This window comes from Lissotriton vulgaris, chromosome 2_1 (genome assembly GCF_964263255.1).
Source record: "Lissotriton vulgaris chromosome 2_1, aLisVul1.2, whole genome shotgun sequence".
Lineage (NCBI taxonomy): Eukaryota > Metazoa > Chordata > Amphibia > Caudata > Salamandridae > Lissotriton > Lissotriton vulgaris.
The window spans coordinates 1,446,772,840-1,447,926,272 of NC_141687.1; the positions used below are offsets into that span (position 1 = coordinate 1,446,772,840).

The 1,153,433-nt window shown below is 47.1% G+C and overlaps 2 protein-coding genes and 1 pseudogene across 4 annotated transcripts in view; 1 reads left to right on the top strand and 2 right to left on the bottom strand.

The window, feature by feature from the left end:
- The first annotated feature begins 56,811 nt into the window (after positions 1–56,811).
- Positions 56,812–938,519, top strand: ZRANB3 (zinc finger RANBP2-type containing 3). 3 transcript variants are annotated; one of them, XM_086957301.1, is made up of 22 exons: positions 56,812–56,936; positions 195,500–195,596; positions 240,046–240,222; positions 307,711–307,729; positions 361,242–361,420; positions 367,675–367,906; positions 427,752–427,837; positions 447,173–447,344; positions 514,644–514,778; positions 563,631–563,750; positions 653,367–653,486; positions 689,190–689,369; positions 747,124–747,276; positions 748,984–749,491; positions 809,859–810,062; positions 843,700–843,791; positions 861,080–861,181; positions 876,521–876,663; positions 880,876–881,025; positions 916,551–916,941; positions 917,943–918,074; positions 938,342–938,519. In XM_086957301.1, the coding sequence occupies exons 3-22, from the start codon at positions 240,053–240,055 to the stop codon at positions 938,438–938,440; spliced, it is 3,387 nt and encodes a 1,128-aa protein (XP_086813427.1). In that variant the 5' UTR covers positions 56,812–56,936; positions 195,500–195,596; positions 240,046–240,052; the 3' UTR covers positions 938,441–938,519. The 3 variants fall into 3 exon arrangements, with proteins under 3 accessions (XP_086813427.1, XP_086813429.1, XP_086813428.1); XM_086957303.1 differs by having other exon boundaries at positions 56,843–56,936; positions 917,988–918,074; XM_086957302.1 differs by lacking the exon at positions 195,500–195,596 and having other exon boundaries at positions 56,847–56,936.
- Positions 795,093–796,978, bottom strand: LOC147732734 (importin subunit beta-1 pseudogene; annotated as a pseudogene).
- Positions 938,520–1,082,663: 144,144 nt separating the features above from the next.
- RAB3GAP1 (RAB3 GTPase activating protein catalytic subunit 1) overlaps positions 1,082,664–1,153,433 on the bottom strand; it is a 465,696-nt gene continuing 394,926 nt past the window's right edge. Inside the window, exons 23-25 of the mRNA XM_086954315.1 lie at positions 1,135,330–1,135,432; positions 1,087,949–1,087,969; positions 1,082,664–1,083,546 (exon numbers count right to left, since the gene is read on the bottom strand). Of these exons, the coding sequence (XP_086810441.1) occupies positions 1,083,307–1,083,546; positions 1,087,949–1,087,969; positions 1,135,330–1,135,432 (364 nt within the window). The 3' untranslated portion in view covers positions 1,082,664–1,083,306. The remainder of the gene's footprint in view (positions 1,083,547–1,087,948; positions 1,087,970–1,135,329; positions 1,135,433–1,153,433) is intronic.

The following is a 1,153,433-nucleotide window of genomic DNA, read 5'->3' on the forward strand; positions in this document are numbered from 1 at the left end:
TATAATTGGGTTTACACTCCTTGGAATGGAGCAGATGTTATGGCCCTTAAAAAATGCATTGCCTGATCTGTGAAAGAATCCAGAAGCTGTTTATGAGGAAGTTGAGGGTGCTATTAGCTCTTGTACCATGACTTTGCCTGATATTGATTTGTTTTTTGGACTAATATTACTGCCTGATATGTGGAGAACTGTGCGTAAAATTGATGATCGTGCGACATGTGGAGCATTGTGGAAAGATTTAGAGCAGTTAGATGAAGATAGAGAACCTGCACAGAAACCGTGTCAGTTAATTTTAAATCTTCCGGCAGCTATATAAGTTAAGTTAAAGACAATCATTCCCCCTAAAACGATAGATTGGACAGTGTTAGCGTCTTGCAAGCAAAAGGTAGATGAATCAGTTTCTGACTTCTTCAGAAGCTTTGAAGAAGCATTCCACAATTTTAGTGGCCAGTCATTGACAGATGACACGGGTAGGCATCCGTTTGTCGATAAATATGTGGCAAACTTTTTGCCAAGAATAGCTAGTCGCCTAAAGGTGAGTGAAAGTTCATGGACTACCTCTACTCCGGTTTCTCTCCTAACTATGGCTCAGTAAATATATATATATGGCGTACGTAATTTTTTGTCAGCCGCTTTCGACTGTGTGTCGCACGCTAAACTATGGTCCATCCTACTAGAAATGGGGGTCGATCGACCGCTACTCAACTTCATTCGGGAACTATATACAAAAGCATCAGCAAGGGTGAGATATGGGAAAAAGGGCGAGCTATCTGCACCGTTCCGGGTAGAGAGGGGAGTACGCCAGGGATGTGCCCTGGCTCCCTTCCTTTTTACACTCTATACAAATGGCTTAGAAGGAGCCATGTTGGAAGGGAGCCAGGACCTCCCTCAAATTAAACAACGGCGGATCCCCGCTCTGCTCTATGCGGATGACGCAGTGATACTCGCCCGCACCCCCCTAGAGCTCCAGCAGGCTTTGCGTAGATACTCTAAATATATGGGTAATCTGGACCTACACATAAATATAAAAAAGACCTTTGTGATGAATGCGGGCCCGGGTGGAAAAAGGGCAAGGGGCATTTATTTAAACAATGAGAAAGTATTAACAACGCCCCAATACCCATATTTAGGTATCATAATAGATCAAAATTTAATTGGAAAGCCGCAATAGAGTCAAGAAAGTCTCACCTTGTCAGGGCAAACACGGCTCTAGTAAAGTTCTCAAAGAAATTGGGAAAGCGACCTCCAGTTGAGCTCACACAGATCTATAGAGCAAAGTGCCAATCAGTAGCCCTAAATGGGGCAGGAGTATGGGGGTATGCGGACACAAACAATTTACAAATAGCGGAAAATGTCTTCCTGCGATTTCTCCTTGCGTTACCTAGGACTGCACCAACATTAGCCTGCCATATGGAATTGGGGTTACCATACATATCAGACCTAGCCAAGATACAGCCATCACTTTTATGGCATCGTGTCTGGATGACGGTTGAAAATGATCTCACCAAACAAATTATATTAGACTGTATGGACCTGGAATACTCAGACAGAAAAAATTACGTGGTTTTCGTAAGTAAAAAGTTTCTTTAATGACCTGGGTCTGGAAAAATTGTATCGGGAACCGTCCACGGCCAATTCCATATCGAGGAAGAAACTAAAAGACATTGCACTTGCTCACTTAGAAGAACGACGTTTGATGGATGAATTTCATAAACCATCAGTTTAACACTGTATAACTGTACAAACTTCCCTTTCAATTGAGCCCTACTTAACCCACAACTTTACAACATACGAAAGATTTCTCTTGATCAGGTTTCGATTGAATATGTTCCATCGCCTAGTCTCTTTCCCTGAAAGTAAAAACTGGGCTTCGGAGTTAACACCTTGCCCGTGTGATGAGTCTTCTAAACAATCTATGATTCATACACTTTTCTTTTGTAAATATTATAGTGGGCATAGGAAAATGTGGCTGATTCCTTTATTGAAAGTAATGGGATATAGGCGTTGTCGTCCAGCCTTATTAGCACTACAGTTCTTGACCAATGAATGGTCATCGAAGTACATAGTAACATTTTTGAAATGTGTCCGTCGCCACCGTTTTACTTTGTAATTCCCATAAAGGTCCTTTGCTATGTCAACTATATAACCCTTTATGTTAAGGTGTTCTCCTGGACAATAAGTTGTTATAGACCAAAATGCTTTTAAATGTTCTTATATTTACTTTTAACTAAGCAAGGGGTTTGCCCTTTTTTACGCTTGTGTTCTTAAGGTTTTTATATCTGGCATTTTTAAATTTGTACTAGGAAATATATTGATTATTTTACATCCAGAAATGAATTTTGTACTGTAAACTGCTTTTATGTTTTTTTCTGCCAAAAACCGAATAAAGAAATACTACTATGGCTCAGTATTATGAGCGACAAGAATTAGAAGCTAAAAGTAATGAGGATGCAAAGTCTAAAGAGTTGAAAACAAAGGTTATGTTGGCTAAAGCTTATGGCCCGCCTTCTAGAATTAATGATAGAGGTGGACGTGGATCTTATGTTTCGTCCTTTCCTTCCTATACTCGTTCGAATTTGTCTGTTGATCAGTGTGCGTACTGCAAGAAATTTGGACATTGGCTTTCTGATTGTCCAGTACAGCATGCTCAGCAGTGTCCACGTGGTCGGGGACAAATGAGAAATCGCTCAGGATATTCAGGGCCTAGAGGAAGCACAAATGCTCGAGCTAGGTTTGATGCTAATATACGTGGGCAGGATGAGTTTAACACTTTTGATAGAAGGAACCAATATCAACTGTCCGACTATGTGCCGTCTGATTTTCAAGATTCTGCTTATGCATAGGATTGCCTAGTATGGGGTAAGAAATCTGTTGAAGTTCCAGTAGATCGAAGGGGTCCCTATGTTACAGCACATGTTTTGGGTTCTACTGATCAGTCTCTGGTTGATATAGGAGCTACTCGTAGCGCCTTGTCTAAACACTTGGTTCCCAGGACTTTCCTGTCTGGCTTAACTATTACATCAATAGGTTTCAATGGAACACCTTCCCTTAGCCTACTGTCGCAACCACTTTCATTCCATGTTGATAAGTTTATTGCTCCATGTCCGTTTTTGCTCTCTCCAAACACACCAGATTATATTGTGGGTCTTGATATGCTCAAATATTTCAGGGCTACGATACGATGTTCTCCGGAAGGAGTACGGGTTATTTTGAATGACAACTACCCTGTGATTGAGAGATCCTGTATTATTAAAGAGGACATTGCATTAGCTTCACTCCCTAGTACTTTGTGGGCTACTTCAGATACTGATGTAGGACAAATGGTTATTCCGCCAGTGCATATTAGTGTCAAGGAGGGTGCTTCTTTTCCAAGACTGCCTCAGTATAAAATTTCTAGAGAAGGAGAAGAAGCACTTACACGCATTGTTCATGATTTGATTAAAGTGGGGGTTGTGGAAGAAGTTGCTTTCAATGTATGCAATAGTAGAATTCTTCCCATTTTGAAAAAAGATATTGACACCAGGATTTATAGATTCATCATTGATTTAAGAGAAGTCAACAAGATTGTAGTACCGCAGTACCCTGTGGTTTCTGACAAAGCGACATTACTTACCCTGGTCCCTCCAACAGCAACTACATTTTCTGTAATCGATTTGAAGAATGCTTTCTTCTCGATTCCTATTCATCCTGATAGCCGATATTTGTTCGGTTTCACTTTGTATAATCGATCATACAGATTTTGTAGAGTTCCTCAAGGGTACACTGAGAGTCCGAGTATTTATAGTCAAGCATTAAAAAGACAACTCAATTCCTTTACCTTGTCTGAAGGACTGACTCATACAATATGTTGATGACATCTTGGGGGCTGCTGATACGCCTGAGCAGTGTGAAAAATGTACTTTGCTTTCTTTTCTTGCTACACACCATCATAAAGTATCAGAAAAAGAAATTGCAGTATTGTAGACCGAAGGTAACCTACTTAGATCACCTTCTATCTAAGGAGGGCTGTGCATTGACACCAGATCGCATTCAAGCAATTTTAGACACCCCAGTACCTTCCACACAGAAAGATGTCCGTGCGTTCATTGGTTTGACTTCGTTTTGTAGGCAATGGATATTGGGCTTTTCACACATTGTTAAACCCCTGCTAGCGCTTTTGACTAAAAAGACTCCGATCCCCCTTCCATGGACAGATGAATGCCAAAACGCTTTTCGTCAGTTAAGACAAGCTCTTTGCTCTGCACCAGTGTTAGTCACACCAGATTACACGAAGGCTTTTACACTCTATGTACACGAGAAAGATGGGTGTGCATTGTCAGTTTTAGTACAGACACACGGTGACAAGCAGCCTCCCTGTGCATATTTTTCCTGCAGTTCTCGATCCTGTTGCTCGTGCGTTGCCTGGGTGCTTCCATTCAGGTGCAGCGACAGCTGTGCCATACGTCAGAGTGAAGGGATAGTTTTGTCACACAAACTGTTGGTGCTAGTACCTCATGCAGTAGATGCCCTTTTGAATCAGACTAAGACACAACACTTAACTGGTGCTCGCCTGACAGGATACGAATTGACACTGTTAGCACCTCATATTATCTTGAAGAGGTGTGCGACACTGAACCCAGCCACTTTGTTCCCATATCCTGCGACTCAGTCTCAGTCAAAGGAGCCTCACGATTGTATATTCCTTACTGAGGAACAGACAAAGGGTTGCCTCGATTTGCAAGATACGCCCCTTTTAGATGTAGATGGGGAACTGTGGGTTGATGGGTCCTGTTTGAAGTTACCAGATGGCACAACTTCAGCTGCTTATGCAATTACCACGCTTGAGACAGTAGTGTAAACAGCTCGCATACCTCAGAAGTCGACTCAAGCAGCTGAACTAACAGCTTTGACACGAGCGTGTGAACTTAGCACTGACTTGTGTGTGACCATTTACATGGATAGCCGCTATGCTTTTTGGAGTAGTCCATGATTTTGGCCTACTCTGGAACAAAAGAGGCTTTCTTACATCCCACGGGATGCAGATAATGCACAGAGAATTAGTGCATAATCTCTTGAATGCGCTTACATACCCAAAGAGAGTTGCTAATATGAAGTGTAACGAGCACAAGAAAATCATTGACAAAATAGGACAAGGCAATGCCTTTGCAGATCGCGTAGCTCGTGAGACTGTGATGCAGCGAAATCACAAGCTGAGCATTGGCATGATGCTGGAGAGGAAGTATTGGGTATACAGAGATCGGCCTCTGTGGAAGAACTTGAGCAATGGTCTAAAGAAGGAATGTTAGACGATGAGGGCTGTTGGCGTAACAAAGAAATGAATAAGTGGAAATTGCCTGCAGCCTATTTACAACCTATGGTTCGAATGGAACATGGGCTGGCACATTTTGGAGCTCTAGCAATAACTAAATTGCTTATGCAAGTTTGGGAGCATCCTGAAATAGCCAGCACAGCTAAAAGAGAAGTACAGTCCTGTTTGATCTGTTGGCAGTAAAATCCTGGAAAAGGGACATGGACTCCAACAGGAGGGTTTGCTACACCAAACGCACCTTTTGAAGTTTTACAGATGGATTACATCCAACTCGAACGCTGCAATAATCTGAAATATGTCCTAGTGGTGGTATGTGCCTTCAGCAAATTGATAGAGGCATACCCTACAAAGGATAATACTGCTCTCACCACAGCAAAGGTGCGTCTAAAGGAGTTTTCCCTAGATATGGTGTTTGTAAGCTTTTGTGGAGTGACAACGGACCTCATTTTATTGGGCAAGATGTTGAGCATGTCCTGAAAGGATTAGGGATCAAACAGAAATTCCATACAGTCTCCCACCCGCAGTCAGCAGGATTAGTGGAGAGGTACAACGCTACTTTGAAATTGAAATTAGCGACAATACTTGCTTCCACGTCTTTGAAGTGGCCTGATGCACTACCCTTGGCATTGTTATCCATAAGATCGGTGCCACATTCACGATCTGGCCTTACCCCATATGAAATTGTATTTGGGAGACCAATGAACATTTGGGGAGTTCCTAAGCCACGCTTCATACATGATGTTCCATGTGTTCTGATGAATGATTTTTTGGCACAGTTAACCGACTGTTTGATCTCTATTCATCAACAGGTTCAAGAAGCGCTTCCAGACAGATCTACAGGTGAGGCCCATGAACTCTGTCCTGGCGACCACTTGATGGTCAAGGTCTTCGACAGATCAAACAGTGTGGAACCGAAGGTGGCGAGGACCGGAACAGGTGCTCCTAGCAACAAGGACAGCAGTTCGAGTGACAAACAAGAAGAATGGGTCCATAACACACATTGCAAGTGTGTGTCACCTGCCTTGGTGGAACCTGCTGTATTGACCGACCATCAAGAGATTCTGGAAACAGAGAAAGGTCAAACTATCTCACCTGATGAATCTGCGGAAGTCTTCCCGGATCACTTGATAGCTGGAGAACCCCGATATCAGCTGAGACCAAAGAAAGAATCTGCTTTGCCGAAAAAGACTGGTTGAGCTACTGCCCTGGGTTAGTGAAATGGAGAGCCGATGTGGCAAGGGAGGGGAATCAGTCCTGCGTAGTGTAGTGACACCCATCTTGGCCCATGGTGAAGAAATCAGCGGCTGCCCAGGGATAAGAGCTCCAGCGATTGTTTCAATGAGTTTGTAGAAAGATCAATTATCGCTGTTGCTAAAATGCATAACAAAAGAATCATTTGTGCTGTAGGGTTTGTTGTTGCTCTGGTGGTTATGGCAATAATCACCTGGTTTGTTGAGAAAGTGGCTCCTGCTCGACAGATTTTTGTTGCCACTACTACAGTACCAATGTAACACCACTACTTCACGCTTCCCTACCATGAGCAGAAGCATCAACAATCCTACCTAAATAATACATTCATCCAGATGCTGCATCATGCTCATAATGCCACGATTACCACCAATTGTTGGGTGTGTGGGATGATACCTGCTCACCAGAAAAGGGGAGGAACACCTTTTATTCCTCTGCCGTTGTCCCATAATGGTTCATGTCAAACTTGGTATGCACTTTTGTTTGCTTCTGGAAAGCCTTCAGTAGGTGGGATTAACTTTCATCTGAATAAAGTATGCTATCAAGATAAAGAAGGTTATCCACAAGCTAAAGGATCTAAATGGGAATGGGAAGAGTATAAATCTGACAATATTTCGACCCCATATGTCTTCACGAATATGAGAAATACCAAGAACAATGGACCTTTTGTCATTTCTGTGACAAGAGCCAAAGCAGATTTATGTATTAGTAGTGATGGGAGAATTCTAGTGGGGAGGAGTGAATGTACTGTAATTCTAACCATTGAAGGTGCCAACAACATCAATTTTACAGCCTTGCATAATACTTACTTTGTATGCGGTAATAAGGGATATTATCAACTCCCCTATGAATGGTCTAGGGTATGTTACATATCATTTTTGTTACCACCTGTGTTCTTGGCCCCTCCAACGTATCACCGAAATTTTAAGTTGCATAATGACATTTCCAAGAATAGATACAAACGAACAATAAGTACAGATGAGGTAGATCAGACTGATACCACTTTGCAACAATATGTTGATTTCAATTTGGGACTGTTCTTCTTTGTGGGTGCTGCATTGAATAGCTGAAAGATAAGGCGATTGACTCGTGTTGTGGAAGCCGTTACCAATCGGATAGCAATGGCACTTGAGAACATTACAGAAGAACTGCAAATTGCAAGGATTGTAGCACTCCAAAACAGAATAGTGCTTGATGTGATTTTGGCTGATCGAGGTGGTGCATGTCGCATCATCGGTAGCAGCTGTTGCGTGTTCATACCAGACCACTCACCTTCAGTATACAACGCAATATCAAAACTGCATAAGATTGCTGCAGAGATTCACCCAGAGACTAGTTCATGGACTTTTTCGACCTGGTTCTTGACACTATTTGCTACTTGGGGCTGGAAATTACTGACTATTTTATGTATACTGTTAGCGATATTATTTACATGCTGTACTTGTATACAATGTGGTCCTATGCTTTGCTTCATGTGTATCACTGCTTGTACACCTGCCAAAAGAAATATTGCAGAAATAAAAGCACAACAAATGTTAAATAAAGAAATCACTGAGATGATGAGCATCAATGTACAGGATGCATATCTAGATTACCCCAGATAAACAAATGTCTTCAGCTAATGCTGAAAGGGTCGTCTGTTGAAATTTGGCAGCAATTAGGTTAAGCATTAGCAGATGTTACTTTGCAAGTCCTCAGGATTGGTTGATGCACAAAAGGGTTCCACCTCTTGATCTACCACAGCCTGAATGCCGTTATGGCACAGGTCACTAGGAGATCAAGTGAGGGAGGAAAGGAAGGGATCTGCGAGGAAAGAGATCTGCAAAGAAAAAGAACGTGGACCTTACAGTATACACTCAGGTTGGATTGTTGTACCCACTGGATGTGTTGGATGAAGACAATAGACTATTGTTATCATCATTTAAGCCAAACAAAGAAACCATGGTTATCCGCAATCGAAGATAGGCGTAATCACAATTCCACTGCTAATGAAGGTTAACTAGTCCTTGATCCAATTAGCGAACACAAATAATGAAGATGAGAGTACCTGAATGAAGGTCTGAAGTTCGACTGGTACAGAATGATACCTGGGAGTACTTTAGTAAGAACCGTATCTCAATCCTCTCATATGTAGGAACCGTCCTCTGCATGAACTCTGAGCCCAGAGTTTGCCAACAGAGGACCCAGTGCTAAGTGGCGGCCGACAATGCCGTCCGAAATCAATATCAGTAATCGTCCTCCGCACGAGCCCCTCAAGAGCAGCTCTGCCAACGGAGGACACAATGGTGAAGAATCAGATGTGCACAGCGAGCAGGCATTTAAAATGCCGTCTAAAGGTAGGTAACGTCCTCCGCACAAGCGCCAAGGAAGCAGCTCAGCCAACGGAGGACACAAACCAGGGAAACACAGTGCATCTAGCGGAGACAGCTACCGCCGTTCTGAAGACCAGAAGCGTCCTCCGCACGAGCGCCTACACTGAGGACTCACCAACAGAGGACGCGCAAAACTGGGAAAACGAGATCCAAGAAGAAATGCCACACGGAAACGGCTGCCCTTTCTGTGAGTGCACACAAAGATTCCAGGAAGCAGGCTTACCTCAAGGAAGGTTACCTAAGAACGGCTGTAGAAACGAAGGTCTGGTAGGAGAAATATCCGACGCTCTTCCTGGTTGCTCACATGTTCTTATTGGCGGAACCCTCTTGTCACTGCAAGACGCCGGGCCTACTGGGAGATGTAGTTCAGACCTGAACTGAGTCATTCCGTGTGTTTCAGTGTCAAGTTGCGCTCGATGAATTCACATATGACAGCAGAAGACATCCTGTATTTAAAGACTATCTTGTCTGTTTTGTGGAATCTATTTTGTATTTTTGTCAGCCATTTTGTTTGCCATGTGCTCGCTATGTGCTCTGTCCTACCTTTCTGTTAACTGCTCTTGAAATCTGCCTAGAGACGAGATATATTTAGCATCTTCCACCTTCGCACATGCTCAGTTGAGCTTGCAGCTGCTGTAGTCCTTAACTGTCAGGATGCGTCCACCAGAATTAGCAAACTGTTAGCTCCTCCCACGCGTTGCCTGTACACTTTCTGTATGACCATATATGTACATACAACCAGCATTTTGTACTTGTACCGCCTTCATTTGAGCCCCTGTGTGGGTATAAAAGGACCAAGCTCCTTCCATTCAGTGTGTTACTTCATACATTACCGAAGGGTGCTGTGTGAATGTAGTTCCACCTCATGAGGTTTAATATACTCTGTCTTTTCTATTCCAGTTTCTGTGCCAACTTCTTCCTATTGGTCTGAGGACTCTGTGCAGAGAAGGGAGAATCCCTTGCACTGGTAGGCCTTGCTGAGGCTTACTACTACGCCTTCATCAAGACTATGGGTTTGGGTATGTCACTTCAGGTATTCCTGGTTTAGAGGGAAGGTTATGCAAGCGCATTTATGTATTAAATCTTTTATTGAGCACAGGCAAACAATATGCACCTCTGAGATATTTATAGGGGCCGACACCACTCCGGGGAGGCCTAAGTCAGCGACCCCACTGATACCCATAACATGGCCAGCGGGCACATTGTCTGTTAACACAGCAAGCCGCCTACAACCCAACTGGGCCGGCCGCGTCATAAGAGGTGCTACAGCGGTGCAAGCTATGTAGTACTAGTGCAACCTGAGAGAAACAAAGAACTGTAAACAACCCCCCTACCCTTCCCACCCTTACCCTCCCCTCTCCTTGTCCAATTCCGGGGATAATCAATCGGCTATTGTCTTCCATTAACGGTCAAGTGGTGCTGCGCGCGTCGGGCCTGTACGCTTATGGGCGCGTGTCTTGGGTTCTGGGAGAGGTGTTTCCGCAAGGCGCAGCAGACGCAGGTAGCGTGGGCAGCTCACCTCACGAAATTCCCCGATAAGTAGGGCGAGGAACGGTCGCCAGAGCTCCGCAAAGTCCGCTCCCCTCCCTGCCGCTGCCAGTGACAATTTCTCCATTCCCAGGATCGCCCAGAGCCGGTGGAGCCACCCCAGTTGTTGCGGAGCCTGAACTGCTCTCCAGTGGGCCACAATGTTTTGGACCGCTGCCCCTAGCGCAAGTGCGATCAGCCGTCCCCTCCAGGACTTCAGAGGATACATGAGGGCGTTCGGGAGGCCTAGAATAATGTATGCTGGGAAGCGCGGCAGTTGTGTATCTAGATGTGCGTCTATGAGGTCCAGGATAGGGTTCCAATAGGGGCGAAGCGCCTCGCAGCTCCATAGCAAGTGTTCCAGTGTCCGTAGTTCCCCGCACCCCCTCCAGCATCTGTCGCTTACTCGGGCATCCCAGTGGTGTAATCTCTCAGGGGTGTGGTACCAGTATGTGGCTACTTTAGTTAGTGTCTCGGTGAGCCCGGTGTGGTGTGCGGAGTGTCTGGCCCTGTGGTACACCCCCTCCCATTCTTTCCTTGTAAGCTGCCGCCCCAGATCCCTTTCCCACCTGGCCTGACCCGCGTTGTATGTGTGTGCCTGAGTGAGAAGTAGTTGTTGATAGAGGTCCGAAATCAATTTCTTATCTGAGGTGCGTGTCAGCAACCACCTTTCGTAGGACGTGAGGTGCCGTTGGGCCCCGGGCTGGATCGAGGGGTGGAGCACCCAATGCCGCACCTGCAGGTACTGTAGGCGTTCCGATTCGGCCACACCGTAGTCCGCCTTGACCTGCTGGAACGGGAGGATCCCCTTGAGGTCGAACATGTGTCCCGCCGCTCTACAGGGCGTCGTCCGCCATGTCGTAAACGCTCCGACGTCTAAGCCTGGCGTGAAGTCCGGGTTCTCGAAAATGGGGGTCATAGGCGAGGGAAAGGTGGTCAGTCCTCTGGCCACGGCCACTCTATCCCACACTCTCAGGGCGGTGCTTGTGATTTCAGAGGCGTACAGGTTAGGGGGCCGGTGTCGGCGTGGCAGGAAAGGCACGCCTTGAAGGGTACGGCCGGCCACCGCCTGGTCCTGGAAGAGCCAGTGCTTGCCGGACTCCAGTTGAAACCATTCCACGAAGGTGCGCAGTTGCGCTGCCTGGAAGTACAGGGTGAGGTCGGGCACACCGACCCCCCCGTTCGCTGGGGGCAGAGTGGCGAGAGTATGCTTAAACCTCGGTCGCCGGCCGTTCCAAATGAATCGCGACAGCTCCGATTGGGTCTGCTGAAGCCAACCCGCCGGGGGATTTAAGGGGAGCGTCTGGAACAGATACAAGATCTGCGGTAGCAGTGTCATTTTGACTGCGGCAATTCTGCCTAGCCACGACAATGTAAGCGGCTTCCAACGCCGGAGCTGCTCCCGGAGTTTGATTGTGAGCGCCTCATAGTTGACTCGCGCAGTACCCCGGACAGTAGGAGCCAGGCGGACGCCCAGGTACGGGACGGCTGCATCCGACCATTGTATTTTGAATTCGGACTTAATCTCGGCCACCACGTCCGGGCTCAGGGAGATGTTCAGGGCTTCGGATTTCGCTTCATTGATTTTAAAACCCGAGGCCAGGGCAAAGGTGTGAAGCTCCACAAAGAGAGCACGTAGGGTTTGCATCGGGTCAGTGAGGGACAGCAAAACGTCGTCAGCGTATAGACTGATTTTGTGCGTGTCGGCACCAAATTTGATGCCAGATATGAGCGCATGCTGCCGCACCCTCTGAGCCATCGGTTCCATGTACAGTGCGAATAGGAGCGGCGATAGAGGGCAGCCCTGGCGCGTGCCTCTGCCAATATCGAATCTCGGGGAGGTATGACCGTTCACCCTTACCGTGGCGTCGGGCCGGCGGTAGCAGTTGAAGATGCGATGGCGGAGTTTCTCCCCAAATCCGAAGTGGCGGAGAACCTGGTCGAGGTAGGGCCAATGCACTCTGTCGAATGCTTTCTCCGCATCGATGGTGAGGAGCATGCAGCCCGGTTTAGTGCGCGACCCGGCCTCAATGAGGTGCAACACTCGCCTGGTGTTGTCGCTGGTCTGCCATTGGGGGATAAAGCCCGCCTGGTCAGGGTCTATCAGCTGCTGCATGTATGGTGCAATGCGGCCTGCTAGTATGCCAGTGTAGAGCTTCAAGTCTACATTCAGCAGCGAGATGGGCCTGTATGAGCCGCATGCCGCCGGGTCACGGCCCGGTTTGGGAATTACAGAGATAGACGCCTCCAGCAGGTCCGGGTGGATGGCACCAGGCGTGTCAAAGGTGTTAAACAGGTCGCGCAAGAGGGGGGCAAGCTGCTGGCAAAAGGTCTTGTAGAAGGCCGCAGTATAGCCGTCGGGTCCCGGGGATTTCCCCACTTTGAGGCGGGCAATAGCAGAGATGACTTCCTCCAGGCCTATGGGCCGCTCCAGAAAGTCCGCTTGGGCTTGGGTGAGGGCGGGGAGCTCCGCACCCTGCAAGTAGGTCGGTCCGGCAGTTGGGTCCAGGTGGTCCGCGTCGCATAGTGCCGCATAAAAGTTGCCGAAGGCTGCTGCAATCGCCGCGTCCTCCGTGATCTGGCCGCCACTAGCCGACAGGAGAGAGCGCACCTGTTGTCGTTGGGTTTGCGCCCGTAGTCTGCTCGCCAGAAGCTTCCCGCAGCGGTCGCCTCCGGTGTAATAGACGTGCTTGAGGCGCATAGCGGCGTATTCCGCCACGTCCTGATCCAAAGCTGCCAACATTTTCCGCTCGGCGCATAATTGGCGCCATGCCCTTGCCGCCCCTTTGCGTTGGTGCATCTGTTCCAGTTCCGCCACCCGTTGGGTAAGCTCGGCACGCTTTAGAGCCCTTTCTCTGTTGTTGACGGTGGCTATGGAGATAAGTTCCCCGCGTAGGACCGCTTTGAGGGCTGCCCACTGAGTGGCCTTCGTGGTGTCGCCATTGGCGTTGTGTTCCAAAAAGTGGTCAATCGCGGCTGTGAGTCGCGTTTCGGTGTCGGGTAGCTGCAAGAGGCCATCTCGCAGCCTCCAGTGTCGTTGTGGAGCTGGCATGGCTCCTACACGAAGTGTCGCTACCACTGGGGAGTGATCCGATAGCGCGGCTGGCATTATCTCCACCTCCTTGACCTGTAGCGCCAGTTGAGAGGAGCACAGAAAATAATCCAGCCTCGCATACGTCTTGTGCGCCGCCGAGTAATACGTGTAGGCTGTTGTCTGGGGGTGTGTGTGTCGCCATAAATCTATGAGGCCCAAGTCTGCTATGTGTGCGTGTCCTGCAGCCGTGAGTGCCCCCACCTGCCCGGATCTCTGGCCTGAGCGGTCTGCCGTGTTATGAAATACAATGTTGAGGTCTCCACCCAGTAATAAGTGAGTGTGTGTGGTGGATGTTGCGGTCTCTAGCGCCGTATGTAAGAATCTTTCCTGCCCCTCATTCGGGCCATAGACTGAACCCACAAGCAAAGTATGGCCTGCAATCTGGAAGCTATAAAGTAGAAGCCGCCCTTTAATTTCAGCTTCTTTCTGGAGGACCCTCCCCTCGAATGATTTAGCTACTAGAATCGCTACCCCGGCTGCTTTCTTCAGGGATGAGGAGAAGAACTGCCAGGGAAAGGCGCGCGATTTGAGTCTGTGCTGGTCGCTGCGGACAAGGTGTGTTTCTTGGAGGAGGCAGATATCCGCCCTGGAACGCTCGAGAAAGGATAGTATCGCCTTGCGCTTGTTCGGACTGTTGAGACCCCGCACATTAAGCGAGAGCACTGTTAGGTGTCGTGTCATGTCTGGGGTAATAAGGAAGATGCCAATCCCCACCCGGAGGCGGTGGCTGCGGGCCAACGGACCGTGGAAGACACTGCGCTGGGAGTCCTACCGACTCCGTCCGTGGTGGTAGAATCCCCTGGACAATGAGAGCCCCCGCCCCTCCCCCTCTTCCCCCAACTCCCCCCCATCCCCAACTGCCCCCCCCATCCCCACCTCAACTGGAGCAACTCCCCTCTCCCGGATCCCCCTCTCCCTTGGTGCAACCCCTTCCCGCCCAATACCCCCTTCCTGCCTCACCCCCCAACCCTCCTCCCCAACTGTTAAAGAAATTAGGTCCAACATTGTCCCAGGTCCAGTCAAGAGGCCACTGGACCCGTGGTAAAGTAAGTCCGTAGAATGGGAGCAGTGGCGACATTGCGAGCGGGTCGGCCCACCCTTAGCCCTCCACTGTAGGCGAAGAGTCAGAGTCTCCATCAGGGAAGGCCAAAAAGTATTCTGCTCTCGCCCCCGCCGCCGGACTAGATTAGCCCGACCCAACCATGTCCTGTGGAACTAGTGTGTCGTTCCCCCAGCGGTCAGCCATTGTTCGCCTGCACCAGGCCCTGCGCCACGATCTCCACCGCAGCCCGCTGTCCCTCCTCTATCTCAGTAGCTGCGGGGCGTCTCGGTTTGCGTCTGCGCCGTTGTTGTTGCCAGCGTCCTGGGGCAGCCTCATTGGATGCCCCTTCTCCCGGTGATCCGTCGTCGACCACCGGCTCGTCTAGGCCCAGTACGCGGCAGGCGTCCCTGAGGGAACGCGGCTGATGAAGTACATTGCCAAGCCGAAACACCAGACGGAAGGGGTGCCCCCAGCTGTAGGAGATGTTGCGTTTTCTCAGTTCCGCCGTCACTGGTCGAAAGGTGCGCCGGTTCTCCAGGGTAATCGCGGCTAGGTCCTGGTACAACGTCGGGGAGTGGTCACCAAAGGTGATCCGCGCCAACTGGCGCGCCTTGCTCAGGATCTCCTCCTTTGTCCTGAAGTCCTGCACACACACCAGGATGTCTGCTGGGTGGGCTGCGTCGGCTCTAGGCGGACCCGTCCGGTGAGCCCTGTCCAGTCGCAAGGGGGCGTCCGCCGGCCGGCCCAGAACGTGGTTGAAGAGACCCTGCGTAAACTGAAAAAGGTCCTCCGTGTCCGGGGACAGTTTCACTCCTCTGATCCTGATGTTATGCCGCCGGGAGCGGTTCTCCAGGTCCTCGGCGTGCGTCTGGAGATCCACCTGTTGGTCATGTATGCGGGCTAGTTCCTGCCGTAGGGCCTCTATTTCGGTGTCTCGTGCGTCGCTTTTCGTCTCCAGGTCTGCCACTCTCTCCCCTATGGCATCGGTGTTGCGGCGGACCTCCTTGATCTCGTCCTGGAGCTCCTTCTTTAAGGCGTGGATGTCTTCCCTCAGACCGGTGAACAGGGACTCCAGAAAAGACCGTGTGACCGGGCCCTCGGGGTCCGACCCTCCGGAGGGCGACGTGGCCACCGTTTTCTTCTCTGTGTCTCCCCGGGGGCTGGACACCGCGGGGCCATTCCGCTTCCCCATGGCAGTGGGGGTGAAAAGATCCTTTATGGTGCGGTCCTTCTTGGGTCTCCCGCCAGACATGCCCCCCCCAGGGCCCCCAGCTGCGTCCGTCGACCGCCTCCTCTGCCAGCCGCGGGTAGGCCCCTAGGTCTCGTGGGTGTGCCGTCCCTCCGGGCTCGGGCCAACCAGTGCTTCCTGTGTGACGCGTGGGTGCCGCGTTCGGGCGGGTTCCAGGCCCAATGCGGTAAATCGCCCCTAGGGGACCCAGGCGACCACCAGCGAGGCCGTCGGGGCGAGAGGTCCCACAGGGCCCGGACCACGGGGCTGCGTCTCTTTATTTCTCCAAGCTTGCCGCCTCCCCGTTGACTGATGCGTCGTCACTGCCCCCCGAAGCCGCAGCAGCGCTCGGCGGGGGCCGCGTGATGGGAGCAGGGTCGCCGGGGCCAGCGGTGAGGGAGGGGGCGCAAGGCCAGGACCAGGCAGGGCGGGCTGCTGCCCAAGATGGCGCCCGTGGCTCTCAGGGTTGCACTGTCCAGGGGGTGAGAGAGTGCGGCAGGCCTGCAGAGGCCACGTCCAGACGTCGCAAGGGGCCTCGCCCACCCCGGTGCGGGCCGAGTTCGCTGGGTATGTGGCTGTCGGCGTTGGTGGCACCGGAGGCAGCGCCGCTGATGCGGACAGAGCAGAAGGTCTCCTTAGGCTCACACCACGTGCGAGGGCCTCCGCGGATCACCTAGTTGTCCCTCAGGCCGATAGGCCGCTACCTCCCCCACCGGGTTCTCTATCTCGAAGTCCTGGCAGCGGATGGGGGCAGTGCTGCCAGCGGGGACCGGTGGCAGAGGAGGGCCACGCGGCCAGGCCCAGTCCAGGCGAGTTGCGATCTCAGCCGCTTCTGTCGTCAGCCTCGCCACGCTGCCGGTGGTCCTGCTCGTGGGGGGGTCCGGTTGGATTCCTCCGCCCCCGACGATCCCACGCTGAAGGGTAGGTCCGCTGGGCTGGGGGGGGGGGCGCCCGTTTACACCCGCTCCTCACCTCCGTTCTCCGGGCTCCTCCGCCTGCCCCCCAGGTCGGCACCGCTATTGTCCTCAGCCGTTAGGGCGCTCCGTCGGGCGGCAAGGTGGTGCAGCAAGCCCGCAGAAGCCCCCGACCAGGGACCACGGGGGCCTCGCGCTCAGCAGCGCGAGCCGGGCTTGCTGTCGCTGCAGCCGCCGAGTACAGGAGCACTTGAGTCGGCGTTCTGGCTCCGCCCACTGCGGCCTCGATTCCCTGCACCGCTCTCCTTAGGCCGTCGGAGCCGCCAAGACTCTGGGCCGGGTCAGCCGGGGCTCCACGCCGGGAACCGGCAGCGCTACTGTCCTGCACACCCCCGCGGCAACGCCGGCCTCAGGCCCGCCAGGGAAGTGCTCGGGTCGGGACAATTGCTGTTAGAATGCTACAAAATAGCGGCCGGCGGCGGGAGCTCGACAGAGCACGTCCGCTCACTCCGCCATCTTGGCCACGCCCCCCCAGTGCATTTATTATAGACTTTGTTTTGTTCATAAAATGGGAGAACAATAGTGAAAACACTCCTTCCTCATAGAATATGTACACTTTGAGCAGCAGCACAAGCTTTCCATATCACAGAACACACACAGATTAGACAGGGGCTGTGCATACTTTGCTTTCTCACAAAGCATGTACAGCATGGCATTAGTAAAGCAAGCTTCGCTTTCTCGCGAAACGTAACAAGTCCAATCTTCCATTGCCTTCTGAATACTTTCAGCAGGGTACAGTAGAAGAACCTTTCTTCAATTGTAGAACATGCACAGTTAGCGCATGAATGATATGTAGGTTAGAGGCTCATCTCTAAAGCAGGTGCTAAATTCAATTCAATTAGAGGAATATGTACATGGATGAGTGAGTGATTATTCAAGTTCTGATACTATTCTCATCTGGTGATATTCCACATCAGCATCTTGAAAGTCCTGCTGTTGTAATTCGAAGACCTGGGGCCCTATTACATAAAGAGCCTCGGGGGCACAATGGGCGTTTGCGCCCTCTTTGTGTGCCCCAGGGGCACTTTGGAATTACAGAAGGGGGCGCAGAAGCTTGTGCGGCCCCTTCTGCAACATCAATAGCGCTGGCGCACATAAAAGGCCAAGGGGTGGTGATGGACAGAGTTTCTGAATTAAGCAGAATACTCTCACCCCGTCAAGAGATCAGGGCTAGATCCAACACCGTTTTTTAGGTCACTGCACCATCCCAGTTCAGAACCTGGCTATATGCAAATTAGTCTGTTTCTGTCCCAGTGCATGATGGGAACAGGGCAAACCAAACTACCAAGCCAATTCTTACACTGGGAAGGAAACAAGCTTCCGGGGACCGGTGTCTGGCATTTCAGCCGTCGTCGGCCCGGCTTGCTTGAATCCTGATGGTGCAATGAGCAAGGGACTCACATCTGAGTATACCCTTCCACGCTTAGGGTGGAAAAAATATTTAACAACAAGGGGTGGTGATGGACAGAGTTTCTGAATTAAGCAGAATACTCTCACCCCATCAAGAGATCAGGGCTAGATCCAACACCGTTTTTTAGCTCACTGCACCATCCCAGCTCAGAACCTGGCTATATGCAAATTAGTCTGTTTCTGTCCCAGTGCATGATGGAAACAGGGCAAACCAAACTACCAAGCCAATTCTTACACTGGGAAGGAAACAATCTTCCGGGGACCGGTGTCTGGCATTTCAGCCGTCGTCGGCCCGGCTTGCTTGAATCCTGATGGTGCAATGAGCAAGGGACTCACATCTGAGTATACCCTTCCACGCTTAGGGTGGACAAAATATTTAACAACAAGGGGTGGTGATGGACAGAGTTTCTGAATTAAGCAGAATACTCTCACCCCGTCAAGAGATCAGGGCTAGATCCAACACCGTTTTTTAGCTCACTGCACCATCCCAGCTCAGAACCTGGCTATATGCAAATTAGTCTGTTTCTGTCCCAGTGCATGATGGGAACAGGGAAAACCAAACTACCAAGCCAATTCTTACACTGGGAAGGAAACAAGCTTCCGCGGACCGGTTTCTGGCATTTCAGCCGTCGTCGGCCCGGCTTGCTTGAATCCTGATGGTGCAGTGAGCAAGGGACATACATCTGAGTATACCCTTCCACGCTTAGGGTGGACAAAATATTTAACAACAAGGGGTGGTGATAGACAGAGTTTCTGAATTAAGCAGAATACTCTCACCCCGTCAAGAGATCAGGGCTAGATCCAACACCGGTTTTTAGCTCACTGCACCATCCCAGCTCAGAACCTGGCTATATGCAAATTAGTCTGTTTCTGTCCCAGTGCATGATGGGAACAGGGCAAACCAAACTACCAAGCCAATTCTTACACTGGGAAGGAAACAAGCTTCCGGGGACCGGTTTCTGGCATTTTAGCCGTCGTCGGCCCGGCTTGCTTGAATCCTGATGGTGCAATGAGCAAGGGACTCACATCTGAGTATACCCTTCCACGCTTAGGGTGGACAAAATATTTAACAACATGGGGTGGTGATGGACAGAGTTTCTGAATTAAGCAGAATACTCTCACCCCGTCAAGAGATCAGGGCTAGATCCAACACCGTTTTTCAGCTCACTGCACCATCGCAGCTCAGAACCTGGCTATATGCAAATTAGTCTGTTTCTGTCCCAGTGCATGATGGGAACAGGGCAAACCAAACTACCAAGCCAATTCTTACACTGAAAAGGAAACAAGCTTCAGGGGACCGGTTTCTGGCATTTCAGCCGTCGTCGGCCCGGCTTGCTTGAATCCTGATGGTGCAATGAGCAAGGGACTCACATCTGAGTATACCCTTCCACGCTTAGGGTGGACAAAATATTTAATAACAAGGGGTGGTGATGGACAGAGTTTCTGAATTAAGCAGAATACTCTCACCCCGTCAAGAGATCAAGGCTAGATCCAACACCGTTTTTTAGCTCACTGCACCATCCCAGCTCAGAACCTGGCTATATGCAAATTAGTCTGTTTCTGTCCCAGTGCATGATGGGAACAGGGCAAACCAAACTACCAAACCAATTCTTACACTGGGAAGGAAACAAGCTTCCGGGGACCGGTTTCTGGCATTTCAGCCGTCGTCGGCCCGCTTGCTTGAATCCTGATGGTGCAATGAGCAAGGGACTCACATCTGAGTATACCCTTCCACGCTTAGGGTGGACAAAATATTTAACAACAAGGGGTGGTGATGGACAGAGTTTCTGAATTAAGCAGAATACTCTCACCCCGTCAAGAGATCAGGGCTAGATCCAACACCGTTTTTTAGCTCACTGCACAATCCCAGCTCAGAACCTGGCTATATGCAAATTAGTCTGTTTCTGTCCCAGTGCATGATGGGAACAGGGCAAACCAAACTACCAAGCCAATTCTTACACTGGGAAGGAAACAAGCTTCCGGGGACCGGTTTCTGGCATTTCAGCCGTCGTCAGCCCGGCTTGCTTGAATCCTGATGGTGCAATGAGCAAGGGACTCACATCTGAGTATACCCTTCCACGCTTAGGGTGGACAAAATATTTAACAACATGGTTCTGAGCTGGGATGGTGCAGTGAGATAAATAACGGTGATGGATCAAGCCCTGATCTTTGGACTGGGTAAGAGTGGTCTGCTTAATTCAGACACTCTGTTCATCACCACCCCCTTTTCTGAATCGTTTTTGGCCACTATAGGTGAGGCAGGGTATACTCAGACATGAGTCCCTTTCTCACTGCACCATCAGGATTCAAGCAAAGCCGGGCCGAAGAAGGCTGAAATGCCAGAAACCAGTCCCCGGTAGCTTGTCTCCTTTCTGGTGAAGAATTGGCTTGGTAGTTTAGTCTGCCCTGTTCCCATGATGCACTGGGCCAGGGACAGACTCATTTGCATATAGCCAGGTTCTGAGCTGGGATGGTGCAGTGAGATAAATAACGGTGATGGATCAAGCCCTGATCTTTGGACTGGGTAAGAGTGGTCTGCTTAATTCAGACACTCTGTTCATCACCACCCCCTTTTCTGAATCGCACATAAAAGGCCAGCATTATCTTCAATCGGGCGTTCCCTTATTTGCATGGGGGCATGCCCCATGTAAATGAGGGAACCCCTTTTCCTCTGTGCCTGCGCCGTATTACAGCTGCGGGCGCAGAAGCAAAGAAGCCCTAAGGAGACTCACTGACAGTCACCACCTCAAAGGTGCACACTGTCAGTGCGCCTCCTGAGAGCAGCCCTCTGCAGGGAGTAAAGTGGGTCCAATGGACCCACCAGACATCCCCTTTAAAAGGGCAGGCGAGGTGCCAGCTGCACAGTGAAACACTGAGCTTTTTCAAAGCAGCCTCCTCATTATTTCATGTGAATGTGCTGCCCCCAGGGCAGCACAAGTTCACAGCTGCCCTGGGGGCAGCACATTCACCATAATGCGGTACAACTTCCTTCATTGCGCTGGGCGCACTTTTTTAGGCTTGCGCCTAGCGCGATACACTGCGCAGCAGTGTTCGCGCAGCGAGAGTCCTTTTGTCTGGGTTTTCAAAATGGACCTGGAAATGCCACACGCTTGTGCGTGTTCATTTCCTAAGGTCCATTTTGATTGGGCTTTGCGTGCGTGTTGTTTTTTAACAGAAAACGCAATAGGCCATAGGCAGTCGTGTAGCTCCTCCCATGGCCTATTGGTGTCTGTTACGCGCACCAAAGCCCGTATGTTTTCAATTGTCGTGCCCAGACACGGGCGCGATAATTGAAAGCATATGGGCTGTTGCGCACCACCAGTCGCGTCTTTGTTTTTTTTCAAATGCGATCGCTTTCGGTTTCGCGAACAGGCTGGTAGCTCCGCGGGGCCCGGAACCCCCGACACCCTGGGTCGGACTCCAGAGGACCCGTCGCCCCCACCCGGACTCCGAGCAGGGGCCACGATGAGGTGAGGAGCCGCTAAAAATGTAAAGGAAGGAACTATTGGAAGACAGGAGCACAAACCAATGAACCCTTAGCAGGAATCGTTTTTGAGGAATAATAAAATAAAAGGTGTTAACGAGATGCAATGTAGCTTTCAACGCCCCACTTGGGATTTCTAACAATTAAAATAGGCTTCAGCTGACGAGGCCTGTAATTAGTGAAGACGTGTTGTGGTTTTACTGTTCTCGTTAAAACGTTGTTGCTAGAGTGCGCAGACCAGAGATACGAGTCGGGTCGCCTCGGGGACGCGTGGGCCTAGTGTGAGGTTATCGCTGTGTGCACTTAGCACCTCACTGGAGGATCACAGCATCTTTGCAGCCTCATTCTCGTGGGCTTTGCAAAAATAGACCAAGGTGAGAGTTTCAGCTTTATAGAGGTACACGACGTGCCGCACCAGCCCACACATACCATGGTGCCACTATGCAAACACGCACAGAATTTAAAAGGGAAACGCAAACTCTGTTAAGTGTTGCTGTAAACGCTGCTAACGCATCACCATGTTGGCAGAGATGGGGTTGTAGCTTCTCGTCGTGTTGAGAATTTCAATTTCCCTGGCTAGTTTTCTGGTCGCCCCTGCCGCGGGGGCTTTTTGAGTCATTCCCTTAAAGTGTAATAAAAAAAGTGCGCGCTTGGCGCAAGTGATTTCAGTCGCTGGGGTGTTTGTCCCACACAGCGCGGGTGGGCAGCTGCGTGCTTCGTATTGTAATGCACTACCTCAGATAAGGACTCTCTTGCAATTAGCCTTAAAGTCAGTCATAATATATGTATAAGTACTCTGTCAGCAGTGGAGACTCACTAAGCATTGTTTTATTCCCCAGTAAAATACGATTTCGCTGCTGAGATCGCTATGTAACCTGTAGGCTACTTTTGAGGGGCAAACCCAGCCTTTCACCCTTTAGTGGTGGATAAAACGAGCACTAATAATAGCCTTAATGCACAATATTACAAAGCAGCACAACATGTGTTAGCAACCACTGTGTAAATGCAGTTTCTCCCAAAAAACATACACTGTAGTCGTCTTATCCTAAATTCTGACTCCCATGTCCTTGACTAGTCTTCTTCTTGACCCACAGTTCTGTTAACATCTCATCTTTTGCAGCTTGCATAAAAAGACAATCACCAGCTGGAAGCTCACACATACCTCCATTGGTCTTAACTAGACCAATAACACACAGACGCAGCCCCACTCTTAACTTCGGCTCATATATATGACTTGTGCCCCAGATTCTTAGTCTCAAACTGTTCTCTTCTTACTTTCACCCTGCCAGAATCCTGTCCCCAGCCTAGGGTCACTCCCAATTCCATTCCCGTCAATTCTCCAGAACACACCTCTCGGACCTGATAATTCTTGCCTTGGTGCCTATTCTAATCATGGGTCCCACTCTGCAACTCTGGGCAATAGCTTGCTTAATCTCCACAACGGCCCCAACAGCGCTGGGATGCCTGGCTTCACTTTGGGAGTGCCCAGGAGTGAACATTCCACAGGGAAAAACCAGGAAGGGTTCGTAAGCGGTATGTGGACAGCGCTGGGACACCTCCATTGGAGGTCGCTGTGCGCTTTACAAATGGCATTTACATTTACATTTACACATGTAACGCTACAAGCAGGTCCTGTGCATCCATGCTGCAGCTCTTCGATGACCACCAAGTTGCCATGCTTCCTTACCGTCGTCTTAGCCGCCTTTTTATCGCTCACCAAATAACCTGTACTGTGAGCTAACTCTGATTACCTCCCTGCAAATCCACAACTTGTTCCTGCCTTTCCACCTCTTACTTTGTCATTTATTTCTCTTTAGCATTTACAAGAGTCTGAACTACTTCCTCTTGAACCACTCCTCCGGCACAATCTTCTCCACACACTATTGCCCAGCTCCCTCCCTTTTCCGTTACTTCTTCTAAACACATTCCTATCCTCTCCTCTACCAGACTATCCTTCGATCTACCTGAATCAGCCAGCCTTGACTATAATACTTTTGTCTCTTTTCTCCAGAGGTCTGTGCTGCCTGACCACGTTCCTGCTCACAGAACTTTAAACCACCTGCCTAGCCTTTCTCTACTTCTATTACCGTGCGCCTTAACTCTCCGCTGTCTACAATGCGGAGGCACTCAGGAAACTATCGGCTCACTCACCACTTTACAGTGCACAGTCTACTTCATTCTTTCTAATCTATGACCTTCCCTCCATGGAGGCTGCCCTACTATATGAGTCCGACATCGTCGCACAAGCATCTCAAGCGGAGGGGGTGGGGGGGCAGCTGCAGTTCTTTGCCCAGGGCCCCATCTCTTTTCAGGGCTCCAAGCTGCCAATCCTAAATATATTTATATATCACAAAACAGACTTACCCTGCTTTTGTTATATATCAGTGATACATTAATGATGAGGTAGGTCACATCAGTTGCCCATAGTTGGCGCCATGAGATAGACATGCCTAAAAATGTGTCATGTGATGTTTTTTTATTTATTTTGAGCAATATGCTTCATAACTAAAAAAAAGAGATCCCACAGGACGGTTGGGACTTGGACCCTACATTTAGCTTCTGCTGGACCCGACCTGTCCTTTATCCGCATCCTCTTCAGTTGCCGGGCACATTAAAGCTTATGCCATGGGGCTGTAGGACGGTGGGCACATTAGGGAAGGCCACATTTAACCCGCCTCTTGTTGGTTCTAGGTTGAGAATATCCCTGCTTTAGCCTTCTTTCTTGATTTTCTGGTAACATTCTGCTCTCACTAAAGTCAAGACAATGTGGTTATTGCAACCCCGGCAACCTGAAAAAATGCACATTCTGAGAGTGTGGAAATACAATTTGATGCCTCAAATGGAACAACTGAATAGTGGATCCAGTGCCACTTGCTAAATACTAGAAAAATACATATTCCAGCTCAAAACTTCAAAATAACCATGTAGCTAGCTTTGAAAGTACCAATGCCTCAGCTATGGTGGCTGCAGGCCGACAGAATATAGGGTGCAACCATACGCGTAGCTCACTAGCACTTCCAAGAGTGGCTTCACATGGCTGCCATGGTTTGAAAGAGTTATGTGTGACATTTTCATAGTTTCAGTGTAATTATGAGTGACATTTTAACGACGGCTGTTTTTTTTTAATGAAAAGGCCAGCACTATCATTAATGTAGCAGGTGCAGGGGCACTGGGACCAAGGGACGGAGGTGGCCACTGTGCCCCAAATATGACTGTCTTTCTAGCAGTATTGTCCATTCATACCACAACAGGTTGATCTTCCATCTAAAAGACAAGAGTCAAAAGATACTGCTTGACAGCCTGCAACTCTTTCAAGTTGGATGGCTGGGGTGTATCTGACAATAATGGACCTCTGTGCCTCTATTCCATGGGATGTTGCTCTGACCCAGGGATCTAGCATTGGTCATTATGATGATTCTTGGAGACAAAAATCCCTCAAATGGGTCCGACCACTGTACCGTCTTTCCCAGCCTGGGAGCATGTGAATGAACACGCCACACACGGAGCTCTGTAGCAGATGTCTTTATTCTTCAGCATACAACCACACAATGCATGCATTGCCTCATAACATTTATAACCATACCTGAACACCTCCTAGCAGGTTACTTAATTCCTGTTTTAGACTATTCCGAGAACCGCAAGGGTCCTAGTGCACATAATCTCTAGACACTATATCTCCCACTTTGTAAAACAAGCATTTACAATGCAATAGGTCTCGCATTATTAAAGTTTGAGCTATTGGCATTGTAAATGGCAATGCCTTTTATTCATTTTCATTGGTGTGTAAACAAGCACGTTGTACATATAGTCCATGCTTATGAGAAATAAGGCTGGCAGTCTCTTTTACTGCCAGCCTTGCTCATCGTAAGCAAGGACTATACGTTCAAAATGTGTGTTTATGCACCGATTGCAGGTTTTAAAAACAAATGAATAAAAGACATTCTCATTTACAACGCCAATAGCTCAAACTTTAATAATGTCCCGCAGCCCAATAGTCCTGCAGAAAATATTGTGACGGGTATTGCCTCCTATATGTCGAGCCTGGATCTCCATGTTATCATTAGTAAAACCTTTGTAATGAAATGCAGTAAGCCCAGTGTGGAGTGTCGCAACATTTTTATAAATACAAAAAAACTCGAATTCACTAATCATTTTTTAGGTCTCGCCTGTCGATGCGCATGCGCATCGAGCAAGCGAGACTATGGGGGCTCATCCACTCTTTATCCAACTTGCAAGGAATCGTGGCGATTCCTTGCAGTGCCCGTGCCTTTTAAGCTCAATGCGCATGCGCATTGAGCTTAAAAGCGCGTGCACATCAGTTCCCTCAGCCGCACTCCAGGCCCCTGCTGCTTTCACACCCCCTCCCCGCTCCGCCCCCTCCCCTGCCCGCCGTCTGTTCTCTCAGCCGTCTGTACCCTGCTGCTTAACACCCTCTCCCCCGCTCCGCCCCCTCCCCGCCATGTCGCATGCAATCGTTTCGTATTTTTGTACCACTTACTCCCAACCGGCTATTTTCTCTCAGCCGTCTGTACCCTGCTGCTTAACACCCTCTCCCCCGCTCCGCCCCCTCCCCGCCATGTCGCATGCAATCGTTTCGTATTTTTGTACCACTTACTCCCAACCGGCTATTTTTCATCAAAGTGTTTTTTGGTTTAGGACTAGACCCAGGAGAAATTTTAATAATGTCAGTTATCGGAGTAAATTCCCGTTATTTTTTTGGGACAGAATAACTAAAAAGTAGCTTCCGCACACCCTTTCCCCTATTTTGCATCTGCCGCACCTCTGTGATGCGTCCACAACCATGCCCGTGTTCCTTTCGCCTGCCCCCTTGTTTCTATTGCATTGCAAATGATTTGATAGCCGAAGCAGCCACAAGCCTTTGTCTCTTTATTTACTAAATGACGGGTGCCAGGATTGCTTTAAAAGGAAAGATATTAGATGTAAAAACACCATACACTCCTAAATCTTGACATTGTATGGGAATGAACGAGAAGCTTGAGAAAGCTTGAGAAGATTGAGAAATGTTATTAAAAAATGAAGGCACATTTGCACTTTCAAGTTTACAGAGTTGAATACAATTTATTACGTGTTACCAAGACACCAACGTCAAAAGAAAAGAAAATGTTCCACAGTGTCTCATCAATAACTTACTGAGTCTGTCATTTCTTACATACTAGATATCCGGAGCAGAAAACATTTAAAAATCAATGATTTAGCTCTAGCGCTTCCTGTTCCTGGTGTGGAGCCCTTGGTTCATGCATCCTTGAAAAGAAGCCGGTTGTTTGCCTGGGATTCGGACCTTTTCTCCCTATCGGCGGGCGTCTGTATCGAGTAAACCCCACATCGAGAGAGGTACTTTCCCTGTTTTAACGTGTCCCTGCTGCTTTTTTGCCTCAGCCATTCATGCTCACCCCTCTCAGCACTATACAGCTGTACCCCTATCTCTAAGCCTTACCTGTGCTCCGTTTCGTTGATCTTCCGGGTCATCTCATCCTACTATTTTCATTGGCAGTTCATGTTTCATTTATTTCTAGTTCTGTTGGATTCCGCCTGCGGGGACACCTGGTATGTACCCTGTTACTGCGCTCTACTTCCCCTGTAGTTTGTAAGCTCCACCCTTTCTGCAGTTCATGAGTTTCTCTACAGTTCCTAATACTTCCATACGGCTCATTCTTTCCCTTATAGACTGTTTCCCACTCGTGCAGTTGTTACTCATTGCCCCTGCAATTATTGCATTCAGCTCTAAATGTTCTCGTTGAACATTCCTGCTATTTTAGTAATTTTTTTGTCTTGGGCCGCTCCTGGCCCTCTCTGCGCAACAGTCTTCCGTCACACTGCTGCCTTTCTTGTGTGTTCACAGTTCGTGGTGTCCTAGGAACGCACTCACCTTTGCCAAGTGCGCACCCTATTGCACCTGTGTCTTTGTAATGTCTCGCCCGAGGCCTGGAAACAGCCAAGCCAAGGCAAGCCTCTGTTCTACGAAAGCGGATTGTGCCACGTCATGATCACCCTCACCCTCACTCACCCTCAACCCCTCACCCTCACCCTCACTCACCCTCAACCCCTCACTCACCCTCACTCTCACTCATCCTCACTCACCCTCAACCCCTCACCCTCACTCACCCTCAACCCCTCACCCTAACTCACCCTCACCCTCACTCAACCTCAACACCTCACTCACCCTCACTCACCCTCAACCCCTCACCCTCAACCCTCACTCACCCTCACTCAACCTCAACCCCTCACTCACCCTCACCCTCACTCACCCTCAACCCCTCACTCACCCTCACTCTCACTCTCACTCATCCTCACTCACCCTCAACACCACACCCTCACTCACCCTCAACGCCTCACCCTAACTCACCCTCACCCTCACTCACCCTCACTCACCCTCAACCCCTCACTCACCCTCACTCACCCTCAACCCCTCACAATGACTCACACTCACCCTCACACACCCTCACCCTCACACACCATCACACACCCTCTGCGTAACAACACCTCTCACACCCTCACTCACCCTCACACACACTCACACTCACGCAACGTCACACACCCGAAGCCTCACACCCCCTCACTCACACTCACCCTCACACCCCCTAACCCGCACACCGCCTAACACTCACACCCCCTAACGCTCACACCCCCTAACAATCACCCCCTAACCCTCACCCCCTCACTCTCACCCCACACCCTCACCCCCTCACTCTCACCCTCACCCCCCACCCTCACCCCCTCACCCTCCACCCTCACTCACCCTCAACCCCTCACCCTCACCCTCACACCCTCAACCCTTCACCCTCAACCTCTCACTCACCCTCACTCACCCTCAACACCTCAGCCTCACCCTCACTCACCCTCACCCTCACCCTCACTCACCCTCAACCCCTCACACTCACTCACCCTCACCCTCACTCACCCTCAACTCCTCACCCTCACTCACCCTCACTCACCCTCACCCACACTCACCCTCACTCACCCTCAACCCCTCACCCTCACTCACCCTCAACCCCTCACCCTCAAACCTTCACCCTCAACCCCTCACTCACCCTCACTCTCACTCACCCTCACTCAGCCTCAACTACTCCCCCTCACCCTCACTCACCCTCAACCCCTCACCCTAACTCACCCTCACCCTCACTCACCCTCAACACCTCACTCGCCCTCACCCTCACTCACCCTCAACACCTCACCCTCAACCTCAACCCCTCACCCTCACTCACCCTCACCCTCACTCACCCTCACCCTCACTCACCCTCACTCACCCTCACTCTCACTCACCCTCAACCCCTCACCCTCACTCACCCTCACTCACCCTCAACCCCTCACCCTCACTCACCCTCACCCACCCTCACCCTCACCCTCACTCACCCTCAACCCCTCACCCTCACACAGTGCAATAGGTCTCAGACCATTTCAGTTAGAGCTTTTAGAAATGTTTATGGCTTTTTTTATTTGTAATTCTTTAGCATTGGCTACAGGAAACAAAAATGCTAAACATTTACAAAAAAACCCATAAACAATTCTAAAAGCACTAACTCTAATGGTGCGAGACCTATTGCATTTCCAATGCTTGTCCTACCTGGGAATTGTTTTTGATAATAGGGGCCTATGGTCATTAATTGTAGAAAACTGCTTTATGCCAATGCCATTGGGGTGCCTTGATTAATTTTTCTAGGAAGTTAGGAAAGCGTCCTATCGAGGACTTGCTGATAATATATAAAGCTAAATGTATTTCAGTTGCTCTATATGGAGCTGGCATTTGGGATTATGCAAATATAGAGCCCCTTCAGCAAGCCTAGAATAGGTTTTTGAGATTTTTATTAGCCGTTCCAAATTCTACAGCTACGTCCATTTGCCACGCTGAATTAAGGCTGTCATACCTTGTTGACCTTATTGGAATCCAGTCAATCTTATTATGGCATAAGGTCTGAACAGGTGTTACTAAAGGCCTCAATCGGGACGTGATCAAAGATTGTCTGAATTTGCAATGGGCACAACGTATTCCCTAGCTCGCCTATGTCAAAAACTTTATGCATGACTGTTGGAAGGCGGTGACCCCAGGGGTCAAGATGACTCTCCTAACCACCCTAGACCTCCTCTCCCACAATTCCTGCCGAGTCTTATCGAGGGGAAGTCCCCGCCGGGGAGGACTGATCGTACACACTGTCGACACACCACACTTACGAACGGACACCACACCGTGAATCTTTATCAAGTATGAACTTTATCAGAATAAAAATAAGGAGCAATACACAGCGATTGAGGGATCGCGAAAGTCTCGTAACAAGGGAACAGGGAAGCGGGACAGTCTTAGAGGGCCAGTTGGCACGCCACGCACCCTGCGCACAGTTCTCAATCCTCGAACTGGGGGAGTACGGGGTATGGCGATGGGACTTGCTGTCCTACTCACTTCTGTTCAAGATGGTCGTGAGGGTAGCGTCGATGGTCCAGCCGGACCAGAGAGTTCTTCAAGCCGCGACGAGGTCAGCAGGGCTTGGTCAGGAGTACTCCGTAGTACTCGTAGGCAGGTAGAGCCGCGACAGCGTCCGCAGGGCTCTGGATGGTAGCAAATGTCTGTTCTCAAGAGTGGGCCGCGACGAGGTCAGCAGGGCTCCGATGGTTCAGGTCTTACTCTTCGAGAGGGAGCCGCGACAGCGTCAGCAGGGCTCGGTGGTTCAGTTCGGTAGCTTCGAGGATGAGCCGCGACGACATCAGCAGGGCTCGGTGGGTCAGAGTCTGTTCTCCTCAAGGTCAGCCGCGATAGAGATCAGCAGGGCTTTCTTGTCCAAGATACAACTGCCAGCTAGATGGAAGGCAGGCTGTCTTATAGTCCAGGAGCTCTTTGATGTCCGGATCCTTAGAGGCAGGAGGCCGGAGGTCCGAGGGCCAGGCGCCCGATTGTCTGGGCGGCTGGGTCCTTGATGCTTTTGGACCATGCGTCCAGGGAATCCCAGACGCTCATCAAGGCCTGGAGCCAGCTCGCTAGGAAGCCAAAAGGTGCGATCGAAACCAGCCCCCAGGGATGGTTCGGAGGTGTGAGGACAACCAGTTCCTCTGGAGGGGGCCGGAGGTGTGATGGAAGCCTTGGTTTCGGGTACTTGGTGAGTCATTCACCCCCCGGGCGGGTCGGGCGTGCTGGACGCGCATGCCCAGCTGCAGCCGGGAGCGGCCAGAGGCTGCCGAAAGGGAAGAAGGCGGCCGGCTGGCCGGGGTGGCCAAAAATGGAGTCTGATGGTCACGTGCATGGGTGCAGGCACGCGGTCTGGAGGTCGTCTCAGGTCCGATGTAGGAGTCTCGTGTATAGTTCTGGGTGGACGGGAATCAGTTCCGTCCGTCGTTCTGGGGTTATGGGGGTCAGCAAGGGCCACGCCACGAGGCCGGGTCCAACAATGACCTAGATCGCTCAGAATAATTTGCTAACCCTGGTACCTTGTCTCTTATTTCTAGAAAGGAACTCAAGGCTCTATGTATTAACCACCTGGAGATGATTAGATTGTTACAGCATAGGTTTGGGACCCCCTCTGTAGTTAATTTATGACCAGGGAAAAGAGAGGATAATATCTAACAAAACATGATAAAGTTCCCACGTGGCCTATTCATACTTTCTGATATGGCGTAGCTCATATAATTAATCAAAAAGCCTTCAGATTAACACAGGTACACAATGTTTCTGATGTTTGGTATTTTATTCATTTTTTTCTTTGTAGTGTATCAAAAAATACTTTTTTCTTTTCTTTTTACTATTTTTCCATATATATTCACTAATTCATCAATAATACATATAAATGTCACCATTAAAATTCAATAAGCAACTCCTTTGTCTTTACAGTTCAATATATACATAAACAAAAGGAATTATGGCAATGAAGAACAAAGACCCAGTCCAACACACACTTGTCAACATTCACACTTACTCATTCATACATGTATACACACTTCTTATTACGACCCAAAACAATTTCTAAGGTATGAGGTAACACAGATATTAATCGTGAATTTCCACGCCAGGTCTACGCGTTTCGGTGGACTTGTACCACCTTCCTCAGGACCAACAAAGAAAAAGTTTTCTCCTCAACGTGTGTGTACAGGGTACCTGAAATTACAAATATAATATAATGTACCTTTTTTCAAATTTATAACCAAAGGACAGTTGAATTAATCTAACATGTTTCCTTAATATAACACTTTATGATTACTGTGAGGCATCAAGTTTCACCAAAAGTTCCCAACACCACCTGGGTGTCAAAAGATCTCATAAGAGGGAAAGTAAAAATTTTTTTAAAGAAAGAGTTTTTTTAAACTAGTTTCAATGTGACATAAGGTTAATTAGTTGTCATATTTTATCCTTATATCTCCATCGAAAGCCTTATCCAAGGCATTTCTGAATGATCTTATCAAACATATATAATATATATATATAAATGTCCTTGAATACATATATTTGATAAGAACTATATGCTTGCCAGTAAAGACTCGTAAATTCCATTGCACTCGAATAAGTAAATAGAATTAAAACAACACTTTAAAATGTTTTCCATTTAAAAATGAATAAGTTTCAATAAAAATGACACAATGTAAATTAAATGTTATCATAACAAGTTTCCTTAAATTTCTTTTCTTCTGTGATCGCAGCAACGTGCGACGGGTAAGCTAGTTCACTATAAACTAAATTCAATATCTCTAATAAAGACAAACTCATTTGTATATTTATAATGCTTTATCTAAAATAATGTGATTGCTCATCAAATACAATACGGCTTGAATCATTAATTACCATACAAGGAAAAAAATGAATGAGAATTGACCGAAATACATCTCAACATCAATGCAATGAGTGAGTGCATAGGCGTAGAGACAAAAGATTGTGCAAATTCAGAATATTATACTAACCCACAAGAAATGTTAGAATACTACTCTCTGGCCATGAGAGCAGCAAGGCCCCTCAAGAAAAATTGAAGAGCAAAGACTAAGTCAGGATATAGCAAAACAGGAAACAGCCAGCTCAAATAGGAGACAACAAACCAGCCCTCTCCTCTTGCGCAGAAAGAAAACACGCAGCTCCTAAAGCTCTCCCACAGAGTACCTAATATTATACCCTAAAACCCAAAAAGACCAACCCACATTTTATCATAACACACAGTTTCTCTTCATTCTATTGATTAAGGAAGGGGGTGTACTGTCACACCTCTCTCGTCAAGATGCTTCAGTAAAACTGTCCATTGTCCTCTTCACTCATTTGATCAACTTCTAGCCCATGAAATACAAATTTGAGCTGCAATCATAGCACACATTTTCTCCATCTCGGTCATGTAACAACTTTTGTGCATTGATTATTCAATTGCGCCGCTCTCTAAGGAAGTCTTCCTCTTCCGAAGAATATTTTGTTTCTCCACACAAACTTTGGCAGGTGCACAGGACCCATGAAGGACGAACAGTTTTCCACCTTCCCTTTCTCACTCAGGTTAAACCCACATTTATTTTCTAAAATGACTCTCGGCCTTTTCTGCAGAGCAGAAAACCATATTTCTATGGAAAATAAACACATTTATTATTAATCACTTATAATGTTCTAACATAGCATATCCACCCTGCGTGTTGCATTTGTCCATGCACATCCTAGGTTAAGGTTATTTCCATATATAGGCTCCAAGAGCACTCCCACTTGACCTGTATCTCTTCAACAATTGTTAGAAAAGCTCACAGGGCTGCATTTTGCTATGTCAATACATTGAATACAGCAATTTTTTATTCATATACATACTTTTTTTAATTAAATTCATTTTTTCAAAAGGTAAAAACATTATCTAAATACTTGCACAGTTTTCACTTTCCCTTATGTTAGCCCTTTCCCGCATTTAGTTTGCACATCACACAAATAATGATTTCACACTTCAGGAGTTCAATCTAAGCAGGTTTTATTCAGCAAAAAAAACTGCTCCATCAGGTGCAAGCTGTTCTTCCTGCCGCTTTTTGTAGTGATTTGGGACAATCTGGGAAAATAACGTAATTTCCTTGTGCCTAAAAAAATGTGATTCCCGATGTTGGTGTAACAAATTCTATGGCAGGACCGGAGGCTCAGATTATGCTTTTCTTTCTCCGCTATTTATTAAAACACAAAACGCATAGCAGCCCAGAAAAGCTCTTATTGTATTGGAACATTATCATCGGTTACAATAAAGGAAGAAAAAACATCAAAATAAGCAACATAGTGCAAATGTCTCTGACTTTCACTTCAAGTCCCAGTACTCCAACTTGTAAGATCCGAGGGTAGTCCTTTCACAGTGTCCATTATCCTTATATAAGCAGACCCCTCATTCCATTCTTCCTCTTTCTTCGCTGCTCCCGCAGCCAGTTAAGTGTTTTCTCTTTGCTCTTGGTTATTGTGGTTACCTCACTTTGGGGTTTTTCTTGATTGTGTTTCGGGATCTGTGTAAGCATTGTGGCTGTTTTCTCCACAGAGTCCCGATAGTGTCGCGGGGGCGGGTTTTCTGCCCCTTACGCGACCTTGTCCCATTGTGGTTCCGCGGCGTGTATCAGCCGCTAGAGGGCACTGCAGTGTCTCGTTGGTCTTCGCGCGGTTTTCTCTTCAGAGGAGCCGTGCTGAGGAGCCTGACGGACGCGGAGCCTTGCCCTCGTGCCCCCTCAGTGACGCTCGGCGATGCCGGGTCTGTAGCCCCGTCTCAGTGACTCCGTCACTTTTACGCCCTGTTGAGAGTCTGTATTGCGGATTACCGCGTTGCTGCCGGTGTTACTGGTTTGTGCACTCTTTAGCCCCTGGTGTGGTAGCGCGCAGTGGGGGGGCAGACCTGGTCCCTTGTGGTGGGTCGGCGCGCTGTATTGGGTCTGAGTGCGCCCCGACTGCGGTCAGTTCCTACCGCCCAAAAACTGTACGGTCCTCCGGGCTGTTGGAATTCCTTGTACCCCCTGGAGTCTGGGGCTGTATTGTGGTGACCGTTGTGGGTCTGAGTTTGGTGTGGTCGCCTGTCTGAGTAGCCCCTATCATGGAGGATGAGTACTATGAGGAGCCCCATTCCTACTTGAACGACGAGGAGTTCTATCAGGCGGTGGATAGTTCCATCTATAGGTGCGTGACGTAGGTAGTCGGCCCTATGGAAGACTGCCTTTCAGCTCGTATTGTCGAGGAGTGCGCCAAGTTGGCGCGTGCTGACCTTCCAGGCCCTTCGGGGGAGGGTCCTCCAGCATCGAAGAAGCCTTGCAGGGAAAGGCCGTCGGAGCGTGCCCATGGGGTGGACAAGGGCGCCTTTGAGCGTCTTCGGGACGCTTTCTTAGCAAAGACGACCGCGCCCCCCACGGAGCAGCCCGCCGTCCCGGTCCCGGTGACGCCTTCGGAGGCTGCACCTTCTTCCCCGGATAGGGATTCCCCAGATACTGACGACGACGACGAGTCGGAGCGGTCCTGGCGGCCTTCGAGCTCGGCGACGGAGTTGCCTCGGGACAGCTCCGGCATGTTGGACCCGGATGAAATTATTCATCTGCGGTCTGCGGCTTGGGCCCCGGGCGACAAGGTGGCCAAGTTCGTGGCGAGCAGGCTGCGAAAACCTCTGGAGAAGCAGGCCAGAGGGTGTCTGAGGGGAGAATGCCCTAGACCTTCGTTGGAGGGCAAGGTTGCCATGACTCCGGACCTGGATGGCAAGATGGCGACGTTCCTGGCCAAGTTCATGAAAGACCCCCGCAAGGGCATCGACCGTTCCTGGCGGTCCTGCCAGGATAAACTGTTGGACGCGGTGGGTCCGATCACAAAGATTTTAGACATGGCGGAGGAAGCGAAGGTCTCTGGAACGTCCATCGACCCCGAGGTGCTGACCAACTGGGCACAACGGGTGATCATTTTCCTGGGTAACGCCAACTGTGCCCTTTCCACAGAGCGCCGCCGGTCCTTTCTGATTAAGTTGGACCCGAAACTGGGAGATCTGGCCTCTTCGGAGGCGGGGGCCGTGGCCCAGGGGGGCCTCTTTGGCGAGCCTTTTATCAAGGAGTTGGGGAAGTTTGTCTCTACCTTTACTTCACTGGACAAGGCCCAGTCCAGCATCAAGCGTGTTTTCCACCAACGTTTTTCCGCCGGGGCTGGTCGCAACAGGGGCCGTGCGACCGGCCGTGGTGGTCAAAATGCCGGTAACAGAGGGCAAGGCTCCGGTCGAGGGCAGTACAACACCTCGGCCAACTACACCAACTTCTACCCCACCAGGGGACAACGCTTTGGAGGTCGCGGATTCAAGAAAGGAGCAGGAAACAACTCCAATTCCGGTGAGTGTACTTCCTGCAGATCGAGTTAGTGTTGGCGGCCGGTTAGCGGCCTTTTGGGGGGAATGGGCATGCCTCACCGCGGACGCATGGGTTTTACAAACCGTCCGCGGTTTCCATATAGAATTCTACGACCAACCCTTTCAGGTGAGTGCCCCTTCTCCGATGGTGTTCTCGGAGGCCGATGCGCTGTTGATCGACGGGGAGGTCGCGGACTTGCTCCGCAAAGGGGCCATTCGTCGTTCAACTCGGCATCCCTCGGGGTTCATCAGCAACCTCTTTCTTGTGGACAAGCCTGGCGGCGGGCGTCGCCCTGTTATCAACCTCAAGGAGTTCAATGGGTCGTTGGTGTATCGCCACTTCAAGATGGAGGGCATCCATCTGCTGCGGAACATTCTCCTGTCGCAGGACTGGCTGGTGCGGCTGGATTTGAAGGACGCCTATTTGGTGGTTCCCATTCATCCCCCGCACCGCCGTTTCCTGCAGTTCCTCTGGAAGGGCCAGGTCTTCGAGTTCACGGCCCTTCCTTTCGGTCTGTCTTCCGCTCCGTGGTGCTTCACCAAAGTCCTGCACCCGGTGATAGAATTCTTGCGCGGTCAGGGCGTCAGGCTTATCGTCTACTTGGACGACATTTTACTGCTGGACCAATGTCCTTGGAAGCTGCGCGGACACCTGCAGATGGCGGTGTCGCTTCTGCAACGCTTGGAGTTTGTCATAAACGAGTCCAAGTCGGTTCTGGTTCCCTCTCAGCGAATAGAGTTCCTGGGCTTCGTCATAGACTCTGTCGAGTCCGTCCTCAGTCTTCCGGCACGCAAGTTGTCGAAGATCCGTCATGTGCTGCGACAGACGGTGGGGAGGTCCCACACCTCGCTGAGGCAGATTGCCAGGGTAGTGGGCCTTTTGTGTTCCTCCATCCAAGCAATTTTCCCAGGGCCGCTGCATTACAGGGCCCTTCAGCGCCTCAAAGCATTTCATTTGCGCAGAGGTTTGTTGTACGATCAGTTGGTTTCTCTCTCGGAGGAGGTGCAGGAGGAGATGACGTGGTGGCTTTCTCACATGGAAGCCTGGAATGGTCGGGCGATCTTTGGGTCGGTCCCGGATTTAGTGATCGAGTCCGATGCCAGCAGAGCAGGCTGGGGCGCTTGCTGCAGAGAATTTTCCACGGGCGGCGCCTGGTCGCCGGAGGAGCAGAGGTTGCATATCAACTGTCTGGAACTCCTGGCGGGGTCCTTTGCGGTTCGGTGCTGGACCAAGGACAAAGTGCAGTCGTGTGTCCTTTTGAAGATGGACAACGTCTCAGCCGTTCGGTATGTGAACCATCTAGGTGGTTCGCGGTCCCGTGCGCTAGCGAATCTAGCGAAGGAGTTTTGGGCCTATTGCCTGGACAATCAAGTGTCGGTGCAGGCGGAATACCTGCCGGGACAGTCCAATCAAGTAGCGGATTGGCATTCCATGTATCTACGGGACTTCAGTCAATGGAAACTGGATGTGTCGGTTTTTCAATGGCTGAACGGCCTCTGGGGTCCTTTTTCGATCGACCTCTTTGCCTCGCGGTTGGATCATCAACTTCTGAGGTTCTTCAGCTGGAGGCCGGATCCAGTGGCGGAAGCCACGGACGCGTTTCTTCAGGACTGGAGTCGGGAGTCGCCTTATGCGTTTCCTCCCTTCTCCATGATAACGAGAACGGCGGCTCAGCTGCGCCGACAGACGGGGGGAGCTGGTCCTGGTGACTCAGTTCTGGAGGTCGCAAGTGTGGTTTCCAGTTCTACTGGAACTTTCCTGGGATTTTCCAATCCTACTCCCCCAGTTTCCTCACCTGCTTCTCAACCCGGATCAGGAGCCTCATCACCTCCTCGTGCAGGGTTCTCTCCGCCTCATGGCATGGAGGCTTTCAGGGGACGCTGGTCGCTCCCAGGCCTTTCGCGACCGGCTGAAGGACTCTTGTCCAAGGCCTGGGCCCTGAGTACGTCGAAACGCTACAAGTCCGCGTGGGCTAAATGGGTACGTTGGTGTCTTCGACATGACCTGGATCCCTTGGTCGCAGGAGTGGTTCCCATCTTAAACTTCCTGACGGAATTGGCTACGGCGGGTTTGGCGTATCGCACTATCAATGCCACGCGGTCAGCGATTTCTGCTGCGCACCTGCCGGTGAACGGGTCCCCAGTGGGGGAACATCCTTTTGTGTGCAGGCTCTTGCGTGGTGTCCGGTTGGCTTTGCCGCCGGAACCACGGTACTCCGTCCTTTGGGACGTGAATGTGGTTTTTAATCTACTCCTCTCTTGGCAGGCTAATAGGTATTTGTCTCTGAAGGAGCTTTCGGCCAAATTGGCCATGCTGTTATGCTTGGTGTCTTGTCGCAGAGTGTCTGATGTTCGCGCTCTTGATGTGTCCGCCCGGGTGTTTTTGCCTGATGGCGTCGCCTTTACGGTTGGCCGCCGTACCAAGTCTGGCTCTAGAACCATTACGTATCCTGCGTTTGTGGACGTTCCTAAATTATGTGTTGTGAACTGTTTGAAAGCATATGAGGATATGACTTGGGATCTTCGCCCTCCGGGCGAACGTCAGTTGTTGATTGCCTTGCGGAAACCACACCATGCAGTCTCTTCCCCCACTATTGCCAGGTGGGTGCGCTGGGTCATGCAGGAGGCAGGTATAGATACTAAACGTTTTGGGGCACATTCTGCCAGAGGGGCCATGGCCTCCAAGGCGTTTGCAGTAGGTGCACGCTTGGAAGACTTGATGCGTGCTGCGGACTGGTCTTCAGAGTCCACGTTCAAGAAGTTTTACTTCAAACCGGTGGTGGACATTGCCAGTTTGGTGGTGAGTAAGCTTTAAACTAGCATAATCTGAGCCTCCGGTCCTGCCATAGAATCGAAATTTGCCTAGCTAGTGTGACGGTAAGTTTCAATTCTATTAAGGACACGGAGGCGAGGATTATCCCACCCAGATCGTCCGCGTGACGTCCCACCCGTATGCCAGTAAGTACGTAGGTTTCCAGTTGCTGTTGTTATTTCATGCCTGTCGCTGTCTGTGTTGTATTGTTTTGCTGACATGCGTCTGGTTGTACAACTCTCACGCAGTTGTGTTTTGTCACTAGGTAATGATGGTGCCAAACAGGACCAGTAAAGATGTTGCGTAATTCGCGAAGAAAGAGGAAGAATGGAATGAGGGGTCTGCTTATATAAGGATAATGGACACTGTGAAAGGACTACCCTTGGATCTTACCAGTTGGAGTACTGGGACTTGAAGTGAAAGTCAGAGACATTTGCACTATGTTGCTTATTTTGATGTTTTTTCTTCCTTTATTGTAACCGATGATAATGTTCCAATACAATAAGAGCTTTTCTGGGCTGATATGCGTTTTGTGTTTTAACCACATCGCTGCTGTGGTTATTTTTCCCCTGTGCTGGAAATTGCCATTTTGCTGGTGTCATGACGAGCTCAGCTCGTCATCAGCACAGCTCAACTGTGCCTCATGACGAGCTGAGCTCGTCATGAGCATGGAAGGGGTTAATAAATAGCGGAGAAAGAAAAGCATAATCCTCGCCTCCGTGTCCTTAATAGAATTGAAACTTACCGTCACACTAGCTAGGGAAATTTCGATTCTCTTGGAACATGTAGAAGTGCAGCAAGTAACTTCTTTATTAAATACACCAACACAGACTCCGCATTGTGAGGCGCGCAGTATACAGAGCTGCTCTGTGAGTCACCAGCTGTCAACTGTCAACATTCCAAATAGACAGCTGGTGACAGGCATGCAGTGGTACGGTGTCTGAGCGGGGACCCAAGAGTGCAAATCACAACACATCTTCCCCCTTGAGGAAGAAGAGCTGAAGGGTTAGAGAGAGAGAGAGAGAGAGAGAGAGAGATAAAAAGAGAAATACAATAATGCAAAACAACGCACAAGCATTGAACTATGGAGTATACCGAAAAACTACTTACAAACATAATCTGAGATTTCACAGGTGGTATCAACCTTCTCCCTGCCCTACTTGTGCCCATGGTGGGGGAAGTGTCCTGCATGGGAGTAGAAGGCAATCTTCTACCAACACTACACTTGTTGGTTGGGTAAGGTCTTTCGTGCATGGAAGTGGAGTTGGGCTGCAACTGTGAGGTGTGTACCGTGATACTAGAGGGGTGAGGCTCGTAGTCGGTTTCCTCATCAGACAACTCGGTAAACGTTCTGCCGTGGGTAGAAGTGCTGGGATGGGTACAGGTATCATCACAGCGGGAGAGGTTGTTGGGAGATGTGGCAGCTTGGTCACCTGGGGTTTGTTTGCACAATCGGAGGGCAGAGAAATGCCACACCTTACCATCAATAAGGAGAGCAGCTTTGCAGATCACTTTGCGTATGGATAGGGGTTGTGAGAACTTGTCCTTGCCCTTGCCTATATGTCCACTCCTCTTGACCTTGACTGTATCTCCAATACCAGGCTTAACAGGTTTGCACCCATGCTTCTGGTCATACCTGTCCTTGCAGCTGGTTTGTGCCTCCACCAATCTACTCCTCATGTGATCAGCTGACCAGTGTTTCTTTTGACAGCTTTAGCCCACCCCACATTGTCCTTAGACAAAGGAGTTCTGCCTCGCATGAGCTCAAAAGGGCTGTGGCCGGTGGTGTCACACGGTGTGATGCGATAGGCCCATAGGGTTTTGAGAATTTCCTGTCTCCAACCCAGTTTGTTACTGTTGGCCAGTCGGACAATACCTTTGATAACCTTGTTAAAGCGTTGAACAGCACCATTGCCCACGGGTTGGTAGATTGATGTGGTTTTGTGAATTATCTGAATTCTCTGCATGTAGGTCTTGAACGTGCCTGACGTGAATTGGGGCCCATTATGGCTAAATATTTGTTTGGGGAGACCTTTACGTGTGAATGACAACACTCATGGAATCTGGTTTAGTGACAAACATAAGCTCAGGCATTTTAGAGAAATGGAAAACAACAAGGATTACGTACACCTGTTCCTCTTGTTCGAGAATGGGACCCATAGTGTCCACCCCTATTTTCTCCCACGGCATGGAGGGGCATGCTATTGGATGCAGAGGGGGTCTGAAGGTGACCTGGGTTTTGTCTGAATTGAGGCATAAAGTGCAGTCCCTGACAACCCTTTCTACAGCTATGCTGATGCTGGGCTACCAGTAACAATTTTTTACTGCTTTTTTTATCTAACCGATGCCCCAATGCCCTTCATGGCATAATTCTAGTATCTTCGTCGTAAGGTTGCTTCGAGGGACAACTCTACCTCCACGCAACAGTAAACCATTTTCATGTGACAATTCATTTTTCACTTCCCAAAAATGACGCAATGAGTCTGGCAATTTGCTCTTACGTGTCCATCCCTTATTCATCATATTAATCACTTGTCATAAAATGGAATAATGTGCTTGTTCTGAAAGCCATTCATCTAATAAAATTCCATGGAATTCCTCATGAATACTAGCGATGCATGGCTCTTCGACATCAACAAGATTTTCATGGTCTGACACATCAACAGGCTTGTGGCTCAAGAAGTCCGCCACCACATTTTTGCTCCGGGAACATACTGCATTACGTAATTGTAATCAAATAGGCGTACAGATAGCCGTGCCAACCTTGGAGAAGCAGCATACAGGCCCTTGGTGTTGAATACCTCGGTAAGTGGCTTGTGGTCACTACATAGAGTGACCCTGTTTCCCCAAACGAATTGTAGGAAATGTTCAAGGCCCCACATGCACGCTAGTGCTTCTCGCTCTATGACTGAGAATTTTTCTTCATTTGGGGTAAAGGAGCGGAAAGCAAAAGCTATGGTACACTCTAACCCATTGGTGTCCCCTTGGGTAGGAACTGCACCCAAACCTTTGCAACTGGCATTTGTAACGAGAATGTTCTCTAGTAAGGGGTCAAAATCTTGCAAGGGCAAAGCAGGACACATTTAATTTTTTAAGGAGCTGAATGCATGTTGACAAGTATCATCCCACACAAACTTGTTTTTTAACTTCAGTAACTGCCTTAGTACATACATTTTGCAAGAAAAGTTCTTAATGAATTTTGCATAAAACTCGACCAGTCCTAAAAAGGACCGTAACTCGTCCTTGTTACTTGGCACAGGTGCACCACTAATGGCTTCTAATAGTTCCTTCTTTGGACTGATTCCATCCCCAGTGATCTCACGTCCCTGGTAGTTTACCTTACAGCATGCAAATTTGCATTTTTTTTTGTTCTGCTGTTAAACCTTTGGCATCCAGGATTCCCAGTACTTAGTTGACTTTCGAGTCGTGTTCCTCCCTTGTTCTTCCCATCACGAAGATGTCATCCTGGAACATTAAGAAGTCAGTGACTCCTTTGAATATGTTTTGCATCAATCTCTGAAACATTGCAGCAGCGGAAGCTAACCTAAAACGCACTCTGGTAAACCGATAACGTCCAAAAGGGGTGATAAACGTGGTTAGCTTCTTGCTGTTGTGATGTAGAGGAACCTGGTGGTAGGTGGATTTCAAGTCGATAGTTGAGAACCATTTTACTCCTTTAGTACTTGCCAACATCTCGTTAATTTTTGGGAGAGGGAATTGCTCTATTACAATGTTGTCATTAAGATTGCGCAAGTCTATGCATAGACTCAGGTTTCCATTTGGTCGTTTGGCCACGACCAATGGTGCAACCCACTCGGAGGCCTCGACATGTTCAATGATGCCATCCTGGAGAAGATTGCCCAGTTGCGCTTTCACCTCATCTTTAACTGAAAAGGGTAAATTTCTTACTTTGTATATCACTGGGATGGCATTTGTCTTGACCTGTATTCTGTGCTTGTACCCTTTCAAGGCACCGAGTTCACCACTGAAAACTCTGGGGAATTTGTTAGGCAAGTCCTTGCTGTATTCCTCATCGTTTTGGACAACCAAGACAGGGTCGGACTTACTGGGGTCAAGGATGATCCCTAGATTGCCTTGATCCATCCATCCTAACACAGAGGGACCCAGAGAAGATATGTAAAGTTTTCCAGTAGACTCTCTACCCTTGAAGACAAAATTCAGTTTTCTAAAACCGCACACATCATTAGGATCACCCGTAAATGATTTGATGGTGATGTCTGCTTTGTCAAGCTGTTTTCCTATCCGTGGCACAAATTTCACTTTGCAGACTTTTCTGTTGACGATTGTGTACGGGGACCCAGAGTCTGCAACAATACTTACCTCAACCCCCCCAATAGTCATGTCACAAATAGGCTTTTTGGTCTTAGCGGTGCTGGCCTCACTGACTTGAGAAACACACCTGTCAACAATGTTTAGGACAAACATGTTGACGTCATCGTCATCAGACGTGTCAGGGTAGGTGTTGTGTCGCTTCCTCATCTCACCCACACACGAGACTCGTCACGCAGGTTGGTGTCATTATCTCTTTATTTGTTGGTCATACAGCTCAGCCCTTTCATGTCTTCCCTCATCCCCGATCCTGGTCATCTGTCCCGTTTCCGCCCCCTTGACCGGATCTGGTGTCCGGTATCTCTCGTCTGTCCAGCCTGTGCCCCATGGTCCTAATGCCCCCGTACAGGGCATGACATCTCCCCCCTTGTTGCGAAAAAACATTTCTTTGCCTTTGACCTATGGCTTATACTCCTGTATGAGCATGATACAATATGTGTATATATATATGGAGAGAGAGAGAGAGAGAGCTAGAGAGAGAGAGAGAGAGAGAGAGAGAGAGAGAGAGAGAGAGAGAGAGAGAGAGAGAGAGAGAGATACAATTTTCCGTCTGTCTGGTCGACCTGTGTCTACAGGCTCTGCATCCTGATGTTTTATCACTAAACCCTTTTGTCTTTTTCCCTTCTTCCTTGGTTGCTATTCTTCATCACCAGTTTGTGCTTCTGCTTGTTGTCTGTCCTCCTTTAGTTCTTCGTTTGTCAGACTCTCTTCAGTTGTTTCCAGTTCCTTGCGATGTGAGTCATTCCAGGTGCTGTGGCTCTGGCCGGCTGGTGCCATTGTCCTTGGCTCCTTTCTTTCTACTGCCACCGCTTGGGCCGGGTCGATCTCATTATCATATGCTCTCACCAGCTTTGATTGTGTCCATGCAGTGCCTCCTGCCTTGATCTTCCTTGGTGGCGCCTGTCTGCTCTGCTCATTGTATGCTTTTGCCCTTTCTTTTGCTGCTGTCTCTCCTGCTCCAATGTCCTCTCGTTTTACTCTTTTCACCCCTTTTGTTTTGGGTAATTTCTTTTTGCTTGGGCACTTTCTTCTCAGTTTCACGAGGCCTCTGCTGGTCCCCTTTCCTTGTCTCCATCTTTGTTGCTTTGTCACCCTCGCTGTCATCTGCAGTGTGAGATCCCGTTCGGTCTCTCCTTCTTGCTCTTCCTTCGTTATTGTCGCTATTTCGTTCTGTCTTAGCCCATGTTTTAAGTGTGCCTCACTTTTAGTTATTATTGTTGGTGACTTCCATTTCACCACCTCTGTCCAGCATTCTCCTGCCGTTGCAGTCGGCTCCAGTTCTTTGCATGTGGCGTTGTCATCTCCCGACATGTGATATAACCTCCTGCCTTGTGCGCTGGGCTTTGGGTCTGCCATTCTTCTCTTTGTGTTTTTCTTGTTGTGCCCTTGTTGCTCCCCTTCTTCTTTTTTTTTTTTTTTTTTTTCAGTTTGTGTCTTCTTTGTCTTTCGTTCTGTCTTTCTTTTTTGTTTTCTTTCCTTTCGTGTTCTCCTTTCCTTTTTCTGCTTCTTTGTTGGTCTTTCTCCCTTCTTTCCTTGTTATTTCACTTTCCTTTCTTTGTTGATGGCACTTGTTCACTGACTCTTCGTGCTTTCCCTCATTTATTTTTGTCCTTTTGCTCTTTTTGGCGCTTATTTTCTTCCTTTGTTGTACTTTATTTGGCCTCTTCTGGGCTTTCTTAGTCCCTTTTTTCTTCTGTTCTCCTTTTCTCTTTGTGATCCTTTGTCCCTTTTTCTTCCTTTGTTTTACTTTATTTCTCCTCTTCTGGGCTTTTGGCCTCTTCTGGGCTTTCTTAGTCCTTTTTTAGGTCTCGCTATTCGATGCGCATGCGCATCGAGCTTGCGAGACTATGGGGGCTTAAACAGTCTTTAACCAACTTGCAAGGAATCGTGGCGATTCCTTGCAGTACCCGTGAAATTTAAGCTCAATGCGCATGCGCATTGAGCTTAAAAGCGCGTGCACATGCCCCCAGCCGCCTGCCTTGCCCACTCTCTCTCTCACAGCCTCCCCCAGCTCCGCCCCCTCACTTCTTGGTTGCACGGCCGCTAGGCCGTGCCTCTCCTACTCTCCTCCCCCCTCCTCCTCCTACTCTCCTCCCCTGCCTGCCGTGTCGCACCTCTCCCCGCTCCGCCCCCTCCCCTGCCCGCCGTGTCGCAGAACACAGAAGCTTGCCTGTTAATTCACTTGTTGAACTTGCATCTATTCCAACAACAACGAAACTTGGATATTGGCATCAGTATACTAGAAGGCATTAAGGCAGCAGATAAGTCTTGAAAGCGGCTGTAGCCAAGCCATTATTACATTTCAGTTTAAGTGCTCTCTCCCTGTTACGCAAACTAACAAAAGAATTATAGAGTACGAAGCTGCTGCCTGATCACAACACTGGCACTTCCTTTGTTACAAATTAAGCACTAGTAGGGCGGCTGTCACTCCGTGTTTGCAGCTATACACTAATAGAATTAGCAGTGTAGCTCCACTTTAGGTCATATTTATTTTTGGTGTGTATAACAATATGTCCACAATCACAGGCTATTAAGCACAATCAGACATTAAAACCTAGTTTCCAAACTCGTTCATTGGCAGTTTTCCCCTTTAAACAACATCGCCTCCCCCATTTGAACACCTTATGTGCTCTGTGTACATCTCCTTCGCCCTCCCCCCACTCACCCTCTCTTCCCACCCACGCCCTCTCTTCCCACCCTCACCCTATCTCTAATTTTACTTTTAACTTCTCTCTGACCCCTCGTCTCCTCTTCCCGTGCCCCTCGTGCATGTCTGCCTCGCCGCCCCGCTCCAGGCGCTCATGTCTCGACTCCTCCTTTCTACCCTCCTCCCTCTTTCCTTCTGTTTCCCGGCATCTTTTCTCGCACGCATCTCTCTAAACCCCCCCCATCTTCCGTTTTTAATTTGCGTAACAGAGAGCACATAAACCGAATTTTAATAGTAATTTGGCTACAGCCACTTCAAAGCGGCTGTAGCCAAATCATTATTAAATTTCAGTTTATGTGCGCTCTCCCTGTTACGCAAACTAACAACTAACAAAAGAATTATAGAGAATGAAGCTGCTGCCTGATCACAACACCGGCACTTCCTTTGTTACAAATTAAGCACTAGTACGGCGGCTGTCAATGCGTGTTTGCAGCTATACACAAATAAAATTAGTAGCGTAGCTCCACTTTAGGTCATATTCACTTTTGGTGTGTATAAGAATATGCCCACAATCACAGGCTATTAAGCACAATCAGACATTAAAACCTTGTTTCCAAACTCGTTCATTGGCAGTTTTCACCTTTAAACAACATCGCCTCCCCCATTTGAACACCTTATGTGCTCTGTGTACGTCTCCTTCGCCCTCCCCCCACTCACCCTCTCTTCCCACCCTCACCCTATCTCTAATTTTACTTTTAACTTCTCTCTGACCCCTCGTCTCCTCTTCCCGTGCCCCTCGTGCATGTCTGCCTCGCCGCCCCGCTCCAGGCGCTCATGTCTCCCTCGACTCCTCCTTTCTACCCTCCTCCCTCTTTCCTTCTGTTTCCCGGCATCTTTTCTCGCACGCATCTCTCTAACCGCCCCCCCCATCTTCCGTTTTTAATTTGCGTAACAGAGAGCACATAAACCGAATTTTACTAGTAATTTGGCTACAGCCACTTGAAAGCGGCTGTAGCCAAGTCATTATTAAATTTCAGTTTATGTGCGCTCTCCCTGTTACGCAAACTAACAAAAGAATTATAGAGTATGAAGCTGCTGCCTGATCACAACACCGGCACTTCCTTTGTTACAAATTAAGCACTAGTACGGCGGCTGTCACTGCATGTTTGCAGCTATACACAAATAAAATTAGTAGCGTAGCTCCACTTTAGGTCATATTTATTTTTGGTGTGTATAAGAATACGTCCACAATCACAGGCTATTAAGCACAATCAGACATTAAAATCTAGTTTTCAAACTCGTTCATTGGCAGTTTTCCCCTTTAAACAACATCACCTCCCCCATTTGAACACCTTATGTGCTCTGTGTTAGGAAGGCTAAAAAAAAACACGCTGTGTAAAGCTGATGCCTGCTGAGAGCCCAGGCAAGAAGCCGGGGTGCTTTTCAAGAATCCATCTAATAATGTTACGTATGTCACCCTTTCTTTTCAACAGAATTTGTTTGAACCTGTTTCCCACAGCTCCCACCAGGGCGCATAGTCTCTTTCTTTCTTTCTCTCTGTCTCTCCTACTCTCTTTCTCTCTCTCCCCCTCTCTCCCCCTCTCTCTCTCACTCTTCCCCTTTCTATCTCTCTCTTTCTCTACCTCCCTCTCTCTCTCTTTATCTCTCCTCACACTTTCTGTCTCTCCCGCTCTCTTTCTCTTTGGCTCTCTCTCCCCCTCTCTGGCTCTCTCTACTCCCCTCTCTCGCTCTCCCTCCCCACTCTCTTTCTCAGTCTTTCCCTTTCTCTCCCTCCCTCTCTTTATCTCTCCTCACTCTCTTTCTGTCTCTCTCCTACCTCTTTCTCTCTTTCCCACTCTCTCTTCCCCCTCCTTCTATTTCCCTCCCTCCCTTTATACCTCTCCTCTCACTCTCCCCTTTCTCTCTCTCTCTCTCTCTTTCTCGCTCTCTCCTTTCTCACCTGTTGATCGTCCACCCCCACACACAACCCCTTAAACACATCCCCACACACACACACAACCCCACACACAGAAACCCCCCTGCACACACCCCCACACACAGACCCCACACACAGAACCCCCACACCCCCCCACACACACACAACCCCCCCCACACACAACCCCACACACACACAACCCCCCCACACACACAACCCCACACACACACAACCCCCTCCACATACATCCCCCCACACACACAACCCCCCCACACAACCATCTATCGATCTATCTATCACCCTCACTCTATCTATCTATCGCCCTCACTCTATCGCCCTCCCTTCAACAACTGGTTCAAATATGTTCTCTCAATGTTTCAAGCTTTATTACAAATGTCACAAAAAGATGTTCTGTTCTTGTTTTTTTAACGGCCTACACCCAGTGACTGCAACACTTTTAATGTTGGGCCAGGCTACATATTTTCCCAAGTTTACTGACAACGTGGCCTCTGTTTACAGTAGATGCTTGGCCACAGTTACTTCCAACACTTTGCACTGGCACTTCTTGTCCTACAGCTAAATTCAAACTGTTCTGAACTAGAGTCTCATAATTTTCAAAATTTTGCAGTAAAACGATCAAAGAGGTACTAACTTAATTTCGACATCATTATCGAAGTGCAGTTTATCTTGTCTTCATCAGTACTTCGTACATCTCTCTAGAGATGTGGCCTAACGACCAGAGCTGCCATCTAAGTCACGTAAATACAAAACATGTTGCATTACAAAGGCTATAGGTGTCACATTCGCGAAAGTTATAACTATTGGCATTGTAAATGACAAAGCTATCAATTTAGCTATTTTAAAAACCAACACATAAATAAAATATTTGTCATTTACAAGACCAACAGCTCCAACTTTTCTAATGCGAGACCTATTGCATTTCCAATGCTTGTTCTATTCTCCTTTTCTCTTTGTGATCCTTTGTCCCTTTTTCTTCCTTTGTTTTACTTTATTCCGCCTCTTCTGGGCTTTCTTAGTCCTTTTTCCTTATATTCTCCTTTTCTCTTTGTGGTCTTTTGTCTCTTTTCCTTCCTTTATTTTACTTTATTTGGCCTCTACTGGGCTTTCTTGGTCCTTTTTCCTTTTATTCTCTTTTTTTTTTTTTGGTATGCACTTGTATTATTTCTTTGTCTCTTTGGTTTTTTTTTTCTTTGTCTTCTCCTTTTCTTTATTTCTCTTTCTTTTCTTGTAAGTTCTCCTTTCTCTTCTGTCCTTTCTTTAGCCTTTTCTCTGACTTTTTCCACTCTATTTGTTCCTTTCTTATTTTCCTTCTTTGTTTCGCTTTTCTATTTGTCCTTTTCAGCCTCTCTGTTACTTTTCCTCTTTAATTTGCTTCTTTTCCGCCTTGTAATGGCCGCTCCGCTGTTTCCTATGTGTGTTTCTCTTCCTTTCCTGGCTTAAGATGGCCGCCGCTGTTATCGCGAGATTTTGCGGTCAAAATCTCATTTCCTGTCCTTAAAATGGCCGCCAATGCAGTTCTCAGTGCTCATTCGTCCCAATTGCCTGATCTTAATATGGCCGCCTCTCGCGAGATCTCGCGCTAGTTGTCTCAATACACGCGCTTAGTTCGAGCGCTTACCGCGTTCTTGCAGGTCTTAGGTGTTGGCAGTCGGGGTGGGTTCCCGCGTCGCTGCTTCTGCAGTTCTCTTGTTTGTTGTCTTCCTGTTGCTTTCCGCCCTTGTCCACGCTTGTTCCCTCGTCGAGATGGCAATTGCTGGAATCTGCGTCGATCCGTCATCCCACCTTCGTACGCCAGTTGTCGTGTCGCTTCCTCATCTCACCCACACACGAGACTCGTCACGCAGGTTGGTGTCATTATCTCTTTATTTGTTGGTCATACAGCTCAGCCCTTTCATGTCTTCCCTCATCCCCGATCCTGGTCATCTGTCCCGTTTCCGCCCCCTTGACCGGATCTGGTGTCCGGTATCTCTCGTCTGTCCAGCCTGTGCCCCATTGTCCTAATGCCCCCGTACAGGGCATGACATCAGGTTCCGCTTCCCCTTCGACAAGTTTGACTGAGCCCGCAGTTTTCCTGCGACATACTTTCTGAAACTGTCCAATGTCAGTGTAATATGAGCATTTTACACTGTGAGCAGGGCACTTCTTGTCACCAGCCATATTAGAGGAGCTCCCGCACCTGTAGCAAGGCTTCTTGTTGCTGTTTTGTGACTTGTTGAAAGCATGTTTGAATTTCCTGTTGTTCCTGCTCTGTTTAGTGACGTGTTTTGAATCCGTTACTCTACTTACTGTACCGTCTTCTTTCCTTTCTTTGTTGTCAAATAGAATTGCCTTCGCACAACGACCAGTAAGTTCAGCCCTTCTGGCGATGTCTATAATGTTTTGTAGAGGGGACTGGCCTTAAGCCCATACACTGTCTTGAATAATAGTGTTGGACCCTTGCATGACGATCTGGTCTCTGATAAACTTGTCGTGCAAATCCCCAAAGCGACAATTAATGGCTGTATTCTTTAGTGCAGACTCCTAATCGTCAATTGACGACTCCTTTCCCTGTTTTCTGTGGAAGAACTTGTATCTGTCCACCCCAACACAGACAGTGGGCTTGTAGTAGGCATTAAGATCAATAGCATTTTGAAATAAATCTCAGTCACCCTCTTCTCTTACTTTCTTATTTATGCTATAATAAAGCTCTATACCTCCCGCATCCAGACAATGTAGCAACATTTTGCATTTCTTTTCAGCTGTAAACTCATCCTCGTCATCGAACGTGGAAATGTAATTCTTGAAATATTCCCTCCATTCCTCCCACTTGAGAACAGGTTCAGCCCCCTGCTGGTAAGGAAGACTGTGGAAGAGAAAGATTCCACAAGTACCCAGAGGCCATGGCTGGAGGAGAGGGAGAATAGCCTCTGCTTCCATAAATGTCTAAGGGGGTGTTGTACTGTTATGCTGGTTATGTGACAACGTCATAGGCAGTATGTTTTCTATTTCTGTTATGCAGCGTCATACCGCATCACCGTAGAATGTTCGCAATGTATTTAGGTGACGTCACCGGTAGTTGGGTGACAGATGACAGCTGATGCCTTTCATGCTTGTTGTTCATCCCGCTACTGCGGGCCCTTGTTGTACTAATAAATCTATTACAATCAACACCACATATTATCCGTGTGTTGTATGCTACAATTGGCGACGAGGGTCTTTACACAACACGGGCCAGCGGAGGTAATTGAAGGATCGGCCGATGATTGATGATCGTGATCGATCCATGAAATAAAATTGCGGGGAGTAAACGGATGACAAAGCAGCACGGAGTGAGTACAATGCGTTGAAATATAAGCGCTGACTGAGGAAAACTTGAAGTGCATAAAGGAGCGGCAGCTCGTAAATTCAAGCTTGAGAGACTCTGATATACTTTATGACGTGCGAAGAAGGGAAGTGCAGCGTGTAATATATCAACAGGAATCTTACCAGGCTGCCACGCTGTGTGAAACCTGACTCGAAAGAAGGGAAGTGTAGCGTTTATAATAGCAACAGGAATACTTGCCGAGCTGCGGCGCTGTGTGGAAGCTGACAAGAAAGGTGTTTGGCGCGCTTCGGTGACAGCGCTCAGCTGAGGCGTCAGTCAGTTACCTCAGCTGAGTCGCGTGAAGCATGCCGGGAGCGCGCTGATTGGTGTATACAGAGCGCGTCATCGACGTAAACAGCGTGCGGCCATTTTTGATGTCGTTCTGAACATCGATCATACGAGTGCAAAGCTGTTAATGCACTTGAAGGAATACACGCGCACAGAAGTAAAAATAACGAGGAGAGGAAGTGTGAGAGAAATAAACAAGTAAGCCTCAAAAGATAAATCGGAAGTAAGGAATTGTAATTTAAAGTGAATACTCTGTGCAAGTAACCGGCAGCAAAAGGAAATATAAGATTGAGCATGGCAGAATGCAATAATATATGTGCTCCTCCTCGTTTCTTGGATGAGCCCGGTAAACCCACCATGAAATGGAAAAAGTGGGTAAGGGCTTTCGAAAATTACATCGTTTCCATAGATGGAAAGGCTTTCGATGCTGAAAGGAAATGTTCTCTGTTATTTGGACTGTTAGGTAAAGCAGGACAGGATATCTTTGACAGCCTGCCTGAATACGAAAGTCCACCCGGAACATTTATTCCTATGAATGAGTATCAAGAAGCATTAAAAAGATTGGAGAGGCAGTTTGATGGGGAGAACAATATCATGGTTGCCAGGCATATGTTTGCACAAAGGAGACAGCAAGAAGGAGAGTCTGTAGAAGACTATGTTGCATGTCTAAGAGTTTTAGCTGTAGAGTGCGAGTATGAGGAAATGACAGATGTATACATAAGGGATCAGATTGTATTTTACTGTTATACTAAGAAGGTGCAGGAAAGACTGTTGGCATGCAAAAGACCAACCTTACAGGAGGTTATAGATATTGCTAGAGGTATTGAGAGATCTCTAACTTCCACTAAAGAACTGTCTTCGACAGGAAATAATACTAATGTATTTTATTTACAGGAGAAGAAGAAGGGTGATGGTAAGACATATGAAAGAAATGTAAATGAAAGAAAGGTAGGAGGTAAGCAGTTATGCTGTTTTAGATGTGGATCAAATGAACACCTAGCAGATTTTAAAAATTGCCCTGCAGCAGGAAAGAAATGTATTAAATGCAAGAGGTATGGTCATTATTCAACCTTATGTAAAACCAAAAGATTTAGTAATAGCACGAGTATAAATACAGTAGGAAATTTCGATGAGGAAATGTGCGCGAATATTGTATTGTACATAGAAATGGAAGATGGAAAGATAAAAGGTCCTATTAGTGATGTAAAAATTGGTGAGATTGAACTGAAATTTACTGCTGATTCAGGTGCCCCAATAACGACTATATCTGATACTCTTTTCGAGGAAAAATGGAAAGATGTGCAATTAACAGAATCTGATATGAACCCGAAGGCTTTTGGAGAGAAAGATATAAACATGTTGGGGTATTTTGTTGACACTGTGACCTTTAAGGGGAGAGTGATCGAGACAAAGGTCTATGTAGCTGAGAAGGGAAGAATACTAGTAGGATGGAGAGATTTAGCCCAACTGAGGGTGTGGTATTAGTGCCAGGGGCAAAAGACCCAGTGATATTAAGAGAAGAATGGATGAATAGCATTTGTGTGGAAAGAGAAGACAGTGATTTGAATACTGTTTTTGAAAAACATAAAGATGTGTTTAAAAATGTAATTGGATGCGTAAAGGGGTTCAGTCATGACATCAAACTAAAAGAGGGTGCAATTCCATGTAAGCACAAAGTAAGATCAGTGCCCTTATCTGTAAAAAATGAGTTTAGGGAAGTGCTTGAAAAATTAAAGGAGGAAGGTGTGATTGAAGAAGCAGAGGAATCTGAATGGGTTTCTGCTATAGTAGTATCAAAGAAGAAAAAGACAGGGGACATTAGGTTGTGTGTAGACCTGAGGTCACTCAATAAAAACATTATAGTAAACTGTCATCCTTTGCCAAAGATTCAAGATATCCTTCAGTCTACATCAGGGTCAAAATATTTTTCGCTCATAGACTTAAGGGCCGCTTATCATCAGGTGTGTTTGTCTGAAAGGTCTAAACCATTAACAACCTTCATCACGCCATTTGGAGCATTCAGGTATGTGAGACTTCCTTTTGGCCTAGCGTCGTCTTCAGGAGTTTTCCAGAAACTCATGGATGTATTGTTTGGAAAAATGAAAGGGGTGGAAGCCTTTCAAGACTACATTCTGTTGCATTCAAAAACTGAAATTGAGCACGTACAATTGATTGGAACAGTCCTGGGGGTCTTGAAAAACAAAGGCATGACAGTTGCAAGGGACAAATGCAAATTCATGACGAAAGAGGTTGAGTATTTAGGGCACGTCCTAACTGCTGAAGGTATTTTACCCAAGGACGATTTAGTTTGTGCAATAAGGGAGGCCCCTGAACCTAGAAATAAGGAAACTCTCAAGTCATTCCTTGGCCTCAGTGAATATTATGCGAAGTTTATCCAGAAATATGCGGAAATGGTGGGTCCGCTCAGGAGACTACTAAAGAAAAATGTAAAATATGAGTGGAATGACGAACAAGTTGAGGCATTCAAATCAGTCAAGGAGGAAATAGCCAGAGCGCCAGCACTGAAACCCTACGATCCACAACTTGACAACATAGTGACTGTAGATGCAAGCAACGAAGGGATAGGTGCTGTGTTCTGCCAAAGGAAAGGGAACGAAGAGAACACAATAGCATTTATTTCAAGAAAGCTAAATGACACAGAGATTCATTACAGCACAATTGAACGGGAGACTTTGGCATGTGTATGGGCGGTGCACAAGCTCAAAGACTATCTGTGGGGTAAGAGTTTCAAACTTGTAACCGACCATAAACCGCTAGTGTATATGATGGACGGCAGGGGTCGGGGCAATGGCAACGCAAGTTCTAGGCTGATCAGACTGATGTCAAAGCTTCAGGAATTTAACTTCAAAATTGAACACATAAAAGGAGGAAAAAACAGTAGGGCGGATTGCTTATCCAGATTGCCAGTGAAAGAGAAAAAGGATGAGGAACTGGACGACAACGAATGCGTAGTTGCGCACATTGACGCAACGGTAATGTGTGAAGGATCCATAAGTGAAGAGGAATGGGAGGAGAATACGAAGAAAGATACTGTCTTGGCCAAGGTGAAGGAATATGTACAAACCAAATGGCCACATGTGAGGAATATAGCAAAAGAGCTAAAGAATTATCAACAAGTGAGCGAAGAATTAACTCTAAAAAATGGATTCTTAAAAAGAGGTGAGGTCTTTTTCCCGCCATTGGGACTCAGACAGAAAATAATTCAGATGGCTCACAGAGGGCATCCAGGCACCACGGCCACAAGGAACGTTCTAAGAATGCACTATTGGTGGCCGGGTGTGGACAGCGAAGTTAGAAATCTAGTTGACAAATGTGAGCAATGTTTAAGATCTGACAAACATTGGAGAATAGAGAAAAATGAGTTGCAGATGGTGCAAATCCCTGATGGACCCTGGGCTAAAGTAGCAATAGACTTTGCTGGTCCTTTCAGTATCTTGCCAGATGAATGCAAACATTTGATAGTTTTGACGGACTACTACACTAAATGGGTGTGTTACAAATTCGTGAAAATGGTTACAACTGAAGTGGTAATAAAATTTCTGGAAAAAACCTTTGAAAGAGAAGGGCAACCAAAGGTTATGGTGTCTGATAATGGATCACAACTGGTATCACGAGCGATGGTTGAATTTTTAGGAAAACGTGGAATAAAACAGGAGAAAACTCCTCTTTACAGTCCCAAGAGCAATGGTCAAGTAGAGAGGATAAACAGATTCTTTAAAGAAGGAATCCAAATGGCTATTGCAAATGATATGGATGTTAAAGAGTTTATCAAGACAAAGATCAATGCGTACAACAATACGCCTAAAGAAGCCACGGGGTTTACTCCGTTTTTCTTGATGAGAGGAAGAGTATGCAACAGTGTCATAACACCGAAAATAGGTGAATGGGAAAAAACAGCTGTTGAAGCGAAACAAGTGTGTGAGAAGGAACTCAATGTGAGGGAGAACATAATGTGTAAACAAATGCAGAGCAAGACATACTCCAACAAGGTGAACAGAGCTAAGGATAAAATAATTGCACCTGGTGATTGGGTGCTAGTGAAAAAACCTGGTCTGGTGAGCAAGGGAGAGTCTAAGCTCAGCAAACCAATGAGAGTTAGTAGAGCGTCAGGTGGAGCTGTGTTTGTCGAAGGTGAAGGATGGCGTAATAAAGATGATATAGTAAAACTGAAACCTGGTCAAGAACAAATCATAATGAGAAATGCAGAAAAGGGAGAAGAAAGTCTATATAATAGTGTCCTAGAATGGGATGAGGTGCCCAGTGGCCCAGATATGTTACATTCCAATGCCGGTCGAGGACCGTCTTTGGTTTCAGGTGAAGACTCTACCAGACATTCTTCTAGTTTCGAGGACACTGCTTTAATCCAGGAAGATTCTATGATAGACAATGAAGCAGAGAGTAATGAAAATACTGTAAACGGCATGAGTGATGTTGATACCCATCTTACTGGGGGACAGCCTTCAAGAACGGGCAGAGTTATCAAATTGCCTACCAGATTTAGAGACTATGTTATGGAATGAAATTCAGGTTAAGTTTTCATGGAGGAAGGGAGATGTTGTACTGTTATGCTGGTTATGTGACAACATCATAGGCAGTATGTTTTCTATTTCTGTTATGCAGCGTCATACCGCATCACCGTAGAATGTTCGCAATGTATTTAGGTGACGTCACCGGTAGTTGGGTGACAGATGACAGCTGATGCCTTTCATGCTTGTTGTTCATCCCGCTACTGCGGGCCCTTGTTGTACTAATAAATCTATTACAATCAACACCACATATTATCCGTGTGTTGTATGCTACAGGGGGCTACATTTCCTTGATTTTTTTTTTTTGCAAATCTACCGCTTTCCTCTTATGTATACGTACATGCCCAATAGACCCGATTCAGGCAGGAGACTCCTGATTTTTTTCATCAAATATGGCTTTATTTCGACTGTCTCCAGCCTTAAATTGCCTCCACTTCAATAGAAGCCAATAGGGTATATGTATTCTCTCAATTTCTTTTCTTCAAATCTCTCACTTTCCTCTTCTAAAATGTTGGCATGTATGTGTAAGCAAGAATAAGAAACAAAAATATTCAGAATCTCTTAATCGCCCCATGCCTAAAAATACAAAAACGAGTGTGTCCTATGGTAATGTACCTGGTGTTCATGTAAAGCGCTACAATGTCGGGTCGAGTTCGTGCTATATAAAACTGCAAAAAAACAAACAAAAAAAACAATAATTGTTCTGCAAAATGGCGCCGGGCGCTGCCACTTTTTGTTAGTGGAGTTCGCACTCTAGTTCTTTCTTTAAGTGTAGCAATGCATCAGAGAAGGCTGCTCTCGCATGTGCTCCATGGCACCACATGGCGGCTATTTCCTGAGCGATGATTTAATCTTTTCCGGGGCGGATATCTGGATTTTTTAACCAATAGAAATCTTTACTGGGAGGCACGGAGTGCCGAATCGTGCTTGGCTGTCAGTGTAATCAATTTGGCACTCGCGGGTAGTTTTTGAAATACTTTAGAGGGGCGGGAATTTTGAGACACTGTCGGGAAACGTGAGGTAAGTCCCTATTTTGGGACCTCTCTAATGACTAGCGGGTGTTAGAATATGTATTGTACTTAACTACCGTGATTATTATACGGTGTTGTGTGTTAGATTATTAAAGATGGCATGCACCCAGGGTTCGTCTGCCCTGTGACATTTCTCTCTAGTGTTATATAGCCTTCTTTTTATTATTTCTTCCTCCTCTCATTCTCGTACGTGGTTCGACCTCTAATACTTTAGTCTTCTAGAACTTTTTCCTTTTAGACGTTCCTCTGTCCCAAGACGATCCATTGGTTTTGTTATTCCTTGCAGTCCTAATCGATTATTTTGTTCTATGATTTACTTCCTCTTATCTTTAGTTAGCTAGTTTGTTTAATTCTGATCTTTTATAGCGACTGAGCTGTAATAAATGTTCTTGTTTTCGTTCCTTTAACACTCCTTTTTATTGTGTTGATTTCTTTCGCCTTGTTTTTTTCAATAACTCCTTTTATTATCTTTTTGTGTCTCCTCCTATATTTTAATTTCTCTTTATCCCTTCTAAGTACATTGTTTGTTCTCAGCTTCTATATTCACCAGTGGTCCCTGCGCTCATCATTTACACGACAACTTCCCTTGTCCGTTACGTGCACGCCCAATTTAAAGCAGCTACACATGAGCCTGTGCAACCTTCTCTAAAAACACCCCCTGCACTACTGAGTCATGTGGCTACTCGTGTATCCCATCAAGATCCTTTTAGCACACCTCACTTTCAAGAAGACCTGCCACCAGGCTAGATTTTCTTGGATGAAGTCCACCCTGCGGGGTTGATGTGGCAGCTCTAATTTTACCAGCTATCGGACTTACCTAGGAAAAAGTGCGTACTTTAATGATGTTAATACAGCGGTGCTGAAAAAAATCATAAAGAGCTTACTCACTTTCCCATCATTCATCCAGTGGATTCAAATTGGCAGACTGTCCCCACAAATTTGCTACTGCCTCTGTTGCAGCGAGAAACGTGGGTAAACCTTTTTCTTTTGCACTATTTCATGGCTTACTCTTCTTACTACTTTAACTGTACTGGGCCCTCTACGATTAGGCAGTCTGAAGCGTTTTATATCCACAGAGTCAATGATCGTCTGATGAATCATTCTCTGATGATCGAAGGGGTGGAAATTAGGGTGGACAATTCCACGTTAGCTGTCGAATGAGTACCATTAATTGACATCCAACTTGCAAGTTATATATCAAGGGTAGGTATACCACTCTTAAGACCATACTGCAAAACTAAAGACCAGCAAATGGAAGACCCAACCTCCTGAAGAATTCAAGTTGAGTGAGGATTATGCAAACCAAAAGCTCTGCAATTGAAACACAGAACAAAAGAAGTAACACCTGATGTGTTGATAGGGATCTCTAATTATATCCACAGCACATTTAAACAGAAGTACTGTTAAATGGAAGAATCAACAGCACTCAATGATAGACTGAGACACGATTTAGATTAATTTGGTTATTATATTAAAGAATCAAAATTCTTTAAAATAAGCAATTTCCGGACTTCGGCCAAGAATGTCACAGCTTGCATTAAGACACCAAGCATTTAGGCAAATCTTATATAATTGTCATTAATAAGATTCAGTTTGCAAAATTATAGAGTCTTGCTACCCTTTAATGCAGCAGGATTGTACAAATTCCGAACAGTTCAGATCCTACAAAAGGGAGAAAATTCAGGTCTGAAGTCCATTGGGGTGAGTCCATTAGCTTAGAGCTAAAGATATCATAGGAATAAAAAAATAGAAAAGATCCGGCAAAGAAGGTCCCAGTCAATCAGCTACCGATTGTAGCATCATCAAACAATCCAAAGTAAAAGATCGATCAGCATAGCATCCGGGTCTCATGAAGCAAAAATCAGAATGGCGCTCGGTCAAGAGGCAAAAATCGATGGTATTCGGTGCCCCTCCTTTGGGGTTACTTCTTTTATATAGTGTTTTAGCAATGTCCAGTGGCATGGCATCCCACCACGATCAAAAGACTAACACATATCCATGTTCACATCATGTCACCTGAGAGGATTGAAACATCAAGCTGGTTTCCCATGCTAGTCATGAGAAACAAGATATTGTGAGTCCTTACACGCTTAACATTGGTAGAAAAGAAATACAAAGTTGTGACTTACAGCCATAGGTGAAATTCTATTCCCACAGGAATATTTCACTGTAAATGTTGACAAAACATTCAAGAATGGTAGGGGAAAACATATCCTTGATAAAATAAGTAACCTTTTACTTGCAAAGCACTATCCACTGTATGTAATGAGGGCAATGGTCAGCACGCGAGAAAAAGCATTTTTTGAATTTTTTTACATTCTTTTTATTAATAGAGAAAAAGCATTTTTATGAAGGCCTTTAGGTAAGCATTACATATTTAAATGTTATGATCTCAAACATTACTTCAAATATAATGAAATCAATTCATAAGAAGAATATGCATGTTTTAACAAAATATAATTACATGAAAATGGCTAACGTGAGAAATGCCCTAGTACTACAATTTTTCACAACACTCCTATAAAGTTACAGTTTTCTTTTTTCCTACTACAAAATTAGTTTTTAATATTTCATAAACTATAGAGACTTTTATAACCTAATACAAAATCTCAAGCTAGTACTTCATTTGCACCGACTTATCTAACTGGTGCTGTTTCAGCAAAGAACATTAAAAACACTAGACTGCTTCGCTTAGTCTTAGAAATGGGGGTCTCTAGTTGGCAGAGGTAGGTACCTTTGTCCAAATAGCAATCCTTGCTTCTAGTCAGGGTAAGGGGAATACACACTCTAGATAACCCCGGCTCATCCCCTTGGTAGCTTGGCACGAGCAGACAGGCATATCCCAAAGGCAATGTGTAAATTATTGTACCAACACTCACAGTAACACAGTGATAACACCACAATTGGACACCACACCGGTTTAGAAAAAGAAAGTATATTTACATATACTTAACAAGACCAAAATGACAAAAATGCAACATACAAGTATTAAAAAAAAGTGACTTTCAAAAGGTTTTTAGCAACTGAGTCCATAGAAAACTATGGATGCGTGATTTCTTGCAATGTATCTGTCGTTGCAAACAGCCGCAGCTGTGAGAAGCGTTGAAAAACAAAGAGATGCGTCGATTCCGGAGAACTTCGTGGATGCGATGCAACAGTTCCGCTGGACACAGGGGAGCGGTGCATCAGGTCCGGTCTGTAAGAGGAAGCGATGCGTCGATTCTGCGTGAACTCCGATCCGTGTGTGATGTGTAGGGAAAAACTTGCTGCACAGGGACGATGCGTGGAAATCCAGGATGCGTCGGCGTACGATGCAGCGTTTTTGCCGAGCGTCTCTGTATCAGTTTTTTCACCCATGATCCCTCGATGCGTCGATTCTTGCAGCAGCAACAGGCGCTGTGCCAATTTCAGCAGCAGCCCCGCAGTGCGGAGAGATTCTTCTGGCACCACGGCGTTGCGTCGGAAAAACTGTCACAAGAAGAGCGATGCTTCGATTTTCTTGTTTTTGCTTTCCAGCTCCCAGCAGCGAAACAACCTCCAGAGGCCCCACACAGTCACAGGCACTTCTTGGTAGGAACTACCATCAAGGAAGTTCAGGGGAGTTGGGGGTGACGTCTTTGTGTTCCTGAAACTTCAAAACAGGAGGCAAGTTCTACTCAAGCCCATGGAGACTTTCCAGGGGGCACAGCACACAGCAAAGTCCTTCTTTCTTTGGCAGAAACAAGAACTGCATGCCAACCCCAGACACAAAGCAAGGGCAGTACTTCTCGGTTTCTCTAGATCTTCTCCTTGGCAAAGGTTTCTCTTAATTCTAGCAGTAGTCTAAAGTTCAGGGGTTTTAAGTCTAATACTTATACCCCAAAATGTATTTGTTCTCTTTGTGCAGAGAAGCCCTGTGCCCAGTCAAAACCAGTTCTGTTCTTTCTGGTGCAGCTTCCTGGCAGGAGGTGGAGACAGCATTGTGAAAAGCATACGAGGCACATTCAGGTGAAAGAAAAACTCCTCCCCAGACTCTAAATGCAGCCCAGGTCTATTTAGCCCAGCCATGACTCATCAGGCTTTCTGGAGCCGCTGCTTCTACCCAGCCCCTGACACTCCAAACCCAGACAGTCAATCCACATCCTAGCAGCGGCACACTGGATGACTAAACAAGAAAATACCTACTTTCTGAAAGTGATATTTTCAAACACAGAATCTAAAAATCACCCTAGCTAGAAGATGCATTTTAACATTCTGAGTTCGGGGATACTAAACTTTATTTTACTGCCTTGTTCCCAGGGGCAGTTATGTTTATAAGATGTTATAACCAAACTCACCATTCTATCCTATGGGAACAGGTAGCCTTGCAATAGTGAAAAACTAAATTGGCAGTAATTAAATATCAGGACATGCCACACACTTCTGGGCATATCCTACCTTTCACATACACTGCATCCTGCCCACAGGGTTACCTTTGGGCCTAACTTAGGGGTGTGTGGCATGTAAGAAAAGGGAAGGTTAGGGATTTGCAAGTGGGTGCACTTGCCAAGTTGACATGGCAGTTAACAACTGTGCACAGACGTTACAGTGGCAGGTCTGAGTTACCTTTTCAGAACTACTCATGTGGGTGGCACAATCAGTGCTGCAGGCCCACTAGTAGTATTTGATTTACCAGCCCCAGCACACTCCGTGCACTGTACCAGGGACTTACCAGTAAATCAAATATGCCAATCAAGGAGAACCAATCATAATAACAATTTACACAAGGAGCACTTTCATTTTGACACTGATCAGCAGTCGCAAAGTGCCCAAAGCATCTAAGCCTGCAAAAGCGAAATCCAGCACAGCATCAAAAATAAAGGAGATAGAGGCAAAAAGTCAGGGGAAACCATGCCAAAGATACCAAGACTAACACTTAGCATCACATCACACTTTTCATCAGTATATGTTAATAAGCAACATGTGCATGTTAAGTTCAATATCACAACTCTTTTGTATGTCTTAGTGTTGTCTTATAAATGCATGTTGTTTCTCTTCATGTTATTAAAGCATTTTCTTTACAATGCTTCTACTACACTTATCTCTGTATTGTGTGACACTGAGTATCAAAGTGTGCAATGTGTACTTTCTGTCTTCTGTGTATAAACATGTTGTGTATTATGATTTTTAAAATCATGCTGCATCAGGCCCCCTCTGATGGCGAATCAACCTATCATCTTATATACTACATCCGATCTTACCATTGATTATGGGTGTGTTGTCTTTTGTCTCTTATACTCTGCTCCAGGGCCTTTAAGTCATCATAAAATTTGCATTCTCCATCCTCCATTTCAAATTCTGCTCTTGTTCTTTTGACTCTTTTGGTAACTGCAGAATTTGATTTACAATATCTGCAGCATTATGCACAAAGAGATCACCACTGCCGGTCTCAAGATGGAAATCACTAATCCATGTCCTAAGTTTCCAAACCAGCTGGCAGGGGTGTGGAATTGTTTAAAAAATCTACTTGTCTAGGGGACAACATTTTATAGAAATCTACTTGTCCTGCAAAGGAATCTACTTGCCTTACCTCTTCACTAAATCAATAAGATGAACTGGCAAAAGTGTAAATTAGGTTTTAGACTATGCATTTTAGACATTCAATACATTGAAGTTTTCATTTGGGAGTACAGTGTCAATAAAGGTTGCATATTCGAATCAGAAATTCCCAGTATAATGTACACCTTGGTAATGTGTAAGTCAGTATTACATATTTACAGGATAACATTTTTTGCATTAGGTATTTACAAAGAATATAAGACGCAGTCACCTATCGGCTAGAACCAAGCTGCTACCCACAATGAATTTGAGATTCATGCAATAGTCGTGGGTGGATATGAATGTGATCTGTGATTGTCTAGATTAGGGTGTCCTGCTCAGGAAAGCATGACATTTCTGGCTGTCCTGGGAAGGATAGGAGACCATTCCTTTTTTCGAAAGGGACTGGTCTTCAGATTATAGCCCCACTTAGATCAAAGCATCTTCTCTGAAAGTGTGTTAGGTTTTCATTTGAATGACTCAATCTGTAACACTGTGATACATAATGGGAAGATTGGGGTGGGGAGGCACACTTAGGCCTGTGCTGTAGAAGTCTTACCAGTATTGCACAGGCAGTCCTAGAAGCATTATTACGGAATGAAGTGCCCTTTGGAGCATGTGAAAAATCACTACGGGGGGATGGTGGTTTTACATCAGGAGTTTGAGAGGGGACAGAGAGGCATTTACAGCCTGAAAGCCACAAATCTTGCTGTTGTGAAGCACAGAGGGCCTCGCCAACCTATCTACTCATAGCTGGATTTATTTGGACACATTTTCATCACTATCTTTCTGTGGGAGGGAGGGTCGGATATGCAGACGCGGCGGCTGGAGGTATTTTCCAAGGTTGTTTATTTAGGTTTCAGAAATTAGTATTTTAGATTTCTTCACTGGGAGAGTCTCTGTTTAGCCGGATTGGATTTCTTCTCTGCTGGTGATGGTAGGGGATTGTTCCCTTATTTCCGTGTCTTCTTCTGAGCTGGTGCTCAGCGGGGTTAGTCTGGAGTCTTCTGCCGTGGTTGGTTCCTCCCGGAGGCTCAGAAAGAGAGGAAAAGAGAGGCCATGAGTGATGTGAACTTCTGGCTATGACTGGAGTTTAGGCTACCCTTCACCGCACCAGTGGCATTACATGAAGACCGAAAACAAGTAAAGAAAAATTGAAGACACTATTCTCCGTGTCTTATGTCTCAGAAGCGCGGTGGCCACGTGGGGTCTTAAGCTAACCGCGTTTCTGGTATCCCGACGTGCACACAAAAACATGCAATGGAGGGCTATATCTGGGTTAGGCAGGGTCAGGGACTACGTGATGAGAAATGCCGCCGTAACCGGGGAGACAAACACATGCAGCGGAGGCCTATATCTGGGATAGGTAGGGTCAGGGCTACGTGATGGGAAATGCAGTCGGAATCGTGGTATTAAAACAAAAACCCGTTCCTTTTTAACCCACCCACTCTGCACCCTCCTCCCTCCTCCCGTCCCCAGAACCAGGTCACTCACCAGGCCTGCCGTAACTCTCCTGAGTTACGGCCGTTTGACAGTCTCCTCCGAGGAACACCACTACTCTTCACTCCAGTGGTCTTCTTATCCTTTGGCTTCTCCGGCGTCATCGTCTTGGTCCTGTCCGGCGTCTTCTTCCAGGTCTCGTCTGGCGTCTTCTTCGGCGTTTCTCCTACTCTCCTCGCTTCCGGTTCTCTTCCTGGTCAGTGACCTCTCTCCCTGGGCGGGGTGTCTTTTCACTCGTACAGAGCCTATGGTTCCGGGGTTAGCCCCTCCTCCTTCCGGTTTCTTGTCCTGTCGTATGAAAACATGAGAGATGGGTGAGCCTGGCTGACGCGGTGTTCTCCCCTGCCATGGAGACTGGTATGCATGGAGTCTGGCGGTCATCTCCCCAGGTACATTAGAGGGGAAGAATCGGGTCCCCGGATCTACCCCCTTACACTTCCCTTTACTCTGTACACTTTTAAGAAGCCCATTTCTATGGACTGCATAAACACACTATCCAGCTATACATGCTCCTTTGTTTATTTACCCCTCCCGGTACATTTGAGGTAACCAGTCCACATACCTGCCTTATCTTAGTGTGCAGTGCGCCAGGTTCTTATAGGAATGTGGCTTAGCTTCCAAAGGAGAGCGCTGAGCCTCTAACCTAGACTCACCACCACTTAGCCACATTGTGTGATCCTGGGCAAGTTTTTTATTTTTCTGGTCCTCCATTTCCTAATCTTGCAAGATTAGTAGTGTTCACATAAAGGTTAACTAATTTTAATAAGAGCTACCTTAAATTGCAGTAAGTTGCTAAACAGCACAGGCGCACTGTTTTTAACCCTAACTTTAATAATGTTTGCATGGGGTAGTAGGGACAAAAAGAGCTTTCAGAGACTTGCCTGTTATTGTGGTAAATTAGGTAAAATGTGGGCTATGGGAACGCCTGCGGGCATGCCTGTTGTCAGTCAGACCTGAGCTATAGTCAGGGCCACTGGAATTATGTGGCAAGAGAACACTAAATTATGTGCCAGGGTTGAGTAAATTATGCTCCAAAAGAAGGCAAATTATGTGGCAAATTTTGCAATAGTATTAGTTTATTATTTCATAATTTTCAAACTTGGTAACACCCTGTGGGAATTGGTTACAACTCAGGATGAGGTGAACATCCAAATACAGCAATAATCAACAGAAAGGTGACCAGTCCATCTTTGCAAAGAGGCTTCCACTGCCTAGAAAAATTCAAAGTTGCATTTTTAGTAACTTTTTTATCGTTTGAGCTAGAAACAAATTTTGTTTTTGTTAAAATCTGGGGAGTATGCAGCAGATGATGGATGGCAAACACTGCGGACGCTCAATCACATAATTCTAGTGGCCCTGGCTATAGTCCGTATGAGGGCCTGAGGTCGCATCACGTAGCAGATGTTAATGGATGGCATTTCTACTGACTTAAAGAAATCACCCCTAGTCTAGAGCCCCAGTGCTGCTTTAATGTCATGCTTGGCGCGGCACAGAACAGCATATAAAACCTCTCAGTTTCAGGTGCAAGATTTTGGTGACCTCTATATATCTCTGCAAACCTGCCTTCGGGCAAACTCTGCCTTGCCCCTTCTGTTTACTTTTTCTGGCCTCCGATTTCTGGGTGCTAGTGAAGGAATAAATACAGAGCTATAGGCGGAAGAAAATAGTGTAGTGCAGACACTGGTTTATAAATTAGAGTCTCACGAAAATAAAAGCAACAATGGTGGGTCTGTGGGCTGCACGAGAACCCCACAGGGAAAGTAAGGTGCTTTAATGTAGATTTGGTTGAGACAGTAAGAGGCTGAGACATCAAACACAGACAGCAAACAATGTGCGAAGAGAGGGGCCCAAGAATTGCATGACAAAAGAAATCCAAGCATTTTACTGCAAGCCTCGGATGCTAGGGGAGGGGAGGGAAGAAGAGGGTAGGGGAGCGAAGCGGAGGAGAGTGACCTGGGTTCAGCAGGAGAGGCCCAAGGTTTGAGCCAAGAAAGGACAGGATCAGAAGGGTGAATTAAGTTAAAAAAAAAAGTCGGGTAAAAGCAAGGCGCAAAGAAGCTTGTCTCCTACCTGCCATTGCTGGGAGTGTTCTCGAGCTGCAAAAGCTCCATGTTCGCCCGTGCTCTAAGGAAATACTACATACAGACCATTCTCTCTTGAATGTGCTGTTTGGAAAATTCTGTGCTGCACAAAGTTCATGCTGTGCTTTACTTTGTGAACACACTGCACTTATTTGAAATAAGTATCCGATCTTTTGTGTACAGCTACGGGTGTTTAGCCCACATGCACTGTGATCAAGAGGCATGCGTGGTGAGCCGAGCCATTCATCACTCATGTCACCTGGCTTCTCTCGACTGCCCAGGCGGGCTACATAATCGAAAATAGGCTCCTCTGCATCCTGCTATAAATTGTGTCATGTGTGCCTGGGTTAGGTGATTACACTGTGGACGAGAAACAGAATTTGAAGAGGTCAGAGGATAGTTTAGTCTCAGTCCATTATTTACTGTCTACTTGCCCTGCGGACAAAACCGTAATAAAAACCTCTTACCCTCGCAATAAATCTTAATGTATCTGGCGTCGGGCGATACGAATTACCCACCCCTGAGCTGGTATCATTTGACAATCCCTTATCTAAGATTTCCCAGGCACCATATGCTTTTAAATCTTTCAGGTCTTTATTTAAATCCGTAATGTTTTTAATGTAACCTTGAAAAGTTTGCTCATGTCAGGTATGTATGTGCAACAGTGTTGGACTTTGAGTAATCAGCAGAGTCTGCCCTCCTTTGCAAGAAGTATATAAAGGGCAAGTGGATTTTTTTTTTTATTATTATTTTATTCAAGTTTTTTCAATAAGAGAGTACACATTAATAGCCATGCATTTTACCTTAGCTTATTGTGGTAATAACAAAACAGATGGCACATTATGAACAAAATTATCTACCCTTAACATTCAGGGACGGGGGCTGGAGGGATAAGGCATCTTACAAAGCAATCCACGTCTTGTTAAACTTTGCATGAGAAGATAAAACGGCATTAAGCAATTGAGCACATTGTGATAAACATACATCGGTATATCATAGCTGAGCATTCCTGTTGTTTATTCAACTGCTGTTTGTGTTGGTGAGTAAGTTAGGGACTTCAGTTTCACCATGTGGGCTCTGTAGTCTGATAACAAGACATTGTTTAGCTTTGGGTGTTGTTGATGTGTTATGAGTAGCTGCACTCTGGGCACTCGCCCATCGTATGAATGGGGCCCAGATGTCCTTGGGTATGGATGCTGGGGGCATCAGCTCCCAGAAAATTGTTAACTGCTCTTGGCTGTAAGTGATGTCTTGTATCCATGTGTCTATTGAGGGGGGCGTGATGTTGCCCCAGTACATTGCTATTCTGCGTTTGACTAGTAGGCGCATCATGGCGGTAAGGTGGTGTGTGTCGGAGGGGGCATTTTTTAAGTGTCCCAATTGAGTCACTAGTGGTGTGTTCTCCAGGCTCGTCCCTGTAATCTTCTGTGTTATATCGTAGACCCTGCCCAGAAGTCGGCAATGGAAGGGCATTCCCATGCTAAGTGCAAGAATGACGTTTGTGGGTTTCTGCATCTCCAACACTGTCCGTCTGACCGAAGACCCATCCTAAGCATCTGTATAGGGGGGCGTTATAAGCGATGGAGTAATTTGAAATGGATTAGGCGTAGCTTGTAGTTAGGAGATATGAGTTCAAGCTGAGTGCAGCAGTATGTCCACTGCTCATCAGTGAGAGAAAGGTCTAGCTCCTCACTCCAGGCGGCTAGTGCCTTGGCTGTGGTTACTGGGTTTGTGTGCTGAGTAGTGTTATACAGGCGGGTTATCCATTTCCGAGATGAGGGATTAGTTAGCAGATGGTCTAGTGATGGCATGTCAGGGGGCGAATTGGGGAAAGAGGCGTGAATTTGCCGGGATGCCGCTCTTATTTGGTAATCTAAGAGCAAGCCCACCTCACCCTACACTGAAACTTGTTTTGTTTCCTTTTTTATCGACCATCTGCCTTCCCGCTTTTCTCACTCATCCTATTTTCTGATTAATGTTGCTAATTCTTTTCTCTGTAATTTCCTTCCTGGTGTTCTTGTATTCTCAATGTCCTTGTTGGTAAAATACATCCTGTAAGATTTCTGCAAATCTGTTGAATTACAATGTCTATGCTATATATCTTAGCCAATTAAAACAAGCATTGGCATAGCCAATAGGTCTCGCCTTTGGGACCTTATACTTGTTTAGCCATGCAACAGTTGATGGAAGGAACACAGAAGACTCACAGTAGTATTACAGAAGTCTACTGCTGACTATTGGAAAACCGTGAAAGGAACTAGTCCATATACGTCCGCTGGCAATAGGAGACCAGTGAAGAGACCTGGTCCAAATTCTGCCTCTGACCATAATGGAACAATGAAATGAACTCGTCCAAATACTGCTGTTGGCAGTAGGAGACCAGTGGAATGAACTGGTCCAAATACTGTCTCTGACCACAGAAGACCAGTGAAAGTAACTGGTCCAAATACTGCTGCTAGCCATAGGAGACCAGTGGAATGAACTGGTCCAAATACTGTCTCTGACCACAGATGACCGGTGAAAGTAACTGGTCCAAATACTGCAGCTGGCCATTGGAGACCAATGAAAGGAACTGGTCCAATACTGCAGCTGACCATTGGATACCAGTGAAGGGAACTAGTCAAAAAGACGTTTACGGATGCCTGATGACCCGAAAATAGAACAAGAAGTAAGACTCTAAGGTTGTTGACCCAGTCAGCTGCTGAAAAAAAGTCTTCTCTTCAAGCTGGTTCTGTCCCTATCACCAAACTGACGATTGGCCAATAGAATGAAGTAAGCTTCTTTACTTCCACTGGTGTGTGTAATTTGCTGCTTAACCAAGTCACCTAATTATTCCGATTCTAGAGGAGGCTTTTTTTAGAGCGCCTTTTGTGCTGATAACGCATTTCCAGGTCGCTTCTAGTTTGCGCCTTCCTGCAGGGGAGGAAGCCCCCCCGTCGCGCACTGCTGCACGTGCAGCAACCCACGAGGCTAACCGGGGGTTGAGGTGGCTAAAGCGAGGAAAGGAATGGGGAGGTAACAAAGGAGCTTTGACAGAGGCGAAGGGAATGAGTGGGAGATTAAACGTCTGTGAGAGCAGGTAGGGTAGAAAAAGAATAGAGATGGAAGGGAGGGGCAGTGTGAGAGAAGAAATAGAAGAGGTGTCTAGGAAGAGAAGGAATGAAAGGGCAGCAGGGAGAGCAGCACAATATTGACGAAGGTGCTCGAGGAGTGGTGACGTCAGAATGGAAGCAGGGGTGGAGCTGTGGAAGGAAACGTAAAGAGAGGTCATCGGAACATTGAAAAGGAATAACAGGAAGTGAGTGAGAGATAGAAATGAAGCAAAGGAGTGGATCAGGGAAAGCAGGTCGGAAACAAAAAGCGGAAGCACAAAATAGGAGGGAGGCTAAACAAGTGCGGCCCCGGCGAGCGCCGCATACAGGAAGGGGAGTGGCCAAGTGAAGAGGTTGTGAGAGAGAGGAGGAGCAGGAGGTGAGCCCGCGAGTGGTGCGCACGCGCTTGGGAGAGAAGGCTTCACTTTTCAAGCACTGCACTCATGCTTGTGGTGCGCCGCTGCTCGCTCCCTCAAGGGGGATGCTGCCACAAGTTCAGTGCTTGAAAAGTGAAGATCGATGGCTAAAGGCCCTCCTAGAGCAGCGCATGCTCTCTGCCTAAGCGATACCTAAAAATCTCTTATAAGTCATATTATCTCATCTTTACAGAGAAACAATATTTCCTCTTCTTCATAAGCCTCTAATCTCACAGGGCTAAGTGTCCCTTCAATCATTTCTTCTAATTCAACTTTTATTTACCTGAACTGAATTTTGGGCAGAACGTGGATCTGCAGACCCATCTGAAATATGGACTGAACTGGAAACTGGAGATTGCGATGAAACTAAATTTATAGTTGGAACGGAAACTGGAACTGGAACCATTGCAGAACTCTGACTATTTGGTGTACTGTATTCTCTAACCCATTCATCAAGTTCCTGAGAAGTAATCCCTGATTGCTTTCATGTACTATTTCAATTTAAACTTTCACTCGTAAAATTTGCACTCATTCCATTTTGTCCATTTGTTACAGATGAATCTGGAACTGATATACCCATTGACACGGTCCTTTCAGAAGCATGATAATTTATTTCAGGAGGTCGACTCAGTCTGGGACAATATAGGGGTGGAAACCTCTGCCCCATTCTTTGCGTCTTGTCTGATTAAGGACAATATTCTCGATTGTTCAGAACCTAGCCTTCTCAGATCGCACCTCCCTTAAGCCCTCTCCTTCCCAAGCCCTCTGTCACTCTCTGAATAGTTTTTTTATCGAGAAAATCGCCGCTATCAAAGCCAATATCCCTTCACCTTCCCCCTCTTTTGTTGATCCTCAGTGCCCTCCTCCGCAAGGACAATTCAACTCTCTCCCCCTCCTGACCAAGGAATCCTTCACATCTTTAATCCCCCTTGTAAAATCTGGCTCTCCCCTTGATACCTGTCCCGCTCACATACTTTGTCATATTTACACCTCTTGCCCTGATCCCCCCCTTCACCTTCTTAACAGCTCCCTTTCTCAGGGGGTTGTCCCTAACCCCTTGAAATCAGCTATTATTTTACCCATTTTAAAAAAACCTGGCGCAGACCCCTCGATCCCAGCCAACTATCGCCCCATCTCTCTCCTACCATTTTTGGCCAAGGTGCTCGAGCGCCATGTCACCAGGTCTCTGAGCACCTTTGTGGAAGAGAATGGGGTATTGGCTTCCCGCCAGGCTGGCTTCCGCCCCGCACACTCTACGGAGTCCGTAGTCCTTTCGGTCCTTGACAACCTCAGGGAGGGGAGGGATACCAATCAATTCCAGGAGCTGGTTCTCCTCGATCTCTCTGCCGCCTTCGACACGGTGGATCATACCATCTTACTTTCCCGTGTCGCGGCGGCGGGGATCGGGGGCACGGCCCTGGTTTGGTTATCCTCCTTCCTGAGGGACCGCACCCAGGCAGTTCGCCTGGGTGATTTTTCTGCGGACTTTCGGAAGGTTTTGTGCGGGGTCCCCCAAGGTTCCTCCCTCTCACCTCTTTTGTTTAACCTTTACATTTCTCCCCTCATTTTTTCTTTAGAACAAATGGAGGTCGCCGTATATAACTATGCGGATGACCTCCAACTTGTTTTCAATCTGTCTTCTTCTTCTGCCTCTATTTCTAATTTCCAGTCTATTATGATTTTCATCAGGGACTGGATGGATTTCAACCACCTGAAACTCAACCCCGATAAGACCGAGTTGGTGCTGACGGGTGGTTGCTCCAGTCCCTGGTCTTCACTTTTTTGGCCCCCTTCCCATGGTCCCCCTCCGGTCCCCTCTACCTCTGTCAAAACCCTAGGTATCAAACTCAACTCCCACCTTACCCTTCACTCCCAGGTTAGTTCTGTGGTTTCTTCTTCTTTTCTTTCTCTTTGTACCATCCGCAAGGTCTCTCGATTTTTCACCTTCGAGGCCTTGAAACTGATCGTCCTTGCGATGGTCATCTCCCGCCTGGATTATGGCAACGCCCTATATGCAGGTATACCTGCATATAGTCTCAGGCGGTTGCAGATGATCCAAAACCAGGCGGCTCGGTTGGTCTTTAACCTTCCCAAATCCTCACATGTCACTCCCCTCCTGAAAATCTTACATTGGCTCCCGGTTCGGGAACGCATCCAATTCAAGCTTGCGACTATCGCCTACCAGGCTAGATTGGGCACGGCCCCTGCATTGATTTCCTCGGATATTATCCCCTACTTGCCAGCCAGGGAGCTCCGATCCTCTTCCCAATTCCTTCTGACAGTCCCCCGGTTTCGCCGGAAAAAGTGGGGGGGCTCAAAATTCGCCACCCTTGCCCCAACCCTCTGGAATTCATTACCCTTAGAGCTCAGATCCCTAACCTCATATCCCCAGTTTCGAAAGAAACTTAAAACTTATTTCTTCAGTAAAACTTTTATTTAGTCCCCTGTCACCAGTCCTCTTCCCCTTGTTCCTTGTGGAGATCTGCCAGTTACAGCGCCATGAAACCGCTGGTGTAAGAGCGCTATATAAGAATTTTTAAACTCAAACTCAAATATTCACAGCAGCATTATTGCCCGCATCAGAATCATCGGCATGTGAATCAGTGATTACACTGTCAAATCTGAATAACTCCCATGTACTGTATTAACTCCAGTAGGTAGAGCAAATTATGAATCATATTTACCTGTATCCCAGATATTAAAAATAGCACAGCAGGACCTGTCAAATCATCTGGAGTAATTGAATGAATCCTGTTTATTCGAGCTGACATTTCTGTCCTCCCGCTCACAGGAGAAATAAGCATCAGTTCCTTTGGTACTTCTGGCATCATGGGAGCATTAGGTCTCAAATGTGTACTCATTTGCTTTGAGTCTCTACTTGGTGTCTCATAAGGTGGGGGACGATTCAGTAATAACTCATTCAAAAGTTTGTCACATCTATGTCGCTCTCTTGTCAATACCCCTGTTTCAGTTTTGTCTGTCTGCTTCTTTTTCTCCTTTCTCTGCCCCTTACTTCTCCTTCAACCTCTAATACCAGATACAGTTGTTTTCCGTGTATTATATCTGCTTTCCACATTTTGTGTTGAGCATCATTTCTAGCTTCTGTGTAATGATCCATTGCTCTACTTACCTTCCTTGGTATATCTGTCTGTTTCTCTGTTGAGCAATATGCTCCCAGGTATTCAAAGCCTCAAGAAGAGTTTGTCTAACAGGCTCTTTAATTTTGTATATTCTTTTCCCTAAATTTCCTAAAATCTTCAAATGAAATGTCCCATAATGAGGGAACTGTAATTCTTCATGACAATGTTTCCTGGCGTACCCTCGGGTGGTACCTCTACCTTCATTTTGGCAAATGCCGTCTCATCTTTCTTTACTAATCTTCATAATAACTAGAATTTTTTTATTTTTAATCAATTCTTTATTCACAAGCGATTTCCGTAAATTCCAGAAATGTTATTCTCCCACAATTCACCTGTTCTGCAATCTCAACCAATGACAACGCTACTCTTATGATGTAGTCAACCAAGCCCAGCACAGCTTTACACCAACCAACTTATCACAGCGTGGCATACTGTGATGACAAACCCGCTCCGCCTGACAGCTCACCCTCATTCACAATTTCATCTGCGTGTTTTTCTCGAGGTAAAATATGACAGTACTATTCACACACAAAGACAAACCCTTATCAAGGTGTTGTCAAAGATGTCTCACGATCAAAACCACAACCCAGCAGACAACTTACTCAGTGTCTGGTAAATATCTCGAGATCTTAGGCCACGAGCGACCCGTTTACAACTTCAACTTTGCACAAAAGTGCCACACTCATACATGGACTTTAACCATGTGGACTTTAACCAGTTCATCCCTCTCAACAGCACACAGCTATTTGAAAAACTGCAAACTTAAGCAAGGCAATAGCAAAGCACACCTCTATTAATCCTTACAGTCCTTTGCTGCTGCTACACAGTGACTCCATCCAGAGCGATACTACATCAGCACTCCATCAAACATTCTCTTTGTCGAACCAACAATTGTGGACTCATTGAACTTGGGCTAAGGACTATTTGAGGCACCCTAAAATCTCACTTCACTAGGCAGAACCATAACTCTGCTACCAGATTTGTTGCAGCGTGAAATGTGCATTAAATGTTTTCCTCTGTACTGTTTTATATGCTTACTCTTCTTACTACTCTAACCGTACTGTCCCCCTACGATTCGGCAGTCTGAAGTGTGTCCATTCCACAGAGGCAATGATCCTCTGATGAATCCTTTTCCACCGATAGGAGGGGTGGGAATTGGGGTGACTAACTCCACGTAAGCTGTTGAATGAGGAGGACCATTAATTGAAAGCCAACTAAAGAGTTAGAAATCAAGTTTCGGTACACCACTCTGAAGACATACTGTAAGAATAAAGAATAGCAATTGGAAGACCCAACCTCCTGAAGAATTCAAATTGAGTGAGGATTATACAAACCAAAAGCTCTGCTATCACAACACAGAAGGAAACCAATAAAACTTGAAGTTCTGATAGGGCTCACTGATTCTCTCTACAAAGCATTTAAAGAGAAGCACAGTTTTTAATTGTTTTAATTTGTTTCAGTTGAATGGAAGACTCCGACAAGATTACATTTATTTGGTTGTGGTATTAAAGAATTAAATTTAATTAAATTAAGCAATTTCTTAAGGATTCGGTAAAGAATATCCCAACTTGCATTAAAGCTCCAAATATTTAGGCAAATCTTATTGAATGGTCATTAATAAGATTCAGTTTGCAAAGTTACAGAGTCCTACTACAATTTAATGCAGAAGGATGGTTTAAATTCCTAACAGCTCAGGACCTACAAAAAAGAGGAACATTCAGACTTGAAGTCCATTAGGGGCAAGTCCATTAGCTTAAGGATGTCCTTAGATGGAGGGACTCCTACTATGCTGGTGTTTCTGGACCTGTCGGCGGCCTTCAACACCATATCACATAGTATTATGCTTTGCGGATTGGGGTAGATTGGTGTAGGAGGACTAGCTCTGGCCTGGTTGCAAAGTTTCCTGTCAAACAGAACACAATGTGCCAAACTTGACACATTTGTGTCTTCGACCATCCCACTGGACAAGGGGGTACCCCAGGGGTCCATCCTAAGCCCCACTCTGTTCAACATATATGTGGCTACTCTTGCCGCCATCATAACAGCCTGCGGTTTTGAGACAATCTCGTATGTGGGTGACATGCAGGTGATCATCCCATTCGAGTTGGATCCCGCTGTAACCAGAGCCAAGTTTAAGATCTGTATGTTGAACATAGCTGCATGGATAGGAAAACATTTCTTCCAGTTAAATTTCAACAAAACAGAGATCCTCCTGTTTGGGAAGGCGGAGGAACTGTGGACGACAGAGTGGTGGCCCTCTGAGCTGGGGGATCCCCCTTCCCCATAAAGCAGGCCAGGAACCTAGGAATTTTGTTGGATAGCAAATTATCGCTTGAAGATCATGTGAAGCCACTCTCGAGTACCTGTTTTGGTACTCTGCGAATGCTAAGAAAGGTCTTTCCTTGGATCCCCTTGGACGCAAGAAAGACCCTTATGCAGGCGCTTATTGTGAGCAGGCTGGATTATGGCAATGCACTACTGGTAGGAGCCAGGGAAGAACTTTCCTCCAGGCTCCAGGTACAGCAAAACACTGCAGCTAGGATGGCATTGAACAAGCCAAGACGTTCCCTGTCTCGACCCTTACTGCTGGCCTTACACTGGCTACCTATCAGAAAGAGAGCAGTGTTTAAACTCTTGAAAATTGTGTTCAAGGAAAGACAAGGTTTGGGGCCAGTATACCTAAGGAAGAAGGTAATTCCTTATGTCCCGGGCCGCAAGCTCAGATCAAGTAATCAGAACCTATTATGCCGGTGCAGGATTAATAAATCAAGAATGGGAGGGCGTGCATTCTCCTATCTTGCCCCCTTTCATTGGAACAGGTTACCGAAAGAGATCCAACGCTGCACCACTTTAGGACACTTTAAGAAATGTCTAAAAACCTGGATGTTTTAGTGGGTTTGAGTGAGTGAGGGTACTGTTATGTGCTGCCAAGCGCCGAGCAATCACCCTGGGGATGATTCGTTGCGCCATATAAGTGTTAAAAAAAGCTAAAGATACAATGTAAATGGAAAAATAGAAATGGTCCTGCAAAGAAGGTCCCAGTCAATCAGCTACCGATTGTAGCATCGACAAACAGTCCATTATAAAAGATCGATCAGCAAAGCATCCGGGTCTCAAGAAGCAAAAATCAGAATGGCGTTCGGTCAGGAGTAAAAAATCAGTGGCATTCGATGCCCCTCCATTGGGGTTTCTTCTTCTATAGAGTTTTTCTTTTAGCAGTGTCCAGTGGCGAGGCATCGCACCACCATCGAAAGACGACCACATCTCCACATCATGTCACCTAGGATGATTGAAACATCAAGCTGGTTTCCCGTCCTTGTCATGAGAAACAAGAAATTGTGGGTCCTCACAGGCTTAACATTAGTAGAAAAGAAATACAAAGTTGCGTCTAATAGCCATAGCTGAAATCCTATTCCTACAGGAATATTTCACTGTAACGTTGAAGAAACGTTCAAGAATGTCAGGGGGAAAAAATGTACAGGTGACAAAATAAGAAACATTTTACTTGCAAAGAACGATTCATTGCATTTAATGGAGAAAGGTCAGTACTAGAGGAAAAGCATTTTCATGAAGACCATTAAGTTAACATTGCACATTAAAATGAAATGAGCTTCAACTTTACTTCGGATATAATGAAAATAAATTAATTCAAATGAAGAATATGCATATTTTCACAAAATATTACATGAAAATTGCTAACATTAGAAATGCCGGCCTACCACAGTTTTTCACAACATTCATATAAATGCACATTTTTCTATTTTCATCCTACAAAATTTGCTTTTAATATTTCTCTAATACAATATTCTAAAATCTCAAGCTTGTACTTCATTGCTACTCCATTTTGCACCGACTTTTCTAACTGGTGCTTTTTTGGCAAAGAGCATGAAAAACACCAGACCACTCAGCATCACACTTTTCATCAATATACGTTAATAAGCGACATGTGCATTATGAGTTCAATATCACAACTCGTTTGTATGTATCAGTGTTGTCTTATAAATGTGTTTTTTTCCTCTTCATGTTTTAAAGCGCTTTTTAGGTCTCGGTCTAGCGTACACTGCGCAGCAGTGTTCACGCAGCCAGAGTCCTTTTGTAGGGGTTTTGAAAATGGACCTTGAAATTCCACATAGCTTGTGCGTGTGCATTTCCTATGTCCATTTTCATTGGGCTTTGCGTGCGTGTACTTTTTAACAGAACACGCAATAGGCCATGTGCGGTCGCGTAGCTCCGCCCAGGACCTATTGGTGTCTGTTACGCGCACCAAAGGCCATATGTCTTCAATTATCGCAGCCAGACGCGGCCGCGTTAATTGAAGACATGCTTCGCAGTGGCGCGCGCACCACTCGCGGGCGTTTTTTTTTTTTTTTTTACAATAGCGATCGCAAAAGCAATCGCTTTCACTGCTGCTTGTTTTTTCTGTGGCGAAAAATTATCTGTCCTAAACAATGTCTTATTAAATTGGGTTTCGAGCTCCCTGTTTTGAAGAGTGGAGCTACAGTTCCAAACGCTGTTGGCTTCATCTCTGGGAGACTCTGTGACCTGCATTTCACCCCAGCGCTGGACTTGCTCAGACAGGTTAAAGCCACAGAGTTATTGATGAACGCAGAGTTGCATCTCCCTCTCTCTCCACTGCCCATACAGGTGCTTTGATCTCCCCTCTCTTTTTGTGTCTCCTTCATAACCGGGGCTCGGAGTAAGACTGATGAAATGCGCGTAACTCATCGCTCAGGGGCCCGCTAACTTACAAAACAACAACAAAAACATGAAGCAGGAGAGATGGCCCCAGACACAGTGACGGGCCGGTGGGTGACAGGGGGGGCATCAGATAGGGCTGGATCGGTCTCTGCGAGGGGCAGGGATGTCCCTGGACACAGCCGTGTGGTGCTTAAAACTCTCTGAAATCTGTTACGAAAACTCCGCCTCGGGTCGATTCAGGCAGTTTAAAAAATAAACTGTCTTTACAAGTTCAACATGCTCAAATATAAAGTCACGCTTCATTTCAGGTTATTGTTAGATTTTACTTGTTAACACGCAATACACACATACTCACACACGCACACATCCAAATGCACACATGCGCACACACACACCCAAACACATGCACCCAAGCATGAACACACACACACCCACACTCACGCACACACACACACACACACATGTGCACACACATACTCATACACACAAATACACAGACACACTCTCACGCACACATGCACACACACTCATGCACACACAAATGCACAGACACGCGCAAGTGCATGCACATGCATGAATGCGGACGCGGACTGCAGAGGAGACTTGTTTATGTGGCGTGAAAGACAAAGGGATGAAGTGTGGTTAGGAGATAGCTCACGGCATTGCACACAATACACACATACCCACGCACGCACACACACACACAAATGCACACATGTGGACCCACACACATACACACCCACACACATACACCCAAGCATAAACACAAACACACACTCACACGTGCATGCACATACTCATACACCCACATACACAGACACACTCGCACGCACACAAGCACACACACACAAATGCACAGACACGCGCAAGTCCATGCACATGCATGCACACACACAATCAGGACGCGGACTGCAGAGGAGACTCGTTTATGTGGCGTGAAATCTCTCCTCTTGGAGCGACTGTTGGGACCCCAGGGCAGGGGACGTGCATTACTGAGGTTGGTAGAACTGCAGATACAACAGTGCAGGAAAACGGATGGCTACTCATACACACACCTACACAGACACACACGTGCATGCACATACTCATACACACACCTACACAGACACACTTGCACGCACACACACATGCACACACACACAAATGCAGTGCAATAGCACGTGCGCCAATTTCCCTTTCTTGGAGCACAGGCAGTCGGTATTCCACCCGGTGTTTTACAACTATGTTAACTGGGCAGGTTGGTTCTCATCGTGCTTTCACAGTAGATCTCCGTTTCCTACGAGTTTCAGTCTAGTAACTAGGCTCGGCCGCAAACCTGATTAATCCATACTTGAGCTCCGCCACAAATTAAGCAGGGAAGCTTCCAGCACGAGCAGGCTGGCAGCACTGCGCTAGCGCAAGTTTTACCACCCCCCAATCAGTGCTATAAATGGGCAGGGGCTGTCCGGTAATCAGTGCGCCACCTGTGCCGACCGAAGGCGCTGCACCACGTGGGAGCCAATGCCCGGTATCAGTGTTTACACACAGGCTGACACTACTTCTGGATTCAGGGCGGGGTAGCACTGTACCTTTCATGCCAGGCTCTGCGTGACCTGCACAATCTTTAGTGCCCAGAGAGGGCAGGCGTCCTTTCTGCGCTGCTGCCAACCACAGCCGATGAAACCTGAATAATCCATGCTTGAGCTCCGCCACAAATTAAGCAGGGAAGCTTCCAGCACGAGCAGGCTGACAGCACTGCGCAAGCGTACGTTTTACCACCCGCGAGAGAGTATGTGTTTGTGTGCATACCCAGAGGCGCACACTGCACCAGTGCACGCACCTCTCCTTTTATTTAAAAGCATTCCCAGCTCGAGGCGCACATGCTCGCCTGTGTTGTGAGTGCCTCCCTGGGTACATGTGCTCTAACACTATGGAGTCTCAAGCCGAGAGCGGCATGTCCTGTGCTCTGCCCCAGCACAGTCTGTGTGTGTTTGTGTGGGTATACACCCGTTACAACGCATCTTTTACTCCGCACTACCATTACAACGCGACTTTTACTCCGCATACCATTACAACGCATTGCGCTGGGGGGCGCTCTAGGATAGGGAATAAGTATAATTTACTATCCAACACCTTCCCTAGGGTCCACGGGGACTGGAGTTAGAATAGTAAATTATACTTACCACTATCCAGCACCTCAAAGCGCTATGCGTTATAATGGTATGCGTTGTAAAAGTCGCGTTGTAACGGTATGCGGAGTAAAAGTATGCGGAGTAACGTCATACATCCGTTTGTGTGTATATGATGTGAGAGTGTGTTTGTATGGGTGTGTCTATGGGTGTGTGAGAGTTCGCGAGAGAGTATGTGTCTGTGTGCATACCCAGAGGCGCACACTGCACCAGTGCACGCGTCTCTCCTTTTATTTAAAAGGATTCCCAGCTCGAGGCGCACAACCACACACACAATCACACACAACTACACACACACACACACCCCCACACACACACACAACCACACACACAACCATACACACACAACCACAAACACATCCACACACACACACATCCACACACACACAGCCACACACACACAACCACACACACACCAGCCGTCAGTGCACGCTTCCACCAGCAGCACACACCACCAGCCATCAGTGCACACACCAATTGTGAACGCATCCACAATTAACCATTGTAGCAATCGCAGTATGGCACACTTCACTTTTATGTTTAAAGCATTTTATTAATACACTTACAAAAAGAAATAAAGACAGCTGTCGCCAAGATTTAGTGCAATAAAATAACCATATAGGAGCGCCACCAGCTCGTAGAAGTTCTGCAATCGTAGTGTCCGTCTGAGCTTTGTGCTTGGTGCTCATGCAGTAGCAACAACTTAAAAAATAAACCACCCCTTCCCGAACTCCCCCCTCCCTCCCCGTCCCTTCAACCCCCTTTCCGCACCCCCCCCTGTACAGTACTAAATTCGCTCTCCTATGCCATCTCCCTCAGGCCACCCTCCCTTCCCCACTGACTGTAACTCTAAGCTCGTTAGTTAGTCGGGGCTATTAGTGGTGTTAATCTCAATCATCGGAGGTATCGGGAGCATGTGAGTTCTTTGAATTCCGTCACAAGTAACGAGTGAAATGGCTGCCACTGGTCACCAAACTGCTCCACCTCTCCCGCCACCATGAGCGACAATTTTTCCATCCCCAGGACATGCCACAATCTATGCAACCAACCCGTAACGGAGGGGAGTGTGGTGGTACGCCAATAGATGAGTATGTTTTGAACAGCTGAACTCAGTGCAATCGCTATCGGTCTACCACTACGAGATTTCAAAGGGTACATCAACCCGTTGGGCAGGCCCAAAAGGATATACGCGGGGAAGCGGGGCAGCTCAATGTCGAAACAGTGGTCAATCTCATCCAAGACCTCCTTCCAATAGGGGCCCAGCAGGGGGCAGTCCCATAAAACATGTGTAAGTGTGCCTTTCTGCCCACAAGCTCGCCAATAAGTGTCCTCAATGTTATGGTTCATTCCATGCAGTGTCTCCGGTGTGTAATACCAATACGTGGATATCTTAGTGAACGTCTCTGTGAGTCCCGTGTGGTACGTGGAGTGTCGTGCCCGGTAAGAAATGTGGTCCCACTCTGTATGACTCAGGGTCCTCCCCAACTCCCTTTCCCAACGTTCCCTACCTGGGTTATAAATATGAGAGGAGGTAATCTGCAAGAATTTATATAGATCTGAAATAAGTTTTGTGTCTGAGGTGCGCGTCACAAGCCACCTCTCATAAGGTCGGAGCTTTCTGTCCGCCGACTCGCGCACTTGTGGCTGGAGCGCCCAGTGGCGCACCTGCATATACCGCATCCTTTCCGTCTCCGGCATTTGATATTCTGACTTGAAATCTTGGAACGGGATGATGCCGTCCGGGGTATACATATGAAAAAGCGCTCTGCATCCTGCATTTCGCCAGTGCGCAAAGGCCCCGAGTTCCATCCCAGGAGGAAACCTGGGTTCCCAACCAACGGCGTGAACGGTGAGGGGAAAGTAGTGAGATCATGTGCCGCGTTAGTGGCGTCCCACACTCTCATCGGGACTCGTGTGACAAAAGAAGCATACAGGTTGGGGGGACGGTGAGCCCTACGCAAGATGGGCACCTCCTGCAGAGTCCGGCCTGCGACTGTCTGATCCTGAAAAAGCCAGTGCTTGTCTGATTCCCATTTGCCCCACTCCACCAGATATCGCAGTTGCACCGCCTGGAAATACTTGCATAAGTCCGGTATGCCCAATCCCCCAGCCTCAGGGGCCAGTGTGGATAAGGCTCTCCTGAGTCTGGGTTTGCTGCCCTGCCAGATGAAGCGTGCAAGGTCCGCTTGAGTCTGCTGGATCCATCCTTTCGGGGGCTGAAGCGGCAGAGCCCAGAACAGGTATAGCACCTGCGGCAGGAGAGTCATCTTCACTGCAGCAATTCTGCCTAGTCAAGACAGGGTTCCTCTGCTCCAGCGACCCAGCTCCTCCTTAATTTTCTTACCCAAAGCTGGGTAATTGGCGGTCACCATAGCGGGTAGGGTGGGCACCAGTAGTATGCCCAGGTATGGCACTAAGTCCTTAGACCAGTGCATAGGGAAGAGGTCCTGTAACTCGGTTCTTGTGGCTGCAGTCAGTGAAACATCAAGAGCTGCCGACTTTCCTATATTCATCTTGAAGCCTGCGACGGCAGCAAAATCCTCTAGCTCAGCAATACATGCTGGGAGTGCCCTCCTCGGATCTGACAGCGTTAGTATAATATCGTCTGCATAAAGGCTAATGGTATGTGTGTAACTTCCCATCTGTATGCCGATCGCATTCGGGTTTTGGCGTATCCTTTGGGCAAAGGGTTCCATATAGAGGGCGAAGAGCAGTGGAGACAGTGGGCACCCCTGTCTGGTGCCCCGCTCTATCGCAAAGCTCTGAGAGCTACAGCCATTCACCAGTACTACTGCGGATGGAAATCGATAGCAGTTGAATACTAGGGTGTGGAATTTCTCACCTATGCCCACCTTCGATAGAACCTTCTCTAAGTAAGGCAAATGTACCCGGTCGAAGGCCTTCTCCACGTCGACAGCCAGTAGCATTCTCTCCCCAGGGATCCGGGAGGCCTTCTCTAGAATATGAACCACTCTCTTGGTATTGTCCACCGTTTGCCTCCCGGGTACAAACCCCGCCTGATCCTGGTCCACCAACCCCGGCAGATGAAGTGCTAGGCGTGCCGCCAGAATCCCCGTGTACAATTTGAGGTCGATGTTCAAAAGAGAAATCGGCCTGTATGAGCTGCATAGTGCCCGATCCTTCCCCGGCTTGGGGATGACCGACACCGTCGCTTGGAGTAAATCCGGAGGGATAGCTCCAGGGGCAGAGAATGAGTTATAGAGGCGTGTAAGGATAGGCGCCAGCGCGGGGCAAAATGTTTTGTAAAAAAGGGACGTGTAACCGTCCGGGCCCGGGGCCTTCCCGTGCTTAAGCTTGGAGATGGCTGTAATAACCTCCTCAACTCGAATGTCTCTTTCCAGATGTTCCGCTTGTTCTGCGGTAAGGGAGGGATGGTCAACCGAGTCTAGATATCCTGCCTCCGCCTGCGCCGATGGGGGCTCGCCTGCGTACAGGTCGGCATAGAACCGACGGAAACCCTCCGCAATCTGGCCATCCTCCGTGGCGGTCACCCCAGCGGAAATCGACAGTTCTTTCACTAGGAGTTTCCTCGCTGCCTTAAGTTGCTGCCAGACTCTGGGGGCTCCCGTCCTCTGATGCACCTGTTCTAGCTCACGCACCTTACTGGTGAGTTCGTCCCGCTTCCGCTCCTTATTCTCCGCCGAAGAGATTGCAATGAATTCTCCTCGGAGCACTGCTTTCAGCGCTGCCCACTGTGTCGCCTGTGTGGTATGGGTATTATCATTGTGTGTCTGATAATCTCGAATCGAGTCCTGTATGTGCTTCACCACCGCCTTCTTATGCAGCAGAGTGTCCCTAAGGCGCCACACCCCACGTGAGGGAGACACCGGCGGTAGACGGAATGTGCCCGTGACGGGAGCGTCGTCCGACAGCGAGAGGACTCCTATTTCAGAGGCCACGGCCAGGTCCCAGACCGGTCCCGTGACCAGAAGGTGGTCCAATCTTGCATAGGTTTTATGTGCGTGCGAGTAATAGGAGTAATCGCGGGTGGCAGGATGGAGGCGGCGCCAGAGATCGTGGAGATCTAGGTCGTCCATTTGGGTCCTGCCTATCTGTGAGATCTCCCCCGCTTGTGGGTGCCTCTGTGCCGACCTGTCCAAAGATGAGTCGAAGACCATTTTCAGGTCCCCTCCTATGATTATGTGCCTATCCGGGGTGGCCGTGATGTCCACCAAGGCCGAGCGAAGGAATCGTTCCTGGTGTTCGTTGGGGCTGTATATCGACCCGATGGTAAACACCTGATTTCCCGACTTTACTCTATATGCTAGGAGTCTCCCTTTCTGTTCTGTCAGTTTATGTAGGACCTCACCTTTAAATGTTCTGGCCACTAGGATGGCAACTCCTGCCGTTTTGGTGGTGTTGAATGAGAAAAACTGCGTTGGGAACTTTCGGGACCGCATTCTATGACAATCTCGAGCCAGGAGGTGGGTCTCCTGCAAAAGACAAATATCTGCATGGGTGTTTTCAAGCAATGACAGCACTGCCCTCCTCTTCACAGGGTTATTCAGCCCTTTCACATTAAGCGTTACAACCTTAAGGGCTGTCATCGATGAGGGTAAAGGATTAGCTCCGTCAGTGGGTCATGTCCCAGGAGGGGCTGCCCCAGTGCAATCAGTGTGTAGGAGTGGTGTACGAGCAGAGCATCAAGAGTACTGTACAGTCCCCCCCCCCTTCCCCCCCCAATTCCCCATGAACACCCCCCAACAGTCCCCTCTCCCCTTCCCCGCCAACTCCCCAACCTCTACCAGAAACTCCCCAACCCCCCCACCATCCCTCCTCCCCCAATTCACACTCAAAATAACCCCAACAACTCCCTTCTCCACCTTCCCCCCACCCCCGTGGGACCCAGGGTCCCATTGTCCCAGTCTGGTCCTCAACGGACAAGTCTGTGGAGAGTTACTCAAGTGGACGTCCAGCCACTACCCACTCACCCGCCGCCCCCCCTCCCCCAGACCCCCATACCTGCATCATCAGTGAAGCTGTGTCGAGCTGTCAAAGCAACATCACCAGACGCAGTGTCTCTGGCCACTTCCTGGACTGCATTGGCCATGTCCGCTCTGATGGTGGGTGAGTCCGGTCGTGCCGAGGACACAGAGGATCGCCTCGCTGGGATCGTTTGCCAACCGTCTCTGGTAGTGCGGCGTCGGCGAGGGGTAGGTGCAGTGTCATCAGTCGCAGTGATTCAAAGCACGCCACAGGTGTCCTGAAGAGAGCGGAGCTGGTGCAGAGTTCCATTCCATCTAAAAATAAGGCGGAAAGGATGGCCCCAGGAGTACTGCGTATTGTGATCTCTCAAAAAGTCCGTTGCTATTTTGAAGGTCTTGCGCTTTTGAAGCGTGATCATCGACAAGTCTTGAAAGAGGGCGACCTGATTCCCCCGGAAACTCAGGGACTGCTACAGTCGCGCTTCACGGAAGTTCCGCTCCTTCAAAGGGTAGTCTGGCAGGAAGGCCAGAATATCAGGGGAAGGGGCCGAGGCTCGGCGTGGTGGGCCCACCCTATGCGCTCTGTCTATTCTGATAGAGAGAACAGCCGGCTCCCCCAGAATCTCCCGGAAGAGGTCTTGCAGATACCCGGCCACGTCCTCACCCCCCGGACCCTGATATTGTTGCAACAAGATCGGTTTTCAAGATCTTCATTGTGCGCCTGGAGGTCAAGGTGTTGCTCCCTCAAGCGTAGCACCTCCTGTTGCAGCTGTGCAATCTCCTCGTCTCTGGTATGGCCAGCTTCCTCCACCGTGGTCACCCTCTCGCCCAAGCCGTCGACCTCTCTACGCACTTCCCGTACCTCTCCAGCCACCTCCTGTTTCAGTGCGTGGAAATCCTCCCTGAGCGAGCTGAAGAGAGTCTCTAGGAAGGATCTGGTCACCGGGGGCTCTCCCCCCACGGCCCCCTGGGAACCGCTTGCGGGGCTCGATGATTGGTGTCCCCTATCTTGCCTCGCCGGGCCTCTGTTAAGCATTTCTTGCTCCCTCTGTTGCCAGCCATATCGCCAACTGGGTTGCACACCGAGTGGTGCGCTGCTGAGGTAAACAGTCACTCCGGGCTGACCCAACCCCGACCATGCAAGGCGCTCAGATCTGCAGCAACCCTCTCGTGCGTCCCAGCGGTCCGCTCACCCCAGCTCCGGTCTCCGTCTCTTTCTCTGCACTCGTTGAGACTGTCGTCGCTCCGGATGCTCGGCGCCTTGAGTACCCACTACCAGCGGGGAATTCGACCCATGCACTCCCCCTTATCGGTCATTAGTGTAGTTCGCCTATTTATGCCTCTTTTCTGTCACCCCCTCTCATTGCATCCCTTCTCTGTCACTCTCATCCTCATGCCTTCGCCTGTCTCTCCATGAACAATCTCTGACTATTCTGTCACTGCCACTTTGCTTTCTCACTTATGTGCGTGCTGCCACTAGAGGTAGTACATTATCCCTATGTCTTCATCTCGGTCATTAGTTGTGACATAGTCTCACGTCTGACATGAGAAACTACAGGACGTAAGCTTAAACAGCCCGCCATCTCTTAAGTATGTAGTGCTATATCTAATAATGACACTCCCTGTTTGGTTATCGCTTGAACCAGCGCATGCGCTGCAAGACATTTAGTTAGTGGCGTTTCAAAGCGCTACCACAAGCTTTGCTTGGCCTCAAGCTTACGGGCACGCGCGCAGCCGCCATATGGGTTTCTGTAATGGCAATCCACGCATCGCTCGATCATGGCTTTCCTTTCAAACGCTCCTCCCCCTCCCCCACCACAAAGCGCGTCCATCTCCTCCTGCTGGCTGCTGCTGCTCTTGGCGGCCTCTGGCCACTTTCACTTTCATGGCCACATGGCCGCATCACTTTTACGGGGCCGGCCGCACGGCTAATGCTTTTTAGCACTTTATTTTAAAGTATGCCTGCGTTGCCCCTTCCCACCACAGACTGCAATCTGGCTTGTTTCTTTTACTTTCACAGCCGCGCGCCTGCATCACTTTCTCGGCTGTGCGGCCATAGGTGTGTCTGTAGCAAACCTCCCTTAAATCACACATAGCACGGGGCCATGCGCAAATGCACCAAACCCCTACACTTCTATCTCTCTCTTTCCTCCCATCAAGAAACAAAAAACAACGGTGGCAATGCAGCAGCCTGTCTGACCCAAGGTTAACACCGCCTCGAGTGCAGTTAGGTGAATTCTGTGCAAGCACTAGGATTGGCTGAACTGTCCTGATTGCTCCAATCCTAGGTTTCATTACAATATAAGCTAGTAGAGTCAGTATGTGGCGCACTTTCTTAAGCAAATCCCACCCCCCCTCCCACGGCTTTACCTTTTCAGTAACTTTTAAGCCGTAGCTTGTTTCTGGCAATTGCTTCAAAATGTTTTTTTTTCCCTATTTGTAACATTGGTAAATGAATTGGGGGTCTGTGTGCCTACTATTGTATGTACGCGGTTGGATCTAACCTCTAATGCCCAGTGTTTTGCCTTTGTTGGGAACAAAGGTGACAGTTATTCAGAACACCACGTTTGCACATTTTGGGTGACGTGAGGAATTGGCTTTTTTCAGATGTCTTTTTATGAAATGACCTATTTTCAACAAAAATGCATTTGTAAGGTTATATTTGTACTGTGAATATTTTGCTTTTTTTATAGCGTTGCTTTGCTAACGATGGCAGAGAAACTTCTATCGATTTGCATAAATTTGATCGCAGACAGGAATCAAGTTTGTCTTTATAGTGACATCCCCAGTGGTGTATATTAGTTTCTGTTTCCAGTGAGTGCCTTCATCAGTTTCCACCGTTCTTTTTAGTTGGTATTTACCCTGTTTCTTTGTTCTTTATTGGGCGTTCCTTTCCCACGGGTTCCAAATCAGTGCGAGATTACAAAAAGATAATTTGCGGCTGAAGCGCTTAATTATCCCTTTTGAGATGATTATATTTAATTATATTTATTTGGGGTTTTATGACTTGGAGATATAAAATATTAACTGTGAAGCAGTAAGCCTCTCACTGAGGATATGATGCAATAAACATTTTAAACATGTTGAAGTCATCTTTTTTAACCATATAATTTAAAACGCCTCAGCGATATTAACAAATATCTGTCAATTGTGTGAAACTGTATTCAGTAGGTAAAACTTTATTGTAAAGCAGGCTTAATTTATGTTAATATCTACAATTGCCTATTTGAGTGTATGTATTAAGGCTCCTGCAGAAATAAATCCATATTCTTACTTGACTGTTTTTATCTACTGTTCGTTTATAATTTTTACAAAGCGCCCCATATGTTGCATTCCTGTTGCTTGAGAGTTGTTCAATTCACAGATCTATTGTGTTTTGGTAAGAGTTGAATCAGACGTCCCACCAGATCCTAGGGTGCCAATTGTTGGCTTCTTAAGAAAAGAGGTTATAGCTTGCTATTAGAGGTGTGATTAGTCTCCCTTGTAGGAAGAAGAAATCGTCCAGCAGTATGATGCAACATTTTCTTAAAAGCACAGTTTCGTTGATAGGCAACATTCTTTGAATTTAGTGGCTCTTTCTAGTCCCTTGATCAGGCTCGTTAGTGTGAAGCAGGTTGGAATCGAGTGGGACACAGCTGTAACGGAAGAGAGTGCTGGGTTATTGTTGATTGAATAATAAGTCTTTTTAACCCCTTCGAAGCTAATGACGAGCTGGGCTCGTCATGGCGCTTACCTGCCGTGCGCGGATGACAAGGCCAGCTCGTCATGATTTATGGTGTTTTAGATTTTTTAGCGCAGGACGGGAAAACGCCTAGCAGCCATGTGGTTAAGACAGTTAAATCATTCTTTGCATGTTCTTCTGAGTCTGTTTTAGTCTCTTCTCAGGAGATTTTAAATAGCTTGCGTGTTAAGTTGTGGACCTCAATGATCCAATTGGTGTAATAGTGCCTTTGCTCTTTTCACTGCATGGTTGTAGCCTCACAACAGATCAGAACTAGTCCATTGATTTTTTTCACCATTCGCCTTTGGAGTTAGTGGCTGTCGCGTTTCAAGGATGTTGCGTTCTTCTCATTCAGTGTGATGACAGCTGCATTTTCTTTTTTTTTTATTAGGTTGTACTCGAACTATAATACCTAGTACATTAGTGATGTGTGAGTAGAGCACCACCATGCTCTTATCTTATTCTTTAATCAGGACTATGGCAATGGCTATTTTGAATAAAACATTTATCTTGGGACAGCTGGGGACAACTTTTATCTTGCTGCATTTTGCCACGTTGGAATTGTGGGAATTTGTTTAATAGATATGGGTGTATTTCATTAATATTGCTTCTGAGAACTCTAAATCTCATGCCAATCGAAAATTGAAGGGATTGTATTAGACCAATAAATTAATTGATCTAGTGTGACGTCGTGCACAGACATTTGGAAGTTCTCTTCCGCAGCGGAGATTTTATTACTGAAGTTCTCAGACTGCCTTAGATAATGCCTTTTGTTTAAACTTGGCTGGGTGTTGATCTAGGCACAAAGGAAGATTAGTTGTTACTAGATGGAATGTATTGTTGTGGTATGTCAAATAATAGGTTTTTTATGTGATGAGAAACCTGGCAGGTGTATACTGTGTGTGGGAAGACTACTAGCCTGCCCTATTCAGGATCTCTTGTTATCGATGGTTAAGGTGAATCCATATTTAGAATAAAGTATGGGAACAAGTCACCCTTTAAGTACGTATAGGATTATAGTTTTATTATCACTTGCTTCCTCATTTGGTCTTGCAAGGAATTCACTGCAAATAAATTAGCAATCATAATGAATGACAGCCTTGTAGTGCTTATGCTGCAAGAGACTAACAAGCATTGGCATAGCCAATAGGTCTCGCCTTTGGGACCTTATAAGTGTTTAGGTATCCAGCACAATATCCTTGGTGCAACAACATCAAGTGTTGCATGGCTAAACACTTATAAGGTGCTAAAGGCGAGACCTATTGGCTATGCCAATGCTTGTTTTGCTCATGTCTCCTGATTAAGACAAAGAAGGAAAGTATGGGATTCTTACTGGGCTTGATTCCCAATTCTCATCTTTAAACGCTGTGTCCTAGATTATCTGTGCCAGTTATAGAGTGCAATCATGAATCAATCACATTGGTATGTGGCAAGCTTTTGGAGAATGATGGTCCAGATTTCGCATATTTCTAGCGGTTCCCTAGTAACTCAAGAGGGCTGTCACAATCACAATAAGGCTCCCACATTAATTATATGAGGTTTGCAGTGTAACGGCTAAATAACATTTTAAAAGTAAGTTTATCTCAGATTTTGGTGGCAGCTAAGCTCTATGTGAGTCATCTGCTTGGAATCGCCAGAGGTCTCGCTGTGTTTTTTAACCTTAAAGCGCGCATACACAGAGAATTCTCTGCTCATGTGAGAGCACAAACAGAATTAATAAAATGATGTGTTTAATGAACATGGATGAGAAGCAAATATTGTAACTGGTGTATTTTCATTTTAAAGTTGACATGACCTTAAATCCATTTTCAGTATCATGCATTGCACATTTAAAATGTGTTTTCTATTCTATTCTGGAGTTTTTGTATAGCTCATGGCTACACGAAGGTCTCCCAGCACTGCTACAGGCAATGTAAACAATAGAGCTGCCAGGGGATCCGTTGCGGAAAAGCCATGTCTTCAGAGCTTTATGAAAAGGAAGTTCAAGTTCTACTAGGCATATGTCCAAAGGCAAGGTGTTCCAAAGTTTCAAAGCCAGAAACCAGGTGGAGCTGCTGCACCATCGGGATCTTCTGATCTTGGGGACCTTCAGTGTCCGGGCTGAGGAAGATCTGAGGGTTCTCTCCCCGACAAGTATGGGGAGGCTAGCGATATCACCAGAGGGGGTTTTTATTGTTGACTGTCCTACTCATAATGTAGAGGTCTTGAACTGCAAGTCAGTCGGAGTCCATAAAAGCCATGGTAGTAGATGGTGTTTGGGAGTGTTCATCAAAAGTTAGGCAGTAGCATTATGCACTGTCGGCAACCATCTGATGACATAACATGACGAGGCAAGATACACAGCATCCCTGTAATTGAGGCGAGACAGCATGAGGGCTTGGATGATCACTCTTCCAACTGAGAATGGGAGAAGGTTGAGAACCTTTCTCAGCAGTATTAAGCATGCTATACCTGCTGGCAGCAAGCTCTTTTACTTAATGGTCCATCGTTAGTGTGGCATCCAGCCACATCACAAAACTTTGTATCGCATTTTTTTAGGTGCGGGAGTTTGCTCAGGATGTAAGGGGGTTCGGAAGGTTGCTCCCAAAGTTATTACCCAGCACATTACTTCTGTTTTCGCCTCATCTCATGGCTACTTACTGAAGACGGGGTTAAGAGAACGGTGACTACAGCTAGGGTCATGAGAGATTGACAGGACCAGCTGTCTGTCATCGGCTTATGAGAACAATGACATTTCTAATGAATGGACAATCTGGGCAAGGGGGAGCATGTAAAGGTTAAACAGGGTGGGTCTCCGGGAGGATTTCTCTGCCTGAGGCGAGACAGCATGAGGGCTTGGATGATCACTCTTCCAACTGAGAATGGGAGAAGGTTGAGAACCTTTCTCAGCAGTATTAAGCATGCTATACCTGCTGGCAGCAAGCTCTTTTACTTAATGGTCCATCGTTAGTGTGGCATCCAGCCACATCACAAAACTTTGTATCACATTTTTTTAGGTGCAGGAGTTTGCTCAGGATGTCGGGGGGTTCGGAAGGTTGCTGCCAAAGTTATTACCCAGATCATTACTTCTGTTTTCGCCTCATCTCATGGCTACTTACTGAAGACGGGGTTAAGAGAACGGTGACTACAGCTAGGGTCATGAGAGATTGACAGGACCAGCTGTCTGTCATCGGCATATGAGAACAATGACATTTCGAATGAATGGACAATCTGGGCAAGGGGAAGCATGTAAAGGTTAAACAGGGTAGGTCTCTGGGAGGATTTCTTTGCCTGTGGACTGAGAGTTAAAATGTCTGTCAGTCTTTAATAAATTGTGTGTAAGCGTAAGTAGTCCGCAAAACTTGCACAACTCCAGTGGTTTAACCAATTGATCAATCTGCTTGCACTCTCTGATGGAGAGTTTCCTAACGGAACTCTGACTTTTGGAACCACATTTCAGATCTTTCTGGTGCCCAAGGGACGCCTTCCAGATAGGCCCATGGATCTGCAGATCATACGATGCTGCTGGCAGCGGAGCCTGCAGCACACCCAGACCAACTCACCTTACTCCCCAGATCTTCCATTGAGGAGCTTATCATTAGTGCCCGGAGGGAGGGCCCTGCGAGGCTTGACACAATAGGCTGCACACGACATTACGCAAGTGGGAGATCTGTACAGGAACAAGGATTTGCTGATGTTTGAGGAGCTCACTGAGACGTTCAAGCTACCGCAGGGACAGTTTCTACTACGTTGGGCGGCAGTGGTTACCATTCGGAACCTCTGAGGACAGGGAACGGCAGAAACCCACTGCTCACCAAGGCTGCCAGGTGCTATGCACCACGAACGGTAGATTCTAAACTGTTATGTTACTGGACGAGGTTTTGCGAGCAGACATGCTAACTCCTCTGGAAGACTTGCACCTCAAATGGGAAGAGGACATGGAGGCACAGTGGGCCTCTATTCTATCCAATGTTTACACATTCTTGAGAAATGCTAGATTTATACTGGTTAATTTCTACATAGAGTGTATTTCACCCGGGTAACATTATTAGAACCATTGGGGAGACTGAAGCCCACTTTCCTCGGTGCAGAAAACATGGTTTGGCAGTGCTTCATATGACATGGTTCTTTCCTGCCCTGCTGGAGTCCTGGGAGGGAGTGATTGACTGTACCAACATGGTTACCAACACAACGATTCCTTGTACCCCTTGGCATGTCTGTTAAGGGGATTCCCACGCCCTAGCAAGAGCAAAATAACCACTAAGTTTGTTAATAAGGACTGGGACCACTTGGTAGATTGTCTAAAAAAGCCTGGGGGTGACAACCCTAACAGTTTCCTCATATCACCTCGTGACTCTGAGGTTGAAGAAACCCTGAATTCTTAGATCATTAGTTGTAGAATACTGGGTGGCTGACGTTGTTCCTGGGGGATGGGTTTCATGAAGGACTCTCTATGAAACAAGCACTGGCGTTGCCAATAGGTCTCGCAGTAGGAAAGTTGGAGCTATTACAATTGCAAATAACAATGCCTTTTATTTTTGTTTACATTTTAAAAACATAAAGGGCTTTGCCATTTACAAAACCAATAGCTCCAACTTTCCTACTGCGAGACCTATTGGCAACGCCAGTGCTTGTTTAAAGTATATGCTAACTCATTTGCACTTCAGGGTTGAACATGGAGCCAGGAGGCCTAGCTTCATTGGATTTAAGTGTAGTTTACATGGATGTGCTGAATAGTCCCTTTCAGTTTTGATTAGTGTTGGGCACCTGCTCTGGCATGTGACTGCTGCATGCAGATGCTGTAGGCCCGCTGTTGCTGTGCTGTTCAATGGTGGTTGTACTTGTGATCATCATGGACTTATTGCGGTTCTGTTTTGGTGGAGCCCCAACTGCACTCGTTCACTTCTCATGGAGTCTGTACTGCAGACAGCACGAAGGCAGAGCAGTCCATAGGTCGCAGTTGAGTTTCCCCCAGGGCGGATGTCTCACAGGGAGGTGCCCAGACCGGGAGGATTCAATGCTTGCACAGGTGGAGGAGTTGCATAACTAAAGGTCATGCTATTTGTGAACTGAGGTCATGACGCACATCTTCGATTTGACGGGTTTTCACATTCTCCACCATAAAATCGGATTGAGAAATGTTGCAAATAAAGTGTGGTCTTATTCCCAAAGCTGTTGTCACATTAAGGGCGCACTGCAACTGGAAAAAAGCCATAATTAGTGCACGTGTAAAGTTCTTACCGTTCATGAACTGTTACTAATGCGGGCTTCCTTGCACCTGTAAAATGTACGCACAACGGACCTATTGCTAAAATTCTGTATTACCAACCCTTGAATTTCCAGGAGTAAATCACTTTATTGAAAGAGCTTTGAAAGACGCACAGTATGCAAAGAGGATGCGATTTCAAGCTCTCCGTGATTTTACAGAAGTGAGTGCTCCAAAGTGGGGTGAGCGAGTAAATTCCTTGCAGGGAGCTCCTCTTCACAACTTTAAATGTATCAAAACGCACCAATAAAGAAACGACCTGTTGAACAAGTCAGAGTGATACTTATCTCTGAAGAGGGAATATAATGCGGGAGGGGGTGCAGGAGCTCCGCCAGAATACAGGCAAAGGAACGTCTGCTTCCCTCACTCCGAAGGGGTGTGGAGGAGGGGGAGGGAGTGGGGAATGAGAGGAGGGAGAGCAAGTAAAGGGAGAGGTGGGGGTTGTGGGGAGAGAGAACAGAAAAAACGGTAAGGCGAGAGAACGTGAAGGGGGATATGGGAGAAGAAAGGACGAGGTAGAAGAGAGACAGGCGAGAGTGCTGAAAACTGGAGAAAAGGATCAAGGATAGAAGAAGAAAGTAAAGATGAAAGGTGAGGGGAAAAGCCGGGAAACTGAAAGTACGGCCGGCCTGCGGCCGGCCAGGCGTCGTCCTAGGATGACATCGGGCGTCTTCTGAATCAAACGTACCTTTTTTTAAAAATATATGCGCGAGTTCCTTATTGTCCTGAAGGTCAATTAAATAAATGTGAGGATGGTAAAGTTAAAATGCACGTAATAATTAAAAGTGAACCCACGGTTTTCTCCCAGGCAGAAACGTGTGTGTTTTTAGTGGCTTGTTTATCAATGCGGGTTTTAACGCTTTTGCCAATCTATATTTTATACAGTGGTATAAGCTGACGTTGCTGTATAGTTGGAAAGTAGACAGTGCAAGGGTAGCGTGCGTATTTAGTTTGAATGTTTGAAAAATACGGAGTCCTTTGCCCTCAAAAAGCGACAGGGTTTATTTTTTTTTAGATGAACAGAAGGAGACGGCGAGGTCGAGGGGTGGGTTATCCAGCCCCGTTCATTTTGTGAACTTTTCTGCCAGTCGGCATCAGTGCAGGTCCAGTGTATGGAAAACAGCGAGATTACAAAGTGCCTGCAAAGTGAAGTGTCACTCCACGGGGAGGGGGTGGGGGGAGGGCATGCACGCGCAGTGACCCCAAATTCTGAATGTGGAGTGTTTTCTTTACACAGGTGCGAAACTTCTAGGGGAGCTAGGGGTGCGACCCTGATTCTGAAACAACTTTTAAACGTGGTGCCATCACCGTGAACACAATTTATTATATTTGGGTCATTTTGTCAGGAAGTACATGCATAACTGAGAGAAGCATTCAAGAAACAACAAGAACGAGCATCTGATTGACTGATGCGGAGGCAACGACGAGAAAGGAGGCATGGTTTAGACAGGGCGGAACTGAAGTGCTGGCGGGCAGAAAGGACGGCCATGCGAGGTGGGAGGAGATTGAGGCGTCCGCAGCTCTAGTGTGGCAGGCAGATGGCGGAGGGAAGCTGGATGGGGGCGGGAGAGCCTGGGGCGGGAATGCGAGCGAGGGGAGGTGGATTAGGAGGGAAGCCGGATGGGGGCGGGAGACTGGTGGGGGTGCGTGCCTGTGGGAGGGTGATTGAGAAATGTTGCGGCGGATTACGAGGGAAGCCTGATGGGGGCGGGAGAGCCTGGTGGGGGGGCGTGCCTGTGGGAGGGTGATTGAGAAATGTTGCGGCGGATTACGAGGGAAGCCTGATGGGGGCGGGAGAGCCTGGTGGGGGGGCGTGCCTGTGGGAGGGTGATTGAGAAATGTTGCGGCGGATTACGAGGGAAGCCTGATGGGGGCGGGAGAGCCTGGTGGGGGGGCGTGCCTGTGGGAGGGTCATTGAGAAATGTTGCCGATGCGCGTGCATGTTTAATCACGTGGTTCACGTGAACAGCATGAAAACCGCGGGGCTGAAAGCCCTTTGGTTTGAAGATGTTTTTGCCACATGAATTCTCGCTCCGCTCGATGCGCTTGCGCACATCGATAGGTCGCGAGACCTAAAAAGGTAGGCGGAGGTATGAGTTGAGGGGGAAGGGGGTTGTTTGTGTGATTGTTTGTTACCAAATGTAGAGGTTGGAATGTAGATTATTTCTTTGCACTGTTGCATAAATACTATATACACACTGAACTGTAGCCACTCAAATGTTTATAAAGTGCAATTGGTGTCACATTTTATATGATACCTGTCTGACCTGTACCCCTACTAATGATTTACATGTTGAAACTAATAAAAATCAGTTTAAAAATGTAGGCCGCAAAACTTATATTGGGCCTTAGAATGATTACACTGAAAAATGTTCTTTTAATAGTTGCACTTTGTTCATATTTTCATTTATATAGTGTTTTCCTATTCTTCAAGATATAGTTGAAATGGGCCCTATTCTTTGGAAATATTTATTTTGGCTGTCGCAATCTGAGTTCTTTGTCTCCTGCTGGAGGAATATGCATTTATTGTTTCAGTATTCAATGTTATATATTTTTTTTAACTCTTTTTATTGAACAAAACAACAAGATCACAGCAGTACAGTTAGTCGTTTGGCAGTGTCTAGGCACAGTATAGATACATTTCTTCTACAGATCGGCAATTCTGAACATTTCTACAAAGTTCGACCGTAAGGGAACAGGCATATCTCGCCTCTGTATTCATTCCTTGCCGCCCACATTCGATCCCATTTTTTGCGGCACCCTGTATTTATTTTAAGCCCTTCTCTGCTATCATGGCCCTATCCATGTCGCTTACCCATCCGTGCAGTAGCGGTGGTTCCCCAATTCCCCATTTTTGTGCAATATTACACTTAGCTAGTGCCCACCCCAATGTAGCCCATGATTGTTCAGTTGGAGTTAAGTCTGTGGCCTCCCATATATTTAATGGGTAGAGTTTGGGGGTGGAATTCAGCTTTTTCCCCCTAAATTCTCCATTCGTGTTGTAACCACATCCCAATATGTCTGGATGATTGAGCATTCCCATATTGTGTGGAAGAAGGTACTCTCCAGAGCGCATCGTCTGAGACAGTGAGTATCTGCCCTCCTTCCCATTTTTACCAGAACTCATGTGGGAAGATAGACTTGGTGTGGGGTCTTAAACTGGCACTCCAAAGTGTTCATAACAATGATTCACAAGGTTGATTTACGAAAAGGTTTATTCAATGTTGATGCCGTGTTTTAAGGCAAAGTTTAACAGTTCATTGATATTATCAGCATATCATTGATGCGGACCAAACAGAACTCCAATGCATTTCGGGCTCCGCGCCCTTTATCAAGGAGAGGCTGGGAAAAGAAAGAAAAAAGCCCGGGTCAGGGGGGGAAAAATACTAGGGGACGGGTATGGCGTCTAATTGGTTATCCAGTGTCGATCAATATCGTGAAGTGATTGGTGAAGGGTATCTGATAAAGCCGAATGCAAGGTGGTCTGTGCAAACTAAAGTAATTCAGGGGGCACGTGAAGTTAAAGTGACGCGAGTGATGCGGATAACAAGGGAGTGCGGGAAGTTTAAAATAACGCGAGTAACACAGCTCGAAAAGTCATGCCAAGTCCTTCAAGAGGACTAAGTCAGGATTATTACTTACTCAAAGGTCTGCGCCGTGGCGGACAGTCTCAAAGACGTGACGGTCTGTGGGACAGCCGGTGTGTGGAGCCGGGGATAACAGTGAGAAATATAAACGAGGGACTAAAAGGGTGGGAGGTGGGGGCCATGATGGAACGGGGAAAAGGTTGAGAAACTGACGAGGGGCTAAAAGAATAGGGCTGCTAGGACAACAAAGGTAAACATAAGATAAGAAAAAAGACACAAATGGAGGATAAACAATAAGCAGTTAATAAAGAGCAATGCGAGTAATAACCATATATAGCTTATAGGTAGCAACTATATTCTACTTGGTCATTGAGTCCATGTGGCTTAAGGGTTTGCAAACGGAAAGTCCTCTCTAATTCTTTCTGCAAGAGCAATTTACGGTTATCTACCCCTTCACTGCGGGTGACACATTCCAAGACAGTAAATTGCAATTGTGCGATTGTGTGGTGAAACTCCTGAAAGTGCATGGCAATGTTGGATTTTTGCTGTTTTGTGCGAATGTTGGATTTGTGTTCGTTTATGCGGACTTTGATCTTCCTTTCCGTTTTTCCAACATAAAGTTTGCCGCCGGGCATTTCAGTGCGTAGATTAGGTTCATGGTGTCACAAGTTGCGTTAACGCATAGTTTAATGGGGTTACCTTTCATAGGATGTTTAATTTGATTCCCTCTGATTATACAGTTACAGTGTTGCAATTTTGGCACGGTTGTGTTCCCTTGTATTTTTGTGGGATTGAAGGTTGCGTTGATAAGATTTCTTTGATATTTTTCCCACGAGTATGTGCAAATAAGGGAAGGTCATTGAAGATGTTCCGAAAGTCTGGTTCAATTTGAAGAATAGACCAATGGTTCAGGACAATTTTTTTGAACTTGTGAGTAGCTGTAGAAAATTTGGACACAAGAACCATGCGTTGGGTGGGTGGTTTAATGTTCTTAACTAGACTCTGTTGTCTAGTGATATTAGTCAACCGTGTTTCTGCTTCGTTGAGAATTTCAATGGGGTAACCTCTGTCTAAGAAGCGTTGGTGCATCTCCTTGATGCGATGATTGTAGGTGTCTTGTTCAGATACAATCCGTTTTATGCGCAACATTTGTGAAAAGGGCAAATGTTTTTTCAGGGACCCTTGATGGAAACTTTGGAAATGCAACGTGTTGTTGCGGTCAGTGGTTTTTCGGTGTAAATCAGTGATGATTTTTCTATCATGGATTTTCACTAGCACGTCAAGGAAAGATATTTCTGATTGGCTTGTCTGCCACGTAAGTTGAATACGTGGGTCCTTAGAATTGAGTTCCGTTAGAGCTGCTGTGAGCTCGTCTTGCGTGTCTGTCCAGAGAAAAAACAGGTCATCTATGTACCTTACGTACATTTTTATTTTTTGGTAGAATCCAGGGTTTTCATAGATATGAGTTTTTTCAAACTGTTCCATATATATATTGGCGTATGAAGGAGCCGCACAATTACCCATCGCCATTCCCGTAAGCTGGAGATACCATTTATCGTCTTCCTGGAAATAGCTGTGGTACAATGTGTAAATCATAAGCTCCATGAGAAATGTCTGCATTTTAGGATCAATGTTGCTCTCAAGTAATGCTTGCTCGACTGCTTCAATACCTCCCTGATGGGGTATGGAGGTATAAAGAGAACTGACATCAGCTGTGCATAGGATAAGTAGATCGTCATTGTTGATATCAACAGATGAAAGTTTGTTGAGAAATTCAGTGGTGTCTTTGATATGACTTGTTGATTTGGTGACCAAGGGTTGGAGGTACCTGTCTAGAAACTTCCCTGTGGGTTCATGAATGGATCCTTTGGTTGATACGATTGGTCGAAATGGCGGATCGAGGAGATTCTTGTGTATTTTCGGGCTCATGAAAATTCTGGGGTATTCTCTCAAAAGATATTTTTTGGTACGTTCTTGAATGATACCCGTTTGATGAGCTTTGTCTAAGATGTTCAGTAACGTGTTTTGGAATTCCTTGGTGGGGTTATTACTAAGCTCCATGTAGGTGTTAGCATCAGAGATGTGTTCCAATAAACGTTGTGAGTACATGCTAGTGTTCATGATAATAAGAGCTCCGCCTTTGTCGGCTTTAGCACATCGAATGTTAGGGTTGTTGGCCAAATCTTTCAATGTATCACGATCCTTTTGTGAGATATTGCGATGTTTGTTGAAGTTTTTGAAATTCATTTTAGACACGTCGTTTTTAACCAAACTCTCAAATAAGTCAATGCTTTTGTGGCTTGAGGGAGCCAGGTAGTTGCTGGGTGGCCGTAGGCCCATAAGTTGATCACTTTTGATGTCAGTATTAGGTGGTACCACATTCTCGAAGTAGTGACGTAACCTAAGTTTTCTAGTGAGCTTAAAAATGCTTACTTCTAACTCAAGTTGGTTAGTATGAGTTACAGGAACGAATGAAGTGCCTTTTTGAAGAAGGTTCATCTGGTGTTGTGAGATGGCGGTATCAGAAATGTTGATGACTAGGTTGGTTTTTTGGTCTTGAGATCCTTCTTGGTTACCGTGCTTCGTGTGTTGGGAGGGCTTTTTTCCAACTCTTTTCTTCTTGCTCCTCCGGGGTCTGTGGTTGTTTCTTGGCCTGATTCTAAAAAATGAACCGAGGATGTTTGGTTTGGTGCGCTAGTTGAAGAAGATGCCTGATCGTTAGTGGGTTCAGATGAAGTAGTAGATGTTTTTTGTGAGGGACGGTAAGATGAATCGCTTCCTGAGGAAGAAGTATCGGTCTGGGTGTTGTAGGGTTTATTGCGTCGACGTTGGGCATATACGTCAGCCCATGTATACACTTCGTCGAGCTTGTAATCAAGCGTATCCCTTCGATATTTGCGAATCTTGCGTTCATTTATTTCCCTTTGATGTTTATCAAGGATGGTTTTGATGTCTTCTAGAGAGGAAGTCAATTCTTCTGGAGTAAGTAAATCTTTGAGTTGGCGATCAGTTTCTTTTATTTCTAGTTCGAGATCTTTTAGAATGCCGGCCAGTTCTTCAACTATAAGCAGGATTAGGTCAAGACTACATTTGTTAAGAATACCATTCCATTTATCTTTAAAATCTTTAGAGTTCTTACAAAGGGAGGGTTTCAAAGCTATACGCAAACCGCGTGGGATTCTGAGGGCTTGATGGTATTTTAACAGCGTGCTCGCGTGCAGTTTCTGGTTGATATGACGTTTTGATAGGTACAACAGTTGTTTGAGGCATTGCTCTTTATTACGGGAGGGTATTGTCGGGCTGATGTCTTCTTGGATCAGTCCATAGATGCGTTGGCGTTCATTTTCATCATAAGCGAGGGTGTGGGCCCTGGCTTCTGTGCTTCTTGAAATTTCTTCGAATTGCATGTTTTGGTGAGGCGTGCTCCCTGCCAGGTGGCGGTAAAAAGTGATACTCAATTTAACAATGCGGAAGGTGCACAGCACATGTGGTAGCAGTATCGTGGTAGGTTTAGTCAGGGAGGGTGCTCTCGAGGGTGGTGTTGCCGTCAAACACCGTAAGATATCGATGAGAAAGTGTAAGCAAACGAATTGCAGTTACATCCCCTGGTCGAGGCACTCCAAAGTGTTCATAACAATGATTCACAAGGTTGATTTACGAAAAGGTTTATTCAATGTTGTTGCCGTGTTTTAAGGCAAAGTTTAACAGTTCATTGATATTATCAGCATATCATTGATGCGGACCAAACAGAACTCCAATGCATTTCGGGCTCCGCGATCCTGCTTATAGTTGAAGAACTGGCCGGCATTCTAAAAGATCTCGAACTAGAAATAAAAGAAACTGATCGCCAACTCAGATTTACTTACTCCAGAAGAATTGACTTCCTCTCTAGAAGACATCAAAACCATCCTTGATAAACATCAAAGGGAAATAAATGAACGCAAGATTCGCAAATATCGAAGGGATACGCTTGATTACAAGCTCGACGAAGTGTATACATGGGCTGACGTATATGCCCAACGTCGACGCAATAAACCCTACAACACCCAGACCGATACTTCTTTCTCAGGAAGCGATTCATCTTACCGTCCCTCACAAAAAACATCTACTACTTCATCTGAACCCACTAACGATCAGGCATCTTCTTCAACTAGCGCACCAAACCAAACATCCTCGGTTCATTTTTTAGAATCAGGCCAAGAAACAACCACAGACCCCGGAGGAGCAAGAAGAAAAGAGTTGGAAAAAAGCCCTCCCAACACACGAAGCACGGTAACCAAGAAGGATCTCAAGACCAAAAAACCAACCTAGTCATCAACATTTCTGATACCGCCATCTCAAAACACCAGATGAACCTTCTTCAAAAAGGCACTTCATTCGTTCCTGTAACTCATACTAACCAACTTGAGTTAGAAGTAAGCATTTTTAAGCTCACTAGAAAACTTAGGTTACGTCACTACTTCGAGAATGTGTTACCACCTAATACTGACATCAAAAGTGATCAACTTATGGGCATACGGCCACCCAGCAACTACCTGGCTCCCTCAAGCCACAAAAGCATTGACTTATTTGAGAGTTTGGTTAAAAAACGACGTGTCTAAAATGAATTTCAAAAACTTCAACAAACATCGCAATATCTCACAAAAGGATCGTGATACATTGAAAGCTTTGGCCAACAACCCTAACATTCGATGTGCTAAAGCGGACAGAGGCGAAGCTCTTATTATCATGAACACTAGCATGTACTCACAACGTTTATTGGAACACATCTCGGATGCTAACACCTACATGGAGCTTAGTAATAACCCCACCAAGGAATTCCAAAACACGTTACTGAACATCTTAGACAAAGCTCATCAAACGGGTATCATTCAAGAACGTACCAAAAAATATCTTTTGAAAGAATACCCCAGAAGCCCCAGAATTTTCATGAGCCCGAAAATACACAAGAATCTCCTCGATCCGCCATTTCGACCAATCGTATCAACCAAAGGATCCATTCATGAACTTACAGGGAAGTTTCTAGACAGGTACCTCCAAACCTTGGTCACCAAATCAACAAGTCATATCAAAGACACCACTGAATTTCTCAACAAACTTTCATCTGTTGATATCAACAATGACGATCTACTTATCCTATGCACAGCTGATGTCAGTTCTCTTTATACCTCCATACCCCATCAGGGAGGTATTGAAGCAGTCGAGCAAGCATTACTTGAGAGCAACATTGATCCTAAAATGCAGACATTTCTCATGGAGCTTATGATTTACACATTGTACCACAGCTATTTCCAGGAAGACGATAAATGGTATCTCCAGCTTACGGGAATGGCGATGGGTAATTGTGCGGCTCCTTCATACGCCAATATAAATATGGAACAGTTTGAAAAAACTCATATCTATGAAAACCCTGGATTCTACCAAAAAATCAAAATGTACGTAAGGTACATAGATGACCTGTTTTTCTCTGGACAGACACGCAAGACGAGCTCACAGCAGCTCTAACGGAACTCAATTCTAAGGACCCACGTATTCAACTTACGTGGCAGACAAGCCAATCAGAAATATCTTTCCTTGACGTGCTAGTGAAAATCCATGATAGAAAAATCATCACTGATTTACACCGAAAAACCACTGACCGCAACAACACGTTGCATTTCCAAAGTTTCCATCAAGGGTCCCTGAAAAAACATTTGCCCTTTTCACAAATGTTGCGCATAAAACGGATTGTATCTGAACAAGACACCTACAATCATCGCATCAAGGAGATGCACCAACGCTTCTTAGACAGAGGTTACCCCATTGAAATTCTCAACGAAGCAGAAACACGGTTGACTAATATCACTAGACAACAGAGTCTAGTTAAGAACATTAAACCACCCACCCAACGCATGGTTCTTGTGTCCAAATTTTCTACAGCTACTCACAAGTTCAAAAAAATTGTCCTGAACCATTGGTCTATTCTTCAAATTGAACCAGACTTTCGGAACATCTTCAATGACCTTCCCTTATTTGCACATACTCGTGGGAAAAATATCAAAGAAATCTTATCAACGCAACCTTCAATCCCACAAAAATACAAGGGAACACAACTGTGCCAAAATTGCAACAACTGTAACTGTATAATCAGAGGGAATCAAATTAAACATCCTATGAAAGGTAACCCCATTAAACTATGCGTTAACGCAACTTGTGACACCATGAACCTAATCTACGCACTGAAATGCCCGTGCGGCAAACTTTATGTTGGAAAAACGGAAAGGAAGATCAAAGTCCGCATAAACGAACACAAATCCAACATTCGCACAAAACAGCAAAAATCCAACATTGCCATGCACTTTCAGGAGTTTCACCACACAATCGCACAATTGCAATTTACTGTCTTGGAATGTGTCACCCGCAGTGAAGGGGTAGATAACCGTAAATTGCTATTGCAGAAAGAATTAGAATGGACTTTCCGTTTGCAAACCCTTAAGCCACATGGACTCAATGACCGAGTAGAATATAGTTGCTACCTATAAGCTATATATGGTTATGAATCGCATTGCTCTTTATTAACTGCTTATTGTTTATCCTCCATTTGTGTCTTTGTTTTGATCTTATGTTTACCTTCGTTGTCCTAGCAGCCCTATTCTTTTAGCCCCTCGTCAGTTTCTCAACCTTTTCCCCGTTCCATCATGGCCCCCACCTCCCACCCTTTTAGTCCATCGTTTATGTTTCTCACTGTTATCCCCGGCTCCACACACCGGCTGTCCCACAGACCGTCACGTCTTTGAGACTGTCCGCCACGGCGCAGACCTTTGAGTAAGTAATAATCCTGACTTAGTCCTCTTGAAGGACTTGGCATGACTTTTCGAGCTGTGTTACTCGCGTTATTTTAAACTTCCCGCACTCCCTTGTTATCCGCATCACTCGCGTCACTTTAACTTCACGTGCCCCCTGAATTACTTTAGTTTGCACAGACCACCTTGCATTCGGCTTTATCAGATACCCTTCACCAATCACTTCACGATATTGATCGACACTGGATAACCAATTAGACGCCATACCCGTCCCCTAGTATTTTTCCCCGCCTGACCCGGGCTTTTTTCTTTCTTTTCCCAGCCTCTCCTTGATAAAGGGCGCGGAGCCCGAAATGCATTGGAGTTCTGTTTGGTCCGCATCAATGATATGCTGATAATATCAATGAACTGTTAAACTTTGCCTTAAAACACGGCAACAACATTGAATAAACCTTTTCGTAAATCAACCTTGTGAATCATTGTTATGAACACTTTGGAGTGCCTCGACCAGGGGATGTAACTGCAATTCGTTTGCTTACACTTTCTCATCGATATCTTACGGTGTTTGACGGCAACACCACCCTCGAGAGCACCCTCCCTGACTAAACCTACCACGATACTGCTACCACATGTGCTGTGCACCTTCCGCATTGTTAAATTGAGGGTCTTAAACTGGATCAGCCTCAATCTCATGGGATGGCAATTTCCTTGGGGGAAATCAAAGTGTTGCGCCAATCATCATCCTCTAATTCCCCTACGTCTGCCTCTCATTGCTTGCCCAAGTCATGTAGCTTGATCCGGTCGGTTGTTAATCAGTTTTTTATATGTTAGAGAGATGGCTTTCTTGGGCATGGGATCTAATATCAATTGAGAGGGGCTGCTTCGGGTAATGGGCCTCCCTCGGGTATTGCTGCTTTGAGGGCATAGCTAATCTGTAGGTACCTGAAAGTTTCAGACAGTGCGAGTTGATCTTCTTTCTGGAGGTCCGTGAATGTGACCAATCCTTTTTTTGTTCCACATATTTTCTACTGAAGAAATGCCTATTAGGTCCCATTTATCGAACCCAGGGCAGGTACTCAGTCAGCCCAGCCACTCGGGTTCCCGGAGGGGGGTTGCTAATGTGATTTATTTTTATCCCAGCTGTATTTTTGGTTGACTGTATGCCAAATTTCTATTGTTCGGCCCGTGGGTCCCATATGATCTAGTCGTTTGGGGTTTGTATATAGTGCTCTGTGGTATCCTCCCTGTCTCTTCTGCCACCAATCCCTGCGAAAGGCTCAGCTCGCCTCGGGAGCCATACACCCAATGAATAATCACTGTTAAATGATATGCCCAGTAATAAGAGTTTAAGTTTGGCAGTGCAATCCCGCCCTTGTACCATCCTGCTGTTAACTTCTGCTTCACAATACGTGGTGCTTGCCCGTCCCAAAATAAAGTACGCACCTCGCTATCGATGTTTGAAAAATCGGAATTTGGGACCCTATAGGGAGTATTTTGCAGTGCGTATAGGAAGCGGGGTAGCGCTAGCATTTTTAAGAGAGCTACCCAACCCAACAAAGTCAGCCGGAGGCCTCGCCAGTGTCTGACATCGGTGTGCAGGCGTATCAAGGGCCCGTGTAAGTTGGTTTTATAGAAGTTTGCCGGGTCCATGGTTATAAATATCCCCAAATAACAGAATCCGTCTATTGCAATGGGTATGTCATAGTCTTTTGGTAATTTGGGCCTAGGGTCATGCACTGGAAATAATTGAGACTTAGACAAATTTATTGTATATCCCAAGTGGTTACCAAAATTGCCGAAGATAAGAAGGATACAGTGGATTGAGGATGCGGGTGACACCATGTATAATAAAATGTCGTCTGCTTTGAGGGATATTCTGTCTTGGTGATGTTCCGTCCATTTCAATCCCTATATCAGAGGGTCACACCTGACCCAGATTGTCAAGGTTTCCAACATTAGGGCAAAATCAACCTTCAATAGTGGGCACCCCTGTCTGGTTCCTATGCCCACCCGGATCTGCTGTGATGTATGACCATTTACCATGATTGCGCTATTGGGTCCGTGTATAGGAGCTCAATCGACTTTATGAATTTGGGCCCGAAACCCATTCACTCCAACACAGCAAAGAGGTATGGCCACTCGATGGTATCGAAGGCCATTTTGGCATATAAGGACATTAAGGCTATATCTTCTCTTAATGTGTCTTTCCTACCCAGAATGCCGTGAAGGCGACCAGTATTCAAGGTTGAAGTCTTTGCTAGCAGAACTGTGCCATATTGGTATTTTCAAGCAGGTATTGTGTTATTGTGTACACAATTGTGGAGAAGTGTGGCTCACTGGTTAGAGCAGGCAGACCCTGAAGCAGAGGTCAGACCCAGGACCAGGGTTCGATTCCCGACGCGGCAGGGTCTTGAGCTCAAATGTCCATGGACTCGATAATTCTCCCTTCGGTGCCTGACCAAATCATGGGTTCACACTCTGCAACTCTGGGCATTAAGCTTGCTTAATCTCCACAACGGCCCCCGCGGCGGGATGCCTGGCTTTCACCTTGGGGATGCCCTGTAGGGGCTATCTCACAGGGAAAAGCCAGGACGGGTTCCCAAGGCAAGCGCGGAGATACCCCTTCGGGGGTTGATTCTGGCGCTATATAAGAAACATAATAATAACAAAGCAATGTCATTTCCTCATGTATGTAGGTTATAAGTCATAATTGACTATTCATTTTGGTAGTGCTTTTGGTAGTGTGAACTTGTTTTATGTACCGTATGTTTAGATGATTATTGGTTTACATGAATGTATCTTTATAAGTACAAACCATATGAATGTATCTTTACTGGTACAAACCATGGTGCCAGTTCACACCAGGCTTAGGACCTGGATCTCTGCTGCTAAAATGGGGCCCAAAGTGGCCCAAGTCTTTCCCTTGCTCTGCTCGACGCCTCTTTGCTGGGGCAGCTGTCGCGCTCTACCAAATGCTAACATAACATAACTTCATGTCAGACTTCTCTTGATCCAATACTTAGAACTTTTTTCATGTTCCCTTCCTGACTTTAAACTTGGCAGTCCCTATGACTATTTGCTCTTTGACTTATTATTTGCCTTGTGCTAGATACATTTGGTACTGTCAATTAACTAATATAGGGCCCAGTGTGCACTGCCTATGGTGATTAACATTTATTTTAATTTTGAGTATTTTGAATTGAATTGATAAACCATTTGCCTTCTGTGATAATTTCTATATTTTAAATAAAAAAGTGATTTAAATGTTCTTTTAATCTGTTTATTGACCTTTCAAAACAACACATCAGAGGCAAATCACACTTATGCATGTCGTACTAACAATGGTGACCACCAATACAAGATGAGTTCAAGATCCATTAAGTATCCGGTGTGCTAGGAAACAGATCTGCGTGCATACATTAAAGGATTGTATACTACATCAGCTGTGATATAGGCCCCACCAGGTAGTACTTGAGCATGCAAGGGAGTTCAGGAGCGATATGTCGCAGATCTGAACAGTGGGAGTGGGATTCAACAAAACGAGGACAAAGTAAGCCGAAGGAAGTGAAAGTGAACTGTTGGTGAGACGCTGCTGCTTGCCTTTCGCTAAGTATCTGCCCAATTGATTGCCATGCGTGCAGGGTGGTATCTCGCATGTATGTATTAGACTGCAAGTGACCCAACTGTTGAGCTATCTTCAACACATCCCCAAGGGCATAGAAACGGAGGAGTTCGGCCAGTTATGTCTCTTCAGCAATTTGATCTCCCTCCCCTTCTGGAGGATCCGTAGGATTTGCATCTATCCTTTGAAGTTCTGCAAGAATGGTCCCCCAGCTGTCAGCAAGTGTGAACTTGTGGTAGCCCAGTAGGTCGATATTCTCTGCCCTAGCACAGTTAAGTAAAGAGCGGCGCCTCACTATCGCATGTGGAGGAACTGGTGACCTCCACCGTTTTGTGATTAGGCGTTTAGCAGTGGCTAGGAAGAGAAAGGTAACCCTGTTCTTCCTACCCCTTTTGAATAGGTGTAAGAGAGAGACTTCCCATTGGAAGGGGATGTTGTGTTCAGTGCAGTGAGCTAAGGTGGTGGCTACTTCAGTCCAGAACATGATGAGTTTGGGGCATTGCCAAAGCATGTGAAGGACATCCGTGTTCACTGAATGGCATCTGGAGAAGACAGAGTCTGTGCGATGAAAGTATTAATTTTGGCTGGGGTGAGGTATGCGCAATGTAAAATAAAAAACTGGATCAGGCGGAATCGCTGATTGCGGGGAATGCGAGTAGGGCTTTCCAGAGCGGCGGTCCACTCCGATTCAGAGAGGGTACGTCTCAATTCTGCCTCCCATTGTGTTTTCAAGGAGGTGAGGGAGACTGCAGCATGCTGACAGAATGAAGCTGTGAAGCATCTGATCAAATGACCCCCTTCACCCATAACACATAAGCATTGGACAGTTAAGTGCACACAAGGCTCTGTGGATAGGTTACCCCATCTGGATGAGAGATGTGCAATGAGTGAGCAGTGCAGCAAGAAGTGCCCTGGGTGCAGGCCCTCATCTGCTACAAGCTCGGCATATGGGAAAAGGGCACCGTCCCGGAATAGATCGCCGGTGTCTCGGAGTCCAGCTTTTTTTCCCAGTCCCGTAACTCTGCTGCCGTTGTGGTCGTTCACCAGCTAGGTGTCTCTAGCAAAGGAATAGATGGGGCATATGGCTTTGTGGTGCGAGTGATAAATATATTTAAAATAAAGCCTTATGGTTTGGACTTAAAACTTGTCCCGTGTTGATTTCCTGTGTGGATTTTCTTATGTTGGTTCTCTGAGGTTCCTTTTAATTTATGTTAAGGGTTCTCGTACTTTTGGAATCACACATACCCATGATCCAACTTATCAACCCTTTTAGTGGTAAAAAGGCGCCAATACATGCACATTGGTGGCCTTTGATGTACACAGTCTTTTTCTTTATTTAAACTGACAACATCTGTACTAGGCGGTTACATTGTTGCCAATTCAGGCACCGGATAGCTCTTTTGTCTATAGTTTCTGCCCCTACCATGGGAAAACACTCACAAAGGTAACATGTGGACAAAGAGGTTATGCCTGAAATACTTGCTAGAATTGGATAGAACATGGGTTTACTGGCAGAAGAATCACTTTATCTTCGGAGACTATCCTACGTCATGTCAGTTTATTAAGATCCCTTCTCCTGGCCTACCTATTCATCAACAGGTCATGGATATTTTAGTGAGAGAGTGGAAGAATTCGAATAGCATATCTATGGTCCGGTTCCTGTCTGAACTTTATTTACCAGAACATATGCAGAAGAAGGACTCAGAGATGGTTCTGGTGGACTCAATGGTGTTTAGAAAAAAAGAGGAGCCCTTTATATACCCAGTGGGACTGGGGCACTTAAACAGTGTAATCAAAAAATCCCAAGGGGTAAGTTCTGAACGAATAAGTATCATCCACTCAATCTTGTCACCTTTTAAGCTATACAACAATCACTCTCTCTCTACATACTACAGTAGCTTGTGCCATATATAACTGGAAGATCACTAGACTCAGTTTACACGTAGTTTACTAATTGCAAATTACTTAAAATCACATATTAAAAAAGAAAGCTGGACATCAGCTACAGTTGATAAAAGTTAAAAACAGAATCAAAACATAATTACAGTCACAAATTATAAAAATATATACAATGAGATTCTAGAGAGTTATGCACACAGACCAATTCAATTAGTCTTGAAAGACTACACCTCCATATCAAAGAATATTACAATCATTGCTTGATAACATTGACATTTCCTGTTATTCCAACAATGTAAGAAAAATGGATTATGTATTTTATGTAAGCGTTGACGCGTTTTGATGGTTTCCAAAGTTTATTCCATCTTTATCAAGACCAATTCTTCACTCTCTTTATTTTATTGTATAGTTGTATCAACAGTTCACCTTTTTCTTTAGAGGTTGGCTGCCTTTGCTATAAACGGGGTTCTTATGGCCCAACTTAGTTTAGACCATGAGTTTATAAGGGAGCTCTTGTTTTCACTTAATTGGAAGCAGGCTTAAGTCTTTATGTTTGGCTCAATCCACTGTTTTGGAGATTAATGTTGTCATAAATTTCTCTCCTTTAGTATAGAGGCAGTATAATCGCTTCTAAGGGGAGAATTCCTCTTGCTCCACCCCTTTATATTGGTTAGGTTGTTCGGCCCATTAATTATTCGGTATTTTGTCCAATGCCTAGCTGGTGTCCAAACAAAGCGCCGTCTGTCCGCTCCGGTCCTGTATGATCAATGGTGGCCCGCTTTTGGGGGAAGCATCATCACTGAGAAAAGTAACCTAGCAACCAGATCGACAAAAAACAGATTGACTCAATCCTTAAGAGGAGTTAAGCGGGTACTCGCTTGACTATTAGAGGGGGTATCTGTATGACTTATAAAAGTCAGCCCCTCGTTTCAGACATCAGAGTTATTCAAAGTAGCCCAGGAAAAGAAAGAATGTTTTACTCCATTGGAAGCTATAGAGAAGCAGGCAGAATTCCTATCCGACCTTGCCTTTGATGTGGACTGAGTTTCAGCTCTGTCTGAAGGAGCTAATGTAGTATCAAGAAGGAATTTATTCCTTAAATAACGGCGAACCGATAAGGTGTTAGTGTTCCCATAAATTGTCTTGTCGGTCCCGCTTTAACTATATATCCAATTTAAAGTTCTAACCAGAGCCTACTTCACACAAACCAGGTTCAATAAACTTTTTCAGCAGCATGCCCCTGCTGCTCGATTCTCAAGGCGGACCACCTCCATATGCTTTAGGTCTGCCTGTCACTCAATACCTACTGGTTGAGAAAGCTTGGTATACTGTCATCAATGACAGGCCGCATTCTAACTAATTCACCTGATGTGGTGCTGCTGGAACTATTCCCTCTCCCAAACCTTGAAAGTTCCACTACCAAATTCCTTGAACTGGTCCTGCTTCTAGCAAAATGTAACATTACATTACATTGAAAGAACTCCACTTCCCCTACCATCATTTCCTGGGTCAAGACCTTGACCTCCTGGAGTCAATCGGCGCACGCCTTATTACACAGAGACCAACTAGCTGGTCTGAGGAAATATTTTATTGCACAAGCATGGGACATGTTGGTAGAAGTGTTCAACAACATTGCCAGTTCAGGCTGGACCGTTTCCATGAGAAACAGGGTCAAGGCTGATTTGCATATGGCTGGGTCCAAACTGGAATGGTGTGGCAAGCAAAATACCAATGGATTACACCCACATCTGTGACTGGGGGTGGATTTTTGCAACGTTCAACATTCTGTCCATCATCTTTTTGGTTTAACAACATTGCCAAAGATAACTATTGCACACCATTATTCCCCCTTGCATATATATTTTTTATTTACATGTATTACTTGCCCACACCTAGTTTCATGACTTCATTGTGCCACACAAGAGGGGGCACATGCCACCTAGAGGGGAGAGTGACTTCTACATTTAATGTTAAACTCAATATTAGTTGACTTATTATCGTGGGGCAGGATGCACGGCCACAGGAACAAATGGCGGCGGGACAAGGGGGTGGGCTAGGGAAGGCCAGTTCATGAAGGTGTCCGTTACCTAACAAAATTAAAGGAAGATGTATATGTGTACACGCTAGCTATGAATTAATTTAATGTCCTCAATACTGTCCCATATATACTGTTTAACCTTTACCATTTCTATGTGGATTGCAGACAGATTGTATGATAACTGTCCGTATACATGAATCAAAAATAAGTTTAGAAAAAGAAATGGCAAACCGATTCTTCTCAGAAAACAGCAGCTCTCCTTTTTTTACCCTTTGAGAGAGTTTACCTTTTTGGAGATGACCTGAGAGACAAATTGCATCGTCTTTTCAAGTAAATGAAGTACTTCAGCTTCAAACAATATTTGACTTTTCCTTCCTCCTCTTCATCACAGTATAAATGGATATCTTTTTTGTTTTTTGCAAGGCTCTAGAAAATTACAATAATATTATGAATCCTTCAGGGTACAGAAGAGCAGGGGATTCAAGGACCATTTCTGACCAGAAATCCAAACCTCAGTCAACCAATGAACATCAACATTCATGACACGCAAATTTCTCTACCCGTTGGCGATGGTTGAAGCTATTCAGGGCCAAATGCGAAAAGTCTACTTCTGAGTCCTGGGTGTTGGAGGTAATCAAAAATGGATACCAGATTAAATTTCTGTCTTACTCTCCGGAGACTGAGACCATGACTACTTGCCCTTCAAATCCCAACAAAAAGTAAGCAATTTAGAAGGAAATGGAAATATTACTATTAAAGAAAGCAATAATGCCAGTTTCCAAGGAGGAGTTGGGAATGGGGTCTTATTTCATTGTTTTCTGGTTCCAACGCCTTCAAAGAAGTTTAGATTAATAATTGATCTCATGATTTCAACAAAAGCATCAGGAAAATTCCATTCAAAATAGAGACAGTCCAAAACAGACTTCCTCTAATGCTGAGGTAAGACTTCTTGATTGCAGTGGACCTACAAGGTGCTTACTCTGCAAACTTATGTGCATCAACCACCAGAAATTCCTGAGATTTTGCATTTGGGATCTTCACTTTCAGTTCTGTGTGATGCCTCTCAGGATAAAATCCGCTTTGTTGGTATTCACCAAGATGATGGTGTCATTGGTAGCTTTTATGAATCTCAAGGAATTGAGAATTTAGCCATAACTCGAAGACTGGTTACTCTAGGCAACAGCAAGGGAGGAAGCATTTATTGGATGGGAATCAATTCAGGAATGCCTGCAGAGTCATGAACTATTGATAAATCTACAAAAATACCATTTAGTTTAGACACAGGACAAAGTATTCATTAGAGCACAGATCCTCACATATTTGAGAATGGTCTTCCTTAACTCAGTTGCTGAGTTTGGTTCAGGCCACAGCGAGACTATGGCTCCAGGTTTAGGGACACGTGGCTTCCTGTGTATTTCTTATACCATCGATGAGACTACATTTAAGACCTATTGTCATGCATTTCCCAAAGTATTGGAGACCAGCTTACATTCCATGTATGTGGAGAAACTGATTCTAGTGACGTCCCAGATCAAAGCAGACCTACATTGGTGGTTGATCCCATCCTCTAGAAAAGGGATTTCAATTTCAGCAGAACCCAATGATAACAAACTCGGTGAATGCCGGTCATGAAGCTTGGGGAACACTTGGGGGCGCTTTTGAGTTCGACTCTCCGAATACTTCTGCATTGCGACAAATCTCTCTTTTGCAGGAACAAGGAGCTCTTCTTTTGGGTTCGATCTGGGGGTGAAATGTCACTCTCCCCACAAGGTCTCTTTCAGGGATTAGCAGTTCTGGTTGAGACGGACGACCAGAGGGCGAAAGCCGATGTCGATCAGTTTGGGCAGACATCGGATACTGGCAGGGGCGTCCATAGGAACCCCCTCACCCAAACCCCCCCTTTCCACGGGCCCTGGAGAAAATAACAGAGAAAAGCGGTACGAGGCGCAGAGACACGAGGGAGGGTTGGAGTCTACTTCACAGAGCTGGAGTCGGAGAAACCCGAGAGAGGAAGTGTCAGCCGCACAAGAGACAGTGAGAGGAGGCAGAGAAAGAACTGAGGCGCAGAGGGGTGAGTGGGAGAAAAGTAGGGTGACAATGGAGGACAGTGTATGCTAAGTGGAGGAGAGAGGATTGGGCAGACAAGAGAACAGGACAAAGGGGCAGAGAGAGTGAGGCTTCGCAAGTGACTGTCCAGGGCAGTGGGAGCCCAATATAGGCAGGACAGGGCCTGCTTGGTCGCGAGGCCTCACAAACTGCGCCAGTCGCTGCACAGGTGCACACAGGTCGCGTGACCACCACCCTGTGGCACTAAAGGGCTTTCAGGATATCCCGCGACCACTGTGGTGTCTGAGGTATTATCAGGTAATGGTGCGTTCCCAGGCACTTCCACCCCTCCATTATCACCAGGGGAGAGCAGGTGAGAGTCGAGGCCATGATCGCAGACTGGCTCCTGCGGGCCCTGCTCTACTCACCACAGCCTGCTGTGCGGATCCTGGCAGGGGCGTCCATAGGACCCACCCCCCATTGCGAGGTCTCACAAACTGCGCGCCCACCACCCTACCCACCACCACGCTACCCACCACCATCGCCACTACGCTACCCACCACCATACCCACCGACACCCTACCCACCACCATCACCACCCTACCCACCACCACCACACCCACCCCTACCACCACCACACTCACTATCCCCACCCTACCCACCACCACCCTACCCACCACCCTACCCATCACCACCCTACCAACCACCACCACACCCACCCTTACCACCACCACACCCACTACCACCACCACCACCCTACCCACCCCCACCACCCTACCCACCACCACCACCCTACCCACCACCCTACCCGCCACCCCTACCCTACCCACCACCCTACCCGCCACCCCTACCCACCACCGCTATGCATCACCACCACCACCCTACCACCCACCACCACCACCCTACCCACCACCACCACCCTGCCCACCACCTCCACCTACCCACCACCACCCTACCCACCACCCCTACCCACCACCCCTACCCACTGCCACCCCTACCCACTGCCACCCTACCCACCATCACCCTACCCACCACCACCCTATCAACCACCCCTACCCACCACCATCACCACTCTACCCATCACCACCCTACCCACCACCACCACCACACCCACCCCTAACACCACAGCACCCACTAACACCACCCTACCACCACACCCACCACCATCACCACCCTACCCAACACCACCACCGACCACCCTGGCCACCACCTCCACCCTACCCACCACCACCCTTACCCACCGCCACTCTCCACCCCTACCCACCGCCACCCTACCCACTGCCAACATACCCACCAGCACCCTACCCACCACCACCAGTAGTAGGTGGTGGAGTAGGAGTAGTAGGTGGTGGAGTAGGAATAGTAGGGGGGTGGTAGGTGGTGGAGTAGTAGGTGGTGGAGTAGGAGTAGTTGGAGTAGTAGGTGGTGGTGTAGGAGTAGTAGTAGTAGTAGTAGTAGGAGTAGTATTTGGAGGAGTAGGAGTAGTATGTGGTGGAGGAGTAGTAGTAGGTGGTGGAGGAGTAGTGTAGGCGGTGGAGTAGTAGGAGTAGGAGGTGGTGGAGTAGGTGGAGTAGGAGTAGTAGGTAGTGGAGTAGGAGTAGTAGGTGGTGGAGTAGTAGGAGTAGTAGTAGGTGGTGGAGTAGAAGTAGTTGGAGGAGTAGTAGGTGGTGGAGTAGGAGTAGTAGGAGCAAGGAATAAGAGGAGTAGGAGGGGTAGGAGTAGGTGGTGGAGTAGTAGTAGGAGTAGTAGTAGTAGGTGGTGGAGTAGGAGTAGTAGGTGGTGGAGTAGGAGTAGTAGGTGGTGAAGTAGGAGTAGTAGGAGTATTAATAGTAGTAGGTGGTGGAGTAGTAGTAGGTGGTGGAGTAGTAGTAGTAGGTGGTGGAGTAGTAGTAGTAGGTGGTGGAGTAGTAGTAGTTGGTGGTGGAGTAGTAGTAGGTGGTAGAGTAGGAGGAGTAGGAGTAGGAGTAGAAGCAAGTGGTGGAAACGGAGTAGGTGGTGGAGTACGAGTAGTAGGTGGAGTGGGAGTAGTAGGAGTAATAGTAGGAGTAGGTGGTGGAGTTGGAGTAGTAGGTGGAGTTGGAGTAGTGGGTGGTGGAGTTGGAGTAGTGGGTGGTGGAGTTGGAGTAGTAGGTGGTGGAGTGGGAGTAGTAGGTGGTGGAGTGGGAGTAGTAGGTGGTGGAGTGGGAGTAGTAGGTGGTGAAGTGGGAGTAGTAGGTGGTGAAGTGGGAGTAGTAGTAGGTGGTGAAGTGGGAGTAGTAGTAGGTGGTGAAGTGGGAGTAGTAGTAGGTGGTGGAGTGGGAGTAGTAGGTGGTGAAGTGGGAGTAGTAGTAGGTGGTGGAGTGGGAGTAGTAGTAGGTGGTGGAGTGGGAGTAGTAGTAGGTGGTGGAGTAGGAGTAGTAGTAGGTGGTGTAGTAGGTGGTGGAGTAGGAGTAGTAGTAGGTGGTGGAGTAGGAGTAGTAGTAGGTGGTGTAGTAGGTGGTGGAGTAGGAGTAGTAGTAGGTGGTGGAGTAGGAGTAGTAGTAGGTGGTGGAGTGGGAGTAGTAGGTGGTGAAGTAGGAGTAGTAGTAGGTGGTGGAGTGGGAGTAGTAGTAGGTGGTGGAGTGGGAGTAGTAGTAGGTGGTGGAGTGGGAGTAGTAGTAGGTGGTGGAGTAGGAGTAGTAGTAGGTGGTGTAGTAGGTGGTGGAGTAGGAGTAGTAGTAGGTGGTGGAGTAGGAGTAGTAGTAGGTGGTGGAGTGGGAGTAGTAGGTGGTGAAGTAGGAGTAGTAGTAGGTGGTGAAGTAGGAGTAGTAGTAGGTGGTGGAGTGGGAGTAGTAGTAGGTGGTGGAGTGGGAGTAGTAGTAGGTGGTGGAGTGGGAGTAGTAGTAGGTGGTGGAGTAGGAGTAGTAGTAGGTGGTGTAGTAGGTGGTGGAGTAGGAGTAGTAGTAGGTGGTGGAGTAGGAGTAGTAGTAGGTGGTGGAGTGGGAGTAGTAGGTGGTGAAGTAGGAGTAGTAGTAGGTGGTGAAGTAGGAGTAGTAGGTGGCGAAGTAGGAGTAGTAGTAGGTGGCGGAGTAGGAGTAGCAGTAGGTGGTGGAGTAGGAGTAGTAGTAGGTGGTGGAGTAGGAGTAGTAGGTGGTGGAGTAGGAGTAGTAGGTGGTGGAGTAGGAGTAGTAGGTGGTGGAGTAGGAGTAGTAGGTGGTGGAGTAGTAGGAGTAGGAGGTGGTGGAGTAGGTGTAGTAGGTGGTGGAGTAGGAGTAGTAGGAGTAGTAGTAGGTAGTGGAGTAGAAGTAGTTGGAGGAGTAGTAGGTGGTGGAGTAGGAGTAGTAGGAGTAAGGAATAAGAGGAGTAGGAGGGGTAGGAGTAGGTGGTGGAGTAGTAGTAGTAGGTGGTGGAGTAGGAGTAGTAGGTGGTGGAGTAGGAGTAGTAGGAGTATTAATAGTAGTAGTAGGTGGTGGAGTAGTAGTAGTAGGTGGTGGAGTAGTAGTAGTAGGTGGTGGAGTAGTAGTAGTTGGTGGTGGAGTAGTAGTAGGTGGTAGAGTAGGAGGAGTAGGAGTAGGAGTAGAAGCAGGTGGTGGAAAAGGAGTAGGTGGTGTGGTACGAGTAGTAGGTGTAGTGGGAGTAGTAGGAGTAATAGTAGGAGTAGGTGTTGGAGTTGGAGTAGTAGGTGGAGTTGGAGTAGTGGGTGGTGGAGTTGGAGTAGTGGGTGGTGGAGTTGGAGTAGTAGGTGGTGGAGTGGGAGTAGTAGGTGGTGGAGTGGGAGTAGTAGGTGGTGGAGTGGGAGTAGTAGGTGGTGGAGTGGGAGTAGTAGGTGGTGGAGTGGGAGTAGTAGGTGGTGGAGTGGGAGTAGTAGTAGGTGGTGGAGTGGGAGTAGTAGGTGGTGGAGTGGGAGTAGTAGTAGGTGGTGGAGTAGGAGTAGTAGTAGGTGGTGTAGTAGGTGGTGGAGTAGGAGTAGTAGTAGGTGGTGGAGTAGGAGTAGTAGTAGGTGGTGGAGTAGGAGTAGTAGTAGGTGGTGGAGTAGGAGTAGTAGGTGGTGGAGTAGGAATAGTAGTACGTGGTGGTGGTGGAGTAGTAGGTGGTGGAGTGGGAGTAGTAGGTGGTGAAGTAGGAGTAGTAGTAGGTGGTGAAGTAGGAGTAGTAGTAGGTGGTGAAGTAGTAGTAGTAGGTGGTGAAGTAGGAGTAGTAGGTGGCGGAAATAGGAGTAGTAGTAGGTGGCGGAGTAGGAGTAGCAGTAGGTGGAGTGGGAGTAGTAGTAGGTGGTGGAGTGGGAGTAGTAGTAGGTGGTGGAGTAGGAGTAGTAGGTGGTGGAGTAGGAGTAGTAGGTGGTGGAGTAGGAGTAGTGGGTGGTAGAGTAGGAGTAGTAGTAGGTGGTAGAGTAGGAGTAGTAGTAGGTGGTGGTGTAGGAGTAGTAGTAGTAGTAGTGATAGTAGTAGTAGGAGTAGTATTTGGAGGAGTAGGAGTAGTATGTGGTGGAGGAGTAGTAGTAGGTGGTGGAGTAGGAGTAGTAGGTAGTGGAGTAGGAGTAGTAGGTGGTGGAGTAGGAGTAGTAGGTGGTGGAGTAGGAGTAGTAGGAGTAGTAGTAGGTGGTGGAGTAGGAGTAGTAGGAGTAAGGAATAAGAGGAGTAGGAGGGGTAGGAGTAGGTGGTGGAGTAGTAGTAGGAGTAGTAGTAGTAGGTGGTGGAGTAGGAGTAGTAGGTGGTGGAGTAGGAGTAGTAGGAGTATTAATAGTAGTAGGTGGTGGAGTAGTAGTAGTAGGTGGTGGAGTAGTAGTAGTAGTAGGTGGTGGAGTAGTAGTAGTAGGTGGAGGAGTAGTAGTAGTAGGTGGTGGAGTAGTAGTAGTAGGTGGTGGAGTAGTAGTAGTTGGTGGTGGAGTAGTAGTAGGTGGTAGAGTAGGAGGAGTAGGAGTAGGAGTAGAAGCAGGTGGTGGAAAAGGAGTAGGTGGTGGAGTACGAGTAGTAGGTGGAGTGGGAGTAGTAGGAGTAATAGTAGGAGTAGTAGGTGGTGGAGTAGTTGGTGGTGGAGTAGGAGTAGTAGGTGGTGGAGTTGGAGTAGTGGGTGGTGGAGTTGGAGTAGTGGGTGGTGGAGTTGGAGTAGTGGGTGGTGGAGTTGGAGTAGTGGGTGGTGGAGTTCTAGTAGTAGGTGGTGGAGTGGGAGTAGTAGGTGGTGGAGTGGGAGTAGTAGGTGGTGAAGTGGGAGTAGTAGTAGGTGGTGGAGTGGGAGTAGTAGTAGGTGGTGGAGTGGGAGTAGTAGTAGGTGGTGGAGTAGGAGTAGTAGTAGGTGGTGTAGTAGGTGGTGGAGTAGGAGTAGTAGTAGGTGGTGGAGTAGGAGTACTAGTACGTGGTGGTGGTGGAGTAGTAGGTGGTGGAGTGGGAGTAGTAGGTGGTGAAGTAGGAGTAGTAGTAGGTGGTGAAGTAGGAGTAGTAGGTGCTGAAGTAGGAGTAGTAGTAGGTGGCGGAGTAGGAGTAGCAGTAGGTGGTGGTGGTGGAGTAGTAGGTGGTGGAGTGGGAGTAGTAGGTGGTGAAGTAGGAGTAGTAGTAGGTGGTGAAGTAGGAGTAGTAGGTGGTGAAGTAGGAGTAGTAGTAGGTGGCGGAGTAGGAGTAGCAGTAGGTGGTGGAGTAGGAGTAGCAGTAGGTGGTGGAGTAGGAGTAGTAGGTGGTAGAGTAGGAGTAGTAGGTGGTAGAGTAGGAGTAGTAGGTGGTAGAGTAGGAGTAGTAGGTGGTGGAGTGGGAGTAGTAGGTGGTGGAGTGGGAGTAGTAGGTGGTGGAGTGGGAGTAGTAGGTGGTGGAGTGGGAGTAGTAGTAGGTGGTGGAGTGGGAGTAGTAGGTGGTGGAGTGGGAGTAGTAGTAGGTGGTGGAGTAGGAGTAGTGGGTGGTGGAGTAGGAGTACTAAGAGTAGTAGTAGGTGGTGAAGTAGTAGCAGTAGGTGGAGTAGGAGTAGTAGTAGTAGGTGGAGTAGGAGTAGTAGTAGTAGGTGGAGTAGTAGTAGGTGGTAGTTAGTGTAGGAGTAGTGGGAGTAGGAGTAGTTGTAGATGGTGTAGTAGGTGGCGGAGTAAGAGTAGTAGTAGGTTGAGTAGTAGGGGTAATAGGTGGTGGAATAGGAGTAGTAATAGTAATAGGTGGTGGAGTAGGAGGTGGTGGAGTAGGAGTAGTAGTAGTAGGTGTAGGAGTAGTAGGAGTAGTAGTAGTAGGTTGTGGAGTAGGAGTAGTAGTAGTAGGTGGTGGAGTAGTAGTAATAGAAGGTGGTGGAGTAGAAGTAGGAGAAGCAGTAGTAGGAGTAGTAGTAGGTGCTGGAGTAGTAGTAGGTGCCGGAGTAGGAGTAGTAGGTAGTGGAGTAGGAGTAGTAGTAGTAGGTGGTGGAGTAGTAGTAGGTGGTGGAGTAGTAGCAGTAGGTGGTGGAGTGGTAGTAGTAGGTGGTGGAGTAGTAGTAGCAGTAGGTGGTGGAGTATGAGTAGTAGTTGGTGGAGTAGTAGTAGGTGGAGTAGAAGAAGTAGTAGTTGGTGGAGTAGAAGGAGTAGTAAGTGGTGGAGTAGTAGTAGTAGGAGTAGTAGGTGGTGGAGTATGAGTAGAAGGTGGTGGAGTAGTAGGTGGTGGAGTATGAGTAGAAGGTGGTGGAGTAGTAGGTGGTGGAGTAGGAGTAGTAGGTGGTGGAGTAGGAGTAGTAGTAGGTGGTGGAGGAGTAGTCGGTGGTGGCGTATGAGTAGTAGGTGGTGGAGTAGTTGGTGGTGGAGTAGGAGTAGTAGGTGGTGGAGTAGTAGTAGTAGGTGATGGAGTAGGAGGTGGAGTAGGAGTAGTAGTAGGTGGTGGAGTAGGAATAGGTGGTGGAGTAGTAGTAGTAGTAGGAGGAGTAGTAGGTGGTGGAGTAGTAGTAGTAGGCATAGTAGTAGGAGGTGGAGTAGGAGTAGGTGGTGGAGTAGGAGTAGTAGGAGTAGTAGTAGGTGGTGTAGTAGGAGTAGTAGGTGATGGAGTGGCAGCAGTAGGTGGTGGAGTAGTAGTAGGTGGTGGAGTAGTAGGTGGTGGAGTAGGAGTAGTAGTAGGTGGTGGAGTAGGAGTAGTAGGTGGAGTGGGAGTAGTAGTAGGTGAGTAGGTGATGGAGAAGTAGTAGGTGGTGGAGTAGGAGTAGTAGGTGGTGGAGTAGTGGGTGGTGGAGTAGTGGGTGGTGGAGTAGTGGGTGGTGGAGTAGTGGGTGGTGGAGTAGTGGGTGGTGGAGTAGTAGGTGGTGGAGTAGGAGTAGTAGTAGGTGGTGGAGTAGGAGTAGTAGTAGGTGGTGGAGTAGAAGTAGTGGGTGGTGGAGTAGGAGTACTAAGAGTAGTAGTCGGTGGTGGAGTAGTAGTAGTAGGTGGTGGAGTAGTAGCAGTAGGTGGAGTAGGAGTAGTAGGAGTAGGTAGAGTAGTAGTAGGTAGAGTAGTAGTAGGTGGTGGAGTAGTAGTAGTAGGTGGTGGAGTAGTAGTAGTAATAGAAGGTGGTGGAGTAGATGTAGGAGTAGCAGTAGTGGGAGTAGTAGGTGCTGGAGTAGTAGTAGGTGCTGGAGTAGTAGGTAGTGGAGTAGGAGTAGTAGTAGGTGCTGGAGTTGTAGCAGTAGTAGTGGGTGGTGGTGGAGTAGTAGGAGTAGCTGGTGGTCGAGGAGGAGTAGTAGGTGGTGGAGTAGTAGTAGTAGGTATTGTAGAAGTGGCGGAGGTGGAGTAGTAGGAGTAGTAGTTGTAGCTGGTGAAGTAGGAGTAGTAGGTGGTGGAGTAGGAGTAGTAGGTGGTGGAGTAGTAGTAGGTGGAGTAATAGTAGGTGGAGTAGTAGGTGGAGTAGTACTAGGTGTAGTAGGTGGAGTAGTAGGTGAATAGTAGTAGGTGGAGTAGAAGTAGTAGTAGGAGTAGTTGGTGGTGAAGTAGGAGTAGTAGGTAGTGGAGTAGTAGGTATTGGAGTAGTAGTAGGAGTGGTAGGTGGTGGAATATGAGTAGTAAGTGGTGGAATGTGAGTAGTAGGTAGTGGAATAGTAGTAGTAGGTGGTGGTGGAGTAGTAGGAGTAGTAGTAGGTGGTGGAGTAGGTGTAGTAGGATTAGGTGGTGGAGTAGGTGTAGTAGGAGTAGGTGGTGTAGTAGGAGTAGCAGGTGGTGGAGTAGGAATAGTAGGTGGTGGATTAGGAGTAGTAGTAGTAGTAGGAGTAGTGGTAGTGTAGTAGGAGTAGCATGTGGTGTAGTAGGAGTAGTAGGGGTGGAGTAGGAGTAGTAGTAGTAGGTGGTGGTGGGGGAGTAGTAGGTGGTGGTGGAGTAGGAGTAGTAGATGGTGGAGTAGGAGTAGGAGGTGGTGGAGGAGTAGGAGGTGGTGGAGGAGTAGGAGGTGGTGGAGGAGTAGGAGTAGTAGTAGGTGGTGGAGTAAGAGTAGTAGGTGGTGGAGTAGGACTATTAGGTGGTGGAGTAGGAGTAGTAGGTGGAGTAAGAGTAGTAGGAATAGTAGGTGGTGGAGGAGAAGTAGTAGGAATAGTAGTAGGTGGTGGAGTAGGAGAAGTAGGTGGTGGGGTAGTAGGTGGTGGAGTAGGAGTAGTAATTAGCATTTCTTACAAAGCCCTTGGACTATACCATTTCCTGCTGAAAGGCAATATTTTTCTCCATGTGTTCCTATACCTTGCGTGTCACACAGTTTGGTGCTTGCTTACCCTCTATGTTAAACAAGCATTTGCAATGCAATAGGTCTCGCAGTTACGCAACTTTGAGCTATTGGCATTGTAAATGTATATGCCTTTTATTTATATATTTAAAACCAAACCCAAAATAAAAGGCCTAGTCATTTACAATACTACCCTAATTCCCTTACCTTTTATCTGCATATCTTCCCCTTCATTCTAATCTAATTACTCCATCAGTACAACACATCTTACTCACAAACATATACAATATATGTTGCCCTCTACCAAACACATATAGTTTACAGTTAGACACAATAAATCTGTATATATCACATTAGGCCATTTGGTACTAACTTTTTACTTTTATTTAAAATTACAATTCATTTTCATTATGTTTTACAAACTAAAAACAACACACAAAAAACAATGTCATTTACAATATCAATCGCTCTAAATAATGTCACTGCGAGACCTATTGCATTTTTAATGCTTGTTGCTAGATAGAATTTTCTTTGGGGGTTGAAAGGAAGTTGTAAATGGAACCTGTATTCTCCAGAAGATTAAAGTGGAGTGCAGGCAAATCTCAATATCTGAGCCTGCGCAGACACATGCCCATGCCTGGAAGATTACTCGCACAGAAGGAAAATGCATATAACCACTGTGCCAGTCAATCAGAACTATGAAGCTGCATTCCTGAAAAGGGCATTTTCTCTACCTGGTCAGTGCGTCTGGGGTTTCTCTATTGGGTGATGTACGAACTGTGTATCACTCCAGTAAAAAACCAAGAGACTAACCAAGCTGAATCTTCAACGAAGTAAAGCATTAAACTAGATAAGAAAATCATTGGTCTAGCCTTCAGAGGAAAGCCTACACGCTTTATGCACCATCCCCGTCAAAGGTTATAAAAAGTCCAGGAAATGTACATCGGGCAGTGAGATAAATAGATAGGCACCGTGGAGGATCCTGCAGAATCAAAACAAATGATAAATGGGGATGTATGACGTTACTCCGCATACTTTTACTCCGCATACCTTTACAACGCGACTTTTACAACGCATACCATTACAACGCATAGCGCTTTGAGGTGCTGGATAGTGGTAAGTATAATTTACTATTCTAACTCCAGTCCCCGTGGACCCTAGGGAAGGTGTTGGATAGTAAATTATACTTATCCCCTATCCTAGAGCGCCCCCCAGCGCAATGCGTTGTAATGGTATGCGGAGTAAAAGTCGCGTTGTAATGGTAGTGCGGAGTAAAAGATGCGTTGTAACAGGTGTATACCGATAAATGGCATTAATTCCAGCAGATTGATATCCGCACCAGTGACTTGTTAGGAGGCGCCCGCAGTCCAGACAAATTTGGCAGTTTAAAGGTTGAGTCAGAGATGCACAGGTTATAGTGACTTTGTCTCATTGAAAGCGTCTCCTTGAAAACACCTGCCAATGGAAAAAACAAGCCCACTCCTTTTTTTTGTTTACATTTCTTTATTGGGAGTTTTAAATTTCATGGTACATAGTTGCACATCATTATTGCCACATGATAATAGGGGTGGGCAGGCAGGTGAATGGTATCATTGCATCCTGGAACAACCATCACATTTTATATTTAACACCATTTATAAGAAATAACAAAATGAAATGGAAATAACACTTCAGGTGGGCTATCATGTGTAACGGTAGGTTGCCTGGTGCTTGCTGCCTGCATATGTGGGTTTCCCCGAATCGTGGGTTGCTGTTCAGTCCCCAAATATATCCCCGTACACCTCCTTATATCTTGTCCATGAACGTGTTCCCAAGACGGATGAGCGGACTACATAGGTGTCTGGGGGAAAACGTAGAATTGTGAACTGTGCGGGGAAGTGTGTTGGGGGGGGGTTGGGTCGGGGAGCCTACGGATCGGATCGTGGTGATTGCCCAGTTTGTGGCGGATTCTGGTTTGCTCGTCACTGAGCTGTGGTGTTAGTGGCAGGAGGAAAGAGAAGCTCAGCAGCGGTTTTGCCTCACCCACCGGGGACCTGGGTGTAGGTCTTGTGGGGCCCTAGTATACAGTTGACCCTGCGTATCGCGAGGCTGTTACATGGTGGGGTTAGTTTGCGCTATGGGGGACTGGGGCGGAGTTTAGGATTGGGATTTTGTGGTTTTGGGTGATTCCTCTGGTGTTGCCTCTTGAACAAATTGGAACAGGAGTTGAGCCCCTTCCATGGAGATGGGGTGTTTACGTATCCCTTTCACCTCCTAGTCTGTCAGTGTTTCTTCCTCTGCTGTCTCCCACTTTTTTACCGTGCCTATCCAGGCTGCTTCTGGGGGTCCTGCTGGGGCCCTCCAATGCATGGCTATTCCATGTTTCGCTAAAAGTATAGCCAGGGATGCAAACCTGCATTGCACCTTTTCTGTCTTCCGCCTGCAGAAGACGCCTAAGGCTCACGCCTCTCTCCGTAGAGATGTTCATGAAGTTGACTGTGGCCCTTAGGATCTGATGTACCCTGGCCCAATACTGTTGGATTGTGGGAAAGTCCCAGAACATGTGTTTAAACACACAATAAACTCACTTCTGGTTGAAAGCCAATTGAAGGAGAATTGATCACATCAGAACGAACTCCTACTGAATCCAGCGTTGGCCAAACTTAGTAGAATCAGGCCAGGACAACCCATCTGGGCAAACATCAGATAAGTTATTTTTTTTGCAAAAGTTAACATGCTCTAATGGGGCCCATGAGATAGAGGGGACACTAAAGGGACAATATGTTGTAAGAAATGTGTGTATTGAAAGAATCTCAAGAACACTCTGTGGATATTTTGATGAACAAAAAAAATCTAATCTATATGCAGTAGATTAGATTCTATGTAAAAGAGACTCTTCAATGTTGAATTTCGTCAGGTTACCACTGACAAGATAACCGCGTACTTAAACAAAGGAGTAGCAGTTTTAAAATTAAAACACAAAGATAGGAAAACAGACCAGGAATATCTAATTTGCAGTTCATAGGAATCTCTGAAATTCCAGTCAATTTTAGTTCATAGACTGCATTAATTGAATAACTATTCAATAAGCATCTATTGGCTGATTTTTCAAGTAGACTTAACACTCATGTAGTGCACAGCGTTCAAGTGAGCCCTTGAGTAGTGCTAAACCAACATGCATGATCTTAGTTAACTACTGACTTCAAAATTAAAGAACAAATTGTACCGAAATGTATATGGGGTCCTTTCAGAATTTATCTAGGACACACAGATGTAGACGTTTAATGAAGTGTATCCCTAAATTACACATTTCCCTCAACTACTTGATGCTATTCATGATATTCTGCAAGGACTGACATCTCATAGGTTAACTTCTTCCTTCTCCCCTAACTCTCAATACCTGTCTCAACTGCATGATGTACATAGAGTGAGTTGGGACTTTTCATTTATAGATGGGGGTATATGGTCAACCTGTACTGGTCTTGCCTGAATGCACGACTGCCAATACATTTTGGGCAGCTAGATTTACAATGCCTTTTACTTATTGAAAACGTAAATACTTGCACCAAACATATACCCTTGAACTGCTTCTCTTTGATGTATACATTTCAAGCATGAACTAAACCTTTGGTTCCATAAAGCGATTCTTCCAAACTAAGCTTAAGAAAATGTTTTATCTTATGTTGATGGCATCCTTTGTTGCAATAGGAGTGTCCATTGCGTGGTAAAAAGGTTTTGTACCCTTGCTCTGAGTGCCCAACTTCATATGAATCTGGTATCCTGATTTTTATTTTGCCTCCGACGTTCCTCTATCCTAGCATGTGTGCAGAGGCCCGGTCCTGTCCAATACAATGCAAGATCCAGCTCTTGTCCTATGACCTGAACGGGCACACCATGTATTATATTATGTGCATTTGTAAAGCAAACTATCACCTGCGCGAGGATCCTGGATCTGAGGAGATGTGTATGCCTAGTCCTATGTATGGTAGGTTGGTTAACTGAAAAGGCATTTCTTCACTTCTTGTGAAATTCAAGAAGAGTGAAGGAGGCTCTGATGTCGAGAGGTAGGTCAGTCCATGCTTTAGGATTGATGTAAGAGAACGCTCATCCTCCTGATCTGGTTCTGTATATGCATGGGATGTTGGTGAGTAGGAATCCTGCTGAGCGGAGGTGTCTAAATGGCTGGGGGAAGGAGATGCGACTGTTCAGGTAGGTGGGGGCATGAGTTGTGGACTGCCTTGAATGTGTGTGTATGTGTTTGAGGAGATTGAATTGAGCACTTTTGTGTATTGGAGTGTGGAAAGGTGCAGTATTATGAGGTGATGCTGGTTATGCCTCACCATGCAGTACTCTCAAAGACCCCAAATATGGTCCTTGGATTCACAATAATAAATCCTTAGCTCAGTCCTGGTAGTTCAGCATTTCAGAGTACCAACATGGACGACAAGTCAAGAGGAATCCGACACCAATTTACAAAAATAAAGTGTCTTTTTATCTTAATCTAGCCACCAAAACGAACGGAATAGCATACATATAACCGGATTTATATATTTTAGAAGCCATATAAAATGAGTCCAAAATAATGCAGCAAGACTTTATTATTGCGTTCAATGGTAAAAACCACTATTAACAATCGGTGACTTGCAGGTCGAGTTCATGGAACCCGTGCAAGGTAAAGGTGATTTGGGTACCAGCACAGTCAGTCCAATTTGACCTGGCCCTTGGAGCACGGATTCAGTATTGTCCTGACCATCCCTGGTGCTGAACGGGAGCAGCGAGAGAGCTGCTTTTACCGCTTACAAGATTCAAAAACACAAACAGGGTGGTTGTTGATGTTGGTAGAAAAACCTTTAGATGCAACATGAAGTGAAGGGGTCTGTTACTGGACTTACAACTCATAAGCCTTGGCAGTGGTAGTCCTTGTAAAAAGTACTTAGATGTCCTGTGGTCCCAGGGAATGCGGTAACTGCCTGTAACTTTGTAGAAGGTAGGACTACAATTCCCACAATGCACTAGACCATCTAGAGTTAGGGCGATCTTTCAAAAGGCCCTATGACCAGCGATTCTTCGGATCTGGAGCGTTGTTTTACCTGCAGCTTGGAGGGGATTAGCGCCACTGGCCCGGGGAGTCTGGGGGTGCTTCAGGCTCCCACAGGGGTTCCTCTGCCTGGGGGAAACAAAGAGTTAGCCTAGGACGAGTCTTGATCAGGCAGTTCCAGGAGTGTTACCACAGAGACAGCATATCCCTCTTTTGCTTTGAGCAAGTCCTGTTATGGCAGACATGGGTCTCTTCTTTGTCCTAATCGATAAATGATGTTAAGATATAAAGTTCTGGTGTCAGGGGTAGCCCTTAATGCCTAGATTTAGGGGCATTAGGGGTGTTGGTGCAAATTGCCAATAGATTGCTTGCACTAGCGGCAAATCCGCCCGTTACGTGACCACATCTGGGGTTGTAGGTCACCTTTTCTACCCAGAACCTGCTCCTACAAAGACAATCCCAGGGCAAACTGCAAGCTGGCAGGCACAGAGTTGCTGGAGGTGCGAACTCACAATTTGTTTGTTTTTGTTTCTAGTTGTTCTCTGCCTTGCTGCAGTTAAACATTAACTGGCACTGCCCACGGTGAGGTGACAAGAGTGACATTTTTATTGCTTTGCAGAGAGGGGCGAGGGTCATCAGGGACACAGGGATGAGCTACAACCTGGCAACATGGATAGCAAGGTGGCTCACAAACCCTTAGATGTTTAATTGTTGGGCAAAATATTGCCTGATTGTAAATAAATTTTAAAAAGTTCATGTGGACACGGCCCTGAATGCCCAGAAATTTGAGAAACTTGCAAAGTTGATGCAGCCAGATTTCAATGAGAAATGTGGCCACTCATTACACTGATTTGATGTAAGTTGCGGCGTACAGCCACTTCACAACCTCAAAACATGACTCCGTTGTTGCCATTTTTTTAAGTCTGTGAATACCAGAGATCCCTTTTGTTTAAAATGTTTCTTTGTAAATTAGGCTTTGAAACTTGGAGTTACCTCAAAGCTGTCAAATGTACTCGGTCATTAAGTTAACCAACACTGGAAATTACAGTTTTGTTTCTCATTGTAAATGATGCCTTAAAACTAAAATTGCCTGCACCCACCATTTTGTTGAGTACAAACCCAGGACCACTTAACAGCTATGCAGGTTATGTGGCTCATGTTTCTTTTCGGCACCTGGGTACGGCATTTCCTGTTTCCATTTCATTCTTTTTAAGTTATACGAATGTTAGTTTGAAAAGCGAGTGCCTTCACTATAGTCCCTGTTGCTCCATGTTCGCATTCAGCAGCCTAATCTACTTTTTCCAGTGTATTTAGTAATGCCTTGTTCTTGTCAGTGTTTACACTCTGTTATTGAGTAATTGGGCAAAGTGAAGTGAGGCTGCTGTAAGGGGGGTAAAAGACTATTTATCGGAGACTGAAATATGATCTCTGATTGACTAGCTCACAGGAGTTCCTCGTTTTAAAGTGTCTAAGCAGTATATCATGCCTTCTCTGTGTGCTGAGAGTAACTTTGAGCAAATGCAATGTTCTTTAGCTTAGTTACACAACAGTTGGACTGATTTACACAGCGTGGCGCACAAGCAAGTACTTTACATGATTCTCGGCTTCATATGTGTCTCATTTTTAAGAATGTAAAGCCCTTGCCAGTTATTTATTGTACACAGCTCTTCTTTAAAATCTTACAGGTGGTGTTTTCCCATACAAACCCTTTGAGCCACCCTACGAGTTGCTTTGAGGGTGGCTGCTTCTGCGGGTCTGCTCACCTTTGCATCCTGCTGCTGGTGCCTCTGGTGCAAAATGTAAAAAAAATGGATAAAAAGCTAATAGATTTTGCATAGGCGAAACCTGTTGGCTTTGCCAGTGCTTGCTTTTTCCCTGCTTGCTACTTCAGTTAGTCAGATGATAGCCAGGTGCACCAACCTTGCACTTCATTTTGTCCCTGTTTTGGCTAGTTCTGCTTGGCGCCAACCCAGTTGCTACTTGCGAGAGACATCACTTTGCACAAAGGCTATGTCTGGGGAGCAACCTGAAAATATTGGAAAAGGAACCAACCCAAACCATTTCTGAAACCTTAGACAGTGGAACCACATCCTGTCTGGAAAATGTGCATAATAGTGGGATTCACACTTTGTTCCAGTTCCAGGTTGTTAATGACCAAGAAAGGGTGTGCTCTACAGAGTAATTTAAGGACTGTTGTGTGGCCAGTGTTGGACTTTGCCAGACGGCTCGACTTACAGATGTGAGAGGCATCAGCTGAGATTGCACTATCTGCTGGAGGAGTTAAGGATCTGCCTATTGCCTAGAAGTTTTCCTGCATCCGGAGAATATGAGAGTGCCTGGCCGGTTAGGAGGAGAGACTGTCCAGAAGAAGAAGCTCAGCATGTCCCTGACGTGAGGAAAACTCAAAGAAAGGGACCTGCCCTAGACTGAAGCTCGGAGCGACCCAGGTAGTAGGAGACCTCCTGGTCTCTCTATGCGGTTTCTGTTGTGAACTGCATTAAGACTTTAGACGTACAGTTATGTCAACTGGCAGCCACTCTGGGTCTGCATGCTGGTGCTACCGCCCTTGATGCTTGACAAGAAGAGCTTCATTGCTGCTGAAGTGGAACCTCATCGGCCTGGGAGGCTACAGCTACCGAAAACACAGCACAACTGACAAATCAGCCTGCAGGCTGCAGCTGCCTTGCCTTGATACCAGTCTGCACTCATTTGGGAGGGCTATAGCTGCCAAAGAGATTCTGTCAGTACTCAAGATGTGCTGTGCCGATATTGCCCAGTGATTCTTGTTCCGAATCCCCCTCTGTGGTACCTGCAGCAAGGAGCTCCAAAGCAAAGTGCTGGGACGGGGTTCTCCGTCCCAGCACCATTGAGCAAGTAAAACAGGTTAGCGTGTAAACGCTGCGACGGGCTACATGCACGTTGAGGAATTTGGCACAAAGACTTTTTGCCTTGGTTAATACCAGTGGTTAAAACTAGTAAGCTGAGTTGTGCCTCAAACCAGTGGTGGTAACAGTGAAGTTATCTGCACATGTGCCTAATTCTTGCCTCTGCTCACAATATACCGGGGACGGTAACTAATAGAACTGACAGAGCGGAGAGAGACTATCGAAAGTGGTCGTACCATACTTATTGGGGATCATAACATAACCAGGATTACAACCCTGTAATTACAATTCCAGTTGAACTGTGTAGTTTTTAGTTCTGATATGTGACAAACGTGCTCTCTTTTACATAAAAGAATGTTGTTGAGCTGGAAATTGTTATTGGGTCTCTTGGTTCATTGTTCAGTTCTGAACTCTTGCCCCCACATTACTTCCCTGAGAAGCCTTTGACTGCTTGCCTACCCTTCCATGATAGTCCATAGCAGAAAGGGCTGTCCTTAGCCCAGTTTACAGAACCGCAGGAGAACGGACGAAAAGGCTTCAGTGGCAAACATCCTCAACCACCACAGTTGGGGCACCTTAGCATCTGTCTGCATGTAGCCCCATCAAATGTGGACTGACACCCATGTCGATTGACAAAACATCTACTGGTTTGCAAAGCTTTATATCAACCAACATTGGTTGTGTGTTGCATTGTAATAATCTGAGCCACAATAAAAGAAAAATGCCCAGTTGTATACGTTGTTTCCAAGATAACTGCATTCTTTACGGTTTCAAGCAACTAACTTAATTTGAAATAAGAAACTAACTTTAGTTGTTTTTTTTTATGACTCATGTCTGACATAAGAAAAACGGAAACAAGCCATATCAATGCAGGAATGGTTTCTAAAACCTTTTAAGAAGACATTTTAAGTAAAAAAAAATATGCTTTATTATGAAATAAAGATTGCGAAATACAGCAAAATATTGAAAGTTATACAGTGATGAGACATGACATGGTAATAATACAGTTATTTTTCAAAGAGAAACACCAAATTAGTCAGAAGGAATTGCTAGGCCAATACTAAATAGGCCATATCTCTGAAACTTATAGAAAATACAAGAGTACGATATAGAGCAAATAGCAATTTATGGTGTTAAGGGGAGGGGTAGGAAGGGTAGAAAACTATCTGTAACAATTGTGTTCCTAAAACAACGAAGATAAAAAGATATATACCGGAATTGATAAAAAGAGATTGAAGGATGAAGTTGAGGTAAAAAGCTAGATCATCATGTACAGTGATCAGACATGACCTAATACTTCTCAGTACCATGGAGACTACCCCGTCCTGATGCTGTTTTACTTCTTCCAAAGCGCTAAGAGACCTGTCTTTGTACAAGCGCTATACAAGAATAAAATAACATAACATATCTGTTTGAGAGTAAAAGTGAAATGATATTGTGTGAAATTAGGAAAATTTATACCACCAATTCTTTTTGGTTTCTTAAGTCTGGACAGGGATATCGTGCTGGTAGGCTATTCCATAAGAACTTGGAAAGCGTGCTGACAATGGAACTGAAACAAGTTTGTGGTAACCGGAGTGGAAGCATTTGCTGAAAGAAATTAATAATGGGCAAGAACATCATTTTAAATGTGGCTAATCTGCCCCACTACAAACGATATAAAGGGGACCATTGAGCAGATAACGTAGAGATCTCGTGTTATAAAATATCAATGTTGGCCTTAATAGTTTCCTTAATGGAGAGGGTATACATGACATGTAAACATTTAATCTTAGAGGAGTTCCACAAAAAAACCTGTATCTTTGAACATATCCTTAAGACAGAATTTATTGAGAGGCATAACCTCAAATGTATCTATGTTCAATCGATACCCAGAAATCAAAGAGTGTTGAGATAACAACCTAAAGAACTCTAAGATGAAGGTGTGTTAATTGGAAACCTATAATAAAATATCATCTTTATAAGCAGTTAATTTGATACTTAATTGTCTGAGTATAACCAGTAAGAGCCTGGGATCTTTGTAGAGTTTCTAAAAGTGGTTCCACAGCTTGAATGAACAATAAAGAAAATAAAAGGCAACCCTGCCTGGTACTTCTTGTGAGGGGGAAATAGTGAGATTGAAGGCCATTAGCGAATACTGAAGAGGAAGGGGAAGTTAAAGAGAATTTTGATATACTGCAAAAATCTAGGGCGAAAACCATGCCATTTAAGCGGCTTTGAGTACAAATTATTAGTACACACAGTTAAAAGCTTTTTCGGTGTTCAAAGTAACCGCAACAATATGTGTTTTACTTTTAGAGGCACCATGAATAATGTTTAAGAAAGTGCGAGGGTTATCGTAAATACTGAGACCTCTGATAAAATCACACTGTTCAATGCCTATTAAGAACGGAGTTACCTCATTAGCACAGAGAGCCACAATCTTTGAAAAAATCTTGATGTCCATATTGGTAAGAGATATTGGCCTGTAGTTTTTTGCAATCAGCTGTGTCCTTGTCTTTTATGGTAACCAAACAGATCGTAGCCTCAGAAAAGGAGCACAATGTAGAATCGGAACCCAGAAGATGTTGTATAAATAATAAGATCTTTGTTATCAGAAGGTTTGAAAATGTAGAACATAATTCAACCGTGAAGCCATTTGAACCTGGAGCCTTATCATTTGGGAGTTTGGAAATAGCTGAACGGATCTCTTTGCAAGAGATAGAGGGGAAAAGTTAACCGGCGGGGCTTTCGACTTGAGAACTGTACAAAAAAAGGGGTCTATCAAGGTTTGATTGGAAGGTATATCTTCTGAGTATAATTGGGAATAGAATTCGACAAGCAAGTCATAATCTCCTGGTCTTTGAATAATTTCTTACTAGAAGCATCATGGTTGACTTCTATTTTTGACTTTTGTTTTTGAAATTTTTAGCCTATAATGTGCCAGTATTATTGGAGCCACCATAGCACTTAGGAAGGATCTTTAAAAGAGCGCTATATGCAGTTTTTTTTTCCAAATACATTTTTATTGTTGCTCTGGACGTATCATCTGAGAATATAGAAGGACACGGGCTGGCGTCAACATTCAGCCAGTATCCGTCAATACCGCAACTTTTCTTTTGCATGTTAGGATTATGCGCACATCAAAAATGACAGTACAGTAATAAACCAAAGCTAATGACGAACGTCAATAAATAAGCAATAAACATCCCCAGAAATACAGCTCCTACTATGCCTACGACCCCCCCCCTTGCCCCCAAGTCCGTCTGACCTTTGCTGTCAGTTACCCCCCCCCTGGAGAAGAAACAGGGTCCCATAGCAAGACATCTGACAGGCCCACTCCCTTCCTCCACAGTTGGATGCATCAAAGCTCAAGTATCACAATGCTCTCCTTCAGATCCCCCGTGTATTCACTCTAGTCTGTGGTACTGCCTCCACTTGGTCCACACACTCCGGAATTTTTTGGGGCAGCCCCTAGCTTTATATGTCACTCTCTCGGCCGCCATATAGAGGTCCAGCCCCCTCCTCCATTCCTCTAAGTCAGGTGGTTCGGCCACTCCCCCGCGCCGAGCAATGTCTCTCTTAGCCACCACCAATGCCAGTACTAGGAATATGATCAAGGGGCGGGCCAGATCGACTTCGGTCGTCAGCCCCAGCAGAGCTAGTTTTGGGTCACGTGGTAAAGTGGTTCCCAGGACCTCTTCCAGTTCCCCGAAAACGTCCTCCCAGTATTGCTGAATGATCGCACAGCCCCAAAGTATGTGGTAAAACCTCCCCTCTGGTTGGTGGCATCTAAGGCATGCAGTGTCCATGACCCTCCCCATTCTGTGTAATCGCACCCTGTCGTAGTAAGCTCTATGTAACACCTTCAGTTGTATGAGGCGGAGTCTGGATTTAATCGCCACCTCACGAGGGTGCATAAGGACCATCTCCCAGTCCAGGTCTTCCATCTCCCCCGTGTCCGCCTCCCATCTATTTCTCAGGTCCTGTAGGGTTCCCAGCGTGTAGTTGGTTAGTGTTCGGTACGTGAGGGACACTGCTCCCCTCCCTATTTGCTCTTGCAATAACCTACCCTCTAAAGGGGCTTATTCTGGGATGTCTGTCAGAACGATGACTGCTCCCCTCCCTATTTGCTCTTGCAATAACCTACCCTCTAAAGGGGTGTATTCTGGGATGTCTGTCAGAACGATGTTCTGTGCCCTCCAGGCGTGCCTCAGCCGTGTGTATCTGTAGAACTGAGTGTTGTGTAAGCCTAAGTCTCCCTGCAATGCCTGGAACGTTTTCAGTTCTCCCCTAGCAATCACGTCCCCTATAGTTGAAATGCCGATGTCATCCCATTGCCTAAAGCCCGACAGTTTATGAAGTTCCCCCAACCACGTACAGTGCCATAGTGGCGTCTGCCGGGTGGGTCGTTTGTCCCATCCCATGCGTTTGGTCGCCCTAACCCACGCATTCAGCGTGATTTTGGTAGCTGGCAGAAGGTTCTTCCCTCTTGGGCTATTTGCATTGTTGATGGATTTTCTATTAAATTGAAATTTGGCTTGTATGTGTCGATCCAGCATGTCTTTATGGAATGAAGAGTAGTATTCATGTACTAGACTCTTAATTTGCTGTAAGAGAGTAGAAGGTTCTTTGGCAGTGACCTTTTTTGTGGCATAGTTGATAATATAGCCTTGTGCTGGTGCTTTAAAGGAGCCCCAGACATGGTGAAACTTGACTTCAGGGCTAATATTAATTTTTTTTAACTCCGAGGTAAATTGTTCAAATCCTGTGTCAAACTGCTGATTCTGCAATTGTTAAAACACCATCTATGGGAACGGGTAGGTGAATGAAAAGGTTCCAGATCTGTTAGTGGGGCAGGATCAGAAATAAGGATAGGGCCTAGTTCAGAAAGAATCAACTTTTGTGAGATATTTTTGTCTTAAAAATATAATCTATTCTAGAGGAGGATTGATGGGTTGGGGAGGGAAATAATATTCTAAAAGTTCGGTTTAAAAATACGCCAGGCGTCAACTAAACCTCTGTTAGAAACTGCTCTGTGGAAAGCTTTCTACATATTATTGGGAATGTATTTGTAAGCAGATTTTCTATCTAAAAAGGATCTAGAAATTAGTTGCAGTCTCCAACCAGAACAACATTGTCATTAGAAACTTACATTAGTTTAACTGAAAGTGTATCCCAGAACTGAACATCAACCCCAGTAGGACCATATACATTAAATAAGGAATACGGGCACCCATTAATAAAAAAATGTAAGTGAAGCCACCATCCATCAATATCAGTTTCTTGTTTTAAAACATTAACAGATCAACTTTTGTGGAATAACATAATTGTTGCTCGGATATGAATTTACCTTAAATAAATGAAAAGACAATAGGTGTCTGGCACAACAAGAACAAGTTGGTTTAATTAAACATTGCGGCCGGGAGATCCTGGATAGAGTGCGTCTGCTCAAAATCTGATGTACAAAGTTTTGGCCGGCAATTTATACAGTTCATGAGGTATAATAAAATGATCTTTACCTATCTAAATAGCATCTTAGTCGTAAAACAATCGAATATGTGCATCAGATAAGGACACAGATGGCTCTTGACCTCAGGGAGAGCTAATGTGGGCCGGTGTGTACGTGTCCAGATGTCTAGCATTAGGAGCGCGTGATCACTACATGTGGTGTACATGTCGTGTGCTGATTGGTTGAGTTTACCTATCTACATGTGGTATCTAGCTTTGTTGTATTTCTGGGGAATGCAAGCCTTTTGGCCAAATGTGTTTTTTTGAGCCAATTACTTGTTTGTGAGGCAACTGTCTATCTGTGGAATTGATAATGTCTTTCCCTGGGTGTATGTTTGACTTTTGCTTATGGGGTCCCCACCTGTGACCTGTTACTCGATAGGCTTGGGTGCGGGTCGCAGGAACTGGCTGACCACGTATTTCTGACTCTGGGTTGATGGGGAGGTCACCTTGGGTGAATCCTGCAACCATGATGTTCATTGGAGCTTCTAAAAATAATATGGCAGACACTGGTATAATTTTTATAGACATTATCAACATTGCGCATACAGTTTACATAATGCACATTGACATAATTTTTACTGGTATTGGTTTGGTCTGAACGTACTTTGACATTGTTCTTATTGACATCACTAATATCATGGTAGAAGCATGGATTATGACGTACATTGGTATAATTATTGCTGATGTCGGCGCTGTTGTGCAGGCAAAGTTACGGTATACATTGACATTGCATTGACCGGCATTGTCGTGGTCATGTGGGCACAGGCTACAGCATATATTCACATTGCATTTACTGATATTGCTGTTGTCGGGCCTGCACATATCATTTACTTTCATTGACATCGTATTTACCCATTCCAACATAATCATACTATTTTTGTGATGAACAGCAGGGGAACAGTAAACGGAACCAACGCAACTTTTTAAAATCAAATGAATGTGTTTTTCATAATTATGAGTTTCTTGTACCAAACGGCTTGACACTCAAGTTTAGAAAGATGTGTAAGCACTATTTGTCGTTTGAAAGGGCTCCGAAGGCCTTTGACATTCCAAGAAACAATTCTAAAACTATTCATGAAGACAGTGGTAAACAACAGATTTAGTTGCAACCGCTACACCCAAAAGAATTATCATATAACATATCCATATACATGCGAATATTACAATATGTGACGCAAACAAAAAAAATCTGTACAAAGGGACGAATGGAACAGGAGAAGAAAGAAAGGAACAGAGAGTGAGTCTGAGGAAGACCCAAAAATTGAGTATAGTGAAGAGTCTAAACGACTTGAGCCAAAAAGGAAATATTTGAGAGAAAGAATAAAATAGAAGAGAAGCGTAGAAGAAGACCATGTGGTAAGAAACAACCAGGATACCTGGTTGAGAATATAAGAGGTTAAAGAAAGAAAAAGTTGACCAGACAAAAGACAAGGAGAATTACCTATAAGAAAGGAGATAATAACAGAAACTAAGTGCAACAATAAAGAAAGAATTTGAACTTACCCACTCAAGGTTGGAGGCTAGCAATGGATACTCAATTAAAGAGCAAACTAGATAATACCTGGACAATGGAGAGACAAACAAGGGACCTGAGGGAAAAGTGGCGAGAGGACCATAATAAAAGAAGCAACAATACAAAAATGTGGAACAAATACTTCTAATAAACTAGGAACTATAAAGACATTGTGTAGATTAAAGTTAATGTGCCACCCGTATCCACAGCTTCTCTATTGTGAAGCTGAATGAACTCTTCAAGTTGAGCCGGAGAGTCCAATAAAGTAGTCTAAGCTTTGAAGGTGACCTAAAACGTACAAGTATGAATGAGGCCATATCTTGCCTTCGTATCACGTGGAGAGTGTGGCTCAATGGTTAGAGCGGCAGACCCTGATGCAGAGGTCTGGCCCGGGACCAGGGTTCAATTCCCCGCCTCGGCGGGTCTTGAGCTAAAAATTCCACGGACCTGATAATTCTCGCCTCGTGCCTATTCCAATCATGGAGTCCCACTCTGCAACTCTGGGCAATAGCTTGCTTAATCTCCACAACGGCTCCCACAATGCTAAAGGATGCCTGGCCTCCACCTTGGGGGTGCCCAGGAGTGGACGCCTCACACGGAAAGCCAGGACGGGTTCCACAGCGGTATTCGTACAAGTGCCTTGAGACCCTTGCGGGTGAGTAGTGCGCTATACAAGTATCAATTTATTTTACTTGGGGCGCAAGTCCAAAAGTTCCTTTTGTCAAGCAGCTATAGCTCGGGAGATATACTGTGAGAGGAAGATCCTATAGCCGGACCAAATCATCTGCCTTCATTGCTCGGAGGTGGAGAGAACTAGCATTAAGTCTGTGTACTGAAAGAAAAGGATGATAATGCCTCTGGGTTTGGACGAGAAATTTGAACCTGATGTTTTAGAACCAAGGCCGTAGGCTCTTATGTTGTTGCAGGGGTGCTACTAGCGAGACCCACAATTTTGGGTAAAGCTATCATGTCACCCCCTTCGGTGCCCTCCGAAATGCCATAAACCCCGAGATTGTTACACATGTTTCGATTTCCTAAATCTTCTGTTGGTCTTTTAAGAATTTCAGTCTCCTTGGCCATAGCGTCTACTTTGCAAGTTAAATCTTGAGTCTGTGCCATATTACGTTCTCTGTCCGAAACCCTTGACTTAAGGGAAGACCATTTGTCTTTTAGGTATTGAAGAGTAGTAGTGGTTTCCATCATGAAGGATTTCAACATTTTTAGCTTGTCCATTGTATCTTCAGTTGTAACTGTGAGGGGGGATTTCCTGGGGGAGGTGGGGTCTTTCTTCACTCTTTTGCCTCTACCTCCTGGAATCTTGTTGCGTGATACTGGGGCAACAGATGGTAAAACCATTCCTAAGAGAAGGATTGCCCCCCCTTCACCATATTGAAGGTAGAGTAAAAAAGATGGTGAGAGCATAACAAACCGTGCAATTTAAAAAGGGAAATCTCTGTGCCACTGTCTGCTTTATTTGAGGCAGTTTTATCTCTTCAAACAAGTCTTTGGCCGTGTCAGTGTAGAAGGTCAAACGGAGGCACTTTAAGAGATTAAAATTAGCACACTTAGAATATTGACAGGAAGATGAAATTATGGTGACAGGGTATGAAAACCCTCAAAAAGAGAAAGGGTTGCAGACCAATAATTTATGTCATGACCGGAGTTAACTGGATAAAGTTATGCATTGTAAAGTGGAAACTTCCTATTGAAGAGTGAGCAACAAGTTGGTTTTCTACTCAGTGGTGAGAAAAGGCAGGAAACGCCGACCGAGGCTCACCTTGCGTAGAGTACAAGCGAGAGGAATGTTGGTGGGAGCCTCAAGCGTTCAAATTAACTCACCACTGGACTTCCCAAGCATAACGCTGCATGCTGCGGTCCTGTATAGTGGCCAAATGAATCAGCAGTATGTACAATTGGCAAACGTCTGGACAGGGGAGCGAGTGTTCTAATCACTGGGTGGCCTTCTTGCATGTGCTCAAACGCGCGCTCCCCCTTAAAAATACATTTTAATATAAATGTAGGAGCACCGATGATGCCCGACATTTAATGTACATATTGTTAAATAATTTCCTCCGAAACATCTTAAAAGTCATTTTTTTGCAAATGCATCCTGCAAACAAACGAAACAATTCATATTGAATTGTGTAGATCTTTTTTACACATAATCTGAATGCTGTTTTTTCAGTCTGGCATTCTTAAGTTTGTTGTCTGCCTCATACACTAAGTGAATTTAAGTGAGAGGACATCATCACTACATAGAAGTACTCTAAATACAATTTACTGAACAGTGTCGACTTAATTGCAGTTCCTTTATATTCAGTACTGGGTTAGATGGTAGGCAATGTCTGAAACATAGCTTTTAAAGATCCGCTTGTTCTGTGATTTCGTCTTGGCTATCGGCTCAGTCATGTCTGCACAAACCTTCCATTTACGCATTTAAGTTAGCCTTACAAAAGAACCACATTCCCTTCAATAAGGTCTCACTTCAGAAACTCAGACTCTTTTAACAGTTGTAAATGGGAAGTTGGAAAACAGGAGGGTAACTGGGCATTCAATACAAGATAGTAAGGACAATGCAAACTTTAATGTTTGAAAAACACTTTTTTTGTGTGTAAAGGGAAATAATACAATATATGGATATTTAACTGGTAACCTGCTGAGTGCCATTTATTTTGGAACAAACACTTTGGGAAGTGTTCTTATTCAAAATGTTTATCTTTACAACAATAATTGAGAAGTGATATTTTTAGTATTGCTTTCATTATTTTAAGGAAGTAGTCTAAATTCTATGTAACTTTATCATCAGTTCTCAGCGACGGCTTATTCGATGTCTTTTATTCAACTCTGCACCTGTGATTGCCTCTGCTTAATCCTTTATATTGTTGTGTGTGCCTTAGCCAGTATAGCATCCAGTGCTAAAAATATAGGCCGCATACAATCTTTTTTTTTCTTTAAGATAAAGCCTTGTAGGCCTTGCTTAGAGACATCCATTTTCTAGAAATGTATTCTGGTGATTGCTTGAAAATGATTGCTTTCATGGACTGTCCTAAAGATGAACTAGCAGTGGAGAAGTTGTGGGTGGGCAATGGGAGTCACTACAGGCCTCGAAAAATTATAAAAATGTTACTGAACCTTCAGGTCTAGTGACTTAAATAATCTACTGACCTAATTGTAATGTTCTTCAGTCATAAACTGATTTCAAATGATGTGATTCTGTGATGTCATTGATCATGTTATGAGTGATGTAACTTGTGAGGTCATAAGCAGTACATTGCGGAGGCGTAATATATGGTTTGCTCTGGTAACTATAACTGCTGAATTTCACTGGATTTGTATGAGAGAAATCGGAGCCTAACTATAACGTCCCTGTAACCCTTGTTTTTTAAATTGAATTTCTAACAGGATGCTGCTTTTGCAAAGTGATGGAGAAAGGGGGCGGGTACTCCGACAGCTCTCAGGAATCCTGCTGTAAGGGACTTACTTGAGGTAACTATTGCTTCTTGGTCCCCAGGATCCCTCAGCATCCAAGTCCGCACAGCAATCCCACTCAGTAGAACTGACTGAAGGTAGTAAGATAGGTAGTTGGCCCCAACAACCCTCAACAGCCAAGGGGACTTCATCCCTCCACAGCTGCACTCCAAAGACCTCACAGCAATCCCATAGTGTGGGACTTACTGGAGGTAACAGAAGGGCTTGTTGGCCCCCAAGTATCCTCTGTATCCATGGGGACTTCATCCCCCCCACCAGCAGTGTTCCATGTGGTGCATTTGCAGAGTGGTGGGGAAAGGGGTAAGGGCCTCCAGCGATTGCCAGTATATATTTTAGGAAGAGAGCCGTGTGGACCCCCTTCTCTGGGCTGTTTTGGGACCCAGGGACCCCATCCCATTGGCCAGCTGTTTTTTGAATGGGGAGGCAGGCCATGTGGCCCCCCTCCCAGGCCGCTTTCAGCCTTGTGGAACCCATTCCCTGGGGCTTGGCCTGTGTTGTGGGTGACCTCGTCCCACCCAGGGCACCCACTTGTCACTGTTGGGGACCACAGGGGCAGCCTCAATGCCCCCGCGGTCCCTTCTGACTCCCCGCATCCTGCGGGAGCAGACATGTCTTTTGGACGGAGGGAGCTGCTGAACATGCATCTCCTCCTGTCATTCTGCCGTTAAAGCATAGGAAACCTTCGGAGTACCCGAGAGGCACCCACCGCCCGCGGACATTGAGGATAGACCGTGGACTGCTTCCTGGGCTGGAAGTGCCGCATGCAGCGGTTTTCCCAGGCTGTCGATCCGGGGCTCAAAATGGCGCCCGCTGCCGCGGCCGGGAGCTGTCACTGAAACTCGCTGCTTGCAGGGACCTGGCGTGGCTGCTGGCGGGTGGCGGCCGGGAGCGCTGGGTGCAGGGCTTAATTTGTGCCGGTGCTTTCCGGTGCTTAGCACCGGCACTTATTTCACAGGGCCGGGTCTACGACTATTTCGCATCTGCTGCACAAGTCACATTTATTTTCCAATGTTAACTTACTGCTGTACTCTCGTGCAGTCGCTGCGTGTTTTAAACATCTCCCGCAGCGCCGGCGATTAAAAGTGTTGCTGTGGGACTTAGACTGCTTCCCTGAGCAAATTCATTATTCCTAAATACACGAGTTAAAATATATAACTGTTTTCATGGCGGCACCGCAATGCGCGCCCCTGCGGTCTTAGCCACTGACTTTCCAGGCTGTGGGCGGGCCGCAGGCAGGAGGACACTGAATTGCCGGCTTTTATTTTGGTTATACTGGGGTAGGGGCTGTGCGCACGGCAATATGCGCAGATTTTTTTCACATCATTGCCGCCCAAGCATAACCACCGCAGCGTGCAGCAGCTCAGCTCACCAAGAGTCAGTCATCACGTTCAAGTCAGCTGACCCCGACGACCGTGGAGTTGCGCTGAGGAGGGCAAGGGCATCGATTATCAGCCAGTAAGTAGCAGTACTGTAATGTGTCTGGTTATAGTTGTATGCAGCTGAAGGCCTAATATCAGTTATTAAAGAAAGGCCGTGCGTGCAGCCAGTGTGGACCACAGCCTGCCTAGTCCCTGACGGCCGGCCAGGCCCACCACACAGCAGGTAACACAGTGTAAGTTATTAGTACTGACTAACTTAGTTAGGTACACTGTGTACCGTACACACACACTTTCGACCTCTTTAACCGTTACCTAAGCAATGATCATGTGATTTTTCGATAGGGCCTGCACTGCCCTGCAGCCTGTCGAAGTATGGGCCTGACAAGATTTACACTACTGTTAGTAGTAAGTGAGTTAAAAAAAAAAAACAAGGCCCGCCCTGCCCGGCGTTGGTGTGTCCGACGACACCGAGTCTGCACAATTGCTTTGTAGTCCAAACATGGCGCACGGCCGGGCACAAATTAGGTTCACTTTCACAGTGTACTGTGACTGAAATGCATAATAAACAAACTGTCTAGTACTCCAAACCAGAAAATATCCCTACCTTTCAAAAGATAACTATCCATCTGTGAGAGACGAATATACCAAGGTGCACTGCCAACATGCTTGACTTGCGGCGTGCTTTCAGCTGGTTAAGGTGTCAGACCGCTTTGCCCCGGTATGTGCCCGCACGTTTTCAAGAGCTTCAAGTTTGCCAGTTGCACCCTGGGCACTGCGGGTGCTGAGCAGATTTAAACTCTGCCACGTTGATCGTAGCACTGCCAGAGTAGGATTGGGATCACAATTTGGCCCAGGCTGGGGAGTGGTGGTGCTGGGGAGCGGGCAGCAGTGCTAACGGGTTCGCTCTGCCCTCCTCTTTACAGTGGAGGGCACCTAGGAGAGAATGGGCCCATTTAGGGTTGTAAGTGTCGTTTTCAATACTCTGTGGGCCCTCGGAAGCCCGCCCGATGCTGGCAATGCTGCGCAGGTGTAGGACATGCACGGCCTCACCTCTCACCACCACAGAGTCATCATGGCCATTCAAGTTCAAGGGTTCAAGAACCTATCAACAGCATCGGTTCGTTCACTAACAATGTAGGTAAAGTGGGGATTTGGATCCACCCCTTTGAACCATCGGGTTTGTTTTTTTACCAGACTTTTTTCATGTATTGGGCTGAGATTGTGTCAATCAAGTCTTGCTTCAGCCCAGTGAGTGATCATCTCTCCGCTTAGCTATTGGCTGTTTGGGTGTGTCTTTCTGTCGCCACTTTAGTGCTTGCATTGAACTGCAGGCTACTTTACAAATATAGCCAAGGGCACTGGAATTATGCTGCAATGGAGGACTAAATTATGCAGTAAGGAAGGTTAACTAAATTATATAGCAAGACAAGGGAAACTGTGCTGCATAATGTAGCGTATTATCTGACAGTATTCTGTTATTTTAACATTTTAACACACGTTAATTCTGTCTGGGCAAAGGTTACATCTTTTAGCTGCCAGTTTAACACCTGAACAGAGTAGCAATTGAAAAGCAACCAATTAACCATCGCAGAGGGTTTCCTAGTGCGAAACATCACATACATGTGGACTTTATCGTAACTTTTGATCCGTTCGAGCTAGAAAAACAAAATCTTGTCAAAATCTGCAAACTATCAGCAGACAATGGATTATGTGACACATGTGGTAAATCTATAATGTTGTGGGCAATTCCAGACCTGCAGGATTGTATAATTCCAGTGACCATGACTATTGGACCTGTGCTTCCTCACTCCCATATGTCTTGCTCTAATGTGCTGATGCTGCACTTAATAGCACTTTAAACCCAGACCTATTGGCTTTGCCAATGCATTTGTCTGCTTTCATTCTGTTTTTGTCAAATTCCCAGATATCAGCTTCCATTTGGGGCCCATCAGACTTCAGTCTTCTTCGTCTGTTTTAATTCTGCATTTCTCAGCTTCAGTTCTAAATGTGTGCACTTCCATTCTTTGGTGTTCGGTATTTACTTGCAATATCGTTCGTTCACTAAGTCCAAGTAAGTCTGTCTAAGTGAAAGTAAGGCAGCATCAAGCGCGAACGGTCAGGCCGGACAACGTTGTTCAGTTGTTGGCGACTTGTCCTTGAGTACGCTAATCATAACTTTTGTACATATCTAGCCCTTATTCCCAGCTTGTGCTGAAGATGCAAACTGAGATCCCCAAAGAATCCTCATTTCCCCGCAGCCCCCCAAAATAGTGCAGTAGAGAAAAACATGCCATTTTGTCGAGCTGCTAACTAAACGGTTGGCATTAATAGGGGGCAGGGAAATCCTATCAGGGGTCTGTGACTGAACCCGCAGGAAGGAGGAATCTTTGTGCCCTGTCCTAAATTGTGTTTCTAGTGGGCGTCCTAACTGTGCAACACTTCTCACATGGCACACAGTTGTACACTCTACTCTTGTACATACATTGCTAAATGTTCTCGGCCACAAAGGCTTTCCATCATTTCCATGTAGCCACTCACAATACAAATGAGGAAACACCCTGCAACTTTGAGTCTGTAATACCCTATGTAATACAGAACTGCCACAAGAGTGGGTGGGTTTCAAAATGTGGCACAATGCCTTCTGTACCCGGTGAAATAAGGAGAAGGTTCATTAAAAGCAAAGATGTTCACACCCCTTATCTCCCTAAGAACCTGAGACTCATGATCCCTTTGTGGACTAATGTTATGTACTGTAGATGGTGATCCACAAGGAGACAAAGCCATACTGAGTTATTTAAAAAAAAAAACAAATAAAAAAAAAAACTGTATCAGACCAAAGCACTGGAGGAGGCAACAAAATGTACAGGGTCACATTTAAACAATAGATCTGAAGCTCTCACGTATTATGTAAAAATGCGTTGCCAAAGTATGTCACCAAACTATTTATCAGTAGTTAAAGAGCAATGCATGTCCCTGGTGCACCCTTTGCAATGCTAAGGCCTTCTATTGACTTCCTGGCCCCATAGACTCTGTTAAAAATGGTATACCCTACCCCAGTATTGTCCTTTCCCAAAATCAGCACATACAGCACTAAAATTGTCCCTTTTCAATGCATTAGTGATTTTAGCTAATTTATTCCAAAATTGTGCTTTAAGTGCATTTTTTTTCAAAATGTTCACAGGGCAGGGGAACCTCCTATCAAAACCTTACTATGAGGAAGGCTCCCTTGCAGAAATTCAGACCAGGTATATATTACATCTGAGTTTTAGCAGTGCCCGTTGACGATGTGGGTGGATTTAATATAGTAAGTGGGTGGAGCCAGGAGAGGAAGTGGGTGGAGCCAGAAAAAAGTAGGTGTGGCCTCCGACAAACATTTGAGCACCTGTACTTCATATTTTACAAATTAAGCACTGGCTGGGTGCACCATAAGAGACTGATGCTGTCGGGCGTTCCGCCCTGCCTGGTGGTGCGACCCTGGCCCTGGTGGCTGTGGGCCCGAAAACACTGGGGGCAGCCAGACGCCCTGTCCTGATCTAAGAGGCCGGAGACACCGCAAAAGCAGGAAAGCGTCGCAAAGGCTTGGGTCAGGAGAGCCGCGGCTGAACCCAGGTGAGGAATTGGGCGGTGGCGATCAGCGGTGCCTGTGGAGAGGACTGCGGTCTCCAGGCGGGAGCAGGTCTGTGCGAGGTCTGGTGGGCCTGGAGACGGACGTGCCTGAGGAGCGTAGGGAGCGACAGTGCGGCCCGGGTGTAGGCCGTGGAGTTGGGGGCAGGCCTGACTAAAAACTGTAGACTGCGGCAGTGAGGTCCGTGGCGACTTGTGGGCTTGTCAAGGCCTGATTGCAATTGGGCTGCCTGGCGGTGTCTCAGAGGAGGGTGACTTGGTCAGCGTGTAAGGCCTAGCTTTATCAGACCTCCTATGGGTGAGAAGGCGGCGGTGGCCGCCACGAGGTGGCGGCAGGTGCACCCACGGATCTCTGTGTGGCGACAGGAGAGAGAGCTTCACGCTGGTCAGGCACTGGCTTGCGTTCCATTTGGCGGCTGCTCCCCGGAACGAGTCGGGGCCCTGCTGCCGCACATAAGAGTTCCCCCTGGTACCTCTGGGCCTGGCTTGCACCTGGACCCACATGTAGGCGTCAGCCTGTGACGGACAGGGAGCTACTGGGATCGTGGCCTGATTGAGTAGCCGAGTGGGCCGAGAGTAGACCATTGACAGTGTGTGCAACAGGGGTGCGCAACACCTATCAGACGCTGTCTCAAATACTGGGGTGACAGTAGCACCCCAGGGAGTGTCCTGGGGTTGGCCTGGAGGTGTGGAACAGTGGACGGAATTCTTTGCCGTGGTGGATCTCGAGACCATGGGCCGCAACAGACCGCTGACACAGCGACAGGCTAACCAGATAGACAGGTACACGGTCAGCATGGGGAGAGAGGAGGAGAATCAAGGAGGGAGCCAGTGCAGCAAGGTGACAAATGACGGGCCAGACCCCTCGTTAAAGGACATTATGTTGGCTATTATGGAAATGCGTGGCGCCATAAAGGAGATGCGGGGCACCATGGAGCCCAAGCTTGACTCAGTGACTGAGGAAGTCAATTTGCTACGCGCAGACTTGGGGAAAATGTCAGATAAGGTGGCGGAGGTTGAGAGTGGCGTTGGCAATTTATAGTCCAAAACAAAAAGGCTTAAGGAGCAGGTAGCCACGCTCACGAAGAACCTAGCTGACATGACCGCCCGCCTGGAGGATCAGGAAGGCCGGGCGTGGCGTAATAATCTCTGCATCATGGGCATGCCGGAGGGCAATGAAGGCCCGTCCACGGACTGGTTTGTGGAGGATCTCACACTAAAGCACCTCAAGCCGAAGCGCCTATCCAACTTCTTCTCGTGGAAAGAGATCACCGTGCACTGGGGGGGAAGGCCCAAGCCTGGGGCCCCTCTTTGCACCATCATCGCCTGTATCCTGAACTATGGAGACCGGGATGCCATCCAGCAGGCATTGAGGGTGTCGGGAGATCTACATCTGGATAACGCCACGATTTGTTTTTCCCCGGATTTTACGCTCAGTGTGCAGCGTCAGCGTCGATCATTTGAAGGGGTCAAGAGAGCTCTCAGGGAGCAAGGCATAAAGTATATGATGTTATACCCTGCACGTCTCAAGATCCTGGACGGGGAAAAAGCATTCTTCTTTGACTCACCGGCGGCGGCAAGCGATTCGATGGAAGGCTGGCGGACCGTGGGCCGCCAGAACGGTTCGCGACACTTCCCACACAGCTGTGCTGGTCGGGGGATCCAGATCCGCGACAGCCAATCCCGAGAGCCCCAGCAGATGGAGCAGACACCGATCAAGTGACTGTAGTGGTATTGTGATTATGGGGCAATGTGGTTTAGGGAAGTGAGAAAGGCTATGTGCCTCTTGGGTCCTGGTTTATTGCAGGTGGGCGGATGAGATGCTCCGGAGCTGTGAACACTTTACAAGCTGAACGGTTTGGCCCCGCATTGTGTTTATGGTTCGCCATTCAAGGATTTCGACATTGGTTCAGTGTGTTGGGGAGGGAGGGAGGGAGGGAGCGGAGGGATGAGGTCCGAGTAGCTGGTTTCTTTCATGGGGTGTGAACTCCCTCACTTCAGTATGACTTCTTCTGCGGGTGCAGGCTTATGTTCCCTCATTCGGTTGATATGGGGTTGACGGGGCGACAAGCACTCTGCATGTGGAAGTGGTGGGTGGTTGGGGGCCCACTTAGCAGGGAGAGGGGTGTGGGTTGGGGGGCAGGGTGTTGTGGGAATGTTTAAGTTTGGCTTATGGCGTCTCACACTCAAATGTACATAGACTAGCTTACAGCAACAAGCAGTGGCAAGGGGGAGATCCGGTATGTTCTACAACGTTGTACTTCAATGGGTGACCAGTCACGGATAAGGATCTTGTTGTGGAACGTTAACTGTTTGGGCAATAAAAATACCGTACGCTGGTCCTGCAGTATGTGTAGGCCCACGTCCCGGACATAGTTCTCCTTCAGGAGACACATTTGCGAGGTAATACCTGCAGGGCGCTGGATCGGTTTGGCTACAAGATGGTGGCCCATTCAGTGTTCACGTCTGGTTCCAGGGGAATGGGGATTCTTGTCCGCACAGCACTTCCATTAATCGTTACGGGCAAGTGGGAGGAGAACTCTGGTTGCTTGGTGGCGGTTGCGGCCCAGTGGGAGGGTAGCACGCTAGTGTTTAGCTCCTGCTATATCCCAGTAGGATTGCACGCCAGACATACATAAAACTTGGGTCCCACCTGGCGGATTTTCTGTGGGGTACCTTGGTATTGGGAGGAAACACTAATGCGGTTATGGGCGCGAACCTGAACCGCTCGGTGGATAGGCAGGGCAACAGGGGGGAAGCTGGTTTTGCGATGCTTTACTACAGCGATGGGCCTCGGCGATATATGGCGCGCACACCACCCCACACAGAGACACTACACTTATTACTCTGCTCGACATGGGTCCTTTTCCAGAATATATCCTATCTTGGCCAGGGTGGACCAATTAGGCGACTTTGCAGACTCCTGCATTATGGCCCGGGGATTCTCAGACCACTCACTGGTTGGGGTCACTCGCAAGGGGCGGTAACGGCTACGGCAACCTTCCAGCGGATAGACCCATGGTGCCTCAAAGACGATTCCATAGTCGACAAGTTGCAGGAGGGCTCCGAACTATACTTCGCTGAAAACCAGGGCTCGGTTGATTCCCAGTTAACCTAGTGGGAAGCATTTAAGGCCGACTTGAGGGGGCAAGTGCAGGCGCTTATTGGCGCGCAAAAGAAGGAAGAATCGCTTCAGATGGCGCAGTTGGAGCGGGAAGTAGAAGCGCTGGAACGGGGGTTGGGTGGGTGGGACCCCATCGGCGGAGCACGGCCACGAGCTAGTCCTCAAACAGCGAGAACTTCCCTCGTTGGCGGAGGGTGAGGCGCGTGCCTATTCCCTTGCCGTGCAACATCGCCTTTATGATGCCGGGGATAAAAACATGAAGCTATTAGCATGACTTGAGCGTAGGGACCGGGAGCGATCCTGGGTCGCGGAAGTGAGAAACGAGTCGGGAGCCTTGGTTTCGAGGGGAGTTGATATAGCGGAGGCCCTCGCGTCCTACTATGAGAAGACGTACACCCCAGTGTGCACCAGATCGGAATCGGATTGCGAGGAGTTCCTATGGGATTTCGCCCTCCCACGCTATCTCAGGAGCAGGCTGACAGCCAAGAGGCGGACCTCACGGCCCTGGAACTGGGTGAGGCCCATAACGCGCTTCAGGCGAGGAAAGCGCAGGGGCCCAACGGGCTCCCAGTTGAAATCTACAAGCTCCAGGCCAATGTTGCGATTGAACCCATGAGGCGAATGTTCTTTGAAGCGAGACAAATGGGGAGACTCTCGCCTGACCAGCGGGAGGCCACGATTGTGGTCATCCATAAGGCGGGGAAACCGACAGATCAATGTTCATCTTATCGACCCATCTCGCTTATCAATGTGGAGGCCAAGGTCTTGGCTAAAGCCTTGGCGACGCGCCTGCTCACAGTCCTGCCGGATTTGATACAGGTAGACCAGTCAGGATTCATGCTCCACAGGAGTACACGGCATAACGTACGACGGCTCTACGGGGTGCTGTATATGACGGAGGACGTGGGTGACACCCAAACGGCATTGATGGCGCTGGACGCCTCAATGGCCTTTGATAGCAGTGAATGGCCGTACTTATTCATGGTCCTGCAGCGTTTGGGCTTTGGGACGATCTTCTGTAGCTGTGTGCGTCTGTTGTATGAGAAGCCGGTGGCAAGGGTGAGGGTGTACGGAGTTATATCTCGCGAGTTCTCCCTGCGGCGGGGTATAAGGCAGGGATGCCCTTTTTCCCCTCTCCTCTTCGCCCTTGCACTGGAGCCTTTGGCCCACTGGATTCAAAGAGACCGGTCTTTCTGAGGCCTGGCGCTCACGGATGAGTGGGAGGAGCGTATATCTTTATACGCCGACGATCTTGTCCTTTATATGGCCGGACCCTACCACTCGATGACTCAGGCGCTCCATCCTTTCCAAATATTTGGTAGCTACTCCGGCTACAGGATTAACTGGGTCAAATCCTTGATTTATCCACTCTCGGGGCCCCCCCCCGCTGGTCCCGTCGCGATGTATTGCCCTGGTAGTCACTGAGGGATTTAAATACCTCGGGGTCTACGTCACTAGGGACAAGGCGGAGTTCTTTACCAAAAATCTAGAGCCGCACTTGGCACGGTTAGTGTTGGATGTAGTTCAGTGGCGGTCCTTGCCTCCCACCCTGAAGGGATGCGCCACACTCTTCAAAATGGTGGCGTTGTCGCGCCTCCTTTATATCCTGTAGAACACGCCATATACAGTCCCGGACGAGGTTTTCCGGCGCATATCCCAGGCTCTGCGAACGCTGCTCTGGGGTGGAGGTAACCTGAGAATTGTGCTACGTAAACTCACGAGGGGAGTGCACGACGGAGGGCTGGCCCTACTGGATGTCCGATTTTATTATTGGGCTTCCCAGTTACAGGTGATTAATGAGAGGGTGTACGAGGCGGGGTCGGAAACGGCCTATAGAGTTGATAGATATGCCATGCTGGGGGGCAATTGTGAACCTCTTTTATATTCGCGGAAGAATCTGAGGGACTTACCTTTGCATACAGGAGTGGTACTGCACTACACAAGCTCTACGTATGCATATCCAAATAGATGCCTCAATCCCGATGGTGGACAGGCTCCTGCTTGACCGCATTTTAGAGAAGCCCACGGCCACTATCTATCGCAAACTAATAAATAATATGCCTGACCCCATGCTGTCTCTGCTGGCAAAATGGGAAGAGGATATTGGCAGCCTGGAAGATGCCGATTAGCAGGACTCCCTGCAGAGCCACCCCAAAATCGCGATACGGGTCCGGTTCTGTCTGGTCCAATTTAAAATCTTGCACCGGGTGTACTACCCGCGAGCTCACCTGTTGTCGTGGGGCAGGAGTCAGTCTCCCTTGTGTGCGAGGGGTTGCCAAGAGGAGGGAACTTTCTTGCGCATTCTTTGCGATTGTCCGAATGTGGTACTTTTCTAGACCAGGGTGGCCCGCACTATGGAGACAGTAGTGGGGTCGCCAGTCCCAGTGGAGCCAAGGTGGCTTATAATAATGATCAAAGGGCAGACGGACTGGTCGAGGTACAATGAGATCTGGCTGGCTTTGGCGGCCAGGGTGGCCAAAAGAAATATAGCCAGGGGTTGGGGGGGCGCAGGAGGCCCCACAAAAGGATCTGTGGCAACTGGATTTAGATTTGTGCTAGAAGGCGGAGGAAACGATCTGCAAGGCCAGGGGGAGTATGAAGAAATGGAGACGGATCTGGGGTCCATGGCGGAGGAACCGAGCAATGGGGGGGGGTAGAGGAATGACACTGATTGTGGTATTCCGAAACTGAATGATATGCCCTTGAATGTACAATGAATTGCTAATTGATTTCATCCTAATTGAACACTGCTATGTATTTTTTGAGTCACTGAGCAAAGTTAATAAAAAGATTACAAAAAATAAAAATAATGAAAAATCCCCTTAGACATAACATGGGAAAACGTGTTTTGGGACCCCCGTTTTTTTTACCCCCCCCTACTTGATGGATCACCCCAAAACTTGCAGCTGAACCAAAGTGGGGCAATTTTTTGGAAATGTTGTTAAGATTTGTCAACAAAGAACGCTTTTCCTATAGAAACTTCGGTCCTAACTATAGCTACCTACCGGCTAGCGCCGGTAGGATATATATATCACATACACAAAGGTTAAAATAAAGGTATAGTTAGTTTAATTTTTCCGATTGAACATGCACGTTTTGAACTAAAAAAAAGAAAAATTACAGAAATTCACCAGTTATGGTTAGTAGCTCTAACTATAACTTGCGCCCCTGCCATGCACTGCTTATGACATCACTCATGACATGTTCTTTGACATCACTCATGAGATCATCTAAGCTTTTTTTGTATACATTGCACTATAAACAGGTATAGCTTTAGAGCTCTAAGTGGAAGTACAAAATAACTCAAAAGAATATGAGCCATGATAAATGTCATCGCAGAAATAACTCCCTTGGGAGTAGAAAGTATGGTTTGTGTACCATATTGACCCTTTACTAGACACTTCACAAATCGACCACAAATATATGGGTAACCCTCATTGGATATGGTGTTCAATCTGTAAACATCTGTTCAGGGCAAGCCAAGATCCTAAAAATACTGACCGTCTCTTCCAAAAACAATACACAATTAGGTAGAAGAGAAATATGGTAGTTACCCGCCACTATGCAAACTATAAAACAAACTAACACACTCATTGGATGATGTCACAAATGATTTCATATAACATTTCATGAGTGATGTAATATGTGAGGTCATAAGCTTTTGAGCTCAGAACGTTAATGTTGTCACTGACATTCCTTTAACTATAACTTTACTTTAACCTTTTTTCAGGGAATATATGTATGCATGTTTGTGATAGAGCGCGCAGGGACCAACTAGCTCGATTTTACCATACTCACCTGGGCCCATACATTCACACTGTGAACTAGTAGTCCTGCCTAACTAATTACTAAGTGTAAGTCACCCTGTCAGTGCTTTGAGTCCTTTTAGGACTTATACCTTTATACCATGACTTGCCAATCCTTGTCACCTTTGCTGTAAGTCCTAGGGATCGTAAAGGGAGTTAGAATAGTCAGGCAATATTAAAACACATTTACCTTCTTATAATAACCACAGACTCTGGGAAAGTTTAAAAGCCTTTATCTATGAGAGATGTCGGAGTCAAATTGATAAAGGCACAATCTTGTGACTATAAATTTTACAAGCAAGAATATAACCAGTAGGACATAAAGTTTGTAAGAAATCACAGTAACACCTTTAGACATTGGTACCTGGGAAGGGCGAGAAAGGGAAAAGCACAAGGACATACCACATAGATTATATTTATCTAGAATGGTGCAATTACCAATCCTGGTCATGGGCTGGGGCAAAAAGACCAGGGCTAGGCTCCAGATTAATCAGGTGCCCACGGGACAGGACAGGGGCAGATCAAGACAGGTGACCTCCTCTAAGTGCAACCCCACACCCCTCTAGCAAATTTGGTACCCCGACTGGGTAATTGATTCTTCTGACAGAGTGCTCCGCCAGCACCTGTTCTCGATCGCCTATTGAGTGCGTTGGGTCAGTGACAGGTCAGCTATTCGGACAAGCCTGACAATTTCTCTATCTAAACCTACCTTAGTTATACCATTTCGAGGACAATGTACCACCCCTAAATGTTGCAAATCTATGTGTTCCCCTTCAATGATTGGTTGGAAAGACGAGGAGAGGTCGTTACACCATACTAAGATGACGTAATTTCAGTTTGATTCATATTGATTAAATCCCCACCCATAATTTACTTTCCCATTACTTTATTCCGCCCAACAATATTGGCAAACATACAGGGGTGTGGAATTTAATAAAATATCTACTTGTCAATGGGACAGGTAGCTTCATAAATCTACTTGTCCTGTACAAAATCTACTTGTCCCTTTGGTGCCATGTAGTGCACCGTCAAATGATGGCAGCACTCATTATAGAAGAGCTCGGATAATAGCCTCTCTGGTTAGGTCAGGCTCATAGTATAGAAGGATTTGAATACTAGTGATTTCCATATTTTGCCTCTTTTCTGCAGATCTACCCATTCATCCTTTCATTCACCCACTGATATCTAGCATTTCACCTTTACATTGGCCTCCATTCATTCTTTCATCAGCCTTTTACCATTCTGTTTGTCAATCCATCCATCCGCCCATCCATATCCAAATCTACAGATCCATCCCCAAACGTATCCATCCATCCATCCGTCCATCCTTTCGCTCACCCATTCTTCCGCTCATCCATCAATTTACCCTTTCACTCATCCATCCTTCCACTTACTGATCCATCTACCCTGCAACCGATCTATCTTTACACCCTTTCCTTCATCAATACATCCATTGTTCATCCACCATCCCTGTTACTCAGCCATCCTTTCACTCATTCATCCATCTAGCAAGCTACACTTACATTCATACACTCACTCATCTATCCACCCTTTCACCCACACAGCCATCCTTTTACTCACTCACTCTTACACGTTAATTATGGGCCTTTGTCTGCCGAGCTGCAGAGAAGAGGCTCATCAAGAGCTCCACCCCCACTGTAGCTGCTAAAGCGAGTGGTTCATGACACCCCTGCCAAACCTATCCTTATAGCTTCAAATCCATCATTCAAACTCATCCATCCCTCCTCCCTTCATCCATCCTTTCGCTCATCCATCCATCCACTTTCACCTCCTCCATCCACCCTTTCACTCATATCCATCCACTCTTTCGCTCATCCATCCAGCCATTCTTTTGCTCTTCCACCTTTCACCCCTCCATCCTCCTTTCCACTCATATCCATCCACCCTTTCACTCATCCCACCATCCATCATGTTGCTCTTCAGTCTTTCACCCCATCCATCCACCTTTTCACTCATATCCATCCTCCCTTTCACTCATCCCTCCATCCACCGTTTCACCTATTGACCCATCAATCCATCCATCCATCCATCCATCCTTCCTTCCACCCAGCCATCCATCCTGCCACCCAACAATCCATCCTTCCACCCAGCCATCCTTCCACCCAGCCATCCATCCATCCATCCATCCACCCACCCAGCCATCCATCCATCGTTCCACCCAGCCATCCATCCTTCCACCCAGCCATCCATCCACCCATCCTTCCACCCAGCCATCTATCAATCCTTCCACCCAGCCATCAATCCTTCCACCCAGCCATCCATCCTTCCACCCATCCATCCACCCATCCATCAAGCCATCCATCCAGCCATCCACCAATCCTTCCACCCATCCATCCTTTCATCCATCCTTCCACCCATCCATCCTTTCATCCATCCTTCCACCCAGCCATCCATCCATCCTCCCACCCAGCCATTCATCCACCCAGCCAGCCATCCATTCATCCTTCCACCCAGCCATCCATTCATCCTTCCACCCAGCCATCCATCCATCCTTCCACCCAGCCATCCATCCATCCTTCCACCCAACCATCCTTCCACCCAGCCATCCATCCATTCACCCACTCCTTTAGCCATTCATCCACTTTCTCTCATCCAACAATCCACCCTTTCATTCAACCATCCATCCTTTCACTCATCCATCCACTTTCACCCCATGCATCTATTCATCCTTGCACTCATCCATCCATTCTTTCACTCATCCATCCTTCCACTCATTCATCCATGTATATATCCAACCATCCTTTCATGTCAATTATGGACCTTTGTCTGGACCTGCATGAAGAAGAGGCCCCTTAAGAACTCCACAGCTGTTGTAGTTGCTACAGCAGCTTGTTCAGATGCCCATGGTGCATGCACAAAGTGAGACGAGAGCCCCATTGCAAGGAGAGAAATGAAGGTGTGCCTGACGATTGCTTGAGTTTCACATAGGGAAACTAATGAGCTGTAATGAAAGCACTGGTTGAGGTAAGATATGAGAGGCCAAGGGGAGCGGGTCAGGGCAGTCAAAGTGGACGGCAGAGGGGATGGGGTGAGGTTAGCAAATACAGGCACCTGGTGAATCATAAGGTGTACAGGAAAAGCAAAGAGCAAAGGAGGGCTGTGCAGGGGCTGCATGAGAATGGAAAGCATGGGCTTTACTTTAGGCCCCCAGAGGTGAGGGTGAGGAGGGATCTTGGGGCAGATTTGAGGCTCAAGGGTGAAGCACAGAATAAAAGGCAGGGGGTCACAAGGTTAATGTCAGAGCAGGAGCCAAGAGGCCTTTAAGGCAGCCTCTTACATTCCAGTGATTTGAGTGCCATCATGTTGTTGTTCTGCTCTGGGGAAATTAAAGTGCCGGCCCAAGCTTTTGCATTGACCCTTTCACTGCCAGTAAACTGCTCAGAGCTCCTTATTAACTTGCTGTCACCAAAAGGGTTGAACAGGTTGCAGCTGTGTATCGGATTACTGTAAGACTGTCTACTTGTCCTTTGGACAAGTTAGAAATGAACTCCTCTTGCACTTGTAAGGAATCTAGATGTCTCGGGCATCAGGAGATAGGAATTCACCACCCCTGAAACAAATCAGATACATTGTATTTTATTTGAGTCTTCTTGCTTCCTCTTTAGAGGTCAGTTGAGCAGGTTCCCAGGAACATCGGGGGTAAGAAGGGTGTTGGAATTCATTCAATGCCAATGCTTCAGAAATTTCAGAATCAGAGTGCGCGTGCGCGACATCGTCCAAGATGGAGGATGTGACAGTATTCAGGCCCAAAGTACAAGCTAGTAGCAATATCAAAAAGAAACATATTAGAATACAAAAATAGATGAATGCACTGTATACCTCTTATCTCTACTCTAACCCCATTACTTTATTTTAACTTGTGCATTAATAGTTAAGCAGAACGAACAAGCTTAGTACAAGCTGCAGCATAAGCATTAGCATGTGAGATTTGAAGCAGCCATCTTTGGCACTAGTGCGCAGAAGCAAAGATTTCCCACCAAGCAGAAAAAGACGTCACACCACGTGAGTGTGGCAGACGCATGCACAGTGAAATTCCTGCGTTGCGGCCGCCATTTTAGGACATTCGAGTTAATGTTAGTAAAAGCACATAGGCGAGCTTCCCCTAGATACTAAAAATGTTGTGAATTGTAAATATTAGTAAACAAAACATGTTGGTTAATATATTACAGGTTATTTAGAGAGGGCTGAATAAGAGCAAGTTTCTATATATGTGCAACCTTGCTCCATCAATCACCTCTTTGATGATATTTTATATCGACACAAATTAAGGAACCAGATGCCAACTTCAACACTCTCCCATTTCAATTTCTTCAATTACTTGGGGAGTTTTCTTTTCATTTTTACTCTGGTAAACTTTCATTCTCTTATATATGTCCCCCTTGAGTTCTTCCATTTGAATTTCGTCAAATTTTCTTTTCTTCATTTTCTCACTCACAGTGTACCTTTTTCTATTTATGCAACATTTGCACCAAATCATTATCACTAATATTATTAGTGATATTCACATTATTGGCATCAGTACTTTACCTACAATACTTCTACCTACAATAGAAATCCAATTACCAACAGAAGGAAGACCATCAGTTAGTCTCTTCCTCTTGTATAGCATTTTAGGACCCTAGTGTAATTTTCCCGATTCATGCCCTTATATAGGTATAAATCACCTTGTCCTTATATAGGCATAGAAATCATAACCATATTTAGACATAGCCCATGCAGTCCAAATACAGGCATGGATACTTCCACTAGTTCCAAAAAGCCACAGCGATTTCTTGGAAAACTCGGCTTCAGCAGTTAGGCACTTCCCCTTGCTTGAATATTGATTTGTCCAAAAAATCATGGAGTTTTCAAAGAACTGCGATTCTTTGATGACGTGATTATGTCCAACTTTACGTCAAACTCAGGACCTTCAAGGTATAAATATGCCCACACTTGCCCTAGCAAACACAGAGTGATTTGGAGCAGCTCGACTATCTACTTGCCCGACACAGCTCGCTACAGCAAGTGACGAAGGAAGCCGACCCTCCAGCTGACGAACTGAGAGAGATGCTGTCTTTTCTCTTGCAGAGAAATCCAGCCCCAGTGTTTCCAAGCTCCCCTTTCGGGTGTTGGGAAATCGAGTCCTGAGACCGAGAGATACCAGACCTCCTTCATTCTAAACCAAGGTACGGAGCTGATTAGACCCTAAGTGAAATCTTGGATAGATTCTTGGCAAAGAATACTAAACTTATGTTACACCTCACTTCATCCCTCGTACTAGACTTAGGTTAGGTACATAGGGGTAGGTGTATTTTAGAAACATCAGTTCAGCACGTTTTAGTATTTATTTATATATGTATTTTATGGCTTAGAAACCATACCAAGCTTTTACAGTATTATTTTATAATACTCTTCTTGCTGCACGCATTATAATTTACAGCCAGTATTACGATTGTAGCAGTTCATTTCTTCTGAATGAGAAAGAAGACTGTTCAATAAATACTTTTATTGAAAACGCCTGTCTCTCTATTTCTCTGCACCTCTGATAAAACGAATCATGCACGATTGACTGAGTGAAATATCTATCTATTGTTTCCACGACTCTAAAGATAGGTTTTATCTGGGGGAAACAAAGTTGTCATGTTTATGCGGTTGTCAGAAACGAATCCCTTCCTGTTTATTCGAGAAAGTTTCTAGTCACCTCTGAGCTAGCTGGCACTCACAATTAAGTCTAATATATCCGATAGAGACCTAGTCTACCTAAGTCCTACGTCACATCTATAGGATATATTATTCCAATGCGCAGAGCCTATTGGGAATATAGGAACTACACTACATTCCATGCACTATCAACTTCCAGTGGTTTCAGTTCTTCTTCCAAATGAGTAATGTTCCTTACATACCTTCCAATTTCAACACTTTTATCTGGTATGTAAGTGCAACAATGTTGCGCTTTCAACATTCTACAGACTCCGCCCTCTTTTGCCAATAATTTGTCAAGAGCAAGTCGATTTTGTAAAACCATTGATCTGATCGTAACCAATTCGGTATTGATCAATAAGAATCCTCCAGCAATGTCAGTCGATAAGCGATCCACCACTGTAGACAATTTACAGATTCTTTGTGTATTCAGAACCACTCCCACTGAAGGTATCCATGCACTAAATATATCATCTACAATTTCTGCAAAATTAGCTCTTTTATACCGTGTTAGTTCATTTTTGTGTTCATTGCTTCCAGTAATTCTTTGTACATGGTATACCTTTGGGAATACTATTCCGAAATAGCAACTCCCATACCAATGATCAGGCAGCTTAAAGTAAGCTTTGTTCCCACAAATGTAATAGACTCCAGGAAACACTGGATCAGTTCCCCCTTTTAGTTCCCAACCCCCAATTAGGAGGAAATTTTGTTCACACTCACTGGAACCAATGAATACATTGTTATACTCAGTTTTCTTTCTATGGGACAGATTTTCCCCATCTTTTCAAAGTCCAAAGACATAGCAGCATGAGGTTTGCCAGTTGCCATAAATTCCTCCCTTTCGGCCCATTTGGGTATCTGAGGTTTCGTTTCAGTGGCTTTTCTATGAAAACCCTGCCTCCTTTTCGCTACTAAATTTAAAAATACCTTTTCCTCTTCGTGTAAATTACATGTTAGATTGTCTTTGTGTGCATTAGCTATATCTATTTCTTTCATGGTTAGGAAAAATTCACCAAAGAATTGGTCAGGATTCATTCTTCTATGTATGGGAATCTCAGGAAAAATAACATCTATGTAAGAATAATTATACGGCAACCTTCCAGTTTAATAAAACAGACTAGTTAATATGCTACAGGAAATGCCATAGGACAGAGGCAAATGATGGTAGGTAACACCTTCAGCTACAGAAGTGGGTATCATACAGACATAAAAGTCACTAATTTGCATAGTCTCTACATAATGTACTAATAGACTCGCTAATGCATTCATCTCAGTTTCATTTCTGTTTCTAACGTGATGTAATTCTATCTCATCCGGTGCTTCTAAGTCTACTCTATCTTGTTTGTGGTGCGCTATCTTTCCGTGTATACTAGTGTTATTTTGCTTAGCAGACATCAATTACGGTATTGCTATTGTCAGTCCTAGCCATTCTACAAGTACTATGAGTACACTGCATATACATATCCTACAGCATGTCTTTATATAGCCTATTTTTGAGTTTCCAGCTACTCTTTTATCAGCCATTTTTGACTAAGTAGGCTTACCCCCTCTTTGAGAATTTTTCACAGAGTACACCTGTGTTTATCTCAAGTTGGCCTCACTTCTTCAATATCTTGATCGACAATCAATTCTTTATCACTGTCATCACTGACTTCTAGATTTTTTAAATCTTCAAGGATGATGCATGTCCCTTCAAGGCCTTTGAATTTATTGTTCAGCTTTTTCAGGCGTGGACTTTTCCTTCTTTGATTGCTTGTAGACGGTTCAGTTTGACTTGTCACTTGATCTACTTGTTCTAGTTCTTCATCTATTGTGACTAGGCGATATTTAAGTCTTTTAACAACACCAGGCCATTTATCACCTTTTCTGAGCCTTTTGATGGCACTGTGCTTTCTGATTCTTAGAGTGTTCTTTTGTTTTCTTTAAGTTGTGGCACAACTTGATTTTCGTCTACTACAGGTTTCCTCTCTAACGCCCCTTGTCCAGGGCTTATTTCTGTTGACTGATGCACCTGGATGGATTCTTCTAGGTTAATCTGACCTGATTCAGGATATGACTTGGTTGGGCCTGGAGTTTTTTCTTCATCCTGAACCCGTTTTACTAATCCTGTCTGGTCCTGCACATATTCTTGATTGCTTTCCGCCTGTGCGTTTTGACTAGTACCTATCTGTCCCTCCTCAGACAAAGGAGCTCTGGTAGGGGTTTCGTTGGTCTGAGTATATTGCTCTTTCCTTATCTGGTCCTCCTCACGATTACCATTAGCCTGTATTTCTGTTATCTGAGTATGTTCTGCTATACCTATCTCGTCCTCACTATCAGTCTGACTGTCTAAATATCTTTGACTTCTAGTTCTCACTCTGATTTCAGGTATGTCGACCACTGGGATCCATTCATCCTGGCTGGTGCTTGGTTGCTCTTCGATTCCCTTGCACTTTACAGCTGTGGTGGTGACCAATATTACTTGTTCTGGTTTTCCCCACCTTGTTGCTAGGCAAGATTCCCGGGTGTGATTCTTTATCACTACCCAATCTCCTGGGTTCAAATCATGTGCTGGAGTTGAATGTCCGGCTTCAGCGTCTTCCCCAACCTGGTGAGAGATAGAACGCACTTGGTCAGCCAACTCTTTGCAGTACTTCAACACTAAATCATCAGATACAGTTAACAGCTGATGTCCTGGCGCACATGCTTGCCTCATTGCTCTTCCCATGAGTATCTCATGGGGACTCAAGCCTGTTTTCTTGTCTGGAATGCTTCTGAGTTCCATCAGAACCAGAGGTAAAGCATCAGGCCATTCTAATTGGATAGATTTGCACATCTTTCCCAGTCTTACTTTTATCATGCCATTCAATTGTTCTACCACTCCAGAAGCCTCTGGGAGGTATGCACAGTACAGTTTTTGCTCAATTTTGAATGCTTCACAGTTCAGACTAATTATTTCATTATTAAAATGTCTTCCTCTGTCTGGCTCAATCGTTACGTAAATATTAGTAAACAAAACATGTTGGTTAATATATTACAGCTTATTTAGAGAGGGCTGAATATGAGCACGTTTCTGTATATGTGAAACCTTGCTCCATCATATGTACATATATTTGAGTGACAGAAATGGTATTGGAAAGACAACTTAGAAGCCCAGAAAGTGAAGGTACAGTCAGGCCTGGTAAGGTTAAGTTATTTCAATCAAGTGTATTTTAAAGTGTGCTATTATTAAAACATATGAAGGAGCTTTTAGTTCAGTAGCCGTGTGCAGGGCTAAACTCCTAAATCTAGAGCTCAGGCTCGACAGGTCCAGGATGGAAAATAGCGGAAAATCTAGCAAAACTGAAATGTATTTGGCTTGTCAGCCTGCTCTACCCTGCTGTCTGTCCGACTTGAGCTTGGTCTTCAGCCGTGGGATTTGGTAGCTGCGTCACGAAAGAAAAAATAAATTATGAAGTTATAAAGGAAAAAAAAACAAATTGTTCGGTAAAATGTAGAGGTACTGAGTCCAAAGTTGTTGTTTAAACAGAACGAAAATTATAGCATCCTGAAATTTGACTGCAAAACTCTTCTTAAGTGCACCCTCACACATTGTGAATGTATCAATTGCAAACTTCGTGAGTATACCTGATAAAACTGCAGATAGGTTTTGCCCTCCCTGTTGGCGGGGGTTCCACCCTTTAGCAAGTTCGTAAAACCTCTGCATATACTATGCACTGTTCTTCTGTGCGCATGGCATAAACATGTCAATGAAAATAATCCCCTTCACTTGTCTGCTTGCCATCTATTGAGAATCTATGAATTGGTATTGAAAAACAGACTTTCTTAGCCTTTATTTCTGTATGAATGGCATGGCCAAAGCAAATAAGTTTACATTTATTTATGTATGGCATTTCCTAACTGGCAAAACCTAACACATTATGGCCACTTAAAAGTACATACACCAGTGTGTACTTTCTGACAATAGTCATTTTGAGGCTAGATATGCTCTGTCTTGTAGTATTAATATAGTTGAGAAAAAACAAGGTCGGAATTTCTAGACTGGCTGTTGAGGGTAGCGCTTAGTGGCGGAGGCTTTGGAAAGTTTATCGTAAGAATTCGGCGGTAAAAGTGCGGCTAGTGAGTGTTCCATTTTCGCTACGCATTTCCGCCTTTAAGGCAGCTATGTCATTTTACGGAACACAGAATGTTGAATGAATTATAATTTGTGGACCGTGTTCCTGTAACAGGAAATACCTCGCCAAAGATCATTGTGCTGTACCTCATTGATTTCTATCTGTATAGTGTTTAGGGTCCACTCTCATTATATCGATTTGCCATTCTCACGTGCCATCCACCCACGCCTTTGTGTAGGCACTAGAGTCGGGTGTTTGCCGAATTGGCGGTTCAAGTTGGGTAACGTTTGCACATCGCCGACCGTTCCATGTTTGCTCATTGCCTGATCCAACACAGCATGCATGTGCCAGATTGTTTTTTGTTTTTTGATACTGATGTTGGCAGTCGCTGCTGTTAGTCGTTTTCGAACTGGATTATTTTTCAGCCTTAGCAAATGTTCCTTTCTTACATAGCAACACAGTGACCTGAATCTATGTGGTTGTGAGGAGTTTGCCAACCTCCGTACAGTTTCCATGGAGACTGATTTTATAATGCAGCGTGCCGTCTTATTATAGCCAATTCCTTGGGTTTGTGGGGTCTTTGCCGCTAGGTGACATGTTCCAATGTGTTACTTTGAAACACACTGTACCTTTGAGAGGTTGACATGAGGGCGATGCTGCTTTTAAGAGAGGGTAAATACAGGAAGCTATATACGTTTCAATTTCTGTATATGTCTTTTTTTTGTTGTCCGTTTCAATAAATTTGAGATCGCTGTTGCTTAATTAGTCGGGTTACCGTTTTTAAAACATGATAATGATGGTGCTTGCGTTAAGAACCTGTTTTATTTCCTAGTAACAACTAACAACATTGTTTTAATTGTGCCATGATGCATCAAACGCAGTTGATCTCGCAGTAACAAGTGCACTGTGAAGGAGTGTGCCCAGATGAGATCTTAATCTAGACTGCTGTTGTATTTCTGGTACTTCTGGTGTGAAGTAGATGGTCGAGGCAGGTAGAGCCCTGTTGTGACGAAAAAACAAACATTTACAGTCAACTAGTACGCCCTTCCATAAAAATAACCAATCAATTGATTTTGAAAGCGGAAACATTTGGCTGAAATGGAAAAAAAGTGCTCCTTAAAACGGTCTTTCTCTTAGGATCCAGTCTTCGTCACTGCTCTCAACAGGTTATTTATTACTTCCCTCAAGTATGTCAGCTTGATTTAACGCTGTCCACCCAAACGCCTCAAAGGACTTATGGTTCACGAACATCTTCCTTGTTTTGTAATGTGACGACGGACCTTCGGATGTAGACGCGTGACAAATATTGATATCCATATAAGATAAGACCATAAAGAGAAACGAGCATTGGCAACAAAGAGAAAAAAAACAGCTCCTGCGTTGGTTTGAATCAAAGGTGGTTTGTTGCAATCCAAGCGGTGTATGACTGACCCACAATCCTTCAGCTAATGCATGCATTTCTGATGTAGGGAAGAACCTCCTTAATTTAAGAAGACCAGCTCATTGTAAATATCACAAAAGGTTGTTAACCATGGTGAGAAGGGTAGATTTTTTCACAAATAAAGTGGGCCCATATCGTGCATTACTGTACAAGCCAACAAGGTTTTCTTATGCTGTAGTTATTGCATTTAAAAAAAGATAAGTTGCTGCATTAAGTAAAGACTGACTGAGGCTAGGGCTTTAGGAATGCATTGATGTTTTAAAATTGCGAAGACATATATTGTTTCCACTTTGCATAGGATTTTGGGACATGGAGGAGGGAAGTGATGGTAAGGACCAGCTATGGGTCTCTACTGTGAATATGCATTCCAGGCAAGAGTGCTTTACTAATAGGTCCATACAGGTCCTGCCAGATAAGCGCAGGAAGACTTGAGGAAGGGTCTCTTGTTAAGCACTTTGTGTCTTGGCTGCTCAAACTGCAGCAACAATTCGGATAGGGGTAAAAGGCATTCTTGCTCTGATGTCGAGTCAGTTTTTGGTCTCTGTGTTTGGTAGGAGCCGATGCTTCATGACTAGAGAACTTCCAAAACATGATCTATTAGAGGAATGTCACTGTGGAGCTACAAATAGTAATGTAACTTATGTTGCAATATTACTAGAGGGTGGTGGAAAGATGTCTCAAGTCACTTGTTTATCCATCAAATTTATATCACAGTTTATAAACGATGGAGGAGCAGTTGACCTTGGGTTTTGCGGTTATTGGCCCCATGCTGAATCCAGAGACTTAAATCCCCAAACGTTAAAAAAGACAAGTATTGGCATAGCCAATAGGTCTTGCCTTTGGGACCTTATAAATGTTTAGCCATGCAACAGTTGATGTTGCACCAAGGATAATATGCTGGATAACTGAACACTTAAAAGGTCCCAACGGCGAGACCTATTGTCTATGCCAATGCTTGTGTTTCTTGCTAGTGTGAGTGAATGGTGTAGATAATGTACATGGCAGTGATATAAGTATTACCAAACAGAAGAGGGTGTTTAGGAGTATTGTGAAAAGGGTTTTGTGAGTGAGCGGTGTTGCGACTGCCCATGGAGAACATTACAGGTGTTTGAGAAGATATATGGGACAGGTGTTACAGAATGGCTGTGGGTTAGAGCTGTAAACTGCTGTGCTTCGTTTTGAGTGGGCTGCTTCAGTAACTGACTGAACAGCGCAAGTAGCTGAGGTAAGTGTTTAAAGCTACAAGTTTGAGAAGTGAGCAACAGGGCTATGCTGTAAAAGATTAACATGGGTGGCATGCAGCTGTGGGTGAGACATGACTGAATGATTAGTATTAAAAGTAAAGTTTTTAAAAAAAACAATCTTTATTAATATTTCAGTGACTAATCCAACATTGTGGTTCATACAATATACATATTATATTTCAGTAACAATTCACATTTGACGCATATCAGTGAGAAGATTGGTCTTCGGGGGACGGTGCTCAGATGGTTTTCGTCTTTTTTAGCCGGCCGCCGGCAAACGGTCTGGGCATCATCTGACACCGCTGTGATGCCGCCTTTGGGAGTTGGGGTCCCTCAGGGCTCTATATTGAGCCCGACCCTTTTTAACATCTTTATGACCCCTTTGGCGGCGGTGGAGGAGTCATTTGGTGCCCGGATCGTGTCGTATGCCGACGACACCCAGCTCCTCTTCTCTTGCGAGAGAGGGGCTGACTTTGACGGGGAGAGTATCCGGAATTGCCTTGGGGCTGTATTCACATGGTTCCAACTGAACAGCCTCAAGTGCAATTCCGACAAATCTGAGGTACTCTTCTTCGGGTGCGATACGGAGCCTAGCTGGCAGGCCTGGTGGCCCATCGACATGTTCCCTCCGTCCGGTTCTTCCCCCATGGCTAAAAACCTGGGGGTCAAGATGGACAAGGGGCTGACGATGAAAGCCCAGATCCTGGGGGTGACCGGCACCTGCTTTGGCCTTTTAAAAATGTTGCGGAGGTTTCTGCCTCTCTTGTCTGAGGAGCACAGGAGGCTGACTGTGCAGGCTCTGATAGGCTCCAGGTTGGATTATGCCAACATTCTTTACCTGGGCCTGCCAGAGTACCTGTTGCAGCGGCTTCAAGTTGCGCAGAACGCGGCGGCCAGGGCCATCTTTGGCCTAAATAGACGCACCAGCGTCTCCGGGTTATTGGTGACGCTGCACTGGCTACCCATCCGCAAACGGATCGCCTTTAAGGCTATGACTTTGGCCTACAAGGCGCTCCATGCCGTGGGAGCAAAACATCTCCAAAAAAGACTGGCCTTTTATCACCCGGCCCGCTCGCTGAGGTCTGAATCTCTACTTTTGGCCGCTGTTCCGCGTGTTAAGAGGGCTCGCCTGGGCGGCCGCTCCTTCAGTTTGTTGGCTCCACAGATCTGGAATTCACTACCGCTCCCACTGCGGGGGGCGACTACTCTCCTTGATTTTAGAAGAGGTCTTAAAACTTGGCTGTTTACCCAATAGGTCTCTTTTTGTCTGTTTGCTTTTCAACCTTTTTAACTGTGTTGTGTTATTCTGAAATCAGTTCTCCTTACCTAAAGCGCCGGGACACTCTTTTTGAGTAACCGTTGCGCTATACAAAAGAATAAATAACATAACATAACATAACATATTCCATTATTTCAGGATCAACATATTGTATAAGTAAAGTTATGTTAACAACCCGAGGACGATTTATTGGCGGTTTAAGTGGCGCTGTTTGTGTGTGTTGAATAGTGGTTTGCTCAGAGGATGACCAGTGTTGCATGCGGCTGAATGTGTGGGAGCGAGTGAAGGAGTGATGACATGGGTGAGTGTTATTGCATCTGCTCTGTGTGTTTGGTATTGTATCAGAGTGCTGTATATGAATGATGGTGAGCGAATGGTGAAAACAATTAAGGGTTGTGGGTTATGTTATCAGTTTGTTGTGATAAATGTCTCATTTTAAAGGTGGCTGAGTGGTGTTGTGCGAGACCAAGGGGTGTGGTGAGTGAATGACTGGTAGTAGGGTTGATAATACAGTGAATGAGTGAATAATGTGAGTTATGCAATTTGTGCTTTAAGAGGATAGGTATGTGGGTGGCTGAGCAAGTGCATGCAGCTGAGTGAGTGTGTCTGGTGTGAACAGCTTGGAGTGAACGGGACTTATATGGACCAGTTATATTGTAAAATAGATTGGTATTTACAACTGAGGAGTTTTGAGTGGCTGGTGAGTGAGGCATGTGCGAGTAAGTGATATTGCAGAGTTAAGTTCCCAAAAACTGAATTGAGGTAGGAATTGCTGTGGGCAAATATGGGGTGCAGTAATTGAGTTGTGAGTGTGAATATTGTGCGACTAATGTTTCGTACTCTGAACTGATTGTTTTTCGATGACTAAGTGGTATGATAATGTAACTGGCAAGAGTGAGCAGTGTTGTGTGAAAACTAATGTTGAGACATGACAGTGAAAGTAAATGATGCCCTTACATCATTAGACAAACTGTAGTAATAAATGCACTTTGACATTACTACAATGCAAGAATCAAATTCCAGTGTATTACCACAGTGAAGCAAAAGTGGTATGCGAGAAAAAAAGTTTACTGACTCACAGATTACATGCTACAAAAGTCCTTTACACCTTGTGCATACACTTACCTGTGCTTTGCAGTGACTCGTAAATAAATATAAAACAAACAAGGGAGGAAGCAAGGCAGGAGGAAAGGGCGGGCGGAAAAGGCGAACGAGATCCAATAAAATAGTTTGGGAAGGAGCTGCATGAAGGGGTTTGGGGCTAAAGGCTGGAGAGTTTGTAATCTATTTAATTACATCCAGGGGAGCCAGTATGCGTGCGGTGTAAGGTAAGAGACGCATGTGAGGTAAATCGTACAGCCCAGTGACGTGTGCTGCTTATCAAAGGAGCATGCTGTGGAAACGACGTGCATTAGAATAAGTTCTGAACATACTCACCTAGTACCAGACAGACCACATCCAGCAGCACAAAGTGTAGCCTGCTCTTGTTAAACATGATGTCAGCTCCTCCGGCGCACACAACGAGAGCAAGACCTGTGTGGGGACTTCGCGGAGACCTGTGGTCAGGAGCTGCTCACAGGCTCGGTGTAGGCTCGGGTAGCACACAGACTCACAGTGGGCTCGGGCTGCCCAGCGACCGCGGCCTGCGTCACAACATGCGTTCTCTGGCTAGAACGTATGTCTAATAGACGGCCATGTTAGGTGTAGGAAAGCCGCTCCAAATCACTAGCACGTCCAGCAGTGAGCATGGAATTGTGGACAGGGCTTTGCTTGCCCATATCTGGGAAGGTGATGAAGGAAGACAGTGGGAACTAGCCAGAGGGAGTGACACGCGGCCAGAGCGAGTGACACGCGCGGCGTGAAAGTGAAACTAACATGAAGCTGAATGGGACTAGGAGGGGACAACGAAAAGAGCATGACGGGGAAAGAAGGCGGACAGACCGGGTGTGAGGTGAAATACGATCAAGAGATCTAGAGAGAGGAATTTTCATCGACAAAATAGACATGAAGGACAAAGGGGAGGTGATGAAGGAAGACAGTGGGAAATGGCCAGCGGGAGTGACGCGCAGTGCGAAAGTGAAACTTACATGAAGCTGACAAGGAGGGAGAGGCGGAGCGAGGCGAGACCTAAAAAAACGAGAGTGGTGACACGAGTTGTGCGCATGTGGCCGCGCAACAGAAAAAAGTGCTGTGCACGTCGCGTGTGGGCATTCTAGCAAGTTGGTCGCCTGCAAGCCGGTGGTGGGTAGCACTTTTGAAACCTGCTTACTAAATGTCTCGCTGACAGAGCATGCAAGACCTAAAAATGAAAATGCAAAAATCAACTGACTACTGCTTTATGATGACTAAGAAACACTGCCTTACCTTGAAGCTCTCACAATTGCAAAAAATAAAATCTGCAATGTTGTCAAAATTCTTTCTTCACCTGACCAAACTAGACAGTAAATATATCAAAAATTATCTTGGATGAATTTCAGATGAGTTGATATAGTACAAAACAAGCACTGACAAATCCAAAAGGTCACACTTTTTAAAAATTTTTTTAATAAAGCCCTACCAATTTGGACTGCTCTAGTTTATAATTAAGAATGTAAGCAGATGTATTGTATTTGGAAGTGATTGTTCATATTGCACTCTCACTCTCTCTTACACCGATTACTGTTTTTCTACTCTTCACATGGTAAAATCTTTTAATTTAAACAAGTAGAAACCACAAAATCGGACATACAAAATATACTATTTACTAGACCTTTGAGTTCTGAAAAACAACAATCTCACTTTCGTAATACAGACTGTTGTTTCTTACCTCTTTACTAGAGGTCCCTCAAGTTGGACACAAGTCCTTGATTTAGCAGGCTGCAGTACCATAGACCATTGCTAGGGATCCCTTGAGTCAGATACGTTTTTGTTTTGCTGTAGCAGTACCATAGTTTATTACTAGAGTTGCACTTGCGTCCATCATTACCCCTCAACCTCAAAACGCCGGAGAAATGTGATAAATTCAGATGCCCATAAACGTCTCCTTATGTTGAAAGAAAAATGGCAAACAATCATTGGCCATGTCAACACTCGGCACATACATGAAATAGAAGCCAGACCTATTGGGTTGGTCAGTGGTTTCATACAACTGCAACAAACAAAGTGCATTGCATATATAAAAAGTGTGCAGATTGGCAGCTGTTTCAGTGTTCTAGATCAGTATGATTCTTAAAATCAGTGTCTCAGTGTGTTGTTATTCATGGTACACCTTAAGGCACATGCTCATGATGGGAAAATCAAGCAGTATAAGTCCTAAAAGTCAAATCGCTGTGGCTGAAAGGCTGAACGGGGCCCACTGCCAGCAAGGATAACCTTTAGCGAAGGGGACGCGCTCACAAAGAAAGAAATAGAGGCAAACTCTCTTTTTTGCAGGATAACACTGAGAATTATGTATCCTCCACATTAAATTTGATTATCCTACTAATTCCTGTTTATTTATCTTTGCATTCTGTTTCTTGAGTCAGCCTGCATGTATAGCTGGATGAGCAGAACTACAAAATAGGATGGCTCACAACATAACTTGGGAACACCTACTACCAGTTGGTAACACGCCACCTTGTATGAATGTCTGTTCCAGGTAGCTTGTCAGTAAGCCTTAGCTTGAGTCACTGGCTGAAACCATGAACAAGAGCAATCACCTCACAACTCTCGTGGAAGGGGATAACCTTCACTAGCACCACCTATAAATGCACGAGGCCCGGCATCTGGATACTAGAGGTTGGCTCTTTCAGTATGTTTTCCAAGTCAAAGGAATGAACCTGAATAAGATATAACATCACTGCAAAGTCATTATCAGACGTGAAAGAACACAACTAATTAAACATTATGTACTCAGCCCTGGCAAGTTTTCCATGACCGACTAGCTGCTGTAGTATGGGTTTTTTATTTGTGTTCTGGAATCTGTAGTCTTGTTTATCCCTTTATACAATCAGGTATACAAGCCCATGAGCAAAGAAAAATCTGCACTGGAGAAGTTAGTCACACGTAGACCAGGGAATCGTTGTGTTTGCTGTATGTCTGTAAAGAACAAGTTGACACTGATTTACTGTTTGCTCAGCAAAACTAATCGCTCGACAAATAATTTGCAAATTATTACACGCATGCTGGAAAGCAAAATAAACTTGTGGCAGGGGAGGTATCGGGAGGCCTACTAAAAAGGATGTGTAAATTCAAGAAACTAAAAAGGGAGGACATAGTGCTTCAACGCCTTGTCAGGAGTAGTACGCGTTACCTAAATGCAGTTACAGTACAAAACAATAAGTCATTCCGCGCCTACCATACAGCACTCACTTGGGAACAGCTTCTGCTGAGAGGTGGTAGCTCAGCTCTAAAGCTGTCCTAAGTGATACAGGAGTAGCTTATCCACTTAATTTTTTTCTGTGGATATTGAAATTGTAGTCCTGCAGTTGCATAGCTTGAACTTCATGGGGACGTCTTTCGGACAAGTCAGTTTCTTAGCCAAAAGCATGCTAGGAATTGTATTTTCCCTTTTCCATAACAACATTGGATACACATGTCTGCATCCTTAGTAGAGTTAATATAAAGCAAGGATTTACCTGAAAACTAGACTGGGGGAAAGTCACAAGTTCAGGCCGACAGTGAGCACATGAAAGCAGCGCAAGAATTGGATAGAGGAGGCTCTCCCAGCATTTCTAAGAGCACTGGAGACCTGCGCTTTCTCTAACCCTTCTGTCAAACACAGCTAGGTTAGAGAACTTTCAAATGTGCATGTTAGGTTGGCCATCCCAAGACGGCTGGCCAAACAGAAATGCACATTTTAAAGTGCACAGCTTCCTACTGCTGCTGCCACCTGACAGTGTTGGCCCGCTTCGTCCTGACACTTAATTCGGGACAGGTTGCTGGGGTGGCACAGCCGCACAAGTTGACAGGGACTCTGCTTCATACACACCTCAACATTAAATTGCTTGATTTTACAGCGCCCGCCACACATGGAAGATATCGGTTGCCACTTCACCACATCTGAAAAAAACAGCAGAGCCCACTTTCACCTGTCATATAATTTGGTGTTGCCCTTTAAGATTGCAATTAAAACAGTTATTGCATGGATCCTACATTTGTCTAAGTAACCTCTGTCTGTATCGCGGTCTGTATCTTTTACTGGTAAGCCAAGTGTGGATCAGTCGGCTTTATATAGCAAGGACATTGCTTTAGTTGTATATGAACAATAGTGCACAGAACCACAATCGGCCCTGTGATGATATTCTCTCCAGTGGAGATGCAATACACTTATTAAAACAATTGTAGGACAAAAAGCAAAAATCTATACAAAATTAAGTGGGCAAAAGGTTAGAAGTCAGCAGATTTGCAGACCTCGGACATTAAGTGCAAGGTGAATTTGTGAAGGAATACAAATTTCAAACAGTCCCAATTAGACAAACATGGTGCATGATGCAATAGTTTCTCGCTGTCCAACAGTGTCCCGGTCAGCCCCGGAAAAATGGAGACCCCATTTAACCTCCACCATACGTTTAACTGCCCAAACTCCACCTATCCTCATCGGGGCTCCGATGCAGGATGTATACATGAAGACGGACACGGCTCCCCTATTTGATACATTATTGCATCTCCACTGAGGAGAATATCATCACCAGGCTTATTGTGGCTCTTTACACTATTGTTCATATACCCTTCCTGGAGGGACCACTGTTCTTATAATGCTATTCATACCCTATGTCCCGTCTGACTTACAGGGTTCCCTCATCTCTTAACAAATTGCTTTAGTTGTAGCATGACCCTCTCAATATTTTTGAAAGCCAGTCCGAGCCCCATGGGCCCCTGCCACCTTAGGAGCAAACACCCAGGAATTACCTGTGTTCGTTGACTTCAAATCACAGACACTTTTTTTAAAAATAAACTTTGTTTTTTCATTTTCACAAAACAGTTGCCTATATTGTACAGTGAGGGAATAATATTTATCAGGTGGGTAAATCACGGACACTTTAACTCAATGAACAGTCCATCTGTATATAATTGACTCTTTATACGAATTATCTATGTAGACAATACCTTTAGTGGATGTATTGGGAACAAACATTGACAAAACCAATAGGTCTTGCATACGTGCAAGCAGTTGGCTTTGCTAATGTCTTTTAGCTTTGCTGTACAGAAGCGTGGCTGCTATAGAGCATGGCTAAAGGTTAGTAGAGGGGCTTAGAGTGGTGTGGAGTAGCACAGAGTGGATTGGTGTGTAGAGTGCAATTGAGTGGCATTGTGTGGAGTGGCATAGAGTTGAAAGGTGTAGATTGGAGTGGCGTACAGTACAGTGGATGGCATGGAGTGGTGTAGAGTAGAATGGCATAGTACAGTTCTGGGTGTAAGTAACTAAAGCATCAATAGAGACGGCATATAGGGTGAAAGCAACATAAATAAGAAAACATATATGCCTATGTTAAAAGTAGGAAAGCAGTGGTGTGGCCTAGCGGAGCATGGAATAAGACGCTTCTTGTCTTGGCTCCGGACCCCGCCGGCCTTCCAGCACCATCTGAACACCTTGACTGCGACTCACCGGCGCAAAGCTAGACAGAGTGGGGTGTTATACTGAGCCCTGTAACTGCAGTCCCGACAACAGCAAAGTGGATCTCTGAAAGCGGCCTGATCAGAATAGCGAGACCCACCATCTTGTACCAAGAGGGTCACGATCGGCTTGTCGGACGATGGCGGCAGATGGCTTGCTTGTACTCTACTGGCCTTGAAGAATGGGCCCTAAACTGCCACAGTGGGCCTACGTTGGGAGTCCGGCCCCACGCCTGGGGCGGCTGCATTATCGGCAAGTCGGACTGTCGAAACCGGTCCCCGAGAGGCCACCATCTTGTGTGAATTTACCGCAGGTCTCTCTGTAGTGATCTCCTGACTGGGGCAAGGAGAGCGTAGTTCTTGGGGCTGAGGTGAACCCTCTCAGCCATATCTGTGAGCGATTGTGGTCGGGTTCCTGTGGGAGGTTGCCGATTGCCATTGGCCGGGAGATGTCCTGTGGCCTGCGAGCCCTCATCTGCATCTTTGTGGCCTTGCGCAACGGACACACCCTGCGGGAGGGCCCGACAGGCGGTGACAGCCTGGGAGCATCTGAGCACCCCTCCTTGTGTGCTCAAATGGTGAGTAAATGCAGCAACTGAGCCCTGACACCTGATGGGGTGAGAGGTCTGCATACCAGCGTAGGGCCATGGTGCCTCCCCTGCATTGACCAGTGAGTAGTGGAGGACCCACTGCGACCCCAAATCTGCCCCCCCCCCCACGCCGGGGCCCCTACAGAAGCTGTGACTAGGGCAAGGGGGGTGCTACGAGGGAAGCAGAGACCCCCTTGCTCCCTGCTGTGCTATGCTGCTGGTGAGGGGGAAAGGCCCAAGACATCAGTGACTGGGAGCCACGCCTGCGAAGAGCGAATGGAGAAGAGACTGTGTGCATGGGAGAGATCTGGGGTGCAAGGGCCAACGCTCCCACTGAAACTTGTGCACCTTTCACGACTGGCCTTCTGTGCACCGGGAATTCGTGGCAAGCTGCTCCTGGACTGGCTGTGAAGGTCGGAGATTTTGGAGGCGTCCTATTGACTGAGCGCTGGATAAGGATGGCCACTTTGACCTTTTGCCTGATCTGCAACCATTCCTGCCTGATCTCCCTGGTGTGAGCTGGCAGTTGGTGGCTGAGCTCTGCACTGGGGAATGTTATTTCCTTGTTTCCCCCCACCCCCGCTGATCCCTGCGAGCTGCGTACCCTTGAGAGGCCCCCCATTGCATGATGAGGGGTGGGAGTCTCTGCTGCATCAGCCGGGGACTACTGACACCTTGCCTCTGCTTCCCTGCTGGGCTGTACAAACACTATCGTACCATCCCAAAGCCAAAGCTGTTGAGAACTTACCATGGGGGCGCTGATGCTGCTTTGAACTGACGCCACTGCTCTCCCTCCTGCGCGCCTCTTGGGCGACTACCATGCCTCACTACAAATCTGCTAAAGACACGCCAATTGGATCTACCAAGGACAATACAGCCACATTGCTTTGGAATAATGAACCCCCAGTGGACATAGAGCTGTTAAATTCCCCACTACCAATGCAGCAGGCAGCATTACATCAGGACTCAGGACTATATGGACAGCTTCCTGCAAGAAATCAGCTCTGAAATGAGTTCTTAAAACAGTCTTTAAACCCTGCATCCAAGACATTCGACGCAATGTCCATGAGAGGTCTTATTCTTCAGCCAGACAGCACCTCCACCTTCTAATTTATGGTGACCCTCAGAGCTGAATGCACCACCAAACCCGGTGGACTCTTCCAGAAATCTGGGGTTTAAATTTCACAATTACCTCTCTTTCAAGACCTAGGTTCTCCATGTCTCCTCTATATGCTTCTTGAAGTTAAGAGCTTTGAGAACATTCTTACCCTTCCTTCCGGAGGACTGTAGGAAGACAATGGTCCATACATTGGTGACTTCCCAGCGGGAATACTCAAACAGTCTACCTAGAGCTGGCAGCTTATCTGGTCCGCAGGCTGCAGATGATTCAAAACGCCGCAGCCAGATTCATTAGGAATGTGCCGCTGTGCCATCACATCTCCCTGCATTTGCTGCACCTCCATTGGATGCCTGTCAATAGGAGGATTGAGTTCAAGGTGCTCATATTGGCCTATAGAACCACCAGAGATCAGGGCCTGGGTTATCTGAGGCAGAGACTGCAAAGATACCATCAAGACCGGGTACTGAGATCAAACCATCTGCGACTGCTCAGGGTTCCTCTCTTCCTTAAGACCAGGATAGGCTGTAGAGCATTTGCGGTAAAAACTCCATAACTCTGGAATGCCATGCCCCTTCATCTTCGCATGAGCCAGAACAGGCCTTTAGAAGGGCACTCAAAACCTGGCTTTTTAATCTTCCTTAGATCCACCCACCTGTTTCCCATGCTGTGAATCTGCATTCTAGCTCCGGGACACCTCTGTTTGGGATAGCCATGGGCTTTTTAAACTTTTTTATATATTTTATATATGACGAGCAGTGGATGCCCGATCAGAAGATCAAGAACTGCTCTGCCGAAGGGTGACGAAGCTCAAAGAACAGCACATTGAACTCCAAATAAAGCAGGAGGACCTGGCAAATAGTAGTCGCCGTAACATCATCAGCGTCCAGGGGATTCCTAGAGGGGCAGAGGGCAGTGATATTGTGGCTTTTACAGCGGAACTTCTGCAGACGATTTGCTGAGATGACAAGACTTTCCCCGATGCTGCGCAGGGCACATCCAGTGGCATCCACCCTGGGGTGACCTGACTCCATCCCTGACATACCAAGCGGGGTACTTTTTTTGAAGGACAAAAACATCGCTCTGAAGGTGTCACTGAGCAAGGCTGACCTGATTTTCTGTGGACACACTATGCAGCTCCTCCAAGACCTCTTCCCTGTCATCCTGCACTGCAGGAACTTCCGGCCTCTCACTGACAAACTAAGAGAACTGAATATTTGTTACCAGTGGGGCCATCCATTTGGCATTATCTTCTCGTGGAAGGGCATGCGTCGCTTCTCCAATCCTTGACAGACGCATAGCAGCTCCTGGGTCTTCCGACAGACCTGCAGCCTGGAGCTTCAACGCTGACCCACTCGTCCACGCGGGAAACACTTTGACTTATCTGGTCCACAGTGCAGCCGCGCTGACTGAACAAACACTGCAAAGACACCGACTCCCAGGACACCAAATGAGACATTATACAGCACCTCTGGAAGATTGATTAGGGCCCTTCCCCGGCCCCCTCTGCTGTGGGCTCCTTGTAACCCTGATCCTCTTCCACATATCATCCTACACCTTGGAGTAGGGGGCAGAGGCTTTGTAAATGGAGCAGCTCCTGCCCCTTAACCTTGGCATCAAGCCCATCCTAGCCCTGGCATTTCCGGAGGCCTCGAGGAACACCACCTTTCATCCAAGGCACTAGGCAAGGATCTTACCCCATATGCCTCCCTGTTGGCCACACAATGACTCCTCTCATTGGCCGCGCCTTTGACTAGATGGCTTCTGGGCGCCTGACTGATATAGTTCTACCCCAACAGGGGCTTAGACCTTATCCTCTGCTGGTGGCAAGGTTCAGGGGGGCCAGCAGGACTTGACACTCATATACTCGCCGACCCTTTGGTGGTGATGGCACCTATTGGGCAGGCGAGCAACCCTGATTGACGAACCCTCTTGATTCATTCCTCTGGAGAGTGACAAGACTGATCAGGACTTGAATAGAGCTGTTAGGCTCTATTGATCTATTGTGCTTTTTATTTTGTATTGCTTTTTATTTTTTCTAGGTCAGATGCACTCCTGGGAGAAATCAACCCCCCCCCCCACACTCACACACACGCCCTGGCCTATTTGCACTCTCAGTTCCTTGCTACCTTGACACTGCCTTCCCTGCCCGTCATCCCACCCGCCCTTCTAGTCACGGCTGCCTAAAAAGTCTGCTTCAGCTCATAGTCCTCAAGTACGTAGGAAGTGCTCCTTGGCTGGGCCCCCTGGGGCTTGCGGTCTGCTATATCTTCCTGCATATATCAGGTGTCACAGCTGACATGGTAACTCCCCTGCGCTATGGCTACTACCCAACACACTAAACTGATTTCTCTTAATTCCCAGGGCCTGAACTCGCCTAATAAGTGACGAAAATATGGTGCTACCTTTTCTTGCAGATTCTCAATGTCATCTTACTTTAAGAGACTCACCTCTTATGGGAGGATTCCCAACACAGGTCCCATCCTAAATACCCTACACGCTTCTCTGCGCATGCTTTAAGCAAAACAGCGAGGGTGGCGATCATGTGCAAGGTGGGTTTTTGCACAAAGATACTGAACATAATACGAGATAACCTTTCAACGAGGCACCTGCCTGCGTACCGTCCTCAATATTTATGCCCCCATACCTTACTTTAGCAGCAGGCAAATGAGAAGGGCGATCTAGTTGTGGGTGGAGACTTTAACTTTGTCTTGGACCCTGAACTGGATTGTAGTAGAGCCTCTTTTCAGGGTACCTGGACGCTGTCTGCTTCCCTTAAAAAGACCCTCACTGATTTAGGGTTTTTAGATGTATAGTGCTATAGATGCCCTGACACGTGTGACTATTCCTTTTATTTGAATCTCCCGCAGAGATTTATTTAAAAAAAAAATCTTTTTATTGGCTTTTCCACCCACAAGTAATTTGCCACCAAGTTGACATCAGTACATGTTCTGTAATATAGGAATACCCCCAGGTTATCTGGCAGTTCACAATAATAGAATCAACACCATTTGTTATCTCTAAAAAAAAAAAAGGGGGGGGAAGGAAAGTTTAGGCACCATGTTATATGTTTGTCTACTGAGTCCATATTCTTATCCATGGCTTATGCTCTTATTCATTACTGTCTATTTGTAAAGAGCCATCATATACATTCCATTACAAACACCAAGAAAGAAAAAGGCAAAGGAATGGAAAACAATAGACGGAGCATTGTAACTACTCATGCCCCTAAGGCCATCTAAAGAAAACTTACTTAAACCACTAAAAAATAACAACTGCCAGGGGTCCACGTGCTCCTATGACAAAGAGAAAATATGCATTGATTCTCCAAGCAGGAGGGGCAGGGTCCCCAATTCCAAACTCTCATGTCCGTCTAACCCTCTGACGCCGTCAAAACATTCCCTCCGGTCTGATCCAACACATGTCGAGCTTCCCAGGCCGGAAGAATGTCTCCCTATGGTTCCGCATAAGGCCGGCACCTTTTAGAAATCCTGTCTTCCGCAATCAGGGCTCTTTCCTCCGCTCTGGCCCAGCGGGAGACATCCGTCTCCCATAGGGTCACCAGTGGTGGGTGTGCAGATTTCCAACCAAGAGCTATCTGTCGTTTGGCCAAGAGGAAGGCCAGGTCAGAGAACCTGTGTCGCAGCTTACGAGCTTTAGGTGTCGTAAAGATGCCCAACAGACAGACCTCAGGAGTGCACAACAGGGTACCAAACCACACCCCATTAACCATATTCACTATACTAACCCAATAAGCAGAGAGCGGTGGGCAGGACCAAAGCATGTGATCAAAGTATGCATCCTCTAGGAGTCATCGAGCGCAAGACAAATCTACTCTATTGTAGACCATGGTTAGCCAGTGCGGGGTAAAATATGTTCGATGGAGTACATTAAATTGAAGGACTTTAAAGGCTGTTTTCCTCCAGATTTTCTTGGAACCTTTCAGGACTTTCTGCCACTCCTTATCCATCAAGCTCCTATGTAATGTCCCCTCCCATCGCTCCTGGAGGCGTGATAATGAACCTGAGCTTAACTCCAGTATTGCAAGATAAAGCCAATGCACAAAGTGCCCTGCCGAACCCAATGTCACTACCGCATTTAAAGCTGGATGGGTCTCCGGTTCCTCCGTGCCATCGCCCCACAGTTCCCGCATTGCCCCTCTTATTTTGTAGTAATTTAAGAATTGCCCAGCTGGGAGCTCGTGGTATTCTTAAAAGTCATCTTGGGGAAGCAGTTCCCTCTCCCTGTAGCAGTCTCCGACTGTCGATATTCCTACGTCCTCCCAACTTGCCAATTGGCACCATGATAATGGTGGGCCCATCCCTGCCTGAGGGATAACTATAAGCGGGAGGTTAGGGGTATAGAGCAGTCTATCTCTGGAAAGTGCTGTGCACCTATCCCAACATTTAACTGCCACCGAGAGCAACGTGCCCATATGTTGAAGTTTCTGGCTCCTGTTTAGGAGCCTAGGAAAGAGCTTAGCCTGTACAGCAGCCGCAGGGAGCGGCAACGTAACCAGGTCCCTGCCACCCAACCATCTGGCTAGCCACTGTAACTGCACCGCTAGATAGTAGACTTCAAAGTCAGGGGCACCAAGCCCGCCATTCACTAGCGGAAGTTGGAGAGTCTGCAATGATACCCCATTGCGGCAGCCTTCCCATACCAGGTCTCAAGAGTCCGTCCAAAGTTTTAAACCACGATCGTGGTATCAGCACTGGGAGGTTGACAAAATAATACAACAGATGGGTCAGGACCACCACTTTGGACGATGCCACCCTCACCATAATTGGTAACTTAAGAGTGCGCCAGAAGGATACGTTCCCCCGAAGCGCCCGCAAGGCGCCTCCGAGATTCCCCTCAAACAAATCAGTCTGTGCATGGTAAATCCGTATCCCCAGATATTTAAACAACACCAGCGCCCATTCTATGAAGGGCGGCAATGACAGGGGCCTATCCACGGCAGGGAACAGCTAGAACACAAAGGTTTTTTCCCATTTACTCGCAGGCCCGTAAAGGTAGCAAACTCATCTAGGATGGTTAAAATAGGGCGGACCCCCTGCATTCCATCTCGGAGATTGATCAAAACATCGTCCGCATATAGCGAGATATTATGATGAGCCTAGGGTGAATCTCCCGCAGAGATGACCTTTTTCTCACCCACTCCCTGCTTCCCGATCTGAAGTCCAGGACATCTCCATCTCTGTTCATGCCCATGTGGAACTAATATGGACCCGTGGTGGGAAACCGGGAAGGGCCAGTCTGCATTAGCGCTTCCCCTCGCATCTTCTCAGAGACCCAGTTGATGATGCTGATGATGCAGATACTACTTTGAGCTAAATGACCTCTGCACACATGCTCTGGGGTGGATTTAAAATCAATCATGTTTATTATGCGGGAGGAAACACTGTACACAGCCCAGCTGCCTACATCTACTAGCCGGCAGGGCATAAACATGAAGTATCTACACAGCGTCTGGGCCTACATCCTGGAGGGCGGCCTCGCGAAGTGTTTTAAGTCGTAAATTGTCGCCCCACCTGTGCAGTGGCCACCGCTTTTCCAGAACTGAACCAAAGAAACAACAGCAAATACCCACCCCCCTCCCCGCTCACACACACACACACACATATACACACACCCACACCCACACCCACCCCCCTCCCCAACCCACCCATCTCCGCGTCAGCTCACTGCAGGGTGGTCACTGTGACTACCGAAGCTCTAAGGGAAGGTTCAAACCACAGGGTCCGCTCTATTCGATTCCAAGGGGATGAGTTGTAGAATCTGCAGGTATTTCGGGCAAGTGACTTCACATAGGTCCTTGGACAGAAGATGCAAAAACGGGCCCCACAATGAAGCATATTCCGTACCCTTTCCGTCTATTCCCATCGAGAGCCTCTCCATCGCCAAAATATGCCATAACCTCTGAAACCAGTCTCGAGGGTCAGGTACCGACTGTGAACCCCAGTTAGCCAGCAATACCTGTCTTGCAGCCAACAGCGCCAGCGCAATCTGTTTACCCTTCAGCGAGCGCAGAGGGAAGCACTTGGAATGAGGAAGCCCCAGGAAAGTATGCTCCGGCAAACGGGGAAATGTAATCTGAAACGCCTCATCTATCTCGTCCAGAATCGTGGGCCAGTACCTCCCCAGTTTCGTGCAGTGCCATAGCAAGTGTGCCAAGGTCCCTGTTAGACCACATTCCCTCCAGCAAAGACCAGATTTAGTGACGTCCCAGGCTCGGACGCGCGCTGGGGTGTAGTACCAATAGGTCGCCACCTTATATGCTGATTCAGCCCCTGCGGTATTGGAGGCTGTGTGCTGCACGCGATAAAACACATGTTCCCACTCTTTGTGCGTAAGCGGGCGTCCCAACTACCTGCGCGGGGGTGCGTTGCATCTTGGGGTGGCTTAGAATCCTAGCGTACAACTCCGAGATGAACAACCGGTCGTCTTTCTTACAGACCAGCCATTTTTCGAACTTGGTCAGCGGTCGCGACATAGCAGCCATGTTAGCAGGTTGGGTAACCCAGTGTGCCACCTGTGTGTAGGAGAAGGCATCAGCCGCCGGCAGTTGGAAGAACTCCGTTCGCTGCAGGAGAAACGGGATCAGACCCTCCAGGTCGAAGAGGGAACCAACTCTCTTGTAGCCTTCCTCACGCCAGCGATGGAAGATCGGGGAACGCGGCCCGGGGGGGAAGTCTGGATTGTCAACAATGGGCATCATCGGTGAGGGAAACGTAGTCCACCCCTTTCGGGACGCCAATTGATCCCATGCCTTGAGGGTCGGCGTTGTCACCGGAGACGAGTAGAAGCCCCAAGCCCTATGCTTGTGAGGCAACCATAGCTCTCTCCAAATGTTGCAGCCCGCCACCGTCTGGTCCATGAAATTCCAGTGTCTACTGGACATGGGTCTGTTCAACTCCACGATATATCTCAGGACGGACGCCTGGAAATAGGCAGAGAGCAGGGGAAAACCTAATCCTCCAGCCGCTCTCGGAGCAACCGGCACGGACAGTGCTTGTCGCAGCCTCTTATATTTCCCAAAGGAATTTGTTAAGGGATCCCTGCAGCTTCCGGAGAATGCCCGGCGGTGGGGTCAGTGGCAGCATTTGAAACAAATACAGTATGCGGGGAAGAACAGTCATCTTTAGGGCCGCCAATCTCCCAAACCAGGACAGCTTGAGGCGGGACCAGTCGGAAAGGGCCTTACCGACCTGTTCAACCAAAATCCCAGAGTTCAGGGACACAGTTTTAGAGATTGACGGTGCTAAGCAAATTCACGGGTACAGGATATCGGTGTGCACCCATTGGAAATCAAAGTCCTGCTTCAAATCCCAGACTTCCTTCTCCGGGATAGATAGGTTGAGGATATGCGATTTAGTGAAATTGGCCTTGAATACCGCCACCTTCTGAACTCCATCAGTTCTCGGGAGAGATCCCGTAAGGAAGAGTGCGGGTGAGTGAGTGAGAGGATGACATCCTCCGCGTACTAACTGATCTTATGCACGTCCGCCCCAAACGTAATCCCAGATATATTGACAATGGACCGGACCCGTTGAGCAAAAGGTTCCATATATAGCATGAAAAGTAAAGGGGACAGGGGGCAACCCTGCCACGTTCCTCTTGCGATTGGGAAGGGAGCCGAATTGCAACCATTAACACGCACCGCCACTTTGGGGGCCGCATAGAGGCACCGAATCCACTGGGTGAAATTATTCCCAAGGCCAAACTTCCGTAATACGGCAAATAAATAGTCCCAATCCACGCGGTCAAAGGCCTTCTCCGCATCTATAGAGAGCAGGATGGCCTGCGAACGCGAGCGGTGGACCAGGTCCATAAGGTGGAGCAATCTCTTGGTATTATCTCCTCCTTGCCGCATAGGAATCAATCCCGCTTGGTCGGGCTCAATGAGCCCATCCATCAAGGGGCTGAGTCGAGCCGCGAGCACTCCTGCAAACAACTTGGCATCGATGTTGAGGAGCGAGATCGGTCTATAGGATCCGCACTCTTTGGGTTCCTTATCTGGCTTGAGAATAACCGCGATGGCCGCCTCTGACATAGACGGTGCCACAACCCCGGTGTCCAAAAAGGAATTAAAAAGGCGGGTTAGGAGTGGAGTCAGCTCCCTGCAGAAAGTTTTATAAAAAATTGCAGAGAAGCCATCCGGACCTGGCGATTTGGCCACTTTCAGCAGTGAAATAGCCGAGATGACTTCTTCAATGCGGATGGGCATGTCAAGAGCCTCCGCGGAGCTCTGCAGGAGGGGAGTAACCTCACAGGACTCTAGATACTCAGTGGAAGGAGTGCCCTCCCTGCGGTATAGGTCTTCATAGAATCGCTGGAAGGTGTCTAAAATGGCGGAATCTGTAGTGTGTTCCGCCGCATCCCGGTCTCGAACCGCTTGTATAGTGTGTGCTTGAGAACGTGCCCATAGCCTGTGGGCCAACATCCGTTCCGCTTTATCTCCACAGAGATAGAACTTGCATTGGAGACGCAGGAGAGCATGCATTGCTCTGTCCGTTTCCAAATGCTTCAACATGCGCCTTTTCGACTCCAACTCCCGCCAAATCCTCGGTACTCCAGTCCGCTTATGGATCGCCTTGAGGCCACTAATGTCCCTTTCTAGCTCCGTTCTCTTTTCCTTACGCAGGCGGGAGTATGTCGCAGCCAGGGCAATAAATTCTCCTTGCGTCACTAACTTTAGGGCTTCCCAAACCGCTACCAGGGGAGTGCCCTCCACCTCATTCTCGGACAGACAATGGACTATTGTCTCTCTGATCTTCGCGATCACCGACTCTGAGTGAAGCAGGGAGTCTCTACGGCGCCATCCCGCCGATGGCGGCCAAACTCCACTAGAAGTGAAAGTCACTGAGATAAGTGCGTGGTCTGACAAGGAACGCGGGTAATGTCTGACTCTGCCAAGTGAGGCAAGAGGGCGGTCGAGGCCAAAAAAGTGGTCCAAGCGCGCATAGGTCTTGTGGGCCGCCGAGCAGTAGGTTTAATAGAGGCTGGCGATGTTGAATGCGCCATAAATCGTGTAAGCCTCCGTCTACCAGCCATTGTTTCTCATTTTTTTTCTCTTTTTTTATTTCTTTATTTCGGTTAAGACAACCATAAAAGAATACAAAACAATGTTTATACATTCATCCTAAAAAATGGAATAGGACACCGATAAAAAGTGAAATTTGGTACAAACATACATAAGTGGGTTAACTTTCTAGGGCACATAATTTGCCATAATGGAAAGTCTTACAGACACAATGTGAATTCATTGATCGAGGTAATACAAATTTAACGAATAAATAAGTGCTATGTTTAGATCTAAAAAGACTTAAAAGATACCAGGAACTAGTAAATAACAGCCTGTAAACATTATACAAGGAGAGGTTAAAACTTAATTATATAAGAATAACTTTGGTGCACGACCATTTTTGCTTGACCTATTACCATTCAGCGAGTTAAATTTAAAACCAATTCATATCTTATTAGTACAATCCTGTTACATTTTTAGTCCATATCTTCTCCTGACTATTGCCTCAGCAAGGAAGAAACGACTCAGACTAAATACTATAGTCTGTGATTTATCCCCTCTTGAACATTCTTTCCCCATCTTTAATTTTTCGAAAACCTAAAAGAAGGCAAATGGGGTTTAATCCACTTATTTCTCGCTTGCAGGTATGCAGGACAAACAAATAAGACATGGGCCTCATCTTCCCTAGCGCCTATATCCCACATTTGGCACAGATCAGGTTTGGTATTTAGTGTAGGCCCCTTATCACACACCCACTTAGATGTTCTAAATTTAATTTGTAGAATGCCATAACGATACTTTAGGTACAATGATTTTGCCATCGCAGGCAGAATTTCATCCATGAAGCATTCAAATTTACTTTCAGTTTTAACATCAAAGAATTTAAGGGTCAATTTTCCAATATTAGGATTTTGTAATATACAACTGTGGATATATTCCCAGTACCTTGCCTTCAACAGTTTTTTAGAAAGGTTATTGAGTGAGTCAGGATCTGTCCAAAAGTTGTATAGGCCCAATTTTAAAAAACAATTTTCAATGTGCACTAACCATGCCAACCGAGTAACGTTCTTCATTTGTATTATTTCTTTTAGTGCTTCTCTATAGTCCACTAACTCATCAGTAGACCACAGGCGAACCCAATACAACAATGGACGTAGAGAGGCATGGTCATCAGAACGACGTATATTCAAATCCCAGAATAAGGGAATTAAGGGAGTACAACCTGGAACGGCTAAAAGTTGTCTAAAAAAACTGTTATCTTGTACAGAGAAAGCATCTCTGCCTACATGACCCCACAATTCTGCCCCATACAAGGTAGCCGATTGGCCATTGTTTCCCTCCCGGGGTGAAGGCCCCTGTTTGGTATACACGTTGTCCTGTCCTGTCAAGCTCTGCCTCCATCACAATATTTAAATCACCTCCCACCAGAATCTGGGCATCCGGAGTAGCTAAAACCTGCGCCAGCGCCGACTGTAAAAAGGGTTCCTGGCTATCATTAGGTGCATAAATTGTTCCTATAGTAAACTATGTGTCTCCCCATTGCACTCACACAGCCAGGAGTCTCCCTCTAATATCTACTACCTGAGATATAACTTTGCACTGCGCACGCGCGCTAAAGAGAATCGCCACCCCATTCTTCTTGGTAGGCCCTGAAGACCAAAGCTGCAGCGGGAAGCGCTTATCTGCCATGCGCCGCGTATCTTTGGAAAGGAGATGGGTCTCTTGCAACAGACAAATAGACCCCTCCGAGCTCTCTAGAAGCGATAAAATGGCGGCACGCTTAATCGGGCTACTGAGGCCACGGACATTCAGGCTCACTATTTTCAGTTCCCTATGCGGCATACGGGTAGGTAGAGCAAACTCGCTGTGCACCTGGCAGCACTATGGATCCCAAAGGGCCTCCCTTTCCCACCCCCTCTCCAGCCCCCTTTCCCTTTCACACCCAGTTGATGCAGAGACTCCCCATCCCCCCAAATTCCAGCCCCCATCCCCCCTTCCACTCATATACCCCCCATCCATACCAACTTCAACAATAAGAAAAACAAAGAGAAGTAAACAACAGTTCGTCAAAGAGGCCCCAAGAGCTGGGGAACGAGGCACCAACCATCCAAGTATCCAGTTCCTGATGCAGGACGCAACTCTTGTCGAGGACTGTAAAAGAGCCACAGGGAATAGAGCAGACAGTTCCCTCCGGCGCCATCAGCCAGCCCCAATAGTGCCAGACAGAGACTTCTCAACTCCTGAGCCCCCAGATGCCTCTGTCACCAAAGCCACCGAGGCAACTGCTGCTCCCCTCTCGAGGCGGCTCGTGGACAAGTTGCTGCAGGTGCTGGTTTGCCCACTCGTTGCCATTCCGCCGATCGTCTGCGTCGCCTGGCGGGAGACCACGTGTCGTCCAATGAGGGAGTGGACTGCTCCAGACCAAAGAGGTAGAGGGCCTCTGTCAGGGAGCGAATCTGAATCAGCTTTCCGTTAAGCTTGAAGAGGAGCCTAAACAGGTGCCCCCATGAGTAGAGGATGCCTTGCTTCTTCAGATAAGTAGTGACTGGCTTGAACTCCCTTCGCTTGGACAACGTGGATGCCGCCAGGTCTTGGAAGAGCATTGGCCGGTGCTCCCGGAATTGGAGAGGGTTAAGATCTCGAGCCTTCCGCAGAATCCGCTCCTTAAGTTGGAAATCGTAGACGCACACTAAGATGTCAGGAGGGGGAGCCTTCGGTCCCCTTGGTAGGCCCACCCGATGTACTCTGTCCATTTGGATGTCTGGCAGGTCTTCCTCATCCAGCACTTGTTTGAAGAGGGCTCCCACATATTCCCTGAGGTCAGACCCCTCACCTTTCCAAGGCACCGCCCTGATCCGAATGTTGTTTCTACGTGATCTGTTCTCCAGATCTTCAGCGTGTGCCTGGAGGTCTAGATTCTTCTCAGTCAGCCTAAGCACATCCTGTTGGAGGCGATGCCGTTTTTAAGTCCTGCTCCTCCAACGTAGCCACTCTCTCCCCTATCGCATCTACAGCGCGTTGTACCTCCCGCAGGTCAGAGGCCAGCTGGGAGCGCAGCTTGGAAATGTCCACCTTTATGGCCGTAAACAACTCCACCATGAAGGCCTTGGTAGCCAGTGCATCGCCGTCCTCGGGCCGCAGCGACTTCTCTGCAGGTTTCGGGGCGGCTTGCCTCCCTGCCGACGCAGGCGAATCTTTCGGGGGCTTATCTTTCCTGGTTCTGTTCGTCGCCATCTTGCCCCTAGCAGCAGACAACGATATTACAGTCAGGACGATGCGGGTACCAGGCTTGTTGAAATTGTGCTATCTTGCGCTGTTACAATCGTCGCTCGGTGTGTGGCCCAGTAAGCTATGCCCTCCGGGGGCGAGAGGTTGAAGGACAACGGAGCTTTACGTGTGTGGGGCCGGGGACCACCATTGATAAGGGGGCCGCGCCACCCCCTCCAGCGTCACCAGGGAGCTGCCCCAGCCTCCGTTCATGGTCCCCACCCAAAAGAGCAAGACGGTAGGTAAAGGGGGCAGGCAGGGAGTCACCCCTCCAGGCGGAGGGGTCAAGCTTCAAAGTCACAGGCTCAGTCCCAGGCCCCAAAGGCAGCCGCTCCCGCCACTAGGCCGTTCCTGCACCGTCCGCCGAGGCAAGGACCTAGCCGCCGCCGCCCTCTTAAAGTCGCCCCCGCTCTCCTCACCTCAAAGCTGAACCGGCCTGTTGCTCTCCGAGGTGCGGGGCGGCGCCGAGCCCTCACTCCGTTCCCGCCTCAGGGCCCACTGGGTTACCCTAGAAGCAGATGAGCGGGCTCCACAAGCACCTCTGTGTCCCAGCGCCCTTCAAGCCTGCCGATCCATGGGCCGAGATCACGCGCCTCTGGGGCCCGAGCCTAGCCAATCGCGTACTGCTGCTAGGGCCTGGGGGGCCGCTCTCCTCGCCGTCGTTGCCGGGGGCCTCCTCTGTCGTCAAGCGCTGGGGCCCCCACACCACTGCCAAAAATGGGCCGAGAGCAGGTCCCAGACGCTATAGTTAGGGGGAGGGCAGGGACCCCGGGGGGGCCCACAGTACTGCTCGTCGAGCCACAGGCCGATGCTGCACTCCGCGGCCTGCCACCATAAAAAGGGGGTCTTGTGTCTGCTGCTCACAGCTGGGTGGACCAGTGCATACCTCGCTGGGTCCGCCGAATCGCGGACCGAAGCTTAGGCTGGTAGGCCGCCGCTCCGCCACTACTCCTCCTGGGCACCCGTAAATGGTGCCAGGGCCGCTCAACTGCCACTTTCTGGGGTGGATTTAAAGCCACCATTGAGGGGGTAAGGGAGGGAGGGGCGCGGCAAGGGTGTCATGACGTTCATCCCCTTCACACACGCGAGGGAGGCCTAACTAGTAAAGACGGGGATTGACTGCTGAGATCAAGGACCTTGAGCGCCTTGATCAGTCGGCTCCCTCCCGGCGTCATGCTGCGGGTTCAACTGCGGACCCATAGGACAAAGAAGGCTGAGTGATCTCTCCCTGCCCTAAAGCAACTGTTCTATGACAAGGTTGATGCTCTTCTCGCCCGAAAGTTGCGACCCCCAGCAGGCTCGAGTCTACATAGCAAAGATCAGAATCTGGGACTCAACATGGCATGGGCTACCACCGAACAAGCAACACAGCAGGCGTTCCACAGCTAGTACAGGACGCTCCCCGAGATCGAAGGGACTCCTACCTCAACACCTGTAAATGGGAAACTTGAGGGCCACAGTACACTGAACTCTTTTAAGGCCCCATCACCCTTGCTTAGCTGCAGCCGGCCCAGTGTGAGCTCCCAATTGGCAAGAGGCCCGCTCTCCTTCTACAGAGCATTCCTCCTCTTCCTTCAAGACCACCTATTGAAATTATTCATCTCGCTCATGTCTGATACGGATCTCACTCACACAATGGCGGCACCTGAGCGCCCTGTGCACCTCCTACTGCCTGATTGCTCTCTTGAACACGGACACTAAGATTTTCACCCAAATCCTTGTGAATCGGGTAGAGCAGCTCCTACCTGGTCTCATAGACCCAGATCAGGTGGGCTTTGTCCATAACAAACAAGGAGCGGACAATATTCTTTGCATCTCGCATTTGATGAAGTCCCAGCACCACAGCATCTCCTCCTGCCTTCTCTCGCACACCAGTGGGCGGTTCCCGAGAAGACTGGCCTTTGGGCATGATCACTTGTATCATGGCCTCCTATATCTCCCCTACTTCTGCGACCGGGTCAGTGGTCAGCAAATGAAACCAATACACCTGGCAAGAGGCACTCGGCAGAGGTGTCTGCTCTCACATCTGCTGTTTTCTTTGGGAGTGGAAACACGGCTATTAACATATGACAGATAGGGTCCATTGCGGGCATCCTGTTTGGGGACACCCTCACACTCACCCAACCTGCCACTTCCCTCACCGTTTGATACTTGCCCTCACAGCCTTTGAGAGTGTCTCTGGCTTTAAGGTCAGCATGTCCAAATCATAAACCCTGAATCTCATGATACTCAAACCAGATCTCTCCACTCTTCAGTCTCCAGTGCCGTTCCAATGGACCCCTCGAACCATCCGCTACCTTGGCCTTAATCTTACCCCAACTCTGGCTTCCTGGGTGCAAGCTAACTGGCCTGGGTTCCGCAAGTCCATTCTTGAGGACTACAGCCAACAGAGACCACTGCATGCTTCATGGCTGGGTCTATTCAATGTAGTCAAAATTACCATCCTTCCAAAGTTCCTGTACCTATTATAATCCTTGCCCACTCCCTTTCCGCAGGACCGACATACTGTACCTTCAGTGAGGCATTCACACTTTCATTTGGGGAGGGAAATGCCCCAGTTTTTCCAATGCTATACAGATGCTTCCCAGGAACCATGGAGGCCTGGCTTGCCCTAACCTTCTCAAATATCATTGGGCGGTGCATCTCTGCTACATTTCTGAATAGGTAGCCTGCGAAAGTGATAAACGTTAGTTACACATGGATCGGGCCATGGCCTGCAGCACCCTGTGGGATCTTGCCTGTGATCCAGCGTCACTATAGAAATTCTGTCTCACATGCGTCACCATTCACTACCTAATACTCACCAAACTAATCAATAACTAGGCCCATGCAACCAGGACAGAAAATCATGAAGCTGAATCATGTGGCCTAATTAATCACACTATCAAACTCATATGTACATATTTATAACTGCAGTATAACATTTATATTCATGAATTATCAAAGAAACATTTAATTAGACCACTGAGGCCAATGAATTTAACTAATGGTAACAACTAAAAATCAAGACCAGCTTGACGTTTTAAGTCTTTTATGTTTTTAAATTTTAAAGCTTCAAATCTTTATTAGCTCATTTATTAATTTCAAGCATTTTTATTAAATCAGTTTTAATCATAAGATTATTGGCTCAAAAGGTCTGGCACTTCAACATTGCATAGAATAAACGAATTAAAGAAAACCTCAATCCTAAACCCTATGTTAGCTTTCTGACCTGAAAAGGAAAAATCATTTATCATTTATTAAGTAAGGCAATCTTACGTGTCCAAAGGAAAACGGACAGCACTTCGCCTTCAGGAAACAGTCAGCCCCGCTCCCCTCAAGAGGCCAGATTTTTATACCTTTCTTACTCACTAATCTAACTAAAAACGATATTTTTTGGAAAAAGCAGCAACCTAATTGGTTGTCATCCATCAGACCACCGAGAGGCCAACGCATCAGTCTCTGTGACATCATTATGTCATTGTCCATTGACACGAAGCAACATTGGCTTCCCAGAGTCGCAACATTTAACTAAAAGTTCAAATTTTATTTCCTCCAGGATTTTAGCCAAGCTGCCTCTACACGCTTCCTTGGCCTTGACGCCTTTGCTTTCGGAGCTTAATGTATTGATCGTCCATTGTTTGAGCTGCCGCACGTTTTCGTGGAAGTTTTTCAATGACAACACAGTCACTGTCGAGCTCAGCTCCTTTTTGTCAGGCCTCAAACCTTTCACTCGAGCTAGTATTTAAACAAACACAAAAAGGTGATTAATTCAAGTAAAATAAACCCTTCTGTTACCCACCCTTCATGGCTAATAATTAACCCATTAGTATATGTAACCTAGCAGAAGCAAACAAATAAAGCAGCACATTTAATATCTACCATTCTTCTTAATGTCCAGCTGGATTCTTTATATATATGAAAGAGTAAAAAGATTGACAAACAAAACATAGATAAACAGTCACAACATAAGACAAACATATAAGCACACATAATGAAAGCACATGCTATAAAATGATCAACCACATTAATAGTGACAAAGTCAATAGGACAAACAAGACAAAATTAATCATGTGTTACAAGACAAACTCGCAAATGCAACAAGAGCACATAATGTTAGTCCCACGTGTTTGTGAATGTAATCTTACTCTAGGTTGAATTAATGAAACAAATCATGCAACAATTCATTAATAAATTAGTTCATGTTACAGAGAATAAACTTCGCAAGTCAGAATAAAATGAATTCTGAAACTCGCTCCATCAACTGGCTCCCAAATCACGCTAGACCGCAAATCGCCTACATTGCCATCCCCACCAAGACTGTCCTGGAGATATACGACAAGGTAGTGCCCAAAAGAGGACTTCCCACATACTCCTCTCCAAATACCCACTTGCCCGAAACTCGAACTATACGCCTGCCCTCAAGGCACACTCATTTCCCAGCTGGGGGATGGGAGAATGCCATACCTTGCCTGACTTGTTAGAGGGCGAGACAGTCAGGACATTTGACCAATGCAAAGCAGAGTTCCAGGTCCCCTAAATTGCCCGGTTACAGTATTGTTAATTATGTCACTGGTCGCTTCACCCTCCCAACGTCCATGGGGCGACCTGGCAATACACCCCCTTTAAAGGAACTGTTCGGAGCTTATGATGTTACTAGGGGATTGATATCTCCCACTTATCACTTGCTTCAACACTCAGGTAGGACCCACCCATACCGATCACAATGGCATGATGACACTGCTGAGGGCGTCTCCCAGAAGTAATGGGAAACATTCTGGAGAGACATCCTTAAAACCTATAGCAGCATACTGCAATGTGAGACAGCATACAAACTGATGAAATGGTGGTATTACACACCAACCCGCCTTTGTGCAATTTACCCTGCCACCTCTGACCTCTGCTGGCGGCGCGTCACCCAGGGACTTCTTTCACATATGGTAGTCATGCTCCCTTATAACAACTTATTGGAAGGAAGTCCTCTGCCATATTAAAGGCACGATAGGCTTTCCTCTCCCGCTTCCTATAACACAGCTGTCCTAGGTATGAGCCCCATAGAGTTGGAGGCAATGACTCATACTGATTGGTGCAACATAAGCCATATGTTAGGCGCTGCCAAGCAGCTAATAGCATTTCACTAGAAGAAGCCCTCCGCCCCCGCCATTGCCCAATGGTTCATGCGCTTGTGGCATGTTATGGCCATAAAGCTCCAGTCACACAAGACACTAAATTTGCCCGCATTTAGCTACCACTGTTTGACAGTTTCACTCGCCTGGAACACTCCTGCTATACACCTCCCAGGCTCCAGGCTCCAGGCACTCCAACTCTATACTTTGATGATTATCTGACAAAGTGAAGTCGGTCCAATAGCGGTGACTCTCTGAACTCCTTGCACCCTACCTGTCCTTCCATCTATCCACCGACCTCTGGATTCCCTCCCTTCGCACAGCCTCCGGATACCTTTGCACTCAGGGGGTCCCGTGATGTACTTCTCCGAGCTTTACTGTTTCACTGTTTGCCTGGAACGTTGGCTCCATTTTCTGGAGGACACATGAATAGTCACCGTGCCGAATGCGCTTCCTCGTTAAACCTGTTGTGTCTGGTCGGCGCTTGTTGCTCTTTGTTTACATTGTCATATTGCCTGTTGCTACTGTAATCATGGTGACATACGGAATACATTGTGAAGCTACCAGTGTCTTATATTGTACCCTATTTTGACCTGTGAAAACATTCATTAAAAAGATTTATAGTGCAAAAAAAGTAGAAAACCACATTCCACATCCATGAATAATATCAAAACTCTTATAAAACTGGCATCATCTGACCTTTGTATGTCACCCTAATGAGCAGTATCCTTTTTGAAAGTTCCAATCTGACCATCAGTGGCGAAGGAAACCTGAGCCAGATGCAAACACCTATTTTTATGAGCAGTGTATTATATTAATAGCTCATTTGGATAACGTTCTTTTATAAATTCGGAGAGGATTAAATGTTAAGGTGTCCCTACAATACTTCCAATCTTTGCCTTGTAGGATTCACACTGATTTCATCATAAGAAATCAGAAGTTCAGTTTCAAAATACATGTCTTACATAACTACTTATTCAAGCTCCTTGTTTGTTAATGGAAAATCTTATATAGCGACGTAATGTTGAGGTTGTGGTACCAGGAGGCCTTCTCTGATTGACAGGTCCCAGGGTCTCAGATGAGAGAGACTGGATCATAGCAGCTCAAGGCACAGGGGGTTGTGTTTCCCTTTGGCCCTCTGCTGTTTGCAGGAACAACATGAAGTGGCTGCAGGGCTATGAGTGCAATGAGGAGCTTTTTGTGTATCACCTGCCCCTTTGGCAGCATAGGATCTAAACAGCATGTTTGACTACACATGTTCTGTCTGTTTTCCTTCCTGGTTGCCCCTACTAAGCACAAGAGTGATAATGAGTAAAGATGTGAAAGGTAAGCCAAGGCATAAAGAAGACTACTTCTTTAACCCTAAGCCCCATACTATGAAAGGCAGAAATAATAGGGATGCACATACCACAGGCACCAAACTCTTTCATGATGAGTTCATTCTTACGGTAGAGTCCAAAGTTTGCTGTTTACCACGTGCAACACTGAAAAATAAGTGTTTGCAGTGAATGAATTGCAAACATTGCATCTGCTTTTCACACATAATAAGGAAAAGTTACAGGATGTGACTTACCAAGAGGAGGAACTTGTCTCACTTTTGTCTGACTTAGTTGAGGATTGTGATCCTCTTGAAGAGTTTCAGATAAGTGCAGTTACCTCCATTGAACAATAGGAGAAAAATGTTAAAGGTGTGGTCTTGGAGTACCTAGAGTTCCAGGCGGAAGATGATCTGAAGAGGATGGTCTTGAGATTTCTAGAATCAGATGTGTTGGAGAATGCTGTACCCAAAATAGTATAAATGGTCAAAAGTGGTGAGACTAGGCATGAGAGACCCGCTTGTAACTAAGTAAGGAGCTGTAACTCTTCTTGTGGAATTGCACAACTGTTGAGAACACCTTAACATTCAATGCGAAAGTAAAGAAAAATATGATATCTCTTAGGGAAGCTAGGATACTGCTTTTGTCAGATCTCAGTAAGGGTACATAGGCAAGGCTGTTTGGCCTTGACTTTTTTTTTAAATGTCATGAGGCATTGATCCTGTATCTGTCATAGTTGAGCGGTGTGCATGACGGAAAGACAACCTTCTTTTCTAACAGAAATGCCGCTCAAGCTGTTTGCTGGACCTTTTAGAAAATGAGGGTGCCAGGTACATTCTTGATGTTCTCTGATTTCATCGTCTGTTAGCTCGCTAGGAACTGCCATGGTTCCTGTGAGCTGTGGGAGAGTGGTGGTAATGCTAACTGGATGAGTGGAGTTATTTTTTTTCTTTGTCTGTTGGCTTTGTCCATGCCTGGCATCCCTTCCCGTTTTACTACCTCCCGGACTTGTGGGCCCGACTTGTGGGCCACTGGTTCGTCTTGTGATGGATGTATGGAGCATTTTTGTTCTCTTCTATGCCTTTTAAATGATAAAGTTTTGCAATATTACTGGGATTTATTAGGCAAGATGTGGTAATTTTTTCTGTTGTGCGAATTTGTCTCCATAAAATGTTTAAAGATTTTTTTTTATTAACTTGCTGGCTCCTCAAGGGTTAACGAACAGTCAAAAGTCAATGCTGGGTTTATAAGACTAATTATTGGTTGAAAACTAATTATCTGTCCACAGGAAAGACAGATATTCCCACATTGTTGGCAAGTGAACATCCTCTTCGGGTTCACTTTGGGGTTTCTGGTGTTCCCTTATGGGGAAAGACCTTCTGAGGTGTGATAGTCATTTAATTTCATGCTGTTCTTTTACAAAACATTCCCCTCTGCCCGTGACCATGCTGCCATCCTTCAACCTTCTCATGGTCATACACCACCGCCATTAGGATTAAGCTACTACCTATCTGCCAATCATTTCCAAGTATAGGCTGAATAAGGTTTCCTGTGTTTTTATCAGATGAAGCTGCAGGCTCTACTCCTGTCAGACCACTCCCCCCGGCATCTTTAAGTTCAGCTTTACAACCCTGTAGCCTCAGAACCCTAAGAATTTGGTTTCCCACAAGCTGTCTGGCAAGCCATGGAAACACCACCACTTCTGCATCGCTGGTGGTCAGACCGGTCAAGGCCTCACATACCTGAAAACCAGGCTTTCTGCAGAAGTGATGCTGATCCACCAACTCCCAAGGAAATTATGCTCAGTGCGAAAACATCACTGCATGGCAATGACAATCCTGCAAGGTAAAAGAGATTGGGATGAGAACCTGGAAGTAACTTCTTGCCTTTGGACCTAGTTCTTTCTAGTCTGTTCCATGATCGAGTTGCCATGATTCACCTTCAGAAATCCATTTTGGGCTATTGCACTCAAACAATTAAGTGACCCTCCTCCTTGTCTTCTTACCCAGTCGTGAATATAACTTCCCTTTGTGGGATTTACAATAGAAAACGGTTGTTCATATCAGAATGTCCGTAACAAAGTTCTAGCATAAGTAATCCCTTGTCACTTTTCAAGAAAAAATGGTTCAGAAATGTTGTGGGTCTTGTGCAACCTCTGTCTTTCATTTGGAAATTTCTGTAGTTTTAAAACCTGCTGATTAACCTTTGACATAAATCATAGTATCCTTGATTCCAGGGAGCCCGCCACATAGACCTATCTGATGCAAATGCACTTGGTCTGAAAATGTAATGACCTTTGAAAAACTTCAAGATATTGATATCTCCACTTTCCAAAAAGTTTCTGTTTTTCATGTTTTCTAGGAGCCAAGATTCGTGAACAGAGTCCTGTGTCACCACTGTGGAACGGATTCTTCTGGGCGTCGAGAAAGAGGTTACTTCAAACTGGAACCTGAAATCAGTTGAGTAGTTGCCTCTGGTTGATGTTCTCTTCTAGTTATGAAGCCAAGCAACCTCTTACATGTTAGGTATGCTTTAAATACTACAGCGTGCAAGAGGGGATTTTGGGGAATGAAATCTAGTGAGATTTCAAAAGGGATGTTTCTCTAGGTGAAATCTTATGAGAGCTCGCTCCATCTGAATGCAAATCAACATAGGCAACACCACAAAGGTTTTAGTCCTTATTAAACAGTAATGGAGGGCTTTATGGTGTTTATCCAAAAGGGGAAATGCACCATTGGATTATAGGGTGTGGGAGAGAGGGGCACTATTGGAACATACTTGTAAAGTTCACCCTTTAAGTTAAGTTTAATTAAAGGGTGTTAATGAGGCAAAAGGATCTGTTTGCCCATGAAGCTTGCAAGATTCCAAGGTGGAAAAATAGGCGTCTGAGTACTGGCAGGAGATTGGGTGATAGTTTATGTACGAGAGGGTGCAGAAGTTTGGAGGAGCATAACTGGAATCCGAGTGCCAATGACCTTTTTGGAATTCTGAAAAGTTGTGATGGATTTCTAAATACCCATGGAACGTGTGAAACCAATGGTTGTGATAAGACCTATGACAGTTTTCGGATAGTTTTCAAACTCCTCCCTGTTAACTAGTTATGTGACCTTCTTAACAACATTTTTTACATATCTATTTTGTCATGGTAGATGAGTATCACCAAAGAAAGTCTCACCATATTCTGCTACCACCAAGGTAACCAGGAAGTTCTTTTTGTGATACCGGAACAAACAGTGATAAAATTCAAAGGAGGGATGTCAGCAAAATAATTAAGAATCTATTTCTCAAATATGCTTTGAAATCAAGGATGGAATTTTTCCACCCATCACAAATAACAAGATGTTTCGGGGGCTGGTCACTCCTTACAGAGATATGGAATGCCCTAGGACTCCGGAAAGCCACCCCTTTGGCTTCGTTATGATGGGACCAACCCCAATCTTCATTCTTAGATGGCAATACTCCGATGACGTCACCAACCATTGGGGTCAATTTATAGCATATTTTATAAGCATTGGACCAGACAGCACAAAATGAAAAATAAACTACAGCTGTGCCCTGCAACATGACCGACATATGTGTAAAGGTGAAACAAAAAATCTAAAGAACAATACATTTTAGTTCCGTTCATTAAATTATGTTTAACCCCTGACCAAAGTTTTTAAATCTAAACCGAAGAACTTCTCCCCACCCAATTATCCCAAATTTCCCAGAAGATGTTTTTTTTCCCAATTTGTGCCAGCTTGATCCAACTTCAATACCCTCTGAATGGAATGTATCCACTTTTCTTCTGTTGGAGAGCCAGCTGAAATCCATCTGTTGCACAGCTCTCTTTGAGCCAGCAGTAGTAGAGTGAAGAACAATGCTCTGTTTTTTTGTTTAAACCCCCCCCCCCCCCCCCCCCCCGGTTAAATCCCTCGGAAGTATCCCAAATATTATAGCCACCCCATAATAATTGAAATAGACTTACCTACTTTCTGCCAAAACTAATGTATTACCGGGCAACTCCAAAACATGTACACCTAATTTGCTTTTTCTTTTCCACATTTTGGACACTTCTTAATTTCTTGACTCCAGTAAGCTTTCTAAACTGTAAAGAGGTATTTTTTTTAAAGGTGCAGCATTTACACAAGACCATAAAAATGACATAGATACTTGCCCAGTTTTTTCGAGGTCTTCATCCAGCAGGTCCTTCTTCCAAATCTCATTAAATGAGGCCTGCATGTCTTCTCCATTTTGGGCTAATAGCCAGTACCACTCTGCTACTTCTTTAGGCTTTGTTTTGTAGGAGCAAATCTTCGATGCCAGTCCCGAGTTCCCTTGTAACTCTTTGCCTGCAGATCTTACCCAGCTACTCAACTGATAATATTTAAACTTTAATACTGAGTTCTCACATACCACCGATACGTGGGGCCAAGAAATCAGTTTTGCTTCAAAAATCAGTTGCCCCCAGATAGTGATACCGCAGGTACGAAGGGGAGTTGCGAGGACATGTTCCAAACACACTGGTGTCCCTGGGGAATCCCAGGCGGGTGCTACCTCGTTGTAATATGGTATCTTTAGAAGGCGGCTAACCTGGGACTAAAGCTTTATAGCTGAGACCAGTATCTTTAATTTAACCTTCGTAAAGTATTTTGGGTGTCCAAATTTTAAAAGAAAATACCCAGCTTGTTAAGAGAACTCTGCTGTGAGGGCCTTATAGAGTGGAGAAAAAAGTTCGCTTTTTAATAATAATTGTCGAAATCTTTTTAAGTGGAAAGCGCAGAAGTATAAGAAAAGGTCAGGGGTTGTTGAGCCACCATAAGCTTTTTTTCTTTTTAAGTTCCTTTATGATTGCAACTGTGATCTAAATTTTTTTTTTAACTTTTTCAAAATTAACCAAGGCAATTATGTCGATGTTTTGTACTACTTGGATGCCTAAATATCTAATTTCCTTCTTTGTATAAGTGCTCCTAACATTAGTATTCCATTTCATTAATTCCGTTTTTTGTTGGTTAATACTGTACCCAGAGACCTTTCCAAAGCTCTCTAATGTGGACCATATCTCTGGAAGCGATTTTTCTAGATTGCTAGTGTAGACTATAAGATCGTCCGCATATAACCCAATTTCTTTCCCCAACCATTACAACTGAAAGGGTTAATCTTCTGGCAGGCTCTCGGTGTGCACGCTAAGCGTTCAATATAGATGTTAAAAAGTAAGGGGGTTTGGGGACACCCCAGTCTAGTGTCCCTGCTTATTTGTATTGAGCTAGATAGTTTCCCATTAATAAGGATTCTAGAAGTGGGATTCTTATAGATGGCTTTAATTGCTGACAAAAGATTTTCGCCTAAGTCAAGATGTTGATTTACTTTAAACTTGAAAGCCCAGTTGACCCGGTCGAAAGCTTTGGTGACGTCGAATTTCATTGCCGCCAAAGGAATTTTATAGGTCTGTGCCATGGCTATCGCTGCAGTTGAGTCATGAGTTAGTTCACTGAGTTGCCTCCCTTTCATAAAACCTTTTTCGTCTGGGTGTATTAAACTACCCATTACTTTATTCAAGCGTTTAGTGATTATCGGAAAGTAAATCTTGTGATCACAATTCAAGAGTGAAATGGGTCTATAAGACTCACAGAGTCTAGGATTTTTATCTGGTTTTAATAAAATTGTTATTGTAGCCTCTTCCCATGAAACCTGGGGGCTTTGACCTTCAATAAAGCAGGAGTTAAAAAGTTGAAGGAGAAATGGCACAAGTTCGTCCCTTAAACTAATGTAAAATTTGTTAGGGATAGAATCTGGGCCAGCCGCTTTCCCCCTTGTTAAAGAACTAATCGATTGAATTATCTCTTCTCTTGATATAGGGAGATTTAGTTGCTCTTTTTCATCTTGATGCAGTGAGGGAAGAGCTAGATCAGACAGAAATTCCTCCATTCTGTCTTCCTCCAGAGGGGTCTCATCAGTATATAAATTCTGAAAAAACTGGACAAAAGCCTCCTCTATTTCGGGATCATCCGAAATGATGTTTCCAGTACTTAAACATCGGATTCCCTAATCCAGTTTCTTGTTTGGTCTACCTTAGTTTTCCACGCCAAGAGTTTACCACAATCCTCGCCGTACTCATGATGTGATAATCTACTGGCATCCCACTTTTTTAGGTCTCGCCTATTATATCCTGCAGGGATAAATCGGCGACATTTATTAATCGGTTCAAAAAGTCTACCAAACTGTTGATCGCGTACAGTTCATGTAAGCTATGCGCGTGCACAGAGCACAGAGCCAGCCACGAGACACACCACCATTTGCTGTGCCTCGGCATCAGACTTCAAAGGCTGCCGTTCCCCCACCCCCCTTCGTGCACATCGCACACCACCATTTGTCTGAGCCTTGGAATCCGACTTCAAAGAAATGTGCTCCCACAAGCCCCCCTGGGCGAAAGTGAAAGCCTACCGTGCTTGTTTACAGTAGCCTTGCTCCTCAAATGCTGTTGCTGTGTTTCCATCTCTCTAGGGACACTCAGCTTGAAAACACTCGACTTGCTAGCTGCAATGCTACATCCGCTATGCTTTGCCGCTAGAGACGTTGATCCCTCGTAGACTGTGCTGACTCTGCCCCTCCTGATTCTGAAACTGACCAACGCAGTCACCACAGTGTCTCTTCTCTCTGTCTTATGATGTCTGCCCTGCCACCATTTACTTCGGACCCTCACCCCCTCACACACCCTCACATTCACTCACCCTCACACACCCTCACTCACCCTCACCCACCCTCACACACCCTTTCACCCTCACACACCCTTTCACCCTCACACACCCTTTCACCCTCACACACCCTTTCACCCTCACACACCTCTCACCCTCACACACCTCTCGCCCTCACACACCCTCTCGCCCTCACACACCCTCTTGCCCAACCTCACCCACCCTCACCCTCCCTCACCTTCACACACCCCCACACCCACTCACACCCCCACACCCACTCACACCCCCTCACCCCCTCACCCCCTCACCCTCACACACCCTCACACACCCTCACTCCCTCACCCACCCTCACCCTCACACCCCCTCACCCTCACGCACCCTCTCACCCTCACGCACCCTCTCACCCTCACACACCTTCTCACCCTCACACACCCTCTCACCTTCACACCCCCTCATTCTCATACCCCCTCACCCTCACGTTCCCACTCCCTCACCCTCACACACCCTCACTCACCCTCTCACCCTCACACACCCTCTCACCCCCACACCCCTCACACCTCCTAACCCTCACACCCCCTCACACCCTCACCCTCACACACCCCTTCTCACACACTCTCACCCTCACTCACCCTCACACACCCTCACCCCGTCACCCTCACCCCCGTCACCCACATCCCACACCCTCCCCCTCACTACCCCACACCCTCCCCCCTCACTACCCCACACCCTCCCCCCTCACTACCCCACACCCTCCCCCCTCACTACCCCACACCCTCCCCCTCACTACCCCACATCCTCCCCCTCACACACCCCCTCCCCCTCACATCCCCACACCCTCCCCCTCACTACCCCACACCCTCTCCCTCACTACCCCACACCGTCCCCCTCACACACCGTCCCCCTCACACCCCCTCACCCTCACACCCCTCACCCTCACACACCCCCTCACACTCACACCCCTCACCCTCACACCCCCTCACACCCCCTCACCCTCACACCCCCTCACCCTCCCTCGCCCTCACCCCCCTCACCCCCTTCACCCTCAAACCCCATCATCCCCCTCACCCCCCACCCCCTCACCCTCACACACCCTCACCTCACCTCACACCCCCTCACCTCACCTCACACCCCCTCACGCACCCTCACGCACCTTCACGCACCCTCGCGCACCCTCACACCCCCTCACCCTCTCACCCTCACTCACCCTCACACCCCCTCACCCCATCACCCCCTCACCCACCCTCACACACCCTCACACACCCTCACCCCCCTCACCCTCACACACCCTCATCCACCCTCACCCTCACACACCCTCACTCACACACCCTCACCCCCCACACACCCTCACACCCCCTCACCCTCACACCCCCTCACCCACCCTCACACCCCCTCACCCACCCTCACACACACTCACACACACTCACCCACCCTCACACACACTCACCCACCATCACACACACTCACACACACTCTCACCAGCATAGCATAACAAACATAGCATAGCATAACAAAACCAAGCATAGGATAGCAAAACAAAACATAGCATAACAAAACAAAACATAGCATAGCAAAACACAACAAAGCACAGCATGGCATAACAAAACACAACAAAACATAGCGTAGCATAACAAAGCATAGCATAACATAACAACGCATAGCAAAGCTAAACATAGCATAGTAGAACAAAAAAACATAGCATAGCATATCAAAACACAACAAAACATAGCAGAACAAAACATAGCATAACAAAACATAGCAACACACAACAAAACAGCATAGCATAGGAAAACACAACAAAACATAGCATACATAACAAAACATAGCATTGCAAAGCATAGCATAGCATAACAAAGCATAGAATAATAAAACACAACAAAACATAGCATAACAAAACACCATAGCATAACAAAGCATAGCATAGGAAAACACAACACAACACAACAAAACATAATATATCAAAACAAAACACAACACAACAAAACATAGCATAGCATAACAAAACAAAGCATAGGATGGCAAAACTAAAAATAGCATAGCATAACAAAACAAAGCATAGGATAGCAAAACAAAACATAGCATAGCATACCAATAGATACCAATAAATAGCATAACATAACAAAACATAGCAGAACAAAACACAAAAACACAGCATAACAAAACATAGCAAAACACAACAAAACATAGCATAGCTCGACAAAACACAACAAACATATTATAGTAAAACAAAACATATTGCATAGCAAAACATAGCATACTAAACACAACAAAACATAGCATAGCATAACATAGCCTAGCAAAACAAAGCATAGCATAATAAAACACAAAAGAACATAGCATAGCATAACAAAACATAGCATAACAAAGCATAGCATAGCAAAACATAGCATAGCATAGCAAAACATAGCATAGCATAACAAAACATAGCGTAGCGTAACAAAACACAGCATAGCATAACAAATCAAAGCATAGGATAGCAAAACATAGCATAGCATAACAAAACACAACATAGAATAGCAAAACAAAACATAGCATAGCATACAGCATCACTCCGCACCACCACAGCACCACAACATAACTGTGCGCTACCACAGCATCACTGAACGCCACAGCATCACTCGTTAGCCATCACAACATCACTCAGCGCCACCACAGCATCAATCTGTGCAACCATTCAACAACACCTTGTTCAAATATGTTCTCTCAATGTTTCAAGCTTTATTACGAATGTAACAAAAAGATGTTAATTTTTCACTTCTGTTCTTGGATTTTCGTCACAATAAAATACACTGAACATAATCTTCACAAAAGTTATTTACAAAACTTTAAGCTATTGCCATTATAAATTACAATAACTTTATTGAAAAAAAATTCAAAGCCATTGTTATTTGTAATATCAATACATGTAAGTCACGTAAATACAACACATTGCATTACAAATGCTATAGGTGTCACATTTGCGAAAGTTATAACTATTGGCATTGTAAATGATAAAGCTATTAATTTAGCTATTTTCAAAAACAAAACATAAATAAAAAAAGTGTCATTTACAATACCAATAGCTCAACCTTTCCTAATGCGAGACCTATTGCATTGCAAATGCTTGTTTTAATTAGAATTTCTAAAAAATCTGCAAGCTTATGTTTTGTATTTTTTAACTCTCTAAGAATATTGAAGTTCTCCCAATCTTGTTCTAGATGTTCCTGCAACTTCTGATTATCAGCTTCCAATTTTTTAGTTTCCTCTCTCACCTTCTTGGACTGCAAGAATGATATGGCTGTTAAAGATCCTCTTAAATAGGCCTTATACGAATCCCAAATCACTTGAAGAGAGGCTGAGTTTATATTATGCTCAAAAAATTTCTTTGTTTCCTCCTTAAATTTGTCAATTACTTCATTTTCTTGTAGTATTACTCGGTTAATCGTCCATCTCCGGGAGGAGGGACCTTACTTCCACTACCTGCTCTAACACAGCTGTAGAATGATCGGAAAGATGTTTTGGGACATGACTAACTGAATTAATGTTTCTACTTGTGGCTACATCTACTAAAACAAATCAATTCTGGAGCGATGTCTGCACTTTTTGTTATAAAAGGTAAACTTTCCACCGAATGTCTTAAGATTAAGGGTCCTCTCTCTCCAGATATCTTCAAGCCCAATGTCAGAAATTAACTGTGTCAAGGCAGATCTCATTTTCTGAGTATTGGAACCTACTCTAGTTGATGTGGAGTCTTGACTTGGGTCGAGAACCAAATTAAAATCACCCCCTAATATAAGGCGATTATTTATTTTTGCTAGGTGAAAAAGTAAAGTGTATAGATTGGCAGGGTCATCTAGGTTTGGTCCATAATAACTTACAAAAGTTGTCCAAATATCTTTTATCTTAACTCTGGTGATTGCCCACCTTCCCAGAGGGTCTACCATACATTTCCCTAGCATAGCCTGGGCAGAATTTTTTTTTTTTAATTTTTTTGAAAAACCTTTATTGCAGCATTCATAAAATACAAGTATGGGCCTACAACCGCAGGGGCCGGTCGCTAAACAGAAGTAAAACCTGATTTATCATGATACAACACAGCTCCTCAGCCGACAACCCTGAGGTCCGGCAGCGATTCAGGATGGATCTTGTATTAGAACGCATTGATAAATCACAGGATATAATAAAGGTTTCATTTTATATTATTTAAATGAGCGGATCAGGTGCCATACAATCTAACAATAGGATACGGGGGACAGGCCAAGGAAATAGGATATGCATTTAGAAACAGCCATTCGTGGGACTCTGGCGTTAATTCGTATGAATCAAAATAAACAACAAAGCAATATACGTTTTCGTGAACGCCAGTTCTCAGGGCCCGCCCACCCAGAAGTTCGACTAACGTATAAAGCATAGGCACTAAATTCCAGATCACAATGAAATCAAAATATGACACAAACCATACTGATCCTAAAGGAATAAAGGGAAGGAAGAAAGAGGCCATCGAAAATAAAAAAGGCAAAAAAAAAAAACGTCCAACCCCCCACCCTGCCCCCCTGCCGATGGCTATAGCCTAACCCCACTAGCAGCGTGCCTGTCGCCCAATTAACCTAAACCCTAAAGGAAGGAAGAAGAAGAATGGAGGAGGGCATAGTCGTACGATGTTCCCAGCCCCTTGGCTCCCCCGCCAAAAAAAAGAGACACCCCCTGTTGCAAAAGATGGCTGTATAGCTACTCTTTCAAAAGACAATAGGGAGCACCGTGATACACTGCCCAGCCTCTTTAATCAAACAGATACAGTTCAAGCATCTATAACAGTAGTTCCAAACCATCCTGATTCAATTGACTTAACCTTGACCCTTTTGAACCAGCACACGAACACTCCCCAGCAAAACCCATGAGCACACAACCGAGTCATAGACGAGAGGGAAGTCATTGAAAGTCAATCCATTACCACCTGTAGCTGGTAACTCCAAAATAACTTCAAGCGCAGAAAGTTCCCCTCTCTTAACTGGACTGTTTCGATGTTGCTTGCCTCGGGATCGTAAAATCTCCAAAAAAGGGAAAGACAACCACAAGATGAGAGAAGAGTCTACAGCGCCACTCTCCGGGGGGGGGGTGTAACGGGGGTGAGGTCTGACAGCGTACCTCGGGGGATTGGTGGTATCCGTGCCCCGCTGACCCTGAACCTCCTCCTTCGTTACAGACTGACCCCTGGAGGAACGATCAGTTCAACAGCAGCGTGGACGGCGATCACAGCGGCCCCTTTAACTGGGCGTTCGATTCTGAGAAGGAGGACCCGCCCCCTGTGGACGTCAGCACTACCGGAATGGTCAAAGGCCAGGATGTAATGTACGGAGGGTGTTTTTACACCCCGGAGGAGCGGAAGGAGGAAGTCGAGACGGAGACAAGCGGAGAGAAGGACGGAACCGAGGAAGAAAAGACCCCTGAGGAACATCGAGGAGGCAAGGTGGAGCCGGTGAAAAGAGGAGAGCCAGGAGGCCAACGACCCCGTGAACCGCCGTGCCACACTCCCGAGGGAGGAGTGTGGCTGTCACAGGTACGGCGGCGTTGGGCAGCCTGGGTGGGGAGCCGGAGTGCTCACGTGTAAAATAGTGTAAAAAGCCCTTGTTCGTTTCCTCCCTAACGTGTCTCCGACCCCCCCCTTCCACTACCCGCTTCCTTCCCTGTACCTCACCTCCTATCCCGCCCTTCGGTCACCGTTGCACTAAGACTTATGAGCACTGCTGTACACTAGGGCTGTCCTCACTACCCCGGCCCCTGAAGGTGCATAAACTGAGAAGAGCATACAGTAACGGCATCCCTCTCTCTTTGGTCTCTTACATGTCACGGAGCTGGTCGGAGTCCCGCTAGAGCGTCCCCAAATACCATCAAGAAACTGACGAAACAACAACCACGGATTCCAGCGCTTTTCCCCGAGACCGCCTGACCCAGAGGAGGAGAAAGACATTTGTGTATAAAAGCACCTTAAAAATAAAACCCTCTTTGCCCGCAACACCTGGTGTCAAGGTCGTCCCTGTAACCCCGCCTACAGGGGGGGAACGCCATTCGATACTTCCAAAGTCAATGGTGATGAAAGGTACGGTAATACACTCGCGGCCTCGGGGACACCCTCTTCCAGAGCGCAATCCGTTGGTTCCGATATTCGCTTCGATACTCGTTTCCTCACGGGGCCCGAGCACAAAGTCAAAATGGCCACGGCTTGAATAGCTGTGGATTGCTAGTTCAACCGTGGGGCAGGGTCCGGTACCTCGAGCAAAATCCCAGTTAGGCATACATCCATTGTAGTGAATAACACATCCACTTGCGAGTGAAACGCCCAAAGTTCTGCCAATATGGACCTCAGCGTTAGCCCAGACGCCGTTCAATCCATGGTATCAAGTTTGGTACCAGTCACAATTAACTCCCCGGGTGAATCTGGCATTTTCGGGGGGAACGAACAGGATCACGAAAGGGCAAGCGTGGATGGCGACCCGTCGTTATCCACAGCCGCGTTAACCCGGTGCAACACCGCAGGCCGGGGTCCTGACCCGCTGAACCCCAGCAGGAATCTATACCGGGTCCGCGGGGCAGGGATCCCCACCCACAGCCAGCAACAGCAGGTCACCTCTCTCTCAGCGCTGGGAAGGAAAAACGATTGCCACCAAATTCGGGCATAGACGAAGTCTCCACTACGGTTGACCGGACCCTGCCAGGGTCTCTCAGCCGATGTTGTTGCACTGCAGCCCGGCCTTGCAGATACTCGAGGCCCCGGCTTCACCGCTGGAGCAGGCCACGATCTTCAACTCGGTGTAAGTTCGTGAAATCAGCCGATACAAATTTGGGGATTTCACCATCGGAATGAGGAACACTTCATCCAAGCAGAGGCTGGGCGTAAGATCAGGATATTGTGCAAGATCTTGTGGCGGAGTACGGAGGTCGGCGGAGCCGGGAACTTAAGCAGCCATCTTGTTTGCCGTCGTAGCTCCTCCTCCTGGGCTGAATTTTTAATTAAAATGGTTTCTTCTTTTACTGTACAGACTTGTGTTGTACAAATCAATGTTCAATCCACTTTTGCTGTTTTAGAACCCCCCTCCCACTCATCTTTGAGTAAATGCTATTCTTGAACCAGGATGACATTATACTCTGACAATTTTATATATTCTAATATTCTTTTTCTTCTAGAGTGAACCCTTAGCCCATTAACATTCAATACATGATTCGTATTTTATTTATTTTCTCATTATTCAAAAAAGCCGGCTCGGACATTTTGAATTCCCTGCTGTCATTTATTTTTTAAGGGAGGACCCCGAGACCTGCGTACCACCCTTGACTTTAAAAGAATAAATGAGGATTTTTTTCCCACTTGCTCCCCCACACTGTGTGCAAAATATTTCGTTTTTTTCATTTTATATGTGACCCACCCCCCCTCCCTTGGGGAACCCTCCCTTCTTCTAGAGGTATGATTGGGTACCTCTGATTTTTAGGCTCTCTCTCTGATTAGGCACAAAACCCATATATTTCTTTATTTGGATGTGCTCCTTATTTGTTTAATTAATGCAATTGCATCTTCCAGATCCTTGAAATTAAAACATGTTATTGTTCCACATCACTCTGAGTGTGGCGGGGAAACGTGAATTCGCTGTGGGGCCCAAGTTTCTTAGTCCCTGCATTGATTTCCCTAACTCTCATTGTTTGTCCTGAGTTATATGGGAGATGTCTGACCTAATGCGGAACGACCAATCTGCTTTCTTATACATCCCAGCTTTTAACCCTGCTGCCAAGATTTTTTCCTTAAGCACATATGATTTGAAATGTACTAAAATCCTTCTTGATTTTTTTTTTTCCTGGTCTTTTTGAAAACGGGTCACGATGCACTCTTTGTATGTCATCTTAAAGGAGTTGTTACTCAATATCGGGGTGTAATTCTGTAAGGAGGTTAATTATAAAGGTTCTAATGTCCCCGGCCGCCATATCTTCAGGTATATTCAGGAGCCTGATATTATTCCTCCTTGCATTGTTTTCCAGGCTTTCCATCTTTTCCAGCAATATTTTATCACCTGTCTTTATCGTTTGGATTTCCCATGTATTTTCATCTACTTGCTTTTTGAGTTCTCCTACGGCTAACTCCACTTCTCCTACCCTTTCAGATAAATCATTCAGTTTAGCCTCTAGAGTCTCGTAAACCGTTGTTATTTTCAATTGGTTACTTTCTGAGACAGCAGATTTGTCTCTTATGTCTGTTAAAAGAGTCTCTAGTAAGCCCTATGTGGTGGAGTGAGCTCCTGCAGAGCTTGTTGTTTTTGGAGCTCCTTTTGGTTCCAGAACATATTGCTGTAATAACACTTTGTGGAGGATTTAGTTGCACATTACCACTGCTATTAGCTTGACTCTCTACTCCATTAGATTGAGTCTCCATATTGTCTTTTTCTTTAGGCGGGGGAATGAGGAGATACTAGGACTAACTCTAGCACCAAGATCCGTTAACGGAGCTAGGGGATTAAATCTATTTTTTAGCCCTGTAGGCTCTTTGGGTTCCATTGCTATATTAGTAATAGGCGGTGTGTCTTGGGTTTTAAAATATCATCTGAGTGAAGGTGTGACGCGAGAACTACCTGTGCTTGCCTTCTACTGTTTCTTTTTCCTTTTACCTTGGGGAGTGCTTCCTGAGGGAGCCTTTTTGTTCTGAGCTGGTGCTGAGTTTTGAGTAGTTTTTGAGGATTTGACTTGAAATGATGGCACAGGGTCTCTGTTATCCATCTCGTGGGGCGGACTGATTTTGCCCCCAAATATCCCTACTTCTGAGGGTATATCTACTTAGTTTATTGTGTCCTGTTCCTAGACCTTCTTCGTGTTTTAACAGAAACACCTTGAAGGAAACATCTTTTAGCATGGTCAGGATGTTCTAGAGCATGCTTAAACACAAATTGAGAAATTATAAAAAGAAATAGAGTGGGTTCAGAAAGAAATATATAATTTAGGAGAAAACCTTAAGAACGTGACATTTTCGAAACAGTTACTGATATATTTAAAGAGGAATCTAAAAAGATAATTATTTTTATCAGAGATGAAAAGGATTATCAGATAGGAACAGTTTTTATATGTTCTCTGAAGTCAATTGGACAAGGTAGTACGCAAGACGTGAAATAATTAAAATAGCTTAGTTTGACAGAGATTAATCCATAACTAGTGGGTCGAAAACAGACACTTGTGCAAATGGAGAAGAATTAGAACTTGGGTCTTTTTATTGTTGGTCCTTATAAAATTATTACAGTTACTCAAGAGATTGAGACTTACTGAAATTCGAACACACCCATGGAAAAAGACCTGGAAGAAGGTTCACAGAAAAAGATATAAAAGAGAGAGAAGCAAATGATCCAAGTGGAGATGGGTAAAACAATATTGGAGTGATAAGGTCACAGATGAAAGCTGAGTCCTGGAAGAAACTGACTAAATCACAAATGTAGGTCGTGTAGATTTTAGTCAGATAGAAAAGGACGTTGTGGTTTATTTGTTGCACCAGCAGTTATGTTGCTATTCTTCATTTGTTACTAAACGTATTTAAACCTAATTGAAAATTAAAATTGATGACCTTTTTTAGGAAGGTCCTGTGATACCCCAAGTGATTTTTCAGGGGCCAGATATTTCTGATTTACTTACTGAGGCCTTAAAGAAATTCAAGTAATTTAGAGTCTAAACTCGAGGATTGCACTAGATAGTGAAGATTCAATGGATCTAATGGATAACAAATTCCCTTTCTCGAGCTTCAGCAAAAGACTTATTTCTGAAGGCTTAACTTCAATTGCAGAGGATCATATTTTCAGTCCATCTTTTTATCGCCATTGATGGTTGCCCCCACCCCTTGGGGAGGTCATTTTTCTGAATTCCAATTCCAAACAGGTATTGAAGGATTATCATGCAAACATTAATGATCTAAGGTGCCTCAAGTATCTTAGTTATACCAAAATCAAGAGTGGTCCTTAATATGACTAATGGGATTATCTGTATCTGGTTTTGTAGAAATAACTACCAAGCTTTGGTAAGCAATACGTTTGTTCCACTAATGTGGCAGAGGGGGTAATGATAAGAGCAGTCTGAGTGATGTATCCTAACAATCTGGGCTCACTGTGGATCTGAGCCTCCTGTGTTGGGATGTGCATGGTTTTAAACATGCCCATGATTTATTTTTGGGTGGCGATCAAATTATACTACGACTTTGAATTGCTTGAGGAGACCTGTATCATAGCTAGATCTCAAGCACTGGTTTACACCGTGGATGACATTAAATCCGCTTCCAATAGATCGAGGCATGCTTCAGGTGGGTTGGTTACACTCCTCTAAACCACGATTTCCAAATCTGTCACTTCTCTATCCATAACATGCATATAGTAGCTGGTAGCATTAGTACAATTATATACAAAAGCTTATGCAGATCTCACTTCCCAGTTATTGTTGTTAAATGTTTATTTTCCTCGCAATGGTATAAGCTTGGACTCATTGCTACTGAATTTGTTAGTGTTCTGGTCTGATGAAAATCTTTTCACCAATGGTTGCAAGAGACTTTCATAGCAGGTTTTACCCACCAGATTATGAAGATTGGGTTGGCAGAATGTTGTTTGTTTTTGTTATGCAAGCTGGCATTTTCCACATGGGTGGGAAGTCTAGCGCCATTAGTACAGTTGGAAACATGGTTATTTGTCTGTGCTTGATTTGTCGACCTTACGCAAGGGTGCATTCTCGCCCCCCCATAAATTATATATTTGTGCACATCCAATAATTAAAGTGTTATGATTTAGAAGTTACAAATAAAAACTTGAGGGCAGTGACCATGGCTTTTCCTAGTGCCTATTATTACTTTTTAATTACCTAAAGAGGGCTATTTTGGGCAGTAGATTTCTCCAAGCAAATCTGTACGAAGATAAACAGCACTTAGTTAGATCTGTCAGCCGCTTTTTACACCGTGCCCCATGATAGACTCCTTCAGAGACTGAGTGACTACGGAGTGGGGGGCACAGTGTTAAAATGGTTCTCCTCCTTTCTGAGGAACAGAAGGTAAAGACATTTGGAACCTGCCTTTTTCCTCCTGTATGCCTCCTATGAAGGTGGGGGTACCACAAGGATATATTTTAAGTCCTTTGTTGTTTAATTTATACCTGGCCCCCTTGCCTCTTTGGCTGAAGATGCAGGAGCCCTAATTATATCTTACGCCAACGACACTAAGTTATTGCTCACCTGTAAAAAAGGGGAAGTTTTTGACGGCGAGAAAATTAATAACTGCCCGAGAAAGGTCTTCTCCAGGTTCAGTTTTAACCAGCTTGAGTGTAATTCGGCAAAATCAGAAGTGATCCTCTTCGGAGCTTCTGATCCAGATGTATGGAGGCAGTGGTGGCCATCTGATATGTCCCCCCCACAGACCTCTGTGGGGTAGCCAGAAATCTTGGGGTACAAATGGATGATTCTCTGGACATGAGGAAGCAAGTTCAATCAGTGGCAGGAACCTGCTACGGAACTTTGAAAACACACCGTTAATTTCTACCTCTTTTGTCACTCTCCCACAGATGGACGGTAGTCCAAGCTCTTATTACATCACGGCTGGACTACGTCAACGTCCTCTATCTGGGCCTTCCGGAATATCTGTTAAGTAAAATCCAGGTGGTGCAGAATGCTGCAGCAAGAGCCATCCTCATGCTGGGCCCTCGTGCCCACATTTCCTCCCACCTCAAGAACCTACATTGGCTTCCTATCCGCCATAGAATTCAGTTTAAGGCCCTGACACTGGCTTTTAAAGCCCTGCACGGCTCTGGCGCTCACTACATCAGCTTCTACTCGCCGGGCAGAATCCTAAGATCATCCCATCTGTATATGATGAGTGTGCCTAAATTTGCACGCTCTCGCAAAGGTGGTCGCATTTTTCAAGTTCAAGTTGCTCATCTGTGGAACAAACTTCCTGCCACAATTAGGGAATTATCGGACATCTGGCTTTTTAGGAAACAACTTAAAACGTGGCTGTTTCAGCAGTAATTCTGTCCCCCTTTATGAGCTGACTTTTTTCGCTTGCATTAAATCGCTGTGCCTCGCTAGCGCCAGGACACTCTTTTTGAGTAGCTGTGCACTTTATAAATACTTCATAACATTACATTAGTGGAAATCATCCTTTTTTAAATTAACCGAATTCCTAAATTGTATTATCATTCGCAAGACAAAATGTGTGATTGATAAAGTTTCTGTATGGTTGCATCCCTAAATATTTTGCAATGTGCTACTCCAGATAAACATGTAATTGTGCAATCACGGAGTTTGCTGCAGTAGGTATGGCTTGATGAATATAGATTCACTTTGTGTACAGAAGTGTTGTGCATTGAACGGCATTGGAAACTTAACCTTGAGTGAGATATTTGTTGAAAAGACATCATAATCTCCCAAAAGGAAAAAAATATTTTTTTCCTAAATGCTAACTGGGCAAGTGCGAGTGAGATTATAGATTCTGGTAATGTTTGAGCCTTTTTAGGTTTTGCCTGGCGAAAAGATGCGCTCTGCGCATCTTTTTCGCGCAGGCGAAAACCTAATGAGAACTGTAGTGTGGGTTTGGGTCGGCCCTCGTCATTTATTGGCTGGCTCCATAAATGGAGCCTAGCCATTGGACGAGGGGCCTGTCCGTCAATGCCGGACCAGACTCGGGGGCGTTCCCGAGATTCTTTGGCTTTTGCCGACGTCACGCGACGTCAGCCGAAAGCCGGGAACGCCCCCGAATCTGGTCCGGCATTGTCGGCACCTCCCTTGCTGCTCGGGACGGGTCTCCTTATTATGCCCAGGTCTGGAGGTGAGTGACCTTCCCCCTCCCTCCCTTTCTCCCCCTCCCTCCCTCCCTTCCTCCCTTACTGCTCGATCCCCGCCCGGGGGTTTCTTCAGCCGGCCGGCCAATCCTAGCGCGGCCGGCCGGAAGTGCCTGCCCCCCCGCCGCCCTGGGGAAGAAGGAAGACGGCGGCCCAGAAGAAGTATGGCGGCCCACGCGGGGCTCCCGTGGCCTGCCTGGAGGGAGCCCCGGAAGAAGCGGAGGACGTTGCCGGTCTCCCATGCTGAAGAGGGAGACCGGAGAAGTCAACAGATTGCCGCCGTCGCAAGGAGCCCCCCGGCGGCGGGGGGGGGGCGGACCGGAGAGCGCGGTGAGCACAGAGCAGGCAGAGCGGGGCAGTGTTGCTGAAGGTTGCAGCAGGATGGTCTGTAGACATTAACGGTCCCGGACATCCCAACCGTGCGCCATAAATTATCGGACAAGAATGCACATAAGTCTTGAATAATGTAAATACATTAATGCATTTAATAATTTAAACATTAAAATGCGGCTGGAATTTGTGGAAAATGCTGTGCTGAGTTGTGGAATGCACTGGGAAACTTTCTAGGGGCTGGGGTCTGGGAGGGAGAGCTGTTGTGTTCTGCATTTATTGTGGGTTGCTGACGGCTCCCACTGACGCCCCTAAATTCGTACCCCCGGAAATACAGGCGGGTTTCCAGGGGGGTGTTCATTGGGTCCTGGATCGTACGGGCTGGGATAGCCCTGGTGCTCGTGGTTCTCATCAGTTTCCACCTATTCATTTATTTACCTTTATAGCGCTGGCATGATCCAAGATGGTGTTAAAGCGCTTTACACAAAGTATAGACGTGATACATGTATAAATGTGCAGCCCTTCAGAAGTGAGGACCCGAAAGCGCACGTATGAGATTTCTACAGCCAGTTGTACAGTGAGGTACAGGACAATGGTATGGTGCAGTCACTGTTGTGCAGGTGCACTGCTTGTGTGTGTGTTTCCGATGAGTTGAGAGCTGTATATAGCCAGGCCGCGTGGTGTCAAGAGAAGGCAGTGTGCAGGCTGTGACCATCCGTTTCATGGGTAGGTGATATTTCATGTGTAATTCGGTCGTGGCGCCCATGTCTCTTAGCAGTGTATTGATGCGATTTCCTCTCTTGGACTTCGGAGAAGTCACATTTTAGGAAGGCAGTCCCACTGTCGACACTGTGTCGAGAGGTGTGGTGCAGCGGCTACGGTAGCACAGGGTCCCGGTTCGATCCGGGACCCTCCGGCGGCAGCTCAGCAACATGTGACTGGGCAATAGCTCACTTAATTTCCACGACGTTCCGCAGTGCCTTGAGACCCGTTACGGGGAGTAGTTCGCGCTTTACAAAGACGGATTTACATTTACATTTTAACCCCGAAACTTCACTACTCACCTTCGGGGAAGCGACCACTCTGTGCCCCATGAGTCACACTGTCAAACTCTTGGTAGCTGCCCTCTGCTGGGGCAGTGCTAGTCTTGGTCTTGTTGCTTGTAGTGTTTATTTTATCTGCTGGCCTCGTGGGCGGCAGTGCCAGCCCGGGCTCTGTCTGTTGTTGGCTGGTTGAGAATATGAGCGTTGCCTTGTGTTATGGCTGAGCCTGGCAGCTGGTGGGGGTAGCTTGCACCTTGAATGCCTGTTATTGGTGGACCTGTTTAATGTGCTTTGAATGCCTGTGCTGGGCGCAGATAAGCCCTCCTTACGTCTCAGCTGCAATCCACGTTTGCTCCTGGAGTAAGCAAAACCCCCTTTCCCCTGGTATAGACGGGACTTTTATGTGCCCGAAGTGCGTCCCTTGGCGCCAGTGTAAACCATGTCTGCCTGTGTGGTTCAAGCACCTGCGAGAGGTGTGGCCTGTGTTTGCCTGCAGAGCGTCTGCCACCTAGGTGTGCCGCTCGAACATTGTGGGACTCCGGTTTGCCCTTGGGTGCCGGTTGGTCTATGCCAACCCATGGGGCGTGTGAAAAAATGATCAGATCGGATCCAAGAGCAGAGGTGAAGGGGTGAAAACCCGTTTGACCATAATGGTGGATGGGACGTTTGGCCCCTGGCTCGGTATTGGGTTTGTTTCGTGCATCTGTGCTTCTTTGATGGCTGCTGACTGTCCTGCATACTTGGTGGGGATCCGGCCGAGGGTCTTTATTGGCACTGATGCCGGCTGCAGACACTGTGCAGCGTGGTACGGAGACGTGTGCGCATAGGGGTGCAGTGGCGTCACGAGGGTGCTAGGCAGGACACTGACAGCCCGTGTGTTTATTATCCTCTGCATTAGCAGACGCTGTGTGTGATGTGCACTGTGGTTGGAGGCCTGGCACGGGTGCTGTGGTGGGCGGTAGACATGACACCTTTAATGTGCGCCTGTGTTCACCATTCTTGGCACTGAACTGAGGGCATAAGACACCGTGCAGTGTGCTGTAGAGTCAGGTGACACACCACTGTGCTGCTGGCCGGAGTGAGGCCTGCAGGAGGGAGAGGGCGGTCGCCAACCTGACATCTTTCATTTGTGATTGTGGGAGCGCTCATGTGTGGCATCCCATGGGCTCCTGTCCAGACAATGCATGATATGGAGTAGGGTCAGGCATTGCGCGTCGAGGACATTAGTGGGACGCCTGTGTGTGTGTGCTCAGGGGCGGCCTTAGGCATGTGCAAGCGGGGGGTTACACCCTCCCTAATATATGTATCTCCTAATAGAATGGTAGGGGTGCTTTCAGTCGGGTAGGTTGAGAATGAGATGCCAGTTGGATTTCAGCAGGAATTTCTACATACCCACAGACAAAAACGCATAGGCACTCCAGTTTTGAAAGTCTTCAAAAATGTTTTTTTTATTTTCAAAATATTGTGTTCTCTTTCCTAGTACTCCTACCAAATCGCATTCCTCTCCCTTACCCCTTGGACGCCTCTCACTGTTTGTCATATAATTTATTTAAAAGTTTTATAACGGCAAGAGTGTCAGAAAATTTGAATCCCCCACTCAATGGAACGGGGAGGGGGACATGCGTGCGGGCTTGGACTCTTCCCACAGGCAGGCAGCGGAAGGATGGAGGAATGGACACGTGAGCTGATGAATGGATGGATGAACGGCGCATGATTTGATAGATGAGTGGCGGGAAGGATGGGTGAGTGGGTGGGAGGATGAGCGGATGAATAAGCGGGTGGGAGGATAAGCGGATGAATAAGTGGGTGGAAGGATGAACGGATGGATGAGTGGGTGGAAGGATGAGTAGGTGGAAGGATGAACGGATGGATGAGTGGGTGAAAGGATGAGTGGGTGAAAGGATGGGTGGAAGGATGAGTGGGTGGAAGGATGAGTGGGCGGAAGGATGAGTGGGCGGAAGGATGAGTGGGCGGAAGGATGAGTGGGCGGAAGGATGAGTGGGCGGAAGGATGAGTGGGCGGAAGGATGAGTGGGCGGAAGGATGAGTGGGCGGATGGATGAGTGGGCGGATGGATGAGTGGGCGGATGGATGAGTGGGCGGATGGATGAGTGGGCGGATGGATGAATAGGTGGAAGGATGAGTGGATGGATGAGTAGGTGGGCAGCTGGAGGGAGGGACGAGGGAGCGGATGTATGATGAGGTTGGCGGGCGCCTGCTTTGATAGATGAGTGGGTACCAGAATGGACAAGTGGGCAGCTGGGTGGGTGAATGAAGAGATTGGCAAGTGCATGCGTAGATAGATGAGCGGGTGGATCAGTGGCTGGGTGTTTAGATGAGTGGTTGAATTTGCTATTGTAAATGACAATGCCATTTATTTATGTTAAAAAAAAAACCAAATAAAAATGTCAAGAGCAATGCCAATAGCTCTAACTTTAACAAAGGCAAAACCATTGCATTGTAAATGCTTGTTGCAATTTGTATACACTGCTACATAGGACACTCCAGTAAAACCAGAGTAAAGGGTCCCAGAATGGGAGTGATGGTTACATTACGTGAGTTTATATGGCCCTAGAGTGGAATGATCCAGTTACTCCTCCAGGATATGAGGTTGATCATAATTTTAGGTAAATGATAACAGTAAAAAACATAAAGAAAATATCTGCTACGAAATTGTCTCCGACAGCAGAGTCTGATGATCTTCTATCTGTGATAGTTTAAAATAATATAGATTATTGGGGTGTTAAGGTTTTTTTTACTTTTTCACTGGAAAACATTATATGGGGTAGTCCCAGAACCTTGGAAAGGAGCTGTAGTCAAACCTGTCTTCAAAACGATGACGTGGCTCAGTTTTGTAACTGTTGAATAATAAGTCTCATAAATATAGTAGCTAAAATCTCTGTAAACACGTTTACTATTCCATATTAATGAGTTGGTCCGAGAGAAAAATACAATCTCTTAGGGCACGGGGGATTTACAAATGGCCCCTCAACAAATGATTTTTTGTTTTTCGGTATGGTCTACAAAACATAATTATTTAGGTAAACAGTCTTTTATACTGCTACATTGTTGACTTCTGTGTGGCATTTGACCTAGTTAATAGAGTGAGGATTTGGTTTGAGTTGATACAGATTGATATTCCAAGTTTAATGCTCTTCATTTCGAGAGTGTCGCATTAAGGCAATCTGGGCCCAGGTCAAAATCCACTCACAGGGCCATTTGTCCATAGCCTTATCCAATCGCTTCATCAGAGCTGGATATTGGTTCTGCAACTTTTTGGAGTTTACTTAGCTGAACTCCCTCTGGCTCAGCTGTCAGCCTGCTCATTCTCTCTTACATATAGGAACCCTTCATACCTTGTCTGCTTTACATGGATGATAAATTAATTTTTGACCAAATATCTATTGGTCTACAATGAAAAATGAATGCCCCGTTTGAGTATAGGGTTTTAAACCACCCACCCATAAATTTAGAAAATAAAAGTAAATCTCTTTGGCAGTCATAAATTAAAGAAAGCAAAGTTGTTTTGAAAATGGAATGGTTTCTTTTACTTTTGCTTTGGGATTTGTAAAGTGTACACCCAAACTGTGTTTCATGGTGCTGAGCAAAATCCTCAAAAACACAGTAAACAGGCACCAGAAAATTGAAGGCTAAGAAAGCAACATTGGCAGATTAACAAGAAATATTTAAAAGCTTGCAAAACGTCAGAAGGTTGGGTCTACTACGAGGAAGAAAAGCAGGGGATTCTAGTAAGTAGTAGCAGGTTCAGGCAAGCCCATGGCATCGATCTATTCGATAACAAATCTTGGGTAGGGTTAACAATTTTCGCTTCACAGATTTTAATTGGTGCTTGAGTAGTACCAGCTAAATCTAGGATTTAGCGGCAAGCATTGAGAAGTAGAAACTGCTTTCTGCACTTAGCACATGGATTTTAAGAGAATCTAGCGTTTCAGTGGAAGCCAGTGCAAAGAAGAGAGGTTAGCTGAGAAACCATAGAGACACAACGCGATCCAGGCACCATAGTTCTAAATTAATTGTAGTGTATGAACCTGATGCAAAAGAATCATGATGATATTTATATGCATATCTATATACATATTTCCAGATAAATGTAAATGCAATAATCCTAAAAGGAGGATATCAAAGCATTCAATATCTTTAGCTTCTGAGGTGGGATTAACAAAGGGGTAATACACCTCAAAAAATGAAGCTAGAAAAAAAAAAGAATTTGCAACTGAAGATATTTCATCTTAGAGAGTTGGTTATCTATTGATTTTAATACCCAGATTCTTTACCGTGGAAACTGGTATGGGCATATGGCCTAAATCTTATGGCCAGAAACTGAGTTTCTAAAAGGGCGACAAAATAATGGGACACAACATGTCTGTCTTTTTACTGTTTAGTTTAAGGTGGTTGAAGCTAATCCACCAATAGACCTTTGCAAGACAGCCCCGAAGTTGATTTGCAGTGTGCTGTCCATCACAAGATATCTGAACAATAATCTGTGTGTCATCTTCATAAAGGAACAGCCCAAAGCGAAAAGATTGAAGGAGGTGGGCCAAAGCAGCCATGTAATGAATTATTAGTAATGGCGACAGGACAGACTCTTGAGGGACGCCTCAGAACCAATGTCAGGCTGATAAAGTAAAGTGAGGGAGCGAAATTTCATATGAGTGATTAGATAAAAAGTAATTGAAACTGATGGAGCAAGCTCTTTAATCCCTTTTTAGACAATGTCTAGGTATATGACTATCTGGATAACATTTACATTCTGCCTAAATAGACAAGAATACTTTCGATCTCTCAAGCGCGTTCCTCAATAACATGACTGATGAGATTTCATGGGATGTATGCTGGAAATTCAATGGCTGCACTTCACGCCTTTGTGGAGGCAAATGTGTCTAAAACTCATACTACCATTCTCCCTGTTTGTGTCCACCATGCCGCACATGGTGGACACTGCCAGGGAAACTGAGTGCTGGTAGTCCTACCTAAATAGAACTACCACCATCAGTAGAGGCTCTTCTATTGGTAACAGGGCTGTTCCCCAAATTTTAGATTGAGCCAGTGACTACCGGTTTGGCAGAGTGGAAGAACCGCCAACTTGCAGTGTTTCTCTTGCTCTACCAAACCCTAAATGAGGTACTAAGTCTTTAAAAAGCTATGACTTCATTAACTGTAATAGTAGACACTGTATATTTTTATTATATTGTGTGTCCGAAACAAATCATTAGCATAAGCCTTACCTCTCGGAGGAAGTCGAACGATGTTAATAGAGCTCTTAAAAATGCTGAACCGAAGTACCCCAAAGTGGTACATGTGCAAGCAGAACCTGATTCCAGAGAAGTATTAAAATAATTTTGTAGGGTATTTTACATGTATACTTTACAACAGAACAGATGTCTGGGGTTCTTTTGTTAAACAATAAAGATATGTGACTCCCGCTTCATTCTATTGAATGAAAGTGCAATTAAGTATCCCCACATTGCAAGCTAAAATACAAATATTAAAATGTTTTAATTTTCGTATCCATTTTTTTTAACAGTTTCCATTGTTAAAGCATTAAAAAAAACAAATTGATGATCAACGTTAGCTGTATTAACTGCAAACATGACACCGTTTTAATCTGTAGCATTTTGTCATGATGGCCGATTGACGAAAGCAATATACCATTGTCCCTGCAAGACCTCTCTGGTTGCGGGGTTGTATAGGGTTTGTAGGTTCTCCAAGAACCAAAGGTACCCAGAGCAAACAACTGAGGTGCACTGTACTATGTTTTTTCATTGTGTACCGAGCATAGACCAATTCATATGGTGAAACATGTAGATTGAAAATTGGTGACATTTATTTCAGAAATGGGCACAAGATATGGAGTTTAGGAGCATTGGTTATTTGTACATCCCTGAATTTGTGGCTACCTGTACTAGGGTATGACTTGAAGGTATTTTTCAAACTGTCTTCTTTGTACACACTGGCTTACATTTGGAAGGCACAAATGAGGTGAAATCCAAATTGGTAACAACAAATGTTCTACTATTCTATGCTCCCACAGGTCTTCTGATAAAAGTGGTACCTCACTTCTGTGGGTAGACCTAGTGCCCTCAACAGGAAACTCAACATTGACTTCACATTTTTCCATTAAGAACTGATCCTTCTTTTCCAATGTTTGTAGCTATGGATTTTGGGCCATAGCTCAGCCGGCACCTAGGGAAACATAAAAACCTGTACATATTTTAAAACTAGACACCTAGGGCAATCCAGGGTCGGGTGACATGCTTGGCTCTAACCAGCATTTCTTATCCAAAATCACTTGCAAACTTCAAACGTTGGTTCTGGAATCTGCAGGGAGCCATAAACTTCCTTCCACCTAGCTTTACCCCAAGTCTCCCGATAGAAATGGTATCTCACTTCTGTGGGTTGGTCTAGTGCCTGTGTGAGGAAAGGGGCGAAAACGCAATATGGACACATACTGACACTTTTTTGCAAGATGGATAGCTGTGGATTTTTAGTCCTAGCTCAGCCAACCCCATGGGAAACCTAGCAAACTTGCACTTTTTTGAAAACTGGACACCTGGGAGAATCCAGGGTGGGGTGATTTGTGTGGCTCTCACTGGGTTTCTTTTACTCCAAATTCTTTGCAAAACTCAAACTTTGAATAAAAAAACACATTTTCCTCACGTTTCTGTGATGGAATGTTCTGGAATCTGTAGGGAGTTACAAACTTCCTTCTGACCAGCATTCCTATAAATCTCCCGATTAAAAATGGTGCCTCACTTGTGTGGGTAGGCCTAGTGCCTGAGACAGGAAATAGCACAAATCACAACATAGATGCACAAAATTTTTCCACTCAAAGCTGATTTTTCTTTTTTGCCAAGTGGGTAGATGTGGATTTTGGGCTCTAACTCAGCCACACCTAGGGAAACCTAGCAACTTGCACAGTTTTTAAAACAAGACAAGCAAGGGAGTATGCCGTGTGTGGCTTTCATTTGGTAATTGTATACAGAAGCCCTTGCAAATGTCAAACCTTGGTAAAAAAAAACAACTCACATTTTACTTGCATTTCTGTGGCGAAAACCTTTGGAACCTGCGGGTAGCCCCATATTTCCTACCATACTCTGTTCTCATATGTGTCCTGATAAGAATGGTACCCCACCTGTGTGGGTAGGCCAAGAGAGCACAACACAAAAGGCCCTAAAAAGCTACTTTGAGAGATAAGCAATAGGGGTAGCTGCTGTGTTTGGGGCCGTTCTGTGGCTCCACCCAGGCAAACCTATGAACCACTGACATTTTTGAAAAGTAGACACCAAGGGGATTCCACAGAGGTGGAACTTGCATGAATCTCACATTGTTTTCTTACCCATAATGCCCTGCAAGCATTAAATTGTGTCTCAAATCATGCATTTTCCTTACATTTCTGTGATGAAAACTACCGTAATCAGGAGGAGTCCCAAACAATTCTACCACCCAGAGTTATCCCAATTGCCTTGATAAAAACTCTGCCCCACTTGTGTGACTGGGCCTAGTGCCTGTGACAGAAATGTATCAAACCAAGGTCAATGGGTGTTCCACTGTGGTACTTCCATTGGCCCAGGTTTGATGCCTGCCTATCGCGGTCACTCACTAGGCCCAGCCACACAAGTAGGGTAGCATTTTAATTAAGACAAGTTGGAGAAAGCTGGACGGTAGGAATAATGTGGATTACTGCGGTTTCTGAAAGTTTCCATCACAGAAATGCAAGGAAAATTCTTGATTTTAAGCAAAATTTGACGTTTGCAGTATTATAATGGGTAAGAAAACATGGTGGGATCCACTCACAGCACACCAACCTGGACTCCCCCAGGTGTCTAGTTCTCAGAAATGGGTGGGCGTAGTAGGTTTCCCTAGGTGATGGCTGAGCCCAGGTGCAGCAAACACAGCTTCCACCATTGCTAATTAAGGTTAGTTTATTGGCCGGAAATGTTGATGTTTCCACGTTACACTGTGAGACTTTTCCTGTTGTGGTCAATCAATCAAATAAGTCTTTATTCCGACACATATGTCATGAAAGACTATACAGTTTATAAAAAATACACATATCAAAAAAGGACGAAAGAAAAAACTCTAACAATATCAAGGACACAATGTTCCTGCCAGGAAAACAAGTCAACTGGTTATTCCGTTACAATAAATTAATATCATTTAAAAATAAGCAAAGTTTAAAACCTAGTCAATAATTTAAATTTAAAAAGATATGAGGTCATCGACCAATTGGCATCACAGCGATAGTAGTACATAAAATTTAAGAGAGAGACTCGTTTTAATTCTAGCGTAACTTTCTCCTCCTTATAGCCCACATCTAACGCAAGAATTTAGAGACAGCAATTACAATACTTTCGGAACAATCCGTTTTGAAAATCTTTAAGGCCTCTGTCCCGTTGGTAATGCCCTTCAACAGACATATAGACTTTAGCCACTTGTGACGTGGGTGTTTGTACTCTGGGCAGATTAAGAAGATATGGGCTATGCTCTCCGGCTGAATAATACAGAATGAACATGATGATTTATTTCCAGCAAGCCATTTGCCGGTAAAGGAATTGACAGGAAGGGTACCACCCTATGCTGGTGAAACCGTTTGCGATCTTCGGGAATTGTAATGATATCCCAATAACCCTCATAAACTGGTTCATGCTTGAGCTCTAAAAAATCTCTTGTGGGTGATGGGCCAATGCACGTTCGAAAGTTTCGCATTGACACCATTGACCAGTAGAGCTCCTTAAGAACCTTTTGAGGTGGGAAAGGGTTAGCAGAAGGATTCTCCCACAATGGGCCCAAGCCCATGGCGATGTAAACAGCCTTAACCTCTCTAAACCATGGAATTCAGTTGGCTATATCCATGTCTAGGACTCCGAGGAGGGCCTGGGCATACTGGGAGGGTTCCTGTGTTACCCAGAGCCTCCTCCAATATGCCACTGCTCTATACTGCGCCACGTCCTCAAGTCGTTGGCAGCCCAGATCGTAGTAGAGAGGCAAGAGTGGAGTGGATGACGGGAGACCAACTAATCCCCTCACAAACTTGTTTTGGGAGTTAGCAAATTGTGTTATGTTACTAAACCCCCATAATTCAGCCCCATACAATATGGAAGCGCTTATTTTGGTGTTATAAATTTTAAGTGCTGGGGCAATGGGTTTTGTAGCTGAGAGGCGCAGTTCCCTTATTAGTACTCCTGCTAGCTGGGCATGTCTAGTAACTAAATGATTAATATGGGGTTTCCATTCAAGCCTTGAACCCAGTGTAATGCCAAGATAGGTAAAGGATTGGGTCTGTTCAAGCAATTCACCGTTCATGATAGCCCTCATTTCACACATTTATGTTTGTGCATGACCATAAATTTGGTCTTTGACACATTGATGGTAAGGCCTTAATCTTTGCAGAACATTTCAAAGCGCCCAATGGCCTTCTGTAGCCCTTGTTGCGTTTTGGAAATTAAGAGTATCATCTGCAAACATTAGCTGGGGTACCAGCATTCCATTCAACTTAGGGGCATCCGTTGGGTAGTCCCTAAAGTAGTCAATAACCCTGTTAATGTACAGCAAAAACAGTGTCTGGGCCAGGACACTCCCTTGCCTTACTCCTCTGAAGATCGGGAACCTGTCTGTAACTTGGCCTTGCTCTCTCCACTGGACCTGAGCAAAATTGGCATTGTGTAATTTAATTAAAAAGGCGAGTACTTCAAGTGGCATGCCTTATTCTTGGAAGACACTCCACATCTTAAAACGCGGTACTAAGTCGAAGGCCGACTTAAGATCGACAAATCCCGCATATAGAGTGCCACCTCCAAGGACAACCCACCGCCAGTAAATCATAACGAATCTAAAAGCCTGATCTATGGTGCTCGTGTGTGCGTGGAACCCAGCCTGGAGAGGGGACAAGACGTCTGCCTAATCGATCCAGTTCAGGATCCTAGACAACACGAGCCTGGCTATCACCTTCCGGACGCAGTCTATCAGGCTGATCGGCCTATAATTTGCAGGGTCGGAACGATCCCCCTTCTTATAGATGGGGATTATCTCGGCCCCCTTCCAGGTGTCAGGTATAGGGGAGCCTTTGGCATTGGCATTTACAAGGGGCTGGATGTAAGGTGCCCACACTCCTTTCCTGTGTAAGAAGAGGTCCGCGGGAACACTGTCCAACCCGGGCGCTCTACCCTTTGGGACAGAGTTAAGAACGCGTTCAACTTCATTTAAACTAAAATATAGTGGCGTGATGTCTACATCAGAGATGGGGATGTTCAAGCTCAACCCCTTATCGAGGGACGGGCAGGCAAACTGCGTCTTAAAATGCGAGACCCACATATCGGGGGGTAACATGATTTTGTGGGTGATCCCTGGGGCGCCCCTTCCCCCATTTCACCAAATCCCAAAAAACAACCATGTTCCTAGTTCTATTCGCATTATATAGCTCTGACCAATATTGTTCGTCCCAGGATCGCTTTGCATCCTATTGGGCTGTCTTATACGTCCCCCTAGTGACTCGAATCCGATCCCTATCTTTTGATCTTATTGCCACGGCTAGAGATTTGTATGCATCCCTGCAGCTTTTACCATACCATGATTCTGCCCGACTTTTAGGACTTCGTTTAGTTCTACTGACCTCCTTGATAAAAAAAAATCCCTTAACCTATTAAAAAGATGTATATGGATAGGAACAACCTTTGACGTGAAATCCTGGTCCGTTATACACTCTTGGAGCTCTAGTGTGGCCTTTGCCGCTAATTCACCCATTGCAGCTAAGTGTTCCTCTTTAAGAAGACATTCAGCCCATTTTACCCTCCTGGTGTCGTTAGAAGGATATATATCAATGGTGGTGGATCTGGAATCAGACAGCTTTCCTTCATACAACTCCACTGTTAATATTAATGGATTATGGTAACTTTCCACCCGTTTTACAATGACCATATCCTTAATGAAGGACCAAAACTCTATATTAAAAAGTTTGTAGTCTATCCGACTACTACGTATCCCATTATCAAATGTGGGATCACCCTCTTTATCTGATTTAGTTCTGCCATTTGCCGCCCTGAGTCCCTGCTCTAGACAAATCTTTAAGCTGCAAAGCAGCTTGCGACCACTTCTTGATGGGAGGAATGGTCAGTTGCGGAATATCCCAGGTAAGATCTTCCTCCATTTCTAGTTCAATATTGTTATTATCCAGTGGTTCAAAGCATCAATTAAAGTCTCCAGCAATAAGCATGTTCCCTTTGCCATTATAATAGCTAAGGTGGGAGTCCAACAGGGAGACTGTCTCTGAGGGTTTGCCCCAAGTTTGCCCCTTACATATATGTTAAAAATTTACAAATCTCTGCATTTGGGACTTTGGATTCTAATAATTAAGATATCACTACTCTTAGAATCCAGCTAGGCAACTATATACCTGTCATCCTGTCTGACCCAAATCGTCAGGCCCCCCATCGGTCTTCCCCTCATGCTAGGGGTAGCTGGGTTATAAAAATTCCGGAAACCCAGTCAAAATTGAGGTTCCATCTGCCAAGTTTCCTGGAATAGTAGGACACGATGATTGTCCTTAAACGTTAGCCAATCTTGGGACATTAATTTATTCTTTAGGCCTGCAATGTTCCAGGATACCCGAGATTGTGCTATTAGTAAGTTACTAGTAGAGTCACTAGTCTGGGGCTGACTGCCTTCAAGAGCATTAGTGATTGTCATTTGGCCTAGAGCTGGGGCAACAACAACTGGTCTCCATACGATAAAAGGGCAACTTAATTCTGTGGTGACCATCCTGTTACGATTAGCATCACTATAATACTCCGACGGACAAGGGGTTAGGAAGACAGTAACTTCCTCCCTTATAATATCAGCATCACCCTCGCCGTGAATAGTGGCTATTCCCAGACTTTTAGGATCTAATGGGCTGAGCAGTCAATCGTTGACATCTAGGGTGCTTAATGCATCATAGCGATTAGACACCGCAGTCGCCCTTGGATTGCCACTTGGCATATCACCCAGTTGCCTATAGCTATTTGGTCTTTTATGCACATCAGGGCTATAAAAAAGAAACCAGCGGGAAGATATTAATACCCTCCCGAATTAACCCAGAATGTGCACCCCGATCCAATATATCCCTAACCAGGGCTGGTGACCTAAAGCTAAGCACAATGCAATCTCCTTCTAAGCTCTTCTGGGATTGCCCTACCCAGGGGACCCTTCTGACCATGTCTAATTGTTCAAAAAGATGGTTTCCTAGCCCAGTTTTTTGGTTTAAATAGTGAAGTGACTTGTGCTTTAGGGTAGACCAGTGCTCCTCGTCGTAATGGGTACATTTCGGGGTATTTGCAAGGATGATCGTATACGGCGTAGCCTCTGGTGGAAGGTGTAAGGGGGCTCTGTCTAACAGCTCCTTCCCATCGCTCCTAAATTTACCTCTAGGGCCCTGTGGTCCTACCCTACCCCTGCATACGTGCTGGACGTGTTGATGCAATTGTGTTGCTGGGGCTGGAACTAAAACTGTAGGGCGTTCTACTAGCCTTTCGCTCTGTGAACTTGTTGGAAGTAATGATTCGCTATCCTTGGGCTTAATGGTTTTACTGACTCCCTGACTGGTACCCTGACAAGCAGGTGTATTTTTTAATAAATGTTTCTCTATCGAATTAAGTCTATGGGAAATTGTGTCAAGTTTAACCATAACGGGATTAATCAGTAATAGCAGCCTTTCTTCAAGCAAATTGACTATAACCGATGACACTTGTAAGCAGTTTGGGCCCTGGGTAGCCACGGGTGTGTTAGAGCTATTTATTTCCCCTCTTGGCCCCTCTAAAATGCTAGGTGACACCACAGGATTTCCATGTTTGGATGCAGGGTTCCTATTCTTATCCTGTTTTGAGGTCTGAGAGCTCGTTTTAGGGGCACTACACTCCTTTCTTTTTCTGGACTGAACTTTCCTTGTAGTGCCTTGTGTGCTTTTTGTTTGCCCAGTTCGGGTGCGTAGCGGGGAGGGAGCCATGGTTGGACAAGGGGAGTTGGCTATGGTTGATGCTCCTAGGGTGCCCTGCTCAGATGTAGATGCAATATGATTTGTTCGGGTAGGGCTCATAACTACAGTTGGATTAGCCTCAGTTAGGGGTGCTGATGTTTATGGTGAGAGCCTTGGTTCTAAGCAGAGCCTCTGCTCTGTTAGCTGTATTTCGTGCATTAGCACGCTCTCAGCCCTGATGAGAAAAGCATCCAATGTGCCGGCAACCCCTGCCCCATTACCCCCCTTGCGAATAGTCTTACTCATAATCAAAATTGAGACAATTGAAAGGATACCAAGCTTGATTGCCTACAAGAAACCACTAGGCTACACAATATTAACTACCATGGCCTATCCTGCAATAAACCTCCACACCCTCACTTTAGCAAAGTCAATCCTATTATAGTTGTAAGATCCCCTTAGTCCAAAGGCACAATTGTTCAGTCGCTTACTTGGGGTACCGGGGACAAGATTTAAAAGAAGTGGCCCAGCCCAGCCTCCTCCGGGCTTCGACGGGCATGGATGGGCCCGACCTTGGCCCGGGCACGCCCGCGCGCGTCCGCGCCGCAGGAGGCGCCGCGTTCTTTTAAGCGCCTCCGGGCGCTTGGCTATGGCGTCTTTCTGGTGCGCTGCCCCTGTGCACCCTGGGAGTTGTAGTAGGCTGCTCACCGTGCAGCGTGGGCAACAGCGAATCAGGGCAACGCCGCCGTACCCGTGGCAGAGCTGCAGTGGCCCCAACAAAACAAGAACAACAGGTGAGGACTTGATAACCAAGGAAAGGACGGTATCCCGCGCCGCAGGTGGCGCCGCGTTCTTTTAAGCACCTCCGGGCGCTTGGCTATGGCGTTTTTCTAGTGCGTGACCCCTGTGCCCCCTGGGAGTTGTAGTAGGCTGCTCCCGGTGCAGCGTGGGCGACAGCGAATCAGGGCAACGCTTCCGGACCCGTGGCAGAGCTGCAGTGGCCCCAACGAAACAAGAACAACAGGTGAGGGCTTGATAACCAAGGAAAGGACTGTATCCCGCGCCGCAGGAGGTACCGCGTTCTTTTAAGCGCCTCCGGGCGCTTGGCTATGGCGTCTTTCTGGTATGCGGCCCCTGTGCACCCTGGGAGTTGTAGTAGGCTGCTCCCCGTGCAGCGTGGGCGACAGCGAATCAGGGCAACCCCGCCGGACCCGTGGCAGAGCTGCAGTGGCCCCAACGAAACCAGAACAGCAGGTGAGGGCTTGTTAACCAAGGAAAGGACGGTACACATTCACAAATTATTTGGCCTCTTAGTGCTCTGTGGACTTGCCTACGGACTATAAAACAAACTGAGGGTCAAGAATTATTTCCAGCAGGCTGCGCGCCGACGCCAGTCACAGGCAGCAAGTGTTTCTTCTACCCGCCTCCGTCACATAAGAGCAGCGCATGGAAGGAATGGGAGGAGTCCTGTTGTGGTCACTAAGCCCACCCATAAAAGAAGGGTAATGTTTTTATCGGAACAAGTAGTGGAATGCTTGGCAGTAAGAATTTTGTGGAACCCTGAGTATTTTATTTTTTTAAATATCATTTTTATTAGCATTTTTCATAAATAATCATCTTACCATAACTTTTCTAGAACATGCCCACATTAAGTAACTCATTATTACTGTTCCTCAGGCAGGGCGGATAGTGGGAGAACAAAAGGTCTCTTCATCATACCTCAATCTACCTTCGGTTAGTGGTCTTGTACTTTCTTTCTTGACTGTATTCTTTTCACACAAGTATTTGTTACACTCCTAGCTAAGTAAGCTTCTTAGTGTGGAGTACACGCTAATCTTTTAATCTAATCTCAGTTCTTTAGTTCTAATTGTAGTCAAACTCGTATAAAATTAACTATCACTCTTCCTGGGGTCACATCTCCATTACATCCTCATATGTTAAATCATCTCGCTTGTACGTCCTCTTTTCCATTTCAGGGTAGGGTGTGGGTGGGGGAGAAGGAGGGTCAGGTGTCACCAGAGTGGAAAAGAAGGGGTGGCCCCCCACTTGGTCTCGCAGATCCAACTCTGCCCTTTCAGGCCCTTTGGGACCCTTTTGTCTTAACTACGTTGAAGTATGGGGCGTGAGGAGCTCTTCCTCTTGTGTTGGTTCGGGGCCTTCTCTATCACTTCCCAAGTCTCCTGTTTCTCTGGAATCCTATCCTCTCATTAATTCAACCCAAGGTTCAGCTAGTGGTTTTCGCCTTTTAGTTATTTTGTCCTTTCGTGAAAGTGCTCACTCCTCCTCTTTAGCCCAAATTGAGACCTCCGACTCCCAGACCGACACTCTGGGGGCAGCCAGCCACACTCCATCTACGCGCAGTTTGTCTCCTGGCTAGTACCAGGGACAGGTCAATAAATCTGTGCCTCATTTTATGAGGTCTGGGTCTCAGATAGAGCCCCAGCAGGCAAACCTCAGGGCTACACCTCAGGGTGTGCGCAAGCACTCCATTAAGAACCCTTGCATTTCCGTGCATCCCCATACCATGTGTGTAAAATTAGCATCAAGGTCTGCGCACTTAGGGCATGCCTTATCAACAGTCCCATACATGATGTTGAGGTTGTGTGGTGTAAGGTAGTTCATGTAAAGAATACTGAATTGTATATATTTAAAATTGGCGTTTCTAGGTCAGAGGTCTACCGATTAGTTCCCCCCATTTCTACTGCAGACGGGTCAAGTTCGGGACTGACCATTCAGTAATCGCCTCACTTAGCCACTTCACCTGGTGTCTGGCGGATCCCAACGTTGCCACCGCCTGGAGGAATGGATGAACGCCTGGCTCATGCGTGTCTCTGCCCCAGAGGGCAGCCATCCCTCCTCTGAATGTATAATAAGTTAGGAATTGGCTTGGTCCTAAGTTGTAGTGTTCCAAGAATTTCGGAAGGGGTAACAATTCACTGTCTTGGTAACAGTCCTGTACTGTCATCCCTCCCGCCTCAACCCATTCTTTTAGCTGGTTGTGCATGAGGGGGAACCCACTACCCCCCAAGTGAGTCACACCAATGCCAAACCAGGTGCGTATAGTGGAAATCCCACTCCCCGTTTCACACATCTGTATCAGCATTTCAGGGCCACCTTCAACAACACTCCCATGTTTTCGATCTTATATTTGGGTTGAAATATTCTAGCCAGTAGTGTCTCCTGTGGTTGTTCCCCCGGAGCGCCAGTGTTTCCAGTCCTATTCCATCTAACCACTGTGCCACCCAGCTGTGCAGCCTGATAGTAAGCCTTGAAGTCCGGAGCTGCCAAGCCCCCCATTGTCTGTTACTGTCTCAGGGTCATGAGAGGCACTCTATGGCGGCCTCCGTCCCATATCAGTTCTCTCTTTTTTTTTAAAACAGATTTTTAATAACTTTTCTTCAGTCATCTTACACTCATACAGTTCAGTCTGGACCATCATTGCAATGGGCCTATCTTCAGAATGCAAATCAACAGTACTCAATATCCAGCATCCCTACCTAACTCCGCCTCCCCCTCTACCCCCACCCCCCTTGTCAGTGTGCCCTCCTCTATTCCCCCTATGAAATGGCATAAACCCCTTGTGCTCCGGTACCCAACTCCCTCCTGAGGTTGTGTGCAACTACATCCAATCAGGAGTCCAGTGACCCCAACTAAATGTACAGGTGTGCTCCATGTCTCTATACCAGGTTCGCCTCTCCCCTCAGCCTAATATGAAGTAACCGTCACGTGTGGTGAGGTTCTAGGTTCTAGTTGGCCCCATCTACCGTGTGTTCCCCGCCCCAGTCGCTAGTTCATGACTCACTGGCGCATCCCCCCATCCCCCCATCCCCTTCATCTGCCTCTGCTGTAGACTGAAGCTCTACTACCAACGCGCCCCATGCCCTGGCCGCGTCTAGCGCCTTGTCATTAGAGGTGCGTTTGGCTAATTGTAGTCTGAGTGTCCCTTCTCTGCTCGCCCATTGTTGGATGCTCCCTCGCCATGTCAGAAAGCTGGGTCCTACTCTTGACTTCCAGTGCATGGTGAGTTCCCTTTTTGCCATAATCCGCCCCAGATCAAAAGATTTACCTAAGATTTTTGTGGTGGGTGTGTGGGAACCAAAGTAAGAGGCAAGTCCCCATTCCTACTTCAATCTGACGCTCTGTTACCCTGTTCAGACATGCCACGACTTCGGTCCAATATGTACCCAGCCCCACGCAAGACCAAAACATATTACCAAAATCAGCACCCTCCGCATTACATCGGGGACACATTGAATGAGTTCCCCCAAAAACTTGTTGAATTGTGACCGGCGTCAGATAAGCCCTGTGTAGCGTGAAATATTGAACCAATTGAAACCGGACATTGCGCGTGCCTTCCAGGCCCTCTGCACTAGCTGCGGCCAGATCGTATCAGGTATCGACTGGCCGAGGTCCTCTTCCCAGTGCCCCTTTAACATATCCAGGGGCGGTAGTCCCTCCAGTGCCAATCTCCTGTATAAGCAGGTGATAGCCTTGAAGGTGCCAGCAGCCATCGTGACATATTGACAGCCCATCGACGTGGGAGGTTCCACCAGGCCCTTTCTCCACTGTTTCTGGATTCCCAATACTAGAGCGGCATGCAGCAAATAGTCTCCCCTTGGTAAATCAAAGGCACTCTGCAGCTCTTGGAATGGCAACAAAGCACCATCCCTATACAAGTCCCCTATCACGTGAACTCCACACTCTTCCCAGCCCGCTAGTGCCGACCAATCCCCGCCATGAGGAATGGCAGTAAACATGCCCAGAGGGATCTCCGGCGTGTACGGGACGGGGATTCCCGCTCGTTTCTGGCTACGCAGCCAGCATTGTCGGATAGTACGCTCTTCGAGAGTGAGTTGATCCAGCCTGAGTTTCTGCTAGAGCACTATAAAGGACAAGACGTGGCGCGGAATAACTCTGCCCTGTGGTCCGTCTGGGCCTCTAAACTCACGTGCCACCACCTGTGTGAGCCACTGCAGCTGTGCCGCCAGATAGTGCCATTCGAAATCTGGCACCGTCAGCCCTCCTTCCTCCTGAGGTCGTAACAGGGTGTTCAATGCCACACGCCTTCTGCCAAAGCCCCAGATGAACCCTATCACCATCGATCGGAGCATCCTGAAAAAGGAAGTCGGAATCCACACCGGTAATGTGCGAAAGAAGTATAGCAGCCGCGGGAGAACCACCATCTTTAGCAACGCTATTCGTCCAGCTACCAACAGCGGGAGGGTGCGTCAAAACCCCATACTACCTCTGATTCCCCTCAGCGCTCCGCCTACATTTCCCTCATAAAGGTGCGAGTGGGTATGAAAGATGCTGACACCCAGATATGGTAGGCACTCCGATTCCCAGCGCAGGCCCTCCAGTGTCGAGGGCCGGGTGCAATCCAGAGCCAATGAGAATAGACAGGTCTTGGTCCAGTTAACCTGCAGCCCTGATAGCCTGCCAAACTCCCGGAGGAGGGTTCGGGCCCCTCGCACTGAGTCCTCCACGTCAGCCAGGTATAGCAAGAGGTCATCAACATATAAGGAGATATAATGCATTTCACCACGCAACAGCAGCCCCTCATAGTGTCGTCCCTGCCGAGCCCGTACTGCCAACGGTTCGATCGCCAGTGCAAATAAAAGCAGAGACAGGGAACAGCCCTGTCGGGTACCTCTCTCCACCGGGCACGTCGCCGACACAGAACGGCCCGTAAGAACCCTGGCCGTAGCGGAGTTGTACAGCAGCTGCGTTCAACGGATGAAATTATCCCCCAGTCCGAAACTGCGAAGCACACAGAACAGGTATGACCAGTCCACACTATTGAACGCTTTTTCTATGTCTACCGATAGCACTGCCGCGCCCGACGGACCATCTCCTTCCACCCCCATGATCCGCACCAGTCGCCGTATACATGTCGCCGTGTTCCGTGTGGGCAAGAAGCCCGACTGATCTGGGTGCTCTAGTGTACACATGTGATCCGAGAGCTGCGTGGCCAAGATTCTGCTTAGCACCTTATAGTCCACCGTGAGCATTGAGAGCGGGCCATAAGCTGTCCTTGCGGTGGGCAACCCGCCCTTCTTCAGTAGCGGCACTATAATCGCCTCTCTGGCTGATGGCGGCAACCTGCCCAGTTCCCAAGGCTCCCCGTACACCAGGTGTAACTGTGGTGCAAGAAGGTCAATATATGAGGCGTAAAATTCCACCGGTAAGCCGTCCGCCCCCGGTGTCTTTTTCCTGGCCATTTGCTTAATCGCCGCTCTAATCTCCCCCAGGGAAATGACAGCACCCAGCGCGTCGCTCTGCTCTGATTCTAACCGCGGTAACTGTGCCTCCTCCAAGAAAGTATCTAGACCATCTGGTGGCACCTTCAACCTGCTCTGATAGTGTCGTGTAGAAATCCAGGAATTGGTCATTGATCTCTTTCTGTGAATAGACCAGACCCCCGTGGGTGTAGCCAGTGATACTATTTTTTAGGGTCATCTGTAGAGTCACTTTACTTTGGGGTTTTACCACCAAAAGTACTGACCACCTGATATCATTTTCATTGTGGTTACATTCACAATAGTGTAGAACCAACGGAGCTCCCTGCGTTTTGCACCTGATTTTTGACTGATGGTGCATAATTCTCATCTTAACATTTTGGGTTGTTTGTCCTATATGTGTCCATTCAGGAAGCGCAGCGGGCGCGACGAATGCGCGCCGAAGGCGCGCATAAGGCAAGCTCGTCTGCGCTCGTCCGCGCCGAGTCCGGGCCAGGGGCCACACCACTTACTACCCAGGCAAACCAGACCCTGGCCTACAGCTCGGCCGCCCTCCACGACCTGAGACCTATGGAACACGACTGTCGAAGGTACGCTCTTGATACCACACCCCTTCCTGCCAACTGTCCAAAATGCAGTGCTTCCCTCCCCACAAGGCAGAGAAAACCCCCACGCCACGAATACCGCATGCTCCTTTTAAACTGCAGATCCCTCCCCAAACACAGGTTGGAAATATCCCTCCTACTAGAAGAACGCAAGCCAGACGCACTGTTTCTTACGGAAACATGGTTAACGTCTGACTCTGACCCCGATGTGGTTGCCGCTCTCCCCGCCGGTTACCAAATCACTCGTCAAGATCCCCCAGATGGCAGAGGGGGAGGACTTGCAATCATAGTAAAAGACCATTATCGCTGCCGGCCCATAACGGAAAACATCCCAGATTGTGAAAACTTAGCTTTCGCGCTGGAGTTTTCCCCCAACCACTGTCTCTCGGGCACCTTCATATACCGCCCACCCGGCCCTCCAAAACAATTTCATAGCAGTCTCCCAGCAACTGTAGCACCCCGCATCTGCGCTGCTGCCAACTTCATTGTGTTAGGCGACCTTAATTTACACTATGACTCACCAGCAGATGCAACGGCCACTACCTTAACTGACGACCTGGCCGCACTACAACTCATTCAACGAGTGAACACTCCTACCCATACAAAGGGACACCTCTTGGACCCAGTATTTAGCAACTGCGCAGAGCTGTCAACCGAACCCCCTCTTCCTCTCCCATGGACTGATCATTCCTTGGTGTCCCTCACCTGGCTCACTGAGAAACCCATTCCCCCCACCCCCTCGATTAGATACGCGAGATCGTGGGCACGGATACAAGTAGACGAATGGACAAACAAACTATTGGAAAACCTTCCCTCAAATAATGAAGACCCTTGTCTGGCAAACCAGGAATACGAAAGCTGGATTTTGCACTCTCTCGAGACCATTCTCCCCCTCAGGAAATCTTCGGCTAAACGTCCCCATAAAACAGCCCCATGGTATACGGAAGCCCTTAGAGACAAAAAGCGACACTGCCGGAAAGCAGAAAGAAAATGGCGCGCAAACTACTCTATGGAGGACAAAACCCGATATCAGGAAGAAATAAAAACCTTTAAAGAGGAGATAAAAACTGCCCAAACAAAATACTTCTCGAATAAAATCCTAACCTCAACTTCCAAACCCAGGGAAATCTTCCAAACTCTGCAGACCCTGATTAAACCACCCCCCTCCAGTGTTCACGAGGAGAAATCAACTGCCCAATGTAACGACCTGGCAGAATTCTTCTCGGCCAAAGTGAACAAAATATATTCTTCCTTCCCAACCAGCACTGCCTCCCCGTCACCTCATAACAACAACGGAGGGTCAGACCCAGAGCTAGCCTCCCTACCCACACTCGACCACTTCACCTGTATGGACCTAGAAGCAGCAGAATCCACAGCTCGGAAAGTGAAATCCGGCTCACCAACAGACCCGGCCCCCCCAGAGACAATGTTACTTGCATCCCAGACGGTTCTACCCATCATCAAGAATCTAGTGAATGCGTCCATTGACTCTGCCACTGTTCCTCCTGCCTGGAAAAAGGCAATGGTTCGAGCACTAATAAAAAAGCCTCATCTAGATCCCTCGGACTTTGCCAACTACCGCCCGATCTCACTACTACCCTGGGTAAGCAAAATTGCGGAGAAATAAATCAATCTCCAATTGGTCAACTACCTGGAAAGCAATCTGCTGTTAGACCCTACACAGACAGGATTCAGGCCTAAGCATGGAACAGAGTCTGCCCTCCTTATGGTCGTCGAGGAGTCCAGGAAAATCATCGATCAAGGAGGATCAGTGGCAGTGGTCCTCCTTGATCTCAGTGTGGCGTTTGACACGGTCAGTCATAACACCTTACTGAACCGTATAGCAAACGTCGGCATTGTGGATAAGGCCTGGCTCTGGATAAAATCCTTCCTGAGCGATAGGTCGTTCCAGGTGTTTGACGGACAAGCCGTCTCCTCCAGCATACCGATGAAGTGTGGAGTCCCCCAGGGCTCCTCTTTAAGCCCTGCGCTTTTTAATATCTATATGAGGCCACTGGCTGAGGTAGTTCGTCCGTATGGAGTTAAGATCATTTCCTATGCGGACGACACACAGCTGGTGGTCTCCTTAGCGCAGGAAGCCCAACATTCTCCATCGGGGGGTCTAACCAAATGCCTGGAGGAGGTGAAGTCCTGGATGACGCTGTCCTCACTAAAGCTGAATGGGGACAAAACGGAGCTCATGCTGCTAGGCCCGGCCGACCCGACCCTCTTCAAGTCATTATGGCCCACCTGTCTAGGCCCGCCCCCGCCTCCGAAAGATAACATCAAAAGCCTGGGGGTATGGCTGGACAGGAACCTCACCTTTAACACCCAGGCCACAAAGCTCTCCGCCACCTGCTTTGGACTCCTCCGGACATTGAAGAAGGTCCTCCCCCTGCTCCCAATGGAGGCTAAACAAACAGCTATTCAGGGCATAATACAATCACGCCTGGACTCAAATAACGTCCTTTACTTGGGAGCCCCAGAGTACACATTAAATAGATTGCAACTGGTGCAGAACTGTGCGGCCCGCACCCTACTGCAAATTCCACGAAGAACCCCAGTCAGAGAGGCACTGACCAGCCTTCACTGGCTGCCAGTACGTAAAAGAGTCACCTTCAAGGCAATGTGCATCGCCCACCAGGCCTTCTGGGACTCGGGCCCAAAACTCATGCGCAGCCTAGTCAGCCAATACCACCCAGGCCGTGAACTACGTTCTAGCCAGGCTTTTATGGCAACAGTCCCCAGAATCAAGAGGTCTAGAGCAGGCGGAAGAATGTTCACCTTCAACGCCTCAAAAATCTGGAACACCCTTCCCCCTCACCTGAGATCTAACCCTAACCTTGCCTCCTTCCGCAAGCAACTTAAAACCCATCTATTCAAATCCCCGTAATCAATTCAGCCCCCCACCCTCCTCCCAGTCTCTGTCAGCCTCATTACACCCCCCCCCCCTCTGGTTCCCTAGCGCTTGGACGCCCCAGGGCAGCAATCGCGCTGTAGAAATGTATTTTCATTTTTCATTTCATTCATTCATTCATTCATTTCATTCATTTCATTCATTCTATATATACTTTATCACAAGGACATGTGATAGAATACACAACATTTTTGGTGTTGCAGTTGGAGAAACTTGTTTGAATGTGTCTCTTGCCATTCAGCATCACAAATTTGGAATTCGTAGTATGTGTACAGACTGCACAGCCATTTCATTTAAAATGTTCTTCTACAGGTGGGGCATGCTTCTCAGATGATTCCCTTTCTCTGGGGGGGCCGAGTTGCTTTCACCAGGTGTTGTCGGATATTTTTACATTTGCGGAATGCAAATAGGGGCTTAGTAATATCAAAGTGTTATATAAGTCTTCAATTCCTCAAGATAATCTGTTTGACTTTATTTGCCTTGGGATTGTAAATCAAGACACAAGTCATCCTATCCGTAACCTGTTTTTCCTTTGGGAAAAGTAGAGTTTCACGTGGCGTGAACCACGCTCTCTTGAGAGTTGTTCTAACCAGTTTTCTTGGGTACCCTCTGTTGCATAGCTTAATTTCCAATTTTTCAGCATTTTCAAAGTAATCTGTTTTATTAGGACAATTACGTCGGATCCTCAAGAACTGCCCATATCGCAAGTTCTCTTTGAGGGTCCTCGGGTGTCCACTGGTGAAATGTAATAGGGTGTTGCGGTCTGTAGGCTTAGACATACCTCTAGTCTCCCCTCCTTATGAATAACACAAAGATCCATAAAGTTAATTTTCGAATTACTGTAGGAAATGGAGAATTTTTAATCAGCTGAACGGGCATTGAGCCAATTATGAAAGACTATAAGTTATTCTACGGTCCCTGACCATATCAGGAAGATGTCGTCGATAAATCAACTCCATCGAACGATCTGTGTCTGAAAAGGTGTAGTCTCATGAAAAATAAAGTTCCTCTGAAATGCGTCCATAATTAAATTTGCAATCTCCGGGGCAAAACAACAGCCCATTGCTACGCCTTTCACTTGTATGAACAACTCCTCTTTAAATGCAAAAAAGTTGTTTTTGAGGCAAATTTTGGCCAAAGCTGAAATAAAATACGTAGGTACTGCGTGTGGCCTGGGTCTCCCATCTAACACTGTGTCTAATACTAGCAAAGCCTCTTCTTGTGGTATATTCGTATACAAGCTTTCAATATCGAAAGTGACCAAAAACTGCTGGTCACTTTCGAATATTGAATTTTCAATTTAATCAATAAGGTCCATGGAGTCCCTAATGTAAGCCTTTGTCAATGGTACGAATGGTTTTTAAAAAACCTCTGTATTTGGCTAATGGTTGCAGCAAGGACCCACATCCTGCAATAATAGGTCGTCCCGGGGTTGGGTGGCATGTATCTTTATGGACCTTTGGCAAAACATAAATATTGGGTATTTTTTGTGTGGTCATATTCAGGTAGTCCTATTCCTTCTTGCAGATATACCCTTCTTCCAATGCTTTCGTGGTTAGGTGCAACATTTGGGCCTTTAGCCGTGGAGTGGGATTTTCACTAATAGGGCGAAAGTGTTCTCTATTGTGTAACTGATTCATTATCACATTATCATGCTCCTCCGTGTCCCATAGGGATTTAAATTCCCGCTAGCTTCGAGAAGCCTTTGTTTTATTTGTTAGAACATTCTGCCCTCTAGTGGTAGAATGTTCTAATAGCCTTAGAGCCCTTTGTAGCAGGTCTATACCGGCTATTAAAGTCCCGTTCCTTCAGCTCGGCTCGGGCCTTTAACGCTGGAGCGGGTCTTTAATAGCCGTTGTAGCCCTGTATGGCGGGCTAAAAGGCTATAAAACAGAGAGTCTAAAATTGTTGAGTACTTTGTGCCCCAAAATATTAAAAACTATGAATTGGAACATTAACTAACTGTGGACATATATGATAGTGAATTAATAAATATTGCACCAGCCCCAGGACGCACTTTCAGTCAATAGAGTAACCTGTCACCTTGGATACATATTAGAATTTTTATGATCACTAATAAAAATAAATTTTTTCCTTCATGATTTCAGATGAATACTTGTAGGGTTTAACACACTTATGTTTGCCTTATAATTTAGGATGTTAAGTATATATTTTCGTACATACAACTTCTATACTTAGAGTATTAAGATTGTGTGAATGCATACTAACTTTAGGGACCTGATTATTTTCGACGGTTGGGCACTTTTTCACGATAAACATAATACATTTTAAGTTAGACACTGCATCTGAGGTAGTGAATTTAATGCAGTGGTGCCTCCGAATCTCCGATCCGGTAAATTCTGAATAGTAAAATATGTTTAAAATTAATTAAAAGTAGAGGAAACCCATGGTAGGTAGTTCTCAGAAGCGCGGCTGTAAACCCTTGATTAAGGAGTTAGAATTGGTGCAATGGTGTTACTGCAACTTTAAATTAAACCTGAATCGATAACTATCAATAGTAAGGGAACATCTAAAAGTTGGCAGATTGTTTATTGAATACCTAAAGAAGCCCTCCTATGTGGATGACCTTAGGTGAACGCTCATTCCTATAAAATACAGGCCAGCTCCGGGTAAAGGCTCGGCTTAGGGAGAGAGGTTCAGCACCTTGGGTATCATTGAGGCGCCCTTACACTGAATGCTGGTTTTAAATGAGTATTCAGCCTCTACATATCTTGAGGAAGAAACTGAATTGTCGTGATCACATATTTTGTGTTGCGGCTAAAGTATGGAAAGCCCTTTACCTTTGAAAATGCAAATGTGTCAGATAGATCTGTGTCCTGTTGGCAAGCTAATGTAAGGTAATAAGGATGCGCCTACTGAAGTGGACATCCATTTATGAACTTTTTCCATTATTTATAATGTATTGTGGTAGATTTCACTTGCAGACATTTCCTCCTGATGTATATGGCCCTATATCCTACAAACCATCTAACATCGTATGCAGTTAGTCTGCAGATTAATGGTAGGATCTCAACTAAATATCTTGCCATTGTCTTTCAGCTTCCTCATGTAATTGCGTTGGTGAGAATAACAATCCTGCTTCCCTTGAGGAAGGTTTGCTGTAAATGGCCTTATTGTAGTTCCCCTACAACAAGCTAAACTGGAATGAGATGTTATGCTGTGTATGTTTTAAAGGCTTGCATATTTAAAGTGATCCTTAAAATAGCGTCACAAAGGTAATTAGGGAACAGTGGTTGGTGCAGTTTTTTTTAAAGTTTGTACTAAAAGTATTCAACTCTTACCAATTACTGGAAACTTTCATTTTAGGATTAACATGGGAAAACCACGAACAGTTAAAGATTGTGAGTCTCCTGCGTTGGACCTATTGTCTGATTCTGAAGATGAAAACGATGAAGACTTATCTTACCTACCTGAGAAAATAAGACAGAGATTGCTTCCTTTCCAGGAGGAAGGGATTAAGTTTGCATTGAAGAAAAATGGCAGGTAAAATGCGAGTCATTCTCTATTGGTGCACTGAAAATTGTACTGTCCATAACATTGCAGTGTTAGAAAAACATGAGTATTTCTTCCTGTAAATAATTGATTTTTGGCACAATCTTTGCCAAATTGTTCTTACAGCTGAAGAGAACGATTTAAAAATTTGCTGTTATTAAATTTATTTTGCATATTTTTGCTTTTCATATCTACACAATAATATGGAATTGAGCTATTACATTAGTAGACAAGAAAGGTCGCTGTACTGTTCCTACTGGGAAGTATTATCTGGCATGACCGCAGATGTTAAGGTAACATCCTGGGGCATCCATTTTGTTGGATGGAATGGCCTCACACACCCCGAAGGATGTCATGCTTCATCATAGGCAGTTGCTCCTCGTCGGGGAGGCGGTGCAATCCCCGACGGGCTCACCTCAAGAGGGGCTCTTTAGCGGAGATCTTTTTCCAACTGCCTTTTGGTGAGTGGGGGTGTGTGGACTGGACTAGAAGTGATGGTGTGTGGGATTAAAATGTAGCAAGGGGTACCTGAATTCTATTTATTCTGGGGGTCCCCTGGTTACAGTTAAAAATGTGGTTAGGCTCACTAGGTGGTCAGCAGGTTAGGTCAAGTGACCCTAGTTGAGGCTAAAGGTGATGGTGGTCGACATGTTTCACGCTGTGGGTATATTCACCCGCGATTCATCAGGACCGTGTTAGAGTGATGTGGCACACATGCAAGTGTAATGTGTGTCTAGTGTTACCTCTATGTGGAGCTCCTATGCCTGTAAGTTAAGGACTACCTGCCACATGAGTGGTCGGCGGGATTGAGACATCGGGGGAGAGCCCAAGGAGTATGCTCTATCCTTCCGTGTCCAAGTGGTATGACCTACCCCTCTCCGCCGAGCTCGAGTACATTACATTACATTACATTAGTACCATAATAATCTGTATAAGTTTAGGGAGGCAGACTTTTTTCATGATTTTATTTTTTAGGTCTCGCCTAAGCCATTGCGTTAGCGATGCTTTGGCGAGATATTCAGTAAGGGTCTTTCAAAAGTGCTCCTAAAGTGCGGATCGGGTACAGTGCATGTGTGCCTGGCCCGCGCACCATTTGTTCTCCTACTGATCACTTTCGCGGCCGCTTTGATGTTCTCAGTGAGCCGCGGGCACTGAGAACATCAAAACGGCAGCGAAAGTGCTCACCATTTGCCACCCCTCCCTTATCCCACTTCCTGCTTGTGCTGTTCTCTTCTTTGTCCTCGTATTCCTTCACACCCCTTTTTCGACGGTCCCTCCCTTCCGAGTGATCCAACCGTTTCTTTCACCCTCGCCAGCCCTTTTTCTCGCTCGTTTCTGTGCTTCTCCCTCCTTCCTCGCCAGCATGTCTCCTCTTGTGGCCTGCCGCCCCTCTGCCCTCCTTCCTCGTATTCTGTTACCCTCTCTCTGTCACGTCCTTCCCTCATCCATTGTTACTCTGCCCCTCTTCCTTATGATGCCCCGGTACGCCACCGTCTCTTAGGATTTCGATCAGCGCTGGGCTTTTTTGAACAGCCGAGTTTGTATCTCTCAAGACCCATCTTCTACGGCACTCTCTTTCTGCACCCCAAGCTACCCACGTACTAGTCTCTAGCAGTCCCTCCTCTGCCCGCTAGTCCGTGGGCTACCAGCATTCCACCGCCCTCCCTAGGCAGGGTTGTCTCTGTGTCCGACTCTCTCTACTGCTAATAGTTTCTCTGGTATTTTGTGGCCCCGGGGCGTGTGACCCGCTCCCCAGTGAGCTGTCTCGGTGCTTATTTTACCAGGCAGTATGAATTCGTTTTTGCATGTTTACTTGTTAGAGTTTGACAATGCGTGCTTTTAATATGCATTCCGTAATTGCTCATTTTTTCACCTTCGCCTCTTTCATTTCTGCTCTGAGATGTGATAATTGGGTTGGAATGTGGAATGATATGGAAATATTGCCCTCGTTCACAATACTGTTTCATCCCCAACTTGTTCGGGCATGTTTCATGTTTAAAAATCTTTCATATGTTGTTTCTAAATGCTTCTGCATGTAAATGCACCCAGCAGCTCTTGCCTTATATATGTCAGTAATATTTTGACTGCTGTTTGTGATTCATATGCTTGTTGGTTCAAGGCATGTGTTTGTTTGCGTTCGGGTTTATGGCCATTTTGTGTGTTGACTAATACATGAAATGCGCCTGTGTATACTTGATTTTAAGTGGAAAGTCTTTTTCCTTTTATTTTGCTGTGCAAATAGTCACAAGCCGACTTGATTTGCTTTTTACCTTTAATAATTCAGTGCTGCATGGAAACCGAGGCAGTCAGCTTCTGTGAGGGCTCTGTCAGTGTGAGTCCTTCTTCCTATGAGCCAAAGGGGGGAGGGGAACACCGGGTAAGGTCTCCAGGAGAATATTTCACACGTAAATGGCAGGATATAGTCACACCAGGCACAAGTCGCAAGTTAGTGTGAGTAAACGTCGCCCCGCACCCGGGACTATTTTGAGGGGTATGTAACACTTACAACGCAACTTTTACGTCGTAATGCTGTTACAACGCAGCTATTACAACGCAAGATCCATTACATCGGATGCCATTACAACGCATGGCATTACATAGCAGATGCTATTACAACGCATACCATTACATCGTAAGTATTGGTAAGTATATAATTTTTTTTTAATTTTATTTAATATTATATAATTGATTTAATTATTATTAATTATAAAAAAATATTTATTTATGTTTTTAAATATTATAAATTAAATATATTAATTTAAGTAATTTTTTAAATAAGTATGAGAATAGGAGTATATGTTTTGGGGTACTGAGGTATATGTTTTGGGGTGTTTGGGTATTTTTAGGTTTTAGGGCAGGGTTTGGGTTTTGGGGTACAGGGGTGTTTTTAGGTTTTAGGGCAGGGTTTGGGTTTTGGGGTACAGGGGTGTTTTTAGGTTTTAGGGCAGAGTTTGGGTTTTGGGGTACAGGGGTGTTTTTAGGTTTTAGGGCAGGGTTTGGGTTTTGGGGTACAGGGGTGTTTTTAGGTTTTAGGGCAGGGTTTGGGTTTTGGGGTACAGGGGTGTTTTTAGGTTTTAGGGTAGGGTTTGGGTTTTGGGGTACAGGGGTTTTTTAGGTTTTAGGGCAGGGTTTGGGTTTTGGGGTACAGGGGTGTTTTTAGGTTTTAGGGCAGGTTTTGGGTTTTGGGGTACAGGGGTGTTAGGTTTTAGGGCAGGGTTTGGGTTTTGGGGTACAGGGGTGTTTTTAGGTTTTAGGGCAGGGTTTGGGTTTTGGGGTACAGGGGTGTTTTTAGGTTTTAGGGCAGGGTTTGGGTTTTGGGGTACAGGGGTGTTTTTAGGTTTTAGGGCAGGGTTTGGGTTTTGGGGTACAGGGGTGTTTTTAGGTTTTAGGGTAGGGTTTGGGTTTTGGGGTACAGGGGTTTTTTAGGTTTTAGGGCAGGGTTTGGGTTTTGGGGTACAGGGGTGTTTTTAGGTTTTAGGGCAGGTTTTGGGTTTTGGGGTACAGGGGTGTTAGGTTTTAGGGCAGGGTTTGGGTTTTAGGGTACAGGGGTGTTTTTAGGTTTTAGGGCAGGGTTTGGGTTTTGGGGTACAGGGGTGTTTTTAGGTTTTAGGGCAGGGTTTGGGTTTTGGGGTACAGGGGTGTTTTTAGGGTTCAGGGGTAGGTTTGTGTTTAGGGATAATTAAATTATATTTACAATTTTTAATTTAATTAAAATATATTTAATAAATTAAATTAATTATTTTACAATAATTACATTTTTAAATTAAACTAATTAAATTAAATAAATTATTAATATTTAATTTAATTTCAATTTTAAAAATATGTACATTAAACTAATTTCATTATTTTAATTAAATTAAAATAATTACAATTTTTATTAAAATTACATTTATTAAATAGATATTATTTTATTAAATTAAATTAATGACTATTTTAAAATGTATTTTAATTAAATTATTTAAATAAAATTAATTAAATTAACTTAATAACATTTTAAAAAAAAGGTATACTTACCTATACTTACGATGTAATGCCATGCGTTGTAATAGCATCTGCTATGTAATGCCATGCGTTGTAATGGCATCCGATGTAATGGATCCTGCGTTGTAAAATCTGCGTTGTAACGGAATGCGACGTAAAAGAACGCGTTGTACTGACACCAATCCATTTTGAGAGACCGGTGGAGGCTTGGAGGCGATAGTGACATCACTTTGTGCCTCGTGCAATGCCATGGCATATTAAACGTGAAATGTGGGCTCAGGAGGGTTTGTAACCCTCCTCCACCCCACCCATTTGCCTAGAAGCATGTTCCTGATCTGAGAATGGCCCAGGAGGGGGTTATCTGTGGAGCACTTTACTGCCAGGAAACTCGCCATTGACCCTTTCATTCAGTAAGGAGATGGGAATGCTAAACCTGTTTGTGTTTTAAAGATGGTTGAAGAATACTCAGGCGACTGACACTTTGACACCAGACTATTAACTCTAAAAAATACAGATCACGTTTTAATTAGTCTTTGGAAAGAGCAGGTTTTAAGTGTAAGTACAAAGTACCACACTTTCCCTTTCAATATTTTGCCACTTTGACACAGTTCAATAGCCCCTTATTATACGGAAAACATAGGTGTGATGTGCAAAAAGAAAATCTGAAATTTATTTGCGGGTTTGTATCGCAAATTTCATCAGGGCATATACCAGACAATCTAGTCCGTACGTTATTTCTCGAGGTCGTTCCTCTTCGAAAACAGTTTAAAGGACAGTCACGGTAGGTCACAGTGTGTACCTGAAGAATGCTTTGTGCTTGATTCCAAGTGGAATGATGATTCGAGTCCCCCGGATTATCTGGTCACTGTCACTATGGCAAGTCAAGAAGGATAAGGATTCCGGACCCCTCGGGGGAACTCCAGAGCGGAGGGGGGGGGTCTGAACGCTCTGTAAGATGTTCGGCTTCAGTGGGGTTGTGAATAGCGTAGTAACGCGACGGTGCCTTTGATATGGTCTCCGTCCTCCGCCGCTCCTCCTCGTGGAATGCTTTCCAGTGGGTTACATTTATTACTTGCTTTTTGTAAAGTGCCAATGCATTAAAGGGGCCACTAAGTTCCGAACCCTGAAAAAGTTTACACGTGGTCACAAAACAAACGCACCCGATCAGGGTTTCTTCTATCACAAATCATGCCTGTACCATGCCAAGTTTTTTCCTAATATCAACTGAATGATTTTCAAATGTTAGTGATAACTTTAAGAGGGCATATCCGTTTTCTTTTATGTATGTTTAATTGCACAAGAGGTATGGACATTTGTTCAAAAGGTTATTCTATACAAATACTAATATGTTAATAAGCTGCTGTATTATCCTATAAATATAGACTCATCTCTGCTGCTTTGCGTGCACAAACAAGTAGAGGTGCAATATGAATACCTAGAGTGAACACATATTATGATATTCGTAAATAGAGCAAATAATATATTTCAACTCTAACTACAGTTATGCTTTAATACTAATACTTAATACTGAGGGATATGATAGTTGAAACATCGGTTCTTCAGAAGTCACTCATTGTGGCATCATTGTGAATTGCACAGGCTAAAATGAGTCACTTCACTGCATTTTAGGTCTCACCTACAGGCAGCCTTTAGCTGTCTGTTTTCGAAGTCTGATTGTGAATAATACCAATTCTTACAGTGTGCTCCAGCCCTGCTCAATGCTTACTATTGTGTGACCTTTTTGTCAATCTCATTTACTATTTTCTTATACAATGGGTTCCTTTAATCTTCTTGTGCTTGCCCATTTTCTCTTACCTACATTTTGAGTCCCACCAACACGCAGTTTTTAGCGAGCCTGTTTCTGAAGACTTATTGTGAACTATGCTAATTCTTAAAAGTGTGCTCTGGGCCTGGTCATTGATTGCCATTGGCTGGCCTTCTTGTCAATCTCATTTCTTGTTTCTATACAATGGGTTTCCTTCCTCTTCTTGTGATTGCCCACTTCCTGGAGCACAGCTTATATACCATCCTTTTGACTTTATAACTTGTATACGTCCACTGCTCTCATCCATGGAACTTCTTTTTTTTAATTTCAACATTCCCTGGGAGTGCATGAGTTTTCTTGCTCTCCCCCGTGCTATTTCCCCACTCAAATAATCGTAGCCCCCTATTGCTCCATATTGCTTTATCTCCCATCCCAGCTGGTCTGTTACGTCTCCCATCCACCCCTGCCTGTTTTGTAGGTCAAGCCTACTAGTGCGCATGTGCTGCTCTACAAGGCTTCTTGTATCTACTCTGTGTGGGCTGACTCCTCCCACGCATTTAATTGGCTTTTGCGTGTGTCTTTCTTTAGTGAAAGCACAGAAATGGCTAAAGGTGGGTGCATGTCCCACCTCTTTTGAAATGTTCCCTCCCACAGCGTTTTGCCTCGGGAGCGAGCAGCGGCGTGCATGGCTCCAGCTGCAGTGCCTCATTGTTTCCACATCCAGGCATTCACCGGGTGCGTGACACTCACTGACAGAGTGCAAGGTCCATAAGCTTTACTGTACACCTGGTACCACCGCTTCCCCTGCTGTCATCTCCCCGCTCGCTCGCTCGAGACAGACCATGTGGGCGTCAAAACAGGAACACAACATTATGAAAACCCAACCAAAATAAACAAGACACAGGAAGCCTTATCTGCGACTGCAGGCAGAGGGAGGTATGCAAAGCAGCCCTTTGGTTATCACCCCATTCCTTTCTGGGGAAGAGGGAGGGAGGAGGCGAGTGCACTAGCCCATGAGGCGTTAATACCCCGAGCCTTCCAAACTTTGCTGGCAATTCCAACCCACCCAGCCTTGAGGCTGCTTCTGATTATATGTGACGTACTCTTTAAGCACTTTTTGAAAATCATCCTGTTATCCACCTTCACCCGCCCCCTGTTACCCACCCCCACCCGATTGCCTATAGATCATCCATAGGCAAGACCTATTGGCTTTTTCGATGCTTGTGTTCTTTTGAACCACACCTTTGACCCCCCCCCCCCAGATGCTCTCCGACACTGCCCCATTGAACTCGGAATCACACTTCCCCACTTCCAGTACTTTTATTTAAAGTGCTTTGACCACTGTCAGTGCTAGACCATCATACAGCACCCTGGTACACACAAGCACAGGAAAAGAGCCTCCTGGGATAGCCTTAGCCCCCCTCTGAAAGTACCTCCCCCCACCGCCACACCTTTCATGCACTGTCACAAGGTCATGTCGCGTGGCATTATCACTCGATAACAACCAGTCTGCTGATGTCCTGAGTCAGGAAATGAGAGCCAGAGCACACTAATCCATTTTAATGGGCAATACGTCACCAAATTGGCTTTTTAATGTGAAAACAGCACATGTGGTTTGACAACCCCTGGGGCGCATGCGCAGAATGGGCGCCTTCACTTCTGCAGGGTGTAGATGGCACCTTTCTCTTCAAACAAGCATTTGCAATGCAATAGGTCTCGCATTTGCTAGAGTTTAAGCTATTGGAATTGTAAATGACAATGCCTTTTATTTATCTGTTTTGAAAACCAACACATAAATAAAAGGCATTGTCATTTACAATGCCAATAGCTCAAACTCTCGCACATGCGAGACCTATTGCATTGCAAAGGCTTGTTTACATATTTGTCAATGTTGTTGTAACTATCATTTTGACGTAAGCAGTGCCTTAACTATATACTATGTTGTACTCCGCTTTTGTCATTTTTTCAGTGAATTTCGAAGTTTTTTTCTTAAAAACAAAATATATTTTCTTATCACACCTTTCTATAATTTTACTTTGACCTTTGTTTTTTTCCCAGTAAATTTCTACATTTGTTTTTTTACCGTAAAATATTTTTTTGCCATATGAAAAGCCAACCCTTGCTGTGCTCGGCTTTTGGCCTTGCGTGGCGCGGGGTTGGCAGCAGAACCTGGCCTGCACCCAGGCCCTCCATCAAACTCCTTACATGCAGCCAACCTCATGCTGCGAAAGGCCTTTTGTCTCACACAGTGTGAGGTTGGCTGCAGGGCCTGGCTTCCAGGCAAGCCCTGCATCCAACTCCCCGCAGGCAGCTTCCCGGAAGCAGCCAACCACATGCTGTGCACAATCTATGGTCGTGTGTGGCATGTGGTTAGACGCACAGCCTGTCTTGCAGCTAGACCATACTTCCAACTTTTGGAAGTGCACAATCTTTGACGTGCTCAGCGTGGGATTAGCCTTCGGGCCCAGGGGACTATATCCCCTGGGGCCAATACATATATATTAGGGGAGGGATGGCATTCAATTCCCTCCTCGACCTGTAATTGTCCCTGGGGACCCCATTGCCCAGGGACAGTTCCAATAAAAATGAGAGGGTAGGCCCTTCATTAGCAACTAGGACCCACCCCCTGGAGCCAAACTACAATTAAACAGTAGATGAAGGCATGGAACCCCCACATCGAGTATTAATTGGACCGGAGACCTCATACCATGGGGCCATATACAATAAAAAAGGGGAAGGGACGCACAACGTCCCCCCTCCCGGACCTTCTCAGGTCCTAGGTCCCCACCCTCCAGGCCCAAACCTGCATAGAAAAGGAGAGATGGGACACATGCCCCCCGCCTCAGTGCCTTATTTGATCCAGGGACCCCTTCCCTAGGGGCCAAATATAATAAAGGGGAGTGGCTGGTGCAGCCCCCTCCCCAAGCCTCCTGAGGTCCCCGGGACTCAATCCCCCAGAGCCAAACCAAATAAAAAAGAGAAGGGAGCCAGCTTGGTCCCTCCCTGAACCTTATTGGGCATTGTGCACACCATCTGCTGGGGTCAAATATATTGAAAGAAAGAGAGGGGGAAGATGGCCCCCCTCCCGAAGGTTCATTAGGCCCCGGGGACCCCATTCCCCCGTGTCAGTGTGTTTTTTTATTAAAGGTGAAGGGGGGCTGCATGGCCCCATTCCCTGATTCTCATAAGTCCTACTGGACCCAATGCTTCAGGGCTCTATTTTTTTAAGACTATTATGTTCCCGGCATAACAACCCCAGGCCCATAACATTTAAAGGTGTGTGCTCCAGTGCCCGCCCAGAGCACCCACCATGCACATTATGGGTGCCTTGGGGGTGGGAGGAGCCACAGCGGGCTCCCCACATTGAGGAGGAGCTAACATCAGCAATCTTTTGTTCTGTTTCCCTGCCCGCATCAGTGCAGGCAGGGAAAGAAAATACAAACCTGCTCCAAGTCTGCAGGAGCATTTTTAAAGCTCCCACCTGTTGGGAGCAGGCTTTGAATTTGCCCCTGTTTGTTGGAAGATCTAAAAATGCTCCCGCCTGATGGGAGCAAACATGTTTCTCTGTCAGCTCTGATGCAGGCAGGGAAACCACTGTGTCCCGAGGGTGGGCTCCCTGTACGGACCTCCTGTCTTTCAATTTAATGAACTATATTTAAACCATAATTTCGCAAAAGCTACTGAATGGATTTACACCAAATTGTAAAAATCACAATTTGTAGATCAAACTCAATCAAATTAATTAAAAATGCATGGGGATTTTGTGTTTTTGGACACCGCTTGTTTCTCTGCCCACGCTTGATGCATCACCCTGAAACTTTTCATGCAGAAAGTAGGCAAAAAAACACATTTCCTAGGAAACACTGACACATGTGAAAAATGCCCTGTGGTACCTCTTTTGCCATAACCTGTCGTAATGATCACTGCTGTGGGTAAGGCACGAAGAAGCACTACATGATATATTGAAAAAAACAAAGGTTACAGGGACTTTATAGTTTGGCTCAAGTTTCACTCTTATAAAACCAGTGAAATTCAGCAGTTAGTTACCTGAGCTAACTATAACTTCAGCCCCTGCAATACACTGCTTATGAGCTCACATATTACATCACTCATGACATGGTCAGTGACCTCACTGATGACATCATTGATGACATCTCAAATAGCATTATCCAGTGAGTGTGTTTCATAAATGTTTATGAGAGTTAAAGATCTATAATGAGCTACTGCAAAAGTTAAATTGCTTTTCTTTCTGTACTACTGAGTGATACTGTTTCTAATATGTGTCATTTGGGTGGCACTGTGACTGTATAAGTTCAGGAGTGGGTGTCTGAGTGGCTGTATGGGTATGTACGTGGCTGTTTGGGAGAATACATGGGTGTGTGAGTAGCTGTATGGGTGAGAGACTAGGTGTGAAGTGGATGAATTGGTAAGTGAGGGGCTTTGACTGTGTGTATGGGTGAGTGACTGTATAGATGAGTGAGTGGGTGCATGAGTGATTGTGTTGATGTTTGAATGGGTATGTAAATGTTTTTATTGATGTGTGAGTGTCTGTATGGGTTAGTGAGTTGCTCTGTTAGTAGCAATATGGATTCATAAGTGGCTGTGTGAGTGGCTGAATGGGAGAGTGATTGTGTGAAGGGGTATGTTAGTGGTTGTATGGGTGTGTGAGTGACTGTATGGGTTAGTGAGTGGGTGTGTGTGTTTTTGTGGGTGTGAGTAGCTTTATGGGTCTGTGAGTGGGTGAATGGGTGAGTGAGTGGTTGCCTGAATCGGCGTGTGTGTGGCAGTAGTTGTATTGGTATGTGAATGGGTATGTGAGTAGTTGTGTGGTATATGCGTATAAGAGGTTATATGGGGTGTGAGTGCATCTGTTGATGTCATCAGTAATGTCATTTGAGATATCAATGATGTCACTGACCATGTCATGAGTGATGTAATACATGAGGTCATAAGCAGTGCATTATGGGGCGTAAGTCATAGTTAGCTCAGGTAACTATAACTGCTGAATTTCACAAGTTTTGTATGAGTTAAATCTGAGGCTAACTGTAACATCCCTGTAACCTTTGTTTCTTTCAGTGAATTTCAATGTTTTTTAAATTTGTATTTCCTAACTCTAACCTGTAACATTTGAGCGTGGGTGTGTGAGTGTGTGTGAGTGGCTGTATGGGTCTGTGAGTAGGGGTGTGAGTGACTGTATTGGTGTGTACATGGCCTTGTAAGTGGGTGTAGGAGTGCCTGTGTGGATCTGTGAGTGGGGGTGTTGGTGTATGTGCAGGTCTGTGAGTGGAGTGGGTGCATGAGTGAGTGGGTCTATGACTGGATATGTGTATGTGTGTGTGTGTGGGTCTGTGAGTGGGTGTCTGAGTGGGTCTGTGAGTGGGTCTATGAGTGGATGCATGAGTCTCTGAATGGATCAGTCAGTGGGTGCATGAGTCTATGAGTGGGTCTGTGACTGGGTGTATTAGTTTCTCAGTGGGTATGTTAGAGGGTGCGTGAGTGCCTGAGTGGGTGCGTGAGTCTGAGTGGGTGTGTGAGTGGGTGCATGAGCCTATGAGTGGGGTCTTTGAGTGGTTGCATGGGTGTCTGTAAGTGAGTGTATGGCTGAATAAGTCTCTAAGAGGATGCTGGGGTCTCTGAGTGGCACTATGAGGGAGTGCATGGGCGTCTGAGTGGTTCTGTGTGTGGGTGAATGAGTCTCTAAGTGGGTCATTAACTAGGTGCATGAGTCTGAGTGAGTCTATGATTGGGTGTCTGAGTGGGTCTGTGACAGCACACAAGAGTCTCTAAGTGAGTCTGCAAGTGGGTGCATGAGTGTGTGTGGGTCTGTGAATGTATGTTTGTAAGTCCCTCAATAGGACCTTGAGTGGGTGAATGAGTGCTTGAACAGATCTGTGATTGGGTGCATGAGTGTCTACATGTGTCTGTCAGTGGGTGTATGAGTCTCTGAATGGGTCTGTGAGTGGGTGCGTGCGTGTATGAGTGGGTCTGTCAGTGGATGAGCGGCAAACAAAGTAGAGGGACACACAGGAGCTGGTTCTCATGCCAGTGCCCAGTATGATGGTCCTCTTGTCCAGCTTGCCTGCAGTTCGCTACCCTCTGCTGACTTCAATTTTGTGCCTCCTCTTCTCATTTTCATCCTCTTCTCTGCTTGCTCCTGCTCTCTGCATTGCCTCCTTCTGCTTGCTCTGCCCTTTGACTTTTTCATCTCGCTTCTGACCTTTATTTCCCCTCTTACTGCTAGTTTTTTACCTCTATTTTGCCTCTTGCTGCTCATATCTCAACTCCATTTTGCCTCTTTCTACTCACTTCTGACCTTTACTTTGCTTCTTCTGCTCCCTTCTTATGTTTATTCTGCATCTTGCTGCTAGTTTCTGACCTTTATTCTGCCTCTTTCTGCTCTTTTCTGACCTTTATTTAGCCTTTTTTCTGTCCTTAATTCTGCCTCATTCTGATCCCTGCTGTCTGTTCCCCTGGGAACGCGGGGGAGCCTCTATGCATCTACGGTCTCTGCTGGTTCCCCACCTATGTGGGAGCCGGCATTGCTGTTGCGTGGAAGGAGATGCTGGAAATGCAGCTGCCTGAATGCAGAAGTAATACGTTCATCTCTTTCCCTGCCCGCATGTCTGCGGGCAGGGAAATTGATGAAACCTCTGCTTCCAGCAGGCGGGAACACTTTGACAGGTTTCCTCCAGCTGGAACCGGAGCGTTTGCTTTTGCTTTGTGGGAGCTGTCAACTGCCCTAATTAAAAGCAAACCGCTATATAGCAGGAGCCAGCCCTGTGGGGTGGCAGTCCCCAGGGCCATCAATTGCTCCAGGAGGGGGCCAAGCAGGCCCCCTCCTTTCTTGTATTTGGCCCGGGTAGGTGGTGATCCCCAGTCCTGGGGGTCTGCGTGCACCTCTGTGTTTCATTTAATAAAATTTCTGGGGAGGTGGTGGTCCCTGGTGCTTGGGGGGGTCCACGCGACTCCCCCTATTCATTTTAATTGACGCCCCAGGGAGGTGGTGGTCCCTGAGGCCCAGGGGAGTCCGCATGGCCCCTCCCACTTTACATTAAACTTAATCTCCGGGGAGGTGGTGGTCCTGGGCATAAAAAATCCCATGGAGGGGGTCCCAGGTGCGCCCCCTCCTTTAATGTACACAACTCGGCATGCCTCTTGGACCTGGCCCACTTGGGGCTTAAATAAAAACACGTAGAGGATACCTTGCGTGTTTATTTTTTATTTTTTCCTATTAATTTGCGAATTTTGTGAATTGTTTTTTTGTTAAAAATAGTTTTTTGCCCTGGTGGGATCCCTAAGATCAAGTCTTGGGGGTCACAGTATTCCTACCCTGCCCCCTTTTCTTTAGTTCTTTTTTTACATTTTCTGTTTGAAGTATTGGCAGCCAATCAGAGCTCTGCAGCTCTCTGCACAAGCTTGTTATTATTTGCGAATTAAATGCGATCTTAGATATGCAAATTTGAATTTCCTTTAATATCTACAAACTACAGAATGGATTTACACCAATTAACGAAAAGCATAATCTGCCGACCAAAAGCTAGCTTTCTGCCAGATTTGGTGTAATTCCGTTCAGCGGTTCGGGCTGTAGGCTTGCCTAAGTAGTCTATAAGAATTAACATCTAATATATCCCTTTTTACCCTCCCGTTTTCTCAGCCCCTTCTTGACAGATCACTTTGAAACGTTCCATGCACAACTAGAATCACCAGCACACTTTTTATGGAAAAGTTAGTGAAGATTCGTCAAACTGTGCCAAAGTTAATGGCAAGTCAAAAAATGCTTTTCCTATGGAAATATGGTCCTAATTATAACTACCTACTGGCGGCTGCCAGTAGGATATGGATAGTAGGTAGTTAGTTAGGATCTAGTTTCCATAGGAAAAGCATTTTTTGTTTTGACAATAACTTCGGCGCCGTTTGACGAATCTTCATGAAATGTTCAAAACCTAATATGATGCTTACTTCAGCTGCTATCTTGAAATTTTCAAGGTGATCGGTCAAGCGGGGGCCGAGAACCGGGGGTGCCTAGAAGCTTGTTTTTCCCATGTTAATTCCCATAGGACCTTTAGACATTGCTGCAGCCCGAACTGCGGTACGGATTTACACCAAATTTAGAAAGAAGGTAGATGTTGGTTCAGGGATATGCCCTTTTGTGATTTGAAGTAAATCCGTTCAGTCGTTGTGGAAAAATTTAAAGAAATTCCCAGTTGTATATATAGGGACGCAGTGGATCTGCGTCCCCTCCTGATATCGTTCTGAGATCTGATTGGCTGCCAACAACCAGAACGTGTTTGCAGCCATCTTGTGACTTGGTAGAACAGAATCACAGGAAAAAGATAAAAAAATAGAGAAGTGGGCAGGGTTGGAAAACCCTGACCCCCCCTAGGCCTATGGGAGGGTGAGGGGGGTCCCACAGGGGCTGTGCAGAACCCAAAAGGCATTTTTAAACAATTTCGGCTGGAGTCATGCTGGATCAGCAACTCCTGCTGAAAAAAAAGAAAAAATGATGTGTGATCTCCTGCACTTAAAAAAAAAGGCCCTCGGTTATGCCAGGTCCTGGGGCAGTTTTTACAGCATTGCAGGGGTGCCCATGCGGCACCCCCACACCATGTGGACCGCCACCTCCCCGGGGAACAGATATAAAAACTGATGTGGGTAGCCTGCACGACCCCCTGCAGCCCTATGGACCGCCACCTCCCTGGGGCTCAATGTGACAAATGCTGGTGAGCCTCACTGCCCCCAATGCAGCCTTGAGGACTGCCACCTCCCTGCGGCAATTCTTTAAAATTAAATCTGAGGGCCTCCCGCCCCAGCAGGCCTGGGAATCCGATCTCCGCAGGGATTAATTAACATTGGACAGAGGCCACACGGCCTCCCTTGTGGAGCCCTAGATGGCTCTGGGACTGCCACCCCCCAGGGCAAGCTCCTGCAATGTCCCATAGTTCCCACCCTCGGGACATTGCTGTCTACTATGGCTTGGCGGGAGCACCACTCCGCCAAGCCATAGCAAACACTGCTCCACATGTAAAATGCTCTTTTTTGCATGAAGCAGAGCTGAATCGCTTTTAAACAAAGGGACCTAGATGTTAGCAGCTCCATCTGTCCACAAGCAATGACAGCAACCGGTGTGTGGGACCAGGGAACCCAGTAATGAGGCCAGGGTCTGGAGGATGGGGTACCCAGGGCCAAAATCAGGTCGCACGGACCCCCTTCAAATGTAAAAAAAAAAAAAGAAATTAAAAAATCAAGAAAGACTGGGCCCGGGGGATGGGGCGAAATCAGGGCGGGTATGGGGACCACCTGGCCGCCCTCCGCGTTCCTTAAATACTTGTTCCCGAGGGATGGGGTCCCAGGGTCTTAAATCGGCCCAGGGAAGAGGGGCTACACGACCCCACTTCCCTTAGAGGCCCTGTCCACTTTCTCTACCACTCTGCAAATGCTCCTCATGGCACGCTGCTGTTCGTGGGAGGAAGTCCCATGGGCTGGTGAGGGTTCTTAGGGGCCTACAAGGCCTCCTGTTCCCTCCAGTAAGCCTCGCACAGTGGGACTGCTGAGAGGTGGTTGGAGGCCACGCACCCTTTCTCCACTACTCTGCAAATGCCCTTTGAAGGAGTCTGGTGGAAGCACCCCCACTCTAGCACAAAGACACCTAATTCTCTAATTCTACAGGGAATCGTTTGTTCTGTTTTCCCTGTCGGATTTAGGCTCACCAGCTGGAGGGTAGTACAGTGTCTGGGTTTGTCAGCAGTACTGGCTTGCACGCAGACCCTGCAAGGATAGAATAGGTGGACATGGTGGGAGTCCTCTAAGGATCCCCCAGTACTTAGTTTCATGCAACTAACACTGGAATCGGTGTAGTTGCAATCTCGAGGGGGCAAGATGGCCGCCCAGACGCCGTAGGGGAAGGTCGCACCCTACCCTGCTCCTGAAGACGGATTGATGGAATGAATGCTCACCTTGTTATTTGTTGCTAATATTGAGCAAAGTACTGAGCGGCGCGCTACTTAAATACTCAGCAATATATCTCCTATTGCTTGTGGATGAGATGCTTAGAATTCTGACGGACTGGCCTTCTCTACTAAAGGATTTCCCGCTTGTTAGGGAGCAAAATAAGGGAAAAACTTTACTGTAATCCCTCGCTGGTTTAATTGCAAGGTCATATCAGGCGGGACGCTCATACTAAACCAGAACGATGGCGCCTAAAATATATCGTATGAATAAACAAAGTCATGATCCAATCCCCTCTGAGGAAGAGGAAATGTCGACAGACGGACCTGGAGCTTCAGCTAGCAATTTGAGAGCGAAATCAAGGACTAAAGCACAGATGAGGCGTGAGGCAGCGAAAGAAGCAAAAGAAGCTAAGGCACGGAAGCTACGGGAAAGGGCTTCAACCAGAGCGGGAAAAACGGAAAGTGCACGACTCGGTAAAGGAAATACTGAGTCAAAGTTGGTTGCAAGTGAAACGCTGGGAAAAGAAGCGGTTCTCCGACAAACCACTATAGTGGAGTCTTTCCTACCTGCGGTGGGAGCCGTGGCGGGTGTACAGGCGGAAGAGGAGCAGGCTGTCGTCCCCACGTTGGCGGCTTTATGCGGAAAGAGGCTGGGTCGCGTAAATGTGGAAAGTGCAGGAGCCGTCGCTGTGGGTCCCGCTGCTGGAGCCATGGAGTATGCGGGGAGCGCCGTGATTACAGGCAGCTTGCTAGAGCCTCTCACTGGGCAAAATGAGGTTACAGATCCCGCGGGAGCGGACGCCCTTTCAGCGGTAGCAGCACGGGGCGGGGCCATAGATTTAAAGGTCCAGGAGCTTCATGTGGATTTAACAGAAGGAGGGAATAGCTTCAAAGCTTTACCTACAGACTTATGTTCAGTTAGGCAGCGCGATTCTGATGCTGTGAATAATGGTGTGAACAATGCTGTGAGCAATGCTCCCCCTGGAGATAACGGAGGAACGCAGGGTTTGGAAATGGTGATGGTGAATACAATAGGGCGGCAGGCACAGGTACAGGAGACGTTGGAGGTAAACAACCACAGCCTGGTGGGCACAAGCACTTTTAATATAAAATCTACGCAAAGTATTCCCGAACCAATGTTGGCATCACCTGGTGAAGAGATCTTCTTCACTGGGAATGATGAGGCAGACGACGACGAAGAAGATGAAGAAGATAAGCCTGATGGAAGCGAAGTTAGTGGCTCGGACCCTTCTGTGACGGATTCGGAATCAGGTACCTCAGACTCTGTGGTAGACTCAGGCTCAGAAACTAACATATCTAGATCTGACAACGTCTCAATTAGCTTGGATAGTGATACAGAATCAGTGGAGCATGAGACAGTACAAAAGGTGGTAAGATCAAAAGTAAAAAAAGGTTTAAGAGAGGCGTTGAAGACCACAAAAGCCAATAACTCTGTATATAAGGGTAAGGCGAAAAATGAGAACCAAAGACGTATGAATCAATCTAAAGAGCCTTGTAGAAGGCAGGCGAAACCAGTTGCAAAAAGATTAATTTGGGATAGCTCAGTTGAGTGCGGTATAACTCAGACTGGAGCACTTGTAACTACAGAAACAGGTGTTCAGGAACTTACCTCTCAGGGAGCTGAGGGGGGCTCTGATAGAGGTGCCTCAAACTTTGAAGTTCTATTCTCGACTTTAAAGCAGATCCAAACTGAGGCGCGTGCTGAGAGCCAGAGAGCAAGCAGGAGGGCCAGACATGCAAATAAAAAGATACAATCCTCACTTTATAAGGTTAACAAAATGTATGAGGAAATGGTTGGGAGAGTATCTGAGATTGAGGCCAGAACAAGTAAATTGGAAGATGACTTTGTTAAAATGAAAGACGCCGGTGATGATAAGGATAAGACAACTGCGGACATGCTCTGGAAGCTAGAGGACTTCGAAAACAGACAAAGGCGGAATAATGTTAGATTAATTGGAATTCAAGAGGGAAAAGAGGGTGGGGATGTGCGAGCTGTTGTAATTGAATTGTTGAAAGGTGCATTCCCCGACTTGGCCTCATGGGACTGGGAACACGAGATACAAAGAGCGCATCGATTCCCGTTGATACGAAAGGAAGCACAGGGCAAGCCCCGCGCAATATTGCTGTATGTTGGTAATTTTCTCCTGCGCGAAGAAATTATTAATAAGGCAAAACCTCAGTCTAAACGCTCCTACAAGGAAATTGAGTTTTTTGCCCGCCCTGATTTCTGCCACGCCACCGTGGAAAGAAGGTGGCGGATGAGGCAGCTCATTACCCCGTTCCAAAATATAGGCTATGAGGCTTTTCTTTTGTTCCCTGCACGTCTGAAAGTTGGTCTAGAGGGTAACTTCAGAGTCTTTTATTCTGAAATTATGGCGCAAGAATACCTTAGTTTTTTGAGAGAGAATAGAGGTCGTCAAAAATCTCAACGCAATGTCTTGGAGGTTGAAGACACACAAACTGGGTCTGTCAGAAGCATACCCCATAAAAAGTAAAAAAAAAAAAAAAAAGAAAAGGGAAAAAACGGAGAGGACAGGGTAAGACTGGTATGGAAAAGGAAAGCAGGGTAGCAGTAATAGTTAGTAATAGTTAGATCTTTACCATTTGAAATTTTAAATGAAGGTTATTTATACATGCTAATTGCCTTTATTTATCCTTTTCTTTACCGTTTATTCTTTTTTTGCTGTATATCTATTTTTGAGATTTTTTTTTTTGGTATGCTTTAATCCTCTAATATAAATCTTCTAATACTGCTCAAATTGTGGACATGTGGGTATGTTGATATGCTGGTCTAAGCGTAATACCATTGTTTAAATGGGTAGTAGTTGTAGATAAAATTTTGAGAGATAGAATATATGATTAGCTTTGTCTCTTATGCTGGTGAGCATTCCGAATGATGTATATAATTAAGGAAAGTCAGGGAGGGGGGTGGGTGAGACAACCCGGTGGCACGCGCCGGTCAGACATAGGTCTTATGGACCTATTTGCCCGTAGGGGGGGCGGGTCTCTGAGGGAGGGTCTTCTGGGGGGTGGGAGGGAGAATACAAGGTCAGGGCACAATGGTATTGAAATCTGTAGGGGATATGATGGGCACATGATGGAAAAAGTGATAAAGCAGCATAGTTGTAAGGAAGGGAGTATTGAAACCAATACTCATACATTGTATATATCAGATCTACTGAAGATGAATTTTGTTAAATTAATGATTACAAGTGAACCGGCAGTCGATGGTCCCGGGAAAATTAGTGATGACACTTAGGTTAGTAACCTGGAATGTATGCGGCTTAAATGATGTTCAAAAGAGGTGTAAGATAGGAATTCGACTACGTCAGATGAATGTAGATTTTATTTTTTTGCAAGAGACTCACATAATGAGTACGCAGGAGTACTGTCTGAATCAGTTGGGTTTTCACCTCATAGTCAGCTCTAAACAAGGTGCGAAAAATAGAGGAGTCGCTATTTTGTCAAGGAGCAAGAACTTGATAATAGGGAGAAAACTGGAGGACAAATGGGGAAGATGGGCCATGGTAGAGATAGAGATAGACGGTGTTTGGACAACGATGGTGTCAGTTTACGGATCCACGCAGGATGATCCGGAGGTATTACAGTTCTTAGACTCTGAGTTGGCTGCCTGGCCCCCGCAGGTCATTATAGGTGGAGACTTGAATATTAATGGGGCAGATGGGTTAGGAACTGGACAAAATAGGTGTTATAAAGGCCGTAAGAAAAGAGTACATAAGGCCCTTGTAGATCTTCTGTTTAACAATAACCTGAATGATGTTTGGGGGACACTTAGATCAGAACAGAAAGGATACACTTATTACTCCGCGCCACATCAAGTCTGTGTTAGGCTCGATTACTTTATGATTTCTAATAATTTAATGTCAAGAGTTAAGATTGATAGGCTGCCAAGAATCTTAAGTGACCACAACCCAGTAATTTTGGCAATGAAGTTAGAAGGAGGAATAAGACCTAATCGGGTATGGACTTTTGAAAGAAGACTTCTTCTAGAAGAGGACTATGTATCATACATGTCAAAATGGATTACCAAGTTTTTTGAACACAATAAAGGTAGCACATCGGTGGGGGTCATATGGGACGCTTTTAAGGCGGGTGTCTGGGGAGAAACATGTAGTTATAGCATTCATAAACGCAAAATGGAAGGGCTCCGGCAAAGGGAGTTGGAGAGAGCCGTCTTAGAAGTAGAAGAACAACTTAATAACTGTGTCATTAGAGGGGAACCAGCTGAACAATATATATTAAATTTAATAAAAGTTAAAAGTGAAGCTGAAGATGAACTGGCAAAAAAAGCGGCAGTATATTATACAATCCGAAGGGAGAAGTGCTATGAATACAATGAAAAAGTTGGACATGTACTCGCTATGCGTACCAGGCAGATAGCGGCAGCAGGGACTGTTAGGGAGATTAGAGATGGAAATGGTAATCTGCAAATAGACCCGGAAGAGATTAGGGAAGTATTTAGGAAATTTTATCAGTCCCTTTATGATTATCAATACCCCTGCAGTAATGAAGAGATTAGGGACTACTTGGAGAATATACCAACTGAGAGGGTCTCGGATGAGGAAGCAGATAGATTAGAAACTCAGTTAGATGCGGAAGAGATCAAGGAAGCTATGGGTTAACTTCCCTCAGGAAAGGCTGCTGGTCCCGACCAGATACCTCTAGAATTCTATAAAACTTTCTGGGGAGTGCTGTCTCAAGAGTTAACTAGAGTGATTCAATCTGCCCAGCTCGGTCAGTCTATACCAAAGTCGTGGGGAGGGGCTGACATTGTTTTAATTCTGAAAAAAGGCAAGCCGCATGACGAGCCTGGGTCATACCGCCCCATTACATTAATGAATAATGACACCAAAATATATTCAAAAGCGCTGGCAATGAGATTTGCAGAGGTGATAAGTGCCTTAGTCTGCCCTACTCAACATGGCTTTATTCCCGGTAGAGGAACGACCCACCATACTAGGAAAGTAATAACATTGCTTGATGCCGCCGAAGTCACAGGAGACCCAATGGCAGTAATGCTGCTGGACGCAGAGAAAGCGTTTGATCGGGTCTCCTGGGACTATCTGTGGTATACTTTAGCAAGAGCTGGACTTAGGGGCGGGTTTATAAAAGCATTACAAACTCTATACAAAGAACCGGTTGCGGATTTAAGAGTCAACGGGGGCACTACGGGGCAATTTTCAATTAAAAGGGGTACACGGCAGGGGTGCCCATGCTCCCCTTTTTGTTCGCCATGTATATGGATCCCCTGATCCGTAAGCTAGATCTTTGTCCAGAGATAGCTCCGATGTCAACATTGCTGGGACCTTGTAAGATATTGGCTTATGCTGATGACGTGGCGGTGATAACGCCAAACCCCACGGAGGCAACTGATTTTATAGAAGAAGAGGCCCGTAGATTTGGACGGATATCGGGGTACGCCCTAAATGCATCCAAGACTCAGATTATTAAAAATTCAGTGACTATGTGTGACGATAACCGGATGGTTCAGGCAGGGACTTATCTCGGAATAAATATATCAGGCAATATAAATAATTTGGTAGAAAATAATATTGCTCCAATAATAAGTAAAACAAAGAAGGATCTGGATCGTTATGAAAATCTACACTTATCATTAGTAGGGCGGGTCAATATTATTAAAATGATACTGCCAACATTTTTGTATATATTCAGGGCAATCCCACTCTTATTTGAAAATAAATGGTTCAAGATATCTGAACAAATGATCAATCGCTTTATATGGGCTAAAGGAAAGACACGTAGGGCACTGAGATATATGTCTCTTCCGCGGGAGCGCGGGGGCTGGTCTTTGCCAGATTTAAAAGTGTACTATTGGGCTGCTGCATTCCAAAACATGTTGGGATTGGTTGGGGGGGCTGAGGTGGATGGATGGGACAATGTTGGTTCACTTGTTTTTTATGGTTTGGTTTTGGGTAAAAATGTGGAAAATATTTTTTTGAGATTTAATGAGGAAAGTTACTACAAGAGAACAAGGTTTAAGACTATAATGGCTGCGTATAACGTCTGGAAGGGAATTTCGAAAAAGATAGGAATTGGGAAATATAACTTCTGCACTAGGCTCAAAAACAACCCTTCCCTATCTAGCATGGTCTTCTCGGGAGCTGTATTCCAAGATTGGGAGAGGCGGGGGATAAGAAAGATTGGAGATATTCAGGGCCCCCAAGGTATCTTACAATTTGTAGAACTACAGGATCGATACGCCTTAGACACAAAACATTTCTTTAAATATCTTCAAATTAGGAGCTGTTTAATAAACAAGAAAGGAGGGCCTTCGGGGTTCGACAGAAATGTATTGATGGATATTATAGAAGCAGGCTCTGACTGCACTATAAAGAGATTCTATTCTGAGATGACAATATTAAAGAAAGATGATATGGAGAAATGGATCAATAGGTGGTCTGAAGATCTGGATATAAATAGCGATATCTTTTCAGAGTCATTAGAGATGGGAAGAAAATTGTTGTGTGCATCATCTTTACAGGCTCAACATTATAAGACCTTATTTCATTTGTATTATACACCTGGGAAAATTGCTCAATGGGGGGGGTCTCTCGGGAACCACCTGCTTCAGATGTGGTAGTCCGGGGGCGGACCTAATACATATCTTTTCACTCTGTCCACACTTAGATAGTATAAAACGGGATATTGAGAAATTTTTGCAGAGTGCATTATCAATCACAATACAATTAAACCCAGCGGTGATGTTACTAGGAGTCGACCCTGAGGCCCACGTGAATAATGAAAACTTTATATTTGTAGCAATGGCTATTCTTAGGCTGCTAGTGGCTTCGGTATGGCTAGACCCTAATCCTCCTACATATCATCAATGGTTGGGCAAGGTACTATCTATACAAAAGTTAGAATCAGTTATTTATGCGAGGAGGGGGAGAAAAGGCAAGAAACTCGGTCTGCAAATATGGGAGCCCCTCATTCGATGGAAACAAGGTCCTGATTATTGATTATTGATTTTTTTTCTTTGGGGGGGGGGGTAATCGAGAACGTAGTGTATAGAAGTTTACGTTTCTATTGTATATATGATTCATTTTGGTAAATCTATGTATGACTTGATATCACATTTTTTCCTTTTTTCTTTGTATAAATTCCTAGTGTATATATGAATCTGTGCTGTATTACATTGAATGCTATTGTGCCCTGCTCATGTCTTTGGGGGAAAAAGGGGGGAAAACTTTTCAATAAAAACATAAAAAAAAAAAAAAAGGAATCGGTGTAGTTGCATGATTTCGACATGTTTGATAGCAAACATGACCAGGTTTGGTGAGCCATTGTGTAGTTGGACATCTTGAGTTTGCCAGTGTCCACTACGTACCTTAAAATGGCTTCCCTGCACTTACAAAGCCCAGAGAATGAAGTCTGGGGTTTGTAGATGTGCCTCTGCACATGGAGGGACACCCTCACACTTATACCCATGCACCCTTCCCTTGGGCTGAAGGGCCTACCTTAGGGGTGACCTATAGGTCTTAAGTGTAGTGACCGAGATATAAGGTAAACCTTATATCTGTAGTGAGAGGTGCATGTACCATTTCACTGCAACAACAGACCCGCAGACACAATGTGCATGGCCCCCATGTGTATTATAATACATCCTGCTGCCCATGGGAGAGCCCTGGTTTATGAATAAAGATATGAATCCTGTCTCACAAGATGCATTCCATCCATGCACTCCTTTTACCTTTTCATTAAATTTTCAAGAGATCGTTTTTCATTGTTCTTTAATTTATTTATTGGTAACGAAAATTTTCAGTATTTGCATATTATTTCATGAATATTTTATATCCTATTCCAAAATATTTTTGTAGCCCAATGCATTTCAAGCATATAGCCCTTCTTCAGGAGACTTCCGTTATATCTAGAAACCGTGTGATATGTCAGTAATGGGTATCATGAATTTACAAAGAAAACAAAACAAAACATAATGCATTACATTGCATATACGTCAATAGGCATATAATGTGTGATTTCAAACATTGTATGTAAGTTGAAACAATTTGAATGAGTGGTTATCATTTATATCCCCGTGTGAATTTGTGGTATCGAGAACGTGGATCACAAACATAATAGTAAGAGTTACCGTGGACTGACCTTGATTAGGTTTGTTACAGCGTGATGGAATAGCTGTAAAAATAAGTATACAACTAAATAACTCGTAATTCAGCATTATTCAAGTTAAAAGCAAACGGTTCCTGCCAGGTAAATAGATTCTATCTTACCAAGTGAATGAGTCGGTAGCTTTCTCCTCGTTACTCTGCGCGTGCAACGCTCTGCAATGCGGTGCTCTATCGTTCGCGACTCTATAGTCGGAGTCCATAATCACGTGGTGCGGGATGCGGAAGCATCATAGAAATAAAAGACGTCTGTGGGACTTGTGTACTGTTACCATGACTACGGTCGATTTCCAAAAGTCGAGGGTGTGGATTAGTCAGACTTTAAGACTCTGGGGAACATATATAGTGTGCCTGCGATGTTGAAAGAAAGTAAACAAACCGAGTAATGCGAATTCACGACTCTATAATCAGAGTCCGTAATAACGTGATGCAGAATGCAGAAGTATCACAAACATAAAAGACGTCTGTGAGACATATGTACTAAACGTAACCATGACTACGGTCAAATTCCGGGTGTCGGGGATATGAGTTAGTCGATACAGTAAAACTCTGGGGAACACTCTCAGCGTGCCTATGATGTTAAAAGAGACTAAACAAGTAATGCATAATATGTAAAGAAAATGTATGAGCAAATACATATCAAAATCGGATCGTAAATACACACGTGGGAATGTGTGTGTATAAATGTCTTAATGGTTCATTTGATCTGGACAAGATGTCTGTGAACATAGTGGGGCAGACTCAGAAGATTATAATTTGTCGATATAGTTTATAGAAAACAATGTAAATCCATCCTTTCATTAAGCCCCTTCGGTTGTAGAGTACAAAGGTAGTTTATCCAAAAAACTTCTCTGCGTAACAGGTGGCTATTATTGTCTCTGCCAGGAAGTATTGCCACTTTTTCCAGAATACAAAATTTCAATTGGCTCACATTGTGTCTTGCTTCATTGAAGTGTACGGCTATTGTACATTTTTCATTCTTCAAGCGTATGTTACTCTTATGTTCTATCATTCTTGTTTTAATCTTGCTCTGGGTTTTACCTACATATGAGAGGCCGCACGGACATCTCAACATGTAAATTACGTTGCTGGTGTCACATGTTCCTGTGACTCTGAGTTTTATCGTTGTGCCCTTAGTTGGGTGATTTATAGTGTTGTTTTTGATAATTGCTGAACAGTTGCCACAATTGTGACCTGGTAAGGTGACTTTGTGTACACTGTGTTCCTGGTTTTTTGTTTCTTTAACCAATTCCTTTAGATTCTTTGTTCTCTCATATGCAATGATGGGTTGACTTTCAAATAAGCCTTTGAAATCTTCCTCTAGAGCCAACATTGGCCGAATGTGCTCTAATTAATTTTTTAATTTTCATGCTGTTTGTTGAGAATTTAGATACGAACACAGCTCTTTGGTCTTCCTTCTTTTCTTTTGTTTTCAGTAGGTGTTCTCTTTGTAATTTGTCCGCTCTTTCTGATGCAGAATCCAAGATGGATTGGGGATATCCTCTTTTTTTGAACTTTTCCAAAGTTTCCTTTTTGTGTTGTTGATACAGGTCATTTGTTGAGGCGATGCGTTTTATCCTTAATAGTTGTGAAAATGGAAGATGTTGTTTAAGTGGTGCCTGATGAAAACTTTTGTAATGGAGTAAATTGTTTTCTATCTGTAGTTTTTGTGAATACGCTTGTGGTGATGATTCCATTACTGTTGATCAGTTGTACATCCAAAAATGATAATTTTCTTTGTTGATGGTAAATGTGAATTGTATCCTGTCGTTAATCTGGTTGAGTTGATTTAAGACGTTAATGAGACTTTCTTTGTTCCCTTTCCATAATATGAATCTTTTATACAATATTAAATTCCTGATCCATTCTTCGTTGTTTAGTATATGATCCAACTCATATCTGTGCATGAATGTGTTTGCGTAGGTCGGTGCGGCACAATTGCCCATGGAAGTGCCCGACATTTGCACCAAAGAGTTATCCTCCCATTTGAAGTAGCTATGATATAGCGTGAAGTGTAATAATTCCATAAGGAATACTTTTAGTGCTTCTGGTTTGTCTTCATGCATTAAGAAACTCTCAAAGGCTGTCATGCCTAAATCGTGTGGTATGAAAGTATAGAGCGACTTGACATCTATACTCGCCATAATCATGTTGGTGGTAAAATTAGCCTTTTCAGCTTCCAGGATGTTAAAGAAATGAGTCCTGTCTTTTATGTATGTGGAACTGGTTTGGACCATATTTTGCAAATGTTTGTCTAGGTATTTGCCTACTGGTTCATGTATTGATCCAATTGTGGATACAATAGGTCTTATTGGAGGTAATGTAGAATGTTTATGAATTTTGGGTGTCATATATATGTACGGGATGGTAGGATTGTCTTTGATGAGATATTCTTTTTCTTTCTGACCGATAGTACCTTGATCTACTGCATTTTGTACAATGGCTGTTAATATTTTGATGAATTCCTTGGTCGGATCTGTATTTAAACATGTGTACATGTTTTTGTCTTCGTGTGCTTTCACTTTTTCATTGTAGAAACTGGTATCCATTATAACTAGCTTACCCCCTTTATCTGCTTGTCTTATGGTAATCAATTGATTATTCGCTAGGTTTTATAGGGTTTGTTTTTCTTTTTGTGACATGTTAGAATGTTTGGGTCTGGGAAGTTTGAATGTTTCTTCCATTTCTGTCAGAATCACTTTTTCGAATGCATCTAAGACTTTATGGCTCACTGGGGCTGTAAATTTGCTTTTGGTTCTTAGTCCCATAAGAGTGTTTTCAGTGCTGTCTTTCGCTGTAGTTGGTGGTTCTATGACGTTATTGAAAAAATGTCGTAGTCAAAGTAATCTGAGAAATTTGTATACACATACTTTGGTTTCTAATATGTTCGAATGGTAGGTGGGAACGTAAGATGATACTTTTTGTAACATGTGTAATTCCAAATTACTGGTTTGATATTTCGATATGTTTATGACTAAGTTCTCTGACTCCTCGTATTTTTAGAGACTGGTACGGAATTTATTTGTGCGTTTACTCCTCCTGGTTCTACTTGTGGTCCGGTAACTGTCGCTAAAAAAGGCGACGGTGTTTGTTGTGTTGTTGGTGTTGGTATGTTGGCTGGTGTTTTGTCAGATGGTTGACTTGGTTGTTCTCTAGATTGCCCTGGTTTAGGTCTCCTATTGTCCCAAGTCGGACGTCTTTGTTGGGAATCGTCTGAGGATGTCTCGTCTGTGGATTTGTCAGTGTTTGGTCTTTGTTGTCGTCTTTTAGCATATATTTCTGCCCATGAGTATACTTCTCCGAGGCGATAATCCGTAGTGTCCCTTTTACATTTTCTGAGTTTTCTGTCATTTATTTCTTTTGTATATTCATGCAATTTTTTGTTAGTATCAGCCAGTATTTGGTCCCATTGCTCTTTAGTTACTAGTTTGTTTGGATCGTCTTCAGTTTGATTGACTTCTTTTACTAGATCCTCAATTAACTTTGCTAGTTCTTCGATAATCAGTAGTATTAAATCTAGTGAACATTTGTTCAATATAGCGTGCCACCGTTCTGTGAACCTTGCATTGTTTTTACATAGAGTGGATTTGAGAGCTATCCTTAGTCCTCGAGGAATTCTTTGTGCCTTATGATATTTTATAAGGGTGCTTGCATGAAGTTTTTGATTTACGATGCGTTTTGATATGTATAAAAGTTGTTTAATATTGGTTTCTTTGGATCCTGTACCTGGACATATGTCTTCTGCTTCCTCTATAAGAGAATATATGCGGCTAGTATCGTCCTCTTTAAATGCTAATGTTTCTGCTCTTTGTTCGGTTGTGTGAGCTATTTCCGCAAATTGCATGTCTGATGGTGCGAGAACCTGTTTGCTCAGAGAATATTGTTATACAAATTAATTGAATTTGGTTCCGCACTCCGATGTGAATAAAGTAATAGGTCTTTTCTTTGTGTTGTTATATTTCGTTGGTGCATGAGGTGGTAATCTTGCTGGGCTACCAAGATTAGTAAGTAAATGAATAGAGATATGAATTATGTCTCACAAGATGCATTCCATCCATGCACTCCTTTTACCTTTTCATTAAATTTTCAAGAGATCGTGGTTTACCAATGAGGATAGAAAGGAAACGTCCTCCCTAGTTTATAGTTATCAACACAAGAATGTCCCTTCTGTGGTCGAACGGTTGCTTTCTCTCTACGTAAGACAAGCAACATAGGAGTAATCCGAATTGGGTGGGGGGGGGGGTCCTAAATGTGTTAAGGTAATCCTCTCCTGAACACGTTCACAAGAGAATCAACAGACTAATGTCCAACCCATTGCTACGTGTGGGAAGGGAAAGACACACTTTTCTTTAAATACCCCTCACTCACTCTAATAGTGACATGCTTCATCATAGGGCTCACCCGTCTGCTTAAAGTTGGGATGGGCTCGACCATTTTTCAGAGAGCACTTAAAGATATTGTGAATGGGGGCGTACTATTAAAGATAAAATTCCTCACCCACTCCTAAATAAATCTTTAATACTGGAGTGTGAGGGAAGGTAAAATATATACAAATAGGGTGTCTAAGGATGAATTTGCCCTTTGACCCTTATTTTAGCACCTACATGTTTCAGCCCTCACTATCTGGCCTAAATAGGTCCTGGACTTTCGTCAGGGTGGGATGTAAAGAAGTTACTTCCCCCAAATACGTGCGTGTGTGTTAACGATTCGTTTCAGACACTCTTACGTGAATAAAAACTGAAACAAGCCTAATACTTGCTACTGGTTTTGTTGAGGAATTACTCCTGTAACTCAAGGCAACAGCTTCCCATAGGGAGCGCAGGAGGGAGGTCTTATTGTCACACTTTCATCTAAGGTACTCCCTGCAGGGATCTGTTCACCCATGAGCTCCCTGGCTTAGTACCATATTCTAAGGAATTACAGAGGTACAAAAGTATGCCAATTGTGAGGTGTAAAAAGAAATTACCAGTCAATTTAGAGGAGAGAGCACCGACACTGGGGTCCTGGTTAGCAGGATCCCAGTATACTACTGCAGGGCTCGACAAATCCACTCGCCCGCTCGCATTTGCGAGGGAGAATGGATCAGGACGAGCTATTTTTAGGTCCTACTCGCCCTTTCTGGCGAGTAGGAAGTCAAACTAACTTTTGTCCTCTGTCTTTGAAAACAGAGCAAAAGTGACAAGATAACAACATGATTTAAAGGCACTTTTATTGCTCCTAAAGGGAATGAGCAATAAAGATGCCTTTAAATCTTGTTAACTTGTCACTTTTGCTCCGTTTTCAGAGACGGAGGTCAAGTGGGTTGCAGTCAGGTCGAGGGGATTTTCCATGGTACTAGACCTGCAGGACTAGTACCATTTTTCGGATTTGTCGAGCCCTGTACTGTCTAAACACACTGACACCTGGCATAAAGTGGGGGCAACAACGTCAGAAAGATCCTACTTTCCTACAGTCTTGTTGTCTCCTATATAGGATTTATGTAATCACAGATTTCTGGATGAAAAGACACGAGGAGCAAGTCATATTGCCGAAATGCCCTCAAGGTCTTTGGAGACATTTCCTTTTGCTCCATTATGCAACTGTAGTGTAGAATATGCACTAGACATTTACCCAAGAAGGGAACACTTGCTAATTAACCAGTAGAAACTACTGCCATTGGGTAGATTTTTTGTGCAATACTGTGTACTCCTGTTGGATAAACAGGCAGGTGAGGTTCCGTTCTTGTCCTGATGCTCATTTCACAGAAATTAAACCTCGACGAGAGGCACTTATAATATAAACATAGCAGGTGCCCCAGTTGAAACTCCATTTCTGCAAAGGACAAATGAGCCTAACTTCCTGAGCTTGGCAAAGGCAAAGCAAGTGCGTTTTCTGGCAATTACAAAGTAAATAATTATCTGAAATCCTTGGTAAAGGTGACTGTATTGTTGATCTATTGGAGGCAATCTATAGTGACTTTAACAAGTGGGTTCTTTCTTGGCCTCTCCTGGTGAGAGCAGAGTCCATGGTTCTCCATTTGCATTACTAGGAGTATGCAAATTGGGAAATCACCTGGAAGCTACATCCATGTGACCCCGCACACCTTATTAGTATGACACTACCAGCACCAGCCCCAGCCCCATTCTTATCCCCAACTAGACCTGGATCGATGTCTACCAATGCTGATTCTGGCGTCGACAGAACTCTTGGGTCCTAGGTTGATTGCTAAGCCTTATTCTGATGGGCTAGGCATGGAGGAAGATTGGGAGGAGTTACTGAACCTTTTACAAGATCAGCCTGAGCATGAAATTTACTGGTATGAGGAATTGGGTGAGGTCAGTGGACTGGATACTGCTCCAGAGTCTGACCTGCTTTCTCCTCCTACCGTGGTTACGGATGATGGCACTTCATATGCTATGGTGGTAAGAAGGGCAGCTGAGGTCCTGGACTTTCAGCTTCCTTCTTTGGCAGTGAAGACAAACATCTTGATATAGGTCTTGCAGCTGGGTGTCTCCGCCTCAGAACCCCTCCTGCCCTTTAACTGGGAATCTTGTCCAAGCCCAGCGCAATGGCTCCTGTGAATAGGACAATCGCCCGCCGCCTCACAATCCACCATACCCCCAAGAGCCTGGTGGTCCAAGCCTCTATTTCACAGGGTGCGTTCCCTTCCTCACTTTCAGACAGGGAATCCAAGATGCTTGATAGATTGGGTAAAAACAAAATTCTTCTGCCAGCTTTGCATTATGGTTGATGAACACGGCATACCTATTGGGCCATTACTCCTACTCCACGTGGGAAATGGTTACGTAAGTGCTGCCACAGGTCCCGAAGGAGGCCCGGGCTATCCTCTCCCAAGGGATATCAGACAGGAGAGATGCAGCAAAGTTTGCTATTCGTTGTGGTCTTGACACAACTGATATGCTGGGCAGAGCAATTTCATCAGCAGTAGCTGTTCGACACCACGCCTGGCTGAGAACTTCTGGCTTTTATTGGGATATCCAGGCTTCCCTCATGGACATGCCCTTTGATGACACCTGTCTCATCTGAGACAAGGCAGACATGGCCCTGGAGTGTTTTAAGAATTCACGGGCTGCGGCCAAGTCCTTGGGCCTCTCAGTGGCCACACATGTCCACCATGTGCCTTTCGCCCCTTTTGTGGATACGGAGGGAGTTACCAGCCGGGCTAGCCGTATCCCAGCTACAAGACCACACAAGTTCAATAACCTCTGCATGGCCGTGGGTGCCGCGGTCGGGCAGCCAGAGTTCCAGTCACCCACCACCCTGCCTGCAGCCTCAGCCTCCAAACCCTCCTAGTCTGGCCCTTCAATATCATTGGTGGTAGGATCAGCCATCACCTCCACCACTGGCAAGGTGGGTTCTTCAAATGGCCTGAAGGGGTCCTCCCTCTCCTTCGAGAGTAACCCTCCTTCCATTCCTCCAACTTACGACTGGCTGACAAAGGAAACCTGACTTTGCTTCAGGAGTAAGTCATGACTCTCTTGGCCAAAGGAGCCATAGAGGGTTACGGCGCCAGACGTAGGCTGTGCTTGTTATTCCTGCTACTTTATGATCCAAAAAAAAGGAAAAGGTCCTGTGCCCTGTCCTATATCTGTGAAACCTCAACTATTTCCTCAAAAAGAAAAAGTTCAAGATGCTCACTCTGGCTCAGGTCTTGTCTGCCCTGGACCCAGGAGACTTGATGATAGCATTGGACTTAAAGGACGCTTATTTTTACATTCCCATCCTACTGGCCCATCAGCTCTATCTGCGGTTTATGGTAGGCCACAATCACTTAAAGTTCACTGGGCTCGCCTTTGGCCTTATCATTGCCCCTTGGGAGTTCATCAAGGTGAAGGCAGTGGTCCCAGCACATCTGTGCAGACCAACCGTGCCAGTCTTCCCCTATATCGACGACTGGCTGTTGAAAGTGGACACGCCCCAGACAGTCTCCTCCCACCTCCAGACTGCTGAGGACCTCCTGCATTCGCGGGGGCTCCCTATTAACGCGCCAAAGTTACACTTGACTCCATCTGAGATGCTCCCTTTCACCTGAGCTGTTCTGGACACAGTGCAGTTTCGGGCCTATCCTCCTGAACGGCGAGTCCGAATATATTCAGGCTGTGATACTGATTTTTCAGCCTCTACCCTGGATTTTGGTGAGAATGACTCTGAGGCTGCTGGGCCTCATTGCCCCCTGCATCCTGCTTGTGACACATGCTAGGTGGCATATGCAGGCTCTGCAGTGGGATTTGAAGTTCCAATGGTTGCAGCACCAGGGAATATTTTTTGGACATGGTCCAGTTCTTGGAGGGAACTGCACAGGCCCTGCAGTGGTGGCTGACCAACCGCGATTAGATCAGAGGCAGACACAGTACTGGCAGCTGCGTCCCTCTCCGGTCATGTCGGAGAGGTGGAGATCAGAGGACTCTGGTGGAATCCAGACTCCACATCAACTTGCTGGAGCTCTGAAAGATTTGCTTGACATTGAAAACCTTTCATCCTTCCTAGTTAGGCATACCTGATTGCACACAGCTAGATATACATTTGATATACGGCAGGAGATAAAGGACAACTCTGGACAGATATCAGTACTGTTGATGAGAGATAGAAAAATTTGGAATTGCGGCATACATTGTAAATATTGGTTTAAGATCATTGTCTCTGTTACGGTTTGGTACCCCACCAAAGCTGCTATTGTAACCGCCTGTGTAACACTATGCATACCATCATTGATAGTTTATTTGTATAAATTGTAGAAAACCAATAGAGATTATAAAAAGAATTAAAAAACAAGTGAATGCCGTCTCCTGGAGGTGACACAAGGTCTCTTTTAACAGTGGGGAGAGCCTTGAATAGATCTGTTTGCCTTTGCCGAGAATGAGCAATGACAGCAGTTTTGTGTGGCCAGCCTTGCCGTGTATGCTTGACTGTGGAACAAGTTTGTAAAATACTGTACAGAAAGATCTAATGATCCTCTTTCTGCTTCCCTCTCTCAAGTTCTACTTTTTATTTTAACCCTCGCCCAGCAGGGCTCTGCTCTAATTTAAATCCCATATTGTAAATAGATTTCTTAAGGGGTTTGTACATATGTTCCCATCTACCCCTTTCATCATGCCTCAATGGGACCTTAATTTGGTTCCCACCTTCCTGATGTGTGCTCCGTTCGAACTGCTGCACAACTGACCACTCTGGCTGCTTACCATCAAACAACCTTTTTAGTGGCAATAACATCTGCAAGGAGGGTGAGCGAATTGCAGGCTTAGTCATCCAAACCTCCTTACTTGACCTTCTTTCCTGATAAGTTTGTGCTTTGAACCAGGGCCTCTGTCTTACTGAAAGTGTTAACACCATTCCATATGGGGCAATCTGTCACCTTGCCCACTTTCTCCCTTCCTCCGCACCCCTCTAAAGAAGAGGAGTGACTCCACTGGCTAGACCCTAAAAGAGTGTTTTCGCTCTACCTTGACTGCACTAAAGAATTCCTGGTGGACGACCAATTCTTTGTGGGGTACATTGGATCAAAGAAAGGCCGTGCGGTGCAGAAGAGGACGGTCTTGCAATGGGTCATCCTCTGCATCAAAATTTGCGTGAGTGAGGGTTTTTTCACAAAAGGAAAAATGTTCCTTTTCTCAAAGATACATCCCATTCAGAACAACGTGGGCATCCCTGCACACGTTTACCAAGCCTTCGGGCTAGACAGTCCAGTCCGAAGGGACGGCCTTTTTGGTCGCTCTCTCCTGCAGGACTTCCTGGTCTAAACATGTCTGCAGCAGTGATAAATAAAGCCTAACCACTGTACAGCTCGAGAAAGCAAGGAAAAAAACCAATGAGGCACTTTCTTCTTTAGGTAGGGGGACTTCACTGCATATCCTAAAGGCATTGTAATGCCTGAAGCCCTAAACAACCACGTAAGGTTGCCCAGACTACGACAAGATCAGCAAACCTTCTGACAAGTCTCCGAGATTAACAGTAAAGTACACCTCCGCCAACAGAGCACCAGACCAAACCTGCCTGCCTTTAAGAGGGAACATATTGATTGGGTAAGGTGCTGTATGCAAGCAGATAATCTAAATGAGCTTGTGAAAACTATTTTAAAAACCGTCTTGGGCCCGTGGAAGGCAGTGAGTGAGGACGTGGCAAGGTTTTAATCCGTACCATGATGGTATTTCCTCCACAATTTTATATAAGCTTGCCTGCAGCATAGCTGCAGATTGCTCAGAGCAGTACAGCTGGCGGTGTAATTCCTCTGTGACAAGGGCTGCCCCTGTCTCTTCCTCCCCAGAGCATATGCTATGGCTGATTTTGGTTTCACCGAGAAACACCAGGGCTCTACTTTAGTTAATCAAAGCAGAGACCACTAAGGGGAGACTGGCACTATGTGTGATTTAATACATTTATTTTGCATGTGCAACCCATCGCTTGTAGCGCCACAAGCTCAAATTTTCCACCCTTCAAACATTACATTAAAAGACTGCCGAATAGGCCAGAATGCACTCATACACCATGTACCAGTCTATTTACTGTCTTTGTCCTTGAGTGTTATAGCCCTCACTCCTTGGAACCTCCGCTTCACACCCTAATTGCAACCACAAATCACGATAAGTGCACAACTCTCATCCTCATGTGAGGCATCAAATCATTATCCATTAGACTACACAACAGGCACTCACTTTCCCAACTAGAGCAGTATCCTACCTGTCGACAAACACATTAAAATGTCTTGTCAGGAATTTTAAGTGCTAAATAAGTCCAACTATAATAGTAAAAAAAAATAATACTGTAAACATGGCTTGTATAGTGCAGTGCAGTTCTTCACAATAAGCCTCCAGACCTGGACATGATTTGCAAAATGTGGTTTCCAGACGTGGAGAATCTTTTAATGTAGCATTCCAAATTAGTTACAGTCCATCTGAGACACGCCCCTCCCACCACCCTGGAACTGGGCGCAGCATTCCCATGAGAATTGAAGATGTTCAAAGATATGGAAGCTTGCACTTCTGCCAGTTCGCTGTATGCATGTGATGGGAGCTGGTCCTGCTTCCAGTGTTGTATGTGAGTGAGATTGCACTTCTGCCAGTTCGCTGTATGTATGTGATGGGAGCTGGTCCTGCTTCCAGTATCTGAAAGAAACACGTTAGTGTTAGATTCCTTACCTTAGAATATCCCCAGGCGTCAGTCTGGATCCGGAAACTTTTGCGTAGCAGTACCCCTGCGCGTCGGTAGGCGTCGTCTGCAGGCGTCCCCTGCGGCTCCGCGTCCGTCGTCGGCGTCGTGCGCCGTGATGACGTCGCTGGAGTACATAGACGCCGCCTCCGCGCGCTGACGTCAGTTCTTCTTTTTTCCGCGCCAGTGGACGCAGATCTGAAGAGCAGTACTCCGGTCTTTGACCAAGTTTTTCGATTGTTTTTTCCTCTACTGTGCCTGATAGGATGCCTGGGTTTAAGAATTGCGATGACTGTGAGCGCACGATGTCGGTCACAGACCATCACCGCCTCTGCCTCCGGTGTCTGGGCCCTGACCACGACGTGGACTCCTGCGTCGACTGCCGGGCCCTTACCAACAAGGCTAGGCGGGAGCGGTCCCGCAAGCTACTGGAGCTCCGGGTGTCGGCCCCACGTCGGGACCGGGAGCGGTCCCGGTCCGGCCGGAGGTCGAGAGAGCGTTCGAGGGAGCGGTCGCGGAGCCGCGCCGGGCGCTCCGGAAGTCGACACCACTCGTCAGGCTCGTCAGGTAAGAAGCACAAGAAGTCGGGGCGTCGTCATCGTACCCCCGACTCCCCCCGACGCTCGCGCGATGCGGCCGGGGGCTCGGGTGACCCCAACCCCGCGGCTCCGCGAGAGTCGCCGGCGCGGCCTGCCTCATACCCTCCGGTCCCTGGGCATGGCGCGACGCCTGAGGAGATCGAGGCGTTCCTCATGGCCATGAGGGCGCTCGCTTCTCCGACGGGGCCTACGGCGCCTTCGGGCCCAGTGCTACCGTCTGGGGGCCCTAGCGGTTCGGGTGTCCCTGCCTCGGCGCCGTCGGGTGCTCCGGCCCCGGCGCCGCCGACGGCTCCGACCCCGGCGCCGCAGGGGCCTTCGGGATCGGCGCCGGCTGGTCTTCCGGCCTCCCCGGCGCCGTTGCCATCGGGGTTACCCCCGACGCCGCCCCCGCGCGGCGCCGGTTCTCCGCTGCCGGTTCCGGCCGGCGGTGGGGTTCCGACGCCGGCTCCGGGCGGCGCCGTCCCCTTACCTTCTCCGACGCCGGACGCGGCGCCGGACGGGCGTCGCACGACGCCGGTCCCGGCGCCGATGGGGCCCATGAACCCCGAGGAGCCGGTCTTCATCATTGACTCCGAATACGGAGAGGATGAGGAGTACGGTGAAGGTTGGGAGGGGTCCGAGGACCCTCTGGCTCGCGAGTGCCAGTATGACCCGGACTGGACAGGTGACTTGGGGGATGCCAGTGGTTTGGACGACTCTCCTAACCCTGGTTTGATCTCTCCTCCAACCGTGGCGTCGGTGGAGGGAGCTGCCTATTCTGTGGTGCTGATGAGGGCTGCCAAGGCCTTACACCTTGAGCTCCCCGTCGCGGCCGTGAGGCCTAACATCCTCACCGAGGTCTTCAAACCGCAGTCATGCCCACTGGAGCCACTGCTGCCGTTTAATGAAGCCTTGTCTGACGTTCTGTTGGGCACGTGGTCCAGGCCCGCTTCAGGTGCGCCTGTTGATCGGAACGTGGCCAGGCGCCACCGTCCTTGTCCGGACGACCCCAAGTACCTGTCTACCCACCCCACTCCTGAGAGTCTGGTGATCCAGGCCTCGACCTCCCAGTCCGCATTCCCGTCGGCCCCGCCCGACCGGGAATCCAAGAGGTATGACCAGTTTGGCAAAAAGGTCTTCTCGTCCATTAGTTTGGGCCTGCGGTCTTGCAACACCGCCTGCCTCTTGGGCCGCTACACCCACTCGGTGTGGGATACGGTCGCGGAGCTGCTGCCAGAATGCCCCATGGAGGTGCGGGCAAAGCTCGGTCAGGCTGTGGCTGAGGGCCGAGATGCAGCGAAATATTCAATTCGGTGTGGTCTTGATACGACCGACTCGCTGGGCAGGGCTATGTCTACGACGGTGGCGATTCGTCGCCACGCCTGGCTGAGATCCGCCAATTTTTCGGCTGATGTCCAGAATACCCTGATGGACATGCCGTTTGATGGCTGTCACCTGTTCGGTGACAAAGCGGACCACGCGCTGGAACGCTTCAAGGACTCCAGGGTCACGGCCAAGTCCTTGGGTCTCTCGACCCAGCGTCAGCAACCGGGTTCGTTTCGTCCCTTTCGTGGCCAAGGAAGGGGCGCCCCCACACGTGCTGCCAGCCACGCGCCGCAACAATCTTTCCAACGCGGTGGCGGCCGTGGAAACCGCCGTGGTGGCGGTCGGGGACAACGGCGGGGTCAGACCACACCCTCCCCCGCAGCATCTACCCCAAAATCCTCCTAGTCCGTGCTTTCGGCCCCATGTGACGCCAGTGGGTGGCAGGGTTCGCCATCACCACGCTCACTGGCGCACGATCACTTCGGACAGGTGGGTGCTGCAAATCGTCCGAAGGGGCTACTCCCTCCCCTTCGAGACCTCTCCTCCAGCCATGCCACCGCAGAACCACCGTGTGTCGGGGGACCACTTGACACTTCTGCAGGAGGAAGTTACGGCCCTCTTGGCCAAGGGGGCCATCGAGCGCGTTCCTGGGCCAGAAGTAGGGCGTGGTTGTTATTCCCACTACTTTCTGGTGCCCAAGAAGGACAAGGGGGGCCTACGTCCTATCTTGGATCTAAGGAACGTCAACGGCTTCCTCCGGAAGGAGAAGTTCAAGATGTTGACGTTAGCTCAGGTCTTGGCTGCTCTAGACCCACAAGACTGGATGGTAGCGTTGGACTTGCAGGACGCCTATTTTCACATCCCCGTCCTGCCGGCCCACCGGCGTTACCTGCGGTTCACGGTAGGCCAGGAGCATTTTCAGTTTATCGTGCTCCCCTTCGGCCTTACCAGTGCCCCACGGGTGTTCACAAAGGTGATGGCGGTGGTCGCAGCCCATCTGCGCAGGTTGGGGGTTTCAGTCTTCCCCTACCTAGACGACTGGTTGTTGAAGGCGGGCTCGCCCCAGACAGTCGTCCACCACCTTCAGATGACGGCAGACCTCTTGCACGACCTGGGGTTCTCCATCAATGTGCCGAAATCACACCTGTGTCCCTCTCAAAAGCTCCTTTTCATCGGAGCGGTTCTGGACTCGGCGCAGTTTCGGGTTTATCCTCCGGAACGGCGGGTTCGGGATATTCAGGCTTTGATTCCCATCTTTCAGCCGCTATCCCGGGTTTCGGTCAGGTTGACGCTGCGGCTGCTGGGACTGATGGCTTCCTGCATCCTTCTGGTGCATCACGCTCGGTGGCGGATGCGGGCTCTGCAGTGGGACCTGAAGTTTCAGTGGGCCCAGCATCAGGGCAACTTGTCCGACCACGTCTTGATCTCGGAGGGCACTGCGAGACAACTGCAGTGGTGGCTTACGGACCGCGATTGGGTCAGGGGCAAGTCCCTCTCCCTTCCCCAACCGGAGCACGTTGTCGTGACGGACGCGTCCCTCCAGGGCTGGGGTGGCCACTTGGGAGAGGCAGAGATCAGAGGCATCTGGTCTCCGGCGGAGTCCCGGCTCCATATCAACCTGTTGGAGCTGCGGGCGATTCGTCTGGCACTGAAGGCATTCCTCCCCTTTGTCAACGGGAGTGTGGTGCAGGTGTTCACCGACAACACCACCGCCATGTGGTACTGCAACAAACAGGGCGGTGTGGGGTCGTGGACCCTTTGCCAGGAGGCTCTGCGCCTCTGGCAATGGCTGGAATGTCAGGGCGTGACTCTGACGGTTCAACACCTGGCAGGTTCTCTGAACGCCAGGGCGGACGAACTCAGCCGTCGGTGCTCGATGGATCACGAATGGCGTCTGAACTCGGACGTGGCGCAAGGCATCTTTCTGCAATGGGGAGAGCCTTGGTTAGATCTATTCGCCACCGAAGAGAACGCGCAATGTCATCAGTTCTGCGCGTTGGAGTTTCCAAGACGGCACTCGCACGGCGACGCCTTTCGGCGCGAGTGGAGTTGCGGTCTGTTATACGCCTTTCCGCCTATACCACTTCTGCCCAGAGTGCTGAAGAAGATCAGGCGCGACCGGGCCCAAGTTATCCTTGTGGCTCCGGACTGGGCTCGAAGGTACTGGTATCCCGAGCTACTCAGCATGTCAGTCGGTCCCCCGATCCGCCTGCCCCTTCAGGAGGACCTTCTGTCGCAGCAGCAGGGGACGGTCCTCCACCCGAACCTGTCCAGTCTCCACCTCCATGCGTGGAGATTGAGCGGCGGCAGTTGAGGCCATTTGACTTGCCTCCTGAAGTCTGTGATGTTATTCTGGCAGCCAGGCGTCCCTCCACTAAGTCGGTATACGCCTGTCGGTGGAACAGATTTGTGGCATGGTGCACAGCAAAGGCTGTGGATCCTCTTTCTGCCCCTCTTTCGGAGGTTCTTCTGTTTCTTCTTTCTCTTGCCCAGCAGGGCTCTGCTCTGGGCACTATCAAGGGCTACCTTTCTGCCCTTTCAGCCTTTTTGAGGCTTCCTGATCAGCCTTCTTTGTTCAAATCCCCGATTGTAACTCGATTCTTGAAAGGCATCACTCACATGTTTCCACCTGTTCCGTTTGTGATGCCTCAGTGGGATTTGAACCTGGTTCTGACCTTTCTAATGTGTGCTCCCTTTGAGCCCCTTCATTCTTGTCCTCTCCGTCTCCTGACTTTAAAGACGGCTTTCCTGGTTGCCATCACCTCTGCCAGGAGAGTGAGTGAGCTCCAGGCTCTTTCTGTCCAACCTCCTTTCCTGTCCATTCATCCTGATAAGGTGGTTCTGAGGACTAGACCTTCTTTCCTGCCCAAGGTTGTTTCGGCCTTTCACATCGGGCAGTCCATCACCCTCCCTTCCTTCTTCCCGCCTCCGCATCCTTCAAAGGATGAAGAGCGGCTCCATCGTCTGGACCCAAAACGTGCGCTTTCATTTTACATGGATCGCACACGCCAGTTCCGGGTGGATGACCAACTGTTTGTTGGCTACGTGGGTGCGAAGAAGGGACGGGCGGTCTGTAAACGAACCATCTCTCGATGGGTCGTCCTCTGCATCAAAGCGTGCTACTCTTTGGCTCGGAAGGAGCCTCCTGTTGGGCTGAGGGCCCATTCCACTCGGGCCACGGCGGCTACCACTGCCCTGGGCCGGGGAGTCCCCTTGCAGGACATTTGCCAAGCGGCTACGTGGGCCTCGCTGCACACCTTTGCGAGGCACTACTGCCTGGACAGCCAAGTCCGGAGGGATGGCTTCTTTGGCCGTTCTGTCCTCCAGGACTTTCTGGTGTAGTTGTATTGGTTCGCAGACCCACCACCGGGGTTGGTATTGCTGGGGTATGTATTCTAAGGTAAGGAATCTAACACTAACGTGTTTCTTTCAGATGAACAAGTTACTTACCTTCGGTAACGATATATCTGTAAGAAACATTAGTTAGTGTTAGATTCCTTACCGAACCCACCCATCCTCCCCGTTCTGCGAACTGATACCTAGGGTTAAGGTCATCCCTTTCAGGGCCCTAGTTTTTACATGGCACCAGTGTTGGTTCTCTCATGGCTCTGCGTCTCCTGGCGCGGAAATGCTGTGTGCAAAGAACTGACGTCAGCGCGCGGAGGCGGCGTCTATGTACTCCAGCGACGTCATCACGGCGCACGACGCCGACGACGGACGCGGAGCCGCAGGGGACGCCTGCAGACGACGCCTACCGACGCGCAGGGGTACTGCTACGCAAAAGTTTCCGGATCCAGACTGACGCCTGGGGATATTCTAAGGTAAGGAATCTAACACTAACTAATGTTTCTTACAGATATATCGTTACCGAAGGTAAGTAACTTGTTCGTTGTGTGTGAGTGAGATTGCACTTCTGCCAGTTCGCTGTATGTATGTGATGGGAGCTGGTCCTGCTTCCAGTGTTGTGTGTGAGTGAGATTGCACTTCTGCCAGTTCGCTGTATGTATGTGATGGGAGCTGGTCCGGCTGCCAGTGTTGTGTGTGTGTGAGATTGCACTTCTGCTAGTTCGCTGTATGTATGTGATGGGAGCGGGTCCTGCTGCCAGTGTTGTGTGTGTGTGTGAGATTGCACTTCTGCCAGTTCGCTGTATGTATGTGATGGGAGCTGTTCCTGCTGCCAGTGTTGTGTGTGTTTGAGATTGGACTGCTGCTGCCTGTTCTCTGTTCTGTGTATGTGATGGGAGCTGGTTCTGCTGCCAATGTTTTTTTTTTCTCTTGTTTCTTTTTTTATCCTCATTGGCCTTCTCGCCACCCGTTGCTCAACTAAACCACCCATGGGCTTTTATCTCCTGTACTGGCCGTATAGGAAAAAGGCTTGTGCAGCGCTATTTAGAGTTAGAATCCTTCTTCCGGCATGACCACCTTGTATATGGAGCGAAAAACAATGAGTCTTCCTCCAGAGCGCAGCCACCTTATCCTACAATCTCCACCCGGGCTGGGGAGACTCTGCCAGCGAGATAGGCAAAGGCTTAATCATTGGATTTATGTTATTTGACTAAAAACAAATCTTACACAAAACCCACTCACTGACCCAAAGCATGACAAAAAAGGTGACCAAAATCTGTGACTTTTCTTAGTCTGATCCGAAATGTCTAGTTTGGCATTAAATCTCATGGCTCGTAACCAGTCCAGCTCTGTCGGAGATACCAAAGAAACCCATAATTTACATATCTCTCTCCGAGCCAGCAGTATAGCATAAAAGATAAGTTTAGCATTGTCATCTGTACCCTTACCTTGCAGATCCAGTCTCCCGGTTATGACTAATTCAGGGCTTACCTCGATCTGCTGGCCTAAGGCTTTTGACAAACAGCTACTCACGGCCACCCAAAATTCTCTTATCTTTGGGCAAAACAAAAACATGTGTAGGTCGTCTTCATTGGAGCTCTTGCACTTTGGACAAACCACAACGCCACCAGTCTTGAATTTTGAGAGTCTGTGGGGAGACCAATACGCCCTGTGAATAGTAAAAAATTGATTCCACCTTAAATTTGCAGGTTTTACTATTTTATATAACATAGCCATTGATACTTGCCATTGAGCCTCTGTCGCGATCTCCGGCAAGCAGTCGCCCCACAAAGTCTCAGGAAGTATAAAGGGGCCATCTTCCATCTCGAGTATCAACCAGTACCAGAGGGCAACTTCTTTTTTAAACAAACAATCTGAAAAAAGCTTCTCTTCAAGTTCATTATGATGTCCAACTAAGTTCCCCGTTTTGGTTGCCCAACTCTGAATCTGGAAATTTTTAAACCTCGAAAAGCTCTGGCCCATTCCTGCTCACAGTGTCCCCAAGAAATCAACTTGCCATCTGAAAATAGCTCATTCCATTGCTGAAGTCCCGCCTCTCTTAGTGGTGTAGCCAAGGCATCCATTGACCAAAGAGGTGACCCTGGAGCATCCCAAATCATAGCCATATAACTGTAGTATGGAATATTTAATAACCTCCTAATTCTGAACCAGAACTCTGCCAAATCTCTTAGAACCTTGAGCCTGACCTTTAAAAAAAATTTCGGATCCGCAAACTTATACAGAAAACCATGCTCATATTAGTTACTACTCCTAAGCGTTGCACCAAACATTTCTCCAATCACTGAAAAAGTCGGGGTACCCAACAACATTCTGCAGTTTTTTAACAGGAAGGCCCACGAGTAGATTTGAAAGTCAGGGGCCGCCAAACCACCCTTAACAATTTTCTTCTAAGCTTCTTCCAAGAAAGACGAGGCCCTTTTGAAGCCCATAAGAAAAAGCGAATCTCGCTCTGTAACTTTGCAAGCCAGTCTTTCTTAAATGCCAGCGGAATTGTTTCAAACAAAAAAGTTATCTCTGGTAAAATCATCATCTTTACCAAGTTCGTGCGACCAAACAAAGACAGCGGTAGGTGTGCCCACCCTCGAAGAGTAGCAGTTATCGCCTTTTTTTATTTTTAAAAAGTTGACCCTAGTAAGATCTCCAATGTCCTCACCCCCAAATATCTCATCTCATATTTATACACTACTCCCTCGACATTTGAATTCCAGGCCATAATCTCAGTTTTATCTTCATTTATTGCATAGCCTGACACCGCCCCAAACTCCTTGGTCAGACCTTCCATTGACTGTTGTAATTCATATAACCCGATTTTTTTAGACCAACCCTCCAGAACGAATGGGGGATCTTCTCTGTGGCTCTTATCTTACAGGCTAGGGGCTCTATATACAAGTCAAATAATAGTGGTGACAGAGGTCACCCTTGTCTGGTCCCACGCATAATCGTAACAGGCTGAGTTAATACCCCATTAACCAACACTCGAGAGGTGGGGGAGTGGTATAAAGATAAGAGAGCTAGTGAAGTTTTGACCTCATTAAGATGTTCTAACAAAGCCTGTAAGAATAGCCAATTTACACGGTCAAACGCCTTGGCGGCATCAAGTGCGATAACCGCCAAGGGAAGATTGTGAACCGAGGCCATATCTTTTGCACCAATAAGCGAGAAAGTTAACTCTTTCAAAAATCTGCCCTTTATAAAGCCCTTTTGGTCCTCATGGACTAACTTTGGAATGACAATACTCAACCTATCGGCCATAATTTTTGCGAACAATTTATAACCGCAATTTAATAACGATATGGGCCTATACGAATCCATATACTTTGGTGACTTCCCTGGCTTTGGTATTAGTGTAACGATTGCGTCATTCCATGAAGAAGGTAGTGAAGCCTTACCCAAGAAGATTTGATTAAATAGTTGACACATAATTGGTGCAAAGTAATCTATCATTGATTTATAAACTTCGGCCGGAAGGCCATCCGGTCCCGGAGCCTTACCTCTCTTTCCCCCTTTAATAACCCCTTCCACCTCTAAGTGGGATATTTCATGGTTTAATACCTCCTGAAGGTCATGTGATAGCGGCTCCAAAAACTCTAACCAACCCTTTAATGCCAAGTCATCTGGGCTAAGATCTTCCTTATATACTTTCACAAAATAATCATGAAAAGCCTCCGCTATATCTTTACTATCTGTAATGGTCAAACCTGACTTCACTGCTCTTACTTCCTTGATCTGATTTCGAACTTGATCCTTTTTCGACTTCCAGGCTAAGAGTTTACTACACCCCTCACCATAATTAAAATGTGCAAGTTGACTAGCATCCCATTTCTCCATAACTCTTTGGGTCAATACTACCACCAATTCTGATTTAAACTCCGTCAAATCATGCAATGCCCGTTCATCCGTCTCCGGTCTGCCGTGATTTACAATGCTAGCCTCACGCAGACGAATTTTTTCCTCCAATTCTGAAACCTTACTATAATATATTCTCCTTTTCTTTGCTTCCATAGCACCTAATCTCCCTCTCAAAAAAGACTTGCCAGTATCCCACACAATCTCCATCCTAGCTGAACCCATATTTTTATCAAAAAAGACTTCAGTCTCTTCACTCAGAACGTTTAGATTTTCCTGATCATAGAGGACCGTACGATCTAACCTCCATGTTGAACCCGACACGCCGACCCCTAATTCCAAAGACAGTGAGGTAGCTGAGTGATCAGAGAGATGCACGCCTACATGACCCACCTGAGTCACACGATCCCTAAGACTAGAGTCACGCAAGAAAAAATCACTACAAGATTTATGGTTGTATTTTTTATTATAAAATGTATAACCTAACTGTTGGCCTGACTTCAATCTCCAAATATCACACAAACCTTGCTGGACGATCATTGTCTTAACTCTACTCGACATTTTAGAGTTTACCAAAGCTCAAATCTTTTCCGAGCGATCTAACTTGTTGTCCAACAACCTTATTAAAGTTGCCTGCCATAATTATTTTACCAGAAAAACGTAATAGTTCCATTGCCTGCTCATCTAACAGACCCACATCGTCCTGGTTCGGACCATAGTCACCAATAATGCTGCCAGTGTTGTGCATGAGAGTAGATTGCACTGCTGCTGCCTGTTCTCTATGTATGTGATGGGAGCTGGTCCTGCTGCCAGTGTTGTGTATGAGAGTAGGTTGCACTGCTGCTGCCTGTTCTCTGTTCTGTGTATGTGATGGGAGCTGGTCCTGCTGCCAGTGTTGTGTGTGTGTGTGAGAGAGATTGCTCTGCTGCTGCCTGTTCTCTGTTTTGTGTATGTGATGGGAGCTGGTCCTGCTGCCAGTGTTGTGTATGAGAGTAGGTTGCACTGCTGCTGCCTGTTCTCTGTGTATATGATGGGAGCTGGTCCTGCTGCCAGTGTTGTGTGTGTGTGTGTGTGTGTGTGTGTGAGATTGCTCTGCTGCTGCCTGTTCTCTGTTCTGTGTATGTGATGGGAGCTGGTCCTGCTGCCAGTGTTGTGTATGAGAGTAGATTGTACAGCTGCTGCCTGTTCTCGATGTATGTGATGGGAGCTGGTCCTGCTGCCAGTGTTGTGTATGAGAGTAGATTGCACTGCTGCTGCCTGTTCTCTGTGTATGTGATGGGAGCTGGTCCTGCTGCCAGTGTTGTGTGTGTGTGTGAGAGAGATTGCTCTGCTGCTGCCTGTTCTCTGTTTTGTGTATGTGATGGGAGCTGGTCCTGCTGCCAGTGTTGTGTATGAGAGTAGGTTGCACTGCTGCTGCCTGTTCTCTGTGTATATGATGGGAGCTGGTCCTGCTGCCAGTGTTGTGTGTGTGTGAGATTGCACTGCTGCTGCCTGTTCTCTGTTCTGTGTAGGCGATGGGAGCTGGTCCTGCTGCCTGTGTTGTGTGTGAGATTGCACTGCTGCTGCCTGTTCTCTGTTCTGTGTTTGTGATGGGAGCTGGTCCTGCTGCCAGTGTTGTGTATGAGAGTATGTTGCACTGCTGCTGCCTGTTCTCTGTGTATGTGATGGGAGCTGGTCCTGCTGCCAGTGTTGTGTATGAGAGTAGATTGTACAGCTGCTGCCTGTTCTCTGTGTATGTGATGGGAGCTGGTCCTGCTGCCAGTGTTGTGTATGAGAGTAGATTGTACTGCTGCTGCCTGTTCTCTGTTCTGTGTATGTGATGGGAGCTGGTCCTGCTGCCAGCGTTGTGTATGAGAGTAGATTGCACTGCTGCTGCCTGTTCTGTGTATGTGATGGGAGCTGGTCCTGCTTCCAGTGTTGTGTGTGTGAGAGATTGCACTGCTGCTGCCTGTTCTCTGTTCTGTGTAGGCGATGGGAGCTGGTCCTGCTGCCTGTGTTGTGTGTGAGATTGCACTGCTGCTGCCTGTTCTCTGTTCTGTGTATGTGATGGGAGCTGGTCCTGCTGCCAGTGTTGTGTATGAGAGTAGATTGTACAGCTGCTGCCGGTTCTCTGTGTATGTGATGGGAGCTGGTCCTGCTGCCAGTGTTGTGTATGAGAGTAGGTTGCACTGCTGCTGCCTGTTCTCTGTTCTGTGTATGTGATGGGAGCTGGTCCTGCTGCCAGTGTTGTGTATGAGAGTAGATTGTACAGCTGCTGCCTGTTCTCGATGTATGTGATGGGAGCTGGTCCTGCTGCCAGTGTTGTGTATGAGAGTAGATTGTACAGCTGCTGCCTGTTCTCTGTGTATGTGATGGGAGCTGGTCCTGCTGCCAGTGTTGTGTATGAGAGTAGGTTGCACTGCTGCTGCCTGTTCTCGATGTATGTGATGGGAGCTGGTCCTGCTGCCAGTGTTGTGTATGAGAGTAGATTGTACAGCTGCTGCCTGTTCTCTGTGTATGTGATGGGAGCTGGTCCTGCTGCCAGTGTTGTGTATGAGAGTAGGTTGCACTGCTGCTGCCTGTTCTCTGTTCTGTGTATGTGATGGGAGCTGGTCCTGCTGCCAGTGTTGTGTGTGTGTGTGAGAGAGATTGCTCTGCTGCTGCCTGTTCTCTGTTTTGTGTATGTGATGGGAGCTGGTCCTGCTGCCAGTGTTGTGTATGAGAGTAGGTTGCACTGCTGCTGCCTGTTCTCTGTGTATATGATGGGAGCTGGTCCTGCTGCCAGTGTTGTGTGTGTGTGTGTGTGTGTGTGTGAGATTGCACTGCTGCTGTCTGTTCTCTATGTTTGTGATGGGAGCTGGTCCTGCTGCCAGTGTTGTGTGTGTGTGTGTGTGTGTGTGAGATTGCACTGCTGCTGTCTGTTCTCTATGTATGTGATGGGAGCTGGTCCTGCTGCCAGTGTTGTGTATGAGAGTAGATTGTACTGCTGCTGCCTGTTCTCTATGTATGTGATGGGAGCTGGTCCTGCTGCCAGTGTTGTGTATGAGAGTAGATTGTACAGCTGCTGCCTGTTCTCTATGTATGTGATGGGAGCTGGTCCTGCTGCCAGTGTTGTGTATGAGAGTAGATTGTACAGCTGCTGCCTGTTCTCTATGTATGTGATGGGAGCTGGTCCTGCTGCCAGTGTTGTGTATGAGAGTAGATTGTACAGCTGCTGCCTGTTCTCTATGTATGTGATGGGAGCTGGTCCTGCTGCCAGTGTTGTGTATGAGAGTAGATTGTACTGCTGCTGCCTGTTCTCTGTGTATGTGATGGGAGCTGGCCCTGCTGCCAGTGTTGTGTGTGTGTGTGAGATTGCACTGCTGCTGTCTGTTCTCTATGTTTGTGATGGGAGCTGGCCCTGCTGCCAGTGTTGTGTGTGTGTGTGAGATTGTACTGCTGCTGCCTGTTCTCTATGTATGTGATGGGAGCTGGCCCTGCTGTCAGCGTTGTGTATGAGAGTGGGTTGCACTGCTGCTGCCTGTTCTCTGTGTATGTGATGGGAGCTGGCCCTGCTGCCAGTGTTGTGTGTGTGTGAGAGATTGCACTGCTGCTGCCTGTTCTCTGTTCTGTGCATGTGATTGGAGCTGATCCTGCTGCCAATGTTATGTATGAGAGTAGGTTGCACTGCTGCTGCCTGTTCTCTGTGTATATGATGGGAGCTGGTCCTGCTGCCAGTGTTGGGTGTGAGAGGGGATTCCACTGCTGCTGCCGCCTAAGTATAGGTATGTTGTGGGTTAATGAGGTTTCGTAGAATCATTTCACTATCTAAAGGCCAACATTATTTTCCCTATTAGTGTTTATCCTGTGTATTGAGCAATATCATGATCACAAAAGTTTTACATCCCTTTTTGTGCGCTCGCACTCCAAGTTTCCAGGTTAATAAAGATCCTTATTTGATTGTTAACAGAATAACACTAAAGTGAGAACGATGTGAGTGATAATATCTGTATTCAAACAAACATGGCCATAGTCGCATTTTTTTCAATTAACCTGAAGCAAGATTTCATTTCTGGTGTGTTCTCTTGGGAGTGGGAGGGAAATTAGATGTTGTATGATTCTGCAGAGCTGACTCACACGAGTGGGTGAGCTTCTCAGATATCAGGCCATCTGCAAGATCATTAAACGCTTAATTTGCAGTCTCTTCCAAGAGACCCAAAATTCGTAAATAAAACAATTGTTTTATTAATTATGTTAAACGTATTCCAATCATGCTGTAAAAAAAGGTTTCATTTCCTTTAAAAAATATATCATTTTTTATTGTAATTTTAGCATAATCAAGACCTGTCCCCTATGTCCCGGGACACTCTTAGGAGTAGCTGTGCACAATATAAGTCGCACCGTCATCATCAGTAGAGCAAAGAAAACAACTATGTTATGTTATGTTATAGGCTGATTTGTATCGCGCACTGTTAGTGCTATGACCATGAAGTTAAACACAGTCCACTGCAGCGAACGCCTTCGTCCACTGAGCCACCAGACCCGGTATATGCACATATCTTTCTTGCTCTCTCGCTCTCCCTTCCATTGTCTCCCTCCCTCTCTCCCTCCCTCCCTCTCTCTATCTCTCTGTCTCTCTCTCTCCCTTTGTCTCACTCATTGTCTGTCTCTCTCCCTCTTTCCGTCTCCCTACCTTTTTCCGTCTCCCTCCCTCTGTCTCTCGCCCTCTGACTGTCTCCCTCCCTCTGTCTCCCTCCCTCTGTCTCCCTCCCTCTGTCTCCCTCCCTCTGTCTCCCTCCCTCTGTCTCTCGCTCAGTCTCCCTCTCCCTCCCTCTGTCTCCCCATGACTCCCTCCGTCTCCCTCTCCCTCCCTCTGTCTCCCTGACTCCCTCCCTATGTATCTCTCTGCCTCCCTCTGTCTCCCTCTCTCTGTATCCCTGTCTCCCTCTCTCTCCCTCTCTCTGTATCCCTTTCTCTCTGTCTCCCTCCCTCTTTCACCCTCCCTATCCCTCCCACGCTCCCTCTCTCTCCCTCTCTTTCCCTCTCTGTCTCCCTCTCTTTCCCTCTCTCCCTCTCCCTCTCTCTATCTCTGCCTCTATCTGTCTGTCTGTCCCTGTGTCTGTCCGTCCCTGTGTTTGTCTGTTCCTGTCTCTGTCTCCCTCTCCGTTTCTCGGTCTCTGCCTCTATCTGTCTGCCCCTGTCTCTGTCTGTCCCAGTCTGTCTGTCTCAGTCACTATCTCGGTCTGTCTCTGTCTCCCGCTCTCTCTCTCTCTGTCTCCCGCTCTCTCTTTGTCTCCCTCCCTCTCTCTCTCTCTCTCTCCCTCCCTCCCACTCTCTCTGTCTCCCTCTGTCTGTCTCCCTCGGTCTGTCTCCCTCGGTCTGTCTCCCTCGGTCTGTCTCCCTCGGTCTGTCTCCCTCTGCTTGTCTCCCTCCCTCTGTCTCCCTCTACCCGTCTCCCTCTACCTGTCTCCCTCCCTCTGTTGCCCTCCTCCCTCTGTCTGTCTTCCTCTGCCTGTCTCCCTCCCTCTGTCTGTCTCCATCTGTCTGTCGCCCTCTGTCTCCGTCCTTCTGTCTCCCTCTCCTTCTGTCTCCCTCTCCTTCTGTCTCCTTCTGCCTGTCTCTGTCTCTCTCCCTCTGTGTCCCTCCCTCTATCTCCCTCTCTCTCCCTGTCTCCCTCTTCCTCCCTCTGTTTCCCCCTGGCTCCCTCCCTCTGCCTCTCTCTGTCTCCCTCTCTCTGTCTCCCTCCCTCTGCCTCCCTCTCTGTCTCCCTCCCTCTCTGTCTCCCTCCCTCTCTGTCTCCCTCCCTCTGTCTCCCTCCCTCTGTCTCCCTCCGTCTGTCTCCCTCCCTCTATCTCTCCCTCTCCGTCTCCCTCCATCTGTCTCCCTCTGTCTCTGTCTCCCTCTCTCCCTGCCTCCCTCCCTCTGCCTCCCTCCCTCTGCCTCCCTCCCTCTCTCTTCTTCCCTCTCTCTCCCTCCCTCTATCTCCCCGTCTGTCTCTCTCTGTCTGTCACCCTCTGTCACCTAACCCCGCGTACACACACATTCACACCCCATTACTTCACAGGTCTTTAAAAGACTATTTACTTGTTAATGAGGCTTTGTTGTATTTCACCTCTTCTTAGCGCCCCTGCATCTCCACTGTGACTATCGCTAGAGTCGCCCAACCCCCATGAGCAGAGTCTCTCGGAGTACGAGCTGCTGCGGAGGGGATTGCTGACACTTCAAAAAAAACAACAACAAAAAACACAGGTACAATGTCTGCAAGGTCCGCGGGGCGCCAAGGAAGACTTGCCAGGCCGCTGGCGTACTAAGAGTACCCCAACTATGTGGACAATAGAAGGGTCAGAGAGGACGGTGAGGGATGGGGGTCTATAGAGGGGGATCTATACTCCTGGTCTGACTTCAGTGAGCTATTATGAAATGTGACTGATCAATCCGATGCGGTTGAGCTATCTCGTGGTCTTCCCAGCTCGCCGCTATGGGCTGCCTCCGCAGCCTTCGAGCTTCTTCCCGCCAGTGCGCTATTGCTTTGGCCTAACCCCACTTAAGAGTTTCCGGTTGCCAGTGCTCCATGCAGTGTATTTTTTTTAAACCAGATTTATTGGCTTTTAATATTCGTCAAAGTACATATAATCCAATCTGTATGGTACTTACATATAACTTAGTGTATTGTGAGCACATTATACTCAAACTTCCAACTAGCGTCCCCCCCTCTCTTGAGATGCTTCCGCGTGTTATCCACCCTTCTCAAGTAATTGACGATTAGTACCTCCCTGCAGTTGGACCTGTGGATCGTGCGTGTCACGTATCTTTATGTCGATGGTGCTCCATGCAGTGTATAGTGATTAATATCCGTGCCATTAGTATTTCCAGGCCGATAAAACGATTTGTGTCCTTCCGGGCCCTTCAGCGCCTCTAAAGGCCTAGTATGCTGCTAGCCCCGCAGTGGATGTTGGTGCAGCAAATTATCCTGGCACGGGTGTCTGTAACCACCTACTAGAAATTATTGGCCAGAGGGCAACTCCAGCACATATGCAGCATGTCTGCTTCCGCCTCGGGTATCGCAGACATTCCGATGAGGCCTCAGGGGAAATCTTATGGAGTTTGGCAGGGGTGAGGTACGTCCTGTGTATGATGTTGTGTTGAATTTTGAAAACGGGCATTACGCAAGACCTTCCTGCTGATATGAAACAATTCTGTCCCACTCCTTTTGGGTCAACTCGTGGCCAATGTCCCCTTTCCAAGTCTTTCTGAGTGGTTCCCAGGGCCATGCAAGGTGTGGGAGAGAGCCCTAGATAGCCAGGTAATTAGATAGCGTCTGTCCTCCATCATGTACCTTGTTTGTAGCAGGTTCCGTATCCACTATACCCCACAATCTCTCTAATTCCAGTACCATCCATCTATGGGCCAAAACGCAGCTTATTGAGAGGCCTGCAGCTCCCACCAGTTGATCAAACAAGATGAGAGTTCCATTTTGGAACAAATCACCAAGAGTGCCAATGCCTCCCGACTCCCAGAGCTCCACTCCCTCCCAGCTAATCTGTTCTCTAAATACTCTTATGGAGCTCAGGCGGACTCCAGGGGAGTATTGAGGCATAATCGGCATGAGGCATGCACAAGGCTCTCCAAAAGCTATTATATGCCTTCCGCAATAGGCTGCTAGCAGCCCCCGGGAAAAAACGTTCTTGCACCATCTGCAGTGCCCTCTGCCCAGGATCCAATCCCAGCTCCACAATGTGCCTTCCCGCCAGCCAGCGGGTGGGCCATTGAAATTTCGCTGCCAAGTAGTAATGTTCAAAATTCGGTACACCAAGACCACCTTTCTCCATGGGAAGTTGTAATTTGATCAGGACTACCCTACGCCTGCTCTTGTTCCAAAGCTAGCTGCCAAGCACTGCATGAAGGTACTGAATGTACTACGGGGAGTATTCACTCGTAGGGTATAAAAATACTACAGTAGGTGCAGGAGTATCACCATTTGAGAGAGGGACACTCTGTCCTGCACTAAAAATGGATGTGAGCACCAGAATTCGATTTGGGGGCAGAGGCAAACGATCGACTTTGTGATTTGTCCATCTATTAGATCTCGAGTCATGTGGTAAACATTATTGCCGAGGTAACAGAAGGTGCAAGGCTCCCAGCTAAGGGTATGCAAACCCACCACGACCCTCTGTAGGCACAATCTCAGTGAATCGGGAATAAACAGGTATTTATCCCCAAGCCCGAAGTGGATTGGTCAGCATGCAGTTAGAATATCCGCTATCTCGGCTATACCTGACCTTATTTCCCCGACATAGATTAGGACGCCATTTGCATATAATGAGACTACATGAGTTGTTTCATATTGGTATGCCCTATCCCTGATCGCCTTCCTGAGCCTCTGCGCTAGTGGCTCCATCTCCAGAGCAAGCAGCAGGAGAGAGAGGGCAGGCTTGTTGTGTGCCCCTACCTATTGGGAAGGTGGTCGAGATGTGTTGCCCTATTTTCACCCTGGCCATGGAGTCCATGTATAGGAGTCTTATGCGATACAGTAACCGATCTCTAATTCCTAGCGTCGCAAACATGTATCCCCAGTCAATGGTTTCAAATGCTTTTTCTAGGGCTTACATTTTTTCCAATCCCATATCTTGAAAAATCGGGACATGCTCTGCAGTATTGTTATGAATAGACCATAGGTGTAACAACAAACTTGTTTTTCTTTTGCGCTGATCTGCATTATTTGGGTGCAGGGTAGAGCATATGTACAATTTATAGTTCACAGTTAATCTTTATTAGGACATTGAAGGATATGAGATGTTAACAAACTGTTCAGCTAATGGGGCAGCAGTGAAAGGTTCAAGTTTCAGTCAAACCACTTGTGACCTTGAAGTAAACACCTACCAGGCATGTTAGTGACCTGATAATTGTAACGTTCGTCCCATCTTGGAATTGTGTTAGTATTGTTGTCTAAAGCGCATGCTTGGCCTTCTTATGCAGCATTATCCAGCTTTGTGCTGCACTTTTTTGTCTCACCCTTCAGTTCCATGGTTTAGGCACAACACAGCAGAATCGAATTGTATTATGGTGCTGTTTTTCAGATGGCCCACATATCCTAGACTAAAGCCTTGTACTTTAAAATTCAAGCTGATTTGATTTTCCTTGGTATTAAATCATGATATTGATTGGCGTACATAGCACTTTGTGGCCAAAGAGTCATATAATGGTAGATGTACCTACAGTCTTGTTGTTGGGGGAATAGTTTGTATGTTGAAACCACACAGGCATTTTCCATGCCTGCCTTAACAGCGTGGTCCGAGCCACGAATGCGTCTTTGCAACTTATTCCTTTATCACCAAGTCACCACAACGACTTGCTCTAGGGAAAGCTCTGGACTTTGGAGTAGTATAATTTGCTTTTCCAACTTCAGTCTGCGTAACAGTAAGGAAAGTGTTTGATTTTAAAGTCCAACATCATTCCAACAACGCTTTCCTTAAGGCAAGTTGTTGTAGCGAATTGCATGGTAAAGGAATGCGTTATAAAGATGCATTCTTGGTTTGGACCGCGTTGGTAAGGCACAGCTTGGTTTGAGCCTCAATGTACAGGCTGTTTCCCTGTGGAATGTTTGACCGAGAGAAGTTATGTGTATGCCGAATTTAGTTTCTTTTGACCTGGTTCCCATACCAGCTTTCACGACCTAATCCTGTTAAATAACTGAAACCTAGCTCTGCTGCCTAGGCTTGTAAACCCTTTATGTGAGAACTATCTGTGCTGTGTAAGGCTTGAGGATCGAGATCTGTGTCATTTTTGGCATTGCATTCCTTTCCACACAACCCAGATACTAGTCCGATAAGACAGGTTATCTTAAAAGTAGCAGAATGAGAAAAGGAAAGGAAGTGTGAAGTAGAAGTTAAGGGATATGCTTAATAACTTTTTTTAAACCAGAGAATTCTCGGTCAAATGTAAACACTTGAGATTATTTGAAATTGCCTTTTTGCCTATTATCGTAAAAGACTTGTGCATTATATGGCACTGCTTGGTCCAGCTGATTTAATCCTTTTCCTGGAATTCTTGATAGGAAACCTCCTACATGCCACTCAGCAGAGCTGGCCTTATTCTGCAAACCATAAAGTACTGGAATAGTTCCTGAGGGCCTCTTCAGAACTATCAATTTCTTTGAAAAAATGTGCTGAGCAGTGCACCAATGGGTCCTCATTTGTTAAGTGCATGATACGAAATGGGATGGGGGTGTTGACCATGTCATGAGTGATGTAATATGTGAGGTCATCAGCAGTGCATTGCAGGCACGCAAGTTATAGTGAGTCCAACTAACTATAACGTGGGAATTTCAATGGTTTTATGTCAGTAAAATTTCCAGCTAACTATAACTGGTGTGAGACCTATGGTTTTTTCAGTGAATATATATATATATATATATATAGGTTCCTCCAGTTCTTCTAGCAGTTGAAGACTTTTGTGCCATATATATGTATATATATATATATATATATATATATATAAACGCAATCTTCATACCAACAACTCCTGCAATGAAGACACGGACCCACGGCTGCAGTAACGGAGATTTTATTCAACCTCTCATATATATATATATATAACATATATATATATATATATATATATATATATATATATATATATATATATATATAACATATATATATATAACAACGCCTCCTCCACAGCAGGAAAAAGCACGGCACACTCCGGGGTAGCAGGTAAGGGCTTTATTAAAATTAAATGCGCGTAGTGCTGGCAGTCCCTCGAAACGCTATGGCAGACGCGTTTCAAGCCTTCCAATGGCTCTCATCAGTGCCTGTTCCAGGGGCTCCGCGCTCTCTGTTGATGGCAAACCAGGTGCAGGTGAATGGAAACCGCTCCCTTTTTGACGATGTTATGCTCCTCCTCCAGTGGATGTTGTACTGGCCACTCGCGCTTTCCCCCTGCCAGGCAGATGCATGCTGGTAATTGCAGTCCAAATGGAGTGTCTGTACAGTGACAGGGCAAACTCCACACCATGTGGTGTCCCATCATTCTGGAAGTGGGCCGCGGTCCAGCTCGAGTGCCCAGCAGGTTGACCAAAAGTCTTTTCCTCTACTCCTTATTCAGGCGAACGTCCTCGCCTCCTCTCTCCCCATAGCACCCATATCGCGCCTTGGTGGCAGTCTACGCCGCTAGGGGGGGCTCCGTGTTGTTTGCAGTTCATGCAAAAAATCCAAAGGGGTTGCTGGTCTTCACACGGTGCACCAGACCGAGAGTGTGTGCCGTTAGTCAGCGACCTGCATGCCGACTTCACATAGGAAACAACGCCTCCTCCACAGCAGGAAAAAGCACGGCACACTCCGGGGTAGCAGGTAAGGGCTTTATTAAAATTAAATGCGCGTAGTGCTGGCGGTCCCTCGAAACGCTATGGCAGACGCGTTTCAAGCCTTCCAATGGCTCTCATCAGTGCCTGTTCCAGGGGCTCCGCGCTCTCTGTTGATGGCAAACCAGGTGCAGGTGAATGGAAACCGCTCCCTTTTTGACGATGTTATGCTCCTCCTCCAGTGGATGTTGTACTGGCCACTCGCGCTTTCCTCCTGCCAGGCAGATGCATGCTGGTAATTGCAGTCCAAATGGAGTGTCTGTACAGTGACAGGGCAAACTCCACACCATGTGGTGTCCCATCATTCTGGAAGTGGGCCGCGGTCCAGCTCGAGTGCCCAGCAGGTTGACCAAAAGTCTTTTCCTCTACTCCTTATTCAGGCGAACGTCCTCGCCTCCTCTCTCCCCATAGCACCCATATCGCGCCTTGGTGGCAGGATATATATATATATATATATATATATATATATATATCCACAAGGTCCTCTCGATCAGGAAAAGGATGACAAGCCACACCATCAGGTACTTGGGGAAGTTGTTTATTTGGGCATAAACAAACGACGCGTTTCGAGCTCACGGGCTCTTGGTCACATGACCACCATTTTTTTCTCATCATTTAAATACTGACCAAAAATCATAGAAAGGGAAGAAAGATCTCCGTGTTTACAGACATCACACGGAGACCTCTTTAAAAGCCATGCATTATTTACAGTAACAACAGAAACTCTGATGATAATCTATAATAATGCATTTTCCCAATTGTTTGGTTTTTTAAATCATAAGTGAGTGAAACATTACATTTTAGGTTCAATGTATCATGTAACACATTGCGCATTGAGGGTATTGTACCCATACAATTAAAGATGAAAGGACAGGCTGAAAAAGAGGGAGGAAGTGAAAGAGATACAGGAGTTTTAATCTGAGATTTGAAAAGAGATAGAGTTATATCTAGAAAGATTTAGGTCACTTGGGTGTAGTACTCTCGGTATCATAATCTTATGTGTTCCAATCTCATTTGATGCGTGTTTAAATTGGTGAAAGAAGGCTATGGTCTGTGTCTAGTCAATACAGGAAATCAGTGAAATGAACTACTCAAGAATATTTTCCCAAAGTGATCTATCCCGTGCTCATAGTCGTATTCAGTAATTCCATGTGAAGCAGTGGTGCTCATAGCAATATTCTCTATCAGTGGTTTGTCGCTTCATATCAAGACGAGGTCTAACACTCTAGGGGAAGAAAAACAGTAAAAACAGAAAACATTAGTACACTGAAATCATTCGTACATATTAATTATTAGGACATCATAGCCTTATCCACGAAATCAAGATACTCCGAAATTCAACCTGTCAATTTAAAAAAATAATGATAATAGCTATTAACAGTAAAAAACCAAACATTACTGAAATTCAAATCATATTAATTAAAAGACATATTTGGAGATATATGTCATGAAATCAGAGTCTCTTAAAGGGGAAAATGGGAAGCATGCAGATCTACAGTTCACAAATGTACATACATCTCTTCGTCAATGTTCATCCCAAAAGGAAAGATACACCCTGCTTGTAAAATGAATTTGGACTCAGCTCTGCGCAAAGCTGTCAAACGGTCCCCTCCTCTGATATGTTTGGGGATTGAATCCAGTGCGAAAAATTTTGCTTTGGTCCAATCTCCATCATGGTACTGGTGGAAGTGTTTGGCCGTACTGTATGCAAAGTCCTTGTTTGTGATGGCACGCCAATGCTCTAAAATTCGCTTTTTTACTGGGAAAGTGGTTGAACCTATGTACCATTTGCCACAAGGGCAGGTTACAACGTAGATGACATGGTCAGTGGTACACTGGATGTTTTTAGTTATTCTCCATTTCCTTTTTATTCTTTTCAGTTCAACCTCCCTTACGTTGGAGCTATGGCTACAGGCCTTGCACTTCCCACATTTGAAAAACCCACCTTTCGCTGCCAGCCAAATTTTCTTCTTATCTAAGTGACTCTGCACTATTAGATCTTTGATGGATTTCCCTTTTCTATACGTGATGGAGGGGTGTGGGTCTAGTCTTTCTTTTAACACCTTATCTTGTAAAAGGATATCCCATCTCCTTCTTACTATCTGGCTAAAAGCTGAAGACTGGGTATTTTAGGTGGTTATCAATCTTATTGGAGCTTTTGGGTTGGGGGACTGGCTCTGGAGTCTTTAAATAATGCTTTGTTTCTTTGGATGAGGGCTACTCTGTCTTCACCTTTTTTCAGCATATTGGCGTGGTAACCTCTCACTTTGAACCTGTCATGCATCGTTTTCTTGTGTTTTTGGTATTTTTCTTCAGTGCTGCAGTTCCTCCTGGCGCGTAAAAACTCGCCAAAAGGGATTGCCCACCTAAAGCTAGGGGGGTGGCAACTATTGGAATGGAGCACTGAGTTCCCTGCTGTTGCCTTTCTAAAGATCTCTGTTTCAATCGTATATATATATATATATATATATATATATATATATATATATATATATATACACACACACACACACACACACACACACACACACACACACACACACACCGTAATTAATAAAAGAGGAACATACCGTAAATCTTGCCCCTGTGTCTGTTTCGTAGTAAGGAAACGAGTTGGAGTGTATATATATATATAGATATATAATGATTCCAAAGTTTGCCCCCCTAGATAAAGACGCACTCTGCATTCGCTGGCTGAAAGCCCTTTATTGTGGAGAAAACAGGTTCAGCATGTCGATCGGCATTAACAGTAGACTCATAATCTTATGCCTGACGCGTTTCTGTGCTTCCTGCACGTCTTCAGAGGCGAAACAGTCCAATGGGCAGTTGACACACCCCCAACTTCAAAATTCACGCCTTCTTATGGGCTGCTCTCATGAGCCTGCGTTGCATCGTGGGAACTGTAGTGTTGTCACAATATTCTTTTCCCTGATGGTGCACTGTTTAAGCTGTTGCCAAATATTTAAAGCCCTCGAATGGGCCTCAACATGCGGATCCTGCTTGCAGATCCTAAGCAAATGCCCCAAATGAAAGGTCCGTTGTATATGGAGCTCCATGGCCCCCACATCTACTGGGGTGGTGCATCTTACATGACTGGGCTTGCCGCGTCGATATCCACTGTTATGCCAATCGACAGGCTGAACCTGTTTTTCACCGCAATAAAGGGTTTTCAGCCAGCGGATGCAGAGTGCGTCTTTGCCTAGGGGAGTTTCAAGTGGTGCAAGGAGGGGTAGAGTAGGGAAGAGTCTAGAAAGGGCTATTTCGGGGATCATAGTAGTGGTATGGGGTTTGGGATGAATGAGAGAGTGGAGGTAGTGGGTGTATTGCTAGAGGTATAGGGTGAGAAATAGGATAGGGCATTGGAAAGAGTAGTAGAAAGATGTTTGAGATGAGTCAGAGAGTTGAGGCAGAAGATATATTGAGAGAGGTATAGGGTGAAAATAGGGTAGTGCATTGGATTTGCTGAGTTAGAAGAAAAGTAATAAATTAGTAAAGTAATACATATATTGATACAAAGGTGATAAAGATCCATAAGTAAATGGAAAGTTTATAGATGCATAAAGGAAGTAAGTATACGTAGATTAAAGATGCCTTCGATAAACTCTGGCTTTGAAGTGTTGTACTTTTTTTTTTTAAACATGCTGGCTACTGGGGAGTGCTTGAAGAAGGATGTACAATGTTATTTTTTCCAAGCACACAACAAAATTTAAGTGCCTGTAAATGAACTGTGCACCGATTTCAGAATATATCAAAATTAGAAAAGCACAAATGAATAACATGTTTTGTAATCCTGAAGTGTGGTGGCAACAAATATTTTGATACAATCAATACAAACCAAGACACTAAGTGTTGACATTTCCACACATTATCCTTTGTGCGCTGTATACTTTTACCAATAAGACTATGTCTATGCAAATGGAATGGCCATTTCAATTGAAAATGTGTTGTCTGTAATGGCAGTGTGCAACTACATCATGCAAAATCCCCTTTACTCTGCACCACTCTACTCTGTGTCACTGCACTATACTCTGCACTTTATGCCACTTTACACACAATTCTATGCCAGTGTACTCTACCCCACAGTACTCTACTGTGCACAACTGCACTCTACGCCGCTCCACTGTATACCACTCTACTGTGCAACACTACACTCTATGCCAATCTACTCTGCGCCGCTCCGCTCTATTCTGAAACAACCTACTCCACACCACTGCACTCAATGGCACTCCACACCACTATACTCAAAACCAGTGCACTCTACTACGCCACTATACTCTACAATACTTTACGCCACTACATTCTATGCCATTGTACTCTATGCCAAGCTATTCTACTTTGCACCACTGTACTCTAAGTTACTGCTCTCTACACCACTGTACTCTGCACCACTCTATGCCACTGCACTCTACAATAATCTACTCTGCAACACTGCACTCTCTGCCATGCAACTGCGGCACTGCACTCTACGCTGCGCCACTTTAAACAACTGCACTCTACACCAATACACTAACCACAATTTTACTCAGAACCAATATACTCTATGCTACAGCACTGTAAGCCAACTACTCTGCGCCACTCTATCTTACTCTGCACCACTGTACTCTACTCCACTGCTCTCTGCACCACTCTACTTTGCAAGATTGCACTCAATGTTTAATGATCAGTAAATACTGGGTACCGTCAGACACAGTGTTTTTATAAGGAGCACAGAGCTGCTGTACATGTTGAGTCCAACCATAATTAAAAAGCCCTCTAGTGAATCCAAGAGGTCTGGAGCTCACATTGGTCTCAAGATGGAACCCTAGGCACTGTGCATGGGAGCACTCCTGCTATTGTACAGAAGGGGGCAGTACAGCTATTGGATAGGCTTTGTTTAGCCTCAGAATGAGAGTCCTTTCACATTTGGCATATGCAACGACAAAGTACCTCTAAACACGCCAGTGGTTCAACCACAAAGGTACCTTGGATCTGCTTGCCAACAGCGGTCCGCTTTAGTATCAGAATCAAGATGCTGCGTTTTATGAAATAGTAGAGAGACTTCAACATGGCTGCCTTGCAGATGTCTGAAAAAAACTTTGGCAGCCAGGCTGTAGTGGATGTTTTTTCTCTTGGGGAATGGGCTTAAAGGTTTCCACTATCCATGATGACTTGTGCTCACTGTTGCCTCAGAACGTCAGTTCATTTATTTTGAAGACAAATCGAGGAGACCAGGATTAAGATTTGGATGTTTTTAAACCGGGTGTCCAAGAGAAGAATCCAGTGAGGAAAGAGAGTCATTTAGAATATCTATGAAGATTCCTACAATGCATACCCTGGACTACAAAGTAGTATCTATTTCGGTTGCCTGGTAGGATCTTCATTAATAGTCATAAAGTTTAGAACAAGATAGCATGCTAAGAAATGTCCATAACCTTTGAGGCTCCTGGGCAGAAGGAATAAAACAGGGTCTTAATCTGAGAAGTTTGATTACAGGGTTAGCCAGAGAGGACCCGTAGAGCTGCTTGCTAACACTACTCCGCTTTTGTATCAGATTCAAGGTAATGGTGTCTTGTGAAAACGTGGAGTGACTTCAACGTGGCTGCCTTGCATATGTCTGAAAGAAGCTTAAAAAGGAGACTGTGGTGGATGTTTGAGCTCTTGGGGAATGAGTTTACAGGTTTCCCTGGTGGCGGTTTATCAGCCAATTGATGACCGGCATATACAGGATACGGTCGAAAGAAATTAGCTGTTCCCAAGTCTCTAGAACCCGGCGAATGAGACCACAGGAATTCTGAAACTCCTTTTGGGAGCAAGGAATAATGATACCTTCCTAACAGTTGTATCTGCACAAAAGATCGTAAAAGATTCAACAGCTGAAAGGGATTGAAATAAAGTGATTGAATTTCACTATTCCCACGAGCTGAATTGATAGTCACTAGAAAGACAGTCTTCCAAGAAAGATGCTGTAAAGAATCCTTGTGGACCGATTCATTTTGAAAAAAAATCAAACTGTGCACCCAAGGAGGAGGGCGAGTTCTCGTGAGTGCAAATACATTTTTTCAGGCCCTCTATGAAGTTTTTCATGACGAAGTTTGAACAGGAGGTTTGAATTTGACCTTTTCTGAAAGCTTTAATAGCTGCAAGGTAGACTTTGATGGAAGAAAATTGCAATTTTAATTGGGCCAGGTATATTAAGTATATTCCCTGTCACTTCCTCTTAGCAGTTGACAAGGTTGCTGCTTTTCAGTTGATCCCATAATTGAAAACCGTTTCATTTGAAGGATCGTCAAGCCCTAGTCAAAGGGTATTTAGCTTCTTTTAGAATATCCATGCATGACTGAGGGAAATATGGATATCCATAATGCCTAAGCTCAGAAACCAAACAGCAAAATTCAAAGATGTGCAGTTCGGGCGGAATAATTGACCCTGTAGTCTGCTAGGTTTTCTTAAGAGGTATGGCGATCCCTTGACTGGCTTATCAGACATTTGTAACAGATCCAAGCCCTATCACTGCCTCAACAAGAGCGGAGTAATGAGGATAACTGGTGCCAGGCAATTTGGAGTATCAGCACGACTTGGGGTATCAAAGGAATCGGAAGACAAGGGAGATGTTATTGTGTGCTACTTGGCGAAAAAATGCTTCTGTGCCTCGTCAGTAGTAGACAGCACAATATAAATGCAATTAAAATTAAAAATTTATGTTGAAAAAACATCCCTATTTAATGAGTATTGTGGAGAGGGCTCTGACCATCGGGTAGTATGGGACAAGATGTTGGAGTCAACATTGCAGAGTGCCCAATTGCAGCAAAAGAGTGAGATTTTCTGTCTTTCTGTTGTAAAGTTGATCATTTTGGTTATCTGGTCAGCATCTTCTTGCCTGTTTAGATGGTAGTGTTGTGTGAGTTTGTAATGACAAAACATTGTGGCTCCTGATGGACTACATAGAACTGTGATGTAAGCATTAGAGCGTAGTGAATTGAATGTCGGTTTAGAATGTTGAGTTTGCGGTTACACACACAACAATAAAGTCCTGTTATAAAAAGCTTTGTGTGTGGTGTAGTCATTGGCGAATACCCGGCCTGGGGAGGATGCTACAACTGGTGATGAGATTAAGGATAAATAACTCTGTTATGTGCCAGGGCTAGGCCCATGTAGCGAATCTGCTAGTTTCTTACATTGTCCTTTTTTCCCGATACCATTCCTGCCGTGACATTTTGCACATATTTGCGTGCACTACAATGTTGGAGTAGTTTTTTTAAACAACTTAGTTTACGCATCTAGCTCCGCACAACATTATCAGGATGCATCAAACACTGTGTAGAATGCCCTTCTTTGCACTGTGTACAAATGTTGTTTCTATCTTCATCCATGGTGGAGACTGGGCTGTCGGCATATCCATAACATCACTAATCTATATGCACATTGCAAGACTGCTTTCTATTATAAATAAATAGCATCCCATGAGATTAGTAGAGGAGGCACTTCAGCTGACACCGAGGGTCCATGCATGCAGAGACTTCTCCACTCAGCGGTCTGACTTCTCAGTGAGGGGGTGTCCAGTTCGTGACCAAGACAGACTCCTACATTCTTTTCCGCCAGGTAATGGGCTTGGATCGTTCCTAGGGGGGATTCTTGGCTTCTCCCCTAAACAGACTCTAGGCACACGCTGGGTAGGTTTCGCATAGTAGGAGTACGCCTGATTACTGCCTTGTTTATATGCCTGCATAGATACACTGTTTTAACACCATGGTAGAACTGGATCTACTGTTTATGCTTTTGGAGCATGTAATCACTTCCATCTTCTTCTGTCTACTGATTATCGCAGCACATGTATTCTATACCAGAATAATGTTGGTTCAATAAATATATTGAAAATGTCCCACTGTATATTCTGTATATTTCTCTGAGCACAAGAAAGCAAGAGTGACTGAGCAAAAGATTCTGATCTGTTTCCACAATCCCTGAGGGGTCATGGTTGTCATGTTCAGTGGTTGCCAGAAATAATTTGGTTCCTGGTAAGGTTAGGGTGGGCTTACAATGGCACTGTGAGCTAGCTGGTTTCTAGGCCAACACATCCTGCGGGGATGCCCCGAAACAGTTTGCGCACCTCACCCAAAGTATATGTTGTCCAATCCTATGGATTAGTAGGAACTACACAACATGGCGCCGCCAAAGTTGGTTGGGTTCTTATTTAACAGATACAGTCACCTGCTTACCACTATTGAGTAAAGAAAGTAATCATGCCTCTGCACTGGAGGGAGTTGCCCCAGAGAAAGTACACATGGTTGTGCTTCCGTAGCTGCCCATATCCGAAGTGGCACCCCATCAAATCTGCCAAGTGGGACTCAGAACTACTCCAAAGGTTTCCGAAGTGCAGAGAGAAGGAGTCTTAATTGTGACAGTTTGCTTCTCCAATGGAGGCAAAGGCATGGGTCCAGTTTGCTGTCATTATCAATGATGATGCAGAGGATACTTTTCTCAAGGCCTCAGAGAGAATTTGCATAAACAAGATCACCAAGCAGCGTTGGAGAGAACTATACTCTCCAAGTCAGTAAGTTCCACCAAACTGTACAGTTGGGCGCCTTTTCCTCAACCCCAGTACCAAACAAATATGGTAGCTTCCTTGAGCCCCACCCTTTTTAATGTTTACGTGTCCTTACTAGCTAATATCAGCGATACATGGGGCATCAGTATCTGCTCTTATGCAGACGGCACTCAACCGATGATCACTCTTGATGGACACAATGACACAAGGATCAGAATCACTAGCTGTCTTTCAGAAATGGCAGCCTGGATCCTTGAGCCCCACCCTTTTTAATGTTTACGTGTCCTTACTAGCTAATATCAGCGATACATGGGGCATCAGTATCTGCTCTTATGCAGACGGCACTCAACCGATGATCACTCTTGATGGACACAATGACACAAGGATCAGACTCACTAGCTGTCTTTCAGAAATGGCAGCCTGGATGTCCGACCACTGTCTGAAGTTAAATGCAGACAAGTCGGAGATTCTTCTTTTTGGTGGAGCACATTTAGTCTGGAATGCAACCTGGTGGCCGGCCCTCCTAATTGGGCAATGCCACCCCCCCCCCCCCGAAACACATGGCAAAAGATTTGGGCATTCTTGTTGACAGTGCACTTAACATGCAGGATCAGGTACGTGCACCCTGCTGAAAGAACTTTGCAACACTTGAGTTGTTAAAAAGACACTACCAATGGATCCCTATACAGTGTAGGAGAACCCTTGTTCAAACCCTACTTATAAGTAGGATGGATTATGGGACTGCACTCTTTGTTGGCATGGCGAACTATCTCTTCTCTCGACTACAGCTGGTCCAGAATGCGGCTGCCAAATTGGTATGTAACAATAAAATTATCTAGTACCTTAAAAATCTTGCTGGTGAAGGTGTAAAAGAAGTCATAAAGACAATGCCGCAAGCTGACAACATTTCATACTGTCAAATTAAAGCGGCCTCGAATCTCAAGCTCAATCCAATGGCAAATATAGATTATGAAAGGTACAGCTTCAGTGAAGGATGACAGAAAGCTTGTGAGGCCATCGACCGATTTGTTGAGGAACTGGATTTATGCATCAAACACAGTAGGTTCAATTAATTTAATGATGAGGAAGCTATGCGCCTCCGCGTAATTGAAGAATGCTTGTCCTATTCATTCAGATGACGAATGCTGAGTGAAACTCTTAGTCTCTTAGTTCTCATGACTGCCAGAGCTGAAGAGCATAATTATCGACAATCTGCTGATATGGAAGTAACCAGAGTGAGTCAATCATGTATGTGAAAAGTAAGCCAAAGCCCAAGGCAGCGGGACAAAGAGTGAATTATCTACAGAAAAATAAGCTTTGCTTCAGGTGTGGATTTTCGTTTCCACGTGAAGGTAAATGTCCTGCCATTGGGCAGATCTGCAAAGGCTGTGGGAAGGAGAACCATTTTATGCCGGTTTGCAAGGGGAAAGTGTAGGAAGCTGTTTTTTTTATGTAGTATACCAAAAAAAGTTATACTATGTAGAAAGTCCAGATTACCCTTATTGGTTTACAGGGCTTAAATTAATAATCCCAAATGCTGTCTTTTGTTGTAGTGTGCGTAAGGAGTTTAGGCTTATCAGAGGGTAGTGTTAATGCATTATTTAACACACAGAGTCAATAAATAAGACTCACACAACAAACTAAAGACCAATTTTTTTTAAAAAGCAGCGAGAACTTCGTTTATGGGTAAGTACTTTTCAGTTCATCAATTTTTGCAGCTAAGTAAAGAATGCCACTCAAATGCATTTTACACTGTAATTCTTTCATATGGAGAAAGGAACATATACCGCATACAGGTATTTAAAATACAAATTTCAGGGGTCCCCTTTAGGTTTCAAGGTTCTAGGTGCAAAGGTCCAAAGTACCACCAGCAGTTCGAGTTTACCTGCCCTGGAGTGTCCAGGTGCGGAGGTGCTGGACGGGTTGGTAGCCTTGTGCACTAAACTGTAGGAAAAGATGGGGGCCACCTAAGAACAGGCTGGAGAGGGGGGCTTGGGGACAAGTCAGAGGGCTCGGTTCGTGGAGGTCCTGGGAGAAGCAGAGCACCATTATTTGTTGTGGACTGGGGCCGGGGAGCTTGCGTGCCGAGGGTTTTGGTCAACTGGTGCCTGTGCGTCAAAGGTACTCGTGATTCTCGGTTAGGCCTGCAGAGTGGGAGAAAACAGGACAGCGGGGACACTCTTGGTGCTGGCCTCTACGGTGCTGAAGGTCCCTTGTCGGCTGCTCTGTCTTTGCAGCATTGGAGTCTGGATTGGACTCAAGCAAGCTTTGTTTGCTGCAAAGGGTCCGGAAATTCGGGAATTGGAACAGGATGGCTCCTGTTGGTCGTGACATCTTCTCACTTAGTGGGACACGGATCTGACCTCTTGTGGCAAGGTGACCTCCACCTAGGCGGCTACTGCGCCGATGGACTTGGTGATCAGCAGAATGGTGAACTAGATGCCGGCTAATTAGACAAAAGCATTCAAGGAAGATGCTGACGGCTTCGAAGTGCGGGAGTCCCTCCAAGGCTTTTGGAGGATCGCAACTGCAGGACGAGTCAGATTGTCGGGACAGGAGCAGGTAGGCAGGCAGGGTTTTTCGCCAAAGTCCACCAGTAGTCTGTAGTTCCCACTTCTTCAGCTCTTCTTGGTCCTTCTTCTTCTTGTGTCAGCAGAATATGAGTTATTGGTGTTAGGGGGCCACCTAAATACTCAATTTAGGGGTGTTAATGAGATTGAAGGGCAGTAGCCAATGGGCTACTTACCCTTATGGGTACTACATCCCTATATGACCACTTCCTGTAGGGAGTGGACATAACTCTGTTCCAAAACTCCTATTTCCACCAAAATCAAAGTGACACAGCTCTCCTTTTGTGGGGCACATCAGGCAGCCCACCTTAGGGGTGCGACTTGCCAGATAGTCCACCATTCTTACGTGCTTATCTAATTTGCTGGATATTCTGGTGCCAGATGGGCCTCAGGGCAGGTGGTGGCATCTACAAAACACAAAGAATACTCTGGTCTAGCGTGCTAAAGAGCACCACAAAAGACATTAGCAGAGATAACTAGTCACTAGTGAAGGAGTTCTTTAATTAGGACGAAATCCCATTACCCACCAAGGTGGCATGCTTCATCATCTGGGATTCTGGAAAATAATATTTATTCAATCACATAACAAAAAGGAACTCAATGGGAGTGGGAGTACCATGACTATTGCATATATCATTACTTTATAAGTTAGCATTGGTACCAAAAATTTGTGACGTAAACTTTATAGCATTGTTATCAGCCACATGTGATAAGTACAACGGGCAAAAGTTACATTCCAAAAACTGTCAAAGTGAACAAGGGGTGGGAATACTCTGTTTATCCGCTCTTTAAACAACCTTGAAAAAATAACGAATCTCCTTGTTAAAAAAAAATAATGAAGCTTTTGTCTGCAATAACCAGTCTTTGTAGAGAATAATACTGTAAATGCTTTGATGTTTAAGCATCCTCTTTTTTTTTTTCCTTACAGGTGCATGATAGCCGATGAAGTGAGTACCCCTCCAACTTCCTTTGTCAGAAAATTAAGCTTAATTGTACTTGGGGAATGTTTGCCCTTCAGGTCTGCCACAACCAAGGTTAAATAAGCAAGGTTTATCTTTCTTCACGACTCTGTTTAAATCTGCAATGACTCCCAATCTCTTTATTTTTAAAAGAAGTGAAAATGCAAATTGTTTTCGGTGCGAAAATCTTGTTAGCAGGAGTTGTGAAAGCCTGAAGGAAGTGATAATTAGAGCTCCATTTTTAAACGAGCTAGCTTCTGACAAGATTGTCATGGGAGGTACTAACTGCGTCATTCGTTTATTTTTCTAGTCGCTTTTACTCGCTGTACATGGAACTAAAGCAAGTCTTGTACTTGGCGGCTAATTATCGACCCCTCATCACATCTGAAGCTTCCTCTCATCATCCCTTTTCTGTCTCATCAAAAGTAAAGGCTGTGCTTTAAGCCTTAAGCAGGGTGCTAAATATACAGATACAACTTGAGGTAGAGGGAGAAAGCACTCTTTGGGTTTAACACCCAAAGGCAATGCCAATTTATGAGAAAAGGCGCTGATGTATTTATAACTATTACGTCTTCAGGTGCTTGCTCCATGATCCCCCCAGAATTGGGTGACTAATAGAACACCAACTGATCAGGAACGGTATAACAAAATGATCCGAACTCAAAAGTTTGAGAATGCATATACTAGTAGGGTTGGGGGCCTAAAAAGGTTTGCCGCATCCTGGCAATTTATGATAAAGATCTAGAAATCTACGTCCGGAATTACTTCCAAATAATAAATAGTAACTTCTCTAAAGTACGTGCGTCCAAACAATAAATATTATTTTCTCTAAAGCACGCACAAGCACTTTATAGGATATAATCTTATGGAATCGATAGCTGCTAAATTCCCCACCTTTTCACTTTAAGCATTACATATGCCTTGTATACACGTACGCACATATGCACTTCAAGTATTACATACTCAATGTGTGGCTTTATGCACATTAGCACTTTCTAGATATATTTAGGATTAGATGCATTATTGAAATTATATAATGATGAAAAAGATTGTATTGTATCTCGTAACTTATTTATATATTCCTATATCTTATAATATAAAGGACGAGGAAAGAGCGACCTTTCATCTTGAAAGAAAGCTCCCACCTGAAGTGAAGCTCATTTAAAGTGCTCAAAAAGAAAAGCACCATTCTGGCAGTGTCCAGCGGAGCATTCAAGGAAGCAGTCACCTACCTTGCCTGAGGAGACCAGCAGCACGAGTGACACGCAGTGGGAGCAAACGACCGCGCACACCAGGCACGCCACCGCCGCTCCGGGACTACAGATCCCGGCAGCCTTTGCGGCGGAGGCGCGTTCCCTGACGCGTCACCAACGCGCCAGGAGGGGCTGTTAAAAGCAGGAAGCCCTCGGTGAAGCGGGGGGAGCACCATTCTGGCAGTGTCCAGCGGAGCATTCAAGGAAGCAGTCACCTACCTTGCCTGAGGAGACCAGCAGCACGAGTGACACGCAGTGGGAGCAAACGACCGCGCACACCAGGCACGCCACCGCCGCTCCGGGACTACAGATCCTGGCAGCCTTTGCGGCGGAGGCGCGTTCCCTGACGCGTCACCAACGCGCCAGGAGGGGCTGTTAAAAGCAGGAAGCCCTCGGTGAAGCGGGGGGAGCACCATTCTGGCAGTGTCCAGCGGAGCATTCAAGGAAGCAGTCACCTACCTTGCCTGAGGAGACCAGCAGCACGAGTGACACGCAGTGGGAGCAAACGACCGCGCACACCAGGCACGCCACCGCCGCTCCGGGACTACAGATCCCGGCAGCCTTTGCGGCGGAGGCGCGTTCCCTGACGCGTCACCAACGCGCCAGGAGGGGCTGTTAAAAGCAGGAAGCCCTCAGCTACGCGGGACGCGAGCGGGACGCCCGGGGCTAAGCCCGGGCAAAGGGCGGGCCCTCTGTGGCCCTCAGAGGCACGGAAAGGCCAGGCTAGGCCATCCCCATTACATCCATCTGCCGCTAATTAAGGTACTGTACCCAATGTGATATTCTGGTCATTACATTGCATCATTGTCACGTGCACCGTTATCGCATGGTTACGGACTGCCTGTCGTATTACTGCCTGCAGTACACCTTTACTACAACCCATCCGGGCTGATTTGACCTTAGGGTACCTGCTATTACTATTGTCAATATCCTAATAATGGGGAAAAAACGGGTTCCTGTCCCAGCAGAGTCTGTGAACACCTTAGACTCATATCTTGTGCAAGTAGTTAACGATATTAACAACAAGCGTAGGCAATCTCTTGGGCTGAGTCAATCACCCATTTTGCCGTCAGCAAGTCCGTCGACAAGCGCTTTAAGCTCCGAGACATCAGAACCACCGCCAGAAAACCTCCCAGGTACCCCAGAAAACCTGATTTCTCAAGATCTGGACTCTGAGGATAAAGCTGATTCTGACCTTCAATCAGACAGACAAGATCTGATCGATTTATCAGATAATACTACTAACGATACAAATCAGCAGACAGCTGCTACTGAAGCAGTCCTACACTCTCCGCAACTTGCCACAAGGGCTGTTAGAGCTTGTCGAAAATCTGCAGCAAAACGTGGGGGTAAACATCTAAGCAGGAAAAAGGCTGCTACCCCACCCCCTACTCGAGTAAGGAAACAGCTTGATCCCGTTACTGATATTGAGCCAAGATGTACCATCGACGAGGACCTTTTTCACAGAATCCAAGACATGATTGACATTAAAATCAGGACTATAATCAAACCCATGATAGGGAAATTAGACAAGTTAACATCCGAGGTAAAAAAGTTGGGTGTGGCACACAGTAAGTTGGCAGACGAGGTCGAAAATGTATCCTCCCTCGTCACAAACTTAATACCCACAAACGTAGAGGTCACCCCTAATGAGAGTAGCTCGCAACCCATTCAGCAAGGGGTGCCACCTCCGCCCCCTTCACCCTCATTACCACCATTACCTGCAGTGGGTCAGGTTGCAGACACTGCAGATCCTAGCATCAGCACATCTGCAGCTATAGCGGGAACACATCAAGTGGACATTTCAGCTCAATTTATCTTGGAAGCCTCGCCGGTCGTCCTGGTGCTGGCAAACGTTCCCGTTTTAACACAAGGCAAAGTAGAGTCCAACCAGGACCTAAAAGACAAAGCGTTACATTGGCTCACTAATAACATGCATATGACAGAACAGGGTTTTGATAAGCTGGCAGGGGACATTGTTATGTCAAGGAGGGTACCATGGATCGGTAGCAAGCCCAAAAAGTTTCAAGGGGATTGCGTCATCTTAAATTTTGCCAACGCCGAGGTCCTCCCAGACATTTTAAACAATATTTTTCCACCCCAACGACCTAGTGGCTCCATAATTCCTCTCACCCTTAAGTTCTTTTTCGACAAAAATAGGTTTACCACTCTACCTAAACTTCCCAGTTACAAAAGAACCATCAATACTGACAGATGGGGAGGGGGCCCTAGATTTCGACATTATAACGACTGGTCTCAGCCCACAGCATATAGGGAGCCAGGAAGACTCTATCGCCCAAATGACCTAAACACCAGGCCACCTTTGGTACAAGAGCCAAGAGGGAATGCTTGGGGTTCTGGCATACGGGCCTATGATTACAGCACCAGGGGGATTAGGCCAACACAATGGTTGGGAAATGATCAGTTCCCGGTACACCCAATAACCCCACAACCTTTGTGGAACTTAGCTCCATTTGGCCAGGCTCAGGTAGCCACCCCTTTTGAGTGGGGATTTGGTACTGGCAACAGATTTGCTCCCTTGTCAGACTTAAATTCCTGCGACTGACTTGAACCAGAAGCAGTCCAAGAACGGGAGGAGCCGTCCGATTCATTATTAACAGGTGGCGGTCAGGCATTGCAACAACCAATAGCTGAAAGTGCTGCTGAGAACTCGAAAGAAGACTTAAGGTCACCCACTGACCACTGCAAGATAATAAGTTGGAACGTGGCGGGCCTAAACGCCAAACGTCAGGATCATGCATGGCTAAGTTTTATCTCTAAACATCATATTATCGCCCTGCAAGAAACTTGGGATACGGCGTATAACCTTTGGTGGGATGGGTATACTAGTTTTACCAAACCTGCAGTCCCTAGTAGAGCGGGTAGAGCCAAGGGGGGCTTGGTGATCTTGTTCTCATTGGCTCTAAAAGGCAGCTATAGGCAGATCAGCTCTGATTCCGATAACATTTTAATGGTTGAGAGGGTGACCAGTAAAGATTGTAAGACATTATATGTAAATTTTTATAACTCTAGGAACAGCGATTATAATGGTCGTAATATCGCAAGCCTAGATAATATTTTAAACACAGTACTTCAGGATATTAACTTAGTCTATGAGTTAATTTTATTAGGCGATTTTAATATTCATCTGTGCGAATTAGCCTGCAAGGGTAGTGATGTAAAGGAGGCTGAGGACGTAGCCACACAGGGTCCTCATTTCGAACATTCTGTAGAGGGGCAGGAGCTTGAGGAACTCCTGGCCAACTTTGATCTAATCGAACCTGACTGCGCCCTGAGAATCCCAACTTTTACCGGCACCCTACATGGTACAGTGATTGATTATATTTTTGTGACGCGGGGCATTTTAAGCAGGACTATGGCCTATTGCACTGTACCCACTCACTTCAGCGATCATAACCCAGTTCTTCTTGAAGTGGCCTGGGGTGCCTACATGGGGGCACCTCCAGCAAATGAGAAAGTGGCACAACCTCTGAGGACCGCTGATCAAAATAGACGAGTGAAGTGGGCTAAAGTGATCCCGGATAATTTCTATAAAAAATGCTTCCCCAAAATCAAAGCTCAAGTTGAGCTCTGTAGAAATCCGGACACTCAAGGGCATACCATAGTCGCAGCCTATGAGGCAATTTGCGCTCAGGTCTCGAAGGATCTCCTGGTCAAACCCACTCCGGGAGTACAAGGTCATAAGCGTTGGTTTGACCATGAATGCTCGAAAGCACACAGAGAACTGCTAGTGGCACTAAAATCTGCACCTAGGGATAAAGCTGACATCTCAAGAAAAAGGAAGATCTATAAAGCGGCCACAAAAAACCGCAAAGACGCTATCAAACGCGAAACTTGGGATAATCTCCTTTCCGCGGCTGTACTAAAGGACAGTAGGAGATTTTGGGAGATCATGAGGCAGCCCCTATTTGCGGAAGATAACAACGCACCCCTGGACTGTGTGATCACTGACGAAACATGGTTGTCCTTTTTCAAAAATGTATATGGGGGAGATGATGATGAAGGCAGAAACAGGGGTCAGCTGCCCAGCAAACACGTACACCCCATTATCTTCAACTCGCAAGAAGTGGAAAAAGCATTCCTGGCAACCACCAAACACAAGGCACCTGGTCCGGATGGAGTCCCGGCTGACTTCTTCATGTTCTCTCCTAAACTATGGGCTGAGGTTATGGCAAATCTATTTAATGCAGTGAACGGCAACCCAGCGCCTGCCTCATGGGCCATATCCACGATCGTCCCCATTTTCAAAAACAAAGGGCGCAGGGACGACCCCGCATTCTATAGGCCCATATCCCTTTTGGACTCGACCATAAAAATATTGGGGAGAGTCCTGTTAGCCAGATTGAGGGAGAACATCGAGGATCGTGGAGGCCTATCTGACTTGCAATACGGTTTTAGAGAGAGAAAGGGTACCATTGAACAATGTACTAACTTGCATCTACTCATTTCCAAGTATACTGTAGCCAAGGAGGGGTCTGTGTTTCTTGCTTTTATGGACCTTTCATCGGCGTTTGATCTTGTTAATAGATCAAAATTGTGGGCGATCCTATTGGAGTTGGGCATCGAAGAAGCCTTGGTCTCGTTCATGGCCACTATGCATCAGGAGCTTTTCGCAGCTGTTCGAGTGTCAAACAATGGTAGATGTACCCCACTGTTTAAATCCTTAAAGGGGGTACGGCAAGGCTGCATCTTAGCCCCCACGCTTTTCACCATCTACATCAACGGCTTGGGGGCACATCTGCGCGGCCAGAATGCGGACGTCCCACGTGCAGGGGACGTACAAATCCTGGCACTCCTGTACGCTGACGACGCCGTGTTGATTGCTCGAACTGGTGTTGGCCTTCAGACTCTTTTGGACGCATTTGGCACTTTTATGAGTAATTTGGATTTGAAGGTGAATGTATCAAAATCACACACAATGGTAATGGGGCGTGAGTGCACCAAAAAAAGGCATAAATCTTTTTTTTGTAGAGGGGTCCCCGTTTCAATGGTAACGACATTCCCCTACCTGGGTGTATTATTTGACCAAAAGGGAACATGGGGGCCACAGATAAGAGCTAAAAAGTTGGCGGTAATTAGATCCTCCTCAGCGATCCTGGGTTTCGCAGGCAAGCTGGGAGCTCGGCCCATGGAAGCCCTTCTAAAGATCTATAAGAGCAAGCCAGTGGCTATTGCACTTTACGGTTCACCTTTGTGGGGCTACGTTAATCTTGACCCTATCCAGAGAGCGGAAAACAGATTTATTAGATCCCTTCTATCCGTACCTCAGTCTACCCCAACCTACTCAATCCATCGAGAGGTGGGCTTACCGTATCTGTCAGATCTACTGAGCTTAGCACCCCTGATCCTATGGCTGAAATTGTGGTTAAACGAAGACCTCCCACTAAACCATAAAATTTTGAAGGATGTTTTATCTTTAGATAAACACAGTAGTATCCCATGTATGGCCTATCTAATTAAATCTTTTACTGACCTGGGCCGCCCTGAGCTCTTTCTATGCCCAGACAAAATCAGGGCCCAAGATATAGGTCACATAAAAAAGGCATTCATGGATAGTAAGGATGCGCATCGCGAGGATGCCGAATTATTGAAGCCATCAGTTAGGTCTCATAACCTTTTGGTCAGTGCCCCTTCCATTGCACCTTATCTTATCTTTGTAACCTTTCCCTACCATAGGTTCCTGTTAACCAAGTTCAGGTTCAACCTGATACACTACCACCTTGGTTCATTTAAGGGCTGGCAGAAGCCAGATGAAGCCCCACCTTGTAGATGTGACGACTTCTCGGTGCAGGACACAATGCACTTTATGTTTTGCAGCTTCTTTCATGAGCAGAGGAAAAAATATCTGCTCCCTGTCCTGAAAGAAGCGGGTTTCACTCAGGTTCGCCCAGCTTTGCTTTATTTACAGCTTTTGTCAAATCCCCGCACTACCTTTTGCATCGCGAATTTCTTAGTAGCTGCAGCTAGGGTGAAAGCTGCTGGTCAAAACTCGCCTTAGCAATTTTTAAGGGTTATCGTTATTATTCTTGCTTCCTATGAATGAATCTGTATAGTTTTAACATTGTATAGTATTTAACATGTATTTGTAGTTTTAATGTTCTTATGGAAATGCTGGGCTATGTATGTATGGACATATGTATCCTATGTTATGTTTTATCGTTTATGTTTCTTTGTATGACTTGTAATAAGTCGAATAAAGATAAAGATATCCTGATCCTATCCTATAAAGGACACTAAGCACAAGAAAGGTTTAATAAATGAATTGAACGCCTATTTCTACTGTACTGTAAATCCAATCAGCTTATCTAATATTGTATACATACTCTTCGATTTTATAGACATATTTGGATGAGTCTCTTGTTGAAGCTGAAATAACCATGTTGAATTTGCTGTATCTGTTTTATCTGCTTTAAAAAATCACGAAAATAAGTAAAGGCTGATGATGCATACCTATTGTTGGACGGTGTATTCTGGAGGACAGTTTTGCTGTAACAGTATAAGCATTGGCAAAGCCCATTACTTTGTCCTTTGCAAGCTTGTGTAATAATTGTTTTTTTACTTGCCCCCATATGCTACAAAAAAAAGAAATTAAAAGAAAACCTGTCAGCATCTAAATGTGGTGGTCATATTCTTGCAATAAAAACATTAACTAAAAAATGGCAGCCACATATAGTTTAAATAGAGGGGTCCGGGCTATTGCTTGTACAATAGGCATGAGAAGAGTTTATAGTTATAATGGCACTCCAGAAAATATGACCTTATTGGTGCAAAAAAAAGGTACTGATGTCTTTAGATTGCTGTGAACCTAGGACCAACAAGGATGGCTAAGCAAATTATGTAAAGATAGAGCATATTAAGAAAAAAGCAATGTCAAACGAAAGTATTGACATATTCGCCCTGGCACTGAAGTGCACTTTTCTTTAGGAGGGTGTGCAATATGACCAGGAACAATGGCTTCACTCACAGGGAAAGAAAGCAAATAGCTTAAGAGGGAACACCCATTACTCCATACTGTATGCTTTGGTGGGCAAAAGCAAAATGTAATTGACAGTTGAACAGACCAGTGGATGATGACTGCTGACCCACAGCTCATGTATGTATGTACAAAGTTTTAATTTGTTTTTTTTTTATTACATGAATCTGACTCCACAGTTAAAGCGGTCTCTAGGCCAGCCCTAAAAATGCGCCTTAAAAAAGTTTATGAAAGTTTGAATCTAAATTAGACACACATATAGCCCCAATAGTGGTGATCACTGTGAGAAGTTGGCCTGGCATATGCTGTCCACTATTCTAGTGGGCACCTTGCACCAGTCCAAACGACCCCTTATTGATGGTAGGTTGAAGACAACCTTATAGAAAGCTATCCTAGTGGTAGCTGTGGAGGGCAGCTTTCAGGCTAAGTCTTGAAGGAATGTAAAGCAGCTTGTTGAAAGGAGAACCACACCAGGTGCATATATAAAATATATGTATTTATTCTAAACACATCCCCCTAGTCTCTTTATGAGGCTAGTGGCAAAAGTACACAAGAAAACTTATTTAACACACAGTAAATTATCACAATATCTGATTAGCCCTAGGGGAGTCACAAACCATATACTAAGAAAGTGGTATAAGAACCACGAATTACATAAATACAAGGCCTAGAGCCTTTAGAACCGCTGGGGCCACCAGGAACCACCCAAGGTAGTGACACAGGGTGTGGAATTTTGACTTGCGATCTAAACATCATCTGCGCCAGCTTGTCACCTATGTACTACATGCACGGCAGCTATTCTAGGTCACCTATGTATTACGTGCATGGCAGCCATTTTAGGTATCATGGTCTCCCTGTCCACGATCGATCGCCAGCACGTCCCTCTGACCCAGCAAGCATCCTCTGCGCACCCCGGCTCCCCCTCCCTCCTCCTTCTGAGCACGACCCTTCTGCATGACCCTGTCCTTGAGAGTCACGCCAGCGCCTGACCAGCACCTCCTCCCCTCCCATGAATGCCCCTCTGTTGCTAAACCTCCCTCCTGCACTGGATTGTCCACACAGCATGAATACCTCTCCATTGATGGCCCCTCACCCCGTGTCCGACTGTCCACACAGGTCCGAGGCCATTGCCTAAGCCGGAAGATATCATTTACTGCTCTTTATTGTATGAGGTCGCTCTCCTTCAAAGGTCCCTCTATTTGATCCAGGCCTCCCCACCCCCTGTGACATGATCAGGCGCACACATCCTAAGACTCGACAACACACTCAGCTGCGAGATGACTCTCTCTCTTATCAGCAGGTTGAGGACCTCTATTGTGAATGTATATGGGGGTGGGATTAACACGAGGATTACGGGGATGTCTTTCCCATGCTCTACAAAGTTGTGATTGTATTAAAGGAAGGTCACATGCCATAAACCAGTGTATAAGAGGCCAGGCCTCCGAGTGGCTGTTAGAGCACCTCGACATGATACCTTGTTGTCTGTTCTGATGTGTTCTGCTCCGTCGGAATAAACTTCTGTTTCCTGCCTTCTGGTCTCCGGCGCCTGCCTCATTGCTTGGTAAACTTGAATGGTACAAGGGCGGTTAGCGCCGGGCAAATCTTGAGAAAGGTCCTAGCCCTACCTTTTTCCACAATTGGCGTCCCAAAGCGTGGGGCCCATCAGCGACACGTGGATCCAGTGGGAGAGGTCCCGATGACAGAGTGAACGACTGCAACGATCGGGAAGAGCTCATGTCCGATAGACCCTCGTCTGACAGCCGATCATCCGACCTTCACTAGTTCTGAACAGACCTCTCTCGAGTGATCTACGGTCCTGACTGGGAACCATCAGGAGTGCCGCGAACAACACGAAGGAGAGAGGACGATCGGGCGCTGGATCCAGAGGACAGGAAACCGTCCATGCGGTCCGGGTAAGGTCGTGTAAACACGACGAATTGAGGAAATTGTTTTTGGATAATACTAGTATTACGCTTTGTTGAAACCCTCTGGAGATTCACTGTCTGCAAACGGGGAAAAGCAAACAGGCTCTCTCTTTGCAAGCAGTGAAGGATAGGTAACGCAGACTTTTGTCCCCATTGTAATCCGTCGTACCTATCTTCCTCCCCCACTGTTTCCCGAACTATCGTTCGTGGATTATTGTCTGGAGATTCTTTGTCTGCAAACAGGGAAGAACAAGGCCTCTCTTTGCAGGTAGAGAAAGAGTGGGTAGTGATAATTTTTCGTGCCCACTTATTCTCCCCACTGGATTGTTTGATTGGCCGATTATTCGGTATTGGTTCTTTTGAGGTATTCACGGCCTCCAAACAACGTAGAATAGAAATATTCTGTCTAGTCTTTGTCCGCCGTGATAAGATAGGTAGTGCAGACTTTTGTCCCCGTTGTAATCCGTCATGCCTGTCTTCTCCCCACTGGTTGGTAGCCTGTTTAGCCCGGACCGCTTATTAGAGATGAACCATCCAGCTCCACTGGAGGGCACCCCTAATAAGGACATGTTCACTAAGTATGGACTAGTCGCTATAGCTTACACTAAACTATGGCATAAATATACGAAAAAGAACCTTGAAAGTCAGTGGCCACTGATAGGTTCCTTTGACGAAAATAAAATAAAAACATTAGAAATAGCGCTCCAGAAGAATAAGACCACGCCCACTATGCTCGACAGTATCGGCATGTGGCGCAAAGAAACGGAACAGCGAAAGAAAAGAGAAGAAGCAAAAATAGGGAAAGAATTACGAAAGGCAGCCCACCTAGCCGCAAAGCAACTAGAAGAAGAAATAAAAGAAAGAAAGGAAACTATGCAAAATCAAGAATCAGGGTCGACAGGCCAATGTCCTGTTAGGACCCCCTCTGCGCTCTACCCTGAATTGCCCTCCAAACAACGAGCGAACGACGAGCTACTACTAGGTCCCCCAACCATCTACATGCCCCCTCCATATGCCCCCTGCCGACAAAGCTTCCACGCTCCGAGTGTGAGCGAAAGCGATCTCAGCGCTAGTGCACCAGCCCTCACGGCCTTTGCACCAGCCACATTAACAACCTCATCAGACGACCCCGAGTCTAGCAAACAATCATCGGCCAGATTAAATAGATTAAGCAAAGATGAGCGGGACGGGATCGACAAAATAGCAAAGACCTTGGTAGAACGAAGGGAGAGCGAAGAGTACACAATGAACATATATAATTCACATGCCGAAAGCCACAGACGGCATTTTATTTTGCGATTCAGCTACCACACCCTGAACGCATATGAAGATAGGTATCAAAGTAAGGGTCCCGCCAGGCTGACAACGCTGTATAGGAAGATTGACGTTGGAGATGGGACTGAATGTGAAGCGACGGAACTCTTCATGCAGATGCTCGAGGTCTTCCGCCACCTTACAGAACAAAAACCAGAAACCAAGGTTACAGTCCCTGAAACGACCTCAGTAGAAGTAGTCAATACTATGATGCCTATCAGAGAAGCGGCTCCTTACTGGATCCCGCCACGGGGCCAGGGAACGAGCGATGATATTAATAATGAAAATGCAAAAGGGAGGGTTGTGTACAATTGGGTTTACCAACCATGGGACCGACAAGATATCCTAACTTTCAAGCAAACCCTGCCCGACTTAAGAAAGAACCCGACAGCATTTTACACCGAATTAGGCACAGCCTTGGGTTCGACAATAATGACCTTAGCAGATATTGACTTGTTCTTTGGGCTATGTCTGCCGGCTGACGTGTGGAAGCAAATCCGGAAGGCTGACCACACGGATCTGTTTGGACATACCTGGGACCAACTCGGTAAACTAGATAGACAGCGAGAACCGGGGAGCAAACCAGTGAAAGACATACTGGAACTCCCAGATAAAATAGTCCAGAAATTAAAAACACTGGTCCCGGAAAGAAAAGTAGACTGGTCGATAGTCACGGCCTGTCGACAGAAACCCCAGGAAGATGTGTCAGAATACTTCTCCCGATTCGAGACAGTGTTCTCCGACTACAGTGGCCAGGACATGACCACTGCAACCGGACAGCACCTGTTCGTACAAAATTACGTAAAGGGTCTAACACAAGAGGTCTCCCAAAAACTGCAGACGAGTGAGAGTAGTTGGGGGGCCTCCAAACCCGCAGCTATCCTTCAGATGGCTCAGTATTACGAGCACCAAAAGAATGAGAATGATAGGGCATCCGAGAAAAAGAAGAAAGATTTAAAGGAAAGGGTAATGATAGCCCAGATACAGGGTATAGCGCTAGGACGGGAACATCAAAGGGGGAACTACCAATCAAACACCCCCAGAGATCTACCTCCTAAGGATCACACCCCGACATCTCACCCTGGACGGAGAGACGTTAGCAATGACCAATGCGCTTTCTGCAAAGGGCTCGGCCATTGGAAATTCCAGTGTCCGGTTTTGCTAGAGATGAATAGAAATAGGGATTCCAGGGATGTGGCAGGTGGTCCGAGGAATAGAGTACAGGGCCGAGGGAACTCCAACGACACTAACAATGACAGATCAGGAAGACTGAATACATTTGACCGTCCCCGACAGAATCAATATCAGCTATCCGAAGGTGAAAATGCCCCCGATTTTGCATAGGACTGCCAGGGGCAAGGGAGGGATCCAGTCGAGCTCTGTGTTGACCAGCAAGGTCCTTATGTCACCGCTAAGGTCTTGGGTACAGAGTCTCCATTCTTGGTAGACACTGGGGCGACACGTAGTGTGTTATCAAAACGACTGATTCCAAGGGCACCCTTGTCTGGCTCACACATAACGTCGATAGGTTTCGATGGGACGCCCTCCACTAACCCCCTGTCCGTACCTATTACCTTTGACCTAGAAAGCAACACTGCTGACACGACATTTCTACTCTCCTCCAACTCCCCTGACGCCATTATGGGCATTGACTTACTGAAGCATTTTCGAGCTACCATTAGGTGTTCCCCAGATGGAATACGAGTCATCCTGTACGACAACCCAGACATGCCCAGATCCCGTCCCCCACGACACATGTGCTGCATAACTGACGCTGACATGTCCTTGCTTGACACCCTGCCTCCGTACCTGTGGGCCAAAAATGACTCTGATGTGGGGCGAATGATGATTGATCCTATTCACATAACTGTACGACAGGACGCCATACTCCCGAAGCTTCCACAGTATCGGATATCCCCCGAGGGTGAGAAAGCACTGGTAGCGATTATTCAGTCTCTGGTAGATGCAGGAGTGGTTGAAGAGGCGGTTAGCAACGTCTGCAACAGCCCAATCCTACCCATTGTTAAGAAGCAAGGTGAAGGAGATGAGAAAGCGTACCGCTTCATCATCGACTTACGAGAGATTAACAAAGTAGTTGTACCCCAATATCCTGTGGTCTCTGATATCACCACCATTCTGACCCTCATCCCGTCCACTGCCACCACCTTCTCTGTTATCGACCTTAAAAACGCATTTTTCTCTATCCCCATCCATCCAGACAGCCGTTATCTTTTCGGCTTCACTTTAAAATCTCGCTCATACCGATTCTGTAGAGCTCCCCAGGGGTACACTGAAAGTCCCAGCATTTACAGCCAGGCCCTCAAAAGACAGCTGGATGCTTTCCAGCTACCAGAGGGAGTGGTGTTGATCCAATATGTCGATGATATCCTTTTGGCGGCCGACACCACCCCGCTGGCAACGACAGCCACCGTCCAACTCCTACACTTCCTTGCAGAAAATGGCCATAAAGTCTCCAAAAAGAAACTACAGTTCTGCCAGCCACAAGTAACTTACCTAGGCCATCTTCTGTCCAAGGAAGGGAGGAAACTTACCCCTGACCGAATCCAAACTATCCTAGACACCCCCATCCCAAAAACGCAAAAGCAGGTCCGCTCTTTGGTTGGCCTAACCTCTTTTTGTAGACAGTGGTTGCCTAATTACAGCCTCATTGTGAAACCATTACTTGCCCTACTGACCAAGGATGCCCCCTCCCCGTTCCCTTGGACCGCTGAGTGTCAAGCCTCCTTTAAGGAATTACGGGATGCACTCTGCTCAGCACCCGTCCTCGGAACGCCGGATTACTCCAAACCCTTCTCCCTCTTCACCCACGAAAGGGAGGGATGCGCATTGTCTGTCCTGACTCAATCGATTGGCCCTAAGCAGCGCCCTTGTGCCTACTTCTCCGCCACTCTTGATCCTGTAGCCAGAGCCTTACCTGCCTGCCTTCGAGCGGTAGCTGCCGCTGCTGTCTCCATCCGTCAGAGCGAGGGAATCGTACTTTCCAACTCCCTCACTGTATTAGTGCCCCATGCAGTTGACACCCTTTTGAACCAGACAAAGACCCAACACCTGACTAGCGCACGACTGACAGGGTACGAGTTGACTCTGCTTGCACCCCACATCACACTTAAGAGATGCACGACTTTGAATCCTGCCACATTGTTACCCCTGCCTGAAAACGACCCCGACGTTCCTCCCATACACGACTGTGTGACCCTCACGGACGAACAGACTAGGAGTAGGGTTGACCTCCGAGACACTGCTTTTCCTGACCCCGATGGAGAGCTATGGGTAGACGGCTCATGCATCAAACTCCCAGATGGCACCACTTCAGCTGCCTATGCAGTGACGACAGCCCAAACAGTAGTTGAGACAGCCTGCATCACACAACGATCTGCCCAGGCAGCGGAGCTGATAGCCCTCACCCGAGCATGCATCATAGCCGCAGGGACCACCGCGAACGTATATACGGACAGCCAGTATGCCTTCGGGGTGGTCCACCATTTTGGGCTCCTGTGGAGGGAGAGGGGATTCCTGACGTCCCACGGCACCCCAATCCTCCACGGAGATTTAGTGTCCGCTCTGATTGAGGCAGTTCTCCTCCCCAAACGATTAGCGGTGATCAAATGTCAGGCACACAAAAGAGTGACAGACTTAGTCGGACAAGGGAATGCATTAGCCGACATCACTGCACGAACCACAGCTGAGAATAGGACAGTGACACGCATATATGTGACTAGGTCACAAGCAGAAAAATGGAGTGACACAAGGGAAATGATCAGAGACATACAGTCGGCCAGCACCCCTCACGAATTGACTAAATGGGCAAGGGTGGGTTTGAAGGATGAGGAGGGCTGTTGGCGAACGAAGGATGCAAGCAAATGGTTGCTGCCCGACTCATATCTGATTCCCATTCTGACAATGGCTCACTCCCCCGCACACATAGGATCTGCACCCATGATCGAACTCATTTCCAAAGTCTGGCATAACGATAAAATCCCCGACTCAGCCAGACGCCTGGTTCAGCAGTGCCTTATTTGTCTGCAACACAACCCCGGGAAAGGAACTGTAGTACCCCGGGGAGGGTTCGGGACCCCCAATCATCCCTTTGAGGTCCTTCAGATGGACTACATCCAATTAGAGAGATGCCAAAGCCTGAAGTACGTACTAGTCATCGTGTGTGCCTTCAGCAAATGGGTAGAAGCCTATCCAACCCGTGACAACACTGCCATGACTACTGCCAAAGTACTACTGAAGGAATTCTTCCCTCGCTATGGCCTTTGTCGAATTTTATGGAGCGACAATGGCCCCCACTTCATAGCTGAGGTTATCCAATTAATCCTAAAGGGGTTAGGGGTGAAGCAACGATTTCATGCGGTCTTCCACCCCCAATCCGCTGGTCTAGTGGAACGCCATAATGCCACGCTGAAGCTGAAACTGGCAAAAATAGTGGCCACCACTGGACTCAACTGGCCGGATGCCCTCCCACTGGCCTTGTTATCGATGCGTTCCACCCCCACCAAGCACCATTTGACCCCCTACGAGGTCGTGTTTGGGCGTCCGATGAATCTCTGGACTGCTCCCAAACCGACCTCCATTCATGACGTCCCGGACGTCCTACTATCTGATTATTTGTGCAAGTTAACTAAAACGTTGTCTGTCATTCATCAACAGGTGCAGCAGGCCATCCCCGATGCTTCCAGGGGCCCCGGCCACGACATCCAACCGGGAGATTTCGTATTAATACGAAATTTCCAGCGAACCAAGAGTCTGGAACCTCGGTGGACGGGCCCCTGGCAAGTGCTGATCACCACCCGAACAGCACTCCGAGTGGAGGGGAAGAAGCACTGGCTGCACGCGCATCATTGCCGGAAGGTCTCTGCGAACCTGGCCACGACAGAAAACGTCAGCACCCAAGAAGAGCTCCTGAGCAAAGACCGACCGATATTGGACTGTTATCCCGATACTGAGGCACTCGAACTTGCAAAATTCTCTGATCCCACCGTGCCATCCAGAGAAGGGTATTTCCTGCGTCGAAAGGAGGGAGTTTCGGCTAAGTAGGCCACGGACTAAGTTAAAATCTCAGAACGGTGACCTAAACACAATCAAGGGTTGCCGGGAGAGAAGCTAAACGAAGTCTGTGGTTCTGCCCGCTACCGAGCCCCCTTGAAGGTGATGGAAGCGCCAGATAAGAAGATGATGGAAGCGCCAGATAAGAAGATGATGGAAGCAACAGGAAATACCCAGTATAGAAATCCAAAGACTGACAACTTGCACAAATCAAAGACAATCGCACTCTTCATTGTCTTCCTCTTCTGCCTCCTCCTCATGACCTCCTTCTGGATTCTGGAGGAAAGCACACCGGCTCATGAGACATTGCTACCTACTGCACAGCCAACACCCCTGAAAGAGCATCACCTAATATCTCTGTCGCCTCAGCTCCGAGAAAGGCGCAGGGAATTCTGGAACAATTCCTTCGTGCAACTGTTGCACCAACACAACCTTGCTGCAAATGCTACAAACTGTTGGATCTGCGGGTTGCTCCCGCATGCCACTGGACACTCCATTCCCTTCATCCCTTCACCCTTCTCAGTTCACGGCTCTTGCCTCGCCTGGTTGATCCTCATGCAAGAGAGCCACAGGGACAACGCCACCTCCAGCCAGACAGTGTCACACTTCTACTCTGGGTTCTGGCTGAGCAAAACAGGAAAGACCCCAGCTGCCCTGTGTCCTGCGCTCGCGGGCGCCACCTTCATCAAAGACATTCCTGCCAAAGAACGAGTCGAAGTACAGGTGCTCCACAATCCAGCCAGAACCACCTTCACTCATCTGCAAAAACAAACTACCGCCACTCTGACTGTGGCCCTGTCTGTTATCAACATCACCGGCCTTGTGTGCCTAGAAGGCCAGGGAACGCAACTGGTGGGTTACAGCGCCTGCCGAATCACCAGAACATTGGACTCAGCTGACCCCCCTTCCTTCGTTGCTTCTCCGAACATGTACTTTGTGTGTGGCACCAAGGCTTACACCTGGCTCCCGAAGGGTTGGAAGGGTATCTGTTACATTGCCTTCGTTCTTCCACCCACATATGTAGCCCCAGCCAACCATCACCGGCAGAGACGTGCAGACGACCTTGGACAAGCCGACTCCACTGGAGCACAGTTCCTGGATGCAGCAAAGGGACTTGTTCCTCTGTGGGGCCCAATGGCAAACAGCCGTGCTATCCGACATCTGACCCAGGCAGTAGAAACAACGATCAACATCACGGCTGGTATCCTCGCCAACAACACTGCGGAGCTTCAGGCGGTCCGCCTCGTGACCCTCCAAAATCGTCTTGTCTTAGACGTGGTCCTGGCCGACCGAGGAGGAGCATGCCGCATCATCGGATCCAGCTGCTGCACCTACGTGCCTGACAACTCGCCTTCAGTCTACAAGGCTATTGAACACCTCCACAGACTTTCCTCGGAGGTTCACCAAGAACAGGAAGGATGGTCGCTTGGGAGCTGGTTTTGGGACACTTTGAAGAACTGGGGTTGGAGGTTGTTTTCCTTTGTGTTGATACCTGTTGTGATCTTATGTGGGTGTTGTTTAGGTATCCAATGTCTGCCACCCTTGTGCGGCCTTGTTTCTAACTGTATGTGCCCAAAGACTTTGGACTTCCGAAATGAGCACATGAGCCCCCTCTATGAAGTAGAAATACGTGGCCTTATGGGGATAAATTCAAACTGACAAGTTGGCGAGATATGTTAAAAGGGAGGACTGTGGAATTTTGACTTGCGATCTAAACATCATCTGCGCCAGCTTGTCACCTATGTACTACATGCACGGCAGCTATTCTAGGTCACCTATGTATTACGTGCATGGCAGCCATTTTAGGTATCATGGTCTCCCTGTCCACGATCGATCGCCAGCACGTCCCTCTGACCCAGCAAGCATCCTCTGCGCACCCCGGCTCCCCCTCCCTCCTCCTTCTGAGCACGACCCTTCTGCATGACCCTGTCCTTGAGAGTCACGCCAGCGCCTGACCAGCACCTCCTCCCCTCCCATGAATGCCCCTCTGTTGCTAAACCTCCCTCCTGCACTGGATTGTCCACACAGCATGAATACCTCTCCATTGATGGCCCCTCACCCCGTGTCCGACTGTCCACACAGGTCCGAGGCCATTGCCTAAGCCGGAAGATATCATTTACTGCTCTTTATTGTATGAGGTCGCTCTCCTTCAAAGGTCCCTCTATTTGATCCAGGCCTCCCCACCCCCTGTGACATGATCAGGCGCACACATCCTAAGACTCGACAACACACTCAGCTGCGAGATGACTCTCTCTCTTATCAGCAGGTTGAGGACCTCTATTGTGAATGTATATGGGGGTGGGATTAACACGAGGATTACGGGGATGTCTTTCCCATGCTCTACAAAGTTGTGATTGTATTAAAGGAAGGTCACATGCCATAAACCAGTGTATAAGAGGCCAGGCCTCCGAGTGGCTGTTAGAGCACCTCGACATGATACCTTGTTGTCTGTTCTGATGTGTTCTGCTCCGTCGGAATAAACTTCTGTTTCCTGCCTTCTGGTCTCCGGCGCCTGCCTCATTGCTTGGTAAACTTGAATGGTACAAGGGCGGTTAGCGCCGGGCAAATCTTGAGAAAGGTCCTAGCCCTACCTTTTTCCACAAGGGGACCCACGGGGACGCGTGCCGTGTCTAAACACAGCCGCAAATCACAACTAGCGTCTATTGGGAAAGTCGCAGTTGGAAAATTACAGATTAAGGACACTTAGGAGTGGACTTGGAGCAAACCCCTTGGGAACTGGACGGTTCGAGAGTCAAGACCCACAGAAGTACCGGAGTACTCTTGTTACCTCACCTAGGGAAGCCGGGTGCATAGGTGTCTCTTCGTGTCGGCTATCGTCGTCCTTTCCTATGGCGAGCTGCGAAGAAGTGCTGCAGGTGACCAAGTGGAAAGTGTACGGAGGGATCCAAGGGTGGATCGAAGATCTGAAGAACCTGAAAGCAGAGGGGACAGAATCTGGGTCACTAGCCAGTGACCAGGAAGGCAAGGAGACCATGCCAGCTAATTTTGGGTGATTTCAGGTGAAGAAAGTGAAGCTTGACTCTTTTGCCACGAGGACCAGGAGGCATCGATGACAACCAGGAGCTGGATTCGAGCTGCCCCACAAAGGATGTCGATTGCTGCAGCGTCGGTATCCGGATTGGACCCATCAAGCCTTGGCAGCAGCAACCCACGCAGAAAGCAAAGATTGGCTTCGGTGCAGACCAGCAAGGTCTGAGGGACTCACCCTTTGGAGGGGAGTCAGGGCACGTCTGGAGCAACCAGGAAAGCCCAAGAAACAGAAGAGTTACCTTCGTGGGGATCCACCAGTTGACGGACCAGGGATCGTGAAGGGGCCTCGAGCAGAAATGCTAGAAGCGTGCCCACAATCTTCGGTGCAGATGGTGCTCAGGCCTTGGACTACGAGTAGCCCAATGCTCAACTTCGGGAAAGCTCGGGAAGTAGGTGCACTAGCAAATGTGCACGGTGTCCAGGAGTTCCGGTCCCACGTCTCTCGTGATAGCTACAGGTCTCAGCTTTGCTGGGATCTTGTGTCGGCCTTGGAGATGTCTGGAAGTCCGTGTCCTGTGTGGCAAAACCTCCGGGTTCCGGCGGGAGCCTTGGAAATGCAGACCGGCAAGATGCTTCGTTGGCGCCTGTTTGAACAGGGGAGTCACTCCTTGACCCCAAGGGAGATTCTTCCGTCTTCTAGTCAAACAGAATGTTGAAGTTCCAGGATATATGTTGCAGAGTTTCGTCCAGGGTAATCTAAAGTCCTAAGGACTGGGTTCCTATACTTATACTAAGTTTAGGGAATCAACTTACTCTAGGGTCCCACCTATGGGAGGACCCAGGGTGGGGGTGGTTACACCTCTTTCCCTTTGTTCAGTTTTGTGCCAGAGCAAGGGCTGAGTGCCCCTGCAACCGGTTTGAACTGGGGTATGCACAGGGACACCAAGTGTGCCCCCAGCACTGTCTGAAAAAGCATTCTATGAATACACCCACCCAGCCCCAATACACTAAAGCCTGTCTGGGAGGTGGCTACACCTCCCTGTGACAGGAAACCTATTGTCCAGGCCTCCCCTGCCGGAGTTTCGTCCAGCAGCAGGAGGTCAGACCTGTGTCTGTGGCTTTGGCATCCATTTTGTGATGCCAGGGCTCTTTAAAACTATTACCGTTTAAGTAAGTGTGTACATGTCTTTTCCCTCTATTTATTTATTTATTTATTTTGAAAGTTTTATATAGCGCGAACAGGATCTTTGCAGATATCAGAGCGCTTTACACGGCTGGGAATGCCAGCAAGAGATTGGGGTTGCACATAGGTAGTACAGCACATCAATAATACAAATATAACAGTTAAATGTGTGCATAGATAGTCAGTAGCATCAATAATACAGGTGAGATACATAGTCATATAGTTCGAACAGCGATTTAAATATGTGCGTAGATAGTTAGTAGCAACAATAATTCAGGTGAAATACATAATCATAGAATTCGAACAAAGTAATACAGGTCGGAGTAGGGTCTTTCCAAATCTACGCTAATAGGTCAAGTGTATTTGGCCATAAAAATAGCTTTTACTTCTTTCTTAAAATGTGTGAAGGAGGAGATGAGCCTCTAGAAGGGTGGAATTCATCCCCGCCGCCAGGACTGGTGGGGGTAGGATTCTAAAGTGTTTGACACAAAAAACGACATGTTTTGATGCAACTATCCCAAAGTTAGCATTTACCGCAAGGTTATAATGCACTTAAGAGTATAGGGTATGGCTGTATTACAGAACAGCTACAGAGAAGTGATTCCGAAAGCGGCAGAGGGGCTCAGCTCATGCTTGGGCACCCTCTCACACAAAACCAAGCACTCTGCCTTAAGGATTGTTAAGGCCTGCCATAGGTGTGACCTATGGGTTTATATCTGTCTGTCATTTAAGGTAGATATAGGTAGCCTATATCTTAGTAAGGGGTACATGCACCACCTTACCCAGGCTGCAGTAGCAGACCTGTGGTGCCATTTTGGAAGGCTTCCCAGGGGTGGCATAATACATGCTTCAGCCCCTGGTAGGTCTCTGGGGTAATAGGGACTCACAAGGGTAACCCAGTAACCAATCTGGAGTGTACCTAATGTACATGCAATTAATTTAGAGAGGAAGCAGCTAGGCTGGGGTCCTGGTTAGCAGGGCCCCAGCCAGACTAAAGTCGAAAAACAGTGAAACACCAGAAAAAAGTGAGGGTAACCATAGTAAGCAGATCCTACTCTCCTACAATCACAAAGAAACAAAATGTGCAATCATCCCTGTTAATACTTTAAAAATCTCATTAGCAAATGACCATAGGCTAGGGAAGGGCAATTTCGGATTCGTTGAAGCGTTAGGAAGGCTTAGGAACTGAAGTGTAGCAAAACATGAAAACATTTTGCTTGTGTTTACGTCATACCTCGGAAGTACATCAAACATTTATCGCATGGGTTGTTTTACCTTTCTCTTAATGAGGCTATCTATTTATTTGCGATTGGAAAGATGGAGTGGTGGGTACTTGGGCTGAAACTTTTTCGAAAATAAACTTGCATGTTTAAATATTTGAATTAACATTACAGATCTAGTTTATATGTTGCTCGACAATTTCATTCTTTGTGTCATTGGATAATCAATTAAACATCTAAGCAAATGTAGTTGGTGGGGTTCGAATCAGTGCCTAATCTCAAGTAACACTCTCTTCTGCCGACCTTCTTCTGTGATCAATGATTTTTCTCAACTGGCATGCTTCCTGGTCTACTTCATTTGAACCTTAATTCAACCGCAAAAGTTATACTGACCTAAGCATACTCGTTATTTTCACTTTTTTCACATATACATTTTGAACTTATCAAAGCCATGCTTAACAGGCTTCATCCTCCATTCAGTTATGTGTCGAACTAGCTTTCCCTCCCCTACTAGAGCAGCCCCTACTAATATGGGACTGGTGTAATGTTTTCAAGGTTACAATGTGGTCGCTTTGAAATGATAGGATTAATGGGCAGTGAAATGCAACCAGTCCTCGTAACAAGTCAACTTCCATTATAAAATTATGTGGTTTATGCAGGCTTTAAAAAACACAATCACTGTGTTATTTCCATAGCGTATCATTGTCTTCAGTGTGACCTGTGCGAGTCACAATGCAGCGGATAACCCCCTTCCAGCCCAGAGTTAGCCCTCTCATAAAATAATTTTCTGAGTAATTTATAACTTTTAAATGGTGACCGCTACAAACCCAGGTTTACATTTTTTTTTTAATGTTAATTAGAAATACAATTTTATGTTTAAATTGTCTTTATTTCAAGAGTAAGCAATCCATTGACAAGCAATTCTTAGCAAATCAGCATCATGAACCAACAGTCAACAAATCACTATAAAAGGCACATTTTAGAGAGTTCCATTATGCATCATTTCAGGATACAACATTTGAACGCTAGCATCTGGCATGATGGGCCCAGACAACGTACAGGGAAAGGGGGCTAGGAAGAGAGAAAACACCTCTTTTGCATAAAATCATCATTCCATTTCATCTAAATATAAACCCATTGCAAATGTGTTCCAGCACAAGTCTCCCCCTCCCCTTTTGTGCCTAAAGTGGGGCCCATTATTATACAGTTAACCAACAGGTAACTAGATTATCTGAAAGAAACAGGTAAGTATTCAATTCCTTACCTTAGAATATCCCCAGGCGTCAGACTGGATCCGGAAACATTTGTGTAGCAGTACCCTTGCGCGTCGGTAGGTGTCGTCTGCGGCTCCGCGTCCGTCGTCGGCGTCGTTGGCGCCGGGATGACGTTGCCAGAGTACTTAGACGCCGCCCTCGCGCGCTGACATCAGTTCTTCTTTTGTCCGCGCCAGCAAGCGCAGATCCGGAAAATATTGTACCCTTAGTCAATATTAACTTTTTCGATCCTTTTTGATCATCTTTAGAAGTCTCTCGACTCCGATGGTGCCGGTAGTGATGCCCGGGTTCAAACCCTGCGTCGACTGCAATCGACTGATGTCGGTTACCGACCCCCATCGCCGGTGCCTTCACTGTCTGGGCCCCGACCACGACGACAAGTCCTGCTCCGACTGCCGGGCCCTGACGTCCAAAGCTAGACTGGAGCGGTCCCGCAAGCGACTCGAGCTCCGGCAGTCGGCCCGCGCCGCTCGAGGTCAAGGGACCGGTCGCGTGGTCGGAGTCATCATAGCTCCGGGAGTCGTCACCAGTCTTCGGGCTCGAAGTCCTCAGGTAAGAGGCACAAGAAGTCGAAGAGGCGTCATCGCTCTTCTGACTCCCACCGATGCTCGTGCGACGCTGCCAGGGGTTTGGGCGACACCGCCCCCGCGGCTCTGCCGGAGCCGCAGGCGTCGCGGCCTGCGACAACCATTGAGCGTGGCTCAATGGTTAGAGCGGCAGACCCTGATGCAGAGGTCTGGCCCGGGACCAGGGTTCAATTCCCTCCTCGGCGGCTCTTGGACTCAATCTCCCCGGACCTGATAATTCTCGCCTCAGTGCCTTGTCTAATCATGGGTCCCACTCTGTGACTCTGGGCAATAGCTTGCTTAATCTCCACAACGGCCCCAGCAGCGCTTGGATGCCTGGCTTCACCGTGGGGGTGCCCAGGAGTGGACATCTCACAGGAAAGCCAGGAAGGGTTCCACAGCGGTATGAATACAGCGCTATGAGACCCCTGGGTAGAAGGCTCTATATAAATACAAACACATTTACATTTACATACCCGCCGGTCCCTGGGCAGCACGCGACGCCAGAGGAGATCGAGGCCTTCCTCATGGCCATGAGGTCGCTCACTCCTCCGTCTGGTTCCGCGGCGCCTTTGGGCCAAGCGGCCCCGACTGGGTCCCCAAGCGGGCCGGGTGCTTCGGCCCTGGCGTCGTCGGGTGCTTCGGCCCGGCGCGTCGGCGACTTCGATCCCGACGCCGCAGGGCCCCGCTGGATCCGATTCCGGATCCGGGTCGTCGCCAGTCGACCTTACGACCTCGCCGGCGTCGGCCCCTAGGGTGTCTCCTGCGGCGCCATCCCAGGACGACGTCGTCCCTGGTCTTACCCTCGATTCGGGTCCGGCGTCGGAGTGGCGCCTCTCGGCGCCGCTCTCGACGCCGATGGGAGATTTATATTTCTATGACTCGGCCCCATCCTTTGACCCTGAGTATCAGGAGATGGGTGGCGAGGAGGATTGGGAGGGGTCCGAGGACCCTCTGGCACGTGAGTGCCAGTCTTCTCAGGACTGGACAGGTGAGCTTGGGGAGGCCAGTGGTCTGGACACTTCGCCCGACACTGGTTTTGTCTCCCCTCGGGGGCTGCCTATAGTGTGGTGCTGACGTGGGCTGCCAAGGCCTTGGGCCTTGAGCTCCCCGTCGCGGCTGTGAGGACTAACCTCCTCACTGAGGTCCTTAAACCGCAGGCAAGCTCGGCCGAGCCTCTGCTGCCTTTTAATGAGGCCTTGTTAGACGTTCTTCTGGGCACTTGGTCCAAGCCCGCTACAGGTCCTCCTGTAGATGGTAACGTGGCCAAGGCAACCGCCCGGCTCGGGGCGACCCTTGCTTCCTGTCCACCCACCCCACCCCGAGAGCCTGGTCATCCAGGCCTCTAACTCCCAGACCGCATTCCCGACAGCTCCCCCCGATCGAGAATTCAAAAGATATGAGCAATACGGGAAAAAGGTATTCTCCTCCCTGAGTTTGGGGTTGCGGTCAGTCAACACCGCGTGACTCTTGGGCCGTTACACCCACTCTCTGTGGGACACGGTCGCGGACGTGCTGCCACAATGTCCGGAGGGGGTCTGGACTAAACTCGCCCAAGCTCTTGCGGAGGGTCGAGATGCAGCACGGGTTTTCATCCGGTGTGGGCTGGATACCACGGACTCACTGGGCAGAGCGATGGCAACGATGGTGGCGATTCGTCGCCACACCTGGTTGAGGTCCGCTAACTTTTCGGCTGATGTCCACAACACCCTTATGAACATGCCGTTTGATGGCCGTCGCCTCTTTGGCGACAAGGCAGACCATGCGCTTGAGCGCTATAAGGACTCCAGGGATACGGCCAAGTCCTTGGGCCTTTCGGCCCGCGCCTGCAAACGGCTGCCTTTCGCTCCTTTCGTGGCCAAGGAAGGGGTGCCCCCACACGTCCTGCCAGCCACGGGCCGCAGACTACCATCCAGCGCGGTGGCGGACGTGGAAAACGCTGTGGCGGTGGTCGGGGACAACGGCGAGGCCAGTCCACACCTGCCCCTGCAGCATCCGCCTCAAAACCCTCCTAGTCCGAGCTTTCAGACCCATGAGACGCCAGTGGGGGGCAGGGTTCGCCGTCACCTCCTCCACTGGCGCACTGTCACATCGGACAGGTGGGTGCTGCAAATCGTCCGAATGGGCTACTCCCTCCCCTTCGAGGCGACCCCTCCAGCTATGCCACCGCAGTACCACCGCTTGTCGGGGGTCACTTGAGACTTCTACAAGAGGAAGTTACGGCCCTCTTGGCCAATAGGGCCATGGAGCGCGTTCCTGGGCCAGCAGTAGGGTGTGGTTGTTACTCCCACAACTTTCTGGTACCCAAGAAGGGCAAAGGGGGCCTACGCCCTATCTTGGACCTGCGGAACGTCAACGGCTTCCTCTGGAAGGAGAAGTTCAAGATGCCCTGGACCCGGGAGACTGGATAGTAGCGTTGAACTTGCAGGACGCTTATTTTCATATCCCCGTCCTGCCGTCCCACCGGCGTTACCTGCGGTTCATGGTAGGCCACGAGCACTTTCAGTTTACCGTGCTCCCATTCGGCCTTACCAGCGCCCCACGGGTGTTCACGATCGCATTGCATCTGCGCAGGTTAGGGGTTTCAGCCTTCCCCTACCTCGACGACTGGTTGTTGAAGGCGGGCTCGCCCCAGACAGTCGTCAGCCACCTCCAGACTACAGCCGACCTCCTGCACCTGCTGGAGTTCTCCATCAATGTGCCAAAGTCACACCTGTGTCCCTCTCAGAAGCTCCTCTTCATCGGAGCGGTTCTAGACTCGGTGCAGTTTCGGGTTTATCCTCCCGACCAGCGGGTTTGGGATATTCAGGCTCTGATTCCGATCTTTCAGCCGTTAACCCAGAGTCTCAGTCAGGTTGACGCTGCGGCTTCTAGGGCTGATGGCCTCCTGCATCCTTCTGGTGCATCACACCAGGTGGCGGATGCGGGCTCTGCAGTGGGACCTGAAGTTTCAGTGGGCCCAGCATCAGGGCAACTTGTCCGACCATGTCTTGATCTCGGAGGGCACTGCAAGACAGTTGCAGTGGTGGCTCACGGACAGCGATTGGGTCAGCGGCAGATCCCTCTCCCTACCCCAACCGGAGCACATAGTTGTGACGGACGTGTCCCTCCAGGGCTGGGGGGGCCACATGGGAGAGGCGGAGATCAGAGCCCTCTGGTCTCCGGCGGAGTCCCAGCTCCACATCAACCTTCTGGAGCTGCGAGTGATCCGGCTTGCACTGAAGGCATTCCTCTGCCCTGTCCGGGAGAGTGTAGTGCAGGTGTTCATGGACAACACTGCCATGTGGTACTGCAACAAACAGGGCGGGTGGGGTTCTGGACCCTATGCCAGGAGGCTCTGCGCCTCTGGCAGTGGCTGGAACATCAGGGCGTGACCCTGGTAGTTCAACACCTGGCAAGTTCCCTGACCGCCAGGGTGGACGTACTCAGCCGTCGGTGCATGATGGATCACGAATGGCGTCTGAACTCGGACGTGGCGCAAGGCCTCTTTCAGCAGTGGGGAAAGCCTTGGTTAGATCTATTCGCCACAGAAGAGAACGCGCAATGTCATCAGTTCTGTGCGTTGGAATTTCCAAGGCGGCACTCTCTCAGAGACGCTTTTCGTCACGAGTGGAGCTGCGGTCTGTTGTACGCCTTTCCCCCCTATACCACTTCTGCCCAGAGTGCTGAAGAAGATCAAATGCGACCGGGCCCAAGTTATCATTGTGGCTCCGGACTGGACACGAAGATACTGGTATCCCGAGCTACTCAGCATGTCTGTCAATCCCCCGATTCGTCTGCCTCTTCAGGAGGACCTTCTGTCGCAGCAGCAGGGCACGGTCCTCCACCCAAAACTGTCCAGTCTCCACCTCCATGCTTGGAGATTGAGCGTGGACAGTTGAGGCCATTTGACTTGCCTCCTGAAGTTTGTAATGTGATTCTGGCAGCCAGGCGTCCCTCCACAAAGTCGGTATACGCCTGCAGATGGAACAGATATGTGGCATGGTGCACAGCAAAGGCTGTGGATCCACTCTCTGCCCCCCTTTCTGAGGTTCTCCTCTTCCTTCTTTCTCTTGCCAAGCAGGGCTCTGCTCTGGGCACTATCAAGGGCTACCTTTCTGCCCTTTCTGCCTTCTTAAGGCTACCTGATCAGCCTTCTTTGTTCAAGTCCCCGATTGTAAATAGGTTCTTGAAGGGCATCACTCATATGTTCCCCCCTGTTCCTTTCGTGATGCCCCAGTGGGACTTGAACCTGGTTCTGACTTACCTGATGTGCGCTCCTTTTGAGGCACTTCATAACTGTCCTCTCCGTCTTCTTGCGCTTAAGACTGCTTTCCTGGTTGCCATTACTCTGCCAGCAAGAGAGTGAGCGAGCTCCATGCTCTTTCCTCCAAGCCTCCTTTCCTTTCTGTCCATCCGGACAATGTTGTGTTGCGGACAAGACCCTCTTTCCTGCCCAAGGTAGTCACAGCCTTCCACATCGGGCAGTCCATCACCTTGCCCACGTTCTTTCCGCCTCCGCATCCCTCTAAAGAGGAAGAGCGGCTCCACCGTCTGGACCCAAAACGTGTGCTCTCCTACTATCTGGATCGCACATGCCAGTTCCGGGTGGATGACCAACTCTTTGTTGGTTACATGGGCGCTAGGAAAGGACGGGCGGTGCACAAACGGACCATCTCTCGGTGCGTCGTGTTGTGCATCAAGGCATGCTACTCTTTGGCTAAGAAGGAGCCTCCTGTTGGGCTGAGGGCCCATTCCACTCGGGCCACAGCTACTACTGCCATGGGCCGAACCCTGCGGGACATCTGTGAGGCATCTACGTGGGCCTCGCTGCACACGTTCGCAAGACACTACTGCCTGGACAGCTAAGTCCGGAGGGATGGCTTCTTTGGCCGTTCCGTCCTCCAGGACTTTCTGGTGTGATTATTGGTTCGCAGACCCACCACCGGGGTTGGTATTGCTGGGGTATCTACTCTAGGGTAAGGAATCTAATGCTAACCTGTTTCTTTCAGATGCACAAGTTACTTACCTTTGGTAACGATATATCTGTAAGAAACAGTAGTTAGTATTAGATTCATTACCGCCCCACCCATCCTCCCCGTTCTGCGAACCGATATCTAGGGTTAAGGTCATCCCCTTTCAGGGCCCTAGTTCCATGGCACCAGTGTTGGTTTTTATCATGGCTCTGCGTTTCTGGTGCAGAAAAGCGGTGTATAAGAACTGACGTCAGCGCGCAAGGGCGGCGTCTAAGTACTCGGGCGACGTCCTCCTGACGCCAATGACGACAGACGTGGAGCCGCAGACGACCCCTACCGACGCGCAAGGGTACTGCTACGCAAAAGTTTCCGGATCCAGTCTGACGCCTGGGGATATTCTAAGGTAAGGAATCGAATACAAACTACTGTTTCTTACAGATATATCGTTACCGAAGGTAAGTAACTTGTGCAACAGAAGATGTCGATATTGGGAAGGCTCTCTCATTGGTGCATTTCCAGCACACTACGTCCTCTGTTATAGAAAGTCTCTGGCCACCGAGATTAGATTAAAGAAATCTCTTTTCTCTTCATGATGCCCCTCAACTATCTCATAATGCATATTATTTCATCTCATTATAGTAACATGGCTTAGTTCAGGGCAGGCATGTATTTTCCCCCTGTTCAGCTTCACATTTTTAGGTCTCGCGACCTATCGATGTGCGCAAGCGCATCGAGCGGAGCGAGAATTCATGTGGCGAAAACATCTTCAAACCAAAGGGCTTTCAGCCCCGCGGTTTTCATGCTGTTCACGTGAACCACGTGATTAAACATGCACGCGCATCAGCAACATTTCTCAATCACCCTCCCACAGGCACGCCCCCCCACCAGGCTCTCCCGCCCCCATCAGGCTTCCCTCGTAATCCGCCGCAACATTTCTCAATCACCCTCCCACAGGCACGCACCCCCATCAGTCTCCCGCCCCCATCCGGCTTCCCTCCTAATCCACCTCCCCTCGCTCGCATTCCCGCCCCAGGCTCTCCCGCCCCCATCCAGCTTCCCTCCGCCATCTGCCTGCCACACTAGAGCTGCGGACGCCTCAATCTCCTCCCACCTCGCATGGCCGTCCTTTCTGCCCGCCAGCACTTCAGTTCCGCCCTGTCTAAACCATGCCTCCTTTCTCGTCGTTGCCTCCGCATCAGTCAATCAGATGCTCGTTCTTGTTGTTTCTTGAATGCTTCTCTCAGTTATGCATGTACTTCCTGACAAAATGACCCAAATATAATAAATTGTGTTCACGGTGATGGCACCACGTTTAAAAGTTGTTTCAGAATCAGGGTCGCACCCCTAGCTCCCCTAGAAGTTTCGCACCTGTGTAAAGAAAACACTCCACATTCAGAATTTGGGGGCACTGCGCGTGCATGCCCTCCCCCCATCCCCTCCCCGTGGAGTGACACTTCACTTTGCAGGCACTTTGTAATCTCGCTGTTTTCCATACACTGGACCTGCACTGATGCCGACTGGCAGAAAAGTTCACAAAATGAACGGGGCTGGATAACGCACCCCTCGACCTCGCTGTCTCCTTCTGTTCATCTAAAAAAAAATAAACCCTGTCGCTTTTTGAGGGCAAAGGACTCCGTATTTTTCAAACATTCAAACTAAATACGCACGCTACCCTTGCACTGTCTACTTTCCAACTATACAGCAACGTCAGCTTATACCACTGTATAAAATATAGATTGGCAAAAGCGTTAAAACCCGCATTGATAAACAAGCCACTAAAAACACACACGTTTCTGCCTGGGAGAAAACCGTGGGTTCACTTTTAATCATTACGTGCATTTTAACTTTACCATCCTCACATTTATTTAATTGACCTTCAGGACAATAAGGAACTCGCGCATATATTTTTAAAAAAAGGTACGTTTGATTCAGAAGACGCCCGATGTCATCCTAGGACGACGCCTGGCCGGCCGCAGGCCGGCCGCACTTTCAGTTTCCCTAATTATTCATGGCCGGCCGCAGGCCGGCCGTACTTTCAGTTTCCCGGCTTTTCCCCTCACCTTTCATCTTTACTTTCTTCTTCTATCCTCGATCCTTTTCTCCAGTTTTCAGCACTCTCGCCTGTCTCTCTTCTACCTCGTCCTTTCTTCTCCCATATCCCCCTTCACGTTCTCTCGCCTTACCGTTTTTTCTGTTCTCTCTCCCCACAACCCCCACCTCTCCCTTTACTTGCTCTCCCTCCTCTCATTCCCCACTCCCTCCCCCTCCTCCACACCCCTTCGGAGTGAGGGAAGCAGACGTTCCTTTGCCTGTATTCTGGCGGAGCTCCTGCACCCCCTCCCGCATTATATTCCCTCTTCAGAGATAAGTATCACTCTGACTTGTTCAACATGTCGTTTCTTTATTGGTGCGTTTTGATACATTTAAAGTTGTGAAGAGGAGCTCCCTGCAAGGAATTTAATCGCTCACCCCACTTTGGAGCACCCACTTCTGTAAAATCACGGAGAGCTTGAAATCGCATCCTCTTTGCATACTGTGCGTCTTTCAAAGCTTTCAATAAAGTGATTTACTCCTGGAAATTCAAGGGTTGGTAATACAGAATTTTAGCAATAGGTCCGTTGTGCGTACATTTTACAGGTGCAAGGAAGCCCGCATTAGTAACAGTTCATGAACGGTAAGAACTTTACACGTGCACTAATTATGGCTTTTTTCCAGTTGCAGTGCGCCCTTAATGTGACAACAGCTTTGGGAATAAGACCACACTTTATTTGCAACATTTCTCAATCCGATTTTATGGTGGAGAATGTGAAAACCCGTCAAATCGAAGATGTGCTTCATGACCTCAGTTCACAAATAGCATGACCTTTAGTTATGCAACTCCTCCACCCGTGCAAGCATTGAATCCTCCCGGTCTGGGCACCTCCCTGTGAGACATCCGCCCTGGGGGAAACTCAACTGTGACCTATGGACTGCTCTGCCTTTGTGCTGTCTGCAGTACAGACTCCATGAGAAGTGAACGAGTGCAGTTGGGGCTCCACCAAAACAGAACCGCAATAAGTCCATGATGATCACGAGTACAACCACCATTGAACAGCACAGCAACAGCGGGCCTACAGCATCTGCATGCAGCAGTCACATGCCAGAGCAGGTGCCCAACACTAATCAAAACTGAAAGGGACTATTCAGCACATCCATGTAAACTACACTTAAATCCAATGAAGCTAGGCCTCCTGGCTCCATGTTCAACCCTGAAGTGCAAATGAGTTAGCATATACTTTAAACAAGCACTGGCGTTGCCAATAGGTCTCGCAGTAGGAAAGTTGGAGCTATTGGTTTTGTAAATGGCAAAGCCCTTTATGTTTTTAAAATGTAAACAAAAATAAAAGGCATTGTTATTTGCAATTGTAATAGCTCCAACTTTCCTACTGCGAGACCTATTGGCAACGTCAGTGCTTGTTTTTCCTCTTACTTTGATGACCCTTTCACATCGTCCTGCCTCGCTTAATCCCTTGATTAACTTAGAGGGGCTGTGTTACGTTTTTTACAGCACACAAGCAGTAATAAAGTGAAAGCTCAATACAAAAATCCCAAACCAATTTAGAAAAATGGAGAAAATTGTGTTATATATAATGAGACCAGAACAACAAAAATCCAATCAGTAAAACCTGCAATATTCAATTTAAACTTTTTCGGTAACTATAGCGCCTAAAATCACAAAGCGGCCCATTCAGTCATCTGGTCGCGCTAGACCGGGGAAAAATCACAAGTTGAGTTCGACCGTGATGGTGCACTGGCCAGATACAGGGACCAGGTTAGTCCTGCTGAAAAAGATATCTTCTCCGAGTTCGGTGTGAAGAGTTCAAAACTTTAAGATTTCACATAAGGGGCTCGTGCAGGACCTGGGGAGGCATCTCATGAGGATCGGGGACTTAATCCAGCAGCGCCATTTGCAGGACGGTGCTCAGCGAGTTGCATCAGGTCAACTGGGCTGTTGAAGTGAGGCCTCTGGAGCATGTTGTGTCCCTGCAGCTCTGAACAGCAGGTCAGCCAACTGACACTTGGAGTGACTTAGGTTATCCTGATATTGAAGGGAGCAGGACCATTCTCCCTTCTCATTGAGCAGATAAGGCCTCAAGCAGCAGGTCAGTCCTGTGGGAAACAAAGGAGGTCTCAAGCATAAGTGCAGTCGTCCTCTGGGGGAGCAAAGCAAGCCTCAATCTGCAAGCAGACCACTGGTAGTAGCAGGTCAGTTCTCTGAGGAACTAGGCAGGCCTCAAGCAGCAATATCAGCGGGCCCAGAACTGTACTGAAAAGTTGGTCTGAGAGTCCAACATTTATACCTGGTGCCGGACTTCAAAGTGGGGGAAACCTCTAGGCAACCCCCACATCTGCATCTGTATAGGTTCTTCCTCACCCTACCCAGGCTCAAAATGGTCTGAGGTGACAAAAGACTGGTGTCAAGTTATTTTGCGAGTGTGCTGGAGGCAGTCCTTTAAAATATATGGGGGCAGGGATCATCTCCACCCCACCGATCCTGTCAACACATTATCCCCCTTTTTCTCACTGTCTGGGAGGAATACGTAAAGGCCCAACTGCTAAGCTGTAAACAGTCATGTAACCGAGAACACAGGCTGCAGGGCCCAAATAGTTAGTACAAGAAACGCCAGCTTCCTAAAAGTTTTTGATAGTGCAGGGGTTGGGCCTATACTAACACCCAAACTGGGCCACAATGATAGTTTATAACAAGACGTTGTTTGAGCGTGCTTTGAGGGTTATTGCATTCAACAAACCACTTATACAGCTAAAGTGGTTGGGTGTGTTTATTTCACCTTTCTATTTTTCATTTAATTGTTTAATACATTGACCTTTTAAGTCATATCATACAGAAAGACAATACATTTTTTGTGACATTCAACACTGGGGTGGGTCGACGGGTTTCAAAACCCTACTTTCTTTTTGTGGTCTCCTCAGGACCAGGACAGGTTGAACATATTCAGGGGTATTGATCCCGGGTGCTGTATTTACCCATGAATAACGCGCGGGGTCGGTTGATGTAGAGAAATTCTTTTGTATAACTAGAAAAATGCCAAATGATGGTTCCAGCTTGTCCTTTCACATCGCTGTTCTTCAGGTGTGACTTCTGCCCCTTTTGGGTTTATATGGCAAATGTTCCTCTTCCGTTCTTCTCTGACATTATTTCCTTGTCCGTCCACCCCTGGTTCGATCTTTTGCAGGTTTGTGATCCCTTAGGAGTCTTTCTGGGGAATTTCCTCCACTTCTTGCGAGCAATACGCAGTTCTCGCCCCTTGAGCTTGTCTCCCTTGTGCTAATAGGCTACTGAATATGATCTTTGGTGGCATGCGGATCCTCACCAACGTTGTTTCCTGGCTTGTTGGCCAGGGACGGGTTGTCCTGTGCAGACGAGAACTTTCCTTTGCTTCTGGCCTTTCTGCTTCCTTGGCTGTGGGTACTGCCGCACTATCTGTTCTTTTCTTCTTGCCCTTTGGTTGGACTTTCATTTCTGGCGTTTGTCTTCCAATACTAATTTCTTTTACGCTGCGGCCTGGTTGTCTGCATAGACCTCCCAGGTGTTAGCACCGTCCACCTCGGCCCCTTTTTTCAGTCCTTCATTGTGGTCTTTATTTCTCTAGTCGAGCAGGATTGGTTCGCCCCTCTGGTTTTCTTTTCAATTGTCTCTCAACTGCCTAATTGTACAGTTCTGTCAGTAGTGGTGTTTCTGGCTTTTCCCTTGGTTTTCTGGTGCATGTACCTCTGTCCCACTGCTCGCTTTAGACAGGGCCATGTGGCTGGTTTCCAGTTTGCTGTTGTTTTGCCTTTGGCCCATGGCCACTGTTGTGGTCATTGTATGTACCCTTCTTGTGCACCTATTATTGTACAGTGTTAAAAAACCCCGATATATTTCCTCAAGAAACCATCGGCCGACCCAACGGACCTGAAAAACTACCGGCCCATCTGTCTCCTCCCCTTTGCGGCCAAAGTCACAGAGCGATTCGTGAATGCCCAGCAAACCACCTTCATAGAAGATAACTCCATCCTCGATGCCTCCCAATCCGGATTCCACAGCAACCACAGCACAGAGACCGCCGTCCTCGCCGCCACTGATAACATCCGCACTCTACTCAACCAGGACACACCGCGGCCCTCGTCCTTCTAGACCTCTCCGCAGCCTTCAACACGTGTCTCATCGCACTCTCACGGCCAGACTGCATGACGCAGGAATACAGGGAGCAGCTCTAGTCTGGATCCAGTCCTTCCTCTCCGGCAGAACCCAGAGGATCCGATTCCCTCCCTTCCTCACCAACCCACCGAAATCAACTGCGGAGTTCCATAGGGATCATCACTCAGCCCCATGCTCTTCAACATCTACATGGCCCCCCTCGCCGCCATCGTCAGACAACATGGGCTCCACATTGTATCCTAGGCCAACGACACCCAGCTCATCCTCTCGCTCACAAAGAATCCTGATGACACCACGTTTCCAGGACGGTATGAAAGACGTGGCAGCTTGGATGAAACACTGAAACACAGCTGATAGACCTTGCCCGCAATCAGCAACCCGAAGGTAAAAAATATTTTATGAAGACCAAGAAACAGTTGCAACCACTATGGATTTTACTTCCAAGTACTACTAGAACCAAGATGCAACTTTGCTCACGCCCTGCTGGGCGGGACTATTACTTTAAATACGAGCATGAAGAAACGCAGCTGTTCTGTCTTCTGTGGCCTGCCAGTGAACAAGGGAAAAGAGGTTTCCAGAAACGCGTATGGCGTAAGGCTTGACATTTTTGCTGATAAGAGCAGGATTTGATCTGCTGCTGCCTATAGAATAAAGACGGTGATTCAAACACGTTGTGTGCGGCGCTTCACTTGGTGAGCAACTCTTGGTTTCAATATATATATATATATATATATATATATATATATATATATATATATATATATATATATATATATATATATGTGTGTGTGTGTGTTCTTATCCAACATAGCTCCTTCACTTCAGTCCCATATACATGAATTAGATTAAAAGAGTAAGGCTATGCATCATTTCACTAAATTAAAAACGAGCATGGTCTAGAAGGCTTTTAATTCATACCAAAAAGAAAAAGGAAAAACTGAGAAAGAAGAAACATGGGTGAGGTCACCAGATGCAAGATTTTAGTCTAAATTTGATAATATACACTGTCCTGCAAACTCATGACAATCCTTGATCCTAGGCATTGTCTCTCTAACACAAAAAACCCAAATATACACAGTAGTTCTCAGTGTTTGTGAAATGTGGAAAAACTCTGTAAATAATTCTAACAGATTGACGATTTCCATATTTACATCCATAGTTGTAATACGTATTACATGGCTGCCCAGGAAGCCCCATCAGAGTATGTTTAGTTCAACCATAGTCGATTGACCTATCAGTGTGCACAGTTATAGAAATTAATAATGATATGTATGTTACTGGCATATTCCATACATCACACTTACAGTAAAGTTATTCACATAATAACTAGAGAGTACAGCAACTGGACTCCAGTGTCCCCCCATACACCTACTGCTGATGGCTCACTTCCCAGTGCTCTTGGGTACCACCATTCCAAAGTGCAGATAGTTTACACTCCCAAAATCCTACTGTAGAGAGACTGATGATTTGTCTCTCTGCCTCCATTACAAGCCCTCTGTGTTGTGTACATGGAGCACTGCCAAAGTCCTGCACTTCCAAGTGCCCTGACTCCAACCACTACTATCTTGAAGGGATCAATGGAATTAGCTATATAAACAAAGCCCCCAGTTGTTGAACGGCCTGAAGTGGTACCTGGATGCAAAGGGCCACCCTTCCAGCGGACCGTCATGTAAGGATAACAGGGCTCCCTGAAATCAGAATCTGAAAGCCGTCAGTGATGCGGATAGCGATCCGTTCCAGAGCTACCATGAAAGGCATACATCACAGAGCTGGGATAACTCTGTTTCCCCATGAAAAGATAGTGTTAAAAGACAAAAAAAATGTTTTAAACTTTATCCAGGAACTGTAAATTCACACATTATCACACCAGTGGAAGTTAGCTTGCCTTCCTGCTCCCAATAGCTTTTGTACCAACAGAAGGCATTTAAATCTAGTAAACCTTTGACGGGTTTACAGAGCATCATCTCATAAGAAGTAATGTGGTTAATGTTAGGAGATAAATTCCTGTTATTCTTCTGGGAGGTGGGTAAAATATTGACATTTCATAGGTTTCATAACTGCTGCAAAGGATCCTCTCACAAAGAGAGAATGTTGCCACTTTCACCATGAAATGATTATGATCTGGATAATCCCCTAAATGGAAGTCCGATATTTTTTACTGACCGCACACTGTAATGAAAGGAAACATGGGTGATAAAGGGACAGTGGTTGATGGCATAGGCTTAACCTCTAATAGAATTGATTGTTGACTCTTTATGATGTGTCACTGATTCCACTTTCCCTGTACAAGGCCAGAGAGAAGACGCTCCTATCCTGCTAAACAAATGACGGAGATTCCTTCTGATTTTAGCTCATGTCCTTGGACACATAAGACTTGCTAAAGCTGCTGGGAAAGGCATCCTCCTTATTTGATCCATAAATTCAGTGGAGTCTTTGGTCTGGTATGCTGTAGTTCCTACAACATCTTGTTTGGAGACTATGCACTCAAAGCTTAGAAGTGTCTGCCTGGTAGTTGGGTTATTCTGGAGACTGTATAGTCTACAGCCTACAGACCACTTTTGGATTTGTTTCACTTTTAAAAAATATATATTTTTATTGGGGTTTTTTCTGTTGAGAAGACAAAGGTAAAAGAAAACTTAGCATGTATAATTTGGCCTTATACAATTGGAATGAGAATGTAGTTCAGGGGGTAGTTTGACCCCTTTGATGCTGGTGACGGAACCATTCCGTCATCAGTCACGGTTGAGCTGTGCTGATGTCGGAATGGTTCCGTCACGACCACACCCAGTTAAGGAATGTCCAGCACACTGAGGAAATCGGGGCCGCACGGAAGGTGTTAACATATCTGGGCTAGATCTTCATGCGATTACATTACACCCAACTAGAATATTGATATGATGTTACATTCAGTGCCATATTCTCTCATTGTATCTTAGGGGTGTTTTTTAGACATCTCAATATATTGTAGATAAAACATAATAACTTGTAATACATATTAATCAACCAAACATATAAAGCATTCAAAGGTCCGGTATCTGAATAATTGTTGTAAATTCTGTTATTCTGTATCTGGTTTCACTCCAACATATGTATTCAACATCAGTATTCATGTCTGTTTGGGGGTGTGGGTCAGATTTCAATTGGATGGTTCAGTTGAGGGAGGTTTGGAGCATTCACTCGTGGTTTGTCATTCTGAGTGTTTTCTGGGGAGCTCTCCCCGTCCTCTCCTCCCCTGCTATTTCAGGCCCTCAACACTTCCGACCACAGTCCTGTATTTGGGCGGCGTCTCATGCCTCTATTGTCCTCCTCTATCAGTGCCATTTCTTCTGCTCTGGCCCAGTCAGTAACATATTTTTCCAAATCCAGTATTTTAGGTCTCATTGCTGCCCACCAACAAAGGGCTATACGTCTTCTTGAAAAGATTAGAGCAAAATCCACAAATCTAGTGCCCACCTTCCTGGGTTTAGGTCGTGGGAACAGGCCCAGGAAACAGACGTCTGCCGTGAGGGGCAACGAGCGCTTCAGCACATCATATAGAATCTCCACATTTTGGGGCCAGTACTCCTGTAGACTCAGACAATCCCAGACCATGTGTGTAAATCCCAAGTCAGGAGTCCCGCACCTAGGGCACTGTTGTCCCATGGTCCCATAAATTATGTTGTCTGTGTGGGGTAAGGTAAGTCATGTCTAGTAAGTTGAATTGTGTATAATTAAAGTTTGAATTCCTCGAAACTTTATTTGGGCTGCTCAGGGCTTTGCCCCAGTCTGCCTCGGTTATCTCCCTGCCTATTAAGTCTCCCCATTTCTCTTGTAAGTGATTCAGTGGCTTTACTATACTCTCCATGAACGCTCTGTATAGCCATTTTACTAAGTGTCTTGGCAACCCAAGCGTCACCACAGCTTGCAGCAAAGCATGCAAATCAGGCTCTCATCTGCCTCTTCCCCATAGTGATCCAAAGCATTGCATGACATTTTAAGAATTGGCCCGAAAGCAAGTCATAGTGTATAAGGAAGTCTTCGAGGGGGATCAATTCTCCCACCTGATACGTCACAGGCTGCCAGTATGCCTGCAGTTGTTCACTCTCGCAACTGAGCCTCCGTAAAGAGGGAGGTGGTGTCACACCTCGGTAGGCCCACTAAGGAAAGGTCAGACGCCTATAGGGGTTCCTTTATTCAAGAAAAGTGGAATTAGTAAGTTTGGGCGAATACAATACGGTGCCATCCTTCACACGTAATTGAGTAATAAGAATGCCTCCTCTGCTCTCAGGTCTAATCAGCCATGCCAGTAGCCTCCCTGATTGTCCGCCCTCAGCATGCTGTAGTTCTCCATAGGCTCAAGGTCCAACAAGCGCAATCGTTTAAATGCTGCGTTATATTTACTCTTGGCCTCTGAGAGATGTCCCTGCGATTCCTCCTGGACCCCAGGTCTGAATTGCAAAGAGTGAATCTGGGCCTCCAGTTTGGGGAGCTCCGTATCAATTTCTCTTCTCGACCCTACCGTCTTTCCCAAGCACTGTCCTCTTGCCACTATATTAAATACATCCCACTCAATTAGGGAGGTGTTCACTGTGCCCTGATTAGTTTGGAAATAGTTGGAGATGGAGGAGTGTAATGAGTTTTGAAAGCAAGATTCTTCCAAAAGGTCTGAGTCTAGGCACCTGACCAGAGTGGCTGCGCATCCGTGGGCTGGGGAGAAATCCATGAGTAATGGGCTGTGGTCTGATAGTGTATGTCCTAGGTACTCTGTATCAGCCACTGCAGGGCTTAAGTGAGTTGAGCAAAGAAACATATCTAATTGGGTGTGTAGGCAGTATAATGGTGAGTAGTATGAGTAGTCCCTCAGTCGCCCTTGTTGGAGTCGCCATGTATCTATCATTTCCCAGTGTCCCATCCAGTCACAGAGGTCATATTTGCCATTGTGCCACGCATTGGAGGAGTGGATATAACTAAATATGTATCTGCCGCACAGTTATAGTCCCCTCCCAAAAGCAAGTCACTTGCCGCCACTCCCGACAGGGATCTGGTTAGGTGATGTAGGAATTGAGTTTGATCGTGGTTCGGGGCATAAATGCTCCCAAGTGTTATCTCCTTACCCATTGGCCTGCCTCCTTACCCAATAGCCGGCCTTTGACTATCCCGTATTGCCCCTCAAGGTCAATAAGTGTATGTGTTGCCCTGTCCATCTCCACAGTAAAGCCCCTCGTGAATATGCTGAGTATGAGTTCACAAATGATTGCCCCCTCCATCTTCGGCGAAGACGGAGGCCTTCCTCCGCCGTGAGGTGTGTCTCTTGTAGCATCAATATATGCGCTCCCCTTTAGCGTATATAGCTGTGTATATTATGGCGTTTAGTAGGGGACCCCATACCTCGGATGTTCCCAGATAGAAATGTTGTTACCCTATTGGATGCAGTCATGACTGCCATATAAATAGATGTGATTGTATCCCCCCCCCCCCCCCCACCCCCTTTGCTCGTGTCAATGTGTGACCTGGTCCCATAAGCAGAATTCGATTATATTTTTACCTCTGTATGCCCAACTGTAATTCCCTAAACCCAACTCTCCTGCCCGAGGACAGCTGCTGTCCACCCAAACCTGTAAATAAACAAAACACATTAAGTTAGAAAGCCGCCACCAAGTTCCCAGGCGGAACACTCTATTGGTGGGGAGATCTAATGTAACTTAAGACTGAGTCCTTCGTCTTGGCCCACACTCAATGTCTAGAGCTGCACCGGTGGCCCTCTATTATATCTTGGTGCTTTATTACCTGAGTCCAGGCGGGGGTAATTTCATGAGCCTTACCACCCCTTCCTTCAGTGTCTTCCAGTTCGGATATTGATATAGTGCATGTGGACCATTCCTTTACCCGAAATACTCAAATGATGTAATCTGCTGAGCGCCGGGTTACTATCGGTAGTCATACTTCGCAACCAATGGAGTCTTCTGAGTCCGATGCTGCATATCTTGATTCCGATGAAGCATTAGTGGTTCGACCTTGTTTCTTCTGTGTCATGATCTGCGTTACCGCTTACAATGCCGCCTTGCTATCTTGTTCAGTTTGAGAGGCTATAAGCTTCTCCAGTTGCAACTTTCTGCTTGAACGGTGTTGCCTCTTTCTGTTGGGGTAGTTCGATGCTCTGGAGCCCGGTTGCTTTTTGGGCGCAGGTGTTCCCGCCTTGTATGCTTCCTACCAGGACCACGTCTCTGTAAGTTGTCACAAAAATTAGTGGCGCCATCTAGGACGATTCTGAGCTTTGCTGGGAACATTCTGAGTTATTGAATTCCTGCCTCTCGGAGGGCCTTTTTGGCTTAAAAAAAGGATGCTCGATGGGCCTGCACTTTGGCTGTGAAGTCCGGAAACATTATCACCTTGCTATTATCCAATGTGTATGGGCCATGTGTTCTGGCCTGTTGTAATATGCTGTCCGGTTCTCTATATTGGAGGAGCCTTTCCACAACTGGTCGAGGGGTTCTCCCTGGCGCAAGACGACGGGCAGGAACCAGATGGGCCCTCTCAAGCCAAAGAACTGAGAAAGATGTTCCGGGGCTATTACTGATTGTAACCATTTTTCCATAAAAGTCACCATATCTCTCCCTCTGCCCCCTCCGGGACACCAATTATTCTTGTGTTATTACATTGGCTACGGCCCTCCCTGTCTTCAGCACTACGCTCCAAAATTACTACTCTGGTAGTGAGCTCTTCTAACTTGGAGGTGTTCCTTTTTTTTCAGGTTGTCGTTCCACTACTGAACTCTCTCTACTTCTTTTACTCTGTTTACCCTACTGTGTTCCGCCTGCAGGAGCCCTAGTCCTGTTGAGACTGCCCCAATATCATGTAGTAGGGTGGTTTTGGTGTCCTTGATGGCAGCTTGCACTCTGTCCTGGTGTGAGTGAAGTGAAACTTCTGCACCATTATTCCGTTTGTCTTCTCTTCCCAGGGGTATTGGGGAAGGTTCTCTCATGCTCAGTCTAGTCCCCCCCATGTTTCTGTTTCTGCTTGGGCATCTTGCCCTAGTGGGAGTCCGTTGTGTTTCTATGGGGGGGTACTGGAGCTCTTACATTTGGTCTCCCTCCACTGGCGTTAGCGCTCCAAGCATGGGGCGCATTTCGGCGCCATCCGTCAGTGGGAGGTCTCCAGTTGCCATTTTAGAAGGGCCTCTGGGAGAGAGGACTTTGGTCTGCTCCTCCGTTGCAGCAGCAACTATTGTGCTAAAGACCTTTTGTTTCGTATGGCCCCACTCCCATGTTTATTAAAGGGTAGGAGGGACCATACCCCGTAGCATCGTTTTGGCGTTCCACTGGGGGTGAGGACGGGGGGCGAGGGCCAATTGTCACAATTGCCAGGCAGTGCGCTGAGCAGAACCCGGTTCCCACCTGTTGGTCTGATTTGCAGTATGTTCGGTATTTTTATCATCTCTCCCCTCCTAGGCAGGCCTGTAATATGGGAGGTCTCAATGCTAAATGTGCTGGAGCCTCTCTATTCCTTTCCCGGTTCAGCCAGTCTTCTTGTAACCCTCCCACTGGACCCCCGCAGTGGCCCTGACTTCCCACGCCGATCCCCTCATCGACGTCCGTCCTCGCGTTCCCTCCTTACCCTCGTGTAATTCTGAAGTGTTGCTGGGGAGTTACGGTTCTTGGTTTGTCTTTTGTCTAGCCTCGTAGCTTCCTCTTCCAAGGTTGCTCTCTCTGGGCCTTGATGTTAGCCCCGACCTCAAGCGGCCAGCACTGCAGTCGGGCCGGGTGGCTTTAGCGGACCACTCCATGTTCTCCCTCACGCCCTGAGGCCCTTTACCTCTCTGTCTGTTTCCGGCAATAGTTGCCCAGTACCTAGGTCAAGGTTAGAGAAATATTCCCTGGCGTCAGTCTCTCCACCCTGGGGTTACTTTCAGCACATTGGTCCTGGGCGCTTGCAGTCCTGCATGGGCCCGTCCATCGCAGCTACTGGTTCTTGTTAAAAGACCCCCGCCAGATAGTCACAGCCGACTCAGTTAGGTCCATGGTGTAGGATCCGGTATATTATGCCTTTCGGGTGCCGCCATTTACGATCTCGCCATTTACTGCAGCAGGATTCGTGTTAGGCCGGGATGGAGCTCAGAGCTTTCGCGCCTGCCCTGCTCGGAGTCTCAGCCAAGCCCTTCTTGGATGTGTTTCATTTTTATTATTTATATCCTTTGGAAACTGTTCCAAATAGGACACAGTTAATTTGGATCACTGAAATAATATCGAGCCCATTAATATCGACTTGCAAAAATATCGATGAGAAAATATCGAGGGACAAAATATCGAGTTTCTATCTTTATACAGGTAAGTACAAAAATATCGACTCTAAAATATCGACTGTAAATAATATAGACTGTCAAAATATCGTTTTTTTATGTCTTTAAATTAAGTTAAAACTAATATAAAAATAAATATATTTAATATAAACTTAGTTAAAATGATTAAATAAATGTAATATTAATAAATAATTAATGTAAATAAAAAAATTAATATATATATATATATATATATGTATATATATATATATATATATATATATATAAATACATATTATTAACTAAACATATATAATATTTTTACCGTAGCATAGCAAATTGGTTAAAATTTATTGTAACAACTATAGTGAATTCAACAGTAGAAAAACGCAGGATAGCGTAGGGGTAAAAATTACTATTCCCACTCCAGTGGGTGCAACAGTAGGGAAAACATTGGATAGCGTAAGGGTTAAAATTACTATTCCCACTCCAGAGAGTGCAACAGCAGGGAAAGCGTTGGATAGCGTAGGGGTTAAAATTACTATTCCCACTCCAGTGGGTGCAACAGTAGGGAAAACATTGGATAGCGTAAGGGTTAAAATTACTATTCCCACTCCAGAGAGTGCAACAGTAGGGAAAGCGTTGGATAGCGTTGGGGTTAAAATTACTATTCCCACTCCAGTGGGTGCAACAGTAGGGATAGCGTAGGGGTTAAAATTACTATTCCCACTCCAGTGGGTGCAACAGTAGTGAAAGCGTTGGATAGCGTAGAGGTTAAAATTACTATTCCCACTCCAGTGGGTGCAACAGTAGGGAAAGCGTTGGATAACGTAGGGGTAAAAATTACTATTCCCACTCCAGTGGGTGCAACAGTAGGGAAAGCGTTGGATAGCGTAGGGGTTAAAATTACTATTCCCACTCCAGTGGGTGCAACAGTAGGGAAAGCGTTGGATAGCGTAGGGGTTAAAATTACTATTCCCACTCCAGTGGGTGCAACAGTAGTGAAAGCGTTGGATAGCGTAGGGGTAAAAATTACTATTCCCACTCCAGTGGGTGCAACAGTAGGGAAAGCGTTGGATAGCGTAGGGGTTAAAATTACTATTCCCACTCCAGTGGGTGCAACAGTAGGGAAAACATTGGATAGCGTAAGGGTTAAAATTACTATTCCCACTCCAGAGAGTGCAACAGTAGGGAAAGCGTTGGATAGCGTAGGGGTTAAAATTACTATTCCCACTCCAGTGGGTGCAACAGTAGGGAAAGTGTTGGATAGCGTAGGGGTTAAAATTACTATTCCCACTCCAGTGGGTGCAACAGTAGGGAAAGCGTTGGATAGCGTAGAGGTTAAAATTACTATTCCCACTCCAGTGGGTGCAACAGTAGGGAAAGCGCTGGATAGCGTAGGGGTTAAAATGACTATTAATTAATTAACAATTAACAATTTTAAATAATTTACATAATTAATTAATTATTATTAATTAACTTCCCACCCTATCCCCCTATAAACTCACACCCCACTATAGAAAATAAATTACTAAATATTAATTATTTATCAATTAAATATTTATAATTAAATACCAATTATATTTTAATTAATTACCAATTAATAATTATTTAACAATTATTATTAATTTACATAATTAATTATAATAAAATTACTTCCCACCCTATTCCCCTATAAACCCACAACCCGCTACAGAAAATAATGTACTAAAATTAATTATTAATTATTTATTATTTTTTACCAATTATATTTTAATTATTTACCAATTAATAATGAATTAACAATTAATAATAATTTACATAATTAATTAGTTATAATTAAATTACTTCCCACCCTATTCCCCTATAAACCCACAACCCGCTACAGATTTATATTACACAATTATTAAAAATGATTAATAACTACCTTATTTTCGATTTTTTTTTTTGTCTATATCTAGTCGATATTATGTCTAGTCTATATTTTTGATTCGATATTTTGGCTATTAATATCGATATTACTCAATATTTTTGTAGTCTATATTATGTCTGGTCGATATTTTGGCTAGTCTATATTTTTTACTCGATATTTTGTCCAAACGATATTTTGGAATCGATATTATGTCTGTTTACCAGTTAATTTGTCTACTCTTGAAGCAAAACACACGTTTAGGTTGTTCTACTAAAGAGCATCTATTCATTTCGCACAAATTTGTGGAAGGACTGAGATTATCTAGTGCATCATATCCAAGCACCATGCATCTGTTTCATTCTTTGGTAAATATGTGTACACCAGTTTTAAAGTGAAATTGTATTACACTCCCAACCTGCTCTGGTTCAATTTACTGGTCTTATTGGTAATATTTAATCAAACATTCTCAGTAGGCGTAGCTTAGGGGGATACGTCACCTCCCTTTATGACAACCCCTGTTTACCAGATTTGCAGTAAAACATCCCCTATTTTCAGGTGACATGGGCTACTAATCGCTCCACTGCCATAGTTTACCAAATTTGTCAGCACCACACGTGTCAACCTGAATTTGCTTTTTGTTTCCATTGTCTGGCAATTGTCTGATGCGCTAATAGTTTTTGATATGTTAATTTCCTGTTCCCCCACATGTACCCTTCCCACTATGGTGGGGATTGTCCCAAGAGTGTCAGATTCGGGTTAGCTGCCAGAAGGACCCCAACCTTTTCCTTTAAAGCTGCTAAAACCTGCTTCAGATATATTCATTTTTTTAGACATGCCCACCATATATCTATGGATGTGCCCTCCTCCCCAGAACTCCTCCAACATCTATCTGTAGTGTAAATAAACATTTTATGGAGTTCGTCTGGTGTTGGGTAGCATCCTAACAAATGTGGGGTACTGTTTTTATCAGGATAACTATTGTAATTCTGGAAGATAGTACCTTTGCTAATATAGCCTAGTTAAAAAAATATATATATTTATTGAGTTTCTCTTTATGAACAACAGTTATATGTGGCAAAGTCCATCAAAATGACAAATCACTGCAATGTGTAGCATGAGCAATATATACTAAATGAAAACACAGGAAATAGTGCAAATGAAATAGACATGTGCATGCAAAGTCGGTTATTGAGTCGATATAGAGGTCGGAAGTGTACTGTCGAACTAATGTAATAACGAGGCAAACCAATGAACTAAAGCAGGAATAGGATGAATAAACTCGAAGGTTGTGGCAGGTCACGTTTGTGCAGGGGGCGAGGTGTGTGTGGGTGGGTGGGTGGAGAGGCCGGACGTTCTGTGGTGGAGGAGCGTGTTGGGGTGCAAACAGCGGGTAAGTTTATGGGTTAAGTTCCCCATCTCAGAGGCGATGGATCACAGGGGGTATGTGTGAGTCACGGGGGGAGGTTGTCGTCCCCACCCTATGTAGGAACCCTGAAAGGAGGTTATCCCATTTGGAGGAGAGAGGTCATTTGCGCAGTTTGCCATGGTATTCATATTGGAGAGCATCCTCCTCTGCTACACCCCACTTGCACACTGCCCCGTGCCATGCTGCCACTAGTGGGGCCGTTTGATAGCGCTGTTGAAGGGTGAGGGCGCATTTGGCAAGGAGGAGCGCCAGGGAAGCGAAGAGGACACGTACCTTGTGCTGCTTGCAGCATTTGAAAATGTCTAAGGAGCATGACTCCCAGGTGTGTATATCTGACAGTTCCGTGACCACCTGCAAGATGTTATACACAGACTTTCAATAATCGCATAGGGAGGGGCAGGACCATATCATATGGGTAAGGTCTGCGTCCGGGGCCTGGCAGCGTGGGCAGCTCACCCGGTGTCGGGGAAGTAGCAGTTCAGTTGTGCTGGGTTAAGGTATGCTCTGTGGAGTATAAAAAACTGTATCTTTTTTAATTTGGAGTTACTAAACACCTGTTGGGGAAATTCTAAAGCATGTTACCATTCTTCATTGTGGAGTACTCGTCTAAAATTGTCCTCCCACTTTTGTCGGAGTGCATTGAGGGGACCATCGTTAGTTTGTGAATAGCTCTGTATAACCAGGCCGTCACCCATGGTAAGTATGGTTTGCAGTACAGGGTGAGTAGCAGGTTTCTCCTCCGTGGAATTCCACGGGGTGCGACATGTGTTGGTGAGTTGTCAATGAAGGACGAATTGCCTCGGCGGGATGCCATAATATGCAGCCAGCTGGTCAAATGGGGGAAGCTGACAATCTGCAAAAAGGTCACCCAGTGTGAGCAGAGAGTGTCCTATCCAGTTCGCCATGTTCTGATGTGTGTAGAAGTCTGGAGAGTGGGGGAGGCCAATCAGAGGCAGTGTTGGGGCATATGGCGGCGTCTACCCCGGGAGGTGATGGACATGGACCGTACATCTCTGGGCTACTGCCACCTGCAAAAGCCAGGGAGAGGGGGAAAGACCTTCGGAAGGAAAAGTACTTGGACTGTTAACACCGCAGTATCTCTCGTTCACTACATGTCTCACCAAATAGTGCCCGGCAGTCCAGCGCAGTAATCATTGTAGTTGTCCTGCTAAAAAGAATGCCTCGAAAGATGAGGCGCCCAGCCCTCCTTGGTCCATTAGTAGCTGCAGTTTCTGGAGGGCAACACTGTGTCACTTTTTATCCCAGATGAAGGATGTCAATAGAGAATCCAGTTCTTTAAAAAAGGAACGCTTGGAATGACTGGAAGGTTGATAAAATATAATATAGGAGGTGAGGCAGAATGGCCATCTTTGCCAACACTGTCTTGCTTATTGGGCCAGGGGTAAAGATTGCTGGAAGAGAATTTAAGATCTGATACTTGCCATGGTCGCATTGAGGTTCCCCTCGTACATGTCAGATGGGGCGTGGTAAAGGCGAATCTCCAGATAGCGGACTGCTGCCTCATGCCAGTGGAAGGGGGGTCTCGCCCAGGCAAACGAGTTGTGATGTCTGATTGGAACAGAGCGAGTATATGGCTGATTTAGCTCAGTTAACTCTTAGCCCTGCTGCCTCTGCGAATGCAGTTAGTGTGCCCCCCAGTGGGAAGAGTTCAGAGGTGGCATCTCTCAGGTACTGTAATAGGCCATCTGCATACAGGGACACTGCGTGCCTTCTGTCCTCCAGGGGTATTCCCCCCTTCAGCCCTCCCCTCGCAAACGTATGGCTAAGGGTTCCATCACAAGTGCAAAGAGCAAGGGAGAGAGTGGGCATCCTTGCCTGGTCCCTCGGGCCACCGGCAAGGGGGCAGAACTGAGACGGTCCAGGCATATCTGAGAGGTTGGCTTGGTGTAGAGTAGCCGTATGCAAGCAAGTAGTTGTTGCCCAGCCCCCATATGATCTAGGTAGTCATTATAGCTGGTGGGTGTTACTAAGGTTCACACACAATTAGTCAGGACCCAATTTGGGTTATGGCACAAACCAAAACGGTGGTTTCACCCAGATACCACCTATTCCAAAGGATTGACATGTGTGATTGGTTCTGTGCTCTTTTTGTTCATGTAATTTCTAGGGTGAATAAATCCCCCAATCTTGTTCTGGGAGTCATATGAACAAAAGGGTTGAGTACTCGTTTGCAGTGATCTTTTTATTTAAAGACATGTGTAGAGACAAAGGAACAGCGGACATGTGTTTCGCCCAGGGACCAGCAGGCCAGGGCTTTCTCAAAGCAGATCAGTCTCTTTTGGTTAGTTGTGTTAATATAATTAATAATCCGGGAGTGGTGGGTGGGTACGTCTTCTGCAAAGCAGGTTAATGCTGTCTGAAAGAGATTGATCTGCCTTGAGAAAGCCCTGGCCTGCTGGCCCCTGGGCGAAACACGTGTTTTAATCATATGACGTCCAGAACAAGAGTTGGGGATTTATTCACCCTATACATTACATGAACAAAAAGAGCACAGAACCAATCACACATGCCCATACGATCTAGCACCAATGTTAGGAGCGACTGAGCCCGACAGTATCCGGAATGTTCGACTGTGAACATCATAGAAATGCCATCCATTAGGAAATCCGAGGATTCCAACTGAAGGTTCCCCTTCGAGTCATCCGTACTCCCACTAGTTGCCATTGATAACCTTGAAACGCTCGCTCCGGTTGACGAATCACCACCGAGTGAGCCTCACCACCTGTCATTATCCCCACGAACTACCTTGTGACCCTCCAGGGCTGTTTCAACTGATCCGGCCCACGTGTGGACATCTATCTCCCTAGAACATGTTACTTTTAAGACCGCCAGAACCTCCTTTATTCAACCACACGTTGGAAGCGACGCAGAGCGTTCGCTTGTACCCTTCCACCCCAGCTCAATAGGCTTGCAAATCAGACAATGTTATTTGTAGTCCTGATGATGATCCTTTATGTTTTGTAGGATCGAAACACCGTCGACTGTTTATGTAGTAACACACTAAGTTCCCACTGTGTAACCTAAATTGTGTTATCTACATGTGGCTAGCTAGGCTAATGTATTATCTTTTATTAGCAGCTCAGCATTCAATTGCCTGTTAATTCTTTTCTTTATCGTTTGGTCCCTTCCCTTTTTGTTGTATGTATTGGATACAGGATTGTATCCCACTGTATAATTGTTTTCCTTACATTTTTTTGTCATCTCTAAAATTAATTAAATCAGTGTCCGGCTGGACACATTCCTTATTATAGTACAGATTCTTGTCTATATTTTATTAAAGGTTTTTTGATTATTATACTTAATCAAGGACCATTGTTACTTGATAAAACTAGATATAATATGAGGCAGGCCACACCTGAGAACCTTCAGGAATTCTATCCTTAATATAAATGAGACAACAGATGTTCTGGGGGTACTCTGTCTTGGAACAAACCCATTTTGGTCAGCATGGATTAGTTCCAGAATAACTCAAGCATATCTGTCATCTAGGATCTTCCCAGGATTTTGTAGTCCGTTCCAAGTATGGCTATGGGCCTAAAGGATGGCAATTGTGTGCAAAACAAGGCCAGTAGTATTTCCTCTTGTGTGCAGACAGTAGAGCCAGAGAGCGTGACTATCTCAGTGATAGTGATAACTGTGTGGTTCTGCCTAATCAGCCAGGCCAAGAGGCGGCCTTAATTATCACTCGCTCTGTGTACTTTTGCTGCATGAGCCATGAAGTTCAAGCATCGAAAATGCTCTAGGAGGGCAGTGTAGGATGTTTTTGTGGTTGCGAACTGCATAGCAAGTGCAGGGTTGCAATATGCTGCTTTACTCATCTGAGGAAGGTGCTTTTCAGCATCTGCTATTTCTTTGTCTAAGGTCCTGCGGACTCCCATTATCTTTTGAATGCAAACGCTCTCATCCCCACCTTGAAAGTGTCCCATTTCAGCGGTTTGGTAGAGGCTACGTTATGGTTCTCTGTGAAGTAGTGCCGAATGTGGTTTCTAAGCATGGGCGAATTTTGCGAATCTCGCGTTCGCGAATTTTGCGGATTTGCGAACTCGCAATCCGCAAAATCCGCGAATTCTCGCGATTTTTTTTTTTGTTTGCGCGGGTTTCTGCCAGTTCGCGAGGGTTTTGTACAATGTCGCAAATTGCAAACTTACCTGTCGGGTCGCAAGTTTCGCGAACTTGTTGTTTCTACGTGTCCAGCCTGTTTGGGACACTCTTCTTCATCACTGCCACTCTCTGTCACCACTGCCACTCTCTGACTACTCATGCCACCCTCTGGCCCACCAATGCCACCCTCTGTTTCATCACAGCACCCTCTGGTTGTCCAGTCAGTGTACATTATTATGGCAACGCAAGCACACCTTCCCTGCCTCAAGTGACCTGAATTAATTTGGGGCTGATTAATGTGTCACAGAATATTTTTTTAGCTGGCACCTGCTTCCTTAGTGCTTCCTGATTAGTGATCTTTTGCACTTGCTAAGTGCTTTCATTGTTGCAAAATTAGTTACAACACCTGCCCTGCCCCAACTGACAATAATGAATTAGGGGCTGATTAATGGATTTGAACTTCCAGCCTGGCTCCTGCTTGTCTCCCTTAGCTGTAATTCAGGACCTTTGTGGCATATGTGTAACTATTCTGAGGTTCAGAGCAGGGTCACATAATAGTTGCAACTGGCAACTGAACTCTGGAGGGGCCCCTCAGGAAGCACTACAGGAAATGGCTACTAATGATGAGCCTGAACTTTTGAACCTGGTAAGTAGTTTCAGTTTTGCTAAGATCGCATTTCTGCAATTTTGCACTTATTCGCGGGGCGCGAACTCACGCGAACAGTGCGAGCAAAATCCGCTGCTCGCGGATTTGCGGATTTTGCGGGAGATTCGCAAATCTCGCGGATTGCGAATTTACCGAAAATCCGCAAAATCCGCGAGCGAAACGGATTTTCCGCCCATGCTTAGTGGTTTCCTGTTTTTCTCTGAGGACAGCCCTCCAAGCAATCATGCTGGAGACACCAAGTGGTCATTGTTGAGTGAGGGAGTGCCCATTGAATATACATCAAATGGGTCTCGTGATCGAAAATAATGAGTCCTTTTGGCTGAATGTTGCACAAGAAGCATCAAGGAGGTAGAGCAGAGGAAATGGTTGAGGCGCACATGATGACAATGGGGCACTGAGTAGAATAAGCGTAGTTTAATGATAGGGTATTGGGTCCTTCAGGCATCTAGTAGGGACCAGTGTTGTACCGAGTATCCGTAGTGATTAGCCAATGTACAAGGTGGGGGAGCACAATGGGGGGGAGGGCTGAAATCTATTTCGGTCAAGGTAAAGAACGCAATTGTAGTCGCCCCCAGCGCAATGCAGTTTTATGGGTTAGTGAGGTGGGAAGTGTGGTTAAGAATGTCTCTTTGTCTGAGTTTGGGGCATAGATGCTCCAGCCGTTTAGGCAGCCCTCAAGGATCTCGTATGGATTGTCTTTGTCCACTATTGCTTCTAGGTCCTGGAAGGAGAGTCCAGGCCTGATTCAGATTAAGGCGCCAAGTGCGTTGCTCAGTAAGTAGTTGCGTGAATTAGGCCCCTCCGGCGTTTACAGAAGCGTCCCAGTTCCTCCCCTGTTGTGTCTGTCTCCTGTAGGAAAACTATGTGTGCTTGTTGGCGTAGTGTAGACCGCATACCTCTACCTAGCAGTGTGTATTACACGGACGTTCAGTGTAAGGAAGCAGATGTCCGTATTTGCTGTCATGAGGTGGGTAAGGTGCATCGGAGAGCACGGGGGATATATAGCTTCATTTTTGCAAATTTTAGAGTTTCTAATGTAAATGAGTGGACAGAAAAAAACATTTGCAACTATTCCCTCACCGTTTGAAGGCATTATGGGTATTTCAATATCTTCGGAGATTCTGAGATTCTTGGGCACAATTAAAAATATATATCTTAGATTCATAGCCCTATTCCATGTATGTGAATTTCAGTGCTTGGTAATCCATGGTCAGTACACAGTGAAACATAAAACGTGAGCCACTGCTCAATTACTGGCTATGGATATCGCATCTTTTTGAACAAACTAAGGCGTCAAACAAAGTTAGCACTATGTTGATTTTGTAGATCAACCCTGAATACATATGTATTATACTTGTCACCAGATTTTCTTTTTCTCCGGCTATTTTTTATAATTTTGTAACTTCAATGAGATTTTTGTTTGGGGAAACACTAACACTCTATAGCTTTTTTGGTTCACCCAAGAAGTTCTCAACTTTTTCCCACGAAAATGGGAAGCATTTTAAAGTAGCAAAACTAGAGAGTATTGACCACTCCTTAAAATTTTGATGAGCTTTTAAAATTAGTTTCTGTTTTTGAAAGAGGAGAAGGTTCTGATTTTAAAAGATAAACGTTTTGTTTCTTTTTTTATTTTCATAAAATAACACAGCTGGACAGTAGTTTGCCATTTTTAAAAATAAGCCATATCTTGGCTACTTTTATGGACCACCATTGCAAAGTAATAAAAAAAAATCGAGTTTCATTTCAACCTACAAATTTAGGATAACAATGAATGTTTGGCCTGGATATTATATGTGGAAAATTGTTATGATGGCTTAAGTGTGAAGTGTGCAAAGTGGCATAGGGGATTAGCACAAGGGAAAAACCCTTAGCAGTCAAGAGGTAAAACAAACCGTAGTGTTATGCAAGGTGTAGCATTAGAAATTCTACTATCGTTTTTACTGCTGCAAGAAGTCAGACCTTAAATTATCCAGAATGTGGTAATCCTTCAAAGCTTCATGGCAACCTTAGGCTGCACAAAGAAGTGCTGTATTCTACCTTAGACCTGACATGAACTCCTACCCCATCAGTTTTGTAATGCACACTGTGAAACCACTTATTTCTATAATTACTGAATGTACAAGTTTAGAAGTATTGATCCCATGTTGATTTTCATATAGCCTTTTGATGGTTTAACTATATTTTTTCCTCCTTTAGATGGGTCTGGGGAAGACAATTCAAGCAATTGCAGTTGCTTACTTCTATAAAGACGAATGGCCTCTGCTAATAGTAGTTCCTTCCTCTTTGAAGTATCCTTGGATAGAGGAGCTAGAGAAATGGATTCCAGAATTATGCCCACATGATATTAGCGTGATCGAAAATAAAATTGACATTGGGTAAGTAACGATTCACGTTTTTATGCAGTAAAAATGCGGAAAAAGTAGTCCAGAGTAAGGGTATTGAAGTATTTCACAACCCTAATATTTGAGAACAGTGTTTTTTTGGCCTCTGTGAGTTTTTGTAATGTGTACCCAATTAATATGCGACAAGTCTCACAGCAAGAATCCCTAAAACTGCATTTAAATTGGGTGACAGGAAAACGGTTATTTTTTAAAAGAGTAATAACACTGGTTCGAGGTAAAACATAAATGAGAATGCTTCACAAAATGTTCCTATTTATTCATTTATTCTCGACCTTTTAGACCAAAATTATATTAGATTATATAGCAAAATACTGTGAAAGTATTATGTTAAATATTAGAAGATTTTATATTTTAAAGAAAATAAGACACAGAAGGAAGCTAACTGAAGACAGCCATTTTCATTTTGTCATGAGAACCGATCTAGAATATGTATGGTTTTGAGGCGCTGCGGTTTGGGGGAAGACTGGGTGGAATGGGTGCGACTGTTGTACACGCACCCCATTGCGAGGGTCAGGTCTGGTAAAAAAACCTCTCATCACAATATCAGATAGCGCGAGGCACCCGTCAAAGATGCCCCCTGTCACCGCTTTTATTTGCTCTGGCGATAGAACCCCTGGCCGAGCTATTCCGACAGGGAGGGGAAGGTATGGGATTTGGCAAAAGGGGGGGAAAACAGATACCATGTCTCTTTATGCGGATGACCTATTGGTGTACCTGTGTGACACCAAAAAAGTTGCAAAGACTGCCCTACAACTCCTAGAGGTCTTTGGGGAATTGTCAGGCCTACGGGCCAATAAGCGTAAAACATACTTGTTTCCAGTGGCTGGACCACTGGCGCGCCCCTCTACCTACCTGCAGATCTTAATTGGGCATCCGACACGTTCAAATACCTAGGTATCCAGGTTTTTTATTCACTGGAAGATCTAAGAGAAGGTAACTTAGACAAGGCGCTTAGGTCACTTAGGTCTAACTTGTTGTTTTGGTATACATTGCGACTTCCCATAATGGCTAGAATCTCCCTAGCTAAAATGGCCATGTTATCCCGCCTGCTATATTATTTTGCCAATCTACCAGTACTAATGCCCACGAGATGGTTCTGTAGCCTGGACTCCTTGACGAGAGACTTTCTCTGGGGAGATGGTAGGCGTAGAGTGTAGCTTCAAACTCTGAGACGTCCCATAGCAAAGGAAGTCCTGGGGGTGCCAGATTTTGCGCTCTATCAACTAGCTGCCCAGCTGCAATGGTTGGCCCAACAGCTGGAAGGAGTGAACGCTGAGGCGACTTTTTTAATGGAACCCAGCCAAAGTCCCAGGCTACTGTTGGCAAAACTCTTGGACCACAGAACAAAGGTTCCCCATAACTCGATCCAACAGACTACAGTGCTGGAGATGTGGCATAGAAAAATACCCGATACTCCAAAATACTCCGCGAAACTATCCCTGGTGGGGCTTCCACATGGAGAACCACAGACAATCACTACTGCGGAACAAATGACACCCTGGGCAGAGGTAGGACGTGAGAATGTGGGGACATGCTACCAAGAGAAAACCCTACTTCCCTTGGCAGAACTGAACTAGTGGAAGGTTGTGGTTTGCCACCAGGCCAATTCCTTACATACGAGGTATTGCAGTGAGCCTTTGGGCAGCTACAGGGCCTGAACAGAGAGGAACCGGAGACGCATGGGGTGTTGCACTGATTGATTACCTTGGGTACAACGAGACACCAAATCAAATGGTTTTACACGTCCCTGCGTGAGGCCTCCCTGACCCCGCTACTGAAGCTGCGGGGGAAATGGGAGAGAAATCTGGGAAGGGAACTGACTGACAAGGAATGCAGCAGAGTCCTAGAGTCCCCTAAGAGAGTATAGTGTAACACCCGACTGAAGTATGTTAAATTTAACTATGTGCATATGACTTACCTGACGCCACATAAGATTGTTTGTTGCCATCGGGGGGAAGCCGAGGAGATGTCAGAGATATAACCAGGAAGACGCAGACTTTATGCACATTACCTGGTACTGCGGGATCACGCGAATCTTTTGGCATGAAGTACTCTCTAAAATTAATAAAACTCTGGGGCGAACACTTGGCCATTTGTGCAGAGGTCTGCTTACTGGGGCTCTTCTCCAGACCTCCTAAGCATAAGGTGGGAAACAGGTTTGTAGACCTGGCACTTGTGCTCCCCAAAAGGCGTATAGCGCTAACGTGGAATTCACCAATGGGACCGCAGCTGAATGTTTGGGGGAAGGAGGTGACTAACTGGGCTGTGGCGGAGGAGAGAGCGTTGCGTAGGGAAGAGTTGAGGGGGCTGCGACAACGCCCAATAGCGGAACAATGGAAGGACACGTTACACGCCTGGGAATACCCGAGCCCTCCAAGTAGCGCGAATGAAGAAAGCAAATCCTCCTCAGGTTAGAACAGAGATGATGATGTTTGATTGAGTTTGTAGGGCCTGCTGAGCGGAGGTGGCCCCCTGCCTCCCTCAGACACCCTCCCCCCACAACCCCCTCTCCTCCCACCCACCCCCACCCCCACCCCCGCTATGTGGTAGAGAAAAGTAGATGCTGTATGGATGGGAGGGTCCTGTATGGGGACTGAGACTGGTGCAGGGCCGGACTGGCAGTAGCGGGCACCGGGCAATCCCCCGGTGTGCCGCACGGGTGGGGGCCGATTTTGGGCCCCTGGGGGCCGTTTTTGTTACAAGCCCGTTTTTGCAGCATAGCTGCAAAATCATCCCTGTATCAAAATCGCCCGAAAACCGGCCCTGGCAAAGAGCTCGGCAGCACCTCCAACCCCCCGAGTGGGGAGGTGGGGCCAGGCGAGCACTTTGTCAGGGCCGGTTGTGGTTCCCAGTCCGGCCCGGGCCTAGTGCCATCCGGGTCCTGAATAAATGACCCCTCCCCCCTACACTATGAGTCTCATGAATACATATCTGCAGTCTGATCCTCACTAGTTAAGCCAAGGAGTTAGTTGTTTACTTATTAGTTATTTGTTCTAATTTTTTTATTATATATGATTCTTGGATGGCAGCGACACCTCCTGTCCAGACGTAGTTACCCCGACATGCAAGGGTAACACATTACGTTGGTGGAGGGACAGACATGGGAAAAGGCATTTGAATTCTAGGCAATGCAATCGGCGGAATGAGCCAATCTGATTGACATGTCTCATATCTGTCATACCCTCTTTTAGAGTGTTAATCAGGGATCAATGATGCTATGCAATAACACCAACTTCTGTAATATTTCAATACAAGAAAGATATCTTGACAAATGTTGGAAGAATATTATGTGATGAAGAATGTATAAAGAATTGCCATTAAAGATATGTTTTAAAAAAAGTGGGTACTGTTCTAGCTTTGTGGCGCTCAGACCTAACCATCATACTCCAGACTCCATAACTGGACACAGCCTTCCAGATGAGAATTTCAGTGCTGGATGTGATCTCTAAAGTAAGAGCAGTAATAAGGTGAAGTGTTTGAGAGTTCAACACAGTTAGCCAGTATTCAATCTTTCATAGATTTACATGCTTGAATCAGAATAGCAAGCAGTATTGTAGGTCAGCCGCAGTCGATCCATTGGGGCTGAGGAGACAGAACCCCCCCCCACCTTTTGCTCCTCACAAACAGTGTCTGCCAGGCTGAAAAAAGGTCAACCTGACAGATACTTAATTTTCAGGTCAGGCAGCCAGGAGCCAGACATGCGCTAAATGCGCAGGCTCCTGGCTGCCTGAGCTGAACTTTGCTGGGCTGAGGAAGTCACAGCACCTGTGGGCGTGACCTCCTCAACTCAGCAAAGGTCCCTGAGGCCCTCCCCTCAGTGACGAGGAGTAGCGTCACTGATTGCCTCGCACCTGGGCGCTTCAGTTTTAAGCCCTGAAGCGCCCAGGGTCGAGTGTCAATCAGTGTCACTTCATCACAGAGTGGGATGAGGTCAGCAGTCTCACTGACCCCATCCCACTATGTGATGACGTTGGGACTTCTGCTATCCTCATTGGCTGATGTTAGGTCAGCCAATGAGGAAGGCAGCAGTCCCAAGCCTCCTGGGACCTCTGAGGCAGAGCTACAGGTATGTTAGGTCAGCCAATGAGGAAGGCAGCAGTCCCAAGCCTCCTGGGACCTCCGAGGCAGAGCTGCAGGTAAGTGTGTTTTGTTTTTTAAGTTATTGTTTGGTGCGTGCATGTATAAATGTTAGGTAATGAGTGTTGTGAATGAACGTGTTTGTGTGGGCACATGTGTGAATTCATGGCTGTGGGTGTGCCTGCGTGTTCCGTCCGTCCCCTCCCTCCTAGACTTACCGGCCACCACTGATGTAGGTAATTGAAAACCTTAGTGGATGGTGGGTAAAAACCATACACCTTTGTAGAGATTAGTATAAACTTACAACATATATCATATATACATCTCAATACAGCCAAACAGATATGATAAGTACATAAGCACCTGTGTTTAACGTTTAGATAAAGAACATAAATAGCAAAATGAAGTAGCAATATACCACAGCCAGGAACATTTGACAGAACATAAATAAACTCCTCTATTCAAAGAGGCTCACCTTATTAGAACAAATGGCGTAACACTGCCTGGCCTATGGCTGCGTCGCTTCGCTGTACCGATTCCAGGCAGTAGTGCTGCGTGAATGTGTGGGTGTTCTCACACATCGCAGCACAGCATATTTACTCCAACCGAAGTGCTCACTGCTCATGTGGAATGAGCTTTAGCTCTTCTTGCTAAGGGTTTGCCTTCTTTGGAATAGCAAAACTGAATTGCCGCCGAAAATCCATCTTGCGATCGTAGGTTTTGTCACTACTGTATCTTGGCAACCTTGACCAGAACCTACATGTAACTGGTCAGTCTTGCACATGAACTTAGTTCTGTGAAGGTAAACTTTGAGACACTGCTTGATGTTCAAAGGTTGCCCAGCCGGTGAGGTTGGGTTGGTGAAAAAAGTTCAGAGTATGACAGGCTCATTGAGGTGGAATTGAGAAGGAACCTTTCGGATGAACTTCAGGTTTCGTCTGAGAAGTATGAATTAATCTGTGAAATTAAGTGGTAAAGGCCTATATCTCACTAACCCTTCTGGTAGAGGTGAGCGCGAGGAGAAGAGCAAACTGCCACGTGAGAAACTTTAATTTAGCCTTATGAATGGGTTTGAAAGGCTGCTTCATTAGTTGTTCGAGGACCACACTGAGATGCCATTCTAGGGGAGGAGCTCGCACCGGTGGAAAACCTGTGAAGAGTCCTTTCAAGAATTGCTTTATGAGCCTTATTGCAGCAAGGTGGACTTTGACTGATGAATAAACCAGGCCTGACTTGGCCAGGGAAAGAAGATATGTGAATCTATGAAAGATACCAATACTGGATAACTGCAGTTACAGGTAAGTATCATTTTCTTCTCCATATTGTGCTTCAGGGATTCAACATAGTACTTTAGATGACAGCTTCACTAAAGGACACTTTAGAAGTGGCTCCACAATTTGAAACTATGTGAGACTTGGCATTTAATAGAAGTAGAGCATTTCCAAATAAAGCATCTAGAGCTTCATGCAACACTCAAGATAAAGGATGCAGACCTGCACTATATGTGCAATTTGCAGAACTGCCCAACAGTTTGCCTGAGTCCTCAAGATGAGAACTCTAGAGCAAAAAAACAACGCTCCGGAATTGACCATAAGAGCAGGGCACATTCCTTTTGCTCTCCCCATGGCTTTGCCGTATTATTTCCTGATCCACCCACCTTAGGTCATCTGGTAAGAAAATTACATGATGCTCAAGGGCATCTACAGTCCTGTTGCCTATGCTACAACTGTTATCTGAGGGACGCTTACAATGATACTGCAAACATGATTTACTTGTTTGGTGTGTTCAGAAAGCTTACACTGATGCTGTCCATGATATTTTTCATTAAACTAGTTTCAAAGAACAAAAGCCAAACCTGTGACTTTGTCAATGCTAGTTTTTTAAAAAAATGGATTGAAGAATGGGCAGTTTCTCCTTTGAGTGATAGATGGCCACATGCACGCACTCACATATGGTAAAGGCCAGAAAAGCTCTAAATTTGTATCTTTGAGTAACAGTTTTTGGTACTGGCACAAGATGACAGGTGTGTACAGGTTGCAAACACGAGAAGCTGAGAAGGAGTTAGAGAATCACTTTAAATGGAAGTTTATCGTTTTGTGATGACTGAATTCCTAAAATGCTACAATTGCTTTTTTTCTAATCTTTTGCAGAAGAATTTCAACTTGTAAGGTGACTGTTCTGGGATATGGCCTACTTACTACAGATGCAGAGACCTTAATAGATTCTCTGTACAAACAAAACTTCAAAGTTGTTGTGGTTGACGAGTCTCATTACATTAAGTCAAGAAGCGCCTCCCGAAGCACCATCTTGGTACCAATCGTGCAAAAGGCTTCTCGAGCCATTCTTCTCACAGGAACCCCTGCATTGGGACGCCCAGAAGAGGTAGCTAAATTATATGAAGGCTGCCAAATATAATGCAGATGCAGTGTTCTGAACGTCCGCTGTATTTGATTGTGTAGGCACAGCTTGTAGCATTGACTAGTTTACTGATGTCTCATTACTGCCCATTGTACACTGTCAGAACTGTTTGTGTGGACATTTAGCTCTCTTCTGCTCATGGAGCACACTTTTCAAGATTGAATTGTTTCCTGTTGCCAAATGATACTTGATCCTTTTTGTACTGTGTACCAGAGTGTACATGATCACCAGTCACATGCCTTTAATAATGTATTTATATAATGTACTCTCACTGCGCTATACAGGTATGATGAGCACATGAGATAAACAGGAATGGTGGAAGCAATTCAAAGATAAATGATTGGGTGAGTGATTGAGAGAAGTAGACTTGACGTGCTTAAAGAGATCCATGGAACGGTGGACTGATATCTTTCCCGGATGCAAAGCGAAATCTGTTTTTATAAGACTCTTTATTCTTTTCCAGGGCTGAATGTAGTACAATAAGATTTTAAATATGCCAAAATAGGGCTTTGATCTTTAAAATCTTGACTAATGTTTCTAGCGGTGGTAAATCTTTGCAAAATAAAAAAAATGTTCATTGCACTTAGGGTTTTCAGACCTCAAAAACAACCATGATCTGCTGAATATAACAAATCCCTGGAATGAGTTAGGGGTGACATCGGGTGGGTTATAATGTTACAACAAAACATTCCCCCTCATACAAATCAAGGGCTTCACTAGTGGCCAGGGGGCTGAATCAATTTGATTTCCCTATCCCTACATTGCTCTGATTATTTTGGAATGACATTGAGAAATGTTGAATTGCATTCCTGCTCAATTATCCTGAAATGAATGTTGCCCCTGGGTAGATGTGTTTGATCAACATTACATCAGCTATGACTCAAACCTGTAGTGATGTCCTTTGATAGAAAATGTCCAGTTAAAACATTAGCCTGCCTCAAATTCTTTGATTCATTTTAGAGATCTAGTCTCTCAACCTAATGGTATGATAATCTAGGGACACTATACTAAGGATTGCTTGAAGCATCTACGGAAATGAAGTTAACTTGATAACACACAGAGAACATTTTATAGACTTTATTGAAGCAGGGCCCAATTGCTCTATTAACAGCATTAATGCTTAAGCTAGGGATGAACACTGTTAATTGGATTATACTTGTCTAGTCAACATTAGATTGTCTCCACTTGTGGGGCATAACTATTGTACAGTTTTAAAGAGGCTCCTTAAAGGACATTCAACAGAGTAGTGGATGCCTGTGTATACTGCTTGAGTTTGTCTGTATTAATATTTGGAGCATCTCAAGAATATACTAGACTCTGCTGTGGTCCCCTCGAAGAAATATGGAGTACAGAAATGGTCATGAATTGTACAACTGTGGTGCATTTTGATAGGTTAGTCAAGATTAGTTCACCTGATGAATTGTATTTTGGGGAATTGCAAAATCAAAATACATTACATTAGACATTGCACCAGGTATTACCTGTGATTAGAGGTACTTAACTGCTGTATTTAAAAAACTCTTTGAGTCCTGTTTTTTTCTATTTATATGAAAGAAGTTATGTAACATATGGATTGACTATGCCCATATGGGCATGATTTTTTAATTATTTTTCACAATGTCCTCTTTCCACCTGTAACATTCCAGGTGAATGCCTGCTTAGGTACCAGGCTGTGTACATCAGAAAAATGTTTGTTGGGGAGGAAGAGCGGCCTCCCTGGGAGCCGGCAGGTGCTTCACCCTCTGGGCATCACAGTCTTTCTACTCTTCCTGTGATGCAAATAAGGCTGTATATCCCCAATCTGCACCGCCAACCACTGTGGGGACAGAAAGTCCACTAGACACCTGTAATATTTTTGGAGTCAATGAAATGGGATGGGTTGACCACCCTGAAATCGGGCCATTACCCCACCCCTAATACAGTCTTTCTGCCCACCATTGGGGGAAGATTGGGAAATTGAACCCCACTTTGTTCCCCGTGGGCACAAACCCCATATGTTACCAGGAAAGTATGGTGAATATAAAAAGAAGGGGTGGCATCGGGTCATGTCCCACCCCGTAATAGATCCATCAGTCTTTCTGCCATCTATATCCTCCCCCTTTATCCCCTGCCCAGGACCAATTTGAGTTTTTCACTCCAAAATCTTCTTCCAAGGGGCAGTAAATCCACTATACACCAGAGAAAAATTTCCCACAGCAAAAGGTGTGAGTATGGCTGGCCCAGGCATCAGGGCATTCCCTAATCCCATAATGGCTAGTACCCACAACAGTCTTTCTGCCCCCCCCCCCTAGTGGGAAGATTTTGTACATGCATACTTGTAACTCAGCATAATATTTACTCTAAATGTTTGTGGAACTTTACTATCTACTTTTCTTTTTTAAAAGATAGAGTGGTTTATGGAATAATTTGAGAGACTTGAGGAAGGTGGCGCTGTTGCAGTTGTTGAGCAGCCGAGTTGTTGAGCGGAGCAGAGCGGAGCGGAGCTGTCGAGTGAGAGCGGGGGTGCAGTGGGAGTCCTGAACCGGGAGCCGTTCACACTGGAGGCATCGAAGCACCCCGGCAGCTCCAAGATATACCGTACCGCGCCGCACCGCAGAAACTGAAATAGAGCTCCGAGACACACCGCAGAAGTAGAAGCGGAATTGAGCACGGACAGGGAGCTGTGGAGGTGGAGCAGAAACAGTGTGCAGCGTGGGGCTTGTTGTAGCAGTATAGCAGTGAGCGAGCGAAAGAGGTCAGAGTGACCTGAGCGACCTGAACAACCAGCAACTTGAACGAGGGTTACCGGCTACCGGCTACTGCTGATCGAGCTGGACGTGTATGACATGGTTGGCGAGCAAGTGAGCAGACCCGCTACTTTTTGGGTTGTCGCCACCTCTCCGCTGGAGCAGCTTAGCTGAAACCACCACCAACATTGGGTGAGCAGAGCAGAGTGGAGCGGTGAGAAAAGTAAGAGGAGAGCGAAGGAGAGTGGTGAGTCGGCGAGCCGTGGTAGCAGTTGCAGTTGCAGTGGGGTGCATTAAGACGTTAGGAGGAGCGCTCCTCGGCCCCCAACTAGTGTAATTTGAGGTACCTCGTAGTCCCGGTGGCCAGACGGGGGTCGGTGTGCAGCCGAAACGCCCAGGTGCCGGGAGTAGGGGTGCGTGAGTCCGAGTTCGGAGAGATACTTTGACCCCCGACGCTTGACCTGTGAGGATCATTGAGGAAGCTCCCGTGGAGTGGGAGTGGTGCTCTCTGTGGGATTGAATATTTGAATATTGGAATATTTGATTACTTGGAAGCTGTCTCGCCCTCCCTGGTTTTTTTTTAGTAGTGAATTTGTCAAACCCTGTCAAAAACCTGTACCCTATATGAATTAAAGATTTTGGGCACACGAACTCAAGAGAGAGAAGGAGAGAGAAGGAGGGGGAGGTCTTTTGTGCAAGGTGGACTTTGTGTGTCTAACGATGATGAGGTCCGGTCGCCAGCGCGGGGGTCCACAAAACTCTATACAAAACTCTAAACAAACTCAAAAGCCAGAGGAGATAACAGAAGCCCCTACAGAAGCTTCAACCCGACTGAGCAGGGATAAGGATAATGGAGAACAGGAGGGAAACATGGCAATTAACAAAAGAAGTGCCTGTTCAGAGGAGAATCTGTGCACCCCAACTGAGGAAAAAGTGTCTTCTGTCTCTCTTAGTAAAGACTTGTCATATCCGGTCTCCATGTGTGGCGCAGTCGTCGATAAAGAGCTACTTTTTTAAGTACCAACAAACTCTGTCTGACAAAGATAATCACAAAGATAATCATAAAAGGAAGTCCTCATATAAGGAAGACTCTAGTGGGGGGTTAGGGAATGTTCATTGTCTTCTCCTTTGCCTTCCCCGCTGTGTAAAAAAGAGAAAATAAGTTGCTCAGATAGTTATCTGACCCAACCTAAGCTGCCGGAAAAATTGGACGCTGCAGTGATTAATCAGGACAGGAGGGCAATAGGCGAAGAAGCTGTAACAGATAAAGTGTTGGCACCTGTCCCCGCACCCCCATTCCATCCTTTAATTGTAGCAGGTCTGTTACAGGCTCAGGCACAAATTCACGTCTGTGACGCGGCAGCTCAGGTGGTGACTCGGATGGCCGATGATCTCGAAATTACCAATCAAGGGTTGGACTATAAAGGGGAGTCTGGAATGTGTGATTTGTCTCCTTGTATGTCTAGAAACGAAAATAAACATGATAATGTGCATGACCTGGAAGCTGAAGTTGGTACCGAAGTTGGAAAGTTAGCTCTCAAGGCCGGTCCTAGTGAACCAATTCTAGTTACCGAGGACTTACTGCCTAGCCCAATTAGCTGTTCAGTTAAAGGTAGTAATGTTAGCTTTTTTAATCCGGACCAGTCAAGTATAACAATGGACAATAGCCTTAATAACAATATATCATCATTCAATCAAGGTGTTGGCAGTTTTGAGAAGATTCCTAATACACATAAAAAACATAGTTTAGACCTTATAGGGCAGTCTAAATCAGTGAATATATTGTCATTATCTAAAGCAGGGGTTGACCCTCATGGAACCCCAGGTGACTCAAAAAGGAGTGAGCTTAGCACAGAGCAGGGTTTATGGGATTGCATTTTACACACCATGGGCTCAATTACTAACTCGCTTAATTTCCACTCAGACAAATTGGATATTTAGGTGGATATTTTAAACACGCTAGCGTCTCATGTGGCGGGTATTGACACCGAACTCTTGCATCTGACTAGCCTGATTATGAAGGTGCAAGCAGATAAGGATAGTCCATTTATAACCTGCACCTGTGCACAGTTGATTGACAAGATCTCTGATTTGCCCTCAAAAGTAAGTTCCATGGTGCAAGAAGTTAAACTGCTGTCGGGTAGAAATGTGCAAGGTAGTAATTAAATCATTGAACCATCAAATAATTTAAGTAGATTAATTGACGCCACATGTAAAGGAGGATAGCAATACACAAGTAACCAAGATCCCCTATCTAAACTCGAAAGCGACATAATTAATGATAGCTTGGTAATGGAGGATGTGACTAGTGATTTTTCAAGGTTAACTGATGATTCAAGTAGTATGAAAAAGACATGCTCAAAACAACGCCAAGATTCAAGCGGACCATTAAAACCAACAAACCTTTCGAAAAGGGCTAGAAAAAGGTTAAGGAAAGCTCACAATAAGAAAGCACATAAATTAAAGTCTATTAGTAATAAAGTGAGTGATGATCCTAAATTCTTGAAAGTAAAGAAATCTGAAATGAAATCATATTTGCCAATTTTTGGGCCCAATAAGAAATCTGGATTTAAGGGAAAGGTAAATCAAACAATGGAGTGTGACATTGAAAAACTAGGGGACGTAGATCACAATTTTAGTTCTGGCCTCATAGGCGAAGCTCCAAGAATAATAAAAGATAAAGCATCTGATCAATCACTAATTGTGGAAGTCATTAGTACGCAACCTAGTCATATTGAGAATTTAGTGGACTCTAATGATCAAGTGGGTAGTATGAGCAATGAACTGGGGTCTAAATTAAGCCGGAAACCAAGTAATGAAGTAGTGGTTGACCAATATGCACAAAATAATATTGTTAATCAGAATTTAGTGAATCACATTTATCAGCAAGGTGTTAATAGATTCGATCAAGTAGCCCTCGGCGGGACACAAGAGTGATTAATAAAGGAAGTTAAAGAAGTCAACTTGATGACGGAAAGGATTCTTGTGCCCGTTAAGGATAATTCATGTCCGCCATTTATAATTGAGAAAGACAATATTGAGCATTTAAATTTGACGACCGATATGAGGAAAGTTGCCTTCAGTCCTCAATACACTTCTAGAGGCCCACATGATATCTTAAATCGCGGTAACATCCTGAAATTATTACATGCTATTATAGATCTTAAAGATGTGGTAACCACGGATCTGGAAGCTGTGGAGTTTAAGAAAGAAAGTGAAAAATGCGATAGGGAAATAACAATTACAACTTATTTAAATATAGAAATTGTTGATAAAATAATGGCGAACAGTAGTGCATTTGAAAAATGGGGCATTAAAGTTTGGCGAGTTCAAGCATCCTGCTACCCGATGTTGCTAATACCAAATGAACCAAAAGGGGATGATAAAAAATTAGCTATGGCTACTCAAAAAAATTGACGACAAAAAAAGAGCCACAGTAGAACAGGTTAGAGTTTTAAAAAATGCGCCAGGCGCATCTAAGGAATTGAACTTAGCATAGGGCATCAAGATAAGAAGCAGCCAGTCCGGTCTGCGAACCTGTGAGGCATTGAAGAAAGTCCCAGAGTTAGTAGATGATTGGAGTTGGCTTCCAGGAATTCTAGCAAATCATAATTTTGAAACAAAGAATTGATATATATCAAATCCTTTGATTCTTTGTTCCTGGAACACCCATGGCCTAAAATCATTAATCGAAGATCAATATGTAATTGATTTTTTGAAGGCTTTTAGTATATTAATGTTTCAGGAAACTTGGACTACGTCAAAATAACCTTTTATAGGTTATGTTGAATATTGTAATGTTGCAACACGAGAAGCCAACTCAGGTCGCCCATGTGGTGGTCTTTCCATATATATATATATATATATATATATATCATCAAAACTAAAAGCCTCTCACTTTGAAATTGACCTTCATGTAAAATGGTTACAGTGCGTTAAACTAATAGCAAGTCACTCAATTATTCTGATAAATGTGTATTTAAGTTGCAAAAAGAAGGTTAGATCCACCCAAATTACTCAGCTTAGGGGGATGATAAAAACATTATATTATGAGCACTTGGATTTAGTATTTATTATTTCTGGTGATTTTAATATGCACTTTGTTGCTCTTAAAAAGCAGACATTAGACTTAAAATGGTTAGCTCAATGGACAGATTGTGAGTTTAAAAAATACAATTTAAAGATTATGCATGACCCTGATAATATTCCTACTTTCAACAAAGCAGATAGCTCCTCTGTAATAGACTATACTATAATGTCTGAGAAATTATATAAGTTAGTAAAAAGCTATGAGATTGCCCCAAGGATTGAAAGTGATCACAATCCACAAGTGATCAATTTTGATATAGATCTAGACCATTTACCAGAAACTAAGATTCTGGTAAAAGCACCAACAGCCTTTAATCTTAAAAGGTTAACATGGAATGTTAAAACTGAGGATAAAATCTTGAGAGTGCTTGACTGTTTAATCCAGGATGTCCATGCAGCTTATGATGAAGAGAAATCTATGGTTGACTTATGGGCACATGTATGTGATGAATTGATGGCTAAATCTGCTAGAGATGAGCCCTCTAATGGTATTATGTTAAATACTAAGAAACCAGGATGGTATTCTTCTCACCTACTATATCAAAAAAGAAAGCTTAATAAAGAGATAAGATCACTGCACCGGAATAAAAATAGGCTATTGTTGCAAATGGCATTGTTTAAAATCAGAGAGTTAAAACAGAGATACAAAAGGGAAATCTGGAGGGATTAGCAAGCTTTTTATGAATCAACATGGGGAAAAGTCCATCATGCTTGTAAATCCAAAGATTTACGATTATTTTGGAGCATTATTAATGACATCGAGAACGGCAATAATAGAAGCAATAGTGCTAATGTTGATGAAGTGAGTTGGGTGAGCTTCTTCAATAAAAAAATAGATACCCAATGTCTAGATAATGATAAATGTTTTAATAATAGTCCAATCGATATGCATAAAGTAATAGATAGAGGGAGTGAGGGTTGTATTCCCCCTCCCCAATGTAGAGTGGATTTGGGGCCCTGGTCGCTCCATAATGTAAAAAAAAAACGATAAATAAGATTAGATTTAACGGAGCACCAGGTCCAAATGGTATCCCGAACGTAATATTTAAAGCTGATATAAGTAACTGGCCAGAGTAGCTAATGCTTCTCTTTAATGACGTTCTTAAAACAGGTCTTATTCCGCTATCTTGGCATGGGAGTGTTATTAAACCGATATATAAGAGTGGCCCACAGGATAATCCTGCTAATTATCGTTTAATTACGCTCACTGATGTAGAGGCAAAAATGTTTGCTAGTTGCCTGTTGGAAGAGCTAGAGGCTTGGGCCACAATGGAAGATCTTATCCCCAATTTCCAAACTGGGTTTAGAAAGGGAGAATCTACCCATACCAATTTAATTTTATTAACATTATTAGGTGAGAGAGCCAAAACCAGGATGCAAAGATTATATGTGTGTTTTATTGATTTAAAAGCCACTTTTGATTCTGTGCCGCGAAATACTCTCTGGGGCAAGTTAAGGAATTGGGGTATTCCGGAATCTCTATTAAAGATGATTATACTTTTATACACCAAGACCTGGGTGCAGATCAAAATTGGCGATGGAAAGCATATGACCTGTCGATTGGATACGAATGTGGGATTAAAACAAGGCTGTGTGTTGGCTCCTTGCCTTTTTATGGCAGACTTGCCATCCCATTTTAAAGATAGTAATTCACATTTGCCTTTTATTCACGGTCAAGAAATTAAATACCTGCAATATGCAGATGATACCATTTTATTGAGCCAAACAGAAATAGGGTTAAAATGGTTAATTGACTCTTTTAATGGCTATGTCACACAAAATGGACTAACAATTAATTCAAAAAAGACAAAAATAATGACTATGGGAAAAGGGAAACCGAGGATTAAAGAGTGGAATATTAATGGCCTGGTAATCGAAAATGTGAAATCTTATAAATACCTTGGGATTACGTTTGATGACGGACTAAAATTTAGACAACATTTTAATAACCTTGAAGCCAAGGGTGGCTCTCTTGCATTTGCCTTCAGGAAACTAAGATACAAATTATTATGCCCTAATTATGATCATTTGATGAAGGTGATGAGAGCAAAGTTAATTCCATCTTTGGACTATTGCTCACTCATCTTTCGGGGTAAAGACGCGAAAGTGCTCGATGATATAGAAATTAGAACTTATAAAGCTGTTTTTAAAATTCCTAAATATATCAGTCGAGCAAACATAAGATTGGAATTTGGATTGAAAAACCAATTTGTGGCGCGTCAATCAGCATTTCTGAAGTCCTTAATATCATTAGCCCGCTCGGAGGAAGGATCTTTAGCAAAGCTTTGTTGGCTCGAAATATCAGAAGGAGAATATTAAAAAAACTGGCAGCTCTACCTAACTAAATGCGTATGTAACTTTGATTGCACTAATTTAGAAAATGAAATGAGGAGTAAAGTAGTTTTAAAAAAAGAAATGAATCAAATGGCCGCACTACTAACGATCATAGCTGACAAAGAAGAATTAAGGAAAATAAATCATTTCTGGACAATTGCTAACTCCTTTGGTAAGCTGACGCCTCAACCCTATTTAGCATATCACTTAAATCCAAGGTTCAAGAATAAATGTATGCACTTAAGGTTGGGAAGATATCCGACAAAGGATGGCATACCAAAATAGGAAAATCAATGGCCATCAAGCATTTGCAGGCTTTGTAGGCAAAGGTATGAAACAATAATCCATATAGTAACCTTATGTCCATCTTTGGCAGACGCTCGGAAATCCATCCTAAAATCGATCTTTAATGAATTAGGAATTAGAACATGTAGACAAGCAATTATTACCTGTTTGAGTGGGGAGAATATCAAACTTAGTTATCTTTTTGTTAAGTTTATTATTATTGCAGAGAAGAAACTCAATGGAGTAGAACGGATAAATAATTGTATTGCGATTTAAAATACGTAAAGAAACATAACTTAAGGATCATTGGATGCAAAGTGTTAAGTTAGCTTAAGGGACTAGGTGTATATTTTAATATAGTCATGCATATTGCACTTTTTTATTGCTTGCATATGGAATACAGTTAAATCTTGCATATGTAATTGCAACTGCTAACAAAAGTCACTTTATGTAAATGCTGCTATACTAGTTCTTGGCGTAATTATAAGGCATTTTTAGTAAGTCTTATGTATTTTAATTATTGCGTAATGTATTAATGTTGCATTTTACTATCGTTTGTACATGAATTACAGCAAAAATTGGTATCTGTAGTTGCAACTGCCAACACAAGTCACCTTATGTAAATGCTGCTATAATATTTTTTGGGGCAATTATAAGGCATTTTCATAAGTCTTATGTATTTTAATTATTTCCGTAATGTATGAATGTTTTGATGGAATGGTCATCTACCAATGTATATGCTTGTTTTATTTGGTTATTTTTATTTTCCTTGCTTGTAATGATTTTAATTAATCAACAAATAAATAAATACTTACTTACTTAATTTGAGGAGGAGTAGGTTGGATGATGTCATCAGTGATGGCAATTATGTAATTTAACATGTCACGAGTGATGTAACATATGATGTTATAAGCAGTCTATGGTGGGGCACAAGTTAAGTTAGCTCAGCAAACTATAACTAGGCTGTCCGGTTTTAGGTTTAAACCTCTAATAACTGATAACACCCAATGGAAGGGAAATAGCTGTCACCAGTTTAAACATATAAACACTGAAAGAAAACCTGCACAACCACAAACTAAATGCCATTCAAAGAAAGGAAAAGGAGAGTGAAAGAGTCATTTTAATTTCTTCCTGAAGGGGCCAATACAATGTAACTTTGTTATATGAGGTAGCAGTAAGAAAGACTGCTTGAGTTTTGTTGTTTAGGGATGTCACAAAAATATTGTTTCTTCTTCCTTTTTTCAGTTTTGTGGTCATTGGTCTAAAGATACACGGGTTAGAAGCATGTTTTAGATGTTTATTTATTTTATAAACTAGAGAGAATCAGGAAGTATCAAAAGCATATTAGATTTTTTGGCTACGTTTGAGTCTTTCACTGATAGGAAAAATATAGGTTTTATAGCCTTCAGACGCACACCCCCACCGTGACGTTGGACGGCCGGGGGCCGTCCAACCCCTGGAAGGGGTTAAACATTCAATGCAAGGTATAGTGACCGGTATATGTGAAAAGAGTGCAGTCATAAAGCATCTGGGATACTGGTGAAAACATGACACCAGACCTTTGGGAAACATGGATCGCAGTTTCCCTTTGAATACTGCTTCAAAACGTTCTTACCAAGTTAAACACAGATTGGAGTGATTTTGTTTGTATTTGCAGTGATTCAGCTACGTATACGAAAAAGTTTTGTGATGGCCTGTCAAAATCAATAAATGAGCTGAAGTGCTTCCCTGTAAGAGATCCTTGCCACTTGTAAGATGGTATGCAGAAAGCATCTTTACAATCTTCAGAGTTAATGAAGAATGTGATTGACTTTTTAGTCCATTCTGGTGCACTGTTTTTTTATGCATGGAAAGTAAAACGCAAATATTTCAAATTTTGTGCTTTGTGTTGCATCAACGAAAGAGTCATCCCAACTGTGTCACGTACCTGGTGGTTCTCAGTCCTAGAGGTCATGAATGCTAAATAATCCATGTGGCAACCGTTTACAGAACGTTTGCTGAGTGATGATGCTAAAGGCAAGAAATGTGAGGATCTTTGTTCATAAATTGATAGTGATTTGAAAAAAGTACACTCTACTGCATTCTTAGATTTGTACAGGAAAGAACGACTGCTGTAGTGGAGATAATAAAAAACACCCTTGTCTACCAAGTGTTCAGCATAATTGGTGTAGATGTGAAACATCTTGAGAGTAGGCTGGGTGACACTTTTAGTGACTTTGGCACTGCAACATATTCCATGTTAGAGTGCTTGCCACTTGGTAATTAAAGAAATGTTGAGGAGCAATTCAGGAACTTTTATTGTACAATGTATGAGAAATAGCCCTTCACCAACCATGGCATTTGCAGTCATTGAAACCTCACTGTGGTGCTCTGCACAAGTTATAGATCCCTTCCGTAAAGGGGAAATTTTCTCCGGAGTTTCAAAAGTGCTGCCTCATTTTTTGAATGCTTCAATAACTCTGAGGGCATATCGCCCAGTTCAACGCATATGTTGCGGAACCTGTTGCAGAGAATCATAATCGTCAGGTGCACCAGTATTGGCATGGAAAGCTATGTCAGTGGGCGGAGTTAGCAAATTGTATAATGGCTATTTTGGCGTTGCCTGTCAAGTGCCAATGTCGAGAGGGCCTTTTCACTGATAAAAGTTTACATGGGAAGGAAAGAGCGAGCGTGCATGACCAAAGACTCACTGAAGAAGTATTTTATGGTGTACTACAATAAGTTTGATTTGTTAACATGTTATTGGACCTCATTTACACTGTATGTACTCTGTCTATATACCATGCACCATCAGTAAAGAAAGCAAGCAATATTAAAAGCAAAAAATTCCATAAACACCGGAAAAACACTGTTTCGGTTTTTTTAATGGCACGAAAATGTGTAACCACTGATAACCACTGTTTTTTAAGGCATTGAAATCACTTGAAAACACTGGAAAAAACCCCACCAGAATTTACCAAAAATAGAAAGTGAAAACAGGAAAGCCTAATTAGAACTAGTATATTTCAGTGGTTTTTTTAGGATTTTAGACGTCAGTTTTTCTATTATTCAAACATCTAACTATAATATTACTTTAACCCTTGTTTTTTCAGTGAATTTTTCAGTGATTGGGTGCTTTTTTAATCATATTTACCTAACTCCCCGTCTGAGCACAGATTTTGGTCATACACAGAGGAGAGTTGACTGTTGCAGGCACCCCTTGTAGATGACCAATGTCTCACAGGCAGTTAAACCCATGCCATATGCAGAGTAGGATTGTCTGCAGGGCCTGTCCTACAACCAGGCCTTTCGCCAAACCTTTAGGGACAGCCAATCCCCACACCCTCAGAAGCACAATCCTTCTGCATTCTCCTACCCCATATTATTATTTTTGTATTTCTTTGTGTGTTTATTTTCTTTGCTGTACTCCCACTGTACTGTAGCCCAAGTGCCACACCCATTTTCCTGCAGGACCTTGCAAGCTTCACTCAGCAAAGACTGCATGGTCGCAAAGGACCCCGGGGGGGTAAGCTTATCGAGCGCCTACAGCTAGAGTACTGCAGTAATTCACTGGAGCACCTTGCTGGATACTGTGGGACCTGCTGTATTTAAAAAATATATATATTTTAACCCTTGTGTATGTACCTCCGGAACCTCCTACAAGTGCCAGGGGGTCAGGGTATTCCTACAATACTCCTTTATACTTTTTTTTTTTTTTTAAAGACCTTTATTGTACACTTCCATAATAACACAGCGTATGGCCTACAACCCCGCGGGCCGGCCGCGTTGTTTTCATAATATGATCAGCGTTGTCTGATTGTGGAGAAGTGTGGCTCACTGGTTAGAGCAGGCAGACCCTGAAGCAGAGGTCAGACCCGGGACCAGGGTTCGATTCCCGACGCGGCAGGGTGTTGAGCTCAAATGTCCACGGACTCGATAATTCTCGCTTCGGTGCCTGACCTAATCATGGGTTCACACTCTGCAACTCTGGGCATTAAGCTTGCTTAATCTCCACAACGGCCCCCCGCGGCGGGATGCCTGGCTTTCACCTTGGGGATGCCCTGTAGGGGCTATCTCACAGGGAAAAACCAGGACGGGTTCCCAAGGCAAGCGCGGAGATACCCCTTCGGGGGTCGATTCTGGCGCTATATAAGAAATGTAATAATAATAATAATAACATAGCCGTTTAGCCGACAACCCTGGGGTCCGGCGTCGCGCCAAAGTAAGGTGTACATAATTCAAACAGACCCTGTATCGGATAACCCTAAGGCCCACTTTGTTATTTTTTTTAATAAAACTCAGGACACAGGTTCTGAGTCCCCAGGTCCTGACATGGCGATGCAACAATCATATTGCTCGGTCCTGCGGGACTGACCGGAAAAACAAAGTTTTTAGATCAATCAAACTACTCTATTTTTATACCTGGGTGTCTTCCTCTCTGCCTCGCCTGCAGTGGCATGGGACCGGAACATCCTGCCAGTGTGGGATCGGGTCCAACTGGACGTCAAGACATGGACGCGCATGCCTCTTAATATCTACGGCCAGTCGGCCATCTTCAAGATGGTGGCTTTGCCCCGTCTACTGTATCAACTACAGAATCATCCCTTCCAGGTTGACCCGCAGTGGTTCCGTACTGTTAACTCTGTGCTGGGCCGGTTTCTATGGGCTGGCGGTGCCGCCAGGGTGGCGCTGCGCACATGCTTCCTCTCTACCTACTGCGGCGGCTTGGCGGCCGCGGATATTTTATCTTACTATCAGGCCTCCCATCTCCTTGTGCTTAACGAGTGGTGGTATGGGGACCGTAGTGATCCGGCTTATGCCCTCGAGCATTCTCTGATGGGTGGCGCCTCCCTTCACACCCTGCTGTACTCGGCTAGGCGGAGGCGACTGCTTCCGCAGGTCACCCAGGTGGTCTTCGCTGTCTGGCGGCGGGCCCTGCACCGGGTGGGCTGGTGGGGTCGGCTTACAGCTGAAACCCCGTTGTGGCACAATGGCCTGTTACCGGCGTTGGCGTCTCTGTCCGGATTTGACGGCTGGGATGCGATCGGGATCTCGTCCCTGGGTCATGTCCTCTCTGGTACTACCCTAAAGTCCTTTCAGGTCCTTAGCTCTGAATTTAGCATGCCCAAGACCCAGTTTTTCCGCTACCTTCAATTTCGCCACGCTCTTACTCCTAGCCTGGTGGGCCTGGAGCAGCTCCCTGATTTTAGTCCCATCGAGGCTAAACTGTTTATGGGAGACCTGGGGGACAAGAAGGTCTCGCAGATATATCGTTCTCTGGTCACTCACTGTTCCCCTTCACTCTCGGCGCTGAGGGCCTCTTGGGAGGGTGATGTTGGTCCATTGGATGATGACGACTGGCGCGAGGCCGTGGAATCTCCCCGTGGTGCTGCTATAGCCATCCGCCTTCGCTTCATCCAGTTTAAATACCTCCACCGGGCTTACTATACTAGACACCGTCTATGGCGGGCAGGCCTTATCGCGACTCCGGAATGCCTGAGGTGTGGTTCTGAAGAGGGAACCCTTTTTCATACGGTATGGTCCTGTGAGAGACTGACTCGATTCTGGGCTGGGGTTTGGGACTGCCTGTCCGAGGTGTTGGGTTGGGACCTGCCCCGTACCCCTAGGCTGGGCCTTCTTCATGTTCTTGAAAACGTTGGGGGCAATATTTACAAACGCCATTTGCTGTTGCTGGGGCTGGTGGTGGCGAAGAGAGACCTGGCGCAGGCCTGGAAGAGCGAGCGCGCCCCCCCACTCGGGGCTTGGAGGGCGGGCCTGGACTTCCTCATGGGGCTGGAGCAGCCTGTTTTTGAAGCCCGGGGATGTCCCCGCAAACATTACAAAATCTGGAAACGGTGGGCGGATTACCGGGGCCTGCTCCTTGACCCCCCCGTGGACATTGATGATGCATTACAGCTGGATGTGGATCCCGCACTCTAGGCTGCTGGCCGGCTCCACCTTTGTAGGTCATCTCCTGTTGCTGGACTATGATCACGTGCACTGGGTTAGGGTGGGATAAGGGGTGGGTAGCTGCGGGCGGGGTTGGTTGGTGTTTTTGGGGTTGGGTGGGTGGGGTAGTTCGATGTCTTTCACTCTATAACGCTGGGTTCGATGCTGTGCTAATGCTGTGTCTCTTTCTATTTGTCGTTGACAGTCTCCTCCTGACTGTGGAGGGCTGTGTTGAGCTTTGCTTGAACTCATAATAAAATTGGTTATGAAAAGAAAAAAAAAAACTACTCTATTTTTTTCATTTACGGTGCAATGGTACTACCTTAGGAGCAACTGTCCAGATGTATCTATGTTTAACCCTTTCAAGCCTATCACAAGCTTCTCCTTAAAAGCAAAGTTCTTAAATGACTGAATGGATTTACACTAAATAATGAAAAGCACGCTTTTTTAACTTTCTGCCATGTTTGTTCTGATGTTGTGGGACCCCCTTATTTCCCACTTCATGAATCACCCTGAAACCTTCCAGGCAAGAACTGAGGTAGATGAACTTAAAAAAAAAAAAAAAATACGGAACGTTTCACCAAAGTTATTAACGAAACAAAAAACACACTCTCCTATGCAAACTCTGACCTAACTATAACTACACTGTGGGAACTGTTAGCACATTATCTCCAACCAAAACACACTTTTCTCGGCAGCATAGACCTATTTTAATTCTCAAACAAACAATGAGTACTAAACCAGTGATTCTCCAATGCGCTAAAGCTTTCTAAAGGGTACTAAAATCCATTAATAAATCATCTAACTATAACGGGTAATGTGTAATATAGCCCTATATTACCATCTCAGGGTTCAGGTGACATAAAAAAGGCACTCTGCCTTCGGCCTTGTCGTTTATAAAAGTCAAGATAACCACTTGATGGCAATATAGGCCAATATTACACACTTGCCTGTTATTTTTTTTCAGTTCAAAAATAATTTATTGATAAGAATACAAGGTGTCACAACATAGTTCAACATACTAAATGCATGTTGTACAGAGAAGAGAATTACAGTATAGTTAATGGATCGGGCTTGAGGATAGAATAAAAAGTTATTAAATACCAAAAACACAGTTACCTGTTATGTATTTTATATTTATATATGTTTATACTTATGTTTCCTGTTTGCATATTTTCACTGACCAAGCCATAGTTGAAAACGTGATTTCTGGTTCAGATGTGTAAAACCACTGAAACCTGCCATTTATGGTGTGCAAGCATGCCATAAGTCACTTCACCTGCCATATTTTGCTATTTGTAGCGAGTCTTTTTTTTCTGCACCATTTCAAAATAGGTGTTTTTTTTGTTTTATCTGCATGGCAGGCATTGTGTTCGTAACACGACATAACTCCTGAATTTCTGTGGTTTTTCGCATTTGGACCAGAACCATAATTCACGTTTTAACCGTTTTTTGTAGTGAATTTTTGTTTCTTTTTTTATTATAAGCTTTATTTTTCCTCCCCAAGCCCTAGTGTGCGCAGTCATGTGCAGCTGGGGTTGGTCGCAGTACATCCTACCGACTTCGGTTAGCCAAACGCTGCCAAGAACATCCTTTGACTGTACATATCTTAGATTGAACTAAGGCAGCCAACTCGCTCTGCACACCACCGAAGGCCACGAGTATCAGGGGTTTACAGGGCTTTTTCTAACTCTCGCCAGACTTTACTTAATCCTCTACAGGCAACCTGCCCCCACTGCACATGTCCTTTGTCTCTGCGCAAAGGGGCTTTATGTCCTATACATATATATATATATATATTTCCCAAGGTCTCTGTCCGCCAGATGGTCCTATCGCTACTGCACAATGTGGAATTCCTGACACCCCTGGACCTTCAGGGCACTCATTTTCAAATACCTGTCCACTGGAAACAGAGGCAATACTTGAGATTCTCTGTGGCATCTACAGCACTGCCAGTTCAGAGCCTTTGTATTCCTCCTCAAGTCAGGGGCGGCTCTAGGCTCATGGCGGCCCTGGGCAGGGAGCGTAGGTAGGGGGCCCCGGAAGAGGGGGTCTGGGCAGGGCGAAGCCCCCCGGAGCTCAGGAAGGTGTTTTAATAAAACGTCCAGAAAAGTCGTTAGATGACCAGTACCTGCGGCAGCTCCTACCCTTCCGAATTCGTCTCAGAACGATAAAATTTAGGAAGGGGGGGTATTGTGACACACGACATGGCCAGCAGTAGGTAGGGAAAAAAAGAAGCAAATCAGGAACCAGGAGGAACGCAGGCGCGGAGGCCAGTGAAGAGGGGGGGGGGGGGGGGGGTCAGGGTGTTTGGAAGTGGAACAGAGCCGGAGGCCGCCAAATCCCTGCCAGGGGCCACCACGCAAATATGTATCCATCCTAAGAGGATTATTATATTTAGGATATATATTGGCGTGGCGGTCCCTGGGGTTTGGCGGCCCTGTGCAGCTGCACAGCTTGCACATGCCTAAGGCCGCCCCTGCTCAGGTCAGCTCGAGAGTCTTCACAAAAATGTCTGGTTCCGCATCAACATAAGAAGGGTGTTCAAGTTTTTTCATATTTAGCAACTAGCTTATAAAAAGGGTCAGCAGTAAAAGAGGAAGAAGACTCTCCAAATGCCTGTCTGACACAGTCAGATCACCTTGGACCCACTCTAAAAGAGGCCAAATCTTCCCTATCCCCCGCCACTACGATCAGCTACTTTAAAAATTATCTGGTTACTTGTTGTGGTAAAGCCTTCCCATTACCAGATCAAGTGGCACAGTTAATGGCTCTAGACACATCCAAAGCGGCCGTCTCAGTTTTCCCAGTTCGGCAATGTAAGTTACTAGTGCGCTCACCTCTTCAGTTGTAATTGATTTGTAGGTGAGCCACCCTCATTCCCCAATCAGGGGCCTTCTGCTTGATCCTTTTCATGTTCTTTGAAAATCTGAGCTGTAGCGGCCTTTAAGGGGAGTGAGAGTGTTTAGTGCATTCACCTCCTTGATTTAAGTTTAGGTGCTTTTAAATAAAATGAGCGCACTACTAATAAAAATACTGTCTGGGCCTATGGGTATTTTAACAATGTTTATTGATCTCTTAAACTACTACGGATTCACAGCTTGAGCCGAAGTGTAATTCAAACATGTGTATCATACCAATCCCAATGCTGGAAAACTGTAATTACATATGAATAACATGGTTCATTTGGGGGGAACAATATAGGGGTAGAATGAAGAAATTCCTTGGCTGCTTGAGAGCGCAATATTGCTACGAAGTTGTTTTGCTGGATTTGATGTGAGGATGTCATTGGAATGCTTGCCTCCAAGTGCTTCACTGTAAAGTAGTTGGATTCACATGAATACTTGATTGTTGGCTGGCCTGAAAGATAGTAATGAATTTCCTCATGAGCAACTGCTTGTTCTCTGCTCAAGTATAATGTCAGTTAAAATAGTCTCATGCAATACTAGGGGTTTTCCGAGATTTTGTGCTGTCCCACTCAGGCGTATATATTTCTTTGGGCTGTCCAAGTCCCTTGTTGTTTGGTTATGGATGCAAAGCTGTCTACCCGAGCTCTTGCCAAATGTAGATCTAATTGGCTTTGGCCTTGAAACAAAGCTAACATCAAGGGAGCGGGAGATTGAGGGTGAAAATTAATGTAGGGAAGGTGGTGGGTAAATTCTACGTCAGGACCAGAGGCGAGGATTGTGCTGGTCTTTGTCCACTTTTATTACAGCAGCCATTAGAAAAAACACTACAACAGACTTCATTTCCCATAACCCTTGGGGAAAAAGTTATAGTTCAAACTTCAATAATGTCCAATCATTTTGCTCCACAGCATCTTCAAAGTCCCTTTTCACTTTCGACTCCTGCTCGAGCAGGCAAGTTAAGTCCCCTGGCCTGTTTATGTTCTGTTTTTTTTAATGCCTTTAGCAGGTTCTTACAATGTAAATTTGTGATTAATGTGGTTATTTTTTGTTTAACATCGTTAATTAATAACTCTGCGGCCATGGGAACGCTAGTTGCTCCTCTGGGGCCGCTTTGAATCTTCACGGTGTGCTGCAGCGCCTGGGGACAGTGCGGCGAGGTCCTCCGACCACTAGAGGGAGCCGCCTTCGGAATGTGCCTGATGCGTCTTGCTACCCATTGACTGCCCGCGCTGTCAGTTGCAGGGAAAATTGGAGCGTGGCCAGCTGGTGCTTAGCTCACCAGTTTAATCTGTCGCCCTTGCCTGGAGCAAGACACCCTTTTTGGGTCCGTATTCGCGCCTGTTCAGTTGGCAGGACACGGGCTCAGGCAAGTCCTAACCCCATAGTGTGCCAGGGGTGTGTGATGTCCACAGGGCCTGGTACCCGGTATTTGGCCCCCTGGGCGCTATCTCGATCTGGGATACCTCCACCATTACAAACCCTCTTACATTAGCTGGGACGCCAGCATTGGTGCCAACTCCTGACTTTGCGTGTTTTCTGATTACAATGAGTAACATAGAGGAGTCATATGTGGAGGAGGATAGTGTTACCTACCCCCCCCATAGATGACCACTTCTGCAAAGTCATGGGCGCCTATATCTCTAAGGCAGTTTTGCAGGCGGTGGCCCCCTTGCAGAAGACATTACTGTAGTACGCAGAGTGCTGCCTTAGACGCCTCCCAGCGATGGACACCCTTTTGGAGCTTGGACCCCTAGAACCTCCAGCCAGGTCTGAACCACCCGCACCTTCCCCAAAGCGCTGAAAGGACATAGAACCAGGTGCCCACCTGAGCTTCTTTGGCAGACTGAAATAGGCGTTCCTGGAATATTCTAACTATTCCTACCGCAGCCTAGTCTTTCAAGGCTCCAGCTTCCAGGCCCTTCAGGGTGATCTCCTCTGTCACTCATAATACTGTTCAGTCCCCCGCAAGATTTGAACTCCCCCTCTGAGGAGGAACAGGAGGCAGGTTCTCGCCCATGGTGCCCTTCACCCCTTTGACCCAAAGTCAGGCACATCTTCAGTGGATATTGCCCAGGTCCCTTCTGACATGCTGGACCCAGTCACCCTGGTACACCCCCACTCCTCTGAGTGATCACCTGCAGACAAAGTTGTGACTTATGTCGCAGGGTTGCTCCGCAAGCCTCTGAACAAGGAGATCCGCAACCGTTTGTGAGCGGAATGCCTCGCCCCTCCCTGTAGCAAAAAGTAGATCTCACCCCAGGGATAGATGAACATATGGCCACCTTTCTCAGGAAATATGTATATGATCTCAAGAAGGGGATTGACATGTACTGGCGGGCTTGCCAGGAGTAGCTTCTGGATATCGTTTGCCCCTGGACCCGCATCCTCGACATGGCAGAGGATGGCTAAGGCGCCTGGGTCATTGATCTTCTCAGAGGTTCTATCAGGTTATGTGCAGCAGGCCATCATCTTTCTTGGGAACACAAACTGCACCCTCTCGAAGGAGAGGCGTAGATTGCTCTTCATTAAGATTGACTCCAAGTTGGGGAGCTGACCCCTTCCGAGGCAGGTCACGTAGCCCAGCGGGGTCCGTTCGGCGACCCATTCATTTGGGAGATGGGCAAATTTTTACATACCTTCAACTTAGTAGACACGGCCCAGGCGTCCATTAAGCACATCCTTATGCCCTAGGTTTTCTCTGGGGCTGGTTAAAACAGGAGACGTTCGGCCGGCCGCACTCAACAGGCAGCTTCCTGCAGAGGATATCCCAATAAAAGAGAGCGGTACCAGGACGCCTCCAGATTTTGGAATTTCTACCCATCCAGGGGTTTCCCCCGCCACTGGATTGAAGCTAGACTGGCTGATAAGTGGTGATACTCCGAAACCGGACTCAGGATGCTTGTTTCTTTTTCCAGGGATGACCTGGCTTGGCAGTTCCGGATGGACTGTTCCCATGAGGAGCAGGGTCAAGATTGATTTGTATATGGATGGGTCTAAACTTGAGTGGCATGTTGAGCAAAAGAACAATAGAGTTAACCCAGATCTGTTGGCTGGGGGGGGTGAATGTTTGATTTGTTCCACATTCTGTCCATCATTTGTCTTCGGGTTTTCTCTGGGGCTGGTGGGAGCAGGGGACGTTCAGCAGGCCCACTCCACATGTAGCTTTCGGCAGAGGATATCCCAATAGAAGAGAGCAGTACCAGGATTTCTGCAGATTTTGAAATTTCTACCCATCCAAGGGTCACCCCTGTCACTGGTGCTCTAGAGGAGGGCACCGTGGTGGCGGCAACCAAGGTTCAAATCAAGGTGAGTGTTCATCTGATTCCTCTGCATTATCTGGGGGGAAGGCTTGAGGGGTTCATCCACAACTGGGAGTCCCTTACCTCCGACACATGGGTCCTCCAAACAGTAAGAGGGTTCCACATAGAGTTTTACGGCTACCCCGTCCAGGAGCGACCTCCTACCCCTTTGATCTTCTTTTCTGCGCATGCCAACCTGATGGACATTGAGGTGACAGAACTTCTCTGAAAGGGTGCGTTAGTGCATACAATCCCGCAACCTAGATTTTTTTAAGCAATTGGTTTGCTTAAAAATGGAAGGTATACCCCTACTCGGGTGCCTCCTTCAACCCAACAACTGGATGGGTTGTAGGGTGCATATCTAACCGTCCTGGTCTTTTCCCCCCACTGCCTCTTCCTTCAGTTTTAATAGCTCGGGGGACACTCTTCAATTCAGCATGCTCCCCTTTGGTCTGTCATCTTCCCCGTGGTGCTTCACCAAAGTAATGTAACCTGGTAGTGGAGTTTTTGTGGGCCTAGGGCATACATCTGGTAATCTACCATGACAACATCCTCTTTATAGACTAATGCCCTTGTGCTCTGTCTATACACCTTTAAACAGCGGTCTTTCTCCTGGAGTTGCTAGGCTTCATTATTAATCAGGCCAAGTCTATCCTTGATCCCTCGCAATCTCTTGTGTCCTGGGCTTTGTGGAGGACTCGGTCCAGGCCATCCTCGGCCTCCCTTCCTAGAAGTTGACCAGGATCAAGCACAAGCTGCGTTGCCTCACACAAAGCCCCCCCACTACCTCCTTGAGGCAGGTCGCACGGGTGATGGGGCTCCTGTCATCTTCCATACAGGCCATTTTCCAAAGCCGTCTTCATTATCAGGCCTGTTAGCTTCTGAAAGCCTCACATCTCAGTAAATGCCTCACTTACTCCTAGGTGGTTCCCCATCAGAGGAGGTTCAGTAGGAGATTCAGTGTTGGTTAGGCTCATATGGAGGCATGTAATGTAATGTAAATCGGGTACTTGTATAGCACAACTGTCACTCCGCGAGTATCCTGGCGCTATCTTGGAGGGAAGTGAGAATGAGCCGTAGAGATGCTAGATAAGGGAAATACATAATTCATCTGGGGAAGTGAAGACCCATGTCTTCAAGGCCTTCCTAAATTGTGTTTCAGTATTTAATAGCCTTAACCGTGATGGAAGTATATTCCAGGCTTTGATCCTGCGGACTGCCACAGTTTTTCCTCCTTTCCGTTTGTATCTGAAAGTGGGGGGTTTAAGCAAATTGGCTGAGGATGATCTGAGGGACCTGGTTCTAGTATAGGGAGCAAAACGACCTACAAGATACTTGGGTCCTAGATTGAACAGGCTCTAAAGGTGATCAAGGGAATCTTGAAGAAGACTCTCTTGTGCACCGGTAGCCAGTGAAGGCTTTTCAATGCTGAAGATCTTCGTTGAGCACCACTCATGCCGCTGCATGTTGTACCACCTGTAGTTTCTTATAAATAGCTTTGTTAGCTCCCGCGAGCAGGCTGTCACAATAATCTAAACACAAGATAATTAGGGCCACTGCCACTGATTTCCTTGCTGCCAGTGGGAGAAAATGACATTTTCTTTTAGTGATTTTATGATACTGAGGCGTGTCTCTGCTACTGCTGTGGCATGAGAGAGAAAGGAAAGTGAAGCATCAAATTGTACTCCCAAATTCTTTGCCACCTTGACCACATCTGGCGGAGGGGTGGTTCCCTCAGGCCACCACTTATCAGGCTGGAACAGAACATCCTTCCCCACCGGGAGGATTTCTGTTTTGTCTGAGTTGCGTTTAAGGTGGTTGATCCTCATCCACTGGAGGACCGCCACTAGGCAACTTTTGAAATTAGATTCAGCATCTGAAGTGGTATTATCTAAAGAAAGGATCATTTGGGTGTCGTCCGCATATGATTAAACTTCTATCCCAAATGATCCAACCAGAGAAATAAGCGCGGTCATGTAAATATTAAACAACAATGGGCTTAACTAGGAACCCTGAGGTACACCTATTGTGATGTTCTGCTCTGCTGAAAAGAACGTCCCCAACATACCCACTTGTCTGCAGTTAGTTAGAAATGATTTGATCCATTCCAGCACCTTGCCTGAAATGCCGCTGCGTTCGAGACGATTCAACAGAATGTTATGTGAAATCGTATTGAACGCAGCCAACAAGTCTAGAAGGATCAAAACCGCTTTTCTACCTTTGTCGGCAATCATTTTTAGGGTGTCGGTTATCTATAGGAGAGCCGATTCTGTGGAGTGTTTTGGGCGAAATCCCAACTGTTGCGGGTGCAGGTTGTTATGGCCTTCAATAAATTTCGTCAATTCCTTCTGGACAAATTTCTCTGTTATTTTACCTAAGAAGGGGAGCAGAGAAATAGGACGGAGGTTTGACCGCACGAATGGTCAATACTTTGTTTCTTTTTTAACGGTTTGACCAGTGCAAGCTTTAACTCGTCAGGAACAACACCCGTTTTTAAAGTAGATTTAACTATGAAATTTACGATGGGATTGACCGTGTCTATAAATTTCTGAAAAATCATTGGGGGGCAGGTTTCCAACGGTGACCCAAATTTACATCTTCCAATAACCTCCCGTGTCTGCTCCAACGCAATAGGTTAAAAAATTTGAAGAGAACCGGCTGTATCTCCCTGAAACTTGGTCAGGGATAGGGTCCTGGTCAGTGACATAAGTGACTGGGAATTCTCATTTAATTTTTTGAATTTTTTCCTCAAAAAATGCTGAGATGTCATCGCACAATTTTTGCGAAGCAGGAAGTTCTTTGAGTTGCCCTTTAGGGTTCGTAAAAGACTTCAATACTGAAAAAATAACTTTCTGATCATGATTAGCTTCCTGTATTTTATCAGTGAAATATTCTTTTTTCGCCAATTTGATCTGCTGAAGATAGCTTTCTACTCTTTCTGAACACTATTTTTTGTTCGGTCTTATACATTTTCCTCCATTGCCTTTCTTGTTGCTTACATAGCAAATGTGCTTGTGCCAACAAAGGCGTATACCAGGGCGCCTTCATAGTTTTTAATTTTATTTGCTTGCCTGGTTTCTCTGGAGGAGAAAGTTCGTTAGATGTCTTGGTTATCCAAGAATGAAACGGGCGAGAATCAGATTCTGTATTTCCTGTAAGTTCAGGAGTGTTGGCCTGTGCACACATTCCTAGTTTGGGATTCCCAGCTAATTGTGCCCAATGGCGCCCTCGTTGGTATTCGGGGGCTGACTTATAAGGCTAAATCTTCTGAAAGATTCTGATTGTGAGGGGCACAAAAAAGTGGTCAGACCACAACTGTCGGGATGAGGTACCAACAGATAGCCCGGCCGAATTAGAACAGTCCCCATTCAGGGTATGACCCGCCTGGTGCGTTGGACCCTCCACCAGTTGGTGAAGTGAAAGGATTTCCATTGTTTGAAGAAAGCTCTCTCTACTAGGCTCAGTTCTGTCTTCTAAGCGAAAGTTAAAATCGCCTACCATAGTGAAATTTGCATATTTAAATAAAAAATGATTCAAGGTCTCCCCAAGTGAATCCAAAAATGAGCTGCTCTGACCCGGAGGGCGGTAAATCAGGGCTCCTGAGAAAGACAAGCTTGCATTAAGTGTAAGACAAAAGCCAAGACTTTCTGCACCCTTGATGGTGTCCAAATCAAAGTACGTACACGTAAATGTATCTCGAATAATAATGGCCAGTCCTCCACCTCTACCCACGATTTATCTTTCACATGGGTAGCATAACCAGGTGGAAGAGCCACGGCGACGTCTGGGCTACACCAATCTTGTATCCAGGTTTCAGTGACAAACAACAGGTCAAACTCTTGATCCGTAATTAAGTCCCTGACATCCTGGCTATGCTTACTCATGGATATGGCATTAATCAGACCAACTTTAAGTAAAGTTTTCACGGTGATATTAGTAACAGAACCTTTAATATCCGTAGTGTAAGCCTCCAAGGGTAGGGTAGATCTGCAAATGTAACATGAACATGCCCCCAATGTTTTATCTGGAGGTATTACACATTTACAGGGTCTAATGTTATAAAAATTGTGAAGCTCCTCAGAAGTGTACTTACATTATTCAAAGATTGGGCAGCATGTCCCGGCCTTGGCACAGACGGGTTTGCGTTTGGCCGGCGGCACGCCCGCTGCGCGCGTCCTGCCAGCATGTGATTCAAATAGCTGGCCGGGCGCGTAAAGAATCAGGGCTCCTCCCTCCTACCGGAAGTGAAATCCTCCAGCATACAGGTTAAGCCGGAGTGGGGGGGGTGTCCGCTTCCCTCCAATCAAACCGGCAAAATGTCGGCTTTGGACCGGGGAAGTGGAGGAAAAGAAAAAAAGAATGCTAGTTGGTAAACCCCTGTTAAAAAGACTGTGCAAACGACAAGATTTAGTGCAAGTTCGGTAATGTGCGCTAGGACAAGAATTCAGGTAAGGATTAAGAAAATATGCCCCCCGATATGGCTAAAAACAATTAAAATACCTGCAACTCCAAAAGAATGTTAAAAACAGAAAGTGAGGGCTCTTCCCAACTCACGCTACGTCTCGCATCTGGCCCAGCATGCGGTTTAAATAGCTGGCTGGGGGCGTAAAGAATCAAGGCTCCTCCCTCCTACCCGAAGTGAAATCCTCCAGCATACAGGTTAGGCCGGGGAGGTGGTGTGTCCACTTCCCTCCAATCAAACCGGCAGAATGTCGGCGTTGAAACGGGAAAGTGGAGGAAAAGAAAAAAAGAATGCTAGTTGGTAAACCCCTGTGTAAAAGACTGTGCAAACTATAAGATTTAGTGCAAGTTCTGTAATGTGCGCTCGGTAATGTGCGCTAGGACTAGAATTCAGGTAAGGATTAAGAAAATACGTCCCCCGATATGGCTAAAAACAATTAAAATACTCGCAACTCCAAAAGAATGTTAAAAACAGAAAGTGAGGGCTCTTCTCAACTCAAGCTTCTGGCTATCTCTGTATTGATGCCAGACCATCATAATGATCAAACAATTACAAATCTTGATGGTAGGTTGTGGGAGCTAAAAACACAGGTGGTAGAAGGAAGACTATGTAACAGGTACCAGACCAGCCTGGATGTAGGAAGTTGTATGCTGTAGTTTCACAAAAATAAGTGTGACGTAATGCAAGGAAGCTGCTTTGGCCTCTCGTAGACATCTGCAACACTGCAGTACAGTTACTGTGGCTCACTGGTACATCGCCTGTTCTTTGTACACAAAGGGGGCCAGTGGTCATGGCAACAGAGATAACAAGGGGTCCATTTCCTTTAGCCAACCTAGAATTTGAATACACATGGTTTGTTGCTACACTTCATTTACTATATTCTTCCATTTCTAAAGCAATCCCTTTTGCTTGTGGGTCCCCATCTTCGTTGGGGTAACAGACTTTGTTCATTAGAGGCATGCAGAAGTTTGAACCAAGCTGGGCATGAGCCATTGTGAGAGAATGGCAGCGGTGACAATGGGATTCCTTTTATGTTCTGATGAGGAGGAATCTTGCCAAAAACCCAACAGTTAGTAGCATTGCTTAACTGGTGTGTTTCTCAGAATTTGCAGGTATCCCTGTTCATGTTGCGGCAAATCAAAATGATGATGCTTTTTTGCAGCAAGTGATGTAACAGTAATGTTAGGTAAGGAGGCTCCAGGCATTACTTCCTCCACTACCCACATTACAGTAGCGATTATGACAACAGTCAAAGTTGACCAAGAATGCAGATTGTACAGCCGTTGCACATTGTCGTAGTGATCTACTTCTTCTTCGGCGAGCTCTTTTTCATCTGCAAACAACAAAACAGATGGTGCCCTAAGGTCCTGGGCAGGCATTGGTTTCTGCACTAACATTGAGACGAGTAGTCACTAAAAGGCTACCCCCTTTGAAGTCAGTCTTTAACCACCTAGGACAGTGACTCAAACAGTCTCTTTACAGCAACTAAATGTGTTTATTCCCCGGTCGCAGCTGATACCGAGATGTACCAGGGATTGTGTGGTCCGGGAAGACTTCCTCAGGTCCTTCAGGTGACGTAGCTTGTCCTTTCTCTGTAGCCAGGATGTTGCGGTGATCTGCCAATGCAACTGGGCTCACTAGGCCTTGTAACACCTTCCGGCAATGTGTCGCATGGACCCAGTTCTTCGGATTTGTCACTCAAACTGCAGTCCTGATAGCCAGCAGCACTTCCTCAGGGCCTCACCATCTCGGTGTAGAGAGCTGGTCCTCTGGAAGGACTTTGTGACGACAAAGTCACCATGGCGCAAGCAGTAGCCCTCACCTTGCGACCTGTCTGGAAGAGTCTCCCGAACCTGTTGATAAATAGAAGACAAACTGTCAGTCAACTGGGACAAATAATCATTCATTAATATATAGGGTACATCATGTATGGGGCGTGGCTTAGGAATCCCCCAAATATTCATTGGCCTTCTGAAAACCACCTAATACGGTGTGAGGCCAGATGGTGTTTGTGGTATTGATCTAATGGATAGCAATTCTAAGGGCAATGCATCAGGCCATTTCAAAGATGTGGAAGCCTGTATTTTAGCAAGTTTTAATTTAAGGGTAGAGTTGTAACGTTCCACTAGTCCTGATGATTGTGGGTAAAAAACAGCATGAATCTTCTGCTTAGTTCCCAACCCTTTCATGAGATACTCAACAACTTGCCCAATAAAATGGGGTCCGTTGTCCCTCCACAAAACTCGGCAAACGCTGAATCAGGGAAAGAACTCTTTTAGGAGCATCTTTGCTGTAGTAAGACCTGTATTATCTTTCTTAGCGTATGCCTCCACCCACTTTCTAAAGGCACAAACCACTACCAAGACATACTTTAGTTTGTTACAACGCTCAAGCTGGATGTAATTCATTTGCAGGACCTCAAAAGGTGCAGTAGGTATTGCAATCCCTCCTGTTGGAGTTCGTGTTCCCTTTCCAGGAGTATACTGGAGACAGATCAGAATGGACTGGGCTATTTTCTTAGCTGTACTGAAAATCTCCGGATGATCCCAAATTTGTATAAGTTGCTTTGCTATTGAGGATGCTCCAACATGTGCCGGCCCATGTGCCATATAAATCATAGGGTGTAAATAGGCTGTGGGTAGCTTCCATTTTGTCATTTCTTTATTCCTCCAACAGCGCTCATCCTCCAGTGCTCCCTCCTTGGACCATTGGTCTAATTCATCGACAGAGGCAGATTGTTGCATGTCCAGCACTTCTTGACTGGCATCATGCCATCGTTCAGTCTGTGATTTAACTACATACATAGATGTGTAGTACTTTGTTGCATTACAGTCTCACAAGCTGTATAGGCTGCAAAGGCATTGCCTTCTCCTATTTTATCAGTCACTTTCTTGTGTGCTCTACACTTAACAATTGCCACTTTCTTAGGATAGGTTAGGGCAGTAAGGAGATTATGTACTAATTCCCCATGCTCTATGTGTGTCCTATGTGAATTAAGAAAGCCTCTTTCTTTCCAGAGTTGGGCAAAGCTATGCACCACGCCAAAGGCGTATTGGCTATCAGTGTAAATATTAACAAGCAAATCTGTACCAAGCTCACATGCTCTTGTCAGTTCTATCAACTTGGCAGCTTGAGCTGACTTCTGTGGGATACGAGCTGTCTCAACTACTGTCTCAAGTGTTGTAATTGCATAAGCAACAGATGTAGTACCATCGGGCAACTTCAGGCAAGACCCATCAACCCACAATTCCCCATCAACACTAGAAAGATAGTGTATCTTGTAGGTCAACACAGCCCTTTGTTTGTTCTTCAGTAAGGGATATACAGTCATTTAGCTCTTGTGACTGAGACTGAGTAACTGGAAATGGCAATAATGTAGCAGGATTCAGAGTCTAACATCTTTTCAGTGTGCATGAGGAGCCAAAAGTCTCAATTCATAGCCTGTCAAATGGGCACTAGTCAAATTTTGTGTTTTCGTTTGGTTTAACAAACCAACTGAATGGGGTACTAGCACAAGCAATCTATGTGACAAGACTATTCCCTTACTCTGACGTATGGACGCAGCTGTCGCTGCCACCGCTCGAAAACACCCAGGCAACGCACGAGCAATTGGATCAAGGACAGCTAAGAAATATGCACAAGGACGTTGCTTATCACCTTATGTCTGTGTTCAAACTGAGAGAGCGCAACCGTCCCTCTCGTGTACATAGAGTGTGAAGGCCTTAGTGTAGTCTGGAGTTCCTAATACTGGTGCAGAACAAAGAGGGTGATGTAACTGTTGAAAAGCATTCTGGCATTCAGTGGTCCATTGGAGAGGCATCAGAATGTCTTTAGTCAAAAGGGCCAACAAAGGTTTAATAATGTGAGAAAAACTAGGGATTTACTGCCTGAAAGAAGTAAGGCCAATCAATGCACAAACATCCTTCTGAGTACGGGGCTCAGGCATGTCCAAAATAGTTTGAATACGATGTGATGTGAGTGCACGTCCCTCCTTAGACAGGAGGTGACTGACCTACGTAGGTAACCTGCTGTCTACAATATTGCAATTTTTTCAGATAGACTTTGTGATAATAAGAGGAAAGAAATGATAATAAGGACAGTGTTCCTTCTTTACACTGTTCAGGAGTATTGGCAGCCAAAAAGATATCAACATATTGAATAAGAGCCACCCCTTTCGCTACAGGAAAAGAATCAAGCTGCCTTTTCAATGCCTGACTATAAATGCTAGGACTCTCTGTTTACCCTTGTGGAGCTCTACAGAATCTGTATGATCTATTATTCAAAGTGAAGCCGAACAGAAAACGGCAGTCAAAATGAATAGGTTTTGATAAAATGCATTTTTTTAATCTTTGACACTAAATGTAGTGCCAGTAGGAGGAACCATAGTAAGAAGTGTTGTGATGTCAGAGACTACCGGGTATTGGGGCACTAAGATTTTGTTAACTTCTCGTAAATCAAAAATAAATCTGTAAATTTTAGTGTCATTGTCTTTTTTCAAAATAGGAAGAATAGTGCTATTACAAATGTTATAAGGGACATCTTCCACAAGCCCCACTCTGATCAAGTCATGAACAATGTGTATTAATGCTTCTTCCCCTCCCAGAGATATTTTTAGGTCTCGCAGAGAGACCTAATGCCGTCCATCCACAAAGCTGACTTTTTACGAGCCGGATTTGTAGAAGTGCACGTCCTCGTGACCGCGCTTCTATCACAGCCATCAGCCTCCCTCCCACGGGCAGCTTGGCCTCAGGCATTCACCCAAGCGCGACTTTTCCTCCCCCCTAATTACATCCCTGCTGTTTACTTCTTTGACGGCCGCGAGGCCGTGCTTCAAAGGATCCGCTCCCCCATCCTGCTTTAATTACATTAGCGGTAAAGGGTTTGTTTATTTTCACCTCCACCTCCTTCGTGCCTCTTCGTCTCTCGCCGATCACCCCCTCCACACACACCTCGTCGTCTCTGCTAACAAGAGGTTTCTGCGCTTCCCACAACTCGCGGGATCAAGCGAGATTTGTAATAAACCCTCTTGGTAATCCACTGGAACCCGGCATCCGGGAGATCGCGTAATTTGCAGCCGCCCACCTCTGCCGCTTAGCCTACCCCACAACCCACAGAAGCAGGCACACTTCACAGGCACAGCTGTGATGCCCCCATTACCGGGACTTACTGAGCAAGAGGCCAAGCTTTTTCAAGGGGAGCTTTGGCACCGTTTCATATTATTTAAAACTGGGAATAAACGGGGCACTTCAAAGCACATTTTCCAAGCCGATTAATGAACCGGCAAGATAGCTCAGTGAGTTAAGCGCCTGCTGCGAGATCTGTCTGCAGCGTGTAGTAACAGTTTCCGTTTCCAGTCGCAGCTGAGCGGACTCCTTTATAAGTCGAGAGGTATTACTGGATTGGATAATGCTGCCATCTCCTGTGAGTGATTACAAATGCAAAGAATCTCGGACAACCCGTGATCTAAAAGGAAACGTCGTATTGTTACCAGAAAGATGGGTTTATGAACTCATTTATACATTTTAAAACGGAATAAAGTCACTATCCCTGTGCCTCAGCAAAGACATCAAGGTTCTCAAGAGATGCATCCACGCGGACAACTCGAAGAAATTCTTGCATCCGATTAGCTTCCCGCCTTCCGCCTACCCCCGACTTCCTACTCCGTTGCTTTTCATGTTGGTCTCCATCCGATTAGCTTTCCTCACTTCTCGCCTCCCCCTCCTTCCTTCTCCGTTGCTTTTCATGTTAGTCTCCATCTGATTAGCTCCCCCCCCTTTATCATTGCAGCTGTGCTTGGATGAGAGCCTACGTCCCATTGTCACTGGCTTTGTTACTTAAATCTGTGGAGATTGAGTGCTATCGGGACACGCCTCCAGATCTATTTAAAGACTGCAATATTTGTATTGGCATTTTGGGGGGTGAAAGGTGCTTTATAGAAAAACAGCAACACACCAATTTCGCCCCAAAGTTTTACCTGGTTATGCAGTGAACATTACTGAATGCAACAAGGCTCGAGTGCAACCGATCGTGGTCAAGTCAGACCACAGTCACGTCCTCACTATAACTCACTTACTCGCCAGTACTTTCTACCGCCTCACTGCAACGCCCTACCACTCCACCACTTACTAACTCCCTCACTGCAGCACACTCCCACTCAAGTCCTCACTACAGCCCTCACTGCAGCGTCCTCCCACTCCAGCATTGACTAGAGCCCTCACTGCAACGCCCTACCACTCCCTAATTCCCTCACTGCAGCACACTCCCACTCAAGTCCTCACTACAACCCTCACTGCAACATCCTCCCACTCCAGCATTCACTAGAACCCAGCATACTATAGAACCCTCACTAAAACGCAATTTCACTCATTACAACCCTCACTACACCGGACTCCCACACCAGTGCTCACTAAAACCATCACTGCAACACCCTGAGTGATGTACCAAGCTCACTCTAACCCCTCGCTGCAACACTCTCAGCCTCCTGCACTCACTAAACCACTCACTGCATGACACTCCCACTCCGCAACTCACTACAACCCTTCCTGCAACACGCTCCCACTCCACCACTCTTAAAACCCTCACTGACACCTACCAATACCAGCTGTCACTACAGTGATCACTGCAACAACGCTCACTCTCCAGCACTCAGTAAGCCTCTCGCTGCAACACACTCACCTCCAGAACTCACTGAATCCTTCACTGCGACCTCTAGACAGATCTCTGCACTGGTATGCCTCAGCTCTAACTGCACCCGCTTTAGTCCTTTCTGTCCCTGTCCAACCCTCATTGCACCCTCCTAGCCCACGCTCTGCCTGCTTCGATCGCCATACTCAAGCTCACTGCATACCCCTTCCTTCTTAAGCACCACCACAGCACCACTCAGCACCACCACATCATCATTCAGCGCCACTACATCATCACTCAGCACCACCACAGCATCACTCAGCACCACCACAGCATCACTCAGCACCACCCCAGCACCACCCCAGCATCACTCAGCACCACCACAGCACCACTCAGCACCACCACATTATCACTCAGCACCACCACATTATCACCCAGCACCACCACATTATCACTCAGCACCACCACATTATCACTCAGCACCACCTCAGCACCAACACAGCACCACTCAGCACCACCACATTATCACTCAGCACCACCACATTATCACTCAGCACCACTCAGCACCACCACATCATCACTCAGCGCCACCCCAGCATCACTCAGTGCCACCCCAGCACCACTCAGCACCACCACAGCACCACTCAGCACCACCACAGCATCACTCAGCGCCACCACAGCATCACTCAGCGTCACCACAGCATCACTCAGCGCCACCCCAGCATCACTCAGCACCACCACAGCACCACTCAGCATCACCACATCACTCAGCACCACCACAGCATCACTCTGGAACACCACAGCATCACTATGGAACACCACAGCATCACTATGCGCTACCACAGAATAATTCTGCGCTACCGCAGCATCACTCAGGGCCTCCACAGTATCACTCAGGGCCTCCACAGCATCACTCAGGGCCTGCGCCATCCCAGCATCACTCAGCACCACCACAGCACCACTCAGCATTACCACATAACTCAGCTCTACCCCAGCATCACTCAGCACCACCACATTATCACTCCGCACCACCACAGCACCACTCAGCACCACCACAGCACCACTCAGCACCCCCACAGCATCGCTCAGCACCACCACAGCATCACTCAGCACCACCACAGCATCACTCAGGGTCACCACGTCATCACTCAGCTCCACCACAGCATCACTCAGCACCACCACAGCATCACTCAGCACCACCACAGCATCACTCAGCACTACCACAGTATCACTCAGCACTACCACAGTATCACTCAGCACCACCACAGCACCACTCAGCACCTTCACAGCATCACTCGGCACCACCGCAGCATCACTCAGCACCACCGCAGCATCACTCAGCACCACCGCAGCATCACTCAGCACTACCACAGCATCACTCAGTGCCACCACGTCATCACTCAGTACAACCACAGCACCACTCAGCACCTCCACAACATCACTCAGCACCAACACAGCATCACTCAGCACCACCACAGCATCACTCAGCACCACCACAGCATCACTCAGCACCACCACAGCATCACTCAGCACCACCACAGCATCACTCAGCACCACCACAGCATCACTCTGGAACACTACAGCATCACTCTGGAACACCACAGCATCACTATGCGGTGCCACAGCATCATTCTGTGCCACCACAGCATCACTCAGGGCCTCCACAGCATCACTCAGGGCCTCCACAGCATCACTCAGGGCCTCCACAGCATCACTCAAGGCCTCCACAGCATCACTCAGGGCCTCCACCGCATCACTCAGGGCCCCCACAGCATCACTCAGGGCCCCCACAGCATCACTCAGGGCCCCCACAGCATCACTCAGGGCCCCCACAGCATCACTCAGGGCCCCCACAGCATCACTCAGGGCCCCCACAGCATCACTCAGGGCCCCCACAGCATCACTCAGGGCCCCCACAGCATCACTCACGGCCCCCACAGCATCACTCACGGCCTCCACAGCATCACTCACGGCCTCCACAGCATCACTCACGGCCTCCACAGCATCACTCAGGGCCACCACAACATCACTTTGGGCTACCACAGCATCACTGAACGCCACAGCATCACTCGTCGCCACCACAACATCAATTCGCGCCATCACAGCATCAATCTGTGCAACCATTCAACAACAACTGGTTCAAATATGTTCTCTCAATGTTTCAAGCTTTATTACAAATGTCACAAAAAGATGTTAATATTTCACGTCTGTTATTGGATTTACTATTATAAAGCAAAATGATGCCTTGGACTCAACTAGCAGAATATTAATTCAAGAATGGGACCACTAAATTATCTCATCCTATACCCAATATGTCGTATTTGGGTGAATCAAATTCTTATATTTCATTTTCTCTGGTCACCCAACCCTATATAGAGAACACCAAAAACGATATCTTTATGTATTTGATTTTGATTTAATTATAACATAACCTAGAATCAGACTTCTTATTCATTTGAGTCTATTTTTGCCACATTTAGACAAACAAACATATATATACACATCACTTTTTACATATATATATATATATATATATATACTATACATACAAACACTGATAAACTAATATTGCAGTATATTCTAATAGCCCAATTATTTTCACAGGATGCTAGCTCTTAGTACGGCTTCAGCATTCCTTAAGCAGTAAGCTCCTCCAGACCTATTTACAAAAGAGTATACCAGATCGTTTTTTAATTTTTTGATCTGTTCAATGTCCTTTTCACTCCTTGTGAAACCATCTGTTTCATGTATAGTTTCCAATTTTAGGCTGGGGTCTTCTCTCAAACAAAAGTGTCGACGCGTTTCAGCCCTCTTACTATGGGCCTCATCAGGACTTGTGCTAATGCAGAGGTCCGTCTACAGAATCATACAAAAAAGTACCAATTACTGTATGTATTCATTACTATATGAATTCTAAGCCAGGGTTCCCTATACACTATATACAACTATATACATCTTACAACTATTTACCAAAACCTTGTAGTGGTCAGGCTAACAAAGTATATCACCCCTCTTATTCAATACCAAAACACACCATATGTAACTATGTAAAGGGGAAAACCTATTCGTCTAGTTCCTTCACACAAGCCTCTAAATACACCAAGTGCTCAAAAAACAGAGTGCTCAAAAAACAGACGGGATTAGAAAGAACACCCTATATGTTATCAAGGTGCACATCAGTAAAATATACCTTTACTGCAGCCCTCCCTGTCCCAATACACATCTGCCTGTCTGGGGAGGTGCTGGCACCTGCCTGGACAGGAAACCTATTGTCCAGGCCTCCCGTGCAAGAGTTTCATCCAGCAGCAGGTTGGCAGACTTGTGTCTGTGGCAGCAGCAGCCATTTTGTGATGCTGGGGCTCTGTTTAACTTTAACCGGGTAAAGCAGGAACATACATATCTTTTCCCTCTAGAAGGGTGGAATGCTACCCCGCCGCCAGAATTGGCGGGGAGGGGGGTATTATTCCAAAGTGTTTGACACCTTACACGACATGTTTTGAAAAAGCCAAACCAAAGTTAGCATTAACTGCGAGGATTATAATGCACTTAAGAGTATATGGTATGGCTATATCATAGAACAGCTATAAGGAGATGGTTCCGAAAGCTGCAGAGGGGCTCAGCTCATGCTAGGGCACCCTCTCACATAAAACTAAGCACTCTGCCTCCAGGATTGTCGAGGCCTACCATAGGAGTGACGTATAGGTGCATATGTGTCTATATGTATAGGTAGATATAGATATACTATATCTAAGTAAGGGGTGATTACAACACCTTACCCAAGCTGAGTGATCAGCCTGTGGTGTCAGCTTGGAGGGTCAGCCAGGGGTGGCATAATACATGCTGCAGCCCCTGGTAGGCCTTGGATGCACCTATGCCCTGGGTACCTATGGTACACTATACAGGGGCTCACAAAGGTGACCCGATACCCAATCTGGTCTGTACCTAAAGTACATGGTATCAATTTAGAGAGAGAACAGCTGGGCAATGGGTCTGATTAGCAGGCCCATAGCCACACTAAAGTGGAAAAAACAGAAAATCACAGCAAAAAGTGAGGGTGACCATAGGAAGCAGACCCTACTCTCCTACATCCATGACACCTGCACCCAGGACAAGCACTGCACCTCTGATTTCAAGCTCTGACAGAGAAAAGCGGGCATTCCTCGCACCATTAATGTGGTCTTATATGCTGTTTAAATTTTTGTTCTAGTTTAAATTTTTCGAGCAAACCAATGTAACCTGTAACTGATGTAACTTTTCGCTGGTTGTCAGATTGCGGTTCTGGAAATACCTAACCGTTAATTAATACGGACTGTTCTGTTCCATGCAAGCTTTTCTACATTGATCCTGGATTTATGGTCCCAATTAGTACAAATCTCCTCCGTGAAACCGACAGACTTTGCGGTCACGTTATTTCATTTTAATTCATATCAACTTAACAGTTCCCCTTCCATCTTGATACCAAAGAGGCTTCCTCTGCAATATACATTTGTCCTGATGATGGTCTTATAGACTACTGCTTCAAAGACTGAAACGTCGACCTCTCCATCATCTCCCAAGAAATGTATGTTCTTAAGAGCTACATTTGTCAACTTCTGGTTTCAGTTGCTCTTTTTTCAAATTTTGGGGCTGATGTCTGTTGTGATTTGATTTGTTTGATTCATTTATACATCTTTTCATGACATAGTTTGCCTATGTGATTTTACTTGTTGTTCCCCTTGAATTAACTTATGATATATAAAATATTGAATATATTTTCATATAAATAGGACTTTCCGTGTGCTTCTTCTTGACTTTTGACTAAAAATTCTCATTCAATGCTGTTGTCTTATGGGCACTTTCTAGTTTGATCGTATATGACAAATTCAGTTATTAAAGTCAACAAATATCTTGAATATTGACCAAAGGCCTCGCACTAATCTCTCTCCAGGTGTGCTCAATAGCTGAACAGTGGCCTGCGACTGCGGAGGATTGAAGGGAACACCCACTGTAAAGATGAAGAGGGTCATCCGCCAACTTAGCTTTGGGAAGACTGAGTTGAAATATTTCTTGTGAGCAAAGAAGCTCTTCTGGTGCTGAAGCCATCTGCCTCCTCGGGCATCACTAATTAAAGCACATTCATCAATTGTTATGTGGTTCAAATAGAATCTTGTAACATCAGAATCTTACCCCAAATATCTGAGATCCCCTGAGGAGGACGAAAAGATCTCATGCAGGATGTTGCGTAGATCGCCCCAAAGCAGAACATCTGCTGCTAGTTGAGTAAGAAGCCCAAGTGATGCATCAGAGTCAGAGAGTACTCCAGATGGTTTTACATGATTGCAGAAGTCCCTGTATCCAGCTAATAACGGAAATATGGAAATAGATGGATTTCTGAGGGCAGCGACTACCACAGCTAGCATGTTGGTGAAGAGTCGCTGAGTAGTCGCGGGGCAGGACTGTGATTTGACAGCACTATGAATCAAAGGTAACACCTGTCAACAAGTACACTTTGCACTGCAAAATAGGCCTTCTGGAGATTGATGGATGCCATCCAATCCCCCAAATTAAGTTTAGGAGACCCAATTAAAACACTACATTTGTTAAATTCTGGACAGGCAGAAACACAAAATGGAGTTATGTGGCACACGTGGCAGAGCTGGACCGCTATTTCGAAAAGGAAATGTTTTCTGGATCAAGCCTGGCAACTCAAAGACATTTACAAAACTAGGAATCTGCGGCAAGAAGTATCCATCAGAATTATGTTTTAATACATCTTTTGGATTGGACCTACTTAACAGCACTACGCAGTCACCAGCAAAACCGCATCAAAGTATGGAGAACAAAATGGTATCAAAGGAAGATTTACATGAAGAGGGTGAAGAAATTGGGAACTCTTTGATAAAATAAATAAAAATGTTTTTTTCTTTTTTTTTTTTAAAAAGAGCGTGACAAAAATCTTTGATACTGATTCATAACTTGTTGACATAATGCATTTTAAGTATTCCTAAACTTGACACCTTACCCTAACATCTGATGGCTTTGGTTGGACACTTTCATAGTCATCCTCTTTAGACACCTCTGAAACATCCTTTAGATCTGTAACAGGCGAATGACTATGAGGCATTCCTATGCATAATCAGAATCCCCAAGACCATCAGCCGAATAATCTGACATTTGATATTGATTTAGTCCATCAAAGGTATTAGAATAATTTGGTCCATGTTCAACTGCCTCAAACCTGGGACGATTTCCTATTCCTCCCCGTTGTCGTGCATTTGAGGAATGGCTGAGAAAGTCAATAGATCAGATCCTACCAGATAAATGCATTTCTAGCCATAGGTCTAGACCCACTGAACCTTGGTATACAGAACACCTTAGGCTATAAAAACAAAAATGTTGCCGTATGTAAAGGAAGTGAGATCCTCATATGAGTGGGAAGATAAAGCCATTTATAAACTAACCTTGCTCGAGTACAAAAAACTTGTTTATAAGAAGAAAACCTGTTATATTACCACAGCTATACTAACAGCAAAAAATTCCTCAAAGGAACTTTTTTCGACAGTAAAAAAGTTAGCCAAATGCTCTGAGGTGGCAGATTCACCCAAAAACCAGGGCCACTTCTTTCCAAGGGAAAGTTAAGGCAGTTTATAATGGATTTTCTAGGTTCACGGATCAAGAAATGGTACCTTCATTGGAGGCTTTAGCCATGTCTGGGGTTGGTAGCATTGGACCCGGAGCTCCCGTTGAATCTAGGGACCTTCCAGAACTATCTGCCTTCCCGATACTGACAACGGAAGAGATTACAAACCTTCTACGGTCCACTAAATCAGGATCCCCATTGGACCTATGCCCCCCCCCCCAAATTTTCCATCTCTTACAAGAGCTTTTTGCGTTCCATTTGACTCCGATTTTTAATCAAATGTTTTCTTCTGGTATATTCCCTGCTAGCTGGGAGCTGGCATTTGTGCTCCCCCTTTTGAAGAAGCCAAATTTAGATGGGGCATACCCCAACAACTACCGCCCAATCTCTAGACTTCTGCTGCCGGAGAAGTTGGTTGAGAAAGCCATGAATGGCATTCTATCAGAATATATCGAGAGGCATGGTTTTCTGGATGACACCCAGTTCGGATTTCGAAAACATCATAGTACCGAATTGGCTTTGATTGCATCATCTGAACTGATTAGGCAGACAGTTGACGCGGGTGGCAATGCAGCACTTGTGCTGCTGGACCTCTCTGCCGCATGTGATACGTTGAACCATCAGAAACTGTTGGAAGTTCTGAGGGGGATCGGTGTCAAAGGGAAAACACTCACACTATTTGATTCATTCTTGTCTGGCAGGGAACAAAGTGTGGCCCTCAATGAGTTTAAGTCACCTTACTTTACATTACTATGCGGGGTGCAACAAGGATCGTCTTTGAGCCCGACCCTTTTTAATGTTTATGTTGCACCGCTGGCGAGGCTGAGCGGGTCCCTGGGTTTCTCAGCTGTTTCCTATGCCGTTGACACGCAGATTATTGTCTCAGTGACCGGCTCGCCCTCTGACACTATGACACAGTTTCATACCTGCTTTCGTCAGGTTGGTGACTGGATGGTTAACAATTGTTTAAAACGTAATTCTAGTAAGATGGAGGTCTTACTCTTTGATGCCAACACCAATTTCTGGTCCCCGTATCTTTGGCCTTGGAGCTGGGTTCGTTACCAACGCCAGTAATCAAGGTGAACATTTTGGGAGTCATATTTGACTCTAAACACTCGTTTGAAAGTCTTGTCAATCAGGTTATCTCCCTTTCCTTTTACACGCTAAAGCTACGCAAATTAGTGGTTTCAGCACTTGTTCTGTCAAGAGCAGATTATTGTAATGGGCTGTTTATCAATCTTCGGAAAAAGTGCCTGTCTAAATTACAGGTGGTGCAGAATGCTGCGGCTCGGCTCTTGGTGAACATCCCAAGACACAGATCTGTATCAAGGGCGCTCAAAGACCTATATTGGTTGGCAGTAAAGAGACAAATTGAGTTAAGGCTCTGTGCATTGTTTTTAAGGCCACGCATGACATAGGGCCTGGTTTCCTAAAACGGAATTTACTACCCTATATTTCAGTCCGTCATCTTCGTTCATCCTTTGCCCATGATCTGATTGTTCCCAGGGTCAAAAAATGGTCATGGGGTGGAAGAAGTTTTCTGGTAGGCTCGACCAAATTATGGAACTCTCTTCCAATGAGGTTGAAACACGAAACACATTTGTTGGCCTTTAGGAAGGCTTTGAAGCTATGGCTGTTCATTCTCTAAGGAGCCTTCGAACCGCCTAGTTTAATTCTGTTTGATGAGCAAGCGCCTTGACACCCTTGGGTTAATGTTTTTTGCTTTAAAAATGTCCTTTTCATTTAATTTCATTTCAGTTCCCTGGGCATCCTCTCATGCTTCCTCTACCCCGCTGAAACTGTTGACCTCCCAAAAGGGGGCACTCAGAACTCCAATGTCTAATCTCTTTACAATAAGCACAGGATAGGAAAACAAAGTTGCTCGAAAGAAAGGGGGTACACCAGGGGTATATACTGCACGTCCGCCTCTACCACCACCTCTGAATGGTAGACCATATACTTGAGCCAACATAACTTTCGTGTTTAAATCCTTAGCCTTCTTATCCCCTTTGCCTTTTGCTTCCAATTCCTGCCGCTCATAATATTGGGCCATAGTCAAAAGGGAGACTGGGGAAGACGTTGTCCATGAACTCTTGCTGGCCTTTAGGCGACTAGCTATTTCTGGCAACATGTTAGCGACAAATTTGTCGACGAACAGATGCTTATTCGTGTCATCTGTCAATCACTGACCAATGAAATCATGGAATGGCTCTTCATATTGTGTAAAGAAATCAGAAACTAACTAGTCTGCTTTCTGTTTACAAGACGCTAACGTTGTCCACTCTATTTTCTTAGGGGTATGAGAGTTTTTAACTTAGTCACGCTAGCCTTAGTGGTTGTGGTTTTTGCGCAGGTTCCATAGCCGCATCTATTTCTTCTAAATGCCCCCAAGTATCACCATATGCTACATTATCATCTATTTTCCGAATTGTTCTCCACATATCAGGGGGCAAAATAAGTCCAAAAGACATATCAATATCTGGCAGGGTCATAGTGCAGGGGCTAATAGCTCCTTCCACTTCTTCATAAAAAGCGGCCAGATGTTTACGCGATCGGGCAAAGCATGCTTTAAGAGTCATAACATCTTCTTTACTCTAAGGGGTATAGACCCAAATATAAATAAAATATCCCTTTGCATCATCTGAAGTTTTATCGTCATTTGTGCCCGCACCCTTTGGGGGATCATACAGAGGAGCAGCTTCACACATTGGTTTTATAGTAACCACAGTATCACTAGAGTCATTGTCTGTCCCCAAAAATTCTTCTTTTTGCACTGGGGTCTGAAATGTTTGTGCAGTTTGAACTTTATCAGCTGATTTTTGCTCCGCTTTTAAACGTTGTGTATCATGTCTTACTTGCCTAATAGATCAGGTATATTTGAAAAAAGAAAAGTTCTGTCACTTAATTGTTTATACGTTTCTAAACCCAAGTATTACCTCCCAGGTAAATTTCTCTGCAAAATATAACTGCTCTAAATCCTTCCACTGCTGAACCATTGCTACAAGATCTAGAGCAGAAGTAGTCCCAGGAGCTTCTTTGCAAGCAGTGGATCTGATATTGGCTTTTTCATCAACAGTCAAAGTAGAGTTAGTGTGTCGCCCATCTTGCTTATCTGTCTTTCTCGTCTGAAAAAAGATGTTCTTCATCAGAAAGATCTTTCTCAGGGGCAGAGGGACATTTATAAGGGGGCGGAGGTCGATGTAACAAGATGGAATCATCCTGAGGTTTATTAAGTATGGGATAAATTAGGCGCCTAATAGGGTACTGGCCAGTTAACTCTAAACAACGCTCCCTTTCCTCTTTGTCTTTTATTTCCATTTTTTTCAATTCCAATGCTTTTTGATATATCGTGTTACGCTGCTCTTTTTCTGCTATAGCTTCATCTTTCCTCACTCTCTCTTGCACTTCTTTCTCCTACATTCATACACAATCAAACATATCTTGTCGACTCTTACGTTTAATCAAACACTGCTCTACATACTGAATCTTTTTAAAGTCAAATCTCCCATTCACAGGCCATCGTCAATCAGGATCCTTTTTCTTATATTTGTTCCACAGTGTAATATACATTATGGAAGAAATACCATATTTAATGTACATATGCCCATTAGGTGTTCCCTCTGGGGGAGCTTGCTGACTTCTGTCTAAATCCATTTTGGTACCTCCAAGACAGCAACACAGCCTACGGAGTGTGCTGGGAACAGGCATGTGTAACGACCTGATTTTCAGACCAGATATCACCAGCTCACCAAGACACCACCAATCCAGCCGAAACGTAACCATCTCCCTCCCCAGAGCCTACTTACCACAGTACCTAGGTACCTTCCTGGGGATGGGGAATTAGCAATATACAAGCTCATATCATCAAAAACACCACTAAATCTATAGGATTACTAGGAATACTCGCTGATTACTAAGGAATTCCATGTCATATCCTATGATCTCACCTTATAGTCTCACGGCAACCCAGGCCCAGACTATGCTACCCTCCTCCTCATAGTGAAGGGGGCAGTTCTGATTACTTACCATTACACACTGACCACAATCAGTGTTCACACAAGCCACAATCCTGTGGGTATACACACCGTATCCTCCCGGTGCGCTCTCTCTCTCTCAAGCCACAATCCTGTGGGTATACACACCGTATCCTCCCGGTGCTCTCTCTCTCTCAAGCCACAATCCTGTAGGTATACACATTGATCACATTCAATGCTCTCACTAATGCCACTCAATCTCTGTCCTATGAATACCTTCAGCTCTCTCTCTCTCTCTCTCTCTCTCTCTCTGTTGGGAAGTTTCTCTATATATCTAATATCTACTGGGGATGGCTCATAAACAATATTATCCCTTATGTGACGAATAGAAGGTCCAATCCTCTCACACAAGAATGGTCAAATTGTAGCATTCAGAGGTTATCTCCTGACCTGATCTACACACAATCTTCCATGCTCAATTATCTGCAGGGAAGGGAATGTCACATCCTTCTCCTGTCAGCATTTGGGTAAAAAGAAGGGTTAGCTCTGTCCTAGAAGATAACAACCAAATGTAATTACTATATGCAAAGGTTATTCCCTGATTTCGGTGCTCCTTGCTCCCTTGATCAGTTACCACTTACCTGGACGGGAAACATATCCGTCCACATAACAGCATCTGGCTAGAAGAAAGGTTAGTCATGAAGAAATAACACCTGCACAGCTGTTCACTAAGAACTGGGGTCCCTTTATTACACAATAGCAAATTATAACATCACAATAACTAGCAATCTAGACATAGCCTGAAACGTAAAGGGAAATAGACACATCTAAGGAATACATAAAGCTTTATTACTAACACATCCACATATAGCTGACAGGAACTGTAGATAGCTAAAAAGGGAAATAATGGATTATAACAGGACTGCACACCGCTGAAAGAAAAGGGATTAATCAGTGCAACAATACAGTAGGGAATATAGCCTAGGAAATAAAGGAAAGGATTAATGTATATATATATATAGATGGGCACTAATATAACAGGACAGATATCACCTGATTATTATGAAGTCTTGTTCTAGCTGTCATCTGGGTCCCTCTCTCGTCTGTGCCTTGGCTCATCTCAGATTCTCCCCTGTACTCTTGGACACACATCTGCGCCGATCACTCTGCACTGGATTCCTCTCTCCCACGAACTGTCTTCACCTTCCAACTTCAGTCTAATGATATAGTTTTTGCCGCTCTGATAACCATCCGCTCCACTAGCTTCTTCACTCTGTCTGATTGTTCCAGCTCCAATGTCCAACTCACTCCAGCTGCTCCCACAGACTAATCCACGATATAACTTCAGTCTCTTCCAAAAGGTATCACTCCAAACTCCAGCTGTTAACTGCCTGCTCCAACTGATCTCTCATGATGTAACTTCATTCTGTCTCCAAAGCATCTTACTCCAACTGCAAAGCAACTTATTCTGACTGCATCTTCTCCAGACTGCATCTCATCTTGACCAGCTCCCTCTGATCACAACTCCTTCTGACAAGTAACTGCTTCTGACTGCTTTCTTCAGCTCCAAAAACCATCTGCCTTCTACCATTCCAAGATTCAACTGACCGCTCTCTTCAGCTCCAAAAACCATCTGAACACTCTGCCTCTCTGCACTTTGCTAATATGGAATGCTCTCTCATGGAAATTTCCAACAGAAAGCTGCCTCCCACCGAATTCCTGTGCCAGCTCCGAGGCTCTCCGCGCAACTGCAGTGACCATCTGCATGTTACGTCTGGACCCAAGAGACAAACACATTCTTTCGATAAGAACCAGTCTCCGCTGGCTTTCCTCTAGCACACAACAGGCTTAACTATAAACATTACCTTTACCCTGCAAGCTCCTCAGCCAGCAGAGGCAGAAAGCAAAATGGAGTCTCTCTGGTTCTGGGCCTTGTAGGCCTGAAAAGGGTGAAATAGACACATAGCTCTATCAAAGTACATACACAAACCCTACCAATAGGTAATATAAAGTCAGAACTACAGGATCCACCCTCTACTATAGGTCTTCAGGCCTGAGAATGATGAAAGGACACATAATTATGTCAAAGCCAATAGGCAATAGATGGATTAGAGTCAGAAATAAGGGATCTATCATCATATAAAGCGGCTATCCTCTAGTTTATGCTTCTAGGTCTGAAAAGAGGCCTGAAAAGGACCAAAACAAGCTAAGAATAGGGATCTAGGATGGTAGCAAGCTAAAGTCACCATCACTCAGAAATAGGACCAAAAACCCGGTCACTACAGCATGCTACCACATTTTTGTAAAATATTAAGTTTCTCCACATTACCTGCCTTTATTTTCTGCAAAAAATAAATCAAACAAATAAAACCGGAATCTTGGCCAAGCAAATCAAGAGTGTCGCTTCAGCGACCTTACCAAACAAAAGTCTCCAACTGCCAATATCTTGGTCGGCCTATTGATCACTGCAAATACTTGCGCCAAAGGAAACCTCAGTCGGGACCGACCACCACCTGGAGGGCCAGAACAAGAAAACCGGAAAAATCACTTTGGCTGCAAAGACTAGGGTCTCCTCATGCAGGATGTCTCCTCAGCAACATTCCATTCTTCTGTCAAGACCACTCCTTTGGGCGGCCGTGTCTACAATGAGGACTCACTTCGGGCGACAACTGTGGAAATGTGCCTTTTTAAGGAGCACACCAGTGCAGGGTTCACCCTGATCTTGTCCACGGGTCCATAGACCAACAAAATAGAGATTGACACTGAAGCTGGAATTCAAAATAACAACTTTATTCACTCATGAGTGAGACCACATCGATACAACACTGTAAGAAATGGGGGTTACCCAAATCTTCAAGGGGGTAGCATGGCATCAAGCGGGCAGGCCAAACTTCGAGGACATGTGAAGCATTCACGCAGTACCCACAGACGACACACCAGGCACACCACAAAAGAGACGCAACTCCACCTTTCGTTGGAAAAGAAGAAGTTTAGTGATATCTCCAACCTGTAAGGTAAAAAGGAAAAATACACTGGTAATCACAACAAGGCGCCAACTGGCGCCAGAGCCCAGTACATCATGGGGAAGTATTTATATGGGACAAAAGGGTTGAGTCCATAGTCCATAGCTGAAATATCAAAAGGTTAGCATTTTGCACGTAACATCAATGACATCTATGTAAGGGAAAAATTCACTTGGCGTGTACGCCCATTAAACAGGTAATCAAACATTAGGGGTAAGAATCCAAAATAACTGGCATTGGCGACTCCTGCAAAAAGAATAGGAATCACCCGGCAATAACATCAGGCAGGAATACCTGTAATAAAACACAAGGTTTCTTCCCCCCTCCACCTAGGGAACTACGCGTCAGGCAGGGCCAGCTCAGGCCTTCATCCTTGGTAGTAGGCCGTAATTACAAAAGGCAACATCCTGCATAACCCCTGTAAGGAAAGACATCATGGCATCCCAGCATCCACTAGCAGGCGGGTATAACCATAGGACTATTAAGCCACCTTCGCAAGATCTACAGGGCATGCAGAACTCCAGTGTTATAGACTTAGGGAGAAGACCAGGGGAGCATGACTCCTTAGCCCCCAACCTGCAACACAAACATCAGGTAGTGCATTGGCATCAATAACATATAAACCAGGCTTGAATCCCACTGCACCTGGGCATCAATCCCCTAGCTTAGGCGTAACACTGGGCATGTCATCACAATGCAGCTTAGTCTACTAATCCTCCCACCGCAGGAGTAAAGGGGGGTAGTCAACCTCTCACTACCTTCCCCTATTAAAACATTTCACAGGGGTGCAATTCTATGACCCTGGTAGCTTCACCATAAACATTCCACCAAGCCCGCCCCTGCAAGGAATGCAATAAAAAGGAGCTCAATTAGCATTTCCTGGAACCAGCACCTGCACATCATTTCAATAGTCATGGATCAACCAACAGGCAGGAAACATCAGGTAAGTAGGCACCTTTCCTTAGGTAATTACATCACCAGTACCCCCAACAGGGCCCAGTTCTGGTACCTTAAGGGGGCCAGTCTCTAGTCCTTCTGAGGGGAGGGGCAGTTCTGGGTCCCCCTACTTGCTTCAGGAAGGCCCCGTTTCTGTGCCGGGTCTCCGCCCTCCCCGGGGCTTTACCTGCTATCTTCGGGCCTTCAGGCCCCTTGCGTGGACTACTGGCGCCTATCTACAGGTATACGGTTCCCTCTGTCGCGGGGCTCCCCTCAGCTGACTGGGGACCCCGTAGCCTTTCCGTTGCCTCCGCCCAGGCCTCTCCTTACTCCTGAGCTGGGCGGGGGACTCACCGGCAGTGTGGGCACCCGCTCCGGCTGGCCTCCTTCGACGGCCTCTCTCCCGGGTTTGTTTGGGGAGGCGGGCTGGCACCGACAGTGTGCCCCGGCCCCGCCTATCCTCCCAGCCCCACACTCAGGGCGCAGACCGGCAGGGTAGGCTCCTGCTCCGGTCACTCTCGATCGGGACTTCCCCCCAGTGATCACGGGGCCCGCAACGACTCTTCACCCGGGTCCCCCCTCCTACCTCACGGGGACCCGGGGCTTCGACTCCACTCCCAGCCTTCCCGGCCGGCAACCAATCCGTGCGCGGCGGGGGCGGGCCGATGACGCGGCCTGGCACCCCCGTCACATGACACGGGCCGGGACGGCTTCAGGGCCTAGCGCGGCCCTCTCTCTACTTCGGCGGCCCCCTCCTGGCATCGAGGGCTGCCACAACGTTACACACCCCAGCAGGGGGGTCTCCTCAAGGCAGCGCCGGGCCGCAGCGGTGATTTTCGGTGCTGCCACACAGCGCGAGGACAGGACAAGGGGTAGGCTCCCTTTCTTGTTATAAAGTCCCCTCACAGTCTCCTCAGCACCCGGGCTGCGAAGGTGATCTCCAGCTGTGATTAAGGGGTAGGCTCCCTTCTTAATTAATTAATTATATGGCAGAAAGCGCTCTGACACGAGGGTAGGCTCCTCTAGCGTGATTCTCCTCAGGAGAATGGCGCTATTCACAGCGCACCGCTCCTCCCTCGCTGCTCACACAGCTCTCAGGGCCACAAGCACTAGGGGGTCTCAACAGTCCCAGGGCCCAGCGCTTTCACAGAGGACAGCAATGAGGGGTAGGCTCCCTTCTGGTCGGTTTCTCCTCACGCAGAGCGCGCGCCACAACAAGGGGTAAGCTCCCTCAGCTCTGTTCAGTCACAAACTTCCTCAGGCCACACAGCAGGCACAGCGCTATCACTGGCAGGGGGCGCTTTGCGATCTTCTAGCGCTCAGGACTCCTCAACTTCCAGGGTCCTGAGACACAAAGGGCACAGTTCCTCCAGCAGGGCGCAATCCTCCCAGCCCACTGCCTCCAGAGGGGCCACAACTTCCTGGGGGCACCGACCTCCCCAGACAGCGTCTGACCGGCGCACCTCATGGAGGGGAGGGGCGAACAGTTCCACAGCCAGCCCCAGGGGCACACTCCTCACCTCCTGGGGGGCTCAGGCCCACAGCATTCCTCCTCTTCTTGGCACCTCTTTCTCTCAGCGCTGGCGTAGGTCCAGGTCCCACAGTGTCTGGGACCTGGGTAGGGGTCCTCCCTTATCAGGGGCCCATGGGGACAGCAGAGGGGGGTTTATAGGGGTGCAGAGCCCAGCTCACAGGCCCATGTGGTGGTAGCACCTCACAGCAGGTCCCCTCTCTTCTTTGTCCCCGCGCTGACTGACTCTCTGGTGACACTTCTCCCTATTTATACCCTCCTCCCAGGCAGTGCCAGGACCTTCTAGAATGTTGGCACATCTAACCTAAACTGGTTCTAGGGGAGGGGGTGAGCACCCTGGGTGCCAGGCTTTCCCTCCAAAAGCTAGGGGTAGCTGGGTAATATTATCTAGACCGCTGACCTAACGCAGTCAGGTGGCACTACCCAGGGCCATGGCATCCATTTTAAGACTCAGTACATTTTAGTCAGGTACATTTTTAAAATGGGGATTGTTTTCTGCACACCATTTAATAATATTTAATTTTACACCAGGGCAACTCCTACCACACATGGTCCATACATATTTAATACCATGGGGGAGACATCCAAATTAGGGGGGCAGAAAGCGAAAAATTTGGGGGGAAAAGGCCAAGTCCAACAAACACCCTCAAGTGTTCCAGGAGATAGTGACTTGAATACACAGACCATGGTGCTTGTAAGCATGTGGATACACATAAAAGGTACAGGCCTACACAGGAATAGTTACTAACAAACCTGGATAGATGGAAAATCACTTAGTCAGCAAAGTGGAAGGGGGAGAAGGAGTGCTTATGGCCGCACTAAGAGATTGACAGTTGAGTCTGAGACCAGGTGTTCTGGCAGCTACAAACTCTTTAGCATGCATATTGCTTTTAGCTGAGTCAGGAAGTCAACTAAAATAGACAAGTAGGGGAAAAGACGAGCAGCAGAGGATGGGAGAATGATATAGCTAACAAAATGGATGCCACAGACAAGATGGCTTCAGCTTATGCTAACAAATTATTTTCGATTTCCACACAATGATCATGTGCCTTTCGGCGCAGGTCCGGAGACTGATAGTAGATGTTGGCCTAGTGACTCTGATGTGGAGATCGCAAGTCTGGTATCTGGTTCTACAGGAACTTTCTTGGGATTCTCCAATTCTTCTACCCCCGTTTCCGGATATCCTCAAAGATCCAGAGGAGAATCCCCATCATCTGGTCATTCAAGAATCTGTCGCTTATGGCCTGGAAGAGTAAATGGAATGTTGAATAGTCTGAGGGCTTTTGCTGCAGGCTGCATCACTCCTCTGGAGAGTATGGGCCGATAGCACTATCAAACACTTCATAATGGCGTGGGCTAGATGGCTGGGCTGGTGTCACCAGAGAATTCTGGACCCCGTGAGGACAGACATTGTCCACATTCTGAATTTCCTCGCCTCCCTGGCATCAAACGACCTTGCCTATAGATCCATCAATACCTTTAGGTCTGCAATTACGGTAGGCCATTCACAGGTCGGTGACCATCCAGTTGGGGAACACCCTCTCGTATGGAAACTCCCCCCTCAAGAAAAACAACAACACCCACGCCAAGAAAGCTAGATGGTTCACCCCCGAACTTCGAGAGTCCAGGCGCACTTGCCGCCGCCTCGAAAAGTCCTGGAGGAACACCAAATCCACAGAAGCCCATAACAACTTCAGAGCCGCCTCCAACGCCCACCACCAGCTCATCAGAAAAATGAGGAAAAAAATGATTGAAGACGGAATCTCCACACACAACAGGAAAGAACTCTTCAAAATCATCAAGGAGTTCGCCCAACCCACCAGTGAGTCTACCGACATCCCTCCCTCACAAGACCTCTGCGACAAACTCAGAACCTTTTTTCACCACAAAATCAAGAGCATCTACGACATCTTCGACAAAGACAGCCAACAGACTGAACCCTCACCAACCACCCCCGACACCCTGAAGCCAGCGATCGACAACTGGACAGCCCTCACCACCGAAGACACACTGAAGACGATGAAGTCAATCCACTCCGCGGCCCCCACAGACCCCTGCCCCACCACATTTTCAAAAGAGCCGCCGACACCATCGCACCCATGCTCTACCACACCATCAACCGCTCTGTGGCAACCGCCCTGTTCCCTGACGACTGGAAACACGCTGAGATCAACCCCCTCCTGAAGAAACCCTCGGCAGACCCCTCCGACCTCTAAAAATACAGACCCATCTCCCTGCTCCCGTTCCCAGCGAAAGTCATTGAGAAAGCCATCAACAGCCAACTCGCCACATTCATCGTAGAGCACAATATCCTCGACTCCTCCCAATCTGGCTTCAGAAAAAACCACAGTATGGAAACCGCACTCCTTGCCCCAACAGACGACATCCGTACCTTACTGGACAAAGCCCTCATCCTCCTCGACCTCTCAGAGATGTTCGAAACAGTCTCTCACCGCACCCTAATACGCAGACTCCACGACGCAGGGATCCAAGATAAGGCCCTCGACTGGATCCAGTCCTTCCTGTCCGGCAGAACGCAGCGAGTCAGACTCCCCTCTTTCCTCCCAGACCCTAAACCTTCCACCTGTGAAGTTCCCCCTTAGTGGTCCTCCCTCAGCCCTACGCTCTTCAACATCTACATTGCTCCGCTCGCCCCCATCGCCAGAACCTACGGACTCAACATTGTGTCATATGCAGACGACACCAGACTCATCCTCTCCCTATCCAAAAAACCCAACACCTCCAGACACAACTTTCGAGAAGGCATAGAAGCCGTCGCAAAATGGACGAAAAACAGCTGCCTACAACTTAACACAAACAAAACGGGCCCAAACCAAGACGCCTGGAACGGTCCTGGGGGCCCCCGCCCTCGGAAGCCAGCCCACCCCCTTGCACGCAACCTGGAAATCATCTTGGACTCAGCAGTCAAAATGGACCGCCAGATCAACTCTGTCTCGTCCTCTTGCTTCCACACCCTCTGCCTCCCACGTAAGACCTTCAAATGGATCCCCCTCAAACACAGAAAGACCGTCACTCACGCCCTGGTCACCAGCAGGCTCGACTACGGGAACGAACTCTATGCCAGAATAAACAAAAACCTCACCCGCAAGCTGCAGAACATCCAAAACGCTGCCGCAAGACTGGTCCTCAACCTGCCAAGCCACTGCCACATCTCCCAGCACCTGCGCACACTCCACTGGTTCCCCATTGTAGCTAGAGTCACCTTCAAGATGCTAACCCACGCTCACAAGGCCCTCCATGACACTGGATCAGCATACCTGAAAAGCTGACTCAAATTCCACGCACCTCAAAGGACCCTACGATCAGCCCAGCTCTCCTACACCATGGTCCCCCACACCAGAAAGATCAGATCGGGAGGCCGCTCCTTCTCCTTCTGCGCGGCCAGTGCCTGGAATGACCTTCCGCTCCACTTCAGACAGATAATATCGCTCCCCATCTTCGCAAGAAACCTCAAAACCTGGCTGTTCGACAGACCCTTTTCTTGATGGACTTGAACCTGCAAACCCTCCCACACCACCAGCGCCTTGAGACCCTTACGGGTGAGTAGTCAGGCTTAACAAACACGTGATTTGATTTGATTTAATGTGAAACTGTTGCAGGCATCCACCTATCCCTCTCTCCGGGAACCCAGATACTCAGTCCTATGGGATGTGAACAAAGTCCTCAATATGTTTTTTGTCTTGGAGATCTAACAAATACCTCTCTCAGAAGGAGCTCTCAGCTAAATTAGTCACCCATCTCTGTTTGGTTTCATGCCGGCGAGTCTCAGATATAAGGGCTTTGGACCTAATAGGTAGAGTTTTTATTTCGGATGGGGTTACTTTCCACATCTCAAGGCATACAAAATGTAATTCCCACTTGGTTACCTATACTTCCCTTCCAGATTCCGCAAAGCTATATGTCGTGTAGTGCATCAAGAGCTATGAGATGACAGCAGATGTCCACCCACATGGAGAAAGACAACTCCTGATAGCCCTATTGAAGCTATTCTGGGCAGTCAGTTTACCCACTATCGCCAGATGGGTACGATGGGCCATGCAAGAATCTGGCATAGATACTAAGTTGTTTGGCGCTCACTCTGTCAGAGGGGCTATGGCGTCAAAGGCGTTCTCCCTCAAGGCCCGTTTAGAGAATATCCTCAACTCAGCAGACTGGTCTTCAGACTTTTGGTTTAAAAGGTTCTATTTATAACCAGTCGAGATTCTGGCTTCGCTGGTTGTGGATAAGCTTTAAACAAGCATAATCCTCGCCTCCCGTCCTGACATAGAATGTAAAATTTCCTAGCTATCTTAATGGAAAGTTTCATTTCTATTAAGGACACGGGGCGAGGATGAACTTACCTGGTTTAATTTACTCCCACCCTAATACGGGAAAACACGTATGTGTAAGTATGCTTTACTCATTTGATACTGGCTCTGTGTAACACATGTCTTATCGGTACTGTTGTGGAGTCTAAAATGATGTACTCTGTAGTTGTTAGCATATACTGTTGGCTATAAGCATATTCCAGTTATGGTTTCATGCATCTTCGATCCTTTTCCCTATGATCTGATGGGTCAAAACAGGATTAAGAGGGCCACTGCCCGTCTGCAGTCACAGAAAAAAAGAGGAGGCGGCGACAGTGACAAGGGACCAATGAGATGCTGTGGAGCGAAATGAATGGACATTATTGAAGTTGAACCATAACTTTTTCCACAAATGTTGTGGGAAATGAAGTCTCGTCTAGTTTTTTTCTAATGACTTCAGTAATAAAAGTGTAGAAAGAACAGCCTAATCCTCGCCTCTGTGTCCTTAATAGAATTGAAACTTTCTATTACGGTAGTTAAGACATTTTACATTCTTGGTATATTTGCAGTTGACTGATGTGACTAAGGATATGAACAAGTTAATGGTGTGATAGGAGATGAAAGGTCAATAAGGAGTTCATTCATAGACATGTGTTCATTGGAGATGGCGCTGAAGGTCGCAGAGAAATTATGAAGTCAAAATTATGGCCAAAATGTTGGCACAGAATGCTAAGAGTGTTTTTTGTGCTATATTTTGTGTGAAAGCCTCATCGAAATTTGTCCAGATATGTACACTTTCTAGCTAGTAAGAAACCACAAATATCCCAAAGATATTGGATAGGCAAGGAAGGGTTGTAATTAGAGGTAGGCGGCATTTGCGTAGTCGTGCTACGCATAGCTCCGCGAAACGGTAAAAGAATCTCCGTTAGCCTATTGGGGGACTTCAACATGGTGTGGGACAGGGATATGGATAGTTCGGGGGCGCGCAGGGCAGACTCTGGGGTCTTTTCGGAAGAAACGCAGCGGCAAATAGGCGAATTGGGGTTGGTGGACAGCTGGCGCTTCTTACACCCTCAGACCAAGGATTATACATTTTTCTCCCATGTCCATCGCTCGTACTCTCGTATAGACCATATTTTTATTAGCCAAGCCCTCAGGGGGGATGTCCGAACTGCTAGAGTTTTTCCACTTTCGGTGTCTGACCATAGCCTGGTGGTCCTTGGGTTGCATTGGTCCGTGGGGGGGGGACGGTTGGCGGAAGTGGTACTTCCCAGCAGCGTTGGTACGGGATGAGGTGTCTTGTAAGGAGCTGCGAAGGGCTATAGGAGAGTTTTTTGCTCTTAACCCGCCCTCTGATACATCAGTATATACCACATGGGATGCATGCAAGGCCTCAATACGGAGTACATACCTCGCCCTCAATGCGAGCCTCAACAAGCTTCGGAGGAAGGAGAGGAAGGCCCTGGAGACGGAACTCGCTGCTTTGGAACAGGCGCACAAGTCAAACTCCTCTAGGGTGACCCTCCAACCACTAACGGCGGTGAGAGGAAAATTGAAGGCCCACTACAACAACCGGGCTGAGTTTACCCTCCTGCGCCTTCGACGCGTCTCCTACTCCCAAGGGAACAAGGTGGGACGTCACCTGGCCCGGCAGCTTCGTGATAAAAGCGAGAAGGATTATATTGGGGGCATACAGGACCACACGGGCTCTGTTCGGCACAGGGATGCGGACAAGGCAGCCCTTTTTGGCCGCTTTTATGCAGATCTTTATTCGAGCGACGCCCTTGACCTGGATGCCCAATCTGCGTTCTTGAATGGTCTCCCTATACCACAGGTTTCCAGGGAATGGAATGACTTACTGTCTTCCCCCATCACTAGGGAGGAGGTTTTGGACGCCATTAAGGCTCTGAAACTCCACAAGGCCCCGGGCCCTGACGATTACACGGCCCTGTTCTACAAGACGTTTGCATCGGACCTCTGCGATTACCTGGTTTCCCTCTTTAATGCAATGGCGTCTGAGGGGAGATCCTCTGCAACTATGGCCGAGGCTCTGATTACCGTCCTCCCCAAACCGGGGAAGGATCTTACCAAATGCGCGTCTTATCACCCGATAGCGCTCCTTAATCTAGACGCTAAGTTGTATTCTTCTATTCTTGTTGGTAGGTTACAGGATTTGATGCCGGCCCTTGTCCACCCGGACCAGTCCGGGTTTATAAAGGGTCGGCAAACTCATGACAACTTGAGGCGCGTAATCCATCTAATCGAGAAAGCTAATAGATTTCGCATACCGGCGGTATTAGTAGGGCTCGACGCGGAGAAAGCCTTTGATCGCGTCGATTGGGGCTTTTTACATCGCACACTGGAGGCCTTCGGTTTTTCTCCCCACTTCATAAGAATGCTTGAGGCTAACTATAACAACCCCACATCTCGGTTGCTGATTAATGGCCATAGATCCGGGAGTTTCCACCATTCCCGCGGTACGCGTCAGGGGTGCCCGCTCTCCCCACTCCTCTTTGCTTTAAGCATTGAACCGTTGGCTCTAGCGATTCGGGAGAACGAACGAATCTTGGGCCTCTCCTTCTCAGGTGAACAACATAAGATATCGCTCTTCGCGGACGACGTGTTACTTTCGGTTAGGGATCCGGCACTATCGTTACCCTATGTCCATACGGTGCTCTCGGAATTTGAGACGGTGGCAGGATTCAGAGTCAATTTCGACAAATCGTATATTCTGAACCTAACTCTACCTCCCGACGAGGTGCATCGGATCCAAGCGCTTACACCACTATCATGGTCGACTTCGTCCCTGTTATATCTGGGTGTGAGACTGACCTCTACCCTAGGCGCACTGTTCCAGGCCAACTTTCCCCCGATGCTGGCGGCGATACGCACGGAGCTGGAGAGATGGAAGCCGAAGTACATCTCGCGGTTGGGTAGGATTCATGCGCTTACAATGGTCCTCCTACCAAAACTTTTGTATCTCTTCCAGGCATTGCCCATCCCGGTGGAGTTGGACTATTTCCGTTGACTAAAGACTCTGATGTTGAAATTTGTATGGCAAGGCGGCTGGGCGCGACTTTCCTATGCAGTGCTTCGACGTCCACGAATGGAAGGTGGGGTGGGGTTCCCAGACATGCACTTGTATTATAAAGCTGCCCAATTAAGAGTAATGGTGGAATGGTCCCAACAGCTCTCGGAGAAGCACTGGCTCCATATGGATCGGAGTGTGGCCGGGAGATCCATCTGGGACTTGGCCTGGAAACCTAAAGCGGACCGACCCAGAAACGCGTATATTAGCACTCCCACCAGCACAGTGTTAAAAGTCTGGGACACGGTCAGTGGCAACGACCGGTGGACCACCTTCTCATCCCCATTTACTCCCATCCATTTCAACCCGGCCTTTCCTCCGGCCCTGACGGATGGACCCTTTGGTGTCTGGAGAGAGGATGGTTGCAGAGCCCTCACTCACCTGTTTCATGGTACGGCGCCTCTTACCTTCCATAAATGTATGTGGGATTATGGGGTTCTGACCACTGAGCGGTTTCGGCACCTCCAACTCCTACACTGGGCAACATCACCTGGAGTGGTAGATGCCGCTATTAGACCATTGACGAAGTTTGAGGCTTTTATTCTTCGCACGTCCACCATGAAGGGAACGATTTCCTTCATTTATGGGATGTTACTAGACACCACGGTGTCCCCCCGACCTCGATACATGGACCACTGGGAGACCACATTGGGTAGGAACATTTCTGACAATGAGTGGAGGGCCCTTTGGCGAGATGTAGCGGCACATAATCATTCAACAGATCTTAGAGAGGCTCATCTGAAGCTTATATTTGACTGGTATCTATATCCATCTAAGTTACATCGGATATTTCCGACGACCTTAGATAAGTGCTGGCGTGGCTGTGGTATGCTGGGTGACTTCCGCCACATCTGGTGGGACTGTCCTACCATCCGACCATTCTGGTCCGAGATCCTATCCCACATCAAGGATGTGATGGGCTATCCAATTCCGGATTCAATGGAATATGTCCTGTTGGGGCTTAGAGACCCGCTGTTGGAACACCAAACTAGGGCCGATAAATGCATTATATGGCTGTGCCTGGGAGCGGCCAAATTGACCTTGGCAGCCGCTTGGAAAAGCCCGACAGCTCCGGCTATCTCTTTATGGCACGCACGGTTATGGCGACTACTGAGTATGGAGAGACTGTCAGATACCTTCTTGGGGAATTTTAAAAACTTCATGTTTAACTGGGGACCCTTGGTTAGGTTTCTGTCTCGAGGTTTGCCATCTGCGATTTGCCCCTCAGGTCTTCGTGCATTACATCTCTTCCAAATTTAACCGCCTGCTTGCATGATGTTGTTTTGAGTGCATGATGGTCGCCACCACCAGGGACAGGGTGGGGGGTGGGGGGGGGAGTGGGGGTGGGTGGGTTGTTGGGTTGGGGTTCTTGATCTACTTTTGGTTGCGACACAATTTGCATGTGAAGACGGACTGCACGGCCTTCCTATATGATTGTGATCCTGATTGGGACACCGCCTACTTTTGAGAACTTTGGACTGTTTGCTGAAGACGTTGGTGTTCCCCCCACTCAATGGAGATTGGCGAACAATGACATTTGCATTGCGTCTGACAACGCTAATTGCCGTCTCCCTTTATGTACTTTTGGTTTTTCTGCAGCACTGTTCTCCAGCACCCCCTGTGTGGGGATTTATGGCGGGATGTCGCCTGTTCCTTTATTCTCGCCTCTTTCTTTTCTCATCTTCTTTTCTCCTCCTTTCTTCTGCTTAAAACCTTGAATAAATAAAAATTTTACCAAAAAAAAAAAAAATCTCCGTTAGCAGGCAGAGTTCTGCAAACACGCAGAATTGCTTCTTCCGTTGGCGATGCTTTTTTCCTGTTCTCGAACGCTGTTTGCGTGCTGGGGGGGGGAAATATCTTGCGAACACGCATTTTGAAAGCGCGAACAAGCAAAAAATTCCGCAAAGCCGTGAATGTGGATCGTGGAATTTTGGTCAATTCCGTGTTCTCAGCGGAATGCGAAATTACCCAAATTTCGCAAATTCCTCAAGCGCAACGGAATTTACCGCCCAGGCCTAGTTGCAATTAGGAGGAACTTAATAAGTATTTACGGTTTAAGTTTGGGTTTGTCTGGAGGGGAGTTATAATGGCATGCTGGATAATCTTAAGAGTGACCTAGTGGTGAGGGATACTTTCACCAGTTATGGTCCTGGAGGGCGTTATTAAATTTCTCGTGAGAGAATGCACCTATTGCGGCCCTCCAGAACTACGTCCTGTTACCTGATATTAGCACAGCACCATGGTAGCAACAACAGCCATACATTTTTACCAAACGCTGACTGATCTACCAAACTAGAGGACAAGCAACAGCGGGACAAGCAATGTTGTAAGCCCCATTTCAATAGGGTGATTCTCCCCACTTTCCATGCCTTATGCGCACCTTGTCATTGTCCGGCATGTAAATCTGTGAAGGATGCCATGCTGGCAACAAGCATTTCTCCATAACGAAGATGTCCCCCTACATTGCAGATCCAGCAGTATTAATGGATTTTAATTTCTTTTTTCTTTTCAAAAGAAGCCACTCATAATGAGAAACTGACCCGAAGTGAAAAGATCTTTTTAACTTGCCCTTTCGATATCCTGTATGCTTTTAAAAGAAAAAAAGTGAATGTAAGGAAATTGAACCAGAGAAGCAGCTGCTATAGCAAATATTAAATGAAACACTGGTCTTTTAAGGATACCAGTACTTCACTGCCTCAATTTGCTTAGCTAGGACAGTTGACACCTTTATTTTGTTCATCTCCTATAAGATCTCTGATTCTTGGGCTGTTCCCTTCCAAATCTATTCTTGACACGAAAATGGTATTGTTTTGATACAATTCTTCGCTCTTGCGGACTCTTTGACATCTCTTTTAGGAAATAACTTGTTTCAAAATGGGTTTACCTGTTTTTGTCTGGTGACACAAAATGTTGAATACAGTACCAGCTCACAAATAGGTGATTTTCTTAGGATTGAAATATAGCTGAATTCAGGTTATCAGTGATGTATGTTCATTAAAATGGCCAGATTTCTGTGCCCATGTATTTCCAGTGAGTGTGAGAGTTATAGGGTGGTGTTTTGCTGTCTGTTCTGAAAACTCTGTTTTAGTAAACTATTTTTCTCTTGACTTCTTTCCATTGGTCGGTACTGCTCGGTAATCTGGCTCCCAGCAAGAGGTGACCTCATTGACTAACATGGGATTCTTAACTAAGCATCCCATGCTAATTAATAAAGTCACCTATTGCTTCGAGCTAATTTGTTATTGGGAATCCAAAGTAACCGGTATAAAAGATTTTCTTCCTCAAAATGTGATCCTTTAAAAATCAATTGCTTTGGTTATCCTCACTTTTAAGGGAGAATATCTTAGGACACCTTTAATCTGTCTTGACTGATTTTTGATACAAATTAGCAGGTGTTCCTGCCCTATTCTCTTTCTAAGTATTTTCCTGGACAAGTATATTGCTTTACATTTAGAATGAGTAATAGGACGTTTGTTTTAATTCTGAGTATTGTGTACTTGTGAAGGTCTGTTGTGAATATTTGTTTGTGCAGGATACACATGTTGATGGAAAAATCTTACAAGTAGGTCTCTTTCATTTGTGTCTGAATAAGTTAAGTATAGGTCCTGTGTGATTGAAATACTCTCTTGTCTGCTTAGCAAGTTAATTATTTGTATGAAAATTCATTTTTTTCAGCTATTCATGCAGATTGAGGCTCTTTACCCTCGAACATTTGGAACATGGACTCAGTATGCAAAACAATATTGCAATGCACATATGAGGTATCTATTTCATGTTTATTACTTATGTAACTTTTTGTCATTGTTATTTAATGCATGTAACCGGAATGATGACACTCTAGGAATGTTTTTTTAGTATAATGTAATGTTCAAGATTAGTTTCCCTGAGCGAATCATTCTTGTAAATGAAAGATCTAGACCTGGATGAGATGTGTCTCTTATGGTTCAGTGGGAGCGAGACCGACTTTATTGGTCTGAACATTCCCATTTATTTCCAGTTTTGGAAATCTTATACCCACTTTCAAGCCTTTGCAACTAGCTTTAATTTGTTCATTGTTCATGACCCCACCGTTTTAATTATTCCCTGATGAAATCAGAATTCCATGATATGTTTATAGAAGACATATAAGTATGGTTCTTGTAGTAATAGACGTGTTACTAGATTAGCAATTCTAGTCAATAGCTACAAGAGCATTTTTTTCTCTAACTGTATCTCGGCTTTAATGTTGAATTGCATTTTTCTGGTATTTCATATTTTCAAGATCCATTTCAATACTTTGCGTGGCACCTCCTATTACCGTGGCCTGTATACTGCTCTGAATGACCAAAGACTTTCTGCAAAAAACAGGTCTTTAACACTTAGCTCTACAATAGTCATCCTCTGGAACCGCTTCTAGCTGAAGAACTGGACCTTTTAATGGCCCAGTGGCGCGAAATCATGGACAAAAAAAATTACTGAGGCATTGCTGAAGTGTTCTTGTTTAGTCTTGGCCTCAAGTTATATCTCATTGAACCAGGTACCGTTTGATCTTGAAAAAGGAGGTGAGGCTCAGTAGTGTCTAATCTCAATGAAGATGGTAACGCTGCTTGGAGGATATTGTCCTCCTCTTTCTCAGATTCAGTATAATTTAAGCGTGCATCACTCAAAGGTACAAATCTTGGAACTTTCTCACATTCCACGTCTCCTAGTTCATCCTTCACCCATCGATCATAAGGTAGGGGCAGGGGTACTTTCTTGCAATGTACCCCGTGCACCCAGTTTCTTCTTCCAGCAACTTTAAGTGCAGTTCTTGTTGAGAGTAAGACCTGCTGGGTAGGTTTCCATCTTGGCTCAAGATTCTTGGTCCTCTGGAAGTTTTTGATGCAAACCCAATCGCCTGGGTGTATGGAATGGCCCTGGTCTGTGGAAGCTGGAGGCAAAGCGTCATGCACCTGTTGATGGAGGACAGACATTCTTTTAGTTAATTCATTCAAATAATCAATTAATATGGGATATTCGATATCAGAATATTTCCTGTGTCTAGGGGGGGCACCCTAAACATTAGCTGGACGTCCAAACACAATCTCGTAGGGGCTAAGCCCCATGCACGAGTACATTGTAGTCCTGGTTGATAGAAGGGCAAGAGACAATGCGTCAGGCCATGCCAGGCCCGTAGTGGCTTGTATCTTTGCAAGCTTCAGCTTCAAGGTTCCATTATAGCGTTCCACTAAACCTGCTGATTGCGGATGATTTGCTGCATGGAATTTCTGTCGAATACCTAGACCAGTATAAACTTTCTGCATGACTTGGCCTACAAATTCACTTCCGTTGTCACTCCAAATGAATCGGGGCAAGCCGAATCTTGGAAAGAATTCCTTCAAAAGGGCTTTGGCAGTTGTTAAGGCCGTATTGTCTTTGAGGGGATAGGCCTCTATCCATTTGGAAAAGGCACATACCACCACAAGTACATATTTTAGGTTGTTACACCTCGCCATATTAATGTAATCTATTTGGAGGACTTCAAAGGGATATATCGGTGGTGCAAAGTGTCCTGCTGGAGTTGGCATTCCCTTTCCTGGATTATACATCATGCACACCATACAAATTTTCACTAGATTATCTGCGTATTTGGGAATGTTGGAGTTTTGCCACACTGGTGCTAAAAGCTTACATATTCCTTTGGCACTAATGTGAGCTGGACCATGAGCCATTGTCACAACAGGAATAACATAAGCATTAGGTAGTAGCCATCTCTGTTGATCGGACAAATCTGTCCAACAACAAGTGTTATCTAGCCTACCAGTCATTTCCCACCATTTGTCTCCCTCTTCTTGAGTGGCTTCTGCTTGTATGTTTTTCACATATCTAGAGTACCCTCACACATTCCGCTGTCCATAATCCATCGTGCTGGACCAGCCTTATACATTCGGTTGGACAAGTCTCTGGCTGTTTCTTTCGCTACTTGGTCTGCATGAGCATTTCCTCTTCCAATGTCATCTGTTATCTTTTTGTGGGCACTACATTTAATAATCCCTACTTGTGTGGGCAAAGTAAGTGATTCGAGCAAGTGACTAACTAACTGCCCATGTTGTATTTGTGTCCCATGGGAGGTAAGAAAACCTCTTTCTTCCCAAAGGCGTCCAAAATTGTGCGCCACTCCGAATGCATATTGACTGTCCGTGTATATGTTAACCTTTTTGTCTCTCGCTAATTCGCAAGCCCTTGTCAATGCTATTAACTCTGCTACTTGAGCTGAATTGTATGATATTCTAGCTGTCTCTACTATTGTGTGCAACGTTGTAATGTCATAGGCTGCTGTAGTATCCCCATTAGGCAATTTAAAACAGGAACCATCAACATATAGTGTTCCATCAGGATTAGAAATTGGAGTATCATTGAGATCTATTCTCCCTTTTGTCTCTTCCTCTGTTCGAAAAATACAATCATGTTGTTCAGTAGTGTCTGAATCTGATGGAAGTGGTAGCAAGGTGGCAGGTTTCAATCAATCAATCAATCAAGGAATTTGTAGAGCGCGCTACTCACCCGCAAGGGTCTCAAGGCGCTGGGGGAGGGGGGTCGCTACTGCTCGAACAGCCAGGTCTTGAGTTGTTTCCTGAACGCGAAATGGTCCTGGGTCAGCCGGAGGTGGGTGGGGAGGGAGTTCCATGTCTTGGCTGCCAGATAGGAGAAGGATCTTCCTCCGGCAGTGGCTTTGTGAATTCGTGGGACGGTGGCGAGGGCAAGGCCGGCGGAGCGGAGCTGGCGGGTTGGTGTGTAGAATGTGAGTCGTTGTTGAGGTACCTGGGGCCCGCGTTGTGGAGTGTCTTGGGTGCGTGGGTGAGATGTCGGAATGTGATTCTTTTGCTGACGGGGAGCCAGTGCAGATCTTTCAAATGGGCAGAGATGTGGCTGTAACGGGGGATGTCCAGGATGAGTCTTGCCGAGGCGTACTGTGTGCGCTGTAGTCTTTTCTGGAGCTTGGCTGTGGTTCCGCCGTAGAGGGTGTTTCCGTAGTCCAGGCGGCTGGTGACAAGGGCCTGGGTGACCGTCTTCTTGGTTGCGGTGGGGATCCATCGGAAGATTTTTCGGAGCATGCGCAGGGTGTTGAAGCAGGATGCTGGGACGACATTGACTTGCTTGGTCATTGTGAGAGAGGAGTCCAGGATGAAGCCCAGGTTGCGTGCGTGGTCTGTGGATGTGGGGGCGGTGCCCAGGGCGGGTGGCCATCAGGAGTCGTCCCAGGCAGAGGGGGATGGTCCCATGATGAGGACTTCCGTTTTGTCTGAGTTCAGTTTCAGACGGCTGAGCTTCCTCCATTCCGCGACGTCTCTCATCCCTTCCTGGGGGCTGGTTCTGGCGGTGTTTGGGTCGTTGGTGAGGGATAGGATCAGCTGTGTGTCGTCGGCGTAGGAGATGATGTTTGCGTGCGATGGTTGCGAGGGAGCTCATGTAGACGTTGAAGAGGGTGGGGCTGAGTGAGGATCCTTGTGGGATGCCGCAGATGACTTCGGTAGCCGCGGACAGGAACGGGGAGAGGCGGACTCTCTGGGTTCTTCCGGCGAGGAACGAGATGATCCACTCCAGGGCCGCGCCTTGGATTCCGGTGATGCTGAGGCGTTGTATCAGGGTGTGGTGGCATACCGTGTCGAAGGCTGCTGAGAGATCCAGGAGGATGAGGGCGGTGGTTTCTCCGTTGTTGAGCATTGACCTGATGTCGTCAGTAGCTGCAATGAGGGCGGTCTCGGTGCTGTGGTTTGTTCGGAAACCAGACTGTGACGGGTCGAGGGCTCTGTTTGTTTCGAGGAAGGCGAAGAGTTGTTTGTTGACTGTCTTCTCAATGACTTTGGCATGAAAAGGGAGGAGCGAGATGGATTTGAAGTTCTTGAGGTCCGTGGGGTCCGCGGTGGGTTTTTTCAGGAGGGCGCATTCAGTGTAATACATCTCTTTATGGTGATGTGGCTTGCTAGCAATGTTAATTCATAACCTGCAAGACGAGCACTAGTAAGGTGCTTCGTTTTAGTTTTGTTCAATAATATATCTACAGCATGGGGGACCATGACAGTAATGTCCACATGCATCAAGCATTTTTGGAGCCTCAAACGGTGCGGTTCCTTAAAATCGGACGTTTGCGATTCCAAAAATGCTTTTTGAGATGCCTCATTGGTTTTAGTTGAAAATCGCTAATTTTGCGATTTTCTAAAATGCGATTGCATTTAAGGAATCGCAATTTTGCGATTCCTTAAATGCAATGCATCATTCTTTAAAAAATTGCGATCTTGAAGATTGCAAGTGCAAATTACCACGAGGTAGAACCTCGTGGTAATTTGCGAAAAATGTTTAAAATGCTCTAATTTGCATTTTAAACACTGTCATGTTACAGACACACATGTCCTTAGGACATGTGTGTGTGAAACATCCATTTTAAAATACATTTCAGGGGTGCAGGGGGGGTCCTTTGGACCCCCCTCTGCACCCATGGAATGCATCAACATTTGCGAATTCAAATTTGCGAATTCGCAATTACCATTGATTCCTATGGGCCTTTTGGCCCATAGGAATCAATGGGAATTGCGAAATTGCAAATTTGAATTCGCATAATATTTGCGATTCGGTAAAAATGCGATTTTTACCGAATCGCAAATATTATGCACTTTCAATAATGCATCCCGATTTTGCGATTCCTTATTTGCGATTCGTTAAAAATCGCAAATTTGGAAACGCAAAACGGGAGTTTGATGCATGTGGGCATAAGTGCATTCAGACAGCTTGGTAATGCTCTTGCAACAGGGTCTAAAACTGCTGAAAAGTATGCACATGGGCGTTGTTTATCGCCAAAATGCTGTGTCAATACTGATAATGCACAACCTTCTCTCTCGTGGACATACAATATGAATGGTTTGGTATAATCAGGGGTTCCTAGTACTGGCACAGAACATAAGGAGGACTGTAAGTCTGAAAAACTTTAATGACATTCTGGTGTCCAAGGGAGAGGGTGTGGTGTATCTTTTAGTGTTAAAGCTAATAAGGGCTTGGCCGTCAAGGAAAAATTTGGTATCCACTGGCGACAATAAGAGGTAATGCCTAAGAAAGCTTGCACCTCCTTTTGGGTGTGTGGGATCGCCACGCACCCAAAAGGAGGTACAAGCTTTGTGAAAAAGCTTGTATTCTTTCAGGAGTCAATCTACGCCCTTCTTTTGACAAGAGATAACCCAAATAAGTAACCTCTTGTTGACAATACTGTAATTTAGACAAAGAGACCTTATGTTTGTATTGAAACAAGTGTTGTAAAAGCAAAAGAGTAGCCTCTTTGCACAATGACTCTGAATCTGCTGTTATTAATAAGTCATACACATATTTTAGCAGGGCAGTACCTTGTGGTAAAGTTACTGCATCAAGGTGAGATGTAAGTGCTTGACTGCAGATAGAGGGACTCTCACAATAGCCTTGAGTAGCTATACAAAATCTAAAGCTGCACCCTCCTAAAGAGAATCCAAAAATATCTCTGCTATCCTCAGCTATCGGAATGCTAAAAAATGCATTCTGAGGTCAATAACAGAGAACCATGAAGCAGTAGGAGGGATCATAGTAAGTAATGCAGTGATGTCTGGAACAACAGGAAATTGAGGCAAAACTAATTTATTGATTTCGCGTAAGTCAATGACAAAGCGATAAACAGGAGGCTTTGTCGGATCTGTACGCTTAATTACAGGAAGAACAGGGCTATTACACATATTGCCTCTTGTTTCTTCAATAACACTCTTCTGTATCAAATCAGATATTATTAAAAGCAAAGCCTGTTCACCTTCATTGGATATCTTGTATTGAGGAATACGTGGCAATTTAACATTACTCTGTAATGTAATAGAGTAGGGCGAATTTGCAACATTCCGACATCATTAGGACCTTGCGCCCAAAGGGAGTCAGGCAACTGTTGGAGCAAATATGGCAAGGCATCACTAGACAAATATATTGGAGATACTATTCGTTGACCTAAGGTCAAATGTACTCCTTGTGGGGAGCAGTAAAATGTGGCATACAATCTCTTCAAAAGGTCAAGACCTAACAAATTCTCAGCACAGCCAGTAGTAAGAATAAGAGGTGCCTTCAAATGATATGGTCCTACTGATATGGGCAAGGGACTAGAAACAGGATTCTGTACAGGTGTTCCAGAAAATCCTACTGAAACATTTGTAGCGCCAGACAAAGGTGCCCCGGGGAGCTTGGAGCGAACAATGGAGCTTTTAGATGCGCCGGTGTCCAATAGAAATTGTTCCCGTACCCCTAATGTAGTGACTTTGACATAAGGGCCACTTTGATCTACAGGAATAGTCACAACTCCCTCACTTTTGTCCTAGGCTATCCTATTGAGAAACAAAGGTTTGTCCTTGTTCTCCTAGATAATCATCAGTATAATAGTTTTCTGTCTGCCCAAATGGTTGATCAAAATAATTCACGGCGTTAGGCTGTGGCAAAAGTAGTCGATTTTTTATCAACGTCCCTCGTCCCCTTCCTTGTGGCACAGACTGATATCCACCCCGGCCTCTAGTCATTAGTCCCATTTTCTTTCGTTTAGTTACATTCCCTGAAACGAAAAACTGGTCTTCAAAGCTATTGAACTGCCCCTGCGACGGAACCTCTAGACAAACCACGATCCACGTAGTCCTCTTTTGTAAATACTATAAAACATCTAGGAAAAAATGGATTATTCCGATCCTCCGAATTAGCGGTCACAGACAAACGCATGCAGCATATCTATACTTGCAATCTTTAAAATCAATGCACGAAGCCAAATTCATATCGACCTTTCTTAAAGAAGTCTTAATAATACGTCGTAGCATTTCTAGTTAAACGAGAATTGAATAGTATTTCAAAACCTTATTTCTTCTTTTTACCCATTTAAAAAATGTTCTTAATATTGTGTTTTTATTCATGTGTGAAAAGTCTTTTTTTCTTTCTTTACTATGTACTTTTTATGATTATTGAAATGATAATCGAATAAAAGTTAATGAAATGAAATGAAAATTAGTCCCATATTGTCTTTTTTGACCAAGTGTGGACATCTATTTTTAAAATGACCGTCTTCTGTAAAGTAAGCACACTGATTAGGACCAAGTGGTGAGCGCGGAAAATTATATCACTGACGTTGATACTGATATGGTTTCTGAATTTGAGGCGCATTCCAAGGGGTCCTCTGTTGGTCCAGTGGAGAATAAGCCTGTTGCAAAAGAACTTTAGTTTTAAGATCTTTATTTTTCTTTTCCATGCTCTCTTTCTCCTCCAAATCCCTATTCTCATAATACTGGACCATCGTCAAATTACCTGAGGGCGTTGTCACAGGCCATGCGCTCTCAGACATCTTGAGTCTAGTAGATAATTCCGGCAGTAAGTTAGAGGCAAATAATCTTTGGCCACCTGGTGCGGCCATATCCTGCCCACTATGATCAACAAATGATTCCTCAAAGCGGGTAAAGAAATCAGACACCGACTCATCTTTCTTTTGTTTACAAGCGGATAATTTATCCCAATTAACTGCTTGGGTGGGCATTAAAGTTTTATTTTTATTTTTACAATTTTTTTATTGAATAGAGCAATAGGTAAACCAAAGGTACAAAACATGTTACACTTTAGATTTCAATAACAACACATTTCCCATAAATTTCCTAAATAACAAACAAGAGATAAAAGGATAAAAAGATGTAGAAAGATAAAAGGGAGGTTCATCGAGATAGAAAAAACAACCTACTACATCATTGAAATTTCCAAGACATTATGTACAAAATATGCAATTTATAAAGTGCATCTTCAAGAACGTGCAAAACTGCAATAAAGTGCTAGTGCAAAAGTGCAAAGAGTACAAAAAAGTACCATCTTAAAAAGTGCATTGTGAAAGCGAATGTAAGAAGAAAGTGCTAATAAGTGCAGATGTCCTAGAAAAAGAACAATAGACAAAACTATCAGATTCATAGATGAAAAGGCTATTATTAAAAATCATCTACTCTCGATTTTCTTCACAAATCATCCTCCCTTCATTTCTTCTAGATTCTCAAAATATTTCCAGTTCCTCTCAAATCTCCCAATGGCTCCCACTCTGCCAGCATAAACCTTTTCAAAAAAACATGTTCTCCTCATTTTATTAAACCAATTTATATGTGATGGGATCTCGCTGGACTTCCAATTTTGAAGTATTGAGGAACGAGCAACTGCACAAGATATAAATATAAATTCTTCTTTTGCTTTATTAAGCCCGCTCCTATCTTTGCATATACCGAACAGGGCTACTTCTGCTGCTGGTAGAAAAGATTTCCCAATAGCCTGTTCGATATCGGCAAATATTCCCTTCCAGAAAGTTTCTAACTGCCGGCAACTAAAAAAAATATGATGCCATCCTCCCTGGCTACTAGCCATACATCTGAAGCATTTATTCTCAACTTCAGGACACATCTGTTCCAAAGCCTCCGGTGTATAATATGCTAACCAACGAGATAGAAAAGACATCCTTTTATAGTTGGCAGCTCGTAAAGATTTATTTCCCAACTGACAAATGACCTCCCAATCCTTTGTGGAAAAGTTGCATTGAGTAGAGAGATTTATTTTCTCAAGATGTCTGTCTACTAATACATTTTGACCTGAGCAATGAAGCATCTTGTACCAATATCCGATACCTTTGTTCTTTCCACCATACAGGGCTGTTAGTATAGCATTAGGAGCATTAAGCAGGCCACTTATCTCATTTCTAATCAAATTGAAAATCTGCATATATTCAAAAAAGGTTGGGCGCAATGGACCATTAGTTCTAGCCACTACCTCCTGCCAACTAATTACCCTGTTTTGGACTACCATATGTCTCAACTCATGGAGCCCACAAAGTTCCCAGTTTTTAATATGATTCAAACTTAGTGGGAGGCCTATTTGAGTACATTCAAATAAACTTAAATAATGAGAGCCATCAGTACCATGTTTTTTGAAGAGGAGCGACATTCTTGAGGCATATTCTCTTAGCGTCTTATATCTTGACCTTTTGGGAGCTTTGCAATTTAAAAAAAACTGGAATCTGGGAACCTGCCTCTTGTAACATTCTTGTAAGAAAAAAAATGATCTCTTAACTGATTACTCCTCAATAATCCTGCCGATATATCAAAAAATGCGGCTTCATAATAGGTCCTTAAATGGGGTAGGGCTAAACCTCCTTGTTCAGCTGGAAGTTTTAATGCTGGAAGTTTAACTCTCGAGGCTTTATTGCCCCATATAAAACCTCTCAGCATTGTTTTGAGTTCTTTAAAAAAAGCTAAATTAATTTTAATGGGAACGTTACTGAACAGAAATATGAGCAAGGGCAGCACCGACATCTTAATCAATGATACCCTACCTATAACTGATAATGGGAGAAGGAGCCATTGATCTAAAAGGTTCCGAATTTTGTTCTTCATTCTAATGTAATTCATAGAAAAAAGCATATCATATTCGGTGGTCACGAATATGCCCAGGTATCTAATTGGGTTGCTCCTTGCAGCTTGGGCCTGCAAATCAACAGGTAGAAAATGTAGATCAGTGTTTAATACAAGGACCTCAGGTTTTTTAGGATTTGCTTTATATCCCCCTATCTTTTCATAGTTGTTAAACTCTCTCATTAGGTCTTCAATATTTTCTTTTTTAGGTATTAAATATAAAATAATATCATCGCCAAACAACTTTAAATTAGACATACAGATGATAGGGGGCTGAATAGCCACGTTGTCCCTAATCTTTACTACTAGAGGCTCGATAAAAAAAATAAAAAGCAACGGGGACAACGGGCAGCCCTGCCTTGTACCCCTATTTACCTTGATCCTCCCAGCCTGTTTTGCATTGATTATTACTTGGGCCGATGCTCCCTCATAGATGTTATGAAGCATCTTGATAATTGAGGCCGGAAAACCAAATTGACCGAGAGAGTAGAATAGTGCTGCCCAATTCACCAAGTCAAACGCTTTTTCTGCATCCATCATTAATATGCAGGCTGAGATCAAATTTATATTAAAATAGTCCAATGCCTGGATTAAGAACTCGGTGTTTGCTGCCATATAACGTCCTGCGATAAACCCAGACTGGTCTTGGTGGATAACCTCCTGGGCAGTGAGGACAAATATTTCAGCCCATATTTTCATAAGGATTTTATAATCCGAATTTAATAGGCTAATTGGCCTATAGGAATTAACATCATATTGATTTTTATCTTTTTTAATATAACATATAATTGTAGATTCCTTAAACTCAGCAGGGACGTGCCCACCTAACCTAGCATAATTATAGAACTTTTTCAAGGGAGTTGCTAAATCTTTAAATAAAAACCGTATAAAACTCAATTGGGAATCCGTCCTGGACGGAAGCCTTTCCCCCTGAGGTTGCCTTTATACAATCTTGTATTTCAGGGATATTTATTTCAAGACTGATTTGGTTGACCTGGTTTTCCGAGATTTTGTGGATTTCTATATTTGCAAAATAGTCCTGGATCATTACTTCCTCTACCTGATATTCTGTAGAGTAGATTTTTTCAAAATGATCCAGGAACACCTAGAGATCTTGTCTCTATCCTACTCCTCCAACCCACTCTGAGGATCACGGATTTTCACTATCAGAGATGACTCCTGACTTTTTCTTGTGGAGTTAGCTAGTAATTTTTCCACCAACTGGCTGTCTTCGTAGACCTTTTGTTGGAAGGCTTTTGAGCTATTAGTCTCTTCCACAATAAAAAAATCACGAAGAAGAGTTTTAGCCTGCTCTAATTTGCTCGAATGATGTTGGAGCTGCAAAGTATATTCCCTCTCTACGTCTGACTGAAGCTTGGCTATTTTTAACTTTGTTTTGTTTGCCTTAGCACTAGTGTACGCGATAAAATCTCCTCCTAGAATTATCTGTCCTGGGACTCCCCTTAAAGATGCAAACATTTCTGACAACCCGGAAATATCATCAAGGATGGGGCCATAGTAATTCACAAAATTTATAATTGTATCTTGCAATTTTGCCACCACCCATATCCACCTGCCCTTGTCATCTCTACGAACCTGTAGGAATTCCCAGGCTAGATCCCTTGAGAAATAAATAGCCCGCCCCCAGAAAAGAAATTAAGAGTCTGGGGGTCTGGCTTGAACCAGACCTATCCATGAAAACCCAGGCTACCAAAACAGCCGGAACCTGTTTCGGACTTATGAGGTCAGTCCGCAAGATCCTTCCTATGCTCCCCCCTCTTTCCAGGAAACTCCTGGTTCAAGGACTGGTTCTTGCACGACTGGATTACAGCAATGCTGTCTATTTAGAAGCCCCTGAAGCTACTCTGGGCAAGCTGCAACGAACCCAAAATGCAGCTGCTCGGATGCTGATGGGCCTTCCCTCCAGATCCTCCGCCAGACCAGCACTTAAGGCACTCCACTTGCTGCCAGTGCGAGAGAGGATCGAGTTCAAGGATATGTGCATCGCGCACAAGCTCCTCAATGGTCAAGGCCCCTCGATCCTGGGAGACATGGTTACCCCGTACAAAGCCTCGAGATCTCTGCGCTCGGACAATGAGCGACTGTCTAATATCCCCAAGTTTAGGAGGGCACGTACCGGAGGTCGTCGCTTCTCAGTAAAGGCAGCCACCTGCTGGAACTTGCTCCCCCGTAGTTTGCGTTTGGAACCCTGCTACCTGCGCTTTCGCAAGCAGCTCAAAACTCTGCTTTTCCCCAAATAAAAAGGTTTTCATCCCCCTCTGCCCTCTCAGCCAACCTTACAGGTTTAAAGCGCGGGGATGCCTCCGGGTCACCAGGCGCTCTACAAATCTTTAAATAAATAAATAAAATACACCCTGAGTGACCCGTAGATCTGTTAAAGTTTTCATAAGTGTTACTATTCTGTCAGGCAATTCTGCTATCATTGGTTCTGGTTTAGCTCCAGCCACTTGTCTTTGGTCTGCTTGTAAAATTGCAGCCCAGTTACCACCTAACTCGGCTGCATGATCTTCCCTACGAATCTTATTCCATATTTCAGATGGGACTACTTGGCCCATCAACATATCTATATTGGATAATCTTAAAGTCCAAGAGGATAATGACTGTGTTTATTCTTCATAGTAACCTGCTGGGTTTTTACGTGGATCAGGTAATACTTGTTTTAATGCAATAACCTCTGATCTCTTCCATGGGACATGTACCCAAACTTGCTAGAAATGAGCAGCCACAGGTTTAGCTCCTCCTACAGCATCACGCCATACTGGTTGTACCTCTCGCATAAGGTATGTTCTACCTAATGTATCAAACCCCCTTGCTTCCTTATTTCTACAAAACAGAACATCTCGAAATGTTATTCAATTTGCTACTGCATCTTGATAATCCTGTCCTACTACTGCTCCAGAGGCTACTTCCATTCGTAATTCCATTAATTCCCTAGGTGGACCATCCTCAACTTCACTCTCCCACATTTGAATTAATATTTCACACATGAGGTCAAAAACATAACGCTGGGTAGATGAGGGCCATTGTGAAGTCACAGTTTGGATATCGGATGACCCATACATATTTTCATTCGTCATCCATTTTCGAGCTTGAGCTCGAAGCATTGTTTCTTCTTAGGAATCAAAGCGATTCTGACTCTGAAGAGTTCTCTTCATGATTGGGGAATTTCGGACTTTATCTAATATGGGGGGAAATGCTGAAAAGAATCCACTCTCCTTTCTTCGAACCGTTTGTGAAGTAGAAGCTTGTGATAAAGGAGTAGAGGTGGACACATGTGCTGATGCGGGAGATATCACAGGGACTATTGGACCAGCAGAAGTAGCTGGGACCACTACTGGTATCAAGGGTTGAGGCACGGGTGGAGGCATAATAGGCACTGGCGGAGGAGCAGGAGCTGGTACATAAGGCGGTGGAGCAGACAACATAAGGGACATTAAAGGGTCTTTTTCATTCATTCATTAAAATCACGGTAACCGAACGCACATTAGCACTAACCCGAGTGGTAGGCAAATATTCAGTTTAAAATACTCAGATAATGTGAGAGAAACAAATGTTTTTACATAATGTGAATGTAACTACTGTTTATTTAAGGAAAGTTACAATGTATACTGTTTATTTAAGGAAAGTTACAATGTATATTGTTTTATTTTGTTTGTAGAAAATCCCTGACGAAGGTGAACCGATTCACCGAAATGCATTGGATTATGTCGCTACAAACGATGAATGAAAAAACATTGTGATAACTACAAACAATGTGAAATATAATTTTTCTTTAAAAAGACATAACGGCTGATTTGAATTTTTTCGATACAAAACTTTAGCTGGTACAGCAAACACACTGGTGCCATGGGAGATGCACCTATGGGCCTATAGGTGTGCAACCGGTTAGCATTTATTCAGAACACTCCAGGAGGGGAGTGATTTCCATGAGCACAGTATAAACTATCGACAAAGCCAAGGCGGTGCACGTTCCCTACATCCACAAAGTCTTTTTCATTCTCCTCATCTATTGGCGGAGAAGTAGGCAAAACCGGATAACACTTATCTATCTCCATTCTATGTCTCCTATCTACTATCTCTATGTCTTTCTCAATTTGGTCATCCTCATGTTTCTGAGCTTTTTGTATAATAGACATACAAACTTGTTTATTCTGAATTTTCTGTTGCCTATTTTTTTTTGGTTTGATTCTTTTCACCATATGTGAAATGAATCAAACATTGCCAGCCGGACTTTACTCTTAAATAATCTCTCCTCTAAATTGTCCTACACACACGGCTCGAAACTACCATCCCCGGGCCATTGTAAAATACCATTGTTCTTAGTGTATTTTCCCCAAAGGTCCATAAAAATGATAGGCCCAGTCACATGCTTTGAATAAACTTCATATTTTGGAGTTCCTACCGTAGGCACTGGACAAGTGTCTTCCAGTCGGGAGTCCCTTGAACAAGTGCAACAGCACCACTGACGAAATTTGCTAAAACCAGGCATCTATAAAAATCTCTGGTTCGAAAAACAAACATCAAGAGGTAAAATGAATGATGTACTTCTCAATCCAAGTACTTACCCCTTGTTTTCGCCTTTTGCAAAATGCGAACAAATAAACCATCTAAGACTAACCCAGACAAGTGGGAGCTACCCACTCTTACCTGACCCAATTCTCTTCTCACCGGTAGAGGTCCGTCTACTGTCTCGCTCTCTCAACCAACCAATGCGACCAAGATAGGGCGTCAGTCATGGCATCAGTCAGGCAGCCTTCGAGAAGGAGAAGTAGCGCTACAAAAACCTCGGGTCCATAAAGACATGCAGGGGTCTATTAGATGGTGCGCTTCCTTCAGAGTTTGTTCACGAGACCTCTCACCAACCTCCGGCTTGACCGCAACCACTGAAGACGCCCACCCAGGGACGCCAATTGAAGAAACGACCTTTTAATGGCCCAGTGGCTCAGGGCACGCCTGAAATCTTCGAGTTCACCTGTCCAGGTACACAGAGACACAGAACACTCTACTCGTGAGGAAGAGCAAGTATTTATTTGGCTGCAGCCATGAACAATGGTCCCAAGGAAAATACAAATAAGTTCTCGGGAGGCTGCTGCTTGAATCAACAGCGTACAATCTTTTAAAGCAATAGACACACCCATATCCAACCCACATTTAAACAAACTGAACCAGTCAGTCAGTTAATTCCTTGTTTGCTAAAGTGCGGCGTGATCATCACGTGCTTCAGTTCTTCACTTGTGCAACATCTTTTGCAACATAGGAAATCATGAACATGTTTAGTGACTTAGACCACCCACCACAAGGACAGACAGGCTTAACCACAAACATGAGTCACAATGCACAAGGATAAACGAACTCTACCTCAAACATGGGCCATAAGGCAGGTCAGTAGTTCACACAATCCCCTTGGTATAAGGATTGTTCCTATCGAGCAGAATCAACAATGAATGGTTTACTTGTTAAGCAGGCGTTGCATGTGTTTTCGGGGACAGGGAGTGCTGAGTGATTACTCGAGAAGTTAGGCCTGGGTGATGGCAATACAAAAATGGAGGCTAAATACAAAATGGATGCGGTATTTAGAGATTTCATATTTCCACATAGCCTTTGGAACTCTCCTCCACCTTGCATCAAAACACAAAACGATTTGCTCAACTTTAGGTAGTTACTAAAAATACACCTGTTCCAACTGTACCTCAACTAACCTGTTTGTCCACCTCTATTCCCCTGTTGTTTTCTTGTTACTATTTGTTATGCTCCTCCTCACCGGTTCTCTTTACAACTTCTTAAAATAACTGTACTGTACAAAATCTAAAATTACATAATTTTTATAGTTTTCTCCCCTAAAGAACTTTTTCTGGCTCCTAACCTTTCTCTTCTTCTTAAACAGTTTTTACGTAGGAAACCGTTGTGTACATTGTTATTACTTAAAGAGCGAATGTTTAATTATCAATGCTTCCTCAGTATGAAAGTCTCAAATAAATGCAAACCAGTTTTCGCCGTGCCTACTGTCTCATCACATGATGTACATTCAACTTGCTTGGCGTAGAGTTTTTTTCACCAGAACATCAAAACTATGAATTCTACATGAATCCTTGGTGCAAGATTGTTGCATTGTATTGTATTGTACTGTATTCGTATAGCTCATCTTACCATGATGAGACACCAATGAATGTTAGCAGATAGAAGGCACGCTACACAACGGGGGAGTGCTTGGGTGCCAGAGTGTTGTTAGTTTTACGATGGCCGCTAAGAGTAACATTTTGGATTTGTGCCTGAGTGGCTGGAGTGTTGCTCTTGTTTTAGTTCACTGCTCCTGGGCATACAATTTTATGAAGAGGTGTGAGAGACAGAGTTCCTGCAGTATGTATTAATATAGTGTTGATTTTGCGGATTATGCCTGACTATGCTGGTCTCTATAGAATTGCCCATTGAGGTGACTGGAGCTGGCTGCGATATGTAGTAGATACAGGCACTCGTAGTAGAGGCCTGTTTATTCACCCAGGAGATGAGTAAGTCGACCTAGAGGCATTGGAAGAATGCAACTAATCTTTGTACATGATGTCAGGCAGTCTACATTGTGCACTGTATCCCGGCTAGCATGAAATAATATCCATAAAATTCCATAAGACAGGAGGATGCAGAGTAAATGTCTACAGTGTCTCCCTGGTAGGGAATGAGATGGACGTGTGAGCGTTCACTTATTGCAAGAGACAAGAATAAATGATGCGTTGAAAATAGCTGTGCGTGATGCACTTCATACAGGCATCCATTTAAAATATTGAGGACTCTATCAGTTCAGGGCATGAAGTATCAATGTACATAGGAGAGGGTGCAGCCATAGATGGTGCTCTTTAGCTTCTATCCAAGACTGCTATATGGGTGATAGGTCACAAGTCATGAGACTAAGGCTGAATGTCTGCATGCACAATAATAATGGATTCTGCAGTGCCAGGTTACTTTCTAGGGCCCCTCTGAAGTGGCTGAAACTGACAGACTTTGCTTGCTAGGTCCACCCAGGAGAAGCAGAGGAAGAGCCATGGATAGGCCTTGGTAACAGAAAACGTCCAAACAGGAGCAACAGCGTACACTGGTTCACCAATTACCCACTTAACCACTTAACTATGTTATAATGTACATTGAGGTGCATCAGGAGACCTAATATATGGTTCCACCTGGGAACAGGACAGGAGTACGTCAAAGATTTGATTTACCACGCCCCTATGTCGGCTTGTGGCGATATAGGAGAAATCACTGGTCCTGCATTGGTTACTGCTAACCCTGGATAGTTGTTCCTCAAAATCAACCTAAGGTCTGAGTTCCAAATAAAATTGTGAGACTGAGGATTTTTGGTAAAGGATAAATATAGATGACTCTTAAAGGCCCTAGATCCTGTTGAGCACCTGGGCGCGCAGTCGGGGGTGCTTGGAAGTGAGGACCTTGAGGATCAGGTTCTGGGAAAAAGGCAAAGGCCACTTTGGCAAGGTTCCACCCTCCGCATCCCATCTAAATTTAAGAATGTTACATTTGAAAAAGGCTATTCTTTCACAGACGCAAAAGAATCACCACTCCACTGTGAAAAAGTAATGATTAAAGTATACTTCTTGTAGTTATCCAGTAACACCTAGAGCTATTTTTTCTGATAGAGTTTACACCACTGAATGTCAATGTAAATCTATTTTGAAAAGGATTGTATTTCTGGATACTGACTGGCATGGTCTGAACTTTCTATATTTAATACGCTGCCACGCAGAAGCTATCTGCAGATCCCTGTTGTTTTTTGGACTTCTGGAAGTACTTCTATCGAAAAACGTCCTCTGCTGAGGATATGTGCATCAGCCTTTAATCAGGGTTTAGTGCTTGACTAAAAATCGTGTGATTCTGGGCAGATCACTTTTTCTCCTTGTGCCTGAAAATGCCCTTATGTGAAATGTCTAAATCCTCACTTCGTGTTACCAATGATGTATAATTTCTCAACCACACTTCATTAATGTACAGGGCTCCACTTCTTAGCAGTTAGGTTTTCACAAATACTGATAGATTCATAGGGCCCTTAGAGTTCAATGGACAGTGTACTACATTGCAAACATGATGGAGTACTCTATATGTCAAATCCTGGGACTGCCTGCCTCATTTAGAGACTAACAGACCTTAAGTTTTTTGTTGTTGAATCTCCCTTTGACTCTGTTAACTTAAAACTTCCTAAGACCGAGTAGGGGCCATTGGGGAGAGGACATTCTACCGTCCATCCTACTTATGCTGGACCTGTAATTTCCCACTTAGGCGGGTTGTTTCTTAAAAACAAAAACTCTTAAACAGTTTGGTGAACAGCTGTCAAAAACCAACAGCAGCCGTCCACCAAACATTTTGTACATTGATAGGAAGTAGTATGCTGGCCGCTCCTTTCAATATATAGAAATGACGGCTGGGCTGACAATCATCTCTAAGTTTGACTGACGATAATCTTTCAGAATGGTGTCCGTCAAATTCCAGGCCCTTAGTATTGATATTAGGTGACAGAAATCTCTTAATTTAACATCACCTTAGACATTTGCCTCTGCATCCACCATTATGATGTCCTAGAACCATTATGGTACTTACTGAAGATGTGTGAGCCAGCAAGGATGTGGTAGAGATGGGGATAGTTACATATATCTCAAATATTGCGTATGTGCTCTTCATGTTACTCTTGGCTTCACTGCTTCCCACTCCTCACGAAGCACCCTATCCATTTTTCATATGTAGATTATTCATGAACATTTTTTTTGTTAAAAAGATCATTGTGAGGAGAACTAACTATTTATGTACTTGACATATAGGCTGTCCAGTTTAAATATTTGCAGTGATTTGTGTAGCATAAGGGCAGTTAGATCATACTGGTTTAACGATTTTACATTATTTGTAGGGGTGGGCAGAACTCGTTTAATTTGACTGCAGAATTACAGTTAAGAAATCCTCCTTTTGATTCTGCAGAGTTTTTCCAAAGGGAGCAAAACGTTGCGCTGCTTGTGCTGTGATTTAGTGGCGGTAGCAAGTTCTGCACTGAAAAATCAGCACCAAAACTGCCAAGTTGATTTTGCTTCTGCTCGAGTAGATTTTCTGCTCGAACAGCAGCATTCCTACCGTGAATGGTCGCAACCACCAGCGTTGGAAAAATCTTGCAAGATAACCTCCCAGCGACCAAAAATCGCTTGTGCTTGTCAACTCATCGTTTTGGCGTGCGTACAATAAAAAAATTCTGGCACAGGGCGATTGCCAGAATTTGTCCAGAACTCTGCGTTACAAGCGCAACACGGAGTCACCAAAATTCAGAAAATTCTGTAGGTGGAACGGAGTATTTCAACCACTCCTAATTATATGTCTGATATGACTTTGCTAAGGAAGGAATGACCCAAGATGTCTGTAACTAGCAGTAATATAGAACGCTGCAACCAATGTCCACTAGAATAGAAAGTTGTGTGCCTTATAGAAACTGGATTCATTTCTTTCCTGTACACCTTTGCAGAAAAAGCATTTTTGCGAGTAATTATGAGCAAGATAATATAGAACAGCATTTCATATATTGTAAATGACAGAAGGTTTTTAGCGGCAATAGATAGGCAATAGATAGTGTTGCGTATGAGTTTAAACGCTTTGCCTGTTTTTATTGTGTTTCAGACATTTTGGCAGAAGAACTCAGTGGGACTGCAAAGGGGCTTCAAATTTAGATGAATTACATCAGCGATTAAACAGGATAATGATCAGACGATTGAAACAAGATGTTTTAACCCAGCTTCCTCCAAAAATCAGGCAGCGAATTCCATTTGATCTTCCTAAAGATGTTGCTAAGGTAGGTTATGTAAAAAGGAATTGCCTGTCCTGGTGTCCTACATATACAGTAAGGGTGTTCTAATAATTTATGCAGTTAAGGTTTAAAGCACTAGTCTAGTATAAGGCCCTCAGATGACTCCAGGTCTACAGGACACATTTTAACAGTCCTGAGCATACCCTTAACACCATATTGTGTTCTGGGTGTTGTATTCCGATTTACGTCAACTAAACCAATTGGCCCAACGTACCTAAAAAAGATTTAGAAAAAAAAAAGTACATTACCAGAACATGGTGTTTCTGGTCACATGAACTCATCAAATTAACTTTTACAAAGATTTATTTTATTAAGTCTTCCTGATACAATGTAAGACTAAATAAAGCATAAAATATTTACGCGGTCACTGGAACACAGTATACAGTTTACACCTTGACTTTCTATTTATGTCCATATTATCCAGGTTCAGTTTTACCATTACATTTTTCTAACAGTATGTGGCACAGATTCAGGGCCCTGTGTTCCTTTTGCATTCTTTGTCGAGTATTTCTTGTTCACAGTGGAGCACAGTGTGTTATCCTACTTAGTTGGTGCAAAATCTGATCCTGCTGTTCAAACCTAAATAGTAATTGGTGACATAGCGACATTCCTTGACAGATAATAGATGTGAGTGTCACAGGAGGTTGCCGAGACAAGTAATGTCTATAGACAACTTGACTGACTTTCCATATGTGCACTGGCCTTGGTTACCAGACTGGATATTTTATGGTTTAAATCTTTTATTGAATTTTCAAGAGAAAAAAAACAAGAAGGCATTGCGATGTCAGACATACGAGTCTTGCTTGGTGACCATGCGTTAACAAAGAGCGAACATAGTGCCCACAGGGCCGATGCAATGACATAAATCTGTTGAAGTGCCTTGGAACTTAACACCCACTCCCTCCCCCCTCCCACCCCCCTCTGTCCACCAAAGAAAAAATCTGCTTCATAATAATCTGTTTGGGGAAGCAAAGGAGCGTTTATTTTTAGCCCTGTTCGTGTTTTCTTCGAGGGCTGTGGGTCTGGAATTGGCGTATCTGCCAGTTGTAGGAGACGTAGGTATCTGGGGCAGCTCAACTCACGAAATTCACTTGTGACGCTCCCAACGCCACCTCCGATCTGCCAGCCACGCCCTCGCCGCCGTTCCACGCATCCGCAGAGCCACAACAGGAGGAAGGTCCTTCTCCTACCTGGCCGCCAAGACCTGGAACTCCCTCCCGGCCGACCTGCGCCTGACCCAAGACCACCTCTCCTTCAGGAAGAAGCTCAAGACCTGGCTGTTCGAGCAGTAACGCCCCCCCCCCCCCCCCCTAAGTGCCTTGAGACCCTACGGGTAGGTAGTGCGCTCTATAAATGTCTTTGATTGATTGATTGATTGATTGAGCAATGTTAGGAAGGGGCACCACAACTCTGGAGATTCCTCTCCCCTCCCGGCTTGTACCAGCGACAGTTTTTCCATTCCAAGCATCATCCATAACCTGTGCAACCAGCTTGTGTGCGGGGGGCATTGTGGTGATCTCCAATGTGCCACAATGTTTTGGGTAGCTGCCCCTAGGGCAATAGCTATGAGACGGCCCCTGTGGGATCTCAGTGGGTACATCAGGGCATTGGGAAGTCCCAGCAGGATGTAGGCGGGGTATCGGGGCAATTGAGTGTCTAGGTGAGAGTCTACCTCATCTATAATCGAGTCCCAGTATTCCCGTATATGTTGACAGCTCCAAAGCAAATGTTCCAATGGGCCTAATTCCCCACATCCTCTCCAACAGCGGTCGCTGATCTGGGGGTTCGCCTGGTGTAAGCGTTCTGGAGTGTGGTACCAATATGTTGCTACCTTGGTGAGGGTCTCGGTAAGACCAGAGTGGTATGCGGAATGTCGTGCCCTGTGATAGATCCCGCTCCACTCCTTGTGTGTGAGGGCCCTGCCTAGTTCCCGCTCCCACCGACATCTTCCCGCGTTGTATGTGTGTGTGTTTGTAAGAAGGAGGTGCTGATATAGATCAGAGATTAGTTTCTTCTCAGAGGTACGGGTGACTAGCCACTTCTCATACGGTGTGAGGTATCGGTGGGCTCCTGATTTTACATCGGGTTGGAGGGCCCAGTGTCGCACCTGCAGGTAGGCTAACCTATCTCTCACTGTGATAGCGTAGGCATCCTTCAGTTGTTGGAAAGATAGGATGCCTTCTAGGTCGAAAAGATGCCCCAGTTCTTTGCAGGGGGTGCGTCGCCAGTTCACAAATGCTTTCGGGTCGAGACCGGGGGTGAAATTGGGGTTAGCAAATAGGGGTGTCATTGGGGAGGGAAAGGTCGTCAATTCATGTTTGGTAGCTACTCGGTCCCGCACCTCCATGACCGTGCTGGTGATCTGGGATGCGTAAAGGTTGGGAGGCCTGTGTCGTCGCGGAAGAAAGGGGATTCCTTGTAGTGGCATACCGGCTACCGCCTGATCTTGGAACAGCCAGGGCTTGCTTGATTCCAGTTGGTACCATTCCACAAGGCTCAGCAGTTGTGCTGCTTTGAAATAGACTGGATATTTTAGAAGTTAATAATTGGAGTAAGATTTAGGCACTGTTGACTTCATTTTCCAAGTGATCGTTTTCTTCAACTGGCTGACATTTTAAGACTTGCCAGTACATAGCCCCAGACTAAATTCTATGACTGTGCAATCAGTATTGACTGCATGGCTACCAGTGGTGGAGCACATTACCTTAACCTCATCGCTGCTAGACATATTCCCCTCCGGTGCTGAAGGTCAATGATAATGGGTGTGGTCATGACGGAACGTTACCGTCATCAGCACAGCTCCACTGTGCCTCATGACGGAACCGTTCCGTCATGAGCATCGAAGGGGTTAATACATCTTTGTTTTACGATTCAGAATTTGCGGCTCAGAATGCCTGGAAATAAAGACCCTCCTCTTACTGACCCTAAGTCTACTGATCTTTGCCGTAGGTAAAGAATTAATCAGTAGCTGTAAATCAACATTTTAATTACAAATCACAGTTAAACATCAATTATTGGGAGTCAAATTATGAGATTTTGTTTTGAGTTAAAGGAGTTTATTAATCTCTTTTAGTAAATATTTATTTACAGGTCATCAATAAGTAATAAATTCATCAGAATTACAATACAGAACAATTGCATAAGCAAGTTCCATATAAGTAGAGTCCCTATTCTAAACATTAAGACAAGAAAAGTATCTTAAATCCATAAAGTTTGAAATCGAGAGGTGAAAGTATAAAGCTTTAAGCAATTCAATCAGTACTTCCCATGAAGAGAAGTTCAGAAATTCAGTGACGTCTCAGAAATATAGCGTAGATCATGCTCAAAGCATAAAGCTTCAGAGCGTAGAGCATCTGTGTCTTAGATGCTTGAAGCCTCTACAGCAGGGAACACCAGCCTTTTCTGCAGTGAAAGCTACTTCAGATCAGTGAAAATCATTGTGCACTACTGAAGGCCAAGCATCTTGCGCGTTGTTACCAGACGCCCTTACACCCAGTTTAATTGACTTTAAGCCTAACAACTATAGAACCAGATACTATCGTTTGAACACAATTCTTTGATTAGAGGCACTATGAGAGGGATTCCATGTGTGTCAATGAGAGTGTGGTATTTGGGGATTTATGAACATGTGTGTGTATAAATAGGATAAGTGTGTATGGGTGACTGAGAGACTCTGTTGTATGTACTTGTGACATCGGACACACATTTTGCCAAATGTGGCACTGTTACATGTATAACACAAATGGGAGAAATTTAAAGTGCAAAAAAATGTTCGGCAAAAATGTTCAGAATTTGGAAAGATTTTCTGCCCTTTTCATTTCTCTCACTTAAAATAATGCTGTATTTTGTACTTATAAATATGGCACTGCGTTGAAAAAAATAAACTGAAGAGTGAACTTTGTTTATATGGTTTCTTGCTCCCAGTGGCCTGTAGACATGGTGCCATATTTTTTCTACAAAAATATATGTGTTTAAATGAATTTTTAGTGAAGAAACATACTTCATAAAACATTAAGATGTAATTGACTTAATTCAAAGTGATGAAAGACATTAAGACTTTATAGAAAATGTTTTCTTCCCTTTAAATTTCTCCCATTTGAAAAAAAAAAGACTAATTTTCATTTATAAATATGACACAGTGTCTACTGGCCACTGGGGGCAAAAGGCCTGCTGCATGTAAATGTGAGATTTCGGAATGGTAAAACTTTTTAATGAAGAGTTAATCATTAAAGTAACTTTTCATTTGAATTTTCTCCCATTTAAAAGCATTCAGAAACTTTGTTTTGTTCTCACACTCCAATATTGAGTGTACAAGGACATTAAGAGTTAGATACTTCAGTTCTTCACCTCTGTGCCCCAGCCTGGCCCATAATTCTTACTGAGCATTGGCCATTATCAGGCTCTGCTATCTACAGCCTGATGGCAATAATGTAAAGTAAACATAGCCTTCCTTTTACTTTAAAAGAAAAATGTGACCATGGGCTTATTTAAAAATTAACTCAAGGCTGTGAGGTACTCTGAAGGTGTCTGAGAGGTACGGCCAGCTCGTGATCGACATGTTGGAGACACCTGCTCTAAAGTGTTTGTGTGTGGAGAGGATGCCTGTATCTAGCCTAGGAACTCGCACTAATAGAACAATTTGATCTCTACAACAAATGTACAGCAAAAACTGTTCTGCCATTCAGGGCGCAATGTCTTCATGGGAATGGATATCGTGCACCATTTACACTGTCTTGAAACAAAGGCTTACAAATATTAAGTATTGCATGTGTACATTACTAAAAACATTGCACAAGTCGTGGTTTGGTTCCCATTCCTCTCTCTTCTAGTAGTCAAAACAGTTCACGGTTAGGTTTGTCATTCCAAAAACGAAGTCATCTCTTTCTCACATATTCTATCTTGCACATCTTATTCCTAATTAAACATTTAACTTACATTTTAACTACATTTCTACTGTATTTTATGGTTTAGGCCTCTATGAGAAAGTCAAAAACTATCCTTTCTACTGGATTTTGAAGTCTCAACACATTTTATCATTGAACTCTTCACTTATTCATATTGCCAAGAATGTTTTTTTTTTTGTATGTTCTTATATAGCGCTCGAATCACCTGGGAAGGTATCTCGGCGCTTGCCTTGGGAACCCGTCCTGGCTTTTCCCTGTGAGATAGCTCCTACAGGGCATCCCCAAGGTGAAAGCCAGGCATCCCGCCACGGGGGGCCATTGTGGAGATTAAGCAAGCTTAATGCCCAGGGTTGCAGAGTGTGAACCCATGATTAGGTCAGGCACCGAAGCGAGAATTATCGAGTCCGTGGACATTTGAGCTCAAGACCCTGCCGCGTCGGGAATTGAACCCTGGTCCCAGATCTGACCTCTGCTTCAGGGTCTGCCTTCTCTAACCAGTGAGCCACACTTCTCCACTGTTAACCTAAGGTTAGGAAAAAATGAAAAGTAAAACTGCACCCTAAAGCATTTCTAACTTGACATGTGCAGCTATGGAAGCTAAGTGCCCCCATTTGCCTTCATAAATGTAGCATCTTGTTTTAGGCCTACATGTTATTTATACACATTAATTGCCCGAGTTTGCATTAATTAAAAATCGCACTATCACCAGCCAAGAGGAATACTGTGATCCGTGTCCTTTGAAGACTGCCCTAGCTTCCTATGAGGGTCAGGATCGAATGCATACCATTTTGTTTTACTAGCAAGCTCGTACTGGCCTATAGGGCAATTAGGGTAGTGCCCGATGGGCTGGTCACATAGATCATTGTGTGGCCCATTATTGTCAGTGGTTTGTTGGCCTATTTTATGGCCAGTTGGGCCGGTTTTTATTGTTGCTTTCCATATTACCACAAACATTGCCTACAGCAAGCTCACAATGCATGTAGTCTCCCATACTTTCCAAATATCCATACAGTGTTTCTTTACAAATTCAAACCTGTACTGATTTACAGATGTAGGACACTTTTTTACCTACTTGGGTTTCAAATGGGAGACACTTTTATTTTGGTGCCCAAGCCTATTGTTTGACCCAAACCGACCCTGTTTACTAGTCAGTTCCTTTCACCACTCCCCTATCAAATCTTATTGTTGAGGAAATAGGCTTTAAGCAAGGCCCTTGCCAGTGGAAGTCAAATTCCTTCAACCATCATCACTTTTATGAAGCCTCTCAAAATATTCCTGTTAGACCACACATGGGACAGAAATGTGATGACTGCAATCAGAGCCAATGCCGAGATGTTTAGCTTTGAAATAAGATGGAAATATGTGGCACTGATCCAAAATGTCCAGGTAACGATGGCCTGCTGGTGTGCTTTGCGTAAGCCAAGAACGGGATACCTCAGACTGAAATTGTTTTTCGGATCCTGTGTACCACTGCAGTGTTAACATGCCATGTCTACTGCTTCTGTATGTTTTACAGTGGATATAATATCACAAGCTCAAAGAAAATAAACCAATCTATATCGACCTTTTCACCCATAGCCTGGCTCGGTTCCTGGTGGAAAAATGTTATTTAGACAGAAGACATAGGGGCAGTGATTAGTAACACAAGGATTAAATGACATATGAAAAAAGGCGAAGTAATACAGCACAATCCAAACTTGCGTATTGCTCCTAAACAAACAAATATAATGTAAAGAGAACAAAACTTGTAGAAAAACGAATGAAAAGTGCATCCTTGGTGGTTGAATAAAAATATACACAACTCTGTATTACAGTTATTTAAATACAGAGAATTTACTTTTTCATGTTTACTGTAAGTTGGAGGTACTTTGTCAAATATTTGTTATTAAATCTCTGATCTGATTGAGACTACTAGCCGCAGATTCCTTCACGTAGAATTATCCCCAGGCGTGAGTCTGGATCCAGAAACTTTTTGCCACAGCATCCCTGTGTGCCGTGGGTGACATCAAGCGACTCCGCCCAGGTGTCGTCCGCGTACAGGACATCAGTGAGGCCACATAAACCCCACCCCGGCACGCCTACGTCAATTTTTTCCTTTTCCGCATACAACATGCACCCGGTCTTGCTGCGGGCCTGTTTGGGGCCCCCTTTTATCTTCACCAATTATCTTCTGTCTGGTGGAACAGTGTGCGAATGCCTTCGGGTTTTAAAACTTGCACGTCGTGTGGGCGTCTTATGTCGGCGACGGACCCTCATCTCATTTGTATGTGGTGTTTGGGGGAGGATCATGACACCACTGATTGTGAGGCGTGTCAATATTTGAAGCCGAAGTCGCGCCGGGAGCGCAGAATTAAATTTCTATTGGCGCGTCTATCCAGGTAGACCTCCTCCCCTCGATCAGCTTCGGCGGACGGCTTCAGATACGGCCGTGGTTGTCGTCCTCGTCCTTCTCTGATGTTGCGAGAGCGTCGCTCCCCGGTGGGTAAGTGTCGCAGTTTGTCCCCGGGGGCTGGTGTTCGGCCTTCCGGGGACGTGGGCTCTCCTCGGGTGATGCGGCCCGCATCTTTGTGGGCCTCGCTGTTGTCACCTCCTCCTTCCCCTCCTGGGGCATCGACGGATCGCTTGCCTCGCGCGGGGTCCTCCGCGGCGCCGCCGGCAGCTCCAGCCCGACTGGTTCGGATCCAGGCTTGGAAGATGTGGTGCTGTTGGGGTGCGGCCCCTCTGGGATCCCTCCTTCAGGCCACGGTTCCTCTGCCTCGCTGCAAACTCCAGCTGGAGTCCCTGTGGTGTTGCTGGAGGTCGCCGGGGCTCGGGTCGCATCCCCGAGCCCCGCTTGGCCCTCTGGGCAGGCGAAGACCTCGTCCAAGGCTGAGCTGACACCGTCCAGTTGCCTGTGTCTGCTTCAGGCAGCGCCACAAGGGTGGGTTACCTCTCCTCGTCCCGCTCTGGGCCGAGGTGGGGTGGGGACTCCTCGTCTCCCTCCGGGCCTTTCTCGTTCCTCCCCGTGGGCGGCTGCCTTGTCGGAAGGCGAGTGGGAGGTTGATTCATCCCTGGCGCCACCACATGGGTCGCAGACTCCCTCCGCAAAATTCTGGGAAGAGGCTAGCGGAGGACTTCGATCCTCCGCCAGCCAAAAAAAACTTGGTTAAAAGTTTGTAATGGATATGACTTATGTAGGGCAGGGAAAGATCGAAGGAAGATGGCATTAAAAAGTTGAGGCGGTAGTGGGTTGGGTAAAATGAGATATCTTGTGAAACATTACAGATGTCCATATGATTTAAAAATATGTTTGATGTGCCAAACTTGTTGTAAGGCTGTACTGGTTCCAGTGAAAGTTGAAAACAATTGTGATTTATTGATTGAGTGGAGACCTGTAGTAGCCTGTATTCTGACCAAAGGAACCTAAAGCATCTTATTTTCTTTGTACTTTGAAAAGTAATTCCTTGAGGCACTTTTTAGAAAAAACAGATTTAGTAACGGATCATACATTTAAAATTGGATAATAATCTGTACATATTAAGATCACAGGCACAACTAGACCCAAACTCCTGGAGGGGGTGGGGAGCTAAGACTCCCAGCCAGAGCTGGTTCGAACAGTGGTAGTGGCTGTTATGAAAGTCTTTTTGGCGCTCTCCTCCCCCTATATCCTCTTTCTCCATGAATTCCCTCACTACCACTCTCCAACATTGCACCTCATCTCTTGATAGCCTCTCTCTGACATACATTTCATTTATTTATAGTGCTACTCGTAGTTTATTCAAATTCAGTTCTGTGATCTGCATGGTAAATGTTCTTTGCAGCAGGCACATTAACCCTCCGTGCTACTTAACCATGAGCCAAATTGCAACTTGACAAAATTCTAAACTCCTACTAGTAGGAACATTAATCACCAGAGTTCTCTTGACATTTTTATTGTTGCCTGAAAACTACCTGATGCACAAGGACGTTCATGTGCCTTAAAACCAAAAATTATTTTTAAAGACCGCACCGCCTCACCAAAGTCAACAGGTGCAGCTAAACCAGTCGCACTGCCCTAAAGCCAATCCTGCTCTTAGCAATGGGGCAGGACAAGCATTTCCAGAAATGGGGTGAGAGCTAACCTCATTCCTAATATATGAGGAAAAAGATCTATGTAAGTGATGAGGTATGATCCACCCCCTGAAATTCCAGCAAGCAAAACAAGTTAACAGATTTCTTGTAGATGATTTAAGGGAGAGTAGACTTCTCCCCTGAGAATTCTCTGAAACATGTGGGATCAAATTTGATAAAATGTCGCAGACCCTTATGGGCATTCATGAAATATTCCAGTACTTTCATGGTGCACCAGAGAAGGCTGGCTTTTCCTAGGAGTAGATCTGATTTTTTTCCAAATGTCTGAAGTCAGAAATAACTTCCACTATACCAAGGTCCTCATTTTTTCATGGGTGAGCCCCTTATGCCAAGGAGTACATTCAATATGACAGTGGTGGACATTTACCATGGCTACTTCAGCCACAGCCATGGGTACCTCTAAAAATTCCTTCCAGTATACAGGGGTCACTGTTTTGCTATTGACACCCCCTATACAATCAGTACAGTTAATCTGATTCCAAGAGTAACCTCAAATATCAGTTCCAACATTTTGCTATGGATCCACCCCATATGCTAAGAATTGCATGCATCATGTCGGGGCCTTCGGCCAGGTGTGGTGGCACATGTTCTGTGTCTCTGCCACTGGGTATTACTGGGCTAGCGGCTTTCTCAGTTAGACAGTTCGAGTCCCCAAAGCCAATGATATGGTCTTAATAGAAGTATGTCAGGGCCTACAGTTTGCCATAGGCAACACCTCCCATCCATTTTCTATTAGTGCCCTTGTACATAATGCAAGAATAACCTCCAGTGTGCCAGGACAGCAGCACTTTAGCATGCATAACTCACATACCTGGACACACACACTCTCTCACATACACATTCTCACTATATCTTTTGCACTCTTTCATACATTTGTACACTCATACACAGACACACTGCCACTCACACTTCCATTAATCTATATGCTTTTGTTGTTTTAGGACTGTTTGCCCTGCTGCTTCTGCTATATCTGCCTTGCCTTTTAGTGGAGCTTAATAAAAAACATATTCTTTATACACTATTCAAAAATGATAATATATTGCCTTGTCATTGTTTGTTGCAAATATGATGTGAATGAAAAGTACACTTAAAATAGATGTATGGGGCTTATATTTGATTTCATGTGTGGATCAGCCAGTTGTAGTATTGGAAATGAACTAATTCACAGCTTCCACCTGATCTTATGGAACTCTTGACCTTTTCCGCAACCTTGGATTTTATCCAGTAACACTTTTCATTTTGGGGTTTTTGAGACCCAACTTACAATGTAATGAGAAACAACTTACAAGTCCAAAATGAAGCATTGTGGTGAATGGAAAGCCAGAAATGGCTGAAGGTGTCACGCGATCCTCAATCATCACCATACCCCAAAGTCTCAGCCCTAGTCTTCCCTCCTCACACCATCCCACGTTCAGTCCACTCTCCCCTCTTGCACCAGCCCTGTTGTTGCAGATTAAATTAAGTTGGCATCTAGGACTACGGAAGGAACATGTATTCCGTGAATGCCTGTGTAGAAATATGTGTATATTCATGAGAGTTGTGTATTTTTTTATATGTGCAGAGTAAGAGATGTGCTCTTGTAAGTGTTGGGTGATGGTGAAGAGTGTGAGTGAGTGCAGCATAAGTGGTACAAGTGTAGGGTGAACAATGTGCTGCTGTGACTGTTTGGTGAGCTGCATGAATACAGTGTGAGAGCAGGGTCCATGTGAGTGTTGGGTGAGAGGAGTGTGTGCAAAGTGAGGAGTAAATGGTGTAAATGCAGGACGAGTGGTGTGCCTGTGTTTGGTGCAGGGTGAGTTGCGAGAGTGAAGGGTGATCTGTGAGAGTGGCCGGGGAGTGCATGGTGAGAGGAGTTAGTGCAGAGTGAGCAGTATGCCGCTATGAGTTCCTGCAGACTATTGTCCCTGTGTGCAGAAAGGATGAAGAGAGTGCCTGTATGAATGCAGGCTGAGAGGTTTGTCCATGAGAGGAGGATGTGCAGTGTGAGTGGTACTCCAGGGTGAGTGCTGTGCTTGATTCCATAGTGTGAGTGCAGGATGAGTCCTGTGCCAGTTTGAGTGAAGGGTGAGCTGTGTGAGTGACAGGAGGGCCTATGTGAGTGCAAAGTGGGCGATGTGACAGGGGGAGAGGAGTGAGTGATGTGCCATATGAGTTTGGGTGCGGGTGAAAGTGCAAAGTGGGAGGATTTAACTCTTGGTAAGTATATGAGATTGCAGCGTGAGCAGTGAAAGTGACAGGTGAGTGAAGTGTCACATGAGTGCAGGGTGAGGGTGCGCTTGTGTAAGTGCAGGATGGAAAGCTTGAGTGCATGGAGGGGAAACAGCGTGAGTTAAGGCAAGGGGCATAAGTGCAGTGTGGTCGCTGTGAGTGCAGGGTGAGCGGTATGCTTGTGTGAACGCAGGCTAAGAGGAGGATGAATGCTGTGAGTGCAGGTTAACAGTGTGAGTGCAGTGTCATCATTGTAAGAGTAGGGTCAAAGTGACAAGTGAGTGGAGTGTCGTGTGTGCAGGGTGAGCAGTGTGGTCATGCGAGTGAATGGCAGGAGTGCATACTGAGCAGTGTGATCACTGTGAGTGCAGCGTGAACATGAAAGTGAAGGGTGAGCAGTGGGAATGAGGAGGAAGTTGTCTGAATGCAGGATGTATTCCTAGACACCTGGAGTTATACCGGTACCACCAATATTTTGATATCAGTCAGTATAAATAAGCAAAATCGCCTAAAGCCAGTATTTTTAGCACTTATTTGTGCAAACTTCGAACAGCAAATATAAATAGCACTTTTAAATGTCTTCCAGGGCTGCATTAATGATCTGTGACTAATAATTAAAGGAAACAAAGACAGAAAAGTCATGTTGCAAGCAAATACACACCATTATATTTACAGCCCTTTTAAGTGTCAAGGCAAGGCATTTGCAGACTCGTTAAACAACAAATGGCTGGTATTTTTCTCTAGGAAAGGTGTCATCTCTACTCGTGAGAGAACTTCTCACGAAATGCATTCTCCCACTGTGGCAGTAAAACTAAAATACAAATGTAAGGAATAGGCAGAGTGCGGACCCAGGGGGTAATGGAACCAGGGAAAAAAACACAAAGCCTGGTTAACCAGTTCACATAAGCATGTAAATGTTCTTTTAAAGACCAGTGAAAAACTTGGGTGTGGCGTGGATAAGACTCAAGACAATACCCAGCCTAGCTCACATCAGCTCAAGCTTCAGCAACCCGGGCTGAAAAAACACACAACTGGGAGACGAGGGGTGGGATGGGGGCTTACTCCCTTTTAACCCTCTGGGCGTTGCATACCTGATTAAGATGTAGTTATAAGCACCTTACTATGGAAGCCTCTTTAAAGTTGAACTCTCAGCATGGTAACACGTTAAAAAAAATTGATATATGTAACTGGAAAATGTGTTAAAATAAATGGTTTGAAAACCCTTGTGAATCTGGCAAGCCTAAAGAAAGTTTACAGGCAGTTGATAGTGATAGTGAAGGGTAATTCTTATGGATACTTATAACTGCAGATTCCTCACTTTTTGAATATTCCAAAGGGCCAGACTGGGTCCATAGAATTTTAAGAACTGTGCTCCAGCTTGCTAGCGGGTTGTATCGCACAGCTCTGCATAGGCTTCATACGTACCTGAAGAGAGGTGCATATAAGCACCCCTCCTGCGCACTGATGGAATTTCCTTTCCTTCTGCAGCTCCCAATGCAGACCAGATCTCCGAACACACCCTTTGTCATTCTTACAACGACTCCAAAATGAGCAAGCTGTGCTAGCGAATCATGCATCCAAAATACAGGCTTCAAAGTGTGTCGAGACTGCAGGAAGCAGATGGCAGTCACAGACTGGCACTATTTGTGTCTTTGGTGCATGAGCTCCTGTCACAACTCTAAGTTGTGCGCTATTATGCATGAGTAGTCAGTCAATCAAACAATCTTTATTTCGGTTAATTAAAATCATAAAAAGAAAAACAATACATACAGCCACTACATAATTAAAAATGTTCTAAAATTCAGCATTTGGGTAAAAACATATAAAAACAAGCAAACCAATATATAAAGTTGATTTCATAGATATGTACACACAGAGATTAAGACCCTACTAATATCTTTGTCTTGGATCACATTAACATCTTTGAGGTACCACACCGGGTGTCTTTGTTTAGCATACCACAATAAATTCATATGTACAGTAAAAATGAGTAAATCCTCCTATGTAATTGCTGACAAATTTGGTCTAATCTTATTAATCCGAGCCGCAGCCACCAAAAAGTTGGCTACGCTACAAATAATACGTACGGAACCCAACATTTGTAAGTACATAAGAGAAGGCCTCACTTGAGCGAAGCCAGCTTCCTGAAGAATTGGTAGTAAAAATGTTCTCCGTGCTTCCGCAAACTTCTCACAAAACATTACAAGATGGAGAGTGTCCTGTGTCGAAAACCTATCACATGAACACGGGAACTTTCTTCAGGTTTTCCCCACTGCGGAAAAACACCAGAGTGAGATGAATCAGGTTAAACCTAAATCTAACCAGCAAGAAACAGTGAAACTGGTTGGTGGCTATCTTCAAATAAGGTTCAATAAATAAGGAGGTGTGCAGAATATACATTCTTCTGACTCCTGGTTTTCTATCCTCCTGCTCCTCCCTGTTTTGCTGCGCCAGATTCCTAAAACTTTTTTTGATCCATACCAAATAATTTTTTTCTAGCTTTTCTGGGCAAGTTAACAATTCTGGGCGACCCAGTCTGATACACGCCGCTCTAACGTAAGCCAGCCAGGGAATCCTTTCTGCCTTAACCAGAGCTAAACAGTCTTTCAGGATTAAATGATTGAGGGTGATCTCCTCATTAATCCATGTCTTCACCCAACAGGTCACCGGGGCCATATTTAAATTATCTGCGATATATCCAATACCTAGTTCAGCATGCAAGGAGAGTGTGGGGGATGATTGGGGAACCGCCACAGGGATCTAAGGAACTTGTTTTCTACCACTTGTATTGTATTCATAGGAACATATCCCTAGACATCGGCCCCATATGAGGCAATCGCTAGGCACTTGGATTTATATATTTTAAGCAAGGCCTCCATGGGCCTCGCACCCAACCTCTTCGAGAAACTGAGAAGTGCTGATATAGATCTAGTGACAGTATTGCACTTCTGTTTTAGTTGGGGCCCCCAGTTACCATTCTCATCAAAGAGTACCCCCAGATAGGTGAATACTGGTACCCTCGTAACCTCCGCACCCATACATGTAAAACTTCTAACCTGTAACTTCTTCCTTGTAACTCCCGCTACCATCACATGTGATTTTTTGCTGTTAACTTTTAAATCAAGGGACTGCATGAAGCTGCCAAAATTATCTAGCAGCCTCTGTAGGTCCGTTCCTGTTCGTGTGAGTAGAACAGCGTCATCCGCGTATAGGAGAGCCGGAATTCCCGGTCCTCCTATATGCGTGACGTCTACTGTAGCCTGAACTAAAGAGTCTTCCAGGGCATTAATATACAAGGTAAAAAGGAGAGGGGCCAAAATGCAACCTTGTCTGACCCCTCTCCTGGAGCTAAAGTGTCCAGTGCATCGGCCGTCTGACGTAGTCCTCACTTTGGCAGAAAGGTCCTGATGGAGGTCACTAAGAAAATTAATCAGAGGTGCTTCCATCCCCATTTCTCGCAGAGTAAACCATAGTTTCGACCGATTTACCAGGTCGAATGCCGAAGACAAATCCATAAAACCTAGGTATAAGTGGACAGGTTTTGCTATTGTATATTTCCCTATCAAAAGATACAAGTTTAGACATTGGTCTATAGTGCTTCTGTGTTTTCTGAAACCATATTGGAGGTTAGAGAGTACCCCCCTGCTAGTTAGCCAATCCCCCCAGTTTTTTAAGAATGACTCTGCCCATGATTTTAACTGCAGAGTCTATCAGGGAGATTGGCCTATAGCAGGCCGGGTCCCCTCTACTCCCTTTTTTAAAAATCGGGACTATAACCGAAGTGGACCAGGAGGATGGGAAGCCTGCAGAGGCTGACTCATTGTAGACATTTGTCAGAACTTTTGCCCAAAACTGAGGGTACAAGATATAGAGGTCTGCGGGCACCCCGTCAGGACCAGGCGCCTTATGATTGGCCATTTCTCTAATTGCCCTTTCTACGTCCGCTACGTCAAAAACAAGCGGAGCAGAGGGCTCAGCAGTGGCAGCACTCCCTGGGGTTGGCTCTTTGTTGTCGGTGTCGGCGTAGATGTTCTTAAAACGTTTAAGCCAAATGTCATCAGGTATTACACAGTCTGTATCTCTATTTTCACTTTCCTTAAAAAAGGGCTGATTGATTGTAAACCAGAACTTTCTGCTATCCCTTAAAACATCGACAGCTTGAAGATTACTCCACGCTTCCTCTTTAATTGTGCGTTTACGCACACTGATGGCCAATTTGTACTCTTTACGTAATGAAGCAACCAGACCCGTGTCTCTTGGACTCATCTTAAGAGCTTCCAAAAGTGCCTTATGAGCCCTAGTACAGGAATGATCAAACCATTTATAGGGTTTCTTTGTATTTGATCTGCTGGCTGCCTGTAATTTCCCTGCTACCTGATTACACAGGGCTTCGTAAGCTATAATAGTTTCCCCAGCTGGAACAGAGTCATCCAGGCAAATAGCAAAATAAGCCTCCGCTGTGAGTGCCAAATCTTCAAAAAATGTTTCAGGGACCACAAAATCCCATTTAATGCGCCTAGCTTGATCTTGAGTAGATAATCCCCGCGGGGCCCCACCTCCCTCAGTGATAACAAACAGTCCCCCCGGCTCGATCTCCAACAAAACTGGGTTATGGTCACTGAATGCTGACTTGACTACTCTATATCCTATGGACCTATCAAGGATTAGTGGGGAGGCAAAGATATAGTCAATCACTGTATTAGATCCACGACCTATGAAAGTGGGATCCCTTTCCTGCCCCCCCCCCCTCCCTACCTGGTTCGAGTAAATTTAAATTAGTTAGGGCCTCCTCCAGAGCCTCACCCTGTTTACTGTGCTCAAAATGAGGAAACCCCCCACTCAGTAACCCCTCCTGATCCTCCCCGTAACAGTCCCACGGGCAGGGATGTATATTAAAATCACCCATAAGGATCACCTCGGATACAAAGATCTGGTTTAACTTATAGACTGACAAAAATTGATCCAGGGAGCTAATGTGCGCCATATAACTTACACCTTCTGAGGTAATATACATTTTTAGAGTCAATTGTGTCCCCTAACGTGAACCCCACCGTCTCCATGTACGAGCTTAAAGTGCATGTAACTTCCCTCCTCGACCTGCTATGAAGACGCAAATACATTTGCGTCCAACGTTAACATGTCCTCTTTCAGATCCACCATATATGGATCGATAATTCAGTTCCTAAGTATGCCTTGCCAACGTCTTTTCATGGTGCACTTTCACGTTTTCCTAATCCTGCAGAGCTAGGCCCTGATTTCTGCCATCAAGTCCTTTCTGCTCTCTGTCTCCTGAAAGCTGCAACGTGGGATGCCTCCCTGACCTCTGTCCTACTCCCTGCGCGGCGAGCGGTGCCCGGCTCGGCCTGCTTGCCTGCCAAAGACAGTATTTTGCCTTCAAGTTATCAGTATAGCCGAGTTCAGCTCCTCAAACACATTCCAGTCTAGCAGAATAGATAAACATTTCCCCGGCTGCAGAGCAAAGGGCCCGGCCTCTCTGTCTCCATGCAAGTAATTCATTGCTCCTGTTACCATGGTAGGCCCATGGCCCCTCGCATTACACGCAGACACGTAGTCACATATGCACACATTAATAGTCAGTATAGAGTAGCCTTTGCCCAAGAGACCTTTCCTTCTAGATAATATAGTTCCCCAAACACGAGATATCAGATATGATTTAGGAACGAGTTGATCTGACATGCCAGACTTCTGTCTCTTTCCTCTAGTGCTAAATGTCAAGTCCCCTGCACCCTCCAGCTTCACGTCAGTCACACGTCATGCTGCTGCGCGCGCATCCTTGCTACAGATTTCTGCTGACACTGCAAGATTCCACTATGTATCCACCCACTTGTGACACTTTCATGTGACGTTTCTAGCACACACCTCTGTGTACGCCCTTGTGCACGCCTTCTGATTACGTATTGCTACGCACATGTGTTCTTATCTCGTTTCTCTCAGCTGTTACGCCTTCTGTATTCCTCACCATTATGTGCATTAACTATAAAAGTTGTACTCTGTCAATAAAGTATGCTCTATCCCTTCCTGATCCTTTATGGTGAAAGGAACATGATACCCTGGTTCGAACCATTCCATTTTATGGAATAAAACCCCTTATAACTCAGCTGCCACGGACTTTGTCTCTTTATTTTCGATTGAGTTATTTTATTGAACTTTACTGCATAGAAATTCCGACGGTAAATATTTATTTACCACATTAATTTGGCGCCCGAACAGGGACCCCTCCCCCACCCCACGCGCCGGTAGGTGCGTTGCAGGCTTTGCCCCCTGCCCCAGCCAAGACGGACAATTACGCGTACCCGCAGGATTTCCTGTATCTCCCTCAGGCCTACGGAGGTGACGGAGACAGCGATTAGCACCCAGACGAGGCGGTGAGGAGTGCAGAGGATCCCGACCAGAGCCCAGCCAAAGAGAACAAGGTCCGAGGTATCTAGAGGCCCACCAGTTCCGAAGTATCTACGTCACGAGTCGAGTCCAGTCCAGTCCGGTCCAGTCCAGACGAGTTTCCGAGGCCTTCCGTTCCGTGCTTCCCGGTGAGTACCGTTGCTGGGGACGCATCTAGACGGGTGCATTACTATGTATCCGGTAAAGACGGGTTTGGGTACACAGACCCGGTCTGCACTGTTTTAGCAGTGTATCTGTAAATTTAGCATTCCTAATCTGTTGGCCTTCCGGAAAGGGCTTAAAACCTGGCTCTTTTCCTCTTAGTTTCGGTCCCTTTTAGCTTCCTTCTATTTCTGTTTCTTATTTTCCCTGTTGTGTTATGAGATTAGTGTGCAATCCAAAGCGTCGGGACACTCTTCTGAGTAGCCGTACGCTATACAAAACCCCTGCATAACATAACATAACATTAGCAGTATATCAAGACATTCAAGGGTTCGATTTTGTTCTAGTTTTAGAGTTCAAGGGTAGTCAATATGTGTTCAAAATGTTTTTATGTGATTAATGTCGTGGTATGAGTGACTGTTTGATGTACATTACTGTGTTTCTGTGTCAAAAGTGTGTTCAGGTTCAAGTAAGTATCAAGTACCGAATATCAAGATGCCACTGTTCAGCAAATTAAGACAGATAGGAACTAGGAAAGGGATACTAGAGGAAGCAATTCCTGTCCCACCCAGGGACACTCCCGGAAATTTTATGTACCATAAGCATGGCTTCGAGGCCATACTGTACCTAGATTTATGGGCCGATTATACTAAGAACCTAGAAGAGAAATATAGATGGCCCGTTACAGGGACATGGGATGCAGATTGCATCATGAGAGTAGAAGAAGCACTATGGAAAAAGAAAGCCAGACAATCTCAGAAAGATGCCATAGAATTGTGGCGTAAAGAATCGCATAAACGAACAGAAAAAGAATTCAGAAAAGCAGAAAAACATAGGGAAGATTCAGAAAAGGCCCGAGAAAATGAATTAGTTGAGGAAGGTATACGAGTCAAAGCAGAACAAGTAGACCGACAGCGAAATACTCTTGCAAATGGTATGTATTCTCTTTTGGCCGAGGGTTTACCTAAGGCCACCCCGGAAGTACCGAAAGATCTGCCCCCTCCATTAGTTCCGACTAAATTACGCCACAAGACCGCAAAGGACATATTCCTTTCTTCCTATTTAGACGACGTAGTTCCCGCATATACAAATGCACGTGTCCATGCACCACCTGCTGACGGCAACCTACCCCAAGATAATCTACACCCACTTCCGCAACAACAAACTCCACCTCCTCCCGTTCCTGCGCCTGTTCTCCCAGCACTTCCCGCACCTATTATCACTTCCCCTCCCGTTATTCCTTGCATTCATCCACTAAATCCTTTTGGACCTGGCACCTCAGGAGGTGCGACAGGAGGTTTTCGAACACCGCCACAAGCACATCGACTGACTTATAGGGATTTAGCAAAACAACGTACACCTCAAACAGCGAGTTACGACATACTTAAAGAGCCTCTCACAGACTGTAGATATGATCCAGTACCCGGTAAAGACGACAGAATGATGCTAGCATCAGTACGTCTACGACGAGTTGCAAACTATTTAATGTTACTACCAGGAATGATTGATCATCTAGACAGAATATATCATTTTGTCCAAACGGGGGAAGGTCCTGAAAGTATTGGCGAGGCCATGGCATACCAGAAAGTGGACACTCAAGGTATGATATTACGCTTCTTCATAAACTGCTTGATAAGAGATCAAGATAGGCCTGGTGTAGACAAGGAAGAGATGAACGCACTTAACAAATGGGGTCAGAATATAGCAGACGGAAAGCATGATAAACAGAGTTGTATAGACAACATGTACAGAAGGATCCGAAAAGTAGTAGTACAAATACACGAAAGAAGAAAGCCTGAAAGAGAAATAGATACAGACAAGAATGAATCCTTGGAGGAGGACGAACAACCAGAAACCACAGCAGAAACATTGCAATTACCAGCTAGAGAAATGATAGCATATGTAGGTAAGGGAAGACCCTTTAATAATACAATACGCCTGGTACGTCCAGAAAGCAAGAGACTTTTTCAAGCAGCCATGTCAAATCCGAGCACTCCTGAGCATTTGTTTCAGGCTACCGATAAAATACTTCAAGAACGAATGGGGTACCATGTACTCAATTCCATGGATGAACAAGAACTGGCCCGGTCCGCCGTACAATGGGCTGACAATTCTAGTACGTATAATGATGATGCAGTAGCTCAGACGTTTTTGAGCCTTTCCCCTGATGAACAAAAGTTAGCTAGTGTATACATGATTCAGCATCTCATTACGTTGTTCAAAAGCCAACATTCTGATCCAGGTCCCTTACCGGATATATTAATAGAACTGCTCTCTAATAGATGGAGAGGCCTAGGTACTGATTTAATTAAAGAAATTCTAGAACATAGACACAAGTATAGTACTTTTCTGAAACCACAGTTTATGTCAAGCCTACCACCCCCAGAAAGAAAAATGGTTTACTTCGACAGACAGAATCCCTTACGAGAAGTACATCCAGTAAGAAAAGACGATGACACATTAGAACGTGTATTTGTATATACACCCCTCACTAAAATAGAATTGCTAGAAATGAAGAAACTAGTACCCTGTCACGATAAAGACCCTGCAGGTTTTCACCGAGAAATTAAAGATATGCTACTCATGGGTGACTACACGTACTCAGATATTATGAAAATGTTAAAAGTACTGTTGCCTGCTGGCATTTACGAGAAACTCAAAGAGAAAGAATGGGAGGTGGGAGATAAAAAGATTAATTGGACCGAAATAGAAGACGAGGAAAATGGTCGTACTCCAGGGTTAGGCCTTGGGGAAAAAGCTAAAGCATTACCAGGATTAATTGTACAGGTTTTGCCAAGATTATTGACAACGAAAAAGTAAGACTGGGACGCAATCTCAGCCTGTAAACAGAAACACGATGAAGACACTAGTGATTTTTATTCTAGATTCGAGAAATGTTTTATTATTAATAGTGGCCTGAAACCAAGTAGCGAGTCATACCCGCACCTTTTTGTAACCAAATTAGTCGAGAATTCCCTGCCCCAGGTTAAGAACCGTGTATATAAGGTCGAAAGCACATGGCAAGCAAATACGCCATCCCAAATGTTACAAATGTTACAGTACCACCAGAATAGAATTAGAGAAGAACAAGATCATGAACAAAGGCGTATGAAAGATACGAAAATGAAAATGTTAGTCGCTCAGTCAGTCCCAGCTGACGGTCAGAAAAGGGGTATGACACAGTCTAATAATTCGGCGGCTCCCGTTAAAGGGACATGCAACTACTGTAAACAGCCAGGTCACTATGTAAATGAGTGTACAGTCCTGAAACACAACATAGCCACAGGTAAAACTAAAGAGAGACCCCGTCAGCCTAGACAGGACCAGATCCAACATCAGGTCCAGCAACATGTTCCACAGAACACCCAGCCAATGCATGCTCCACAACAGACAGTACAGACAGTAGCGGTACCACAGCCACAGCCTATTGCCGCGACACAGCAAGTTTCACAACAGATGTACCAGTATGCACAATCTGATTATCCCGATTATCAGCGATACACATGAAACAGCCTAGAGAGGGAGGTTGGCTTGCCTCTTATTGAAATCCCTGTAGATCAAGAGGGTCCTTATGTACATAGTCAAGTATTAGGAAAGGATAGAAAGTTTCTGATTGACACAGGGGCAAGTCGAACAACAATAAGTCACGATGAGGTTCCAGGGGCACCCCTCTCAGGCTCACAGAATGTTTCCCTTGGTTTTTCAGGACAGCCTATTGTTAATGAAGTATCGAAACCTGTTCCCCTAGCAGTTGGTCCATTGTCACGCACTACAGACTTACTACTCACGAAGTCATGTCCAGAAAACTTGTTAGGTATCAAGACACTGAAAGCTCTAGGAGCTGTAATATGTTGTTCTCCGGAAGGAGTTAGACTGTTTTTACGTGACTTCAAGGGTCACTATGTGTTACGAGATTTTGATGACAGATTGAAAAATGTACCAGACCATTTGTGGGCAAAAGGCCCAACGGATGTAGGTTGTATGCACATTACACCATACCGAGTGACACTCAAGCCAGGAGTTGTACTGCCCCGAATCCGACAATACAAGTTACCACCCGATGCTGTAGTGGCTTTACTGGAAATCATTGAAGAGCTCATTGCACAGGGAGTGGTTGTCGAAACCGACTCCAATCTATGTAACTTCCCTATCATTCCGATTCTTAAACGTACTGACCCAAATGCACCACCAGTTTATCGGTTGGTGATTGATCTGCGAGAATTAAATAAATGCATTGTGCCACAGTACCCTGTGGTCCCCGACATCTCATCCTTATTGACTGCTATTGATTCAGAGGCGACGTTCTTTACTGTAATTGACCTCAAGAACGCCTTCTTCAGTGTCCCCATTGATCCGGAGAGCCAATATCTTTTCGGTTTCTGTTTAAATGGCCGAAGCTTCAAATTTGCACGCGCACCTCAAGGATTCACAGAAAGCCCCAGCATCTACAGCCAAGCATTGAAAAGACAACTTGACAGTATTCAAATGCCAGTTAACACTGCCCTACTGCAGTACGTCGATGATCTGCTGATCACCGCTCGTAGCGAATCTGAATGTGAACACGCATCACTGACAGTCTTACATTTTCTGGCTGACAAAGGACACAAGGTGTCTCCTTCAAAGTTACAATTCTGTGTTCAGCAAGTGGTGTACCTTGGGCACTTGCTGTCCAAGAGGGGGAGACAGCTAACACCTGACCGCATCGAGTTAATTGCACACTTACCGCAACCCACGACACAAAAGGAAGTGCGGGCCTTCATTGGCCTCACCTCTTACTGCAGGCAATGGATTCCCCAGTACGCATTTCTAGCCAAGCCACTTATACAGTTGACAACACAGGAGGCAGCGACTTCGACTGTCCTCCCTTGGACTCAGGAACACACACAGGCTTTTGATGAATTAAAGAAAGCATTATGTCAAGCACCAGTTTTAGCAACACCATGTTACAGCAAACCTTTTACACTCTTTGTTACAGAACGTGATGGCACAGCATTATCTGTCCTCACACAAGACCAAGCAGGTTCACACAAGCCTTGTGCCTATTTTTCGAGTACATTAGACCCAGTAGCCCAGGCTCTGCCTGCGTGCTTGAAATCAGTTGCAGCAACAGCCTTAGCAATCCGACAAAGTGATTCCATAGTGTTAGGACACCCCCTGACAGTACAAGTTCCACACTCTGTGGAAGTTCTTTTAAACAGAACACAGACCCAACACTTGACTATAGCACGACTGACAGGTTATGAATTGACATTATTCCAACCATACATAGAAATCAGACGCTGTAACATACTCAATCCTGCCACATTGTTACCTTCGAACATTACAGATCCAGCTCCACATGACTGTATAGAGATCATTAATGCAGTAACAAAGCCCCGACGAGACTTGACAGATGTTGCACTGACAAACCCAGACCTGACACTTTATGTGGATGGTTCATGTATGAGAACAAGCACAGGCGAATTAGCGACCGCATATGCAGTGACCACTGAAACTGAAGTCAAAGAAACACACCGTATTGATACATTGTCTGCTCAAGCTGCAGAGCTCATTGCTCTGACCCGAGCCTGTATAATAGCCAAAAACAGGAATGTTAACATATACACAGATTCACGTTATGCATTTGGAGTCGTACACGACTTCGGTGTACTCTGGCAGGAAAGAGGTTTCTTGACCTCTCACGGAGCCAAAATCCAACATGGTCCCCTCATTCAAGAATTATTGGAAGCAATACATTTGCCATCAGCTATAGCTATCATGAAGTGCAAGGCACATACTAAAGTTACAGATACCATTTCCCAGGGTAACGATCTGGCCGATCGAACCGCAAAACACACAGCTCTGACTCATACACATGCAGTTGACATGACAAAGACAATAGTTCCGACACCGACACATTGCATGACAGTTAAGGATCCCTCACTAGATGTAATTGACATACAGACACATGCTACTCCAGACGAAATAAAGAAATGGACTGAACTAGGAGGGATCCAAACAGATCAGGGATGGATGACGAAGGGAAAAGCCACATGGTTTCTCCCCGACTCTATGGTTCAAGTTATGATCAATACTGCACACAGTCCAGCACATCTGGGAGAAAAAGCCATGTTAGACAGTTTACAGAATCTCTGGTACAACAAACATTTACGAGCAGCAGCAAAACAGAAAGTGCGTACTTGCATGATCTGTTGTCAGTTCAATCCAGGTAAAAGCATCCCCGTAGAGCAAGGTGGATTTAATCCTCCCGATTACCCTTTTGAAGTCCTCCAGATGGATTATATCCAGATGGAACGATGTCGAGGATTCAAATATGTCCTCGTAGTTGTATGCGCACTTTCCCGTTGGACAGAAGCATATCCAGTCCCAGATTACACTGCTCCGACCACTGCCAAACAGTTGGTTCGTGAATTCTTCCCACGGTACGGTTTGCCTCGTGTCGTGTATTCAGATAACGGCCAACCATTCTCGTCCGAATTAATGAAGCAGGTTTCACTCCTGCTAGGATATCAGTGGAGATTCCACTGCGTCCGACATCCCGAGGCAGCAGGTCTCGTGGAACGCCACAATCAGACACTAAAAACCCGCCTTGCCAAGATCTGTGCCGAGAAAGGGGTAGACTGGATAGTCGCCTTACCAGTTGCATTGTTTTACATGAGAATGGTTGCACACTCTAGAACAGGGCTATCCCCGTACGAGGTGGTCTTTGGTAGGCCACCGAATATGTGGGGGACGCCTCTGCCTCGAAAAATTACTGATGTTGATAGTAACATGTTGACAGATTATCTTGCCTCCTTGATGTCTGCACTACAATCGTGTCGTTCACAGGTAGCTGCAGCCTTTCCCGACAACACCGAGGTGAAGCCGCACGAGATTACACCGGGGGACTTCGTTTTTGTACGACATTTCGACAGGAGAAGCCCGCTGGAGCCCCGCTGGCAGGAGCCGAAGCTCGTCTTATTGACCACGAGGACGGCAGTGAAGTTGGTGGGCCGCAAGGGATGGGTCCACATGAGTCATGTTAAAAAACTTTACGGATCGCCGCCAGAGACTGACTCTTCCTCCCCCTCTAAGGACTGCCCAGATTCCAGTGACTCTAAACTTCCCCTGGTAGAGAAAACTCCTCAACAGGAATATCGCTTAAAGCTGAGGTCTAGCAAGTCAGACAGTTTAATTGTTTAAGTCCTCCCCTAGGTGAATCGGTTAGACAGTTTCTGACATGTACCCGTTAGACCCCAATAGAGAGAGAGATAGACAGAAACAGCTCACGAAACGAGAATATTGTAAATCTCTTCGTAGTCACTGTATTGTGACATTATTGATTATGTTTTTTCTGAGTCTTACGATTATTGCTGCAAGTTTTCTGCTACACATGTATTTCCCTATTTCCATACATGCACATTTCTTTCCAAATAGCACTGTCGAGCATACCTTCAGTGAACTGCCCCCGCATGAGTTAGCTTACCGGCTTGCGCTGCGCAACAATACTTTTATCAGTATGTTACATCATTCTCATCAGACCAGCAATGCTACCAATTGTTGGATATGTGGCCGACTTCCCCCCTATCAGAAATATAAGGGAGTCTTGCCCCTCTTCCCGTATCCGTTCACACATAATGGTTCCTGCGGTGCCTGGTTTAGTTTAATAAATTCTTTAGACTCTGCGTCCATAGTCTACAAAGGCAGTTGGATATGGGGAAATCTGAACACAGTTCTGCATAAAGCATGTTACCCTAACAAGGAGGGTCTTCCACAAAGGACAGGGACCGATCTAGAAAATGAAGTATATGGATTAGGTAATTATACACTTAACCTCATGATTCTGAATGTTCAGTCTGATACAGGACCAGACTTACCCTCTATGTCAGTATTACCCGTCAAAGGCGAATTATGTGTCAGAAAGAATGGTTCAGTACCTCTAGGTCATAGTAAATGTACTACTGTGATCGAATTTAGTGATAAAGGCAAGTCTACATTCAAAGCTACCCGCCATTCCTATTTCATTTGTGGTCATACAGCCTATATACGTTTGCCACTAGATTGGGATGGGACATGTTACATTGCATTCCTTCTGCCACCTGTTTTTCTAGCTCCACCTGATTATCATAGAAACTCCCATCTAGTTCATAGACTTAAAGAGATCTCCCGCTTGTCGACTATACTGAAACGGCATGGAACGATACACAGATTTCAATAAAGGTTTCTTTCCCTATCTAGATGCTGTCTTTAATAGTAAATCTATACGCCACTTAACCAGAACCCTCGAAGCAGTAGTGAATGAAACTACTTCCGCTCTAGGTAACTTGACCGAGGAACAGTCTGCTATGAGACTTGTCGTTCTTCAAAATCGTCTCGTCCTTGACGTCATCCTGGCCGATAGGGGTGGGGCCTGTAAAGTCCTCGGATCGAGCTGCTGTGTTTTCATTCCAAATAATGCACCGTCAGTATATAAAGCCATTACACGTCTCCATAAGATTGCAAGTCAGATACACCAGAATCCAGGTACCTGGACTTGGTCCGGTTGGTTCTGGAGCGTGTTATCAGCCTGGGGTTGGAAAGTCCTATCCTTCCTCGGAATAGCCCTTCTCATAGTATTCTGTTGTTGTCTATGTATACAATGTCGGCCGGCGATTTGCGGCTTGTGCGCCACATCCTGTTTTCCTCATTCGAGTCCACGTTCTAAATCCCGTCTGAAAAAGGAAGAGCAAATGATGTTATATGAACAAATAGATGGACTAATGAGGATTGATATATCATGAAGGGTCCGTAGGGGACAAGGAGGGAATGAGGTAATATACATTTTTAGAGTCAATTGTGTCCCCTAACGTGAACCCCACCGTCTCCATGTACGAGCTTAAAGTGCATGTAACTTCCCTCCTCGACCTGCTATGAAGACGCAAATACATTTGCGTCCAACGTTAACATGTCCTCTTTCAGATCCACCATGAATGGATCGATAATTCAGTTCCTAAGTATGCCTTGCCAACGTCTTTTCATGGTGCACTTTCACGTTTTCCTAGTCCTGCAGAGCTAGGCCCTGATTTCTGCCATCAAGTCCTTTCTGCTCTCTGTCTCCTGAAAGCTGCAACGTGGGATGCCTCCCTGACCTCTGTCCTACTCCCTGCGCGGCGAGCGGTGCCCGGCTCGGCCTGCTTGCCTGCCAAAGACAGTATTTTGCCTTCAAGTTATCAGTATAGCCGAGTTCAGCTCCTCGAAAACACATTCCAGTCTAGCAGAATGGATAAACATTTCCCCAGCTGCAGAGCAAAGGGCCCGGCCTCTCTGTCTCCATGCAAGTAATTCATTGCTCCTGTTACCATGGTAGGCCCATGGCCCCTCGCATTACACGCAGACACGTAGTCACATATGCACACATTAATAGTCAGTATAGAGTAGCCTTTGCCCAAGAGACCTTTCCTTCTAGATAATATAGTTCCCCAAACACGAGATATCAGATATGATTTAGGAACGAGTTGATCTGACATGCCAGACTTCTGTCTCTTTCCACTAGCTCTAAATGTCAAGTCCCCTGCACCCTCCAGCTTCACGTCAGTCACACGTCATGCTGCTGCGCGCGCATCCTTGCTACAGATTTCTGCTGACACTGCAAGATTCCACTATGTATCCACCCACTTGTGACACTTTCATGTGACGTTTCTAGCACACACCTCTGTGTACGCCCTTGTGCACGCCTTCTGATTACGTATTGCTACGCACATGTGTTCTTATCTCGTTTCTCTCAGCTGTTACGCCTTCTGTATTCCTCACCATTATGTGCATTAACTATAAAAGTTGTACTCTGTCAATAAAGTATGCTCTATCCCTTCCTGATCCTTTATGGTGAAAGGAACATCATACCCTGGTTCGAACCATTCCATTTTATGGAATAAAACCCCTTATAACTCAGCTGCCACGGACTTTGTCTCTTTATTTTCGATTGAGTTATTTTATTGAACTTTACTGCATAGAAATTCCGACGGTAAATATTTATTTACCACACTTCCCTGGCTTTGTAAAAATTTATTAACAATAGGTTTGGCTGATCAGGGACTGTGGTAAATAAAATTACCTTAACATTTTTCCATACATTAATAACAATAGGAATAGTTCATATAATGAGAGGCAGAGTCCGTGGTATCTGAGTCAAAGGGCTTTATTCCAATGGCTCGAGCCAGGGGAGAATCGGGTTCCATCACCACTAAGGTTCAGAAAGGGATACCTAACGTTTTATTAACATCACACATTATATATAGTAAAATCACATAATTGCAATGAATACAGTAGGCGTAACACTCCAGGCGGAGCAAGTGAAAAGAGAGAGATAAGAACATATGGGCGTAAAAGAAGGTGTGTAAAGAGGCGTACACGTGGGTGTTTACTCGATGAGTCATAGGAGTGTCATAGATGGGTGGATGCATAGAGGAGGTCTGCAGGGTCAGCAGAAACCTCTACCCGACATGTGCGCGCAACTGATCATGACGTGAAATTGACGTGTAACTGGGGAGAGCTGGGGGGTGGCCTTTAGCACTAGAAGAGGAGCCTGGAGTCTGGGATGTCAGAACGACCTGCACCTTTGGCATATCTGATATCTTGTGTTTGGAGGATGTATTGTCTGAAGTAAAGGTCTCTCGAGCAGAAGTCGTTCATCACTAAATGCTAGAGTGTGCATATATTTCTTCGTGCATTACGTGGGGGCCAGGGGCCTACTATGGCAACGGGTTCAGTAAATCACTTGCATGGAGACAGGAAGGCTAGGCCCTATGCTCTGCAGGCGGAAAGTATTTACCTATTTCATTAGACTGGAATGTGTTTTTGCGGAGGCTGAGCAGATAACTGTAGGCAAAATACCGTCTTGGCAGGCAGGCCAGGCTGGGCACCTTTCGGCTGGGCAGGGAGTAAGGGAGAGGTCAGGGATGCAAAACTGCAGCTTTCGGAGACAGAAGAGGCTCGGAGCCTGAATTCAGGGCCTGGCTCGGCTGGGCCACAAAAACGTGTGCTTCGCGCTATTTAAACGTGTACCATGTAAATGCATTGGCAATGCAGGCCTTAGTGCAGAATTAACGTTTCACTCATGGAAGGCCTAATAACTGACATGTTAACATTAAACGGAAATGCAGGGGCATCATTATGACAGGCACGGAAAAGGAATTACACGATAACATGGACATACATGGAGCATGGGTACGTGGATAGGGTGCGAGTGGGGGACACACTGACCACATAAATTTTCTGTTTCCTCATTCCCTCCTTGGCCCCTACTGCGCCCTTTATGATATATCTATTTTCATGAGACCATCTATTTGTTCATATTGCATCATTTGCTCGTCTTTTTTCATTCGAATACGGGAACGTGAACGTGGACGGGGAATACAAGCAGTGGCACACAAGCCGCAAATCGCTGGGCCACATTGCAGACAGAGACAGCAACTGAATACTATGAGCAGTACTATCCCTAGGAAGGATAACACTTTCCATCCCCAGGCTGATATCACACTCCATAGCCAACCGGACCAAGTCCAGGTGCCTGGATTCTGGTGTATCTGGTGAGCTATCTTATGGAGCCTTGTTATTGCTGCATATACTGACGGTGCGTTATTAGGAATAAATACACAACAACTGGAGCCGATCACTCTACAAGCTCCACCCCTATCGGCCAGGATGACGTCAAGAACAAGGCGGTTCTGAAGAACAACAAGTCTCATAGCAGACTGTTCCTCGGTCAGGTTACCTAAGGCAGAAGTAGTCTCATTCACTACTGCTTCCAACGTTCTGGTTAATTTGCGTATTAATTTACTGTTTTGGACGGGACCTATGACGAAAAAGAATCCTTTATTGAAATCTGTATATTGCTCCCACGCTGTCTCAGTCTGATCGACAATTGGGGACTCGATCTCCCTCTTATGTCTTACATGTACGAGTTGGGAATTCCGATGATAATCGGATGGGGCTAGAAAAACAGGTGGCAATAGGAACGCAATATAACACGTTCCACCCCAGTCTAAGGGCAGACGTACATAAGCTGTCTGACCACAAATAAAATAGGAATGGCGGGAAGCTTTGAAAGTAGACTTTCCTTTATCACTGAATTCGACCACAGTATTACAATCACTGTGTCCTAGGTGTACTGAACCATTTTTTCTGACGCATAATTCACCTTTCACTGGTAAGACTATAATAAACGGTGAACCTGTATTGGTCTCGGACTGGACGTTCAGAATCATGAGGTTGAGGGAAAAATTGCCTAGTTCATACACTTCATTTTCTAGATCGGTCCCTTTCCTTTGGGGAAGACCGTCTTCGTCTGGGAAACATGCTTTATTCATAACTGTATTCAGGTCTCCCCATATCCAATCGCCCTGGGAAACTGAGGATTTACTGTCTAGTGATGACATTAAAGCAAACCATGCTCCGCAAGACCCATTGTGTGTAAACGGATAGGGAAAGAGGGGCAGAGCTCCGTTCAATTTCTGGTAAGGTGGGAGTCGGCCACATACCCAGCAATTCGTGACATTGCTGGTCTGGTGAGAATGGTGTAACATACGAATAAAAGTGTTGTTGCGCAGTGCGATAGGATAGTTCGTGAGGTGGCAGGTCACTGAATGTGTGCTCTACAGTGTTATTGAAAGAAGAATGTACATGTGAACCAAGAGGAGGAAAGAAAACATGTAGCGTTAAGCTTATACATATAATCAATATACTTAGAAAAAACATAATGATCAGGGTTATTATGCATCGACTGCGTAAGTTTTTGCAGTATTTGTCTTTCATTTCTTTCTGTCTATCTCTCTCACTATTTGGGTCTACAGTCTTATACATGTCAGGAACCTGTCTAACCGCTTCACCCGAGGGGGACTTAAACAATTAAACGCTGTCTGACTTACTAGACCGTAATTTAGACCTGTACTCCTGTTGCGGAGTCTTTTCTAGCAAAGGGAGTTTAGTGTCAGTGTCGGAACAGTTCTCAGAAATCTTCACCGGGCCAAGTCCATGGAATCTTTTCACGTGGTGGGCGTGCAGCCAGCCCTTCCGGCCCTCGACCTTGACGGCGGTCCTCGTGGTCAATAATACCAACTTCGGCTCACGCCACCTGGGCTCCAGAGGGCTTGAACGGTCAAAGTTGCGAATACAGACGAAATCACCCGGAACAATTTCGTGCGTTTTCACCTGGGTGTTGTCCGGGAAGGCAGCTGCGACCTGTGAACGACAAGAGAGTAGTGCAGACATCAAGGAAGCCAGGTAATCTGTCAGCATATTACTGTCAACATCAGTGATCTTGCGCGGCATAGGCGTACCCCACATGTTCGGCGGTCTACCAAAAACCACTTCGTATGGGGACAATCCGGTTCTGGAATGAGCTACCATACGCATGTAAAAGAGGGCAACCGGTAAGGCTACCATCCAGTCCACGCCTTTTTCTGCACAGACCTTCGCTAATCGTGTTTTTAGAGTCTGATTGTGTCTCTCTACGAGACCAGCTGCCTCTGGGTGTCGTACGCAATGGAATTTCCACTGGTACCCTAACAGGAGTGATACTTGTTTCATCAATTCAGAAGAGAACGGCTGTCCGTTATCTGAGTACACGACACGGGGCAAGCCGTATTGTGGGAAAAATTCACGGACCAACTGCTTGGCAGTGGCCACAGCAGTGTAATCTGGGACTGGGTATGCTTCTGTCCATCTAGAAAGGGCACATACAACTACGAGGACATACTTGAATCCTCTACATCTGTACATGTCAGGAACCTGTCTAACCGCTTCACCCGAGGGGGACTTAAACAATTAAACGCTGTCTGACTTACTAGACCGTAATTTAGACCTGTACTCCTGTTGCGGAGTCTTTTCTAGCAAAGGGAGTTTAGTGTCAGTGTCGGAACAGTTCTCAGAAATCTTCACCGGGCCAAGTCCATGGAATCTTTTCACGTGGTGGGCGTGCAGCCAGCCCTTCCGGCCCTCGACCTTGACGGCGGTCCTCGTGGTCAATAATACCAACTTCGGCTCACGCCACCTGGGCTCCAGAGGGCTTGAACGGTCAAAGTTGCGAATACAGACGAAATCACCCGGAACAATTTCGTGCGTTTTCACCTGGGTGTTGTCCGGGAAGGCAGCTGCGACCTGTGAACGACAAGAGAGTAGTGCAGACATCAAGGAAGCCAGGTAATCTGTCAGCATATTACTGTCAACATCAGTGATCTTGCGCGGCATAGGCGTACCCCACATGTTCGGCGGTCTACCAAAAACCACTTCGTATGGGGACAATCCGGTTCTGGAATGAGCTACCATACGCATGTAAAAGAGGGCAACCGGTAAGGCTACCATCCAGTCCACGCCTTTTTCTGCACAGACCTTCGCTAATCGTGTTTTTAGAGTCTGATTGTGTCTCTCTACGAGACCAGCTGCCTCTGGGTGTCGTACGCAATGGAATTTCCACTGGTACCCTAACAGGAGTGATACTTGTTTCATCAATTCAGAAGAGAACGGCTGTCCGTTATCTGAGTACACGACACGGGGCAAGCCGTATTGTGGGAAAAATTCACAGACCAACTGCTTGGCAGTGGTCACAGCAGTGTAATCTGGGACTGGGTATGCTTCTGTCCATCTAGAAAGGGCACATACAACTACGAGGACATACTTGAATCCTCTACATCTGTCCATCTGAATATAATCCATCTGGAGGACTTCGAAAGGGTGGTCAGGAGGATGAAATCCACCTTGTTCCACAGGAATGCCTTTGCCTGGATTGAACTGACAACAGATCATACAGGTACGCACTTTCTGTTTCGCTGCTGCACGTAAATGCTTGTTGAACCAGATGTTCTGTATACTGTCTAACATGGCTTTTTCTCCTAAGTGTGCTGGACTATGTGCTGTATTTATGATAACTTGAACCATGGAGTCGGGGAGAAACCATGTGGCTTTGCCTTTCGTCATCCATCCCTGATCTGTCTGGACCCCTCCTTGTTCAGTCCATTTCTTGATTTCGTCTGCAGTGGCATGTGTCTGTATGTCGAGTACATCTTGTGAGGGATCCCTGACTGTCGTGCAATTTGTCAATGATGGTACATCAGTCTTAGTCGTGTCAGTCGGAATGTCTGTTTGAGTCTGAGCTGTAAGTTTAGCTGTTCGATCTGCCCGGTCGTTACCCTGGGAAATAGTGTCAGTGACTTTCGTATGTGCTTTGCACTTCATGATTGCTATTGCTGTAGGCAAGTGTATTGCATCTAATAGAGCTTGAATGAGGGGACCATGCTGTATTTTGGCTCCATGGGAGGTCAGAAAACCTCTCTCTTGCCAGAGGACACCGAAGTCGTGAACGACTCCGAATGCGTACTGTGAATCTGTGTATATGTTTACTTTCAGGTTCTTGGCTCGTATACAGGCTTGGGTCAGAGCAATGAGCTCTGCTGCTTGGGCAGACAGGGTGTCAATTCGATGTGTTTCTATGACTTCAGTATCGGTGGTCACGGCATATGCGGCCACTAACTCTCCTGTGCTTGTTCTCATGCATGAACCATCCACATAAAGTGTCAGGTCTGGGTCGGACAATGCAATGTCTGTCAAGTCTTGTCTTGGTTTCGTCACTGTATTAATTACTTCTACACAGTCATGTGGTGCAGGGTCTGTTTTACTCGAAGGTAAAAGTGTAGCAGGGTTTAGTGTATTGCAACGTCTGATCTCTATGTGTGGCTGGAACAGTGTCAATTCATATCCTGTCAGTCTTGCTATGGTCAGGTGTTGTGTCTGTGTCCGGTTTAAGAGAACTTCCACTGAGTGTGGAAATTGTACTGTCAGGGGATGTCCTAACACTATGGAATCACTTTGTCTGATTGCTAGAGCTGTTGCTGCAACTGATTTCAGGCATGCAGGCAGAGCCTGGGCCACTGGATCCAATGTACTAGAAAAGTAAGCACAAGGCTTGTGTTTTCCTGCCTGATCTTGTGTGAGAACAGATAATGCTGTGCCATCGCGTTCAGTGACAAAAAGCATAAAAGGTTTGCTGTAACATGGTGTCCCTAGAACAGGTGCTTGACATAGAGCTTTCTTCAGTTCATCAAAAGCAAGTGTATGTTCCTGAGTCCAAGGAAGGACAGTCGAAGTCGCTGCCTCCTGTGTTGTCAACTGTATGAGTGGTTTGGCTAGATATGCGTACTGAGGAATCCATTGTCTGCAGTAAGAAGTGAGGCCAATGAAGGCCCGTACTTCCTTTTGTGTCTTGGGCTGTGGAAGATGTGCAATTAACTGAATGCGGTCAGGTGTCAACTGTCTACCCCTCTTGGACAGCAAGTGTCCAAGGTATACCACTTGCTGGGCACAGAATTGCAGCTTCGAAGGGGACACTTTGTGCCCCTTTTCTGCCAGGAAGTATAAGACTGTCAGTGATGCACGTTCGCAGTCTCGTTCTGTTCGTGCTGTGATCAATAGATCATCAACGTATTGGAGCAGTGCAGTGTCAGTAGGCATGTGAATACTGTCTAGTTGTCGTTTCAATGCTTGACTGTAAATACTAGGGCTTTCTGTGAATCCTTGAGGAGCTCTCGCAAATTTGAAGCTTCGGCCATTTAAACAGAATCCGAAAAGGTTCTGGCTTTCCGGATGGATTGGGACACTAAAGAAGGCATTCTTGAGATCTATCACAGTGAAGAACGCCGCTTCAGAGTCAATTGCAGTCAATAGTGAAGAAATGTCTGGGACCACTGGGTACTGGGGTATTATGCATTTGTTCAATTCTCGGAGATCAATCACTAGTCTGTAGACCGGTGGTGCATTCGGGTCAGTTCGTTTAAGAATCGGAATGATAGGAGAATTACATACATTGGAGTCAGTTTCTACAACCACTCCTTGTGCAATGAGCTCGTCAACAATGTTCAGTAAGGCTACTACAGCATCAGGTGGTAACTTGTATTGTCGGATTCGTGGCAGTACAACTCCTTGCTTGAGTGTGACACGGTATGGTGTAATGTGCATGTAACCTACATCAGTCGGACCTTGTGCCCATAAATGTTGTGGTACATTCTGAAGTCTGGGGTCAAAATCTCTCAATACATAATGTCCTTTAAAATCACGTAAAAACAATCTCACTCCTTCCGGAGAACAACAAATCACTGCTCCTAGTTCTTTCAACGTTTTTATACCAAGTAAGTTTTCTGGACATGATTTCGTAAGCAACAAGTCTGTAGTACGGGACAATGGACCAACTCCTAGAGGAACTGGCTTTGACACTTCGTTGACAATAGGCTTTCCTGAAAATCCCAGGGAAATATTCTGTGAGCCTGAGAGGGGTGCCCCTGGAACCTCGTCATGACTGATGGTAGTTCTGCTCGCCTCTGTGTCAATCAAAAATGTTCTGTCTTTTCCCAATACACGACTATGTACATAGGGACCCTCTTGATCTACAGGAACCTCAATAAGGGGCAAGCCAACCTCCCTCTCTAGGCTGTTTCATGAGTACTGTTGATAATCTGGGTAGTCTGACTGTGCATACTGGTACATTTGTTGCGTGACATGTTGTGTGGCAGCAATGGGTTGGGGTACAGCTACTGTCTGTTGTGCGTTCTGTGGAGGTTGCGTGTTCTGCGGGATATTTTGAGGAATGTGTTCTTGGCTAGGAGGACGCGGTCTTTCTTTCGTCTTGCCTGTAGCTATATTGTGTTTCAGGACAGCACATTCGTTTACATAGTGACCTGGCTGTTTGCAGTAGTTGCAGTTCCCTTTGACAGGAGGTGCTGAATGACCGGGAGGTGCCGTACCCCTTTTCTGACCATCCGCTGGAACTGATTGAGCAACTAGTACTTTCATTTTCGTGTCTTTCATGCGTCTCTTTTCGTGTTCATGTTCTTCTCTAATTCGGTTCTGATGGTACTGTAACATTTGTAACATTTGGGAAGGGCTATTTGCTTGCCAGGTACTCTCAACCTTCAGTACTCTATTTTTAATCTGGGGTAAGGAATTCTCTACTAATTTGGTCACAAAAAGATGTGGGTATGATTCACTACTTGTCTTCAGGCCACTATTAATAAGAAAACATTTCTCAAATCTAGAGTAAAAATCACTAGTGTCTTCATCTTGTTTCTGTTTGCAGGCTGAGATAGCATCCCAGTCTTCCTTTTTGGTAGTCAATAATCTCGGCAAAACCTGTATCAATAGCTCGGGTAATTCTTTAGCTTTAACCCCGAGACCAGTACCAGGGGTTCGTGTATTATCTTCATTTTCTAATTCTGGCCAGCTAATCTTTTTCTCTCCCACCTCCCACTCTTTTTCTTTAAGTTTTTCGTAAATGCCTGCTGGCAACAATACTTTCAACATTTTAATTATATCGGCGTATGTATACTCCCCCATGCGGAGCATGTCTTTTAATTCACGGTGGAACCCCCTGGGTCTTTATCATTACAGGGCAGTAATTTTTTCATTTCCAATAATTCCATTTTCGTTAAGGGTGTGTAAACGTATACTCGTTCAAGCTCACCCCCTGTAGTCCGAACGGGATGAACCTCTCGTAAGGGATTCTGTCTGTCTATGTAAAAAGTCTTTCTTTCTCGGTGAGGGACAGGAACAGAGTGCGGGGTTAGGAAAGTCATGTATTTTTGTCGTTGCTCTAGAATTATATTAATTAATTCGGTGCCTAGGCCTCTCCATCTTGCTAGGAGTAAATCGTCCAATAAGTTATACAAGGGACCTGGATCAGAATGCTGACTCTCGTATAGTGTGATGAGGTGTTGAATCATGTAAATACCAGCTAAACGCTGTTCTTCTGGGGGAAGGCTCAAAAATGTTTGCGCTACTATGTCATCTTTATATATGTTAGAATTGCTAGCCCATTGAACTGCTGACCGGGCTAGTTCCTGTTCATGCATAGAACTAAGTTCGCTACTTCCTACTCGTTTTCTCAGTGCTTGGTCAGTGGCTTGGAATATGTGTTCAAGGGAATATTGTTCTGGTATGGGAGAGAGAGAACGTTTCTTGTATTCTAGGCGTATGGGTCTATCAAACGGCCTTGCCCTACCTACGTAATGTATTTTACTTGTGTCCTCTGGTTCTACATCATCGTCCTCTGAGACTTCGTCCCCCTCTTTCTCGGCGGCTTCCTTCTCGGCCTGTTCTCTCTTATGTATTTCAAGAATTTCTTTACGAATTTTCCTGTACATTGCTTCTACACAACTCTGTTTATCATGTTTACCGGCCGCTATGTTGTCACTCCAAGTTATCATACCTTTAGTTAATTCTCTATTTGGCTGGTCCTGTTCCCTGATCAAACAATTAACCAAAAACTGTAAGATCATGCGTTGAGTCTCCACCTTTCTATGTGCCATGGCTTCATGTATACTGTCTGGTCCCTCCCCCGTTCTAACGAAGTGGTATATTCTGTCTAAATGATCCCTCATGCCTGGTAAAATGATCAAATAGTCTGCAACACGTCTTAAACGTATTGAGTATATGAGCATTGGACCCTCACCTGGTACTGGATCATATATACAATCAGTAAGGTACTGTCTAAGGGTTGCGTATGTCGCTGCTTTTGGCGTGTGTTGTAGTGCTAAATCTCGTAGTGATGTTCGTTTTAATGGTGGTGGGGTGGAGGGACCCCCTCCCGCTGCTCCTAGACTTGAGTCGCCTAGGCTTGAATCGGCTTTTACTGGCAGCGCTGTTGCTGGTAATGCGGGTTGATCTTGTACTACGGGTGCTGTGTGAAAAGGATTGGTAGAGTCGGTGGCAGGAGGATTAGGAGGAGGATTAGTAGGAGGTGCATTTACATTTACGTACTCTGGGGCAGCATCATCTAAATAGGAAGAAATAAAAATGTCCGCTGCGGTCTGTTTATGACTACGGAGTTTGGTCGGAATCAGTGGTGGCGGCAAGTTGCTGGGTACTTCCGGGGTCACTTTAGGTAGGCCCTCAGCAAGGAGGGGATACATGCCTTTAATAAGGGCATTTCTATGTCTGTCTAATTGTTCTGCTTTAACCCGTTCACCTTCTTCTAGTAGTTCTTTTTCTTTGGCTTTTTCTGCTGCTTCTCTACTTCTCTCTGCTTTCTTAATTTCTTTCTCTGTTCTTCTATGCGCTTCTTTACGCCATAGCTCTATGGCATCTTTCTGGGATTGTCTGGCTTTCTTTTTCCACAGTGCTTCCTCTACTCTCATGATGCAATCAGCATCCCATGTCCCTGAGACAGGCCATCTATATTTCTCTTCCAGATCTTTAGTGTAATCAACCCATAAATCTAAGTACAGTATGGCATCTAGGCCATGTTTGTGGTACATAAAATGTCCGGGAGTGTCCCTAGGCGGGACGGGAACTGCCTCTTCGAGTATCCCTTTCCTGGTTCCTATCTGACGTAATTTCGAAAACAGCGGCATGTTTAAACTAGTTTGAACAAAAACACAATAGGCACAATAATAGACTGCAAACAATCATTTGTACCATGACATTAAAACATTTGAAACAGATACTAACTAGTACATAGAATAACACAATTTTTAACAATCCTAGAATACAATACTATACTGGATGCACTGCTAGAACAGTACAGTCATACCGGTCCCATAAAGAGACACGTCATTACCGCATCCACCTAAATGGACACGTCTATACCGGATCTGTGTACCCAGACCCGTCCTGACCGGGCTCAAATAAATGAACCCGTCTATATGCGTTCCCAACAACGGTACTCACCGGGAAGCAAAACTGAAGGCCTCAGAAACTCGATACTGGACTGGACTGCTACGGCTTCTTGCTGCGCATGCGCCTCGGAACAGGTGGGCCTCCGGATACCTCGGACCTTGCTCTCTCGGCTTGGGCTCTGGTCGGGACAGTCCGCAATCCTCACTGCCTCGTGTGGATGCCTGGTCGCAGTCTCCGTCTCCTCCGTGGGCCTGAGGGAGTTAGCAGGAAAACCCGCGGATGTGCACAGAATGGGTCCGTCATGGCTATAGAAGGGGTCAGGGGGCTGCGCTTACATCGCCGGCGCGTAGGGAAGGGGACTAGTCCCTATTCGGGCGCCAGAATGTGGTAAATAAAATTACCTGGACATTTTTCCATACATTAATAACAATAGGAATAGCTCATATAATGAGAGGCAGAGTCCGTGGTATCTGAGTCAAAGGGCTTTATTCCAATGGCTCGAGCCAGGGGAGAATCGGGTTCCATCACCACTAAGGTTCAGGAAGGGATATCTAACGTTTTATTAACATCACACATTATATATAGTAAAATCACATAATTGCAATGAATACTGTAGGCGTAACACTCCAGGCGGAGCAAGTGAAAAGAGAGAGATAAGAACATATGGGCGTAAAAGAAGGTGTGTAAAGAGGCGTACACGTGGGTGTTTACTCGATGAGTCATAGGAGTGTCATAGATGGGTGGATGCATAGAGGAGGTCTGCAGGGTCAGCAGAAACCTCTACCCGACATGTGCGCGCAACTGATCATGACGTGAAATTGACGTGTAACTGGGGAGAGCTGGGGGGTGGCCTTTAGCACTAGAAGAGGAGCCTGGAGTCTGGGATGTCAGAACGACCTGCACCTTTGGCATATCTGATATCTTGTGTTTGGAGGATGTATTGTCTGAAGTAAAGGTCTCTCGAGCAGAAGTCGTTCATCACTAAATGCTAGAGTGTGCATATATTTCTTCGTGCATTACGTGGGGGCCATGGGCCTACTATGGCAACGGGTTCAGTAAATCACTTGCATGGAGACAGGAAGGCTAGGCCCTATGCTCTGCAGGCGGAAAGTATTTACCTATTTCATTAGACTGGAATGTGTTTTTGCGGAGGCTGAGCAGATAACTGTAGGCAAAATACCGTCTTGGCAGGCAGGCCAGGCTGGGCACCTTTCGGCTGGGCAGGGAGTAAGGGAGAGGTCAGGGATGCAAAACTGCAGCTTTCGGAGACAGAAGAGGCTCGGAGCCTGAATTCAGGGCCTGGCTCGGCTGGGCCACAAAAACATGTGCTTCGCGCTATTTAAACGTGTACCATGTAAATGCATTGGCAATGCAGGCCTTAGTGCAGAATTAACGTTTCACTCATGGAAGGCCTAATAACTGACATGTTAACATTAAACGGAAATGCAGGGGCATCATTATGACAGGCACGGAAAAGGAATTACACGATAACATGGACATACATGGAGCATGGGTACGTGGATAGGGTGCGAGTGGGGGACACACTGACCACATAAATTTTCTGTTTCCTCAGGACAGTCCACTCAATGATAAGATAGTTGGCCGAGGCGGAATCACGTTTTTTAAAGGTACCCGCAAGCTTTAGTGAAATTAGGAAAAGAAGACCACCCCTAGGTCTACCTACTGTTCCTGATACTGCAGGTGTAACAAAACTACAATAACCATCCAGGCTAAAACTATGCGAGACTTCCCATGTTACCTGGAGCGCCAAAATATCGTACTGCCTTATAAAATGTATCCAATTAGGATCTGACCATTTTGTTCTAGTACCTGCCACATTCCAACTTAACAGTTTGCATGAGGTTCTTACACTAGAGTCACCTATCAACTTCCCTGGGCTAAGGATGTCCTCAGGTAGTCATTCATTTGACTCCAACTGAGACAGTGGAGAGAAACGATTTGAAACACTTGTACCCTCCATTGGTTGACACCCTGGCAAAAGGACTGGTGTTATGGGTGTATTGGCAACCTTACCCACCGGTAAAGGTGATGTTATGGGTGCATTTACAACCCTCCCTGTCACCCCTTTTGGAAGTCTAAGTTAGGGGATCCCCCATCCCCTTTCTGATTGTGTATGCTTGTGGGCCATATGAGAATGTTCCCCCATTGCTTGCCGGGGAAAGTTAGTAGGCCTAGCTGGGGGATAAAAGAATCCAAGAGGTAAAGGTCTAATACCCTGATAATCCAGATCTGAGTTGTCCCAAAATAGCCTCTGAGGGCTCATATGGTTATTAAAATTGACAACCACACAATCGCCTGGGATATTTTTAGGACAGCGGCCTACCCAACTGACCCTTCTTGCCATGATGACAGAGTTTATGTCATTTCCTCCGGTACTATGCTGTCTACACCATTCCCTTGCTAGGGTCATAAGATCGTGTGTTGATTCATGAGCATTCTCTCTCAAGGGGGGAACCCCAGTGAAGACATCCACCAATGGGGCAGCCTCCGGAGGCAGCTCTAGATGTCCAAAAAGAGTGAAGCCATGCCTGGTACTAGCTTGTGCCTGATTGCCAATAGTAGGTACACCGGGGCTAAGACTGACAGCCCCTCTCCATTAGGTCGATACCCCACCTGGCCCTCCTCCATGACCATGTTTACAATTTTGGTTGGTGTCTGTCCTTATTGCACTTTGACCATAGAGGGCCTAATTAGGATTGGTGGGTGAGGCGGATCACTACACCCCGCTCCCCCTGAATGTTGATTTAGTAATCGGTCAATTTTATCACATTTAGACAATAACCCCGATACACACAAGTTAAATGTGTCCACAATGTCCGAGGCCAAATTCACTAAAACTGGTTCCAATCTAGAGGTGAATAGATCCTCTATAATTTTCCCAATTTTTGCTTTGAGACCTTTAAATGATGGGGGAGCCCCCCCTAATTTTACTTTTCTTAGCCCGTTTCACGTTAGACTTTCTCGATCGGGAGCTTCTGCAGGGTCGGCCATGCAAAATGTTTGGCAGTTCAACAGGGGATTCAAGGGGTACTACAGTTGGTAAAGGGTCCGAAGCAATGGAGGGATTACTGACGATAATAGTCGGTTCCAAAGGTATAACCCCTGCATTCTCTATGGGTTGGGCTGAATCAATAACAGCGTTACCTAGGCCCAGCTCTTTCTCAGCTATTGCAATTTCTTTAGTCAGTACGCCCAGCGCTGATGTAAGATACGACATGATTGAGTCTGCCTTCCTTGGGTGCTTCGCCTTTTTCCCTTCATCTGTGCCCCTACAAAACTGCTTCCTCTTACCCATTTTGAAGTGTCAAGGGGTTAGCCTGGTCTGGCCTCTTCTGGCCCCTGATTGCCTTAGATGGCCCGCCCTCTGCCCGGGCTCAGCCCGGCGCCGCCCGCGCGCGTCCCGCGATGCGGAAGGAGCAGCTTGTTCTTATGCTCCTCCGGTCGCGGCAGTGTGATGCGGCAGTCGGCGTCCCCGTAAGGCAGGCGGGGGACGCTGGGAAATGTAGTTTCCTAGTCGCTCCCCCCCTCTCGGCGACCGCAATGCCAGCAGTGGCGGCGGGTAAGAGCAAATGTGTCCGCGGGTCCGGGAACAGCCACACAGGTAGTAGTAAGATGATGATGCCCCCAATGAGCTTAGACCCCCTCTCCGCCGCAGGAGCTGCTCGTTCTTATGCGCCTCCGGTCGCGGCAGTGTGCTGCGGCAGTCGGCGTCCCCGTAAGGCAGGCGGGGGACGCTGGGAAATGTAGTTTTCTAGTCGCTCCCCCCCTCTCGGCGGTCGCAATGCCAGCAGCGGCGGCGGGGGAGAGCAAAGGTGTCCGCGGGTCTGGGAACAGCCACACAGGTAGTAGTAAGATGATGATGCCCCCAATGAGCTTAGACACATAGTAGTCATTTCCTGAGAAGCCGGCAATCCGATCTCTTGTTCCTTTCCCGATAAAGGTTTCTCCCTACATGCATGAGTAGTCAGTGCTTTACATTACAGGACACAAAAAGATGTCACTGTCGAAGTTCTAGTCTTGCTCTTGCTCCAAGTCGCAGACCTGGTATTGGTCCCGGACCATTAGGCAGTTTTACAAACGATTAAATTCCTACTTATAGTCTTATGGTTCGATGAAATTGAAGTCCAGGCGAGAACATAAAAAGAGAAAGTGGGTCTTGACCCCATCCTACCAATCGTGGGAAGGTGAGAGGGCAACACTACAAACCTCAATTTCCCTTGAAGTCCCTAATTTTGTACCTGATTCCTCAGCTATTCTTGATGTGCCCCAAGTTCCTCCAGTCGTCGACCCCTGCGCAGAGCGCAGCCTTCAAGGAGGCCATGCAGTATATCTTTGGTGTGGTTCTGGCCCTCTCTGGCGTGCCTTTGTGCCTCATGGAGCCATCCAGCCTCCAGTCAGATTTCTTACGGAGGGACCTCTCCTTAGGACTTCTGTCCTCTTGAGGCCTGTACTAATTCTGATACCCTGGTGCAGATATAGACATTACAACCGCCAATAAATTATCTGGTGCTGATGCCTATGACTGACCCCAAACTAATATCAACCTGTGCGAGACCAATGTCATGCCACCAGATCACAAAAGCGCAGCTGGTCATTGTACAGCCTGACTCTGACCCAGTACCTTTGCTAGGGTGCAACCATTCAATAGAGGCTCCTTTGTCTTTGTGGCCCTAAACCAGAACTTGTACAGAAGATATATAGGCTCCCCCCAGGACACTGATTTTGAGGAGTATGGTGATGGATTACTCCCCTTAGACAATACTGAGGAAAATTTGAATTTGAATTTGGATTTACCAAATGCCAGTGGGCTAGATATCTCACTTGAAACAGAGTTTGACTCTCCACATGGGCCACCAAGGAAGAAAGTGCCTCGTTTGCAATGGTGCTTCGCATGGCAGTTGAGATGCTAGATCTGTAGTTGCCCTTCATTGGAACAAAAATAATGTTATGACAAAGATCACGTCCTCGTAGCCCTTTCTGTTATTTAATAATGCCCTCATCACTGCACCATGATGGCTACATGGTCCAATGATTGTTATTGCCCTACTAGCAGACTACCAATAGCTCAGCGACATAGTCCTCCACAGCATAGTCTGGACTTCTAATCTAGGCATGCTACAACAGAGAATTTAATTGTGCAGGCCAATCCGAATTCCTTCCCAACAGCTGCCCCGGTAAAGAAGCCTAATGATTTGAAGTTTTTAGTAAGCAGTTTTTATCTGCAAGTCTGGCTCTTTGGTCCTCAAATGTGATTTGTTACTGGGCAAGTACACTCATGCTCTGTGGGACATGGCCAGCGAGATCTTGCTGGCAGTATCGTAGAACCTCAGGGCTTCTCTGGCTTAGACAAAACATGAGGGACAGGATACGGGCCTGGATCGTACTGTTTGCCTTAGCAGAGCAGTTAGCTCAGTATTCTCAGGACATTAAAAAAAAATAAGGTGATGGATAGAATGCTTGAATTGAGTGAATCTCAGCCACTGGCAATGGCTCTTTACACATCCCAATCCATCATTTTTCACCCAATGTGCCACCTCAGTTTGGACCCAGCCAGGAGGCATGCATGTATGAGGTCGACTGTATTTTCTGGTGATGTGCAGGCATCTCAAATGTATATATACACTTTGATGGATCCAGACTCTTTGGTGGAAAAGGCTGCCACGGTGCTAATGAGCTTAAAAAAAAAGTTGAGCCAAACACGCCCTTGAGGTTATTGATAACTGCAAAACAATAGGGAATTCAAGAGTTTAATTCAAGGGATTGGCTTAAAGTCAGCGCCAGCATTCCCAACTATTGATGCAGCACACATCCCAATCCTTTGCAGGCCATAGACACAGCACCAGCGAATACCGCTCACGACAGCAGGGTCCACAGTCCTCCAATTCCACCCCACTGCTGTAGCAACTGCCAAGCTAGTTAAGTTTGTCCTTCATGAATCGTTAGGCTGGTGGGATTCAGGCTACAGGATTGCTTCCCTGGCTAGGAAATTTCTCATCCGACAGATGTGTCTTATTATCACTCTTCTGTTTCTCCCTGCCCCATCTTCCTCCCACGCCAGAATGAATTTCAGAAGAGCACTTGACAAGCCTGATGCAGGAGGTAAACCTTTTATTCTCTAGAGGGGGCCATTGAACAGGTATCGGACTCCGAGAAAGGTGAAGGTTGCTATACATGCCACTTCCTCGTCCTGAAGGAGGACAGGGGCATCCAAACTCTCCTAGACTATTGCCTCATAAATTCCTACACTCGTAAACTCAAAATACCTTGGCTGAGATTATATTGGCCCTAGACCCAGTGATTCAAGGTGGAACAGGAAGAATTTAAATTTGCCATGCTCCCCTTTGGCTTTAAATCAGCCCCACAAAAGTGATTGCAGTGTTTTCAGCCCATATTCAGTTGTCTGGAGTACTTATATTTCGTATCATGATGACTGGCTGCTGAAGACAGGCTTGCTACAGTTAGTCGAGGACCAGCTAATGACAGTGGCAGAGCTTGTGAAGTCCTGGGGTTTCAGTATCAATGAGTCGAAGATCCACCTTGGCATCACTCAGACTTATTTATATTCACTGGGGCAGTTCTAAACGCGATGATTTTCAAGGCCTGCCCTCCTCCGCAGTGAGTCTAGGATATTCATAGTATGATTTGAAAAGCATTGTTTCTCTTCCAGTCGATCCTCATCAATAGTCATAAGCACATGAATATTTCCGCTGATGCACGGGACCCCGGAAACATATAAAACATTTATGAGAAACATATATGTAGCTCTCTCTCTCTCTCTATATATATATATATAAAAATATATATATATATACATATATATATATATATATATATATATATATATATATATATATATATATATATATATATATATATATATAAAAATATTACGTGAAGCAATGATGATAAGGCTGGCTAAGGAAGAGGAAATAATTAAAAAAAGAAAGGCCTTCAAGTGTGAAAGAGACAGGCTGGACTATCTACACGGCCAAATTTTCACCTTCGCACGCCGCTTTGATACCATAAAAGCACAAGTAGGCAAAAACAACCCTAAGACAAGGCAAGAGGCAACAGCATCTGCCTCATCTACTGACCTAAGTTCAGCGGCGGAGAGCGATTCTGACAATGAGCAAAGGAGGAGAAAAAACGTACAAGAGGGGTTTACCAAACTATCGCCGGCACAAGAGGTAAATTGCCTCTGCGAGAGCCGTCGAGACACCCTAAGATCCAAATCGAAAGTAAACCCCCAACAAAACGCCAGAGGGCAAACTTCAAACGCCTCCAACGCCGGAAATGCAACGAGAGGAAATTCGGCGGGAGGAAAGAGGGGCAATCGGGGAAAAGGGGGAAATTGGAACAGGTTTCACTCAACCTTCAACGTCAGCACAACAATCGTAAACCTGACAGACATCACTCTGAGTGATAAAGAGAAACAAATTTTAAGCTTGGGTCTGTCCTATTGCCCCCCTAGTAATATGAACTATGCAAATATCAGAATGGATACTTTCCGCTTCATTAGAAAGCTTAAACTGAGCAAATACCATCGCACACACCCGTACAAACAACGTAACACCCCGGTGGCAGTCAGCCCCACACTTCTCTCAGTTGAAGCGGACACATCATTCAATGAGATATGGGATTTGCAGCAAGAGGGGCTTTTGAATACACAATCCCAGCAAACTGAAAGGGAAGGAATTGGAATTCCAATATCTACGCCTTTCAAGAAGAAATCAACCTTTTTCCCAATTATGACCCATGATAACATAGACCTTTACCAAGATTTTATCATCAAGGACTTGAAACAACTATACACAGCCACAAACAACAAAAAACACGTTATTTTGAGCAGGCAAAACCAACGCTACAACAGCCTCGTAAAGAAATTAAAGGCTGATAAGAACATCATTGTAAAACAGGCGGACAAAGGGGGAAACATCGTCTTGTGGCATCGGGACGATTATATAAAAGAAGCAGAAGCACAGCTTAGCGACCTGGACTGCTACAGAAAGAGTAACCTCATTGTAATTAAAGCTGCCTGGTCTGATTTGAATGCCAAACTTGTAGCCTGGAAAAGTGCAGGATTAATTTCGAATGATGAATTTAAATTCCTCAAAAAGGATTGTCCGGTTATACCCACTCTTTATTTGTTGCCTAAAGTTCACAAGAATCTATCGTCACCACCAGGTAGACCAATACTTTCGGCAATAAACAGCGCAACTGAGAACATTTCCAAATACATAGACTTTTTTCTAAAGGAATGGGTACTAACATTACCATCTTATGTTAAAGATACCACTGACTTCATTTGCAAACTCAATAACCTGGTGTGGGAAGACGACTATATTTTAATGACTTTGGATGTCACTGCCTTATACACCTCCATTAGACATCGGGATGGAATTAAGGCAGCAGAATACTACCTGTCTAAACGATCAGATCTTTGTTCTAATCACAATCGTATGCTTTTGGACATGCTAAAACTGTGTTTAGAACAGAATTATTTCCTTTTCAATGGGCAGGGGTACCAACAGCTGAGAGGGGTCGCTATGGGGGCCTGCTTCTCCCCAAGCTTTGCGTGCCTCCATATGGGGCTTTGGGAGGAGCGGGTCCTGGTGGGCACATACGGTGACATCATGAACTCACATGTGCCATTATATTTACGTTACATCGACGACCTCTTTGTTGTTTGGAAAGGTGCTAAATCAGATGCTGAGCAATTTGTAGAACAATTGAATGTTAACTCGTATAATCTGCATTTTACTTCTCATGTAGATGAAACCACTGTAAATTTTCTAGATGTCCAGGTCTACATTGAAAATCACCAAGTACAAACCAGGTTACACAGAAAGGGCACAGCTGGCAATACAGTGCTCCACGCCACCAGTCAGCATCCCCGTCACCTAATCAATAGCATCCCCTATGGGGAGATGCTAAGAATGAGAAGGATTTGTAGTACGGAATCTGACTTTAAAGCAGCACAACATGAGTGTAGGAAACGTTTTCTGGTAAGGGGCTACAATGATAGAACTCTTGAGATAGCCATAAGAAAAACTAATTCCATCACCAGAGAGGAGGCATTAACACCTAAGAACAAAGACCCTATTGATAATCTGGATAACATGCATGTTAATTCGAGGGTTATAGTTCCATATTGCCAACAGCATTCCGCAATCAAAAAGATTTTCCTAAAAAATTGGAATCTCATAAGGGGAGATCCCATAATTGGAAGCGATGTCTCACCTAGACCGGAGATCACCTTCCGCAAATCCCCCTCAATGGAGAATGCACTAACTAGCAGCACTCTAGAACCCGTAATTTCAGGAACATGGGAAGCATTGAGCACGGGTTTTAGGAAATGCGCTTTCTGTAAAGCGTGCAAATTTGGAGTAAACAAAACCCATTACACCAGTCCCTTTAGAGAAAATCCAATTCCAATTACGAAAAGGCTGACATGCAAGATGGAGTTCGTCGTTTATGTGCTGCAATGCCCGTGTGGCTTGCGCTATGTAGGCAGCACTCGACCGGCAGCACATAAACGGATTCTCCAGCATATCAGAGCTATAGTCAGCAAGGATCAGGCATACCCGGTGGCACGCCATTTTGAGGCTATGCATAACAGTGACCCCAGTGATCTGCAATACTATCTAGTAGACATGGTTATGCCGCTCAAACGGGGGGGGTGACAGAGAGGGCAGATTGCGTCTCCTTGAGACAAGATACATTCTTGAAATGAACAGTAAGAGTCCAACTGGACTGAATGATCGAGAGGACCTTTACACCTGTCTCAAGGATTTATAAATGCCCATCCTCCACCTTTGAGATTCCATCTCCCCATGTGCCCTACCAACAAAGTTAGGGGGACCTTGACCTGATCCTATACTTCTAATCTATGGGACCTCCTAAATCATTCCCAGTTGTAGCAGGTTTTTCTCCACTTTTTCTAATGTAACTGTATGATTGGTATCTCAGTACATCCAATTACCATTCACATTTAAGTGGAAATCCCTCTTTGGGCATCCTATCAATTCCTCCGTCTTTTTCTGTGAAACATTTATTTTTTATTTTCTTTTTACATTTTGTTTGAATTACTAGGTAACACGAGCACTTTATACAGGGTTTCATATATTTTTGAATTCACAGCTGCCTGCAAGGGTTTTACACATCACTTAGAAGTGTAGTGCATCTGAATATTTTTTCAAAATGCAACGGCATTAAGTTCTTGAGGGATGAAGCCACTCCTATCCAGCATTAATTGTAACTATTTATGAATTCATAATTTTAGATCAACACATAAATGCACATGTATTTAGAGATTCTATATCAAACGGGGAATCTGTCTCATGTGTAAATATGTAAATATTGAGTTGGTGTATATAGATGAATTGAGAGAAAAAATTATATATATTTTGTTATATTTCTTAAAACACACCATCATGTAAATAGATTGTATATATACAGTGTAATATTTCCATATGTATATATATATATATTTGATAATGAATTTGTTTGGATATGAAGTGCTTCTATTAATGAATCTAGTATTACTAAAATACTGAGAGATATGTCTTATGCCGTTTATTAGCAATGAATTTAATTTGAAGACGTTGGGCACTGGCCCTCAATTTTGTACTATTGACGTTCTTGATACTTATCTGGCGGCATTGGGAAAATCTGTTTATGCACATACCACTTTAAGCGCAAAGCCGCTCCCATGTTTTGGTGTATTTAAGACCCTTGTTTGTTTCAATCTACGTCATGTGATCAAGCCTCGTTTGGGAGGTGAAACGCGTTATGGCGGATGGCTGGTATGATTGCTAAATAAATCACCGGGAAAATTAGCACAAAATCTGGGCTCACTCTCGTTATTCTGTGGTCAACTTGCGGAAAAGAATGGCGTTATATATATATATATATATATATATATATATATATATATATGTGCTCAGTAATCAATTTCCATTCTTGAAAAAGATTGAAGCACTCCAGGTAAGTGGCAAAGTTTTTATTTCGCCAGCAGCAACAGTGATATAGACAAACGCGTTTCAGACAAAGTCCTTCTTCAGTGTCAACAGTATACTGCGCGCAGCTCTTTTTGTGTACGTCCTCACTGCAATGCAGTGAAGACGGACTTCAATTTGAAAATGTTCTCAGTATAGTTAGCAGCGCTGGTGAAACGTGGCGGCCATTACATATACAACATATAATGCATGAACGAGATGTAACAGTTTGGGATCGATCCCTACTAACATGCAAACATCACCATTGGCCAAAATCCACTGCCAGTAAATGCTATGATCTTGCCGTGTATCGACAAATCACTAGCATAGTTACCCAAGCTACGCCCTAAAAAAGGCACCCAATATTGCTACAATTCATACTATATGTTCTGAGGTGTCAACTTCGATCCAGCCGTGTATCGGCATGACCCCAGATTAAAATCATATACATCACCAGCCGGTGATATATAACACTGATAAATAATATTACAGACTGAAAGAGCAAGAGATATTGATCTCGCCATAATAACTAACAAGGCTACATACATATGAAGACATCAATCAAAACAATGGTCGAAAGCGACCACACAATTCATGTGATAGACAATGTAAAAGATGAATAGAAAATAGCATCCTGACAATAACCTGAGGAGACAACTCATGACAGTTCTTAAAAGGACATTAGTAGCTTGATACAGATTTTTCTATGCTTCAATGGTTTAAGATAACAATAGTCAAGATGCAGAACAGATGACATAAGGTGGCTAGAGGGTCATTTTCCCATATGGACTGTATGTTCTTCCCCTGTATTCAACCCCAAGGGACTCTTTGTCTGCAGATCGATGATATATCGGGACTCTAATCTCCGAAGACTCAACAATCTATCACCCCCTCTGGGGTTTAGCGGTACATGGTCAATGCCAAAGTATCGTAACTGTTCCCTGTTACTTTCATGTACTTTGGCAAAGTGCCGTGCTACCGGATATGTTATGTCTTTGTTTGCAATTGCTCGTTGATGTTCCAATATCCGGAGTTTCACATTGTTAATAGTACTCCCGATATATTTGAATCCGCAGGGACAGACCAGGCAATACACTACAAAAGGTGTTGTACATGTGATGAATTTCCTAATGATTTTAGGTCTCCCTAGACCTGGAATACTATACATTATTGTGCGTCTGCTGTTTTCACACGCTCGACATTTACCACATGGGTAGAACCCCCTCAAAACTCTCAAAGTACCACTAGTCTTGGAATGAATGGACATTAGACTGTCTTTGATTGATTTTAACTTCCTGAACGTAAGTAGTGGTTTAGCTGGAAATCATTACCTATGATGGGGTCAGTAGGTAATATGTGCCAGTTTTTTGTGAGCATTTTTCTGAGTTGATTCTCCTCATCTGAAAAGGTAGTGATCATGCAAAATGTATTTGTTAATTCAGATTGCTCATTTCTATTAGAAATTTGTTCAAGGAGATGTTTTCTCGGGATTCTCTGTACCTTTTTTAGAGTGTTATCCAAGAGTGCTTGGTCATAGCCCCTGATCAGGAATCTAGCAATGCATTCTTTCGCTGCTGAGGTGAAATCTGCTTCTAGAGAACAATTACGTTTCAATCTCAGCAGTTTGCCATACGGAAGGCTGCGAATCAGGCTGGAAGGGTGGCTACTTTCAGCATGTAAAATGCTGTTGCCGGCTGTCGGCTTCCTGTAGAGAGCAGTTTCTAGTGCTCCTTTGCGGACAAAGACCTTCAGGTCAAGGTAATGTACCTCAGTCTTGCTCATGTCAAATGTGAATTTTAGATTCATCTGATTATCGTTGAGATCCTTAATGAATTCCTCTGCTTGTGTGGTGGAGCCCCTCCACACTAAGAAGAGGTCGTCGATATATCAACGCCATACTACAATGTACTCAGCCCATTTGCAGGTTGTTACCTGCTAGGGCAGCCTGCTCCTCCCACCAGCCTACGAAAAGGTTTGCGTAGCTGGGGGTGAAGCAGGTTCCCATCGCAGTTCCACTGATTTGCTTAAAGAAGTCATTCTGAAACAAGAAGATGTTATTTCTAAGACAAAAGTCTAAACATTTTATCAACATCCTACAATGTTCCATATATTTTGCTGGTCTTTTGTCCAGAAAATATTTCACCGCCTCTATCCCCTGAGTGTGTTGAATACTTGTATAGAGGCTGGCAATATCTAGGGTAATGAGCACATATGTAGGATCCCACACAATTCGTTCGATTTGTCCAATAAAGTCGAGATCGGGGCACTTATCAGCGTCGATGGAGACCACCGCCTCGACGTCGAACGATGCCTAGTGTATTGTACCCTAGGTCTCGACGACAAATCTTTCTTTGTCATTGGTGATAATCGAGCCCTCGACGTTGAGCGTCGCCTGGATGACGACAACAGAGGGGATGAGTGCCTTGCCTCTGGTGACTAGGTGCGTCTCGACATGGACAGCCGCCTGGTGGATGGCAACGGAGACGCCTGCTTCGACACCGATGTCTCTGCGACGGCGGAGCATGTCTCGACGCCGAACACCGACTTGATGGCGACGACGGAGATCTATCCCTCAATGTTGGGCGAGCCCGCCCCAGCGGAGAGCGACTCCTCGATGCCGATCGTCGGCCGGGTTCACGACAGCGGAAGATCCGACATAACTGTAGTCTTCGTCGACAACCCTGTTCTCTTGACGGCAAGCCCGCCCTCGATAGTCTTCTCGTTGACGTTTTCGCTGCGGATGAAGTTATTTGTGGCGCCGATCCCTACACCGACGGACAGCAGACTGGAACCTTACTTCTAGATGGAGTGGTGGCTCTCTCTTTCCTCTTCTTCATTGGAGACCTGCCTCTTGAAGGTGTTTTCCCATTCTCAGCCAGCCAATAGAGGCGAATCCTCTCCCTGTCCTTCAGAGTTCTTTTGGACAGCAACTGGCAATGCTGACAGGCCTTTGGAGCAGGATCAGAAGGAAGGCAGAGAATACAGACAGTGTGGGAGTCTGTTTTAGAAATTCTTCTTGCCACAGGAAGGGCAAGAGTCAAAGAGAGGGCATTTTGACTGGAAAATAATGCTCATTTCTCTCACAAATAATAGAGAAGTACTTCATCAACAAAAAGACGTCGAAGTAAAATGTTTTTGAAAAAAAATGAGTAGAAATTTCTGAAAGAAATCAGAAAAAACTGAGAGCTGAAGAAACCAGGGTCCTGACAGAAGGAACCGGAAAGAGCAACTGACCTAGCTGTCACCCCTGAGGGATGATGTAAAGCTAGGGGCCATGGCTGCCTAAAGGCACGGTGCCAGTTTATTCTGTGTGTTTCTGTGAGTTAGCTTTTCAGCTTTCTACCCTGATGTTTCTGCAATGCAGGCTATGTGCCGGCAATGTTTTTTCATTCATCTTTGCAGGATTATGATTTCTGCTGTGCATTAAAGCAGTTTACACATGTGTTTCTTTCTCCCTGCTTTATTGAAATTGTATTTATATGCAAGGGAAATTCTTACAACATTGCTCAGGTTGTGTGGTATATGGAAGGCTGCATTTGTGTGTTTATTGATATATATTTAGAGCTACATATATGTTTCACATATATGTTTTATATGTTTCCGAGGTCCCGCGCATGGTCGGGAATATTCATGTGCTTATGACTTTGATGACGATACCCCTGAAAGAGAAGTAGGATTACAGGTAAGTAACTTATCCTTACTCCACAGTCACAATAACTACCGCGCTTTAATTTACCACGCAGGTCATTACAACGACTTGCTTTAGGGGGCGCGTTGTTGGACTGGTGTTGGGTTTTTTTTTTTTTTTTTTTTTTTTTTTTTGAAAACCTTTATTCATCGTAAACACAGTACACAGCGTCTGCCTACAACCACTGCGGGCCGGCCGCTATGACATCATAGAACATTCCAAGTTCCCTAGCGTTGCGATAGATGACAGAAATATCAACAATACAGTGTAATAGCAGGGAACTGCGGAAAAGGATCAAGAGGGTTTCATTTTATAATTTTGGCGAATCGTCCGAAAGTCAGACTGGGTAGTGGAGAGGGCGAGCTACCTAGAAGGTTATCCACAAGTGGATCGGCGTTCTCAAAATACTGGCGTAAGTCATTACAGGCAGGATATACAAGCGCGGAAATGCATTTCGCCCCAGTTAGCGCCCGCCCAATCAAAATAATATCTCAGGAGTCGGGATCTAACCTGTCTATGTCATAACAGGATGAGAGAGGGTTGACTCAATAACGTTGATGAAAGGGTCTGACAACATACAATAACGCAAGCATCACGTGAAACAATTCGTAAACAGGATACGTGCCCTCAACCCAAAGTACAGGTGGGAAGGAAAAGCAGGGTATTTAAACATTCCGTAGCTATGCATTGAATTCGATGTCTTTAACTATAGAGTCAATAAACAATAAAACAAGACATGACCACACTGCCCGAAAAGCATCCCAGAAAGACCAACCCGGACCCCCCCATCTGACCCACGATACATGAGAAAAAGAGAAGAAACAAGAAAAAGAGAAGAAAAAGGCCATAGAACAAAAAGAACAGAAATTAAAGCCCCACCCCCCCACCCTGCATACCAGCGGAAGGCTACGGCCTACCCCCCCCCATAGGCATGCCTGTCGCCCCAGTAAAGACCCCGAAGATGGGAAACGGAGGAGGGCCCTCACGCCGGCCCCAAATCCCACCCACTCCATCGCGCCATAATAGAAAGTGTAAGCCCATCAGGATGAGGAACAAGTATCATAGTACATCCATTTCAACCCCACAAAGTCATGGCGTCCGAGTCTAGCATCGCCACCGAGACCCTTTAGGCAATACAGGAAACAGTCAGCAGTCATCCCTGGCCAGTGCGAACAGAAATAAACAACCTTTCTGACTCAATAGTACCAGAAGACGATGAGCCCAGCAAGCAGTCATGTCTTATGAGAGCCATCCAGGCGCCGAGCAAAAACAACAATGCGACATTTACACTCCCAATCCAGGATATACTTTCCAGCATAATAAACACTTGGCGTTGTAGTGCAATGAGTGGCTTGTTAGGCGTGTAACCATCAAGGGCAGCATTCACACTGGTCAAGCCGATAGAGTCAGGAGGCATATCATCCAAGACTGTGTGTTTCCGAAAGTCTCTGGTGTCTAGGGAGTGAGAGTAATCGCCCGTCAGGTAGGAAGCATCTTCATCTGTTTTACCAGGTATCATCCCAGGAGAGATGGCCGCCATTGAGTCGCGGAGAATCAGTACTCGATGGGCCAGGGAGAGGCGAAAGTCCAGGATAGCCCGGAGGACATCTCCCAGCGTGGGCTCCATTGCTGCGTAGTCGGCATAAGCCGAGCCCGGTTTCCTTGGGGACCCCTCAGACAGCTAGAGAGGAGGTTAGGCAGACGAGAGCGATGAATACGTCTGTGGCGCGCAAATGGGTACTGCGGAGTGCACCAAAAAAAAGGGGGGCTTTAAATCGTGTGTTAGCGCCCATCAATCAGGGAAGAGGAATTCAGCAGACCGCCCGATCCGTTGTTAAGCGATCACTCTGAGTCCCAGGTCAACCCCAAATAGCCAGCCAGGAATGGCCGCCACAGGCAGGGGGCTTAGTGCCGATCTCCGATCTCCAGTACAGTCACCACTGAGGGGTCAGCCAAATCGATGAGGCAAAGTTCCAAGTTGGTGCCCCGCGCTCAGCTCACGCCAGTTATTAAAATCGGGAGGCTGCCATCTCCGACCAGGATCACCGGCCCCTGTTGTCAGGTCAGGGCCGCTGTTGATCACCTCCGCACCGGCCGCACTACAACTCGGGGTCCCGGCTTTAGACCGGTGCAGGCCACGATATGCAAGACGACGTTTCTCGGCCGTCCGGGGTCGCCGCTAGCCCGGAATTTCACGGCCAGGCACCGCACCGTTTCAGCAACACGGGGTTGCGGTTGGAACGCAGGATGGGCGTCAGGATAATCGGAAGGCGATGGCGAGCGGCGGAGCCGAGCGCTTAGGCGGCCATCTTGATCGCCGCCGTGGCTCCTCCTCCGGTGTTGGGTTTTTTAAGTCCAACACCTTACCTACTGTTGCGTAGACTTGTGTTGGAATAGTAATTTACACTTTTCCAAAGTCTACTGCCACCTAAAGCAAGTTGTTGTAACGTCTTGAGAGGTAAAGTAACATGTAGTGACGTCCCAGTTGGGGTAATGACGGCGTTGTAAAGGTATGTGGGGTAAATGCATGCAAAGTTCCGTCATACACTATATGATTCCGCCAGTGGTCCATATGTAAAGAAAATACGTGCCGGGGCCTACGTCAGGAGGCCATCGCAGTTTGCACCACACATTCCCACTTTACTTACTCAAATACTAACCATCACACTGCTACAAGTGTGACAATTCCGACTTAAGATTGGCTTGGGTGGCAGGTATTAGTTGTTTTGAATGCATTTTGAATTAACAAACAACTGTTTTTCTGCTGATCTTTAAATTACACAAACAGCGCCACCATGTGGCAGTTGTCATTAATGCCGGTACTGAGAACCATGGGCTCAAATTAAGCACTTGTTACAGTTGTTTCAGGATTAGGCCTAGATTTTGGCTAGGATTGCTCGGAGGTGCTGTGCCCTCATGCATACTCTTCAGCCATAGTGGCAGGTGTCCCTGCAATCAAACTTCAAAGCCCAGTGGTCTCCACATCAGGGCTCAAGGAAGACAACTCATAATCTGCAGTGGTGACAGCCAGGTGCCATTTTGGCCCATGGTACGTCGCGCTACCTTTCCCCTACCATGGCTCACAGTCGTGACAGTCTAGTCGCTGCTAGGTTGGGGTGGTGGGAGTTCACCAGGGGAGGTGGAGGTCAGAGGTCTGTGGTGGAGAGCCTACTCCAAATTACCCTGCTGGAACTTAGGGTGATCTGTTTGGTCATCAAAACCTAGCTGCCGTCCATCAAAGGGAAACTATTGCAGAATCTCTCAGACTGCACTACTGTTGTTTAAAGTCGGGGTCCTGGACCCTGTAGCTGGAGGCTCGGCACCTCGTTAGGTGCCTGGAGCAACAGAACATCTTTCTGGTCTCCAACCACCCAGCAAGGTAACTGAATTCCAGAACGTTCATACTGAGCATTTTTAATACAGTATGCAGATGATATGGTGCTATTAGATCATACAAAAGTTGGCATGCAAAGACTATTGGGCGCACTAAATCTTTACAACAAGAAGATTGACCTAAGAGCAAATGCAGGAAAAACAAAGGTAATTATATTCGGAAAGTATGCCAACAAACTCGGACAGCATTGGAGGTTGGGCAACTTAAAGATAACAACAGTGCCCAAATACAATTACTTAGGGGTTTGGCTGATGAGTAATGGGAAATCAACAGCTTATCTTGCTTCAGCCGAAACAAAGACCAAGGCAGTGACGTTCACCTTGTGCATGCTTAATGCTAAACTAAATAGCCCAACAACAAAATCCATTAGAAGAGTTATAAGAGCCAAGCTGCTTCCCTCAATTACATATGGCCAGTTAGCATTTCCTGCGGCTTTTGTTAATAGCCTCGAACATATCAACTGCCGAGCCTACAACGCATACACGAAACATCCTGGTGTGACTGGAATTTGGGTTGAACAAACAAAACTGCGAGCATTGGGCAACGTTCGTGACATCATAGAGGGGTTTTTGCGGCCCCTCCGAACACAATAAAGTCAACCCTGAAAATGATCTTTCTGGAAGCCAATAATTCATGGAGCAACTGGCTGAAAACTGCCTGCACTGCATTACAGCTTGACATGACGCACGGCATCAGCCTGGTACACTAAAATCTATATTAAAAAAACAAGTTAGAGCATTATCCAGGGAAGAAGATATGAAGGAGTTGAATCGTTCCAAAAGTAACATTGGGATACTTGTAAGCTCCTATGAAGATCGGTTATGGCAACCATACCTCGGCGCTGCATTAAACAAGATAATTTTAAAGCAAATCTTAACAGTGAGGCTTATGGCATTGCCGATAAGATATCAACAGGCGCTGGAAATCCCTAGAGGCGATTAACACCTGCAGACTATGCCACAAGCATGAAGAATCCATGGTCCATTTGGTCTGCATGTGCCATTGCTAATACACGCACGTCACACTTTACTAAGGCCATTGTTTTCAAAATATGGGACACGTAATTGCAAGGATGCCATGAAACTCTTGTTTAGGCTGGAGACACCGATGGAATTGGCTAGGTTCACCAAATTTTCACATAAAGTTAAAGAACGTTTAGGTAAAGCATCTTGCACTTCAGAACTTCAAGACAGCACTTTGGGCATGTCCAGACTTTGATTTGTATGCTGTGACAAGCTGTATCTATTTTGCAATTTATCGGAGTCTATCTTCCAAAATAGGTCTTTTGAATGCCTTGAATTCTTAATTTGCACATGGGTTTTAATGTTTTTATTCTTTATGATCTGTATTTTTAGGATTTGTTTTACAGGATGTAGTGCATCTAAATTTGTAGCAGTTAATGATGACTACTGTAGCAAGCAAGTTTTGTGGATATTTTATAGGACACTTTTTGTAACTATTTTTGTTAATTGATACAATAAAATATATTCAATTCGATTACTGAGCATGTATTGTCTGGCTGATCATTTGCAGCTTTTCCAGCTGGAGGTGATGCAGGTGTACAATAGGGGGAGCCTTGGCTAGATCTATTTGGCACAAAAAAGAACGCATAGTCTGCAGCGTTGCATACTGGCATTTCCTCCAGTCACTCTTTAGCAACAAATTTCTTTCTGGAGGGAACCAACACACTGCTGTATGTCTTCCACCGATACCCTTCCTGCCTTAGTTTCAGAAAAAGATCAGGCAAGCGATCTTGATGGCAGTTGAATGCATTTGAATTACAGACTGAAGCAGTGAATGTTATCCTTTTCTGTCAGACCTCTGTCCACGAGATCTATTTACGCAGAGCACTGAGATAAACTCATTGTCTGGTGTGGTACCAAAGACGTATACACTTTGTAAACCAAATTTTCCAATGTTATTCTTTAATTCTCACCTTAACCCCGCAAAGCCTAGCAGAGGGCACATTGAAAGTTAACTTATCTGCCCTTTCTGTATTTGCTGGACCAACCATCCTTGTTTAAGTATTCAGTTAAAAAAAGTGTGTGTCTCCTTCTACATCTCTTGACAATATTGCTCGTTTAACAATTTACTTCTGTGGAATGTATTGCTCAATCAATCAGTCAGTCCACCAGGGAAGGTGCTGTATGGAGGTGGATGGACTGGGTGTTTCAGGTCTTCGCAGCAGAAGGAGCGGCCCCGGCTGCGAAGGATGTAGAAGGTTGTGTGCGAAGGCAAGAGAGGCGGATCGCAGGTGTCTTGCAGGTACAGTTAAGTCTATGGTTGATGTAGGATGGTCCTTGGTTGTGTAGGGCCTTGTATGCGTGTGTGAAGATCTTGAACTGGCCTTTCTTCTAGATGGATAGCCAGTGGAGGTTTCTGAGGTGGAGGGAACTGTGGGCCTGTTTGGGGAGGTCCAGCATGAGTCTGGCTGTGGTGTTCTGTATGGTCTGGAGTCTTTTGAGGAGCTGGGTGGAAGTTCTGGCATAGTGAGTGTTGCCATGATCCAGATGGCTGGTGACGAGGGCCTGCATGACTGTCTTTCTGGTGTTGATTGGAATCCATCTGAAGATTCTGTGGAGCACGCAAAGGATGTGGAAGCAAGAGGAGGTGACAGCGTTGACTTGTCATTTCATGGTTAGTTGACTGTCAAGGATGATGCCGAGGCTGCGTGCATGGTCTGTCAGCCTGGGTGTTGGTTAAGTTCCAACAGCCACCAGCTGTGGTCCCATGCAGAGGAGTTATTCCCAAAGATCAGTACTTCTGTTTTTTCAGAGTTGAGTTTGAGGCAACTGTTCCTCATCTGTATGGCTACGTCGGTCATTGTGTTGCAGAAGTTGTTTTTGATGTTGGTGGGGTCCTCGATGAACGAGCGGATGAGTTGGGTGTCTTCGACATATGAAATTATGTTGAGTCTGTGGGATCTGACGACGTCTGCGAGGAGGATCGTGTAGATGTTGAACAGGGTGGGGCTGAGCGATAATTCTTGGGGTATGCCGCATATGATGTCCTTGGGTGCGGTGGGGAAGGGAGGCAGTCTGATGCTCTGTGTGCATTTTGAGAGGAAGGAGGGGATCCACTTGAGGGCGTTTTGCTTTATGCCGATGTTGTGGAGTCTATTGATGAGGTTGTGGTAGGATACTGTGTCGAACGCAGCAGGTTGAGGAGAATCAGGGCCACAGTTTCTCCGCCGTCTAGGAGGGTTTGAATGTCGTCTGTGGCGGCAATCAGCGTGGTCTTGGTACTGTGGTTGGCTTGGAATCCGAAGTGTGAGGGGTCAAGTCGGTGGTTGAGTTCCAGTTATTCAAAGAGCTGTTGGTTGATGATTTTCTCAAGTATTTAAACTGGGTAGATAAGCAGGGAGGTGGATAGGTAATTTTTTAGGTCACTTGGGTCGGCAGAGGGCTTCTTCAGGAGCTGTCTGACCTCCGCGTGTTTCCTTATGTGTGGGAAGGTTGCTGTGGAGATGGAGGTGTTGAGGATGATGGTGAGTTCTGTGCTGATTGGGATGGCTCTGAGGTTTAAGAGATGGTGGGTGCAGGTGTCAGTGGGTGCCCCGGAGTGAATGGACAACATGATGGTTGTGGTGGTCTGAGTGGTGAACAGAGACCGGGTGGTTATCGTTCAGCTGGTGTTCACTGGTTGATTGCAGTTGTCGAGGTTGAGGGTGGTTGATTGAGGGTCGAAGTTGTTGTAGATGATGGCAATCTTGCTGTGGAAGTAGGCAGAGAGAGTGTTGCAGAGTTCTTGGGAGGGATGGGTGGTGTTCTCTGTGGCTGACAGGGTTGGAGAGTTCCTTGACAATTTTGAAGAGCTCCTTCATGTGGTATGTCGCGGTGTCGCTGCGATGAATGATGGATGCTCTCTTGGCGTCCTTTATGCGTTGGTTGTGTTCGCTGAGTGCTGCTTTGTGGGCGGCTCTATCGGAGGGGTCCGTGGTGACGTGCCATCTCTTTCCTAGTCGGTAGCAGTTGCGCTTGGTGGTCCCAAGCTGTGGGGTGTACCAGCCAGTTAGTTTTGCAGTTTTGTTGATTTTTGCGAGTTTCAACAGGATGAGCTTTTCGGCGCAATTGTTGATCCAGTTTGAGAAGTCCTGGACAAGATCTGTTGAGGTTGTGTGGTGCTGAGTCCACTGCATCTCAGTAACCTTGCCCCAGTGCGGTGGGTGGAGCTGTGCTGCTTGGCGGAGTTGTTCTGGGCGTCTGAAATGGTAAAGTGAACAATGGCTTGGTCAGTCTAGTGAGTTCTGTGGCGTGGGTGAATTTGATTCTGTCACTCAAGGTAGAGATGGCATTGAGTTTGTGTCCGGCTGTTTTTGCGTGGGTTCGGTGACTAGTTAGGTGAGGCCAACGCTGTTGAGGTTTTCCAGCAGGAAGGTAGAGTTGGTGTCTGCACTAATAAGATAAACCTCCCAGTTTAGCTCTAAGTTTTCAATGATCAAGCTTGCATTAAAATACATAGGGTCTTCTCCCTTTACTCCTGGAGAGAGATCCAAAACCCCAATCTGATTCGTCCTCAGCTTGTTTTCCAGTATGATCCTGGCATCATACCCTGACCATGACTACACTCTTCTTCCCCTACAGGATACTAAGACCTTAAACTATCACGGAATGCACTTTTGCGGTTTACTCATGGTGACTACAGACCCCCAGCTCAACTTCTCTCATCAACCCCAGTCTCTTCAAGCTCCACCAAAGTGATACTGAATGCTACTCCCCATCTTCAGACCCTGTAAACCCCCACCTCCAGAAGAATCACAAAATGAAAAATAAACTTTAGACCACCAGCCCGTTTATAAAGCTCTATTCCCCTGCTGTCTTAGACCCATACTTTCTAAAGTAGGTCATAGTGGACTAATGCCAGTATGGGCAAAATTAGAAGGTACCCAGCTATCAGACAAATCAATGTTCCTTGGCCAATGAGTTTTCTTGGCTTTGGTAATGACCTACCTGGAATTGCCAAAGGTTCTGCAGAACTCACTTCCGTTCCTGCTAGATTTCCCAGTCTTATGGCATCTTATGCTCTCTCCTTCACCATTCCTTGTGTCACATTGATTACCTTTCAGCCAGCAAGGTGGTATTCTTTGTATTTCAGTTGGGTGCAGTTCCAAGTCTCAAGTGCTTCTTCTAATGACGTAAGCACCAACTGCTTTCTTTGTCATTCAAAACATATGCAGAACTGTTGTCACCACGGTAATGCACATCATGCTTGTGGAGGAAATCTTTCACCAGTGTGAAGAGTTTCCTTTTTAGTGATTGTTCGCAGGTCCTGATAAAGATGTTTTGTTTTGGTCGTGAAAAAAGCATGCCCTTCTTTTATATTCTCTTTTTCTTTATGTTAATAAAGAATGAGAACTCAAGGCTGCTACTTGATGTACTCTATCCAGCATCTTAATTCAAATCTAGAACGGTCACAAATAGACATTCTATATATGCATTTACAGTGGCTCATTCAGCTTTCAGCAAACCACTTTGACCCAATGGTGGTACCTTTGGTATCTCCAAGTGTCCTTGCTTTTCCTGGGGAGCTAGGATTTGTTCTTCCAGTGCTACTATCCAAATACCAACATGCTATTGCATTGTGGACTCTTTCCATTGCCTCCTCCAGCAATCTTCTTCTCTCCTAACTCGAAAACCTCCTTGCAGACGTCCTTGAGACCCAAGTTCACTGTACATCGACCAATGTCATCTTTCTAATATTCAAAGATGGATCCCTGAAGCTTCTAGTCATGGTTTCATCCCTTAGCGGACTCCCTCTGCTTCCTCCGTTTTTGAATGTTTCTCTGCTTTGGTTGCTGGTTTAGAGGATTCACTGTTTTGGGTAGGATTGCTGAAACCTTACTTTGATATGGTGGTCCTTTTTGTTTCTGTCCCCCGTCATAGTATCAGTGAGAGTCCCAGGAAAGCAGTGCAGCTCTTTGACTGCTCGATTTCCAACCCCAATAGATCTCTTCTCCTGTTGATGAATGTCTGATTTCTGCCTTGGATGGTTCAGGGTGGTAAGTGTTCTCATGGCAACTTTAGAGCTCCTGTTGATGTTAGAAATGCAAAATGACTCACTCTCTCCTTTGTACTCATAACCATAATCCTCCTTGTATAGGGCAAGCAGCTGGGTTCTAGAGGACAGCACTACCAGACTGATTCACAGTCTTATTAGCCTATATTGCCCACCTCAAATGATCTGCTGCCAGTAGATCATAAAATAGATACAGCACTTTGTGGATGAGAGGCAACATAAAATGGACAAATCAAATGTACATATTTAGACTGACGAAATTGTTCTGGTGTCGGTATCTTTCTTTTATTTGATGTATTTGAAGTATGCACAGGAATTAAATCAGCCAACGCGTTTAGCCCAGGCAACAGGCTTCTTCAGAGCTGTAATGGCATACAATTTATGGGTATACATCAGTATGTTTCAGAAAAGAAAAAAAGAAAAAACATCTAGAGATATTAGATATTGTCAGTGAAGAGGGAGAGAAAAGGAAGAAGAAAATAGAAACGGAAAATGCTAGTGCATTTTGGTTTGAAGGGTGTTCAGATTGTGAAAGAAAAGGTGACCGACTTAGGGTCTGGCAGACTGGCACGTGGGTTGAAAAAAGATTCAGTGAGTGGATTAGAGCGTAGCTAGGATCACCAAAGATAGTAAAGAAAAGTTGGCACTACCGTGCGTTAGCTAAATTTAGTGAGCACCTAAAACTATTTGGCAAGTGCTAGTGGGTACCGTGAGTGATCCAGTGATGAGGGGTGATCGTTTGGTCAGCGCTATAAAACCCATGCCGCCTGCAAAACTACCCAGCTAGTGAACGCTAGAGTAGCTTACCAAAAAAATCGGTAGATTATACAGTAGTATCTTGGAATATTTCAAAGGAGTGCGTCAATGGTCCGATCTGAAAAGTATATTGTTTGGGAAAAATGTTCAGGTAACCGGCAATCAAAGTAATGTATAATGTGACCCAAGTAGATGAGAAGACATACCTGGACCGGAGTTGAGAATGTCCTGTGTAAGGGAGAAACTCAATGAGGAAAGCAAATGGACCTGAAATAGAGCGGGGGATGTGTAAGTATCCTGTTAACTAGTAATAGCGCTTAAGACAAGCAGAAGGACGAAAAACGAGCTCAACTCATATTGGCAAGATCAACGTACAAATCAAAGGGGCAATCGGACAGTGACTGGCTCAAAAATAATCTAGGAATGATCAAAAAAAAGAGAAGGGGGCGCTTAACTTAAAGGTGGAAAAAGCAATCAGTAAGACCCCCTTAAGAAAGGACCTCTGTTTGTATTGTGAAGGTAGTGTGGGTCTGGTCAAAGTTACCATACTCGAATAAGTATGTGTAGTCACATGGTAAGCGATTAGTAGTAGCCCAATCTTTCAAAGGCAGACGCAAAGGTTACCCTAGAGTTACAAAAAGTGATAGTGGAGCATTCGCAAGGGGCAAGTTGTAGTAACAAGATACGGTTTAAAAGATGCAAAAGGCTATAAGTGCCGGAATTGCCATGAATAACTGGTGTTCCCGTATTAAAAATGGGATTGGGTCTGGGCGATCAATCGTGGACATGTATTCCTAGTACTGTCGAGAAAGGTCAGATAGTAAAAACAATGGCGCAATATTATAAACTGCATGTTGCCTCGATAAAGGCAGCATCAGAGTGCAGCGTCCATGACAGCACACAAGACAAACAAACTGGTATCGAAATGCGGTGCCCATGAAATCACGCTAGTAAATACCTGCGAGTCGCGCTGTCCGAGTCAAAGGTTGGGAGCCGTGTCCGGTGTACGTCAAGCTGCCAGAGTGGCTGGTGCGATGTACAACCGGAGGCTCGGAAAGTGTGACAGATATTTCGTCAATGGCCCGGAAGTCATGGGGTTAACTTCCGGTAGAACGGAAAGCCCACTGCTCATCATTAGACTCACGGTTCAGAAGACAAGAAAGGCTGGAGCGTTGCAATGTGTAAGGCAAGAGTGTGGAACGAACACATTCGCCTGAGATAAGGAAACGGCCATCGCAACAAAAGGTGCGTCACGTGCATAAACGAAGCTGGATGATTAAAGGATGATGACATATGTCAGATTAGCAAATAGTGATCATGGGGAGACAGATTCACCATTATACTCACTTCCGGTTGGAGGACGAAAAGGCTAGAGCGTCTCAATTATGCTCACTTCCGGTTGGAAGACGAAAAGGCTGGATCGTCACATTGTATATGGTAGAATAGATAGAGCGAACCCAATCACCTGTGACACAAAGACGCCCAATAGAACAATAATCGTGTCATGCGTAACAATAAAAATTAACGAGTAAAGGATGATGTCAAATATCATGATAACGCAATGTAATCATGAAGAGCCGGTAACGACATGTGTCGAGCACCCACGTGTGGTTGTCGGGAGTTATTATATCAGTAATAGTTATGTTTTGGAAAAGACCTAAGGCAGCCTAGAAAAAGAGTGTACCCGCTTACTTGGCGGGTGCTGTGGAGGGTTTAGGTGAGGTATATGACAGGCATAGCTAGGAGAGATACAAAACAAACGGGGGATACACAAGGGGAAGCAGAGAGTATATAGTGCTTGTGTAGTACTTATATCTGTACTTTGGTTCAGGAAGAAGAGCTTAAATCTGGCAATAAGGTTACAGTGCCAGATTTGTCTGTCTTATGAGTACTTATATCCATACTTAGGTTCAGGAAAAAGAGCTTAGATCTGGCAATAAGGTTACAGTGCCAGATTTGTATGATAAAGCGTGAATAGTGGCAAAATTGAGTTACAGTGCCATAGAGTTGTCAGCTTGTGATAAATGGTAACATTGTGTAAACATATAAAAACATATATGAGAGTGAATTGTGAACATTACAACATGGTCAGAAACAACTAGACGTTTTCATGAGGAGAAATGGAAAGTGGAAAATTCCTATAATCACAAAACTTCACATGTTAGTTATGTGCTATGCGAGTCAGCTCAACTCCTGTCCATCTGTATTTGATGTACTGAGTGGTATGCACGATAAAAAGTATGCTCAAAAGTATGCTCAGTTAAAAGATTTAATGGTGTTGCTAAGGTCAACCCCGGCCCCGAAGCAGTTGGAAAGTGGGACTTAAAGGAAGAAGTGCATCTCATTGTCTGTATTAAGCCCCAGGCTCGAGGAACGCAGAGTGCAGATCCATCTGGCTTCAAGTTGCCTCAGAGCCAATGCCCTGTCACCACCTCTCTGGTTTGGCCCAACACTGTCTATGCCATGGAAGCGGAAGCGTGCTCTATCTATGCCCCTCTTACATTCATGTGACACTAGGGGATAGGACGTGTCTTTGTTCAGTGCTGCTCTGCGGTGTTCCTGGATGCGTGCCTTGAGTTGCCTAGTTGTGGGAAGGTCTATGTGGGAATCACAACAAGCACAACTACTCTGTCCTACGAGCTCCATTATTGGTGAAATGCAACCCGGAGCTAGGAGCCTAGGCAGGTGGCACCATCTTTACCAAACTGATTATCGCTCAACCTTGACATCTGATGTACAAAGAATTGACTCACAAAATGTGGTTGTAATGTCCGCCCCCACCTTTTGAGAATCTATTCTGATTTTGCAAACCAACCTATATACTAATCTGTTGGTTTGCAAAATCTCCATTTGGAGAGGGTTGAAGTTCGACCTACCTCATCAGTATTCATGATGTAGTACACAAATTGCTATACACTTCAATTGGATGCAATCAAAGGGATGCTTACCTGCTGGAATCTGAAGACCATCATATTTGTGATTGCTTTTTAATAAAGTATTTCTTTAAAATGCAGCATAAGACGAGCCCTCATTAAATGTTTTTTATTTTAAGTGTCAGTTGGCAGTTGAACCCTGAGCTTACTGCCCACTTCCAAACATGTATTTTTCTTTCACAAAGAGGAAGGGGTCTTATGGGACTACTTCCCATTTGTGAATGGGTTACTGCCTCCTTTTAGAAGTTGGTAACCTGTCAATGATTTGTGACTGAAATTGTGGTCGCAAACCATTGATACTCAACATTCCAAATCACAATCTGGAAGGGACGCTCTAAGTATCCCTTTTCCAAATTACGATTATAAATGCGTTTCTAAACTCATTGAACTATTCAGTAACCTATCATCAAATCGCTTAATGGGTTTAGTGCATTTAAAAAAGGTGTTCAATGGTTACAAAACCTGTGATTTAGCAAATCGCAGGCTTTGAGACCACTAAATGGCTTTGTATATTTGACCCCTGTTCTCGGTTCTTATAAGCGATTGTTTATTTGCCTTTACTCTCGAACATAGTGGCTCCTTACTGTGCTCTTTGGTGGAAGCTGAACCTCTTTAGAAGTACAATAAATTGGAAAAGGTATTTCATTTCCACTCGTGACTGTAGGCTTGCAAGTTGACATATTATGGTAGCACGTATAAGACATGTTACAGTTAGATTATATTTACTTAAAGGTTTAATACCATACTTTTTTATTTTTACAAATTAAGAAGCCTTATTTTGCTAAACATGTGCATTATCAATAATCTGGTAATTATTTAGCTTTTTTCTTTGTTAACATGTTTATGTGGGGGAAGTTATTCGTGTTTGCTTAATTGTGCTGATAAAAGTACTCTTTCTGTTCTCTCTTGTCACGGTATACTGTAATTGGTAAGACTGTGACTCACCTTTATCTGGACTGATGTGTTTACATAAGCAACCCAAACCTCCTAATTATTTTTTTGCCAGAAAGTAGAACATTATTCACGCTGTAATTAATTGTTTTTCAGCTCAATTTTCCTAACACTTCTTATTCCTGTCTCATAGGAAATGAATAGCAGCTTTGAAGAATATGAGAAATTAATGAGGGCTCCAGATTTGCTTGCCTCGGAGACTGGCAATCCCTTTGTTCAAGTTATGGGGCTCATTACCCGAATGTACAAACAGACTGCGATTGCCAAGGTATGCATTAAATCAAACCTGGCACGGCTGTTATGTTTAAATCACATTTTCTTTGACTTGTCTACAGGTAATTTAGCAATTGTCTTATATACTAAATTGATCACCCTATTGCATTTAAGCTTTTTGTTATCGTAGTATCAACTTTGAGTGATGCTGTTCTGTATTGTAAGTCAATGCTGCAAACTAACAGGCGAACTTTTGCAAAGGTTGTTTTGATAACTTTATCAGGGAAGAAGAAACCTCAGTAGCATTCAAATACCATGCTTTTGTTGGTCATGATCTATGTTTCTGAGCAGGGGTGTACAAAATTAAAGTAATATGCTTTCACGTAATTACGCAAAGTTTCAATTAAATCACGTGAAATTACACATAATTAAGCTAAATGCAAATCCATGAATTAGTGCTATAGTGTAGTGCAAAATGTGTCACTGTGTCAGTTTTTGGCTTGAGCAATAATTTGGCAGTAAAAAGTAACGTGAAAACACAAGTGGTGCGAGCAACAGCAGGTCGCGTTCTAGTAGTTCTCGTTATTCCTGAGCCCTTGTAGTAAAATGTTGCCTTGAACAATGCATAATTATGCAATGTGGAGTAGGGGCATCATTCTGGGAGTTTTGCACAACAAATTAACAAAGAATTGCTGAAATTATACTGTGTACTGAAAAATGCCCTAGCTTTCGTAACAGAAAGTTTAAATTTTATTAAGGACTCGGAGGCGAGGATTAGGCTACAACTTTCTCTACTTTTATTAACCAGCAGCCATCCAACCTTCTATATTAAAGTTAAAAACTACATTTCCTATGAGTCCTTGGAAAAATAAGCAAAAGAGTTCATCCAATCAGAACATCGTATGTCTCTTCAATATTCCTCGGAGAAGCTGTATCCTCCTTTTTAGGTTTTGACTAGCGAGCTGCGCACTGCGCAGCTGCAGGGAAAACCTTATGAGTAGAGTGGCTTTGGTCCCCGCCTCTATTTCCATTGGCTAGCTCCATAAATGGAGGCTAGCCATTGGAACAGACATCTGCTCGTCATCCTGAGAGCAGATTCGGGGGCGTTCCTGCAAATTTTAGGCTTTCCGCCCCTTTCGAAATCGTCATGCGGCGGTGGCCGGTGTTTATTTTTTTGTCGCTTCCATGTTTATTTTGTTCATTCTGCGGCCGACCGCCGCCGGAGGAAGTCCAGGTGAGTGCCCGTTCCTGCCCCCCCCTCCGGCTGACCGCGTGCCGTTCCCGCCCCCCCTCCCGCTGTCCGTGCCTTTCCTGCCCCCCTCCCGCTGTCCGTGCCTTTCCTGCCCCCTGTAGTCTTTGTTTGCCGTCCAGCTGAGGCTTTTTAGGTGCTGGGTGAAGGCCACGAGGTCCCGCAGGGAGACCGAGTCATTGGAGACACTTTTCCTGCGCGTTATGTTTACAATGCAAATGTGTTTTTGTGAAAAGAGTTTAGAGCACTTAAAATAGTGGAGTAGTTTCTAAAGGTAGGGAAAGTCTCTATCTCCGAAATACCAGGAGGAGAGGCTGGGGTAGGGCAGGTCGGGGTGGGTAGAGTGGGTGCTTCCTGGAGTCCAGCCGGGAGTGTTCCGCACATGAATGAAGTAGCTGGCGTGCACCCAGAGCGAATGATGGTCCGGCCGTCGGACCCGTCTCGTGCACTCTTTCCAGATTCCCCGGGGAATGGATGCAGTCATGCTCGCGGGCTTGGGCACGGCTATTCTCTGACAACACAACTCACTTGTTCTGTTGACTGGGCCTCTCTCTGCTTATCTGACCACACACTGGCCTGTTTCAGGGACATTGTCAAGCTGGTCGCATTTACAACACTGGCTTGTGGCAGCTCTGGCCTTCCTGTGAAGGAGGGGGGGATGAGACACAAGTGCGTGTGCTTAAGTGGAGATCAATTGGAGCAGAGACCGCCACCAGCAAGTCCTGTTGCTTCTAACAACGTATAAGGTTGTCATTTAGCGCCCCCCTTCAGCGATCTAACCCCCTCCGCCGCACTCCCCTCCCCCGAGTTTTCAGACCATTAAGGCCTGACAGCACTGCTCGTGAAAAGTTATTCGCAGACTGTTACCTCGTAAAGAGGCTACGTCCACGCTGCTTCGTGCGCCATGTTTTTAGGGAGAAGGTGGAAAAATGACGCGGCTACAATTACTCAGGCGTCTTAAAAGAGCTGACTGTGACTGCAACTTTCCTGGCACTGGTTTATTTATTTTCCTTTCACTATTTGTTTTTTTAGCAGTTTTATTTCGTACGAACTCCACCCGAAGGTATGGGATCGCTTTACTTGAGACCCAGTTACTTTACACAAGGACGCACCACTCTTGTAGACACGGGCAGATTAAGACATGTGCCCAGAATCACAGGATGCTGAGCCGGCGCTGAGATTCGAACCCAGTTTCCCAGCTGTGTAGTCTGCAGTTCTGGCCGTTATGCCACATCCTTTACTTTACGTTTACATACACTGTCATTGTCACGTTTACATTTCCGGTGAACTCCAGGTGTAGAGCATCTTTCTTTTTTTTTTTCATTCTGTAGCCCTCGGTCGTGCAGGGAGGACCGGATGTCAGAGAGCAACATTTACTCACTAGGGATTCACTAATTACAGGGATCAATGAAAAGCCACTCAGTAGTGAACTACGGACGGGCTCCAACTCCCTCGGCAGCTGGCTCGTATGATAGTTTCGGTTTCCTTTCTCGCTCCTTGACTCCGGTTTCCTGCCTACCAGCTGTACAGAAACTGCCGGAAAGGAGGAGCCTGATTATTAGATGCCTTCAGCAGTACCAGCGCCATGGTGACAGCTCCAGTAGTATCGGGGGCTGTGGGGGCCCGCTGTCCGTGCCTTTCCCGCCCCCCCTCCCGCTGTCCGTGCCTTTCCTGCCCCCCTGTCGTCTATGTTTGCCGTCTTTGCGTGGCTCGTCCCTCGTTGCTTGTTTAAATTAGTCTTAGGAAGAAAGTCGGAGAAAGCCATCCCCTGCAGGTTGTGCATAAATCGCTGCAGTAACACACTACTGTGTAAATACATACACACGGCTATCATCTGCATTAGAAAGATAAAATGTGTTGCCAGAATACAACATTGTATGCCTCATGCAATTATTGGACTTGCAGCACTGTGACCTTCATTTGTGCGTGGACCAGGTGGAATTGTGATAATTATTGCATGTTTTAAAATCCGATATTCTTGAGGGTGGAATTTAAGTGAGGCAGTTTTCGCCTAACAAACGGTATGATGTTTACATTGGGGCATTACTTGCTTTGCACACCAGACACCAAGTTCTGATGTGTATTGGCCACTTACTTCATGGACATTTTTTTTGACCTACCCAAATTTACGTGTTGAAAATTGTGGGCGTTCCATACTTACAATCCATTTCCAAATATGCTTGTGTGGTAATTGGGGGCTGGGGCATTTGCAAACCCTCCTGTTCTGAAATCGGCAGGCTGCAGCTCTAGCCACTAGGCCACATCCCGCCCCTTCTGGGTAGAGGAGCAGGGAGGACACCTTTGGATGTGCTCAGAAGCGGAGTGGTGCTTCAGTGTGTATATATGAATTAGGCTACCTATTTATGTTTAAAACAGGAACAGACAGGGTCTCTCCCTTGTGTGTCAACTAACAAAGAGGGCCACTTAGGCTTCTATTTGAATCAGGAAATGGCGCTTCTTCGTCTGTACATGTACAATCAGGGCTAGCTCTGTGTGTGCGCAGGGTTAGTGTCCTGGCATGAGAGACTGCAGCTCTTACACAAGAAGGACAGTAATGTCCCCACCAACCTCTGATCTTAGCCGACCATGATCAGAACCTTCTTGGCTTTCTTCTCTTTTAGGGGTAGCTAGAGCACAAACATGGCAGTTTTTGCTTTCTTTGACCCTCTTCTGTCCCTGCTTGCTACAGGTTCATTGCCAAGTCTCCAGTTGGTTGCCTTGTCCTTGTTTGCTTTCTCTGACCGTCCTCTGACGTTGCTTGATTTCTGTAATCCTAATCTGTCCCTTTTTCTCTGGGGGGGGGCTCTCTCACCTACCCTGCTTGTTTCACCTGCCTTTGCTTGCCTCCAGATTCGCTCGCAGTGTGTGTGTGGGGGGGGGGGCTCTGTGTGGGTGTGTGAGGGGGGCTTGCAGTGTGTGTGGGGGCTCTGTGTGGGTGTGTGGGGGGCTCTGTGTGGGTGTGTGTGGGGTCTCTGTGTGGGTGTGTGGGGGGCTCTGTGTGGGTGTGTGGGGGGGGGCTCTGTGTGGGTGTGTGTGTGGGGAGGCCCTGTGTGTGTGGGGGGGGCTCTGTGTGGAGGGGCTCTGTGTGGGGGGGCTCTCTGTGGGTGTGGGTGTGTGTGGCATTTGCGAGAGATTAAGCTATTGGCATTGTAAATGACAATGCCATTTATTTATCGGTTTTCAAAAAGAAAACACAAATAAAAATGTCATTTACAATGCCAATAGCTCTAACTTTTCCAAAGGCAAAACCGTTGCATTGTAAATGCTTGTACCTCCTGTGAACACAGCCAATTTATCAGTTGGTCACTCCTGTTTATTCAGATCTGTCTCTGAGAAGACAAATTAGTCATGTAAGGTTTTGTTACCACAACTGAATCAACACAAAAGTCATGAAACTATGTTAGAAAACACAGTAGGAAAGCAAACATTCCAAAGACCAGAAATCATGTAGTGGTCTTCAGCCTGTAAAATGGATTTATTAACCGGACGACTTCAACGTTATACTTGCGTTTTATATCGGCTGGGTGTAGTAACCAAATCAGCAAAAAAAGTAGGCTAATCCTCACCTCTGAGTCCTTAATAGAATAGAAGCTTTCTGTTATGGTAGATAGGAAATTTGTGATTCTATGTCAGGACCTTAGGTGAGGATTAGTCTAGTTTAAAGCTTCTTCACCACCAAAAAAGCCAGATTTGTAACCTGCTTGAAGTAAAGGTTTTTGAAGGTAGAATCTGAGCACCAATCCGCTGCATTGAGTATGTCCCCCAGCCAAGCCCCTAAAGAAAAGCTTTGGAGGCCATGGCCCACCTCACGGATTGAACTCCAAACTTGGAGATGTCAATCCATGCCTCCTCCATGGCCCATCGGACTCGTCTAGTGATGTTAGGGTAAGTGTAGGAAGGTGGATACCTGACTATGGTTGCCACCAACTTTTTTTGCCTGGTGTTTAGCTGGTTTTCCGACTTAGTTGACCTGGGACCCTGCTATTCAGGGCCCCAGGCCTACTGCTCTCTCTGTAAAATGGATTCCATGTACCTTAGGTGCATTTACCAATTGGTACTGGGCCACCTTATCAGACCCTGTAACTCAGGGCATAGGTGTACCCAGGGCCTACCAGGGTCTGCAGCATGTATTATGCCACCCCTGGCTGGCCATCTAAATCCGACACAACTGGCTGCACGGCAGCTGGGGCAAGGTGGTGTAATCACTCTTTGCTTTAGATATGGTATTCCTATATCTAACCCTAAAATGGACACATATATTCCTATCAGTTACTCCTATGGCAGGCCTTATCGATCCTGAATTGCAAAAAACACAGTTGATGGACAGAATGTAGAACAATGTCATACATTCACCCCAGTACAAGGATCTGGGCCTAAATCCATCGTGTTTTTGCACTCCACACCACCCTGGGTTAGACACTGGCTATATGCAAATCAGCTCTGACCCTGTGCCTCATGGGAACAGTCCAGTCCGAACTACCAACCCATGTCTTTCCCAGACCGGAATCAAGCATCCAAGGACCGGTTTCTGGCTATCAGCCTTCATTCAGCCTGGATAGCTTGACTCCAGTGTATTGTATTGTAGCATACTTGTATAGCGCAGCCTGTCACCACCAAGGGCATCCTGGCGCTTTTGACCCATGATCCAGCGGAAAACAGTAGCTCAGCCTATCCTGGGAAAGAGATGGGTTTTCAGAGCCTTCCTGAAGGCTAGAAGATCTTCAAGGCTTCTCAAGGATATTGGCAGAGAGTTCCAAAGTTTGGCCGCCGCTACTCTGAACGAGCGGCCACCCATTCTCACTCTCTGGAAGCGCGGAACTATCAGTAGCCTGGACGACGAGGAGCGTAAGGCTCGAGGTGGACAATACCAGGCAAACATTTGCCGCAGAGGAATAGGGCCCAGGCCATGAATAGCCCTGAACACAATACAAGCTGCTTTGTAGCGCACCCGCAGATGGACCGGCAGCCAATGAAGTTCTCGCAGCGCTGCCGTAGAAGAACTATGATAAGGGCGAGAGAGGGCAAGTTTGGCAGCGATGTTCTGCACCCTTTGCAGCTTGCCCAGAAGTGTTACCGGGGCCTCCAGAAGCAGTGCGTTACAGTAGTCAAGTCGACTTAGGATGGTACAACGCACTACTTCTGGCCTGGCTTGCTCAGGGAGAAGGGGTAAGACCTTGCGCAGCATACGAATCAGCATCATACATGTGGAGGTGGTCTTATTTACATGTAGATCTAGCTGCAGGCTGGGCCCAAAAATAACGCCCAGATTGCGCTCAGATTGTGCGGCTGACACCGTCTCAGAAAAGGACGGAGGCCAAAAATCAGCCAGCAGATCGCGAGGAACTCGATCTGTGGAGCAGTGTAAAACCTCCGTCTTGGTTCCGTTGAACTGTAATGAGTTCAGACGGAGCCATTCTGCTGTCGCCTGCATGCACCGGTGGAAAGTCTCCAATGTGACTGCATCCTGACCCTCCAAAGAAAAGACCAGCTGGGTATCATCCGCATAATTAAATGCGGAGATACCGAAGGATTTAATGAGCTGGACTAGAGGACGGAGGTAGATATTAAAAAGTATGGGGCTGATGGCTGAGCCCTGGGGTACACCTTGTCCCACTCTCCGCTCCTCTGAACTGAAGGGGGGTAGCGAAAACCTTTGCTGACGGCAGTCCAAATAGGAGATTAACCAATCCCTAGCTCTGTCTTTGACCCCGCATTCTTCCAGCCTAGAGATCAAGGTGGGATGACTGACCGTGTCGAACGCGGCCGACATGTCGAGCAGCACCAAAAAAGCTGCCCGACCACTGTCGACTCGCGCCCGCAGGTTGTCTAGCACGGTCACCAGCGCAGATTCCGTCCCATGCGCTGGGCGAAAACCAAATTGCATCTCATCCAACCAGGTGTTCCCTTTTACAAAGCCGGACAGAGTGCGGCTGACCAATTTTTCCATGATTTTCACCGGAAAAGGGAGCAGGGAAATCGGCCGGTAGTTGGATAGGCACGCAGGGTCGAGCGTAGGTTTTTTTAAAAGTGGAGATACCACTGCCTTCTTCCAGCAACTCGGTACAATGCCTGTCTCAAATGACTGGCAGCAGATGGCATGCAAGGGCTGGAAGAGATCCTCTTGAAACACCTTCCAGAGTTTTGGAGGAAGAGGATCCAGAGGCGAACCAGAAGAAACCGTAAGGGCTAAGTCTCCGAACTCCTTCAGAGAGGGAAGGGGAAAGCAACTCAGCTGGGGTCGACTGGCTTCACTCGCCGGAGCTCCCGAGCTGAGAGCCAGATCCAAGGAAGGAGGATAGGGATTGCTCTGCTGGGGTCGACTGGCCACCGACGCCGGAGCTCCCAAACAGAGAGTTGGAACCAGAGGAGAAGGAGAGAAACTGCTCAGCTGGGGTCGACTGGCCACAATCGCCGGAGCTCCCAGACAGTGAGCCGGATCCAAAGAGGGAAGGGAGGAGCTACTCAACTGGGGTCGACTGGCCACACTCGCCGGAGCTCCCAAGCAGAGAGCCGGATCCAGAATTGGAAAGGAGAAGCTACTCGGTTGGGGTCGACTGGCCACAGTCGCCGGAGCTCCCAGGCCGAGAGCCTGATCCAAAAGAGGGGGAGGAGAGCTACTCAGCTGGGGTCGACTGGCTTCCGTCGCCGGAGCTCCCGAGTTGGGGGGCTGCTCATCTGGTCGGGGTCGACTAGAGGACGTGGCCGGAGCTTCCTGACAGAGGTGAATAACCCTCTGCAGGGGTCGACTGGCCACCTCTTCCGGAGCTCCCTCCTCAGTGGTGGAAATCCGTGGATCCTGCAGACCTGTTAAGATTTTACGGATTTTTTCCTCAAAAGCGTCCGCAAGTGAGTCACAAAGAGCTTGCGATGAAGGGACTGCACTAGCCACACACGTGGGGTGGGCAAGGTCCTTAACGATTTTAAAGAGGGCCTGTGCCTTGTTTGGGGCCTGATTCAGAGTAAATTCAAGAAAGGTCGCTTTCGCCGTCTTGATTTGAGCTTTGTATTTTTGCATGGCCGACCTAAATGCAGTTTTATCAGAGTCTAGGTACTGTTTCCTCCAGACCCTTTCTGCGCGTCTACAGTCGAGTTTAAGCTGGCGTAATTCACTCGTGTACCAAGGGCTGGCTCGGTTCACCCTTCCTCGAGACTTCCGAAGGGGTGCCAACTTATCCAATGTACTTGATATGGACTGGCAGAAAAGATTATAACTTTCTTCGGCGGTGTTGCCAAGCTTGAAATCCTCACCTAAAATGTTCGGCAGTGGGGAGGTTTTGAGTATTCGGGACCAAGGTCTCTCTAGCTTAGCTAGGGGTAATCCAGCCTTTCGCAAAGTAGAGTCCTCCGAACGAAGGGAAAACCTAATCAAAGAGTGATCCGTCCAAAACTGGCACTTGATGTCAACTAATGCAGCCCACTGAGGGTCCGCGAACACCAAGTCCAGAGTATGGCCTTTCCGATGCGTGGAGGCGTTCACCAGCTGTTCTAAGTTGATGTCTATACAAGCTTGGCTGAGGGAAAAGAAAGCATTATCCAGCGAACTGCCTGCCCACAAATTAAAATCTCCAAGAACCAATAGCTTGGAGTGCGAGCTAGCAAGTTCGTAAATCAAATCAATGAGAAAAGATATGGAAGGTGCCGGTCCCGGGGGACGATAGCAGAGGACACCCGAGCAGCAAATCAGCTCCTGCTGTTTAACTGTAAAACCCATCAATTCGAATCCCGGTACCTCTCGAATCTTTAACTGAGAGAGGGTAAGCGAGTCCCTATAGATATATCCAATTCCCCCTTCTCGATTAAGAGGGCGCGGAGAGTGGCTGATTTTATATCCTAAGGGGCAAGCTAAGCCCAGCTCGACCTCACAGTCCTCCCGAGTCCACGTTTCCGTGAGAAAGAGGACATCGAGCTGTTCAGAATCAATGAGGAAGGCTATTTCGGTGTGGTGCTTGCAGAGGGATCTGACATTAAGCAAACCACAGGAAATGGGCCTAGAGGTTGGAGGGCTGACCTGGTCCTGACCAGGTCTGAGTCTAAGTATCTCAGACCGAGTATAAGCTATACGGTTTGGACCGGAGGGGCCAGAGGTAGCGGCCCTAAGCGCGTCCGTTGCGCGAACGGGCGCAAACGGGCTTACCTCTGGCGCACCTCCGGCGCCCCTACGGCACCCCCGCTGCGCACCGTCACTGCGCACCTGTCTAGCGGCCATCTTAAATGGCCGGCGGGGTGTCGCGTGGGTCCTGGCAGGGCGAGTGTCTCTCCCTCACCTAAGATGGCGCTCAGAGTGGAAGGACTTCTCCCCACTCCAAAATGGCACTCGAAACCGGCGCGATGGTCCTGCAGTGCCCCCGAGTCCCTTCTGACCCACAAAATGTGGGTATGTGATGGTTATAGTGCGGGTGAGAGCTCCCTTATTTCCCCCTAAGCGGTCCTAATAGTTAAAAGCGCGTAGCGCTCGGCGCAGTAAAATAAAAACGAAGCTTAGTGCAATTTAAAAATTACAGGCAGGAAGGTTACAAGCAAGAGGAGCGTTAAGCGCGCAGCGCTAGAGCAGCGTTAGCACTGAATTAGAGTCAGACTGAGCGAGGTAGGAGGTCCTACTATTATTACCTCCTCCTCCAATGCGTGGGTCCTGGCAGGGCGAGTGTCTCTCCCTCACCTAAGATGGCGCTCAGAGTGGAAGGACTTCTCCCCACTCCAAAATGGCGCTCGAAACCGGCGCGATGGTCCTGCAGTGCCCCCGAGTCCCTTCTGACCCACAAAATGTGGGTATGTGATGGTTATAGTGCGGGTGAGAGCTCCCTTATTTCACCCTTAGCGGTCCTAATAGTTAAATGCGCGTAGCGCTCGGCGCAGTAAAATAAAAACGAAGCTTAGTGCAATTTAAAAATTACAGGCAGGAAGGTTACAAGCAAGAGGAGCGTTAAGCGTGCAGTGCTAGAGCAGCGTTAGCACTGAATTAGAGTCAGACTGAGCGAGGTAGGAGGTCCTACTATTATTACCTCCTCCTCCAATGCGTGGGTCCTGGCAGGGCGAGTGTCTCTCCCTCACCTAAGATGGCGCTCAGAGTGGAAGGACTTCTCCCCACTCCAAAATGGCGCTCGAAACCGGCGCGATGGTCCTGCAGTGCCCCCGAGTCCCTTCTGACCCACAAAATGTGGGTATGTGATGGTTATAGTGCGGGTGAGAGCTCCCTTATTTCCCCCTAAGCGGTCCTAATAGTTAAAAGCGCGTAGCGCTCGGCGCAGTAAAATAAAAACGAAGCTTAGTGCAATTTAAAAATTACAGGCAGGAAGGTTACAAGCAAGAGGAGCGTTAAGCGCGCAGCGCTAGAGCAGCGTTAGCACTGAATTAGAGTCAGACTGAGCGAGGTAGGAGGTCCTACTATTATTACCTCCTCCTCCAATGCGTGGGTCCTGGCAGGGCGAGTGTCTCTCCCTCACCTAAGATGGCGCTTAGAGTGGAAGGACTTCTCCCCACTCCAAAATGGCGCTCGAAACCGGCGCGATGGTCCTGCAGTGCCCCCGAGTCCCTTCTGACCCACAAAATGTGGGTATGTGATGGTTATAGTGCGGGTGAGAGCTCCCTTATTTCACCCTAAGCGGTCCTAATAGTTAAATGCGCGTAGCGCTCGGCGCAGTAAAATAAAAACGAAGCTTAGTGCAATTTAAAAATTACAGGCAGGAAGGTTACAAGCAAGAGGAGCGTTAAGCGTGCAGTGCTAGAGCAGCGTTAGCACTGAATTAGAGTCAGACTGAGCGAGGTAGGAGGTCCTACTATTATTACCTCCTCCTCCAATGCGTGGGTCCTGGCAGGGCGAGTGTCTCTCCCTCACCTAAGATGGCGCTCAGAGTGGAAGGACTTCTCCCCACTCCAAAATGGCGCTCGAAACCGGCGCGATGGTCCTGCAGTGCCCCCGAGTCCCTTCTGACCCACAAAATGTGGGTATGTGATGGTTATAGTGCGGGTGAGAGCTCCCTTATTTCCCCCTAAGCGGTCCTAATAGTTAAAAGCGCGTAGCGCTCGGCGCAGTAAAAAAAAACGAAGCTTAGTGCAATTTAAAAATTACAGGCAGGAAGGTTACAAGCAAGAGGAGCGTTAAGCGCGCAGCGCTAGAGCAGCGTTAGCACTGAATTAGAGTCAGACTGAGCGAGGTAGGAGGTCCTACTATTATTACCTCCTCCTCCAATGCGTGGGTCCTGGCAGGGCGAGTGTCTCTCCCTCACCTAAGATGGCGCTCAGAGTGGAAGGACTTCTCCCCACTCCAAAATGGCGCTCGAAACCGGCGCGATGGTCCTGCAGTGCCCCCGAGTCCCTTCTGACCCACAAAATGTGGGTATGTGATGGTTATAGTGCGGGTGAGAGCTCCCTTATTTCCCCCTAAGCGGTCCTAATAGTTAAAAGCGCGTAGCGCTCGGCGCAGTAAAATAATAACGAAGCAGTGGTGTGGAGAGCCTGGGACTCACGTCTGAGCATACCCAGCCCACTCGGGGTGACAATTGCAAAAAACACAGTTGATGGACAGAATGTAGAACAATGTCATACATTCACCCCAGTACAAGGATCTGGGCCTAAATCCATCGTTTATTTGCACTCCACACCACCCTGGGTTAGACACTGGCTATATGCAAATCAGCTCTGACCCTGTGCCTCATGGGAACAGTCCAGTCCGAACTACCAAGCCATGTCTTTCCCAGACCGGAATCAAGCATCCAAGGACCGGTTTCTGGCTATCAGCCTTCATTCAGCCTGGATAGCTTGACTCCAGTGGTGTGGAGAGCCTGGGACTCACGCCTGAGCATACCCAGCCCACTCGGGGTGACAATTGCAAAAAACACAGTTGATGGACAGAATGTAGAACAATGTCATACATTCACCCCAGTACAAGGATCTGGGCCTAAATCCATCGTTTTTTTGCACTCCACACCACCCTGGGTTAGACACTGGCTATATGTAATATATGTAAATCAGCTCTGACCCTGTGCCTCATGGGAACAGTCCAGTCCGAACTACCAAGCCATGTCTTTCCCAGACCAGAATCAAGCATCCAAGGACCGGTTTCTGGCTATAAGCCTTCATTCAGCCTGGATAGCTTGACTCCAGTGGTGTGGAGAGCCTGGGACTCCCGTCTGAGCATACCCAGCCCACTCGGGGTGACAATTGCAAAAAACACAGTTGATGGACAGAATGTAGAACAATGTACTACATTCACCCCAGTACAAGGATCTGGGCCTAAATCCATCGTTTTTTTGCACTCCACACCACCCTGGGTTAGACACTGGCTATATGCAAATCAGCTCTGACCCTGTGCCTCATGGGAACAGTCCAGTCCGAACTACCAAGCCATGTCTTTCCCAGACCGGAATCAAGCATCCAAGGACCGGTTTCTGGCTATCAGCCTTCATTCAGCCTGGATAGCTTGACTCCAGTGGTGTGGAGAGCCTGGGACTCACGTCTGAGCATACCCAGCCCACTCGGGGTGACAATTGCAAAAAACACAGTTGATGGACAGATCCCATGAGGCACAGGGTCAGAGCTGATTTGCATATAAGGGTTGTTGTTGCTAGGGTAATGAGCAAAGAGGCAAAGTCACAAAAGAAGAGTGAAGTGGCACTGGGGGTTTATTGAATGTACAGAGGAATCAAAGGCTGTAGGTCGGCGTGTAGTCCCTTCTTCTTTGCTACCAGGATTTCCCCAGGTGGACGTCAGGCGGAAGGTTTTCTCACTCGTAAGGGGCGTTGTACGGAAATGAAAAGAGAGAAAGAATACGCCACATTACTGGACTGCACTATTTATCTGACACGAGCGAAGGGCGGGGAAAGGACGTGAGGGGGATCACCAGGGACCATCACCGGTTGCTGAGTTTCCTTAACGTGGGTGGCAATCTAGGCGCTCCCGCCCCTTCTCCACCCAGCCGCCCTCTACCCCTTCCCTCCTTCTGACTGAAAGAGCCCCCATATACGAGCCCGTACCTTGCGGTGCCACACTTCTCCAGGTGAAGTGTGGCTGGGCGGAACGTGGTCCCGTTGGCCTCCTGGCTGTAGTGCTGGCGGTCTCTCCTCGGCTCCTGCTTCGGTCTCCCTCAGCGATCCGGCTCCGGGTTCCTCCCGTCCCCCGGCGATGACGTCCGATGCTTCCTGCTCCGCTCCGGCGTTCGCGCCACTCTGTTCGAAATCTCGCGTTATCAGCGCCGTCGAAGGTGAGGATTGGACATCAGGGGATGACGTCACTGACGAAGGTCCCGCCTCCGGGAAAGCCCAGGCGGCCGTAGAAGGTTTGCGGACATCCTGTGTGTGCCGAGGCGGAAATGAAGAGGGACAAACATCAGCAGCAGAGTTGTGGCAGGTAGGGACCCCCTGACACATCCCCCCCCAGGATTTCCCCGATCGGGGGAAAGAGGGAACCGGGACAGGAAGTCAGCGTTGCCCTGGTCAAGACTCTTACGGTGACGGACTTCTATTTGGAAGGGCTGGAGAGCGAGAAACCACCTAAGGATGCGGTCGTTGTGGCCACGGTTGCGTTGTAGCCACGTCAAAGGGGCATGGTCCGTATACAGGACAAAAGGACGACCCTCTAGATAATACCGAAGTTTGTCCACACTCCAGCGGACAGCCAAACACTCCTTCTCAATTGTGGAGTAAGCCTGTTCTCTGGGGAAGAGTTTGCGGCTGATATAAAGAACCGGTCTTTCCAATCCATCGGAGTCCTCCTGGGAAAGAACCGCCCCAATACCCACCCCAGAGGCATCAGTCTGGAGAATGAAAGGATTCTTATAGTTCGGCGAGACTAAAACAGGCGAAGTGGTAAGAATAGTCTGCAACGCCTGAAAAGCTTTGGTTTCTTTAGGACCAGGGGCTGATAACCTAGGGGATGACTGAGATTTCTTCAACAAGTCTGTGAGAGGACTGGCTATGTCTGCAAACTGCGGAATAAACCTTCTGTAGTACCCCACTAGCCCTAAGAAAGCCCTCCACTCCCTTTTGGTTTTGGGATAGGAAAGTTCTAGGATGGCCTTCACTTTCTCTGTCTGTGGTTCGATAAGACCATTTCCTAAAACGTAGCCTAAGTACTTAACCTTTTTGAAGGCTACTCTGGTTTTCTTGGCATTAATGTGGAAGCCTGTGGTTCGTAGACTACAGAGGATTTTCTCAAGATGCTCTTTGTGGTCTTCCCACGTCTTACTAAAGACGACAATGTCGTCCAAGTAAGCGGAAGAATACTGTTGGTGGGAAGACAGGACTGTATCCATTGCTCTCTGGAACGTGGCCGGGGCCCCATGCAGGCCAAAAGGAAGAACAGTGAATTGATAATGGCCTGAAGGGGTAGAGAAGGCTGTTTTCTCTTGGTCTGCTGGGTGTAAGGGAATCTGCCAATACCCCTTGGTGAGGTCAATAGTCGTAATATATTGAGCCTCACCAAGACGCTCCAAAAGTTCATCCACACGAGGTAGTGGATAGGCGTCCTGTTTTGAGACCCTATTGACAGCTCTAAAGTCAATGCAAAACCGGATGCCATCCGGTTTGGGAACAAGTACAACCGGAGAACACCAGTTACTTTTAGAGGGTACAATCACTCCGGAACGCAACATCTGGTTGATTTCCTCCTGAAAGGCTTGTCTTCTGGTCTCAGGGATCCTATAGGGTTTTTGTTTCACTACGGTTCCTTGTGGAGTGGGAATGGTATGAACCGCTATGTTGGTTTTTCCGGGTTGGTCAGAGAAAACATCCTTATAACGGAGAAGAAGAGTTAAGATCTCTTCTCGTTGAGCCTCCGTTATTTCTGGGTTGATAGGAGCGTTGTGTACAGTATGAGGTACGGACTCAACTGTTTGCACCAATTGGGGAGGTTTTCCCAGCCACTTCTTTAGCAGGTTAATGTGGTACATTTGAGTCTGGTTTCCTTTCACACGTAGAATATAGGTGATCTTTCCTATTTTTCGGAGAACCTCAAAAGGTCCTTGCCACTCTTTCCTGAGTTTGTGTGTAGAGGATGGTAACAACACTAAAGCCCAGCCACCCACATCCAGTTCCCTCCATTTTTTCCCTTTATCATAGAATGTCTTTTGTTTCTTCTGGGCTACAGCGAGATGCTCATGGGCCAGTGTCCTTAGTTTATGGAGCCTAGTCTGAAGTTGTCGTGTATAGTCCAAGAGAGCCTCCGCCTCTTGGGCCCCCTCTTTTTCCCAACTGTCCTTTGTGATCTCCAGAAGTGTCCTTGGAGCACGACCAAACAGTAGTTCGAAAGGAGAGGTACCTAGACTAGCTTGTTTTTGGCTTCGGAGGACAAAAAGGGCCAAAGGCAACAGCTGGTCCCAATTCTTGCCATCCCCGGACAAAAGTTGATTTTGGCAATGGACCTATAAGGTCCATCCCTACCCTGTCAAACGGTTTCCCTATGATGGGTAGTGGGTTCAGAGGAACCGGTGGGGGAACATAAGGATTCCTACGCTGGCAAATTTGACACTCCTGACAATAACGTTGTATCTGTGCGTATACTCCAGGCCAAAAGAAATGTTTTAAGATGGCCTGTCCTGTCTTTTCTGCCCCTGAATGACCTGCCAATAAATGGGTGTGTGCAAAAAAGAGTATCTGATCTCTGAAGTCGACAGGTACTAAGAGTTGTGGTGTGTCATCGGGCTTAGCTAACCTGTACAATAACCCGTTTTTCTCAAGAAAGGTGGGAAATGTTCTCTGCGAAGGATCCTGACCAGAACGGGCAATTTGCCAGGCGTTGGCAAGTGTGGCGTCAATCAACTGTGCTGTTCTAAAGTGTGTGTCTCTAGCCCAGGGCTCAGGAACAAGCAGTGCGTTACGTGGATCAGTGTGCAAGGCATCCTTTAGTAGAGCAGAAAACCCCGGGTTATCGGTGCCTATGATCACGGGCTCCGGTAAAGTAGGCATGACTCCTACCACCACTTCCATTATGGTTCCTGCAGCTGTACACAGACTAACGGTAGCTAGGGGGTACTCCCTAACGTCCCCATGAACACAGCGTATGTGCACAGTTTTCCCAATCATTAGACAGGAGGGGAGTACCAGTTCTTGTCGCACAACCGAATGTCTGCACCCAGAGTCTAGTAACGCCCTTACTACTTTCCCGTGTATGGTCACACTCACATAAAATACTGGTCCTTTCTCTTCTGCAAACAGAAGGGAATATGGAGCATAACTGACGTCCATGGGCTCTTCATCCCTCTCTTTCGGTTTTTTTCGGCAAAATCTTGCTATATGTCCCCACTCACCACAGTCATAGCATTGAGGACCAGGATTAGGTTGTACCTCAGGTTTGGGAAAACGTGGGCGCGGAGGTTCGAACAGGGGTTTTGAATACTTTTTCTCGACCCTCCCTGGTAAGGGTTTCAGAGGTTTTTCTGGTTCTTTCACAGGGGTACGACCCTGGGCGCGGGCGTAAGAAGTGGCCATTTCAATGGCATGTTCCAGGGTCAGCCCTGCGTGTTGTTTCAACCAACGTTGCGTGCCATAGGGGGTACCTCTAGAAACTGTTCAAGGTATATTTTATTCATCACATCGTCTATGTTCCCTTCCTGGGGTTTTAGCCAAAGGTCTGCGGCTGCCTTTAGTTTGTAAAACAGAGTCTTAGGAAGATCCCCAGGTGTTCCGCGTTCTTGCTGGAATTTGAGTCTGTGGGTCTCTTCATCTACACCCAACCGGTCCAAGATATATTTCTTTACAACGGCATAAACTGCGGTGCCATCTCTGTTGATCATTTGATAAGCGGATTGGGCTTCGCCTGTTAGTTAGTTTTATGTTTTCTCACTGTCAGCGCGGGGACACGCCGGTGGGCGTAACTCAGCGCTTTATAAATGCCCCTATTATTATTATTATTATTATTATTATTATTAATGGCCACCTATCCCGAGGCCAAGCACTGGCCCTGGCAGCCCTCTCAAAATTAAGGAAGAAAGCCAAAGGGTCATCACCTGGGGTGAATTTTTGAAGAGGGACAACGGTACCTGGAGCATTCGTTCTACCTTGACCCAACACAGTCATGAGTTGGTTCTGACCCTCAGCCAATTTCACAAGGTTATCTACTTGAGCCTGTATGGCGTTGGAAAATGTCGTGCGATCAGTGTCGGCCTGCGTAGCTGTTTGGCCTATTGCCCACTCGAGTTTGTCCTGGGCCTCTTTCATTTGCTGTATCAGGGCTTCCATCTTGTATCATAGGACGGTTCAGAGGGGATCCGAGTCACGGCACCACTTGTAAGGGTTGTTGTTGCTAGGGTAATGAGCAAAGAGGCAAAGTCACAAAAGAAGAGTGAAGTGGCACTGGGGGTTTATTGAATGTACAGAGGAATCAAAGGCTGTAGGTCGGCGTGTAGTCCCTTCTTCTTTGCTACCAGGATTTCCCCAGGTGGACCTCAGGCGGAAGGTCTTCTCACTCGTAAGGGGCATTGTACGGAAATGAAAAGAGAGAAAGAATACGCCACATTACTGGACTGCACTATTTATCTGACACGAGCGAAGGGCGGGGAAAGGATGTGAGGGGGATCACCAGGGACCATCACCGGTTGCTGTGTTTCCTTAACGTGGGTGGCAATCTAGGCGCTCCCGCCCCTTCTCCACCCAGCCGCCCTCTACCCCTTCCCTCCTTCTGACTGAAAGAGCCCCCGTATACGAGCCCGTACCTTGCGGTGCCACACTTCTCCAGGTGAAGTGTGGCTGGGCGGAACGTGGTCCCGTTGGCCTCCTGGCTGTAGTGCTGGCGGTCTCTCCTCGGCTCCTGCTTCGGTCTCCCTCAGCGATCCGGCTCCGGGTTCCTCCCGTCCCGCGGCGATGACGTCCGATGCTTCCTGCTCCGCTCCGGCGTTCGCGCCACTCTGTTCGAAATCTCGCGTTATCAGCGCCGTCGAAGGTGAGGATTGGACATCAGGGGATGACGTCACTGACGAAGGTCCCGCCTCCGGGAAAGCCCAGGCGGCCGTAGAAGGTTTGCGGACATCCTGTGTGTGCCGAGGCGGAAATGAAGAGGGAAAAACATCAGCAGCAGAGTCGTGGCAGGTAGGGACCCCCTGACAATGACATTGTTCTACATTCTGTCCATCAACTGTGTTTTTTGCAATTGTCACCCCGAGTGGGCTGGGTATGCTCAGACGTGAGTCCCAGGCTCTCCACACCACTGGAGTCAAGCTATCCACGCTGAATGAAGGCTGATAGCCAGAAACCGGTCCTTGGATGCTTGATTCCGGTCTGGGAAAGACATGGCTTGGTAGTTCGGACTGGACTGTTCCCATGAGGCACAGGGTCAGAGCTGATTTGCATATAGCCAGTGTCTAACCTAGGGTGGTGTGGAGTGCAAAAAAACGATGGATTTAGGCCCAGATCCTTGTACTGGGGTGAATGTATGACATTGTTCTACATTCTGTCCATCACCTGTGTTTTTTGCACTTATCAATCCTGAAGGCAGAGTGCTTGGAATTATGTGAGATGGTGCTCTGGCATGAGCTGAGCCCGTTTGCAGCTTGCGGAACCAAGTCCTAATAGCTGTTCCATGATAACGCGTACAATAGACTCTTAAGTGCCTTATAATCCTTGCGGTTATTTGCCAACTTTGGTATTGCTTTATCAAAACATGTCGAGTAAGGTGTCATACGAATTGGAATACTAACCCCTCGCCAATTCTGGCGACGGGGTTAGCATTCCACCCTTCTAGAGGGACACGACATGTATGTAACTGTGAACCCCGGTTAAAGTTAACTCAAGCCTCAGCATCACAAAATGGATGCTGCCACCACAGACACAAGTCTGACCTCCTGCTGCTGGGAGTCCTTCCAGCGAGGAGAGCTTGGACAAAGGGTTTCCTGTCAGGGGCGGTGCTAGCACCATCCCAGACAGGGTTTTGTGTATCCCAGGTAGGCAGGGCTTTAGAGGAAGGTGACTGCAAGTGGCACCCCGGTTCTCACTGTGCATATGCCGGCTTGAACCAGTTCCAGGGGCACACCAGCCCCTGAGCTGGGGGAAGTCCGGACAGGGAAGAGGGGTGTAACCACCCTCCTTCCTGGTCCCACCCATGGGCAGGACCTAGTCGCGTGCCAGCCCCTTTCCTTAGTATAAAGATAGGAGCGGGCCCCCTTCCCAAATTAGATCATTCTGAATCTTGACTACTTTCCACGAAAGAACTCTTGAACACTTCTGAAGACTCTCCCTTGTGGCTAAGGAGTAGCCACCCTGCATCAGCGGGCACCATCTAAGCGCTGCGGTTTTCTGTAAGTCTCTCCTCCGGATCAAGACTGCCCAGCTCGACGAGACCCGGATTTCCTGGCACCTCTGACCTCTACCCACATCATCAGCCCAGCTGAGATTCGTGGGTGCGACGAGACCTCGAGGGACCGGCCATCTTCAAGACTGCACGACGCTTATCCAGCACGACCGCCGAGGGATCCTCGAGTGAGTGCTTTGGGGTTTGAGAAGCCCAAACCCTGAGCAGCTCCAGCACCGAAGTCCAGCCCCCCAGCATCCACGAGATCTGCGTGGGGCCCTTCTGCTCTTTGCTGCTCACCGCGTTGTCCGGCTACTTGCCTGCTGGCTTGTGGCCCTCCTGACGACGCACCACGGCGACAACACCGCTGGTCTGGTTGCTCCAGACTGGCCCTTGCTCCCCTCCAACAGAGGAGCACCCCGGACCCTCCTGGTCCACCCCAGACGCCATTTTGAGTCCACCGCGTGGGCTTGCATTTGCCAACAGTTGTTGCCCCAATCCTGGGTCCAGCATCGCCGACAGCAGATACCTTCGTGGGACAGCTCGCACCTCCATCCTGGTCGCCGACAACGCCTCCTGGTCCGAGAGACTGCAGAGCCCAGCGTCGCCCATTCACCTGGTCGAGGTGACTTCATCCGGTGCCATCCTGGTGCTCACCTAATCACTGGCTAGTGATCAAGAACTGAGTCCCCTCTGCTTTCAGGTTTCCACCATCATCGATCCAGGCTTGGATCCCTCCGAATCTCTTCACTGGTCGCCTGCCAGCAACTTCTTCTTTCAGGCTCCTGGTTCATCAACGAGGACGACACTTGAACCCTATGCAACCGCAGCCCCTGGGCTAGGTAAACCGAGTACCACGGTGCTACAGCGTAGATCCACTCTCTAAGTGTCTAGATCCACTTTCGTTTTTGACCTACCTAGTCGGGTTCGCCCGAGAACACTAACTTTGCTTTTACTAGCCTCCATAGACTTTGTCCCGCATTGCGCGTGAGAGTGCACACTCTGCACCCGATCTCCCTAGGCCTCCTGCTCGTAATCTGAAGGTTCAGTAGTACAGTCCTAGCGATCCCAAAGCCTCTGAGAATAGTTACTTACCTGCTAGTAATTCGCATTCCACTTTTGTAGTATATGGTTTTTCGTGCCCCTCAGGCATTTGTGTAAATTGTGCGACTTTCAGTATTTCTTTAAGAGCTTTGTATTGTGCTTAGCACCCTGTCCTCATAAAGAGTCCAGGGTTGTTGTGTTCTAAATAAATATCTTTTTATTTTCATAACAACTTGTGTGGTGTCCTTTCACTTGGTGTTCAAGGGGTATATGTGATGGTATAACAGCTGGCTTAACACTCCCACTAGAGTTTAGCCTAAAGACTGCTCTTGTCCATGCTACTAGGATAGCTGGTCTATAAGGTTGACTTACAACCAATCATCAATAAGGGTTGTTTGGACTGATACAAAGTGCTCACTAGAATAGTGAACATTATATATCAGGCCAACTTCTCACAGTAAGGAACTGCATTGTGAGGTTTACAGAGAGTAATAACTAATTGTCTTTCACCCTGAGGACATAGATCTTCCGTCCTAGACTCATGCCAATTTAATGCTCTAACCAAACATTACTTTGGAACATCTGGAAATCATACAACTCTTGAATTACATTTTGTTTGTCTGGAAATATGGAAAGTTACTCCTTCCAGAGAGAATACTCTGTTACTTCCAGAGCTATCACATCGAAAATTCTATGGCAGGATATCAAACACAACAGAGTAGCTAGTTTTGCAACATCTGCTTCCTGGAGAGGTATTTATTAGATGGCCACGATTTAAAGAAACAAAGAACCTTATTAACGTCCCACATTTTTGAGTAACTGGGTTCCACTGTTGTTCCAGTGGGATGAACAATCTAATGCCTCTGAGAAGATTACAGATCAGAAGATGTTCCCCAGTCGGGTGCCCATTTATCAACACATGGCCAGTCAAAAAAGCAGATCTAAAGGTGTTAATGGATCTATAAGCCAAACCTTCTGAGGCTAAGGCACGCAAGAAATTCAGAATGCAGACAATGTCTTACCCCAAGCAATCCAGTTGTCGTTAATGACACCAACCGAGCCAATGTGACCTGGCAGAGAGGTATCTCTTATTTGTGCTATCTGCCCAGGTTCTGATGAACAATGGGGCAGCCTCCTTGGAAATTCCTGGGACTTTATAACATTCCCTGTAATCTACCATGCCATGAAACAGAGAAGAGTGCATTAGCACCAGATGATGCAGATTCCTTTGGGGATCCCGGAGGAGATCCTGAAACGGGGGTAGAGGGATTGGAAAATCCCAAGAATGTTCCATCAGAACTGGAAACCAGACTTGGGATCTCCAATTCGGGGTAATCACCACTACGTCCACACACTGTCGCCTCACCTGAGTGGACAACCTCATGATCATTGCGAATGGGGGAAAGGCATAGCCCGGCTCCAATCCAGTAGAAATCCATCGGTCTGTACTTTGTTGGGATCAGGCAAACTTCAATATATCTCCAGTTGATGATCCAGTCAAGAGGCAAAAAGATCGATTGTGAAGGGGCTCCATTGGGCTTGGAGGTCCTGAAGCAGCCTTGGATGATGTGCCATATACTGATATCCTGTCAGTGGCAGATTTGCCAATCTGCCACCTGATTGGACTTCCCTAGAAGATGTTCTGCCACAACTGATATCTGATTGGCCAGGCAGTAGTCGCAAAAAGTTATATCCAAACAGTCTTTGATCTCATTGCGCCTAGGTGGTTGACATACCGGACTGCTGCTATGTTGTCCATCTTGAGAAGGACGCAACATTGGGCCTTGTCCCAACAATTCATCGCAAAAGATCTTGCCATTAATTTTAGGCAGTTGATATGAAGGGCCAGTTCTGTGGATGACAATTTTCCTTCTGTGTAGAATGCTCCGCTGTAAGGCCCCCCAACCCGTGCCACTGGCATCCAACTCTATCAGATGGTTGGGTTGGGAATCAAAAATGGCCCGGCTGTTCAATGACTCCATATGGGAGACCCACCATTGTAACTCCTCCTCTGCCTCTCCCGAGAGGGGATTGGATTGGGAATAAATGAGACCCTGCTGCAGATGAAAGATCGATGGGAAATCATAGGTCTGGCCAGAGTCTTTCTGAGCTCATCCTTTAGCTTCGTAAGCTTGAAAGATAGAAGACTCAGAGTGCCCTTGACCAAGTCCACCACAAACCTCAAAAATGGGGAAGCAAGGATGACTTCTCGTTGACCATAAATCCGAGAGACTCCAACAGGTCGATAGTCATCTGTAAGTGAGGGGCGATCGGGCATTGATTGAGGATTAGAATATTGTCAAGTTAAACTAATAGTCTGATACCTCGAGTTCTCAGGTGTTCGACTACAGGTTTTATCACCATGGTTAAACATCATGGAGCAGAAGATAGTCTGAAAGGAAGGGAGGTGATCTTGAATATCTATGACCTCCATTGAAATTGCAGGAACGGCCTGTGGGGTAGAAAGATGGAAACGGTAATATAGGTGTCCTTGAGATCGAGTCAGACCATCCAGTTGTTCGTCTGCAACAGATACCTCCATCTTAAGGTGGCAATAAATCAGCCACTTGTTGAATTCCCTCAGGTTGATGATGGGGTGTTGGCCCCCCATTCCTTGTTACTACTAGAAAGATTGCTTGAGCAAACCGTGTGATGTAAGCGTGTTGGGATGATTGTGCCCTTCGCTAAGAGCTGACCAATCTCGATGTCTATTAATTCTGACTGGGTGGGAGAAAAAAATAGGGGTGTTGGGCGGAGAGGTTGGCTTTGAGAGCTGTAGAACTATATTTGAAAACCTCTGATCGTTTGAGGGATCCCAGCATCAGAGTTGAAAGTTTCCCAATAGTGTACGAAGCCCACCAACCTGCCCCCAATTGATATCCCCTCAGAATCTTGTACACTCACCTTGGGGGTATTGTGGGTGCCATTGCCTCGTCCTCTCGCCCCCCCTGCTGGGGGTAGGTCCTAGTCAGGTAGAAACTGCTGAACTAGGACGATCCTGCCACTGCTCTTGGAGAAGGTCTGCACCCTTAAAGGAGGGTTGGTGAGAAGTGCAGTAGGCCGAGTGCCCCCGACCACGGCCAGCGTATAAAGTTATCTTGGAGGCTGGTATATCTGAGCTTAGGGGGGCTGCCTGGGAAGAGTTTGACAAGGCATATAGGCTGAGGGACAGTGCCTCCTTCTGGAAGGTGATTAACTAACCGTTCTTTATCGGCTATGATAAGCCGACTTCGAATTCGGTAATACCAGCAGAAGCATAGGTGGAGTATTTTTGTAATATTTTTTATGCTAGAAATGGAAAGGCTAATAGCTCCCCATGCCGAGAGGGTAGTCACAATATAGGAACATACGAGGCATTGAGTGAAATGATAGATACTATTGATGTAATCGCCACCATCAGGCGAAGCCTGGTGGGGAAGACTCCTGGGCCTGATGGGGACCACTTCAACCTTTTTAAAGAAAATTAATACAGTCTGGCCTCCCATTCTAACTAACACTTTTAAAGAATCAATTAAAGAAGAGCTAATCTTATCGGGAAGCAACCTTAATAACGAATGTCTAACAACAAGTGGGCTTAACAACGAATCCTAAGCAATGACCTCTACATGTACCACAACCTCCTTAACCACTACTGTACCTGAACCACGACCAGTTAGTTAAATTATTTACAGCCGTTCAACAGTTTAAGTGCATATGGTGTTGTGCAAACTTAAAACTTATTAACTAATTAAGCAATAAAACAGCCCATGATTTAAGAAATGTCAGTGTCTGTGAATTAAATGCTTTTGATACAGATATCAGCATAAATCCCACTGTTGCCCACTTGAACCTAATTGCTGCCATAAGCAACATGGGTTAAGTGCAAGTAGAATTTAACATCAACATTTTTTTTTTAGCTGTGAGGGAGAGTTATTGTGCACTGCATAATTATAATATAAACAGCGTGGGTTTGATATAATTAATTCAATTTTTAGAGAATTCGTTTTGTTTAATCTAAATGGAAAAAGCAAAGCACTTCTGAGTTTCGAACAGAGGATTTCCTGATTTTTAGTAAGACGCTTTAATAAACTAAGCCACAGAGCCACCTATGAACCTCGCTGTTCCCACTTAATACTATTTCCTAGTGTAAGTGTCATGTTTAAGGTTCTCTAAAGTCTTGAAATTTTTCACTAATTCACAACAAGGTGATGGAGAGGAAAACCTGATAGAGGAATGACCATCCTGACCTGGTCAGAACCGGTCGCTCCACTCGCTCCCTGGTGTGCCTCACTTGTGCCCCGATCTCGCCTGCAATTGTGCCTGGTATCGTATTTAGCTGCCTGCATTGTTTTGTTGTCATATTTAGCTGCATTTGTGCCAGATAGTGCCCCAGATCTCGCCTGCATTATTTTTGTGCCATTTGTTGTGCTTCTTAACCCTCCCCGCTCCCTGCCGCTGCTCCCCCGTGGCCCAACCCCGTTCCCTCCAGCATCCCCGGACCTCGCCACCCCGCTCGCTCCTCCCTCCACTGGTAAACATTAGGGAAGTCCCGCGAGGTGAAGAGCTGTGACCGTCCTGACCTGGTCAGAACCGGTCGCTCCACTCGCTCCCTGGTGGGCCTCACTTGGTATGTAACTGTTACCACGCAACTTTTAGCACAAAATACTTTTACAACGAAACTATTACCACGCAGGACCCTTTACCACGAATACCTTTACAACGCATTACACTACAACGCAGATACTATTACAACGCATACCGTTACAACGTAAGTATAGGTAAGTTTATCTTTTTTTAAAAACATTTATTAGGGGTATTGGGTTTGGGTTTTGAGGTACAGGGGTATTTTTAGGTTTCAGGGCTGGGTTTGGGTTTTGGGCTACAGGGGTATTTTTAGGTTTCTGGGCTGGGTTTGGGTTTTGGGGTACAGGGGTATTTTTAGGTTTCTGGGCTGAGTTTGGGGTACAGGGGTATTTTTAGGTTTCAGGGTTGGGTTTGAGTTTTGGGGTACAGGGGTATTTTTAGGTTTCAGAGATGGGTTTGGGTTTTGGGGTACAGGGGTATTTTTAGGTTTCAGGGTTGGGTCTGGGTTTTGGGGTACAGGGGTATTTTTAGGTTTCAGGGTTGGGTTTGGGTTTGGGGTACAGGGGTATTTTTAGGTTTCAGGTTTGGGTTTTGCGGTACAGGGGTATTTTTAGGTTTATGGGTTGGGTTTGGGGGTACAGGGGTATTTTTAGGTGTCAGGGCTGGGTTTGGGTTTTGGGGTACAGGGGTATTTTTAAGTTTCAGGGTTGGGTTTGGGGTACAGGGGTATTTTTAGGTTTCAGGGCTGGGTTTGGGTTTTGGGGTACAGGGGTATTTTTAGGTTTCAGGGCTGGGTTTGTGTTTTGGGGTACAGGGGTATTTTTAGGTTTCAGGGTTGGGTTTGGGTTTAGGGGTACAGGGGTATTTTTAGGTTTCAGGGTTGGGTTTGGGTTTTGGGGTACTGGGGTATTTTTAGGTTTCAGGGTTGGGTTTGGGTTTTGGGGTACAGGGGTATTTTTAGGTTTCAGGGCTGGGTTTGGGTTTTGGGGTACAGGGGTATTTTTAGGTTTCAGGATTGGGTTTGGGTTTAGGGGTACAGGGGTATTTTTAGGTTTCAGGGTTGGGGTTGGGTTTGGGGGTACAGGGGTATTTTTAGGTTTTAGGGCTGGGTTTGGGTTTTGGGGTACAGGGGTATTTTTAGGTTTCAGGGTTGGGTTTAGGGGTACAGGGTATTTTTAGGTTTCAGGGCTGCGTTTGGGTTTTGGGGTACAGGGGTATTTTTAGGTTTCAGGGTTGGGTTTGGGTTTTGGGGTACAGGGGTATTTTTAGGTTTTAGGGCTGGGTTTGGGTTTTGGGGTACAGGGGTATTTTTAACATATTTACAAATTAATAAATACAAATTAATATAATTAATTAAAATAATAAAATAATTATTAATTAATTAAAAAAAATAAATTATTATTAATTACATTATTGTAACATATTATATACTTACCTATACTTACGTTGTAATGGTATGCGTTGTAATACTACCTGCGTTGTAGTGTATTGCGTTGTAAAGGTATTCGTGGTAAAGGGTCCTGCGTTGTAAAAATTGTGTGGTAATGGTATGCGTGCTAAAAGTATGCGTGGTATCAACATATATCCGCCTCACTTGTGCCCCGATCTCGCCTGCAATTGTGCCTAGTATCGTATTTAGCTGCCTGCATTGTTTTGTTGTCATATTTAGCTGCATTTGTGCCAGATAGTGCCCCCGATCTCGCCTGCATTATTTTTGTGCCATTTGTTGTGCTTCTTAACCCTCCCCGCCGCTGCTCCCCCGCGGCCCCACCCCCATTCCCTCCAACATCCCCGGACATCGCCACCCCGCTCCCGCCTTCCAGCTGCTCCTCCCTCGCTCCGCCCCCCTCCACTCTCCACTTATGGCAGAGTGGCAAACGCGCAGCAGGCGCGCCAAAGGTAAGCCCGTCTACGCCCGTCCGCTCCTGGACCGCGCCCAGCGCCAGAACTCCTGGCCCCGCAGTGACCTTCCCCCCCCCGCAGAACATACAACACTGCAACCCTCTATGCCCTCAACACCGGTAGACTCCCCGATTGCCACCGAGCTGCCCCAGGACACACCCATGGACCCTTCACCTGCCAATCCTGCAAGTTCTGCTGCATCAGGACCCACACTACAACCACAATCGCCAAACAGAACTCCAACAACAACCACCTGAAGTGCATCCTGCTCAACACCCGCTCGGTTCACAGACACGCCATAGAACTATGGAACCTACTTGACACCACATCTCCAGACGTCGCCTTTCTCACAGAAACCTGGATAAACGCCTCATCAGCACCCGACATCGCCATAGCCATCCCGGACGGATACAAGATCATCCGAAGAGACCGCATCAACAAAACAGGAGGAGGCATCGCGATCGTCCACAAGAACACCATCCGCATCTCGACCAACTCCGAAGACAACCTCAGAGACACCGAACACCTCCACTTCCAGATACACACCGACCCCAAGACAACACTCAGAGGCACCCTCATATACAGACCCCCAGGACCCCGTACACAATTCTGCGATGACATCGCCAACCTTATCAGCCCACACGCCCTCCCTTCCGAGGACTACATTCTCCTAGGAGACCTCAACTTTCACCTGGAGAATAACAACAATAACAACACCACCACCCTGCTTGATAACCTCGCCCATCTCGGACTCAAACAGCTGGTGAACACCCCCACCCACTACGCCGGACACAGGCTCGACCCAATCTTCTCCTCCAGCAAACACTTCTCCTTTAATCACACCACAGGACTCCACTGGACGGACCATAGCTGCGTACACTTCAGCTACAGAAAGACAACGACCCACCACCACCCGCAACAGTTTCCCCGCAGAAACTGGAACAAAATTACCCTCGACCAGCTCACCACATCACTGAACCAAAACCCTCCAGCCAGATCTACGGACCCAAATCAAGCAGCCTTTAATCTCGCACAATGGATCACCCACTGCGCTGACGAACTAGCACCCCTGAAAAACCGTCCCAACAGACCAGAAAGCAAAAGAGCCTCCTGGTTCAATGACGACCTTAAGAACTCCAAAAAGAACTGCCGCACCCTCGAGAAAACCTGGAGAAAAAACCCAACCGCTGACAACATGACCGCCTTCAAGAACGCCACCCGCAAACACCACCAGCTGATCCGCACCACTAAGAAGTCAGCATTTAAAAACCGACTAGACAACAACGCCCACAACAGCAAAGAACTCTTCAACATCGTCAATTAGCTCAACAATCCCAGCGCCGGCAACAACGACATCACTCCCTCTCAAGATTTATGCGACTCACTTGCCTCGTTCTTCCACAGCAAGATTGCAGACATACATAACAGCTTCAGCGACCTGTCCTCTCTCCCTATCTTCGAACTGAAGCCCCCCACCACCACCCTCCGCGCCTGGACCCCAATCAGCACCGAAGAAACCATACGCATGATGAACTCCATCCATTCGGGATGGATGGAGTTCATCCGGGCATGAGTCCAACCGACCCATGCCCCCACCACATCTTCAATAAGGCCGACTCCGTCATCGCACCCCAACTCCGAGATATCATCAACTGCTCCTTCAACACCGCTACCTTCCCGGAAAGCTGGAAGCCTGCCGAGCTCAGCGCCCTCCTGAAGAAACCTACAGCAGACCCCACCGAACTTAAGAACTACCGCCCCATCTCGCTCCTCCCGTTCCCCGCCAATGTCATGAAGAAGACCGTCAGCAGCCAGCTCGCCGCCTTCCTTGAGTCTAACGGCTCCCTCGACCCCTCACAGTCCGGATTCCGAGCTAACCACAGCACCGAGACCGCCCTCATTGCAGCTACAGACGACATCCGAACACTGCTCGACAACAGGGAAACAGTGGCCCTCATCCTCCTGGATCTTTCCGCAGCGTTCGACACGGTATGCCACCGCACCCTAGTACATCGCCTCAAGAACGTCGGATTACAAGATAAGGCACTGGACTGGATCATCTTGTTCCTCGCCGGAAGAACCCAAAGAGTCCGTCTCCCCCCTTTCAGATCATTTCAGATCAAAGGCCACCGAAGTCATATGCGGCGTACCACAAGGATCTTCGCTCAGCCCCACCCTCTTCAACGTCTACATGAGCCCCCTCGCATCCATCGCACGCCAACACAACCTAAACATCATCTCCTACGCTGACGACACTCAACTGATCCACTCCCTCACCAAAGACCCAACCACCGCCAAAACCAACCTACACGAAGGGATGAAAGACGTAGCCGAATGGATGAAGAACAGCCGCCTAAAACTGAACTCGGACAAGACGGAAGTCCTCATCCTAGGAACATCCCCCTCTGCTTGGGACGACTCATGGTGGCCCCCGGCACTAGGCAGCGCACCCAAACCAACGGACCATGCCCGCAACTTAGGATTCATCCTAGACTCCTCCCTCTCCATGACCAAACAAGTCAACGCCGTCTCATCATCATGTTTTAACATCCTACGCATGCTCCGAAAGATCTTCCGATGGATCCCCATCGAAACTAGGAAAATGGTCACCCAAGCACTTGTCACCAGCCGACTAGACTACGGAAACACCCTCTACACCTGAACCACAGCCAAACTGCAGAAAAGACTTCAACGCATTCAGAACGCCTCCGCCCGACTCATCCTGGACATACCTCGACACAACCACATATCAGAACACCTGAGAGACCTGCACTGGCTCCCTATCAGCAAGAGAATCACATTCCGTCTCCTCACTCACTCACGCACACAAGGCCCTCCACAACCTAGGACCCAGCTACCTCAACAATCGCCTATCCTTTTACACTCCCACCCGCCAACTACGTTCGTCCAACCTTGCCAGTAGCTCCTCTTTTTGTTCTGTTTGCCTTTTAACCTCTTTTATCTGTGTTGTGTTATTCTGAAATCTGTTCTCCTTACCTAAAGCGCCGGGACACTCTTTTTGAGTAACCGTTGCGCTATACAAAAGAATAAATAACATAACATAACATAACCTAGCCCTCGCCGTGATCCCACGCTTCCGAAAAGCCACCATGGGAGGAAGATCCTTCTCTTACCTGGCGGCCAAGACCTAGAATTCCCTCCCCTCTCACCTCCGTCTTACCCAGAACCACCTCTCATTCAGGAAGCAACTCAAGACCTGGTTATTCGATCAGTAACAAACCCCTTCCCTTAAGCGCCTTGAGACCCTCTGGGGTAGTAGCGCGCTTTACAAATTTCTGACTTGACTTGACTTGAATGGAAAAATTACAAAATGGCGTATGAAAAGTTTATATGGGTCCAGAATCAGATACATATTCGTATTCATTTGTGATATTATGAAGCATGAACACTATGCACTGGTGGATGAAGTTCTTTACATAGAAGAAAGTACAAAATGTAATAGAAAGAGAAATTATATAAAGATTGCCAACATGCACGAGGCACGTATATGAATGTCACTAGCTGCCCCACCTGTCAACCTTAACCTATTAATATTTTTAAGCAATCAAGTGAGGATAATTTCACTTTCTTTGATCCCATTTTATTTGAGCACCTGCATAGGGAAGAAAAATGAAAGCCACCTCAGTCAGACAGTGTTGTTTCATTTAAGTAAATTTTTTTGTTTGTGTTTCAAACATGCATTGTTTTAAACATAGTTGTAGATTTTGTTTATGTGTCAGATTCATTTTCGTGGTTCAGTAAATCGTGGTTCAATACAGAGTGGTTTGGCTTTGGTCATTGTTTAGCCTTTGTTGTTTAGGCACTCGTTATGTAAGTGGTAGTTGTTTATTCATCCATTCAATCTTATTGTGGTCCTAAGCTATAGTTGTCCCAATATTTCAGAAGGGGAATCAGAACTCTGCGGCCTGTTATCATCCCCTCTCCCTCCTGGATAGCAGCCTAGAAAGTGTTGAGAAGGGTTCTTGCTGCAAAACTTGAAGCCTAGCTGGAAGAGAATCAGTCTTGGTCCAATGCCCAGTACGGATTCCGTCTAATTTATGTTTTATTTATTTATTTTTATTTAAGGAGTTTTATATAGCTCTAGCCTGACCCGAGGGTATTGGAGTGCTTCACAACAGTTTTTGAGCAAGATCCATTCAATAAACAGTATTCTGACATATAGGTTAGGTAGTCCAAGTGTGCTGAGCAGTACGTGTGTCCTGGGATACCTTGTATTGTGCATGTTGTCTTTGAGCTGACACAATAAAGCAGGGTTTAACAAAATAGGTTCGGAGATCCAAGTGTGCTGAGCAGCATTGAGGTCGTCTGTGAGTCCTGAAACAACCTCCTAGAGAGCACGTTGTCTTGGGGTTAAACCAATTAAGGGCGGGGGAGCACTTGGAATAGCAGGGAGGAGGAGAGTCTTAGAGCTACTATATCAGGAAGAAATGAGCAGCATTAAGGTAGTGCGTGAGTCCTGAGATAACCTCTTAGTGTGCATGTTGTCTTGGGGTTGATGCAATAAAGCAGGGATTCAACAAGATAGGTTCGGAAATCCAAGTGTGCTGAGCAGCATCAAGGTCGTCCGTGAGTCCTTAATCTGCAACGGACAATAGAGAAATAGGTCAAGGCAGGCAGAGGTTCCATCAACCCTGCGTCAATGGAACTCTCCTCTGCCCTTGACTTGGCCAGTAGGAGAAAGTTGTTAGACTGTATGACTAGGGTGGGGGATTGAACTAAGTTTAATTGGGCTCCTACAAAGATTGCATTTGGACACCAACATCAGCGTTAGATTTGGTAAAGATGGAGAACTTACAGAAACTATTAGGTCACACTGGGGGTGAGACAAAGGTGTGTTTTGGCCGCTCTCCTGTTCCTCATCTATATCAATGACTTAGAATCCCACCTGACTAGGATAGGGAAGGATCGCCTTAGTGTGAAGGCAAGAACCCTGCATGTGTTGCTGTATGCAGACGGCGCTGTATTAATGGCAAGGACAGCTAATGATCTCCTGCTTCTTTTAGATGGATGTTCTAATTTTATGGAGGGCCTCGACCCTAAAATACAAAAATCTTTTATAATGAGCTTAGGCCCTAGAAATGTGAAAAGTAGAACTTTCTATTTTGGGGTGGGGGGGACAGATATCCATAGAGTGAAGTGTTTTAATTATTTGGGGCATTCTTTTGATCAAAACCTAACCTGGCAGAGCTTAAATCAATCCAGGGCCACTCATACTCAAAGAGCTGTGGAGGTGGTGTTCTCATTTGCGCAAAGACTGGGCCACAAACTGATCAAAGAACTGATAAAGATTTATCGGATAAATGTGTGTCTTTGGTGCAGGGGTAAAGGACTATAAAGTGCGCAGGCCAATTAAACAGAGAGAAAATACGTTTATTCATAAGCTGTTGGTCATTCCCCAATCATTCACTGCTTTTATGTGCCTATCAGAGCTGAGCTTAACCCCTGTAGGTGACAAGATACAGCTGGCCCCACTATTCTCATGGCTGAGGATTTGGTGGATTGTTTTTCCTGGATTAGATATATAAGAAAATAATTCCTAGAGCGGGGCCTGCAGGATTACGCTGAAATCCAGCAAGCATTGACCCCAAGGCTATCTCCAGGGTAAAGGAGACATTTCCGTTCGGGCAAGGCAGAGCCTTTGATAATCTGCTTGTAAGCCGCACTTACAATCCAATCAACTTGACGTAGTGGTGTGAGCCGTAGCGGTGTTAGCCGTAACTCTCCAAATGGGGACCTCAGGTTTTATTTAACAAGACTACAAATAACTTTATTGCACCTGATAGTTGCTTTTTTCTTGGAATATAGTCTGGGGAAAACCACTTCCGAGATGTCCGTGCAATAACACTGTCACTTTATTGTATTTTGCACACTGTATGCTCATACTAGGAAGCGATTTCTGTGCCCTATTTTTCGCTCCTTTAATACAAACTCCTATAAGGAGACTTTTGAGTGATTGCAACGGCTGAAGATTGAGATAATTTGCCTGGCAGTGGGAAATTTTGTTCGCCTTTCACTGGGGTTTAGAAACCAATATGGCTCTACATAACTACTCCAACCTTTTTATATTTGTATGTTAGGATCTGATCCTGTTTTTTAAACTTTTTAATCATTAGTCTGAGACTCATTGGGCCTTTTTATATATGTTTATGTACCTTATCATTGGCATGTACCCTATGTAGATTTTTCCTTAAAACTAACGTAACTGTATCCCCGGTCCCCTGGTGTGTCTTGAACATCGTAACGCTGCTTTATTTATTAAATGTTTTTATCATCTGTACTTGTATGGCTGCGATTGGCCGAATAAAGTTTTTGTGACTGTCTGAAGGAAAGCAGCTGCGCAGGAGTGAGAACGTTGCCGCGCTACAAAGGAAAAGGCACACATTAAGGAAAAGATGCGCAACAGGCAATGTTCGTAGCACCTTCATAGCATAACTGTGAATGCCAAGCACATTCGTCCCATATTCGTCCCAATCCGGATTCCGCAGCAACCACAGCACCGAAACCGCCCTCATCGCTGCCACCGACGACATCAGGGCCCTGCTGGACAACGGCGAAACCGTGGCCCTCATCCTCCTGGACCTCTCGGCCGCCTTCAACACAGTCTGCCACTGCACCCTGCTCACACAACTCTACAACGCAGGGATCTGTGACAAAGAACTGGACTGGATCACCTTCTTTCTCACCGACAGAACCCAGAGAGCCCGCCTCCCTCCATTCCGATCCAAAGACACCAAGATCACCTGTGGCGTACCCCAAAGATCATCCGTTAGCCCGACCCTCTGCAACGTATACATGACACCGCTCGCCAACACCGTCCGAACATACGACCTCAACATAGTATCCTACACCGACGACACCCAGCTGATCCTCTCCCTCACCAGAGACCCCAACACCGCCAAAACCAACTACCACGCAGGGAGGAAGGCCGTCGCCGAATGGATGAGGAGCAATTGCCTGAAACTGAACTTGGACAAGACGGAGGTCCTCATCCTCGGTTACAATCCTTCGGCCTGGGACGATTCCTGCTGGCCAACCTCGCTGGGAACTGCACACACACCCACTGACCACGCACGCAACCTGGGGTTCATCCTGGACTCAACACTCTCAATGACCCAACAAGTCAACGCCGTCTCCTCGCTTCAACACCCTCCGTAGGCTTCGCAAGATCTACAGATGGATCCCTACCGAAACCAGAAGGACGGTCACCCAGGCCCTCGTCACCAGCAGGCTGGACTACTGCAACGCCCTCTACTCCAGAACCAGGGCCAAACTCCAGAAGAGACTCCAGCGCATACAAAACGCCTCAGCATGCCTCATCGTCGACATCCCACGTCGCAGCCACATCACCACCCACCTGAAGGACCTGCACTGGCTTCCCGTCAAGAAGAGGATCACCTTCAAGCTCCTCTCCCAAGCTCACAAAGCACTCCACAACGCAGGACCAGCATACCTCAGCAAGCGACTCACCTCTACACCCCCAACCGCCAGCTCCGCTCTGCTGACCTAGCCACCGTGCCACACATTCACCGAACAACCACCGGCGGCAGATCCTTCTCCCACCTCACCGTCAAGACATGGAACTCCCTCCCCATCCATCTACGACAGACCCAGGACCTGCTAACCTTAAGGAAACTCTTCAAGACCTGGCTGTATGATCAATAGCTGCCTCCCTCCCCCAGTGCCTTGATACCCTCACGAGTGAGTAGCTCGCTTTACAAATGTTTGATTGATTGATTGATTGAGAATGAACTTTTAGTAAGCACATCAAATATTGTTGAAAAAAAGAGACTGAGAAAAGCACTTAATTGAGACTACTGGAGTGGTGAAGAAAGAGAAGGATAGAGAGTCTCTGGGGAATATTGAAGGGACATTCGCTGTTCTGATTGGATGAACTGTTTTGCTTATTTTCCCAACAACACATGGGAAATGTAGTTTTAATGTTGATATTTAACGTTGGATGGCTACTGGAGAAAGTTGGAGCCTAATCCTTGCCTCTGAGTCCTGACAGAATTCAAATTTAGTCCCGGACAATTTCTTAGTGTTATCTTCCCGCTGCCAGATCCAAGCTCATCCACAGTTCATCACATCTAGGATTTGCTTTTTACTACACTGAGCTCAACATCCTACATATGTTGTTCTTTCTGATAGTACCAAAGAGGTGCTAAGTTCTGCATAGAAAGCAGATACTAAAACATACATATTTTCCCAGCTAAGGGGAAGAATTTGGGCAGGCATCAGGTTGTTGCTTGTAATTTTTATTGCGACTCCTGATGCCACCGCTTAGCAACAATCCTCTCAGCTGTAGGACAATAAACTAATTTAGGATGGAAAGTAACAGGACAAGATGCATTGAGTTAAGTTAAATTAAATTAACATAGTTTAGTGGTATCTCAAATGTATCCTATTTCCCTCTGCCTAGTGTATTTGTTTCATTCAGTAGACCTGTAGTCTCTTTAGGTCACTACATACCAGACAGCGTAGCTGTATTGTTTGCCAATGAAAGGTTAAGGATTTCTTTTTAAAAAAAAATCTTTTTATTAACAAATCAACAAAGAAAGACATCAGGTGACTTTAGCCCATCTCACATTTGTCATATGTACATTTCCATACTTCAAAATAATACATAAAAGATATTGGGGGGACCTTACCTGTGTAGACTACGCAGCGCTGGGGGCATCAGCTCCTGCGCTGCACCAAACGCCGTGAGGGGAACGGCAAAAGACTTTTGCCTCACTGGGAGCGCCGGGGGACTCCCAACACCACACTCCCCAGCAGCCCCGGGGGGCGCCCTGCTCACGCGTCACCAGCGCGACCGGAGGCGGAATAAAGGGGGGGGCGACCGGGAGCCCCCTGGGGGACCTTACCTGTGCAGACTACGCAGCGCTGGGGGCATCGGCTCCTGCGCTGCACCAAACGCCGTGAGGGGAACGGCTAAAGACTTTTGGCTCACTGGGAGCGCCGGGAGACTCCCAACACCACAGCCCCGGGGGCGGCGCCCTGCTCACGCGTCACCAGTGCGACCGGAGGCGGAATAAAGGGGGGAGCGACCACTCCCCCCGCGAGTCGCGCGCGGGAGAAGCCCGGGACAAGGGCGGGGCCATCTGCGCCCATCAAAGGCCAGAGGAGGCCGGGTCGGGGCACCCCCCTTAGCTATTGTGCAAATATACCAGGAACATTGACTAAAGGTACTGTTACCCACTGACTATTTCCGGTCCTTGTAACAGGCCCCTTCTAAGGTAGTCGATATTGACTTAGTACAAATTATTCTTACTGGTAACAGCTGTCACGCTATGTCTTGCAAAGGGGGCCTTAGAAAACTTTCCTCTCAGGGTGACCTGCATAGGGGAACAATGGATTTGTATTTTAAGAGTGTTATACTGCCCATTGCTAGTGAATTAGACAGAATAGAACGATCCTCAGTCTTGGACAGTTCTTTCACTTTGGGTTCTCCGCCACAGACTGCTGATATAGCCCCGGCTATATCATTACTGGATGAACTTAATCAAATGTGTAAATCCTCGTATGCCCCTCTGGATTCAGAAAAAGTGCAAGCTATGGCTCCTATTTCCCCAATAGTTACGCCTAATCCTGGGTCTAGCTGTTCTTCCCAACTAATTCACACTCAGACGGTAACGCCACACATAATACGACCAACAGCAAACTCTCTACCGGCAGCCCCCAACCAGGTGCTCTCTGCCAAAAGGAAGAGAGATGAGGTCAAACAAACGGGCAGTCAGGCCAAACTACAAAAATTACATCGTAATCCATCTTTACCCAATACTCCTAGTACTGCTATACAGAAAGCATCCACACAGACCTCCCTACTGTCGGCTCTCGAAACCATGATGAAGTCAATCATATCCCCGTTGATCGATAAAATGACTAGCTTAGGGGACAGGCTCAGGGGTGTCGAGGAAGCAATAAAAGTTAAGGCGATAGTTACTAAAACTATGGGAGGACCCGTACAATCACAGTATCCAGCCCCTATAGAAACGCCTAACTCTATCACACAAAGTAAGATCTCCTGTAACCAATCAGTTGCTCCACACATGAAAATCGTAAATATCCTAAAAGCCGCCATGACATCACTGACTTCTTACCCTAGGGCTGGGCAGAATAAAGAGATATCATCTCATAAAAGAATAGCGTCTAGTCATGACACTTTACCACACAAAGCTAACCACCTACATTTGCCACCAGAGGCAGCCCCAATTGTGTGTGTCCTCTCAGGAATACCTGAACTCCCAAAGGGAAAACTTGAGAGACAGCAGGACCTAAGGAATAAGGTAGTGTACTGGCTCACCAAAAATAGACCTCTGCCCCCCAATATAGACGGGACTATATTAAGTGTTAGAAGGGTGGGCTGGTTAGGACCTCTCGCAAAAAACACTGTGGGCGACTTGGTACTCGTAAAGTTTAGAAATAAATATGTCGTCCCATACCTCCAATCTTGGCAGCCACAAATAGGTGATGGTCCTATATCCGTTTGGAGTTTAAGTGAATTCTACCCCAGAACATTATATGCCCCGTCGTAATGTCAGACAACATAGAGCAATTTCCGGATGGCGAGAAGTGGTCTTGTATTGAGTGGCCACCTCTCCCCATTTTTCTATCAATTTGTTCACTCTTCCTGTTGTTCATTGATTAGCCGATTTATTCTATTGATTTAATTTATTTTTAAACACATCTAATTCTTTTTATGAAATGACATGAAATGTATTAATGTATTGGTGTATATTTATGTACTGCTGTTGCTTTTATGATTTTTCATACTGAAATCGAATAAAGCTAATCAATCAATCAATCGATATTGATAAAGGGATCACGGGGACTTGTGCGGCTCCACTTCTTCCAGACTTATCGGGGGCGTACAGATGTCTCCACGGTATCAATGCCAATCCTCCCAGACCTTGCCCCACTTTTGGGGACAACCTCGAGCAACGTAGACTGACCTCTCTCTGAACATGCACCAATCCATGTCCTCCACCCACTTTTCAACTCGGGGTGCTGTCTAGCACCCCACAACTGAGCAATATTACGCTTGGCTACCATACATGCTAACGTTACCTATTGTCTCTTATACACACACAAATCCGTGGGTTCCCAAATGTTTAAAATGCACCTGAGGGCCTCCGGCCGTAACTCCACCCCCAGGACATCCCGCAGCCTATCATGGATCTTTACCCAATAATCCTGCACTTCCGTACAGTGCCACAATACATGCATGAAAGTTCCAAGTTCTCCGCACCCCCTACTACACTCCCTATTCTCCGCTCTACCCAATCGAACGAGAGGAGGCCCTGTGACATACGACCTGTGAAGAATCTTTAGCTGCACTAATCTGAGCCTCATCTGAATAGCCACCACCCGTGGAGAGGAGACCACGTCCTGCCAGTCCTCGTCATCTAGCTCCACCCCATCTGCACTCCATTGTGTCCTGATAAGTGCCAGCGGGTCCTCCATATTATTGATGAGTTTTTTTATATATTAATGAGATGGTCTTCTCTGGGAGGTGACCGTCTAACACCCGGTCTTCAAGGGGGTAAGCGTCAGGGAGTGTCGTGCCTCTGGGGATGTGTGTAAGCAGAGCATGCCTTATCTGAAGGTAACGGTATTGCTCCCTGTCATGATGGTGGTATTGCTGCTTGAGGGAATTAAATGTGTGAACTGTGTCCTTCCTCCAGATATCTTTGATCTGCGTGATCCCGATGTCAAATCCCTTATACTTCCATAAACTTCCCAGCCTCTCTGAGCTCCATAATGGGGTGGCGTGTGTGAGCTTCCCCTCCCACTTGAGATGCCTATTGGCCGCGTGCCACACCTGTACTGCGTGGGCCGTAGGTCCCGCAAGGGGAAACTGACCAGGTCTGGCATACAGTGCCCTAGTGAAGTCACCCCCTGGCACCTGTCAGCGGTCCAAAGCATACCCCGGGCCCACAGAGGGCCTGTACACAACATGTTTGGCCGCCACCAATTAGGAGGCCCAATAATATTTCCGTAGGTCCGGCTATCCTATCCCCCCATCATACCAGGGGAGAGTGAGCTTGGAGAAAGCTATACGGGGCTTACCGTCCCAAAGAGGCTGTCTCTGGAGGGCCTCTATTTCCCTAAAATAGGACACCGGTACAGAGTCCATTGCGTTCTGGAGTGCGTATAAGAATCGGGGAAGGTCCATCATCTTGAAAAGCACTGCTCTACCCAGAAGGGAGAGCGGAAGTGCCCGCCATCGCGCCACGTCCCCCTTAAATTGAGCCATAGGGGGGCCCAAGTTGTTAGGATATCTTAACTTCGGGTCAAGCGTGACATAGATACCGAGGTATCGAAACCCTATCGGTTAAATTTGCATCGGGCAGCTTTCCGGAATCACTGGCGGATCGCCTCTAAGGACATGGAGAACTGATTTCGACCAGTTGATTGCAGACCCGGAGTACCTCCCGAATATAGCAAGCACATCCAGAAAGCACATCAGGGATCCCCTTGGATAGTTTAAGGATTTTAAGAAAGTAGACATGGGAATGCATTCTACCAGTTGCTTGCCATTGGCTTTGTGGTTTGTAACTCACATTTGATTGCTTTCCATTTGCTGGCTTTATTTGTTTTAGCCTCTCCAGGTTCAGTTTGTCTCTCCCGTTGCCCAAACATTATTGACAGTGCCTTCTGAGTCCTCAGTTTCTGTAAAAAGTCCTGTAGATCTTGTTCTTATCTCAACACATTTGCTAAGCATTCATAGACAGTGGTCAAATATTAGTCACTGTCTTCCGAGGGCACTTGTTTAATTTTTTTTCTCTGACTTCAAGGTGAGAGGATTTATGTGGCAGTCTTGCTGGATACTGGGGGTAGGAAGGAGTTTTTTTCTAGCATACGGCAACATATAAAGGACTGGTGTGAGTATTTCTGAATATACCAGATTTGGGGACACAAAGGAAGCACATTTGTTGTTATTTCTGAAGTGTGTTGGAAACAAATACTTTAATATGATCAAAACAAATCAGTACACTAGGTGAGGTGCACTGTATATTTGTATCAGTAAAACTGTATGTCTGTGCAAATGTAATGGTCAGAGCAATGGTCAATCCAGTGAAAAAAAGTTTTGTCTGTAATGGCAGTACACTACTTCAGTACGCTACTGCACCATGAATACATCACTCTATGCCACTCCACTCTGCAGCACTCCACACCACTGTACTTACTCCGCACCACTCCATGCACTGCACTTCACGCTGCGCCTCTCTGTTCTACCCTGTACCACTCTACTCGAGGCCAATACACTCTACACCACCCCAGTCTAGACGACACCAATCTACTCTGTACAACTCCACTCTATGCCACTTTGCATCACTGCACTCTGCGCTATTTCACTCTGACAGTACATTCTACGATTGTTCACTTTACTGTGTAGCACTCAACTCTATGCCTCTCGACTCTACCCCATTCCACTTGAAGTCACTCTAATCTACTCTGACCACTTTACTCTACACCATTACACTCTAAACAACTGCACTGCCTGCAACTGTCCACTCTGTCACTTCACTCTACTCCTAGACAATCTGCTCCACACCACTGCGCTCTGCACCACTCTACTCGATGCCACTCTACGCCACTGCCTTCTATGCCACTCTACTCTTAAACACTGCACTCTACACAACTGCATTCTACACATCTGCACTCTACGTCACTGTACTCTACACCACTGCTCTCACTTTTTCTCCACTCTACATCACTGCACTCTGACTCTCTTCTCTACAACACTGCACTCTCTACCACCAAACTCTATGCCTCTCTACTCTGCACTACTCCACTGTACACCATTCCACTCCATTTTACGCCACTGCACTATACTCTACCCCACTCTATCCTACTGTATTCTGCATCACTCTATGCCACTGCCCTCTATGCCATTCGACCTTACTCTGCACTCTATGCCACTGGACTCTACTCTGCGCCACTGCCCTCTGCATCACTCAACTGTATGCCACTCCTCTCTGCACCAATCTACTCCACTACACTCTACGCCACTCTGCCCCACTCAACTCTACTATGCACTACTCTGATCTACGCCACTACATGCTGCAGCGCTAAACTGTATAAACATAAACCCCGAGCACACGCTAAATCATATCACAATTCATGCAAACAATTAATGCACAGTGGCTCTTCTTCGCTGTCTTTATTTTCTTAACTTCTTTTGCCCAGCCAACACGTGTTTAGTTCTATTTCGAGGGGGCCGGGTGATTCCTTCTTCCCTTGAAGCACTGCAACATATATTGAGGCCTTTCTTATTAGCACGTGAACTGTGAGCAGCACAATTCACCCTGTGTTTATTCACCCCATTTTGCGCTGCACTGTACTCCGCTGAATTCAATGCCATTGCACCCAATGCCACTGCACTCTATGCCACTATACTCTGCAACACTCTACAACAATGCAATCTGAAAGAGACATGTTAGTGATAAATTCCTTACCTTAGAATATCCCCAGGCGTCAGACTGGATCCGGAAGGTTTTGCTTAGCAGTACCCCTGCGTGTCAGTAGGTGGCGTCCTGCGACTCCGCATCCGTCACTGGCGTCGTGAGCTCCGAGATGACATCACGGAGGGTACTTAGGCGCCACCCATGCGCGCTGACGTCAGTTCTTTCTTTTTCCGCACCAGTAAGCGCAGATCCGGATTGAGCACAAACCTAAGTCTCTTTTTGACTGCTATTTTGAGACTTTTGTCTCCCCGCCTTTTTCTCCTGGTGCACGTAGGGATGCCAGGCTTTAAGTCTTGTGGGGCCTGTCGCCGTAATATGTCGGTGGCTGACCCCCACGATGTTTGCCTTTACTGCCTGGCGACCGACCACGACTCCCGGGACTGTCAAGTCATGGCCCTCAAGACCTTGCGGGAGCGGCGTAGGACCGGAGCCGTCGCTCCTCGGGCTCCAAGTCTTCGCCTTAGGATTACGGTAAGCGACACCACAAAAAGAAGCAGAAGAAGCGTGTTCGCTCTCCGACGACCCCCCGTCGCTCCATGGAGGCGGACGAGAGGGACAGGGGCTCCGCCCCCACGGCACCTCGGGAGCCTGGGAGTCCCACGGCCTACCCGCTATACCTGGGTCCGTCAGCGACTCCTGAACAGGTGCAAGAGTTTATTGCTGCCTTGGTCGCCTTTATACGCCTCGGGATCCTGCCGGCGCAACTTCGGGCCCCGGGATCCCTTGTCCAGATCCTGTTGGCCTGGTGGCTCCGCCAACGGCGACAGCCCTGGTGCCACAGGATCCTACGCCGTTGGCTCCGGCCCCTGCTCCGCGAGTTGCGGCGTTGCCGGCTCAGGCCCCAGCTCCGCCCTCGGCGCCGCACTGGGTGCCATTTCTCCCTCCCTTGCCCCGGTTCCAGGACCATTTTGTACCGGCCTGGGATCCGCATTGGTAGGTGGTGCCGGTCCGGCCCCATCCGGCACCGTTCCCGATGACGTTCGTTCCTTCTCTGGCTCCGGCGACCGTCCCTCTCTACACTGGAGGCAGACGAGGACTGGGAAGGGTTTGAGGACCCTCTTGCCCGGCAATGTGACTCCGAGCAAGATTGGGTGGACGACTTGGAGGATACGGGTGACCTCAATGTCTCCTCTGATCCGGGGTTCGCCTCTCCCCCGCCTACGATGGAGGAAGGTGCCTCCTACACGATGGTACTCCGTAGGGCTACAGAGGGTCAACCCTGACCTCCCCACGGTGGTCCTCAAGACCAACCTCCTCACCCAGGTGCTCCGGACGGCGTCAGAGCTGTTGCTTCCTTTTAATGACACCCTTACGGAGTTCCTCCTGGGCTCTTGGTCGAGGCCAGCCACGGGGGCCCCGGTGGATAAAAACGTCGCCAGACGCCACCAACCGGCGCCCTGTGACCCTGCCTTCTTGACCACTCACCCTACGCCTGAGAGCCTAGTCATTCAGGCCTCGACGTCGCAGAGTGCCTTTCCCACGGCCCCGCCGGATAAGGACTCTAAATGACTAGACCAGTTTGGGAAGCGGTTGTTCTCTCCGGCCAGCTTGGGGCTGCGGTCGGTGAACACCGCCTGCTTGTTGGGCCGCTACTCCCACACGGTGTGGGATGCTGTTGCTCAGGTGCCGCCTTAGTGTCCTGAGGAAGTGCAGGCTGTCCTTTCTCAGGCGATTGCTGAGGGTAAGGATGTGTCTAAGTTCGCCATTCGGTGTGGGTTGGACACCGCTGAGTCATTGGGCAGGGCAATTTCTACGACTGTGGTGTTGCGGCGCCACGCCTGGTTGCGTTCGACTGGGTTCTCGCCCGATGTCCAGAGCTCCCTCATGGACATGCCCTTTGATGGCACAGGCCTGTTTGGCGACAAGGCTGAAGGTGCCCTGGATCGCTGTAAGGACTCGCGGGCTACGGCCAAGTCCTTGGGTCTTTATGCTAAGAGCCCGGCCACTCCTGGTTTTCGTTCCTTTTGTGGCCAAGGTAGAGGTACCCATGCACGCCCATCCACCAAGCCTGTACAGAACCAGCCTCAGCACGACCGTGGTTGCGGTTTCCGCAGGGGCAGGGCGGGTCCGTCCACCTCCACCCCCGCTGCTTCAGCCTCCAAACCTTCCTAATCTGAGCTTCGGAGAGCACCCCACGCCAATGGGTGGCAGGATCCGCCGCCACCTCCCCCACTGCCGCAAAATTACATCAGACAAGTGGGTGCTGCAGATAATCCGCCAGGGTTACTCACTTCCCTTTCAGTCCTCCCCTCCAGCCATGCCACCTCGGTACCACCGCATGTTGGGGAATCATGTGGGTCTTATCCAGCAGGAAGTCACAGCCCTCCTGGCCAAGGGGGCCATTGAGTGCGTTCCAGGTCAGGAAGTAGGGAGTGGTTGTTATTCCCACTACTTGCTGGTCCCCAAGAAGGACAAAGGAGGCCTGCGCCCCATCTTGGACCTCCGGGATGTCAATCGCTTCCTCTGGAAGGAGAAGTTCAAAATGCTAACTCTGGCTCAGGTCCTGACTGCTATCAACCCTGGAGACTGGATGGTGGCGTTGGACTTGCAGGATGCTTATTTCCACATCCCCGTCCTGCCGGCCCACCTGCGCTACCTGCGGTTCACGGTAAGCCTTGAGCAATTTTCCGTTTGCCGTGCTCCCTTTGGGGCTTACCAGTGCCCCTCGGGTGTTCACGAAAGTGATGGCAGTGGTGGCAGCTCATCTGTGCAGGTCCGGGGTGTCAGTCTTCCCCTACCTTGACGACTGGTTGTTGAAGGCGGGCTCTCCCCAGGCAGTCGTCAACCTCCTCCAGACTACGGCTGACCTCCTGCACTTGCTGGGGTTCTCCATCAGCGTGCCGAAGTCGCACCTTAGTCCCTCTCAGAAACTCCCCTTCATCGGAGCGGTTCTGGATTCGGCGGCATTTCGGGTTTATCCTCCCGAGCAACGAGTCCGGGATATTCAGGCTATGATTCCGATCTTTCAGCCTCTATCCTGGGTTTCGTCAGGATGATCATCCGGCTTCTGGGCCTGATGGCCTTCTGCATCCTGCTTGTGACACATGCCTGACAGTATATGCGGGCTCTGCAGTGGGACCTGAAGTTTCAGTGGGCGCAACATCAGGGCAACCTGTTCGACCACGTTCAGATCTCAGAGGACACTGCACAACAGTTACAGTGGTGGCTCACGAATCGTGATTGGGTCAATGGCAGATCCCTCTCCCTTCCCCAAATGGAGCACACAGTGGTGACGGACGCGTCCCTCCTGGGATGGGGGGGGCACTTTGGAGAGGCGGAGATCAGAGGCCTCTGATCTCCGGCAGAGTCCTGGCTCCATATCAACCTCCTGGAGCTGCGGGCGATCCGACTTGCGCTAAGGCATTCCTTCCCTCTGTCCGGGGAAGTGTAGTGCAGGTGTTCACGGACAATACGACCTCCATGTGGTATTGCAACAAGCAGGGCGGGGTGGGGTCCTGGACCCTGTGTCTGGAGGCTCTGCGCCTCTGGACATGGGTGGAACATCAAGGTATCACCTTGGTGGTTTGACACCTGGCAGGTTCTCTGAACGCCAGGGCAGACGAACTCAGCCATCAGTGCATGATGGATCACGAATGGCGTCTGAACTCGGACGTGGTGCAAGGTCTCTTTCTGCAGTGGGGAGAGCCCTGGTTAGATCTATTCGCCTTCGAAGGGAACGCGCAATGTCATCAGTTCTGCACGTTGGAATTTCCAAGGCGGCACTTTCTCAGAGACGCTTTTAGTCTCGTGTGGAGCTGCAGTCTGTTGTACGCCTTTCCGCCTGTACCACTTCTACCCTGAGTGCTGAAGAAGATCAGGCGCAACCAGGCCCAAGTTATTCTTGTGGCTCCGGACTGGGCTCGTAGAGTATGGTATCCCAAGCTACTCAATATGAGCATCGATCCGTCTGCCTCTTCGGGAGGATCTTCTGTCGCAGCAGCTGAGACAGTCCTTCATCCGAACCTGTCCAGCCTTCACCTCCATGCATGAAGATTGAACGGCGACAGTTAACAGCTTTCTACCTTACTCCCGAAGTCTGTAACGTTATCTTGGCAGCCAGGCATCCCTCTACTAAAACGGTATACGCCTGCAGGTCGAACAAATTTGTGCAATTTTGGTTAAGATTCCCTGAGCATACTATATTCCTCTATGTTATACAATTAAATTTCCAATCACAAATTCAAAGTGAAGTTAGATACGATTCAATATAAATCCGTGGATCTTTTATTTATTTCTTGTTTCTGTGATTTTTCACAAGGACTTGTTCAACATTCCTTTCACTTCCAGATAATTCAATCAGTACAGTCTTCCAGATAGGGTAAACAATACAGCCTTTATCTTGGATGTTCTTCCCTGACTTTAATATTTGGTTCCTTGTTGCCCATGTGGATCCATTGTATTTCTTGTAAAAAAGAAGAGTTACCAGAACCCCCCCAATTGCACCTTCAGTTGCCAACTCTTCACCTAGACTGGAGACAGTACTAGAAGAGGCTGTGCTTTGTCCACTCATAAGCAATGTTTTGCTACCTACTCTTTGTAAATCCTGCTTTACTAAATTATCAAAAAGTTTATCGAAGGATAATACCCTGCCACTGCTGCAATCACGTTTATCTCTCTTTAGTTTGTGTGCCTTTCTTTCCTTGATGTCATCTTCGTATTTCCCTAATACTTCCTCTAGTATAACATAATTCTTTTTGGCTATCTCATCCATATTTAAGTCTTGTATCTCTTTTTCCAACCTGTCCACCTCTTCTGCTGCCTTCATCACTTTGCTATCAGCGTTTTCAATAAGGATATTCATCAAAAGCATTGAATTCCACAAAGCAGGAGAAGATCTTCTTCCAAATCATCATAGGTTGGGAATATTTGAGCACGCAAACCCTTAGGGATCCTTTCTATTCTCAAATACTCCTTGAGAGTGGCACCATCCCACCACTTTGAGATCAATTTTGTGGCATGGTGCACAGCAAAGGCTGTGGATCCCCTTACTGCCCTCTTTCTCAGGTCCTTCTGTTCCTTCTCTCTTTGGCCCAGCAGGGCTTTGCTCTGGGTACTAACAAAGGTTATCTTTCTGCCATTTCTGGCTTCCTGACCAGCCTTCTCCTTTTAATTCTCTGTTGTTAACTGTTTTCTCAAAGGCATTACTCGCACGTTTCCTCCCTTGCCTTTCATAACGCCTCAGTGGTACTTGAATCTTGTCTTGACTTATTTGATGTGCGCTCTCTTCGAGCCCCTTCATAACTATCCCTTATGTCTTCTCATTTTAAAGACGGCTTTACCGGTGGCTATCACCTCTGCCAGAAGAGTGAGTGAGCTCCAGGCTCTTTCTTCCAAACCTCCTTTCCTTTCAATTAATCCGGACAAGGTGGTTCTAAGGACCCGTCCTTCTTTCCTGCCAAAAATTGCCACGCCCTTCCACATCGGGCAGACCATCACTTTGCCTACTTTATTTCCGCCTCCGCATCCTTCCAGGGAGGAGGAGAGGCTCCACCGTCTAGACCCAAAATGTGCGCTCGCATTCTATCTGCAGCCTACACAGCCGTTCCGGGTGTATGATCAGCTCTTTGTTGGCTATGTGGGCACCAAAAAAAATCGGGCCGTGCACAAACGGACCATCTCCCCGTGGGTCGTTCTGTGCATCAAAGCATGTTACTCCTTGGCCAAGGAGCCGCCTCCTGTGGGACTGCGTGCCCATTCGACCAGGGCAACAGCAGCTACTACTGCCTTAGAACGTGGCGTTCCCTTGCAGGACATTTGTCAGGCAGCTACGTGGGCCTCGCTGAACATGTTTACAAAATTACAAAGCATTACTGCCTTGACAGTCAAATACGGAGAGACGGCTTCTTTGGCTGCTCTGTACTCCGTGACTTCCTGGTGTAATTTTGTTCGCAGACCCACCACCGAGGTTGGTGTTGCTGGGGTATCTATTCTAAGGTAAGGAATCTATCACTAACGTGTCTCTTTCAGATGCCCAAGTTACTACTTGTGTAACGATATATCTGTAAGAGACATTAGTTAGTGATAGATTCCTTACCGCCCCACCCAGCCTCATCGTTCTGCGAACTGATTACTATGGTTAAGGTCATCCCTTTCAGGGTCCTAGTTTTATGCACCATTGGTCAGTATCTTGCATGGCTCTGCTTTTCTGCCGTGGAAAGTAGTGTACAGAACTGATGTCAGCACGCATGGGTGGCGCCTAAGTACCCTCCGTGATGTCATCTCGGTGCTGACGACGCCAGTGACGGACGCGGAGCCACAGGACGTCACGTACAACGCGCAGGGGTACTGCTAAGCAAAACTTTCCGGATCCAGTCTGAGGCCTGGGGATATTCTAAGGTAAGGAATCTATCACTAACCAATGTCTCTTACAGATATATTGTTACACAAGTAATAACTTGTGCATCCACACCAGTCCACTATACTCTATGCCACTCTCCACACGGCTCCTCACTATGCCACTCCAATACATGACACTCTCTGCCACTCCACTCTTTGCCATGGCCCTCTACAACACTCTCCTCTACATCACTAACTTTTAGCTATGCTGAACAGCAGTCATGCTGTTGCACAACATGTTTAAAACACATTGGCAAAGCCAGTACCTCTTGCTAGGCGAGACCTATTGGCTTTGCCAATGCATGTTTCCCCTGCAGCCACTTATTTTCCCTCCCCGATTTAGATATTGTTTCATATCCTGTGCACAGATGGAGAAGAGAGTTTCTCGAATCTCTGCAAATGCTTTTTAAGTCTAAATAAGCCTAGCCAAGATAAATTTACAGGCTCCAGAAATCATTCCCTGAGGGACAAATCAATGTTTACCTGGTAAATAGGTCCAATGATTTTCTATAGGTTCCTTGCTGCAAACAAGTCTGTATGGTCGAGCGTGGTTTCTGCGTCAGAGATAAAAAGGAATAGGGTTCCTTCTCCACTCAAGGCTCAGGCAAACCATTATAATCGTTGTGGTTCAGAGCTCCAAGCGCATCCCTCCAAAACTCCTGGGCAACCAGAATTTACCACGTATCCTTCCCAGCAACCCAGACATGGTGACAGCCCAAACCTATTGAGCGTGGACGGCTTGTTATAACATCTCTCAGCCTTCTTTTATAGCTCACCTCTTCCTGGATCACCACCTTGAATAGTGTCTGTCACCTCCAAACAGTTGATAATCTGCAAAGAATAATCATGTGAGAGACTAGTGTGACAAGTAGCTGACCTTTCTTGTTTTCAACTGTGAAACAAACTTATTGCCTTATTTAGAGAATGGCGCATGTCAGACATCCATCAAAAAGCGATGTCTCCGCCCCAATTGGTGTATAGATCCACCATGCTCGAAATAGGGTGGACAGGAAAATTGCTGCATCCTCCAAACTCTACGCATGACCATTAATTGGTGTGTTTGTCTTATTTCTTGACTATCTGATACGTTGTATTTTTTTTCTTTTAGGCTGGTGCAGTAAAAGATTATGTTAAAATGATGCTTGAGAACGACAAACTAAAATTTCTTGTTTTTGGTCACCATTTGACCATGCTCCAGGCTTGCACTGAGGCTGCAATAGAGAGTAAGGTAAGGATCTGTGGTTTTTCTTTTCATATATTTCTTCCCTGATTTCCAGAATAGATTGTAAACCCTTGGCACAGTAGCTAAATAAATTATTGTGTTGTAGAAACAGGTAAAAAGTGTCTTTAGTGGCATCAGCCAAATCGTTGGTTTCCCATGACATAGTTTCATTATTTTTAAATAACTATATTGCCACATAGTGGTGTCATCCATCCCCACAGTAGAATACATTGAAATGACACAATTAGAGAAAGTAGCCGGGTACATTTCTCAGCTCATTATATATCTATCCGATGCATCTTTGCAATGCATGGGGGAATATTTTACATTTTAAAAATTCACTGAATCATCACACATTAAATATCTTATCCCATACGAGCAGTGCATAACACAATCAATCCTTGATTTGTGTCTTTACTGCAGCAGGATTTTTAAAAAGGTTTAGTTATGGATCGTGTGCGGGCCACACACTCGTATACATATGTTGTTGACACATATGCATACATAAGGGTTTGCAATCCAACTGTTTAAATCAAAACAGGGATTGGCAAATACAGTAAGTCTAGCTTTAATATGGTAGTACATGAATTCTGAAATGCAGTTTGCAGGCTTTAAAGCCAAATCTACAGACTTAGCTAGAGCGTCTGTTAAAACTGAGGCTTCTGACCGCATCTGGAATCTCATACATTGCTCTGGAGAGTTCTGCATCGGCAAGAAGCACTGTGGCAGTTCTGTCTTATCAACAACTATCTATTTTAAGTTCTTAATCACTAAATACCCTTAAATCAAGAGGTACAGACCAATATTTAGATTGCAATTTACACAAACACACTCATTGTGACCGTTCTGAAGCTGGCCTCTCTGACAATTAGAGTGTGAATGCACTGTGCTTCTTCCCTGTACAAGGAAAGAATATTCCAGGAACAAAGGAAGGCGTTGGGTCTTGAAAAGTATTACACAACGATTATGTTAGTAATGTGTACTGATTTTCCCAGGAGGTCCTGAAAGACGACATTTATTCAGTTACCTTTTCCATATTTCGAATCTCTGTCTGCCATGCTGAAGAACCATGCAGTGTCTTTTATGCGGTAATATACATCTTTGTAGATATTGTTTATAATTGCAGAATCCTCAAGTTAAAGGACATTTGATGGCTCCTGTACGGCCTTGTTAGAGGTACCGCCTGTTTAAAGATCTAAATATATTTTTGTTGCTCCAGTGCATTAGTCACTTGACATTAAAATAGCCGGATTTTTGAAGGCCATCATTCCTGATCACATCTGCCAGGACTACTAGAAAGTTACCGTCTTTTCTGAGTAACTATGTATAATGATCTGTAGGGATACACATGCTCTCAACATTTATCCCTCATTTCTGCTGCCACATATTACTATTTTCCCAAATCTCGTCAAAACCAAGGATTCTCAGAAGCCACAATTTTGACGATAAATATATTGGATTTCATTTTGTAGCTTAAATATCATACTGTTCAGCTATCACTCACGCTGATGCCACCTACGCACATGCTGCCAGGATCACAACAGCATTAACATCACAAACCAGGTACTTGAGAGGTGCACCCTCTTTTTTTGTAGACCTTCTGTGTTGTTTCCAATTTCCGTTCTGTAGGTGCTTTTGGGTTCCATTATGTTCAGAATGTTATGTTTAGACTTTGGAATTCTCATAGCACCTTTGCTACGCAGGTTTCAAGTTCGTGGAAAATTTCACATATGTAGAGTGAGAAGGAGTGATTGACACATGAATAAGCTCAAGTTTCACACCATGATGTCCATTGTACTTCCAGTTCTCCTTCCCATCTTTCACAAGAAACACCTACTTTAAGTGGATATTAGTAGTGGGGATGACAGATGACTTAAGTGAATTAACTAAGTCAAATAATTCGTTGAAGGTAATAATTGCAAGAGTACTGTATAATGATCTAATGCAGCAGACCGTGACTGCAAATCTGAATATTCATACACTATCTCATTACTACAATGGTGACAGTGGCTGCATATGTATGAGAAAATGTGACGTCTGCTGCAAGTAAACAAAAATGTGGGAATTAGGTTAGGGCGTATACCAGAGTTAGAAATACCTGAAGCATGGCATGGTTTTGAAATAACTAACAGGTTTAGATTTTGTAATAAAGAAATGAATGCTCTAGAAAATATTTTATTCAGTTGTATGTCATTTGAAAAATTACGTTTCATTGTATTACCCCTTTTTAGGTCTCGCCTTTTCCATTCCGCAGGAATGGAAAATGGAGAGAATTCTAGTGCTCAAAATACTCGTCAAACTAAGGCTTTTTTCTGTGCGGTTTTCTTCGAGTTCACGTGGCCACAGGCACGCGCTTTTGTGCCATAAACTTTTTTTTCACAAGCTTTTGTTATTTTTCATTGGCTCTTCACTTTGTCCACGCCTCATTGAAGCTGCTCCCTCCGCCCACCTTCTCTCTGTCCTCCGCGTGCCTCTTGCTTATCTCACCGTAGCTTGACAACATTCAGACGTGCACTCTTTCCAAGCATACCACCCTGCCTTTCACTTGCGGAAACACGCACACCAAAAACAAACAGCCCACAGACTCTCTCTCTCTCCCATTCATGCACGGCAACACGCACAACAAACACAAACAGCCCACAGACTCTCTCTCTCTCCCATTCACGCACGGCAACACACACAACAAACACGAACAGCCCACAGACTCTCTCTCTCTCCCATTCACGCACGGCAACACACACACCAAACACAAACAGCCCACAGACTCTCTCTCTCTCTCCCATTCACGCTCGGCACAAACTCTCTCCCATTCACGCACGGCAACACTCACACCAAAGTCAAACAGCCCACAGACTCTCTCTCCCATTCACGCACGGCAACACGCACAACAAACAGCTCACACAGGACACAGACTCTCTCCCATTCACGCACGGCAACACAATGTGGTTCTGAAATTCTGGACCCTGCTGTAATATGGTACCGAGGCCCAACCCTCGTGTCATAAAATATCATCGTACCATGACGAATTTGGTGTCGGCAGACCGGTAATGATTAGGACATTATCCCTATGCATTTGCGTCGTGATTGAGTGATGCTAACACCTTTAAATCATGGTTTCCGTCCCGAACTCTCAGACTCCATTTTGTGAACGGCATCCATCTTGTGGCTTGTCCTCATATAGTCAATTGATTGAGGCCGAGCTTGATCTGAAAGGACACGTCCACCTTAGCTGACTTCCCCATGACCTGGCCGAGCTGACTCCACTGCCTCCAGCCAAACCTGTTCGGGCAGTCCCTCGCCCAGTGGCCGAGTAAGATAGCATCAAGGCACAACATGCCATAAACCATTCACTACATACAAACCATGTTATCCTCACACATACACCTGTCCATGTTTCTTGTTTATGGCCAGTTTTACGATGAGGAGGTGCCCGAGTTTATTGGGGTTTCATCGATATCTGATGGTATTTCTGGGTTGAGCTGGGTAATTTGTCACCAACTGTACACACGAAATTACAGGCTGGCCGTCATGACTGTGCTTTTCCTTTTGTTGAACAAATATGTATATGGTTGCATCATAAAACGAGGAATTCTTGCCTGAAGTGTAATATTTTGTATAAAAGGAGAAGTTTGGTTCTGTAAAAACGAACAGTCTACTGAGAACTTACATCCTGTGCTGTTGTACTTCTAGGACACTTGTTACTTGGTTGCAGCCAATAAAACTCGATCTCTGACTTCACCTAGAAGACTCTTTGTTTCTGTGGTCCGGAACAGGGAGAACTCAGAGGTCTTCGGGTGTTATCCCCTGGCACCACCGGGTTCCTAAAAACCCGGCACCTCAGTTGGCGCCCAACTCAGGGCGGTATCAAGCGGTATCGGTCCAAGCCAGATGTTCGTGAGGAGCTTCGTGTGAAAATTCCAGAGGACGGCCAGCCACTTCAGCGACCCCTGTATGTCGACGTGGTTCCGAAGGTCTTTGCTGCGAGGTTCCCCGCGTCCCGACGGCTACGAAGGACTGCTGCCCTGACTATCGCCCTGTTTTGGACCCAGTGATCCTTGGTAGAGCGAAACGATAGACAAGTCTTCTAGTGACGTCATCGATCATCAATACTTCAGTTAAGTATAAGTGGAGCGTCTCCCAGTCCTTAGTTTGATTCTTAGTTTTTGGTATCCTTGAGATACACCTTGTTTGGAACTTGCAAGCGCTAAAACCAAGGGATTCGTGTATTCACGAAAATATCGTATACGATAATCCTTTGAAGTTTGAAGCTAGACTAGTGAGCGAAGATGCCTGGTCTTAGCAGACTTGGAAACTTGTTTTGTCTTGGTTGTAGTAAGGACTCCCGATTAGAGGATTCGTATCCGGTTCCTCCGATTGGAACTCCAACATATGAACTTTATATAAAGCACGGAGTAGGCCCTATCACATATAATGAGGTATGGATAAAATACACCAGAAAGGATGGTGTTTTAAAATGGCCCCAATATGGTAGCTTTGACGCAGAAATTTTAGATAACCTCAAGGTTAAACTGTTTAAGAAGAAAGCCCGGCCGGCGATGTTTGACTCTTTTCGCTTGTGGCGCAAAGAAGCCAAACAGAAAGAAATGAAACTAGCTAAGAAAAATAAACGAGGTATGTCAATGGTGCAAGCTGCCATTGCATACAGGGATAATGAGGAAGAGCAGGAAAGTGAACAAATGCTCAGAAGCAAGAAGTTAGCAGTAGATAAATGCTACCCGATGTTGCCACATGAAGGACAAGGTTCAAAAGAGACATCAGAGAAGGATCAATTAATGTCCCATTTACTGAGTTCACCACCCCCATATACATCGAGCATTACTGCACCCCCAAAGCGCTTTGTTATACCGCGCCCCAGCGCACGAAATACAGTTCTCGCACAAGCACCAGCTCCTCTTCAGCTGGTTCCTACTTCTCCGGCGCAGCCCTCTCAAGGGCCGCCGCCTTTGCTACATACTCAGTCTACTTTTCCTACGACTTTGCCTACCGCTCCAACTGTTTATCCTGATACTGCTTCTGCCACTGCCTCGACTTCCTCTGCTATTGCCTCGACTTCCTCTTTGCATCAGCCTGTCTTTTCTGGCACATCTGCCTCTCTGCAAGCTTCTCCTTCTGTTCGACAGAGAGTGGCAAGTACTGTCACTGGTCTGTTCTCACCTTTCTTTGGGTCGCCTAAGACGACCCCTAAAACAGGACGTAGACAGTTGCGTAGTCAACTGCCTGATTATCAGGAAAGAGAAGTGCTGAACGAGTTAGCACGAAAATGGGTTACTGATACTGTAAGGTATGATGTTCAGTCTGTTATGGAATTCTTCCGTCAGTGGGATGCACCCACTCAGAGATATGTATTCGAAGAAATGTGTGTATATCTTTGCGAAGATTTGGAGACAAATGATCCCAAACGCAAAATGCAGGAATTATTCCGTATGCGATTCAAATTTTATGAAGTCATGATTATAGGTGCCGATGTTGAACGAGCAATAGACTTGTTGTTATCTTATAGGAGTAAGGGAAACGTGTCTAGATTACTGTATGAGGATGATTTGTCAGGTAGGAAAAAGGCGCGACAGTACCCCATGAGAGAGGTTCCTCCAGTTTGGAGGGAAGGTGACGCAAATGCGAATCCAGCAATTCTGCCACATTTCCAGCGTGTATGGGTACATGTCCCCTGGAAAAGATCTGAAGTGTTAGCTCTAAAGCAGACATTGCCTGATCCCCGTAAAAATCCTGCAGGGTATTATAAGGAGTTATCACAGACTGCCAGCTCATGTATAATGAATTTAGCAGATATAGACATGTTGTTTGGGAATGTTGTTCCACAGCCTTTATGGAGTAAGATTCGTCATACAGATCATGATCAAGAACTAGGTGACACATGGGCTAATATTACTGCTGCAGATGCTAGACAAGTTGGTGGTTCCAAGCCTGAGCCTCTAGTAGCTGAACTTCCTGGTAGAATTATCGTACATGAAGACCTTAATGCCTGAATTGAGTGTAAATTGGGACAAGTTGTCTGCGTGCAAGCAGAAGAAAGATGAGAATGTGTCTGACTTTTTCATAAGATTTGAAGAAACTTTTGTCGACCACAGTGGTCAGGATATGGCTACCGAGGGTGGCCAAAGATTGTTTGTAGACAAATTTGTACATAATTTGCTTCCTGAACTGTGTAATAAATTGAAAGATTCAGAGAGTGCTTGGGCTGTTTCCACGTCAGCGCAGATTTTAGCCACAGCCCAGTACTATGAAAATAGGCGCAAAGACGAGCTAGATAAGGCAGACAAAAAGACTAAAGATTTAAAAACTAAAGTTCTTCTCCAGCAAGCCTATCCGCCTCGCACTCCTAGTCAGCCCGACTATCAGCAACCTCAGCAGTATTCGAGAAACTCACAAAGAAATGAGTTTCCTCAACAGCGTGTACAGTATGGTCCGAATCAGTGTGCGTATTGCAAGGAAGAGGGTCATTTCAAGAATAGTTGTCCAGCTTTATTGCGACGTTTAAATGGTGTTTCTGGTGCAAGAGGTAGAGGTGTTCAACAGGCTCCTAGGGGTAGGGGCGGTGGAAATTTCCCCCAGAATACTACTTCTTTTCCGCCTCAGAATTCTATGAATAGCTTTGATCAACAGAATAATGCGTCTTCTAGGTCAGCTCAGTACTATGCTGATGACAACTATGCAGAAAACGAGAATGAAGGTAATGATTGCTAGGACAGCCATGGACAAAGAGAGGGAGTTGTTTCAGTTCCAGTAGATCAGAATGGACCTTATGTTGAGGTGATTACATCAGGAGTGTCAGAACCTTTTCTGCTGGATACTGGTGCCACAAAAAGTTCGATTATGCACTCAAAACTTCCTGGCGCACCTTTGTCTGACAAAATGAATGTTTCAGTAGGTTTTTCTGGCGCCCCGGTTAGAAACCCGATCTCTAGTCCTATGCCCCTTTCTGTTGGCCCATGTGAATTAGAAGCACCCCTCATTCTTACAACAGGTTGTGGTGAAAATTTGTTAGGTTTGGATTTGTTAAAGAGATTATATGCAACTTTGTATTGTTCTCCTTCGGGAGTACAACTTACCCTAGGTAAGAAAGTGGTTTCCCCAATGTATTTGGCAAAGGAGAATATTCAAACTGAATTGTCATCTCTTCCAGATATACTTTGGGCTAGTGGTTCGAATGATGTGGGTCTTTTGGAGATAGCGCCATATGTCATTACATTGCGAGCCAATGTTAGGTTGCAACGTATTCCCCAATACAAGATCTCAAGCGAATGTGAAAAGGCTTTGTTAAAGATCGTTTACGATCTGATTGAGAAAGATGTAATTGAAGAAACAGGCAACATTTGTAACAGTCCTATTTTGCCTGTTTTAAAGCATACTGATCCTTCACAACCACCTGTGTACAGATTTGTGATTGATCTCAGAGAAGTGAATAAGATTGTTGTACCACAGTTTCCAGTTGTCCCTGACATTACTGCCCTATTGACTATGGTTCCAGCTTCAGCCACTTGGTTCTCGGTGATTGCCCTGAAGAACGCTTTCTTCAGCATCCCGATTGCTGAGGGGAGCAGAGATATTTTTGGCTTCAATTTAGGAGGACGAATCTTCCGCTTCAAACGCGCTCCTCAGGGCTATTGTGAAAGTCCATCGATATTCAGTCAGGCTCTGAAAACACAACTTGACACGATTGTTCTACCTGATGGTGCGACTCTGATTCAGGATGTAGACGATCTGCTGATCGCTGCAGATACTGAAGAGATTTGCAAGGAAGCCACATTGTCGTTGTTGCGTCATTTATATGACATGAAGCACAAAGTCTCTCTTTCAAAACTGCAATTTTGTCGACAAGAAGTGACCTGCTTAGGTCACATCTTATCGAAGGAGGGAAGGAGACTGACCCCAGAGAGAATACAGGCAATTGCAAGATTGAGTGTCCCAAGGACACAGAGAGAAGTGCGTGCTTTCTTGGGCATTACATCGTATTGCAGACAATGGATACAGAATTTTTCATTGTTGGCTAAACCTTTGCTGGCACTAATCTGTAAAGATACACCCAATCCTATGCCTTGGTCTGAAGATTGTCAGAAGAGTTTTCACGAGTTGCGTGATACATTGTGTTCGGCTCCTGTGTTGGGCAACCCCGACTACAGTAAGCCTTTCACACTATACGTCCATGAGAGGGAAGGTTGCGCATTATCAGTCCTGACACAATCCTTTGGGGACAAACAGCGTCCATGCGCGTATTTTTCCGCGACTCTAGATCCTGTAGCTAAGGCATTACCAAGTTGCTTGAGGGCCACTGCTGCAGCGGCTGTCTGTATTCGACAGTCTGATGGGTTAGTAATGAATAACACTCTGATCGTTAAGGTCCCACATGCAGTAGATATTTTGCTAAACAGAACAAAGACACAGCACTTAACTAGTGCTCGACTGTCCAGTTATGAACTGACACTATTAGCAAGTCACATTCACATAAAGAGGTGCGATACACTCAACCTAGCCACGTTATTGCCCATTCCAACAGAGACAGATGAGGTTGAAATACATGATTGCTGTTTTAGGACAGAAGAAGAGACAAAAGGGAGAGTAGACTTGCAGGACACTCCCCTTCCTGAATGTAATGATGCTTTATGGGTTGATGGTTCATGCTTCAAGTTGCCAAATGGTGATGCTACTGCAGCATATGCGGTGACAACATTGCACACGATTGTAGAGACTGCGCGCATTCCCCATAATTCCGCGCAAGCAGCCGAGTTGATTGCACTTACAAGAGCGTGTGTGTTGGCAAAAGGAAAGCCAGTGAATGTGTATACTGATAGCCAATACGCCTTTGGCGTGGCTCATAATTTTGGACGATTGTGGCGTGAACGTGGGTTCCTGACGTCGCATGGTGCAAGAATCCAGCATGGTCAGCTAGTGAATGAGCTTCTCGAGTCACTGACCTTGCCACTACAAGTTGTGATTGTGAAATGCAGTGCACACAGAAAGATTGAAGATGATGTTGGTCGTGGGAATGCATTCGCAGATGAAGTTGCGAAAGAGACTGCAAGGAACACAATGAGTCGAATGTATGTTGTAGGTCCTGCGAGATGGATTGCCGATGTGGGTATGTGTGAGGACACTATTGAAAGTGTGAAGTCCATACAGTCCGAGGCGACTGAGAAAGAGGTGAATGAATGGAGAGAAAGCAAGTGTAGATTGGATGCGAATGGTTGTTGGGTCGAATTTTCAGAGCATCAAAGATGGCTGTTACCCGATGCATATGTACTTGCAGTGGTGACGATGGCTCACGGGATGGCTCACATCAGTATGAAAGGAATCTGTAAGTTGTTGGCCCCAGTATGGCAGAATAGTGGTATCCCGAAATGCGCAGAGAATTTGGTCAAGAACTGTATGGTGTGTTTGAAGTACAATCCCGGTAGGGGAACTCCAACTCCAGCTGGTCATTTTGCGCCTCCAACGTATCCATTCGAGGTCTGCAGCTCGATTTCATTCACATGGAGAGGTGCAACAATCTGAAATACGTGCTTGTTGTTGTTTGCGCCTTCTCCAGGTGGGTGGAAGCGTATCCCCTTAAGGACAACACTGCCTCGTCAACTGCCAAAGCCCTGGTCAAAGAATTCTTCCCTAGGTATGGTATGCCTAGAATTGTCTGGAGTGATAATGGAAGTGAATTTGTGGGACGAGTGATGAAGAGAGTGAGCGAATGTCTAGGCATACACCAGAAGTTCCACGCTGCAAATCACCCCCAATCAGCCGGATTAGTAGAGTGCTATAACGGCACAATAAAACTAAAATTGGCCAAGATACAAGCCAGCACAGGTCTTAAGTGGCCTGACGCCCTGCCTCTAGCACTCCTATCTACAAGAATGACTGTCCATTCTAGACTGGGACTTAGCCCTCATGAAATCGTGTTTGGCTGCCCAGCTAACATCTGGGGCGTGCCAAGGCCAAAGAAACTTAGCGAAATAGAGCACCCTGTACTGCTTGACTATTTGCTCGAATTGACGACTAAATTGCGTGTTTTACACCAACAGGTCCACAGCTCCTCTCCGCCAGCGTCTGATGATCCAGGCCACGCCATCGAACCTGGTTCCTGGGTCCTAGTGCGGAACTTCAGACGAACCAAGAACGAGGAGCCTCGCTGGACCGGACCCTTCCAAGTCCTGCTAACTACCCGCTCTGCAGTACATGTCCACGGAAAAAAAAATTGGGTGCACGGCGCCCATTGTAAACGGGTCCCGCTGCCCCTTCCATATGACCGGTGGGTCCAGGAAGGAATTGCTGACTCAGAAACTGAGCCCGTACCACGCTTTGCACCCTTCAGCGATGCACGACTGAAAGGAACTGGTACAGAAAAGGAGAGTGATCACAATCTGCAAGGATCTGTGCCACCGTCAATGCAATTGGACACTACTGAGCCTGAACTACTGTTTGCAGATCACACAGCGCCTGGCCGAAACCGCTATAACTTTAGGCCAAGACCTATGACTATGGACAAATAAAAAAAATTTTTCCTTTTGATTATACAGCTCTCTCGCCCCGGGAACTTGCTCATTTTTGATTTTCGAACCGCCATCCGGTTCTGCTGCTAGGGTCGCGGTTGACAGTCTGGGGAGTGCAGCTGGAGACGTTTAGGTCAACGGTTCTGGTTGGTCCAAGGGAATTACCCTGGGCTGAACAGAAAGCACTCCTTGGCAGAATCAATCTCCCACCGCGGGCAGCAACTAGAGGATAGAGTTTCCGAGGGTAGAGAGACCTGCTAGATCTACGAACTTTGAAAAGAGACTATGCGCTATAATGGCAAGAAAACAATTCTTAGTCGTATGCATTTTAATGTTGTGTAGCATAATAATGTTTTTTATTGGCTATGCTCTGTTCATCTTTCGAGTTACCTTTGTGCATAACACTCAGCCCACACCTCCTCCTACTGTTTCCCCGCATTCTTTTCACCCCCTACCTGAACACGAGTCTGCCAGAAGATTAGAATTTGTAAATAATTCATTCGTCCAACTCCTACACCAGCACCAATCTGTAATGAACACTACGAACTGTTGGACATGTGGACTCATGCCACACACCACAGATAAGGGTATCCCGTATTTTGTCCGTATTTTGTCCTGCCATTTAGTTATTTTGGTTCTCTGTGGGCTTTCCAGACCATGTTCCTGTTTTCCCTTGAACCATATGTTCCAGGGAAAAATTCAAACAACAAGGCACTAGTGGCAGGAATCAGAAATATGAGCAAAGATATCGACACAGTTAGAACGACTCCCAAAGATGAATTGACGCCTTACAGCAGATGGAATATAACTCAATCTGGAATTTCCTTGGCTGAGAGTCTGAAAGCAAAGAAATCCTCCCCAGTCTGGACAGTACCCCACCGAGGTCACCTATGTCTGCAGGGAAATGGCAACAACCCTAGTAGAGCCCAGTTAGGGAAAAGTGTCTGTACTGAGACTTATGTTTTCTCCTCTCAGACATCCCCTTCATTCTTAGCGGCTAAGGGTACCTACTTCGTCTGCCATGACAAAGCATATACATGGTTGCCCCCTGACTTCTCGGGCACGTGTTTTATCGCGTTTCTGCTGCCACCCACCTACACGGCCGTGGCAGATTACCATCGGACAAGGACAGTTAGGGGTGTCGTGAGTCAAGACGACACTGCGGGTCAAGAGTTTGGAGACTTCGCAAAGGGTTTTCTGCCGTTTTGGGGGCCTATGGTGAACAGCAGGAACCTCCGCCAATTGACGAGGGTAGTTGAATCCGCCGTGATTGAAACGGCTGGTGCCCTTAGCAACCTGACTGCAGAGCTCCAGTCAGACCGACTTATGAATCTTCAAAATAGGGTTGCCCTAGATGTCCTACTTGCAGACCGTGGAGGTGTATGTAGAGTGATCCAATCCAGTTGCTGCATTTTCATCCCTGATAATGCTCCGACAGTGTACCAGGCCATCTCCAAACTGCACAAAATCTCTGATTCCCTTCACGTGGATAAAGGGGATTGGTCCCTGCTAGGGTGGTTCTGGGAACTGATCTCTGCCTGGAGATGGAAAACTCTGATCTTCATTGGGATGATCTTAGCCATTCAGTTTATGTTCTGCCTGTTTGTGCAGTGCGCTCCTGCAATATGTGGCCTCTGTGCTACATCATGTATTAGGAAGCCTGTGTCAAGGGACGAATTGAGTAACAGGATGATGCTACAGTAGCATCTCCATGACTTCATGAATACAGATTTGGACTCAGATTAGCATGAGTTATTGCCTTATATGAAGGCAAAAGGAGGGTCTGTGGTTCTGAAATTCTGGACCCTGCTGTAATATGGTACCGAGGCCCAACCCTCGTGTCATAAAATATCATCGTACCATGACGAATTTGGTGTCGGCAGAACGGTAATGATTAGGACATTATCCCTATGCATTTACGTCGTGATTGAGTGATGCTAACACCTTTAAATCATGGTTTCCGTCCCGAACTCTCAGACTCCATTTTGTGAACGGCATCCATCTTGTGGCTTGCCCTCATATAGTCAATTGATTGAGGCCGAGCTTGATCTGAAAGGACACGTCCACCTTAGCTGACTTCCCCATGACCTGGCCGAGCTGACTCCACTGCCTCCAGCCAAACCTGTTCGGGCAGTCCCTCGCCCAGTGGCCGAGTAAGATAGCATCAAGGCACAACATGCCATAAACCATTCACTACATACAAACCATGTTATCCACACACATACACCTGTCCATGTTTCTTGTTTATGGCCAGTTTTACGTTGAGGAGGTGCCCGAGTTTATTGGGGTTTCATCGATATCTGATGGTAGTTCTGGGTCGAGCTGGGTAATTTGTCACCAACTGTACACACGAAATTATAGGCTGGCCGTCATGGCTGTGCTTTTCCTTTTGTTGAACAAATATGTATATGGTTGCATCATAAAACGAGGAATTCTTGCCTGAAGTGTAATATTTTGTATAAAAGGAGAAGGCTGGTTCTGTAAAAACGAACAGTCTCCTGAGAACTTACATCCCGTGCTGTTGTACTTCTAGGACACTTGTTACTTGGTTGCAGCCAATAAAACTCGATCTCTGACTTCACCTAGAAGACTCTTTGTTTCTGTGGTCCGGAACAGGGAGAACTCAGAGGTCTTCGGGTGTTATCCCCTGGCACCACCGGGTTCCTAAAAACCGGCACCTCAACGCACAACAAACCGCTCACACAGAACACAGACTCTCTCCCATTCACGCACAGCAACACGCACACGTCGACAACAAGCGGATGTGCACTCTTTCCAAGCATACCCCCCTGCCTTAGCTTCTCTCTCATTCATTCATCTGCACGTTCCTGCCTTTCACTCGCGGAAATACGCAAACCAAACACAATCAGCCCACAGACTCTCTCTCCCACCCCCCACACTCCCAGTCTCTCTCCCATTCACGCACGGCAACACGCACACCATAGCTTCTCTCTCATTCATCTGCATGTTTCCCCCCCCTCCCAGACGCTCTCCCATTCACGCACGGCAACACACACACCATTGCTTCTCTCTCATTCATCTGCACGTTCTTCCACCCACCCTTCTACTTTTATGCCCGCTTTTCTCTCAAAACATTTAAAAACACAACCAACAGTCCCCAGACTCTTTCACATTCACGCACGCCATCTGCTTCTTCCTTCTACCCTCTCTAAGGTGGGGAGGGGGCGAGAGAAAAACGTCTGGGGCCTAACCACCCCAGGAGACTGGAGTGCTTTAATCACAGTCGTAAAGATTCTAATCTGTTGTCGGCCATCGCTGAGAAATGCAAATATAAACTAAAGGGAGCGAAACTCGCCTTCTCACCGAATACCATAAAATACAAGGGAAGCAACTTTAGAAACACTGTGGAAAGCACCACGTTGTTTTACACATACTATTACATGCAGATAAAATGGTATTTTGTTATTCTTACGTTTGTTAGTGCAAAGTTACACACCAAACACGCATAGCACCAGCCGTAAGTGCCTGCTTAGGCCATGCACACACACCTACACTGCAAATGCCTAGTCATTTGACGTAATGAGTACTAGGATTACGCGAAACACTTTTGTATTTGTATAATTGTGTTGCAAGTGCTGCTTTAACACTTGCTCACAGTTTTTATCGCCATGTTTTGCAAACCTCAATCGTGAACACAAAGTGCAAATATTGTGGAACTATACACAACCCTCACTCCCACTGCACAAAGTGTTCGGTCGCACTGCATACAGGCCTCACTCAGTGCATACAGCCCTCACTCAGTGCACACATCTCTAACTCACACTGCACACAGGCTTCACTCACACTGCACACAGGCCTCACTCAGTGCACTCAGCCTTCAATCACACTGCATACAGTCCTCACTCAGTGCATACTGCACACACTCCGTGCACACTGCCCTAACTCACAGTGCACACAGCACTCGCTCAGTGCACACAGCACTCACTCAGTGCACACAGCACTCACTCAGTGCACACAGCTCTCACTCAGTGCACACAGCTCTCACTCAGTGCACACAGCTCTCACTCGCACTGCACACAGGGATCACTCACACTGCACAAAGGCCTCACTCACACTGCACACAGGCCTCACTCACACTGCACACAGGCCTCACTCAGTGCATACAGCACACACTCAGTGCACACAGCCCTAACTCACAGTGCACACAGCCCTCAATCAGTGCTCTCTCTCTCCCATTCACGCACAGCACTAACTCTCTCCCATTCACGCACGGCAACACGCACACCAAACACAAACAGTCCACAGACTCTCTCTCTCCCATTCACGCACGGCAACACGCACACCAAACACAAACAGCCCACAGACTCTCTCTCTACCATTCACGCACGGCAACACACACACCAAACACAAACAGCCCACAGACTCTCTCTCTCCCATTCACGCACACCAGGCATACACACCACCGGCCATCAGTGCACGCTTTCCCCACATGTTTCAACGTGGCACACACAATAACTTCAGCTTTGAATATAAACGTTCTAATATTATGCTTCACTTTCATTCATAATGTCAAGGACGTAATCAATTGTGTCTTTTACCACCTAAGCTTACTTTGGGGACTCTTGCAAATTCTTGTTCTCCCCCACAGAGGCACCCTGCTCCTGCGGTGAACCTTCCTAGACTGGATTAGCACATTACTATCACACACAACTTGTTCATCATCAAACAACCAAGCTACAGGTAGCACCCTTTAGACCACATGCTCAGACTGTGGATCGTTGCATCGTCCACAAGGCACTACACAGGAGTCCCGTAGGTCACGGATTCAGAACCTTCTGAAAATGTCAGCTTACCCACAAATAGGAAACATCAAAAAGGTTTCTGCCAACTTATCAACCTAACAATAATGCTTGCTGAAAGAAGATGCCTTCATTCTGAAGGGTACATTGTCTGGAACTATCTTCACCTCCAATTAACACCTACAGACAACTTTCGGCGTTTATAAAATTCACCTCATTATTAAACTAGCATGCTCTTTTTATTCGAGAACTATACAGCAAGTTTTTTACACACTATTATTAACGTGTCACATCAACTACTTAAAAAAAAAAATCTACGCTATCCTTTTGAGACCTAGAAAACAACTACAAAACTAAGGCCAAACAACAAAACGAAAATGCAAAAAAGAAAATTCTTAAATAACAAAAAAATGCACAAGATCTGTTACGCAACAAGTAAATAAAAACGACACTAGCTAACAATCACATAACTAACTCATAATACGTACTTTATTAACACCTTTAGGTAACACTCACAAAACTAAAAATTTAAAAGCTAAACAATCAACACAGATAAAAGAAGGATTAATGGAAATAACGTCAACATACATTTGCAAATTAAAACACAAAGAAACATCCACATTTGCAGTTGCCTTACATTATTCGCATATTTCGTTAATAAAGATTAAAAACATAAATGACATTCGTAAAAGTATACATTTACACACCTTCAATTAAACACTGTGCCTCCTATACTTTTCAAACATTGTAAAAATAAACAATTTAAATCATTAAAACTTAGCACATCCAATTATTACATAAATACAATCAAAGTACATACCCCTTCTAAGTTAAAATACAGATCATGTACGTAAAAATACAAAGACAACCAATAAATACATTACAATTGTCACAAACAGACATTATATATCAACTTTATAAACAGTTAATTAACTATATTTTAAGTAAATAACAAAAAAAGTAATACAGTCGCGAACAAAAGATTTACATTTTTATACAAAAAAAATCATATTCTTTACTTTATTTATACATACTATCAATAGTACATTCTATTAAATAAATAAAACAGTTAGAAATAAAGTCTTACCTGTCTAACGACGCAACAACAGCACAGGAACAAGAACACGCCTTCCGCGCCCCGCGATTCTCGATCTTCTGGGGAATTCCACCGTTGCATGCAATTTCTGCTGCCACATACTCTAATGACGTCACACTTTTGTCCTTTTGGGCCAAGCCTTGCTAGTCCCAGCATTTTGCACTTTTTGGTCTGTGTTTACATGCCCTTTTTGCTGCTAAATATACTAAGCAGTTTGCACTTTCCTTTCCTCAGGGGTAAGGCTGTGTTTGGTTTCTGACTGACTCTGAAATCCAGTTGATTGGTTTTTTATCAACCTGACCCTTGGGTTTGTGTTCACCCAGTCTCCTTTTTTGCATTATTGTATAATTGGTTCTCCTCTTGCTTTGGATATGGGGAAGCGTGGTTGTGTTCCCCAAAAAAATCCTTCAGTGTTAAAACTAGCCCCACTCCCCCAAACCTGAATTGATAGGATGCTCCAGAGAGCTTTTGGGGTAGCCACGACCGAAATCGAGCTCACAAAGAGGCGACTATCCCTAACCCCAGAAATCTTTACTCAATCCTTAGAGTCATCTCTCTCTGTACAATAGCCCTGGTTCTATCCTTAGCCCACTAAAATCCTTACCTGGACCAAGTGATACTTGTCATCACCCATACATCCCCCCACCCAGCAAAACCGATAACCCGCAAAGGTAGAACAAATACCACTCAACTAAAACCGTGAGGAGCAAAACAGGCAATGGGACAGGACCGAATAAAAAGACTAGTCCAGAAATTAGACTCCGCGAGGGAGATTCTGTCAGACTCGGAAGACTCGGAAGAGTGGTAGAACCCCCCTCAAATTCTAACAAAAACCTTGAGTGGCCCTCCATGAGTGAGGAACTTGATAGTGGAACTAGAGGTACAGATGAGAGATATTGTTAAAGAAGAGCTAGCGCTCCACCTTGGGAAGAGAGTTAGCGGCTCGATGTCTGCCTCTTGTGTACTAGACAACCCTCTGGTCAATATTTTGCCAGCACTAGTAGAGAAGAAAGACTGCAGTTCACAGACGGACAAAGTAGGGCTCCCTCCACTAGCTAGAGGTGGCACTTCCACCATTCCATCATGCTCTGCCATTAGGAGTGCTGTCAAGACAGGTACTCATAGCACTGCTCAGGAGGGCAACGGTCGCTCTACTGGTGAGGAACCCGGTATATACTGGGCTCAATCAAGGAAGCACATTCCTATCACCAGGGGTCCTAGCACGCGGAGTGCGAGTGTCCATCCTGATCAGATGATGGGTGGGGGAAGTACCTAGTTCAGCAGACAACGTGAATGCAGGCCCAGTCCCCCCCGGCCCTCCCAAAATTTGATCTACCCCAGCCTCACTCCCTTATGTTACAGTTCTTACTGGTGTACCCGAAATAAAAACTGGGCAGAAAGAAACACAGCTGGAATTGAGAAACAAGTGCCTTTTCTGGCTTACCAGGAATGGACAGTTTCCCTATGACAGGGTGGTGAGATACTACTAGTTCGGAGAGTGGGTTGGGTTGGCAAGAACCCTAAGACCATCAAAGGAGACTGCATAGTTATACATTTCAGTAATCCCCGGACTGTCCGAATTTTGGTTGACCAGTTCCCAGTTTTCATGCATCACCCACAGGGATCCAACTACATACCTTGGCCTTTTTTTATTCTTGTAACTACCCAACACCATGGACCCCCTGCACTAGAGCTCCAACACACAGGCTACAACCCCATCCTACATTTGTCCTATCCTCCAGATTACAGTATAATGTTGCAGTAGCAAATAGGTTTGGGGCCCTTGAAGAGGTAGATTGACTCCCGATCCCATTCGATCCCCCTGCTACCCAGGGGCTAAGGGGGACCAAAAGAGAGCTTAATCCGATAACCATTGGGTTGCTGTCCACAAACATTGCTGGTGTGACACAAGATCCTTTAGGCAAACCCCATCACAAATCTCACCTGGGACTCCAAGGCTCTGTAGGTGCTACCTCAGTTGTAACAAATAATCAAGCCCATCATATGCTTGAACTGATAATGGCACCTATGGATAGGAATAGTTCCCTAGGGGAAGTGGGAACACCGGACCCCGAGTTCGAGTCAAACATCACACCAGTTCTGAACCCTTCTGGTCCTATTGTGTGTGATGCCACCTCGAACTTGGACCTCCAGCTGAGGGTGTTGACGTGGAAAATTGCTGGGATTAAAAACAAACTTCAAAATCCTGATTGGGCACAGTTTGTACAAAACCATGATGTATGTATGTTCCAGGAGACCTGGGCTAGGGAGGACTCTGTAATGTTTTATTATTTATTTTATTTATTTTTGGAGTTTTATATAGCGCTGACCAGACCCGTGGGTATTCAAGCGCTTTAAAACATAGTTTCAGGATAGACCAACATATTAGAACAGTCCTCAGCGAAGGGGCTTTGCAACTTTTAATGTGCTAGCAACCATGGGAGGCAGGGGTAGACGATCGGGAGGGCTAGGTACGTGGGTTGGTACACACTTGGACCGTACTGTTGAACAGCTAAACACCTCTTCGGATGATATTCAGTGTACCCTCCTTACCTTTAATGCTGGGATTAAAATTGCATTCATCAACATCTATTCCCGTCCGGTGACCCTTTCCCTAGAAGCCAATACATGTTTACTACATTCATTGAGCTAGTTCCCCCGAACACTAGGATGCTGATAGGAGGTGATTTTAATTGCCAGTTTGAGCCCCTAGCCCTCCCTACTGACCCCTCGCTCACTGCAGAGGATTCCCTTTGGCTAATTCCCGAACCGTTGATTTCCCCGGTGAGAGCTTGGACCCCCTTGGTACTACAGATTAACGCAGTCACACTAACTCATGCACTGAGGGCTTGCAACGGTCGTACCAAGTCAGACCAACCAGGAAAGCCAACTTTTATTTTGTCACACTTATTTTTATTGAGGATTTTGGCAGAGTACATCATATTACATTACCATCACGTTCTTCACATGCGTGATGTTAAAAAATGGTTACAAAAAGTGACAATGTGAAGAGTCATGCAGCTCGCTAGGGTCAGACCCCGGCCAAAACATAGTGGAATGCACATTTAAAGGTTACAGCTGCTAACATAATAGGCTTAGGGCATGCCCCTGCTCTTCGCATAGTGCGGCAAGTAATTCTAGAAATTTCCCATCGAACTTTGGTGCAGCTCTATCTGAAGTCCTTCTGAATCGAGTGAATTGTATAGGAAGTACTATAGTGGAGTAAGAATAGCTCCCAACCGTGGAGCAATAAACAGAAGGTAAATAACCAACCCCTTTCACCCCTACCCCCCTCCCATAACATGGTGGCGACACAAAACAAACAAAAAAAAGAACAAAGGGAAAAACATATGCTGCAAAGTGCTCGGTAGGTTGTACTTCATATCTGGAAGAGGTGAAGCGCCCTAACGGAGGAAGGACAAACAGCGGATGGAAGACCCCGGGAGAGAAAGGTGACCAGAGGACCCCATTTAAATTCAACATTTTTAAAGTCATCCCTGAAGATATCAGACATTCGCTCCAAACTAAGGAGCTTCCATAATCTAGAGTGCCAGAGGGAAATTGTCAGGGCTTCTCTCCTTTTCCATGCCGCTGCTAACGTAATCTTCGCAGCCCCTACACAGAGCCACATGATATTTTTATCCGCCCGGGTCTGGTGTTCTAAGGAAGGGTCCCGAAGTCCCAACAGGACCTCTGCCATGTTAGTTGGGATAGGATATCCCAGCATATCTTTGATATGGGTGAGGATTTCTTCCCAGAAAAGCCTTATGTGTGGACAATCCCAGCAGATATGTTGGAAGTCTCCCAGAAATCCACATCCCCCTCCAGCACCTATCGGAAGATCCAGGAAAAATGTGTCGAATTTTGGAGGGGTGAAGGTACCAGTCCATCATGGTCTTAAGGTCCGCCTCTCTGAGATAGACGGAGTGGTTGAACTTTATGATGTCAGACCGTAGATGGAACCACTCTTCGTCTGTGATACCCCGTTGTAGCATACCCTCCCACATTGACATTTAGCGTGGGCGTGGAGAGAGTGTGGTAGTAAGGAGAAATGTATATATAAAGGAAATCGTGCCTTTCATGGAATTCGCCTTGGTGAGAAAGGATTCAAATTTTGTCAGGGGACGAGTAGCAGCCTCCCGAACTTGTGGTGTGAGGGTCCAGTGTAGTAGCTGGTTGTAGCGGTATCACTCTGAATTCTGTAAATTGTACTCCCGTTTACAGCTATCGAAAGTAAGGAGGTCAAAATTAAGAAAAAGGTGCGTTAGGACTAGGCATCCTCCCTCTCGCCAAGCATCGAATGGGCCTGACTGTAGTCCCGGAGGGAATGCTGGGTTAAAGTGCAGTGGTGTAAAGGGGGAGGGAATGGAGGTCCATCTCTTGCCGCCCTACACCGAATCCCAGACCTTAAGTGTTGTGCGTGTAGGAGTGCTAATATAGGTATTCTTAGGCCTATCGTGTTTGGGGTGCCAAACCAAGTCCATATGGTCCGACCGGTCACACTGCGATCCATGTGCAGCCAGTTTTTATCTGACTCATATTTTGTCCATTCTGTAAGTACACGTAATTGGGCAGCCTTGTAATACAGGTGAATATCTGGAAGTCCGACTCCACCCTCTTTGTGATGACAGTGCGTCTGAGTGATGAAAGCGGACTTTGATTGGTCTATGGCGTAGTCCAGGAGAAACCTGGTGGGTCTTAATGTCAAGTACGGAATGGTTCGTGAGGGCATGTAGCGCTGTGTAGTAAGCTCCATGTCTAAAGAACACCTGCAGTGTGTAGTCGAAAATAAAGACAGAAACAATATTAACACCTTAGCAAACTTCCCAACTCCCCTTTCCCCCCCCCCCCACATCCTCCCCCCATCCCACCTCCCTACCCTCAACCCCCCTCCCTGCCCCCCTGCCTGCGGACTTGAAACTATCCACTCCCCAACTAGGCAGAGTGCCTGTCGCCCCCCCGAACATTGATGGGGTGTGTGTGGCTTGCAATTGACAGGATTATATTGTCTAGTGCGGTTAAAAGCAATTTGTATCAGTTACAACATTCACATAGTAGAAGATATTGATAAATCAATCTGAATAGGCCATATTGGCCGGATCTGGAGAAGGATACATGGAGTATAGTGGTGGGCTTCATCTAATGGGCCTCTGGTCCTAAGCAGGAGGCCCAATCAGTAACAGTTTAGGCAATGAATAGTGTCCAGTAGTAGTAATCAAAGTATGTGCATAGTAGACAACCACCATCTGGACCAGAGTAGTCGAGTTCTATACTAATCCTCTCGCTCATTAGGCATAGTGTCTATCACTTTTCCAAGCGTCGGTCTGCCGCCCGGAGAGCCAAGAGTCGCCTCCACAACAGGACCAGCAGGTGAGTTAGCTTATCTTATCATAAATCAATCCACAAGAGTGACATCGTTCACAGGACATAGGAAAACATCAAATGGATCAGAATACTCAATAACATCAGGACTAAAAAAAGGATACACATGGATCATGATGAGCAGTAATTAGTAAATTGGTTCCAGTCAGGAGAGAAGGGTCACAAAAGTCAAGGAATAGGTTTTTTGGCAGTGATCTGGACTATCAGCTGAAAGTGCAAGATATTGAGGAGGTCACGCCTGTGGAGTCAAGATGAAGTAGTCTAGTGTAGCTCCAACCAACGGGGACAGTCTTCAGAGCTCTACAGTGTCATATCGGAACAGTGGAGGAGCGGACCTTAACCCAGGAGACCGGCAGAGAGATCGCATGATGAGCAGGAATAAACAGCAGGCATTCCAAACTTAGGCGGTCTAAGACAAGAGTGCTCCAATTGCAAAGACAGGTCTTGAGCATATGACTCACTGATCCCCCCGGGTATTGTCTGTGAACAGGTCCTGGCTTTCAGGTAGCGCTTCTGGGTCAGAGCGATCCACAGATTTCCTGTGACGATTTTGAGTGGTTGCAGACTGACGCCACCCCTCAAGCCAATCCCACACCTCAGCAGGGGACTCAAAGAACCAAGTCTTGCCCTCCAATTCAATGTGAAGTTTCACGGGAAACAGCATGGAGTATTTGATGGACTGAGCACGGAGCGCCCTCTTCACCTCTAGGAAACTGCGCCGACGAGACTGCACTTTCACCGTGAAATCCGGGAAAATCATGATCTGTGCTTTGTCGATTCTCAGTGGTGGCCCCGCTCGCGCCGTTTGAAGGAAGACATCTCGGTCACGAAAATTAAATACACGGGCAACGATAGGGCGGGGGGGAGCGCCTGGCTTCGGCCTACCCCCCGCGAACCCTGTGTGCTCCTTCTATGGAAAAGTAATTGGACAGTTGTTTTGGTTGGAGATGTTGTAAGATCAGTTTCTCCACAAAGAGGACCCCAGCAATCGCCGCCATAACATCGTCCAGGGTGGGGGGCCTCGTTGGCGGAGGAGTCGCCGCTGTTTTAGGTACAGTGTCAGGAGCAGTGACTTTAGGCTCTCCCTTAGAGCCCCATGATAGTTTGTTGATCTGTCTCTGGTTGGGGGGTCGATTTCCCTTATTGGAGGCCATAGCGAAGTGTAGATCGTACAGTGGGCCGCGTCGACGCAGACTTCAGGGCCGCAATAAAGGGGGGACCCTCATCGGAAAAACTGATAGTCTGTGGAGTCCGGGGAGGCGAGGACCAATGATAGTTTTATGGAAGCGAGAGGGGAAGCAGGCGCAGTTCTTCCAGTAATGTAGGCTGTATCTTTTGTTTTTACTCCCACTTCAACAGTTCATGCCAAGTGCGGTGGGGTAGAAGAGTTCTTCAGGGCCTTCTCCTCCCGCGGAGTGCTCGTGAACCACAGCAGAGGCCGCAGAGGTAAGTCTCAAGCCAACATGGAGGTGTGAAATAGCCGCTATTGAGTTCAGTTTATGGCTTACCTAGGAGTGTAGTCCGCACTTGATTGTATCCTCAGGGCAGCACCATCGAATCCGGGAGGGCCGGACACCTCGCAATGGGAGCCCTCCGAGCTCCAGCAGTCCCCATGAGACAGGGCGGGCACAGAGACCAGCTACCTCGCCACGGAGAAGGAAGGGCGGGCGCCGCTCACCGCGCGTTGAAATAGGGCCCAAGGCGATGTGGAGTCACTCACCAGACACGGCCTCCGCAAGGCGCGAAAATCTTCACAGCAGCTCCAGCAGTGCGATCCAGTCCGGGGGAGGTAGATTGCCAGGTGGGACAGCACTACAGTATGTTTCACCGCATAGGAGGGAGTAATTCAGTGTCCCCGGCAGCTGTGAGGCGGTCCCTGGCCGTAGGCCCAAAAGCCGGGGACTCGTGTGATTGCAGTCGCGGGCGGTAGGGAGGGCCCGTTATCTGGTATATCGCTCGCCTCCCGGGGGGTCAGAAAGGTGTGGCCAGGTGGTATCAGTGGGGAAGCGCCCCAACAAGACTCGATCCGGTCGATCGCAGGAATCAAAGGCCACTAGACATGTGGAGAGGCTCCGGCGCTCATAGCAGAGTGCCTGGTGTCCGCGGCCGCCATCTTGGGCCGAGGGAGAGTCGGTCGTTGAGACTGAACACTGGTATTTGGAAGGCCTGGTGGTCAGCAAGGGCACCAGCAGGGGAGCCCAGACGGTCCATGATCTTGTTGTATCTGATCTAGCACAGGATATACATCGAAATAATAGCGAGGGACGAGGAGCCGCTTCAAGGTGCAACCATTCCCTTCAGCTGCAAGCCACGCCCCCCGAAGACTGGCACTCTTGATGGCCACAAGACATTAACCCCCCCCCCCCCCTCCTCCCTACGTCCGAGGTCTCTATGGGGAAAAATATGGGGGTCAAATTGGAGTCTGCACTCTCTATGAAGGCGCAAGTCCAATCAGTGGCAGGCACCTGTTTTGGGACACTGAAAATGTTGAAAAACTTCCTTCCTCTACTACCAGCCTCCCATCGTAAAACAGTTGTCCAGGCCCTAGTGATATCGAGACTGGATTATGTTAATTCTCTGTATCTGGGACTTCCCGAGTACCTACTAGGTCGTTTTCAGACTATTCAGAATATGGCAGCCAGGGCCATCTTTTTAACTAGACCCAGGACACATTCCTCTCATCTCTTATCCGCACTTTACTGGATTCCAGTGCGAAAGAGAATTTACTTCAAAGCCTTAATCTTGGTCTGCAAAGCTTTCCATAAGATTGGGGCTCCATATCTTAGGGAGAGATTTCAACCTTATATGCCTCAGCGTTCTTTAAGGTCTTCTACACAGTGTTTGATCTTGACTCCAAGGGTCATGCTCTCACGGGTAGGGGGAAGATCTTTTCAAGTAGTGGCATTGCGACTCTGGAACAGCCTCCCCCTCCATTGCGACAGATTCCGGACCTTTTGACTTTTAGGCGGAATCTGAAAACGTGGCTTTTCCACGTTTAGGCTCTTCCGGCTCGGTGGTCGTGGTGTTTTGTCTGTCAGCGGTTATGGTGGTCTTTTCGTTGCGCCGGGACAGTCTTTGGAGTAGCCGCACGCTCTATAAATTCCAGATAACATAAAATAACAATAAGACAGATTGCGTCATTTCAATAGTGTAATTTCTGCCCTATATTTTGTCGATGGCTCGAAGTTTACCCTGTAGTGCTGTGAGATTACGGAGGATTTGCCTAGTGGGGTTCAGTTTATGAGCTTGTTCTGTGGAAGCCAATTCCGACTCCAGTGTCTCCCTTTCCGTAGCACGCTTTGAATTTAATGCAGAGTTAAGGGAGATACATTTCCCCCGGAAGACCGATTTGAATGCGTCCCAGGTGGTAAATTCCGATATATCGTCAGGATTGTCAATATCAAAGAATTTGGTGACAGCATCCCTTAATTTAGTACAGGAGTCCTTATCACGTGTAAGAGCAGACGGGAAATACCACCTAGAAGAGGCAGGGTTGCTGACCCTCCAGGACAGAGAGATTGGTAGGAGACTGTGATCAGAGATGGAGAAAGGGAATATTTTAGCTTCTTGAAGATCGCCTAGGAGTGATTGGCTGATAAAAATGTAGCCCAGTCGTGAGTAAGTGTGATGCACATGGGAATAGAATGTGAAGTCGCTGGAAGTAGGGTATAGATTACGCCAAGAATCTAGCAGACCTATATCGTGGAGTCGTTGCTGAGTGTCTACGGAAAAGGTACCAGTGTCTGAGCGCCTTGGGTGGGTGCTATCCAAGTCCTTATGCCAAGTTAAATTAAAGTCGCCCATGAGAATTTACTGTCCTTCTGTAAAGTCTAGTAGTTTCCCAGAAAGGTGTTTAGAAAAGTTGTCTGGTCCGTGTTGAGGGCATACACCGCTACAAAGGTACTGAGTTTCCCCCTCAGATGACCTTTTACCATAAACCAGCGACTATCCGTATCCTGTTGGACCTCCAGGGTTGAAATTTGTTGGAGGAGAGGAACAAGAGTGCAACCCCACTGTGTTTCGTTAATGCGGAAGATCTGTAGGCCAATGTGTATTGTTTGTGGCAAAGCCTTGTGTTCTCGTGTAACGAAGGGAGGTCGGAACAGGGGGAAGAGGGAACCGAAGTAGACTGGTGGAGTCCGATATCCCTATCTCCCCCTCTTGTCTCCACACAGCCAGAAGAATGGAGCACGCAGTCCTGTCTACAACACCCAGAGGATTACGCCTGTCCCTTTAACTGGAAAGCCGAGAGAGACACAACACGCCCCTCTCAAAGACACGACCTCGCCGGGACCAATAAAAGACTGGGATTTCCCTTTTGAAGTGTGTAACATCACCAGGAAGGAGAGCACAGAAGTCTCAGGAGACGCAGAGAGCGGAAGAAGGAACGAAGAGGGAAGTAAGAAGAAGAATCATGGCAAGGGAGTGCCAAGAGCTCTGGGACAGCCAGGAGGCCAAAAGCAATGCGCTTCAGCCAGCAACGCTGCAGGAGGAGCGAGGCTTACCCAGGTACGTGAACGCTTCATGGGCTGGGTCGGGAGGAGGCAAAGCATCGTAAAGTGATTCGGTCTTCCCCGACCACCTCTTTCGCTGTAAATAACCCTCCCTGCACTCTCTCACTACACATCCCTAACTGTTGTCCCGTCACTGTAACAAGGGTGGTGCACAAGTGTTATCCTTCACTCCTTTTCCCCCTTGAATGCATCAGTTAGAATACAAACACTGAGACGCGTTTTCTGTTTCCTTTCCGGAAGCGAAGTTGGAGCCTTATTCCCGGCGTTAGTGGCGAGTACAAGAAGACTGCATTGTGACCCGGTATCCTCCTTCTTTAAACCCACTGTGGCACTTGAGAGGTGAACGAAGTACTGAAAAGAAACCCTTCCCCACCCCCACTGCTCTGCTGAGGACATTGTACATCTTAAAACGATACATTGATGGTTAAAACCCTGGCTTCATATAGAAAACGTGTTTTGAGCAAAATAAAACCCTCACTAGCGAGAGTTGGTGTTTGTGTCCCTTATTCGATCCTGCGACACCTCTGCTCTAACGAGGCGAGTTTCTTGGAGGGCTATCACATCAAGATGGTGAACTATGATGTATTTCCACATCTTCTGGCGTTTCTGAGGGGAATTAAGACCCTTGATGTTCCATGTACCTATACTGAGTGTCCTAGTGGTAGTAGGAAAAGACAACATTTCAATAGGAGCCCCACCCGACCCCTCTCTACAAACCCCAATAAAAGATAAGAACAAAATCCGAACCATTGTAAAAACAATATGGAATAAATCATCAATATCCCATTACAGGTAATAAAAACCCCACGGGAAAGCGGGGAGTCAAAGACTGAGGTCCCTGTCCGCGCCCACTCCAGAGCAATGTCTAGGGGATCAGCAGCAAGATGTCGATAAGGCATCAGTGGCTTAATGCTAAGGAGAATCTCCAATTGTTAAAGGTTGGCCTTGTCCCCCTGTGTCCACTTTGAGATAAGATCGACTGACCTCGGCATAAAGGAGGTATTTGGAATGTACATATGGGACTAAGCATAGTGCCGCATCCACAGCATAAAATGTACCAACCATAATGTCCTGTCGCAGGCAGGCGCCTGGATGCAGGACACTCGAAACGAAGTTGCTGATATGAATTCCAGGAGGCCAAGACGGTGAGTAGGGGTGGAAGCCCCCATCTTCTCCAGCCATGTCAGATGTGCGGGCAGAGCAGCAACCAGGGGATAAAAGAGAGTTGGACGCAGAGCCCAAACGACGAAGTGGATACAGTAGTCCATAAGTAGACCGGAAGGGTTCATTTGCGGCCCCTACGAGAACACTCCGACCATGCTGATGCCGTGGGCGTCGCCTTACCGAGGTGTCCTGTGCATGAACGTTATCTTCAGTGGAAATGCCAAGGAGGGTCAAGCCTTCCTGCAGATTAGAAATGTGGCGCTGTCTATTACGAAACTCGAAACTTAATCCGAATGGGAAGGTCCAACGATACTTTTTTTTTTTTTTGGGGGGAAAACCTTTATTTTGTAAAAAAAAAAAAAGGAATACAGTTACAGACCTACAACCACGGAGGCTGGTCAATAATACGCAATACCAGTAGCACAATAATACACAGCTCATCAGCCGACAACCCGAGGGCCCGGCAGCGAAAAGGCACGATATAATGGAAAACTTGTGGCAATAAGAGGATAAATAAAAGGTTTCACATTTTATATTTTATAAATAACAAAAATTAAAACACAAAAAAGAGAGTCGAGGCGGTACCATGCAATGTAATGACTGTCTCATACGGCAGGAGGAGATAAATGATTGAGTATTGCTATGAAGGAGGAGAGATCCTGGAGAGGGGGGGGCCGAGAGCAAAACAATACATCACATACAACAAGAAGCTAAGAAACTGGAACGCACAGTCAAGGGAATTGAGGAATGTCAGGAACTTCAGTAAAGAGGGGAGTGCAGATCTCTCCTCGGTATGAATTCCATTGACCCCATATCCTTCCCCATTTCTTGGGCCTACCACAGGAGATATATACGTTTTTTTCTCTAAACATGCACCAGTCCATGTTTTCTTTCCAAGTTAAGACTGATGGTGCCCTCTCAGATCCCCACAATTGAGCAATGTCTCTTTTCGCAATCATGTTGCCCAGTGAGACCCATTGAGTCTGAGCAACAGTGCAATCATTCGGCTCCCAAATGTTCAACAAGCAGCGTCTGGTATCAGGCAATAACTCAACACCCGTCACTTCACCCATCACCGCATGCACACGATTCCAGAAAACCACTACCTCCGGACATTCCCATATAATGTGAAGGAAGGTAGCAAGCATACCACAACCACGCCTACACAGCCCATCCGCAGAATAACCCATATGTATCAAACGTGGACCCGTGACATAGACAGGGTGCAGAACCTTCAGTTGCACCAGTCGGAGACGCGCCGGAATCGCGACTTCTTTAGGAGAGGATATCGCATCCTGCCAGTCTTCATCGTCCAATTCCAGTCCATCGCCAGTCCAGGCATGCCGAAGCTGCACAAGGAGGTCCAAACGGTCATTGATGAGTTTTTTGTAGATGAGAGAGATAGTGCTATCAGGGACGTACCCGTCAAGCACTCTATCTTCCAGGGGAGAAGACTCCAGGATCGTAGCACCAGCTGGGAAAACCGACTCAAGTGCGTGCCGAACTTGGAGATATCGGAAAAATTCCCTATCACTCAATTTATATTCCTGTTTAAGTTCATCAAAAGTCTTAACTCTGTTCTTGGCCCAGAGATCGCCCACTTTACTGATGCCAATAAGGTCCCATCTATCGAACCCCTTTGTCGTCCATAGACCACCCAGTCTCTCCGCAGCATATAGGGGGGGCGCTCTAGTCAGCCTGTCCGTCCACCCCGTAGCCTTAGTTGCACTACTCCATACTCGTACCGCCACCCCAGTGGGGCCCGTCAGGTTCTTCCTGGCGGCTCTAGAATATAGAGCTCTATTGTAGTCGCCCCCGGGCAGCTGCCATCTATCCATCTCGAATGCGGGATTCGGAACAGGACCATACATGGCATGGTTAACCGCGCTCAGTTGGGATGCCCAGTAATAGTGTTTAATATCAGGCAACGCTATACCACAGTCGTACCAGGGCAAAGTCAATTTTGCCAATGCTATGCGAGGTCGCCCGCCCCACACCAGCTTCCTCTGGAGGCTCTCAATTTCACGAAAATAGCTAGCCGGCACCAAATCAAGTGTGTTTTGGATGGCATACAAGAATCAGGGGAGAGACATCATCTTGAACAGGGCCGCTCTTCCCAAGGGGGACAACGCAAGCCACACCACGCCGCAACATCCAGCCTAAGCCGGGCAAGCGGAGGTAATAAATTCCGCTCATAGGGCACTGTGGGGTCCAATGAAATGTAGATCCCCAAGTACTTAAAGCCAACTCTAGAAACGGGTATCGGGCAAACACGAGGCAGAAAAGGTAACTCTACCGTGAGAGGGTAGATAAAGGACTTGGCCCAATTGATGACTAAACCAGAATTTTTACCAAAGGAACTCAAGACGTCAAATAGGACACCCAGTGACCTACGGGGAGAGGTAAGGTACAACAATATGTCGTCGGCGTATAGCAATATACGATCCTCGAAGTCAGGGGACCATCGAATGCCCTTGAGCGAGGGTTCCCAGCGGAGCCACGCAGCAAGGGGTTCAAGGGCAAGCGCAAAAAGAAGTGGCGACAAAGGGCACCCCTGCCTCGTGCCGCGTCCGAGAACAAAGGGTTCCGAGGCCCTGCCGTTGACCACCACCTGAGCCAGCGGTTGCTCATACAGAAGTCTGACCCACCCGATGAACTTAGGGCCAAAACCAAACTTAGCAAGGGCTGCCCACAGATATGGCCATTCCACCGTGTCGAAGGCCATCAAGGCATCAAGTGAAACCAAGATGGCTGGCTCATCAAGAGACCCCGCCCTTGCTAAGACGCCATGAAGACGGCGAAGATTGAGCACGGTGTTTCGATGGGGGATGAAGCCAGATTGGTCCGGGTGTATCAAGTCACTGATCACCGTAATCAGCCGCTTTGCCAAAAGCTTCGCCAGGATCTTGGGTTCCACATTCAAAAGCGAGATCGGCCGATACGACGAACAGTGTTCACGGGGCTTGCCATCTTTATCGATGACCACAATGGACGCCAGTCTCTGGTCCCGGGGAAGGGACCCGAGATCTCGCGATGCCGAAAACATCCGACGAAGATGCGGCTCCATTTTGTCAGGGCACAGCTTGTACAGCTCGGCTGGTATGCCATTCGAACCTGAGGCCTTCCCCGAACGAAGTGAGCGGATAGCGAGCGCTACTTCATCGGTGGAGAATTCCGCCTCCATAAGCTCCTTGTCCGATTCCGACAGGCTAGGCAACGCGATATCCTGAAGCAACAAGTGCGAGTGTTCCTCCGGCCTATCTGAGACCGGTGCATAAACCTTCTGAAAATGCTGGGCAAAGACCTCAACTATCTCAACCTGGTCCACCACTCGCGTACCATCCACTTTTTCAGCAACAGGCACCACCCGATTCAATCTATCTCTTTTATCTAGCCAAGCAATCAACTTTCCCGCTTTGTCACCAACATCATACAAACGCCCCTGTTGCTCACGATTCATTGCCTTGGCCGCATCAGTCACCAGAGCTCTATATTCAGACTGTTTAAGGGCCAAAGAATGTAGTCCCTCAGGTGTAGCCCCAGACTCCATCTGTTCCTCCAACCCAGTGATTTCATTTTCCAAGCCCACCACTTCCGCATTTTTGCGCTTCCTCTCGCTAGCAATCAAGGATAAAGTCTGACCACGGATCACAGTTTTATAAGCCTCCCACAAGAAGACAGGGGAGGACACCGATCCCTCATTCTCAGCAAAGTAGTAATCCATACACTTAACCACCTCCGTTCTAATTTTGGGGTTACGAAGGTGCCAAGGGTTAATCGGAGCAATCCTGCCCCCAGCTGTACGTCAATAGTGAGCCAGAGTGGGGAGTGGTCGGAGATCCCCCTAGCCATATGCTTGATTTCCCTTACAGAGACCATCTGCACCGCTGGTATGAGGATATAATCGAGTCTCGAGAGACTCCAATGAGCTCCCAAGTAGAAGGTATACTGGAGCTGCCCCGGGTGCAGTTGCCTCCAACAATTCGCTAGACCCAACATGTCCAAAAAATTTCCCAGCCATAGCTGCGATACGGGGAGGAGTCTGGGGGGGCTACGATCTTCATCCCCACTGACAACTGAATTAAAATTGCCACCCACAACCAACATGCCGTCAGGAAACCCTAGGACCACCCTACCCAAATCAGTAAATGTGGTGGACTGTAGACCGGGCGGAACATAGACAGACAAAATGGAGATAGTCTTCCCCTCCCACCGACCCGTAATAGCCGCATAGCGGCCTCTATCATCCAGCACTGTGTTATCTATCTCCAGGGGGAGGGAGTTCCTGACTAGGATGCCCGCCCCCCTCGACCCAGTGGTAAATCCAGAATGGGCCACCAAACGGTAGCCCCGTCTATTCAGTGCATGGCACGTATTTCCTACTAAATATGTCTACTGAAGTAAAACCATATCTGGGGAGCATCGCTTCAAGTATTGCAACACTATCCCCGGTTTTATCCTATCACCGAGGCCGTTAACGTTCCAGCTCAGCACCCTCAGCCCCCTACCCCCATCCCAGAAATGAACACTATGCCCCCCGCTACGAAACAGGCACATAGGATAAAATGTGGATCAACGCGCAGCCTCGATACAAACAAGAAAGAAAAGACCCCCCCACCACCCCCAATAGAACCCTCAAAAACACCCCCCCCACCCTGCACCCCTGGGGTAGACCATAAAGCCACCCCAACTTGCAGTGTGCCTGTCGCCACATTAAACTAACCTACAAGAAGAGAGAAAAAAGTCCCCAGAGGAAGAAGAGTCCCGATTCCCCCCACCGCCGGGTATCTACACTATATAGACATAACAGTCACAGAGCCACTGCCATAAGTCCATAAAATTGGCTCGCCGGCGCAGACTCACTACTCCTGTTCTTCCAAGCCGCCTTTGGCGCCCCTCGAACTCTCAGGGCTGGTACGGTGTGTCGGCAGAGTGTCTAACCAGTCACTGGCCACCTCGGGCGGTCAAAAAAGAGCGCAGGTTCTTCATATTCAATCCTTAGGCGGGTCGGAAAAAGCATGGCGTACTTCAGTCACATGTCTCTGAGTTGGCTCTTCACCCCCGTAAAGCCCATACGTTGTTTTTGCACCGCCTGTGTGAAGTCCGGATAAAAACTGATTGACGCACTCTCAAATTTAGTGGGACCATGGTACGTGAGGCTTGCAGGATAGCGTCTCTGTCCCGTAAATTAAAAATCCTGGCTATTATAGGCCTCGGAGCGGCCCCCAGCTTGAACTTCCCACCGGGGACTCTATGAGCACGCTCCACCGTGAAAAAGTTACTGAGGCCCTTTGGTGCCAAGTGTTTCAAAACGAGGTCTTCCACCAGAAGGTCTGTAGACAAGTCAGCGTAGTTCTCCAGAACACCTACGATGCGGACGATGTTTAGTCTGGCCCGGCTCTCGAAATCATCCAGCCGATGGGCAAACAAGTCATTGGACATCCGGAGATTACAGACTTTGGTCTGGAGATCCGAGACATCCGTGGTCAGGCTCGCGGTCTTGATGTCCAGGGACTTGACCCGCTCATTGGTTTTCCCCAAGTACTTCCTGATAAGATTGACTTTGATCGCCACCGTGTCTATCTTAGCTGCCAGGGTTTCATACTGTTGGCCCATAGTTGTCCGAACACTTGCAATGGCGCCCATATCATCCTTCAAAGTCGGCTCCTCAGTTGCAGGAGGACCATCACCAGTCTCCTCAAAGACCTTGCTCGCTCCTCCAGGGGGATCCTTTCTGGCGGGTAAAGCGATCTATGGTGTGGGATTGGGCAACCCCTCCTCGGTATGAGCCTCTGGTGGCACGCTTCTCGGTATCCGCCTTGCCCGCCATGATGGGCGACGAGCTCTGACGGAACCTTTGGGATCTGGTCAAAATGATTCCCCTCGCTGCAAGCCTGTAGAGGCGAGAGGGCGAGGATCAAAAGCAAGCGTAGGACTGGCAGCAGAATCAGGTCAGCCGTGCCGATCGGCAGCAAGTCGCCGTCAACAATGACCAAGAGCGAAACCGAAAGTACCACAGGGGCAGTGGACGTGCCACACCAGCCGTTGTTGTTCAATTGCCACCTGGGTACCTTGGGGACTCAAGCCCGTGGATGATCTTCGGTATAGGCCGCAAGTTTTCAAAGTGCAGTAAGTCCGGTTCCCGGTGGCCAAATCGATTTAAAAAAAAAGTTTTTATATCAGCAGGGCATCAGCGAAAAGTACCCGTCGTCCAATTCAGGATACTTTGCAGGATAGATGCAGGAGGCGGAAAGGGTCTCGGGAGCCCTGTGCTCACGCGTCCATCTTGGATACGCGCAAAGCTCCTCCCCCTGGTCCAATGATCTTATCGTCTCTTAACTTGGCGGTAATAGGTCTAAATAGCTGTCTCCACGCGAGGGTAGCAGGTGCCAAGCCCTGGTAGATCGTACAGAAATGGTTTTGAAAGGAGATGGATCCCTTGGACATGGCTGCCACAAGAACCGCCTCTTTCACTTTAAAGGAGTGAAATTTTGCTAATATGTCTCGAGGTCTTCTCTTTTCACCATGTTGCAATGAACCCACTCTGTGTACTCGATCTGAAAGAGACACGTGATAGATTCCTTACCTTAGAATATCCCCAGGCGTCAGACTGGATCCGGAAATTTTTGCGTAGCAATACCCCTGCGCGTCGGTAGGCGTCGTCCTTGGCTTTACGTCCGTCGTCGGCGTCGTTAGCGCCGGAATGATGTCGTTGGAGTACTTAGACGCTGCCTGACGTCAGTTCTTCTTTTTTCCACGCCAGCTAGCGCAGATCCGGAGAAGCTCTACCCCTAGTCATTTTTAGAATTAAACTTTTTGATCATTTCTCTCCTCCAGTCTTCGACTCTATCGGTGCCGGTAGGGATGCCCGGGTTCAAACCCTGTTCGAAGTGCGACCGACTGATGTCGGTTACGGACCCCCATCGCCGGTGCCTGAAGTGTTTAGGCCTCAACCATGACGACCGCACCTGCTCCGACTGCCGAGCCCTGATGTCTAAAGCTAGGCGGGAGCGGTCCCGCAAGCGACTCGAGCTCTGGCAGTCGGCCCCACGCGGTTCCAGGTCCCGCTCCCGGTCCCACGGGAAGTCGAGGGGTCGTATCATCTTCGCTCCGGGAGTGGACATCGGTCGTCAGGATCCAAGTCCTCAGGTAAGAGGCATGAGAGGTCGGAGAGACGTCATCGCTCCTCCGACCCACCCCGACGCTCGCACGATGCGGCCAGGGGTTCGGGCGACACCGCCCACGCGGCTCCGAGGGAGTCGCAAGCGTCGCCGCCTGCCCCACACCTTCGGGTCCCTGGCCACGGCGCAACGCTTAAACCTTGAGCTCCCCTTCGCGTCCGTGAGGACTAACCTCCTCACTGAGGTCCTCAAACTGCAGTCAAGCTCCAGCGAGCCTCTGCTGCCGTTCAATGAGGCCTTGTGTGACGTTCTTGTGGGCACTTGGTCCAAGCCTGCCACAGGTCCGCCTGTGGATAGGAACGTGGCCAGACGCTACCGCCTGGCCCCGGGCGACCCTTGCTTTTTGTCCACCCATCCCACCCCGAGAGCCTGGTTATCCAGGCCTCCACTTCCCAGACCGCATTCCCGTCGGCTCCGCCCGATCGGGAATCCAAGAGATATGAACAGTTCGGGAAGAAAGTGTTCTCGTCCCTAAGCTTAGGGCTGCGGTCTGTCAACACCGCCTGTCTCTTGGGCCGCTACACCCACACCCTGTGGGACGCGGTCGCGGACGTGCTGCCACAATGTCCGGAGGAGGTCTGGGCTAAACTCGCCCAAACCATTGTGGAGGGCCGAGATGCAGTGCAATATTCCATCCGGTGTGGGCTGGATACCACGAACACACTGGGCAGGGCGATGGCAACGACAGTGGCGGTTCGACGCCACGCCTGGTTGAGGTCCGCCAACTTTTCGACCGATGTCCAGGCCACACTTCTGGACATGCTGTTCGATGGCCGTCGCCTCTTTGGCGACAAGGCAGACCATGCGCTTGAGCGTTTTAAGGACTCCAGGGCTACGACCAAGTCCTTGGGCCTCTCGGCCACACGGCAGCAATCGGGTGCCTTTCGCTCCTTTCTTGGCCAAGGAAGGGGCGCCCCCACACGTGCTGCCAGCCACGCACCGCAGATTGTTCAGCAGCGCAGTGGCGGCAGTGGAAACCCCTGTGGCGGCAGTCGGGGACAACGGCAAGGCCAGTCCACACCTCCCTCCGCAGCACCTGCCTCAAAACCTTCCTAGTCCGAATTTTCAGGCCCATGTGACGCCAGCGGGAGGCAGGGTTCGCCATCACCTCTCCCACTGGCGCACTGTCACGTCGGACAGGTGGGTGCTGCAGATCGTCCGAAGGGGCTACTCCCTCCCCTTCGAGGCGACCCCTCCAGCCATGCCACCCCAATTCCACCGCGTGTCGGGGGATCACTTGCAACTTCTGCAAGAGGAAGTCACGGCCCTCTTGGCCAAGGGGGCCATCGAGCGCGTTCTTGGGCCAGAAGTAGGATGTAGTTGCTACTCCCACTACTTTCTGGTACCCAAGAAGGGCAAAGGAGGCCTACACCCTATCTTGGACCTACGGAACGTCAACGGCTTCCTCCGGAAGGAGAAGTTCAAGATGCTGACTTTGGCTCAGGTCTTAGCTGCCCTGGACCCTGGAGACTGACTGGTAGCGTTGGACTTGCAGGACGCTTATTTTCACATCCCCGTCCTGCCGGCCCACCGACGTTACCTGCGGTTCACGGTAGGCCATGAGCACTTTCAGTTTACCGTGCTCCCCTTCGGCCTTACCAGCGCCCCACGGGTGTTCACGAAGGTGATGGAGGTGGTCGCAGCTCATCTGCGCAGGTTAGGGGTTTGAGTCTTCCCCTACCTCGACGACTGGTTGTTGAAGGCGGGTTCACCCCAGACAGTCGTCAGCCACCTCCAGACTACGGCTGACCTCCTGCACTTGCTGGGGTTCTCCATCAACTTGCCGAAGTCGCACCTGTGTCCCTCTCAGAAGCTCCTTTTCATCGGAGCGGTTCTCGACTCGGCGCAGTTTCGGGTTTACCCACCCGAACAGCGGGTTCGGGATATACAGGCTCTGATTCCAATCTTTCAGCCTTTATCCCGAGTCTCGGTCACGTTGACGCTGCGGCTTCTGGGGCTGATGGCCTCCTGCATCCTTCTGGTGCATCATGCCCGGTGGCGGATGCGGGCTCTGCAGTGGGACCTGAAGTTTCAGTGGGCCCAGCATCAGGGCAACTTGTCCGATCATGTCTTGATCTCGGAGGGCACTGTGAAAAAGCTGCAGTGGTGGCTCACAGACCGCGAATGGGTCAATGGGAGATCCCTCTCCCTATCTCACCCGGAGCACGTAGTTGTGACGGTCGCGTCCCTCCTGGGCTGAGGAGGCCACATGGGAGAGGCGGAGATCAGAAGCCTCTGGTCTCCGGCGGAGTCCCGGCTCCATATCAACCTTTTGTAGCTGCGGGCGATCCGACTAGCACTGAAGGCATTCCTCCCCTCTGTCCGGGGGAGTGTAGTGCAGGTGTTCACGGACAACACCAATGCCATGTGGTACTGCAACAAGCAGGGCGGGGTGGGGTCGTGGACCCTATGCCAGGAGGCTCTGCGCCTCTGGCAGTGGCTGGAACATCAGGGCGTGACCCTGGTGGTTCAACACCTGGCAGCCTCTCTGAATACCAGGGCGGACGAACCTAGCCGTTCGTGCATTATGGATCACGAATGGTGTGTGAACTCGGACATGGCGCAAGGCCTTTTTCAGCAATGGGGAGAGCATTGGTTAGATCTATTCGCCACAGAATAGAACGTGCAATGTCATCAGTTCTGCGCGTTGGAATTTCCAAGGCGGCACTCGCTCTGAGACGCTTTTCGTCGCGAGTGGAGTTGCGGTCTATTGTACGCCTTTTTGCCTATACCACTTCTGCCCAGAGTGCTGAAGAAGATCAGGTGCGACCGGGCCCAGGTTATTCTTGTGGCTCCGGACTGGGCACGAAGATACTGGTATCCCGAGCTACTCAGCATGTCAGTCGATCCCCCGATTCATCTGCCTCTTCGGGAGGACCTTCTGTCGCAGAAGCAGGGGACGGTTCTGCACCCAAACCTGTCCAGGCTCCACCTACAAGCTTGGAGATTGAGCGGCGGCAGTTGAGGCCATTTGACTTGCCTCCCGAAGTCTGTGATATCATTCTGGCAGCCAGGCGTCCCTCCACAAAGTCTGTATACGCCTGCAGGTGGAACAGATTTGTGGCATGGTGCACAGCAAAGGCTGTGGACCCACTCTCTGCACCCCTTTCTGAGGTTCTTCTCTTTCTTCTTTCTCTTGCCCAGCAGGGCTCTGCTCTGGGCCCTCTCAAGGGGTACCTTTCTGCCCTTTCCGCCTTCTTACGGCTACCTGATCAGCCTTCCTTATTCAAGTCCCCAATTGTAAATAGGTTTTTAAAGGGCATCATGCACATGTTCCCTCCTGTTCCCTTCGTGATGCCCCAGTGGGACTTGAATTTTGTACACACTTACGTAATGTGTGCTCCCTTTGAGCCGCTCCATAACTGTCCTCTCCGTCTTCTTACTTTGAAGACTGCTTTCCTGGTGGCCATCACCTCTGCCAGGAGGGTGAGTGAGCTCCAGGCTATTTCTTGTACACCTCCTTTCCTCTCTGTCCATCCGGACAAGGTTGTGTTGCGGACAAGACCCTCTTTCCTGCCCAAGGTTGTCACGGCCTTCCACATCGGGCAGTCCATTACCTTGCCCACCTTCTTTCCGCCTCCGCATCCCTCGAAAGAGGAAGAGAGGCTCCACCGTCTGGACCCAAAACATGCGCGCTCTTACTATCTGGATCGCAAACGCCAGTTCCGGGTGGATGACCAACTCTTTGTTGGTTATGTGGGCACTAAGAAGGGAAAGGTGGTGCACAAGAGGACCATCTTGCGGTGGATCATCTTGTGTATCCAGGCATGTTACTATATGGCCAAAAAGGAGCCCCCTGCTGGATTGCGGGCTCATTCTACTCGGGCCACGGCGACTACAACTGCCCTGGGCCGAGGAGTGCCCTTGCAGGACATTTGCCAGGCAGCTACGTGGGCCTCGCTGCACACGTTTGCAAGACACTACTGCCTGGACAGCCAAGTCCGGAGGGATGGCTTCTTTGGCCGTTCCGTCCTCCAGGACTTTCTGGTGTGATTATTGGTTTGCAGACCCAACACCGGGGTTGGTATTGCTGGGGTATCTATTCTAAGGTAAGGAAGCTATCACTAATGTGTCTCTTTCAGATGCACAAGTTACTACTTGTGTAACAATATATCTGTAAGAGACATTAGTTAGTGATAGATTCCTTACCGATCCACCCATCCTCCCCGTTCTGCGAACCGATATCTAGGGTTAAGGTCAACCCTTTCAGGGCCCTAGTTTCATGGCACCAGTGTTGGTTCTATCATGGCTCTGCGTATCTGGCGCGGAAAAGCTGTGTATCAGAACTAACGTCAGGGCGCATGGGCGGCGTCTAAGTACTCCGAGGACGTCATTCCGGCGACGACAGACGCGGACGCCTACCGACGCGCAGGGGTATTGCTACGCAAAAAGTTCCGGATCCAGTCTGACGCCTGGGGATATTCTAAGGTAAGGAATCAATCACTATCTAATGTCTCTTACAGATATATCGTTACACAAGTAGTAACTTGTGCTTAGAGTTTAATCTTGAGGGTTTGAGGACTCAGGATTTCCGTGAAAAGTCCCTCCAGGTAGGCCCTAAGTTTGGCCCCTCCGCTCCTTCCTCCAGTTCCTCAATCCGTTCATTCTCTCTCCGAGTCCTATTTTCAAGGTCTTTGGCCTTGAGTTGCGATTGCAGAACCAGATCGCGGAGTGATTGCACCTCATCTCGAGTTCTGCCACATGGTAATCGTGATCTTGAGAGTGCACCTCCAGATCTACTATTCCGGTACCTACGAGTCCACATCCTGTTGGAGGTAGGTTAGCTTTTCAGTCAGGTCAGCTCGCAGTTGTTTCATAGATGATTTAATATCCTGACCAACTCTTTGCGCAACTCAGATTTAAGGTCCTTAAACATGGCCTGAAGGTCTCCCTTTGTGAGAGCCATGGCGGTCGTTTCAGCTTCTGCACGTAGAACTGGGCGTTTTTCCGCGGTCGAGAAGAAATCTGAGATCTTCGTGGTTGTTCTGGTCATCCCTTTCTTGGGCGGCATACGGGCCGGCCCCAGGAGGCCTCACCTCCGTTGTAGTCCCCGCGGACCGAGAAGTCGCGTGCTAGGGAGAGAAACCGGGGCAATCAGACTGCGATGCACGTGGGTGAGGCTGTGGGGCCCAAGGCGCACAGCTAATGATGAGTATCCTTTAGAGAAAGTGCATGCCCAGGGCGAGCAAATGCCGGAGAAGGTGGTGCCAGACACTCAGGGATCAAGTGGGCCGCCCAGTAGGCCGCTGGTGATAGACAGGCAGAGACGTCTACTAGGCCCACCGCCCATTGGCCTTATCGGGGGTGGGCCGGTGTTGTGGGGATCTCCTCTTCAAGGTCCAACCAATAGCATTTCCATGGGCGAGAGACTGCGCCAGCAGGTGGAAGCAAGGAGCACGTGGAGTCTGCTGTAAGGTAGGATATCTGCACACATTACTGGGGTCCTCTTAGCATTGGAGGGTTGCAGCAGCTCGCCGCCCAGACAGCGGGAGTCATTGGTGCCTTGTATCGGAGCCCGCCGCCATCTTAAGGTCAGGCATGGGCGCCATGAGGCAACGCCGTCAGGCAAGAGTCCTCATTGAGGAGCTGCAAGTGCCTGATAGCGCTCGCGCCAGCTGCCAGCTCACCTTAGACGTAGGGGCAAGTGCGGGGGAGCTCAAGCCCGGAGGCAGTGCCAGGCTCCGAGTGCTGCGGGATCCGGTACTCTGAACTGGACGGCCGCTCCCAGAATCGCTCAGGGCCGCAGTACCGCTACACTCGTGGCACAGAAGCCGGTGAGCTCATCTTTAACCCCCTGACACACTCTAAAGGCAAGAGGACCCCTAAATCCACTTGGTATAACAATTCTGCCGTATGGCAAAGGGTGCTCTCATTGATGCCATAAAATCAAAAGATATATCTCTGATAAAAACTAGGAGGACCTCATACAGTGATAGTCTAAAGTTAGCTAAAGCGGAGTGGGAGTCTGAAAGATGGGATGCAGTTACGCAGGCTCTCACTGATAGAGATATGAGCAGCCCAATATCTGGGGCCTATATCTATGTGTAATATTTAATGCCATCCTAAATGGCATGGAAATCCCGGATACTTGGTCAGGGGCAGAAATCTTTCCAGTATATAAGAAGGGATCTCCCCTCCTGCCTATTAATTACAGGCCAATAAACCTGATTGACGTAACTCAGAAGTTGTTTGCCAGGATTGTCCTGGAGCACCTCCTATCCTGGGTGAATGAGCATGAGATTCTGAGTGCGTACCAGGCAGGCTTTCGCAAAAATATATCTACCATCGGCCAAATCTTTAGGCTCCAATTATTATATTGGAAGACAGTGACTAAAGAGGGTGGGAGCCTCTATTTGATCTTCATTCATCTTAAATCAGCTTTTGATTTGGTGCCCTGTGACAAACTTGGGGCAGTTCTAGAGCTACTGGGCATTCCGCCCTATTTGCTCTCTTTGATCAAGCGATTGCACACTGGAAATTTTGCCCAGGTGAGAGATGGGAAACACGGGGAACTGACCCCGCGTTTCCCAGTGAATAGGGGTAGGAAGGGATGTGTTCTGGCCCCCACACTGTTCTGTCTTTTTATCAATGCCCTGGTGGACCAACTAAACGAAGTAGCCAACACCAATGCCCCAAAGCTCGCCTGTGGCAAGGTGCCAGCAATGATGTTTGTGGACAACACCTTGTTACTGTCTAAATCGCCCATGGGTATCCAAAGGACCCTTGACAGCTTCTCTCTATTTTGCAAAAATAGGGGCCTGGAGATTAACACACTAAAAACCAAGTATATGGTATTTAATCCTAGTAAAACGTCTTGCCATCATCTGACCCTAAATGGTATTCAGCTAGAGAGTTTAGCTGTTTTCAATTATCTGGGTGTTACGCTGACTGAAACCTTTGGGTGGGGCCCACAACAAGAAAATGCATGCTTAAGGTTAGCACAGATGGCCAGGGGAGTAGCAGAACTATACAGGAACTTAACATCTAGACAACCGGGCCCATTCACAGTCCAAATCAGGAGTGCTATAATGTATGGGGCAGAACTTTGGGGATGCCTCCCTGTAGGTCGATTGCTTAAAACCGAGAATAAGTTTATGAGACAGCTCTTGGGCCTACTGCAAAGCACCCCTCTTATCCCCCTACATATGGACCTTCGGTTAAGACCCATTTATGAGGAGATCTGATTACGGCCCTTGACTTTTTTGCATAGGCTATGGGTAACTCCTGAGCTAATAGCCTACCAGTCAGAACTCAAGGCAGTCATGGGGCTCACAGGGGTGGGAAAATTATCCTAGTTCATACACATAAAAGATCTGTACTTTAGCCTACTCCGGCTGAATTTATGGACCCACCCTGAGGAAGTGGCCTCGACAATATCACGGCTCGAACCTAAATAACGATGTAATTGATCCAAGTTTACGGTACGTCTGAACAGAGACAAAAATAACATACAAGGTCAAGGTAGCGAGCGACATTGAAACATTTGCGAAAACCTATAATAGATTAAATGAGGTGCCTCCCAATATTGCTATACTAATAAGTTTGTAGTACACAGATGCTAGTTAGCAAGAAAAAACAGGGTATTGTTTCCAAGGATTACATAGATGTAGGAAGAGCTTCTGTGATTGAGGAGAGACGGTGGAATTTAATGGGGGACCAAGGTTTTTTGCTGGCCATCAAATAGGCCATCACGGTGCCTACTGCATGATATCAATACATTGTTCGTCAATGGTCTTGTGTAGCTGTAGCCAGCGTTAGCGAACACAGCTGGGGTAAGCTAAGATGGGAAAATGCTTTGGTAGAGGACAGCGTCACATTAAGTGGTTGGTTGTCTTTACAGAGAAAAATCTTTCTGTTCATCAAATCCAGTTCCAAGCGACAGGCGAGGTATCAGCAGTAAGGTTAGGCTGTCTTATAATCATAATGTATGTAGCATAATTGACATCCCAGCTCGGGTAAGATCTACCAATTTAGTGATAAAAAGGGACACAATGTGACGTTATAAGGTGATCTTGTGTGAGTTACTGAATAACTAAGTGTTATCGCGGACTAAGTAATCACTGAGTGTCGCTGTGCGCATGCGGTTAGCGGCGCAATTTCAACACGTCAGCTATATATGCTAGAGGAAGGACAAGAGGGAGAGGCCCTTTGTCCAAGTTATCTGTAACTGGGCGCCATGTTAAGTTAGCTCGTAGTTAGGTAGGTTAACACAAACTGTACATACGTGCTCTTGAGTGACTATATACACACTGCGTTCTTGTTAAAATTATTGGGTTGGCTGCAGTTTGCAAGTTGTCAATTTTTAGGTGGACGCTATATAAACATCTACCATCCCCCAATATTGCCTAGATGAAAACGGGACCTGACATTTTGCAGTGGTCTAAACCCAATGGGTTAGTCACTTTGGAAAGATGATAAGTTGTTTTGTCTAGATTACGCTAAGATGCAAGAAATTGTTAAATGTAGAAGGATATAAATAAGGTACATCAGAGGATGAGGATGAAGAAGAAATGCATGATTAGATCACAGTCTGGTCATAATCTGTTTGTTACACGAATATCAAATTAAAATGAAATGGAGCAGAAGAAGAATGGAAATTGAAGTGAGAAAGTGAAGAAGGAACGTTTTGGGAAATATTGTCCTGTGAGAATTCATTTAAAGTTCAAATATTCTCATTGTTTAACTCAGAGAGACAAGGTACCCATCGCAAATCTAATATTCTTGGACTTTGATAAGTCCAGAGCAGCCAGTCATATATGTTGTCTATGTGCTGATAGCTAGTTGGACCTGCCTTGTTTACATATCGAGGAGTTTGAGCAAGTGTAAAAACCAGTGGGTTGTTTGATAGAGGTTGTCAAGTCATTTTTGTCCTGTGGAAGTAGGACATGGTTTATATCTGAGATTTGAATCTCGTTTAAAGCTAAACTGTAGCGAGTCTCTGCCGGGTCTGGTCGTTTTGGGCGGCGCCTGTGGCCCTGCTGCCTCCATCTCGGTTGCGAATCCCCAGCCCCAGGGGCGGGGCTACGGGTCCCATTGTCATCATCGGTAACTTCAATGTCTAGCAGTTGGCACGCCTCTGAGAGAGAGAGCACAGTTGGTAAAGTGGGAGTGTTTTTATCGGTCTTTGAGGTGTGTATGCAGGTTCACCTGTTGATCATGGATACGATTGACTTCTTATTGCAAGGTCGTCATTTCAGTGTCCCTATTATCGCCAAGTGATCCAGCGCAGGTCGGTGGTCGAGCCACCCCTCCAGAAGACCACAAAGGGGAACCGGGGTGCAGTAAGCCAAACGCCCTTCACTGGCTGTCTGGGCCTCAATTCCCAGCCTCCCAGGGGGGCTCAGTCCCCAAGGTGGCTTAGGACAACCTCAGATCATGCAAAGCAATATGTAGGTGGGTCCCAGCTTCACCCGGTCCAACAGCAGCCACCAGCCCCGACCCGCGCGTGCTCGTTGTGGTTCCGATGGAGAAGCACTCAGCTCTGCCAATCACCCTCCAGTCGGGATGTACCAGGTCGACCCACTGAGCAGATCCTCTTTTCTCCGTTGGTGGTTGGCACGTTCGTGATATGAGCACCCTTACGTCGGCTCCATATAGGGAACACAGCAGACACAGGCTTGGGCTCACCTCGTCGAGGTTCCCTTGCGGTCAATCTTCACTTGTGTCTGTGGGCTCCTGTGTATAGTGGTGCGGCTTGGTTCTCGATAGCGGGTGCGGTCCCACAGGGATTAGGTGATGAAGCTGCCGTTTGAATGCTGGGCACATGCCAAGAGATGAGCGGGGAGCCACGCAGCGCGCCCACAAGCCGCACCCGAGCCTAGTCGGGCCGCTGAGCTCTTCTCTTAGCGACCGCCCCTACCGGCGGCCACGCTCACGTCCCCCACTCGCCTGCCCCTCACTGCTTTTGGCTGTGTCGCTTGCTCTTGGCCATCAGACAATGCCTAGGGAGGGCCAGGGTCCTGTTCCCAGTCAGTGGCTTCTGTTAGGTGTTCTGTTACAGCCTAGTCCCTCGTTCTTGCATAAATCTCTCGTGAGACTTCTAAGAGAGTCCGACTTGTGGCAATCAGTTCCTACCTTCCCAGGCGCCGAGTCTGCATTGTCCCACTTGCAGATGAAATTGATGGTCTCTGCACGCTCCGCGGCAGTCCCGGACTGCGGGGAGCAGGGGGCACGTGAGGCCAGGCCTGTCCAGCTCGGGGTTGACTGCTGGGCTCTCCCTTCGTGTAACCTCGGGGCGAAGGTTAACGTGCCCCCAGAACTGCCATCGACTTACTGACTGAGCGATCCCTTGTCTATCACTCGGCCAGCCCTCTCCTCTGGTCCTTGAGTCTTGGCTCCAGAGTGTCGCTGCCTCTGCCAGTGTACTCGACTTCAACAGAAGGACCCCCCTAGGTGCAGGACTCGCTCCATCCAAGCTCTCGTCCAGTCTGTGCGCCACCGCGCCAAGAGGCTGGCCCGATCCCTGACAGCAAGCCCAGGCCGGAAGCGCAAGGCAGCAAAAACCTCTCAAGGTGTTGTATGGAGGCTGAAGGTCGAGCGGGGGACCGCACTGCTCGGCCACAAGCCACCCCCATGCCTGGCCGGGCCGCCTCCAAGGGCCACCGGGTCCCACTGTCGCAGGGATTCTGCTCCTACACAGAACTGTGCACAGAGACCCAGGACCTCAGTGAACTGTGGTGTACCAAAAAACTCACCTTGGTGCTGAGAAACCCTAACCAGCTAGCATCAGTGTCACATTAGCTCTTCGTCCTATAGCAAAGCAACCACTGATTAGACAACCCAGAACATGCAACTTCAGTTATACTCAGGAATGGGGGGAAATAAGAACACTCTTTTGTTATACTCTCATACCAATCCACAACAGGAGTAAATAGAGTCACAGGCATAGGTAAAATATTTATTTTAACGACGTGCTCTGAGATGCAGAATTTTTGTTAACATAAGTAGACATACAATCAGAATCATTACAATGATGATGAAAATAGGTCTTATAGCGCCTAATATTACACCCTCCCTAGATAGGAACTATGTTTTATAAAATATAGAAGGTCTCTTGGGCTTGTACGGGGGACCCTATACCTCTAGAATCAGCAGGAATGGATCACATCAGGATCTGCAACAAGGTAAAATGTTGTTTAAACTTCTAATAAGCCTATACTAACATAGCAGTGTGAGTAACAAGGCCTAGCCCTCACTACACCACGCTTGGTAACCGCCTCTAATGGCGGCTACTATCGCGCCCTCGCTCAGCCTGCTACCTATCGCTTACCTTCCGCCCCTAGCTCATGGAGGCTGAGTAGTTGCTTGAGTCAGTGGGCCCGGATCCGCCTCGTGGCACAGCGCTGCATTCTATGCTGTCTTCTCCGCCGCATGTGGGCACACCCCCCGATTTAGGGACCACCGCAGGTCGTTGCCCCAGAACTGGAGCTGTGCAGAGCCCGGCCCCACCTCAGGGCGCAGCTCACGGCTGCTTCTCCCAACCGGGCATAACTTCATTGCTCCACCAGGCCCGGTACAGTGCACGCAACTCGCTTAGGCCTCTGTAGGCGGGGCGCGACCAGACTCCCAGCGCCCTGAGGCTCTGGTCGCTTGTATTGGCAGGTCTCACTACCCTTAACTCTGCGGTGGCACCGTCTTCAGTCACAGGGTCAGCAGAAGCGCGGATCCGTTGGTAGCCTTCTCAGGTGGCTCAGGGCGCCCGTATCTGCTCTCGGTCGCATTGCAACCTGTGCCGTGGTCAGCTCTCTGAGGAGGTCTGCGCTCTCCAGTGCAAGTGGCACAGATCCTCAGACCCTCAGTCGGTTCCTGGGTCTTCTTTGCAACTTATCCGGCTAGATGCAGCTCTCGGGGGTCGAATCCGGGCCCCAGGAGGTGCTATTCTCGGGCAGCGACAAATGGGGGCAGAGAAACACCGTCCTATCTCACCTCAATCTTGACCACGCCCCCCCTTTCAGTTGTTTAGATCCAAAATTTAAAGGGGCTCTTTTAGAGGAGGGAAAAAGCAGAGCATCTTCCAAGAATGAGTGAATGTATGTGAGAAGTTGGCCTGGCATATGCTGTCCACTATTCTAGTGGGCACCTTGCACCAGTCCAAACGACCCTTATTGATGGTAGGTTTAAGACAATCTTTATAGAAAGCTATCCTAGTGGTAGCTGTGGAAAGCAGCCTTCAGGCTAAGTCTTGAAGGAATGTAAAGCAGCTTGTTTTACCAGTCTATAATCTCATGAATGACCAAATGAAAAGAGAACCACACCAGATATATATATATATATATATATATATATATATATATATATATATATATATATATATATATATATATATATATATATATATATATATATATATATATATATTCACTGAAAAAACCATTGGTTATAGACCATATATAGTTAGGGATTAGCCTTTTCAAAACCTTATTTTACTCACACAAAACCATTGAAATTTCATATATAGTTAGTTGCACTAACTATATATCGCGCACCCGCAATCCACTGCTGATGATGTCACATATTACATCATTCATGACATGGTTAGTGACATCACTGATGACATCACTGATGACATCTCAAATGACATCACTGATGACATCTCAAATGACATCACTGATGACATCACTGATGACAACATCCAGTGACTGTATGTTTCTGTAAAGTTAAAATATGTCTTACATATTGAAGAATGAGTGGATGTATAAGTGTCTGGATGAAGGATTTAGTAGGTGCATGACTGACTGTATGAGTGAGTGATTAAATGTGTCTCACTGAGTGCATGGGTTAGTGACTAAACTGTTTTAATTTGTGCATCATTATATCTATTGTTCTACAAACTGCTGCATATGTTGATCAGTAGCTATATGAGTAACTGTATGGGTTATTCATTGGTTGTCCAAGTATTTGTATGGGAAACTGAGTTGTGTGTATGGGTGGCTGGGAGGTGTGTGACTCTGTACATAGATGTGTGAGTAGTTGATTCACTATATGTATGGGTTCAAAAGTGCATGTGGAAACAGCTGTATGGGCGGTTGACTGTGCATGAGTGTATTAGTGAGTGAATGGATATCTCAGTGCTACATGTCACAGTAAGTACATATGTAAAACACAGTACATGTGAGAGTTGACATATATAAATAACTGTGCATAAGAGCCAGTGAATGTGTGAGTGGCTGTATGGATCATTGTGAACATGTATCAGGGATTGTATAAGAGAGTAAATATGTGTTAGTATATGTTTGAATAAGTAAGGTGTGTATAACTGTATAATTGAGAAAATGGAGGTGTGATTGATTTTTTGCTTAACTGACTAGGTGTGTGAGTAACTCCATGGATGAGTGACAGTCAGTGACTGTCTGTTTACACTGATTGTATCTAAGGTTATATTAGAGTCTGAAGAGGTTCATGGTATTATCACATGAATGATATCATCAGTGATGTGATCAGTCATGTCAAATGAGATGTTATTAGTGATTTTATCAGTGATGTCATTTGAGATGTCATCAGTGATGTCATTTGAGATGTCATCAGTGATGTCATTTGAGATGTCATCAGTGATGTCACTAACCATGTCATGAATGATGTAATATGTGACATCATCAGCAGTGGATTGCGGGTGCGCGATATATAGTTAGTGCAACTAACTATATATGAAATTTCAATGGTTTTGTGTGAGTAAAATAAGGTTTTGAAAAGGCTAATCCCTAACTATATATGGTCTATAACCAATGGTTTTTTCAGTGAATTTTCAAGGTTTTGTAAATGCAAATTCCTAACTATATATGGCCTAAAACCTATGGTTTTTTCTGTGAATTTCAATGGTTTTTTAATAGCAAATATCAAAAGCTGTCAAATGTCAAGTACGTGATAGGTAAAAACTTTTTCGTGTTTATGCACGCTGATGTGCTTTGAACGCTGCCCCCCCCCCTCTTTTCTCTTAGTAGTACTCTCTCTTTGCAGATAGTGAAGAGTAGTTAACGCAGGCCTTTACCCCCGTTGTAATCCGTCGTGCCTGCTTGTCTCTCCATTTGATTGATTGTTATCCAAGCATTTACTGTTTTACAATTGATTCTCTTTGGTTCATTCTCTATTTACAAACAAGCACAAAGTAGCAATACTCTGTTTAGTCTTTGCAGATAGTGAAAAATCGTGAAAAATCGTGTAAAAAAAATAAAATTAATCGAGCAAAATCAGTAGGCCACTAATTGGATCTCTTTTTGACCTCGCTAAAATAGAAATATTAGGAACAACCCTTCATGAGAAATACGAAAATAGTGAGATGAACTGAGCTCCACACCATGAGGGCTGCAAGACAGCTCGGCTCCGTCACCCACCCCGCCCAAAATAACGACAAACTCTATGCAAATATTAAAAATATATACAACACACCAGCAAAGAAACAGGGTAAAACATTTTATTAAATAACTATTTACATAACTATTTTATACTTTTTATTGCCCGATCCGGCTAGCTCAATCGATCGAGCATGAAACTCATGCACTCTGATAGCAAGCGTTGCTACTGATGCTATGCAGACCAAAACTGGTTTTCAGTTTGTACATTTTTCTAGATTTTTCCATCCAAGGTTGGTTGAGTTTGTAGAACGATGGCTTCAGATTTTCAACATACGGTGTGGTGGCGCGGACTGGGAGGGGGCGCTTCGCTCCTGCCCCCTCCCCAAGTGAGATTTTCATACGTGAAAGTACGTTAATGGTTTTGGCCCCTGAGTTGCTTCGATGTCACTGCCATTCTCAAATGGCATAAGTTCTGGATGTTGGGTGCCATAGTTCAGAGTTCTGAGCAGCGCTTGTAACACTGTCTGAAGCTTATTTCCACCTACTGCAGCTTCACTATTCTCAAAGTAAGTGAGGGTCGTTTGTGGACCTGACTGCATTTGAAAACAATGTGATATGGTACCTCCCTAAACCGCTTGACGGAGGCCCCCGAGGGGCGGTGTGATGGCACGGACTCGGAGAAGACGCTTGGCTCCGACCCCCTCCCCAAGTCTTATAGCACCGGTTTAGCCTGAGATCGCCCCCGACATAGGCGGCCGGCTCCCGGGGTCCGGCGGAACTTTTTGCCTTTTGATGACTCTTCTATTCTGGACCTTGTCCCACAATCCGTTTGACCTGAAGACACGCTGTAGTGGGGCGCCCCTTTACCGTTTTAGTTGCCATTCCGCCCGCTTTTGCTACACTGTGCCTCTTCCGCCATTCAGCTGTTTACCGCCCGCTCTTGCGACTACAGCGTCTCGCTCACCATGTAGTTGAGTTGCTCCCGCTCTTGCGATGCAACGATAAGCGACTGCCACAGGACTCTCAAAATGGCGGCCGGCTCTTCAGATTTGGGCGTGGTCCACTAAAATGGCCCTGGGACACCTTGGAACTCGGACGCTTCCCTGATAGGGCTTGGGTCCCATTCTCGAAAGCGTCCCCTCAGCCGTGAAGATTCTACAAAAGTCTTGGGGGCCCCCGACTCCCGCAGGCTTCTGGTGGGGAGCGGCTGCCATGTTTGCTAGTGGAATGGCCACGACGGACCTACGAGATGGTAGTGCTCTCATGCTGACGCCAGCTTTAGTCTGAAACATCCAGAAACACTGTAGACTACCAATTCGATCAGTTCCGGTAGCGCCCCAACATGACCCGGTAGAGAAGAACTTGCCCTCCCCTCTTTGACTGATGGTTCTTGTTGCCTGTCCCCTCTGTTGTCATTTAACAGAACTTTTTGGACTGCTGAAAGGGGTTGTGTTCCGAACGCTGGTTGGTGAAGACATTTTGACTATATTCTTGACCTACGTTGTCGCGTAATGCGTTATATGACACGCCGCGTTAGCGCACCCGGAAGTGATCCGGGGCGCGGCGCGCAGCGCGTAACGTAAGCATAACAGGTCATGTGACTTGTTAATAAAACTTTTTATTGGTTCATTTTACTTTTGTTATTTTAATAATGAAAAGCTTGGTCATATGACCTAAAAAATACGCTTTTTATTGATTTCGAACTTTTTTTTTTAAACATATATGTTATAATATTCCAGGCTAATGTACTTTCCCGAAAAATTTACAACTGTCCTGCAAGTAAAATATATTCCTTTTTCGAGAAAAAGGGCGTTTCTTCGTTCCATGACGGAGCCGTTGAGTAAAAGAGACTCGGCCTGCTGTCTTAGTCGCCGATACGCCTGATTATCAGATTCTTATCGATCACTTTATGTTGCAGGAGTGGAAAACACAACTGCCCTTGACCATTTATCTTTACTGCGTTCCTACGTATTATACCTTTTATCCGTCATGTAATTGGACTGCTTTATTTCACTTGCCTTTTACTGATTCGAAAACAGTGACTAAAAGTAAAAACTTTACCAATGTAAATACTACTACCATGTTTTGTTTTAAAAACCTTTATTGTGAAAATGTCAGTATACAAATACGGGCCTATAACCACGTGGGCCGGCCACGGAGCAAACTGAAATCGTATATGATGAGGAGACATTTACATTATAGAGGAACGTAACGAGCGGGCCATTAGGTTGCAAGAACTAAGGTGTCTAACAGTTGCGGAATCGGTGGACGTACATTTTGTAATTAAATTACGACAGGGCCAGTTACAAAAAAATTATCTAGATATACATTTGCGGGCAAGTACCATGGGTGACGTTAATTCGAACTTTCAATACTACAGTAATCAATAACACATCAGAACTTAATATCAATAGGGATGTCAAAATATTCAATCAATTCTCGTCCCCGCCCGCCATGAGCATCAAAACTGCATTCATATCTCGTGATATCAAGGTTGTTCAACCAGTACACAACAAGGAGTTACGAGTCCCATTTATACCGGCGCCATTTTGGGCGAGGCCGGGCAGGTCCAAGATATAGTCAAAATGTCTCCACCAACCATCGGCCAGACCAGAACCCATTTCGGCCCTTTATGCTACAAGATGGTGTCTTCCATTCAGAAAATATTGTTGGCAGCATTTTGAAAGGAAAGATAAACAGCCGTTCTCCTAGTGAGTCTCACATTGGTACATTTAGGAAGAATGTTGAAGAGTAGTATGTGGAAAATCTGAAGCCATTTTTCTACAAACTCTCAATCAGCCTTGGATGGAAAAAAAATCCTGAAGAATGTACAAACTGAAAACCAATTTTTGTCTGTATAGCATCAACAGCAACGCTTGAGTCAGCTTTGTGTGAAGCCGCCATTTTGATTCAATCAATAACGTCCCCCTGCACACATTCAGGGACCTGGTCGTGTCTTCAGGTGAAACGGATTGTGGGACAAGAAGCAAAAAGGAAAAGGAAAAAAGTTCAGCCGGACCTCGGGAGCCGGCCGCCTATGTCATGTGCGATCTTTGGCCACACCAGGGCAATAGTGAAGCTGCAGCAGGTGCAAATAAGCTTCAGACAGTCTTACAAGCACTGCTCAGAACTCTCAACTATGGCACTCAACATCCAGGACTTGCCATTCGGATCTTGGCGCCTTGTGCTGGTTCCGACCTATTCACACATCGGTCCACTACTGACATCACCTCATAAGCCAACGGGGCACCCCACGCCGACTTTCGGCGCAGCATTGTAGGATGGCCACACCAGTGCGGCAACTTGCTGGACACCACCTCGGTGCCATCCGGATCTCGGCGCGTTCGAGTCACTGTACCGCAAGAGTGACCGGAACTCAGCTGGACACGCCGTCTTTCGGCGCAGCATTGTAGGATGGCCACACCAGTGCGGCAATTTGCTGGACACCACCTCGGTGCCATTCGGATCTCTGCGCGTTCGAGTCACTGTACCGCAAGAGTGACCGCAACTCAGCTGGACACGCCGTCTTTCGGCGCAGCATTGTAGGATGGCCACACCAGTGCGGCAACTTGCTGGACACCACCTTGGTGCCATCCTGATCTCGGCGCGTTGTGCTGCCTTCGGCCTACGGTAGCCGCAAGTGCGGACGCAACTCAGTTGGACGGCGAGTGAAACGCTAAGGGGCGCTCCACTGCAGCCGAGGAGCCTCCATCTTGGGGGAGACGCACAGCCCCCACTGACTGACGCGACCTCACAGGCCAATGGGGCGCCCCACGCCGACTTTCGGCGCAGCATTGTAGGATAGCCACACCAGTGCAGCAACTTGCTGGACACTAACTCGGTGCCATCCGGATCTCGGTGCGTTGTGCTGCCTTCGGCCTATTCGCACATCGGTCCGCTACTGACGCCGCCTCACGTGCCAACGGATTTTCTACGCTTTTTGTAGCCCTATGCCGCATAACAGGTCATGTGACTTGTTTATAAAACTTTTCATTGGTTCATTTTACTTTTGGTTTCCTAAAGATGGAAGGCTTGGTCATATGACCTAAAAATAACACTTTTCATTGGTTTAGAAATTTTTTTTTTCCCAAACGATGAAAGCCCCACCTTGTTTCTGGATGATTCAGACTGAAGCTGGCGTCAGCATGAGAGCACCACCATCTCGTGGCTCCGTCGTGGTCATTCCGCGAGCAATCATGGCAGCCGCTCCCCACCGGAAGCCTGCAGGAGTCGAGGGCCCCCAAGACTTTTGTAGAATCTTCACGGCTGAGGGGACGCTTTCGAGAATGGAGCCCAAGCCCTAGCAGGCAAGCGTCCGAGTTCCAAGGTGTCCCAGGGCCATTTTAGTGGACCAGGCCCAAAACCGAAGAGCCGTCCGCCATTTTAAGAGTCCTGTGGCAGCCGCCTATTGCTGCACTGCAAGAGTGGGCGGAAGTCAACTACATGGTGAGCGAGACGCTGTAGCCGCAAGAGCGGGCGCAACTCAGCTGGATGGCCGCCACCTGGGGAGGCCCGTTCACGCCGCCTCCCCCACGCCCCCCCGGGCCGCCCCACGGCAATTTTCGGAGCAGCATTGTAGGATACCAAAACCAGTGCAGCAGTTTACTGGACATCACCTGGGTGCCATCCACATCTCAGCGCGTTCTGCTGCCTTGGGACTATTCGCACAACAGACCGCTACTGACGAGGCCTCCCCCCGCACCACCCGGGACGCCCCACGCTGTTTTTCTGAGCTGCATTGTAGGAAACCAAAAACCAGTGCGGCACCCAGGTGACATCACCTGGGTGCCGTCCAGAACTCAGCACGTTGTGCTGCCTTGGGACTATTCGCACAAAAGACAGCTTCTGACCATTGTTGCTTTTTTTTGTCAAAAAATGTTTAAATGTATTTACAGTTTTTGTTGCGTTCGTTATATTTAAAAGTTAATAAAGTTTTATAATCCTACTTTGTTGGAGTGCTATATATTTTTAAAAAATCGGGTGAATGGGGCCTTGAATCGGGTTATTGTCATGTGTGGGCTTTGCAAGTGTACTGCTACAGGATCGGACATTTCAAACTCAAATGCACGTTCTTTTTCTTACCTTTCCGAAGCATGGAGCGCAATAGCAGGCAGAGAAAGGGTGATGCAAGTGTTGAACACTGCCTGGCCTGGCAAGTTGCTGGCAGTGCCCCCCCCCCCCCGCCCGCTCCTGAAAGAGGACACACACACACCGCCGCCCCGAGTACTTCACAAATCTTTAAAAGACCATGCGCTTGTTCATGAGGCTTAAATGGTTTATCACCCCTTCAAGAACCCCTGCATCGACCCTCTGACGTTCCCTGGAAGAATTACCACGTAACACAATACCAAGCCCTGTCACCTGAAACCCCCGAGGAATCGTGGGGCATATTATCAAGGGGGTTTATCTCCGCTTTTTTGGCTTTAAAAGCCAAGAAAGTGGAGATAAAATTATCTCCCTATTACCAAGCTGTCGCTAACACCAGTTAGTGACAGCTAAAAGGAGATAGCGACCATCTTGGGCCCCGCTTTGCATGTCAGTGATATTTATCACTAATGACATGCAAAGTGGGCGTGCCAAGATGTTAGCGACAGGAAACAGTCCCTAACATCGCTATCTCCTATTACCAACTTTTGGAGATATTCGCGCTAAGCGCGAATATCTCCAAAAGCTAACACCTGCCCTGAGCAGTTCTTAGCCATGTTATCCAATGGGAGGTAGATAACATGGCTAAGAGCATTTGCTCGATAATGCATGAATATCGCTGACTTTTCAGCGATATTCATGCATTGCGGCCGTTTTTTATCGCATTTGCGATAAACCTTGCTAATAGCAAGGTTTATCTGCGATAAAAATCGCCGATGTGCGGCGATAATTTTTGTCTCTAAACAAGTTAGAGACAAAAATTATCGCTAGTTGTTGGTAATATGCCCCCGGGTTTTTGCTTGCAGAAATCGGGAGGCGGGAGACTAGCACTGAAATCAGTAGTCTCACGCCTGAATCGGGAGGGTTGGCATGTCTGGATTCTCTACAGCTGGGGCCATAAACTACATCCGCAGGGCTAGGTGATAGCCTGGGACCGGCCTGGCATCTAAAATGGCTGCCGTGCACGACAAAATTGTGGCATTGGAAAAAAGGCAAGATGGCGCAGACAATGTTTATCAATAAGGATTCATTTATAACAAAATATTTTATCGCACTGACAAATTGGCGGTCAACACTTCCTGATTTCCATCGAATCGAACGTTAACAGACGTCACGCAGCAAAAAAAAAAAAAAGCTCACGCACAGCCGCTGGAAGACATGTATCAACATATATGAGCCTCCTCAGCCACCCTCAGAAAACATAAGGGATCAGGATACGTCTCCCGCACCCCCTTATACCTAGTAATTTAATTAAAACAAAACACAAAATGGCGAATTCCCGTTTCGCTACCAGTTTGCGGCCCAGTTCGCGGCCCGTGAAGCGCTTCTACCGTGAAAAATCATTTTTTTTTCTTTTCCCCACGGGACCCTTTAATAACCCCAACATCATTCCTAGGGGGTCAAGAGGGGAATACCTTGCCCCCTTTCATTAAATTCCCCCTTCGTTTTTCACCTCTTCTTCTCTCTCGATCCTACCGAGAGACAAGATGGCGCACGCACTGCCGCTGGAAGACATATATCAACATATATGAGCCTCCTCAGCCGCCCTCAGAAAACATAAGGGATTAGGATACGTCTCCCGCACCCCCTTATACCTAGTAATTTAATTAAAACGAAGCACAAAATGGCGAATTCCCGTTTCGCTACCAGTTTGCGGCCCAGTTCGCGGCCCGGGAAGCGCTTCTACCGTGAAAAATAATTTGTTTTTTATTTTCCCCACGGGACCCTTTAATAACCCCAACAACATTCCTAGGGGGTCAAGAGGGGTATACCTTGCCCCCTTTCATTAAATTCCCCCTTCGTTTTTCACCTCTTCTTCTCTCTCGATCCTACCGAGAGATAAGATGGCGGCCGCTCCGGACTGTTTAGAATGTTGACAGACACCGGGGAGCCAATCCGCTTCGCATCGCAAAGTTCCGTTTCGCGAAAAGTAAGCGGACCGGAGCGCAGCCCGGAGCGCTGTTACAGATATATATCTTGTTTTGAACGTTAATTTCTCAAAATCCACTGGAGCACATATATTGAGACCTAGCAAAGGCACATCGGGCTAACAGTCCCTACAATTTTGCCAAGTTTCGTGCAAATCCATTCAGCCGTTCGAGCTAAAAGTGAGGCCAACCGCCCTATGGAAATTAACATGGGGAAAACTCGTTTTGGGACCCCCCTTTTTTCTCGGCCCCCCCTTGAGGAAACCCCCCCAAATTTTCAGGGGCTGCTCAGGAACAAAAAGTGCCATTTTCTGAAAATTTCAGCCGATTCCGTCCACAAACGCCAAAGTTATTAGACATAGAATTTTCAAAAATCCCATAGGGAAAAAATCCTAACTACGCCAGTAGGTTACATATATATATATATATATATATATAGTTAGGAATTAGCATTTACAAAACCTAGAAAATTCACTGAAAAAACCATAGGTTATAGGCCATATATAGTTAGGAATTAGCATTTACAAAACCTAGAAAATTCACTGAAAAAAACATAGGTTATAGACCATATATAGTTAGGAATTAGCATTTACAAAACCTTAATTTACTCGCACAAAACCATAGAAATTCAAATATATAGTTAGTTGCAATAACTATATATCGCGCACCCGCAATCCACTGCTGATGATGTCACATATTACATCATTCATGACATGGTCAGTGACATCACTGATGACATCATCCAGTGACTGTATGTTTTTGTAAAGTTAAAATATGTCTTACATATTGAAGAATGAGTGGATGTATAAGTGTTTGGATGAAGGATTTAGTAGGTGCATGACTGACTGTATGAGAGAATGATTAAATGAGTCTCACTGAGTGCATGGGTTAGTGACTAAACTGTCTTAATTTGTGCATCATTATATCTGTTGTTCTGTAAACTGCTGCATGGGTTGATCAGTAGCTATATGAGTAACTATATGGGTTATTGATTGGTTGCCCAAATATTTATATGGGAGAGTGAGTGTGTGTGTGGGGGTGGCTGGGAGGTATGTGACTTTGTGCATAGATGTGTGAGCAGTTGATTTAGTAGATGTATGGGTTTTAAAGTGCATGTATAAACAGCTGTATGGGCGGATGACTGTCTGCATGAGTGTATTGGTGAGTGATTGGATTTCTCAGTGCTACATGTCAAAGTAAGTACATATGTAAAACACAGTACATGTAAGAGTTGACATATATAAATAACTGTGCATAAGAGCCAGTGAATGTGTGAGTGGCTGTATGGATCATTGTGAACTTGTATCAGTGATTGTATAAGAGAGTAAATATGTGTTAGTATATGTTTGATTAAGTAAGGTGTGTATAACTGTATAGTTGAGGAAATGGAGGTGTGATTGATTCTTTGCATGACTGACTAGGTGTGTGAGTAACTCCATGTATGAGTGACAGTCTGTGAGTGTATGTTTACACTGATTGTATCTAAGGTTATATTAGAGTCTGAAGAGGTTCATCGTATTATCACTTGAATGATACCATCAGTGATGTGATCAGTAATGTCAAATGAGATGTCATCAGTGATGTCATCAGTGATGTCATTTGAGATGTCATCAGTGATGTCATCAGTGATGTCATTTGAGATGTCATCAGTGATGTCATTTGAGATGTCATCAGTGATGTCATTTGAGATGTCATCAGTGATGTCATCAGTGATGTCACTGACCATGTCATGAATGATGTAATATGTGACATCATCAGCAGTGGATTGCGGGTGCGCGATATATAGTTATTGCAACTAACTATATATTTGAATTTCTATGGTTTTGTGCGAGTAAATTAAGGTTTTGTAAATGCTAATTCCTAACTATATATGGTCTATAACCTATGGTTTTTTCAGTGAATTTTCTAGGTTTTGTAAATGCTAATTCCTAACTATATATGGTCTATAACCTATGGTTTTGTCAGTGAATTTCAATGGTTTTTTAATAGCAAATATCAAAAGCTGTCAAATGTCAAGTACGTGAAAGGTAAAAACATTTTCGTGTTTATGCACGCTGATGTGCTTTGAACGCTGCCCCCCCCCCCCCCCTCTTTTCTCTTAGGAGTACTCTCTCTTTGCAGATAGTGAAGGGTAGTTAACGCAGGCCTTTGCCCCCATTGTAATCCATCGTGCCTGCTTCTCTCTCCATTTGATTGATTGTTATCCAAGCATTTACTGTTTTAGAATTGGTTCTCTTTGGTTCATTCTCTATTTACAAACAAGCACAGAGTCGCAATGCTCTGTTTAGTCTTTGCAGATAGTGAAAAATTGTTTAAAAAAACAAAAGGAATCGAGCAAAATCAGTAGGCCACTAATGGGATCTCTTTTTGACCTCGCTAAAATAGAAACATTAAGAACAACCCCTCATGAGAAATACGAAACTAGTGAGATGAACTGAGCTCCACACGATGATGGCTGCAAGACAGCTCGGCTCCGCCACCCACCCCACCCAAAATAACGACAAACCCTATGCAAATATTATAAATATATACAAAACACCAGCAAAGTAACAGGGTAAAACATTTTATTAAATAACTATTTACATAACTATTTTATACTTTTAGTTGCCCGATCCAGCTAGCTCAATCGATCGAGCATGAGACTCATGCACTCTGATCTCCTTGGCCTCAGTCAAGCATCAATAATAAGATTTTCATACATGAGTGTACGTTCATGGTTTTGGTCCCTGAGTTGCTTCGATGTCACTGTCTTGCACAAATGGCATAAGTCCTGGATGTTGGGTGCCATAGTTCAGAGTTCTGAGCAGCGCTTGTAACACTGTCTAAAGCTTATTTGCACCTGCTGCAGCTTCACTATTCTCAAAGTAAGTGGGGGCCGTTTGTGGACCTGACTGCATTTGAAAACAATGTGATACGGTACCTCCCTAAACCGCTTGACGGAGGCCCCCGAGGGGCGGTGTGATGGCGCGGACTCGGAGAAGGCGCTTGGCTCCGACCCCCTCCCCAAGTCTTGTTGCCCTGGTGTGGCCTGAGATCGCACCCGACATAGGCGGCCGGCTCCCGGGGTCAAGCGGAACTTTTTGCCTTTTGGTGACTCTTCCATTCTGAACATTGTCCCACAATCCGTTTGACCTGAAACGATTACACAAATAAAACATTTGTGAGTTTTAAATTTCTGGCCACGGGGAGGATGTCTTGCCTCTGCCTCCGACCCCCCCCCCCCTCTTATCGCCTGGTCCGGACATCACGGATATCAACGCCAGGTGTCGGCGTGGGGTGCCCTGGGAGGGAGAGGCGGCGCCAACGAGCCTCTCCCACCCCCCCAGGTGGGGGCCCCTCAGCTGCACCCCCAACGCTCCACTCACCCGACAAGGGTTCCTCCACTCTTGCGATGCAGCGGCGCTCCACTGACCCGACAAAAGGTCTCGTCCACTATTGCGAGGCAATGATGCTCCGCTCACCCAGCGGGGGTCTCGTTTACTTTTGCGGTACAACGACGCTTTTGAGTTCAGCTAGAAAATGAGTCCTGCGTCCAGAAACGTACTCCTCAACTTTGAAGATTCTATAAGAGCCACGGGGGCCCCCGACCCCCGATGGGGAATGACTGCCATGATCACCCACGGAACGACCACGACGTAGCCGAGGGACGTCGGCGCGCTCATGCCGGCGCCGGCCTCAGTCTTGAAATGATCAAAATCCTGCAAGACTACCAACTTGATCAATTCCGGTGGGACACCAGTATGACCCGCTAGGAGAGATTGTTGCCTCCCACCCCACTTTGACTGATGGTTCATGTCGCCAGTCCCCTCTGCTACCCTTCAACGAAAACTTTTGGACTGCCGAAAGAGGTCCCGGTCCAACCACGAGTTGGTGGAGACATTTTGACTATACTTGGGCCTTCCTGACCTCACCCAAAATAGCGTCGGTACAAATGAAACTCTCAACTCCTTGTTGTGCCCCGATTGCTCAGCCTTGATATCATGAGATATGTATGCAGTTTTTAGCACATGAATTGATATGGAATAAGACTGATTATATGTTCGGACAATGAATTGATCCAGGATGGGTATTGATTATACGTTCGAACAATGAATTGACATGGGACGGGTACTGATTACACGTTCGAACAATGAATTGATATTAAGTTCTAATGCATCATTGATTACTGTATTTATTATTGAAGGTTCGAATTGTCGACACTTTTGGTACTTGCTCACAATGAATTATCGATATGATTTTGTTGCACTTGTCGCACTTTTTACTATGAAATCAACGACCACTGACTCTCTGTTATGTTTTCCACAAATAAATACCCCCCCCCCCCCCCCCCCCCCCATTTACAGTTCCAGCCTGCTCCGTGGCCAGCCCACGGGGTTGTAGGCCTGTATTTGGGCACCAACATTTTTATTAAAGGTTTTTGAAAAAGCAAACGTAGTTGTGACGCGTAGATTGGTAAGTTTCGAATAAATGGCCACTGTTTCCGATTTTTTTTTTTTTTTTTAAAAGCAGGTGAAATGAAGCAGCTCAATTAGTTAAGGGTTAAAAAGTATAGTACGCAGAAACATTGAAAATATGAATGGTCCAGGTTTGTTGTATGTGTTTTTCATTTTTGTACAGCATAAAGCAATCGATAAAGATCCTGGTATTTAGCCTCTACTTTATATGCTACCTGTATCAGGGAAGTTGTTTTAAATGCCCCTAAGCCACCCCGAACGAATGGCACCTGGCCCCCCCTAGTACGAACGAAAACGACCCCGTACCACTGTAGGTTATCTCTCTTCCTCAAAAATGACAAATATTACTTTCTAGGACGTTTTGGACATTGATGATTTTCATATGATCTATTTATTAAAGTAATACTCATCTCTCCGCATGAAATTAATTTTCCACATGCTACACAAGTCAATCTCATCTGCCTTTAAGTTCTTTTACAGATTTGGGACCGTTTCCCTTGCCTCTGACTCACTAATTGCTAAGTCATTGGTGGATGTTTTTGCCGGTCGGGGATTATCCACCAAATCTCGAAGTTGTGCTTTAGAATAATTAAGAGGGTGCCACCTCTCCATGTGCCGATGCATGGTATGATTACCATAGCTATATTTTTTTTCGGTCCCTCTCGAGAGTTTTTTTTTTGCAGATGAGGCAGGTAACGAACCTGGCATTAACTTTCTTTTCATAAGAAGGAAAAGAAAAAAAATTGCCAGATAAAATAAATTCACTTTCACATGGGACGTTCTTGGCATTTCTTTCAGAAACTTTTACATCACTGTGTCATTTCTTTGTCTATCCTGGTTAAAGCAATGTCATGTAAATAGTTCTTTAAAAAGTTTTTTTTAACGTGTTTACTTTGTTGGAGCGTGGTATATATTTATAAGTTATTAAAGTGTTATAATACGACTACTTTGTTGGAGTGCTATATATTTTTAATGTGACACATAATTGTGAAGACTTTGATGTACAAAAAGGCATCCCTGGAATCTTCCGCTTCAGGCTCGGTCTCACACACCCTTACAGTGAGAATCCCCTCTCCAATCACAATACAGGATCGTTAACAGATAGTAGGAACGCGTGTGGTGTGACGGATCTCATGAGGTGGGGGCCTTGATCTACTGTAACTCCTTTGAACAGGGGTGATTCTTTACAGTTGGGGCCATAAACTACATCCGCAGTGCTAGGTGATAGCCTGGGACCGGCCTGGACAATCGGACACAGAGGAAGAGGAATGTCAGAGGGTGCAATAGTGAATAGGGTGAAAGGGTGGTGTCGGGCGGGCACAGGGTGTGATTCTCAGGGAAGAGCAGCGCAGATGGGGGGAGGTTTATGGCCCATGCATAAGACAGAGAGCGGGGGTGACCAGTGCGTGGGGGAGATGCTTGCGAGGGTGGGGAGCCATGCTGAGGATCGGCGGCGTGCAGAGAGTGGGTCTGGTCAAGGCATCTAAAATGGCTGCCGTGCACGACAAAAGTGTGGCATTGGAAAAAAGCAAGATGGCGCAGACAATGTTTATCAAGACGAATTAATTTATAACAATTATTTTTAACAATATATTTACTCGCAGTGTCAAAATGGCGGTCAACACTTCCTGATTTCCTTCGAATCGAACGTTAACAGAAGTCAAGCGGCAAAAAAAAAAAAAAAAACGCTCACGCGCAACCGCCGTAAGACAAGTATCAACATATATGAGCCTCCTCAACCACCCTCAGAAAACATAGGGGGTCAGGATACGTCTCCCATACCCCCTTATACCCAATACTCACATTGCTTTTCCTCCATCTTGTAATTTAATTAAATCGAAACACAAAATGACAAAATTCCCGTTTTGCTACCAGTTTGCGACCTGGTTCGCGAACCGAGAAGCGCTTCTACCGCGAAAAATCAAATTTTTTTTATTTGCCCCACGGGACCCTTTAATAAGCCCAACATCATTCCTAGGGGGTCAAAAGGAGTCTACCTTGCCCCCTTTCATTAAATTCCCCCTTCGTTTTTCTCCTCCTCTTGTCTCTCGATCCTACCGAGAGACAAGATGGCGGCCGCACCGGACTGTTTAGAATGTTGACAGACACCGGAGAGCCAATCAGCTTCGCTTCGCAAAGCTCCGTTACGCGAAAAGTACGTGATCTGGAGCGCTATCCGGGACGCTGTCACAGATATATAAAAAATTTTAAACGTTAATTTCTCAAAATCCACTGGAGCACATATATTGAGACCCAGCAAAGGCACATCAGGCTACCAGTCCCTACAATTTTGCCAAGTTTCGTGTAAATCCATTCAGCCGTTCGAGCTAAAAGTGAGGCCAAACGCCCTATGGAAAAATGAATGGGAAAAGCGCGTTTTGGGACCCCCCTTTTTTCTCGGCCCCCCCTTGACGAAACCCCCCCAAATTTTCAGGGGCTGCTCAGAAACAAAATGTGCAATTTTCCTGAAAAATTCAGCCGATTCCGTCCACAAACGCCAAAGTTATTAGACATAGAATTTTCAAAAGTTCCATAGAGAAAAAATCCTAACTATATATACCTACTGGCGACCGCCAGTAGGTAATATAAATATATATATATATATATATATATATATATATATATATATATATATATATATATATATATATTCATTCACTGAAAAAAACATAGGTTTCACACCAGTTATAGTTAGTAATTTGCATTTAAAAAACCTATTAAATTCACATAAAAAACCATAGGTTTCACACCAGTTATAGTTAGCTGGAAATTTTACTGACATAAAACCATTGAAATTCCCACGTTATAGTTAGTTGGACTCACTATAACTTGCGCGTGCAATGCACTGCTGATGACGTCACATATTACATCACTCATTTTTTTTTTTTAAGACCAACGGTCCCAAACTTTATTTAGTTTTACAGATGAGTCAGTAATTATTCGCACAATGTCATGACAATGAATTACTACTACAAACGGTACTCAGCAAGTGGCACATATTGACATGTCAGTTACATATGAGTGAAAATAAACAGTAGCCAGTGGAGATGCATTAGTCCGCAAGTGGCAGTGCTAGGAAATGTCTCGTGTTGCAGTGCTCGCGGCTCGTAGCACTGCGAAAGGACCAGCGTGGTCATGAAAACCAACAGTCATTATTTTAAGTTGTGTTCCCCGATCAGCACAGTAGCGGGCAGAGGCAGGATCATATCCCCCGTCGTCATATGGGCCGCTGGGTTTCCGCCTCCTGTTCATGGAAGCATCCAGCCGGCATTGTGTGAAACGGGGAGGGGGGATCAAGCATTATCATGAGTACAACATAAACAATCTCTACGTCAACCAAGAGATATAACTGGGAAGTAAAAGAAGAGGGGGAGGGAGAAACATTTCAACAACTGTTGGACTAATATTTGCATGTGTGGTAGTGTATCTGGAACCCTAGCTGTGTGTGGTGCACCCTATGTGGGGAGCGGGGGCGGGGACAGTTGAGGATGTGGTGTTGCTGCGGCTGCAGGGCAGGGGGGGGGAAAGGCGGGGTCGGGGAGCGGCAGGGGACATCCTCCGTCGTGCAAGGTCTCAGCGGTCGGGGAAGGCGGGGGGGAGGGGCGGGGCGGAGGGGGGAGGGCGGGGGAGTCCGCGCCATGCCCGGACAGCAATCAACTGGGCCTCCTCTATTCCGTGTCGGGATGGTACTCTATGTCGGCCTGGGCGCATGCTCGATGGTACGCGATCAGGGTAGCGTCCCAGTCTTGGGCGATCGGGTACTTCCGTAGGCCAGCGGTCTCCTCCCTGTGTAGAGACACACTCTCCGCACAGGCCCAGTTGCCAAGAGAGCGACGCCAGTCCGCAGGACGCGGTGGAGTGGCACTTTTCCACCGTTTCGTGATAAGGCGCTTAGCCGCGATGAGGCCTAAGTCCCAAAAACGCGCCCGTAGCTTGGTCTGCTTGGTTCTCTTGTAGAGTCCCAGCAGGCATACTTCCCACGTCTTGGGGAGGGTTTCGCCTGTGGCCGCGGTCAACGTGTCCGTGACCGCCGACCAGTACGAGGTGAGGTGGGCGCAACTCCAGAGTGTGTGCAGGAAGTCCGAATCCAGGAGGCCGCACCTGGGACACGCCGACGAGGTGAGTCCGAAGTAGCGATTCAGTTTGTCCGGAGACAAATACGCGCGGTGAATGATGTAATATTGGATGACCTTAAATCGCGCGTTGCGAGGAATATTCCTGGCGCCCGCCAATACCGCAGCCCATTGTTTGTCCGTCCAGTCGGCGCCCCGGTCGGCCGCCCACTTCCCCCTCAGTCTTTGGGAGGAGAATTGGGTATGACTGTGTAGTGCTTGTGCTAACCAATGCACTATATGGGACCCATCGCCCATCACATGTAGGTACTGGATGAGTAGATGAGTGGACGGCTCGTGGCTCATGTCACCCCATGCCTTCGTCAGCTCATGGAGGAGTCTGGCGTGCGCCAGGAATTGACCCGCTGGCAGCTCGGTATCTGCGGCCAGGGTCTCGAAGGGCAACAGTTCTTCGTCGCTATATAGGCCACCCAGGTCGTCCAAGTCTGCCGCAGTCCAACTGCGTAGCTCGGTCGAGGACAGCATGCCAGTGCCTAAGGGAGCCCCTAGTAGAGGTAGGTTCGGAGCATAGGGCACCGTACCTTTGGTGAGCCTGAGGCTCCGCACAAAGCACCGCTTCGCGACCGCCACATGGACCTGTGTGGGGGGCCGGCCCTGTGTTAGGGGGTGGAAGAGTGTTAGCACCTGTACTGGGGACAGGGTGGTGTCGGTCGTGGCCGTGTCCATCAGGTTCTTGCCGCTCAGCCAGTAAGCGACCCACTGTAGCTGGGCTGCTAAGTAATATAGCTCCTGATTGGGGACCGCTAAGCCTCCAGCGTCCGTGGCCGCGTATAGGGTCCTCAACGCTACCCGAGGTCTCCCTTTGTTCCAGATGAGGCGCCTGGTGAGAGTTTCCAACCCTTTGAATATGCGCGTTGGCACATACACTGGCAGGTTAGTATAATAATAGAGGAGTCGGGGGAGCATTATCATCTTGGTTAGCGCCACTCTGGCCGGCACATTCAGTGGGAGGGAGTTCCAGAACGTGACCTGGGCCGAGAGCGAGGATATGGCTCTCACTAGGTTGCCCTCCAGGAGATCCACGGGGTCTCGATATATTAAGATCCCTAGGTACCTGAATACCGTCGGGTGCCACCGGAGCGTCTCCCCCATCATGCGCACCTCACATTGTGGCATCTCGCCACTGAATGCATAGGCTCCCGATTTGGCCCAGTTAACGCGGAGCCCCGACATGTCACCAAATGTTCGAAAGATGTCCGTGATCGCCGTGGGTATGCATGAGAGGTCTCTGATATATAACAATAAGTCGTCGGCATACAGAGACACCGAGTGTATGCCGTCTGCTAGTGGGATGCCCCAGGTGTCGCCGGAGTTGCGGAGCAGTTCCGCCAATGGCTCCATCGCCAAGGCGAATAATAGAGGGGACAGGGGGCAGCCCTGCCTGGTACCCCTCCCAATGCGGATCCTGTCAGAGAACAACCGTCCAGTCCGGACTCATACCTCGGGCGCTTGATAGAGGAGCCCCACCATCTGGACATAGGCATCGCCCAGCTCGTACTTCTCGAAGACTCGGAGGAGATATGGCCATTCCACCGAGTCGAACGCTTTTTCTAGATCGAGCACGATGCATCCTGAGCGTGGCCAGGTGGGGGTCGCATACCGTTGGATCCTGAAAAAACGGCGTAGGTTGTAGGACGTGCTCCGGGTGGGCACAAAGCCGTTCTGATCAGTGTGTACCAGTGTGGGGACCAGTGGTGCAAGCCTCCGAGCCAGTGTCACTGCTAATATTTTGTAGTCGGTGTTGAGGAGCGCTAACGGTCTGTACGAGCCTAGTTCGTTCGCTTCTCTACCCGGTTTCAGCAGAGAGACCACGTTAGCTTCGTTCAGGGACGCCGGGAGTTCAGCATCTTCCGATGCCGCCTTATACATTCTCAACAGTTCCGGTATTAACACCAGTGAGTAGGCTTTATAGAACTCTGCCGGGAGTCCGTCAGGGCCCGGTGCCTTGCCATTGGAGAGGGAGAAAATCACCTCCCGCAGTTCCTCACCCGTGAGCGCAGCACCCAGCTCTGTCTGGTGGACAGCAGAAGCTGTTGGGAGCTGCAGTGTCGCAAGGTAGTCCGTGATCTCCACCACTGTGGCCCGCAGCCGTGAGCTGTACAGGGACCTGTAATGTGACGTGAACGCTTCATGGATCTGTTTCTGGGTGTAGACCTCAACGCCCTGGGCTGTGCGGATCGACAGGACCGACGCGGATTGCGTGTCTTGTCGTATCAGCCATGACAGTAGCCTGCCAGGCTTATCACCTGCGTTGTGGGTGCGCGCGGAGTGTGTTGCGAAATTAATGTTCTTTAGGCGCTCCATCAAAACAGCGTGATCCGCCCTGGCCGAGACCAGCTGGGAATCATCGCCCCCATCGCCTCCCGTTCTTTATCCAGTAGTGCCTCTTCCGCCCGTATCAGATCCCTCTCCACCTGTCCTCGTAGGCCCGCCCACACACCGAGGCAGCCTCCCCGGGTCACCGCCTTGAAGGCGTCCCACTCGATTCTCGGGGAGGAGGTCGAGTCATTATTGTCCTCAAAATATTGTATGATCCTCCTGGATATCGCCTCTCGGAATGGGGTGTCGAGTAGGAGATCTGGTTGCAAGCGCCATGTGGGTACAGGCGGGCGCGGGCGCCTCCATCCACATACCAGCGTGTGTGGGTTATGGTCCGAGTGCGTCCGTCCCAGGTAGTCAGTGTCTGTCACGGAGGGAATCAGGTCGCGGGACAGCATGTATCTATCCAACCTGACATGCAATGAGTGGGCTCCCGAGTAGTAGGAGTACACCCGGGTGGTGGGATTTCTGACTCGCCAGGCATCCTGCAAGTTCCACTGCGCTGCCCAGTCAAGTAAGGCCCTGGAGGTTGCCTGCACTGGGGCGATTGCCGCTGGGGGGGACGAGCGGTCAAGGGAGACATCTAGCACGCAGTTGTAATCCCCACCCATCATCAGGGGTACGTCTGGCCAAAGCGCAATTACTGCCGATAATCGCGTGAAGAATTTCCCCTGCTCTACATTAGGTGCGTAGATCGAAACTATGACAATCTGCTGCCCGTCTAGTCTGCCCTGTATGAAGACGTAGCGCCCCTCGGTGTCGACGTTGCTGTGTGTTAGTGCGAATGGAACCCCGGGCCGAACCCAGATCAGGGTCCCTCGTGCAAACGCTGAAAAGGTCGTGGCGAATATCTGCCCCCTCCACCTACGGCGAAGTGTGGCTACCTCAGTGGCGACCAGGTGTGTCTCCTGTAGTAGTGCAATCTGGATCTGATGTCTTTTAAGATAGGAGTACACTTGGTATCTACGTGAGGGTGTGTGCATGCCCCTGACATTCCAGGTACAAAATCTAACCGTAGCCATCACAGTATTCATTGCGCCCAAGCACCCGTCCCCCCCCCCCCCGACCCCCAGCCCGCCCCACCCACACATGTACAGCAGCAGTGAACAATGACCATTTTTTCCCCTCGTCCCCTCCCACAGACCCAGGGATGCACGCTGTAACACTTCAGTGCCAACACTAGTCTCAAAAAGAAGAACTTAAACAGAAACATAATACCAAAAGGGCAACAACAAAACAAGTCGCCGCCCAAACGCTCTATCGAGCTCAATCAATCCGTGAGTTCAATGGGGGGGTGACTAAGCACAGCACTTAGGTAAAACAAGTTAGTTCGTTACGCCAAGAGAGCCGTGGCGGCTCCCCTCCACGGGCAGTGGGTCAAGGGGCACCATAAGTCAGTGGCAGTGTCCGCAGACAGGTCAGGGTTCCCAATGTCACTGGTCTCGGATAGTTCGTCCCAGGGGGGGATCCCATCTGTTATTCCCTCTGGGGGGGCACTCACCTTTAGGGGTCCGTCCACCCCTCCAAAACTATGTTCCCGGTGGTGCTCCAGTGGAACTGCTCCGGCTCTCCTCCCGGTGCCGCGGCGGCTCCGCGACAGTCCGGTAGATGGGGGGGCTCGGGAGTAGCGCACAGACCCCGGAGATGGGGCTGGGCGTAGCTGCCGGGGTCTCCAGGAGTGCCGATGTGAACCCCCGATCGGGTCAGCCTTGGAAGTGATCAAACTGCTCCATGATGCCAGTTGCAGTGGCCTAGCCAGGGCTAGGCTGAGGAGGGTTGCTTATGCTATCAGATCCGACGTTTGGGGTGTGACATCCGGTAGGCCCTCTGTATTCGAATCATCTGGCAGTCCGTACATGAAGTCGTCGTCTTCGGTCCTGTGTGACCGTGGGCTTGCGTTGGAGATCAGGAGAGGTGATTGTGACCCGCTGATCTCAGTTGCTATTCGGATGGCCTCTTGTTGTCCATTCTGTATTTGCTCTGGAGTGGGGCCGATTTCTGCGTCCACGGTCGGCGACCCGGCCCTCGAGGCGTGCCGCTGTCTCCGCCTGCGGGTACCTCGGTTTCGGCGTTGCTTCATCGGCACGGGCCCGTGGTTCGCATCCACTCCTGAATCCAGCCAGGCCGCCGCCGCATCTGGAGTATCGAAGAAGTGGGTCTTGTCCTGCGCCACCACTCTGAGGCGTGCCGGGAACAGCAATGAGTACTTGAGAGCCAGGCGCCTGAGCCGTTGTTTCACCGCGAGGAACGATTGACGCCGTCGTTGAACTTGTATGGTGTAATCAGGGAAGTACATCACCTTGGCGTTGTCTACCTGTATGTTCGACAGTTTCCGCGTTTCGCAGAGAATGGCGTCCCGATCACGGTAGTTCAACACCCGCATAAGCATTGGTCTCGGGTTGGAGCCCTCCGGGGGTGGACGGGATGGTACTCTGTGCGCTCTTTCCACCACAAAGTGTGGTGACAGCGTGCCTTCCGGCAGTAGCCCTCTGAGCCAGGTCTCCATGTGTTCCGCCGTCTCCCTCCGTTCCCATCGTTCCGGCAGGCCTACTATGCGCACATTGTTTCTTCTGGCCCGTCCTTCTGCATCCTCTGCTCTATCCTCGAGGAACTCCACCCGGTTGAGGAGGTCACGGACGTGTTTATCAGTCTGAGCCAGCTTGGGTGTGGTGTCCGCCATCGTATGTTCCAGGGTCGTGGTGCGGTCGGACAGTTTCTTGTGGTCCGCTCGGAGGAGCGTCGGGTCCACAGCCACCTTATCGATCCTGTTCTCCAGTGATGTACGGGTCAGCTGCATGGATTCCTCCAGGCGCTCCATGGTCAGCCTCAGTGTTCTTCACCATCTTTCCTTTGCTCAGTGTCCCACCGGTGCCGGTCTTCGCTCTGGTCTCCCCTGACATGTGGGTGGTCGTCGCAGCTAGGCAGCCGATTGGGCAGGCTCTCGCAATGAGCACTGTTGGGGCCTGTGCGCGTTGGCCTCCTGGTCAGGCACACTGCTCCGCCCGTGCCGGACGGCGTGTGGTCCGCGAGGGGGGGGGGACCACTTTGCCGCAGGACTTCAGGATTTGGCACTTTGACACCGTCTGGGGAGGACGAGATGGCCGTTCTTTGTCTGGCATGAGAACCCCCAAGCGTACCGGTTGTCACTGTGAGTGTCTGTATTGCAAATCACTTCTCGGCTATGCCACGTGGTGGTCCGCCAGGCCGGGCCGCTTGGTCTCTCCGGTTGTGTTTGTCCTGCGGGCCTGGGGAGGCACGCTCTGTCGGGTGATTCTAGACGCCACCAAGCGCCGCGTGGGGCTCCGTGTAGTTCAGTATAGGGCTAGCCGAGGTGGAGAATGCGGGGCCGCTCTGGTTCCTCACCTGCGTAGGCCCGGGTGATCCCCCTAGTGTAGGGCCGACTGCCAGAGGGGCCGCTCCAACGTGGCCGCAGTTTGCGTGTTGTGTGGGCCGGTGCTAGTCGGGTCCGGCGCTGGTCAGTGTCTATTTCTGGGCGGTGGGCGGGTACAGGGGCCCAGGAGATAGGGCCGTACAGCCTCCATTGTTGGTCGTTCTGACCCAGGGGTGATGTCGTCTGTGTGGGTCCCTAAACTATCGAGCACGACCTTCCTCCGGCGTCCGCCAAGCTTGGCGGGATGTCCCCAGCGCCGGCAGGTAAGGCGGGTCGGTGGCACTGCTCGCCGCGAGCCAGTGCGGTGCGTTAGCTTGCAGCTTCTGGGATCCCTGAGTAGTTGGGTCGCCGGGGGTATCGGGTGTTGTGGCGCGGTCTCTTCCCCCTTGCTGGGTCTATTTCAGGGCGGTGGGTGAGTGTAGGGGCCCAGAGGACAGGGCTGGTCAGCTTCCGTTGTAGGCTGTCGGGACCCAGGGGTAACGTCGTCCGTGCGGGCCCCCCAAACAATCGAGCGCGATCTCTCCCCGGTGTCCACAGGGTTTGGCGGGATGCCCCCAGCGTCGGTTGGCAGGGTGGGCTGGCTTCACAGCTCGTCGTGAGCCAGGGTGGTGTGTCCTCTATCAGTGTCTGGGGCCCCTGCGTAGTTGGACCGCCGGAGGGTATCCGGTGTCGTGGCGTGATCTCTTTCCCCCACTTGATTGCGCCGGGGAGTACACACACGCCGCGGCCTACCTCGCAGGGCCGGATCCCCGGTCTCAGGTGGTTGGGGTCGCCGACCGGAAGTGAGCTCTGGGCGGGTAGTCGCCGGGGCCGTCGTCGGTCGGAGGGTCAGGTACTCCGATCCGTCTGAAAATTTCTCTGGTGGCGGATCGGGCTCCCGGGTGCACTCGGTTCGAGTTTGGGCCCGGTACCGCTGGAAATGGAGGAGAAATGGCCCGTGGTAGGGGAGCTTCACTCGGAGCTCAGCCTGGGCACGTCTTCTCACATCGCGTACTTGGCCACGCCCTCCTCCACATATTACATCACTCATGACATGGTCAGTGACATCACTCATGACATCACTGATGATACCATTCTTGTGACTTAGTGACAGATCTCCTTTCACTGTAATTTTACCCATTTCAGTTACAACAACCAATTCAGTAATTCCACCATCTATATACACATCCACTCATTCACCAACAGTTCTCTGTAGTCACTCATACATATACTCACCCATCATATGAAGTGATACACCTATACATCCTGTTACACACCGACAGTCATCCAAAAGTTACTCACACACATACTCACACATGCAAATAAACTATTGATCATCCATTTATTTGCATATAGAGCAATACACACACTACCACCTTACTTCTAATGAAAATTACAAATATTTATTCTCTTAAACAATCACTTTTCGAAACACATACTTATTTAAACAGGAACTCTTACAATCTCTTACTCTCACATATACTCACTTATATGCATCAATATTCACATATTCTATATTAAAACATATGTAGTTACTGTTAAAAACACTAGTGAGACAGTCATTTACTCACTAACATACACTTATCCACACTATTCAACCATGCAGTCCTGAACATATGCAGTATTTAAAATACATACAAAAAAGTCAGTCACTCATGCATCAATGTAGTAAGTAATTTCCACACTAAACAAAACAGACACTCATACTGATACTAAAAAAACATCTAATAACCCATACACACACACATGTAGTTACTCACCAACCCATGCAGCCACTTATGCACAAAGTGAAACACTGATACATATTTTTAAATATTTAAACATTACTCTCTAATATATGTATTCACTAAAATACACTTAATAAGCCAGTTAACCAATCATTTTTTTTTTTTTAAAAACATCCATTAAGACACTTTTTTAAAAATGTATTGTTCCATCGACCTTTACAAATACATAAATAAAACATATTTATTTTTCATAAAGTCACACATTCACTGGATGGTGTCATCAGTGATGTCATGAGTGATGTCACTGACCATGTCATGAGTGATGTAATATGTGACGTCATCAGCAGTGCATTGCACGCGCAAGTTATAGTGAGTCCAACTAACTATAACGTGGGAATTTCAATGGTTTTATGTCAGTAAAATTTCCAGCTAACTATAACTGGTGTGAAACCTATGGGTTTTATGTGAATTTAATAGGTTTTTTAAATGCAAATTCCTAACTATAACTGGTGTGAAACCTATGGTTTTTTCAGTGAATTTCATAGGTTTTTTAAATGCTAATTCCTAACTATAACTGGTGTGAAACCTATGGTTTTTTCTATGAATTTCAAAGGTTTTTTAAATGCTAATTCCTAACTATAAATCTCAGTTTATAAGTAAGACTGTTAGCGCACTAGTTGTTCTCTGGGACATTCTGTTATTGGGCTATATTTTGACTACATCTGGCTGTTTTTTTGGCTACATTTTTTTTGTTTTTTGTCTCTGGTGGCCATCTTTGGGCTACATTGGGCTATATTGGGCTACATTGGGCTACATTTTGGCTCTAACATATATATAGCCCAATGTAGCCCAATATTTATTTTTTCAAAGTCAACTTTCGTTAAAACCACGTGAGCATATATCTTTAGACATAGCAAAGGCACATCGGGCTACCAGTCCCTACAATTTTGCCTATTTTAAAAAAAATATATATATATATTAATATTTTTTTTTTGCCTTGCTGCGCTCCCGGTGCGCGCCCCGGGGAGCGCCCGAGAAAGCGTAATTATATGAAGCGCCCCGGGGCGCGCACCGGGGAGCGTCCCGTAAGCGCCATTATCGTTTTCGAAAACATGATAGTGACGTATCGCGTAGCCGCGTCTGCGTGAAACGCACGGCGTAAGCTCACCCGGAAGCACTCGTGCGAATACGATCGCGCAATGTAAACTTCCGACGCGCTTACGCTACGTGACCCGGGGCGCGTAGCGTAAGCGCGTCGGGTCATGTGACCTGAAAATAACACTTTTCATTGGTTCATAACAGTTTTGGTTCCATAATGATGAAGCCCCTGGTCATGTGACCTGAAAATAACACTTTTCATTGGATCGAACTTTTTTTTTTTCCTTCTGATGAAAGACCCCACCTTTTTCCTTTCTTCTGACTTTGTCCTTTGACTGAGGAAGACCTGCTTGTACCTCTCTGTACAATTTTCATCTTTATAATGGCTTCAGTAGCAGCAGCAGCTGGTGCATCTGCACCACCACCACAACAACCAAAAGGACCACCACAAGTTCTCATTGGTGGTCAAGAAGAGGAGGAAGAGGAGGAGGAGGAGGAAGAAAGGATGAGAACATTTCTCCAAGAACACAATACCCCATACCAGCCTAGACCACACATTATTTGGGAGTTTTTTTCTCTTCCACAGGGGAAGAAAAAGGTAAATGCAGCCAAGTTGACTTGCTAATCTGTGGCATGGAACTTTCCAGAGGGAACCCTCTTAAAAAATATTCCTTTGGAAATCACACAATGATCCGCCACATGCAGCGCAAGCATCCTATAAACTATTCTGCTCCAGAGATGAAGGAACTGGCCAGTAACCCTTCCCCATCAACAAGAACTAGCTCAAAAAGAAAGCAACCCACTCCCTCAACACCAGAAGAAAGTGAAACGATGCGTTGCGTTCAGCCACGATTTGCAGATTTCAGAATCACATGCAAATATTGTAGGAAGACCATCTCCTACGGAGAACAGAGCGTAAAGCTCATCGTCCTTGCTGGGGACAACCACAAATGCCCCAATCGACCCTAATTATTTCTTCTCTTTTTTTTCGCTCCAGTTGAGCCATTTTCAATTCCCTGTTTTTTCGTTTCTCCCCATGAAAAATACAAAAAAAATATAAAAGTGTTCTGAAAAGCCAAAAAAAGTTCAAAATGTTCATAAAACATCAAAACAAATATAAAACAACAAAAAGAAGAAAAAAAACAGTTCTTTTTAGAACTACCTCCAATTTCTAATAAAAGGCTACTTCTTTTTAAAAACTGTCATTCTTTTTTCCCCATGGTACGCTCCCCGGTACGCTCCCCGGTGCGCGTACCGGGCGCTGCCCCCGCGCAAATAAAAAAAAAAATCTTTTGCCCCGCAGGGCCCTTTTTTGGCACAAACATCAAACCTAGGGGGTCAGGGGGGGTCTATCCCTGCCCCCTTATGGTCATTTCCCCCTTTGTTTTAGCCACCTCTTGTGTCTCGATTTTACCGAGACACAAGATGGCGGCCGCTCCGGACTGTTTCGAATGTTTACAGACACCCGAGAGCCAATCAGCTTTCCATGCGCACCTCGCGTGGCGCGCCCGGAGCGCTCCCCGGGGCGCCTACCGGGGCGCTGCCATAGATATATATATTTTTTTAACCTAAATTACTCAAAATCCACTGGAGCACATATCTTGAGACATAGCAATGGCACATCGGGCTACCAGTCCCTACAATTTTGCCAAATTTGGTGGAAATCCATTCAGCCCTATGGAAATTAACATGGGGAAATGCTTTTTGGGACCCCCTTTTATCTCGGCCACCGCTTGACGAATCCCCCCCAAACTTTCAGGGAAGGACCGGAACGCCGCGAGGAAATTTTCCGTCAGATTCGACAACCAGCGCCAAAGTAATTCCAAATAGAATTTTGAGATTTAACATTGAAAAAAAATCCTAACTATAACTACCTACTGGCGACCGCCATGAGGTAATATAAAATATATGTATTTATTCTAAACACACCCTCAAGTCTCTTTATGAGGCTAGAGACAAAAGTACTTACAGAAAACTTAAGTAGCACACAGTAAATTAGCACAGTATACGTTTGCGCTATGGGCCTCACAAACCATATACTAAGAAAGTGGTATAAGTACCGCTGTGAACATAGAGACAAGGCGTAGGGCCTGTAGAACCTCTGGGGCAACCAGGAACCACCCAAGGTAGGGACGCAGAAGACCCACGGCGGACGCGTACAGTGTCTAAACACAGCCGGGAATCACCATTGACTTCTATGTAGAAAGTCGCTATTAGATTTTTAAAGAATAAGGACACTTAGGAGTGGACTAGATACAAACCCCTTCAGTACAGGACACTTCGAGAATCAAGACCCACGGGAGCACCAAAGTACTCGTGTTACCTCACCCAAGGTAGCCGGGTGCATAGGTGCCTTTTCGTGTCGGGTTTCATCGTCGTTTCCTATGGAGACCTGGAAAGAAGTGCTGCAGGCGACCAGATGAAAAGTGTCTGGATGGATCCAAGGGTGGATCGGAGATCTGAAGAACCAGAAAGCCGAGGGGATAGAGTCTGGGTCACTAGCTAGTGTCCAGGAAGGCGACAAGAAGATGTCAGGTGATGCAGGTAAAGCTTGACCCTTCATCCACGAGGACCAGGAGGCGCCGACAACCAGGAGCTGGATTTGAGCTGTCCCACGTCGGATGTCGAGTGCTGCAGCGTCGGTATCCGGATTGGACCCAACAAGCCTTGGCAACAGCAACCCACACAGAATGCAAAGACTGGCTTCGGAGCAGATCAGCAAGGGGTGAGGGACTTTGGAGGGGAGTCAGGGCACGTCTGGAGCAACCAGGGAAGCCCAAGAAACAAAACAGATTCCTTCATGGGGACCCACCAGTCGACAGACCAGGGAACGCGAAGGGGCCTCAAGCAGAAATACAGGAAGCGGGCCCACGGAACACACGTGGAGTATAGGCCCACAAGCTTCGGTGCAAAAGGTGGTCAGGGATTGGACTACAAGTAGCCCAATGCAAAACTTCTGGAAAGTTCAGGAAGTCGATGCACTAGCAAATGTGCTGGATGTCCAGGGGTTCTGGTCCCACGTCTCTCGTGATGGCTACAGTTCTCAGCTCTGCTGAGAATTTGTGTCGGCCTCGGAAATGTCTGGAATTCCGTGTCCTGTGTCGCAGATTCTTCGGGATGCGGCGGGAGCCTCGAAAATGCAGACCGGCAAGATGCTTCTTTGGTGCCTGTTCGACCAGGGGGGTCACTCCTTGACCCCAAGGGAGATCCTTCCGTCTTCTAGTCGAAGTAGAATTTCAAAGTTCCAGGATATATGTTGCAGAGTTTTGTCCAGGGTAATCTGGAATCCTAGGGACTGGGTTCCTATACGTATACTAGGTTTAGGGGATGGACTAACTCTAAGGTCCCACCTATGGGAGGACCTGGGGAGGGAGTGGTTACACTCCTTCCCCTTTGTCCAGTTTCACGCCAGAGCTGGGGCTGAGTGCCCCATCAACTGGTTTGAACTGGAGTATACACAGGGACACCTTGTGTGCCCCAGGCAGTGAATGGAAAGCATTCACTGAATGCACATGCACCCACCTTGCCCCAATACACTAAAGCCTGTCTTGTGGGTGGTACCACCTTCCTGGGTAGGAAACCTATTGTCCAGGCCTCCCCTGCCGGAGTTTTGTCCAGCAGCAGGAGGTCAGACGCGTGTCTGTGGCAGCAGCATCCATTTTGTGATGCTGGGGCTCTGTTTAACTTTTACAGGTTAGACCAGTGTGTACATGTCTTCTCCCTCTAGAAGGGTGGAATGCTACCCCCGCCGACTGAACTGACGGGGGGTAGTATTCCAAAGTGTTTGACACCAAACACGACATGTTTTGATGCAGCCATTCCAAAGTTGGCATTAACCGCGAGGTTATAATGCAATTAAGAGGATATGGTATGGCTGTATCACAGAACAGCGATAAAGAAGGGATTCCGAAAGCTGCAGAGCGGCTCAGCTCATGGTTGGGCACCCTCTCACACAAAATCAAGCACTCTGCTTTCAGGATTTTCAAGGCCTGCCATAGGAGTGACTTCTAGGTTTCTATGTTTCTGTATATATAGGTAGATATAGGTATACTATATCTAAGTAAGGGGATCTGAAAGAGACACGTTCGTGATAGATTCCTTACCTTAGAATAACCCCAGGCGTCAGACTGGATCCGGAAAGTTTTGCGTAGCAGTACCCTTGCGCGTCGGTAGGCGTCGTCTGCTGCTCCGCGTCCGTCGTCAGCGTCGTGGGCGCCTTGATGACATCGTCGGAGTACTTAGACGCCGCCTCCGCGTGCTGACGTCAGATCTTCTTTTTTCCGCGCCAGCCAGTGCAGATCTGGAAAGAGCAGTTCCCTAGTCATTTTTTGACTAAACTTTTTGATCTTTTTGATCTATTTCGAAGTATTTACGACTCCGACGGTGCCGTTAGGGATGCCCGGCTTCAAGCATTGCGACGAGTGCGATCGTACCATGTCGGTCACGGATCCCCACCGCTTGTGCCTGATGTGTTTGGGCGTCGACCATGACGACGAGGCCTGCTCCGACTGTCGGGCCCTCTCGAGGAAGGCCAGGCGGGAGCGGTCCCGCAGGCGACTCGAGATCCGCCAGTCGGCCCCGCGCCGTGTGAGGTCCCGGTCCCGGTCCCACGGGAGGTCGAGGGACAGGTCGCGGGGGCGGAGCCGTCACAGCTCCGGGAGTCGGCGCCACTCCTCCGGGTCCAAGTCATCAGGTAAGAAGCATAAGAAGTCGAAGAGACATCATCGCTCTTCTGACTCCCCCCGACGCTCGCGCGGCGCGGCCGGGGGTTCGGGTGACACCGCCCACGCGGCTCCTCGTGAGTTGCGGGCGCCGCGTTCGGCTCCATACTCCCCGGTCTCTGGGCTGAACGCGACGCCGGAGGAGATAGAGCGCTTCCTCATGGCCATGAGGTCCCTTTCTCCTCCGACGGGTTCCGCTGCGCCTTCGGGCCCAGTGAACCCGTCTGGGGGCCCTAGTGGGTCGGGGGCTACGACCCCGACGCCGTCGGGTGCTACGGCCTCGACGCCGCTGGCGCCTTCGGCTCCGGCGCCGCAGGGCCCCACGATCCCAATGCCGCCGCTGCCCTCGGGCTCGGCGCCGCAGGGTACAGCGGTCCCGGCGTCGTCGGTGCCTTCGGGCCCGACGCCGCAGGGCACCGTTCGGCCCTCGTCGGGCGCTGGATCGTCCCCGGTGGACCTTACGACCCCCCCGGGGTCGGTCCGTGTGGTGTCCCCACACGGCCGACGCCGTCCCCGACGCCTCCTCTCAATCGGTTCCGACGTCGGGACGACGCCTGTCGGCGCCGATCTCGACGCCGTTCGGGGCTTTCCATCCCTATGAACCGTCCTCATTCACTTATGACCCTGAGTCTCAGGAGATGGGGGAAGAGGAGGATTGGGAGGGGTCTGAGGACCCTCTGACGAGGGAATGTCAGTCAAACATGGACTGGACAGGAGACCTTGGGGAAGCCAGTGGCCTGGACACCTTTCCAGACACTGGATTCGTCTCTCCTCCTACCGTGGCTTCGGAGGAGGGCGCAACATACGGTGTGGTGTTGATGAGGGCTGCTAAGGCATTGGGCCTTGAGCTCCCCGTCGCGGCCGTGAGGACTAACCTCCTCACTGAGGTCCTTAAGCCGCAGTCATGCTCCATGGAGCCTCTGCTGCCGTTTAATGAGGCCTTGACGGACGTTCTTTTGGGCACTTGGTCCAGGCCCGCTACAGGTTCGCCTGTAGATCGGAACGTGGCCAGACGCCACCGCCCGGCCCCGGGCGACCCATGTTTCCTGTCCACCCACCCCACCCCCGAGAGTCTGGTTATCCAGGCCTCTAACTCCCAGACCGCCTTCCCGACGGCTCCCCCCGATCGGGAATCCAAGAGGTACGAAGCCTTTGGCAAAAAGGTGTTCTCGTCCCTTAGCTTGGGACTGCGGTCTTCCAACACCGCATGCCTCTTGGGCCGTTACACCCATTCTATATGGGAAACGGTGGCGGAATTGCTGCCAGAGTGTCCGTTGGAGGTACGGGCCAAACTCGGCCAAGCCCTAGTGGAGGGCAGGGACGCAGCGAAGTATTCAATCAGGTGCGGACTGGATACTACTGACTTGCTGGGCAGAGCGATGGCTACGACGGTGGCGATACGACGCCACGCCTGGCTGAGATCCGCCAACTTCTCGGCTGATGTCCAGAATACACTCATGGACATGCCGTTCGATGGCCGTCGCCTCTTTGGCGACAAGGCAGACCACGCGCTTGAGCGCTTTAAGGACTCCAGGGCTACGGCCAAGTCCTTGGGCCTCTCGGCCCCGCGCCAGCAAATGGGCGCCTTTCGCTCCTTTCGTGGCCAAGGAAGGGGCGTCCCCGCACGTGCCGCCAGCCACTCGCCGCAAACTGTCGTCCAGCGCGGCGGCGGCCGTGGAACCCGCCGTGGAGGCGGTCGGGGAAACAAGCGGAGCCAGTCCACACCTGCCCCCGCAGCATCCGCCTCTAAACCCTCCTAGTCCGTGCTTTTCGGCCCATGTGACGCCAGTGGGAGGCAGGGTTCGCCATCACCACTCTCACTGGCGCACTGTCACTTCGGACAGGTGGGTGCTGCAGATCGTCCGAAGGGGCTACTCCCTCCCCTTCGAGACGACCCCTCAAGCCATGCTACCGCAACACCACCGCGTATCGGGGGATCACTTGTGGCTCCTGCAGGAGGAAGTTTCGGCCCTCTTGGCCAAGGGGGCCATCGAGCGCGTTCCTGGGCCAGAAGTAGGACGTGGTTGCTACTCCCACTACTTCCTGGTACCCAAGAAGGGCAAAGGGGGCCTACGCCCTATCTTGGATCTGAGGAACGTCAACGGCTTCCTCCGGAAGGAGAAGTTCAAAATGCTGACACTGGCTCAGGTCTTGGCTGCCCTAGACCCGGGAGACTGGATGGTAGCGTTGGACTTGCAGGACGCGTATTTCCACATCCCCGTCCTGCCGGCCCACCGGCGTTACCTGCGGTTCACGGTAGGCCTCGAGCACTTTCAGTTTACCGTGCTCCCCTTCGGCCTTACCAGCGCCCCACGGGTGTTCACGAAAGTGATGGCGGTGGTCGCGGCTCATCTGCGCAGGTTAGGGGTCTCAGTCTTCCCCTACCTAGACGACTGGTTGTTGAAGGCGGGCTCGCTCCAGGCAGTCGTCAGCCACCTCCAGACTACGGCGGATCTCCTGCACCAGCTGGGATTTTCCATCAATGTGACGAACTCAGCCGTCGGTGCTCGATGGATCACAAATGGCGTCTGAACTCGGACGTGGCGCAAGGCCTCTTTCTGCGATGGGGAGAGCCTTGGTTAGATCTATTCGCCACCGAAGAGAACGCGCAATGTCTTCAGTTCTGCGCGTTGGAATTTCCAAGGCGGCACTCGCTCGGAGACGCTTTTCGTCGCGAGTGGAGCTGCGGTCTGTTGTACACCTTTCCGCCTATACCTCTTCTGCCCAGAGTGCTGAAGAAGATCAAGCGCGACCGGGCACAAGTCATCCTTGTGGCTCCGGACTGGGCTCGAAGGTACTGGTATCCCGAGCTACTCAGCACGTCAGTCGATCCCCCGATTCGTCTGACTCTTCAGGAGGACCTTCTGTCGCAGCAGCAGGGGACGGTCCTCCACCCGAACCTGTCCAGTCTCCACCTCCATGCTTGGAGATTGAGCGGCGACAGTTGAGGCCATTTGACTTGCCTCCTGAAGTTTGCAACATCATTCTGGCAGCCAGGCGTCCCTCCACAAAAACGGTATATGCCTGCAGGTGGAACAGATTTGTGGCATGGAGCACAGCAAAGGCTGTGGATCCCCTCAATGCCCCCCTCTCTGAGGTTCTTCTCTTCCTTCTTTCTCTTGCCCAGCAGGGCTCTGCTCTGGGCACTATCAAGGGCTATCTTTCGGCTCTTTCAGCCTTTCTGAGGCTGCCTGACCAGCCTTCTTTGTTCAAGTCCCCTATTGTTAACAGATTTCTGAAAGGCATCACTCATACCTTTCCTCCTGTTCCTTTTGTGATGCCTCAGTGGGACTTGAACCTGGTTCTAACCTTTCTGATGTGCGCTCCCTTTGAGCCACTTCGTAACTGTCCACTTCGCCTTCTTTCTTTGAAGACTGCCTTCCTGGTAGCCATCACCTCTGCCAGGAGAGTGAGTGAGCTCCAGGCCCTCTCTTGTAAGCCTCCTTTCCTGTCAGTCCATCCGGACAAGGTTGTTTTGAGGACTAGGCCCTCCTTCTTTACAAAGGTGGTCACGGCCTTCCACATTGGGCAGTCCATCACATTGCCCACCTTCTTTCCGCCTCCGCACCCCTCGAGAGAGGAGGAGAGGCTCCACCGTCTGGACCCAAAACGTGCGCTCTCGTTCTATCTGGATCGCACACGCCAGTTCCGGGTGGATGATCAACTCTTTGTTGGGTACGCGGGCGCTAAGAAAGGGAAAGCGGTGCACAAGAGGACCATCTCTCGATGGATTATCATGTGCATTCAGGCGTGTTACTCCTTGGCTAAGAAGGAACCACCTGTTGTGCTGCGGGCTCATTCCACTCGAGCCACGGCCACTACAACTGCCTTGGGCCGAGGTGTGCCCTTGCAGGACATTTGCCAGGCAGCTACGTGGGCCTCGTTGCACACGTTTGCTAGGCACTACTGTCGGGACAGTCAAGTCCGGAGGGACGGCTACTTTGGCCGCTCCGTTCTCCAGGACTTTCTGGTGTAAGTATTGATTCGCAGACCCACCACCACGGGGATGGTATTGCTGGGGTATCTATTCTAAGGTAAGGAATCTATCACTAACGTGTCTCTTTCAGATGCACAAGTTACTACTTGTGTAACGATATATCTGTAAGAGACATTAGTTAGTGATAGATTCCTTACCAACCCACCCATCCTCCCCGTTCTGCGAACCGATATCTAGGGTTAAGGTCATCCCCTTTCAGGGCCCTAGTTTCTTGGCACCAGTGTCGTTTTTTTGTCATGGCTCTGCGCTTCTGGCGCGGAAAAGCTGTGGCTAAGAACTGACGTCAGCACGCGGAGGCGGCGTCTAAGTACTCCGACGACGTCATCACGGCGCCCCCGACGACGGACGCGGAGCCGCAGACGACGCCTACCGACGCGCAAGGGTACTGCTACGCAAAACTTTCCAGATCCAGTCTGACGCCTGAGGTTATTCTAAGGTACGGAATCTATCACTAACTAATGTCTCTTACAGATATATCGTTACACAAGTAGTAACTTGTGCTACAAGTACCATCTTACCCAGGCTGCAGTAGCAGACCTGTGGTACCATTTTGGAAGGCTTCTCAGGGGTGGCATAATACATGCTTCAGCCCCTGGTAGGCCTCTGGGATACCTATGCCCTTGGTACCTAAGGTACCATATACTAGGGACTCACAAGGGTAACCCAGTAACCAATCTGGAGTGTACCTAATGTACATGCAATCAATTTAGAGAGGAAGCAGCTATGCTGGGGTCCTGGTTAGCAGGGCCCCAGCCAGACTAAAGTCGATAAATCAGTGAAACACAGCAAAAAGTGGGGGTAACCATAGTAAGCAGATCCTACTCTCCTACAATGTACTTATAACATTCTAGTGGTTTTCATGTCTCAATCAGAAGTAGAGGACTTGTTTGGTTTCCTGTTGTAGAACCTCAGCTGGTACTACGTTTGGAAAACCTTTGCTGGTGGTCCACCTGCTGCTATAGGACTGCCAGCTTAATAGCGTTTAAGATTCATTCTCTTAAGGCTGGTGCTTCCAGCCTTGTTGTTCCTGTTCAGAAAATAAAATAAGGGAAGCCTGGTATGAGGGCATTGCTTTTTGTTTTGCAGAAAATTAACTCTGCGTTGGGGGTTTCTTTCTGAAAAACAAAAAATTGTGACCAGGCATCCATGACATGGCAGCCTGGCCAGTATTGTATTTTTGCCAGAAGTGCTTAGCCATGTTATTGGAGAACTATTGCAGGAATTTTCTGCCATAGCTTCAGGAAACTCAAATAATGACCACCAATGCTGGACATAAACTCTTCACAGAAAGTGAGCAAGGGGAGGAGATGCATGATACCACCTATCAGTGCACAGCGGTGCTGGTTGTGCATTTCTAGATCTAGTCTTACGCTTGGGGGAATATTTAAAGGTGAGGAATCTGTAGTATAATAGAGTCTCTAACAGAAAGATCTTTGCAGACGGTAAGTAACTTCTTTTTCTGTTCAGGAAACCAGTGTTTGAAGCTTTAGACCAGAGTAAAGCAAGCAAAGTGCCAGAGTGCTGTTCGGTACCTTGAAATTCTTAAACCACCCACCCGAACGTACCAGCTGTCTTCAATCCAAGAAACAGAGAAATCTGCAAACTCAAGGGGACAAAGGAAAGATGTTTTCAACAATCTAGTGAGGGTGACCAGAAACATCTGCTCTGAAAACCTCGCCTTCGCTCAGACACCATGTGTCTGTCTCTCCGGAGGATGCTCCTTCTCCCACCTTGCCACTAAAGCCTGGAACACCATCTCCCTCCACCTCCGCACTGCACCCTTGTTGAACCGCTTCAGGAAGGGACGCAAGACCTGGCTCTTCGGCTGATACCTGCAGCTCAGTGCCTGAATACCCACTAGGGGATACAAATACAACTTGATTGATTGATTGACAGGGACACACTTTGTATACTGTTAATGTACTCTAGTTTGTGCCTATTCCTAACATACATAGCCTAAACCAATGTGTGCAGCATATATACACGTCACTAGCCTGAAAGAGTTTCCCTTGGAGAAGCACCCTCAAGATTTGGCTTTACCAGCTGGGTGAGACTTGCAATGTCTGGATTCTTTACTTGAGCTAATATGTATTCATAGTTGCACATTGACATACACCCGACCCCAAAAGAACCTTGTGCTTATATATTTGCTAATTAGTCAAGCTTCTCAGCTCCAGACTGAATTTGAGAGGTCCAGATCTCTTACCAAATCTTGTTTGATTGTTAGTGTCAGACCGTGTTCTGTGGCCACAGGGCAAACTGTGGTGATTGGGCACAACCACGTGTGTTGCCGTTGTTTGCCATCGGTGTCCTGGGGTGCATCCTACTATTGCTCTGTAAACAGAGCCAGGTACTCACTTTCCACACTTGACCCTCAGGGTAGCGAGGGCAAGCAGTATGAGGCTTCGCAAGAAGGTAATTTTGGGGGGGTAAGAGCTCAGGACTCAGCAGTTAGTCAACACAATAATGTACTGCTGTGAGACACAACAAGGCTCGTTTTCAAGTCTCCATTTTAGCTTCACGTTTTAACTTGACATCTTTTTCTAATGGTGACGTTTTACATGTTTTACACTTATGCAGTACTGTACTTAGAAGCTAATCTTTATGCAGATTATTTCTTAGTAAGCCTTATTATCATGTTGCCTGTACACTATTTTCAAGGCTAGGTACATGGAACGTGATGCCCTTGAATTTGGTTGTCTGGTTGGAGACCGCTCTAAGGCTCAGACACACCATCGCACCTATGACAGTCACATTGGAATAGTGCTTTTATTATATAAACAGACTCTGCATTTCATTGTCCAGGAATGCGACGCACTGTGGCTGAGATGCAGTCCTTCTGACTCTGACCTCTATCATGCAAGGGACAACCTGTTCTACACAGGCCAGCTTCCTGATGCATTACAGGTATTGGGGAGGGTTGTGGGGGGTGGGGTAGGGTTAGACTATTGCAGGGGATCTGGCAGAGGTTACTCCCACTATGCTCTTGATAGTATTGGTAGTGTAAGGTAGGAGTATGTTAGTATAATCGTATAGTAATGTTATAATGGTTGAACTGTTTCTTGTTCACCATTCTTGTACTGCTGGTACAATGATTTGCTTTTTCTGATGAATACTTGCAGCACACGCTTTTTATAAAAACTACGATTGTTTTAGTAAATATTTGAAAAGCCAGTTCGTATCTTCCTTGTGTTTGCCTTGGGCATGCAAAAGTAAACAACGAAGGACAGCACGGTCTTTTCATGAGGACATGGCAGTAGCGGAGGATTGCACCAGGCATGAAGTAGGAAACCCTAGGAATGCTACGTTGAGGAGAGACCCGTAGATCACCAGGAATGAGAGTATGCTCGCTATTGCCGAAGTTTCCGGCGGGGATTTACAAGTGCCACAGGCCCAGATGGATAAAGAGGGGTAAAAAACAAAGTTACAGTCTTTGCTGAATGGGGCAGGAAAATAGATTACATGCTTTGAGAAAAACACCACAGGTATCAACCTAGTGATAGGAGACATTAAGAGTATGCTAAGCAGCCTAATTGGAGAGCAGACGGACATGGTGTTCACCCAAGCTCGCATTCCAGCAATCATGCTAGCAACCATTAGACAACTAATTTATGCCTCCAACATTCCTCACCATATATGGTATGCTGGAAACATTTATAACCAGTCGTGTTTTTTATGAAAGAAGGACATATAACAATTGTGTTCCTGTTTTGCCAAACGCCTCTTGTCTTCTGTTTTTTAAAGGATTTCGAACTATAATAACACAAGGACTACCAGAGTGACTCCCAGGGCTAGTTTGCTGGCCTCCTTTTCAGAGCCACAGGGACACAAAAGACTCCCAACATCTTGAACCCGCACCTGGAACCAGCCTGAGTGATGCCTGAACTCCCAAATGGGCCCCACCAGTCTTGGACTCTTGGTTGTGGTGCTAAAGGTGCCCAGATACCCATAATTCCAAACTGATTACTTGAAAAAAAGAATTTGGGGCAAAAACTGCTTTGAGAACCAGGAAAAGACCAGAACCAACCTGCTCGCCTATCCGGCCTCTGTGTATTGCAATTCGTATTGAGTTTTCAGCTTCTCCCACTAAGTTCTACTCTGCAGCAGCAAATCCTGTTCAACCAAAGGGATATCCAAGCCTCTGGAAGGGTCTTGAGCTACAGCCTTCTGCCTCGTCCCGCTGGAGATTCTCAACTTCCAAAAAAGAGACTAAGTACAAATGTAGAAATTTTTACCGCGGCTCTGACCCTAAGACACCTGACGACGAAGCTCCCTCTCCGGGCACCGCTTGAAGCCTTGCCCCGGTGAAATTTACCTTCTCTGAATATTTTTGTCCAAATTTCTTTTAAGTCCAAAGGTAAACACTGACCGGGCCCATTCCATATTTTTCTACTTTGACCCAACCTTTCAACTAGATGTCTGCAGTTGTTGCTTTGATTTTTTTAGATGCTAGTTTTTACGAAAACGTCCAAAATTCATAACCCCCGTTCTATTTATTGGATTTTTGTCATTTTGGAGCCAATTTATTAAAATGTACTTTAGTTTTCTGAGTTGGTATGGCATGTTCCTTGTGTTGTGTTTTCAATTTATTACTGTTTGTGTGCAGCTTAAATACTTTACACGTTGCCTCTGAGTTAAGAATGATTGCTTTATTTGCCAAGATATACAGGATTAAGCACAGGTTAATTTAGTGACTTTTTTACGGTTCACCCTGCAAACGATTGTGGCTATTGCTTGACTGGGGCTCTCACACCAGCCAGCTGACGACCCAATTTCTCATAAATACTAGCTGCAGACTTGTGCAGTATTCATAAAAACGAACTAAACAGAGATAACTGAAGTGGCAATCTTCTCCCAGATATTAGTACAAAAGGTACAAGAAAATTAGAAGAAATTGCTAAATGTGGCCCATCACCAGTTAGCTTTGAGAGTTTTAGCTTATTTGAAGCACCGAGGTCTACATCCCAAGGACTTTCGAAAGATCAGATTGCTAAAGGGTTTGAGGAAACAGCATTTCTTTAGGGAAATATGAGTTTGATTATGATAGACTGTTTGTGAAGTAAGGGGAATCATTTTGATATTTGATCCAAGTTTGAGATGAAGCATGAGTCTGAACCCATTCTGAACAAAGATCAACTTTTATTGTTACATTGGAATATTCACAACCTCAGCCATCTCCTTTTGTATATTGTTTGTAAAGATTTTTAGCTACCAGATTAATTTTAAACTTACAAAAAACTTTGGTCTTTCATGGATTTCTTTTTTTAATTAGCTACAAAGCAAAGGTTATGGTGTCAACTGTCATGGGACCTCTCATCTCTGCAAAGAGGAATTGCAAAAATCTGCAACTTGAAATTATCTACAGTTAGGGCCTGTTTGTAAAGGTTGTCTTCTGATAAATGGGAACAATAATTCAATATTTGTGCACTAGTTAAAATGTTAGTCGATGTACTAGAACTTGAAGAGAAATGCACCTGTGTAACTTAATTTTAGAGGGCCATTTGATTCTTACATTATTTATAAAGGAAACTGAAGTCTTGCTGAATGATATTTCAGAGGCTCCTTTAATTTCATCTCTATGGTATCATGAGCATTGGAAAAATAGGAGTTCCTACATATATGTTAACTGTTGGCTGAATACTATCGCATTAACCTTATTAGAAGATTTTTTAGCTATCAGCCAACTTCTCGCACCTTCATGATGAATATATTCAGAGCGCTATTGATTGTGGTTTTACATCACCTGAAATGTTTATTTATTATGATTTTAACCCAATCCTGAGAAATGAAAGCTAACCTATACCTCTTCAGGCCTGTTTTTTGTTGTTGTTTTTTTTGCAATAAGACTGAGTTGGAATATGTATTTTATAGTCCAAATGTGATTACCCACGACATTTGTGCACCAAATATACGAAACGTGTTATACAAAAAGATTCAGCTACTTTAGAATTGTTTTTACCATTATGTTATTTTCTGTGGATAACCTGTTATTCTGCTACAAAGCTTCACCTGAAAGTTAGCTCAATTGTTTTCAGCTTAAAATCTGTTGGGCTCTTTCTGGGACTAATCCTATTGACTAATCCTATGTTACCTGGTAATGCAGACCAGTTCAATTTTAAATGTCATCAAGCTAAATCAGAATGGTAGAGGTGTCAAAGATGTTGGAGATTAATTTGAACTCGAAGAAATTACGCGACAGAAGACATCGATAGAAAACAATATACAATTATATATGGTGCAAGAGAAGTGCAGGACTAAAATCCTGTGCTGATGCAAGAGATGTGAAGAGTTCACTAGAAAATAGAGTGCCTAACCTGCAAGGTCTTAGTTAAAGGAAACCTTTGTTTGTAGGGTTGGTTGAATTTATGGTCTTAGTACACATGCATGTATTCTGTTGTCCTAGTAAATTTAAAGCATGATTGAAGATTGGGATCAGGAGATTGAATTTGCCACGGGTACACAGAATCTGATAAGAGGTCTTGGGAGCCGAGCAATAAAACACGCATACAAATATACATTCACTCAAGAGAAGTACATTTGTGGTTTGTCAAGCATTGTTAGAACTATAATGAAGAATGTGACGAGAACAGTCATAAGGTGACACAATGTTTTCTGTAACAAATATGTAACTGCTAAGTTACTTATTATGTGTCTTTTTGTAAGAAACATTGTTCATGTTGCTATATAAGTGGCTCGATGTGCAGAAGCAAATTTAGACCAGCTGTTTACCTGTGTGAAGATAGCTAGCTACTCTCTCTGCCGCGACATTAAAAAGCTTTGTTTGCCTTGCCAGAAGGAGTCTTGTTCCCTGGTTATATGCCAATACATGATTATCTAGATTGGTGATAGTTTGCTCTCATAATAAAATGTTCATAAAATTGAGACTTGAAAAAGGTTTTGCTAACCTATTGCGTTAAATAGCACAATAATGGAGAATCTGTGCAAAATCATTATTGATAACAATGCATAAATTAGGGGATAGATTCTTAAAGAAAATCACAAACGCTGGGGATATGTGTCCTTTCATTGGTTCATAGTTTGGACTTACAGAATTTTGCAGAAGAAGGCCTAAAAACTTACTCCTACTAAACCTTTGTATACTTTTGGGTGGCATAGTGATCAAAAGAATGATGGATTAAACCTAGATCTTTGCCTGGGTGAGTGGTTAAAAAGTTTCAGCACTCAGTCCATCATCATGGATTCAAGCTAGCCTAGCTGATGAGTGGTGAACCCCGAAACCGGTCCCAGGATGCTTATTTCTGGTCCAGGGATGGTTGAAAAGGTTCAGCACATTCTTTTATGCATTCTTCTCTGTGCACCCTCAATCTTAGTAATACAAGTACTGAATGGATGGTATGTTTTACCTTGAGGCTATATGACAACAAAAGTAAGCTGATCTCTATGCATCTCCCCAACTACAGGTAAAGAACCAGCTTTACAAAATCCATGTGAACTTCACTGATCGTAGTGTAGTGAGGACTGACTAACTAGGCAAACATGACAAAGAGCCTGTTCAAAGAAAGACCATCTTGGCAAGCTCCCTTTCACATCATTTGTTAGGAATAGTAGAAACCAGAGTACAAATGTGTAGTATCCTGCATATATATTGTAAGGTGTGTTATCAGCCCTGCTCAGCCAGTGCCTGTGCCCTCTCATTAGAATGTTGGAGTCTGATGATGCCTCAAAATGTTGGGAGGCAGAGTGACAGTTGGTCGTGGGCTGAGCAGCTGATGAAAGTCATTAACAATGTGGCAGATCCGTGCCAGCACAAATTGTTTATTTGAATGTATTTTAAGATTGACATGAATCTTTGTTTTGCTGAATCCCACAGGCTCGCTATATTAGAATTGATGGAAGTGTGCCTTCAGCAGAAAGAATTCACCTTGTGCATCAGTTTCAGAGTGATCCAGATGTACGTGTGGCAATTCTGAGCATTCAGGCTGCGGGCCAGGTAACACATACCGGGTGCTGACTAACTGTATGGGTCATTGTGATTTTGAGAAATAATCGTGACATAGAAATTTTAATTGATTCTATTGAGCCTTTTGATTGTGTGGGTAGTCACAAAGATATTTTTACTAAACTAAATGTATATCTTGTGAAAATGAGAGAAATGCTTGGCTGACATCCTGCTTTCCATTTGTGCATCGGTTAAAAACCGAGATTGTCTTTCTGGCTGCGTGTGACAGTGGAGGTTTGACTGATTGTTCTGAGGAGTCTGATGGCTCATTGGTATGGTGGTGTAGTGTAGTTCCTAGTTTCCCACTAGGCCCTGCGCATTGGAATAACATAAACAGTAGTATCGACGTGGAACTGCAGATATTCCAGGCCTCCACTGACTATGCTAAACTTAATTGGGTTGTGTTACCAACTAGCTCAGAGGTCACTGGAAACTTTCTTCTCTGCATAGGAAGTGATCAGCTTCCCTGGCACAGACAAGAAGGGATTCAGCTTTCCAACAACCGTGCAACATGACAACTTTGCTCCTCAGATCAAGAGTCAATCTCTAGGGTCGTGTGAAACAATAGACATGTATTTCACTCAGTCAGTTTAGTGCAGTGTACTTTCACGAGATGTAGAGAATAGAGAGACGGGCGTTTGTCAATAAAGGGTTAACATTTATTGAACAGTCTTTCTTCTCGTACAAGAGAAATGTATTGCCACAATTGCAAGACTTGTTATGATAAAAAGTACGTACAGTAAGATAAGGATTGCGAAATAGAACTAAAAGCGTTGATATGGTTTCTTAGCCATACAATGGTTTAAAAGTAATAAAACATATATACAGTCATATATACATTAGGCTAACATACTCAACTGGTGCTTCTAACTAAGCCTACCCCAGTGTGCCTGACCTAAGCCTAACACGTGGAAGGGGGAGTAAGGAAGTAGCTTTAAGTTAAGTTGGTTTTGCCATGTTTGTTTCAAGAATTCTCGTCTAAGGGTTTAGTCAACACCATACCTCTGAATAGAATGATGGAGGATTGGTATCTCCTTCAGGGGTCACTCTCGATATCCCAGTCACCCGCAAGGGTAGACCGGAAACGCCGGAGCCGGATTTCTCTGCACGAGAAAGGCAGCGGCTCTTCTTCAGCGCGTCGAGGAAGGAGGGGGGACAGCGTCCGCGGGCAGCTGGAATCTGCTGGATGTCTTCGCAGAGGGACGGCTGTTCAGCTCCTAAGCGTACTGCACCATCGTTCGCGCTTTAGCAGCGATAATGGTATCGGCAGCTTCACCACCAAGGGACAGCAGGCTGCAGCGACAGGGTGCTAGAGTCACCAACACGGGGTCGTGCAGACAGCTAACAACAGGCAACGAGCAACGAGCCATTGCTTAAGGCAACGTTGGTAATATTTATACCTGACAGGTGCTGGGTTTGACGCAAGTTTGCTCGTCAATTAAAGATGTCACTAGGAAGTGATAGTTATCAGTTGCTCATTAGAGTTCCATTACTAATCAAAACACAGCAAGCGGGGATTTCCAGGTTTGCTGAGTTTTTATCTTGTTGAAGAACTCGGAGTGTTAATCTAGGAATATCAGATAGTGGTTCCTGCCCTGTCATTGCACTAATTGGTCGCAAAGGAAGTGGCAGAGAGCTATGCTGGAATGTGGCTCTGTTCGTGTGAGGCCAGAGATGACATTTCTGAAAATCGCACTTGAACGGTTATGCCAATATAGGGAATAAATGGATTTATAGCCGAATAGGGGCATAAGGTCACAGTATCGATCAGGAACCTAGATAAACACATAACATAACTGTTTCATGCTCATACAGGATTTGGGCTGCTGAGTGTTTTTTGTAGGTAAAACGGAGGTGGCTTTACTTGTACCAGTCTGGCTGAAAATGGGATCTATGGAATTGGCAACATTGTAACGCCGGAGTATGTGCATCCCACCATAGGGGTCAATTGTACGTTCTTCCTGACAAGGTGTTAACAAATGTGTGATGATGGAAAAGAACTCTCTTCTCCTGTAACCTAAACCCCCTCCCTTGACCTGGCCTCAAACTAACTAGTTTCATAGAACTTTCTACATCCAACATCTGAAAGAGACACGTTAGTGATAGATTCCTTACCTTAGAATATCACCAGGCGTCAGACTGGATCCGGAATTTTTTTGCATAGCAGTACCAATGCACGTCGGTAGGCGTCGTCCGCGGCTCCGTAGCCCATCGTCTGCGTCGTGGGTGCCGTGATGACGTTGTCGGAGAACTTAGACGCCGCCTTCGCATGCTGACGTCAGTTCTTCTTTTTTACGCGCCAGCTAGCGCAGATCTGGAGAAAGCTGTACCCAAGTCACTTTTTGACTAAACTTTTGAGATCCTTTTTGATCAATTTTTTGAAGTCTATCGACTCTGACGGTGCCGGTAAGGATGACCGGGTTCAAGCCATGCGCCGACTGCAACCGACTGATGTCGGTTACCAACCCCCATCGCCGGTGCCTGCACTGTTTGGGTTTGGACCACGAAGACAAGTCCTGCTCCGACTGCCGGGCCCTGACGTCTAAGGCTAGACAGGAGCGGTCCCGTAAGGGACTCGAGCTTCGGCAGTCTGCCCCACGCCGCTCGAGGTCCCTGTCCGAAAGGAGGTCGAGGGACCGGTTGCGGGGCCGGAGCCACCACAATTCCGGGAGTCGTCATCGGTCTTCGGGCTCGAAGTCCTCAGGTGAGAGCCACAAGAAGTCGAAGAGGCACCATCGCTCTTCTGACTCCCCCTGATGCTCGCGTGACGCGGCCGGGGGTTCGGGCGACACCACCCACACGGCTCCGCTGGAGCCGCAGGTGTCGCGGCCTGCTCCACAACCGCCTGGTCCCTGGGCAGGACGCGACGCCGGGGGAGATTGCAGACTTCCTCATGGCCATGAGGTCGCTCGCTCTTCCGTCTGGTTCTGCGACGCCTTCGGGCCAAGCGCCTCCGACTGGGTGCCCACGCGGGCCGGGTGCTTTGGCTCCGGTGCCGTCGGGTTCTTCGGCCCCGGCGCCGTCGGCGACTTCGGGCCCGATGCCGCAGGGCCCCACTGGGTCCGGTTCCGGATCCGGGTCGCCACCGGTCGACCTCACGACCTCGCTGGCGTCGGGGCCCCACGGGTGTCGCCCCCGGTGCCATCCCAGGACGACGTCGTCCCTGGTCCTACCCTCGATTCGGGTCCGGCGCCGGTGCGGCGCGGATCTCGACACTGCTGGGAGATTTTTATTTCTATGACTCGGCCCCATCTTTTGAGCTGGAGTACCAGGCAGTGGGTGATGAGGAGGATTGGAGGGGTCTGAGGACCCTCTAGCACGTGAGTGTCAGTCTTCTGCGGACTGGACAGGAGAACTTGGGGAGGCCAGTGGTCTGGACACTTCTCCTGACACTGGTTTTGTCTCCCCTCCTAGCGTGGCTACGGAGGAGGGGGCTGCTTATAGCGTGGTGCTGATGAGGGCGGCCAAGGCCCTCAGCCTTGAGCTCCCCATCGCGGCCGTGAGGACTAACCTCCTCACTGAGGTCCTTAAACTGCAGCCAAGCTCGGCCGAGCCTCCGCTGCCGTTTAATGAGGCCTTGTCAGACGTTCTTTTGGGCACTTGGTCCAGGCCCGCCACAGGGCAGCCTGTGGATAGGAACGTGGCCAGACGCCACCGCCCGGCTCCGGGTGACCCTTGCTTTCTGTCTACCCACCCCACCCCACCCCTGAGAGCCTGCTGATCCAGGCCTCCAATTCCCAGACCGCATTCCCGTCGGCTCACCCGACCGGGAATCCAAGAGGTACGAGAATTACGGGAAGAAGGTATTCTCCTCCCTGAGTTTGGGATTGCGGTCAGTTAATACCGCATGCCTCTTGGGCCGCTACACCCACTCTCGGTGGGACACGGTCGCGGCCGTACTGCCAGAATGCCCGTTGGAGGTACGGGCTAACCTCGGCCAGGCCCTTGTGGAGGGCCGAGATGCGGCACGGTATTCCATCCGGTGTGGGCTGGGCACTACCGACTCTCTAGGCAGAGCGATGGTAACGACGGTGGCGATTCGTCGTCACGCCTGGTTGAGGTCCGCCAATTTCTCGGCCGATATCCAAAACACACTTATGGACATGCCGTTCGATGGTCGTCGCCTCTTTGGCGACAAGGCAGACCATGCGCTTGAGCGCTTTAAGGACTCCAGGGCTACCGCCAAGTCCTTGGGCCTCTCGGCCCCGTGCCAGCAAACGGCTGCCTTTCGTCCCTTTCGTGGCCAAGGTAGGGGCGCCCCCACACGTCCTGCCAGCCACGTGCCGCAGACTACCATCCAGCACGGTGGCGGACGTGCAAACCGCTGTGGCGGTGGTCGGGATCAACGCCGAGGCCAGTCCACACCTACCCCTGCAGCATCCGCCTCAAAACCCTCCTAGTCCGTGCTTTCAGGCCCATGTGACGCCAGTAGGGGGCAGGGTCCGCCATCACCACCACCACTGGCACACTGTCACATCGGACAGGTGGGTGCTGCAAATCGTCCAAAGAGGCTACTCCCTCCCCTTCGAGGCGTCCCCTCCAGCCATGCCACCGCAGTGCCACTGCCTGTCGGGGGATCACTTGACACTTCTACAGGAGAAAGTTACGGCCCTCTTGGCCAAGGGGGCCATCACGCGCGTTCCTGGGCCAGAAGTAGGGTGTGGTTGTTACTCCCACTACTTTCTGGTACCTAAGAAGGGCAAGGGGGCCTACGCCCTATCTTGGACCTACGGAACGTCAACAGCTTCCTCCGGAAGGAGAAGTTCAAGATGCTGACATTGGCTCAGGTCTTAGCTGCTCTAGACCCTGTGGACTGGATGGTAGCGTTGGACTTGCAGGACGCTTATTTTCACATCCCCGTCCTGCCGGCCCACCGGCGTTACCTGGGGTTCACAGTAGGCCACGAGCACTTTCAGTTTACCGTGCTCCCCTTCGGCCTTACCAGCGCCCCACGGGTGTACACAAAAGTGATGGCGGTGGCCGCAGCTCATCTGCACAGGTTAGGGGTTTCAGTCTTCCCCTACCTCGACGACTGGTTGTTGAAGGCGGGCTCGCCCCAGACAGTCGTCAGCCATCTCCAGGCTACGGCCTACCTCCTGCAGCTGCTGGGGTTCTCCATCAATGTGCCGAAGTCACACCTGTGTCCCTCTCAGAAGCTCCTCTTCATCGGAGCGGTTCTACACTCGGCGCAGTTTCGGGTTTATCCTCCCGAACAGCGGGTTCGGGATATTCAGGCTCTGATTTCGATCTTTCAGCCTTTATCCCGACTCTCGGTCAGGTTGATGCTGCGGCTTCTGCGGCTGATGGCCTCCTGCATCCTTCTGGTGCATCACCCCAGGTGGCGGCTGCGGGCTCTGCAGTGGGACCTGAAGTTTCAGTGGGCCCAGCATCAGGGCAACTTGTCCGACCATGTCTTGATCTCGGAGGGCACTGCAAGACAGTTGCAGTGGTGGCTCACGGACCACGATTGGGTCAGCGGCAGATCCCTCTCCCTTCCCCAACCGGAGCACGTAGTCGTGACGGACGCGTCCCTCCAGGGCTTGTGGGCCACATGGGAGAGGTGGAGAGGAGAGGCCTCTGGTCTCCGGCGGAGTCCCAGCTCCAAATCAACCTTCTGGAGCTGCAGGCGATCCGGCTTGCACTGAAGGCATTCCTCCCCTCTGTCCGGGGGAGTGTAGTGCAGGTGTTCACGGACAACATCACCGCCATGTGGTACTGCAACAAACAGGGCGGGTGGGGTCGTGGACCCTATGCAAGGAGGCTCTGCGCCTCTGGAAATGGCTAGAACATCAGGGCGTGACCCTGGTGGTTCAACACCTGGCAGGTTCTCTGAACGCCAGGGCGGACGAACTCAGCCGTCGGTGCATGATGGATCACAAATGGCGTCTGAACTCGGAGGTGGCGCAAGGCCTCTTTCAGCAGTGGGGAGAGCCTTGGTTAGATCTATTCGCCACAGAAGAGAACGCACAATGTCATCAGTTCTGCGCGTTGGAATTTCCAAGGCGGCACTCGGTCGGATACGCTTTTCCTCACGAGTGGAGTTGCGGTCTTTTGTACGCCTTTCCGCCTGTACCACTTCTGCCCAGAGTGCTGAAGAAGATCAGGCGCGACCGGGCCCAGGTTGTCCTTGTGGTTCCGGACTGGGCACGACGATATTGGTATCCAGAGCTACTCAGCATGTCTGTCGATCCCCCGATTTATCTGCCTCTTCAGGAGGACCTTCTGTCGCAGCAACAGGGGACGGTCCTCCACCCGAACCTGTCCAGTCTCCACCTACAAGCTTGGAGATTGAGCGGCGGCAGTTGAGGCCATTTGATTTGCCTCCTGAAGTCTGTAATGTCATTCTGGCAGCCAGGCGTTCCTCCACAAAATCGGTATACGCCTGCAGGTGGAACAAATTTGTGGCATGGTGCACAGCAAAGGCTGTGGATCCACTCTCTGCCCCATCTTTCTCTTGCCCAGCAGGGCTCTGACCGGGGCACTCTCAAGGGATACCATTCTGCCCTTTCCGCCTCCTTAAGGCCACCTGATCAACATTCTTTGTTCAAGTCCCCCATTGTAAATAGGTTTTTGAAGGGCATCACACACATCATCATCATCATTTTCATTTTTGGTCTTATATAGCGCAGCTACTCCAAAGGAGTGTCCCGGCGCTTTAATATGTGACCGGACAAGAAATACGTCAACAACATACAGCAGAGTACCTGCAGAGAGTAACACATGTTCCCTCCTGTTCCATTCGTGATGCCCCAGTTGGACTTGAACCTTGTACTAACTTACCTGATGTGCGCTCCCTTTGAGCCATTTCATAACTGTCCTCTCCGCCTTCTTACTCTGAAGACTGCTTTCCTGGTTGCCATCACCTCCGCCAGGAGAGTGAATGAGCTCCAGGCTCTTTCTTCCAAACTTCCATTCCTTTCTGTCCATCCGGACAAGGTTGTGTTGCGGACAAGACCCTCTTTCCTGCCCAAGGTAGTCATAGCCTTCCACATCGGGCAGTCCATCACCTTGCCGACCTTCTTTCCACCTCCGCATCCCTCGAAAGAGGAAGAGAGGCTCCACCGTCTGGACCCAAAACTTGCGCTCTCATTCTACTTGGATCACACACGCCAATTCCGGGTGGATGACCAACTCTTTGTTGGTTACGAGGGTGCTAAGAAGGGACGGGCGGTGCACAAACGGACCATCTCTCAGTGGATCGTGTTGTGTATCAAGGCATAAAAAGGAAACCCCCTTTTGGGCTGAGGGCCCATTCCACTTGGGCCACGGTGACTACTACTGCCCTGGGCCGGGGAGTCCCCTTGCAGGACATTTGTCAGGCAGCTACGTGGGCCTCGCTGCATACGTTCGCAAGACACTACTGCCTGGACAGCCAAGTCCGGAGGGATGGCTTCTTTGGCCGATCCGTCCTCCAGGACTTTCTGGTGTGATTATTGGTTCGCAGACCCACCACGGGGTTGGTATTGCTGGGGTATCTATTCTAAGGTAAGGAATCTATCACTAACGTGTCTCTTTCAGATGCACAAGTTACTACTTGTGTAACGATATATCAGTAAGAGACATTGGTTATTGATAGATTCCTTACCGACCCACCCATCCTCCCCATTCTGCGAACCGATATCTAGGGTTAAGGTCATCCCCTTCAGGGCCCTAGTTTCATGGCACCAGTGTTGGGTTTTATCATGGCTCTGCGTTTATGGCGCGGAAAAGCTGTGCATAAGAACTGACGTCAGCACGCGGAGGCGGCGTCTAAGTACTCAAACGATGCCATCACAGCGCCCATGACGCCGACGACAGAAGCGGAGCCACGGACGACGCCTACCGACGCGCATGGGTACTGCTACGCAAAAAAATTCTGGATCCAGTCTGACGCCTGGGGATATTCTAAGGTAAGGAATCTATCACTAACTAATGTGTCTTACAGATAGTAACTTGTGCTTCACGAGCCTGTTGGTTTTCTCATTGCCCACATATGACATACAAGGCAATAACAGCTTGTGGAGGCAGCGAGGGAGGTGAAATGGTCTTTACTTGCATGAGATCGTTCCGAAGTAGATGAAAGGTGTGTGACACAGAGAAGAGAAAGTGGTGTTCAGCAGAATAGGTCCTTAGTTGTGATGCCTTGGCGTTGATAACAGTAGAGAGTTGTAGCCACTAATCATTAAAGAACTCTCCATAGAAGGCAGCTAGACCTCCAGTGGGTGATAGCAACAGATCCTCATGTTCGTAAGTATACATGTCGATTCAGTGTGACATCCGATGTGCCCCTAATAGGCCGTAATAGTACACTTAGGCTTACAACTCGTGGTGGGGGACCTGAGTAAGGGGGTTGTTTTTCGGGTTCTCTGATTTGCTGTTTAAATTTGGAAAAGAGGGAGGAAAGACAAATCATCCGAAAATGAGAAATGATCTAATAACATAGCACCGTTATTTATCTACAATGTGTGGTTTTTCAATCCCCTCAAAAAGACGTTAGTGACATTTGTTTTTTTACAAGTGAACCATTTAATAAACAAGTAAAGTGTGAGCTCGCTCTTTCTCACTGCAGTTTTTCTTCAGTTAAAATAAAGATGAAGGGGGTAGGGGATCCTGTGTTCGCAGCACCCAGGATTATAACTTTTGCTCAGTGAAATGCTAAGGAGTGAGGTGATTTCATTAGCAACAGTATAGTGTTCGAATCTGGGACAGGAGAGTAGACAATTCAATACCTGTTTAGTTGAGCAACAAACTCTCTGTTGGAAAATGGTCCTCTCTGAAGGGTCACCCCAAACGTATTGACTTTCTCCTCCTATTTTAGCTCAAATCATTTTGGCCTTATGATTCTGATCACTTTACCACCGCTGTTCAGCAGAAAAGTGCATGCTCCTCTTCTCTAAACATGCGTAATTGATGTATACCTGATTGGCCTATTTAATTTACTTGTAAGACCCTTGTAAGGTGGTACACCATATATCCAGGGCCTGTAAGTTAAATGCTACTATTGGGCTGCACTGATTGTGCCACCCACAGAAGTAGCCTTTCAAACCTTTCTCAGGCCTGCCACTGCAGTGCCTGTGTGTGCAGCTTACTGCCACTTCGACTTGGCATTTAAAACTAGTTGCCAAACATTAAACTCCCCTTTTATTACATACAAGTCACCCCTAAGGTATGCTCCAAGTAGCCCCAAGTATCATAAACAACGGGTTATGCCCTAATCCCCCAATGGAAAAAAATCTGGGTAAAATCAAAGCAAAAAAGCGTAAAATGATGTACAGGGATAGATGTGAACAAGTAGCTATGGCAAACAGACAAACAAATTGACCCCTTGCACGGGACCTTGTCCCCAACCATAAGTTGTCAGCAATTTAATGACTCACAAGGACGTCCTTAATTCTTTTGCCATATCTTTACTTTATTATAGATATGGGTATCTGCACAATTATACATTTCACAGCAAACAAAAACCATTATATATACAAAAACACATAATCACAACCAATACGTTGCTCAAACTCTTTTGTAGTACCCATCCATTTAAACCTGGTTGCACACCGAAGCATGTATCTCAGTAATCCGGGTGAGGGAATCCTTTTTACACACTGCCTAAACAGAGAGATAGTACCTCTCTGTTCCATCACTTGTATAGTGTGTATTTCAGTTAGATGTACTCCTCTTCACAGGTCGACGCGTTTCAGCCCACTGAGTCGGGCCTCCTCAGGACAAGGGTAACAAAATTCAACACAAATACGACCTACAAAACAATATGACACAACTTAAAACCTATACACTTTGTTCTACTCATGAACAAGATGCTGTATATTAACCATGCATAAACTCATGCACGTACGGTGAAATAAACTCAAGCATAGAGTGACCACCACAAGAAAATATTATGCAGTTAAAAACCAAGTCGAGGTGATAATACCAACCATTAGAAACACCACATGTACCTTTACATAGTGATACAACTCAAAACCAACAAACCTCTCCTCTTACAATGACCGTGCTTGTGCTGTGCAGAAGGGAGTCCACATGCACTACCTGCCAAGTTCCCAAGTCAACAAACCTTCAAACAAACCTCCTAGCATCGGAGCTAGTAAAAGCTTCATGTATCTGGAAACAGATGCCTCCGTGCATCTGTACCTGCTGGGATAAAATCATACCTACAGTCAGCTGTCTGTCCACTATGGATGCTGCGTCAGACCCTGTGCCCATTCCAAATATCCCTGATCAAGTCACTTACAAATATCCCGTCGAAAAATCTCAAGGGATAAAATATCCTTCAATCGGAACCGGAGTTCTAACCTCTGTGTCTGCAAGAAAACGGGTTCTTTCCCTTCTATCTGGAAAAGGGGAAAAGAAAGCCATAAACTCCATTACTTATATATCGAGAGCTCTGGTGAGAGAATCAGGACACCGTGCAAAGGCGGCGTGGACCTTGACCCCAAGAAGATGTAAATCCAACTTTTGTCCTGAAAGTGCAGCAATGTCAACAGAGATCAATTTGAGGATCAGGTCCTGAGAGAGATTGATGCCCTCAATGATAAAAAAGCGCCATTTGCTATTTAATTTGTTTTATTTATTCATGTACTTACCTCCAGTCTGCCGTATGCCGGATTTTACAACCCCCTACTCTGCCTCTCCCCCGCAACACTCCCATTACGAGCTGCTACTGGCGATGAAGATAAGACTTGTGTTTGTACAGTACCATATAGTAACTCATTGTTCACTACAACTATCTACTTTCCATTTTTTTCAATTCTCCCTGAATGGCCTTTTGATTTTGATTTTTCTTGCAAAATTGTCTAAATCTGGAGAAGCTACACCTGCTACTACACCTGAAGGTTTGAAGTGTGATCTGGCCAGGTTCGAGTCTTACACAGTGGCTCAGATGAAGATTTTATGCAAAGTTTTTCAGGTCTCTATGAGAGGATTCACCCAGAAGGTGGAGTAGCAGAGAGCCTTGAGGGCCTGAGCAGATCCCAATGTTGCAGGGGATGACAATCCAGACGAGACGCAAGAAATTCCTGAACAGGAGTATGAGCTGATTCTGGAGACTGCTGTGGCTCTAGACCTGCCTGTAGAGGGGGACAACAAATTGCCAGGAGCAGTAGTAGGTCCCAGAGCCGGGAGCTGCATTTCCTTAAAGAACCTGTCCCCAAAGAAGCTGGCAGACAGGAGGGAGGAGAGAAAGTTTTTAGGTTGGAGCTTTCCAAGCTGTAGCTAGAGAAGGAGCGAGCTCCGGGGAGAGGAAAACGGCTCTGGAGGAGAGGAAACTAACCCATGAGATCAACCTCAGAGAGCTGGCTATCAAAGCCCCAATATGACGTTATGTTATGTTATGGGTCCAGGGATCAACTCACTCCTGCTACCCCTCAGCCACTTCAGTGACCAATTTCTGCGCCCGCTGGTACAGACCACTTCAGCATTCCTGAAGGACACACGGGACGTACTCAATCTCATAGAGGAGTTCAATGAGGAAATCATCGAACCGATTGACCTTCTGCTCACCCTGGACTTGGAGGCACTTTATACGAACATTCCCCAAGATGCCACCATTGAAGTGGTAGGACAACTCCTCAAGGACACAGATCTACAATCAGACACCCCAGGGGACTTCATTATGGACCTCATCACCATGGCCCTCAAAAATAACTTCTTCATGTACAAAACATCGATCTACCACCAGATACAGGGGAACAGCATGGGCGGCAATTTCGTGCCGAGCCTGGCAGGGCTTTACATGTCATCTTTTGAGACTAGGAACATCTTCTCCGAGGACAACCCATACAAAGAGAACCTCATAACATGGAAAGGTACATAGACGATGTGCTGATCTTGTGGAAGGGACCCAGGACCACATGTGACAGTTTTCTAGAGTGGATCAACTGGCTCGACCAACACCTTCGGTTCACCTGCACAATAAGTGAGCCCACCATTCCGTTCTTTGACCTCAGAATCATCCTAGAAGAGGGCACTCTCAAGACCACTACACAAGAAGAACACTGTCTGCAATAGTCTGCTGGATTTCCAGAGCCACCACCCCAAGTCCATACGTGAGAATCTCCCGTATGGCCAGTTTTTGAGGATACAACAAAACTGCTCCACCACCAGGGATTATGAAGCAGAGGCTGACAACCTGGAGCAGAACCTTCTGGACAAACACTACCCAGCCAGGTTGGTAGAGAAAGCATGGCAACATGCCAAAAATAACAACAGACAAGCCCTCCTAGAAACCAGAGAGAGAGAACCCAATAAAGCCCTCACTTGTGTGACCACCTTCACACCCCTGTCCAACAGAGTAAAAAACATCATCAGACGGAACTGGAAAACCTTGAATAGCGATAGACTGGAATTGGCTCGACCACGTTTCACTTTCAAAAGGACGTCGAACCTTAGGGACACTCTGGTCCACACACGTCCTCATGATAATAGGAGGACCATTCGAGACACCACACTTTGGAACCTGCCTCCAGTATCGGATCACTACCCTTGCGGTAATTGTCATGCCTGCCCAACAACAACGCAAACAAAAACACTACTTTTGGGCCATTTCCCCTGGGCACAACGGGGCCATACCAATAGTAACACCAAAAATTGTGTATATCTTATCACATGCCCATGTGGTTTGAGATTTGTCAGCATGACAACACGCCCAGTGAGAACACGCATCAGCGAGCACAAGAGCACTATAAGACGTGGAAGGGCAGCAACCAAACTAACTAACCACTACCTCGAGTACAATCACAAATGTGAAGAGATGGCCTGGACCGTCCTCGAAGCAAGACCCTGCTGGGACCCACACGCACTCCTACGCCAGGAACAGCGGTGGGTGTTCCGCCTCCAAACAGAGATCCATGGAAATACACTGAGTGGAACTGTAGACTGAGGCCTAATAATGTTACCTTTAATTGTTGTTTTCTTTTCAGAACATGTGACATGAGCTTACACATCACTGGGCGTCCAGTCATTTTCTTACCCCGCCCTCGAGAGCCAGTGTCAGCATGTGGGCTATTACCCTGGATTGATCTCTCATTCTGCTCACATAGGGCCACTCACGTACATTCACCACCTTGGCAGCAGCAGCAGCTCTCCGCTGTACCCCAGTGCGCTCCTGCTGACACTTCTACATGAGATAACCAGCAATTATAATTTTAATATTGACGTCCCCCTCATCTTCCCCTCTTCCCTTGCTGGGGGAACCATGGACGCTCTGTGTCCCAGTTACTAGCGGACACCATTCCCCCAGGGGCACTAAGGGCTACTACCCATTACTCACATTGGTAGACCATCTGCGCATGCGCCGAGTAGTCCTGAGACACTCACTCTGGCACATGCGCACTTTGCCACTGACGCATGACTAAGCAGATCACAACTGGAAGCAGGAGACTTCTCCAGCTCCAATTCCAACCTCCTATTTATGGCAGACGGAGGCCCCCGAACTCCTCCACACACAGGCAGCCGCTGGCGAGGGTAGGTGCTAAGGAGCGGGCACCCATCACAAACGTGAGTAATTCGCACAACCTGATGGTCGGTCATGGCTGCCCCTGGTATACGCCGAGACACCACAACGCTCACAACCCCGTATTCCTGGGGTCTGCCTGAATGTTAATGTTCCCTGCATTGTCTCTTTACTTTAATTTCCAGTCTCTATGATGCAGGCATAACCAGCGCAGATAAGCCTAAGGATACTTCCCTACGTGTAGTAACAGGGTAAGCAGTAACACGCCCCTGTATAAACAGGGCTATTTAATCTTCTCCAATGTTCTGACTCACGTCAAGTCATTCTTACCACTGAGGCAGTGAAGGGATGTATACTGGTTTTGGTGCCACAGCCTCAGGTCGCACCTTTACTGCACCACATTTTGGCATCCACTGTGGCCATTCTGCTTGGGCAGTGGATGCGTACGATGCTCTGCGCCCCTAACCGATCTGCACCGCCAACTACGAAGGGGTATTGGCTATTGAGCAACAGGGAAACATGCCTAGACGGCGGCTCTGGACACGACTGTCATTTCTTCATCACGCCTTACCATGACAGTCAGTGACCTGGCCTACCATTGAATTATGGTTGTCTGCCTGTTTGTAGATTTTAATTACTGCAACTTGTGATTTACACCTGTATATTGTTCCATTTTATGGCCTGGTCACTCTGTCAGATATGCGATCCAGTTAACGTGTCTGTAGCATCGCCAGGCCAACCGGCAACTGACGCATTAGTTTTCTCTTTTCTTTTCTTTTTCCTTCCTTTTTTTCATCCACTTTTAGGCATCGCGTAGACACATCTACTTACAGAGATTATTGACCACACTAGGTACTTCTCCGTAGGGTCTACCACAAGCGTCCTCCCACATCAACGGGGTTACCACCACAAAACTCTTTTCCTTTTTGACGTGCACTTACACCTACACTCTCCTTTTTAGATCCTGAAGAAACGCTACTGATCAATAGGACTTACATAGCGTGAAACATGTCGACCTTGTGTTTAGTTACACTGGCGCATTATGCCTTATTGTGACTCACCAGGGGTACCACAAAAATAAATAATCCTTCAGTGGAAACCCCTAGGTAATTTTAACCCACACCTGCACGCACCTCACCACCACTTTTCACTGGATCCCTTCTCGCTCCCCCCTACACACCCGCATTCACCAAACGGCTTTTCTCTTTAAAAGATCTCCGTGAAAGAGACCCTTCAGGGGCCAGTTGGGCATTGCAGCACCAGGCAAACGAGCTAAAATGGCCCGATGATGAAGCATGACATCCTTCGGGTGTATGAGGGCCACAAAGAGGCAAGGCTTGGCCCTCCCCTTCGGGATTGGATCCTTGATACTGGGGATGAACCTCTGCTTCTCTCTCTTCCTTCACCCCCTTTTCTCTACCTCTCCTCTATTCTAGCCTTTACCTCCTCTTTCAGATTGGGGACACTACGCACCCGAAACCAGGAACAGTGTCCCCTTTGATCTAGCTGTAATTGCGTACACCTGATTTACCTATTTAATGCATAAAAATCCGGAATACAGATAAAGAACCTAGCTGTATAAATGGATATGCATCAAAAAAGTGTTTGACGTGATCCAGAAAGGAAAAATGTCCTTTCTCGAGTCCCCTCACTCACCAGGGTTTCCCCACGGTGCGGGTTGAGGAATGCTGCGACTTGCGAGATACGTAGGAGCACTTTTGTGAAGGTCTATGTGTGGTGCAGTGCTGTGTATTCTTGCTTCTAGCCGATGTGTTAAAAGTGGGGTGGTCTCTAGGTCAAACTGATATACAATGAGTCAGGAGATCTAGTTGAGTGCCAACATGTTTCGAGCTTACCCCCAAGCTCTTCCTCAGGACATCACAGGGACCAGCCCTGTGAATATCAATCCAAAATGTGCAATATATATAGTGATTATAAATGCTGGTTACTAAGCATTAATTGTATGCGGTCTCGAGGGAAGCAGAAGTAGGTACTCAGCCGGGAGAGCAGAAATGGAAAATTCCAGAGGAACTCGCTAAGCCCCTTGCAATGACCATGGGCACATCGAAGCCTTGTAAAAAATCACTACAGAACATTAGTACATTTCTTATATATTTGTCAATTAGACACCACCCCACTTTAAACATATCGGCTTGGAGCAAGAATAAAGTATTTCCGCCCACTAGTCAGGTTTTTTTAAATCACTCCACTCCATACACAGCACTGCACCACACATAGACCTTCACAAAAGTGCCCCTACGTATCTCGCAAGTCGCAGCACGCCTCAACCCGCAGCAGGTTGGGATGGCCCCTATGATTAAGCATGTCACCGTGGGGAAACCCTGGTGAGTGAGGGGACTCAAGAAAGGACATTTTTTCTTTCTGGATCAAGTCAAACACTTTTTTGATGCAAATCCATTTACATAGCTAGGTTCTTTATCCGTATTCCAGATTTTTTTGTATGTACTACTGTAACAGGAGGGTGAACCTAGCATATCCCTCTACCTTACCCCCGTTTTTTGAATTACCTATTTAATGAGAAAATAACAGGAGGAGGGAGGGAGAGGAGGAAGTGGATTCTGTCTCCCCTAGCAATTTATCTAAACAAAAAGGAATCCACTCTGGTAGTGGTGGTGATCCCTACAATGGTGGGGAGCACACAGTGTTGTTTTAAATACCCCTCACACACCAACAGGCCCCTTGGTGTCATGCTTCATCATCGGGGTCTTCGCACCCCTCTACAGGATGCGGCGTGCTACGACACACGACTACGTCGGAGCACTGAAAGTGGACTATGTGTTGATGTGTGTGAAGGAAATAAGTGTGAGTGGTGAGGTGATGGAAAGTGATGGTTAAAAGATACCTGGCTCGTAGGAGAAAAAATAATAAAAACTTTTTATTAAGCCCTCGGCTGGTATCGTTAAAAAGGTGCAGGGTGAGGTTGTCTGTTACTGGTTAGGGTACGTCAACCTCAAAAGTGCGTCGACATGTTTCGGAGTGTGAAAACTCCTTCTTCAGGACGAGGATATGCACAGTTATCCTCACCTTACTCACATGAAAATGTAGATGTCAAAATGTGCTCTACAAAAGTTAAAAGGTGAAATGTACCTAATCGTGTTATAATGAATGAAGTCTGTGGCGCCCAATTGGCGTTAATAGTACAGAACCTGTGAATGAACAAAAAACATCATGAAACATAACATCACATATGGACATTGATGTTCAGATAGGCCTATGCTAATACATAGGAGGGTGATGCAGAACCCAAAATGAGGTCCAGGAACCCTGTAAAAGAAAAAAGGACATGGACATACACATAGACAAGGACACACATTGATTGAGAATATAGTCGCCATTAGATTCCCTAGGATGAAATAATGGAATGAAAAACACACATTTATGTATATATACCGTGCTTACTTATGGACAAAGGCTAACTGGCCTCATGAGCCAAAGCGTAGTATTGGGGGTTCTTTTCTTCTTGCTCAATTTAGCAACCTGTAGGATGTCAAAAGAGCTAGGTTTTAGGATCTAAGATGCTGATTCTTAAGAGAAATGTAGCTGCTCTATACTCCAAGACCAAACTCACGGTTACTGCAAAGCCTGGTAGGCTGTCTTCCCCTCAACGCGGCTCCGACGGTATGTCGAGTCGTGCTAACCTAGTCCCTTATATATTGCCAGTAATCGCTTTAATTAGTGCTCAATTGAATTTCAGAAAGGCGTTACATTGATGACATTCTGGTCATCTGGGAGGGGGATGGCCAATCTATTGCAGATTTCATGACTTGGCTGAACACAGAAAACGCCTTTCTGAAATTCACCCACCAAATGTCTGAGTCAATGGTGTTTTTGGATTTGAACCTCTATCATGAGGCAGGGTTTCTGAAAACAGAGACTCATTTCAAACCCACGGCGAGGAACTGCCTTCTCAGGTTCGACAGTTTCCATCCACGTCACCTTAGAGAAAATGTACCATACGGGCAGTTCCTACGTCTACGCCGCAATTGTAGCGACGTAGCAAAGTACAAATCCCAAGCCCAAGACCTGATTGAAAAACTAAAACAGAGACGATATCCTGACAGAGTCATAAAGAGTGCAATGAAAAGGGCTCGTAATACCAACCGGGAAGCTCTGCTGGAAGATAGAACTCCGAGAGAAAACACAGCTAACAGAACAGTCTGTGTTACGACATACAGTTCAATCTCCAACCAGGTCTCCAAGTTGGTGAATAAACACTGGCGCATTCTGACGAGTGGCACCCTAAACTTAGAAAAACCTCTATTTGCCCACAGGAGAGGAAAAAATCTAAAAGACATCCTTGTACACACTAGACCCCCAACCACTGTGATTCTACAAACTAGGTTACAAGGGCTACATGGACACCACCCATGTGGAAACTGCAATAGTTGCCATCTGACTGAGAAAAGTCTGACCCTCACTTTTCAAAATGGCACCAAGTGGGAACAACGAGCGTTCACTAACTGCAACAGCAGGAACGTGGTCTAACTCATCACGTGCCCATGCAACAAGGAGTACGTGGCATGACCACACGAGCTGTAAAGACCAGAATAAACGAGCATAAAAGCAACGTAAGATGCAAAAAATCGACTACAAAGATGGCAGGACATTTTTTGGAGGCACAGCATTGTGTAAATGAACTACACTGGACTGTGAGTGAACAACTGCCATCTGATGTTGGTCTATTTGAGAAGGAACAGAGGTGGGTGTTCCGTCTGGGCACGGACACCATCGGATTAAATGACTCCATTCCATGGAGCCAACTGCAATGATCAACTTTATCTGCTCAAAATAACATACTCCCTAATAGCCGGATATTGGCTCAACCCTTAGACAATCCGGGTCTCAGATATTGACCTTAACCCTTAAAAAACCCAAGTTTCATTTATGAATCAGACCAGTATCTCCTCTGACATCGTGTCACAGAGATCTTACTTAACAATATTTAGTATTGTAAGGATTGCCTTGTTCAAACTAACATCGGTGGGCAATTCCCCACTTTCTTTAAAATGCCCGGGATCCCATTTTGGTCTTGGCGGTCCCTTCCGCGCATGCGCGAGTAGCTAGTGTTGTAACCCACGCATGCTCACAGTGTGCAGTAGTGCGAGGCTGAGGCGCCACCCCTTCGCGAATGCGTGGTTCGATCTGACACACCCTGCACACACGCGCAGGACCGGACTTGATTCCTAAGGACTATGTCCTTCTTTGGGCATATTCCGTTTTCAATTGGGCACTAATTAAAGCGATTACTGGCAATATATAAGGGACTAGGTTAGCACGACTCGACATACCGTCGGAGCCGCGTTGAGGGGAAGACAGCCTACCAGGCTTTGCAGTAACCGTGAGTTTGGTCTTGGAGTATAGAGGCATCTACATTTCTCTTAAGAATCAGCATCTTAGATCCTAAAACTTAGCTCTTTTGACATCCTACAGGTTGCTAAATTGAGCAGGAAGAAAAGAACCCCCAATACTACGCGTTGCCTCATGAGGCCAGTTAGCCTTTGGCCATAAGTAAGCACTGTATATATACATAAATGTGTGTTTTTCATTCCATCATTTCATCCTAGGGAATCTAATGGCGACTATATTCTCAATCAATGCGTGTCCTTGTCTATGTGTATGTCCATGTCCTTTATTCTTTTACAGGGTTCCTGGACCTCATTTTGGGTTCTGCATCACCCTCCTATGTATTAGCATAGGCCTTTCTGAACATCAATGTCCATATGTGATGTTATGTTTCATGATGTTTTTTGTTCATTCACAGGTTCTGTACTATTAACGCCAATTGAGCGCAACAGACTTCATTCATTATAACACGATTAGGTACATTTCACCTTTTAACTTTTGTAGAGCACACTTTGACATCTACATTTTCATGTGAGTAAGGCGAGGATAACTGTGCATATCCTTGTCCTGAAGAAGGAGTTTTCACACTCCGAAACATGTCGACGCACTTTTGAGGTTGACGTACCCTAACCAGTAACAGACAACCTCACCCTGCACCTTTTTAACGATACCAGCCGAGGGCTTAATAAAAAGTTTTTATTATTTTTTCTCCTACGAGCCAGGTATCTTTTAACCATCATTTTCCATCACCTCACCACTCACACTTATTTCCTTCACACACATCAACACATAGTCCACTTTCAGTGCTCCTACGTAGTCGTGAGTCGTAGCACGCCGTATCCCGTAGAGGGGTGCGAAGACCCCGATGATGAAGCATGACACCAAGGGGCCTGTTGGTGTGTGAGGGGTATTTAAAACAACACTGTGTGCTCCCGACCATTGTAGGGATCACCACCACTACCAGAGTGGTTACCTATTTAATGTACACGTAAGTCCCTAGTAAGGTGGTATACTAAATACCTCAGGTCTGTAAGTTAAATGCTACTAGTGGGCTACAGCACTGATTGTGCCACCCACAGAAGTAGCCTTTCAAACCTATCTCAGGCTACCACTGCAGTGCCTGTGTGTGCAGTTTACTGCCACTTCAACTTGGCATTTAAAACTACTTGCCAAGCCTTAAACTACCCTTTTATTATATATGTCAACCCTCCGGTATGCTCTAAGTAACCCCGAGGGCAGGGTGCTATGTAAGTAAAAGGTAAGACATGTACTTTTATGCTTTGCATGTCCTGGCAGTGACAAACAGTCTATTTGTTTTTTCACTACTGTGAGACCTACTCCTCTCATAAGTTAGCAATGGGAATTCCTTAATAAACTTTTAAGCAGTAATTTCTGATCAGAGATGAGTAGCTTTTTCGTGTTTTATATATTTGGAATGGTAATGCAAAATCCACTTTACTGGTGAAGTTGGAATTAACAATTCTGATTTAGAAATGCCACTTTTAGAAAGTGGACTTTATTCTGCACTTACTGCTGTGTGTACCTGACAGCCTGTCTCCAATACACGTCTAGGGTGGGTGACAATTACACTTTGCACATTCCCTCTAGACAGCCACAAGACAGAGATGATAGGTGTGTCTGAGAACTCATCCACGTACATCTGCATTCTGATGGCCTTGCCTGGGCAGGATGGAAGGACTAGGATAACACTTCACTTGAATAGGCAGTGTCCTTTCCCCACACAAAGGACTGATTACCCCCCAGAGATTTCCTGGCAGACAGGACTGGGTTGAAAGGGATGCTTGTACACTTCGGAAAGCAACTTTGAAGTCATCTCCAACATTGAAGGCACTTTTAGGTATAAGTACTGGATCTCTGGCCCCCTAAATTCAGACACTAGAGGAGTTGTAACTGAAGCTCTGCCAAAAGAACTGCTGTGCTGCTTAAAGTCTCAACTGGACTGTTGATCTGGAAGGCCTGCTTTTCTGTTTGTTGCCCACTGCCTACTGCTCCCTGACTCTGCTGCGGGAGACATGGACTCTGCCTTCATTCAAGTGATCTCCAAGGGCTTGTTTGCTTGCCTCCTGTTGCTTGTGACACGGGATAGCAAAGTCTCTACCCCTGCTCCTGTACCTGGCTTACTGGAAGTAACCTAGATACTTGCAACACAGATTACGATGCATCTCCTGTCTATGTACAACATAACCAGCGCATCAACCCGGTTGCAGAAATAAAATCAGCACATCACATCAGAACCAGTAATTACTAATGTGCCTCCAAAGATCGAAGCATCGAACAGCGTATCGCCACCGCTGCAGCTTGATGAGATGGATGCATCCCCTTGACTATGTAGCAGAATCTTGCACATCACTCGATGCCTCTCGACTCCGGCACCTGTCTTCGGAACTGACACTTGCCTTCACTGCGTGGAGAAGATAGACTCATCTCGTTTGTGACCAGGAAAAATACTTTGTTCACCGGGGCCTGTATGGATCCTGTGCCAGCCGGCCCACCATCGCAGTCACCCTAAACTTTGACTTTGCCCTGGTACAGTGCAACCTAAAGTAACCTTTTTTTGCTATTTTTGCTTCGAAGTGTTTTACTGCATGTATTCTTTTAAAATTCAATATCTCAACTTCTTTTGGTCTTGCTTTGTTCAGAATATATTAATCTATTTTCTAAACCTGTGTGGAGTCTGTATGAGGTGTATTCATTGTGTTACTGAGTGTATGTGCTGCACAAATACTTTACACATTGCCTCTTTACATAAGCTTGACTGCTCTTTGCCAAGCTACCAGAGGGTGAGACCAGGCTATCTTTTAGTGTGTAACTAGCTTACCCTACTAGCGTTGTACCTTCTCATTGGACACGGTACATACCTTTGCCAACCAGAAACACAATTTCTAACACTCTCTTAGCATGAACAGTGATTGGAACCTAGTTTTAGATGGCCAAAAAAACAAATCAGGCTACGGCAGATGGGGAACTGCAGTCCTCATTTGGGGTGAGAAGTTGCTTTTGGAGTTAGAAATCATTGATATTTGGTGTTCTCTACACCCAGGGGAGACCAGGCACTCTCATTGCTTAGCCACCCACTAGACATATGCAAGGATCAACATGTTATTGTTAGACCACACACTGGGCCACCACCACCACTGCTAGTCTGAACGTTTGCGTGTGACACTATCAGGTCATAAACCAGTGATATGTTGGAGTGGCGATGGAAGACCAAGATTCCACATGGCCTGATCTGATGACAGAGCAATTCAAATCAAAATAAACGAATACCTTGTCTTTAATGTTACAGGTGTCTGTGACCAGTACCTACTTCAGGATTCCCTCAAGGAGTTCTGAGGGGGATCAGTGACTCAGAAATGGCTAGGTTGAAGAAAATTCAGGAAGCAGCACAGACGGACCTTCAGAAGGACCTCAAGCACTTAGAACTACTCTATAATGCAACACTCACAAAAAAAGGTGCAAGGTACTGCTGATTGGGGGGCAATTGACAATAAGCTCAATAAGGCAGAGTACACACTAGCCAGGGTGAACCAGTGATACTACAAAGGGAGAGATAAAGCATAACGGCCACTGGCATCCAAACCGCAGGAGAAAGCGTGGCCAATTGTGCATCAGGTCTGTAAGTGGAATTGGTGGTCGCAAAGCCAATGCATGAAGAGGATAAATTAGAAGCCTCTAAGCAATGTTATCTACAGCTTTATACAAGAGAGGAGCAAGATTCTGAAGTGACTGCCGAATTAATTTTAGAAAGGCAGGATTAGGCATTCTATCAGCAGAGGAAGTGATTGGAGCAATTAAAAGTCCAGGGTCTTGAGGTTTCTCCACAACCATTGTTAAAGACATTCTGGCCAGATCTATTGTGCATTTTGACCAAAGTATTTAACCACTTCACCAAAGAGGAAGAGGTACCGCGTTGATGGCAGAGGCCAGAGTATCTGTTCTATTATATTCAAGTCTATTTCATTTTCAGACGATAACACTTGCTGCAGATTCGTTAAAACACAGCGTTTAGCCTACAACCCTAAACAGGGCAGGCCTCGAAATAAATCAGCGTTGGGACCTTAGGGCCTGAACAGGAAAGCAAAGTTTTACACAGCGTCTTGCCTACAACCCCACTGGGGCCGGCCGCGTGACATGATGCAAGCTGTTGTATCTTTCGGACGTGTAGACAACCCAGATTCCTAAGATCATTGACAAGTATTGAACGAGCAACTAGCCCAACATTTGAAGGCAGCCCAACGGGGCTCAGTAGCCATAAGAGTGACCAAGAACCAGAGAGAAGAGAAAAAAGGGGGGGAAAGGAGGACACTAGAGGTGAGCGAAGAAGAGAGTACAGCAAAAGCAAAGATAGCGTGCGCTAGGGGGGGAGCAACGGGGAGAGGCCCAAGGCAACGCCCACGCCTCAGAGGGTGACTAAGGGAGCAGTCTACCGGGGTCAGGAGGAGCAATGGCATCTTCAAAGAGGCGCAGTGTTCTGAGCCTGGTAGGCATGTGGCCCACGTGTTCTATAGAGCAAAGGTATTGGACTAGGGGTTGCCAGACTGCCCCAAAACGTGTGTCACATGCTTGCAATCGCACTGTGAAAAGCTCCATCGTTATGACATGCCAGAGCTGTACAAACCAGGCTGCATTTGGGGGGCTTCAGTTCTCTTCCAGTATAGGGCTATAAGCTGCTTAGCCGTTCCCAGCATCTGGAGCGCCAGGATCCAGTCACTGCGGGTGAATGTCTTAAGGCTGGCAGGTCTGATGCCAAGTAAGATCGTGCTCGTGGCTTCAGGCAGGGGAAACCCCAGTACCCCCCTGATGTGGCTAAGGACCTCCTTAAAAAAAAACGGTCAATATTGGGCACGCCCACCAGGCATGGATAAAATCCCCAGATGCAGACTGACACCTCCAGCACAGGGGAGAGGAAGCGGGAAACATCCTATGAAGTCGCAGAGGCGCATAGTATCACTGAGTCAAGAGCTTGTAAGCATTTTCCCTCTGCGGGATGCTCCAGTATATCTTGGGGATATCTCGCCAAAGTCTATCCCACTGCGAGGGCTCGATGTCCGTGCCGATCGCCAACTGCCATTGGCGCTGGTATGGGTGAGAGGGTGTAGTCAGCGGGTGTTGCAGAATTTGATAGATCTTGGAGATCAGCCCTTTTGATCCCCAGTGAGCGCGCCAACCTCTCAAAAGGGGTAAATTAGCGTGTGGCCGCCTGAAACATTTCCCCCTCAGAAACCCAATGTCGCAGCTGGGCATACTGCAATCTCGCCTCTGGTGGTACACAAAACTCCTCCCTACAGTGGTCTAAGGTCTTGAGTGCGCCCCCCTCATATAGGTCGCAGATCACCCTGCAGTCTCCTTGCCTCCATTTGTCAAAGGCACGGGATCGATGGGCTGGCGGGAAAAGCGGGTTCCCTGCTATGGGGGTATGCAGAGATGGAAATGTGGTAAGGCCCCTGGCCACAGCTATGTTATCCCATATTTCTAGTACTGTCCTCGTGGGCACCGCCATATAAGCGCTCTTAGATCGGGCCGTCCGATGCAGCCATGCCAGGTCCCAGATGGTTCGCCCCGTTACCGCTCGGTCCATATGCAGCCATCCCTTCTCGCTCTACCTCATCCCCCACTCCACCATGAAGCAGAGGTGCGAGGCCCAATAGATTAGGGCAGGCTAGTCCCCCCCCCCTATCCCACGGTGTCATAAGGAGCTTCTGTGAGAACCGGGACCGCTCTCCGCCCCATATAAAGGACGTGAGCTCTCGCTGCAGGCCTCTTATACAGTGGAGTGGAACAGGAGTGGGAAGGCATTGAAACAAATATAAGATTTTAGGGAGGATCGACATCTTGATGGCGTTGTCTGCCCAACCACAACATCAGAGGTCTCCACCTCCGTAGGTCTTCAAGGACAACTCCAGTTCACCGAAGTCCACGTGTCCAAGGAGGGGGTAAGCAGGAGGCCTAGATAGCGAACATGGTGTCCAGCCCACTGATAGGGTACCACGTCTTTCAGAGGGGGTATCTCCTCTTTCGGAATGGTAAGATTAAAGGCCCAGGACTTGTCATGGTTGATCTTGAGGCCAGAGGCCTTCTCAAAGGCAGAGGACCTTGTGCAGTGCTGGGAGAGACTCTCGAGGGCGCATAAGAGTGAGGATAAGATCGTCCGCAAAAAGCGCCACCTTGTTTTCCCGGCCGCCGTGGGAGATACCATGAATGTCGGGTGCCCGACAAATTATTTCCGCAAGGGGCTCCACTGCAAGAGCAAACAGCAGGGGCGATAGGGGGCACCCCTGCCTTGTACCCCTATGAATAGAAAGCGGCGCCGTAGGTTGACCATTGACCCGAATCCTGATCTGGGCCCTACATATGGATCCATGATCCTCATGATCATCTTCGGACCCAGCCCAAACTTTTGCAGGACCGCCCTAAGGAAGGTCCAGTCCACCCGGTCTAAGGCCTTCTCCGCATCCAGCGAAAGAAGGCAGGCCGGGATTTCCCAATGATGCACTTTCCCCACAAGGTGCGCGAGCTTACGCACATTGTCCGCTCCCTGACGGTTGCAGATGAAACCGGCCTGGTCCAGGTCCACGAGCCCCGGCATATAAGGATCTAGGCGTTTTGCTAGAAGCTTGGTATAGATTTTGAGATCGGTATTCAGTAAAGCTATGGGGCGGTAGGATGCACACAGCGTGGGGTCCTTCCCAGGCTTCGGTATCAACGCAATCTTCGCCATGCCCATGTCGGATGATGGCCCCTCGGTATCCTTGAAAGAGTTGAACAACCTCAGAAGGTAAGGTCGAAGCTGTGACTGGAATGTGCGATAAAAGGACAGGGGTAGGCCATCCGGTCCCGGAGTTTTCCCCAAAGGAAGGTCCTTCACGGCTGACGTTATCTCCTCCTCGAGGATTGGGTCTTCCAGAGTCTTCGCACACAATGGATGCATTGGCGTCCCCTCGTAGTTAGTTAGGACGGCCGCAACCGCGTCTGTAGAGGGAATCTCCCTCTGATACAGGGCGGCATAATAGCCCCGAAATGCCTCGCACTTGTCTCTCTCCAAAATAGCCCTATTCCCATCCGGGAGCTGGACATCGGCTATGTGGGCCCTGGCCGCGTGCGCTTTCACTGTCCCCGCCAGCAGGCGGCCCACCTTATCTCCTCCCTCAAAATAGCGCTGCTTCAGTGCCAGCAGAGAGTGCTCTGCCTTGTTGGTGCGCAAAAGCCTGAGGTGCCCCCTCAGGTTGCCGAGCCGCCGCCTGGACCCCAGGAAAAAATGCTCCCGATCCTTTAGCTCAGCACGCTTTATGTCCTTCGCCTAGCTGTCCTCCAATTTACAAGCCTTGTGCCTCCGCTCGATCGACAGAGAGGTGATGTGACCCCAGAACGTGGCCTTAAAGGCGTTCCACACCACAGGGAAGGGCGTCTCCGGGATATCATTACTAGTAAAGTAAGGGTCGATGGCAGCCCGGATGCTTTCAACGCCGGCCGCATCTCAGAGAATACTCGGCAGCAAACACCAACGCGCCTCCCAGGCAGGGCAAGCGGCCGGGTCCTGCAAGAGCAGCTCAACATGAGCGTGATCAGACAACAAGATATCCGACATAGAGGCCCTTAGCATGTCCCAAACCAAATCATGCGAGGCAAATAAAAAGTCTATGCGAGAGTACGAGCGGTGAGCGTGAGAGTAAAATGAGTAGTCCCTTAACCCCGGGCAGTGATAGCGCCACGCGTCTATCAGCCCAAGTTCTGTTATCTGTGTACACAACACAGAGGACATGGCCCCAGCTCGGTTGAACGAGGCATCACTACGATCCGTGTCCGGATCCCACAATAAGTTGGAATCCCCTCCCAGTACCAAAAAGGGTCACCACATGGAATCTGTTCCCGCAAGAGTGTCTGGAGGTATCTATCCTGCATCTGCTTGGGCGCGTATACATTATATAAAGTGAACCATCGTCTCCCGAGTTCCGCCGTGACTTTAAGAAAGCGCCCATCTCCACTCCTAAAAGGCTTATTGTCCCCCCGCCTGAAGCCATTCCTGCACAATATTGTCACACCCGCTGTTTTAGAGTCAGCCGCAGCCCAAAACTGGAGGGGATATTTAGGGTGCACCATGCGCATCGTGTCCGCTTGCAACAAGTGAGTTTCCTGCAGGAATATGATGTTGGGGCTCTGCTGAAGGAGCTAGCGCCATGTTTGCCTCCGCTTGTTGCGGGAGTTCAAGCCCTTAACATTAAGCGTTAGGATCTTTAAGGGCCTAGGCAAGGTCGCAGTCATGCTGTGTGTCAATCGGGGCCCACCCACACCCCCCACCCCCGCCACTGCAAGGATATAGACTCAGAAGAGGCCTCCCCCATCCCCGCCCGTACAGAAGTCCGCAGCCACCGGATCCCCCACCCACCGCACACAGAAGAAAGAAGATAGAGGAGAAAAAAGGTCAGTAAAGAGCCAAGAGAGGGACAGAAGGTCAAGAGCTCTAAAGGCGGCCACCCAGGCCAACCAGCAATGAAGGTCAACAAAGGCCAAAAGGGCCACATTGTACTGTCCCATTCACAGGGCATCCTCTACCCAAGGGTTCAGACGACTCAGAGATGTCACTCCCTAGGGAAAAGTCCGGGGGAGTCCTACAGTTGTCTCAAGAACAAACATTACTAGAGCCCCCTTTTGTACCGCTTTTGGCCGCCATAAGTGTGTGTGGCAGGGTATGCTCAGACGTGAGTCCCTTGCTCACTTTGCCACTGGATTCAAGCAAGCCTGGCTGAAGACGGCTGGAATGCCAGAAACCGGTCCTCGGAAGCTTGTTTCCTGTCCAGGGAAGACATGGCTTGGCAGTTTGGCTGGACTGTTCCCATGAGGCACAGGTTCAGATTTTGAGATCGGTATTCAGTAAAGCTATGGGGCGGTAGGATGCACACAGCGTGGGGTCCTTCCCAGGCTTCGGTATCAACGCAATCTTCGCCATGCCCATGTCGGATGATGGCCCCTCGGTATCCTTGAAAGAGTTGAACAACCTCAGAAGGTAAGGTTGAAGCTGTGACTGGAATGTGCGATAAAAGGACAGGGGTAGGCCATCCGGTCCCGGAGTTTTCCCCAAAGGAAGGTCCTTCACGGCTGACGTTATCTCCTCCTCGAGGATTGGGTCCTCCAGAGTCTTCGCACACAATGGATGCATTGGCGTCCCCTCGTAGTTAGGACGGCCGCAACCGCGTCTGTAGAGGGAGTCTCCCTCTGATACAGGGCGGCATAATAGCCCCGAAATGCCTCGCACTTGTCTCCCTCCAAAATAGCCCTATTCCCATCCGGGAGCTCGACATTGGCTATGTGGGCCCTGGCCGCGTGCGCTTTCACTGTCCCCGCCAGCAGGCGGCCCACCGTATCTCCTCCCTCAAAATAGCGCTGCTTCAGTGCCAGCAGAGAGTGCTCTGCCTTGTTGATGCGCAAAAGCCTGAGGTGCCCCCACAAGTTGGCGAGCCGCCGCCTGGACCCCAGGAAAGAATGCTCCCGATCCTTGAGCTCAGCACGCTTTATGTCCTTCGCCTAGCTGTCCTCCAATTTACAAGCCTTGTGCCTCCGCTCGATCGACAGAGAGGTGATGTGGCCCAGATCGTGGCCTTAAAGGCGTCCCACACCACAGGGAAGGGCGTCTCCGGGATATCATTACTAGTAAAGTAAGGGTCGATGGCAGCCCGGATGCTTTCAACGTCGGCCGCATCTCGGAGAATACTCGGCAGCAAACACCAACGCGCCTCCCAGGCAGGGCAAGTGGCCAGGTCCTGCAAGAGCAGCTCAACATGAGCGTGATCAGACAACAAGATATCCGACATAGAGGCCCCTAGCATGTCCCAAACCAAATCATGCGAGGCAAAATAAAAAAGTCTATGCGAGAGTACGAGCGGTGAGCGTGAGAGTAAAATGAGTAGTCCTCAACCCCGGGCAGTGATAGCGCCACGCGTCTATCAGCCCCAGTGCTGTTATCTGTGTACACAACACAGAGGACATGGCCCCGGCTCCGCTGAACGAGGCGTCACTACGATCCGTGTCCGGATCCCAGACTAAGTTGAAATCCCCTCCCAGTACCAAAAAGGGTCACCACATGGAATCTGTTCCCGCAAGAGTGTCTGGAGGTATCTATCCTGCATCTGCTTGGGCGCGTATACATTACATAAAGTGAACCATCGCCTCCCGAGTTCCGCTGTGACTTTAAGAAAGCGCCCATCTCCACTCCTAAAAGGCTTATTGTCTCCCCGCCTGAAGCCATTCCTGCACAATATTGCCACACCCGCTGTTTTAGAGTCAGCCACAGCCCGTTAAGCGTTAGGATCTTTAAGGGCCTAGGCAAGGTCGCAGTCATGCTGTGTGTCAATCAGGGCCCACCCACGCCCCCCACCCCCGCCACTGCAAGGATATAGACTCAGAAGAGGCCTCCTCCATCCCCGCCCGTTCAGAAGTCCGCAGCCACCGGATCCCCCACCCACCGCACACAGAAGAAAGAAGATAGAGGAGAAAAAAGGTCAGTAAAGAGCCAAGAGAGGGACAGAAGGTCAAGAGCTCTAAAGGTGGCCAACCAGCAATGAAGGTCAACAAAGGCCAACGGGGCCACATTGTACTGTCCCATTCACAGGGCATCCTATACCCAAGGGTTCAGACGCACTCAGAGATGTCACTCCCTAGGGAAAAGTCCGGGGGAGTCCTACAGTTGTCTCAAGAACAAACATTACTAGAGCCCCCTTTTGTACCGCTTTTGGCCGCCATAAGTGTGGCAGGGTATGTTCAGACGTGAGTCCCTTGCTCACTTTGCCACTGGATTCAAGCAAGCCGGGCTGAAGACGGCTGGAATGCCAGAAACCGGTTCTCGGAAGCTTGTTTCCTGTCCAGGGAAGACATGGCTTGGCAGTTTGGCTGGACTGTTCCCATGAGGCACAGGGTCAGACTGATTTGCATATAGCCATGTCTGAACTGGGGTGGCAGAGTGGGCTAAAGAACGCTGATGGATTAAACCCAGATCTTTTGATTGGGTGTGAGTGTTTGATTGATTCAGATGCTCCGTCCATCACCACCCCCTTTTGTACCGCACAGTAGTCCAGGACGGCCTGACCGGAATCCGCTCCTGACGCCGCTGTCGAGAGGGGATGTGGGATGGCGACTCCGGTAATCTAAGCAGTTGCTCCGCCTCCCAATAGGACCTTAATACTCTACGCTTGTTTTCCCACTGGAAAATGAGGGCAAAGGGATGGCCCCACTGGTAAGAGATGTTGAGGGCCCTTAGCTTCTCCGTCACTGGTTTGAAAGCTCTTCGTCTGTGAAGGGTGTTAGGTGCCAGGTCCTGAAAATTTTGAATCTTGTGTCCCTCGTAGCTGAGATCTAGCTTGTCCCTTGCCGCCTTCAATATAGCCTCCTTTTCGGTAAAGAAATGTACCCGTGTCAGGATATCTGGGAGAAAACCCGGTCTCCCTGCGGGCCCGGAAACTCGGTGGGCCCGGTCCAAAGCCTGCAGGGAAGCGTCCTCATCCCCCAAAACCTTGTGAAGGAGTTGCGCCACATAGGTCATAATGTCCTTCCCCTCTGCCCCGATAGGAACCCCCCGGATACAGAGGTTGTTCCGGTGGCTTCGATTTTCTAGGTCCTCCTGTTTGACTTGCAATTCTATATTTTGCTCTTCCAGCATCGCCAGGCATTGCCACAGTTGCTCCTGATCCTCCGTGCGAGCATCCACTGTTTTCTCCAGCCCGTCCACCTGGTCCCCCAGGTCGGTGACCTACTTCCGCAGTTCCCATTCACAGGAGTTCACCTCAGAACATAACAAGCCTATTTCCATCTTGGGTTCGGACATGAAGGAGGTCATAGAGGCCCGTGTCACTGGCTTTGTGTCTCCAGCGGCTTGTGGTGGCCCCTCAGCAGGTGCTGATGCCCCGGCCTTACCCCACATTGCCACGACTGAATTGTTTCTAGAGACCGCCGCCTGGTCGGCTTTGCCTCCTTTGGACCGCGTCATTGCCAGTTCCGCAGCAGTAGTCAATCAGCCCACTCTGCACCTACCAGATGGTGTGTGCCCAGGGCAGGCCCAGTCCCATCCCCCGTCTCCAAAAAGCCTAACTGGCAATAAGTAAGGAAGTATCTAGAGGACCAGGTGCGTTAGGGCCCTCCCTCATCCCTCATCCCCCAGCCCCCCGGCCCCCCAGGGCCAGCAAAATCAGAGAACTGCTACACTAGTGGCAAACCCAACCTCCCGAACAACGTGCACCTCCCCTGTCCCCGGCCTTAACAAGCAGAAAGCGCAATCTCTTCAAAAAGTTTGTGCAGGGCGGTCCGGGGGTGCGCTGTCCACCCGCTCACAACAGCCCCCCCCCCTCACCTTGGACGCTGCTAACAGGCCAACAAAACATGGAAAACTGTCCTTATACAACGGGCGCTTTGGCCTAGCCGCTTCCTCACCAACTCAGGCCATGCAAAGCATCCCCCAGACCCCGCCAGGAGCAGGGCCAGCCAGGTGAAGGGTGCGCCAGTCCACACCACTGCCACCTTCACGGGCAGGCTCCACCAGGTCCCAGCACCTCAAAGGGTATAGGCCCTCACCGCACCACTAGCGCACCACCAGTCCTCCTCAAGCTACCTCCATGTCCCAAGGCAGCAGCGCCGGCAAGGGGAGGATGTCTTCCGCTATATCATCAGTCTCGGGGAACATCCAGGCCAGGCCTCAAAGTGGCGGCGCTCACCTGCAGGACCCTCAGTCACCCACCACGCGCCAACGCGTAACGTCCATGTCGGGCCTCAAAATGGCAGCGCTCCCCTGCAGGACCCCCAGGGAAACTCGCCGCTCGACTCAAAATGGGGCGCACCTGGCAACCAGATAGCGCAGGAAGATCGGGGAGCAGGACTCTGGGGGACAGCAGTAGGCAATGTTTAGAGCCCCCCAGTGCCGCCCGGGTCAACGCTCCCTACAATGGCCCGACCCCCCGCACCTACAACAGGCTCGATGGTCCGCCTCTGCCACCATAGGTTCGTTGTGCAGTCCACCTCCTGCTGCTCACCCAAGAGAGCCCCGCCGATCCGCCTCACCTCTCCAGGCACTTCAGTGCGGGCCCCCCAGAGCAGCCGCCGAGCACCTTCCGCCTGTCCTGCGCCGCCTCCCCGAGTCCCACGCGGGCCTCCGCTCCTCTACAGAGACCGCAGCCGGGCACCTCTGACCCCCGCGTGACAGTGCCGGGGGACTGCACTCACCGCTGCGCCGTCTGTTCCCAGGGGGGGACTCACCGCTCCTCCAGCCGTCTGCAAATCGAATCCGGCCCGTGCCTCTGTTCCCGCACCACCGCAAGGCCGGCCGCCGTCGGGCCACGGCGCTCTGCAACAAGGAGGCCTCACCAGGCCGCGTCGCCGCCCCTATCGCACTGTCCTGTCGCTCCTTGCCACCTCCTCCTGATGGCTGTGAAGCAAGGCCGGTCCGTGCACCGGCTCGCGCACCTCAGGGGCAGCCGCTGTCAGGCTGCAGCGCTCCTCTCCGGGGAGGCCACACCAGGCCGCGTCGCCATCCTCTATCGCTCTTTCCAGCCGCTCTGAGCCACAGAAACCACAGGGCAAGCTCCCGCTTCGAAGCGCCCACTACCGGCCCAGACCCAGCCGGCAGCAATCGCACAGCCGGGACTCTCAGGCAGGACTCCAGGCAGCCCGCAGGGCGCGAGTCGGCCCCGCAGTCTGACGGCTCAAAATGGCGGACACTGCTCCTCGGAGGGACGTTGGCGGTCGTTACCAGTCCGCAGCACAGCCGTCCTGTAATCTACTGCTCCCCGCAGGTGCCCCAACTCTTAGGCAGCATCCAGCACTCCCGGGATCGCGGTTCAGCACCCCAGCTCCGCTAAAGAAACGCTCATGAAGGCGGTAGAGCACCGGAGCAGGACACGTCTCCCCGCATCGCCAAGCCACGCCCCCGTATCTGTTCTTTTAAATCTAGGGAAGGACCCGGAGGATTGTGGAGCCTACTGCCCTATATCTCCTCTAAATACTGATGTCAATATGCTTGTAAAGATTTTGGTCAGAGGAGATAATGCCCCAACTAATAGTCTTATCAGTTTGGGGTTTAACTTAAAAGGCAAATGGAAGACCATACTAAAAAGTTGCTCCACCTGTAGATACATCCAATAAACTGGAGCAATACACAGTTTTATATTCTTTGGATACAAAAAGAAATCATTGAATAGGGTGAGTTTGAGTTTTCTAGAGAGGTATTGCAAGCATTGAGATTTGGACTAATATTCCATGTAATGATTGATGCAGGATCTTCCTGCCCCTCGTTAACATACATATTAATGGTAGATATTCCCCAAAAAGTCTGGATTTAGGGTGACACCAAGCAAGGCTACCCAATGTCCTTTTTGCTAATCACGCTGGTTTTAGCATCCTATGTTAAACCCGAAGCCACAAGACGCCTTACCCAATCTGAAAAACGTTTACAAAGGTGGATGGAAATACTCACCTAATTCAAAGCTATATAAACTGCTTATACAAGGGGAGGAGTCCTTCCAAGAAGAGTTCCAAAGCAAATGTGTTAAACATAACCAGTGGGAACTCCTCGTAAATAAAAATACTGAGTGGCGTTATTCATTCATATTCAAGGATTGGGGACATGATTTTGCACAGATGGCACCGCACCCCTCACCGCCTACAGGCGATTGATACCAACAGATAATAGAAATGCTTGACTTAGTAACTTTTCTGACATTGTATTTTTATCCTACGTTACTGGGAGGAAGGAAGTGTTAGGAGCCCTTGGAAAATGATATGGATACAAATAGCTGGTACTCGGGTAGCATTCTGCAGGGATTGATCAGAGATAGCAAATGTGGGGGAAGAAAGAGCGCCTGTGAAATAGTTAATATGCCTTTGATGTCTAAAGAGGTTTTAGAAGCGAGGTGAGGGTCAAACTTGGAATGCACATATTGGACTGGAACAATGTTCTGGAACATTTTTACAAAAGACTAATTAATGCGTGGCATTGGAGGTTCGGAAGGCCTGTTTTGAACGTATGAGCACCGCTTTTAGACGACCTTGGCACTGATTGGAGGGCTTAGAGGCCCACAAAAGCTAAGAGCATTACAAACACTGCTTCTCTCCTTGAATTTTTGAGATGAGATGCTTTGATTTGTACTTGGGAATTGTCTGGTAGGAGATGCGTTCCATTCTTTTGGAAGCCTTGGGGGCATGGGCTGTCAGGGAGTGGGAGATGTAGTTTGTAGTGCAGCACGATGATGATGCGTGTCTTGAAATATGAAGATGTGAGCCTAAAGGATGTCCTGACAACACAAGCTGATTTGTTCTCGCATCCCAAATTAGATAGAGTTTAGCAAATGCAATAGTCCCCTAACATTGTCCAGATGATAGGTTTACTGTGCAAGTATCTATGGCCTGCCAGATAAAAGGCTCTGTGAAGAAGTGGTATAACGCAGAATCCTAAACATCGCCTGCTAATGCTTAAGGGCTGTGTCCTTGAACGATGCTTATTGATTTTGTTTCTCATGAAGCTGTTTGATTTACCAGTACAGCACGGTTATTGTGAGCCCAAGGATGGAGACAAGATAATAAACGTTTTTCAAATGGCATTCACGTCACCGCTCAAGGGGCTGTCAAGTCGTAGTTGTGCAGCAGTCGCCTTTTTTGTGAAGAACAACAACACTGCCTTTCCAAGAATCTTTCATCACGTTCTTTTCAGTGCATTCGCTAAAACGTTGAACTCACAATTTCAGTCGAGAGCATCTGGTACTGATTTACTGATGAGCCCTTAATGCTGCAGTACCTTTTATTGACGTTATTAAATAATGTATGTACCTCGTTGTCCTGATAAGTAGCAAATGTATTGTAAACGCACTTAATTTAGTGATTTTAAAAAAGGTCGACATGTTTCAGCCCTTGGTTGCCTTGTGAGTTCGAATGGGCTTGATCCTTGCACGACATGGGCTGACTCCACCACTCTGGACCCGGATGAGTGGTCCAGAGTGGTGGAGTCAGCACAAGTCATGCAAGGATCAAGCAGCAGTAGGCCTCCTTGACTCCCTGGCAACCCGTTGAGGCGTGAAAAGTTACCGCGAAAGGTACCATGAGACCTATTCTGAATAGGGATTAATATATCCCTCTTCTCATCTCTCTGAATAAAATGAAAATTATTTTATAAGAGAACATACTCACTGAGACGCCCACAGTCTCTACACACCATTCACTATTGGTCCTGAAGAAAGTCCATTCGACCTCACAAGGCAACCAAGTGCTGAAACATGTCGACCTTTTTTAAAATCACTAAATTAAGTGCGTGAGAAGCCTAATAATTCTCAAACGCACACCACAAAGTCTCTTAAACTTCCTACTCGAATCCAGACCCAATAAAGACGAAAATCTGGCTGTTTGAGTATTTTAATAGGAATACCATACACATCACTGATCACTACTGCTTTTAACCAGGGGTAAACCTCCGGGTGGAGGATGCATAACTACTAACACTATGATTATGCAATCACGTGACAAAACAGCAGAGAACCAAGATATACCGCTTTCCGATCTTTAAACGCGTGAATGAGGGTTTTTTATTTGGGACGCATCGGTACGCGACCTGTATACCCGGGTTATGCAGGACAAGTGATCCTTCCCTACCTGATCTATTGCACTGCTAATTACTGCATTCTCCAGTATTTGTAAATAGTGGGTGCACAATATCAGTTCACTATTTGCGCCTCACCCTTGGAATCAGGCTCTTATTATCTGAATGCCTAGAGACCATGGTGAACCTGGTATATATTTATGTATACTATTATTTTAATTTTCCTTCACCTCCTATTGTGATGCACCTGATTTTTGCAGACACATTATTTCAAAACTCTAACTAAATAAAACATTTAATTCCTAAGGGCCTAACATTCACGGCTGCTACACATGTTGTTTTTGCGGAGTTGTATTGGGACCCTGGCCATATAAAGCAAGCAGAAGACCGAGCACATCGCATCGGGCAGAGCTGTTCCGTGCATATCCATTACCTTATTGCGAAGGGAACCCTGGACACTCTGATGTGGGGGATGCTCAACCGCAAGGTACAGTTCTCATTAAAAACAGAAAAAGCTCCCTTCTTTTGTCTGCTTTGTTTTACCTCATCTCTCCCTTCTATCTGCAACGTCACATCTGTTACTACAACGTATACTGAGACTATAATGGCGTTATTTTTCCTCCACAAGGTAGGCACTGTTATTGCATATTCTAAATACTCAGTATTGACATCTGCGATCCATGCATTAGATTTTTGATTTGATAGCTTGGAATTATTCTCCCATGCTCCTTGGCTACTTGGATAATCGAAACCGTGACTGCCTTTCTGGACACAGCCATTCAAGAAGCAATTATGGTTTTTAAAGTGACTCGCTGTACAATTATTGTGTGCGAAGATGGCAGGGTACCCTACGTCGTAGCTCAAAGGAATGGTGTGAACCGCTGACTAGGCAGATTCCTTTGGAAAATGATATGTTACTGACACTTGGCAAATATTACATGGTGGTAACAGGCGTAATTGTTTAGTGAATTATCATAACAAGGAGATCAGCTTATGATTACGTATGCTAAGTATTGTATAGCCGTCTTTCATATACTACAAAAATGAATCGGAGAGCCAATAACAATTCAAAACTATGCACAGCAAGAAAAAACACATCCTGTTTTCCATATCTGTTCAAGGCAATTGCTAGCAAAACTTGCCTACCTTTTAAAATGTATGGCCATCTGACGCTGGCTGTGAAAATTCCTTTCCTTTCAATCTTAAGCTTTCATGTACTGATTTGTATTAGCTTGTACCAAGGAGGCAGACAGGAACACAGTCCTTGCAATCCCTGACTAGAACAAGCCCTTATCCCAAAATGCATTCGAATACCTAAGTATTGAAGTGGATGACCAAGGGTCAGACCACCCTCTTTCAAAAGTAAAGGCATAGGGAACATGCACCAAAATCTGATGTTGTGTTCCTCAGCTACAAGCAGTTACGTCTTTGAAACCCCTGAGACCTGTTGACTCTGCACGAACGAAATAAGCAGGACATTCATAGTTAAGTCTCTCCTACAGACAACTTTAATTGTCTGGCAAGAGCTATGCCCATCAAACACCGCACTATACAACACACAACATACACACACAAAAAGAGCTTTTGAATTGCCCCTTCTCGTCATTGTCTACTGTGGTTCAGCTGGCTTTAAGCTTTGGCTAAGTAGACTGTTCTTCAGCATTGGTACCATCCCATGCTTTTTAGTTTATGGAAGCACCATAAAATAATCCCTCACACTCTTAAAATGAATGAAGTAGCCATCCCCACCCCAGTGCTTCTGCTTCTCATGTGCTCTATTTATCAACCTCTAATTTACCCCACCCACCCAGCTCATTCATTGCCTTTGAATGTCTGTTTTTTAGAGGGCCAGGAAGCTTCGAGCTCTGGTGGATCGCTCACCTCTAGGTTTGAACTTCCGCTATTTATGTTCTTTTTTTTTACTTTACCGTTCTAAACTTCACATTTCCCATGGTAGAACGTTGAAGTAAAACCACCATAATTGCTGAGGGTGCATCGTTTTCACTTTGGTGTAATCTGGGTGGTAATCTTGCATTAATTAATAAAAAAATCCAAGATGACTATAATGTGCCAATATGCGTTGCTATGTATGTGTTACGACACACCAGCGACTACTTTGCCTATTTTACTTTACTGTTCTATCATGGCAAATGTCCATTTTCGAAGGGTAAAGAAAAAGCCATTATCTCAGCATTAGCCTTCTAAAGGTGAGCCGTATTGGCTTTGTCAGAGCTTGTTTAAATTAGCTACATTTAATATAAGATTGACGTTGATTCATTTTGCAAAATTCCGGATACATTTAATTAGTCAATTTGGATATTAATTTAGAGACCCGGAAAACAATAGGAACATTTCATTACTTTGGAAATCTAGTACAATATTTAATAATTCTGTACAAAAATGGCAGGTAAAAAATAGCAGGCTTTGACCCCTACCATAAAGGCAGCTAAAAGAGTAATGCCTCTTAGAAACCACATATTTTTATAAAACTGTCTGTTTTACAAGCAATAAGCGATCTTCTTAAAATAAAACACAAGACCAGTTCAGTAAGTAACATGTATTGGTCGAACACAGTCCCAACTTAATCCAATCAAGGGCATTTAGCATGTGGATAACCACCATATTAATAACTGTACATACTTTCTGAAGTAGTATTCACAAGTAAATTCAATAATTTAATGTTGCCATTCAAAATAACTCAACATCTATAATGCATCATAACTGGGCATAAATGTCACCCCACAACATATCCAAAGCTGGACATGTTGAGAATAAATGCACTAGACTGGCAAATGATCTGTGCAACCATGTCGGACCAGGGATTTATGAGTAGGGGTCTGCGTAAATGAAGTTTATATTTCATGTTTAGCACCAACATTATTATATTAAAGCGTAATCAGAATTTTCTTAGCTATGTCTACTTATTCACATTTTGAACCCAATTCTAGATTCAGTAGAAATGCACATCACATACAGAATACATTTATTTTGTGAGAAAATGTTAATATTCAACCGTATGTACATATAAAGAGGCTTTGAGTACATCACATGTTCTTTACAACAAATATACCGATTTGAAGTTTTATAAAAAAAAGTTGAATATTATAATATGGATTCTGAAAGGAACTTCAGGACATTGAGCAGTGGGAAGAATGTGACAAGTTGAGGTTCTGTGCACTCCAGCAAAGACTTCTACTCATATCGCTAGAGGTCAAGCAACCTTTAAATTATTATCTCTCAATGAGCTATGTGTTTCCTGTATTATTTGAACACCTCCCATGCATAATCCTCTTGTGGATTATGTGATGTGGTTTCAGTGGCCGATATTGCAAAAGCCTCATTCTCAAAAAACTCACAAGCCTAGCATTTCTACCATAAATTCTATCCCCTTCATTGGTGTTTTCAGTTACTGACAGGGGTGATACACGTTATGGCCTTAATATTTAGCACCTATTTACATCGCCTCCATGAATATTATATTATTTTTTATTAACTGACGTAGTTCAACAGAATATCTGAATAATTTCATTGATAAAATAAATATCCAGTGTCTGATTTTTTTTTCACTTCCGAGCAGACTAAAACAAATGATCAGACTGTTTACATTCATTGTTTTTAATTTTCAGTGCCTTCTCCCCAATCAGACTACCTTGGTCACTTTTTTTGTATCCAATCTTTTTATTAGTTTTACAAGAACACAACTGCAATCACGTCAATGGTGCATACAAAGACCAGGCAAATGCAATAGCAAGAAAATACAAGGCACCTGGCCATAGCATCTACATGGCTGGGGGTGAATGAAATGAAAATAGAACAAGCATTGGAAATGCAATAGGGCTCGCATTAGGAAAGTTTGAGCTATTGGTCTTATGAATGAATTTTTTTTATTTATGTGTTTTTTTTTAAAATAGCTAAATTAATTTTGAGTCATATGTCCTTTTGATACTAGGTGAACGCAATGTACTTTTCATTTTTGTAATGAACTGGTCCGTGTCTTTTTTATATCACAGAAATGTGTGCTTCCCCCTGGGTGTGTTCCATATGTGTACTGTGTGCGTTCGTATTGTGTGTGTTTTATGCATGTGTGCTTTTGTGTACGAGTATTTACTTCTGGCCCTGACCATGTGCATTTGCATGTGCGTTCGTATGTGTGCTTCAACGTAATCTAGTTTGAATGACTTTGTGTGTTTCTGCGTTTGTGTGCTTCTTTGTATACGTAAGTGTAAATTGTGTGTTATTGATTGTGCTTCCCTGTATCTGTGTGTGTGCCTAACTGTACCTGTGTGTTTTTGCCCTTCCTTTTATCAGTATGTGTATAAATAAATAAATATATATATATAATGTATATGTGTGCACTCTGTAGTATTCTTACCTTACTGTTCCAATAGAATTGTTATTGTATATTCTTGCTTCTACGTTCTATATGTGGGAGTTGGGTAGTCAGAATACATCACACTCCTCTGTAAATTGTGCACGGGTAGGCTTAACTGTATCACTGTGTACGTGCACGTGCTTCCGTGTACCATTGTGTGTGTCTGTGTGTATATGCCGCCTGTACCTAACCCGTGTGTGCATTTACCCCTCTTTATCAGTTTGCCAGTGTGCTGGTTTGTGTGTTTATGATTCTCTGCATCAGTGTGTGTTTGTGAGCGTGGGTGCGCGTGCTTCCCTATATAAGTATATCATTGTGCCCGCGTCTCTGCTTCCGTGTATGTATATGACCCTTGTGCGCGAGAGTGCACTTCCCAGCGCCCACCGCTGCTTGTCTCGCGGCGCTCTCGAGCCGCAGACATCAGCTACGTGCACGCATCCTGGCATCTGGGAGCTAGCTGTCACAGGACGAAAGCTTACTACCACCCCAGGCCAACACATGACATGTCACGCTAATGCGTTTTATTTCACGGATTACTGGCCATGGACCCCACACACAGTCATACGACCTCACAGGAAATGTGTAATCCCACAGCGCTCCCCACCTCACTGAGAACACCACAAATGCAGAACCGTGAGGTCAGCAAACATTTCAGAGACCTTAAAAGGGAAGCAGTCTCTTCCCCGGTCCATCCATTCCGATAAAATAAGGGTTCACTTCTTTACCGAGCACCAACAGGACAAAACTATTCTTCAAATCCCTTCTAGATGTATTCCCGTGTGCCGTTACTCGGCAGTGTGTACTTTCAGCTCTACGTTGGGCAGAGGGGAGGGACAGCGCCACTCAGATGGTGTATAATAATTTTCAGTCACAAAAGATACAGTTTTAACGCCCGGTGTCCGCTACGGCCAGTCCGGCTCTGGTTGAAGGTAGCGCCTTAAGTTGTAGTCGTTCAGAAAGTTCTTCTGGCAGAGAAGTTCACACGTTTTCATTAGGTATAATAAGCAGAGGACAATGTTTTAATCGTGTTACTCTCACAGGTGACTCGGGATAATCTCTACCCGCACCTCGGTACAGCGCTCCGATGCATTTTACTTGGCCGGCGCTATATAAATCTACCGACATGTAAATGTACACATTCGAACACAGCCCAGAAATCACCCAGTGCGCTCTGTCACTGAAGTGCATGACGGTTCTGAATGCGTAGGGAATGTGATCCAGGGTGGGGTGGAAAGGCCTGTGAAGCAGGGAGTGGTGCAGAGGGCGTGTTACACCGAGTGTAGTGCAAAGGCTGCGGAGAGCCAGGTTATGTAACATAATCAAACACGGAAGGTGTTGTCAAGGGCGCGACTCTATCCAGTGCTGTACTGTGTATGGCACAGTGTAACTGAGTGACTGCACATATGACTGTACATGAGTGTGCAGATTAGTGAGTAAGTCATCACCTGAGTGACTGGACAAGTGACTGACTGAGTCAGCCAATGAGAGACTGCTTCTTCGTGTGAGTGAGTCGAAACGGAATGGTTTATAGATGGTGGAAGAGCTGCTTATCTCTTATGGAGATAGATTATCTGGGGGGAGGAAGGGCTCCTAATGGGAAGTGTAGTCGGGGAGAAATTGAGAAAAAAGCTGAGCAGGGAGGGTGTTATTGCGGCTATCTGTTTGCCCGAGGGGAGGAGAAATGCCGGCCTGAGGCAGAGCACACGCTGATAAGCTTGTGGGAGGGGGGCTGGGCTGCCTTTGATCTGGTAATGCGAGGCAGGCAGGCAGGCGGCTGGTGGCATTGTGCACGCGCTTTTTAGGGCTTGCGCTTGCGCAATGACCTAAAAAGCACATGCACTTGAAGGAATCGCCAGTGGAATCGCCAGTGGTGGTTCAACACTGGATAAGCCGTAATAGAGCTTCGCCAGCGATGCGCAGAAGCGCATCAGCAGAGGCGAGCCCTAAAAAGAGGCCTACGAATCCCGTTGAGGTAGTTGGTAGCGATCGAACACGTCTCTCTGGTTGATCAAACGTGTGCTTGCTGCACTGTGTATTAGCGTGTTGTAGGTGAGGTCCTGATTTTCCTTGCGAAGTTATGTTGTTTTATAATTATAATTCTATCGGTGCCGTACTTTACTCGGATTCGGAGTTCAGTAACGGATGGGGCACGCTGCAACGTATGGGAACTTATAACCAGCAGTGATGTTATAATACATTTGGACTCTATCCATTATGTTGAATTGATATTTTAATCTAGGGTTTGTTTCAAGGCACAGGTTTTCCCACTAAAAATACGCTGGGATGCCGCTTTTAACAACTATTATGTGATTCGACCGTTATTTTTGGTCATAATCACAATGTTTGATATGGCTCTTTTTGTGAGTACATGCTTTACATTGTATGCTACTATCACTAGGAAATTCTGACTACCTGCACTGTTGTCAGATGTTGTTGTTCTGACATAGGAATTCGCACCTTTGGTTTCGACTGGATTTGGGCATTACAGTGCCCAACTGATTGGAAATTGGACTTGCGGATGAATCTGCATACACCGTTTTGATCCTGTTACTACCATCATTTTCTGAGACTCACTATCCTATGGCTTACTTGGAATAGAGGCCCTTTAGTACGTACTTGTCGAAGGGTTGTGTGGTGTAAGACTTTGTTTCGGACCAACATCATAGTGGCATCTCGGTTAGAGTTATGTTACCTCTCTCTGTATCTACTTTTTCACTTTTTGGTTTTTCTTTTCTCTCCTCCTTTCGTTATATATATACAAAATAACTTTTCTTTTGCCTCTCTCGATGCACATAGGACTTTGGCTTACAATATCGATGTAGGTTAGGCTTGCATATGATAGTTTCTATCGAGCACTTATTTTTAGACGAAAATCCCATTCTTCTTGGGTGCGCATGTAGGATTGTGGATGGTGCCTGCCTCGCATCACCGCCATGACCTGGGACAGACCTGCGCTCTAATCTGCATAATTTCTGGTTCTGTTTCTGTTCTTTGCTGTGCCTGGTTCTGGGCCCTTTTTCGCTCTGGTAACCCCCACTCCCCTTTACTCGTTGTTATTCCCGCTCTGTCTCGCCGCTACCCCTGAGGCCACGCCCCCTCACCGCCCCGCTCCCGCCTCCCAACTGCTCCTCCCTCCCTCCCTCCACTCCTTATGTGGCGGCTGCTACTCGGACGCACAGCGGGCGCGCCAAAGGCAAGCCCGTCTGCGCCTGTCCGCGACTGGACCGCACCCAGCGCCAAAACCCCTGGACCTCGCACACGCCACAACGCCAGACTCCGATACGACGCCAACACACTCCACGCTCTCAACTCCGGCCGAAACCACAGCTGCTCCCAGGCTGCCCCGAAACGTACCCAAGGACCCTTCTCCTGCCACACCTACAACTTCACATGCGACAGATCCACCAAAACCCCAAGGAATGGACCCAACCACCTCCGCTCCATACTCCTCAACACCCGCTCCGCACACAGACACGCCGTCGAGCTCTGGGACCTGCTCGACACCACCATCCCAGACGTGGCCTTCCTGACCGAGACTTGGTGGTTTGACTCCTCGGCACCCGACGTCGCCATAGCCATCCCAGACGGCTACAAGATTTCCCGCAGAGGCCGCACCAATGGGCTGGGAGGAGGAATAGCCATCGTCCACAAGTCTACCCTCCAGGTCCACACCCTCGCAGACGACTCCCTCAACTCCGCCGAACACCTTCACTTCCGGATCCACACCCACCCCAACACCACCCTCAGAGGAACACTCATCTACAGACACCCCTGGACCCTGGGCCCTCTTCAGCGACTCCATCGCCGACCTCTCCAGCACCCACGCACTCGCCTTCACGGACTACATCCTCCTCGGAGACTTAAACTTCCACCTCGAGAACAACAATGACGCCAATTCCACCGCCCTGATCTACAACCTTGGCCTCCGAAAACTCGTCACCGAACCCACCCACGCCGCCGGCCACACTCTCTACCCCGTCTTCTCCACAAGCACCCACATTGCCTTCAACCACACCACCGAACTTCACTGGACTGACCACCGATGCATCAACTTCACCTTCAAGAAACCAACCACGCACCACCACACCCAACAACTGCCTCGACGCCGCTGGAGCAAAGTTACCGAAGACCAACTGACCTCCACCCTCACCCAGAACCCACCCACCGACACAGACGCGCCGCCCGAAACTACAGACAGTGGATCGACGACTGCGCCAACACCCTCACCCCAGCAAGAAAGCCGCCTGGTTCAACGAAGAATTCCAGATCAACAAACAGACTTGCCGGAAGCTGGGGAAGAAATGGCACCACGACCGCACACCAGACCGCCACGCAGCCCACAAGGATACCATCCGCAGACATCACCACCTCATCAGAACGGCCAAGAGATCGTCCTTCAAAGCCAGACTGGAGAACAATGCACACGACAGCAAAGAACTTTTCAACATAGTGAAGGAACTCTCAAACCCCAGCGCCAACACCAACGACATCCCACCCTCATAGGATCTGTGCGAATCACTGGCCACCTTCCTCCATCGCAAGATCGCCAACATCGCCGACATCTACGAGGGCCACAACTCATCACCTGCCCTGACCGCAACAGACCACTTCCCGAACGCCACCTGCACCAACAAGCTGACCTCCTGAACCCACGTCAATGACGAAGAGACATGCAAGGTCATGAACTCCATCCACTCAGGATCTCCATCAGACCCCTGCCCACACCACGTCTTCAACAAAGCTGACGCAACCATCGCACCCCAGCTGCGAAAGATCATCAACATCTCATTCGACACTGCGACATTCCCGGAAATCTGGAAGCACGCTGAAATCTACGCCCTCCTCAAGAAACCCAAGGCGGACCCCAAAGACCTCAAGAACTTCCTGCCCATCTCCCTGCTCCCCTTACTTACCTCATCAAGATAATCGCCAACATGCAGCTGCCCCACCACCTCGAGGACAACAACATCCTAGACCCATCCCAGTCCTGATTCAGACGCAACCACAGCACCGAGACTGCCCTTATCGCCGCCACAGACGACATCAGATGCCAGCTAGACAACGGCGAAATCTCAGCCCTCATCCTCCTGGACCTGTCAGCCGCGATCGACACTGTCTGCTTCCGCACACTAAGAACACGCCTCCAAGAAGCCGGAATCCAGAAGAAGGCCCTGGACTGGACCACGTCCCTCCTCTCCGGCAGAACCCAGAGAGTCATACTCCCGTCCTTCCGTTCAGAATCCACCGACATCATCTGCGGCGTACCCCAGGGCTCGACCCTGTTCAACGTCTACATGGCCCCCCTCGCACAAGTGGCCTGCCAGCACAACCTGAACATCATCTCCTACGCCGATGACACCCAGCTCATCCTCTCCCTCACCAAAGACCCGCGCACCGCCAAAACCAACCTCCACGAGGGAATGAAGGCCGTTGCTGAGTGGATGAGGAGCAGCCTTCTGAAACTGAACTCGGACAAGACAGAAGTCATCATCCTAGGTCCCGCCCCCTCTGCTTGGGACGACTCCTAGTGGCCGACCGCACTGGGAGCAGCTCCGACACCCACGGACCACCCACGCAACCTGGGATTCATCCTCGACTTCTCCCTCTCTATGTCAAAGCAGGTCAACACCATCTCTTCCTCCTGCTACAATACCCTCCGCATGCTCCGCAGGATCTGCAAATGGATCCCAACCGAAACAAGAAAAACAGTGACCCAGGCCCTCGTCAGCAGCAGGCTGGACTACGGCAATGCACTCTAAGCAGGAATCCCGGCCAAACACCTGCGTCAACTACAACGCATCCTGAACGCCACAGCCCGACTGATCCTCAACGTCCCCCGCCGCAGCCACATCTCCTCCCACCTAAGAGACCTGCACTGGCTCCCCGTCAACAAGAGGATCACCTTCAAACTCCTCACCCACGCACACAAAGCATTCCACAACACCGGACCAGCCTACCTGAACAACAGACTCAACTTCTACACCCCCGCCCGCCAGCTCGGCTCCACCAGCCTCGCCCTTGCCGCCGTCCTGCGCATCCAACGAACGACCTCCTTTGGCAGATCCTTCTCCTTCCTCGCCGCCAAGACCTGGAACACCCTCCCCACCCACTTACGACAGACCCAAGACCTGCTCACTTTCAGAAGGCTCCTCAAGACCTGGCTCTTCGAACAGTAGCAGCACCACCATCCCCTCAGCGCCTTGAGACCCTCACGGGTAAGTAGCGCGCTTTACAAATTCTCTGATTGATAATATTTATAGGCAACCTGCTCATTCAGCTGGGCGGGACGGGGCACCATTTTGTGATGTGGGTGCCGCAGGCGAGGATTCACATTTCATTCTGAGAAGACGTCCCCTTTGACTTCAGCAGGGATCTTGTTCCAGAGTCATCAATTTCTTGACCTCCTATGGACCGTTTGCTGTTCTGGGTGGTGGCTGAGCAACATCTGGAGTTGATCATCTGGGTTCAGCTCAGTTCCCTTGTCCTGAGGCAGGCCCAGCAAAGTTCTCTCTTCTTTGAGGGAGCGGATAATGTGACCTTTTCGGACCAATGGAAAATTATGCTGAAAGGGTGTCCATATAGGCATTTGATATTAAGAAAGTCCTTAATGATTCGAAAATGCCTGCAGTGTCGAGCATGGACGCTACTAAGTCATGAAAAAGGCGGATGGTGTGGTCAAAGAAGTCCAGGTCTGATTTCCCCCTTGTCTTCCTTGTCTTTGAAGAAGAGCACACGTGTGAGGAAATATGGGTTGGCATCCGTTCTGGGGAGGCTGGTAAGGACCTTTAGGGCCCAGTCTAGTTGGGGTGCTGGCAGATTTGGATTACCTCTAGTCGCTTGTAGCACATCTTTGTTGAAGCTCATGACGTCCAGTTCCTTCTGCACCTTTAGGGACATAAGTATATTGTTGTGTCTGCTGCAGTTTTCCAGTCCTCCTGCTTTGTCTACATTTTGTTCCCTTAGCAGTTTCACCCTCTGCCATAGCAGTTCTTGATCCTTGCTTCTTGAGTTCTTAATCATCCACCTTTTTTTTCTATAGACAAGATGTGGAGGTTGTAGATTTGGCGTGCTGATCCAAAGCCTCTAGCACTCCTGGGCACCTCACTTAAGGAGACAACTACAGGAGAGGGGCCAGGGGCCCACAGTCAGCCACTGCGAGGGCTGTCTCTCATCCCCTACCCATGACCCATCTCCCTTCCAGAGATAAAGAGGCCTCCCACTCTGTAGTAGGCGCACCACATTCCTCTGCAGGCTGATGGGTCCAAGTTCCAGAGCAACCAGGGGTTCCGCTGCTGCTGGAGGGTATGTTGCATCATGTTATGTTAATTTAATATTATTATCTTCGAGCTTCGCCGCGATATTTTTAAACATCCTGTTTGGTGCATTTAATTTAACTTAATTTACCTTTCCCCCTGTTTTTAACTTTTCGCCCCACTCGCTTGCACGATAATGGTTATAATCACTGCTTCTTTGGCGGGTCCCTTCACGACTATTCCCACTGTTGGAGGACATCTTGGGGGAGAGAAGGACGCCTGGCGGCGCCATCTTTGGTGACGGTCTAGTCGCCATAAGGACGCTAGACCTCTATTTAAGGCTGTCATGCTGACGCGCAGCGGGCACGTGCAGCGGGCTCGCCGGATTTCCGCCGGAGTTATGCCTGAGTTCAGCCCGTCCGCGCCGGGACGGGCCCAGGTGCCATGACTCCTCATCAAGCTCGGCAGCCTGCTGCGTGCCTTCCGGGATCTATACTTATGCCGGTGAGGCTTTAAAACTCTTACGGCCTCCCATATATGTTGACTGCACTTCCTGCATTCTACCGACTCATAACTTTAAAGGCCCAGGCTGTAATTTCTCTACTGGTAAAATGGCCAGATGTAAAGCAATGAGTCATACTCGAACACGAGGTAGACGGAGGGACGTAAAAACTCCTCTTACCTGCCCTCCACTCCAGTTTTGGAGCATTAATTGCAGGTCCCTCCCGAAACATAAACAAAACATTTACGACTTCATCGTTGATGAGCAGCCTGACGCCATATTTCTTACTGAAACTTGGCTTCATGAAAGCTCTGGTCCTGACATTGCCATTGCAGTTCCTAATAATTACTCTATAGTGAGGCAGGATAGAGACTCCGGAAGGGGGGGGGGGGGGGCATTGCTATAATTTTCAAATCTACTTACAGTTGTAAGCTTGAAGCCTTTCCCTTGTCCGGATGCGAGCTGCCTTTTTTAAACTAGTAATTAATCCTCAACTTACTTTGTCGGGCCTTCTGGTTTATCGCCCTCCCGGCAATGCTAACACCTGGACGTCCTCATTCGCTGAGACTGTAGCTCCCCTAATTCTCAGGGCGGCAAATTTCACCATTTTAGGTGATCTTAATTTGCACCTTGAAGATCCTTTATGCACTACCAGCAAGCACTTCTTATCTGATCTTGAAGTTCTTCATCTTTTGTTGCGTAACCTTGGGTCTACTCATTCTGCTGGACATCAATTGGATCCTATTCTCTCTAACCTTCATTTTGATTGTTCACAGAGTGCCCGCCCGCTGGAGTGGTCTGACCACTTCGCAGTCCACTTTTCCTTATCTCATGCCAAGAGCCTGGTGAAGGGTGGCTGCGGTAAGGGCGAATTAATCCATCGGTGGGGTAAACTTGACATTACGAAGTTAAACCAGCACCTTTCGAATACTCGCCCTGACATTGATGTTCCTGTTCTGGAACTGAACACTGCAGTATCACACTGGCTCACTAATGCTGTAACTACTCTTCTCCCTTTAACGCCGAAACACTCTAGGTCTCACTGTCTCCCTGCACCTTGGTTCTCTGATGATCTGAAGATCTTACGAGCCAATTGCAAGGCCCTTGAAAGGAAATGGAGGCATTCCTACTCTGTTTCTCGGAAAGCTGCTTATAAAGAAGCCTTGAAGGGGTATCACTCACAATGTAAAATTGCGAGAGCTGCATACACTGTGAGTACAGTGACGCAAGCACAGAACTGTCCGCGCACTCTTTTCTCTGTTGTCAAGAAGTTAACAGGAGCGGATACTGTCCCGATCCCTCCAGCTTTGGAGTAAGCTCTATGCAACTCTATTGCTGAGTTCTTTATTGCCAAGGTTGAACGCATATACGATTCTATGAGCACTCCCTTGACAGTAATTGCACCCCGATTAGGACAGACTGCTACGACTGAATGACCGCTTTCAATGGCGAAAGTCACAAACTGGCAACTGTTTAATGATACCTCGTTCCTTTCCTGTTTGAACAGTGTTAGATCCGGATCACCCCGTGATCCAGTACCTGCAAACGTCCTAAAGTTACTGGACCTTGAACCCCGGCGGGTTCTTATGAGACTTCTTAATGCATCTTTAATTGAGTCTCATGTGTTAGAGGAATGGAAGCATGCGATGGTTGTCCCTCTCCTAAAGAAGGCAGGAGCGGACATGTCCAACCTTGCTAACTTTAGACCCATGTCCTTGTTGCCTGTTTTCTCAAAAGTGTTGGAAAGGCATGTTAACACTCGGCTAAATCATCTTGTGGAAAGCTGGGGATTCTTACATCCTTCCCAGTCCGGCTTTCGAGTGCACCACTCCACCGAGACCGCGCTCCTTGGGGTGACGAAGAGTCTGCGGCACGGTATCGACCGCGGGGAGACATCTGCACTCATCCTTTTGGATTTGAGTGCTGCGTTCGATACCGTGTCCCATTCCATCCTCTTGAAATCTCTCCGGTCCCTGGGAGTAGACGGTCCTGCGCTAGCCTGGATTGCCTCCTTTTTAAGTGAGCGCACTTTCCAGGTTTTTTCCACGAAAGCTGTATCTGTTACCTGTTCATCGGCGTATGGCGTTCCCAAGGGGTCTATACTCAGCCCCCTACTATTTAACATCTATGTTAGACCCTTGGCTACCATTGTGGAGGACGCTGGGCTGACAATATTTTCATACGCCGATGACACTCAGATTGTTTTCTCCCTTTCCAGCAGTGAGTGCAACAGTATATCGGTCCTGAAGGTCAGACTGTCGCGTGATGCAGAGGTATTTCCTCAAGTTAAACGGTGACAAGACCGAGATTGTCATCTTGGGGAAGAACAAAGATCTCTGGGGCCCTCAACACTGGCCTAGTGACATGGGACCCCTCCCCCAGCCGGTCTTTGTGGTTTGCAACCTCGGATTTCTTATAGATGACAAGCTCTCTATGAGGCAGCAGGCCACTAAGGTGGCCTCCATTTGTTTTGCCACTTTGAGATGGCTCCAGAAAATTCTATGGATGCTGCCCCGTGCCACCCAGAGAACCGTTGTCCAGGCGCTAGTAATCTCCTGCCTGGACTATGGAAATGTCCTCTATTTTGGTGCCGACACTTCAACCATCAACAAACTTCAGGTGGTGCAAAATTCGTCGGCCCGACTTCTTTGTAATGTACCGAGGAGATCTTCGGCCTCACAGGCTCTTCGTGACATACATTGGCTTAGGGTCCCGAGCTGTATCAAATTCAAAGCCCTGTGTTATCTTTTTTAAAATTAAGCTGGGCTCAGCTCCAAAATATCTACAGAGTCTAGTCCAAACCTATAAACCCAGTCGCACACTGAGATCTTCTGCAAATGGCGATTTTGTTGTTCCAAGATTTAAACTTGTAAAGATGGGGGGTCGGTCCTTTTCCCATCTAGGCCCCATATCCTGGAACGCACTACCTATCGCCCTGAAATCAGAGACTGATTTATTCTGCTTTCGGAAAAAACTTAAGACCCTGCTCTTTCAGTAGATCTGTCCTTTCGCTCTAGCTGGCTCATTGCACTATGTTGTGTCTTCTTTTTTCTTCTTTTGTCTATCCCTGGCGCCGGGAAACCCATTGCGGGTAGCTGTTGCGCATTATAAGTTCAAATAAATAAAATAAATAAATAAGACACACAGCTACCCAGGGGTTTCCCGGCGCCGCCTATCAAAACTGAGAGAAAGAAAAGAGTAAATTAGATTCTACATATTAAACAGCCAGGTTTTTAAGCACTTGCGAAAATTCTCATAAATGGTTTCAGTCCGAAGAGCCATAGGAAGAGAGTTCCACAAAGAGGGGCCAAGAAAGGAGAAGGACCGACCGCCCATACGTGACAGCCTGGTCCTACGTACCGTCAATTTCTCCTGAGTGGCAGAACGTAAGGAACGTGAGGGGAGGTAGAGGTGAACTAAAGCATTCAGATATTGGGGCGCTTTACCACTTTTGATTTTGAACATATAGCTAAGGGCTTTAAACTTTATATGGTTCTCAATCCTGAGCCAATGAAGATCTCGGAGGGCGCCTGAGATGGAAGCTTTTTTTATAAACCTTACAGAGCAACCTAGCCGCCGCATTTTGTACCAGCTGTAACTTCCATACCACATTCTTATTGGCTCCTAGATACAGAATGTTGCCATAGTCCAGCCTTGAAGTAATGAGAGCATGGACCACAGTACGTTTTGTGGACAGAGGCAGCATCCAGAGGATTTTCCTGAGCCATTTAAGGATAGTAAAGCAAGTGGACAACACTTTCACTGCTTGTTGCCTCATTGAAAGCTGGTCATCGATTATAACACCTAAGTTCCGAACCTGCTGATTCGGCTGGGGCAAGGCACCCAGTTCAGGTAGCCAATGTTGGGGGGCCCCATAGATCTTTATTCTTGCCCAGTATCATCACCTCTGTCTTTTCACCATTGAGTTTGAGCAGGCTGGCTTGCAACCATCCTGCAATATTTCTCAACCCAGATTGAAGAAAGGATGGTTTGGATGCCCTGTCAGCAGATAAGGAAAAAACAATCTGGGTGTCATCGGCGTAGGAAAACAGAGCCAACCCTGAATCTTCAGCAATCAATGCCAGAGGCCTGACATAAATGTTGAATAATAGAGGGCTAAGGATCAGGCCTTGAGGAACCCCATAGGGTGAAGAGTAAGTTTTGGAGCTGGATGTGGGAGAGAAGACTTGGAACAAGCGATCAGCCAGGAAATCTTTAAGCCAATTAAGTTCCACGCCTGTCACTCCCAAAGATTGCAGAGCATGCAAAAGCAGAGTGTGAGAGACCGTGTCAAACACGGCACTTAAGTCTAGGAGTATAAGAGCCACGGTATCCCTGGCATCAACACGGTTACGTTACATTTCTGTGACTCCAAGCAAGGTAGTCTCTGTTGAAAAACTTGGTCGAAAGCCAAACTGTGAGCCATGCAAAACATTTTGGGACTCAACAAATGATGTCAGTTGGATGTTGACGAGTTTTTCCTAAATTTTTCAAAAGGCCGGGAGCAGAGAAATGGTCCGGAAGTTGGACAGTTGTGCAATGTCAGCATTAACTTTTTTTTAAAGTGGAAGAGCCGTTGCGTGCTTCCAAGCAGATGGTACCTCTGCTTCCACTAAGGAGGCGTTACGGAACTCCATAATTAGCAGCATAGATGGCTCTTCAAATTTCTGGAACACAGAAATGGGGACTGGGTCCCTAGGAGAAGGGGATCTGAGACTGTCCAAAATTCGCCTAAAGGAATTAATATCTAAAGGCACCCAGATTTTTAGATTGCTGATGGGTGTCAAAGATGTTCTAGTCTGAGGATCCGTAATTTTGATTGACTGATCAAGATTCTTCATATGCTGTTGTCCATTAGCTGGTTGGGCTTCCTTAAGTGTGGAATCTATACTTTCGACTTCATTGAGAAAGAACATAGTAAGATCATCACATTGTAATTTGGTGAGATCCGGGGATTTGGGTAGGCACACTGCGCCTGATAGTTCTTTAACAAGCTTGAACAATGTTTTGGCATTGTTCTGTGCCTTCGAAATAGTAGAGGTAACGTGCTCCGCACGCGCAGCTTTACAAAGTGCGTGGTAGTTTCTGTTTGCCATCTTGTAGGCTAATTTTGTGTCAGGAGCATAGTTCTTTCTCCAGCGTCTCTCAGACGCTTTGCATTTACTTTTCTCCAGTTTTAAATTCTCAGAAAACCAAGGGGCAGGTGGGCGATGATTGTTCACCTTCTTACCCAAAAACGGAAGACAAACATCAATGGAATTAAGTATCCAATTATGTATGGCATCCGCATCTGTTACAGAAATTGGGCAGGAGATGGGGATACTCTCAGATAGGATCTTATTAAAGGTTTCAATATTTAGTTTACCCCAGTTTCTTCAATTAGACTTATAGCCAGACAGGTTGGGGACTAAGCTCCAATAGACTTTATTGACCCGAAAGCCCACCAGGAAATGATCAGACCAGAAAACTGGAAGTGCTAGGAGGCAGCAGATGTTAGGCAGATTAGAAAAGGTGGGTCCAATAAATGGCCAGCAGCTTGAGTGGAATTGCACAGCAGAATATTCATAGCTGCTAGATCTAAGATGAGTGCAGCACTAGTGGCGCATGCCGGGTCATCATAGTGCAGATTGAGATCACCCAGAATGGTGAAATTAGCAGCTTCTAGGAGATAGGGGGCAACTAGATCAGGGAAAGAGTCAGCCCATACCCCAGCGAGCCCAGGAGGGCGATACAGCAGAATGCCAGAAAAGGTAACCTGAGGGGTAATGGTAAGTTTAAATAATGGCAACTCATAACCTGTAAAAGATAAATCTTCAAATTTGCATGTGTAGGAATCTTTGTAAATAATTGCAATACCTCCTCTCATTTTAATTGTCCTGTCTCTCCTAACTATTGTATAATTAGGAGGTAACGCAAGCGCAATGTCAGGTCCAGAACACTCCTGCAGCCAGGATTCTGTAAGAAAGATAGCGTCAGGCTGCTCATTGACCAAAAGGTAAAAAATGTCTGACTAGTGCTTAGGGAGTGAGCGACCATTAATATTATAAAATCTGTAGTATTTTTCGTGATTTTTACAACGATTAATTGGAACATTGACCTGGACCCTATTAATCCTTGAAGGAGTAGTCGCCGAGCTGCATCCTTTATATAAGTGTATATCAATTGTATAGCTACAGCACAGGCAGTTAAAAATCAGAGATTCTCGGTTAAATAGCTCTCAACTGGGGGATAAGACACTATTAAAATCTATCGGCTGCTTTTTGGATTACCTTATAGAAGTCCTCTTGATCAGACCAGGGTCGTGCCCCCTGGCCCCGGTCGGACGTCGAAGGGGATTGCCTTACGTGTACTTTCGGCACGCGTTGGTGAGATGTGCCAACCTCAGGGTGCCGCGGTTAGAAGTGAATTGCATGGTCTGTGTAACTTGATGTAGGGCTTACTTGACCTGTGCAGTTTCCTTCCTGGTATTTTGGGCCCCAGGTGCAGACCACTGTTGCTAGGCACCTCCCTGTCCCCAACGTGATGGTGAATCTCCTCATCTTTCACCCAAGCTATACGGCCAACTTAGGAGAGAGGTGGCAGTCTTTGTGCCCTTGTTGGCACAGTCAGCACTGTTTGGGGGGACTTGAGGTAGTGCTACTCCATGGCGGGCGGTTTCACAGGGTGCTGGGGTTCTCAGGGTCCCGCTGACAGGGTGGGGGCACACCACTTCCTGCCTGGCCGCGTTGTCATTAGGGGTGGGGCGGGTACAAAGCTGTTGCTGCGGGCGGCAAGCCCAGGTATGGAGTGACTCAGAATGGGCCCCTTCTTCTTAGGGGGGCTGCTCCAGTCACCCTCTAGGCGCAGTTAGAACTGACAAGGCACAGTGTGGCCTCATCCTACAGGCCAATGGCCGAGCTCTGGGCTGTTGAGGAGCTCAAGATGGCAGCTGTTTCTCTCCCCTGCAATGAGGTTGCCGGGGGAAATCTTAATGGGCAACGTCCCCTCTCTTTTGAGGAGTCGTCCAATGAAGCAGCGAGTCTCGCTGGGGATGAAGGGCTTGGTAGGTTGCATTAGTCTCTAAGAAAGGGGTGCAATCATGGTGATGCATTTTTAAGCCAAGTAAGAGCAGACCTCTGCAGGACAGCTTCATGCTCCATGCTCAGCTTGGTAATGCCCACCTGGTCACATGTTGACATCCTATACTTGTAAAAAAATGTTGTTTGTATGCATTTCTATCACACTGCTTTTCTTTACAGTAAATAATTTACTGCACTCCATGGATTCATTTTTAAAAAACAGCTATTTTCTTTTTTAATCATTAGAAAAGGAGTTTGTTTTGTTAACAAAAGTATTTATTTAGCATTTATAGAGTATGCAGCAGTGCAAAATCAGTGGTCAAACATCAATTGCAGTTTATATCACCTAAATAGCAAAGGTATTGGTTTAAATTTTGATGGCATTTATAATCTCAGTGAACATGAGAACTGTGCATTACAAAGTAATATGAAGACAAAAATCTAGCACCACGTAGCACATAGGTCACGTCAAGGGAGAGTGCCTAACCATCTTATAGAGCTGGGTTTGTGTGGAATACATTCTGTGAGTGTTTTTTAATTATGTTAAGTGCTATTGAGCAGACAAGACTACTTCCTCCTGGGACTTAGGGGGCCTCCTACCAGTCTTCCTCAGATAGCTCACCCACGTCATTCAAGGCCTTTTAGTGCTATAAAAGAGTCAGGGTAATTAATAAGCAGTGATTTATACATGCAAGAGTTATACATGTCCTCCAGTGCTTTCATCATGAGTTTGGCCTCTTACAGTTAACGTCTACAATTACCCTGGTATCTTTTATGATGAATGTGATAGCATGCCACAACATAAAAAAGGTAGAGAAAATTCTTTAGTAGGTTAGAACTTGAGCAGAGACATGCTTGGGAGCAACCATCTTTCAGAAGAGAGATATCAGTAAGGTTCCACCTAGTCGGGAGACCGCCTTGACCAGCCACTTACCCCTCCACAATTGCGTCTCACCGATCAACTTGACATGCAACTAGTTTGAATGGAGCATGACTTTCCACAGGTCATAAATTAGTCTGGTGGAAAAGGAAGACCAAAAGATAATGCAGACAAAAAGTCTCCTATGCCCCCCCTTTCAGTCCGGTAAGCTAGATCTATTAGAGAACCAGTTATTAAGCACTTGGAGGTGTGAATAGCGACAACAGGAGACTGTGTCCAACATGCCATGACAACCATCATATGGGGACTGTCAGCATTTAGCCATGACACCCTTTGGGTTCCTGCCCCACCTCCATCAGAAGCTTCTAAAAAGGGTGTTAAGAGCATGGAAGGAGATGTGGATTCAAAACGAATGGTACTAAAGAGCATAAAGCAATTTTGGCTGGGAAACCCTTTTTTAGGATTGCAACATGTCCCATTAAGAATAACGAAAGTTAAGGACTAGTGATGTTAATCCTTACTGAGTGAGTCGATGAGGAGCTTGCTGTGCCTAGCCCAGCATTGGGAGGATGAGCTAACATTGTGAGTGCCCAACTATGTGAAGCCATGTGGTTACTGTTTAAATTTCGTGTCTCAGAGCCCTTCCGCCACTGCACTGCAGACCAGAAACTCCAGTAGACGAGCAAAGCAGATATTGCAGGAAAATGGTTAAGAGTTACATTGGATGGGACAAGTTAACTGGGTTGGCTTTCTTATCAGACAAAGTCATCCACATAATGAAACTCTTGTCTTTGATTCCAGCTTCTCTGTGATAAACCCTGATGCATTTTGTCAGTTCAGCACTGAGGCCAAACTCTGGACACCCCTGTAGGGTACCTTACTCCATAATTAAAAGGGAGAATAGGACACTACTGACACATATCTTGGCAGTTGTGCATACTGAAGGCAGATATAAGACAGTAACTGATGACCACTGCTCATTCATGCGAGTCAAGCAAAGAGGTAGACCCCGTTAAAGACTTCGCAATAGGCAGGCGACTGTGGTAAGTGTCCTTTAAAGGAAAATAATTCAGACCCCCCATGATATAGTGGCATAGATTAGCAAATTTAGCGGCATAAAAATTAAAATTTAGAGGCACAAATATGGAAATTTAGCGGCAATTTTGCAGCATTTTATTTTGCTTACCCATTGATCAGAACTAAGCTTCTTAGACTTTCATCTTGCATGGTTCTCTTTAGGACGTGGACCAAGTGCAACCTCGATTAATACAGTGAATCCCTTTATGAAAGAGTTATTGGCTCTTCAGATAGCCAGGCAAGGAACACCTATGCCAGGGGGCGCTAGGTGGCGCACTTGCTAATGGCCGCCTTTGTGTGAGGCTCTCGCCGCCCGGCGGACATTATCCTGTAACTATCCTTTTGTATGACACTCTTAGGGGAATCTAAGGCGTTCATTTGACTTGTCTACCCCCCCGGTTGCTGCATGCTGAAAATCGCGCAAATCGGCTGCACCTTCTGCCCGAGAAGCGCTGCCGAACTTTCACCGAGAGAGACCTGTGGAGCTTCACGCACGCACACGCCGGCCTGAGAGGGTACAGCAGCCCGCGGCTGTGCACGTGACAACCAGGCCGCACAAACTGCTGATCTACGAGCAGGAAGACGGCGCACCCGGCCCCTCTGTTGTATGGGACCCAGTGCCTGTAAATATCGCGAAAGACTGCTTGGCATCTATGGCTCCCGCGATTGGGGCACCAGCACTGGCAGTGAGTGGTGGTGGGGGGGGGGGGGCGCCCTAACCCTACTTGTAAGCTGGGACTGCCTTGGACTAGACACTGTGCTACTCCTTGCCCGGCATTTAGAGTGGCCTGAAGGGTCCACTGTGGGTCACCCGGGCATTGACAAGATTGCACGTTCAGCTGATTGGCGTCCGGCAGTGAATAAATAGCGGTACCTCCTTGGCGACTGGAAGAGACGAGGAATCAATAGACGGGCGAGCGGCGCACCTGAAGCGGTCGCAAAACCACTTGCGCAGAGGCCTGGATGTCGACTAGCGAGTGACCTATACGGAAATATTGGCGGTGAGGGGTCGCCTCGTGGTTGACCTGAGATGAGAAGGAGGGCGCATTAAGCACTCGTCACACTGCAAAGCTCAACCGGGGATCCCCTCGGACCGTCGCAGAGAGGGAGGCCTATCTGTCAATCGTCAGGTCATGTGGCGCACTTCATTGCATTTGTAGCAGCACTGTCTTCACTGCGGGGGACCTCGGCCCGCCTGCCTCAGTGTGCATTTAGTGGCCTATAGTGTGACGGCGCTTGCTGACCCGGGGGCAATATGGATATAGCTGACGCGAAACAACCAAAGCTACCCTTCGAGGCTGTCAAGAAGAGCACCCGCGCAGAGCAGAAGGACAGGAACAGGCTGTCGGTGGAGGGTCGCAAGAAGAACTATCTGGGCACTCCACAGAGGTGCAAGATATATTACGCGAGGTACGCCAGGGATTTGCCACAATAGTGGACAAGGTCGACAGGATGTCGTCGAGGATGGATGCCATTGCTCATAAACTGGATGGACATGATGAGAGGCTCAAGGAAACGGAACAATGAATTTCGGACTCGGAAGACACTACTGCTAGACACACGTCCCAGCTCTCTCGCATGGATAATCTATTGAGGGTCATTGCAGCAAAGAACGAGGATTTGGAAGCGCGCAGTAGGCGCAATAATAGTCGCATTTTAGGCATACCGGAAACGACCAACAGGACGTATGGAGGACTACGTAGAAAGGCTACTGCTAACGGCGATTGGGTCAGAAGATTTCTCTAACCAATTTATTGTGGAGCGAGCACACAGGTCGCTAGGCCCCAGGCCCAAACCTGGAGACACTCTGACACCCAGAATTGCTAGACTCCTAAGCTACAGAGACCGGGATGTAGCATTGAGGGCAGCACGTAGTAAGCAAACACTATCATAGTACGGTAACTCCTTCTCTATCTATCCTGATTTCACGCCTATGGTACAAGAGTAGAGACGTAAGTTTATCGATGTTAAGGCAAAGTTGCGCATGGCCCAAATTGACTACGCCCTCCTGTATCCGGCACGGCTGTGGGTCACACATCAAGGCAGGCAAAGATTCTTTACGAAGCCACAGCAGTTGGATGAATTTCTCAAGCACCTTAAAAAATCAGACAGAGCTGGGACTGGAAGGGAAGATCCTCGGCGGTCCCCGGAGGCAGGAGCAGCTGGAGAAGAACAGCGATGGGCCCTCTGAATATCGTGGAACTGGTAACGGACTACTGTACCTGCGATTTGTGTCATAAATGATGGGCGGGGGAGTCCTAATGATAACTAAATGTTTTTCCCTGAGAAATATACCCTGAGGTGTCTAGCAACAGTTCGCCGGGCCCCCTATTGCCCAATAGAGCTGCAGCTTAAGCTGCAACTTGTTCTGTGGGCACAGGGTTGTTGTGTAGCCACCTAGATATGGCCCCTGGAGGGAAGGTCCCCAAGCTACCTCGCCACATGTGTTTGGTGGGGATTGTATTCTATTTCTTGTTGAGAGACGGGCTGGGTTGGGGTGGGTGGGTGTACAATACTAGCATGTTTGGGTTGCTTCAGTGGGTGGGGCGGGGGGAACAGGGAGTCAAGGGAGGGTGCATGTGGAAAGGAAGGTTGAGATGCGCAACATAGAGTTTGTAATGTGCATAGCGAATGTACAAGTGATGTGAGCAAAAGGCAGACTCGATCAACATTGTATTTCAAATGGTGTTGGAGACCAAAGTGCTACAGAGCGTGGCTTAGTGTTTTGTGGCATGTACATATGGCTAGCAGCGTAGGGACGCAATTGAATGTCATTACATGGAACGTCAGAGGGCTAGGAGACCCGAGAAAGAAGCGGCAGGTATTAGCTTATCTAGACAGACACCAAGCGCATATAGCAATGCTGCAAGAAACTCACTCCACGCCCCAGAGGGCTTTTACGTTACGTTCCCCTCTAGATGGGCTGCACACAGAGTTTTCTCCTCATATTCCAGCTACGCTAGAGGTACAGCTATATTAGTTAAGAAACAGGTACCGTTTCATTTGGTGGGGGCATCCAGCGATGATCAGGGGAGGTATTGCTTAGCTTGGGGGCGCCTAGGTTCGGAATCAGTCACTTTGGTGTGCTGTTATGGGCCAAATATAGATACCCTAGACTTCTTTTCCTCCTTATGGGAAGTGATAACAGACATTGGCTCAAATCACCTTATATGGGGTGGCGATTTTAATGTTACTTATGCTCCACATCTGGACAGATCACATCCGGCACCACATCATCGCACTAAAGCAAGCATCATACTCCAGGATATTATCACTGATAATTGCTTACTGGACGGGTGGAGGCATATGCATCCCTCAAAGCGGGAGGGGACGCACTTTACAGCACACGCCGCGACCTGGGCACGGCTTGATTATTGGATTGTATCCCAGGGATTGGGACCTGCTGTCCGCTGGGTACAGCACTTAGCTAGGACGTATTCCGATCACGCCCCAGTCAAAATTGCACTTTCTTTGGCAGACTTTAACCCCCGCATGGCGCTTGGCGCCTTAATACGTGTATGCTTTTAGACACAGTCTTTCACGAAGAGCTCCGTGATGAGATTCAGGATTTTTTTGCACGCAACAAAGGATCGGTGCAGAGCGTTGAGACCATTTGGGAAGCATTTAAGGTTACATTGAGAGGGTTTTGTATATCTAAAGGGATGGGTGTGCTTAAAGACATTATCAGTACGCAGACTGGAACGGGAACTTAAGGCACTAGAGGCAACACTGATGCTAGCACCAGACCGAGATGCACAGAGGGAGCTCAGAATTAAGCTTACTGAATACAAAGAGGAGGCGCAGAGGGAAACGCGGTTTAGGGTTAAGCACGGAACAGCCCGCCGATATAGGGAAGGTGAGCGCCCGGAGAAGACTTTAGCAGACACGATAAGGAAGCTGCGCTACTCCAACTACGTAGTAGAATTGGAGAGGTCGGATGGAACTAGATGTTGGGACACTGCAAGTATACTTGAAGACTTTACTGGACACTACGCAACTCTATATACCACTACTGTTGGGCGAGATCTAGACTTGGACTCCTATCTTGGGGATGTCACACATAATGGGCATGCAGTCTGGGAAAGCCGCTGGAATGGATGGCATCCCGATAGAATTTTATAAGTCCTATGTAGATATAATGGCCCCAATACTGCGCGAAGTTTATGAGGAATCTTTAGAGGTTGGCTCCCTTCCTCCTTCTATGAGAGAGGCCCTAGTTATCTCACTTTTAAAACCTGACGAGCCAGCCCACCTGTGCGGATCTTATCGGCCGCTCTCCCTTCTTAATTGCGACGCAAAGATATTAGCGAAACTACTTGCCAATCGCCTAAGTCTGTTGTTGGAACACTTGATTCTCCTGGACCAGTCCGGGTTTGTCCGGGGTGGGGCCACTTCCCATAATTTGAGGACCCGCTTTACAGTTTTGAACAACATCGCCCCAGAACTGCCCCTGGCAGCAATTTTCCTAGATGCCACTAAGGCTTTTGACTCAATTGAGTGGGATTACATCTTTGGGATAATGCTCCGGATGGGGTTCCCACCACAATTTTTATCTTGGATACGTTTATTGTACCAAAAACCGGGGGCCAAGGTGCATATTAATGGACAAATGTCCCAAAGATTCTCGACCACTAGGGGCACACGACAGGGGTGCCCTCTGTCCCCATTACTGTTTGCCTTGGTAACGGAACCGCTGGCAGCACGACTGCATCAGCACCATAATGGCATGGCCTTACGGAGCAACATGAGACAAATATTGGTTTCCATGAATGCCGATGATATTACCTTGTACGTGCGAGACCCCAAGGATAATTTGAATACACTCCTTCGGGAATTAATTGTATTTGGCCACCTATCAGGGGTCCAGATAAACTGGGGGAAATCTTGCCTCTTTCGATTGACGGACAGAACGGAATTGATTCGATTAGTGTGGGGGGGCAAACAGCCCAGACTGAAGTGGACTGTCCTGACTAGGCCTTACTCAGCGGGTGGGTTTGGCGTTCCAAACTTCGAGCTTTATTATATCAGTGCTCAGGCCCACTACCTATTTTTTTGGATCAGACAGCCTAAATACATGCCACAGCGGGCGGCTGAGCACTGGCTTGTGCATCCTGTACCGATAGAGGGAGCCTTATATATGACTCTGACTGCCCGGGAACGCACACAGAGCACTGTTTATGCCACGATTACGGCTTGGCAGCGCATTGCACGAATCCTTGAAGCCCCCATACTTTATTCCCCACTGCTGCCGATGGCGTATCACCCAAACATGCCCCTCTTGCAAGAAACAATTTTCCATAACCTGCAGGAACGCACGTCCTTCAAAGCCTGGGGAAACTTGTACAAGAACGGGCAATTCCGAGACTCCGAGAGTGTTTTTCAGGATGTACAGCACACACCATTAGATAATTTTTTATACTTACGCCTTAAACAAGGGGTTTGATCTTTGCATGCTGACTTTCCAGATGAGCCCCCGGTACTTGCACCGCTACAGCTACTCTTGCAGCAGAAGCCGCCTAGGCGCATGGTTTCCTTGATATACCGAGCAGTACACACACAGCAAAGAGTAGAGGCTCCACCGTCTCGCGCACGATGGGGGAAGACTCAGGATTTGAATTGACGGAGGAACAATGGGAGTACTGCTGTTCGCAGACTGAGCGGATATCAGCTAGCAGCAGGCTACGAATTATACACTATAAATATCTACACAGGCTATATCATAAACCGGTTAGCATGCCTAGACACCGCCTCCGGATGGGTGCGGTAGGTGTCATGCGCCACAGGCTGATTTCTTACACCTGGCCTGGAGTTGCCCAGTGGTACATGAATATTGGGGACACGTCTTTGCAGCCTTACATCAGATGACTGCCACGCATATAGAAGCCGCGCCACTACTGGCATTGCTGAGTTATGTCAAAAATGCACTATTAACGCGCCGCCGATATATAGCCCTTGCATTATTGATGGCCAAAAGACGGATAGCTTGCAGTTGGGGCAGAGGGAGAGCACCCAAGTTTAAGGACTGGCTCAATGATATTGTCTATTGCCAAGAATAGTCCGCCATTTATGCTGAGTTGCTGCCTAGTGCGTCCAGACCGAAAGACATTTGGTCGCCACTAACGTCCTATTTGCTGATGGGATCCAAAGAGAACGGCGATCCGTAATGGTCCATGTGTGGGTTACCTTATGTTAGCAACCGCTATTGCCACACACGAGAGATATAACACTGCTGACACTGTTTGAGTAGTACTGTCGTTTGAGAATGTAGGGGTGAGAATGGGACGGTAAGGTCTAGGTATGCTCTCTGATATATATTTTTTTATCCACAAGGAATAATGATGTCATGTGTAAAATATTATAATACAATGCATTATATGTAGCACGGAATCGTGAGCGGACACTAAATGCTTCAGATATTAAGGCTGGTTTAGGGCATACCTGATTATTTAAGCACCGTATTCCATGGAATATCATCATTCAATCCAGAATGGTGTGTCCCCAATCGGTAGATCCACCGCTGTTCTTTTTCAAACAGTCAGTTTGTGATGTTATTGTTACCATTGATTTGTTCTGCCCCCAGGCCTGCTGGCCTCTCAGTGCAGAGTCTGACACTGAATGACTCTGCCCCAGGCCTGCTGGCCTCTCAGTGCAGAGTCTGACACTGTGACTCTGCCCCGGGCCTGCTGGCCTCTCAGTGCAGAGTCTGACATGTGACTGACTCTGCCCCGGGCCTGCTGGCCTCTCAGAGGAGGGTCTGACACTGACTGACTCTGCCCCGGGAGCACACGTCTCTCTGTTTTTAACTCACTAGCTACTTGGCTTGATCTAGCTCACACGTAGCTCACTACACCCCTTAACATTAACGGTAATGTCCTTAAGGTACAGAGGCTGGTGTTAACGATACTGTCTAGACGCCATCCACTGCCCTGCCACACATTTGGAGCACCACAGCTGTACCTTATGTGAACATAGACTGGCAACTTAATGTTTGTTCTGTCTTCAATGTATGTCTATGTCCTTTTCCTTCCACAGGTGCAGTAACCAGAATTTGGTAAGCTTCCTAAACCGGGAGTTCCGGGGATTGAGCTTTTGCTCTTCACTTAATGCACTTTTTCACCTTTTAACTTTTTTTCACTTTCACGCCCCTAGGTCAGGGTGAGCCTTAGGGTGCTCATACCGCCAGGGTTTAGCACATTTCATAGTCCTGATGAATGCCTGGTAAACTCACACCGTTTTGTAGGCAGAAACATGTTGACTGACGTTTGTACTGATTGGAATTAACCAAACAGTTAACTTTGGATAAATTCCCAACACATAAAACTTTTTTATCTGTGTCCTAGTGATCTATAAATAAAACTTTTTTTGATACACTAAAGATACTTTTAACAGTATTATATTTTCACTGCACGCCTTTACACAAAAACCCGCTCTGCAGTAGTTCTGGCGTCGCAGCACACTAAAGAGGCACTCGGCCTCTTTAGTGGGGCCCAATGATGAAGCATGTCACTGACCAGGTCGGTGAGTGAGGGCTTTCTTAACTGACCTAAGTCAAGTCAGTTTTTCATTTTTTCATTCTTGCTCCATATGGTGGTTAGTTGTATACCACGGACCTCTCTTTTTTTGTTTGAATAGCGTACCACATGTCAGTTTGGCCGATAGGATTGGCTGATAGACCTCACAGGTTCTTTTGTGTTATTCATAGTGTAGAGAGTTAAACATAAATTGCCAGTTAATACGATCAAAAGCTTCTCGGGATCTAAGGACAATGCTGCAAGTGGAGACTTGTACTTTTTCCCAGAGGAGATGACAATAGCAAACATTCGACCGTTGTCCGACGCCAATCTGCCCTTAACAAAACCAGCTTGATCAGTTTTGACCAATAGTGGAATAATATTTTCAAGTCGGGAGGCAAGGATTTTAGCAAATATCTTACAATCATAATTAATTAATGAAATGGGACGATCATTTTTACAAAGGGTGTGTTCTTTATTGGGTTTAGGAATAAGGACAATCAAAGTCTCCATAAAGGAGACTTTTCGTATTTATTAAGGATTTTCTTCCTACTGCAGCAGTTTGTCAATTGTCTTCATTGTTTTTCTTTTCCTGTTGCAATTCGATTTGCTAATGAAAGTGAACACAAATGTCTTGTCTTTTACTTATTTCTAGTACTTATTTGTAGAGAGTAAGACAATGTATTTGGTTTTTTTTTCATTTGTTTTAGTTATCCACTGTGCTCAATTTTTTTTAAAAATCCTGATGGGTTGAATTTGTTTTTAGGAGAGTAGTTAAACTTAGAAAATATTCCCTTATTCGTTCAAATTATAGTACATCTGAAATATATCTGTTAACACTGTCTTTCATGAAGTGCACTACATATTGAGGGATGTATACCCTTGCTGATGATTGTTATCTGTTGTGCTTAATTTTCTCTAATGATGAATGACTCCTAAATGGGGATTGCATAACCTATTTGGCTTTTGTCATATCCCCTATTCTTATTTATTTATTTTTTAAATTTATAAAGCGCAACAAATACCACAAATGGTGTCTCGGCGCTGGGCAGACAGAGAAGCACCTCCTGTGCATTATTGAATGAATAGCCATGTCTTCACTTGCTTTCTAAAAATCATCAGTGAGGGACTGTTTTTTATATGGTGGAGCAAGGTATTCCAGAGCTTCGAGGCGGCTACCAGGAAGCGTCTGTCTCCCCATGTAACCGTTCTCACCCGTTGAATGCATAGAGATGCGGATGAGGCAGATCTTAAAGCTCTATTAGGGACATACACCAACAGTGATTCCCTAAAGAAGTCCTAGGCTGGTCAATGCTCTATAGATGATACATAAAGCCTTAAATTTGGTTCTCTTTTTTACTGGGAGCCAGTGCAGTTGGTGGACGATGGGAGAGATGGATGCAAACTTGGGAGTTTTGGTCAGAATTCGTGCGGCAGCGTTCTGCACCATTTGTAGTTTTTTAAAAACCTGCTCCTGGGCATTCAACAGAAGCCCATTACAATAATCCACCTTGGATAACACCAAGGAGGACATAAGGGTTTTTACCGCAGACAGGGGAAGGAAAGGTAACAGCTTTTTCACTTTTCGTAACGAGAAAAAGGAAGAGGAGACTACCGCATTAGCATGACTGGTGAAACTTAGTTTGTTGTCAAACAACACTCCCAGGTTTCTAACCTTTGAAACTGGGGTGGGTGGGTTACCCATTTCTGGTGGCCACCAGACCGGGGACCAAGATGGTTTTAGGTCTCCAAACACCATTACCTCGGTCTTATCGGTGTTTAATTTTAGACAATTACTGTCCATCCAGTGACAAATGGCTCTCATACCTGACTGAAAGTTGGCTGCCACCTCACTCCCATTTTTATGCACCGCTAGCACCAACTGAGTGTCGTCGGCATACGAAGTCACTCCTATTCCATGGGTTTTAATGACCCTCGCCAAGTCCGACGCATAGATGTTAAAGAGTGTCGGACTTGGCGAGGATCCCTGGGGGACTCCGCAGGGCAGCACGAACGTTGGTGAGTAGAAGCTCCCCATCTTTACCGACTGTTCTCTGTTCGACAGGAAAGAAGCCAGGAGCTCCACAGCTTTACCCTGTATGCCCATAGCAGTGACACGGTCGATCAAGATGTTATGATCGACCGTGTCAAAGGCCGCTGAGAGATCCAGCAGGATCAGGACTGGCGTGCCACCCTGGTCCATGATCTGTCTGATCTCCTCAGAAGCCTTTATGAGCGCCGTCTCCATTCCATGGCCTCTCCTAAACCCGAACTGAGTGTTGTCTAGCAGGTTATTATAGTCAATGTAGTTGGCCAGCTGTTTATTTATAACTTTTTCAAGTATTTTAGAAGGAAATGGGAGGGCTGCTATAGGGCGATAACTTTTTAATTCCAAGGTGTTAAGGGTGGGTTTCTTTAAAAGTGGCTTTATTATAGCTGTTTTCCATCTTTGAGGATAATTTCCTGATTCGCAGATGGTACTGCAGATGTTTTCCAAGATTGGAGCTACCACATCAGTTGTTGATTTTATGATGGTCGGTGGGCAGGGGTCCAGGGGGGAACCCGACATTGTAGATTTGATGAGATCTTTTATTTCTGACAATGATGGGGGGAGGAATTCGTTCAAAGAGAAGGATGTGAGTTGTGTGTTCTTGAGGCTTTCTGATGATTCCCCTGTCATGTTGTTGTTAAATTTATCAAAGATTTCTGTGACCTTGGTCCTGAAAAAATCAGCCATTTGATTGCAGAAATCTTGGGTGGTATCTGTAGTATTGGCTGTTGGCATATTTGTTAATGTTGCCACTACCTGGTGTAGTTGCTTACTGGAGTTCTGGGCCTTCTCTATCTGTTCACAAAAGTATTTACTTTTTTCCAGTCTTAACAGCTTCCTGTAACCTGATAATGCTTGTTTGTACCTTTCTTTATCATTATTGTCATAATTAACTCGCCAACATCTTTCTAGATTGCGGCATTTCTGTCTCTCCAATCTTAAAGGTTCAGAGAACCAAGGGGCTGATGGTGTTGCACGATTTGGAAGCATTTTCTTTAAAGGCGCTACCTGATAAAGAGTGTCTGTGAGCCATTGATTATAGTTATTTGCTGCTAATTGTGAATCTAACGCTTTAGATGGTTTGTTATTTTCTAGTTTCTCAGATAGTGTTTTTATGTTTATGTTTTTCCAGTCCCTGCACATCCTAAGTTGCCTTTTAGCCAAGTGTTGATTTTTGTGTTTTTTAACACAGATATAAAAGACTACCACTGCGTGATCTGACCATACAATTGGAACAACAGTAGGGGGAGTAATGGCCGGGTTATTTGTGAATAGGCCGTCAAGAACATGACCTGCTCTGTGCGTGGCTGTAGTAACTAACTGGTTTAGCCCAGCTGCCTTAAGATCCTCAATAAGGCTCGATGTATCTTTATCTGTTACTTTTTCTAAATGAAAATTAAAACCTCCAAGTATTGTAAAATCGCAGGCTTCTGCCACTGGTTCTAATAAGGTACTAATGGATTGGAGAAAAGGAGCTCGAGCCGCTGGGGGACGATCTTAATCATATGTAATATATTGCCTTCTCTTCTTTTAATCATGTGTATATATATATATATAGATAGATATATAGATAGATAGATAGATATGTGTGTGTGTGTGTGTGTGTGTATATATCCACATACATACATACACATAATATATTTGTTTGGCCTGTTGCTCGCCAAGACCTTATGATGAAAGTCAAATTATATGTATGATAGGCTTAATTATAGGGGCTTTCAGCCAGTCCTCTGCAACCATGGTCTGTTATGATGTCATTCACTTTTTTCTTTCACCTACTACAGCATAGGGCAGCGGGTCTCCTTTTTCACAAGAACACTTCCATGCAAGGAGCAATTCTCTTCAGAGCATTTACTACTGTGGAAATGTGTGTTTTCTGAGTCCAATAAACTGTTATTTTTTAAAATATTTTCAATGGTGTGGCACATTCCCCCAAAAATTACGTTTTACCAAAACCATGACTAAACAAAACCGCCAAAAGGATGGCAGCCCAACACTCGATCTATTAGCCTTGTCAGTACTGGCATTAGCCAAGACCATATGATTTTTTCAAATATTATGCATTTCACATACTTCGTTTTCAGCAGCAAACAGCCTGGGTAGCAGGGTCAGCACACTTCAGCTATTGATTTAGTTCACTGTGAGTGATGGCATTCTGCTCCTCCGCTATATGTACCTCCACACAAAAAGTGACAGTGACTACTAGGCCAATGTTTGCTTTTGGTTTAATGTTTCTTATTTTATTTTATTTTTTACTTTTTTTTCCATTTGTAAAGGCCCCCCAGCTCCCCTAACATTGCTGTTGGACCACTCGTGTGTCTTTATATAGGCGCATCACACCATGAATTATTCTGTCTACGGTCTTGCTAAAACTTTTTTACCCCAACCATTTCATGAGCTCCCCATACATTTGCATGCATGCACGTCTATGTGCCCATGCAGACGCTTACATCATGCTTTTTATAATAAAATGTTATTAAAAAATTCCCTAGCAAAACAATAATTGCAAAGCCAAGAAGGCAATGCCGGGCTTATTTGCTTTGCAGATGCTTGTTTCACATTATACCCATTTGGTGCCATTGTATTGTGCAAGTGGCAATTCCATCTGCAATAACTTTCGTTCTTGATTCCATTTTCTACGTGATGCTTCAACCTTTTAATGTGTGAAAACTTTAAAGTCATCTAGTCTTCTTTTAGGCTTCTTCTCTAAACGTGAGGCAGATAGTGTGCTTTGTCTTTATTCATTAGGTTTCGTATGTTGCAAATGTATAGTTTTTAATCTTCTTGGGGTGATACCAATATATTGCTTCGAACGCATGCATTTTTAGGCCATACTGGATAAATTCTGCGTCATATGTAAGTGTTAGAAAGGCGATCCTAGGGGGGAGGCTGAGGTTGCCTGGCCGACCACCCCGAGACCCACCTCTCCTCTTGGAGTTGGCCGAGCTCCGTCAAGAGGCCTCCTGGCGAGGTTTCTCTCCTAGAATCGTACAGGCGAGCAATCACACCACTACAAAGGGACACCACACAAAGATAGGTTCTTAACTTCTTTATCAGCAATCAAGGCAGGTTATCTCAGAAATATCTATAAATGGATCGAGGGATCCTTAAGGTTTCGGTAACTGTGTAAAGGGGGTAGCGGGGCAGTCTTGGTACCAGCCTGGTACAGGGATACCCTGCGCTCAGCTCTCAATCCTCGAGCTGGGGGGATCCTCGGGTTCGGGCCGCGGCAGCGCCAGCAGGGCTCCTAAGATGGTTCAGCGAGGTCGGGCCGCGGCAGTGCCAGCAGGGTTCCGAAGAGGGTTCAGCGAGGTTGGGCCGCGGCAGCGCCAACAGGGCTCCGAAGATGGTTCAGCGAGGTCGGGCCGCGGCAGTGCCAGCAGGGCTCCGAAGAGAGTTCAGCGAGGTCGGGCCGCGGCAGTGCCAGCAGGGCTCCGAAGATGGTTCAGCGGGGTCGGGCGCGGCAGGGCCAGCAGGGCTCCGAAGATGGTTCAGCGAGGTCGGGCCGTGGCAGGGCCAGCAGGGCTCCGAAGATGGTTCAGGGTTCCGTAGTGAGTTCGTTTCAGGGTCCGCTGCGGTTCAACCTGCAGGGCTCTCGACTCCAGGATACAACTACCTATCCATTTCAGAGCTGCCCCAGATATAGGTCTGGAGTCCTTTGATGTCCAGACCCTCGCACCTGGGGGTCAGAGGGGCCGGGATGAGAGTGTCCAGACACCCAGCAGGGGGGTGGAGCCAGCGCCCAGGGAGGCCGGAGGGCGATCGAAACCAGGCGTCCGGGGAAGGCTGGAGGGCCATCAAAACTCTAGTCCTCCTTGATCCGTCAAGTGGCCGTTTTACCTCCTGGTCGGATCTTGGTGCCTCAATGTCGGGGCTTCGCTGGGGCCGCGGCCGAGGTCGGGCCGAGGCCACGGGCCCGGACGTGGAAGGCCCAAGATGAAGTCGGGGCCTGAGAGGGTGGCCCGGGATAGGGGTCGGACTAGCAGCGTGGGGCGAGTAGGGGTCGCCATGAGGGGCGGCCCTCGTGAAGGTTGGAGGGGGTAGCTTCAGTCCGGAGGACAGGGGTCGATGTCGTCCAGGGCCCGCCATGCGGGAGGAGTGGGACCACGCCACGAGGCCGGGTCCAACACACGTCCCCCCCCAGCTGAAGGCAGGGAGAGTCACCCATCTTCTTGGGGATTGTCCTCGCCGAGGCGGAAGAAGCGGGACAGGCTGTCAGCGTTGGCGTGGTTGCTGCCGGGGCGATGCTCCACTGTGAAGTCCATCCCTTGTAGGGAGATGGACCAACGTAGCAACTTCGGGTTCTCCCCTCGCATCTGCATCAACCACCGCAGGGGTCAGTGGTTAGTTTGCACCCGGAAGTGGGTGCCGAAGAGATAGGGTCGGAGTTCCTTGAGGGCCCACACCACGGCGAAGGCCTCTCGTTCAATGGTGCTCCAGCGTTGCTCTCGGGCCAGCAGACGTCGGCTGATGAAGGCCACCGGTTGATCAATTCCTTCGGCGTTGATTTGGGGCAGGACCGCCCGACACCGTGCTCGGAGGCATCCGTTTGGACTACGAATTCCCGGCTGTAGTCGGGGGCTTGCAGCACGGGGCGGTACACATCGCTGTATTTAGGGTCTCAAAGGCGGCCTGACACTCGGGTGTCCAGTGTATCTTCTGTGGCTGCTTCTTGGAAGTGAGTTCAGTGAGGGGGCTCACAATGCTGCCATAATTCTTCACAAAGCGCCGGTAAAACCCAGTGAGCCCCAGGAAGGCTCGGACCGCCGTTTGGGTGACCGGGGGCTCCCAGGCCAAGATGGCGTCGATCTTGGGTCGGAGGGGGGCCACCTGGCCGCTCCCCACTTGGTGTCCCAGATAGGTCACGGACCCTTGGACGATCAGGCATTTGCTTGCTTTAATGGTCAATCCGGCCCGGCAGAGGGCCGCCAAGACCTCTCGGAGGTGCTGGAGGTGTTCGGCCCAGTGGAGGCTGTACACCGCGATATCGTCCAGATAGGCGGCGCTGAACTCTTCTTGCCCCGCCAGCACCTTATTCACCAGTCTCTGGAACGTTGGGGGGGCGTTTTTCATCCCGAAGGGAATCACCCTGAAGTGGTAGTGGCCATCGGGGGTTGAGAAAGCGGAGCGCTCTTGGGCGCTTGGGGTGAGTCCGATCTGCCAGTAGCCGGAGGTTAGGTCGAATGTGCTCAGGTAGCGGGCCGCCCCCAGGCGGTCGATCAGTTCATCAGCCCGGGGAATGGGGTGGGCATCGGTCCGGGTGACGGCGTTCAATCCCCGGTAGTCTACACAAAACCTTAGTTCGGGAGCAGCGCCAGGGGCGGCGGCTTTGGGGACCAGGACGACAGGGCTGGCCCAAGGGCTGTCAGAGGGTTCAACCACCCCCAGAGCCAGCATCTTGGAGACTTTCGATTGACTGCAGGTCCAAACTCGATCGGGAACTCGGTAGGCCCGGTGTCGCACAGGCGGGCTGTCCCTGGGGTCGGCATCGTGGACGCACCACGGGGTGACTCCGGGGGTGAGTGAAAACAAGTCTGCAAATTGTTCCAACAGCTCTTGGCAGTCTCGTCGTTGTTCTGGGGTCAGGGCGGAGGAGAGGTTGACTCCCTCCACGGAGCCGTCTTTCTCTGAGGCTTTCAGGAGGTCCGGTAGGGGCTCGGAGTCGTCTTCGGCCCCGTCGTCAGTAGCCATCAGGAGGCTAAGTTCCGTCCGGACAAAGTGAGGTTTGAGCCTGTTGGCGTGGAGGACCCGGAGGGGGTTCCTGGGGGACTCCATGTCCACCAGGTATGTGACAGGGCTCTTGCGCTCCACCACTTTGAAGGGCCCAGTCCATTTGTCCTGGAGGGCACAGGGTTCGACCGGGGACATGACCCAGACCTGTTGGCCCGGTTCGAACTCAATGGAAGAGGCGTTTTGATCATACCAGCGTTTCATTTCTTCTTGGCTGGCCTCGAGGTTGTCTTTGGCAAGTTCCCGGAACCAGCAAGTCTGGTTTCGGAGGGTCAGGAGGTACCGGTATACGTCGGGGAAGTATTTTGGGCGGCCACCTCCCAGCCTTCTTTGACCAGGCTTAGGGGACCCTGGACGGGGTGCCCGTACAATAGTTCGAAGGGGCTGAACCCCAGGGACTTCTGAGGGACCTCCTGATAGGCGAAGAGGAGGCAGGGCAGTAACACGTCCTATTTGCGTCGCAAGGGCTCTTCCAGTCCCATGATCATCCCCTTGAGGGTTCGATTGAAACGTTCCACCAGTCCGTTCCCTTGGGGGTGGTAAGGGGTCGTAAATTTGTACGTGACCCCGCATTGTTGCCACAGGGACTTCATGTAGCGGGAAATGAAGTTCGTACCCCGGTCACGGACGACCTCTCGGGGGAAGCCTACCCGGGAGAAGATCCCCATCAGCGCCCGGGCCACCACGGGAGCCGTCACGGTCCGGAGAGGGATGGCTTCGGGATAGCGGGTGGCATGGTCCACCAGGACGAGAATAAAACGGTGACCTTGAGAAGTTCGGGGCTCTAGGGGTCCCACAATGTCGATCCCCACCCGCTCGAATAGGGTGTTGACGACTGGAAATGGTTGCAGGGGGACCTTGTGTTTCCCGCCGCTCTTCCCGCTGGCTTGGCAGGTGGGGCAAGTCCGGCAGTGATTGCTTACATCATTCCTCATTTTGGGCCAGTAGAAATGGGTCACCAGGAGGCTGTATGTCTTGTCCTGCCCCAGGTGCCCGGCGAGGGGCACATCGTGTGCCAGATTCAGGAGGAAGAACCGGAGGGGGACCACCAGCACCCGGCTGGCCCGAGCTCGGCAATCTTTTGTTCGCTGTGGAGGAGATTGTTGTCCCAAAAGACCCAGTGGGACCCCGAGGGGTCTCCGGCGGCTTGAGCAGCAGCTTGCTGTCGGATCCCCTCAAGGGAGGGACACGTTTTCTGTTCTTGACGGAACTGTTCTCGTGTGGAGCCACCTTCTTGGCGCCATTGGGCGCCATTGGTCGCTGAGCGGGGCAATTTCTTCACAGTTAGGCCCCAGTGGACCAAGCTCGGGGTCGAAGTCTTCGGAGACGGCGGGCGGCGGTGGCTCGGGCCACACCGGTTCTTCGGTTGGGGTGGTGGCCCGGGCGGTCATGGGTCGGGTGGTCGCACAGACCCACTCGGGGAGGCCTAGCATCCCCAGATGCTCTCTCCGCTCGATGTCGGCCCAGGGGGAACTTTCCATGTCGTTCCCGAGGAGGCAGTCTACGGGGGCATCGTCCCGGACGGTCACTTTCAGCATGCCCGACACCCCCCCCCCCCCCCCCCCCCCCCCCCCCACTCGAAGGGGATGCGGGCCATTTGGCACAGGCTCTCTTAATTGTCCGCCGACCGTACTGGGCACAGCACATTGGGCAGGATCTGGTCAGGGGTCACCAAGTGGCAGCGGACGGCCATCACGCTGGCTCCGGTGTCGCAGAGGGCTTCTGCCTGGTGCCCATTAATGGTGACCCACTGATGGTACTTTTGGGTGTTGCCCGGTATCGGGCCCGTGGGACCATGTCTCTTTCGCCCAGACATACCAGGGACATGGCGGCGGGCTCCCACTCGGTCTGGTCTTGGTCATAGTTCTCTTCTTCGCCCCTTTCCTCTCCCAGGGAGGCGGCGGCGATATGGCGGTTTGGCGGACCGGAGGCGCCGGATCGGTGGTTCATTGGGCAGTTGGGGTCATTGGCATAGTGACCGGGTCGCTGGCATTTGTGGCAGATAAAGTTCGAGCGGGGCCCCGGCCTTGCTGGGGGGCCCCTCTTCTGGCCAGGGAGGGCGAAGTGTTGGTCGGGGGAGGCACCGCGGGGGAGTCTCGGTTCCTGTTCTGGCCGCCTCTGCCGCCTCGCGGTGGGGCCCCTGGGGAGCTCGGCCGTGGTCTCCCATCGAGTTCCGGGGGACCCGGGTGCTCTCCCACCGATCGGCCTCGATGGCGAGTTTACGTTTCTCGGTCAGCTTGCTGTTGAGGAAAAGCTGCCTGAGTTCGACAAAACAGTTGTTGAAAAGGTGCTCCCATACAATGAGGTTGAACAGCTGCTCGTAGGTGGTGACTTGGCTGCCTTTGATCCACCCCTCTAGGGCTCTACTATAGAAGTTCACATACTCCACCCAGGTAGTACCGGGGATTTTCTTACAGTCTCGGAATCGCTGCCGGTACATCTCAGGGGTGAGTCCATAGCAAGTAAGGAGGGCGGCTTTCATATGTTCGTAAGAGGTCTTCTCAGCGTCTGGGAGCTCCAGTAGGGCCTCTCTCCCTTCGTTGACGAACTTCCCCCGCAAGCCGGCACCCCAGTCTTTCTGCGGTACCCGGTGCGAGGTCATGGATACCTCGTAGGCCATAAACCACTGTTGGATGTCGTCGTTTTTATAGTATTCTCTGACAACATCTTTGGGGATGTGGACCTTCGTGTCCGCAGGAGGAGGTGGGCTCCGGTTCCCGGAGGCGCTGGCCTCCCCATTTTTGGCCTTGATCTCAAGTTCTTTTAAACCACGCTCGTGCTCAAATGTGAGCTTCTTCTCCTCTAAGTCCCTCTGCCTTTGTTTCTCCTCCAGGTCCCCTTGCAGCTGTAGTTGCTCAAGGGCTATCTTTTTCTCAGCCAGCTGTAGTTCTCCGTCCAGACGGAGTCGAGCGAGCTCCAATTGGTGGAGCCGGCTCCTTTCTCGCTCTCGGGCGTCTTCGTGGGAGAGGCCCGCGTTTACGTTGGTATTTCTTTCCTCTGCTGCGGTTGTGATGGTTTCCGGGTGCACATCTGGGATCGTGTTGTCTTCTTTCTGGGGAGGCGTTGCTCCTGACTCTACCCATGTTTGTGGGGCCTGCTTGAAATCGTCCTTGGTGCTTAGTCCAGTGGTAGCGATGCCCAGGTCCTTGCAGAATTGTTTCAATTCTTTGTGGTTATAGTATTCCAACCGTTCCTTCCGGAACTCCGTGGTCGGTCTGGTTTCCTTGGTAGTCATGGTTGTAGCGTGCTTCTGTCAGTAGTGGGTGAGTCACTCTCTGTACAATTTGCGTCGGCTCGGATCGCACCGCCTGCCACCAATGTTAGAAAGGCGGGGATGCTGAGGTTGCCTGGCCGACCACCCCGAGACCCACCTCTCCTCTTGGAGTTGGCCGAGCGCCGTCGAGAGGCCTCCTGGCGAGGTTCCTCTCCTAGAATCGTACAGGCGAGCAATCACACCACTACAAAGGGACACCACACAAAGATAGATTCTTAACGTCTTTATCAGCAATCAAGGCAGGTTATCTCAGAAATATGTACAAATGGATCGAGGGATCCTTAAGGTTTCGGTAACTGTGGGAAGGGGGTAGCGGGGCAGTCTTGGTACCAGCCTGGTACAGGGATACCCTGCGCTCAGCTCTCAATCCTCGAGCTGGGGGGTTCCTCGGGGTCGGGCCACGGCCGCGCCAGCAGGGCTCCGAAGAGGGTTCAGCGGGAGCGGGCCGCGGCAGTGCCAGCAGGGCTCCGAAGAGGGTTCAGCGAGGTCGGGCCTCGGCAGGGCCAGCAGGGCTCCGAAGATGTTTCAGAGTTCCGTAGTGAGTTCGTTTCAGGGTCAGCCGCGGTTCAACCTGCAGGGCTCTCGACTCCAGGATAAAACTACCGACCCATTTCAGAGCTGCCCCAGATATAGGTCTGGAGTCCTTTGATGTCCGGGCCCTCGCACCTGGGGGTCAGAGGGGCCGGGATGAGAGTGTCCAGACACCCAGCAGGGGGGTGGAGCCACCGCCCAGGGAGGCCGGAGGGCGATCGAAACCAGGCGTCCGGGGACGGCTGGAGGGCCATCGAAACTCTCCTCCTCCTTGATCCGTCAAGTGGCCGTTTTACCACCTGGTCGGATCTTGGTGCCTCGATATTGGGGCTTCGCTGGGGCCGCAGCCGAGGTCGGGCCGAGGCCACGGGGCCCGGACGTGGAAGGCCCAAGATGGAGTCGGGGCCTGAGAGGGTGGCCCGGGATAGGGGTCGGACCAGCAGCGTGGGGTGAGTAGGGGTCGCCCTGAGGGGCGGCCCTCGTGAAGGTTGGAGGGGGTAGCTTCAGGCCGGAGGACAGGGGTCGTTGTCGTCCAGGGCCCGCCATGCGTGAGGAGTGGGACCACGCCACGAGGCCGGGTCCAACAGTAAGGCTCTCTGTTTTCCGTTTTTACTGATTTTTACAGATAAATACAGACAGAAAAAAATTATGTTCTTGTCTGTATTTATTTTTAAATATGGATAAAAACGGGAATTGGGTGCTCTTTGAGTGATTCTAAATACACTTTGCCATGACTGCCAGGCCAATAACTGCGTGGATTGATAGGTAAGGGGGTTAACCCCTTCGATGCTCATGACAGAACGGTTCTTTCATGAGCATCGGTTGAGTTGTGCTCATGACGGAACCGTTCCGTCATGACCACACCCATTAACATTGGGGCCCAGCACCGGGGGTAAATTGGGGCAGCAGTCATGTGGTTAAAAAAAAGGAATTTTAGTAAAGAGGCTTGAACAGCAGTAGATATGCACAAGGCTAATACTGAAATGTGAATATTTTCATATAAGTGCATTGATTTGTCTTCTGTAGGTGTTCCTGTCACTGAAACCTGACAGGTATTCAAGCATGACTGCATATTTATTGGTTAAATAAATGTGAAAATATACCAGTCCCGGACTTCTTTTTTTTACAAAACCCATAATAAATATGGATAAATATAGATAAAGTTGACAAAAAATAAATATGGATAAATACAGAAGGAAATATAAAAAAAAAATATTGGCATAAAACCGTGAGCCCTAGTCATATGTACTGAACATGACGGTCTTGTTTTCAGGGCTATATGAGCTACTGATGCTCTTTTATGACATTGCACATTGGCATCGTTTTGCATTTGTAGCATGCATGGCAATGTAATTTCATTTGTTCCTGCCAGTCCAAAGTCATGTGTTTTGCTCTCAAAATGACTACATAATACATAATCCTTATTGATGGTGGCTTGCAGAATGTAATCGACGGAAGCAATGCCATTTTTTATTGTTTTATTAATCCTCCGAATTTGCTAGTGCTTGGATGGTATAATTCCTCCTGTGTGAAAAAGGTTACCATGCACCTTATCGACTCTTCCTTATGTTTCTCTCGTGCATTAATTTCTCCTTTGGTCAGGTCGCTTTCCTTTATGTAGTATTCTCCTCTTACTATCTACCTCTTATGTTAACGTGCTCCTAGCTGCTCAGCCTGTGTGAATGTTCTGAGTGGAATGTTGGTATGTGGGCTGTGTGTGGAATGCTTGGGTGACTGGACCAGAGGGACAGTTGGATGGATGGGGCTGAGCAGCTAGCAGGCTGCTCCCAGTGGGACTGTGGAGAGACCTTATTACCTGCTTTATCTACTCTTCAATAAAGCTACGTTGACTTCATCATACCTGTGTTGTCCTGATTACTACACTTATTTTATGACGGCGAGGTAAAGACGTTCCTACGCTCAACTGTGAGTACAAGTGGCCTGAAAAACCAAGTAACACACTCTGCTTTAAATAAAGGTCTCCACACACAGCCCACACACCAACATTCCACTCAGAACGTTCACACAGGCTGAGCAGCTAGGAGCAAGTTAACATAAGAGGTAGAAAGTAATAGGAGAATACTACATATCTCTTTCCTTATAAGCAAAAGACGAAACTAACCATCTTGAAACTATAAACCTAAAAGTATAAGATAAGATGAATAAAAACATCTTAAAACTACAAGCATAAATGTATAAGCTAACATCTCAACACTGTAAATTCAACAGCAAAAGATAAGTAACATATTCAGTAACTCAGGGATGATATAAATAACATCACAAGAGGGATAGCGACTACGCAATATAAAAAGAGAAGGGAAAAAGGTAAATATATAAAATACCCATCTCCCCCTCTTAATAAAGGTAATAAATAGATGACAAAAATGTATATAATCCCATGTAGGGAAGGCTCCATGTAAAGGTGTGGAGAGAGGGACTGTCAACTCAAATTCCTGCCCCCACTGTAAACAGTGGACAACAAATATGTGGATGTGGACAAGAGGGACTTGTACCCAATGTCCTGCCCCCATAAACCAAAAGGGACAACCGGTAATTAAAACAAAATCATACTAGGTAAAGAATCAAAAATGTAATGAGAACATAGGGTCAAGCACCCAATGTCCTGCCCCAGTAGTAACTAAGGGACAACCTGTACAATGAAATGTGAGAGCTCTCCAATGAGAGGAGGCCAGCAATGTGTAGACTCAACAAGAAAAAATTGTGCGGCGCAAGGCATCTTTAGCACGCAGGGCCTCACCCATGCAACTCCATCCACTCCGGATCACCAACCGACCCCTGCCCCCACCACGTCTTTAACAAAGCCGCCGCCACCATCGCACCACATCTCAGAGACACCATCAACTCCTCCTTCCACACCGCCACCTTCCCGGAGAGCTGGAAGCACGCCGAACTGACCGCCCTCCTGAAGAAACCAACAGCGGACCCCACCAACCTCAAGAACTACCGTCGCTCCTTCCTTTCCCGGCCAAAGTTATCGAGAAGACCGTCAACATACCGCTTGCCGCCTTCCTCGAGACGAACGGATCCCTCGACCACTCGCAGTCCGGATTTCGGGCCAACCACAGCACCGAGACCGCCCTGATCGCAGCCACTGACGACATCAGAACCCTGATCGACAACGGGGAAACAGCGGCCCTCATCCTCCTGGACCTCTCCGCAGCGTTCGACACAGTCTGCCACCGAACCCTAGTGAAGCGCCTCAGCAACATTGGAATCCGAGAGAAAGCGCTGGAATGGATCATCTCGTTCCTCACCGGAAGAACCCAGAGAGTCCGCCTCCCTCCGTTCAGATCCGAGGCCACCGAAGTCATCTGCGGCGTACCACAAGGATCTTCTCTCAGCCCGACCCTCTTCAACGTCTACATGAGCCCCCCGCAGCCATCGCACGCCAACACAACCTCAACATTATCTCCTACGCCGACAACACCCAGCTGATCCTCTCCCTCACCAACGACCCCACCACCGCCAGAGCCAACCTACACGAAGGGATGAAAGACGTAGCCGACTGGATGAGAAACAGCCGTCTTAAACTGAACTCAGACAAGACGGAAGTCCTCATCCTGGGATCATCACCCTCCGCCTGGGACGACTCCTGGTGGCCCCCGGCCCTGGGCACCGCACCCAAACCTACAGACCACGCACGCAGCCTGGGCTTCATCCTGGACTCCTCCCTGTCAATGACCAGACAAGTCAACGCCGTTTCTTCATCGTGCTTCAACACCCTGCGCATGCTCCGTAAGATCTTCAGATGGATCCCCACTGAAACCAGGAAGACCGTCACCCAGGCACTCGTCACCAGCCGACTGGACTACGGGAACGCCCTCTACGCCGGAACCAAAGCCAAACTCCAGAGAAGACTCCAACGAATCCAGAACGCCTCCGCACGACTCATCCTGGACATCCCCCGACACAGCCACATCACCGGACACCTGAGAGAACTGCACTGGCTCACCGTCAGCAAAAGAATCACGTTCAGACTCCTCACCCACGCACACAAGGCTCTACATGACCTGGGACCCAAGTACCTCAACAACCGAATGACCTTCTACACGCCCACGCGCCAGCTACGATCTACCAGCCACGCACTCGCCACCTTACCTCGCATCCGCAGAACCACCGCCAGAGGAAGATCCTTCTCCTACCTGGCAGCCAAGACCTGGAACTCCCTCCCCACTCACCTTTGCACCCAAGACCATCTCTCCTTCAGGAAGCAACTCAAGACCTGGCTGTTCGAGCAGTTAACACACCCCTTCCCCCAGCGCCATGAGACCCTCCCGGGTGAGTAGCGCGCTTTATAAATGCCGTGATTGATTGATTGATTGAACTATAAAAAAACAAAAACACCCTCACGTAAAGGTACAATGTAATAGAGCGTAAAATTCAAAATTTGCAAACATTCGTGACAAGAATTTTCAATTCTATTAAGGACTAGGAGGCGAGGATTATGCTAGTCTCATTTCTTTATTTAGAAATGCCCAGCAGCCATGTAAAAAACTACATTACCCAGAAACACTTGGGTCATAACCATAGAGTCTGTACTATAAATAGCCATGTAGACAATCCCACTTCCTCTTTGTTTGGTGAGAAGGAATTCCAGGAGAGCAGAAAACAGTACATGAAAGTCAATGCAAAAGCAAACCCCTGTCCCGGGCAACGAAGGAGAGTTCAACACAGCAATTGCCGAAGGGAAAACAGGAAAACAATTTTCAAAGAAGAAGGCAGGAACAACCACGCCGCACCGTAGGGACGTCATTTGGGATCAGATCCAGGCGCAGTTTCTCTTTGAGGGCGTCGGGGCTCCGCCCCCCTTACTTTTAGGATCAAAGTAAAAGCTATAATGTTATTGAAACTACTCTTTGTATAAATTTAAAAGAAAACTTTCACACACTAACGTTTTGTCGGGCGGGGGGCTGTACTGACACTAACTGTGCTTGTTGCCGAGATTTCTTCATGGCAGTGAAGTGCCGCTTTCCATAAACTTCCTCCCCTGGGCGTGTACAAAGCTAAAAGCATTTGCCGGGCTGACGAGCTCACATCCCTGAGGCCTGTGTCGTCATCAGCCCGGCAATGTAATAGCTTTGAGGATCAGTCTCCTCCCCTCGTCTACATTTGTGTTAAATTTCCCCCGGGCGTTTTTGACAGAAGCCCCGTAATGCTGGGGACTCATGTCAGTCAAGGAGGATAGAGCGTGGTTTCCCCACCCTTTCCCAACTCGTCACAGAGGGGTGGATCCTGTCCTGTGAGGAGTTGGGAAAGGGTGGGGTTGAGGCTGTAGGCAGGAAGCCGAAGAAGACATACTGCGCAGACTCTCGGTATCTGCTTCCTGCGCTGCAATTAATACAGCGCGTCATTTAAGCAAGCAGATCATGAGGCAGTCTGTTGAAACGAGAGAAACCATACCAAGGTTAATAATAACTCAGTCTTCCCTCTTTTTTTTTAATCTTACCTGCCAAGCGCTCCTCTTTCTAGGGCACACGTGGGTGGTGGATTCATGCCACACGTTTGTTTGAACTTATTGTTAGGATAGTTTGTTTACTTTAGTACTGAGCAGCTGTTCAACTAAAGCGAAGCGAAAGTTAAGCTAATCTTCCTCTTCCATGCCCTTCAAACTTTCAGGTTGCATGACTTTATTTTATTTTCAGTTGCTTTTAGATGGGTGACAAATGGTACGTGTCTGACTTTCAGGCTATGTTCGGGAGGGATTTTGGCTATATTTGTTTTACACAAGAAGTCCTGCAGTAATACTGCTAACTGGACATGAAAAGAGAAAGAGCAAGAGAGTGGGAAGAAATAACGAGAGGGACGCATGAAGGGAGAGTGTCTCAGAGAGAGAGAAAAAGAGCGAAAAGAGAGGGTTAATTGAGAGGAATTAAAAATAAAGAGGCGATCCAAGAGGGAAAGAGAGAGGGAGAGAAAAAAAAGGGAGAGGTTTAAAGAGCGATGATTGCCAGCGGAACACAGTGAAATAGCAACAGGGGGAAAACTAAGAGGGAGGGGCAAGAAACAGACATAAATAAATGGTAGAGACTAAGAAAGAGGGAAGGGGAAAAGAGAGAGAGGAGGATGAGGAAGAGCGTGCAGGATATACTTTAGTGAAGCACAACGTAATGATTGCTGAGTCTTTACCTTAGCGCTTGAACTGCTGATGAGTGAACCAAAGCGCTAGAGAAGCCATGAAGTAGCTGGTAATTTAACCCCACTAGAACTATGAGAGGGAGGTTTCCGGCCCACTGCCAAGAATGGCTTTGTTACTGGGCACTGTTGTGCTTGAGGCGTATCTGACTTTGGGTAAATGTAAATAAACACACGCTTTTGGCAATTTTTTTAAACGTTTATTCAGGGAGTACAGAACAGTAGGGGCATGATGGAAAGAGGGTGGTTTCAGATTTTTAAGCTAAATAAATTGAATCCGTTTGGAAATTGTGCAACTCTTTGTTCTTAAACTAAACATGAGGCAGGAGGACGCTGAAAAAAAACTATGCAGAACTCTTTTTAGTGTGCTTGTCTGTTATGGCAAATTAGTTCAATAGTAAGGTAGCTCAGTGAACAATGCACACAGTGTAGAGATCTTCCTGTAACATAAAGGGCATCTATAATTTGGCATGCATACTAAGATTCGTTTCAGACTCGGATTTTGAAGGAGGGGAAAGGTAGCTGGTGAGAAACCCGAAGAGTTTAAATAGGCAAGTGAAATGTACAAGCCTATATTTTTGACACATTTTATTTAAAATGTTTTTTCCTACCTGAGGTTTGTGTGTTAAATTGCTATCCAGAACGCTAGTACAATTTTGACATTTCAGTATTGACTTAACTAAGGTAAATGTATAATTGTTTACACAAGGACAACATCAAATGCAATTATATGTAGTTTTTGGAAAACGTTTTACTTTGGTCATGAAAACTAGCTGATTACACATTCAAAGGTTACTCTGATAAAGTTAAAATACGAGCGCTCAATTAGACCACATCTTGACAATAATGTAGCTCACCACAGGGCACGCATCCAAACTTTTACGCCCCGCCACTTTCAAATGTCACTAGCCGCCACTGATCAGATCCTGAAAAGAGATACAAAGCCGTAATACACGTCCATCATACACAGGAACATGTTAAAGAAGGGTGGGTAGAGCAAACAAGTCAATGGTAACATTTGAACACAGAGTAACCTGGAACATTCTCCAGCAAGTATAACGTACAAACAATGGGTGGGATAATCCTTGTCTCCTGGTCCTTAATAGAATGGAAAATTCTTGTCACAAATGTTTGCAAATTTTGAATTCTATTTCAGGACAGGAGGCTCCGATTATGCGTGTTTAAAGCTTATCCACCACATCAGAAGCAACATTAGCAATAGGCTTAAAGTAAAAGGTCTTGAAAACAGAATCCGATGACCAGTCAGCAGCCTTCATAATGTCCCACAAGGTGACTCCCAAAGAGAAGGCCTTAGATGCCATGGCTCCACGGGCAGAATGAGCACCAAACACAGATACATCAATGCCTGCTTCCCCCATAAGCCACCGTACCCAACGAGCCAACGTGGCCGGAGTAACGGGCGAAAGGGTTTCTGCAATGCAATCAATAATTGACCTTGCATATCAGAGCGAAGAAGAGAAGTACTCACCTCATAATCTTTAAGGCATTGGACAACACAAAGGTTAGGACGAGCAGGAAAAGAAGGGTAAGAAATGACCTCAGTGTGGGTCTTAGTGCGCCTGGAGAGGCGAAATGTAACACCCTCAGGAGTGAAGCCACGTCCAGCAAGATCCAAAGCACGGACATCTGATACCCGTTTGCAGGAAAGCAAACACAACAACATAGTAAGTTTGGCCGAAAGTTGTTTTCGAGTTAACAACGAATTGACCGGCCAGGCTTCCAAGAAACGTAAGACAACCGAAACGTCCCACAAAGAAACATATTTGGGACGAGGAGGAGTAGCCAGACGAATACCTTTGAGAACCTTAGCCACAAGGGGATGTTCTCCAACAGGTTTTCCATCCACTGGAAGATGACCCGCCGAAATAGCGGAACCGAAATTGTTTACCGTGCGGTACGCCAAACCAGAAGAAGATAGTGAAGCCAAAAAATTGACGATTAAAGACACATCAGCTGATGTTGGATCAACTTGCCGTTGAGCACACCAATCACTCCAACGTTTCCATGAACCTCTGTAACGTTTGTGAGTACCTGGAGCCCAGGCGTTGCTGAGAAATCTGGTAGCGTCCGCAGAAAGGCCTGACACCGCCCAACGTTCCCCGAAATCCGCCACGCCAGGAGAAGGAGAGAGCCTGACTAAACCAGGGGATGCGGATTCTGAAGCGGATCTAACAGGAGATTCCACTTCCGAGGAAGAAGAAATGGCAATGTGTAGGAGAGTAGGGTCTGCAATCCTATAATCACCCCAGATTTTTGCTTTTTGCTTTTTGCTTTTTGCTTCACTGGTTTACGACTTCTCTGGCTGTGGGCCTGCTAATCAGACCCACAGCCTTGCTGTTCTCTCACTAAATTGACACGTGTACCTTAGGTGCATTTACCAATTGGTACTGGGCCACCTTATCAGACCCTGTAACCCAGGGCATAGGTGTACCCAGGGCCTACCAGGGGCTGCAGCATGTATTATGCCACCCCTGGCTGGCCATCTAAATCTGACACAACTGGCTGCACGACAGCTGGGGCAATGTGGTGTAATCACCCTTTGCTTTAGATATAGTATACCTATATCTAACCCTAAAATGGACACCCATATTCCTATCAGTCACTCCTATGGCAGGCCTTGACAATCCTGAAGGCAGAGTGCTTGGAATCGTGTGAGATGGTGCTCTGGCATGAGCTGAGCCCGTTTGCAGCTTGCGGAACCAAGTCCTCATAGCTGTTCCATGATAACGCATACCATATACTCTTAAGTGCATTATAATCCTCGTGGTTATATGCTAACTCTGGTATCGCTTTATCAAAACACGTCGAGTAAGGTGTCATACGAATTGAAATACTAACCCCTCGCCAATTCTGGCGACGGGGTTAGCATTCCACCCTTCTAGAGGGGCACGACATGTATGTAACTGTGAACCCCGGTTAAAGTTAACCTGAGCCTCAGCATCACAAAATGGATGCTGCCACCACAGACACAAGTCTGACCTCCTGCTGCTGGGAGTCCTTCCAGCGAGGGAGGCTTGGACAAAGGGTTTCCTGTCAGGGGCGGTGCTAGCACCATCCCAGACAGGGTTTTGTGTATCCTGGGTAGGCAGGGCTTTAGAGGAAGGTGACTGCAAGTGGCACCCCGGTGCTCACTATGCATCTGCCGGCTAGAACCAGTTCCAGGGGCACACCAGCCCCTGAGCTGGGGAAAGTCCTGCATGGGAGAGGGGTGTAACCACCCCCCCTTCCTGGTCCCACCCATGGGCAGGACCTAGTCGCGTGCCAGCCCCTTTTCCTAGTATAAAGATAGGAGCGGGCCCCCTTCCAAATTAGATCATCTTTGAATCCTGAAACTACTTTCTACAAAAGAAACTCTCGACTTCTTCTCAAGATTTCTCCCTTGTGGCTAAGGAGTAGTCACCCTGCACCCGCAGGCACCATCCAAGAACACTGCGGTTTGCTGTAAGTCTCTCCTCCGAATCAAGACTGCCCAGCTCGACGAGAACCGGCTTCCCTGGCACCTCTGACCTCTACCCACATCGTCAGCTCAGCTGAGATCCGTGGGTGCGACGAGACCATCTTCAGGACTGCACAACGCTTGCCCAGCACGACCGCCGAGGGATCCTCGAGTGAGTGCTTTGGGGTCGTAGAAGCCCCAACCCTGAGCAGCTCCAGCACCGAAGTTCAGCCCCCCAGCATCCACCAGATCTGCGTGGGGCCCTTCTGCTCTTTGCTGCTCACCGCGTTGTCTGGCTACTAGCCTGCTGGCTTGTGGCCTTCCAACGATGACCGACGACATCAACACTGCTGGTCTGGTTGCTCCAGACTGGCCCTTGCTCCCCTCCAACAGAGGAGCACCCCGGACCCTCCTGGTCCACTCCAGATGCCATTTTGAGTCCACCGCGTTGGCTTGCATTTGCCAAGACTTGTTGCCCCAATCCTGGGTCCAGCGACGTCGACAGCAGATACCATCGTGGGACAGCTCGCACCTCCATCCTGGTCGCCGACAACGCCTCCTGGTCCGTGAGACTGCAGAGCCCAGCGTCGCCCACTCACCTGGTCGAGGTGACTCCATCCGGTGCCATCCTGGTGCCCATCTAATCACTGGCTAGTGATTCAGAACTTGGTCCCCTCTGCTTACAGGTGTCTTCCATCTTCTTTCAGGCTCCATAGACTGCAACGAGGATTCCCGACGTGTTTCCAGACCTATGCATCCGCAGCCCCTGGGCTAGGTAAACTCGGCATTTCGGTGCCCCAGCATAGCTTTGCTATCCAAGGGTCCAGATCCTTTTTCGTTTCAGCTCTACCTAGTCGGATTCGTCCGATAACACTAACTTTGTAATTCCTAGCAACCATAGACTTTGTTCCGCATCCCGCGTGAGAGTGCACACTCTGCACCCGATCTCCCTAGGCCTCCTGCTAGTAATCTGAAGGTTCAGTAGTCAAGTCCTAGCGATCCTAAAGCCTATTAGCGTAGTACTTACCTGCTAGTAATTTCGCATTCCACTTTTAGAGTATATGGTTTTTCGTGCCCCTCGGGCATTTGTGTAAATTGTGCAACTTTGCGTATTTTCTTAAGAGCTTTGTATTGTGCTTAGCACCCTGTCCTCATAAAGAGTCCAGGGTTGTTGTGTTCTAAATAAATATCCTTTATTTTCATAACAACTTGTGTGGTGTCCTTTCACTTGGTGTTCAAGGGGTATATGTGATGGTATAACAGCTGGCTTAACACGCCCTCTAGAGTCTAGCCTAAAGACTGCTCTTGTCCACGCTACTAGGATAGCTGGTCTATGGTTGACTTACAACCAATCATCAATAAGGGTCGTTTGGAATGATACACAGTGATCACTAGAATAGTGAGCACTACATATCAGGCCAACTTCTCACACAACGCACATGCCATTTCCAGGAGAACTGGGAACCACGGCTGAGCCCTCCACAGAGGAGGAATCAGAATCAACTCCGCCCGAAAGCGTGTTGCATAAGCCAGAATCCTGGGGATCATAATGAATGGGGGAAACACATAACATAGGGAGTCGGCCACGGTTGAAGTAAAGCATCCGTGGCAAGAACCTCCGGATCCGGTCTCCAACTGAAGAACTGGGGAAGTTGGGTGTTGAGACGGGACGCAAAGAGGTCGATCAGACAAGGGCCCCAAGATCGAATGAGCTGGCGAAACACACGAGGTTGGAGTCTCCAGTCGCTGAAGTCCTTCAGATACCTGGAGTTCCAATCCGCCACAAGATTGCGACAACCAGGAAGGTACTCCGCAATAACTGTGATCTTGTGCTGAAGACAATAGTGCCAAAACTCCTTGGTAATCTCCGCCAACAACCTCGACCGAGTCTCTCCCAGCTTGTTGATGTATCATACTGCTGATACATTGTCCATCCGGAGAAGTATGCAGCAGTGGGACTGAAGAGGCGACAGGCACTTGATCGCGAATGACCCCGCCAGCAATTCCAAACAATTTATGTGGAGTGAAAGTTTCTGCGGAGACCACCGCCCCCCTGTCGAGATCGGGCTGCAGCGGGCCCCCCAGCCCCAACGACTGGCATCCGACTCGATCACAATCTCCGGAGAGGATCCGAAAAGAGCCCGGCCGTTCCAGGCGTCCATATGATCCAGCCACCATTGCATTTCCGACTTCGCCTCCTCCGAAAGAAGAATCTGATCGGAATATCGGAGGCCCCGTTGAAGATGCTGAATCTTCAGACGCTCCAGCGCACGGTAGAGCAGCGGAGCCGGGAAGATCGCTTGCAGGGAAGACGCTAAGAGACCGACAACTCGTGCTAACGATCTCAATGACACAGTCTGACTCGAGATAACGGAAGTCAAATCCCGTTTGATGTAACAAATCTTCTGATGGGGCAACAGAAGCTGACAAGTGAGGGAGTAGACCCTGAACCCCAAAAAATCTATCACTTGAGTAGGATGTAGCACAGACTTGGGAACATTCACCAGAAAACCGAGGGACTGAAGAAGGTCGATAGTCCACTCCAGATGGGACATTAGTTTGACAGGACAATCTGCCAGAAGGAGGATGTCGTCCAAATAGATGATTAAGCGAACCCCGCGACTGCGGAGCGACTCCACAACCGGACGTAACAGCTTCGTGAAACACCAAGGTGCTGACGAAAGGCCGAAGGGTAGAACCTGATACTGATACCAAGTCCCCAGCCACTGAAACTGCAGAAAGCGGCGGTGGGGACGGAAGATTGGAACAGAGAGGTAAGCATCTTTGAGGTCCAGACGAACCATCCAATCCTGTGCCCGCAGGAGATCCCTCAGCAGATAGATGCCCTCCATCTTGAAGTGACGGTAAACCACTCCCGCATTGAACTCCTTCAGATTGAGAACTAACCTCGATCCCCCTCCCTTCTTCTCCACCAGGAAGACTGAGCTGGCAAAACCCTGAGGGTGGCGCACTGTGGGCCCAATTGCCCCTTTCAACTCCAGAGACTTGAGTTCCTCTGTGATGAACTCTTGATTTTGCTTTGAGAAATGAAGGGGAAAAGGAGAATGGGACTGACGCAAGGGGTGATAGAACTCGATTTGAATCCCTGAACTGTCTCCAGTACCCATGCATCGCTGGAGTTTGAGCGCCAATTGTCTAGAAAAAGGCGAATCCTGCCCCCCAGAACAACACTGCATGCAGGAAGAAGTCTCACCTGAAGTGGCGGAATCCTGATATCCTCCGGAAGCGCTACCGGAACGTCCCTTCTTATATTGGCCACGTCCTTTTCTGGAAGGGTAGAAATTTGAACGTTGGGCGTAGCCCGAATCTTGCTGGCCTCCTCTATGGGACTGATACCCTCGCTGATTAGGTGTTTGTTGACCACGGCCGGACGAGCGTCCCCTGTATCGTCCGGCCCTGTTGAAAACCGGACGCATGGCCCGCTTCAAAGATGCCTGGGGTTTGTCAATGCTGCTGAAAGTACTGACAAAATGAGTGAGCTCCTTCAAAAAAGGTTGGCCGAAAAGGAGGCCCTGAGCCGCAGCCCCTGCCTCGGAAGCCGAACGTTCGGCCAATTTTGGGTCCAACTTGAGGAGAATGGACCGCCGACGCTCACTAGAGAGCACACAGTTGGCGTTTCCCAGCTGACAAATCGCCCGCTGCGCCCATTCAATCAACTCATCAGGGTCAACTGTGGAGGAGGATTCCTTGGCCATGAAACCTACATCTAAGATCTTAGTAAGAGGTCCCAGGAGATCCAATACCTTGTCCTGACAAGCCCGCCAGGACCGATCCAGACCCTTCTTGGGGTCCTTTGCAAACTTCTTTAAGTAGGTCAGCATGGTAGGGTCGACCTCAGGCGTGTCCGCTAGGTTATCCGCCAAATCAGGCCGCGGACATTCTGAGCGGAGAGGCGCAAGAACATCTTTATCAAATGGTTGACGAATATGTTGCTGAACATACTCCGCCACAGCCGGGGAAGGGAGCCACGCAGTGGAATGAGGATGCACAATGTCTGCAGGCTCGAAAGTCAAAACAAGGGGATGACTAGGAGCATCAACAAAATGTTCCTTACATTTTCCTTTCTTTGGCGGTGGAGGAAGAACCTCAGAGGAGGAGGAGGAGGAGGAGGAAGAGTGCTGGTCATCACTGTCAACTTCCACTGGAATAGCCTTAGACTTGGAAGAGGATAAGGTCTGCGCCAGCCTGCGAAAATCAGAGATATGGGGATTGCCAGGAGATGAAGTGGATTTCTTGGGAGCCACCCAACCTTGTTGTTGCGCATATTTTGTCAAATGGCGCTTAAGGGGCGTAATGGCGTGTACAAGCGCTTTATTCATGGAATGCTGAACCCCTTTGTCCAGGGCCTCAACCAGGTCCTGCTCAAGGAACTCGGTCCCCTCTTCCTCATAGTCACCTTCCTCCTCATAGTAATAGGAATCACTAATGGCACACTGGTAGTGTGTAATCAAAATGCCCACTTGGTGACTAGAATATCCTGTATGCCAGTGGCAAAGTCTGAGGGAGTGAAAAAACCTTGCAGCAAGCAAGTCAAGGCAGAAAAAACTGAATCTAAAAAACTGTTAGAGGGTGGAGGGAGGCTTGCTGACAACTCAAAAATGCTCACTCTCGGCAAAGCCTATGCAAATTATACAACCGGGACTCTATCCGAAGCTCCGCTGTCAAAGGGGGTCAGCTGTGAGGTTGTGGGCTTGTGCGTCATTCTGACGAACTCTGAATGCCGGCGCTGCACTGTAAACAAATATCAGCGCGAGAGGAAGTCAAGCCGCGCATGCGCGGTAACCGGCTGGCCTCACAGCCCGGGAACAGCTCGCGCAAGACGCGCGCGAGGCAACTCCTCCCCAAACACTCCACTCCGCAATTAAACAGGACACAGGTGGCACGCGCCCTGACCCTGGGAGGTGACACACGCTCGAAAGGCAACAACAGCGCGGGATAAGCGCACAACAATGCGGCAGACAGCGCGAGCAAAGCGCTAACAATACACGTGCAATTCAACAAGTAAGCAAGTAATAAAAGATGAAAGCACTTAACTGGCTGCGGAGCAGCAAAGAAAGAGGAAGTGGGATCGTCTACATGGCTATTTATAGTACAAACTCTTTGGTTATGACCCAAGTGTTTCTGGGTAATGTAGTTTTTTACATGGCTGCTGGGCATTTCTAAATAAAGAAATGAGACTAGCATAATCGGAGCCTCCTGTCCTGAAATAGAATTGGACATAAAAATCCCAAAACTTACCCTGACATAAGGCCAACCCTCTTGTAAGGGAACACTCACCCTGTGTAAGGGTTCACCCCTGTGTAGGGGCCATGTAAATTGCAGCTAAATGCTGCCAAGAAAACGTCATTTCCCCCATGTAAGGAAAAACGTAAGATATATATATAACTCTAATACTGTAAACTGTACTTGAAATGAGACAAAACTGTAATCCTGTAAAGCTATAATTGAAATAAAATATTCAATATTGTTACATAAATACTGAATAGTGAAAATTTCGACTGAAACACTGTAAACTGATACGTGAAAAATAGCCACTAGATGGCAGCATTGCACAGCACAGTGAAAATAAGATTTAACACTCGTGAGAAGTGCTCCGATAAAACGTTACAAGTATGTATTGCCCATTACGATAAGGAAAAATCTTAATGTTACTTGAAATCCTGGTGTGGAACCTGAAGAAGAAAATAAATCCTGAAACTGGATGACAGTCACTTTGAGAAACACTGCAGTTGAAGAAAAAATTACTTTATATTAATTCACCTTGAATAGACATCTTCGTGAGTCATAATTCTCCCAATTGGCAAATGGCTATGTGAAGCCAGGAAAAGCTATAACAATATTGCCTACAGCAAAATGGCGGCACTTATTTTTACGCCGCACAGGATGGTTCCCTGCACACCTGTGCAGCAAAACGTCCCATCAGCAGCGCCAGGGAATAGATCTTCAAAGGAACGTCATAAAGAGTTCCACAGCCTCTCCGCACCACAGCACGAGCCAGGTGGGGTGCACAAGCTAAGTTAAAAATTTGAATCTAAAAACAATAGTTGTTAATAGTGGCCGCAAAAGTAATGAAAATGACAGGTCCAAAAAAATATAAAATGTTCACTCTCATGGCATCTGTCGATTAGTGTGCCACTCAAAACGGACTGTGGCGAAAACGGCAAAACAACTGCACTGGGCCAGAAGCAATAAAGTAAAAACAGATCTCTCATGTGATAACGGCAAATTGAATTAACTTTGATGCCCCACTTGCTTTCTCTACTAAGGCTTGGCATATCCTTACAGATTGTTAGCAGTGAAAACACACTTAGCATGCGATAAAACTCCGGCTTTTCTCCAGTGCAGGCAAAGTTCAAACACAGTTGATGTTACACTGCACCCATAAAATTGGACATAGAAATCCTTAGCATGTGATTTAAAAGTCCGGCTTTCATCCAGTGCAGGCAAAGTTCAAAACACAGTTCATGTTACAGAGGACCCAAAGAGTGGACAGGAAGTAACGCACTCTGCTTTAAATAAAGGTCCCCACACACAGCAAACTTTTTTTTTGAAGTAAAAACGTTCAGGCTGGCCACATCTGAAAAACCAGTCTAGTGGACATCCAAAAATAAAAAAACACTGCGCACATGTAACTTTCAATGTGCACAATTTCTTTTGTTCCAAAGCTGTAGTAATCAGGGACGCCCTCTGGACAGCAACATCATGGTGATGGACTGTTCCAATGTAGGCAGTATATTGACACACACTCTGTGGAGCGTTAATTGAGTACAAGAAAAGGCTTACTGTACTCAAAGGTTGATTTTGCGCAGAATCCTTGGAGTAGGTTGTAGAAGTAACCTCTTGAGTTGATTCACAGCATGCTTCTTTGAGGGCTGTCCGGTGTGATGGACACCGATGGGACTGCACAGCGCGCTGTCTTTGTGGTTGTTTTCTTTGTTTCTTTTGAAGCTTAAAGTCTTTAGAGTAAGGTACCTGTGAGGCCTCTTTAACGTCATTTCTGTAACATCTTGTTCCTTCTGCTTTGACCAGCCGTCCTTTACTTGTGGTATCTAGTCTCCAGCATATTGTAGAAGGCATGATGAGGTTTCTCAGGCCACTTGTGACTCACAATTGAGCGTAGGAACGTCTTTAACTCGTCGCCAAAAATAAGTGTAGTAATCAGGACAACACAGGTATGATGAATTCAACGTAGCTTTATTGAAGAGTAGATAAAGCAGGTAATCAGGTCTGTCCACAGTCCCACCGGGAGCAGCCTGCTAGCTGCTCAGCCCCATCCATCCAACTGTCACTCTGCTCCAGTCACCCAAGCATTCCATACACAGCCCACATACCAGCATTCCACTCAGAACATTCACACAGGCTGAGCAGCTAGGATAAAGTTAACATAAGAGGTAGATAGTAATAGGAGAATACTGCAATCTTGTACTGTTGTGTATAGATAAACAATACCGTTCCTTGCACCGGCATTTTTCTTAGCATCTTTCATAACCAGCACTAGCTAGATGCCTATTTAACCTTTCATAACTGTCCACTGCAATAAGACTTTGTTAAAATCTGAAGAGAGGCCTACCCAAAAACTCTGCTGTTTTGGTCATCATTTACATTGAAAATGAGCATTTTATGTGTCGCACAATAACTGCAATACATTTCCACCAGTGCACTCCTTCAGATTAAATATTTGTCTAACAATTTGTTTTAAATAGGGCTGCTTATGCTGTATTCGAGTAAAAGTGGTAGCTCTGCATACTGATTTTATTTATATGTTCATATATTTATAAATATTACATTTGAGTGGTCTTTGATTTTCCAGTTTCTGTCAAACAGCTTGAAAATCAATGCCACGTATGACGAGGAGTAAGCACATCTTATACAAACTTGAATGTCCGTGAGCATTTCACAAGAATTGTTTCATTTATACCATTTATATTTTCAAGTTAAACATATTTGTCATTTCTTTTGGGGAACTAAAGATATGAATTGGTATTGATCAAAGAAGTGGACTGGTGTGTACCAGCAGAGAGAGTTGCATACATTAGTCCTGGGTGTCTCCTAGAAATTTTATTAAAATTGATGGCAAAGCGGAGGGGGCGCATGGAAGAAACATTATGGTTTTCAACAACTTGAGATTGCCTCACCTCTAAAACATATGTTTTTACTGTTGTGCTGTAACTGGTGACTGAGGCTCCAGATCATCTTTCCAGTTGGGTTTGTTATGTCATTAATGCTTTGAGTTTTACTAGTTTATTAGGATTACTTGTAAGACTGCGATGTCCGAGATTATTGGTTTATTCGGAAAATGTATAACAGTATAAAAAATATATATATATTAACTTTGACGACTGTGCCTTCAATATGAATTCATTAACCTTCAGGCAAATGTTACAAGTAATGCACTAAATGGAATGAAGGAGAAAATACAGGCTGAAGAAGATGATAAAGAAAAGTGGGATTTCCTGAGCCTTTCTAAATCGTGGATTCCAAACGACAACTTTGAAACTAATAAAGAAGACCTTTTATTTTCCCATGTAAGTTTCTACAGTCATCTCCTGCTGTTTGTGATTGTTTGACAGTAAAGGAAATATAAATATGTACACTGTCTACCCTATTGGTACAGAAAACGTCTTTCATTGTGCTGGGCAATGAAGGAATTCTACAAATAGAACCTAAATGTATTCTCAATATGTTGTTGTGCGGTGAAGAGGTGCAGATGGTCCCAGGAGGCCAAGAAACAGGGTGTTGTGGCCCGGTTGGAGCTTCAAGGCAACATTGTTATTAAATAAAGACCCTTTTGGCCTACATTTTTTGGCCATGGGCTCCAATTGATTACAAAATTGTTCCAGATTTGCTTCTGGTAGGATAGTGGTTAGTGGGTCACGTTTGGGATTGCCTCGCCTATCTTAGTGTTCCTGTTCCCAGGGAACAGCGATAGATTAGGCAATCAACCAAAAAGTGCACTTAAAAGGATTCTGCAGCCTGGAACATCATTGAGGCTGGTTCCTTGAGTTACAGGCCCAAACCACTGTGATCTAGCGGTACTAAAATGGAAACTTATGGCAATTGCATTTGCATGCCAGGAGTGAGGCAAATATACTGTTTTTAAAAAATATTTTAGTGGCAAATTATTTTATCCATAGGGCTTTTGGAAATGTGTTTTGCAACAAGACCTTTTTGGCAAGATTTACAAGGCTGTAGCTTCTCCTTTTGTAATACAGGCTTCCATCTGTTCCCTCTTGGGAGAAGACCACATATGATGACGATCCATTCTATGCAGCAGATACTGCAGGGGTAATGTGTGCAAGGAACCTATCTGAATTAATATTAGTGCATATTGACAGAACTGTGACTTTATTATTTGCGAGCCATAACCTAAAGCAAATGGGGTGTTAAGCCAGCACCTGCGTATGAAGCCTTGTCATTGCACTGGACCTTTAAGGACTATCTCTGGGAATGGAAAAAAGAATACATTTTTTTCATTACCTACTAGGTGATTCCAATTAAGCGTTTTAGCACAGTTTCCACCTCTGGTAAGGTGAATTCATACTTCTCAAAGCTTGTCTAGACAAGAACCAGTTGTTTGTGTGAGTTCTCTTTGCTTGGTAGCTGGGAGAAAGGATGGTGACTGTGGTAGTTAAAAGATCCTCTGATATAAATGTATGTCTTGCCTCGAGAGCTTATAGGGTGGTTAAATTATAGTTTTGAAAAGATTTTCAAACATCAGCCAGTACCTTTCACCTTTGACTGTAATGAAGCTCTACTTCTGTCCAGGGTTGTAGAGCACCTTGGAAAGGCTTGTGATTACGCACAAGCTCATAAGTTTGTGGTGCGGGTGTTCAACATATTGAATTTCATTCCTGTCCTGGAATGGCTCCTCCACCTCTGGTAGTAAGTTTACTAATGTTCTTCCAATTTGGTGTATTATTTTATGTGAGTAAATGAATTGTTGTAAGATTGCAAAGTTAGCTGTTGTTGGTAGCAAAAACGAACTTACACCCATAAAGCAAGGCATTTGTAAACTTTAATGGAACCTGTGGGCAAATGACTGTGACTCGAGAGTCTGTTTCGAAATATACAGAGAAAAATGTACTGACCTAGAAACAACAAAAGCATAAACCTCAGTAGTTGGTGACAGAATGGAGACCTTGGGCTCGGAGTACGATTAGCTACTGGAGATACTTACTATAGCCATCTTAGTTTTGTTCTCATCGTTTTTTTTCTGTTTATTTATCCTTTAGTTTGAGAAGGAGAAACAACACGATATCCGTTCCTTCTTTACACCAAAGCGTGAGGCTGAAAAAAAGCGCAAAATGGTCTCTTGCGATGAGGTATCGGACATGTCTCCTGAATCAACTAAAAAAAATGTGCATTTAACATCTTCAGAAGTTGCACAAGAAGGCGGGTGTGAAAATAAAGAGGGGTCTATGAATGAAAATGAAATCATTGATGTTGATGCGGCTTTCGGTGACGATGACGAAAGTTTCGAAGCTCAGCCTAAACGATTTCGATTTGTGGGACTGCACACACCAAAATCTGAGAACAAACTTAAGAGAAAGTCCTGGGGCGGAAAAGACAGCCCAACTCTCACAGAAAAGAGAGCACGCGGGGTTTCGGACGTACTCCCAACTTTCAACCAAGGCCAAAAGCCCCTTTCGGTAACTAACTGGAACTGTACCGCGTGCACGTATACGAATAGTTCACTGCTACCTTATTGTGAAATCTGTGAAACTCCTCGAAGAGACAGTGGTGAGTATAAGTCACACGACCAGGTAACGTCTCCATCCTTAATTCTTGGCCGCAAGTGAGATCACAAGTGCATTTAAGCAAAGACTATGCGGAAAAGGTTATTAATACGCATGTTATGCAAATATTAGTCCGTGTGACTCCATTTTAAAATGCGGCCAGTTCAAATTTTGTGTCAAATATGTATTGTTTAAAGTTCACGTGGCTTGACATTAATTTGGCACTAAAATGCATGTTTGATTAATGTCAGCAAGATGTAAATTAAAATGGACAGAATTGAAAGTTAAGTTGCCATGGCAGCAAATATGTCTTAGGTTCATAACCCGGCTGCTTGCTTTCTCCTCAGACCACTTGACATTATCAAAAGCTTGAGCCATAGAAACAACAGCGCCTCGATTTCTAAGCATAGTGACGCACGGGGTGTACTACCCACTAGGGGTGGCTCTAGGCTCATGGCGGCCCTGGGCAGGGAGCTTAGGAAGGGGCACCGGAAGAGGAGGTCCGGGCGTGGCGGAGCTTCCGGAGCTCTGGAGGGTGTTACCGAGCCTGAGGCCGCCAAAACCCTGCCAGGAGCCACCACGCAAATATGTATCTGTTGTGTTTCTTGTTTATATTCCGAAGGGAGATGTTATGTTTCTACACTCCCTTTCCCCTTGCTCTGCTTCCCCTCCCCGCGCGCCCCCCTCCCCCGCGCCCCCCTCCCCCCTGCGCGCGACAGGGATTCCACCAGCTAGAATGTTGGTCACCTTGGTGTTCTAAGTGACAGTTTACTTTACAGTTGCTTTTTGACTGTTGTGATTCTCTTAGGCTTCCATTGCTGAGCACACCCGCTGATGGTGTGTTGTCTTAACCATCAATAAAGAAGTATACCTATTAAGTGACTCCTGTGAACTGTACTTTTTAACAATGGCGACGAGGTACACGGACAACACACCGAGGAACCCACAAAGATAAATTAGAAGAATAAGATGTGAGAGCTACTTGAAGAAAAAATAAACAAGAAGTTAACGGACCTTCGCAGAAGTGATAAACATCGGAACGCAACTCTACGAATGAGCACTCACTGAAGGCGAGTCGTTGAATGTGGTGATATTATGAAGAAGGCTGTGCTGAAGTGTGGGCGAGTAGCGTGATCAAACGTATCATCTTAAAAAAAGAAAAAGATACAAGCGTGTATGCCTGTCTCCACACCCTTGACATTGCATGAAAATGAAAAAGTGCACATCACAGATGGTGTGAGTATTCTGTAACGACTGGTTGGCACATGAGTACGCGCTGTAAGGAATTGAAGAGCGCCGCGATGGAAATTGGAGCAGTGAATAGCTTATAACATCGCAAAGCAAATGATAAAGTGCACTTCACGGCGAGTAAGAATTCTCACCTATGTTTGATGGAGCAAGTTAGTACGCGTTGTGAGGAAGGTGAGGAGCGCCGCGGGAAAAATTGAAGCTGCGTTTGGCATCCGATTGCAGTGATGAGGTATTTGGGGTAGCTGTGGACCTTTTTTTCAGTTTTGGAGACTTTGTTGAGGATCGAGAGCATTTGTGGAAAAAATCTCCTCAGGATTGTGGCGCATGTATGAGGAACAAGTTATGACGTCAGACGCCGGCGTAAGAGAAATAAGGTTGGCAGTCTAGTCTTTAACTGTACTCCACGCATAGGAAGTGTGCGCGCTGCCATTTTAAGGTAATCTGAACCAGTATTGAAAACACCAGGAAAACAACTGGTTCAGAGAGTTGAAAGTACACGAGCACACGCTACCCAGAACAATCCTTGGAAAGGCATAAACATTAAGGAGGTATTATGGAAACTATTAAATCTAAGAGGTGAGGTGAATGAATAAGTGTTCAGCACATAAAAGAAAATAGATTAAAATAGGTTATAGAAGGAATACTGTCAATACCTAGGAGAGAAGGTTCAGTGTCTCTAACTTAATTTTGAAAACTGAACATTGAGGAGTGTTTAACATTAATTGTGTATTGTTGAATATGGCTTCAGGGAACAAATATAATTTACAGTTCCCAGAGTCATTTTTGAAAGGGGCAGGAGCACCTCCAGTAAAATGGGAAGAATGGAAGGTGTACTTTTGCAACTACATTTCTACGTTTGATATGGATGATGAACCACTAAAACCTGAGGAAAAGAAGAAAATACTTTTACATTGTTTGGGGGCTGGTGGTTTAAACGTGTACAACAATATCACAAAAAAAGTGAGAGAAGGATATGAAAGGGATGTGTTTAATGAAGCATTAGAGGACTTAGATGGCGATTATAAACCAGCCGTCTGTGTTGCTGTACATAGCTATACATTTTACAGAAGGAAACAGGGTAAGGAGGAAAGCATAGAAGACTATGTGTCAGCCTTAAAGAACATAGCACTCAAGTGCAAATTTGAAAACATGCATGATGATTTGATTAGGGATCAGATAGTCATGTGTTCTGCCAACCCTAATACACAGGATGCACTGTGGGCCAAGGGGGAGAAATCCCTTCAACAAGTAATCGATATTGTTAAGAAGGCAGAATTGACGGGCCGTTGCGCTAAGGAGGTTATAAATGAGAATAAAAGTAAAAATGAGGGAGAAAGCGTAGTGGCTAAAATAAGTGGTACCAAAAATAAAGTTGTTGACTACAAAAAGAAAGAGAAGGAGGAGCAAAAGTGTAAAGAAAAAATGAAAAATTAAGATGTTACTGATGTGGTAGTGAAAAACATCTACCAAATGACTGGAAATGTCCGGCTAGGAATAACAAATGTAGCCAGTGTGGCCTAATAGGGCATTTTAAAAAGATTTGTTATAGAAAGAAAAGATCAAATGGAAAATATGTTGAAAATGAGGATGAGGACGAGAAAAACTCATCAGATAAATCTGACTACAACTTTTGTGTACTGTGTGTAACTGAAGGAAAAGACAGTGAAGGAAATGTGGAAGACCAAGAAGGGAAACCCATGTGCATGGTAGAGATAGGAGGTGTGTATACAGAGATAATGGCTGACTCTGGTTCACCGTGCACGATAATCAATAGGGAGGTGTGGAGAGATAAATAAAAAAAAAATATGGAACGCATATGGAAAAACCAGATATCACAATAAAAACATTCACAGGCGAACCGGTTGAACTGGTGGGTTTCAGGGAACTAACTTTTACATTCAAAGAGAGAGCAACTAGCAGCAAGTTATACGTAGCTGCCACAGGCCCGACTGTACTTGGATGGAAGGACCAAGGTAAACTTGGCATTACACTTAACCGAACAAATAAGAACCATGTGCTATTGAAATAGAAAGTGATTTAAAGAATTGCTTAATATGTGAGGATTCAGACAAGACTCCGACGAAAATTAAACCATCACAACATTTTATGAAAGGCACGAACATGGTATGGGAGAGAGTAGAGATCGACACAGTTGGACCCATAAAATGGAAGAAGAAATGTGTACATGTGATGGTATTAAAAGATCACTTACCAGAATGGCCTGAAATGAAAGTTTGCAAGAAAGGGGATGCTACTGACCTGGTCACATTCATGGATGGCATATTCACTAGGGAAGGTATACCAAAGACTTTGGTTAGTGAAAACGGTAGTCAGTTCACATCAGACATTTTTAAGCAGTTCATGGACAGGAATGGTATTACCCATAAAATCGCTTCTTTTAACCACCTGGCTGGCAATAGGGCCATAGAAAGATTGACTAAAGTATTAAAGGAAACCATTCAAAATGCAAACAAGCTTGGCAAATGTTGGAGGAAAGAGGTCAACAAAATGACGTGGGAGTACAAGATAACTAAGGGGAAAAAAGATTAGGAAGCCCATTCGAACTCCTGAGAGGAAGGATACCGTATGCCAGGGTAAAAAGTGAATGGATTAAGACCAGTGGAAAAAATGAACAGTTGAAGGAAAAGGACAAGGTAAGAATCCCAAGGACACATGCTCTGTACTAAGGTAAGCTTGACTGTAAACACAACTACAAGGAAATCAAAATCAAGGAAGAGTTATAGTGAGAAAGAGAAAGGGGGTACCCTTAGCCACGGGACATAATGGGTTTAAAGAACCAAAGTCGGATGTTATCCGAAAACATACTAGAGAACCAAAGCCCAGGAATGAAGGGAAGAATGAGCCCGAACAGGACACTTACAGAAGGTTGTGTAATGGATCATTTGCATAGGAAAGTGAAGATGTTGGAAAAATCGCATCAGTATGCAGCAACTTCACCTGTGATGTTCAAGACAACGATCTTATTGAATCTATGGAAGAATACAAAGACCACGGTACGCATGCCTCAGAAATATCACCTGGCGTTAGTAATATTACCACGTCTGGGGGGGTCAAGACGCACTGGAACTCTCATGCGAGAAGAGAGACCTCGTCACTGGTGTGACAAGTGACCCGTCGGGTTTGGAAGCTAGCCCCTCTCCTGAACCTGAGCACATGGCGGATGGAGACGCTTTGTTGGAAGCGGGCAGCACTAACATGTTGATCACAGCTTGACAAATCCTAGCAAATACAAGGACTACTTTATGGCAATTAAATCTGTTTAGCACACTGCTTCTTTCTACTTTATATTCCTTGCTTAAAGACCTTAGGGATGGAGACGTGTTGTGTTTCTTGTTGATATTCCAAAGAGAGATGTGTTATGTTTCTACATTCCCTTTTCCATTGCTCTGCTTCCCATCCCTGTGCGCCCCCCACCCCCTTCGCGCGACAGTGATGTCACCAGCTAGAATGTTGGTCACCTTGGTGTTCTTAGGTGACAGTTTACTTTACAGTTGCTTTTTGACAGTTGTGATTCTCTTAGGCTTCCATTGCTGAGCACACCCGCTGATGGTGCGTTGTCTTAACCATCAATAAAGAAGTATACCTATTAGGTGACTCCTGTGAACTGTACTTCTTAATAGTATCCATCCTCAAAGGATTATTATATTAAGGATATATATTGTGGTGGTCCCTGGTGTTTTTGCGGCCCTGTGCAGGTGCACAGCTTGCACATGCCTAAGGACGCCCACTGTACCCACTGACAACGAGTAAAACTAAGGTTTGGTGGCTGTTGCAACAAACCATTGTGCTGCCTGCTTCTCGGATATAGGCAAATCATAGTACTACTAGGTGATATTTGTAATGCACATGATATGGTTATAATGGGGCCGTTAAAGCTATCTTGCCTCTTCGTGTGTGATTTAATTGTAAAATAATGTACAATGCCCATTCATGTTTTAACACTTTGAGTTCTACACTAAAGACTGGCACTGTTTAAGAGGTAATTGGAAATTTATCAAACCTGTTAAATGCATTATGTGAAAATTTTCGATTTTGTTTTCTTTGATTGAAGATAGAAGTTATTTAAATATCTTTGTCTTGGAAAATTACTTAAGCCATAGTGGTCAGGGAAATTAATACATTTTAAAACATATTTACAAACAACAACCTAAAAATGAGTTTCAAATCTGTTTGTCCTCACATTGTGATACGGGTCAACTGCACTTGCCATGGAAAATATGATTTCTATTTGCTTATAACTTTCGACCTTGAGGTTGGATTTGCATGAAACCTGGCAGTCTTCTAACTCAGTCAGCTAAGTTTCAGCGCGCCATTTTATGTGAAGATTTGTTTATGGTAAAAAGTTAAGGCAAGGGTGAAAAAGTGTATTATTTCAAATTGAGCTCACATGGGACATTTTTCAAAAGATAAAGCAATATCCGCTGAAGGGCATTACATCAAACGTGGCATGAAGTAGAGCTTTACTCCCCCGAAACTGTATTTTGTTTTTATTCAATGCAAATCTGTTTAGTAGTTTTTGAGATATTCATGTTTGAACAAGGAGCTGGGATCGATTTAAATGTTTACAGTTTTATATATGTCTGCTAGTTAATCTTGTGAGCCAGCTTACAAGATTCATCTAGTTGGAAAAAAAGGGAAATGCACATACAAAGCTCTACCTCACAATTGGCTCTGACGGTCACTCATTCGACATGGAGTGCCTCTCCTTCCAAATCCATTTGAACCCGAACTCCACCCTCCGCACCCTCATCTACAGACCCCCTGGACCCTGCCACCCATTCAGCGAATCCATAGCTGACTTCATCGCACACCACGCCTTCGCCTCAACAGACTACATCCTCCACGGCGACCTCAATTCCACCTGGACAAACTCAGAAACCCCCAGCCCCTCAGCCCTACTGGAGAACTTCGCCATCATCAGACTCAAATAAGTGGTTACCTCCCCAACGTTCTCAGCTGGACACACGATCAACTCCATCTTATCCGCAAGCCACAAAATCTACGTCAGCCACACCTCCGAACTCCAATGGACTGACCACTGCTGCGTCCAGTTCTCCTCTATCAAACCCACCCAACACCACCGTGCCCACCACTATCCGCGCAGAAGCTGGAACAAGGTCTCTGAGGACCAGCTCGCCTCTGCAAGACACCACTGCCGACCTCCGTAGACACCAACACATCAGCACGCAACCTCCACTTATGGATCTCTGTCAGCCCCAACATACTGGCCCCCCTCAGGAAACCCTCTGGCAAACATCCCATGGAGTAAGCCAGCTGGTTCTCCCGCCCTCCAAGAGTCCTGGTGAACCTGCAGACAACTCAAGAGAAGATGGAGTAGCAGCAAGACCCCAGCAGACTACGCAACCTTCAAAACCACCATCACTATCCACCACCACCTTATCAGAGCCACAAAGAAATCTGTCATACAGGAACGCCTCAACACCAAGGCTCAAAACCGTAAAGAACTCTTCACCGCGATCAAATAATTTGCCGAACCCAGCACAGATTCCACTGACATCCCCCTCCAAAGCCCTCTGCGACAACCTCGTCACCTTCTCCTACCGCTAGATCACAGATATCTACAACAGCTTCGCAACACAGGACCCATCCACTGTACCCTCAACCACCGCACCCAAATGCTCCAGATCCCAGATGACCCTGCTCAACTGGATGACCCTTGCCACTGACAGTGCCTTACGGATCATGAAGACCATTCACTCTTTAGCGCCCTCGGACACCTGTCCCCACCACATTTTCAACTGAGCCAGTGCCACCATTGCCCCCGAACTCTGCCGCACCATCTGTTGCTCCATCTAATCCACTACCTTCCCTGAAGACTGAAAACATGCAGAGATCAACCCCCTGCTGGAAAAAAACCTCTACCGACCCAAAGTACCTCAAGAATTGCAGACCCATCTCTCTGCTCCTATTCCCAGCCAAAGTCAGTGACAAGGTAATCAATGCCCAACTCACCAAATTCACCAAAACAAACCAAACTTGGACACCTCCCAGTTAAGCTTCAGAAGCAATCACAGCACCGAGACTCACCGCAACAGACAACATCTGCAATCGCCCTGACAGAGGTGAAACCGCAGCCTTCATCTTTCTTGACCTCTCTGCCGCTTTCAACACAGTTTCTCACCACACCCTATACACAAGACTCCCCGACGCTTGCATCCGTGGCAAAGCCTTAGAGTGGATCCTCACCAGCCGAACTCGGAGAATCAGGCTCCCACCGTTCTCCTCAGAACCTAAGAGATCAGCTGCAGAATTCATCAGCGCTCCTCCCTGAGCCTCACCCTCTTTAACATCTACATGGCACCTGTGTGGCCCTGCTGACAGCCATCGTCAGAGACCACAGACTTAACATCGTTTCCTACACCGACAACACCCAGCAAATTCTCTCCCTCACCAACAAAACTACTGCTGCAAAGAACAACTTCCACAACTTTATGAAGGTAGTCACCACCTGGATGAAGGATAGCTACTTCAAACTTAACTCCAACAAAACTGAAGTCCTTATCCTTGGAACCAACACCTCTGCCTGGGACAACTGGTGGCCCGCAGCGCTCAGAACCACCCCCACACCCACCGATCACGCACGTAAACTCAGCATCATCCTTGACTCCTCGCTCTCAATGAACCGTCAAATTAACGCCGTCTCATGCTCCTGCTTCCACACACTCCATCTGCTCCAAAAATGTTTTAAGAGGATCCCCACCAAGTCCCTAAGAACAGTCACCCAGGTGCTTGTCAGCAGCAAACTCGACTACGGTAATGCACTTTACGCTGTCATTGCCCAGAAGCTCCAAAAGAAATTGCAAACAATCCAGAATGCTGCCACAAGACTTATCCTGGACATCCCCCGTCGCTGCCACATCGCCGAACACCTGAGAAACCTCCACTGACTTCTAATCATCAAAAGAATCACCTTCAAGCTACTCACGGATGCCTAAAAGATCCTCCAGGACAATGGACCTGCATACCTCAACCATGACCTCTCCTTTGACACTACCACCAGATACCTCCGTTCTGCCAACCTTGCGCTGACCACTATCCCACAGATCCACAAGATCATGGTCGGAATAAGATCCTTCTCCTACCTTGCGCAAATAACTGGAACTCTCGTCCTCTACATCTCAGGCAATTGCCCCCACTGCCTCAATTCAGGAAGGACCTCAAGACAAATTGCTCTTCGACTGAACTTCAGAACCCATTTGTTCAGTAATTTTGGAGAACATAAGGTTAAAAAAATTGTATATTTCACGCCGCAGAGGATCAGTGGAGTGGAAAGATCTCAAAGTAAGATCTGATTGGCTATCATCACTTCAATCAAGAAGTGGTGGCAGCCATCTCAGGACTCTGGACTCAGTTCAGAGTCCTAGAAAAAACACAAAAAAGACATTAGGGGCCAGGTTAGAGATACTCTGACCACTTAGGCCCTAGATCCCCCACCCACGCACCCGGGGTGGGCCAGGGCCTGGAGGGATGACATTTTTATATTTATGTTTTCAGTCCAGAGGACCCCATCCAGTGGCCCAATGTATTTTGTAAGGGTAGGGGCCACTTGACCACAGCTGCAAGCCCATATTTTGTAAGGGGAGGGTAGTGCACGCCCCTCCCCCTCCCTGATCCATTAATGGCCCTGGGGTCCCCATCCCCTGGGGTCTGCTCACATACTTTGTCCTGGGGAGCTCACCCATGGGATACAAGAGTTTCCCTGCCCAACCCAGAGCATTTTCAAAACTCGCCAAACTGGAGCAAACACAAAGTCTGGTCCCATTGGGCGAACTTTGAAAATGCTCCCATCAGCTGGAAGCAGACTTTTGATTTGTTTCCCTCCCTGCCGTGATGCGGGCAGCTAAAAGATCAACAGATTGCTCCCACCTGAAGAGAGCAGCATAAAAAGCGGGAGCAATCCTGGCTCCAGCAGCATGCAGGGAGCTTGCTATGACTAGGAGGGCCCTGGGGCTCCCCCCCCCCTGCCCCCCCCCCAGCTGCCTCCAACGATGGGCATGGTGGGGCGGGCACCAGTATTACAAACCACAGGAATGACCCGTAGCCCCAGTTGACTCCTGGGTAACTATAGTATCATTCAACAATGTCTCAATGGAAGTCAATAGGAGGACACAATTGTAAGGGTACATTAATTTCACAAGAAATAGCACATAGTCCCAACTTTTAGATTACATACAGTTGTATTATCAGCAGAGGCACACTAATATGTTTCACAATTTATAATGCAGTGTCAACCATGCTTTTAAAATGTGTACTAAGTGCAAGGTGAAAATATTGTGCTTGTGAAGAAATATTTAAATGGCGCAAGGGAAACACGTGAAAAACGAAAGTACACCAGTTTATTGGAAGCTTTTCGAAAAAATATTATGCATAAGCTATTGCAATACAACAATTTATGAAACCTCATGTCATAGTGAAGAATTCAAGTTTAGCTGGTTGAAGTCGATGGTATTTCGACTTTCATGACTAGAGGTCATCATCAGACAAGGGTGACACTAGGTGGATTATTGCTTCTTAAAGGGAGAGATGAAGATACTATTCATAGCTGTGGTACTGAGTGAAGCTGGACCAAAGTAAGAGAGCATAAGGGATTTGTGAAAAGTACCTGAAAGAAATCCAATCCACCTATCAAAGCAGAAAAGAGAAGGGCTTATATTAGCCACCACTTGCAATACCCAGATGAAGCCACTCTTCCGGTATTTATAAATTAATATATGCAAATACACTCATGTGGAAGGGTCCCACTGGTGTGGGTATAAGCAAAGGTCTGTGGCAGCGTAGCTGGTCACCAGGGAGGGTGAGAAGATCACTGTGGTCTATCTGGGCCTTATAAGTCAACTTTAATGAGGCGTGTGACACACAAAGTAGTGTCCCAAGTTACTATCTGTGGAGGAAATCAAATTGTCTGCTATTTAGTGCTCTGAAAATGCTGCGAGTGCTATTTGGAGACAATTGGAGACAGGCAAAAAAACTCACCACTCCAGTAAGTGTGCCCTTGTGGAGGTAGAAGTTCAAAGTTGGATTAAGAAATATGAATTACTGGCGGCATACAGCAGGGAGCGGTGAGGCAAGGAAATAGCCGGGATTGGTATGCTGGCAAAATACATAACTCAATCTCAATTAATATTATGCGTGCATGAGGTGTGGTGGGCTTATATTGATGTGCAGTGATGTCAGGAGCACTAACCTGATATCACTGCTGTGGCAACCTTCTAAATATGGTGAGTCCTGACTGTATCAGGTACTGCATGCCAAGCGTAAAATTAAAGCTGTTTTAGGCGGTGGGCGCGTCCAAGCGCTAGACGGTATGGAGGTAGCGCACATGATGCCCCCGGGGCACTGATAAAAGAAAGAATTAAAATGAATGGTATTAGAGAATGTGGAACCGAAAAATGGGTCTATCCCTTCGGGGTTTATAATCGTATTGTCATTTAGAGTGCCCCACAAGTCTGTTCTACTGAAATAGCAACATTTGAGGTAAAAGTGACATAAATTGGAAATCTACTGTAATTCCAAATAAAAACATTATATACAGATGAATGTAAAGCACATTCCATGATAACAAGCCTCCAGAGGAGGTAGCACATAGTTAATTTAGAGTCAGAAATCTACAAGGCAAATCTGAAAGTAAAGCGGACAGCCTGTGGGTCTGTAGGGTTCAAGTGGAGACAATACTGTTCCATTTGTCCATAGTATTTAGGCCATTGTCCACCGAATTGCATCAGGAGATCCAACGGCACTCACATCGTAACAGTAGTTGTGAGAGATCCCTTCTGCATACTGGGAGGGTGGACTGGTCAACCACTTCCCATGTACATGTTTCTGTATGGTTAAGTGCCTTAAAATGGGAGACCAGTGGAGCGTTTTCAACTTGGCACTTGATTCTACTTTTATGCTGAATAATGCATGCCTTCACCATCTGGGTTGTTTGCCCGATATAGATTAGGTTGGATGGGCAGTGGATCGAATAAATTACATTGCTAGAGCGACAGTTGCTCTATTGTCTCAAGGTATATGTGTTGGTACCTAGAGCAAACGTTTTAGTGTTTACAGTTTGTACACACACTGTACAATTTTGGCATTTAAAATGGCCAATACCTGAAGGAAGGCCTCAGGTGGCTGGGATGGACTGGCTAGAATTTTGGTATCCACATGATGGCATGGGAAAGATGGTCATCCAAGTTGTAACCCTTCTTGTAGAAGAATAGTGGTGGTTCAGAGAAACTGGGTTGGCTGTGCCGAATGCTCCAATTTTTCTTCATTACTTATTGATCTTGTTGCTATCCGGGCATAAGGTAGATGCAAAATGTATCTATTTGTCTTTGGTTCTGCTCTTCGGGGTATCCCCGGAGGGCCAGTTTTTCTTTTATTACTGTTGCCTCTAAAGTAATCTTTCTTCCTTTTACAGTTTCTGCGAATGCACAGGAATTGTCCATAGAGTAGACTGTCGCTTAACTACCTTAGGTGGTCTCTAGTATACAGAAACAACGTGCTGCGTTTTTTCGGTTTGTAAAAAGGGATGTGCCTATTTTACCATCCTGGATATGTAATTGAAGGTCCAGGAAGGGGTGATTGTTTTTTTAGCTTCATAGGTAAATTTGAGATGGGGTTGGTTGGTATTGAGCCAGTTAATGAAAAGCCTGAATGACTCCTCCCTTCTTTTCCAGATAAGCAGTACGTCATCTATGTAGCATTGCCAGAAAAGTGAGTAGGTTTTATGATGGGTAGTTTTGTGACTGTTTGATTATTTTCTCCAAATTATCGACATATAGAATGGCAAAATTGGGAACAAAACAGACGCCCATAGAGACTCCCTTCTTCTGAATATAGAAGGTATCCTTGTATAGGAAGTAGTTGTGTTGTAAGGCAATCTGTAAAAATTCCATGATGGCTTCCTGTCGAGGAACGCTCCCTTTTTAAAACCGGCTGTATGGTCTTTCAGGCCCGCCAGGGCACTGCCCCCGCCTTCATTTCCTCTCTGATCAATGAATATGTCCCGATCAGAGAGCTTCGCTCTTCCTCGAAGTCCCTCCTGCAAATCCCACGCTTCAAACGCAAAATGTGGGGTGGAGCCAATTTCTCAACCCTGGCTCCCACTTTCTGGAACTCCCTCCCCGACCATCTACGATCTGCCACACAATATTCCTCGTTCCGCAAAGATCTAAAAACGTTCCTGTTCAAACAGGCCTTCCCCGTGTAACTTGTCCCTCCTTGCTCTGCGACAGGTTCACTCCGTCCTCAGTTGTTGGACCTACCACTATAGCGCCAAGAAACCGTACGGTGGACGCTGCGCTTTACAAATGTTTTAAATTCAAATTCAATTAGTAGATATGCATGTGGGTTTAGGTATAGTGTCCAGTAAGTTGTGGATGACACACATGCCTTCTATTTATGGAATGTTGGTTTACAATCACTGTGTCTATTCCCACTAGAAGGTCTGTGATGGGGGTCACATTCCCTGACTTCGATTTGTTAGATCAAGTCTATACAGTCAGAACTGAAGGTGCAAGTGAGGAGGACAAACTCTTAAATTACAGAGTCAATGTATTTCCTTAATGGCTCGAGGGCTGACCCACACCCGGAAACAATGGATCTCCCTGGTGATTTCTCTCAGCCCTTGTGTATTTTAGGGAGGATGTACAGGACAGGAGTGCAGGAATGTATGTTAATCATGAATCTGTGCTCTCTCCAAGATGATTCCTTGTTCCAAGGCTCTGTTCGTTACCAAAGTGATTTGTGTTTGGATCTCTTGTAGAGGGTCTGAGGGTAACTGACAATAATGATCAGTGTTTGTCTCATAATTTCATTGCTGTAATCAATTACTATTCACCCGCTCTGATCATCTGACTTAATAATCAAGTCCTTGTTGGTTTTAAAAGATTCAAGGGCTTTATTTTTTTTAGAGGGGCACGAGTTATAGTTGCATTATGTCATGAGTAATAGTTGCTTGGGATAACCATAATTATAACTGGTGAATATCTGTGATTTTTAGAACTTAAAACGTTATGTTGTTACTGAGCATTTCACCTAACTATAACATTACTTTAACCTCTGGTATTTTCAGTGAGAAAAAAAAAATATATATATATATTTGCCTAAAGTACATAAGAACTTGCAGAAACCACCGGGCAGGCCTATCATATAGGCATGTGATGGCCCTTTTGAAAACATGTCCAGGCATTTAGATTACTTTCTGCAAGATCATTTTAAAAACCTCCAATCTTATTTCCAGGACACCGGTGACGTCCGATGAATTTAAAATATCCAATGGCGCCCAGGATATATCCTGATGGCTCTTGATGTTACACCGTTGTACACGAGCATCAGACACAGCAATGGCATCAGGGCAATGGAATATTTCTTATCAATCGTCCTTTAAAATTTGCACAGCATAGCAGAATGCTAATTAGCATGCTTTTGTTCCGTCTTGAAAATAATTTATTTATGTTTAAAACCCAGATTTACCAACAGGTCCGAGGTGTGGCAAGGGGGGGCCAGCTTCTCTCCCAGCTATATCTGTTTACACATGGGATGGTGGGAGGAGTTGGTCCTCAAAAATCAATTTGCCATATATTTCAGGAAAAAATAATAACCTGGCTTAGGTTCATTGTCGATTTATTCATAATCTGGTATGGTACAGAACAAAGTGCATTGGAGTTTGTCTCACAAATTAATGTAAATGACATCAATTTAAATTTTACGGTTACCATCAGCCCTGAAAAGGTGACTTTTTTAGATGTCCAAGGTATTGCAAATAATAAGATCACAACCACCTTACACCGTAAGGAAACTGTAGGCAACCGTGTATTGCATGCTTCAAGGTAACATCCTGCACATCTAATACAAAGCATTCCTTATGGCGAAATGTTAAGGATAAGTAGTATGTGTAGTGAAGAGGCAGATCTGGCCATTAAACAGCAAGAAAGCATAGAGAGATTTTTGACAAGGGACTATCAAACCAAAACCATAGATCCTGCCATAGCCAAATCCCGATTGCTGACCAGATCAGACCTATTAGCAGGCAAAACAAAGGAGATGGAACGGATGAGGTCAAACAAACTGATCACCATAGTGAACGCACTAGACAAATTTTAACATATACAAAGCAAGAAAACAACTTGTGGCCATTATAAAACTCAATTGGCTTAGATGATCCAGTGATAGGCCATCTTTGACCTAAAACACCATCCATCTCCTACAGAAAGACAGCTTCTTTGGGCAATGCCCTAGCGAAGAGCAGTCCAGAAGATATATGAACAGGGCCTTGGCTCACTGCAAGAAAGGTTTTTTAAGTGTACAACTTGCAATGCCTGTAGATATGGTGTCAACAAAACCACATATCAGACAGCATTTAGAGCGAAAGTGCAGGCGATAGACAAACATCTCATGTGTAAAACAGATCACTTTGTCTACGTACTTAAATGCAGCTTTAGTCTCCAGTGTGTAGGCATTACTAAATTGCAAGCACATTAAAGAGTACTGCAGCGCACCAGGGCTGTAGTTAACCAAGATCCTAGCTACCCCGTAGCAAGACACTTTAGAGAAACCCACAACAGTGAACTTAAGCACTTAAAATACTTTTTAATAGATGTTGTCTTCGTGCAAAAAAGAGGAGGGGATCGGGACGAAAAACCTAGATTGGATACGCAATATATTTTAGATTTGGATACAAAAATTCCAGGAGGATTGAATACTCGTGAAGATCTTCATACTTATCTGTAAATGAATGTTGATATTGTGCCATATATCAAAACAATTACATGAGTATGTATCTTTATTGGCAAATGCTGTGTAGGTTTTTTGAGGTTTTTAATGTTTGTATTACTATAACAACATCTAGATGAACTGGTTTTATCTAAGAATAAGGCATTTTAGTAACTTTAAAACCTTAATATAAATTTACTTCATTCACTTTATGTAAAACTACAGAGAGAAGGTATTCTATTATACATTCAGGTTCACATTGGTGTTCCAAGGAGAGATTATATTATACTCTGTAGCGGCTATATATAATACATTTTCGAAATAAGAACTTTTTTGGCATTGTGCACTTTATCAGCAAATCCGGGGTGGGACGGATTTGCAAGCACATAGTCCCTTTATTTCACTATTTGTTATTTGCACATAATGTCAGTTGAATATGGACAAACATGAGAGGAATTTTATTGCACTGTTATTTGAAACAATTTTAACGAAGTACCTAGGATATTTATATTTTATAAATGTTTGGTAAAAGTCATTGGTCATGAACAATATGCAGTAAAATCAGTATTTATGAAATTATAATGGCCTGTAAGTACATTTCAAGTCTGTTGACTAAATCTATTATTTGTTGAGCACTTGTCACTTTAAAAGAGCCCATCTTATAGCAAAGCGTTATCATGTGATCAAGGCCGGCAACAGCTGAAACGGGTTATGGCGGATAAACCTCATTAAAAAATTCACACAATCAACTTGTGGTCCGTGCTCGTTTCTACTCATCAAGGAGGTGTACATATTCCTGATATATGTATATATGTCTATATATATTCATCCATTGATGTTTCTTCGCAAAAACATCCACTCTGGCGGCACGATAAAATAAACTACAATATATACATATATATATATATATATCTATATATACTGAAAAAACCATAGGTTTCACACCAGTTATAGTTAGGAATTAGCATTTAAAAAACCTATGAAATTCACTGAAAAAACCATAGGTTTCACACCGGTTATAGTTAGGAATAAGCATTTAAAAAACCTATTAAATTCACTGAAAAAACCATAGGTTTCACACCAGTTATAGTTAGCTGGAAATTTTACTGATATAAAACCATTGAAATTCCCACGTTATAGTTAGTCGGACTCACTATAACTTGCGCGTGCAATGCACTGCTGATGACATCACATATTACATCACTCATGACATGGTCAGTGACATCACTCATGACATCACTGATGACACCATCCTTGTGACACAGTGACAGACCTCCTCTCAGTGTAAAGTAACCCTTCAGACACATATTCAAAAATAGAAACTGAAATTTTTAAAAAATGGAGATACCTATATCAGTTACAACAAGCAATTCTGTAATTCCACTATCTATATACACATCCACTCATTCACCAACAGTTCTATATAGTCACTCATACATATACTCACTCATCATATGAAGAGATACACCTATACATCCTGTTACACACCGACATTCATCCAAAGTTACTCACACACATATATTCACACGTGCAAATAAACTATTGAACAACCATTTATTTGAATATAGAGTTATACACACACTTCCACCTTACTTCTATTGAAAATTACACATATTTATTCTCTTAAACAATCACTTATAGAAACACATACTTATTTAAACAGGAAATCTTACAATCTCTTACTCTCACATATACTCACTTATATACATCAATATTCATATATACTAGATTAAAACATATGTAGTTACTGATAAAGACACTAGTGAGACAGTCATTCACTCACTAACAAACACATATAGACACTCATCCACCCATACAGTCCTGTACATATGCTGTCTTCAAAACACATACAAACAAAGAGTCAGTCACTTATGCATCTATGTGCTAAGTAATACCCCCACCAAACCATATAGACACTCATACTGATACTAATAAAAATATCAAATAACCCATATACATACGCATGTAGCTACTTATCAACACATGTAGCCACTTATACACAAAGTGAAACACTAATATATGTATTTAAATATTTAAACATAACTCACTAATATTTATTTTTCAGAAAGACACATATTCACTGGATGGTGTCATCAGTGATGTCATGAGTGATGTCACTGACCATGTCATGAGTGATGTAATATGTGATGTCATCAGCAGTGCATTGCACGCGCAAGTTATAGTGAGTCCGACTAACTATAACGTGGGAATTTCAATGGTTTTATATCAGTAAAATTTCCAGCTAACTATAACTGGTGTGAAACCTATGGTTTTTTCAGTGAATTTAATAGGTTTTTTAAATGCTAATTCCTAACTATAACCGGTGTGAAACCTATGGTTTTTTCAGTGAATTTCATAGGTTTTTTAAATGCTAATTCCTAACTATAACTGGTGTGAAACCTATGGTTTTTTCAGTGAATTTCATAGGTTTTTTTAATGCTAATTCCTAACTATAAGTTTCACTTTATAAATAAGACTGTTAGCACTCTAGTTGTTCTTTAGAACACTCTGGTACATTCTGTCATTGGGCTACAGTTGGGCTACATCTAGTTGAAATTTGGGCTACATTTACATTTTTTGGTCTCTGGTGGCCATCTTTGGGCTACATTGGGCTACTTTGGGCTACATTTGGGCTACATTTTGGCTCTAACATATATTAAGCCCAATGTAGCACAATACATATTTTTCTAAAGTTAATTTTTTTACAAACCACTTCAGAATAGGGCTACCTGTCCCTACAATTATCCCATTTTTTTTTTTTTTAATTTTTTTGGGGAGCGCTCCCGGAGCGCGCCCCGGGGAGCGCCCCGAAAAGCGTACTTCTGAAAAGCGCCCCGGGGCGCGCTCCGGGGAGCGTCCCGTGAGCGCCAATATCGCAAACGAAAACATGACCGTGACGTATCGCGTAGCCGCGACCGCGTGATACGCACGGCGTAAGCGCACCCGGAAGTACTCGTGCGAATACGATCGCACAACGTAAACATCCGACGCGCTTACGCTGCGCGACCCGGGGCGCGCCCCGGGCGCGTAGCGTAAGCGCGTCGGGTCATGTGAGCAGAAAATAACACTTTTCATTGGTTCATAACAGTTTTAGTTTCATAATGATGAAGCCCCTGGTCTTGTGACCTGAAAATAACACTTCTCATTGGTTCAGGACAGTTTTTTTTTCTAAATGATGAAAGACCCCACCTTTTTTCCTTATTCTGACTTTGTCCTTTGACTGAGGAAGACCTGTTTGTTGCTCTCTCTACTTTTTTGCTCCAAATAATGGCTTCAGTAGTAGCATCAGCTGGTGCATCTGCCCCACCACCACCACCACAACCACCAAGAGGACCAGCTCCAAATTATATTGGTGGTCAAGAACAGGAGGAGGAGGAAGAGGAAGAGGAAGAGGAGGAGGGGAGAAGAAGATGGCTGCCAGAAGAAAATACCCCATACAAACCCAAACCACACATTGTATGGGAGTTTTTTTCAATCCCAGAGGGGAAAAAAAAGGTGAATGCGCCCAAGGTGACTTGCCTCATCTGCAATGATGAACTTTCACGGGGCAACCCAAACAAAAAATATTCATTTGGTAACTATACCATGATTCGGCACATGACCAGAAAGCACCCAATCAACTACTCTCGTGCAGAGTTCAGGGAACTGGCCAGTAACCTCCCCCAGTCATCAAGGACCCCCTCCCAAAGAAACCAACCCACTTCATCGGAACCAGAAACATCCGAGGTGATGCCTTGCATTCAGCCGAGATTTGCTGATTTTAAAATCACTTGTTCTGCATGTGGCAAGCTTATCGCCTATGGCGAAAAAAGCGTTAAGCTCATCGTCCTTGCAGGTGATAATCACAAGTGCCCCAAAAAGAAGTAATTTTTGGGGTTTTTTGTTTTTTTGCTCCAGTTGAGCCAGTTTCAATTCCCTTTTTTTGTTTCTCCCCCTAAAAAAATACAAAAAAAAATATAAAACTGTTTTGAAAAGCCAAAAAAAGTTCAAAAAGTTCAAAAAACACAAAAAAAATATAAAACAACAAAAAGAAGAAAAAAAAAAGTTCTTTTTAGAACTACCTCCAATTTCTAAATCAAAACTTCATTTTTTTAAAACTCTGTCACCTTTTTTAATCATAGTACGCTCCCCGGGCCGCTCCCCGGTGCGCGCACCGGGCGCTTCCCCCGCGCAAAACGAAAAAAAAAAAATATTTTAAATGCCCCGCGGGGCCCTTTTATAGCCCCCACATCAAACCTAGGGGGTCAAAGGGGTCTATCCCTGACGCCTTATGGTCATTTCCCCCTTTGTTTTAGCCACCTCTTATGTCTCGATTTTACCGAGACACAAGATGGCGGCCGCTCTGGACTGTTTCGAATGTTTACAGACACCCGAGAGCCAATCAGCTTTCCATGCGCACCTCGCGTCACGCGCCCGGAGCGCTCCCCGGTGCGCGCACCGGTGCGCTGCTATAGATATATATATTTTTTTGAACCTAAATTACTCAAAATCCACTAGAGCACATATCTTGAGACATAGCAAAGGCACATCGGGCTACCAGTCCCTACAATTTTGCCAAATTTGGTGGAAATCCATTCAGCCGTTCGGGTTAAAAGTGAAATCGACCGCCCTATGGAAATTAACATGGGGAAAACGCGTTTTGGGACCCCCCTTTTATCTCGGCCCCCGCTTGACGTATCCCCCCCAAACTTTCAAGGAAGGACCGGAGCTCGACGAGGCCATTTTCAGGAAATTTTCAGGCAGATTCGTCAACCGATGCCAAAGTAATTCCAAATAGAATTTTGAGATTTAACATTGAAAAAAATCCTAACTATAACTACCTACTGGCGACCGCCAGTAGGTAATATATATATGTAGCTGAAAGAGACAAGTTAGTGATAGATTCCTTACCTTAGAAAAATCCCCAGGCGTCAGGCTGGATCCGGAAATTTTTTGCTTAGCAGTACCCCTGCGTGTCGGTAGGTGGCGTCTTGCGGCTCCGCGTCAGTCACTGGCGTCGTAAGCGCCGAGATGACGTCACGGAGACTACTTCGGCGCCACCTATGCGAGCTGACGTCAGTTCTTTCTTTTTCCGCGCCAAAAGCGCAGATCCGGATTGAGCACGTACCTCGGTCTTTTTTTGAGACTTTTTGTCTCCCTCTCTTGTCTCCTGGTGCACGTAGGGATGCCCGGCTTTAAGTCTTGTGGGTCGTATATCATGGGGGTCCGCCGTAGTATGTCGGTGGTGGACCCCCACGATGTCTGGCTCTACTGCCTGGAACTCGTCCATAACTCCCGGAACTGTTGAGACTGTTGAGCAATGACCCGAAGGCCTTGCGGGAGCTGCGCCAGAAGTTGCTGGAGGTCCGGCACTCCTCTCAGCGCCGCTCCGAGTCTAGGGGCCGTTCACGGGACCGCTTGCGGCAGCCAAGTCTTAGATTCCGGTAAGCGACACCATAAAAAGAAGTGGAAGAAGCGTGTTCGCTCTCCGACATCCCCCCGTCGCTCCTCGGAGGTGGATAAGGGGGACAGGGGCTCCGCCCCTGCGGCTTCTCCGGAGCCTGGGAGTCCTGCGGCCTACCCACCATACCCGGGGCCGTTGGTGACTCCCGTACAAATGCAAGAGTTTCTTGCTGCCAAGGACCGCCTTTTCAAGCTTCGGGCTCCCACAGGCGCGCCTGCGGGCCCCACGGTCCCGTTTCCAAATCCTGTTGGCCCAGCGGTACCGCCTCTGGTGCCGGCCCCGTAGCCACTGCATCCAGCGCCCTTGGCTCTGGCCCCGGCGCCACAAGGTGCAGCGCTGCTGGCTCAGGCCGCGGCGCTGCCCTTGACTCTGGCCCCAGCGCGCCACATGCGCCGCTCTGGGTGCCGTGTATCCCACCCCTGCCTCAGTTCTCCGACCATTTCGTTCTGGCCTAGGATCCGCTCCAAGTGCCGGCCCTGCTGCTGTGGCTGGCTCCTTCTACTCCGGAGCCGGACGAGGATATTGACGGCTCCGAGGACCCCCTTGCATGGCAGTGGGACTCCGAGCCGGATTGCGTGGATGACCTTTCGGGGTAAGTTTGATGTGTTTTCTGACCCGGGTTTTGCCTCCCCTCTGCCTACTATGGAGGAGGGCGCTTCCTACATTATGATGCTGCGTTGGGCCGCGGAGGCTCTCCCTATGGTGGCCCTTAAGACCAACCTCCATACGGAGGTGCGCCAGACGGCGTCTACATTGTCTGAGCCGCTGCTCCCTTACAATGAGGCCCTTACCAAAGTCCTCTTGGGCACTTGGTTGCGCCCGGCCTCGGGGGCACCGGTGGATAAGAACGTCGCTAGGCGTCATCGCCCAGCGCCTGGTGATCCTGCCTTCTTGACCACTCACCCCACCCCTGAGAGCCTGGTCATTCAGGCCTCGACGTCTCAGAGTGCCTTTCCAACGGCTACGCCGGATAAGGACTCTAAGAAGCTGGACCAATATGGCAAGAGGTTGTTATCCTCAGCGAGCTTTGGTTTGCAGTCGGTTAATACCGCCTGCTTATTGGGCCGTTACTCCCAGGCAGTGTGGGATTCGGTAGCAGAGGTCCTGCCTCATTCCTCTGAGGATGTCCAGGCTGTCCTGTCCCAAGGGATTGCGGAAGGCGAGGATGCGGCAAAATTTGCCATCAGGTGTGGTCTGGACACGGCTGATTTCTTGGGAAAAGCAATTTTCATGACTGTGGCGTTGAGGCGCCATGCCTGGTTGCGGTCTTCCGGGTTCTCGCCCGATGTCCAGGGCTCGCTCACGGACATTCCCTTTGATGGCTCCCGCCTCTTTGGCGACAATGCTGACAGTGCCCTGGAGCGCTTTAAAGACTTGCGGGCCACGGCCAAGTCCTTGGGCCTTTCTACGAAGAGTGCTGACACGCCTGGGTTTCGTTCCTTTTGTGGCCAGGGCAGGGGTACCCAGGCACGCTTTTCCAGCAAGCCTGTGCAGAACCAGCTTCAGCGCGGCGCGGCCGTGGATTCCGCAGGGGCGGGTCTGGTAACCAGCGTGCATGCCAGTTCACTTCCCCCCCTGCTGGTTCCTCCTCTAAGCCTACCTAATCCGAGCTTCAGGGAGCACCCCACACCGGTGGATTGCAGGATCTGCCACCACCTCCACCACTGCATGACATCAGACAAGTGGGTGCTTTAGATAATCAGCCACGATTACACACTCCCCTTTCTGTCCTCCCCTCCGGCCATGCCACCTCGGTGCCACCGCATGTCGGGGGATCATTTGGCTCTTCTCCAACAGGAAGTCTCAGCCCTCTTGGCCAAGCGGGCCATTGAGTTCGTTCCTGGGCTAGAAGTAGGGAGTGATTGCTATTCACACTGCTTTCTGGCCCCAAGAAGGACAAAGGAGGTCTGCATCCTAACTTGGACCTTTGGGACGCGAATCGCTTCCTCCGGAAGGAGAAGTACAAGATGCTCACCCTGGCTCAGGTCTTGACTGCTCTACACCCTGGAGACTGGATGGGAGCGTTGGACTTGCAGGACGCATATTTTCACATCCCCGTCCTGCCGGCCCACCAGTGTTACCTGTGGTTCACAGTAGGCCAGGAGCATTTTCAGTTTACCGTGCTCCCCTTCGGCCTTACCAGTGCTCCTCGGGTGTTCGTGAACGTGATGGTGGTGGTCGCAGCTCATTTGCGCAGGTCAGGGGTGTCAATCTTCCCCTACCTCAACGACTGGTTGTTGAAGGCGGGCTTGCCCCAGGCAGTGGTCAATCACCTTCAGACTACGGCCGACCTCCTGCACTTGCTGGGGTTCTCCCTCAACGTGCCAAAGTTGCACCTGATTCCCTCTCAGAAGCTCCCCTTCATCGGAGCGGTTCTGGACTTGACGCAGTTTCGGGTTTATCCTCCCAAGCAGCGAGTCCGGGATATTCAGGCTGTGATTCGGATCTTTCAGCCTCTATCCCGGGTTTCCGTCAGGGTGACCCTCCGGCTCCTAGGCTTGATGGCCTCCTGCATCCTGGTAGTGCGACATGCCAGATGGCATATGCGGGCTCTGCAGTCTGAAGTTCCAGTGGCGCAGCATCAGGTCAACCTGTCTGATCATGTCCAAATCTCGGAGGGTACTGCACGACATCTGCAGTGCACGGGTCACGATTGGGTCAATGGCAGATCCCTCTCCCTTCCCCAATCTGAGCACACAGTGGTAACGGATGCGTCCCTCCTGGGATGGCTGAGCCCCGGCTCTATATCAACCTTCTAGAGCTGCGGGCGATCCGACTTGCACTGAAGGCATTCCTTCCCTCTGTCCGGGGAAGTGTAGTGCAGGTGTTCACGGACAACACCACCGCCATGTAGTATTGCAACAAACAGGATGGGGTGGGGTCCTGGACGCTATGTCAGGAGGCTCTGTGCTTCTGGACATGGCTGGAACATCAAGGCATTACCTTGGTGGTTCAACACCTGGCAGGTTCTCTGAACACCAGGGCGGACAAACTCAGCCACCGATGCTTAATGGATCACAAATGGTGTCTGAACTCTGACGTGGCGCAAGGTCTCTTTCTGCAGTGCAGAGAGCCTTGGTTAGATCTATTCGCCTCCGAAGAGAAAGCACAATGTCATCAGTTCTGCGCGTTGGAATTTCCAAGGCGGCACTCGCTCGGAGACGCTTTTCGTCTTGAGTGGAGCTGCAGTCTACTGTACGCTTTTCCGCCTATACCACTTCTGCCCAGAGTGCTGATGAAGACCAGGCGCAACCGGGCTCAAGTTATTCTTGTGGCTCCGGACTGGGCTTGAAGAGTATGGTATCCTGAGTATTCAATATGAGCATCGATCCCCCGATCCGATTGCCTCTTCGGGAGGATCTTCTGTTGCAGCAGCAGGGGACGGTCCGCCACCCGAACCTGTCCAGCCTCCACCTCCATTCGTGGAGATTGAGCGGCGATAGTTGACTGCTTTCGAGCTTCCTCTCGAAGTCTGTAATGTCATTCTGGCAGCCAGGCGTTCCTCCACTAAAACGGTATACGCCTGCCGATGGAACAAATTTGTGGCATGGTGCGAAGCAAAGGCTGTGGATCTCCTTTCGGCCCCTCTTTCTGAGGTTCTTCTGTTTCTCTTATCTCTAGCCCAGCAGAGCTCTGCTCTGAGTACTATCAAAGGCTATCTTTATGCCATTTCCGGCTTCCTGATCAGCCATCTCTTTTTAAGTCTCCGGTTGTTAACCGCTTTCTCAAAGGCATTACACACACGTTTCCTCCCGTGCCTTTCATAATGCCACAATTGGACTTAAATCTTGTCTAGACCTTTCTGATGTGCCCTCTTTTTGAGCCCCTTCATAACTGTCTTTTATGTCTTCTTACTCTAAAGACTGCTTTCCTGGTGGCTTTCACCTCTGCCAGAAGAGTGAGTGAGCTCTAGGCTCTTTCTTCTAAACCTACTTTCCTTTCTGTTCATCCGTACCAGGTGGGTTTGAGAACCCGTCCTACTTTCTTGCCAACGGTTGTCACGCCCTTCTACATCGGGTAGACCATCACTATGCCCACCTTCTTTTCGCCTCTGCATCCTTCCAGGGAAGAGGAGAGGCTCCACCGTCTGGCCCCCAAAACGTGCCCTTGCTTTCTATCTGCAGCGTACACAACAGTTCCTTATACAGGTTGTTTCCCCACGTTAATCCAGCGCCGTAGCGCCTTGCCGACTCCCGCCCCTGAGTCCGGGTGATCGCTCGCTCTTGCCCCGCCCCCTCCACACTCCCGCCTGCCTCCTCATCAATCCCGCCCCCGTCCCCTTTAAAAAGGCGACCGCTGCGGGGGAGTGCTTGTGCTGACCAGACCTCGGTACAGGCAGCACTCTCCCCGCAGATCCACCAGCTGATACACGCTGCATTTGATGCCCAGCAGCAGAGTTTGAGCCTCGCTCCCGACTCTGCACGAGGTCTTTGGTGTGATTATGTTTCTGCGCTCCTGACATCAGCGCATGTCTTGGTGTATCTCTGTTTTGGTATTTTGGTATTTATTCTTTTACAGGTTGTTTCCCCACGTTAATTCGGCGCCGTATCGTTTTGCTGCCTCTCGCCCCCGAGCCCGGTGATCGCTTGCTCTTGCCCGCCCCCTTCACACTCCCGCCCACCTCCTCATCACTCCCGGCCGCCTCCCCTTTAAAACAGCGACCCCGGTGCCTAAGGCATGCCCGTCTGCACCTGTCCGTGGCTGAACTGCGCCCAGTGCCGGGAACCCTGGTCCGCCTTGCCCCCCCCCCCTGCTACACCTTCGCCAGCCTCCTCGCACTCAAACCCAGCCTCCTCAAACCCTGCGTGCAGGCCTCACCCCTCAACACTCAAGAAGCCTTCTTGTGCGCCCACTGCCACAACACTTTCTCCGTGGACCCCCCGCACACAACCGACAAAGACACACCGGCAGCCAGACCCGCCAGCACCATAAACTGCATCCTTCTCAACGTACGCTCCCTTCACCGGCACGCCATAGAAATCTGGAACCTACTAAACACTCTCGCCCCGACGTCACCTTCTTCACTGAGACCTGGACGAACGCAAGCTCCGAACCTGACATTGCCACAGCCATACCAGAGGGCTACAAACTCAAGAGGTTAGACCGCCTGTACCGACCAGGGTGGGGAATCGCCATCGCACACAAAACCTCCCTCAAACTCACCGTACCCGCCCCAAGCAGCGCGCTTCCCAGCCTGGAATACCTCCACTTCCAGGTACACACCAACCCCAGGACAACGCTGCAGGGCACTCTCATCTATAGACCACCAGGACCTCGTGCCCAACCCATTGCCAGCATCACAGAACTCGCCGCAGCCCACGCCATCGCCTCCACAGACTACATTCTGCTCAGAGATCTAAACTTTCACCTCGATAACCTTCAGGACCCCGACTCCAAAGCGCTACTGGAGAATCTCGCCAACCTAGGACTCAAGCAGCTAGTCAACACATCCACCCACAACGCGGGACACACTCTGGACCCCATCTTCACCGAAAGGCCGAACATCTGGTTCACCCACACCACCCGGCATCCCTGGACAGACCATCACTGCATCCGTTTCACCTTCAATTCCAGCACCACTCCCAAACCAGCCCTGCGCCCGCCTACACGGTACTGAAGCAAGATCACTCCAGACCTCCTCAACACTACCCTCCTCCATGACCCTCCTGCAGCCACCACCGACCCAGACGCCGCCGCCAAGGAACTCCACCGTTGGATTACCAGCTGTGCTAACACACTAGCCCCCCTCTGGCAGTCTTCCAAGATACGCCCCGCAAAAGCTGCCTGGTTCACCACCGAACTCCTAGAGACTAGACGCGTCTGCAGGCGACTCGAGAAAAGATGGAGGAACCAGAAGACAAACGAAGCCCTCATCAACCACAAGACTGCCATGAAGAACTAGCACCAACTAATAAGGGACACCAAAAGAACCTTCATCAGGGAAAAAATTAACCCCAACGCAGCAAACTCTAGTGAACCTTTCAACTTCCTCAAACGTCACACCAAACCATCATGCAAAGCCACTGACATCACACCCACCCAATTTCTCTGCAACAAGCTCAGCACCTTCTTCCACCAGAAGATTATAACTCTTTACGACAATTTTAACGAACCAACTACGGCCTTTGCCCCTACAATCACGACCAGCGCCAACCCAACACTCTCCACATGGAGCCCCGCTTCAGTCGAACTAATCACCACCATCATGAAGAAGACTCAATCGGGCGCCCCCATGGACCCCTGCCCCCCACACATCTTCCACAGAGCCATCGCTCCCGAGCTAACCCGCACCATCAACTCCTCCCTGGCCTCGGGCACCTGCCCCATGGACTGGAAGCGAGCCAAAGTGAGGCCCATCCTCAAAAAACCATTGGCGGACCCACCGACCTCAGGAACTACAGACCCATCTCCCTCCTTCCTTTCGCGGCCAAAGTCTCCAAACGAATCATGAACACCGAGCTGACAACCTTCATCGAAGAAAACAACATACTGGACCCCTCCCAATCTGGTTTCCGCAGCAACCACAGCACCGAGACAGCCCTATTCGTAGCCATTGATGACAACCGCATGCTGCTCGATGAGGGACACACCGCAGCCCTCATCCTCCTCGACCTCTCTGCAGCCTTCGACACCGTCTCACATCGCACACTTTCCACCAGACTCCACAACTCGGGAATTCGCGGAGACGTCCTCAACTGGATCCGATCCTTCCTCTTCAGCAGAACACAGAGGATCATGCTCCCCCTTTCCTCTCCAAACCCACCAACATCTTCTGCGGGGTCCCCAGGGATCCTCTCTGAGCCCGACCCCATTCAACATCTACATGGCCCCCTTCGCTGCCATCGTCAGACAGCAAGGACTCGGCATCATATCCTATGCCAACAACACCCAGCTCATCCGCTCCCTCACCAGCAACCCAGAAGACACCAGAATGAGCTTCCAGGAGGGAATGAGAGGAGTAGTCACTTGGATGAAGGACAGCTGTTACAAACTCAACTCAGAAAAGACCGAGGTTCTCATCTTCGGACCCAGCCCCTCAGCCTGGAACAACTCCTGGTGGCCTCCCTCCCTCGGCTCCCCTCCGACGCCAACAGACCACGCTCTGAACCTCAGCATAATTCTCGACTCCTCACTCTCCATGAACCGCCAAATCAACGATATTGCCGCCGCCAGTTTCAACTGCCTCAGAACCCTAGGAAAGACTTTCAAATGGATCCCCTCAGACTGCCGAAAGACCGTCACTCACGCACTCATTGTAGGAGAGTAGGGTCTGCTTCCAATGGTCACCCCCACTTTTTGCTGTGATTCTCTGGTTTTTCGACTTTAGTGTGGCTGTGGGCCTGCTAATCAGACCCACAGCCCAGCTGTTCTCTCTCTTAATTCATACCATGTACTTTAGGTACATACCTGATTGGGTATTGGGTCACCTTTGTGAGCCATTGTATAGTGTACCATAGGTACCCAGGGCATAGGTTTATCCAAGGCCTACCAGGGGTTGCAGCATGCATTATGCCACCCCTGGCTGGCCGTCCAAACTGACACCACAGGCTGATCACTCAGCTTGGGTAAGGTAGTGTAATCACCCCTTACTTAGATATAGTATATCTATATCTACCTTATATATAGACACATAGTAACCTATAAGTCACTCCTATGGCAGGCCTTTATAATCCTGGAGGCAGAGTGCCTGGTTTTATGTGAGAGGGGGCCCAGCATGAGCTGAGCCCCTCTGCAGCTTTCTGAACCATCTCCTTACAGCTGTTCTATGATATAGCCATACCATACACTCTTAAGTGCATTATAATCCTTGCGGTTAATGCTCACTTTGGTTTGGCTTTATCAAAACGTGTCGTGTAAGGTGTCGAACACTTTGGAATACTAATATCCCCCCCCCCCCCCCCCCCCCACACACACACACCAGTTCTGGTGGTGGAGGTAGCATTCCACCCTTCTAGAGGGAAAAGACATGTATGTTCCTGCTTTACCCGGTTAAAGTTAAACAGAGCCCCAGCATCACAAAATGGATGCTGCTGCCACAGACACAAGTCTGACCTCCTGCTGCTGGGGGAAGCTCCAGCAAGGGAGGCCTGGACAATAGGTTTCCTGTCGAGGGAGGTGCTAGCACCTCCCCAGACAGCCTGTAGTGTATTGGGGCAGGGTGGGTTGAATGGAAAGATGCTTTACCAGACACTGCCTGGGGCACACTAGGTGCTCCATGCATAGCCCGGTTCAAACCAGTTGCTGGGACACTCCAGCCCGCTCTGGTGCGAAACTGAACAAAGGGTGTAACCACCCCCTTTCCAGGTCCACCCATAGGAGGGACCTAGGAGGTAATCCAGCCCATTTTTTTACTATACAGATAGGAGCTGTGTCTATAGACTTTAGATTATCCTGGAACAAAACTCTGATATGAAACTCTTGGACCTTCGACGTTCTATTCTGACTAGAAGACTGAAGACATCTTCCTTGTGGTCAAGGAGTGACCACCCTGTGCAAACAGGCACCACCAGTAACTTGCCGGTCTGCTTTGTCGACGCTCCCGCTGGAACCGAAGACTCAGTGATACAGAAACTGGACTCTCAGACTTCTCTGACTCTGACCCACATCCACAGCAAAGCTGAGACCCGTGGCGGACACGAGAGACGTGGGACGGGACATCCTGCATTTTGCTACCAGTGTAACTACCGAGGCACCCTCGCAGTTGTGCATTGGGGTACGAGAAGCCCCAGACCCGAGTGCCATTTGCACCGAAGCTCAGCCCTCCACACTCCACGAGTGCCGCGTGGGGCCCGCTCTTGCATTTCAGCTCAACGCATCTTCCTGGTTGCTAGCCCGCTGGCTAGTGAGCCCTCCGAAGACTAACCTTTGAAACTACACTGCTTTCCTGGTTGCTCCATGCTTGCTCCTGCTTCCTTGCAAAGAAGAAGCCCCTCAGACCTTGCTGTCCTGACCCGAAACCAATCTTCACTTCCTGCGTGGATTGCGTTTGCAAAGACTTGTTGGGTCCAATCCGGATACCTACACCGCAGTCAACTAGATCCTTTGTGGGACAGCTCGAATCCAGCTCCTGGTCGTCGTCGACGCCTCCTGGTCCTCGTGGCTGCAGAGACAAGCTTCACCTCTTCACCTGAGATCAACGCGATATCGCCTGGTTCCTTCCTGGTTCCTTCCTGGTCACTGGCTAGTGACCCAGACTCTGTCCCATCTGCTTTCAGGTTCTTCACTTCTTCGATCCACCCTTGGATCCACCCAGACACTCTACCACTGGCTGCCTGCAGCACTTCTATTGCCGATCTCCATTGAAAGCATTGGCGAAACCCGACACGAAAAGTCACCTATGCACCCGGCTTTCCTGGGTGAGGTAACTTGAGTACTCCGGTGCTCCCGTGGGTATTGACTCTCCAAGTTTCCTAGTTTAAAGGGGTTTTGTCGTAGTCCATCCGGAAGTGCCCTTAAACAGTAACTTTGTAACTTCTTTGTTCTCCATTTTAAGTCAATGGTAACTCACGCCTGTGTTTAGACACTGCACGCGTCTCCCGTGGGTCTCCTACTTCCTAACCTTTGGTTGTCTAGTGTAGCCCCAGCGATTCTTTAGGCCCTAGGCCTATTCACTATTTCTGAAGTGGTTCTTATACCACTTACTTAGTATATGGTTTGTGAGGCCCCCAGTGCAAAACTGTATTTGTGCAACTTATCGTATGCTAATTGAGTAACTTGTGATGTACTTCGATCTCTGACCTCATAAAGAGTTCAGAGAGGTTGTGTTAGAAATAAATACATATATTTTTGATATATACCTTGTGTGGTGTCCTTTCATTTGGTATTCAAGGGATTATAATTGGTAAAACAGCTTGCTTCACATGCTCTCTGAGGTCTTACCCTAAGACTGCTGGTCCATGCTACCACTAGGATAGCTTGTCTATAAGGTTGACTTTACAAACACCATCAATAAGGGTAGTTTAGACTGGTGCAAGGTGCCCACTAGAATAGTGGACATCATATGCCAGGCTAACTTTTCACGATCATCACCAGCAGGCTCGACTACTGCAACTCCCTCTATGCCGGAATCAACAAATCACTACTTAGCAAACTTCAAACCATCCAAAACGCCGCCGCCAGGCTCGTCCTAGGACTAACACGCCGGGAACACATAACGCCGCACCTACAAGAGCTCTTCTGGCTCCCCATTGAGAAGAGGGTCACCTACAAACTACTAACGCACGCGTACAAATCCCTGAACAGCATCGGGCCCAAATACCTCAACGACCGAATGAGTTTCCACAAACCCAAGAGGAACCTTCGCTCTTCTGACCTTGCCCTGGCAGAGGTCCCCCGCATCCACCCAAGCAGAGCCTGTGGGAGAGCTTTCTCCTACACCGCCGCCACACCATGGAACGCTCTCTCAGTGGAAATAAGACGCTTGACTACCCTACTCACCTTCAGACGGACACTCAAGACCTGGCTTTTCAACCGATCGGAGCTGCTAGACCTACCCCTCCCCCAGTGCCTTGAGACCCTCGCGGGTGAGTAGCGTGCTTTACCAACACCGGATTGATTGATTGGATGGATGATCAGCTCTTTGTTGGCTACGTGGGCGCCAAAAAAGGTCGGGCTGTGCACAAACGACCATTTCCCAGTGGGTCGTTCTGTGCATCAAAGCATGTTACTCCTTGGCCAGGAAGGAGGCTCCTGTGGGGCTGCATGCCCATTCGACCAGGGCGATTGCAGCCACTACTGCCTTAGGACGCGGTGTTCCCTTGTAGGACATTTGTCAGGCAGCAACCTGGGCCTCGCTGCACACATTCACAAAGCACTACTGCCTTGACAGTCAAGTCGGGAGAGCCGGCTTCTTCGGCCGTTCTGTACTCTGTGACTTCCTGGTGTAATTTTGTTCACAGACCCACCACCGGGGTTGGTACTGCTGGGGTATCTATTCTAAGGTAAGGAATCTATCACTAAAGTGTCTCTTTCAGATGCACAAGTTACAATCTGTGTAACGATATATCTGTAAGAGACAATAGTTAGTGATAGATTCCTTACCGCCCCGCCCATCCTCCCCGTTCTGAGAACTGATTGCTCGGGTTATGGTCATCCCCTTTTAGGGCCTTAGTTTTTTGCACCAAGGGTCAGGTTTTTTGCATGGCTCTGCGTTTCGGCACGGAAAGTAGTGTACAGAACTGAAGTCAGTGGGCGTTGTTGCGCCTAAGTAGTCTCTGTGACGTCATCTCGGCGCTCACGACGCCAGTGACGGACGAGGAGCCGCAAGACGCCACCTATCGACGCGCAGGGGTACTGCTAAGCAAAAACTTTCCAGATGCAGTCTGACACCTGGGGATTATTCTAAGGTAAGGAATCTATCACTAACTAATGTCTCTTACAGATATATCTTTACACAAGTAGTAACTTGTGCATATGTATATATATATATATATATGTGTGTGTGTATATATATGTGTGTATGTGTGTGTGTATATATATGTGTGTATGTGTATATGTATGTGTATACGTGTGTGTGTACATGTGTATATGTATATGTGGTGGAATATATATATGTGTATATATATATATATGTGTGTATGTATATGTGTATATGTGTGTGTATGTATATGTGTGTGTGTATCAATATAAGTGTGTGTGTGTGTGTATATATATATATATGTATATATATGTATGTGTATATGTGTGAATGAATATATATGTGTATGTGTGTATATATGTGTATGTGTGTTTATATATATATATATATATATATATGTGTGTGTGTATCTGTCAATCAATCAGGGAATTGTAAGCGCGCTACTCACCCATAAGGGTCTCAAAGCGCTGAGGAAGGTGAGGGGGTACGCTGCTCCGTTGAGCCGAAAAGCCAGGTCTTGATGGTCTTCCTGAAGTTGTTCAAGGAGGGGGCACGTCTAATGTCTGCCGGTAGCCTGTTCCAGGTCTTCGGTGCGATGTGGGAGAAAGAATTTCCTCCTGATCTGGCTCTGTCGATACGCAGGGTTTTGGCCAGTGTGAGGTTGGATGATCGCAGGTTTCTTTTGGGTACGTGGAAGTTTATTCTGTCGTTGGGGTATTTGGGTCCGTTGTTGCGCAGGCATTTGTAGGCGTGAGTGAGGATCTTGAAGGTGACTCTTCTCCACTGGGAGCCAGTGCAGTCACCGCAGGTGTTGGCTGATGTATTTGTGCTGGGGGATGCCAAGAACGAGTCTGGCTGCGGTATTCTGTACCGTTTGCAGTTTGCGGAGTAGGGACTTGTTGATGCAGTGTGTTGCCATAGTAGAGTTTTCTGGTGATGAATGCTTGGGTGACTGTTTTCCTCGATTCCGGGGGAAACCATTTGAAGGTCTTTCGGAAGATGCGGAGGGTGTTGAAGCAGCTGGAGCTGACGGCGTTAACCTGTCGGTTCATGGCGAGTGATGAATCGAGTACAATGCCGAGGTTCTTGGTGTGGTCTGAGGGGGCGGGTGGGCTTCTGAGGGCGGTGGACCACCAGGTGTTTTCCCATGCTGAAGGGGTGGTTCAGAGAACGAGGACTTCTGTTTTCTCTGCATTGAGTTTTAGGCAGCTGTTGATCATCCAGACTGCCACTTCTTGCATTCCTCTCTGGAAAGTGAGTTTTGCAGTGGTCAGGTCTTTGGTGAGGGAGAGGATGAGCTGGGTGTCGTCGGCCTAGAATACGATGTTGAGATCGTGTTGTCAAATGATGTCTGCGAGGGGGGCCATACAGATGTTGAAGAGGGTCGGGCTCAGAGATGACCCCTGTGGGACTCCGCAGGTGATGTCCATGGGGGCAGGGAGGAAGGGCGGTAGTCTGATCCTTTGGTTTCTTCCATTGAGGAACGAGCGCATCCCGTCTAGGGCAGTATCTTGTATGCAGGCTTCATGTAGTCTGGTGATTAGAGTGCGGTGAGAGAAGGTGTCGAATGTTTCAGTCAGGTCGAGGAGGATAAGGGCCGTGGAGTGGCCCTGGTCCAGGAGGGTGCGGTGTCGTCTGTGGCGGCGAGTAGGGCGGTCTTGGTGCTGTGGTTGGCTCGGAATCCGCATTGGGACGGGTCGAGGATGGTGTGATGTTTGATGAATCGTGTCAATTCCCTGTTGACTGTTTTCTCTGCCACTTTGGCTTCGAAGAGAAGAAGCGAGATGGGCCGGTAGTTTTTGAGGTCGGTGGGGTCTGCCGTGGGCTTCTTGAGCAGGGGCCTGACTTCATCGCGCTTCCAGGCGTCTGGGAAGGTGCCTGTTTAGAAGGTGGTGTTGATGGTGTGTTGCAGTTGGAGCACAAAGGTGTCTGCGGCTCTGTGGTAGATGTTCGGGGCAGGGGTCGATGGGGGCCCCGGAGTGGATGCCTTTCATGGCAGCGGCGCTGTCCATGGTCGTGATCGGTGTCCAGTTGGAGATGGTGGGCTGGCGGTGTCTTGGGATGGCGGGGGCTGGCTGAGGTGTCTTGTGGGTGGTCGGTGAAGTTGTGGTAGAGTGTTCTGATACTGAGGTGGAAGTAGGTTCCGAGCTTGTCGCAGAGGTCTTGAGACGGGGTGATGTCTGCGGCTTCGCTGCGGGGGTTGGTGAATTCCTGGATGATGTTGAAGAGTTCCTTGGAGTTGGTGAGTATTTTGTTGTGGATCAAGTTCCTTTTGATTATTCTGATGTGTTTGTCATGGCATCCTTGAAGGTGGAGTAGCTGCCAGTTGTCTTGGTATTCCTCCAGTTCTTTTCCAGGTGTCTGCAGGTGCGCCTGGCTTCTTGGAGGTTGGTGGTGAACCAGGTGAGCTTTCTCTGGGACGTTGTTTGACAGGGTCGCGTAGCGGGGCAAGCTCATCTGCGCAGTTGTAGATCCACGTGTGGAGTTCTCTGGCTGCGGTGTTTGCTTTGGATGCCCAGGTGTGGTTCTCTCGGGAGAGGGTGGAGTTCAGTTGCTCGTCGGTGACCTTGCTCCAGTTCCTTCAAGTGTGTGTGTATGTGTATGATATGTATGTGTGTATGTATATGTATTTATATTTATATATGTATATATATATATATATTCAAAGAACAAACTCCAAACCACTTCCAGCTTACATGCTGGCGAAGAAGGAGACGGACCGCTTTGATGAGGCAAGATCTTTTTCTTTATTTAGCCAAGTTCCAGCAATGACTCGTTTCTAGCTGAGAAGCCCTTGATCACACATCGGTCACAACGGAAATGCATTTTTTTTTAAATGTTTGAAAGTGCACTCCCACCAACAACACGTGATTAGGTCACAAGACCATAGATAGCGAGAAAATACTTGAAATTCCAATATATACATACAACTCGTAGCAGCACATTTTCATCTCATTGAACTCACTTTTTTGTTTAATAAATACAATGTTTTATAAAAAAGGAGAAAAGCCCATATAACATGGCTTAAAATAAAGATTTGGTCATAAGAGAGATATTGTAAAACATATATATCTGTATAAATACTAAATCATATTTTGTTCTCGCACATATTGACCCTCTGACCTTATTTTCTCAATCCTACTTGGTTATATTACTGTATAAATACAAAAAAGTGTTTTTATATGTCACATTTGTAATCCTTAGCACAAGAGATTGGTTGCGACTGCATATTATATATGGAGTCCTTGTGCAAAATACAAAAATAATAGCAGATCCACTGTGCAAAACTGTGCATAAGTGTGCAAATAAGCTTGAAAAGTGCAAAACCTATAGCATGACACTGTCTATCAATATTGTTAACAATACTAAACCAACATTGGGATTAAATTATATATCAACGTATCGGTAAAATAAGTGCAAAAGGAGGTAATAAAAAGTGTGTTTTTTACATAAGTACGTTTTCAGAGCTATTTACATGCACTACCATGGGAAATTAATTTTTACATTTATTCATTTTTTCAAGTACTTGATATTAGGAATCCTATATATCAAGACCCAAGCACGAATGCATTTAACCCCAACCAATAATTTACATTAATTTATTGATTTGGGAGCCCTATTTATAAATCCTATCAGAAAGTGGAATATAGGGGAATTTAGAGATTTACAAAAAGTTATGCATTTCTTCAGTATTGTTTAACCCGTTGGACCATTTACTGTCAAACTCTAATATCATCTTTGTTTCAAGTTGACGTAACGCGCTCACGATTCCCACCTCTACATGATTTGGGAATTGCCCCTATTACAAAATATTGCAAACAAGCAAAGTCATTGTTGTGACTTCTCTTAAAATGACGTGCCACAGGATATCCGGGGTCGCTGTGTAGAATAGCACGCAGATGTTGTAAAATCCTTACATGCACCTGCAGCTTGGTACTTCCAATGTAGGTCAAACCGCAAGTACATGTAAGGACATACACGGCATATTCCGTTTTGCAATTGTAGCTCCCAGAAAATTTACACATCTCGCATGCTAAAAGGGGGTTGATGTATGTATGTATGTATATATATATATATATATAGATATATATATATATATATATATATATATATATATATATATTCACGCTCCAATCACACCTGCATGTCGCACTCAGAGGCTGGTGCCTGCTTGTCGGGGGTGCACCCGACATAAATATCAGCTCCAAGGATCCCTCACCGCAATCCTGCGGAAATCAGGTAGCAGCACTCGCAGGGTTGTATTCACAATCTTTTATTATTCAAAAGAACGCGCTTTCGGCACTCGGCCTTCTTCAGTAATGAAACGAAAGTCGCGGCAAACATCATCCATTTAAAACCATCACGTGTCATATCAACATAGAGGTAGGACTCAGTGACGAAATTATAGCCGCCATCTTAGAGTGGATCATACATAGGTTACAATATTGTAAACTCAATCAAAGCAGTGTAATGCAAATCGCCTAAGATAATTCATAAATATCTAAGGACAAAATAATCCACATTGTCGCTCAGTGATGCAGACCATGAATGTATCGCCCGGAATGGGCATATCTAGATGTAATCATATTCATTCAATGCGTATACGTCTGCACTCGGACCCGCACCATCGGTGCTATTATCCTGCCCTGGATGGGCAAAAGGGGGGCAAAGTTCATGATTAGCAGTAGAAAACCTCAATCATATTATCTATTTCAGTCATATTAGATGACCTCCCAAGTCCTCATGCATGTTAAGACCCATAGACATTTCGCTTTGCAGATCAATTATATATCGCGACTCAAGTCGCCTGAGTTTTTGTAATCTATCTCCCCCTCTCACACTGAAGGGGACAGAGTCTAGACAAAAGTATGATAACAGATCCCTGTTACGTGCATGTTCCTCACTTTACACGCCTTACAGCGACCACAAGGAAAAAAGCCTTTCATGGGTTCTGACTTGGGTTTGGGTTTAAACTCTTCATGGTGACTATGAACTAGGTAGTCTTTCAATGCCCTTGCTTTCCTAAAAGTCACCAACGGGTAAGAGGGTAAGTCTTTCTTTATAACATTATCTGTCATAAGGATATTCCAATGCTTACACATAATGCGTTTAAGGTCTGCAGCACTGCTAGAGTAGGTCGTTATAAGTCTAAACACCCCGCCATCAGTTTTTACTTTTTTGTTTTCTAGCAGCGCTTTTCTTTCTAGATTGTTCACCTTGCTCAAAGCCTGTCTGAGTACCCCATCTTTGTACCCTCTTGCTTTGAACCTTTGTATGCTGCTACCCGCCGTTTTGCGGAATTCCTTTACATTGGTGTTATTCCTCTTAATCCGGAGCAATTCCCCATAAGTCAGAACCCATGAAAGGCTATTTTCCTTGTGGTCGCTGTAAGGCGTGTAAAGTGAGCAAATGTATTGTACAATATAATGTGCCAGGGGTGAAGAAACCTAGAAAAATACAAAAATTTCTCACTTGTACCACGCCATACGTTGTGTATTGCCTGACATGTCCTTGTGGCAGAAGGTATGTCGGCAGCACAACAAATCCAGTGAAATTGAGAATTCTAGAGCACCAAAGAGCGATCCAGAATGCGGATGTGAGTTATCCAGTGGCTAGACATTTTGATAAGGAACATGCACGTAACAGGGATCTGTTATCATACTTTTGTCTAGACTCTGTCCGCTTCAGTGTGAGAGGGGGAGATAGATTACAAAAACTCAGGCGACTTGAGTCGCGATATATAATTGATCTGCAAAGCAAAAATGCCTATGGGTCTTAACATGCATGAGGACTTGGGAGTTCATCTAATATGACTGAAATAGATAATATGATTGAGGTTTTCTACTGCTAATCATGAACTTTGCCCCCCTTTATCTTCTATGATGAATTGTTTAATGTTGCATATGATTTGCGATATGTGATATACTTTGTTGGTTGAAGTACTGTACTGATCACGTTTAATTTGATTGAGGGGACATTTGCCCATCCAGGGCAGGATAATAGCACCGATGGTGCGGGTCCGAGTGCAGACGTATACACATTGAATGAATATGATTACATCTAGATATGCCCATTCGGGGCGATACATTCATGGTCTGCATCACTGAGCGACAATGTGGATTATTTTGTCCTTAGATATTTATGAATTATCTTAGGCGATTTGCATTACACTGCTTTTATTGAGTTTACAATATTGTAACCTATGTATGATCCACTCTAAGATGGCGGCTATAATTTCGTCACTGAGTCCTACCTCTATGTTGATATGACACGTGATGGTTTTAAATGGATGATGTTTGCCGCGACTTTCGTTTCATTACTGAAGAAGGCCGAGTGCCGAAAGCGCGTTCTTTTGAATAATAAAAGATTGTGAATACAACCCTGCGAGTGCTGCTACCTGATTTCCGCAGGATTGCGGTGAGGGATCCTTGGAGCTGATAGATATATATATATATATATATATATATATATATATATATATATATATATATACATACGTATGTATGTATGTATGTGTGTATTACTTATCTGCGGCAACAATGTTTCTAGTGGATACTCTATCTACCTGCAGATTACTTACCTGGAGAATATCCCCTAGGCGTTAGACTGGATCTGGAAAACTTTAAAGCCTTGCTGTAGCCAGTAGAGGGCGCTAGACTCGGTAGACACCAGAAGTGATGTCAGTCCATAAAGTGGCCCGCTCCAGTGCATCGATCTCAGTTTACGTCAGTTTTTTCCAAACCTTCGAAGCAAGAAGGAATGAAAAATCATGAGTTACCATAAGTAAGTAACTTTTCCCTCTGATTGATACTTCTACTTGTAGATTCTTCACCTGTAGAACAGATTTCACAACAATACCCGGCTCTGGAGGAGGGTTGATGGTTGATTCAGAACCGAAAGTCCTTTGAGACAGATTTAGCTAAATGTGCCATTTCCTGTGTACCTCTGCATCAAGGCAGTAGTGTCACGCAAAGGTGTGCAAGGAAGCCCATATCACCCCTTTACATATATCTTCAATCATAACACTTCGAGTCAGGGCAGAAGCAGTGGGATTAGCCCTAGTGGACAGCTCAATGCCTGTAACTCACACGTCCAGCAGATGTGATGGCAACCAAAATACCATATTGGGAGTCAACATGCGGAGTGTACAACTGTGGAGAGGTTTAAACTAAGTCCTCCTCAAAAACATAAGTACCAAATTTAAATCCAACTGTGGAACTGCAAATGGACTGCGAGGATAAAGGCTAATCAGTCCTTTGAGAAATCATAAGACAATCATAAGAAGACAATAGGAAACTTAAATAGGGATGGCAGACAGAAGAAAGCAGTCATGGCAACTACATAACCCTTCACATCTACCTCTATCATAAAAACAAACTACATCTCCTATTCTAAACGTTCCTCTAAATGGAAAAGTATCTTCCTCCTACACCTTCCCATCTCCAATTCCTTCAAAATCCCTTATGGTATGAAACTTTCCACCAGTTCTTCCCCCACTTTCTCTGGTGAAATCGACATCTCTATTTTTAAATCTGGTAACATCATTATCCAAGGCTCAGAATATCACCTCTCCATCTTTGATCGTCACTTCAACTCCTTTTCCCACTACCTTCAACCTTCCCTTAACCCTGGCCTCCCAGGCTCCCAAACACATGCTGCCGCTTTGTCCCCCATCTCCCCTACCCCTTACCTCTCGGTCCCTGACTCACTTAATTTCATTGAGTCCCCCGACGCTTGGATGTATTCCCCCACAGCCGCATTAGCATCCCCCACTCCTTCCGACTCTCTTACTACTTCCTTAGCATCCCCCCTCTCCGTCTCTCTTACTACCTCCTCAGCATCCCCCCTCCTCCCGACTCTCTTACTACTTCCTCAACTTCCCCCCAGCACCCCTGCCCCCTGATCCCCCTTCGACCTCACAAATATATTCTATCTCCCCCTCTACTACCTTTACCCCACCTCCTCTTGCTCCACCTCCACTAGATCCTACATCAGCTCCACGAATTACTCCTGTCTCATCGCAACCCTATCCCCCCTCCTCTTGCTACACCTCCCCGTGATCTCCCATCAACTCTGCGAATAACTCCGATCTCATTGACTACCCTAACACCACCTCCTCCTGCTACACCTCCCCTTGATCTCCCATCAGCTCCTCCAATAACTCCCATCCCTTCTCCTAGTAGTAATTTCCCACTCGATCTAACCTACTGCTGCCCACCCTGCTCCCATCCCCCCCAGGTCTCCCAGATGGCCCCCGATAATGGCCCCCCACCCCCTACAACACCACCGCTACCTTACAACCTTAACAACCCTCTCTCTCTCTGCCCCGCCCGGCTTCCCACTGTTCCCTCACCGTAGACAGTCCTTCCCGTCCAACTGGGACCTTCCGCCCCTCCCCTCTGATCTCCTAACCCCCTTCCCTTTCTCTCTCCTTACCCAATCTCTCTTCAATATAGAACTTCATCTCTCCACCCTTGTATTAGAACTCTCCTCTCTCAGAAATGACTTCAACTCCCTCCCCACAAGGAACCCCTCTAATCACTCCTCTCCCTCGGACTCCACTCAAACCCACCCGCACCCCCAACCTCGGGAACCCCACCCCTTATGACATTTCTCCTCCTCTTCCGCCTTGTAGTAATTGTCCACCTAGTTCACCCCTCTCCCCTAACCATCTCCCCTCCCCTGACCTCCCTGACCTTAACAAAAATTACCCCGCCCAACTCTGTTTACCAACTTCTCTCCTCCTCCCTCAGCTATCCTGGTGATCCTGGGATTGAGTAGGTCCCCGTCCTCCCCAGTCTCACCTAGACGCCCCCAACTACTCACCACCATCCACTGTTCCTCTACACTATTCAGCGACCCTCAACTGCATGCTGCTGCCGATCGGCATCATGTCATGCTTTAGAAATCGCTGAAACCATTCTCAGTGAAAGCATTGACATCCCTTTCCGCAGGGAAACATGGCTCAATGCCCATTCCTCTTCTACCCTTGACATGCTTTCTCCCTGTGGTTACTCCATCATCAGAAAAGACAGGCCTGACAAAATTGTAGGGGGCCTCACCTTAATCTATAAAGAAGAACTTCAACTTCTACCCAAACAGCACCCTGATCTTTCCACTTTTGAATACCTTGGTACTGTACTTTCTACTCAGTGTAAAAACAACACTGGGTGTGGGCTTCCCACAGTAAGGCCAAGCCTCATCAATACAATTAAACAACCAGAAAGCCAGTACTGCAATTGCTATTTGAAAGAAATTTCCTTCGCGCAAAGAGGTAAACTGAGTGCGGGGCAGTGACACAGTCCATGAATTATATCTTTTTTATTTCTGTAATAATTTTAGAAAAGAATTATTTGGTTCAAAGTTTACCAAAAAATTCAACAAATTCCGAACACAAACAATACAAGGACCACTATTCATAAAAATGGCATTTTCTTAAAACAAACATTGATGTCACAATAATTACAGACAAATTAAGTGAAAAACATCCTAACATACCAAGTTGATCAACATTTCCACTCATCACTCATTCTCTCATGCACAACACACACTCACAACTATATGTACAACTGTAATGTCACAAATTAATTCTTTGGATACAAATAAATGGGGAAAAAACAATGAGAAAAGCACCATAGACAAAGATTCTGAAAGATACAACTCAGCCTATTTTCATATTTTACAACAAAAGAATGATTAGAATTTGATGGTCTTATGGTGACGTAGAATGGTCTGCGCGTTTCGAACCCTTAAAAATGTATGGGGTTCTCATCAGGACCTCATGGCTTGTGTGAGAGCTCATGTATAACTGGACACCCGGGCGTTGGCCGAATGCACAACGGCGGGGGGCACACAAAATATTTGTAAAGCGTACTCGTGGAGTATCTTGGGGCGAAGTGTTCGTGAGGAACGGTTCTTGAATCAATTAGATCACGGGCCTTTGAATGAAGCTGCGGCCAGTCCTCTGTGTCGGGGTCCGCGAGATTGTATCGTGGCATCCTGTCAAGCCATGAGGTCCTGATGAGAACCCCATAAATTTTTAAGGGTTCGAAATCTTTCAGAAGAGAAGTTGCTACTTCTCGTTGCAGAATGATCACATGATCTGTAGGTAGGGAAGATGGAGGAGGTGGGATGGAAGGTGGAACTTGAAGAAAGGGTATGAGGAAGCCCTTTTCTGTAATCTGCAGGACCCACTGTTCGAAGTGATGGCCTACCAGGGAGGAAGAAAATGGGACACCCACACTCCAACAGGCTCCGTGTGGGGTTGAAGCGGCAAACTAGGCTAGCTTTTCTGAAGACATGGGGGAGGAAGAGGAGGAGAAGGAAGGCTGGAAGTTGGATCCACAACCTTGTACTCTAGCACGACCCCTGAGTTGCTGAACGCGGGGGTTAGGTTGTTGCTGGGGCAGCTGAAATTGTTTGGAACATAAAAATCCTCTCCCAAAGCCTTACAAAACTGCAACCGGGCCACAAATTCTTGGTTGTTGGTGGCAGCTGAAGACCCAGTGAGTGTGCCATGGCCTTTGACGCATTAAACCTTTCCGACGCCAAATCCACCTGGTCACCGAAGCGGAGCACTCCATCAAATGTAAAATTCATTAGACTGGACTAAACATTAGAATAGAAATCCTATGTCTAGAGCCAAGCATAACGATGGTGAAAGATAGAGGTACTCATAGCCCAGGCGACAGAATTAGACATGTCAAGACCATATTTAATAATGTGGCAGGAAGCATTTTGAATATTGGCGATAACTTCTTGAAAATGGTCTTTCATGTGTGGTAGGATATGAGGTAGCATCATCTGGGCATCTCTTATAACGCATGGATGTATCTGGCCAGAAGACAATCGGCATTTAATGATTTCAAGGCAATACTTCAGGCTGAAAAGGATTTCTTACCCCAGACCTGTAGTCTTTTGGACTCCCTGTCTGATTGTTCTGCGGGAAATGCTCCTCCCAACTGTATACTGGAGGAGGACGCCTCTGTCACTAGACTGTCTTGTGAAGGATGTGTGGAAAGAAATGGCAGGTCGACCTTGCTGAGCAGTAGCTTTGAGCAACAAGCCTGTCCACTGCCAGTGTATATGATGGGTTTCCCAAGCTACCAGGACAGGAGCCAGTAACACCTCATAAAAGGCAACACGGGTTCTGATGTGATGGAGTATGCCAGTAAAACCTCTGTGAGGATATTGGTTTTTGTTTCAGTCGATGGGAGCTGTAAATCCAAGACCTCTGTATCCTTCAACTTAATTGTATGGAGAGACATCACTGGTGAGGATGGACCAACCTGGAATTCCATTGCCAATTCAGGGAAAGTATCCAGGCCATTAGCCATTGATCAGCCCTGAAAATCCTGCAGGGAATTCTGCCCTGACCTACATAAAGGAGACCTTGCACAGGGTCCAAGTTTATACCAAAAGGTAATGCAGGAGTGCTCTGTAAGCCTCCTCATCTGACTTCAGATCTGGCGCTGATGAAGGCAATGTCAGTGGTTTTGGAGTCGGAGGTGGCAGTGTTGGCCATAAGGGTGGTGAGACGGCAGGTATCAGAGTGCTGTATCGAAGCAGGGCGGAGGTGCTGAATTTGAAGGTGTGGCACCAAACCGTGTCAGCTGAAACAACATAAACAGCGGAAGCTGTGCTGGAGCCATCGAGCCTGAGGGGTCTCCGTATGGCGTCAGTGCCTTTATTAAGATGTTGTGGTTGACATTGAAGAATGCTGCTAGATCTGAGCATGATGACGGAAAGGCAGGAAACTGGTGCGCCGAGGTTCAGGCACTGGAGCCGGCACCGAAGGCTTCCTAGCACAATGGAGGTCTGTCTGAAGCTGGTCCTAGTGGAGGAGCAGGGTTACATAGAGGAACCTTACCTGGCATTTGAACACCTCTGGTTCTGAGGACGAATGTCCTTTTGCAGTTGGAGAACATCAGGGAGACATACCATTAGACTTTTTGGATTTCTTGTCTCCTCTGTTTGGTGGACTTGGAAAATAGAGAATGGGAAAGGCGTCAAGAAGGTTTTCTGTGCCGATGGTCGTCCCTGACCTGAGCCATAAAAAGCTTGACCTCCCAGTTCCTGGTGTCCTTGGGAATCATTACAAGACAGGAAGAGAGACTGTAAGAGCAAGATTTGGTGTCATGATCTGAGTCCTAGCACTACAAACAGATAGAATGGGGGTCAGTGATGGACATCTGTCCCTCACAGTCCCAACAGGGTTTAAACCTCGATTTCTTAGGTGGAGACATTGGTACTGCTCAGAAATTTTTTTTAGAGAAAAAAACTTCAGTATTCAAAGCTCCGGATCTGCGTCAAAGAAGCGGAAAAAAGGGAACTGACGTTGATGTGCTGGAGCAGGAGCTTTATGGTCTCTTCACTTCCTGCGCCAACCGAGTCTAGTGCCCTCTGCAGGTGGAGAAAGTGCCTATGTTATGGTTAGGTCAGAGTTTCCATCCAACAGCCATTTTATTTTCGATTTCTTCTGAACTCTGGCGATGTTTGACAATCTTTGCATGAAAGTAGAATTTTACTCAGCGAAGTACCATTGCTCGGTTTGTTGTATACTTATTCAGCATTTTCTCCCATTTTACATTTTGGGACCATAGACTCAGCCAGATATGCACACCCAAAACGAATGATAGAGAACGGAGGGTGAGCGGCCATGCTCTGTTTGACTCTGTGATTGGGTTGCTGCAATTTGAAGAAAACTCATACAGGACCCCCTAGTCCAACACAGCATGGTTTTGTGCTGTGTTGGTTGATGATCCTGGCTGAAGGCCTTGCAACCATTTCGCACTGTATACAGCAGAAGGCCATGTTGAGTGGTGTAGGGTATTCTCTCATAGAAGTTGTATATAATATATATTGTTAAAAAAAACACAGAAAAAAACAAGTTTCAAGTGAAAATATGATTAGCTTTGGTTATACCACCTTAATGTAGGTTTATGAAAGCCTCTTATATTTACTTAAAAACATAGTTACCTTCCATATTTTTATTAGAATGGCGAACTTAATGAAAAACGTTAAGGACAGGGGATCAAACCTGCACCACTCGTGCTACACAGTTAAAATAAAAAAGTGTTGGGTCTGCTCCGAAAGACCAAAGATACAAAAAGGTATAGGGGGACGTGACATCATTTTATTAATTTTCACCTGCAGTGGAAAAATAGAGCCTTTTACAAGTGCTGTTTCATGTAAGCGCACGTCACTATATTTATATATATATTTATATTTCTTGCCTGTCGTTTTAGTGCACCAAGAGACCTAATACCACATTCAATCAAATAAAAGCAGGGAAAAGGCCGCATGAGTTAGTGGCGGTGTACCCACTTCAGCTCCCTTTTTCGTTTGAACAATAAATTTATGCTAATTTGTAATCCAAAATATTACCTGAAAGTCCAGTTTCAAACTCTTTGGCACAATATTGTGGGTATTAGGGCTGTTCTTGTGGGAAATGCTGTAGAGCTCATCCCTCTTTACCCTTCCCAGATGTACAGAGTTGTTGCCAATTCAGGGCACTTTGTATTCGTCAAGTCCGAAATTGCTCATTTGATGGTAACATTTTAAGTCTGCAATTTCATCTTTAAATGAACAAAGATTGTTTTCAGGTCATTCACAGTTCTGTTAAGGAAGATAGACAGGTGTTCCCAAGGTGCTGCAATTACAAGCATCTGAACGTTTCCGCGATCAAACATAATTTTACATCCCTTGTGCTGTTTCAGAACATTTTCGTCATGAAATACAACTGCTAACCTTTGTCACCTTAGGAAAGGTAAACTGCAAATGACGAAGCCGAGAATGTGGATACCACCTCACTCATACACACTCACTCCTGGACTGAAACTGTTCCACTCCAGTACAGTCTGGGTATTCTTGAAACATCCTGAGAAGAGAGGCTATCACCACATCAGATATCTGCAGGGCATCCTGATGTTGGACCTTCCTCAAGACGTTCTGCAGAGTAGCACAAAGCAAAGATTGGAGATCGTTGAACTGAATTCGGTCTGATGTGCGACTCCATCTGGAGGACCTGCTGTAACCGCTCCATGATAACCAGCGTGGTCTTCTGGTCAGCAGGGTAACAGTCCTTGGCGCTATTTTTCACTATTTCCATTAGAGCCTCATAAGCAGCACTCCGAAGGTTGTTTTGATGCCCATCAGGCCTATCTGTGGTTTCTGCACAATGAGTTCAAAGGAAGATGACAAACAATAGGTTGCTGGCTCTTCTTAATCATCAGCCACGTCAGCAGCTTCATAGGCAGCTTCAGCAAGACTAGAAAAAGCCCAGCAGACGTTAGATGCTACTCTTGGCTCTGCACCCAGGTTCTCAATGAGGCAAAGCAGCAGGGGTGTGCCAAGTACATATCGTTGATTGCTGCCTCAGGAAGCAGTTCACAAATTCGCCCCACAGTCCATGCGGTTGTGTCGCGAACCACTACACTCGGGTACTTCATTAAATCTATGAGTGTGGGCATTGCCTGAATTACTAAAGGCTTCAGCTGATTAGGTTCTGGCCCCTCTAGAATGCATCAGAACGCCATCACTGCTGTGTCCCTGTATTGCCAGTCAATATTTTTTATGTGTTCTTTGATGAAGGGAAGAACGTGGGGGACAATGTCGTCTTCACAGCAAGTGGACAAAAGCATGAGACACACACCAGCTGCTTTACAAGGGTTCCAATCATCATCGTCGTCATTCTCATCCTGTTCGGTGAGGGTTTGAGTCAGGATAGGCACCAGGTACTGCAGAGCTCCCTTGGCATAGAATTTGCTGGTGTGCTCTGGAGGTCGACCTTGCTCTGAGGCCTCGGATGCCTCTATGGCAAGGTCCATCTCTTCATCACACACGTTGGACCAGAATTCTATTCCCTGCAGGGCAACTTCATCTATATCACTCTTCATGGCTTCCACAGTAATAGCAAAGAGTGCGGGTCCCATGTAGGTTTCCATATATTGATAGTACAAGGACATTATCTTCACTAAATTCTGCAAAGCAGCAACTCAAACTCTTGTATCTGGGCACTGGGTTGCTTCACAGACTACTTGCATTATGAAGTGCCTTTCAGACTCTTTGTCAAAGTTCGCTTTTGTAAACTCCAATGAGTTAAAAAGTGAATTGGTGGCAGCCAACTTCACATTGTTGCTCGGCTCCTCCTTCCACATGCCCTGGATGATTGCTGTTAGGATCTCATTTGATTTATCCTGTAGTTGTTCTGGATCAATGTCCTGACAGATGTAGCCGATGGCCTCCAGTGTGGATTCTTTCATGGACTCCGTACAGTTTGGATTGGTGACATTGGTTACCAATTGTGGAATGAGCTGTGGCCACTGATCTACAGGGATTTCCGCACAGGCAATATCAGCCACACATTGTGATGCAGAGCTGGGTCTGTAGGTCTCGGTGCCCAAAGTCTGCAAAACATAGGTCTTTATTTCTCTCCGAGCATTGGCATCGATCGCTAGCCATCTCTGCTGGTACTGCGCCTTCACATCTGCATCCTTTGATGTTAAAGAATTCTTGATCTGTAGGACAGATGCAATTCGGGCAACTTGGCTATTGCCTGGGTTTGCAAGAACTTTCGACAATTCCACCAAGAACGTCGGCAAGTTCTCCTGCGCCGCCTGCTCCAGGAACTTCTGTGCTGCCTCCAACTCTGCTCGGTCGGGGGAGGCGGTCTTCTCCAGAATGGTTATGAGCTCCATGGCTAGGATTAATCTGAGGTCCAGCACCTCTTCCTATGAACTGGACCGGTATGTCCGTCTGCGGATGACGGCAGCGAGTCCACGGGGCTAGGCGGCGGAGGCGCTCGTGCTGGCGGCAGCCCCGGCGGAGGGAGACACAAGAGGCTTAAAAAACATAGTTAAAGCATAGTTATGGTTACATTTAAAAAGCTAAGACCACTGAAATATGCAAGCTATGGCTTGCTCCACAATCCATAGCTCTTATGACATCCAAATTTGACACCAAACAGTGCTTGTGACTTCAAAATATTTATATCAATAGGTAACAGCGCCTAAAATCACAGCATAATTAGATTGCAACATACACTACAACCACTAAATAATTTTACATTTGTTAATTGATTTATTGATCTAAAAAAATGGCTAAAGTAACATTATAGTTAAGTAAGAATTTCACTGACAACGTAACATTTTACAAAACCACTGAAATTCAGTAGTTCTAGTTAGCTCTAGTAACTATAACTCGTGCCCTATGGTAACTATATTTTCAACAAGGGGTGGTGAGGGACAGAGTCTCTGAATTAAGCAGAAAGCTCTCACCCAGTCAAGAGATCAGGGCTAGATCCAACACCGTTTTTTAGCTCACTGCACCATCCCAGTTTCAGAACCTGGCTGTATGCAAATTAGTCTGTTCCTGTCCCAGTGCATGATGGGAACAGGGCAAACCAAACTACAAAAGCCAATTCTTACACTAGGAAGGAAACAAGCTCCCGGGGACCGGTTTCTGGCATTACAGCCGTCTTCGGCCCGGTTTGCTTGAATCCTGATGGTGCAATGAGCAAGGGTCTCACATCTGAGAATACCCTTCCACGCTTAGGGTGGACAAAAATATTTACAACAAGGGGTGGTGAGGGACAGAGTCTCTGAATTAAGCAGAAAGCTCTCACCCAGTCAAGAGATCAGGGCTAGATCCAACACCGTTTTTTAGCTCACTGCACCATCCCAGTTTCAGAACCTGGCTGTATGCAAATTAGTCTGTTCCTTTCTGGTGAAGAATTGGCTTGGTAGTTTAGTCTGCCCTGTTCCCATGATGCACTGGGCCAGGGACAGACTGATTTGCATATAGCCAGGTTCTGAGCTGGGATGGGGCAGTGAGATAAATAACGGTGATGGATCAAGCACTGATCTTTGGACTGGGTAAGAGTGGTCTGCTTAACTCAGACACTCTGTTCATCACCACCCCCTTTTCTAAATCGTTTTTGGCCACTATAGGTGTGGCAGGGTATACTCAGACATAAGTGCCTTTCTCACTGCTCCATCAGGATTCAAGCAAGCCGGGCCGAAGAAGGCTGAAATGCCAGAAACCGGTCCCCGGTAGCTTGTCTCCTTTCTGGTGAAGAATTGGCTTGGTAGTTTAGTCTGCCCTGTTCCCATGATGCACTGGGCCAGGGACAGACTGATTTGCATATAGCCAGGTTCTGAGCTGGGATGGGGCAGTGAGATAAATAACGGTGATGGATCAAGCCCTGATCTTTGGACTGGGTAAGAGTGGTCTGCTTAACTCAGACACTCTGTTCATCACCACCCCCTTTTCTAAATCGTCTATGGTAACTATAGCCCGAGCACTTGCATTGCAAAGTTTTCTAATCAATAATTTAATTTCAAATGTTGCAGTGATATTATCACTGATTTCATAGAAGATGTCTTGAGTGATGAAATATGTGGGGTAATTAGCAGTGCAGGACAAAAGCGTAAAGTATATTTACTTTAGGGCATGAGTTATTGTTACCAGAGCTATAACTGGTGAATTTCAGTTGTTTTGAACTTTTAAAACGTTACGTTGTCACTAAAATTCTCACCTTACTATAATGTTACTTTAGCCTTGGGTTTTTTCCGTGAATTTCAAGGGTTTATGGCCTGTGGCTAACCCTTCTACAGGCAGCCAACGCCACACTGTGTGCAGGCCTCGGACATAAGCAGCAAGGGTTTGACTTATTTAAAAAAAGCACTGATAAGCACACCCTACAGTAATAAAGTAACTCTAAGTATCGGATTGGTAAAATTGCTTCAGATCGCGAATATCAAAAATGTGTCCCTTAAACAGTGATGCTAATCAACAAAGATCATTCCATGCTGCACCCTACATAAAATAACACTAAGTGTTAGCGTTCTAGGAAGGAGACAATCCTAGTCCTTCCCCTATCTGTAAGGGTGGCCAATAAAAAGCCGGTATGGAACCCTGATAAGTTCCACTCTGCAATTCTGTCGAAGTACGTCCTTCACCTAGTTCCCATTCTTTTAGCTGTGGCGTGTTCACAGCTAAAATTACGTGAACTAGGATTGTCTCCTTCCTATAACGCTAACAATGAGTGTTATTTTATGTATGCTGCGCCATCGTTGCAGAAGAGGGTGGTGATATCCCTTGATGACTAACGAGCACACTACAAAGCCTTGAATGTTTCTTTAACCAGGAGTGACATGCAGTTTGGTCCTTGGATGAACACGTTGGACAGCGAGTTTTTTGCCAATCGCCTTGATAAAGTCTAATGGGAGACGAAACACGTGTTGGCATAGTGCAGTCTTTCGTGCTGGATGTAACAACAAGTATTAAAAAAACACCAAATTGAAGAAACTGAACAGTGTGGACTCTGTATATCTAGTGTTATTCGGAACATGTCATGATCTTCGTTGATTAGTATCACTGTTTAAGAGACACATTTTTGATATTTGCGATCTAAAGCAATTTTACCAATCCGATACTTAGAGTTACTTTATTACTGTAGGGTGTTTTTATCAGTGCTCTTTTTTCAATAAGTCTTAACACACATTAGGTCATTTCTGTGTGATTAGCATCTCGTGGTAGTAGGTGCATTGGAGCTAAGCTAGCACCCCTGAACAAATTGGAATGTATTATCATTATTGACTCACACCGTATTACCGTTTATTTTGACATTTTCGAGCTATTGATTGTGCAGTTCTTTTCCCTTTAAGGGAAACACTACTACCAATGTATATATAATTCAAGCAAGGGTTTGACCACAGGGTGCAGGCAGCCAATAGTGGCTTCAGTGAACCCAACTCCCTGGGCCACATGATGGGTAAGGGGCCAGCATGACCCCCTATTCCTAAGCCATATGAAGCCCTAGGACCTCATCCCCTGGGGCTAAAATCCATTGTAAAAGTGGAGGAGGACCACACAGGTCCCTCCACGAGCCTTATTAGGCTCTGAATTGACCCCATTCCCCGAGGCTGCATGACTATAAAAATGTGAGGGAGGCCACGCGCCCCCCTCTCTGGACCTATTATGTTCCAGAGGGCCTCATCCTGCAGGGACTGCCTTAATTATAGGTGGGTGCCCTAGTGCCATAAGGTGCACCCACACAGCAGTAAGGGGTATGCGGGGGAGACCAGTGCCTCTGGGGCCCCAGCCAGCTACCTGCATGCAGCTGTTTTTTTGCATGCTCCCTCCGGGCGGGACAATATCTGTTCTGTATCCCTTCCCGCAGGAGTGTGGGCAGGTAAAAAGTCTGTTCCCACCCGGTGGCAGCATTTTTAAATCTCCTGCCAGCTGGAATCAGACATGCCTTTCCTGCCTGTGCTGCTGTAGAAAGGGAAGGCATGTTTGTTTACACCCGGCAGGAGATTTAAAGATGCTTCTATGAAGCAGGAGCAAACAAATGTTTCCATATCCGTGCTAATGTGGGCAGGAAAACCACCCTGTTCCAGGGGTGGGCTTCCTGGGACAGAGAAATAAGGCAGGAAAAGGAAAACAAAATAAAAACATTTTTGACCCGAGGTGGGATCCCTCTGGGAATCCCACCACCAGGCCTAGAGTGCTTGGGTATCCTTTTTAGGTTTCGACTGGGGAACGGAGCTTTTAGCTCCGCCCCCAGAGAAATCTGTAGTTTCCAGTATGGGTGCCTTGAATACGCCCCTCTGTTTCATTGGCTAGCTCCATAAATGGAGGCTAGCCATTTGAACAGAGAGGCGTCCGTCATGGCCGGACCAGATTCGGGGGCGTTCCCGAGAATTTTTGGCTTTTGGCTACGTCACGCGACGTCAGCCAAAAGCCGGGAACGCCCCCGAATCTGTTCCGGCATTGCCGGCACCCGCCTTCCTGCTCCGGCCGTCTTCTGCGTCTCTCCTCCTCCTTTCCCGCCCCCTCCCGCTTGTTCCCTGATGCTGGTCCCTCCTAGAGCCCACTTCGCTCCAATCAGACCCCCCCTCGTTTTCTGAATGAGTGTCCTTTGTGTAAGCCCAGTAATTCAGAAATCTTTGTGCCGGGGAGAGGGACTGCCCTGTCATGTGAGGAGGCCCTGGGGGCGGCCCCTGATTGGGCGGCCTCGGCGAGTCTCTTCTGTGCGATCATGCTCTCAGCGCAGCTCCTGACGCACACTGACCGCGTGTGAGCAAGCAGGCAGTGCACTGCCCACCTATCCAGGACGGACACTGTGCCCGCATGCAGCCACCCGGCCTCGGGATAAGGACTCCATCAGGTTGGTAACGACCACTTTAAGATGATTTACTCTTTAAACGCAAAGGACGCATATTTTACTCTGTCTGGCCGGGCCAGAACAACCCGTGTGATCTTCCGTTTGTCCGTGATGAGGAAAAGTCCGCATCTTTAGATCGGAGTTTTGATCTATTCTTCGTTTTATTTATTTTATTTTTAATTTGAAGTCCCTTTTTTGACCGTGAATGGGGTTTCGTCTAACGGAAGCCTCTGCGGTTGCCAGTCACCAGGAACAGTCCCTGTGGTCCCATCGGGCAAGCGAGGAGTGACCCTGTCACTAGTGCATGGCACCTGGAGTGTGCAAGGTAGCAATGGTGAACATCGCGCAGGGTTGGCGGCCTGTTGTGCGAATGTTATACGTCCGACTGATACCTGCAGGGGTGTTATATTCTTTAAGGACATGCATGGCTGGTCTTGTACATCGCCTAATGGAAACTCATGTGTTGCAGAAGATAAAGGAGGCGTAATGTTTCAGAATCTCACTGGTTGGTCACCGGGACATACATTACAATCTAGCCTTACATTTAAAATGGACTTGCCTACTATCTCGTTTCGTATATTAGACTGCCCACGTGCTCCTTAAGCATTCAGGTATTTTGAGTGTGAAACGAGGGACCTAAACCATAGTGGGATGTTTAGGCTGCAATGCACGTGGTCTGTAAGGCACGAGAACCCGAGAGTTAAAGCAAATGCGTGCCTTGGGTGTTTGCGATTGGACACATGGTGCTTTATATTGTGTTGTGGTGTCGGAAAGGTGGTTTATGAACAGGTGTGTTCCGTTTGTAACCAGTGTAATTTTAGTATTGGTAACTTCTGCGGTTTTAGCCATGACTTGTCTGAAGGAAACTGTTGTACCTCACTCTGAAACTTTGCTGTCACGTGTTTGTTTGTCGCTCGGGGATAACCGGGCACGTGCGCGTATGGCAATGCTATTTTTTTTATTTTCTTGTTTAAGTATGAATTATGATTTTGTATCTATTGCATTTGGAGTTGAACTTGTCTTAAATCTTGTACAGTATATTCTGCAGGAGGTCCGTGTCCTCTCCCGCCGCCGTCCGTGTCCTCTCCCGCCCCCCGTGTCCTCGTAGGTGCTTGTCTCTTATTTAGTCTTCTTAATCTCTCATTCTCTTCTCCTTGAAGTGTCTGTCTCTTCCTTTATTGCCTCCGCCTCCGCTGTCTTCACCTTTGCCCCTCCCCCTCCTTTTTGTGTTCTTCCATGCCCTTCTCACCCCCGCCACTCCCCACTCCCACTCTGCTCTGTTTAGTGCACTGTCACATGATGGCGCTTCTCCTCGGGGGTTCTCACTGCCTTGCTGTTTGGTTTATTTTTATACTGCTTTTGTCCCCTGGTGACTTGTTTGCAGACACTGGAGGCTGGACCAGTGCCAGTTTCGCCTTTTTACCTCCCATAGTGTCCTTCTCATAGGGGGCCCGAGAGCACTCTGTGGGCAGGATCTACGTACCCCGACTTGAGGAAACAACCCTCCTGCCTCCTGGGCCTGAGCGGAATTGCTGTTTTACCAAATCAGCACCTCCTAAGAGCAGAGCTTCCTGGCTCCCGCCCAGGAGAGAGCTTTAAATTGCACCCTGCGGGTAATTCAGTCCAGTAGGAGTGGTGAGGTTCGTGCTCTCCTTGCGGAACCTCCTCACCCATCTGAAGCAGACGTGAGCTGCCACTGCTGTGGAGAACTCTAAGCTTCCACTTCGGAGTCCGGACAGCGCCTAGAGGCAACTCCCAATGCACTGCAGTTATGCTTAACGTACACGTGAGCCTGCTAGTGCCATTCCACTACCGTGTATTTGTAACTAAGCGCTTTTATAGCCGAAGCAGTTTGCACTGTGTAAATTCGTCTCTGTCCACATGGGTTACGCGCGCCGGAGAGAAAGAGAAAATAAAGGCCCCAGATATCAATACTGCAGCAGGTGCAGTGGCACGGGGCCCAGGTACGTGAGTGTCCCACTTTCTTGGCCCCCATTAGGCATGGGCAGTGTGGACAGCTGGCCAGCGCTCAGTTCATCTCTGTGAAGCCCGCACCAGGCAGGAGAGGGCGGGGTGTTGTGTGTATACAATAAAGGTTACCCAGTGTGAGGAGGCCCTCCCGGAGCCTCCTAAAGTGAAGATATATATATATATATATATATATATATATATATATATATATATATATATATATATATATATATATATATATATATATATATATATTCACTGAAAAAACCATAGGTTATAGACCATATATAGTTAGGGATTAGCATTTAAAAAACCTTATTTTATTTGCACAAAACCATTGAAATTCCATATATAGTTAGTTGCACTAACTATATATCGCGGACCCGCAATCCACTGCTAATGATGTCACATATTACATCATTCATGACATGGTCAGTGACATCACTGATGACATCACTGATGACATCTCAAATGACATCACTGATGACATCACTGATGACATGTCAAATGACATCACTGATGACATCACTGACATCTCATTTGACATTACTGATTACATCACTGATGATATCATTTATGTGATAATACATCTTCAGACTCTAATATAACCTTTGATACACTCAGTGTAAACAGGCACTCACAGACTGTCACACATCCATGGAGTTACTCACACACCTATTCAGTCATGCAAAGAATCAATCACATCTCCATTTCCTTAACTATACAGTTATACACACCTTACTTATTCAAACATATACTAACACATATTTACTCTCTTATACAATCCTTGATACAAGTTCACAATGATTCATACAGCCACTCTCACATTCACTGACTCTTATGTTCAGTTATTTATATATGTCAACTCTCACATGGAGTGTGTTTTACATATGTACTTACTTTGACATGTAGAACTGAGATATCCATTCACTCACCAATATACTCATGCACACAGTCAACTGTCCATACAGCTGTTTCTACATGCACTTTTGAACCCATACACCTAGGGAATCAACCGCTCACACATCTATGCACAGAGTTATACACCTCCCAGCCACCCACACACACACTCAGTCTCCCATACAAATACTTGGGCAACCATTCAATAACCCATATAGTTACTGATATAGCTACTGATTTAAACATGCAGCAGTTTACAGAAGAACATAAATATTGATTGCCAAATTAAGACACTTTAATCACTAACCCATGCACTCAGTGAGACACATTTAATCATTCTCTCATACAGTCAGTCATGCACCTACTAAATCCTTCATCCAGACACTTATACATCCACTCATTCTTCAATATGTAAGACATATTTTAACTTTACAGAAACATACAGTCACTGGGTGTTGTCATCAGTGATGTCATCAGTGATGTCATTTGAGATGTCATCAGTGATGTCATCAGTGATGTCACTGACCATGTCATGAATGATGTAATATGTGACATCATTAGCAGTGGATTGCGGGTCCGCGATATATAGTTAGTGCAACTAACTATATATGGAATTTCAATGGTTTTGTGCAAATAAAATAAGGTTTTTTAAATGCTAATCCCTAACTATATATGGTCTATAACCTATGGTTTTTTCAGTGAATTTTCAAGGTTTTGTAAATGCAAATTCCTAACTATATATGGTCTATAACCTATGGTTTTTTCTGTGAATTTCATTGGTTTTTTAAAAGCTAATATCTATAGCTGTAAAATATATTCTTTATTAAGTGACGTATCACGTAGCCCGTGAGACGCCTCATGATGCATCGCATAACCGTGACGTATCGTCTCTGCAGCGCAAACCAAACCCAAAACGTAAGCGCGCCAGAACACGCTTAAAGATATATATATATTTTTTTAACCTTAATTAGACAAAATCCACACGTGCACATATCACAAACGTTCAAAAAACACAATATGTCGGACTCCCGTTACGCTGCCGGTTAGCTGCCCGGTTAACGTACCAGGAAGCACCTTTACCGCGAAAAATCGCAATTTTTTTTTTTCACCCCCCAGGGAACTTTAATAGCCCCCTCATCAATCCTAGGGGTTCAGGAGGGGTCTGCCTTACCCCTTTCATTCATTTACACCTTTTTTTTTTCCACCTCTTGTCTCTCGATCCCACAGAGAGACAAGATGGCGGCCGCTCCAGACTGTTTACAATGATAACAGCCAATCAGCTTCTCCTCAGACTCCCGTTACACTGCCGATTAGCTTCCCGGTAGCTGCCCGGTTAGCTGCCCAGTTCGCGTACCAAGACGCGTCTCTACGGCGAAAAAATCGGATTTTTTTGTTTGTTTTTTTTTGGCCCCACGTGGCTTTATAATATCCCCCTCATAAATCCTAGGGGGTCAGAAGGGGTCTACCTTGCCCTCTTTCCTTCATTTCCCCCTTTGTTTTGGCCTCCTCTTGTCTCTCGATCCTACCGAGAGACAAGATGGCGGCCGCTCCGGACTGTTTACAATATTGACAGCCAATCAGCTACTCCTCAGACTCCCGTTACACTGCCGGTTAGCTTCCCGGTTAGCTTCCCGGTTAGCTGCCCGGTTCGCGAACCAAGACGCGTCTCTACGGCGAAAAAATCGGATTTTTTTTTTTTTTTTTTGGGCCCGGCGTGGCTCTATAATATCCCCCTCATCAATCCTAGGGGGTCAGAAGGGGTCTACCTTGCCCCCTTTCCTTCATTTCCCCCTTTGTTTTGGCCTCCTCTTGTCTCTCGATCCTACCGAGAGACAAGATGGCGGCCGCACCGGACTGTTTAGAATGTTGACAGACACCGGAGAGCCAATCAGCTTCGCTTCGCAAAGTTCCGATACGCGAAAAGTTCGCGAACCGGAGCGCTGCCCGGAGCGCTGTTACAGATATATATCTTGATTTAAACGTTAATTTCTCAAAATCCACTGAAGCACATATATTGAGACCTAGCAAAGGCACATCGGGCTAACAGTCCCTACAATTTTGCCAAGTTTCGTGGAAATCCATTCAGCCGTTCGGGCTAAAAGTGAGTCCAACCGCCCTATGGAAATTAACATGGGAAAAACGCGTTTTGGGACCCCCCTTTTTTCTCGGCCCCCCCTTGACGAACCCCCCCCAAATTTTCAGGAGCTGCTCAGAAACAAAATGTGCCATTTTCCTGAAAATTTCAGCCGATTCCGTCCACAAACGCCAAAGTTATTAGACATAGAATTTTCAAAAGTCCCATAGGAAAAAAATCCTAACTATATATACCTACTGGCTATCGCCAGTAGGTAATATATATATATATATATACATATATATATACATACATACATACATACATACATACATACATACATACATACATATATATATATATATATATATATATATATATATATATATATATCTCAGTACTGGGCCACACCTGTGATGCCCAGGCCAGTAAACCTGCTCCCTGTGTCTCGCAGCTATGACCCAGTGCGGTGAGGCCCAGCAGAGAGAGAAAACAGTATGTCCCCTCCCCTAAGCCTCACAGCGCTTAGACCATGGCAGCTATGCCCAGGGAAGAGGAAACCCTTACTGGGCCTTGCTGTACTAGGTCATAGCTTCAAGGCCCCATGGAGGAGGGGGCACTCTCCTAAGCCTCAAAGAGCTTATTCATAGCTGCTCTGCCCAGAGGAGGGCCCCCAACCCCTGGGTGTCGCAGTCATGTTCCAGTATTGTGAGGCCCAGCAGAGGGAGAGAAAAAGCCTCCGCCCTTCCCGTCACTAGATCATCCCCTGGGCTTTGAAGTACTAAGCCATGGCTTGAGCCCCAACCCCTAACAGTGCTGGGTCATAGCTGCAGGTCCGTAGAAGAGTACGCGTTACACCATAGCTTTGAGGTATAGGAAGTGGCACCCCCTCTACGGGTCCTTGCAGCACTAGAACATGGCTGTGAGTCCCAGGGGATAGGATCCCTTGCTATTGCCTTTGCAGCTCTGCATTATGGTGTTGAGGTAGAGGGAAGGAGACCTCTGCCCCCAGGATTTCGCAGTGCTAGTCCACAGCTAAAAGGCCCAGGGAATGGGTCTTATTATCCCTTGGCCTGTTCAGCTCTAGACCATGGTTGTGCGGCCTATGCAAGAGGGCCTCACAACACTGCACCATTGCTGTGTGCATGGACCCATGTCGGAGGCAGGGCATGTCTGCGCTTGTGCAAAGTAGTATATTATAACCAGCCACGTAAGACGGCCGATCTGCGCTTGCGCAGAGTCCCCATCTCCAGACCTCACACGCGTCACCCAGCATCACAGGCACTGGTCACGCTCGAACCCATGCCATCTTAAACCTTTGCACCTAGGGTCTCCGTGCAAACCAGAGCGCTCCACAGCCCGGGGATGAAGTGCTGTGTAAATGTCACAGTGCAGTACATGGTATAGGCCAATTCTGCTACAGTACCTGCTTCAGTGCACACTTGCACTGAGAGCAACTGCTGTGCTGTGACAGCTGTGTGGACGGATGGCTGTGAGAGCTGTGTGGGCTGTGAGAGCTGTGTGGGCTGTGAGAGCTGTGTGGGCTGTGAGAGCTGTGTGGGCTGTGAGAGCTGTGTGGGCTGTGAGAACTGTGTGGGCTGTGAGAGCTGTGTGGGCTGTGAGGGCTGTGAGAGCTGTGTGGGCTGTGAGAGCTGTGTGGGCTGTGTGGGCTGTGTGGGCTGTGTGAGCTGTGTGAGCTGTGTGGGCTGTGAGAGCTGTGTGAGCTGTGTGGGCTGTGAGAGCTGTGTGGGCTGTGTGGGCTGTGAGAGCTGTGTGGGCTGTGAGAGCTGTGTGGGCTGTGAGAGCTGTGTGGGCTGTGAGAGCTGTGTGGGCTGTGAGAGCTGTGTGGGCTGTGAGGGCTGAGAGAGCTGTGTGGGCTGAGAGAGCGGTGTGGGCTGAGAGAGCTGTGTGGGCTGTGAGAGCTGTTGGCAATGTAAATAACAATGCCATTTATTTATAAGTAAAAAAAAAAAAAAAAGAAATGTCATGAGCAATGCCAATAACTCTAACTTTTCCAAAGGCGAAACCATTGCATTGTAAATGCTTGTTAAAGGTTTTTTTTAGGACTCGTGACTGAGTCCCAAGGCCTGAGATGGGTGTTGCCACTTAATGGTTGATGTGGTGGCAGCCAATCAGATCTCAGCATGAGATCTGTTGGCTCAGCTGATCCTCTGTGACGTGACATATATATATACAACATTTTTTAGCCTCAATTGCTCACAAACTACTGAATGGATTTACACCAAATCACAAAAGCACTCTTTCTGGACTGTCTGCCAAATTTGGTGTAAACCAATTCAGCGGTTTGGGCTGTAGCTGTTTCCAAAGTTCCTGTGGGAAAATGAAGGGGGAAAATGTGTTTTGGGACCACACCCCTCTTTTTCTTGGCCCCCCTCTGTACAGATCAGTTCAATCCCTTCCGTGCACAAACTAGTCAAATAGTAGCGCTTTTTTGGAAAGTTTTATGGAGATTTGTCAAATGGCACCAACGTTATTAGCAACACAAAAGTATTTCCTATGGAAACACAATCCTAACTATAACTACCTAGTAGTTGCCACTGAGTAATATATTGCGATATCACTGTTCAGTTCTCCTACTGGGGAAAAAAGCCATTTTTTTTCTTACAAAGTTTTGTGAAGATTCAGTAAACTGCGTCAAATGGATAAGCAAAACAAAATGCTTCTCCTATAGAAACGTGATGCTTACTATATATCGCTATTGGAGCATGGCCCACTGTCCACCAGATGTTCCCACCCTGTTTTATTAAATAACAGTAATATAGCACACTGGACAGTCGCATTACGCCGAGCCTAAGCACGTTTAATACATAATTATGATCCATCTGGTGAAATTCAATTTCATGAAGTAATGATATATCTATCATATTGCCATTTAGATTAACAATATGTTGTTTACATTGTGATGAGTTTCCTGTATTAACATTACTAAAAGGTCCATGTTGTCCTATCAAACTGTGGGTATTTATTTTAGCAATTTCTTTAAATAGCTATCCACGAATTTAGCTAATGGTACACATTTTAATCAGTTACTGTTACAATTAACATTACGGGGGAATTCATAGTGTCCATATGCATTTTGAGAAATACCTTAAACTACTGGTGTTTTGGGATTTTCTTCTCTTTAATAGACTCGTTTTTTTTTTTCAATGATGCCTTATTGCTCCATGCCCAATATAGGTCTCTGTTTGATGGAAGAGCCTCAAAGTACACCACTGGTTTATGGACTTGTTTGGTTAATAGCTGTGCTTACTAGCAGTAATGTTTCCAGACATATCTATATCTTACTTGCAGACCAACATATTTAGTCAGTGACAGCATAGCATAATTTATTTTATACAAATGTTACCTCGGTGTTTTGCCCATTTGTTCTTTTTTTATTCTACTGTCTCAAGGCTTGCTCTTATTTATGTAACATGTGTGTTTTTTATTCTGTCTCTAATAGGCAACAGTCCTGACTGTGCACTAAATGAAAAGAAAAACGAATCACCGGCTAGCCCAAAGAACCAGTGCCAGATCCTATCAAAATCCAAATGTGAGAACCAATTTGAGCAACCAGTGCCAGCAATAACATCTGAAAATGGTGAAGTAACTGAGAATGTGATCGATGAGTCGGGAGAAAACAAGAAAGAAACAGAAATAGAGGATGGTAAAAATATACACACTTATTCTCATGTGCTGTCTGTAGTCTTGTTTTCTACGCAAAAGATTTGAGAAATAAGGACAACCAGGGCTATCTATTTTGCTGTCGGTGCCTGAGTAAACACTCAAGTATTTATTATTTACGCCCCTGTCAATCTTCAATGGGCTTTCTGTACATTAGCCACGCTTCCAAAGTAGCACTGGTTTGGTAGTCCCAGGCTTCCCTTTATTAGGCTGTGTACCATGCATTGCTTCTGTTGCTAGCACAGCTGGCACGCACCGTACCATTTTAGATTTGGTAGGGCTTACAGGTGAATGCACTGTAAGATTAAGTTCAGGTCTGAGATCACATGGCTGTATGCTGCTACCTGGGTCCTGCAGTATTCCCCAGAATCACATTTGTGTTCGAGGGGAAGCTATGTACACAATACCAGTAATTTGCAAATCCTAAGTACAAATGAGCAGCCAAGTTACAGATACAAATGTGTGTGCCAAGTGACCTCCGTTGCTTGGCTGCACTTCCTTTGATACTTTCCTCCCCAAAGGCCTGTTGTATGGCAACTTGTTTTCCTACTGCAGCCCTCTAAGTTCCTTATTGGCAAGAACCTTCTTTCTTCCAGCACTCCTAGCCCCCACAGTACCTGAGATTTGTCTTTGTTCCATCCACTGTAAGGTGTTCACAGCTTCTCCCACTCAAGTATTAATGTGCCCAAGTGATACATAAAGCATCCCTTCTCTTACCAGCCAAGTCCATGAATATTCTTCATTTACAGGTTAGACTAGAGGATGATGGGGGAACAGTAACATTTTTGAAGACAGCGTTTTGCTAAATTCAATACCTTTTTGTTTGTACTGGAGTATTTTACACCTTTTTTTGTGGAACTAAGATGTGATGTTTTTTTATTGCAGTTTTTCCACTGCCTTTTCACTCATCTGCTAGTGTAGTGTCACCGCCAGCACCTTTAGACAAATGATCGTTCTGTGGAGAAAACCCATGAACGCGCTCAGTTCCTTATTTGCCCTCTGATAGGCACACACACAAATGAATATCCAGTTTTGCAGAAGGAAGTCTTATTGGGGATACTGAAGGACAATGAGCAATGGTATACACCCAGCAACCTGGGAATCCTTAGAAAACACTAGCTGTCCTTCAGAGAAGTGTGTCCTATGTCATAGTTTGTAGTTTTAGCCTAGAAGAAGAGCCAGGAAGGATTTTAACCATAGCTCAGATCTTATTTAAATCTACTCTTCAAACCTACCTCCAGGGGTCCAGCAGAGAAGCAGTGAGATGTCTGTGGCTATTCCTGTTCCATATTGAGGGTGACTGTTGCCAAAGAATCTTACAGCATCAAGGTTTTCTTCATCGTCCAGGCACATGTCTCCAAGGGCGTTACTATTGAGAACTAACTAGTTGCATAGTATGCAAAAAGATGGCATCAGAGAAAGGTCTGTTTCAGAAGCCTGTTACCAATCACTTGAAAAAAATCAGTTGACACTAAGTCCCAGAGAAAAGTGGACTTTAAGAAGGAGGGCATAAACTTGTAAAAACTCAGGCCGCAATCCAGTCCATTTTTTGCCAAACATGCCACCATTAGTCCTATGCAGATCCGTCCTAGTCCAGCTCCAATACAAGCACTCCATCCCAAAATGCCAGGCCAGGTCCTCCTCTAAACCAGAATGCAAGCAACTCCAGAGCAATTTTGGTTTTTGTCAATAGGATGCAGCTTAGTTGTATTGGCAAGGCGAGGGCGGCACCCACACCTAAGCATGTCCATCATACTGAGGAAAACTAAAAAGTAATGGGTGGTGTGCTTGAATTAATTTCTGCCACGATAATCAGTCGGGCCACGTTTCAGCGTAACACATTTTTTTTCTCACGTCATGCCACCTCAGACAAAAACCAGCTATATGCAAATCAGAACTAGTACTCCTCCATGAGGCAGAGTCCAGCCCAAACTGCCTGGTTAGGTTCCCTCTGAACAGAAACCCAAGCAATTCCAAACATTTAAGGCTTCTTGTTGTACCCAGCACTGAACCCCTGACTTAAGCCGGACCAAAATCCTCTATTCTTGAGCTGTAATCCACCCTCAGATTTAGTGGTAATCTTGACAATGCATAAAATGTTTACTGTCTCCTTATTGTCCATTCTTACAAATGTTGAATACAGCCACATAGATGCATTAGGAAATAATGTTTGAGATACTTCGATCTCATGTCTGAAAGAAGTGAACACTGCAGGTCTACTTAGCTGATAGAATAGGTCTCTATGGGATAAGCAAACTATCAACAAACAGAATAATAAGTGTTTTAACAGATGTGGTAGTTCTCTCATCCTGGCCATGAGTGCTGAAACCTCCATGTACAACAAAGCTCATCCTCTGATACATACTTCTAGCTGCAGATTCCTTACCTTATAATTATCCCCAGGTGCCATACTAGATTCTGGAGCAGTACCCCTGCACACATGATTTCGGCGGTGATCGCGCTGTGAGTGACGTGTGCGGTGCCTATATAGGCACCACGCCACCGTGCTGTTGTAAGTTCTTTTCTTTCCACAACAGTTAATGCAGAACCGCAAAACAGCTACACCCAGTCACTTTTAGTTTCAAGTCTGTTTATTGAGTATACAAATCAGAGAAACAATACAACAATCAAGGCAATACAGGAGAGTGAGAGAAAAAAGCGAGAAGGAGGGAAAGAAGGAATAAAAACAAAGGGAGAGAAGAGGAAGGAGAGGGGTGCATCCAAAAGCATTCCATAGAATCAGCGAGTAACTACATTGAAACACAGGGCAGTGGTGCCATGCAAGGCTATCATTACTTAAAAGCATTGCCTAAATTGACCTGACCTGGTTGCTGACCTGTACATGGGAGGAGCCTAGATGTTGCACTGTCCCAACGGGAGAGGGGGGGGGGGGGGGGGGGTTATATGACATATGGGCACAAGGGACTAGGTGACCCCATGCTAGGTGGAGTGAACATATGTGGAAGGAGAATGTGGTCTTAGAAGGGAGCCCCGTATAGTGCTAGAATTAATCTGTATTTCTGTTGGGTCCCCAGAGACTGTCCAGATCAACAAGGAGTACGTTGTCTTCAAACAGATGTAAAGCCCGAAGCTTCGGGGGCTGAAATGGGCATGTTCAAGTTTGTTAAAGTATTCAATCAATGGTTGCCAAATTTTAGTGAATTTGGTATCACAAAGTTGTAGTCGTGCCGTGAGTAGCTCCATGGCCATGATATGCCACAGGCGGAGGTGTTTTAGCCTTCTTCCAATATAATGCTTTGATTTGCTTAGCAGTGCCAAGCATGCGCAGGCTTCGGTGCCAATCCCTGCGCGTCATGGCGAGTAGCTTCACTGGCTTGAGGCCTAAGATGACGGTGGATGGAGCTTCGGTCAATGGGTAACCAAGCACCAGTTTAATGTGGCTAAGGACTTCTTCCTAGTACGTGGACAAGACCGGATAGTGCCACCAGATGTGGAGAAAGTCCCAAACGGCGCTCGTGCAACGCCAACAAGTAGGGGAAGATCCAGGGAACATTTTGTGCAGCTTGTGGGGGTGTAATACCATTGCGTCATGACCTTGTAAGCTGTTTCCCTCTGATAGATGCTGCGGGAGACCCTCTGGATGTTGTGCCATAAGTGGAACCATTGGGAAGGCATAAGTGTCGGATTGCCATTGTGACTGGTAGGTGTGTAGTGTAACACAGGGGGCGTGTTGAAGAACCTCGTATGTGAGAGAGATCAGGCCTCGGGAGTCATCAAAAGAACTCACTAGCCGCTCAAAGGGGGTGAAAGGGGGAGTGGCTGCCTGTATAGAAGATGGCGCCTGCACCCAATGCTGGAGTTAGAGATATTGAAGCCTAGCTCCCTCTGGAAAATGAAAGTCTTTTTTTACATTGTTCAAAGGATTTAAATATATCACCCTGAAAAAGGTCCTGGAGTGTACGACAACTCCCCTCTGTCCAGGCCGAAAAGGCGAGTGAATGCAGAGCAGGCGAGAAGTGTAGGTTGTGTGCGATAAGTGTATGAGGGAAAGGGAAAGAGGTGAGACCCCTGGACAGTGCCTACTTGTCCCAAATATCCAGGACGGTTTTTGTTGGGATGGCCATATAGGCACTACGAGGCAGAGCCTCCTGTGAGAGCCAAACAAGATCCCATATGGGTCTGCAGGCCACCGCCCTATCCATATGGACCCAGACCTTCTTGCTTTCCCATGATGTCCATACCGATATAAATCGAAGGTGGGAGGCCCTGTAGTATTCCATCAAGTTAGGGCATTGCAGCCCCCCCCTTGTCCCTCGGGAGAATAAGTATTTTATTGGAAAAGCGTGGCCGTTGTCCTCCCCAAATGAAGTTAGTGAATTTGCACTGAAGATTCTGGGATCTTGTGCTGCGGTATGGGCGTGGCCAGGGTTTGAAAAAAATATAAGATTTTAGGGGGCACCAACATTTTAACCTCGTTCAGGCGGCCCAGCCATGAAATAGGGAGGGATTTCCATGCTTGTAACTCCTCCAGAACAGCCTTTTTACAGTCTTGCCAGTTGACTTGTGACCACGTGCTGAGGGTGGGGGTCAAGTTAAGGCCCAGATACCGAATGTAATGGGATGCCCATTGATACAGGACCAGGGATTGAAGTACACAGAGCTCCAAAGCACGGATCGTGAGATTCAGGGCCAAGGATTTAACGTGGTTGATTTTGAGGCCCGAGATCTGTTCGAAAGACTGGAGCAGCTCATGGAGGGCGGGTAAAGAGGAGTGTGGATTAGATATTGTAAGAGCGATTTTATGGTCCACACCTTCATGAACTATGCCCGTGATGTCAGGCGACTGGCGTATCATGATGGCGAGAGGCTCAACAATAAGGGCAAACAACAAAGGGGATAGAGGACACCTCTGTCAGGTGCCCCTATGAACAAAAATGGGGCCCACAAGTTGACCATTGACTCGGACCTGTGCAGGACTGCCCAGACAAAGGCCCAGTCCACCCGGTCAAATGCTTTTTCAGCACTGAGTGATAGCAAGCACGCAGGTATATTACAGTTGTGGGCCTTTCCTACTAAGTGCGTGATGCGCCGCACATTATCCGCGCCCTGCCGATGTCGGATGAAACCAACCTGGTCTGGCTCAATAAGCCCAGGCAGATGCGGCTCGAGTCGTTTGGCCAGGATCTTTGTGTATAGTTTAATATCTGTGTTTATAAGCGCGATGGGGCGTAAAGAGGAACATAACTTGGGGTCCTTTTCTGGTTTGGGAACTAGTGCGATCTCAGCCAGTGTCATGGAGGTGGAGGGTCCTCTAACATCGGATAAAGAGTTAAAAAGGTGAAGCAAATGTTCCTGGAGCTGTGAGGTAAAGGTGCTGTAGAAGGAGACCCGAAGACCATCGGGCCCGGGGACTTACCAAGAGGGAGGTCCTTGAGCGCACCCGAAAGTGCATTCCGTGTGAACGGATCTCCGAGAAGGTGCGCATGGTAGCTGCTGATCGGGACCAGTTACATTTCCCCAGCGCTGCCTGGATCCGATCAAGGTTGTGTGGATCTTGCGCATAAAGGGATGAATAAGAATTATGAAAGGCCTTCAATTTGGCAGCTTCTGTGATAGCCCATGTGCCATCTTCTAATTAAATTTTGGCGATGGAACCTAAGCAGCCTGTTGCCGAAGGCGAGAAGCTTGAACCGTGTCAACCTTGACTCCCCCTTCGTAGTAACGTTGCTTTAACGCCAGGATAGCATTCTCTACTTTGTTAGTTCTAAGGGCCTGTAATTGGCCACAAAGCATGGCCAGGCATCGCTTGTGGAGGGCAAGAGTATGTTCTTGATCAAGTTTTTCCAGCGTTTTTATGTCGCGGGACAGGTTTTCCTCAAACAGGTGAGCCTCCCGAGCAATCGCGATGGAAGTGATGTAGCCCGAGTCGTGGCTTTGAAAGCGTCCCAGACCACTAGAAAAGGGGTTTTGGGTATGTCATTGGTCAAAAAATAGGAAGTGATGGCGTCACGGAGCTCAGAAACGTCCACGGGATCCCGGAGGACCCAGTGAGGCAGTCTCCAACGGGGAGAGCGGCGTGAATGAGAGGTATGATCCCGCAGCAAGAGTTCCACGTGAGCGTGGTCTGAGATGGAGATGTCGGACATAGATGCCGAGAGGGTGTCATGTAAGAGGGGGTGCAAAATAATGAAATAATCTATACGGGAATAGGATAGATGAACATGGGAATAATAAGAGTAGTCTTGCGTGTCTGGGGAGTGGTATCTCCAGATGTCTGTTAGGCCAAGGTCACTGAGTTGTTTTTTTCAAAGAAGCGGACGCTACGGTCCAATCCCGCATCCCACACTAGGTTAAAGTCACCCCCAAGATGAGCTGGTGGTCTTTGTGTGTTAGCTGTTCCCTTATGGTTTCCCAGATAAAGGAATCTTGCGCCTGTTTAGGGGCATAGATATTACAAAGCGAGAGTGTCCGTGCTCCTATCCGAACCTCTACCTTAATGAATCTGCCCTCCTTTCCACGTACCACTTTTGAGCATCCCTGTTGGATGCCTGCCTTACATAAGATGGCCACCCCGGCTGTCTTGGTAGGTGCAGATGCCCAATACTGAAGGGGAAATTTTGGGTAGGCCATGCGGGAGGTGTCGGCCTTCAACAGGTGGGTCTCCTGTGAGAAGACAACGTCCGGATTCTGTTGCAATAGATAACGCCAAATTTGGCGACGTGTGTTAGGAGAATTAAGGCCTTCTACATTCAAGCAGATATATTTCAGGTAGGGTACTGAAGTCATATTAAAAGCAATCTATACACAAATGCTTTCACATGTGGGGAAAACAACCCATAGAGCAACACCCCCGACAATCTCCATCCAGTCTCCCCGAAAAGCAAACACAAAATTCACCACATTGCCTAGCACTAAACGGAGAGGAGCAGATTCACTGTCAATCACGCCCCTAGTAAACAATGGAGTGACCTTCGTGGCAAAGCCCCCTTCCCTCGAAACATGAGAAGTAAAGGAGAGAAGGAAGAAAAGAAAGAGACAAGCAGAATATCCAAAGTAAACAATGACCAACAAGGCCAACAAGTCCTATTCCAGTCCAGGAGCAAGCTAGGCTCAAGGGCCCAAACCATCCCAGAGGTGTCACTCTCTGAGGACTAGGAGAAGAGGCGGGTCTCAAAGGCTCAACACAGCTGCCTCAATGCATTCAAGGCAAGGGGTGGACAAGCCAGGAGCATGAAGAGCCATCCCCACAAGGGGACCACCGGAGACGACAAAAATCAACAGCATATTGAGACGTGGCCAGTCGATCAGATCTTGTGTGGTTGGGAGCCAGAGGGGGACTGCCTACCATCCATGGCGCGGAGGTGTTGGATAAGGTCCTGTTTGACTTGGGAGGAGGAACGCTCCCCCCAATTGCATAGGCGCCGGGGACGAAGCACTCTAGCCCATTAAGGCTTTGAAGGCTCCCGGTCCAAAGAGGGCAACGTTGAAGGGCAGATGGTGGAGTGGTGACCGGGAGGTGTACTAGTTGAGCGGCCTCTTGGAAAGATCTCCGCACCCGGCATTTAGATTCCCATTGGAAGATGAGCTCGAAGGGGTCGCCCCACTGATACTGGACGCCCAACTCTCTTAGTTTATGTGTAATGGGTTTAAAGTCCCTGCGGCGACGAAGCGTGGTTGGGGCAAGGTCCTGAAACAACTGTCAAGGAGAGCCCTTGTAGTCTAGCTCCGTCCTGGAGCGTGCTGCCTTAAGGATGGACTCTTTTTCTGTGAAAAAATGGACACTGGCCAATATATCAGGGACGAAGCCGGAACGTCCAGAGGGACCAGACACGCGATGGGCTTGATCTAGTGCGGCCGGCGAGGCATCGTCATCCCCTCTAATTTTGAGAAGCAGGTCCGCAACAAAGTTAATGATGTCAGAGCCCTCCGCCCCAGCCAGGACACCTCTCAGGTGCAGATTTTTGCAGCGGCTCTGATTTCCCAGGTCCTCCTGCTTGGATTGGAGCTCGATATGCTGTTTCTCCAAGAGGGCAAGGCGCTGCCAGAGTTGCTCTTGCTCCTCTGTACGAGCGTCCACCGTTCTCTCGAGGTCATCTACTCTCCCTCCGATTTCCACAACGTCTCTCCTGAGCTCTTTGAAGCAGGATTGTACCTCTGTTCGAAGGGAGCCAATTTCAGATTTGACTTCTTTCATAAAATTAGCCATGAAGGCTTGGGTGACAGGGTAGGAGGTCCCCCCGGTCGAAGTAGACATATCTGCAGCAGGGGGGGAGGGGGGCGGTCTGTTCCACAAGGCCATTACAGGGTTGTCTTTTGGGGTGTAGTTGTGTCTCTCCCAACCCTAGAGCGTGGCATGAACCATCAGGCACACATGCGCCACACGTGAAGCCAGGTCAAGAAGGTGTAGCAGTAGGATGGTTGTCTCTCCCCAGGGAAGATGAAGGCCACCACAACGTGCAGGAGCAAGGCTATCCGCTGACAAGGAGTAGAGAGCTAAAGTCCAATCTATCTGAATCCGTGGTCCCCAAGGCCCCACCCAGCCGCATGAGAACTGCAAAGGTACAAGCCGAATAAAGGGGGGAGTATGCGGGATCCCTGTGAGTTTCCAACGGTGCAGTGGATCCTAAGTCAAGTCAAGTCAAATAATTTATATAGCGCGCTACATACCCAGAGGGTCACAAGGCGCTTGAGGAGGGGTGGGGAATTACTTGTCAAATATCCACGTTTTAAGTTGCTTTCTGAATGCTAGGTGGTTCTGGGTAAGGCGAAGGTAAGTGGGAAGTGAGTTCCAGGTTTTAGCTGCCAGGTAGGAGAAGGATCTACCTCCCATGGTGGATTTGTTGATGCGGGGTACAGTGGCAAGGGCTTGGTTGGATGATCGTAGCTGGCGGGAGGGGGTGTAGAAGGACAGTCGTGTGTTGAGGCATTCTGGTCCGATTTCGTAGAGTGCTTTGTGTGCGTGGGTTAGGAGCCGGAAAGTGATCCTCTTATTGACGGGAAGCCAGTGGAGGTTTTTCAGGTGACCAGAGATAGGTTCTTTACGCGGGATGTCTAATATGAGCCTGGCTGAGGCGTTTTGGATTCGTTGGAGTTTTTTCTGGAGTTTAGCGGTAGTACCGGCGTAGAGGGTGTTTCCATAGTCCAGTCGGCTCGTAACCAGAGCGTGGGTGACCGTTTTCCTAGTTTCGGTGGGGATCCAACGAAATGTTTTTTTGAGCATGCGAAGAATGTTGAAGCAGGATGAAGAGACGGCGTTGACTTGGCTGTTCATCGAAAGTGAGGAATCCAGGATGACGCCCAGGTTCCGTGCGTGGTCTGTCGGGATGGGTGCTTTTCCAAGGGCTTCTGGCCACCAAGAGTCGTCCCATGCGGAGGGGGAGGTACCTAAGATAAGGACTTCTGTTTTATCTGAGTTCAGTTTCAGACGGCTGTGTTTCATCCATTCGGCTACTTCTTTCATTCCTTCGTGTAGGTTAGTTTTGGCGATGCTAGGGTCATTGGTGAGTGATAGGATCAGTTGAGTGTCATCCGCGTAGGAGATGATGTTGAGGTTGTGTTGGCGTGCGATGGCCGCGAGGGGACTCATGTATACGTTGAAAAGGGTGGGGCTGAGTGAAGATCCTTGTGGTACGCCGCAGATGACTTCAGTGGCCTCTGACTTGAATGGTGGAAGGCGGACTCTCTGGGTTCTTCCGGTGAGGAACGAAGTGATCCATTCTAGTGCTTTTCCTTGGATTCCGATGTTTCTGAGGCGCTGTAGAAGGGTGCTATGGCAGACTGTGTCGAAGGCTGCGTAGAGGTCGAGGAGGATGAGGGCGACTGTGTCTCCATTGTCCAGTAGAGTTCGAATGTCGTCTGTTGCTGCGATGAGGGCGGTCTCCGTGCTGTGTTTTTGCTCGGAAGCCGGACTGTGAGGAGTCGAGGGATTTGTTGGCTTCGAGGAAGGCGGCGAGCTGGTTGTTGACAGCTTTCTCAATGACTTTGGCCGGGAATGGAAGGAGCGAGATGGGACGGTAGTTTTTGAGTTTGGTGGGATCCGCTGTGGGTTTTTTCAGAAGGGCGCTGAGTTCAGCGTGTTTCCAGCTTTCCGGGAAGGTGGCGGAGTTGAGGGAGCAGTTGATGACGTCTCGGAGGTGCGGTGCTATGATGGAGTCTGCTTTGTTGAAGATGTGGTGAGGGCATGGGTCTGTGGGGGATCCTGAGTGGATGGAGTTCATCAGGCGGATGGTGTCCTCAGTGGAGATTGGGTTCCAGTCATTAAGGATGTTCGAGGGGGGTGAAGGTCCAGCAGATGGTTGGGTGGGTTGGTCTCCGGGTTGGTTGTCGAAGCTGTTGTGGATGTCTGCAATTTTGTTGTGGAAGAATGAGGCTAGGGAGTCGCAGAGGGCTTGAGAGGGGGTGATGTCGTTGGAGTTGGCTGAGGGATTGGTAAATTCCTTGACGATGTTCAAAAGTTCCTTGCTGTTGTGGGCGTTGCTATCTAGTCGTTCCTTGAAGGCGGTTTTCTTGGCCTTTCGGATCAGTTGGTGGTGTAAGCGGGTGGCGTTTTTGAAGGCGTCCTTGGTGCTGGTGGTTGGGTCTTTTTTCCAGGCCTTCTCAAGGGAGCGGCAGAGTTTCTTGGATTTCTTAAGATCATCGTTGAACCAGGAGGCCTTCTTGTTGCCAAGTCTGATTTGTCGTTTTTTCAGTGGTGCTAGGATGTCGGCGCTGTTGGATAACCATAGGGTGAGGTTGGTGGCGGCTTGGTCGGGGTTTGAGGAGTGGGCTGGGGGGTTTAGAAGAAGCGATGAGGAGATCTGGTCGATGGTGATTTTGTTCCAGTTTCTTTGCAGAGTTGGTTGGGGGTGGTTGTTGGGTTTGGGCTTGTTGTAGGTAAAGTAAACGCAGCTGTGGTCAGTCCAGAGGAGAGCCGTAGTGTGGCTGAAGGAGACATGATTGCTGGAGGTGAAGATAGGGTCGAGTGTGTGACCTGCGATGTGGGTGGGGGGAAGTGACCAGTTGTTTAAGTCCGAGGTTGGCGAGGTTGTCCAAAAGGGTGGTGGAGTTGTGGTCGTTGTTCTTTTCAAGGTGAAAATTGAGGTCTCCCAGAAGGATGTAATCTTTGGAGGGGAGCGCGTGTGGAGTGATGAAGTTCGTGATGTCCTCACTAAATTGTGCGCGGGGTCCTGGAGGTCTGTAAAGGAGGGTGCCTCTGAGTGTGGTCTTGGGGTCGATGTGGATCTGGAAGTGAAGGTGTTCCGAGTTGGCGAGATTGACGTCAGAGCTGGTTGAGATGTGGATGGATTTCTTATAGACGATAGCGATTCCTCCTCCTGTGTGGCCGGTACGGTCCTTGCGTATGATCTTATAATTTTCTGGGATGGCAATGGTGATGTCTGGGGCGGAGGAGGCGTTCATCCATGTTTCTGTTAGGAAGGCGACGTCCGGAGAGATGGTGTCTAGTAGATTCCATAGGTCAATGGCGTGCCTGTGGACCGATCGGGTGTTGAGCAAGATGCATTGTAGGTGGTTGGGGTCGGGGATCTGTGGTGTGACCGTAGCGGAGTTGTTGTCGGTGCCGATGAATTTGCAGGAGTTGCATGAGAAAGGTCCATGGGTGTGTCCAGGAGCGGATAGGACGCAGTTGGGGGAGCGGCCGGGGTTAAGGGCTAGAAGGGTGGTGGCATCGTAGGTAATGCGGGAGGGCTGGGCAGTGCGAGGGCCAGGGGGTCTGGCGCTGGGCGCGGTCCAGGCGCGGACGGGCGTAGACGGGCTTACCTTTGGCGCACCTTCGGCGCGACTGGGGCGCGATCGCTGCGCGCATGGGCTACTGTCATATATGGATGGTGGGAAGGGGGAGGGGCGAGGGCGGCTCAGCTGGGAGGCGGGGCGGGCTCAGGTCAACGCACACGGAGCACAACAACAACAGAGACAAAATGGAGGGGGGAGTAGAGCAGGGCGCCGGGGGATATCGCGCAATGAACTCAATTGCAAGACGATATGGTGCAGGCAAGCGAGGTAAATACAATTAATTTCCACTTGAAAATAATGGCACAGTCAATTACAATGCAGCACAGTTCTACGATACAGCGTCTCGTGGAGAGACAGGGGAGCGACCACTCAGGGCAGGAGCGATGAGGGATCACAGCGCTTCTGGGACCGGGAGCGCTGTAAATAGTTAGTGGGAGGGCGGCTCAGCTGGGAGGCGGGGCGGGCTCAGGTCAACGCACACGGAGCACAACAACAACAGAGACAAAATGGAGGGGGGAGTAGAGCAGGGCGCCAGGGGATATCGCGCAATGAACTCAATTGCAAGACAGATATGGTGCAGGCAAGCGAGGTAAATAAAATTAATTTCCACTTGAAAATAATGGCACAGTCAATCACAATGCAGCACAGTTCTACGATACCGCGTCTCGTGGAGAGACAGGGGAGCGACCACTCAGGGCAGGAGCGATGAGGGATCACAGCGCTTCTGGGACCGGGAGCGCTGTAAATAGTTAGTGGGAGGGCGGCTCAGCTGGGAGGCGGGGCGGGCTCAGGTCAACGCACACGGAGCACAACAACAACAGAGACAAAATGGAGGGGGGAGTAGAGCAGGGCGCCGGGGGATATCGCGCAATGAACTCAATTGCAAGACAGATATGGTGCAGGCAAGCGAGGTAAATACAATTAATTTCCACTTGAAAATAATGGCACAGTCAATCACAATGCAGCACAGTTCTACGATACCGCGTCTCGGTCGAGAGACAGGGGAGCGACCACTCAGGGCAGGAGCCAGAACAGGGTGTGCGACAGGATGAAGGGGACACCTGTGGGGGCACACAAGGAGGAGTGCCATCGGGAAAATCAGATGTGGGGCCCACACTGGGCCAAGCCCTCCAAGCAAGTTACCAGGCCGCTCCGGCACGTCCCGGCGACTTAACTCAAGGAGTTGGTATAGAAGATGTGAGAAGGCGGCCTGATATGCAGTGCTCACTATTCTAGTGAACACTATGTATCAGTCCAACAACCCTTATTGATGATTGGTTGTAAGTCAACCTTATAGACCAGCTATCCTAGTAGCGTGGATACGAGCAGTCTAAGGCTAAAGACTCGAGAGGGCGTGTTAAGCCAGCTGTTATACCATCACATATACCCCTTGAACACCAAGTGAAAGGACACCACACAAGTGTTATGAAAATAAACAGTGTATTTATTAGAATCACAACAGCCCTGTACTCTTTATGAGGACGGGGTATTAAGCACAAAACAAAACTCTTACGAAAATACTTAAGTTAGCACAGTATATACAAATGCCCGAGGGGCACGGAAAACCATATACTCTGAAAGTGGAATGCGAAATTACTAGCAGGTAAGTACAGTACTAATAGGCTTTGGAATCCCTAGGACTTGACTATAGAATCTTTAGATTACTTCTAGGAGGCCCAGGGGACTCGGGTGCAGAGTGTGCACTCTCACGCGTGATGCGGGACAAAGTCTATGGTAGCTAGTAAAAGCAAAGTTAGTGTTCTCGGGCGAACCCGACCTGGTAGGAGGAAAACGAAAGTGGATTCTGACCCTTGGATAGTGAGGCTATGCTGGGGCACCGAAATGCCGAAGTTACCTAGCCCAGGGGCTGCAGCTGCATAGGTCTCAAAAGACGTCGGAAATCCTCGTAGACGGACCAGGAGCCTGGAAGAAAGATGCTGGCAGGCGACCAGTGAAGCGAGTTCGAAGTGATCCAAGCCTGGATCTTGAAGATGGATGACACCTGAAAGCAGAGGGGACCAAGTTCGTGACTACTAGCCAGTAGTCAGGTGGCACCAGGAGGGCACCGGATGGTAGTCACCTCGACTAGGTGAGTGGGCGACGCTGTAATCTCACGGACCAGGAGGTGTTGTCGGCGACCAGGATGGAGGAGCGAGCTGTCCCACGATGGATGAAGCTGTCGGCGTCGCTGGACCCAGGATTGGGCAACAAAGCCTTGGCTAATTCAAGCCCACGCGGTGGACCTAAAATGGCGTCTTGAGTGGACCAGGAGGGTCCGGGGTGCTCCTCTTTTGGAAGGGAGCAAGGGCCAGTCTGGAGCAACCAGACCAGCGGCAGTGATGTCGTCGGGCGTCGTTAAGAAGGCCACAAGCCAGCGGGCTAGTAGCCAAACAACGCGGTGAGCAGCAAAAAGCAGAAGGGCCCCACGCAGATCGTGGAGATGCTGGGAGGCTGAACTTCGGTGCTGGAGCTGCTCAGGGTTGGGGCTTCTCAGACCCCAAAGCACTCACCAGAGGATCCCTCGGCGGTCGTGCTGGAAAGAAGTCGTGCAGTCTTGAAGATGGCCGGTCCCTCGAGGTCTCGTCGCACCCACGGTTCTCAGCTTTGCTGTAGAGGTGAGTAGAGGTCAGAGGTGCCAGGGGAGCCGGTTCTCGTCGAGCTGGGCAGTCGGATTCCGGAGGAAGGACTTGCAGCAGACCGCAGTGTTCTTAAGATGGTGCCTGCGGATGCAGGGTGACTACTCCTTAGTCACAAGGGAGAATCTTGAAGAAGAAATCTTGAAGTCTTTTCGTAGAAAGTCGTGTCTTGATTCCAAAGATGATCTAATTTGGAAGGGGGCCCGCTCCTAACTTTATACTAGGAAAAGGGGCTGGCCCGGTGACTAGGTCCTGCCTATGGGTGGGACTAGGAGGGGGGTGGTTACACCCCTCTCCCATGCCGGACTTTCCCCAGGCCAGGGGCTGGTGTGCCCCTGGAACTGGTTCTAGCCGGCAGATGCGTAGTGAGCACCGGGGTGCCACTCAGCAGTCACCTTCCTGTAAAGCCCTGCCTACCCAGGATACACAAAACCCTGTCTGGGATGGTGCTAGCACCGCCCCGGACAGGAAACCCTTTGTCCAAGCTCTCCTCGCTGGAAGGACTCCCAGCAGCAGGAGGTCAGACTCGTGTCTGTGGTGGCAGCATCCATTTTGTGGAGCTGAGGCTTCGTTTAACTTTAACCGGGGTTCACAGTTACATGCATGTCGTGTCCCTCTAGAAGGGTGGAATGCTAACCCCGTCGCCAGAATTGGCGAGGGGTTAGTATTCCAATTCGTATGACACCTTACTCGACATGTTTTGATAAAGCAATACCAAAGATAGCATTTAACCGCGAGGATTATAATGCACTTAAGAGTATATGGTATGCGTTATCATGGAACAGCTATTAGGACTTGGTTCCGCAAGCTGCAAACGGGCTCAGCTCATGCCAGAGCACCATTTCACACGATTCCAAGCACTCTGCCTTCAGGATTGTCAAGGCCTGCCATAGAAGTGACTGATAGGAATCTGTGTGTCCATTTTAAGGGTTAGATATAGGTATACTATATCTATAGCAAAGGGTGATTACACGACTTTGCCCCAGCTGTCATGCAGCCAGTTGTGTCAGATTTAGATGGCCATCCAGGGGTGGCATAATACATGCTTCAGCCCCTGGTAGGCCCTGGGTACACCTATGCCCTGAGTTACAGGGTCTGATAAGGTGGCCCAGTTCCAATTGGATAATGCACCTAAGGTACACATGTCAATTTAGTGAGAGAACAGCTAGGCTGTGGGTCTGATTGGCAGGCCCACAGCCAGAGAAAGTCATAAACCAGTGAAACAAAAGCAAAAAATCTGGGTGATCATAGGATTGCAGACCCTACTCTCCTACAGAAGAGGCCCCCTATATGCGTGCTCCGGGGAGGGCAGAAGGGCGCTGAGCAGGGCTAACGTCTCTAAGGCATATGTTGAAGAGAAGGAACCCCTCAAGCAGGCCTTCAGAAGGTTGTAGGCAAAAGGGCAGTATGACCAGGTCAGGGCCCGATCGCAGTGCGAGTCATAAGCATGAGAAGAGGGTGGCGTGCTGGGGAGGGATCCAGCAGGCGTCGCCATTCACCTCTGTCCAAGAAGCAGACTTGCAGGACCTTCAGAAGGCAGGCACCAAGCCAGGTACACTGCTCAGAGTGCATTACCCGGCACCTCTGCACTGCACAGGCATGCCCAGAACAGGAACACTGCAGTCCCAGCAGTGGTGCAACAGTGAATCCGAATCTACTTTATTCGATTTCAATTAGGAGAAAACCATAAAAGTATATACATATCATATTAATACGCTTATCAGGAGTGATACATGATTTTTTTTTTAAAAACACAATAGGTTTACAAAGTAGCATGACGTTCAAAAATTTACATTAAAAGAATATTCAACGAGAAGATTAAAGTGCATCAATATTCAATTATAAATTACTTCTGTGGCGAATACAAAATTTTAAAAACCTAGCAATATGTAAGGCTAAAAAAATCGGAATCCAGAAGTTGGAGAGCCATGAGAACAGGACGGCATTGGCGTAGCCCCAAGCTTTTTAGGTTTCGACCTGGCCGTAGCACCTGCAAAGCAGGTGCTCCGCCCAGGGCGAAATCTCATGATCCTACACTATGGGGCTTAGTCCCGCCTCTGTCTTCCATTGGCTAGCTCCATAAATGAAGGCTAGCCATTGGAAGAGATTGGCTGTCAATCATGCTTTCCCCGTGAAAACGCGATTCGGGGCGTTTCTGGGTCTTTTTTTAAGCCCCGCCCCTTGTTGCTGGGTGTCCCGGGCCGCGCTGTGATTGGCTGCCGGCCCGGGACACCCCCGTGACGTCATTCCCCGGGCCGCGCTGTGATTGGCTGCCGGCCCGGGACCTGACTTGTTTCTTTTTATCTGCGACCCTGTTATCTGCATGCGTGTGGTCTGTGTATGTAGTTGTGCTGTGTACTTCCAGTCCAGTTTGGCGTGCGACCACCGAATTATAGAGCATGCACCTGGGTGTGCAACGTTTTTTCTTCGGATTGTGTGTGGACAATCGAGTGCCTCTTTGGGTGTGAAAGTATTGCTGGTGTGTTTGTGTGCGAGTTTGTGAGTGAGCGTGCATGTTTGTGCATGTGCAGATGTATGGGGTGTGTGAGGCTTGGGAAATGTAGATGGAGGTGTGTGTTTGGTGAGGCTTTGTGAACCCGCGCCATCTGCTGGACGGATGAATGATCCCCAGTCCCTGTGGAATTGGGCCCCTGCCCCCGTATCCCCCCCACCCCTCCCTCCAGACGCCTCCTCCTAGGCTCCGTCCCGCTGGCACCGCCGTACACTTCCAGGGCCTCCGGAGTCGCAGACGGGCCGCCTCGATCCGAGACGCTCAGATGTTATCCGGCGAGGAGTCCCGCTTGCTGCTCCGTTCCCAGGCTCCGAGCCTGCGGGGCAGATGACTCCGGCATTAGGCCTTCCCGCCTCCCACCCACGGGCCCGTTTTAAATGTGCTTTACTTCACACTTGGAGCAGGCCACAGAGACCAACGTTTGAAAAGTGCATCAGAGTCGCAGCTGAAAACCCCACTTTTCCTCCCTTATACGGACTTTAACACTTTTATCACATTGCATGTTTACAGCTGCATCTCTTACGTGTAATGCGGGTAGGTAAATCTGTATGTCGCGTGCATGTCACTCTATACACTGCCACACGCATATGCCTATGCCTTGTGTATATGGCGGCCACTACTGGCAAATCATTCCCGTATTTAAATTTCATTAATTGTGTATATACTTTTAGTCACGTTTGTAAAAACACAAACTAAGAGCGGTTCTCATTGAGATTGAGACTTGGCTCTGGAGGCGAGGCGGCCCGTTAACGCTGGAAGATGGCAGCTAGAGCGGTGCTATTAATGATTCATAAAGGGAAGCTGAAGTGTGAGTGTGAAGAACTAATAGTGGAACATATGTATTGCAAACCTACAAGTCGAAGTGATAGACAGAAAATGACAGATAAAGATAGGTAATTGCGATCGATAGATCACAAGAGAGAGGCAGTTCATGAGAGAACAGACTGTGATACACAGAGATGCGCCAGACGGACGGATGAGAATAAACAGAGAGCGGGGGGTTGGATAATGATAGGGAAGGTTACACAACGACTAATACACAAAGATAGACGGGCGATTCTGGATAGAGATAAGAACAGGAAGTGACAGAACGGAATGAAAAGAAAGATCTCTCTAGACCGCAGAGTCTAGATAAGGGCAGACAGATACACACATAGCTAGACCCTTCGGACGCCCCTCCCCCCCACCCCTTCGAGGACTGCGGGCTCCAGCACGCGCCGCCGATATCACTGCCTTAAACGCTAATTGTACTTTTTTTTCCTAAAAAGCAGACTATTGTTTTGCGTTTTTCTGGGTATTTGTGATTAGCTGAGGAGGCAAGCAGGGCTCGCACGAGGACAAAAGTGCGATTGTAACCGGAATATCTGGCTGCTGTGAGCGAACGGCTGGAATTTGCTCAGCTATTCCGAGGGCTCAAGTAACCCGGGCCCGGGCAATTACAAGGAGATGGCTATCTGGGAAACACAACTTCATGAAAGCAGGCGCCGCTCCCAAACTACAAGCACAGGCGGGGGAGGGAGTGGCGACATTTGGGCTAAAAATTAAAAAATGCCAGACCCGCTTCAAAGCTTGCTCTGTTCCCTTGGTGCGAAAAATAAACAATATAGGTGTTTGGACGCCAAAAATGTACAGCTACTTAAAGCATCCAAAACCAACATGTCCTTCCTGAATTAATTGAAGATGAATGATGCAAAGTTGTTTAGAACACGATGCGACCGGGATAGTTTCTTAGCAGTGGCAAGTAACTACGAGGGAATAAAGCAAGTTGGCCAAGATGACAAAGTCTGATTAGAAGGGGCATAGGGGACACGAATGAGGGTCTCCTGCTAAATAGGTGTGCATCCGTGCATTATATCAGGAGTCATCTCAGTCCCGTCATCTCTTTCTTGTTTTCCTGAGGTGGTGTAGTTTACTGATAAAAATTGTATTAAAAGTTAACTGTCCCTTCTGAGTACTGTTCAAATCCCATCATTCCTATCTGGTTCCCCATCCTGCCCTACTCCCGCTTCCCACTGCCCCATACCTGTCTACCAGAAGTCTTTTTGTAAATGCTTTTCATAGTTACTCTGTGACATTCTCTAATGTTCCCCAGGGTAGAATAACTGTACATACAACATGCAAATTGATAAATTGACCTGGAGAATAAAACTGACTGGGCATGTGTAATAGTGACTATTAATTTATGTTGCAGTTGTACATAGTGAGCTAGACCTGATGGGCTTTGGATCGCTTGGCATAAGAACAGTTAAAATACTAAAGCACTTTTTACATGTTTCTGCAGATATTGCAGACAGGTTTCAAGTTTAAAACAAGCTGAATTTATTACTTTCAGGTACTTCGTATATAAGTTTCCATGTCGCCTTTTCTGATTTTTTTGGGTGGACTAACCACTTCATGGTTGAAAATTTAAGCCAATAACACATTGTAAGATGCTGTTTAGAGTTAAATGTGCCTGTGTTTTAATTTCTTTATTGAACCAAACTGGTCAGATATCTGAGCTTGTCTCGGGAAAGTTTGTTTATAACCGAGGACGATGCAAAACAAGCGATACACCAGACAACTTATGCTGCTGTGTCCTTCATGAAGTTAGTCATTCATTCCATCTGACGCTGATAAGGGAATGGTTTACACTTAGACAGACACAGAAGGACAAGCCGGGGGAAAAAATAACATCATTGGTTTTTTTTCCAGCAATATTTCTACATCCTGTATTGCTGAGAGCAGCATTCTTTACTGCAGCTGCCTTAAGGTTGCTTATAGAAAAGAAAAGTAGGATACGAACTAGACCCCAAAAACTTTTAAGAGCAATGTAGTAGTGAGAAAAAATGTTCTTCGCAAATATGTGCCGAAATTCTGGCTCTCCAAAGCAGCGTGCAATAGAATGTCTGAATCCATGTGGTAAATCATACTTTTATGCCCTCTCTGTGGGGGACTTATACCCATGTGTCTGTATTTCTTGATGAATTATTTCTACCACAAATTAGGTATATTGGATTGTTGGCACTGTGATAACATTGTCACATGCAACAGTAGTGAGCATGATTGGTGAATGAAACAATACAATTACACTACATTTAGGCAATTACTGATTTTGTGGGCAAAATAATATCAGGTGTGCTTTAAGCAAGACCCATAGCTGTGGAGCGGTGCCTAGGGTATTTTGAAACTGAACACATTGGCCTTCAGTTCTGTCTTGAAAGTGAGAAGGAATAGTAAACTAAACACATCTTTGGGAAGGTGTTCCAGTGGAAGACTGGTATTAATTTGGTGTGGCCGAATTTTGAATGTGTACTGCAGCTATATAATTTATAATTGCTGTTCGAAGTGCTCAACATACGGGTTGTAGCAAGATGGGTGTTGGGTTGGGTTAGCAACCGTTTTCAATATATCAAATGTACCTAAGTGAAATGTGTTGTTATCGTTCTACCTTTTATACAGTGCTTAGAAACAATATGTGTACGGTATCGTCTATTTGTGAGAGATTAAGCTATTGGCATTCTAAATGACAATGCCATTAATTTTATCTGTTTTCAAAACCAACACATAAATAAAAAAAATTGTCATTTACAATGCCAATAGCTCTAACTTTTACAAAGGCGAAACCGTTGCATTGTAAATGCTTGTTAAAATTGGGACTAACCATCGCTTTCTAGGGTCAATGTAAAATTTACAAAAAAGGGTCACATGCAAAAGAGATTGGGGGGGAAACGCCATCATAGGGACATGAAGATAGCAGCTTTGACCAGTCATTTACAGTTGGAAAAGTAACAAGTCAATAAAAAAATGTTGAACCTAAACCGGGTCAACAAAAATCTGTCATAGCTGCTTAAATTCCAGGTTAAATATGGCTGAATCACCAAGGAGGTTTGGATCAACAAAGAGTGCTGCACCAAGATTTTATTGGCTTCTGATGCCAGACGAAGATCCACTAAGTGGTATAAACATTGATTTTTTAACGTTTTCCTTGAAAGCTCTGCCATTTCTGGAGGGTTGTGGTAATATTTCTCTAGGCCCAGGTCATATAAAAACTTCTTGACGTATCGAAGCCAACCGGTCTTACTACCATTTTCAAGTAAAAGACAGTCCTTTAAGAGACTTTGAGTGAGAACTAACTTCGATGATGTCCAAAGGCGGTGCCATAGCAGAATTGGCTGCACACTTTTTGAAGAGATTCCGCCTGTACATAGCCCCACACCCCAGCTCCGTAAATGGCGGTGCTAGTACATTTTGCCTGATAGATGCGGATCATCTCCTCCGGGGGTCTTTTTCCTAGTCTCTGGGTGAAATTTACTAGGACCATAGTTGACTTTAAAAACACCAATTTTCTGGACTCTATAGCTTTTCTCCAAGTACCTTTCTTGTCTATTAAAATTCCAAGATAGGGATAAGTAGGTGTATTCTCCACCCTAGAGTTATTTATATAGATGTCTCTCCCTTTTTTAAGCTTTGTGCCAGAATTATAGTAAAGGTTTTTTTAATATTAATTTTTAAGTCTAGGTTTGACATGAATGAGTTATATCACTTTAGTGAGCATTGAAGTTCAAGGGGAGTGCGGGCAATGATCACTGCGTCATAAGCGTAAAGGAGAGCGGGGATCGGACGATTTTGGATTTGGGGTAGGTCCTGGCACCCCTCCAACATGGCTTCTTCTAGGCCATTTGTGTAGAGAGTATAAAGGAATGGCCCAGGACACAACCCTGTCTGACTCCCCGCTCAACCCTAAATGGAGCTGTCAACTCACCACTCGTTCAAAATCTCACTCTGGCTGTAGCATTGGAGTATATTTCACAAAGAAAATTTACTAACGGAGAATCAACACCCATTGCTGGTAAGATGCCCCAGAGCTTCAAATGGCCTACGCAGTCAAACGCTGAAGTAAGATCTACGTAGGCCATATGTAGTCTTCCACCTTTCGCGTTTACATATTTACCCGTAAGTAAGGTCAAATTTAAAACCTGCTCAATGGTGCCCAAACTTTCCCTAAATCCGTACTGGAGGTCCGATAAAATCATGTTGTCTTCAGCCCAGTGCAGTAGCTTTCTAATATAATACGCCCCACAACTTTTCCCAAGGAATCCAGTAGTGAAATAGGACGATAACAAGTTGGGCTCAGTCGATCACCCTTTTTAAAAACTGGGACCAGAATGGATTCTGACCAAGAATCCAGCAATTCAACTGTACAGGTTGCTTCTAATACCTTGAACAACATTGGGGCCCAGAGATCCATTTTAAATTTTTAAAGGTCAATAGGCACCCCGTCAGGGCCTGGGGTCTTACCCCCTTTGCTAGCACTTAGGGCTTGCTCGACTTCATCTAGAGTGAAATCTAAAACAAGTGGAATAAAAGTGGACCTGGTTCTATTATTGTTCATCCCTGAACGACAGTGAGCTAAGGGCACATTTGCTGTTACTCCAAATATTTGGGAAAAGTGTGCTATCCAGGACAATTCGTCAATCGTAACTTCTATTTTGCTAGTTTCCCTGGGTCCAGACAGAAATGGGGTATTAATCACCTCCCAAAAGGCGACACTGTCATTCGTTAAGCAGCTTTTATGTAATTCTGCCTATGGTTCCTCTTTCAATTCAATTTTTCTTTGTCGTAGGGCCTTATGATAGTTTTTCCTGAGTTGGATAATCTCTTGCCTATCTCGTATGGTTTTATTAAGAGTGTTTTTAAGATTTGAGTACGCTTTGGTACAGTTGCTATTAAACCAGCCAACCTTATTTTTTCTTTCCCCTTTGGGTTTAATATTTAAAGCTTCTCTAACAGATTTGGTAACTACCAAAAAGTTGTCAAGAATCTCCTGAGGGGTCGATGAATCGGCCAGACAGATCCTAATGGCAGTCATGGAGTTCTTAACAACTTTTTCAGTAATCTTTACCGGGTCAGCATGTACCCACTTAAGTGTGTAACCATTTAGTCTGTTCATGACCAAACTTTCCTCTCCGTGAGAACTCATCCGATTGGTCTTTCCTCGTACCAACGGGAGAGAGAGGTTAATAGAGATAGGGAAGTGGTCACTAAATACACAATCGTGAGTTGTAAAATTGGAAATAAGGGAGGAAGCCCTACTTGTCAGAAAAATAAAATCTATACAGCTAGAGGCTCCTCTACCGTTAAAGGTTGGAGTAAGAGGGACAGTGGGTAATATTAATTCATTGGCCAAGACCAGTTGCAAAATCTGAATCGTCTCATTCAAACAAGCCCCACTCTGAGTATGGATAAAATAATCAGAAAAGAAGAATGGACACTTGTAGCTATAAGACCATTGGTTATAATGGATCACCCTCATAAACACTGGTTTTTATTTGCTGTGTATATCTTTTCTCTGCCCCACACCCCGCATTGTGGCATAGTCATCGGGTGTCCAATAACGTGCTATATGCCAGCCTTATCCAAGGCAACCTCTAGTCTAGATAGCAGTGTCTAGAGAATTGAAAGACACTTCCAGAGGGAAGGTGAAATTGAGAAAAAGATCGCCCTATAATTCACAATGAACGGTCGACATGTTTCAGCTCTCTCTGGCCCAGACGGGTCTGTAGAGCATTCGTCAGGACAGATACAACAAGAATTAAGTACTCACACAACTTGTGTAGTTCTCATTAAGGTGTATGCATATAGTCAACACTCGATTGGAACATTATTTAGGTTCCTAAAGACAGAAAACACAAAAACACAGGGAAACTGTCATCTCTAATGTTATGTGTTTAGAGGTTACATCATACAGCAAATTCTATTCTCTATGTGTGAGTACTTAATTCTTGTTGTATTTGTCCTGACGAATGCTCTACAGACCCGGCTGGGCCAGAGAGAGCTGAAACATGTTGACCGTTCATTGTGAGATATAGGGCGATCCAGTTACTTGATTGACCAATATATCCAACTAATTTTAAACAACAATACATCTCCTTTTATATTAAAGTTTCCAATTTTGGAGAGATATTGTTTTTTAGTTAGATTGACAATTTTTTCTTTCTTTTTCTTAATTTCACCTTCCCTCTGGAAGTGTCTTTCAATTCTCTAGACACTGCTATCTAGACCAGAGGTTGCCTTGGATAAGGCTGGCATATAGCACGTTATTGGACACCCGATACCTATGCCACAATGCTGAGTGTGGGGCGGAGAAAAGATATACACCGCAAATAACAACCAGTGTGTATGAGGGTGATCCATTATAACCAATGGTCTTATAGCTACAAGTGTCCATTCTTCTTTTCTGATTAATTGATTCTGCACTGGGGAATTGAATGGACCTCAATCCCTTCTCCGTACTACCTGATTGCGTTATGGATAAAATAAGTCATGTTATTATCTTTTTCATCTAGAAGGCCACATGTTATATTATCATTGTGTGCACATAGGGATAGATTAAATCACCGCCCCAAATGATAATGGGATTTTCCCTTGATGATTGTTATTAAATTGTAAAAGAAGATGGCGAATTTCCTTCAGAGTGTCAATTAACTGGGACTGCTGTCAATTATTATAGAAATTGACTATCACAAGGAAATCCAGTTTATTAATGTCTATTAGAATTATCTGAAAATGAGCCTCCATTTTTAGGGCAGTGATTTCCCGCAATGAGATTAAGTTGAAAATATAAACCACTAACCCTCCTTTCACGCGCCCTGATGGGGACTGAATTGCAGGGGAAAAAAAGGTTTTATAACCATTTAGATGAATAGGTGAGACGGCCCACCTCTCTTGAAGACAGAGAATGCCATAAGTCCGCGAGAAGCTAAGCCACTCGCCTAAATTGACCTTGGAACGTAGGCCGGCAATGTTCTAGAAAATAATGCTGAGTGGAACCCCTCTCGTGGATTTTGCATCAGAGGAAAGGGCTGTTACAGGGCCTCCAGATTCCTTTGAAATAATTCTATTGGTTAGGTTACCCGAGCCTAGATTTAGTCTATTTATTATGGGCGAACTCTGTAATATCGATCCATTGCCAAGATTGACTGTCGGGAGTTCTTGCTCCAGCTCAGATAGAATCGAAGTGGGTTTGGAAGTGAGAGGTGAGGAATTTACTACCCAATCCTCTACCATGAGAGGTGTGGAAGAGGGACTTTTTGACTGAACCAGTCTGTTTCTTTCATTCGAGCGGGAAGTACTTAAAGAAACACAAATTGATTGTCAGTCCACTTCCTCTAGGGGTGATAATGCCTCAAACCTGTTAGAAGTTACAACAGAGCCATTCCCATCTCCTCTGGACCTTATGATGGGTTTGTAAAAGAAACCCAGAGGGAGGGCCGCAATGCTAGAATCTAAAGCGGGAGGTGCCTCTTTGTAGGTTAAGAGAGAGCGAACCATTCGGGGGGACCAGAAATTTACAACAATGCAAATGCCGGGAATGGACTTTAGTGAGATGCCAACCCACCCCACTCTGCGAGCCATCAATATTTCATTTATGTGCTGGGGGCTAAAACGCTTAAATTTCGTCAACAAGTCCACCACTTTATCACTAAGGGTAGGCCAAGGTTCGGTCTGTCCCTGTTTTAGTGCCGGAACTCCCGTTAAAATTAGTACATAGGGACAGGATGCAGGTGGTAAATCTAGAATATCTGAGCTGGATTGGGCGCTAGGGTTGTTTAGATTTTCCCTTTTATCTTGCCCTTGAATACTCTTGTTCTCCACCCTGGTGAGGACCTTAGGTTTAGGATCCTCTGCTGCTTGTCTGGTTAAAATTACTGATTGAGATTCTCTTATGGTTCCGGACATAATCTCCTGTGTGAGTAACCGGGTGCCCTCCTTATGTGTTAGGTTAAAATCCTTGCTACTATGGGCAGGTATTGATTTTTCTAGTGAATCGCTAATTGTCCCTACAACCTGTTTCAGCTGCTCCATCTTTTCCTCTATACGGCCAAATCTTTCGTCGATGAGTGCACTCATCTGGGTCATCATAGCACTCATCTTAGTTTCTATCAGTCCTCTAACTAAATCTTCAAAAAGAGCCTTAGTACCTGGTGAAACATCTTTAGGGTGAGGGAAGGGTACTTCTGTCTGAGATTCAAGGGTGTTAAAGATTGCCTCTGTTTGAGTTTCTGCTTTAACAGTTAATTGGGAACTAGAACCAAATTAATCTTTTTTTCTTCCGTCCTTACCCCCCTTTTCTCCCTTCTGTTTATTTCTTGTTACATTCCCTTTCATCAATTTTGTTTGTTTCCGGGTTTGAGGCCCTGTCCCTACTAGTGTAGTATTTTCAATCTCCCTATCGTGTCTCAAAGGGGGTAGGGATTGGGTGGCCAAGGGGGAATTTGAATTATTTCGTTGGATAATAATCTTAGGAGTTAAAGGTCTGTTAGATTCTTCCTCCCTGGTCAATGGAAACTGAAAAGAATCGAGTGAGAGCCTCCGCTCGGTTAACTGTATCTCATGAGTGAGAAGGGACTCGGCTCTAACCAGGAAGGCGTCTAGAGTGCCCACAGTGCTCTTTCGTTTCTCCATCGTTCTCAGTTCTAATGAAGAGAATTATAAAAACTACTAAACAAACTTGTGTGCATGCAAGATAAAAAACGTTCAAAAAAGCAGGAAATAAGAACGAAATAGCTCTAGGGTAGAGATACAAACGCTAAGGCTGACTGCTAGAAAGAGTGAAAGTCAACAATGATCTTACCACACCTCAAGAGTTAATCCCCAGAAAATACGCCCAAGGGAGGTGGCCCTGCCCCTTCCTGGCCTGACGAGCACAGACGAGCCCGCCCTTGGCCTGCTTCGCCCGGCGCGCGTCCTACGAAGCTGGTAGCGCGAGGAAATAAATTGGCAGAACTTGTGGGTAGGGCAGGAGCAGGCCAGTTGATGCATGCCCAGTGTGGTCCTGGGGCCTGAAGTCCTGCGTGCTGCCAAGAATGCCCCTGCAACGATCTCCCCAGGCGAAGCGTCTCCCGCGAAGCGGGAGGCGCGTGGTGTATTTAAACAGCTGCGGGTGAGCGGGGCAGGAGCAGGCCAGCTGATGCGTGCCCCGTGTGGTCCTGGGGCCTGAAGTCCTGCGTGCTGCCAAGAATGCCCCTGTGACGATCTCCCCAGGCGAAGCGACATGTTGTATCATATATCTCCTCATTTAATAATGTCTCTCCTTCTGTGGTGTGTGTAGCTATCTGCCCCTGTGACACTTTCTCCCCCTCCTGGTTCCTCCATGTAAAGCGCATGGTGCAACAGTGTATTCTCCGTGTGCCCAGGATATGAGCTCAAGTCTCCAGGCCCCCACTCCAGTTGTCCAAGAAGTCAGGGAAGAATTCCAGTATGTTGTGCATTGCTCCCGTCCTCCGGAGCTCCCCGAAGCTTAGGAGATCCCAATGTGGTGGCCACAGGCACCAAGGGTGGGCCCCCCTTCTCAGGCCACCAAGTGCTCTGCCGCCAGTGGCCAGAGAGTTGTGCCGGGTGAGCAAGCTGTGTCCTGGGGTCTCTGCAGTTCAGTCGTATATGCCGAGTAACCAGGGAATAGCAGGAGGCACAGTTCAGGGTCCGCGGCCCCGTCCCGAGAACTGCGCCGGCGAACCCAAGATGGCAGCAGTGGTCGTGGCCGTAGGACAGCAGGGTTGCACCCTTTCCGTGTGTCAAGGCAGGGGGTCCGGGCCTCCGCACCCCTGCTCCGGACCTCAGGAAGGGCCCCTAAATGTGGCACTGTTGGGGTGGGGCCTGCCAGGAATGCTCCGATGCTCAGCAGGCACAAGATGGTGGCTGCGTGAGCCCAGGCCAGGGTCCAATCCTGGGCCGCCAATGGCATCGCTACTACCAGTTGGGCAGAAGATGCCCAGTCCCCTCTGCAGTCCAGATGCTCCAAGTAGCGTCGTCAAGAAAGCCTCAGTGCCGCTTTAAAGGCTTATTATGGCAGCAGCTGGTCGGAGCTCCCTTGGCGTGCGCCTCACTCCATGCGTAGCGAGACCACGCCCCCCCCCCCCAGTCACTTTTTGACTGACCCTGTCTCCTGATGTGACAGGATGTCCATTAGGAAGGCTGGTTTTAAACCCTGTCACTGGCAAATGTCGGTGACGGACCCACACCTCATCTGCCTCTGGTGCCTAGATTGCAACCACAACGCTAGGACAAGCGTCGAATGACGTGCCATGCACGCTAAGACCTTGAGGGAGCAGTCCCTCAAGTTCCTTGCCACTCAACACCATGACGGTCTCCATTCTGGTCGAGAGGTAAGTCCCAGGATCGGTCGCAGATCCATTCCAAACGCTTACCATCGCACTCAGTCATCCGGGAGATCAGGTAAATCCCACAAGTGCAAAAAGAACAAGAAGTTGAAGAGGTCTTTGACTTCGCCCCTTCCGTCGAAGTCATGCGGTGAGACATGGGAGCATTGGCATTCGAGGCTGGGCATCGCTGTTAAGCCTGCGCTGTCTCTGTGCTTCCCCGAGTTTTCAGGATATAGAGCGACTCTCACCCAACTTTTTTATGAGGCCATGCACCTCATATTTGTCCGGCCCGCCCTGTGTGAGCGTCTTCGGACCCCACGGGCTCATGGCGGGGCCACTACTGTTTTTTCTCCGGTGGCCTCGTCACTAGCACCTGTCGGGCCCCTTGGATCAATGGACGGATCTGGACTGGAGCCACCTCGACCTTCCCAGCGCCTGCTCCACTGCCAACCTCCCCGCGGCTCCTGCCGGAGGCATTCCATACGAGATGGAGCCTGTGCCCTATTCCTATGGACTAGGACATGACTGGGAGGGGCCACTGTATCCTGATGAATACCAGCCTCTAGATGTCACTGAGGTCAACTGGAATGAGGATTTGGTGTATGCCAGTGGTTTGGACACCTCCCCATATACCGGCTTTATCTTGCCTCCTGCTTTGGCTATGAAGCCTCATTTCCTGTGGCAGTGAGGAGGGTTGCAGTGGTCCTGGACCATCAGCTGTCCTCCGTAGCTGTCAAGACAAACGTCTTGACAGAGATGCTTTAGCTAGGAGTCACCTCTTCCGAACTGCTTCTCCTGTTTAATGAATGCCTCAGTGACGTTCGGGGCCTGGTCCAAACCCTGCACCAGGGCTTTTGTGATACCCGCAGACCTCATAAGTCAGGTAGCCAGAGGTTGGACCCGTACACCCCCACCCTCCCCCCCACCCCCATGTGGACCGCAGCCTCCAAGCCTCTTTAGTTTGATGACATTCAACCACTCGGTTCTCCAGATTGTCAGAAGGGGTTACTCACTCACCTTTGTGACTACCCCCTCCACCCATGCCCTCCACTTGCGACAGGCTTAGGGGGAGGACCCTACCTCTACTCTGCCAGGAATTGACGGCTCTCTTGGCCAGGATAGCCATAGAGAGGGAGCTGGCATCAGCAGAAGGTTGTGGTTTCTATTCCTGCTACTTTCTGTTGCCCAAGAAGGACAGAGGCCTTCATCCTATCCTAGACCTGCTCCCTCTCAATTTCTTCCTGAAAAGGAAGAAATTCAAAATGCTCACGCTTGCCTAAGCCCAGTCTGCCCTGGACCCGGGAAACTGGATGGTAGCATTGGACTTACAGGACGCATACTTCCCGTCCCGCCTGCCCACAGACTTTAGCTGCAGTTCACGGTAGGCATGCGCACTTTAGTTCACCGTGCTGCCCCTTGGCATTCATAGTGCCCCAACCATGTTCACCAAGGTGAAAGCGGTGGTTGCAGCTCATCTGCAGATATCAATGGTGCCAGTCTTCCCCTAGCACGTTTACTCGCTGTTTAAGGTGCGCTTGCCCCGGGCGGTCGTCACCCAACTCCAGACTATGGCGGACCTCCTGCATTCGCTGAGGTTCACTATCAACGTGCTGAAGTCACACCTGACTCCTTCTCAGACTCTCCCTTTCATCAGAGCTGTTTTGGGCACAGTGCAATTTCAGGCTTACCCTCCCGAGCAGTGAGGCTAGGATTTTCAGGCTATGATAACATTGTTTCGGCCATTGTCTGAGGCTGCTGGGCCTCATCGCCTCTTACTGGCATATGCGGGCTCTGCAGTGGTACCTGCAGTTCCAGTGGAAACAGCATCAGGGAACTCTATCCGACATGGTCCAGTTCTTGGAGAAAAAAATCTGCAGTGATGAAACAAACCAGGATTGGGTCAGCGGCAGACCCCTCTGCCTTTCCCAACCAAATCAGACAGTAATGACAGACGCGTCACTACTGGGCTGGGGCAGCCATCTTGTAGAGATAGAGACCAGAGGCCTCTGGTCTCTGACTGAATCCGGACTCCATGTCAACCTGTTGGGGCTCTAATCGATCCGACTAGCATTGAAGGCCTTTCTACTCTCCGTCAAGGGAAGACTAGTGCAGGTTTTCACAGAAAGAAGCACCACCATGTGATACAGCAACAAACAGGGCTGATTGGGGTTGTGGACCCTTGGTCAAGAGACCCTATGTCTCTGGACATAGCTGGAACGTCAGGGCATTTCCTTTGTGGTTCAACATCTGGTGGGCTGTCTGAAAGCCAGAATGGACAAACTCAGCCGTAGATGCCTTGCGAATAATGAATGGCGTCTCCAACCGGAGGTGGTGCAAGGTTCCTTTCAGCAGTGATAAGAGCCTTGGCTAGATCTGTTTGTGCGATGTCAGCAGTTCTGTGCACTGGAGTTTCCCAGGCGGCTTTTGATCGGAGACTCTTCATCTCGAGTGGAGCTCCGGCTTCCTGTACACCTTTCTGCCCATACCACTTCTGCCCAGAGTTTTGAAGAAGATCTGGAACGACCGGGCCCAAGTCATCCTTGTGAATCCAGACTAGGCTCTGAGTCTCTGATATCCCTAGCTGTTTAGCATGGTCATCGGTCCTCCAAGCAGGCTGTCCCTTCAGAGGATCTCTGTCACAGCAGCAGGGGAAGGTTTCCACCTGAACCGATCAATGCTCCATCTTCATCCGTGGAGATTGAGCAGTGACAGCTTTCAACATTCCGCCCAAAGTCTGTAATGTTATCTTGGCAGCTCGGCGTTCCTCCATCAAGACTATACTCTGCCCGCTGAAGCACGTTTGTGGCATAGTGTATAGCCATAGCAAACAAGATGATGTGCTGAAACTTTTCAACCACTCAGCCGCAGTCACAGACCTGTGTTTAATCCATTGTTCTTTTTCTCACTATGCTACCCCAGTTTTGACCGAGCCATATGCAAAGCAGTCTTGACTTTGTTCCTCATGTGAACAGCCCAGGCCAAACTACCAGGCCAGGACCACAAAAAAGCATCCTGGGACTGGTTTTGGGGTATTACCCCATATCAGCCAGGCTAGCTTGAATCCAGTGGCACAGTGAGTAAGGAATCCACGTCTGGGCATAACCTTGGCCACTTGGGCCGAACATAGCAAACACAACAAGATCTCCTGACTGGGGGTGAGTGATTGAAAAGTTTCAGCACTCCATCCATCATCTTGTTGTATTTGCTATTGTGTATAGCCAAACAGGTTGACTCTTTATCTGCACCCCTTTCCCAAGTTCGTTTGTTTACACTTACCCTGGCCCAGCACGACTCTTCATTGGGCATGTTGAAGGGTTATTTATCTGCCATCTCCGCCTTCTTGCAGCTGCCTGATTAGCATTCTCTCTTCTAGTCCCATACTGTAAATATGTTCCTTAAAGGTTTACAAAACCAATTTCCTCCAGCTACCTTTGTTATTCGTCAATGGGCCTGTAACTTGGTTCTTACTTTTCTAATGGGCGCTTCCTTTGAACCACTTTATAACTGCCCTCTTAGGCTTCTCACCATCAAGACAACCTTTCTGGTAGCAATTACATCTGCCTGGAGGGTCAGTGAACTGCGGGCGCGCTCATCCAAGCCTCCATACGTCTCTTTCTTCCCAGACAATCTGACCTTCTGATTCAGGGAGAGGGGGTATGGGGGGGCTTCTTGCTGAAGGTAGTCACTTTGTTCCACATAAGCCAGTCCATTACTTTGTCTACCTTTTATGCTCCACCTCATTTCTCTAAGGCAGGGGAGAGACTCTACTGTCTAGACCTAAAAAGAACGTTGTCATTCTACCTTGACCGCACAAAATCGTTCCGGGTGGACGATAAACTATTCACGTGATACGTTAAAGCTAAAAAAGGGGAAGGCCTTACAGAAACTAACCATCTCCCGATGGATTGTACTATGAAATTAAGATCTGCTATGCATTGGCCACGAAGCAACCCTAGATTATGCATGCTCATTCCACTAGAGCAAATGCTGCAACCACTGCGTTATCACTCGGAGTTCTGGTCCTGAACATCTGCCAGGCAGCAACGCGGGCCTCAATGCATACGCTCACTCACCAAGCACTACTGTCTGGATAGTCAAATCTGTCGGGATGGGCACTTTGCCTGTTCGGTCCTGCAGGACTTCCTAGTCTAAATCCGGTTTGCAGATCCACCTCCAGAGAGGTAATGCTTCGGTATCTATTTGAAGGTCATGGATCTTCCGCTAGAAGCCTTTATCAGATAAACAACGTACTTACATTCAGTAAAGCCCTCTCTGGTGGAGATTATCTAGCAGCAGATTCCTTACTGACCCACCCATCCTCCCCATTCAGCAAACGGATTAATATGTACAGGACTACTCTTTTTTTCAGGGCCCTAGTTCCACTCACCTGTGGTCAGTGTCCTTCGTGGCTCCACGCTCCTCCTACTCCTTGCGTGGAAAGTCACGAAAAACAAACAGATGTCAGCACACTGTGGTGGCATCTATATAGGCACCATGCACATAACGTCTGGTCCGACGACGCCACTCGGAGCCAAATAACGCCATCTACAGCGCGCAGCGGTACTCCTCACGAAAAAAAATTACAGATCCAGTTTGGTGCCTGGGAATAATTCTTGGGTAAGGAATCTGCAGCTAGATAGTCTTTATCAGATAAAGCATTATCAAAGGTAAGTAACTTGCTCATCTGCTTTGCGTACGGTAGCACTGCTGAAAGGATGATGATAAATCCAATAATCTTTTATTCCTTTATTTGCAAGAAGAAAGATCCAATGAAACGACCGGCCTTCCCAGATTTTGTAATACCTTCAACACTAGATGAATGATGCATCTAAGACCAAACAGCTGGTACAGGTTCACCCTTTTTTTATCGCTCGATCATGAGGTTCTCTTTATGATGTCTCGCCTTACTCTCAAATAACACTGCTTATCATACATTTGTTGTTTATTTTCTTGTTTAGTTAAAATGTTCCAGACAGGCAAATTGTTAGGTCTGCAGAGCGTGCGACTTTATAGAAGAATCAACACAACTTTCCAAACATCACTGCAATCTTCCTCACTGATTTTCAACTGGTGGTTGGATTAAACAGATTTTTTTTAGTATTGTGCAACTTGTGGATTCTGAAGTTCTTGTGTGACTGCTGCCAGTGGGTCTGCGGACTAAAGCATGTTTGATATAGAACGTTGCACAACTGAAATCCCATCTACTCTATCTTATGAGTCATAAGATCTAGAGGAAGAGATGACAACTCAGGAGTCATTTATACTGCATTCAGTCATCCTCATAAACAGACAACAGTAAGTTGCTTTATTTAAAATAAAAAAATCTTACATATTTGGATTCCGTGATAAATTGATGTGCTTGATTTAACAACGTTTATTGGAAGTGATGTGCATATTGGCAATCCTATAAATATTGATCCTTTTCAGTCCCAGAAACCCTGTTATGATTACAATTTAAAAACAATATCTTAAAATATGCGTGCTAAATACTTTGCAGCATTTTCATCTTTTGATGCAAAATAAGGAATGTTCTTAAACTGTAGTTTGATATTTGAGAGTAGAATTTCTATCAAGTCTGCAGTTTATAGCTTGCTGCAATTAAGAATTTTTATTTGTGATATAAATGTTATTTTTTTATAGAGAACCAGGATAATTTAAACCCTTCTCTCACGCTTGATGGTCTGATGTTCTGTGCAAGCAAAAATACAGATAGAATATACTTGTACACCAAGGTAAGCAGAGCACAACATGGCATTTATATTAGTGCATCTAATGCTTCTTCCTTTAACATGATTTTGTGAGAGATAATATCTGTCTGTAGCCTATTAATGTCCCTCTTTTTCCTGCCTAGATTTAGTTTAAGATGGCAGTAGAAATTCTGGAAACCACCACAATGCAGAAATGTTTTATAAACTTCTGTGAAGCTCAAATATTAAGCCTTCATTCCTAATAATTTGTGGCTGCTGAACGAATATGTCAACAGCAGAATGCAGAATAAATGAGAACGGTGCATTACTGCCTTGCTTGCGATTAACCTTCAACTTTCATTCATTCGCCCTATATGTCAGACCACCTGTGTTTTGTATTGAGAAAACACATTCTCAATACAATCACATTGTGAGTGTTTTATTTCTCAATACAAAGACGTTTGCTCAGTGTGTGCCTTAAAATGGTGCCCGCTAAAAAAACGGCAGTTCTCTAAAAGGGTTGCTGTCATGACGTCTGCCCTCACAGCACAGACATCCCTCAGCCAGGCATGTTAAGATCTCCACGTTTATTGTCAAAAGGCCTCTTGTAGACCATGCCAAAAAATTACAGTGGGTTTAGGGCCAACCCATTGCTTACTACTTTGTTTGGATTTCTTGCCCCTCTAATTTGCTTGCTTCTCATTGAAATACTTTTTTTCTCTTCTTTACCACCCTTGGGAATGGCTGACTTGTATGTTTTCACTGCTCACATTTCTTTTTGCCGATGCAGTCATCATGCCAAAAGCATTAGCAAAGCCAGTAGTCGAAAAAGCAAGACCTATTGGCTTTGCTATTGCTTGTCTTCATTCATACAATGTATAGGGCAAGCTAAAACGAAACCATTAATAACCCTGCATCATATCCAGTGAACATGTCCACTATTAACCAATTTTTCAATTTTTAAACTAACCTCGTTTCTTCAGACAGACTAAGTTATGTTGAGACTTTAGTGTTGAAATTTGGGGTAATTTACTTTAAAGTAGTGTACAAAGTAACATTTTATACCCATGCAATGGTGTACCGCTCCATTCTGTCCATCAATTGTTGTTTTTGCAGATGTACACAAAGGCAGGATGCAAATGGTGGGTGCAAATTGTGCACAGACTCTTTGGGAGTGGCCCTTGTTTTTGCTGCATCGGCCAGGTTGCAAAATGTTCAGTTGCAAAGGATTGCAGAATGACCTATGATACAGCGCTACTCGGAAATAATTTCTAAAACCATGTCACCTTTCCCTGAAGTACAAATCATACATCTACTCCTCAGTTTATTTATTATTTTATTTATTTAAAGATTTGTAAAGCGCCTGGTGACCCGGAGGCATCCCCCGCGCTGTGAAACCTTGAAATTGGCTAAGAGGGTAGAAAAAACTTATTTAGGGAAAAGCAGAGTTTTGAGCTGCTTGGGGCCCATAACACTGCAAGTTACTCACAAAACAGCTTTAATCCTACTTCATGGATCAGTGAAATTCAAAGGAGAGCTGCTGTATCATAGCAGAGTGTCTAAACTAAAACTGAATATTTATACTATATACACCTGCAGTTTAAATGAGTTTACCATGGTTTTTATTAACAAAACATTTATTTAGACACACCACCATTATGGTCGACGAATCTGCTAGTAAAAAATTAGGCGTAGGAAAATACAAGGTCAGCTTAATTCTCCATTTATCTCGTTTTTATTAAAAGCAAAGTTTAGCATGTCTAACAGTTTATCCGCTTTATTTATTTCTTTATTCAAAGTAACTTTTAAAAGAATTTGTTTATTTCAAATAGTCATTTTCATTTATTTTAAAGATTCAGAAATAGACATTATTATTTAGATTTCAGAACACAAATATTAGGAAAAGACAGTTGCCCCAGTATTGGAACTTTCATAGATTCCCATGCTTTTGTATCATTCCCCGTCGTCGGAATGGGAGTCTCGGTAACAAAAATACCATAGCAGTAGGTACAAAAGAGAAAGAAAAAGGCCTAGGCCTCATTCCCTTTTGTAGCATATCACCCTCTTTTTGTAAAAGAGACCAAACCTAGGCATCAGCCAATCAGAAGTGCCTCACCCCTTAGAACCCTCCTGAAGGAACTTCAGAGCCTCAGATTTTCTACCGCAAGTTGTGCTTAGGGAGTCTCCTTTGAGCTCTGCTCATTTCTTCTCTATTCAAAGGATTTTCTTCAAATTTTCTTCAGAATTTCTCTTCAGGATTGTTTAAGGATGTCTGACAAGGATAAGAAGAAGGCCCTTTTCAAGCTCTGCTCCACGTGTGGCAAGAAAAAGTTGTTTGTGGAAGGTAGGCATAAGGATTGTATCTATTGCCTTTATCCAGATCATAAAGCGAAGGACTGTCAAATCTGCTGCACTTTCTCTACCAAGACCCTCCGGGATCGTGCTGGTAGACTTTTGACCCCTGCTTCAGAAACAGAAGGAGAGGAAACATGGAGTTTCCAGTGACAGTGAGGAGTCCTCATCAGCTGTGTCATCTAGAAGGTCAGTTAAAAGGGGTAGGGGTTCCCCTTCTTCTGTGGAACATCCCTCTAAGGCCTCAAAAAGGACCCCCAGAGAGTCTGAGAGCCTGGGTCCAAGCGAATCTCCTCACCACGGTGAAAAGGAAAGGGTAGGACCATCTACGCCTTCCAAGGGTGCGAAGACTGACCCAGCCTTCAAGAAACCCTCTTCCCAATCTTCTGAGAGGAGTTCCAAGTCCTCGACGACGAAGGCGTCGACGGCGGAGTTTCCGTCGACTAAGAAATTGAAGACGAAATTGAAATTGGTTCCGTCAGCGAGCTCGTCGACGGGGGATTCGTCGACGAAGGGATAGTCGTCGAAAAAGGAAGCATCGACGGCAGGTTCATCAGCGTCGACGGGAGGTTTGCCACAGCATCGACGACGAGAGTGACAGCGTCTACGACGATGGTGACGACGACGACACTGTCGTCGACAAGAGCATCAGCGACGACAGCTGGAGCGTCGACAATTTCATCATCTACGACACCAATCTCGTCGACGAGTGTGCAACCATCGTCGACGGAACCGTCGACAATATTGTCATCTGAAAAAAGGATTACAATTTCAGTCACAAGAATAACGCAGGAGATGACATCTCCTAGGAGAGTGACCCCCTTGCCACCAGCTTTCCTCTTTGAGGAAGGGGAGTCAGATGAGGATGACCAGGGCTCATATGGCTATGCCAATAGTCCCTCTCAACTTCTGGTCAAATGTCAAGAGACGGACAATGAAGGGGGATATGACCAGGAGGATGGTGAACATCATCAGGCGGCCCAGTCACAAAATTTTTCTGGGCAGGATATGGTTACAGTACCATCTTCATTCCTACAGGACCTGCATAGGATGCTGCAGGACTACAAATCTAAGGCTACTAGGCCAGTTTTGGTTCCTGCAGCGCCTGCAACGCCTGTCTTGGCTTCTGCCTCAACGGCTACTCCTGGATTACCTGCTCAGGCGTCCCCTCAGCCTCAAGCATCCTTTCCACAAGAACCTTCCAGGCAGGCAGACGCCCATGATGATTCCTCGGATGAGGATTAAAATTCGGATCATGGAACTGATTATACGACTGAATGGGATGAATATATCATTCCGGACCCTCCATCTCCAGTTCCGGATCCAGTAGATTCCCTGCCAGCGGACGTAGGTGGTTTCCATCAGCTGATGGAGTGAGCAGCTGGCAGGTTCAAATTGGCTATGCCTGCGGTGGCCACGGATTGTTTCTTGTACGACTTCAAGGAACCTTACCGGAAGACGACAAGGTCCATACCTATAGTAGATCATCTGTGGAAAGAAGGCCTTAAGGCTATGAAGAACCCAGCGACGGTGGTCCCTGTGCTACCGCGTCTGGATAAGAAATATAGAGCACCTGATGATGGGCCAGATGCCTTAACGGGCCATCCCAAACCAGACTCAGTTATTTCGCAAGCAGCGCAGAGGAAATCCTGCAACCCCTCTGCTCCCTTAACAATTCCTCTGGACAAGAAAGGGCAGAGATTGGATAATGCTGGGAAACAATTCTCGTCGATGGCGAGTCTTCTGGTGCGAGCTGCCAATGCCCTGGCGATATTGAGCAGAGACGACCGCCAACTTTGGTGTGATGTTGCTCCGTTCCTGGACCAGCTACCTCCAGAATCAACATCAGAGGCAAAAAAGATCTTGCAGGAGGGAGAGGCGACGTCAATGGAGATCATTGACTGTGCCATGGACATTGCAACAACAGCGTTTCGTTCCCTGGCTGGGGCTGCAGTCCTCCGTCGCCAGGGGTGGCTGAAGGCTACCTGGTTTCGACCGGAGATTCAAAACAAAGTCCTGGATCTTCCCTTTGATGGGGAAGCACTATTTGGGAAGCTAATCAATGACACTCTTCAGGAGATCAAAAAAGACACGGAAACTGCCAGATCCTTGGGTACCCTTCAATACCGCAAGTCTCCTTTCAGGGGTTCCAGAGGCAGAGGTAATAACTACAGGGGATCCTATCAACAGCAGCGTTATTCATCCAATGGCTCAGGTTCCCAGCAGTACCGCCAGCCTGATCAACAGAGACAAGGCCAATCTTCTAACTACTCCAGTCCTTACAATAAGGGGAAACAGGCTAGCCGGGGACGGGATGCGTCCAAGCGCCAATAGCGCCTGGCTCTTCCTACTGGACCCTCCTCCAAGAAGTCATCAGTTGGAGGCAGGGTAACCAAATACCTTCAGAGTTGGTCCAAAATAACTTCGAACCGTTGGGTGCTCAACATCATTCGGAAAGGACATACCTTGGAATTTACGCAAGTCCCTCCACCCAAGCCACCAGCAGCCATTCCATCGAAACATCTGCGGCTCGAAGTCCAAAAGATGCTCCGGAAGGGAGCAATAGAGCCGGTACCCTCCAAACAAAAGGGACAAGGATTCTATTCCAGGTTCTTCCTGGTAAAGAAGACGCTGGAGAAATGGCGCCCCATTTTAGATCTCAGGGAGCTCAACACCTATCTCATCTCCCTGTCCTTCCGGATGGTCTCTCTCCAAGACATCTTGAGGCTCGTCAGCCCGTGGGATTTCATGGCCACGCTAGATCTCGAGGACGAGTACTTCCATGTCCCGATTCATCCAGCACACAGAAGGTTTCTACGATTCACAGTAGCCAAGAGCCACTTTCAATTCAGGGTTTTACCCTTTGGTCTTCGCTCAGCCCCAAGGATTTTCACAAAGGTGCTGGCGCCTGTAGCGGCATTCCTACGAAGAAACTATTTCAAGTCTTCCCCTACCTGGACGACTGGTTGCTGAAGGCCGCGTCCAGGGAAACAGCGTGGGACGCTGTTCGGGCCTGTACAAACTTGTTTCAAAATCTGGGACTCACTTTAAACAAGGAAAAGTCATCCCTAGTCCCGTCCAGGAAGGCTCGTTTCTTGGGAGCCGTCCTGAATTCAAAACTCTCGAAAGCCTTTCCGACCCTGGAAAGGAGGGAGAAACTACAAACCTTGCCTCAGGACTTACAAGAAAAAAGGTGTCTTTTAGTATGCCGCTACAAATCTCTGCTGGGGGTAATTTCATCATGTATTCCCCTGATTCCTCACTGCAGACTGAGGATGCGTCCTCTGCAGGAGCAACTAGACAACCAATGGAAACAGGTTCACGGATCATTCGAGGACAAGGTGACCGTCACTCCAATGATGAAGGAAGTGGCCTTATGGCGGACAGATCAAGACAACTTGTCCCAAGGTCTATCCTTCGTAAACAATCCGTCTCCTCAAGTAGTAACAACGGACGCGTCATTGGAGGGTTGGGGAGCAGTGATGCAAGACCTACATGTCAGCGGCCATTGGTCCCCTCAGGAGCAACGGCTCCACATCAACCTTTTCGAGCTAAGAGCAATAAGACTGGATATGCAAGCCTTTCTTCCCCGCTTAGGATGTTCACAAGTGCTCATCAGGACGGACAACACCACGGCCATGCACTACGTGAACAAAGAATGAGGAACCAGATCTCTTCCATTGTCGCAGGAAGCTCAACAGATCTGGGAATGGGCGATACTTCACAGAATATTGCTAAAGGCGGAACACTTGCCAGGAGTTCCAAACGAGAACACCGACAGACTTAGTAGGTCATCCTCAGTCAGCCACAAGTGTGAGTTGAACCAGCAAGTTCTGGAAGAGGTCTTCAGCCAGTGGGGCAGACCGGAGGTGGATCTCTTTGCCACACCGACCAACAAGAAATGCCGGTCTTACGCAAGCAGATTTCACCACCGAGGGTCATTGGGGAATGCGCTTTCGATAACCTGGTCAAGGACATTTGTCTACGCCTTTCCCCCCATCCCTCTGATCCCGCGGCTCATCAGGAAGATCAAAGTGGAGCCGTGCAGGATGATCTTGATAGCCCCTGCTTGGCTGAGACAATTCTGGTACACTGAACTCCATCTGTTGTCGCTAGTTCCTCCTCTTCCTTTGAGGACTATACCAGATCTCCTCACAATGTCCGAAGGACAGGTTTGGCACCCAGATCCACAGTCATTACACCTGACAGCATGGCTCCTGAGCAGAGAGAGTTTATGAATCTCCCCATCTCAAACAAAATTAAGGAGGTCCTCTCCCAGGCAAGGGCTCCTTCAACAAACAGGACTTACCGTCTTAAATGGAAAAGATTTTGCATCTGGTGTAGGAGAGAAAAAATTGACCCCTTTGCTTAAAAGCCTCATCAGCTCCTACCTTATCTGCTGTCCCTGGATAAGTTGGGACTAGCCCATTCGTGAATTAAAGTTCATTTGGCGGCCATTTCGAGATACAGAAGGTCTGGGTCTGGACCTTCCTTGTGGTCTTCCAGGATTGTCAAACAATTTCTTAAGGGCTTGTTCAGAGTCTATCCACCAGTGAGGTCTCCACCTCCTACTTGGCATCTAAATCTAGTCCTTTCTCAGGTCATGAAAAGCCCATTCGAACCAATTCATCGTTCTGACATAAAGTTCCTTTCATGGAAATTGGCTCTCCTCCTCGCTCTCACATTGGCTAGACGTGTTGGAGAGTTGCAGGCCCTTACTATCCAGGAACCTTTCCTACAATTTAAAAGGAACACTGTAATCTTGAGAACTAACCCTAGGTTCATGCCCAAGGTACCCTCGGACTTCCACTTGAACGAGCCGGTCATTCTGAAAGCGTTCTTTCCTCAACCGGCTACACCAGCGGAAAAGACACTGCATTCTTTGGATGTACAACGGTGCTTAAAATTCTACTTAGATCGCACCAAAGGATTTCGGAAGTCCTCTCAATTGTTTGTTGCCTTTGGTGGTCAAGCAAAGGTCTGACGCTGCCCAAACAGGGGATAGCAAGATGGATCACAAGTGCCATTCTGCATTGCCAAACTGCGGCAGGGAAACCTCTGACTGGCAGGATTCGTGCACATTCCACAAGATCAGTGGCATCTTCAACGGCCCTCTTTGCGGGGGTACAGATTAAAGACATTTGCAGAGCTGCTACCTGGAGCAGCTTTCACACCTTTACTAAGCATTACTGCTTGGAGTCCTTACAGCAAGAGGATGCAGCAGTGGGCCAGGCTGTCCTGAGGAACCTCTTCCAATAATTGGTGAGATTTCCTTTCTATCCCACCTTCCGTTGTTTACACATTTTGTATCTTTGTGGCAATTTGGCTATTGCAATGTATTTATGACACAGAATGTGTTTTTTATTGCTAACTGCTTGCTTCTCTGATACAAAAGCATGGGAATCTATGAAAGTCCCAATACTGGGGCAAGAAAACAAATTACTTACCTGTAACTTTGGTTCCCCAGTATTGGTACCTTTCATAGATTTCCATGCGCCCACCCACCTCCCAGAGGAAAGCTCAGCCTACAACAGATATGGTGACTGATACACAACGGCTACGAAAATCTGAGGCTCTGAGGTTCCTTCAGGAGGGTTCTAAGGGGTGAGGCACTTCTCATTGGCTGATGCCTAGGTTTGGTCTCTTTTACAAAAAGAGGGTGATATGCTACAAAAGGGAATGAGGCCTAGGCCTTTTTCTTTCTCTTTTGTACCTACTGCTATGGTATTTTCTGTTTCCGAGACTCCCATTCAGACGACGGGGAATGATACAAAAGCATGGGAATCTATGAAAGTTACCAATACTGGGGAACCAAAGTTACAGGTAAGTAACTTGTTTTCATAGTTCCCAAAATTCATTTTCTCCTAACTTCCCTAACTAATAACCTCATCTAAAGCTCAGTTCTCACTCAAAGAAATAAAACATTTATTCAAGAAAATCTTACATCTCAGGAAAATCAGCATTCCGACAGCATCTCAGGAGGAAATCGAAGAGGAGTTTTTTCTTAAAGAAAATCAGCACTTTTTATACCCTTTTCACTAACTTTATTTATATACAAAAGTAACTATCAGCATAAACTCGAATTCTGATTGGACAAATTTGGGGTGGATGAGCATCACCTCATCATTCTAATATTCACTTTCCGTTGTGTCAGCTGAATTTTAAAGAGTCCTTTGTTTAAGAAAATCTTTGGCCTAGTCACATTCTCAACTAGCAACTCCATGAACTTTTCCCACGTTCAGTAACTCAAACATCCATTCTTTTTGGCAGTCATCAGGACTTCCAGGGCATGTTGTCCTTGAACTGGTTTCGTTCATGCACAAGCAGCTCACATTCAAACTCGGACTTGGGCTGCGCATGCTCAGTTCGTCTTCTATTGACAGTTAATAAAGCAGCCATATTTTCCCTAGGCCTAACAGGCCAGAATGGGAACTATCATAGAAACAAACACAAATAAATGTTAATTATTGAAATATAGCCCTTCTGTTTACCTCCCCCCATACTAAGATTCCCCTGTTAGTTATTACCTAGCAAACAAGCAACATATATGCAATTTATACTCACTTATCCTTCAGTTTCTGCCACAAATACATGCACAAAAAGCACATTTATGATGCCGCTTTTGTTTATTTCGAAGCTTTTGCATTATTTCACATCACGAAAACAACATTAATTAGTTAGTTATATGTTCGCCATACAAGCAGATTAGTATTCCCATATGTATTTATGTGTGCATTCTATACTATGTTGATTAATGTTTTCCACACCATGCAATTAATAAAAATTACAGTTATGAGGAAATTAATTCACGAGGGGTATACAAAATTTTGTTTCTCCACCTCGCTCCATCAACTACTTAATTAATATTAATTAGTTATGTCACTGTTTGCACCCTTTAGTGATTGACAAACACAGAGGCAGTAGCCTGCTGGGCACAGCATACCACCATTTCTGTATATCCAGTTTAACTTCAAGGGAGTGGTATGCATCTCTTCTGTGCCTCTGCCTGCAACCCCCAAGCCACCTTTCTCTCAAGGCAGACCTCCTCTTTCAATCAGAGGGGCAGGTACTGCACCCTAGCCCAGAATATCCCCCCTCATACCTAGATATTGAGTGGGGGGCGCCCTGATTTCCTTATAGCTGTTGCCACAGGTGGCCAATTTTATTCTTTCAGCTCATTGTCAGTTCACCAAGACTGGAAGTTGAAGTATTTTCTTTTCATTTAATAAAAAAATATATATTTGGCTGCAAACAACCATAAAACCGGTGCCAGGATGCTTGTTTCTGGTCCAGGGAGGACCTGGCTTGGCAGTTCAGGCAGGGCTATTCCCATGAGGAGCAGGGGCAAGACTGATTTACATATGGCTGGGTCTAAACTGGGGTGGCATGGTGAGCAAAAGAATGATGGATTTAACCCGGAGCTCTTGACTGGGGGTGAAAGCTTGATTTGTTCCTTATGCTCTCCATCATTTGTGTGTCTTTTGCAAACAACTATGAAGGCACACAAACAAACAAAAAATAATACATGTTAATAAATACATTCATTCAATTTGCATAAAAATATTAGGCTCCCAATACAGAGTCAGTTAATAGGCCTGAAGGAGGCATGAGCAGCAATTTATGAAACCTTCAGTCTGCTACGTGAGCTAAATGTTGCAGCCAAATTATCTTATAAGAGCATTGATTCCCTTGATTGGACGGCTGCACAAAGAAAGAGCCCCACACACAGATGTGTCTCTTTGACCTCTAGTTGTTTAAGATAATGATAGGCTCTACTAATATAATGTCTTGCCTTCAGCAAATTTACTAAATACTTTTGGGTAAAACATTTATAAAAGCCACAGAATAATGAAAACATGGTACCGTTGCATGGGCATGTTCTTAGTTCAAGGTTATGTTGCAACTCAGCTAGAAAACATAATAAAAACTTCAGTGTATCTGCTCTAAAACGAAAGAGTAAAGAGCCCTCCCAATTACTTCTGGGCTCCCATATATAACTAGTAGAAAACTGACCTTCGATGTTAAAGTTCAAATAAGTTACAACTTTTGGTTTCAGAGGTTCTTCCATAATCCTGGCTTCCTATAATTTGGTCATCAATAAGTATCGTACCCACTTTTTATCCAGGATAGGCCATGTAGTGAGATCCAAAAAGGCATGGCCAATATCCATTTCCTCCAATGTTTTTTTACGAAGGCCAACCAGGGTATTAAAGCCTCTTATTGAAAGCCAGGGAATCAGCGATTAGATATCTTTTAAGTGATAGTTTCTCCGACTGCCAGATCGATAACCTCAACAGGACAGGTCACGTGTAAATAAAGTCACTCAGGTATGTCAGTTCTAGCTCTTTATGACAAATATAATGAGAGGTTGATAAAGGAGGCAGCAGTATTTTTCTTCAAAATCAATGTTCCTCTTTTTGTGACGGAGAGCAATCTGAGATACCCGAAATACCTGCCCCATATGATGCATTTTGTAAATATTGTGCAATACATATCTGCACCAAAGGGGTCAGAGAACTTCCACTCTTGGGGCTAGGGAGACTCAGCAGGGATTCGATCCCTCGTGTGAGCTGGAACCTATTTTGGGAGATACAGAGGTCGAATTGTATTTGTTGGCTAGTGTGGGGAGCATGATGTGTGGATCCCTTGAATGCTCGCCTCTTCAATGTCCTTCTCTGGCAGAGCAAGGCTGTGCTATAGGCACCATCAAGAAATACATGCAGCCTTCCAGACAGGCCATCCTTTTAAAATCCCTGATCATGCTTACTATTTGAAGGGATTGAATATAGTTTGAGTTTTTTAAAGATTTTTATTAAAAACATTGGACCACAATACACCAAAAAAATAAATAACACAAAAGATCATCCATGTGAAATACAGAGAATACAAAAAGTTCTTGGGAGGTCAGAAAGCCCAATTCGCAAAAGATGATCATGAACAAATCAGACCTTCTACTAAAAGACAATAAACGAAAGAAACAATTGAGAAGGAAAGCAAAATAAAGGCAAGTTCCATTACAAAGACGAATAATATAAATGGCAAAGATGAATTACCATACAGAAGTTGACTATGCTGAGGGGTTGCTGCGTGTGCTGGGATGCAGGGGGTCAGTACAAAAAACATGGCGAAGAGCTGTGCCCGCCGGCTCGTAAGTCAATCTACATTTGGACGATCTGTTTGAGTAGAAACATCCTGTGAAGCAAAGGAGTATTTGCTGCAAATGTGCTCAGTAAACACATCAGATGTCCCTAGGCCTGGAGGTTGGGGATTGAAGTGTAGCATATATCTCGGATTGTATGCTGCAGTAAGCCAGGCTTCGAAGCCAAGCAGCTTTGGAAGGACGAGACCTTGCCCCCCACAGGACAGCTATCTCGTGTTTGGCCAAGAGTAAAGCGCCTATAGCAAAGTTTGATGCAGTTAACCATCCCCAGCAGACCCAGTTTCGAAGCGGGTAAAAGAGGAATATCTATTATTTGTGCAAGTGTTGAAAAGACGTGTATGTAGCCAATATGCCGAAATGTGAGGACAGGCCCAAGCCATATGCACAAAATTGGAGTTTAATGCATTACATTTGGGGCAGTTCGTGGGTTTGGAGGGGTCAAACTTGGCCAATTGTCGAGGGGTTATGTAAATCCTATGGCCAAATTTGAAATGAAGCAATTTATGTCTGTGGTTGGGGGATATTTTGTGAGTTTGCTCGAGGCAATAGGAACATTCTTTATCGGTCAATGGGTATCCTAAGTCATCTTCCCACCGCTGTCTGGTTTCCCGCTCCCTCCTCACCCTAGGCACCAAGCATTCTTTATATAGTTTTGTGATCAGGTGCGACCCGGTGTTGTCGGCGATGAGGAGGGTGAGCGGGGGGAATTCCGTGTACGGGGAGGGAAAGGTGGAAAATTTGTCTCGTAGTGTCCCCCGGAGTCGGGCCACATTAAGGGAGTCCACGCCAGTCAGCCCTGGAAGCTGCGTTAAATCAGACAATTTACGTACCTGCCCGTTTTGGAAGAGGGACCCAAGGTATTTAAGCCCAATTTGGAGAGAGTGTCTAGGACCCCCTTTTCAGGGGTAAGGGGTAGAAACGAATTGTGGGCGAGCGGGAGGGCGGGTGAATAAAGAGGGCAAGACCCGAGTAACAGGTTGAGCTTGCGCCAAGCCCAACACGTAGTAGCCAAGGGCTGAATATCCTGCGAGTCAAGGGGGATTCCTCTTGGGAGCAACGATGCAAGAGGGGTCAGGGCAGCCAGTTCCTCGTCCGGTTTGGTGTATGGTATGCGATCATCTGGATGGAACCAATGGTACGCAAGTTGGGCTTGCGTCTCCAGGAAGTATATTTGAGGGTCCGGAACTGCAAACCCAACCCGTGCATATGGAAGTGTGAGTGTCCCAGGCGACCCGAGGCTTACGGCCAGCCCATATCAACATGATAAGGAGGCCTCGTAGTCGAGCAAAAAAAACATTGGTTCGAGGGATGGGTATGGTGCGAAAAAAGTAAAGAAAATGAGTACCACTTTCATTTTTATAATTACGATGCGACCAGCCATGGAGAGAGGCAATTGTATCCATCTCTCCACCTACGAGGTGAGTTGGTCTACAGCAGTACCGTAGTTTAACTGTATAACCTGGCCTTTGTCCCGGTATACATGTACTCCAAGGTGTTTAGTGGTCTCCCTAGCTACTGGTAAGGGGTATTCCATCTCTGTTAAATCGCTATGAATCACCCTAGACACAAAACTTGACATGACAAAGCACACTAAGAACTCAGCAAAAAGCGCCTTCCTCAACATGAAACCACTCAACAAAATAACTCTTCATCCTGCCCAAGGACCTCAAACTAGCAACTCATTCGCTGGTGCAGTCCAAACTTGATTACAGGAATGCAATCCTCACAGGTACAGCTAAATCACACCTAGCTCCACTCAGAACAACTCTCAACTCAGCAGCTAGAATGGTCACCGGAGTTAAGAAATTCAATCATACTTCACCCGCACTCAGAGACCTAAAATGGCTCCCAATCAAATGCGAGCCAGGTTCAGAATGGCCTGCCTAACACACAAAGCCCTGCACACAGGGAAACCAGAATACCTGGCCTCCAAACTCAAGAAAGCCGGCCAGACAAGGCACCTCAGGAGCAGCAACACGCTACTCCTCATCCTTATGAAAACACGCAAACGAAAAACCGCAGACTGGTCCTTCGCAGGAAATGTGCCAAAAATCTGGAACTCCATTCCAGTCCATATCAGGACTACCACCTCCTTTGTAAAATTCAAGAGACAGCTCAAAGACCTCTTCCACAATCGTTCCCTCCCGAACTGATAGCTGTCGTCGAAACTCACAAACCAGCACACTACCGCTCCCTGCTATCCGGACAATAACCCTTTTTTCTCCTCCCCTCCATGAGTGGATGTTCCCATGTCACCCCTCTCCAAAGGAGACGCAGTGCAAGTCAACAGACACAACTTGAACACTACCTGACCCCCTTGTATCACTGGGGACATTGCACTGAGACTTGAAATGTGCCTTAAGCTAATATGTTTACATTTGTCTAGATTGTATGTCTCTCGCAGGCCGACTGCTGTGAAGCGCTCCGATACCCTCACGTCTGGCTAGTGTTATAGAAAACTCCTAAAATAAATAAATAAATGGTTACTAGTTACTCACTGAGCAACCTACCCACAGCTCTACATCAGTGAGCAACTCACCCACAGCTCTACATCTGGGAGCAACTTACACACAGCTCTACATCTGGAAGCAACTTACCCACAGCCTCTACAATTGTGAGCAACTCACCCACTACTCTACATCCGGGAGCAACTTTCCCTCAGCCCTACATTTGAGAGAAACTCACCCAGAGCTCTACATCTGTGAGCAACTTACCCGCAGCTCCAGTTACATAGTACGCAATACAAACGGCAATTAAGCAAAAGAAGAGCCATCTATGTTGGCTGGAAACAATAAGAAGACACAAAGCACATTCAATCACTCTATATTATGTGTCCTTTTGCTCCACCACAGTAAATATTCTGAAATGTACGCTGCAATGCACGCTGTTGTTGTGAAGGCTAAAGACTTCATTAGATCTATCGACAAGGATCTGATGCTGCTTTGTGAATCATTTCCCTGATACTCTGTGGGACTTATTTATGGAATTTTATTGTAGGGCAGCGCAGCAAGGCATCCTATTGTTGAATAACAACTGATTGCCCCCGAAGCACACTGCAGCAGCATTCTGCAAACTGCATTGGCAGCAGCAGGCTGACGAAATTGCTTTATGTCGGACTTCTTTGCAAAGCAACCTTTAATTAGGCTTTGACAAATGTTACAAGGCGGTTCCTAATACACCATTTGCCAATTAATTGCAAAGAAATCCTTATTGAGAAAACCCACAACACCCTCGGTTAGGTAGTCCATACATCCCACAGATAGTGATCAATAGTGTGAGTCCAATGAGCAAAGTGCTCTGAAGGGATGCCAGGCGTCGTAAGCACTATAGAAAACAAATACTAAAATAGAAGTATTTGCAATTCAATAGGTCTCGCATTTACGCGAGTTTGAGCTATTGACATTGAAAATAACAATGCCTTTTATTTTTGTTTTTGTTTTTAAAACATAAATAAAAGGCATTGTCATTTACATTGCCAATAGCTTAAACTCGCGTAAATGCGAGACCTATTGCATTGCAAATGCTTGTTTTGTGTGGCCATTACCTCAGCAAAGAGCATCAAGCAGTGAGTGTCCATCCATTCAATACATACTTCTTTCAGGTAAGTTGGTCTGGACTGAAGTGGTTTTCTCTTTACAAGGTAGTGACCCGATTTTGATCCATTACCCGTTCTACCTTTTAACCCTCTTTCACCCCTGCCCCCTCTCTCTCCTCCCAAGGAGAAGAGATTACACTTTCTACCATTTACCGCCCTCATCATCCCCTACTCCCCCCCCCCCCCCCCCCCCACCCCCCACAGGAGAAGATATTTTACCTGATGAATCTCAGAAAGGCGTTTAGTTTTTTCACTGACTGAATTAATGAGATCAGATCTGATAACCAACTCTTTGAGGGGAATACAGGTTGCAAAAAGGGCAAGGATGTTCAAAAGTGGACCTTTCCTGATGGCTAATTCTGTTCATACAGCTATCCTGTGCCCTTGCAAAGAAACAGTACAAAAGGGGGTGGTGATGGACGGAGCATCTGAACAAATCAAACACTCACACCCAGTCAACAGATCTGGGTTTAATCCATCACTGTTGTTTAGCCCACTCTGCCACCCCAGTTCAGACATGGCCATATGCAAATCAGTCTGACCCTTTGCCTTATCGGAACAGTCCAACCCGAACTGCCAAGCCATGCCTTCCCTGGACCGGAAACAAGCTTTCTAGGACCGGTTTCTGGCATTCCAGCCGTCTTCAGCCAGGCTTGCTGGAATCCAGTGGAAAAGTGAGCAAGGGACTCACATCTGAGCATACCCTGCCAACTTATGGCGAACAAAGCGTGTACAAAAGGGGGGGGTGATGGACGGAGCATCTGAACCAATCAAACACTCACACCCAGTCAACAGATCTGGGTTTAATCCATCACCGTTCTTTAGCCCACTCTGCCACCCCAGTTCAGACATGGCCATATGCAAATCAGTCTGACCCTGTGCCTCATGGGAACAGTCCAGCCTGAACTGCCAAGCCATGCCTTCCCTGGACAGGAAACAAGCTTCCTAGGACCGGTTTCTGGCATTCCAGCCGTCTTCAGCCAGGCTTGCTTGAATCTGGGCTAAAGAACGGTGATGGATTAAACCCAGATCTGTTGACTGGGTGTGAGTGTTTGATTGGTTCAGATGCTCCGTCCATCACCACCCCCTTTTGTACCGCTGTGTTCGCCATAAGTTGACAGGGTATGCTCAGACGTGAGTCCCTTGCTCACTTTGCCACTGGATTCAAGCAAGCCTGGCTGAAGACGGATGTAATGCCAGAAACCGGTCCTAGGAAGCTTGTATCCAGTCCAGGGAAGGCATCGCTTGGCAGTTCGGGCTAGACTGTTCCCATGAGGGACAGGGTCAGACTGATTTGCATATGGCCATGTATGAACTGGGGTGGCAGAGTGGGCTAAAGAACGGTGATAGATTAAACCCAGATCTGTTGACTGGGTGTGAGTGTTTGATTGGTTCAGATGCTCTGTCCATCACCACCCCCTTTTGTACCACCTTGCAAAGAAACAAACACTGGAGGGAATCCAAGCCATTCCATCAGGGCAAAATCTTCCACCTCAGCACTAGCCAGGGGTGTCCAATGACTGAGATCTGTCGTGCAGCAACGTGGGCTCCGTTTCACACCTTCGCCAAACATTGTTTGTATTCAGAAGGGATGGTCATTTTGCACGCTCTGTGCTTCAGGATGTCCTTATCTGACCATTCCATGAGACCCACCACTTGTGAGGGCTACTGCTTTAGAATGTATTCCCCATGTGAGGAATCTGCAGGCTGAAACACCCACCTTTGGAACGATCCTCTGTTGGATATTCTACCTTCGAATCCCCCACCAATCTTACCTGCCTCCCCGTTTACGAAGGATGGTCATAAGCCACAATAAAAAGGTTCCAATCTGCATGTGTCCGCCAGGGTGGGTCCTTCATGTCTCCGGGGACTTCACTGTGGTGCTGTTTTCTGTGCCTTGTTGGAGTCAGCGCCTCCTAGCAATGCGGGAGAGCTATGGAAACGTTTCCAGGTCCAGTCTGACGCCTGGGGATAGTCATCAGGTGAGGAGTCTGCAGTCAAAAAGCGTATCCACCTCAAAGATCGTTGCAAAAGATGAGTAACTTTTTCTTTAATGTCTGACTTGCTGAAAATGTGGACTTTTTTATTTTCTAATGCGTAGTACCACAGGTTAAATTATGAACTTTATTCACATTTATGATTTAGAGCAAATGTCAGAATTCGTATTCACAAATTCTTTTACCAAATTGAATGATTGGAATATTAAACTATGTAATTTGTATTCAGGATGGAGAACCGCTGAACCTCAATTTTATACCTTTGGATATTAAATTGGACATCTGGGATGACTTGCCAGAAATGTTTCAGCATAAACCAAATCGTTTATTGGTAAGAAATTCCTGCATGCCTCCTATAATAATGTTCCGTTCAGCTTCTGCAATCTTTTAAAAAAATAACTTTGATTTCAGATTGTTTTAGGACACGTTGATGAGTAATTTGGGAAAAGTAATGTTAAATGCCAACTTGTTTCAGATTTTGTTAAGAGACAATAATGAATTAACACCCTCTCCTAATTCAGACCGAATACTGACCAAATATCAGTTATTTCCATAAGTTGATAACCCACTTGCAACGTTGCCTCCTCTAAATTGATTAATCCAATCAGCCCTGACATCTCGGTTAGTGAGCGTTTATAGTTTCTGGTACCGTAGCAATAATAGCTGTTCAACATTAGGCCACCATGTGTATATAAGTAATCAAAGTGTGACGTACCCTTGTGCAGAACAAAACGTCATCATCCGGCTGGTACGTAGTGCAGCTTCATACACAAAACCCTACTGGCCAGCACAATATGTAATGATGTCATGACATCATATATAGCCTTAATCATGCTTGCCTATGCTTCCAAATCAATGCAACCCTCCCCGTCCCAAGTTCTGATGAGCTCATCTGTTGATGAAGCATCAAGCATAGACACACAGTCTCTAGTAATGTGCATTACTATTGATTTAATATATGAGTGGGAAACCCCTTTGATGACAGAGTGCAGATTCAAAAACGTCATCTTCACCAGAAAACATCTGTGAATATTTTCAGCTCTGCTTATTACTTTACTTCCAACGAATAAACCTCCAGCCATCAGTGTCCTGGATAGCACCCTGCTACCTGCTTCAGCATTGAACACTATCATTGAAAATTAAGGTTTGCTCAAAGGGGTACAAACAAGTCCCCCACATTAGAAACTTAAATGACTCTATGACGGGATCTCCATTGCTGTCTATGAACACAGAGTGTCTGGAATCCTGAGGCACCTTAAAAAAAAGAGGGGACCACCTCTGTAAATGTATTACAAATGCCTACATAACAGCAGCACCTAGTTTGCGTTCTTGTCCTTTAATTCAGCTGTATAGCAAACATGTAAAAAATGAAACCTTTGAAAAATTTGAAATGGGTTTAAGTGTTTAGTCTATTCTTGCTTCAACAGCCTTTTTCTGTGTCCCCATGTTTTGAAGTGAAAGGAAAATGTTGTCATGCAGTCACGCATAGAAGAAAAAACTCCACTGTCTCTTTAAGCCTAAGCAAGGACATTAACAATCTCAACTTGCTGCACTGATATGATTGGATCTCCGTTTTATTCCCTGACAGTTTTATAAGTGTAACATGAGGACGTTTCATCTGGTTTTCTCACGTCAATTTCTTTTTTGGGACAATTTTTCACTTTGAATCTTTTACTCTTCACTGGCTTCATAAATCATTTTCTGATATGTAAATGAAATGTTAAACTGTTTTTCACCACGATTGAAGTCATTGTTTTTTTGTTATAAATGTGCTCCGAGTTAGATTTGGTGGATAATGTCTGTTCTTCAACACTGCTTTCTTGTTTTGGAGAAAAATACCTTTTTTCAACACATGAGAAACATGCTACCTCCAATTCTGGGCTATGAGCACATAACCCTCCCGACTGAGATTTTGCCTGTGTTAAGGTATTTAAGCACTTCTGATTTCCCCTACCTGGGACAAAAAGTGTAGACCCCTGACCACAATAGAAGATTTCTCAAGCTCATGCAGAGGTCTTCTGTTTCAAGGGGGTATCCGGAGCTTCCTATTCTTAGAAGGAGTTGTCCTTGATGTTAAAGTTGTGTCCTTAACGTTGAGGAGAAGGTGAAAGGGGGATTTGTCCTCAACCTGAAGGTCATGGTTCTCATGTCAAGGATGTTCCCTCAATCTGAGGATAGGTTTTAGCAAGCCAAGAAAATGTTACAAGACCAGAAAGCGAAAGGCTTTTGACACATACACAATCCGTGGCTTAGGTTCTAAGACATATAAGCCTAGCAAGCCTTCCTAAATGACACTTGTCATAGGATGAGAGGGGTAAATAACATTTAAAAGAAGTGATACTCCGCACTAGACCACACTACTCTGGGTCACTGCAGGCCTACTCCGCCATCAGATATGTGCTTGTAGATCACAATGCCTCTAATTGGCCATGCATACAGAAGGTTAAGCAGCCGCATAATCAGACATGGGTCACTAAAGCCAAACCTTCAGAAAATAACTCCTACAAAGTACCTTGCAATCGGAGGCATGGCTCCTTTTAGTGTCATAGAACTAGTGTTCTGCTGCTGATGTGCTAATGCTACTTAGCTGATGTGATTGCCACCTGAAGGCCTTTCTTTCCAGAAGATAATGTATCCAAATGACAATGACTCGAAGGGACCTTTCCTTAATGTGTCAGTGTAGAAAAATGAGACGGCCTTCCTGATCCTTGCTAAGTCTAAGAACACATTACGTCTCGAAGGCAAATTTAAATATGCATTTACATTCTCCGGAGGCCAGGTGGACCAAGAAACTTGGACAACAAAGTATTTTGTAACCTGCTCTAAGCGAAACAATTAATTTGTTATTATGAAGTTACCCACTTACTGTCATATGGGCATAAATCCATGGGAGGCCACAGCAGGTGCTAAACATATCTTTAGTGATGCACATTCATGGCCAAGACATTAATTCCTAAGGGATGTCTGATTCTTGGCTCTGGGTGACAGTTATTATTTTTATAGAGACTGGGAGACCTTGGTTCCATTAGTGCCCATTAGTCCTCCTCTTTGGGTCTTCAGCTTCTAAACTGTGCAAACAAGTGACTAACTGCTTCTTAGGTGACCAATGGAATTTACCAACCTTGTAACATGGCAGTAGCTGTTGGGGGAAGGTAACTTGGGAAAACCTGAGTTATTTGGAGTGAAAAGATGATGTATGCTAGTAGGTCCTATCCTTTGCCTCCTCAGACTTCCTCTGTAGGACAGAAGATTAAGTGTTAGCACGCTCTCTTATACCGGTCAGTTAGTTTCTCTTTTTGTACCATGCTTTCCTCTAATTCACAATTGGTTACCTAGGAATGTTGCACTACCCCAGCAGTTACAATCATTTTGATTCCCATCTCATGGTCCTGAACCAAGGGGTGTGCGAAACTCGTGCCATTTGCTATAGCGTAATTATATGAAATGACAACTATATTACTCGTAATTACGTAAAATACATGCCACATGCACAAATTTCCCAAATGGTTGTTGAGTAAAAATTCAACTCCGAATGAAATTTAGAGTTCATTTCTGGTCGCTCACCTTAAAAACATTTGCTGCGTTTGGATTTTCTGGACAAGACTTTTAACTGCAGACTTCTTACTATACAGTATTACTGTATTCCCCAGGCATCAGAGTGGTTCCAGAAAAACTTAAGTGGTACCTCTGTGTGCCCATTAGGTGGCGTCACCGTCTCCACGACGACACCGACCATGCTGGATGTGACCTGCACAATGGCTATAAAGGTGCTCCCCCAGGGCGCTGACACCAGTTCCTTTCTTTCTGCACCAACAGTCGCGCATCTAGAGAGCTATCTCGGTCACTTTTTGACTACCTTTTTCTCTAGGCATTTTTTAAAAATATTTTCATTATGCTAGGGATAAGTCCCCAACAAAACCAATGGGTTTTAATCTTTAGGGGAAATCTCACAGACCGCTATCTGTGACTGATCGCCCACTTGGTCTGTCTTTGGTGCTTGGGGTCATCCGTGACTTCACTGCGTCCCTTCCCCCCCGACAGGGGTTGGGGACGTTCTCGTGACTCTAGGTCCCGTTCCCGCACTCCTCCTGCAGAGCAGGCGCAGAACCTGACTCTGCATCTCACTGAATTTCCTGGAGCTGGAAGTGTCCCAATTAGTGTACCGCTGTTGGGCCCTCTCCCGAAACCAGTTGGGCTCTTTGCGCCAGGTCCCTTATCCAGAAATAACAACCAGGCCACTGCAACATTCTGCTTAGATGCGGTGACCATGTACTTTGACAGGCCACAATTTGAAATTCCCTTTGGGAGTGACGAAGTATATCACGGGGCCTTTGGTCCTGTTGATGATATTTCCCATTCTTTCCATGAAAAGAACTGGTATGAGGAGTTGGTTAACGGCAGCAGCCTGGGCAGCTCTCTAGACTCTGGATTAGTCTCCTCACATGGCCAAGCCATTGAGGAGAGTGCAACCTTTCCAATGGTGATAAGGAGGGCAGCTCTTGATCGCCAGCGTCCATCAGTGGAAGTTAGAGCTAATGTTTTAACTGAGGTGTTTCAGCCAGGTCATACCAGTGCAGGTGCTACCCTAGGTCCCAACAAAGGCTTGTGCAGTTCTTACACAGGCTATGCTTAATGGTTGGGACGCAGCAAAGTACACCACCAGATGTGGGTTGGATAATACGGACTAGCTAGGCAGAGCCATGTGCTCTATGAGAGCTCTTCATTGCCATGCTTGATTGCAGTCAAATGGCTTTTTGGGGGATGTCCAAGCAAGCCACCTGGACATGCCCTTTGATAGTTTTCACCTGTTCAGCGACAAGGCAAATAAACTCCTGGAGCGCTTTAAAGATAGCAATGTCACAGCTCAATCTTTGGGCCTGCCCATTTCCCCTTCCAACCACACTCTTCTTTTCACCCCTTCCATTGTTACAGTAGGGGATTTCAGTCTCAACCAGGATACCAGCCATACCCACAGGGCCTGCAGGCCTCCCAGCCTTTTGTGGCCGTGGTTGAGGTTCCCAGAAATCTCATTTACATCAGGGACACTGTGCAGCCCAGTCCTAAACCCCATCAGCTGCTGTGCTGTGGCTGTCGAAGGACCACTTGTCCTTGTCACAGGCTCTTATAGCCAAAGAAGCCTTTGAGAGGGTACCAGACATAGGTTGTGGTTCCTACTTCTGCTACTTTCTGGTACTAAAAAGGAAGGAGACCTCAGCCCTATTCTGGACCTTTGCCCTCTGTGACGGGGCGGACCTTCCCGAGGGGGTCTCAATGGCAAGGGCCTCCCATAGAGGGTTTTCATCGTGTGACCTCCCCCCTCCTATCTTTGCAGCACTCCCCACCTCAGGTGCAGACTGAGGTGGACCGAGAAGGAGGAGGAGCCTCGTCAGGCTGTAAATGCGGAAGTGCAGCATAGCCAGGTGTGCTTGTTCACCGGCGTGCAGGGTGGAGAGGAGGACGCTGAGAGGAGAGGAGAGTACTGGAGAGAACGGAGAGACATCGCGTAGGAAGAACGAGAACCCGGAACAACATCAATCGGAGGGAAGGAGGAAGAATCAGACCCATTGACGGCGCGGGAGCCAGGAGGCCATCGGCATCACGAGCCGCCCAGCCACACGCGATTTGGAGGCGTGTGGCTCACAGAGGTACGTGACCGTATCTCGGGGTGGGTGAAAAAGAGAGGAAACCGTACTTAGTGTAAATAACCCTTTCCCGTATATCCCCGGGACCCATCCCAGCACTTCTTCCCTTCCCTCGGCACCGACTGCTTTGTAAACTGCACCAGGTATCCCTCACTCCATTTCCCTCACGAGTGTATTATAGTCACGGACTGAGACCCTCTCTCTTGTCTTTTGCCCCGAGGCGGACCCTGGTCTAAAGACGGAGACTGATCCGGTAGAAACGCGGAGGAGCCCGATAAGACTAAAGACTGAGGCTATACGCAGGAAACAGCGGCCAGAGAGAAGCTGATCCCCGAGGAGACCCCCCCCCCCCTAAGAAAAACTTGTACAGATCACTTGTTTCAGCAAATAAAACCGGTCCTGACCAAAACACGTTTACTGCCCTTTACTGAGCCACCCGCTACACCCTCTCAACACCTTCCTGAGGAAGGACAGATTCAAGATGCTCTCCCTTCCCCATGGTCTGTCTGCCCTAAACCCTGAAGCCTGGATGGCAGCTTTGAACCTGCAGGTCACTTACTTTAATATTCCCGCAAATGTGCCAAAGTCACACCTTACTCCTCCTCAAACGGTCCCTTTCATCAGAGTCATTCTGAACACAATGTGGTTTTCTGCCTACCCTCTGGCATGGAGAGACCAGGACATTGGGCTATAATACTGATATTTCAGCCTCGGTCCTGGTTTTTTGTGAGACTGACTATGAGGCTCCTGGGTCTGATGGCATCCTGCAGATGAAGCACGCCAGATGTCATCTGTGGTTTGATCAGCGGCAGGCTGCTCTCCCTGCTCCTCCCAGACTGGATACTGGTGACCGATGCGTCACTTCTGAGATGGGGTGCCCACCTGGAAGAGGTGGGGATTAGATGACTCTGGTCTCCAGCAGAGATTTGGCTCCACATCAGCCTGTTGGAGATGAGGGCCATCCACGTGGCATTGAAAGCCTTTCTGCCATCCCTCGAAGGGAGAGTGGTTCAGGGACAACACCACTGTAATGGAGTACTGCAACAAGCAAGGTGGGGTGGGATCTTGAACCCTATGCCAAAAGGCATCTGAACACGATTTTTGGGTTATACAACACCGGACAGGATCTGTGAATGCCAGGGCAGACAAACTCAATTGTCGAAGATTTGTGACCACACATAGCACCTAAGCCTGGAGATGGTGCAAGGTATCATCCAAGAATGGGGGAGAAGTTTATCTCAATTTACTCCAGTATTGGAGATTTCATAGATTCACATACCTGAATCATTGTCCGTCGTCGAGACAGGAGTCTCCGGTACATAAAAAAACAATGCTTAGTAGTATAGCAAACTGAACAAAGGCCTAGGCCCATTTTCCTTTTGCAACCCATAACCTTCGTTATGTAAAAGAGACCAAACTTGTCCCCGAACCAATCAGAGCCCCTCACCCTCTAGAACACTCCAGAGAGAACCTTTCGCCCCTCAGATTTTCTACCGCACGTTGTGCTAGTGAGTCTCCTTTGAGCTCTGCTCAAATTCTGTGTTTTTTAACTTCATTAAAGAACTTTGTTGTTAGGAATTCTACTGGATTCTGTTCTACTATGGATTATCTTCAAATACATTCTTTAAAGAATGTCTGGAAAGGAGAAGAAAGGATTGTTTAGAGCCTGTGCAACTTGTTCCAAGAGCTTGCTTTACACTGATGATCCTCACACTGACTGCATTTACTGTCTATACCGCAGACCAAAGACTGCAAGGTATGTTGCACTTTCTCAAGTAAGTTTCTGAGAGGTCGTGAAGGGCGACTTTTAATATGGTGTCAAACGCTAAGACCAGAAAGGAGGTTTTTATTTTCTCTAATGACAGTGATGAGGCGTCGTCCTTAACATCTAGGAGATCTCAAAAGAGAAGACAATCTCCTCAAACTCATTCCTCAGGGGAACGTCCTGAGAAGGCCCTCAAAAAGACCACTCATGAGTCTTCTGGGCACAGTCCTTCAAAATCTCCTCACTCTGTGGAAAAGGAGAGTAAAGGACATGCTTTTGGGGAAAAATCATGTAAAAAAGACGACTTCTGAGCCGTCAAAACCACCTCCTCTGGTCAAAGAACCCTTCAGGAAGCCGTCTTCTATACCTCCTGAGGTAAAGACTAAGAAACCAACAAGGTCAACTGGATCGTCGACGAAGAAACCATCATCGTCGACGAGGATTGAGGTGAAACTCATATCAAAAACACCATCATTGCCTGTTACAGCCTGTCCATCGACGGCAGCGTCGTCTACGGCGTCGACGACAGCGGCGTCTACGATGTCCTCGTCTACGATGGGCTCGTATATGACGGCCTGGTCTACGACGGCCTCGTCTAAGACGACTCATCTACGACGGCTCGTCTACGGCATTGTCTACGACGCCGTCGTCGACGACGGCCTCATCTACGACGGCCTTGTCTACGACTGCTCGTCTACGATGGCATAGTCTACGACGGCGATCTCGTCGACGGGCTCGTCGATGCGGGAAATTCCAAAATTAGAAATCGTCAGGAACGCACCAGCTTGAAGAGTAGGACTCATAGGAATACACCACCAGAATCCGGTCACCACGGATGATGATGACCAGGAAGAAGGAGAAATAACAGATCCCCCCCCAAAAAATGGGATGATTACTTGAATCCATCTCCGGCATCTCCCTCACCAGGACTGGTGGATTCTCCGCAGTTTCCATAATATAATGGAGAGAGCTGCGAGAGATTCCAGCTTCCTATGGCGAAAATACAAACAGAATGCTTCCTATACGATTTCAAGGAGCCATTCCAATAATCAGTCGAGGCTATCCCCAATTGTTAGCCATGTGTGGGAAGAAGGTTTCAAAGTGATGAAGACACCGGTGTCAGTTACGCCTGTCCTCGCTGGGTTGGAGAAACAATATTAAGCTCCTTTAGACGCACCAGCGTGTTTACTGGGCCATCCAAAAACTGCTTCTGTGTTTTCGCAAGTGGCGCAACAAAAATCTAAGAATCCCTCTGCGCCTATATCAATACCTCCTGGAGAGGGGAGATGCTTGGACAATGCAGGAAAGAGATTCTCATCCATGTCTGCTCTGTTAGTCAAAGCAGATAATGCCTTTGCTATTCTGGGCAGATAAGACAGGCATATGTGGTGCGATATGGCACCAAATATGGACCTCTTCCCAGAGGACAATAGACAGAAGGCGAGCGGCGGTGCTAAGGTGTCAGGGGTGGTTAAGTGCGACTGCCTTTAGACTAGAAGTCCCAAAAAATTAAGATCCTGAATCTCCCCTTCGATGGAGAAGTTTTATTGGGAAACAAGTGGATGAGGCATTTCAAGGTATCAAGAAAGATACAGATACTACAACTGCCCTGGGTACACTACGAGACCGTAAGACGCCCTTCCGAGGCACCAGGGAAAGAGGCCAGTCATCCTACAAAAGGAGTTATCAACAAGGGAAGAACACCCCTTTTATTCCTCATCATCACAACCATATCGTCAGCAATAGGGTAAAAAAAAACAAATAGCTATACAAAGTCTGCTCCTAGAGTACGAGGAGGTCGTCATGGGCAGAACAATGTAAAACACAATGACAACCTCCTGGATCTGGCTACATGTTGCTATTCCTCTCCACAAGTTCCCATGGGTGGGAGAGTTACTTCCCATCTGCATTACTGACAGAAAATAACGACGAACAGATGGGCCTTCAATAAAATACAATTCGCACACACTTGAATTTGTTTCAATTCCCTCCTTCGACACCTCAAGAGATTAAACATCTATCTCAGATGCGTTTGGAGATTTGGACAATGCTCCGAAAGGGAGCAATAGAACCAGTGCCGATATTCCAAAAACGAAAAGGATTTTTACTCCCGTTTCTTCCTAGTCCGGAAAAATGCTCTCCAATGGCTTCCTATTCTAGACCTGAGAGCTCTGAATACTTACCTTAAGAAGCAATTTTTTCAAATAGTGACCCTCCTAGACATTTGGTTACGCTTAAACTCCGGGGATCATATGACCACTCTAGACTTACAGGATATTTTCATCCTTCCCTTGGACTGTATCTTCGATTTGCAGTAGCTGGGGACCATTACCAGTTCAAAGTACTACCATTGGGTCGCAAATCAGCCCCAAGAATCTTTACAAAGTGTCTGGCGCCAGTAATAGTTTTTTCTCAGTAAGCACAGACACCAAGTATTTCCATACCTGGAAGACATGTTGATAAAAGCACCATCAGAAACTTCAGCCCAGGTGTCCACTACGGCATGTATACAGTTGTTCGCCAAACTGGGACTGACTTTAAATATAGAGAAATTGTCCATTCAACCATCAAAAAAGATAACGTTTCTGGGAGCGTTTCTGGACACCTTTATAATCAAGGCATTCCCTCCACAGAGAGGCAATGGGGTCTCATGGCTCTAGCCAAGAGTTTCACAGGAAAAAAGTGTCTTTCAGTACGTATTTACAAGTCGCTACTAGGGGCAGTGTCCTTTTGCATTCCTCTGATTCCTTTAGGCTGACTAAGGATGCATTCATTACAGGAGGAACTAGATTGCCAATGGCACCAGGTAGAGGGAGCCTTCGACGACAAGGTGAAGGTCCCCCTGGCTATGGTGCAAGCAGTGACATAGTGCACCTGAAAAGAAAAAAAACATCTTGTTGAGTCTTTGCACTGATGCATGTCTGGAAGGATGGGCTGCATTCCTTCAGGACCTGCAGGTCAGCGGTCGGTGGAAATTGCAAGAACAGCTTCACATCATCTGGTTTGGGCTCAGAGCGGTAGGCTTGGCACTACCGGCTTTCCTACCAAGAATTCACGGAACGTCTGTTCTGGTGAGAACAGACAACACGACCGCGATGCACTATCTCAATAAGCAGGGAGATATAAGATCCTCTCCCGGTCGTGGGCAGCAACAAAGATATGGAAGTGGGCTGCCCAACATGGAGTATCTCTAAAGGCGGAACACCTTCCAGGAGATCAGAACGTCAAAGCGGGCACTCTCAGCAGACTAAAATCGACTTACCAAGAGTGGGAGATTAATCAGGACATATTGCAAAGCATCTTTTTCAAGTGGGGAGTTCCAGCAGTGGATCTATTTGCGACAGCTCAGAACACAAAATGCTGGTTCTTCGCAAGTTGGCATCACCAGTGGGAATCTGGGGGAATGCGTTTTTTGATAACATGGTCAGGCGTCTTTTCCTACACCTTTTCTTCGATCCACCTCCTGCAACAAAGATAAAGAGGGAACTGAGCAAGGAAATACTAATAACTCTATGGTGACCCAGACCACACTGGTTCACGGAGTTGCTCCTGCCAAGGGAGGATCGCCCAATTCGTCTACAACCAATATCATCACTCTTGACAATGTCCCGGGGACTGGGTAAGTGCTTCATTCGGACCCAAAATCGCTGTGCTTAGCCGCCTGGCTCCTGAATATTGCGAATTCCACATCCTAGATATTTCGGCAGAATGCAGAGATATTCTAGCACATGCCAGGGCGGAAACTACAAACAGAGCAGATAGGATGAAATGGAAGAGATTCTTATTCTGGAAGCTAGCTCTTCTCAGAGCTCTCACTTCAGCCAGAAGAATTGGAGAAAAACAGGCTCTCACGATAAAAGAACCGTTTTTGCAGTTCAAGAAGGATAGGGTTGTCCTCTGGACTAATCCCAAATTCATTCCACAAGTGCCAACAGATTTCCATCTAAATGAACCACTGATTCTTAAGCGTTTTTTTTCCATCAACCGTCAACAGCAGTGGAAAAAGCTTTTCATTCATTAGATGTTCAACAGTGCCTGAAATGCTATGGTCAAAGAACAAGGGCTTTCCGCAAGTCTTCCCGACTATTTGTTGCTTATAGTGCCCCCAGGGAGGGTTTTTTCCCTTGTAGAAAAGGGGAATTTCTCGATGGATTTCACAGACAATACAATATTGTCATCAGACGGCGGGGAAGCCTTTGAATGCACCTGTTCGTGCACATTCTACAAGAGCAGTGTCCACCTCTACTGCTTTATTTGCAGGAGTACCTATCCAGGATGTCTTCAGGACTGTTACCTGGAAGAGTACTCATGCCTTCACCAGACATTACTGCCTTGATGCACCTGCAAATAGGATGTGGCAGTGGGAGAAGCAGTACTGAGGAACCTTTCCCAGTAAAGGTGAGCCCTCTTTGTCATCCCTCCTTCCTTTGTGGTAAGATAAGCACATTTTTATTGTTGTATGCTGTATTATACTTAATTTATGAACATCTGTCTTTGGGTATTTATAGACAGTTACTGCGATGGTGGACTGACATATGTTGCCTAATTTAGAGTTGTAGGTAACAAAACAAAATGTGCTATAATTTAGTAAATCGCTATTCTGATTCAGGTATGTGAATCTATGAAAGCTCCAATACTGGAGTAAGAAAACAAGTTACTTATCTGTAACTGTAGTTCTCCAGTATTGGAAGCTTTCATAGATTCACATACACCCACCCTCCTCCCCTGAGAGGCTCATCTCGGGAATAGGCACAAAAGCAGTTTATGGCACAAGTGCACGAAAATCTGAGGGGCAAAAGGTTCTCCCTGAAGTGTTCTAGAGGGTGAGGGGCTCTGATTGGTTCAGGGACAAGTTTGGTCTCTTTTAGATAACGAAGGTTATGGATTGCAAGAGCAAAATGGGCCTAGGCCTTTTTTCAGTTTGCTATACTACTAAGCATTTCTTTTTTATGTACCGGAGACTCCAGTCTCGACGACGGGGAATGATTCAGGTATGTGAATCTATGAAAGCTTCCAATACTGGAGAACTACAGTTACAGGTAAGTAACTTGTTTTTTTATTTGCCATTGCTGAGAACTTTCAGTGTCAGCAGTTCGGCACATTGGAGTTTCCAAAGCGTTTTTTGCTCTGCGACGAATTCTGCTTCAAGTGAAACTCTGGACTCCTGTACGCCTTCCCGCTGATATCACTCTTGCCCCGAATTCTCAAGAAGATAAGGACTGACCCGGCTCAAGTCATCCTAGTGGCTCCGAACTGGGCACGGAGAGTATGGTGTCCCAAACTCATAGACATAAGCATCTGTCCTCCGATCAAGCTTCCTCTTCTTCAGAATCTCCTGTCCCAGCAGCAGGGCAGGGTCCTGCATCCAAACTTGCACACGCTCGAAGAGCGGTAATGGAGGGTTTTTGATCATCCTTTTTAAATTGTTAATGTCATTCTGGCCGTCGGGCATCCCTTGATGAAATCAGGATACACCCAAGTAGGGACAAGTTTGTGGCTTGGTGTTCAGCCAAGGATGTTGATCCACTTAATGGCAAGCTGTCTGAGGTGTTAGTGTTTGTGTTGTCATTGGCTGGGCAAGGCCTTGCTGTGGCCACTGTTAAGGGGTAGTTGCAGGCTATATTGGCCTTTTTTTGTGGTTGCTGGATCAGCCCTCCCTGTTTTAGTCACATTTTATGACTTAGTTTTTGAAAAGTTTGCAGCATGTTTCCTCCTTCTCCTTTTATTGTGCCCCAGTGGGATTTGAATTTGATCTTAACCTTTCTGATGTGTTTTCACTTTGACCTATGCAGAACTGTCCTCTCAGACTTCTTACTCGTAAGATGATCTTCTTGGTTACAATTACACGGAGGGTGTGCAAGCTTCAGGCCCTTGTCTTTAAACCACCATATAACACCTTCTACCCAGACCAACTAGTTCTTCGGAGTCATGCCCCTTTCTTCCAAAGGTTGTGACTCCCTTTTGCATCAGTTAGATCATCACCCTGCAAACATTTGTTTCCTCCCCTCTACCCTCTGAGGAGGTGGAGAGAATCCATCGCTAGTATCCAAAGATAACTCTTAGTTTTTATATCAGTCGTACCAAAGAACACCAGTTGGATGATCCGCTTTTCACTGGATTCACTGGTGCAACGAAGGGCGCAGCAGTGCAAAAGAGATCCATCCTTCAATGGATTGTACTCTGCATTACAATCTGCCAGGCATTAGCAAAAATGCTGCACAAACAAATAATGGTCAGAATGCTGAACAAATCAATCATTCACCCCAAGTCAAGAGAGCTGGGTTAAATCCACTGGTCTTTTGCTCACCATGCCACCCCAGTTTGGACCCAACAATATGGAAATGAGTCTTGACCCTGCTCCTCATGGGGACAGTTCCAGCTCAAACTACCAAGCCAGGTCCTGCCTGGACCGGAAACAAGCATCCTGGGCCGGCTTCGTGACATCACCCTTCATCAGCCAGGCTAGCTTGAATCCAATGGCACAGCTAGCAAGGGATCCACATATGGGCATACCCATCCCACTTAGGGCAAAAAATGTTGTGCATACAAATGGAGGAAGGAATGCTGAACAAATCAAACCGATTCAGAAAAGGGGGTGGTGATGAACAGAGTGTCTGAATTAAGCAGACCACTCTTACCCAGTTTAAAGATCAGGGCTTGATCCATCACCGTTTTTTAGCTCACTGCACCATCCCAGCTCAGAACTTGGCTATATGCAAATTAGTCTGACCCTGGCCCAGTGCATCATGGGAACAGGGCAGACCAAACTACCAAGCCAATTCTTATACTGGGAAGGAAACAAGCTTCCGGGGACCGGTTTCTGGCATTTCAGACGTCTTCGGCCCGGCTTGCTTGAATCCTGATGGTGCAATGAGCTAGGGACTCACATCTGAGTATACCCTTCCACGCTTATGGTGGACAAAAATGATTCAGAAAAGGGGTGGTGATGAACAGAGTGTCTGAATTAAGCAGACCACTCTTACCCAGTCCAAAGATCAGGGCTTGATCCGTCACCGTTTTTTAGCTCACTGCACCATCCCAGCTCAGAACTTGGCTATATGCAAATTAGTCTGACCCTGGCCCAGTGCATCATGGGAACAGGGCAGACCAAACTACCAAGCCAATTCTTATACTAGGAAGGAAACAAGCTTCCGGGGACCGGTTTCTGGCATTTCAGCCATCTTCGGCCCGACTTGCTTGAATCCTGATGGTGCAATGAGCCAGGGACTCACATCTGAGTATACCCTTCCACGCTTATGGTGGACAAAAATGATTCAGAAAAGGGGGTGGTGATGAACAGAGTGTCTGAATTAAGCAGACCACTCTTACCCAGTCCAAAGATCAGGGCTTGATCCATCACTGTTTTTTAGCTCACTGCACCATCCCAGCTCAGAACTTGGCTATATGCAAATTAGTCTGACCCTGGCCCAGTGCATCATGGGAACAGGGCAGACCAAACTACCAAGCCAATTCCTATACTGGGAAGGAAACAAGCTTCCGGGGACCGGTTTCTGGCATTTCAGCCGTCTTCGGCCCGGCTGCATCTTTCTACCAAATCCCTCAGCTAGTGTTTTTTTTTATAAGTTGCACTACCAGAACACTGATATTTAATATTAAATTCTCGTTTTTTATATTTGCTCTTTATTTTTTAGACCTGTAGCTTTATATATTTGCCCCAGAATATTTTAAAGTGCTCTTCACTGTATCTGTATTTGTGTCTCCACATCCATATCCCATTTTGAAAACATTTCAATAATCAGCCAGCAATGCACAGTTTTTTTTGTTAGTTGTCATTTAATAAAGTGTTTTTGTCTACACATATACATATTGTATCCGTGGTTTCCTATAATCAGCTCTGATTTAGTAATTGAGGTAGAATAGAACATTAGCATTCTCACTTCTCTTTTCAGATATTAACTAGTAACCTAGCATTATCTTTCTAGAACTTATACAATACCTGACATTTATCAGCTCATAACAATCTTTATTTTTCTGTCACTTATCTGAAGTTGGTGATCTTAGAACTTCATTTTTTTCTGAAGTCCAGTAGAATCTAAGGCTTGCCTTTATTAAGATCACTGAGCTCAAAAGTAATGCATGTTTTGGGCACGCGTACTCTGTTTATATGATGTATAGTTTGGAATCTTCAGTTCAGTCATTTAAAAACTTTTATGATGTTATCATCTGTATACTTATTAAACATTCCTTGCTTTGACTATGTTTATTTGTCAAGAAATAAACATTCTATACTCTGTTTTGTTAGGTTTTGAGGTTTGTGAGGGAATGGAGTAGTTTGACAGCCATGAAACAAAGAATTCTAAGAAAAAGTGGGGAGAAGTTTTGTAGTCCTATTTTGGCCTTGATGGATATTACAAAGCGTCAAGACAAGCATAGCAGCACCAAAAGGTATGAATGATTATGATATGTTTACAAGAGAATATGTTTTTTTATGACTTTTAGAACATCCCCAGAGAAGGATGATTTTATATTCATGTTGGCACCCTCTTCTCATCTTCAGATAAAACTTACTTTATTCTTAATCAGTAAATCAAGATGCACAATAACCCTTTAGCCACCATTTATTTATGGGTTAATACTTATTAACAATGGCCATACTGCTGTTTGCAAGACGACCTTCAATAAAAATCAAGTACTGTATTTCATTGAGGACTAAAATCATAACATGATGAATGACGACGAATGCAAAAAAAAAAGTTCCATTTTATAATAGTCCTTAAAAAAGGATTGTAAGAATAAAATTAAATTTAAAGTAATGAAGAATTAAAAAGAATGATCAATCACAAGACGGTATGACCTGAATACTTGCAATAAAGTAAATTACCCTGTTATTAGAGTCGAAATCAGTCTCCTGGCAATGGCTTTTGAATATGTCAATAGAGTCAAAATTTCACATTTGAGAGTCAATCATTTTATTGATATTCTGTGACTACAAGATCAGTCCCTGGAAATTATATGAATGTATATTTTAAAAATACACTATGTATAGTAAAGACTACATGATGATTTTCTGTAATAAAAGGCTTGATGCAGACTGAATGACCATATGAATATGTATGTAGTGAGTCTGGTACAATCAATCAATCAATCAGTGACACTTATAGAGCGCGCTACATACCCGTAGGGTCTCAAGGCGCTGGGGGGGGGGGGGGGGGGGGGGTGCCGCTACTGCTCGAACAGCCAGGTCTTCAGCTTCTTCCTGAAGGAGAGGTGGTCTTGGGTCAGGCGCAGGTCGGTCGGGAGGGAGTTCCAGGTCTTGGCGGCCAGGTAGGAGAAGGACCTTCCTCCTGTAGTCGCTCTTCGGATGCGGGGGACGGCGGCGAGGGCGTGGTTGGCTGATCGGAGGTGGCGTTTGGGTGCGTAGAAGTTGATCTGGCTGTTGAGGTAGCTCGGGCCTTGGTCGTGTAGGGCTTTGTGTGCGTGGGTGAGGAGGCGGAAGGTGATTCTTTTGTTGACGGGGAGCCAGTGAAGGTCTCTCAGATGACCGGTGATGTGGCTGGTTCGTGGGATGTCGAGGATGAGTCTGGCTGAGGCGTTCTGGATCCGCTGGAGTCTCTTCTGGAGCTTGGCGGTGGTACCGGCGTAGAGGGCGTTGCCGTAGTCCAGTCGGCTGGTGACGAGGGCCTGGGTGACGGTCTTCCTGGTCTCGGTGGGGATCCACCGGAAGATCTTCCGTAGCATGCGTAGGATGTTGAAGCACGCCGAGGAGACGTTGTTGACTTGCCTGGTCATGGAGAGGGAGGAGTCCAGGATGAAGCCCAGGTTGCGTGCATGGTCTGTCGGTTTGGGTGCGGTGCCCAGGGCGGGAGGCCACCAGGAGTCGTCCCAGGCGGAGGGGGAAGAGCCCAGGATGAGGACCTCCGTCTTGTCCGAGTTCAGTTTCAGGCGGCTGGTCGTCATCCACTCGGCTACCTCTCTCATCCCTTCGTGCAGGTTGGCTCTGGCGGAGGCGGGGTCGTTGGTCAGGGAGAGGATCAGCTGGGTGTCGTCGGCGTAGGAGATTATGCTGAGGTTGTGTTTGCGTACGATGGCCGCGAGGGGGCTCATGTAGACGTTGAAGAGAGTGGGGCTCAGGGATGATCCTTGAGGGACGCCGCAGATGACTTCGGAGGCCTCTGACTTGTACGGTGGTAGGCGGACTCTCTGTGTTCTTCCGTCGAGGAAGGAGATGATCCATTCCAGCGCCTTGTCCTGGATTCCGATGTTGCTGAGGCGCTGTACTAGGGTGCGGTGGCAGACCGTGTCGAATGCCGCGGAGAGGTCTAGGAGGATGAGGGCTGCTGTTTCTCCATTGTCCATCAGGGCTTGGATGTCATCGGTGGCGGCGATGAGGGCGGTCTCGGTGCTGTGATTGGCTCGGAAGCCGGACTGTGAGGGGTCGAGGGATCCGTTCGTCTCGAGGAAGGCGGCCATCTGCTTGTTGACGGTCTTCTCGATGACTTTGGCTGGAAACGGGAGGAGCGAGATGGGGCGGTAGTTCTTGAGTTCGGTGGGGTCTGCTGTTGGTTTCTTGAGTAGAGCGCTGAGTTTGGCGTGTTTCCAGCTCTCAGGGAAGGTGGCGGTGTCGAAGGATGTGTTGATGATGTCTCGCAGGTGGGGTGCGATGACAGCGTCAGCCTTGTTGAAGACGTGGTGAGGGCAGGGGTCGGTCGGTGATCCGGAGTGGATGGAGTTCATCGTGCGGATGGTGTCTTCGGTGCTGATCGGGGTCCAGGCGTGGAGGGTGGTGGTGGGGGGTGATTGTTCGGTCATGGTGTGCGTTGGATGGTTGTTGAAGCTGTTGTGTATGTCCGCGATCTTGTTGTGGAAGTATGAAGCGAGGGAGTTGCAGAGGTCTTGCGATGGGGTGATGTCGTTGTTTCCTGCGCTGGGTTGGAGAGCTCTTTCACGAGGAGTGTAATATGAATTGCGATTACCTATACAATTTAATTAAACTATACAAGAGATTTTTGGTCTTCTGTGATTACATTGCAAATGAATATAAGTTTTGATGAACTGATGCACAATGATTTTTTGTAGATTATAACTTTATAATGTTGTATTAACTAGAGTGTGCCAATGTCATTCCGGCAAGTATTGCAAAAACCGATTCCTATAAGCTTGTACCCTGGTTATAAATTAACCAGAAAATTAAGTGTTAATTGAAAATGAATTGAAGATATCATTTTGTAAAGATATATCCTTATGAACCTAGATCTTTTCATTCCCAATGAGTATTTAGGCCAACAAAGCACCTTTGTGCCTTGGGGGACATCCTGGCATGTGTGGTGGAGTCAATGACATCCAAATGTTTTATGCTTCAGGGCACTCTGACACCGTGTGCATAAATCCTGGGTCACCTGCAAAAATATAGACAGTCACGAGATTTGCCTTCTGTATAATGTGAATCGTTGGGAGTGCAATTCAGATAATGCAGGTATTGAATCATTTATTAGCACAAGAAGGGTACAGAGTTCCCGGGGGTGAATGAGAAGAGGAGGTGTTAGTGGAGAGCATAGAAGAAGAAGAGAAAGAAGGGGAAATTCCCTTTTTGGAACTAAAACCCTCACACACCTAGCAAGCTAGATGTCCTGCTTCATCATATGGGTTCTGCTCCTCGTCAGACTGGCGCTGCAATGTCTGACGGGCACCTGTGAAGGGTCTCTTTATCGGAGATCTTTTGTTCCAGCCATATGGTGCATTCAAGTGAGAGGGCCAGTGAAAGTGTAGTCGTGGGAAAGTGGTGAGTTAAAAAGGTGGGTCACTCCACAATGAGCTTTATTGGCGTGGCTGACGCCCTTGATTAAAATAGTGGGAGGGGAGATATGTGCTAAGAATGTACAGAGCAAAATACCTACAACCCTCTGGTCAGGTCAACATGTTTCTTGCCAGAATGATGAAGCATGACATCTAGCTTGCTAGGTGTGTGAGGGTTTTAGTTCCAAAAAGGGAATTTCCCCTTCTTTCTCTTCTTCTTCTACGCTCTCCACTAACACCTCTTCTTCTCATTCACCCCGGGGAACTCCGTACCCTTCTTGTGCTACTAGTCCTCCGGACACGTACACTGGACCCCGTTAAATATCGCCCGCTTGTGGTTTCCCCCCTTCTTGTTGATATATTGAAACATTTATTAACATGTGGCAGTGGTTCATTGTTATATGCTTGTCAAAGGTATAAAATATGGCCCTTTGTTTGTTTGCCAGAGGGTCCCTCTTCCACTTGCTCGTAGTATTGCTATATTCCATTTGCTAGGTAGGCAGTTCAGGATTCTTAATTTCCCCCTTTAATTGTCTCCCAGGATGTTTACAAAGTGTCAGGCGTATGTGGCAGCACTTTTGCACTGGCAGATGGTGAATGTGAAGCCATTTTGAGACGATAGACTCAAAGAGGGGCTTTTATATCAAGACCAGGGGTGCAGTGCATGCTTATCTGAAGCTGTTACCAGAACATTGGAATTTCAAACATTTAATATGGAACCATTGAAAGAGATTGTTATCCTAGTGGATGGCATCTGTTAACATTCTGTAATTTCTATTATAGAATGCAACTGCCTTCATTTTATGTTCCCTATATTGCTTCCATGTTTTGAAAGAATTGACAATTACTCCCGTTTTTCTCTAGATATTTAACCAAAGGTGATGTGGCAGTAGCATCTATCAACAAGGCTCATAGTGATGGTGGCAGTCTGCGTCTTATTTCGAAGGAGGCCATTATTTCAATGAAGCATAATGTTGATGTGCCAGGTGTAAAAGAACAAAATGGAACAGTGGAGTAAGCATTTATTTTGACATATCATTGTGATTGTAGTAGAGAAATTTGTATAATTTTGACTTTTTTGTGTCGGAATGATGATGTTCCAAGGTAACGTTAAAGTTCTATGACTGCTGGGAGGCTCACTGCTGAACCCCTAACTACCTTTTCTTTTGTCTGCTTACCACATATATCAACCTTTTATAGTCTCTGCTTTTTCCTCAAGTTTTCCTATACCTTTTTTGGATTTGATTCACGCTCTTGATTAAGACTTTGGATTTAAATTTTGTGGATAGTGTTAGAAGCTGAACTTTTGTCACACTTGAACTAGTGCTAAAAGTGACCCTGTGCTCAACTTATGAGTTTGTGACACAAGAGCATATACATATACACTCTAAAGTCGTTAGATGAGAGTCTAATGACCTTAAGATCTTAAACCTTTCAGCTGGGCAAGGCTTGCTTTTGTTCGCTGCCTGAAGTTAGTCTGAGTAATTCCTTCTTCGCAATTTTCTGGTACTCCAGATCCAGAGGAAGCACAACTTCCTCTGGGCTGCTCATGGAACAGAAATTGGAAATAAAGCAAGAGATTGCACTATTAGTCCAATATTGGTTCATTTTTTTGAAAGTGCTTCATATCTGGACCAGAGCTGCCCTAAAGGAAATCTTTTGCTATTGTGCAAACTTTGTTGTGTCTTCAGATCAGCAAGTCAAGTCAATCAATCATTAAGTCAATCAATCAGGGGGCTTGTAAAGTGCGACTACTCACCCAAAAGGGTCTCAAGGCTTGGGGGTGGGGGGGATGGTCCGTCGAAGGCACTATGGTTCAGTCGAAGAGCTGGATCTTGAGGTCCTTCCTGAGCAAGTCTGACTACTCGAACCTGTAAATCACTCAAGTACACTCAACATTCCTACGGTATGCCTGCCCTGCTAGAGGTGATTATTAATATGCTGTTGGAAGAGTCCAGATATTTATCTTGGTTGCTAGTGCTTGCAGCAGCAATGATCAAGAGACCCAGTGTTACCTTATGGAACATGACTGTTGCCCTCCATCCCTTGCCACACATCTTTCAAAGCATTCGTTTTTGAGGCCCTTCATCTTTCCTATTCCCAGTGGCCCACGCTGGGACCCTAATCTCTACTAGCTGCAGCACCAGCGCTCTTGCTGCTTCTGGCATGTCTATTAGCTTTGCTCTTTATTAGTGTATCAAAGACATTACATCCTACCAAAAATCAGAACCCTGTTTTTCAAGGATGAACAAATATTTGGCTAATTGGAAACCAACTCCATTCCTCACTGAGTTTTTTGTTTGATTCCATTCTACAAAGGGTACAGATATTTAGGAACTTGCATTCATAGTCACCAATGAGGCACTATTTACCCACTAAATTAACAATATCTCCTACAAGGCTGTTGTTACGAGTGATTGAAATGCTGTACTTTTTTGGAAGTTGACAAGCACACCATTCAACTTTCTGAACTGAGATTTCTGTTAGATTTGAAACACTGGTACCCAAGGCCTCTGCAAAACGCTTGACTAAACTGGTTCCACTTTTCTTCGTGCCAACAATTAAAATATTCTTGAAATTGTCCCAGTTGAATACAGTGACCGTTTGTCTCATCAAGAAGTAAAAACTACTTATGGGAGTCCATGACTTTTAGACAGACGTATCAGATGATTCCATCATTGTCTTGGCAGTATGGAAATGCAAAATAGCCTCCACAAGATTTTATGTGCTTCCAGATAGCCATGAAAAAGATGCAGTAAACAGGCAGATCAGTATCACTCCTACCACAACTATTTAAAAGGCACAGCCGCTATGGGAGATGTAAGAACAATTCTGAAAGTCTTGCGCGAAGAATCAGGCAGAACCTCTGAACCTCTTGGAGGTGGTGATGGAGGACATGCTTGTTTACAAACAAGTCAGTACCTCATTAGATGTCGATGTAACAGTCAACCAATATTGCCATTGCATTTCTAGAGATTACTTATTTTTTTTATTGTTTTATTCTTCCAGGTCTTAAGCCAGAAACAAAAAAAAGTTATTTATTGGCTTGCCTTTTACAGAAATGCTCGGTTTAGTCCACCACTCATCGACCTCACAAGGAAATTCAGCAGTGTGGCCTTAGATTCTACTGCCTTATTCAATTTTCCAAACGAACTGTCAGCTATCTTCCAAAGAGGCGATTCTCAGATTTCTTGGTCAGCTTGGGGCCTGCTGCACAGTTCAGTTTTTTTCTCTGTATGGATGTACTGCATATTTGCCTACTATCGTTTCTTTTCAGTTTAATGACTCATTGGGAACATTTGGAAGTTGCCGCCTTTAATTGGCTTTCATATTTTCCAAATACATTTATTTACATATAAAGATAAATGTATATAAAAATAGATGATCTAATGGGAAGTGTTTAAGACTCGTATGCAGGGTCATTTTAAGGATTTTGTGGGTCCAGGGTGGATGGTATTTTGGGCCCCTGTTCAGAACAGCTTTGAATTTATGATCTAATTTCAGCTTTTTCATGCCCTCTTTGGTCGGGTCACTATCCGTGCACAGGCCCATTCGGTCAAATTCTAAAGCTGTTACATTATATATTCAGGAATAGTGAGGTATGTTTTTAATATTGTAATACAGCAGCAGCTCACTAATGTTACTACAAATAATCACTCTGACACCCTCCTATTTTTCATACATGAGATTCTGTGTTTATCTAATAGAAACATTATTTATGGATGCCCACTTTGCCCATGCCTTAAAACGTATCTGCTCATATGCATGGGTGGCAACATTCAGTGTTCAGGAATTTAGTCTAAATTCCCAAAAAGAAGAACTAGATTTCAAGTAATGTTTACCCTTTAGGGAGGCATTCTTAGCAATCCATGCTGTGAAGAAAACAGCCTTCTTTCCCATAGCAAGAGTCTCATACTCTACTATGTGGTGCTTCCTAGCCATCATCTTCCAAGTACTCAGTTTAGTCCCTTCCACTCCATCTCCCATCCAGTGCTATGTGGGATCTAGCAAGGTTCATACCATGACGTGTGCTCTTGATCATCCACTTTTGCTCCCCACTAAAGATAATCAGTGATTGTAAGCTCCTCTACTGATTGTAGCTTATGACATCCATCCCTGCTTGAAGGAGAGTGCCCAAAACCTCAAGATGGCGGAAGCCCTCTAAGTTAATGCCGAGTTGATCTGCCTTTATCCTCCATCATTTGGCTTAGTGCCTTTCTGGCAGCCTGATGTTATTTGTTACCTGGGGTCAGAAACACACTGGGGTTGATGAGTAAGACCCGTGCAGAAGCAGTGGTAAGCGCAACCAGCCACCTGGTGGACTGACCACAGAGAGACCTACCCAGTGCGTGGCGATGCTTGGTATTCCAGATGGAGGATCCCAAGAATGCTAGGGGTAGCACACTTCACTTGCTAGGCTCTGGAGGGGAGGAGAAAGCTATTGCCATTGGGCTGTGTCTTGGAGAGGGTGTATTGAGGGTCGGCAACCAAATGTCCTTGTTTCGTTGTAGGACATTTTTCCTGATGCTGACAACACTGGGAGTTTTTGGAAGACCCAGACCTGACGCTATTGAATGATTTATGCTTGTAAAATTGTGTTTGAGGCATGTGCGGCTGTAGGTACGCATGCTTTGCATACTCCTGCCATCTTGTGTTGGGTCTGGATGTGTGCAAGTTGTTTTTCTTCGAAGAAGTCTTTCGAGTCACAAGATAGAGCGGTGACTTCTCTTGGTGAAAATGCACATAGGCATTCACTCTGTTGTTAGATTGTTTTCTTTCTGCCGTAGGGTTCGGATGTGTGTGCCTGCCTTTCGGTTTGACAACATCACAGTGCTCTTTTCAGTTCGCTCACTACCATCCCCTTGGTTGGTAATATTTTTGATTGCTTTTCCAATTTCTCTTGTGCATTGTTGTATACACTTTTCCATTGACCTGAGTTCTCCTGGAGGGCCTCATCTTTCAGGACCTCCTTTAGACTCCATCGTGTCACTCAAGAATGCCTTGCTGGTGATGGAACAGGCGTCCTTCCGTTATTGTCCTCGCTGCCATGTGAAGTATCCTCAGACCGACTTACATCAGGTCTGCAATCTTTGTCTGTCACCAGAACACAGTGAGGGTGTTTGCCTGCCGCTCCTTCCTTTGCTAGAAAACTCTTTGAGGCCATCGCACACGTTCGCTCGAGATGACACTGAAGAGCATTGAAGACACACCAGAGCTTTTTGGTCACATTGATGTCGTGGAAGAAGAGCACCCTCAAAGATTGTCATCAGAGGAAGAGGCTTTTTTCATTGAAGGCAGCTTGGGTTCCAACCTTGAAGTCACCCTTGAAATGGAGACTGTAACACCTGCTCAACAGTCAATGAGTACAGTACCCCCCAAGCCATTACGGTCAGCCTTTGGCCTTGGCTAAAAGATACTCAACCCCTCTGGAACACCATACAGAGGCTCTTGGTCCACCACTGCCTTCTGCCCATGATCCGCAGCATGGTACAAAAAAGAGTATACCCAATGTAATCACTGGGACCTGGGTAGATGATAGTACAAAAGTAGGGGGTCCCAGTGTGGAACCGTTTAGGAAAGAAAGGACACAATAGGAACTTTGAAAGAGAATAAGAACAATATAGATTCACTGTTGTATACTCACAATGAATCAAAACAGAAGATATGGTTCACAATTTAATGAAATCAAAAAGAAAGTTCGTTGGTTCACAAACGACAAAACAACAGAGCCCCAGGAAGGAGAGGGGGGGGGGAGCTTTTTGTGCAAGGTGGGTGTGCAGGTTACTGGGAAATTAGGAAGAGAGTGATGGTCAACGTGACCTGATTCATAAAATTGTTAGAACTCTGTTGGCTTATAAATTCAACCACACTTTTCACATGAATGTTCCAATAATTTCATCACATGCCATCATTAAAATAACCATTGTGGACAAATCAACATTGTGGTCAATTGCTGGCAAACAGGATTGTCGGCAACGTTTCGACCCCACAAGTTCTAGGTGACAATGTGACCTTAGGACGGGGTCTTCATCAGGACACAGGAGGGAGGGGCAAGGAACCTGGGGAACAGATGGCACAGGGTCAGTAAGTGAATAGAGTGACTGAGCCAACAAAGAGTGGCGATTACCGAGACAGAAATAATTTACCGTGATTGCCAATCGTCACGGTCAAAGACTACATGGTAAAGGTGGACGCTCCATGCGCGAGACAAAGGACCAATCGAACGGGGTCTCTGAAAGTGAAGAGACATCGAACTTCAAGGAGAGAGGGCAGAAGAGGTGGATACTCTAAATGCCACAGTGTGCTGAAAATTTAATTAACTCACTAAATTCCACTGTGCTAATCAATAGCGAGAAAACAAAGAGTGCGCCGCCTGGGATCGGTCGGCAATTGCCGTAACCTGTAAGGAAAGAAACCAACACTTAAAAACCGCCAGCAGTTCAGGAACCGCGATTCAACATATGCTGCTAGACATACAAAATGTGGCCAAGTGCAGTGAACTATAATCGTGGAGGGAAACAGGTACCGCTCGCAACACTCCGCAAAACTGATAAGGAGAGGCCCAACACCTGCTATTGCCCGGTATAAAACCTTAGTGGACACAGTTGGAGAACATCGCTGGACAGATAAGAAAAGGGCCCCACGCATGGTATTTTACGGTGAAGACCCGCAGCTGAGGAATTTACTCACCCTTTAGGCGCCTAGGTCGAAACAACGACAATCCCTCTTTAGGGCCTGTACCCTATGTACCCCCCCTCCCCTCAACTATGGTCACAGATGAACTCTCGCGGTGTCACAGCTAAATAAGGATAAATGGCTATGTTTTGAGAGAAAGACAGGGGCAGGCCTTTTCATAAACTAAGGACTTTGACTTTAGATTGTTATTATACAGAAGAATTATTGTGTTCCTAATATTTTCTCAGACCCTCTTGGTCCTTTTTCACACGAGCACCAATCTCTTCACTTCTTTTTCACGCTACTTGGTAGTAACCCCCTCAATATATGTTCAATTGTGTTCTTAAGTCAATGAGAATATGTTCTTAAGTCAATGAGAATATTTGCTGAACAGAAATTAAATGTTTTTCGGAACTAACCATATCAGTGGGTACTGTTTTCTATTGCAAATGTATTTGGCTACTGCTTCTCTGGTTTTCCATTGCAGGATTTAATCGCATAAAGAAAAATACTTGTCATTTATTGTAATATTTAGTATCAATGTCTAGGACCATTTTGTTTTCTGTACCAATTGATACCCAGGTTCTACGACTTTCTCTGGGTCACCCCATTTATAATAATGGTTTTCTTGAGCAGGGATTCCTGCGAGGGTTGTTTCATATGTTAATTGTATTGTATTGTGTTCATGTGTGCTTAGGATGTTTTCCTCACAACTTTTTAGTTTCACAAACCTAGGATATGTCAGAAAAAAAACTTTAGCTTGTAGTGAAGAATACATTGACAAACGAATTCAAGCCCAGGGGGATGGCAGCTTCCTGGGTCGTACTACGACAACCATTGATCTCATCTTGAATGACAAAATCAATAGGTTAGAAAGACTGGAAAAGAAATTGATCCAAACCAGGTTCCATGGTCATGTACTCACCCAATACCTTCAGGCAAATGTAATCCCAATAGGTCTATAAGTCCGGAATGAGCCGGCCATATTTTAGATAACCCCAAATTCAAGAGAAACTTTAGCTTCATTTCTAACAACTGCTCCAGGCACTGGATGGTGCTTGGGGTTGAAACGGCTCTTGAGGAGGTGGAACGCCTCATGAAGTAAATCGCTGACCTGAGAAAAGAAATTGTGGATGACAAAGCTCTTAATAACGCGAAAGAAGCTTTGCAGCGTTTAGAGAGGACAACCAAAGAGTTTGATACTTACACCCAATCAACCAAGCTAAACAAACTCGCTAAGGATTTAAAATTCTACGAAAAAAAGGCCATCGAACCCTACCTGGCACAACGGTATTATAAGCAAGAGACCCAAGGGAGGTTTTCCACAAGAGGACAAGGAGGCTATAGGAAATACACTACTTTCTCTGACTCCTCTGCCACCAGTAATTCAGATAACGAACAGGATAGACCCAGTACCAGCAGCACTACCTATCCCGAGTACCCAACCAGTTTTTTAGAGGAAGACCAAGGTGGGGGGGGGTTGGGTTACCGAGGGAGGGGTCGCTCTGGGGATGGCCCAGGGGACGTGCACAACCTACTTAGATTCAGGGCAGGGGCGGAGCCAAGAAACAGGTCCAGTTCCGCCAGGAAACGAACAGGGACATCCAAACCCGGCGCCAACATTACAGGTGGTATCTGAAAGAGACACGTTAGTAATAGATTCCTTACCTTAGAATTCCTTACCTTAGAATATCCCCAGGCGTCAGACTGAAACCGGAAAATTGTCCGTAGCAATACCCCTGTGCGCCGGCAGGCATTGCCCGCGGCTCCGCGTCCGTCGTCGGCGTCCCTAGCGCCGGAATGACGTCGTTGGAGTACTTAGACACCGCCCATGCGTGCTTACGTCAGTTCTTCTTTTTTCCTCACAGCTAGCGCAGATCCGGAGAAGCTCTACCCCTTAGTATTTTTTGACTAAACTTTTTGATCTTTTTGATCATCTCTCTACTCGAGTCTTCGACTCCAACGGTGCCGGTAGGGATGCCCGGGTTCAAACCCTGTTCCAGGTGCGACCGACTGATGCCGGTTACCGACCCCCATCGCCAGTGCCTCAAGTGTTTAGGCCTCGACCACGATGACCGCACCTGCTCCGACTGCCGGGCCCTGACGTCTAAGGCTAGGCGAGAGCAGTCTCGCAAGCGACTGGAGCTCCGGCAGTCGGCCCGCGCCGCACCTGGTCCCGGTCCCACGGGAGGTCGAGGGACAGGTCGCGGGTCGGAGCCCTCGCAGCTCCGGGTGTGGTCATCGGTCATCAGGATCCAAGTCCTCAGGTAAGAGGCATAAGAGGTCGGAGAGACATCATCGTTCCTCCGACCCACCCCGACGCTCGCACGATGCGGCCGGGGGTTCGGGTGACACCACCCACGCGGCTCCGTCGCAGTTGTCGCCGCCTGCCCCACACCTTCGGGTCCCTGGGCAAAACGCGACGCCTGAGGAGATTGAGCGGTACCTCATGGCCTTGAGGTCCCTCCCTCCTCAGCCGGGTTCCGTGGCGCCTCCGGGCCCAACGGCCCCGGCTGGAGGGCCTAGCGGGTCGGGTGCTTCGGCTCCGACGCCGTCAGGTGCTTCGGCCCCAGCGCCGCCGGCGACTTCAGTCCCGGCGCCGCAGGCCCTCTCTGGATCCGCTTCTGGATCCGGGTTGTCGCCAGTCGACCTCACGACCTCGCCGACGCCGGCCCTACGGGTGTCGCCCCCGGCGCCTGCTATGGGTGCCGTCCCCGATCCTACCCCCGGTCCGGTTCTGGCGCCGGAGCGGCCCCGATGGGCGCCGCATCCGATGGCATTTGGAGATTTCTATTTCCATGAACGAGACCCATCTGTTGAGCCTGTACTACAGGAGATGGATAACAAGGGTGATTGGGAGGGGTCTGAGGACCCTCTGGCACGGGAGTGCCAGTCACCACAGGACTGGACATATGAGCTTGGGGAGGCCAGTGGCCAGACACTGGATTTGCCTCCCCTCCCACCGTGGCTACGGAGGAGGGTGCTGCTTATTGTGTAGTGTTGACACGGGCAGCCAAGGCCTTAAACCTTGAGCTCCCTGTCGCGGCCGTGAGGACTAACCTCCTCACAGAGGTCCTTAAACCGCAGGCAAGCTCCAGTGAGCCTCCGCTGCCGTTTAATGAGGCATTGTGTGACGTTCTTGTGGGCACTCGGTCCAAGCCCGCCACAGGTCCGTCTGTGGATAGGAACGTGGCCAGACGCTACCTCCCGGCCCCGGCGACCCTTGCTTTTTGTCCACCCACACCACCCCCGAGAGCCTGGTCATCCAGGCCTCCACTTCCCAGACCTCATTCCCGACGGCCCCGCCCGATCGGGAATCCAAGAGGTATGAGCAGTTCGGGAAGAAGGTGTTCTCGTCCCTCAGTTTGGGACTGCGGTCAGTTAATACCGCATGCCTCTTGGGCCGCTATACCCACACCCTGTGGGACGCGGTCGCGGACGTGCTGCCACAATGTCCGGAGGAGGTCGGGGTAAAACTCACCCAAACCCTTGCGGAGGGTTGAGATGCAGCGAGGTATTCCATCCGATGTGAGCTGGATACCACGGACTCACTGGGCAGGGCGATGGCAACGACAGCGGCGGTTCGACGCCACGCCTGGTTGAGGTCCGCCAACTTTTCGGCCGATGTCCAGGCCACTCTGCTGGACATGCTGTTTGATGGCCGTCGCCTCTTTGGCGAGAAGGCAGACCATGCGCTTGAGCGATTTAAGGACTCCAGGGCTACGGCCAAGTCCTTGGGCCTCTCGGCCCCTTACCAGCAAACTGATGCCGTTCGCTCCTTTCGTGGCCAAGGAACGGGCGCCCCCACACGTCCTGCCAGCCACGTGCCGCAGAATGTCCAACAGCGCAGTGGCGGCCGTGGAAACCGCCGTGGCGGCGGTCGGGGACAACAGGGCGGCCAGTCCACACCTTCCCCCGCAGCACCTGCCTCAAAACCCTCCTATCCGTGCTTTCAGGCCCATGTGACGCCAGTGGGGGGCAGGGTTCGCCATCACCTCTTCCACTGGCGCACAGTCACGTCGGACAGGTGGGTGCTGCAAATCGTCCGAAGGGGCTACTCCCTCCCCTTCGAGGCGACCCCTCCAGCCATGCCACCGCAATTCCACCGTGTGTCGGGGGATCACTTGCAACTTCTGCAAGAGGAAGTCACGGCCCTCTTGTCCAAGGGGGCCATCGAACGCGTTCCTGGGCCAGTAGGGTGTGGTTGTTACTCCCACTACTTTCTGGTACCCAAGAAGGACAAAGGGGGCCTACGCCCTCAATCAATCAATCAGTGACATTTGTAAAGCGCGCTACATACCCGTAGGGTCTCAAGGCGCTGGGGGGGGGGGGGGGGGGGTGCCGCTACTGCTCGAACAGCCAGGTCTTCAGCTTCTTCCTGAAGGAGAGGTGGTCTTGGGTCAGGCGCAGGTCGGTCGGGAGGGAGTTCCAGGTCTTGGCGGCCAGGTAGGAGAAGGACCTTCCTCCTGTAGTCGCTCTTCGGATGCGGGGGACGGCGGCGAGGGCGTGGTTGGCTGATCGGAGGTGGCGTTTGGGAGCGTAGAAGTTGACTCGGCTGTTGAGGTAGCTCGGGCCTTGGTCGTGTAGGGCTTTGTGTGCGTGGGTGAGGAGGCGGAAGGTCACTCTCTTGCTGACGGGGAGCCAGTGGAGGTCTCTCAGATGTCCGGAGATGTGGCTGGTTCGTGGGATGTCGAGGATGAGTCTGGCTGAGGCGTTTTGGATCCGCTGGAGTCTCTTCTGGAGCTTGGCGGTGGTGCCGGCGTAGAGGGCGTTGCCGTAGTCCAGTCGGCTGGTGACGAGGGCCTGGGTGACGGTCTTCCTGGTCTCTGTGGGGATCCACCAGAAGATCTTCCGTAGCATGCGTAGGATGTTGAAGCACGACGAGGAGACGGCGTTGACTTGCCTGGTCATGGAGAGGGAGGAGTCCAGGATGAAGCCCAGGTTGCGTGCATGGTCTGTCGGTTTGGGTGCGGTGCCCAGGGCGGGGGGCCACCAGGAGTCGTCCCAGGCGGAGGGTGAGGAGCCCAGGATGAGGACCTCCGTCTTGTCCGAGTTCAGCTTCAGGCGGCTGGTCGTCATCCACTCGGCTACCTCTTTCATCCCTTCGTGTAGGTTGGCTCTGGCGGCGGCGGGGTCGTTGGTCAGGGAGAGGATCAGCTGGGTGTCGTCGGCGTAGGAGATTATGCTGAGGTTGTGTTTGCGTACGATGGCCGCGAGGGGGCTCATGTAGACGTTGAAGAGGGTGGGGCTCAGAGAAGATCCTTGGGGGACGCCGCAGATGACTTCGGAGGCCTCTGACTTGTATGGTGGTAGGCGGACTCTCTGTGTTCTTCCGCCGAGGAAGGAGATGATCCATTCCAGCGCCTTGTCCTGGATTCCGACGTTGCTGAGGCGCCGTACTAGGGTGCGGTGGCAGACCGTGTCGAAAGCCGCGGAGAGGTCTAGGAGGATGAGGGCCGCTGTTTCTCCATTGTCCATCAGGGCCCGGATGTCATCGGTGGCGGCGATGAGGGCGGTCTCGGTGCTGTGATTGGCTCGGAAGCCGGACTGTGAGGGGTCGAGGGATCCGTTCGTCTCGAGGAAGGCGGCCATCTGCTTGTTGACGGTCTTCTCGATGACTTTGGCTGGAAACGGGAGAAGCGAGATGGGGCGGTAATTCTTGAGGTCGGTGGGGTCCGCTGTTGGTTTCTTGAGTAGAGCACTGAGTTCGGCGTGCTTCCAGCTCTTCGGGAAGGTGGCGGTGTTGAAGGATGTGTTGATGATGTCTCGCAGGTGGGGTGCGATGACAGCGTCGGCCTTGTTGAAGACGTGGTGAGGGCAGGGGTCGGTCGGTGATCCGGAGTGGATGGAGTTCATTGTGCGGATGGTGTCTTCGGTGCTGATCGGGGTCCAGGCGTGGAGGGTGGTGGTGGGGGGTGGTTGTTCGGTCATGGTGTGCGTTGGTTGGTTATCGAAGCTGCTGTGTATGTCTGTGATCTTGTTGTGGAAGTATGAGGCGAGGGAGTTGCAGAGGTCTTGCGATGGGGTGATGTCGTTGTTTCCTGCGCTGGGGTTGGACAGCTCTTTCACGATGTTGAAGAGTTCCTTGCAGTTGTGTGCGTTGTTGTCCAACCGGTCCTTGAATGCTGTTTTCTTGGCGGCGCGGATCAGCTGGTGGTGCTTCCGGGTGGCCAGCTTGAGGGAGGTCCTGTTGTCCGGTGTCGGTTCCCTTTTCCAGACTTTCTCGAGGGCTCGGCAGTTCTTCTTGGAGCTCTTGAGTTCGTCGTTGAACCATGGGGCCTTCTTGCTGCCGGGTCTGCTGGGCGGGGTCCTCAGTGGGGCGAGTTCGTCCGCGCAGTTGCTGATCCACTTCGTGAGGTTGTCAGCGGCCTGGCTGGGGTTCGCTGAGCTGGCAGGAGGGTGCTGGCTCAGGGAGGTGGCGAGCTGGTCTGCTGTGATCTTGTTCCAGCCTCTGCGGGCGGCCTGTTGCTGGTGATGGTGGGTCGTCGTTCTCTTGAAGGTGAAGTGGACGCAGCTGTGGTCCGTCCATTGAAGCTCTGTGGCGTGGCTGAAGTCGATGTCTGTGCTGGATGAGAAGACGGCGTCGAGTGTGTGTCCGGCAAGGTGGTTGGGGGTGGACACCAGTTGCTTGAGTCCCAGGTTGGCGAGGTTGTCGAGCAGGGTGGTGGTGTTGTGGTCGTTGTTGTTCTCCAGGTGGAAGTTGAGGTCTCCCAGGAGGATGTAGTCAGCGGAGGGGAGGGCAAGCGGGCTGACGAAGTCGGCGATGTCCTCGCTGAATTGTGTGCGTGGTCCCGGGGGTCGGTAGATCAGGGTGCCTCTGAGGGTGGTGTTCGGGTTGGTGTGGATCTGGAAATGCAGGTGTTCGGCGCTGGTCAGGGTGTTGTCGGTGCTGGTCGTGAGACGGATGGTGTTCTTGTGGATGATGGCGACGCCTCCTCCCATCTGGTTGGCGTTGCGGTCCCTCCGGACGATCTTGTAGCCCTCTGGGATAGCGATGGCGATGTCGGGAGCTGACGAGGCGTTCATCCAGGTCTCCGTGAGGAAGGCAACGTCAGGGGCTGTGGCGTCCAGGAGGTTCCAGAGTTCGATGGCGTGTCTGTGGACGGAGCGGGTGTTGAGCAGGATGCACTTGAGGTGGGTACTGCTGGTGTTCGGCTTGGTGGGTGCGGGGCAGGATCGGATGCATGAGAACTTGCAGGCGTGGCAGCTGAAAGGTCCGTTGGTACGTCTAGGAGTGGCTTGATGGCATTCTGGGTGTCGGCCGGTGTTGAGAGCGCTGAGGGTGGCGGCTGAGTACGTCAGGCGGGTCGGTCGGGGTCTTCGAGGTCCAGGGGTCCTGGCGCTGGTCGCGATCCGGTCGCGGACGGGCGCAGACGGGCTTACCTTTGGCGCGCCTTCGGCGCACAATCGGCGCGCCCGCTGCGCGTGACCGCTGCGCGTTCGCCCGGTCGCCATTTAAGGCGAAGTGCGCGGGTGGGCGGAGCAGCTGGGAGGCGGGAGCGGGGAGGGTTACAGAAGACAAAAGGGGCGGGGACAAGCGGCGGTGGCGGGAAGGGAGGGCGGGGGGCGGCGCGGTAGGTGGACAACAAGGAAGGAGGGCAAACACGGGAAGAAAATGCTAAATCAAACAAACAGGCACAAATTTCCGCAAAAAACAGAGGAAAAAGAGAGTTAAACAAAGTAAAACAAAACAAGCACAAAAAACGGTCAAAAGAAGGGAAAAAACGCTCGCAGCGGCGTCAGCCGGCAAACGAGGCAGCAGCGAGGCAGAGGGCAGGCAAGGGGCACACGCAGCAGCTGGTGGCCGTGCGGCGCGGGGGTGTCCCACAAGTGGGTCACACTCACCTGCGTCGCACGGTCGCCATTTAAGGCCAAGTGCGCGGGTGGGCGGAGCAGCTGGGAGGCGGGAGCGGGGAGGGTTACAGAAGACAAAAGGGGCGGGGACAAGCGGCGGTGGCGGGAAGGGAGGGCGGGGGGCGGCGCGGTAGGCGGACAACAAGGAAGGAGGGCAAACACGGGAAGAAAATGCTAAATCAAACAAACAGGCACAAATTTCCGCAAAAAACAGAGGAAAAAGAGAGTTAAACAAAGTAAAACAAAACAAGCACAAAAAACGGTCAAAAGAAGGGAAAAAACGCTCGCAGCGGCGTCAGCCGGCAAACGAGGCAGCAGCGAGGCAGAGGGCAGGCAAGGGGCACACGCAGCAGCTGGTGGCCGTGCGGCGCGGGGGTGTCCCACAAGTGGGTCACCTAGCTTGGATCTACGGAACGTCAACGGCTTCCTCCGGAAGGAGAAGTTCAAAATGCTGACACTGGCTCAGGTCTTTGCTGCCCGGGACCCAGGAGACTGGATGGTAGCGTTGGACTTGCAGGACGCTTATTTCCACATCCCCGTCCTGCCGGCCCACCTGCGCTACCTGCGGTTCACGGTAGGCCACAAGCACTTTCAGTTTAGCGTGCTCCCCTTCGGCCTTACCAGTGCCCCATGGGTGTTCACAAAAGTGATGGTGGTGGTCGCAGTTCATCTGCGCAGGTTAGGGGTTTCAGTCTTCCCCTACCTCGACGACTGGTTGTTGAAGGCGGGTTCGCCCTAGACAGTTGTCAGCCACCTCCAGACGACGGCAGACCTCCTGCACCAGCTGGGGTTCTCCATCAATGTGCCGAAGTCGCACCTGTACCCCTCTCAGAAGCTCCTTTTCATCAGAGCGGTTCTCGACTCGGCGCAGTTTCGGGTTTACCCCCTCCGAACGGCGGGTCGGGATATACAGGCTCTGATTCTGATCTTTCAGTCTTTATCCCGAGTCTCGGTCAGGTTGACGCTGCAGCTTCTGGGGCTGATGGCTTCCGGCATCCTTCTGTGCATCACGCCCGTTGACGGATGCGGGCTCTGCAGTGGGACCTGAAGTTTCAGTGGGCCCAGCATCAGGGCAACCTATCCGACCATGTCCTGATCTCGGACGGCACTGCGAGACAGCTGCACTGGTGGCTCACGGACCGCGATTGGGTCAGAGGCAGATCCCTCTCCCTTCCCCAACCGGAGCACGTAGTTGTTGACGGACGCGTCCCTCCAGGGCTGGGGAGGCCACATGGGAGAGGCGGAGATCAGAGGCCTCTGGTCTCCGGCGGAGTCCCGGCTCCATATCAACCTCTTGGAGCTGCGGCCGATTCGTCTGGCACCGAGGGCATTCCTCCCCTCTGTCCGGGGAAGTGTAGTGCAGGCGTTCACGGACAACACCACCGCCATGTGGTACTGCAACCAACAGGGCGGGCTGGGGTCGTGGACCCTCTGCCAGGAGGCTCTGCGCCTTTGGCAGTGACTGGTACATCAGGGTGTGACGCTTTTCGTCGCGAGTGGAGTTGCGGCCTGTTGTACGCCTTTCCGCCTATACCACTTCTGCCCAGAGTGCTGAAGAAGATCAAGCGCGACCGGGCACAAGTCATCCTTGTGGCTCCGGACTGGGCACGAAGGTACTGGTATCCCGAGCTACTCAGTATGTCAGTCGATCCCCCGATTCGCCTGCCTCTTCAGGAGGACCTTCTGTCGCAGCAGCAGGGGACGGTCCTCCACCCGAACCTGTCCAGTCTCCACCTCCATGCTTGGAGATTGAGCGGCGGCAGTTGAGGCCATTTGACTTGCCTCCTGAAGTCTGTAACATCATTCTGGCAGCCAGGCGTCCCTCCACAAAGTCGGTATACGCCTGCAGGTGGAACAGATTTGTGGCATGGTGCACAGCAAAGGCTGTGGATCCTCTCTCTGCCCCTCTCTCTGAAGTTCTTCTCTTCCTTCTTTCTCTTGCACAGCAGGGCTCTGCTCTGGGGACTATCAAGGGCTATCTTTCTGCCCTTTCAGCCTTCCTAAGGCTGCCTGATCAACCATCTTTGTTCAAGTGCCCTGTTGTAAATCGATTCCTGAAAGGCATCACACACACGTTTCCACCTGTTCCCTTCGTGATGCCTCAGTGGGACTTAAACCTGGTTCTCACTTTCTTGATGTGCGCTTCCTTTGAGCCACTTCACAACTGTCCTATCCGCCTTCTTACTCTGAAGACTGCCTTCCTGGTTGCCATCACCTCTGCCAGGAGAGTGAGTGAGCTCCAGGCTCTGTCCTCTAAACCTCCTTTCCTTTCTGTCCATCCGGACAGGGTTGTGTTGTGGACAAAACTCTCTTTCCCGCCCAAGGTAGTCGCAGCCTTCCACATCGGGCAGTCTATCACTTTGCCCACCTTCTTTCCGCCTCCGCATTCCTCAAAGGAGGAAGAGCGGCTCCACCGTCTGGACCCAAAACGTGCGCTCTCATTCTATTTGGATTGCACACACCAGTTACGGTGGATGACCAACTCTTTGTTGGTTACGTGGGCGCTAAGAAGGGACGGGCGGTGCACAAACGGACCATCTCTCGGTGGATTGTGTTGTGCATCCAAGCGTGCTACTCCTTGGCTAAAAAGGAACCTCCTGTTGGGCTTAGGGCCCATTCCACTCGGGCCACGGCGACTACCACTGCCCTGGGCCGAGGAATCCCCTTGCAGAACATTTGTCAGGCAGCTACGTGGGCCTCGCTGCACACGTTTGCAAGACACTACTGCCTGGATAGCCAAGTCCGGAGGGATGGCTTCGTTGGCCGTTCCGTCCTCCAGGACTTTCTGGTGTGATTATTGGTTCGCAGACCCACCACCGGGGTTGGTATTGCTGGGGTATCTATTCTAAGGTAAGGAATCTTATCACTAACGTGTCTCTTTCAGATGCACAAGTTACTACTTGTGTAACATTAGTTAGTGATAGATTCCTTACCGACCAACCCATCCACTCCGTTCTGCGAACCGATATCTAGGGTTAAGTTCATCCCCTTTCAGGGCCCTAGTTTCAATGGCACCAGTGTTGGTTTTTAGCATGGCTCTGCGTTTCTGGCGCGGAAAAGCTGTGTCTAAGAACTGACGTCAGCACGCGGAGGCGGCGTCTAAGTACTCCGACGACGTCATCACGGCACCGACGACGGACGCGGAGCCGCAGACGACGCCTACCGACGCGCAAGGGTACTGCTACGCAAACATTTCCGGATCCAGTCTGACGCCTGGGGATATTCTAAGGTAAGGAATCTATCACTAACTAATGTGGTAACTTGTGCTTAAATGCCACGCTTGGGGGCTAGCTCCTCTCAGGCCTGTGACACTATCTTCGACGCATGAGAATGTCCTCATGATGGAAAAGACTCAGTTCTGTTTTAGGCCAAGTGTCACTCGAAGTATCCAAGAACAGACCTCCATCTAGTCTGTAACCTCTCCTTGTCTACCGAACATCAGGGCAACTCCTGCATGTCTTGTCTTTCTTTTTGTAACAAAAAGACCCTTGGGAACTGTTTAGCCCGCCGTATTGCCTCGCCTCAATGATGGTGTGTCAGTAGGAGAACACCCCCAACCTCTTTTGGGACCGAGGGCGAACAGCAGCAGGAGACAACAGGCGCCGAAGTAGAGGTATCGTTGGCTGAGAATTCCATTTCTGAAGTCAAGGAGGACGAGCCCCCACAGGTACTACGCCCAACTAAAGTGGCTGCAGGGAGTAATACTAGTCAACAGACTGCTTCTCTGCATCATTTACGCTCAAGGAGGTTAGAGCCTCAATCTCTCATGGCACTCATGAGGCCTCTGGTCCACCACTGCCACAAGGCAATTGTCTGCACCGAGTAGAGGGCTTGGACCTGAAACTGACCCACTTTTTGGCTCTGAAGTCCACTTCCAGGCCTTTCTGTCAACCTCAACCACCCCATCGGCTCCTGCCCCGAAAACAGCCTTGCAACCTGCCGTTGAGCCAAAGCACTCAGATCCGAAACCCAGATTGGCACCGTATGTGCATCGAACACTGGTGGCTCTGAAAATCACAGCATCCACGCCTTCCGCCGTCTTCAATGGCTTTGAACAGCTGATCGTCCAGCACCTTCATGAGGAGCTCGAAGCCAAACAGCAGCATATCCACATTCAACCTGGCACCGGTCTGGTCCTAGCAAATCCTCCCGACAAGCCCAAAGATCCTGTTCCTCTCGAGAGGAAATTATTTCGCCTTAAACACACCTTCAGAGCTAACGCCCAGGAAGCATCGGCCTCACGATAGGGACACCACCCCACCTCCTCAACTCCTCCTCTTCCTCTCCCTCCTGTACCATTCCCCACTAGGCCCACGTCTCCACTACTGCCCATGGAGCATATACCAGCATCTCTCACCTCGGGATCTCTTCCTTTCGAGGGGAGTCCAAGGTCTTCCTATGACCCATATTACTTGCCTTATGATACCCACCCCCATGTGGAACCCTGTAATAGCTGTGATGTAGAGTCCCCAGCTGACATTGACCGGGATCTTTATCTGGCTAAGCCTTCATCCCCAGATGATACCACTTCATACCATGAAGTTCTTCTGCGTGCAGCCAGCTTTCACAAGGTGGAGATGCACAAGCAACCTGAAGAGGACTTCCTACTAGAGACCCTCACCTCCACAAGTCAATGCAATATCGGCCAATGCTCAAGGGTATGCTTCGACCCATGCATGACATCTTTGAGGAGCCAGTGAAGGAGCATGTTGTCACCCCCAGGATAGAAACGAAATATAAGGCATCCCCCTCTAACCTCCCCACCCAACTTTACATCAGGGACCAGCTTCCCATGACTCACTGGTCATAAATAAAGCATTCAAACGTGCTAATTCCCAGGTGATGCTACCCCTCCCGACCGAGAGCAAAAAGATTGATGTGGCAGGCAAATGTGTCACTGCCTATTCTGCCACTCATTGGCAGATTGCTAATTCAGTGAGCTTTCTCTCTCAGTACAACCGCGCCCACTGGCTTAAAATGGAAAACTTGATCCAACACCTTCCAAGTTGGCAGCCCAAGGGAAAAACAGTTTGAACACCAACATTAGAAGTACTTTGGATACAGCAGACACTGCTGGGCGAAGTGTTAGCACCAGTGTCCTCCGTCGCTGGCAGGCATGGCTGCGTCAGTCTCGCTTCAAACTGGAGGTTCAACAACATCTTTTCACCTTGCCTTTCAATGGTGAAACACCTCTTTGGTATGTGCAGCTCCTTTCACTGCACACCATATCATGGGGGGGGGGGTGCTAAACCACCACTCAAAGACCTCAACCTCCTTCCCCAGACAGCAGCAACAGAACTCGGGGTGGATACAGAGGCAACAATGACAGAGGCAGGGGAAAAGGCACAGGCCCTCTGCACCTGCTAAACAGTGACTCCCTTCCCCTCCCCTCCCCTCCCCTCCCAGACCGTCCCACAGCTGTAGGGAGAAGATCACGGGGATTTCTGCCCTGTTGAGCAGAGATCACCTCAAATCAGTGGGATCTAGATTAAGCAAAAGCTATTCGCCAGGCAGGCTTCAGAGAGAAAGTTTCTACGACGGACCAGGTCTTTCGGCTTGCCCTCATCCATTGGAAAACGGTACAGTTGGGGGGTGGCAGCCTCTATACTGTATTCGTGGACCTGAGGGCAGCGTTCGACCTGGTCCCCCGTAAAAAACTATGGGACGTACTAGCCAGATTGGGTGTCCCCAAGGGCCTGTTGGAGATGATTGTTCATCTCCACACTGACAATTTTGCTCAAGTAAGGTGTGGTAAGGATGGCGTTTTGTCAAACAGGTTCCCCGTTGACAGGGGGGTAAGGCAGGGCTGTGTACTTGCACCAACCCTGTTCTGCCTCTACGTCAACGGGGTTATCCCGCACCTCAATGGGGTGGCCAACTCTGACGCTCCAAAGCTAGCAGGATCTAGAGTACCGGCGATTATGTACGCCGATGATACCTTGTTGCTCTCTAACTCCATGATGGGTATCCAGAGAGTACTCGATGGTTTTGTGGGTTTCTGTGGGGAATATGGTCTAGAAATTAATACCTCAAAGACAAAATTTATGGTGTTTAACCCCCCCCCAAAACTCCGATCCTCCCCAACTGTTGAACATAAGAGACTGGAAAGGGTGAGGACCTTCGAGTATCTAGGAATTATCCTAAATGAAAGAATGACCTGGAGCACCCATCAAGAGAAAGCACTGCTCAAATTGACTCAGTACTCGGGTGGCATCACGAAGCTACTGTGTAATAACAAGTCATCCATCCGGCCTGTGGGCCCACTACTGCAGATTTACAGGGCACAGGCAAGGGGGGCTGCCATGTATGGGTGCGAGCTTTGGGGCCATTTACCCTCCCAGGATTTGTTAAAAGAGGAGAATAAGTTTATCCGGAGGATTGTAGCCCTTCCCCCAAGCACTCCCCTTGTCCCGCTAAGGATGGATCTTGGGATGCGACCCCTTAACGAAGAACTGGCGTTCTGACCATTAGCATATTGGCTCAGGATATGGTCTGTCCCGGAACTAAAGAGCTACAGACAAGGACTTCAAGAGGTACTTGCAATCCCTAACGCAGGAGAAATTAAATGGCTGAAATTTATAAAAACAGAGCTGGAGGGCCTGGGCCTTCTGAAATTGTGGTCCGACCCCATAACCACCTGCCCACTGTTTCCCAAAAAGCTATTGGCAAAAACATACCTTGAATGCAAACTAAAGGCACTCTATCGCCATCAAAATAATGGGACACTAACTGATTCATTCCTTCGGACTAAGGACACTTATATTTTTGAGCCAGTACTAAATAATCTCTATCCCTCCCTGCTCAGGAAGCTCTATTTACAATGGAGACATGGGTCCCTTCCACTACGAGTATTCACAAATAAGTGGAATGAACATGCAAACAGTATATGTCCTGCTTGTAAATTGGCTGATGAAACTGAGCTACATATAATTTTCTTTTGTCCTGTTTATCAGGCGTCACGTAGGAAATGGATTATTCCTCTGTGCAGAAACTTGAGATTTACTGAATGCTCAGCCGCTTTTAGAGTTCTTAAAACTGATCTGTCCAACCATATTGTATTCACAGTAGCCAAGTACCTTGGTGCCGTTTGGTCTCTTAGGAGTAAATGTATCAGGGTTGCTTAGCAAATAACTATACTGTTATGTGATGAAATTCTATTCATGGACTTGACGTATCTGCTAATTTATTATATTTTAAAATGTTTTATATGAACAAATGTCTTTTATGGTAAACATTTTTGCTGAAATAAAAATTAATAAAGTAAAAAAGCATGGGCGAATTTTGCGAATTGGCAATTCACGAATTTGCGAATTGGCAATTCGCGAATTCGCGCAAATTTGCGGCTCTTTTTATTTTTGCGTGTTCGCGAGGCGCTTTGCGTGTTCGCGGGTGTTCGCGAGGCGCTTTGCAATTTCGCGGGGGGGTTTTGCCTGCTTAATCACTGCCACCCTCTCGTTTTTTATGCCCATCTGCCCTCTGTACCACTTGTTTCTGTGCCCTTCTGACCTCTGCCCCACTGATTTTTGTCCCCTTCTGCCCTCAGCCCCACTTAGAATGGCGCAGGCAAGCTGCCAGCGCCATTCTAAAATAGCTAGAAATAGCTTCAACAGGAAGCACTAATAGATAAAGTAAAGCAGGTGCTCCAGTTGAAGGTCAAATTAAGTTACACAATCATTAATCATCCCAAGTTTGGGGTGAATAATGATTGTGTAACTGAATTTGAGCAGCACCTGCTTTACTTTATCTATTAGAGCTTCCTATTGAAGCTGACTTTTGTAACTATTTCAGAATGGCTCTGGCAGCTTGCTGGCGCCATTCTAAAAGAGTTACAAAAGTCAGCTTGAACTTTTGACCCAATCCGTTCCGTTCGCGGATTTTCGTTCGCGGATTTTGCAGAAAATTCGCAAATCTCGCTGATTGCGAATTTACCGAAAATCCGCGAAATCAGCAAGCGGAACGGCTCATGCCTAATCTAGATATTATTGCAGAGAGGTACTGCCTAGAACTCACGTAGACACCACCAAACATCCCCTCCACCCCAAAGACATAAGCTCTCCCCAGAACATTGGCGCCTACTCCACAACTCTGTCAAGTAATAGTGCCTGCAAGGGATTTAGTTTGTACAGAACATTTCTTTTTTACAGATTCCACAGATTCAATATCAATACATTCTATGAACCTATATGTATTTATCACAAAATTAGGCACTGAATGCACAAGCAATTAAGTCAAAAACAACAAACACAGGAATATCTTTTGAAAAATGTATTATCTTCGTACTCTTCAAAACTTATTGGGTACATTCAACACTCAGGTTGATATCAAATGCTTAAAAATGAAAAAAGGTACAACTTAATTTCACCTAAATTTCATAAGTAAAAATAATCTCCCCAATAAAATCATAAAAGTGACCAATATTTTCACTGAATAACACAGTCACTTAATGTATATCAATACAAGAGGAGTTGGATAATATTAACGCTTCGGTCTTCTATCGTGCAAATCCTTTAGACCATCTTCAGGACAACACAATCTGCATTTTAACAATGACCCTTTTAGAGACTGGTCGGTTGTTTAGACCTTGACAGTGTTGAAAAGACTTCACAATAATGGTTTTCCTGATCAAAGTCTGATGTCTTCAATTATTAACACACTGAGGTCAGAATCTTCACGTGATCTTTTGGACCTGATGTCTCTGTGATAATCAAAAATGTATGATCTTGAGTCTATTTTCGTAATACAGCAAGAGCGTCACGGTCAGCAATCCTCTCAGCTGGAATTTCGCTCAACTCAGCAAAGGGGCTATAGGTCCTGTGCTGCCCCAACACCGCTGCGAGGAGGTGTTATCCTTATATTTCCTAATTTCCGAGAAAGACGGATAACTAAGGCCCAGCTTCGACCTCATGGTCCTCAACTAGTAAATCCTGTCAGAGCACTTCACATGATGAAACTCTAGTATGTCATTACACTGCTACAGCAAGGTGACTTTGAGTTTGCCTTGATCTGAAGCATGCCCACTTCCACTGACCCATCCACCCTGCACATCAAAAGTTTCTCTAGTTTGTGGTAAGTGTTCAGCATTATCAATTAAAAATGCTGCCCTTTGGTATAACCAGAGCTCCCAGCATCTAAGACTTACCTTATCTGGAGGACTGGATGATCAAGAGTGTCCGCAGCAGCATACCCAAGCCATCATGCAGCTGGTGCACAGCCTAGTCTTTACTATCAGTGCCTCCAAATCCCATCTCCAGCCCCTGCAAGTACAGCCTTTTCTCAGGACCCTACTCGATATACGAGTAGAGAAAGCATTCCCCAACCCAGCAAGGGTTCAAGCATTCATAACGCTGCTACCTCTTTTTCACCCAGATTGCCAGGTAACAGTCAGAAAGGTCATGCCTCCTAGGCATGATGTCCTCTTTTATTGCCATAATCCCACATGGTATGTTACACATGTGTACACATGTGTACACATGTGTCCGTTGTAGGAGTGCCAAGCGTCAAAATGGTTGCAAGCAGGGGGTCAGTGGGTGGACCTAATGTTGATTTGGGGCCATACATCTCACTCTCTGAAGTAGTGGAATGCCAGCAGGCCCTTCTTAGACCGAATTCCGCAAGTGACCATCACCATGGACGCCTTGCTGACTGGTTGGGAGACAGACCTGCAAGACCGGACTATGTGTGAACACCTGATCAATGGGATCTCTGCATCAATCATTTGGAGTTGTTAGTGGTCCAGTTAGCCCTCAGGGCCTTCCTCCACTTTGTTCGGCACAAGGCCATTCTTGTCCAGACAGATAACCCAAGTGCTCCTTCCAGTTGTCACCCTAGCCCAGGGCATTAGGTGGTAGGCGATTCATCACAGAAGTCCAACTCCTCATGTAATACATACCCGAGGTGGACAACAACTTTGCAGGCCAGTTCAGCTGTTTTCACACATTGACCTGTTTGCCACTGCTGAAGATGCTGAAAATGCAAAATGGACAAACTTTGCCTTCAGGTTCCCACACCCACAGTTCATGGGCAATGCACTATGGATGAATTGAGCAGGGATATTTGCCTATCCTCTTCTGCCGCTCCCACTTCTTCCATTCGTGGTTTGGATGCTCTGGCAACCATCCCTCACCCTCATTTTGGTACCCAGACAGCCCTGGTTCACCACCCTTCTTCACCTCTCTAGTGCCCTACGAGAAGCTGCCCAACCGGCTGAATCTTCTGTCTCAAAGTCAGGACACTCGCAGGCATTCCAACCTCAAACAGCTCAATCTTACAATTTGGTTCCTGAGATCCTAGAGTTTGGGTACCTCACTCTGCCTGCAGTGTGCATGACCATTCTTAAATAGGCATGCAGGCCTTCAACCAGAGTCTGCTATGCAGCCAAGTGGTAACGAAAACGAGGTTCAATGGCTTTCTTGGCTAATATTTCTATCCTTTACATATCAAGGCAGTTTCATGGTCATTACATTCTATGCACAGCATTAGTAGCTACAGTTACAGCAACGAACGGAAAGTGTTACTTACCCTTTAAGCATCTATTCGTGGCATGAGGTGCTATAGATTCACATGCGCCCACCCGCATCCAGGATGCCTTTAGAGGTTTTTCTGTCAGCTTTCACTCTTATGCTTTCATTTGCATGGTTGTCTTCTCTATCTCTATGCTTCATTTATATCCTCACCCTTTGTGCAGAAAAACCAATCGAACAAGGAACGGATGCCCGTGCGCATTATCAGTAATAAGTGGAGTAATTATACCTTGCGACTCAAAAAGACTTCAATGAAGAAAGACAGCTTGCCCGTTTTTTAGCCCAACACTAGTTGGAAGTAGTATGCACAGCATGTAAATCTACAGCAGTACATGCCACGAACAGATGTTTATGGAGTAAGTAGCATTTTTCTGCTCAGTTTAGCCTCGGTGTTTACTAACAAAAGCCGAGATTTGGGTGATAGAACCAATTTCCAGGTCTAGGTTTTTGGCTTCAGTATTCCATGCACATTTAAATTGAAATTGCCTACCTTTGCCTGCATGCTCTTTACAAGTATTGTTAATCAAATGAAGTGACAGAGAGACTTCAGTCAGAGTGCTTTTTTATGGGGGCCATTCAGCATCAAGTCTTTATGGCATTGCCTCGGATATCCAATTCCAGGACTTTCGTAGGAAAGCATATTAGTATCTTGCATCGACTTCCTTCAGAGATGATCAGTATTTTCAACACTTTTTTCAAGCCCCCATATCCTAGCACCATATGCCATTTGACTTTCTGCTTTAAATTGGACCCCCTTATAAATATTCGAATGAATGAATTAGAATTTGTAAAGCGCAACTTAAGCTCAAAAAAGAGCTTCAGTGCACTAGAATCTATATCCAAGGCCTCATATGAAGCAAAGTATTTGCTCTGTGTAATGCTTCCTATTTTTAATTACTCTGGTAACACTGTAACATGAACTTTCGATCACAGATTACTTTTATCCCTGAATACAGAAGAGCCCATCTCCTTGTTTCATGCCTTCAAAGCGGAAAAACCTTGTTTTAGTTGATAATTGCTAAAATCCATGATCTTTGATTTTGTTGTCAGATAGTTTATGAAGCAGTATTTCCCAACTGCATGTACCTGTCCTTGCAGCCTTTGCAGCGTGCGGGCAATTAAGAATGACTTTTTTTTACATTAAAAAGCTGACAACACCTCATGGTAAATCTGTGGAATACATTGAGAAAAGTATCGGGCGAAAAGACAAGTCTGTTTTACTCCATAAGTTGCCTTAACATGTCTGCTCAGCTTTCCACTTTGTCATAGTCTCACCTGAGTTGTTCTGGCACATAGCCTTTTTTATGGTCATTAACAGCTCTTCCTTCATTCCACCTATTTACCAGCTTCCCCCAACTACTTTCTCTATGTCACAAATTGAAAACAAAGTCCAGAAAGGGAACATAAAGTAGCATTTGCTTTGACTATTTGTACACTGTATGCAGAAATACAAATTCATGATCTAGGGCAAGAACCGATAGTATAGGACTGAATACCTCTTCTTCTGAACTCAGTCTTCTACAGACTTTGACTATTTTTAGAAAATAATGTATAGGTGCTGTCAATAAGACTGATTGGCCTATGGGATTTTGGCTCACTTGTAAGTGCTTTCTTTTACAGGGGTACGATGATCAGATTTAGTAAAGGTTGTGCAAATCTGGCATACTGCTAGATCTATAAAACATATGGCGAGTGGTGGGACCATCCATTCTTGTAATTGTTTAAAGACTGTAGTTAGGAACAGAGGAGCAGTCATATGTGGCCTGAGAAGATGAGTGAGAGACCTTTATACTTGAGTAGTTCTTAGATCTCCTCCTAAACTTCTGTGAATGGGTCTTCTACTTTTGTTGTGATGGTTAAGTCAGTGTCTTTCTGTTATTATTTTGCAAGCTTTATCTTACGGTTTTGGACTTTCCCCGGCTGGCACTATATTCCACATTGAGTCAGCTCTTGTTTCTTTCCAGCAAATCTGGGTGGAACTGATTGGTGGATCTTAAGTACAGTGGAGGTGTGGTAGTATGGGTAGTTTGTTGGTATTTCAGAGGAGATGTTTTGTGAGTGAGGTCTAGAGGGGAGGTCTTCTCATCAATGTCCAAATCCATGGAAAACTATTTTACCACTCCTGTGGCACCGACGGAGCTCGATCACTTCTCCAGGAAGTGCCCTGTTTCGTGATCAGAGTGCATGAGGCAAATTCAAGGTCAGGCATTCAAAATGAATATCGCTATGTACGTTCAGATGTAAAGGCTGTTCCTTGGTGATAAAGAGTGCAGAATGAACCCAATTTGGCATACAGCTCTTTGGGTACCTGCAGGTGCTTACTAGAAACATTTGGGGAATCTCCAGTGGTATCATAGCCTGGATAACATTGGAGGGTCAGGCAACAGAACGGCAGACAAAATGGCCACAACCACGAGACGCGCTTGAATTGCACTCCAAATTTAGCTGCCTCTGTTTCCCGACATACTACACTTTACAAGAGTCACCCAGTATACAGTATCTTTTAGTGATTGACTCCTTTGATGTCATGGACTATTCATTTAAACTTTTGCCTACAAAACTGTAGTACTACTGTCTGAAGTGCTTCTATGCCTGCCTGTTGACCGGGATACTTAAATTTAGTACTGGCACAGCACATATACTACTTATATGGCTGTATGTTGCCTCTAAGCTCTGAGTTGTATGTTGTGCTCAGATAAAGATCTGTTTTTAATAGTTTTGGGCAGTCTGTATTGACCGGTTTCATTATTCACTGTGAGGAGTTTGTTATAAGAGACTCTTATCATTTCAACACATAGTAGACTCTGAAGAATTGTCACGTCTTTGAGCATATATCTTGATACCACCGCTGACCAGGTGTGCCTCAAAGCTGTTCTTCTTCAAAATTTGGCGGATGGTAAGGATAAGGAAATAAGGAAGAACAAAGATATAAAAAGAGACCTACATTTATGCCACCTTTACCGAATTTGCCACTAAATACCAAATCTGTTCAATCCACTAACATGGAGCTCATTCTACAGCGATTGTCATTGCTGCATGATCTGGCTCAGAGCATAAAGATGAACACCAATCTCATGCAGACAGACATCCAGGGGCTGAGGGAAGACTTTTAAGACCAAGCTGAATCCCATATAAGCTGCTGTGAAGATGAGAGATCTGGAGCACAACAATTATATGAGTCCCTAAGCTCTTAAATTACCCCATAACTATCAATAACACAAATCTGGAAAATCTGAATCACAGTGGCAATTTAATAATATCACCTAAATCCATCAAATATCCTAGAGCCATGATCCTTAGACCTTTGAGAAACCGACATGCTGCATATATGTAAAAGGACCAATACATAATCTGGGAAGGTTTGCAAATTGATAATGTGCAGAAACTTCAACAAAGTCAAGATATATTTTCGGTATTTAAGGACACAACTATGAGACGTTTCAATACCTCACTTTTTTGTGGAACCTTCAAGATTAAAAATGTTTTTAAAGACAAACCTCAGTTCCTTGGTGAGCCAACTGACCATCATACTGTTTTATCGGGATTAAACACTATGACATTGATCACTAATTATCTGCACTGATAAATATTCTTCTTTTTCTGGAACTTTTCAAGGCTTCTTTATTTAACTTTTAGTTCAAGTTCAAGTTCAGAAATTTATATAGCGCACTACTCACCCAGAGGGTCTCAAGGCGCTTGAGGAGGCGGGTGCATTTACTTATCGAATATCCAAGTTTTTAATTGCTTTCTGAAGGAGAGGTGGTTCTGAGTCAGGCGGAGGTGGGTGGGGAGAGAATTCCAAGTCTTGGCCGCTAAGTAGTAGAAGGATCTTCCCCCCATGGTGGATCTGTGGATGCGTGGAATGGCGGCGAGGGCTTGGTTGGATGATCGTAGTTGGCGGGTGGGGGTGTAGAAGGACAGTCTTGTGTTGAGACATTCGGGTCCTAGGTCATAGAGGGCTTTGTGTGCGTGGGTGAGGAGACGGGACGTTATTCTCTTGTTGACAGGGAGCCAGTGGAGATCTTTCAGGTGACCGGAAATGTGAGCTTGACGAGGGATGTCCAATATGAGTCTGGCTGATGCGTTTTGGATGCGTTGAAGTTTTTTCTGTAGTTTGGCTGTGGTTCCGGCGTAAAGGGTGTTTCCGTAATCCAGTCGGCTGGTGACAAGTGCGTGGGGGACCGTCTTTCTTGTTTCAGTGGGGATCCAACGGAAGACTTTTTTGAGCATGCGTAGGATGTTGAAGCAGGATGATGAGACGGCATTGGCTTGTCTGGTCATCGAGAGGGAGGAGTCCAGGATGAAGCCCAGGTTACGTGCGTGATCCGTTGATATGGGTGCGGTTCCCAGGGCTGGTGGCCACCAAGAGTCATCCCAGGCCGAGGGGGAAGATCCTAAGATGAGGACTTCTGTTTTGTCCGAGTTCAGTTTTAAACGGCTGTCCTTCATCCACTCGGCTACTTCTTTCATTCCTTCGTGTAGGTTGGTTTTGGCGGTGTTCGGGTCTTTGGTGAGGGAGAGGATCAGCTGGGTGTCGTCTGCGTAGGAGATGATGTTGAGGTTGTGTTGGCGCGCGATGGATGCGAGGGGACTCATGTATACGTTGAAGAGGGTGGGACTGAGTGATGATCCTTGTGGTACGCCGCAGATGACTTCGTTGGCCTCTGATTTGAAGGGGGGGAGGCGGACTCTCTGGGTTCTTCCGGTGAGAAACGAGATGATCCAGTTCAATGCTTTTCCTTGTATTCCGATGTTGCTGAGGCGTTGTATTAGGGTGTTATGACAGACTGTGTCGAAGGCTGCGGAGAGGTCAAGTAAGATGAGGGCAACTGTTTCTCCGTTGTCCAGTAGTGTTCGGATGTCGTCTGTTGCTGCGATTAGGGCGGTTTCGGCGCTGTGTTTGGCTCGGAAGCCGGATTGTGAAGGGTCGAGGGATTTGTTGGATTCGAGGAAGGCGGCGAGCTGACTATTAACAGCTTTCTCAATGACTTTGGCGGGGAATGGGAGGAGCGAGATGGGGCGGTAGTTCTTAAGTTCGGTGGGGTCTGCTGTGGGTTTCTTCAGAAGGGCGCTGAGTTAGGCATGTTTCCAGATTTCCAGGAAGGTAGCGGAGTTGAGGGAACAGTTGATGACATCGCGGAGATGGGGTGCGATGATGTAGTCTGCTTTGTTGAAAATGTGGTGGGGACAAGGGTCGGTTGGCGATCCTGAGTGGATGGAGTTCATCAGGCGGATGGTTATATGCTGGTTATTACATGTTTTACTTTATTCCTCTTGTGCATTACAATAGTGTGATGCCTTTGAGTCTTTGAGGCCAATAACCTCTAACTTTAGCTACCAGTTTGAAGTCTTGATGTAAGTACAGCAGTTATGGTTCATGAAATCAGATATTGCTTAATCAATATAATTTGTTATGGACAAAACATTGAGGGGCCGATTCTGATCTCGGTCGGAAGGGCACCGAATCTGGTTCGGCATTAGCGGATCCAATTTGGAGGCCGAATTTCCGTCCGAGTCGTACACGGGTCTGGACGTCGAAGTACGATGCGAACAAGCGCAAAATCTCCGTCCAAATCGTTTCCGGCTCCGAACCGCTCTGTACGACTCGGTCACAAGCAAACCGTGGCGCGCAATGAAGACATTTCAAGACCGAGCTAGTACGATGCTCGATTCAGACAGCCGGATCGAATCTGAGCATCCGGCTCGCAATAGCTCCCGGAGTTGGACTTCGGGGATCATCGTCGGACCCCCTGTTACCCGCAGCCTTACGACTCGGACACAGGGGGAGACCCATGGGTCTCCCCAACAAATGCATGTACGGTGTGGAAGGAACCGACGCGTACCCACTGTAGGGGGCGCACTTGTCCGCGACATACCCATTCAGTCAATGGGAGTCCATGTGCGCGTCGTACGACCGGCTCCCGTTGACTTCTATGGGAGTCCGACCGAACCGAGTCCGACAGCATACGGCTGCATCGTACTCGTTCGATCGGACTGCAGGAGTTCGGAACTGTCGGAAAACACCCCGGATCCGGCTCGGTTGGAGTGCTTTCCGACCTAGATCGGAATCAGCCCCTGAGTGTTAATTGTGTCTTCTTGATGTTTCTTCCTCTTGGCCCAGCATAATGTACTCTCATTAGTCAAATCTGGTGTTCACCTCTGGATATCTTGTTCAAGCTGAACTAACTATAATTGCTTAGACCATGTCTTTAAAAAAAAAAAAATTATGACAATGCTCTCATATATTCTCTTATTGCTTTATATTATTTTTATTATTGTGAAGTGGTGTCTCACTCTAATGTATACTCATGTCGATATTTTTTTCCATACTCTAGATTTGCAACAAGTTAGCATCCGTAGGAAGTTTCGTTATTGGGTATTTTGCTTCCGGGCACTTCTTGAGGCGCTACCCTTTAAAGAGATTTTTTGCAGGGCTCTTCTCACATGGGTTGGGTAGAGTTCCATTTACCTGTTTTTGTATTTGTTCTTCTTCTTTTACTTCACTTTTGTATTTTTACTTTACTATACGTTCCCACTTTTTTACGTAACTTCCGCCTGGACAGGTATTCAACTACATTCCATTATTTACACTTTACGTATAGACCTCTTGTGTTCCACTTTTCGATACTGCTCTGCCATGAAGGAATTTGCTGAGACCCCTACTCTATCAGTTATGTTAATACTATAGCAATTAACTGTACCCAAACATTGAAAGTGCTCTCACTAAACACAAAAGGACTGAACCATCCTGTCAAAAGGTAAAAAAGAATTGACTACTGTTGTAGGCTCTGAGAGAACATTATCTTCCTTCAAGAGAATAGAATTGGTCCTAAGGCTGCTGTGAACTTCAATTATACATGGTTAACGCCAGCTTTAGCTCTCCTGCACACCAAAAAGAAAATGGGGAGGTGGGGGTTCTTGTTTTGATATCTAAACAATCTAATATCACAACAACCCTGCACTAGTGCGAAAATATGGGCAGATGGGTGATCATTTTAGCAAAGAATGATAATATTGAATTCTAAATTGCCAATATCTTTGTATCATATATTGACAGCCCTACCTCTTCTATAAACCAAGCTCATATTAATGGAATACTACTTGGGTGGATGGAAACCTAGATTGTCAAATGTGACATTCAGACTCACAAAGTCTTATTCTCAAGCTTTTGAATCAGGACAAATCACACACCATGGTAGACATACAGAGAATCCATAATCCAACTAGTAGTAAATATACTTTTTATTCACAGCCATGGGACTCTTACTCAAGGGTCACCTACATCTTAGAAGAGAACTGTCTCCTCCAAAATACTCTTCCCTAAAAATGTAACCACTTATAATATCTGACCGTGCCTGTATTTCACTTGAACTGAAACTGGGTACCCCCACTTGCCTCAAAACAATAGAGAATGAATGATATTATCACTGATAACAAAGAACTGAAAAGGGTAATCTAAATGGATATCACTCACTATACAAATGATGATAATAAAAAGGACTATTAAACTATTAACCTGAACTGCTTTGGGATGCACTTAAAGCCACCATTAAAGATTGTATGATTAACCTGATGGCTGCCAAAAATAAGAAAGAACAACTGTGCCTAAATGATCTAAACATCAAGATCAAAAAGCGGGAATTCACATTTAATCACACCAAAGGCTCTGCTGCTCTCCCTGAACTGAAAAGTTTCAAGTATGAATTTAACAAGATCTTAAGTAGCAAAACTCTTAAATGGATTTCAGTAAAGAAAGCTGATAAAATGGTTGCAAAAAGTAAAGCTGAAAAATATCTTGCTAATTACTTAAAATATAGGAAAAGTAAACTGACCATTTCTGTCATCAGAAGCCATGCTAGTGTTAATCCTACTTCTTCCAATGAAATTCTCGAAGCCTTTAGAACTGTCTATGAATATCTGTATCATCACCTTGATACACCCATTGGATCCTACAAAAACTTACTTGAAAAACTCCCACTCCCAAAATTAGGTCATCTAGAGATACTCTCAACAAACCCATATTTCCGACTGAAATATTAAAGGCTATTCATGGTCTAAAACTAGTGAAAGCACCCGCCCCAGATAGTTTCGCCAGTAAATCCTCCTCTCTCCTCACACCATTAAATAACCTTTTCTCATACTTTGCCAAAAATAGAAGCATTCACAACTTTGCTTCGATGGCAACAATAGTAGTCATTCCAAAAGAAGATAAAAACTCTTTAGAAATCAAAAACTATTGCCCAATCTCACTTATAAATGTTGATTCCCAAAGTAAGTGCAAATGGAGTAGAAAAGGTTTTCTGCCCCCAAGTTCATCCTAAGTCACGTAAATCTCCCCCTGCAGCCCATAGCCTTGGGCGCACAAAAGGCTTTTGATAGTGCTTCCTAAACCTTTCCAAGAGCCACTCTCAATAAATCTGACTTGAGGGATGATTTCATCCCAATAGCATAGCCTTCTAGTCCAATCTTCAAGCATCAGGTAGAATAAATGTTTTCCTCTCAAAACCCTTTAAGTTACACCATGGCACGAGACAAGGCTGTTCCCTCTTACCCCTTCTATGCTTATTATCTATTGAACCCCTCTAAATATTGAACGTAGCAGCATACGCCAACAATGTGCTCATTTTTTCAGAGGAAGTTGATAGTGCACTTCCCCACATTCTAGAAACAATAGCTGTATATGTCAAGGTTTCAGGGTACTCAAATGATAAAAATAAAATGGAGTTTTTTCCTCTCAAGCTTCATTACTTTCCCTTTGTTACTTGAACTACATGTTTGAAATGGCAAAATAAAGCACTGGAATATCTAGGTATTTGGTTTGGGAGAGATATTAAAGATGCACTATCACTAAATGAAAACAAAACGTTATCCAAAGTAAAAGATGTACTACTACAATGGTCTCCAAAATGTATTACCTGGAGGAGAAAATTAGAAACCATTTCGTTTGTTCATGATGCCACTTATCAACTTCTCAAGAGGCATGCTACCATTATAATTCTCAAACCCCTTCTTCAAATTATCAGATTTTCTTTGGTAGGATAAGAAAGCAGGACTATCGTTCAAAAAACACTTCAACTGGATCACAGCGCATGATGGTTGTCTTCGACTAGCCTTGATTCTCTTCCCTGGCTTTAGATTGGCAAAGCTCGGTCTCCACCTCTCCCTCTGTGCGCATTAATCACAATATTCAATACTTAGGGTCATAATAGATAACACTTACATGACATACTCTCTGTACACTAGACAAGAAACTGATATTGAGAATACCCAAATCGGAATCTGCTTCCCTGTGGTTGAATAAACACATCAAGATTGAGGCCTCCCCAATTTTTGGGGAAAGATGGGCAAAACTGGGTATCAATTTAATTTAAGACCTGGGTACCAGGAAAACCCCAATCCAATTTACAGAACTACAACTGAAACATAACCTTTCCAACTCAGACTTTTACAACGTCCCCAAGTTTAAATCAGCTTTAAGCAAACTGGGCTATATTTCTACTTCAGCCCTGCTACAGAAATTCATAATATTAGGGCATGTAGCCTCAAAAATAGCATTATTTGTTTTACACCCAAACCACACCTCACTCAAAAAGAGATCAACACAAGGAACTCACAGCAGGTCCAATTCATGGAAGGAAATTGCATCGTCGGCATGGCCGAACATTTGGATCTCGTCCTGAGAAAAATCCAACATCAATTTATATAACTATAGTACATATTTACTTAAATTTAGACACCAAAACGAACTAAATAAATAGCATACATATAACTGGAGCTATATATTTTTAAAGCATTTAGAAAATAAATCTATTTAACAGTGCAGACGTAGGTTTTACCATCACTAAACGGGATATAGCCAGGCTGTGGAAGGCTGAAAACCCTCCCCCGGGTTTCACAATGGAAGACAGGATTAGACATCATTATTGAGTTGGAGCTTCCAGTTTTTATCGCCCGTGGTTGTCCACAGACGATGCCACCAGAAAGTGGGTGCAAATACCAAGAGCGGGGTTCTTGCTGACTGTGGTCGGAGGTGTTGTGAAGTACTTTCTTAATGCAGCGTCGAGTAAAGGGGTTGATTACCGGACTGGTGACCAACACGCCTTGGTAGTGGTAAAATTAACTAAAAGAAACTTTTACATCTGAGGTCCAGGGGAGTGCGTAGGCGGCTTGAAACTTCGGTGAAAGTCAGACTACACTTCCCACAATGCACCACACCATTTACCTTCAGGCGATCCCTGTGAGGGCCTGATGCCCAGTGTTTCTATGATTCCACCTAACCCAGATGCTTGTAATGAAATCATCTTTTGTTTCAGTTGCAGTATGCCAGTAATAGGCATCTAGTGCTTGGTATACATACTTTGTCTTATGGTTGTGAGTTCTTTGCTATAGTGGTGGGGAGGCACCATAAGGAGGTAAGGTTTTGCAGCTTACCAACAAAACAAGTACGAAGGTGAAGTGTCTTGTATTTTAATATCAGTACTAGAGTATCACTTTCCCAATGTTTCTCCTAACTAATTTTAACATGTTTCTTGTTTCAATGTACGTTTCTTTGTGTCCTGTGTCTTCCTCATCCCCAACTGTAAGTCTTTTTTCTGACATTGTGGATGTCTGCCTCTATGTTTATTTTCTTGTCACAGACGGGGGTGTCTTCCAGTTCCACTCTGTTCTGCATGCTGGTATCTGTGTTCTCCTGTACTCTGTGTCAGGTCTCACCATCACTCTGTTTTTCTTGTTCTTGTGTCTGTGTCCTTGCGTCTATGTCTCAGTTACCAAGAAGTCTTTGTGTTTCTTCCAAAGTAGTGTATGCGAAATGTGTTTTATGATAGTTATGTTATGTTAGTATGAATTTGTAGAGCGCACGTTCACCCTGGGGTTTCTTGGCGCTGTGTACCGCTGGGGAACCCGTCCTGGCTTTCCCTGTGAGATGGTCCATATTGGGCATCCCCAAGGGGAAGCCAGGCATCCCCGGCAGCGAGGGGGCCGTTGTGGAAATTAAGCAAGCTATTGCCCAGAGTTGCAGCGTGGGACCTATGGTTAGAGAGGCACCGAGGCGAGATTTATCGAGCCCGCTGACATTGGTTCCGTACCCTGCCGCATCGGGAATTGAACCCTGGTCCCGTGCCGACCTCTGCTTCTGGGTCTGGCGCCTCTAACCGGTGAGCCACACTTCTCCACTAGTACTGGCACTGATAGTGCCAGTCATAACTGTCAGTGTTTCCTTGTCAAGCGTTCTTGCGTGCCTTATGTTACTGCCTGGGTGCTCCATGTTCCAGTATCATCCTCCCCTTGGTAAGTCAATGATTTGTCACAATCCAATGTACTATGTTTTGCTAAGAATTATTTGAACTATTTTACTTCTCTTCACTAGAATATGAGACTCCTGTGCGTCAGTGCCCATTAGCAGGCAACAGTTATTTCAAAATATGCATATAGATATAAAATATGTGAGAGGGTGGAAAAGATTGATGTGAACTGTTTTTCAATTAACAGGATGGTTTCAAAAGATCAAAAGGAGTCCATTGAGCCAAGTTCATTTCAAGCTGTTGAGGATTCTTCCAGCCTGAAGGGCTATGTGCAAGCAGTAGATAAAGAGGGAAATCCACTGTGTCTTCACTGCCAAAAGCCCACTCCTCTGCTTTCCATCCAAGGCCAGGCTACAGCTTGGGACACTCGCTTCTGTTCTCATAAATGTCAGGAGGATTTTTCAATCCGTTCAAGTCAAGGATACATGAGGGCCAAAGTCTTTGAAACGGAACATGGCATTTGTCAAGCATGTAATCTAAATGCACAAGAACTGTATCTTTCTGTTCGAGATGCCCCTAAGAGCCAACGTAAAAGTCTTCTGGAGAGTACTTGGATGTCTCAACTTTCACTAGCTCAGGTAAAATTGGCATATGTGGATTGTGTTCATCCTTTTTAATGAAGTTCTCTCCACAGATCTTCTACACGCGTGGTAGGGTATCTGGTTTCCACATGGTTTTGAAGCTGTGAGTTTTTTTTAAGTGCTATTGTGCACACTCTTTCAGCAGGCCCTTAATGTCTGTGTATGAGAAAGGAATACGAGTGATAAAGAAAAAACAGGTACCTTATGCATTCTTTGATTATCAGCAGTCATGGAGGCTCTAACCTGCAATCTGTGCACAGCTCATTTCTGAGTAAAGATCCTGATGGGGCATGTGAGACTGCATAAGAACTTGAAACTGGTGGCAACATATGATTTCTCTATTAGCCTCAGTCCATGGATCACATGTCCATTCTCAATTTTACGATTGATATAAAGAAGTAACAGGAAGCTAGGTTGCTCCAACCATCTTGAGGTTTATATCTCATATTCCGGTGCTTCGGAGGCTTGGATGGGTTTGAAAGGAACATAAGGCAATAGAGAGACATAGAATTCCATTCACAAGAAATTTTACTTACAAAATGCCATTTTATTTTTTAAAGAAATGGCAAAAATATAGGCAACAAATATGGCTCCGCCGAAGCCCAGTGTACTGCATTTGTTTACCGATTGTTTTAAAAAGGCGTCTAAAGACATCTTAGCAACTCTGTTCAACAGTTGAGATACACTTTGCTTTCAGTCCAGCAGACTTTTAATACACCTCATAATATGTAGTACGTTGTTAGCAATCGTGAGTATGAAAAAATGCATTCTGGTTATATTAATTAGAATTTGTATTTTACGCCCTAAATGAATTAATTGACAGTCTCTGTGCTAATATTTCTCCTATTGAATTTTTCAACTAACTTAAATTGGTATATAAAATGCCCTATTGAAATAATCTTATTTTCTCGCTTTGTGAAGACACTTATTTTACAGTGGAAGAGAGTGGCATTTAATGCAGTTGAAAAGAAATTATATTTTGTATTAATTTGTTGCAGCTAAATGAAATCATAAGAAATCCAACAGAGGGCCTTTTTTGGCAGGTGGATCATATCAAACCGGTATATGGCGGAGGGGGGCAGTGTTCCATGGAAAACCTTCAAACACTCTGCACAGTCTGCCACAAAGAGGTAGGTTTGCATGAAACATATTTGCTCTCTGATTGACTTTAAGAAGCAACAAAGACCGCTAGCCAGTTATTAAAATCAGTTTGTCTTTAATTTCCAAGTGTTCGACTTCTGAGGTGAGTCAAAAATAAGAATGTAGTCCATAGTAAGGTGGGCTCTCGCCTAGGAGGTGGATTTGACAAGGTTTGATCTATATTTATGCATTGATCTATCTAGTGAATTTACAGGTATCTTACCGATTTTGTTATTGTTCCTTCATTTCAGAATGGCATGTGAGGGCATCCCTACAAGGTTTGGCTAAGAACCGGCCAGAGCCTGGGGTGGCCAATCAGTCAGCAGGTTGAAATCCTGTACAAGAGATTGCAACATGAGACGGGGCGCGCGCGACTGAAGATGGCGACATAGCAAGGGCTTTCTGCGACTTCTATACTTCCCTCTATGCGGGGGACGGCTCGATCCGGCGGACAGCGAGACCTTTTTAGAGTTGATCCCTCAACCGAGATCAAGCAGATCAGGCCTCAAGTTAGCAAAGGCCCCGGGCCCGGACGGGTTCACGGCTCTCTTCTACAAAACCTTCTGCCACCAAGTAGCACCATTATTGACAGCCTTATTTAACTCGTTTGAGGAACCCGGGGCGATCCCGCGGGACTTGCTCGATGCCACCATCTCGGTCATCCCCAAACCTGGGAAGGACCGTACCCAATGTGGGTCATATCGCCCCATATCCCTCCTTAACCCCTTCGCTGCTCATGACGAGCTCAGCTCGTCATGAGGCACAGTTGAGCTGTGCTCATGACGAGCTGAGCTCGTCATGAACAATGAGATATTCCATTATTCAGCACAGGAGGAAAATGCCTCTAGCAGCCAAGGTGTTAATGTCGACCTCAAAATCTGCACCGGCATTCTGGCTGCACGGTTGGCTCCGCTCATGCAAGGGCTGATAGAGCCGGACCAAACGGGATTCATCCCGTAGCGCCAGTCAGTTGATAATACTAAAAGGGCCCTGCATCTGCTTGAGAAGGCAACACGTACTAGCGGAGAATACATGCTACTGGGGATTGATGCAGAAAAAGCTTTTGACAGAGTTCATTGGCCTTACTTGGAACGAGTCCTGGTAAAAGCCGGGATTGGTGCGAAGTTCAGAACCTGGGTGCTGAACTGCTATACTTTACCTACGGCTGCGGTGAGGGTCAGCGGCTGCTCTTCTCCGCATTTTCCTATTGAGCGGGGGATGCGGCAGGGGTGCCCACTATCGCCTCTATTATTCGCGCTCTATTTGGAGCCGTTGGCTCAGGCTTTGCGATTAGACCCGAGGGTGCACGGGACTAAATTTGGTGCGTACACGCACACAATAAGCTTGTATGTGGATGATGTACTTCTATCCCTGGGTTCCCCCGAGTCCTCATTGCTGGCGTGTGTGGAGGTCCTGGAGAGATTTGCCGCAGCGGCAGGCTTTAAGGTTAAAATGTCGAAAATGGATGCTCTCGACCTCTCGCTTGACGGGCAGACTGGAGCCTGCCTACAGGCACGTTTCCCCTTCCAGTGGGCCCCGGAGGCTATCCCATACCTGGGAATCCAACTGGCGAACACTCTGCAAAACACGGTACGTCTCAACTACGCTAGGGTACGTCAGACTCTCCGCACGGAGCTCGGCAGATGGAGGCATCTTCCTCTGTCCTGGCTAGGCCGGGTGACTGCCGTGAAAATGACCATTCTACCACAAATTTTGTATGTCTTCCGCGCTATCCCGCTCCGTCCCCCGGAAGGATGGATCCGACAGATGCAATCGGAACTCGCCCAATTCATTTGGAATGGCAAACGCCCGAGAATGAAACTCAGGTTGGCCATGCTGCCACCAGAGAAGGTCTCCCAGATCTGCGGCTCTACTACCAGGCGACCCAACTCCGGACCTTGGTGGAATGGAGCAGGTGGGAGTCAGAAAAACACTGGCTCTTCCAAGACCAGGCGGTGGCGGGCCGACCACTGCAGGAAGTCCCTTTCTTCCGTAGGTTGCATCGCCCTGCTAATCTATATGCCTCATTTACCACTCGAGTGCCCTTGGAAGTGTGGGATCAGACGAACGCGAAGCATGAGTTGACCACCTTCCCATCCCCACTTACTCCGCTGATAGAAAACCCAGACTTTGGACCGGGAAGAGACGCTCACGCCTTTGCCAGGTGGCGTCCGGCAGGATGCAGATCCTTTTTTCACTTATATACGAGAGAGGGTATAGCCCCATTTGAGCATATGCAGCGGGAGTACGATCTGCCAGAGACGGAACGGCTCCGCTATCTGCAAGTGCGGCACTGGGCGCTCAATCCGCAGGTACGGATGGTAGCAGATCGCAAACTTAGCCCTTATGTTGTTCCGCCTGTGGTCAGTGCTAGGCATGGAAAAACTATTGCTAATTAAATCGGGGGAATGGGCCAAGAACGCAGAATTGTGGTAACCATTCCTGTCCCTGTTGGCTACGGAATTCAGAGAGGTGACGTGTCCCGGGTATCTGCGCTTATTGCGCCTGTCACAGGTCAACCCTTGAGATATTTTGGTGTGGATGGTTGTTTGAGTGCTTGTGGGTTCTTGTGGGTTCTGGACCTAGGACGGGGGTGGTGGGTGGGTAGGTCGGGGCGGATGGGGGGGTGGGGGTTGGGGGCTTTGTTTTTTCCTCTCCTTGCTGATTTGGCTCTGCGGTTCCCCGGGATGAGGTGGGCTTTGCAGAGCCTTGGGGCTGTTCCATCGTACTGTCATTGCATTCTACTGCCTCTGCCGTTGTATTGCATTCTCTTGATTTGTGGAGTACTATTGTGTATATGCCAACTGCTTTTTCAATAAAAATATTTAATACTAAAAAACAGATTGACCCTTTTTGTGTGCTTTACAAGTGATTCTCAAACCATTGATGTTCAAAAGCATATGGAAACATTTATTTCCATAACCATTTTTTATTTCACAATGCTCACACTTGTATTGTCCCAAATGATTTTGGCTGTACCATTTCTACACTATGTAATTTCATTTAGTCTGAAACCCTATCCAGTTTGAACCCCAACTCTCAGCGGATTTACATCAAATGTCTCAATTCATGAGGAACACAATTGGAAGATAGGTGCCAATATGACTTGAGGTCTCCTAAAGTTTGGGACAGAATCCTTAAACCATTTGTAGCACCCAAGCCCTTTCCGCAACTGAGTTGTCTGTTTTCCATTACCTTACCATAGGGGTTAACAGAATGCTTCTCCTCATATATGAGGACATTGATGTTGTTGTGGTGTTTCACCTCATGTGTGTGATTTTATGGTGAGAAGGTTTTAGGATTGGTTTGTTTTTGCTATTGGTAGAAGACAGCTGTGTGTGGTATGGAACAAGTGGCTAGATAAGCTGTAACCTCATTGGCCAGCTCAATTAAATCATTGATGTGAAGACCTTTTTTCAAGGAAACCTGCCCCTTGTTTGGGGCAGTGTACATTTGTATGCACCTGTTCAGATTCATCCCTAAAGAATCTCTTTTAAAAATACCCCTGAGCCATTGTGTCTGCTTCCATGGAGCCTAGCAGAATCAATGTTCATGAAGAGATGTGTTTATTTATGGTGGAAGATCGCACAGTTTGTATTTCCCAGAAGGTGCATTACCATTTGTGACCATCATGCTAAACCTCAAGATCAATAGAAATCCGTGGGATGTGTTCTAACCTCCTTGTCCAAAGGCTTATTTTTTTTCTTTGTGAAACACTCATAGTTCTTGAAACCATTCTGAGGAAGTAGGGGAACCACATTCTCCTGGCTGAATTTCAACCATCCAACACAGTCATTTAAAAAAAAAAATCAATTGGGTGGTTGAGAGGTGAGAGACAGAGCTCAAACAAATTTACTTTAATCCCAGCAGACCTCAAAATGCATTATTATCTGTATCTGGATCATCTGTGATATAATTTGCACCATGACCACCCTCATCAGTCTGGGCTTCAAAACTATGACTATATTCACTTAGGCCAGACAGTCTTTCACAGCAAAGGGCAGAAAACCAACTTTCAGCTTACAAAAACGCCAAACTAACATGGGTGGACCACTACTAAAAATTAGGAGGATGGGTTTCCGGGATTTCAAGAGGGTTTGTGTTGGATGATAGAAAGCTGTCTCATATGGGACTCTGAACATCTCCCACAATCTGATTCCTCAGGATACACCACCACCACAGGACGGTGCCCAAAAATCACCTTTGACCTGCACTCCTGATAACAAACCACAAAGTCTGAGACCCTGGGACAGCTGCCACAGCCACTCTACGTCAAAAGAATGAGAGGTTAAAGGCTGGTCCAGTCTCTGATGTAAAGTGTGTTTGGCCTCAGAGCAGTCTAGTTTCCAGACTCTCTTCTAACTGTGTGCCACCAAGCCCTTGCATCGATGGTAAGAGTGGCCTGCATCATTGGCTGTTACTTGTCATACTTTTGTACTGCCTGATTAAGGATTGAAGTCTGTACAGGAAATACACTAAAGTTGTGGAGTTTGCTAGCCCACCCTAAGTTTATGAACTTCTACCCCATCTCCACATACTCATAGGGCAGCTTGCCTTCTGTACACTGATGCCCAATCCCTTCCTAAACAACAAAGATGTGTTCACCTAGATGGAGAGCCAGAATGAAGAAACAAAAGGAGGATGAAGAATGAAGTGTATGGTCTGGTTGGTAAAGAAACAGAACCCCTCAGGGAAACAACACAGCAGTGAACCCTCATTATATTAGATACAGCTGAACATATATCTCTATTACCAAAATCCTTCATTTTGCAAGGCTGTACTCTAACATGGTTAGTCGGGTTTGGTGCTTTAGTCATATCCTGCTTCTCCTATTGTATAAAATTCCTATGTTTCTGAATGTTCCATAGTCAGATTGTGAGGTCAGATTCCTCCCCTTTCTGAACATAGCACTTCACTTCACACAAAATCCGTCTCCTCTGTAAACAGGCGTCGAAGCACAGCTGAGTTGCACTCGGCAATCCAGCTGGACCCCGATGATGAAGCATGCCACCTTCTAGGTAGGTGGGTTAGGGGTTTCATAAAACAACGACCTGTTGTCAGCGTTCCGTTACTAGGTGACAGGGGAACAACCCTGATCTATACATGCAAAAAGACTTGTCCACGTTGTTTTCTATACATTACTGGGGAAAGGGACAAGTACTAAGGTCAGTTCCTCGCTCTCTTGTTGTTACATTGTATAGGGCCTCAGACCAACACATTGCAACCCTGCGCTTAGCTATGAGAAGACCCATGTGCACCAGCCTGTGTATTGTCTTAGGCAACCGTTTAGAGTACCCCATAAGAGTCAGGCCGGGTCTGGAGCGAGTTCTGTGTCCACAATCTTCCCCAACTCTAGAAAGATCGACTCCCAGTATTTATAAACTCCTGGGCAATGCCACGCTAGATGGATAAAATCAGCGTTTTGTGCATGACATCTATCGCATGCCATGCTATCCCACAGACCATACCTGTGTAATCTTTCCGGGGTGTAGTACACTCTCTTCACAAACTTAAAGTGAATCAACCTGTGCCTTTCATGTAATGAAATACGACGGGTGCTAGTACAGCAGTTGGTCCACATAGCGTCATCGATGTTATGTTGCACATCTCGTTGCCAGGCCAGCCGGGCTTTAGTGTATTGATTCGCTCTGTGTGAAATAGCTATCTTATAGATGTTAGACACCGTCTTGCGTGGGCGACTCAGCTTTAATGACATAGGACAGTTCTAGCATCTCTGTGGTTCTTGTAGGTCTGGTCCCAACATCCCATGGATTGCCCTTCTGTGAAACTGAAACTGTTGTAGCCTGGTGTTAGTGCCTGCCACGGTCCCCACTTCTTCCCAAGTTTTAACTGTGCCATCCTGAAATAAACCCCCTTACTTGGTTACGTTCAAGGTTTGCAACGCCCGTATTACCCCACTATCTCTACATGGTGCCAGCCATAATGTCCACTCAATAGGCATAAACGGGGAGTACAGCAGTGCCCCCATCTTGTAATTGCAGTCATTTATGCCAAGCATGACGAATTGAATAAATGGAGGCTAAAGGTCCCATCCTGCAGTCAGCGGGTTCAAATATCGTGGCCGGAAGGGGGAGCGCTACTACGAATAGTTTTTCCATACAGAGAAACAGGACACCTGGCGAGCCATGGATCCAATAGTAAGCCTGAGCGCCCTGCGCCGCCCTGTAGTACAGCTCTAAGTCTAGCACGCCCAGCCCCCCCATGTGGTAGGGCAGTGTAAATATCCGCCATTGGACCCTCGCATGTTTACCCGCCAGGCTAATTTTACCAATGCTTGGTTGACTCTTTGAAAAAAGGAACTTGGCAAAACTATGGGTATATTCGTGAAGAGGATCAGGAATCTGGGCAAGACCACCATCTTCACAATAGAAATTCTACCAAGTAGAGACAGTGGTAACCTAATCTAATCCTCTACGTCATCCTCCAGACGGCTTACAGCAGTGCCGTAATTTTCTCTAAATACAATCTCCGAGTCCGTGTGTAGGCGGATACCCAGTTACCGTATCGAATCAGTAACGTGGACCATTGTAACATGAAATCCGGCTCAAAGTGCTTCATGACCAGAGTGAGTGGAAATATTATGAACTTAGCCCAGTTTACCCGCAAGCCTGAATGCGCACCGAAGTGTACCACTTCCCGGAGGACTGAGGAGATATTGACCTCCAGCTCGCCGACGTATAACAACGTGTCATCTGCGTAGATGGATACAATAATCTTATAACTCGGAAAACTGACGACTTTGTGGTTATGATATTCTTTTAATGCGCACATTAGTGGCTCAGCTACCAGAGCGTATAAAATGGGAGATAGCGGGCAGCCTTGTCTCGTCCCTCGCATTACCATGATTGGTTCCGTCACCAGATTCCCTATTTTTTTACGGGCCGAGAGTGAATTGTAATGTACCCCGGTCAATTACAGAAAGACTGTGCCCAGTCCCATCCTAGACAATACCTGTCGCATGAAAGGCCATTCGAAAGAATCAAAGGCCTTTTCCATTTCGAGGAAGACCGCAACCGCCTTAGAGTCCTGCTTGGTATGTTGCATAGTCCCAAAAACCGAACAAAGATTGTAAGTAAGGTTCCTGTCTGGAATGAACCCCACCTGTTCAGGTGCCACCAAAACCGGTGCTAGCGGGGCCAGACGATTAGCAAGTATCTTAGCGAATAATTTAGTGTCCAAGGAGAGCGGATGATAAGAACCACACTCGTCTAAAGGTTTAACTGGTTTAAGGATGGCGACAATGACCACTTCTCTCATCGACTGAGGCATTGTGCGTGACATGCACATGTCATCGAAAAGCTCTGAGAGGTGCGGTTGCAATAATTCCGTAAAGGCTTTGTAGAACCCGACCGTCAGACCATCCGCTCCTGGAGCGCTGGCTGCCTTAATGCCAGATAATGCCAATAATATCTCGTCTTTTTCGATAGGTCGCATGAGAAACTCCCGGTGAGTGTTGGTGAGAAATGGCAATTTAATATGTTCGAGATAATCAAGGATCTCATCCTCCACGCCGGATGACCAGGATGTATATAGTTCCGCATAAAATTGCCTGAACCTGTCCGCAATAGCTGCTACATCAGATAACATCTCACCCTCTGCCGATCGAACCTCAGTAACTAGTGCTTTGCCGCATTTAGCTTTCAGCGTTTGTGCAAGTACCGAACCAGGCCTGTCTCCCTCCCCATAGACAGCCTAGGCATATTTGCCTAGGCTTTTAATTTCACTGTCTGCCGCTTCCTGATATTCTTGTAGCGAGACTTTGATCTCTTGCGTCAGTGTCTCGTCCATACACTCTAATTGCCGTTGTTCCAGGGTTCCCAACTTCTTTTCCAAAGCAGCAAGCCTCTGACGGATAGAGCGTAGAACCCCAGAGTGCTTGGCCATTGCAACTCCACGAATATAAACCTTAAAGGCCTCCCACACGACCTGCAAATTATCCACCGACCCCACATTAACAGTGAAATAGGTTTCAATAGCTTCAGCTAACTCTTCTTTAAAGATAGGGTCTAACAATGAATAGGGGGGAAACCGCCAAGTAAATGGCGGGATAGTCTTCCGTGCTGCAGTGATGGCTAGCAAGAGAGGGGAGTGATCCGATAGGGTGCGCGGTAAAATTAAACATTCCCGAATACACTCCATGAGTGGCGAAGATGCCAGCCAATAATCTGTACGTGTATGTAAATTATGATAAGCGGAATATTGTGTGAATCTCCCCCTGTCCGGATGTCGCAATCGCCATACATCGCAAAAGCCATGCTCACCTTGCCGAAGTCAGCGATGATTCAGGCAATTAGATTAGAGACCGGAACAATAGCATGGAACATTCAGGCCAAAATGGCAGTGGCAAGGTTCTGGAAACGACAATTACTAGAGGAAACCCAGAAGGTGTCCCTTTGGTGCAGTAATGAAATCCGGCATAGCAACCTAAAATGGGCAGCGGAGGCAAAAAGGAAAATAAAGGAGGTATCCGGTAGCTTAAAGGTGAGAGTCAACCAGAATCCTGTAGAAATTGCATTCACCAAGGGCCTACTTAGAGCACAAGGAAGGGAGCTATCAAGAAACCAGGACATAAAATATTTGAGAAAGAAAAAGTCGGTCCAATGTATGTTAGAAGCATGGGAAAATGATGCATGGTATCCATACTTAGAAACCCTGCCGAACTACGGATTGAGGTGGGAAATTTTAAAAATCCGAATTGGAATTAACCCTTGGCTATTGGAGGGGAGATTAAAGGCAGAAATGCTATATCCTGACGGTCGATGTAAGTGTGGACTGGAGATGATATCATGCACACACTGTTAGATTGCCTTACAAGTTTAGAAGTGAGAAAGCAGTTTTTACGGCCATTATTTATAAAATATGGCATAAATTCACGAGGGCAAGCTGCTATTCTACTGATAAAAATGGAAAAATTGGATACTGCAATTGCACTAGGGAATTATCTGAGAGGTGTAAATCGTTTGGCCAGGGAAAAACTCAAAAAAGTATTGTGATTCATTCTTTACCTACTTTTGCAGGACATAATGTGAAAGACCGATGTATGTTTAGTTTAAATGGTTTTAACTTTTGTAAAATAATAATGATGTATGTAAAGGGCTTTTTAAAGATTGTAATGATTGTTTTACTAAGTTAAGATGTTTTTAACATTTTTTTACTGATCCTTTTTAAATTGGAAATACTGAAAAATATGAGCCAATGGTATCTTATGGCTTGCTATAAATGTATAAGTAGAGCAGCTCAGAAAAGTAACTGTGGGATTTTAGAGACCATTACGCATCAATTGTTATTGTTGGGATTGCAATGTTTTATAATTTTTATGAACTCGAAGTTTAGAGACCATGGTCTAAATAAACAGATTTCTCTCTCTCTCTCACCCATGCTCACCATAGCACTATCAAGCGCTTTGGCCGCTGCAGAGGGCCGTCTCAACTGTCCCCCCGACCTGTCCAGATTTGGGTCTCTCGTCAGATTGAAATCCCCACCCCAAAATAACTGCGTGTCTGGATACCTATGAACTGTGCCTACAAGTGTTGTGTAAAATTTTGGATGGTCATAGTTGGGGCCATAAACATTCACTAGAATGAGGTCAATGCCCTTTCCGTTAAGTCTGGCGATCACAAAACGGCCGTCCGTGTCCGGGACTAATTGCTTCAGTGTGCAAGCCGACTCGGAGTTAACCCAGGTCAGCACCCCTCGGGCATGTGGTGAAACCTGATGCATTATTATTATCCAATAGGACTCTGATGCACAATAGTGCTTTAGTCAGTGGGAGGTGCGTTTCCTGGATCAAGGCCACATCTACCTTCTGCTTATTCAGGTAGCTCAACACCTTGCGCAACTTACGGTGGTCATAGAGCCTCCGAACATTGCACGTGAGAGCGCGGAGGGAGTCCAACGCCTATGGGACATTAACCTCACTAGGACACACCATCATGTACATTAGAGCCTATATTGTATCCTGACCTATGCCTCAAGTCGTTAAGAAGTACACCTTGCAGAAACCAACTTTAAACTTCAAACCTCCAAAACAACCAAACTTTGCCCTCTTCCCACCCACACCTGCCCCCCCTCCAACTTGGCCGCGAGTCATCCCCAAGAACCACCCTCAATCGACCTGCCACCACACCCTTAAAAGAAAATGTCCCCCTCTCAGTGTGTAATGCACTCGTGGGCAGATGTTGCTCGTCTCCCCGAGGAGAACAATAAAAACAATGAACAGCCCCTTTGCCCATGCATCGTCAGCAAACCATAGTGTTAATTCGCATTCCATTCACTTCAAGGCTGCAGCAATTATACAGATAAAAAAAATCGCACTGTCCAGGACCGGGACCTGGTACCTCCAGGATCAATGTCCGCACTCATCTGTAATTCCAGATGTTTCTCTACATGACCCATTCCTAGTCGCCCCCCCTAGCCCTCTCTTCAATCGATATTCAACAGCATATCTGACGTCTCCCCTTCCAATGACTGAAATCCCCTCTAGTTGAGCCTGCACCGCCTCCTTCTCAGAACAATAAAGAGTAGGTTGAAGCAGACCACAAACGACATAGTCCGATCCAGTACCAGGGAAGCCCCCTCCCCTCCCCTTTTAGTCCCCAAAACCATACTTATCGGCGATCCGCAGCTCTTCCTCATCAGTCCTGTTCCTCCAAGGATCCCCCCATCGCCACATCAAGCAGTTGCCGTTGCGAGTGATGTTGTTGCTCCTTGGACCAATCCTTAAGGGCCTTCTTCAATGACTTTGTATCTGTAAAGATGTGAGATCGGCCCGGTCTATTGACCTGAATCTCTGCAGGGTACAACATGGCGTAGTCCATGCCCAAATCGCGCAATTGTTTTTTCATGGGGACGAACTGTCGGCGTGCTTCCTGTACACAGACAGTGAAGTCCGGAAATAGTGATATCTCCAAACCTTCGTAGGCCAATGACTGTTTTTCCTGCGCCGCCTCAAAGCAGTGTCTCTGTCTCAGTAATTAAGTAGTTTTGCGATAATCGGTCGTGGCAGTTCCCCCAGGGGTGGGCGAGGCCACAGGGAACTATGTGCTCTCTCCACCACAAACATAGTGGAGAAGACCCCCTCTCCCAGCAGCTTGAACAGCAGGCCTTCAATAAACTGTTCCATGTTTCCAGTTGGGGTGGACTCTGGAAGGCCAGTAATTCTGATGTTACAGCGACGAGAACAGGATTCCAAGTCTTCCGATTTGTCTTGAAGGACACGCATAACTTTCCCCAGTTGCTTGTGTTCCGAGTCGAGTCAGGTGTGCGCTTCCTCCACCTCCGTGATCCTTCGTTCTGACATGTCCAGTCTTTCAGCATGTTTGTCCAAGCGCCCGACCATTCTGTCCATTATATAGGAGAGAGCATCCATTTTTCCCCAGAGAGGTTATACCACTTTGCAAGCTTTTCTCCGTTGCCAGCAGCATGCTCCGAATATCTGGACTAGTTTTGTCAGACGTCTGCTTCCTGGCGGCTTCATCTGTAGTAGCATCATGGGACTTCGACCGCTTCTGTTCGAATGAGTGCTTAGGTTGCGCTCTGTCCACTCTCCCCATTTTCGCACACAGACGGGTCTGTCAGGCCGAACTCTTCCACTCCACCGCCCCAATACTCTAAACACAACACAGCAGGAAAAGCTGAGATGACTCTCAAGGTGGCCCCAGTCACTGTCGACTTATAGTCTATCTGTGGGTCAACCCTCGGAGCAGTGCGGTATTGGAGGCGCGCTGCCAGATGTGTGTGCTAGGCAATGTGCTAGAGTTAAGCGTCCCACCCAAGCTCTGCCAACACCAGCCGATCAAGCTTCTCTGGCGGTCTTCCCTAGTCCCACGTCACCGCAGGAACTGCACCCTTCACCCCGCACAGCGTCATACTCTCCGTGAAAGTGGCACTAAAGAGGACATAATGATAGGGCAACTGTCAATCCTTTTTCTACTGTGGGATGTTGCTGCGCCCCTGTGGTTCCACCTATGCCAGGGCCACACTGGGTAGGGGTGGCTCCGGACTACCAAGGGCTCTGCACCCCCATCTGTCTGTAGCTGCAAATGTCCCGTTCTGCAATGCTCTTAGTGCCTCAAACACAGCCCCCACAGCGTCTGAAATCAGTTATTCAAATTCCGACCCTGTTCAGGGCGAGACAGTGCGCGTTCGGGCCCCGGGGCTCAAGATGGCGGACCTCGCAGGTAGGGCAACCCCCAGATGCCTAAGGTCTTAAAACGTATCCACAACCAGAGGGCACACGCCGCAGGCCCAAAACCCTGCCACCCCCTATTGCTCGCCGATGTCAGAGAGGTACCTTCAGCGGAGGGGCTACGTGCGTCCGACCCAGGCTCCCTGCTCGTCACAGATCATGCGGCCATCACCAGAGTGTTGCGGGCCCCCACGCCTCCAGTCCAGAGACACCCAGGGCTCCGTCTGTCCCCCAAGGCACACTTCAGCAATCCACCACCCGGAAGTGCAGCAGTCGCGGCGGGTCTCTCGCCCCGTATGCCTTCAGCTACGCAGCAGCTCGTCTCTCGGCCAAGGACGTCGCCCCGCCCAAATTGAGTACAGGGATCCATTCTCAGCCGGGCGGATGTCGCTAGGGCACCGTATCTTCGTTGTTCCCACTCGCCGGGGAACCGGACTGCAGCCCCTAAAGTCCCAACTTGATCCGGTGCCCAAGCCTTAGCAGGGTGACGAATAAAGAGCACTATGTGTCGGATAAATGCCAGATTGTTAGACGATGTCATGGAGCTAAAGGCTCAGGCGGCATCTTGGTCGCGAACAAGCTCTGCCTCCCTTAGAAATAATAGTTGCCTTAGGAATGCATACCTTCGGACGAGATAAGTTGTTAAAATAGATTGTTGATAGGGTGCAATTGTTTGTACTTACATTTTTGACTTACATCAAGAAACAGGACAGGGAAACAAAATTCATAACCTTGGGTGTTTGCATAATAATTATTTTTATGACAACAGGCACAATGAAGCAGTAATACCGGAGCTGTGTGTTGGGGGGATTTTTTTAACAACTTTATTTAAAATTTGCAAGGAACTTGCAGAATATCTTATATCTTCGTTTTTCCCCTTATATGGTATTGTAAAATTGTACAAAAGTGTCCATGACACCTTCATCTGTAGTTTGGGGTGGTCTGTCACTGTGCCTTCCTGCCCTTTTTAAATTCCTGGACATGTTGTTGAATGTTATATGATAGTAACCTGTCTGGTTTGTCACTCTTTTCGTACTTTGTGTGTCTTAGATAAAATAACATTTGGGCCTCCCGCTTGGTCAGCAGGTCTCTCAACTCTCCTTTAGCTCTACAAAACTCTCTGTAGACTATTTTCGTACCACTGGATATATTGTCTACAGTTGCTCTATTTCAGTTTCTAAGTCCAGAGTTTTATTCTAGACAATCTAATAAAAGCTATCATATGATTTATACGTTTTGCCCTTACCACTGTCTTAGCTGCATCCTACACTGCTGACAAGGACATTCCCTAAGATTAATTTTCTTTGAATAATTGTCTACCAATTCTCTTATGGTTGACCTAAAAGTGGATCGTGGAATGCTATTTTGAACTTATTCTGTTTCCCTGGGAGGCATGGTGCAGGGGGCATAAACACCCATCAACATTGAAACGGGTGCATGATAAAATATTATTTGAGTGTCTTTTGTAGTGGCTCTGACTGATGGTAACAATGCAGGTGTGTTAGACCTGACATCATTGGCCTAAGTCTCTCCTCCATTTTTTTCTGTTTGCCTCCTCTGTTTACGATGTTTTTGCTGGTATATTGCTTTGGGCACTGTGCCACTGCTGATCAGTGCCACAGTGCAAGTGCTCCCTATGTAAAATTACTGTATTGATTGAATTCCATATTTGGTTTACTGTCAGTCCCTAGTCTAGTGCACGAGGAGTGCCAGGGCTTGTAAATACAAATGCTGCTGGTGGGCTTGCAGCACATGTTGTGCCACCCACAAGAGGGGCCTAGTAAAAGTATGTCTAAAGGTCTGCCATTGCTAGACCTACGTGCAGTCTGGTACTGTCACGCGGACTGCGCAAGTACACCTACTTGCCAGTCCCCAAACCTTCCCTTAACTTCATGTTAGTCACCCCTATGGTAGGCCCGAGGGCAGGGTGCATTGTAAGCCTAAGGTAGGACAAGCCTGACAAAGTCGGCATGTCCTGATAGTGAATTACCGCCATATTCGTTCTTCACTATTGTAAGGTTGCCTGCTCTCCATAAGTTAGAATGGGCTGCCGGGATTATTAATGGTATAATCCTAGCTGGCTCAGGGAGCATGGTACAATGGCGAGTTTGGTATCCCTGAACTGGGGGTTTAATAACGCATTTGTTTGGGTGGATGGTTTTTGGACTCTGGGTTTGAAAATAGCACTTTTAGAAAGTGGCTATTACTGGTTTCTGCTGGTTTGGTGTGTGTGTGTGACAGGGGCTGGGTGGCTCCAGAGTTCTGAATGAGTCAGTGTGGTGTGAGTGAGGCATTTGCATTAAGAGTAGGGGAAGAGTAGCTCCTGATCGCCGGCCCTGCCCGATACAATGCTGGCTCCACCTCCTGCTGGGCAACTGATGGCTCTGCTCCTGCCAGTGACAATACCGGCTCCACCTCCTGCTGGGCGTCTGAGGACCCAGCCCTGCACAGTGAATAGGCCAGGTGCCTCTGCCTGGCTACACCCACAACAAACCCGGGATGAGGGGAGTTCCCCTGCATGGACAAAGGGATCAAAGCCAAAAAGGGGTATAAGAGAAGGACCCCTGAACCAAGACTTTAGATCAATTCTGACAAGGAACCCTGAACCAAGGACAAGAAGCCTGCTGATCCAAGGACTTGCCTACCACTTCTGCCAGAGTGCTGTTTGCCGGGGGGAATCCTGCAGTCGCTTCTTTATTTTTGCCAAGGAACCAGGAGAGAGGAACTGAGTGTGTACTCTCAAGCTTTGCCAAGGAAATCTCCAACGGCTGGAAGAGTGCCAGCCTCCTGTTGAAGTCACAGGGCTAAAGGACTTCACCATTTGCTAAAAGTGCTTGTTGCTGGAACCTGAAAGTCCAGCACCTCTGAAGAATCCAGCAATCCCGACGCCGACGAACGCTGCCAAATCCAGCTCGACATCGTGAGTGCAGCTCCCGTGTCCCGCATCTTCGACGCCGGCCGCTGGGCCCGATCGACGCTAGTAGCGAAGCCGCTGCCGACGCATCGACCCCGAGCCCTCTCGGCGCCGTGAGCGCTGCTCACTCTTGCAACATCATCATCGACATCGACGCCGTATCTTGCTTCACCTCGTGAGCGCTGCTCCTGCCTGACATCTGTCGACGCCGCTGCAGATCGCCCCGATTCCGAGGCCTGATCGACGCCGAAGACCCGACGTCGGACATCTCAACGCCGCTGATCATCGTGTGCTTCGCTTTTCCAAGGTACTGTGTCGTGGGGGGTCCGTGTGACTCCGGGCTCGACGTAGCGCTCCTCGCGGTCGACGCCGAACCTTTGGATTAACTTTGCCTTAACGTCGTGTGACTCCCGTGTGGGTTACATTGTTGCCAAGAACTGTGATCTAAAGAAGAAGAGTTGCTTTTGTTACTAAAGACTTTGTGCTAAGAAGAAACTACGCTTGAACTATTATTTTTCCTTCCAAGAGTATTTATTAAGATTGTGGTATATTTTTGTTGTTATTTGGTCTTGTGCTAAGCCTTATATAAACATCCTTATTTTTATAATACTACTGTGTCGTGTCCATTTGTAGTGTATTCACTGTATTACTGTATGTGGTCATAAATGCTTAACGCACTGCCTCTGAGATAGGCCTGTCTGCTTTGCCAAGCTACCGAGGGGGTGAGCAGGGGTTATCTAAGTGTGTGATCCCCTTGCCCTGACTAGAGGAGGTGAGTCCCTATTTGTCGGAAGTGTATACCTCTGCCAACTAGAGACAGCCAAGTCTAACAAGGTGTAACTACACAGTGTGTTGTTCCTAACCAAAACTAGGGTAACACCATTTGTATACTTTAGTGTTTGAAAAGTTGGAGAGAGTGTTTTACTTGTTGAGCAAGAGCCCTCCTCCACCTGGAAGGGTGGCATTCTTCATCTTAGGGTTAGCTCCTCATTGGTCCAATGCTGAAATGCCCAACGGACCGCTGGACAGGGGCTCTTTGCCAGAGATCTTTTTCTCTCAATTTGCCATGCAAAAGTCAACTAGACCTGGTGTAGTTCAGGATCTATTTGCTAGCTGAATCTGCAGACTGGTTGAATTTAAATTTAAAATTAAGTAAGGTACCCCTTTGTAAGTATTTTATTATGGGGGTCAATGTTAAGGATTAAAAACAAATTGGAATATATATTAGGGAGTAATGTTCCTCAATACTCTCCTAATCGGTTAACATGTTTCTTGCCCCGCTAAGACTCCACGATACAATCGCAATTCATCAAGACCAAATAAACCTAATCTATATATAGTGGGTCCCTAATCAAAGCCATACGGACCCACACAAATAATCACCCAAGTTTGTGTTCACTTGGGTATAGTGTTATACCTCTTTCATTTTAGATGGATGATTCCCAACACTAAAACCTACCTGAAACATACAAGCATTCAAATCATGATTTGAGATATTGATTTAAAAAAAAAGAAGGGTATGTATCATGGATCCGGAATCTGACTCCTCACTCCATTTTTTAATTTGGTACCACAAGATCCATGTCAACACCAGTGTAAAGCCCATCATAAATAAGACACTCACTCCAATCTCAAATGTGTAAGACACTTGTGCACCATATCCACAGGACTGTGTGAACACACTGTGAATCGTCGGATCAATCAGAGTGCAATAGAAGATGGCATCACAATTTCTCACCCAGTTCCCACTGGATTTAGGCCCCTTGGGACTCAAGGATACTAGGCCACTCGTAGGTATACTCTGAGTGTGAAAAGAATGGTCTTAAGTATCCACCATACTAATAGACCAGAATATACTGCCCAAAGCTGTACTTACTTCTACCACTCGGGTCTACCCCATCTCTACAGTCCCGGAGATACCTGTTTAGACCGGGCGTGTAGAATTTAAGCTTATTGGCTCCATGTCTCACTCACTTACGTGATCCGATGCAAGCGTGACCCATGACAGCGTCATGACTCGGTGACCACATCGGGCAGCCCCACTGTTTTTGTGTCTCTTTTCATACATCATATTGAAAGTGAAAAGGCTCTGAGTCGCTGTACTAAAAGGGATCCCTAATCCAAATCATAATTGCTGAGCAAATCATAGTTGCTGAAAAGATCCCTCATAAGTGGCAGAATGTACCCTGTAAAGAGCATCTATACTGCGCGTTATTTAAATTAGGTTAACATCTATTGCTAGTTATCAATTCGGAATGGTGCTCAGCCTAATTGCCCCTCACATACCGAACAAATGCCTGTTGGTGTGTCATGTTGCAACTACTAATCTCTGCTATCAATTGTTATTACAGGGAGCCTAACAATAAGATGCTCATATATATGGAAATGGTTATGAGTTATATGTATGTTTCACTATAAGAATCCCAAAGGTTAGTTCTATCAGTGCATAAACCTGATGTAGAGATTTATTCCATAGGCATGCTAATTCACTCCATGGTATATCATCATTGAATCCATTAATGTGAGTGTTCAACTGGAATACCCATGGTATTGATTGTAGATTGTCACTATGTTTTATGGATTCCAAAATAAACGGCTCCATGTCATTTTTAGCTATTATTCATCTCCAAAAAGTGTGCACTCAGTTCAGTGGTGATTTTATTGCACCTAATCCCACGCCTATGTTCAATGATGTGTGTTTTTACCGCTCTAGTCATCATAACCGCATATTCTTATTGGAAGAGACATGTTATCATTTTGACACAGTTCTTCGTGTTACATTTAGTATGTTTGTTCAAGCACTACTTTTTTCCATCTTCCAGAGCAAATTCTTTCAATAATTGTGTCAACCTACTTGCATTACAATGCCCACACAGAAAGTGACATGTTACAGGAGGTAATCCCCAACCACAGTGCTTCTTCTGCAATTTTTGTCTGGGTCTGATATGAACCGACCGGTCTCTTAGGTTCCTGGTGCATTTGAAGGCAAACCGAGGGCGGTCAAAGTTAAGTGACCCACTATTTATTATGTTCCATCATTTGTTAATAATCTTCTTTAATTTATTAGAACAAGGAGTGAGAGTTGTGACACAAGTAAGGGTTTTAGATATTTCTGGAGGCTTTTGTTCCAGTAATGCATTTTGGTTGTTATTCCTGGCCTCTTGCATTCCATATTAATAATATGGTGGGGATGTTTTCTTTTGAGCAGTTTCTGCCCCAGTGTATCGGCTTGTTGATCATCCTGCATTTTCCTACAATTTCTTATGATCCTTAAAAATTGGCTGAATGACAAATTATTTCTCAATGATCTAGCTTTTTTATAAGGGTCTTCGTTTTCAACACACCATTCTCAATAGTGATGGTCAGATCATGGAAGGACAACTCCTTATCGGAAACGTTCTTAGAAAATCGTAGGTATGGGTAAAGGGAATTAACCCATTAAACAAACACGCTCTGCTCTCCATACAATTAGAATGTCGTCAATAAACCTGGGCCACGGGGATTTTATTTCTGTATGGGTTATTATCACATAAAATAAAGGTTTCTTCAAAATTGGACATGTACAAGCTAAGGCGGGAAAAAAACGATCTGCCCTTTCATTGTCCCTTATCCTTGTAGGTATAAGGTATCCCTAAATTGGTGAAAAAAATGTGTAAATGCTATAGATGCTCGCTCAATAATGAAATGTATTGGTGTCAGAGAATTCCAATCACTACATCTCATAATTTCCTCTATCACTTCTATAGTTGAGTCTTGGGCAATTTTAATATATCATGCTTCAACATCCAGGGAAATGAATAAATCAACACTGCCCTTGAGGTTGATGTGATCGGTCAGATTAAGTGTCTTTCAGCACTTATTACTTGCAGGGTTTAAGTCTGAGCACCCAGTCTGGTCACAGAGTTAGACAGTTGGGACTGGTGTGGATCGGGAGGGAGTGGAGTAGTTGTAGAAAAATGACAATGTACCTCATCACTGCGTCTCTCATCGTCATCGTCTCTCCTGCGTCTTGAGTCTGGCCGGAACGAAAGCAGGAAACACTCAGGCTCCCCTAAGCCAATCAAGTCGCTGCTGTCAGCAGCATCGTGATTGGTCTGAGCGCAGTCGTTCAGCACTGAGACGGGGACTCTGGGCATGTTCATGTTCTCCACCAGGCTGTAGTACAATCATGCAAAGTGCGCCTAACCGTTTGGCCGGGCAAATTGTCATGCGTACTTAGAGAGTCCACCACTCCCCTATCCCCCTACCCCCCTGCTCTGTGAGCAGAGCAGCCCCACCTCAAATAGAATGATAATAACATTGTGTTATTATCATTTTTTTCTTCATTTGTAACACGGCTGAAAAGCAGCTGGGCGATGCTCAGCTGAGGAGCCGCCCCTGGCAGGGGGTTAGACTGAGATGTATGAGAACTCAGGACGTCCTTGATGCTCCGAGCCTTCGGTGTCTTAGCTCTGTCCACCACCATTTGAGAAATGCAAGGCCGCCGTTGTGCAGTAAAAAAAAAAGAAAAACGTGGCGTAGAATGTCTATTGAACAAGCCAGACCTGAAGGAGTCAATAGGCCACTCTAACGTCCCTCAGATAAACGCAGAGGTCAGCCGAAATACAATTCAGGTCTCTTTTATGCGAGGGGATCAAAGGATCATGGACCACTTAATTCAAATGTAATCCTCCAAACCAAGAGTTGAAAATTGGGTCAGCTCAATGAAGCTAACCTCCCAAGTGAAGTATCTTCCTCCTCATTTCATAGTCATTCATTTTAATTAAATGCTAGCTTCACTTCTTCTAGTACACTTGGGCTCTTCCTAACCATGAGTCGACACACCCAGACTCGTCCCTTCTGCCTCTCGAAGTCATGAGGATATCATTCTCCTTCTCTCACCCAGATACAGGGCGAGAGAAAGGAGGTCTAGATGTGGTGTAACTATAAATGCCATGCGTATTCAAAATATGGTAATGTCACTAATGAAAAATGACTAAATATTACAATTTGAAAATGTTGTATTCTATTTTGTTTCATTTAAAACTGGCGTATTACTTTGCAAATTAACAACTGTTATTAAGAGTCAGGTTATCTCTTGTGTATCCTTTTGTGGATTTGAGATACTAAATTAGTTTACTTTCTCTTTTTTTAAGAGGACGGCAAAGCAAGCAAAGGAAAGAAGCCAGGCCAAGAGACTTTCTGTTGCCTCAAAACATTCATCGGATATCACTAAATTCTTTACCAGAAGCTAGAATTTTTGAACATCCTACGGATTTTAAACCATGTTTGTTGTTTATATTTTTTCAATAAAGATTACATTTTCTACCAGTATTCGCTGAAAATATTTTTTGCAGTTTTATATATGGGGCAGGGACTGCAGCTCCTAGTCTTTGTGAAAAAAAGCCCTTTTATAAAAATAAAAGACATACTTACACTATGGGCTGCCCCTTTTATGGCACCAACAAAACTTATTTGCAAGGTTGATCAGTGTCTGTAATGGCAGAGGCAAGCTAAACAAATAATTAAATTTCACCTAGGGTAATGTCATTTTTTCTATCTTTTTACATACAAACCTTACGGTTTCATTCTAGCTTTTCCACATTCTAAATTTTTTGAGTAGCCTGTGACATACTGGTGGGACCAGAAACCACTTCTATAACTGTTTATGTCATACATTTGAGTGCCGGTAATGTCCATACATGTGCATCATATGCGGAACGCCACTTCTTAGCACATATGCCAACCTTGCTAATTCCTTGTTTTTCCCTACTGAACATTGTGGTTTAGAACCAGCTTCTCAAGTTCAGTGCATTTCAGGCCTGGTACCCACTGATCTGTTTTTGTTGTTTTTCTCTTAACTCCTTCCATGCGCAGCTTAACCGATGCTCGTGACGGAGCGGTTCCATCACGAGCATCGGTTGAGCTGTGCTCATGACGGAGCGGTTCCGTCATGGCCCGCTCGGCGCGCTTGCGCGGCGCAAATTCCGCACCTGCGCTGGACGTTCCATTGAGCCGGCGGGGCCATGACGGAGCTGCTCCGTCATGAGCACAGCTCAACCGAGGCTCGTGACGGAGCGGTTCCGTCACGAGCATGTGAGCGCCGCTCTGCCCCACCTCCCCCCTAGCGCTGCAGCGGAATTGCCGCCGCAGCGAAGGGGTTAATATCCATCTTCTTTTAGCATGCATTGCTTTGCCATAGCATTTGAGGTTTAAGTCATAAACTCTAAGTCATAGCTCTAATTTCACCCTCTGAGGCGGAAGCCGGAGGTTCTTTGCTCTGCCTTCATTAGAATTATGCTTGATTAAATATGCATTTTTAAACTGTGTGTGCAAATTACCTCCGCTTCACTTAGAAAGCGTTTCCACCGGACTAGACTCTTCGATCATCCCACCGCCGCCCGGGCCACTCTCAGCTGAGTATTGACGGTGAGAGTTGGTCCCGGGGAGGTGAAGGCGTCACAACTGCCATATTACGCGTGGTTGCGCCCTGACGCGCTCTAGCTCTCTACAAAAGGGGTTTCCGTGCCTGGCGCGCATCATAGCTCTAATTTCACCTTCTGAGGCGGAAGCCAGAGGTTCTTTGCTCTGCCTTTTCTTATTTGTCTCATTAGAATTATGCTTGATTAAATAAGCATTTTAGAATCAAACATTTTTTATTCAGCAGTGGCACATCATTAAACACAGCTGGGCTGCCTACATCCACCGGCTGGCAGAGCATAGTTTGACAACATAGAAACACAGCCATGGGGTCTACATCCCGGAGGGCGACCCGGCGAAGATAAACTGACGGCCAGATGGCACAACCAAGTGTGCTGGTGCTGCTTTTTATGGAAAAGGAAAGGCAAACACTAACCCCCACCATGGACCCCTCCCTCCCACTCCGCATCAGCCTTGCCCTTGCCTCCGACTCTGCCTCTGCTCCCCATCGCATCTCCGCCCTCATAAAGCCATTCCAATCCCCTTACGAACTTGCCTTCGCCGGTTCCAACAGGATAAGCTGCAAAACTTGCAGGAACTTGGGGCATGTTACCTCCCGCAGATCCCGTGACAGCAAATGTATAAATGGTTCCCATAGCTCTGCAAACGTCTCCCCCTTGCCATCCACACAGAGGGAAAGCCTCTCCATACCCAACAACAAACAAAGCCGCCTAATCCAATCTCTGGGGTCGGGGGCTGCAGGGGAGCGCCACTGCGAGAGGATAACTAGGCGCGCGGCCAGTAGAGCTAGGACTATCTGCCTACCTCGCAGGGAGCGCAAGGGGAACGCTTTAGGGTGAGGGCGACCTAGTAGCACATGTTCCGGGCCCTGGGAAATGTAATACCAAATGCGTTGTCTATGTCATCCAGAACCACCTGCCAGTAGCGCACTAGCTTGGGGCAGTGCCAAAGCAGATATGTCAGGGTACCCGTCGCACAGCAGCCCCGCCAGCAAAGACTCGGGCAATTGGGATCCCACCCGTGAATCCTAGCCGGTGTATTATACCAGTAGGACACCATTTTGTAGGCTGATTCGGCCCCCGCCACATTGGTAGCTGTGTGGTGTGCGCGATAGTGCACCCTGTCCCATTCTTTGCGTGTCAGTGGGCGGCCCAACTCCGTCTCCCATCAAACCTGCGCCTTGGTGCGCTGCGTATGTGGGCGCTTTATAATTAGGGCATAGAGTTCGGAAATGAGTCTGCGGTCATCTTTCTTAAAGACAAACCAACGCTCTAATGTCGTCATTAGGCGTGACATGTCCGCCACTTTAGCAGGCAGTGTGACCCAGTGAGCGACCTGTGAGTAATGGAAGGCATCTGATTCGCGCAGCTCAAAGTATTCTCGACGGAGAGAGGAGAACGGGATCAGCCCCTTTGGTTGGAAGAGGTGGCCCACTCTCTTACAGCCCAGCTCCCTCCAGCGCTGAAACACCAGCGAGGCACAGCCCGGGGGAAACTCCGGGTTGTCCACTATAGGCGGCAGAGGTGACAGGAAGGTGGTCCAACCCCGCCTGCATGGCTGCCGATCCCACGCAGCCATCGTTGGGGAGGTAACCGGCGATGAGTATAAGCCCCATGACCTGTGTTTACGTGGGAGCCATAGTTCGCACCAAATGTTGCGGCCCGCCACCGACTGGTCCATAAAGAGCCAGTGTTTGCTGGACATTGGCCTGTTCCATTCGAGGATAAAGCGCAGGCAAGAAGCCTGATAGTATGCCTCTACACAAGGGAAGCCCAGGCCACCTTCGTCTCGGGGTGCTGTCGCCCGGGCGAACGCAACTCTGGGACGCTTATGAATCCACAAAAATGTGGTGAGCAATCTCTGCAGTTTCTTCAGGGCTCCCGGTGGGGGGCGCAAGGGCAACATCTGGAAGAGATAGAGGATACGCGGGAGAATCGTCATCTTTATCGCTGCCAGTCGGCCGAACCAGGCCAGCGGCAACCGGGACCAGTCCGAGACAGATTTGGCCATCTGTTCAAGAAGGAGCCTGTAATTGAGGGAGACAGTGCGGGATCGTGGGTGCTAAACGAATTCCCAGGTAGGGGATGTCCGTGTGGACCCACTGGAAGTCAAAGTCCCTCTGAAGATCTCTAACATCCTCCGCCGGCACAGAGAGATTGAGGATTTGGGATTTGGAGAAGTTAACCCTGAAGCCGGCCACCGCCCCGAACTCCTGGAGCTCGCGAGAGAGGTGCCTCAAAGAGGAATGAGGTTGGGTGAGTGACAAGATCACGTTGTCAGCGTAAAGGCTCACTTTGTGATCATCAGCACCGAAGCGGATCCCATGTATGGCCTCATTGTCCCGAAGGCGTTGAGCAAATGGCTCCATGTAGAGCGCGAAGAGCAAGGGCGACAGGGGGCAGTCCTGTCGTGTCATGCGCGTGATTGGAAAATGCTCCGATCGGCAGCCATTGACTCTCACCGCCGCCCTAGGGGAGGCGTAGAGGCAGTGTACCGAGTTGACATAGGTGTCCCCCAGCCCAAAAGTTTTCAGGACTGCAAACATGTATGACCAGTCAACTCGGTCAAACGCCTTCTCGGCGTCTATGGAGAGGAAGAAGGCGTGTGTATGGGACCGGTGCACCGAGTCCATCAGATGTAGGAGCATCTTAGTGTTCTCACCCCCTTGTCGTTTTGGGACGAATCCCACCTGATCAGGCTCAATAATTCCGTCCATGAACGGACTAAGGCGCGCGGCCAATATACCGGAGAACAATTTCATATCAATGTCGAGGAGCGAGATGGGGCGGTACGAGCCGCACTCCTTAGCATCCTTTCCTGCCTTGGGAATGACCGTGTTGACAGCCTCGGCCATAGTGGGAGTCACATCCCCCGTCTCCCTAAAGGAATTGAAGAGGCGCGTTAAGAAGGGTGCCAGCACCCCGCAAAACTTCTTGTAAAAAGTGGCCGAGAAACCATCCGGCCCGGCGACTTGGCCGTCTTCAAGCGCGAAATAGCAGAGATAACCTCTTCAATGCGTATCTCCGCGTCAAGAGACGCTGCCGAGCTCTGGGAGAGGGGCGTGACTCCGCAGGTTGCTAGCTAGGCCTGGACCCGATCTGGTTCGGGGGGCTCACATGTGTACAGCGCCTGATAAAAGCTTTGAAAGATCTCCGCTATGTGGCCATCCGCCGTCCGTTCTACTGCATGTGCGTCCCTAATAGCCGGGATGGCCGCCTGCTGCATGCGTGCCCTCAAGGGGTGCGCTAGCATTCTGCCCCCTTTATCGCCGCTAAGATAGAACTGGTGGCGCAGGCGCAAGAGTGCGTATTCGGCGCGGTCAAGGTCTAAATGCTTCAGCATGCGCCTCTTCGTCTCCAGCTCCCTCCAGACCCGTTGCGTCCCGGTTCGCTTGTGGATCGCCTCCAACCCCTGCACATCGCGCTCGAGCTCTTCCTGTTTCTCCTTGCGCAGTTTAGCTAGCGACGCAGAGACAGCTATACAGTCGCCCCCACCACCAATTTAAGCGCTTCCCATACCGAGCTTAGTGACATGCCATCCACATCATTGGTGGTGAGGTAGTGTGTGATTGTGTCTTGCAGGCGCTCCACCACTGAGGTGGAATTGAGGAGAGAGTCGCGTAGGCGCCATCCCCCGGGCGACCGCAAGCCGCTACCCCCAACACCCTCACGGAGATAAGAGCGTGATCGGATAAGGAGCGCGGGGCAATCTCCGCCGAGGAGAGCTGGGGCATCAGGGAAGTAGAGGCGAGGAAGTGGTCTAGGCGCACGTAGGTCTTATGAGCTGAGGAGTAATAGGTGTAGTCGCGCTCTAGCGGGTGCAATGTACGCCAATCATGCAGCCCCCCTTCCTGTAGCCACAACAGACCCCCTTTGGATATGGCCCCAGTCTGGTGGGAGCGTGCTTCTGACCTATCGAGGGACGCGTCCATCACCATATTCAAATCACCCCCTACCAGAACACAGGGGTCAGGAGATGCCAGGGCATCCGCAAGCGCTGAGGTCAGGAAGGGTTCCTGCTGCACATTGGGAGCATAGAGGGAGCCCACTGTAAGGCGGGTGTCGCCCCATAGGATCCTGACCACTAGAAATCGGCCCCTGACATCTACTACTTGAGACAGTATTTTACAGTGCGCTTTCGCGCTGATCAGTATCGCTACTCCCTGTTTCTTCGCAGTGCAAGAGGACCACATTTGAATCGGAAAACGCCTGTCTCTAATCCTTTTGGTGTCCTTGGAAAGGAGATGCGTTTCTTGTAACAGACAGATATCACTCTCCGCACCTTCCAACAGTGACAAAATCGCTGCACGCTTAACTGGGCTGTTAAGGCCCCGAACATTCAAACTAACTATTTTCAGATCCTTCCCCATCGTAAAAGCAAAACACAAATAGCTCTTCTACGGCTAGGCACATTACCCCGAGACAGCAGATCGTTCAATTTCAAAATGGAGGCATTCAACTGCTGATGCGGAGTCTCCCCCCCTCCTAAGCCCCCCCGACCCAACTTCCCCCTACTCCACCCCCCCCCCAGGAACCACCCAAAAACAAAACCCCAAACAGTCTGACAGCACACCCCCACGTAGTAGACAAGAGGGGAGAACAATAGTTCGTCACAGAAGTCCAAAGGGCTGGGGGCATGGACTTAACCCCACCAGCCACCCAGATCCAGATACAGGACAATGTTTCCGGGGAACGTGGCATTACATTACCCATCAGAGTCCATACTTTCGGTCCCTCCGACGCCAGCTACCATCCTGCAGAGATCAGGCGTTCAAAGGAAGGGATCAGGACCCCTCCGGCGTCTCCGTCGCCCTCGCCACAGAGGCCACCGCAGCCCCTCTCTCCTTAAGGCTAATGGATAAGTCCGGACCTGAGGGTTTCGCTGGTTTGCCCACTGTCTGCCACTCCGCGGAGCGGCGACGCCGCCTGGATGGGGAGGACGAGGCCTCCTTCTGGTCTCCAGTATCCTCCAGTCCCAACAGGTCACGGGCCGCCTCTAGGGATCGCACTAGGATTAACTTGCCTTTCCACTTAAAGACCAGCCGGAAAGGATGCCCCCAGGAGTAGGGGACACCCTGTTCACGCAGGAAGGTGGTGATCGGCCGGAATTCTCTCCGCTTGGCCATGGTGGATGCAGCAAGGTCTTGGTAGAGTACTGGGCGGTGATCACGGAACAGGGGCCTGCTCTTGTGCTTTCTTCAGAATCCTCTCTTTAAGCTGAAAGTCGTGGACACACACCAAGATATCAGGGGGAGGTGCGTTGGATCCACGGGGGAGGCCGACTCTATGGACCCTGTCCATCTGAATCTCACGGAGGTCTTCTTCCTGCAGGACGTGGCGAAAGAGGCTATCGACATATTCCCACAGGTCTGTCCCCTCGCCTTTCCAAGGGACAGCTCTGATCCTGACGTTGTTGCGTCGAGATCTATTCTCTAAGTCCTCTGTATGCGCCTGCAGGTCCAGGTTCTGCTCCGTGAGGCGCAGGACATCTTGTTGGAGCTGATGAATGTCCTCGGCCGTCCCCAGGCCATGCTCCTCCAGAGTTGCAACTCTATCTCCAATGGCGTCGACGTCCCTCCTCACCTCTCTAAGAACTGAGGCCAGTTGAGACCGCAATTCCTGAATATCCTCCTTTATGGCCGTGAAGAGTTCTCGCATAAAGGCCTTGGTGGCAGGGGCTTCACTGTCGTCCGGAATATGGTGCTTGTCGGTCCCTGGCGCGGGCCGCGGCGGTGAGGTCTTCGGAACCCCATCCTTCGTTGTTTTGTCCTTCTTAGGCCTGGTCGACGCCATGATGCCTCCTCGCCTCCGGTGCCCCTAGGCAATAGCCGGCGCGCCGTCACTTCCTCCCGTCTCGGGCCCCAAGGTTGCTGCAGAGTCACGAGACCCGGGGGGTGCTTCGTGTGGCGGTTTCCCTTGCTTGGACACCACGGACACAGTTCTCAACTCGGCAAGGTACACTCGCCAGTGATTCCGCGCCAAATCTTCACGCCCGCCGGCCCCTCGACGCTGCTGCTGGGCCGGGGCGTCTCGGCGCAGTCCCAGGCGGGAGGAGCTCAATGGTGGGCCTGGGGCCCTCCGTAGCAGGCAGGGCCCGGGGTAGTACGCCGTCCAGTGGTCCACCCAGCGTATGGCGTGCTGTGGGCGCAGACTGCTTCCACAGCGTGGCCGCCCACCAGGGTTGCCTCGCCGACTTGTAGGCGCCAGTCACTCTCTCGCGGGTCCCAGAGGAGGGCAGGCCTTTCTTGCGGGGCCGCGCTCTGAGCCCCGGGTCCCTGGGGCTGCTGGCATGCAGTGCGGGGCATCCCGCGTTTGAACCGCACCCCGTGTGGTGGACCGCTTACCCGGCTCCTCGGGCTCCTCTTCTGATGTAATTCCAGGCAGCACCGCCCCCCCTGGGTGCTCCCGGCAGCATCCCGCTAGTCTTCAGCGCGGCGCTGCGGTGTCCGATAGCTCTCCGCGCAGGCCTCCTTGGTTCCAGCCTTTCGCGCCGGGGACTCAGGTAGCAGCCCGCCGGAAGCAGGCTCCGGCGGCACCAGGCGCAACTCCCCGGTCGCGTGCCGCTGAAAGGCCGCACCCCGCAAGCTGCTCTTGTTGCTTCCGGGAGGCCGCTCGTTTCTCAGGGAGCCTCCAGGCAGTGTCCAGGCGCCCAGCGACGGCCACGGTCCTCAGATAGGGAGCTCAGCAGAGCTAAAAACAAGGCTATAGAAAAAGCGTTGACGGAGGGACCGAGCAAGACGTCTTACTCCGCCGCCATCTTGGCCACTCCCCCCTTAACACCTTGGCTGCTAGGGGTTTTCCCGCTGGGTGCTGATTCCTCTCATTTCCCATTGTTCATGACAAAGCCAGCTCGTCATAAGCGCAGGGCAGGTAACACCCATGACGAGCTGGCCTTGTCATCAGCGCTGAAGGGGTTAAATAAGCATTTTTAGCTCGTTTTTAAACTGTGTGCAAATTACCTCCGCTTCACTTAGAAAGCGTTTCCAACGGACTAGACTCTTCAATCATCCCACCGCCGCCTGGGCCACTCTCAGCTGAGTATTGACGCTGAGAGTTGGTCCCGGGGAGGTGAAGGCGTCACAGCGGCCATATTGCGTGTGGTTGCGCCCTGACGCTCTCTAGCTCTCTACAAAAAGGGACGGGCCTACTCCGCGTAGCGGACGCGTTTTGCGGACACGCCAGACTCACGCCAGACTCACGCCAGACTCATGCCAGAGTCACGCCAGAGTCACGCCAGAGTCACGCCAGAGTCCTGCCAGAGTCCTGCCCGTCTGTGCCCGTCCGCGCCGGGACGAGCCCAGGGTCCAGGCACCCTGTTTGTTCAAACCAAATTTGCCCCTTTAAAAGTTATACTTGTGACGATCTACTTGCACTAAGGAGGAGGGAAGGTTTTCTTTGTACTAAGCTTAACACACACTTAAAGACTTTCAAACCTTGCACAGGATGCAATTATAAATTTAACTCGGGCAATCCCTGTGGGACAGAGGATACACCTCATCGGTTCGGCCTCGCATTACTGAATTGCAGATCACTGCCAAAACATGCGATCAAGCTCCACATGCTCCTGGAGGAACGAGACCTTGATGTGCTCTTCCTGTCGGAGACATGGATGGATGATAGCTTGGAGCCTGACATCGTCCGGGCTCTACCCCCCAACTTTGCGATACTGAGGCAAGATTGCTCAGAAGGCCGAGGGGGAGGTATTGCTATTATCTGTAGGAAAATTTTGACCTGTAGAACAGAAGAGATTACAATCTCAGGGGCTGAAAGCATAAAGTTGGCAATTTCTTTTTCCCCTACCTGCACTTTATCTGGATTTATGCTCTACAGACCCCCAGGCCCCTATGGCCAATTCTGTGAGGACCTTTCTATTAAGGCAATAAATTGTGCAAGCTCTGCCCCCAACTTCACCATTTTAGGTGATTTTATTATCTATTTCGATGAGTCTGACTATCCAGCTTGTCGTAATTTGACCTCCAATTTGGAAGTGCTCCAATTGAAGCAAATATAAATACAAGTAGTGGTTTGGTATAGGTTTGACTGGCGCCACTTAGAAAATCTCACAGTTTATTATTTCAAAAGATGTATTCGACGGTGCTAAAAGGTAGAAGGAACCACTTTAATCCTTCCAAATACGGCACAACCCTTCAAAAACTACTACACTCCTTACACACGTAAATCACAATAATGCCATTTATACAAGTGTTTCCACCAATTCTTCCAATATAATCACGAAGAGTAGTTATTCTTGGTACATCAAGTTCGAGTTTATTCCCGTTCACTGGAAACTTTTCATACAGCCGACACGTGTTTCGTCGTATATGGGAATGTAACCCATGACTTTCTCAAGGCTGTAAATTTTAGAGACAAAAAGAACATAGACATATCGCCATCTGTATGTGTACTTAAGGTCGATATTTCAAGTTCAATCAGAAACATTGCTCATCATTACTTCTTATGTTAAAGAAGTAGCCCACACCGTGATAAGGTATCATAATCAGTGGATCAGTAGATATAATGTTGAGAAATGAAAATCATATATCTTCCTGAGATTTTCATTTCTCAACATTATATCTACTGATCATGATACCTTATCACGGTGTGGGCTACTTCTTTTACATAAGAAGTGATGATGTGCAATGTGGTTCTTTTTGTACTACTGACTTATTGATTATGTTACCTTATCACGTTCAGCCGCATTCTGGATAGACTGCAACTTCGTTAGGACACTCTTCTGAGTATGTAGAAAGAGAGCGTTCCCGTAGTCAATTTTTGAGAAAACTAAGGTGGAGACCAGAGTTTTCCCGGCTGAGGTAGGGAGGTAAGGCAGTAATTTCTTAATTTTTTTCAAAATAAAGAAAGATGAGGAGACAACCTTATTAGTATGGAGGTCAAAGGACAGTTTACTGTCAAAGATCACTCCCAGGTTTCTGGCCTTTTCCACTGGGACAGGTGGAGGGCCCAGCTTTTCAGGCCACCAGATGGAGGATCATTCGGGGGAGAGCCTGCCGAAGGTCATGATCTCGGTCTTGTCCGAGTTAAGCCTCAGACAATTCGAGGCCATCCAGGTGCTGACCTCAAGTAGGGCCATCTCTGTGGATAGCCAGAACCAGCTGGGTATCATCTGCGTAAGATGTAAGTCGTACCCCATGGGCCTTTATTACCCTCGCCAAGTCCGCTACGTAGATGTTAAATAGCATGGGACTTAGCGAGGAGCCCTGTGGGACTCCACAGGGGAGTGCAGAGATAGGAGAATAAAAATCTCCCAGCCTCACTGTCTGGGTACGGTTTTCCAGGAAAGATGAGATAAGATCCCTGGCCAAACCGTTTATCCCCAGGGCAGTGACACGGTCGACCAGAATGTTATGGTCGACCGTGTCAAAGGCTGCCGATAGATCCAGGAGGATCAGGACAGCCGCCCCTCCCTGGTCCATGATCGCCCTGATCTCGTCAGAGGCCTTTATCAAGGCGGTCTCGGTTCCATGACCTTTCCTGAACCCAAACTGCGTTTCGTCGAGAAGTTGGTGAGCCTCGACGAACTCTGAGAGTTGTCTATTCATCAGGAATTCGCATACTTTGGCAGGAAAGGGCAGACACGCAATGGGCCTATAACTGGCCACAGCTGTAGGGTCTAGGGAAGGTTTTTTTAAAAGGGGTTTTATGACAGCCTTCTTCCACAGGCTGGGGTATTGACCTGTCTGGAATGCAGTATTGCAAATTTCCATGAGTGGACGCAAGATCACTTCTGTGAGTTTTGCCATCACAGAAGGAGGACAGGGGTCCAGAGGGGAACCCGACTTGATGGTGGAAATAAGTCTGATAATGTTATCCTGTGTGGTGGGTATGAAACAGGGGAAATGATCATAATTGTGATCAAAGATTACTTCTTCTCCAGTACAGACTCTGTTTAGTTCTGATATCCCCTTCAAAAGATGCATATATATCTGCCACCTTTGTAGTGAAGAAAGTGGACAGTTGATTACAGAAGATCTGTGAAGGTTCGACCCCGGATCCAGTGGAGGGAGTGGACAGAGTCGTAACAACAGAGAACAGCTCTCTAGCAGAATTTGCGAAGTTCTCTATTTGTGCCGAGAAAAAAAAAGTTTTTCGGGCGATAATCGCCATTTTATATATTCTGAGGGCATCTTTGTAAGTTTGTTTGGCTATGGGGCAATAGGCTTTCCTCCAGCGCCTTTCTAGGTTCCTGCAGTGTTGGCGGTGAAGTCTAAGATCTTCAGTGTACCAGGCGGCCGACGGAGATGCCCTGTTAGGTCTTGTGGGTTTCTCCGGTGCCACTAGATCGGCGGCACTTCGAATCCAATCCTGGAAGTCTGAGGCTGATAGTACAGGGGTATCTCCTCCCTGAGGGCAGGAGGAGGCCAGGGAATCTAACATCTGAGGGATATCCGCGTTTTTCCAGGCACGAGTCCCTACCCTGGTTCGCGGCCTGGATAGTGAAGGATTTGCGGTCCGGATGTAAAGCTGAAATATCATAGCCCTATGGTCTGACCACGTAATAGGAATGGTGTCCAGTACAGAGATGTCAGGGTCATTAGTGAGCAGACCGTCTAAGGTATGTCCCGCCTGATGTGTGGTGCCCTTGACCAGTTGGTGCAGTCCCAGATTGGAGAGATCAGCAGTAAATTGGGTAGTGTCATGATTGTCATGGCATTATTGTGATTTACGTGTGCTAAGGAGTGTAGTAGCAATTGAAGCAAATAGTTACAGGTCCAACGCATAAAGCAGGACACATCTTAGATCACTGCTATACCAATATAGATACCCTTAGTTTTGACAATTCGATTAGGGTTCCCTGGTCTGATCATTCACTATTACTTTTTTCCCTGACCGCGGAGGAACAGCATGAACCGGCAAATATTACCAAGAGGACAACCCGAGTCTGGTCTAAACTCCCACCCGACAGTTGGAATATGAACCTTAAGAAAACGCTACCCGATTTAACGAATGATCCTCTGGAGGCTGATGCGCGGTTTAACCAATGGGTGGAGGCTTCTTTGGATCTCACCCTTCCTAAGAGCAATTTATCCCACAGAAGCGGCGGAAACAAAAAACCCTGGTACACCCCTGAGCTGAAAGCTCTCAAGTTGCTGTGTAAACAACAGGAGAGAAGCTGGAGGAAAGATTACACTGCAGCCAGTTAGGAGAGCTATAGGCTAGCCTTAAGGAAGTATAAACAGGAAATTAAAACTACACAATCCAACTACTTCCAGATAAAAATTAGCTCAGCGGCCAATGCGCCTAGAGAAATTTTTAAAATATTCAAATCTCTTGTTGCCCCCCCCTGTTCCTACAGCTGACAATGCCAAGCAACTACACGCTGTAATGAACTTGCTAACTTCTTTTCCACAAAGGTGGCTAGTATTTTTTCATCCTTTCAACACCTTCCCACCGAATCTACCTTATTCCCTTATGAGGGCGTAACTGAACTCAAGCAATTTGCCCCTCTAGATGACCCGACTACCAAGATGCTTCTAAAGAATCTAAAATCTGGTTCTCCTCTAGATCCTGCACCTCCAACCATATTGAACCTGGTGTCCGATGCTGTGAGCCCAGTGATTTAGGAGGTAATTAACTCTTCCTTAGCATCAGGCATTGTGCCTCCTTTCTGGAAACAGGCAAGAGTTAGGGCCTTGGTAAAGAAGCCCAATCTTAATCCGGAAGACTGGGCAAACTACCGACCTATATCTCTTTTGCCAACTTTTAGCAAACTTGCTGAGAAGCATGTAAATTCCGTGCTCTCTTCCTTCTTAGAGGATAGTAACTCGCTACACCCCACACAGACAGGTTTCAGAAGTAAGCAGGGTACTGAAACAGCCTTGATCACAGTGGTGGAAGAAACAAGGAAGATCATGGACAGTGAAAGTTGTGCGGCCATACTACTTTTAGATCTCATCGCGGCCTTTGACACCGTGAATCATTCCATTCTGATTCAGAGGCTAAGAGAAGTAGGTGTCACGGGCCAGGCGCTTAATTGGCTGTGCTCCTTCCTGTCCGACAGGTCGTTTGCGGTGGTTGAGGACAATGTATCCTCCCCCCAAATGCGTCTACAGTGTGGTGTTCCCCAGGGTTCATCCCTCAGCCCCACCTTATTTAACATATATATGAGGCTGTTGGCTGAGGTGGTGTTGCCCTGGGGGGTACAACTGGTGACGTATGCAGACGACACCCAGCTCATCATCTCCTTGACTACTCAAGCCGCCCTGTATGATAATCTTTCCACCAGCCTTGACAAGATCCATGAATGGATGGATAAATCCTTCTTAAAGCTAAACGGCGGGACAACTGAGGTGATGATGCTGGGATACAACCCACCCACCACTGTTGAAAATTGGTGGCCTGCCAGCCGCCCCCACCAAAGGAGCAAATCAAGAGCCTGGGGGTCTGGCTGGACCCAGCTCTGAACTTTGCGGGACAGGCCCGGAAGGTAGCAGGTACCTGCTTCGCTCTGATCAGGCTATTGAGAAAAATTGTTAAGCTTCTTCCTTTTGAAGCTAGGAAGATCATGGTGCAAGCGCTGATCTTATCACGCCTAGATTTTGCTAACGCACTATACCTCGGGACTCCTCTAGGGACAGTTAAAATTCTTCAGACAGTACAGAATTGTGCAGCACGAATGCTGTTGAATGTCCCACGAAGGTCATCCGCTAAGCCTGGATTGCTCCAGCTTCACTGGCTACCAGTGCAACAGAGAGTGGAATTTAAAGCCTTGACTATGGTACACAAGGCAGTCAATAAAATCGGACCAGCACTTATTCAATTAATGTTCTTCCCATATAACCCCAAGCGGACTCTGAGATCCAATAACAAAAATTTGCTAGTGGTTCCTAAAACAAGGAGAGTGCGTACGGGGGCGAGACGCTTTTCCTTACAAGCCATGGAACAACCTCCCCGAATCAATCAGAATGGAAGTAAACCATTTAAGATTTAGAAAGTTGCTAAAAACCTTCCTGTTCGCTTAAATCTCAGAGAATGAATGAGTCTAAAGCGCTGGGATGCCTCCGGGTAGCCATGCGCTATACAAATGCGTAATTCAACTCAATTCAAATCTCACGTCCCCTGTTTCCAGCAGCTACATGATTGGGATGAGTCATGGAGTTCTTGTGCCATGTTATATGTCTACTATTGGTATGATATTGTATATAAAGAAACAGTGGTTCTTGTGGAGACAATATCATATGGTATTATTAATAGGAATGCACAATAGCAATAATAAATGGGTCAGGCGTATTTCAGACACAGAGGCAAGCGAGTACACTTTAGTTTGCGTTTTGTTTGGGTTTATGGCAAGTGTTTTGACAAATATCAAATATACATAAAAAATAGTGCTTAGTGGCCCCAGTGCAAAATTGGAATAATCCCCAGACGTCAGACTGGACCGGAATTTGTTTTGTGAGCAATACCTTTGCGCGCCGGTAGGTAGCGTCATTTGACTACGCATGGCATCATCTGCGCTGGAAGTGACATGCACAGTGCCTATATAGGCACCACCCCAGTGCACTGACGTCAGTCCCCGTCAGTTAGCAGAGATACAGAGAAGAACTACGCCCAGTCTTTTATGACTGACCTTTTTTGGCTTTCTGGCAAGATTTTTTCAAAACTTGACTCCTGGTGCATCGAGTATGTCAGTTAGGAAAGCTGGTTTCAAGCTGTGTGGTACCTGTCACCAGGAGATGTTGGTGACGCTTCACATTTGTTTTGCCTTTGGTGTTTGGAGTGCGACTAGGAAGCCAAGGCCAATGATAAATGCCAACCCATGCACCCCAAGGCTTTGAGGGAGCGGTCCCTCAAGCGCGACACTCACGATCCCATTCGAGAGGAAAGTCCCAAGATTCCATTGCAAAGCCACTACAAGTGCTCTTCATCCCAGCCACGGTTGTCAGGGAAGTAGGGTAAGTCCCACAGGCACAAAAAGTGTAAGAAGTCAGAGATCTTCAACTTCGCCACATCGAATTCATCCGAATGATTCTGTCTCCACACCTCCCAGGGTTTCCAGGAGTCTGAGCTACACCCGCCTGGTTACGTGAATTTTATGAGTCAATGCACCTAATGTTTTGCCCTGCAGGGCCAGAAGGGACCCCTACCACTCTTCTGCTGGCAGGTTCACCCCTGGCGCCATTCAGGCCCCTTGGAACTGTACCTGGATCCAGAGTGGTGCCAGGTAAGCCACCTTGACCACCCCCGTTGCCGCCAATGCCCCACAGTGGCACCATCCCCTTCATCATACACAATTCCGAAATGAAGAGGGACGGGCATTATCTGACGCTGACGGGGGCAGACTCCCCATGACTAAGCCAGTACCTTATTCCTATGGTAGGCCTGGATTGGGAGGGGTCTGCGGACCCTTATGGATACCAGTTAAAGATCTAGAGTATGACTGGTATGAGACTCTGGCAGATGCCAGTGCACTGGACATCTCTCCACACACTGGCCTCAACCCTCACCCTACTGTGGCTATGGAGGAGGGTGCCTCATTCGCAATGGTTGAGCTTCATGGCCTCCTGCATCCTTCTTGTGACACATGCCCTTTGACATATGAGGGACCTGAAGTTCCAATGGGCACAGCATCAGGTGAATCTCTCTGACATGGTTCAGATCTGGGATGGGACTGCAAAAGACCTGCAGTGTTCCGCGATTGGGTCAGTGGTAGAACGCTCTCCCTTTCCCAACCAGAGCTGACTGCAATGACAGATGTCAATTATTGGCTGGAACAGCTTTCTGGGAGAGTTGGAGATCAAAGGACTCTGGTCTCCAGCAAAATCCGGACTCCACATCAAACTGTTGGTGCTCCTGGTGTACCGGCTGACAATTAAGGCCTTTCTTCCTCCAATCAGGGGAAGGCTGGTTCTGGTATTCATGGACCGCACCACCACCATGTGGTATTGCAAAAAAACAGGAATGGGTGGGGTCATGGACCCTTTGTCAAGATGCTCTGTACCTCTGGATATGGCTGGAATGTCAAGACATATCCCTGGTGGTTCAACATCCGGTGGGGTCTGTGAACGCCATGGTGAACAAACTCAGCTGTCGATGCCTAGTGGATCACAAATGTGTAACCGGGAAGTCGACCAGGACATGCGTTAATTTGAAGTTTCTAAGTTAACGCTAGACCAAACTATTTTATTTCATTTCATCCGGTACTTTATTTATACCTTTTTTTCAAACTTTTTTTCAAACTTTGTTGCGTATTTGAAACTGAAAGAGACAATAAAGTCTATATACAGACAATACTTATGTACATGTGAAACACATTAAACAACAAAATTGTGTTCTGACTACACAATCTAAATAAACATTAATGTGAAAAATTATTAGTGTGAGAAATCATCAACAAAACATCCTAATATCTTAGAAGTCTTATGTTGTCTATTGCATCCAAGACAAAATCCTATTGTATATATATATATTATTTCATAAATATTCTACAAATGTTGTGCGTATCAACATTTCAATTACGAAAGAATAGAAAAACACGGGGAAAACATTAGTGTCAAATATATGGGACTTATCTATATATAGACAAAAAAGTAATTCAGAATTCCTCCATGTTCACATCACGAATCCTAATAAAGCGAATTCGTTTCACTTCTCTGATATTTAATATGCGGACTCTCATCAGGGCTCTTGAATTTTGGCAGCAATGTGGGATTCTGGACAATGGTTAATTTGTTGTCAGTTCAAGTTTCTTTATCTTTTCCTTCAGCTGAGGTTGCTGAAATGAGAGCTTCTCTGCCTCTTTATGATTTCGTGGACCAGCTCTGTATACTGCGGTCACTATTTAGCACGATGTGACCTTCATGCTACTTAAGCTCACTGGAGGTTCTTTAACGAGCTTTAGATGTTTCAATCACAAACTTCTGTCATTATGTTATGCTCCTCAAAATTACATCCCGCCTTTCTTGTAATTATTTTGTTCTCTCTCCTCTGGCTCTTACTATTGAAGTGGCAGCATTTCCATTTGGAAGCATCTCATAATGGCATCTCCCCTTGATACCGTAGTGGATCGCAAATGGCGCCTCCATCTGGAGTGACGCAAGGTTCCTTCCAAGAATAGTAAGAACCTTGCTTAGATCTGCTCACCTCTGTCATGAATGCACATTGTCAACAGTTTTGCGAGCTGGAGTTTCCAAAGTGGCTTTCCCTCTCGAGTGGAGCTCAGGCCTCCTGTATGCTTTTCTGCCAATATCACTCCTGCCCAGAGTTCTCAATAAGCTTAGGAACATCTGGGCCCAATTTAATATTGTGGCTCTGGATTGGGCACGGAAGTCTGGTATCCCCAGCTGTTTGAGCATGATCACGGGTCCTGCGATCAGGTTGCCTCTTCGGGAGGATCTTCTGTAGCAGCGTTAGGGCAGGGTTCTCCACCCAAACCTGAAAACGCCTCACCTTGTGTGGCGATAGTTGACAGCTTCCGCCCAAAGTCTGTATCTGTAATGTTATCCTGGCAGCCAGGGGTCCCTCCACCAAAACTGTATATGCCTACCATTGGAGCACGTTTGTAGCATGGTGTACAGACAGAAAAGTTGACCCTCTTTCTGCACCCCTTTCCCAGGTTCTGTTCTTTATTCTTACGTTGGCCCAGCAGGGCTCTGCATTTGGCACCTTGAAAGCTATCTTTCTGCCATCTCAGCATTCATGCAGTGCATGATCAGCCATCCCTGTTCAAGTCCCCTATTGTACATAGGTTTTTGAAAGGTCTCCAACACGTTTCCACCTGTACCCTTCATTATTCTACAGTGGGACCTTAATTTAGTTCTCACATTTCTGATGTGCACTCCTTGCAAGCCAATACACAACTGTCCTATTAAGCTCCTTACTATAAAAACGGCATTTCTAGTCCAATAACATCTGCCAAGAGGATCAAGGAGCTACAGGCACTGTCCTCTCAGCCTCCTTCCCTTACCATCTACCCAGACAAGTTGGTTCTTCAGACTTGGGCATCCACCCTACCAAAGGTGGTAGCTCCCTTTCAAGTAGGCAAGTCCATCAACCTGCCAACTTTTTATGCTCTGCCTCACCCCTCTAAAGAAGAGGAGAGACTTCATCGACTGGGCCCAAAAAGAACGTTGTTCTACCTTGACCGCACAAAAGAGTTCCAGGTGGATAATCAACTCTGTGTGGTACGACAGAGCCAAAAAAGGAATGGTGATGCAGAAACGAATCATCTCACGAGGATAGTGCTTTGCATCAAAATCTGCTACTCATTGGCCAAAAGGCAAACTCCTGAAAGTTTACAAGCTCATTCCACCAGAGCCAAGGCTGCGACCACTGTGTTAGCTCGCGGGGTACCTGTCCTGGACATCTGTCAGGCAGCAACGTGGGCTTCCCTGCACACATTTATGAAACACTACTACCTGGACAAGCTGGTCCGCCAAGACAAACACTTTGCCTATTCGGTCCTGCAAGTCTTCCTAGTTTAATCTGTCTAATAACACTGCCTCCAAATAGGTATTGCATAGGTATCCATTCTATGGTAAGGGATCTACAGCTAGAAGTCTATATCAGATTATCTGAAAGAGACACGTTAGTGATAGATTCCTTTCCTTAGAATATCCCCTGGCGTCAGACTGGATCCGGAAAGTTTTGCGTAGCAGTACCCTTGCGCGTCGGTAGGCATCGTCTGCGGGTCCGTCGTCGGCGTCGTGGGCGCTGTGATGACGTCGTCGGAGTACTTAGACGCCGCCTCCGCGTGCTGACGTCAGTTCTTCTTTTTTCCGCGCCAGCCAGCGCAGATCTGGAAAGAGCAGTTCCCTAGTCATTTTTTGACTAAACTTTTTGATCTTTTTGATTTATTTCGAAGTCTTTACGACTCCGACGGTGCCGTTAGGGATGCCCGGCTTCAAGCATTGCGACGAGTGCGACCGTACCATGTCGGTCACGGATCCCCACCGCTTGTGCCTGATGTGTTTGGGCGTCGACCATGACGATGAGGCCTGCTCCGACTGTCGGGCCCTCTCGAGGAAGGCCAGGCGGGAGCGGTCCCGCAGGCGACTCGAGATCCGCCAGTCGGCCCCACGCCGTGTGAGGTCCCGGTCCCACGGGAGGTCGAGGGACAGGTCGTGGGGGCGGAGCCGTCACAGCTCCGGGAGTCGGCGCCACTCCTCCGGGTCCAAGTCGTCAGGTAAGAAGCATAAGAAGTCGAAGAGACATCATCGCTCTTCTGACTCCCCCCAACGCTCGCGCGACGCGGCTGGGGGTTCGGGTGACACCACCCACGCGGCTCCTCGTGAGTCGCGGGCGCTGCGTTCGGCTCCATACCCCCCGGTCCCTGGGCTGAACGCGACGCCGGAGGAGATAGATCGCTTCCTCATGGCCATGAGGTCCCTTTCTCCTCCGACGGGTTCCGCGGCGCCTTCGGGCCCAGTGAACCCGTCTGGGGGCCCTAGTGGGTCGGGGGCTACGACCCCGACGCCGTCGGGTGCTTCGGCCTCGACGCCGACGGCACCTTCGGCTCCGGCGCCGCAGGGCCCCACGATCCCGACGCCGCCGCTGCCCTCGGGCTCGGCGCCGCAGGGTACAGCGGTCCCGGCGTCGTCGGTGCCTTCGGGCCCGACGCCGCAGGGCACCGTTCGGCCCTCGTCGGGCGCTGGATCGTCCCCGGTGGACCTTACGACCCCCCCCGGGGTCGGTCCGTGTGGTGTCCCCTCCGGCGTCGGCCTCGGCCGACGCTGTCCCCGATGCCTCCTCTCAGTCGGTTCCGACGTCGGGACGACGCCTGTCGGCGCCGATCTCGACGCCGTTCGGGGATTTCCATCCCTATGAACCGTCCTCATTCAATTATGACCCTGAGTCTCAGGAGATGGGGGAAGAGGAGGATTTGGAGGGGTCTGAGGACCCTCTGACGAGGGAATGTCAGTCTAACATGGACTGGACAGGAGACCTTGGGGAAGCCAGTGGCCTGGACACCTCTCCAGACACTGGATTCGTCTCTCCTCCTACCGTGGCTTCGGAGGAGGGCGCAACATATGGTGTGGTGTTGATGAGGGCTGCTAAGGCATTGGGCCTTGAGCTCCCCGTCGCGGCCGTGAGGACTAACCTCCTCACTGAGGTTCTTAAGCCGCAGTCATGCTCCATGGAGCCTCTGCTGCCGTTTAATGAGGCCTTGACGGACGTTCTTTTGGGCACTTGGTCCAGGCCCGCTACAGGTTCGCCTGTAGATAGGAACGTGGCCAGACGCCACCGCCCGGCCCCGGGCGACCCATGTTTCCTGTCCACCCACCCCACCCCGAGAGTCTGGTTATCCAGGCCTCTAACTCCCAGACCACCTTCCCGACGGCTCCCCCCGATTGGGAATCCAAGAGGTACGAGGCCTTTGGCAAAAAGGTGTTCTCGTCCCTTAGCTTGGGACTGCGGTCTTCCAACACCGCATGCCTCTTGGGCCGTTACACCCATTCTATATGGGAAACGGTGGCGGAATTGCTGCCAGAGTGTCAGTTGGAGGTACGGGCCAAACTCGGCCAAGCCCTGGTGGAGGGCCGGGACGCAGCGAAGTATTCAATCAGGTGCGGACTGGATACTACTGATTCGCTGGGCAGAGCGATGGCTACGACGGTGGTGATACGACGCCACGCCTGGCTGCGATCCGCCAACTTCTCGGCTGATGTCCAGAATACACTCATGGACATGCCGTTCGATGGCCGTCACCTCTTTGCCGACAAGGCAGACCACGCGCTTGAGCGCTTTAAGGACTCCAGGGCTACGGCCAAGTCCTTGGGCCTCTCGGCCCCGTGCCAGCAAATGGGTGCCTTTCGCTCCTTTCGTGGCCAAGGAAGGGGCGTCCCCACACGTGCCGCCAGCCACTCGCCGCAAACTGTCGTCCAGCGCGGCAGCGGCCGTGGAACCCGCCGTGGAGGCGGTCGGGGTAATAAGCGGAGCCAGTCCACACCTGCCCCCGCAGCATCCGCCTCTAAACCCTCCTAGTCCGTGCTTTTCGGCCCATGTGACGCCAGTGAGAGGCAGGGTTCGCCATCACCACTCTCACTGGCGCACTGTCACTTCGGACAGGTGGGTGCTGCAAATCGTCCGAAGGGGCTACTCCCTCCCCTCGAGACGACCCCTCAAGCCATGCCACCCCAACACCACCGCGTATTGGGGGATCACTTGCGGCTCCTGCAGGAGGAAGTTTCGTCCCTCTTGGCCAAGGGGGCCATCGAGCGCGTTCCTGGGCCAGAAGTAGGACGTGGTTGCTACTCCCACTACTTCCTGGTACCCAAGAAGGGCAAAGGGGGCCTACGCCCTATCTTGGATCTGAGGAACGTCAACGGCTTCCTCCGGAAGGAAAAGTTCAAAATGCTGATACTGGCTCAGGTCTTGGCTGCCCTAGACCCGGGAGACTGAATGGTAGCGTTGGACTTGCAGGACGCGTATTTCCACATCCCCGTCCTGCCGGCCCACCGGCGTTACCTGCGGTTCACGGTAGGCCTCGAGCACTTTCAGTTTACCGTGCTCCCCTTCGGCCTTACCAGCGCCCCACGGGTGTTCACGAAAGTGATGGCGGTGGTCGCAGCTCATCTGCGCAGGTTAGAGGTCTCAGTCTTCCCCTACCTAGACGACTGGTTGTTGAAGGCGGGCTCGCCCCAGGCAGTCGTCAGCCACCTCCAGACTACGGCGGATCTCCTGCACCAGCTGGGATTTTCCATCAATGTGCCGAAGTCACACCTGTGCCCCTCTCAGAAGCTCCTTTTCATCGGAGCGGTTCTCGACTCAGCGCAGTTTCGGGTTTACCCGCCCGAGCAGCGAGTCCGGGATATACAGGCTCTGATTCCGGTCTTTCGGCCGTTATCCCGGGTTTCGGTCAGGTTGAAGCTGCGGCTTCTGGGGCTGATGGCCTCCTGCATCCTTCTGGTGCATCACGCACGGTGGCGGATGCGGGCTCTGCAGTGGGACCTGAAGTTTCAGTGGGCCCAGCACCGGGGCAACCTGTCCGACCATGTCCTGATCTCGGAGGGCACTGCGAGACAGCTGCAGTGGTGGCTCACGGACCGCGATTGGGTCAACGGCAGATCCCTCTCCCTTCCCCAACCGGAGCACGTAGTTGTGACGGACGCGTCCCTCCAGGGCTGGGGAGGCCACTTGGGAGAGGCGGAGATCAGAGGCCTCTGGTCTCCGGCGGAGTCCCGGCTCCATATCAACCTGTTGGAGCTACGGGCGATTCGTCTGGCACTGAAAGCATTCCTCCCGTCTGTCCGAGGGAGTGCAGTGCAGGTGTTCACCGACAACACCACCGCCATGTGGTACTGCAACAAACAGGGCGGGGTGGGGTCGTGGACCCTTTGCCAGGAGGCTCTGCGTCTCTGGCAATGGCTGGAACATCAGGGCGTGACTCTGGTGGTTCAACACCTGGCCAGTTCTCTGAACGCCAGGGCGGATGAACTCAGCCGCCGGTGCTCGATGGATCACGAATGGCGTCTGGACTCGGACGTGGCGCAAGGCCTCTTTCTGCGATGGGGAGAGCCTTGGTTAGATCTTTTCGCCACCGAAGAGAACGCGCAATGTCATCAGTTCTGCGCGTTAGAATTTCCAAGGCGGCACTCGCTCGGAGACGCTTTTCGTCGCGAGTGGAGCTGCGGTCTGTTGTGCGCCTTTCCGCCTATACCTCTTCTGCCCAGAGTGCTGAAGAAGATCAAGCGCAACCGGGCACAAGTCATCCTTGTGGCTCCGGACTGGGCTCGAAGGTACTGGTATCCCGAGCTACTCAGCATGTCAGTCGATCCCCCGATTCGTCTGCCTCTTCAGGAGGACCTTCTGTCGCAGCAGCAGGGGACGGTCCTCCACCCGAACCTGTCCAGTCTCCACCTCCATGCTTGGAGATTGAGCGGCGACAGTTGAGGCCATTTGACCTGCCTCCTGAAGTTTGCAACATCATTCTGGCAGCCAGGCGTCCCTCCACAAAAACGGTATACTCCTGCAGGTGGAACAGATTTGTGGCATGGTGCACAGCAAGGGCTGTGGATCCCCTCAATGCCCCCCTCTCTGAGGTTCTTCTCTTCCTTCTTTCTCTTGCCCAGCAGGGCTCTGCTCTGGGCACTATCAAGGGCTATCTTTCGGCTCTTTCAGCCTTTCTGAGGCTGCCTGACCAGCCTTCTTTGTTCAAGTCCCCTATTGTTAACAGATTTCTGAAAGGCATCACTCATACCTTTCCTCCTGTTCCTTTCGTGATGCCTCAGTGGGACTTGAACCTGGTTCTAACCTTTCTGATGTGCGCTCCCTTTGAGCCACTTCATAACTGTCCACTTCGCCTTCTTTCTTTGAAGACTGCCTTCCTGGTAGCCATCACCTCTGCCAGGAGAGTGAGTGAGCTCCAGGCCCTCTCTTGTAAGCCTCCTTTCCTGTCAGTCCATCCGGACAAGGTTGTTTTGAGGACTAGGCCCTCCTTCTTGCCAAAGGTGGTCACGGCCTTCCACATTGGGCAGTCCATCACATTGCCCACCTTCTTTCCGCCTCCGCACCCCTTTGAGAGAGGAAGAGAGGCTCCACGGTCTGGACCCAAAACGTGCGCTCTCGTTCTATCTGGATCGCACACGCCAGTTCCGGGTGGATGATCAACTCTTTGTTGGGTACGCGGGCGCTAAGAAGGGGAAAGCGGTGCACAAGAGGACCATCTCTCGATGGATTATCATGTGCATTCAGGCGTGTTACTCCTTGGCTAAGAAGGAACCACCTGTTGGGCTGCGGACTCATTCCACTCGAGCCACGGCCACTACAACTGCCTTGGGCCAAGGTGTGCCCTTGCAGGACATTTGCCAGGCAGCTACGTGGGCCTCGTTGCACACGTTTGCTAGGCACTACTGCCTGGACAGTCAAGTCCGGAGGGACGGCTACTTTGGCCGCTCCGTTCTCCAGGACTTTCTGGTGTAAATATTGGTTCGCAGACCCACCACCACGGGGATGGTATTGCTGGGGTATCTATTCTAAGGTAAGGAATCTATCACTAACGTGTCTCTTTCAGATGCACAAGTTACTACTTGTGTAACGATATATCTGTAAGAGACATTAGTTAGTGATAGATTCCTTACCGACCCACCCATCCTCCCCGTTCTGCGAACCGATATCTAGGGTTAAGGTCATCCCCTTTCAGGGCCCTAGTTTCTTGGCACCAGTGTCGGTTTTTGTCATGGCTCTGCGCTTCTGGCACGGAAAAGCTGTGGCTAAGAACGGATGTCAGCACGCGGAAGCGGCGTCTAAGTACTCCGACGACGTCATCACGGCGCCCAATACGCCGACGACGGTCGCGGAGCCGCAGACGACGCCTACCGACGCGCAAGGGTACTGCTACGCAAAACTTTCCGGATCCAGTCTGACGCCTGGGGATATTCTAAGGTAAGGAATCTATCACTAACTAATGTCTTCTACAGATATATCGTTACACAAGTAGTAACTTGTGCAACAATTTGCTTACCTTCAGTAATGAGACTAGATTCAATCTAGTCGCAGATTCCTTACCGACCCACCCATCCACCATACTCTGTGTACGGCTTCAAATTGAAGGGCTGTTTCTCTCTCAAGGGCCTTAGTTTCACGCAATAGTGGCCAGTGTTCTTCGTGGCTCTGTGCTTCTGGCTTGGAAAGTCACAAAAAGAAACTGAAGCTGAGGTGTCGCCTACATTGGCACCGTACATGTCACTTTCGGTGCGGACGATACCACGCGGAGTCGAACTATGCCAGTTATGGTATGCAGGGGGTACTGCTCACTAAAAATGTCCGGATCTAGCCTGATGCTAGGGGATTATTCTAAGGTACGGAATCTGCAGCTAGATAATTTTCCATTGTTTACAATACATTGTCTAAGTGTTTGTATGGGTGTGTGAGTTGGTACATGAGTGGCTGTATGGATTTGTAGCTGTTTCTCTGAGTACCTGCATGGGTGTTTGAGTGTCTGGGTGGGTGAGGGTGTGTGTGACTACCTGTATGGATGAGTGGGTGAGTCAGTGGCTGTATGAGGTAGTGAGTGCATGTGCAAGGGGCTGTATGGGTGAGTGAGTGGTATATGGGTGAGTAACTGGGTATGTGAAAGGAAGTTGGTGAATGATTGGGTGTATGTGTGAGTGAATATAGGAGTGGCTGTATGGTTGAGTGTGTGTTAGTGACTATATAGGTGATTGAGTACATGTTAGTATCTGTATGAGTAAGTGAGTGGGCGTGTGTGTAATTGTATGGGTGAGTAAGTGGCTGAGTGATTGGCTGCATAGGTGTTAGTACTGACTCAGGGTGTGATTGGGTGTATGAGAGGATATGTCAGTGGCTGTATTAGTGAGTGAGTATATTAGCAGCTGTATTGGTGAGTGTGTGTGTGTGGATCTATCAATCAGTGACCCGCTGTATAAATATTAAAAAAATGCTATTTTGCGTGGTGGGGTCCCGTTTTCTTTATTTTCACTTTATTTTGGGACTCGATGAAGCCAATCAGAGCCGTGTATTTCCCTGCACGAGCTACTCTTTTTTCGCAGAGGGTTTGTGACCACAGATATCACTAACTTTTTCTTCTTAAATTTCTCCCCAACTACTGAACCGATTTACACCAAATAACTGAAAGCGTAATCTGTGTAACCAAATCTAGCTTTCTGCCAAATTTAGTGTAATTCCGTTCAGTGGTTCGGGCTATAGGTGTGTTGACAGTTCCTATGGGAGTTAACATTGCAAACAAACCCTTTTGAACCCCATTTTTCTCGACGTCTTCTACCTCAATCACCCTGAAACTTTCCATGTTCAACAGGATTCACCGGGGCGGCAAAGATATAGGCAAGTCAAAAAACGCTTTTCCTGTGGAAGCATACCTACCTACTGTCGACCGCCAGTGAGATAGATATTGTATATTTATATATATATATATATATATATCACCAGTCCCGCCTTCTTTTAAAAAATGGGCCGACACATGCTCTTGGACAATCCAGGTATAGTTTAATTGCCACCATCAAGACAGGAATATTTACTTAAAACACCTGGCAGATGCATTTCGGCGAATGCCTTAATCATTGCCAGCATTGTGTTTTAGAAATTAGTTAAAAAGCGCAGGGACTTTACATACTGCTAGTACTGTTCTCATTGGTACAAGTAAATCCAATCAGAGTCCTTGTTGTTCCATCTCTGCTGGTTGTAGTTGCAAAGCATTCTGGTGCCTAAAGTCCTGCAGTCGGTACGGGTCCCAAAGTGAAAGTCTGCAGTCCCACATCGCGAACACAAGTTCAGTGACCGGTCCGTGCAATTTATAATGCCCTGGCTTGTGGCCAGCTAGCGAGTCCACACATCCACTGTTACAGTGACCATGGCGGCTGACATCACCTGTGGTCGTCCAAATCAGCAATAATCTGCTGCTCTCTCCTCGGTACCAAAAACACTGTCAAGGGCGAGGGAGCGCCGCTTTGTGCAGTCAGCACCAAACACCACTGTAGTTGTCGAACATAAGCGGAGCACCAGACCGAGAGGCGTGCCGGTCGTGCAGCGTCGACAGCTGCACCAAACATCCACCACATGTCCCGCCTTCTTTTGAAAAACGGGCCGACACATGCTCTTGGACAATCCAGGTAAGGTTTAATTGCCACCATCCAGACAGGAATGTATACTTAAAACACCTGGCAGACGCGTTTCGGTGAATGCCTTAATCATTGCCAGCATTGTGTTTTAGAAATTAGTTAAAAAGCGCAGGGACTTTACATACTGTTCGGACTGTTCTCATTGGTACAATTAAGTCCAATCAGAGTCCTTGTTGTTCCATCTCTGCTGGTAGTAGTTGCAAAGCATGCTGGTGCATGAAGTCCCACAGTCTGTACGGGTCCCACGCAAATTGAAAGTCTGCAGTCCCACATCGCGAACACAGGTTCAGTGACCGGTCCGTGCAATTTATAATGCTCTGGCTAGTGGCCAGCTAGCGAGTCCACACATCCACTGTTGCAGGGACCATGGCGGCTGACATCACCTGTGGTCGTCCAAATCAGCAGTAGTCTGCAGCTTTCTCCTCCGTACCAAAAACACTGTCATGGGCGAGGGGGCGACGCTTTGTGCAGTCCGCCCCAAACACCATTGTAGTAGCTCTTGTGGGTGCCCTAAAGCATTTTTAAAGCACCTCCTGGCGCTCTCCCGTGATGCGTGGTGCAGGCGCCGCAGTGGGGTGCTGGGGAATGTAGTTCCCGGCACCGGCGCGGCTGGCAGGTAATTTGCGGCAGCAGGATGGCTCCCAGGTGAGGGGCGAGTAGTTGCAGTCCCCCCGGACTGTTAGTAGCAGCAGGAGCAGTCGAGTGGCAGTGACAACAAGTAACAAAGGGACCCATGTATTCACTAAGATACACTTAATCAGTCATACAATCAATTTTACAAAAGAAATCATCCATTTAGACACTTATATACCCATTTATTCTTCCATCGACCTTGAGATATACATATATAAAACATATTTATTTTTCAGAAAAACACACATTCACTGGATGATGTCATCAGTGATGTCATTTGAGATGTCATCAGTGATTTCATGAGTGATGTCACTGACCATGTCATGAGTAATGTAATATGTGACGTCATCAGCAGTGCATTGCGGGCGCGCGAGTTATAGTTAGCTGAACTAACTATAACTGGGGAATTTGTATGGTTTTGTATGAGTGAAATGTTCAGCTAACTATAATGCCCCTGAACCCTATGGTTTTTTCAGTAAATTTCTAAGGTTTTTAGAATACTGAATACTGGGTAGAGTGAGAGACTTTTCAGGAGGTTCGCATATTAGCGTAGTACCCCTGGGTTCTTTTTAGCAACCCATAAATTGGAATTTTTCCAGATCAAATTGGGTAATTCCGACATCATTGTATAGGAGACAATTTAACATTCCTACCCAAAACCACTTTGATAGTCAATCTATTTCATTCAAATGAGTGAGACTGAGTACCGTGTCACACAGGTATCCTGTTATAATTAACCCACATGGCCCTAGCCACATGAACTGTTTATCATCTAGTCCGGATGGTCCTATGGTGGAACAATCTCCCCAAAAGATATCAGTGGGTGAGGCTACTGTACCCGGGTATAGGCCGGATAACGTTGGCTACAAGGGCTGTCTACTATCCAGTCCTGATGGTTCTATGGTGGAACAACCCCCAAAAGTTATCAGTGGGTAAGGTTATGGCATCTGGGGATAGGTTGGACATTACTATGCATTCCTCTACGTATAACAATGAACATTCATCAATCCCTATGATTGCAGAAGGACATGGAGGAGCAACAGCTAGTTAGGCGTATAACTCGAAATTTTAGGTTATGTTTTGGAATGTGGCTGGATTGAAAACTAAAGCAACAAATATATTGTGGGTAGATTTTGTTGATAAGTTTGAGATATTTTGTGTACAAGAAACCTGGGTGGAGGAGGCAATTCATTTTTGTGGATATAAGACATTTAACACACCAGCAATTAGATCGGCCCATGGTAGAGCAAAGGGGGGACTTTGTACTTATATTTCCAACTATTTAATGATAAGGAGGATTGATTTGGTGGTTAGTAACAGCTATTACCATATTATTCGTATGTATGTAGACCAGAACTTCTGTGTGATTTTACTAAATTTTTATAATCTGCTCCTGGAACGTTTGAGAAACTGTCTCTAGATTTAAGTCAGGATATGAATAACTTGCAAGGCTGGAAAATCAAAGATTTGTTTGTTATTGGGAGGGGGGGGGTTAATTGCTCTCTCTGTCAGAAGGGGGATGAAGGTTTGTGTGGACTGGATGATGGAAAAGATACTAGTTTTCCACACTTCTCCCATTCGCTATTTGGTGAGTTTTTGAATAATACTGTATTCACCAATGACATGGGGTTTGCAAATAGCCTATGCTCGCCCGAGGTTCCATTTAGACCAACTTTCAGTGGTCGAGTCTTTTTTTCGATAATTGATTACATACTGATATCTAGCAGACATTCCTCCGTATTAAGAATTTTACAACCCAAGATATTGCCTTAAGTGACCACTTTCCGCAAAGCATTAATATCCAGATCTCTAGCAAAGAACTTAATAGCAATAGAAGAACTAAGGAGTTTATAAATGATATTGTGCTGTGTAGGCAAAATGGGTATGCGTTGAAGTGGACTAAGGTCAACCCTGAGGATTTTCTCACAAAGGTTGTTAAGAGATGCAAACAGAGCTTCCTTGCCTGTCTTGATGAGAGTTCCTCACATTCAGTGGTTGTAGAAAATATGATGGTTATTTTAGCCCATATAAAAGATGCACTCTGGATAAATACAAAAACCCATGTTAAACATAGTAGGGGTTGATTTGATTCTATATGCACTAAGGCACATACTAAACTTCAGTGTGCCCTAAAAGCCAGAGTCAAAAATCACGATCATATTAGGGAAGCCAGAAAGAGTTATAAGACGGCACAATCAGCAAGGAAGAATGCACTAAAAGAGGAGGCATGGTCTCCCCTACGTGAGGCTTCATTAAATCATGATTTTGCTGCATTCTGGAAGGCAGTGAATGCACCTTTGTTCATGGATAAACCTAAAGCAACTATAGAAATTGCCATTACAGAGGAGGAGTGGGTCCAGCACTATTCCAAACTCTACTCTATCCTGACAGTAGACGAACAAACATCTGAAGATTCGGAGGTAGAACAGGTGTTCTCTCCTACTGCTCATAATTTTAGTATGGATTTTACGCTGAGTGAAGTGATTAGGGCTATTCAATCCAGTATGGGAGGAAAGGCACCTGGTCCGGACGGTGTCCCGGTGCTCCTGTACAAAAACAACGAGGCATTATGGGGACCCCTTTTAACCCAACTTTTTAACGCCTGTGTTCTTCTGGGTTCTTAGAGTCTTGGTATGAATCCTTAATTATCCCTATTTTTAAAAAGGGCGATAGGGCGAATCCAGCCTGTTATCGCCTTATAGCCTTATTGGATTCTTCTGTAAAAATCATGGGGCGCGTGATTTTAGACAGGATTCAAACATGGGCGGTGGAGCACTCAATTAGAAGTGATATCCAGAATGGTTTCCGAGAGGGTTTGGGCACTATAGAGCAGGGTCTGAACCTCCACATCTTACTGGATAAATACACTAATGCAAAAGGGGAGCACCTGTTTTTAAAATTTGTTGACTTAACTTCAGCATTCGATTGCGTGGTACACGAGAAACTTTGGGAGATTATGGAAAGCTTGGGGCTCGAGGAATCTATAGTTATATTTTTAAGACAGTTGTATTCGGGGGCAAGGGTTCGTTAAGGACAGGGCGGGGACTGTACTAGAAATTTTGGAATTAAGAAGGGGGTGCGGCAAGGCTGCGCCCTTGCACCATTTTTATTCACGTTATATATTAATGAACTTGATAAAATACTAGTCAAGAAGTGCAGGGATCTTCCTTCGGCAGCAACACGCTTTATCCCTGCTCTCCTTTATGCGGATGACACGGTCTTGATTGCCCGTACACCAATAGGCCTGCAGAGGGTGGTAACTTCCTTCACACAACATATGGCTAGCTTAGGCTTATCTATTAACTGTTCTAAAACATTTTCTATGAGGTGCGGACCTGGGGCAGATAAAATGAAAACTCCTATTTTTATCAGCTCAAAGCCCGTTGAAAACACAAATACATTCTTGTATTTAGGAATTTTAATGGACCAGTCAGGTAGTTGGTGTAGTGCAATTAAGGCTAGAAGGCTTTTACTCTGTAAGTCACTAATGGCAGTAACTAACTTTAGTAAGAAATTGGGTAAACGTTCACCAGGTGAACTGTTGACCATTTATAGGGCTAAATGTGTAGCAATTGCCACCCATGGGGCAGGCATTTGGGGATACGCAAATGGTAATGCTCTCCAAGTAGCAGAAAATATTTTCCTCAAGTACCTGCTGGCTGTCCCGGAAAGTACTTCTAATTCTATTTGCCACACCGAATTGGGCATGCCTTACCTGGAGGATGTGATAAGGATACAACCCGCACTTTTGTGGCATAGGGTGTGGACCACCTACGAGGCTGGTTTCAACCGACAAATTTTAAAAGATGCACTAGGAATTGATGGGACAAAAAAGATAAGGTGGCTTAACTATGTTGAGAAGTTTTTTATGCAACTAGGTCACAAAGAATATTTTAATGATCCTGTATCTATGTGCCGGGTAACAAGAAAAGACCTTAAGAGGGAATGTATGATGTATTTGAGTGAGCGTAGAATTACGGTTGAAATAACAAAAACCACAGTGGTGGCACACTATCTTATTTTGAGCACTGACAAAATACAGTCTTATTTATCATTGACCACCAAGGATTTTGATAGATTTATGCTAACACGACTAAGTCTCAATATTCTACATAGATGTTTGAGCTTCCCTGAGATGAATAACTGGTCAAGGTCCCTTGTTAATTGTCCATGTGATGATTTATCAGCTCAGTCAGCCATACATAACATGTTTTTCTGCAAATTTTACACTATTCCAAGAAAAAGGTGGATTGTCCCAGTGCTAAAAAGAATGGACCTGCGACGATGTTATCCAGCCATTTTGGTGACACAGAATTTAGACAATGTATTCTTGATTGCCTCTGTTACTGTCTTTCTAAAGAATATTTTTAAATTGTGTAAATCAATCCGAATATGAATTTTATGTACATTCTTACCCATTAATTGATGTTTTTATTCGTAATTGTCTATTTATTTTTATTACATGTACTTTTATGGTTATCTTTGTGTTATAATCGAATAAAGTTCTTTGAGTAGTTTTTAAATATGTAAATATCTGTATCAATCTCTCACTTTGTGTATAAGTTGGTGAGTAGTTACGAGTGTCTATATGGGTTATTAGTTGTTTTTTTGAGTATCAGTATAAGTGTCTGTATCGTTCGGTGGAGGGTATTACTTAGTGCATAGATGCTTGAATGAGTGACTCACTGTTTGTATGTGTTGAAGGCAGCATCTGTGCAGAACTGTATGGGTGGATGAGTGTGTGTATGGGTGTGTTAGGGAGTGAACAACTGTCTCAGTGTCTTTATGAGTAACTACATATGTTTTAAACTAGTATATGTGAGTATTGGTGTATATAAGTGAGTATATGTGAGAGTGAGAGATTGGAAGAATTCCAGTATAAATAAGTATGTGTTTCTATAAGTGATTGTTTAAGAGAGTAAGTATGTGTACGTTTCTGTAGAAGTAAGTGTGGTGGTGTGTGTATAAGTGTATATGTAACTAAATGGATGCTTGATACTTTGTTTGCATGTGTGACTATGTGTGTGAGTAACTATGGACGAGTGTCAGTGTGTAACAGGATGTATAGATGTATGAGTACATAGGATGAGTGAGTAAACGTATGAGTGACTGTATAGAACTATTGGTGATTGAGTGGATGTGTGCGTATATCTTGGAATTACTGAATAGGTGTGTTGTAACTGGTATTGGTATCTCCATTTTTTGAAAATGTTAGTTTCTATTTTTGTGTGTGTATCAAAGGTTATATTAGGGTGAGAGGAGGTCGGCCACTCTATCACAAGGATGATGTCATCAGTGATGTCATTTGAGATGTCATCAGTGATGTCACTGACCATGTCATGGGTAATGTAATATGTGATGTCATCAGCAGTGATTGCGGGCGCGCGAGTTATAGTTAGCTGAACTAACTATAATGGGGGAATTTCTATGGTTTTGTACAAGTGAAATGTCCAGCTAACTATAACGCCCCTGAAACCTATGTTTTTTTCAGTGAATTTCAAAGGTTTTTTAAATGCTAATTCCTAACTATGATGTGCCTGAAACCTATGGTTTTTTCAGTGAATTTCAAAGGTTTTTTAAATGCCAATTTGTAACTATAACGTGCCTGAAACCTATATATTTTTTTAGTTTATTTCAAAAGTTATTTAGATGCTAGTTTCTAACTATGCCTACTGAGGTAGGACATGTAAAGAAAGAAGAAAAACACACTGAAAGAAGAAAAAGAAATGCAGAAAGAAGCAACAGAAGTCCTCAAAGACGAAGAAAAGCGCATGAAGAAGGAAGACATGCAGAAAGAACAAACAGAGGAGCAGAAAGAGGCCTTGTTGCAAAATCATCCTGTACCAACTTTTTCAGATGGGTACTGGTGGTAACTGACTGACTAACCAGTCCTAGAGGCAGTGCTATGCTAAAAGGCACTTAGAATGCAGTTAAAACACCTACATACACTAGGGAACACTGTGCGATGGGGTACCCCTGTTATTAGCATGACCTCTGTAAGCCCCTAGTATATAATAGGGCAGGGGAATTAAAACTACCTCATAAAACTTACCACAGGGCGCATTTGCACATCGGTGAAGGGAGGGGGGTGCTGAGCTAACGTGCAAACACACCCTGTGGCCGTTTTAGTTTGGTGGATAAAGTCCCCTTGAATCCTGAGTGTCCCTTGGGTAACAAGTAGCCCACCAGCTATCTCCAGTTAGAGACACAGAGCTGCGTTGCAGAGAGGTGTAAAAAAGGGGCACGGCCTGGACCACCTCTCCACAATACATCGCAGTGGTGCTTACTGGAAGCACCTGGTGGGCTAGTTGGCCCCCAGGGGTCCTCTGGATTGAAGGGGAATTATTTCCCCAACTTAAAACGCGCCACAGGGCGTGTTTACACGCGTCACCTCAGGCCCCCCTCCCCTACCTTCACCACTATGTAAATGTGACCTGTGGGCGTTTTAATTTGGAAGATTAAGTCCCCTTGAATCCTGAGTGTTCCTACTGTCCAACTAGCCCACTAACCACCTCCAGTAAGCGCCACAGAGCTGCGTTGCAGAGAGCTGTAAAAATTGGTACGGCCTGGACCACCTCTCTGCAATGCAGCACAATGGTGCTTATTGGAAGCACCTGGTGGGCTAGTTGGCACCCAGGGGCTCTCAGGATTGAAGGGGAATTATTTCCTCAACGTAAAACACGCCACAGGGCATGTTTGCACACGTCACGTCAGGCCCCGTCCCCTCCCTTCGCCCCTGTGTAAACGTGCCCTGTGTCCGTTTTAAGTTGGGAGATTAAGTCCCCTTGAATCCTGATGGTCCCTAGGATCAAACTAGCCCACTAGGTACCTCCAGTAAGCGCCACAGAGCTGCGTTGCAGAGAGGTGTAAAAAGCGGCATGGTCTCTGAACACCTCTCTGTAACGCAGCTCCCTGGCGCACACTGGAGGTACCTGTTGGGCTAGCTCAAGCCACCCCCCAGGTTTATTTTCGAAAAAAAGCCCCGGGTGGCGGTCCCCGGGGCTGGGAAAAGCATTGCCTCTGGGACTTGGCCCCCCCGTGGGCTAATTACCTACGAAGCGCGGGAGGCCATGCTCCATTTTTGTTTTGTTTTTATCGGCAGGATCAGCGCACCCTGCGAGGATTTTGCCGATTTCAAAAAAGATATATATTTTTTTGGCCCTGGGGGTCCTTGTGGGACCCCCTAAGCAGGCCTAGGGGGTCAGGGTGTTTCTACCATGCCCTCTTTTTGCGTTTTGCTAATTTTGTCTCAGCTTTCTTGTGCCTCGGTTCTACCGAGGCACAAGATGGCTGCCGACACTTCCCGATTTGGAGTGTTGACAGCCAATTAGCATGAAGATCGTGCTCGAGAGGGTGCGCGGATCCTCCGCGCCCATAGATATATATGTGATTTTACTTTTGATTTTCTCAGGAACTACTGAATGGATTACACAAAAGGCACGACTCTGAACCAAGGGCTACCTTTTTGCCAAATTTGGTGTAATTCCGTTCAGCAGTTCGGACTGTAGCTGCGACTAAAGGTTCATATGGAAAATTGCATGGGAAAAACACGTTTTGGGCCCCCCCCTTTTTTCTCTGCCCCCGCTTGACGAATCACCCCAAGACTTTCAGGATAGGAGCGGACTGTAGCTGGCCAAAAGTTGTGAACATTTTGCGAATATTCGTCAACCGGCGCCAAAGTTATTAAGAATAGAATGTTGCGGATTTCCTACGGAAAATAGGTCCTAACTATAACTACCTACTGGCGACCGCCAGTAGGTAATATATATATATATAAAAACAACTCTTCTCTTATTTCCATTGAAGGTGAAGAACAGGAGCCTGCACCACAATTTCATTCAGTGAGTAGTTTATTGGCAGCTCAACAAACCACAGCCACAGCCATGACTCGTTTCACAGTTGGTGGCCAGCTTTTAAACCATGTTTTTGCATATATTTAAAAGTGACAGGTTCTGAGTAAACGCAAGGTGCATGAACATATTAAAAATACTATTGCAAAGGCGACTGGTTAAAATTCAAAAGAAATATTTGTCAAGTAAGATGTTTTAAATACATTGTCATTATAAACACAATTGTTCTAAATACATTTTTTTTAGAAAAATTGTTATGTTTTTAAAATATCGATGCTTAGTAGATCTACAACAGCTGCTATTGCTAAAAGACCTTAATTACATTGGTATAAAACTCATTACTAATAGTCTAAAATACTATTTGTAAGCTAAAAGCAAGGCTAGTTGTTAGACCTGGCACCTTGGCGTGAATGTGCCTCAGATGTTTTTGCTGGTGTCCGCTGCTCAGGGCACTGCGCCACGGCCAATCCGTGCCGCAGTGCAAGTGCTCCCAATGTAAAATTTATATGTGATTGGTTTCCATGATTGGCTCATTGGATTTACTGTCCGTCCCCAGTAAAGTGCACCAGGAGTGCCAGGGCTTGTAAATGCCAATACTGCTAGTGGGCCTGCAGCGCTGGTTGCGCCACCCACAGAAGCAGCCTTTGAAAATGTGTCTAGGGTCTGCCATTGCAGAACCTGCGTTCAGTCTGGTACTGTCATGCTGGGTGGGCAAGTGCACCCACTTGCCAGCCTCAAAACCTTCCCTTTGCTTCATATTAGTCACCCCTATGGTAGGCCCTAAGGCAGGGTGCATTGTGTAAGGTAGGACAAGCCTTGATGTGTGTGGCATGTCCTAATAGTGAATTACAGCCAATTTCGTTTTTCACTATTGTAAGGCTACCTGTTCTCTTAGGCCAAGATGGGCTGCTGGAATTATTACACCCTATAATCCCAACAGGCTCAGGGAACATGGTAGAAAGTCAAGTTTAGTATGCCTGAACTCAGAATAATAAAATACTTTTTTTAGTAAAGTTTATTTTAATATCCTGGTTTTGCAAATGCTACTTTTAGAAAGCCACAAAAAACACAGTTGATGGACAGAATGCAGAACAATGTCTTACATTCACCCCAGTACAAAGATCTGGGCCTAAATCCATCGTTTTTTGCACTTTTAGAAAGCTACCATTTGCTTGCCTAAAAATTTCAGCCCGCCTCTGCTAGGATGTGTATCTGCTGTCTGGGTTGTGTGAGTAACAGGGCTGGGGGGATGACAGGTGGTGCATGCAAGGATTACACCTTAGTGGGAGGTGGGAGTGCCCCTGGACTCTGAATAGGGATGTGCTCTGCCACCACAATGCTGGCTCCACCTCCTGGGGAGCGACTGATAACTCAGCCCGACACCTGGCCCAGGAAGAGGGAGGACTGTCAACAGAGTACTCCTGGCTGCCCCTGTCATCACAATGCTGGCTCCACCTCCTGCGGAACGTCTGATGTGCCTGCCCCTCACACTGAAAGGAAAAGCCAGGAACAGCACAACAGAGTGCTTCAAAACTGAATTAGGCTATGCAAAGGCCCCCCTGGCCTAAAAGAACAAAAGAAACTGAGTATAAGTATAGGAGCCCTGCTCCCAAGAAACTTGATCCTGTTTCCCACAACGAACCTCTGCCCAACTAGAAGGAGAAGAAGAAGCTGGAAGGACTGGCCTGCTGTCTGCCTTGCTGAGGAAGGAGAGGAGAAGACTTACTGAAAAGACTTTGCTGACTTGTGCTTGAAACTTTCTCCAAGGGCTTGATTGAGCTTGCCCCCTGATCTGAACCCCAGGACTAGTGGGTTCCCTGTGCCTTATTATTATTATTATTATTATTTATTTTTATAAAGCGCGATAGTCACCCGGAGGTATCCCAGCGCTAAAGAGACCCTAATTTAGCCAGATCTGAGGAGCACGTGGGGCAAAACAGGAAAGAATACAGAAAAAAAGGAGATCAAGAGACGTATGTTTATGGGAAGAGGTGTGTTTTTAGCCGTTTTCTGAAGCGCAAGTATTGTGGCTCAAGTCGCAGGTCATGAGGGAGAGAATTCCACAGACGAGCGGCTTGTACCGAGAAACGTCTTCCTCCTGATCGGGTTTTCCTAAATCTGGGGGTATTGATCAGGTTTTCCGCGTTGGACCGAAGGCATCTAGCGGATATGTAGGGGATAATGAGTTTGCGGAGGACTGGGGGGCCTTGGTTATGCAGTGTCTTGTGAACAAGACACAGGGCCTTAAATTTGACTCTCTCTCTAATGGGGAGCCAATGAAGGAGTTTGAGAGCTGGTTTAGCGGACGATCTGGCCGGTGTGTTTGTGATGATCCGGGCGGCGGTGTTCTGGATTCTCTGCAATGTGGTAAAAGTCGACTCGGGAGCACCCAAATATATCACATTACTAAAATCCAGTCTCGATATTATGAGACCTTGGATTATTAGTTTCTGGGATTTGGGGGGAAGAAGGGGCAGGACTTTCCTTAAAGATTTTAAGAGACCAAAGCAGGTCCCTGCCACCTTTTTTGCCTGCGAAGCGAAAGTCAGATCAGAGTCAATCCAGACACCCAGACTTTTCACTTCTGGTTTAGGGTCCGGGGGAGGACCCAGACAGTTTGGCCAGCTGTCCATGGGGAGTGAAGTTCCTTTTGGGCCAAGAATAAGGACCTCGGTTTTTGTCCCATTAAGTTTAAGGGCAGATCTATTCATCCAACCATGGACCTGCGTAAGGCAGTTGAAGAGATCGGCTTTCTGTTGTTTAGGGTGGGACAGGGATACCACTAGCTGGGTGTCGTCAGCATAGCTGACGACGCTCACTCCGAATGGGATGATAACCTCCTCCAATGTGGACATGTAGATATTAAATAATGTGGGGCTCAAGGAGGAGCCCTGAGGCACGCCACATTGGAGGGGTATTTCGGAGGAGCGAGCGTTCTTCTCCCAGATCTGGTAGGACCGTTGGGCCAAGAAGGATGAAAGCCATGATAAGGCTGTACCTTCCACTCCAACTCTAGCCAGTCTGTTGATAAGGAGTTGGTGGTCTACGGTGTCGAACGCCGCACTAAGGTCGAGGAGGATCACTGCCACTGATCCTCCCCCATCCAATAGTGCTCTTGCATCCTCGACCGCAGCCAGGAGGGCGATGTCCGTGCCCTGTCCTGGTCGGAAGCCCGTCTGGGAACTTTTTAATTTGTCATTGGCCTCTAGAAACTGCGAAAGTTTCCTATTGACTAACTTCTCTGCGATCTTACTAACTCCTGGGAATAATGAGATGGGCCTGTAATTTGCTAAGTTCTCAGGATCGAGCGCTGGTTTCTTCAGGAGGGCTTTTACCACGGCCTTCTTCCAGCTCGTGGGGACAATTCCCTGTTGCAGTGAGGTGTTAATCAGCTGGGTAAGGGAGGGCGTGATGATTGAGGCTACCTCCTTGAGGATCCGCAGAGGGGCAGGGTCCCTAGGGGAGCCGCTCTTCATAGAGTTGAACGTGTTTCTCACCTCGTCTATCGTGACCTGGCCCCAAGTGGACAGACAGGTGGAAGGGTGTGGAGGATCGATTTCTTCCTCCGGGCTAGAGGTGGGAATTGATTCCATGATTACTTGAATTTTATCATGGAAAAAATTAGCCAATTGTTGGCACTTCTTCTGGTCAAGTTCCGGATCAGAGGGAGATCCTGGTCCTTGTTCTGGGGGTTTTGAGAGCTCTTTGAGAATGGAATATGCTTCCTTACTGGAGCCTCCCGCCTTTTCTATTCTCTCCTGAAAGAACAAACTTTTGGTTTTAACAATGGCGGTTTTGTAAGTCAGAAGAGAAATAGAGTAGATGTTTTTTTTGGTATCTGTTTTGTCCCGTCTCCAGGAGCGTTCGGTTTTTTTACACTCTTGGCGCAGAGCTTTGAGCTCTGGGGTGTACCATCCCGCCGGGGGTATTCTTTTGGTTTGTTTGAAGGTGGTAATTTTCGGGAGCATCGTATCAAGGGATGAAGTAATCCAGTCGCTGAATTGTTTATCAGCTGTATTGGGGTCAGAGGAGAGCTCGGGGATGGAATCTGCAAGAGAGGCAGCCCATTTCTCGGGAGATAGTTTGCGCCATTGTCGGTCGGTGATCTGGGTTTTAGAAATTGAGTGCGTGGGTAGAGGGATTTCCCAGGAGAAAGGGACCAAAAAGTGATCCGTCCATGGAAGAGTCACGGGTAAGTTAGTTGTTACTGTTGTTATATCGGTAAGGATAGGGTCCAGCAGGTGGCCCTTGTCATGGGTAGGCTCATTATTCATTAAATGAATCTTTAAAGAGTTTAGATCACGTTTAATGTCCGAGGCTGCTCGGTCCATGGGGTCCAAGAAGTGGACGTTAAGGTCACCTAATATGAGAAAATTGGAGGTAGAGGAAGCTAGTTGGGACACAGATTCAAATACAGCGTTAATAAAGTTACCTAAGGCCCCTGGAGGGCGATAGATCAGAAGCCCTGCCAGGGTAAGAGCAGAGGAAATTTGGATGGTGAATTGTCCGCTCTCACAATCTTCAATGCCGGCGTTAGTCATCCGACAGGGGTATTGTTCCCTATGGATTATAGCTACCCCGCCTCCTCTCCCTTTAGGTCTATTTAGTGCTTGACAGACATATCCAGTGGGAAGGGCCGTGACAACGTCGGAATCGGTGTTGTCTGAGAGCCAAGTTTCCGTAATGAACAGGAGATCGAGCTCCTGATTCTGGATCAGGAGATTCATTTCGGTCACATGTTTGGGGAGGGAGCGGCAATTAAGAAGTCCCAACTTCAAAGCAAATGAAGTCGGTTTCAGACTGGGGATCGGGTTACACCGAGGACAGATTGTGAATGCCTTACCTGCAGTGAGGGTGTGGTAGCAGGCAAGTGAGTTTTTAGGTCGTAGGGCACATAATGCCTCCGGTGTATATGTTACTCGTTCCTGAGGGTTGACCGGCAGAGTAACGGGGCCTAGGGCCGTCTGGGCCCGGACGGGCGCAGACGGGCTTGCCTTAGGCGCGCCTTCGGCGCGCAAACGGCGCTCCCGCTGCGCTCGTCCGCTGCGCGTCCTATACAGACACATTTATGGGCGACTTCGGGGGCGTGGCCTAAAAAAGGGGCGGAGTCAGCGTGCACGCCGTTGTTGATGGCGGCGGCAGGCTGGAAGCGCTAGGAAGGGCGCTGAATCAGGTAGGACGCTTCGTTATTAAAATAACAATTGATCAATTCGTGACACCACACAGAGCATAACAATTTTAAAATACAGAGCAAGAGTACCTCCAGTGTCCCGGCTTCCGCCTCAGGACCTGGGTCAGGGTTTCTGGTTAGCCGCTCATAAATCAGCGGTATTTATGCCAGGATCCGGGGGGCGTGGCCTAAAAAAGGGGCGGAGTCAGCGTGCACGCCGTTGTTGATGGCGGCGGCAGGCTGGAAGCGCTAGGAAGGGCGCTGAATCAGGTAGGACGCTTCGTTATTAAAATAACAATTGATCAATTCGTGACACCACACAGAGCATAACAATTTTAAAATACAGAGCAAGAGTACCTCCAGTGTCCCGGCTTCCGCCTCAGGACCTGGGTCAGGGTTTCTGGTTAGCCGCTCATAAATCAGCGGTATTTATGCCAGGATCCGGGGGGCGTGGCCTAAAAAAGGGGCGGAGTCAGCGTGCACGCCGTTGTTGATGGCGGCGGCAGGCTGGAAGCGCTAGGAAGGGCGCTGAATCAGGTAGGACGCTTCGTTATTAAAATAACAATTGATCAATTCGTGACACCACACAGAGCATAACAATTTTAAAATACAGAGCAAGAGTACCTCCAGTGTTCCGGCTTCCGCCTCAGGACCTGGGTCAGGGTTTCTGCAACGGAGCCGTGCGTTCCGGATGCAAGACTGCGCCCCCCTCGCCCTCTCCTAGAGTTGTGGCACTCTGGAGCGGCCCGCCCTTTTACCCGTTGAGAGCCTCGCTCTGCCCTAGAGCCGCTCTCTGCCCCTCGGGTCAGGCCGCCTGCTCCTCTGCCCCTTCTCATTATTGGAGTGCCTGAAGTGCCAGTCTTCCCCCTCCCGCCAGAATCCTGGTCTCTACGAGCGCACTCCCAAGCCTGGACGGCCACCCTTGCGTTGTGATCGCACTGGGCCGCCCCGCTGTGCCCTCTGACCTGTGGAGAGGCTGCGCCACACCCGAAGGAATCCCCCCCCCCCCCAGTACGTACCATGCTGGAGGCTCCCGTGCCGTGCCCGCCTTTGAGAACCCGCCTGCTGCCCTTACAGACCCCAAGCTACGTCCCGTGATCGAAGTGCACCAACCCGTCTGCCTGCCTGGTAGGCCGAGTCAAGCGTGGACGTCGGGCTCCAGCACGAACCAGCACACCACGGGCTCGGGCCCGCAACATTTTATTTCCCCGTAATCCCTGTGCGCTCAGCCATGCCCAGTACGCTCCCCGCTGCCACCTGGATCGCTAACAGCGTTCGGCGCGTACCCGGCCTGGAAAGCTCCCCTTTCGCACCCGAGTGCGAGCCGCACTAGAGTCGTACGACTCGTACCCTGCCTTGGGGATCAGCAGCGCTGTACGCGGCGCACCGCGAGAAGTGTGGGAGTCGGGAGGACTCCTCTTCTCTACCCATACGACACGCAGGGAAGCGCTACGAAGCGCACAGCCAGCCCGACCCGTGCCCAAGTGCTGGAAAGTGTGCCCAAAGAAGGAACAGAACTATTCTTAGTGAGAAAGACTAATAGGAAGCAGCTTACAATTCAGAAGAGAACTTGCCATTGTTTTACAAGCTTGTGGCCCAGCTAAAACATTATATTGATCTTGTGATTAATCCCTACTTGCATAGATATATTTTTACATAAAGAAGAAGTATTTTTACATAACCACAGCCTGGTGTCCATTTGTGGGGGATTGGTATATTTACTGTGTGTGTGATTACAAATGCTTAACCCAATAACGCCTGAAGATTAGCCTTGGCTGCTCACGCCACGCACCTAGAGGGTGAGCATGGGTAATTCTAAAGGGGTCATCCTTCGCCCTGACTTAGAGGAGAGGGTCCCTGCCTGTCACAAGTGAAAACTTGCGCCAACCAGAGACTCCCAATTCTAACACTAGTTGATACAACATCACGGTATAAATACCTAAAAACACCACAATGGGGATTTTTAAGATTGTACCATTACATACATAGATCCAATGTTGTTACTAAAATTCTGAAAAAATTATTATTGGAGACAGAATTTTGCTAGCTAGATGTACATTACCAATAGCTATACATTCATTATACCATTGTTAATAATCCACTTTGTAAACCTTGCGTTTTTCTAAAAAAGTGCAAGCGCAGATTTGATAAAAGTATGGTGTGACGTGTATAATTCACCTCTGTGTAAAAAGCTAAAACCTATAAAGTTAACTGTGATGGTTATAAAAGGGGGCATTACGCGGTCTTATTTATACGTGCTATGACCAATGTTTTAATCCCAACAGCTACTGTCATTGTCAATTAACAGAGGCATGTATAGAGATCCTATGTCCCATTCAGACCCCCTGGCTGCTTGCTGTCCAATTCAAGAATATACCTCGTTTCCAGCTTCCTGAGAGCCTTTTCCCTATTGCCTCCTCTTTTGTTTGGTGGCACTGAGGCAATTAGAAAATATGTGAGGTCTTTGGGATCTCCACTATGGGAATCCTCAACATGTCTTGCCACTGGGTAGACCTGATCGCTATTTTTAATAGCCCTGATGTGCTGGAGTATCCTCTTGTGGCCTTGAAGAAAAGTGTTTCCTACATACTGTAGGCCACACGGACACTCCAGCACATAGATCACAAATTCCGACTTGCATGTCCGGCTTCTGTGTATGATTTTCTCGTGGTCGCTCAAAGGTGTTCTATAGGAGGATTTATTGACCCCCATATTGACACGCCTTGCATGATCTGCATTTGAAAAAGCCCTTTCGTTGGGAAAGCCAAGTGATTTTAGAATGGTTCCCAGGATCATTGAGGACCAACTCGTCTCTCATTCAAGGTGCTTTACTATAGGTGATTGCTGCCCTAGTGGGTAGCAGATGGCCTATGGTTGAATCGCTTAAAACAAGAGGCCAATTTTTCTTGATAATATTCTTGATGGCTCTCGCTTGTTTACTGTAGCCAAGGATAATTCTGAAGGTTTCAGAGTTTTCTTGCTGAGTGTTTGGCTTGCTGGGTCTAGTTCTTTTTGACCCCGACTGCGGTGTTAGTAGAGCTTCTCTTTTTATAGCGTTGCTTTTGGCTATAGCAGCTGAAATTGTCTTTTTAGAGTAGCCTCTTTCAAGAAACCTTCTTTGACTGGCTAATTGGGCTAGCAGTAGGTCATCATTATTACTGCAAATGTGTTTTAATCGGAGCATCTCACCATACGGTATACTTTGTATTAGATGTAGCGTGTGAGAGCTCCTAGCATGTACAACTGCATTTCCAGCCGTTTTTTAACAATGTAATCTTGTGGCAATTTTCCCTTCCCTGATGTAGATCTGCACATCTAGAAAGTTGACCATTTGATCACTTACAGTGGCTGTGAACTCTAAATTGAGGTTGTTAATAATAAGGTTTTCAAAGAATCTTTCCGCCTCTGGCTGGGTTCCCTGCAGATGATGAAAAGATCATTGATATACCTAAGCCAAACCCTGATGTTTTTGGTGACTACTGTCTCATATTCTTTCAGTAGGATTAGCTCCTCCAACCATCCCATGTGGAGACGAGCATAACTGGGAGAGAAGCTGGCCCCCATGGCCACCCCTCGTAATTGTTGAAATAAAGTGTTTTGGAATATAAAGATATTATTATTCAAACAGAATTCAACCATATCTCTAAGCATCTTACAGTGATGTACAAACTCTGGTGGTCTCTGGTCAAGATAGTATGTCAAAGCCCTCATACCATCCAGGTGGTTAATAGATGTGTAGAGTGAAGAAACATCTAACGTAATTAAAAGATAATCATTGTTCCACTCACAGTTCTGGATTTTTGATAGAAAATCTCCAGTATCCCAGATGTATGAGTGTAAATGTTGTACAAAGTCTTGAAGGAAATAGTCTACATATACGGAAGTGCGCTCCAGAAGGCTGTTTCTTGCTGATATAATCGGTCTTCCCGGTGGTTTGGCGGTGTCTTTGTGTATCTTAGGGATGAGGCACTGAAACTTTTGCCATTATCGAGGACGCCGGAGGAATCATCAGGCAGACCGGCAGGCTGATACGAAGGAGCCCTAATGTTATGGTTTTGTAATACTTGGAACCAAAAGAGTTTTGAAATAATTGATACGAGACAATTTCCCTTGGTCTGCCCTAAATAAAGTACGGCGATACCGTATCTTAGTACACCGCAACAGAGCGGACATATACTTTCATCCGTCATCTCCATGTGACAATCTACCGACACCCTAACCGGGTTGGAAATATCACCGGTTTAGGGGGATTGATCCTCTTGCTTCCATTGGAAGTAAGCCCCGAAGAGTCCGAGTTTATGTTTACTCAGACGAAACACGTGTCGGCTGGCGCTGTCTAGTTTCGAGTATTAAAGGCTTCAACTATTCTTTTTCTCATTTTGTGGATTCTCCAATTTTGACAATTTATATGTATAATTATATGTGTGTGCACAGGTGTTTTGTTGTTCTAGTTACAGTTGTTGTCTTGTACAACAGCTCCTGAGGGGTTGTTATGGTCACCCCTCTACTAGTAGCACCACAGCAGCAGGTAATTCCTAAACAATACAGACAGTTACACAGGCGAGCGCAATAACTCCCTCGTACATAGAACCCTTTCCGTTGGCATCACTTTGTGTATCTTAGGGATGATGTACATGAATGGTGTTACTGGAGGGTCATTCTGCAAGAATAGATATTCCTGTTGCGTAAGTAGCCCTGCGTTCTTCCAGGCTATCAATTTCATCCTATATGTATTGTATGTAGTCCCAAGGGTTGACTGGTCACATTTGTGATAGCATTGCCTGTCCTGGAGTGGACTCATTGCTTCTTTGATGTAGTCTGTTTTGTTCCATAAGACTAGATTTCCTCCCTTGTCAGAGTTGTGAATAACCAATTCAGTATTGGATTAAAGTTTTGTCATCAGTGAGTGGAATTGGATGTCCGTTTTGTTTTTCTTTTTTTCTGGGCAACCTCTGGACTTTTTGATTGAGTTTCTTGATCTCACTCACTTTTTGCTCTTGAAATATATCAATTGCGTCACGAGGCGTGATTGGATTGAAGCTGGAGCTGGGTTTGAATGATGTTGCTTCAGTACCACTGTCTTTTTTATTGCGTGAAGGAGCAACTTGTTCAAATTGTGTGGAGGTCCTATTTTCATCCAGGCTTTCTTGCATCGTTTGGAGAGCAGGCATGTCCGTTGCTGTAAGGTCGAAGGGGGGAGACAGCTGTGGCAGTTGTTCTTGATTTACAATGTTAGTCTTGTTGGATTTATTTTGTTGTGAGAAGTATTTTTTAAGTTTTAACCTTCATATACTTTTGTATACGTCCATGCGAGTTGAAACATAGTTAAAAGAACTTTCCGGACAGAATGAAAGTCCCAGCGATAATAATTGCTCCTCCGCTTTGGTCAAATCGATATTTGCCAGATTTATTACAGTTGGACTTACTGTTGAGTCTGTCGTCTCCAATTCCGGCATGTTTTTTGGGAGCGCTTGCGTTTTGCTGCTCTCCTCTGTCTGTGCTTTGCAGTTGATTTTTTACTTGGGGTTTCATTTGATTTCTGGGGCGCAGGGTTTGCCTGCGCTCCCAACATAAAAAATCATCTTCTTCCACCAGGGAGATTTTAACTGGTATTTGTTGTGCAGCGTGGCTTCGGGGGTCTTGTTCCGTCTCGCTCTCCATTGCGGAGCTGAGATCCGAAGTGGAGACAGCATCTGTCTGTCGGGAATGCAAGGTGCTCTTGGTCGATGCGGTGCAGTGCGATAGTTCCAGCAGCAACACCCTCCTTCGGAGTTGCGACGGCAGGCACAGCGACGGCGACACGCTCCGACCTCGTTGCGAGATTCTTCTCTTGATGTGGTGCAGTGCAACAACTACAGCGGCAACACCCTCCTTTGGAGTTGCAACGGCAGCAGCAGCGGCACGCTTTCTCTTCGTTGCGATTCAAAAAGGCTAATTTGCATATAGCCAGGTTCTGAGCTGGGATGGTGCAGTGAGCTAAAAAACGGTGATGGATCAAGCCCTGATCTTTGGACAAGGTAAGAGTGGTCTGCTTAATTCAGACACTCTGTTCATCACCACCCCCTTTTCTGAATCGTTTTTGTCCACCATAAGCGTGGAAGGGTATACTCAGATGTGAGTCCCTTGCTCATTGCACCATCAGGATTCAAGCAAGCCGGGCCGAAGACGGCTGAAATGCCAGAAACCGGTCCCCGGAAGCTTGTTTCCTTCCCAGCATAAGAATTGGCTTGGTAGTTTAGTCTGCCCTGTTCCCATGATGCACTGGGCCAGGGACAGACTAATTTGCATATAGCCAGGTTCTGAGCTGGGATGGTGCAGTGAGCTAAAAAACGGTGATGGATCAAGCCCTGATCTTTGGACTGGGTAAGAGTGGTCTGCTTAATTCAGACACTCTGTTCATCACCACCCCCTTTTCTGAATCGTTTTTGTCCACCATAAGCGTGGAAGGGTATACTCAGATGTGAGTCCCTTGCTCATTGCACCATCAGGATTCAAGCAAGCCGGGCCGAAGACGGCTGAAATGCCAGAAACCGGTCCCCGGAAGCTTGTTTCCTTCCCAGCATAAGAATTGGCTTGGTAGTTTGGTCTGCCCTGTTCCCATGATGCACTGGGCCAGGGACAGACTAATTTGCATATAGCCAGGTTCTGAGCTGGGATGGTGCAGTGAGCTAAAAAACGGTGATGGATCAAGCCCTGATCTTTGGACTGGGTAAGAGTGGCCTGCTTAATTCAGACACTCTGTTCATCACCACCCCCTTTTCTGAATCGTTTTTGTCCACCATAAGCGTGGAAGGGTATACTCAGATGTGAGACCCTTGCTCATTGCACCATCAGGATTCAAGCAAGCCGGGCCGAAGACGGCTGAAATGCCAGAAACCGGTCCCCGGAAGCTTGTTTCCTTCCCAGCATAAGAATTGGCTTGGTAGTTTAGTCTGCCCTGTTCCCATGATGCACTGGGCCAGGGACAGACTAATTTGCATATAGCCAGGTTCTGAGCTGAGATGGTGCAGTGAGCTAAAAAACGGTGATGGATCAAGCCCTGATCTTTGGACTGGGTAAGAGTGGTCTGCTTAATTCAGACACTCTGTTCATCACCACCCCCTTTTCTGAATCGTTTTTGTCCACCATAAGCGTGGAAGGGTATACTCAGATGTGAGTCCCTTGCTCATTGCACCATCAGGACTCAAGCAAGCCGGGCCGATGACGGCTGAAATGCCAGAATCCGGTCCCCGGAAGCTTGTTTCCTTCCCAGCATAAGAATTGGCTTGGTAGTTTGGTCTGCCCTGTTCCCATGATGCACTGGGCCAGGGACAGACTAATTTGCATATAGCCAGGTTCTGAGCTGGGATGGTGCAGTGAGCTAAAAAAAACGGTGATGGATCAAGCCCTGATCTTTGGACTGGGTAAGAGTGGTCTGCTTAATTCAGACACTCTGTTCATCACCACCCCCTTTTCTGAATAGTTTTTGTCCAACATAAGCGTGGAAGGGTATACTCAGATGTGAGTCCCTTGCTCATTGCACCATCAGGATTCAAGCAAGCCGGGCCGAAGACGGCTGAAATGCCAGAAACCGGTCCCCAGAAGCTTGTTTCCTTCCCAGCATAAGAATTGGCTTGGTAGTTTGGTCTGCCCTGTTCCCATGATGCACTGGGCCAGGGACAGACTAATTTGCATATAGCCAGGTTCTGAGCTCGGATGGTGCTGTGAGCTAAAAAACGGTGATGTATCAAGCCCTGATCTTTGGACTGGGTAAGAGTGGTCTGCTTAATTCAGACACTCTGTTCATCACCACCCCCTTTTCTGAATCGTTCTCTTCGTTGCGGCACGCTTCTCTCCGATACGGTGCAGTGCGACAATTCCAGCGGCAACGCCCTCCTTTGGAGTTGCGACAGCAGGCACAGCGACGGTGACACGCTTGTTGAATCGCGCTTCCAGCTCCTTGCGACACGCAGTTCCTCAGAAGGCCCAAAACAGCAGCAGGCACTTTCAAAAGAACTCTGGGGAGCTGCGGGTTGAAGTCTGTTGCCCCTGAGACTTCAGCAGGAGGCAAACTCTCTTCGGAGCCCTTTGAGATCCTTCACAAGTTGAAAAGCAAAGTACATAAAGTTTCTTTCTCCTTCCTTTGGCTGTAAGTCAACCACTGCAGGCCAATCCCCCAAGCAGCACTCCAGCTGGGAATAGTCTCTCCTCAGTTTCTTCAGGTTCCTTTCCTCAGTAAAGGTTTCTTCTTGTAGTCGAAAGTGATCTAATTTCAAGGGATCAGGGTCCCAATATGTATACCCCAAAATCCTTTGTTCTCTGAGGGGAGGGGGGCCTTTCCCCAGTCCAAACCAGTTCTGAAGCACTCTGTTTACCAGACTTCTCCTTTCCTTTCACAGTGCAGGGCAGGCACATCAGACACCCCCCAGGAGGTGGAGCCAGCATTGTGGAAGGCAAGTACAGTCCTGGAGCACTTTGTTTACAGGACTCCTTCTCTTCTTTCAGTGTGCAGGGCAGAGACATCAGCCGCTCCCCAGGGGGTGGAGCCAGCATTGTGGAAGGCAGGCACAGCCCTTTTCAAGGTTCAGGTGCAACTCCTCCCTCCTATCTAGATGCAGATCTCTCTATTCACCACTGGGTGACTCAGCCTGTTTCCTGGAATTCCCCAGCTCTGTCACTCACAAAACCAGACATAGGAATACACAACCTAGCAGAGGTAGGTTTGAATGGTTAGACAAGCAAATACCTACTTTCTAAAAGTAGTATTTGAAAACCCAGAATATTAAAATAAACTTTACTAAAATATGTCTTTTATTATTCTGAGTTCAGGCATACTAAACTCAAATTTCTACCATGTTCTCTGAGACAGTTGGGATTATAAACATGTAATAATCTAACAGCCCATTCTGGCCTGTGGAGAACAGGTAGCCTTGCAATAGTGAATAAAGAAAATGGCTGTAATTCACTATTAGGACATGCCACACACATCAGGGCTTGTCCTACCTTATACTTACAATGCACCCTGCCCTGGGGCCTACCATAGGGGTGATTGATATGAAGAGGAGGGGTGGTTTAGGGACTGGGAAGTGGGTGCACTTGCCCAGTCAGTATGACAGTACCAAATAGCCAAACATGGAACCACTGATTAATGCATCAATTTACAATAGGGAGCACTTGCACTGTGGCACTGAATAGCAGTGGCACAGTGCCCAAAGCATCTAACACCAGCAAAAATACATGAGGCAACAGAAAAAATGGAAGGGAGACCCAAGCCAATGGTGCCAGGTCTAACATATGCTATGATAAAATTAGACATAATGAAGGTTGGCTCTTAAAAAAGCCTGTGTTTGTTTTTAACAAAACGGTTATATATGCTTGCCAAGCCAAACTTTTAGGTTTCAAATGAAAATGTGTTTTTCATCGATTGAAAAAACTAAACCATCAAGATGATACAGTCCTGCATTGCCATATTTATATTTAAATGAAAAATTGAATAAATGTTATTGATCGCAAAGGAATGCTATCATTGTCTTCTTCACGTCTTCGAGTCTTTTCAAACTTAGCAGCATTTATAGTAGGCCACTTCGGCTTTTGTCTCTGACAAATATTTGAAAACACAAAATGTGTGTTCGGAAACATAGACAATAAGTTGCAAAATGTATTCCTGATCTCAATTTCCAATCAAACTCCAGTTAAGTGTCCTATATCATTGCCACCGTAGTGGCAAACCATAAAGTGGGGACGGTCACAATTACTAAAAGGAAAGTAGAGGGGGTTACTGATTCCATTTCAAAACTCTTTCACCAATCCATGTTAGATCAACTTCTTTCAAACCTAAATCATTTTCAACACCTAATTTATTAGCTTGCTGCTTGGCCCAAAAAATGAAACTGTGCCCAACTTAACAAACCAACCAAAACCCGGAAAATTGTATCCAAATGAATTAGTACACACACTTAAAACTAAAGTTGTTTTTCTCCCTTTGGATTGCAACAAAAACATAACCACTCTTAGAAATGAACGTAACATAGAGGAACTTTTAGTGGTTTTAGTCAATTGAGCATCTACAAAAGAAAAACATTTGGTATGAAATAATTAGCTTAAAGTTCAGAAAGCAATACATTGCCTACAGAAAAACTATCCATACTATAAAGATTTTGATGTTGCCAGTACATCTCCTCTAAATATTTATCATTTGTAATATCATCTCAGACAGAACAATTTGAAAAGATTAGTGAAGAACAAGTTGAACAAATATATGAACATTGTAGTTTACACCCAATGCACTCAAGAGTCACCATAGTTCATACTTTAGAACTCTATCGGATGACTGAAATAAAGGAGAGCCTATTAGTGTCTGGAAATAACATTAGAAGCAAGATGTTATCCATATTTATTCCCCACTGGAAAAGGTGGATGATATGATGATTGTCTAGTCCAAATGTATGCAACTGAGTACAGAGCAACAAGATTATATTCAGAGGATCCAAGCTTTTGACAGGATATTCCTTATATTTTCACACTACTATAAGAAAGTGAACTTTCTCTTCATACACTTTTGCACAGTATGCAATCTGGAACTTGCTTTACTAATATAAACAGTACAGGATTTTGTTGAGAAGGCGCATGAAAAAGATGAAAATCTAGAATCTAACTTAATCAACATTAAGGCATGTCAACGAAGGACAAATTAATATTGGTTTCAAAGACATGGAGAATTGAAATGTATGCTCAGAAATTTAGGGCTACCGACTTGGCTTATTACTTTAAGCTGTGCAGAGTACAGATGGGACAATTTGCATCTGTTTCTTCTTGAAGCTAATGCTAATATTCTGAACATTAACTGCAAAGCAGCAGCAGAAATATGTTCTTTGGATCCTGCCAATGTTTACAGCTATTTCAAATCACAAATTCCAAACTATGCTTCACGACTTAACTAACAAAAATAAAAATCCTGTTACACAAGTATTTGATTACTTTTGGCAAACAGAGTATCGAGCAAGAGGTGCATCACACATTCATATGCTCCTCTGAATCAAAGATGTACCTAAGTTTGGATACAACTGTGATGCCTCCGTTCTAAATTTTATTGCACGTTATGTTACTTCCTACATTACAAAGGCAGAACAAACCGATGGGAAGGAAGTATGGGAAGAAATATCTGCTGTGTAATCCTTGAGTAAAATATTATTCAGATTTAGCCTACAAATGCTATCTTGCCTACTGTAGGAAGCTGGCTCTCTATATAGTGTGCTAAAGTGAAGTACACTATGCAGAGAGCCAAGTGAATCCCCAAATGGTATACAGAGCTAAAAGCAGATAATTCTAATGCTCTTTTGCGGTAGTGTGGGTGAGCAGTTAGGCTTATCAGAGAGTAGTGCTAAGCATTTGTTGTACTCACAGAGACAATAAATGAGACACATACGCATGGATACATTTGAGACCAATTTATAAAAAGATACATTTTTATAGATTTGTTAAGACCAACAACACAGCTCTAATGTGAGTACTTTCAAAGTTAGTTTTCCAAAGTTCGGAAAAAAATATCACTTTTATGCATAATTATGCACCCTAGGAAACAAGAGGAAACACAGAAAAATGCATAGAAAATCAGAAGGCTTTCACAAAGTTTACTTTCTTGTTGTAGGTCGATGTCGGGACCAGGTACAACATTTGAGCAGGAGACATTTGGGAGCATCCCGGATTGGCCGGGAGCAGAGTGCCAAGGGTCTTGGAAGCTGGTGTGCAAAGACGAAGGGGGGTCACTTAAAAAATACTGTACAGGAGGACTTGCGGGTAAGTCCAATGGGGCTTCTTCAGGGTAGGAGGTTGCGAGGGCTTGGGAATCAAGGGAGCACTGCTTGTTAGTCAGTGCCGGGACCGGTGGTGCCAGGTGCAGAGCAAACAGGTCAGCCAGATGTTGTGTCTTGAGGTCCTCACAGTTAGGAGCAGGCAAATTTAGGAGGCGATCCTGGGATAGCTGGGCCACTCAGGAAGTGGGTCTCAGGTGTCTCCATGTCCCTCAACGGGAGCTTGCTTCTGGTGCATCAGGAGTTGTGTGGACTGTTCTTCTCAGTGTCTGCTGTTGGGGGTCCATACTTAGGGTATTGGTACGCCACTGCTCCAGTAGGTCCTGGTGTCTCCAAACTTGGTAAGGAGACAGATCTGACCCTCCAGAGCTGTTGTACCTTTTCTTGCTTTGGTGATGCATCGAGGTCGTCGGGGAGTAGCAAGTTGACAAACTGGACTTCATGGGATCAGTGCCTGCGGTGTGTAGGGGAGTGATACTTTCACTTCAAGGGAGCTTCTTGGTGATTTCTTGAAGGCTGCAGGTGCTACAGGGTTCATGGAGCCCTTTCAGGTTTCAGGACGATGCAGCAGCAGTGATTGTCCAGTCCTGGGAGCATCATGCAGGGTTTGGGGCCTTTTTCATTTGTAGCTGGGTTTCAGTTCTCGTGCAGCAGGTCTACTTTGTCCTGGTCTTCTCTTGTTCATCGAATCTTATGTTCAGGTCTTGAAGTGCCACCTAAATATTGAATTTAGAGGTGTTACAAGGGGAAACAGTTAGTAGCCAATAGGCTACCTACCTTTAGGGTGTCTGCGCCCTCTAGTGACCCCTTCATGTGGGAAGAGGCACTACCCTAGCCTTGATAGGTTGTTTTTGCCACCATCCCAAGATGATGGAACTTTGGGAGAGGGCGTTCACATCACCTGCACAGCCCTAGGGATGGTGTAGGCTAAGTGGGGACCCTCCTCTTAATCTAACACATTTTGCTGCCATTCTTCCCACCAAAAGTAGAGCAGGAAGGGGAATTTGGCTTCCCCTACTATCTGGAGGTTCCTGGGTTTGATTTTAAAGGCAGAATCGCCTTTGAAGCTTCTTGCCCAGGAAGGCAATCCTGTCCTGGAAGAGGTGTGAAGCACCTCTGCCCCAGAGCAGGCTTTGTCTCTGTTCTCTGAAAGAGCTGGCTTTCACCCCATGAGGCCAGAGGCATGTTTGGTAGTGGCAGACTGGTGAAAACAAGTCAGGAACCACACCAGTGCTTGGTATGTTTTCAGGGCATCCTCTAAAAGTGTTAACTGTGTGAATTTATCAATAAATCCACAAGTGGCATCATTGAAGATTTATTAAAACAAGATGGTTGGTACCAAACACCCTAGAAAACAGTGAAGCCGTCATGGAGCTAGGAAACTCATGTTGACAAGTGTCCAGCCCTTACACTCTTCATGACTTCCCTATGCGCTTACAACATCTGAGAATAGACTGGACATTGTAGGGGCATATCTGCTCAGGCTGATATGCCTCACATAGGATATAGTGCACATTGCCTTAGGGCTAAAGGCCTGCAGTAGGGGTGACTTACCTATACCTTATGCAGTGTAGGGGAGGTATGACCGACAGGGCTGTGTGCCATGTCAACTCTTGGGATTTCTCTGCACCAAGACACGCAGCCTGCAATGGCAGAGAGTATAGCCTTGGTGGGAAAGTCTCTGGGGTGACACATCCAGTGGTGCAGCCCCAGAGGACCTTCTCAGTACCCATGCCATAGGTACCAGGGGTACTATTTACTAGGGACTTACAGGGGTAGCTGAAGTTGTGCCAATCGTGGTAAAAAAACAGTAGATTAAAATTTAGAAAAGCGCATTAGGAGCTCGAACTAAAGTGCATCAATCTGACCATAGCAGCGAGTAATATGCAATCCCATTGTAACTTATCTCAAGAGGGAAAAACCTAGCATTTAAAAGGATAGTACCCTTCCCCTAATATTACAGCAGATTTCGAGAAGTGTACCACAACTCCGCAAAAATGGCAACATCATCTGATATATTGCCACAAATAGGTTGAGCAATAAAGTGCACGATACAGTAGGGCAAAGTGCTACCAGTTCTTCACCCTGAACAACAAACCTATGTCCTTTTAAATGTCATAATCAAGACGTAAAACTATTAAAATTAGAATAATAAGGCTAGGGCATGAACTAAAGTTCATCAATCAAACCCTAACAGCAGGTAAAAAGCAAAAGAATAGATCCCAATACGATTTGTCGCAGAGTGGGGAGATGCACAGCACAGTGAAGGCACCTCTCTCCTAATATAACACAAATATTAAATACAGTGCCACAAAACCATGAAGTGGCAACATCACCCAAAATGTAACCACGGTTGGGTTGTGCAATAAAGTTCATGGTGCAGCAGAACAATGTTAATACGCACAAAAATGTACAAAGTGCTCCCAGTTCTCCAACCTGAATCCTGGCACACCCATATCTTAGTATGCTTCATAAGCAGGACATACAGTGAAAAAAAACAATATCAAGAATCATGATCTTTCAACCTATATGATCTGAAAGTCATTGCTTTAGAGCTCCCCTGGGACTCTTTTGACCTCTTCAGCAGGGATAGAAGATTCAATAATTCATCCACTCTCGTACATAGTGCGTACTCTAGAAGCCCGCACCGCTCCATTTGTGCCATTCCGGTCTTGAACAGTTCAATAACCCTGTTCAGGAAGGTCCTTTGCCTTTTTCACGTTCTTGAAAATGTCAAAAAACTGCACTAGCCGGATGTACAACATCAGGTTTCATGGGCTTAAGGACTCTATAACAGCTGACCTACAAGTTCTTATTCCTAAAGAGATGAATTTGCATAACAGGGCACTCCAGTTAACCAGTAAATGCAGCCAGTGGTCATGTAACAACGTTTCCTCTGTCACATGGCATAGTCAACACCTCTTATCCTCCAATTGACCCTCAACTTGCAGTTTTGTTCTATACTCTAGGGTGGGAAGCAGTCCTAATCTCATCTCCATGAATTTGCTCGTGATGTTAACAGAGTAAGCTGCCTCAACATAAAGTTGCTCATGTTGGGCCTCATAGGAGTTTAGCACCAGATACCCTTGTGCTCACTTGGCTGAGGCCATTTTGTCCTCCAGACGACTTTTCAGCCAAATTTGTTTGTTCACTGTTTTCTTTAAAACCTTCTTCACTTCTATCCAATCGATATTGCTCACTGAGACCCAGACTTTTAATACCATCCGACAAATACTTTTTGTAAAATCCTTTCTCTGTTTGCATTTTTATTTCAGACCGTACATAATTAGCCATAGTGTCTTTAGGGGCCTTCCTCCTTTTGGGGCAAAATTTGAAGAAGGCCCCTTGTCTGACTAAGGATTGCTTCGCAAGGGAAAATTGGAGTCTAACTTGAGTAGGCGATGCTGACCTTGGAAGGCGAAAGATTCATTTATAAGTCTGTATTATATGTTTATCCAGGAGATTCGCATCATGGCTTAACATTATCTTACTTCCATCCGATAGGGTTGAGGTCAGTTTTGAATTGATCACTGTGACAAGTGGGTTAAGATTATGTCCCCAAAGGCTTTTGGGGAGGGGTAGGAAAGCAAAGTTTATAGCAAAATGGCTTCCTTTTGTGGGCCGTAGGAATCCCTTGAAGCCAACTTGATGCCCAGAAATTACTTTTGTCTTCTTAAGACTGATCTTCAGCTGGTTGTTGTCCGTATACTTAGCGAGCCGATTATTCAATATTTGTAATCCTTCTAGCATGTTACTTAATAAAAGCAGATCATCTGCATAAAGGATGTTTGACATAGGCAATCTGCCAAGGCTCGGGCATGGGACACCATCTCATCAAGAGCCGGTGAGAGGTCGGAATTTAATAGGAGTGGCGCAAGTTAATCTCCTGATGCTGACACACCCAACGGTTCCGCTCATCTCCTTGTGGGCAGAGTCCCCCCCCCCCCGCTCAACACTTGTTGTTAGAATTGACTCCTCTGGACGTCCCGATGCAGATATATTTTCTGAGCCATTAAGTGTGCTTTGATTGAGCTGCCCCAGGGCTTTAAGTGGGCTCGGTCCTGCCAGTCCTCAGCACCGGCAGTTGTAAAAAGCAGGTACCGAAAAGGGTCTCTATCGGGCTCTCCCTTTTTGCCATCACCCTCGCGGAGAAAATAAAAATCTTACCTCTGCAGCAGTGCCACACTTCACTGCCTTTGAGATAACTTCAAAGAGACTCATCTAGCTTCTTGTGGGTGATCTTGCTTGTTGTGTCATAAATCTGGATTCAATGACAGAAGTAGCAAAATGCCAGTCAGGTGGCACACTATACTAAGTACAGATTTTTCGCTTACATGTTTTAACCCACGCGCTTAACTGCATCGGCCACGCCCCTTTGAGAGACCCCCGCCCCCCAGTTTTTTCATCCCACTTCAAGCCCTGGGCGGCCTGTTATTTAACCTGGAAGATCCTTTTATTTCTCCCAGAATTTCTTCTAGGACTGTTGGTAACTGCATCAGTTTGTCAATCACTTCTTTACAGGAGCACAATGGTGAGATTTGTTTCGTTCTTAGATTGAACACTCATTATGGGGTAGTTTAATTTCTCTAATTATTCGTCAATACCTGAAACAAAGACTGCTAAGGTGTTGAGTAGGTCTACTTGAACATCCATTGTGTTTGCCTGATGGTTTAGTGCCATCACCGTTGCTTGCATGGAGTTCAAGATGCCCCCCAGAGTTTGGTAGAGTCTATCAATGTATCTCATGTCCTCTCTCCCTGGCCCAATAGTGGGGTTCAGGGACGCACTTCCCTCCCGGGGTCCTGGGTCGAATCTTGCAATTTCCTTGTTGTTGAATTTGTGCTTTCATTACTGAAAGCTTGTGCAGGAGGTGTTACACAGCTGACAGGTATGCTGGGAATAAACTCATGGAAGTTTGAAAGGCTTCCGAGCCTGATATTACAGAGGTATTAACAACAGGTTCGGATTGCTGATGAAAAGAATCCCATACGTGTGCATCCTGTGACTGCCCTCCCGGGTCCACTCCATTCTGGATGGGTGATGTGGTGATCTTTCTTTTTTTAAACAGTACTGATGGTGACAGTGGGATCGCTTGAAATCCTAGCATGGGGTTTTGTTGTACTCCCCTCATAGTCATCCTCTCGACATTGTGTTGCCCCCGTGGGACTGACTTTATCTTTGCAAATGCAATAATCAGCAAGTTTTACATTGTCCCCAGTTAATGTTTTAAAACAAGTCCAAAATTTGTGAGAATTTAAAGGACTTTTCTTGCTCTTGAAGCCAGAATTGTACCTCCCCAGCAACACAAGATCCTTTCATGGGATTGCTTCCTTCGCTCCCACTGTTCCCTTCGGGTGTTGGGGGCTTATTTTTGTTACTATTTTGCGCCTTACGTTACTTTTCAAACATACCACCTCCGAGTGCACAGCCTTGCCTTTTTTTAGGGCCACTTTGTGCAAAGGTCCTTATCCTTCATGAACTCATCTTTAGGGTGCAACCTCAGGAAGTTGTGATAAAAAAAATGACCCTGGGTGAGCTGTCACCACTTGGTGCCCTTTAATCCAGGATCACCATGGGCAATCTTAAGCCTCCACAGTGTTCCTTTTCACTTTGAGGTGCGGTAATTATAGTAAGTAGTGAGCAGAGTGCAAAATATAACTTTAGAAATTTTAAGGTTTGTGTAGTTGAAGTTGGTTTTGTATACAAATAATAAATTACATTTTCCTAACTATGACTTATCATCTTATTCTATGTGTGAGGATCTGGATGTACTATGGGATATGGCTGTGGAGCCTTATCATGGAGTATGCTCATAGATACCGTCTTGGGTCCAGTCAGTATCATTTACTTAACCATAGCTCAACCTTGGGTATCTGTGGTTTGGCAAAGGAACTTAGGGCCTCATTTATGAGGCCCTACAGGCACTATTGCGCTGCCGGAACGTCACTTTTTCACGTGGCTTTCAATGTGCATGCATTCTGCAGCACACATAGAAAGAGGAAAAAGCCTCCTGTGATTGTTTTTGTGCAGGAAGGTTTATTTTCCTGCATAAAAATAATGAACTAGTCTAATTGGTAACCAGTTACCTAAAGGGCGCTCAGCAAAATATTTGGGAAAGTTTACTGATCAAAAGTTACTCTCGGTACTACCAAGGGGTAAGGGTTTGGTTACCATACAAACCCAACTCAATCCACAGAAGTAGACAATACGAAGACAAAATTGTTCTCCCTGAGCACTCAAAATAATACATTTATAATGTCCACATATCAAAAAGAAACATTCATCTGGTTGACACAGTCCAGGTAATTAGTTCATATTCCGGTTCTCGTATAAATCCAATGCGCAAGTTCCTTGTATTCCAAATTGTATCTTTATTTTTCCGAATTCACATCCAAAAATGCAGCCAACACGTGTTTCGTCGTGCTGCATAAAACACTATGACTTCGTCAGGGCTGCAACCCAAAATAACAACAAGTAAATTATATGCTAATACATAAACTTAACATCTCATCAAAACATTATTAATATACAAAGATGAAGATATTACAAAAACATCCCGTATTCAGAAAAGAATAGACCCACCTCAAAAGGCCAGATGCCACCAAATTTTGTGAAAAAATAGAGAAAGTCACCACCATTATTTTCTTAACCAAGTTTGAGTAGTAGAAAGTAAGATAAGAATACGCAGTAAAGCATTCACCGGTTATATCAGTAAATTTTCAACACAAGATCATCTGTTCCTCCGCTTTATCTCTCCAAAAGTCAATTACCTATGATGATAAGTAGCGAGTATTGTGATACTCCCCATAAATGTTGCCCCAACACAACCACCAATCTCATCTGTCTTCCTTTCCTTATTAATCTTTATAATTCAAACGCAATATTAACAACAAATCTAAAAAAAACACTAATATTAACAACATATCTAAAAAACCCTCTCACATATGCCATCATCCAATCCAAATGCCCCAGTGAAGTAAAAAATTGAAAGTTATAAGATCATATAGGGGTACCGTATAAAAGAAATCCACCGCCGTACATTCATATGTTTCCAATATCACTTAGTCCATTATTCAAACATTGCCGGTATATCCTGAAATCACAATTAAAACCGGAAACTATTTATATAAATTCCCAATTACTCAGTCTATACTCACTTCGCATATGTAAGTCACCAATCTACATAGGTACACTCACCCCATGGTTTCAAATTTCAAGTGTAAAACGTCCTCTTCACTCCATCAGTCCAAACATTGTTCCAAAATCTCACCAAGTACAGGGTCTGAGAATAATAAAAAATGACCTCATTTCATTATGTTGTCCGCTACCCTCAGTATTTCAAAATCAAGAATTACAAAGTCTCACACTTATCACTACCAACTTACCCTGTATCCATGCGATTCCGCATAACCTCGTCCTCTCTCATCTACGGCAGCCGGCGTACTACACCAGAGCAATATCCCCTTAAATAGTTATACTCGTGGGCGATATCTTGTAGTGTACACAAGATTTTCTAAAGTTACTGACCAAAATTTACATCCCAAGTCTTTTCCTCATTCTTATAGTTTCTTGTCCCTAAACACGTACCCTTCAAATAGTTATATCACTATTATACGTATGTGTCTATTTCATCAAAAGGGAGAATAAATAAATCTCTCTCCCACTTCCCTTACGATCTCCTTTTCTACTGAATTACCCATCGACTTCATAACTCACGAAAATAAACGTATCAGGTCTTTATTTTTCCTTTGCCCCGTACCTAATTTACACAATGCCGTGTCCTTCTTTCATTTCTACAGTGTGTATTACCGATTAAAATATCTAGCGCTCCCCAAGCAATATTCTTTACTTTTAAATTACCCATCGTCTTCATAACCCACGAAAACAACCATATCAGGTTTTCATTTCTCCTTCGCCCCATACTTAATTTAGGCAATACCTTGTCCTACTTTCATTTCTACAGTCAGTATTCCCGATTAAAAACCTCGCACAGCAGTCAATGTGTTCCATATGTATATTGTAAACATAAACACGTAAATAACAAAATCCCAGCATGTGTGTTTTTCAAAATTCCCTTATGATTCACACACTTCTTACTTCAATCCCATGGGATGATCTGCACTCTAGCATTTTTGAAGCAAGTTCCAAACTTTAGAGGACAACCACCATAGAAGTTAATGGAGTGGTCTGATTCTTAGGGATGCAGGCAGGATGCTCTAAAGGAAGCTCTGGTTGTGGTGCTGTAGACGGGTTTGTCTCGGTGGTGGCACCTTAGTCCACAAGTGATGTGTGACTTCAGTCACAGAGATCAGGGCTCTCTCAAAGTCCTCTACATTGGATGCAAACTTTTTGGTGGGGGCAGGTGTCCCTTGTAAACTACGAATCTGAACTTGGACAGTAGTCACAGGCAAACCAGACTTGGGCGCAGGTATTGGCTATTTCAGATGTTCTTTGTTTTGCCCGGTGACTGGTAGCAGATAACTTCTGCGGTGGCTATCACTTGTCTGTTTGGGCTCTTTCAGCTCTTGTTGTCCTGGAGCTGGTTCCAGGAGCTCAGCAAACTGATCCTTGGAGTCACTAGTCTTGGTGAAGCTAGGAAATCAACTTTTCCAGGGGTCAGAAGGCTTAGGCACAGTCTCAGTCTCACAAGCCCAAACGTGCAGCAGGTGCAGTCCTCTCCAAGAAGCCGCCTTTCTTTGCACAGTTCAAGGGCAGTCCTCTTTCGGTCTTCTCTTCTTCTCCAACGCTAACTGAGGGTCAGGGTGCTGAGGGTGCTCTACTTATCCCAGGAAAGTGCTCTGAGGGTACCATGTAGTAACTAGCCAATGGAGTACAGGGTCCCTCATGTAATGTGTGGCATCTGGCCATCCCAGCTTGCGCCCTTCAAGATGGCACTACCCCTTGTTGGTAGTCAGGCGCAGGGTAGCCCACCCTTAGAGGTATGGCTATCAGAGGGTTACATGCCCATGGGAATACCATTTTGGACACAGGTTTCCCTCCCATATCTATCTCTCCTAATTGTCTGCAGGAACAAAAGACATCCTGCTCAGGGATGTTGTCACAAGAAGCCCCTCACAGGTGGCTGCACCTTTGAAGCCTGCCTTGTGGGCTAACACCCTGAGTGCCATCCTGGGAGACAAGGTGACACCTTGTTCTGCAGCAAGTGCCTTTGTTCCTGGGTATCGTTCACACGTCTTCCTAGGCGGTCAGAAACCTGTCTATGTGTAAGTGCCTTTGTGAGGCTACCGGACTAGCTGGAATTTAGAGTGGCAACTTTCTAAAACTTGATTAACTTTAATAGTGACTTTTAAATCTGGCCTGAGCATCAGCCCAGGTATAATGTCACAATTAATTTGATAATTTACTTGACTTTGTTTTTTTTACTCAAGTTCTGTTTATTATTTTCAACAAGTAAAACATATACCACATACATTTGACCTCCAGTATACTTTTAATGCCTTTCGGCAGCAATCAGTCTCTAATGAAGTGCATCTTAAGATATAAGATTGTTCGTAGTAGCCATTGCGGGGAAGAGGAAACGGTCAAACAATGTCATAGTCCGCATTTAACAAGGTATGATAACATGAAGACCACCTAGAGCTAGGTGGTTCATGGTGCACCACTCTGCTCCGTGTTAAGCAAGCATCCCTGAAGCTACACTTTGCATTGTGTTAACTTGTAGTAGAGATCAACAGTAAGCAGCCCATGTAGAATCATCAGCGCTAGCCTATACAGTTAGCTTATGGTTCATAAAGTGTCTGCTATGCTGTAACAGCGCTAGAGGGGCTGTGGCCCTTCAGGACATCATCGCCTAAGCATTACATCTTTCAGCTGTTTGTGTCCATGGGGTGTAGAAAGGAGGGCGCTTTACAGCTCCTTATATTTATGTATAACTAATTTCGACAACATAGAATCAGGTCGAGGTCTGCAGCTGAGAGGGAAAGGGGCGTCTCTTGAATGTTTCGGGGTATTGCAACACCCTCGGTTGTGGGTGAAGAGGTGGGTGCATGTGGTGGGCTAGTCAAAGAGTTGAAGCAGACATAGCCTCAGAGGGCTAAAGCAAGTGACTTCTATGCACATTAGTTATTGGATGAGAGGCTTCCAAGTGCATTGAAACTTTATGTCTGTGTGTGTTAGGATGTGCGATATCCGCCCCAGGGCTAGGATGTGTCAAATGCCGGCAAACCATTGCGACATAGATGGAAACCGAAAACCCCACCCTCTAAGTGCAATAAGCTGGCAGAAGATAGCTAATGAGTTTTCAGTCAGTGTGAGTAATAGCACAGAGATTTGAGGGCCGAATGACTATGGGGTATGAGGCCAGAATGGGGAATCCTACGATCTCCTTAATGTGGCCTTGACTCGCTTTCCAGTAAGTTGTTATAACTGGACAGGACCATCAGATATTTGAAAATACCCCCTTTTGTCCCCGCAGTACCAACAGTGAAAGGGTGTGTCTGGGTAGATGACAGAGAGACGTGATAGTGTGGGATACCATTGAAACATCAGTTTGTAAGCTGTTTCCCTAAGTGAGAGATTGTGATATGTCTTGTGAGTGTCCTGCCATAAGGTCTCCCATTGTTTAGGCATTATCTCTGTGTGCACAGAAGTCTGCCATGCCTACTGATAAGTGTGTGTGCACGAGCGCGGAAGAGCCTGAGAGGTATTGGATATGAGACCTTAGGAACCAGCGCAGGCGTGGACATGTGTCTCGAAGAGGGTATATGGGCAGACGGCCGCAGGGTACACTGAGGAGTGTAATTCCCAATGCCGCAATTGGCAGTGTTGGAGTCGGGAGGCGTCTGTGAGTTGGAAGTCCACCGTACATTGTGTGAATGTCTTTATGTTAACACCCACGAATCGGTCACTAAGCGTCCAGCATTCCCCCATGGCTCCACTTTCAGAACAACGAGGGAGAGAAGGCGGGGCGGTAGTGGGGTGGTTGGAAGGAGGTCAGTCCCTCCTTAAGTGCCACTTTGTCCAAAATATCAAGCACTGTGCGGGTGGGAGTGGCTATGTACGGTCGTCCAGGCGTGTTTGGGCAGCCATGCTAGGTCCCACAGTGGACGCCACGCCACTGCTCCGTCCATGTGAAACAAGTGTTTGTCACTCTCCCGAACCACCCACTCAGAGATGTAGGTAATGCATGGTGGCCTACTGAATGTGGGCCCCTTCCAACCCCGGTAAAAACAGCAAAAAATCGGGGGTCATCTTTGAGGAGGAGCTGACTTTCGACGCCCAAGTCAAACATACAGTTGGTACATGTTACTATATTTAAGAACTCTCAAAGGCGCTGCCACTCACTCCTTCTGAACTCCATCGGCCAACTATCATTGCAATGATTATCTCTCGTCTAGATTACTGTAATGCCCTCTACCTCAATATCACCACTGCATCACTGAATAAGCTCCAGGTGGTACAGAATACAGCAGCAAGACTGATTCTTAAAATGCCCAAACATCAGTCTGCTAGAGAAGGGATCTGCACCTTACACTGGCTCCCCATCAAAGAGCGCATCTCATTCAAGTTCTTAGCACAGTATACAAGACCATGCATAGCAAAGGCTCGTCCCAACTTCAACAGAATAAACTGGTCTCGCCCAGATTTCGCAGATCCAGATGGGGTTGCCGCCGCCAAACTCTGGAACTCTCTCCCCTTTGCCATTACCAAGGCAAGCTTTCTCTCTGCTTTCAAGAAACTCCTGAAAATATGGCTATCCCCTTTTGTTGCTCTTTTTCCCCTTTCTTTTGTCTCCCCACGCCTTGACATCTTCGGGTATAGTGCGCTTTACAAATATTATCCGACCCTAGCGCAGGTGGGCGGGCCAGTAATATTCTAGTAGGTTAGGGCATGCTAGAGCCCCCCCCCCCCCCCCTCTGCTGTGGGAGCATTAACAATGCATTGGATGTACGGGGTTGTTTGGCGTTCCAGATATAACTGCACACTTCGCGTTGAAAAAGCAAGATAGCATCTTGAGGGATCGTGTAGGCAATGTTTGAAAGAGATAGTGGACTAGTGGTAGTATATTTATTTCAACGAAGTTCACACGCCCGGGCCAGGACAAATGCAGAGGCTTCCATCTCTGGAGGTCAGACAGGATGGAGCCGCATAGAAGAGGCCAATTAGCATGAAACCATGTGGAGAGCGTTGGTGAGGCCCAAGTATTTGAGAGTCAGGGCACCACTGAAAGGGAGCCAGACACTGTAGAGCCGGAAGGTCTGGGGGTAGTGTGGGGGGGGGGGGGGGGGGTAGTCAAGTTAAGCACTGAGGATTTAGTCACATTTATCTGAAAGCATCCTTGAAAGCCCAGAGGCAGTCCACAACCCCAGTGAGGGGGGATTTGGGCTGGGTCAGTGTGAGAAGTAGGTTATCAGAGTTGTGGATCCTTATAGCTAGAGGTTCTACTACCAGCGCAAACAGCAGGAGGGAAAGTGGGCACCCCGGTCGCATGCCTCGCATTATGGTGATGGGTTCTGTTAGCTGCCCGTTGGCCCAGATTCTAGCCTCTGGTGCCGCATAGGAATCCATTATCTTTGAGATCATTCCTGGGCCTAGTCCGATCTTTTCACGGACAGTGCTTAAGAAGGACCAATTAATCATATCAAATGCCTTCACTGCATTTAGGGAGAGAAAGCATGTGGGGAAGTTATGGCGATTTTCTTTTTCCACCAGGTGCGCTATTCAGCGGACGTTATCCGCTCCCGGTCTATGGCGCATGAAGCCTTCCTGGTCTGGATCCATAAGGCCTGGGAGGTAGGGCTCCAGCCATTGTGCCAATATAGTCAAACAATGGAGTGGTAGAAGGAGCAAGACTCAGGGTCGTGTGGATGAGAGAAATGAGCGAATCAGGTGATCCTGCGGGTCAGGCAGAAAGAGCTGATAAAAGGTGACAGGGAGGCCATCTGGGCCATGTGTCTTACCCATAGGGAGAGCACCCACTGCAGTCTTCAGCTCCTTGCTGGTGATTGGCTCATCGAGAAGGATGGCATGACAAGGAGACAGCAGCTCCCATTCACAAGCGTCCAGGTAAGACATGATCATCTCCGGGGTGGGTTCTTCTTGTGAGTAAAGCTTTGGATAATATACGTTAAAACTTCTAAGTTTGTCTCCTTCTGCTGTCGCCCAGCTGCCATTCTCTGATCACAGCTTGGCAATATACACCCTGACTCGCAGTTGGCGGAGTCTGCGGGCCAGGAGCCTGCCCACCTTGTCACCTCCAAGTGTAGCAGGACTATTATTCCATAATCCTCTCGCCCCGGGCACAAGTGGGCGCTGAACCATCAGAAAATAATGTTCAAAAGTATATTGTAGTACATAAATTTCTGTTTAAATGATTTCAACTTTGGTTCCAAATTTGGTTTTATTGCACTTTTCCAAATAAATTTCTCATGTTTTTTTCACATGTTTATGTGCGAACATTTTCATCAAACTTAAAACTTTCCAATGCATTTCGGTGCCCCATGCACCTTCATCAGGGAAACCTGAAACCATACAAATAAAGCATCTTTTATACTGATCAATTCATAATAACTGTTGCTGCATATCTATACTGTGTGAGTTAGTATCTTACACGACGTGATATCTAGCACGACCTTAACATGTGGGTTAAGTTTCACCTATTTCACAAAATGTCTGCTCGTGATTTAAAATTGCTACAATCGAACATTTAAAGGTGGTTTCAAGCGGACTTTAGAATGAGGGTTGTTACGCGTTTAAAATCACAGTGCGGCTTTTCACAAGCTCTGTTTTTGCTTGTAATGACAGATGCAGTAATTAATCAATGCCGCTGTTCGGCTTGCAACCGAGTTTCAATACATTCGGCTCCCATCGCGGTTTAAATACGGTGTTTAAATGCGGTCATAAGCGCATAAAACTACAAGCGTTTCCCGGACCTGCCGGTCCTTACCTTCTGTTCGGATGTCTTTCGCCTACGCATTTTTCGCGGGAATTTCAGATACAGAAGCCTGAACTGGCCCTGTTTTTACGTAATGCCATTTTCTGCGCATGCGCGCTACCTCTCTGGCTCGATTGTGCATTTTTTATCGAGTGTGGTGTAACTTTATGGATACAAAACGTACACAATGTTACGAAGCAACGTATACAAAACAACACAGCGCATAATAACTCGCCAGCGTCACGGAAGGCGCTATATTAGCTTCAACCTAAGTTGATACAAACACGGATTCTCATGTGAATGATCAAATACATAATTAATTCTCAAAACCAAGTTCGTTAAATTCTGGATACAGAGTTCAGTCATAGACAGTTCTCAAGTTCAAAGGTAGCAAAGAAATTCAGTCCAATCATTTAACCCATGCGGTTTCAAACTGTTTAAATGGTAAATCCAATAATTCTCACGCTTGAGCAAGTTCTTTAAGTATGCATGCTCGCAACTGACTTATATGATGATGCTTCTCTTTGAAGTGAGTCGTTACAGTAGATTTCAGGGATTCCATCCTGATATTACTTTTATGTTCTGTTAATCGCGTTTTCAATTTTCTCTCAGTGTGGCTAACATACACTGACCCACACGGGCATTTTAACAGATATATCACGTTCATTGTATCACATGTTCCATTGACTTTTAATGGGATCGTATGACCTTTCATAGGATGGGTTATGGAATTCGAGACACCTTGTCACCTCCATCATAGTAGCACTGGTTTAATTCCAAGTGCGCTCGTTCTGCCCTCCCGGTTCTATTTGTATGAATTTGGACTCTCAGCGCAGCCTGCTGTAGTTTAGTGCGACGGTGCTGTAGTTTATCCAGCAGTTGTAGTTGTTTGATTTCAGTGGTGAGGTTGGACTCAACTAGCCTAGATTCTCTCCTCCGCATAATTCGATAGAGCCTTGGATGGAGGCTTTGAAACCATCCCATACAGAGTGCGGTGGGAGGTCTGGTAAAGACATTGTCTAGCCGCAGATTCCTTAACTTAGAATAGATACCCTAGCCATACCCCAAAAGCGGGGAGGGTATACGACAGGACAACAGAAAGCGCCAGGCATGTGATCCGGCAACAAGGTGACCGAGACAGGAACAAACTGCGGCAGAACAGTCTGACAGCAACCCCAGCAGCTCAAAGAGCAGAAATCACAGGATAAAGATATCCTACAACATGCCAGAATGGCGCCACACCGTACCACTATAAAAATGACAGGTAGAACGGTATGATCCCCAGAAGAGATAGAGAGAGAGAGAAGGATCACTCTGCTGAATGGCGCACAAAAGTGCATTAACCCAAGCATGGAATTAACTTGAAGAGATGCAACCAGCGCCTAACAGACCAGTTATAAAAGGAGGCTGAAAGTGTCTGTGGCAAGAGCCGAAAGGCAAGCCAGTACCTGAGCAATGCATTGGTGATAGCCAGCAGGACAAGAAGCACGCCAAGCGCACACCCAATGCTAAAGGGTAAAAAGGGGCAATAGCATCAACCCCTAACCTGAAGCAGGTAGAATATGCAGCCGGCAAATGGCAATAGAGACCTTAAGTGGCTTACACAGGAACAGAAGAGCGCCCAACCGGGCAGCACAAAGCCAGAAGGAGGAACAACCTCCATATAGACTTGTCTACAGTAATTAATGACCACTGCCATCAGAAGAACTGTCCTACAGGTGTAGTTCTAAAAAGAGTAGGCCACTCCGAAGGGAGAGGCCAAAAACGCCAAGTGAACTAAAGGCGGAAAGATTCTTTTTTTTTTTTTTTTTGGAAAACCTTTATTTACGACACAATAGTACACAGCTATTCAGCCATACATCCCGGAGGCTAGGAAGCAAGTCGTTACGTAGCATGAGTGGTGCACACAGAATACAATACAAAATCACATGAGGTTTATTTTATTTATGAAAAAGAGAAGAAACAGTGTGATAACGGAAAGGCACCTATGACGGTGCAAGAGGGCAAGGCAAAGGAACGTGAATGTGGCATCGTCCCACTTTAGGGGCAGGATGGGCCTATATGCGGAATAGGATACGTGAACAGGTCACGAGCATGGATATCGCGGGGGGGGGAAGGAAGACAGGACATTGTATATTAGTTATTCAGCTGGATTCAAGGGCTAAGGGGACAGTCGCTCCTCCGAGGGCGCTGCGTCCGGCGGGAGGCAGATATCACCCCTATACTCATTCCAGGGCCCCCAAATCTTACTCCATTTTTTGGGCCTACCTCTGGCAACATACACAGTCTTCTCCCAGAACATGCACCATGTTAGCTTTCCACATCTCTACTGTGGGGGGCAGAGCCGCTCCCCATTTCTGTGCAATGTCCCTTTTAGCCATCATGTTGCCTAGAGTGACCCATTGAGTCTGTGAACTGGTATAATCCGTGGGGCCCCACAGATTTAACAGACAGCGCCGGGCTTCAGCGGGCAAGTCAACTCCAGTCACTTCACCCATTACTATGTGTATACACCTCCAATACGCAGCCACCGCCCTACATTCCCATATATTATGCATGAAGGTCGCTAGGGAACCACACCCTCGTCGACAGAGACCATCTTCCGAGTGGCCCATGTGAATCAGTCGGGGGCCAGTGACGTAAACCCTATGTAGGATTTTCAGTTGTACTAGTCTCAGTCTGGCCGGAATTGCCACCTCCTTCGGGGACGAAACCGCACACTGCCAATCCTCGTCATCTAATTCAATTCCATCGCTGGTCCACTGATCTCGCACTCCCAGAAGAAGGTCCGTACGAACGTTAATCAGTTTCTTGTAGGTCAGTGAAATAGCGCTGTCGGGCATGTCGCAGTCCAGCAACCTGTCCTCCAGCGGGGAAAATTCAGGGATCTTTTCGCCCTCCCGCATAACTGCCAGGAGGGCGTGTTTTAACTGAGCGTATCTGAAGAAATCCCTTTCCCCCAACTGAAACTCTCTCTGCAGCACCTCGAAGGGCTTGACCTGTCCCTTAGCAATCATGTCTTCCACCCTAGAGATGCCTATCAAGTCCCAGCGGTCAAATCTCTTGGTATGCCACAAGTTGCCCAACAGATCGAGTCATAGAGTGGAGTCACCATCGTGAGTTTGCCTTTCCATCCCTGTGCCTTCGTCACCGCTCTCCAGATGTGGACCGATGTCTTAGTGGGACCTGTCATTCTCCCATCCAGAGACCTAGAGTTCAGAGCCCTGTAGTATTTCCCGTCCCCCAGGAGCCACCGGTCCATGGCAAAGCCCGGACTTATGGCTGGTCCATAGAAGCTGTGATTAAGGGCTGCCAGCTGAGACGCCCAATAGTACCTGCGGGTGTCAGGCAGCGCAATCCCTCCGTCGTACCACGGGAGGGTCAGTTTAGTAATGGCGATGCGCGGCCTACCATCCCAGAGCAGGGTCCGCTGGAGGCCCTCAACCTCTCTAAAATATCCAGACGGGACCAGATCCTGGGTGTTCTGTAGCACGTATAGAAACCGGGGCAGGGACATCATCTTGAACATGGCCGCCCGTCCAAGCAGGGAGAGCGGCAACTTCCGCCACCCCTCCACATCACGCCGAAGGCGCGCAAGAGGGGGAAGCAAGTTGTTCGCGTAACGTACTGTGGGATCAGCAGAAATGTAGATGCCCAGGTATTTAAACCCCTGCCTCGCGACCTGTATATTACAGTCCCGCAGGAGTCTCGGGACCTCACCCCTCAGGACATACAAATGTGACTTCGACCAATTAATGACGAGTCCGGAATGTCTACCGAAGGTGTGTAGGACATCACACACAACGATAAGGGACATACACGGCGAGGTGAGGTACAGGTGGATGTCGTCTGCGTACAGAGACACCCTATCCTCGAAGCCCGGGGACCACTTGATCCCCCTGATGTCTGGATGCTCTCTCAACCACGCCGCCAGTGGTCCCAGTACCAGTGCAAATTGAAGGGGCGACAGGGGACATCCCTGCCTGGTACCCCTGCCGAGGGCAAACGGAGCCGATGCGCGGCCGTTAACCGCCACGTTGGCAAGCGGGCTGGCGTATAGGAGCTTGACCCATCCTATAAACCCCGGACCAAACCCAAACTTCTCCAGCACCGCCCACAAGTATGGCCACTCAAGGGAGTCAAAGGCCATCGTGGCATCCAAGGACGCCAAGATGGCCGGCTCCTGAAGGGTGCGGACCCTCGCAAGGGCTCCGTGAAGTCTCCTCAAATTGAGGGCGGTGTTACGGTGTGGGATAAAGCCAGACTGGTCCGGGTGCACCAAGTCGCCAATCGCTCCAACCAGTCGGTTAGCGAGCAATTTAGCCAAGATCTTGGGCTCGGCGTTCAGTAACGAGATGGGACGATACGACCGACATAAATCTCTGGGCTTCCCTTCCTTATGAATGACCACAATGGTGGCCAGCCTCTGGTCAGGGGGAAGTGCACCCGACTCGCGTGCCTCAAGAAACATAGCCCGCAGTGACGAAGCAACGAGGTCCGGTTTAATCTTATACAGCTCCACTGGGATACCGTTGGGGCCGGGAGCCTTGCCAGATCGCAGGGAGCGTATCGCCTGAGCGATCTCGTCCACCGCGATGTCTCTATCCATGTCCTCTTTCTCAGTCTCCGACAAACACGGTACCTCTATGTCTCTCAGCAAGGCGCCAGAGTCCCCCTCCGACATCTCGGAGGCCGAGGCTGAAACGGATGTAAAATAGTCAGCGAAGGCCAAAGCAATAGCGCTAGGGTCGGTGACAGTCGTGCCATCCTCCTCCAGCACCTCCGGGACAACGCGGCTGGCCCTTTCCTTCTTATCTAGCCAGGCAATGAGCTTACCGGCCTTGTCTCCGACCTCATAGATTCGCCCCTGCTGCTCCCTACCCATGGCCTTCGCCGCCTCCGTGACAGTAGCTCGGTATTCCGACTGTTTGAGTGAGAGAGCGTGTAGGAGGTCCGGCGTCAGGCCGACCTCCAACTGAGTGTCGGACTCGATTGTCACCACGTCCACGTCTCTGCGTCTCCGTACCTCAGCTGTTAAGGAGAACGCCTCCCCCCTCAGGACGGTCTTGAAGGCCTCCCATAAGGAGACAGCGGAGGTAACCGAGTCCGTGTTTTCAGAGAAGTAGAGCTCCATGGCTTTGGCCAGGAGTCCACGAGTCTTGGGATCGCGAAAGTACCACAGGTTAATCGGCGCCACCCTCTCAGCTACCCCAACATCAAAATCGAAGGATACCCAGACCGGAGAGTGGTCCGAGATGCCCCTCGCCATCAATCTGGCCTCAGAGACCGCCGATGCGTGGGCCGCCAATGTCAGGACATAGTCAATCCTGGAGAGGCTACCGTGAGCCCCTGAGTGAAACGAGTATTGGCACTGGGTAGGATGCAGAAGCCGCCAACAGTCAACAAGTCCTAGGGTGTCGAGAAAGTCGGGAAGCCAGGTCTGCGCACCTCGGAGGTCTCTGGATGGGTATCGATCCAGCGTCCCTGAACCTACTGTGTTAAAATCGCCTCCCATAAGAAGCAGCCCCTCGGGAAGACCTAAAATGGCGCCCCCAAGGTCTTTGAAGGTGTCCGTCTGTAGCCCAGGGGGGACATAAATCGAAACTAGAGTCAGGGTACGTCCCTCCCATCTCCCCGTGACGGCGACGTAGCGTCCTCGCTCATCGACCACTCTTGAGTCAATCTCCAAGGGGAGCGTCAAGCGTACCATAATCTCCACCCCCCGGGACCCCGAGGAGAACCCCGAGTGTGCCACCATTTTCAAGCCCTTTCTATTAAGTCTGTGGCATGTGTTCCCTACCAAATGCGTTTCCTGCAACAGTATTACATCCGCACACACCTCTTAAACATTTGTAGTACAATACCCCTCTTGATACGGTCCCCCAGCCCATTGACATTCCAGCTTAAAACTTTCAATTTCCTACCCCCTCATCGAAATCCACACCCATCCCACCCACGGCGGGCACTGCCGCTATATGAACAGAATCATACCACCAATTGCCTTGCCAAAAAGGGAACAAAGAAAAAAGGAATTCAACCCAAGAACGAAAACAAAGAACCCGTCCACCCCCCACCCTGCACCCCTGCATTAGACCAAAAAGCCCACCCAACTCACAGTGTGCCTGTTGCCCCTAGAAAAACGAATCTACGAGAAGCCCCCGAGGAGAAAGGAGGTAACCCTATCCCCCCCATCCTCCAGATAGAAAAGTACCGGGGGAGCCCCCCCATGAGTACAGGATTACCAAACCAAACAGCTGATGGTAGACCCATTGTCCAAGAAAGTCTGTAGCCAGTCATCACTCCTGCCGGTCGTGGCCGCCTGTAGCTTCTTCTGCCCGCTCCTCGGTGTCTTCACGCCGCTGGGGTTAGGTGTCAAGCCAGTCCGACACCACCTCCGGCAAGTCAAAGAACAGAGCCCGGCCGCCATGTTCGATCCTCAGTTTTGCAGGAAACAGCATAGAATACTTCATGCCCATGTCCCGCAAACGCTGTTTCACTACCATGAAGCTCTGTCTCCGTCTCTGCACGGACTGAGTAAAGTCCGGAAAGAAGTTAATGGCAGCGTTCTGGAACTTCAAAGGCCCACCGCTCCTTGAGGCCTGTAGAATGGAGTCACGGTCCCTAAAGTTGAACACGCGGGCGATGATAGGTCTCGGAGGGGCACCTTCCTTCGGCCGGCCCCCAGGCATCCTGTGCACCCGTTCCACGGAGAAGAACTTACTAAGTCCCTTAGGAGCCAGATGGTTCTGGGCCAGATCCTCAACGAAAAGGTCCACAGCCGAATCCTCGGCCCCCTCCGGCACACCGATAATGCGGACGTTCTGCCGCCTGGCCCGACCCTCATAGTCCTCAAGCCTCCTCGCAAAAAGGTCGTTGGCCGACTTCAAGTTCTGGACCTCGGTTTGCAGGTCCGAGACGTCCTTGGTGAGGCTCGAGGTCTTGATGTCTAGCGACTTGACTCGCTCATTTGTTTTGCCCAAGTCCGCTCTGATCAGATTAACGTCAATCGCCAGAGTGTCCACCTTGTGCGCCATCACCTCGTGCTGCTGATGCATCTCGGCCTTCATGCCTTCAATGGTGCCCATTATGTCGCGGAGCGTGGGGTCTTGAGCCTCAGGCGACACTTCCCGATGTAGGTCCTTGGGTCTCGCGGAGGCACCAGGCGAGCCCTTCGGCTGAGCGTAGCGCTCCATGTTGTTGGACTGCGAGTACGTAGTCTTTCTGCTGACCCGAGGCTGTGATCTATCTGACGTAAATAATTAATTTACTCTCTTAATTTCTATGCAGGTAAGTACTTAATCAATAATAACTCAGATCGGGTGAAAAAAGACAGAGTCCGTGGTGTTAGAGTTCTAAGGGTTTTATTCCTTAAAAAGGAATGGTCATGACCAAGATATCATGTTCTGACCACCACACAGGGTGTCAGAAGGGATAGATGAACGCGCTCACATTTTATTAACAGTACATAGCTTATATACTTATTGTACATCATTGAAAACAGTATAGAAGGCGTAACAGCTGAGAGAAGACAAGATAACAATATACACGTGGTACATGTGCGTAATCAAGAGGCGTGAACTAGAGGTGTGTTCTGGAAACGTCACTGATAGGTGTCACAAAGGGGTGGCACTAACAGAAAAAGTGGCAATGTCTGCAGAAATCGGAAACTTGGATGCGCACGCAGCTGCATGACGTGTAATTGGAGGGGTGCAGGGGACTTGACATTTACGCTGACGGAAAGAGACAAAAGTCTGGCATGTCAGATCAACTTGGGCTTCTATCATATCTGATATCTGATGTTTGGGAACTAAGCTATCTGGGCGGAAAGGTCTCTAGAGCAGAAGCTATTCTATACTTGCTGTGAACGCGTGTATAAGCGCCTGGGTGTCTGTATGAGAAGCGTGGGGCCTGGGGCCTTCCATGGAAGCATGGCAATGAAGCTATGAATTACTTGCACAGAGACAGGTCGGCCCTTTAGCCCTGTAGCTGAGGAAGGATGTTTACTGAAGCTAGCAGGCAGGAATGTATTTTCGGGGAGGGAAACAGATAACTCGAAGGTTATAATCAATCTTGGCAGGCAGCAGGCTGAGCCGAGCGCGAGGGGCCGCGCTGAAAGTAAGTCAGAGTTCACGAGTACAGGGGCTGCCTGGGCAGAGATTTCTCGGAGTCAGAAGCCAGAAAAGAGGCTCGGTGGCAGAGATTCAGGGCCTACTTCAGCCAGAGCTGAAAAACGTAGGAGTACACTACAAAAAGACGTTGGCATAGCATACTTAGGAACGGACCATTCGACCCATTCATGGTGGGTCTGAAAGAGGACATGTTAACGTTGGACGCAAATGTATTTGCGTCTTCATAGCTGACACAGGAGGGAAGTTACATGTACTTTAACTCGTACATGGAGTCGGTGGGGTACTCGCTAGGGAACACAACTTGACCATAAAATTTTAGATTACCTCATATCGGGGCCACCTTTGCCAGTCATAGTTAGTCACCGGGCCACCTCGTCCGTCCACACCACGGGTCCACCGGCTCACCGATGTCCGGGATTAGTTATCCCGCATTCCGTCTGGTACGTGCTCACTACGCCAGCTTCGCTGTGGGCCGGAGCTGCCAGTCCCGTGCCTCGTCACCTCCGTCTGGCTATGTCGCATCCGCCAGCCCCGGCCTGGGTACTGGTCCCACTGCAGTCCGTGAACTTCCACACGGTGTAACTGCGCCAAAGAACGTCGGATTTGAAATCGGACAACGGGTCCCTTGTCAGCGTTGGTTCACCTTTAATGTTCCACAAACACTGATAAGGATATGTGACAGGATTAATATGGAGGATCTGAGGGTCTTCGGAGCTCCGAGCTCACGCGGCCATCTTGGTTGCCCGCGAAGCTCCTCCCCGGCGGAAAGATTCTTAAATCCAAGACCAAAACTCCAAAAGACAAGGATAGTGTTGAACACCAAAAAGGAGCACATGACAACTGGAAAATCACCCCAGGAAGTGGAAGCAAGGAAGACCCTATGGGAACTTGCAACCACCTAAAAAGGGCTCCCCCACACATGGAGATATTGGTCCAAACTTCGCAACCATGACAAGAGTGGCAAGGTAGGAACAGGAAACCAAGGCAACTGGCATGTAGACATAATGTATAAACAGGACTATACCCAGCACATTGAAGAGCAGGTAGGAGCCGTTTACGAAGAGGAGACCATGAAACCTCTAAAAGAGATGGATAACCAAGGCTAAAGCAGATGGCACCAAGGAAAAACATAGAACGGACATTCATCGGCGCCTGGAGTCCATATTATCACCAGGCCCAGGTGAGATAAGCAAGGCTATATAATAGGGTACAAGTATCCCACATGGAGTATGTATACCCCAAACAACGGGAGACACCTCTTAGGGCAAAAAGCCAGGTCAAAAAGAATGCAGGAATGAACTGACCCCATGAAGAGAGTTTCGGGCCGTAATTATGTTACCGAGCTGAACTACCGGCCGAAAGCCACAAGCAGAGGATGCAGCAACCTGTGAAACACGGCCACAGAGACCAACAGGCGACTGAATGCAAAATGCATCCAAGAGATGCTAATAAAAGGGTAAACACCCTTGACCACATAAAAGGAAGACGTAAGGCTCACTGCTCATATAAAACACAGAGCACATCTAAAGACTCACTGCCTATGTTAAACACAGAACGCATCTAATGGATGCGAAAATGGAAAAGTACCACAGAAGACAGGCCTAAAAGGACCTAAGTGGGCAGACGAAAGCCTGCCATCAGTCGGTGAACCTCCGACTCGGCATGAGCATCAAAGAGCAAAATCCTGTCAAAGGGTAAATCGACCAGACATTCCCGGATATTTTCAGGGAAGACATTGTCTATCAACCAAGCGTGATGCCTTAATGCAACAGAACCCGCCATGGCTCTGCCCAAAGAATCTGCAGTATCTAAGGCTGAACGGATTGTGAATTCGGCCATGTCGCAGCCATCCCGAATGGAGTGAAGAAGATCAGCGCAAGCACCTTCGGAGGTGGCAGTAAGCAAAACTCTGCAGAGTCCCACAAGGTAGAAGTAGCCCGAGCCAAAACATACACAGTATTTAAAAACTGTACTAGTGGATGCAAAGATGTTCCTACCCCCAGGATTCAAGCCACCTGGACTCCAGAGAGGGAGGAAGCGTTAGAGGGGGCAGAGAAGGATAGGCAGTCTTTAACACAAACCCCTGCGCATCAGGGTGCACAAAATTACAGACCGGATCATGTGGAGGTAGCGGTGCAAAACTGACCGTGCCACTGGATCACCTGAAGCAGGTCGGACCCAGGTACCCAAGAGGGCATCATAGAGGGATGCCTCAAAAGGCAAAAGCGGCTCCACATTGCCGGACCCACGGTGGAAGACCTCTAGCAAGGGGTCCACCGACAAAGGGGTAGAGGGGGGTTGCATATTTAAGATGCGGGTGGCTGAAGAGACCACTCTTAAAAAAGCTGCACCAGCCTCAGTTGTCCTCCGTGGAGGGGAAAACAGCTCATCAGTGGGGGAGGGTTGTAGGCGGACCCTCCCAAGACACTGAGCGTGTGCCCAATGCCCCACGGAAGGGAGCCCCATGGAAGTATGAGGATCCTGACGGGGCTTCCGGGGAGGCAAACAGCCTGCCAGATCTGGGAGCTCCTGTGGAGACTCCTCAAATTCCAAGCGGGGCACTGGCAGCACCAGCTCCAGCAACGCCGGGCGGAAGGGCGGCGCTGAACTTTCTCCAGAGGCCTCTATAGAAGAATCCAGAACACGGTGCCGACACGGCATCGAAATGGCACGTGTCAGCGCTGATTGTGCCTCGTCAGACGCCAACTTGGCAGCCTCCGGTGTCGAGTCGGAGCCGTCTGGCACCAAACTATGACAAGCTCCCCCTCTGAAGAAGAAGACGTCTCCGGGGCCAGCGAGGTAATCTTCCGGCGCTGGCTCCGCCTCATCCAGGACAGGCTCCGATTCTGGAGAAAGGAGCGGAGGTGAGCCTCCGGCGCCGGGACGGCGCCGACCCATCTCAGGACAGGCAGCCGCCTGCCCAGAAGGCTGGGGTGTGCTCAAGTCGGGGCTAAGAGCACCGGCAACCACCTACAGTGCAACAGGGAGCCCCCGGGGCTATGCAGCACGGCAGAGGCGCAGTGTAACAAAGAGGGGGACCCAGGAAGACCCTGCCCTAATGACCCAATGTGGAGCGTAATGGGGGACCCAGCGTGGCCGTGCCCTAACGACAGCACATCTCTGACGTTTCTGGGAGGTAAGGGCTCAATTGGCGCCGGGCGCGAACCCACCGGCAAGTCTGTGAGAGATCCCACACAAAGCAGAGGTTCTGAGGACGCCACAGGAACTGGAGAGGACCCAAGGGAGGCCTGCAGGGCCATAGCATAGGCCTACATTTGGGCCCGAGTCGCCCCCACACCCGGAAAGGGCAGATAGAGGAGGGACGACCGTCTGGAGCGCACGTCCGGAAAGTTCCTGGAACCAGAGCCACTGACAACAGAAGAAGGTGAGGTTGAAGACCTAGGCGACAAGCGCCTCGACTTTCCAAGTGGAGAACGACGTCCCAGGACCCCAGAGGGCGATCAATAGCAGAACCGGACAGTAGAGGGACCTGCAGTCGAGGACGAGGCCGGGGGGCGAGACGACTCTGACCAGGACAGCCATGATGATAGAAGCTTCATACGGCGCTCCCGCCGAAACTTCGGTTTCAGACGTTGACCGGCTTCACAGTCTGTGGAGTCATGGTGCTCGCCCAGACACCACATGCAATAAGATGCGGGTCTGTCACGGACATCTGCCCCCGATGCGAAGCATCGAAAATGAGGCCTGAGAACAAGCCAGAGGAGCTCATTCCGGATCAGCATTGCACGCAGAAAAGAAGGAAACTGACATCAACGCACCGGGAGGGACTTATATGACCTCACGGACGTCACGAACGATGACTATTTCAGGGCGGGTCGGGTGGCACCGTCCCCCGGCGCGCAGAGGTACTGCTGCAAAAAAATTCCGGATCCAGTCTCATGCCTGTGGATATTCTAAGTTAAGGAATCTGCAGCTAGATGTCTCTATCAGATGTATTCAGTGATGCTTTTCCGAATTTCATCAAAATCGACTGAGTCTTGTAAGAAAGAGTTGTGATGGTAGACGCCAGGGAGACTGGGCATTGCTTGGGTGAGTGGCTCGCTCCCATATCAATTTTACATGCTTGTGGTCCGAGATAGAGATATCAGACATTTATGCTGTACCAACGCAGCGGAGGAGGGAATGCGTAGCAAAGATGTGGTCTATGCTGGAGTAGGAAGACTGAACATGAGAAATAAAAGGAGTAATCCCTAGTGTCAGGATTCTTATAGCACAACACGATGACAAAGCCCAGGTTCCCCACAAAGCTCTTGGATTGTAGTGGAAGGAGGCTCTGAAGCACTCAAGGGTGGTGCTCTCTCAAAACTCGTCTGAGGTAAGTGTCCTGGGAGGTGTTAGGGGCATAAATGTTAAGTAGGGTGAGTTTTCGTTGTCCCTTAAGGAGGTGGAGCATCAGATATCATCCTTCCCTATCCTGCACTACCCTAGTGACGGAGGAAAAGAAACCTGCCTCGCACAAATGTTGCGTAGTGGATCAAGAATACAGTTAAGGTGTCAAAATACATCTTACCCCCAATATTGTGGTGTCGCTATTATTAGAGAATCGCAATGGGTGCCATCACAGGATGAGATCGTGACCTTCTCCAAAACTGCAGGGAGACAATCACAAAAGAATGAAGCCTGTTCGTGTTTCCAAAGATATAACACATCTATGAGTCAACTGGATGGATTAAACCCACCTTTTTGTGTAGGTTATTACTACAGAAAAGTCGATCTCCCCTTTCTAAAGTTTGTCCTTCCAAAAAATTTGAAGCTATATCTTCCAGTTCATGAGTGTCACCTGTTATAAAAAGCGATACTTTAACTTTCAAGTCGAGGATAAGTCAACTAAGAGAACAAAGCCTCCTTATACCTCCATAGATATTCACTTTCTGGTCGCAATTAGACAAAACGAATAGGAGCAGTGAAGTAACATGTGCTACTCGTGTACGCAAAGCTGCAAAGATGGTTACATCATAAATGCCCAAAGATAAAGGGTAAAGCTATATAGGGGTCACATGGTTGCATCGTGAACGCCCAAAGATAGAAAATAAGGACATTTCAGGAATCGCATCATTATGCATGAACAAACTGAGAACATAGTACATCGCAAGATGTATATCCCCTTTCTGGGCGCCCATCTATATGCACGTTTGTTGATTAACACCAAAAGGAATCCTAATATGACCGCGATTGCATAGTGGAGCGTATTTAAAATAAAACCATCATATGCTCAAAGAACGTCTCCCCTTAGTCTTCATCTATCGTTATATTTATTAACTGCACGCGAGCAGAAAAAATCGCGATCTTATGATACAAGAATGACATTAACACTATCGCTGCTATAGCAATTCCCCCTGTACGCTGAGGATCTATGAACCCCATTGTTCATGACGAGCTCAGCTCGTCATGAGTGTACGAGAGGTATACCACATGACGAGCTGAGCTCGTCATGAGCGTCGAAGGGGTTAAAGCAAAGTGCTTGACCCCAATCGCTAGCACACAAAGTGTGTCGATCGCATATCCAGGCTTACCTAATTTTAAGATAACTGCGGGTCGGCGTGTCTTCCAACTTCGTAACACGATTAGAAGTGGCAAACCCCAACCGGCAGAGTGTATTTAAACGCTTAAGGTACAAAGAAGTTCTCGCGATAGCATATTACTACCGGAAAGAGGTGTGGATTGACGGAGAAAGAATAAAGGTAAAAAACTGACTATAGTGCCGCCATCAAGAGTGGGGATAGTGAGTAACGTAGCTCTGCCCCAGGAGTAGGGAGCACACATTCATCAGTAAGCGGCTCACAAAGGTTCGATGAGAAAAGTCAATGTGTCTGTTAGACCTAGGAAGCCTAGACTACATAGGGTAGCCTGGCACAGAGTGGAAACAGCTAACTTCCAAGGCTTTAGTGTTATGCTTACAAACCCACTCACAGTAACCCAATGTCTTATCACTAAAAATAAAGGACGCCACACCAGTTTAGAAAAATACCAGTACCTTTTATAAAATATATCTCTTTGTTCCATTTTGTTTTTCTTTCAAATCATGGTAGGATATAAATTTAGTACAATAAGCGTCTTTACATTCAATGGACACTGTTCAATACATTTGCTTTCAATTATACTTTAACTGTAACTTCTCAGCCACAACACTGGCACTCTATCCCCTCACAGCATGGATGACTTCTCCTGAATAGGACACAGTACTAGGTTAATATTCAATTAGAATCCTGTCATGTACATTACCCTTAGACACATGAAGGCAACCTTAACGGGAGTTCACAGAAGGACAGCAGCCTGACCCCCACAACTTCTTGTGACCCGCTTCCGTAGGCTGTATGATAGGAAGAAGACAGGCAATTTACTTGTACATCTACAATGCCCTCATCACAGCTCCCTTCCCACAGAAGGTGACCTATCTCTTTTGTTATACTCTTGAGGATATTGTCGTTAAGCTGCTCTATCACCCCAGTTCAGCTCAGTAGCCTGGTTGTTTAACAGATTGACTTGGTTGACAGTTCACATAGAACCTTGTTCCTTCCTCCTCTTTCACCTTTAGCAGTACTTATTCTAGCAAGTCTATTTCCTGCTGGTAACCCTCGGATTGTCAAATAGGACAGCCGTTGACACCACAGCTCAGCTCAACCCAGAACGGGTTCCTCTTCACCCCTTCGCTTTACGGACACGGCTAGTCCACTTTCTCTCCTCCCGCTCCCAGGGTACAGTTCCCCGCTTACTTGAAGGTTTGGAGGATGGTCCCCGAGTCCCGGACGTGCTCCGGCTTTGGTCCTGAACTTGACAGGAGGATGAGGCAGGTCTCCACAGCGGACCCCGCAACTGCTTCTCTCTTCCCGGTGGTCGCAGAGTTCCGGTTCTCTATCACGCAGGTCTGACTTCAGTGGCGTGTTCTACCAGCCTCCTTCCGACGGCGATTCCTTCTGTGGCAAGCTCCGCCTTCCTCGTCCGGCCTCTCCTCACGCTGGTACGCCTCCTCCGATTCCGTTGTCAACTTCCTGCCTTAGGACACCACCTCCGCTCTGCCTTCCGACGTCACCCGGGGCTTCCCTCTCTCTCTCTCTCTCTCTCTCTCTCTCTCTCTCTCTCTCTCTCTCTCTCTCTCTCTCTCTCTCTCTCTCTCTCCAGGAGCCTCCGACGAGCCACGCCTCCTTCTCAGCAGCCGTCGGCCACGGACCCGCAGAGAAGGGACTCCACACACTGCTGGTATGCCAGTGAAACCTCGACTTCTCCTCACAGCAAGTGCGAGATCTGCGCACACGTTGCGGCTTAATTATTTACCGGACAACCTCCACAACAGAATTATGCGTAGATTTTGTAATTCCGTGTTGGTAGGCAGTCCTCCAGTTACTTCCCTAGATACAAGACTTCAGATGTTAGGTGTGGGGTCTTGCTTTAGGGTTAATGGTCAAGCTCCTAGGTCAAGGTTCGGTCAGACCCAGAGGGGTAGCGTCGATACAAGAATTTAGCCGGCCCACAGGTTGATCTATCCTGTGAAAGCGCTGACCTCCCCCCAGCAGTTCGCCTCTCTCCTGTCCTGGTCACTTCTCACCTAAAATGGCCACCCTGAACTCGACCTTATATAGGCTGGCCACGGACCCCTAGAACCTGCTAGAGGGTTCCAGAACTTTCCCTATGTTGTCCAATGGGTCAGTAAACCTGAGGTGACCGTTTTGACAGTTGGTAGCCACCATCTTAGGTCTCAGTTTCTAGCAGTATCTGGTTCTGAGGAAAAACTAGGCCCCACAGAAAAATGACGGGCTCCAGGAACACCTAACCCCTGCGACAATACTGGAAAAATTCTGGTGGACATAAGAAAGAATAAATAACTGGATCCTCTGGAAGGCCAAAGGGGACAAAATAAATAATTAATAGTAAAGACACTCCCAGAGGCAGACAGGTCTAACACGCGTCCCCCCCAGCTGAAAGTGGGGAGAGTTACCCAACCCCTTGGGAGTTCTCATCACTAAGGCGGAAATACCGAGAGAGACCGTCTGCATTGGCGTGGTCCACTCTAGGCCTATGTTCCACCCTGAAGTCCATTCCCTATAGGGAGATAGACCATCTGAACAACTTGGGATTTTCTCCCATCATTTGCATCAGTCAACGAAGGGACCGGTGGTCAGTCTGAACCAGGAAGTGCGAGCCAAACAGGTATGGACGCAGCTTCTTCAGAGCCCAAACCACCGCAAAGGCTTCCCGCTCAATTGCACTCCACCTCTGTTCCCGGGGAAGCAGTCTCCTGGACAGGAAGACAACAGGTTGATCCAAGCCCTCTTCGTTGAGTTGCGATAACACTGCCCCAATGCCATGTTCTGATGCGTCTGTTTGGACAATGAATTCTCTTTAGAAATCAGGGGCCCTGAGAATTGGAGCAGTACACATTGCTTGCTTTAAAGTGTCAAAGGCTCGCTGACAAGTCTCTGTCCAGACTACCCGTCGGGGTTGTTTCTTGGATGTAAGTTCAGTGAGGTGGGCCACAATAGTGCCATACCCCTTCACGAAGCGACGGTAGTATCCTGTGAGGCCCAGGAAGGCTCGGACCTCTGTCTGGGTCTTGGGGGGCTCCCAGGCCATGATAGCCTCGATCTTTGCCTGGAGGGGCTGCACCTTTCCCCTGCCCACCAAGTGGCCTAGGTACACCACCGACCCCTGCCCGATCTGACATTTGCTGGCCTTGATTGTCAAGCCAGCCTGTTTCAGGGCCTGGAGAACAGCTTGTAAGTGACACAAATGATCCTCCCAACTGCTACTGAAGACAGCAATGTCATCCAGATAAGCAGCAGAGAAAGCTTCCATTCCAGAGAGGACCTCGTTCACCAGCCGCTGAAAAGTGTCAGGAGCGTTCTTAAGCCCAAAGGGCATCACACAGAACTGGTAGTGACCCTCAGGTGTGGAGAAGGCTGACCTTTCCTTCGCTCCATCTGTAAGGGAGATCTGCCAGTACCCTGATGTAAGGTCAAAGGTACTCAAGTATTGGGCAGCTCCCAGCCGGTCAATGAGTTCATCCACCCTTGGGATCGGATGAGCATCAGTCTTTGTTACTGAATTTAGTCCCCGGTAATCCACACAGAACCTCAGTTCAGGAGTGGTGCCCGGCGGGGCAGCTTTTGGTACCAGAACCACCGGACTGGACCAGGGGCTACTAGAAGGTTCAATCACTCCTAGCTCCAGCATCTTAGCGACTTCACTGTGGATGCTGGCCTTCACCTTGTCTGACAGCCGGTAGATTTTAGACTTCACAGGTGGGCTGTCTCCTGTGTCCACATCATGGGTACACAGGTGGGTTCTTCGAAGGGACAAGGGAGAACAGCAAGGAATATTGCTCCAGGACCTGGCGGCAAGTCCCTCTGCTGTTCAGGAGTCAGGGATGGTGAGAGAATCACTCCCTCCACCGACCCATCCTTTTCTTGAGACGAAAAAAGATCAGGGAGCGGCTCACTTTCCTCTTCCTCTGCTCCATCAGTCACCATCATTAAGATGACCACGGGCCGCTCATGGTGGGGTTGGAGGCGATTAGCATGCAGCACCCGTAGGGGCTGTCGGGGGGTCTTAAGATCCACTAAGTAAGTGGACTTACCCTTTTTCTCTTTCACCTCAAAGGGGCCTGTCCAGCGATCCTGGAGAGCACTTAGCTCCCCAGGTTCCATCACCCACACTTTCTGGCCAGGCTCCAACTCCACCGGGTGAGCATTTTGGTCATACCACTCCTTCATTACTGCTTGGCTGGCTCCCAAGTTGTCAGAAGCTTGCTTCCACAACTTAGCCATTTGGCTCCGGAAGGCCAGCATGTAGCTCACCACGTCCTGGGGAAGCTTCCTGGGAGTCTTTTCCCATCCATCTTTCACCCGGCTGAGGGGTCCGCGTACAGGGTGCCCATACAGAAGCTCGAAGGGGCTGAATCCCACCCCCTTCTGTGGCACTTCCCTGTAAGAAAACAACAGACAGGGTAGGAGGACGTTCCATTTCCTCCGCAGGCTCTCAGGCAGACTTCTTATCATGCCCTTCAAGGTCTTGTTGAACTTTTCCACGAGACCATTGGTCTGTGGGTGATAAGGAGTGGTGAACCGGTAGGTAACTCCACACTCCTTCCACATAGCCCGCATGTATGCTGACATGAAGTTGGTCCCCCTGTCGGACACAACATCCTTGGGGAAACCCACTCGGGTAAAGATCCCCATCAGGGCCCTTGCCACTGCAGGTGCAGTAATGGTCCTCAGAGGAATTGCCTCTGGGTACCGTGTGGCACGATCCACCAGAACCAGGATAAACCTGTGACCAGCTGAAGTTGGTGGATCCAATGGCCCCACAATGTCGATGCCCACCCTTTCAAAGGGGGTGCTAACGACAGGGAGTGGTTCCAGGGGAGCTTTCAGCTTCACCCCTGTTTTCCCACTGGCTTGGCAAGACACACATGTCCGACAGTAAGTGTCGGACGCCACCTTCATCTGAGGCCAATAAAAGTGGGGGACAAGCCGGGCAAAGGTCTTGTCTTGACCCAAGTGTCCTGCCAAGGGTATCTCATGAGCCAGTTCTAAAAGAAAGGCTCGATAACGTTGAGGGACCACCAATGCCCGTGATTACCCGTGCATGGGTGCCTTGGGTTCACTGTAGAGGAGTGCATCCTCCCAGTAAATATGGTAGTGCCCTGTAACGTTCCCTGCTGCCTGGGCTTCGGCCTGACGCCTCAGTCCCTCAAGGGTTGGACACTCCTTCTGGCCCTTGCAGAATTCCTCCCTGGTAGGTCCTCCCTCCACATACCATTCAGCAGGGATGGGTAGGTTCTCCAATGGAGTAACATCCTCCTCTGTGGACTCCAGATCCACCACCGCAGGTGGCCTATCCATCTCACGAGGTGGGGATGTTGAGGCAGGCTCCTCCTGCCTACAGTCCTTCCCTTTTCCGGCAGCTGGCTGGGCCATTGTTCCAGGCTCCAGCGTAAGCGAACTCCCCCTCCGGGTAGTCGCAGACCTTGCGCTGGCACAGGCCCAGTCAGGTGTACCCAGCATCTCAGAATGAGTCCGGTATTCCACCTCCCTCCAAGCATTGTGCTCCATGTCATTCTCCAACAGACAATCAACTGGCACGGCAGGGCTTACGGCAACTCGAAGTAGACCTGCAACCCCTTCCCACTCAAATAGAACCTCGGCCACTGGATAGTGACCCATTCTGCCGTCAGCCATCGCGGCGGGGTGGAGTACATTTGGAAGTATCTGCTCTGGAGACACCAGATGACTCCTTACCATAGTCATATTGGCTCCTGTGTCTCTCAGAGCCTCCCCTCTTTGGCCATTGATGGTGACCCATTGCTCATACTTGATAGTATTTGAGGGCAACTGGAACTTTGGAACCATCTCCCGATCTCCTAGGGGACACTAAGGTGACACCCGCCCACTCCCCCCCTTACCCAAGGGCAACTCCTCCCCGAGCACTACACTAGCTACTCCTGGGGCTTTTCCTCCAGTGGGAGGGGGTGGTCTTTTTGGGCATCTCACGTCTCCTTTATAGTGTCCAACACCACCACACTCAAAGCAATGGTCCACCATTGGCTGCTGGCTTTGGCCAGGATTAGGGTTTCGGGGTGGGTTAGCCTTAGGGATGAATCCTCTTCCCTTTCCCTGAAAATTATTTTGGGGACCTTTAGAGAACTCCCTCTTGTTATCTCCCCCCTCTTTCCTCTGGGGGGCGCCCTGTCCGGATCTCTGGGAGTCTCCTCCAGTCCCCTTTGAGGACACCCCTGTACTAGCCCAGATGTCCATCTCCTCAGCAAGCTTCCTGGGGCTAGTCAGCTTGCTGTCCACCAGGTGTTGTCGCAGCTCGGGAAAACATTTCTCGAGTAGGTGTTCCTTGAGTATGAGGTCATACAGTCCCTCATAGTCCCCTACCTCGCTGCCTTTCACCCAAACCTCCAAGGACTTCTTTGCGTAATCCAGGAAATCCACCCAATTCTGTGTGCCTAATTTGTGACTACTCCGAAATTTCTGCCTGTATTTCTCTGGGGTTAGTCCAAACTTCTTTATTAGCGCCACTTTCATGGTGGGGTAGTGGGTTTGCTTATCCTGCTCAACAATGTATCCCTACCAGCAGGTGGCATGTATTTGTACAATCCACCCCCCCCAGTGACTTTCCAGTATCCCATGGGCTCTTAAGGAGACCTCATAGGCAGCTAGCCACTTAGCAATATCATCACCTGTGTAGGAAGGTGGATACCTGACTATGGTTGCCCCCAACGTTTTGCCTGGTGTTTTGCTGGTTTTCCGACTTAGTTGACCTGGGGCCCTGCCAATCAGGACCCCAGGCCTACTGCTCTCTAAAATGGATTCCATGTACCTTAGGTCCATTTCCAATTGGTACTGGACCACCTTATCAGACCATGTAACTCAGGGCATAGGTGTACCAAGGGCCTACCAGGGGCTGCAGCATGTATTATGCCACCCCTGGATGGCCAGCTAAATCTGACACAACTGGCTGCACGACAGCTGGGGCAAGGTGGTGTAATCACCCTTTGCTTTAGATATAGTATACCTATATCTAACCCTAAAATGGACACACAGATTCCTATCAGTCACTCCTATGGCAGGCCTTGACAATCCTGAAGGCAGAGTGCTTGGAATCGTGTGAAATGGTGCTCTGGCATGAGCTGAGCCCGTTTGCAGCTTGCGGAACCAAGTCCTAATAGCTGTTCCATGATAACGCATACCATATACTCTTAAGTGCATTATAATCCTCGCGGTTAAATGCTATCTTTGGTATTGCTTTATCAAAACATGTCGAGTAAGGTGTCATACGAATTGGAATACTAACCACTCGCCAATTCTGGCGACGGGGTTAGCATTCCACCCTTCTAGAGGGACACGACATGTATGTAACTGTGAACCCCGGTTAAAGTTAAACGAAGCCTCAGCTCCACAAAATGGATGCTGCCACCACAGACACGAGTCTGACCTCCTGCTGCTGGGAGTCCTTCCAGCGAGGAGAGCTTGGACAAAGGGTTTCCTGTCAGGGGCGGTGCTAGCACCATCCCAGACAGGGTTTTGTGTATCCTGGGTAGGCAGGGCTTTACAGGAAGGTGACTGCTGAGTGGCACCCCGGTGCTCACTACGCATCTGCCGGCTAGAACCAGTTCCAGGGGCACACCAGCCCCTGGCCTGGGGAAAGTCCGGCATGGGAGAGGGGTGTAACCACCCCCCTTCCTGGTCCCACCCCTAGGGCAGGACCTAGTCGCGTACCGACCCCTTTCTTTAGGATAAAGGCAGGAAGGGGACCCTTCCAAATTAGATCATCTTTGAATCCTGAAACTACTTTCCACGAAAGGAACTCAAGACTTCTTCTCAAGATTTCTCCCTTGTGACTAAGGAGTAGTCACCCTGCATCCGCAGGCACCATCTAAGAACTCTGCTGTTTGCTGCACGTCCTTCCTCAGGAATCCGACTGACCAGCACGACGAGACCCGGCTTCCCTGGCACCTCTGACCTCTACCTACCTCTACAGCTAAGCTGAGAACCGTAGGTGCGACGAGACCTCGAGGGACCGGCCATCATCAGAACTGCACGACTTCTATCCAGCACGACCGCCGAGGGATCCTCTGGTGAGTGCTTTGGGGTCCGAGAAGCCCCGACCCTGAGCAGCTCCAGCACCGAAGTCCAGCCTCCCAGCATCTCCACGATCTGCGTGGGGCCCTTCTGCTTTTTGCTGCTCACCGCGTTGTTTGGCTACTAGCCCGCTGGCTTGTGGCCTTCTTAACGACGCCCGACGACATCACTGCTGCTGGTCTGGTTGCTCCGGACTGGCCCTTGCTCCCTTCCAAAAGAGGAGCACCCCGGACCCTCCTGGTCCACTCCAGACGCCATTTTGAGTCCACCGCGTGGGCTTCAATTTGCCAAGACTTGTTGCCCCAATCCTGGGTCCAGCGACGTCGACAGCTTCATCCATCGTGGGACAGTTCGCACCTCCATCCTGGTCGCCGACAACGCCTCCTGGTCCGTGAGATCTGCAGAGCCCAGCGTCGCCCACTCACCTAGTCGAGGTGACTACCATCCGGCGCCCTCCTGGTGCCACCTGACTACTGGCTAGTAGTCACGAACTTGGTCCCCTCTGCTTTCAGGTGTCATCCATCTTCGATCCAGGCTTGGATCACTCGAACTCTCTTCACTGGTCGCCTGCCAGCAACTTCTTTCTTCAGGCTCCTGGTTCGTCTACGAGGTTTCCCGACGTCTTTTGAGACCTATGCAGCTGCAGCCCCTGGGCTAGGTAAACTCGGCATTTCGGTGCCCCAGCATAGCCTCACTATCCAAGGGTCAGGATCCATTGTCGTTTTCGATCTACCTTGTCGGGTTCGCCCGAAAACACTAACTTTGTGAAATCTAGCTACCATAGACTTTGTCCCGCATCCCGCGTGAGAGTGCACACTCTGCACCCGAGTCCCCTAGGCCTCCTACTAGTAATCTGAAGGTTCAGTAACGTAGTCCTAGCGATTCCACAGCCTATTAGTACAGTACTTACCTGCTAGTAATTTCGCATTCCACTTTCATAGTATATGGTTTTTCGTGCCCCTCGGGCATTTGTGTAAATTGTGCAACTTGAAGTATTTTTCTAAGAGTTTTGTTGTGTGCTTAGTACCCTGTCCTCATAAAGAGTACAGGGCTGTTGTGATCTAAATAAATACACTGTTTATTTTCATAACACTTGTGTGGTGTCCTTTCACTTGGTGTTCAAGGGGTATATGTGATGGTATAACAGCTGGCTTAACACGCCCTCTAGAGTTTAGCCCGAAGACCGCTCGTATCCACGCTACTAGGATAGCTGGTCTATAAAGTTGACTTACAACCAATCATCAATAAGGGTTGTTGAACTGATACATAGTGTTCACTAGAATAGTGAGCACTGCATATCAGGCCACCTTTTCACATTGGTGGCAGTGGTGGGATTTGAGCTTGCTGTTGTTTTACCACACGTATCCTAAGAATATCTTGTGAAAGATCACATAAGTACTCCTGGTACATATAACTTAGCTTAGAATACTCTGAGTTCTACTGAACCAGCTGTTGTAGCTCCTCAAGGCTTAGCACACCTTGGCTACAACTCTTAGCAAGGGATCAGTAGGCAAACATATAGTGTAGGTAAGTGCACCACTTACACCACACTAGAATCAGCATGTCAGACAAAGGAGGAAACACTGAGTCTCCCCTTGTGTCAGTGGACCTTCCACAGGTCACTTCCAGATATGCTGCTCTTAGCTTCCAGGAGATGAGACAAGTGTGTACCTCCAGGAAGCTAAAACAGGTGTCTAACCCCACAATCCCATTCCTGATTGGTCTCTTAGAGACTTATGATGCCAGGAGGGCTGGTAACCCAGACCCTTCTAATCCAGATGGGAACATGCCTCCCTTAGAGGGAACCACAGGTGACCCTGACCTTATCCATCTCTCTGCAGAAGGTGAAGAGGAGGATGAGGATCTAGAGCCATCTGAGGATGAGGCAGACAAAGGTCCAGAAGTAGTTAGCCAGCTAACTAGGGACAACTTAAGCAGGCATGAGAATGGTACTAGGAGACCCCTGGGGCCCCTCTCAGGCCAGCTTAACATTGGGAATGGACGAGTTAGGTCTCTATCCAGAGGCTCTAACAGATCCATTCGAACCAATGGCTCTCAGGCCTCTTCTCAAAGAGGGATGGCATCCCCTCAGAGGAGAGTGTATGAAGCTAAAATGAAGGAAGTCAATCTGAGGATTGAAAGGGAAGAACTTGCCCTGGCCAAAGAGAGACTTGCCTTTGCTAGAGAGCAGAAATTGTGTGGGGCAGACCCCACTGGTGGCAGCATTCTCCCAAGAGAAAAAGACAGGAGTTTAGACACTAGACACCTGAGTAAGATAGTGCCCCCCTTTAAACAAGGGGATGACATCCACAAATGGATGACTGCTTTGGAGAGGGCTTGCACTGTACAGTGTGTCCCCCAGAGTCAGTGGGCAGCTATCTTGTGGCTCTCCTTTGAAGGCAAAGGTAGAGATAAGCTCCTCACTACTAGAGCTGAGGATGCTAACAATTACCAAGTCCTGAAAAATACACTGATTGATGGGTTTGGTTTAACCACTGAACAGTACAGGTTGATGTTCAGAGACACCCAGAAAACTCAGTCTCAGGATTGGACTGACTTTGTTGATTGTGCCACCAAGGCTTTTGAAGGCTGGCTACTGGGAAGTAAGGTTACTGATTTTAAAGGATTATACAATCTAATTATGAGAGAGCAAATCTTAAGTAATTGTCAGAACCAGTTATTACACCAACACCTGGTAGACTCTGATCTGACCTCTCCACAAGAATTGGGTAAGAGGGCCGACAAATGGGTCAGAACCAGGGTCAGGCCTAAGAACCAGGGTGGTGACCAAAAGAAGGAATCAACCAAGCCTCAAGAGAAGGGTGGGAATAAATCTTCTGATCAAACCACAGGGCCCCAAAATTCCTCTGAAAAGGGTGGGTCCCAAACTTCTCCCAAAACCCAAAAGAAACCTTATTGTCATACCTGCAAACAGGTAGGCCATTACAAAAGTGACAACAGTTGTCCCAAGGCCAACAACAATAAGGAGAACATACATCCAAATAAAGCTTCCCAGCCTCCTGTTACTACTAGTAGTAATCCCCCAGGTGGTGGGAGTGCCCCCAAGAATCTGGGTGCATTTTCTTTGGGAGTGCCTGGGGACTCTGGCCTAACCAGGTCCCCTGACTTAGATACTCTTGTCTGTGAGACTGGCATGGGGTTTGCCAACTTCACAACTTGTCCCAACACTTTGGGCAGGTACAGACAGGAACCCCTCATCAATGGTTCAAAAGTTGAGGCCTACAGAGACACAGGGGCTAGCATCACCATGGTGGCTGAGAGCCTAGTCCCCTCGAGACAACTTATGCCTGGTGTCACATACCAGGTAGTGAACATTGATGGAGTGCAGAGAGATCATCCCATAGCAGTGGTAAATCTCAGCTGGGGAGGTGTCACTGGTCACAAGAGAGTGGCAGTGTCACCAAACTTACCTGTAGATTGCCTACTGGGGAATGATTTAGAGACCTCAGCCTGGGCTGAGGTAGAGCAAGAAACCCATTTTAAAATGGTAAACCTCCACCGTAAGGTTAGTGGGGCAGTGATAGCCACAGCCCCAGTCCAAGATGTCCTCCCTGAACAGGTCAGGAGGGCTGTGCCAGTCACAGCCCTATCCCAGAAAGATGCCTTTCCTGAACAGGTTGGCAAGGCTGTGATGGTCACAGCCCAAACCCAAACTGAGTCCCTTCCTGAAAAGGTTGGTGGAGTTGTGATGGCCACAGCTCAAACTCAGACAGATAATAGTGTTGTGAAGCCTGAAACAATGGATCACTCCACTCAAACTGAGAGCATTGAGGAGGAAGAAAAGTCTTCCCCCTCCCAGACACTAGGTGAGAGCCAGCCTCCTCAGGGAACTGACTCTACCCCTGGTGAAGGAACTGCCCCAGAGGTAGCCAGGCCTAGCCTGGCAGAGCCCCTGATGGCAGTGGAACCTTCCCAGGTGGGACCCAGTCTGGAGCAGGTAACCTGCCCCTCTCTACCCTGCCTCAGTCAGCCCAGGGCTGTAGAGGTCAGGGAGGCCAGTGGTGGACCCCAAAGGGCCCCCTGTCCAAAAGAAGTTCCCAATCAGCAAATTAGGATCACTGAAGCTAGTAGTCCTAGCCAAGTGAAAATAAAACACACTCCTGAGGTATCCCCCTTAAAATTAGTTAGGGAACTCCCACAGCTGGACACTGCTGGGCACAGCCAAACCTGGGGCCTAAAAACCCCAAACCTGACCTGTCCCTCCAGTAAGCCAAAAAGAGGGACTCAGCCTCCAGCTTTAGGTAGCCAGAGGTTGACCCTGAGAGCTCATAGCAACTCAGTAATGGAAAGAAAGGCACATATGGTGGATAGTGATTGGAGGAAGTTGAGCCCAACAGTAGTGGAGTCTCACTTCAGTACTCCACTCCCACACCAGCCTTTTACTTTGCCAAAGCACACCACAGGTAGTGATTCCCTATGGTGGAGACCCTCAGATACCCTTAGGGTGAGGGGTTGCTTAGTGGACCATGATACAGGGGGTAACCATGCCAGTGCATGTATCACCTCATATGGCCACTCAGGCAATATAGGCTTAGCTGGTCAAGGATAGCCTTATCTCCTTTCGTTTGGGGGGGGTGGGAGGGGGCTGTGTAGGAAGGTGGATACCTGACTATGGTTGCCCCCAACTTTTTGCCTGGTGTTTTGCTGGTTTTCCGACTTAGTTGACCTGGGGCCCTGCCAATCAGGACCCCAGGCCTACTGCTCTCTCACTAAAATGGATTCCATGTACCTTAGGTACATTTCCAATTGGTACTGGACCACCTTATCAGACCCTGTAACTCAGGGCATAGGTGTACCCAGGGCCTACCAGGGGCTGCAGCATGTATTATGCCACCCCTGGATGGCCAGCTAAATCTGACACAACTGGCTGCACGACAGCTGGGGCAAGGTGGTGTAATCACCCTTTGCTTTAGATATAGTATACCTATATCTAACCCTAAAATGGACACACAGATTCCTATCAGTCACTCCTATGGCAGGCCTTGACAATCCTGAAGGCAGAGTGCTTGGAATCGTGTGAAATGGTGCTCTGGCATGAGCTGAGCCCGTTTGCAGCTTGCGGAACCAAGTCCTATTAGCTGTTCCATGATAACGCATACCATATACTCTTAAGTGCATTATAATCCTCGCGGTTAAATGCTATCTTTGGTATTGCTTTATCAAAACATGTCGAGTAAGGTGTCATACGAATTGGAATACTAACCCCTCGCCAATTCTGGCGACGGGGTTAGCATTCCACCCTTCTAGAGGGACACGACATGTATGTAACTGTGAACCCCGGTTAAAGTTAAACGAAGCCTCAGCTCCACAAAATGGATGCTGCCACCACAGACACGAGTCTGACCCCCTGCTGCGGGGAGTCCTTCCAGCGAGGAGAGCTTGGACAAAGGGTTTCCTGTCAGGGGCGGTGCTAGCACCATCCCAGACAGGGTTTTGTGTATCCTGGGTAGGCAGGGCTTTACAGGAAGGTGACTGCTGAGTGGCACCCCGGTGCTCACTATGCATCTGCCGGCTAGAACCAGTTCCAGGGGCACACCAGGCCCTGGCCTGGGGAAAGTCCGGCATGGGAGAGGGGTGTAACCACTCCCCTTCCTGGTCCCACCCCTAGGGCAGGACCTAGTCGCGTACCCACCCCTTTTTTTAGGATAAAGGCAGGAGCGGGGACCCTTCCAAATTAGATCATATTTGAATCCTGAAACTACTTTCCACGAAAGGAACTCAAGACATCTTCTCAAGATTTCTCCCTTGTGACTAAGGAGTAGTCACCCTGCATCCGCAGGCACCATCTAAGAACTCTGTGGTTTGCTGCACGTCCTTCCTCAGGAATCCGACTGACCAGCACGACGAGACCCGGCTTCCCTGGCACCTCTGACCTCTACCTACCTCTACAGCTAAGCTGAGAACCGTAGGTGCGACAAGACCTCGAGGGACCGGCCATCATCAGAACTGCACGACTTCTATCCAGCACGACCGCCGAGGGATCCTCTGGTGAGTGCTTTGGGGTCCGAGAAGCCCCGACCCTGAGCAGCTCCAGCACCGAAGTCCAGCCTCCCAGCATCTCCACGATCTGCGTGGGGCCCTTCTGCTTTTTGCTGCTCACCGCGTTGTTTGGCTACTAGCCCGCTGGCTTGTGGCCTTCTTAACGACGCCCGACGACATCACTGCTGCTGGTCTGGTTGCTCCGGACTGGCCCTTGCTCCCTTCCAAAAGAGGAGCACCCCGGACCCTCCTGGTCCACTCCAGACGCCATTTTGAGTCCACCGCGTGGGCTTCAATTTGCCAAGACTTGTTGCCCCAATCCTGGGTCCAGCGACGTCGACAGCTTCATCCATCGTGGGACAGTTCGCACCTCCATCCTGGTCGCCGACAACGCCTCCTGGTCCGTGAGATCTGCAGAGCCCAGCGTCGCCCACTCACCTAGTCGAGGTGACTACCATCCGGCGCCCTCCTGGTGCCACCTGACTACTGGCTAGTAGTCATGAACTTGGTCCCCTCTGCTTTCAGGTGTCATCCATCTTCGATCCAGGCTTGGATCACTCGAACTCTCGTCACTGGTCGCCTGCCAGCAACTTCTTTCTTCAGGCTCCTGGTTCGTCTACGAGGTTTTCCGACTTCTTTTGAGACCTATGCAGCTGCAGCCCCTGGGCTAGGTAAACTCGGCATTTCGGTGCCCCAGCATAGCCTCACTATCCAAGGGTCAGGATCCATTGTCGTTTTCGATCTACCTTGTCGGGTTCGCCCGAAAACACTAACTTTGTGAAATCTAGCTACCATAGACTTTGTCCCGCATCCCGCGTGAGAGTGCACACTCTGCACCCGAGTCCCCTAGGCCTCCTACTAGTAATCTGAAGGTTCAGTAACGTAGTCCTAGCGATTCCAAAGCCTATTAGTACAGTACTTACCTGCTAGTAATTTCACATTCCACTTTCATAGTATATGGTTTTTCGTGCCCCTCGGGCATTTGTGTAAATTGTGCAACTTGAAGTATTTTTCTAAGAGTTTTGTTGTGTGCTTAGTACCCTGTCCTCATAAAGAGTACAGGGCTGTTGTGATCTAAATAAATACACTGTTTATTTTCATAACACTTCTGTGGTGTCCTTTCACTTGGTGTTCAAGGGGTATATGTGATGGTATAACAGCTGGCTTAACACGCCCTCTAGAGTTTAGCCCGAAGACCGCTCGTATCCACGCTACTAGGATAGCTGGTCTATAAAGTTGACTTACAACCAATCATCAATAAGGGTTGTTGAACTGATACATAGTGTTCACTAGAATAGTGAGCACTGCATATCAGGCCACCTTTTCACATTGGTGGCAGTGGTGGGATTTGAGCTTGCTGTTGTTTTACCACACGTATCCTAAGAATATCTTGTGAAAGATCACATAAGTACTCCTGGTACATATAACTTAGCTTAGAATACTCTGAGTTCTACTGAACCAGCTGTTGTAGCTCCTCAAGGCTTAGCACACCTTGGCTACAACTCTTAGCAAGGGATCAGTAGGCAAACATATAGTGTAGGTAAGTGCACCACTTACACCACACTAGAATCAGCATGTCAGACAAAGGAGGAAACACTGAGTCTCCCCTTGTGTCAGTGGACCTTCCACAGGTCACTTCCAGATATGCTGCTCTTAGCTTCCAGGAGATGAGACAAGTGTGTACCTCCAGGAAGCTAAAACAGGTGTCTAACCCCACAATCCCATTCCTGATTGGTCTCTTAGAGACTTATGATGCCAGGAGGGCTGGTAACCCAGACCCTTCTAATCCAGATGGGAACATGCCTCCCTTAGAGGGAACCACAGGTGACCCTGACCTTATCCATCTCTCTGCAGAAGGTGAAGAGGAGGATGAGGATCTAGAGCCATCTGAGGATGAGGCAGACAAAGGTCCAGAAGTAGTTAGCCAGCTAACTAGGGACAACTTAAGCAGGCATGAGAATGGTACTAGGAGACCCCTGGGGCCCCTCTCAGGCCAGCTTAACATTGGGAATGGACGAGTTAGGTCTCTATCCAGAGGCTCTAACAGATCCATTCGAACCAATGGCTCTCAGGCCTCTTCTCAAAGAGGGATGGCATCCCCTCAGAGGAGAGTGTATGAAGCTAAAATGAAGGAAGTCAATCTGAGGATTGAAAGGGAAGAACTTGCCCTGGCCAAAGAGAGACTTGCCTTTGCTAGAGAGCAGAAATTGTGTGGGGCAGACCCCACTGGTGGCAGCATTCTCCCAAGAGAAAAAGACAGGAGTTTAGACACTAGACACCTGAGTAAGATAGTGCCCCCCTTTAAACAAGGGGATGACATCCACAAATGGATGACTGCTTTGGAGAGGGCTTGCACTGTACAGTGTGTCCCCCAGAGTCAGTGGGCAGCTATCTTGTGGCTCTCCTTTGAAGGCAAAGGTAGAGATAAGCTCCTCACTACTAGAGCTGAGGATGCTAACAATTACCAAGTCCTGAAAAATACACTGATTGATGGGTTTGGTTTAACCACTGAACAGTACAGGTTGATGTTCAGAGACACCCAGAAAACTCAGTCTCAGGATTGGACTGACTTTGTTGATTGTGCCACCAAGGCTTTTGAAGGCTGGCTACTGGGAAGTAAGGTTACTGATTTTAAAGGATTATACAATCTAATTATGAGAGAGCAAATCTTAAGTAATTGTCAGAACCAGTTATTACACCAACACCTGGTAGACTCTGATCTGACCTCTCCACAAGAATTGGGTAAGAGGGCCGACAAATGGGTCAGAACCAGGGTCAGGCCTAAGAACCAGGGTGGTGACCAAAAGAAGGAATCAACCAAGCCTCAAGAGAAGGGTGGGAATAAATCTTCTGATCAAACCACAGGGCCCCAAAATTCCTCTGAAAAGGGTGGGTCCCAAACTTCTCCCAAAACCCAAAAGAAACCTTATTGTCATACCTGCAAACAGGTAGGCCATTACAAAAGTGACAACAGTTGTCCCAAGGCCAACAACAATAAGGAGAACATACATCCAAATAAAGCTTCCCAGCCTCCTGTTACTACTAGTAGTAATCCCCCAGGTGGTGGGAGTGCCCCCAAGAATCTGGGTGCATTTTCTTTGGGAGTGCCTGGGGACTCTGGCCTAACCAGGTCCCCTGACTTAGATACTCTTGTCTGTGAGACTGGCATGGGGTTTGCCAACTTCACAACTTGTCCCAACACTTTGGGCAGGTACAGACAGGAACCCCTCATCAATGGTTCAAAAGTTGAGGCCTACAGAGACACAGGGGCTAGCATCACCATGGTGGCTGAGAGCCTAGTCCCCTCGAGACAACTTATGCCTGGTGTCACATACCAGGTAGTGAACATTGATGGAGTGCAGAGAGATCATCCCATAGCAGTGGTAAATCTCAGCTGGGGAGGTGTCACTGGTCACAAGAGAGTGGCAGTGTCACCAAACTTACCTGTAGATTGCCTACTGGGGAATGATTTAGAGACCTCAGCCTGGGCTGAGGTAGAGCAAGAAACCCATTTTAAAATGGTAAACCTCCACCGTAAGGTTAGTGGGGCAGTGATAGCCACAGCCCCAGTCCAAGATGTCCTCCCTGAACAGGTCAGGAGGGCTGTGCCAGTCACAGCCCTATCCCAGAAAGATGCCTTTCCTGAACAGGTTGGCAAGGCTGTGATGGTCACAGCCCAAACCCAAACTGAGTCCCTTCCTGAAAAGGTTGGTGGAGTTGTGATGGCCACAGCTCAAACTCAGACAGATAATAGTGTTGTGAAGCCTGAAACAATGGATCACTCCACTCAAACTGAGAGCATTGAGGAGGAAGAAAAGTCTTCCCCCTCCCAGACACTAGGTGAGAGCCAGCCTCCTCAGGGAACTGACTCTACCCCTGGTGAAGGAACTGCCCCAGAGGTAGCCAGGCCTAGCCTGGCAGAGCCCCTGATGGCAGTGGAACCTTCCCAGGTGGGACCCAGTCTGGAGCAGGTAACCTGCCCCTCTCTACCCTGCCTCAGTCAGCCCAGGGCTGTAGAGGTCAGGGAGGCCAGTGGTGGACCCCAAAGGGCCCCCTGTCCAAAAGAAGTTCCCAATCAGCAAATTAGGATCACTGAAGCTAGTAGTCCTAGCCAAGTGAAAATAAAACACACTCCTGAGGTATCCCCCTTAAAATTAGTTAGGGAACTCCCACAGCTGGACACTGCTGGGCACAGCCAAACCTGGGGCCTAAAAACCCCAAACCTGACCTGTCCCTCCAGTAAGCCAAAAAGAGGGACTCAGCCTCCAGCTTTAGGTAGCCAGAGGTTGACCCTGAGAGCTCATAGCAACTCAGTAATGGAAAGAAAGGCACATATGGTGGATAGTGATTGGAGGAAGTTGAGCCCAACAGTAGTGGAGTCTCACTTCAGTACTCCACTCCCACACCAGCCTTTTACTTTGCCAAAGCACACCACAGGTAGTGATTCCCTATGGTGGAGACCCTCAGATACCCTTAGGGTGAGGGGTTGCTTAGTGGACCATGATACAGGGGGTAACCATGCCAGTGCATGTATCACCTCATATGGCCACTCAGGCAATATAGGCTTAGCTGGTCAAGGATAGCCTTATCTCCTTTCGTTTGGGGGGGGTGGGAGGGGGCTGTGTAGGAAGGTGGATACCTGACTATGGTTGCCCCCAACTTTTTGCCTGGTGTTTTGCTGGTTTTCCGACTTAGTTGACCTGGGGCCCTGCCAATCAGGACCCCAGGCCTACTGCTCTCTCACTAAAATGGATTCCATGTACCTTAGGTACATTTCCAATTGGTACTGGACCACCTTATCAGACCCTGTAACTCAGGGCATAGGTGTACCCAGGGCCTACCAGGGGCTGCAGCATGTATTATGCCACCCCTGGATGGCCAGCTAAATCTGACACAACTGGCTGCACGACAGCTGGGGCAAGGTGGTGTAATCACCCTTTGCTTTAGATATAGTATACCTATATCTAACCCTAAAATGGACACACAGATTCCTATCAGTCACTCCTATGGCAGGCCTTGACAATCCTGAAGGCAGAGTGCTTGGAATCGTGTGAAATGGTGCTCTGGCATGAGCTGAGCCCGTTTGCAGCTTGCGGAACCAAGTCCTATTAGCTGTTCCATGATAACGCATACCATATACTCTTAAGTGCATTATAATCCTCGCGGTTAAATGCTATCTTTGGTATTGCTTTATCAAAACATGTCGAGTAAGGTGTCATACGAATTGGAATACTAACCCCTCGCCAATTCTGGCGACGGGGTTAGCATTCCACCCTTCTAGAGGGACACGACATGTATGTAACTGTGAACCCCGGTTAAAGTTAAACGAAGCCTCAGCTCCACAAAATGGATGCTGCCACCACAGACACGAGTCTGACCCCCTGCTGCGGGGAGTCCTTCCAGCGAGGAGAGCTTGGACAAAGGGTTTCCTGTCAGGGGCGGTGCTAGCACCATCCCAGACAGGGTTTTGTGTATCCTGGGTAGGCAGGGCTTTACAGGAAGGTGACTGCTGAGTGGCACCCCGGTGCTCACTATGCATCTGCCGGCTAGAACCAGTTCCAGGGGCACACCAGGCCCTGGCCTGGGGAAAGTCCGGCATGTGAGAGGGGTGTAACCACTCCCCTTCCTGGTCCCACCCCTAGGGCAGGACCTAGTCGCGTACCCACCCCTTTTTTTAGGATAAAGGCAGGAGCGGGGACCCTTCCAAATTAGATCATATTTGAATCCTGAAACTACTTTCCACGAAAGGAACTCAAGACATCTTCTCAAGATTTCTCCCTTGTGACTAAGGAGTAGTCACCCTGCATCCGCAGGCACCATCTAAGAACTCTGTGGTTTGCTGCACGTCCTTCCTCAGGAATCCGACTGACCAGCACGACGAGACCCGGCTTCCCTGGCACCTCTGACCTCTACCTACCTCTACAGCTAAGCTGAGAACCGTAGGTGCGACAAGACCTCGAGGGACCGGCCATCATCAGAACTGCACGACTTCTATCCAGCACGACCGCCGAGGGATCCTCTGGTGAGTGCTTTGGGGTCCGAGAAGCCCCGACCCTGAGCAGCTCCAGCACCGAAGTCCAGCCTCCCAGCATCTCCACGATCTGCGTGGGGCCCTTCTGCTTTTTGCTGCTCACCGCGTTGTTTGGCTACTAGCCCGCTGGCTTGTGGCCTTCTTAACGACGCCCGACGTCATCACTGCTGCTGGTCTGGTTGCTCCGGACTGGCCCTTGCTCCCTTCCAAAAGAGGAGCACCCCGGACCCTCCTGGTCCACTCCAGACGCCATTTTGAGTCCACCGCGTGGGCTTCAATTTGCCAAGACTTGTTGCCCCAATCCTGGGTCCAGCGACGTCGACAGCTTCATCCATCGTGGGACAGTTCGCACCTCCATCCTGGTCGCCGACAACGCCTCCTGGTCCGTGAGATCTGCAGAGCCCAGCGTCGCCCACTCACCTAGTCGAGGTGACTACCATCCGGCGCCCTCCTGGTGCCACCTGACTACTGGCTAGTAGTCATGAACTTGGTCCCCTCTGCTTTCAGGTGTCATCCATCTTCGATCCAGGCTTGGATCACTCGAACTCTCGTCACTGGTCGCCTGCCAGCAACTTCTTTCTTCAGGCTCCTGGTTCGTCTACGAGGTTTTCCGACTTCTTTTGAGACCTATGCAGCTGCAGCCCCTGGGCTAGGTAAACTCGGCATTTCGGTGCCCCAGCATAGCCTCACTATCCAAGGGTCAGGATCCATTGTCGTTTTCGATCTACCTTGTCGGGTTCGCCCGAAAACACTAACTTTGTGAAATCTAGCTACCATAGACTTTGTCCCGCATCCCGCGTGAGAGTGCACACTCTGCACCCGAGTCCCCTAGGCCTCCTACTAGTAATCTGAAGGTTCAGTAACGTAGTCCTAGCGATTCCAAAGCCTATTAGTACAGTACTTACCTGCTAGTAATTTCACATTCCACTTTCATAGTATATGGTTTTTCGTGCCCCTCGGGCATTTGTGTAAATTGTGCAACTTGAAGTATTTTTCTAAGAGTTTTGTTGTGTGCTTAGTACCCTGTCCTCATAAAGAGTACAGGGCTGTTGTGATCTAAATAAATACACTGTTTATTTTCATAACACTTCTGTGGTGTCCTTTCACTTGGTGTTCAAGGGGTATATGTGATGGTATAACAGCTGGCTTAACACGCCCTCTAGAGTTTAGCCCGAAGACCGCTCGTATCCACGCTACTAGGATAGCTGGTCTATAAAGTTGACTTACAACCAATCATCAATAAGGGTTGTTGAACTGATACATAGTGTTCACTAGAATAGTGAGCACTGCATATCAGGCCACCTTTTCACATTGGTGGCAGTGGTGGGATTTGAGCTTGCTGTTGTTTTACCACACGTATCCTAAGAATATCTTGTGAAAGATCACATAAGTACTCCTGGTACATATAACTTAGCTTAGAATACTCTGAGTTCTACTGAACCAGCTGTTGTAGCTCCTCAAGGCTTAGCACACCTTGGCTACAACTCTTAGCAAGGGATCAGTAGGCAAACATATAGTGTAGGTAAGTGCACCACTTACACCACACTAGAATCAGCATGTCAGACAAAGGAGGAAACACTGAGTCTCCCCTTGTGTCAGTGGACCTTCCACAGGTCACTTCCAGATATGCTGCTCTTAGCTTCCAGGAGATGAGACAAGTGTGTACCTCCAGGAAGCTAAAACAGGTGTCTAACCCCACAATCCCATTCCTGATTGGTCTCTTAGAGACTTATGATGCCAGGAGGGCTGGTAACCCAGACCCTTCTAATCCAGATGGGAACATGCCTCCCTTAGAGGGAACCACAGGTGACCCTGACCTTATCCATCTCTCTGCAGAAGGTGAAGAGGAGGATGAGGATCTAGAGCCATCTGAGGATGAGGCAGACAAAGGTCCAGAAGTAGTTAGCCAGCTAACTAGGGACAACTTAAGCAGGCATGAGAATGGTACTAGGAGACCCCTGGGGCCCCTCTCAGGCCAGCTTAACATTGGGAATGGACGAGTTAGGTCTCTATCCAGAGGCTCTAACAGATCCATTCGAACCAATGGCTCTCAGGCCTCTTCTCAAAGAGGGATGGCATCCCCTCAGAGGAGAGTGTATGAAGCTAAAATGAAGGAAGTCAATCTGAGGATTGAAAGGGAAGAACTTGCCCTGGCCAAAGAGAGACTTGCCTTTGCTAGAGAGCAGAAATTGTGTGGGGCAGACCCCACTGGTGGCAGCATTCTCCCAAGAGAAAAAGACAGGAGTTTAGACACTAGACACCTGAGTAAGATAGTGCCCCCCTTTAAACAAGGGGATGACATCCACAAATGGATGACTGCTTTGGAGAGGGCTTGCACTGTACAGTGTGTCCCCCAGAGTCAGTGGGCAGCTATCTTGTGGCTCTCCTTTGAAGGCAAAGGTAGAGATAAGCTCCTCACTACTAGAGCTGAGGATGCTAACAATTACCAAGTCCTGAAAAATACACTGATTGATGGGTTTGGTTTAACCACTGAACAGTACAGGTTGATGTTCAGAGACACCCAGAAAACTCAGTCTCAGGATTGGACTGACTTTGTTGATTGTGCCACTAAGGCTTTTGAAGGCTGGCTACTGGGAAGTAAGGTTACTGATTTTAAAGGATTATACAATCTAATTATGAGAGAGCAAATCTTAAGTAATTGTCAGAACCAGTTATTACACCAACACCTGGTAGACTCTGATCTGACCTCTCCACAAGAATTGGGTAAGAGGGCAGACAAATGGGTCAGAACCAGGGTCAGGCCTAAGAACCAGGGTGGTGACCAAAAGAAGGAATCAACCAAGCCTCAAGAGAAGGGTGGGAATAAATCTTCTGATCAAACCACAGGGCCCCAAAATTCCTCTGAAAAGGGTGGGTCCCAAACTTCTCCCAAAACCCAAAAGAAACCTTATTGTCATACCTGCAAACAGGTAGGCCATTACAAAAGTGACAACAGTTGTCCCAAGGCCAACAACAATAAGGAGAACATACATCCAAATAAAGCTTCCCAGCCTCCTGTTACTACTAGTAGTAATCCCCCAGGTGGTGGGAGTGCCCCCAAGAATCTGGGTGCATTTTCTTTGGGAGTGCCTGGGGACTCTGGCCTAACCAGGTCCCCTGACTTAGATACTCTTGTCTGTGAGACTGGCATGGGGTTTGCCAACTTCACAACTTGTCCCAACACTTTGGGCAGGTACAGACAGGAACCCCTCATCGATGGTTCAAAAGTTGAGGCCTACAGAGACACAGGGGCTAGCATCACCATGGTGGCTGAGAGCCTAGTCCCCTCGAGACAACTTATGCCTGGTGCCACATAGCAGGTAGTGAACATTGATGGAGTGCAGAGAGATCATCCCATAGCAGTGGTAAATCTCAGCTGGGGAGGTGTCACTGGTCACAAGAGAGTGGCAGTGTCACCAAACTTACCTGTAGATTGCCTACTGGGGAATGCTTTAGAGACCTCAGCCTGGGCTGAGGTAGAGCAAGAAACCCATTTTAAAATGGTAAACCTCCATGGTAAGGTTAGTGGGGCAGTGATAGCCACAGCCCTAGTCCAAGATGTCCTCCCTGAACAGGTCAGGAGGGCTGTGCCAGTCACAGCCCTATCCCAGAAAGATGCCTTTCCTGAACAGGTTGGCAAGGCTGTGATGGTCACAGCCCAAACCCAAACTGAGTCCCTTCCTGAAAAGGTTGGTGGAGTTGTGATGGCCACAGCTCAAACTCAGACAGATAATAGTGTTGTGAAGCCTGAAACAATGGATCACTCCACTCAAACTGAGAGCATTGAGGAGGAAGAAAAGTCTTCCCCCTCCCAGACACTAGGTGAGAGCCAGCCTCCTCAGGGAACTGACTCTACCCCTGGTGAAGGAACTGCCCCAGAGGTAGCCAGGCCTAGCCTGGCAGAGCCTCTGATGGCAGTGGAACCTTCCCAGGTGGGACCCAGTCTGGAGCAGGTAACCTGCCCCTCTCTACCCTGCCTCAGTCAGCCCAGGGCTGTAGAGGTCAGGGAGGCCAGTGGTGGACCCCAAAGGGCCCCCTGTCCAAAAGAAGTTCCCAATCAGCAAATTAGGATCACTGAAGCTAGTAGTCCTAGCCAAGTGAAAATAAAACACACTCCTGAGGGATCCCCCTTAAAATTAGTTAGGGAACTCCCACAGCTGGACACTGCTGGGCACAGCCAAACCTGGGGCCTAAAAACCCCAAACCTGACCTGTCCCTCCAGTAAGCCAAAAAGAGGGACTCAGCCTCCAGCTTTAGGTAGCCAGAGGTTGACCCTGAGAGCTCATAGCAACTCAGTAATGGAAAGAAAGGTACATATGGTGGATAGTGATTGGAGGAAGTTGAGCCCAACAGTAGTGGAGTCTCACTTCAGTACTCCACTCCCACACCAGCCTTTTACTTTGCCAAAGCACACCACAGGTAGTGATTCCCTATGGTGGAGACCCTCAGATACCCTTAGGGTGAGGGGTTGCTTAGTGGACCATGATACAGGGGGTAACCATGCCAGTGCATGTACCACCTCATATGGCCACTCAGGCAATATAGGCTTACCTGGTCAAGGATAGCCTTATCTCCATTCGTTTGGGGGGGGGGGGGGTTGTGTAGGAAGGTGGATACCTGACTATGGTTGCCCCCAACTTTTTGCCTGGTGTTTTGCTGGTTTTCCGACTTAGTTGACCTGGGGCCCTGCCAATCAGGACCCCAGGCCTACTGCTCTCTCACTAAAATGGATTCCATGTACCTTAGGTACATTTCCAATTGGTACTGGACCACCTTATCAGACCCTGTAACTCAGGGCATAGGTGTACCCAGGGCCTACCAGGGGCTGCAGCATGTATTATGCCACCCCTGGATGGCCAGCTAAATCTGACACAACTGGCTGCACGACAGCTGGGGCAAGGTGGTGTAATCACCCTTTGCTTTAGATATAGTATACCTATATCTAACCCTAAAATGGACACACAGATTCCTATCAGTCACTCCTATGGCAGGCCTTGACAATCCTGAAGGCAGAGTGCTTGGAATCGTGTGAAATGGTGCTCTGGCATGAGCTGAGCCCGTTTGCAGCTTGCGGAACCAAGTCCTATTAGCTGTTCCATGATAACGCATACCATATACTCCTAAGTGCATTATAATCCTCGCGGTTAAATGCTATCTTTGGTATTGCTTTATCAAAACATGTCCAGTAAGGTGTCATACGAATTGGAATACTAACCCCTCGCCAATTCTGGCGACGGGGTTAGCATTCCACCCTTCTAGAGGGACACGACATGTATGTAACTGTGAACCCCGGTTAAAGTTAAACAAAGCCTCAGCTCCACAAAATGGATGCTGCCACCACAGACACGAGTCTGACCCCCTGCTGCTGGGAGTCCTTCCAGCGAGGAGAGCTTGGACAAAGGGTTTCCTGTCAGGGGCGGTGCTAGCACCATCCCAGACAGGGTTTTGTGTATGCTGGGTAGGCAGGGCTTTACAGGAAGGTGACTGCTGAGTGGCACCCCGGTGCTCACTACGCATCTGCCGGCTAGAACCAGTTCCAGGGGCACACCAGGCCCTGGCCTGGGCAAAGTCCGGCATGGGAGAGGGGTGTAACCACCCCCCTTCCTGGTCCCACCCTTAGGGCAGGACCTAGTCGCGTACCCACCCCTTTCTTTAGGATAAAGGCAGGAGCGGGGACCCTTCCAAATTAGATCATCTTTGAATCCTGAAACTACTTTCCACGAAAGGAACTCAAGACATCTTCTCAAGATTTCTCCCTTGTGACTAAGGAGTAGTCACCCTGCATCCGCAGGCACCGTCTAAGAACTCTGCGGTTTGCTGCACGTCCTTCCTCAGGAATCCGACTGACCAGCACGACGAGACCCGGCTTCCCTGGCACCTCTGACCTCTACCTACCTCTACAGCTAAGCTGAGAACCGTAGGTGCTACGAGACCTCGAGGGACCGGCCATCATCAGAACTGCACGACTTCTATCCAGCACGACCGCCGAGGGATCCTCTGGTGAGTGCTTTGGGGTCCGAGAAGCCCCGACCCTGAGCAGCTCCAGCACCGAAGTCCAGCCTCCCAGCATCTCCACGATCTGCGTGGGGCCCTTCTGCTTTTTGCTGCTCACCGCGTTGTTTGGCTACTAGCCCGAAGGCTTGTGGCCTTCTTAACGACGCCCAACGACATCACTGCTGCTGGTCTGGTTGCTCCGGACTGGCCCTTGCTCCCTTCCAAAAGAGGAGCACCCCGGACCCTCCTGGTCCACTCCAGAAGCCATTTTGAGTCCACCGCGTGGGCTTGAATTTGCCAAGACTTGTTGCCCCAATCCTGGGTCCAGCGACGTCGACCGCTTCATCCATCGTGGGACAGCTCGTACCTCCATCCTGGTCGCCGACAACGCCTCCTGGTCCGTGAGATCTGCAGAGCCCAGCGTCGCCCACTCACCTAGTCGAGGTGACTACCATCCGGCGCCCTCCTGGTGCCACCTGACTACTGGCTAGTAGTCACGAACTTGGTCCCCTCTGCTTTCAGGTGTCATCCATCTTCGATCCAGGCTTGGATCACTCGAACTCTCTTCACTGGTCGCCTGCCAGCAACTTCTTTCTTCAGGCTCCTGGTTCGTCTACGAGGTTTCCCGACGTCTTTTGAGACCTATGCAGCTGCAGCCCCTGGGCTAGGTAAACTCGGCATTTCGGTGCCCCAGCATAGCCTCACTATCCAAGGGTCAGGATCCACTGTCGTTTTCGATCTACCTAGTCGGGTTCGCCCGAAAACACTAACTTTGTGAAATCTAGCTACCATAGACTTTGTCCCGCATCCCGCGTGAGAGTGCACACTCTGCACCCGAGTCCCCTAGGCCTCCTACTAGTAATCTGAAGGTTCAGTAACGTAGTCCTAGCGATTCCAAAGCCTATTAGTGCAGTACTTACCTGCTAGTAATTTCGCATTCCACTTTCATAGTATATGGTTTTTCGTGCCCCTCGGGCATTTGTGTAAATTGTGCAACTTGAAGTATTTTCCTGATAGTTTTGTTGTGTGCTTAGTACCCTGTCCTCATAAAGAGTACAGGGCTGTTGTGATCTAAATAAATACACTTTATTTTCATAACACTTGTGTGGTGTCCTTTCACTTGGTGTTCAAGGGGTATATGTGATGGTATAACAGCTGGCTTAACACGCCCTCTAGAGTTTAGCCCGAAGACCGCTCGTATCCACGCTACTAGGATAGCTGGTCTATAAGGTTGACTTACAACCAATCATCAATAAGGGTTGTTGGACTGATACATAGTGTTCACTGGAATAGTGAGCACTGCATATCAGGCCACCTTCTCACAACCTGCGCTATAGCTAGCAACTACATCCTTGGGTAAATAGGGCCTGGGTTCCCTGGGTAATTCCTTTGTTTCGCTGCCACCGTTACTTGGATTGGGAGTCCCTATTTGCAGGGCCTTGAGATCCAGCTCCTTAAGAGTTACTTCATGAGCTAGTCTCCTTTCCTCCTTTTCCGACTCCAATCTAGCTAACTCCCACCTTAGCTTCCTCTCTTCCCTCCTGTCCGCCAGTTCAGCTTCAGTTATACTCCTCACCGATACACTGCTGCCCTCCCTTGAGAGTGTCTCGGGACCTGTCAGTAGATTTCCCCCCTCAGTTTGGTACAACAGCTCTGCTCCAATGACAGTGTCTCTATCAACTTCTTCCTTCTCCAGTTCCTCCTCCAAATGAGCTTCCACCCATGCCCTAAAGCTGGTTTGCAGCTCGCTTTTCTTAGCGCCTTTTTTGTAGAAAACCCCATTCCTTTGACAGAAATCCCTGAGTTGGGCCGCAGTATAGGTCTCCATCTCCTCAAGGCTTAATTCCATTTTGGGCAATAGGGTATCAAAATGGCCACTCAGGAGAGAACAAGGAAGTGTGCAACGTGAGGACAACCTCCACCCACCACCAGGAGTAAATTTGGAAACACAAAACTTTAATTAGGGAGTCCGCTTGGAGAAAACTCCAGGTGTGGGCCAGTGGTAAGCACTGCGTTACTAATAAGTGGTTGTAAGCATAAACTCGTATCCTAATGCTGAAGCACCAAATATGGGGTAGCCTGGCACAGAGTGGAAACAGCTAACTTCCAAGGCTTTAGTGTAATGCTTACAAACCCACTCACAGTAACCCAATGTCTTATCACTAAAAATAAAGGACGCCACACCAGTTTAGAAAAATACCAGTACCTTTTATAAAATATATCTCTTTGTTCCTTTTTGTTTTTCTTTCAAATCATGGTAGGATATAAATTTAGTACAATAAGCGTCTTTACATTCAATGGACACTGTTCAATACATTTGCTATCAATTATACTTTAACTGTAACTTCTCAGCCACAGCACTGGCACTCTATCCCCTCACAGCATGGATGACTTCTCCTGAATAGGACACAGTACTGGGTTAATATTCAATTAGAATCCTGTCATGTACATTACCCTTAGACACATGAAGGCAACCTTAACATGAGTTCACAGAAGGACAGCAGCCTGACCCCCACAACTTCTTGTGACCCGCTTCCGTAGGCTGTATGATAGGAAGAAGACAGGCAATTTACTTGTACATCTACAATGCCCTCACCACAGCTCCCTTCCCACAGAAGGTGACCTATCTCTTTTGTTATACTCTTGAGGATATTGTCGTTAAGCTGCTCTATCACCACCAGTTCAGCTCAGTAGCCTGGTTGTTTAACAGATTGACTTGGTTGACAGTTCACATAGAACATTGTTCCTTCCTCCTGTTTCACCTTTAGCAGTACTTATTCTAGCAAGTCTATTTACGGCTGGTAACCCTCGGATTGTCAAATAGGACAGCCGTTGACACCACAGCTCAGCTCAACCCAGAACGGGTTCCTGTTCACCCCTTTGCTTTACGGACACGGCTAGTCCACTTTCTCTCCTCCCGCTCCCAGCGTACAGTTCCCCGCTTACTTGAAGGTTTGGAGGATGTTCCCCGAGTCCCAGACGTGCTCCGGCTTTGGTCCTGAACTTGACAGGAGGATGGGGCAGGTCTCCACAGCGGACCCCGCGGCTGCTTCTCTCTTCCCGGTGATCGCAGAGTTCCGGTTCTCTATCACGCAGGTCTGACTTCAGTGGCGTGTTCTACCAGCCTCCCTCCGACGCCAATTCCTTCCGTGGCAAGCTCCGCCTTCCTCGTCCCGCCTCTCCTCACGCTGGTACGCCTCCTCCGATTCCGTCGTCAACTTCCTGCCTTGGGACACCACCTCCGCTCCGCCTTCCGACGTCACCCGGGACTTCCCTCTCTCTCTCTCCAGGAGCCTCCGATAAGCCGCGCCTCCTTCTTAGCAGCCGTTGGCCATGGACCCGCAGAGAAGGGACTCCACACGCTGCTGGTATGCCAATGAAACCTCGACTTCTCCTCACAGCAAGTGCGAGATCCGCGCACACGTTGCGGCTTAATTATTTACCGGACAACCTCCACAACAGAATTATGCGAAGATTTTGTAATTCCGTGTTGGTAGGCAGTCCTCGAGTTACTTCCCTGGATACAAGACTTCAGATGTTAGGTGTGAGGTCTTGCTTTAGGGCTAATGGTCAAGCTCCTAGGTCAAGGTTCGGTCAGACCAAGAGGGGTAGCGTCGATACAAGAATTTAGCCGGCCCACAGGTCGATCTATCCTGTGAAAGCGCTGACCTCCCCAGCAGTTCGCCTCTCTCCTGTCCTGGTCACTTCTCACCTAAAATGGCCACCCTGAACTCGACCTTATATAGGCTGGCCACGGACCCCTAGAACCTGCTAGAGGGTTCCAGAACTTTCCCCATGTTGTCCAATGGGTCAGGAAACCTGAGGTGACCGTTTTGACCGTTGGTAGCCACCATCTTAGGTCTCAGTTTCTAGCAGTATCTGGTTCTGAGGTAAAACTAGGCCCCACAGAAAAATGACGGGCTCCAGGAACACCTAGCCCCTGCGACAGTACTGGAAAAATTCTGGTGGATATAAGAAAGAATAAATAACTGGATCCTCTGGAAGGCCAAAGGGGACAAAATAAATAATTAATAGTAAAGACACTCCCAGAAGCAGACAGGTCTAACAGTGTCTTACAACATACACATAAAACCCCATATATTAATAGAGCTATCTCCTCAGAAAATATAAGTTTAGGACCAAGGATGTTACACTAATCTCAACAAACATATCATAAATCGCAAAGACACAGCAACAATGTCCATTATAAATATGATAATGTGAATATAACAATTAAAAAAAGTTTTTTTCCTTTTATTCAACCCATTTCTGTGCTGTCTACACGCATACAATAGCTAGATAACTATGTCGAAGAATGCATGTAATATCATGCTGTATAGCTAAATATATATCGAAAGTAGCTATCTCAGAAAAGGACACTTGATGGATTTAGGGCCAAGAGTGTTCCGCTAATGCTGGCATCTATAACGTGAGTCACAGAGGAGGTATAGCAATATTCATATTGGATATATTTAATGTTAATTCGGTAGAATGGAAAACCAAGAATATATCACAACCCATCTATGTTGTGTTTTCTCATTCAATGAGCAGAAGACAGCGGTGAGGTGTGCATGCACTATATATATATATATATATATATATATATATATATTCCGTTATGACACCCTCCGTGTGAGAGCACACCCAAAGACAGGAAGGACCCGGCCAAACAAGGAGGAGTCCTTTATTATCAGCAGAAACCAGCATGCCCCAAGGAATATTTCTTTTTTGCATTCCCTACGCGTTTCGCAGCTCCTGCCGCTTGTTCACGGGACCGGCATGCATGCGGGCAGATGCGAAGGTAACCAGTCCATTATTTCGCCGATTTTATCGCCATCCGCTAGGCAGGATTTCACTCAAGGCATTGTGGGACCAGTAGTTCCTTCGTTACCATATGACCAATGCCTTGAGTGAAATCCTGCCTAGCGGATGGCGATAAAATCGGCGAAATAATGGACTGGTTACCTTCGCATCTGCCCGCACGCGTAGGGAATGCAAAAAAGAAATATTCCTTGGGGCATGCTGGTTTCTGCTGATAATAAAGGACTCCTCCTTGTTTGGCCGGGTCCTTCCTGTCTTTGGGTGTGCTCTCACACGGAGGGTGTCATAACGGAACATATTTATGCAAACAAAAAGAGGAGTATCCCCTACGTCGAGTTTTTGAAGAAAACTTCCGGAGGGTGAATTGTTTGGCAAAAAAGGAAAGAGTCAACCTTCAAAAAGGTTGACTCTTTCCTTTTTTGCCAAACAATTCACCCTCCGGAAGTTTTCTTCAAAAACTCGACGTAGGGGATACTCCTCTTTTTGTTTGCATAAATAATTCTATCAGGGGAATAGGAGGTATCTCTTTTCACTTCCAAGTGACAATATCCCTTGCTCTCTCTTTTGATCTCAAATAACGGAACATATCACCGGCCTGCCCAGGTCGGGAGAGTAGCACCACCACGCTGAGGAAATGTGGGCTGTTTGTTCCAGAAAACTACGGAGCGAAACGGAATGACAGGACAGCTTCTAATTGAAACTAACTGCTCTTTGGGAGGCTCGTCAAGAGTTGTATAATACTGTGTGCGAGGCAGAGCCAAGCATTGGTCATATGGTAACGAAGGAACTACTGGTCCCACAATGCCTTGAGTGAAATCCTGCCTAGCGGATGGCGATAAAATCGGTGAAATAATGGACTGGTCACCTTCGCATCTGCCCGCATGCATGCCGGTCCCGTGAACAAGCGGTAGGAGCTGCGAAACGCGTAGGGAATGCAAAAAAGAAATATTCCTTGGGGCATGCTGGTTTCTGCTGATAATAAAGGACTCCTCCTTGTTTGGCCGGGTCCTTCCTGTCTTTGGGTGTGCTCTCACACGGAGGGTGTCATAACGGAACATATCACCGGCCTGCCCAGGTCGGGAGAGTAGCACCACCACGCTGAGGAAATGTGGGCTGTTTGTTCCAGAAAACTACGGAGCGAAACGGAATGACAGGACAGCTTCTAATTGAAACTAACTGCTCTTTGGGAGGCTCGTCAAGAGTTGTATAATACTGTGTGCGAGGCAGAGCCAAGCATTGGTTATATGGTAACGAAGGAACTACTGGTCCCACAATGCCTTGAGTGAAATCCTGCCTAGCGGATGGCGATAAAATCGGCGAAATAATGGACTGGTTACCTTCGCATCTGCCCGCATGCATGCCGGTCCAGTGAACAAGCGGCAGGAGCTGCGAAACGCGTAGGGAATGCAAAAAAGAAATATTCCTTGGGGCATGCTGGTTTCTGCTGATAATAAAGGACTCCTCCTTGTTTGGCCGGGTCCTTCCTGTCTTTGGGTGTGCTCTCACACGGAGGGTATCATAACGGAACATATCACCGGCCTGCCCAGGTCGGGAGAGTAGCACCACCACGCTGAGGAAATGTGGGCTGTTTGTTCCAGAAAACTACGGAGCGAAACGGAATGACAGGACAGCTTCTAATTGAAACTAACTGCTCTTTGGGAGGCTCGTCAAGAGTTGTATAATACTGTGTGCGAGGCAGAGCCAAGCATTGGTCATATGGTAACGAAGGAACTACTGGTCCCACAATGCCTTGAGTGAAATCCTGCCTAGCGGATGGCGATAAAATCGGCGAAATAATGGACTGGTTACCTTCGCATCTGCCCGCATGCATGCCGGTCCCGTGAACAAGCGGCAGGAGCTGCGAAACGCGTAGGGAATGCAAAAAAGAAATATTCCTTGGGGCATGCTGGTTTCTGCTGATAATAAAGGACTCCTCCTTGTTTGGCCGGGTCCTTCCTGTCTTTGGGTGTGCTCTCACACGGAGGGTGTCATAACGGAACATATCACCGGCCTGCCCAGGTCGGGAGAGTAGCACCACCACGCTGAGGAAATGTGGGCTGTTTGTTCCAGAAAACTACGGAGCGAAACGGAATGACAGGACAGCTTCTAATTGAAACTAACTGCTCTTTGGAAGGCTCGTCAAGAGTTGTATAATACTGTGTGCGAGGCAGAGCCAAGCATTGGTCATATGGTAACGAAGGAACTACTGGTCCCACAATGCCTTGAGTGAAATCCTGCCTAGCGGATGGCGATAAAATCGGCGAAATAATGGACTGGTTACCTTCGCATCTGCCCGCATGCATGCCGGTCCCGTGAACAAGCGGCAGGAGCTGCGAAACGCGTAGGGAATGCAAAAAAGAAATATTCCTTGGGGCATGCTGGTTTCTGCTGATAATAAAGGACTCCTCCTTGTTTGGCCGGGTCCTTCCTGTCTTTGGGTGTGCTCTCACACGGAGGGTGTCATAACGGAATATATATATATATATATATATATATCAATATATCAAACTAGAATAAGTAGAGTTCCACCAACAGTGGGAATAAGCAGAGTCAGAGAACATGGCTGGCCAATATAAATTTAATATATGGTCATTTTACTGGGAGAATGGAAATGCCCTTACCAGAGGTATAAATCTCATATCTAAACCAAATCATCATATAAACCAAATGGTAAGGTTCAAGAGAGCATCTGTATGTGGGTTTTTGACACTTACTTAGTAACATACCAAGCAATCTCTTCGTTCAGGCCACGTTTGACACAGTCTAGATGATAGATCCAGAAAGTCTCCCGTAATGCTTTGATGTTCCAGCCATGTCCAGAGATGCCTGACATAGGGTCCACGACCCCACCCCGCCCTGTTTGTTGCAGTACCACATGGCAGTGGTGTTGTCCATGAACACCTGCACTACACTTCCTTGGACAGAGGGAAAGAATGCCTTCAGTGCAAGTCGGATCGCCTGCAGCTCCAGAAGGTTTATGTGGAGCCAGAACTCCGCCGGAAACCCAAGGCCTCGAATCTCTGCATCTCCGAAGTGGCCTCCCCATCCCAGGAGGGACGCATCCGTCACCACTGTGTGCTCCGGTTGGGGAAGGGAGAGGAATCTGCCATTGACCCAATAGCGATTCGTGAGCCACCACTGCAATTGATGTGCAGTGCGTCCGAGATCTGGACGTGATCGGACAGGTTGCCCTGATGCTGTGCCCACTGAAACTTCAGGTCCCACTGCAGAGCCAGCATATGCCATCTGGCATGTTGCACTAGTAGGATGCAGGAGGCCATCAGGCCCAAGAGCCGGAGGGTCCTCCTGACTGAAACCCGGGATAGAGGCTGAAAGATCGGAATCGTAGCCTGAATATCCCAGACTCGCTGCTCGGGATAAACCCGAAACCGCGGCAAATCCAGAACCGCTTCGATGAAAGGGAGCTTCTAAGAGGGACTCAGGTGCGACTTCGGCACGCTGATGGAGAACCCCAGCAAATGCAGGAGGTCGGCCGCAGTCTGAAGGTGTGTGACGACTGCCTGGGGCGAGCCCGCCTTCAACAACTAGTCATTGAGGTAGGGGAAGACTGACACCCCTGACCTGCGCAGATGAGCTGCGACCACCGCCATCACTTTTGTGAACACCCGAGGGGCACTGGTAAGGCCGAAGGGGAGCACGGCAAACTGAAAATGCTACTGGCCTACCATGAACCGCAGGTAATGCCGGTGGCCATGCAGGACGGTGATGTGAAAATACGCGTCCTGCAAGTCCAACGCTACCATCCAGTCTCCAGTGTCGAGGGCAGCCAAGACCTGAGCCCTAATCAACATCTTGAACTTCTCCTTCCGGAGGAAGCAATTGAAGTTCCTGAGGTACAAGATGGGGCGCAGGCCCTCTTTATCCTTCTTGGGGACCAGAAAGTAGTGGGAATAACAACCACGTCCTAATTCTGGCCCAGGAACGAGCTTGATGGCCCCCTTGGCCAAGAGGGCCATAACTTCTTGTTGGAGAAGCGCAAAGTGATCCCCAACATGCAGTGGAACTGAGGTGGCATGGCTGGGGGGCAGATGCGAAGGGGAGGGAGTAACCCCTTCGAGAGACCCAAGGACTTGGCCTTAGCCCGAGAGTCCTTGAAACGCTCCAGCGCACAAGTTACTTACCTTCGGTAACGATATATCTGTAAGAAACAGTAGTTAGTGTTAGATTCCTTACCTTAGAATATCCTCAGGCGTCAGACTGGATCCGGAAAGTTTTGCGTAGCAGTACCCCTGTGCTTCGGTAGGCGTCATCTGTGGCTCCGCGTCCGTCCTCCCCGTTGTTGGCTCCGGGATGACAAAGTCGGAGTACTTAGACGCCGCCCTCGCGCACTGACGTCTGTTCTTATATACAGTTTTCTGCACCAGGAACGCAGAGCCATGATAAAAACCGACATTGGTGCCATGAAACTAGGGCCCTCAAAGGGTAGAACCTCAACCCTAGATATCGGTTCGCAGAACGGGGAGGATGGGTGGGGCGGTAAGGAATCTAACACTAACTACTGTTTCTTGCAGATATATCGTTGCCGAAGGTAAGTAACTTGTGCATCTGAAAGAAACAGGTTTGTGTTAGATTCCTTACCTTAGAATAGATACCCCAGCAATACCAACCCCGGTGGTGGGTCTGCGAACTAATGATCACACCAGAAAGTCCTGGAGAACAGAAAGGCCGAAAAAGCCTCTCCCGGACTTGGCTGTCCAGGCAGTAGTGTCTAGTGAACGTGTGCAGCGAGGCCCACGTAGCTGCCTGACAGATGTCCTGCAAGTGGACTCCCCGACCCAGGGCAGTAGTAGCCGCCGTGGCCCGAGTGGAATGGGCCCTAAGCCCAACAGGAGGCTCCTTTTTAGCCAAAGAATAGCATACCTTGATGTACAACACGACCCACCGAGAGATGGTCCGTTTGTGCACCGCCCGTTCCTTCTTAGCCCCCACGTAACCAACAAAGAGCTGGTCGTCCACCCGGAACTGGCGTGTGCAGTCCAGATAGAATGAGAGCACCCGTTTTGGGTCCAGACGGTGGAGCCTCTCTTCCTCTTCGAGGGATGCGAAGGCAGAAAGAAGGTGGGCAAGGTGATGGACTGCCCGATGTGGAAGGCTGTGACTACCTTGGGCAGGAAAGAGGGATGCGTTCTCAAGACAACTTTAACCGGATGGACAGAAAGGAAAGGAGGTTTAGAAGAAAGAGCCTGGAGCTCACTCACTCTCCTGGCAGAGATGATGGCAACCAGGAAGGCAGTCTTAAGAGTGAGAAGGCGAAGAGGGCAATTGTGAAGTGGCTCGAAAGGAGCGCACATCAAATAAGTGAGAACAAGTTTCAAGTTTCACTAAGGCATCACGAAAGGAACAGGAGGAAACATGTGAGTGATGCCCTTCAAGAATTTATTTACAACAGGGGACTTGAAAAGAGAAGGCTGATCAGGTAGCCTTAAAAAGGCTGAAATGGCAGAGAGGTAGCCCTTGATAGTGCCCAGAGCAGAGCCCTGCTGGGCAAGAGAAGGAAGAAAGAGAAGAACCTCAGAAAGAGGGGCATTGAGGGGATCCACAGCCTTTGCTGTGCACCATACCACAAATTTGTTCCACCTGCAGGCGTATACCGGTTTTGTGGAGAGACGCCTGGCTGCCAGAATCACATCACAGACTTCAGGAGGCAAGTCATATGGCCTGAACTGTCGCCGCTCAATCTCCACGCATGTAAGTTGAGACTGGACAGGTTCGGATGGAGGACCGTTCCCTGCTGCTGCGACAGAAGGTCCTCCTGAAGAGGCAGACGAACCGGGGGATTGACTGACATACTGAGTAGCTCGGGATACCAGTATCGTCGTGCCCAGTCTGGAGCCACAAGGATGACTTGGGCCCGGTCGCGTCTGATCTTCTTCAGCACTCTGGGCAGAAGTTGTATAGGCGGAAAGGCGTACAACAGACCACAGCTCCACTCACGACGAAAAGCGTCTCCGAGCGAGTGCCGCCTTGGAAATTCCAAAGTGCACAACTGATGATATTGCGCGTTTTCTTCGGTGGCAAATAGATCTAACCAAGGCTCTCCCCATCGCTGAAAGAGGCCTTGCGCCACGTCAGAGTTCAGACGCCATTCGTGATCCATCATGCACTGGCGGCTGAGTTCGTCCGCCCTGGCGTTCAAAGAACCTGCCAGGTGTTGAACCACCAGGGTGACGCCCTGGTGTTCCAGCCATTGCCAGAGGCGCAGAGCCTCCTGACAAAGGGTCTACGACCCCACCCCGCCCTGTTTGTTGCAGTACCACATGGTGGTGGTGTTGTCCGTGAACACCTGCACTACACTTCCCCGGACAGAGGGAAGGAATGTCTTCAGTGCAAGTTGGATCGCCCGCAGCTCTAGAAGGTTGATATGGAGCCGGGACTCCGCCGGAGACCAGAGGCCTCTGATCTCCGCCTCTCCCATGTGGCCCCCCAGCCCAAGAGGGACGCATCCGTCACTACTACGTGCTCCGGTTGGGGTAGGGAGAGGGATCTGCCGTTGACCCAATCGCGGTCTGTGAGCCACCACTGCAACTGTCTCGCAGTGCCCTCCGAGATCAGGACGTGGACGGACAGGTTACCCTGATGCTGGGCCCACTGAAACTTCAGGTCCCACTGCAGAGCCCGCATCCGTCACCTGGCGTGATGCATCCGAAGGATGCAGGAGGCCATCAGCCCCAGAAGCCGCAGCGTCAACCTGACCGAGACTCAGGATAAAGGCCGACAGATCGGAATCAGAGCCTGAATATCCCGAACCCGCTGCTCGGGAGGATAAACCCGGAACTGCGCCGAGTCCAGAACCACTCCGATGAAGAGGAGCTTCTGAGAGGGACACAATTGTGACTTCGGCACATTGATGGAGAACCCCAGCCGGTGCAAGAGGTTGGCCGTAGTCTGGAGGTGGCTGACGACTGTCTATGTCGAGCCCGCCTTCAACAACCAGTCGTCGAGATAGGGGAAGACTGACACCCCTAATCTGCACAGATGGGCTGCGACCACCGCCATCACTTTCGTGAACACCCGAGGGGCGCTGGTAAGGCCGAAGGGGAGCACTGTAAACTGAAAGTGCTCGCGGCCAACCGTGAACCGCAAGTAACGCCGGTGGGCCGGCAGGACAGGGATGTGAAAATATGCGTCCTGTAAGTCGAATGCTACCATCCAGTCTTCTGGGTCTAGGGCAGTTAAGACCTGAGTCAAAGTCAGCATCTTTAACTTCTCCTTCCGGAGGAAGCAGTTGACGTTCTGTAGGTCCAAGATAGGGCGTAGGCCCCCTTTGCCCTTCTTGGGAACCAGAAAGTAGTGGGAGGAACAACCACACCCTACTTCTGGCTCAGGGACACGCTCGATAGCCCCCTTAGCCAAGAGGGCTGTAACTTCGTCTTGCAGAAGTTGCAAATGATCCCCCGACACGTGATGGTACTGCAGTGGCATGGCTGGAGGGGTCGCCTCGAAGGGGAGGGAGTAGCCCCTTCGGACGATTTGCAGCACCCACCTGTCTGAAGTGATGGAGCGCCAGTGGAGGGGGTGAGGGCGAACCCTGCCCCCCACTGGCATCGAATGGGCCTGAAAGCTCGGACTAGGAAGGCTTGGATGCGGATGCTGCGGGGGTGGATGTGGACTGGAACGCCGCTGTCCCTTGGCACAGCCACGGCGGTTACCAGGTCCACCCCCACGCTGGATGTTAGTCTGCGGCCCGTGGCTGGCAGGATGTGAGGGGGCGCACCTTCCTTGGCCACAAAAGGAGCGAAAGACAGAAGTTTGCTGGCGCTGGCCCGACAGGCCCAAGGACTTGACCGTCGCCCTGGAGTCCAAGCGCACTGTCTGCCTTATTGCCAAAAAGGCATGTCCATGAGGGAATTCTGGACATCAGCCGAAAAGTTGGCGGACCTCAGCCAGGCGTGGCGGTGAACCGCCACTGTTGTGGAAATCGCCCTGCCCAGCGAGTCCGTGGTATCCAGCCCACATCGGATAGAGTACAGTGCTGCATCCAGCCCTTCCATAAGGGCTTGAGCGAGTTTGATCCGGGCCTCCTCCGGGCAAGCTGGCAGCACGTCTGCGACCGTGTCCCACAGAGAGTGGGTACAACGGCCCAAAAGGCAAGCAGTGTTGACTGACCGCAACCCCAGACTAAGTGAGGAGAACAGCGTCTTACCGAACTGCTCATACCTTTTGGATTCCCGATCAGGTGGTGCAGTCGGGAATGTGGTCTGGGAGTTAGAGGCCTGGATAACCAGGCTCTCGGGGGTAGGGTGGGTGAACAGGAAGCTACGGTCGCCCAGGGCCGGGCGGTAGAGCCTGGCCACATTCAGATCTACAGGGGGGACCTGTAGCGGGCCTGGACCAAGTGCCCAACAGAACGTCAGTAAGGGCCTCATTAAACAGCAGAATAGGCTCCGAAAAGCTTGCGTGAGGTTTAAGGACCTCGGTGAGGAGGTTTAGTCCTCACGGCTGCAACGGAGAGCTCAAGACCCAAGGCCTTGGCCGCCCTCGTCAGCACCACGCTGTAAGCAGCCCCCTCCTTTGTAGCCACGGTAGGAAGGGAGACAAAGCCAGTGTCGGGCGAAGTGTCCAAACCACTGGCCTCCCCTAGATCCACTGCCCAGTCCTGAAACGACTGGCACGCTCGTGCCAGAGGGTCCTCAGACCCCTCCCAATCCCCCTCGCCACCCATCTCCTGATAGTCAGGTTCAAAGAATTGCTCTTCTCTCGGCGTCGAATGCGGCGTCGAGCGACGCCGGATTTGGACTGAGGGAAGGACCGGGGATGACGTTGTCTTGGGACGGCGTGTTGGGCGACACCCTGGAGGTCGGCGCCGGCAGAGGGGTCGTAAGGTCGACCAGCGGCGACCCGGATCCGGTGGGGCCCTGCGGCGTCGGGACCGGAGTCGTCGACAGCGCCGTCGGGTGCTTCGGCCCGCGAAGCACCCTGCCCGCTTGGGCTCCCTGTCAGGGCCCGAAGGCGCCACTGTGGGACTCAACAGAGGAGAGAGCGACCTCATGGCCATGAGGAAGGCATCGATCTCCTCCGGAGTCGTGTTCAGCCCAGGGACCGGCGGGTATGGAGCTGGCAGTGGCGCCTGCGGCTGAGTCGCGTGGGCAGTGTCACCCAAACCCCCGGCTGCATCGCGCGAGCGTCGGGGGGAGTCGGAAGAGCGATGTTGTCTCTTCGACTTCTTGTGCCTCTTACCTGAGGACTTGGAGCCCGACGAATGGTGTCGACTCGCCGAGCTTCGATGACTGTGGCCCCGCGACCGGTCCTTCTGCCTCCTCCTCCACCTGGACCGTGAACGGCGCGGGCCGACTGCCGGAGCTCGAGGCGCATACGGGACCGCTCCCGCCTAGCCTTCGACGTCAAGGCCCGGCAGTCGGGGCATGACTTGTCATGGTCGGCCCCAAGGCAATACAGGCACCGGCGATGGCGATCGGTATCCAACATCAGTCTGTTGCAGTCGGCACAGGGCTTGAACCCAGGCATCCCTACCGGCACCGATAGTCTTACGACTCGAAACAGGATCCAAAAAGATCCAAAAAGTTAGTCAAAAAGTGACTGGGGAGTACTGCTTTTTCCGGATCTGCGCTTGCTGGCGCAAAAAAAAGAAGAACTGACATCAGCGCGCGAGGGTGGTGTCTAAGTACTCAGAGGACGTCATCCCAGTGCCAACGATGCAGACCACGGACGTGGAGCCGCAGACGACGCCTACCGACGCGCAGGGGTACTGCTACGCAAAACTTTCCGGATCCAGTCTGACGCCTGGGGATATTCTAAGGTAAGGAATCTAACACTAACCTGTTTCTTTCAGATTGCCTTATCACCAAACAGGCGAGTACCAACAAAACGCATGTCCATTAGGGAACTCTGGACATCCCCTGAAAATCCTGTAGACCAGCACCCAGGCATGGCGACGCAAGGCCACCGTTGTGGAAATAGCTCTCCCCAAAGAGTCCACGGTATCCAGCCAACATCGAATGGTGAACATCGCAGCATCCTTCCCCTCCGCAACAGCTTGAGAATTTACAACCCAGACCTCCTCCGGACACTGGGGCAGAGCTTGTGCCACAGTGTCCCACACAGCGTGAGAGTAGCGTCCCAAGAGGCATGTAGTGTGGACTGACCGCAGCCCCAGGCTGGCAGAGGAAAACAACGTCTTGCCAAACTGCTCCAGTTTCTTTGATTCCTTATCCGCCGGACCGATAGGGAATGCGCACTGGGAAGAGGAGGCCTGAATGACCAGGCTCTCCGGGGTGGGATGATTTGTTGAAAAAGGCAGGGTCACTCGGTATAGACCAGGTGCCCATCAAAACATCCGTCAAGGCCTCATTGAACGGAAGCAGAGGTTCCATAGAACTTGCCGCCCGCTGAAGCACTTCCGTAAGGAGGTTAGTTTTAAGGTCAAGAGCCTCAGCTGCTGTACGGAACACCATAGCATATGTGGTGCCTTCCTCCATGACAGCCGGAGGAGACGCAAACCCAGGCACAGAGGAGAGGTCAAGGCCACCTGCATCCTCCGAGTTCTCCGCCCACTCATGTTCTGACTCTCACTGCTGTGCAAGAGGGTCCTCCGACCCCACCCAGTCATCCCCTTCTCCACAGCCGGAGGCACAGGCGGCGGGGATAACAAATGCTCCAACAGACCCGGTCGATGCAGATCCGGCTCCATGTCCCAATTAGGGTCCCAAGCCGGAGCAAAATTGCCCGGAAACTCGGGCAAGGGCGGAGGTGGGACGAACGGAGCCAATGTCGGTGCTGGGAACGTAGTGGCAGGGGGCGCCAGGGCCGGAGCTGCCGGTGCAGGACCCTGTGGCGCCAGAGCCGCCGGCGGAGGTCCTTGCGGGCCGGAGCCGCTGGCGGAACTGACGGCGGAGCCCGTGGCAAGGGCCCTCAATAGGGACCGCGGGGCCCGAAGGCGCGCCGGCGGGAGCCCTAGGCCTGAAAAGGTGGTCCATGGCGGCAAGAACCTCTTGCACCTGGGCCGGAGTCGCCGATGGACCCGGATAGGGTGGGTAGGCTGCAGGACTCCCAGGATCCAACGGAGCTGCAGGGGAAGGACCCCTGGCCCCCTCGTCCGCGGACCGACGGGGGGACGTCGGAGAGCAAACACGCTTCTTCGACTTTTTCTTGGGACGTCCCTTACCCGATTCCCAGGGCAAAGACTTCAACCTCGAGGAGCGATGATGATGGCTCCGTGGTCGGTCCCTTGAGCGACCCCTAGACCTCGAACAGCGCGGAGACGACTGCCTGGCCTCCAGCAGCTTTCGGGACCGCTCGCGCAAAGCCTTTGGAGCCATGGCTAGACAGTCGGAACATGACCGGGAGTCATGGTCGCGCTCCAGGCAGTAGAGACATACAGCGTGGGGGGCGGCCACCGACATCATACGGTGACAGGCCCTGCAGGATTTAAATACAGGCATCCCTACGTGGTACCAGGAGTCAAAGACTCAAAGAAGTACAGAAAAAAAGTTAGTCAAAAAGTCACTAGGGTATGTGCTCTAACCGGATCTGCGCTTGCTGGCGTGGAAAAAGAAAGAACTGACATCAGCGTGCATGGGTGGCGCCTAAGTATTCTCTGTGATGTCATCTCGGCGCTTATGACGCCAGTGGCAGGCGCGGAGCTGCACGACGCCACATACCGAGGAAAAAGCTTTCCGGATCCAGTCTGACTCATGGGGATATTTTAAGGCAAGGAATCTATCACTAATGTGTGTCTTTCAGATCCCCCGATCTGCGCAGATGAGCTGCGACCACCGCCATCACTTTCGTGAACACCCGAGGGGCGATGGTAAGGCCAAAGGGGAGCACAGTAAACTGAAAATGCTCGTGGCCTACCAAGAACCGCAAGTAACGCCAGTGGGTCGGCAGGACGGGATGTGAAAATAAGCGTCCCGCAAGTCCAACGCTACTATCCAGTCTCCAGGGTTGAGAGCAGACAGGACCTAAGCTAGCGTCAACATTTTGAACATCTACTTCCAGAGCTAGCGGTTGATGTTCCTGAGGTCCAAGATAGGACGCTGGCCTTTGTCCTTCTTGAGCACCAGAAAGCAACCATGAGCTACTTCTGGAGCAGGAACTCGCTCAATGGCTTCCTTGGCCAAGTGAGCTGTAACTTCCTGTTGGAGAAGGGCCAGATGATCCTCCGACATGTGATGGTACTGAGGTGGCATGGATGGAGGGGTAGTCTCAAAGGTGAGGGAGTAGCCCCTTCGGACTATTTGCAAAACTCACCTGTCCAACGTGATGGTGCGCCAGTGGGGGAGGTGATGTCGAATCCTGCCACCCAGTGGCAATTGGTGGCCCTGAAAGGTTGGACTAGGAGGGTTTGGAGGCTGCTGCAGTGGGGCGGTGATGGACTGGCCCGCTCTCTACCCCATAGACCCATGGCGGTGGGTCCCATGTCCCCACAGCGGTTGAACAGCTTGCGCAGGCCTGTGCGGGGCACAAGGGGGCAAAAAGCAGACTGTGCAGGACGGGTGGTGGAGAGGCCCAAGGACTTGAAACGCTCTAGTGCACTGTCTACCTTTTGCTGAACAGGCGACAGCCATCAAAGGGCATGTCCATCAAAGTACTTTGGATATCCCTGGAGAAACCAGTCAACCTCAGCCAGGCGTAGCGTCGAAGGGTTACAGCGTTGAAATTGTTCTGCCTAGCGAGTCGGCCGTGTCCAGTCCACAACAAATCGTAAACTTTGCTGCATCTCTCTCCTCGGTGACAGCACGGGACAGCACTGCCCAGGCCTTCTCCGGGCACTGAGGCAGCACCTACGCCACCGTATGCCACAGGGAGTGGGTGCAACAGCCCAATAGAAATGCAGTGTTTACGGACTTCAGTCCCAAGCTGGAGGAAGAAAACATCTTCTTCCCAAGATGGTCCAGCTTTTTGATTTCCTATCAGGTGGTGCAGTATGGAAGGCGCTTCCTTTGGACGTGGAGGCTTGGACCACCATCTCTCAGGGGTGGGGTGTTGGGAGACGAAAATGGGGTCGGGCAATCATCCTATCCTCTGGAGCCCCAGGTGCCCAAAAGGACGTCAGTGAGGGCTTGGTTGAACGGCAGAAGAGCTCGCTGCAGGCTGAAGCACCTCTGTCAGGAGGTTAGTCCTGACTTCCACCATAGGTAGCCTGAGGTTGAGAGCCTCGGCCGCCCTACGCAACACCACTGCGTAAGACACTCTCTCCTCCATAGCCACGGTAGGAGGAGACAACATGCCATGGTCTGAGGAAGTATCCAGACCACTGGCTTCCCCCAGTTCCTCTCTCTAGTCCGGGTCATACTCCAACTGGTCAGTTAGAGGGTCTGCAGACCCCTCCCAGTCCTCCTCACCATCTTCTAGCTGCCAATCTGGCCTGATTGGAGCACCAGGATAGAACATGGGCACAAAGGTACCCATCAGTGCCGGATCTGGCGTCAGTCGATGCCGGTCTAGCTCCAGGTCCAGTACAGAGCAGAGGCTGGGGTCGACGAAGGCCGGTGACACAACCGACGTGGACTGCGGACATGGTGCCAGTGGAATCAGCAAGGGGGGAGGTGTAATCAGGTCGACCGGCGCCGATCCAGATCCAGGCCTGGATCCAAGGAGACCCTTTGGTGAGCCGGTGGAGTCAGGCTGCCCAAATATTGCATGCATCGCTTCGTAAAAGGTGGGAAACTGGGTAGGAGTCGCTAAGAGTCCCGGGAATGAAGGGAAACTCTGAGTCGTCCCTTCAGGCTCCACACGCGGAGCCACGGGAAGGGTACCACCCGCATCCCTCGCCGAGTCGGCTGACCAGTTGAAGTCGAAGATCAACAATGCTTCTTCGACTTCTTCTTGTGCTTTAACTTACCTGGGGACTGTGAAGACGTTGAAGAAGACTTGTGGCGGTGGTATCGCAACCGGTCCCTTGATCTCCCACGCGACAGGGAGGTCAAACGGCGCAGAGCCGACTACCGGGCCTCGAGAAGCTTTCGGGACTGCTCCGGGAAAGACTTCGGATTCATGGTCCGGCAGTGGGAGCACGACTTGGCAAAACAGGCACATGCAGTGCAAATCCATCACCAACATCAGTCGGCTGCAGGAGTTGCAAGCCTTGAAACTGGGCATCCCTGACGTGCACCAGGAGTCGAAGACTCAAAAACTGTGTCAACAAATGTCGCCAAAAAGTGACTGGAGGTACCGCTCTCTCCGGATCTGCACTGGCTGGTGCGGAAAAAGAAAGAACTGACGTCACTGAGTGAGGGCGGCGTCTAAGTAGCTACGGTGACATCATCCCGGCGACCACAACGCCAAAGACTAACTCAGAGCCGACCGACGCCACATTTCGACGTGTAGGGGTACTGCTGACGAAAACTTTCTGGATCCAGTCGGACGCCTTGGGGGAATTCTAAGATAACAAATCTATGACTGTTTCTTTCAGATTGGGATTTACAAAGCTGAGCAAGGGGCATTTTGGACTGCCTTCCATGACTGTAAAGTAATGTTAAGCAACGCAGCAGCTTGTGTCGCGTTAAATTTCATTTTGGTAGGCGTTCCAGGGGTGGAGCATGGAAGTTCCTGTGCATTCACCCATGAAATTTGATGCAATCCCATTACTGCCCACTAAAGCAGTAAACCTGGGATTTTGCCAAAATTATGTGCTTAACACAGATAGGAATAACGAAGAGAAAGAAAGATTTCTCCTTGTTATTTCATATTTCCATGTGTACTGCATTCTGCAGCACACATATAAAGAGGAATAAACCTCAAAGGATTCTGTGTGTGCAGGAAGGTTCTCCTTCCTGCACAAAAACAATCCTGCCCGTAACACAGACACCCAAGAGTGCCTGCGTTGTTGCTAAGCAGCACACAATGTGTCAGCTGAATGAGAGAGCATTATCCCTTAGTAGAGATGGTGCATTTCTGCTCCCTTCAGTTCAGGCAATGTAGCTCAGCAAATTCCCTTCCTACTTTGCCTTGTCTGAAACGCTAGTTAATCTGGCCCTGAATTGAGAAATGTTCTCGCATGTATATTCTAGTAGCTTTCCCTACGTGTTTCCCTCGCCCCGCCTCCTGTGAAATATTTAGCTTGTGACGAAGATTGTGTTTTATATTTTTACATAAGACTTTCAAATATTGTTCTTTTTTTATTTTTAGACCTGATAAACCAGATATCTAAATGATTTGTGACAACTGCTTACTGTTTTTTCAATGAAGTCACTTTGTAAATGAAACTTTATCCAAGATTAAAGGAACAAGATGTACATTTGCTATTTGAATACCATCACTATCTACTACCATGAAGCAATATTCGATCCTCCATTCAATAAAGAAAGGCTGTAATACTGTATCTGTCTAGTGCAGGTGATCCCTGCAGTTGCGAAGAGATGGATCTGCCTAGGTAGTCTCCTTACTGTACGTTCCGACGAGAGCATGGGGAGGGCAGTCGAACTGGGACAGAAAAAAAAATCGACACAAAAATAAAAGTGGCCCCATTAACGACTCAGCTGAAAAAGAGGCCCGCATCTGCAAACTCATCAAGGAGTCACTCTAACACACTCCTCCTCTCCATCCAGCCGTTGCAACACCCTCAACTCCAATCCTGAGCCCGAAGATAGTCAGAATCCCCAGCTCTCCCCATCTGTCCTGATATTAACCTTAGAATTTATAGACCTAACAAACCCCTCCTCCCCACACAATAGTTTCGATACTTCCAACTCCCATCAGGTTCCTGAAGTTTTCAGAACTCCCAACTGTCCCAACTTTAACTCTAGATCTCAAATACACCCCACCTAACAACGCACTCCACCTTATAACCGCCTTTCGCCGTAACTCTTCCAATACTATCACTACCCCTCATCACCTCACAACACCTCCCTCGCCCTCCCCACTCACCATTACGCCCAATTCCTCTGATCATCACGGCAGCCCCTACAATACCCCCACAGTTCCAGACATAGTCGTCTCACAAACCCCTCACCCTGCTCTACCTCTCCCTCCCCCTACTCCTACTCCCTTACTCCCAGCTGCCCGGCAGCCTCTCCTATACCCCCACTGACCCTGGCATTGCCGCCCCTCAGTCCCCTCCCAGTCCAGCCGCTTTACCCCCCCACCCCAACGACATTCACTCAGAAAGAGCTTTATTCTGTCCCCAACCCCGTCTCCACCACAATTGACACTGAAGAGGCTATTACTCCGCCCACTCCCCCTGCCCATTCCTCCTATAAGGAAACTCTCACGTCTGACCCCAGACTTTGACAGATACTTTCTGCCCTTCAACAAATCAAAACAGAGATCCGTACCCTACACAACCTTATTTTACAACAATCCAAGCTCACTTGCTTTTCGCAGGAATACGGTTCCTCCTCACGCTCCAAGACCTATAGTTGCACCCATCATCGTAGTGCAAGCTCCCAGGCTCAGAGGTCCGCGCGCTGGAGCACTGTTCCGCTCCCTAACGCCACTTTCCGCCCAATCAGTTTTTTAAACCATATATCGGATTTAGAAATAGGAGCCCTTCTTCGTGCTTATAAACTACCACACCCTACACATAGCGCTGGGCTTCCAGTTATCACACATACAGACTCCCGTATACAATCTATTCCAATCAACACTTACAGAACCACCAGACACAACCACAGAGGCATTGTGGAAAACAACCTCACTAGAATCTCCCTTACAACTGAACCCACCACAATATCCTTCAAGCCGAGGCTCAGCTGCATCCTCCTAAACTGCAGATCCGCCTCTAGACATGCAGCTGACATTGCGGACCTACTTATCACTAACGAACCGGACATTCTGATCCTGATGAAAACCTGGTTAAGCGAAACATCTACACCCATCATGGACATCCTGTTACCCCCCAACTATGGCATCACCAGACTAGACAGATCGGACAGGCCAGGCGATGGGATAGCCTGCATACACCAGAACAGCCTAACAGTGACCAACTCCAATGCCCCAGCCTTTTCCTCTTGCGAATACCTATGGGTAAACATCTCCAGCAACAAAAAACAAATATTCTCTCTTCACACGTTCTACCACCCTCCAGGAGATAACCTCACATGCGACCTCTGACCCTGTCTTCAGGCAGGTCGCTCCCCTCACCGCCACGCAGCCCCCTGTGTGTCCGGTGACTTGCTGCTACTGCCGCCCGTGAGAGCCCGCCTTCCTCCTCGGCGAAGCTCCGTCCTGCTGCTTCTTGTGCCTCTTGTGCTCCTGTGTCCTTGCTGCCCCTTTTGCATTCTGTACCCCGTGACTCTTGTGCCCTTTGTTGCCCCTTTTGCATTCTGTAACCCGTGACTCTTGTGGCCTTGTGTCCTTTGTTGCCCCTTTTTGCATTCTGTACCCCGTGTCCGCCTTTTCCCGCTCCCTGTCCCCTTGCGTTTCCCGCCGCTGCGTCCCTGCGGCCCGCCCCCTGTTGTCCCATTGGCTGCCCCGCTCCCACCTGCTTATCCCTCCCTCTGCCCATCCTATGGAGGTAGAGAGCGACCTCTGACCCTGTCTTCAGGCAGGTCGCTCCCCTCACCGCCACGCAGCCCCCTGTGTGTCCGGTGACTCGCTGCCACTGCCGCCTGTGAGAGCCCGCCTTCCTCCTCGGCGAAGCTCCGTCCTGCTGCTTCTTGTGCCTCTTGTGCTCCTGTGTCCTTGCTTCCCCTTTTGCATTCTGTACCCCGTGACTCTTGTGTCCTTTGTTGCCCCTTTTGCATTCTGTACCCCGTGACTCGTGCCCTTGTGTCCTTTGTTACCCCTTTTTGGATTCTGTACCCAGTGTCCGACTTTTCCCGCTACCTGTCCCCTTGCGTTTCCCGCTGCTGCGGCCCCGCCCCCTGTTGTCCCATTGGCCGCCCCGCTCCCACCTTCCAGCTGCTGCTCCTCCCTCCCTCTGCCCCTCATATGGAGGCCACACAGCGACCGCGCAGCGAGCGCACCGTTGGTGCGTCAAAGGCAAGCCCGTCTGTGCCCGTCCACGCCCAGCGCCAGAACCCCTGGCCCCCACCGGAGCCAGGACACCCGCCTGAGATACGACACCGCCGCACTCAACACCAGACGAGCACCAGCCTGCTACAGAGCCATCCCAAAGCGCACGCACGGACCCTTCACCTGCCAAACCTGCAAATTCACCTGCCTCCGGACCTGCACCGCGCCCGCCAGACCAGGCGCCAACAACAACCACCTCAAGTGCATCCTGCGCAACACCTGCTCCATCCACAAGCACGCCATCGAACTCTAGGACCTCCTCGACACAACAGCGCCGGACGTCGCCTTCCTCACGGAAACCTGGATGAACACCTCCTCTGGCCCCGACATCGCCATAGCCATTCCGGACGGCTACAAGATCACCCGGAGGGACCGCATCAACCAAACCGGAGGAGGCATCGCCATTGTCTACAGGAACACCATCCGCATCACGTCCAACTCCGACGACACCCTCACTGCCGCCTAACACCTTCACTTCTAGATACACACCGACCCCAAGACCACCCTCAGAGGTACCCTCATCTACAGACCCCCGGGACCACCCACACAATTCAGCGAAGCCATCGCCGACTTCATCAGCCCGCTTGCCCTCGCCTCCTCGGACTACATCCTCCTAGGGAACCTGAACTTCCACCTGGAAAACGACAACAACACCACCACCCTGCTAGATAACCTCGCCAACCTCAGACTCAAGCAACTGGTGAACACCCCCACCCACGACGTCGGACACACGCTTGACCCAGTCTTCTCCTCCAGCAACCACGTCACCTTCAGCCACTCCACCGGACTACACTGGACCGATCACAGCTGCGTCCACTTCAACTTCAGGAAAACCACGACTCACCACCACCCGCAACAGGTTCCCCGAAGATGCTGGAGCAAGATCACCACCGACCAACTAACAACTTACCTGAGCCAAAACCCACCCTCCAACACTACAGACACCACGAAGCAGCATGCAACCTCACTCAGTGGATCACCAACTGCGTTGATGCCCTTGCACCACTGAAGAACCCTCCAAGCAAACTCGCAAGCAAGAAAGCCCCATGGTTCACCGACGACCTTAAAGATTCGAAAAAATCCTGCCTCGAGAAAGTCTGGACCACCAAGAACACATGACAGATAACCTGACAGCCCTCAAGAACGCCACCCGCAAACACCACCAGCTGATACGCACCACCTAAAGGACATCATTCAGAGAACGACTTGACAACAACTCCCACAACAGCAAGGAACTCTTCAGCATCGTCCAAGAGCTCTCCAAGCCCAGCGCCAGCAGCAACGACATCACGCCATCGCAAGACCTCTGCAACTCACTCGCCACTTTCTTCCACCGCAAGATCGCCGACATACACGACAGCTTTGGAGCCCAGACCACGCACCCAACCACCGAACCAACGCCCCCCACCACCACCATCTGGGCCTGGACTCCCGTCAGCACGGAAGACACCACCCACGTGATGAACACCATCCACTCCGGCTCCCCAGCCGACCCCTGCCTGCACCACATCTTCAACATCCATCATCGCACCCCTTCTCCGGAATATCATTAACAACTACTTCGCGTCCGCCACCTTCCCAGAGAGCTGGAAGCACGCAGAGATCAGCGCCCTCCTGAAGAAACCCACTGCGGACCCCACTGACCTCAAGAACTTCCGCCCCATCTCACTCCTCCCATTCCCCGCATAAGTCATCGAGAAGACCGTCAACAAACAGCTGACCGCATTCCTCGAGACTAACGGCTCCCTCGACCCATCGCAGTCTGGATTCCGAGCAGACCACAGCACCGAGACCGCCCTCATCGCAGCCACCGACGACATCAGAACCCTGCTTGTCAACGGGGAAACTGCCGCCCTCATCCTCCTCGACCTATCGGCCGCGTTCGACACAGTCTGCCACCACACCCTGACAACCCGCCTCCACCAAGCCGGGATCCAAGGAAAGGCCCTGGATTGGATCACCTCCTTCCTCTCTGACAGAACCAGAGAGTCCGTCTCCCGCCCTTCCGCGCCGCAGCTACCAAGATCATCGGCGGCGTACCCCAAGGCTCCTCACTCAGCCCGACCCTCTTCAACACCTACATGAGCCCCCTCGCAGCCATCGCACGCAACCACAACCTCAACATCATCTCCTACGATGACAACACCCACCTGATCCTCTCCCTCACCAAAGACCCCGCCACCGCCAAAACCAACCTCCGGGAAGGAATGAAAGACGTCGTGGAATGAATGAAGCTCAATCGTCTGAAACTGAACTCAGACAAGACGGAGGTCCTCATCCTCGGACATCTCCCTCTGCCTGGGATGACTCCTGGTGTCCCTCTGCACTGGGCACCGCCCCCAAGCCCACGGACCACGCACGCAACCTGGGCTTCATCCTGGACTCCTCCCTCACGATGACCAAGCAAGTCAACGCCGTATCTTCCTCCTGCTTCAAAACCCTTAGCATGCTCCGAAAGATCTTTCGGCAGATCCCGACAGGAACCAGAAAGGCGGTAACCCAGGCCCTCGTCACCAGCCGACTGGACTACGGAAACGCTCTCTACGCTGGAACCACAGCCAAACTACAGAAAAGACTCCAGCGCCTACAGAATGCATCTGCACGACTCATCCTGGACATACCTCGACACAGCCACACCTCTGCCCACCTGAGAGACCTGCACTGGCTCCCCGTCAGCAAGAGGATCACATTCAGGCTCCTCACCCACGCACACAAAGCTCTCCACGACATGGGCCCCGAATACATCAACAACCCCCTCACGTTCTACAAACATACCCGCGTGCTCCGCTCTGCCAGCCTCGCCCTCGCCGCCGTCCCACGGATTCGCAGAACCAGCACCGGAGGAAGATCATTCTCCTACCTGGCTGCCAAGACGTGGGACTCCCTCCCCACCCACCTACGACTTATCGAGGACCATCTCTCCTTCAGGAAGCACCTCAAGACCTGGCTCTTCGAGCAGTAGCAGCGACAATCAACTCAGCTGCAAGACTCATCACGGGCTCCAAGAGAAACTCTCACATATCCCCAGACATGAGATCCCTCAACTGGCTACCATTTGAAGCCAGAATCCATCTGAAAATAGCTTGTATGACGCACAAGGCCCTCTACCACAACGCCCCTCTCCATCTAGCTCAGAAACTAGTGCTCTCTGCGGGCAGTAGACCCTCAAGGAGTGCCAAGACTTCTTATAAAACCCCAACGATTTGCCAAGAAAAAAACCTATTACAGATCCTTCTCTGGTATGGCTCCTAGGATCTGGAATGCTTTGCCCAGTGAAACAAGAATGAACCCTTCCTTTGCCTCATTCAAAATAGAAGTGAAAGCGATCCTCATGAATTCTACAACCGTTTACTGTATTGTATTTGTATGCTGTTTTCTACGCTCCATAGTCGACCTTCGGTCAACTTAGTCTGTGCGACTATAAGCTTTGTATTACTGTTTTCTCTTCGATCGTGTGATGTTATTTAGTTCTTTCCTGTATGACCTGTAAAGCGCTCTGCTACACGCAAGAGTCTTGTTCGCGCTATATAAAACATTCAAAATAAAAAAAAAATAAAAAAGGGGAGCAAATGGCGACATATAATATGTATTCTTATCGTAGGCCATGGTTGTCTCCAGCCAGAGTGGTGCAAGTTCACATGCATTTTCTGAAAGTTAGTGGACTGCTGGACTTCATGGCTTTGGTTGATGTACAAGTTTATTGCGGAGTGTCTGCATTTCCTCCCCTTGTTATCTCCATTAGGGAAACGGAAGCACTGGTTTTTCCAAAGAAGGGTGTGACAAAATGATCAGTAGAAGTATTGACAGATAACTGCGGAGCCCTTTGGGAGATGATTTACAGGAAAATGCCTGCTATCCACTGCTTTTTGTGAGGTGATTCAAAAGAAATAGCTGCAACGCAAATACTTCCTCATTCTCCTCACGTCTAACTCTAGTTATGTGCTGAGAATAAAACAAAGTGATGGAGATAAGCTACTAAAGACAGCTATTTAATCAATCTTAATTCGAATAAATACAGGAAATTGACAGCACTTGTGAACTTTAAGCACACAGGATCATGACGTCCATAGGAAAGATAAACTGGTTTCAAGGCGCTCTGGAATACAGAAATGAATGCGTTTCTTTCTACTCCGTGTCTAACTTTGACAGAAATGTGAATAGTTAACCTGCTTGGCCTTGTTTTAAAAGTGATGGATTACGTTTCCAGGTAGAAAACTTGGGGGAATATTTATGTAGGTTTTGCATCGCCCATACGCCAAAGTAGGATTTATCAAGCAACGCAAGGCCACCTTGCGTGGGCTTAAATGTCTTGATAACTCCAGAATAGCCCAGTGCAAATTGCATTACTCTGCACTGGGAAGGCGATCCATAGGTAGGGCGTGAATGTTCCCACTTATCCACCCATGGATTCGGAAGCATTCCCAGATTTACCAATACTTGTAGGCCTGGTAATTAGTCAGAATGATATGCCTCCCCAGGTGAGGTGTAAGGAGAATAAATATCTGTATTCCTACACGTTACTTCCTTTTTAGGTTTCGCCTGGGGCCGGAGCTCCTAGCTCCGCCCAAGAGAAATCTTATGTCCCTACAGTGTGTGGCTTAGTCCCGCCCTCTGTTCCATTGGCTAGCTCCATAAATGGAGGCTAGCCATTGGAACAGAGATCTGTCCGTCATGGCCGGACCAGATTCGTGGGCGTTCCTGCATTTTTTTCCCTCTCCACCCTTTTTGCATCATCATCGGGCGGGGCTTATTTTTTTGGTCGTCAACGTTTGTTTGGGTCATTTTGTGGCCGACCGCCGCAGGAAGCCCAGGTCCAGGTGAGTGCTTTCTGTGTGTTCCCGCACCCCCCTCCCGCTGTCCGTCTTCCCGTTCCTGCCCCCCCCGCTGTTCGTGTCCCCGTTCCCGCCCCCCTCCCACTGTCCGTGTGCCTGCCCGCCCCCTCCCGCTGTCCGTGTGAAAAGTGCAGCTGACGATTTGTCTGTGTCTTCGCCCTCCTGCCCGCCCACTGTCCGTGCCTCCTCCCCCGTCCTGCCGGTGATCCAGAGAGAGACGGGTCCTGTGTGCCTGGAGACACACCAGCTAGATGTAGTGCTTCGTGCCCACTTAACAGCTGAACCACCCAGTCAGTCTTGTGACGTCATTCCCCGGCCCGCGCTGTGATTGGTTGCCGGCCCGGGACCTGACTGCTTGCCAGCCGCAGCCCACTCCCCTCACACCCCTCCATCCTATGTGCTCGCGATGCTCTGTCAAACCCATTATGATCTCAGACTTCCTGTACTAATGGCAGACTGTGGGCCATGCAACCGGCAATAATCTGAGATATGGCACGCGCATCATGCCCTCTCCACATGCACTTTATCCACAAGACCCATCGGCGCGGCAAGAGTTCACACAAGTAATGCAGGGAACACTGTAATAGCACTTCGCAGGCAGCTCCCAGTCACACCTCGCACGGTTTAATCACCAGACCGGTGCTCAGGGGGCTGGAGGAAGCCGATCAACGCGCCTCCCGTCAGAGGAGGCAGGAAAAGGCAGAGACGCGCTGCTGGCGCTGCATTCAGACGGGCTGCACTGGCAGGGAAGGTAGTGCGAGGCTGGATCGGACCCAGAGTGTGAGCCGGGGTGCGGGGACAGCAGCGCACGTGCCGGCAGCACTCAGAAGTGACATCCACAGGACTTATACTCAAAATACTGACGAGCACTGGCTGAGCAGTGGACCCCCCAAGGCAGGTGTGTCCCAAAAGCCGGTGCCTCCTTCCTTGTCTTGTGCGCACTACACTGACACTGCAGGGTGTGTCCTTGCTAAGGTGCAGTGCAGCTAAGCTGTGAGGAGCCTGCTGCCACTCTCGCCTCTGCAGCAGAGCCTCGGCTTGCAGTGTGTGTGTGAGGGCAGTGTGGGAGCTCAAGGTATGTGCGGATGGACCTCACACCCCGCAGCAAGTGTTTGCAGTGTGCGTCATTGTGGAGAGAAAGGAATTGCACAGGAGCTGGTGGTGTTCGTATGGGACGTACCCCTACTGCCCGAGTGTGTGGAAGGGAGAGTGTGAGGGCGGACAGTGTGTGATGAGACCGCACAGCTGCAGGCGCTGGACGTCTGTGTGTGGATGTGCGTGGAGTACGGTGTGTGGTGGCAGGCAGGGAACGTGCTGAGACACATCTGTAGGAGGTGCGGTTTCTGGTGGGGGTGATAGCGGTGCGTGGATGGTGGAGTACGGGGAAGGCAGTGTGTGCGCGCAGAAGGAACAGCAGGGGCTAAAGATACGTTTGGGTTGAAGGATGGCAGCTGGTGTATGGCTTGCTGCAGGAGGTGGCGGTGTGTGACTGTGTAGGGGGAGGGTGGTGGGGGCTACAAATGGCAGACTGTGGGCCATGCAACCGGCAATAATCTGAGATATGACACGCGCATCATACCCTCTCCACACGCACTTTATCCACAAGAGCCCTCGGCGCAGCAAGAGTTCACACAAGTAATGCAGGGCATACCGTAATAGCACTTCGCAGGCAGCTCCCAGTCACACCTCGCACAGTTTAATCACCAGACCGGGGCTCAGGGGGCTGGAGGAAGCCGATCAACGCGCCTCCCGTCAGAGGAGGCAGGAAAAGGCAGAGACGCGCTGCTGGCGCTGCATTCAGACGGGCTGCACTGGCAGGGAAGGTAGTGCGAGGCTGGATCGGACCCAGAGTGTGAGCCGGGGTGCGGGGACAGCAGCGCACGTGCCGGCAGCACTCAGAAGTGACATCCACAGGACTTATACTCAAAATACTGACGCGCACTGGCTGAGCAGTGGACCCCCGAGGCAGGTGTGTCCCAAAAGCCGGTGCCTCCTTCCTTGTCTTGTGCGCACCGCACTGCAGGGTGTGTCCTTGCTAAGGTGCAGTGAAGCTAAGCTGTGAGGAGCCTGCTGCCACTCTCGCCTCTGCAGCAGAGCCTTGGCTTGCAGTGTGTGTGTGAGGGCAGTGTGGGAGCTAAAGGTATGTGCGGATGGACCTCACACCCCGCAGCAAGTGTTGGCAGTGTGCGTCATTGTGGAGAGAAAGGAATTGCACAGGAGCTGGTGGTGTTCATATGGGACGTTCCCCTACTGCCCGAGTGTGTGGAAGGGAGAGTGTGAGGGCGGACAGTGTGTGATGAGACTGCACAGCTGCAGGCGCTGGACGTCTGTGTGTGGATGTGCGTGGAGTACGGTGTGTGGGGGCAGGCAGGGCACATGCTGAGACACTTCTGTAGGAGGTGCAGTTTCTGGTGGGGGTGGTAGCGGTGTGTGGATGGTAGAGTACGGGGAAGGCAGTGTGTGCGTGCAGAAGGAACAGCAGGGGCTAAAGATACGTTTGGGTTGAAGGATGGCAGCTGGTGTATGGCTTGCTGCAGGAGGTGGCGGTGTGTGACTGTGTAGGGGGAGGGTGGTGTGGGCTGGCAGTGTGCATGACGGTGCTGGAGGTGGAGGTGTGTGACTTTGCAGGGGGAGGGGAGGACTGCCAGTGTGTGTGACGTTGCGCGGGAGGTGCGTGACAGAGTGGTGAGAGCGGGCAGGGTGCGTGCTGACTGTCCAGCGGACACCTCCTCAGTCTCCACAGACACCCCCTCAGATTCTGCATACACCTCCTCAGTCTCTGCAGAGCCTCCTTAGTGACATTTCTGGTGGCTTAGGCCGTTGTTTTAACAAACTAGGAAAAAACAGTTTAACAGAAATGCATCTTCTCCGTTAGGGATTCCAGGACCAACACTTGGGTGTGTGTGGGTGAAGCCCCGTGTTGCCATTCTCTTGCTAAGCGTGGTGGTTGTGTACTGCTTTAAGCTTGGCGCATGCAGGAAGTAAGGCACTTTGTGGTGTGTATGTAGTTTGAGGGCAGAGTTGTAATATACCTCGCGTGCAACATCTAACTGGCTCCAGAATGCTCTCTCCCCTGACCTACGGTGTACCGTGAAGGGCCGGCGCGAACTGGACCTCTAAGTTCTCCTCTAATCACGCTCCCGCCATTGCTTGTTTCGACCTTTTAAAATGTGGCATCGATGATGCACTTAGCACGATCGCCGTGAGCGGCAGCGCCTGGGGCCTTAGTTCTTATGACGTTTATTTGTCGAGGTGAATATAAAAATATTGTCTTTGGAGTTTTTTGCTTTCGGCGCGAGTTACCTCCATCAGTCAGGCGGTACATGAAAGACCCAGGCATATTTGCCATGGTGTGGACAGGGTTGCCCAAAAGCTTAGCGATGCTGGACGCCCCTCCCCTTTCCGATTTCCCGGCTTGGAGATAAAACCTTGTTGGCGGCAGACCCTCCCCCACTTAATGCTGGACATGCCATGCGTTCTGGCCAGATCCCTTCACTGTTGCTCCTTTTTACTTCAAAACCAGACTTTTCCTTAGATTTTTGCCGACTGTGTTGGTATCCGTGCAATAAAACGCTATACCACAAACCATTATTAGCACAAAATGCAACTTAAAAAAGGTTTGTAACATCATATGCCAAGTAATTCCTATGGAAATACACTAACCTAATTAATCAAACTAATGCATGAAAAATTCTGATCTCCGCTGTCCTTAAACTACCCCAAAGTATAAATATTATTTATTATATTATACTCTGGGGGTGTGTGTGGCTCTGTGTGTGTGTGTGGCTCTGTCTGTGTGTGTGTGTGTGTGGCTCTGGGGGTGTGTGTGTGTGTGTGGCTCTGTGTGTGTGTGGCTCTGGGTGTGTGTGTGTGTGTGTGTGTGTGTGTGTGGCTCTGGGTGTTTGTGTGTGTGGCTCTGTGTGTGTGTGTGGCTCTGTGTGTGTGTGGCTCTGTGTGTGGCTCTGGGTGTGGGTGTGTGTGGCTGGCTCTGGGTGTGGGTGTGTGTGGCTGGCTCTGGGTGTGTGTGTGTGGGGCTCTGGGTGTGTGTGTGTGGGGCTCTGGGTGTGTGTGTGTGGCTCTGGGTGTGTGTGGCTCTGGGTGTGTGTGTGTGTGTGTGTGGCTCTGGGGGTGTGTGTGTGGGGCTCTGGGTGTGTGTGTGTGGGGCTCTGGGTGGGTGTGTGTGGGGCTCTGGGTGGGTGTGTGTGGGGCTCTGGGTGTGTGTGTGGGTGGGGCTCTGGGTGTGTGTGTGGGGGGCTCTGGGTGTGTGTGTGGGGGGCTCTGGGTGTGTGTGTGGGGCTCTGGGTGTGTGTGTGGGGCTCTGGGTGTGTGTGTGTGTGGGGCTCTGTGTGTGGGGCTCTGGGTGTGGCTGGCACTGGGTGTGTGTGGCTGGCTCGGTGTGTGTGGCGGCTCTGGGTGTGTGTGGCTGGCTCTGGGTGTGTGTGGCTGGCTCTGGGTGTGTGTGTGTGTGGCTCTGGGTGTGTGTGTGTGTGGCTCTGGGTGTGTGTGTGTGTGGTAGTAATTGCTGTCTGCTGAGCTCGTCTGTAGGGTACAATAGGTCTCACATTTACGAGAGATTTAGCTATTGGCAATGTAAATGACAATGCCATTTATTTATCTGTTTTCAAAACCAACACAAATACAAATTTTGTAATTTACAATGCCAATAGCTCTAACTTTTCCAAAGGCGAAACCGTTGCATTGTAAATGCTTGTTCTATGTGTGTTGCACTCAGCACACACAGAAAGAGGAAAAGGACTCTGGATTGTTTTTATGCAGGAAGATGTCTTGGACAATAACAATCCTGATTACAACACGGGCAGCACATTGTGCATCAGCGCTGGGAACTGACGGGAATACGCTGTATATTGTTAAGTACAATGCATTCCTGGCCTTTCCCTGTTGTGCAGCAAGGTGACTTGCTCGCACTGCGTGATATCTTAGTAAAAATGCCCCTTGATTTACACGAGTCTCTGAACAGAGAAAATAATGGCAAAGACGTGTTGGCCAATGGCAAGCAGAGGAGACTGTGTGCAGATGCGTTTAATGAGGAAATGCTGACTAATCTAGAAAGCTTGCATGACTCACTTTAAAGAGTCAGAATGATTTCAATTTCTAACATGGAAATTATGGGTGGAATGGAGATCATTTGGTCATATGTATGTTGTTGTTGTTTCACGCAATATCACATTTACATTAAGACAAGTTCACTTTGTGCTCCACTGTTGGAAGGCGGTGACCCCAGGGGTCAAGAGAACTCTCCCAACCGCCTGGGACCTCCTCTCCCACAATTACTGCAGAGTCTTATTGAGGGGGAGTCCTCGCCGGGGAGGACTGATCGTACACACTGTCGACACACCACACTTATGAACGGACACCACACCGTGATTCTTTATCAAGAGATACTTTATCAAGATTAAAAGTAGGGAGCAATACACAGCGATCGAGGGATCGCAAAAGTCTCGTAAAGAGGGATCGGGGAAGCGAGACAGTCTTAGGATGCCAGCTGGCACGCCACGCACCCTGCGCACAGTTCTCAATCCTCAAACTGGTGGGTCTGGGGGCTGGCGATGGGACTTGCTGTCCTACTCACTTCTGGTTCCAGGTGATCGTGAGGGTAGCGTCGATGGTCCAGCCGGACCAGAAAGTTCGTCAAGCCGCGACGGGGTCAGCAGGGCTTGGTCAGGAGTACTCAGTCGTACTCGTAGGCCATTGGAGCCGCGACAGCGTCAGCAGGGCTCTGGTGGTTCATGTCTTGTGCTTCAAGGGGGAGCCGCGACAGCGTCAGCAGGGCTCCGGTGGTTCTGGTCTAGTGTCTCGAGAGGGAGCCGCGTCAGTGTCAGCAGGGCTCCGGTGGTTCTGGTCTAGTGTCTCGAGAGGGAGCCGCGTCAGCAGGGCTCCGATGGTTCCGTTCCGTAGGTTCGAGGGTGAGCCGCAACGACGTCAGCAGGGCTCAGCGGGTCAGAGTCTGTTCTCCTGAAGGTCAGCCACGATCGGATCAGCAGGGTTTCTTGTCCAAGATACAACTGCCGGCTAGATGGAAGGCAGGCTGTCTTATAGTCCTGGAGCTCTTTGATGTCCGGACCCTCATAGGCAGGAGGCCGGAGGTCCTAGGTCCAGGCGCCTGATTGTCTGGGCGGTTGGTTCTTTGATGCTTTGGACCATGCGTCCAGGGAATCCCAGACGCCCATCAGGACCTGGAGCCAGCTCACTAGGAGGCCCAAGGTGCGATCGAAACCAGCCCTCAGGGATAGTTCCGAGGTGTGAGGGGAACCAGTTCCTCTGGAGGGGGCCGGAGGTGTGATGGAAGTCTTGGTTTCGGGTACTTGGTGAGTCGTTCACCCCCCGGGTGGAGCTGGGCGCACCGGACACCCAGGCTTAGCTGTCGCCAGGAGGGGCCAGGAGCTGCCGAAAGGAAGGAAGGCGGCTGGCCAGCTGGGGTGGCCCAACATTGAGTCTGATGGTCACGTGCACGGGTGCAGGCACGCGGTCTGGAGATCGTCTTAGTTCCGGAGTAAGAGTGTACTGTACAGGTCTGGGTGGATGGGAATCAGTTCCACCCATAGTTCTGGAGCGGCGGAGATCCGCGAGGACCACGCCATGAGGCCGGGTCCAACATCCACGAGCAATGAATAATAGATGTGCTGAAAACAATGTAAAGTAGCTAACATCAGTGTCCTTAAAGACTATGTGGTACACAGGAAGAACAGACTGTTTGTCCACCAAATATTGTGACGTTGCCACTTTTGGGGGAAACTCTGAGTTAAGGTTGAATTGCACCTGAACATTTAGGGGCAAATTACTAAACTTTGATGCAACACAGCAGGATAAGTTGCTGCGCTGCATTGGGTCAAAAGGAGAGAGCAGAAATGCAACATATTTACTTTGATATTAGGCACTTCTACGCTCCCATAGTGCTGCACACTTCTAGCTGCCGAGCGCCAACATAGGCACCCATGCGCCATGACCTCCCAGCAAAAAAACTACTCTAGAGCATAGGTCTTCAATCTATGGGGCGCGACCCCCAGGGGGGTCGTGGAGTCATTTGAAGGGGGTCGCGCATTCACCGGCCTCGCTGCTGCCTTGAATCCAAAACGTTTACCTTTCGTTTTGGATTCGAAATAATTACATCTCAGAAACCTCTCTGATTGGAGGACAGGGCAAAATAAGCCAATCATAATGTGGCTACGTCTTTAATGCCTGTCCTCCAATCAGAGACTGCAGCATGCACACCAGGAAATGCCCGCGAACTTTGTCCATAAAGATCGACAATGCAGGCTGTATTTCCACGGAGTTCTGCGCAGTCACTGCTGGCTTTCACTGGACCCAGCTGTCTTTCTTGACCCTGACCCTGGCTGCTTTCACCTCGTGTCCCTTTTTCCAACATTTCTTCGTGACTGCCTCTGCATTAGGATCTCCTTCCCGGCTGGTTCCCAATGCAACCCGAAGCTTCCAGGAATAATTAGGCAAACCCCCTCCTCGTCCGCCCACGCAAAGACACACAGAGATTATTATCTGTTTCTTCGATCGAGCAATGTGGGTGGGGGGTGGGAGGGGGACAGGAAAAAGGCTCCAGTTACATTTTATGACTGTGGAATTGTGTGTTTTCGGTGTACATTCTGTTTTTGTTGCAGCAATTTCATATTCATTTTTGTGACATTGAAATGTTTATTTTCCATGTTCTTTCAGTTTTTATTTTTGACACAGGAGATTAATATGATGCCTTTGTCCAACTACAGTTGACACACTCGAAACAAAAATGATGGTTATTTGTTCATGTGTAAAGCATCCACGATTGCACCTTACTTGATGTGGTGGTTTCTGTAGTACAAAAAACTTTATAACGTGGAGGAATCATTTAAAACCGGTCTGGGAAGAGTTCATCCGAGGACATCATTTTTTGTCAAAAAGTTCTAAATAGATTGGTGAATATGAGCTCATAGAAACCTAAATAGCCTTCTGAATTTCAGCTGTGGTTAGAAACAGATAATTATGTCCTGCAAAGAAAGATATTGGTGCTATACACATTAGAAAAATTATGATATTTGTAATTACAAAATTGTTTATTCGTGTGTTTTGCAAAGAAACAAGATTCCAAGACACAGAGTATTTAAAATTGTGTAGTTCAAATGTATTAAGACCGCTTCTATAAATGACGAGCAATAGAAGTACTATTTGCGGTAATACAGCAAAACATAAGAATATGCCAGAACATTTAGTCAGGCATGTAGATACAACTTCAGTTTTAATGCATAAGTATCTTCTCATGAGTAAAACCATAGCATTAGTCAGCAAACGTGGCCAAGCACTAACTCTAGAAATGTCCATTTAGTTAGTTCTTAACTTTTTCATACCTCTTTTACTATTCTGATCCCCCCCAAAAAACAAGTCTTTCTAAACTTTTCCCCCTCCGTCTCCCTTTTACTCATCCCAAGCCTCCTACTACTGCTGTGAGCTCCAAAACATCCCTCCACTATCCTTCTCAATCCAAATAACATAATACCATATCCACCACTCAAATTACTTGCCTTTTTCACTATACTAATTTACCACTAATGCTTTTATGGGTTCTGGAGAAGCCTGCTACTTGCTGAAAAAGCGCTCTGACACTTAGTCAGGGGTAATAAGCGCTATATAAATGCAATTACAATAAAATACAATATCTTTGACACACTGCAGCAGTGAATGCTCTGTGGGTCTTGAGTTCATATAGAACACATCCCGCCATTTTGTTTGCAATGAGATTTTGTGTCCTAAACTAAGCACATGTGACTCAACGCTGAATGGTGCCTCCGCATATATGGTGTTGTCATTGTGGTTTTGAATACCAATGTGTGCCAAAACTGTTCTCTCGTGGCATCATTTTCCATGACTGGTCTATAAGTTTGTCAGCAATAAATTGTCATAAATCACACAGATACCGGGGAGGGGAGAAGGAGGCCACAAGGGTGTGCGGTAAACAGCTGTCTGTCTCATGTCAAGGACAGGCTCTCATGGAATTGCTGTGTGTGCTAATTTGGAGGCTAATCCGCTCCTCACCGACTGCCTGCGTGATCTTGAATGATCTAATTTACCTGTCTGTTAGATTACCGGCCTCTGGGTACAATGAACTTCACCCACAAAAAAGAAACAACTGGTGTCTTTTGGCTTCCATCTCTAGACGAGTGTGTTTTGCTACCTTTCACAACCTCTCTTCTGACTCTCACCCTGCAAAGGCCTTTCCAAGGCGAAGGCTCAGTTGAGCCATTTTGACCGTGCAACATGTTGTCCTCCACCTGCACCAAATGCATGGGAACACGTGTTTACAATGGGTGCCATTCTCCTTCCAGACACTAAGCCTCCCACTGTATTGAATATCTGGCCTGCATAGCAGGGCGCTTCTAGGGGCACTGACATGAACAAGGTCATAGGTCACCTGCTAGGGACAGGAGAGCATTGATAGTCTACTTCAAGATGACCTTTGTGTACAGCCCAAGCACACACATCACAAGGGCATACCCCATGATCGTTCTTTCACCTCATGCACATAATTATAGCCCAGTTTACTGGACACCAGGGCAGCCAGCCTCTTAGCATTTTCTCGTGGCCTTCAGAAGTTACAGTTCACTTGGTCAAAATAATTCCAAAAACTGAAACAAATAACAAACCCCAAAAAAATATCAGGTGAATTAGCATGACCCTGTGCCCCCAGCTAAATAAATCTGAAGCATCCTTCTCTGCACATAACAAACACATAAGGGCAGTAATAATTGGGGGCGCTTTTGGTTGTCTATGATGATGAGTACCAAGTTCTAAAAAATGTTGTCGGAAGGGGTCCTCACGCCTAACATTTTTTGACAGGGGGGTCTCGGCATCAAAAAGTTTGAAGACCTCTGCTCTAGAGACTTATTCCTTTTGCATGCAGAATACAGCACACATGCAAAGAGGCACTAAAGAGTAGAAGTTAAGATATTTCTCCCCATTATGCCAGTCTCAGGTAGGGGCACCCTATTACTGTCTTTACTAAATATGGGTTTGCTTCAAAATACATGGGTGGATGCACAGAGACACCCATGTAATGCTTGTCTATGCAAGGCATCGCAGTGCGTGGCTTAACATTTTTTTATTTTATATATAGCGCCACACATATCAGGCTTTGCTTGGCTTTATAAATCCCAAAATAGATTTTCCGTCGGGCTGCACCAAAAAGTGACTCCACCGGACACAAAATGTTAGTAAATCTGGGTCTTTAGTCTTAATTTTTAACCTGGATGTCCTTTTTACTGAAATTGTATTTACATATAACAGTATGCTTGCTGCATTTACTTATTCAGGGTCCCTTTATTACGCTGTATCAGCTTAGTTTTGTAAATAAACTATCTCATGCTGTATCACAGGGAAGATCAATGATGCGGATTGCTTTCTTATACCCGTTTGAAAATAGAAATGAAAACTAGTTTTAAAATGTTTGAGTTCACAAGTTAAACAATTTAATTACAATGATGGCACAACATGTGTAATATACAGGGTTACATTTACATTATACACTATAAATCTTACATTTTTACACGTTTAGTAAGAATATATGCATGCTGTACATAAAATGGAATTTACACCTGAACTTTGACATATCACTGGTTCTACACAATAGATAAAACTTATTGTACATTCCACAATTTTTGCACCCGAAGTTTGACTTTTTTTAATGAATTCATAACAGGAAGAAAACCAGAAATAATCATAGAAAATGCAGTAATTTTTAAACAAAGGCATCCTTTTAAAAGAATATCAGCGAAATCATTATCAAGCAGACTGTGGAGAGCTAAAACAGATTTAAGCTTACATTTATTTTCTTCCAAACGTGTAAAACAACAACAGAGAACTATCTTTTTGTTTTTTTAAGATTTACAATTTTCTGTCAACAAAAGCTGGTTTGACTAGAAGGCTCACAGTGGTGTACATTTACATAATGAAATGGCATACTGGAAGAAAAGAAACACCAATATTAAATTACAATACGCCACTATTATTTAATGTTTAGTTATTTGGAAGCAGTGAGCCTAGTGTGACATTCATAGTTGGAGCACGCTTCAATAAACCAGTAAAAAAAGAATTCTAAAAAATATAGTCGACATTTAGGACCAACCCGAAAGTGTTCTGCCGCCTTGTTTTCCTGGAATACCATTCATTCAATAGGAATAAGTGCACACGTTTCTGAAAACCTGTTGAGCCGTTTCATACGGGAAAACTATGCAAATATGAGATCTGCCAAAATTTAAGAAACAAAAATGAAGGTGATGTTCAATTGCATTGCTACACAAAGTGAGTATTTGTTCAGGCAAGCATTTCAGGTTCTAGAAAAGCATAAACAATAAATTAAATAATATTGGACATAAATTACAGTAGCATTAAAGCAGCACTTGCAGACTCAAAATCATTAGCTATAAGGGGGCCTCAATTTGTGCCCCGACTTAGAAGAATGATGTGTCAGCCGAAAAAGCACCAGCAAGTCTGAAGTCTTCTTTTGTGAGAACACTGTACATACGCTGTGGCAGAGCTTTAGAATATGGCGCTGGTCTGGGCACAGTTGTCCTTAAAATTATTTCACGCCCTGTTGGTGGCGGGAAATCTGAAACTCCTGTATTTTGTCTTCTCTCCTCAGAAGAACCGGACCCTTTAGTATCATCATCAGCCGGGATCATTGCTGCGAGCTAAAAGAAAATATAGTGCAAAAGGTGAATTTACAATACTAAACGACGTACAAACACTTTTAAGGGTCTTCCACAGCATCAGATATAAATAAGTAACATAAGTTACAGACAAAAAAATATAATGTACGTGTTTACCATCATCCTGAATAGTGTCAAGCAAGTTTTGCATTTCTCCCTTAATGAAGGTTTCCCTCCTCCTTTGGTTGCAACGAAAAGTTACCTCCCAAAGGTTCCCTAAATAACAATGCCATCTTTTCTCCCTCCTTCTCGCTCATCTTTGCTCGCAGGACTAGCGCCAAGACACCTCCGGGTATACGTTGCACTCTACAAGTTGTAACAAAGGCAACTGATAAAATAATAGGTCCTAACTGCTAGGAGATTCCGCATCCACTGCATGTTTTCCTCGAAGGTGTAAAAGTTTCACATTAATCACAGGATTCTGTAATCCTTCACTATTGTGTACAGTTCTGCCAAGTTTCCCAGGTCCATGCATGATGTATGTGCTGCTCCTGTCAAGGAAAAAGTGGCGCTGCCTCAAACACTTCAGATGCAGCCGGTTCACACATGGCTGTCCAGGTTCTTCCCTTTGATTTTGCCGCGGGAAATCTCATCAGCCAAAAAAAGTAGAAACAAACGGAGAGTGCTGTGTGAGAATGGAACATTTTTTACTCATATTTTAGGTAATGGACAGCTCCTGCAGTGCTCAAAGGGTCAACAGCATGCTGGAGGGACCTTGGCAGCTAAGAGCACAGGTTGCTGACTTTGCGGACTTATGATGCCAGATATAGTCAGCAAAAGGAGCATTCTGATTAGTTGGCCAGCTCCTAACGTTCCACCCTGTGTGGTAATACAGTCTGCATGGAACGTTAGGCACTGGCCAGACAATTAGAATGTATTAGCACCCTGGGTGGAACGTTAGGAGCAAGCCAGCCAATCAGACTGCTCCTTTTGCTGGCTATATCAAACATCATAAGCCTGCAAAGGCAGCAATCTGCCCTGTTAGCTCCCAAAGTCCCTCTGGTATATGCTGTGAGCCCAGGATCTATCATTTACCTAAAAGATAGGGGTACAAAAAGTCTCCCTTCTCCTGTAACACACATTTGTCGACGTATTTTTTTTTGGGCTGACAGGACTTCCCTCTGGGCAAAATCAAAAGGAAGAGCCTGGACCTGGAGGGGGGCACTGACCGCAGGGGAGGGGGACACTGTGTTTACCAATAACATAGGATTTAAAAGCACCTGCTGCAGAGTTCCTTGTGTATCCAGCTTCCAGGCAGCAATAAAAATGTCAAGATAACTCTTGTGATTAATGTTCCTGCTAAAAAGAGAGATCAGAGTTTTGCCTAGGGCTGTTTTGACTCGCAATAAAGTAGAGCAGAGTGTTAATATGCCTGTTGCAAAGAACAGATCTGTATTTTATGTGGATAGCTGAGTGGATTAGTAAAGGCAGCCTTTACCGGCGCTTTAAAACAAATGAAATGTATTTTAGAGAGGGGCCCTGGAGAGATGAGGGGCACTTTTGCCAGGTGTTAGTGGGGAATCTGAGGAGGTGGTCATGGGAAAGTCAGTTGGCGCCAAAAAACTGTTGCATCGGGCACCACCAGTGCTAAAGCTAGCCCTGCTTGCAGTCTGCCCTTTGCTTAACATTCATTGGCTTCATTGTTGCTTTTACTTGCTACCTTCTAATTGGCCTGGGCATGCTGGCTTCACTTCTTTTGGCTGGAGCACGGACCAAATACGGATTGCTTCAGCTTGTATGCTGTCCTTCCACAGATCTCCCTATGATTAAGGTATTAGCCTTGTTAAACCTCTTGCCATTTGTAGCTATGTTTTACTGTGCCCCACACACATTTCAAAGAAGCCATTTTCACCTTTGAAATTCATGTTTATTGTGACCACAGATGCCACCAACTGCTTTTATTGTGAAAACACAGGTCAATGATGCCAAATTTATTTTCACCAAGACTAAGGCGAAAATGCATTCTTCATGTAATAGGGTTTCTTTGCCTGACATCATATTTGTTTTCTTTTTTACACATAAGAGCATTAACGGATTTGCTCAAAACTACAGGGGTGTTAGGCGGAGACCTAATAAGCACTGGCAATAGCTTTCACCTTTGAGACTATTGGCTCTGACATTTCCTTTTGTTCATGCTGTACAGAATGGGCATTGCCGATTTTCAACAGATTTGTAGCCATGCTGTAAAGAAGTGTGACTAAAAATAATAATAAAGAAAAGACTGAGGCAACCAGTGTTACTGCACTTGGCTGCATCATAGCGCTTTCTTAAATTAGTTTTAGCCACGATGTAAAGCATCCACACGGCTGTACAGTATGGCTACAAAACATTACCAAAGCCAATACACGACATATTGGCTTTACCAATGCTTGTTCAAGTAACAGAGAGCTCCTGCTTCGCAGCGCTCCCTTTTGTCTTTACAAGAGGTGTAAATTACCCTCCCCTCGTTATGAGCCCATAGTTGCAGGGAGGGCAATTTCTAGTCATTGTTGCCTAGAGATGCAGGGTATACCGCATAATTTTAAAATAGCTGATATGGAAGACGACAGTTATATTTTTTTACTTTCTTAGGGCTGTAACTTTCAAAATGATAAATTGTATTGTATTGTATATTGGATTTATATAGCGATCATCACCCAGGGGTCTCTAAGCACTTGCCTTGGGAACCCGTCCTGGCTTTTCCCTGTAAGATAGCCCCTACAGGGCATCCTCAAGGTGAAAGCCAGGCATCCCGCCGCGGAGGGCCGTGTGGAGATTAAGCAAGCTTAATGCCCAGAGAAATATAATACACTACATATTGAAGTTGCACATTCATAAAATTTATTTTTCTGAACAGGGAGAATGAGAACTGATCAGCTCCGTTTGCTAACGTCCGCCACCCCTGGTTGTTCTGCTCACCATCTCCTGAAATCCAGTACCCATGCTGCTGAAGTACATGGAGATTAGGCAGAAAAGGCCATGCGTTATACTGAGCACCCTGCACGCCAAGAATCTGAAGGTTAGTGTAGCAAATGGGCAAAGGCATCTGTATGTCTAATTGAAAGGCTTTCCTTCAAAGACTGGTGAAAACCAGTCACAGACTGACACTTCCAAAGGGCTGTTACGGACCCTTAAAACTAAGAACACCTGAGGGGGTCAGTGGTCTGGCTGCTGATGTGGTCATTGCCTTCACAAGGTTAATGCTCAATTGGTCAGTATCATAAAAGCTGAACAATGTGTTACTATTGTAATACTGGCCATTTAGTCTTTTTTAAGTTGCTCTGTGGTTCAAGTTCTCCAATCGGTAAGTATGGCTACTATAGCATGGTGGACCAAATATGGCGAGACAGCTTAATGAGTCAGTGTCTGTAACACTACAAGATGGGTCAATTTTGTCAATGCTATCCAATAAGTACCTATTGCCAAGACTGCTCTTACAAGTTAGACAAAAGTGCCAAATTACATCATGAAAGGGAACTCTCCACTTGTCACGCTTCAGAAAGAGCAGTCTAAGTCAGATGGTAAATATTTCTCTTCTTCAGCTTCCTTATTCTCTGAATAAATCAATCAATCTGGATTTGTAGAGACAGATTATTCACCCACAGGTGTACCAAGGCACTAGGCTCTTGCTCGAATCAGTTGATTCTCTAGTGGACCTCCTATTTTGACCATTGATGAGTCCATCAGAGGAATCACCTATAACTCCAAAAGCAATGTATTCTTCAAGGACTATCTCGCTGTGGAAAAATGCCACCTTACATGAATGACTAGCAATTTTTCCCACTGTGAACATTTCCAAAGCTGATGTGCTGCCCGAATAAACTGGTGTTGATAATGATTAAAATGTTGAAGGTATTGCAACGGGGTGGCGCTTGTGCGTGGAGCTAGATTATGTAATGTTACTCTCTGATGATTGGTGGGGGTTCTGGTCTGATGTTTTGCAGACCTTTGGTGGGGTGGGGGGGGGGGGGGGGGGGAGGGGGTTATTGGGTGCAGAGACATTTTTACAATATGCCTGTCACATGTATAATGCTTGCTGGTCTTGCCTCTTTGGTACCTCTGAAAACCAATAAAATGTGTTGTTACAGAAAATTGAAACTGCACATTTTTCTTAATAAATTTCCATTGGCGTTCTTTGACCATGTAAGATTATTCCGACTGTTTTCTAAGTGCCCTTTTCCTTTAACATTGCTTTAAAATGTGTGTATTTGAGGTTATTGAATTGAGATCTTCTCACTAGAAAAACACAACATGTAAATGGGGGCATTTTCTTTAACAGCCAAATCAGTTAAAGAAAATCACAATGGAGGCAAAGGAATGTTATTCTGATTAGTATGAATTCATCTGCAATGGTAGGTGTACTGTTGGAGGTGAATAAAATGGGAGATAGAAAGGAGAGTTTTACCTCTTCAGAAGATTCAGTCAGCTTGAAAAGGGTAAGAAAAGACATGGTGAAAGATAGAAGAAGGCCAAGTCAAAAGTGGTGTACAGAAAACAAGGTCAGATAGGTCTTATTTTAAAAAGCTAATATATCTGTGGGAATGCATTTAAAAAAATACATCCACATTTCACACTTGTAACCACGTAAAACAAAACAAATATTCTGCGAAGAGGAAAACATTGTCTACATTATATTGGCTGATGTCCACAGTCATTTTTGAATTGCAAGCAAAACAAATTATACCTACCCTACTAAAGCACCTGCCAACTTTACAAACGTCCTGGGAATTCTAATGACAAATAAATTACTAGAACATTTTGGTCAACTTTAGAGAAGTAGCAAAGTACTGATATGGGTGTTCTTGTTGAAAACAGTGTAGTTGCAGATATGGGTAGCTATGCTGCTAAACCCACAAACTAAATACAATCAATTTACGAATTTAAAATTTGGAAAGTGCTGCACAAAAGAGAGAAAAAGAAAAACGAAATATTAATAGGAGGAACATGTGAAAAAGGAAATATTTTGAGACAGTAAAAGACAAAATATTTCAATATAAGAAACTGATAATGAGAGTCTCTACCAAAAACGTCAAGCACTCAGGAACAGGAAGTATTTGAATTTAGCAAGAAGTGTGGTAAAAGTTTTAGCAGGAAAATGTTATACAAAATAAATAAAAACACCATTAATCAATTAAAATCGAATGGAGGATCATTTCAAGGAGAAGACAACATTACCCATGTAATGATTGTGTATTTTTCAAAACGGTTTACAGTTATGGAATCAATTTGTCTAGACATTCCCTACAGAACAACTAGGGACCAGGAAAGAATAATAGAAGATATAACTCCGGAAGAATTAGGTTTGACTAATTGAATCGGGGAAAAGTCCAGGTCCACCCCACTCAGTGCATCGGCCCTCTAAATTGTACCTTACTTTGGCCGAAGTATTCCAGTGCAAGGCTTTTAAATTTTTTATAAGATCCTGGTCTGCCCCTAGATTACTCAATTGGGCCCATAGCTTCTCCCTATTGACGGATGTACCATGTTACAACGCATACCATTACAACTACCTACCATTACAACGCTACCATTACAACGCATACCATTACAACGCATAGCGCTTAGAGGTGCTGGATAGTGGTAAGTATAATTTACTATTCCAACTCCAGTCCCCGTAGACTCTAGGGAAGGTGTTGGATAGTAAATTAAACTTATTCCCTATCCTAGAGCGCCCCCCCAGCGCAATGCGTTGTAATGGTATGCGTTGTAAAAGTTGCGTTGTAATAGTAGGTAGTTGTAAAAGTTGCGTTGTAACAGGTGTATACCCCTATTGACGCATTTGAATGCTGCGGTATGGTCCATAAACGCTAAATAGACCGTTGCTTTACTAGCAATGGTATATTTAGCCACCAGGAGATATACATTTATAAATTGGTCTTTTGTAGATCTTTTGGCCCTAAATCCATACTGGACATCAGTAATAATCTGTTGATCCTCAGCCCAATTCATCAAACGGTTTAGAACGACTCGTTCCAGGACTTTGGCACTGACATCTATAAGGGAGATGGGACGGTAACACCGAGGATTGTCTCTATTCCCCTTTTTATAGATAGGCACTATTGTGGCCGTTGACCAAGAGCGTGGGAGCCCCGTAGCTATGGCAGCATGTAATACTCTTGTTAAGATTGGGGCCCACAGGTCCACCTTGCTTAAAAAGAGGTCCGGCGGGATTCCGTCCGGACCTGGTGCTTTGTTTTAGTGAGGCCCATAATGCCTGCAGTAATCTCCTCTAGGGTGAATTCAAGTGTTACATTCCACCTCCCCTCACCGTTATACAGTGACTCACTGTTCCTCCGATTATAAAGCCCTCTAAAGTGCTCCACCCATTGTCCCGGGAGTACATTAGAACCTATCTGTGGGCTATTTGCATCTTGGAAACAGGGATTATTAATTATCTTCCAAAAGGTAAATTTGTCTTTCCTTTCTGCGGCTCCTCTCAGGTCCTCCCAAGTTTGAATTTGGAGTGCCCTCTTCTATCGCTTTAACGTCTGTTTATAGTTGAGCCTGCATTGCATCACCCTTTGTTTATCCCTTGAATTCAGTCTTAGTGAGGCTCTTAACTTTCTCTGTGCAAGGAAACATGCACTGTCAAACCACCTGGGATCATTTTTGGGCTTGGCCTGTCCTGTCACTTTTAAAAGGCCATCTAATAAGCGACCCATTTCTTCAAATATGTCCACTAAATGTGACCTTTCCATAGATATGTCTAAGCATTTCTCTAGGAGCTGTCTGCCTTCTTTAGCTAGGCTCCTATAAAAGCTTTCCCCGTTAATTCTCGAACATTTCAGGCGCCTGCCCTGATCAGTGATCTTTTCTACATTTGGCCCAACCCCCCTCTTTGTGACCCTACTTACATTTGCCGCCAGTAGGGACAGTACTAGGGGGTTGTGGTCGCTAAAACCACTCAGTTCTATTGAGAATCCCCATACCCAACTCTTTAGTAATTGGGACACCAAAACGAAATCAATGAAGGAGCTACAACCCCTTCCCTTAAAAGTGGGGGTGACCGACTTATTGGCGTCAACAACCAATAGGTCCATTGTATGCTCAAGGCTATCATTACTCATCACCCTGCTCAGCTCCCTACCCTCCAGTGTGTGCTCCAAATGGGGTCCCTCCTCTATACTGCAGGAGGTCCAATCTTCTTTAATGGGTAGCAGTTTGGGGCACAAATGGCAGTTGAAGTCCCCCGCGACTAAGAGCATGGGAGCCATTGTGCCCTGTTTTTGCTTGGGCAGGGATTTTAGCCTTTCATCTCACTCACGCACTCTGGAGCCTCCCGAGTTATAAATATTTACCAGGGTTATATTAAAGCCCCTGTTTTTAAACCCGAGGCCTATCATATAATCTGAGTTCCATTTTAGATGGTCCCAATTCCCTTCCAGGCACACATCTACAAATACTAGGAGGTCTCCCCTCGCTTTTCCAGCCATGAACTTACTTGCAGGAATCCCAAACAAGTTATACCCAGCTAAATGGAAGTTAGAGTGGTCTACCTCCCAGGTTTCCTGGAGGCAGATAATTTTTAATTTACAAATGTATTCCATCCACTCCCGATTCTGAATTTAGCTGACAAGCCTGCTACATTCCAAGATACAAAATCAATAGTGCTCCCTAATGTGTCTGTCTCGGGCATGGGTCTAAACTTGCTCTAGCAGTACTTTGGGGTGCCTCAGTTCTGATAGTCCTTATAGTACAGGAGGGAAACTGATGTGTGTTTGATATAACTTCTCCTGCCTGTTCTTCCCCCTGTAATTTAGGAGTTCTGCAGCGCTGCACTCGGAGCACTATCTTGGCCTGATTTCTCTCCCTGCAGTCAGTCCACTTCGCTGAGATGTCTTCCCCACTGGAGTGGTGCATATCTATTGTATAAAGGGAGTCCCAACCCTCCCCCCTCCACCATTGGCACTACCTGTTGGACAAATGTGTTTCCTCCACCTGGCTCTCCATGCCATAATTAGTTCCTCGCCCTTTGCAACCCCTCTCTTGGCCTGCCTGGGTAACCAGCCCCGATCCTATAATTGCTCGGCGTTGGGCATAAAACTAGTGGAATATAAAAATAACTTAGGTTCTGAGCCTGGATAGAGGATCGTGAGTGTGTCCAAGAACCCCAGCAAACATGATCCACCACCCTTGGGTCATTGAAGTTAATAATCACACAGTCTCCTGCTATATTTTTTTCCCTGGCTCCTACCCAACTAACTATCCTAACAAGGAGAATTTTACACTTTACATCATGGGGCAATGGCCTGTTTTTATTTAACCAGTGGGTTGTCTTATTTTTTAGTTGGTCATGGGTTTCAGTTTTGCCATCTTCTAGTTCAAGGACACCAGTCAGGACTACAACATAAGGTGTGCAGCAGGGGGTAAATCTAAATGGGAGCATGAGTTAATTGCCTCATTCTTATCTCTATCCCTTTCGTGACTACGGTTTACTCCCTGTGTGTCTATGGAAGCTGTATTGCCTCCGCTCACTGTTCTTCCCTTTGAGGTACCTGGGCCTAACGGGTGGGTGGCCTGAGCCTGGTCCATGGTTGGTGTAACCGTAATACTAGGGCAAACTATAGTAACCCTTCCATCCTCCCTCACTTGCTCATTTACAGAGCCGCAATTTACTACTTTTTTTCCATGCCTCCCAAACTGGTCATTATCAGTCCCTCCATTTTCTCAAGTCTGTTTTCAATTGATTTAAGTCTTTCCATTATCGGGTCCAATGCCGATGAAATGAGAGCACCTATTTTCTGCCGATACACTTGCTCCGACTCCGCTAGGCCAATTCTAATAGCATCTATACTGGGAGCAGTGTCTGCATGCACAATTTCTTGTGAGACTTCAATGATCGAAGAATCTGGGTGTGGCTGCTCTCTCTTTTTGTTGAGATTAAGTCTAGAGGTCTTGTTTTTTTTCCCTTTTGCTGTAAGCCTCCACGTGTACCTCCTCTTTTTCTCTTTGCACCTCCCCCCTCTGCAGAGTCCTTGGGTTGGGAAATCTCCTTATGGACTTCTGCCACGCACATTACTGTATTCTTTGGTATCTCCGGCAGTGTCCTTCCTAACAGTGACAGGGGGTTCGGGTGATCTGTGTCGTTGCAGCTTAGTATCTGGGTTTGAGTTAGCCTTACAGTTTCCGGGTGAGCGTCCTTTTCGGTACTAGACTGGCAAAGTCTTTCAGGGGAACGCGCATTAATTATGCCCCCCAAAGATGAGCATTTTTAGAACACCGGGTCCGTGGATAGACGCCTTTCCGTGATGGCGATCTTGTGTGCAAGCACGGAACTGGCCCTGGTTATAAACTGATCAAGGGTTCCTGCAACATAACCGATTCCCGCTTCTTTCCTCCCTCTTCCTTCCCGCGCTGTCATGCTGAGTCAGTTCAGTTACCGCTATTAGGGGATGAGGTTATTACAAGGGGCAAAGTGCCAAACTTGGGGTCCACTTTGAAGGATCACGTCCACCATTCAGATCCAACACCTTAGGGGGGGCCCAGCCCTGCCTCTCCCTGTCTCGAACGGGCTCAAACGGGCCCGGCGCGCGTCCTGCGTAGCGGGGGCAGCGAGCCGTTATGTAGCGCTTGGAGGCGGGGATTAGAGGGCTCCTGGTCCTTAGAGTCCACTTTCAGCAGCCCAGCACGGATTTACAGCTATGAGTGGATTAATTACTTTAAAAGCGTTCTTATTATTATTTCAACAGCTACCGGAATACATACCAAATCGGTTACTTGTTTTTTGAAAACCTAGAAGCACCAATTATATACTTTACCTGTGCTAATAAAGCAGCACATGTTTCCAAGCATACATACGTTTTGAGACTAGAGAAGGCAGACTTGTCAGATTCAGATTCCAGACATTATTACTGTACAGCTAGACATCACCTTATCCAATTTTTAAATGCTCCAAGTTGTTCATCAACTAAATTTGAGTTTATTAGAGCTATGATGTCTTCCACAAGGCTTAATTCAAAACTAACAAAGTTTTAACAGACATTTTTTTAAAGACTAGGAAAAAAGAATCCGAACCCACAGAACTGAATGATATCTAGACATAACCCATATTCATAGTAGTACAGCTGTATGGAAAAAATTGAAACACTCCAATCTTAGATAAGTTCTGTTGCTTGGCTTCGGAGAATATTGAAATTCAAGCACATTTAAATAACGCCCTGGTTAAGTTAAAAAAAAATCTTACTCTATGCAATGATTATGAGATGAACATCTTCCTTTTTTTTTTTTTTTTTTTTTTTACATACGGGCAGTTTCTTTGTGAATTTAAAGAAAATGATTTGCAACTAAATTTCAAACACTAGATCTTTTTGTCCAGGGCATATTTGACGTGGAATATACCAGCCAAGAAGTAACTCACTTTTAGGAGAAAATTAAATTCACCCAGGTACACAGGAATGGAAAACTAAGCTAACAAAAAACATTCACTGCAACAAAATACCATCTACTGTTGTTCCTTAGAGTATATCACATGTATGAGACACCCAAATTATTATTCAAACGGTCAAAACATACAAATTACAGATGTACATGGTATGGAACATGATACTGCCCATATTCATAATGTAGGATTGCCCAATTATCATGAATAGATGGCAACAAACTAAGGAATGTTTTAGAAAACAAGACCCACCTGAAATCGGATCTGGATTCAAAAACACTTATCTAGACTGAATGAAAATGTAATGGATGAGACAAGAACAACAGTATCTAGTAATGATCAGTACTAGAATGTGGAGAATAATTTTGGTCAGAAAATGGAAATGTGAAAGTTCACCAAGCTTTTTCGAAATCCAGCAAAGTAGTGATGTTTCAACTCACGACTGCTACAAAAACCAAAAACATTAAGAATATAGGAATATGGTGAAAAAAATAGAGATTCTCTTATGAAGTGAAGTGACTGAATTTGGGATGGGTGCTATCAATTCTATGATCAACTACTTATCCAAATAATTAAATGTATTAACTGCTCGAACATCTTACTACTTTTTCTTTTTTAAAGATTTTTTGTTGTAAATCGCTCTTTCTGCAGTGTCACACCAAACTTGTTGCCTACCTGAATTCATTTTTGATTGCTTTAGAACCCTGTGCACTTTTTCACAGCTGACCAGTGCTAAAGTGCCTGTGCTCTGTCTCTAAAATGTAATGGCATTTGGGTTTTCCATGATTTTCATATTTGATTTACTTAAAGTCCTCAGTAGGGTGGACTACATGTGTCCAGGGCCTGTAACTCAGATGCTACTAGTTGGCCTGAAGAACTAATCGTATCACCCACTTGAGTAGCCCCTCAAATATGTCTCAGGTCTGCCACTGCAGAACCTGTGTGTGCAGTTTTAAACTGACATTTCGATCTGGCAAGTTCACCTACTTGCCAAGCCCAAACATTCCCTTTTATTACATATAAATCACCCCTAAGGTAGGACCCAGGTAGCTCAATGGGCCGGGTGCAGTGTATTTAAAAGGTAGGACATGTACTTTGGAGTTTTACATATACTGGTAGTGAAAAACTGGTCAATTCGTTTTGCACTACAGCAAGGTCTATCTCTCCCATAGGTTAGCATTGGAGCTGCCTTGTGACCCTTCACAAGTGTAGCGTACAATAGGAAAAGCAAATTTGGTGTTTCAGGATTCACAATTTTACAACACACTGTTAGAATTGGGGTTACCAATTCTACAGGGGGTAGCATGGAGCAGAGCGGGCAGGCCAAACTTCAAAGGACATGTGTAAAGCATTCACGCAGTACCCACAGACGACACACCAGGCACACCACAAAAGAGACACGACACTGCTTCTGGTTGGAAAAAGAATAAGTGTTGTATTATCTCCAACCTGCAAGGGTAAAACACAACAACAGCAGTAATCACAACGGGGCGCCAACTAGTGCCAGAGCAAAGTATATCAGGGGGATTATGTACAAGGGAAAATGGGAGAAATAAGAAAAAGGGTTAAGGAAGTCCATTAGTGTCCAGCTGAAATAAAAATGTTATCATTGGCAGGAAACCTTAGCAGAATACGTGAGGGAAAGAAATACTAATGCTGAAACCCAAGGTCGATATCGCAGGGCAAACTCAGACCTTAATCCTTGGTCTCACCTAGAAGTAAACTGTAAGCATAAACTCAAGCATTAGACATAAGATACCCATTAGGTAGGACGGCATAGCATAACTTGCATCAGCATAACATTGAACATTGGAGGTAAATCTGAAACCGGTCAGGCCTAAAAACACCTTTAACTAGGGACCTCCATAACTCTTGGGAGCACCCCGGGGCATGTAAGTACACACTCCAATAAAACATTAGGTGCAAACCATTGACATCGGGCCTACAACCTCAGTAGGGGGACCTCTGGGCGTCAGGCAGGAGCCTTATCCTAGGGCAGGAATCACGGTGCTCATAAGAATGGCAGAGCACACATCCACATTGGCTCAACTAATCATGAGTTGGGGCGCAGTGACCTAAGCACCCAGCCTTAACCGAATAGGGGCTCCAAAGCAACTCCCTGTGAAATAAAAACACTAGGCACCCAAGACCGATACCCCCCCCCCCTCTCTCCCCCCTCAACAGTGGTATCGCACATGAAGCAGGACCATCTGCAGCTAAACTTCATTAGCCTGACTTCCCCTATTGGCCTGGAATCAGGCAACTCACTACTGCAGGCACAACCCAGGTCCCCACCCGGTGCCCACACCTCTGAGTCTCTGTCCTGGGCCTACTGGCCCAAAGTTGCAGGTGCCCGCAGCCAGGCGGGGCACCTGGAGAACAATACTGTTCCTGGGGGCGGCAGTTCACCACGGAATGCTGGCACCAGGTGTTGGGCACAGACAGTATGCCCCCGATACACCCCCCAACACAGTCTGTTTGAGCCCCACACTCACCGGGCTCTTGGCAATGTCTCCACGCTTCTGCTCCTCGCTTCCTGGGCAGTAGGGTGGGAGGCAGGCACCGACAATGTGCCTCGAGGCCTCACCAGACAGACGCAGACACTGCTCCCCGAGCGGAGGAGGGGTAGGCTCCTGCCCTATTTACAAGGCTGAGAGGCGGCAGAATTTGGCGCAGTAGCGCTTAGGAACACAAAAGCAGCCCCTTCCAGCTGCGCAGCGCTCCTCCTCAGCACAGCTCCTCATACAGCGCTTCTAGATCACAGCGCTTAGCAGGCAGCACTTTCCCAGTGCCAAGCAGCGATTCTAACAGTCCAGCGCTTGACTGAAGCGGCGCTTTGCAGTCACACACAGCAGGCAGTGCAGTTCAGGCAATTTAAGACTACCCAGGGCTTCTGCAGCACAGCCCTTCCAGGATTATAGCGCTTTGGCACGCAGCGCCTCCTCCAGGTCCAACACTTCCAGGCGCACAGCGAAAGGGGGGCGGACAGTCCCAGCAGCAAACCCCAGGGTAACACTCCTCACCTCCTGGGTGGTGGGGTCCAAGATGCTCCTTCCCTTCTCAGCGCTTCTTTGCGCACGCTTGCGTAGCGCAGGGTCCCGGCAGCTCCAGGGAGCTAGGGGGGGCCCTCCTTCCTCAGGGGCCCGGGGGACAGAGCAGTAGGCACTACTGGGCCAGGTCAGCAGGTAGTGGGGGCATTATCAAAGCACTGTGGTAGGCTTTCACCATCCCCACTACAGCGCGGCCCTCCTCCCACACGGCAGCCTGAACTCCTGAAGTGAGGCTTCACAAGCCCTGGGGACTGTAGGGGGTTTCTAGATGGGTGCAGGGCCCAGCACACAGGCCCATGTGGCGGTACCCCCTTGCAGCAGGTCCCCTCACATTCCTGTCCCAGCTCTGTCTCTGCACATCACATCTCTACTGCTCTCCCTATACCAGAAAGGCTGGAAGCTTCTAGAAGGTCCCTCCAAATGCTGGCATTGCTGGGTACCAGACAACTAGACCGCTAACCCACCTCAGACATGCAAACTAGTTCTAACTGGCTCAGGGAGAGGAGTGGAGCACCCTGGGTGCCAGGCTTTCCCTCCAAATGCAGTAGTGGCTGGGTACCTAACAACTAGACTGCTAACCTCCTGCAGTCAGGTGGCACAACGCTTAGCCTTGGCAGCCATTTTAAATGCAAAACACAAATGCAGCATTTCACCAGGGTACATGTTTACAATGGGGGAAAATAAATGTACACACCATTGCATTGCATTGCATTGCATTTAACATTAACATGGCGTCTCACACCACACATGGCCTATTCAGTGACCTTTACCATGGGGGAGACATCTCAAATTAGGGGGGCGAAAACGTTTGGGGGAAAAGGGCCAAGTCCAACACACACCTTTTAGGAAAGTTGTTTTTTAAGTTACAGGTCTAAAAATGCCATTTTCATAAAATTCTTCGCAAACAAATGATGAACGGAATGCTGAATAAATCATACATTCACCCCCAGTCAAGAGATCTGGGTTAAATCCATTGTTCTTTTGCTCACTATGCCACCCCAGTTTAGACCCACCCATATGCAAATCAGTCTTGCCCCTGTGCCTCATGGGAACAGTCTAGACCGAACTGCCAAGCCAGGTCCTCCCTGGACTGGAAACAAGTATCCTGGGACCGGTTGTTGGGTACTACCCTTCATCAGCCAGGCTAGCTTTAATCCAGTGGCATAGTGAGCAAGGGGCTCACGGTTGGGCATACCCATCCCACTTAGGGTGAAAAGTGCTACACAAACAAATGGACCGAATGCTGAATAAATCATACATTCACCCCCAGTCAAGAGATCTGGGTTAATTCCATTGTTCTTTTGCTCATCATGCCACCCCAGTTTAGATCCAGCCAAATGCAAATCACTCATGACCCTGTGCCTCATGGGAACAGTCCAGACCGAACTGCCAAGCCAGGTCCTCCCTGGACCGGAAACAAGCATCCTGGGACAAGTAGTGTCTGGGTATTAACCTTCATCAGCCAGGTTAGTTTGAATCCAATGGCACGGGGAGCACGGGTCCCACGTCTGGGCATACCTATGCTCTTTATGCCACTGGAGTCAAGCTATCCTGGCTGTTGAGGGGTGAAACCCCGAAACCGGTCCTGGGATGCTTGTTTCTAGTCCATGGAGGACCTGGTCTGGCAGTTCCGACTGGACTGTTCCCATTGGGCACAGGGTCAAGACTGATTTGCATATGGCTGGGTCCAAAGTGGAATGGCATGGTGAGCAAAAAAAAACGATGTATTTAGGCCCAGATCTCTGTACTGAGGTGAATGTATGACATTGTTCTGCATTCTGTACATCAATTGATCTTTTTACACTTTTATAAAGTTGGCATTTTCTTACTTAAATCATTCTGTGCCCCTGCCTGTCTCTAGAATACACGTCTGGGTTGGATGACAGCTGGGCTTTGTGCATTCCCTCTAAACAGACACACACAAAGAGCTTAGGTGTGCCCTGCATATTCTGATGGCTCGTCACCAGACTGATGGGTCTTCTTGAGCTAGAGTGAGAGGGAGGAGTCAACACTTGCATCTGAATAGGGCTGTGCCTGTCTCCACACAGAGTTGCATAACCCCCTGTAGTGTGTCTGGAGCGAGTACAGGGTCTTGTGCACTACGAAGACCTTTCTTTGAAGTCTTCCTACTTCAAAGGCTAAAATGGGTATGAGTACAGGACCTCTGACACCACATAGTCAGAACACTTCAGAAACTGAAGACATTTCACCAGGAAGAAGAAATGTTGTGCTGCCTGGAGGGACTGCCACTTTACTGCTTGCTTTGCTATGTTGGGCTGCTGCTTCCTGCCTTGGAGTGAGAGGATTGGACTTGACTCTCTACATCCTGCATCTCTTAAGGTTCTCCAAGGGCTTATTGAGCTTGCCTCCGGTTTCTGAAGTTTCAGGGATCTCAAAGACCTCGCCTACATCTTGCTACCAGCACCTGGGCTCCTCTAATGGGAGTCCTGCTTTGCCAAGTGGTGCCAAATCCAGTCCTGGGCACTTGGCAACTGCCTTATTTCACACGCCAAGCAGAAATACTACTATCCTCGACTCGATTAATGCTACAACTCACGCCTGGCATAATCGCCTCAACAGGCAAGCGCTCTCGATCTTATACTCTCCTATCACCCCTATAGCCTGGTGTGAGTGGTTACCAACTCTCACATCCCCAGAAATGGAAGCAGCCCTACACACCTTAGGACTTGACATGATTGGGGATTTATTTTAGTGACGGAAGGGGTAGGGACTGGACTGACCTGCTGGAGATGGACCCACAACCACCTCTACTAGCCACATTCCATTATTTTAGGGCTAGAAGCGCATTACGAAAGCTACTGGGAGATGAGATGCTGGAGCCTCCGGAGGTACCTTCCTTCTCCACACCGATGCGTGCTGCATCCCCTATACGACTAGTTGCACGAATATACTCCCAGACGCTGGAACTGAGCCGGGACCGATATGTCAAGGCCAGACTGGAATGGCAGACTGATCTGGGACTGGATATAGACGACAGTATGTGGAAGTATTGCTGTGAGGCAACCAAACGCATGTCACTTAACGCTTGGCATCGCCTTATACAGTTTAAGATTCTGAACCGCATCTACCATACGTCTGTGAGACTACACAAATTTGGACTACGTGACACACCCAAATGCGAACGCTATGGAGCTGCCGAGGCCGATTTTTTGCATTTAGCATGGCTCTGCCCTCCTATAGCGAACTTCTGGATACAAGAATTTACAGAACTCCTATCAGTCACTCAGGTAGACCTTAGCCCTGATCCGCTGCTATCCCTCCTTGGATACTCTAAAAAATTGCAGAAACCTATCAGAGGATTAGTGGACATGGCTCTGTTGGTTGCTAAATGAGTATTGGCACTACACTGGTCTCGAGGTCCTCCTCCCACACCGTCTCAATGGTCTAGGGACATGCTGTACTGTAATACACAAACAGAAACATACACCAAGCTCCCCCCCCCCCTCCCCCCTCCCAGGAACCGCCCAAAGAACTTCTGGAGTTTGTACGCTACTTACATTGAGACTCGGACCCGAGAACATACAGGCCCCCCCCGCAGAGAGGACTCAACAGACGCAACAGGCATGACAGATTTCCCTACCATTAGAATACACATTGTAGATATTGGTGCTCCCTATCAGGCGCTGGTGTAATTGGACTGACATGCACACTGTTCTCTTAAAGGGTGATTGTACTGGGATGTCAATATATGTAATATTAGTTTGATTGTTTCTTATGTTGGTGATATTTTTTGTAATGAATATTCAGGGTGATTTTGTTCCTTCCTTCAATTATTTTTTGTATGTTGTTTTGTCTTATTATTATGATTTTGTCTGTATTGTATTATTGAAATGGGTAAAATAAAATAATAATAAAAAAAATGAAAAAACATAGTTAACAATAGAACAAGCAGACATGCAATTAAAATGATTAAAATCATTTTTGGGAAACTAAACAAAATCCAGTCCTGAGCCTATGGAAGTGAGTGGTTGGTGCTCCAACCCAAGAAATCAATGCATTGACACCGAAGCATTTTTCAGGACCGGGTACATTTCTCTACGATAATGAAGCATGGCCGCTGCCTGCACCAAAATCATAGACACCCGTCACCATCTGCCCGAGCTCGACGTACAACGCAGTCCTGACTTTGCCGACGCAGCGCCTCAGAATCACTGCTGCTGCATGTGTCTCAGACACCGCATTGCTGAGGTCTACGATGCACTGTCCCGACTTATTCCCGGGCCTGTGCGGCTTCGCGCCAATGCATAGTCGACAGGCTTGACAAGACACCTGACTCACAGCACTCTTCACATCAACGACGCTGCCCGACTTCAGAACTGGCACATTACCTTCAACATATCCTCTCAGTTTTCCAACACATCGTCCCGAGCTTAAACGCATCCAAGGTACTGTCTGTGGGTCTGCGTGACTCCTGTATCCAGCCTGCGCTTCATTGCGGTCAGACAGAACTTTTGGATTTACCCTGGTCAAGTGCGACCAGATAGCCAGTTGGAGCTATTGAGTACAGCATTTGATTTAATTTTGCAAAATTCATATCTTGACTAGTGTATGTTGGATTTTTTTCCTTTGGTCTTGTTTTACTCAGATAAATATTGGCTATTTTTAGGTCAAGCCTGGACAGCGCATGCGCTGCACTGTGAGGCATGCTGTATTCAAGTATGGACTGGAAGCTCCGCCTACTCTCTGCCCATATTTTTCATTGGCTTGTGTCATTGTCCTTTGGAAACTGTGGCTTTTCATTGGTCAATAGGCTAAGTAATCTCTCCTTAGTACCGCCTTGTCTCATTTTGTATCCTCCCATCAGGACACCCCATGTTGAATGTGGTGTTAGGCTTTAATTTCAGCCTCCAAGCCCCATTTGTTTAAATGTTTTTCTCCTGCCTGCTGTTGCACTTCCCCCAACGCTTTTTTTTCCATAGTACGGCATGCCACGCTGATGCAGTGGTGGTAGTGCCTTTAGTTTGTTGTTTGCGGCCCAAACATGGACGCATGTTTTTTTTCCTTACAATTTTCAACTTTTTTTGTTTACTTTAACATGAAAGCGCGGCATGGGGTGCATTCCCAAAAATTGCATTTGTAATGCAATAGGTCTCGCTTTTGCGAGAGTTTAAGCTATTGGCATTGTCCTTTACAACGCCAATAGTCAAACTCACTTAAAAGCGAGACCTTTTGCATTGCAAATACTTGTTCTAAACTGGTGTGGCGTACTTTTGTGTTTTTTCCACTGTGTGCCTTGTTGTATAACATTTTAGGACCCTACTGTAATTTTCCCGATTCATGCCCTTATATAGGTATAAATCACCATATCCTTATATAGGCATAAGAATCATAACCATATTTAGACATAGCTCATGCAGTCCAAATACGGCAGGGCTACTTCCACTAGTTCCGAAAATACTCAACGATTTCTTGGAAAACTCGGCTTCAGCAGCTAGGGACTTCCCCTTGCTCGAAAACTGACTTGTCCAATAACTTATGGAGTTTTCAAAGAACTGAGACTCTTTGATGACGTTATTATGTCCATCTTTACGTCAAACTCAGTACCTTCAGGGTATAAATATGCCCACACTTGCCATAGCAAACACACAGTGGTTTGGAGCAGTTCGACTATCTACTTGCCCGATGCGCCCTGCTACTGCAAGTGCTGAAGGAAGCCGACCCTCCAGCAGACCCACTGAGCGAGACGCTGTCTTTTCTCCTGCAGAGAAATCCTGCTTCAGTGTTTCCAAGCTACCCTTGCGGGCTGTTGGGAAATCGAGTCCTGAGCCTGACCTTCTTCTTCATTCCAAATCAAGGTACGGAGCTGATTAGACCCTAAGAGAAATCTTGGACAGATTCTTGGCAAAGAATACTACATTTATGCTACACCTCACTTACTTCTTCCCTCGTACTAAGCTTAGGTTAGGTACATCGGGGTAGGCGTATTTTAGAAGCACCAGTTGAGTACCTTTAGCTTCTGTTATTTATTTATGTATGTATTTATCTATGGTCTAGGAACCATACTATTCTCTTACAGTATTATTTTATCCTACTCTTTTTACTGTATGCATTATATTTAGCAACCAGTTTTGCGATTGTAGCAGTTCATTTCTTATGCTCGAGAAAGAAGACGGTTCAATAAATCCTTTTATTGAAAACACCTGTCTCTCTATTTCTCTGCACCTCTGGTGAAACCAAGCATGCACGATTGACTGAGTGAAATATCCATCTATTGTTTCCACGACTCTGAAGATCAGTTTTATCTTGGGGAAACAAAGTTGTCATGTTTATGCGGATTTCAGAAACTAAATCCCTTCTTGTGAACGCGAGAAAGTTTCTAGTGACCTCTGAGCTAGCTGGCACTCACAATTAAGTCTAATATATTTTGATAGAGACCTAGTAGATATAAGTCCCACGTCACATCTATAGGATATATTATTCCAATGCGCAGAGCCTTTTGGGAATATAGGAACTACACTACAGCCAGCACACACATACTTCACAAGTTGCCTTATTAGTTTAGCCTAACTGCTCTGTGCAAGCTACCAGAGGGCGAGCACATGTAAACTTTTAGTGTGTATTACACTCTGACTAGGATTGTTGCCCATTCTTGGACAGGGTGCATACTTCTGCCAACCAGCAGAAACCCAATTTCTAAAAAGATTTTCTTTCTTTTCCCACACAGGTACTGTTTTACTTGTTCATATAAATGTAATCTCTTCCTTTTTGTATATGCAGTTGCTTGGAAAAAACAATGTCCCACAGGGTTTGTTTTACTGCCTGGAACTCAACAATCATGACATCACCCTTCAAAGGCGTTATTTCCAGGCTGTATTGATCAGGTTAAATATGAGTGTTCCACAATAAAGAAATAAAAACTAACAAAAGGGGTGTGTGGGTGGGAATTTTGTCAGTAGGGCTCAAATAAATGAAACCCTGGGAGGAAAACTAGATTGCATCTCTTCTGCCCAAGCTGAAAATATGAGATATCCTATGGTTTAATGTGAAATGAGTTCCAATTGTCAACATCACTTGACTAAAATCTTTTTGGAATTTGTTTCAATGTCCAAGAAAATGTATTTGTATTTACAGCGATGGTGAGCCATGGATAGTTTTTCAATCAGTGAGTGGGAATCACACGTTTGTGGATTCAATTGGGTTTTTGCCAGCCAGATCATCACTATGGATGAAGATCCTGACCAAGGGATACCACATAGTCATCACAGTTATGGCTATATGTTTGCTTGCAGGGCTTCACAAGTGGACTGGAAACTACTTGGAAAAAGAAAACGTAGACCTGTCATATTGTAACCCTTGAGTCCTGCTTTGTAAACTGCTTCTATGCCACAAAGTAACTAGTAGTAAACTTCAACCACAGTGGACTACACATAGGTCCTGCTTTATTAAACTCCAAAATCCACCCCTAAATTATGATCACTCTCAAATGTGACCCAAGCAACTATTAAGCTGTCACCCCAAACCATTAGGCAAACTACAAGGACAGTGTAGCAGCTTGCACACATGCTAGAGCTTTAAAATTAAACTTGTCAGGCAAGTAATGGCGGAAGCTGGGGTAGAAGACACACAGAGAAGCCTTCAAAACTACTGTGTTCACAATTCTCTCAAACCTGGTGTATAAACTGTACAAGTTACTTACGAAAACAAAACAGGAAACACCACATAGCAACTAAAATGATCCAGCAAGAAGGATTGCTTTTAACTGAACATTAAAACATGCGAGGACTGAGACACATGATCTAAGATGTCCTACAGACAGCGCTTGCATGACACAAACTAATAATAAACAAAGGCAAAATCACTACATTCATTCAAGAAACATTCGTAAATAGTCTCCAATGGTCACCCTTTTTAAGATTCAAACAGACAAGTGTTAGTGGCATCTGCTGCAGTTCTCTACACCAGAGAGGACAACAAAAAAACAGTTTCAGGATGGCAAGGCTATCTGTTCGATTTGACAATAAAGAACACTTTAGAACAGGTGGGGTTAGTTTGTAGGAGCAAATAGCTCATTTAAGAAAGAAATAAAGATGGATCGCACACACCTGATATTAAGAAGTGCCTTTAGATGTCTGAGTTTTGAAGAGTGATCAGGATTATGGGGGGAGATGCAGGTCATGGAGGATGTAACATTGTATGAGATCCAATTTCAACACAGATGCTCTGTAATGAGGGTTGAAGGCTGGCCTCGCCAAATCTTGCATACAGATTGCTTTACTCGTATGTGATTTTGGTAGTAAAGTGAACCCTGTTGCATGGGGTGGTGTAATCAGGGTTAAGGTGTTCCTATATTTTTAGCCACGTTTAGTTTCAGGTTTTTGCTCCATTCCAGGGGACATCTGTTATCTTAGATTATCTCACTGTTGTGAGACCTAACTCCTCCACCCATTCCTGCACCTTTCGACCAAAATATGCAGTGCCCATTGCATCTTGGAGATGGCAATGCACACCTGAAAGGAAAAGCGGGCACTGGATGCAGAAGGCTCTTACAGAACCATGGCCACAACTCTTCACGGTTCAACTGAATTCCTTCAGTTTGATCTGCATTTGAGAAATGTATTGCCCGGAAGGCGGCAAGAGTTCATGTGGGGAGCGGACTACTTTGAAGACATTCACTGGAATGAAGGCCCATGATGCTGATGGCTAGACAGGGGAATGGGGGGCTTGGTTGCAGCCTGTAGTGGGCTCCCCATGACTTGTATTAGATTTTGTTAACAGATGGGGAGGGGGGTTGCTGAAAGGGCTTTCTTCTGTACCAAGTCTCTCCACATCAATGTCTCAATCCCCTCTACACACAGAAGTAACCTCATACCCTTCTATGCTCGTCTCAAGAGAGACATGTGGCAACCTCCAGGACCCTCTTCCAACGCGTACGGGGTGGGGGGGAAGGACATTACAGGCCAGGTCAAATCCATTATGAAGGTCCAATTGAAAAACAGCAGAGAGTGTACATTCTGCCATTGGTAGCATTTTAGATGAAAATGTGACATTTAAGCCCAGGGGTTAAGGGAACACCAATACCTAAAAAGCATTGGTAAATGAAATAGGTTTCACCTACCTACATCATTAATATTGAGCTGTTGTATGCGCACAAGCATAGGAGATGCGGAAATACAGACCTGTACAAGAAATGTGCTTATGCATGCCAGTGCAAGTGATGTCCTCATGAATGACGGTGCAGGAGAAGACAATTTGCATGCAGGTGCAGCAGCTGTGCAAAGCCCCAGTACACACTGGAGATGCAGTTTGAGATTATTAAAGCATGTATACTGTAGATTTCCACCGTAAACAGCATGTAGATTCACTCCTACCATGGAAATGAGTGAGTAGGTGGGATTAAAGGGGAAACACCCCAAAATTGATGTGGTTTTTGAAAAAGAAGTTGGTCAACGAGAAAATATATTTTTTCCTCTCTAAATAAACAAAAAAAGCATTGCTGCATTCCTGTTACATTTCCATATGGGTAAATGTTTATGCATGCTAATCTTGGAAATCTGTGACAGCTGAAGAATCCGCGGAGTGATCCTGCCAATCTTTAGGACTTCCTACAAAGTCGGAAATGTACTTCAAACAAAGGGCAAACTTTGTAAGGTAAACTTTTATTTTTATTTCATTCGACTTTTCCGAATCAGGCACAGAGTTATTACACACGGTATTGCATAATGGAGAAATGAGCTAAACAAATAGTAATTCTGAATGCTGTCAATTGAGGCGTACAATGCCCACACCAAAATGCAAGTAAGTGCGATTGCACATGGTGTGCGATTATTTGCTGGAAAGGGATACTAAATACAATGGCCCTGAATTTCACTCGATGATCGTCCCATCATTATCTTCGACCAAATGCATTTGAGTTAAAATGTTCATAACACCAGCTGTATGCAACATGGTATAACAAGATGTACAAAAAAATACACTAGAGGGAACTGCAAGGCATCTATGAAATTCGGTTTGGTCAGTGGAATGTACGCGATGTAAATATAACGGCCAATTTAACGGAACGATAACAGTGGGAATGACAGTGAAAATGACATGCTGATAAGCATTAAAACGTGTAAAAAATTCAAGTCATGGGCCACAATAAATAATGAATCGAATGTTTTTTTAAGGATTACTAGGAATGTCTCTCTGTTGGCACCACCGCATGCAAAACCCAGGGGCAGTGCTCAGAATCTGGCACAGAGTTATTAAACACAGAATTGCATAAAAGAGAAATGAGGGAAACAGAGTAATTCAGCAATGCTGTCAACTGAGATGTACGACATCCACAACAAAATGCAAGTAAATGCACTTGCACACAGTGTGCTGTGATAAAGGGTGCTTTAAATGCATGCATCCGTCCAATAAAGCAAAGAAAATGCTATTTAAAAGCATGCTTTAAATGCGTTCAGCCAGGGAGGGTAATAAAAGCTAACAATAAACGCGGTGCCACAATCAAATTAAAAAGTTCCACCAATCAAAGCGACAAGCGGCGGATGAGAACTTGGGCTACAGGAGCCTGATAACAGAAAAACACACAAGGAACACAGGACAAGGATGCCTACAACCACCAGAAAGGAGGAAAAGAAAATTGACAAGCACACAGACTAATAAGAAGAGAAGGCAGGATCTAAGCCCCTTTTAAGATATATTTAATACAATAGATTTCACAAGCACAGGGCTAGCGCTGTGCGAACAAAACTTACAAATCACCTACATCAAAGTATACACCATCAGTTTAGTCTAAGACCGTGAAAAAATAATGACTTAACTTTAACTCTATTTAACCACCGTTGATTTCTTTCATAGATACACATGCTTGAATCATTCTTTTTTGTCAAGACGGGAATTCCCGGTAGCTGTAAACAGTAATAAAATAGTCATAGGCCAAGCAACAGTGTTTGTTTAGTAGCCCATCCACTTCATTTGAAACAATCCAAACTTCAGACAGTAAGGTGGAAGTGCTGAGCTGTCTACTCCCCGTTGCAGACACTATCACTCAGATTCATGCTGCAAGTATGACTGATACATATAACAAGTAGTGGGCCTTTAACTGGGGATGGGGGAGGGTTCCATGTGAATCCATGAAAGATGCCAATGCCGGAGAACTGAAGTTATAGGTAAGCAACTAATTTATTTTCCAAAACTGGATTTTTCATATATTCATATGCTTGAATCAGAATAGGAAGCGGCACATCAAATGCAAATAAAGCAGGAAGCAGTCTCACGTTTGATGAAAATGATTGCACAGGACTGCTTGACCCACTGAAGTGCTTTCCTGGCATTAATTGTTTGATAATACTCTGGGAGACCAATGACTAATCTTAGTTTGTCCTCCCAAATTTCAGTACTGCAGCCATTTAACTTAACTGAGGAGTGTTTGAAACCTTTCAGGGCTAGATGTGATAAGTAAGGCAGCACTTAATGGGGCTATACTGAGATGAGGTTAATTATACCAGTCACAGAAGCAACTCCATTTAGTGTTAAAAGTCAGTATGGTAGCAAACGCCTGTGCTTGTGCCAGTATTTCTCTGCAGTTCGAAAAAATATTGAGATGGCTGAACTATAGGGGTCAAGAACCAAGTTTTCAGGCTGTGGTGGGGACATGTACGTTGTGTCAGTAGAATAACTTGGGATGGTTCTTGAATTATATCTGTAGACTGCCTCAATAGATTGTTGTAACAGAATTCACATGGTCACATTTGGGCAATTACTATGAGTAAGTGGTGAACCACTTTCGCCTTCCTCAGCATTCTGGGTTTGAAAGGAAATGGTGGAAAGATACAAGTGAAGATGTTCCACATTGTCATCAAAATGCATTGCCCTTGGACCCTGGCTGCCAGAACCTACTGGTGTAGTACTTGCATTATTTGTAATGCAGGCTAGCAAATAGGTCTATATTAGGATGATGCTCAGTTTGTCTGGGAACCTCCACCACAGTAGAGCTTAAAGTGGGTGGGAGTAAACTGCCTCTCTTCCCAGCACAGTTCACCCATTGCATTCTGGTAAATGCAGTACACTTACTTCAAAGTTGTTACAGTGTTTCACCAAGGTTGGTGTGAATAGTGCTGTTATATCTAGACACTTGTTTCTGGGTTTAGTCCTTCGTTAGTAGAGAGCAGAAGCAGTAAAGAGAAAAGAAAAGTAGCCTGGAAATGCTGCCCAAGCCGTTACAGGCCACAGTACCACTCACAGGTGCATCCCAGGAGAGCTCCTCAGATCGTTGCCTCAAGGGAGCCTTTCGAACAGAAAGAAGGGTGGGAGAACACTGCTTCTCAGCCTAGCACAGATCACCTATTGCATTCTGTTAAATGCAGCATGCTTACTTCAAAGTTGCTTTAGTTTTTCAACTAATTTGGTGAAGATAGTGCTGTTGTCTCTAGACCACAGTAGAGCTTGTCTGAAATGCCTGAAGACCTACTACTATTTTGTGATGAATCAGCAGCATTTGGAGCAAGCAGAAGGGCACCAGTCCTATGCATGATAAACTTAGGCCCAACAATGATTTGTAAGGCTTAAATGGAATCAACTGACTGCAACAGCAGTGCATTGTCAATGCTCTGAGTTCTTCAACCCATTTCCCTGAGGGGAAAGCTTTGCCGAGTTGGCTGTCTAATACTTCTGCTCGTAGAAAGTGAGCTTTGTCGCCAGACAGATGGAAGACTTCCGCATGTTTATTGTCAGACCCGGATAGGTTAACTGTCAGACCCGGAGTATGCAAGTGAGCCTCTTCCTTCTAAGGAGCCTTGATGAGCCAGACATCCTGGTACAGGTTCACTAGATGCCTCCTCCGCGTAGGAAAGTTGCTATGGGGGCAAGGCACTTTATGAATATCAGGGGTGATTTAATGTCAAAAGGGAGGTCTTTGAGGTGGTAGTGCAGCCCTGCCACAGAGAACCAGAGGTATTGTTTATCGTGTTTATCCTTTGTCTGAGCCCATGACACAGTTCTGATTGGCTCAGCGAGAGCACAAGTTAGAGTATCTCAGAAACAGGACCCCTGAAGATATACACATACTGCTGAGCACAACAAAGTGACACATTTACTTCACCTTCCAGATGAGATTAATATAGCTGCGGACAACAATCCTATAGAATCACGTCAAGCACCTCTTTTGGCATCTGGAAGGAGCTCAGGAGTCCCAGCGCTTGAAGTTGGAGGCTCTGCAGGTTGGGGTGCAGAACTTGCCCCACTGACTGAGAAAGGAGATTTGCCCTAAGAACACCACAAATTTGGGTACGGGTATAGGATGAGGCCCAGGATTTCTGTGTGCCACTCTTTTATTAGCTAGTGCAGTACGAAGACGACTTCTGGATGGAATGACCGCAAAGGGAAGGGAGGAAGACCTTTAGCGTCACCCGAACTGCCTGCAGTTTGAGCAGGTTGATGTGAAGTACCTGCTTGTTTGGAGACCAAAGGAGCTTGATCTCTACTCTTTCCAGATGAACACCCGCCTAAAAGTGAAGCATCCGTCACTGCTGTGGCCAGTACTGGTGGAGGAAAGAATTAAGTATTCCTCTAGCGACCACCATACCAGATCCCACTACCTGCTGAGGCATCACTAGGGAGCCCTCATGTGCCAGGGTGCATGCATTAACAGAAGGACGCAGCACACCAGCAGATCCAGCAGGCAGAGAACCGTCTTGACTGGAATCCAAGCTCCCTTCAGAAACATCTGAATCATATCCCGAATGTCTTGGATCCTCTGTGAAGATAAACCTTGAAGCGATGTTGTGTCAAGTACTGCCGCTATGATTAGAATGTGCTGAGGGAGCTCTAGGTGAGGCTTGGACATGTTGATGGAAAAACACAAGTCAAGCAGCATGCTGCTGCCTGCAGGTGGAGTAACACCATCTGCGGCAAACTTACATTGAGAAGGCAGTCATCCAGATACAGTACACGGAGATCCCTGATCTCATGAGATGCACCGCAACCACAGCCATCATCTTTGTGAAGACTTGAGGTGCTGAAGGTAGTCCAAGTGAGAGGACCACAAACTGGTAGTGGATGAACCCATCCACCAAATGCAGGACCTTCCTGTGCGACTGCAGAATTGGTATGTGTGCATCCTGCGAATTGAGGCACACCATCCAGTCTCCTCCTTCCCATGCCAGAAGAACCTGACACAGGTACAGCATCTTGATTATTTCCTCGTGAAAGTAAAGGTTCAAATGCCTGTAGTCTTCTTGGGAACTTCGGGTACAGAGAATACCACCCTTCCAAATTCCAGCTCTGGTACTAACACATCTTTCTGAAGCAGGGCTGGAACTTCTGCAGTATCGGCAGATGAGAATCTGAGTGAAGAGATTGTTAAGGTGGGACATGAGCGAAGGGTGTTGTTGGAAGGGTAGGGTATAATACCTTTCTATTACCTGAAGGACCCACTGGTTTGATGTTATGGCCTTCCAGGCCTGGTGAAAGGAGGATACCTGTCCTCTAATGGGCTGCACGAACAAGTTACTTACCTTCTGTAACTATATATCTGTGAGAAACATAGGATAGGTATAGATTCCTTACCTTAGAATTACCCCCAGGTGTCAGACTGGATCCCGAAAGTTTTTTCGTCAGCAGAACCCCTGCGTGTCGGAAGGTGGCGTCGGTCGACTCAGCGTTCGTTGTCAGCGTCATGGTCGCCAGAATGGCTTCGTGGTAGACAGATGCCTCCCTCACGTGCGGACGCCAAGTCTGTACAAGGCTTTCCACGCCAGAATCACAGAGCCATGCAAGACCCTGACCATTGGTGCACAAAATTAAGGCCCTGAACGGGGAGGATGGGTGGGACGGTAAGGAATCTATAACTAACCTAGGTTTCTTACAGATATTTCGTTACCGAAGGTAAGTAACTTGTTCATCTGAAAGAAACAGGTAGTTATAGATTCCTTACCTTAGAATAGATACCCCAACAATACCAACCCCGTAGGTGGGTCTGTGAACCAAGATCACACCAGAAAGTCTTGGAGACAGAACGGCCAAAGAAGCCATCTCTCCGGACTGGACTGTCCAGGCAGTAGTGTTTGGTGAACGTGTGCAGCGATGCTCACATAACTGCCTGACAGATGTCATTCAGAGGAACTCCTCATCCCAAAGCAGTAGTGGCTACCGTCGCCCCGGTGGAATGGGCATGCAAGCCCCAATGGAGGCTCCTTTTTAGCTTAATAATAGCAGGCTTTAATACACAAAACGACCCATCTAGAGATGGTCCGCTTGTGTACGGCCCGACCTTTCTTGGCGCCCACGTAGCCGACAAAGAGTTGGTAATCCACACAGAACTGTTTTGTGCGATCCAGATAGAAGGAAAGCACATGTTTTGGGTCCAGACGGTGGAGCCTCTCGTCCTCTTTTGAAGGCTGCGAAGGCGGAAAGAAGGTGGGCAAAGTGATGGTTTGCCCAATGTTAGGGGAAGTGACCACCTTGGGAAGAAAGGAAGGTCTAGTTCTAAGGATGACCTTGTGCGGATGGAAAGCCGGAAAGGAAGGCTTGGAAGAAAGAGCTTGTAGCTCACTCATCCTGCGTGCAGAGGTGATGGCCACCAGAAAGGCAGTTTTCAAAGTGAGAAGTCTGAGAGGACAGTTATGTAGCGGCTCAAAGAGAGCGCACATAAGATATGTAAGAACCAAGTTTAAGACCCACTGGGGCATTATGAAAGGAACAGGAGGAAAACATGAGTAATGCCCTTAAGGAATCTATTTACAACAGGGGACTTGAAAAGAGAAGGTTGATCAGGAAGCCTAAGGAAAGCTGAAATGGCTGAGAGGTAGCCCTTTAGAGTGCCCAGAGCACAGCCCTGCTGGGCCAAAGAAAGGAGGAACAAGACCATCTCAGAAAGAGGAGTGGAAAGGGGCTCCACAGCCTTTGCTGCACACCATGCCACAAATTTGTTCCATCTGTAGGCATATATAGTCTTAGTGGAGGGACGCCTGGCTGCTAAAATAACATCGCAGACTTCGGGAGGCAGGTCAAATGACGTCTACTGCCGCCACTCAATCTCCACGCAAGAAGTTGGAGGCTGGACAGGTTCAGGTGGAGAACCGTCCCCTGCTGCTGCGACAGTAGATCCCCCTGAAGAGGCAGGAGGATCGATGGCCATGTTGAGCAGCTCGGGATAGCAGACTCTACATGCCCAATCCAGAGCCACAAGAATGACTTGGGCCCAGTCGCTCTTGACCTTCTTCAGCACTCTGGGCAGAAGTGGTATAGGCGGAAAGGTGTATAGGAAGACCGCAACTCCACTCGAGCCGAAAAGCGTTGCCTAAATCCAACGCGCAGAACTGCTGACATTACGCATTCTCTTCGGTGGCGAAAAGATCTAACCAAGGCTCTCCCCACTGTTGAAAGAGACCTTGCACCACCTTTGAGTGAAGACGCCATTCGTGATCCATCATGCAGCTGCGGCTGAGTTTGTCCGCCCTGGTGTTCAGGGAGTCTGCCAGGTGTTAAACGACCAGGGATATCCCCTGATGTTCCAGCCATGTCCGGAGGCGAAGGGCCTCCTGACATAGGATCCACGTCCCCACCACACCCTGTTTGTTGCAGTACCACATGGTGGTGGTGTTGTCCGTGAACACCTGCACTACTCTGCCCCGGACAGAGGGAAGGAATGCTTTGAGTGCAAGACGAATCGCCTGAAACTCAAGAAGGTTGATATGGAGCCCGGATTCCGCCAGAGACCAGAGGCCTCTGATCTCCGCCTCCCCCATGTGGCTACCCCATCCCAGAAGTGATGCATCGGTCACCACTGTAAACTCTGGTTGAGGGAGGGAGAGGGATCTGCTGTCAACCTAATCCTGGTTTGTTAGCCACCACTGCAATTGGTGTGCAGTGCCCTCCGAGATCTGGACGCAATCGGACATATTCCCCTGATGTTGGGCCCACTGGAACTTCACGACCCACTGCAGAGCCTGCATATGCCATCTGGCATGGTACACCAGTAGGATGCAGGAGGCCATCCGACCCAGTAGTCTGAGGGTCATCCTGACCGAAACCCAGGATAAAGGTTGAAAGATCAGAATCATAGCCCGAATATCCCGGACTCGCTGTTCGGGAGGATAGAACCAAAACTACATTGTGTCCAGAACCACTCCAATGAATAGGAGCTTCTGAAAGTGAATCAGGTGTGACTTCAGCACGTTGATGGAAAACCCAGCAAATGCACGAGGTCGGCCATAGTCTGGAGGTGGGAGACGCCAGCCTGCCTTTTACAGCCAGTCGTCGAGATAAGGGGAAGACTGGAACACCTGATCTGCGCATATGAGCTGCGACCACCGCCATCACTTTCGTGAACACCAGAGGGGCACTCGTAAGGCCAAAGGGGAGCAGGGTAAACTGAAAATGCTCGTGGCCTACCGTGAACCGCAGGTGGCGCCGGTGGGCCAGCAGGACGGGGCTATGTAAATAAGCGTCCTGCGAGTCCAAAGCTACCATCCAGTCTCCAGGGTCAAGGGCAGACTGGACCTGAGTGAGCGTCAACATTTTGAACTTCTCCTTCCGGAGGAAGAGATTGACGTTCCTGAGATCCAAGATAGGACGCAGGCCATATGTCCTTCTTGGGCACCAGAAAGTAGTGGGAATAGTGACCACGACAGACTTCCGGGACAGTAACGCGCTAGATGGCTCCCTTGGCCAAGAGTGGCGAAACTTCCTGTTGGAGAAGGGCCAGATGATCCTCCGACATGCGATGGTACTGAGGTGGCATGGATGGAGGGGCAGTCTCGAAGGGGAGGTAGTAGCCCCTTCAGACTATCTGCAAAACCCACCAGTCCAATGTGATGGTGCGCCAGTGGGGGAGATGATGACGAATCATGCCACCCACCGGCGTTTGGTGGCCCTGAAAGGTCAGACTGGGAGGGTTCGGAGGCTGCTGCAGAGGGGGTGGGGGTGGAGGTGGACTCGCTTGTCTGCTTGCCCCCAGAACTACGGCAGTGGTTCCCAAGTCTCCAGTCAGTAGATCTTTATTTCGGCACAACTGCCATAAAAGAGCAATGCATATATTACTTTACATTTCATTATAATAAAACATTACAATAAATAAAACATTAGTTTAAAATACAAAAAAGACTACGACAATTAAGGAGCTGGATGGAACGAAACATTACATTCATAGGTCAAAATAGAATAGGGAGCATCTTAACAATTCCAAGCAGATTAATTGTATTACATTACAAATAGTGCCCCAATTTTTTCCTTGTATAGAATACGGAAAGTAGGAATCTACTAACACTAAATGTTATTTGTTGAGAGGTATTAGTTGTTAGGATTCTCACCGCCTGTGCACTGGAGCTCAGGCCTAAGAGAAGGCAAATGGGTTTAATCCATCTCTTTCTGGCCTGTTTATAACAAGGACAAAAAAGGAGGATATGTTGCTCGTTTTCAATCTGGTTGTAAGTACACATAGAGCAATTCTCATCCATTATCAGAGTTCCTGCAGCACGATTTCTAGCCCAACGGGCCAAGGTGGTTTTTATTTGTAAGTTCCCATATCTAAATTTTAGAAATAAAGTTTTTGCTAATGGGGGCTCTATTTCATCCATAAAAGTCTCATACATAGGTTCATTCTTAAAGTTTAGGAACCTTGAGACCAAGGTCCCACTAGTACTATTACTTGTAGTCCTATTTAGTATGAAACTCCAAAATGCCCTTTTTAATATTAATTTGGGGTTTGCGGGTAGATGTTCGGGGTTCTCCCAAAAATGTTTCAGCCCTATATTACTTAACCAAATCTTGATGTGCCTTAGCCATGGGATGTCACCCTGATTATCAAGTCTAATAACTTCTTTTAATCCATCTCTATAATCTTGAAGTTCAGGGACATGCCAAAGTCTAACCCACAGCATCAATGGTCGAATCAGGACTTGGTGATCAGTTCTTTTGAAGTTTAGATCAAGTTCCAGGGGGACTAAAGGAGTGCCTCTCGGGACCCTTGCTAAACTTCGCATAAAGTTGTTATCTAGGAGACTGAACGTTTCCTTTGAACCGGGACCCCATATTTCTGCCCCATAAAGGACCGCTGATTGAACCTTGGCTTTAAAAAGTTCCATCACGGGAGAAGCTGCTTTACTTGTACTTAAAGTTTGCTCCCTAAGGATAGGTTTAACATTCTGGACAAAAGTTAATTTACTTTTATCCAATTGTGTTTTCCAAGTAAAGTTGGCGTCCAATGTCACCCCCAAATAAGAAAAATGAGGGACGGATTCTAGCTTTTCACCGTTTAATATAAGGTTGCCTCTGTCAGGTTTTATGGGATTCAGGGCCATATATTTGGTCTTCTTCACATTGATTTCAAGCCCCTTCTGGCTGCAGTATTCATTAAAAGTATCTATAATTATCTGCAGACCATTTTTCGTTTGAGAAATCAAAATGGTATCATCAGCAAATAGTAGCGATGTCACCTTTTCACCATTTAGTTTCGGGGAGTCATTTTTACATTTCTCCAAAAATTGGGGAATATCGTTTACAAACAGGGAAAAGAGCGTGGGGGCCAGGACGCAACCCTGGCGAACTCCACGCTCGATGGGTATCTTCTGGGTTAATTCACCATTTGGACCCCATCTAATTCTAGCAAAATTCCCTGCGTGTAACTCCCTTATCTGAGTGACAAGGTTATTTGGCATACCTGCTGAACTCAAAGTTTTCCATAGTAGATTGCGAGGCACCAAATCAAATGCTGCCCTTAAGTCGATAAAGGCAACATATAAATGGCACATTTTAATCACCACGTACTTCCAATAGAGACAGCAGAATCTAAAAATCTGATCTATTGTGCTGATGTTAGATCTAAATCCTGCTTGGAACTTGGTCAGTATTGCATTTTCATCTAGCCAATTATTCACGCGTAAAAGAATATGGCGTGAATAAATTTTTTGTAGAATATCCATTAAACTTATTGGCCGATAATTGCAAGGATCCATCCTATCTCCCTTTTTAAAAATTAAAACAATTTCCGCTCCCTTCCAGCTCTCTGGGAATTCTAAAGTGCATGAGAATGCATTACATAAAAAATTAATATATGGTACCCATACAGCTAAATCATGCTTGTATAGGTCCCCGGGAATTTTATCCAAGCCTGGTGCTTTTCCTGATTTGATCTGGGTTATTGCCAGTTCTGTTTCACCTAGAGTAAAGGAGAGTTGGTCTGCCGAAAGTTCATAATTTGTTGCATGCATATCCAAACATGGGTCATCATACTTTTTGTATAAATTTGTAAAATGGGTAACCCAAGTTTGTTCATCTAGGAACACATCCTTGGCCACCCTGCCCACCTTATTTCCGTTTGCCACTAGCCTCCAAAAGGTAACATTGTCACGTGCCCTAGCTGCTTGCAGCAAATTGGCCCATCTGTCTTCCTCCCATGCCATCTTTGCGGCCCTTTGTACATATTTGTAATTGTTCCTCGCTTGTTTTACTTCAATAGGAGATTTAGCCTTAATTGCAATCAATAATTCCCTCTTTGATTCTCTACAGGATCTGTCGTACCAAGGTTTACTATGGGACAGATTCTGGGTCTTCTGTTGGGTTTTTTTGGGCATCTTGGTAACCAGTAATTTTAATTCTTTAAAAAAATTTTGGTGTAATGGCAGGAATGCAGTTGTTGTTGCATCTTCGCCCATTGACGCCAAATAAGGGCCAAACGTCCCAGCCAGAAGTGAATAAATTTCACTGAGGATATCATTACGGTCCAATATGAGTGGCCATTTCAGAGATCTTCTATTATTACTAATATGAATCTCAGAATTGGGATTCACCCCTTCCTCAGTTATGCTTTGTTCGACCGTATTATTAAAGAGTAAAGCCTCTAATGTTAAAATTAAGGGGAAATGATCGCTTTCAAATCGCTCCAGTACTTCAAAGTCCAGGAGATTTGGCCAGAGAGGGATAGAGACAATGACAAAATCTAAGTTACTTTTGTAAGTATTTCTAGAGAATGTTGGTTTCTTAGAGCTGTCAGATGGTAACCTTCCGTTGCAAGCCCTAAGAGAGTGTTCCGTACATAAACTCAACAATTGAAGACCCAAGGTTGAGCATTTAACTGATTTGACATTCTCTAAAGTTGGGATTTTGTTTGCTTGATCTTCTTCGATGAAGATTTCGCTAAGACCCTCAACTGGCTCAAAATTACAATTTAGATCTCCTGCCAAGATGACAAAATCATGGCTGTGATCCAGATTGCTCAGAAAGCAGTCTAATTTTGCAACAATTGGTGATTCTCCAGATAAAGGTAAGGGCCTGTTGTAAATGTTTACAAGGAACAAATTTTTCCCGTTGGATAGAATGACTTTTAGCACCAATATGTCTACAGAGTCCGTGGGCACCACCTCAATCTTTACCTTTAGATTTATTTTCACCCATATCAAAAGACCCCCTGATGCCCTTCCACTTCTAGAGGGAATCGCTTCAATCCCATAAGTCTTATAACCCACCCTATGAGGCACCTCGACTGCCCAAGTTTCCTGAAGGAAGCAGAAATCAAAAGATTCTATAAAATTTGACCACTCAGGATCCCTCAGATTTTTTACAACACCAGCTATATTCCAACAGATCATCTTTATCGACACAGTGAGATTTGATTGCCTTTCAGCAGCAGCCCCAGAGATCTCATCAAGATTGGGGAAAGGCACCGCTGAGGGCAACCAGGGCACTGCATCAACAGTTAAGGTATTCCCCGAGCTGGTCATGGCTAATACCTGTTCTGCCATAACATTTATATCTTCAGAACCATTCATATCAAGGAGTACAGTTTTGCCCAAACAGGGAAGCACATTAATATCAGATACATCAAGCTTAACTGTAGTGCCCACATCACCCACGAACATTTTCTTTGATCCCTCATCCCCCCCGAACAGATGGCATCAATCACAATCTTCTAGACCGCTAAAGATGTCAAACCTGTTGAAAGTTTCTAGGGGGGTGAAGGGTTGTAGGTGATCCATACTTCCATGCTGGGGATTATGAATTTTGGGCATTACATAGTTCCATACCCTAGGATCTAAGGTTTCCACCGGGTGTGGTGCTTGGTACGTGTTATTTATGTTCTGAAGTGATGAGGAGTGCAAAACATGATGGATACTAGCAGCGTCCTGGACGCTTGGATAATTATTTTGCTGTAAATGCTGTATACGCTGTGGAGGGCAGTGCTGAGGTGGGTGATATTGAGATGAAAACACCAAAGATCTAGGATAAAAATAGGTAAGTGGTTTGGGAATTATTGTATTATTAGAGACACCCAACTGCCAGTTCAAAATGAACTGGACTGCATTCGGGTCTCGAAAATTCACAACCACTATATCTCCTTCGATATCTTTGGGTTTGCCCCCTAGCCATTCTAGACGTCGAACATGGACGATATCCCCATTGATGTGGTTTACAATAGGCCTGTAAATGCTCAGCCAATGCATAATTTTGTTTTTTAATTGGGCAAAACCCTCCCGCTTGTTTGGACCAAGCACAGGCACCCCTGTTAAAATTACCACATAGGGTACAGCCTCTGGGGGAAGTTCGGGTAAGGGAGTCCTTCTAGGTTTACCCCAGGTATGTCTAGTTTCTCCCACCTCCCTCACTGGTTTTCTCAGAAGTGTTTTATTACTAGTGTTGTCAATAGTCTTATTTATGACACTTATAGCTGGTTGATCAACAATTTTAGTTTGAGAGGGCTTGGGAGGAGAATGATGATGGACCAGTGCTGTTACTGTTTTCCCCATGGGTTTTACGGAAGGTGCAGTCGTGGATGGAATTGTAGTACTGTTTGGGGTGTGTGTAGACACATGAACAGGGGTCGATGTTGGTTTTGTAGTGATATTCTGATGTTTTTTGCCTACATTTTTCCGACCAGGATCGATTACAACATCCTTACATCCTAATACATGTTCAATCTTACACTGCCTACTTTCTACTTCCATCAGCCTCTCAATGATACTTGCAGAGTATGATTTAATCAAACTCTCTATATCTAATAGGGTCACAGAACCATTGTTTACTATTGATACATTCGCAACATCATTAGTGTCCATACTATGCTCTTGGACTAGATGTGGGTTAGGCTGAGATAATGATAAAGGCGGTATAGTGCTCCCTTCTGATTCAACATGAGAATTATGTGATACCTTTGGGGCAGTGATTGCCTTTTTACCAAAGTCTCTGCAACTCAACTTTGGTTGCAGCAGGTCCCTCCTTCTTCGCTGTTTCTTAATAGGAGGTGGGCCATAGCGTTTCTCCTGGGGAATTGGTTTTACAGCCCTACTACGTGATGTAGTTACCAATAGCAAGTTATCCTCTTTTGGCGTACATTCACTAATGTCTTTAGAAGATGCAGTTGGCCTGGTCAATTCTAATGAAGTTGACACATTAGGTGTGAGCACAGCTACTTTTGGTTCCAAGGGGTCAGAGTCTAATAGATTAATCAATTCACCAGATGTTGTTTCGGTGACAATGTCAATCAACCCTATGACAGGGGATGTTGGCAAGAGAATAGACCCATTCTTCATATTTTCAATCGAGCGGCGACGATCCGCTCGCTTCTCTGCCAAAGTACTTTCCCTAGCAACGTCGGTTGTGGACTTAGAGAAGTACTTGTCTAAAGTGCCATTCAACAGTACTCCCGCTTTGTCAGACATGAGCTGTTCTGGTATAACTAGAGACATTTACGGGCGGATGGTGGTGCACGCAACCAAAATAGATCAATGTTATTAGCAAACAGTACCTGAGGGCAAAGAGCAATGCAATGCGCCCGGTCCGGTTTTCCTCGGTTCTCGGAGGGTCTCAGAGGGTCCGCCCTTAGTCCGGGCTTCGTCCCGGGATATGTCCCGCACACGCGTCCCGCTAACGCGTGAGTGCGCCAAATCCTAAACGTTCTCTGAAAAAGGTGGGCGGAGACACGGGAAGAGGCGGCAGGTGTGCTCGCTGGGTCACGCACAGCCTGCCGGACCTCGCAGTCCCGCTCTCCTTGGCAGCAGCTCTCCCACTCGCAGATTTCTAAGTCCAGTAGGGCTCCAAAACGGCCAGCAGCAACACGGGAACACAACCTCCTTAGCGAGCGGCACCCGCGAAGCGGGGGCCGCGAGGAGTTAAGGCGCACACAGGGCAGAGGGCGGAGACACGGGAAGAGGCGGCAGGTGTGCTCGCTGGGTCACGCACAGCCTGCCGGACCTCGCAGTCCCGCTCTCCTTGGCAGCAGCTCTCCCACTCGCAGATTTCTAAGTCCAGTAGGGCTCCAAAACGGCCAGCAGCAACACGGGAACACAACCTCCTTAGCGAGCGGCACCCGCGAAGCGGGGGCCGCGAGGAGTTAAGGCGCACACAGGGCAGAGGGCGGAGACACGGGAAGAGGCGGCAGGTGTGCTCGCTGGGTCACGCACAGCCTGCCGGACCTCGCAGTCCCGCTCTCCTTGGCAGCAGCTCTCCCACTCGCAGATTTCTAAGTCCAGTAGGGCTCCAAAACGGCCAGCAGCAACACGGGAACACAACCTCCTTAGCGAGCGGCACCCCTTACACAACCTCCTTAGCGAGCGGCACCCAAGTCTCCAGTCGTGCTGGGGCTGAACAGCTTGCACCGGCCAGTGGCCCTGGGAGGTATGTGGTGGGGCACCCCTTCCATAACCACGAAAGGGGCGAAAAGCAGACTTCAGAGGGCGGGTGGTGGAGAGGCCCAAGTACCTGGCCGTAGCTCGAAAGCCCTTAAAGCGCTCTAGCGAATTGTGTGCCTTGTCGCCGAAAAAGCGACGGCCATCAAAGGGCATGTTCACAAGAGTGGATTGGACATCCCCCGAAAAACCAGTCGACCTCAACCAGGCATAGCGTTGAAGGGTTACCAACGTGGAAATCATCCTGCCTAGTGAGTAGGCTGTATCCAGCCCACAGTGGATGGTAAACTTCGCTGCCGCTCTCCCCTGGGCGATTGCACCGGAGAGCACGGCCCGGGCCTACTACGGGCACTGGGGCAGCACCTGCACTACCGTATCCCACACAGAGTGGGTGTAACGGCCCAACAGACATGCAGTGTTTACCTACCGCAGTCCCAAGGTGGAGGAAGAAAGCATTTTCTTCCCAAGGTGGTCCAGCTTTTTGGATTCCCTATCGGGTGGTGCGTTAGGGAATGCGCCTTTGGACGTGGAGGCTTGGACTACCAAGCTCTCAGGGGTGGGGTGTTGGGAGAGGAAAGTGGGGTCGCCCGGGGCCGGGCGGTGGCGTCTGGCAATAATCCTGTCCACAGGAGCCCCTTGTAGGAGAGTAGGGTCTGCAATCCTATGATCACCCAGATTTTTTTGCTTTTGTTTCACTGGTTTACGACTTTCTCTGGCTGTGGGCCTGCTAATCAGACCCACAGCCTAGCTGTTCTCTCGCTAAATTGACATGTGTACCTTAGGTGCATTACCAATTGGAACTGGGCCACCTTATCAGACCCTGTAACTCAGGGCATCGGTGTACCCAGGGCCTACCAGGGGCTGCAGCATGTATTATGCCACCCCTGGATGGCAATCTAAATCTGACACAACTGGCTGCACGACAGCTGGGGCAAGGTGGCGTACTCGCCCTTTGCTTTAGATATAGTATACCTATATCTAACCCTAAAATGGACACCCGAATTCCTATCAGTCACTCCTATGGCAGGCCTTGACAATCCTGAAGGCAGAGTGCGTGGAATCATGTGAATTGGCGCTCTGGCATGAGCCCAGCCCGGTTGCAGCTTGCGGAACCAAGACCCAATGGCTGTTCCATGATAACGCGTACCATATAGCTAACTTCGGTATCGCGTTATCAAGACAAGTCGAGTAAGGTGTCATATGAATCGGGATACTGACCCCTCACCAATGCTGGCGACGGGGTTAGCATTCCACCCTTCTAGAGGGACACGACATGTACGTAACTGTGAACCCCGGTTAAAGTTAACTGAAGCCTCAGCTCCACAAAATGGATACTGCCACCACAGACACGAGTCTGACCTCCTGCTGCTGGGAGTCCTTCCAGCGAGGAGAGCTTGGACAAAGGGTTTCCTGTCCGGGGCGGTGCTCGCACCATCCCAGACAGGGTTTTGTGTATCCTGGGTAGGCCGGGCTTTACAGGAAGGTGACTGCGGAGTGGCACCCCGGTGCTCACTACGCATCTGCCAGCTAGAACCAGTTCCAGGGGCACCCCAGCCCTTGACCTGGGGAGAGTCCGGCATGGGAGAGGGGTGTAACCACCCCCCTTCGTGGTCCCACCCCTAGGGCAGGACCTAGTCACGTACCCACCCCTTTCTTAGGATGAAGGCAGGAGCGGGGACCCGTCCAAATTAGATCATCTTTGAATCAAGAATACTTTCTACGAAAGGAACTCTCGACTTCTTCTCAAGATTTCTCCCTTGTGGCTAAGGAATAGTCACCCTCCATCCGCAGGCACCATCTAAGAACTCTGCGGTTTGCTGCGCGTCCTTCCTCAGGAATCCGACTGCCCAGCTCGACGAGAACCGGCTTCCCTGGCACCTCTGACCTCTACCCACATCGTCAGCTCAGCTGAGATCTGTGGGTGCGACGAGACCTGAGGGACCGGCCATCATCAGAACCTGCACGACTTCTAAACCAGCACGACCGCCGAGGGATCCACTGGTGAGTGCTTTGGGGTCCGAGAAGCCCCGACCCTGAGCAGCTCCAGCACCGAAGTTCAGCCTCCCTGCATCTCCACGATCTGCGTGGGGCCCTTCTGCTCTTTGCTGCTCGTCCCGTTGTCTGGCTACTAGCCGCTGGCTTGTGGCCTTCTCGACGACGCCCGACAACCAACGCTGCTGGTCTGGTTGCTCCAGACTGGCCTTTGCTCCCTTCTGAGAGAGGAGCACCCCGGACCCTCCTGGTCCACTCAAGACGCCATTTTAGGTCCACCACGTGGCCCTGAATTTGCCAAGGCTTGTTGCCCCAATCCTGGGCCCAGCGACGCCGACAGCATCAATCTTCGTGGGACAGCTCGCACCTCCATCCTGGTCGACGACAACGCCTTCTGGTCCGTGAGACTGCAAAGCCTAGCGTCGCCCACTCACCTAGTCGAGGTGACGATCATCCGGTGCCCTCCTGGTACCCTCTGACTACTGGCTAGTAGTTACTAACTTGGTCCCCTCTGCTTTCAGGTATCATCCATCTCTGATCCAGGCTTGGATCTCTACGAACTATCTCCACTGGCCGCCGGCCAGCAACTCCTTCCTTCCGGCTCCTGGTTCGTCAGCGAGGACTTCCGACGTCTGTAAAGACTTGTGCAGCCGCAGCCCCTGGGCTAGATAACTTCGGCATTTCGGTGCCCGCATAGCCTCATTATCTAAGGATCCCGAGTCCCTATCGCTTCCGACTTACCTTATCGGGTTCGCCCGAGAACACTAAACTTTCCGTGCCCTCGGGCATTTGTGTAGATTGTGCACTTGAAGTATTTTCCTAAGAGTTTTGTTGTGTGCTTAGTACCCTGTCCTCATAAAGAGTACAGGGCTGTTGTGATTCTAATAAATACATTGTTTATTTTCATAACACTTGTGTGGTGTCCTTTCACTTGGTGTTCAAGGGGTATGTGATGGTATAACAGCTGGCTTAGCACTCCCTCTAGAGTTTTGCCCGAAGACTGCTCGTATCCACGCTACTAGGATAGCTGGTCTAAGGTTGACTTACAACCAATCACCATAAGGGTCGTTTGGACTGATGCATAGTGATCACTAGAATAGTGAACACTGCAAATCAGGCCAACTTCTCACACCCCTGTGTTGGGTCTGGACCAGTTGCCCAAAAGGACGTCCGTGAGGGCTTAATTAAACAGCAGCAGGGGCTCCTAAGAGCTCGCTGTCGGTTGAAGCACCTCTGTCAGGTGGTTAGTCCTGACAGCCACCGCAGGTAGCTCGAGATGGAGAGCCTCGGCCGCCCAACGCAACACCACTGCATAGGACGCTCCCTCCTCCGTAGCCAAGGTAGGAAGAGACAACATGCCAAGGTCGGGGGAGCTATCCAGACCACTGGCTCCCCCCAGTTCCTCTCACCAGTCCAGTTCATAACCTAGTTGGTCGGTTAAAGGGTCCCCAGACCCCTCCCAGACCTACTCACCCTCCTCTGGCTGCCAAATCTGGTCTCAAAGAGCCAGGGTAGAACAGGGGCACAAAAGTACCCGTCGGTGCAGGATCCGTCGTTGGTCGACGCCAGTCCAGCTCCATGTCTACCTCGAGGTGGAGGCCGGGGTCGACATCGGCTGGGGACACAGCCGACACCAGTTGCGGACGTGGTGCCGGTGGAGTCGGCACCAGTGGAGGTGTTACGAGGTCGACTGGCACCGATCCCGATCCAGGCCTGGATCCAAGGGGGCTCTGCCGTGCCAAGGCCGGAGCCGCCGGCATAGAAGGCCCAGGGCCCCCAGGTGAGTTCGCGGGGCCCGTAGGCGCGGAGTCGAGCTGACCAAAGATGGCACGCATCGCTTCGTAGAAAGCTGAAAGCTGAGCAGAGGTTGCTCCGGGTCCCAGGAAGGGAGGAAAGCCCGGAACAGACCCTAAGAGCCCCGGTTGCGGAGCTGCGGGAGGGGCACAACCCGCATCCCCGTCACATGGGCCGGGGAGAAGTCGAAGAGCGACGGTGCTTCTTCGACTTCTTATTGTGCTTCAACTTACCTGACCCGAGTGCGAAGACTTAGAGGAAGAATGGTGGTGGCTCCGCGACCGGTCCCTCAACCTTCTACGTGACCGGGACCTCGAATGGCGCGGAGCCAACTGCCGGGCCTCCAGTAGCTTTCGCAAAGACTCTGGGGACATGGTCCGACGCAAAGTCGAACAACGCCACCTTCCGACGCGTAGGGGTACTGCTGACGAAAAAACTTTCCGAATGCAGTCTGACACCTGGGATAATTCTAAGGTAAGGAATCTATAACTAACTGTTTCTTTCAGATAGGCTTCTTCAAGGAGGAACTAAAGCAGCTTTCCATGTGGTGTCGGAAAGAAAGAAGGAGGGTTTGTTGGCGTCTCCCTTGTGAGAACCCACAGAATTTTCTGAGAGGCCTAATATCTTTTACAGGTAACTCTAGACCTAATGAGCAACCTGTGGCCTTTCGCTCCTTAAATCTTTCTAGGACTGAATCTGCTTTGTCTCTGAAGACACTCCCGCAAGGGAATTGCGCTGGCCCCTCCCTAGCTGCCGCACGAGGTGCACAGGCTTGTTTTTTCTTTTCCTCCCCACGTTCATCCTCTATTCCCTCTCTCCCATGTCTCCCCACATTCTGCTTTATACCGCCCCTCCTGCATTATTCATTCGCTTAGAACCCTGACAGTCAGAGCGGAGAGGCGGATGCACAGCTGGAATCTGATTACACTAACTCCAGCTCTTGGCCGCTTGCCTCCAGAGCGCCTGGATCCCGAAAGCCAATGAACTGGTAGAATTGGGCGAACCCCCTGCTTCATTGGCTGGGCTTTACCGGGGCTATTCAGACTAATCTGGGGCAGCGCAAGCGGCTGATTGAATGCCGAAGGAGGGCGCGTGGATAAACAAGGCGCATGCGCGCTATCTGCAGCCAGCTATTCGGACAGTTAAGCTAGGAGGCAGGTGTTATTATCAGTAGGTGAGTTGGGGCACTGAGACCCGCCCCATGTCCTGTTCTCAAAGCAGGTGCTGCTACTGAGCTACCGAAATACCCGACAACGCTCACTGGACTGGATGCGAGGCACCATGACAACACTGCACTATCAGCCACCCTTGTCCATCAGTGCACCACCATGTAAGGCTTGCAGCCGTGCGGGTGCTGATCTGCGCCATCCAAGCGAAAAATGTGCTTAGGCCCAAATGGGCCCAGAAAACAAGCTCGAAACCAGCTGGGCTTGCCCCTCGGCTGAGAACCTGCGGGCGCCTTTGCCTCACCTGAAATTGATTTCCACGCTCCAGTGGCCCCCCAGTGACCCATGCAGGCACCCGTACTCCTTCACATGGCTGCCTAGCAACTCAGGCAGTGCTGTGCTCGGAGTCAGGCTGCCTGTCAGGTGTGGGAGCGGTCCTCGGTTTGGTGAGATTGATTGTAAGAGTTATACTTGAGAAGGCATTTGTCCCACACGGACGTGTCATCAGTATCACGGGGAAGCCTGTCGTGAAGCATTTAAGGAGGATGTGGTCAGGCGGAGAGGGTCTCGGCCTCCCTACACAGGTGGCGCTGCTACGAAGACCTCCAAGCAGGGCACAAGTCCTATAAAAATAGGTGGCATTCTTTTATTTCCCCCCGCCTTAGGAGATAGAGGGTTTTCTCCTTTAGGATCATGTCTGGTACTTGTGCCTGTTGAGTTGGGGGTTTAGAATGTTTGGGGGGCCAGACAGTGTTCAGTCGTGGGTGCAGCTTCAGGAGGTGTTTGGGGTGTTACATCCCCTAATAAATGCATTTTCAGATTAATAGTTGGGTAAAGGACTTTCAGTCGGGTATGGTGAGGTATCTGTTGGATTTCACCTGTTTTTTTTTTCATTCACTCACTGACAAAGACACACAGACACACACGCACAGACACACTCTCTCTCATCTGTTTTGAAAGCCCTAAAAATGTTGATTATTTTACAGAATATTGTGTTTCTCTCACTTAGTGCTTCTACCAATCCACATTCTTCTTTTTACATGCCTCTTAAGCCCTAATTATGCACCCCTGCTTGTCGTATAATGTCTTTTAGCTTTACATACCAATGTGATTGTCGGGAAATCTGAAGCTCGCCCCCCCATTGCCTTCCTGTCTCAGCTCAGTGCATGCATCCCTATCTCTGCTCAGTGCATGCATCCCTATCTCAGGCGCATGCATCCCTGTCTCAGCTCCATGCATGCTTCCCTGTCTCATCTCGGTGCATTCACCCCTGTCTAAGCTCGGTGTATGCATTCCTGTCTCTGCTCGGTTCATACATCCCTGTCTCAGCTCGGTGCAAGCATTCATGTCTCACCATTCTAGGAACATTCTAGGAACAAGCATTGGCATAGCCAATAGGTCTTTGGGAACTTATAAGTGTTAAGCCATGCAACAGTTGATGATTTTGCACCAAGGATATTGTGCTGCATAACTAAATACTTATAAGGTCCCAAAAGCGAGACCTATTGGCTATGCCAATGCTTGTTCTGTTTGGTTCTGAGGAAGCCACAGGATTGTTGGAGCCAGTAGTTGCAGCAGTGGAATTAGTGGTGGCACCAGCGGAGGAATAAGTGGCAAGGGTTCAGGCACTAGTAAGACTACAGCTGGTGCAAAAAGAGTTCCTAATGGAATAATGGGTACACACAGCACCTGGGAAAGACCTGCAGGCAGGATCCATAGTGGAACCCCAAATGGTTGCATGAAGCCTAACAGCACTCTATGGTGGACAACTGCACACAGCAAGATATCCAGCATAGTTTGGAGGAGGGCTGAATCAGCCCCCTAGCGTTGAGAACTCAGAGTACCCTGGCTCTGAAAGGGCATTGAGAGAGGTGGGATTGGAAGAGTCCTTGGAACTGGTGTCACCAGCAACGGTGGAGGAGGTTCCTGAGGCAGTAAGCCAACTAGCTGTAGCTCCAGTTCCGAAAATGACTCTGCCGAAGTAGCGGAAGGTTAAGGAGATTTACCCGTAGACTTCGGGCGAAGTCAAGGTCAGTACCTGCATGTTCTCTTCTTATTTTACTTCCTCTTTAACCTTTTGAGGACTTGAAGGATGGCAAAGAATTGTAAGACTGATCCTGGAGCGTGAACAACGTCAAGTCTGATGGTCAGCGTTGTGTGGACCATAAAGAGTTAGGTTTTGCACTCTTATGGGCCTTTGGATTCATACTGCAACACTGGTTGCAGGGCCTTGAATTATGTCTTGATCCTAGGCACCAGACACACCTCATGTTGAACAGCGAATGGCATCTACCCGTCGCAGTTGCAATAGGCATGCACCCGGAGTTTGCAGGGGGTAACATCCCTAAAACACTAATCTTGAAGAAAGTTAGTCAAAAGAAAATCTCGGAATCATCAAAGTGTCAAGAAACAAGGAGAGAAGCTTTGCGTCAAAGAGTGCGGAAAAAACGATGTCAGTGCACCAGCATGGGCGCTATTTGCTCCAGTGAGGTCACTGTGACTTTGCTTTTGCCCTGGAGATTGAGCCAGCGCCCATTGAGGCAGGGCCGGCCCAAGGCATGTGCAAACTGTGCACCTGCACAGGGCCGCCAAACCCGAGGGGCCGCCACGACGACCGACCGAGCCGAGGATCGGATTCGGATCTATCACTGGCGGCCCCCTGGCAGGATTTCCAAACTCCAAAATAACTATAATCACTGGCGGCCCCCAAGCCTCTTTCATAAATTAAATGATGCACGGCCTCCTCTTGAATTAAATGGTGTGCCCCGCCCCCAGTGCCAGAGTATTTCGTCAGAAAAGGTGATTGATTCCTGGCGCCCGCGCCGCTGACGTCACATCCTGCTTCCGTTTGTTTGAGGCTGGCTAGAGCTATTTGCGCAAAAGTATGGCGCTCGCAGCAGAGCTGCCTGCTTGCACCGTCCCGCCGCATCCTGTTCAGCTATCAGAAGAGCTGCAATTAAAATCAAGCAGCCACCCTCCCCCTTGCCCCTCTCGTGCCACGGAAAACTAATTTGCAGAGAGACCGTCCTCGCCACAGAGAGGCCAGTAATCTTCATTCCTCAATCGCCTGAACAAGTTGGTTCTACTACCCGATTCATGCCATGTCTGTTCCAGTGTGAAAGACAATGATCTGTCTCCTAGGCTTAAAGACAATGAGGTAACGTGTGTTAATTTTTTTTCAGTGTAATAGGGTTGATTTACACTTATTGGGGCATCTGCAATGTCCTTAAAACGTTAATAGTAGAGAAACACGTTAGAAAAGAGTGATCAGTGGTCCATTGCAGGTCTCAGGTTTGTTCCCCTCGCTCACTGCTGAAAATATAGTGTTAAGAGGCGTGCTTTTCTGAATTGACTTGGAATGAAATGCGATCCAGACCGTGGACATTTAAAAATATTTTATTTCAGCAATACTGAAAGCGGGAACGGGATTACCTGTATTTACTGGCAGCCAGGTGCTTTTCGAACAGATTAAAAGTACTAAGGCTGCTGGCGTCAGATATATGTAAATACAGCTGCATATTAATTTCAAATAAATGTGTGCCTAGGGGTAATTATAAAGCGCTCTGATACCACATAGGGTCTTGTTCGCGCTATACAAAATGGCAAAGTAAAATAAAAGTATACTTGGAGACTGAACCTCACAATGCTAAACTTAAGCACTACGAGGCCTGTTTCGCTAGATAGCCAGAGGCCTGCTGAGCAGCAAAAGCCTTAAACTGGAGCGAACAGTAGGAGACAGGGGTCTTGGGCACACAGAGTCAGAGCCATGGGTCTGGATGATAAATTTGAGGGGTGCTGCACAGAGTTTGGGGCCTGGGCGCACTGTATGCAGTCTGAAGCTTGCTGTACACAGACATCCTGTCGCATGTAGGCAGAGTCTGAGAGATGCGGCCTGAGCCGTGATCTCTAAGGTCTGCTGCACCCAGTTATACAGTACACACAGACGCAAGCCTCCTGCACCCATACATCACAGCACACAGTTCACTGTGCACACAGACGCAAGCCTCCTGCATGCACAGAGCAACATGCACATCTACACGGTGCACACAAACGCAAGCCTCTTGCACCCATACAGCATAGCGCACAGTTCACTGTGCACACAGACGCAAGCCTCCTGCATGCACATAGCACCGTGCACAGCTAGAGTGTGTACACAGACGCAAGCCTCCTGCACCCATAAACCATAGCGCACAGATACACTGTGCACACAGACGCTAGCCTACTGCATCTATACAGTATACTGCAGAGCTACACTGGGCACACAGTTGCAAGCCTCCTGCATGCACATAGCATTGTGCACAGCTACACTGTGCACACAGATGCAAGCCACCTTCACGCAAACAGCCTCACACAGCTGTACACTCTATGGTTCCCACTGCTACACACAGAATTAACCTGCAGTCTATTATACATAGAAAGTAAGGCCTGCAGCCAAAAGGGGTAGTGCAATAAATGCTGGACGGTTTGAGGCCTTCTGCTCATGGGGCCAAGACCTGATGCGTGCAGTGCTCCGAGTCATACAGAGATCCGAGGGCACACCAAACTCAGCAGTCATTAGTCTGTCTGCAAAGTTGTGCCACTCATTTAATTTACTTTATTAGGAGCGCGAAGATTCTGATATTTGTTTCCCTTGCCTTCATTGCGTGATTTTGCTTGCGAGAAAGTGTCACTCATAGTTGTTGAATGTCACTCATAATTACACTGAAATTATAAAAATGTCACACACGGCAATCTGAAATCTTGGCAGCTCAACAGATGTTTCCTTGTCTGTGCGTCTTCAGGGTGGGGCATAGGGTGGGACTGGTGACCAATGCCATACAGTCATGCGCATTGTGCAGCAGCACAATTAAAAGTGCACGTGAGGAGTGAGGTGAGGCATCCCAGAACCCAGCCAGACTACTGAGAAAGGTCGTCACCGTGCCGCGCCCCAGCCATAATTTAATTATTACTAGCCCCTGCCTTTGTCCTCTTCTGCTGCCCGCTTTCGCCTGCCACTGAAGCTGTAGGCCAGGCCTCAGGTGAGTCTGTCCGAGCCCGATCAGGAGTGGTCCGTGGTGCAGAGAAGCCTCAGTGGGTGGGTGGGTAGGGTGGTAATTAAACCATCCGCAGCTTCTTCCTCCTGAGCCCCTGCACGCCTATTCTTTCTACCCCTTTAAATCCCTATCTCCTTAAACCCTTTATCCCTGTAGCCCCTCTCGCTTTAAACATTTTTTCACCCCCCTTAATTCCTCCATTCCCTGGGTAGTCTCTGCATCCCCACCTTCACCTCTTACAATGATGGCCTTAGATCAGGGTGTAACACACTGTTGCCACATACCTAGGAAGTAGATACTTTGGTGGTGAATGAGGAGGAGGTGGGGTGTGTGCAGTGCAAGTCCTCACTTGTACAGTACCTCCGAACAACTAAACTAGAACTTGGAGTTTTAGTCCTCCAGGAACTGAAGAACGCTCCCACTGCACCCGTGCCTCTCCCCTTCTCCCCCACCATGGATGCCAAAGCAAAGTGCTAAACACTCATGTATTGAGGGAGGTACAGGGCGCTCCCACAGGGACAAACACATTGGGGCGATCACCCAGAGCTTCGGATATGGTCAGGGGTCACATAGAGAAACAAGCGCTCCCACAAAACCCTAAAAGGTCTTCGAAACACCCTGCCTTCAGATTAGTTGGATCAGCCCATAACCTGAACTCCCCTGGTGGTTTCTCTCACCAGGTATCTAGGCCACTCCGTATGCGAATCCCTGCGGGGTCCTTACCACTAGGGGGGCTACCCGCGAGGAGAACGGGGAATCCTCACATTGGCAGCCAGTGCAGGCATGTGTATCATGATGAAGGAAGCTGCCTTCTGTGCCTTCTTAAGATGGCGGATCTAGGGAATGGGCTACCTGTTATGCCTACTTCTAGGATACCAGTGCCGGTGTTGCCGGGAGTTATTGCAACCACCCCAGAGAAGGGCACCGTGTTGACCTAGTGCTTTGCCCACCACCAGATTTGGAGCAGTTCTTAATTTGCATAAAAAATAAATGCCAAGGCTGTCATCAGGTGGACACTGCACATTGCCCCTGCCAACTGCAGCCAGTGATAGTGACAGCACAAGTACTAACATTCACACTCTTACAAGAGTGACAGTTTGGACTGTTTCAGGCCCCAAAACAATAAGAATTTCTTGGGTGGCAGGAAATATTCGATTTTAATGTATATTGAGTTAATAATCAACTGTTGCTAGGGTCATCTCTAAATTAGCCAGACAGTATGGTATTTCTGAGCTACGTGCTATATAAGCTCAACCCAGTGAGCGCTATTACATGTCGGCGTGTGGTGTACATTATTGAAAATTGTTTTTGGGTGCTACAGTGCACCACAACAGTCAGCTGTATGCTCGGTGAGGTGCACATTCAACATACATTTGTAAACTGCTTACAGAGGCTTAGTTTTTTTCTTCTTCCAGTACCCCCTGGGCCCCCACTCTGCCTATTCCTTGCATTTGAAATTTAAATTTAATACTGTAGTGTGAGAATGCTTTTCATGAAAAGGAATATAAAGTAGGCTTGCTAAAAGAAAAATGTCAGCTATGTGTTTAAAGAGCCTGGAATGACCTCGTCTTGGCACTAAATAGGGTTATAAATAAAAAAGTATGTATTCATTTGTAATGTGACTTTTGTGTCTTTGTTCCCTTTAATTATCAGTCATGGATCTAATCATTCAGACAGCCCTAGAACACAATTAAAGTGCATTCTATTTATATTTGCTGTTCGGAGTACGCATCGATAAGTGCTCAAAATACGGCTTTAGGTGACGGCTTATTTTTGTAGGTGGGGCAAAGTAGTAGGTGGTGCGTCGGGCACTGGGGGGCCCCCTCATTGTGCTTTGCAGGGGGGCCCCCTCACGTTTCGTTACGCCACTGGCTTTATTAATGTCTATTCCGACCTCGCTCCAGCCTGTCTCTGGCTGGCTCACTTTGTACATCTCAGCCCCTCCCTTTGCCTTCAAACGTCTTCGTGTTCCGCTGCTCCCTGTATGGCTGAGCGTTTCACCTTCTAAACCCTGGCTCTTCCGGGGGCCTCCACCTACGCTCCCTGCACAGGGCCACCATGAGCCTAGAGCCGGCCCTGATTGAGGTATCTGAAAGTAGAAGTATCCATCAGAAATCAGATTAATGATAACGAAGCTTCGATTTCATCAACTCAAATTTCGAAAATTTATAGGGGGAAAGATACACAATACTACAGGCAATGTTGTATAAGTAATTTAGATTTGAATGATATTAAGAATGTCTTTTTTGTGTATCGACTTGTTAGCAATAATAAAGAGGCTACCACATACAATATTCACGCAATAGAAAATTCAAAAGATTTGGGATGGCATCCTGTTTACGTGTATACAGATTATTCTTAGTCAATTCAATAAGAATAATGAACGCTTCCTCATACCACATAAATAAGAGTGATGTACTATCAAAATAACCTGAGCATGTCAAAGAAAAATTATGGAATCCCTGCACTTTGCTGTAAAAGTTCGAGGTAGCCATTTATAAAAATATTTGGCTTACGATTTTGATTGATGCGAATCGGATATGTTCTAGATTTTGACATTGAACTTGTATCCTACATTGCAAATATGTAATGATTCTTTCAAGATAAATCTGTAATTTGCGACTCAAATGCAACATATCAAATTAACATTACATACAATGATGCATGATTGATGATGTGTATGAACAGCATTTTACAATATTATATCTGTTTTCATGCCATGCCAACGACTAATTTATGTGTATTCACATTATGTACCTTCTAATAAGGAATACAAATTAAACAGAATTGAATTTCATTTACTAAACACGTTCTTTGCCTTTGCATTCTCTGTTATGATTTTATGGGTCTTCGACTAATGATTTTGCATTGCATTTCTGTTGCTGGTCCTTCTCAATTATTTTTACCTTTAGATTATATATTTATTGAAACTTTTTGGTTATTTTAAATCTTATACAAAGTCTCATAACTCTTTCTGGCTAAGGGATTCCTAATGAGTGTATAAAATACAGGCATAGTGGTGCCCCTTGTTTATACCCTATGAAAATTTAAGCATCAGGTGCGAAAGGAAGTATAATTAACGAAACAAGCATTCTTGAGATGGACTTCATCAACACAGGCAATGCCATTAAAAATGCTAATTCCTTCAAAAGGATTTTTCAGTTTCCATTTGTGAAGTGTGTATTTGGTAATACTGGAAAAGAGGGAAAAAGACTTCTTTATTTCTCAATTCATGAAAACTAAACAGTGTCCTTTCTGGCAAACTCTCAAGAATGTATATACATCACCGAGGAGAATCACAGAGTCATTTTTGGCTTTCCAGGAGTGAGACACAGAAGCTCGAATGAAGAGGGGTGAAGAAGAGAGATATGCTCCCCTACGTTCGGGCTAAGAGCTCATGTAATGCTAAAATACATACTCAGGTGGGGGGTATATTGCAGCATGGTTAAAGACATTTATTTGCTTTGAAAATAAAAATAACTTAAAAAAGAATGAATACACATAATAGTTCAAACTAATTTCACAACGCTGATGAAAGCACTCCAGCAATCCTATAAAGACAGTATTATTCAACATCTCAAAGGGATGCATACTCTACAGAAAACAATTAAGACTTAGAAATCTAATTGGTTGCTGTTCCCAATTATTTTGCATATGGGGCTTGTCTGTTTATAAATGTATATACACATTTAATGGACCCTGGACATCTACATGCTAATCGTTAAAAATACAGCACATAATATCACATTGCAAATTGCAAGAAATTTAACACAATATGATATAATAAAATAATTAATTCTCACTTACCCTTTGTGCATTGACAAACAGCTTGTGAATGATACTACCAGCAGGACCCCGCCCTGCTCCTACTACTAAAACTTCTGGTTGGTCCAGGAGACAGCTCACAAACCTACCATCAAGAGTTAACAGAAAAGAGGGAAACATTAGCAGTAGTTTTGTAGGTTTAGCACACTAACAGATAATTTAAATTCCCAAAACCATTTTTCATTTTTATAACTATTTTTTTTATTCAAGAAAATACACAATGACAGCTGTGGTAGGGTTCTATGTCGACCATATAGGACTCCTAGGTAACTTCAGTTAAAGAGATTAGCAATTACCTGTGATAGAAGTCTTATAAAAGATATTGGCAGAATATGAGGGAAACATCTTTAAGGTAAAACACATTTTCATTTATACTGACATACTACTTTTCTTCTTCTTCAAACTAGCTGCATTCATATGCATCAAGGCAGGAATCAAGGCACTGCACGATATACGAAATAAGTGACTTACCTTTTACGTCAGTTCTCATGCATTGGTATCGTAAATCATCAATCCGGGTTTGTAAAGCACGGCTACTCACCCGTGAGGGTCTCAAGACGCTGGGAGGGGGGCTGCTGATCAGTCTGCGCTATGGTGTTCAGTCAATGAGCCAGACCTTGAGGTCCTTCCTGAATTGGGTCAGCAACATGGATTGTCTGAGGCGGGTTGAATAGATTCACAATCTTAAATCTTTATGTGTCCACGTGCTGGGTGTCCCAGTGAGATGTTATGCAGGCAGTACCAAGAAATTGAAACAGAAAACCGTATAAAGAACTTCACTTTAGTAGCACAATCATCTCATCGGAAAAGACACAGTCTTCAACCAATGAATGAGTCCACTTGTGACTCAAAAACGTAAAGAAGAATGCCCTTATAGACCTCATCGAGGCACGCACCCACCACACCAAGGAACTCTTTACCGTCATCGGAGAGTTCTCCTGCCCAACAGCCACAATCCACCATCTATTCTTTTTGTCACCCTAAGTGGGAAGTGTATGCTCAGAGGTGGGTCCTGTGCTCACTATGCCACTGGATTCAAGCTTGCCTGGCTGATGAGGGGTGATACCCCGAAACGGGTCCCAGGATGCTGGTTTCCAGTCCAGGGAGGACGTAGCCTGGCAGCTCGGGCTGGACTGCTCCCATGAGGAGCAGGGTAAAGGCTGATTTGCATATGGCTGGGTCCAAACTGGCGTGGTGAGCAACAATTCAATGGGTTAAACCCAGATCTTTGACTGGGGGTGAGTGCTTGATTTGTTCAGCATTCCGTCCATCATCTGTTCTTTTTGCAACAGCAAACACAATCCCTCCCTCAGGGGAACTCTGCAATGCTCTAGTGAATCACTTCCACAACAAGATATCCACTATCTACAGGATCTTTGAGCCCCGACCCACTGACCCTCCTCAGCCTCCTCACTCCGACTGAATTCTTCCTTGACCTACAGCTCACTGCATGGAAACAACTCACCATACCAAACACCACAACCATCATGAACTCAATCCACTCTGGAGCACCCATCAACCCCTGTCCCCACCAGCCTGTCAACCTAGGAAGCAACAAAATCAGCCACCAATTCACCACCATCCTCAACGCATCCATTGCCACAGCCACCTTTCTTAAAGCATAAAAACACGCAGAAGTCAGACCTCTCCTCAAAAAATCCTCCACAGACCCCAGCGAACTCCAGAATAACTGCCCCATCTTGCTGCTCCCGTTTCCTGACAAAGTCTGAGAGAAGGCCATCAAGCAACAGCTCACCGAACAAATGGAAAGAAACAACTTGCTAGACAACCACAGCACCGAGACTGGCCTGATCGCCTCCACGGATGACATCTGCACCTTACTCGACAGAGGAGAATCTGCTGCCCTGATCCTCCTTCACCTCTCTGCAGCATTCAAAACTGTATCCCACCATGCACTTAGGAGGCAGCACTAGATTGGGATAAAGGGAGAGAAACTAAGATGGATTGCATCATTCCTCACTGGACATCCCAGAGGACCCTTCACCTCGGAACCCACAAGTACCATTTGTGGCGTCCCTCAAGGTTCATCCCTCAGCCCCACCCTCTTTAATAACCACATGACGCACCTAGCTGACATAGTCAGAACACACAATATCAACATCGTAACCTACGCTTACGACACACAGCTCATCCTCTCACTCTCAGCAGACCCCCACTACCAAAACTAACTTCCACAAGCACACAAAAAACATCGTACCATGGATGGACAACTGCGTGAAGCTCAACACGGAAAAGACGGAAGTGCTGATCTTTGGCAACCACGCCTCTCTCTGGACAGACATCTAGTGGCCCACTGAATTTGGACCCACCCTCACACCAAAAGACCACCCTGCAACCTTGGCATCATCCTGGAAAGCAAACTGACCATGAAATGACAGTCTCCTCTGCCTGCTTCTCTATGTATGCTCCGAAGACTTTTCAAATGGATCCCCATAAGCACGAGAAAAGCAGCCACACAAGCCCTAATCACCAGCTGTCTGGACTACGGCAATGAATTGTACACAGGAACCACCACCTAACTCATAATAAGGTTTCAGACGAAACAGAATGCAGCGGCCAGAATGATCTTCAGCTTGCCAAACTGACCCAGACTCACCCAACACCTAAGGAATCTCCATTGGCTCTCTGTCCAGAAAAGATGCCAGGTCAAACTACTGACATTCCTACAAAGCCCTCCAACACCAAGGATCAGCATACTCGAACCACTGCATGAACTTCCACCAACCATCCAAAAACTTCTGCCTCACCCAGACACAGCGCATCCATCACAGTGGGGGTTGTTCCTTCTCTCGCGTTGCCGCCAGGTCCTGGAACGCCCTCTCTCTCCACCTCTAAACATTACCCTCGCTGACGGACTTCAGGAAGAGACTCAACCCTGGCTTTTGGAGTCCATCAATCCAGCACCTGGATACCTTCATGGCTGATAAACTGCTCTCTACACGTATTGATTGATTGCCAGAGGGGTAAGTCTCAGGATAGGAGAATAAACTTTCTTAAAGCCTTTCAGAAAATCGTTAATTATAGAAATTTGTCAAGGACATTTTCTGTAGGCTGTAATTGCTGCAACATGGACTTTAATGGAGGAAAACTGCTGCGCTGTCTTAGCCAAATGAAATAGATAAGAGAGCATGGCTGCTTCTTGGCAGGTGATAGGATAAAAATTGTTCTAAAACATGCCCAATACGCAAGCTCTTCCACTTGCGACAGTAATGCGCTCTTATAGATGTTCTGCTGGATTCTCTCGAAACACCCAAACACGAATTAGGAAGATTCAAATGGCCATATTGTATGAATTCGGGAGCCAAGTTCGAGGATTGAAGGTTGGAGTGCAGCATCTGGCATCCAAACTTGTGTGTAAGGCCGAGTCTACACAGCAGCCTCTTGTATCGTCATTTTGAGAGGTGGAGAAGATCCGTGAACCATCACTGACTGAGTCACTCTGGGTCGATAAAAATCATTCTGGCCTTCGAGACAGTCAGCTTGACAAGCATTGTTGACAAAAGGTGATTGAGAGGAAGTGTGTAAAGAAATTTGCCTGAATACTTGATCCACAGAAAATTCCCCAACTTGCCTTGCAGTAAAGTTTGGCCATTTTTTGTGTTCTCCATTTGCAAAGAGGTCTAGTTGAGGGAAACCCCAATTCCCAAAAACGTAATGCAAAAAGGCATTGTTTAAGACCCATGTGTGGTTCTCTTGAATGGTTCTGCTCAAAGTGTCTGCTCGAACATTCTGGATGCCTGCCAGATGGACAGCTGTAATCCTATTATTTCTGGGTAATATCAATTTCCAGATTGAGTTTCCTAAGACACTGATCTGGATCTTGTCTCTTCCTGCTCGTTCAGGTAAAGTACTGTTGTTTTACTGTCTATAATGGACAAGGAGGGAGTACACTTGAAGAGCAAAACAAAAGAAAAGCCTTCAGAGCTAGAGGCACTGATCTCATTCTAAGAGGCTGATGGCTAATATCTGTTCTTCTGGAGACCAAGAGTCTTGACTCTTAAGGTGATCCATGAGAGCACCCCACCCAGACAGTGAGGCAAACAGTGCCATTGTCTGTGTTGTGATGAAAACTCATTACCTTGAGTAGATTTGCTGAACCATACCACTAACTGAGTGATTGCTCTGCATGTGTTGTTACGGTCACACATACGTAATATTTGCCTGACAACTGGCGCCACTGATCCTCCAGCCACTGTTGCAGAGGTCTCATGTTCAAGTGCCAATTTAGCACAAGAAAATTAACGGGTTGCCATTCTATGATGCTTGCTTTGCTGTTGAATAGTGTGTTTTCTTCAGATAGCAACATTTCTGAAGGACAATCGTCTCGCTTACGAAGGAAACACTTGTGTTTACAGGATCCAAAACAGCACCCTCCCATGAAATGAAGAGATTGTATTGGGTTGGATTATTCGTGATTTACATGCAGACCCAATCAGCTAAAGGTTATGATAGCCATCTGGTAATGTTGGCACACTTGCGGATTCACTGAAGCTTTGATCAGCCATCTAGGCAGAGATAGATGAGAAGTGCTTCAACAACTGCTATGCATTTGAAGAGGTTCTAGGTGCAGAATGTAGACAGAATGGAATTACTTAGTGTTGATAATGTATGCTTTCACTGGAAAGCTCAGGAATTTGCTATGTGTTTCTACTATTGGTATGTGAAAACAGGCATCTTGCCGATCTATAAGGCATAGCTAACCCCCTGATGGAGTTGGGGATAGATCTGATTTAGAGCCAATATTCTGGACGTTTTTATTGTGAATCCACTTGTTCGCCTTCTTCAACCCTAGAACTTTAGGATCTGAACTCTCCTTTGATTCTTTTATCTTCACTAGAAAGTAACGAATAAATTCTATGTCCGAACCGGAAGCGAAGATTATGCTTTTCTTCTTTATTTTCTCTCCAGCAGCCATGTAAAACATTACATATAGACCAACTTTCCCATTAGACCTTGGGAAAAGTTAACATATCAAGTTTAAACCAATCACATTGTCTGACAGTCCATTACGCCCCTTGTTGCTTTCTTTATTTGCTGCTCCAGCAGCTGCAAGTTAAGTGCTCAGAATTCCTCTGTGTTATTCTTCCGATGTATCCAATACACTTCATTTATTTCTATGCCTAAAGCTTCATTTTTCTTTAACAGCTGAAAGTGGGAATGCCTCATGCCCTGCTTACGTGGTAAAAGTGAACAGATAGGCACTTTGTTGCCATGCAGGCCTCAGTGCAAGGATCGGTCTTCCAACCTCTAGAGGGTATCCCACCTCCACAGCAGAGTTCTTCTGGAGCAGTGTGCATCTCTCCGCTGTCATAACACATTATTCTCTATTGGGCTGCCTTTTGGTCCCTACGGGACACACCAACCATTGAGTAATCCTCAAATGTAATGTTCCAGCATGCTCCGGAGCCCTACTGGGTTCTGTAATTCCAGAGAAGGGAAACACACTGCTCCCTGAGTTCCTCAGAAACACTCTCCGGCCTGGCAAGCGGGCAGTAAACTCCCTGGGCACTGGGAGCTGCGTCCTCTCGACTGAGAGGCGCCGATCTTTGCTCATCAAAATTGATCTCAAGCTGTGAGATTTGGCCTCCTCGAAGTTGGCGGTAATAGCTCAAGTGGGTCTCCTCAGAGACTCCTTTATTAAGGAGGTCAGGGAGTTTGTGGATACCTTTACCTCTTTAGACAAAGCCCAGAACGCGATCAAATTGATCTTTGCACAAAAGGTTTTCTCCCGGGCCTGCCGTGGCAGGTGGCACAAGGCAGGACGGTTCTTGCATTAAGTGCCATCCAGGGTCAGAACCCAAGTCGAGGCAAGTGGCAACATCCCACACGGTTCTCACCTCCATAGGATAGCCAAGGCACAGAGTGACCAGAGGCCTCTACTGAGGCGGAAATAGTCAAGCCACACTTATTGGCAAGTGTTCACCCTTCCTCCCAATTAAAGGTGGGAGGAAAGTTGGCAGATTTTACCAATAACTGGAATGCTCTGCAAGGTTTTCAGGTCAAGTTCCATGGGTCCCCAGTATAAGCAGCTCGGGCCCCATCCCACCCTCATTCGTTTTCAGACCAAGATGTGATCCTCATAGACAAGAAGGTACAAGCTCCGCTGTCGAAAGATGGACTAGTCCTCTCTTCTCTTCAGCCTACAGGGTTATTGAGCAACCTATTTCTGGTGGAAAAAGAGACCGCAGTCCCCGCCCAATGATCAATCTATAGTAATTCAACAAGGGAGTGGTATTGCGCATCTTCAGAATGGAAGGGATTCATCTGGTTAATAATCTTCAGAACCGGATGACTTGCTGGTCTGACCGGACTTAAAGGATTTACATTTTCCTTCCACATCGCAGATTCCTGAAGTTCCTTTATGTTATGTTATGTTATCCAGTTTTTTAAAGCGCAAACAGCTGCCCCAGCAACGGGGCGTCCCGGCGCTAACCCAACCAGAACCTGAGGGGTGAAGGAGGATAACCAACAGAGGACTAGATAAGGGAAAAGAGATGCGTTTTTAATTCTTTCCGAAAGGCAGTTAAGTTGGTTAGGGTGCGGATGTGTAGAGGCAGGGAGTTCCACAGTCTTGCCCCCCAAGACCTTGAAGGAACGTCCACCAATTCTACACAGCCTGGAACGGGGGACTGTCACAAGGTGTTGTCCTAAAGAGCGTAAAGTACGCTGAGGAGTGTAGGGAACAAGGAGCGGGCGTAGGAATTCAGGGCAGTCCGAGTTAAGAATTTTGAATGCCGTGGTGAGGGTTTTAAAATGGATGCGGGATTCAATTGGCAGCCAGTGCAGATTGCGGATGGTAGCTCTGGCCGAGCACCTGCGTGGGAGGCCAACCACTGCTCTGGCGGCCGAGTTCTGAATACGCTGCATCCGTGCTAATTCTGCTTTATTTGCCCCTAAGAATAGCACATTGGCATAGTCCAGCCGGGCGAGAATCATGGACTGGATGATGAGTTGGCGGGTTCTAGAGTCGAAGAAACCAAGTATCGGGCTAAGACTCCTCATTAGGCCCACACACGTAGCTGCCACTTTCTTTGTGTGGGACTGGAAGTTAAGAGAGGAGTCGAGCCAAACACCTAGGTTCTTCACCACGTCTTTCGGCACGGGGGTGGGACCAAGCAAAGAGGGCCACCAATGGTCACTCCAATGGCTAGGGTTTTTGCCAAGGAGAAGCACCTCCGTTTTCCCGGCGTTCAGCTGCAAACAGTTGTGTGTCATCCACTGTGCAACTGCCGCTAGCCCATCCTTGAATTTAGTGGCCGAGGTAGAAGGGCCTTCAGAGAGTGTGATGACCAGCTGTGTGTCGTCGGCATACGATACAAGCGTAAGGTCCCACTCTTTTGCCACTGCTGCAAGAGGCTGGGCGTATAGGTTGAAAAGTGATGGGCTGAGCGCCGATCCTTGGGGGACTCCCTGTTCGATGGAATGGGGTTGGGAGATGTAAGGTGGGGCTGAAACTTGAAAGAACCTGTCTTTGAGCAAGGACCGGAACCACTCAAGGGCGAGTTCGTTGATCCCTATGGCCTCAAGTCGAGTCAGCAATATGCTGTGTGAGACCGTGTCAAAGGCCGCGCTGAGATCCAACAGGATCAGCGCGGCACTTTGACCAGCGTCCAGGGCGTCCCGAATGTGTTCCGTGGTGGTCAGCAGGGCCGACTCTGTGCTATGTCCTGGCCTGAAGCCATTTTGGGAAGGATCAAGGACGTGGTTGGACAGCATATGATGGGATAGCACTTTATTGACATGAGCTTCGGCCAGTTTAGACGTCCAGGGGAGCAGCGAGATGGGTCTGTAGTTTTCAGGTTTTGTGGGGTCTAATGTGGGCTTTTTAATAATAGGAGAGACCCAAGCGGATTTCCAGCGGGTGGGAACCACAGCTGAGGAAAAAGAGAGATTGAGTAAGCTAGAAAGCGAGGGAAGAAAAAATTCCAATGAGTCCAGGAGTTTGGATGGTCTCATGGGGTCTGTGGGGGAGCCAGACTTAACCTGTCTGCACAGTTTTGCAAGGTCGTCGGGGGATATGTCAGGTATTCTTGACAGTTTCGACGTGTCCACTGCAAAGTTGGAAGTGTTAATGGGCACTGGCTCGTCTTGAGGAAAAGAAGTATAAATTTTCCTCACTTTCTCAATGAAGAAAGTGGCAAGGTCTTCGCACTGTTTCGAGGAAGTGATATAGGAGCCAGTGTTGGAGACTTTTTGGAGGCTTTGCACCAATTTAAAGATCGTTTTGGTGGGGTTGGTGCTTTGTTTAATTTCCTTTGCGTAAAAGGAGGCTCGGGTGGTACTTATCGTCTTGTGATATATACGCAATTTTGACAGGTAGAGGGCTTTGTCGCTATCTAGGTAGTTTTTCCTCCATTCTCGTTCAGTTTTCTTGCAGTCCTTCCGTAAGGTTTTAAGCGTATCGTTGTACCATGGGTTGGAGGGGGAGCTGCGGGTTTTAGTCCATTTTGCAGGAATAACGGCGTCAAGCCCTGTCACAATCCAGTCATGAAAAGCAGCGTAGGCTGTGTTAATATCTCTGTTATTGTCGGGGAGATGGAATTCTCCTAGGAACTAGATCTACAAATCCTCCTCCCTCACTTTCTGCATGTCTTCGACTCGTTGGTGTTTCATCAAGGTACTCAGATTGGTGATAGCACACCTTCAAGTCAGAGGGATACGCCTCATCGTCTATCTAGATGACATCCTCCTTATGGATCAGTGATGACAGTCTCCGACTGTACACCTGCAAATGACGGTGTCTCTGCTGGATATTCTAGATTTAGTAGTAAATGAGAGGAAATCAATTCTGATTCTATCTCATCACAATGGATTAAGTTCTTGGGCTTCATCATTGACTCATGGAAGCAACTCTCAGTTCACCATTGAGGAAAATGGCAAAATCAGACAAGAACTTCGGAAGTCCCTGGCCAAAGCGGCCACATCCTTGTGTCAACGGGCCAGACTGGAAGCCCTTCTCTCTTTGTCATGTTTGATCATCTTCCTGGGGCCTCTGCACTCAAGAGCCCCTTTATCAATTGAAGACCTACCACCTCAAGAAAGGCCTTAATTACTCCCAGAAAGTGTCCCTGTCAGTTGAAGCCAAGGAGGAAATAGCCTGGTGGCTCTTCCACAGGAACGGGAGGGCGATCTTCAGTTCCAATTGAATTATCAAATCAGACGCCAGCAGAAGCGTCAGGGGAGCCTAATGTGGCAAATTCTTCACTGGAGGAAAGTGATCTGCGCATGAACAAGAGCTCCATATCAATTGTCTAGAGCTCCTCATCTGGCTCCTTTGTGGTCCAGTGCTTGACCAAAGACAGACCAGAGTGCCTGAACCTCCTAAAGTTGGGCAACAACACAGTTGTAAAAGATGGAAACCATCTAGGGGACACGAGAACCCTGATGGACTTAGCCAGAAGCTTCTGTAAGTTCTGCCTGAGGCATGGAATATTAGTGACAGCGGAAAATCTTCAAGGGATCTCCAACAATAGAAGACTGGCACTCAAAGCATCTGCTAGACTTGAACAACTGGAAGCTGAAGATATATATATATACATACATATATATATATTGGGATTAGATGGAGTCCACCCACGGCTGAAATTTTTGCCTCAAGGTTGGACTGTCAGTTACCACGACACTTCAGTTGGAGGCTGGACCCGAATGCAACAAGAATGGTTGCCTTCCTCCAACATTGGACCAGGTAACAGGAATATGCCTTTCCAACCTTTTTTATGCTAATGTGGTCCTCAGAGCAAATGCGATGACAGACGGGCATGGTGGTGTGACCCCGATTTGAAGATCCCAAGTGCGGTTTCTGGTTCTATTGAAACTTTCCCAGAATTCTGAAATCTGTATAGACCTTCTTGAAGCTCTGTTACTGGATCCATCAGGGAACCCATACCACATGGTAACAGAGGCCACGCTACATCTTATGGCCTGGCAGATTACAGCGAGACGTTCGTGCCAAGGTCAGTCACTCCCATCTCTAGTTTGGGCTGACTGAACAATTAGACAATATAAAATCGGCATGGTTGAGATGGATGGGTTAGTGCTTGCAGAGCAACATGGATCAGTGGGAGCAGACGTCCATATTACTGAATTTTCTGAAAAGCATGGCATCGGAAGGAAAGGCGTACAGATCAATGACTGCCTTATGATGAGCAATCTCAGCTGGGCATTCTCCCATCGACGGGCAACTAAAGAGTTCAAGTTCAGGAATTTGTATAGCGCACTACTCACCCAGAGGGTCTCAAGGCGCTTGAGGGAGGGTGAGTGCATTACTTATCGAACAGGTTTTTAGCTGCTTTCTGAAGAAGAGGTGGTTCTGTGTAAGGCGGAGGTGAGTGGGGAGAGAATTTCAGGTTTTGGCCGCTAAGTGGGAGAAGGATCTTTCTCCCATGGTGGATCTGTGGATGCGCGGAGTTGCGGCGAGGGCTTGATTGGATGATCGTAATTGGCGGTTGGGTGTGTAGAAGGACAGACGTTTGTTGAGGCATTCGGGTCCTAGGTCGTAGAGGGCCTTGTGTGCATGGGTGAGGAGACGTAATGTTATTCTCTTGTTGACGGGTAGCCAGTGGAGTTCCTTCAGGTGACCGGAAATGTGAGCTTGACGGGGGATGTCCAGTATGAGTGTGGCTGAAGCGTTTTGGATGCGTTGGAGTTTTTTCTGTAGTTTGGCTGTGGTTCCGGCGTAAAGGGTATTTCCATAATCCAGTCGGCTGGTGACCAGTGCGTGGGTGACTGTCTTTCTTGTTTCTGTGGGGATCCAACGGAAGATTTTTTTGAGCACGCGTAGGATGTTGAAGCATGACGATGAGACGGCATTGACTTGTCTGGTCATCGAGAGGGAGGAGTCTAGGATGAAGCCCAGGTTGCGTGCGTGATCTGTAGGTGTGGGTGCTGTACCCAGGGCCGGTGGCCACCATGAGTCGTCCCAGGCAGAGGGGGATGATCCTAAGATGAGGACTTCCGTTTTGTCCGAGTTTAGTTTTAAACGGCTGTTCTTCATCCATTCGGCTACTTCTTTCATTCCTTCATGAAGATTGGTTTTGGCGGTGTTTGGGTCATTGGTGAGGGAGAGGATCAGCTGGGTGTCGTCTGCGTAGGAGATGATGTTGAGGTTGTGATGTCGCGCGATGGATGCGAGGGGACTCATGTAAACGTTGAAGAGGGTGGGACTGAGTGAAGATCCTTGGGGTACACCGCAGATGACTTCGGTGGCCTCTGATTTGAATGGGGGAGGCGGACTCTCTGGGTTCTTCCGGCGAGGAACGAGGGACTGAAAAGGTAACGTTTGAACCCTTTGCATGCTGAGGACGTAATGGTAACGTCGTCGGCTGCAGTGCTGCTGTACCAAGGACGTAACCATTATGTCCTCAGCAAAGCAGAGGGATTTCTTTTCTTTTCAGTGTACTGACGATCGGCGTGCATGAGGCATTGACTTCATTACACTGAAAGTGAAATGAGCTGACCGGCTCATTTCACTTTCACTGACTATGTGCTCCTGGTGCTATCTCAGCCCCCAAGCACATAGGCAAACAGGAGAGTTATCATTGGAAAGTGGATCCCTGCTTGGGGATCGCCACAGGAGGCGATCCCCAAGAAGGGATCCCCACTAGATACCAGGGAGGGGGAAGCGGCCACTTAAAAACGTGGCAATTTTCAGTCTTTCTGCGCTCCCTGGGGGTAGATGGGGGCAAGTCGCTCGAATCTGTCCCCCGGGAGGGCAGAAGGCGAGAAGGCGCACTAGACACCAGGAATTTTTTTGTGGGGGAAAATTGGGGGGTGTCAATTGGCACAGTGTTTCTGCAGAAAGCGCACTAGGCACTACCATGGATTTTATTTTTTTATAATAGAGGGGTGGGGGCTGCCCACACAGGGCAAGCCACTGCCCCACTCCCCTCCCCATCACAAAAGGGATAGGCTTTCTGCTCCCCTGGGTGGCAGATGGGGGTTATTACAGAAAGTCTACTAGACACCATTATAAAAGAAGGATGGGGGGATGCCCACAATAGGCAAGCCAATGCCCCCCACCCACAATTATAACAACAGAAGTCAATAAAGGTACTGGCCATGATCTACAAAATGGACATGCCATTGCCCCTAGCCCCCAAACAAAAAGGAACAGTCTTTCTGCCTGCCTTTAGGGGGCAGATGGGCATTACCCCTGATCTTACCTCGGGGGGGGGCAGAAAGCCCACTATACACTAGGGATTTTTTTTAAAGAAAAGAGGTGTGGGGTGCATATAAAAGGGTGATGCTCATGCACCCCCCCCCCCCCCCAAAAGCCCCATTCATTCAACCCCCCTCCCCCGGAGGCGGATGGGGTAGCAGCCCCCGATCTGCCCCTTGGGAGGGCAGAAAGCCCACTAGACACCAGAGATATTATTTATGGGCATGTCAGGGAGCTGCCCCTTAGGCAAGGGGCCCTTTTTTGTGAGCACATTTTGGCTGCTTCTGCCACCCTTGGGGGCAGAACAGCAATATTTGTAGGCTCATCTACCCCCAAGGGGGCATAAAAACACTAGCGAAAGTTTCTGTGAGTGAATGAACTGGAGTTCGGCTGTGTTGGAAAGTGGGTTATTGGTAGGGGCAAATGTAGGTCTGCCAATGGCAATAAGGCCACTAACACATGATAGGTCTCAGCATAGGTCTTAGAAAATTATTCCTATGCTCAACCCTTGGTAACGTGGCTGCAAGCAGATAGGCTTAACTTCAAAGACAGGTATGTAAAGCATTTAAAAACACAATTTCAGTAAATAATTAAGACACAACACATAATAAAAATCCAACAGCAATTTATAAAAATAGGAAATATTGTTATCTTTAAAATGACACCTAAACGACAAAAATCCAATGTAGGAAACCAAAGAGATGAATTTTTAAAGATTTAATAAAATATAGTACTAAGAAAATTATAGCACCATATTGTGATACCTGCTCACGATAGACCGGGGCAAAGTCAAAGTTTCAGGCCGGGCACGATGGAGCCCTGAGTGGCTACAGCTCGCAGCAGGTCCCGGTCTCAGTTTCTATGTATTGTATTGGCATTTATATAGCGCACTACTTACCCGTAGGGTCCCAAGGCGCTTCGACCGCTGCGAAACCCTTCCTGGCTTCCCTGAGAGATGGTCCCTTAATGGGTATCTCCAGGGTGAGACCAGGCATCCCCGGCGGTCTGGTGGGGCCGTTAGTGAAGATGAGGCAAGCTAATGCCCAGAGTTGCCGAGTGTGATCGCTGATCAGAGTGGGCACCGAGGCGAGAGAATTATCGAGTCCGCTGACCCTGGTCCAGAAACCTGCCGCGCCGGGAATCGAGCCCTGGTCCCGGGCAGTCCTCTGCTCTCGGGTCTGCCGCCTCTAACCAGTGAGCCACACTACTTCACAGTTTCTACCTTCACACTTAGAAACTTTTCTGGAGCTTTTCTCCTCAAGGCCCCTCGAAGCTCCCAGCCAGGCCAGATTCAGTGAGAGTTCACCAGCTTGACTTGTGACGAGGTCCCCGTCAACTTCCCTGGAGCGGACTTCTCAAGATCGATTCAGCTGGGCAACCCAGGAATCCAGGCTGGCACGCGATGGTAGGCAGGCGGCTTGGCTTTCGTGATTGCTCCCAGTCACCTTTTCTACGAGTGGACTTAGAAACTTTTCTGGAGCTTTTTCTCGCAGGGTCTCTCGATGCTCCTCATGTAGCCGGATCCAGTGAGTGTTCGCTGGCTTCAGATTTTCTCTAGTCCCAGTCAATTTCTGGAAGTTGGAGTGATGGAGCTTTTAGCGGGACGAACCTGGTTGGCTTGGCCGGCTCACGGTTGAAGGCAGGCGACATGGCTGGCCAGGTTGAGTCGGTCCCTCTATGAAGCTTTTTGTCAAAGTTGGTCCAAAGTTCTCCAGACTTCTTGAACTTCTTCCTGAAGTTCCTCAAGGGGTCTAAAAGTGTCTCAAACTCACTCCAAGGGTCTGGAAGCTCCAAGATGGTCCTTGAAAGTTGAGGACTTCAGTTCCCACAATCCACTGCTACAAAACCCTTACAAATCCACTGATGGTTCTCCAAGATGCGGATTTAGTTGATGATGTTCCAGATTAGCTCTTTTAACCTGTAGCTTTCAGGGAGTCCACTCTTTAGTTCTTTTTCAGCAAGATAATCCACATGGCTGTAGTTTCAGATGATGCAGTCTTCAGAGGTCAGACCTTAGAAATCTTTGCACAGCAAAACTTCTCAACAGGGAACTTCTTGCTTCAATAAGTTTCAAGTAGCAGATCTGGAGGGCTCTACCCCTCTCAGATACATATTCCTAGTTCTCTGGGTCAAGCAGGAGGTCACTTCTGACCAATGGAAGCAGAGTAACTCCTCCAAAATATGACCTCATCCTGTAGAGTGTGGCATTATTTTGTCCCAGAGTGCATCAAATCTTCCAAATCCATAAGGGCTGATTTTCCAGCAAGGAGGTAAGAGCTGGCTAAACACACCCCTAGGATGGCTAATTTACTTAGACTCTTCCCCCCTGCATCTGCTCCTACCTTCCTTAATCCTACCATCTGCCCAAGGTGGGAAGTTCAGAGCTGTAAATGACACTGGTCGCTGCTCTCCTCTTTGAAGAACATAGTTTACGACTCCTACCCCTGGCCTGGCATTTCTATGGAACAGCACACTGCCCTGCCAGCAGAGCTGGTTAACCTTAGGGGCTCCTTATCACCTCCACAAGGCACAATTAACTCTGACCAATCAGGGCAGAGCATTGGAAGGCTGAATTTGGACTTACAAACAAGAAAGTCATATAACGTCTTGTATGTACACGTTGAGAGAAATTCAACAATATGATATTGTTGGATTTATTAATACCATTCTGGGAAGTCTTTGAATGGCATTTCTATCCCTCGCCTATCAAGAGTTATTAATCAATAACTTCCTACCATGTTAACCTATGTAACAGGGGATTTGCAATGGGAAAAGCATCAGGACTTACAAAAACATATTTTATAAGTACTTGTCATATCTACAGGACCCTACCCCATGTGCAACTAGAGGAGACTGTAGGGGTTCTGAATCTGTAGAAATATTGCAGATTCTCCCTCCACAGTGCTCCTAGCATCAAGGTCGAATTTGAGCAGCACTTTACCACAGTGTAATGTGACTTTTCACTTTACCCAGGCATATAAAAACTCATTTTATAAGGGGTGTACCTTATAAATATCCAACCCCCCACCTAGAGGAGCCCATGGGGGTCCCCAATGTGCCAAAACATTGTAGGTTATCCATTTCTAAGTGCTCCAAACACCAAAGTCGAGTTTGGGCACAATTTACTTTTTAAAAGCAGTCCTGGCACCCAGGACCGCAAGTGCAAAAAGAGCTGCTGACCTCTAAACTGCCATGCCCTAGGGTACTAGGGACTTCTAGGTAGTTTCAATCCCCCCGCCCTATTATATACTAGGGGCCTATAGGGTAGGTCATGCCAATAACAGAGGTACCCAACCATACCATTGTGTACCCTAATGTATGTAGGTCTTTTAAATGTATTCTAATGTGTCTCTTTCAGCATAGCACTGACCCTCGGCCTGGTTAGGCAGAGCCCAGGGTCAGTCAGAGTCAGTTACCACCAGTATCAATCAGCAAAAAGATGGGGGTTCCCAGGGCACAGGATGACTTTGCAACATAGCCGCCCCCCAAACTAAAGGTGATGGGTTACTAACCTACACCCTGGTAGTTCTTATCTGCGTTTGCATGGGCAACCCCAGGTCTGTGTTCCACTGTAACACCAATTTCCTGTAGGGAAATGGACCACCTTAACAGCTTGGGATTCTCCCCTCATCTGCATGAGCATCTGAGAGTTCTGTGGTCAGTTTGAACATGAAAGTGAATCCCAAACAAATATGGTCTCAACTTTTTCAGGGACCACACCACAGCAAAAGCCTCTCTCTCTCAATGGCATTCCACCTCTGCTCTCTGGGAAGAAGCCTCCTGCTAATAAAGGCAACTGGCTGATCAAGACCCCCTTCATTTAGCTGTGACAACACTGCCCAAATCCCTTACTCTGAAGCGTCTGTCTGAACCACAGTCAGGGGCCAGTAGCACTGGTGCACAACACTTGGCAGCTTTCACAGTATCAAAAGCCTTCTGACACTCTGGGGTCCAAATCACCTTCTTGGGCCTCTTCTTTAGAAGTGAGTTCTGTTAGGGGCCCCACAATGGTCCATAGTTTTGAACAAACCTTCTATAGTACCCTGTCAGTCTAAGGAATGTCCTGACCAGAGGCTGGGTAACAGGAGCTGTCCAATCCAAAAATAGTTTGGATTTTAGCTTGGAGAGGATGTACATGGCCCCCACCTACCAGGTGGCCCAGGTACACCACAGACCTCTGCCCTATTTGGAATTTGTTTGCCTTAATAGTCAGGCCTGCCTGCTGCATGGCCCGACACACTTCCCTTAGGTGGCTTAAGGAATCCCCCCAGGTAGAGCTATATACAGATATATCGTTCAGGTAAGCAGCACTGAACTGTTCCAACACAGACAAGACCCTGTTCACCAACCTTTGGAATGTGGCAGGTGCATTCTTTAATCCAAAGGGCATTACCTTGAACTGATAATGTCCCTCTGGTGTGGAGAATGCTGACCTCTTCTCTGCTCCATCAGTGAGGGCAATCTGCCAGTAACTTGAAGTTAAATCAAAAGTACTGAGGTAGTCCCTAACCTATCAATGAGCTCATCAGCTCTAGGTATAGGGTGAGCGTCAGTCTTTGTGACTGCATTCAATCCTCTGTAGTCCACACAGAACCGTAACTCCTTGGGTCCCCCTTGAGGATTAGGTTTAGGTACCAGCTCCACTCGACTGGCCCATGGACTCTCAGACGGTTTGATTACCCCCAGTTGCAGCGGCTTAGCAACCTCAGCTTTTAATGCTGGCTCTGGCATGGTCAGACAACCTGTACAGTTTATTTTTGACAGGTAGGCTGTCACCAGTGTCAATGTGGTGCACACACCACTCAGTGATGCATGTGGTCAAAGAGAACAGGCGTGCAAACTGCTCCAGCACTTGCTTACAGTCTCTGTGCTGCTGGTCTGTCAATTTGGGAGAGAGTACAACTCCCTCCACTGACCCATCTTGCACATTAGTGGAGAGGAGGTCGGGCACAGGCTCAGTTTCCTCCTCCACACCTTCATCAGTGACCAGAAACCTTGGCATGTCTGCCCTGTCATGGTGGAGGTTCAATCTATTCACATGCAGGACTCTATGAGGGTTCCTGGGGGTGCCAAGGTCAACCAAATAGGTAACCTCACCCTTCTTTTCTAAGATTGGATAGGGGCCACTCCACTTGTCATGGAGGGCCCTGGGAGCTCCAGGCTCCAACACCCACACCAATTGTCCTAGAGTATACTCAGGCATAGTCGCTTTTTTATCATACCAGTGCTTCATGAGCTCTTGGCTGGCCTCCAGTTTTCTGTTTGCTTTGTAAATGTACTCTGCTATTCTAGATCTTAGGCCTAGCACATAGTGAAGCACATTGTCCTTAGCTTCTTTAAGACACTTCTCTAAAGACTCTCTTAGCAGGCTCAATGGCCCCTCACAGGGTGTCTAAACACCAACTCAAAGGAACTGAAACCAACCCCTTTCTGTGGCACCTCCCTGTATGCAAACAGTAAGCATGGGAGGAGAACATGCCATCTCCTCTAGAGTTTCTCTGACAATACATTCATCATGCCCTTCAGGGTTTTGTTGAATCTCTCAACAAGACCATTTGCTTGAACGTGATAAGTGGTGAACTTGTAGTGGACACCACACTCATCCCACATGGCAGTCAGATTACTGGACAGGACGTTTGAGCCCCTATCTGACACCACCTTAATTGGAAAACCTACTCTGGTCTACATACCAAGCAATGCTCTAGCGACTGCAGGAGCATCAATAGTTCTACGAGGGATTGCTTCAGGGTATCTAGTGGCATGGTCCGCTACCACCAAGATATACCTATTCCCTGATGCAGTAGGTGGGTCCAGGGGACTAACAATGTCCATCCCCACCCTTTCAAAAGGAACCCCAACCACTGGCAGTGGTATTAGGGGAGCCTTTGTCTTGCGCCCTGCCTTGCCA

Coding starts and splice junctions, on each gene's coding strand:
- ZRANB3 (XM_086957301.1), top strand. CDS start 240,053: ATGGGAAAACCACGAACAGTTAAAGATTGTGAGTCTCCTGCGTTGGAC. Junction 361,421..367,674: donor GAAAATAAAATTGACATTGG/GTAAGTAACGAT, acceptor AATCTTTTGCAG/AAGAATTTCAACTTGTAAGG. Junction 918,075..938,341: donor GCACAGTCTGCCACAAAGAG/GTAGGTTTGCAT, acceptor TCTTTTTTTAAG/AGGACGGCAAAGCAAGCAAA.